The 1,153,433-nt window shown below is 33.3% G+C and overlaps 3 protein-coding genes across 34 annotated transcripts in view; 2 read left to right on the top strand and 1 right to left on the bottom strand.

Moving 5' to 3' along the window:
• LRFN5 (leucine rich repeat and fibronectin type III domain containing 5) overlaps window positions 1-101,760 on the top strand; it is a 263,784-nt gene extending 162,024 nt beyond the window's left edge. For 13 of the 24 annotated variants that reach the window (XM_074290650.1, XM_074290643.1, XM_074290634.1 and 10 more), the window contains 3 exons: window positions 28,010-28,093; window positions 76,669-78,076; window positions 81,386-84,378. In XM_074290650.1, coding sequence (XP_074146751.1) covers window positions 76,689-78,076; window positions 81,386-82,328 — 2,331 coding nt within the window. In that variant the 5' untranslated portion in view covers window positions 28,010-28,093; window positions 76,669-76,688 and the 3' untranslated portion in view covers window positions 82,329-84,378. Of the gene's footprint in view, window positions 1-28,009; window positions 28,094-76,668; window positions 78,077-81,385; window positions 84,380-88,534; window positions 91,295-96,853; window positions 97,993-101,375 lie in introns of those variants that run through there. The other 11 variants (XM_074290652.1, XM_074290639.1, XM_074290647.1 and 8 more) reach the window with 7 other exon arrangements.
• A 135,319-nt stretch (window positions 101,761-237,079) lies between these two features.
• On the bottom strand, window positions 237,080-1,032,815 carry MDGA2 (MAM domain containing glycosylphosphatidylinositol anchor 2). Of its 7 annotated transcripts, XM_074290629.1 has the most exons (22): window positions 1,032,541-1,032,815; window positions 917,069-917,169; window positions 911,794-911,917; window positions 896,774-896,913; window positions 832,269-832,496; window positions 828,139-828,295; window positions 820,134-820,308; window positions 748,886-749,082; window positions 725,445-725,577; window positions 700,217-700,486; window positions 637,124-637,453; window positions 569,968-570,045; window positions 554,732-555,025; window positions 554,276-554,545; window positions 478,318-478,466; window positions 410,690-410,867; window positions 387,090-387,110; window positions 337,534-337,689; window positions 336,312-336,470; window positions 330,794-330,924; window positions 246,221-246,326; window positions 237,080-238,994 (listed from the first exon to the last, which is right to left on the bottom strand). In XM_074290629.1, exons 6-22 carry the CDS (start codon window positions 828,181-828,183, stop codon window positions 238,906-238,908), a joined length of 2,781 nt encoding a protein of 926 aa, XP_074146730.1. In that variant the 5' UTR covers window positions 828,184-828,295; window positions 832,269-832,496; window positions 896,774-896,913; window positions 911,794-911,917; window positions 917,069-917,169; window positions 1,032,541-1,032,815; the 3' UTR covers window positions 237,080-238,905. The 7 variants fall into 7 exon arrangements, with proteins under 7 accessions (XP_074146730.1, XP_074146733.1, XP_074146732.1 ...); XM_074290632.1 differs by lacking the exon at window positions 832,269-832,496; XM_074290631.1 differs by lacking the exon at window positions 911,794-911,917.
• A 59,804-nt stretch (window positions 1,032,816-1,092,619) lies between these two features.
• On the top strand, window positions 1,092,620-1,153,182 carry SNX6 (sorting nexin 6). Of its 3 annotated transcripts, XM_074290625.1 has the most exons (15): window positions 1,092,673-1,092,713; window positions 1,092,886-1,092,933; window positions 1,102,536-1,102,668; window positions 1,113,065-1,113,169; window positions 1,114,059-1,114,169; window positions 1,117,413-1,117,534; window positions 1,119,422-1,119,545; window positions 1,124,181-1,124,276; window positions 1,137,469-1,137,574; window positions 1,139,050-1,139,125; window positions 1,142,192-1,142,231; window positions 1,147,395-1,147,481; window positions 1,149,293-1,149,452; window positions 1,149,540-1,149,625; window positions 1,152,349-1,153,182. In XM_074290625.1, the coding sequence occupies exons 6-15, from the start codon at window positions 1,117,491-1,117,493 to the stop codon at window positions 1,152,400-1,152,402; spliced, it is 873 nt and encodes a 290-aa protein (XP_074146726.1). In that variant the 5' UTR covers window positions 1,092,673-1,092,713; window positions 1,092,886-1,092,933; window positions 1,102,536-1,102,668; window positions 1,113,065-1,113,169; window positions 1,114,059-1,114,169; window positions 1,117,413-1,117,490; the 3' UTR covers window positions 1,152,403-1,153,182. The 3 variants fall into 3 exon arrangements, with proteins under 3 accessions (XP_074146725.1, XP_074146726.1, XP_074146727.1); XM_074290624.1 differs by lacking the exon at window positions 1,102,536-1,102,668 and having other exon boundaries at window positions 1,092,620-1,092,713; XM_074290626.1 differs by lacking the exons at window positions 1,092,673-1,092,713; window positions 1,092,886-1,092,933; window positions 1,102,536-1,102,668 and adding an exon at window positions 1,098,908-1,099,036.
• Window positions 1,153,183-1,153,433: the final 251 nt, after the last annotated feature.

Below are 1,153,433 nucleotides of genomic sequence, written 5' to 3'. Positions count from 1 at the left end.
CACTAAATTTTTTAGTGAGTTATTTTCTTTTTCTAATTCAGAAATCCTACTTTTTTGAGAATTTTTTATCTTTTCCAATTCAGAAATCCTACTTTCCTGTGATTTTTTAATATTTTCTAATTCACAAATTTTGTTTCCCTGCACCTCCTGTGAATTCTTTATTTCTTCCAACTCAAATTTCAGGATGTTGTTATTCTCTATCATAGCTTCTCTTTCCTTTCTCCATTTTTCTTCAAACTCTCTTAACTTTTTAATAGTCTCTTCTAGGAGAGAGTTATGTGATGGGGGGCAGATATCATTCCCCTTTAGAGTGTTATCTGGAGACTATCTGGTGTTAGCTTCCTTGGGGTTGGATACCCATTCTTTCTCTGTGTAGAAGGTGTCAATCGTTCTCTTCAGCTTCTTACTCGTTGTTAAAAATCTGTTGGGGTTTGCCCTAGGGGTAAGAAGTTTATTTATTTATTTACCAGCTTCCTCCCAGACCAGAGGTAGAATGCAACAACCCTGTGCCTGAGGTAAGAGAGAGCTCTGGGAGAGCATTCCCCTCCCCTTTCCCAGGAAATGCCTCAGACGTGATTAGCACAGCTGCACTGTGAAGGACCCCACTGTGTGGCCTAGCAACTGCCCTGAGATTTAAGGCTGAACAGTGAAAGCATCACAAACCCCAGCCAATGCCTCCCGTGGGGCTGTGGAAATCAGCAGCTGGTGTGAAAAGCCCCTGCACTCACACCGAAAGTGTCTGCCCGGAAACCCCAGTCCCTACTTTGAAGGTTTTGCTTCTCTGGGAGTTCCGCTTCTCTGGGAATTCCACTGCTCCTACAATTCCACTGCCTCAGGCTGAGCCCTGCACTATGTGGATTAGAGGGCCTCGGGCTGTGTCCCTGCTGTTCAGGCTCTCAACTACCTGAAGGAGAAGCCACAGGCAGCAGAAGGCATATGCACAGCTGTGACAAGATGTATTAGCTTACTTCTGGATTGGAGTGGTTCTAGGATCTGGCTTTATATATACATATATATTTTTATTAATTTTATAATTATAACTTTTTTTTGACAGTACATATGCATAGGTAATTTTTTTACAACATTATCCCTTGTACTCCCTTCTTTTCCAAATTTTCCCCCTCCTTCCCTCTACCCCTTCCCCTAGATGGCAGACATTTCCATACATATTTAATATCTTAAAGTATATCCTAGGTACAATATATATGTGCAGAACCGAATTTTGTTGTTGTTGCAAAGGAAGAATTGTATTCAGAAGATAAAAATAATCTGGGAAGAAAAACAACAACAACAAAATGCTCACAGTTTACACTCATTTCCCAGTGTTCCTTTTCTGGGTGTAGCTGATTTTGTCCATCATTGATCAATTGGAATTGGATTAGCTCTTCTCTATGTTGAAGATATCCACTTCCATCAGAATATATCCTCATTCAGAATCATTGTTGAAGTGTATAATGATCTCCTAGTTCTGCTCGTTTCACTCAGCATCAGTTGATGCCAGTCTCTCCAAGCCTCTCTGTATTCCTCCTGTTGGTCATTTCTTACAGAACAATAATATTCCATAACTTTCATATACCATAATTTATCCAACCATTCTCCAATTGATGGACATCCATTCATTTTCCAGTTTCTAGCCACTACAAAAAGGGCTGCCACAAACATTTTGGCACATATAGGTCCCTTTCCCTTCTTTAGTATTTCATTGGGATATAAGCCCAGTAGTAGCACTGCAGGATCAAAGGGTATGCACAGTTTGATAACTTTTTGGGCATAATTCCAGATTGCTCTCCAGAATGGTTGCTTCTTTCACAACTCCACCAACAATGCATCAGTGTCCCAGTTTTTACACATTCCCTCCAACATTTATCATTATTTGTTCCTGTCATCTTAGCCAATCTGACAGGTGTGTAGTGGTATCCCAGAGTTGTCTTAATTTGCATTTCTCTGATCAGTAGTGATTTGGAACACTCTTTCATATCAGTGGAAATAGTTTCAATTTCATCATCTGAATATTGTCTGTTCATATCCTTTGACCATTTATCAATTGGAGAATGGCTTGGTTTCTTATAAATTAAAGTCAATTCTCTGTATATTTTGGAGATTAGGTCTGGCTTTATATTTCAAAGTGGTTTGATTTCTCTTCTGAACTGCTGTTTTATAAGCAGAGAAGAGCTAACAACCTGTGTCAGATTCTTCTATCTCAGTGGCTTCTCTGATCCCAGAGTTCTCCCCAGCCCGATCAGCACAGTGTGCTAGCACCTAACCCTCTCTGTGCTGGTATTTATTTTTCCTCCCCTCAGAATGGACCTTTTCTGTTGAAATTCCAGATTCTCTTCAGCTGGTAAGTTGAGCTTTTAATCCTTGTGGTTTTTATCAGTCCAGCGTAATTTTTGAGGCTGATTTAACTAATTGGTAATGAGGGAAGAAGGGAACTTACAAATTCGCTTGTATCTTCTCCGCCATCTTGGCTCCGCCCCTGAAGAAGAACTTTAAATCAATTCCATGACATGAGAGATATTGAAAAAGGACTACCTAATATAATGTGCTCACATCAAAGAAGGTGCTGTGCTCAATGAAGAAAGCAGAACTGCAGTAGTTCAAAAGAAACATGAGATGTGCAAATTTAGAAACATCTTCACTCCAAATGCTCACATGCAGTATTTGTGCCTCATTTGTGGTAAAGCCATCTGAGCTCTTACTTGTGTGATTAGTCAGACCCTGAATCATATACTTTGACTCCAACATCTTTGAGAACAAAGGACAGCAACCAATCAACCAAATCTTTCCCATTGATTCTCCACTCTTTATCTAGTAATAGATTGTTTTGATGATTACTCCTTTGTAGTAGAGTGAAGCTGATATTCTTGACCTTCTGATAAATTTTGTTATTTTTTTCTGCCTATAAAATAATTCTTTGATAGTTTAGTTGGCATGATAGTAAATATATTGATTTACTTTAACAATGTCATTTTGTGATATGGCCTCAGTCTACCTATAAACAATATTTCTCCATTTGTTTAGATCTGTCTTTGTATAAAAATTTCATTGTAATTGTTCTCACAGTTCGTGAGTTTGTCTTGCAAGCAGAATCATACTTTTTATAATTTATAATTTATACTGCTTACAGTTATTTTAAATAGCATTTTTTTTGCTCTTCCTCTTCATTTTTGTTGCTAATAATAGTATTTTAAGTTGACTTTCTAGGGTTTTCAAGTATACTATCATTTCAATCTGATTCTAATTGTCCACAATAGTCATAGACTAATCCCCATTTGGTCTTTGTTTGGAGTCTTATTGACTCAGTTTGAATGTAAATAGCAGTAATCTCTGCTTTGGCCTGAAACCTTGAGTTGTCTTCTTTTACCATATACATTCAATAAATCATTTATTTATTTAGATTGTTTTGGACTTGGTGAAAGAAGAGATTCTTTGTCTCAGTTGCTACTAGCCTTAGTCACTGAATGAGTGTGGCCTCAGTCAAATCTGAATGAGGATCACATAGTTATTGAGTGTCATTAATCCACGTCTTCCTGATTTTAGGCCTAGCACGTTATCCCTTGTGTCACTTACCTTTCCATACCTCTTTTTACTCCTGTTTATTTTATTCAGAGAGTTATCATATATAACTTTTTAAAAATTCTATTCATTTCTTTAACATCTTTCTTATTTTATGGTTAGATTTATCTAGGTCTGACAGGGGTAAATTAAAGTCTTCCAGTAGTATTGTTTTGCTCTTTAGTTTATCCTTTAATTCTATTTTCTTCTTTAAGAATCTGGATGCCATACCATTTGCTGTGTATATGTTTAGTTTTGACACTACTTTGTGGTGTAACATTTAGCAAAATGTGATTTTATTTTTAAAATTAGGTCTATTTTTTGTTTTTATTTTGTGTGATTGCTATCCTTCTATTCTTTGCTTCAATCTGATGAATAATCATCTATTCTAACTCATTTTTAAAAATCTGAGTATGTGTCTTTGTTACAAGTTTATAAACAATATATTTTTGGTTTCTGTTTTTGAATCCATTCTCCTATGACTTTTATGTGTAATCCCACTCACATGCACAGAAATGATGGCTTCATCATAATCTCTTTTGTTTAGCTCCTTCCTCCTTTTTCTCCTACCCTTCTCTCTGGTTCTCTGTTTCTGTCTCTCTATATATATCTCACACATTTTTTCCTTATCTTCCTTCTGCTCCTCATTCTCTGTTGGTTAAGATGGATTTTTTTTAATGCCCAATTAACTGTGTATATTATTCTCTCTTTGAACCAATTCAGATAAAAGAGTAAATCAAGCATTGCTTTCTCCCTACTTCATCGTAAAAATTCTTCCTTTCATGCCCTTTATATGAGATATTTTTTTCTCATACATCCACTGCCTTCCTTCTTTGCTCAATTCTTCTTTTCCAAATTTCTATTTTTTCCTTTAACATAATCCAAACATAATAGATTTAAAACCATACCTTTTGTGTAATTAGAGTACTTCCAGAATGATAAAGTTATTGGAGGTTACAAGTATCATCTTTTAATTTGGATATGTAAGCAGTTTTAACTTAAGTTCATGATTTTTCATTCATGTTTACCTTTTTATGCTATTCTCAAGTGGTATGTTTATTGTGGCATGTTAAAGACCTTAGTTTAAAAAGGCCAACTTCTCATTTGATGAGAATGACATTTAATTTTTTTGCTGAGGCAATTGGGGTTAAATGACTTGCCCAGGATCACATAGTTAGGAAGTGTTAAGTGTTTGAGGCCAAATTTGAACTCAGATCCTCTTGACTTCAGGGATGGTCCTCTATCCACTGCACCATTTAGCTGTCCCAAGTGTTATATTTAAAAATAATTTTTAAAGTTCATCTTTAGTCTTTTTTCTTTTTTTTTTGAAACAGGAATTCCTGGAAGTTTATAATTGTATTAAATGTCCATTGCTCTCCTTTCCTTCCCCCTCCCCTCCCATTAAGATTCTATTCAATTTTGCAGTACAGGCTATTCTAGATAGGAATTATCCTAGCTCCTTTGCCTTCAGAATTACTACATTTCATATATCTAGTGGTAATTGATAAATCTTGTGTCATCCTAGATGTGGCTCCACAGTATTTGAATTGATTGTTTCTGGCTGCTTGTAGCATTTTCTCCTTGACCTAGGAGCTGTGAAATTTTATTATAATAATCTCAGAAACTTTCATTTTGGGATTTCTTTCTTGATCAGATTTTTTTCTATTTTTACTTTGTTTATGTTTTAAGATGTCAGGGAAGTTTTTCTTCATAATTTCTTGATCCAATATATTTTTAAGTCTGTTGTTTTTCCAATTAGATATTTCACATTTTCTTCTACTTTTCCATTTTAAACTTTGTTTTATTGTTTATTTCATGGAGTCTTTTAACTTCTAGCTGTCCATTTAAAATTTATTCAGTGAGTTTAAAAAAATTTTTTTTTTTTTTTTTTTTACTATTTTACTCATTCTGGTTCTTGAGTAGTTATTTTATTCACCATTTTTGCATTTTTGTGCCTCTTGTAAAGCAAGCTATTAATTTTCTTTTCATAATTTTCTTATGATCTTCTCATTTTCCCCAAATTTTCTCTGTTAATCGTATTTGATTTGAAAAATAATTTCATGCTCTTTTAAAATCTCTTTTATTGTTCTGATAGGAATTCATGTTGGATCTATTATCAATCTCCACTTTTCTTGAGATTCTGTATGTAATTGTTCTCACACTGTTGTCTTCTGACTTTGTATCTTGATCTCTTTTACTGAAGTAGTTTCTTTTGAAAAGGTTATTTTTTTCTATATATTTTTCATCTTCTTCCTTGATTTTGGACTTTATATTAGAGGTAGGCTTTTTTTTTTTTTTACTTTTGAGGTGGTTACAGGGATGACTGTCCTGAGTTTCAAAGACTTTTGCCATGCTCTATTCATAGCTTATTCTAGAGGCATGTAAGTTTTTGATGCTTTCAAGATCTTATGACCAGTGGCGAAGTATGGCATTGCTCTACTGCTCCTTACTCAGATAGGATCCTTGCTTTCCCAGCTCCTCTCTTTTCTGGAATTACTGCTCATAGCCAGGTAGGGGCCCCGCTTCCTTAAGCAAGTACTCATCTCCACCATGAAACTACAACCAAGAACTGAGTAATGGGCATTTAATTGCCAAATAATATGTTCTCCCACATCTAGTGGTTGAACATAATTTTCTCAGAAATCTTTTTTTTGGTATTTAATCCCCTTATCATCTCTGCATGATGAGAGCTTTTTAGTATGCTGTCCAGATTTTCCTTCTAAAAAGTAAATACTTTTTAGTTTCATGACTATAATCACCAACTGAAATGATCATTGAGCCCTAGAATATGAAATCTGCTTTTATTTCTTTTTTATTTATTTGTCAGAAAGTAATGGATGTAAATTTTTTGTGTCTGGAGGACCCTATGAAGTATGATTCTAGATAACTCAAAAGCAGGCTGATTTTTTGACAGTTTTTAAGTTAGCTGTGAACTGCTTTTCTGTTTTTCATTTAGTGAGGCCTAGTTGAATGTGCTTAATGTAATTTACATACCCACATAATTATCTCTCAACATTAGCATTGCATATTGGTCACATCTAAAAACCCACAGTTATCAAAATATACACAATTTAACATTCATATATTATTTGTTTTTTGTTAAGCAACAATCAACATTAGTTGTCTCTACAAATCAGAAAATTTGTCTGATTAATATTAATTTGCCATAGATTACAAAACGAGTCCATTTCTGTAATTGAAATGAAAAATGGTGAATTTACCATAAAAGAAAAGATGTTAAATGTCTTACATACTCTACGCTGCCATGCTGAGTGCTGTCAGGGGCACCCAGATTCTTCTCAAGCAATTGCTGGACAGAAGCTGATGAAGCTGAGGTGGCTGGAGACAGGATTTTGAGTATGGTGGAATTTGACCCCCACCCCATCTGCATTCCTACAAGCCTGGTTGGACAGGATTTTTTTTTTTTTTGCAAGGTTTTTGAGTCTACTGCTATTCAGGCTTTTTTCTACAGTACAATGCAACAACATATGACAGAAGTTATGAAATAATGATCAGCAATTCCTTGAGAGTGGTACTCCCTGCTGGACTGGAAGATAACTCCAGACAAGATAAGATAAGATTCAAAGAAGTTAGTAAAAACTGCTATTTTCCTAATTGTTTTTGACTAATTTCCAAATTCCATAATCAATTTTCTCAAAATTTTTAGACTTTTATTAAGGAGTTTTGCTCATGAAACTTTTGAGAATTTGTAAGATATTATTTTAATTTTATTTTCTAATCAATTTTCTGTGCATTTTTTCAACCTTTGGTCAGAGGTTTTAAATTCACAGAAAAAAGATTAGGCCCTTTTTCAGGAAAATTTTCAGCATATAAACTACAACACAGAAGTTTTTTCTGGCTGATTATCTATGACTCTTTCCAAAACCTAGCTTACAAGACATATGACATAGACATTCTGCCCAGAAACAAACATATACACAGACAAAAATGATATGTAAGAGGATTATCTCAACTTTGTATAACACCATAAACTTGGAAAAAAAATCCAAAAACATTTTATCGTTATTATCACTTGCACAAGCATCAAGCTTTCTTTTACACACTCACACACACAAAAAAATTACTGTTAAGAAATCTTTTAATCAGCAGAATATTCAGGACTTGGGCTGTTTCAAAAAACAGAAAATTTGGTATCTGAAAAATATTAAGAAGATCTTGAGTGGTATACAGTGTAGTAATAATTGCATATAACTCCTACTATTTTCAAGTAAAGTATTAAAAAAAACATTTAGTAATAGTGTTCATAGACAAAGGTAGGGAGACAGAGATCTTGAATGAAGTTTTCATTGCTATTTTTATGCTAAGTCTTTTTAGATAAGCAAAAAAGTTTTGGTATTTCTGGGGCATCTTAAGTTTAAGGCTTTTTTCAAGCTTTGCCTCTCAAACCCATTCTTCCAGGAGATTTAAAGCACAATCTACAGTCCAGATAGATGGAATACACATACAAAGTGGCTAACTTTTGTTAGTCAGTTATGGAAATATTCACTGATATTTAGTCATGAAAAAATATTATCAACTGGACCTTGGTACCTATTCAATAGAACTTGCCAATCTTTAAAGCTCCTTGAACAACAGCATCTAAGGGTAAACAACTAAAGGTAAACCTTTGGAGACTGATAAGCAAATACACCCACCCATGCTGTCCAAGTAACAAGAATTTCTTGCTCTTCCCACTGCTTGCAACTGATCCCAGATTATTTGGCAAAATTTCTTTTAGAATTTGGATTAGGATATCTTTGTAAAATTTGAAATAATTTTGTCAATTCATGTATTCCCAATTTCAAATATAGTTTTATTCAATTAATATCCCTAATTAATTCCTGATAATCATTTAGAGTAACCAAATTATCCCCTCCAGTTTCCATTTTAGAAGTGGCATAATTTTTTTATGGTTTTGCATCCAAAATACCTCTTTTCCTGTGCTCCCAAAAGCTTTCACCACCCCAAATTTTTTTTTATTTTTTAACATACATATTTTAAAATTTTATTTTGTGCTTTTCCTGTTTTTGTAAGGTATTAATAATACTGTTCTATTTTTCTCTCTCTATGTATTTAAGAAAAATTACCATGATGGGAAGTGGTATAGCAAAGAATACATATTTTCTCAAAAATTCAAAATAACCTTAAATCTTGGCAATGCTTGTAAAATACATCCTAAAATAAGATCTAGCATTTCAGAAGGAAGTGGACTTGAGTAGGTCTTTAGTGGGAAGAAAACATATTTCATGTTAAGTTTTTCTGATTTTTAAGTAGTCCCTTGAAAGGTAGAAGTAAGGTATTTTGAATTTCCCACAGCTAATGCCCCCTTAAATTAGCATTAGCATTTTTTAAAGGCAGATTGTTTCAATGGAGTTTTAAATTGCCTCTCTTTACTGATTAAAAAAAAAAAAAACAACACAAAAAACTGACGAGTCTTTTAATTTAAATTGGATTATTTAGAGCAGGAGCTAGAAAGACTATTTGTATTTAAAAAGGAATAACTGTTCCTCTTTATTTTAACTCTTTTAAAATGTTTCCTGAATTAGTTCCCTAGGTATAAAAATTTGACTTTTTTTCCGGTCTGTGTCTATGAGACAGATTTGAATAGGAAGCCTGGGGTAGAGGAGAAGGTGCTACTTTTTTCCCTCTTCCAGCATTTAGATTTCACTGTCTCTGCCTTCCTGTCTTCCTCCAAGGTACTGATAAAAGAATTTACTTTAAGGATTTAAGGGAACTTAAATCTCTGTCTCTGGGGGTTGGAGAAATACACCAAAATAGATTATACAAAAACTGGAAGATCTCCCAATCTTTTTCCTTTAAATTAATTAATACTTTCAGATACTATTCTCAGTCCCTGCTATATGATTGATTTTGCCTTATTCCAAATTTAATATGTATACTGTAATGATATCAGCTGGACAATAACCAATATTATAAATTATATATTATTATATATATTCTCATATGATATCTGATATATTTGATATTTGATATCTTTCCCCTGTGTCAGCCTGGTGATAAACTATTTCTAATGCCAAATTATTTCTGGTGATAAAGTACTTGTTGATGATCACCTTTTTTTCCCACTTTATTGTCACTTTTTGTTATTTAATTCCCCACTTACCTGAATTGTACATGTGTGTCAAGTGGGCACCCTTTTACTGAAGTTCTGCCCATGTCCCGTTCCTAGTTCGGCCGCCACTGTTGGAGTTCAGCTCCTATAGTGATGAAGGATATGACAACATAACAGGGCCAAGAGAAGTCCTGATTATGAACTCTTTGAAGTTTATTGATCAGAGACACAAATGTATATACCTCAAATCCTCATAGCTTTGATACAAAGTACACTCTTTTAAAATTTCTATAGTCTAACAAAATTCTACTATGATGTAAATGATTAAACCCCATAAGCCCCAGTTCTTGGTTACTTAGACAGAGATGTAAATAGTTAAGATACACATCAGAGTAAAGTTTATTATACTATTATCTCACATATCTTTCTCCTAAATACTTTTAGTTTCCTTGCGGACATTCTTTCCTGTCCTAAATTCAAAGGTTTAGCTTTTAATCCAAAGAGTAGTGTTTGCATTTTGCTTCAGTCACTAGATTATTAATTTATTATATTGACAAGCAGTCTCTGCTATATCAAAGCCAAGTTATTACAAACTCAAAACCTGGAATGGATCTTATCTCCTGGCCCTCTACACCTCAGCATTGTCCTTTTTTAGGATTTTTAGAATTTAGGACTGTTTTTTCCCAAACCAGTGGCCCCTGATGAATTTTCCAAATTTGTCATTATATTGAGTACAACACTCTAACGGTATTGGTATCATCTATTAGAGTTTTAAATAACTCGACTGCAATTCCAACACCTTCGTTAGCCCTCCTTAGCACTGCTTCCTATTTACTTAATTCTCCACAATTTCTGACTCTAGACAATATCACCACACCATCATGGTTATTGATGTTGTATAGTTCTATATATTCTTGCCACCTTTTCTTCTTTTCTACTTCTATTAACTCCTTATAATTTTTGTCTTTTATCTATATTTTTTCATGAAACATTCCCTTTGATATCTCTGATTTACTTGAAGAGATCTCTTGTCTTTTCCATTCTATTATTTTCTTCTAATTTTTTGCATTGCTCATGTAAGAATCTCTTTATCTGCACTCAGTTAAATGTATCTTTCCTTTTTTCTTTCCCTTTGGCTTTTCTTCTTGCCTTAGCTATTTGTAAAGTCTCATCATCCATTTTGCTTTATTACTCTTTGTTTTCTCTGGAATATTTTTTCTTGCTTTCTCCCTCACAATATTGAAAACTTTTGCCAGTATGTCTTCAGGATTTTAAATCAATTCTTCACTTCTACTTTATATTAATTACTTGGGTCACAGGGATATGGTCTGATAATTTTTCCTTCTTCAATTTAAGGGTGAATTTTTCAATAAGAAGCTCATGATCTGAGTCATAGCTCCAGGTCTTGTTTTAACTGACTGAATAGAGTTTTTCTACTGCTGGCTGCAAAGAATAGAAGCAGTCTGATTTCAATTTTGATCATCTGGCGATTACTATGACCAGTGAATTATCTTGATAAAAAAGCTGGTAAGCTCTGCCCTGTTTCATTTTGTATTCCCAGGTCAAACTTGCCTTATTCTAACTATCTTTTGATTTTCTATTTTAGCATTCCATTCCCCTGTGAGAGGTTTGATTACTTTTTTGATGTTCTTTCTAAAAGTTGTTGTAGATCTTCACATAACTAATCACCAGGGTGATCTTTTGCATCAATTTTTGGAGCATAGACATATGATTTGTATCTTCTCATTGCCGAAGATATCCACTTCCATCAGAATTGATCCTCATATAGTATTGTTGTTGAAGTGTATAAAGATCTCCTGGTTCTGCTCATTTCACTCAGCATTAGTGCATGTAAGTCTCTTGAAGCCTCACTGTATCCATCCTGCTGGTCATTTCTTTCAGAACAATAATATTCCATAACATTCATATACCATAATTTACTCAGCTATTCTCCAATTGATGGACCTCTGTAAAGTTCTTGAATTGTGAGGGTCCGGTAGTCTGCTCAATTATAATCCTTCTCTGGGAGGAGATCTGTAAAATCTTTTTCTCTGTGTGCAGGTTTCTTGGGAGCTCTGAATCTCCTCCAGCTCTTGTCCTTCCCCAAATCAGACTGGTCTCCTTTCAGCCTGCCTGGCGTCACAACTCTATGCCAGAGTAGATTCTCTCAGACCCAATGCAGCCCTTCTTTTATCCTCCCAGAGAATAGGCATGTGAGAACTCAGTGGGGAGTGGGGAAATACTTCCACCAATGAACTTGCTCCTCTTAGAATTCCTAAGGTATAAACTCCCTTTAAAGGCCTGAACCAAAGGTCTGAGCCAGAAAATTGTCAAGTCAACCTGAGTTCTCATCTTGTAACTGTCCAGACAACCTGAGTTCTCACTTTGTAATCCTAATAGGCCTCCATTCAATTTCCAGTTCCTAGCCACTATGAAAAGGGCTGCCACAAACATTTTTCCCTTTTTTTAACATCTCTTTGGGATATAAACCCGGTAGTAACACTTCTGGATCAAGCACAGTTTGATAACTTTTTGAGTATAGTTCCAAATTGCTCTCCAGAATGGTTGGATCTGTTCACAACTCCACCGATAATGATGCATTGGCTTTTAAAAGTGAACTTTTTGACTTTTGCATTTTCTTGGAACTCAAATGTATTGAAAGTCTTTGTAATTGAGTTCTGGCTTTCCTTAACCACAGAGTTTCAGAAAAAAATTCTTGACCAGATTTATTACTCTATACTGTTGTTCTTCTTGTTATGCTACCTCTTATAATATGTTAATATGTTAAAGAACAGTACAGTAATTATAGTGATTATACATATAATACATATAATATTCATTTAATTGGCAATAGTCCATTATGAATATACTGTAACCAAAAGAACAAATGAATTATCTCACTATGTTTTCTTTCCCACATCTTTTTCCCTTTTGGAAAGAAATTGGGACTGAATATTTCCAGACCATGCCTATTATTTCTTATTGGGTTTGACTTTGTTCAGGGCTTTCCCCCTGTTTCACTGAATAGGAGTTGGAGACTTTAATAATCACAACCTGTTACTATAATCGACTTGTTAATTTAGAGATAAAAAGAACCCTCAGTTCATTTTGAATTTTGAATTCTTCCCAGTATGTGTTTTATATTATTAATATTAATATTAATATTAATTTATATTATTAATAACATCTAAGTTCCTAAGTTTCCCCAGGCAAAGGAATAGATCCTGCTCTATTGTAAAATTCATGTGAATTTGATATAACTATTGGCATTTCCAAACAAGGGCAATCATGGATTTTATGTAAAGTCAAAATCAGAATTAATCATAGCTTAAGGAAATGTATGAAAACAATTCTTATAAATATGCCTGATTATGAATAAGTACACAGAGAGGATAGGTTGTTGTTTGGGGGGCCCAAAGGGATTCTGTAGTATATACCTTCTTAATGGAAGTATTTTTTCATGAAAGCTTAGCCACTGGACCCAGCCTTTATAATTAGGATACTATCTCTATTTTTCCAATACTATCATTATTTTTCCTTAAATGAAGGAGAAGCTGGGAATGATGCCTGTCTGTTCATTGCTACTGCTTACTCAGGTTCTTTCCCCTCTGCTAGATTATAGGGAAGGATACTTCACTGTAAAATTCACATAAATTCTTTAAATCCCCAGGAAGGAGAGTGGGATACTTCAGTTACCAAGGCTGCTTCTCAATTTAATTTACAAGGCAAAACTGAAAATTTTGGATTAGACTGCCTGAATGTTTTAGAAAAATCTCTAACAGTCCATCACAATGGTTTAAAACTTATTATTATAATATTATTATTATACAGTCCCAGTCAATTTGATTTGGACTGTTTTACCCAGTGAATTATTAAATGGCAACAAATTGTTCTAATTTGTTTCTGACTTCAACAGGGTTTTCATATAATAAGATTTTGGAGTAGGTGATAACAGTAGGAGATTACAGGAGTAAATGAGCTAGATTATCATCATCTTCTTGAGAATTGATATATTATTAGTGGGAAGCCTGAGTTTGTGAAATGGTTTCTGGTCAGAGACCAGAAACTCTTAGTTCTTATCATTATGGAGATTTTTTTTGGGGGGTGTGTGGTTCCCAAGGATATCATAATCACAATTTCCTTATTCTGTTGCATCCTCAGCAGTCAGAATCACTTCAATTATAACTATATCACAGCAAAAACTCAACTCAGAATAGTTGGTAGAAGAATCTCATAATTGTTAGAGACCAGAAATCAAAAAGTCTGTATTAAGGGAAACAAAGGCTAATTTGTTATATGGACCTTCCATGGGAGGGAGGATTAGAATCTGATTTTTTTTTTCAATTTCAATTTCTCCTTTTTATCATGGTATCTAGGAGAAGTGTTTTGTTGCCTTTGTTTTTCTATCTCCAACACACATCATATTACTACTTATTGAGAATGGGAATCCTTTAAATTATCACATAGGTTTTTGAAAATGTCATGATTCTTTTTTTTTAAAAGCTTTTTATTTTATTTTCAAAACATGTATAGATAGTTTTCAACATTCACCCTTGTAAAACTTTGTGTTCCAAATTTTTTTCTCCCTTTACCTCTATCTTCTCTCCTAGATGACAAGTAATCCAATATGTTAAATATGTGTAATTCTTATATGCATATTTCCACAATTATCATGCTGCATAAGAAAAATCACATCAAAAAGGAAAACAATGAGAAAGAAAATGAAAATGCAAACAACAGAAAATTACTATATTGCAAATATAACAAAAAATACTATATTGTGATCCACACTCAATCCCCACAGTCCTCTCTTTAGGTACAGATGGTTCTCTCCATCACAAGACCATTGGAACTGGCCTGAATCATCATGTTGAAAAGAGATACATCCATCAGAATGGATCATTGAATAATCTTGTTGCTGTGTACAATGTTCTTTTGGTTCTACTCGCTTAACTTAGCATCAGTTCATATAAGTCTCTCTAGATCTTTCTGAAATTGTCCTCCTGATCATTTTTAATAGAATTATAATATTCCATAACATTCATATACCATAACTTATTCAGCCATTCTCCAAGTGATAGGCTTCCATTCAGTTTCCAATTCCTTGCTAGTACAAAGAGGGCTGCTACAAAGATTTTTGAACATGTGGATCTTTTTTCCCTTTTTTATGATCTCTTTGAGATACTAGCCCAGCACAGACACTGATGGATTAAAAGGTGTGAACAGTTTGATAGCAACTTTGGGCATAATTCCATATTGCTCTCCAGAATGGTTGGATCAGCTTACAATTGCACCAACAATGTATTAGTGTCCCAGTTTTTCCACATCCTCTCCAACATTCATTATTATCTTTTCCTGTCATCTAAGCCCATCTGAGAGGTATGTGGTGGTATCTCAGAGTTGTCTTAATTTGCATTTTTCTGATCAATAGTGATTTAGAGAATTTTTCTTCAAAGAGAAACTGCAGTTGCTTACTATTTTGAGTACTATTTTGACTTATTTCAAAAATTGTATAAAATTTGGGTCATAATTATTACACAGAAAAAATTGCCAATATCTTTTATAAAACAGCAAGACAGGAAGTTCTAGAGAGAATTCCTCTCTTACTCAAAAACAGAGGGACTAAATAGATATCACTAAAAGGTAATTCCTAACGTATTTAGTTGTCTTTCATAGATTTTCATAGTACAAAGTTCCACAAAATGTTACATACAATATTTGGGTCCCTTAAATGAGTCCAATGCAGTGATAATGCTTATTAATTTTTGTAAAAGTGATGATGTAACAACAATAAGTTCTTTTACCTTAGTGGGATAATATATTAATTTAATATTATTGATGATATAGTGAGAACAAGTTTCATTCCATTAATTAGGTAGTTTCTCAAATAAGCACAAATGAATCCATGTGCAAACTCTATTTTATTAAGTTGTTTTGATTTAGTTTATTTTCTCTAAGTTATTCAAAGTTGTTTACCAGATGTTATTAGTAGTTTACTTCAAAGTTACTAATAAAGTCATTTATAATAATTTTTTCCCTTGGTGATCTGTTTTATTAAAGATTCTATGTATGTTTTCCAGCTTTTTTTTTTTTTTTAAAGAATTCACATATTTACCAACTCATATTTGGTATTTTTATTTCATTGATGAAAAAACTTTTTCAGAACAGTTCAATTTAAAAAGGAACAGTAATGTTAAATTGACAAACTATCATGTTAAAAGATTAAAACTCATTCTCACCACATTTTCAGTTATACTAACTCAACAAACTACCCTATTAAAATAATTGAACTTATTTTCATGATATTAATTATAATAAGTTAACAAAGCTTTTTTTTTTTTTTTTTTACTATAGCTGAAATATGTTTCACATAGATTTTTATACATACAAAACTAATGAAAAATATTTTTGTTAAAACAATTTGTGAACTTTAGAAGCGGCAACTATTTTAACTTCCTGGAACTATTTTACATTTTTGTTGTCCACAATGTCATGCATAGTTAATACGAAGAGCCTCTTAAGCTTAAGATAACATTTTAGTGCCTCAGTGCTATCTGCTGCCTTGAAAAGTTTATAGCTTAATTTAAAAATAGAGCTCTTCATATTTTTTTCAGCGAATATGTTTTATAATGGACCTTATTGTTATGTAATAAGGAGGAAATAAGAAAGAAATGAGTATTTATTAAGTACCACCTATGTGAAAGGCGTTGTGCAAAGTACTTTGTAAATATCTCATTTGATCCTAATGACAACCTTAAGAGGTAGGTGCTAGCTATTGTAATCAAAATTTTACTTTTGAGGAAACTAAAGCAGACAGAATTCAGAGAGTGTGTGTAGCTGAATTTGAAATTTGTCCTTCTAGACTCCAAGCCCATGAGGATGTGTGCTCTATTTGTTTGTTTATTTTTGCAAATTTGAATACCTTTTTAAAAAATGGAAACGGGCAATTAGTGGAGACAGCACCAGCCCTGTAGTCAGGAGAACCTGAGTTCAAATTTGATCTCAGACATTTAGTACTTCCTAGCTGTGTGATCCAGGGCAAGTCACTTAATCCCAATTGCCTCAGGAAAAAAAAAAAATGGAGACCACTTTGAGTGAGTAAAAAGAATTTGTGAATAAAGTGGAAGAAAAAGCAAGCAAAAAATCCTTTACTGACCACAATATAATAAAAAATCAATAAATCAATAAAGAATTTGAAGATAAGTATAAGATTTAATTGAACTAAAAAATTTAAACTTCAAAATGAGAACTAAAGAACCAAAAAAAAAATATCCATGAAAGTCAAATAAATAAGGCAACATAGAACAACTTTTGGAATTTAGTCCTTGGGCAAAAAAGTATTTCTCTAGATACTTTAAGAGGAAAGAAAATATTCAAAAATTAAGCATAAAACTAAAAAAGTAAATCTGGGAAGCCAACAAATTAAAAAAATATTTTTACACAAAAAGAAAATCAAAGAAACAAAATTGCCCACAAAAATTGAGTTACAAAATTTTGTAGCCTAAAAAATTTAACAAATCATTATATCTTTGGATTTAGAAGAAGAGAAATAGAAGTCAAATTTCCTAAATCAAGAACTTAAAAATGTTAATTCACAAGAGATGCATTTAGGAAATTCTCATAAATTGTTGGGCCCAATATAATAATTACTTGGTTAGTATTGGACTTAAAGTCAGAAAGTTCAAATCTCATTGAAGAGACCTACTGTCTTGCCTTTGACAAATCATTTTTTCTTAATCTTAATTTCCTCATCTATAAAATAGGGATGATAATAATAACCTTTACCTCACATGGTTTCTGTGAGTATCAAATGAGGAAACATAATTAAAGCATTTTTAATGCTAAATGGGGAGGGGTAATTTCAATCTCACCCTTATAACTGAGTTCAATAACTCTGTGTAAACCTGAAACCATTAATTAACAAGGAAAGAATTTCCTATTTGGTAATAAAGGAATGATGCGGGCGGTAGACCCCTTTAGTAATAATTAGAAAGAAAATTTAAGCACAATCTGGCAGAGGTTATGTGAAAACCAACATTATAAAACCAACTGAAAATGTAATGCCAGAGAAAGTGAGCAAGATAGAGATTCAAATATTCTGATAAAAAGGGAGGGGAGGTTTTGCAAGACTGAGCTTTGATTGAAGCAGAGAAACTGAGTCATGACTTGGTCAGGATAATTAAGGAGACTGAGAACTGTGGCATAACAAAAATAGATTAACCTATTAAAAACCATAGCAAAGGAACTGGACCTGCAATTTCATTGGTAAAAGAACACTCTTCCAATTGAGATCAGCATTTTTCCTGTAATTTATTTGCTTATAGAGTTGCCTAGAACACTTGGTAATTAATTGAGTAACTCAGGGTCATAAAGCCATTCTGCTTCAGAGATGTGACTTGCACAAAGGTTTTCTTGGTTTCACATTTGTTCTGTAGTTATTATGATAGATTGTCTTTTGAAAATATCATAAAAAGTAGAAAAGAAATCAGATATAGTGCCTTTTATATGTATGGCTTATTATCAAATAAAAGAATCAATTACAAAACAAAAAAAAATAGCTGTCTATTAAATGAAATTGAAAGACTTGATGAAAACTAGATTTGAATGATAAATGAAATTGAAAGACTTGATGCAATTAGAATAATGATAGTTTCCTTGGGAAATCCATACATCAAATATCTCTAATAAGGGCCTGAAAAGCAACATATATAGATAACATAGAAATATGTAAAGCCCAAAGCTATTGCTCCAACAAATGATCAAAAGATATGAATAGTTCTCAAAAGAATAACAATTAATAATCACATGAAAAAATGCTCCAGATTATTTATAAGAATAATAAATCAAAGCAAATCAGAATGCTTACCCAATATACACAAATTTGTAAAGATGATTATAAAAAAAGTCAATATTGAGGAAGTATATGAAGTAAAAAAATACTATCATGCTAATTACTTTTGGTGAAGTTGTAAATTAGTACAATTATTGTGCTAAGGAAGTGAGAAAAATGCTTATTCCACTTGATGCACAAATCCTACTGCCAAATATAAACCCAAAGGAGGTCAGTGACACAAAGAAGGGCTCTATACACAACAAAATATTTATAATAAAGTTTTTTTTTTAAGTAGTAAAGAATTTTATTTATTTAACAAAATATTTTTATGTTTACCGATGTTTATTGTTTGAGAAAACAAGTTATGGTACATGAAAGTTATAATATTAATATACTATAAGGAACAAAGGATTTGATACATGAAGAAAATTATAAGAAGACTTAGTGAAATTCAGTTAATAATCAACAACCCTTCATAAAGTGCTTACTATGTGCCAGGCACTATGCTAAATGCTAGGAATATAAAAGCAAGCAAAAAGAAACAGTCACTGCCCTGAAGGAATTTATTTTCTTGGGGTGAAGACAAGGTGGATTAAAGGGATCATTGTTTTTTACTGTTGCTATTCTTTTATTCTTGATGAAAGTAATAAGCACAGGAACATTATGAAGTACAGAGAATGTATTTTAGGAGGAAGTGAAGACATTGGCAAGTTTGAATACCCATTTTAAATTGAGGTGGGAGGAGTAATCAAATCAGAGAGGGATCTGAGGTTTGAGCTGCATAGTTGAAGTGATCTTCCAAGATAAAGAGGTAATTGGTGCATTTTGGAAAAATAGAATTCAGTCTAGTGATAAATGAAGGGAATTACTCCAAAGTGAGGTAATCACAAATAGGAAGCAATAAACATAATGACTTCAACCATGCAAAAAATAAGAAGAAATATATCAAAAGAATGCAAACTATTGTTCTCTTTTATTGTCCTGACTCAGTTTCCCTAAATTGTCCTGCCTTGGTTTTCCTGAATTATTCTGCCTCAGTTTTTAATTGTTCTGCTCAATCCTGAAAAACCACCCTTCCCTCTTAATCATCAGAATATTTGATAAGGATACAGACACAGACACACAGACACACACACATGCATATATATGTTTAAAAAAAAATTTTTTTTGACAGTACATATGCATGGTTAATTTTTTACAACATTATCTCTAGCACTCCCTTCTGCGCCGAATTTTCCCCTCTTTCCCTCCACACCCTCCCCTAGATGGCAGGCATTCTCATACATGTTAAATATGTTATAGTATATACTAGATACAATATATGTGTGCAGAACCGATTTTTTTTTTTTTTTTTTTTTTTTTTTTTGCACAGGAAGAATTGGATTTAGAAGGTAAAAATAAATAACCTGGGAAGAAAAACAAAAATGCAAACAGTGTATACTCATTTCCCAGTGTTCATTCTCTGGGTGTAGCTGATTCTATCCATCATTGATCAATTGGATCTGAATTAGATCTTCTCTTTATTGAAGATATCCACTTCCATCAGAATACATCCTCATACAGTATTGTTGTTGAAGACACACAAATATATGTTGCTTTTGAATGACTAGGTCTTTTTTTTAACTTAAGTCAAATACAAAATTTAAATTTAATTTAAATTCTTGAAAAGAATGACTAATTCTTTGTTTCTTTCATGCAGTTTTCATGTTTTACCATAATTCCAAATGAAAAGTGAGTAATTCAATTTCTTGAAAAATATTGAGGTCTCTACTTTGTAATGCTGGAGAAACTGAGGCAAGATACGGATTAGAGAATTTTTAATATTTTATTTGAGAGGGAGAGATTATGCTGAGGACATGCTGCCCCCAGGACTGATGTCTCAAAGCATCCAGCAGCTAATGTGAGTTTCCCATGAAATATATGTGCACATGGCTCTCAGCTACCAGGGCAAACTGAGGCAGGGGTGGAGTCTGAGCACTGAGAATGGGAACAGACTATCAATCCGGTTCTGACAAGGTGAGGGGAGGCACTGGACATTCTGTAAGTAGGGAAGGTCTGGGGTCATGATAGAAGGCCTTTCTCCTTATCTGGATTAAATATTTATAGTTTATAATCTTAGCATAACCAGTCCTAAATTATATTAGTTCTAATGATTAGGAGGGAAGAGTGGTGTTACAACCAGGGTGATTGAGGCAGAACAATTAAGGGAAATTGAGTCAGGATTATTAGGGAAACTGAGAGAGGACAATTAGGGAAACTAAGTCAGGATAAAAAAGAGAATTGTGGTGCAACACTATTACCAGGGTTTCTGCTATATCATTCCCAAGATCAAGTAGCCTAGGAGTTATTTCTATAATATTCCTAAGGACTGCACCACATCATACCTATAAACACATATATGTGTATAAAAATGTATGTTATACATGCACATATGTATACACATATACTTTCCCCCCTATTTTTCCCAAAATAAGAACTCACAATGTAATATTGTCTCTGAAATGTAATGTTCTCTGTTGAGGTTTTCTTGGGGTCTCTGGGACCAGACTTCGTTTCAGTTCAGTAATCACCACAGGAGTAGTCAGGGGTTAAAGTCCAAATCCTTTATTTTCTCCTTCAAAGTCTTATCTCCTTCACTTGAGGCTCGGCTGGTTTTCTGGAGGCCTTCTGGATCTTGGTTTCAGTGGAGAAGCGAAGGAGGAGAGTCTGTCACCACTGTCTTCCCTAGTTCTGATTCTGGCTGAGTTTGTCTGAGCTTATCTGCTCTCTTATCAAAGATGTGAATCTTGTAGAACTATAGTAAGTACTAAGTACATGTATTGAACTAGAGAACTGTTAAGCACCATGCTAAACAACCATTGTCTCTATCAATTCCACTGACTTAGCACCTTGTTTGAAGTTCTGGCCCATAACAGCATAAATTTTGAAAAAGTTTTACTTTGATATTTACCTTTTAGCTTTTAATTCTCCAGCCACCATGAGATCTCATTTGGAACAGATTACCAATATTCTTATTACTATTGTCACCATTGTTTTGCTGTTTCATATAAATGGGGGAAGCCCTAACACTCCTGACTTTTCTTGTGTTCTCTCTTGAGGACCTTTAAAAAAATACTTGGCTAGTAGCTGAAAACTCTGCAGCCTGCTCTTAATATTAAGATACCCTCCTTTCCTTATTGAGCTAAATATATATATATATCTTTCAATGCTTTCAATGTCTTTATCAACTTAGACCTCATCAAAAGATAGTCAATCTTGCTAGAAGAACTGTTACTGAGACTGAGAAGAGCTTTTGTTTTGGAATTTTGTAATCCCTTACAAAAATCAGTTTCTACAAGCCTCTCTCCTATGCCCATGACAGAGCATCAAATGCAAAATAATACATAATAGGGTAAAATGACAATCCTAGGTAGCATCATAGCAATACATGCAATATAAGAGCATAATGCAAATTATTAGCAATTCTAGTTACTAAATTAAATTAATAAGTACTTAAGGTCTGTGTATGTGTGTGTGAGACCTGGGTAGACATGAACTTGTGAGTTACTTGAGAGGAAGTACTGTCTTGTTTTTCTCTTTTTATCCATAGAGCTTAGCACATATTAAGCATTTAACACAGTGATGTGAAAATTACTTGTGACCATTAAAATAATTAAATAAATAAACTCAATAAACTTTACAATTTTTTGCTTCTTATGAAGAATTGTCATGAAATAAGTCCTTCTGCAGCAATAACTTATTTTAGGATATTTCTCATTAAGCTTGAAAGATTTTGACAATTATTATTATTATTATTCATGATGAAAGTACACTTTTATGCCATTTGATATATTTAATAATGTACCTTTGATAAGCAGTACATCTTTACATGTATAGTCATAATTTTAGCCCATAGGTTTTCAATAAAGTTTAAATCAAATAAATTCCCAAATCATTGAAGTATGCTCATGTTCATCTCCTGGATAAATTTCCTAATGATTTGTCATGTGTGGTTAGGTGCAGTATAATTTCTGTAATTCTGGAACGTTTCTACTTCTGAATATATCAATAAATTTTTCAGAGTTCATCATTTTCTCAAAGGAGACAAATTTTTATGCCCACTGAAAACAAAAAAAAAATTCCAAAATATTTTTATGTGTATGTTTTATAGTTTTATAGTAGTTTGGTATAACTTTTGATGAAAAAGTTTATCAGCAAAAAATATTTTTTAATTTATTAATAACCTCAGTTTTTGTATTGTCTAGCTCTAGCTCATGACAAGTGCTTTTTCTTCAAGAAGTCTATACTGTATTATAAAAAAACCAATAGTAATTAAATCCAGCTGCCAGATTTCTTCTGAAAATCTTTGATTATTTTCTGAGGATTAATTGTTTTGACAATGCAGTTATTAAGTTATTGGAATTATTTTTCAACTTAAATTATAGTTTTCTTGAACTTTAATGTGATTGGTTCTGTTTAATGGTGGGCTTGAATAATCTCTTAAACTCTTGACTTCCCCTCACCAAATGCCACAGTAACATGTTTAATAGTCAGTGAAATAAGCTCTTTAAACAGTACAACTTTTGCACATTTACTTGGAATAATATCCATTCTTATAAACACAACAAAAGTAAGACACATAATAATTTAAAGCACAATATCCAACACTCAGCTTACAGAAAACAAATTACAAGGACAAATTCAGGTTTTATCTAGCCAAGTTCAAATGTTCTGATTCAGTGTAGGAGCAGTACAAGAATATACACTTGAATATACTGTCATAAAACGTGTGACACTAATGACATATGGTTGTATCAAAGTTTTTGCTTGCCAAAAGTCATTTATGTATCATTTAAATTGCTTTTTCATTTGTTCTTTTTTTATCTTCCTCTTTACTAGGCTATTTGCTATTTCCATTTATAATTTTAGTCACTAGATATCATTTTGCAGCTTCCTCAGTTATGATTTCATCTCTTCTTAGTCTGTAATATTTTAAAGAATCCAAGATAATTTGTACTTTGGCATACTTGTTGTTTTTTTACTTAAGGGGAATCTTGACCCTTAGGTTTTAACATTCCATTATTGTGTCCCTGAGGCACATCCTTTAAAATATTATTAGTCGTTCCCTTATTCTTGAATGGAAGTAGTAGAAAGCACAGAACTTTTAAAAATATTTCAATACTTTTTTTTTATTTTCTAAATACATACAGCTTTCAACATTTGTTTTTGTAAGACTTTGTTTTCCAATTTTTTCTTCCTCTGTCCTTTACCTCAAGACATCAAGTAATCTGATATACAGTTTTAAGGTACAATTATTTGAAACACATTTCCTTATTTCTCATGTTGGAAAGCACAGGTATTTTATCTATATTCTGAGTGGAAGCTAAAGATGCCTCAAAGTAGTGAGTGTGAAGTTCAAATGAGTTAACATATGTAAAGGACTTTGTAAAACTTAAAGCTATACATAAATTCCAGGTATTCATTATTATTATTAGTCTACAATCATCAAGACTCAAGTCAGGTGATGATGACTTCATTACCTGAGCCATGAAGTTTTTCTCTTCTTCTCAACTATTACCCACACATTTGTTCAACTTATTTCACATGGCTTATTACTCCTCTAAATTACCTCAGGAACACACAAAAATGATCATAACCTTGATCATTGCCCACAAATACTAAATTTCCATGTTTATGAGCTCGGAAAGTCTTTCTTTGATCATAATCTATTCACATGCTAATTCTTCCTTTGCATCCTAAACTCAAACCTTGTTCTTTGTCCACATTACGACCTCCAGTTCTTTAATCTCTTATTTCCTTCCTTGGCTTTCATCCCTGCACCTTCTATATCTTCTTCCCTTCACTATCTTTACCCTTTGGTGAACAAATTCAATTTGAAACTGTCCTCTTTTCTTGACTTCATTACCCCTTATTATTACCCCTCAGGCTTGGAACCCTCTCATCATCCATTCTCTTTGGACTTTCAAAGGAGCTGATAAATGAAGCCAGAGAAAATCATATAACTGTATCAACTAAAATTTATACTATGTAATTTTAAATGGATCTTCAGTGCTTCAAGGCAATTTTTCACACCTTTTTGCAACCTGCACTATCTCATCCAAATCTTTTCATTTCTCCTCAAGCCTCTGAGGTCTTCCATTTCTTATATCTCTCAGCTGAAAACCTTAACTCATATTTTACTGAAAAAAAAAATTAATCCATTGTATCTTCTCACATCTCTAAAATGCCTTCTCCCTGTAGCTCTTTTCTTTCCTAACGCCAACTATTCTAAGTGAACAAGTGATTCCATTCCATCCTGTTTTCTCAAGTAAAATGCCCTATCTTATCATCTTGCACTTTACCACATATCTTCAATCTCTTTTTGTCTCTTGATTGCTTCCTTACTGGTAACAAACATGCCCATTTCCTTCCACTGTCAAAAAACCCTCTTTTGATTTATCCATACCCAATATTTCCCCATATTTCTCCTCCCTTTTGTAGGTAAATTCCTTGAAAGGGCTATCTATAATAGGAACCTCCATTTCCTTTTCTCTTATCCTTACCTTAATTCTAGAGTCTGGCTTCTGATCTCATCATTCAAATGAGAATGCTCTCTCTAGAGTTCTTACTGATCTGAGAAGACCAAATTTAATGATCTTTTCCTAGTTTTTGTCCTTACAAACCTCTCTGAAACCTCAAAACTGTAAAAAACCTGTTCTCTCTGGCTTTTGTGGCACTAGTGTTTCTTTCTTTTCTTGTTTATTATTTCTCATTTTCCTTTGATGTACATTTGTCCAAGTCACACTAATCATTTGTGCCACAAATGATTAGTCTTTTCTGGACCTTCTTCTCTTCTTCTTCTATTCTATTTTAGTTAGTATTCTTATCAATTTTTGTGGATTCAAGTTTCATTTTCATATTCATGATTCTCCCTTCCTCTTTCCCTTTTTCTCTCTCCCTCCATCTGTACCTCCTTCCCCCTTCCACATCTCTTTCTCCATTTCTCTTTCTGTTATTCTTTATTACTCTCTGTCTATCTCAGAGAGACACACAGACATCCCCCCTCACATATATACATACATATTCATGAATAGAATGTTGAAGAAATGCATTAAGATAAATAGGAAAATAGAGACAGAGAAAGAAAAAAGAGGAAGATGGAATAACTGATGGTTTAGTCACAGGTCAAACAAACTCCAGCATAGATAGATAGAATGTGAAGGAATGATTAATTGAAAACAAAGATTAGAGGGTGAGACAATGGAAAGAGAAGGAGAATAAATAAGAAAGAGAAGCTATCATCTATAGATAAGATCAACAAACAACACAAAAAGCAAGAAATAGCTCTGTGGCAAGAATGATAACAGACTGGTTTAGAATGCAGAATTCAACAAAATGTTGTTTACAAAGAAATACACCTGATACACATACATTCACAGAATTAAAGGGCTAGAGTAAATCCATTATACTTGAGGTAGATTCTAAAGTAAGGAAAGCAATGATAATTGGAGAAAAAGCTGTAGTAGAAACAGACATAATAAAAAAAAATAAAGAGATAAACAGGAAATTGCATTATTCATAAAGGCATACTAAATGATTTTGATACATACACACACACAAGAACTAGCATAGTCTTGAAATACTTAAGGAAAAAGTTAATTGAAATGGAAGAACTAGAAAATAAAACTATGATAATTTATATCAGATCCTTGTACTGTATTGACACTTAGAGAAATCTAAGAAAAAGGTAAATAGAACTTTATAAAAGTCTAGAACTTTTGAAAAATTAGAATCCCATAAATCCCTGACAATTACAAATTTAGGAATAGAAAACTGTCCATATTTCTTAGTCATTCCGATGGGGTGAACCCTGAAGCCGTACTTTGAATTTGAGAGAAATGCTTGAGAAACTCTCCTTGAAACTTTCCTCTGGGACAAACCCACACCAGGGAATCAAGATAAAGTGGTTTCATTCTGTTATCTTGATGGAACTAGTTGAGTCCAGGACCACTCCCTACTTAGCTCAAACTTATGTAGTCTAATTTAGCTAGAGATCTAGATTTCTATTGACCCCTACAGAGCTGAAAATTGGCTCAGGACCACTCCCAGTAAGTGGTCTCATCTAGGCTTGGGGGCAATGACAGCATTGAGGGAATCTCATTTAATGAGAACTTCAGTTTCAAGATTTCCTTATAAAAAGGACAATTTTAAACTCATTTCTTTGCAGAAGGTCCAAAGCAGCTTGCTCTGCTTCTAAGGACCCTGCCTGTTGAGAAGGCATTCTTCTCTCAGTGTCAGCCTCCATTTCCCTAAGAGGACTTTGCAGAGGACCTAAAAAGCAGGACCATGCCAGGCCAAAGGACCTCTCCTTGTCAAGGAATCCCTCCTTGGCATAGTTGCCAACCAGGACCCTGCCCATTGAGAAGAGACCCCCTCTTCTCAGTGTTCACACACCCCTGTTTATCTCTCTGACAGGACTTTGTCACTTGGAAGTTAGCCTCCTAGCAAAAGCTGACTTCTCAGTGCCTATAAACTTCTTTTTGCCAGTCTAACTTTTCGAGTTTGTAAATTCTTTTATGAAGGACCTGTGTTGACCAGAAGGAGTTCCCACAACTCTCTGCCCTGTGCCAAACCTCATCAATTCATGGCATCTTTACTACAAAAAGATATTAAAATAAAGAAAAACAGATGTATTAAATGTATATTTTACTGATCACAATATTTAAAAAATTACATCTAATAAATAATCTTTGAAGAAAATATAACATGAACTGAAGACTAGATAACAGAAGCCTGAGGAGTATGTAGGATAAAAAGCAAATCAAAATAACAATAAAAAATGAAAACCAGGACTATCTTTTGCTATTTTTTGCATCCCCAAAAGGTCATGGTACATGGAATATAATTGATAGATTGGTTTTTCTTCATCATTGAAGGACCAAAATGACATCACTATATTGAAGTCAAGGAACAGTGAGTCTGATTGTGTCTGGTCAGATCAATATGAACTCTGAAGGCTCTACCATGTGGCAGGAACAGATACTTTATGTGAGCATTTGGAATGGAGATGTATATAAATTTGTCAATCTCACATTTTGAGCTATTCCAGTTGTGTTTTGTGTAATGACTTCTTTGATGTAGATACACCATGCCAAACAGTCTTCTGCCACTATTGTTCATGTCTTACAATTGCTTCCAAAGTTTTTCAGAGAGATCTTGAGAGAGTCCTTGTAATCTCTTCTTTTGATCTTTATGTGAGTGCTTGTGTGAGTTCTCTATAAAATAGTCTTTTAGGCAAACATGCATTTGGCAATCAAACTTGCACTCTCTGCAGCAGAGTTTAAATGCATGAAGTTTGCTCAGGAAAGGACTTCAGTGTCTGGTACTTTATCTTGCCAGGTGATCTTCAGAATCTTCCTAAGAATTGAAATGAAAGTGATTTAAATTCCTGGTGAGGTGCCAGTACCTGAGCCAGGTTACACATACAACAAGGTCAGCAAAATGGCTCTTTAAACCTTCAGTTGGATAGCCAGACTAATATCTCTTCTCTCCTACACTTTCCTTTGGAGCTTCCCAAACACTGAGCTAGCAGTGGCAATGCATTCATCAACCTCATCATCTATGTGTACATCCCTGGAAAATATACTGCCAAGGTAAGTGAACTTATACAGCATTCAAAACTTCTCTATTTGCTATAATCCATGATTCCATGAATGAATGGTAGGATGCTGGTTCATGTACAATTTCTGTTTTCTTGGTATTAATTGTCAGAACAGAATTAACATAAGCAGCAGAGAATTGATCCTTATTCTGTCATTTGTTATGCTAAGCCCTGGGGATATAAATAAGTAAAAGATACAATCTCAAAACTCAAGGTGTTTAAAATCTAATGGGGGAAGAATACACAATTTGCCTTTAAAAAAACAAACAAACAAACAAAAAACAACCCCTAATACTCTGAAAGATTGGTAATGATACTTAGAACGGAAAGATCATTTTTATTGTTATTTTTCTTGTATATTTTGGAGACAGGATGTCTTATTGCAAGAATGATCTAAGATTGATATTAGGAGGAATTTTCTGATGAGGCTGCATAGTTAGAGATGCATTATGAAAGAGAGAACTGAGAGAACCCAGGAAACATTTCATTAATATTTAAGTTGATGAAATAATTGAAGAAAATTTTGAAGATTTAAAAAAAAAATTCTCAAAGATAATTTTTAAATTTTTTTTGTTTTTTTATTGAAATTTTATTTTAAAAACATATGGAATAATAATTTTTTAATATTGATCTTTGAAGAACCTTGTGTTGCAGTTTTCCTCCCCTTTCCTCCATACCCTCCCCTAGAGAGCATGTGATTCAATATATGTTAAACATGGTAAAAATATATGTTAAATCCAAAATAAGCACATATATGTATATTTATTTATTATATAAAAAAGCAAGGATTGTAGTAATAATTTCAGACAAAGTTAAAGCTAAAATGGATTTCATCAAAATAGAAAAATAGGGAAACTAAATGTCAGCAATATTATTCAATATTGTTTTAAACTATTTAAAATAACTATTTAAAAAAACCTGAGAATAAACCTTCCAAAACAGACACAGGAATATAAATATAAACATAAAACACTTATTATAGAAATAAAGTTATATCTAAATAATTGAAATAGTGTTTATTGCTTATAGGTAAGTAAAGCCAATAGAATAATAAAAACATTCAAGAATTTTATCTTACTAAACTAGTTATGTAATGACATACCAATTAAATTACTAAAAAAATAATCTTGCTAAGTTAAAACAATAAGAAAGTTCATTTAGAAGAACAATAGATCAGGAACTTTAAAGAAACCAAGGAAAACATGAAAAGGAAGCAGATTCAGTAGTATTAGAGTTCAAACCATTATTAAGTGAAAGCATTGTTGAAATATAAAATGAATAATTTTGATTACTTTAAATTAAAATTTTATTGTATAAATAAGACCTATATAGCTAAGCATAGGCGAATTGCAGAAAATTGGGAGGAAAAACTTTCACTGACAATCTCTTAGATTTTTGTGCTTGTGTTGAAATATTGTTGTGGTGTAGGAAATGATGAACTAACTGATTGATTTAGAAAAATATGGAAAGACTTGGTCTTATGAAAGAAAATGTTTTCCACCTTCAGAAAAACAGAGAAGTGCAAATAAGTATAGTATTATCTTAATCTTAATTATCATAGTGTATGACTATACATGTGTACATATATATGTATGTAAATATCTATGTATATATGCACACATATGCATATAAATCTTCACACTTATTTTAGGTAGAGGAAGGAGAAGAAAAATAAAGTACCAAGTTCACAGCAGAGCAAAAGAAAATCTACAAAGAAGCAAAGAAAAACTGGACATCTTTGAAAACTACATATAGATTTTCTTGAATTGGAAATTTAAGGCTTTTTTTTTTTTTGAATCCTCTCATGTTATGTTGTACACATGGCAATTTTTTCTGTTTTTATTCCTTTTGTACTTGTTTGAAATACATTTAAAAGCTAAAATAAATTAACCTGAATAAATGAAAATTTAGGAGAACCTGATAGTCATCTCAAGTATCTGAAGGAGTATTAACAAATAGCAGAGACAAAAATGTACTGAGAGGATGCTAGTAATCACAAATAGAGTAATTGTGGAGTGGCAAAGTATCATAATGGACTATGAGTACTTGTTCTATCTTTTCACTCCAACTTTTCACTCCAAAAACATTAGTACAATCGTAGCTATTTTGTACAGATTCTAATACAGTAATATATCTTCTTACACCAGACTAGGACTAACCCCAATTTAGTACTAGATACCAACCTTGAACCTCAGATCCCAGAACTTCCAAGACCCTTAGGACTAGAGAGCATGATCAATGAAAAACTTTTCTAGAAGTTCAGGAGTTTATACTTTAAGCTGCATGCTATTAGGATCTCTTCTAATAGACATTAGACAAAGTTTGAAAAGTCCTTTTGATTGGAGTGATATTTCACACACACACACACACACACACACACACACACACACACACACACACACACACAGAGTTTTCTACCAATGACTTATAGTTGTAGTTTACTTTATGACATAACCTATTATTTCTGTAATAGTTCTGTAATTATAATGTTCTTTGATTCACCAAAGTTTAAGAAAAAGTTATTTGTTCTCTTTGTATTGATCTTTTTAAAAATACCCATATTAATTATAATTTCATTATATTAGGGACAGTGAAGAACCTATTAAATATGACTACTTTTCTGTTTTTATTTATATGATTTTTATTCCATAGCACATGGTCTATTTTTGTAAAGCTTTCACAATAATCAAGAATATGTACACCCCTTTTCATTCTCATTTCTTAAGGACCAGAATTCTGATTTTTTGAAAAATTTTTGGAGGTTCTTAATTTCTTTCTTGTGTATGTTTTTGTTAGAATGTCTGGAACTGAATGGAGAGGTCCCAAACAATTATTGCTTTTATGTCTGTTTCTGCCTCTAATACAATTTACTTTTTATTTAAGAACTTAGATGCTTCTATATATACATAAAATATGTATATACATATGTGTGTATATACATAAGTAGATGTTTAAATATGTATTTAAAAATAATATTTGACATATAAGAATACAAATCATTTTTCAATTGACAAATGATCAAAGAATTTAAGCAGGCAGTTTTCAGATGAAGAAATTAAAATTATCTATAATCCTACGAAGAAGTGCTCTAAATCACTTTTGATTAGAAAAATGAAAATTAAAATATTCTGAGGTACCTTTCCACACAACCAAATTAACTAATATGGTAGAAAAGGAAAATGATAAATGTTGAAAAGGATGATGGAAAACCGGGACACTAATGAACTCTTAGTAGAGTAGTGAACTGATCCATCCATTCTGGAGAGCAAATTGGAACTATACACAAAGGGTTTTTAAACTATACATACCCTTTGGTCCAGCATTACCACTATCCCACATAGGTTTTAAAAAAGAGAAGAACAATTTGTACAAAAATATTTATAACTTCTCTTTTTTGTAGTGACTAGGAATTGGAAGTTGAGGAAATAGCCATTTATGGGGGAATGGCTGAAAAAGATGCAGTATGTAAGATAATATTATTGTATCATAAGAAATGAGAGGTTGATTTCAGAAAAACCTTGAACAATTTATGTTTACTGATATTTACCATGAATAATGAGAAAGCTAGAGTATTTGATGTTCATGTAGGATTTTTTTTTGCTTGCTCAATAATGTTAAGAGGATTTGATTTGTAATACTTTTTTCATGAAGGCAATTTAATCTTATTGTGTTTTTTCCTAGTCATAAAAGTTCATTATCTTTTCTTCTAAATAGAACTATGATTTGAAAACTTAAAATCAAGTTGAACCAAAACATCTTACTAATTACTTGGTGCAAATGGTGACATCAAGTAACATGGGACTTTTCCTGTTGAATAAGATCAATTAGTAATAGAATCACTTGTTAAAAATGGTTTTATCCTGTTAGAAGCAGGTACTGAAACAAAATATCAGAAAGAGAAGCTCTCTCTACTTTATTGTTTCTTCCTCAGAAATACCCTTTATCTTTGACATTGAACCTTTCAGTTCCTGCTTCCAGCAATCATGCTTATCCTTCTACTTTCAGTAATATAGCCTGTATCACTTCATCCTTCCTGACAAATTTTATCGCTCATTCACACAATTCCTCTCTGATATGAATGATCTCATTAGTTATAAAAAATCCTAATGCTCTTCACATTGGGGAAGAGAGAAATGTGAGGGAGAGGGATAGAAACAACTGCGATTACTGAGTCTACTTCAGATTTATAATAATTTATCTGTGCTTTTTTGGCTGCATAGTGGTTATCTTTTTATTCTTCCCTACTTAACTTACTGTACTCCCCATAGCATGTAATACATAACTTCTCTCCTTTCTTTGTCTCCTTTGTGTCCTGTTACTTTTTGTCTCACATTTTACTCCCTTCTATATTCTATCCATCAAAACTCAAAAATTATATTCTCCTGTACTCTTTCTTGCTCAAATTTCATAAAAAAGTTGACTATTCTCTGTTATAGGCCAGAACTCTGAACTTGAAATAAGGATTCTTTCAAAGTATTAAGTGGAATTGATGAGACAATGGTTATCTAGTTTAGCATGGTGCTTAATAGTTCTCTAAGTTCAATATCATTGATTTAATCTTACAACAAATAATGGTTTCCTAGTATAATGATTGGTTTATACTCAGTGTAGAGCATATAAGCCAAGCTCTCAGATTCATTTCCACCTTCAGTCAGGTTCCTGATGGCAGGCTCTCCTCCTGCATTTCTCCTCTGAGACCAAAGCTGATCTGAAAGGCTCTCCAGAAAGCTGCCCAGCACCAGGAAGGAGATAATAAAGAATTTGGACTTTAATACCTGGCGGTTCTTGTGGTGGTTACTGAACTGAAACGAAGGCTGCTCCAAGACCTCCAGAAAACGGAACCAAGAAAATAATAATACTCTTTGTCAAGGATGACCTTTCTCAATGTGGCTTTTTCCCATCTTATGCAATAAAATGATTTCTTAATCATCACATTGAAGGTGGCAGCAGTGACATCAAGGAAATATTGAGTGTCCAAGTCAGTTGCCCCATGATCTTCAGACTGAATGAGTAGTTGGAAGTTCGTAACTTGGAGTCTGGAGAAAACAAATCTCACAAGCAGATTAAAAATGCAGGGACCAAATATGAGTAAAAAATAATAATTAAAAGTGTAGTTAGTAATGGGGGTTAGTAGTAACCATAACCACCTTGTGGGTTTCTCAGGGAAACCAGGAAAGTAAAGTCGGAACTCAAAAGGAAGGGTCAAGGAGGAGATGAAGTGCTAGAAAGCTCAGAGTGGGGATCAAAGAGCCAGATGGAAAGTACCTGGCAGACTAGGTCCCAGATCTCTCTAAAGATCTATTAATCAATAACTCAAAAATTGTTTAAAGATGCACAGAAGTTTGAGAGATAGACAAAAGAATCCCATCCTCACAATCATTTTATACAAACAGAATAGTTTGGGAATTGGTTATATCTGATAAAAGCCTGATGAGTTTCTTCCAAACAGGGAAAAATAGTAGTTCACATCACTTCTCAGGTAATTTTCATTGGCTATTCCTTATGCTAGAACTCTCTTCCTTCTTATTTCTGTCTTTTGGCTTCCTTGGCTTCCTTTAAGTCTTAGCTTCAAGAAAAGTTTCCTCATCCACCTTGCCTTCCTTCTGAGATTATCTCCAATTAATACTTGTTTATACATAGTTGTTGTATGACATTTTAGGCATTATTCTAAAGCCCAGCTTGGGACAAACTGAGGCAGTAAGAACTCACTGAACATTTAACAAAGGATATTTACTTTGCCTTGACCCAGTAACAATGTGCAATAAGGATACCATGGCACTTATCATTCTTCCTTTGCCTACATATCAAAATATGCCTGATCAATATCATCAGATGATAATGACTTATGTGGTTTACAATACTCACTAAGTCTAAGAGGCCCTGAATAAAAAAAAAAAAACAAAAAAAAAACTTTAGTTTTTATTAGCCTTAAGCCAGAAATTGCATTAGAGAAGCTGGGGTCAATCACATTTCATGGGGGAAGGAAACTTCAAAGTTTTATTAGGGAAGGCCCCAGAGAAGTTTGAGGAAAAAGCAAATATGATTGAGAGTTATGTATAGTGAGAAAGCTGTTTTTGGGTGATGAAAGCTGTATTAGACATTGTTTTCCTATCATATACCACCACTGGTGGCAAAGTTCTAATGGTTTCATAAATGATCTCCTATCTTCCACTATTTAAATAACTAAGCAGTCTTCCTGTCAGGGGTAACACTAAGATAGGAAAAAGAGAGGAAATGGACAAATAAAAACAAAAACATGAAGGAATACAAAAGCCAGAAGTCCTAAGCCTTTCCTTACTCCCTTATAAAGACTGTCTTAAAATCTTACGGTTTAATCCATGTGATGGGAGATGGCCATATCTTAGAAGTTCACAATTGGTCTCCTAATGCAAAGTGGTTATTATGAAACAGAGCAGCACCAATTACACAGTTACAGTACAAATGATGATACCCGAGTGTAGTCACTGACGTCTAAGGTGAGATAATGATGATGAGCAAAAGAAGCTTCAGTTGCATTAGGCCCTCTAAATGGACACTACTAACAAAGTCAATAATTTCTTATCTTGCATAAGAGTCATCTGTAATAAAATGGCTGAGTTCATAAGTCTTTTGCACCAAAGCTACATCAGGATCTAAGTTGCTATTAAAGAGTCACCACCCACTCCTCCTTTTTCATCCACTAACTACCCTCTCTGAGAATTTCATCAGGAGAATGTTGCAAAATCTTTGTGCCTTTGAGGCCTTTGTGAAAATCATTCTTCCATAAAGATTAGTTAAGGATCCTACCCTAAATTTATTCAATAACTCAGAATTACCATTAAGTCAATTAAGGGATTTCTTTTCTTTCAAATAAACATGAACCATAACTACATAGTAACATTTTCAATTCCTCCATGCTATTAGAAATAAAGCAACTTTGAACAGTGCCTTTTAGGGAGAAAACCTGCCTGAATAAAAGAGATCTGCCAATTAACGAGGGGCCAAGTTACTTCTTTTTTTTTTCTACTCTATTTTTATTATAGTTTTTTATTATAGTATTTATTACATATGCTTGTGTAATTTTTTTATAATATTGTCCCTTGCACTCACTTCTGTTCTGAGTTTTCCCTTCCCTCCCTCAGCCCCCTCCCCTAGCAATCTTATACATGTTAAATATGTTATAGTATATCCTAGATACAATATATGTGTGCAGAATCGAACAGTTCTCTTGTTGCACAGGAAGAATTGTATTCAGAAGGTAAAAATAACCTGGGAAGAAAAACAAAAATGCAAACAATTTACACTCATTCCCCAGTGTTCCTTCTCTGGGAGTAGCTACTTCTGTCCATCATTGATCAATTGGAACTGAATTAGATCTTCTCTTTGCCGAAGATATCCATTTCCATCAGAATATATCCTCATGTTGTTGAAGCCAAATTACTTCTTGAAGGCGAGTGAAGACTATTGAAAGAACAAGAATCTTAAGATTGAGGAAGAGCCAGAGAAGATTTGCCATAAGTGATTCAGAACAATCCATTTTTATCAAGTAAGACTTCAGAGATCCAAGGAGCCATTCCCATTTCCTGGGCAGTTTCATTTTGTCATGGACTTAAGGTTAGAAACCTGATGTTGGCAATCAGATGCATAACAATGCAATTGTGCATCCATAGAGGCAATCCTCCCATGCTGGAATGAGAGAGTTCCATTTTGTCACTTGGGGACAAGTTAAAGATCAAGCAGGAATAATTGTCTTTTACCTAATGACCAGGATCATATGGTCCTGGGCCCGGCAAAGTGTCACATCCACTATGGTTGCACAAGGATACAGTGCATTCCCTGAGGAAAGAAGGGTAGGAACCAAGGTTAGTGCTTCCACTTTGCTCAGGGAGTCAACTCCTTCCTACAGTCCCCTCATAACCAGCCTTCTCAAATGAAATGTAATATGGTGCAGAATGACATCTGAAATAAGGCTTCATCATTTCAGTTTGGATGTCTTCTTTTTGAGCAGGAAGTCTATTGCTTCCTCTTGCTGCCTCATGACAACCTTCTCAAATGAAAGGATCATAGATCAGGGGAATGCTATCACTTTGAGCTTTCCATCTCTTTCTGGGTACAGTGTGTCCTCTTAAGAAAAGCTGCTAGAGACCACATCAAATATCTTTCAACTTTCCTAAAAATAAATGTCCATCTGTACCAGCACAAGGCATCTTCTTCTTTCTATTGTCAGTCCAGTCTCTTAGCTGAGATATGAAAAACTTCTACCAAAAAGAGCAACTTTCCCTTTAACTTCAGGCCTCCTATCTCCAAGCTATACCTGTGTTTGAATAGAGGGGAATGGCACCCCTCAACTCAATCATAAACATTCTCATAGTTCTCTGGTCATACCCTTCCTCAGGGAATGCATGTCTACTACCCAATGAAAATCCTGCTAGATATGATCTACAGACCCCTAAGGTCACTGCCCTTTCTTCCTCAATGAGTGTAATAGCTTGAATATGTCTTTTTCTTTCCTCCTTTAACATTGCTACCCCTCCAGTATAGGCCTTCGTCACCTCACACTTTAATCACTGCAGTAGTTTACTGGTAGATCTACCTGCCTGAAGTTTCTCTACTCCAATCCTAGGAATATACAAGATGAAGATCTCTACCTCATTCTTCAAGGCTCTCTTACAGGATAGCCATGTAGCTTGGAGCTCAGTTAACTGGAAGGATTTGTCAACACTTTAATTCCCATGGTTATTTTCTATTATCAAATTTGTGACTGTTGAAATTTGTTTGAGTACTTTCTTGTACTGAACAGAACCATTGGAGAACCAGACAGAATAGCATTTGTCAAGAACTTGGCTTGTATAGACTAGAGGTCTATACAAGACAAGAGGTCAGCAGAGAATACAGGGTTCCAGGTAGGGGAGTAGAAGTCTTCATTCATGGCATAATATTTCTTAAGAGCACCAACACCAGAGGATCCCTGGCAATCATGGTCACAATTTACCAAAAGGTAACCATCTTGCTCTACCCATTTTATGAGAGGGATTATCTTGCATCACTCAGCCCATTATAAAGGAACTCTTATCATTTGTTCAGTAATAACCGTGGCACAGTAAGAAGCTAGCAATTGTTTTTCAGAAGCAGTATAGTGAGTGGCTATTCTGGATAACATGAAGCTCCAGATGGCTAACAAAAGCCAACATTTTTTCTCAATAGTATTTTATTATTCTAAATACATATAAAGATAATTTTCAAAATTCATATTGTAAGTCCTTTCCAATTTTTTCTTTCTCCCTCCTTTCTCCTTCATCCACAAGATAACAAGCAATTTGACATGTTAAATATGTGCAATGCTTCAAAACATATTTCCATATTTGTTATTGTGTGTGAGAGAAATCAGAACAAAAGGGGAAAATATGAGGGAAAAAAAAGCGAGCAAGCATGTTGGAGTCTAGTTCCAATGAATAGGAAGAGTGTGTTTATGAAATTCCATGAGCCACTCAGGATTTTGTGGAGCAGTCTGTTTATTGATCTGAGAGTCAGGGTTTATATACTCTCTAAACTAATATTGCAATAAAATTAAGATTTTTCAGGTTACTTAGTATACATTCCAAGGTTATAGGTGTACATTATTTCCAACATTCTAGCTTGACATTAACATTAAACAGTAACTAGCAGTAATAATTTACTTATCTAACAGTCTTAAATTGGAGCAATTAGTATTATTACTATTATTACAAATTACTTATCTGAAAGTCATAAATTGTATAGTTTGTAAAGCCTTGTTCCAATTACATGCATTGTCCACCATGATACCTTGAATTTATCTGAAGCATGTCTCTCATCACTGTCAGGGAAGACATGAGGATGAGCCAATGCTTTGAACTGCACATCCTTACAGATAACAAGTCTTAAGTAATATCTGGGTCAGACTCTTCTTGTACATGGACTTAGTACTGGCCCTATACACAGGCAAACAAAAAAAGATGAAAACAGTGTGCTTTGATATACATTCAGTTTTCCATAATTCACTTTCTGGATGTGGATGGAATTTTTCATACCAAGTCTATTGGAATTGTTTTTCAACACTATATTGCTGAGCATAGCTAAGTCTATCGCAGTTGATCTTCACATAATCTTCTTGTTACTGTGTTCTGCTCACTTCATTCAAAATCAATTCATGGAGGTCTTTCCAGGCTTTTTTGAAATCAGCCTGTTCATCATTTTTTACAGAACAACAATATTCCGTTACTTTCATAGATCATAACTTCCTCAATTGTTGAGCATTCACTCAATTTATAATTGCTTCCGGCAACAAAAAGATCTGCTACAAACATTTGCACATGTGCAATTTCCCCTCTGTTATGATCTCTTTGGGATGCAGCCCCCAGTAGTGGCACTGCTGAAACAAAGGTTATGTACATTTTGATAGTCTTTTGGGCATAGTTCCAAATTGCTCTCCAGAATGGCTGAATCATTTCACAATTTTATCAACAATACATTAGTGCTCTAGTTTTCTTACATACTGTCCAAAGTTTATCATTATCTTTTTCTATCATTTTAGCCAAACTGAGAGGTGTGAAGTGATACCTCAAAGTCTAATAGAGATTTATTCTGGCTATTCCTTGGTATTCCACCCATCCTGATCTTTATGGATAGAGGCCTCCAGAAACATGAAACTTCCAGGGTCATAAGGGCCCAAGAGAAGAGATGGCCAGATAGTCTGCTTTTTTTCTTCCAGGTTATAATCTATTTTGGGCCTCACTTGAAAGACACTGACTAGTTAGTGATTTGTTAAAGAGGAGTCAGCAGGGTCTCCAGGCTGGGAATGCAGATTTTCTCAAAGTCTTGAATACAATAAAGCCCTGAACTTCCTTCTTAGACTACAGAAAAGTAAATGTCATTATTTTATGACATTTTTCCTCCCTGGAATCTTGTGGCTTTTCTCTTTATTCCCTGAATAAATTGACGGAAAAAATGTTGAACCTGAATTTTCTTGGGGTTAATTTCCACTCCTTGTCTCTTATTTGTGCCAACATCTAATCTAGGATTTCTGTGACTGTGGCTTTATTTGGCTCAGTTAATATTATGTCAGCAGTGTAATAGATTATACCAATGCCTTCAGGAAAGAGGAGCCTCTTTCAGATCTTCTACAATCATGTGGCAATATAAAGTGCAGGTAGCCTTTGGGAAGGATAGGGAAGATATACTGAATATTACAAGATTAAACCAAACTGTTCCCAGCTGGTTTTATCTGCACAGAGAAAAAGCGATGTCAAGGTCTTATTCCACTTACCCTAGTAATGGATCACTTGGTCTTATAGGAACAGTAGAGGAAAGGCTTGATTATTTTGTTCAGCTCCCCATAGTTTACTGTAAGTTGTCAGATACCATCTATTTTCCTCATAGGTAGCACTAGGTTGTTTTGAGGGGATCTGGGATAATAAAGAACTCTGACTTCCTTTATCTCACTAGAGAAGAAATATTCTCCTAAAGAATAATTCTCCTGATTGAATATTAATGATGCTAAGGGTGTCCATTTGACTTACATACTGCAACATGCCTAGATATTGTACAAAGGATACATACATATATATATATATATAATAGGACATAGAAATATATATATATATATATATATATATATATATATATATATATATATATATATATATATATATATATATATATATATATATATACATACAGATTTGGATAGGGCCGAAGTTCAAACCCAGTGTGCTGGCCATCAATCATTTCTTTTATCAACCCCATGTTTCAAGAGATATATCCAAAGTGTGTATAGTGGTAGGTTTTGAGATTTCCCCCGCCAATTTCTAGAATAACTATTTGCATTGACAACAGTGTTTTCCCAAGCCACAATTGTTCCAATATCCAGCTAAAATTTAACCAACTGAGCAACTAAAACCTGTATGGTTACTTAGTGGGGAGATCCACTGATAATATCTGAAGCCATTCTGATGGGTCCTACCCAGGTGGGAATCTATTTGACCTAGAGACAGGCTGGGCATAAGGTGTGATACTTCTTGGTGGGTGGGTGGGGGAAAAACTAAATAAATCTAATATATCAAACTAATTTCCTTTGGGAACTTTACTGTCTCCCTTGTAGATTCTATCTCTAAGCTAATTTTAAGGAAAATTCATCTTTACAAGTGCAAGATAATTCTCCATCTCAGTCAACTATAAATAGTATCTATTTTGTTTTCCTTAGGATATGAGTTCTTTGCAAATAGCAATGTTTTATTCTCTGTTTTTATATCTCCAGAACCTAATATTATTAGCTCATATTTTTGGCACATAATGCTCAATTTTGATAATAACAGCAATAACAATAACTAAAATTTTAGTAACACTATATCTGAGGCCCTTTGCAACTACTTTTTCATTTAATCTTCACAAGTCAAGGAGATGGTTGCCATTATTATTTCTGATTTATAGATGAGGAAACTGAGATAAACAGAGATTAAGTGACTTGCTCACAGTCACATAACTAGTAAGTTCTAAAGTTTTTCAATGTTGTTCCATATAATATTATGATTAAATGCATTTTTCCTAGTACTGTTCAGTTTTGTTCTCCTTCATTCTGTTTTAGTCCATATAACTCTATCCAATTTCCTAGGAAAAAGTCCAGTTTCATCATTTTGTTTGGAACAATAATAGTACATTATCTTTCTTTCCTACTATTTGTTTAGTCATTCCCCTATAGAAAGTTAGTCCCTTGTTTTCCAATTTTTAACAACCACAAAAGAAAAGTTATTTATTTTTTACACATATACACTTTTTTCATTTGTACTTTATTTATTTTGAATATAGGTTCAGTAGTGGTAGAGCTAAGTCAAAGGATAACTTGCTTTAGTAAGTTCTGTGGACAGAACTACAAATTGATTTCCATAATAATAAGAAAAATTTATTGCTTCTTATACTAGCTTTCTGTAAGCACCTCCAATATTTCTCATTTATTTCTTCAATCATTTCTTTTTCAGTCTGATCATTTTTGCCAGTATGAGATGGCTTTTCAAAGTTGCTTTAATTTGTATTTTATTATTTGTGATTCATGATAACTTGGATTCCTTCCTTTAAAAACTATCTGTTGTTGAAGGGGAAGGGAAGGGAATAAGTATTTATTAAGTTCCTTTTTGTGCCACAAAAGTGCGAAGTGCTTTGCAAATATTATCTCATTTAATCTTTTCAATAACCTTATGAGATAAATGCTATTATGATGTCAATTTTATAGCTGAAGAAATTGAGAAAATGAGATGTCATACAGCTAGTGATTTGTCAAGGTCACAAAGATTCAGGTCTTCTATAAATCACATGTAGATTTCTATTCACTGTGCTACATGGCTGCCTCTAAGTCTTATAAATCTGAATCATTCTTTATACATACAGACATCACATATTAATATACATATATGTTCATCTATGTATACATGTGTATGTATAGTTTTATGATCAAAGGATCTTAATTATCTCTCTATATCATATATACATATATGTACATGCATATTATATACATATATGTATGTCTGTGTATGTGTGTGTGTGTGTGTGTATGAAAAACAGAGAGACAGAGAGACAGGGACAGAGAGAGATAAATTTTCTCATGAGAAACTTCAGGAAAGGCTAATTAGGTCCAACATGAATGACTTCCAATTCAAGACAACTTCTACTTCCTTTTGCTCCTATATCTTGAAGGAAGAGGAATAGGAAAATCAGAGGAGAGTGGCACTTAAATCTCCTTCTGTGTATACTTGACTTGTATTTTTCAATCTTCTGCTATATCATATTCTGGCTAATCTCAAGGCTTCAGAGGGACAAAAATAGTGAAACAGGACCTCCTATCTGAACATCTGATTATACATCTTTCATCATATTCTTTATTGTTTCTTGTTTAATCTTTAGATTTTTTATTCTGGAAAAAAGGAGTGAGTGACACCTTCTGATATCTGGTCATATCCATATTCGAGAGATTTTGAGCTCCTATAGGTTATCATTTAAACCCTATTCCCTACCTTCTACTTCCCAATTTCTTATTCCCATCTCCCTCAACCTTCCTACTCCAAAAGCCCAAACCAGCTCTTCCACTATGCCCTCTGGAATTCCTAATCATAGGGAATCAATTTGCCTTCATCCTAAATCTTTGCTCTTTCCTAGCAATCACTGAAACCTGGATCTTCCTTAATGACACAGGTTCTCTGTCTAGTCTTTCCAATACTGGCAACATCTTTTCTATTCCACTCAGCTTACAGTTCAATGTAGAGGAATTGGAATTATCTCTAATATCCAGTAATCTCTCCTCCTTTGAGAAGAAAAAGTCTGGTATCTACTATGTAAAAATCTCCAGATCTTGTATCCATTATGTACAGATCTCCAGGTCCCTCCTTTTCCATCCTCAATGAATTTGCTACTTTGCTCCCAATTTTTTTTTTCCTTCTGAAATTCTCAGACTAGGCTATTAGAATCCCTTATACTAGGGTACTTCAGTACATGTATTGATTCTTTCAAACACCTACTGCAAGTCCTTATCACTTCACTGCTGGTCTATTGCAGTGGTCTACTAGTGAGTTTGCCTGCCTCAAATCTCTCACTTCTCCAAACTATTTTCCGTTCAGTTGACAAAGTGATTTTCCTAAAGTAAAGGTCTGACCATCTGAATTCTTACTTAACCAACTCCAGTAATCCCCTATCATGTACAGGTTAAAGTTTCTTTAGTGTTCAAATTCATTCACAACCTAATTCCACCACATTTTCCAGTCTTCTTATTCATTATTCCTTACTATGAACTATTTGAATCAGTGGTATTGGCCTCGTTGCTATTTCTTGAACAGTAAACATCCTACATCTTCCAACTTCATACATTTTTTCCATGTATAGAATATTCTTTATCTTCACCTTCACCCATGGGTTTCTTGATTTCCTTGAAGTGCTAACCAAAATCCTATCTTCCAAGAGAAGTCACTTCCCTTACAATTTTAGTGTCTGCCTTCTTTTATTTTGTATTTTTCTTTCATATAGCTTGTTTAGACATATTTATTCGCTTTTTTCTCCCCCACTGGATTATGAGCTCCTTGACAACATGGACTGTCTTTTGTCTATTTTGGTATCCCCAGTACTTATAGTCGCTTAGTATAATAGTAACTTAATGCACCTTGGATATAAGATCATTTTAAGAGACAATTGCAGCAGATATTTTCCCCAGTTAAAGATTTGCCTTATAATTTTAACTACATTAGATATGCTTGTGCAAAAACTTCATTTTACATAATTAAAAGTATTTTATCTTGTGTATCTTTTGTGTATTTTCCATGTATATTCTTTTTATTTTATTTTCTCCTTTACTCTAGATATGAACTCTATATGCATAGATCTGAAAGGTTCTTTCTTGCATCTTAAATTTGTTTCTGATGTGACCATCTCTATGTTGTATAACCATTTGGAATTTATACTAGTATCTAATTTGAAGTATTGCTCTAAATCTAGTTTCTTCCATGCTGTTGTCTAGTTTCCCCACAATATTTTGTTAAATAGCATGTTTCCCCACACTGATTTTTAGTTAGACTCATGTAGTTTGTGGGTTAATTTTGACAGATACACTTGCAAATACGTTTTAGCTTTTGTAGTTATTTTTTAATGGTATCTCTCTTTCTAGCTCTTCCTGTTGGGTGGTGGGGTTTTTTTTTTGTTTTTTTTTTTTTTTTTGGTAATATTTAGAGATAGAAATGTTCTTTGTGGATTTATTTTACATTGCTGAATTTCTGAAATATTTCAAATATGTTTTGAACTCTTTAGAGTTTTCTAAACATACAATTATATCATCTCCAAAATTAATCATTATGGTATGCTTATACTTTTGATCTTTGTCTTGCCTTATTGCTACAGCTTATATTTCTAGCACATTGCTTCACTCAGTCTTATTGTAAAAGATTTTCTTAATTAAATATAATGTTTTCTTTTTGATTTAGAAAGATATTTAATACATTTAAGAAAAAGATTCCTAGAGGTCTCATTTCGGTGGTTTATTATATTTATACTCTTCCTTATGCTGATCCAATCCTGCATTCTTAGTATATACAAAACTTAATCATAGTATCTAATATTTCTAATATTTTGTCATAGTCTACTTCTGGAATCTTGTTTAAAATAGTTGCATCAGGCAGAGCCGAGATGGTGGAGAAGATACACGTGAATTTCTAAGCTCTCTCTTACCCTCAATACCAACTATTTAATTCAGCCTCAAATATATCACTGGACTGGTAAAAACCATTAAGATTAGAAACACAAGTTACCAGCTGAAGAGAATCTGGAATTTTGTCAGAAAAGGTCGGTTGTGAGGGATGGAGAAAAAGACCAGGGTCAGACAGTGATAGAACTAGGCTAGCATATTGTGCAGATCGGGCTGGGAAGGCCTCTGGGATTAGAAAAGCTACAGAGACAAAGGAATCTGGCATACACTGATTGCTCTGCTCTGCTTGCAAAACAGCAGATCAGCAGAGTAATCAAGCCACTTAAAAAAAAAAAGGAAAAATCCCCAGGACCAGATGGATTTTCATGTGAATTCTACCAAACATTTAAAGAACAATTAGCCCCAATGCTATATAAACTATTTGAAAAAATAGGGCATGAAGGAGTCCTACCAAACTCCTTTTATGACACAGACATGGTACTGATACCTAAACCAGGTAGATCGAAAACTGAGAAAGAAAACTATATACCAATTTCCTTAATGAATATTGATGCTAAAATCTTAAATAAGATATTAGCAAAAAGACTTCAGAAAATCATCCCCAGGATAATACACTATGATCAAGTAGGATTTATACCAGGAATGCAGGGCTGGTTTAATATTAGGAAAACAATTAGTATAATTGACCATATTAATAATCAAATTAATAAAAACCATATGATCATCTCAATAGGTGCAGAAAAAGCATTTGACAAAATCCAACATCCATTCCTAATAAAAACTCTTGAGAGTATAGGAATAAATGGACTATTCCTTAGAATAAGCAGGAGCATATATTTACGACCGTCAGTAAGCATAATATGCAATAGAAATAAACTGCAACCTTTCCCAGTAATATCAGGAGTGAAACAAGGTTGCCCACTATCACCATTACTATTCAATATAGTACTAGAAACACTTGCCTCAGCAATAAGAGCCGAGAAAGAGATTCAAGGAATTAGAGTAGGAAATGAGGAAATCAAACTATCACTCTTTGCAGATGACATGATGTATACTTAGAGAACCCCAAAGACTCTGCTAAAAAGCTATTAGAAGTAATTCAGAATTTTAGCAAAGTTGCAGGATACAAAATAAATCCACATAAATCCTCAGCATTTTTATACATCACCAACAAAATGCAACAGCAAGAGATACAAAGAGAAATTCTATTCCAAACAAATGTTGAGAGTATAAAATATTTGGGAATCCATCTACCAAAGAATAGTAAGGAATTGTATGAGAAAAATTACAAAACACTTGCCACAAAAATAAAATCAGATTTAAATAATTGGAAAGACATTCAGTGCTCTTGGATAGGCCGAGCGAATATAATAAAGATGACAATACTCCCCAAACTAATCTATTTATTTAGTGCTATACCAATCAGACTCCCAAGAAACCATTTTAATGACCTAGAAAAAATAACAACAAAATTCATATGGAAGAATAAAAGGTAGAGAATTGCAAAGGAACTAATGAAAAAAAAGTCAGATGAAGGTGGTCTAAATGTACCTGATCTACATAGAATCTACATAGCAGCAGTCACCAAAACCATTTGGTATTGGCTAAGAAATAGCCTGGTCGATCAGTGGAACAGATTAGATACAAAGGACAAAAAAGGGTACATCTATATGTACATCTATATATGACAAACCCAAAGATACCAACATTAGGGATAAAAATTCATTATTTGGAAAAAACTGTTGGGAAAAGTGGAAATTAGTATGGCAGAAATTAGATATGGATCCACACTTAACACCATATACCAAGATAAGATCAAAATGGGTCAATGACTTAGGCATAAAGAATGAGATAATAAATAGATTAGAGGAACAGAGAATAGTCTACCTCTCAGATTTGTGGAGGAGGAAGGAATTTATGACCAGAGGAGAACTAGAAATCATTATTGATCACATAATAGAAGATTTTGATTACATCAAACTAAAAAGTTTCTGTACAAACAATACTAATGCAAACAAGTTTAGAAGGGAAGTAACAAATTGGGAAAATATTTTTAAAGTTAAAGGTTCTGATAAAGGTCTCATTTCCAAAATATATAGAGAACTGACTCTAATTTATAAGAAATCAAACCATTCTCCAATTGATAAATGGTCAAAGGATATGAACAGACAATTTTCAGATGATGAAATTGAAATTATATCCACTCATATGAAAGAGTGCTCCAAATCACTACTGATCAGAAAAATGCAAATTAAAACAACTCTGAGATACCACTACACACCTGTCAGATTGGTTAAGATGACAAAAACAAATAATGATGAATGTTGGAGGGGATGTGGGAAAACTGGGACACTAATACATTGTTGGTGGAGTTGTGAAAGAATCCAGCCATTCTGGAGAGCAATTTGGAACTATGCCCAAAGAGTTATCAAGCTGTGAATACCCTTTGATCCAGCAGTGCTTTTATTGGGCTTATACCCCAAAGAAATACTAAAGAGGGGAAAAGGACCGGTATGTGCCCAAATGTTTATGGCAGTTCTTTTTGTAGTGGCTAGAAACTGGAATATGAATGGATGTCTATCAATTGGAGAATGGTTGGGTAAATTATGGTATATGAATGTTATGGAATATTATTGCTCTGTAAGAAATAACCAGCAGGAGGAATACAGAGAGGTTGGAGAGACTTACATCAACTGATGCTGAGTGAAATGAATAGAACCAGAAGATCACTGTACACTTCAATGTTGTATGAATATGTATTCTGATGGAAGTGGATATCTTCAACATAAAGAAGATCCAACTCACTTCCAGTTGATCAATGATGGACAGAAACAACTATACCCAGAGAAGGAACACTGGGAAGTGAATGTAAACTGTTAGAACTACTGTCTATCTACCCAGGTTACTTATACTTTCGGAATCTAATACTTAATGTGCAACAAGAAAACGGTATTTACACACATATATTGTATCTAGGTTATATTGTAACATATGTAAAATGTATGGGATTGCCTGTCATTAAGGGGAGGGAGTATGGGAAGGGAGAGGATAATTTGGAAAAATGAATACAAGGGATAATATTATTTAAAAAATTACTCATGCATATATACTGTGAAAAAAATTATATATATAAAAAAAAAGCCAGAAACTGCCTATAGCTACCCCAAACCAGAAGTGACTCAGCACAGATTGTGGCACGCCTTCTGCTACCAAAAAGGGAGGGCTGTGTGATACAAGTGGGGCCTAAAAGTTTAATACTGGGGAAGGGTTCAGGGGGGACAAGGGGTAAAAAGCATAATCTGGGGATAATATGATGGCAGGAAATAAAGAATTAGTAATTTTAACTGTAAATGTGAATGGAATGAACTCTCCTATTAAGTGGAGGCGGATAGCAGACTGGATCAAAAGTCAGAACCCTACAATATGTTACTTACAGGAAACACTTTAAAAGCAGGGAGATACTTACAGAATAAAGGTAAAAGGCTGGAGCAGAATCTATTATGCTTCAAGTGAAGTAAAAAAAAACAGGGGTAGCCATCCTTATCTCAGATCAAGCAAAAAAGCAAAAATTGATCTAATTAGATGAGATAAGGAAGGAAACTATATCTTGCTAAAGGGTAGCATAGATAATGAAGCCATATCAATACTAACCATAAATGCACCAAGTGGTATAGCATCTAACTTCCTAAAGGAGAAGTTAAGAGAGTTCCAAGAAGAAATAGACAGCAAAACTATAATAGTGGGAGATCTCAACCTTGCACTCTCAGAATTAGATAAATCAAACCACAAAATAAATAAGAAAGAAATTAAAGAGGTAAAGATTCAGAATACTAGAAAAACGAGATATGTTAGATCTTTGGAAAAAATTTAATGGAGACAGAAAGGAGTACATTTTCTTCTCAGCAGTTCATGGAACCTATACAAAAACTGACCACATATTAGGACATAAAGATCTCAAAATTAAATGCAAGAAGGCAGAAATAGTAAATGCTTTCTTCTCATATCATGATGCAATAAAAACTACATTCAACAAGATGTTAGGGGTAAATAGACCAAAAAGTAATTGGAAACTAAATAATCTCATCTTAAAGAATGATTGGGTGAAACAGCAAATTATAGAAACAATTAATAATTTCACCCAAGATAATGACAATGATGAGACATCATACCAAAATTTGTGGGATGCAGCTAAAGTGGTAATAAGGGGAAATTTTATATCTTTAGAGGCTTACTTGAACAAAATAGAGAAAGAGAAGATCAATGAATTGGGCTTGCAACTTAAAAAGCTAGAAAAAGACCAAATTAAAACCCCCCAACCAAATACTAAACTGGAGATTCTAAAATTAAAAGGAGAAATTAATAATATTGAAAGTAAAAAAAAAACTATTGAATTAATAAATAAAACTAAGAGTTGGTTTTATGAAAAAAAAAACATTTGAAAAATAGATAAACCTTTGGTAAATCTGATCATAAAAAGGAAAGAGGAAAATCAAATTGTTAGTCTTACAAATGAAAAGGGGGAACTTTCCACCAAATGAAGAGGAAATTAGAGCAATAATAAGGAGTTACTTTGCCCAACTTTATGCCAATAAATTTGAGAAGTGAAGTGAAATTGATGACTACCTCCAAAAAATAGGCTTCCCAGATTAACAGAGGAGGAAGTAAATTGCTTAAAAAGTCCCATTTCAGAAAAAGAAATAGAACATGCTATTAATCAACTCCCTAAGAAAAAATCCTTAGGACCAGATGGATTTACATGTGATTTCTACCAAACATTTAAAGAACAATTAGCCCCAATGCTATATAAACTATTTGAAAAAATAGGGCATGAAGGAGTCCTACAAAACTCCTTTTATGACACAGACATGGTACTGACACCTAACCAGGTAGGGTGAAAACTGAGAAAGAATACTATAGACCAATCTCCTTAATGAATATTGATGCTAAAATCTTAAATAAGATATTAGCAAAAAGGCTACAGAAAATCATCCCCAGGATAATACACTATGATCAAGTAGAATTTATACCAGGAATGCAGGGCTGATTTAATATTAGGAAAACTATTAGTATAATTGACCATATTAATAATCAAATTAACAAAAACCATATGATCATCTCAATAGATGCAGAAAAAGCATTTGATAAAAATCCAACATCCATTCCTAATAAAAACACTTGAGAGTTTAGGAATAAATGGACTATTCCTTAAAATAATCAGGAGCATATATTTAAAACCGTCTGTAAGCATCATATGTAATGGAGATAAACTGGAACCTTTCCAAGTAAGATCAGGAGTGAAACAAGGTTGCCCACTATCACCATTGCTATCCAATATTGTATTCGAAATGCTAGCCTCAGCAATAAGAGTCAAGAAAGAGATTAAAGGAATTAGAGTAGGTAAGAAGGAAATCAAACTATCACTCTTTGCAGATGATATGATGATATACTTAGAGAACCCCAGAGATTCTAATAAAAAGCTGTTTGAAATAATCCTCAACTTTAGCCAAGTTGCAGGATACAAAATAAATCCACATAAATCCTCAGCATTTTTATACATCACCAACAAAATGCAACAGCAAGAGATACAAAGAGAAATTCTATTCAAAACAACTGTTGAGAGTATAAAATATTTGGGAATCCATCTACCAAAAAAAAGTCAGGAATTATATGAGCAAAATTACAAAACACTTGCCACAAAAATAAAGTCAGATTTAAATAATTGGAAAGACATTCAGTGCTCTTGGATAGGCCGAGCAAATATAATAAAGATGACAATACTCCCCAAACTAATCTATTTATTTAGTGCTATACCAATCAGACTCCCAAGAAACTATTTCAAGGACTTAGAAAAAAAGTAACAACAAAATTCCTATGGAAGAATAAAAGGTCGAGAATTGCAAGGGAACTAATGAAAAAAAAGTCAGATGAAGGTGGTCTAAGTGTACCTGATCTAAAGCTATATTACACAGCAGCAGTCACCAAAACTATTTGGTATTGGCTTAGAAATAGACCAGTCAATCAGTGGAACAGATTAGGTACAAAGGAAAAAATAGGGTACAACTATAGCTATCTAGTGTTTGACAACCCCAAAGATCCTAACTTTTGGGATAAGAATTCATTATTTGACAAAACTGTTGGGAAAACTGGAAATTAGTATGGCAGAAATTAAATATTGACCCACACTTTTTTTTCTTTTTTATTAATTTTTATAATTATAACATTTTCTTTGACAGTACATATGCATAGATAATTTTTTTTTACAACATTATCCCTTGTACTCCGAGTTTTTCCCCTCCTTCTCTCCACCCCCTCCCCTAGATGGCAGGCATTCCTATACATATTAACTATCTTATAGTATATCCTAGGTACAATATATATGTACAGAACCGAATTTTGTTGTTGCTGTTGCAAAGGGAGGATTGTATTCAGAAGGTAAAAATAATCTGGGAAGAGAAACAAAACAAAACAAAACAAAACAAAAAACAATGCTCACAGTTTACACTCATTTCCCAGTTTTCCTTTTCTGGATGTAGCTGATTCTGTCCATCATTGATCAACTGGAATTTTATTAGCTCTTCTCTATGTTGAAGATATCCACTTCCATCAGAATACATCCTCATACAGTATCATTGTTGAAGTGTATAATGATCCCCTAGTTCTGCTCGTTTCACTCAGCATCAGTTCACATAAGTCTCTCCAAGCCTCTTTGTATTCCTCCTGTTGGTCATTTCTTACAGAACAAGAATATTCCATAACATTCATATACCATAATTTACCCAACCATTCTCCAATTGATGGACATCCATTCATTTTCCAGTTTTTAGCCACTATGAAAAAGGCTACCATAAACATTTTGGCACATACAGGTCCCTTTCCCTTTTTTAGTATGTCCTTGGGATATAAGCCTAGTAGTAGCACTGCAGGATCAAAGGGTATGCACAGTTTGATAACTTTTGGGGCATAATTCCAGATTGCTTTCCAGAATGGTTGGATTCTTTCACAACTCCACCAACAATGCATCAGTGTCCCAGTTTTCCCACAGCCCCTCCAACATTCATCGTTATTTGTTCCTGTCATCTTAGCCAATCTGACAGGTGTGTAATGATATCTCAGAGTTGTGTGAATTTGCATTTCTCTGATCAATAGTGAGTTGGAACACTCTTTCATATGAGTGTAAATAGTTTCAATTTCATCATCTGAAAATTGTCTGTTCATATCCTTTGATCATTTATCAATTAGAGAATGGCTTGATTTCATATAAATTAAAGTCAATTCTCTGTATATTTTGGAAATGAGACCTTTATCAGAACCTTTAACTGTAAAAATGTTTTCCCAATTTGTTACTTCCCTTCTAATCTTGTTTGCATTAGTTTTGTTTGTGCAGAAACTTTTTAATTTGCTGTAATCAAAATTTTCTATTTTGTGATCAATAATGGTCTCTAGTTCTCCCTTGGACACAAACTCCTTCCTCCTCCACAAGTCTGAGAGGTAAACCATCCCATGTTCCTCCAATTTATTTATGATTTTGTTCTTTATTCCTAAATCTTGGACCCATTTTGATCTAATCTTAGTATGTGGTGTTAAATGTGGGTCCATGCCTAGTTTCTGCCATACTAATTTCCAGTTTTCCCAGCAGTTTTTGTCAAATAATTAATTCTTATCCCAAAAGTTGGGATCTTTGGGTTTGTCAAACACTAGATAGCTATTTTTATTCACTATCTTGCCCTGTGAACCTAACCTATGCCACTGATCAACTAGTCTATTTCTTAGACTTAGTCTTGGTTGGTTTTGGTGACTGTAGCTTTATAATATAGTTCTAGATCAAGTACAGCTAGACCACCTTCATTTAATTTTTTTTTCATTACTTCCCTGTAAATTCTTGACCTTTTGTTGTTGATATAGACCCACACTTAACACCATATATCAAGATAAGATCAAAATGGGTCCATGATTTAGGCATAAAGAACAAGATCATAAATAAATTAGAGGAACATAGGATAGTTTACCTCTCAGACTTGTGGAGGAGGAAGGAATTTGTGACCAAAGGAGAACTAGAGATCATTATTGATCACAAAATAGAAAATTTTGATTACATCAAATTCAAAAGCTTTTGTACAAGCAAAACTAATACAAACAAGATTAGAAGGAAAGTAACAAATTGGGAAAATATTTTTACAATTAAAGGTTCTGATAAAGGCCTCATTTCCAAAATATATAGAGAAGTGACTCTAATTTATAAGAAATCAAACCATTCTCCAATTGACAAATGGTCAAAGGACATGAACCGACAATTTTCAGATGATGAAATTGAAACTATTTCCACTCATGTGAAAGAGTGTTCCAACTCACTATTGATCAAAGGAATGAAAATCAAGGCAACTCTGAGATACCACTACACATGTCAGATTGGTTAAGATGACAGGAAAAAAAATAGTGATGAATGTTGGAAGGGATGTGGGAAAACTGGGACACTTATGCATTGTTGGTGGAGTTGTGAAAGACTCCAAGCATTCTGGAGAGCAATTTGGAACTATGCCTAAAAAGTTATCAAACTGTGCATACCCTTTGATCCAGCAGTGCTACTACTGGGGTTTATATCCCAAAGAAATACTAAAGAAGGGAAAGGGACCTGTATGTGCCAAAATGTTTGTGGCAGCCCTTTTTATAATGGCTAGAAAATGGAAAACAAATGGAAACCCATCAATTGGAGAATGGTTGGGTAAATTATAGTATATGAATGTTATGGAATATTCTTGCTGTGTAAGAATGACCAGCAGGAGGAATACAGAGATTCTTGGAGAGACTTACATGAACTGATGCTGAGTGAAATGAGCAGAACCAGGAGATCATTATACAATTCAACAATGATACTGTATGAAAATGTATTCTGATTGAAGTGGATATTTTCAACATAGAGAAGATCTAATTCAGTTCTAGTTGATCAGTGATGGACAGAATCAGCTACACCCAGAGAAGCAACACTGGGAATTGAGTGTAAAGTGTGTGTACTATTGTCTTTCTACCCAGGTTACTTTTACCTTCTGAATCCAATTTTTACTGTGCAACAAGAAATTTGGTTTTACACATATATATTGTATCTAGGATATACTGTAACACATTTAGCCTGTATCAGATTGCTTACTATCTAGGGGAGGGGAGGAGGAGAGAGAGGAATAAAAATTTGCAACACAAGATTTTTCAAAGGTGAATGTTGAATGTTGAAAACTTTTTGCATGTATTTGGGCTTGTTTTTTCTTCTTGTCTTTTATAAAGGTCATAAAACTGTCAGATTGGAAAAAGCACTGCATTTGGGTTCACCAGACTTGAGATCCAATTCTAACTCTGTTACTCATTTTCTTTTGTGATCCTAGAAAAATAATTTCCTAAATGATCTGAGTCTTACAGATTCTTCATCTGTAAAATGAGGGAATCAAGCTAATGATTAAAGTCCTGTCTAGCTATCACAAAAAAAAAGGTTGCATCAATGGTTATTAATGGTATTGGTTTATAATTTCCTTTCTCTGCTTTGTCTATTATTGGTTTAGGTATTAAGAAAATATTTGTTCATTGGCATTAAAGAGTTCCTTTCCCCCTTATTATATCACACAGTATTGGTCATATGAAAATTAAATGATTTTGAATGTTTAATAAAATTTGTAAATCCATTTTCTGAATTTTTCTTTTTGAGATTGCATTTATAAATTGTTTAATTTATTTATATTTTTATTATTTATTTATTTATTTCCCTTTTTAAACTAGGTGTTCTATATATTGGTCAGTATTCCTATATTTCCTCTAAGTTATCAGTTTCTGATAATTTCCTTTACTTCTTCTGCAGTTCCATTTTTTTTATATTTTTGTGTGAAAATTCAATTTTTCTCTTTAAAATTGGATAAATTGTTTATGTATTTTATTATTTTTGAATGTCACTTTATCAATTCAGTAATCTATATTTTCTATTCAAATTTCAATTTTGTTATTTAGTTGAGGATATTAACTTTGCTATTTAAGATTTTTTATTGCATCACCAATTCATTAACTTATTCTTTATGTTTTGTTGACAAGTTTATTATTTTTATGTTGTTACAAATGTAACTTGTTCATTTATAATTTTTTTGTTGCATCTTATTTTTTATATTGTTTTGCTATTGTCATATTCTTTGATGAAATTTCCTATTGTTTTCTTAGCTTATTAACTAATTTGTATAATTAATTACCACTTTAAAAAACTTAATGTCTGTAATGTTCAATTAATTTTTAATTATTTCCTTAAGAACCCTTTATTGACTATATAGGGTATATAAGTTTATACAGTTAAGCTCAATAAACCTGATGCTACTACTTTCCCATTGTCTACCCGTGTTAGTAACTTGAATATTATCTACACATTCCCCAGTTTCCCACATCAGTGTATGAATGAACACTGTTTTGTAAGTACTCTTAGGAGGTGAAATGGTCAAGCTTACTGTGCCTGGAGGCAAGGGATCCATAGGCTGGAGAAGAACAGATTTCACCTCTTCAGGGGGCATTTCAGTTGTCCGAGCTGCATACAACTCTATCCTCCCTCATTGTAGTCCCTTTCTCCCATCATATTGCTTCCCTGGCTGATTAATTGTGTAATCCCTTTCTCCCATCAGATGGCTTCCTGGCTGATTGGTCTTGTCTGGGTATTGGACTTGTGGGCACTCTCTGGTTGTGGCATCAGCTGCCATCATGCCCCAAGTGTTTTTTGCCTGGGGCCCTGGAGCTGGGCCCTTCATCCCGTTTCCCTAAATCAGTCTACACTCTGATGCCCAATGGAGTCCTCTGTTGCATTTTGGACATGGGTTATTGGGTCTTGTTGTCCCACCCTCTTTTCTCACTCTGTCTCTATGCCAGCATTGAGCTTTCAGATGCCCTACTTTAACACATTGAAAGCATTGATGATCTCTCTGGAAGTCCCTTGCCAAAAGGGACTCCGTCTTCCCATGTTGTGATCTTGGGAAGTCTGCATCATAGCCTGGCTATAAAAGATATTTGTGCCCACTGTGGCACAGCATCCTTGTGTAGTCCTAGTATAATCCTTCTACAAACCTCATTGGCATTTTCTTTAGCAAGTTGCCTTACCAAAGCGTCTGTTACTGTATTTTCACCATTAGTCCGTTTGACAGCTGTCTGCAAACGTGCCACAAAATCAGCAAAGGGTTCATTTGGTCCTTGTACAATTTTTGTGAAGGTCTTACCCTTTGACTATTTTGTTGGGCTTGTATCCTACAGAGTTAACTATATTCAAAAAGCCACAACAAGTTTTCCTATTCCTACAACTTGCTTGGTAGTTTAAGGCTAATTGAATTACTTTGTATATATAAAATACCTCTGTGGAAATTGAACGATGCCCATTTTTGTATGGAATTCTTTCAGTTGAAGTCCCACTAGCTTCCAGTTATCTACACTTGGTTTTTTTTCCTCTAAGAACCACCTTCAGGGATGGAGGGAGGAGGAGTGGTGGGAGTGGCGGTGATATTATCAGCATCTCCCCCCAGCAATGACCAACTTCTATAACTATATTACAAAAAACAAAATTTAAAGTGGCAGAAGAAGGAAAGGAGATAAGTAGTGATCTCATACTTCAAATTTTTCCCGTGATTCAACAGTTTAACTCTTCAGGCCAAGAAAGTAGAAGATACGTTCCTTTTGATATAGACATCCTCAAAGACCTGAAAAAAGCTTGCACTCTCTATGGGGCTACATCAGCTTATGTTAAGATGTTATTACAGAATTTGGCTTATGAAATCGAAACTCCTAGTGACTGGAAATCCATTGCAAAGGTGTACTTAGAACCTGTACAAACTTGTTGTGGCTTTCTGAATATCGTTAACTCTGTAGGATACAAGCCCAACAAAATAGTCAAAGTGGAGTTAATACTTCAATCACCTGCGACCTACTAACATTTATCATTTTCCTTTTCTGTTATATCACTGGCACTTAATTTCTGTGCATATGGCTCCTCTCATTTCCAACTGGAATCATCTGGTCACTTATCACAGTATCATGATTTGTGTAGTCTTGGGCATACATGAAGGCATGGGCTTTTTATTGACTGTAGTTCAGTAAGCAGCATTAGAGAAGCCAAATCAATCATGGCCTGTGAAGGAAGGAAACTTTAACTGAAAAGTTCTAGGGAGATAAGACTTAAGGAAATTGTATGTGAAGAAAAAACTGTGCCAGGGTAAAGAGAATTGTGAGAGTATACTGCTGAGCTAATATCCAAATCATATCCAATGTGCTCTGAGGGTCTAGCAATTTTACTTTCATAATATCTCACAAATATTCTTCTTCTCTTCTCTGATACAAACTACCTCCCTGATGTAGGGCATCATGATTTCATTCCTGGACTATTACTATTAATAGATCATTGGTTGTTCTTCCTTTCATAACCATCTTCCTATTCTAGTCCATTTTCTATTCAATTGCCAAAGTGATTTTAAGGTCTGATAATGTCATGTCCCTTCTCAATAAACTTCAGTGGCTCCCTTTACCTCCAGTATTAAATGTAAAATTCTAAATCCTTCATAATATACTCTCCCTTTTTTGGCTTTTATACTTCACCCCTTCCCATATTTTTTGACTCAGTTACTTTTGTCATCTTGGCCCTCAAAAAAGATATTACGTCTCCCATCTCTAATTCCAAGGGCTGTTCCTCACAAATGGAATGTTCTTCCTCTTCCCTCATTTCTACTTCCTGGCCTCCTTTGATTCCTTCAAGTCCTACATAAAATCTCACCTTAGTTGGGCTGCTTTTCTAATCCTTATATTTCTGATGCTTTCCTCTATTAATTATTTCCCACTTATTATACTTTGTATAACTTGCTTATAAAAAGTTGTTTCTTTGTTGTCTCCTTTAGTACGTTGCAAACTCCTCCAGGTCAGAAAATGTCTTTTGTCTTTTTTTTTTTTTTTTTTTTTAATTCCTAGCACATTTTACAGTGCTTGGCACATAGTGGATACTTATATTTGTCAACTGACTGATTCTTTGAAGACAAAGAGTGTTTATTTTTTTATATTTCAGTCTTATTTATAAGTTTATTTATATTTCAGTCTTAGAACAACTGGTGACTCATAGTAACTTTTCAATAAATACTTGATTCATTATTATTGACTTTTCCCCCAGAAAACTCACCATTCTGGATAGCTCAAAAATTAAAGAAATTTTTCATTTCTTTTTACTCTAAAGGGGATTTAATATTAGGATGCTGGGTATTCCACTTTTATTCCAACAATGATCTGAAAAGAACAGATTAAGAAATATAAAAGCATTTTTTTCTTTTCTTTGTTGCCAATCTTTAAATTTTTTTATAAGAATAGCATGCAAAATAACATGTAAAAATAATTTTCAGCATTCACCCTTGCAAAACCTTGTGTTCCAAAATTTTCTCCTTCTGTCCATACCTACTTCCTTCCCTAAAACATGTGCAACATATTTCCACATTTATCATGCTGTACAAGAAAAAATCAAATCAAAATGTAAAACAAAGATGAGAAAGAAAAAGAAAAAAAAAACCAAGCAAGCAAACAACAAGAAGAAAGGGGAACATACTATGTTGTGATCCACATTCAGTCTTCATAGTCCTCTCTCTGGATGGAGATGTTTCTCTCTAATATAAGTCTATCAGAATTAGTCTGAATTACCTCACTATTGAAAAGAGCCAAATTCACCACAGTTGATCATCACATAATGTTGTTGTTGTGCATAATGTTCTCTTGCTTCTACTCACTTTACTTAGCAACAGTTCATGTAAGTTTCTCCATGCCTTTCTGAAATCAGCTTGCTCATTAATTTTTATAGAACAACAATACTCCATTACATTCATATACCATAACTTATTCAGCCATTCCCTAATTGATCGTTTTCATTGCAGTACACAAATATTTTTTTGCACATGTGGGTCCTTTCCCTTTTTTTCATGATCTCTTTTGGGATATAGACCAAATAGAGAGATTGATTGCTGATATGCAGAGTTTGATAGCCCTTTGGGCATAGTTCCAAATTGTTCTCCAGAATGGTTGGATCTGTTCACAACTCTACCAACAATATGTTAATGTTCAAATTTTCTCATATCCCCTTGAACATTTAACATTATCTTTTCCTGTCTTCTTAGCCAATCTGAGAAGTGTGAAGTGGTATTATAGAGTTGTCTTAATTGTATTTTTCTAATTAATAGTGATTTAGAGAATTTTTTCATATGACTAGAAATGCTTTCAATTTCTTTGTCTGAAAATTGTCCATATATATCCTTTGACTATTTATCAATTGGAGAATGACTTGTATTCTTATAAATTTGAGTCAATTCTCTATATATTTTAGAAATGAGACCTTTATCAGAAATCTTTGCTATAACCTCCCTCCCTTTTAATCTTGGCTGCATTGGATTTGTTTGTATGAAAACCTCTTAAATTCAATATAATCAAAATTATCAATTGTGGATTTCATAAGATTTTGTAGTTCTTCTTTGGCCATAAATTCTTTCCTTTTCCACCTATTTGAGAGGTAGACTATCTCCTAATTTACTTAAAGGATCACTCTTCATGTCTAAATCATGAACCTTTTTTGACCTTATTTTGGTGTAAGGTGTTAGGTATTGGTCAATACCTAGTTTCTGCCATAGTATTTTCCAATTTTCCCAGCAATTTTTGTCAAATAATGAATTCTTATTCCAGAAGCTGGAGTCTTTGGATTTACCAAACACTAGATTATTATAATCAATGGTGTTGTGTCTTATGAAACTAACCTATTCCAGTTAGGTTCACAGGACAAGATAGTGAATAAAAATAGCAATCTAGTGTTTGACAAACCCAAAGATCCCAACTTTTGGGATAAGAATTCATTATTTGACAAAAACTGCTGGGAAAACTAGAACTTAGTATGGCAGAAATTAGATATGGACCCGCACTTAACACCATATATCAAGATAAGATCAAAATGGGTACATGACTTAGGCATAAAGAAGGAGATCATAAATAAATTAGAGGAACATAGGATAGTTTACCTCTCAGACTTGTGGAGGAGGAAGGAATTTGTGACCAAAGGAGAATTAGAGATAATTATTGATCACAAAATAGAAAATTTTGATTATATCAAATTCAAAAGCTTTTGTACAAGCAAAACTAATGCAAACAAGATTAGAAGGGAAGTAACAAATTGGGGAAACATTTTTACAATTAAAGGTTCTGATAAAAGCTTCATCTCCAAAATATACAGGGAAGTGATTCTAATTTATAAGAAATCAAGCCATTCTCTAATTGATAAATGGTCAAAGGATATGAACAGACAATTTTCAGATGATGAAATTGAAACTATTTCCACTCATATGGAAGAGTATTCCAAATCACTACTGATCAGAGAAATGCAAATTAAGACAACTCTGAGATACCACTACACACTTGTCAGATTGGCTAAGATGACAAAAACAAATAATGATGAATGTTGGAGGGGCTGTGGGAAAACTGGGACACTGATGCATTGTTGGTAGAGTTGTGAAAGAATCCAACCATTCTGGAAAGCAATCTGGAATTATGCCCCAAAAGTTATTAAACTGTGCATACCCTTTGATCCTACTACTAGGCTTATATCTCAAGGAACTACTAAAGAAGGGAAAGGGACCTGTATGTGCCAAAATGTTTGTGGCAGCCCTTTTCGTAGTGGCTAGAAACTGGAAAATGAATGGGTATTCATCAATTGGAGAATGGTTGGGTAAATTATGGTATATGAATGTTATAGAATATTATTGTTCTGTAAGAAATGACCAACAGGAGGGATACAGAGAGGCTTGAAGAGACTTACATCAACTGATGTTGAGTGAAATGAGCAGAACTAGGAGATCATCATACACTTCAACAATGATACTGTATGAGGATGTATTCTGATGAAAGTGGATATCTTCGACATAGAGAAGAGCTAATCCAAATCCAATTGATCAATGATGGATGGAATCAGCTACACCCAGAAAAGGAACACTGGGAAATGAGTGTAAACTATGAGCATTTTTTTTGTTGTTTTTCTTCCCAGATTATTTTTACCTTCCGAATACAATTCTTCCTTTGCAACAACAACAACAACAAAATTCGGTTCTGCACATATATACTGTACCAAGCATATAATATAAGATATTTAATATGTATGGGAATGTCTGCCATCTAGGGGAGGGGGTGGAGGGAAGGAGGGGAAAAATTCAGAACAGAAGGGAGTACAAGGGATAATGTTGTAAAAAAATTACCTATGCATATGTACTATCAAAAAAAAGTCACAATTATAAAATTAATAAATTTAAAAAAAAAACTAAAAAAAATAAAGTTTTAAATTAAAAAAAAATGAAGACAACTCTGAGGTACCTCTACACACCTGTCAGATTGCCTAAGATGACAGGAAAAATAATGATGAATGTTGGAGGGGATGTGGGAAAACTGGGACACTGGTGCATTGTTGGTGGAGTTGTGAAAGAATCCAACCATTCTGGAGAGCAATCTGGAATTATGCCCAAAAAGTTATCAAACTGTGCATACCCTTTGATCCAGCAGTGCTACTACTAGGATTATATCCCAAGGAAATAATAAAGAAGGGAAAGGGACCTATATGTGCCAAAATGTTTGTGGCAGCCCTTTTTGTAGTGGCTAGAACCTGGAAAATGAAGGGATGTCCATCTATTGGAGAATAGTTGGGTAAATTATGGTATATGAATGTTATGGAATATTATTGTTCTGCAAGAAATGACCAGCAGGATGAAGACAGAGAGGCTTGGAGAGAGTTACATCAACTGATGCTGAGTGAAATGAGCAGAACTAGGAGTTCATTATACACTTCAAAAACAATACTGTATGAGGATGTATTCTGGTGGAAGTGGATATCTTCAACACAGAGAAGAGCTAATACAATTCCAATTGATCAATGATGGACAGAATCAGCTACACCCAGAAAAGGAACACTGGGGAAATGAGTATAAACTGTGAGCATTTTTTTTGCTTGTTTTTATCCCCAGATTATTTTTACCTTCCGAATCCAATTTTTCCTTTGGAACAACAATAACAAAAAAATTCGGTTGTACCTAGGATATACTATAAGATATTTAACATGTATGGGAATGCCTGCCTTCTAGAGGAGGGGGTGGAGGGAAGGAGGGGAAAATTCAGAACAAAACGGAATACAAGGGATAATGTTGTAAAAAATTACCTATGCATATGTATTGTCAAAAAATGCTATAATTTTAAAATTAATAAAAAAATAAAACTAAAAAAATAAAGAAAGTAACCTATTCCATTGATCCACTACTCTATTTCTTAGCTAGTACTAAATGATTTAGATGATTACTGTTTTATAATGTAATTATAGGTCTAGGCTATTTTAGTTTGCATTTTTCCCCATTAATTAGTCCCCTTGAAATTCTTGATGCTTTGTTCTTACAGATGATTTTTTTTCTATTATTTTTTTCTAGGTCTATAAAGTGATTTCTTGGCAGTTTGATTGGTGTGGCACCGGATAAGCAAATTAATTTAGATAGAATTTTCATTTTTTATATATGATCTCAGCCTTCCTGAGCATTTGATATTTTTCCAATTGTTTACATCTAACTTTATTTGTGTGAAAAGTCTTTTATAATTGTGCCCATATAGTTCCTGGTTTTGTAGATACACTCCCAAATATTTTCTATGATCTACAATATTTTAAATGGAATTTCTCTTTCTATCTTTTGCTGATGGACTCTGTTGATAACATATAGAAATGCTTATGATTCATGTGGATTTGTTTTATATCCTGCAATTTTGCTAAAGTTGTTGTTTCTAGTAATTTTCCAGTTGATTATCTAAATATACTATCATATCATACCATACAAAAAGTGATAATTCGTTTCCTCATTACATATTCTAATTCCCTCAATTTCTTTTTCTTCCATTATTGCTAAAGCTGACATTTCTAATACAATATTAAGTGGACAAACTTGTTTCACCTCTGATCTTATTGGGAATACTTCTAGTTTATTTCCATTATATAAGATGTTTGCTGATGGTTTTAGATAGATGTTACTGATCATTTTAAGGAAAACTCTATTCTTATTCTTTCTAGTGTTTTTAATAAGAATGGGTGTTGGATTTTGGCAAATGTTTTTTCTGCAACTAATCATGATTTCTGTTAGCTTGGTTATTGATACCGTCAAATATGCTAATGGTTTTCCTGATATTTAACCAGCCATGCATTGATGGCATAAATACTACTTGTTTATAATGTATTAACCTGGTAATAAGTTGTAATCTCTGCTATTATTTAATTTAAGATGTTTTGTGTAGTGTTCTCTTTTGGTTCGGTTTTCTTGAGGTCTCTGGAAGCAGCCTTCATTTCAGTTCAGTAATCACCATAAGTACAGCTAGATGTTAAAGTCCATATTCTTTATTGTCTCTTTGAAATTCTTGTCTCCTTTCCTGGGGCCCAGTTGGCTTTCTTAGAGGCCTATCTCTGGCCTTGGTTCCAAGAGCTTGAGCTCCTGCTGCCAGTCATTTGCCTTTGCCAGCTTCTTTCTAGCTCTCCCAATCCAAAGGTTTATGGTTCAGCCTCCAGCCACCACAAAGGTGGACGATGGAATGAATCTGTCTCAGTGTCCAAGAACTTCTAGTGTGCTTGTCTCCTCTGGCTCTGAGAGCTTCTCCCTTATGTACTCTATACTGAGTACAAATCAATCATTATATCACTAGGAAACCATTATTTGTTGTAGGATTAAATCAAGGCTAAACTGTATTTAACCATTGTTTTCTCAATTCCACTTAGTACCTTGTTTCAAGTTCTGGCCCATAACAATTTTGTATTCATTAGGGAAAATGGTCTATTTAATTTTCTTTCTCTGTTTTGGCCCTTCCTGGTTTAGGTATCAGCACCATATCTGTGACATAAAAGAAATTTGATAGGACTTGTTCTTCTCCTATTTTATTTAATTAATTTTTCAGGGCCCTTTATTGCATCATCATCTGAAAAATATGCATTTATTATTTCTGCCTTCCTGCATTTGATTGTGGGGTTTTTATGCCTTTATACATGGTCAATTTTTGTGTAGGTGTTATGTATCACTAAGAAAAAAGTATATTCCTTTCTATCCCCATTCAATTTTCTCCAAAGGTCTATCATACCTAAGTTTTCTAAAATTCTGTTTACCTTATTAACCTCTTTTTAGTTTATTTTGTGGTTTTTTTTTTTTTTTTTTTTTTTTTTTGATTCTGAGAGGTTTTGGTTCTGAGAGTGCAAAGTTGAGATCTTCCACTCATAATGTTTTGCTGTCTAGTTCTTGCAATTCTCTTAACTTCTATAGGAATTTAGATGCTACACCACTTGGTGCATATATGTTTAATATTGATATTGCTTCATTAGCTGTGGTACCCTTTAGCAAGATATAGTTTTCTTCCTTATCTCTTTTAATTAGATCAATTTTTGCTTTTGCTTGTTCTGAGATCAGGATGGCTACCCCTGCATTTTTTATTTCACCTGAAAAATAATAGATTTTGCTCCAGCCTTTTATCTTTACTCTGTATGTATTGCTCTGCTTTAAATGTGTTGAATTCTGATTTTTAAACCATTCTGCTATCTGTTTCTGTTTTATGGGAGAGTTTGTCCCATTCATATTCATAGGTAAAATTACTATTTTTCACAAGTTATAGTTTTCTCCCTCCTTGTCAGTGTTTTGCTTCTGACCATTCCCTGTTTCAATCTGGCCTTTATCCCCCTTTCTTATCCTTTTTTTCCTTTTATTTCTGCCTTCCCTTCTATTAGCTTCTCCTTCTTCTCCCCCCCTACAATATGAGACAAGTTTCTATTAAACCAGATAAGTATAATATTACCTCTTTGAGCCAAATATGAGGAGATTAAGGTTTAACCAATGCTTATATACCTTCTTTCTTTCCCTCAATGGTAATAGATCTTTTTTTTTTTTTTTGCCTCTTCATGTAATATAATTTGCCCCATTTTATTTCCTTTTTCTTCTTCTTCCAGTACAATCCATTTTCCATATCATTTTCCATTCTTTTTTATAATGTCACTTTAAAATAAACTTATACTTTCACCCTCTAAGTCTACCCCAAAGATATGTCTTAAGTATTACACATTTTATCTTCCCATGTAGAGATGTAAACATCTTAACTTTTAAAAACACAGTTTTTCTTTCCTTTTTACTTTCTTATGCTTCTCTTCAGTTCTGTATTAGAGTTCTCAATTCTGTTCATCTCTGTAATTTTCGTTAAAAATAATTTCAATTCCCCTATTTCATTGAATGTCCATCTTTTCCCCTGAACGATAATGCTTAGTTTTGCTGGGCAATTGATTGTTGTTTGCAATCTCAACTCCTTTACCCTTCAGAATATCATATTCCAGCCCCTTTAATTTTTTTTTTTAAGTAGAAGCTGCTAGATCCTGGATAATCCTGATTGTGGTCCTCAATATTTGAAATTTTTTTTTTTTTCTGGCTGCCTGCAGCATTTTCTCCTTGATCTGATATTTCTGGAATTTAGCCACAACATTCCTTGGTGTTTCCATTTTGGGATCTCTTTCAGGGGATGATTGGTGGGTTCTTTCAATAGCTATTTTATCCTTTGGTTCTAGAATTTCCAGGGACGTTTTCCTTGATGATTTCTCTAAAGAGTTTGACCAGTTTCTTTTTTATTGTGGTTTTTATTGTAGTGTAATAATTTTAAATTATTTTTCTTGGATGTATTTTCCAATAAGATATTCTACAATTTTTTCTTTTTTTCCCCTTCTTTTTGTTTTGATTGACTGATTTTTGATGTCTCATTGAGTCATTCATCCATTTGTCCATTCTAAGCTTTTTTTTTTTTTTTTTTTTTTTTTTTTTTTTTTGCATTTGGCCAGTTGTACTTTTAAAAGATTTGTTTTGTTTGGGTTCCCTCACCCCCTTCCCTATTTCACCAATTCTCTTTTTCCAAGGAGATGTTTTCTTTTTTTTAATTTCACCAAATATATTTTTAAGAAGTTGTTTTCTTAAGTATATATTTTTCCATTTTACCAAATGTATTTTTTTAAGGAGTTGTTTTCTTCAGTCAATTTCTATGTTTCCTTTCCCAGATTCTTCTGCAAAACTCTTTTTCTTTCCCCATTCTAACTCTCTTTTAAGATCTTTTTTTGTATTCTTCCAAAAGAGTCTTTTGAGTTGGGGCCCAGTTCATATCTATCTTTGAAGTGTCATCTGGAGACATTTTTTCCTTTAGTGTCCTCAAGGTTTGGGTTCTGTTCTTCCCTGTCTCCATAATAGCTATCTATGGTCAAAGCTCTTTTTTGCCTTCATGCTCATTTTTAAAGGTTGAGGTCTGCTTTTAAGGTACAAGGAATATTTTCCTGAACTTACTCTACAGCTTGACAGAGGGTTAGTATTGCTGCTGGCTCTGGTGCTGGAGCTGATGCTGCAGGCTTCCCCTGGGCTGGGTGGGCTTGGCCACATTCTGCTTGTTGTATTGGAATTCACAGATCCCTACTTGCCTTTTGTAGTTATAGCTATAGCTACAACGTAGCTAGTCTGCTGATCCATTGGCCTTCTGAACTTGGACAGAAGAGCCATTGCTGCTATATTTTAGCTAAGAGTCTTCCACTCTATTTCCCCATACACTTGATCACGTCCCTACCTGCCCAACTGAGACAGACATTTCCTGAAGTCCTTGTAAGATATCTTCTGGTGGAAAATTGTTACACTCCAAATATTTGGGTCCTGTCATTCTAAAATCCACTCAGAGGTTTGATTTAACATTGATTCTGAGGGAAGGCAGGAAGAACTCAGGCAAAATCCTGTCTACTTTCTGCCATCTTGACTCTGCCCCTCCCCCAAATATTTATAATAGCATTTTTTCATTCACCTCTCTACTTTGTAGGGAAGAACTGGAAACAAAATGAGTGCCTATCAATTGAAGAATAGCAGAATAAATGACATAGGGATATAACAATATTTACCATGGGAACTGACAAAAGGAATTAATTTAGAGAAACCTAGAAAGATGTCTACAAACTGTTGCATAGTAAAGAAAATAAAGAAAATAATTTTTGATAATTACAATATTTTAAGACAAGTAACATTGACTTAAGCATTCTGTTCAATGAAATGAGTGCCAATGACATAGAGAATTATTATAATGATGTAGCATACTGTCTTCTGCCTGACAAGGAGATGAGAGATTTTTGAAATATAAGCTGAAGCTTACATTTTTGGATATATCCAATACATGGAGTTGTTTTTACTTTATTTTATTTGTTTATTTGTTGAAAGGGTTTTTTTTTTCTGAGTAGTAGGATATGTAAGAAGGAAAAAGAAAAAAGAAGTCTGTAGAATTTTTACAAATGACAGCAGTCAATGTTAGGTTAAAAAAAGGAAACATAAATACCATAACTTTGAAACTAATATGTTGAATTCATGGTATAATTTAAAAAATTCAAACTGTATTTAAAATGACAAAGATTTCATATTGCTTTTTCTCTTACTTTTTAATGTGGAATTGCTCATGTTTGTTGCCAAACTAAAGAGAGCAAAAAAAATTTAAAATTATTTAAAAATACTAAAATACTAAATTCATATATAGTACAATAAAGATTTAAATTAATCCACATATTATACTTGGATAAAAACAATATTTGTTGCAATGTTTCTGTGAGACACCTGTGACAGTGCCTAACTTTATAGAAGTTAGGATGGAAGACCAAACTAATAATTACCTAGAGAAGACATTGTCACTTTCAAGAATCATGAGAAGTAGAAATTTAAAAGGTTGATTTTTCATTATAATTTTGTTTTAATGAAACACTTCCTATTGAACTTCTTTTTAAATCATTATGTATAACTTATCATAGACAAAATTTATTTTAAGTACCCATAGGATATTAAAATTTTTGAAGGAATGATTTTAGTGCTTTGAGAGGATTTTTTTGGGGGGAAGATTTATGGATGAGAAAAAAATGAACAACTTCCCAAAATGAAAAGGCATGGAAAATTTTCTGTTTGCATCAGTAAAGCTACTATGGTAGAAATAAAGTCACAGATTCATATAAATACAAAGAACAAAATTCTTTATCCTTCAGATATTGTTATTCCCTTTTTTTTACTGTTTATATTTTTTGAATAGATGTGAACATTTCTATTCATTTCTCTCTCTCTCTTGTTTAATTCTATGTCTCTTCCTCTACATGCCTGCACATGGTCGTTCTCTGAAATGGTGAAATTATTCACAAGTTGTTGAAGTTTTATAGGATGGAATGTTATGGATTGTATCGGAAATTCCAAAAAAATTGGTTCATAACTTCTTCAATATCTCAGTAAACTTTTTCAATGCCACCTCTAAACCAGAAGAAATATCTAACAGTTTTATTATTAAGTAGTTGGAGTCAAATATCTCTAACAATTTAAAAGACATTAGGAAATATGATGGACATATGTGGAAAATATTTTTATTTCGTTCTTAAGTTACCACAATTACATACTGAGCTTTTCAAAATGAACAAACTGAATTCAAACTTGAAATGAAATTGGACACCACCAAAAATTTCCTGTTCTACACAAAAATTTGCATTTGTCATAATAACCTGAAGAAACTCAGTTTTACAAATGAAAAGTTCTGAGGGATGAGGATATTTTGTTTTGACAGCTATGAAGATAGTTTAAGCAAGTCCTGTGGAACATTTATAGTTTGGTCATTCATTGAAGATACTAAGGTATCTTCTGCATTATCAGTCATCTTGACATTTGTGCTACCCCTGGACTTGGATGATTCCACAAGAGAGTGAGGCTGATGATTTTTTTCTAATTAAAATTTTTTTTGAGACTGATGCCTTTTTGCAACTTTTCCTCACTTAAATACTTGCCAAAATGGACAATTAACAACAAAAGTGGTGCAGCTGAAAGTGAAAGTCAACAAAACATTCTCATTCTCAAAATGAGAGAATGTAATTAAAAGGAATATAAAGCATAGTCTAAGTTGAAACCATGAACTGCTTTGAGGTAGCAGTTTGAGGAGTGACTTGTAGATGTCCAGTATCAATGAATATATTTGAGAGAAATATCCCTCAAAAAAAATTCTGCTTACCAAAACAAAGCAAAATCTCTACTAGGAGTTTCTTCTTCTTCGTAAAAAATATTTATTTATTTACAAAGCATATGCATGGGCAATTTTTCCGACATAGACCTTTGCAAAATCTTTTGTTTCAAATATTTCCCTCCCCTCCACCCCCTTCCTTAGCTGGCAGGTAGTCCGATACATGTTAAATATGTTGAAATATATGTTAAATTAATATATGTATACATATTTATACAGTTATGTTATATCTGGGTTAGGTCACTGAAGAGCTCAGAATCAGCCAGAATCAGGATAAGCAAAAGTTTTGCCCCACATTGGGCACCAAAATGCAAAGTCCTGTTGTCTCTAAAATTGCAATCGTTCTCTGGGGGTCAGGTTTGTTGGGGAGCTTCTTTTAGTTCTGTATTGTGTCCTTCAAAGTCTTGAATCTTTTCCTGTCAGAATGTCTCCAGCCAGCTTCACTGGGCTTCTTTAGAATTTCTTTGGGATATAAGCCCAGTAGTAGCACTGCTGGATCAAAGGGTATGCACAGTTTGATAACTTTGGGGGCATCATTCCAGGTTGCTTTCCAGAATGGTTGGATTCTTTCACAACTCCACCAACAATGCATCAGTGTGCCAGTTTTCCCACAGCCCCTCCAACATTCATCGTTATTTGTTCCTGTCATCTTAGCCAATCTGACAGGTGTGTAATGATATCTCAGAATTGTCTTAATTTGCATTTCTCTGATCAGTAGTGATTTGGAACACTCTTCCATATGAGTGGAAATAGTTTCAATTTCATCATCTGAAAATTGTCTGTTCATATCCTTTGACCATTTATCAATTGGAGAATGGTTTGATTTCTTATAAATTAGAGACAGTTCTCTATATGTTTTGGAAATGAGGTCTTTATCAGAACTTTAATTGTAAAAATGTTTTCCCAGTTTATTGCTTCCCTTCTAATCTTGTTTGCATTAGTTTTGCTTGTACAAAGGCTTTTTAATTTGATGTAATCAAAATTTTCTATTTTGTAATCAATAATGATCTCTAGTTCTTCTTTGGTTACAAATTCCTTCCTCCTCCACAAGTCTGAGAGGTAAACTATCCTCTTCATTAGTATTGAGTTCTCCCTTTTCATTTTTAAGACTAACAATTTGCTTTTCCTCTTTCCTTTTTTTAATTATATTTACTAAGGGTTTGTCTATTTTGTTGGTTTTTTCATAGAACCAACTCTTAGTTTTATTAATTAATTCAATAGTTTTTTTACTTTCAATTTTATTAATCTCACCTTTTATTTTTAGAATTTTAAGTTTCGTGTTTGTCTGGGGTTGTTTAATTTGTTCCTTTTCTAGCATTTTTAGTTGTAAGCCCAATTCATTGATCCTCTCTTTCTCTGTTTTATGCAAATAGGCCTGTAGAGATATAAAATTTCCCCTTATTACTGCTTTGGATGTATCCCACACATTTTGGTATGACATCTCATTATTGTCATTTTCTTGGGGGAAGTTATTAATTATGTCTATGATTTGCTGTTTCACACAATCATTCTTCAGTATGAGATTATTTAGTTTTCAATTTTTTTGGTTTATTTTCCCCTGGCTTTTTATTGAATATAATTTTCATTGCATTGTGGTCTGAAAAGGATGCGTTTACTATTTCTGCCTTACTGCATTTGATTTTGAGGTTTTTATGTCCTAGTATATGATCAATTTTTGTATAGGTTCCATGAACTGCTGAGAAGAAAGTGTACTCCTTTCTGTCTCAATTTAGCTTTTGCCAAAGATCTATCATATCAAACTTTTCTAGTATTCTATTTACCTCTTTGACTTCTTTCTTATTTATTTTGTGGTTTGATTTATCTAATTCTGAGAGTGCAAGGTTGAGATTTCACACTATTATAGTTTTGGTGTCTATTTCTTTTTGCAGCTCTCTTAATTTCTCTTTTAAGAATTTAGATGCTGCACCACTTTGCTCATATATGTTTAATATTGATACTGCTTTATTATCTATGCTACCCTTTAGCAAGATATAATGCCCTTCCTTATCTCTTTTAATTAGATCAATTTTTGTTTTTGCTTGATCTGAGATGAGGATGGCTACCCCTGATTTTTTGGCTTTACCCGAAGCATAGTATATTCTGCTCCACCCTTTTACTTTTATTTTGAATGTATCACCCTGTTTCAGGTGTGTTTTCTGTAAACAACATATAGTAGGATTCTGCTTTTAATCCAGTCTGCTAACTGCTTCCTCTTTTGGGGGGAGTTTACCCCATTCCCATTTATGGTTATAATGGCTAATTCTATATTGCTTGCCATCCTGTTGACCCCGCTTATGCTTTTCTCCTTCCCTTCTCTCTTATCCCCCTCCCCAGTATTAAAGTGAGCACCACTTATTTTTCACAGCCCTCCCTTTTTAGTATCCCTCCCCTAGCTTAAAGTTCCTCCCCTATTTGACCCCTTTTTTCACAATTTCTGTATTCCTTTCCCTTTAGCTTACTCCTTCCCTCTCACTTTTCAATGAAGTGGAAGAAGTTTCACCATAAATTGAATATGTCTATTGATACACACTATGTTCATCCCCCTCCTTTCTTTCTTTCAGATATAATAGATTGCCTTTGCCTCTTCATGAGATATAGTACCACCACTTTAACCTTTTTTATTACATAATTTCCTATCCACCTCTATAGAGTTCCTAGGACAAATTATACATGTGCTCTTTACATATATTTATGGCAGAAATATAATTCTCAAGATTTCTTTTTACCTTTTTAGAAATCTCTTGAGTTCTGTATTTGAAGATCAAATGTTTTGTGTAGATCTGTTTTTTTCATCAAGAATAGATGGAATTCATTTATTTAGTTAAATGTCCATCTTCTTCCCTGGAAAAGGATGCTCATTTTTGTTGGGTAAGTTATTCTTGATCAAGTTCCTTAGCCTTTTGGAATATCATATTCCAGGCCCTTCGTTCCTTTAATGTGGACTCTGCTAGATCCTGGGTTATCCTTATTGTGGCTCCTCCATATCTGAATTGCTTTTTTCTAGCAGCTTCCAATATTTTTTCCTTTGTCTGATGGTTCTTGAACTTGGCCACTATATTTATTGGTGTTTTGATTTTAGGGTCCCTTTCAATAAGTGATGGATGAATTTTTTCAATATCTATTTTACCTTCTGTTTCCAAACCGTCTGGGCAATGCTCTTTGATGATTTCCTGGAAAATAGTGTCCAGGCTCTTTTTTTCCTCACATTTTTCAGGGAGTCCAATTATTCTCAAATTGTCTCTCCTGGATCTGTTTTCCAGGTCTGTTGTCTTTCCATTAAGGTACTTGACATTCCTTTCAATTGTTTCGTTTTTCTGGTTTTGCTTGACTACTTCTTGGTTTCTCCTTGAGTCATTCATTTTGACTTGTTCAAGTCTAATTTTCAATGATGTATTTTCTTCACTCACTTTTTTTATATCTTTTGGCAATTGTCCAATTGAGTTTTTATCTTCTATGGAATTTTTTTCCATTTCATCAATATTATTTTTTAGAGAGCTGTTTTCTTTTTCCAATTCACTAATTTTATTCCTCAATTATTTGTTTTCTTTATCCACTCTGTCTTTAAATGAGTGGGATAACTTCTCCACTCTCTCTTGCCAAGCTGCCTTTTCCTTTTCCCATTTCTCTTCTATCTCTCTTGTGAGAGACGTTTTGATTTCCTCTATGAGAGTTTTGTGTATTGAAGAGTAGATCATATCCCCCTTAGGGTATTCCTCTGGAGACAGTCTGCTTTTAGTCTCCTCAGGGTTTCAAGTCTTCTCTCCATCCATACAGAAACTGTCAATGGTTAGAGCCCTTTTAAATTTTTTGTTCATTTTGCCAGAGCGGGAATGGAAGAAAACAAATCGACAAGAGAAACAATTGGTCTGTTTCTGGGCGGGGGATGGGGCTGGATAATGTTACCGGGCTTCCTCTACAGACTGCAGGAGACAGCAGCAATGGCTGCTCCCTGCGTCTGCGCTCTGAGGCTCTAAGAACGGGCTGAGTCACTCTGGGTGGAGGTGGGGGTGGCTGGGTGCAGAGAGACGCTAGCTTTCAGGGGTTTTATTCTTTACCTCCAGTGTTTACACCTTCTCTACTGCTCCTGGCTTGCTGCCAAGATGGAATATCTACACTGGGTTAAAGGTCGTTTCCCAGAAACGGAAGAGATTCACCTCTCCCCCCTCAGGTCTGAGCAGTGTGAGATACCTGCCTTGCTCTTGGTGCTTGCCCACAGTCTGTGCCAGTCTGTTAGTCCCCTCCCCCGAGCAAACACAGACCTTTTCTGGCAAATTTCAAGGATGTCTTCTGTTGGTGATTATTTGTGGGTTTCTTTTCCAGTCAAGCATTAATTCTGAGGCTTGTCATGAAGTAAATTCTGAGAGAAAATATGGAGCTCAAGCAGCTGTGTGCCTCCTTGCCGCCATCTTGGCCTGGAAGTCTTTTATTTGCTTTTCTATTCATTAATTCTTTCAAAATCCTTGTCCTTTTTTTCTTCCAGATGAATTTTGTTGTTATTTTTCTAGGTTATTAAAATAGGTTCTTGGGAGTTTGGTTGGTATAGCACTAAATAAATAGATTATGGAGTATTGTCATCTTCATTATATTTGCTTGACCTATCCAAGGACACTTGATATTTTTTTCCATATGCTTAAATCTGACTTTATTTGTATGGAATATGATTTGTAATTTTTCTCATATAGTTCTTGACTTTTCCTTGACAGATGGATTCCCAAATATTTTATCCTGCATTGTCTCCACCATCTTGGCTCCACCCCCTGAAATCCTAGGAGTTTTTTTTTTTTTTTTTTTTTTTAACAAAAGTCCAAGTTGTAAATAAGATTTAAATGGCATTTAGTAAACTGGATTGGTAAAGAAAGGGAAATAATTATATTGCTTAGGACAAGTTCATTCCTCTTATTGTTTGCAATTGGCCAGATTTGCTTCTGAGTATCAGAGTAGAGATGTTGAATAAAGGAGATCATGCTTCTAGTATCTACTGAAATGTGGAGTCGTGAAAACTTTCTAGCTACTCTGATAGTCCTGCTAATAGGGAATAGCTTGTTGTCCAATTATTTCAGTCTTCTCCAACTCTTCCTGACTACTTCTGGGTTTTTCTTGATACTATTAGAGCAACTGCTTCTATTCTCTTAGCTAGGAACTAAGGCAAACGGGGGTAAGTGACTTGCTCAGGGTCACATAGCTAATATTTTAGGCTAATTTTTTCTCAAGAAATGAGACTTTCTGACTCTACATTGGCATTGCATCCTCTATGTCAACTAGCTGTAGGAAACAGCTATATTTCCTATAAAACTAATCTCCTCTAACCTCACTCACAGTGTAGATAAAGAGAGAGAAAAAGAAAAAGATTATATACTTTTATATGTAATATATGACATATAATATATAACATATTATGTTTTATATTATAAAGTTTGTATTATAATCACATCAAATTGTATGGAACATGATTATATGATATGATATATATTTTATATCACATCATATTATAACATATTTATATTATACATTACATATTTTATAAATATATATACATATATCTAAATCTAAACATAGGTAATTTCATATATTTTTAATTCTACCATTTTTCTTTCTTCCTCTATCATGTTCCATGATGTAATTGGTCAAAATGCTATACAATTTATATTATATCTTGCTTCCTTATTATTATGCTAAATGTTAATTTTAATCAATAAAAAATGCACAATTTTTAGTGTCTTTGACAAGCCATATATAGTAACAGTATTATCAGTTAGTTCTTTGAAAAAAATCAGCTTAATCAGTTTTTTTAATCATAAAAGAAAAATAAGTGGATTTTTTTCTTACATTTGTAACATTTCATTTTGTAATTATAATGGTTCAACAACACTAATTACACTAACCACATTAATTATACTATCTCATTTTAAGCTTAGAATTATCTACAATCCATGTTGTTCAAATTTTGAGTGAGTTTATTTTAGATGAAAAGTTTTGAGTTCAATTACAATTGCTCTAAACCCCAGTTAAGAAAATTCCTAAGACTTAGGCAAAAGTTAATCTAGCTAACTTCTTTCTCATTAGCCTCTAAGCGAAATCCAAGTTGGATAGGGAAACAGATTATAGTTTCATATTTGTGGATAGACTAAACCAGGAAAGAAAATTAGAGAGAAAGCAGACTTTTCTTCACAAGTCCTCTCAATCCTTCAGTTAGTCAGATGGTATCAGTCTTCTGCTCTGTGATGTCAGTGAACACAGGTTTAATTGACTTCAAGTCCAATATTTTTATTCAGCATGCCTCAGTGCTTCTGTAACAAAGTTGTAAACTATAAAATTAAACAAAGACTTTTTCTTTTTACTGTATTTAAATGTCATCATGGATTTTTATTAATCTGAATCAGTTAATTTAATAATTTTAAAGTTACATGAAACTTGGAACAAATTCCTTAATTATCAGAAAATGTACCCTTATCCAACCATATTCAAGAACAATAGACCATAATTGAATTGATTACAATAGGAACATGTGACTTGAAAATCATCTCTACTACTGCACAATATCTTTTCTTTAACTGAATTTACAAGGTGGCAATATGATCTTATGTTCTATAAAAAATAAATTACAATGTCAGCTGGTTATAAAAAAAGTATATATATGCTTGTTATTTCTTTTTTTTTTTGAATTGTCAAATAATTACCATTCTTTTGAAAATTTATTATGCAATAATCACTGTTCAAAGATTGCTTACTCCTTAGAAAACTGTTTTCAATTTGAGGGTGATTTCTTTATTTGAAAAAATGTTACACTATACATAAAATGAAGTTATTAAAATTTTATTTCTGTGTTAAATTATGAGCATTGTCTAGTATTTCAACAGAATTATGATTTTGTCAAAACTCAACTCATAGAAGTAGCAATCCCAAATTTGATTCAATATGCAATTTATAGGATAGAAGTGTTTTAATTTTTTTTTAAATCTACTACCATTTTGAAAATTGGAATCAGAAAATCTAAATTCACTACAATAGTACTTATGATGATTCACTTGTTTACAGGTGAGAAAAAGCTAAGCAAATTCTTGCTAGTAGAATTCACTGTATGACCTGGTATTGTATACTCTTTTGTTAAGCAGTTATGACATTGAGTGGTATGAAGGTAATATTTACTTCTGGTAATAATTATTATAAAGCTCAATGATAGATACAACAAAAATATCTGCAAGATAAGGGAAATGAACTGCCTAATTATTAAGGTCTTTTCCTCCTTTTAAATTTTATTATGGGCAGAATTATAAAGTTTTCTTTCCAAGTAAGACAAATTCTCTTGTTTTCTATTTGATATTACTTTTTAAAATTACACCAATCTTTTGCTTTAATTTAAATGAAATTTATACTTTAGAACTTTTCATAAAATTTTCATTCTAAGAGAAAATTAATATTTTGAGATCTTTCAAGTTTATTTTTAATAAAATAAAATTATTATATTTAACTATGTTAAAATAAAATTTTTGATTTGGGTAGTTTTTCCAAGCTTCAGAATTTTAATAATGTGATTATTAAATTATTAAAAAATAAAGTAATTTTTTGAAGCTCTGTCATTTGTGCTTGATAATTTTGGCAAACAATTGAAAATTTTATTCATTTTCAGAATGTTAACAACAGAAATGTTAATAAAATCACATTTTGGGTAGGGCCCCTTAACTTCTAAAGTTCTTTATTTACAATACTTGTATGAAGCATGTATTATTAATTTTATCCTTATCTTACAAATTAAGAAATTAAATTCAAAGATTTTCCTGGCACACCATACATTTAAGAAATTTGCACATGATCATATAATTAGCATTTCCTAATTAGAACTTGAATATAAGTCTTATTGATTTCAAGTCGAGCATTTTTATTCACTTGCGTCAGGGTGTAGCAAAGTTGTCAAGCTAAAAAAATTAAACAAAGACTTCACATTATGTCATAAATTTTTGCTAATTTAACTTTGTCAGTTTAATAATTTTAAAGTAACATGAACCATGAAACAGATTTCTTAATTAGTTATCAGAAAACTGGTAGAGAAATGTAGTTACTGTCTATATTCACACATCTAGCAAATGATATAGTAAGAGTACTTTCAGGCTCCACATCTATTTGTTTTCATTATTCTATGATGCTATATAAAATATAAAATACTGATTTGGCTTTAAGTTTTTGTGCTGGTTCTATAGATGTTTATGTCTTACTTGATAAACTTTATAGCAAATAATCATTCTAAAGATATATGAAAGAAATTTGTTACTAAATGTTAACACACTATTTTGTGTCCTCTTTTATAGGATTCTAAACTTGATCTACAATGGAAAAACTGCTTTTTTCCCTGTTGTTCATTGGCATAGCAGTGAGAGCACAGATCTGTCCAAAGCGTTGCGTGTGTCAGATTTTGTCTCCTAATCTTGCAACTCTTTGCGCCAAGAAAGGCCTCTTATTTGTTCCACCAAACATTGACAGAAGAACTGTGGAACTCCGACTGGCAGACAATTTTGTTACAAATATTAAAAGGAAAGATTTTGCCAATATGACAAGTTTGGTGGATTTGACTCTATCCCGGAATACAATAAGCTTTATTACACCCCATGCTTTTGCTGATTTGCGCAACTTGCGGGCTTTACATTTGAACAGTAACAGACTGACTAAGATCACAAATGATATGTTCAGTGGGCTTTCCAATCTCCATCACCTAATTCTAAACAACAATCAGCTGACTTTAATTTCTTCTACAGCATTTGATGATGTTTTAGCCCTTGAGGAGCTTGATTTATCCTATAACAATCTTGAAAATATACCTTGGGAAGCTGTTGAAAAAATGGTTAGTTTGCATACACTTAGTTTGGATCACAATATGATTGACCACATACCTAAAGGGACTTTCTCTCACTTGCACAAGATGACTAGATTAGATGTAACATCAAATAAGTTGCAGAAGCTACCACCTGATCCTCTCTTTCAGCGAGCTCAGGTACTAGCAACCTCAGGAATCATCAGCCCATCCACTTTTGCATTAAGTTTTGGTGGAAACCCTTTGCACTGCAATTGTGAATTACTGTGGCTGAGACGCCTTTCAAGGGAAGATGACTTAGAAACTTGTGCTTCTCCTACACTTTTGTCTGGCCGGTATTTTTGGTCAATTCCAGAAGAAGAGTTTTTGTGTGAACCTCCACTTATTACTCGGCATACACATGAAATGAGGGTATTAGAAGGTCAAAGAGCCACGTTGAGGTGTAAGGCTAGGGGAGACCCAGAGCCTGCAATTCACTGGATCTCTCCAGAAGGAAAACTAATTTCAAATGCAACAAGGTCTATTGTCTATGATAATGGAACACTTGATATACTTATAACAACTGTAAAGGATACAGGCTCTTTTACCTGCATTGCATCTAATCCTGCAGGGGAAGCAACCCAAACAGTGGATCTTCATATAATCAAACTCCCTCATTTGTTAAATAGTACAAATCATATTCATGAGCCTGATCCTGGGTCCTCAGATATTTCAACTTCTACTAAGTCAGGTTCTAATACAAGTAGTAGTAATGGTGATACTAAAATGAGTCAAGATAAAAAAGTTGTAGTAGCAGAAGCAACATCCTCTACTGCACTACTTAAATTCAATTTTCAAAGAAATATACCTGGAATACGTATGTTCCAAATTCAGTACAATGGTACTTATGATGATTCACTTGTTTACAGGTAAGAAAAGGCTAAGCAAATTCTTGCCAGTAGAATTCACTGTATGACCTGGTATTGTAACTCTTTTGTTAAGCAGTTATGACATTGAGTAGTATGAAGGTAATATTTACTTCTGCTAATAATTATTATAAAGCTTAATGATAGATACAACCAAAATATTGTCAATTAAATAGATGGTTTAATTGTCTTTAATATAAATTTTACATGTAAAATTTTTCAAGTGCAAGAAATATGATTCTAAGGCATTCTGATTTTAATATACATATCAGAACTTTCTCATTCAAATAATTATGTCTTCATAGAACATTTTTGAAATTCTTTTTTGAATCATTCATAGAACCTAAGTTTTATTAATTTGAATGTACTTAATAAATCAGTCAGTAAGCATTTTTAAGCACGTTCAATATGCTAGATACTAAACTAAGGCTAGAGGATATAAGTAAAAAGTAAAAATTCTCTTTTTACTCCCCTATTCTAATGGTGAAGACAATATATTCATAAAGGATAAGAATTAAACCTGTGATTTCTTTGGAATAGGAGGTCCTAGCTGAGGAAACTTTATCTACTATTATTTCTAAAATTTGTAATTTTATAGAGTTTTCTAAAATTTGGGGTAAAATTTTGGGGTTCCATTAATGGCCTTCTAGTGTAGATAAGTAGTAAAGTAAGAGGAGAATGAAGGGAGAACAATGCCATGAGGACCCAGAGGATAGAGAATATTCAGACTAAAGTGGTAAACAATGGCACATGCTTCACAGAGATTAGCTTAAAAATGGTAACTGGAGAAAATTATTTTGGTTAAATGATAAGGTCAAAAATAAGATTGAAGATTTTTGATAACATTGAGGAATTTAGATGAAAAGGGGAAGAGAAATATGAGATAGCAATTCATGGATTGCATGATCTATGTAGTAATTTTAAATGATGAAGAAGACTAACATTTCAAGGAATCAGGGAAGGAACCAATTGATAAGGATGATAGAAAATTAGAAGGAAGGGTCATAGCAGGGGAAATTAAATGGAAAAAAAATGGGTGGGATCAAATATATATATGTGCTAGCCATTGTTGCTAATTTGGCCTTAGTTAAGGAGAGAGTTTTCCTTTTTATCAGAAACCAGGATTTGTGAGAGGATAATGAAGAATGATGTCAAAAAGCTATGAGATAAGATGGACAAAAGAGAGAGCTTTGGACAAATTGCCAGAAAAAATTCCAGTGAAGCATATGGTAAAGTTCTTATCTGAGAGGACACAACTTGATGATGCCTAAAGAAGAGACAACAAATTTGGAAAGTCCTTATTGTGAGGGTCATAGAGAATTAATTAGAGCAGAGTAAAAAGATTGCCTAATTACAATGAAGGCCTAGTGGAAATTAGATGACATAATAGCGGAAAATCTTAATACACTTGATTTTTGAGAACAATCAAATAATCATTTGGAATCAACTTTAGTGAATAAAACTTGATTGTTCTGCATTTTGTTAATAGTATTGCTAATTTAAAAGTAATGAAAGTGATTTTCCTCATTAGTTAACTCTGAAAACAATCCCAAAAAGGAATTCCTAACAGTTTTTGAGTTACAGGAGCATCTTTGGAAAAAAGTATATTATAACATGATTATGTTTGACAGACAATACTTTTGGAGGTATAACATTTGCTGTATTTTTATCAAGCTAATTTATGATCACAATTCATGCAACATAATCTCCAAATTTAAGAGAAATATATATTTTTTCACATAAATCTCTATATACTTAACTATGTGTAAATAACTTGTAAATCTAAGATAACATGTATTTCTTTGAACTTTTTTTTTCCCCTTTGGAATCATAAGATCTTCATTTGTGAATAAAAATGAAAATGTTTTTCAAAATTTAGTACAATGAAAAGGAACTAAGCTGGGAGTAAGTAGACCTGTGTTCACATTCTAGCTCTGGTATTAATTAATTGTTTTTACCTTGTCTCTACAAAGTATTGGTAGTTGCAAAATGCAGGATTTGGACAAACTATAATGTCCATGTATTGATTGGTACAAGGAAAAATATCCTTGTCCTTCTAAGTTCATTGCAATCCACAAAACAAAAATTTAGTTACCACATTTTTGGAAATTAAACATTGATTACTTGAGCAGCAGTTTATTTTTGTATATTTTTTGTATATAGGTTTTTCTTCCTTCATAATTTTAGCATTAAATCTGAAAAGCAATATATCAATTTTTAAAAATTTCAAAATAACGACTGTTTTGCCACAAAATGATGAAAGTTTTGCAATCCATTAAAAGGCAACATAGTTTTTATAACATAATCTCATTTCTAAGTCTCTGAAGTATCTATAAATATTCATACTTCTGACATGATGTTTTGCTATTCAAAAATGCTTTTTCTGGATCTATTAAATTTCTTCAGTCTTTTCGTTTTCTTTGGAATAATATTTAGTATTTAAATGGTTTTCTTTATATTTTTAAATCCAATTTTGCCTTATGGAGAAGTTTGGTATTAATAGTAATAATTATCATTGGGAACTAAAAGAGGGGGAATATTTTGTGAAAAGGCACTTTAGGAAGAAATAAATGCATTTGGTTTTTCCAGTTGCACTTGTCAAATTTTCAGAGGTTCCATCTGAAGGATGTTGCAGCAACCCAACACAGGGGAAATTATGTTCTGATCTTACCAGAGTTCATTTTGCCAAATTAATATTACTTCATTAATATTCACTGTGACATTTTATCAATAATATTTTATTTGGAGGGTGGGAATGAAATGAACAATTAAAATATTTGATTAACAATTACAGAAATTTTTGAGGTTCATTTAAATGACTAACACTAAATTTATGAAATTTGTGAAATAATTAGAAAGTAAATGCTTGCAAATTTATTTCTACTCAGGTTCAGTAATCTTAACTAGTATTTTATCATTACTCCCAATTGGCTTTAATTTCTTTGGTTCAAGTTCTAAATGAATTATTTTGATAGTCAAATCATGTCACAGTCACAACATTAGAAACCAATTTATCATAAATCATTTTTAGCAATTTTTTACTAAGAATCTATTTTATCATGCAATATAATAGTAGTATTAATAATAAGTAAACGACAGTGCAGCTATCATTAATATATTAGTGTAACATCTAGAAAATGACAACCAATTATAGTGTTTGAAGATGAGGCCAGTTTATTTGACCATCTTTCATTCCTGTTAAAAACTTGTTTTGTCACAAAAGCCATTGAAATAAAATAAAACTAAAGTCACAGTGACTGTGGGTTTGTATTTTTAAAAATCTATATTAACACAAATTCCATTGTCCCTCAGAATGATACCTCCTACGAGCAAAACATTTCTTGTCAATAACCTGGCTGCTGGAACTGTTTATGACTTGTGTGTCTTGGCAATATATGACGATGGCATCACTTCCCTCACTGCCACAAGAGTCGTGGGTTGCATCCAATTTACTACAGAACAGGATTATGTACGTTGCCATTTCATGCAGTCTCAGTTTTTAGGAGGAACCATGATTATTATAATTGGTGGCATCATTGTAGCTTCTGTGCTGGTTTTTATCATCATTTTAATGATCCGCTATAAGGTTTGCAATAACAATGGGCAGCACAAAGTCACCAAGGTCAGTAATGTTTATTCTCAAACTAATGGGGCCCAAATACAAGGCTGCAGTGGAACAATGCCTCAGTCAATTTCCAAACAAGCTGTAGGACACGATGAGAACATTCAGTGCTACAAAGGTACCAGTGGAAATGTGACTCAATCTTCAGATACCTGCTCAAGTCAGGACTCTTCTACCACTACCTCTGCTTTGCCGCATACATGGACTTCAAACACTTCTGCATCCCAAAAGCAGAAACGAAAGATGGGACCAAAGCCAAGTAATGATTCACAGAATGAAGTTATTTCAAGTGTTGAGTCCCAAAATGCTAACAGGAATAACTCAACTGCATTGCAGTTAGTTAGCCGTCATCCTGATTCTGTCAAAGAAGTTCCCACATCTAAAAGAGCACAATCAAAGTCAAGTAAGTTTCTTACTGTGCCTGTTGAAAGATCCAGAGCAAGGCGCAGGTACTCTCTGAATGGAAAATTAGTGGAATACCATTGTTATGTTAAGTCAGAAAACACAGGTCTATTATGGTTTAAAAGGAGCATGTCTCTGAATGGGATGGTACTTCAGTCAGGCATTTCTGACTTGGATAGTGGAAAAGCAACTTTTTCAAGATCTGAGTGGATTTTAGAAAGCACTGTGTGACCTGTTTTTAAAAATTTTAAAATATCATTCTTTGGGAATACTTTCATGGAAATTGGAATTTGAAATTCCAGTCTTGTCTTGCTGAATTATGGCTTATGCATTGAAATTTGTGTAAAAGCCACCTAGGATTCAGTATGTATATGTACATAGATAACTAAGTACATGTACACACAATGTAGATAGCAACTAAAAACAGTATTTAAAAATAAAATAATTATTACAAAGGGAATGAAGCAGCATTAATGCTTTCCCATAACCTAAGACTGGCTTCCTGGTTCTGTGTTAGTAGACAAAAAAGGAAAGCTTTTGCAAGGAAAAAAGCCTTTCATAAAGGAAATTATATTTCCTCCAAACTAACAAAGACCATTTATGTAAAAATTGATATTTTTAAATGACAAGACTGTATATTTATTTCTGGTAACAATGGTGTTGCCTTCCTTTGAGGCAAATGCTGTACAGAACAACTCTGTGCTGGTATATAATGTAAAATAAAATATTTATTAAGTATACACAATTGGTGTTAAAGTAAGTACCCTCTTAAATAACATTATTACTTACAGGTGCCTTAGTGTATCTGTGACATATATTATTAGTAACTTAGATTGTTCAATGGTTAAGAAAGAATTTAACTCATTTTGTACCTATCACCAATAAAAGTCTAGTTCTAGGATGTGGGAATGAATAAATGACCAATTTCTAAATGCATGCATTTGGGCATATATGGGTTCTGTACAGATGTAGTAGGTGTTAAAGGGGGAATCCTAGAAACCTACTTTTTCAAAATAACATTTTAATTATCATTTAAGAATGGAGAGAAAAACAAGTTGTTACATATATAGGAGTTTTAAAGCCATCCCTTATTAACTTTTTTTTCCTCTCTAGAATCAATAATTCAATAATATTGCCACTATTTTGTGAATTTATTTATATTTTAACCAATAATCATGATACTTAATTAGGGTCATTTTTATTTAGCAACTCTTTTATCAACAAACCCTGGGTTAAATTGGATTAGATATTGCCATTATTATTCAAGTAATTTGAAATTACCTTAAAAATTACCATTGACATTACTATAGATTGCACATTGAAAAATCTACTGCATCAAGCATAAATGTATTAATCAGGTAGTAGATTTAGCTTGAAAATATATTGTAGGAGGCTATTTATTCTTGTGTGAACTTTCACAATTAGCTGACATGTAAAGCAAAATCATGACCAAAGCAAATGAAACTGATTTTTTACAATATATAAACTAATCTGTAGCAGTTATTAGACATTTGGTAAAGCTTTTTATTCAAATCACTATTTTTTTTAAGACAGAGATATGTCACCACTATCTCTTGCTTAATTTCTTTTTACAAATAAAGTAAGTTCTAGGGCATTTGATTAAGTTAATAGAACACCTTATTACACATTCTAGTTTGCCATGTATAAACAATTTAAAATATGTTATGTTAATTCTGGTGGCTATTTTCAGAAACAGCTATAGATAAAATTTGTCAAAGGGTGAAATTTTCTCTGGATTCCTTCCACTTTTCTGTTTTGCATCCCTACCACATTCTGATTACTCCCTATTCTTCAATTTACATGAAATCAGGTTTCTATTTTATATTCCATTATTCAAAGACCTTAATCAGTCATCAACTAATAATTCTGAATCTTAGTAGAGACTATTGACTAAGAAAGCCATTAAGACCCGGAGGAATGAATTAGTGAACATGAAATAGTTAACGTTCTGTGCAGTGAAGTTGCAGTGAAGTATTTTTGAGACAAAGGCACTGCTGCCCCTCAATTCAAATCAAATTTTTACCTTATTCACTTATATATCCAGTCTTGATTACTTCAAGATGTATTTTTAAAGTTCTTCATTATTTCTAAAAATATTTTATTTCTTTCATTTCTAATAAAAGTTCATTGAAATCTATCAATTCTTACTGACCTGCCATTTTTTGCTCCAATTATGTACAATTTTAAGGGGAATATATAGCTTATTTTACTTATTTGTCACTACTTTAATTTCATGTTATTATGCAGCTACTTTCAAGCTTAATTTTCCTTGAAAATTTTATTGTATGATGTTGCAAATGTTGATTCCATTCCTTTTAATGCAAATTTTACTAAATTTCATATATATGAATATATTATATATATATATACATATATATATATATATATATATATATATATATATATATATATATATATATATGGAGAGAGAGAGAGAGAGAGAGAGAGAGAGAGAGAGAGAGAGAGAGAGATCAACTATTTTACTTCCTCAACCAGAATAAAAGTGAGAGGTAATGAACCATTCATTCAATTACCCAACCAATAAACATTTATTAGGTGCTCATTGTGTAGCAATAACTGTGTTAAGTATGAGGGATAAAAATACAAGAAATAATTCCTACTTTTAAGGAGTTAAGCCTTTTTCTCTGGGGCTAGAAATAATAGTGGTGTCCTTGGATAATTTCATTGTAAGGTTTCGTTGAAAGAAGAGAGAATCTCTAGAGTGAATTATTATAATGATAGACAGCAATTGGAACTAAGTGGAGAGACTCAGTAAGATTATGAGAGAATTAGATCTTTTTATCCACTAGTTTCTTCTTCTAGTTTTTCATCATTATCTTGTTTAATACCAGTCCCTCCTTTTATTTTTATACTTTTTGCCCAGTTTATTTTTTAAGTGACAACTGGTTATAAATATGGCCTATAAGTGTATTTTTGTTTACTGAATACATTTTAATATTTTAAAAAATAATCATTCAGCTATGTTTCCTTAAAGTTTAAAAGAAATATTTTCTAATCAGTTATATTTGTTTTTGGCCCTCAATTAATCCATTTTCTTCTATGGAACATCTATTGACCCATGATTGTGTAGGAGGGTGGGAATGATTTTCCAACTCTGATTTAAATATATACTGCAATTTCATACTGTATTAGTATTTTATGTGGTAAATAATATCCCAGTGGCCATAAAGACTTAATGTAGTATCCAAGTGCGTTGATTTGTTTTGTTTCCCTTTATTTCTTTGTTACAAGAGAAAGAACTAGGAAGATAGGAATGGTTTGCTGCAAAATGATAGCCATGTAAATGAAAGCATGAATAAAACTTTTTTGAAGAAGAGAAAAAAAAAAGTTTAATGTAGCTTCCAAAGAGATTTGATCTACTTTCAAAAGAATGCTTTACACACTGGAATGCATTGCTTCATTATTATTTGTTGAGTTGTTTCTGTTTGATGTTATGTATTTGATTAAAATTGCATAAAAATTCACATTTATATACATATACACTTACATATTGAATTAAGGAGGGGAGAGGATGGGAAGAAGAGAAGAAATTGACAGCTGAAATGTCTGTATTTGCACCATGTCAGAATGATGCAAAGAAATGGCCAAATATTTTGATAGGAAATAACATCAAAACAATATATGCTTTCAGGTGTGTGTGTGTGTGTGTGTGTGTGTGTGTGTGTGTGTGTGTGTGTGTATACACAAACCCCGATAATTGATTTAGCTGAAAAGTGAACTATACCATCTTGAAACCATGCATATTCTGCAGCCTACTTAGAAGTACCACAGGGGTGGAAGATACTTTACAGAACATCTTTTCAACCCCATCATTTTATGGATGAAACAACTGGGGTACAAAGAGAAAGTGATTTCTGCAAAATCATACAGTGAAGTTTAAATATTTAGACAGAGACAAATTTTTTCAAATTAATTTTTCCAATAGGGAAAGAAGTGTTTTGGGGGCTTTTTGGGAAGGTTTTTCTGCTTCACTTTAAATACTTTAAATACTTCATATAATACTATCTCTAGCTACCAGACTAAAATAGGAATATTAACTTCTAGGCTCTATGATTTCATCAACGTAAACGTTAAATTGTCATGAAACACATGTCATGAAACCTTTCTCCTTGGCAGATGGTTGCTGTGGCTAAAAATATTAATCACACAGTAGTCAACTTTCTTTTGATAAGCCACTCTGACCTTAGCTAGATATTTTTCTCAGATGAAAGGCATAAACCAATGCTGAATATATTCTTAAAGATTTTCGGATTGTACTCTATTGTCCTATCCTCAAGGACACAAGACAAATATCATTATAAGGCTTTAGAATAGAATTTGAATAAAGGAAAATAAAAGTATTTTTATTTATCATTCATTTTGTTAGTAATAAATATCTTCATTAATAAAATGACTTACCGATCATCGTTTATAATGTTTTGTTTTCATATTTTAATTCATTTTCCTGTTTTATTAAATTTGTCATATGATTATATGACAAAAATATACTTTACTCCTGTGCAGTATCTTTTTTAAAAATGAATATGTCATTTATTCAGTTGTCTATATATTAGTTTTGATTAACATAATCAAAGCTAAGCCACTTCTTCCTGAAAGAACACATGCCACTTCTGAATTCCACTAAATACTTAAATTTTTTTCCTTACATTATGCCTAAATCTTTAAAATTTCTACCTGTTTTTTATATTTCTGATATATGGTGCCAAGCAGAATTAGTTTACACAGTAGCATACAATTATTGCTCTTCAAGTGCTTAAAGGCTAGGTTGTCCCTACACTTTCTCTAGAGAAGTCTTTCATCACACTAGTTGACCTATATCATTTACCTTGATGTCCATTGTATTTGTCCATATTAAAAGGATCAAACTTTAATCTAAGTATTTAATTTTATGTCAACTACAGCAACATTTTAATTCTGTATTATATTTATATATTTCATCATGAAGTTTGAATTTAATGTTGAGTTTGAATAAGACATGTTTGGATTGGTTCTCAGAAAACTACTTCTCACCAAATTCTTCTATATGCTATACTTAGTATATATTAAATTACAACAGAGTGCAAGTTCTTTTAAAAAAATCTATCTCTAAATTTCCTTATACAATATTTTCTAAGACTTTTTAATTCCCTCAGTTCTTTCTTGTTCTGTGGCAACTGGAAGAGCAGAATTCTTTACTCAAACAGAAAGCTCACCTGGTTTGAAATATACATTTTTTAAAAGCCAGAAGTCTGGAAAGAATATATACAATTTTGCATGAAATATGGACTAGGCCTAAAATGATATTGCTCAAGTATCCATCCATAAACTAGTGGTGTTTATAAAGTATTCAATGACAATATATATTGTTTCTTTTGATATAATACATTTATCTAGTGAAATGCTCTATGGGTAATATGAATAAGTTTTTTTTTCAAAATAATTTTTCTAATGTATCAAGAATAATGTGTTGCAGATATTTTATTGAAGAATTTTCTGCTTCACTTTATCATATATTAATTTCTCTAGCTAGCAAATGAAAATAGAAATACTAATTACATTGTTGTAATCATGAGTATTTATATATTATAGCTGAAACTTTTGAAATAACTGTCAGATTCCTTCCTATCATGTTGTAACAAAATATAGATATGAAAAATTTTCTCTTCCTCAAATTCTTTCTAGTACACAGGTGCATACAAAATTGCAAAATCATTATAATTGCATAGCATAATTCTCATTTCCTTTATTCTCTGATATTCTACAAAGCTTCTCAGTATATTTGTGTCTTTCCAATATTCTTCATCCTTTAACATAAAGGAAATGAATGCTGGGCATGGTGGAAGAGAGGAGGGAGGAAAATCTTTAAACTTTGCAGAAAAATCTTATGGTTATGTATGAATTTCTTTATATCTAAAATGGGAGAAAAAAAGAAAATGAGTTTTAATATAAATAGATGTGGATATAGTACTGAAATTGGGAAACATTTTTCTTTGTCTCATATGATGGCTTAATGCTGTACATGATTTTTTGGGTAAATACGTTTTACAATAAGTTTGAATACATTTTAAAAATATAAATACATAAAAGCCTGTAATTTGAATTATGATTAGGTAAGCAAAGAACTAACAATTGATTTACATACTACATCATAATGGCCAAGTCTGCAATCCAGTTAATTTAATGTTATAGATATTAAAGTAATTTTAACTTAGAAACCTAGAGAGAAAAAAGTCATCAGGCATTAAAGTGGATAATTGTAAATTAACCAAAGCAGAATGTATACATTGTGAATAATTGATGACATCAGCTATAGATTCGTAAAGATAAAGCTCTTCCAGAATCTTAGGAAAACATCTATTAGTGTGTGCATTTTAATGAATAAATTAATTTTCACGAAATTAAAATTTTATTCCCAGATGCATTGCTGCCTAATGTTGACAAGATTGCCCACAACACACAGGTGAGCTTGCTATTACATACTGAAGGCATTCTGTAATGCTTATATGACAACATATTTAGTTTTAAGTTAATTTTTGGTTTCTGGTATTTGTTTAATACAGTGCATTTGAATTTCATCATAAAACTTACTCATATATTCTTAAAAATTAAAGTTTGAGGGTATTTTGTTCACTGAATTTATAACAAATTATTTCTGTGTTAATGATTAATCTATTTACTGTAGCACAATGTATTTGGAAACAAGAATGATTTTGCGTGTGACTTGAAGAATCAATCTCATTAATTTTATAATGGTTTGTCTAACCTATATTTTAAAAAAAATGTTTCACAACCAATTAAAACATTTTCCCAAAGAACATCATTTACAATCTAATATTTCAAGGAAGAATTGTACTATGTACTCACTGAAAAATAAGCTAGTATTAGACTTCTTTCTAAAGTGGAGCAGCTATAAATTGCAACAAGTACATAATAAATATTTGCAGTATTATTTTCATCAATATATGATTATTATTCCTGAGGATCCTTCTCCCCAAAAGCTTTAAGTCACCATTCTAATGTTGAGTTTTGATGGTTATTGTGAATCTCTCAAAGCAAAGCAGAACTTTGACACTATTTAATTAGTTGAAAAGAACAGTTCTTTGCTAGAATTTGAGCACAGAAGAACATGCAACTTTGTCAAGTACTGGAAAATTTCTGTGCTTTCTTTGTAATAAAATCAGGATGTTGTCTTGCAAGACATATTTGTAAGGTACACATAAATTCAGAGTTCTAAGTTTCATCTGCTCCATTTATTTTTTAAAGATTATTTCATATTACTTACAAGACCTTCATTGTTCTAGACACACTCTATATCCTAGCCAAATTGGTTGAATGTTCATTTTTAAAATCTGTACTTTCCCAAACAGGAAAGCACTTCTACTCTCCTAGAATCTTGACTCCATGTAGGTGTCCCCTTTTTGATAAACTTTTCCTAATGCTCAGAGGTATTTGTATTCTTTCCATCTTTTAGTTATTTTCTATGTATTTCTATGTATATCTGTCATATACTCCTATTAGAATATAAATCTCTGAAGGCACTTTTTTTGTTTTTGTGTCTGACACACAACAGGTGATTAATAAATATAGTAATACATTTTAAAGGCTGAAAAACACTTTAAATTCACTATGCCATTTAAGCCTCACAGTAAATCTATAAGGAAGACACTATAATTATTTTTATTCTCCTTTTTATAGATGAGAAATCGGAAGTTCAGAGAGGTTAAGCTTGTAAATGTAAGACATAATTTGAATTAGTCCTTTTTTTGCTCCAAGTTTAGCATCCAATAGTCTATACCAATTTCAGTTTAATGGAAATCTATGAAGTGTTAAAGCTTCAAGAAAAGTTAGCCTAAACTTTTTTTATACTACACTATGCTGCTTTGATTTCCCTCTTACTATTTTCATTGGCCAATATGCAGCTATGTTTTTTATTGACTCTTCATTTTAAGGAGAAAAAAAACTCATAATTTCATGGAAGATGCAGTGAGAGTGTGTGTATGTATGTGTGTGTTTTGTGTGTATGTGTGTGTAAGAGGAACTATGTAGCTTATGGTATGACATGTAATGGTCTAGATCTGGAATATTTTAAAATACTAAATGTATTTAAGTTTTGGATGCAATAGATCCAATAATTCTCATAAACAGATTTTCAAAAAATTCAAATTTCATAGAAAATTATTCATGTAGTATTTTAGGTATTTTGTTTTGTTTTTACTTTAGTTATAGAATAAATATTAATACTTGCATTTATAAGTGAGAACTGTTACTATAATAATGAGTTCAGTGGGTTCATGTTTTTATCAGTTGGTAATTCTTTCACTAATGAAAGTCATAGTCTACCATGTCTCTTAATTTTATGTGAATCTTATCCATGTCTTTTTTTAATATATTTTATTCCCCTTCAATTACATGTCAAAACAATTATAACATTAAAAAAAAGAGTTCTATATTCTATCCCTATCTCTTTCCTTTCTCCCTTTTCCCAGAGATGGTAAGCAATCTGATATAGGCTACACATATGCAATTATATAAAGCATTTTCATATTTGTCATTTTGTACAAGAAAATTCAAAATTGAAAAAACAAAAGAAATATAGAAAAAAGGTAATTTGGATTTATGCCCAAAGGGCTAAAAATTGTGTATATCCTATGACTTAGCAATACCACTAGTCCATCTATATCACAAAGACATTAAAAAGGTAAAAGAACCTATTTATGCATGTCTTTCTATAAGTTTTCTGTAAAATATTGCCTAAAGTGCTGGAGCTCTTACTTATGTTCATTTATATTTATAAATATTTTATTAATATCATATTATGCATTGGGTTTTCAACATCTTTCCTCTTATGTACAAATTTTGACCTGTCCAAATTCTTTTTTGGTCTTGTTAATTTAAAAAGATTAATGGTAATATTTTCTAAACAAGATTAACATTAAATTAGTCCAAAACAAAGTTGTTCTGATCCCTAAGTGCATATATCAAAATATTAGGGGAAAATAAGCATTTGTGACAAATTCTATGGAGTTGACTCAGTGATCTTGAAGCCTATAATGTGAACTACAGTGGACATTTTGAAATCTTCAAAATTATTAAATATAGATCTTGTGATGAGGCTTTTTATCCGTCCTCTGAGATTCAAACTAAATAAAATTAGAGAAGCTCATCACCAGAAGGCTGCCCACCTTCAGTTTTTTGTTTCTTTGTTCTTTTTTTTTTTTTTTTTTTTTGGTGATAACTCATGAAGATCACCTATCACAAACTGAAAGAAAATGATGATCTGAATTTGTAGTTTTGAAATGAAACCACAGTAATATTTGGTATGAGATAGAGAGAGAGATTTATAGTGAATAATGCTCCCTCATATTTTGCTTTCTCTTATACAAAGCAGTTGCCTTATTAGATCTTAAATGTATGTTACTCTTGTTTTTAATAAATGTTTAAGAAAGTTTTTTATGTCAGAAACGCAAAAATTTGGAATTGTTTAGGAAGAAAGCATGCAAGAAATAATTAAATGAAAATCAACAATTCACACATTAGCTAAATGTATGAATCATTAAATATTATTTGATCTTAGCTATATCCTTGCACATTGCTAAATTCAATAAAACTCTTTATAATTCTGTTAAATAATGTTTGTTGAAGTAGGACCTAGTTTCTTATTGATGTTAGTAAGAATCCTTTTGTGCTTCTTAGTTTAAGCAATTTTTCATTACATAAGTGGTACTTTACAACATAAAAATAATAGCTGGCATAGCACTTTAAATGTACTAATTAATCAAGCCCAACAATCTCCACATTTACATATAGTAGGCAGGTCCAATATTGGGGGCTGCCTCCCCAATATCATGTTTTTTTTTTAGCTTCATAGTAAAAGTAGTCTCCAGATACTGAAAGTATATATGTGTATATATATATATATATATATACACATATGCTGGGTACAAGACAGTCTTTATTCCTTGCCATAGAAAATGCAAGAACATACATAAAGAAAACACATAAAAGATCACTATAGACTATTAACAATCACAGGATTCTTCTTTTTCTAATCTCTTCTTTTATCACCATCTCCAATGAATACATCTTTCCCAAAATATTATAGATTCCCAAAGTACTACAGAATTCTAAAATATTACAAATTCATAGTACACTCAGAGAGAAAATGAATTTTAGGTTTCTAAATATTCAATGTCCTTTCTTTCTGGAGAGTACTACTTTCACCCCACCTAGATGCATAAAGGTTTCCTTCCTTATATCACTACTCTAAAGCTTGGACACTCCTTAAATTAAAACATATTTGGGACTAGTTTCCTTCCCACTAGAGCTATACTTTACAAAGAACTCAAAAGTTAAAAATGGAGTATAAAGACCAGTTCCTTTATTATTTCATACCATGACTTTTAAATCTCACTTATCCTGATATTTTGAAAGTTATGTGTTGAAGCTGTTTCTGCCTCTAAGAGGTTAAACTCATTTTTGGCTTCTGTCATAAAATATTGTTGAAAAAGAAGTTAGAGATTAAAAAAATTCATGTTGAATAAAAAGTGAATTATTTGGGAAATTTAGAAATTTGGACTTGTGAATAAAGAAGAAAATTAAATTTAGAGCAGAGAAATTTAGGAGAAATTGAGGAATATTTATTTGAAGCACAACTACTTCCATATCCAGATTTTATACCCAATTTCTTTGAGAGAAGTTTGAAGGGTAAGAGCAGGACCAAAGGAGAAATAAGGAGGATTAAAAAAAAGGGAGAGGGAAGAAATTGAAGAGAAAGAATCAAAAAGTATATAAGGAAAAGGAGGAGGTAATTGATCAGTCAAGGTAAGTTTAAAAAAAAGGTAAGTAGAAGAAACTAATGGATCAAACTGATGAGAATGTAGTTGAAAGTGAAGGAAGATTGCTAAAACAACTAAGAGGCTGAAACAAAAAAAGAAAGAATATGAACTGTTTCTACTCTGAAGGTATCAACATTAAGGAAAGGAAGGTCAATGTGTTTGTCACTTTTAAAAGGCAAAATAGATTATAAAGTTCTTAAAGAAGTACTTTTCCTAGAAAAACAACAACAACAACATCAACTTTTATGGAGTGCTGGACACATTTTACAGTGATTTGCACTGCTTGATTTTTTTTTTTTTTTCAACTTGAGTCAGATGTCTGGCACTTTAAATTAATTTTTTTTCCTAGAAGAAAAGAAAAAGGCTCTAAGAAGCCCTCTTCTCTTTAAGTTATTAGGGACAAATAAATGTTTCTAAAACAACAGCAAAACAGCACATTAATGAAAGAAAAATGTGAAGTATCAGGAAATAGCCTTTATCTGAAGGATAGACTAGAAGAATGTTATACAGAAGAGGAAGGAAACAAACAAACAAACAAACAAACAAAAGCAGTTTTGAGCTAACGGGAGAAAATGAATCCAGAGAGCTGTATGTTATAAATGAACAAACAAACAAAAAGAATACAGACACTTCTGCTCCAATAAAGTGAGAAAGCAGAACCAGAGAAGCTATCTGATGATGACAAAAGTTTCATAAAAATAGTGGTGGTTGTTTACTTCTAAAGATATAAAAAATGGAAAAGAATGTCTTCTTCCTAAGGCATAGACATGAGGCTTGAACCTTAACATTGTGTAAGATTACCCTACTACTCACTTCTGATGAGTCATAAATGATACTGCCAAAAAAAAAAAAAAAAAGAAACTGTTTCCAAACATTACAAAATCTTCTTTCAAAATATTAAGATCTTTGAGACACAAGTTTTGTTTTTAGTACTGCTAAAGTACTCAAGGCAAGATGTTCCCCCCTCTCTTCTACACTTTTCCCCCACATACATACATATACATGCCCACACAAATACTTATGTATATGTATATGAAAATATACATATATGTATATGGAAGTACTTGTGTTTAAAAATGAGAATTGGATTCTGTACTAAAGCTTAAAATGTGCCTGAAAAGTGCACCTAACAAAGAATGTCTGATGTTTTTTAACTCTACTCAAATGGATTTTAAAATTGAAAAGAAGGAATGAGGGAGAAAATAGTTTTATATATATATATATATATATATATATATATATATATATATATATATATATATATATGTATATATATATATGTATATATATACATATATATATATACGTATATATATATATATATATACATATATATATATACATATATATATATATATATATATATATATATATATATATATATATATATATATATATATATATATATATATATATATATATATATATATATATATCCATGAAGTTAGATCTCCTAGAAAATAACAACAGTAGCTGAGACAACCCAGAAGTTCACGGAAGATTTTTTTCAAAAACCAAAAAAATAAGGTAGTGAATAAAAGCCATGGCCTCAAATTTCTTTACATAAATCTTCAAAATGTATGCAATAAGCAAGAGGAACTAGAAATCCTAAAACAAGAAAGGAAGTTGACTTCATGGCATCATTAGGACTTTGTGTGTAAAACCCAAACTGCAATGGGGTTCTTCATGGATATAACAGAATCAAAAGAGAGTATACCTATAAAGTTTAGTAGTTGGAAAATATGCATACATGCAGAAAGACAGGAACCAGAGGGGAGAATATCCAAAATATTTGGCTGTAGGTCAATGGGAAGAGAAAGAGAAGTGATTCTGTCACTGGTGTATTATACAGACCACCCAGATTGAAGGATTTAAGAAATGAAGAATTTAAGAAAACAAGTCACAATCTGGGTTTTGAGGATATATATATATTTATTTATTTTGCTGAGGCAAGTGGGTTAAATGACTTGCCTAGGGTCACACAGGAAGTAGTATGTGTCTGAGGCCATATTTGAACTCAGGTCCTCCTGACTTCAGAGCTGGTGCTCTATCCACTGCACCACCTAACTGCCCCTTGAAGTATGTTATAATAGCAATGAGAAATTTTAATTATATTATATGCATGTATATATAGATATATACCCACACATACATCTATTGAAGCTCTTTCTGCTAATAACAAAAATATTTACAACCTTCAACCAACAATGGAAAATTTTATAAAATAATTGAGCAACTGGTTATTGAAATAGATAAAAATATAAGTTAGGGTAAAAGTGATTTGAAGTTTTAAAAGTTATATTGAAGCGGGTCAATGAACTTATGGATAGGATTGTTGCTTATAACAAATAGCATTATAATAACTGACAATAGAGAATGAGACCAGTTCAATATTTGTTTTGCTCCACTGTCCTTTTTCAACTTTTGTACTAAATACAACAGAAAAATTGATGAACGGGCTACAAATGAATATATATATATCTATCTATCTATCTATATATATATTTTTGATGACTTGGATAAAGATATAAAGGATATGATGACTGAATTTTTAGATGACAGCTGGAATGAAAAGCTAACACTCAGGATCTAAAAAGTTCTTAATTTACTGAAGTAATTTATGTTAATATTATATAAGTGTATTAATGTCTGTTAATATTTGTTTATTTAATGTGGATAACAGAATAAGGAACCATGAAGTCTAGAATAATTTGTAGAGGAAGGCACCAGTTGAAAAATGGGTTTTTCCTGAAAATTTATAAACATGGTGGTGTTGTCTATGACTATTCCAAGCAAGAAACAAACCTAAGGTGATAAGCAGGAGAAATAAAAGCAAAGAGAAAAATTTATAAGCTGAACCTTCATTCCCATTATCGCTCTTTCTATCATCTCTCTATCATGTTTTTTCCCCCTTTCATTTATATAACATTTTAGTAAACTGAAATGCTATAGGTCAAAGTGGGAGGGAGGGGAGAGTAGAAGAAAGAGAATATAGTGAATAACTCTCCTAAATTTCTCTATTCATAATTCTAGACTAATATATTAATAATGCTGTGTGGAGCTAATAGTACATAAGAGCAAAAAGCTATAATAAAAAAACATTTCAAAAGGAAACATTTTAACATATAGTAAAGCCATTGAAAATCTCATCAAATATTCATTTAAATATAATTTGTTGTAGACTACAAATATAATTGATTGTTAAGTGTAAATGTAAGGAACTTAATTTTTAAATAAACAAAAGTTCATTTTGCAGAATATAGAGAATAGATAACCTATATTTACCATCCAGATACATATGAAAGGAATATTGATAAATGTATTATTGGAAAAAGCTTTGGAAACTTTGTCTAGTGATATTTTAAAAACAAGATAAGCTCAAAGCTCATTATCTCAGGATTTTTGGAAAATTATGCAATATAAAACAAAATTTAAAAATAAGTTAAAATAAGTTCAGCATCTTAAGTTTTTAGTCTTTTTGTAGATATCTTATTTTCCTTTTTCTTTTTTCATTTTTGTGAGTTTCTTTTGGACTTAATTACTTCGTGTCTTTGGTAAATGTGATATCTTGAAAGGATTCCAAGAAAGTTTGAAGATTTCTAAAGGCCTTAGAATATTACCTTAAAATGTCTAGGAAGAACCTATTATTCAGCTACTGCCTTATGCTATAACTTCCTCCACAAATTATTCCAGATTTTATGATTCTTTATTTCTATTATCTAGATAACACATAAATAAATATTAGCCATCATTATTATATTTGACATAACACCAGAATAAACTGGGAAAGGAATGGATAGAAGTCACAAGGGAGGTGGGAAAGGAGTATGTATTCTCCTGAAATATAGCCTCTTACCAGAGGATCAAGGGCTTTCTTTATTTAATTCTTTCCTCTTATAGGGGAAGAAATGAAGTACATATTCCAGAGAAATGTACCAAGTAAGGGAAACTGCTTTCATCTCATCTCTGAACCACAGGTGAAAGAATTTTTCTTTTGAACAAGAAAAGTTATATCACCCTTAAAGAAACACAACAAATCTATGGAAGGGGTGGTCTGAACGTGCCCATGATCATATAGAACATATCAGAGGCAGGACTTAAACTTAGGGTTTTTTACCTCTAATGCCAACTTTCTTTACCAATGCCATGCTATCTGCCAACAGATTATCTATGATACTCTAGTTATTACACTATTATATTATTTCAATGATACATATGCTGACTTACTTTAATTTGTGTCCCTAGGTTTTAAATTATTTTTTGGCATTTCACAAGAGTAGTACTTATATACTGTAATTGTTAATACTAAATTTGTTTTCTGATCATTTATTTACTTGAATTCTAGTCTAATTTTATTTTTGCTATTGTGAGTGTTGTTTACATCACTAAAACATATTACATCACATAGGATATGTTATTGACCTTTGCGGTTTCCTTCAAAGTTGATGCTAATTAAATTAAAATTCCTTTTTTTTTTTAATTTAAAATTTAAATACAAAATAGAAACAGGGGAAAAAACACATTGCCACATGCACAGCAGAACATAAGAAGATTTAAAATATAAAGCAATAAATCTCAATTTCAAGGAAGCCCACATAATAAATATTACATATTTTGTTCGGAACAGTCCATTTTTTTCTTTGCTTCCTCATAGGTTTTCTATTGTTTTCTGCTGTGCTCTTTTTTCATTCTTTCCCTGTGCCCTTTATCTCCCCCAATGTCTCAAAAAGGTTACAATTAATAGTGGCTATATTACACATATATACACACAAACATATGTACAAACAGATACACATATGTATCTCTAACCACACAAATATATACATATATACATTCAGATATATGTATGTAAGACCATACTATGTTTGTCCTCTGCTCCTCTGAAGGTGAATAACATCTTCCTTCATAAGTCCAAGTCTTTTAATATTTTTCTAAATCTACTAACTCATCATTTGTGTATAATAAATATTATACACGATATAATACATATTGCCACAAAAATATTTCAACTTTATACTATCCAGCTATTTTAAATAGTCTAAAACAATATTTATTAATATCACTGACATTATAGTGTAGTTTCTCTATTTTTCTCTTTTGATTAAATATATTTTAGTTTTAACTTTGAGATTATAACTATCTTGGCTTTTTTTTAACATAATAAATTCTCCTCCTGATCTTTATTTTATGTTTGTATATATTTCTTATTTCCTATCCCTGTTTTCTCCCCTGCTTTATTTCTACCTACTATCTTGCTCTCCTATTAATTAACCTAACTCTCTCTCCAAAGATCCCTCTCTTATACTGCCCCCACTACTTTCCCCTTGCCCTCTTGTTTTTATCTGAATTTAGAAGAGTTTTTATAGCCTTCCAAATATATATGTTGTTCCCTCTTTATCCATTTCCATTAATCTACACACACTTTATCCTATTTCTATTAATCTACATCACCTTTTATACTTATTCTCCTCATCCTATTTCTTCACTCTGATTTCTTTACAAATGTAAAATGCTTTTATTCCCTTCTAAATGCACATGCTGTTCTCTATTTTATCCATTTATGATGTGAGTAGGATCCCTCTAAAATTTCTTCTTTTATTCTCTCTTCTCTCCTTTTGGATAAATATGCATTTTTCTTTCCTTAAGCTGTTCCGGGTAAAAGTAGGCTTCAAAAACTACTAGTCCTTCTTCTCTTATTTAATTCCTCTGTGACAGTTCTTCATCTCATACCTTATTTGTTTGAGGTAATTACTTTTCTATCTTTCCCTACATAGTTTTGCTTTTTAAAATCACACATATTTGAGTTTACTACAATCTTTTCAACTATCCAATTACCAATGATAATCCAAGGACACAGTTTACATTTCTATATGTAAACAGAAAAGCCTGTCCTTATTGAGTCCCTTATAATTAATCTTTGATGGTTACCTTATATTTTTCTTGGATCTTGTATGTCACGTTTTCTATTTAATTCATAACTTTTTGCAACTTGGAAAGCCTGACATTTCCTTTAATGTCCATTTTTAAGAAATGATAATTCTTTAAACTTGATCTTACAGTTGCTTTATCATTTGTTATATCATGTAGGATTGAATATAATATACCATAGCTAAAATCCTTATAACTTCATTAGCCCCACTAACTTGTTATTGAAATAGAATAGAATTGTAAGATTTTTCACAAAAATTTTTCACAAAATACAAGTAGTTGTGTTATCCATTTTTTTTTTCTTTTAGGTACATGAACATTTCTTTATTTCTTTATTTACCAAATGTTTATTACAACCTTACTATGTGTAAGGCATTGAGCTGAAGGAGATAAGTGTACAATCTTATAGGAGAGATAAGATATGATAAAATAAGAAATAATATATATATATATATAAACATATATGATATAATATAAATTAGATATGATCAATTTAATAATAGAAAATTCTTTTGGTGTTCTGTTAAGAAAATGATTTCCATTTGGGATGAGGAATGTTTTCATTTGGGAAGCAGGATTTAATTGGACATCATAGGATGGCAAAGATTTTATAGGTAGAAATGGGGGCAAAAGGTAAATAGAGGTCCCAGATGGTATGCACAAAACTACAAAACTACAGAGGTGGACAAGCATTTGGCATGTTAGAGAAACTATATAAATTACAGTTTAGCTACAAAGTAGATCATATGTATAAGAGAATATAGATTATATAAGAGGAAAGACAAATTTGTGGATGCTTTGAATATGTGCTGTTAACAAAAGTTATCTACTTTATATCCCTTCAAAGGGGGATTTTAATTGGGAAATATAAAATGAAAAATAATTTGTTATATACAAATTTTTTAGAGTAACATTAGCCTATAGTATGAACCTTAAATAATATTGAGGCTTGGTTATAGTTTTAATTGATTTTGGAATTAATTTTTAAGTATTTTTGAATAATTATAATAATGCATCTTGTGCTATTTGAAATATTTTTTCTTTTATAAATACAAAAACTAAATTCATTCATTTCTATTCTTAAGATACTTATCAATCCTTCATATGTTATAAAAAAACAAAAACAAAAAGAAACATTATCTAGTGGACCCAGCAGTGATTTCACTTAATTCTTTTCTTAGAATTCACATTATCAGAGAGTTCTTAACTTTTATATGCTATGCTATTTCCCTTACCTTTGTCAAACTACTCCTGAACTTGTATGAAATATTTAAATTAAGTTCTTTAGCTATAATAAATAATAGAAATAGAATAGAATTATAGAAGTAGAAATAGAATAGAATAGAATAGCTTATCTATTAGAAAACAGAATAGAAAAGAAATATCATCCTAAAATGGATATTTTTACAATATTTCAAATGATGTTTAAATCTTTTGATATGAGAGATGAAGGTGTGAAAACTTCAATTGGATTTATAAAAAAAATTTCTTCAAGATCAGAAAAACACTTAGTAGGCATAGTAAAATGCCTACTAATTTCATAATTGTGAACATAATCATGAATTATAAGAAATACAATGTTGGTGAATATTTCTACATTGATAATTTTTTAAAGTTTTCCACTAAGCCATTCTATGGTTTTCAATTTTTTGAGTTTAAAAAAAATTAAAGTTGTGTTGTTTTATTTAGTCTCTGGCAACTATAAGCCCTTAAGAATTTCAATTTTGCTAAATTTCTAAATTTTAATTTTCCTGATAATATCTTTGAGAAAAATCCTAGCAGAATCCATAAGGGCATTTATTTCATATAGGTTATCAATATGTTGGTTCCATTCAAGGTAACTGATTGAAAAAAGTTTAGAACAATCATTTCATATTAAAGTACAATCAATATTATGGTAGTATATTACAAATATTACTCTGAGTGACTAGGCTACAACTTTTAGTACATGAACCCTTTTATTTTTTAAAACATTAAAAATAATTCTGGAAGAAATGTTATTCTCTTGTGTCGGAATTATTAAGAATATTATAGAGACTGACATATTGAGAGTAGATTTAACTTTAGATAGATTCTTTAAAATTAGTTTTCTAGTTTCTTTACATTTTTAAGCCATAACTTATCATGAATTACAGTGACTTGCAAATCATCTAAGAACTGTGATATTTCTAGTATATGCTGGTAGAATTACAAAGCACATAAACTTAACTTCTTGCAATTTGAGGACTTGTAGATTCATGAAACAGTAGCATAGCCATCTTACTAGCTATCTGTCTACCCACCCTTCTCTCTCTCTCTCTCTCTCTCTCTCTCTCTCTCTCTCTCTCTCTCTCTCTCTCTCAATCTTTCTCTCTCTCTGTATGTATGTGCTTATATGTATCTTTGTCCCTCTCTCTTTCCCCTTTTCCCTTCTCCTCTGTGTGTATGCATCTGTGTGTATGTGTTTCTCTCTCTTCCTTTTTCTTTTCCCATCCCCCACTCTCTCTCTTTCTAGAGACTGGACATAATATGAAGAACACCATCTCTCCTCTGTTTCCTGAAAAAAGTCTTTGATATTTTTACCGGATAAAATAGAAAATGACTTCAAATCACAAAGATGAACTATAATTCAACAGATGTCTTGAAGAAATTTTCCATTTGAACCAAAAGAAAGAAGTCTGACATCAACAGATACTGGCGTCATCAGATTATATTCATCCCCATTTAAACTCAAATGTCTTTTCTGTTATGTTTTTTAATAATAAAGAAATACAACAAGTCTACATTAGCAACAATTTCTGTACTAATTCATGTTATACATTGTCAACCATGATTTAACAAATTGTAGAACCTGAATAACAACTTATATCACTTTAACAAATAAATGTTTTACTCTAAAAGAACTTAAATGTTGATTGATTTATCAAAAAGCTCTTGCTATAAATTTAAGTGGTGGAAATGAATATGACAAGAATGAGAAATACCATCTTACATTTATATACAAGTGACACAACTTGAAGCTTAAATTACTGCATAGAAAATGAAACTACTTCATCTGTGATTAAGAAAAAAATAACTTTTCTGTGAAGAAACACTGCTCTTATTACAACAGCTTCAAAGCAATAACATGCAAGAAAGAGACTGAAGGGAAATCTCTTTGCAAGTTGAAACTTCATGAATGATTAAGGTAGGCATGTTAAGATTATTATATATAGGTAAAAAATTAAATTTTCTATTCAAGAGAATCAACATAAGATACACTTTAATGATTTCAACATGTTTCTTCAGTAATGTCAAATTCATCATTTAGGACCTTGATTAGTAGAGAAAAATATAAGTTATATATCAACAACAACAAATTATGTATATAGACACACATGGGGAGAGAGAAATGGAAGAATGAAAGAGAGAATGAGAAAGAGCATGAAAGAGAGAGGATATTCATTAGTACTAATAAATATTGATTAAATTAAATTTAGCTTTAAGAACTCAGAAGTAGCAATAGATATCTTTTTCTTGGTCAGTTCAGGTAGGGTTGGGTAAGACAATAGTAAAAGCAATATAATTTTGACTTGGATTATTAGAGACTTAATTTTTGGTTTTTGTGAGCTTGAATCTTTAGTTTCATAACTAGTAGTAATCTTACCCCTTTTAATATCCTAGTATCAAACCAATCGAAGTGTTGGATAACACTATATTGAGGCAGTATTTGTATAAATTTTCTGGAAATCTAGATGATCCACCCTGAATAACTATAAATAACAACACCTGGGTTTATGTTATATAGAGAGAACAAAAGGTAAACAAAGGTTGCTTATAAGCTCTACTAGTATTATTGCAATCTTAAAAGAAAATAAGAAAGGCCAGGATAATCATGTTTCAAGGTCCTAAAATGAAATTTTGGAAGGACATGGTGTAGAGGAATGTATGAATAAATGAATTGTAACCAATATTATAACATCATTGGAGGAAAAATAAACCAATGAAAACCATGGATTAAATTTAATATAAGTTCTTATAATATAGGGGCTAGACAAAGTGATGGAATATAATGTCACGGGAATAGAGAATTTAATTGATTTAAATCCTGGTCTTCCATCACCTTCTTTGGAATTCATATCATAGATATTAAACCCAGTGTTCTTGGCTCCAAGGGCAGATCTCTCCACAATGCTATGCTGCCATTTATATGGCAGCAAATATGATATGGTTACAAAATATATACATATAATAAGCACATGCATAAATATGTATATATTTTGGAGCAAAGAATATCCTTTACTCCCCTTTGCTACTTCCATGTTCTCCCTCAACCTCCATCATTCAGTATGCTCTTTTTTTGAGGTCCACATCTACTATCCAAAGAAAATCCATGTAACTCTTATCTATAGACATCCGTTAAGGTCACTTCTCTTCTTTTCTCACTGAGTTCAATACCTGGTTCATGATATGTTTTTCCCTCTTCAACTCCTGCCCTCATACTCAGGGACTTCAACATACATAACTGTCCTTCAAGCAATCTTAAGCTACTCAGTTTCTTAATCTTCTTACCTGCTCAACTTATTCATGAGCTGCTTCACACTCCAGTCATACACAAAGATGGTTGTAACCCTTGATCACCCATAAATGTTTAAGAAATCCTAAATCTTATCAGATGATAATTATTGATTTTTCATCTCTCCCTTGATTTTCCCTTATGAAACACTTCCTCTTTTTTAATTATAACTTTTCATTTACAAGATATATGCATGGGTAATTTTTCAGCATTGACAACTGCAAAATATTTTGTTCCAATTTTCCCCCTTTCCCCCCTTCCCCCTCCCCCAGATGACAGGTTGACCAATACATGTTAAATATGTTAAAGTATAAGTTAAATATGTATACATGTCCATACAGTTATTTTGCTGTACAAAAAGAATAAGACTTTGAAATAGTGTACAATTAGTCTTTGAAGGAAATCAAAAATGCAGGTGGACAAAAATAGAGGAATTGAGAATTCTATGTAGTGGTTCATAGTCATCTCTCAGAGTTCTTTCACTGGGCATAACTAGTTCAGTTCATTACTGCTCTTTTGGAACCGATTTGGTTCATCTCATTGTTGAAGAGAGCCTTCTCCATCAGAATTGATCATCATATAGTATTGTTGTTGAAGTATATAATGATCCCCTGGTCCTGCTAATTTCACTCAGCAGCAGTTCATGTAAGTCTCTCCAGGCCTTTTTGAAATCATCCTGTTGGTCATTTCTTACAGAACAATAATATTCCATAATATTTATATACCACAATTTATTTAGCCATTCTCCAATTGATGGGTATCCACTCAGTTTCCACTTTCTGGACGCTACAAAGAGGGCTGCCACCAAACACTTCCTCTTGACCCCTCAGTTCTTTCAGAAGAGAAACATATCTCCTTTGCACTAACCATTTTCATTCTCCCTCCTCCAATCTTGACTATTTGGTAAACCTGTTCAACTCTATACTGTCCAAGACAGCATTTTGCTCTTGAATTCCTGGTTTCCTTGTCATATTAACAGTTTTGCTGGTAAATCCCACACATATATTGCTGAAGATAGGGTGAGAAAATCATGTAATCATTTTGACTTTATCCACTCCAAGCTGCTATTACACAATCTTAACTGGACCCTCGTTGCTGCTGAATAATTCTTTTCCACCTACCTTATCAATTCACTATCCTATCAATAGCAGCTCTTTCAAAAGTTTTCACCCCTTATCAAATCTTACATGACTTCCCTGATCCCACCTTCTCAGCTGAGAACTTTGCTTCATTTTTTTAAAAATCAGGGCCATTCTCCATAAGCTTTTTCCTCCCTCCATTTCATATTAATTAATTGTCTTCAATCCTTATTTTCTCCTTCACATCTGTCTTATATGAAGAGGTGGCCTACTTACCAATTACTCCCTAGTGCAAACAATCTTACTTTATTTCATTCATCTAACAACTTTCCTCTTCTGTCATACCCCTATCATTTTTTTCTTTAATTTTTTTTTCTGTCTACTGGTTCCTTTTGTATGGCCTACAAACATTTTCATGTCTCTTTTTATCCTTACATAAAAAGAAAAGAAAGCTTCTATTCCTGGGTAAATATCATACGATGTCTCTTCTGCCTTTTGTGGCCAAATTCCTTACTCCTTATAATTTGCCTTCATTTTCTCTTTTACTCCCTTCTTACCCATTAGAATCATTATAATCTGCCAAATCTAATGGCCCCCTCCAGTCTTACTTTTTTTTTTTCTCTTAGAAGTCTGTGGCATAGTTGATCAACTTGTTCTCCTTTATACTCTCTTCTTTCTAGGTTTTTGGGATATCATTTTCTACTGGTTCTCCTACTTATCTGCTCCTTCTCAGCCTTCTTTGCTGAAACTTCATATACCCTCAGGGTTCAGTCTGGAGCCTGTTTTTCTGTCTCTCTGTAATAAACACTTCTCAAACTTTTTTTTTTCCACTTATGACTGTTTTTTGCCCAAGAAATTTCTCCAACATGATTCATTCTCTTCTCTGATACTATCACCATCCTGATGCAGACCTTCATCAATTCATAATTAAATTATTACATTGGACATGTAATCTATGGACTATGATCTCCAATATCAATTCAAAATCCTTTAGTGCTCAAAACCCTTGGTCAACTAACACCCTCACTTACCTTTCCAGTATTTAAAAATTTTACTCTTTGTACTCTTTGTTCCAATGACACTTGCCTCCTTAGTGTTCTTCAAACATTTCATCTCTTACTTGACTCTAGGAATTTTTACTGGTTCTCTATATCTGGAATGCTTTCTTTCCTACTCTTTGCCTATTTGCTTTCCTGGACTCCTTAAAGTGTCAAGTAAAATCTTATCTTCTACAGGAAGCATTTTTCAACTTCTCTATTCTAGTGCCTTCCTTATTTCAATTATTTTTTATTTTTCTTTTACATAGCTTGTTTGTAAATATTTGTTTGCATTTTGTCTTCCTTATTAGAATGTGAGCTCCTTGAGGATAGAAACATTTTAGTCTCTTTTTGTATCAGCACTTAGTCTGGCACATAGTTGGCACATGTGTTTTTATGTATACAAATACATATGTAAAATTGTATATACACATGTAACATGCATATCAATAACATATGTATATATTAATATATTGGTTGCAATATTTTATATATTTTATTTTGTGGCAGCAAAAATTATACTTGAAGTTGTAAAAACTCATTTGTTTTAACTTCTCCGTGAAGAAAACAATTGTCATGATCAAGAGAATATAGATTGAATTAATAAAGATTGGAAAAAGGTAAATTTTAATATGAAAAATGCTTTTTCATTGATAGCTATGCCAATACTGTTGTCAGAAGAAGTTTAGGAGATCCTGCAATATCTGTATATCTTCATCAGATAGTAAATCACCTAACAACTTGAAAGTTTCATGAATAATTCTACTGAATAAATATACTGATAAATGGAAAAGCAGAATTGATTTTGAATTATAGAAATTTTCAGATAGAAATATTGCCATAGCACCATGTACCATGTCACATATCATGAAAGTTTAAGAAATTAATTCAAGACGTGGAGATGGAGACATCATTGGAAAGACAGCTGACTTAAACTTTATTTAAATCTTTGGGTTTTAAACAATGTTGGGCTTGGAAAAATGAATTGTTCATTAAAAGTAATTTAATATATATATGTACATATATAATATGTATATATGTCATAAAGGTTTGCTTTCTTATAAAGAATTTAGAAGTATATGTTATAATCAAGTAATAATCATAATAACTCACATTTTAGCAGTTTTAAAGTTATAGAATATTTGACATGTATTATCTCATTTGATCCTCACAGCAAAATTATGAGGTAGGTATTATTATTTTCCCCATTTTTCAGGTGAAGAAATTAAGGCTGAGAGAGCTTAAGTGACTTGCCCAAAGTCACACAGCTAAGAGTATGAGGTAGGATTTTGAATTTAAATCTTCCTAATTTCAAGATGGGTTGTTTTAGGGGAAAACTTTTCCTTTCATTAAAGATTTGCTATTTCCAAAAGAAAGTTCATCCAATTTTCTTCCCTATCTTTAAATCTGGTTCTAATCTTCAATGTTGCCTCACTGGCTGATGCCTTCTCTCCTTATCTTCTATTTAACTTTAGTATATCCATTATATATTAATTCTATATTTGCATATATATGCTCATATATTCTATATCAATTTTATATATTTTTGTATGTGCTTAAATCTCTCTCAAAAGCTATAAGATCCTTGAAAGGAGAGATTTTTTTTGTTGTTTGATTATTTAAACTTTGTGTCCTTCTTTGCTTGACACATAGAATGTGTTTAATAAAAGTTTGTTCTTTGATTTATGATGTTTAACATAAATCATAATTATGTATATATGTGTATATCTATATGTATGTTACATACACATACATACACACATGTATATCTATATCAGTATATCTAGTTATCTGTCTACAAATACAGATGTGTGAGCTCCATGGGCTGTATTGCATGTAATTATCTCAAAACTAGGAATTATTTTGTTGTCTCTCCTCCCTGCTCTGTGCAGACAGTTAGACCAAACTTTTTATAGTAATTATAGATCTTTTAGAAGGGACTAAAAAACTTCTGGGACAATGCAAAATAAACGATATAATTCACAAAAAGGAACAATTGGAAGACATCATCTATATATACTGTCTCTTTGACTTGGATTCTACTACATCTCCTCAGTGATACCTTTGGAAAGGAACTACTTCCCTGTTCAACACTTCATCAGATATTAATGATTAGAGAAATAATTTTGCTCAGTTGAATTTTTTGTCAAACATTTTAAGTTGGTTTGACCATTTACTTTTCATTATTTTATGAAGTTACAGTAATAAAAATCTACCATTTTTCCTGCTTCATCTTAAAAATAAGTTAATATTCTAAATATGTTAGACTTGTTTTTTAAAAGAAAAAACATTTTTCCATGGCTAATGAGCCTGAAATTTGCCAATTACATAAATTTTAACACCTTTGTGTGCTCTGATATGTCAATTTCCTTATGTCAGTTAAAATTCCATACTTCATATTCCATATTCCAAGTTTCAGTGCTTGTCTTTTCTTTTATCTAAATCTCAATGATTCATATAAATAGTTCATAGTATGTTTTAACTGACGACAATATCTTATATGAACTTTTGTCCTTCTAACTTTGTACAAATTTATGATCTCTAGCCAATCAATGATCTATATCTAAACAGGTTTTTGAAATCAACAATTATTTTTTCCTCTCTTTTATAATAAATGATGATATTTGGCACTCAATATGTTTTGTACCTTGTAAAATGCTGAAACTCCAAAAAGGTATGCTTGAATCAGACAACCAAGCACTTAAGGCTAATTACCCACTTGCTATGAGACAATGACTCTATTAACATATGTTTGGGGAAAATGGCTCTTCTCACCATTGGTGCTGGCTCAATGTTTGATGTTAAGGTAATCATAGGCAAGGGTTAGAAGGTGGGGTAAGAGGAGGAGGAGAATGGTAGAGATTGTGGACTCCAGAATCGAGGAGAGATCTTTGGCAAAACTCTTGGCAGTTTGCCTGCTTGTTTCATTCCTCCCCCTATAGATCAAGGACTTTAATTTATCCTGACTCTGGCTGATCCTGAAGCCTCCAGGGAACTAGCTTGGATTTAACAGTACCTTTTTATTCCTTCAGGATAAAAGTATTCATTATATATGGAGGTAAAATTTTCCTGTAATACACATCTTTGGCACTTGTAATAATATTCTGTTATTGATCACATTCTTTCTTATCTATTACTACTGTTACTACTCTAGTGTAGTCCTTTGTTTCCTTGAAAATAGCTTCCTAACAGATTTTCCTATTCCCCCTCTTTCTAATTAAAATATAGCATATACAAATTATATGTATTATACATATATGTATACATACATATACTATATAATTGTCATAATCATAATAAACTGTTTATATATATATGTATATATATATATACATATATATATGTATATATATATATACATATATATATATACATATATATATATATGTATATATATATATATATATATATACACACACAAAAGATGAGAAAGGGATTCATAGTGGAATAGAAAGACTGAAATTGCCATATATCTCAGGAGGAAGAATAAGCAGTAAAAGACCATTAGAATGGGAAAATAAATTAGCAAGGAAGATGTTAATAACAGAAAATAATAAGACTTCCAGTTCATCTACTGCAAATCTAATTGAAATCTAATACAGCCCATCTCTGAATAAATACTGTGAAACAAAAGGAAATGAATCTATATCATAATACCAAATAATAATAATAATAATAATAATAATAATAATACAGCAAATCTGGTTAGAATTTCTGAGCATAAAAACTAAAATGCTGATCAAAAGAAGCCATAGATGGGATGGAGAAGGGGATGAAAGGGGACAGAAAAATCCAAGAGATTAGGAAAAATATCTTAAAAAATAAAGAAAATTTGAATAACATCAAATTATTCCATATCCACCTAAAAACACAAAAAGGAATGGAATAGTATAATTGCAGAAAATGAAGACCTTCAAGATAAAATCTAAGATAACATACCCTTCATTATCATCAATGAAAAAGAAGAATGGAATTAAATAAAGAGATTTCTGAATCATTCCTCTAAAGAATTTTTTATTTTTCAAACTCTTCAGATAAGAAAATATAAGAAAAGTAAACAAATATAGCAAATGGGAAAGGCACAAATAACAAAATGAAGTTACTCCAAGGTTGAAGGGGAAAACTAAAAAAAGAAAAATAGTCATGACATTAAAAAAAAACAAACAAACAAAGAAAGAAAACCAAGAACAACAAAATAACAATAGAGGACATTTTAGAGATTTTTTTCCTAAGAAGCAAACAAGGGAGAAGAAGTAATTGTAGAGGAAAGGTCAGAAGCACCAAAGATTAATCCTCACAATAATCCACAATAATCCCATATACAAATGATTCAATAGGTTTTTTTTGTTTGTTTGTTTGTTTGTTTTTTGTTTTCAAAGAGGAGTAAAATGAAGAATTGGAATGTGTGCTTAAAAGGAGAATAGAGAAAGAAATGCTATATAATTATGTAATCAAATTAATGGTAAAGAAGGGAAAAATCACTAGTAATTTATCAGTAGGTGGAAGAGAGTACAGGAGAATAGGTGAAGTGGGAAAGAGAAATTGAATCATAGTTGTGGGAGAAGTTTCCCCCACAACTATGATTCAATTTATTTACAAAGGGACTTTTGATATCTTCATGGGTCAGTACAAATGTTGCCTGTGATTCAGCTCAATTCAATCAGCTGTTTATTTCATAGAAGGCATGATCTTAAATAGGGCAGCCATTATCTTTTATCCATGAGAATTATATCAAATTTAGGCAGTTTGATTAAGAAATACATTCTTTAAATTCATAATTTTTTTCTGTTTGAAATAAAGTGATTGACATGAATTAGAAGTCATAACAAATCCTTGAGCAAAAGTAGTGTTGCAATAAAGAATGGAATTGGGAAACTGCCTGTTTAATTGTAGGATCTTTTCAATTTTTCCAAATTAATTAATAAATATAGATTAAGGATACAATAGCTAAGCATTTCAAATAAGATAAGTGATTCAATGCTATACATTTCATTAAGGCTCATTTTCTTTATTAAATATAGAACAATAGTCTTAGACTCTTACAGTTGTCAGTCTTTTAAGTCAGATGAAAAGTTTTCTCTTTCTAGGAAAGGGCAAGAAGCATTTCCATTGTCTATGTTTCAGCTATTGTTTTCTTCCTTTACAAAAGAGGACCATGACATCAGGGAGGTAATGCCATGACAAGCAAATGAATTGGATTTAAAATGAGGGAGGGTTGTACAAAATCACTAGCCTCAATTTCTCCTCTAGAGCCATCTGGGTCTAATGAAAGGAATATCTATATCTATATCTATATCTATATCTATATCTATATCTGTATCTGTATCTGTATCTGTATCTGTGTCTATGTCTATGTCTATGTCTATATGTCTATGTCTATGTCTATGTCTATATCTATCTATCTATCTATCTATCTATCTATCTATCTATCTATCTATCTATCTAAAGGCCCAGGATATAGACTTTTTTAAAGCTAAGGTCTTTAGCAAGTCTCAGTTAGAATGAAGCAACAATTCATTCAATAATTAAGGCTCAGTAAGAAAGAAATGAGACAAAGAATGTCTTTTTTACTTAGTCAAAAATCAATCAATAATAAGTAAAAAGGAATCAATTTGGCCAAAACAGCAATAATAACTATTTACATTAACTGTGAGGCAATCTGTGCCAAAATAAAGACCAAGTGAACTTGGCCTAGGACCTTATATTGGCCAATCAATAAGAGCAAAAGTGATTTGGATTTAATATATAGTCCTTAAGAAAAAAATTTGGCTTGTGAGTCACAAAATATCGCGGAAGGATACTGTTGCGTGGTCCTCAGTGGGGCAGTTCCTACTCATAAAGGTTTTTGTTTGTCCTCCATTCTCAAAAAATGTCCATGATATCAAGAAAGTGATGATGCCATATAAGCAAGTGAATTGGATTTGAGTGAGGGAAAGCTATGCAATATCATACTTTCTCCTCCAGAACCATCTGGGTTCACCAGTATGGAACAGGATGACTGTCGATGACCCTGGATGCAATGGGAGACCAAAGCCTTTTTAAACTAAGATCCTTAATATGTCTCAGTTTCACTGAAGCAACACACATTCAGTGATCAAGGTTAGTGGTTTCTGTTTTGGCCTTGATTGCTTCACCAGTGAATGTAAAGTGAATGTCCTTCAAGAATAAATGACAAACAAGAAGAGGAGATATAAATGTTTTTCAGCTTTGGAAAAACTTAACAGATAAGAAAAATTGAAATAGTGTTGAACAAACTGTTATAGAAATTAGAGCTAAAATGTTATGATATCCTTTAATTGGGAATAATAAAGAATATATACATATTTATTAGGAATTTATGAAACAGTTTTAATGACCATGAGAGATATTACAAATATATGTAAAAAACAGAAATAATTAAAAATATTTTTAAACATTATCTATCTATATCCATTTTTTTTGATTAGCAAAAATCCTAACCTTTTTCCTCCCCATGTTCCACTTAATGTAAAATAAAAAATAAAAAAAATATATAAAATAAAAAATGAAACAAAGTCACATTCTACAACCTGAGTTTTCTACTTTCACTTCTTTCTCAGGAGGTGATCATTGACAAATGGCTTTAGCATTTAAAAAATGTTACTTCCTCTCTTCCAGGAACTTATTTTAAGTTTTCAGCTGTGTTTTACTTTGAAGCTTTGTAGGTGTTTTTGAGTTATTCTCTTCTTCTGGGTTTGTGTCTTGAATGTCTCTATTACTATAATCAATTTTTTGGTAGAATTCTTTTTTTGCTTGTTTTGTCTGCCAGCCTACTTCTTGAATTTAGACTTGATATTAAGAATACAGAAAAGGGGCAGCTGGTTGGTGCAGTAGGTAGAGCATCAACCCTGAAGTCAGGAGAATCTGAGTTCAAATCTAGTCTAAGAAACTTAACACTTCTTAGCTATGTGACCCTGAGCAAGTCACTTAACCTTAATTGCCTCAGCAAAAAAACAAAAAAATTATAGAAAAACTCTAGATTGATTCTGTTGCTGCATTCTTGGGGCTATTAAGTATTGTATTATTTCAGGATATTCCAAGGAGGGCTCAATCTGTGGATCTTCAAGCTTTCAGGATTCTTAAAAAAGATTTGATCTAGCTAGCTTACTGCTTAATTCAGTCTCAATTAATTAATATCAGCCTCAGAGAAGTTTCTAGTTGAAATTGAAAGAATTTATGGTTCCTATTTATTCTGAGATTAGTTAATTGGCTATTCTTATACGTTAAGCTTCCAGTTGATAACTGTTTCTGAAATTATTTGAAGTTCTGGTGACCTGATATCAGTATAAAAGTGCCTTAGTATGTATCTAGGATCTTCAGTTTTCTCTGCTTGATTGCTTCCTGGGGTCATACCTGGCCAGACTTCATCTACAACATTTTCATACTTCTCTATTTCCTTTGAACTGGAAAAATAATTCTCAGTGATTTTTTTTCTTGCATTTTCCCATCAGGATTTGACCTGGTCCATTTTCTACTTTTGTTTAGAGGATTTTTTTGGAGAAAGGTTGGATGTAGGAAATGATAAACCAGAAGCTTTCCCAATAAATAAAGGACTAAAACCTATTCTTCCCATTATAATTTAATATAATTCTGGAAATGCTGAGAATAGCAGTAACAAAAGAAAGAAATCAAAGATGTAAAAATAAGGAAGGAATAGATAAAATTAACTCTATTTGCAGATTAAATGTTTTGTTTAAATAATACTAGGAAATTAGCAAAGGTTAGTTGCATGGTACAAAACACACAAAAATAAATAGTAGTTCTGTATAACTATAAAAATAACTAATAAACAATATTCTTTCTATCAAAAGAGAAATCCCATTTTATACCGATCTCTACAAAAACAACAAAATACATAAAGTACCAAGAGATCACTCTACCACAGCATACAAAATAATGGTATAGGTTCAATTAAAATGTTCCCTTTAAAGAAATAAAAAAAAACAACTTAAATAGCTAAAGGAATATTATTATTTTGAAATAGTATTTTATTTTTCTAAATACATGGAAAGATAGATTTTTAACATTTATCCTTGCAAAATCTTGTGCTCCAATTTTTCCCTTTCTCCTGCTCTCCCTTCTCTAGGGCAAGCAATCTGATATAGGTTAAACATGTGCAACTCTTTGAAACATTTCCATTTTCATCATGCTGTGCAAAAAATCAAACCAAAAGGGAAAAATCATGACAAAGAAAAATAAATCTAAGCAAAGAACTGTTACAATAATAAAAACATGAAAATAGTATACTTTGATCCTTTAAGCCTACAGAGTTCTCTCTCTGAATGTGGGTGGCTCTTTCTATCACTAGTTTATCAGGACTCTTTTTGCTATTCTTTTTTAAAACATCACTTTCTATTTAAATTGAGTTTCTCCATCCATCCCACATCTTCTCCACCCTCTGAGAAAGCAAGGTTAGTTATACTAATTATAGATGTGGTCATGAAAAATATATTTTCATATTAGCCAAATCTCATGAAAAATAATAAATTGCTAATATATAAAATTAGAAAATTATTATTTAATCTGTACTTAGAATTCTTCTGTTCTTTCTCCTTGGAGATGGATAGCATTTTTTCATTATGAGTCCTTTGGAATTGTCTTGGATGTTTGTATTCTTAGTTCATGCAAATCTTCCCAGTTGTTCTTTCTGAAACTACTTCCCATAGTCATTTCTTTTAGTAAAATAATTCTTCATCACAATCACATGCCACAACTTGTTTAGCCATTCCACAACTGATGAGCATCTCTTCAATTTCCAAATCTTTGACACCACAAAAAGAGCTGTTTTTTCCTATAAATATAAGGAGAGGGCAGAGCCAAGAAAGTAAAGAAAAGTCAGGAAGGTGACTGAGTTCTCCCCAATTTCCCTTGGAAAACAACTTGAAATTACACCTCTGAACAGATTTTGGAGTCACAGAAACTACAAAGAGGCAGAATGAAACAATTTTCCACCTCAAGTGAGCTTGGAAGGATTTCAGGAAACGTCAGTCTCACTTGCATGAAAGGAGAGCACAGATCATCAGAGAAAGTGAGAGGGCCTTAGCCACAGCACAGATCAGCAATTAATACCTCTCCATACTGGGTCATCAGGACAGCACAGCAGTGGTGGAGCCTCTAGTCCCAGTGAAGAAAGCAAATTGCCAGTCCCAGAATTCAGGCAACTACAGGTGGGAATATGTCAGGATAGCCCAAATCTGTGAGCAAATAACCAATTATTAGAGGCCACAGAACTCAAAGTAAAAGCTCAAAGCTCCTTAAAACTCAAAATCCCCATTACAAAGTTGGGACAAAAATAGACACAATTGTGCTCTAGGAATAGAGCCCAACTTTAAAAGCCATGAAATTGGCAAAACAAAAAAAAAAAAAAAATAATAATAACAAGAAGCAAAAGAGAACCTTGACCATAGAATATTACTATGGTGACAGGGTAGATCAAAACACCAATTCATAAAAGGACAAAATGCAAAACCTCACAGGAGGATATAAATTGGTCTCAAATACAAAGAGTCTTCTTGAAGGAAATCAAAAAGAATTTTATTTTTATTTTTTTAATTTATGTATGCATATGTAGATAAATACACACACATCACACACACACACACACACCCACACCCACACACACACACACACACACACACACACACACACACACACACACGTCTTTCCTATCCCTGCTGACTCTTTCATTAAATTCTGTTCTCTCTATCTATCTAATATATATATGTTCTGCTTCATAACTTGGTTTACTCTTATTTAATCTCCTCCCACCCAGGGATCCCTCCCTTGTGTTCCTTTGCTTCCCCATTCACTTAGCCTTTCCCCTTTATTTCTTTATAGATTTTGGAGTGTATTATACCCTTCATGGTAAATATGTAGCCTTCTGAACCCATTCCTGATGTGAGTAAGTTTTCAGCACCATGAGTCCTTCTACCCCCTAATGTTTCTGTATCTATTCTTTCTCTACACCATTTGTATGATTACTGTTTTTATCTTTACTCTGCCTATCTTTCTTTTGAGCTACCCTACTATTTATGTGAATTTTAAACATATAGTATATATACACACATGTATATATATATATATATATATATGTAAATATATATACATACACACATACAAAAACATAGATAATTTGTTTGTTTTTAAATAATTATCTATGTTAAATTCCTTAAAACTGCTCTTTGATATTGCTCTTATATGTTGAATTTTCTGTAAAGTTCAGGTTTGGTTGATAGAAAGTTCTGCGAGTTCCTTGAGTGTTTTTTTTTCTTATTGAAAATTATAGATATTTTTGTTGGATGTGATATTTTTGGTCACAGGTCTGGTGGTTTTACTTGTCTTTGGATATGGTCCAATACCTGCAGTTTTTTATTGTAATTGATGATAAGTCTTGTGCAATTCTATTTGTAGCTCCAGTATATTTGATAATAGAGGTAGAATGAAAAAATGGGGGGAAATGAAATGTATACAAGAGTCACTTACTTTGGAAAAGAAAGGATAAAAATTGACTGAAGAAAAAAATAAAATTGGCCAAATGCAATAAAAAAAATCCACTAAAGAAAACAATAGCTTTAAAAGTATAATTAGACGAATGGAAAAGGAAGTACAAAAGCTAACCAAAGAAAATCATATATTAAAATGTAGAACTGGACAAATTGAAGCATATGAATAGACAGCTTTGATTTTTGTAGAAAACTGCCTGTTCTCATGTTTTAACTGTTTATCAATTGGGCACTAGCTTATTCATGTATTTATAATAAAGTTGAAAACTGTATATTTATATATTTGAGAAATGAGACCTATTAGAAAAACATGCTGCAATTAAAAATATATATTTCTTTACAGTCGATGGTACATTTTAGGGAAATGTGGTTTCCTTGCTTGTCTATTTTAATTGTCTATTTTTGTTTTTCTTAAGATCATGATTGATATCTACCCCCGCTTTTTTTTTGTTTGTTTTAACTTCTGCTAAAGCACAACAGATTCTACTCCAGTCCTCTACCCCTTTTTATTTTCTGTGTGTCTTTCTGTTTTAAGTATGTGTCTCATAAACAGCCTCAGTGTTAGATTCTGGTTTCTAATCTAATCCATTCAGCTATTTGCTTCCATTTTATCGGTGAACTTTTATCTCAGCATCTTATTCATCATAGTTATGATGACTAATTATATTCCACTCCTACTTTATTCTGTTTATCCTTTTCTCTTTTTATTCTGTCCCTTTTTAAAAAAAAATATGTTTTGCTTCTGGACTCTACCTCCTTTAATCCATTCTCCCTTTTATAATGTAACCTCTGTTTTTCATCCTTTCTATATAGCTATATATTTTATCTTCCTTCTCTAAAGCAATTTTTATGAGAGTGAAGTTCAAACATTACCTGCCACATCATCATTTTCTCCTCCACTATAAGTTCTCTTTGTGTGCCTCTTTTATGTGAGAATTATTTTTCTGTTCTACTTCTCCCTTCTCCCTTCTTCCACTGCAACCCTCTTTCTTATCCTTTTTATGTTTAATCATGTGATATAATTCACTCATACTCATGACCTCTGTTTTTATCGTCTCCTTTCAACTGCCCTAGTAATGATATAGTTTTTAGGAACTACATTCATTTTTTTCTTAAATAGAAAGTTAAGCAGTTTAACTTCATTACATCTTTTTTTTAAATTTTTATGATTATTTTTTCATGTTTACCTTTTTATGCTTCTCTTGAGTCTTGTATCTGAATGTCAGATTTTCTATTCAGTTCTATTCTTTTCATTAGAAGTTCTGGAAAGTTCTCTATTTAATTAAGTATTCATTTCCCCCTAAAAATATTTAGCTTTGCTGAGTAGGTTATTCTTAGATGTAATACTACTTTACCTTTTGGAATACTAAATTTCAAATTCTCTGCTCCTTTAAAGTCAAAGATGTCAAATTTTATGTTATCCTGACAATAATTCCATAATATTTTAATGAGTTTTTTTTGTCACAGTTTGTAATATTTTCTCTTTGACCTGGGAGCTCTGGAATTTGACTATAATATTCCTGGAGTTTTCATTTCGGATTTCTTTCTGGAAGTTATTTGTGGTTTCTTCCAATTTCCTTTTTAGCCTATCGAAGTATGTTATGTAGGCTTTTTAAAAAATCGTGAAGTCATAATAGTTAAATAATTCTTTAATATTTTTCCAATTACTTGTAAAATTTTTCCATTCTTTTAAAAAAATTAGTTCTAAATTTTCTCCCTCTCTGTTATCTTCCATCATCGAGAAGACAAATAAGGTTATACATGTGCAGTCATGCAAAAGTTATTTCCATAATAGTCCTTTTGTGAAAGAAACAAAAGCTACAAAAAATATAGAAGGTAAAAAATAACATCCTTTACTCTGCTACATTCAAACTCTACTCCAGCAATTCTCTGGAAATTGATAGCATTTTTCATAAATTCTTTGGAATTGTCTTGTATCTTTGTATTGATGATAATAGCTAAGTTATTTACAATTGATCATCTATAATATTGCTATAATTGTATACTCTTGTTATCCTGGTTTTTCTCAATTCACCTTATATCTGTTCATGTAAGTCTTCCAAGGTTTTTCCGAAAGCATCCTGTTCATTATTTTTTATACTGCAAAAGTATTCTATCATATATTCCATCATATTTATTTATAGTAACAATTAGTTAAGCCATTTCCAAGTTGATGAACATCTCCTCAATTTTTAATTATCATCTCAAAAGAACTGCTAGAAATATTTTTGCATATTTGGGTCTTTTTCTTTTGTAAGGCACAGACCTAGTATTGCTGGATCCTTCTTTGGACATATTTCAAAATGTTTTCCAAAGTAGTTGGATCATTCCACACCTCCATCAATACTGCATTAATGTCCGATTTTTCCACATTCCCCCCAACACTTGTAATTTTCTCTTTCTATCATATTAGCCAATCTGATGGATGTGAGGTGGTACCTCAAAGTAGTTTTAGCTTGTATTTCTTTAATCAATAATGATTTACATTTACCACATAAAATAGTCCAATATTTATTAAATTATCCTTTGATCTATTTTCCACATCAGTTAATTTTCTGATGAGATAGTTCATGTTTTGTTCTATTTTTTCATTCTTTCGATTTTTGTTTTATTGTTTCTCGATGCCTTGTGGAATCATTAGCTTCTACTTATTCAATTCTAATTTTTAGTAGTATTATATTTTTCCCATTTACATGTCAAGATGATTTTTAGCATCATTTTATAAGATTTTGAGTTACAAATTTTTCTCCTTCAGACTTGTGGAGGAGGAAGGAATTTATGTCCAAAGGAGAACTAGAGATCATTATTGATCAGAAAATAGAAAATTTTGATTACATCAAATTAAAAAGTTTTTGCACAAACAAAACTAATGCAAACAAGATTAGAAGGGAAGTAACAAATTGGGAAAACATTTTTACACTTAAAGGTTCTGATAAAGGCCTCATCTCCAAAATATACAGAGAATTGACTTTAATTTATAAGAATTCAAGCCATTCTCCAATTGATAAATGGTCAAAGGATATGAACCGACAATTTTCAGATGATGAAATTAAAACTATTTCCAGTCATATGAAAGAGTGTTCCAAATCACTATTGATCAGAGAAATGCAAATTAAGACAGCTCTGAGATACCACTACACACCTGTCAGATTGGCTAAGATGACAGGAACAAATAATGATCAATGTTGGAGGGGCTGTGGGAAAACTGGGACACTGATGCATTGTTGGTGGAGTTGTGAAAGAATCCAACCATTCTGGAGAGCAATCTGGAATTATGCCCCAAATTATCAAACTGTGCATACCCTTTGATCCAGCCATACTACTACTGGGCTTATATCCCAAGGAAATACTAAAGAAGGGAAAGGGGCCTGTATGTGCCAAAATGTTTGTGGCAGCCCTTTTTGTAGTGGCTAGAAAATGGAAAGTGAATGGATGCCCATCATTTGGAGAATGGTTGGTCAAATTATGGTATGTGAATGTTATGGAATATTATTGTTCTGTAAGAAATGATCAACAGGATGAATACAGAGAGGCTTGGAGAGACATCAACTGATGCTGAGTAAAATGAGCAGAATTAGGAGATCATTATGCACCTCAACAGTGATACTGTATGAGGATGTATTCTGATGGAAATGGATATCTTCAACATAGAGAAGAGCTAATCCAATTCCAATTGATCAATGATGGACAGAATCAGCTACACCCAGAAAAGGAACACTGGGAAACTAGTATAAACTGTGAGCATTTTTTTTTTTGTTTGTTTTTCTTCCCAGATTATTTTTACCTTCCGTATACAATTCTTCCTTTGCAACAACAACAACAAAATTCGGCTCTGCACATATATATTGTACCTAGGATATACCATACGATATTTAATATGTATGGGAATGCCTGCCATCTAGGGGAGGGGGTGGAGGGAAAGAGGGGAAAAATGCAGAACAGAAGGGAGTACAAGGGATAATGTAAAAAATAAATTACCTATGCATATGTACTGTCAAAAAAATGTTATAATTATAAAATTAATAATAAAAAAAGAACAAAAAACCCCAAAACAAATTTTTCTTCTTATCTCCCCTCTTCTTAAAATAATGGGAAATTTGACATGGTTTATGCATGTGCTATCATTCAAAATGTATTATTATGCATATTACATATATATTATATACATTGTATACAAAATGTATATTAGTTAGAGTTGTGAAAGAAGAAACATTAAAAGCATAAAAAGTAAGTGAAAAAAGTATGCTTTGATCTGCATTTTCTTTCATGACTCTTTTGTCCTTGTTTTGCCTCACTGTATAGAAGAGAAGAGCCAGGTCAATTCATAGTAGATCATCACATAACTTTGCTGGGTCTGGGTATAATGTTTTTCTGGTTCTGTTTATTTCACTTTGCACCAGTTCCTACAATGCTTTAGGTCTTTCTGAAATCTGCATATTCATCATTTATTAATTCACAATAGCATTCCACTGTATTTATACACCACAACTTGTTTAGCCATTCCCCAATTGATGGACATCCCCTTATTTTCCAGTACTTTGCCATCAGGAAAGACGTTACTATAAATATTTTTGCTTATGTTAGTCCATTTATCTTTTTTATTATCCCTTTGGGATAGAGACCTAGTAGTACTGTTGATGGATCAAAAGGTATGCAAAGCTTCATTGCCCCAAGCATACTTCCAAATCACTCTGCAGAATGTTAAATGGATTCATATTTCCACCAACAGTGCATTAGTGTCCCATTTTCCCCAGTCTTCATCAACATTTATCATTTTCCTTTTTTGTCATTATTAGGCAATCTGCTAGATATGACTTGATACATCAGAATTGTTTTAATTTGCACATCTAATAAAAAGTGATTTAGAATACTTCTTTTTATGATTATAAATAGCTTTGATTTTTTTAAATCTGAAAACTGCCTTTTCATATCTTTTGATAATTTTTCAATTGGAGAATGGCTATATTCTTATAAATTTGAATCAGTTCTCCATAGTTAATAAATGAGATTTTTAACAGAGACACTTGTAAAGACTGCTAGATTTTTGCTTCTCTTTTAATATTGGTTGCATTGATTCTGTTTGTATAATCATTTTTTTTTATTTAGTAATGGTCTCTATCTCTTATTTGATCATTGATATTTAACTCACTTAGTTTCTCCTTAAAGAATTTGGATGCTATATCACTTGGTACATATATATTTAGTATTGATATTGCTCAAGATGCAGTTTTCTCTCTTGTCTCTTTTAATTGGATTTCTTTGCTTTTGCTTTGTCTAAGATAAGATTGGCTTTTTAAAAAAAAAATCAGCTGAAGCATAATGTACTCTACGCTAGCGCCTTACCTTTACTCTGTATGTCTGTCTCTGCTTTAAGTGTATTTCTTAAAATGTTTATATCCTGAATATCTTATAAATAAAGTGTTTTCTAGAATTCTGGTATTTTTATCTGCTATGCTATACACACCTATTTTGTGGGAGATTTCATCCTATTCAAAAATCACATTATTTTATATATATATTCTACATCCTATATTTTTCTCCTGTTTGTTCTCTCTCTTTTCACTCTTTCTCTCCTCTTTGGTGTTTTACTTTCATCATTTTCCCTTAATCTTTTTCCTCCTACCACCTTGTTGGATAAGATAGATTTCTATATTCAACTGATTGTGTATATTATTCCCTCTTTGAGCCAATACTGATGAGGTCCCTTCCTCCATCTTTCCTTACAATGTAATAGTTTTTTTTTTCTATCTTTACATTAAAAGTATCATTTTCCCATATGAGAATGTCAACAATTCACCTTTTTTTTTTCCTCCTGTCCCCCTTTTTAGTCTTTGGAAAGCAAATTTGTTGTTTCATTTTGATCTTCTTATGAAAGCTTGAAATCCTTCTATTTCATTGAATGATATTCCTCCTCCTTGAAATAGTATACTTATTTTCTAGGTAGGTTATTCTTGCTTGTAGTTCTAGGTCCTTTGCCTTCCAGAATATCATAACCTCTGATCCTTTTATACTGCAGCTGCTAAATCCTGTGTAATCCTGATTGTGGTTCCCCAATATTTGCATTGTTTCTTTCTGGCCACTTTCAACTTTTCCCCCATTGACCTGATAGTCTGTAATTTGGTTCTTGGAGTTTTTATTTTGGGATCTCTTTTCTTTTTTTTTAATTAATTTTATAATTTTAATTTTTTGACAGTACATATGCATGAATATTTTTTTTACAAAATTATCCCTTGTAATCATTTTTCCAAATTTTCCCCTCCCTCCCTCTACTCCCTCCCCTAGATGACAGGCAATCCCATATACATTAAATGTGTTACAGTATAACCTAGATACAATATATGTGTGTAAATCCAATTTTCTTGTTGCACAGTAAGAATTGGATTGTGAAGGTATAAGTAACCTGGGTAGAAAGATAGTAGAGCAAACAGTTTACATTCAATTCCCAGTGTTCCTTCTCTGGGTATGGTTGTTTCTGTCCATCACTGATCAACTGGAAGTGAATTGGATCTTCTTTATGTTGAAGGTATCCACTTCACTCAGAATATGTCTTGATACAGTATTGTTGAAGTGTACAGTGATCTCCTGGTTCTGCTCATTTCACTCAGCATCAGTTCATGCAAGTCTCTCCAAACCTCTCTGTATTCATCCTGCTGTTCATTTTTTACAGAGCAATAATATTCCATAACATTCATATACCATAATTTATCCAACCATTCTCCAATTGATGGGCATCCATTCATTTTCCAGTTTCTAGCTACTACAAAAAGAGCTGCCACTTTCCCTTCTTTAGTATTTCTTTGGGATATAGGCCAAGTAGTAGCACTGCTGAATCAAAGGGTATGCACAGTTTGATAACTTTTTGGGCTTGGTTCCAAATTGCTCTCCAGAATGGCTTGATTCTTTCGCAACGCCACCAACAATGCATCAGTGTCCCAGTTTTCTCACATCCCCTCCAACATCCATCATTATCTTTTCCTGTCATCTTAGCCAATCTGACAGTTATGTAGTGGTATCTCAAAGTTGTCTTAATTTGCATTTCTCTGATCAATAGTGATTTGGAACACTTTCATATGAGTGGATATAGTTTCAATTTCATCATCTGAAAATTGTCGGTTCATATCCTTTGACCATTTATCAATCAGAGAATGGTTTGATTTCTTATAAATTAGGGTCAATTCTCTACATATTTTGGAAATGAGGCCTTTATCAGAACCTTTAACTATAAAAATATTTTCCCAATTTGTTACTTCCCCTCTAATCTTGTTTGCATTAGTTTTGTTTATACAAAAGCTTTTTAATTTGATGTTATCGAAATCTTCTATTTTATGATCAATAATAATCTCTAGTTCTTCTTTGGTTATAAAGTCCTTCCTCCTCCACGGGTCTGAGAGGTAGACTATCCTCTGTTCCTTTAATCTATTTATGATCTCATTCTTTATGCCTAAATCCCTGGACCCATTTTGATCTTATCTTGGTATATGGTGTTAAGTGTGGGTCCATATCTAATTTCTGCCATACTAATTTCCAGTTTTTCCAACAGTGTTTTATCAAATAATGAATTCTTATGGGATCTCTTTTCTGAAGTGAACAGTGGATTCTTATTAATGCTTATTTTGTCCTCTGGCCCCAGTATATCAGGAGAATTTTTTCTGGAAAATTTCTTGAATATGCTGTTCAATTATCCTTTTGATTATGGTTTTCTCTTCTGGACTATATATTAGTCAGATGTTTTTAAATGAGACTTTTACAAAATTGTTTTCTTCTTTGTTTTTCATTCTTTTGATTTATTTTTTGATTTATTCTTCATGCCTCATAGAGTCATTAACTTTTATTTGTTCAGCTCCAACTTTTAAGGAGTTGTTTTCCTGAGTTAGCTTTTGTAGTTTCATTTCTATTTTGGCCAAAGTTGTTAACTCTTTCTAAAAAATGCTCTTATATCTCTAATTTTTATCTTTCAGATTATTTTTAAGCTCCTTTTTGAACTCTTACATAAGTTCTTTCTGAGTTTGAAATCACTTCCCATTTTTCTTTAGGGTTTTTCCCACAGGTATTTTGCTATTGTTGCCCTCTTCTGAGATTGTGTCATCATAATAATTTTCCATGGTCAAATTATTTTTTTGGTAGTTGTTTGTTTTTGCTCTTTTGTTTTTTGGACTTTTCCTTTCTTTTAAATTTATGCTCTTCCCCCTAAGGTGGAAGGTACACTATCTGAGGCTTCCTGTGCCAGTGCTTCTAGGTCTTGACTGTTTGCCTGGTACTACATTGATATTGCTCTGAGAACCACAGGGGACCCTCACATTTGGTGCTGTGCTAAAGGATGGCTGGTATTGCTAGAGGCAGTGGTCTGCCAGATTATCTAATGCTTTGGGGATTTTAGTGCTGATGTCTGTTATGTGTTAAGGCAAGTGGGATATTTCTGCATTTCTCTGGGGCTACATTGAAGCACATAGTGGTTTGGCTGCTGTAGGATGTCAATTTGTTTGGGGGTATTCTAAAGCATGTGGAGTGTTGTCTATTAGAAGTTGTCTATTTTCCCAGGATTACACTGAAGTATGTGAAGAGTCTGCCCTTCCCCTGAATATGCTGATGATTGCGAAAAGGTATGGTATTGGTATTTGCCTATTCCACTGCACTGGGTTCAGGATGTCCTTTTGGTTTACTGAGGTGGGTCTTGCTGCTGACTTGTGGGATATTTTCTTTCCTGGCCTGCACTCTCCTTTTACCCAAGTAAAACAGACCTTATTTGTTTAGGGGTCCTATTTTATGATTGTTTGGAGGTAAATATGGGAGAATTACAATGACATCTTGGCTCACAGAAGTTAAGCCTTCCCAATTCTAATTTTTGAGGAATTATTTTCCTCAATGAGTTTGTACCACCTTTTTCATTTGGGCTATTTTGCTTTTCAAGGAGCTTTTTTTGGACCTATTTTATCAATAGACTCTTTTTATAGATTTTTAATAGACCTTTTAAAGGTATTATTTTCTTCAAATTATCTGTGTCTGCTTTTACAAAGCCATTAATTATCCTTTCATAATTTTCTTGCAACCCTCTTATTTCTCTTCACAATTTTCCTCAAGCATTCATCTCTTTCTTCTATGCTTCTTGGAATTTTTGTTGTGCTTCTGTTTAAGTAACATTTTTTCTTTGAAACTTGGGTTGTAGCAGGTTTATGTTACTGCCTTCTGAGTTTGTTTCTTTGTCTTCCCTGCCACCATAGTATCTTTTCATGTCAAGTTTTTTTTTTGTTTTTTTTTGTTTTTTTTTGTTTTTGCTCATTTTACCAGCCTGTTTCTTGATTGTAAACTTTATCTTTAAGTCGGGTCCTGCTTGGTTGGAGCTGGGGAAACACTATGCACACACATGCATACATATCTCCAAAAGCCAATTACTAATAGATAAATGCTTAAACAATGTGAATAATTCCCAAGAGAAAACCTGCAAATTCGTACAACAGACAGATAATAAAAGATATTTTCTCATAGGAACCTTATCTCCTTAGCTTTTCAATTTGCTTATTTCCCTTAAACTACATTTTCACTCCCATTGGCAAATCATTTAATATATATATATATATATATATGCCTTATTTTATTTAGCTATTAAATAAGTATAATAATTGCACTTATCTCCCATTGTTATTTATATATTATTTGTAATAATCAAATGAGACAATACCTGTAAAACACTTAGCACAATGCCTATCATATTCCAAATGTTATATAAATGCCCAGCTCCAATGAATAGGAAGAGTATGGTTTTGAATTTCCATGAGCCAGATGGGAATCTGTCAAGCAGTCTCTTTATTGATCTGAGAGCCAGGATACTCTCTAAACTAATATTTCAATGACAATAAAGTTTTCCAGGCTACTTAATATACATTCCAAGGTTAGAGGTATACATCTTTTCCAATTTTACCGCTTTACGTTAGCATTAAATAGTATCTGCCAGTAATAACCCACTTATCTAACAGAGTCATAAATTGGAGCAATTAGTAGTAATAATCTACTTATCTAACAAAGTCATAAATTGCATAGTTCATGATGCCTTGTTCAAATTACATGCATCGTCCAGCAAAATTCCTCAAATTTATCTCAAGCATGTCTCTCATTACTGTCAAGGAAGATATAAGGATGAGCTAATGCATGCCCTTAGAGAGCAGGTCTTAAGTAATACCTGGACCATGACTGTTCCTCTATACATTCAATACTGGCTCTCTACACATTCCTGCCTGAATCATATAATAAACCATTTACTCTATCCATTGAATAAGAATTCTAGGGTCCTTTCTTTTTTTATCATCTTGATAATTATTTTTTAAACATTCCTAGTATTGATTGTCCTTCCTCTTACATATATGGTGTTTAATGAAGTTAGAGAAAACCATACAACTGTCTAGCCTGGAATCATCATAAATTTAAGCAATATAACCTCCATTGGACCTTCAGAACTATGGGCAATCATTTTATATCTGTTGATGTTGATGATACTTAAATCTAATTATCCCTGGTCTTATATCTTTGGTTGCTTATTGGACATATCAAAATGGATGTCCTATAGACATTTAAAACAAAAAACAAAAAACAAAAAAAACCTCATTGTCTTCATCACAAATCATCATCAAACCCGAACTTATTGTTTTCAAAAATAGCTATATTCTTAGTCTCCTAGGCTCACATCACATGTTATCCTCGATTTGTTCACCTTTTATATCCCAATCTGTTATCCCAGATCTGTCAATTTCACATCTGTAACATTTCATATTGCCTCTTTTTTCCCTCTGATACTGCTACCATCATGAGGCAGTCTCAATTGGGAGATGTTGTTTTAGCTTGCTGGTTGGTCAACCTGCTATAAATCCCCCCCCCATTCTAATCCATCCTCCAATCAGTCACCAAAGAGATTTTCCTAAAGGGCAGGTTCAACCATGCTATCTCTTACTCAATAACCTCCAGTAATTTCCTCTTATGGCTTATCTTGAGGATCAAAGTTCTCATTTGGGTGCTCTAAGTCCTACATAACTTGCTCCTCTTCCCATTTTCTAATTTTCTTCTGGCAAATACTTTTCTTAATTCTTCTAAATTTTGATACTTTCTATTTATTTCCTACTTGCTCTGCATATAACTTATTTATACTCAGTTGTTTGCATGCTGTCTTTTCCACTTGATAATGAGTTTCTTGAGGGCAAGTACTTTTATTAACCTTTCTTTTTATTGCTAGCACTTAGTACACTTGATACATTGGCACTTGATGATCATGTAATATTTAGTCTTTTCAATCTTGTCCAACTCTCTGTGGCCTTCTCAAGTTCATTTTACAGAGAAAGAAACTTTGGGAATTAGGGTTAAGTAACTTGTTGGTTAGTAAGAATCTGAGGCTAGATTTGAATTCAGGAAGATGAATCTTTCTGAATTCTGGCATGGTATACCATCCATTGTGCCACCTAGAGCTACATAGGCTGACTGGTTAAAAAACCACATAGACTAAACATGACCCCAAAGAAAAGATATGAGCCAAATGTTTTACGCCTTTCACTTGTAAATGAGGAAAGTCCATAAGGGTGATACATGGCATGTATATTTAGCCTTTTTAAAATTTGTAAATCCCTTTGATTTTTCTCTTTTTTCTTTAAAAATATGATTTCTTATATGGCATAGCTCTTTTTTTTCCATTGAAGTTACCTAAGTTGATCTTAAGAATTGAATGTTGTCTTTGATTATATCAGTTGTATATCTTGCTTTTAAAATTGAAGATTATATAACATGTTCTTATAACACTTATAAATAAGGAATATAATCATTCGCCTAGTGCTACTATCTTTTAATTATTCCAAAATATGCATAATGTATTGAAGAAATGTTTTGCCCATCCTTTATGAAAAAGCAAGTAATGGAAAAAAATGAGAAAAATGTGTAGTTAAGAGGAAATCAATGTGATTCAAGCCCAAGACTTAACTTTAATATAAAAAACTATTCATTTACAGGAGTATGTCATGCCAGTTACCCAGGGTTATTCCAATGCCTTGTGGGAAAACAGAGCCATGGAAATATTCTCTTTGTTCTTTAATACATGTAACTCAATGGCATCAAAAGAGACAGCCCGAGTGGTCACTGAATTCCTTATACAAGCATTTGCAATTATGGGTGTGCCACAAGCAATAAAAACAGACAATGGACCTGCATATACGTCCAAACATTTTACACACTTTTGTGCACAGTATAAGATTTTACATACCACGGGCATACCCTTTAATCCTCAAGGGCAGGCAATAGTAGAGAGAAGAAACAGAGATATTAAGACACTCCTCCAAAAACAAAAGAAAGGGGGAGCCACAGGTAGCCCTAGGGAACTTCTAAATTTAGTTCTCTATACCATTAATTTTCTAATTTTTGACAAAGATGCACTGGCTCCGGCAGACAGGTTTTATAACCCACCAGAAGGGCAGTGTCCCAGTGCGAGCATCTCCACTGTCCTTAGATAATCGCCAGGTGATGTGGAGAGATCCAGAAAGTGGTGAATGGAAGACACCTTACCCAGTGCTTGTGGCTAGGATTTTATTAAAGGCTATTAAGAGAGTAACACAATTATCTAGAATAAGTCCTGAAAAAAACATACACATTCTATACTAACGCACAAATTAATGTATGCTGTGAGACCATCCCAGAATGGCAAATTTTATTGGCCACTGCTCCAAATTTTGCACATGGATCTCCATTAAAGATAGCCCGGCTAGCTCAGTCGGTAGAGCATGAGACTCTTAATCTCAGGGTCGTGGGTTCGTGCCCCACGTTGGGGCACCAATTGTAGCGCGCTGTCGTCTCCAGAAGCTGCCGATCGCTCTCTGGGAAGAGATCTGCTGTGTCAACTCAAATCTCTCAGACAGATTCTTCTTCCTGTAGTGAACTGTTGTCTCCAGGCAGTTGCTGTTAACTCTTGTCCAGAGAAATGACTTCCCTTCCTGCAGAGAGCCCCGTCATGCCTGATGTAGTGCAGAGTCTTTTTCTATCTCTGGGTGTCCTCTCTTTTATCCTCCCAGAGAATGGGCGTGGGATAATGCAAGGGCTTCTGGGAAGAACCACTTCAGCCAATGAGCTTGCTCCTTCTATCAAGTCAACCTGAGTTCTCACCTTGTAATTGTCCAGACAACCTGAATTCTCACCTTGTCACTATCCAGACAACCTGAGTTCTCATCTAGTAATCCTAACAGGAGGGGTTATAGGAAAATTGTTAGAAATTTTGGTGATGTAAGAATAAATCAGTTAAAGCAATTAAAAAAAAAACCTCAAGAAAAGCATAATGATAACCATCATTATCATGCAAACTATTTGAAAAGATAGACCATTTTGATATGTAAAACTAACATTATACTTTGAAGGTGAACCTAAAACAAAATAGCATAAACTCAATATAAAAATACTTAAATTTGACCCAAAATACTGGTAGTTAAACAAGGAAGATTTTTTTTATTGATTTTTTTTATTTTCAAAATATATGCAAGGATATTTTCAACACTGATCCTTAAAAAACCTCGTGTTTCAATTTTCTCCCCTTTCCCTGTATCCCTTCCTCCAGATGGCATGTAATCCAATATATGTTAAACATGATAAAAATATATGTTAAAACCAATATAGGCACACATTTACACAATTATCTTGCTGCACAAGAAAAATCAGATCAAAAAGTTTAAAAATGAAAACTAAAATAAAATTTAAGCAAATCACAACATAAAGAGTGAAAATGCTATGTTGTAATTCATTCTCAGTTCCCACAGTTCTCTCTCTGGGTGTAGATTGCTCTCATCATCACAAAATCATTGGAACAGGCCTGAATCATCTCATTACTGAAAAGAGCCATGGCCATCAGAATTGATCATTGTATAAGCATGTTGTTGCCATGTACAGTGATCTCCTGGTTCTTCTTATTTCATTTAGCATCAATTCATGTAAGTCTCTCCAGGCCTCTCTGAAATCATCCCACTGATTCTTTCTTATAGAACAATAATAGTCTATAAATAACATTGATGTACCATAACTTATTCAGCCATTCTCCCTACTAATGGGCATCCATTCAGTTTCTAGCTTCTTGCCACCACAAAAAAAGCTGCCTCCAACATTTTTGCACACATGGGTCCCTTTTCTTTCTTTAAGATATCAAGGAAGATTTTTTTTGAGAGTTACAATGACATTCTTAAAGGCTTGGAATACATATAACTTGTCAGGTGACAACAGAGGGAGACAATTTTTAGAGGAAAATTAATTTACAGAGTTACAAAAGTAAGTATAAGAAAACTATCTGTTGAGGAGATAGTGAAAAAAATTATTAAAATAGGAAATAATCAGATAAATCATTTTAAAAATAGTGAGGTCATTGAGGAACATGAAAACCAGGCAGAAAATGTGGTGGTGGGGGTTTGTTTGTTTGTTTGTTTTTTGGAAATAAGTAACCATCACAGGCTTTCTACTTAAAAATGTAACTATTGTTTTGTTTTTCTTGTTTTCAATTAACATTGGATTTATTCTCTCTTCCCTCCCCCCTCTCTGTCTTTCTTGTTGATGAGAATTCTTATCTCTCAAAACTGCTTTCACAATGTTGTTATTTAGTAAATCATTCTCTTTGTTCTACTTGATTCACTCTTAGTATGTTCATACAAATAATTTTAGGATCAGCTGAAGCTATTCTTTTCATAATTGCATATGACACAAGCTTTCCATATTTTAACATATGATGAGCAGTCCATTAGTTTTAAAATCTTTATCACTGAACATGAGATCATTATCCACAATAGTAGCAATGTTGTAATAATTATTAATTGTGAAAGCTTTAAGTACTCTGATCCACAACAATTAAGAAGGACTCATGTTGAAAACTGTCTCGGACTGCAAGAGAGAGAAATGGTGAACTCTGAGCACAACAAATATGTAATTTTCACTTTATTTCCTTTACGCTTTTTTTGCAACATGATGTATGAAAATATATCACTTGTATAATCGATACATTGTTTACCTTCTCAGTGTATGTGGGATGGGTTAGTGGAAAGGAGAGAAATTAAATCTTAAATTTTAAAAAATGCAATAAATAAATAATAAATGAAAGAAAAATTTAGTGCCACCAAAAAAAGGAATTTTTAAAATATTTGGTATAGATGATATAGATGGTATTGATTTCTTTGTTATGTACAGTTTGGTGATTTAAGGGACATAGTTACAAATTATTGTTTGGAATCTGATTTGGCATTGTTTGCAGCAAAAGTGCATTAATCTTCCTGTTTTCTTGAAGTTCCTTTTTGCCATTTTACCTTTTTTACCTTTGCCATTTTACTATTATTGTTGTCTTTGAAAATTAATCCACCACAGACTTCCAAGTGCTGTAATAAAAACTGTATTGAGGGAAATTATTTATAATAGCTAGTAGATTTTGTTTTCTATTTCATCTGCTATTCTCTTCTGTATTATGACTTTTGTATTGAGTTCATCTCATTCATACTCCCTGTATGATTGTTAATTGTGTATTTGCTTCCATTTATCCTCATATATTTTTTTCTCTTCATTCTCAATTTCCAGGTGATTTAAAAAGAATGCTATCAGTATTAATAATATTGTTGAAGTGATCAATTTCTTTTTCTGAGCTTAGCATTGCCAAAATATGATGGGTTTTGTATTGCCAAGCACTATCAGTTATGTTTCATTAAATATTCTATTAAACAGAATTGATATCTGTACTATATATGTATATTACTTACTTTCAAGGCATTAGAATATGACAAAATACCCTTAACACTAAAGCTTTATTCAATGCAAGTCATTTAGTCTATGACAACATAAAAAGAATGTCTGGATTCTATAGCTGGAAAAGGCCTTCCTTATGCTCACTAATTTTAACAAGAGTTAAAATATAATTGAAATGGATTAAGGCAGAACCAAGATAACAGAGGAGAAAAGTACTTAGTCAAGTTCTTCCAACAATTCTAAAATTCTAACAATTCTAAAATTATGCCTCAAATTGAATTCTGGAGCACCAGAATTAATAAAAGGTCTAAAGAAACAAATTTTCAGTTCAAGACAATTTAAGAGGTTGACAGGAAAGGCCTGTCTCACTGGGAGATGGATATACCTGGAGTTCAACACAGATGGTACAGGTTATGCCAAAGGCCCAGTAGTAATCCTTAAAGACAGTTGTATTAGCAGCAACAGCAACTTTGGAAGTTCTCAGTCAATAGAAGGTGGTGGAGTTAAACAACTTTACTGAAGAAGATCCCAGGTGACCCTTTGCTGGAGCGAGGTTCAGAAACTCTTCCATTGTTTATACTTGGTTCTGAATGACAGTGCAGAGGCTAAAAGAAGCAGTAGCACTTATGGCATCAAGGAACAAAAGCTCTAGTTGTGGTTGCAGGGCAGAAGGGGAGTATTTGTGATTTTCCATCAGAGATTAGAGACCTCCATCTCAATTCCAAGACAGAAGGAAGCACTAGCAATTATATCTGTAGGAGAATGAGGGACCTGGTCACAATACCTAGGCCAGGAGGAGTATTAATACTAACGGCTACAATTGAACAAGGTATACTTCCTGGGTAAAAATTAAAGCATTGCCTAGATGTAGTCACATCTCTTAGACTATACCATCTTGGAAACACCAAAACCTACAATCCCAGAGATAGCTTTGAAAACAGTAGCATTAAAAAAAAAACAACAAAAAAACAAAACAAAACTCTGAGGCTTGAGACAGTATACCTTGTACCAAGGAAAAGAGTTCAGCTTTAATGTAAAGTTGAAAGTCAAGATAACTGTATAAATATGTATACATATATTGGATCTAACATATATTTCAACATATTTAAAATGTATTGGACTACCTGGCAGCTAAGGGAGGGGATGGGGGTAAGGAGGGGAAAATTTGGAATAAAAGGTTATGCATGAATAACATAACCTTTTGCATACATAACCATAATAAGGTAAAAAAATTGCCCATGCATATGCTTTGTAAATAAAAGCTTTAATAAAAAAGGAGAGATGAATGCAAAAAAAAGTAAAGTTGGAAGTCAAGAAATAGGCAAAAAAATGAGCAAGTAACAGCAAAAATAAAAATCTGATCATAGAAAATTACTATGATAATAGGGAAGAACAAGATAAAACTCAGAGGACAATGATATCAAAAATGATGCCAAATCTCAAAGAAAATCTGAATTGGTCACAGACCCAAAGAGATTTTTTGGAAGATTGTGAAAAGGATTTTAAAACTTAAATAAGAGATAGAAGAAAAATTGAAAAAAGAAAAAAAGAGATAGAAGAAAATTATAAAAACACTCTATAGCTTAGTAAAGGAAATACAAAACCATAGCACCTTAAAAACCAGAATAGGCTGAATGGTAAAAGAAGTTTAAAAAAGAAGATCCACTGCAAAGAATTCCTTAAAAAGTAGAACTGGCTTTCTTCAACAATGAAATGATTCAAACCATTTCCAATTGTTCTGTGATGAAGAGAGCCATCCACACCCAAAGAGAGGACTGTGGGAGCTGAATGTGGACCACAAAATAGCATTCTCATTCTTTCTGTTGTTGTTTGCAGCATTTTGTTTTCTTTCCCAGTTCTTTTTTTTTCCTTCTTGATCCTATTTTTCTTGTGCACTATACATATATATATATATATATATATATATATATATGATTTAACATATATTTTAACATATTTAATATGTATTCAACTACCTGCCATCTAGGGGAGGGAGTGGGGGCAAGGAGGGGATAATTTGGAACAGAAGACTTTGCAAGGGTCAATGTTGAAAAATTACCCATGCATGTTTTGTAAATAAAAAATAAAAAATATATAACCCCTCCAAAGAAAGTAATTTGTAATTAAGCAAACGATTAATTAAAATGCTTTTTAAAAAGCACAATTAGCCAAATAAAAAAAATTGACTCCATGTGGCAACAAGAAATAATGAGATAAAATGAAAAGAATGAAAAAATGGAAGAAAAGGCGAAATATCTCTTGGAAAAACAATTGCTCAGGTAGGTATAAATAAAAAAAATATTATTGGACTAGAGAGGATTCTGGAATGGCAGAGTAGATCAGAAAATTTGAGCTCTTCAGATTTTCCCTGCAAACAAGACAAAATAGTGCCTCAGGGTGAATATAGAGTGATAAAAATAAATTAAAACTGGGGCAGAACAGTGGTCCTTCTGGAACAATAAGAAAAGATCTAAAGAAAGGTACAAAGACCATTGTTTGAAATATAGATACTTTCAGGCCTTCTCTTTTGAAAAAACAAGCAACAAACCTTAAGGCTTAGCTAGATTGAGAGGCAGAGTCAGCCTCCGCAACAGCAATTTTCATTTTCCAGTTGTGGTGAGTCAAGCCTCTGAGCAGAGAAAAATTGATGGAAACTCTGCTAATATGGGATCCAATCCTGAGAAGTATGAGGTGGTACCTCAGATTTGTTTTGATTTGCATTTCTCTAATCAATAGTGATTCAGAACATTTTTTTCATATGACTATAGATGACTTTAATTTTATCATCTGAAAATTGTCTGTTCATATCTTTTGGCCATTTATCAAATGGGGAATTACTTGCATTCTTATAAATTCTGCAAAGTTATTTATGCATTTTAGAAATCAGATCTTAAATCATGTAACAGACTAAGAATTAATAAAACAAAAAATAAAGAATGGAAAAATAAAAAGTAATATGAAACATCTCATAAGAAAATGACTGATCTGGACAACAGATCAAGAAGAAAATACATAAGAACAATCAGGCTACATTAAAGATATGATTAAAAAATAATCTTGATACAATCATACAAAAATATTGAATAAAATTGTCCTGAAATGTTAGAATGAGAGGGGAAGGTATAAATAGAAAAAAACATCTACTGATCACCACATGAGAGATCCTATGAGAAAAATCTACAAGAATATTAAATTCCAACGGAATTTAAGGAGGAAAATATTGTAGGCAATAATAAAAAAAATAAATACAGCAGAGCCACAATTAGAATCACACAAGACTTAGCAATAGCTACAATAAAAGACCATCAGTTTTGGAACATTATATATTGAAGAGAAAAGAATTGGGGTTGCAGCTGAAAATATATCCAGGTAAATGTAATTCTGAGCAACCACAACAACAACAAAAGGATGATATTCAATAAATTCTCAGACTTTCAGGATTTTGTTGCAAAAATACCTGAAAATCCAAGAGAATAAAGGTGAACATCAAAAATTAATTACAAAAAAACTCAATAAGGACAAAAATGTTTATTTTTTGTACATGAAAGTGTAAACTATATGTCTAAGATTTCTACTAATAAATAACTAGTTTGAAAGAAAGATTGAGGTAGAATTGAGTATGATGTGTAGAAAATGGTAAAGAGAATGTCATATGAATGAAGTGTAAGAGAAAGAACTGACAGAGGAATTAGATGAAGGGGGAGAGCTGGGACTTCTGGAAACCAGCTTTCATTGGGAATGGGTTAAAGAAGGAACAATACATCTAGCATTTAACAGTCTTCTAAATTCAGAAAGAAATGATAGATTGGGGGAAGGAGGGAGAATAAGGGGAAGGATTTTTGGAGGGAACCCTATTTACATAAAATCCAGAATAAAGAAATAACAACATAAACATTAAGAAGAGAATCAACAGGGTTGCTAGATGATGCAGTGGATAGAGTGCCAATCCTGAAGTCAGGAGGATCTGAGTTCAACTCTGGCCTCAGACACTTACCACTTCCTAGTTGTGTGACTCTGATCCTGGGAAAATCATTTAACCCCAATTGCCTTAGCGAAAGAGAGAGAGAGAGAGAGAGAGAGAGAGAGAGAGAGAGAGAGAGAGAGAGAGAATCAACACTTTTAAAATTTATAAAGAGATGAGGTGAGAGAATAGGATAAGGGGGGATATAAAAGGGTGTATAGAGTAATGAGAATGGGAAAAAGAAGGGAACAACATATGTCTATTTCTACATCTGTATAAAAATCTTAATTCAGATAGGAACAAGAAGGTAAGGGAGGAAATGGGGTAGGGGATAAAGAAGGGATCCTTTGAAATGGGATAGATTAAATCCTAGGAAGTCAAAGTAGAGGGCAGAGAAGGAAAGCAGAGCAGTCAGGAGTGATAGGAATGAGATAAACATGAACATAAGAACATAATCAGTAGAATTTATTAGATAAAAAGCAGGCTAGTAGTTGTGATCTCAGACAAAATGAAAGATAAAATAAATTTAATCAAAAGAGAAAAATAGGAAAACTATAGTATATGTCAGTCATATTAATAAATACTGTTTTAGACTATTAAAAATAACTAGACAATATAAGGTTGATGTATGATGTGTGATGTATGATGAAGGAAGTGATGAGTTGGTGGATTTAGAACACTATGGAAAATTTTGGACTTTTGAAGAAAGATGTTATCCACTTTCAGAGAAACAAGACAAATAAGCATAGTATGATCTTGTGTAAATGCAAATGAATGTATTTGTGTATATGTGTGTATAATCATAAATACCTTTGTATATATGTATATCTTGTATATATGAACATATGTATATATTTTGTGTGTATATATGGGCATATGCATATATCTATATCTATATCTATACACACACATATATATATATATACCTGTGCAGTGCATATATATCTATATATATAAATATCTATATATATATATATATACACATATTAGACACAAATATATGCACATATATATGTGCTTACATGTGTATATATGTATCCATATGCACATGTGCACATAAGTGTCTGTGTCTCTGTGTGTGTGTATGGCAAAAGAATAAAGCAAAAGGTTCATAGAAGAGAGGAAAAGAAAACCCATAAGGAATCAAAGAGAAAATGGACTATTATGAACACAAGGCATAGTATTTATTTACAGTCTTTTTTGAAATGGAAATTTAAAAAATATTTTTAATTCTTTTTATGTTTAGCTGTGCACATGGTATTTTTTTTTTCTTTTATACATTTGGAAGGAAGAAAAGAAAAAAGAAAGGAAGGAAGGAAAGAAGAGAGGGAGGAAGGGAGTTAGGGAGGAAAAAAAGGAGGAAGAGAGGAAGGGAGGAAGAAAAGAAGAAAGAAGTGATGAAATATTATTGGACTATATAAAAGGCAGAATTATCAAGGAATATTGCCCTGATATCCTAGAGAATAAAAGAGAAATTAAAGAATTTACCAATTATTTCTTGAAAGACATTCCAAATTACAACTCCAGCGAATATTAGGATCAAATACCAGAGCTCTCAGTTAAAGGACAAAATATTATAAACAACCAGAAAGAAAAAAAAATTAGAAATATCATTGCGTCACATTCAGGATCACATAAGATTTAGCAGATTCCACATTAAAGGATCAGAAGCCTTTTGAGGCTATATAGAGCACCTGTCAATTGAATATAATCTTTTAGGAGAAAAATGATATTTAATGAAATAGAGGACCTTCAAGCATTTCTGATGAAAAAAATGAGAACTGAATAGCAAAATTTAATTTTCAATTACTTTCAATTACAATACTCAAGAACAATATTTAAAAAAAACTGAAAGAAATTATAAAGGAAACAATAAAATTAAAATATTTATTGAACTGTTTCCTATATGGGAAGATAAAACTTGTAACTCCAAAGAATTTTATGATTATTAGGCTAGTTAGAAAGAGAATATAAATAGACAGAGAGCACATGTGAAGTGACTATGATAGAATGTTTCCAAAAAAAATAAATTAAAACATCAGAAACATGGATACACTGGGGAATGGGGAAAAGGAAAGGAAGGGAAATGGGGAAAAAAGTATCTAGCATAAAAGAAGAATAAAGGGAAAACCTTTTGCAATGCAGGGGAAGATGAGGGCTGGGATTAGTAGCACTGCTTGGACTTTATCCTAATTGTAATTTGCTCAAAAAGAGATATATAATCAGTTGGGTATTTTGCTCTACAAAAAAAGTAGGAGGGGAAGAGAATTAAAAACAATAAGGAACAATAAATGGAAAAGCAATCAATCTAAGGGAAGTAGTTGTCAAAAGCAAAACAGACTTTTGAAGAGGAATAGGGTAAAAAAGAGAAAGACAATTAGGCAAAAAATAGAAGAATCACAATTGTGAATGTAAATCAGAAAAAAATTCCATAAAATGGAAAGATATAGTAGAATAGATTAAAACCCAGAATCCAATAATATGTTGTTTGCAAGAAATATATTTGAAAAGGAAACACATACAGAATAAAAATTAATGGTTCAAGAAGAATCTATTATGCTTCAGCTGAAGTTTAAAAGAAGTAAATGTACCAATCATGATCTCAGGCAAAGAAAAAGCAAAAAATAGATCTAGTTAAAAAGAGAAAAGGAAGGTACTGAAAGATACCATAGACAATGAAGTAATATAAATTCTAAACATATGTGCACCAAATGAAATCGCACTGAAATTCTTAAAGAAAAAATTAAGTGATTTACAGTAAAACTTTACTAATGAGGAAGCTCAACTTTTGCTTCTCAGAACTAGATTTTGTTTATGTTTAAATGTAAACATAAAACAAATAAGAATTTAAGATAATAGAATATTGAGAAAGTTATATATGATCAATTACTGGATAAAATTGAATGGACGTAGAAAAGAATATAACTTTTTCTAAGTTGTACCTTTACTAAAGTCATATATAAAATTATGCACACTCTTTGATCTCTAATTGGCTCTTTATCCCAAAGAAATCATAAAAAGAGGAAAAAAAACTCATACATGCAAAAATATTTGTAGTGGTTCTTTTTGTAATGGTAAGAAACTGGAAATGGAGTGGATGTCCTCAGTTGGAAAATGGCTGAATAAGTTATGGTATATGAATGTAATGTAATATTATTCTATAAGAAATGATCAGCAGGATGATTTCAGAAAAGCTTGAGAAGACTTACATGAATTGATGCTAAGTGAAATGAGTAGAACCAAGAGTAATAACAAGATTATGTGATGATCAACTGTGATGGACTTGGCTCTTTTCAAGAATAAGGTGATTCAAGACAATTCCAGTTGTGATAGAAAATCCCATTCACATCCAAAGAGAGAACTATGAAGACTGAATGTGAATCAAACTACAGTATTTCATCTTTTTTTCTTGTTATTTGTTTGCTTGTTTTTTTTCTTTTTTTCTTGTTTCCTCTTTCTTTATTTGATTTTTCTCAGTATGATGAATATGAAAATATGTTTAGAAGAATTACACATATTTAACAGATTGCTTATTGTAATTAGAGAGAGGACAGGGAGAGGAGAGGGAGAAAATTTTGAAATACAATGTTTTGCAAAAATGAATGTTGAAAAGTATCTTTTCATGTATTTGGAAAATGAAATACCATTAAAAAATTTAAAGGCATGCAAAATTAAAAAAAAACAATAACAATGAGACCATATGAAAATTTATGGAATACAATCAGCGCAGTACTTAGGAAAAACTGATGTCTCTAAATGGTTATATCAATAAAATAGAGAAAGAGAAGATCAAGTAATTATGCATACAATGAAAATATCTTCTAGAATTTAAAAATTTTAAATCTCTAATTAAATACCAAATTGGAAAGCTTGAAAATCAAAGAAGAGATTAATAAAATTGAGAGTAAAAAAAAACCTGAAGAAAAAATAAATAAAACTAGGTATGAGTTTTATGGGAAAACCCCCCAGAAAACTAATACAATGGGATAAACCATTGGTTAATTTGATTAAAAAAAAAGAAAACCAAAAATGAAAATGGTGAATTCACCACCAACAAAGCAATTATCAGAGCTATTTTGTCCAATTACATGCCAATAAATCTGATAATCTAAGTGAAGTGGATGAATATTTACAAAAATATATGACCTGAATAACAGAAGAAGAAATAAATTAGAATTAAAAAATATAATGTTTGGAAGCATATAATATATAATACCCGCATCTTAGAAAAATAAATTGAACAAAGTATCCATGTGTTCCCGAAGAAAAAGTCCTCAAGACCAAATAAATACTCAATTTATTTGCTGAGATTATAATTATTAACTGAGAGAAGAATATAATGGTGTTTGAAATGTAATATGAACATTTAAAAGCCTTATCTGGAATCATAAGTAGAGATAGCCTACTTGCCCCCAATCAAGTATATAACTACTTTGATTCATAACTGGAGGGCTTGTGTTTTGAGACTTATAAAAAGAAAATTGCTTCATTAACTTTTAATTTAGAAAAATTTGCAAAGAAGATCTGACAGCATTATGGAAAATTAACACTATTTTCACTAATTTATAAACCCTCAAAGTGGTGGTTTAATGTGATTGTTAACCCAGATCTAAAGAGGAAATTTAAATATTACTGACAAATCAGATGTCACTTTAAAGAAAAAAAATTAAAATAAGAATATAATTCAACTTCATTAATTTTATTTTTAATATCTTTTTCCTCATCAAGTATTTTTTAACCACATGAAAAAGTTCAGCATATAAACTTTTTTGCGTTCTAAATTGTCCTCTCCCTGTCAAACCTTCCTTCCTCTTGAGAAGGTAAGCAATTTAACATCATTTATAAATGTGTGTTTCCATGTAATCCATGATTCAAAAGAGAGCAGAAACAAAAAACCCCTCAAAAATTAAAGAACTATACTTTTATCTGCATTCGGAGATAATCTGCATTCCAGATACAAGAAGAGGCGGATAGTATTTTTCATTAAGGATTCTTTGGAATTAATTGTCTTGCTTTATTTTTTTGATTAGAAAAGCTCAATCTTTCATAGCTGATCATTCTTACGATATTGCTATTATTCTGCAAGTGTTTTCCTAATTATACACTTATTTTTTATCAGTTCATATAAGTTTTTTCAGGATCTTCTGAAATTATACTGTTTATGATTTTAATGGCACAATAGTATTTTATCAAAACCACAGAAGAAAACTTATTCAGTCATTCCACAACTGATTCCTCTCAATTTCCTAGTCTTTTCCACCATAGAAAGAGCATCTATAAATATTTTTGTATAGATAAATCCATTTCCCTTGTATTTGATCTCTTTGAGATATAGACTTAGTAGTGGTATTGGTGGGTCAAAAGGTTTGTATATTTTTATAGTTCTTTGGGTATTGTTCCAAATCATTCACCATAACGCTTGGATTAATTCATAATTAAACCAATTTTTATTACATTAGTGTATCACTTTTTTCACAACCCCTCCAGAATTTGTTGTTGTATTTTTCTATAATATCACCAATGTAATAGGTGTAAAGTGATACTTCACAGCTGTTTTAATTTGCAATTCCTTAATCAATAGTGAATTAAAGCGTTTTCAGGTGATTATTGAAAACTTTCATTTCTCCTTTTGAAAATCAATGATGCATAATTTTTTATAATTTATTAGCTAGTGTATGACTCTTGTTTTTATAAATTTGGCTCAATTCCCTCTATATTTGAGGGATGATACTGTTATCACAAAAACTAATTTTTTTCCTGGTTTCTCATTTTTTGTTTGGTTCCATTAGTTTTGACACAAACTTTTAAAATTTCATACAATCAAAATTATCTATATCTATCACTTCCTGTGATCATAGCTGCCTCTTGTTTGGTCATAAAATTTTCCCCTATTCAAAGATCTGGCAGTTATGTTTTTCCATACTCCTCTACTTGGTAAGTAATATTATATATGATATGTTAAAATCATTTATTTATTTTGACTTTTTCTTGGTATAGGCTGTGAGATATCATACTACATCTAGTTTCTCACAAATTGCTCTCCAGTTTTCAAAGAAATATTTTTCCAAATGATGAGTTGGATTTTTAGTGTTATAAAACATTAGATAATTGTGGTAATTTACTTTTATATGTTGTATATCTATTTATTCCTCTGATGTATCACTCTATTTCTTAGCCAAGAACAGATTGTTTTGAATTTTACTATAGTTTGAAATCTGGTAAAGCTAGACCAACTTCATTAACGTTTTCATTGACTTTCTTATTTTTTTAACTTTTATACTTTAAAAGAATTTGCTTATTATTTTTTCCAAATCTGCAAAATAATTATTTAGCAGTTTTATTGGTGTGCTGCATAAGTAATTTAAATTAGATAGAATTTTAATTTTTATTATATTGGCTTGCTTACCAATGAAAAAATTTTATTTCTCTAGTTGTTTAGAACTATTTTTTATTTGTGTGAAGTGTTTTGTAATTGTGTTCATAGAGTTCCTGAGTTTTTATTGGCAAGTAGATATTCACGAATTTTGTCTCATTTGAAGTTTTTTTAAATGGAATTTCTCTTTATATCTCTTACCTGATGAGTTTTGTTGCTAGGTATAGAAATATGGATGATTTGCATGGGTTTATTTCAAATCCAGCAACTTTGTGGAAATTGTTAATTGTTTGAAGATTCAATACAAATGATTTGTTTGTTGTTGTTTTCATCTGTACCAAAGTTGAACATCTTATCATCAAGAACAGTAGTAGATAGGTATAAAGATAAGAAAAAATTACTCAGGAAAAAATAAAGATGGGAAAAGCATCTTAAGGACTAAATTTATACAGAGGAGGAGTTAGAATAAATATAATTTTGAAGTCATTTAGGGGTTATAGTTCAAGAAATCTAAAAAGAAGATTCTAACTAAAGAGGAGAATATTTTCAGATCTTATTATTATTTTAGAAAGATGAATAAGCATCAATAAATATTAAACTGTAAGCTTAATTAAATATATGTACAACTTTTAAGATTTAAAAATTTTAAAATTTACAAGCATGACATCAACCTGGATGAATTTACTAGAAGATAAGCAGGCTTTCACAGGTAATACAAGAGACATTCCATATTATATCTGCATCACTACCCAATAGACAAAGATGTAGCCAATATAATCTAAAATTTTTAATTAGTATAAGAAAAAATTATTTGGTAGAACAGCGTACTATCTCTAAAAAGGTTTTAATATGTGATCACTGATACCAAGGAACATAACAAGAAGAGGAAAAGAGAGAGAAAGAAACAGAGAGATAGAGACAGACAGACAGATAGAAACAGGGAGAACTAGAGAGACAGAGACAGAGAAATAAACATTGATAAATGAGCTTTATATGTTGTTCACCGCTGCATCATAATCAATAGGAAATCTTCATATAATTAATTATTTCTTTGTGATGAATAATGTTAAATTTTGAGTTATTGTATATGTTACTAAGGAAATTAAAATATCCTGGGGCTTAATAATATACTCTTGGAAGAATTGTGAACTCATCTAACCATTCTGAGGAGCAATTTGGAACTATACCCAAAAGGCTATAAAACTGTAAACCTTTGATCTAACAATACTGCTACTAAGTCTATATTCCAAAAAAAAATTTAAAAGGGGAAGGTACCTATTTACACAAAATATGGCAATTTTTTTTAGGTTGGTTAAGAATTGGAAATTGAGGGAATTGGGGAATGGCTGAACAAGTTGTATAGTATAGTAATAGAACATTATTATGCTATAAGAAATGAAAAGCTGGATGAAAAACCTGAAAAGGCTTACTTGAATTGTAGAAAGTGAAGTGAACAGAACTAGGCATGGAGTGATGATCAGCTGTGAAAGTCTTTGCTATTCTCAGCAATACAACAAGCCTACTTGTAATAAAAATGCTATCCACCTATAGAGAAAGAGCTGATATAGTATGAATGCAGGTGGAGGTATATAGTTTTTCATATTCTTTTTTGGCTTTATCTTTGTTTTGGTCTTTTTTTACCACAATATGATTAATATGGAAAATTGTTTTGCATGATTGCACCTATTTAATGTTAGTATATCAAATTTTTATTGTCTGAGAGTGTATGTGTGTAGGGAAGAGGTGAAGAAAAAGAAGAGGGAATTTTAAAAAAAATTATTAAAATTGTTTTTACATGTAATTGGGAAAAAATGAAATCTTACTGAGAAAAAATAAAGTGGGATCTCCTTCCAAGGTGGAGGGACTACTGTTTCAAGTTTAAGGTTTTTCATGCTGTTGTTTTTAGAGTTTTAGAGTTAGTAAATTTTTTAGAGTTTGTAAATTTTTGGTGCTTCTAAGATGGTATGATCCAAGGATATTATGATCATTGCTCTTCTAGTGTGTACACTGGATTTTACCCAGGAAAGGACCTTGTTCCCCTAAAAAATGCTAGTATTTTCCCAGACTCCAGTATGACTAGATCCCTGCTCTCCTCTTCTTCGAGGTCTAGTGTCCTTTCTGCCTTGAGAATAAGATCAGGGCCCCAGCTCCATTGTGAATGAACATAAACACTCTTCTCTGTCCTGGAACTATAATCAGAACTCCTTCTACCCTGGAAAAGTGAGTATGGTGTCTGATTTCTTGCAACTGAAAGTTTTAGTGCTTTTATTCTGCCTTGGAATTGACTCTAGGGCTCTTGCTCTCTTGGGAGTGACTATAAGCACTTTCTTTGCATTAGAACTCTGTTTAGGGCCTCTCTCCCCTGTGATATGTTAGTGCTCCTCTTCACCTTGGAACTGAGACCCTGAGCTACAAGTAGGCAATACAACAGATTCCTGCACTAATGCCAGCAAAGAGTAATCCCTGTAATCTTTTTCTGACATTATCTCTGGTCCTAGAGCTCAAAGCTGTTGTTCTTCTAGTTACCTTCAAGGCTGTTCTCTAGGTCACCTCCTAGATAATGAATGTCTTCCCAAATTGTCTTGGGTTGACATTTTCTTTTTTATTTCATTCTAGACTGTGGTTTGAGATGTTATTTTAACATTATTTCGAGGTCAATGTTGGGAGTGTTCAGCTGATTTTTTTTGCCTGTACCCTGACATCTTGTCTAAGGCTCTGGATTATCATTTTTTAATGCTAACTTTCCCTCCCAGTGTTATTGAATGCCTGTTTTTGAGTTTTGAAACACTTCAGTCTCCAAAGAATCCAAAATTAAAGGACAATGGAGAAGTTCCTGGTAAATGTGAACAAATTATGCCATATTATAAATATGGAATAATAAAGGAGAATTAGTATTATCAAATTAAAGTATGAATAAAAAAGACTTGGAAAAATTATTTGAAGAGAGTGAAAGTTAATCAATATCTTGGGCTGGATATGCCATCACTATCCTTAAAACATCAAGACAAAGAAGAGAAAGTCCTTACGATAGGTGAATGCCCTTATTGTAGGCCATGGATAAAAATAGCGTAGGACAGTCAAACATGGAATTGCTATCCATCCAACCATATGAAATTGCATATGTATTTAAGATTTCACACATTATGAATTATGTCCATGAATTATATACTTGTAATATTCCATCTGCCCATTTGCAATGGAATATAAGTAAGGAAATTTGTGCCTTTTATCTCTAAGAATAGTTGTTTCTATTGACTCCATGTGGGAGTGTTGGCATATGCAACAACCAATTCTCTAGAGAAAAAATGTAGTGATATCCATCTTTTAAGTTTAATCTGAATAATTATCATTTTCTTCATCATGTTTCAAGGTCTAGAAATTGACAAAACAATAAATTGAGCCATGATTTGTTTCATGTGCATATTCAAACCAAAAATTTAAAATTCAGCTCTTACAAGCTGACTAAAGCTATCTTCAACACACTCCTGGCTCCATGTGTTAAAATCAGTTATTTCTGGCAATTCCAATAAAATTAAATACTATGAAACATAAATCAGTTCTACATTAGAGGAACTGACAACAGCTGATATAAATATTAAAGTAATTTAAATTGAACAGCTTTAAATATAAGGAACATTTTTCTCTGCACTGCTGACACTGCAACTATAGAACTTCCCTATATCAAATTTTTGAAATCATACTTAAATTTTAAAATATTTATGCAAATTTTCATTTTCTTAGTTTTGCATTTTTTAGTTATACAGCATATATGTCCAAATTAGAGGAGGTGTCTATTATTCTTTTAGTTTTAAAGTTTCAAACAATGTAATAAGATTCTTTGATGACTGAAACTTTTACAATCACTTTTTCTATATTTTAATAAATAAAATGACTCTTTTTTTGTCTATTTGTAACACCAAAATTTTCCTATGTAAAGAAAGTATCAATCTTACTCAGGAACAATGAGATCAAGTTCACAAATATAGTGCTTGAATCATTTTCTCTCCAAAATTGTTTGAAAGCTGTATTTTTCCACATACATATTTTAGCAGTGTATATTAAAACACCATTTTTTTCTACTTGCATTATATATCATAATCCTCACAAATAACAATGGTAGAATTGCATATATACCAATATAAATCTCCTTTTTACACAAAAACCTTTAATTCACGAACCTTTTCCATATTAAAAAAAAAAGCTTTAAAGAAATTATATATCTTACACCATGATCACTATGAGCAAAACAAAGACTTTTTTCAGTCTTTTTTTTTCTTGGCCTCTCTGCAGCATTTAATATGATTGAGTACTCCTTTCTCCTGGATACTTTTATTACCCTGAGTTTTCCTGACTTCTTTTCTGGTTCTTCTGCCTGACTGTTGCTGACTGTTCCTCTTTTTTTTTTTTTTTTTAATCATCATCTACATGCAACTCCATTTCAATTTAAATCAACAAGCATTTATTAAGAGCTTGCAATGTGGTAGATATTGTGAAAGCACTGGAAATGCAAATGAAAGCAGAAAGAAAGATCTGCTATCAAGGAGATTATTTTTTAGGTGACAACTAGATCACTCAGTCAGTTTCTAAATTAGAAGTTAGGAAGATCTGAGCACAACAAATTAGATACTCACTTTCCTGGGGAATTTATTAACTTCTATCTTAGTTTCCTCATTTGTAAAATAAGCCTACCTCCTAAGGTTGTTATGAAAATAAAATGCGATAGTAGTAAAATGTTTCTCAAACCTTAAAACTATATAAATGATATTTATTATTATTATTATTACTTGTTATTTATTTATGAACATGAAAGAAAGATGAAAAGCTAGGTTCAAATGTTGTGCCATAGTTCCCTTTTATTGTACTAACTCAATTTACTTAATTATCCTGCCTCAGTTTCCTTAAATTGTTCTGCCTCAGTTTCCCTAATTGTCTTGCCTGTTTCCCTAAATTATCCTGCTTCAGTTTCCCAGAATTGTTCTCCCTTAATCCCCCGGTTCACAACTCCCCTCCTGATCATTAAGACTGAGATAATTTAGAGCTAGCTACTCTAAGGTTCTAAATTGTAAATGTGTAAACTCAAGATAATGGGGAATTCAGACTTCCTGGCTCCTAACTCCTCCTAAGACATCAAGAATTTATGGTCCTACTCCCCAACCTGTCAGAACCAGATTGATGGTTCCTACCTGGAGATTCTAACATTCGAGGCTGGATGCTTTAGACATCAGCCCTGGTGGCATCATGCTCCCAGCACAATCTCTCCCTCTCAGAAATTCAAATAAAATATTAAAAACTCTCTAATTTCTATCTTGCTTCAGTTTCTCTGACATTACACAAGAGATGGTGAAAAGGTACTTGTTAGAGTATGAGGCATGATGGAGACAGATGTCTTCAGGGTTGAACATTGGTCTAGTACATTTTTTAAAATGGAAGTACCTAAGAAGAACTAACTATTCAGAGGAGAAGACCACAGGAGCAGAGGGATCCTTCAAGATGAGAAGATTGCTGATACATGCTGGCAAAGATATCTTTTATGGCTAAATCCTGGACCATCTCACCCTTTTAAACTCCCTTTTTCTATTTGTCTGTCTACCTTCCATGTTTTTCTTGAAAGCACTCCAAAATTATACATATATAAAATGCAATTATACAGATTTTGCACCTCAGATTGGTTCTTAACTATTCATTTTCTTTCAGCTGCCATATCTGATCAATTGCCAAGTTTTGTCAAGTATACTTTTTGGTGGTTTTTTTTTTTTTTCTTTTTTACTTCCTTGTAAATTGTTCTTTTGTTCTCCAATGGGCACCTCTTTTACTTTATTCTTTATTCCCCCTTTCATCTCTCTTACCTTCTCCAAGCAGACTAGAGTTAAGAAAGGATATATTTATGTATATATATATATATATATGTATATATATATACATATATATACACACACACATACATACATACATACATACACATACACATACACATACACTATCACTTCTCCAATTTTTCCTATCTCTGCTGACTCTTTGCTTTAATTATGCTCCTTAACTTGCCTTGCTATTTATTACTTAACCTGCCCCTATGCATGGATCCTTCCCTTGTCTTCTTCCCTCAACTTTTGCTTCCCTATCAAACTTTCCTCCTTCCCCCCACCCTTATTTCTTTATAGATTTTGGAGGGTGCTATATCCTTCTTGGCATATACATACATATATATATATATATATAGTGTTGCCTATTTAATTCATTCCCCATGTGAGTAGATTTTCAGAATTACAAGCCCTCCTCCCCCTTCTTGGCTGCGGCTAAGTCCTGTACAATTTTAATTGTAGTTCCAGTATATTTGAATTGCTTTTTGTCTATTCTTTGACTGCACCTTATTTGTATAATTACTATTTTTACCTTAACATTTGTATAACATAATTATTATTTTTTCCCTTAACCAGTCTTTCTTTTGAGCTCCCTTATTGTTAATGTCGATCTTAAACATATGGTATATATTTCCCATGTTAAAAAAAAAAAACACAAATAATTTGTACATGTTAAGTTCCTTGAAACTGATCTTTGATATTGACTCATACATGTTATATTTTCTATTAAGTTCAGTTTTGATTGACAGAAAGTTCTGAAAATTTGCAAGTTCATAAAATGTTCATTTTTTTCCTCATTCAATATTATGGATAATTTTGCTGGATATGATATTTTTTGTCACAAGCCTAATTCTTTTGATAGTAGATTTGATTCCAGGACCTTTGATCTTTTATTATGGCTGCTGCTAATTCCTGTACAATTCTAATTGTAGTTCCAGCATATTTAAGTTGCTTTTTTCTTGTTTCTTGCAAGATTTTAAGCTCAAGATTTTAAAATTTGACAATAATATTCCTATGTGTTTTCCACAAAGGATGTAGTTAAGATAGTGATTAGTGGATTGTTTTTTTTCTATTTCTACTTTTCTCTTTATGTTCTATCATTCTTGGACAATTTTCTTGGATTATTTCTTTACATTGTTGTGGCAAGGTTCTGTTTTTGGTCACAACTTTTCCATTTATTCTTATGTTTTCTTTTCTGATCTGTTCTCCAGATCTCTAGTTTTTCTTATAAGATGTTTTACATTCCGTTCTATTTTTTTCATTCTTTATAATGTTATGTTATTTTATTATCATATGTGCATATCTCATAATGTCACTGATTTTCCTTTGCCCAATTGTAATTTTCAAAGAGTTATTTTCATCTTTGTGACTCTGTGTCTTCTTTCCTAGTTGTTTAATTTTTGTTTTCATAATCTTGGTCTTTTTACTTTTTATTTTTTAGTTTATTTTCAATGTCTCTCATTTGATTTTTAAATTAATTTTTTGAATTTTTCTATAAATTCTTTCTGGGCAAGGACTTATTTCATATTCCTTTTTGGGAGAGAAGCTTATTTTACTTCAGTGTCCTCCTCTAAAGATGAATCCTGGTCTTCCTATTTCCATAGCTCTTTGCAGGCTCATTTAAAAAATTTAAATAAGAGATATTAATGAAGCACCTCTAATTGTGGGTGGAGGAATTGTGCCTTTAGCTTCACTTCTTCCCTCTGTCCTGGAATCTCAAACCAAAAATTCCACCTTCCTGCCCACAGTCAGCAGAATCCTTTCCCCAATGCTTTTGTACTCACTGAGTATGCTGATTCCTTCTTACCCAGGGCCAGGTCTCTGCAGCATAGCCTTGCATTCCAAATTAGCCCAGGTCCACTTAGTCTTCCTATACTCAGATACCTGTCTCCACACACTCTGAAAATGAAAGTTTCTGTGGTTCCTGCTGAGACTCCAGTCAAATTCAGCTAGCTCCAGGTCTCCTCGCATAGTGTTTCTGCACAGTTAGCCCAAAAAGAATTTTTTGCCCCCTGGGGCAATACTTTGAAATATCCAGACAGTATGTCAACTGTACCTAATTTTCTTTCTAGAATTTTGGTAAACTAAAATGCATTCACTTTATGTATAACCTCTCTATAATGCAATTATTTCCCTAGTTTTCAAAAAATGTTTATTGCATCAGGATACATTAAACTGATTTAAGATACCATATGTAGTATCTACTCAAGAATTCTCTTCATTCAGGGAAAAAAGCATTAAATCAACAAGGAATATAGTTGACCATAAAATACAAAATGGAGAAATTCTATTGCATATCATAAAAAAAAATCCCTTTTTCACTGACATATATCAAGAATGGACAAAAAAATGAGTAGGAAAAAAAAAACCTCATTTCACTCATACTGCAACTAAGTTTCTGAATCCAATGTTCTATGTATATGTGTATATGAGAATGAAAAAAATAGATGGCTAAAATAGCTATCTTTCTCTCTCTCTCTCTCTGTCTCTCTCTCTCTGTCTCTCTCTCTCTCTCTCTGTCTCTCTCTGTCTCTCTCTCTCTCTCTCTCTCTCTCTCTCTCTCTCTCTCTCTGTGTGTGTATGTGTGTGTGTGTGTAGATTTGTTGTGCTATCTGGAGCTGTTGGAATACATGGGAGCCATCTGAGAGTGGCTGCAGGAGATCCAACCCAGAATGGATCTCCTCTTGTGAGAGAATGATACAAAGAGCCTGAGAGGCAATTGCTGTTCTCTGACCTTTCTGACTGAGAAGCCATTGCATTGTCTGACCTCTTTCCTCTTCCCTCTGCCTCCAATTTATCTCATTCCTAGTCCACAACACCTGTGTCAGCAAAGGCTACCTTGCAACTTCTTCAGATGTTATGATCCATAGCTGTGGAGGTTCTCAGAGAATTGACCTGTCCCAACTATTTTCACCAAGAAATATTCTCCATTGAAGAAGTAATTAAAAGATATAAACAAACATTTTTCAAAATTAATGCAATTAATGTAATGATTACATAACAATTATTCTTCAAATTACTACAAAGAGAGAAATATAGATTAAATTAACAATCACTTCAGACACAGAAGGCAAAAATAACAAAAGAAATCTTAACACTCAAAGTTAAGTCTTCCAAATGCTACTGGTGGAGCTGTGAATTAATCATAATTTGAAATTATGAGTTAATCGATCAACAAACTGGGGACTATGGACATAAAGACAAAAAATAAAACATTACTTTTAGGAGTTTCATCAGAGAAATAATATGTACATAATGTAACATATACAAAAATATCTATGTGAAATACATACATTTTAAAAATATAAGGAAATGTTACAAGAGATAGGGAAGATTCAGTGCTTCACAGCAGATAATACAAAAGGAAATAGGTTCTTGAGGGAATGACGTCTAGAAAAACTGACCCATATTTTGAAGATTTCTCAAGATAGCTTTGACAGCAAACCTTGTTTCTCTCATAGCTAAAGCATTTTTGTAGTCCAGCTTTGGGTATTTGTAACACCAGTAAATAGGGAAAAGACAAAGAAACTGAAACATGTAAGATATTAGAAGAAAGGCATTCAATAAATGGTCAATGCAGAAACTGTAAATCTAGAAATCAGAAAGAAAAATGGATATAAAAACAATGAGAAACAAAATATGGGATATGGGCAAAAGTCTTTAAGTTTTAATAAGCAGCATAGCACAACTTTCTCCAGCAGCTACTTCAATAAGAAATAAACTATTGGTCTAGAAACTAACAGAAGTTCTGAGGGATGAAAAAAGGGAAGATAGAAAGAAATAAACATTTACATAGCACCTGTTATATTCCAGGTACTGTGCAAATAACAAATGCTAGCTCATTTGATACTAAAAACCCCATAAAATGGGAATTGTTTTTGTTTTCACCATAATTTTTCAGTTGAGAAGACTTTAAAAAGCAAAGATCAAGTGACTTGCAAACTAGTAAGTCCTGAGGACAATTTTGAACTTAGTTCCTCCATACTCTAGACCAGGGGTTCTCAAACTACGGCCTGCGGGCCAGATGCGGCCCACTGAGGACATTTATGAGGCCTGCCGGGTTATGGCAAATGGGCTGAGGGGGCGGAGACAGAGTGTGATTTTTTGTTTTTACTATAGTCTTGCCCTCCAATAATCTGAGGGACAGTGAACTGGCCCCCTATTTAAAAAGTTTGAGGACCACTGCTCTAGACCAAGAACTCTGCTACTTACACCACCTAGCTGCCACACTAGGGAGTAGGTAGATCCAGTGTGAACATGGGTTCTGTAATGCTTGTATTAATCAAGTAAATATATCAGAGCTTTCCTTTTCCACAGAGAAAACAGACAATGGATAAATGCAACACCTATTGAATGAGAAGGACTTCTGATTAATAACTAGTGATCCTTTGTGAGGTAAACTTTAGCTGAATCAGAGATTCCTGCAACTGCTGAAACCAACCTTGACCATCTCAGAGAGAAAAACAAACATCTTGGTTTGTTATTTATCCAAAGAAAAGTAGACATCTTTGTTCCTGACTTATGTAAGGAGCACCAAACATGTTGCTTTCGGGTTTATTGTATTAACAGATACCTTCTCCCTAGACCCCAATTCCCACATGGCCTCCTAATTTATTGTATTTCTCTCTTAATTCTGACTTAACCATAAATCCTAAATATATCAAAAATATATAAATACTTCCTCTTCAACTCCTTTCTAACAGATGTGTCTCTTTATTCTAGCTTTCAAACTCCTTATTCTAAGGTTATAAATGCATTTATAATCCTTGTCAACTGTGATCAGAGTCTGGCTCATTCAAGGTTCTCCTTTTTGGACTCGATGTTTCTTCCATTTTAATAGTTCATAGGTGTTTTTAATATACCACCAGAAAAGCACATAAAAAATGTTCCAGCATAGGGACTTATAGTTGTGGGGTCTTATAGTTGTGAAAAGAAATAAAAGGAAGACAATAGCTAGATCACTATGAACACAAAGCACAGATCTAGCTTGAACTTGGCACTTGAACCTATATAGTCTATGGAGTCCATACTTACATTGAACGTGTAACTCATATTGCTCTGTTGCAATGATCCAGTCTAGCTCCTCTGAAGGGCTCAGAATAAGTCCTTGTCAGGATAAGCAAAAGTCCTTGCCCCACGTTGTGGACACCAATATGTAATGTGCTGTTGTCTCCAGAAACTGTCAATGATTGCTCTCTGGGAGGAGATCTGCTGTCATTAACTGCCAACAATTCTGACCCTGTGTAGAGACTCTTTATCTCCCTCCAGAGAGCTGCCTCAGGTCTGGGGTAGAGTAGAGAGTCTCTCTATCTCTCTAGTGCCGCCCTCTTTTATCCTCTCAGAGAATGGGTATGGGATAATGCAAGGGCTTCTGGGAAAAATTACTTCAACCAATGAACTTGCTCCTCCTAAGTATGCAAGCTCTTCCCCAGGAGTTCACAGAAGTAAAACTCCCAGTAAAGGCTGGAACAAGAGAATTGTTAAGTACCAACTTAGCACTTAGTAAGAACCTAATATCTCATTATCTCATTAGCACTTAGTAAGAACCTAACATCTCCCCCTTTCTTTTGATTTAGAACATAGGGTGGTCATGACCTTGAAACATAAATCCATCAATATGGGAGGCATTACACATAATTACATAGATTACATAAACACATAGTAACATAGTATAACATAGTAACATAGTATATACTAGAAGTATGTAACAAATAACATGATCAAATAATGATAAATTGAGAATTTATAAATGTCCATAAGTCCATTGTCCATTGGTCTCATCTTGTGTTAGGAAATCTAATGATTACTGCTGGTTTTAAAGTTCTTTAACAGTCTTCTTATTAGCCATGCTCTTTCTGTGTCAGATGTTTCTTAGATTTTCTCCTTTGTTTTGAGGTCTTTCTCTTTTTCTGTCTCTCTCCAATGGACAAGGCTAATACAACTCGTTGGCACCCATCTGATTCCTTCTCCATCTGAAGAAATACAAGCAAACCCTCTCCCCCAAGCAGTTAACCTATCTGGTCCCTTCCATTCACTACTTTCTGGGTCTCTCCACATCACCCGGTGATTATCTAAGGACAGTGGAGCTGCTCACACTGGACACTGCCCTTCTGGTGGGTTATAAAACCTGTCTGCTGGAGCTAGTGCATCTTTGTCAAAAATTAGAAAATTAATGGTATAGAGAACTAAATTTAGAAGTTCTCTAGGGCTACCTGTGGCTCCGCCTTTCTTTAGTTTTTGGAGGAGTGTCTTAATGTTTCTGTTTTTTCTCTCTACTATTGCCTGACCTTGTGGATTAAAAGGTATTCCGGTAGTGTGTAAAATCTTATACTGTGCACAAAAGTACGCAAAATGTTTAGAACTATATGCAGGTCCATTATCTGTTTTTATTGCTTGTGGCACACCCCTAATTGCAAATGCTTGGATAAGGAATTCAGTGACCATTCAGGCTGTTTCTTTTACGTTGGCACTGCAAAAGTGAATCCTGAAAAGGTATCTACTACCAAGTGGATGAAGGACAGATGACTGAAAGATTTATAGTGGGTCACATCCATTTGCCAGATTTCATTGGGTTTCAAACCACGAGGATTCTTCCCTGGAGGGAGTGTAGGAGTATGGAAATGAAGACAAGCTGTACAGCTTTTTACTATGCTCCTAGCTTCCTCTCTTGTTATTACAAATTGTAAACATAAAGCTCGAGCAGCCTGATGACATTTAGAATGACATTCTTGTGCTTCCTGGAACAAAGGAGTACTGGGTAACATGGTTAGAAGGCTATCTGCCTTTGAATTTCCATCAAAAATAGGACCTGGAAGTCCACTATGTAAGTGGACATGCAAGATATAAATCTTGCCTGGATGCTTTCTCACTTGCTCTTGAAGTTTCTTAAAGAGATGATAAATATAAGAGGCTGCAAATTTTATTTGGGGGGGCGGAGCCAAGATGGCGGAGAAGAAACACACTACTCAGTGAACGTCCTCACTCCCTCACAACCAATTAGATAAATTAAGTCTCAAAATTAGCTCAGGACTGATAGATACCACAAGGACTGGAAGCACGACTTACCAGCTGAAGAGAATCTGGAGTTTCAACAGGAAAGGTCAGTTCTCAGGGGAGGAATAAGAAAGACCAGCACAGACGGTGGGGTAGGGGCACACTGCGCCCATTGCGCTGGGAAGGGCTCTGGGATCAGAGAAGCCACTGAGGTAAAGGAATCTGGCACAGGCTGTTAGCTCTTCTCTGCTAATTATTTAGCAGTTCAGAAGAGAAAGCCAAAATATTTTAAAACTCAGATTAGATTCCCCCCCCCCCCACCCTGGGGGTGACTCAGCAGAGAATCGGCACCAGGGGGTGTGGCCTCAGCTCCCTCCTGAGAATAGTTAAGAGACTGACAAGTGGGTGGATACGGCCCAAGGCAACACACACTGCCTAGCTTAGCTGGAGGGAGTGGAACTCAGCTCCAGGAAGTCCCAGAGAAGCGGAACCTTTGAACTAGGGACCGCGGTTTCTGGCAGACACTTCCAGTTTGAGCGCAGGGGCTTCTCACGTCACCTGCTGCAGACATCCACTCCCCACCCGGACACATAGGCTGAGCTTCTTGCTGTCTTCACTATTCTACGCCCTCAAAGCACAGCAGTGCTAATCACCTCTGAGGCGCTTCCAGGGAGGGGGTGGGGAACTCTCTCCCAGAGCTCTCTCTTAGCGCGGGCGCAGGGGCCGCTGCATCCATCCGGTCTGGGAGGAAGCTGGTAAAGAAGTAAATAATTTCCTACCCCAGGGACAGACCCCAAAACATTTTTTAAGTATGAGCAAAAAAGCTAGAAAAACTATAGATTCCTTCTATACAGAGAAAGAGCGGGTACCCAACTCCGAGGAAGTTAACAGCAAAGATTCAGAAGATAACAACCTAAAGGGGAACGATTCCTGCCCCCCATCACATAACTCTCTCCTAGAAGAAGCTCTTAAGAAATTGAGGGAGATCGAAGAAAAATGGGGCAAGGAAAGGGAAGTTATGATAGAGAATAACAACGTCCTGAAATTGGAGTTGGAAAAAATAAAAAATTCACAGGAGATGCAGGGAAACAAAATTAGTGAATTAGAAAAGGTTAAAAAAACACAGGAAAGTAGGATTTCTGAATTGGAAAAGATAAAAAAGTCTCAAGAAAATAGAATTTCTGAATTGGAAAAAGAAAATAATTCTCAAAAAAAAAAATTAGGGAAATGGAAAAAAATTCAATAGAGCAAAATAATTCATTTAAAAACGAAATTGGGCATTTACAAAAAGAACTAAAAACTGTGAAAGAAGAAAATAACTCCTTAAAAGTCAGGATGGAACAAATAGAAATGAATGATTCACAGAGAACCCAAGAATCAGTCAAACAAAACAAAAAAAATGAGAAGCTGGAGAACAACGTCAAATACTTACTGGGAAAATCTATAGACCTGGAAAATAGATCTAGGAGAGATAATCTGCGGATTATTGGACTTCCAGAAAACTATGACCAAAAAAAGAGCCTAGATTCTATTTTACAGGAAATTATCAAAGAGAACTGTCCAGAGATAATAGAAACAGAAGGGAAAGTAGATGTGGAAAGAATTCATCGAACTCCTTCTGAAATAGACCCTAAAAAAAGAACACCACGGAATATTGTGGCTAAGCTGCAGAATTACCACACAAAGGAGAAAATCCTGCAAGCAGCTAGAAAAAAACAATTTAAATACCAAGGTGCCACAATAAGGGTCACCCAAGATCTGGCTGCCTCCACATTAAAAGATAGAAGGGCCTGGAACCTGATATTCCGTAAGGCAAAAGATCAAGGACTGCAACCAAGAATGAACTACCCAGCTAAGTTTAGCATCTTTTTCCACGGAAGAAGATGGTCATTCAATGAAACAGAGGAATTCTATATGTTTCTAAGAAAAAAACCAGACTTAAACAAAAAATTTGATCTACATCCACAAGACTGAAGAGAAACAGAAAAAGGTACACAGAACCCTTGAGAACTGTAACTCTGTTGTGGGTATATAAAAAAATACTCAAGGATAATTTGATTTTACTGATATAAAAGAAAAAAAGGGGGGTGTAGTAAAGGGAAGGAGGTCGGTTCAGAAAAAGGGGAAGGAGTGATAAAAAGAGGGAAACTACATCCCAGGAAGAGACATAGAAAATACACCATATCTGAGGGAACTTAGTGAGGGGGAGAATCATTGTGTGAATCTTACTCTCATCAGAAGAGGCTCAAAGAGTAAATAATTAACATATTTGTTTTTCAGAGAATTTTCTCTCACCTCATTAAAAGGGGGGAGAGGAAAAGGGAAAAGGAAAAGGGGAATAAGTGAAGGGACTTGGAGGGAGGGGGGAGGGATCCTAAAAAAAAAAAAAAAAAAAAAGAGGGAGGGTTGCGTGTCACAAGGGGGGTCTGTAAATTAAATATCGGGGAGGGGGATCAGGGGGGTCAAGGGAAAAAAGCATAATCTGGGGATAATACGATGGCAGGAAATACAGAATTAGTAATTTTAACTGTAAATGTAAATGGGATGAACGATCCCATCAAACGGAGACGGATAGTAGATTGGATCAAAAAGCAGAACCCTACAATATTTTGCCTACAGGAAACACACTTAAAGCAGGGAGATACATACAGAGTAAAGGTAAAAGGTTGGAACAGAGCCTATTATGCTTCAGGTAAAGCCAAAAAAGCAGGGGTAGCTATCCTTATCTCAGATCAAGCAAAAGCAGAAGTTGATCTAGTTAAAAAAAGATAAGGAAGGAAACTATATCCTGCTGAAAGGTAGCATAAATAATGAAGCCATATCAATACTAAACATATATGCACCAAGTGGTATAGCATCTAACTTTCTAAAGGAAAAGTTAAGAGAACTGCAAGAAGAAATAGACAGTAAAACTATAATAGTGGGAGATCTCAACCTTGCACTCTCAGATTTAGACAAATCAAACCACAAAACAAACAAGAAAGAAATTAAAAAAGTAAATAGAACATTAGAAAAACTAGGTATGATAGACCTTTGGAGAAAACTGAATGGCAATAGGAAGGAATATACTTTCTTCTCAGCAGTTCATGGATCCTATACAAAAATTGACCATATACTAGGACATAAAGATCTCAAAATTAAATGTAGGAAGGCAGAAATAATAAATGCCTTCTTCTCAGATCACAATGCAATAAAAGCTACATTCAGTAAAAAGTTAGGGGTAAATAGACCAAAAAGTAATTGGAAACTGAATAATCTCATCTTAAAGAATGACTGGGTGAAAGAGCAAATTATAGAAACAATTAACAATTTCACCCAAGATAATGATAATGATGAGACATCATATCAAAATCTTTGGGATGCAGCTAAAGCGGTAATAAGGGGAAATTTTATATCTTTAGAGGCTTATTTGAAGAAAATTGAGAAAGAGAAGATTAACGAATTGGGCTTACAACTTAAAAGGCTAGAAAAAGACCAAATTATAAACCCCCAACCAAAAATTAAACTCGAAATACAAAAATTAAAAGGAGAAATCAATAAAATTGAAAGTAAAAAAACTATTGAATTAATAAATAAAACCAAGAGTTGGTTTTATGAAAAAGCCAATAAAATAGACAAACCTTTGGTAAATTTGATCAAAAAAAAGAAAGAGGAAAATCAAATTGATAGTCTTACAAATGAAAAGGGGGATCTTTCCACCAATGAAGAGGAAATTAGAGAAATAATAAGGAGTTACTTTGCCCAACTTTATGCCAATAAATTTGATAACTTAAGTGAAATGGATGACTTTCTCCAAAAATATAGGCTCCCTAGATTAACAGAGGAGGAGATAAATTGCTTAAATAGTCCCATTTCAGAAAAAGAAATAGAACAAGCTATTAATCAACTCCCCAGGAAAAAATCCCCAGGGCCAGATGGATTCACATGTGAATTCTACCAAACATTTAAAGAACAATTAGCCCCAATGTTATATAAATTATTTGAAAAAATAGGGGATGAAGGAGTCCTACCAAATTCCTTTTATGACACAGACATGGTACTGATACCTAAACCTGGTAGATCGAAAACTGAGAAAGAAAATTATAGACCAATCTCCTTAATGAATATTGATGCTAAAATCTTAAATAAGATATTAGCAAAAAGACTTCAGAAAATCATCTCCAAGATAATACACTATGATCAAGTAGGATTTATTCCAGGAATGCAGGGCTGGTTTAATATTAGGAAAACTATTAATATAATTGACCATATTAATAATCAAATTAATAAGAACCATATGATCATCTCAATAGATGCAGAAAAAGCATTTGACAAAATCCAACATCCATTCCTACTAAAAACTCTTGAGAGTATAGGAATAAATGGATTATTCCTTAGAATAATCAGGAGTATATATTTAAGACCGTCAGTAAGCATAATATGCAATAGAAATAAACTGCAACCTTTCCCAGTAAGATCAGGAGTGAAACAAGGTTGCCCACTATCACCATTACTATTCAATATAGTACTAGAAACGCTAGCCTCGGCAATAAGAGCCGAGAAAGAGATTCAAGGAATTAGAGTAGGAAATGAGGAAATTAAACTATCACTCTTTGCAGATGACATGATGGTATACTTAGAGAACCCCAAAGACTCTGCTAAAAAGCTACTAGAAATAATTCAAAATTTCAGCAAAGTGGCAGGATACAAAATAAATCCACATAAATCCTTGGCATTTTTATATATCACTAACAAAATGCAACAGCAAGAGATACAAAGAGAAATTCCATTCCAAACAAATGTTGAGAGTATAAAATATTTGGGAATCCATCTACCAAAGAAAAGTCAGGAATTATATGAGAAAAATTACAAAACACTTGCCACAAAAATAAAATCAGATTTAAATAATTGGAAAGACATTCAGTGCTCTTGGATAGGCCGAGCGAATATAATAAAGATGACAATACTCCCCAAACTAATCTATTTATTTAGTGCTATACCAATCAGACTCCCAAGAAACTATTTTAATGACCTAGAAAAAATAACAACAAAATTCATATGGAAGAATAAAAGGTCAAGAATTGCAAGGGAACTAATGAAAAAAAACTCAGAGGAAGGTGGTCTAAGTGTACCTGATCTAAAGCTATATTATATAGCAGCAGTCACCAAAACCATTTGGTATTGGCTAAGAAATAGACCGGTAGATCAGTGGAACAGATTAGATACAAAGGACAAAAAAGGGTACATCTATAGCAATCTAATCTTTGACAAACCCAAAGATTCCAACATTAGGGATAAAAATTCATTATTTGGAAAAAACTGTTGGGAAAAATGGAAATTAGTATGGCAGAAATTAGATATGGATCCACACTTAACACCATATACCAAGATAAGATCAAAATGGGTCCATGATTTAGGCATAAAGAGGGAGATAATAAATAGATTAGAGGAACAGAGGATAATCTACCTCTCAGACTTGTGGAGGAGGAAGGAATTTATGACCAGAGGAGAACTAGAGATCATTATTGATCACAAAATAGAAGATTTTGATTACATCAAACTAAAAAGTTTCTGTACAAATAATACTAATGCAAACAAGATTAGAAGGGAAGTAACAAATTGGGAAAATATTTTTAAAAACAAAGGTTCTGACAAAGGTCTCATTTCCAAAATATATAGAGAACTGACCATAATTTATAAGAAACCAAACCATTCTCCAATTGATAAATGGTCAAAGGATATGAACAGACAATTCTCAGAGGAAGAAATTGAAACTATATCCACTCACATGAAAGAGTGTTCCAAATCACTACTGATCAGAGAAATGCAAATTAAGACCACTCTGAGATACCACTACACACCTGTCAGATTGGCTAAGATGACAGGAACAAATAATGACAAATGTTGGAGGGGATGTGGGGAAATTGGGACACTAATACATTGCTGGTGGAGTTGTGAAAGAATCCAGCCATTCTGGAGAGCAATCTGGAATTATGCCCAAAAAGTTATCAAACTGTGCATACCCTTTGACCCAGCAGCGCTACTACTGGGATTATATCCCAAAGAAATACTAAAGAGCAGAAAGAGACATATATGTGCCAAAATGTTTGTGGCAGCTCTTTTTGTTGTAGCTAGAAACTGGAAGATGAATGGATGTCCATCAGTTGGAGAATGGTTGGGTAAAATTGTGGTATATGAAAGTTATGGAATATTATTGCTCAGTAAGAAATGACCAGCAGGAGGAATACAGGGAGGGTTGGAGAGACTTGAATCAACTGATGCTGAGTGAAATGAGCAGAACCAGAAGATCACTGTATACTTCAACAACGATACTGTATGAGGATGTATTCTGATGGAAGTGGAAATCTTCAACATAAAGAAGATCCAACTCACTTCCAGTTGATCAATGATGGACAGAGGTAGCTAGCACCCAGAGAAGAAACACTGGGAGGGGAATGTAAATTGTTAGCACTAATATCTGTCTGCCCAGGTTGCATGTACCTTCGGATTCTAATGTTTATTGTGGCAACAAGAAAATGATATTCACACACATGTATGGTACCTAGACTATATTGTAACACATGTAAAATGTATGGGATTGCCTGTCTTCGGGGGGAGGGAATAAGGGAGGGGGGGTAATTTGGAAAAATGAATACAAGGGATAATATTATAAAATATATATATATATATATATATATAATAAAAAAAAATTAAAAAAAAAAAAAAAAATATGAATTCTGTTGTTATTTTTTCTAGGTTATTTAAATAGTTTCTTGGAAGTCTGATTGGTATACCACTAAATAAATAGATTAGTTTAGGGAGTATTGTCATCTTCATTATATTCGCTCGGCCTATCCAAGAGCACTGAATGTCTTTCGAATTATTTAAATCTGACTTTATTTTTGTGGCAAATGTTTTGTAATTTTGCTCATATAATTCCTGACTCTCCTTTGGTAGATATATTCCCAAATATTTTATACTATCGACCGTTATTTTGAATGGAATTTCTCTTTGTATCTCTTGCTGTTGGATTGTATTGTTAATGTATAAAAATGCTGAGGATTTATGTGGATTTATTTTGTATCCTGCAACTTTGCTAAAATTCTGAATTATTTCTAATAGCTTTTTAGCAGAGTCTTTGGGGTTCTCTAAGTATACCATCACATCATCTGTGAAAAGTGATAATTTGATTTCCTCATTTCCTACTCTAATTCCTTGAATCTCTTTCTCGACTCTTATTGCCGAGGCTAGAGTTTCTATTACTATATTGAAAAGTAATGGTGATAGTGGGCAACCTTGTTTCACTCCTGATCTTATAAGGAAAGGTTCTAGTTTATCGCCATTACATATGATGTTTACTGAAGGTTTTAAATATATGCTCATTATTTTAAGGAATAGTCCATTTATTCCTATACTCTCAAGCGTTTTTAGTAGGAATGGATGTTGGATTTTATCAAATGCTTTTTCTGCATCTATTCAGATGATCATATGGTTTTTATTCATTTGATTATTAATATGTTCAATTATATTAATAGTTTTCCTAATATTAAACCAGCCCTGCATTCCTGGTATAAATCCTACTTGATCATAGTGTATTATCCTGGAGATGATTTTCTGAAGTCTTTTTGCTAATATCTTATTTAAGATTTTAGCGTCAATATTCATTAAGGAAATTGGTCTATAATTTTCTTTCTCAGTTTTTGATCGACCTGGTTTAGGTATCAGTACCATGTCTGTGTCATAAAAGGAGTTCGGTAGGACTCCTTCATCCCCTATTTTTTCAAATAGTTTATATAGCATTGGGGCTAATTGTTCTTTAAATGTTTGGTAGAATTCACATGTGAATCCATCTGGTCCTGGGGATTTTTCCTGGGGAGTTGATTAATAGCTTGTTCTATTTCGTTTTCTGAGATGGGACTATTTAGACTACTTACTTCTTCCTCTGTTAATCTGGGCAAGCTATATTTTTGAAGGTATTCTTCCATTTCATTTAAGTTATCAAATTTATCAGCATAAAGTTGAGCAAAGTAGCTCCTAACTATTGTCCTAATTTCCTCTTCATTAGTGGTGAGTTCACCCTTTTCATTTTCAAGACTAACAATTTGCTTTTTCTCTTTCCTTTTTTTAATCAGGTTTACTAAGGGTTTGTCTATTTTGTTGTTTTTTTCATAAAACCAACTCTTAGTTTTATTAATTAATTCAATAGTTTTTTTACTTTCAATTTTATTAATCTCACCTTTTATTTTTTGAATTTCAACTTTTGTGTTTGTCTGGGGGTTTTTAATTTGTTTCTTTTCTAGCAATTTTAGTTGTAAGCCCAATTCGTTGGCCCTCTCTTTCTCTATTTTTTGCAAGTAGGCCTGTAGAGATATAAAACTTCCCCTTATTACTGCTTTGGTTGTATCCCACACATTTTGGTATGATGTCTCATTATTGTCATTTTCTTGGGTGAAGTTATTAATTATGTCTATGATTTGCTGTTTTGCCCAATCATTCTTTAGTATAAGATTATTTAGTTTCCAATTATTTTTTGGTCTATTTTCCTCTGGCTTTTTATTAAATGTAATTTTGATTGCATTATGGTCTGAAAAGGCTGCATTTACTATTTCTGCCTTACTGCATTTGATTTTGAGGTTTTTATGCCCTAGTATATGATCAATTTTTGTATAGGTTCCATGAACTGCTGAGAAGAAAGTATATTCCTTTCTGTCTCCATTTAGCTTTCGCCAAAGATCTACCATATCTAACTTTTCTAGTATTCTATTTACCTCCTTGACTTCTTTCTTATTTATTTTGTGGTTTGATTTATCTAATTCTGAGAGTGCAAGGTTGAGATCTCTCACTATTATAGTTTTGCTATCTATTTCCTCTTGCAGCTCTCTTAATTTCTCTTTTAAGAATTTAGATGCTGCACCACTTGGTGCATATATGTTTAATATTGATACTGCTTCATTATTGATGCTGCCCTTTAGCAGGATATAATGCCCTTCCTTATCTCTTTTAATTAGATCAATTTTTGTTTTTGCTTGATCTGAGATGAGGATGGCTACTCCTGCTTTTTTTTGTTTTGCCTGAAGCATAATACATTCTGCTGCACCCTTTTACTTTTAGTTTGAATGTCTCACCCTGTTTCAGGTGTGTTTCCTGTAAACAACATATAGTAGGATTCTGACTTTTAATCCAGTCTGCTAACCACTTCCTCTTTATGAGGCAGTTTGCCCCATTCACATTTATGGTTAGAAGGACTAATTCTATATTGCTTGCCATCCTACTAACCCCTGCTTATGCTTTTCCCCTTTCCTTCCCTCTTACCCCCCTACCCAGTATTAAACTGGTGAACACCACTTGCTTTTCACAGCCCTCCCTTTTTAGCATCCCTCCCCCACCTTAAAGATCTTCCCCTTATTTTAACCCCTTTCCTCAAAATTTCTGTATTCCCTTCCCCTTAGCTTACTCCTTCCCTTTCACTTTTCAATGAAGTGGAAGAAGTTTCACCATAAATCAAATATGTCTATTGATACACACTATGTTCATCTCCCTTCTTTCTTTCTCTCAGATATAATAGGTTACCTTTGCCTCTTCATGAGATGTAGTACCACCACTTTACACTTTTTTATGATATAATTTCCTTTCCACCTCTAGTTTCTAAGACAAATTGTACATATGTTATTTACATATTTTTTTGGCAGAAGTATAGTTCTCAAGATTTCTTTTTACCTTTTTAGAAATCTCTTGAGTTCTGTATTTGAAGATCAAACCTTTTATGTAGGTCTGGTTTTTTCATCAAAAATAGATGGAATTCATTTATTTTCTTAAATGTCCATCTTCTTTCCTGGAAAACAATGCTCATTCTTGATGGGTAAGTTATTCTTGGCTGCATACCAAGTTCCTTAGCCTTTTGGAATATCATGTTCCAGGCCCTGCGTTTTTTTAATGTGGATGCTGCTAGATCCTGGGTTATCTTTATTATGGATCCTCCATATCTGAATTGCTTTTTTCTAGCAGCTTCCAATATCTTTTCCTTTGTCTGATGGTTCTTGAACTTGGCCATTATATTTCTTGGTGTTTTGATTTTAGGGTCCCTTTCAGTAGGTGATCGATGAATTTTTTCAATGTCTATTTTACTCTCTGTTTCCAGAATGTCTGGGCAGTTCTCTTTGATAATTTCCTCGAAAATGGTGTCCAAGCTCCTTTTTTCCTCACATTTTTCAGGGAGTCCCGATTATTCTCAAATTGTCTCTCCTGGATCTGTTTTCCAGGTCTGTTGTCTTTCTAGTAAGGTACTTGACATTCTTTTCAATTGTTTCATTTCTCTGGTTTTGTTTGACTACCTCTTGGTTTCTCCTTGAGTCATTCATTTCTACTTGTTCCAGTCTAAATTTCAATGATGTATTTTCTTCACTCACTTTTTTTATATCTCTTTGTAATTGTCCAATTGAGTTTTTATCTTCTATGGAATTTTTTTCCATTTTATCCATTTTATTTTTAGAGAGCTGTTTTCTTTTTCCAGCTCACTAATACTGTTTTCCTTGGATTTGTTTACCTTTTCCAGCTCACTAATCTTGTTTCTCAATGATTTGATTTCTTTATCCACTCTGTCTTTGAATGCATGGGATGACTTCTCCAGGCTCTCTTGCCAAGCTTCCCTTTCCTTTTCCCATTTTGCTTCCAGGTCTCTTGTGAGAGCCTTTTTGATTTCTTCTAGGAGATTCTTTTATATTGAAGAGCAGCTCATATCCCTCTTAGGGGATTCATCTGGAGACAGTCTGTTTTTAGTCTCCTCATTGTTTGAAGTCTGCTCTCTCTCCATACAAAAGCTGTCAGTGGTTAGAGCCCTTTTGAATTTTTGGTTCATTTTCTCACAGTAGGAATCAAAGAAAACAAACTGACAAGAGAAACAATTGGTCTGTTTTGCGGGGGATGGGGCTGGATGGTATTAATGGGCTTCCTCTACAGACTGGGGGTAGGGCAGCAGAGAGCCACTAACAGAACAGCAATGACTGTACTGAGTCTGCGCTCTGAGGCTCTGAGAACGCACTGAGTCAGTCCAGGTGGGGGTTGGGGGTGGCTGGGTTCTGAGAGACTCTGGCTTCCCCGGGTTTTAATCTTCACCTCTGGTGTTTACACCCTCTCCGCTGATCCTAGCTTGCTGCCAAGATGGAGTATCCACACTAGGGAAAAAGTCTTTTCACAGAAATGGCAGAGATCGTACCCCTCCCCCTCTGGTCTCAGCTGTGTGAGCTGCTTGTCTCGCTCTGGCTTGCCTGCCCTCAGTCTGCGCCCAGTCTGATTGACCCTCCCCCGAGCAAACATAGACCTTTTCTGGCGACTTTCAAGGATGTCTTTTCTTGGTGATTATTTGTGGATTTCTTTCTGGGTCAAGCATTAAGTCTGAGGCTTGTCATGAAGTAAGTTTTGAGAGAAAACGAGGAGCTCAAGCAGCTGTCTGCCTCCACGCCGCCATCTTGGCTGGAAGTTGAGTGGATATAGTTTCAATTTCATCATCTGAGAATTGTCTGTTCATATCCTTTGACCATTTATCAATTGGAGAATGGTTTGGTTTCTTATAAATTAGGGTCAGTTCTCTATATATTTTGGAAATGAGCATTTGTCAAAACCTTTACTTTTAAAAACATTTTCCCAATTTGTTACTTCCCTTCTAATCTTGTTTGCATTAGTGTTGTTTGTACAGAAACTTTTTAGTTTGATGTAATCAAAATCTTCTATTTTGTGATCAATAATGATCTCTACTTCTCCTCTGGTCATAAATTCCTTCTTCCTCCACAGGTCTGAGAGGTAGACTATTTTCTGTTTCTCTAATTTTATTATTTATTATTATCTATTTATTATCTCATTCTTTATGCCTAAATCATGGACCCATTTTGATCTTATATTGGTATATGGTGTTAAGTGTGGATCCATATCTAATTTCTGCCATACTAATTTCCATTTTTCCCAACAGTTTTTTCCAAATAATGAATTTTTATCCCTAATGTTGGTATCTTTGGGTTTGTCAAAGATTAGATTGTTATAAATGTACCTTGTTTGTCCTTTGTATCTAATCTGTTCCACTGATCTACCGGTCTATTTCTTAGCCAATACCAAATGGTTTTGGTGACTGCTGCTATATAATATAGCTTTAGATCAGGTACACTTAGACCACCTTCCTCTGAGTTTTTTTTTTCCATTAGTTCCCTTGCAATTCTCGACCTTTTATTCTTCCATATGAATTTTGTTGTTATTTTTTCTAGGTCATTAAAATAGTTTCTTGGGAGTCTGATTGGTATAGCACTAAATAAATAGATTAGTTTGGGAGTATTGTCATCTTTATTATATTCGCTCGGCCTATCCAAGAGCACTGAATATCTTTCCAATTATTTAAATCTGACTTTATTTTTGTGGCAAGTGTTTTGTAATTTTTCTCATATAATTCCTGACTTTTCTTTGGTAGATGGAAATTATCAAAGAGAACTGTCCAGAGATAATAGAAACAGAAGGGAAAGTAGATGTCAAAAGAATTCATTGAACTCCTTCTGAAATAGACCCTAAAAAAAAGAACACCACGGAATATTGTGGCTAATCTGCAGAATTACCACACAAAGGAGAAAATCTTGCAAGCAGCTAGAAAAAAAACAATTTATATACCAAGGTGCCACAATAAGGGTCACACAAGGTCTGGCTGCCTCCACATTAAAAGATAGAAGGGCCTGGAACCTGATATTCCATAAGGCAAAAGATCAAGGATTGCAACCAAGAATAAACTACCCAGCTAAGTTTAGTATCTTTTTCCATGGAAGAAGATGGTCATTCAATGAAATAGAGGAATTCTATAGGTTTCTAAGAAAAAAACCGGACTTAAACAAAAAATTTCATCTACATCCACAAGACTGAAGAGAAACAGAAAAAGGTACACAGAACCCTTGAGAACTGTAACTCTGTTGTGGGTATATAAAAAGTACACATGGATAATTTGATTCTACTGATATGAAAGAAAAAAAAGGGGGGTGTAGTAAAGGGAAGGGGGTAGTTTCAGAAAAAGGGGAAGGAGTGATAAAAAGAGGGAAACTACATCCCAGGAAGAGGCATAGAAAATACACCATATCTGAGGGAATTTAGTGAGGGGGAGAATCATTGTGTGAATCTTACTCTCATCAGAAGAGGCTCAAAGAGTAAATAATTGACATATTTGTTTTTCAGAGAATTTTCTGGCACCTCATTATAAGGGGGAGAGGAAAAGGGAAAAGGAAAAGGAGAATAAGGGAAGGGACTTGGAGGGAGGGGGGAGGGATACTAAAAAAAGGGAGGGCTGTGCGTCACAAGGGGGATCTATAAATTAAATATTGGGGAAGGGGTTCAGGGGGGTCAAGGGAAAAAGCATAATCTGGGGATAATATGATGGCAGGAAATGCAGAATTAGTCATTTTAACTGTAAATGTGAATGGGATGAACGCTCCCATCAAACGGAGACAGATAGCAGATTGGATCAAAAATCAGAACCCTACAATACGTTGTCTGCAGGAAACACACTTAAAGCAGGGAGATACATACAGAGTAAAGGTAAAAGGTTGGAACAGAGCCTATTATGCTTCAGGTAAAGCCAAAAAAGCAGGGGTAGCTATCCTTATCTCAGATCAAGCAAAAGCAGAAGTTGATCTAGTTAAAAAAAGATAAGGAAGGAAACTATATCCTGCTGAAAGGTAGCATAAATAATGAAGCCATATCAATAATAAACATATATGCACCAAGTGGTATAGCATCTAACTTTCTAAAGGAAAAGTTAAGAGAATTGCAAGAAGAAATAGACAGTAAAACTATAATAGTGGGAGATCTCAACCTTGCACTCTCAGATTTAGACAAATCAAACCACAAAACAAATAAGAAAGAAATTTTAAAAGTAAATAGAACATTAGAAAAACTAGGTATGATAGACCTTTGGAGAAAACTGAATGGCAATAGAAAGGAATATACTTTCTTCTCAGCAGTTCATGGATCCTATACAAAAATTGACCATATATTAGGACATAAAGATCTCAAAATTAAATGTAGGAAGGCAGAAATAATAAATACCTTCTTCTCAGATCACAATGCAATAAAAGCTACATTCAGTAAGAAGTTAGGGGTAAATAGACCAAAAAGTAATTGGAAAATGAACAATCTCATCTTAAAGAATGACTGGGTGAAACAGCAAATTATAGAAACAATTAATAATTTCACCCAAGATAATGACAATGATGAGACATCATACCAAAATCTATGGGATGCAGCTAAAGCAGTAATAAGGGGAAATTTTATATCTTTAGAGGCTTATTTGAAGAAAATTGAGAAAGAGAAGATTAACGAATTGGGCTTGCAATTTAAAAAGCTAGAAAAAGACCAAATTAAAAACCCCCAACTAAAAATTAAACTTGAAATACAAAAATTAAAAGGAGAAATCAATAATATTGAAAGTAAAAAAAACTATTGAATTAATAAATAAAACCAAGAGTTGGTTTTATGAAAAAGCCAATAAAATAGATAAACCTTTGGTAAATCTGATCAGAAAAAAGAAAGAGGAAAATCAAATTGATAGTCTTACAAATGAAAAGGGGGATCTTTCCACCAATGAAGAGGAAATTAGAGAAATAATGAGTTACTTTGTCCAACTTTATGCCAATAAATTTGATAACTTAAGTGAAATGGATGACTTCCTCCAAAAATATAGGCTCCCTAGATTAACAGAGGAGGAGATAAATTGCTTAAATAGTCCCATTTCAGAAAAAGAAATAGAACAAGCTATTAATCAACTCCCCAGGAAATAATCCCCAGGACCAGATGGATTCACAAACATTTAAAGAACAATTAGCCCCAATGCTATATAAACTATTTGAAAAAATAGGGGATGAAGGAGTCCTACCAAACTCCTTTTATGACACAGACATGGTACTGATACCTAAACCAGGTCGATCAAAAACAGAGAAAGAAAATTATAAACCAATTTCCTTAATGAATATTGATGCTAAAATCTTAAATAAGATATTAGCAATAAGACTTCAGAAAATCATCCCCAGGATAATACACTATGACCAAGTGGGATTTATACCAGGAATGCAGGGCTGGTTTAATATTAGGAAAACTATTAGTATAATTGACCATATTAATAATCAAATTAATAAAAACCATATGATCATCTCAGTAGATGCAGAAAAAGCATTTCACAAAATCCAACATCCATTCCTACTAAAAACTCTTGAAAGTATAGGAATAAATGGACTATTCCTTAGAATAATCAGGAGCATATATTTAAGACCGTCAGTAAGCATAATATGCAATAGAAATAAACTGCAACCTTTCCCAGTAAGATCAGGAGTGAAACAAGGTTGTCCACTATCACCATTACTATTCAACTAGAAACGCTAGCCTCGGCAATAAGAGCCGAGAAAGAGATTCAAGGAATTAGAGTAGGAAATGAGGAAATCAAAGTATCACTCTTTGCAGATGACATGATGGTATACTTAGAGAACCCCAAAGACCCTTCCTCTTTCTTGTACCCTTCCCTTATTCCCCCTTTCCTTTTCCCTTTTCCTCTCCCCCCTTATAATGATGTGAAAGAGAATTCTCTGAAAAACAATATGTCAATTATTTACTCTTTGAACCTACTCTTATGAGAGTAAGATTCACACAATGTTTTTCCCCCTTTCTAAATTCCCTCAGATGTGGTAGATTTTCTATGCCTCTTCTTGGGATGTAATTTCCCTCTTTTTATCTCTCCTTTCTGTTTTTCTGATACTAGCCCCTTCCCTTTACTACTTCCCTTTTTTATGTTATATCAGTAAAATCAAATTATCCATGTGGACTTTCTTTATATCCACAAGAGAGATACAGTTCTCAAGAATTCTTTTTACCTTTTTTCTGCTTCTCTCAAGTCTTGTGGGTATAGATCAAAATTTTTGTTTAAGTCTGGGTTTTTTCTTAGAAACAAATGGAATTCCTCTGTTTCATTAAATGACCATCTTCTTCCATGGAAGAAAATGCTAAACGTAGCTGGGTAGTTTATTCTTGGTTGCAATCCTTGTTCTTTTGTGTTTTGGAATATCAGGTTCCAGGCCCTTCGATCCTTTAATGTAGAGGCAGCCAGATCTTGTGTGACCCTTATTGTGGCACCTTGATATTTGAATTGTTTTTTCCTACCTGCTTGCAATATTTTTCCTTAGTTTGGTAGTTCTGCAGCTTAGCCACAGTGTTCCATGGAGTTCTTTTTTTAGGTTCTTTTTCAGAAGGTGATTGATGAATTCTTTCAATGCCTATTTTCCCTTCTGTTTCTATTATCTCTAGACAGGTCTCTTTGATGATTTCCTGGAAAATAGATTCTAGGCTCTTTTTTTCATCATAGTTTTTGGGAAGTCCAATGATCCTCAGATTATCTCTACTAGATATATTTTCCAGGTCTATAGATTTTCCCAGTAAATATTTGACGTTATTCTCCAACTTTTCAATTTTTTTTTGTTTTGTTTGACTGATTCTTGATTTCTCAATTCATTTCTATTTGTTCAGTCCTGATTTTTAATGAGTTATTTTCTTCATTCACAGTTTTTAGTTCTTTTTGTATATGTCCAATTGAGTTTTTAAATGAATTATTTTGCTTTGTTGAATTTTTTTCCATTTCACTATTTTTTTTTTTTAGTGAGTTATTTTCTTTTTCCAAATCACAAATCCTACTTTCTTGGGAATTTTTTTTTCTTTTCCAATTTAGAAATCTTACTTGGCTGTGATTTTTTAACCTTTTTCTAATTCACAAATTTTGTTTCCTCCTGTGAATTCTTTATTTTTTCCAACTCAAATTTCAGGACGTTGTTATTCTCTATCATAACTTCTCTTTCTTTTCCCCATTTTTCTTCAAAATCTCTTAACTTTTTAATAGTCTTTTCTAGGAGAGAGTTATGTGATGGGAGGCAGGTGTCATTCCCCTTTAGGGTGTTATCTGGAGTCTCTCTGCTATTAGCCTCCTTGGGCTTGGATACCGGCTCTTTCTCTGTATAGAAGGTGTCAATTGTTTTCTTCAGCTTCTTACTCACTGTTAACACTCTGTGTGGGGTCTTCCCTTGGGGTAAGAAATTTATCTGCTTCCTCCCAGACTGGATGGATGCAGCAGTCCTGTATCTGGGCTAAGAGAGAGCTCTGGGAGAGAGTTCCCCTTTCCCCTCCCCAGAAATGCCTCAGAGGTGGTTAGCACGGCTGCACTGCAAGGAGTGCCCAGTGAGGAACCCCACTGTATGGCCTAGCGACTGCCCTGAGGTTTAAGGCTGAACAGTGAAAGTATCACAAACCCTAACCAAAGCCTCCCGTGGGGCCGTGGATATTAGTAGCTGTTGTGAAAAGCCCTTGCTCTCAAACCGGAAGTGTCTGCCTGGACACTACAGTCCCTGCTGTGGAGGTTCTGCTTCTCTGGGAGTTCCACTGCTGCTAGAATTCCACTGTCTCAGGCTGAGCCCCACACTCTGTGGATTAGAGACTGCCCTGGGCTGTGTCCTCAGCTGTTCAGGTTCTTAATTGCCCTAAGGAAAAGCCCTGGACAGCAGAAGGTGGCTGCACAGCTGTGCCGAGATTGGTGTTAGGTCACTTCTGGATTGGGGTGGTTCTAGGATCTGGCTTTATATTTTAAGGTAACTTGATTTCTCTTCTGATCTGCTGTTTTATAAGCAGAGTAGAGCTATCAGCCCGTGCCAGATTCCTCTATCTCAGTGGCTTCTCTGATCCCAGAGTTCTCCCCAGCCCATTTGGCACAGTGTGCTAGCTCTTAGTCCAACCCTGTCCATGCTGATCTTTTTATTTCCTCCCCTCGGAAGTGACCTTTTCTGTTGAAATTCCAGATTCTCTTTGGCTGGTAAATTGTGCTTCTAATCCTTGTGGTTTTTATCAGTCCAGCGTTATTTTTGAGGCTGATTTAACTAGTTGGTATTGAGGGAAGAAGCCATCTTGGCTCTGCCCCTCTCAATTCTGATTTTCAATTAAGCATTTTTTTCAATCACTTTTTAATATCTTTTTCTAATTGTCCAACTGAATTTTTAAGTGAGTTGTTTTGTTCTATGGCATTTTTTTCCCATTTCACCAATTTTATTTTTTAGAGAGCTGTTTTCTTTCTCCAGCTTACTAATTCTGTTTTTCTTAGAGTTATTTACCTTTTCCAATTCACTAATTTTGTTTTTCAATTATTTGATTTCTTTATCCACTCTATCTTTAAATGAGAGGGATGACTTATCCAGACTCTCTTGCCAAGCTTCCCTTTCCTTTTCCCATTTTTCTTTTAGCTCTCTTGTGAGAACCTTTTTAATCTCTTCTATGAAAGTCCTCTTTGGGAATTCATTTGGGGAGCATTTGTTTTTAGTCTCTTCAGCATTTAAAATCTGCTCTCTATCCATATAGAAGCTATCAATAGTTAGAGTGCAATTTAACTTCTTGCTCATTTTGTCAAAGAAGAGTCAAAGAAAACAAACTAACAAGAAAAAGAAATGGTCTGGTTTTTTTTTGAGGGGGGCTGGATGGTATTACAGAGCTTCCTCTACAGACTGTAGGGGGCAGCAACGAGGCACTAGCAGGACAGCAATGGCTGCACTGCATCTGTGCTCTAAGACTGTCAGAGCGTGTTGAGTCATTCCGGGTGTGTGTGACCAGGCCCTGAGAGATACTAGCTTTTGGGGCTCATAGTCTTTATCCCCTATGTTCTTAGCTTCTCTGCTTGCCTACTGGCTTGCTGCCAGGGCAAAGTTGCCAATGCTGTGTTAAAGCTCTCTCTACAGAAACACCTGAGATCACACCCCACCCCCCTCAGATCTGTTTAGCTGTGATCTGCCTTCCATCAGTTTGTTCCTGATCTAAAACTGTCTCCACCCGCAAGCAAAAACAGACCTTTTTTCTGGTGACTTTTGAGGATATCTTCTCTTGGTAATTATTTGTGGGGGGTTTTTTTCAGTCAAGCACTAATTCTGAGGCTTATCATGAGATAAATTATTCTGAGAGAAAACGTCGAGCTTAAGCAGATGTGTGCATCCTTTCCACCATCTTGGCAAGAAGCCTATCAATGCATTTTTCTAATGTTCCTGTATTTGTGTAGAGACACTCCCCTCTCACCAGGGACGTGGCTGTCCAATCTGTGATTACACCTGCTTCACAAATAAATTATCTGTCTTCCAAGGGATGAGCATTTTCCCATAAGAAAGCCTCTCTCCCCAAACTTATTTCTTTGGTATCCTGCCAACTTGACACCAAATGCAGAGACAAAAATCAGTCTTCTGTATTGATTATGCCAAATATAGGGTAGTACACTATCCTAGAGATTATTTAGTTACTGAAGAAATAATGGTAGTCAACACTAATATGATTTACATGTATATATTTATTAGGGTTTATTAATTTAATGGGAAGTATGCATTACACAAAACTTTTTTTAAAGATTTCATAAGGGATCTTTAAAAGAGAGAAGAAAAATGGGGAAAGAAAATGAAATCTTTGCAAGAAAGAATGGGAAAAACATATAACTCCCTAAAAATAGATTTTATGAAATGGAAAAAGCTTATAACTCTTTATAAAATAGATATGAAAAAATACCAATTCATTGAATTTGTTAAATGGAAAAAAATGCAATGAACAAAACAATTCAACTGGCCAAATTCAAAAGGAGCTAAAAAAGGTAACTGAAGAAAATAATATATTAAAATTAGAATTTAAGAAATGGAAGTGAATGACTCAATAAGACTTCAAGAACCAGTTAAACAAAAATAAAACAAAAAAAATAGAAGAAAATATGAAATACCCCCTAGTAAAAACAACTGACCTGGAAAATAGATATAGGAGAGACAATCTCAGGATTATTGGACTTCCTGAAAACCATGATGAAAAAATGAATCTAGATATTATCTTATAGGAAACATAAAAGAAAACTGCTCTGATGTCTCAGAATCAGAAGGTAAAATAGCCATTAAAAGAATTCACTGATCATTTTGGCTTCTGGTAAAACTCCAAAATATCGTAGCTAAATTTCAGAATTATTGCACCAAGGAAAAGATAATGCAAGCAGCCAGAAAGAAACAATTTAAATACTGAGGAGCCACAATTACTATTAGCTAGGACCTAAAAGTTTCCACTTTAAAGGATCGAAGAGCCTGGAACCTGATATTCCAAAAAGGCAAAGGAACTTGGAATGCAGCCAAGAATAAACTATCCAGGTAAAATGAGCATTATCTTTCAGGGAAGAAGAACATTCAACGAAATAGGTGAATTTTATCAATTTCTAATGAAAAGAGCAGAACTGAACAAAAAATTTTATTTCCAAACACAGAACTCAAGAAAAGCATAAAAAGGTAAAAAATAAAGAATTGTTGAGAACTACATTTCTGTTATGGGTATACTTAGAGAGTGAAGGCATAATTTGGTTTTATTATGATAATATGAAAAACAAACTAGAGGTAGAAAGGGGATCATATGGGGGGGGGAAAGACCTATTACAATTGAGGAAAAAAGGAAGGGGATGAGTATCGTATAAATGTTACTCTCATCATATTTGGCTCAAAGAGAAAATAACAGACATAGTTGGTTTCAGAGAGAAACTTATCTCACCTTACAAAGAAGTGGGAGGGAAAAAGGGAAAATAAAGGGAAAGAGTAATAGAAGGGAAAACAGAATTAAAAGAAAGGTATAAAAAAGGATGAGGTGTTCTAAAGTGGGAGGGTTACTTGAGGGAGGTGGTCATCAAAAACAAAATACTAGAAAGTAGGGAAGGGGGAAAGGAAAGGGAAGAGCATAACATTGGGTAAATAAAATTGCAGGAAATATAAGATTAGTTATTTTAACTATGAATGTTAATGGGCTGAACTCTCCCATAAAATGGAAGTGGGTAGCAGAATAGATTAAAAGTTAGAATCCTATAATATGTTGTTTACAAGAAACACATTTAAAGCAAAATGATATATACAGCATGAAAGTAAAGGGGTGGAACAGAATCTATTACGCTTCAGATTAGTTAAAAAAAAAAAGCAAGGGTAGCAATTCTGATCTCAGATCAAGTAAAAGAAAGATAGATCTAATTAAAATAGATAAGGAAGGCAATTATATTTCATCAAAGGTTACTATGAATAATGAAGCAATATCAATACTAAACATATATGCACCAAGTAGTATAGCATCCAGAATCCTAGAGAAGTTCAGAAAAATGCAAGAAGAAATGGACATCAAAACTATACTATTGGGGATCTCAACTGTGCTTTCTTAGGACTAGATAAATTGAACCATAAAATAAATAAGAAAGAAGTTAAGGAGGTCAACAGAATGTTAGAAAAGTTAGATGTGATAGATCTTTAGAGAAAATTGAATGGAGAGAGAAAGGAGTTTATTTCTTTCTCAGCAGTTCATGGAACCTATAGAAAAATTGACCATATATTAGGGCATAACAATCTTGAAATGAAATGCAGAAAGGCAGAAATAGTAAATGCATTTTTTCAGATCATGATGTAATAAATATTACATGCACAAAAAGACCAGGGAATAATAGATAAAAAATTAATTGGAAATTAAATAACATAATCCTATAGAATGAATGGGTAAAACAACAAATCATAAACACAATCAACAACTTCATCCAGGCAAATGACAATAACGAGACAATATACCAAAATTTTTGGGATGTAGCCAAAGCAATTATTAGGGGATATTTTATTCTCAATGCTTATTTGAATGAAATAGAAGAAGAGAAGAGCAATGAATTGGTCTTACAATTTAAAAAAAGCGAGAAAAAGAACAAATTTAAAACTCTCAATTAAATACCAAATTTGGAATTCTGGAAATAAAAGGGGAGATTAATAAAATTGAAAAAAAAGAGAAAACTATTGAATTAATACATAAAACTAAAGGTTTGTTTTATGAAAAAAAATAGATAAACCTTTAGTTAATTTGATCAGAAAAAGGAAAGAAGAAAATCAAATTGTTAGTCTGAAAAATGAAGAGGGAGAACTTTCCACCAGTGAAGGGGATATTAGAGCCATAATTAGGAATTATTTTGCGCAACTTTATGTCAGCAAATTTAATAATATAAGTGAAATGGAGGAATAGATACAAAAATATAGTCTGCCCAGATTAACAGAAGAGTATACTCTCATTTTAGAAAAAGAAATAGAACAAGCTATTAATCAACTACCTAAGAAAAAATCCCCAGGACCAAATGGATTTACTTGTGAATTCTACCAAACATTTAAAGAACAATCAATTCCAATAATATGCAAAGTGTTTGAAAAACAAGGGAAAAAAAGGAGTTCTACTAAATTCCTTTTATGATACTGATATGGAGCTGATATCTAAATCAAGTAAAACTAAAATAGAGAAAGAAATTTATAGATAAATTTCCCCATTGAATATTGATGCAAAGATCTTCAGTAAAATATTAGCAAAGAGATTTCAGAAAGTCATTGCCAGGACCATTGCCAGCTAGGATTTTTACCATATATGCAGGGCTAATTCAATATTAGGAAAATTATTAACTTAATTGATTATATCAAGTACCTAACTAAGAAAAATCATACATTTATTTCAATAGATGCAGAAAAAGTGTTTGATAAAATCGAACATCCATTCCTATTAAAAACACTACAGAATATAGGAATAAATGGACTTTTCCTTAAAATGATCAGTAGCATCTATTTAAAACCATCTGCAAACATCATATGTAATGGGAACAAACTAGAACCATTCCCAGTAAGATCAGGGGTGAAACAAGGTTACCCACTATCACCATTACTATTCAACATTGTATTAGAAATGATATTTTTGGCAATAAGAGAAGAAAAAGAGATTAAAGGAATTAGAGTCGGTAATAAGGAAACCAAATTATCAATTCTTTGCAGAGGATATGATGGTATGCTTAGAGAGAACCTGAAAAAATCAACTAAAAAACTACTAGAAATAATTCACAACTTTAGCAAAGTTGCAGGATACTAAATAAATCCACAAAAATCATTAGCATTGTAATATATTACTAATAGAATTCAGCAGCAAGAGATACAAAGAGAAATTTCATTTAAAATAAATGCCAATAAGATAAAATATTTAGGAGTCTATCTCCCAAAGGTGAAGTCAGGAACTATATGAAAACAACTACAAAACACTTTCCACACAAATAGCTTAAATTATACAATTAATCAATTGGAAAAATATTAAGTGCTTATAGATAGGCTGAGTGTATATAATAAAAATTACAATCCTAGCTAAGTTAACCTACTTATTTAGTTCCATATCAATCAAACTTCCAAGAAATTATTTTACAGATCTAGAAGAAATAATAGCAAAGTTCATCTGGAGGAACAAAAGGTCAAGAATTATACGGGAATTAATAAAAAAAAATCATATGAAGGTGGCCTACTTGTGCCAGAAGTAAAACTATATTATAAAGCAAAAGGCATCAAAATCATTTGGCACTGATTAATAAATAGAGTAAATAGATAAATAGATCAGTAGAATAGAATAGAATCAGTTCACATGACAAAATAGTCAATAACTATAGTAATCGAGTGTTTGAGAAAGCCAAAGACTTCAGCTTTTGAGATAAGAACTCACTATTTGACAATTGCCAGGAAAATTTGAAATTAGTATGGCAGAAATTGGGCATTGACCCACCATATACTAAGATAAGGTCGAAATGGGTACATGATTTAGACAAAAAGATTGATATTATCACCTATTTAGAAGAAAAGTAGCCTATGTTAGTTTACCTCTCAGATTTGTAGAGAAGGAATGAATTTGTTACCAAAGAAGAACTTGAGATCATTATTGATCACAAACTAGATCATTTTGATTAAATATTAAGTTAAAAAGTTTTTCTGCAAGCAAAACAAATGCAGACAAGATTAGAAGAGAAGTAATCATCTGGGAAAAGTTTTTTTTTTTTTTTTTTTTTTTTTTTTTTTTTTTTTACTTTCCAGGGTTCTGATAAAGGTCTAAGCCTGAAATACATGTATAAGCCTGGGGTACTGCTAATCCTTAGCAGCAAGGTTCAGATACTTTCCTTCTGAGGGTGGTGTGTTTTTTTCTCTTATCAAATTGACACAAATATTAGGACAAGAGATCTGTAAGGTGACTTCCCAATGGTTAACCAATTAGAAATTCTCAGAGATCTTGCTCCTGATAATGCTTACCATTGAGGCTTCTTTTGTCAGTCTGTATTCCTCTGAGGAGGGGGCTATTGGATTGCTGTTCTTAAGACTTTTGTCCTTAATATAGACTATTAAATCTGATTATGATTAGCCAAGAGCTCTAGACCACATAAGACTTCTTGAATAGACATGATGAGGGTGAACTGTATCCCCTTTAATCTATAAAAGAATCACTCTGAAACTGTGTCTCCTTTAATCTGTAGAATAAGGGAGATTTGGAATCTCAGGCCCTCCTGGGAAAGCATATCTTCCCAGACAAGTTAAGCGGCATCATTCAATTGAAGATCTTTGTCAAAGCATCCTCCATTGATTTTTTGGGTTGGCCTGGATCTTCAGGAAATTCCAGACTTTGAAAAAAAAAAAAAGAAGGTGATTTCATTCAGTTGGAGATCTTGGTCTGATTGATAATCAGCTCAAACTGCCCCCAGCACCCTGGGCAAAGATTTGCTCATAGAATAAGTTGCTGTTTACACACTCTTCGCAAATATCTTCATTAAGAATTTGCCCACTAAGGGAATTCTCTTTTAGAGAACAATAAAACTTCTTTTTGCCACAAACAGATTTCGGGCTTGTGAATTCTTTCACATTGGACTTGTGCTGAGACCAGAGGGAATTCTCACATCAATTCTCACACATCAATTCTCTACCACTAGAACCACATCATTTTGGTTTCCTGACCAGGAATCTCTGAAAATCTGGACAAGGTAAAGCCTTTTCTTGTTATTTTATTCTATAGCTGGACACTCAAACACCGGGGAAAATTTGAATCATTGGAGTCCCAAACTCAAGCAGAATTCTCTCAGGGATGCCTATATGGGAATACCTGCATTCTCTGACAAAATTCCCCTTAATCAGGGAGCATTTTGTCATCTCTCCATCTCTAGAGACGTCTAGAGAAGGATGAAGCATTATAGAATCAGGGAAACAGGTTTTTGGCAAAATGGGAAAAAACACCTCTGTTTGTAAGGATCCTTCCTTAGGCAGAAACAAATTCAGCTTAAAAGAGCTCAAAACTAAATAGCTCAAAGTAAAACAGCATTGTAGTATGCTACTTAAATTTGCTGGAAGGAAATCAAACTCCTTCCTTCCAGTCCCCCTAGGGACATGGGAGCTCCCTTCTGCATCTCTATGCAGCTCCTATCAGGAGACTTCTGAATCCCTTACAGAATAGGACCTTTTCTTTTTTTATTCTATCTCTCTCACCTGAACTAAATCTTGGGACTCCCTGCCTTTTTTTCCCTTCCTCAGGATACTGATTTTAACCTCTGCCCCTGGGAAAAACAGCAGATTTTCAGAGAGAGACAGAGCAGAGATACTTTAAAGTCAAATCTCTCCCAGACTGCAGAAAAACTTAACTATTACTCTGCGGACCCCACCCAGCTTTTTGAAGGATCCAAATCCAATTCCCTTCTTGATCTGTCCTGGGGAGATGTTAATGTTAAACAATGTGCCCTAGATATACAGAGGAAACTGCAGAAGCCAGATTTGGTCCCTCAAATTTCTCCCTTAAAAACAACTGTTGGAGTTTTTAATGATAGAGATCAGGCGGCAGCCGAGGAGAGAGGCCACAGAATTAAAGCGAGATTTGGAGAAAAGTCCCTATTCTTGGCTGCTATTTTGGGGAACCAAAATTTATGGGTCCATACTTTAAGCTCCCCAGTCTTTGTCCTGAGTTTGAGCAGGAGGAACACTGGAGGAGGGACTGCCTACAGGGGATAAGCTGTCTCCCCAAGGCCCTGCCCTCCAGCAAGCATTTGGGGCTTGGTCAAGCTCCCCCTCACTCTAGCTCCAACATGACATTGACAGCAGAACCCTCACTATCCTCAGATGTGGCTGGTAGGACCATTTGATTTCTTTTTTGCTATGAGAGGGGCTTCTCCTTCACTTTTGCTCAGGCACTCTTATGGGGGAATTTAAGACCTGTCTTGAGACCTCTTCTCTGCCTTACCAGTTTGGTGACCTATCATTTAAATGCTTGTTTGTTATTATTCCCTCCCATTGTGCTCCTTTATTGGGGCATAATTTAATGGTGAAATTAGGGATTCAATTTTCTCTTCTCAAACCTCCAGAGAAAATTTTTAAGCAAGAACCTTTCCTTAGAGAATTGAATTGAGATTTGGAGAAGCTTAACTGCAGTCTTATCTTGATCTGCCGTCCTGACAGGCAGGGCCACACACTGGGTGATCCTAGACCAATTGTCTATTCTCTAGCTTCAAGGGGCTACAGGGTCTCCTTACCCAAAGCCTACATTGCCTTCCAGTCTATCAAATATTTGGGCCACAATGTCACCCTCACATCTTGATTTCTGAGGAGAGAAAACAGACCATGTTAGGCTTTCCAGACCCTGCCTCAAAGGAACAACTATGCACTTTCCTAGGCACAGAAGGGTCAAGCTTTCTTGAAAATAGGGAAAAAAGGCAGGATATTCTGTGGTGATTCCCAATGGCACCCTAGAAGCTAAGCCATTGACTTGTGGGACTTCTGCTTGGGCAAGTCATTGCCCTAACCAGAGCTTTGGAACTGAGGAAGGGAATGAGAGTGAACAGCTATACTGACTCCAAAGATGCTTTTCAATTTTTTCATACTCACAGGGCTATATGAAGAGAGAGGAGTCTATTGACAACAAAGAATTCTCCCACTAAACATGCCGAAGAAATTCTATAGCTATTGCAATCTTTCCATGAACCCAGGGAGGTTTTAGTCATATTTTATAAAAGTCACCAGAAGGGAGATTCTCTTCAGGCTAAGGAAAATAGGTTTGCAGATTCAGCTGCTAAAGCTGTTGCTATTTACTCCTGACCATGGCACCTTTAATCCCCCAGCTCCCTGATTCTTATATCCCTTCCTATAGTTCACAGGTAAAAACCCTTGCAGAAGAAAGGTTTCTCCCTCTGGTTTCAAATGCCTTCAGACCACCTCTTAATCCCAGAAGCAAATCAGTAGAAACTGATCTTTGGTCTTCATCAGGCTACACACCTAGGAAGAAATGCTCTCCAATCCCTGGTGAAATGCATTTTCACTGGTCACAAGCTGGGAGATGTGCTGTCAGGAGCTGTTGGAATACACAGGAGCCACCTGACAGTGGTTGTTGGAGATCCAATCCACACCTGCAGAATGGATCTTCTCTTGTGAGAGGATGATACAAGGAGACTGAGAGGCCGTTGCATTGTCCAACCTCTTCTCTTCCCTCTGCTCCAATTTAGTTCATTCCCAGTCCACAATACCTGTGTCAGCAAAGGCTGACTTTTAACTCCTTCAGATGTTATGATTCATAGCTGTGGAGGCTCTCAGAGAATTTACCTGTCCCTTAATAGGGAGAAACAATCAAACAGGGTTGCCAGGGTTGCCAGGCCTGCCCAATTTGTGCCCAAGTGAATCCTAAGGGAGTTGTTAAACCATCCCCTCTCCTGAAGCCAATTCAGAGAAGAAGCACATACCCAAGGGAAGACTGCAATTAGACTTCACACATATGCCCCCTTATAGAAGTTTCAAATTGCTTCTGGTCTTTGTTGACACTTTTACTAACTGGATAGAAGGACTGAGAAAACTCTAAAGCAGTGGTTCTCAAATTTTTTAAATAGGGGGCCAGTTCACTGTACCTCAGGCTATTGGAGGGTGGGACTATAGTAAAAACAAAAACTCACACTCTGTCACAACCCCTCAGCCTATTTGCCATAACTAGAGGGCCGTATAAAAGTCCTCAGTAGGTCGCATCTGACCCGAGGGCGTAGTTTGAGAACCCCTGCAGTCTAAAGGCATCAAGAGATATAAATAGTCTAACTTTTACTTCTTAGATATTTTAGAGTTCTGTGAGCACTCTGGAGAAAGAAGGGTGAAACTGTCTGAGTTCTTCTTTCTCTCACTTTCACTCTTCTACCTAACTTTTTCTCACTCTAAAGATGAGAACTTTTTTTCTCCTAGCATTTTCTCTCCTACTTTTCTTAATTAGCATTCTAGGCCCCTGCCAGCAATTAACTTCTTATCATTCTATGACCCCTTCCAGTAGTTAAATCCTTCTTAGCCTTTCAACTAGGAAGCTCTGTGGGCAGTAGAGGTATTCAGCATTGTTGGGTAGGCTATCAGGATCCTTAATGCAGTTCATACATGGGACCTGATGCATTTTTTTTGCAAAAGGCCCCATTCCCAGACATCATCATCTTCACCCTGGATGGCACCCCACTTTTAATCTGCTCCTGAGATCTGTTTTCTCCCGGCCTCAAACTGCAAATTTTCAACTGCTCCTTCAGCCTGGAGATTATGGGACAACTGACTGGGACACACAACACCCATTAGATGCCGTTGCTGCTGTTTTCAGATTTCATACCTCCCCTACTGGGTTTACTCCCCCCCCACCCCCAGTGAATTTAGAGATATCTCTATGACCCCTATCAGCTTGAAGCAATTACAGAAGAATGAGACCTTTTGTCCCATTACCCCAAATTAATTTGGGGAGGGTGACTGCTTGATGGGGGTGAACTCTGAAATTGTGACTCTTTAATCTGTAAAAGAATCACTCTAAAATTGTAAAAGTTTAATCTATAAAAAAAGGGAGATTCAAAATCTCATGCCCTCCTGAAAAAGCATATTTTTCCAGACAAATTAAGTGGTGTCATTCAATTGGAAATCTTGGTCAAAGCACCTTCCACTGATCTTTTGGGGTGACCCAGATCTTCAGGAAATTCCAGACTTTGAACAAAAGAAAAGGCCTTTAAAGTGATTTCATTCAATTGGAGATCTTGGTCTGATAATCAGCTCAAACTGCCCCCAGTCCCCCCAGCCAAGATTTGCTCATAAAATGGATTGCTGTTCACAATACCTTTGTGCCATGCACAAATTTGCAAATTTCTTCTTTAAGAAATTACCTGCTAATGGAACTCCCTCTTAGCAAACAATAAAACTTCCTTTTGCCACAAACAGATTTTGGGTTTGTGAATTTTTTCACATTGGACCTGCTCCGAGACCAGAGGGGATTCTCACATCAATTCTCACACATAAATTCTTTACCACTAGAGAAATCAGACAGAGCTTGAGCAGAGGCAGAAGGGAAGTTTTGTAGATAGGAAATGTCCCTCTTAGAAAAAATTAGCAGGTGTCAGCATCGGAGGGGATTGTTCTAGGACTATATGGGCATTAAAACTGAGAAGATTCTCTACAATGGTAGGCCCATTGTACCATGCCAATTTTTCTGAGCAGAGTCTGCCTCTTCCCTTAGGTCCATTTTGGCTGGACTAGATGAGGAAAGAGACCCTAAAGAGTGGGGTGCGCTATTTTCCAGGTCACAAAACTTGGCAAAAAAAGAGAAACATAATGGTATCTTGATTATTGGAGGATTTCCAGCCAGATTGAGCTCCTGGACTAGGCTGAGATGTGAAAGTCCTGAGATATTCTGGCCATATTTTATACCTTCCTTAGCTGAGAACAAATCATAAAGGCTTTTCAAAAAATCTTTAACTCAGTTGTGAATTTCCACATTGATAAAATTTCTAGTTTCATACTAGAAACATCTCATCCTATGTAATCACAAATAGTTACATTTGATGGGTGTGTCTCTTATAGCATTCTCTAGATGACATTATCAGGTTCAGTAAAAAAAAAAAGTCCTCTGAGAAGGTTATTACTACCTAGCTGTGCATTCTTACCCATAGCTTTGCTATATTCATGAGGAGGGGAGGGATAAAAGAGAGGTAAGCAGAGGAAGGCATGGCCCTTTTCTCTTATCATTTAAGTTTTATGGTATCTATACTGGGCATAGTAGATGAGAGTGTAAACCCAGTCCATTGGTATGAAATTCTTTCCTCATTGGTAGCTATCAATGCCCTTTGCCTTTTTAAGAAGTAGGGAAAAATTGGTGAAAGCAAGAGCAGTTCAATTTTCTTCAAGCCTCTTTAAACTTTAAATCTTCTAATCATTTTGAGTGCTTCTGCCTTCCAGCTTCAAGAGAGAAGATGGAATATGTCAACCCACTTCAGATTCCTGACTGCAAAGACATGATAAGAGCCAGCACTCTCCACCATGTCCCTACTACCAGTGTGCTACACTAGAACTTTAGTAAACTTCCCTTTGGGTGAGATTTAGGACTCTCTGTCTCTTTGTGTCTGTCTCTCTGCCTCTGTCTCTCTGTCTCTCTGTCTCTCTGTCTCTCTTTCTCTCTCTTTCTCTCTCTCTCTCTCTCTCTCTCTCTCTCTCTTTCTCTCTCTCTCTCTCTCTCTCTCTCTCTCTCTTTCTCTCTCTCTCTCTCTCTCTCTCTCTCTCTCTCTCTCTCTCTCTCTCTCTCTCTCTGTTTCTCTCTCTCTCTCTCTCTCTCTGTTTCTCTCTTTCATTTGAGTAAACACACACACACACACACATACAAGTAGTAAGATATATATTCCTTGCTTCTAAAGACAGAACTCCTTCATTCTTTATGGTTTGGTATGTCTTCCTATATATTCCTTTTCTGATTTCTATTTTGCTATTAATTATGATAAATGTGTTTACTTGGCTAAGTGTCATGTGTATTCATTGGTGGGAAAAATGTCTTGGATATAAAGCTTGATATTCTGCTTTATTCCAGTAATCAACAGTGATTGAACTTTAGATTGAACTTAATAACCATATTCCTTAGATGAATAATATTTAAGGGAATATATATATATATACTTCTAGAACAGTACCACATTCTCTCTGAGAACAAAGTGATTTTAGGCCCTTTCACCTATTGCTTCTTCTAACAGGAATCAAAATCTCCTTTGGAGAGGGGTTGGGGGGAGAAATGTCTAGATAAGGCCACACAACAACCTTTTGTTATATGTGAATAATTGCCCTAGGAATCTCCAGAAAGATCACAACCAAAAAGATAGTAGAAGAGAGTTAAAAACTCATTCCTGATATTTTTAAAGACACACATTGACTATGAAAGAAGCAATCTCCACTCATGTTGTGTGAGTTATATAAAAGCTCCATGTTAGCCAAATTGGTCATATGAGCTAAAAGACTAGCCTGGGTAATCTATTTCCCCCTGTTTGAAATTTACTATCCTTGACAGATAGACAGAAGTGATTTTCTTACACAATCCTTTTCCAAATTCAGATCAGTTCTCTAATGCTTCTGAGGAGACATAAATAATGAATTTTTCACACATATCCATATAATCAAGTATCAAATATCATATGCAACATGAAAATCAATTATCTCCAAATAAAAAGTCTTGCAAATTCACTGAATAAAGAACATTTCACAAAGTTTCTTCCTCAAAGTCAACAAAATAGGAAACAAATTAACAAATTAAGTCTGTTTTTTTAGCTTTCTAGTTGTATAGGGTTTTTCTCAACCCACAAGCAGAAGGAACAAAGACAAAAAAACCTGGTTCCTATCCTGAATAGAAAATTGATCTTTATTAGTATTTCTGAGAGATTTGGCACATAGGGTCAATTTGGTATTTCCTCTTTCTCAATAAGAAATTAACAAGATAATTATCTCAAGAGGAGAATTCTGGAAAGATGGCAGAGCATATTTGTAAGTTTCAGACTCTCCAAATTTCCTCCACAAATTTGTATTTGAGAATGAACACACACTGATGAAAAATCAAGAAGAATTAGGGCAGAGCAAAGTTTCTCCAGGTACAACCCAAGAAGATTTGAAGATGCTAAATTGGGGATTAACCAGTGTGAAGTGCAAACATCTCTGGGCTACCTCTGCAGAAACTTAAAGTGGGGAGCCCTTTGGCTATCTGGTTTGGTTTGAGGCTCATCAGGAAACAGAGAAACTTTCACTTCCTGTTCAGCATGTGCAGTTTGTTCTGAATCCAGGAAAACTGAGTGAACCTCAGCTCATTAGGAACACCAGACTCAACTGCTGCAAGGATGAGCCCCTGGTTGAGAAGAAACTAGCATACCCATGAATGCAGAAGCAGGAGGGTAGGGACTTTGGGCACTTGCTTGAGAGTAGAGCTCTTGGTTTGGGATTCTAGGTCAGAGAGAGAGTTCAAGTACAACTAGAGGCACCATCCCCCCCACCCTATGATTAGAGGTGCTTACACTAATATTTATTATTATTTTTTAAAAGAACCAGCAAAGAAGAACAAATACCACCATAGAAACTGACTATGGGAACAGGGAAGATCAGGGTTCATCTTCAGAGGAGGACATGGAAATAAAAAAGAGCTTCTTTTACCCAAGAGAGTAACATGAAATAGCTCCTTGTCTAGAGAAAATTTACAGAAGAACTCAAAAAAGAATTTAAAAATCAAATGAGAGACATTGAGGAAAGCTAAAAAATAAAATAAAATAAAAATCAATCAAAAAAACCAAGAAGATATGGAAAAAATTTAACCAACTAGAAAAGGAGGTACAGAATCTCAAAGATGAAGATAATACTTTGAAAATTACAATTGGGCAAGCAGATACCAGTGAAGTTATGAGAGACCAAGAAATAACTAAACAGAATTTAAGAATGAAAAAAATAGAATAGAATGTGAAACATAAGAAAAATGACAGTTCTGGAAAATATCTTAAGAAGAGAAAAGATAAGAATAATTGGATTGCCTGAAAGTTGTGACCAAAAAGAGGGGAAGGGAAGAAGATAAGGGAAGGGAAAGTGAGTGAACCTTATTCTCATCAGAATTGGCTCAAGAAGGAAATAACATACACCCTAAAATGGTTATAGAAATCTATCTTATCCTGCAGGAAACCGGGAGGAGAAAGAGATGCAGAAAGCAGGGAGAGTGATAAAAGAAAGGGCATATTGAGGGAAGGAGCAAAATACTTTTGAGGAAGGACAGGGTGGAAGGAGAAAAGGAATGGAATAAATGGGGGGGGGGAAATATAGTTAGCAATAATAATTGCAAAAATAATTTTGAAGCAAGTTTCTCTGATAAGGCCTTATTTCTCAAATGGAGAGGAAACTGAATCAAATTTATATGTATAAAATGACCCATTCTTATGCATATCCTTTGACCTATTAATACAAATATTAGGCATAACTTTTTAAAGATTTTAAAGAGATTTTTTTTAAAAAAGGAAATGGACCTATATGTACAAAATTAATTATAGCAGCTCTCTTCTCAAGGCAAGAAATTGGGAACTGAGGGAATGCCCACTAATTGGGGAATGGCTAGATAAATTATGGTATGTGATTATGATGGAATATTATTGTTATATGGGAAATGATGAGCAGGATGCACCCAAAAACTTGGAAAGTCCTCCATGAACTCAAGAAAAGTGAAATATATAAAATAATAGCAATGTACTGGCATGATTAGCTATGAATGATTAAAATTGATATAAAAACTTACATATTTCAATAATTTCCATTTATAAATGAGAAAACTAAGGTAAATATAGTTTTTAACCTCTTCAATATCATGTCATTTTTCCTTATGTGAATCAACAAAATGGATAGTAATAGTCAAATTTGGCAAGTTTTGAAACAGCATGTCCTGGGAAATAGCCAAATGAAAAATATCATAATTGCCTGTTGTTCAAATCATCACACCAGTGTGGTAGAAACTAATGAATAAATTCTGCTCATCTTAATAATAACAAGCAATAGGAAATAGATATTTTCAGCATGTTATTTCATTTTTTAAAAGTGGAAAGATTGGATAACATGTATCTGTTACCAGCTGTACTTTTTCCATACCCCATAGCTTTCTGTTTCATTGGACCAGTTACCCTGCTCAGCACCTTTCAATGATACTCTAGTTTGTCTCTTACATAAGGCAAAAATGTCATTATGACCCTCAATAATCTAGCTCTAATATACCTAACCATTCTTATTTCTTATTATACTCCTAAAACATTCTATATTTGAACCAAATGGGACTAGTTCACTGATTTTGTCCTACTCTTTACTACCACAGTTCATACATATAAGATTTTTACAGATATAGAGTAAACTTCATTCTTATGTGCATTTGCTAAAATTTTTCTTTTCCTTCTGTGCTCATCTCTTATTTTCCCCATTTGAGTCAATCTGGATTAAGTGACTTGCCCAGGGTCACATAGATAGTAAATGTCTGAAGCTAGATTTTCCTGACTCAAAAGCCACTGAACAATTTAGGTGACCAATCAGTGTTCATTTCAAGAGACTGCCTCCTATAGCTAAGATTAGAAAGAAAACAGGAAAATGGCAAACACATTTTATATCAAGTTTCTCTATAAGAGAAGCTTTATAAAACCTATAGAACCTTTATAAAAGGCCTCATTTCTCAGATATAGAGATGACTGAGTCAAATGTATATGAATGCTGTGAGAAAACTGGGACACTTATGCATTGTTGGTAGAATTGTGAAAGAATCCAACCATTCTGCAGAGCAATCTGGAATTATACCCAAAAAGTTATCAAACTGTGCATACCCTTTGATCCAGCAGTGTTAGTTTGGGCTTATATCCCAAGGAAATACTAAAGAAAGGAAAGGACCTGTATTTGCCAAAATGTTTGTGGCAGTCCTTTTTGTAGTGGCTAGAAACTGGAAAATGAATGGATGCCCATCAATTGAAGGATGGTTGGGTAAACTATGGTATATGAATGTTATGGAATATTATTGTTCAGTAAGAAATGACCAGCAGGATGAATACAGAGAGTCTTGGAGAGACTTACATCAACTTATGCTGAGTGAAATGAGCAGAACTAGGAGATCATTATACACTTCAACAACAATATTATATGAGGATGTATTCTGATGGAAGTGGATATCTTCAACATAGAGAAGAGCTAATCCAATTCCAATTGATCAATGATGGACAGAATCAGTTACACCCAGAAAAGGAACACTGGGAAATGAGTGTAAATTGTTAGCATTTTTTGTTTTTCTTCCCAGATTATTTTTACCTTCCGAATCCCATTCTTCTTTTGCAACAACAACAACAACAACAACAAAATTTGGTTCTGCACATATATATTGTACCTAGGTTATACTATAAGATATTTAATATGTATGGGAATGCCTGCCCTCTAGGGGAGGGGCGTGGAGGGAAGGAGGGGAACAATTCGGAACAGAAGGGAGTACAAGGGATAATGTTGTAAAAAATTACCTATGCATATGTACTGTCAAAAAATGTTATAATTATAAAATTAATAAGAAAAGTTAAAAAAATATATATATAAATGCAAGACATTCCCCAATTTGTAAATTGGAATATGAATATGAACAGGAAGTTTTCCAAGGAAGAACACAAATTATCTCTAGTTATATGAAGAAATATTCTAAAGCACTATTGATTAGAGAAATACAAAGTAAACAATTCTTAAGTACCATCTCATACATAACAGATATCAGAAAAGAAAAATATCAGATGTTAGAGGGGATATGGAGAAATTGGAACACTAATGCATTCTTGGTAGAATGTTGAAATGATCCAAACTTTCTGGAGAGAAATTTGGAATTATGCCCTTAAAGCTATACAACTATAAATACTCTTTGACCTGGCAATACTACTACTTTGAGATATTGTCTATACACCCAAAATATAGGAAGAAAGACTTATATCTTAAAAAAACCTTATAATGTCTCTCTTTGTGTGTGGCAAAGAACTGGAAATTAAACAGATGTCAATCAATTGGGGAATGTCTGAACAAGCTGTGGTATATGATTTGCTATAAAAAATGCTGAGCAGGATACTTTCAGAAAAATCTGTGAAAACCTATCAATAAACTGATGGAAAGTGAAATGAGTAAAACTAAGAAAACACTACATGTGCTGGAACTCTATCTTCAGCAAGAGAAATCAGCAGGAGTCAGGATCATTAAATGTCTTTATTATAGATCTTTACAGTCGCCTCCAATGCCAGGTCATGAGTGCAAGTAAATGTGAGTTCCACCATCCAAGTTTCTCTTACTCCTCCCACACAAGTCACTTCCCCCTCTTTGTCCCACCAATCAAGTCAGCACAGAACAGCTGGGGAGGGTCAACCTTCAAACAAGTTAATAGGGAACGGTCCGATTGGCAATTAGTCTCATGTGCTTCATTATCCAAGTGCATTGCTCAGTTCTAGCCCTTTACATCTCCCGCTTTCTTTTGTTTTAGACCACAGGAGGTCGCACCATCCCTGACTTTTCAGGGAGATGAGAACCCCCAAAAGGAGGTGATCACCCCCCCCAACTTCTCAGGAGGGGAGATGAAAGCACTAAAAAGGAGATAATCACACCCTCCCTGACATCTCAGGAAGGGAGATGAAAAGCACCAAAGAGAAGTGGGGATTTGCTAGTGGGTTTCTGGATTGAAGGGCCTTATTAGAGACAAGTATGTACAAACCCATCAACATGGGAGTTATTACACAAGCACATAGCAATAACACAGAGGCTATTAGTGGTGACTCTCCCCACAGTCAGTGCAGACTCGATGTAGTGTAACAAACAGGAATTGTACATGCAAGTAATGATATAACAAACAATATAAAGAAACATGGTATTGTAAGAGATTTCCAGAAGTCCTAGAAGGAGGGTATGTAAACACCAGACACACATCCCCCTTCTTCAGCAACCAAGAAATAGTCCAAAACCAATCTATTGTCCATTGCTTCACTGTTAGGGAATCCAATGATCCCCACAAGTTTTTGAAGTGCCACATCAGTCTTTTTATATGTTAGGGAATCCAATGACCCCCACAAGGTTTTGAAGTCCAGCAACAGTCTTATGATGCCTCAGAGAATCCAATGATTCCTGAGGATTTTCAAGTCCTACAATAGTCTTATGATGCCTCAGAGAATCCAATGATTCCTGAGGATTTTCAAGTCCTACAATAGTCTTATGATGCCTCAGAGAATCCAATGATTCCTGAGGACTTCAGTCCTACAATAGTCTTATGATGTCTCAGAGAATCCAATGATTCCTGAGGATTTTCAAGTCCAACAGTTTTTGATGTCCATGGGTCAAACGCCATAACTGCCAGGTTCTTTCAGTGGTGGGCACAGTCAGCAACGGAACCAACCGATGTTTCTTGGGTCTTCTCCTTTGTTTCAAGGGTCTGCTCTGTCTCTCTCCGATGGACAAGGCGAATACGGCTCGTTGGCACCCATCTGATTCCTTCTCCATCTGTAGAGATACAAGCAAACCCTCTCCCCCAAGCAGTTAACCTATCTGGTCCCTTCCATTCACCACTTTCTGGGTCTCTCCACATCACCTGGCGATTATCTAAAGACAGTGGAGCTGTTCACACTGGACACTGCCCTTCCGGTGGGTTATAAAACCTGTCTGCTGGAGCCAGCGCATCTTTGTCAAAAATTTAAAAATTAATGGTACAGAGAACTAAATTTAGAAGTTCTCTAGGGTTACCCGTGGCTCCCCCTTTCTTTTGTTTTTGGAGGAGTATCTTAATATCTCTGTTTCTTCTCTCTACTATTACCTGCCCTTGAGGATTAAAGGGTATGCCCGTGGTATGTAAAATCTTATACTGTGCACAAAAGTGTGTAAAATGTTTAGACGTATATGCAGGTCCATTGTCTGTTTTTATTGCTTGTGGCACACCCATAATTGCAAATGCTTGTATAAGGAATTCAGTTACCACTCGGGCTGTCTCTTTTGCTGCTGGCATTGCAAATGTGAATCCTGAAAAGGTGTCTACCACGCCATGGATAAAAGATAGATGACCAAAAGATTTATAATGGGTCACATCCATTTGCCAAATTTCATTAGGTCTCAAACCACGAGGGTTCTTCCCTGGAGGGAGTGTAGGAGCATGGAAAGGAAGGCAAGCTGTACAGGCTTTTACTATGCTCTTAGCTTCTTCTCTTGTTATTCCAAACTGCAAACGTAAAGCTCCTGCAGCCTGATGATATTTAGAATGAGATTCTTGTGCTTCTTGAAATAAAGGAGTACTGGCCAGCATGGTTAGAAGGCTATCTGCCTTTGAATTACCATCAAAAATAGGACCTGGAAGTCCACTATGGGAGTGGACATGCAAAATATAAATCTTACCTGGGTACTTTCTCACTTGCTCTTGAAGCTCTTTAAAGAGCTGATATATATTGGAGGCTACAAATTTTATTTGGGCTGTGGCAATTCTTTGTACCACACCTACTGAATAGGCTGAATCAGATATTATATTTATGTCTCCCGGATAATAAGCGAGAGCTAGAATGATTGCATACAATTCATTCTGCTGAGTGGACTGAAAAGGAGTTCTGATCACTCTCTTTATAGTTAAGTCACGAGAATACACAGCACAAATATTATGTTTGGATGCATCTGTAAAGATAGTTGGTCCTTTAAGAGGAACTTTAGAAACCTTTTCTTCAAGAATCCATTGCCAATTATGTAGCAGTCTGGTTATCTTTAATGGAGACCCGTGTGCAAAATTTGGAGCCATGGTTAATAAAATTTGTCACTCTGGGATGGTTTCGCAGCACACATTAACTTGTGCATTAGTATAAAAGGTGTATATCTTGTCAGGTCTTGTCCCAGATAATTGTACTGCTCGTTTAATGGCCTTTAATAAAATTCTAGCCACAAGCACTGGGTAAGGAATAAGGCTTTGTTCTGGTTGTGCTGGGAGGTTTACCCACTCTATCACACTGTCTCCTTGATGAAGGACTGCTGTGGGTGCCTCTTGTGTAGCAAAAACTGATATTTCCAAGGGTTTTTGAGTGACTCTTTCAACCACATTGGATAAAGCCAGTTCAACTTGTCTCAAAGCCTCTTGAGCTTCTTTTGTAAGCTGGCGTGGTGAATTTAAAACCCTTAAAATGTCATATAATGGTTGCAATTGACAGGTAGTCAAGCCTAGCACGGGATGCATCCATTGATTATCTCCTATCAATTTCTGGAAGTCATTTAAGGTGTTTAGCTTCTCTGTTCTTAAGGAGAGTTTTTGTACTGTAAGCACCTTAGGATATACTTCATATCCTAAATATTGGAAAGGAGCATGTCTTTGAATATTTTCTGAAGCTATTTGTAATTTATAATTCCTTAGTGTTTCTATGGTTTTTTTTGTAGACATGCTTCTAACATTTGTTCCTCAGGTGCACATCCCAATATATCATCCATGTAATGTAATAACATTACTTTTGGAAATGCTTTTCTTACTGGACTAAGAGCAGCAGCAACATACATTTGACACATAGTAGGGCTGTTTTTCATTCCCTGTGGCAAAACTGTCCATTCATATCTTTTATAAGGCTCAGCTAAGTTAACGCTGGGCACTGAAAAGGCAAATCTTTTCATATCCTCCTTATCTAGAGGAATAGAATAGAAACAATCCTTAATGTCTATAACCCACAGAGGCCATTCTCTAGGCAACTGAGTAGGAGATGGAAGTCCAGCTTGAAGAGTTCCCATAGTTTCCATCTGTTCATTTACCTTTCTTAAATCAGTCAACATTCTCCATTTTCCAGATTTCTTTTTTACAACAAATACTAGGGAATTCCAAGGACTTAGAGAAGGTTGTAAGTGTCCTTGGTCAAGTTGTTCCTGTACTATAACTAGTAAGGCCTGAATTTTATCACTACCTAAGGGCCACTGTTCTATCCACACTGGTCTATCAGTTTTCCAGTGGATAGGAACAGGTGAAAGTGTTGGCAGGCCTTCAACAGCAGCCCTGCCTAAAAAACCGAAGTATTCATTTTTAACCCTAATTGTTGTAAAATGTCTCTTCCCCATAGATTGATGGGGATTTTTTCAACTATAAAAGGAGTAAAAACTCCTGTTTCACCTTCAAATACCCATCTTAAAGGGGTAGCACTAACTTCAGCTGCTATTGATCCTCCTACCCCAGACATGTAGGTGTCTGCCTTTTTCTTTGGCCAGTGACTGGGCCAGTTGGCACCTCTAATGACTGTGCGATCTGCACCTGTGTCCACCAGTCCTTCTAATGCTATGCCATTTATATAGATGGTGAGCATAGTTTGCTCAGCTGTCACAGCTGCTATCCAGTATATTCCTGGGTTTTTCTGCTTGGAGTCAGAACATGGGTGACTGTCACCAGGTTGCTTATTAGGGGTCTGTATCAATAAAGCCGATGCTACTACTTCTCCTGGTTGATAAGTCACACATTGTCTCCCTGTGTTAGTGACTGGGATATTATCTACACATTCCCCAGTTTCCCACATCAGTGTATGAATGAACACTGTCTTGTAAGTACTCTCAGGAGGTGAAATGGTCAAGCCTACTGTGCCTGGAGGCAAGGAATCCATAGGTTGGAGAGGAACAGATTTCACCTCTCCAGAGGGTATCTCAATTGTCCCAGCTGCATACAACTCTATCCTCCCTAATTGTAGTCCCTTTCTCCCATCATGTTGCTTCCTGGCTGATTGATTGTGTACCCTTTCTCCCCTCAGATGGCTTCCTGGCTGATTGGTCATGTCTGGGTATTGGACTTGGAGGCACTCTCTGGGTGTGGCATCGGCTGCCATCATGCCCCAAGTGTTTTTTGCCTGGGGCCCTGGAGCTGGGCCCCTCATCCCGTTTCCCTGAATCAGTCTACACTCTGAGGCCCAATGGAGTCCTCTGTTGCATTTTGGACATGGGGTTTTGAGTCTTGTTCTCCCAGCCTGTCTTCTCACTCTGTCTCATGCCAACATTGAGCTTTCAGATGCTGTACTTTATTACATTGAAAGCATTGACGAGTCTCTCTGGAAACCCCTTGCCAAAAGGGATCCTGTCTCCCCATGTTGGGATCTTGGGAAGTCTGCATCATAGCCTGGCTATAAAAGTTATTTGTGCCCACTGTGGCACAGCGTCTTATGATCTCCTCTAAAGGAGCATCCCTACATAGTCCTAGTATAATCCTTCTATAAACCTCATTGGCATTGTCTCTAGCAAGTTGCCTTACCAAAGTGTCTGTTACTTCATTTTCAGCATTAGTCTGTGTAACAGCTATCTGCAAACGTGCCACAAAATCAGCAAAAGGTTCATTTGGTCCCTGTACAATTTTTGTGTAGGTCTCACCCTTGTAGTTTTTACTGGGGAGAGAAGCCCATGCTTTGATAGCAGCAGCAGCAATTTGCTCAAATGCTGTTATGGAGTAATTAATCTATACCGAAGCGTCTGCATAAGAACCTACACCTGTTAGTAGGTCACAGGTGATTGAAGTATTAACTGCACTTTGACTATTTTGTTGGGCTTGAATCCTACAGAGCTCACAAAATTCAGAAAACCACAACAAATTTTGTCCAGATTCTAATCACACTTTTGCAATGACTTTCCAGTCACTAGGGGTTAAGGTTTCATAAGCCAAATTGTGTATTAACATCTTAACATAATTTGATGTAGCCCCAAAGACAGTGCAAGATTTTTTCAGGTTTTTAAGGACATCCATATTAAAAGGAGCATATCTTCTACTCTCTTGACCTGCAGAATTATACTGTTGAATCACGGGAAAAATTTGAAGTTTTAAATCATTATCTACTTTTTTTCCATTTTCAATTGCTTCAATAAGCCCTCTTTCTAATCTAGTTACAGGAGTGGGCAGTTGTTGGGGGGGGGGGCGCTGATGATGTCACCGCCCCTCCCACTACTCCTCCTCCCTTTTTCCCTGAAGGTGGAGTTGATGTGGGCTGATCAATAATCTGCTCTCTAGGTGGGGTTGAAATTTCTTCTGGACAATCAGAGTCTACACACTCAGATTCCTCATTCAAATCCCCTTGCCCTCTGGCAATGTCCTGAGTTTGCCTATCTTCTATCTTTTGTTCCTCATGCTTCCTTCTCTGTGCCTTTTTAGAACTCTTCCTTTTTCTAAACTCTTCTCAATAGCTTAAGTCTAATAGAATCAAGTTGTATAGATAAAATACCTTTGGGAAAATTGGACAAAGCCCATTTTTTGAGTAAAATTCTTTCATTTCAAGTCCCACTAGCTTCCATTTATCTATATGTAGTTTTTCTTCATTTAAGAACCAAGGGGACATGCGACTCAATGAGTGTAAGAGATTATTCATTTGTGGGATGGTAACAAGTAAACTTTTCTCATCAATTATCTTAATTATATCCTCTATAGCATTGCTAGATGAGGCAGGGGCTGGGGTTGGAGCAGGGTCAGCTGAGGCCCAGGATTTACCTAACATCTGCCCCATCTCAGTTACTAGAGATTGCTGATTTAGTCCTTAACAAGGTAAATTCCTTATTTCTATTAGAATACTCACCTAATCTCCTGGTCACCTGAGGACTTTGGTGGAAGTAGGGTGCCAGCCACACGTTGGACGTCAAATGCTGGTTCTTATTGTCATACTTCTGTTTACTGATCTGCTGCTTTGTACCTTCTTAGGCATAACACTCTGTCATCTTATGGATCAAGTGAACTACAGCTGGTGCTAAAAGTTTAGCTTGGTGAGATGTGTGGTTCCCGCAAAACAAGAGAAAGGGAATTGTAAGGGGCCTTTAAATGGGTGCCACAGCGCATCGGGAGATTGAGTGGTCGGGAAGTAATTTCTGTGGATATTTGCTGGGGCCCCATGCTGAAGCCCTATACCCTAAACAAACATCCTGCTTACTCAACAAAGCATGGGAACATCCTACCTCAACGGTCATAAAGACCCAGATACTAACAATAAACCATTCTTTCTTAAATATCCTGCCATAGGATAATACAAGATCCGCCACAGATGTTTCCTAACTAGCAAAAATTCCCCTAGTCACGTAGTCACAGAATTGTTTTTTCAAACCTATACTCTGGAAACATATAAAAACCTTGTATTTCCCTCTAATAAACGAGCGTTTCTGCATAACACAGAATCGTCTCCGCTTCTTTCTTTTCTTCACCCATTCCCAGGTTGTAGCCTTACCTAGCATTTTGCTTACAGGTTGGCACGGGGCTTCAGACCCCCCTAGTTCTAGACCCGCAGGTCGGGTCAATTGGCGCCCTCGAACAGGGACCTGAAGATTCGTGGCAGCCCGGCAGATCAGCGAGGAGAAGGAACGTACCCGTCTGGCCAGACCCCCTGCTTCAGCAACCAGAAGACTACGAACGGTGAGTATGCTATCTGTCGCAATCATGGGTTCCCCAACTCTCTAAAGAACAAGCTTTCATAAAAGATCTTAAAAGAAAGCTTTAGAGAAAGAGGCTTAAAAGTTAAGAGAGTTCTGTGTCTGTCTGTGTATGTTTGTCTGCTTTGAATTTTTTGTTCTGTGTTAAAAGTTAGCAAGCTCATAAGAGATAAGAATTCAGCCTCTGTGTTACAGGCTTAGAAAAATAACAGGCTGAATTGTGGAAATTGGAATTCATTCAGAATAGTAATTCTTTCAGAGTGGTCTTAAATCATGGAATATCTAGGCATTCCCTGTGAAGGCAGAGAAATGCATTAAAATGGGCTTGGAAGTTTAGAGAAACTCTGTTTGGATTCCGGGAGGGAAGAATGTTCAAGGTGAAACAAACTTCTCTCTGGCAGCGGGAGTCCTAGGAAAAGCCTCTAGTTTGCTTTGGTGATTTAAGAGCTTTGTTAAGTTTTAAAAACAATGATTAAGAAATTTGGGAATTGATTATTTTAATGTTACTTAATATAAAAATTGTTTGTGATTTTAAACTTTTTAACCTGTTGTGCTAATTTGTAAGTAAAAGAAAAAACTTGACTATTTTAAACTAGAAAGTTTTTTTCCCTTAAAGCAGTCTTTAGAGCCTGCTAGAGTAAAGACCCTTATCTGATCAAAACTCTAGCAGCACAAAAAAAAAAAAAAAAAAAAAAAAAAAAAAAAAAAAATTTGATTATGGGAATTAAAATTTGGCTAATGTCCTTTTGCATATTACATTGTTTATTCTGAGTATAAGATCTTGGAATTTGTTTGAATATTGATGCATTTACTGCTAAAAAAGAGAGATTTGCTAATTGCAGTTAGGCCAACCCTCAGAAAGGAAAAATTTGTTTGGGTTTGATTCGGGTTATAGGCTATACAGTGTGAATTTTACAGGTTTTGAAGGAAGAAGGATGAGCAAGGTATGTTGCAAGAAGGAAAGAAAAAAGTTTTTAATGGAAGGATGAAAGGGAAAAAGTGTTTTTGAATAGGGGAAGGGTGAGCACATGGAATACTTTCCTCCCCTCCCCCCCAGGTGTTTCCTGCCTTATTTTCGTCAAGTTGCTGCTGTAGCAACAAAAGAGTGCTTTAAAGTGCCTGGATCAAGTTTAGGTTAATTGATTGAATATTTGTTTCTTGATACAAAATGTGCAATATGGTCATAAATGTGATCCATATTAAAAGTTTAATGGCTACTTTAAGAACTTCTTGAATTCTTGTATGTAGTATTTGGACATTTTGTATAAGTTTAAAACATTTAAAGTTTAAAGATTATATTGGGTCATTATGAGATTATTTAAAGAGCCTCTAAAGTAATAGGTTTTTTCTGGGTTTCTTTTTTTTTTGAAAGTGTTTCTGTTAAGGACAATATGCAATTTGGGATATTTTACTATGTATTGAGTATTTTAAAAGCAAAATGCTCATTTATGAAACATCTATTTGAATATGATAATTGTTTAAGTTGTGAAATTATTGAGACAAATTCCTTACTGTTATCAATATAAGGTTATGACAAATGTTTAGAATTTATTAGAAATCTGATGAATGGAATTTATTATTGGGGAATAAAAATTTTCTTGAACTTAAAGTTAATTAGTTAATGCTTTTTGGGGGAGTTGTAAAGCTCCACCTTTTTATATGCCATCATTGTATCCTAAATGCTTGGGCAAATAAGCATTTAGTCTGGTCATCTGTCTGCTACTGTTAGAAAACACAAATGTTTTGTTTTAAAGTTTTTTAATCATTTTTTTTTTTCAACATAGGAAGCTGCTGGCCCAATCTGTTTTGGCCTGTTTTTGGCAGCAGTCCTCTGGACCAGTCTTTCTATCATAGACATTACTGTTCTAACCTTTATTTGTTAGATTTAGTGTCTTTGTTCTAGATTTTTGGGGTCAAATTTCAGATATTGACTTGCTTCTGGGACCTAGATCAGCTTTGATTGTCAGCACAGCAAGACCCATCCCATGGAATGAGAGCCTCCAACCAAAAAAAAAAAAAAAAAAAAAAAAAAAAAAAGCAAACTGATAAAGGGTCAAGCCACTCTTACAAGATGTTAATTGAGTGAACATTTGTTTCTAAAATACATAATGGCTTTTGTGTTTAAAGAATATGATCAGAAATGTGATATATAGTCTGAAAGGGTTATTTATAAAAAAAAAATGTTTAATTGATGTTTTTAAGAATTTTTCAGATTCCTTTATGTGAAAATAGAAGTTTTAATTAATTGTATTGATTCCAATTATTTACAGGGACTCCAAGTATAATAGTTTTTGCCTTTGTCCTTTTGAAAATTTTTTGTTATGGCAATATGTAATTTGGGATTTTTCTGTGTATTGGGTATTTTAAAAACAAAATAATTGGTACAATGTTCAACTTATAAAACATCTACTTGGGTATATAAGAATTGTGTGAACATTCTGGGATAAATTTCTTATTGTTAAAAGTCTTATAAAATGTAGATGATCTTTTTGTGACAGGAAGAAAAAGAGTGGCCTTGTCCAAGTCACTATCAGTTTGTTAAATTATTTAGGAGCACAGGGATTGAGAATTTCTTAAAACAAATTTCAATTTGTGAAACATGAGGGTAAAATGTAAAATACAGTAAACAAATGTGGCTTTAGGAGTGTATATCACAATTAAAGCGAGGTCAGCCAAGCACTTTTGGTACAAGAAAAGTCAGAAATTAACCTTTGGGAATAGTTTAATAGTGAATGTCCTGCACCAGGTTCAATCAATTCTGAATCAAAGAGGCCAGGAGGTGGCTAATTGATTCAAGGATTTTAAAATATGAAGCAATACTATTGGAAAGAGATGATTTGGCACTCTCACCAGATCATAACTTTAATCCAGCCATGTTCTTATCCGCTTCCCCTGGGGAACATGTGTACCTTGAACATGATTGTCCAAATGTGATTGATTACCAAACTAAGGTTAGGGAAGATTTGTAGGAAGTCCCTTTGTTGAAAGGCACTGAATAGTTCATAGATGGTTCTTCACAAATAGTTAATGGGAAAAGGAAAAATGGTTATGCTATTGTTAATGGGAAAATTTGACTCTGGTTCAAGCTGGATTCTTGCCAAAAGAGTGGTCAGCTCAAAATTTGTCAATTATATGCAGTAAATCAAGCCCTAAAATTGCTTGAAGGACTGATTCAAAATATGCTTGGGGAATTGTTCATATATTTGGGAAATATGGGAAGAAAGGGGAATGGTAAACAGTAAAGGAAAGGGATTGGCACACAGGGCATTGGTCACTGAAATTTTGACTAATCTTATGTTACCTAAGAATGCTGCAGTGATTCATGTGCAGGGGCACCAAAGAGGAAATTCATTTGAGATAAGGAGAAACTGCTTTGCAGATGAGGAAGCAAAGCAGCCTGGAGAAGAGGAATCTGTAAGTACAGAGGAGATGGTGGAGCAGGTAGATTTAGGCCAAGGCACCTGTTTCACAGCTAAGATCCTCCAATCTGTGGCCCAAGCTATAGCATCCTCCCTCATCATGTAAAGTGGAAAGGGTGGATAAATTAAACAGCAACTGACTGAATTGGCATTAGAGACACAATTGCCCTGGACCAAGTGCCTTCCCCTTGCCTTATTAAGAATTAAAACAAAACCCCTGAAGAGATGTGGAATTGTCACCTTATGAATTGTTGTATGGTCACCCTTATCCAAAAGGGATTCAAAATTCTTCCTTGTATCCAATATTTGAAACCAAGGATTTGTTTTTAAGGAAATATGTTATATCTTTACTGTAACATCTGAAAACTTTATAACTAAACAGGCTTATTGCTCAGACTCCTCCCTTAGGATTTCAACAGTGCATGAGTTCTAGCTTGGAGATGGGGTCCTGGTTCAGACATGGAAGGAGGACAAGCTGACCCTGAGATGGAAAGGACTGATCCAGATCCAGATACAGCAGTGCTACATAGGAAAGAGAGTGGACTCAGCACATCAGAATTAAAGGACTGGTGGACTCCGAGAGTGTGGACTTCCCAACTGAATGCAGAGAACAAACTGAGACCAACATTGAAAAGCAACTGATGAACTGTGCATGTAAAATCTTAAATGGCAGTATTGAAACCTCACTATTAGATAAAATGTCTATTACTGACACCTCCCCCTCCTACAAAACATCCTCCATCAATCATAAGAGTTCCTAAAACTTGTACCAATAATGTAATTTTTCCTCCTCTGATGAATTGTGTTAGAAAGAAAAGAACCTGGTATGATACCCTATTTGGTGGTGCTGGAACTGGTTTGGGTATAGTTAATTCAATAGACCTTGAGACCTTGGCCAGCAGACTGCGCAGTGCTGGACAAGATGTTTCTCAAGCTTTGACAGTAAATGCTCAAATAGTTGCCCACGATGATCCTACTCCACCAAAATACATTATAATATCAAAGCCAATTTCTACAGATTTTTGATGATAGTATTATTACTAGTTTGGGTTTTACTGGAAATATTAGTAAATTATTTAAGTGGACCAAATGCTATTTACAAAATATGTATACCTTGATACAAAAAGAAAATGCTCAAAGATTGTTGCAATGTGGGATTATATGTTTAATTTACTAGAGGCATGGAAGAAACAATTACCTGAAAATGCTATGTGTATTTCTTTTTGGTGTATCTTAAGGCCAAATGATTAAGAAATTTAAAATTTCATATTAGGATTATAAGCCCACTCAAATCTAACAGGCCTCAGCTTCCAAATTATGGGAACTTGACCGTTCCATGAACTCTGTATATTTTTGACACTAGATGATAGGAACTAGCCATTCCTAGAGATGTTTGTGCTCCAGAGAAGAGTGGCTCCCTCCCTGGGCATAGACAATTAAAGAACTGTCAAGATACAGACGATACGGAACGAGTCAACTAGTGAAGCCCTTCCGTACCCCGCACCTACACAGATGTATGTGCCAAACCCTTAAATAATTTTTGGTAAAAATCCTTCTTTGTCTATAGACATGATAAGAAAATTAACTAGAATGAAACGAGACAGTTCTTTTGATACAGCTATATCATTGGTTAATTTGGCTCTTAATGTGATAGAGGAAATACTAATATATAAAATACAACAGGAGGTAGCTTTTTTAGCTGCGAGTCTACCACAATTTATGATAAAAAACAATGCTGCTTGGCGGCATCAAGAAAGTTTGGATCAGATAATGTTATATAGAATCTCATAGTAATCTGATGTAATGCAAATTGTTGTACATCAATAGGCATTGGCCTTTACCTTTGATAAGAGAGAAGGCAAAATGATATTCATAAGAATTAGTCCCTCAAATTCTAACCTCTAATTGGCTGATAAGCCTTTATAAAAGGCCAGGCTTTCTCATACTCTTGCTAGGGGAGAGAAATATGGAGATGGAGATGCAAAACTCATAATGCACTAGCTCCTCCCTAATGGCAGAAAGGTACTGACCTCAGCAACACACGAGCACCGGAAGATCATCAGGACTGTATGCTTGATACCTGTCTCAAATCGGCCTGCAATACATATGGTCATTAGGAATTCTGCCTACCATAGAATAGGCAGGACCACCTATGACTCAATGGCCTAACAAAGACAGACAAACTCAACAAAAATTGGTGTTCCCCATAGCTGTTGGTCGCAGTGGACCATCTGATCCTAGGGATAGAAGCCTCTGCTAATTCTCCACTCTGTTCAGTGCTCTCCTCCCTATGCATAGAATTGAGAAAAACCATAACAACAGGATTATAAAAATTAAAATTTCAAATTGGCTAGACGTGATTCTTCTGAATCAAAATGCCTTCCCTCCTATATATATATATATATATATATATATATATATATATATATATATATATATATTTTTTTTTTTTTTTTTAATTGAAGAAGGGAGACATGCTGGGGCCCCATGCTGAAGCCCTATACCCTAAACAAACATCCTGCTTACTCAACAAAGCATGGGAACATCCTACCTCAACGGTCATAAAGACCCAGATACTAACAATAAACCATTCTTTCTTAAATATCCTGCCATAGGATAATACAAGATCCGCCACAGATGTTTCCTAACTAGCAAAAATTCCCCTAGTCACGTAGTCACAGAATTGTTTTTTCAAACCTATACTCTGGAAACATATAAAAACCTTGTATTTCCCTCTAATAAACGAGCGTTTCTGCATAACACAGAATCGTCTCCGCTTCTTTCTTTTCTTCACCCATTCCCAGGTTGTAGCCTTACCTAGCATTTTGCTTACAGGTTGGCACGGGGCTTCAGACCCCCCTAGTTCTAGACCCGCAAATCGGGTCAGATATTAGGACTGCCCTTGGGTGGGATCCTGTCCATTTTGAGATAGCTTCGTAATGGGTGTCTCTCTCGCTGATTGGCTGTGTGTATGACCTCACAGGCCCTATGTAAGCCCACTGCAGGCAGCAGTCGCTCTCTTTTTAATCTGGCGTTCTTCACCCTGGCTTCCTAACCTGGGTGGCCAAGCCAAGATGGATAGCCAAAAGAGGTAAGGATTTTGGTAGTGAACACGTGGGTCTTCTGACCAGGTATTCACTTGGGAACCAACAAGTCAGGGCATCAGTTAGGGCATTATGTGAGTAGGTATAATAAAGGCTTTTAAGATTACATGTGGCTGTTCTTGAGTGCGCTACCGGTTATTAAGCTATAGATTCAAGAGATTGTGGCCAGAGACCTTTGAAGGCCTCAGAGAAGGCGAGCCGGGTAGAGTTCACACTACTAAGCACAGTGGTCAAAGGTACTCTGGTGGGTCTAGGACAGACTAGAGCCAGGAGAGCACGCTACATACATGGTAACAGCCATATGGTAAGATAATGGTAAAATTAAATTTTGAATTAACTATTCTCCACAATACAATGATCACAGATAATTTCAAAAGACTTATGATGGAAAATTCCAGAGAAAAAACTGATGGAGGCTGAATGCAGACTGAGACATATTTTTAAACTTTATTATTCTTGAATTTCTTTTTGGCCTGTATTTTCTTTTGCAATATGACTAATATTAAAATGTTTTGCATGACTACACCTGTATAAGCTATATCAAATTGCTTGTCTTTTCAAATAGAGGGAGAAGAGAGAGAAGATGGAAGTCAAAATTGAAGGAAAAAAAAAGGAAGTTATTTCATTTACATGTAATTGAGGGGGGGAAAGGAAACTGCCTCCATGAAGTCTTCTCATATGATATCTCCTTAAAAAAAAAATTTTTTTTGGGAGCATTTTGGATTTCTACTTTCCTCTATCTAATTTTTTTCAGTATATAGCGCATGTGCTATATGCCTCTCTCATCTCCAGGTAGATAGAAAACTATTTGAAAGAAAATATCTTAATTTTCAACTTTGTATCTGCAGTGCATGGCACATAATAAGAATAATAAATAATTATTGAGCCAAAATTCCACCAAACCCTTTGACTCAACTGTTTTTGCTTCTTGTTACCAATAAAGGGCTCTTTTGTTTGGCATAGCAAAATTTATTTTTTTTATACTTTTATTTATTTTTATAAACAAATAGGAGAGCACAATAATAGAGTATTCTGGTTTTTTCTTGATAAAAGCAATGCAATGACAGTAGTCCTCTATGTTAACAATGAGCAACCCTCAATGTATTAAGAATTCTAGATGACACAATCTCTTTACCATTGAAAATTAAGTTATATGTCATAGGCGTGTGTTTACACTCATAATATTGTGCTCCATATCTCTTATTTGGCCATCTCTGTATCCAATATCCAGGAAGACTTGGTCATTCCAGTTTTTGTTCTGACACAAGAAGGTCTAGGTTCACAGAAGAGAATTATCACTATGGAAGCTGGTGGGGAGGACACACACACATTTAATTCTAAGCTCCCCTACTACCCTCACTACTGATTACAAAATTCAGCCTCTGAAATAGTGCTTGACTGGTAAAATCCACAAATATTGGTAGAACAATAAGTTACCAGCAGAAGATAATTTGGAAGATCACCAGAAAAGGTCTATCTTAATCGAGTGGGAGGAGGCCAACACAGGCAGGGAGGCAGAACACAGAAGCCAGCACAGGCTGAGTGGACTGAGAATCCACTCCACAGGCAAAGAATTTGCAGGGAGGACTCTACCACAGTATTGGCTGTTCTTTGGTGGCAAAGCAGTAGATCAGCAGAGAAGTTACTCAAAAGCAAAAGGTAGAGTGTACCCCAAAACGCCAGAGTTTCACACGACCTGGCCACATTCACCCAATACCAGGAGTGACTCAGCACATTCACAATACAGCTACTCTTGGCAGGGCAGTCGCTCTTCCCAGCCTGTTCCCATCCCTTTTGCATCCTGCTCACATTCCATTCACAGGGCAGCCACTGTCCCTCCCTGTTCTGTAGAGGAAGCTTAGAACCTCCTTGCTGTGAAGGCAGACCCCAAGAGTTTAAAAAAAAAAAAATGAGTAAAAAAGCAAAGCAAGCTCTAACTATAGATAGCTTCTATGCTGAAAGAGAACAGATTTCCAACCCTGAGGAGTCTAACAGCAGACAATCTCCAAACAAAATCACAAAGTGGGATACAATCTGGTCCCACCACACAAGGCTCTCCTAGAAGAAATTTTAAAAAATCTTAAAAGAGAGTTAGAAGAAAAATGGGGAAAGGAAAGGGAAAGTCTGCAAGAGAGTATGGAAAAGAGTATGCAAGAGAGTATGGAAAACTCATTTAAAAAAAAAAAAGATTAGAAAAAGAAAACAACTCCCTGAAATGTGAAATGGAAGAGGTAAAAACCTTCCAGGGGGAAAAAAAATTGTGTATTGGAAAAAATAAAGAACTCCCAGGAAAGCAGGATTTGTGAATTGGAAAAAGAAAATAACTCATTAAAAAATTTGTGAAATGGAAAAAAAATTCCATAGAACAAAACAATTCATTTAAAAAACTCAATTGTACATATACAAAAAGAAGTAAAAAAAGTAAATGAAGAAAATAAGTCATTAAAAATCAGAACTGAACAAATGGAAATCAATGATTCATTGAGACATTAAGAATCAGTCAAGCAAAATCAGAAAAATGAAAAAGTAGAAAAAAAAAGTTAAATATCTACTTGGAAAAACAACAGACCTGGAAAATAGATCTAGGAGAGATAATCTATGGATTATTGGGCTCCCTGAAAAATCATGCTGAAAAAATATTATAGACACTATTTTTCAGGAAATCACCAGAGAACTGCCCAGATGCTATAGAATAAGAAGGTAATATAACCATTAAAAGAATTTATCAAATACCTTCTGAAAGAGACCTCAAAATAAAAACTCCAAGGAATATTGTGGCTAAATTTCAGAACTATAAGACTAAGGGGGAAAAAATAATACAAGCATCCAGGAAAAAAAACAATTCAAATATTGAGAAGCCACAATAAGGATCAGTCAGGATCTAGTAGGTGTCACATTAAAGGATCAAAAGGTCCTGGAATCTGATATTCCAAAAGGCAAAGGACCTTGGAATGCACACAAGGATAAACTACTCAGCTAAACTGAGTATTCTCTTCCAGGGAAGAAGATGGGCATTCAATGAAACAGGTGCATTCCCTTTATTTCTAATGAAAAAACAAATATAGGACTCAAGAGAAGCATAAAAAGATAAAAACTCTTGAGAACTATTTTTTGTTATAATATAAAAAAAGGAATTAGAAGTGGAAAGGGGATTGTATCAGAAAAAGGGAAAAGTGGAGGTGAAAAGAGGAAAATTGCCTCAAGAAGAGGCAAAGGAAACCTATTGTATCTGAGGGAATTAGGAAAGGAGGAGGAACATTGTGTGGTTCTTACTTTCATTGGCTATGGCTCAAAGAGAAAATATTAGATATATATGGTTTACAGAGAAACTTCTCTCACCTCATTGAAAAGTGGGAGAGGAAAAGGGAAAAGAAAAGGGGTAGGCTAAATAGAAGGAAATACAGAAATAGTAAGAGAAAAGTATAAGAAAGGGGTAGAGTCTCTAAGGGGGAGGGAGGGATTCTAAAGAGGGAGAGATGTGTGATGCAAGTGGTGCTCATAAGTTTAATAATGTGGAGTGAGGTAAGGGGGAAAAGAAAGAGAAAAGGATAATCTGAGGATAATAAGATGGCAGGAAATACTGAATTAGTAGTTTTAAATGTAAATGTTAATAGGATAAACTCTCCCATAAAGAGGAGGTGGATAGCAGACTGCATCAAAAACCAGAAACCTATATATATTGTTTACTGTTTAAAGCAGGATAATACATATAAAGTTAAAAGGCTGGAGCAGATCAAGCAAAAACAAAAATTGATCTAATTAAAAGAAATAAGGAAGGAAACTATATCTGGCTAAAGGGTAGCATAGATAATGAAGCAGTATCAATACTAAATATATATTCAATACTAAATATATATTCACCAAGTGGTATAGGATCTAAATTCCTAAAGGAGAAGTGAAGAGAGCTGCAAGAAGAAATAGACATCAAAACTATAATAGTGAGAGATCTCAACCTTGCACTCTCAGAATTAGATAAATCAAACCACAAAACAAATAAAAAAGAAATTAAAGAGGTAAATAGAATATTAGAAAAATTAGGTATGATAGATTTTTGAGAAAACTGAATGGAGACAGAAAGGAGTACACTTTCTTCTCAGAAGTTCATGGAACCTATAAAAAATTGATCATATATTAGGACATAAAGGCCTCAAAATTATGCATTTATTTCAGATCATGATGCAATACAAACTACATTCAACAAAAAGCCAGGGGAAAATAGACCAAAAAGTAATTGGAAACTAAATCCATCCTAAAGAATGAATGGGTAAAATAGCAAATCATAGACACAATTAATAATTTCACCCAAGAGAATGACAATAATGACATAACATACCAATGCAACCAAAGTGGTAATTAGGGGAAAATTTATACTTCTAGAGGCTTACTTGCATAAAATAGAGAAAGACAACATCAATGAATTAAGCTTGCAATTTAAAAAGCTAGAAAAAAAGCAAATTAAAAACTCCCAATCAAATACTAAACTTGAAATTCTAAAAATAAAAGGAGAAATTAATAAAATTGAAAGTAAAAAAAAAAGATTGAATTAATAAATAAAATGAGTTGGTTTTATGAAAAAACCAACAAAATAGGTAAAACTTGGTAAATTAGAGTAGAAAAATGGAAAGAGGAAAATCAATTTGTTAGTCTTAAAAATGAAAAGGGAGAACTCTCCACTATTGAAGAGGAAATGAGAGCAATAATTAGGAGTTACTTTGTCCAAATTTATACCAATAAATTTTATAAACTAAGTGAAATGGATGGATATCTTCAAAAATATAGGCTGCAGAGAGTAACAGAGGAGGAAATGAATCACTTAAATAGTGCCATTTTAGAAAAAGAAGTAGAACAAGCTATTAATCAACTCCCTAAGAAAAAAAAAACCCAGGACCAGACAGATTTACATGTAAATTCTACCAAACATTAAAGAACAATGAACCCCAATGCTATATAAACTATTTGAAAAAAATAGGACTCCTACCAAATTCCTTTTATGACACAGACATGGTACTGATACCTAAACCAGATAGGATGAAAACAGAGAAAAAAAATTATAGACCAATCTCCCTAATGAATATTGATGCAAAAATCTTAAATAAAATATTAGCAAAAAGACAGATCTAACCAATTGGAAAAATATTAAGTGCCTTTGGATAGGTTCAAGCGAATATAATAAATATGACAATACTACCTAAACTAATCTATTTATTAAGTGTTGTATCTATCAGACTTCCAAAAAACTACTTTAATGACCTAGAAAAAACAACAACAAAATTCATCTGGAAGAACAAAAGGTTAAGAGTTTCAAGGGAACTAATGGGAAAATAAATAAATAAATAAATGAAGGTGGCCTAGCTATACCAGATCCAAAACTATATTATAAAGCACTGGTCATCAAAAGCATTTGGTACTGGCTAAGAAATAGGCTAAATGATTAGTAGGATAAGTTAGGTCAAATAGTCAAAGTCAAGACAAAATAGTCAATGACTATAGTAATCTAGTGTTTGACAACCCAAAGATCCCAGCTTTTGGGATAAGAAGTCATTGTTTCACAAAAACTGCTAGGAAAATTGGAAATTAGTATGGCAGAAACTAGGCATTGATCCACACTTAACACTGTACACCAAGATAAGATCAAAATGGGTTCATGATCTAGGCATAAAGAATGAGATTATAAATAAATTAGAAGAACATAGGATAGTTTCCTCTCAGACTTGTGGAGGAGGAAGGAATTTGTGATCAAAGAAGAACTGGAGATTATTATTTATCGCAAAATAGAAAATTTTGATTATATCAAGTTAAAAAGTATTTTGTACAAACAAAACTAATGCAGACAAGATTAGAAGGGAAGTAATAAACTGGGAAAATATTTTTACCGTCAAAGGTTGCGATAAAGGCTTCGTTTTCAGAATATATAGAAATTTATAAGAAATTTTATAAGCAATTTATTTTATTTTATAAGAAATCAAGCCATTCTTCAATTACCAAATGGTCAGAGGATATGAATAGACAATTTTCAAGTGAAGAAATTAAAACTATTTCTAACCATATGAAAAGATGCTCCAAGTCATTATTGATCAGAGAAATGCAAATTAAGACAACTCTGACATACCCCTACATACATCTCAGATTGGCTAGGATGACAGGAAAATATAATGTTGGAGGGGATATGGAAAAGTGGGATATTGATACATTGTTGGTGAAATTGTGAATGCATCCTACCATTCTGTAGAGCAATTTGGAACTATGCTAAAAAAGTTATCAAACTATGCATACCCTTTGATCCAGCAGTGTTACTACTGGGCTTAGATCCCAAAGTGATTTTAAAGAAGGGAAAGTATGTGCAAAAATGTTTGTGGCAGCCCTTTTTGTAGTGGCTAGAATTTGGAAATTGAATGGATGCCCATCAATTGGAGAATGGCTGAATAAATTATGGTATATGAATATTATTGATGAAATGAGTATCAGGATGACTTCAGAAAGGCCTGGAGAGACTTACATGAACTGATGCTGAGTGAAATGAGCAGAACTGGAGATCATTATACACTTCATATACACAACAATACTATATGATGATCAATTCTGATGGATATGGCTCTCTTCAACAATGAAATGAACCAAATCAGTTCCAATTATTCAGTAATGAAGAGAATCAACTAGACCAAGAACTATGGGAAATGACTGTGGACTACAACATAGCATTTCCACTCCTGTTATTGTCTGCTTTCATTTTTGTTTTCCTTCTCAAGTAATTTTTACCTTATTTCTAAATCCAATTTTTCTTGAACAGCAAGATATATATGTATACACATATTGCATTTAACATATACTTTAACATATTTAACATGTATTGTTCAATCTGCCATGTAGGGGAGTAGGTGGGGCAAGGAGGGGAAAAGTTGGAACAGAAGGTTTTACTAGAGTCAATGTTGAAAAATAACCCATGCATATGTCTTGTAAATAAAAATATAATAAAATTAAAAAAATAAATTTGACTCAGTTTTGTGTATGTTTGAGAAATAAAGCCTTTATTAGAAACACTAAAAAAAATAGAATTATCACTATGTAATTATACCTATACTCTCTCAAGCATAATTGTAGGTAATACTGTTGAATGAGAGTATTCCATCCCTACTCACCATATTAACTTGTGTGTTTACACAAACCACTCTATTATAATGACGACACTTTTAGATCTAAAATATATCCATTCACTTATCAATAGAGTAAAAGAAATAATATCATAAGAAAATCCAGAATTAATAAATAAATTGTGATTCACATATAATGTTGGGTCACATTCTCTCACTAATCAATTTAGTACCTGGGAAAGAATGGACATGTTTATAAAAGCATGAAGATTGGTAGTGGGAAAGGCCATGGGCAGGATGGAAGTAATTCACATCTCTATATTCCAAACTTTGATGTCATTTTTCAAGTTGTACAAAATTTTCAGACATACACACAATGCACAAAGGCCTTTCTCAAACTTCTTGTTTGCTGATCCTCACTGGTCTGGCCAATTCTTTTCTGTTATCAAAACAATAAAGCATTTTACACGACCTTTCAATTTGTAGTCATCGTTAACAAAGGATTGAGAAAATGTTACCTCTTAATTTGTCTAATAATATGAAACTCATTATTTGCCAGAATCTGGGCCATACTCATATTCAAGACCATTCAAGTATTCAGTCATAATATCATTGTAACAGAATTCAGAGATTTTAATCAAGTCCATGGCACAATATGTTGAATTGACTATCAAAGAAATAAAGAAAATAAGGTAAAATAACTCTTCACTCTTCAGGATGGTACACCATTCAATTGGGACAAAGAATTATAAAACTTGTGTATCCTTTAATGCTTTTCCCTCTGAAACTTGAGGAGGCAACAAAGAACAATAGGCACTTGTGAGAAGCTTTTCCTTTCAAGCTATAGCTAGCATTGAAGAAAAAATAGTTGGATATGAAGCTATCTTCTAATAATTCATTCATTCAGCAACTGTGAACTCTTTGTTAACTAATTGATATATCTTTTGATTATTTCCCAACAAAACTACTTTTCAACTTTCTGTGAGTTTTCATCTTCTGCTAAGTTCTTTGATTCTCTTCATCACAATAGCTTCTTATTCTAAGTATCATGTATTTCAGCTGGTTCCATCAGAGCTTCTTGCTCCTCAGTGATAACTTTCATTTCTGAGTTAATGATTCAGCAAAGTTCCCTTATAAAATCAACAGTTCTTATCTATGTCTCCAAATAATTATATGGTTAAAATATTTTTATCCTCATAAGTCTTATTACCACTCAATGCAAGAAGTGGGCTGGCCACAAAGCCCTGTGGGGTTTGTACTTTTCCTTAATTTTGGATGAAAGGAAACTAATAAGATAATAAGTGGAGAAAGGAAATGAGGTTCATTCTTTATGAAAGAGGCAAATGCAAATGAGTATCCTCTACCTCAGTAGTGAGAGACCACAGGGTTCTGGTTAGTCCTTCCATTGAATTAATCTCTAGGGTGCTTGACTGGCATTGAGAAATTATTGAAGAATGTGATACTCAATTATATTAATACTTTGATAGTGAGTATGAGTCTAGTTAAATGATCTGAGCACAAGATGAATGGAAGAATTTTGCTGATTTCTTTCATTAAATATCATTGTTTATAGGGCACATCAGTTATTCAGTCAATATTTATTAAGTGTCTATGATGTGCCAAGCAATCTACTTAATGTAGGGAATAAAAAATGAGATAAAATATAGTCCCTGCCCTCAAGGAACACACAGTCTAATGGAGTGTACAAATGAACTGTATACAAGATAAAGAGGAAATAATTAAAGAGGGAAGGATCTGGAATTAAGAGAAGTTGAGAAAGACTTCTTGTAGAAAAAGAGATTTTAGTTAGGTCTTAAAGAAAACCAGTAAGCAAAAATGAGAAGAGAAAGCATTTCAGGTATGGGAGATGAAATGGGTGGGATGGTGAGGATAGCCAAGGCCAGTGGTCCTCAAACTTTTTAAATAGGGGGGCCAGTTCACTGTCCCTCAGACTGTTAGAGGGCCGGACTATAGTGAAAACAAAAACTATGAACAAATTCCTATGTATGTTGCATATATCTTATTTTGAAGTGAAGAAACAAAACGGGAACAAATGCAATATTTAAAATGAAGTAAAGTTAAGTCAACAAACTTACCAGTATTTCAATGGGAACTATGGGCCTGCTTTTGGCTAATGAGATGGTCAATGTCTGGTTCCATATTTGTCACTGCTAGTCGTAACAAGTGATGCAAGTGTACAGCTGTTAGTCTTGATCTGGTTGGAGATTTCAAATGTTTCATTCTAGAAAAAGTCTGTTCACAGACATAAGTGCTGCCAAAGATGGTTGCCATTTTGAGTGCATGGTTTCTGAGATAAGGATATATCTCAGAGGGGAGAGATGCATAGAAGTTATGAAGGCTGCTTGACTTGAATTGGCTTGCACAATTCTGCAGTTCAGCCAGTTTCATTTGGTAAATTGTATCCACATTTTCAATGTCAATAGAAAATGGGTTATGGAAAAGCTGTATGTCCTGTTCATGGAGATGAAGCTCTTTAAATCTAAATTGGAACTCCTTTTGCAATTTTTCCAATGAATCCATACATGTTTTGTTTGGGAATGCAATCAGCAGTTTTTCTGCTAACAGATTTTGAGTTGTAGGGAGATGGAAGAAGTTTTCCTCTTTCACTTGTTTGATGAGGAGGCCTAATTTTATTTCAAATGCTTTGACATGTGATTGCATATCACAGATGAGCTTCCCCTTTCCTTGAAGTTGCATATTGATATTGTTGAGTAGCTCTGTTACATCTGTCAGAAAGGCAAGGTGCCATTTCCATTCTGCATCATTGAGCTCTGGTACTTCTTTGTTTTTTGAAAGCAGAAAAGTTGTAAACTGTGGAAGTAAGTCATAGAAACGTTTCAAAACTCTCCCTTGACTCAGCCAACGGACTTCTGTATGATATAGAACATCTTCATACTCAACATTTAGTTCAGACAGAAATTCCTGAAATTGTCTGTGATCTATTGCATTAGCTCTAATGAAGTTAACACAAAATACCACAATTTTCATAACAGAGTCCCACTTCAGTGATTTACTACACAGCACTTGTTGGTGGATGAGGCAGTGTATGGCTATTGGATGAAAAGTGTTATGTTTGTTCAACTCTTGGTTAATGTGAGCAATTACTCCTTTCCTAGACCCCACCATGCTAGGGGCACCATCAGTTGTCACGTTGGCTAGTTTAGCCCAGTTCAGCTTCAAAACATTCATAGTTTGGCAGAACTTTTCATAGATATCCTCTCCTGTAGTTGTTCCTTTGATGCTTTGCAGTGCAGCAAGCTCTTCTCTGACTTCAAAATAATCATTCATCCCACGAATAAAAATTAGAAGTCGTGCAGAATCACGAACATTCGTCGACTGCCAAGGAAAAATATGAAATTTTTTTTGTGGAGTTTTGCAAATGCTGATTGCAGATTGTCTTCCATTTCTTCAATCTTCCATATAATTGTAGGTCCTGAAAGACTCACTGTACTAAATAAATCTGGACATATCTCTTTGGCAACAGAAAGAAGGCATTCTTTAGCAAATTCTTCCTCCAGGAATGGTCTGCCCATGTGTGCTATTAGCTGGGCAACTTGAAAACTTGCTTTCAGTGATGAAATATTTAGCTGCTTCTGCTTCACAAAAATATTTTGCTGAGTTGTCAATGTATTTTTCAGTTTTAATATTTTATTTTTTCTCACTTCTCCAACCAAACAATCATATTTATCTTTATGTTGAGTTTCATAGTGTCAATGCAAATTATATTCTTTGAACACAGAAACTATATTCTGGCATATCAGACATATAGCTCTTTCCTTGTACTGCATGAAAAAGTAATCATAAGTCCACTGTTCTTTGAATATTCTACACTCCAAGTCAATTTTTCTTTTTCTTGACATCATTATTTCTGAGGGATTCCAAATTGCTATTAGTATATACAATGCTACAAAAGCAATATACCAGCAATAACTTTGTCCATACAGAGACATACAGACAGCAATGCCCAGCTTCCTGCAAGCTGCCTCTGTGCTGTGATGCCTCAGTTTCCTGCACTCTCTCTCCTGCTTCAGATCTTCACTGCACACAAGTCACCGCTCCCGTGGCCCTCTCAAATGCCCTGGCTTCCCCTGAATCCTGGGATCAATTCTCATGATCCAGCGCTGCATGATTGTATGTGCTACACTCGTAATTTATCATAATTGCAGGCAAGACTGTGCATATATGTATATAACTGTGTGATATATTGTATGTGCAGAATGAGCTTCAGAGACAAATAGTTCATTGGGGCTTCTGGGGGAGGTCATCATGTGATTTGAAGCTGCACAAGTGTATGGGGACCTTAAGAATCTGGAGAGGGATAAAGCAGTACACCAGCTCTGCACCCCCTCATACTCAGAATAAGTGGGGGGCACTAAGGTCAGACCCCCAGTGATTATAAGGTGATGACATATGTTAGCAATATTCCATCTCTTTATGAAACTATAGAACATACACACAATGATAAAACTGATGACCACAACAGCCAGACATGAGGCCACTATGGATACAGGGCCACAGCCTGGTACCAGGAGCCTCATTCTGGACAACAATAGCAGTCAGTACCACAACATGCCCTAGAGAGGAAGCCGTTACATTACAGCATAATGACAATGATACAGTCAAGCTGGGACTTGTAGTATTAACTGTTACTATACCCCCGCACCAGACACAGCCCATATATTCCCCCTGCAGTGGCCATGACATGCGCAGCATGCACTGTACATCTCTCACGCCTGTCTGTTGTGTTGGCTTCTGTTACTTTACAAGGCCGCGGGCCGTCAGTTCTCCATCTTCTGCATCTCTCTCCCTTCCCCACACCATACACCCCGGCCTGGGAACTCACCTCACCTTGGCATCGCCTTTCACTCTCTCTCTGCCGCTTCAGCCTAGTGCTGGAAGTGTGCATTGCTAATGCAAGTTTAGGTTGAACGTCACTTCCAATCTGATTTTGCCATAACCCGGCAGGCCTCATAAATGTCCTCACCAGGTTGCATCTGGCCCGCGGGCGGTAGTTTGAGGACCCCTGGCCAAGACAGTATGGTCAAAACCAAAGATAAAGTGATTTATTTATGAAACAGCAAAGCCAGTGACACTGGATTAAAGAATACATGTAGGGGAATAAAGTATAAAAAGACTGTAAAGATCTCTTGTGCAGAGACATCATACTATACAATCAAGTTGACTATAAAAATTGCAGAGATTGTAGTGTATTTAGTGTCAATTTTGACATTGCTGTATTGGTGCCATGGTGTACTGGGTACAGCAATATATCATTCCTTATGAAAATCTGAGTACTCATTCATCTGGCTCCATTACTAAAAAAGCACTCTCCCATTTGGGAGCAAGAAGTTTGCTCATGACAATTCATAATTGCATCATGATGAATCTGATTATCTAGATCAATCTATGTCAGTAAACATTTATTAAGTGTTTACTTAAAAAGTAGGCAAAAGATAGTCCCTCACTTGCAATCTAATAGGAGAGACAACATGCAAACAAATATTTACAAAGCAAACTATATATGGGATAAATAGGAAATAATCAGAAGAGGAAAGGCACATGAATTAAGAAGGGATGAGGAAATATTCCTGTTGAAGGTGGGACTTTAGTTAAGACTTAAAGGGAAAAAAAAGGGAGGTCAGTAGCTATAGGAGAAGAAGAAGAGGGGTCCGGTCATATAGGACCGTCAGAGAAAATGCCTGGAGCTGATAGATGGGGTGTCTTTAAATACATTGAACAATTAGTTATAAGATTACTGGAAAAGAGGGAGAGGGATAGGGTTTTGAATGTCAGATGAAGTATTTGCTCCTAAAGGCATGTCTGTTACAAATCAATGTTGCTTTGGGAAAGGAAAGGGTTACCCTTTTGAGTGTTTGTTTTTAACAGATAAGGGTATTAAGAAAAACAAAAAACAAAAAACAAACAAACAAAACTTTCCAGTGTCTATTGATAGTACCACATGGTTTTTATTATTTGTCATTAACATAATTTTATAATTTATGATCTTCCTGATGTTCCTGATGTTGAACGAGCTCTGACATTCTGCTTTAAATCGAACTTTTTATGGTGTGGAGTTTTAAAAAATGTGGTAGTTTATTTGATAATATTTAATTTAATTTTGTTTTGCATCAATGCTTTCCCTATCTTCTTCTTCTACTGTTTCTTTGGTTTGTTTTAAGTCCAAATATAATTCCAACTTATATTGGAAGCTTTTGCAAATCTATTATCTTCTCATTCTTTCCCCCTTAGCCTGCATATACCTTGTTTGTACATATTTCTTTATTTATAATTTCCCTCATTCAATTATGCCTATTTTGCCTCTTTTGGTATCCTTGGTACATAACAGAGAGCTTGGTTTATAAAATTTTCTTCCTTATCTATGCCTTAAGGTATCATGACCATATTTGTATAATAAAAAAGAGAATATAAGGGTCCCTTCTTTTCCTGTTTTTTTTTTAATTTTCATTTTCAAACAATTTATGTCATATTAAAATTGATGTTTCTTTGAATATTAGACAAAATAAAAATTGTAAATTAATTTGATCTTGGTAGATTTTTTGCTCCTTTTTGGGAATTCTGATATAGTTTGCTCAATTTCAATGACAAGTACTTTCATATGTAATGGGGCCAAACTAGAACTATTCCCAATTAGATAGATCACAGGTGAAACGAGGTTGCCCACTGTCACCATTACTATCAATATTGTATTAGAAATCTTAGTTTTGGCAGTAAGAGAAGAAAAAAAATTAAAAGAATTGGAATAGGTAATGAGGAAACCAAATTATCACTCTTTGCAGATGATATGATGGTATATTTAGAGAATCAATTAAAAAACTATTAGAAATAATCCACAATTTTAGCAAAGTTGCAGGATACAAAATAAATCCACATAAATCATCAGCATTTTTATATATTACCAACAAAGTCCAGCAGCAAGAGATACAAAGAGAAATTCCATTTAAAATAATTATTGATAATATAAAATATTTGGGAGTTTATCTGCCAAGGCAAAATCAGGAACTATATGAACACAACTATAAAACTCTTTCTACATAAATAAAGTCAGATGTAAGCAATTGGAAAAATATCAAATGTCTTGTGTAGGCTGAACAAATATAAGAAAAAATGATAATGGTACCTAAATTAATCTACTTATTTAGTAGATTACTTCCAAGAAATTATTTTACAAATCTAGAAGAAATAATAACAAAGTTTATTTGGAGGAGCAAAAGATCAAGAATTTCAAGGGAATTAATAAAAACAATATAATTGAAGGTGGCCTAGCTATACCAGATCTAAAACTACTATAAAGCAGCAGGCATCAAAAACATTTGGTACTGGCTAAGAAATAGAGTAGTTGATAAGTGGAATAGGTTAGGTATAACTATAGTAATCTAGTGTTTGAAAAACTCCAAGACTGTAGCTTTTGGGATAAGAACTCATTATTTGATAGAAACTGCTTGGAAAATTGGAAACTAGTATGGCAGAAACTAACTATTGACCCACACTTACCACCATATACCAAAATAAAGTTGAAATAGGTTCATAGTCTAGACATAAAGCACTATTTATTACAAACAAATTAGAAGAACACAGGATAGTTTATCTCTCAGATCTATGGAGGAAGAAGGACTTTGTGAAAGAAGAACTTGAATTCATTATTGAACACACCAAATAGATAATTTTGATTATATTACGTTAAAAAGTTTTTGTACAAACAAACAAAACTAATGCAGACAAGATTAAAAGGGAAGCAATAAACTGGGAAAACATTTTTATATTCAAGAGTTCTGATGGTCTCATTTCTAAAATATATAGAGAATTGACTCAAATTTATAAGAATTCAAGCTATTCTCCAATTGACAAATGGTCAAAGTATATGAACAGAGGAAGAAATTAAAAACATTTCTAGTCATATGAAAAGGTGTTCTAAATCACTATTGATTAGAGAAATGCAAATTAAGACAACTCTGATATACCACTACACACCTCTCAGATTTGCTAAAATGAGAGGAAAAGATAATGATGAATGTTGGAAGGAATGTGAAAAAATTGGGACACTAATAATACCTTGTTTGTAGAACTGTGAAAGGATCTAGCCATTCTGGAGACTAACTTGGAACCATGCCAAATAGTTATCAAACTGTGCAATGCCCTTTGATCCAGCAGTGCTTCTACTGGGTTTATATTCCAAAGAGATCTTAAAGGAAGGAAAGGTACCCACATGTTTAAAACTGTTTGTGGCCATCCGTTGGAGAATGGCTGAATAAGTTATGGTTCTGTATTTATTTATTATTATTATTAAGTTATTGTTCTATAAGAAATGATCAGCAGGATGATTTAAGAGAGACCTGGAGACACATACATGAACCGATACCAAGTGAAATTAGTAGAACCAGTAGATTATATGGACATGGCTCTTTTCAACAATGAGATGATTTAGACCTGTTCCAATGATCTTGTGATGAAAAAAATTGGAACAAAAGGTTTGCAAATGTTAATGTCAAAGAATTATACTTGCATATGTTTTGAAAAATAAAAACGTTTTGATAAAAAATCATAAAAAATAATAAGTGGTTAATGCACTATGTGCTGGATTTTATTTATACAAACACAGGCAAAAATAAAGTCAGTCCCTGTCCTAAAGTCCCTGTTTTTTAATGAGTTTTATTGTGATGGTAGTTGGGGATGGAGAGGAGGAGGTATTCACACAAAAGTATGGTAAAGAAATTCAGAGTCTAAAGTGGTACTGGGAAAGCTTAAGTTGGCTTTCTCAAAATGAAGGTTTTGGGAAAGAACTCACCAATTAGAGAATGAGACTACATGGGCCTGAGTGAGAAAGTCCTAAAAACAAAGACATTTTCCCAAGGGTATTAGGGTGATGAGACATGATAAAGTGATTAGTTAAAAGAGACACACACAATACACATGCACACACATATTTAAATGAGTGCTCTGGGAGATCCTTAAGAACTTCCTACCAATGGATGGGTGGGATATGATAAGATAATTATCTACTAGGGACCCATCTCCCTCTGTCATGTGTTTTGGAACTTGATTTGTGTGAATAGCTAAGGCTTGAGCTATATATCTTTTGATGCAACTTCCTAGTAGTTTCTAAGCCCTATGAACTTGGTTTAGAATTTCAGATTTTGTAAAGGCATAAAAATCATATTTTCTTATCCATGTGGAATAGAAACTCTTCACACTTGATGTGGTTTTGAGGGTCAGTGAAACTTGCCCTGCTGACTTCTTTCATATGGAGGTTACAGGATTTGGATCTACCTGAGCTAAGTATTAATTATTCTTGTTGAGTATCTTTTTTATGTTAACACTAAAATAGCCAGGTATATCAATTGACCCAAACATTCTATTATAATAATAGTTTTGAAATTAAAATGTATCTTATATCTATTTTCTTTGCCTTTTAGATTGAAAAAAAGTGTTTTACATCAATTGATACATCTTAGTCCTAATATTAAAGCTAAGAAAATCTCTTTTTAATGACTATTGAGAATCTTGATTTATTCTTATACTGAATTTAAACTACTAGCTTGAATTAGACTGTCCCATAACACATGATCCAGAATATACTCAAAATTACCAAAAGTGCATTTTATTTATTTGTAATAAATAAATAATAAACATAAATAAATATTATTGATTTAATACCATGTGCCAGATACCTTTCCAGATATCCAGTCTATATATTCAAAATCAATAAAATATGCAAAATTAGTCAAAAATTTAATGAGCATGAATTTATTAATTACCAGTTATGTTGATAGTAAAAATACAAATAATGAAACAATTCCTATAGATAAGGAATTTACATTCTAATGGGAAAAATACATGTTATCATATATATAAAATGAATATAGATATTAAACATAAATAAATAGAAAGTTGCTAAATATAACTCAATCAATAAATATTTATTAAATGTCTACTATATTTCTGGATACCCAGTGGTACAGTGATAGACTACCAGACTCGGACTCAGAAAGATTTATCTTCTTGAGATCAAATCTAGCTTCAGGCATTTACCTGATCCTAGGCAAACCTTGTTTCCCTCAGTTTCCTCATCTGTAAAATGAACTGGAGAAAGAAATGGCAAACCACTACAGTATCTTTGTCAAGAAAAACCCAAATGGGGTCATGAAGAATTGGACATGACAAAAAAAAAAACCCTCAACAATAAGAACTATATCCATGGCACTGCTTGGTTCTTGATATAGGTACAAAGAATAAAACAATAATTACTTTCAAGGAACATACATTAAAATTAAAAAAGACAAATGCATATTAAAATTTATAGAGCATTATTATAATGTTGATAAATCTAAGGTTTGCTAATAATAGCTAATAAATGCCTGAAGCTGGATTAGAGGGAAGGTGTCATAATAAAAAATAAAAAAATAGGGGTATCAATTAAATATTCATGTAGAAGATGTTGTTTGAACTGAATCTTAAAGGAAGAGAGGGAATCTTCCAAGGTGGATGTTAGCAGGGAATGAATTCCAAGAATGTAGAATAACCAGGACAGAAGCTATTAAAAATAAAAGCAGTTTGGCCAGTTTGCAGAGTGTGGTAGGGAGTAAGATAGATTGAGTCAGATTTTGAAGGGATTTAAAAGCTATACATAGGAACTTATATTTTATCCTAGAGAAAATAGGGACACCCTATAGTTAATTGAGTAAGAGCATGATTTTATCAGAAGTCCTGAGATGATATGTCTTGAAAAGTTCATCTTTCATGAATGCTGTTTGTGTGTCTATATGTAGAAAAAGAAGCACTAATTAGAAGAAGAAGCAACTAGAAGTCTTGTTGCTAAGTTACTGGAATGAATAGAGACAATAATTGCCTAGTTCAGTCTGATTGATCTGATCCTACAAGGAGATGTTATGGGCCAGAACTTGAGACAAAGTAATGTACTTTTAAGGAGTTTGCTTGCTCATTGGTTCACACATTAGACTTTACGCCTTTAGAGAGCATATAAAAGGAGAAGCCCAGTGGAAGAAGATTCACAACTAGGATTGACTTCCAGGGGATTCACAAGGCAGAAACCCACAAGCCTCCTCTGGGAGGAGGATTCAAGATTCATTCCCATTTCCACTGTTGTGCTAGCTGGAGAGATTCAGACAAGAGTTCTCGGGAACCAAGGAGAGAGGAAGGCCTCCAGAAAATTAGCCCCACATGAAGGAGATAAAATTTGGAAAGAGACAGTAAAGGACTTTAATTCCTGGCTGCATTTGGGGATTAATGAACTGAACTGAAACTAAGGCTGCCTTCAGAAGCTCCCCAAGAAACCTGCTCTCAGAGAATGATTACAATTTAGAGAATAGAACATTACAAAATCTGAGATTTTGACTCAAGTCAAGATGTCATGATGAGCCAACCTGTAATAGGTTCTAGTCATCATGTGTGAGCAGTGGTTATTTCGGCTAAGCATAGATCAAAGGAGGTTTTATATTCTACATTTTTCAAAGAGAAGAAGAAAAAAAAAAAAAGGTTCCAAAATGCAAAGTTACTCCTTTTAGTGTCTAATGAATGGGCAACTCTTCCTGTCTCAAGGGACAATCTTCTCTCACATATATGTGATACTGTCTTTCTTGTCTTGCCACTATCCCTCTCCATGAGAAGCATGGGCTTACTGAATCATTCAAACGAGTCAAAAATTTCTGAACTAAGCTAGTATAATGTAGCATACCTAACTATACTCTTTGCAAAAGCATTTGTTCAAAAAGTAGACCTTAATAATGCTACAATTTGGGTTGATTCCCCATTCCCTTTTCTCACACCTCTCATTCCTAGCAATATGAGGAACACAGAATGGAAAAGGGTTTATCAGGTTTAAAATTATTAGAAGATTTCTCAGAGTGATGCTTGGGTAGGAAGAAACTAGAATAGAGTTTAACTTTAACAAATTGATGGGTGCTGGTAGTTTCATCTTGATTGACCTGTAGAAATCCAGGCCAGTGAAATATAATAATTTAGAGAAGGAGAAATGGGGTGTGTGTGAAAAAATTGAGGATAGAAAGTGGAGATATTATAATAAATATTTTTATAAGATGTGCCTCTTGAGTTAAGCCTTGAAGGTACCAAAGGATTGTGTGAGGAGGTAGCTCCTTCTAGGCATAAGAGATAGACTTATAAAGATATAGAAACAGAAAGTAGAGTATTGTGTTTAGGCTGGAATGTAGAGTCTTATGAAAGAGAAGTCAATCAAGCCCAGAAGGCCTTAGAATAGGACCAAAATTTAACCAAACAGACTAGCCTGTATTTTATTCTTAAACTTCTTTGGAGAGAAGACCTCTGTTTGAGAACTGTCAATTTGGTGGAAATCCGAAGATAAAGAGATAAAGAGCAGTAGACTTTCTTAAAAGAAAACAACCTATTAGGAGGCAATTAAAGTAGTCCCTGTAAGCCATCTGAAAGAGGCTGATGGCTATGTGAGTAGAGACAGAGGTAGATATCAAAAAGATTTTGGGGAAGACAGAATCAGCAGGACTTGGAGATTGTGACTTTGGATGATTGAGTAATAGAGGTACTATAGGAAAAAGGAAACTAAGATTGGAGGGAGAGTTTATGGAGGAAGAGAATGAGTTTTGTTTTGAGCATAGTTTGGGATGTCTGCAGCATAATATGAATTTGGAGATATTGGACTGGAGTTCACATGATAAATTAGAACTAGATATATTAATCTGAGAGTCATCTCCATAGATATAGTAGTGGAATCCAATGGCATTCTTGAGATCCCCACATGAGTATACAGAGAAAGAGGAAGAAAGTCCAGATTAGAATTCTGATATACAGCCATTGTGGATGGAATATAGATAATGATCCGGCAAAAGATATTAAGAAGTGGCCAGGTAGGTAGAAGAACTAGACACAATAATAATACTAATCCAAACCAGAGTATACTCTCTCCTTTCTCATATAAAATCCCTGAAGAGAATGGATTTACACTTAAAGTGTATAGGTAATAGAGTGCACGTATAGAGGACATGTTTTGTTATGAGATATCTCCCAATCTTGACTCCACAAGTCCTTTTATTTTCCTTCATGGAATCCTTATGAGACTCCTCTTGGGTAAAGGTTTTTACTGAGCTGCAAAATTTCACAGCTTTTTGGAGTTAAGAGGCAGTATTTTTCTCTGTCAAGCAGAATATTGATCCTTGAAGCTGCTTCTGTTCTTGACAACTGTCTTCCCACCTCCATCTGCAAGTGGTTCTTCTGTCATTAGCCACTAACACTTCTTGGGATCCAGCTATTGCTTCTAGTTGCTGGTGAAACCACAGGCAGTTCTAATGGATCGCCCAGTCAACTGGATGCTTCTCTCTCAGAATTCCCCTATAGTCAGAAAAAAAAATAAATACAAAAGAAAAAAAGGCAATATATGTCCTTGGATGTGTATATGGTAATTGAGTGGAAGATAATGGTGTTTTCTCACTCAACACTTTCTTACACAGTTTTCAAAGAAGTTTTATCTGATGCAATGCTAGGAAATAAAAGAAGCAAAAGGTCTAAAAGACGAAGTCACTTTTTTGATATAAACATTCAATTCTAACTTGACAAATCATGAATCATCAGTCTTTCTGTTTCATCAATAACCAGAAAGTAAGTACAATTTTTTTGGTTAATAATAGTTAAAAGTAGGTTCACCAACCCTTCACATTGTTTGTATTGGAAGAGTTATAGAATTTTTCTAAATACTTTCAAGTTCTGACCACAACCTCCCCTCCCTCCACCATTCCACATTCAATGAAATCAACATAACCTTGAAAAGTACAACTAAAAAGAGTCACTTCACCTATCCTTCTTCAGAGGCTTAGAAATTTTTTGAATAATTTTTTAGCTGCTATATCAGTTTAAGTTAAATATGATCATCTAGTGTATATGTATATATATGTATATCTATTGTATATATATATATATATATGCATATATATATATATATATATATGATTTCAGAACTTCAAATGGGAAAATAGTGAGAAGTAATATGATGGGAGGAGGAATTATAAGTAACATATTATAATCAAAATAGTTTTTCCTATTCTTAAAAGAAACAAAAAACAAAAATTATCTAGCATATGAAATCACTGGGACTGTTGAATTAAGGTGACAAAATTAAGATTTACAAATGTAAATAACTGAGAAAGAGAAAGAGAAGTAGCAGGAGTAACAAAGAGACAATGGGAAACAGAAAAAGAAAGGGTAAAGAAGCATATATTTACTCAGTAAAGAAACAAATATTTATTCACATATATATATGCCTATATCTATATATAACATATATGAGAGAGAGGGGCAAATAGAGATAGAGAGAAATATTCTCTTTAGATGATTTTTTTTGAGATCATCACTTGGAGGCTCAAGACATACTAAATTATTTTATGAAAAAATGTAAATCTCCTCTGATTCTTGAAAGCAAAAAAAGGTTAAGTGAATCTAGTTGGGAATAAAAACAAAAACAACCAAAGCACAATTTAAGCCAATGGTATTCCTGTGAGGTGAGAAGGTTTGATAGATAGATAGAGTTGTTTTTCTCCAGGGAGTGGCCATGGGTGTTCTCTTTCTTCCAAATTGTTCTCTTCTGAAGTAGCTTAAAGAGCCCTATCTGCCCCCATTTCTTGTTATTACCATCACTATGAAGTGAAGTGGAGGACATTTAGTAAGAGAAAAGTGTCTCTCAAGAGCAGCCTAAAAAAAAAGTTGGAAGAGTTGGGAAGCAGTGATTCTGCCTACAGAAGAGTGAAGGGCAGAGTGAAAGAATGCTTTTTCTCTTTAGTGAAACAATTCTATACTACCATAATTGTTAGATGCACATTATAGATACTTTAGTACACAGATATTAATTTGGATTTTCTAATCTGATCCTTAGAAAAGATCTAAATCAATATTTTAAATAGTAAAAAGCAATAATATCTTATTACAGTGAAAGCAAAACATTCCATATATGTATATATGGAAATGTGTATCCCAATTTGATGAATTCATGGAACTGGGTACTTGTAGGAAGATCAGACTCCTAATTAGCAAAGATATTTTGGGTGATGAGAGAAGACAGACTTTGGCCCCTGGAGTCACAAGGGGAAGAGCTGGCATCTCAATATGACTCAATATAGACTCTAGAACCTCAAAGGCTACCAAGAGTGGATTACTAGAGTGAGATCATTCTCTACTCAGTTGAACTCAGATTTTATCTTAGTCCCAAGGGACATCAATCAATATAGTTTCCTCAATTACCTTTTTTCTGTTTTATTTGTAAATATTTGCTCCCTATCTATGATAACTGTCTTCTATGTAATAAACATTTGCTGGAGGGGAGCTAAACTGGTTAAAAATAAGCCAACTTTTGCCCACAAGGTCTGAAGTTGACTACTTTCATGGTCCCCTTGAGCAATCATCCAAAGTGGTTTTCAATGAAATCAAAAGTCTGGGTCAAAATTTATAAATCTAAAGATTAATCTCTTTAAATCGCTGTGTCTACATTGAGTTCTACTTTTATGAAGTCCAACTCTGTGAATTGTCTGTATAGCACTGGATTTGAGTAATTCAAGCATAAGTAACTACAGAAATTATTGACAAACTTACTTTTGAGGTCACAAAACAAATTACCTTCATGTAAATTTTTACAGACATTTTACTTAATATCATCAATAGCTTTTTGCATACAACTTTTATACATGATTCATTTAATGTGCTAGAAAAAAAACTTTTATGTTTTTTTTTGACAGAAAAATTCTCTAGAATGTTAATATGGAATTTTCTTCACTGAATATAAGATCTTTGTTAAAAATCAATAAGTAAAAGTATTCAAGTTTAAAAAAAAACCAAAGTATTACTTATACTAGTTTCATTGTGACTGTGTCATAATTGAAAATACCATGAAGGATATGAATCTGACACTGACATATGAAATTATTTGTAGGGAAACTTTTAACTCTAATGATTTAATTTCAAAGCATTTATTTATCTAAACATTTTTCCCTGCTGAAACATTATAGTAGGTTTTAAGAGTAATATCATTAATTTCTTTTTTAAAAATCCTGAATTCAAATATAAAAACCCAAATATTTTCACAACATATTAGAATACAAGATTCAATATGAAACTGTGAATCTCCATTATATAACACATGCTTCTTTTTTAAAAAAGAATCATCTTCATATTACTTTTAAAATTTGCCTGTTTGTCTCTGAACTTGCTTCTGTTCTTTTCTGCACAATTCAAAAACTATTACAATGGCCTTTGGTGGGTATAGGGGTGGGTGTAGTGGTGGTGGAGGGAAACATTACTAATATTTCCTTTATCCTTTACATTCTGCATTTAAAAAGTGAAAGAGGGAAAAATGTTCTTGCAACAAGTAAACAAATTCAAGCAAAGCTAATCTACCTTGTGACCATGTCCAAAATTTTATATTTCTGCATCTTATACCTATTACTTCTCTGTTTTTGGGTAATATATTTCAACATAAATTCTCTGGAGATATGGTTGATCATTAAATTAATAAATTTACATTTTAAAAATCATGTTTCTTTACAATATTGCTGTTCTTGTATGAATTGTACTCATGGTTCTACTCACTTTAATGTCTTCATTCATATTATCAAGTATTGCTTGAAATTATCTGTTTCAGTTTTTTATAGTATAATATTATTTCATAATTAATTAAATCACACAATTTGTTTAGCCTTCTTTAATTGCCTAAGAACAACTCTAAAGTTTTTAGCTCCCTCAACTTTGAATTCTTTGCACTGAATTTTTATTTCCTCTTTTCATTCCACTTCAAGATTAGATTTTTTTTTTTGCTTTTGATTATTCTCTTCTCTTACATTCACCTCTTATCTTTCCTCTTAACATCTTTCTTTATTTCTTATCTACTCATATGTCGTTTGAGTTTGAAGTATTTCTACATCAAACTCTTTGCATATATGTTCACTCCTTTGTCCATCTCAGATATGAGAGAGGTACATCCGATGTCCACTTTCCCTATCCCCATCTCTTCCTCTTTGTTTATATGCTTTTTTTACTCACTCCAATGATAAAAAAGAGCAAACTCTGTATTCTTCTTCCTCCTTTCTATATTAGGTCATTCATTTAACTTTCCTTTTTTATTTCCTGTCTTCAATACATAACCAATCTGCCCCTAGATGTTTGTTTTTCAAAACTATTCTCTTCAATATCCTTTACTATGCTAATTTCTGAAGACACACTTGTTTCTTCTCTTTCAATTAGAATTATAGTTACATTATAATTCTTTCTAAATGCTCAAATTTTCTCTCATTTTTCTATAAATACACTGTGGTTCATCTGATGTCTTCTTTCTCTGTTTCTTCCTCTATGCTTGTGTACTTTTATTTTCATATACCCCAATTATGGGGTATCTCACATCCCAAATTATGAGAAAGTATATAGCTCTCCCAGTTGCTTTAATAACATTAATTTTATAGTATTTTCTGGATTTTTATGTTTATGTCTCAGTTTCTACTCACTTCTGTCTTTTTCATGAGAACTTGAAAATACTCTATTTCATTAAGATCCATTCCTCATACCCACATAGGATTATACTCATCTTTATATTATAACATATTCTTGGGTTTAATGTTTTTGAACTTTGCAATTTTGTATTCTAAGATGTTATTTCATTTACAATGGGAATTGTCAAGAATCATGTGGTCCTGACTATAATTCTTTAGTTCTTGAATGTCTTCTTTTTGTTTATTTTCAGTATTTATCTATCCATTCATGTATCCACTTATCTATTTATTTATTCATTCTTTTATTTTTGATATGACAACTCTGCTAGAGAATTCTTGGGATTTTTCTTTCTAGGTTGTTTTCTGGAAGTGATCAATGCTTTCTTTCTATCTTTTCTTTGCTCTCTAGCTCTAATATATTCAGACAGTTTTCATTTATGATTTCTTGAAATCATAAGTTTTTGAAAGCTTTTGAAAAATCATAGTTTTCAGAGAATCCATTCTAAATTATCTCTCCTTGACTCAGTTATTTTAAATATAAGAAATATCGCATTATATATATATATATATATATATATATATATATATATATATATATATATATATATATATTCTGATTTGATTCTATTGTTATTTTCTCACTGGGATAATTGAATTTTTGGTTTTTACCAATTTTTTTTTACCGAATTTTGTTTTTTACTGAATTAATTTCTTGGTAAGGCTTATTATGTTTTCTCCCTAAAGTTACTTATTTTCTTTCCAATTCTTCTGTTTCTTTATTTCTTATTTCATTTCTTCTAGGAATACTCGTAGTCCTTCAGGAAAAATCCATTTTTTTTTCTTTTGCATCTTTGCTTGTAATTCTTATGGTATTATTTTCTTATTTTAGGGGATACCTAAATTTTTCAATAATTTTTCATATGTATTTGCATTTTTTTATTTACTCATACTTTTAGTTTTAGTTCTTGAATTAGAACTCTGTTCCAGACCTATGATTTTACTTTTGGATTAAGTGGTAAATTCCAATTGATATTTATCTGGGCATTCTGATTTCTTGGGGTAAACTTTACTTCCAGGGGTTAACCTTGAGTGGATTTAGGAAGAACTAGAGTGTTAGGTATTCAGAGAATTTTTTGGCATCTCAGGACAGAGTGTTTGTAATTTTAGATGGGCTCACATTGTCCCATTCTGAGTGCATTCATTCTATGGTACTAGAAATTGGAGCAGTGGATGGCACAGTGGATAGAGTGCCAGGCTTGTAGTCAACAAGACTTGAATTTAAATTCATTGTCAGACACTTACTAGCTGTGTTACCCTGAATAAGTCACTTAACCCTGTTTGCCTCAGTTTCCTAATCTGCAAAATGATCTGGAGAAGGAAAACGAAACCCATTCCAATAACTTTGCCAAGTAAACCCTGATGAGGTAGATATGACTAAAACAACTAGACAACAATAATAAAGTTGATTGCTGCCCTGTGTTCCAGTGGATTTGTAACATTCTCATTCCATATCTTTCTGACAATTCAAATGTTTTTTCAGAGGAGTACAAGAACTTATTCTAAATGGTACTCAGACATGCTATCAAGATGAGACCCTGGATAGGAGGCAAACTGTCCAAATCCCCCTACCTACTTATTTAAAATCTTCTGGTGTTCAGTCATTCATAACAAACTTCTCTCCTACCTTTCTGGTATTCTTAGATTTTATTCACCTCCATAGTTCATGTGATCCAGAGACATCTCTATGTTCTTCACACAAGAATTTTTCCTAGTTGTCTTCCATTGCTAGAATTTTTTCACTCATCGTAGATACTTCTGAATTCTCTTCAAATTATAATTAAAATTCAATCTTCTAGAGAAGACTTTTCTAATTTTTCTTAAAGCTAGTGGCTTTCCTTTATTATTTCCAATATATCCTACATTTATCTTATTTGTACATAATAACTTACATTGGTATCCTCCTTTAGACTGTAAGTCCTTTGACAGCAGAGACTGTCTTTTGCCTTGCTTTGTTTTTTCAAAACTTAGCACAGTGCCTGTGATAGGTATCTGATCAGTGCTCACTGATTGATTAAAATTTGGGCTCTTGTCATTGGCCATCTTCTCTAAGAGTAGTAGTTGCAAGGAAACAATTTCCTTTGCCATCTCAAACTTTCAAAGTCACTCCCAAAGCATAGACATTTCTATCATGTAAAGGTATTTCCCTTAAAGTCAAGGAAAGGACAAACACAAAAGAAGTAATCCAAACCTCAACACAGGACTGCTAAGATAGGATAGTTACTTCAATTATTTTTTGCTGATGGTTGAATGGAGGCTGGGGATGGTGGATTGAGCAGGTAATGGAGTGGAAGGGAGTTACTCACCCCCTCACACCTTTCAGGTAGATGCTAAAGAGAGTGCCACAAAATTTCTGTGGTCACACAACTGCTAAGTGACAGAGGTGTGTTTTTTACCTCGTCTTCCTTATTCCATTCTATCCACTACTCTATGTGTAAGTTAAGTGAAGAAAGGATGGAGGTTAGTATCAGTATAGTTACATGTTCACACAACTAAAAATGTAACTGATAATATGCATAATAATATTCATGTCAGAGTCCTGTTTATTTTTATTGTAAACTATAGTCATTTATTAGTTTAAATTGAAATAGTAGGCATTTCATAAATATTTGTAGATTTGCATTTGACCTAAGAACTAAGCTATTGACTGAACACAGAACTATAAATAATGCATTTGTTTATATTTGTCTACTGCCAACTTGATTTCCGACTTCATCTGTGGATTTACCTTTCAAAAAGAGTACGTGGATTTTTAAAAAAGACAATGATATATTCAACATTAGTATACAGTAGAGACCATACATACTTTTAAGGAGTCAGCTAGGTGGTGCAGTAGAGTTCACCTGGAGTCAGAAAGATTGAAAGTTCAAATACAGCTCAGACACTTGCTGCTTGTGTGATACTAGTCACAGAAATAATTTCAGTTAAGTTTTTTCTTCAGTTTCTTAACTGTAAAATGGGATAAACAATGCCACCTACCTCATAGAGTTTTCATGGGATAATATTTGTAAAATGTCTATCACATAGTAAGCATCATATAAATGATTATTTTCTTCTTCCCTTTTAAGGACCCATTTAGCTAAAATACAAGAAGCTTATCAAAAGCAAGATAGTTACTTGATGGTGATATTTTTTCATTATAGAAATCCATGACAAAAGAAAAGCACAGATTCATTCTCCAGTGATATTTCCTTTTCTGCATAGATGGTGACAATGTCAGAAAAGTGACCAAAACATTCTCAGAATCCTATGGATGTTAGGCCATCTGAAAACATGAAACTCCCTTCTGGAATGCCAATATGATATCTTTGTTTAATGACCAACAAACTACTAGAAGAAATTAATTATATCAATTTTGACATTCTCGGTATAAACAAAACCAGAAGAGAGAACATTTTATGTAAGTAATGGGAAGACTGGCTTATAAATTCTTATTGAAGATAATTTGGTAGAGGTAGCTTTGTTGCATGTCAAACCATAATAAGAAGCGTCATTTCATGGGAAATTTGATCTTATATTGTAATGAACACAATAAATATCTGTGGGAAGTCTAACATGAAAATAATTACATCAAAGCCAGCATGCACACAATGCTTTAGGGTTTGCAAAATGTTTTACATATATTTTCTCATTCAATCTTCACAATAACACTGTGAGGGAGATACTATTAATATGCCCATTTTACAGTTAAGGAAATGGAGCTATTTTAATTTATTGCCTGAGAAAATACATGGTCACAGCTGCACTTTAAAAGATCACTATGCCAACTAAAATAGTGGTGTGGAGAAAGATTTGAAATAGAAAGGCTAACAGAAAGTTATATAAAGAATCTAGGCATATTATGATGAGACCTAGACTAAGGTGGCTCCAGTATCAGAGAAGAGAAATTTAACACCACACATATACTGGGAATTGTTTGAACAATTCAAAATCATGGTAATGTAAATATGTAAATATAAATGTAACATAAAATAATTTATTAAAAGATCTGCAAACTGCTTTATATTTCTTTTTAACTTAGCATATGGGAAATAGTTTAAATTAAGGTATTTTATTAAATAGATACAGTGAGACATTCATGTTTAGCATCCTGTTTATTGTGTTGCAATGAATCATTTGACTCCTACCAGATTTATATTGTAGAGTGCTTAACTTTTCACTCTCCTTTTTTTGGGGAAATCTCAATATGTACCAAAACCTTAGGTGTAAATAAATAAAAATTTTTGTATGAGAGCTTAATGTGCTAAAGACTCAAACCTCCTTTAACTTGAGTCAAGGCTCCTATTTTAGTTGTCCATGCTGATATAACCATTAAATCTCTCATATATTTATTTTTTATAATTTTAAATATAACAGCTATTCTAGGGAGGTGGTGTGATATAGTGGAAACAGACTAAGAGTAGAAACATTTGCAATCTAATTCTGACTCTCCTACTTTCTAGGTTAGAAACACGCACAAAAAAACAAAGAAACCTCCCCAAAAAATTTCTAGACCCTAGGCAAAATTTTAACATGTGTTTCATTATTTTCATAATATAGAGAATATTTGTTTATCTACTTCACATAGTTCCTCTATGATTATAATAATAAAAATTCTTAAAATCTAAATGAATGAATGTCACTAACATATCCATTCAACCTTTCACTTGTTAGCAGTTATTAATTATAGAAACGTCTGCAGAACACTAACATTGTATTTAACATGATTTCATTTATTGAAAAAAATGGAAAATAACATACATCTAACTCAGACTATTTAACAGAGGGAAAAATACCGGATGAGAAAGCAAATCAAATCTAGAAGTATACATGGATATAGCATAATTAGAAATTAAATATAGATTTACTTCAGCATAACATTAATTAATTAATTATAGCTGAAAATTTGGAACATGGGGCTACAGGGACAAAGACATGTCTTTTCCTGTTAAAGAAGCCACAGAATCAGTAAGATATAAACTAGATCCAAATTGAAGTGAACAAATTGAGAATTATTTCCTATGTTTTCCTATCATTTTATGTCAGTTCAAAATTAAAATCACATTTTTCATTGATTTGATGAAAACTTAATATAAGTAAATTTTATTCCTTTACTTATGGAATATTTTTCCCAATATATTACCTTCTGTTTCTACATATTGGTCTTTTGACCTCATTTCTTAAAAGCTTTTCATTCCAACTTTCTAATTTCTGATAACACTATATTCTGGATAAGAATGATGAAATTACATCACAGTTTAGTAAAATTAAGATGCATACAATATATGGTGGGAAAATCCACCACTTAATTTGTAGTACATTCATGGATTTTAATTCTTTCATTACTCATCCTTTTACTATTTTTCCATATAATTATTTGTGATTTAGAATCTTTTTTTCCCTCCCCACTTCCATATAATTAACATTTCCATCTTTCTTATAAGTCCTACAGAAATTTATCCCAATATTACATCTGATGTTGGCAGATGAATCTTCAGTTGCCTGGGGTCCACCCCTCCAGATGAGGGGATAGAGAAGAATCCTCATATTACATCCTAGTTTTTTTTCCTTGGAAGTTGAAATTTGAAGTATTATGGGCAATACTTTCAAAAACTAACCTCCTGAAAACCCATAAATTGATGACAGTTAGAAAGGGAACACTGGAGGGGAAAAAAGGCAAGATTTAAATAACTTCTATATTTTTTGTTGTTTTTCATAATAAATTAATTAATTACTAATTGACTTCAGTCATCCAGCAGCACCAAAGTAAACTCTTTACTTTATAGTACAAAATGAAATAATTTGAAAGGTGTATTTGCTGGCCAATTAGGCAAATGGATTTGGGGATAAGCTTGAAGTGCTATGACATACCTCACACTATCAAAAGGCACAGTTTAAAAAAATACATATGATAATGAATATAAACCTAAAATATCCACTAAAATAAAAGAGAACAATCAGATTTTCTCTATTTCTTCTAAATATCTTATTATAAAGGATCAATAATAAAACTTAAACTCTTTAAAATCTATATAAATTTCTCAAATCCATAAATATGGTATTAAATTAATTCTCCTTTTCAAATGTTAAACTTTTTTTTTATTAAAACATGACTTAATAATATGTCTTCTAAAATCCAAATATATGGTTGGTGAAAATTTAGTACCATTAGATTTTGGATTTTGTTAAATTGTAAAATGGGCATAAGATGACCTATTACACCAATGATATATAATGCAATGTTAGCTTATTTGCAACCCAAACCTAAGTGGTTTTAATCATCAGAACTCATTGCCATTTAAAGGCAATTTAATGATCAATGAGAAGTAACTTAAGAGTTTTAGCATATTATGCTATTGCGGCACATCCCAAACAAATTGTCTTAAAATATTTTTTTTGTGATATACAATACAACATTTATGATATACCATATAGCTGCAATAGTATGAGAGCCACAGTTTATTTTTTTAAATAGTTGTGAGAATAGATAGCAAATGACATAATGAAAGAGGGGATACAGGGCTAAATAGATATATATTTTTTTAAAAAATAAGAAAAGAAAAACTGGAGCTAAATGTCTAGATTGGAGGGCCAGAGATAAAGAGAAAGGAAAAGAGAAGTGAGTGACACTAGTACATAGCATAGTCAATGAAAATGTTATATGTATATCTATATTTGCATATACATACAATATTTATCTTATTTGCTTCCTTTTGATGAGCAATAACCAAATTAGATATAATTTCATTTCTGTCACTTTAAAAAATTAATTATATATCAACTTATATCCAACTTAAATACCACAACTAAATATAGAAATTACAGCTATAAGTGTATACCCAGGAAACCTAATGATATGGCCTCAAAAGTCCTTATTGAGACTTTTCACACAAAATAAAAATGCTTCAGACAAAATTCAACCTTTTTATATATTATTTCTCATCACCAAGGATCATAATCTTCTTGGTCAGTTCAACTACACCATGTACATTAAAATCTTTGTTATCTAGAAAAATAAGAATAGGCTAAATTATTAAGAAGGTATACTTAGCTCATTTACCTATCATTTTCCAATAAAATGTTTCTTGTTTCCTATTTCTATGCTTTTAAAGTATTTAAACTATAATTTTGATTTGAAAGGAGATTCTTATTTGTTTCTAGTCTAGCTAAGATATTCAGGGCCCTGTACACTGACAAATTCTATATTATCTTTGTTTTACTGACATTTTGTTTGGTACATGTGTATTTTTTAAAGTACCACCTAAAATTTTATAATTTTATTGTATTATGAGGCTTTTTTTATGGTCCAAGAGAAGATTCTTATTACTACAAGTTTTTAGTAAATAAAATCATTTTTGTTGACCGAAATTAAAGGGGTATGCCTGTCTTAAAAAGGAGTTTATTCAATAGAATAGTCTTATGATATCTGTCTTACCAGCTAAATTAACTAAGGAAAAAAGAAGTCATTGGATGGAGAGCAATATCAAAATGATATCTCATTGATATAAAAGATTAATTAGATGCATGGACCTATCATTAATGATGTGGATTAATTATTAATAGGGAAAGAAAATAATTTTCATTTTAATTTATAGGAGTCAAATTGTTTTTTATAACATTTCAATTTTTTAACAGTTCAGTTTAGATATTTATTAAAGCTTTATGATGATTCTCTCCTTAGTCAAATATGAGTATGAAGTAAGATATCATTTTGCCAGATACAGTACGACTGAAAAAGCATTTTATCAATTTTCCATGTAAAAAGAACTGACATTTTCAAAAGCATTAAATTTTTTTTTAAAATTCTTGTCTTTAAACATCAAGTTATATGAAGTGCAAAGATATATCCAATGACAATATATTGAATAAAAATAATTAGCTTGGTGAAGAAGTGAATATACATACAAACACACATACATCTTAACATACCTTACCTGGAAAGAGGCTTTATTGAACATAGCTGTAAAATGATCATTTCAGAAGAATTACTTAATTTGCACAAACATTTCTACAGAATTGAAAGAAATATTAAGCCTTGTCATTGTTCCACTACATCTTGTTGTGCTTTTTATATTTATATTTTCAAATGTTAAATATTAATATGTATATCCCAATTATTTGCATAATCAGTTTTTAACCCTGGGGTATTATCAATATATATTAATGATAACAATAATAATGATGACAATACTCTTCTTTAGACAAAAGTCTTTTTAAATGAAATTAAAAGCTGAAATAACTTAAGGAAACAGGTCATCAAGTTTCATAACCACTAAGTATAAGGGAAATTTACAATACATAGGAAAACTGGCTGGTTAAAGGTAATGGTTTGTCCTCAGGTAGCTCAAAATCATTTTTACAGATTTTTTTTTGTAAAAGCATTTGTGTGTTGTTTTAAATGTTGATAAAATAATAAAATACTATTTCACAATCTTCACAGAGTCTGACTAAAGGGCAGAGGCATATTACCCTCAGGAATTAAAATAAAGACAGATTTTTTTTCAGTTTCAATGTTGCTGTAGAGTTTCTATATACTGTGATCACAAACACTTTCCTTTTCCCTCAATCAACAAACTAGGACTTTTAAAGTTAGGGCCATCTTCATTTCAAGTGGACATTAATGAAATCACTTTTGTATGTTATCACCTAATTCTCTAAATAACAATTTTTTGCTCTGATTGATCCACTTAATAAACGGGGGTGGGGAGTGTTGTTCCCATGTCCAGTATCAGTGGAAGCTATTTTCTAATGGATAATAAGCTGAAAGGCCATGGCTGTCTAGTTGGTTAAACAAATAGCTCATCTGAAAGGGCTTACGAAGCAACTTAGATTCTTCCTTCTCCAGAATTGGCTTTATTTTCTTGCCTCTAATTACATTTAGCCTCTGTAGTTTGTTTATAAAAGTTTTACACAAACCACTCTTAGCAGTGCAAGCTTCTGTGTTGAAAAATTTTCAGGCTTGTTTCATTGAAGGCACTTGGTTTCCATGGCAATTTTTATAAAAGATAGTGGTTTGGTTTCTTCAATAGAACAGATGACTTAGTTGGGATGTTCAAGTGGCCGCAAGCAAATTCTGATAAGCCTATGTAACACGTAAGCCCAGGTTTCACATCCTGGATAATAATACATGCAAAAAGAGACACCATACAGTTATCTAGCTTAGCCATGGGGGTGGGGAAAAAGAGGATGGGGAGAGGACATGAATGTCTTTAAAAGCTCTGAGTTAGGATTATTTTCAAGAAAAAGTAACAGCCAAAGGCAAAAGGGCCTACATTTATGTAATTCTCTACTGAAAACCTTGAAGGGAAAATAAATGCCAGCTCTTCACATACCCTGTTTACTGTGAGGTTTTTGTTGGCAGGCCATTAGGTTTCCAAGGTAACAAGCAAACTATTCTTTTGAAACAAAACCAGTCATGACTTTGTGCTTTGACAAGGATTTCTTTCTATAGCTCTTTTTTTTCCCAGAGTTTAATCAGTTGAAACTGTATTCTTATTAGCCAGGAGAGCCCCTGAAGGTAGGTCTCTTCTTTATTCATGTCAAGATCACCTTTCATATGTAGTTTGGAATAAGTTATGCTCCCATGATGTTTTGTTTTGTTTTGTTTTTTATCCCCAGTGCTATTTGTTTTGTTTTGGAGTCTGTAGTCAGTGGAGGAATCTTTGGTAGTTTGTTTTTAAATGTCCATTTACAAAGACTCTTTCTTCATGTCAGTGCTTGGTGAATCTTTTATAGCCTCTGCCAGGATAAGGTCACCTTCGAGGATTTAAGATAGAGATGATGACAACAGCTGGGAAAAGCCATATATGTACTAAAATGCCACCAGCACCATCAACTGAATCTAAAGATAAAGAAAATAAATATCAGAACAGAAGAAGTAGAATTAGCTTTTCAGAGATATATATGATAAAACTTTAGTGTACTAAGAAAAATTAAAGTTGGAACAAGAAGATCATTTAAACAACAACAAAAATTATGTGTGTGTGTGTGACCTTTAATCTGGAAGGAGTTTGCTATGCATGACAGAAGATGAAGGAAATGAATTTCATCGTATTTATTTCCATCTCAAATAAAGCCTTCATCTCTACTTCAGCTCAGTACATAAACATTTCATTCTAAGCAAAATTTCACAAAGTATAATATATATTTGAATAATGTAGGTAGATGTATATTTCTGGAAAACCAAGCAATGTATGTTCTAGATGATAATTTGAGAATTTCAAATTTGAAATTTTGAATTTTATAATTTGAAAAATTTGTAAATTTGAAAATTTGAAAATTATAAACTAAAATTTATATGATCTTATGTAAAATTTTGCTTAGGATTATATACTGAGTTGAAGTAGAGAAGGAAGTTTTACTTGAAACAAAATTAGCTCAGGGAAATATCCAGAAATCCCTAAAAAGTTTAGTATCTTTTTCAAGCCTCATCTTTTTTTTCAATAAGTTTAATTTCATCTAGCAGGAAGACTGCTTTTGCTGTACCCCATGATGATTTGTTACAGAGAGGAAAATCTGTGTTCTTCCTTTTTTCTGCATTTAACTACTTTAACAATGAGTCACTTTTTATTGTCTATGATAAATTATCAGACTTCAGATCCCATAATCTTTGGGACAAGGGAAATTATAGCAATTAATCAACCAAGTGATTAATATTCATAAAGTGTCTACTACATACCAGGCAAGATAAGATGCCTCAGTGACACATTCAAAGAATAAAACAATCTTTATTCACAAAGCTTTTACATTCTAAATGGAGAGAGAAATGCATGTAGAAGTATATAAAGCATAAATATAATATTAAGAAATAGAAAAACATAAAAAGAAACTAAATACAGGGTAGTATAGAAGGGAGATCAGTAGCATTTGGGAGAATCAGGAAAGATTCATGCAAAATATGGTATTTGAATTGAATCTTAAAGACTTCATAAGGTCAGAGATAAGGAGAGAGTTAAGGGAATATGAGATATAAGTATCCTTTATAAGGAACAAAAATAAAGATCAGTTTATCTGGAACAGAAAATATAGGAAAGGCAATAGTGTTCATTGAGACTGAAAAGTTAGACTTGGAGTTAGCTTAATGATGGCATTTTGAAATTATATGAGTTATATTTTATTTTAGAAGAAATAGGGAGATACTGGAGTTCATTGAGCAGGGGAGTGATAAACTCAGATCTGTATTTAAGGAAAATTATTTTGAGAACAGTATATCAAATGGATTGGGGGAAAGAGAGATGAAGTAGGAAGACAAATTGGAAGGCTATTGTAATAATCTAAGTAAGAGATGACAAGGGCTTGAACTACTATGTGAATTCAGAGATGAGTTGGTATAAAAGATGTGAAGGTAAAAAGAACAAGTTTTGGCAAATGATTAGATTATAGCATGAGGGAGAATGACGACACCAGGCTCCTCTTCTCCCACTCCTGCTCTCACACCAGAGAAATCCTGTGTGTTTATTCTTCAAATATCCTAATCATTCAGTTCCTCAGTCTATTCATTCACCTCTCATTAGCTATATTCCCTATCCTTCCTTAGCCATATTTAAAGATGTTGCCATCCTTGAGCTTGCTGTCACCAACACATGTACCACCTCCATGTTCAAGAATTATTAAATCCCTTTACCTGACCAAAATCTATTGGCCTTTTACCTCTCCCTCTGCCTTCCCTAGAGTGTTCTAGAGTGTTCCCTAGAGTGTTAAATATAACACTCTTCTTCCAAGAGTGTTATATTTAACACTCTTGATCTGCACCATCTGAAGAGTCTGTGATTCCTCAATTGTCTCTCTTGTCTTCTTCCTTGCTATGGCCACTTTCTTTCCCTCATATTAACTCCCATGTGCAATAATTCAATTCTAAACTCCTCTCTCTTGAATTCCTATTCCACTTTTCATATTATAGATTATACTTTGTCATGGATCACTGCTATAATCAACTGGATGTCTAGTAAATATCAAAAAACCAGTATGTTCAAAATATAACTAATTATTCACCCTTCACCAAAAAATCATTAACAAAAAATACCTACTTCTTTACATTCTCTGTTACTATAGAAGGCATCTCTATTCTCCTATCTTCAGGTTCTCCACCTAGGAGTCATTTTATATTCCTCATTTTTTCTCCTCTTGGTTGTTGCCAAAGCTAATTAATTTCAGTTTTTCAGTATCTTTCAAATATGCCCCCTTCTCTATTCTGACACTGCCATCACTCTAGTGCAGGGTTTCATCACTTTGTGCCTTGATTAATGCGATAGTCTGCTAGTGGGTCTGTCTGGCTTATGCTTCTTCCCACTCCAATCTGTCCTTCATTCAGTGACCAAAGTGATTTCCCTAAAATGTAAATTCAATCATAATTCTACCCAATAAACTCCAATAGTTTCCTATTGCCTGTTGGAGCAAATGCAAAATGCTCTATCTAGCATTTAAAACATTTCATATCATAGCCCCCTCCAGCTTTACTCCATGCTATTGACCTATTGGTGGTTCCAGGAAAAAGGCATTCCAAAGTTCCCCTTGCCTGGAATGCTCTCCCTCCTCTTTTCTGACCACTGAACTTTTTTGGCTTACTTTAAGTCCCAACCAAAATTCTGCTTTCTTCAGGAAGTCTTGACCAATCCCATTCACTTCCTATTTATCCTATATCTAGCTTGTGTTGTATATATTTGCTTTCATATTATCTACTCCATCAGATTGTAAGTTCCTTGAACGCAGGGACTGTCTTTTGCTGCTTTTTTGTTAATTTCGGTATTTAGCAGTGAACCTGACTAGGTGCTTCAAAAATGTTTATCAATTGATTGAAGTTACTGTGGAGAAGATTATGAACTAGGTGCTGAACTCCTTGGGGAAAGAGGAAGAATAATTATATTTCCATAATTTTCATTGGATGTCAAATTTTAATTGAGAGGACTTTAAAAGAGGAGCAGCTTCTGTGTAAAGCAGCTAAAGAAAAAGTTTGGAATTCTGAGTGAAAAGCCTCCTGCTCTTTAGGATCAATATGAAAAGGAGAGTATAAAACAAAATATAAATAGGCTTTTAAGGATTTCCAGGGATTCATTCTTGTAGTGAAGCCCAATATCCAGAACGAATAAGGAAAGAATGTAAAAGAGTTCCAAGATGAAAGAAAGTTGGGTTATTATGAAATAAGGATTCCAGAAGGTACAGTGAAAGGAGTCCTTAAGGTTAGATTGGGACATGAATTATATATTCTTGAAAGTGATTATGATAAGAGAACATGAGAAAGTATGGGAGGGACAATTCTTCCCTAAACGTCTATTGATCAGTTATTAATAGAAATAGAGAGAATAGAAAAAGCATAGAGATAATAGTGGGTAGACTCTTATGAGAGTAAGAGGTAGGAGTAATGAAGAGGCATCTGGACTGAGCCTGGACCCAATTTTTCAACTGGATGGCTGGAAGAAAGGTTCAGGGTCTTGGGAGGAGGAGGCAGGGAGGGTTGTTATTTCTCAGCTTATAAACAGCTATATTGGGATTAAAATGACAACAAATCCACTACAGAAGTTTTTTCATAAAACAACTTGCCATTTTCCATTTCAATCTAAATATTTATTAAGCAACTAAGATATACTGGGCACTGTCTTAAGCTCTGGAATTACGTTATTATTTTCAATAAACAACTTTCATAATTTCCATATTTCTAGGGAAAAGTAACATAAGCCCACTGTTATTAGTTAAGTTATTGTATATTTTATAATATTATTTTATATATTATATAAGTTGTTAGATTAATTGACAAGAAATAAAAATGAAAAAGTCTAGATTAATGTGATAAAGAGGAATGTGTTTTCTTCTATTATTCAAGCAAGGGGTTAATATGCTTGTTCTCTTTCTGTTTGGATAAAAAAGAATACCCCTAAATTAGGATAGAGGCTTTGAGTTGATTAATGAGGTATTATATCAAAAATGTGAAAATAGATGTAAGACTTGAGAATTGTTTGAGAATGTTGGTGAATGATATGGAAACACATTAAGATCTTTATCTCTGCTTCTCCCTCTCCCACTTTAATCAAATATTAAGGAGTATTTCTTTATTTTAAAATCCTTTTTAGACTTATATGAATGAAAAAGTCTTATTACTTTTAATTAAGCTTGTAAGAAATTAATATTATTATTCTTATCAAATGTCAAGCCAGTTTCTAACCCACTCTAGGTCCTGTCATTCTCTTCAGCTAAGAAAGGACTCTATCCTGAAGTTATTAGGATGGTAATCATATTAAGAGGAGAAAGAATATTTTAAGGAGAATCATTAGAGGACGTGGTCCAGAAGGAATTAAGAGGCTAGGAAATGTTTTGATTCTCTACCTGTGCCTGTCTTTTAAGTTGAGTTGTTCTGACATTGTTATCTAAACCTGAAATATATGCTTAATAATCTTGACCATGGAACTTTATCTTTGAGGATATTTCTAATTATTACTCTAAATTTCAAAGCTATGGGGGGAACTATCCATTTTAGACTTAGAATTAGGGTGAAATAGTTACAATGTTTGAATGTTCACTGCACATTTCACTGAACTGGAACCAGTTTCCATGTTCTGTATGGTGTTACCTTCTCTAAAGGTGAATTTGAATCCATATAGTCATTTCAGAATTTATTATTTGATTTGATAATGTAAACTAACTAATTAATACTGCAAACAGACTAATATTGAAAACTTAACTAACTTTAGATTAGCCAACAAATTTCTAGATGTTTGTGCCTCAAACACAAAGTAAAAAAATTTCCCCCTTCAGTAATGAGAATGAGGATTTAAGTATGAAGGTTTCAAAGTAGAATGAAGAGAAGAATGCTGATGCCCTTACTGGTAAAAGAGAATTTTGGGGAAAAGTTGGTTTTTTTCCAGAAGGATAATGAGGTCTTTTTAGAAATGTTGAATTTGTGATGCTTATGGCACATTGAGTTGAAATGGTCATTAGTGGAATTCCCAAGTAATATTCAAAGTTAAGAAAGAGACTCAGGTTAAATATATAGCTCTTGGAGTCATCTAAATAGAGATGATAATCAAATTTTTGGTACCTTATGAGATCATCAAGTGACAGTACCTCATAAAAAGATTGAAGACAAAATCCTGGGGTAAAACAAAATTTAAGGGGTATGACAAAAATGAAGACCTAGCAAAGGAGATTAAGGGGCACTTTCAGGGTGGAAAAGATTGATGTATCTATTCATAGTTATCAAATTTCAAATGAAAAAAGAATAGCTTTATCCAGGAAGAAGTTTAAATTTAATGTACTGTTTGAAATATTTCTCTCAGTCCTATTGAAAACTTGTTTGCAGTTTTTAGTTAAAATGGTTCATGATATAGATTCTCATCTCAGCCTTTAGCAAACAAAATGTCAAAGAACCACATCAGTTTTATTAATTTTGTCCACCATGAGAATATTAATTCCAAACATCTAAAGTGATAGGACAGTTGACTCATTCTAACTTGATTTTTTGTAATTGTATAATCATATTAAAATGTTTCTATTTAGAAAGTTATCTTGAATGGTAGCAATTCATTTATGGGGTTATGCTAAGACACTAAAATATTGATTTTCACCAAGTTATCCCAATGTCAAACATATAATCCAAGGATGTCAATGATAAAAGATCTTATATGCACAAAATCACCAAAGCCAAAACAATACTTTTTATAGTAGCAAAGAACTAGAAACAAAATAGTTGCCCATAGATAGGGAAATGTTTAAACAAATTGTGGTATACAATTATAATGGGAAAGTACTGTACTGTAGGATGTAATAAATATGAAGAATACAGAAAAGTTTGGGTAGAATTAATAAAGTAGGCATAAGAAAATAACAAATAAGAAAAACAATATATGTGATTACAATGAGGGAAATGGAAGAATAACAACAATAAAAAATTGAAAATGAATGTTGTGAAATCATACTGATCAAATTTGATCCTCAAGAAGGTCATTTCAGTGGTGGAGAAATCTAAATGTAGAATACTTCATATGATGACAAATATTTTTGATTTATTGGCTAGTTTTACCGATTCTTCTCTCCTTTTATTCTTTGATATAATGTATGGCTTTCTTTGAGAAGTATAGAGGAATTTATTGGGAAATGAAAAAAAGAAATTAATATATAGGTACATGTATATACTATGTGTATAATATACCTATATCTATCAGTTCAAAAAATATATATATATATTTTAAAATCCTATGAACCTAAGTTTTAAATACATAGTTATTTCAAATAACTAAACACCCACAGTTTATCAATAATATCTCATATATGGAAATTACACATCATTGAATAGAGGCAAGTGATTTCATTCATAAATTAGTTGAATAGGGTAATTATGGTTATTGTTATTATATACATGGTTATTATGTATTCAATTCCAGTTTCTTATCTAGTAGATAGTTGAAAAATATTTTAAAATATTTCTTTAATAGAGCTATATTTCTAAGCCAAAATACTAGTTCTTTGGTTTTTTCTTGATAATAGCATCTGGCACTAGAATAAGAAGCATTTCTTCATCTTTCTAAATTGGTTTTGGTTTTAAAAAATATTCCTTTAGCTCATGACCAAAAATGCTATCCACCTCTAGAAAAAGAACTTAGGAATCTGAATACAGATCAAAGCATACTATTTTTACTTTATCTATCTATCTATCTATCTATCTATCTATCTATCTATCTATCTATCTAACCTATTTTTGGTTCAAGTTTTCTTCCACATATTGACTAAATGGCAATATTCTTTACATGTATTGCAATGTATAACTAATATTAGACTGTTTAAGTGATGTCAGTGATGGCAGTGATGGTAGGCAGGAAGAGAATTTGGGACTCAAAAGGATTGTAATAATTGTTTTTACATATAAATGGGGAGAAATAAAATATTATTTAAAAAAGAGAAAATTCATTTAAGTCATTGACCCCAAGAGTTTTATTAAAATATAAAACAACTAGACAGATTTTAAAGCAGTATAAAACTTCGGATTTAATATTATGATATAAATATATTATGTTGAAATATATGTACATGTGTATTATTTAATGTCTTCATATAAATTCCTTGTGTATAAATGTCACTTACTTTTTGTAGTTAGATCTTGTTTTGTACATTCTCCTTCTGAAATTGATACATCATCAATGGCAATATCACCTTCTATACCAGGGCCTCGAATACCTTCAAAGATGAGCTACAAAAGCAAACAAAATTAATTTAATCATACAACTATAATTTGTTTAATCAATTTATTATAAGAAACTGAGAATGGACATTCTTAACTGTAAAATCTTTGAAAGTCTCCTTTTATTGGTGCTTAATACATTATTGATTAGTTATCCTGGGCCTAAATTTATATCAATCCTTATTGTACTTAAGAGAAATATTATTTCTTAAATGCAAGTGGTAGTGGGCTGAAACTCCAAAAAGGTATGCCTGAATCAGACAACGAAGCACTTAAGGCTAATTACCTATTCAATGTGAGATAATGACTCTAGCATATTTTTGGATAAATGTCTCTTCTCACTGTTGGTGCTTGGTGAATGTTTGGTGTTAAGAAAATCATAGGCAAGGTTTGGAAGGCAAAAAGAGAGAGGCCAGAGTTACTTGGAGGTAGGATGAAGAGGAGGGAGGTTGGTGACTCTGGACTCCAGAACTGAGGATTCTGCTTGCCTGCCTCCTTAACTTCTCCAAGGACTTTGGAGACTTTAATTCATCCTGATTCTGGCTGATCCTGAGGCCTCCAGGGAGTTACCCTGTACTTTACATTTGATGCCCAGCGTGTGGACCAAGGACCCTAATTTCACTGAAGAAGTTCCTGTGACCAGAAAATAGGACTATTTTAATAGACAAACAGGGCATTTACTTTGTTAAGAGCTAAACTATAACTTTCCTTTTCTAGCTGAAATGGGGCAGATATTAGGAAAAGATTCTCCCCCACCACCACTCCCACCATAAGGGAGCTCTATAGAAAGCATACTCAGACTAATAAAGAAGCAAGGTTTGCTTGTAACTTGGGAGCAGATTGGTGGACTTTTGGATACAGTAGAATGCATGTCCCCTTGGTTCTTCAAGGAAGAAAAAAATAGAGGCAGATAATTGGAAACTTGTAGGAGATCAACTATGTGAATATTACAATGATAAAGGTCCTGATTCATTTTCTGAGGAAACATTCTATATATACAACATAATACAATTGCCCTTAAAGAATCCTGCAAACTCTAGAAAAAAGAAAAGTTTTAAGATCAGCCACATAAGGAAATGTGAGGAGAAAGAGGAAGAGAAGGGAGATGATAATGGAAATATCTCTGGAGGGCATGAAATGTTAAGTGAACTTGAAGGATGTGGTGATTCTCACTCTCATAATCCAGCTTCAATTCCACCTACACCTGAGCAGGCTCTTGACTCTCTGGCATCATCCCTGGGTGGAGGGAGGAGGAGGAGGAGTGGGAGGAGCAGTGATATCACAAGCATCTCGCCCCAGCAATTATCCTCTCCTATGACTAGATTACATGAGGCACTACTTAAAGGAAAGAGGAAGGACAGAATACAGCTGATTTGAGAATAGACATATATCCTGTGATTGAAGAGCTTAACTCTTCAGGTCAAGAAAGGAGAAGATACACTCGTTTTTCCTTTTTTTTTTTTTTTAATTTTTTTTAGTTTTTTTTTTTTTAATTTTTATTTTCTTTTATAATTATAACATTTTTTGACAGTACATATGCATAGGTAATTTTTTACAACATTATCCCTTGCACTTACTTCTATTCAGATTTTTTCCCTTCTTCCCCCAACCTCCTCCCCTAGATGGCAAGCAGTCTTATATATGTTAAATATATGACAGTATATTCTAGATACAATATATGTGTGTAGAACCGAATTTTTTGTTGCACAGGAAGAATTGGATTCAGAAGGTAAAAATAACAGTTTACATTCATTTCCCAGTGTTCCTTTTCTGGATGTAGCTGGTTCTGTCCATCATTAATCAACTGGAATTGGATTAGCTCTTCTCTATGTTGAAGAAATCCACTTCCATCAGCATACATCCTCATACAGTATCATTGTTGAAGTGTATAATGATCTTCTGGTTCTGCTCGTTTCACTCAGCATCAGTTGATGTAAGTCTCTCCAAGCCTTACATCAGTTAATGTAAGTCTCTCCAAGTATTTCTCCTGTTGGTCATTTCTTATAGAACAATAATATTCCATAACATTCATATACCATAGTTTACCCAACCATTCTCCAATTGATGGACATCCATTCATCTTCCAGCTTCTAGCCATTACAAAAAGGGCTGCCACAAACATTTTGGCACATACAGTTCCCTTTCCCTTCTTTAGTAGTTCCTTGGGGTATAAGCCCAGTAGTAGTATGGCTGGGTCAAAGGGTAGGCACATTTTGATAACTTTTTGGGCATAATTCCAGATTGCTCTCCAGAATGGTTGGATTCTTTCACAACTCCACCAACAATGCATCAGTGTCCCCGTTTTCCCACAGCCCCTCCAACATTTATCGTTATTTGTTCCTGTCATCTTAGCCAATCTGACAGGTGTGTAATGATACCTCAGAGTTGTCTTAATTTGCATTTCTCTGATCAATAGTGATTTGGAACACTCTTTCATATGAATGGAAATAGTTTTAATTTCATCATCTGAAAATTGTCTGTTCATATCCTTTGACCATTTATCAATTGGAGAATGGCTTGATTTCTTATAAATTAAAGTCAATTCTCTGTATATTTTGGAGATGAGGCCTTTATCAGAACCTTTAACTGTAAATATTTTTTCCCAATTTGTTACTTCCCTTCTAATCTTGTTTGCATTAGTTTTGTTTGTGCAGAAACTTTTTAATTTGGTGTAATCAAAATGTTCTATTTTGTGATCAATAATGGTCTCTAGTTCTCCCTTGGACACAAACTCCTTCCTCCTCCACAAATCTGAGAGGTAAACCATCCCATGTTCCTCCAATTTATTTATGATTTCGTTCTTTATGCCTAAATCTTGGACCCATTTTGATCTAATCTTAGTATGTGGTGTTAAATGTGGGTCCATGCCTAGTTTCTGCCATATTAATTTCCAGTTTTCCCAGCAGTTTTTGTCAAATAATGAATTCTTATCCCAAAATTTGGAATCTTTGGGTTTGTCAAAGATTATATTGCTATTTTTATTCACTGTCTTGCCCTGTGAACCTAACCTATACCACTGATCAACTAGTCTATTTCTTAGCCAATACCAAATGGTTTTGGTGACTGTTGCTTTATAATATAGCTTTAAATCAGGTACACTTAGACCACCTTCCTCTGACTTTTTTTTCATTAGTTCCCTTGCAATTCTCGACCTTTTAATCTTCCATATGAATTTTGTTGTTATTTTTACTAGGTCATTAAAATAGTTTCTTGGGAGTCTGATTGGTATAACACTAAATAAATAGATTAGTTTGGGGAGTATTGTCATCTTTTTTATATTCGCTCAGCCTATCCAAGAACACTGAATGTCTTTCCAATTATTTAAATCTGACTTTATTTTTCTGGCAAGTGTTTTGTAATTTTGCTCATATAATTCCTGAATCTCCTTTGGTAGATATATTCCCAAATATTTTATACTATCGACTGTTATTTTAAATGGAATTTCTCTTTGTATCTCTTGCTGTTGGATTGTGTTGGTAATGTATAAAAATGCTGAGGATTTATGTGGATTTATTTTGTATCCTGCGACTTTGCTAAAATTCTGAATTATTTCTAATAGCTTTTTAGCAGAGTCTTTGGGGTTCTCTAAGTATACCATCATGTCATCTGCAAAAAGTGATAATTTGATTTCTTCATTTCCTACTCTAATTCTTTGAATCTCTTTCTCGGCTCTTATTGCCGAGGCTAGAGTTTCTAGTACTATATTGAATAGTAATGGTGATAGTGGGCAACCTTGTTTCACTCCTAATCTTACAGGGAAAGGTTCTAGTTTATCACCATTACATATGATGTTTACTGAAGGTTTTAAATATATGCTCCTTATTATTTTAAGGAATAGTCCATTAATTCCTATACTCTCAAGCGTTTTTAGTAGGAATGGATGTTGGATTTTATCAAATGCTTTTTCTGCATCTATTGAGATGATCATATGGTTTTTATTAATTTGATTATTAATATGGTCAATTATACTAATAGTTTTCCTAATATTAAACCAGCCCTGCATTCCTGGTATAAATCCCACTTGGTCATAGTGTATTATCCTGGGGATGATTTTCTGAAGTCTATTTGCTAATATCTTATTTAAGATTTTAGCATCAATATTCATTAAGGAAATTGGTCTATAGTTTTCTTTCTCAGTTTTCAATCTACCTGGTTTAGGTATCAGTACCATGTCTGTGTCATAGAAGGAATTTGGTAGGACTCCTTCAATCCCTGTTTTTTCAAATAGTTTACATAGCATTGGAGTTAGTTGTTCTTTAAATGTTTGGTAGAATTCACCTGTAAATCCATCTGGTCCTGGGGACTTTTTCTTAGGAAGTTGGTTAATAGCTTGGTCTATTTCTTTTTCTGAGATGGGACTATTTAGACTACTTACTTCTTCCTCTGTTAATCTGGGCAAGCTATATTTTTGAAGGTATTCTTCCATTTCATTTAAGTTATCGAATTTATTGGCATAAAGTTGAGCAAAGTAGCTCTTAACTATTGTTCTAATTTCCTCTTCATTAGTGGTGAGTTCACCCTTTTCATTTTCAAGACTATCAATTTGCTTTTTCTCTTTCCTTTTTTTAATCAGGTTTACTAAGGGTTTGTCTATTTTGTTGGTTTTTTCATAAAACCAACTCTTAGTTTTATTAATTAATTCAATAGTTTTTTTACTTTCAATTTTATTAATCTCACCTTTAATTTTTTGAATTTCAAGTTTTGTGTTTGTCTGGGGGTTTTTAATTTGTTCCTTTTCTAGCAATTTTAGTTGTAAGCCCAATTCGTTGGCCCTCTCTTTCTCTATTTTATGCAAGTAGGCCTGTAGAGATATAAAACTTCCCCTTATTACTGCTTTGGCTGTATCCCACACATTTTGGTATGATGTCTCATTATTGTCATTTTCTTGGGTGAAGTTATTAATTATGTCTATGATTTGCTGTTTTACCCAATCATTCTTTAGTATAAGATTATTTAGTTTCCAATTATTTTTTGGTCTATTTTCCCCTGGCTTTTTATTAAATGTTATTTTGATTGCATTATGGTCTGAAAAGGATGCATTTACTATTTCTGCCTTACTGCATTTGATTTTGAGGTTTTTATGCCCTAGTATATGATCAATTTTTGTATAGGTTCCATGAACTGCTGAGAAGAAAGTATATTCCTTTCTGTCTCCATTTAGCTTTCACCAAAGATCTATCATATCAAACTTTTCTAGTATTCTATTTACCTCTTTGACTTCTTTCTTATTTATTTTGTGGTTTGATTTATCTAATTCTGAGAGTGCAAGGTTGAGATCTCCCGCTATTATAGTTTTGCTATCTATTTCCTCTTGCAGCTCTCTTAATTTCTCTTTTAAGAATTTAGATGCTGCACCACTTGGTGCATATATGTTTAATATTGATACTGCTTCATTATTGATGCTGCCCTTTAGCAGGATATAATGCCCTTCCTTATCTCTTTTAATTAGATCAATTTTTGTTTTTGCTTGATCTGAGATGAGGATGGCTACTCCTGCTGTTTTGGTTTTGCCTGAAGCATAATAGATTCTGCTCCACCCTTTTACTTTTAGTTTGAATGTCTCACCCTGTTTCACTCATTTTAATCTAGAAATCATCAAAGATTTGAAAAAGGGTTCCACTCTTTATGGGACTACATGATCTTATGTTAAGATGTTATTACAGAATTTGACTTCTGAAATTTTAACCCCTAGTGATTAGAAATATATAGCAAGGACATGTTTAGAACCTGAACAAAACTTGTGGCTTTTGGAGTTTAGTGACCTATGTAGATTACAAGCCCCACAAAATAGGCAAACTGGAGTTAATACTCCAATTACCTGTGACCAACTAACAGAGGTAAGGTTTTATTCAGACACTTAAGCACAAATTAATTAATTACCCCATATGGGCAAATTGCTTCTGCTTCTATAAAAGCAAGGAGTTTTAATCCAGGTAAACAGGACAGAGGATAGGCCTTCACAAAAATAGCACAAGTGCCAAATGAACCCTTTGCTGATTTTGTGGGACATCTAAACACAGCTGTCATATGAACAATTGGCGAAAATGCAGCAACAGAAATTATGATAAGGCAACTTGCTAAAGAAAATGCTGATGTGGTTTGTAAAAGAATTATACTAGGACTACACAAGGATGCTACACAAGCATCGTTGTGTATGCTCCTTTAGAGGAGATCATAAGGCACTGTGCCACAGTGGGCACAAATACCTTTTATACCCAGGCTATGATGCAGACTTCCCAAGATCTAAACATGGGAAGGCAGGGTTCCTGTTGGCAAGAGACTTCAAGAGAGACTTATTAATGCTTTCAATGTGGTTAAGTAAAGCATCTGAAAGCTTTGGTTGGCATAGAGCCAGAGTAAGAAAACAGGGTGGGAGAACAAGACCCAAAACCTCATATCCAAAATGCAACAGAGGCTTCCATTGGGCATCAAAATGTAGACTGATTCAGGGAAATGGGATGAGAGGCCAGCCCAGATTAACAGAGGAAGAAGTAAATTAGTGAAACAGTCCAATTTTAGAAAACAATATAGAACATGCTATTAATCAACTCCCTAGGAAAAAAATCCCCAGGACCAGATGGATTTATATGTGAATTCTATCAAACATTTAAAGAACAATTAACTCCAATGTTATATAAACTATTTGAAAAAATAGGGATTGAAGGAGTTCTACCAAATTCCTTTTATGACACAGACATGGTACTGATTCCTAAACCAGGTAGGTTGAAAACAAAGAAAGAAAATTATAGACCAATCTCCCTAATGAATATTGAGGCAAAAATCTTAAAGAAAATATTAGCAAAAAGATTACAGAAAATCATCCCCAGAATAATACACCATGACAAAGTAGGATTTATACCAGGAATGAGGGCTGGTTCAATATTAGGAAAATTATTAGCATAATTGATTATATCAATAACCAAATTAACAAAAATCATATGATCATCTCAATAGATGCAGAAAAAGCATTTGATAAAATCCAACATCCATTCCTAATTAAAAACACTTGAGAGTATAGAAATAAATTGATTTTTCCTTAAAATAATCAGGAACATTTATTTAAAACTGTCAGTATGCATCATATGTAATGGGGATAAATTGGAATTATTTCCAGTAAGATCAGGAGTGAAACAAGGTTGCCCACTATCACCATGACTATTCAATATTGTATTAGAAACCCTAGCTTCAGCAGTAAGAGTTGAGGAAGAGATTAAAGGAATTAGAGTAAGTAATGAGGAAACCAAATTAACACTCTTGCTGATGATATGATGGTATACTTAGAAAACCCAAGAGATTCTAATAAAAAGTTATTAGAAATAATCCACATCTTTATCCAAGTTGCAGGATACAAAATAAATCTACATAAATCCTCAGCATTTTTATACATCACCAACAAAATCCAACAACAAGAGATACAAAGAGAAATTCCATTCAAAATAACTGTCGATAGCATAAAATATTTGGGAATCTATCTACCAAAGAAAAGTCAGGAATTATATGAGCAAAATTACAAAACACTTTCCAGAAAAATAAAGTAAGATTTAAATAACTGGAAAAATATTAAGTGCTCTTGGATAAGCCAAGATGACAATACTACCTAAACTAATCTATTTATTTAGTGCTGTACCAATCAGACTCCCAAGAAACTATTTTACTGACCTAGAAAAAATAACAAAATTCATATGGAAGAACAAAAGGTCAAGAATTTAAAGGGAACTAATGAAAAAAAATCAAATGAAGGCTGCCTAGCTGTACCTGATCTAAATCTATATTATAAAGCAGTGGTCACCAAAGCCATTTGGTACTGGCTAGGAAATAGACTAGTTTATCAGTGGAATAGGTTAGATTCACAGGACAAAATAGTCAATAACTATAGCTATCTGGTGTTGACAAACCCAAAGATCCCAACTTTTGGGATAAGATTTCACTATTTGACAAAAAAGTGCTGGGAAAACTGGAAATTAGTATGGCAGAAACTAGGCATGGACCTACACTTAACACTGTACACCAAAGTAAGACCAAAATGGGTCCATGATTTAGGCATAAAGAACAAAATTATAAATAAATTAGAGGAACATAGGATAGTTTATCTCTCAGACTTACGGAGGAGGAAGGAATTTGTGATCAAGAACTAGAGATCATTATTGATTGCAAAATAGAAATTTTTGATTACATCAAATTAAAAAGCTTTTGTACAAACAAAACTAATTGCAAACAAGATTAGAGCAATAAACTGGGAAAACAGTTTTACATTCAAAGTTCTGATAAAGTTCTCATTTCCAAAAGATATAGAGAATTGACTCTAATTTATAAGAAATCAAGTCATTCTCCAATTGATAAATGGTCAAAGGATATGAACAGACAATTTTCAGATGATGAAATTGAAACTATTTTCTACTCTTATGAAAGGGTGTTCCAAATGACCACTAATCAGAGAAATTCAAATTAAGACAACCCTGTGATACCACTACACACTTGTCAGATTGGCTAAGATGACAGGAAAAGATAATGATGAATGTTGGAGGGGATGTGGGAAAATTGGGATACTGATCCATTGTTGGTGGAGTTGTAAATGGATCCAGGTATTCTGGAGAGAAATTTGGAATTATGCTCAAAAAGTTATCAAGCTGTGCATACCTTTTGATCCAGCAGTGCTACTACTGGGCTTATATCCCAGAGATATTACCGAAGGGAAAAGAACATGTATGTGCCAAAATGATTGTGACAGAACTTTTTGTAGTGGCTAGAAAGAGGAAAATGAATGGATTCCCATCAATTGGAGAATGGTTGGGTAAATGGTATATGAACATATATAAATGTTATGGAATATTATCATTCTGTAGGAAATGACCAACAGGATGAATACAGAGAAGCTTGGAGAGATTTACATGAACTGATGCTGAGTGAAATGAGCAGAACCAGGAGATCATTATACACAACAATACTGTATGAGGATGTATTCTGATGGAAGTGGATATCTTCAACAAAGAGAAGATCTAATTCAGTTCCAATTGGTCAATGATGAACACAATCAGCTACACCCAGAGAAGAAACACTAGGAAATGAATGTGGACTACTTGCATTTTTGTTTTTCTTCCCAGGTTTTTTTTTTTACCTCCTGAATCCATTTTTTCTTGTGCAACAAGAGAACTGTATGGATCTGTACACATATATTGTATCTAAGATATACTTAAAGATGTTTAACATGTATAAGACTGCCTGCCATCTAGGGCAGGGGTTGGAAGGAGGGAAGTACAAGGGACAGTATTGTAAAAATTTCCCACACATATGTTGTCAATAAAAAACTATAATTAAAAAAAAAAGAAAGAGAAAACAGAGAAGTTGGACATCTTAAATGACTTTCAGAAACTGATAGGAGATATCCAATGGATGTGTCCAGTGTTAGGCTTGACTACCTATCAATTGAAACCATTATATGACATATTAAGGGGTGATAGTGCTTTAAACTCACCACACCAGCTTACAAAAAAGCGCAAAGAAGCTTTGAGAAAAGTTGAACTTGGCTTTATCCAATGGGGTTGAAAGAGTCACTCAAAAACCCTTTGAAATATCAGTTTTTGCTACAAAAAAAGCACCCACAGCAGTCCGTCATCAAGGAGATAGTGTGATAGAGTGGGTAAACCTCCCAGCACAACCAGAACAAAGCCTTACTCCTTATCCAGTGTTTGTGGCTAGAATTTTATTAAAGGCCATTAAGCAAGCAGTATACTTACCTGGGATAAGACCTGACAAGATATATACCTTTTATACTAATGCACAAATTAATATATGCTGTGAAACCATCCCAGAGTGGCAAATTTTATTGGCCACAGCTCCAAATTTTACACATGAGTCTCCATTAAAGATAACCGGACTATTACATAATTACCAATGGATTCTTGAAGAAAAGGTTTCTAAAGTTACTCTTAAAGGATCAACTATATTTACAGATGCTTCCAAACGTTACATTTGTGCTGTATATTCTCCTGACTTACCTATAAAGAGAGTAGTCAGACGTCCTTTTCACTCCACTCAGCAGAATGAATTGTATGCAATCATTCTAGCAGTATCTTATTATCCAGGAGATATAAATACCATATCTGATTTGGCCTATTCAGTAGGTGTGGTACAAAACATTGCCACAACCCAAATAAAATTTGTAGCTTCCAATATATATCAGCTCTTTAAGGAACTTCAAGAGCAAGTAAGAAAGCATACAGATAAGATTTATATCTTGCATGTCCACTCTCATAGTGGACTTCCAGGTCATATTTTTGATGGTAATTCAAAGGCAGATAGCCTTCTAACCATGTTGGCCAATACTCCTTTATTTTAGGCAGCCCAAGAATCTCATTCTAACTATCATCAGGCTGTTTGAGCTTTACTTTTGCAGTTTGGGATAACAAAAGAGAAAGCTAGGAGCATGTAAAAGCCTGTACAGCTTGCCTTCCTTTCCATGCTCCTACATTCCCTCCAGGGAAGAACCCTTGTGGTTTGAGACCCAGTGAAATTTGGCAAATGGATATGACCCATTATAAATCTTTTGGTCATCTATCTTTTATCCATGTTGTAGTAGACACCTTTTCTGGATTCATTTTTGCAATACCAGCAGCAAAAGAGACAACCCGAGTGGTCACTGAATTTCTTACATAAGCATTTGCAATTATGGGTGTGCCACAAGCAAAAAAAATCAGATAATGGTCCTGCATATACTTCTAAACATTTTGCACACTTTTGTGCACAGTATAAGATTTTACACATCACTGGTATACTCTTTAGTCCTCAAGGACAGGCAATAGTTGACAGGAGAAACACAGAAATCAAGACACTCCTTCAAAAACAAAAGGAAGGGGGAGCCACAGGTAGCCATAGAGAACTTCTAAATTTAGTTCTTTATACAATTAATTTCTTGATTTTTGACAAAGATTCACTGGCTCCTGCAGACAGATTTTATAACCCACTGGAAGAGCAGTGTCTAGTGCGAACAGCTCCATTATCTTTAGATAATCTCCAGGTGATGTGGAGAGATCCAGAAAGTAGTGAATGGAAGGGACCAAATAGGTTAACTGCTTGAGAGCAGGGGTTTCTTTGTATCTCTACAGATGGAGAAGGATTCAGATGGGTGACAACAAGCCGTATTCGCCTTGTCCATCAGAGAGTGATGGAGCACACCCTTGAAATGAAGGAGATGCACGTTGATTGTTCTCACCAATAAAGAGCATGGCAGTTATGGCAACTGACTTATGGACCTCAAAAATTGTTAATGAGACATGTAGGACTTGAAAACCCTCCACGATCATTGGCTTCCCTGAGACATGATAAGACTGTTGCAAGACTTCAAAAACTTGCAGGGATCATTGGATTTCCTGACATATAAAGTAATGGACAATAGATTGATTTTGAACTATCTCTTCATTGAGGAAGGAGGTGTATGTGTGATTATTATTTACATACCCTCCTTCTAGGACTTCTGCAAATCTTTTACAATACCATGTTGATTCATATTGTTTGTTATATCACTACTTACATGTACAATTCATGTTTGCTACACCACATTCAGCCTGCCCTCGCTGTGGGGAGAGTCATCACTACTAGCCTGTACTTTATTGCTATGTAATTGTGTAATACTTCCAATGCTGATGGATTTGTGCATACCTGTGTATTTTCTAGTAAGACCCTTCAATCCAGAAACTTCCTAACAGTATCTGGCTTGACTCCCCACTTCCTTTTGGTGTTTTTCATCTCTTCCTGAGAAGTCAGGGAGGGAGTGATCATCTCTTTTTTAGTGCTTTCACCTCCCCTTCTGAGAAGGCAAGGGTGTCAAGATCACCTCCTTTTTGGTGTTTTTACCCCCTTTCCTGAGAAGTCAGAGAGGATGTGATCACCTCCTTTTAAAAGTTCTCACCTCCCTGAGAATTCAGGGAGGGCATGACCACATGTATTCTAAAACAAAAGAAGGCAGAAGATGTAGAGGGCTGAAACTCCAAAAAGGTATGCTTGAATCAGACAACTGAGCACTTAAGGCTAATTACCTATTTGATGTGAGATAATGACTCTATTAGCATGTATTTTGGATAAATGGCTGTTCTCACTGCTGGTGCTTGCTGAATGTTTGGTGTTAAGATAATCACAGGCAAGGATTGGAGGGCAGAGGAAGAGAGTCCTGAGTCACTTGGTAGCAGGACGAGGAGGGGAGAAGTTGGTGACTCCAACTCCAGAATTGAGGATTTTGCTTGCCTGCCTCATTAACTTCTCCCCCTAAAGACCAAGGGCTTTTAATTCATCCTGACTGGCTGACCCTGAGGCCTCCAGGGAGTTAGCCTGTACTTTACAGCAAATAGCTCTTCAGTTATTAATGAAGTCATGTTTCTAGCCCTATCTTTTGATTTAAAAAAATGTTGATTGCTACATAAAGAAAACAAGTGGAAGATAGCTTTTTCTTTTTTACCCTGACAACTGAAGCCTTAGAAATTCTAAAAGAACTTTCCATTTAGAAAAAAGCTTACATATTTCCTTCTCTGGAATTTTAAGAAGTATAATATTTCTAAGATAATTCTCTAGTCTGGAGCATCACTTACATAAAGATTGATAGAATAGCATTTTTATACAGATCTGAAGAAAAGTGGAAGAGTGGGTATGTTAAGAACTTTGGCAGAAATAGGAAAATATCTGGTTGATATTCTACTTTCATGTTCATTAATTCCTTTTTCTGACACTACTCCCCTACTCTTATGTTAGGTTCTTACTAAGTGCTAAGTCGGTACTTAACAATTCTCTAGCTCAGGGTTCACACCTTTAATTCACACCTTTAAAAGGAGTTTATACCTTTGGACTTCTGGGGGGGAGGAGTTTGCACCTTTAAAGGAGTTTACACCTTTGGAATACCCACAAGCCCATTCTCTGGGAGGATAAAAGGAGCCAGTATTCAGAAAGAAGAGGATTCAAGATTCTACCTTCATGCTGACTGGAGGCTTTGGATTCAGAAGGAGCTAGAGACTGAAGCTGGCTGGAGAGATTCTGACAGGAAAAGATTCAAGACTTTGAAAGACACAATACAGAACTAAAGCCAAGGCTGCCTCCCCAGAAGCTCCCTAAGAGATCTCCTCCCAGAGAACGATTGCAAATCTAGAGACAACAGAACATTACACTTTTGTATATTTTTCTCTCTTCTTTTTTTGCCTTTAATACTGGTCTTTGCCTTTACTGTAATCTGCAATTCCTCCAGTCTCTCAATTCTTTTCCAAATCATCATCACTTCACTGGGTACATATTTCTGCTTTGCAGCAAGTTAATATTACCTAATCTTAATTTGGTCCTCATTCTAATAAGGCAATTAATTCCTTTACACATTCCTAATAAATTCACTCTCCCACTTGCTGCAGTAGCTAATCCAAAACTTTTTATCTTTCTTCAAGGGGCTCTGTACTCTCTCCTCCAACTCTTTCTGCTAAGAACCTCACCTTCTTTGGGAAAAAAATTGAGATCATTTGACAAAAGCTCTTTTCTCTCCTTTCCCATTTCATAAAATTCTTTGTCTTTCTCAATTATCTCTGTCTTTACTCTTTTCTCTCATGAAAAGGCAGCTCTTCTCTTTGCTAAGGAACTTGTTGACGTTTATAAGCATCTGTGATACATTTAAATGATTTTAAAAAGCATATTTTTATATTACTTTACTGTCTTTGTTAGCAGATTTTCTCTTGTTCTCTTTCTAATCTGTCCTATCCTATCTCCTAGCTTCTTCCCTGAGGCATACAAATACATTCATATATCCCTATCTCTCCAAAATTCTTACTTTGCTAGTCTTTTCCTATGTCTTTTTTCCTTAACTCATTGAGGAAGCCAACCTTTTCCTATGTCTTTTTTCCTTAACTCATTGAGGAAGCCAACTACAAAGAACACCTCTACTTTCTTTTCTATCACTAAATTCTGAATTCTCTGAAATCCATCTTTGAAACTTCTCAGTTCAACTAAAATTATTCCCTACAAAGACACAAATAAATTTTCATATGGTTTGCCTTTATGTCATCTAAACTGTTCCCTATTTTCCTCCCCCTCACTCTTCTGAATATTCCATATAACAAATAGGACTTTTAAAAGAAGAAAAGAAAAAAAATGGCAAAACCAATCAATATATAGTGAAAAGTCTAAAAATTTATGCAGAGTTCCATGTTGGTAGAATTCCAACCACTGCAAAGAAATGAATTGTATTAAATTTTTAAAAATGGCTAGTACCAATATACAAATTCTTCTCAAAATCAAGAAAGAAAACATTCTTAACATACTCATACAAATATAGTGCTAACCCCCAAATCAAGGAATGATAAAGCAAAGAATGATATACCAATATAATTAATTCTTTTAAGTCATGCTCCCCCACCCCCACCCAATTTTGGCTTATTCACTTTCAATTGTTTTGTTGTTTTTGGTTATTGTTTTTGCACTGTTGTAGATATCTATATTTTCTTGGTTCTGCTTAATGCATTCTGCATCATGTATTCAGAGTCTTGTATTTTATACATATGATCAGTCTTCTCTTTATTTATCATATTCATCATTTCTTATAGCATAGTGACATTTTATTAAATTCATGTACTATAATTTCTTTCATCTTTCCACAATCAGTGGATATTTTTCTTCTTACTTTTTTGTAACCCCGAAGGGTGTTGTTATAAATATTATACTGTATATATATATATATATATATATATATATATATATATATATATATATATATATATATATATATATATATATATATTACCTTCTTAGTTTATTAGCCATTTAGTAGATCAAAAGTTGCCAGAAAACTACCTGGACTACCAAAATGTGAGTCAAGCTCAGTGGAGCTGTCAATAATACCCTGGCAAGACGGTAATTGATCTTGGGAATAATTGAATTGAAAACAATGGCTTCTGGAACTCTCAGCCTACAAATGATAGAAGAACCTACAAAGTTCCTTTTGCAGGTACTGCATGCAGCACTCTGTTGCATTGCCCATACATAGATTCAGGAAGTCCTTAATTGCAGTTTTATGACAAAGAGAAATACTAGCACACTAGAACTAATAGGGATCCTAGTCATAGTTTTCCCGCAGTGTGGGAAAGAATGCTTATGGTTACCCAGAAAACAGAGCACAGGCTAAGAGATGAGTGTAGAAGGCCTAGGCTCTGAAAAGATATATTTAAGATATTTATATTTAAGCACCTACTCAGTATGATTGTTAAGATAATGATTCTCCAATTAAGCACATATTTTGTGTGATATAATGATGTAATCATTCTAGTTAAGCACATACTTAGTATGATATGGTAATGTAATGCCTCTCCTAACAGTTGGCACATGCTCAGTATGCTGTAGTGATGTAATCTTACTGAGGTATTTAAGGGCTGAGAAAATTGGGAGTCAGGGACACAGAAGAATCACAGTCACAGATACAAAGAAGACTTGAAACTCCAGATTCCAGACTCTGGACTCCATCTTTGACCAGCCTCATGGTGACTCTTCTGCCTTCATCACTTTTTAACCTAAAGACCAAGGCCTCTCCAGAGATCCTTCAGAAAGCTAGCCCAGACATTACAGATGAGGAAACACATCTTTCCCTAGAACATACTACTTTGGAAAAACTGAAGACTTAACAACCTTTAGAATTAGCTATGAAAATAACTGATTTAAAAACCCCAAGTTTGAAACAGAGCTCCCTCCAACCCAGAGCAAAACTCAACTTTAATATAAAATTAAAATTCAGGGAGTAGGCCAGAAGAATGAGCAAACAAACAAAAAAGAACCTGACCACAGAAAGCTGCTATGGTAATAAGGAAAATCAAAACAAACTCAAAAGAAGACAACAAAGTCAAAATTGTTGCTTCCACACATTCAAAGAAGCATGTGAATTGGTCTCAGACAAATAATAATAATAATAATAATAAATTCCCTTAAGAGCCTTCAATTTTAAAAATAAATAAATAAAAGAAGTAGAGGAAAAACTTGAAAAAGCAATGAGAAAGAAAATCATGAAAAGGCGTCAACAACTCGGTAAAGCAGGCAAAAGAAAATATCTTAAAAAAACAACAACAGAATAAGTGAAATAGTAAAAGAGGCACAAAAATCCACTGACGAATATAACAACTTTTATGGGGTCTGAATGCATATCAAAGTGCACTTTAATTTACTTGGTTTATTTTCTTTCTTTTTTCCTTTTTCTTGGGAGTGTATATGTGTGTTTTCTTTCACAATATGGATAATATGCAAATATGTTTTTTGGACTGCATATTTATATATATATATATATATATATATATATATATATATATATATATATATATATATATATATATATATATATATATATATATATATATATATACATATATATATACCTTATATCAAATTGCTTGCTTCTCTTGTGGAGAAGAGGAAGAGATGAAAGGAATCTGGGATTTAATATTTAAAACAATACAGATGACTAAAATTGCTTTTAGATGTAATTGAAAAAAATTTTAAAAATTACTTTAAAATAATCTGTATAGGTGTCAGTTGTACTTTGCAAAGTTTCTGTTATTTGGAATGTTTGTAAATTGCATGATCTTATGATGTCTGTTTTTCTTGTAGGAATGATTCAAAAACTTTTATTGAATACCATCCATCTTTTATTTTATTTTTACTGATGCTAAGGCTCATTCCAAGATGTCATTTTGAATTGCATATTTTCCCCTTGCTTGTACTACTCTCCACCGAGAAGACAAACAATATGATGTCAGTTATTCCTATGAAATCATGTCTATATTAGCCATGTTGCAAACAAAATTAGGAAGAACTTTTTACTTGTTCATCAAGTTCATCAGTTCTTTTTTGGAGATAAACAGCATTTCCTCCCACAATGAGTCTTTTCAAATTGCTTTGGATAGCTAATTGATTAGAGTTGCCAAATGTTTTATAGTTGATCATCATTGGGACATGCTATTACTATATATAATGTTCTCCTAATTCTGTTCACTTCACTCAACATCAGTTCGTGAAAGTCTTTCCAGGTTTTTTTGCAAATATTCTGGTGTCCATTTATTATAGAACAATAGTATTCCATCACAATAATATACCACTTTGTTCAGCCATTCCCCAACTGATGGACATGCCCTTAATTTTTTGTTCTTTATTAATTCAAAAGAACTATTAATCTTGTTTGGTTTTTCTTTGGGGTAAAAGCCTAGTAGTAATATTCCTGGAGCAAAGTCTTGTAGCCCTATGGTTGTTGTCCTAGATTGTTCTCCAGAATGGTTGGACTAGTTTTGGACTAATTTTACTTACTTCATTAATGTACTTATTTTTCCTCCTCCACCCAATATCTGCCATTTCTGATAGGTGTCATGTGGTAACTCAGAATTCTTTAATTTGCCTTTCTCTAATCAATAGTGACTTGGATTTTTTCATATTCTTATTATAGAGAGCTTTGATTTCTTCTTCTGAAATTTGTTTTTTCATATACTTTGAACATTTAATTGAGAAATGGCTCTTATTTTTACAAAATTAATTCAGTTATATATATATATATATATATTTAAAAAGTTAGCATATTATTAGCAAATATTGCTTTAAAATATTTTGATATTGTATCTTTCATCATAATGCATTTTCCCTGATTAGCTTTTTCATTAGGTCTAATTTAGCTATTCTTTTCTCTGAAATCATGATTGCTCTCCCTATTACTTTAGCTGGAAGCACCTTTATTTCAACTCTAGCCTTTTATTTCTACTCTATGTGTGACTTTTTGTTGTAAGTATATTTCTTTTCTTATAGCTTTTTATTGACAGAACATATGCATGAGTAATTTTTGCAACATTGTCCCTTGCACTCACTTCTGTTCCAACTTTTCCCTTCCCTTCCTCCACCCCCTCCCCTAGATGGCAGGCAGTCTCATACATTTTAAACATGTTAATTTATATCTTAGATATAATATATGTGTGCATCCCATACAGTTCTCTTGTTGCACAAGAAAAATTGGATTCAGAAGGTAAAAAAAAACCTGGGAAGAAAAACAAAAATGCAAGTAGTCCACATTCATTTCCCAGTGTTCTTTCTCTGGGAATAGCTGATTGTGTTCATTATTGACCAATTGGAACTGAATTAGATCTTCTCTTTGTTGAAGATAGCCACTTCCATCAGAATACATTCTTTATACAGTATTGTTGTTGAACTGTATAATGATCTTCTGGTTCTGCTCATTTCACTCAGCATCAGTTCATGCAAGTCTTTCCAAGCTTCTTTGTATTCTTCCTGTTGGTCATTTCTTACAGAACATAATATTCCAAAACATTCATGTACCACAATTTACCCAACCATTCAACTCTGGTCTCTTCATCAGAAATGACTGGAAGTTTTCTGTTTCTTAAATATTTATTTTTTTTCTTTTTTAGTTTGGTTGGGTAGTTATTTTTTACTCTAATCCTAATCCCTTGAAATTTTGCCCTTTGAAATCCCAAATTCCAAATTCTCTACTCTCTCAATGTGAAAGCTGCTAAATATTATGTGATCTTGATTATGCTTCCACTATTCTTAGTTGTTTCTTTCTTGGTGCTTGAGCTGGAATATTTGGAATTTGTCTATAATATTCCTGGGAGTTTTCATTTTGGGATCTCTTTCTAGAAGCGTGTTCCTTTAATTTCTATTTTACCATCCAGATCTTTATAATTTCTTGAAATAATGTATCTAAGTTTATTTTTTAGCATGGCTTCAGGTAGTAGAATAATTCTTATATTTTCTCTCCTCAATTCAATTTCTAAATTAGGATTTTTTTCCTTTGAGATTTCACATTTTCTTCTATTTTTTTCTTCTTTTGACTTTTAAAATATTTCTTGAAGGCTCATAGTTTCCTTTTTCCCAATTCTGATTTTTAAGGAATTATTGTCTTCAGTGAATTTTTGTACTGTCTTTTCCATTTGGCCATTTCTGTCTTTCATGGAACTCTTTTCTTCAGTGAACTTTTGTGCCTCTTTTTTTTAAAACCATTTGACCCATTCTATTTATAAGTTGATTTTTTCAGTGTTTTTTAAGATGTCTTTTACTAAGTTGTTAATTCTCTTTTTGTAATTTTCTTGAATTTCTCTCATTTATTTTCTCAGCTTTCCTCTACCACTCATTTCTTTCTTTAAGGTTTTCAGGAATTCATTCTACTCTTCAGTCTAATTAGTATTTTTTCTTTGAGGTTTTGCTTGTATCTGTTTTCAAATTTTTGTCTTTTTGTTTGTATTTTAATTTTCCCTATTACCACAGTAGTTTTTCATTGACAAGTTCTTTTGTTGCTATTGCTGGTATTGTTGCTCACTTTCCTGAGTTTATGTCTTTACTTTCAACTTTCTTCTTTTATTCACCTGGGGCTGGGGAAGCATGTTTTTTTGTGCTGCTGTTTTCAGAACAAATTCTGATAGTCTACAAGTTTTCAGTGTTTTTAAGGAATTTGTTTTTCTTGAGGGAAGTGTTTTTCTGCTTTTCTGGTCTGTATTCCAGTATTTACTTAGGACTCACCCCTGTTCACCTGCAGCCAAAAATACTAGCTATCCTTTTGGCTCTGGAACAATGTGTGATCAGATTCTTTGCACTCTTGTGACTGATCACAAGTTCTTTTCTCTGTTCAAAAACTGTGGCCCAGAACTGCTGATGGTCAATAGAGTTGCTAATCAGCACCAACTATCCTAGTGCTGGCAAAGGGCTCTTGTAATATCTTTCTCTTTCTGACTCATTTGCCATTTTTGCACTGAAAGCTTATAAAGCTGCTACTATTTCTTCTCTTGCTGTTGTGGCTACCTCAAAGCTCTACAATTGATGCTTGTGATTCTCTGAGTCTATGACCACCCTGTTGCTACACTACTCTTCTGTGGATCTCTTAAATAGATTTTAGTTAGAAAAATTTCTCCCTATGACCTTTTGTTGGATTCGCCACACCAAAATTTGATTTGAGGCATTATTTTTTTAAAGAAATGGTTATTTTCTCAACCAAATTACAATTAATTTTTTTCCATCTTTTCTATTTTCCTCATTCAAGGACCCTTGTCCTTGTGGACCCTCTGTGTTTAAAATGATTTAACCTAATCATCTGAGAACAATCTCCTCATTCTTGGGCAGGAACTCATCTTGCTCAGAGAACTTACTTGTGATTGAAGTGTAAAGAGAATCTAATCTAAAATGTGGGCCCCCAAAACATTAGATTCATGACTTTGTTCAATCAGAGTGGTCTGGATGAAGATGGGTTCCTTTGTCCAGAGGGCTGAGACAGCTGAATCTTATGATCATGTAAGGTTCTGACCTTCAATTAATTCCAATATTAACTAAACTGTTTGCAAAAATATGAAAAAGGGATCCCACTAACATTTTTATATGATATAATCATGCTCCAAAGAGCATGATACCTAAGCCAGAGAGAGACAAAGTTTAAAAAGTACATTAATATCCCTAGTACAAATAAACATAAAAACATTACCTAACACATTAGCAAAAAGGCTTTCACAACATATTTAAAAGGTTATGCATTATGATCATATTGGTTTTATTTCAGAAATTCAAGGTTGGTTTAGCATTAGAAAATTATAAGTATAACATACCATTATTATTAAAAATGATAACTAATACTATAGAATTAATGGGTTAAAGAACAAATTATAGAAATAACAAATAATTTCATTAAAAAGAATAACAACAATGAAACAACAACCCAATATTTATGGAATGTAACCAAAGCAATATTTAAGGGAAATTTTATATCTCTAAAAGCTTACATCAATAAAATAGAAAAAAAAGAACAGACTAATGAATTGGGCATGCAGCTATAAAAAAAAAAAAAAAGACTAGAAAAAGTACAAAGTGAAAATCCCCAATTAAACATAAAGTTAAAAATTCTAAATTGGAGAAGCATTAGTTGCTTATGGATAGACTGAGCCAATATAATAAAAATGACAGTTATACTTCAATTAATTTACTTATTCAATGCCATTACCAAACTTCTATTTAAAAAAAGAACTAGAAAAAATAATGATAAAATTCATCTGGAATAACAAAAGATCAAGAATATCAAAGGAATTAATGAAAAAAAAATTGAAGAAAGGGGGCATAGTTGTATCAAATCTCAAACTGTATTGCAAAGCACTAATAAAACAATTTGAACCTGATTAAGAAATAGTGGTAAAATATATAGAGAATTGCCTCTCTATATATATATAGATTTATAAAAAATGAAGCCATTCTCCAATTGAGAATATCAAATATATCAAAGGATATGAAGACAATTCTCAGATGAAGAAATTGAAAATATTTCTAGCCATATGAAAAGATGTTCTAAGTCATTATTAATCAGAGAAATGCAAATTAAGACAACTCTGAGATACCACTACACACCTGTCAGATGGGCTAGAATGACAGAGAAAAATAATGCACAATGTTGAAGGGGATGTGGGAAAACAGGGACACTGATACATTGTTGGTGGAATTGTGAATACATCCAGCCATGCTGGAGAGCAGTTTGGAACTATGCCCAAAAAGTTATCAAACTATGCAAACTATGCATGACCCAGCAGTGTTACTACCCGGCTTATATCCCAAAGAAATCTTAAGGAAGGGAAAAGAACCTGTATGTGTAAGAATGTTTATGGCAGCCCTCTTTGTAGTGGCCAAAAACTGGAAACTTAAGTGGATGTTCATCAATTGGAGAATGGCTGAATAAATTGTGGCATATGAGTATTATGGAATATTATTGTTCTGTAAGAAATGACCAACAGGATGATTTCAGAAAGGCCTGGAGAGACTTACATGAACTGATGCTGAGTGAAATGAACAGGACCAAGAAAGAGATCATTATATACTTTAACAACAGTACTTATATAATGATCATTTCTGATGGATGTAGTCATCTTTAACAATGAGATGAACCAACATCAATTCCAATAGAGCAGTAATGAACTGAACCAGCTACACCCAGCGAAAGAACTCTGGGAGATGACTATGAACCACGACATAGAATTCTCAATCCCTCTCTTTTTGTTTGCCTGCATTTTTGATTTTCTTCACAGGCTAATTGTACACTATTTCAAAGTCTGATTCTTTTTGTACAGCAAAACAACTGCTGGGACATATATACATATATTGTATTTAATTTATACTTTAACATATTTAACATGTATTGGTCAACCTGCCCTCTGGGGAGAGGGGAAGGAGGGGAAAAATTGGAACAAAAGATTGGGCAATTGTTAATGCTGCAAAATTACCCATGCATATATCTGGTAAATAAAAACTATAATTTAAAAAAAAAAAAAGAAATAGAGTGGCAAATCACTCAGATGGATTTGTTTGTTTATTTATACATAATACAAAATAGTAAACGACTACAATAATCTAATGTTCCATGAAAGCAAACCCAAACATTTGGAAAGGTTTTTGTGAAAACTCGCATTTTCACAAAAATTGATTGGAAAGCTAAAAAGAAGTTTGATCAAAACTTAATATAGACCAACATCTTATTTTGTGGACCAAGGAAAGGTCAAAATGGGTGATATTTTAAGCACATTAGGAGAATAATTTACTCACACAATTTATTAATAAGGGAAGAATTTATGACCAAGCACAAGTATTACAAGAAGTAAAATGAATAATTTTGATTAGAAAACAGTTTGCACCAACAAAACTAAGATTAGAAGGAAAGTAAAAACCTGGGGAAAGATTTTGTAGGAAGTTAATCTGATAAAGGCCTCATTTCCAATTGCATAGAAATGGCCAAAAGGTAAGAACTAGAAGTTTGTAGATAAAGAAATCTATAGTCATATGCAAAAAGGTTTTAAATCACTATAGAGTAGAGGGTTTGCAGATAATCACCTCCTATCTATCAGATTACAGAAAAAGAAAATGACAAATGGGAGGTTGTGGAATAATTGAACACTAATGCACACCTTAAACATTTTTTCCTTCAATTTTATAGATGATTTTGCTGCATGTGATATTTTTGGCTGAAGACCTAGTTCTGATTTTCAGTAGATTTCAAGACCTGCATTCTTTTATTGTGACTGCTAAATCTTGTTAATTCTAATTGTTAATTCAGTGTATTTTTTTTTCTTTTTTCTTGCAAAATTTTCTCTTTTATCTGGGGGTTTCAAAATTTGGCAATAATATTCCTATGTATTTTCTACAAAGGATCCCACTATGGTGGTGATTGTGGACTTTTCTATTTCTATTTTCCACTCATGTTCTATCACTCTAGGATAAATTTTTTTGGATTATTTCTTCATTATTGTGTCAAAGTTCTGGTTTTGTTTTGTTTTGTTTTTTGGTCATACCTTTCAGGCAGTCCAATTATTTTTATGTTTTCACCTCTTGATCTGTTCTCCAGATTTGTTATTTTTCTTATATTTCACATTCTGTTATATTGTTTCATTCTTTAGAATCTGTTTTGTTATATAATGGTCTCTCATAGTTTCAGTGACTTTCCAATTCTAATTTCCAAAGAGTTATTTTCATCATCTTTGAGACTCTGTACCTCCTTTTCTAGATGGTTAACTTATTTTTCATAATTTTGTTTTTCTTGGATGGTTTTTATTAATTTATTTATTTATTTGTTTGTTTGTTTTTTCTTATTTTTCCTTCATGTCTCTCATTTTACTTTTAAATTCTTTTTTGAGTTCTTCCATAAATTCTTTCTGGGCAGAGAGCCATTTCACATTACTCTTTGGGGTAGAAGTTCTTTTTGCTTCAGTGTTCTCTTTTGAAGATGAATCCTAGTCTTCCCTGCTCTTATAGTAAGTTGGGTTCTTTCTTTTTTGCCAACTCGTTTTATTTTAATAAGATGTGTTAGCACCTCTACTCCTGGGCTGGGAGATGGTGCCTCCAGCTTCACTTGAGCTCTTTCCTCTGACCTGAAACACCTTCCAACAAATTCTGACAGCCAGAAGAGTCCCTGGTTCACTGCCTCTGTACTCAGGGGTATTCTGATTTCTTTTCACTCAATATCACATGCCTGCAGCACCTGCATTCCTAATCAGCTAAGTTCACTCAGTCTTCTTGGACTCAGACCCAACCTTCACATGCTGTCCAGAAGGGGAAAATTTCTATGGTTTCTACTAAGGCTCTAGTCAAACTCAATTCATTGCAGGGCTCCTCACCTTATATTTCTGCCCACTAAAATACTTGATCAAGAGATCAAGTTATGAAGTAATTTGACAATTATGCTGAACAATTTGAAAATGTGCCCAAAGGCATATAAGAACAGTACATATTCTTTGACCCAATAATAGGGTGATATTCCAAAGATATCCGAAAAAAAGGAAATTGACCTATTTATATGTTTAAAAAAAATCAGTTCTTTTTTTGTGTGCTGCTAAAAAGTTGGAAATTGATGGGATACTTGTCAATTAAAGAATTACTGAAAAAGTTTTCATGTATTATTGTAATGCAATGTTATTGTGCTATAAGAAATGATGAGCATGATACTTTCAGAAAACCTGGACTTACATGAACTTATTATATTAAGTGAAATGACAGAATCAGAACTTTGTACATAGTAACAATATTATACAATGATCAAATGAATGACTTAGCTATTCTCAGCAATACAATGATCCAAGACAATTCCAATGGATACATTTTGAAAAAATGCTATTCACCTTCAAAAAAATAATTGGGAATTTAAGTGCAAATCAAAGCAAGTTTTTAAAGAAACAGTTTTCCTGGAGGTGGAGCCAAGATGGCGGAGAAGAGTGTCCTTACTCACTCACAACCAATTAGATAAATCAGCCTCAGAAATAGCGCTGGACTGATAGATACCACAAGGACTGGAAGCACTACTTACCAGCTGAAGAGAATCTGGAGTTTCAACAGAAAAGGTCAGTTCCCAGGGGAGGAAGAAGAGAGGCCAGCACAGACGGCTGGGTGCTAGCATACTGCGCTGATCGCGCTGGGAAGGGCTCTGGGATCAGAGAAGCCACTGAGATAAAGGAATCTGGCACAGGCTGTTAGCTCTTGTCTGCTTATAATACAGCAGTTCAGAAGAGAAATCTAAACTACTTTAAAAATTCAAAGATAGATTAGATCTTCCCGGATCCCGGGGGTGACTCAGCAGATCTAGGCACTGGGGGGTGTGGCCCCTAGCTCCCACCTGAGACTAGTTAAGAGATTGAGAAGTGGGCGGATACGGCCCAAGGCAACACACACTGCCTAGCTCAGCTGACGGCTGTGGAAATCAGCTCCAGAAGTCTGAGAGAAGCAGAATCTTTGAACTAGGGACCACAGTTTCTGGCAGACACTTCCAGTTTGAGCGCAGGGGCTTTTCATGTCACCTGCTGCTGACATCCACTCCCCACCGGGACTCATAGGCTAGGCTTTGTGTCGCCTTTACTGTTCAGTCTCAAACCTCAGGGAAGCCGCTAGAACACAGTGCCCTCAAGGCACAGCACTGCTGATCACCTCTGAGGCACTTCCAGGGAGGGGGTGGGGAACTCTCTCCCAGAGCTCTCTCTTAGCTCAGGTGCAGGAGCCGCTGCATCCATCCGGTCTGGGAGGAATCTGGTAAAGAAATACATAAATAATTTCCTACCCCAGGGACAAACCCCAAAAGATTTTTTAAGTATGAGCAAAAAGCCAAGAAAAACCATAGATTCCTTCTACACAGAGAAAGAGCGGGTATCCAACCCCGAGGAAGTTAACAGCAGAGAGACAGCAGATAACAATCTAAAGGGGAACGATTCCTGCCCCCCATCACATAACTCTCTCCTAGATGAGACTATTAAAAAGTTAAGAAAGCTTGAAGAAAATTGAGGAAAGGAAAGGGAAGCTATGATAGAGAATAACAACGTCCTGAAATTGGAGTTGGAAAAAATAAAGAATTCACAGGAGATGCAGGGAAACAAAATTTGTGAATTAGAAAAGGTTAAAAAATCACAGGAAAGTAGGATTTCTGAATTGGAGAAGTTAAAAAAGTCTCAAGAAAATAGAATTTCTGAATTGGAAAAAGAAAATAATTCTCAAAAAAAATTAGGTAAATGGAAAAAAATTCAATAGAGCAAAATAATTCATTTAAAAACGAAATTGGGCATTTACAAAAAGAACTAAAAACTGTGAAAGAAGAAAATAACTCCTTAAAAGTCAGGATGGAACAAATAGAAATGAATGATTCACATAGAACCCAAGAATCAGTCAAACAAAACAAAACAAAAAAAAAAAAAATGAGAAGCTGGAGAATAACGTCAAATACTTACTGGGAAAATCTATAGACCTGGAAAATAGATCTAGGAGAGATAATCTGCAGATCATTGGACTTCCCAAAAACTATGACCAAAAAAAGAGCCTAGATTCTATTTTACAGGAAATTATCAAAGAGAACTGTCCAGAGATAATAGAAACAGAAGGGAAAGTAGATGTGGAAAGAATTCATTGAACTCCTTCTGAAATAGACCCTAAAAAAAGAACATCACGGAATATTGTGGCTAAGCTGCAGAATTACCACACAAAGGAGAAAATCTTGCAAGCAGCTAGAAAAAAACAATTTAAATACCAAGGTGCCACAATAAGGGTCACTCAAGATCTGGCTGCCGCCACATTAAAAGATAGAAGGGCCTGGAACCTGATATTCCGTAAGGCAAAAGATCAAGGACTGCAACCAAGAATGAACTACCCAGCTAAGTTTAGCATCTTTTTCCATGGAAGAAGATGGTCATTCAATGAAATAGAGGAATTCTATAGGTTTCTAAGAAAAAAACCAGACTTAAACAAAAAATTTGACCTACATCCACAAGACTGAAGAGAAACAGAAAAAGGTACACAGAACCCTTGAGAACTGTAACTCTGTTGTGGGTATATAAAAAGTACTCATGGATAATTTGATTTTACTGATATAAAAGAAAAAAGGGGGTGTAGTAAAGGGAAGGAGGTCGTTTCAGAAAAAGGGGAAGGAATGATAAAAAGAGGGAAACTACATCCCAGGAAGAGGCATAGAAAATACACCATATCTGAGGGAATTTAGTGAGGGGGAGAATCATTGTGTGAATCTTACTCTCATCAGAAGAGGCTCAAAGAGTAAATAATTGACATATTTGTTTTTTAGAGAATTTTCTGTCACCTCATTAAAAGGGGGTAGAGGAAAAGGGAAAAGGAAAAGGAGAATAAGTGAAGGGACTTGGAGGGAGGGGGGAGGGATACTAAAAAAAGGGAGAGCTGTACGTCACAAGGGGGGTCTGTAAATTAAATATCGGGGAGGGGGATCAGGGGGGTCAAGGGAAAAAGCATAATCTGGGGATAATATGATGGCAGGAAATACAGAATTAGTAATTTTAACTGTAAATATGAATGGGATGAACGCTCCCATCAAACAGAGACGGATAGCAGATTGGATCAAAAATCAGAACCCTACAATATGTTGTCTGCAGGAAACACACTTAAAGCAGGGAGATACATACAAAGTAAAGGTAAAAGGTTGGAACAGAGCCTATTGTGCTTCAGGTAAAGCCAAAAAAGCAGGGGTAGCTATCCTTATCTCAGATCAAGCAAAAGCAGAAGTTGATCTAGTTAAAAAAGATAAGGAAGGAAACTATATCCTGCTGAAAGGTAGCATAAATAATGAAGCCATATCAATACTAAACATATATGCACCAAGTGGTATAGCATCTAACTTTCTAAAGGAAAAGTTAAGAGAATTGCAAGAAGAAATAGACAGTAAAACTATAATAGTGGGAGATCTCAACCTTGCACTCTCAGATTTAGATAAATCAAACCACAAAACAAATAAGAAAGAAATTTAAAAAGTAAACAGAACATTAGAAAAACTAGGTATGATAGACTTTTGGAGAAAACTAAATGGCAATAGAAAGGAATATACTTTCTTCTCAGCAGTTCATGGATCCTATACAAAAATAGACCATATATTAGGACATAAAGATCTCAAAATTAAATGTAGGAAGGCAGAAATAATAAATGCCTTCTTCTCAGATCACAATGCAATAAAAGCTACATTCAGTAAAAAGTTAGGGGTAAATAGACCAAAAAGTAATTGGAAAATGAACAATCTCATCTTAAAGAATGACTGGGTGAAAGAGCAAATTATAGAAACAATTAATAATTTCACCCAAGATAATGACAATGATGAGACATCATACCAAAATCTGTGGGATGCAGCTAAAGCAGTAATAAGGGGAAATTTTATATCTTTCGAGGCTTATTTGAAGAAAATAGAGAAAGAGAAAATTAATGAATTGGGCCTGCAACTTAAAAAGCTAGAAAAAGACCAAATTAAAAACCCCCAACCAAAAATTAAACTTGAAATACAAAAATTAAAAGGAGAAATCAATAATATTGAAAGTAAAAAAACTATTGAATTAATAAATAAAACCAAGAGTTGGTTTTATGAAAAAGCCAATAAAATAGATAAACCTTTGGTAAATCTGATCAGAAAAAAAGAAAGAGGAAAATCAAATTGTTAGTCTTACAAATGAAAAGGGGGATCTTTCCACCAATGAAGAGGAAATTAGAGAAATAATAAGGAGTTACTTTGCCCAACTTTATGCCAATAAATTTGATAAATGAAATGGATGACTTCCTCCAAAAATATAGGCTCCCTAGATTAACAGAGGAGGAGATAAATTGCTTAAATAGTCCCATTTCAGAAAAAGAAATAGAACAAGCTATTAATCAACTCCCCAGGAAAAAATCCCCAGGACCAGATGGATTCACATGTGAATTCTACCAAACATTTAAAGAACAATTAGCCCCAATGTTATATAAATTATTTGAAAAAATAGGGGATGAAGGAATCCTACCAAACTCCTTTTATGACACAGACATGGTACTGATACCTAAACCAGGTAGATCGAAAACTGAGAAAGAAAATTATAGACCAATTTCCTTAATGAATATTGATGCTAAAATCTTAAATAAGATATTAGCAAAAAGACTTCAGAAAATCATCTCCAGGATAATACACTATGATCAAGTAGGATTTATTCCAGGAATGCATGACTGGTTTAATATTAGGAAAACTATTAATATAATTGACCACATTAATAATCAAATTAATAAGAACCATATGATCATCTCAATAGATGCAGAAAAAGCATTTGACAAAATCCAACATCCATTCCTACTAAAAACTCTTGAGAGTATAGGAATAAATGGACTATTCCTTAGAATAATCAGGAGCATACATTTAAGACCGTCAGTAAGCATAATATGCAATAGAAATAAACTGCAACCTTTCCCAGTAAGATCAGGAGTGAAACAAGGTTGCCCACTATCACCATTACTATTCAATATAGTACTAGAAACGCTCCCCTAGGCAATAAGAGCTGAGAAAGAGATTCAAGGAATTAGAGTAGGAAATGAGGAAAAAAAAACTATCACTCTTTGCAGATGACATGATGGTATACTTAGAGAACCCCAAAGACTCTGCTAAAAAGCTATTAGAAATAATTCAAAATTTCAGCAACGTGGCAGGGTACAAAATAAATCCACATAAATCCTCAGCATTTTTATATATAACTAACAAAATGCAACAGCAAGAGATACAAAGAGAAATTCCATTCCAAACAAATGTTGAGAGTATAAAGTATTTGGGAATCCATCTACCAAAGAAAAGTCAGGAATTACATGAGAAAAATTACAAAACACTTGCCACAAAAATAAAATCAGATTTAAATAATTGGAAAGACATTCAGTGCTCTTGGATAGGCCGAGCGAATATAATAAAGATGACAATACTCTCCAAACTAATCTATTTATTTAGTGCTATACCAATCAGACTCCCAAGAAAGTATTTCAATGACCTAGAAAAAATAACAACAAAATTCATATGGAAGAATAAAAGGTCGAGAATTGCAAGGGAACTAATGAAAAAAAAAAAAAAAGTCAGAGGAAGGTGGTCTAAGTGTACCTGATCTAAAGCTATATTATATAGCAGCAGTCACCAAAACCATTTGGTATTGGCTAAGAAATAGACCGGTAGATCAGTGGAACAGATTAGATACAAAGGACAAAAAAGGGTACATCTATAGCAATCTAATCTTTGACAAACCCAAAGATACCAACATTAGAGATAAAAATTCATTATTTGGAAAAAAACTATTGGGAAAAATGGAAATTAATATGGCAGAAATTAGATATCGGTCCACACTTAACACCATATACCAAGATAAGATCAAAATGGGTCCATGATTTAGGCATAAAGAATGAGATCATAAATAGATTAGAGGAACAGAGAATAGTCTACCTATCAGACCTGTGGAGGAGGAAGGAATTTATGACCAGAGGAGAATTAGAGATCAGTATTGATCACAAAATAGAAGATTTTGATTACATCAAACTAAAAAGTTTCTGTACAAACAATACTAATGCAAACAAGATTAGAAGGGAAGTAACAAATTGGGAAAATATTTTTAAAAGTAAAGGTTGTGACAAAGGTGTAATTTCCAAAATATATAGAGAACTGACCCTGATTTATAGGAAACCAAACCATTCTCCAATTGATAAATGGTCAAGGGATATGAACAGACAATTCTCAGATGATGAAATTGAAACTATTTCCACTCATATGAAAGAGTGTTCCAAATAACTACTGATCAGAGAAATGCAAATTAAGACGACTCTGAGATACCACTACACACCTGTCAGATTGGCTAAGATGACAGGAACAAATAATGATCAATGTTGGAGGGGTTGTGGGAAAACTGGGACACTAATACATTGCTGGTGGAGTTGTGAAAGAATCCAGCCATTCTGGAGAGCAATTTGGAACTATGCCCAAAAAGTTATCAAACTGTGCATACCCTTTGACCCAGCAGTACTACTACTGGGCTTATATCCCAAAGAAATACTAAAGAGCGGAAAGAGACCTATATGTGCCAAAATGTTTGTGGCAGCTCTTTTTGTAGTGGCTAGAAACTGGAAGATGAATGGATGTCCATCAGTTGGAGAATGGTTGGGTAAAATATGGTATATGAAGGTTATGGAATATTATTGCTCTATAAGAAATGACCAGCAGGAGGAATACAGAGAGGCTTGGAGAGACTTACATCAACTAATGCTGAGTGAAATGAGCAGAACCAGGAGATCACTGTACACTTCAACAACAATACTGTATGAGGATATATTCTGATGGTAGTGGAAATCTTCAACATAAAAAAGAACCAACTCACTTCCAGTTGATCAATGATGGACAGAGGTAGCTACACCCAGAGAAGAAACACTGGGAAGTGAATGTAAATTGTTAGCACTAATATCTGTCTGCCCAGGTTACATGTACCTTCGGAATCTAATGCTTATTGTGCAACAAGAAAATGGTATTTACACACATGTATTGTATCTAGGTTATATTGTAACACATGTAAAATGTATGGGATTACCTGCCATCGGGGGGAGGGAGTGGAGGGAGGGAGGGGATAATTTGGAAAAATGAATAAAAAAAAAAAAAGAAAAATGCTATCCATCTTCAAAAAAACAACTAATAAAGTCTGAATGAAGATTAAAAAAAAAATAAATAGATTAGAGGAACAGAGGATAGTCTACCTCTCAGACTTGTGGAGGAGGAAGGAATTTATGACCAGAGGAGAATTAGAGATCAGTATTGATCACAAAATAGAAGATTTTGATTACATCAAACTAAAAAGTTTCTGTACAAACAATACTAATGCAAACAAGATTAGAAGGGAAGTAACAAATTGGGGAAATATTTTTAAAAGCAAAGGTTCTGACAAAGGTCTCATTTCCAAAATATATAGAGAACTGACCCTAATTTATAAGAAACCGAACCATTCTCCAATTGATAAATGGTCAAAGGATATGAACAGACAATTCTCAGATGAAGAAATTGAAACTATATCCACTCACATGGAAGAGTGTTCCAAATCACTACTGATCAGAGAAATGCAAATTAAGACAACTCTGAGATACCACTACACACCTGTCAGATTGGCTAAGATGACAGGCACAAATAATGATGAATGTTGGAGGGGATGTGGGAAAACTGGGACACTAATACATTGCTGGTGGAGTTGTGAAAGAATCCAGCCATTCTGGAGAGCAATTTGGAACTATGCCCAAAAAGTTATCAAACTGTGCATACCCTTTGACCCAGCAGTACTACTACTGGGCTTATATCCCAAAGAAATACTAAAGAGCGGAAAGAGACCTATATGTGCCAAAATGTTTGTGGCAGCTCTTTTTGTAGTGGCTAGAAACTGGAAGATGAATGGATGTCCATCAGTTGGAGAATGGTTGGGTAAAATATGGTATATGAAGGTTATGGAATATTATTGCTCTATAAGAAATGACCAGCAGGAGGAATACAGAGAGGCTTGGAGAGACTTACATCAACTAATGCTGAGTGAAATGAGCAGAACCAGGAGATCACTGTACACTTCAACAACAATACTGTATGAGGATATATTCTGATGGTAGTGGAAATCTTCAACATAAAAAAGAACCAACTCACTTCCAGTTGATCAATGATGGACAGAGGTAGCTACACCCAGAGAAGAAACACTGGGAAGTGAATGTAAATTGTTAGCACTAATATCTGTCTGCCCAGGTTACATGTACCTTCGGAATCTAATGCTTATTGTGCAACAAGAAAATGGTATTTACACACATGTATTGTATCTAGGTTATATTGTAACACATGTAAAATGTATGGGACTGCCTGTCATAGGGGGGAGGGAGTAGAGGGAGGGGGGGGATAATTTGGAAAAATGAATACAAGGGATAATATTATAAAAAAATATAATAAAAAAATAAAATAAAAAATAAAAAAAAGAAACTTAACACTTAGGCATACTGAATATTTAAGAAGATAGTTGATATGGAGTAAATATAATTGTTATCACATAACATGATAAAAATAAATTTATTGCATTTTAAAAGAAAAAAAAAAAGAAACAGTTTTCCTTCGGCTTTTTTATCTGTACTTTCTTTTGCAATATGGCTAACATGGAAACATTTTTCATAACTGCAGATGGCTAATATGTATCAAATTGCTTGCATTACCATGAAGCAGGAAGGATAAGACGAGGTAGGTAATTTGGAAGACAAAATTTAAATAAAGATTGTTAAAAATCTTATGTGTACTTGGAAAAAAATAAAATACAATTTTTTTAAAAAGAAAAATTTGGAAATGGCCAAACATTTGAGAGCACATGTGAACAATGGAATGTATTCCATTGCAATGTATGCTAATTAAGAAATAATGAAAAAAGTATATTCAGGAAATCTGAACTAATGTATCTTAAATAATCCAAACTGAAGTGTATAAAACAGATGGAAGTGTGTAAATACTTTTTTTGTTTTTCTGTCAATCAGATATGACTCTTTGTGTCACTGTCCAATACAATCCTACAGAAACTTCTATCTCCACTATCTCCACCATCTGTCAAAACTCATGTTCATTGCTTCCAAGACAATATCTATTCATTTCATCTCCTACCACCTTCTTTTCCTTTTGCCTTCAATGTTTCTCAACATCAGCATTTATTTCAATTATTCCTATCTTTTCATTTCATAGACAAAATATTTCAGATTCAGATTTAGTATTTGACCTTCCAGTGAGTACTATGAATTTATTTAATTATTGACTAGCTTGATATTTTTACTATCTAAAGGACTCTCAAAGGTCTTCTTTAAGTGTTATTTCTCAAAAGTGTTATTTCTGTGGTGATTCAGCTTTTCCTAAATTTCAAATCTTACAACCATATATTTCTGCTAGAAAAACTAAAGCTTCGGCTATATGGACCCTTCTAAGCAATGTAATATCTATACTTTTTGTTAATTTGTCTAAATTTCAACAGCTTTTTCTTCTTCAAGAAACAAACATTTTTAATTTCTTGACTGCAGTTGCCATCTGCAGTGATCTTTGAACCCAAGTATATGAAATTTGATTACTTCTTCCATTTGTTCCCATTCATTTGCCAGAAAGCCAATATGACCATTTGCCATGTTCTTCTTCTTTTTTTTAATGTTAAGCTTCAGGCCAACTTTTATACTCTCTTCTTTTACCTTCTTCAAAAAGCTTCTTAAATTTTTGTTATTCTGCCATTAAAAATTATCATAGACATATTTGAAATTTTTGATATTTCTCATGGCAATCTTAATTTTGGCTTGTGATTAATCTAGGCTGGCATTTTACATTCACATACATTATGTGCATTTTGCATTATGCTCTGCACATATATTATTTAAAGTGAAAATATATAGCCTTCTTATACTTCTTTTATGATCATAATCCAATCAATTGTTCCCTGTTTGCTTCTAATTGTTGCTTCTTGGCCTGCATATATGTTCCTCTGGAGATAAGTAAAATGATGACACGTCACATTTTATTGTGATCTCTACAGTAAAATGCTTTAGTGTAGTCAATGGTGAAGAAGTAGACATTTTCTAGAACTCTCTTACTTTCTCCATAATCTAGTGAATATTGGCAATTTTTTCTTGAGTTTCTTTGCCTCTTTGAAAACAAATCTGTCTTCTGGTAATTTTCAGTCCAACTTTTGCTGAAACCTAGCTTACAAAATTTTAAGCATAACCTTCCTAGCTTTTGTGAAATGAATTTAATTGTTTGGTAATTCAAGCATTCTTAGAAATTTTCAGGTTGGAGCATTAACTAATCTTTTTCCATTCAAGAGCTACTATTGAATTTTCCAAGTTTTCTCGAATACTGAGTGCAAGTCTTGATTTATTTTTAGGTTTTTGGAAGCAATTGGGTTTAAGTGTCTTGATCAAAGTCACATGGTTGTGTCTGAGGCTGAATTTGAAACTTAGATCCTCCTGACTCCAGGATCAAAGCTTTGTCCCTAGTGCTACTTAGCTTCTCTAATGGTAGCACTTTAAGAGCATCATACTTTAGAATTTTAAATAGCTCAATTTGAATTCTATCACCTCCACTAGCCTTATTAGTAACAAGGCTTCCTAAGGCCATTTGATTTTATTCTCCAGGATGTCTGGTTGTAAGTTAGTAACCATGAATTTTGTCAGCGATGTTAAAAACTTTCTAGCATATTTCTTCTCTATGTTGTTTTCTTAATTTTAATAAAATGTTTAATTTTAAAAACATTTTTATTTAAAAATTTGAGTTCCAAATTATATCCCTTCCTTCTTCCTTCCCTCTCAGTCTGCTTAACAACACATAGCTTATCTTGGTTCATAGATTTTATATTCCAATTTTTTATGCAACAAATTTCCTTTCATTACCAGACTAGTCATATAATGACTACAGTTTTTGTAAGAAAAAGCAATTTTCAAACATTTAAGAACTCTGATCAGCTCAATAATAGCTATGACTTCAGAGTTCCTATGATTTAAGGGTCTCCTGACAAAGACGTAATGAACTTGAAAAGTAGAATGAGATACATATTTTTGGACATGCACAAGTTGAAGCTTTGTTTCACTTTGCTATACTTATTTGTCCATAAGGAAGTTCTTTTTAAATTTAGTGATGGGGATTTATGAGGAGAAAGAGTCATGTAACAATGATGGCAAAAAAAAAAAAAATAGAAGAAAAAAAAAGGCATTGAAACCATTTTTCAAAAATGCTCAGAAAATAATAAAATGAAGATCAGAAAAAGAGCTGAACAGTTTATAACATATAAGCTGAACAACTTTTATTCTAACGTGAATTTGTTATCCTTTTTTGCATTTGGAATCATGTTAGTGTTTAAGTGTTTATCAAGTTTAGAATAACAAAAAATTATATTAATGAAACACAGAGCTCAAGTAATTTGCATAAGCCTTTACTCATTAATAAAGAATGACTACTCAGTGTATCTGGGCCTGCATAAACATTGGGGTTGGCAAATATTTGGGATGACATAGTTTCTAGTTCTTTTTGATTTCAGCTTCAAGAGAGGAAGCATGAAGTTCCAAGTTATCTGTCTCTGGGGGGGGGGGGGGAAAGAAATACTCAAGAAAAAAAATCTAATGTGTAGAGGAACCAGTTCATCAATCGTGTCCATATTCCCAGATTAAAGCAAGACTTGACTTTAAGAGATTTCTCTTTGGATGTGATTGAGGCCCTTTTTCTCTTCATTGAGCTGAGTTACTTAGGTTCTTCTTAGATGACTTATTCTGTGAATCTGTCTGTTCTAACTTGTACAATTTCTCAGATTTTGTTTTGCTATTGGCTTATATTATATATAATATCTACAATAATCAAGATAGTGGCTAGGATTAATGCATTTATCTGCTGTGTACTATTTTCTGTGATCTTTTCACATCTAGCATTTGATGGAAATGAAAACAAAATTTTGGATATAAAGTCATGTAGAACATATTAAGTGCTTCTTTCCTTCTCTTCCTATTTCTTAAAGGGATAATGGCTAGGAATACAGCCTGAATCTGAAAATTATACATTTTACACTAACAGTAATTAGCAGGACAGATAGCAATAATCTAGCCAAGCAGTCCCTCTCAGGATAGCAGAATGGGTAGACTTGGAATTCCAATTTCTTTCTTTTTTCCTGGAAGGAATTAAATTCTTTCTTGGAATAAAGGAGAGTAGAAGAAACTCTAGAGGTAGACAGCTGTTTCAAGTCTCTTTTCATTTTTATCCATTCTTGATTCAGACACCAAAGTGATATTCTTAAAGAATCAATCCATTTATATCATTTCCTTTCCTACTCAGCATGCTCCAGTGACTCCCTTTTGTTTCTAGAATCAAATATAAAATATTGTTTGGCGTTCAAAATTCTTCAAAATTTACTCCTTTTACCTTTTCAGTCTTCTTATACCTTAATCTCTGATTCTTGATCCAGTGTCATTGGCATCCTACCTGTTTCATAAGTAAGACATTTCATCTCTGTTCCAAAATTTTTCTCTATGTTTCCCCTGTCTGCTATGCTCTCTGTTCTCTGCTTCAACTATTGACTTCCTTGGTTTTTGTCAAATCCCAACTTACTCCTATAAGAAATCTTCTCTCAGTCCCTCTTAACTTTACTGCCTTATCTCTATTGATTATTTTCTATCTATCTATCTATCTATCTATCTATCTATCTATCTATGTGTGAGTACATATTTGTTTACATTTTGTTTCTTTGCATATTTTTATCTACCTAGTGCCCAGCATGGAGTGGTATGGTGTGGAGACAATGTGAAGTACATCCTTTCTTTTGTATCCTCAATGCTTGAATTTTATTCTATAAAAAGGGAACCGGATTCACAAATAACAATAGTAATGATAAATAGGAACTTCCAGATTACACGATTTAAGTATAGACATTTTCTCTATTCTCTTCTAATTCTCCCGCATTATCCTTCCTTACCCTACCCCAAAGTGGAATTATGCACCAGAGATACAACCATTATAGTTCCTGCAATAGGTAAAGATATCAAGAAGTCTAATAAGTTTTGTGAATTAATAAGAGAGAATGCCAGTGCTTAATCTGATCATTCAATATTTACTCCACCCATCAGAAGAGAATTAGCATGCAGTGGGGCTAAAGAAAAGGCCCAATCATGGGGTATCTAGGTGGTGCAATGGGTATAAAACCAGCCCTGAAGTCAGGAGGACCATCTGGTCTCAGACACTTAACACTTTCTAGCTACTTAATCCCAACTGCCATGGCCAAAAAATAAACAAATAAATAAATAATTAAATATATATATATATATATATATATATATATATATATGTAATGTTAATTATAATAAATTAATATAATTTATTTATAATAATATAATAATTATATAAAAATAAATATTTCAACACAACAGAAGCAAACCAATATTAGTTGGATTAGGAAATCCTGGAACTCATAAAACAAAACAAAACAAAAAAATCAAAAAAAGTTTAAGGGGAACAAATGGCAGAATTTAGGTTTTGCACAGCTGAAATAATTAACAGAATACAAACACTTGAATGGTGACAATTGGTTATATAACTAAACTGAAGTAAGAGTAAATTCAAATAAGATGCAAAACACAAGACTATTAAAATAATTGTGTGTGTGTGTGTGTGGGTATATACATATATATATATATATATATATATATATATATATATATATATATATAAACTTAAAGATCATAAGCCACTTAGAGAATGACAAGTGAAAAAAACTAAAACATAATATAGGAGAAATGAGGAAACTTAAGAACTTCTGTATACAGTAAACAAAGTGATAATCAAAAAGGTACACAAAAATAATTCCAGATTCTAACAGATAATAGCTAAACAAAATGAAAACTATGTTTCAAACTTTAAGCTATATGGTGTTTTAGTTTAAAAAATTCCAGTGGTTCAAATGAGTTGGAGAATGACTGAATAAGTTATGGTATATGAATATGGAATCTTATTGTTCAATAAGAAACAATCAGCAGCATGATTTCAGAAAGGCATGTAGAGATTTATGTGAACTGATATTAAGTGAAAAGAGTAGAACCAGAGAATATTGTACACAGCAACAACAATTCAATTATCAATTCTGATGGACATGGCTCTTTTCAACTGTGAGGTGATTCAGGCCAGTTCCAATGGTCTTGGGATGGAGAGAACTATCTGCACCCAGAGAAAGGACTGTGGGAACTGAATGTGGATCACAGCATAGTATTTTCACTTTTTGTTGGAGTTGTTTGCTCTCTTTTTTTTTCTTTCTCACTTTTTTTTCCTTTTTGATTTGATTTCTTTCTTGTGCAGTATAATTGTGGAGATATGTATAGAAGAATTGCACATATTTAACACATATTGGATTACTTTCTGCCTAGGGGAGTAGGGAAGAGAGGGAGAAAAAATTGAACATAAGGTTTTGCAAGGGTAATGTTAAAAACTATCTCTGAATATGTTTTAAAAAACTTTAAAAATAAAAATTCCACTAACAAATATCAAAGTCCAAATGAGCAGAAGAAAAACATTAAGAGAAAAAGAAAATTTTAATAATATAAGACTATTCTGATCTCACAAAAGACTACAGAATAGAATATAATAGCATACTTTGACAAAGAAGTTCAAGAGCCAACCCAAAGTAACACCCCAAAAATGTAAAAATCAGTTTAAAAAACTAATATAGAGATCTTTAATAAAGTATTGGTATTTGCAGCACTCTTAAAACAAAAGAAAACTAAAAAAAATCAAACAAATCCAACCAAACAAAAAATACATAATACCTGAATCAATAAAAGCACAAGAGTCAATGACATATATAACTACCAAAGAAAGCATATGTAAGGTAATCAATTACTCAAACATCAGAAACTATTTAAAAACTAAAACTTGGATGAGGAAGGACTTCCAGGACACAAAACTGTGAAGTGAGCAGTAAATTGTGTAACACATTCACCTCCAAACAACAACAAAATAGCACCCCAAAACAAATTTTATAGTAATAAAACTAGAAAAAGATTGAATGAAACAATATTTGAGCCCAAGAAACTCAGCATGTTGGAAGAAAAAGTCTCTCTCACTTGAGTAAAAGGGAAGAACAGGAAACATCCCAGCAAGGCAGCAGCAAGTCCCATCTCAGCAAACCAGTGGGAGATCCTGAGCCCCAGTACAGTGAAGCAGAAAAACACCAACACTAGGAACCCACACTTGTCTCAGCATATTCAGGAGAATTGTACCCTTCAATTCTGAGAGTGTTCTAATGTGCTAGGGCAAGCCTAATACAAAGCAAATAGACAACCCCTCCATAGCTAAATCTCCATATGCTTCAGGGTATCCCCAGAGAAATACAGAAACAATCCCGTGGTCTCAACACATTCCTAAAACCACATCAGACACCAGTTCAGCAACAGGTAATCTGCTAAGGCTTCCAAGGGACTCCAGCTACTCACCACCATAACCTCTCAATGCAGCAATAGATATGAGGATTCCCAGTGAGTTTCAGATAAACTTCAGTGTAGCATCAGGTAAACAGTCAAGGAATACAGCCTCTGGCAAAAGAAGCCTAAAACAGTGCCCTTTCAAACCAGGATTAGGGGTCAAATTTAACAGAAAGGAAAAAGGGGAAAAGGATGAGCAAAAACAAGAAAAAGGAAGAGGAGAAGAAGATGAAGAAGAAGAAGAAAAGAAAGAAGAGGAAGAAGAAGAATCTGACCAGAGAAAGTTATTATGGTGATAGGAAAATTGAAGACACAAATTCAGTAGTGGCTTAAAACACCTATGGACAAAACCTAAAAGAAAAATGAGAAGTGGTCTCAAGCCACAAAAGAACTCATGAAAGAGCTGAAAAAAGAACTTTAAAAGTAAAAGACAAAGAAGAAAAATTTGCAAGAGAATTGTGGAAAAAAAAAAGTCCGCAGCTTTGAAAAAGAAAACCATTTTTAAAAGTAGAATTGGCCAAAAGGAAAAGGGAAAACAAAAATTCACTGAAGAAAAAGACTCCTTAATAAAAAATTCCAAAAAAAAAAAAAAAAGAAAACAGTTCATTTAATGTTAGAAATGAGAAAATGGATGCTACTAATTCTATGGGACATCAAAAGTCAATCAAATTCAAAAGAATGAAAAAATGGAAGAAAATTTAAAATACCTGATTGGAAAAACAACTGCCCTGAAAAATAGATCTAGGAAAGATAATGTCAGAATTATTGTACTCCCCAATAGTATCTTTCAAGAAATTATTTTTAAAAACTGCCCTGGTATCCTGAAAATAGAGGGCAAAAGAGACATTGAAAGAATCCATAAATCTCATGAAGAAAGAGATCCCAAAATTAAAATTCAAGGGAACATTATAGTCAAATTTCAGAACTATGAAATTAAGAAAAAAGTATCAAAACTGACCAGAAAAAACATTCAAATATTGGGGAGCCATAATCAAGGTTACAAAGAGTTGATGGCTGTAGCATTAAAAGATGACATAGAACAATATTCTGCTAAGTAAAGGAATAAGTGCTATGCCAAGAATCACCTGCTTGGCTAAATTGAGCATAAATACATCAAGGGGAAAATGCTCATTCAATGAAACAGAAAGATTTCAAGCTTTCATGAGGAGAAGACCTGAATTTTACCAAAAATTTAATCTCTAATATTAAGATCCAAAAGAAGCACAAACAGGGTAAAGAAAGAATAAAGAACTAAACTGTTTACACTTGTACATGGGAAAATGATACTTGTAATTCTTAAAAATTGTATCAGTTTAAAAATAGTACAGCTGGAAGGAATATAAAATACACACATATGTATATGTATATATAGTAAAAGTATAAGGTGATTTTGAAGAAATGGCATAAAAAAATAATTACAGGATGAGAAAGAGAAATACCTGAATTGCCAGAAGAAGGGAGAAGTAGAATGGGATAAATAATTTCATATGAAGAGTCAGGAAAGACCTATTTTAAAGAAAGGAGAAGATGGAAGAGTAGGCTATAGGCTATGAGATTGCTTTAATCCTATTTTCATCAGTATTGACTCAAACAGGAAATAATATGCACAATTAAATATAGAATCATATTTTACCCAACAGGACAGTAGAAGGGATGAAAGTTAAGTAAGAAAGGGGGTTGGAGGGATTGAAGAAAAGAAGGCAGATTGAGGAGGTGTGAGGCAGAAACAAAACACCAGTTAGGAAACAGTGAAATGAGGAAAAATAGGAGAGTGGAAATGCACAGATAGTAACCGTTACTGCAAAGAGAATGGGATAAGCTTTCCCATAAAGTGGATAAAAAACCAGAATCCTTTAATATTTACAAAAAAAAAAAGATACTTGAAGCAGAGAGACATACAAAATTAAATGTAAGAGGCTAGAGCAGAATCTATTTTTTATTAATTTTTATAATTATAACATTTTTGACAGTACATATGCATGGGTAATTTTTTTTTTTACAACATTATCCGTTGTACTCCCTTCTGTTCCGAATTTTTCCCCTCCTTCCCTCCACCCCCTCCCCTAGATGGCAGGCATTCGCATACATATTAAATATCTTATAGTATATCCTAGGTACAATATATATGTGCAGAACCGAATTTTGTTGTTGTTGTTCCAAAGGAAGAATTGTATTCGGAAGGTATAAATAATCTGGGAAGAAAAACAAAAAACAAAAAACAAACAAACAAAAAATGCTCACAGGTAATACTCATTTCCCAGTATTCCTTTTCTGGATGTAGCTGATTCTGTCCATCATTGATCAATTGGAATTGGATTAGCTCTTCTCTATGTTGAAGATATCCACTTCCATCAGAATACATTCTCATACAGTATCATGGTTGAAGTGTATAATCTCCTAGTTCTGCTCATTTCACTCAGAATCAGTTGATGTAAGTCTCTCCAAGCCTCTCTGTATTCATCCTGTTAGTCATTTCTTACAGAACAATAATATTCCATAACATTCATATACCATAATTTATCCAACCATTCTCCAATTGATGGGCATCCATTCATAGCCACTACAAAAAGGGCTGCCACAAACATTTTGGCACATACAGGTCCCTTTCCTTTCTTTAGTATTTCCTTGGGATATAAGCCCAGTAGTAGCACTGCTGGGTCAGAGGGTATGCACATTTTGATAACTTTTTGGGCATAATTCCAGATTTCTCTCCAGAAGGGTTGGATTCTTTCACAACTCCACCAACAATGCATCAGTGGCCCAGTTTTCCCACAACCCCTCCAACATTGATCATTATTTGTTCCTGTCATCTTAGCCAATCTGACAGGTATGTAATGCTATCTTAGAGTTATCTTAATTTGCATTTCTCTGATCAATAGTGATTTGGAACACTCTTTCATATGAGTGGAAAGAGTTTTAATTTCATCATCTGAAAATTGTCTGTTCATATCCTTTGACCATTTATCAATTGGAGAATAGCTTGATTTCTTATAAATTAAAGTCACTTCTCTGTATATTTTGGAGATGAGTCCTTTATCAGAACCTTTAACTGTAAAAATATTTTCTCAATTTGTTACTTCCCTTATAATCTGGTTTGCATTAATTTTGTTTGTGCAGAAACTTTTCAATTTGATGTAATCAAAATTTTCTATTTTGTGATCAATAATGGTCTCTAGTTCTCCTTTGGACACAAATTCCTTCCTCCTCCACAAGTCTGAGAGATAAACTATCCTATGTTCCTCTAATTTATTTATGATTTTGTTCTTTATGCCTAAATCTTGGACCCATTTTGATCTTATCTTAGTATGTTGTGTTAAATGTAGGTCCATGACTAGTTTCTGCCATACTAATTTCCAGTTTTCCCAGCAGTTTTTGTTTAATAATGTATGCTCATCCCAAAAGGTGGGATCTTTGGGTTCATGAAACACTAGATGAGCAGAATCTATTTTGCTTCAGTTGAAGTAAAAACAAAAAAGAAAGAAAGAATAGATTTAAAGGAATAAGGAAGAAAACTACATCTTACTTTATTAAAAAACATATATCATATACAATGAAGCTAAACATAGCTGCTCCGAGTAGAATAGCATCCAGATTCTAAAAGGAGTTAAGTAAGTTACAGGAACAAGTAATGGCAAAACTATAGTAGTGGGGAATGTCAACAGTTCCTTCTCAGAACTCCAGAAATTCAACCAAAAAATAAACAAGAAAGAAATTATGGAGGTAAGTAGAATATTAGAAAACTTAGATATGGCAAATCTTTGAATAAAATTGAAAGAGAAAAGAAAGGAATATATCTTTTTTTCTGAACTGCACATAACACCTATACAAAAACTGACAAGATAATGGGGTGTAAAAACTCAAAATCAAATATAGAAAGGCAGAAATAGTAAATGTATACTTTTTTAGATCATAATGTAATAAAAATTACATTTTAAAAAAAGGACAGTAGAAAAAGTTAGTTAAAAACTAATTAGCAACTAAATAATATAAACCCAAAAATAAGTCATTCAACTGATAGAAAAATATGGAAACAATCAGTGATTTCATTAAATAGAATGAGAACAATGAGACAACATGCCAAAATTTATGGGCTGCAAACAAAACAGCCTCTAAGAGGAAAACTTATTTCTTTAAATTCTTACATCAAGAAAGTGGGAAACAAAAACATTCCAATGAACTGTGCATGTAATAAAAAATTTAGAAAAAAAATAAATTAAAAGTCTCCAATTGAGTACCAAATTGGAAATCCTGAAAAATCAAAGGTAAAATTAATAAGATTGAAAGCAAAAAAAGCAAAAAAAATTTTTTTTTACCCAAATAATAAAAAACAACACCAAATCCCCCAAACTACTTAGCTAACAAATAAATCTCGGAGTTGGTATTATGAAAAAAGCAAACAAGATAGATAGCAAACAAGATATTTGATTTAAAAAAAGAGGAAAAAAAAACTACATATCTACTAGTATCAAGCATGAAAATAGTAAAATCACCACAAATGAAAAAACAATTAAAGGACTTGTTAGAAAACATTTTGCCCAATTTTATTTCAGCAAATCCAAAAATCTGAGTAAAGTTGACAAATATTTATCAAAATGTAAATTATTTAGATTAATAGGTCAGGAAACAGAATGCCTAAATAACGCGCATTTTAGAAAAAAGAAATTAGTGACTTGTTGAGTCACTAATAAACACTCTTAAAAAAAAAATCCCCAGTACCAAATGAGTTCATGAATGAATTGTACCAAACATTTAAAGAAGAATTAATTCCAATGCTATGTAACCGATGTGGGAAAATAGGCAAAGAAATAGTCCTACCAAATTTCTGTTATGGCACAAATATGGTGCTGATACCTAAACCAGGAAGAGCTAAAACAGAGAAAGAAAATTATAGACCAGTATCCCTAATAAGGATTGATGTAAAATTTTTGAACAAAATATCAGCAAGGGGATTACAACACTATATTACAAAGTTGATATAAAATGACCAGAAAGGATTTATACTAAAGACATATAATTGATTTAATATTAGGAGAACTATCAATATCATTCACCATACAAATAACAAAGTCAGCAGTGAGATTTATTTTCATACATGCTGAAAAAGTTTTTGTCAGAAGATCAGACCTATTCCAATTTAAAACACTAGAGATTACAGGAACAAGGAAGTTTACTTTAAAATAATAACCAGTGTCTATCTAAAATCATTAGCAAGAATTATCTATAAGGGCTGATACTTCCGGCCAAGATGGCGGCATGGAGGCAGACAGCTGCTTGAGCTCCTCATTTTCTCTCAGAACTTACTTCATGACAAGCCTCTGACTTAATGCTTGACCCAGAAAGAAATCCACAAATAATCACCAAGAGAAGACATCCTTGAAAGTCGCCAGAAAAGGTCTGTGTTTGCTCGGGGGAGGGTCAATCAGACTGGGCGCAGACTGAGGGCAGACAGCCAGAGCGAGACAGGCAGCTCACACAGCTCAGACCGGAGGGGGAGGGGTGTGATCTCTGCCGTTTCTGTGAAAGGGCTTTTGCCCCAGTGTGGATGCTCCGTCTTGGCAGCAAGCCAGGAGCAGCAGAGAGGGTGTAAACACTGGAGGTGAAGATTGAAACCCCAGAAAGCCAGCATCTCTCAGAGCCCGGCCACCCCCAACCCCCACCTGGACTGACTCGGTGCGTTCTCAGAGCCTCAGAGCGCAGACTCAGTACAGTCATTGCTGTACTGTTAGTGGCTCTCTGCTGCCCTACCCCCAGTCTGTAGAGGAAGCCCCATCCCCCGCAAAACAGACCAATTGTTTCTCTTGTCAGTTTGTTTTCTTTGATTCCTACTCTGACAAAATGAACAAAAAATTCAAAAGGGCTCTAACCATTGACAGCTTCTGTGTGGAGAGGGAGCAGACTTCAAATGCTGAGGAGACTAGGAACAGACTGTCCCCAGATGTATCCCCTGGGAGGGATATAAGCTGCTCCTCAATACAAAAGAACCTCATAGAGGAAATCAAAAAGGCTCTCACAAGAGAGCTGGAAGAGAAATGGGAAAAGGAAAGGGAAGCTTGGCAAGAGAGCCTGGAGAAGTCATCCCATGCATTCAAAGACAGAGTGGATAAAGAAATCAAATCATTGAGAAACAAGATTAGTGAGCTGGAAAAGGTAAACAACTCCAAGGAAAACAGGATTAGTGAGCTGGAAAAGGTAAACAACTCCAAGGAAAACAGGATTAGTGAGCTAGAAAAAGAAATCAGCTCTCTAAAAAATAAAATGGATAAAATGGAAAAAAATTCCATAGAAGATAAAAACTCAATTGGACAATTACAAAGAGATATAAAAAAAGTGAGTGAAGAAAATACATCATTGAAATTTAGACTGGAACAAGTAGAAATGAATGACTCAAGGAGAAACCAAGAGGGAGTCAAGCAAAACCAGAGAAATGAAACAATTGAAAAGACTGTCAAGTACCTTACTAGAAAGACAACAGACCTGGAAAACAGATCCAGGAGAGACAATTTGAGAATAATCAGACTCCCTGAAAAATGGGAGGAAAAAAAGAGCTTGGACACCATTTTCGAGGAAATTATCAAAGAGAACTGCCCAGACGTTTTGGAAACAGAGGGTAAAATAGACATTGAAAAAATTCATCGATCACCTATTGAAAGGGACCCTAAAATCAAAACGCCAAGAAATATAGTGGCCAAGTTCAAGAACCATCAGACAAAGGAAAAGATATTGGAAGCTGCTAGAAAAAAAACAATTTAGATATGGAGGATCCACAATAAGGATAACCCAGGATCTAGCAGCGTCCACATTAAAAGAACGCAGGGCCTGGAACATGATATTCCGAAAGGCTAAGGAACTTGGTATGCAGCCAAGAATAACTTACCCAGCAAGAATGAGCATCGTTTTCCAGGGAAGAAGATGGACATTTAACGAAATAAATGAATTCCATCTATTTTTGATGAAAAAACCAGACCTACATAAAAGGTTTGATCTTCAAATACAGAACTCAAGAGATTTCTAAAAAGGTAAAAAGAAATCTTGAGAACTATACTTCTGTCAAAAAAATATGTAAAGAACATATGTACAATTTGTCTTAGAAACTAGAGGTGGAAAGGAGATTATATCATAAAAAAGTGTAAAGTGGTGGTACTACATCTCATGAAGAGGCAAAGGTAACCTATTATATCTGAGAGAAAGAAAGGAAGGAGATGAACATAGCGTGTATCAATAGACATATTCGATTTATGGTGAAACTTCTTCCACTTCATTGAAAAGTGAAAGGGAAGGAGTAAGCTAAGGGGAAGGGAATACAGTAATTTCGAGGAAAAGGGGTAAAATAAGGGGAGGATCTTTAAGGTGGGGGAGGGATCCTAAAAAGGGAGGGCTGTGAAAAGCAAGTGGTGTTCACCAGTTTAATACTGGATAGGAGGGTAAAAGGGAAGGAAAGGGGAAAAGCATAAACAGGGGTTAATAGGATGGCAAGCAATATAGAATTAGTCCTTCTAACCATAAATGTGAATGGGGCAAACTGCCTCATAAAGAGGAAGCAGTTAGCAGACTGGATTAAAAGTCAGAATCCTACTATATGTTGTTTACAGGAAACACACCTGAAACAGGGTGAGACATTCAAACTAAAAGTAAAAGGGTGGAGCAGAATCTATTATGCTTCAGGCAAAACCAAAACAGCAGGAGTAGCCATCCTCATCTCAGATCAATCAAAAACAAAAATTGATCTAATTAAAAGAGATAAGGAAGGGCATTATATCCTGCTAAAGGGCAGCATCAATAGTGAAGCAGTATCAATATTAAACATGTATGCACCAAGTGGTGCAGCATCTAAATTCTTAAAAGAGAAATTAAGAGAGCTGCAAGAGGAAATAGATAGCAAAACTATAATAGCGGGAGATCTCAACCTTGCATTCTCAGAATTCGATAAATCAAACCACAAAATAAATAAGAAAGAAGTCAAAGAGGTAAATAGAATACTAGAAAAGTTTGATATGATAGATCTTTGGCGAAAGCTAAATGGAGACAGAAAGGAATATACTTTCTTCTCAGCAGTTCATGGAACCTATACAAAAATTGATCATATACTAGGGCATAAAAACCTCAAAATCAAATGCAGTAAGGCAGAAATAGTAAATGCATCCTTTTCAGACCATAATGCAATCAAAATAACATTTAATAAAAAGCCAGGGGAAAATAGACCAAAAAATAATTGGAAACTAAATAATCTTATACTAAAGAATGATTGGGTAAAACAGCAAATCATAGACATAATTAATAACTTCACCCAAGAAAATGACAATAATGAGACATCATACCAAAATGTGTGGGATACAGCCAAAGCAGTAATAATGGGAAGTTTTATATCTCTACAGGCCTACTTGCATAAAATAGAGAGAGGGCCAACGAATTGGGCTTACAACTAAAATTGCTAGAAAAGGAACAAATTAAAAACCCCCAGACAAACACAAAACTTGAAATTCAAAAAATTAAAGGTGAGATTAATAAAATTGAAAGTAAAAAAACTATTGAATTAATTAATAAAACTAAGAGTTGGTTTTATGAAAAAACCAACAAAATAGACAAACCCTTAGTAAACCTGATTAAAAAAAGGAAAGAGAAAAAGCAAATTGATAGACTTGAAAATGAAAAGGATGAACTCACCACTAATGAAGAGGAAATTAGAACAATAGTTAGGAGATAATTTGCTCAACTTTATGCCGATAAATTCGATAACTTAAATGAAATGGAAGAATACCTTCAAAAATATAGCTTGCCCAGATTAACAGAGGAAGAAGTAAGTAGTCTAAATAGTCCCATCTCAGAAAAAGAAATAGACCAAGCTATTAACCAACTTCCTAAGAAAAAGTCCCCAGGACCAGATGGATTTACAGGTGAATTCTACCAAACATTTAAAGAACAACTAACTCCAATGCTATGTAAACTATTTGAAAAAACAGGGATTGAAGGAGTCCTACCAAATTCCTTCAATGACACAGACATGGTACTGATACCTAAACCAGGTAGATTGAAAACTGAGAAAGAAAACTATAGACCAATTTCCTTAATGAATATTGATGCTAAAATCTTAAATAAGATATTAGCAAATAGACTTCAGAAAATCATCCCCAGGATAATACACTATGACCAAGTGGAATTTCTACCAGGAATGCAGGGCTGGTTTAATATTAGGAAAACTATTAGTATAATTGACCATATTAATAATCAAATTAATAAAAACCATATGATCATCTCAATAGATGCAGAAAAGGCATTTGATAAAATCCAACATCCATTCCTACTAAAAACTCTTGAGAGTATAGGAATAAATGGACTATTCCTTAAAATAATAAGGAGCATATATTTAAGACCGTCAGTAAGCATAATATGCAATAGAAATAAACTGCAACCTTTCCCAGTAAGATCAGGAGTGAAACAAGGTTGCCCACTATCACCATTACTATTCAATATAGTACTAGAAACTCTAGCCTTGGCAATAAGAGCCGAGAAAGAGATCCAAGGAATTAGAGTGGGAAATGAAGAAATCAAATTGTCACTTTTTGCAGATGACATGATGGTATACTTAGAGAACCCCAAAGACTCTGCTAAAAAGCTATTAGAAATAATTCAGAATTTTAGCAAAGTCGCAGGATACAAAATAAATCCACATAAATCCTCAGGATTTTTATACATTACCAACACAATTCAACAGCAAGAGATACAAAGAGAAATTCCATTCAAAATAACAGTCGATAGTATAAAATATTTGGGAATATATCTACCAAAGGAGAGTCAGGAATTATATGAGCAAAATTACAAAACACTTGCCACAAAAATAAAGTAAGATTTAAATAATTGGAAAGACATTCAGTGTTCTTGGATAGGCCGAGCGAATATAATAAAGATGACAATACTCCCCAAACTAATCTATTTATTTAGTGCTATACCAATCAGACTCCCAAGAAACTATTTTAATGACCTAGAAAAAATAACAACAAAATTCATGTGGAAGAATAAAAGGTCGAGAATTGCAAGGGAACTAATGAAAAAAAAGTCAGAGGAAGGGGGTCTAAGTGTACCTGATTTAAAGCTATATTATAAAGCAACAGTCACCAAAACCATTTGGTATTGGCTAAGAAATAGACTAGTTGATCAGTGGCATAGGTTAGGTTCACAGGGCAAGATAGTGAATAAAAATAGCAATCTAATCTTTGACAAACCCAAAGATCCCAAATTTTGGGATAAGAATTCATTATTTGACAAAAACTGCTGGGAAAACTGGAAATTAGTATGGCAGAAACTAGGCATGGACCCACATTTAACACCACATACTAAGATACGATCAAAATGGGTCCAAGATTTAGGCATAAAGAATGAAATCATAAATAAATTGGAGGAACATGGGATGGTTTACCTCTCAGACTTGTGGAGGAGGAAGGAGTTTGTGTCCAAGGGAGAACTAGAGACCATTATTGATCACAAAATAGAACATTTTGATTACACCAAATTAAAAAGTTTCTGCACAAACAAAACTAATGCAAACAAGATTAGAAGGGAAGTAACAAATTGGGAAAGAATTTTTACAGTTAAAGGTTCTGATAAAGGCCTCATCTCCAAAATATACAGAGAAGTGACTTTAATTTATAAGAAATCAAGCCATTCTCCAATTGATAAATGGTCAAAGGATATGAACAGACAATTTTCAGATGATGAAATTAAAACTATTTCCACTCATATGAAAGAGTGTTCCAAATCACTATTGATCAGAGAAATGCAAATTAAGACAACTCTGAGGTATCATTACACACCTGTCAGATTGGCTAAGATGATAGGAACAAATAACGATGAATGTTGGAGGGGCTGTGGGAAAACTGGGACACTGATGCATTGTTGGTGGAGTTGTGAAAGAATCCAGCCATTCTGGAGAGCAATCTGGAATTATGCCCAAAAAGTTATCAAAATGTGCATACCCTTTGACCCAGCCATACTACTACTGGGCTTATACCCCAAGGAATTACTAAAGAAGGGAAAGGGACCTGTATGTGCCAAAATGTTTGTGGCAGCCCTTTTCATAGTGGCTAGAAGCTGGAAGATGAATGGATGTCCATCAATTGGAGAATGGTTGGGTAAACTATGGTATATGAATGTTATGGAATATTATTGTTCTATAAGAAATGACCAACAGGAGAAATACAGAGAGGCTTGGAGAGACTTACATCAACTGATGCTGAGTGAAACGAGCAGAACCAGAAGATCATTATACACTTCAACAATGATACTGTACGAGGATGTATGCTGATGGAAGTGGATTTCTTCAACATAGAGAAGAGCTAATCCAATTCCAATTGATTAATGATGGACAGAACCAGCTACATCCAGAAAAGGAACACTGGGAAATGAATGTAAACTGTTATTTTTACCTTCTGAATCCAATTCTTCCTGTGCAACAAAAAATTCGGTATTACACACATATATTGTATCTAGAATATACTGTAATATATTTAACATATATAAGACTGCTTGCCATCTGGGGGAGGGGGTTGGGGGAGGAAGGGAAAAAATCTGAATAGAAGTAAGTGCAAGGGATAATGTTGTAAAAAATTACCCATGCATATGTACTGTCAAAAAAATGTTATAATTATAAAATAAAATAAAAATTAAAAAAAAAAATTAAAAAATAAATAAATAAATAAACAAATAAATTAAAAAAAAAAAAGTATTATCTATAAGGAAGATAAATTAGAAGTTATCCCAATCAGATAAAGGGTGAAACAAAGATGCCCTTTATTATCACTATTATTCAATATAATATTCAACATATTACATATAACAAGAGAAGGAAAAGATATTTTAAAAATTAGAATAAGCAGTGAGGAAAGGAAACTATTGCTTTTAGCAGGTGATATGATAGTATAATTGGTGAATCTTAGAAAATCATCTAAAAACTACTTGAAATAATTAACAACTTTAGCAAAGTTGCAGGATATAAAATAAACCCATATAAATCATCAGCATTTCTTTATATGACCAAAGAAGTCCAGCAATAGATGAAAAGAGAAATTTCATTTCAAATAACCATAAACAAAATAAAATACTTGGGAGTCTACTTGCCAAAACACATTCAAGAATTATTAGACAATTACAAAACACATAAAACTATTACTCAAAGAAATAGATCTAAACAAATAGAAAAATACCAATTGCTTATAGATAGGTAGAGCCAAAACAATAAAAATGACAATACTGCTTAAATTAATTTACTTATTCAGTGCCATACCAATCTAATTACCAAAAAATTATTTGATAAAAGTAGAAAAATAACTAAAAATTCATCTGAAATAGCAAAAAATTGAGAATATCATGGATTTTGTTTAATGAAAAAATACAAAAGAAGGTAGCCTAGAATTATCAGATTTCAAGTGATATCATGATCACCAAAATTGTCTATTACTGGCTAAGAGAGTGGTGGAGCTGTGGACTAGATTAAGTACACAAGACATAGAGGTCAATAACTATTGACTAGTTTTATGAAACTAATGTTTGATAAAAACCAATGACCCCAGTTTTTGGAATAAGAATTCGCTGTCTGACAAAAACTGCTGGGAAAAGTGAAAAACAAAAGGGCAAAAATTAGGTATAAAGCATATATACCACCATACTATGAAGAAGGGAAGAATTAATAATCAAACAAGAAACAGAGAACATTATGAAGTATAAGATAGGAGATTTTGATGAAGTTAAATTCTAAAAGCTTCTGGATCTTTCATTCCATTGACAAAAGTGAGTTAAAATTGCTCAGAAAGATATCACAATGGTCCCTTTTCTGGAACTGGAGGAAATATTTCCAATTGTATCTTGAATCTGGGTCATAATTCTTGGTTGCAGTCCCAGGGCAAGAATAAGCACAAATATATCACAGCTTTGCCTGTAGGGTAGTGGGGATCCTGGTCACAGTTCCAAGGGTGAAAACAGTACTTATGATCACCCACAGACAAGTGCACAGTGAGAGGAAACATATCTCTCTCTAGGTAATATTACATTGAAAAAAACAAAAAGTTACAACTTGACAGGAATTGCCTCTAAAAACAGGAGTACAAAAAGCTCTGTAGCTTGGGAAAATGCCTTTCCATTCCAAAAGGAGAATTTTGCTTTAACATAGAGTTAGAAGTCAAGAAATAGCCTGAAAAATGAACAAATTGTAGTTAATGATCCTGCCTATTGAACATTATTAGGGTTGCAGAGAACATCAAAATACAAACTGAGAAAAAAACAATAAAGTAAAATCTTCTCTATTCAAAGCTTCAAAAAATATGAATTGGCACCAAAACATGGAAGAATTAGGGGAAAAATTTAGAAGACAAATGAGAGTCATGTAAGAAAAAGAGTCTTGCTACTGAAGAAAAAATAAATTAATACCAGAATAGGCTAAATGGTAAAAAGAAGCACAAAAATCCAATGAAGATAATTGGCCAACTGGGAAAATACATATAAAAATTCACAGAACAAAAGAACTCCTTGAAATACAAAATTGGCCAAATGAAAAAAGAGGTAAAAAAATCTACTGAAGAAAAAAACTCCTTAAAAAGTAGAATTGACCAAATGGTAAATGAAATAGATCACTGAAGAAAATAATTCCTTAAAAAATAGAATTATGCAACTGGAAAGTTATGACCACATGAGAAATCAAGAAATAATAAAATGGTATAAAAATAGAAGGAAATGTGAAATATTTCATTGGAAAAAAAACTGGAAATGTGAGATAATTTAAGAATTATTAGGCTAGAGGATGGAGCCAAGATGGCAGAGAAGAGACATCTTTTTTTGAGCTCTCCACATGACCCTCACATTAACAGCAAATTCAGTCTCTGAACTGATTTTGCAGTGATGGAACCCATGAATATTGGGAATATAACAAATTACCAGCAGAAGATCTCCAGAATAAATGTTTCTTTTTTTAAAAGTATTTTATTATAGTTTTTTATTTACAAGACATAGGCAATTATTCAGCATTGACTTGCAAAACCTTCTGTTCCAAATTTTCCCTTCCTTTCCCCCACCTCCTCCCCTAGATGGCAGGTATATTATATATTAAAGTATATGTTAAATGCAATATATGTATACATAGCCATACACTTATCTTGCTGCACAAGAAAAAATGAATTCATAAAAACGGTAAAAAAAAACCTGAGAAGGAAAACAAAAATGCAAGCAAACAATAACAGAAGAAGTGAGAATGTTATGTTGTGGTCCACATTCATTTCCTATAATTCTTTCGCTGGCTATAGCTGGTTTTTTATTACTGAAAAAATGGAACTGATTTGGTTCATGTCATCGTTGAAGAGAGCCATGTACATCAGAATTGATCATCATATGGTATTGGTGTTGAAGTGTATAATGATCTCCTGATTCTGCTCATTTTACTCAGCATCAGTTCCTGTAAGTCTCTCCAGACCTTCCTGAAATCATCCTGCTGGTCATTTCTCTATATAACAATTTATTCAGCCATTCTCCAATTGATGGGCATCCATTCAATTTCTAGTTTCTAGCCACTACAAAAATGGCTGCCACAAGCATTTTTACAGAGATGGGTCCCTTTCCCTTTTTTAAGATCTCTTTGGGATATAAGCCCAGTACTAACACTGCTGGATCAAAGATTATGCAAATGTTGATAATCTTTTGAGCACAGTTCCAAATTGCTCTCCAGAATTCAGATGCATTCACAACTCCACCAACAATGTATCAGTGTCCCAATTTTCCCATATCCCCTCCAACACTCATCATTATCTTTTGCTGTCATCCTAGTCAATGTGAGAGGTTGGTAGTAGTATCTCAGAGTTATCTTAATTTGCATTTCTCTGATCAATGATGCTTTGGAACACCTTTTCATATGAGTAGAAAGTTTCAATTTCATCATCTGAAAATTGTCTGTTCATATCGTTTGACCACTTATCATTTGGAGAATGGCTTGATTTCTTACAAATTAGAGTCAATTTTCTATATATTTTGGAAAGAATAGGCCTGTTTCAATTGGACATGGAGGGAGGTGAATCAAGGGCAGGCAAGCTAAGCCCATATGCCTAGTGCAAGCAGCAAAAGTCCCAGTGAGATGTAGACTCCAGACACTATTGGGAAGAATCTACTGGGTAGAATCTATAGCAATGTTGGCTACTCTGTCTTGGTTGCAAGTCAGTAAATTGGCAGAATAGTTATTAGAAATCCAACACAAATACAAAAGGCAAATAGTGAACCCCTAAATGCCAGAATTTCATGGGACTTGGCCATGCCCACCCAGCACCGGAAATTAGCACTGACCCAGCATAGCCACTGTTGCTTGTAGAGGAACAATCTCTCCCTTACCCTAAAAGCAGACCTCAACTATTTCTTTATACTTTTTTTTTAATTAAAGCTATTTACAAAACATATGCATTGATAATTTTTCAACATTGACCCTTGCAAAGCCTTCTGTTCCAAATTATACACTCCTTCCCCCATCCCCTCCCCTAAATGGCAAGTAGTCAGACCTCAACTATTTAAAAAATGAGGAAAAAAGCAAAATGAACCTGGATCATAGATAGTTTTTATGGTGAAAGAGAAGAACAGATTTCAAACTCTGAGGTAACTAAAAGCATATTTTTCCAGATGAAGCCCTATAGGGTAATATAAATTGGTCCCCATCACACAAGGCTTTCTTGGAAGAAATTAAAAAGGATCTTAAAAGAGAGCTAGAAGAAAAATGTGGAAAAGAAATAAGAACTTTGCAAGATGGTTTTGAAAAAGAAACACAGAAATTATCTGAAGAAAATCCTTACAAAATATATTTGTCACAATGGAAAAAGAAAACAAATCCCTAAAAAACAGAAATGTGAAATGGAAAAAATCCATAGAGTCATTTAAAAATTCAATTGGCCAAATACAAAAAGAACTAAAAAAGTAACTGAAGAAAATAATTCACTAAAATCAGACCTAAACAAATGGAAATTCATAACTCAGTGAAACATCAAGAATCAGTCAAGCAAAAAAAAAAAAAAAAAAAAAAAAAAAAAAATAGAAGAAAATGTAAAATACCTGTTTGGAAAAAATAACTGACCTGGAAAATAGATCTAGGAGAGACCCTTGAAAGATTATTGGACTTCCAGAAAATCATGATTAAAAAAAAGGAGTCTAGACATTATCTTTCAGGAAATCATCAAAGAAAACTGCCCTGATATCCTAGAATCACTAAGTAAAATAATCATTGAAAGAATTCACCAATTACCTCCTGAAAGAGACCTCAAAATGAAAACTCCAAAAAATATCATGACTAAATTTAAGAACTATCTGACTAAGGAAAAATACTGCAAACTCCCAGAAAGAAACAATTCAAATATGGAGGAGCCACAATCACGATTACCCAGGACCCACAAGTTTCCATCTTCAAGGATAGAAGAACCTCGAATCTGATATTACAAAAGGCAAAGGGATTTGAAATTCAGCAAAGAATAAAATATTTAGCTATCAATGTATTGAGCATTTTCTTTCAGGGAAGAAGATGGTCATTCAATAATATAGGTGATACATTTATTTCTGATGAAAAAACCAGAACTGAACTGTAGTGTTTTTGCTGGTTTTCTGGAGGTCTCTGGAGCAGGCTTTGTTTCAGTTGAGTAATAACTACAAGATATCCAGCTGTTAAAAGTCCAAATTCTTTTTTTTTTTTTTTTGCAATTTTTTTAAATTCATTTTTCCAAATTATCCCCTCCCTCCCTCCACTCCCTCCCCCCGATGGCAGGTAATCCCATACATTTTACATGTGTTACAATATAACCTAGATACAATATATGTGTGTAAATACCATTTTCTTGTTGCACATTAATCACTAGCTTCCGAAGGTATAAGTAACCTGGGTAGATAGAAAGTAGTGCTAACAATTTACATTCGCCTCCCAGTGTTCCTTCTCTGGGTATAGTTATTTCTGTCCATCATTGATCAACTGGAAGTGAGTTGGATCTTCTTTATGTTGAAGATTTCCACTTCCATCAGAATACATCCTCATACAGTATTGTTGTTGAAGTATATAGTGATCTTCTGGTTCTGCTCATTTCACTCAGCAACAGTTGATTTAAGTCTCTCCAAGCCTCTCTGTATTCCTCCTGCTGGTCATTTCTTACAGAGCAATAATATTCCATAACCTTCATATACCACAATTTACCCAACCATTCTCCAATTGATGGACATCCATTCAACTTCCAGTTTCTAGCTACAACAAAAAGAGCTGCCACAAACATTTTGGCACATACAGGTCCCTTTCTGCTCTTTAGTAGTACTTTGGGATATAATCCCAATAGCAGCAATGCTGGGGTCAAAGGGTATGCTCAGTTTGATAACTTTTTGGGCATAGTTCCAAATTGCTCTCCAGAATGGCTGGATTCTTTCACAACTCCACCAACAATGTATCAGTGTCCCAGTTTTCCCACATCCCTTCCAACATTCATCATTATTTGTTCCTGTCATCTTAGCCAATCTGACAGGTGTGTAGTGGTATCTCAGAGTTGTCTTAATTTGCATTTCTCTGATCAGTAGTGATTTGGAACACTCTTTCATATGAGTGGAAATAGTTTCAATTTCATCATCTGAGAATTGTCTGTTCATATCCCTTGACCATTTAGCAATTGGGTAATGGTTTGGTTTCCTATAAATTAGGGTCAGTTCTCTATATATTTTGGAAATGAGACCTTTGTCAGAACCTTTCCTTTTAAAAATATTTTCCCAATTTGTTACTTCCCTTCTAATCTTGTTTGCATTAGTATTGTTTGTACAGAAACTTTTTAGTTTGAAAAAGTCCAAATTCTTTATTATCTCTTTCAGTCTATTTCCTTGCCTGAGGCCCAGCTAGCTTTCTTAAGAGCCTTTCAGACTGGCCTTGGTCTCAATGGGGGGAGCAAGAGGATGAGCCAGCCACCAGATGGAATGTTTCTCTGAGTCTGAAGGCTTATGCTTCAGCCTCCAGCCATCAAAAAAGTGGAAGATACAATGAATCTGTCTCTGCATCCTACCCTAGCTGAGTTTGTACCAGTTTATATGCTCTATTCTAATTATCATAAGTGTGAATCTTATAGAATTATATTAAGTACTAAGTACATGTACTGAACTATTATTAATCACATGTTAAACTAGATAACCATCATCTAATCAATTCCACTGAATTAACACCATATAAGAATCTTTGTTTCAGAGTTCTGGCCCATAACACTGAACAAAAAAGTTGATGTCCAAATAGAACTCAAGAGAAGTTAACAGGAAAGAACTCTTGAGAACTATATCTCTGTTTGGGTATATATGGAGAGTGCAGTTATAATTTGATTTTACTGTAATAATATGAAAAAGAAAGTAGAGGTGGAAAAGAGATTGTACAGGAAAAGGGGGGAAATGGAAGTAAAATGAGGGAAATTACATGTCATGAAGAGGCAAAGAAGACCTATTATAATTGAGGGAAAGAAGAGAAGGATGAAAATTGTGTGAATCTTACTCTCAGATTTGACTCAGAGAATATTAAACATATTTAGTTTCATAGAGAAACTTGTCTCACCTTATAGGGAAGTGGGAGGGGAAAGAGAAAAAGGGAATGGGAAGGCTAATAGAAGGGAAAACAGAATAATAGGGGAAAGATACAAAAAAGGGGGAGGGCTATATAAAAGGGGAGGGCTGCTTAAGGGAAGTGGCCATCAGAAGTAAAATACTGGATAGGAGCAAAAAAGGGAAAAGGAAAGAGAAAAGTATAATCTGGGGATAATAAGATAACAGGAAATACAGAATAATAGTTTTAGCTGTAAATGTGAATAGGATGAACTCCCCAAAAAGTGGAAGCAGATAGCAGACTGGATTAAAAGCCAATTAAAAATAATATGTTGTTTATAAGAAACACATTTAAAGCAGAGTGATACATATATAGTGAATATAAAAAGCCAAAGCAGAATCTCTTATGCTTCAGGTGAAGTAAAAAAAGCAGGGGTAGTGATCCTGATCTGAGGTCTAGCAAAAGCTTGATCTAATTAAAAGAGATAAGGAAGGAAACTATATCTTGTTAAAGGGTATCATAGAAAATGAAATAATACAAACAATACTAATGCAGACAAGATTAGAGGGGAAACAATAAGCTGGGAAAATATTTTTACAGTCAAAGGTTCTGATAAAGGCCTCATTTTCAAAATATATAAAGAATTGACTCTATAAGAAATCAAGCCATTCTCCAATTGATAAATGGTCAAAGGATATGTACAGATAATTTTCACATGAAGAAAATGAAACTATTTCTAGCCATATGAACAGATGCTCCAAGTCATTATTAATCAGAGAAATGCAAATTAAGAGAACTCTGAGATTCAACTACACACTTCTTAGATTGGTTAAGATCACAGGAAAAGATAATGCTGAGTTTTGGAGGAGATGTGGGAAAACTGGGATACTGATGCATTGTTGGTGGAGTTGTGAATACATCCAGCCATTCTGGAGAGCGATTTGTAACTATGCTCAAAAAGTTATCAAACTATGCATACCCTTTGATTCAGCAGTGTTACTACTGGACTTATATCCAAAAAAGATCTAAAGAAGGGAAAGGGACCCATATGTGCAAAAATGTTTTGTGGCAGCCCTCTTTATAGTGGCTAGAAACTGGAAACTAAGTGGATACCCATCTATTGGAGAATGGCTGAATAAATTGTGTTATATGAATGTTATGAAATATTATTGTTCTGTAAGAAATGACCAGCAGGATGATTTCAGTAAGATCTGGAGAGACTTACATGAACTGATGCTGAGTGAAATGAGCAGGACCAGGAGATCATTATATACTTTAACAACAGTACTTATATAATGATCAACTCCGATGGACGTGGTCATCTTCAACAATGAGATGAACCAAATCAATTCCAATAGAGCAGTAATGAACTGAACTAGCTACACCCAGCGAAAGAACTCTGGGAAATGAGTGTAAACCATTACATAGCATTTCCAATGCCTCTGTTTTTGTCCACTCACATTTTTTATTTCCTTCACAAATTAATTGTACATTATTTTAAAGTTTGATTCTTCTTGTGCAGCCAAATTATTGTATAGATATGTATAAATATATTGTATTTAACATATACTTTAACATATTTAACATGTATTGGTCTACTTGCCATCTGAGGGAGGGAGTGGGAGAAGGAGGGGAAAAATTTGGAACAAAAGATTTTGCAACTGTCAATGCTGAAAAATTATTCATGCATATTTCTTGTAAATAGAAAGCTATAATAAAAAAGAGAAAATGAAGTAATATTAATACTAAACATATATACATCAAATAGTATAGCATCTAAATTCCTAAGAATTAAGAGAGCTTAAAACTAAGAGAGCTAAAAGAAGAAATATACCGCAAAACTATAATAGTGGGAGTCTCATTCTTGCCCTCTAAGAACTAGATTATTTGAACCACAAAATGAGTAAGAAAGAATTTAAGGAGGTAAATAGAATATTAGAAAGCTTAGGTATGAACGAGCTTTGGAGAAAATTGATTGTAGACAAAAAGGAGTTCACTTTTTCTCGGTGGTTCATGGAACCTATACAAAAATTGACAATAGTAAATGCCTTTTTTTTTCAGATAATGAAGCAATAAAAATTACATTCAATAAAAGGCCAGGGGAAAGTAGACCAACAACTAATTGTAAATTCAATAACTTGATATTAAAAAATGAATGGGTAAAACAGTAAATCATAGACACAATCAATATTTTCATTAAAGAGAATGACAATAATGAGAAAACATACCACAATTTGTGGGATGCAGTCAAAGTGAAAATAAGGGGAAATTTTATAATTCTAGATGCTTACTTGCATAAAATAGAGAAAGAGAAAACCAATGAATTGAGCTTGCAACTAAAAAGGCTAGAAAAAGAACAAATTAAAAAAAAAAAAAAAACACAACTAAATACCAAACTTGAAATTCTAAAAATAAAAATGGAGAATAATAAAATTGAAAGTAAAAATACTATTGAATTAATAAATAAAACTAAAAGTTGGTTTTATGAAAAAAAATCAACAGAATAGATAAACCTTTAGTTAATTTCATTAGAAAAGGGAAAGAGGAAAATCAAATTATTAGTCTTAAAAATGAAAAGGGAATACTTTCCATCAATGAAGAGGAAACTAGAGCAATAATTAGGAGTTATTTTGCCCAAATTTATGTCAATAAATTTGATAACTTAAGTGAATTGGAGGAATACCTACTAAAATATAGATTGCCCAGAGTAACAGAAGAGTAATAAATTATTTAAATAATTCCATTTTAGAAAAAGAAATAGAACAAACTATTAATCAACTCCCTAAGAAGAAATCTCCAGGGCCAGATGGATTTACATGTGAATTCTACCAAATATTTAAAGAACAATTAACTGAAATACAATATAAAATATTTGAAAAAATAAGAGAAAGAAGGACTCCTACTAGATTCCTTTTATGATACAGACATAGTGTTGATATTTAGACCAGGTAGGATGCGAACAGAGAAATAAAATTGTAGACCAATTTCCCTAATGAATATTGATGGAAAAATCTTAAATAAAATATTAGCAAAGAGATTACAGAAAGTCACCATCAGGATAATACACCATGACAAAATAAGATTTATACTAGGAATTCAAGTTGTTCAACATTAGAAAGACTATTAGCATAATTGACTATATCAATAATCAAATTTACAAAAACCACATGATTTTATCAATAGATAAAGAAAAAGAATTTGAAAAAACCCAACACCTATTTCTACTAAAAACATTAGAGAGTATAGGAATAAATGAACTTTTCCTTAAAATGATCAATTTGCATCTATTAAAAATCATCAGCAAGCATCATATGTAATGAGGACAAATTAGAACTATTCCCAATAAGGTCAAGGGTGAAACATATTATAGGGTTCTGACTTTTGATCCAGTTCTGCTATCCATCTTCAATTAATGGAAGAGTTCATCCTATTAACATTTACATTTAAAACTAGTAATTTGGTATTTCCTGCCATCTTATTATCTTCAGATTATCCTTTTCTCTTTCTTTTCCCCCTTATCTCCCTCCCCAGTATTAAACTTATGAGCCCACTTGTGTCATACAGCCCTCCCTCTTTAGTATCCCTCCCTCCTTCCTTGAAATCCCATTCCCTTTCTTGTTACCTTTCCTTATTACTCTTTTCCTTTTCCCTTTTCTTCTCCCCCTTTTTAATGAGGTGAGAGAGTGTTAGAATCCTTACTAGGTGCTAAGTCGGTATTTAACAATTCTTTTGCTCAGAGTTCACACCTTTAGTTCAAACCTTTAAAGGAGTTTATGTTGGAGACAGGAGATAATAAAACATTGAGCAACTGTGATAATTGCATCCCACACAAAGGGAAACATTCTAGGGAGAAACGACCCTGGAGGCTCCACAAAAGGGAACATTCCAGAGCTTAATGACCCTGGAGGCCCTAGGGAGGATGTTTAACCACAGGAGTGTCATGAACCCTGCCAGATGGAGATATCTCCTTCTCCTTATCACCCTCGAGCCATAAATTTTGCAAGCAACAAATATAAAAGCTTTCTCTTTCTACCTAATAAACAGATCTTGACAAGAATTTGCTTGGTCTTGCTCTTCCTTTCTCTCCCGTTTCTCTTTCAGGCTGGGTTCCCCTCGACCCCCGAATAACTAAGTCCCCGATGGACGGGACAAGTGGCTCCCAACGTGAGGCTCGAGGTACAGACCCTTGCCAGACGGACCCCTCCCAGAGAAGTCGTCGCAACCCCCATTAGAAGAAGGACCGCTTTCACTGCTCATGAGAGTTCCAGTCCTTGGTAAGTTTTGAATCGTCCATCTCATAGAAATGGACCATAAGTTATTTAAAGAGCAGGTTTTTATAAAAGACCTTAAAGCATCCCTCAGAGAAAGAGGAGTTAGAGTAAAGAAAAAAGATTTGGTATAAGTTATCTAAAGAGCAGGTTTTTATAAAGGACCTTAAAGCATCCCTCAGAGAAAGAGGGGAAGAGGGGTTAGAGTAAAGAAAAAAGATTTAGTTAGGTTCTTTTTTTTTTTTTTTTTTTTTTTTTTTTTTTTTTTTTTTTTAGCTTTCCACTGAACTTTCTTCCCTGCAAAATTCGCTTACAAAGACCATCCTCCTCCCGGCTTCAAGCCCAGTGGCCGCTCCCCGCTGCCTTACAAGGAGGGCCCTGAGGCGGTTCCCGCAACAGTTTTTTCTTACTGGGGCTTGATCCGTGACATCATAGAAGTGGCCCCCAGAGAGCCGGATAAACAGCAGCTCTTATCAGTTGTGGAGTTTTGCCTCTGCCCCTTATCCCGAGCGGGCTCTTTAACCTCTATTCCTTTGACTGATAAAAATCCTTCCAAACCTCCGTCTATTATAATTGAAATGCCGGATCCCCCAAAAGAGCCCCACATCCACCATCTCCCATGTTTATCCCAGGACTGTTTGGGTACATCAGATTTAAATCTGTATGTAAAAGGTGAAAATAGAGTTTTGTGTTTGTCAGTGTGTGTATGTCTGCTTTGCATTGCTTCTGTTCTGTGTTAAAAGTTAGCAAGCTTGTAAGAGATAAGAATTCAGCCTCTGTGTTACAGGCTTAGAAAACTATCAGGCTGAATTGTGGAAATTGGAATTCATTCAGAATAGTAATTCTTTCAGAGTGGTTCAAAATGTATTGGTCTTAAAAATTGTTTGTGATTTTAAACTTTTTTAACCTGTTGTACCAATTTGTAAGTAAAACAAAACAAAACAATAAAAAAAAAAAGTGATTAAAGAAAAGGGACAAGAGAGATTAACTTACAAAAGTAATTAATAGTTTAAATGAAACATCTAGTCAGAAGAGTTATTGGTTTGGAAGTGTTTAAAGTATGTTGGAGAAGGTTTAAGTAAGTAGGCATTGGGAGGAGAGAATAGGACAGGAGAATGAAGGTGATTTAAGAAGGATTGATTAGTGGGAGCAAATGATTTCAAGAAGAAATCAGTGGGGAAAAGAAGGAACTGGTTGGAAAGAGTAGTCAGAGAGTGACAACTATGAGACAGGATGTGTTTTTGTGGGGGCAGAGCAGCAGAGCAGCAGTGAAAAGCTGCAGCCGCTTTTGGCTGAAGAAAGCAAATGGTGATTTAAAGAGACAGACTGCTCTTACAAAATGTTAGTTGATTGAATATTTGTTTCTTTAGATACATAATGGTTATGAATATTAAAGAATATGATCAGAAATGTGGTATAGAGTTTGAAAGGGTTATTTCAAAAAGTTTAATTGTTGTTTTCAAGAACTTTTCAGATTTTTTTTTTTCGTGGAGGAAGTTTTAATTAACTGTATTGACGCCAATTATCTGAAAGGGACCCCAAGAATAATAGTTTTTGCCTTCTTCCTTTTGAAAATGTTTTTGTTGTGAACAATATATAGTTGGGATTTTTTGTGTATGGGTATTTAAAAGCAAAATGATTAGTATAATATTCAAGTTATTCAGGATTCAACATCTACATGGGTACATAAGAATTGTGTGAACATTCTGGGATAATTTTCTTATTGTTAAAAGTCTTACAATATGTAAATGATCTTGTCCAAGTCACTATCAGTTTGTTAAATTATTTAGGAGCACAGGGACTGAGAATTTCTTAAGACAAATTGCAATTTGTGAAATGTGAGATAAAATATTTAAGTCATTGTATAAATGAAAGGAAAAAGAAATTAGATCCTGTAAATTACTTGAGGGAAACAATGGAAACAGTAAAGGTAAGGGATTGGCACACAGGGCATTGGTTACTGAAATTTTGACTAATCTTATGTTACCTAAGAACGTTGCAGTAATTCAGGTGCAGGAGCACCAAAGAGGAGATTCATTTGAGATAAGGAGAAACTGCTTTGCAGATGAGGAGGCAAAGCGGCCTGGAAAAGAGTAATCTGTAAGTACGGAGGAGATGATGGTGCTAATTCTGGCATTTCTGCCTCTAATGCCTCCACTTTCCCTTTTCCCAGAAGAGAAGCAGGAAATCTAAAGCCTTGGCGTTCAGGAGAATAAAGAGGGCACTGGCTCCTCCCTAATGGCAGAGAGGTACTGACCACAGCAGGTATGAGACATGTACTCCAACATTTACATCAGGGCAGTCATTGGGATGTCCGAGACCTGTGTGATGTGGTGCTGACTAAGTCTGTGGCACTGGCTTATACACAATAGAAGGCAACTGGTCAGCGGGTGTCCTGTTTGTCAGAGGATGAATAAGGTGGCCCAATGATAAGACTAAAAGGAGAAAGGCCCCTGGTATCAGGCCTTTCCAAAGCATACAGGTGGACTTTACTGAGCTGCTGTCAGTGGGGTGTCTCAAATACTTGTTGGTCGTAGTGGACCATCTGACCTTATGCGTGGAGGCCATTCCCCTTGCCTGGGCAACAGCCTCAGTAATTGTAAAAGTACTTCTTGAGCATATCATTCCAGGGTATGGGATGGTGGAGCAGGCAAATTTAGGCCAAGGCACCTGTTTCAAAGCTAAGATCCTCCAATCTATGGCCCAAGCTCTAGAAATATGATGGGACTTACACACCCCATAGCATCCTCCCTCATCATGTAAAGTGGAAAGGATGGATAAGCAAATTAAACAGCAACTGACTGAATTGGCATTAGAGCCACAATTGCCCTAGACCAACTGCCTTCCCCTTGCCTTATTAAGAATTAAAACAAAACCCTTGAAGAGATGTGGAATTGTCACTTTATGAATTATTGTATGGTCACCCTTATCCAAAAGGGATTCAAAATTCTTCCTTGTATCCAATATTTGAAACCAAGGATTTGTTTTTAAGGAAATATGTTATGTCTTTACTGTAACATCTGAAAACTTTACAACTAAACAGGCTTATTGCTCAGACTCTTCCCTTAGGATTTCAACAGTGCATGAATTCTAGCTTGGAGATGGGGTCCTGGTTGAGACATGGAAGGAGGACAAGCTGACCCTGAGCTGGAAAGGACTGTTCCAGATCCTCTTGACATCAGATACAGCAGTGCTACATAGGAAAGAAAGTGGACTCAGCATACTAGAATTAAAGGACTGGTGGACTCCAAGGGTGTGGACTTCCCAACTGAATGCGGAGAATAAGCTGAGACAAACATTGAAAAGCAACTGATGTTGCATGTAAAATCTTGATAGCGGTATTGAAGCCTCACTATTAGATAAAATATCTATTACTGACACCTCCCCCTCCTACAAAACATCCTCCATCAATCATAAGAGTTCCTAAAACTTGTACCAATTATGTAACTTTTCCTCCTCTGATGAATTGTGTTAGAAAGAAAAGAACCTGGTATGATACCCTATTTGGTGGTGCTGGAACTGGTTTGGGTATAGTTAATTCAATAGACCTTGAGACCTTGGCCAGCAGACTGCGCAGTGCTGGGCAAGATGTTTCTCAAGCTTTGACTGTAAATGCTCAATAGTTGCCCACGACGATCCTACCCCACCAAAATACGTTAAAATGTCAAGGCCAATTCTTACAAGTTTTTTAATGATACTATTATTACTAGTTTGGGTTTTACTGGAAATATTAGTAAATTATTTAATTGGACCAAATGCTCTTTACAAAATATGTATACCTTGATACAAAAAGAAAATGCTCAGAGATTGTTGCAATGTGGGATTATATGTTTAATATAACAGAAGCATGGAAAAACAATGACCTGAAAATGCTATGTGTACATCTCTTTGGTGTACTGGAATTATTGTGTATTGTCAAGTTAAGATATGGGCTGTTTTGTGTCAATTTCATGTGTTACCTTTTGTCTTGCATAATTACTCTGCTTTACTCATATATATGGAAACTACATAGATTTGAATAATGTAACCCACATAGCCTAAGACAGGGGCCCTGCCATTTTTGGCTGTTTAAGGTACCAAGTGTGGAGGCAGGCCACATAGCCTAAGACAGGCCTTCCACCTATAGCTATTTTTTCACATCTTAGAGAAAAGGGGGAAATGTTGGAGACAGGAGATAATAAAACATTGAGCAACTGTGATAATTGCATCCCACACAAAGGGAAACGTTCCAGGGAGAAACGACCCTGGAGGCCCCACAAAAGGGAATATCCCAGATCTTAATGACCCTGGAGGCCCCAGGGAGGATGTTTAACCACAGGAGTGTCATGAACCCTGCCAGATGGAGATATCTCCTTCTCCTTATCACCCTCGAGCCATAAATTTTGCAAGCAACAAATATAAAAGCTTTCTCTCTCTGCCTAATAAACAGACCTTGACAAGAATTTGCTTGGTCTTGCTCTTCCTTTCTCTCCCGTTTCTCTTTCAGGCTGGGTTCCCCTTGACCCCCGAATAACTAAGTCCCAATGGACGGGACACGTTTATACCTTTAGACTTGTGAAAGGAGTTTACATCTTTAAAGGAGTTTACACCTTTAAAAGGAGCTTGCTCATTGGTCTGTAAGGAGTTTCCACAAGCCCATGGATTACCCACAAGCCCATTCTCTGGGAGGATTTAAGGAGCCAGGATTCAGGAAGAAAAGGATTTGAACTTCTACTGTGGTGCTGACTGAGGACACTTGGACAAGAGCAGATTCACAAGTCTAAAGGAAAAGCCTGCTCATGGAGATTCACAACTAGGATTGACTTCAGGAAACCCACAATCCCACACTTGGAGGCAGAGTCTGATTCATTCCCACGTCTACCTTTACTGTGGCTGGAGACTCCAGAAACCTCCCAAGAAACTTGTTCCCAGAGAAAAGGATTTACAGAAAAGAAACCTCCTCCCAGAGAAGGATTATAATTGAGAGACAAGAGAACATTACATTTTGGCGCCCAATGTGGGGCCAGGACTTTTGCTTATCCTGACTCTAGCTGATTCTGAGCTCTTCAGGGAGCTAGCCCAGACTTTATATTTTAGTGCCTGAACAGGTACAGACAAGATCCTGATTCTAGTGGGAAAGCCTCTGATCCAGATCTCAATGGAAAAGTCTCTCTGACCCAGAAATAAGTGTGAGTAACTAGGAAACTTGGTTAAAGAGCTAAAGTAGAATTTCAGCAAAATGGAGCAAATTTTTAGAAAACAGCCTTCTGTTTCTGTTCAAGGAAAATGCTTAGAGAGCATTATCAAACTTATGAAAAACCAAGAATTGATTGTAATTTTGTAGGAGGTCACTGAACTTTTAAAAATTGTGCAGGTCCTTGTTTTTCTCTGGAAAAAGAATAGGATCTAGAGGAATGGAAATTAGTAGAAGAGCATGTATGTGAACACTACAATTCCAATCCAAACTCAATTTCCAAAGATACACTTCATACATACAATTTAATTCAAGTGGCTTTAAGAAATTATATAAGTGTTAGACTAAAGAAAATTAAGAAGGAGCAAAAGGGGAAGGTGTCAACTAAATTAGGTGAAAAGGATGAATTAAGTAACAATGGAGTTAAGTACAATTCTCAACAACAGGAGCATTTCCCATCTCCTCCCTAAATTAACCCTTCAGGAGTAGAGAAAGAAGGAGGATGGGAAGAGGCAGTGACACAAACAGAATCCCCTGTTAAGCATCCTGTGACAAGATTAGAAAAAGCATTGATTAAGGCTAAGAGTGAGTGACAGGATGTAAATAATTTTATACATGCATATCCTGTGATTGAAGAGATTGACTCTTTAGGTTAAAAACAAAAACAAAAACAGAAGATATACTCCTTTAGATTTGAATAAAATTAAGGATTTGCAAAAAGGTTGCACTATTTATGGGGCTACATCCTCTGATGTTAAAATGTTACTAGATTATTTGTCTTATGAAGTCCTAACCCTGAATGATTGGAAATCCATAGCAAGGGCATGTTTAGAACCTGGACAAAACTTGTTGTGGCTTTTGGAGTTTCATGAATTATGTAGGATTCAAGTCATGCAATAGGGAAACAGGAGTTAACACACAATTCACACAATTTTGACCAACTAGCAGGTGAAGGTCAGTATGGAGAGAATTTAGAACAGATTCATTATCCCATAATAGTATATGAGCAAATTTCTAAGCCTGCAATAAAAGTTTGGGGTTCCCTCCCAGGACAGAAAGATCAAAGGGAAGCTTTCACAAAAATAGAACAAGGTTCCAATGAAACTTTTGTGGATTTTGTGGGACGTTTGCAAACTGCTGTCACAAGAACTATTGGAGAGAATGCAGCTACATAAATAATGACCAGACATCTGGCTATGGAGAATGCCAATGAGGCTTGCAAAAGAATTATATGGGGACTAGACAAAGATGCTTCTTTAGAGGAGATCATAAGATGTTGTGCTACAGTGGGAACAAATACTTTTTAAACCCAGACAATGATGAACATGGAAAGACAGGGTCCCTTCTGGCAAGGGACTTCTAGAGAAACTCATCAATGTTTTCAAAATGGAAAAGTTGGACATCTAAGAGCTCAATATAGATATGGAGATAGAGTGAGAAGACAGGGTGAGAGAAGACCTAAAATACCATGTCCAAAATGTCACAAGGGCTTCCACTGGATCTCTGAATGTAGATTGATCCAGGGAAATGAGAGGCGGAGCCCAGCTCCAAGATATCAATCAAAAGATAGGTGGGGCTTGATGGCAACTGAGGTTACACCCAAAGAGCCTTTAGAAGGTCAGGATTCTGATTTAATCTACCACAGAAAAGCAATCACATGGCAGAAGGGGATTACCTGATAAGTCAGCCAATAAGCAAGCAGATAGCAGAAATGGATTACACTTGGGGAGAATTAAACCAACAGGGCAGAGTCCAGTGCAAACAGCTCCAATGTAATTGCCAGATGATGAGAAGAGATTTAGAAAGTGGTAAACAGAAGGATATTAAATTGTAATTTTCTGATCGTCTCTCAGTTGTAATCCTTCTCTGGGAGGAGGTTTCTTTTCTGTATAATCTTTTCCTCTATGAGCAGGTTTCTTGGGAGGTTTCTAGAGCCTCTAGCTAGCCTCTTCCTCTTCCTGAATCCTGGCTCTGAATCTCCTCCAGCTCTTGTCCTTCCCCAATCCAATTAAATAGGTTAACTGCCTGGGAGAGAGGGTTTGCTTGTATTTAATAGACAGAGAATGAAACAGACAGAGAAGGAAAGAGATGGAGAAGGAAACAGATGGGTGGCAACAAGCACCTGGAGAGAGACAGAAAGAGAAAAACTTCAAAACAAAGGAGAAGATCTAAGAAACATCTGACACTGAAAGAGCATGACTGATAAGGAGACTGTTAAAGATTCCCTAACACAAGATGAGACTATTGTAGGACTTTAAAACTTGCAGGAATTTTTAGATTTCTGGCATATGAACTAATATACAATGGACTTATGGACATGTATAAATTCTCAATTTATGATCATGTTATTTGTTACCTCACTTCCAGCATGTGTTATGTTACTATTTATTTATGTAATTATGTATAATATCTCCCATATTGATGGATTTATGTATACCTGTTTCAAGGTCATGACCACGTTATGTACTAAATCAAGAGAGGGGGAGATGTTAGAATCCTTACTAGGTGCTAAGTCGGTACTTAACAATTCTTTAGCTCAGAGTTCACACCTTTAGTTCAAACCTTTAGACTTGTGAAAGGAGTTTACATCTTTAAAGGAATTTACACCTTTAAAAGGAGTTTGCTCATTGGTCTATAAGGAGTTTTCACAAGCCCATGGCTTACCCACAAGCCCATTCTCTGGGAGGATTTAAGGAGCCAGGATTCAGGAAGAAGAGGATTTGAGATTCTACTGTGGTGCTGACTGGGGACACTTCGACAAGAAGCAGCCAAATCTTGAGTGACCCTTATTGTGGCACCTTGGTATTTGAATTGTTTTTTTTCCTGGCTGCTTGTAATATTTTTTCCTTAGTTTTATAGTTCTGAAATTTGGCCACAATATTCAGTGGAGATTTTTTTGTTTTGTTTTGTTTTTTTAAGGGTCTTTTTCAGAAGGTGTTCGATGAATTCTTTCAATGCCTATTTTACCTTCTGGTTCTATTACCTCTGGGCAGTTCTTTTTGATAATTTCCTGTAAAATAGTATGTAGGCTCTTTTTTTCATCATAATTTTCGGGAAGTTCAATAATTCTCAGATTGTCTCTCCTAGATCTATTTTCCAGGTCTGGCCTTTTGGCACATAGATAGTTGACATTTTTCTCCAGATTTTCATTTTTTTGGTTTTGCTTGACTGATTCTTGGTGTCTCAAAGAATCATTCATTTCTATTTGTTCAGTTCTGATTTTTAATGAGTTATTTTCTTCATTATCTTTTTTTACTTCTTTTTGTATGTGTCCAATTGAGTTTTTAAATGAGTTGTTTTGCTCTATGGATTTTTTTTTCCATTTCACTAAATTTGTTTTTTAGTGAGTTATTTTCTTTTTCCAATTCACAAATCTTACTTTCTTGGGAATTCTTTATCTTTTCCAATTCACAGATCCTACTTTCCTGTGATTTCTTTACCTTTCCCAATTCCCTAATTCTGTTTCCCTACACTTCCTATGAATTCTTTACCTTTTCCAATTCACATTTCAGGAGGTTGTTACTCTCTTGCATAGCTTCTCTTTCCTTTCCCCATTTTTCTTCTGACTCTCTTTTCAGATTTTTAATAGTCTCTTCTAGGAGAGCATTATTTGGGGTATTGTCTGGAGGCTGTCTGCTCTTAATCTCCTTGGGGTTGGAAACCTGTTCTTTTTCTGCATAGACGCTGTCAATCGTTTTCTTCATTTTTTACTCTTTTTTTTTAAGCCTTCAGGGTCTGCCTTCAGTGCACCAGCTTCCTCTGCAAAGCAAGGATGGGTTTATGAACAGTATCTGTCCTCTCAATGGGCTGCTAGGAATGGCCGAGCTGCAGGAGGGCTCTGGGCAGAGCTCCACGCTGAAGTGAGTATGCCTGGGTATCATGGCCAGGCTGTGTATGTGCCCTGCAAGGATCCCCGCTGTGAGGATTAGTGACCGACTTGGGGCTAGAGGTTAAGGAGCAAAGGTATCACTGCCCCCCCTCCCCCACAAATGCCTACTTTGAGTATTAGCAGTTGTCCTATCCCTCACTGCACCGGAAGTGTCTCTGCCTGGGGAATGCAGTCAAGCTGGGGAAATTCCACTACCCCAGGCCAAGCCCCTCACTGTGCAGATGAGAGACTGCCCTGGGCTGTGCCCCTGTTGGGTATGACTGCCCCCCAACAAGAGTCCCTATTTGCAGAATGCCATGAAGAGCTGTGTTATGGTCTGTGCTGAGTCACTTCCAGTCCTGGGTGGGCGCAGCCATATCATCTCAGTCTTTGGCATCCCTCAGAGTACCCACTACCCTAGGCTCCAATTTCTCTGCTGGTCTACTACTCCACCACCAAATCAAAGCAGTCAGGCTATGGCAGAGAGCTCTATGTAAACGCTCCAACCCCAGAGGCCTCCCCGCTCCTGTTTCTATCCCTGTTCTGAGCTGGTCTACTCCCACCACCTGAGGTCAAACCTTTTCTGGTGATATTCCAGATTCTCTTCAGCTGGTAAATTGTACTTCCAAACTTCAAAGGTTTTACCAGTCAAGTGCTGTTTTTGAGGCTGAATTAAATAATTGGTAGTAAGGGAATTAGAGAATTTAAAAAGTTCTGTCTTGCTTCTTTGCCATCTTGGCTCTGCCCCCTAATAAAATTATTTTTAAGGAGTTTTTTTCAGATAATTTCTGTATTTTCTTTTCCAAACTTTCTTGTAATATTCTCATTTCCTTTACCCATTTTTCTTTTAACTCTATTTTAAGATCCTCCTTGAATTCTTCCAAGACAGCAGGGACCAAGTCATATCACCCTTTGGGGCTTCATCTGGAGATAATTTTCCTTTAGGATTCTTAGGGTTTGAAGTATGTTCTTCTCTTTCTCCATATATATATATATACATACATATATATATATATATATATACATACATATATATATATATATATATATATTCCCCCCCCCCAGGGTTCTTTTAGCTTTTTTGTTCATTTTCTTAAATGGTTGAGATCTGCTATTAGGGAAAAAGGGGGAGATTGATCTAAGCTTCTTCTACAGCTAACAGCAGTTTTAGGCCACTGTGGGCCAGCGCTGAAGTTTCTTCCTGCACAGGGTGGATGTGACCCAGTCCCACATTATTCCTAGAGTTTAGTCTTTAGAGCTTCATTATTTGGCCTTTGTATTTTTGTTGAAAATTTCACAGCTAATCTGCTGGTCCACTGGCTTTCAACAAGGACAGAGTAGCCAACTGCTGTAGATTCCCTGGCATACTGGGCCCCTGGTCCATGCCTGCACTCAGCCACTCCCCCACCATTCCCCTTCTCCCCCCCCCCCCACCTCCCGCATGATTGAAAGAAACCTTTTCTGAAGTTCTTTTAAAATATCTTCTGCTAGAAATTTGTTTTGTCACTCCAAAACAAGTTCAGAGACTTGATCTGGTGTTGATCTGAAGGATGCCAGAGTAAGCTAAGAAAAAAATCATGTCTATTCTCCACCATCTTGGCTCGGCCCCAAGAACCTAACTACAGAAAATTATTACTCTGACAAGGAAAATTAAGACAAAAAACTCAGAATATGACAACAATGGCAAAACACCTATGGGAAAAAACCCAGAAAAAAGGAAGTGGTTTTAAGCCCCAAAAGAATTCATGGAATATGAGCTTAAAAATCACATAAGGGAGGTTAAAAAAATAGGAAAAATAAATCTTATGCAAGAGAATTATGAAAAAAAAGTCAACAGCATGAAAAAATTGCTTGAAAAAGTAGGATTAAATTAATGGAAAAGAAAATAAAAAGCTAACTTAAGAAAACAATTCTTTAAAAGCTAGAATTGATCACCTGCAGGCTAATGACTCTATAAGATATCAAGAATCAGTCAAATTCAAAAGTGTGAAAAAAATTAAAGAAAATATAAAATACCTCATTGGAAAAACAACTGACCTGGAAAATAGATCCAGTGAAAGTGTCAGGATCACTGGACTACCTGAAAATTCTACTTTAAAAAAAGGACTTAAACAGCATTTTTCAAGAAATATCTAGAAAAACTGTTTGCATCCTGGAACCAGAGAGTAAAATAGGCATTGAAAAAATCCACTAATCACCTCAGGAAAGAGATCCAAAATAAAAAATAAAAATAAAAATAAATAAAATAAATAAAAACAAAAACAAAAACAAAAACAAAACCAAAAACAAACAAACAAAAAAAAAAAACAAGAAACACTATAGTCAAACTTCAGAATTATCATTCCAAAGAAAAAATATTTAAAGTAGTCCAAAAGAAGAAATTTAAATATTGGGGAGCTCAAACCATTTGGTGATTGCAATATTAATATGTTATTCCTAGAAAGCAAAGGAATTTTACACCAAGAATCACATATCTGGCTAAATTGAGCATAATACAATAAGGGGGAAAATGGTCATTTAATGACAAAGGATTTCAAGCTTGCATAAGAAGACTAGAATATTTTTTTAATTGATTTCCAAAATCAAGACCCAAGAATCGTGAACAGTGAAAAAAATAGAAGGGATTCAATAGAACTAAACTGTTTACATCCTTATATGAGAAGATGACACTTGTAATTCTTAAAAGTTGTATCAGTTTATGTGCATATCCTTTGATCTAGCAATGTTTGTATTGGACCTATATCCCAAAGAGATCTTAAAGGAGAAGGATCCACATGTGCAAAAATGTTTATGGCAGTCCTTTTCATAGTAGCAAGAAAATGGAAATTGAGTTGATGCCCATCAGTTGGAGAATGGCTGAATAAGTTATGGCATATGAATGCTATGGAATATTATTTTCTATAAGAAATGATCAAGAGGATGATTTCAGGGGATCCTGGGGAGACTTACATGAACTGATGCTAAGTGAAAGGAGCAGAACCAGGAGATCATTGTATTTTGAATGTGACTCTTTCCAACAATGAGATGATTGATGCCATTTCCAATGATTTTGTGATGAAGAGAACCATCTACACTCAGAGAGAGGACTGTCAAAACTGAATGAGGATCACAACATAACATTCTCACTCTTTTTGCTCTCTCAAAACTAGATAAATTGAGCTACAAAGCAAATAAAGAAAAAAAGTTAAGGAGGTAAATAGCATATTAGAAAAGGTGTATGAATGAGCTTTGGAGAAAATTGGATATAGAAAGTTCATTTTTTTCTTGTAGGTTCATGGAACCTCCAACCTCCAATCAAACCTATACAAAAAACCTATACAAAATATATATTAGGCATAAAGACCTCAAAATAAAAGGCATAAAGGCAGAAATAGTAAATATCTTTTTCAGATAATGAAGATATAAAAATTATGTTAAATAAAAGGCCAAGGGAAAATAGACCAAAAACTAATTGGAAACTAAATAACTTATGTAGAGGGCCGCAAATAGTGGGGGAACTTTGGGTAAAGTATAAGATCCTTCAGCCCAGAGGGAATCTGCTGACAATATCTGGTTTGCCTTCCCACTTCTCTTTGGTGGTCTCATCCTTCCTGAAAAGTCAAGGAGGGCATGACCACATGTCTTCTACCTAATGCAAGGGATACTTACAGTAAGAGGCATTTACATAGCAGGGTGTTATTGTTGTTGATATAATGGTTCTGTAGTTGGCATATGCTTATTGTGCTGTGATGATGTAATCATACTGAAATATTTAAGGGCTGAGAGGATTGGAAACAGAGGCATTTCATTTTTGACCATTTTACCATCCTTGTAAGTCTTCTGCCTTCTTCACTCCAACTCAGACCAAGGCTAGTCCCGAGATCCTCCAGAGAGCTAGTCTAGATGGTATATTTTGGTACCCCAGTGTGGGGGCTCTAGAAAGCATAGTACATTTTGTCATGCCTACTTGGGGGCTCTAGAAGGACACTACATTTTGGTGCCCAAATAGGGACATCCAGAAGGACACTATATTTTGACGCCCAACATGGGATACCAAATGTGGGGCCCTAGACATGAGGTTCTGGACATGAGGCCCTACACTCAGCAGCATGACTGATGTTAATCATAAGCTCATGGAGAAGTGCCTGTGACCTGGAAATAGGGCAAGTACAAAAATAGACACCTTCGTTTTTCAGCCGAAATTGGGCAAATATTAACAAAAAAGCCTATGGAAGCTCTTGGAGAATTGATCTGCCCCTTCACTTAGGCATAGTCCTTAACAATTCCCCATTTTTTATTTTATGGAAACTCAATTATTTTCCCCACATACACACACAGCATGGCCAGTAAGTTCACATGTCTGAGTCCACATGCCAGGGAGTGCAAACAGCACTATAGCAGGTGTTGAAGCTTGTGAAATGTCATAGAGGCGAACTTTCAAATGGAGAAGAGAAAAGACTTTTCCTTAAGTCTCTCTTCAGTGTCCTGGTTAAGCCCTTTTATGTGTTTGCCTATTTAATTACCCTGATTAAAAAAGTCTTACTGGGTCTCTTCTCCCTTTCCTTCCCTGTAGGTTACCAAAGAAACTCTGGGAGGATCCTACTGATAAATAGCTCTTGAACACTACTGCTTCTTTGTTTGTTGTGTTTCTTATGTCCCACATTTGGGCACTATATGTTGTGATACAGGAGCCACCTGCCAGTGGCTGCTAAAAGTCTAATCCAGACCTGTAGAATGGATTTCTTCATGTGAGAGGATGATGAGGATACAAGGAGACTGAGAGGAAGTTGCATTCTCTGACCTCTCTCCTCTTCTCTCCAATTTATTTCATTCCCAATCCACAAGGAACATCTGTGTTAGTAAAGGCTGCTTTGAAACTTCTTCAAGTGTTACGATTCACAGCTGTGGAGGGTTTCGAAGAATTGACCTGCCCCATCACTTAGGCATAGTCCTTAACAGTACACTTAAAGAACCCTAGAGAATTAACTAAAAAACCTACTAGAAACAATACACAATTTGAGCAAAGTTGAAGGATACAAAATAAAGCCACATAAATCATCAGCATTTTTATATATTACCAACAAAGTCTAACAGCAAGAGATACAAAAAAAAATTCCATTTAAAATAAATGTTGATAATATAAAATGTTTGGGAATTTACCTGCCAAGGCAAAGTCTTATAGTTGTGTTCTTATATGAACAGAACTATAAAACACTTTCTACACCAATAGAGTAAGATCTAAACAATTGGAAAAAAAAATCAAGTGCTCTTGGATAGACAGAGTGAATACAATTAAAATTACAATACTGCCTAAATTGATCTACTGATTTAGTGATATAACAATCAAACTCCCAAGAAATTATTTTATGTATATATAACAAATAATAACAAAGTTCGTCTGGAAGAACAGTCAAGAATTTCAGGGGAATTGATGCAAAAAAATATAAATGAAGGTGGCCTAGCTGTACTAGATCTAAAACTATATTATAAAGCATTTGTACTGGCTAGGAAATAGAGTAGTCAATTAATCAGTGAAGTGTAGATTAGGTTCACAGGACAAAATAGTCCACTAGTAATCTAGTGTTTCAAAAACTCCAGCTTTTGTGATAAGAACTCACAATTTACAAAAACAGCTGGGAAAAGTGGAAACTAGTATGTCAGAAACTAGATACTAATTCACACCTAACATGGTATGCGATGATAAGGACAAAATGGGTTTGTGATGTAGACAAAAAGAGTGATATTATAAACAAATTAGAAGAATATAAGATACTTTAGCTCTCAGATCTGTGGAGGAGGAAGGAATTTGTTACCAAAGCAGAACTAGAGATCATTTTTGATTACAAAATAGATAATTTTGATTACATTAAGTTAAAAAGTGTTTGTATAAACAAAACTAATACAGATAAGATTAGAAGGGAAGCAATAAACTGGAAAAAACATTTTTAAAGACCTCATTTCTAAAATATGTAGAGAACTGATTCATATATTTAAGAATGCAAGCCATTTTATCAGAGGAAGAAATTGAAACCATTTCTATTTGTATGAAAAGGTGCCTTAAATCATTACTGATCAGCCTAAGGCAAATTAAAACAACTCTGAGATATCACTATACACTTTTCAGATTGGCTAAGATGACAGGAAAAAATAATGAGGAATGTTGGAGGGGATGTGGGAAAACTGGGAAAATAATACATTGAATATGTCATTGTGAAGTGATCCAACCATTTTCAAGAGCAATTTGGAATTAAACCCAAAGAGTTATCAAACTGGGCATACCCTTTGATCCAGCAGCATTTCTACTAAGATTATATCCCAAAGAGATCTTAAAGGAGAGAAAGAGATTTACATGTACAAAAATGTTTGTGTCAGCCCTTTTTGTAATGGTAAGAAACTGGAAACTGAGTGGATGCCCATCAGTTGGAGAATGGCTGAATAAGTTATGGAATATTATTGTTCTCTAAGAAACAATCAACAGGATTTTGCTGAAGCAAAGCCTGGAGAGACTTACATGAACTGATGCTAAGAGAAATGAGCAAAATCGGGAGATCATTGTACATGACAACAAGATTATATGATGATCAATTCTGATGGAAGTGGCTCTCTTCAACCATAAGATGATTCGGACCAGTTCCAATGATCTTGTAATGAAGAGAGAAAAAGGACTATGGGTTCATAGCATAGTGTGGTTCATAACATAGCATTTTCACTCTTTTTGTTGTTTGCTTGCGTTTTATTTTCTTTCTGATTTATTTTTCCAGTTTGATTTGATTTTTTTGTGCAGCAAGGTAATTGTGTAAATATGTATGCATATATTGGATTTAACATATATTTCTGCAACCTTTAACATATCTTTGACTGCTTTCCATCTAGGGGAGTGGGTTCAGGAAGGGGGGGCAAATTGGAAAACAAAGTTTTGCCAGGGTGAATAAAGAATTGAGACTTCTTTATATAATGTAAGTTCACTCTAATTAATATGAGGACTAAGAACTAAGATATAGACCCGTGAGAATGTAATTGCTCTGTGAACTTTGTGACCTGGCTCAAGCTAACAGATCTGGATAACAATTCTGGGAACTAGCCCCTCCTGGAACGGCTTATGCTCAAAGAGACATGGCTACTATCTTCCTGCATAACATTGTCAAAATATGATCTAAAATAGTCTTTCCTTGCTCCAACTCATAAACCTTTCATGTAAACATTTGATGAATTGACTTGTCTTGCATCCTAAGTCACATAACTGCTATATGTGCAGAATTTTATTGTTAAATCAGTTAGCCGAATGTCTTCTTTGTTTAAAGTCTTATGTAAATTAGCAAGCCCTAAGTTTTCTCAGACCTCACCCATGGAGATGAAGATCTGCCGGGGAAATTTCCCTATTTGAGCCTCAAAGGCTGCTGAAATGGGGTTCCCCAGCCAAGACTGTAAGAGAGTTGATGCTCCCTCGAATTAGTGATGTTTTCTTTATCTTTTTTCTACTGTCCTTATTATTAATCCTTTCTTTAATATTTTGTTATTTCTTTTATTGGATGTTACTGTAAGCAATCTATTCCTTGCATTGTATGATTAAATTTTACTTTTACTTTTGACTATGGTGTGAGAGCGTCATTTATAGAAGCGAATCCAAACTATATATTAAAATCACAAAACACAGGGTTAATGTGGAAGTCTTATCCATGCATATGTTATGTGTTGAATATGATGGCATGATTACCTAAAAATAAAGTCAAGAAGATGACTTGAGGAGAAGAATGCATTGGGAAAAGTGGAAAGAGGGATTTAGAATAGGATAAATTAACTGACATGAAAGAAGTCTAAAATATATTTTTACAGTGGAAGGCAATATAGGAAAATGGGAGTGGGGAGCACATGAACCTTACACTCATCTGAATTGATTTTTGGATGTAGATATCTATCTTATCACACAGGAAAGTAAAAGAGGAAGGAGATAAGAGAAGGGAATACTTATGAAGAGAGGGAAGATTGGGCAAAGTTTAAGAGTCATAAGTAAAGACATGAAAGAGACATACACACACACACACACACACACACACACATAGAGACAGAGACAGAGGTAAAGAGACACAGAGAAATACAGAGGCAGAGAGACTCAGAGGAACACAGAGAAAGACAGAGACAGAAAGAAACAAAAAGAGAGGAGGTGAGAAGGAGAAAAAGAAAGAGAGGGAGAGACAGAGGGAAAGAGATAGAGCAGGTAAAATGTGGGGAATATATTATTGGTGATCATTAATGTGAAAAACGTAAGTTTCTCTTCCCAATTCTCAAATACAATGAAAACTGAGGTCATATTTTAGAAATAAGACCCATTCCTTAATTTATAAATAGTCAAGAATATGAACAGTTTTCAGAAAAAGTAATTAGAGCTATCTCTAGTCACATAAAAGAGCTCTAAATCACTATTGATCAGAAAACTGCAAATTAAAGTAACTCAAATAATATGACAAAAAAGGAAATGATAAATGTTGAAGAGCATATGGAAAATTAAAATATTAATATACTGTTGGTAAAAATTGTATATTGAATCAAACTATTCTGAAGAGTGATTTTTAGCCTCCTCAGGGCTATAAAACTATGTGCATTTTTTTTATCAAACAATACCACAGTATTCCAAAAAGACGCTTTAATAAAGAAAAAGGACCTTTGTGCACAAAAATATTTACAGCAGCTCTTTTAGTAGTGGCAAAGAACTGGTAATTGAGGGGATGCCCATTAATTGGGAAATGGCTGGACAAATTTTTTCATATCATTGGGATGAAATGCTATTGTGCTATAAGAAATGATAAGCAAGATGCTATCAGTAAATGAATGTAAAGAGGCAGAAGTACTAACCAAAAATTTTGTAGGCCACAATGCAACAACAACAAAAAAAGATTACTTTCTGGGACTACAAGAAGAAGATAACAACCTAAAGAAGACAATAATTAAGACTAAATTTTATTCCAAAAATATAAATTAATAGAATAAAAATAAAAGTGTTAGTAAACCAAAAAAGGTTTAAAAATAAGAAAACAAAAATAAGTAAAGAAACTCCAATAAGAAAAAAGCAAGGAAACATTGAAAATCAGAGGAAAAATAAACTGAAAACCTAACAGATTATTGAAATGCTAAACAAATACATCAGTTCTTTTAAAAGGCCAACAGAATAGATAACCTTTATCCAATTTGATTAAAAAGAAAGAAAAAAAAAATCAAATGATCAAAAAAGCAGATGAAAAAGATGAAATCACAACATAGCCAGAAGATATAAAAATAATGAACAAAAGTTACTATATGCTGAGAAAATGCCCAAATGGAGTTTCTTGTTCTAAGAATGGTAAGGACATCAGTATCACTGGATTGAAGAATATATGTTAAAGAATAGGTGTCAGGAGATTGGAAAGATGTGACATGTATGTGTGAGTGTGTGTATTGCCTAGCTTATGAAGGGATTTAAATGCCAAAATAGAGAATTTTGTATTTTGTCCTAGGGGCAATAGGGAGCCCCTTATTAGTTGAGTTAAAGATGACATACTTGGACTTGTGGTTTAGGAAAAAGTGGAAAAAAACAAGAGTTCAAAGTGTCCCCAAACCCCTTCCTTTTTTTTCCCCTTCTTTTCTACTTTGTTGGGTAAGATAGAAAAATAAACCTGTATGTATTTCCATCCTTGAAACAATTGTATGAAAGTTTTGTTCAAATCTTGCCCTACTTCCCCCATTTTCTTCTCTAAAAGCAACATGTAAGGTAATTTCTCTTCTTTTCTTTTTCCTCTTCTTTCCCCCTTCTCCCAGTGCATCCATCCATTTTTCTTAATTCTTCCATTTTTTTAGGTCAAGCATGTTTGCTATTTACGGAGACTTCTATCTGCCCTAATAATGATAAAATTTTTTAGTTCATATGTCATCTCAAATAATTTTTTTTACTCCTCTTGAGTCTTGGCTTTGAATGCCAACTTTTCTATTCAAGTCCTGGCTTTTCATTAGGAATGCTTGGAAGTTCTCTGTTCCATTAAATGTCTATTCTTCTTAAGAATTATACTCAGTTTTGCATGTAAGTTATTTTTGGTTGTTATCCTAGTTCATTTGCCCTCTGAAAAATCCAGGTTCTTTTAATATGGAAGCTGTTAAATCCATGATATCTGAATGGTTTCTACCTGGCTGGTTTCAGAGTTCTGGACTTTGGCTATAATATTTCTTGGAATTTCATTTTAGTATCTCAAATAGTTATCCATGTATTCCTTCAATTTTTACTTTAGCTTCTTGTTGCTAAATGTTAGGGTAGATTTTGTTTATAATTTCTTGAAAAGTAATGAAAAAAATTTATCATCGTTTCAGATAATTAAATAATTTTAAATGATCACTCCTTGATCTCTTTTCTAGGTAATTTGTTTTTTAATGAGATATTTCACATTTTCTTTTTTTCCCATTATTTTGACTTTGTTTTATTTTTTTCTTTATTAGTTATGGAATCCTTATCTTCCACTTGTCAAATTTTCCATTTTATGGATTTTTTTTCTTCTGTGAATTTTTGTTGTTTTTGTTTTATTAACATGGGTAATTTTTCAAAATGAGCCTTGCAAAACTTTTGGCTCCAAATTTTTCCCTCCTAACTTCTACTTTCTCTCCTAGATGGCAGGTAGTCCAATACATGTTAAATATGTTAAAATATATGTTAAATCCAATGTATGTATAGATATTTATAAAGTTATCTTGCTGCTTCTGTGAATTTTTGTACCATTCTATTTTTTAAGGTGATATTTTCTTCAGTATTTGTGTACCTTTTAAAAACCAAATGACTAATTCTTTTTTTTTTTTTTTTTTTTGGTAATTTTCTTTTATCACACTCATTAATTTTCCTATTCTTTCTTCTTCCTTTCTGATTTATTTTCTTTGATATTCCATGAATTATTGTTAGGCTTGTATTCTATTAGCATTTTTCTTTGAAGCTTTTCTTGTGTATGTTTTCTTCTAAATTTGTATTTTTATCTTCCCTTTTGCCATAATAACTTTTAATTTTTTTTTGTTTGTTCATTTTTTTCAAGCCATTTCTTGCCTTTTAATTTTATGCTAAAGGTTGGACTTTGTTCCTGGGGCAAGGTTGGAGACAATGTCCCAAACTTCAGACTTTTTCATATTGTTGTTTTCAGAGTTATTTCTGGGAGTCTGTAAGCTTTTAGTATTTTCAAAGTAGTGTGATCTGGAGAGAAATGTGGTTATTACCTTCTTGTTCTGCATTCTATTCTTTACCATGTCTTTCCCCTACAACCACAACTAAAAGTACTTCTGGAACTTTGATATGGTTTCCTTGTTCCCTGAAGCTGCAAGTTCTAGTGCTCCTCTCCAACTTGGAATGGCAAGTGGGAACTGTTTATGGGAAATGAGACAGTATCCTGCACCTAGTACCAGTAAAGGGTCCTATGTCACCTTTTTTTGACCAGTTTTGCGACTCCTTTATCCTCTCTAGAATGAGAGGTCCCAAAGCTGCTGCTCCCTCTGGAGCCCTCGATTGTTGCTGTTGTTATTATATATGCTCTGGGATAACATCTACCCATTTTGATTACCTAAATTGTCTTAAGTTTAAAAAAAAATCTCATTCTTACCTTTTGTTTCCTTTGCCACTCTATAATTCAATTTGATGCATTATTTTAAACTTGTCTGAAGGAGAATGTTGGGAGAGTTCAGGTGAGTTGCTGCCTCTATGCTACCCTCTTGGACTCTGCCTCCCAAAGTAAGTGAAATATGTGTGTATATACATACATACAAATAACACATACACATGTGTTTTACATACATGTGTTCCTTCATATATAATCTACACACATATATGTAGATAATATTATGTATCTTTAGCTCCCCCTATAATTTTCTAAATTATTTGGTGTTGTAAACTTAGGTTTTAGAACTGGTCAGGAAGAAAACAAAAATATAACTATGGGATCATATTTTCAAAACCAAAATCTATTAAATAAGGTATTTTTTAATAAACTAATCATCAACAAATAGAAAGATGCTTAAATCACAATTATATAATTTGAACATAGAAAAAAGAAATTATCTTCTATTATGAAATTTTAATAGTAAACTAGCACAAATGACAAGTGTACAGAAATATGCCATTTATGACAAATAAAGGTAATGCTATTAACTGAATATTTTCAAAATAATGTGATAAAATGTAATTGAAGTGATTTATTCTGATCTGAATTTTCTTCTTAAGTTCATCATGCTATCACTTAGTTATTTCATAGTTATTTTTGTCTTATTACCCTGAATAAGACATTTTATCTGTGCTTTTTAAAATGTCTGAGCTGTTATTTGAGACTGACCTTAGATAACTACCATACTGGAAAATAGCTGATATTATTTTGTAAACAAAGCATTGCTTGAAAAACAAAACTTCCAGCATTAAAATGTGTTATTTGCAAAAGAGAATGATTTGTATTTGTTAAGGGCATATAACAGTTATGTAACCAAAATTAAAACAAGTGACTTCCAAAATTATTATTCATTTTCCAATATTACAGGAGTTATACTGCCATTTAGCAGGGTGTATAGGATGAAATTGGAAATATATGAATATATCACAACTCAATTCACACATCATGTTTTATAAATTGATATTATGTTCTAATTCTATTCAAATTTTGATTATAATAGACAAACATTATAGACATAATGCATAAGTAATTAAGGTTAGTGTCAATAAAAATAAAGGTGGAGACTCATGCCTTCATATGGAACATTTTAATATAATTTGAAACTTTTCAAAGTAGCAAATACAGATATTTTTTATACTGATACCCAAGAACAAGCAGGTATTTTTTCAATGTGTGATGGAAGCATTTTAACTATCCTTATGCTTCTATCCATTGTTGGGAATGACTATTCTTTTCTTACCTGAAATGAAGTTATTGGATATATATTAACATGGGCCTCATTCCAGTGCTGTCCTTTATTTCCACTTGAAGACCATAATGGATTTTCTATTGTAGTTTGGCCTTTTAAACGTAGATAAACATTTAAAACACCTAAAAATAACAATAAGATTTTATTTTCCACAGTTTATATAAGACGTAGTAAGGAATTATAATTATATGGTTTATATTTATTTTATTTCTGTTTGCATATCTTTAAAGAATGAAGATATAAAGATGTTTTTTTAAATTGTGGAATATCTTGTATGAAGTGATGCAGAGAAAAGCAATCACACACACACATATATATTACATATACATATTAATATGTATAAATATATGTAATATATATATATATATTCCAGTTATACAAATCATGATTATAGCATAGAGTAAGAAAAATAAAATGTAGATTGTCACTCTTACCTTTTGTTACCTGTTGTTAAAGTTAAAACACACATTATTACATAATTTAAGAAAATATAATTTACAAAAGTGCATATGGGTCAAAACGTTATTTTATGTTTTTTAAATCTTTTTCAGAAAGTATACAAATTAGGGTTGGTTTTTTTTGAGTTTTTTTGGTTTAACACCTATGTTAAAATGAATCAATAAAAACAAAAACAATTTACACAAGAAAACTTCAAAGTCCATAGTAATCATTCTTTGAATTCAAAACACTTAGTATACCATTCATTAACATTAATTATTTCAGATAATTTATCCAGATATACATTTATCAAAATTGCACCTATATATTTCATGTTTCAATTTGGTGGTTAAAACAAACAAACAAACAAACCAAAAAGCAAAACTGAGCATTAAATTAAGGAGAAATGCATGTTTTAACAAATTCTGACCTGTATTCTTTATTCTTTAATCTTATAACAAACTGTTTGACCATCATCATCCCATAATAACATAGGATAATGGAAATAACATTATATTTGGACTAAGCCTGAATTCTAGTTTCAAATTTACAAGGTATTCGTTGTTTGACCTGAGTGGAACAAAAGTTCTTTCTGCCTCACTTTTCTTATCTATATAATGGTAAGATAAGATTAGATGATCTCCAAGATCACTTCTGGGAGATAGGTGGCATAGAAGATAGTATTGAGCCTGAGTTAGGAACTCATTTTCCTAATGTCAAATCTGGTCAAATCTAACTGTCTAACTCCTGGCAAGTCACTTGATTCTGTTTTCCTCAGTCCTCATCCATAAAATGAGCTAGAGCAGGAAATTACAAACCCCTCCAAAGTCTTCACTAAGAAAATTCCAGATGGGAGTCCCTCATGATTGAAAAATGACTGAATAACAAAAAATCACTTCTAATTCTAAATCCTAAGCAAAATTTATTTTGCATAGTTAGGCATAATCACCATTGCTCAAGTATTTCTTTGCTCTTAATTGATATTTTCAAAATTTCATTACTTTTTATTAATCTTTTCCCCCTAGAGTACTGGCAGAAGAGAAAAGGGTCCTGTAAACTAATCATCATTAGTTTATAAATAAGAACCAGCCAATCTCACCTCACTTTCCATTTAGTCACTCTAGGGACTTTTCTACATTCTTGATCAAACATCTTCTTACCCTGAAGAAATCTTTATCTTAAGATACTCCTTCTTATCCTATTCTTATCCTATCTTATCATCTAATTGGTGATCCTCCCATTTGTACTACCATTTCTTGAGAAACCTCAGCCATGATAACTTCATTCCCAACTCAACTTTTTTTATTCAACTTCTAGTTCATAGTTGCCTTATTTCATCAGGTACTTTATTTCCCCTATCATTTGACCTTTGTGTGTTCTATTTCCCCATTAGAATGTTAGGTTCTTCAGAGTAGGGTTTGTCTTCTTTGTGTTTGTATCCCCAATTTTTAGTGCATGACACATAGTAGGTCCTTAATAAATATTCTAATTCTCTATTTTAAGTCAAATCAACAAGCATTTATTAAGCACCTACTATGTGCAGCTAGGGATACAAAGAAAAGCGCTCTAATTGGGGAAATATCATTCAAACAATTATGTACAAGCAATATAGGTAATGGTATTTGCTTGAGTGCCAAAGTAGTGAGATTTACATATACACACACATAAACACATGTATACATATGTTTGTGTATATGTGTGTATAGACAGAATAGAGACAAGATATTATATAAGGGGGAAAAGGGAAAGATAGAAGATGGAATGTAAGTTGAGAAATGAAAAAAGCCAAAAATCAGAGATAAGAAAGAAGGAATTATATACTTAAGGATTAGGAAACAAAAATGCACAGTAGGAAATGGAGTGTTATAAATTATGTAAAGGAACAATATGGAGTCCAGTGTCACTTAACTGTGGAATAAATGGGGGTTCATAAAGTGCAAGATGACTGAAGGGTTTTATCTCTCTCATGTTTTTTTCCTTTTGCTCTGATTTTTCTCTCCTAATATGATGTATAAAGCAATGTATATTAAAAATAAATTAACTTATTACAATTAAAAATAATAATAAAAAAAGAAAAGGTAGGAAAGAACCAGGTTATGAATGCTTTTAAAGTCAAATGGGCAATGGGGATTATCTTCCTCAATTTAATAGGGAGCTACGGGAGTTTAATGAATGATATAGTGTGACTTGGAAGATCACTTTAATAACTTAATATAGGATATGCTAGATTGAGAAAAGACTTGAAATCAGTCTGGAGGCTATTGCAATTTTGAAATGAAGTAAGGGCTCACATTGTTTATCTAGTTACCTATGTATTTTTATGGTATTCCTTATTTGGTATTATTATAATTTTATTTGATTTTTATGAGTTTATTTCTATTATAGATAGAAAGTATATCAAGAATGTTAATTTATAACTTATATGTAATGTTCTAAATCTTCTGTGACTACTGCTATTACTTGCTCACATTTTTATATCACTTTTAAATTTGTCTTTTTTTCAATATACATTATTATTTCATAATGCCCAGCATAGTAATATATTGGATGATAAAAATAAAAATAATGCAGAGATGTCAAATAAAATGCTTTAAATATGTAGGGTTTTTTTGAGGAGAGGGTAAAGAAGTATACAAACTTTTTTAGCCTTTATAAACTTTGATGTATTGCATTTAGAGAATTTCCTGTGGGGGGGGGGGGGGAAAGAACTTTTAAAGGGTGGACTATTGCTCTGAAATTTTCAATCTTAGGGAGTTATCCTGACTACAGTATATGTCAGAGATAGTCTCTTAAAATATACAAAAATTTAAATTTGTGACAAGTGGCTATCTGATATGAAAATTGAGTGAAGACTTCAGAATAAATCTATTGCATATAATTATTTCATATGATTAAAATTTGATTAATTTTTTCTGACATTTTTATTTTATCCCCCCCCATTATAATTTGATCTTATTACATCTTTTTCAACAGAAGCACATGAGTTGCTGTGACTGTTTTTCCCTTCTCGTTATATCTTTAGAAATAGGTGTTTAAAAATGTTTTTCAACTAGATGACAAAATGTGTGGGATAAATTCAAATTGCTTAAGGAAGTCAGTTTTATTAGGCTTTTTGATTATTTTCTGAAATATGGAGGGAAGCATATTGCAACCATGAGGCCGTAATTTAATGTTATTTACAGTGATTACAGGTACTAGTTTTATGTATGCTTAAAACATCTCTTTTGGGTATTTTTTCTGTGTCTCCCCTGTAACCCACTCATATGTATATGATATATATTTTTTCTCTTTGACCACCTTACTAAAGTTCTTGAATTTGGGATTCTGCAAGGTCTAGCTCTGAGAGTGCTATTATCTTCTTCCTTTATAAGATAATTTAAATTAACCAGCATATCTACTTATTTATCCTGATGGTCCAGAACTGGCTGTACCAGGGAAGCAATTTTCTGACTAACCTGTAAAGCACTTTTCTTGAATTCATCTTTACTTCTAGGTCAGCTGTAAGTATCAGATGACCCCAGTGGACCCAGAAAATAACCCCCATTTCATCTTGTCTCCTCTAACATATTGCACCCTCTTTCCTTGTCTACTGGCTCCTTCTTTACTGCCCTCAAATATGTCCATGTCTTCCCCAGATGAAAACATCATTGATAATTATCATTTTCTATCTCTTACTCTTTGTGGATAAACTCTTTAAAAAAGTGAGTGTCAGAAATGAGGTAATAATAGAGAACAGAGAAGATATTGTGGATCAAGAAAAATAAAGATGTTGGAAAGAAAGACTTCTTTCACAGGGAAGAGGTTGAGTTTTCATTTGGTAGTACAGTATATGAGTTGACAAGACTAAATATTCAAAGACACATTTTTGAGGGGGTGAAATCTAAGGTCCTATGGCATTCCATATCTATAAAGTGGAAAATACATCAATCATTAGCAATCCAGCACACACAATCCTATCAATATCTAATACAAATATTTGCAAATCTCAAATTCTCATTTTAGTAATTTTTGAATCTCTAGTCAGTATACTTAGCAAAAACACAAAAGTAACAAATTTAGTAGTTGTCTTTAAGTAAGTAATAATACTATTATTTTAGAATCACGTAGTTCTTTAGCACTTTACAATTCTCAAAGTCTCTGTTTACGCATTAGCTCCTTTAGTTTTCAAAAATAAATGAAAAATCAAATAGATAATACAAGTATTATTATACCCATTTTTTTGTTTGGTTTAAGTTGAAGAAACAGAAGTTCAGGAAGGAGATTTACACACACACACACACATACGTGTGTGTGTGTGTATAACTTGTGTAAAATGACATTGCTTTTACATCAATTTCTTTCTCTATTAAAACACTGCCACTTCTCACAATATTGCCTTCAGTCACATTTATAAAACTAATGGACAATATAATTTTTATATTATTATTGAGTAAATATAAAAAGAAGGCCTCTGCAATGTATGGTACAGACCACAAACCAGGCAATTATGGGAAAACATGGACAACAAATAAACAATGGATGAACGTGTCACAATGATGAAAGCAAAAATCAATTAAAAATTAAAACATATATTATCTATGACCAAGTCGGAAATGATAAATTCCTTTATTGATGGCTCTATGAAATTGAAGACCAAATATTTATCATTCCAAATTTCAAATAGAATGAGTTTTGCAAACAAGAAAATGAAGGCTCTAAAATAATATTTAAAATAATATTTCCAAATATGACAACTCTTCTGTTATCATTAAAATATATTACATAATTTATCAGCCAAATGTCTAGTATGAGAAACAAGCTAAAATCTTCTCCAAAATTCATCCCTTTGGAGATTTTACTGAATTATTCTCTTTGGGGAAATCAGGTTTGGTTGCTACATTTGACTTTTAAGTTGATTATAGACTTAAGGAAGGAGAAAAGAAATATTGAACTTCTGAATAATTATTAGAAAAATTGTTGATCAAAGAAATAATCCATGACTATCTTGTCCAGAATTAATTTTGATGGTTGTTATGACTTCATTCCCCTCATTTTTGTCGTGAGATAAACATAGTAGCTCACATTATCTTACCTATATGTTGTCCATACATGTGATAAAAGAAACTGAAACAATATGCAGTATTTGTAGCTCCGTAAGGATTTTTAGGGGCTATGCTGAAAACGGGACTTAGTAATCTGGCTTTTTCTCCTTCTAATCTGGGCCGAGAGGTCTCAATATACATATAATAACCTAAAAAAATGAAAAATAAGCTTAGGTTATTTGAATACTGACATTTCAAGTTGGTGGACTTGGTGGCATAGTAGATAGAGTGCCACACCTGGAATCAGGAAGACTCATTTTCCTGCGTTCAAATCTAGTCTCAGATACTTAATGGCTATGTGATCTTGAGCAAGTTATTTAACCTTTTTGTCTCAGTTTTTTCATGTGTAAAATGATTCAGAGAAGGAAATAACAAATCACTTTATTATCTTTGAAAAAAAAAATCAACAAAGAAAAACCCAAATGGAGTCATGAATAATCTGATACAATGGAAAAATAACTGAACAAAAATATCAACATGGGGATTGAAGTTAAAAGTAGAGCTTAAAATTATTAAATATTTGTTTTTCATATCAAATCAATATTGGTGGATTGTCTTTTGTTAAGCTCTAAAAGTTGGTAATTGTGTGTACAAATGTCAGTATTGCCATAATAGCAGTAATTTAATATATGAAAGCTATAAATAAATAGGCTGACTAACTCAACAATGAGAAATGACTGCATTGCCCATGCAACTATAAAAAACTCTTTGGGTAGTACTCATCAGGGTCCAAAAATAAATTAATGTAAATTTAGAATTTACAAGTAAAATAATGAAAATGTTAGTCAATTGGTTGAATAATTCAGGTTTAATAAATTAGAATTGTTTTACAAAATTCAGGTATTGAGGCAAGAATGGGGTTGAGTCTTTATGGTTTAGATAAAGTCCTCTATTTTCTATCTTCCTTTATGAATGAACTTATGGAATAAGAATATGTTGTCTGGCATGTCATAATCACTAATTAATTAATAATGTTACCAGGAAATTGGCTACTAGGTGATAAAATTATTGACAATAATGCTCGGAGAGGTTGCAAATATGTATCAGTGAAAATAATCTCTAAAGATGAAACCAAAAAATCTTGAAAGATAATAGAACTATAAAATGATTGCTGAGTCTTGCACCAACCTGGCATTAATATTGTATTTTAAGTGCCTATAGGTTTCTACATACCTTCTACTCTGAAGACTTTCATTCACAAGGATTTCATACCTTCTTTGGATCCAGTGCGATCTGCATTAGGCCCAGTATTGGGGGTATACTTTGTATTTCTAGTTGCAGTACTTTGCTTTGTCCAGTCAAAATTATCTGTATCATCTTGAGTGAACAAACAGATGTTACCATCTTCAAATCCACAGTGAAACTCACCTGTAAGAAAATTAAATAAACTACATTAAAAATTGCAATTCTAAAGCGCTATTCAATAATAATAGATAATAACATGGGTTAAAGTAGTTAGGATTACAATCACCAATTTAATTTTAAAATCTCAATTTTTAAGATAGATATTAATGTTTTAATTTTTTTTGTCTTTCTTGGAATTGTAATTCATAGACAGAAATAGTGATTACTTCATCTAATACACAAAGGGCATGCTTAGAGTTGCCTTTTCTGGTGCTAGTTACTATTTGGGCTCCTTGAGACATGCTTCTGTTCATGTGGTTTACCAGATATGACAGAATCTTGCATCTTATGGAAAACCTCATATGGTCTTTTGCTTATCCTTAAAACCCCTAAACATCTCCAGTAACTGCTTCACTTAAAAAGAAAAGATATCTTCTGTCTCAGTCATCTTGGCTGCCACATTTCCATATGAAAAGTGTTCTATAGTATTTTTTTTTGTTGTTGTTGTTGAGTTTTTGACATGCCCCAAATTTCTTTCCCTTACTTTTCTATCTCACTCACTTGGAACATAAACTCAGCTAAATGAACTTTCAACTGGAAAAACTAAACAATAAAAACAACTCTATAAAGCTACTAGTTTTTTTTTTTTTTTTTAATTTCTATCAAACCTGGATATAGCTTTGATATTAAAACTGGAGAAATATTCTGATTTAGAAAACATAGGTTCAAATTGCACCTTTGTCACTTACTATGGATAAGTAGCTTCATTTCTCCCAGCCTGTGTTTTCTTATTTTTAAGTAGGAATTATACTATTTATACAAAGAAAATATTTTTAAAACTAGTAACTGTAACCTATCAACAGAGTTTCTGTGACTTTAGGCAAAACATTTGAAAGCTTGAACCTGTTTTTTTCATTGGTAATATGGACATCATAATGCCCATTCTATCAACTTCAAAAAAGCTTTATAAAACTGAGTCAGGTAAGTTATTGATAATTTAATTATATTAAGGATTTTCCTAATTTATTTATAAGTACATATACACTGATTCTTCCTAATTTCTTGCTTTGTTGACATTACTATCATAATTATTACCTGTGTGACCCTGGGCAAATCACCTCACCTTGTTTGTTTCAGTTTCTCACAGTAAAAAACGAACTGGAGAAGAATATGGCAAACCACTCCCATTTCTTTGCTAAGAAAGCTCTAAATGGAATCACAAAGAATTGCACATGAATGAAACAGCAACAAAATCAAATTGTTCACCAGTAGGTTTGTACCAATTTACAGATCCACCAATAAAGCATCAGATGTATCTATTTTCTCAGTCTCCTTCAGCATTTGTAATTTTAGCTTCCTCAGAATTTTTTCTAATTTGTTTAATCAACAGTAATTGAGAACATTTTTTTCATATTACCCAAAATAGACTTGATTTCTTCCTCTGAAATCTGACTGTTTATATCTCTTGCATATTTATCAATTAGGAAATAGCTCTTATTTTTATAAATTTGATAATTTTATATATATTTATATATGTGTATATATATATGTATATATTTATAGAAATGAGATATAAATCAGAGAAATTTGCTATAAATTTCCCCCCAGTTTTTCCTTTTCTTCCTAATTTTGACTTAATTATTTCTCTTACTCTATAATGTGATTATTACTTATTTGGTATTTAGTTTATTTGGTGTGATAATGAATAAGTAATTAAGGTAGTATTGTTATTTTGATTTTATTGGCTCAGTTTTCCTATGAACAATTGCTCTATCTTCAGTTATTAAGATCTGTCTTTTTGTGTGTGCAGAGTATTTCTAATTGGGTTTATATAGATATAGTCTTGGAAGGTACTTCCAAGTATTTCCTAAATACTCCTTTCTGTCAGTTGCTATTTTAAATGAACTTTCTCCATCTCTTTCTGCTGTATTTTATTGAATTTGTGTAGGTTTATTTTATATTCTCCAGCTCTGCTAAATTTTTTCTTTTTTTCCCGGTTGATTCTTTAGATTTCTTTAAGTATATCATCATTTTATCTGGAAAAAAAATCATAGTTTTATATCCTTTGTATTATGGAATGCTTACTAATTCAATTTATTTTTATTGCTAGCATTTCCATTACAATGTTGAATAATAATGTTGATAATGGACATGCTTCTTTCACCCCAATGGGAAAGCCTCTAGCTTATCCTGATCATATATAATGTTTGTTCTTGGTTTTATAGACACCACTTAACATTTTAATTTTAATTTTAATGCTCAATTATTTTTAGTGTTTTTCAATAGTAATGGATATTATATTTTATCAAAAGCTTTAAAGCTTTTTCTGCATGTATTGACATAATCAAATGATTTTTGGTTTTGTTATTGACATGGTCAATTATGCTTAGAGTTTTCCTAATATTGAATTAGTCCTTCATTTTTTATATAAATCCTACCTGGTCATAGTGTATGATGTTTGTGATACATTTCTGGAATCTTCTTCCTAGAATATTATTTAAATTTTTTTGCATAAGTATTCATTAGGGAAATTAGTTTATCATTTTCTCTGTGTACTTTTACTATCTTAGGTTTAAGTAATAAAAATCAGTGTTATAGGAGGAATTTGGCACAATTCTGTTACCTATTTTTTTCAAACAATCTATATAGTATTTGAATTAATTATTCTTTAAACGTCTGGTAGAATTCACTTGTAAATTCATCTATTCTATCCTCCCCTCACCTCCCTTTTAGGTTACTCACTCACTATTGGCTTGTTCAATTTCTTTTTTTTTTAATAGGGTTATTTAAATTGCTGTTTCTTCTTTTGCTAATCTGGAAAATACATTTTTAAAATATTGATCAATTTTAATTGAATTGTCAGTTTTATTGACATATAATTGGGCAAAACAACTCCTAATGCTTTAATTTCATTTTCTTTGTGCATTTACACTATTGATATTCACAATTTTTTCTCCTTTCTTTTATAAGATCAAATTCACCAATGAAACCACTTCTTTTATTTACAAAAATATCATTTCTCATAAAATATTTATTTTGTTATTTTTCCCACAAAACCCAGCTCCTACTTTTAGTTATTAGTTCATAATTTTATTACTCTCCTTTTCTCTTGGAGGTTTTCATTTTAGAGTGTAAATGAGGATTTTCAATTTCTAAGTTTCAGTTTTTTTAGATGCATAAAAAAACACCCATCTCTTTTACTTATGTAAGCTTTTAGTGATATGCATTTTCTATTAAGTATTGCTTCTGTTGTATCCAACAAATTTTAGTATGTTTTTTCATTACTGTCTTCATTTCAAATGAAATAACTTTGCATGGTTCTATGATTCATTTTTTAGGTTTAGTTCAATTTTAACCCTGACTTCAGTGGATCTTTATCCAATGTAATATTTATTGCATTATGGTTCAAAAGAGGTACATTTAATTTTTCTTTGTTTCTTCATATTTTGATGAAATTTTTATTTTTATGGCTAATTTCTGTAAAGATGTTTTGTACAACTGAGAAATTGATATGCTTTTTTCTATTTCTATTTAATTTTTTTACAGAGGTCAATCATATCTAACTTTTGTTAATTTAATTAGCTTTGTTAATCTTAATTTTTTTTGATATTTATTTTATTATTAGATTTTTTCTAGTTCTTAGAGAAGAAACTGAGTTTCCCAACTAGTAAAGTTATACTATTCTCTCTTGAAATTCATTTAACTTTTCCCTTAAAAATTGAGATAGTATCTCATTTGTCATACATATAATTAGAATTAATATTATTTCATTGTCCCTGGTACCTTTTAGCTAATAGTGTGCCTGGATTATCTTTTTAATTACATCTATTTTTTCTTTTGCTTTGCCTAAAATCATGATTGTCAGCCCTCTTATTTTTATTTCAACTGCAGCTAATAGTTTCTTTATTCTAATTCTGTGTGTAAAATTATATTTTTAAGTATATCTCTTAAAAACAACATATTGTTGGAATCTGTTTTTTTAATACATTCTCATATTCTCTTCCGTTTTAAAAAAATGAGTATCTCTTTCTCATTCACATGTTAATTGTGTAATTTTCTTCATCTTTTTATATCTTATCTTCCTTTTCTGCTTGTTTCTTCCTTAAAATTCTGTTTTGTTTCTGACCATTGTCTCCCTTTAATTTACCTTTCCTTATCATTATTCTATCTTTCTCTTATCCTTTTCCCCTTCTACTGCCATATTGTATAATAGCCAATTCTAAGTGCACATGTGTGTTATTCTCCTCTTGAACCAGTTCAGATGAGAGTAAATTTTAAGTTTTTCTCACTCCTATCTCCCATTATTTCCCTCCATTATAAACATTCTTCCTTGTACGTCTCTTATGTGAGATAATTTTCACCATTCATTCATCCCTTCCTTCTCCACATCTCCACAAATGAATCTCTTTTTCTCACACTTCTATTTTTTCTTCTTAGATCATCCTAACATATATAGACAGCTGGGTGGTGCAATGGATAGAATACTAGGTCTGGAGTCAGGAAAACTAAGTGTGGGTTCCCAAGCAAATCATTTAACCCTTTTCCCTATGTTTCTCTACTATAAAATGAGCTAGAAGAAGAAATGGGAAATCATGCTCGTAACTTTGCCAAGAAAACCCCAAATGAGGTCACAAAGAATTCTACATGACTGTAAAGACTGAATAACAACCATTACAATCACTAAAACAACACAATAATATGTTCGCATCCATGTCCTCTCAATAGAGATTCTTCCTTCTAACTGTCCCAATAACAGTAAAAAAATTTTGAGGGTTACATGTAAGAAATGTTAAAAATTTATCCTTATTTTTATAATGCTCTCTTGAGCCTTATGTTTGAATGCCAACGTTACTATTCAGCCTTGGCATCAGAAATGTTGCTATTTCATTAAATGTCCATTCTCTGCCCACCTCTCTGTAGGATTATACAATATTAAGTTTTGCTAGGTATATTATCCCTGGCTATAATCCTAGCCTCCTTTGAACTTTAGATTATTACATTTTAAACCCTCTAATCTTTTAACATGGAAGTTGCTAAATCTTGTATGATACAACTTGTAGCTTTACAGAATTGTAAGTTATTTCTTTCTGGCTCCTTTTAGCATTTTATCTTTCATCTAAAAATTCTAGGTTTTAACTATAATATTTCTAGAAGTGTTCATTTCTATTTTCTTTCAGGAAGTGACATTTTTCAATTTCTACTTTACCTAATGGTTCTAAGACATCAGGGAAATTTCCCTTTATAATATTTTGATATATGATTTCTAGGGTCTTTTAAAAATAATCATATAGTCCAATAATTCTTAAATGATCTCTTATCAATCTACTTCCATGGTCAATTAAGATATTTCACATTTTCTTTTTTCCATATTTTTGATTTTGTTTCTTCATGTCTCATGGAATCATTAGCTTCTACTTGCCCATTTCAGTTTTTCAAGAAGTTATATTCTTCATTGATATTTTATCATTTGGCCCATTCTGATTTTTAAAGTTTCTACTAGGCTTTCTCTTTCTAAATTCCAGACATGATGCTGCTTCCATTGCATCCTGTGACATGATCTTGGCCAGTCCCATTTCCAATGTCCAGACTTTTCTCTCTTTCTAAACTTCAGTGGACAGAAAAATTACTCACCATGACTTTTTCTTGGCTTTTCTGATCAGAATTTGATTTCACCTTTTTATATTTGTTTTGCAGGAGAAGTTCTGGGGAAACTCTGGTGTTGTGACCCTTTACCTCCATTTTTCTTGATTTAATTATTCAACAATGAGTAATTGAATTCAATACAATTCAATAAGCATTTATTGAAAGCTTTCATTGTGCTCAGCTCTGTGCTAGGCACTGGAGATACAAAGACAAAAGCAAAAGATTCCTGCCCTCAAGATCTTCATTTATTTATTTATTTTTTTTTTAAGATCTTTATTTTTTTGAGAGAGGAATCAGATCAATAGGTTAATTTATACTATACACACACTTATGCTTTAAAAAAATCAAAGGGGAGAAACCACTGATTTTAAATAGGAAGATCAAATAAATTTTCCTATTGGAGGTTGTTCCTGAAAGATATTTTTAAAGAATCTACAGATTCTAGTCACTGGGAACAATTTATTCAAGGAATTCAGGGGAGAAAGGAATGTTATATTTAGGAAATGACTAGTAGGCTAGTTGCTTTGATTGGAAGGAAGAATGTATGAAAAGAAAAAAAAAATGAAATCAGCCTCTAAAGACCCTTTAAATACCAATCATAGATGTTTGTATTTTATTCCAGAGGTGATTGGGAACCACGAAAGCATTTTCAGTAGAGAAGTTGTACTCTCAAACATATAATATGGAAATATCAATGCTTGTAGCTTTGAATATATTGGTGGGGAGAGACTGAAGGCAAGACTAATTAAGAGGTTATGACAATAGTTCAAGTGAGAGACAATTAGCGCTTGTCCCAGAATAGGAGCTGTACCAATGAAAATAGAGAGGAAAGACATAGGATCAAAAGAATTTGGCAACAATAAGAAATGAGAAATAAAGAAGAATTAAGAATAGTATGCTAAGATTGCAATCCAATATGGCTGGAAGAAGTGTTACTCCCAAGAGATATAGAGAATCTAGCAAAATTGAAGAATTTGGATATTTTGATGGGAATATGGTGATTTCAGTTTTGGATATGATGAATGTTTGTGGCCTGTGAGACACCTAAGGAGAGGTGAACAGTAAACAATAAAGAATGCCTCTCAAGAAAGAGGCAAGAACTGAATTTAAACATTATTTACATAGATGTCAAAGTTGAGCCCCTAAGAGCTGACAAGAAAGCATATTTGACTTCATAAGTCAAATTGTTTTTGTTTTTTCCTTGCTTGGTCCTTTTATATTCATTACAAATTAATCATTCTCTCTAAACTATAATGATCAGGACAAGCTAGTTAGTGCAGTGGACAGAGCACCAGTCCTGAAGTCAGGGGGATCTAAGTTCAAATTCAGAAGCTTCCAAGCTGTGTGACCCTGTGCAAGTCATTTAACCCCAATTGCCTCAGAAAAAAAAAGTTTATCTATTTCTGTTCTATCTATCTATCTATCTAATAAAGGAAAAGGGGATAGAGTACTGGACTTGCCATCAGCAAGACTAACTGTTTCTGTGTTTAAATCTGGCTTCTGGCACTTTCTAATTGTGTGGGAGTTATTTAACCCTAGGCAAGTCATTTAATCCTGTTTGGCTCAGTGTTCCTCACTTGTAAAATGAGTTAGAAAACAAAATGGCAAACCACTCTAGTTTCTTAGCCAAGAAAATCCCAGAAATAAGGTCACAAAGAGTCAGATAGAAATGAATGAGATAAATTCAAAACAGAAGTCAAAGGATACACAAAAATAATTCTCCTTTCAAGGTGAAAATCAAAGGGAGTATATTTATGAAATAAATGAATGAGTACTTAGTATATTAACACGTGGTGCATAGATATTATTTAATAGTGCTGTGCTAAATTGTTAAGAGTGTAGTGACCAACAGTGTTCCAGAAGAAGAATAAAATAAAGAGAAAATCCAAGGGGGGAATCAAGATGGCAGAGTAAAGTCAGGAAGCTGCTCAAGATCTCCCAATTTCCCTCAAAAACCACATGAAAAAAAAAGCTTGCTTTTGAGAAGAGTTTGATGGAATGTGAAACCACTCTGCAGCTCAAGTAAACTGAAAAACTTCAAGAAAGGTCAGTCTCACTGAGACGAAAAGGGTGTTCAGCACAGATCAGATAGACTCTTGGAAAGCCAGTGAGAGGGTCTTAATCACAGCAAATAAGCAACTAAGACAATAAGTCCTAGCTCAGTGGGGCAGTGTCCAGTCCCAGCTGAGAAGGCAAACTCTGGCAAATCAGGTTGTTTACTGAACAGAGCAAGTAAAGCTACCCCCTATAAACATAACGGGCCCCTGTGCTCAAAGCAAACACTCAGAGCTGCATAGGAAGCTTGGGGCAGCACTGCCTTTAGGTCAGAGCAGAGCTCTACTATAAAAGTTAAAAGAAAAAAAAAAAGAGGAAATACCAAAAGAAAAGAAAAGAAAATGAGCAAGAAACAGAAAAGAACCTTGATCATAGAAAGCTACTATGGTTATAGGGCAAACCAAAACACAAAATCAGAATAGGATAGAATGTCCACAGAACAAATTTCAAAAAGTAGTATAAATTGATTTCAGGCCCAAAGAGGCATCTTTGAAATGCTCATGAAAGACTTTGAAAGGCAAATAAGAGAGTAGAAGAGAGAATGAGAAAAGGAATGAGAGGTATGCATGAGAGAATCAACAGCATGGAAAAGGAAGGAAAAAATGAAGAAAACAACTACTTAAACAGTGGAATTAACTAAATAGAAAAAGAGATACAAAAGCTAACTGAAGAAAATCCCACAGTAAAAAACTGGAACAGGGCAAATGAAAGTTATTGACTTGTGAGGCACCAAGAATCCAGTCAAAGTAAAGAGAATGAAAAAATGGAAGACAATGTAAAATACCTCATTGGAAAAACAGCCATCCTGGAAATTAGATCCAGAAGAGACAATTTAAAAATTATTGGCCTTACTAAAGGAAGTGACCAAAAAAAAGCCTGGATAACACTTTACAAGAAGTCATTAAAGAAAAATGTCCCAATATTCTAGAAACAGAAGGGGAAATACTCATTGAAAGAATCCATCAATCACCTTTAGAAAGAGATCCCATAAGGAAAACTCCCAAGGAGCATTGCTGCAAAACTCAAAAACTATAATCTCAAGGAAAAAATACTGTAAACTGCCAGACAAAAACAATTCAAATATCAAAGAGCAACAGTCAGAATTACCCAGGATCTGGCAGTTTCTACAATAAAAAGTCAGAGGGCCTGCAATATCATATTCTGGAAGTTAAACAAGAATTAACTATTCAGGGAAATTCAGCTTCAATGAAGTAAGAGACTTTCAAACATTTCTATGGAAAAAAGGAGAACTACACATTTAGTTTAATTAAAATTTAATTTTATTTAAATATTTAAGATTAATAATATATTTAATTAAATTTAACTAAAAATTTAATCTACAAAAGTGTCTCAAGAGAACCAGAGAAAAATAAACAATGGGAAAATATATTTTAAGGTTAAACTGTTTACATCCCTAGACAAGAAAACAATATCTGTAACTTTTGAGAACTGCATCTGACACTGAGGCAGACAAAGTGGGGGCCTCACATGGACTGAGGTTGTGATTGTGAGTGGACTCTGATGTGATGACATCAAAGAAAAAGACATTAATGGATGAGAAAATGTACTGGAAAAAGAAAAAAAGTAAAGTATAATGGGACAATTAATTTACACCAAGAGGCACAAAACATCTATTTCAAAAGAGAGGTTATTATGATTGTTTGAAGCTTAATAAAATCAGTTTGGATTCTAAGAAAGAATAGCTTAATGATTCAGTTGAGTATAGACATTTATTTAATATTATAAAGAAGTAGGAGGAGAAAGAAGAAAAGAAAAGGGAAGAACAGGATAGAAGTGAGGGCAAACCGCTAAAAAAAAAGTAAAAGAAAGGGGAAGGTTTGATAGAAGAGAAGGTAGTAGGTGGGGTGGGTTAAAAAATGTGACTAAGGACAGGGTGGAAAGAGAGAAAAAAAGTATATATAGGGGAGAAAATAGGTTGGAGGGAAATATAGAATTGATAATCATAACTGTCAATGTGAAGGAAATGAACTCTCCCATAAAACAGAAGCAAATAGCAGAGTGATTTAAAGAATCCTACAATATGTTGTTTACAAGAAACATATTTTATATATCGAATAAAGGTAAAAAGCTGGAACAGAATTTATTATTCTTCAGCTGAATTTTAAAAATGGGTAGCAATTTTGATCTTATTAAGTAAAGTAAAAATAGATCTTATTAAAAGATATAAAGCAGGAAAGTACATCTTGATAAAAGGTACTGTAAATAATGAAGAAGTAACAAGACTAAATTTGTATGTACCAAGTGGTAGATCAGGCAAATTCCTAGAGAAGATTTCAAGCCAGGAAGAAAGAAATCAAAATTATTCCTCTGGAGATCCTCAACTTTCCCATCTCAGAATCAGACAAATCTAACCACAAAATAAACAAAAAAGAAACTAAGGAAGTCAATAAAATTCTAGAAAACCTAGATATGACAGATCTCTGGAGAAAACTTAATAAGGATAGAAAGGAATACACCTTTTTCTTGGCAGTACATGGCACCTATACAACAATTGACCATGCATTAAGACATAAAAAACTCAAAATCAAATGCAAAAAGGCAGAAATGATAAATGCTTTCTTTTCAGACTACAATGCAATAAAATTATATTTAATAAAGAACCAGGGAAAGACAGACTACAATCAATGGGAAATTAAATAATCTGACTGAGTGGGTCAAACAACAAATCATAGAAATAATCCATAATTGTATTCATTACAAGAAAATGTCAATAATGAGACAGCATACCAAAATTTAAGGGACACAGCCAAAGCAGTTCTTAGGAGAAATTTTATATCTCCAAATAGCCACATAAATAAAATAGAAAAAGAAGAAATCAACAAATCAGGCAGGCAACTAAAAAAGCTAGGAAAGAACAAATTTAAAACTTCCAGTTAAATACAAAATTAGAAATTTTGAAACTCAAAGGAGAGATTAAAAAAGAGACTAAAAATCTATTGAACTAATAAGCAAAACTAAGAGTTGGTTTTATGAAAAAACTAACAAAATAGATAAACCTCTGTTAAATTGATCAGAAAAAAGAAAAAAAAAAACAAAATTACCAGTATCAAAAATGAAAAGGGGTGAACTTACCACCAATGAAAAAAAAATTAAAGCAATAATTAAGATCTATTTTGCACAACTCGATGGCAGTAAATCTGACAATCTAACCAAAATGCAGTAATATTTGCAAAAATATAAATTGCCCAGGTTAACATAAGAGGAAATAAAATACTTAAATAGTCCCATTTTAGAAAAATAAATTAAGCAAGTCATTAACTCCCTAAGAAAATTTCTCCAGGGGCAGATGAATTCATATATGAATTCTACCAAACATTTATAGAACAATTAATTCCAGTCCTATGTAAAGTATCTGCAAAAATAAGTAAAGAAGGAGTACTGCCATATTCTTTTTATGACACAAATATGACACTGATACCTAAACCAGGAAGGGCCAAAAAAAGAAAATTATGGACCAGTCTCCCTAATGAATATTTATGCAAAAAAATAAAATATTACTAATAAGATTATAGCAACTTATCAGCAGGGATTTATACCAGTAATACAGGGCTAGTTTAATATCAGCAAAATGATTACCATAATCAACCACATCAATAACAAAACCATCAGAAATCATAAGATAATCTCAATAGATGCAGCAAAAGCTTTTTGACAAAATAAAGCATCCATTCCTATTAAAACATGAAAGAACATAGGCATAAAGGAAGCTTTCCTAAACATAATAAACAGTATCTATATAAATATCGATATAAAAATATCTATATAAAACCTATAGCAAGCATTATTTGTAATGGAGAGGAACTGGATGCATTCCCAATAAGATCGGAGATGAAACAAGGATGCCCATTATCACCACTGTTATTCAACATTGTACTAGAAATGTTGACTTTAGTAATAAGAAAATAAAAAGAAAAAATAAAATTTCAGGTGACAAAATTAAACCATCTATAGTTATGTAAAACATGCTCTAAATCACTATTAATTAGAGAAATGCAAATTAAAACAAGACCTTACACCTCTCAGATCAGGTAAAATGACAGGAAAAGATAATGATAAATGTTGGAGGGGATGTGTGAAAAATGGGTCACTAATGCATTGTTGGTAGAGTCGTGAAAGAATCCAACCATTCTGAAGAACAATCTGGAACTATGCCCAAATGGCTATAAAACCATGCATACTTTTTGACCCATCATGCCATTACTGTATCTGCATCCCAAGAAAATCATAAAGGAGGGAAAAGGACTGACACGTGCAAAAGTGCTTGTAGTAGCTCTTTTTGTGGTAACAAAGAATTGGAAAAGGAATGAATGCCCATCAATTGGAGGATGGCTGAACAAGCTGTAGTACTTGAAGGTAATAGGATATAATTTTTCTAAAAAGAATGAGGAACAAGTTGATTACAGAAAGACCTGGAAAAATTTACATGATTTGATACTGAGTGAAATAATCAGACCCAGAAATACATTATACACAATAAAAAAAAAAAGAATGTATGATAATCAACTATAAAAGACTTGGTCCTTCTCAGTGGTTCAGTGATACAAAGCAATCCCTTTGGACTTTGGACAAAATGTGCTATCTGCATCCAGGGAAAAAAAATCAAAAACAACAACAAAAAACAAGACAAACAAAAAAATCTATGGATAATGAATGTAAATAAACACATGCTATGTTCACTTCTTTTTTCTGTTGTTTTTTTTTTTTTAATCTCTCCCATGGTTTTTCCCTCTTGCTCTAATTTTTATTTCACAATATGATTCATAAAGCAAAGCTTATTAAAAATAATAAACTTGCTAAAATAAAAGAAAGAAACACATGTGTCACCTCCTGATGCAGAATTGAAGGAGTCAGAATGCAGGTGATCCAAGTATTTTTTTGGTCATGGCCAATGGGGAAATTTGTTTTAATTGATCATATATTTGCATAATACTTTCCTTGTATTCTCAATGGATGAATAGGTATAGGGGATGAGAAGGTAGATTTTGATTGATTAAAATTCTTTCTCTCTTTTTCGCTATCTCTTTCTTTCTCTTTCTCTTTTTCTAAATTTCTTTCTTTGTAGATTTGGTTATTTCCTGCCCTGAGAGAGAGACAGTGAGTATAAATAGCAATTTTTAAATGTTCTGGTCAAAAATTCTGAGGGTCTTCCCCTCTCAGATTAATTTCCCCCCCATTTTTCCCCATTTTCTTTTAGTAGGCAAAAGTAGTAGTAAAAGTTTTAAAAACTTCATTTTTTACCTAGCCTTAATCACTGAATAACTGTTATCTCAGACAAACCAGTTAAAAACCTTAGCATAAAAGGCTGAGTTCTCTACTGCACACTGCTCAGCTTGATTAAGATGACAGGAAAAAATAATGATAAATGTTGGAGGGAATGTGAGAAAATCGGAATGCTACTGCATTCTGTTGGTGAAGTTATGAAGTGATCCAACCATTCTGGAGAGCAATTTGGAACTATGCCCAAAGGACTATCAAACTATGCATACCCTGTGATCCAAAAGTGTCTCTACAGGGTTTATAACCCAGGAGATCATAAAACAGGGAAAAAGACCCACATGTGCAAATATATAGCAGCCCTTTTTGTAGGGGCAAGAAACTGGAAACCAAGTGGATGCTGGAGGATGGCAGAATAAGTTATGATACATGGATGTAATGGAATATTATTATTCTATAAGAAACAACTAGCAGGATGATTTCAGAAAAGCCTGGAGAGTCTTATAGAACTAATATTAAGTGAAGTGAACAGAACCAAGAGAATATTGTCCATATCAACAAGAAGATTATGTAATGATCAACTACGGTGGGCTTGGCTCTTTTCAAAAAGGAAGTGATTCAAGGCAATTCCAATAGACTTGTGACAGAGAGAGCCATCTGCATCCAGAGAGAGCACTAAGGAGACTGAATGTGAATCAAAATGTATTTTCACTTTGATAGTTGTTTGTTTTTTGTTTTTTTCTTTCTCATGTTCAACCTGTATTGGATTGCTTATTGTCTAGGGGAGATGGAGGGATGGAGAAAATTTTGGAACATAAGATTTAACAAAAGTGAATGTTGAAAACTATATTTGCATGTATTTTGAAAGAATAAAAAAAACTATTAAAAAGAGATTACACCAACTATTTTGCTGTTTATGGGGGAATTTCTTTTTAGCAATGACTTCCTTAGAATAAGAGCCCAATGATAAAATCTCTTGAGTAAAGATTATAGACATATTAGTCATTTGTTTGCAAAATTCCAAATTACTTTTACAGTACATTTACACTAGGCTTATTATTTCCAAATTATATTTTGCTTTTTTTCGCTTTATGAACACAAAATCCTTATATTAAAGAACTTCAATTTGCATATTAATTCTCTTTAAAAAAAAAAACAAACCTGTTAATCTTTCAATTCCTTTCAACTCTAAAATTCCTTTATCTTGGTTTGTTTTTTTTTTGTTTTTTTTTTGTATTTCATGCTTTTCCACTGTCTGAATTAGTTCTGGTGGACTGGCAGAACTCACAAATATTGGAAATGTAAAAAAAATTACCAGGAGAAGATCATTTTGAAGATCTCCAGAAAAGATCTGTTTCAATTGGGCATGGAAGGAGGTGGGCCAAGTGCAGGCTGAGCACAGATGGCAGTGCACAGTCCTGGGGTGGTGTGAGTTCTCCAGGCAGAAGAATCTATGGGAAGAAACTGTAGAGCAGTGTTGGCTACTCTGCCCTGGTCACAGGCAGAGTATCAGAGATCAGCAGAGAAGTTATAAAACATCCAATACAAACACAAAAAGTAAATGCCAGAATTTCATGGGACCTGACTACATGCACCCAGCCCTGGAAGTCAGTTAGCACTGACTCAGTGCAGCTGCTACCTCTGCTTGTAGAGGAAGGTTGGACAATTTCATTTGTCTTAAAAGCAGATCTCAGGTTTTTAAAACAATGAGCAAAAAAGCAAAACGAATTCTGATCATAGTTTTTGTAAGGGCCCTTTAAATGGGCGGACACAGTGCATCGGGATTGAGGCCCAGAAGTAATTTCTGTGGATATTAGGACTGCCCTTGGGCGGGATCCTGGCCATATTGAGATAGCTTCTGACTCTCTCGCTGATTGGCTGTGTGTGTGACCTCACAGGCCCTATATAAGCCCACTGCAGGCAGCAACCGCCCTCTTTAACCTCCTGCTGTTCACCCTGGCTCCTAGCCTGGGTGGCCAAGCCAAGATGGGTAGCCGAAAGAGGTAAGGATTTTGGTAGTGAACACATGGGTCTTCTGACCAGGTGTTCACTCGGGAACCAACAAGTCAGGGCATCAGTTAGGGCATTATGTGAGTAGGTATAATAAAGGCTTTTAAGATTACACGTGGTTGTTCTTGAGTGCGCTACCGGTTATTAAGCTATAGATTCAAGAGATTGTGGCCAGAGACCTTAGAAGGCCTCAGAGGAGGCGAGCCGGGTAGAGCTCACACTGCAAAGGACAGTGGTCAAAGGTACTCTGGTGGGTCTAGGACAGACTAGTAATTGTAACTGCCAGGAGAGCACGTTACAAATGGCGCCCAACGTGGTGGACACATAAGGAATTATCAGGTTTTGAAAATATTTAATATTCAGAATTAAGATTCTGAAAGATCCGGTAGAAACGCCACTTAAGAGGGAAGACAGAGAAGCAATATGGACCCAGGTAAATCTGGGATCAGACTCAAGGACACAGCTGAACATAATGCTTATATCAAGAGGTTAAAGAGCCAGATGGAAGATCTTTTAACAAAGATCACCACTGAAGAACAGCAGGAAGCTTGTAATCAAGCTCCCAGAAGGCTATCCCCACACCCAGTAAATATAGCTCGGAGAGGGAGCAACCTAGAGCTAATGCGATTGTATGACAGTAGAGAGTATAAAATGCCACAGCAAGAGTTGCTGGAATTGCAGGTTAAACTACAGATGGAGATAGAGAAAGAAGAAAAAGCTAGGTTACTACAGATAGAACAGGAAGAGTTCAAACCAGTGGCTGAAACTAAGGAAGGAAATAAACGAACCACATGGACTAAAGTTGTAGAAATTCTTCTTAGCGTTTTGTTGGTTTACCTCGTGCATTGTTGTTTTAAGGAATTTATTGATTACTCTTCCATTGAGAAGTTTAGTTCTTTTTATGTGCAAAGCTCAGGTTTGATTTTAAATCAGCCTTTGGGGAATTTTCCAATTCTTCTTCCCTCTGCCTCACCTTCTTGGGCCAAGGGAGAAGGGGGAGGAGGAAAAGGAAGGGCGATAATACCATCAGCACTGCCCATTAATCCATTCAAAACTCCTGTGTCTTCATTTCAAAGGACAGGAGTAGGCTTTATGCCCCAAGGCAAAAAGGAATTGTGGGGTATTGAGTATAATCAGAAAAGTTTTAAAAATACAGTTCAGTTAATTTCTAAGAAACCTTACAGGGATAAGGCCTTGCAGTTAGAGAGAGTGGAGTTTTATACTTGTAAAACTGCTAGGATCGTCTTTGGAGAGTTGAAACTCCTCTTTTCTTACCTCGTGGATTTTCCACTTCCACAGGTGAGCTTGATTTCCCAACCCCCTACGGGTACTTATAAAACAGTGTTTATGTCTAGAATGGGTTGGAAAATTGTTGTTTTAATCACTAGAATAAATAGACAGTGTGTGATCTTTGACCCAGGAGGAAAATATCAGATTTATTGATTCACACTCCTGGAGTACAATTCGGTATCAGAAACTCAAACTTTGATTTTTAGGCAAAAGAATTCAGGGATATAGCCGAGTGTTCTAGTAAAGTCATTACTGCACAGACTATCCCCAAGATCTTCTCTTCTAAACAAGAGAAGGGAATTTTGGGATATGTGATTGCTTACAATTTTTAAATTTTGATTTTACATTTTAAAACATTTTTGATTTTACATCTTCAAAGTATTTTGATTTTACATTTTAAAGTTATTTTGGTTTTATATTTTTAATCTATTTCGGTTTTACACTTTTAAATTATTTTGGTTTTACATTTTTAAATTCTTTGCATTTTACCTTAGCAATGCACTTCGGGCATACACAGAAAGTGCAGCTAAGTGACAGACTGACTTTTGTCTGACTTGTTAATCTTTTTGACAACAACTTTGTTTCCACTGTGATGTGGAAAGGCCTGGATGGCATTTGGAAAGGCCCAAGTTGGGCCCCAGGGACATTCCTTCCTAGGTGCAGATCCAGCAGCAGAGTTCATCCCCACCAGAGACATTTGTAACCTGGGGATCCAAGAGAAGGACCAGACAACAGAGGGACCAGCCAGATGTCCTCAGCCCTTCAGACGCTGATGGCAGCGATGCCCCTCCTGACCGTGACACCAGAGACAGCAGACACGGTTCCAGTGTTGCAGCTGAGATGGACTGTTTTGGGTGATACGCAATATAAAGACTGTAAATGGACAATGGGCCTGCTTGCTTCTCCCGTGGCCACTTGCCATATGGTGGCCTGGGAAGAGGCTTTGCCCTATGCTTTCTATTGAAGGACTATGCTTTTAAATTAGTGGGTGAAAAACCAACACACCCACCTGCCATTGTTATTGAGACAATGTTACTGGACATGACTTTGCTTATGTGCACCTGTGAAACTAGAATTGTTCTAGAATTGTGAAAAGTGCAATAGAGAATTGTGATAAGCTAGAATTGTTCTAGGATTGTGAAAAGTGCAATAGAGAATTGTGATAAAGCTAGAATTGTTCTAGAATTGTGAAAAAGTGCAATTGAGAATTGTGATAAACTAGAATTGTTCTAGGATTGTGACAAGTGCAATTGAGAATTGTGATAAGCTAGAATTGTTCTAGAATTGTGACAAGTGCAATTGAGAATTGTGATAAGCTAGAATTGTTCTAGGAGTGTGAAAAGTGCAACAGAAAATTGTAAGAAACTAGAATTGGTCTAGAACTGTGATAAATGTAACTAGAATTGTGACAACCTACCTCACTGATATTTGTTAACTAGAATTGTGATGTTTTACCTTGTTGACTTCCCACCTCAGTGTTGACATCCTACCTCATTGGCATCCAATCTCTTTGGCCTATTATCTCGAGTATGACTTTGATGAATGGGTTGAACATTTGGGCCACTGTTGAGCCTGGTTCTCATTGTCATACTTCTGTTTACTGATCTGCTGCTTTGTACCTCCTTGGGCATAACACTCTGTCATCTCATGGACCAAGTGAACTATAGCTGGTGCTAAAAGTTTAGCTTGGTGAGATGTGCGGTTCCCGCAAAACAAGAGAAAGGGAATTGTAAGGGCCCTTTAAATGGGCGGACACAGTGCATCGGGATTGAGGCCCAGAAGTAATTTCTGTGGATATTAGGACTGCCCTTGGGCGGGATCCTGGCCATATTGAGATAGCTTCTGACTCTCTCGCTGATTGGCTGTGTGTGTGACCTCACAGGCCCTATATAAGCCCACTGCAGGCAGCAACCGCCCTCTTTAACCTCCTGCTGTTCACCCTGGCTCCTAGCCTGGGTGGCCAAGCCAAGATGGGTAGCCGAAAGAGGTAAGGATTTTGGTAGTGAACACATGGGTCTTCTGACCAGGTGTTCACTCGGGAACCAACAAGTCAGGGCATCAGTTAGGGCATTATGTGAGTAGGTATAATAAAGGCTTTTAAGATTACACGTGGTTGTTCTTGAGTGCGCTACCGGTTATTAAGCTATAGATTCAAGAGATTGTGGCCAGAGACCTTAGAAGGCCTCAGAGGAGGCGAGCCGGGTAGAGCTCACACTGCAAAGGACAGTGGTCAAAGGTACTCTGGTGGGTCTAGGACAGACTAGTAATTGTAACTGCCAGGAGAGCACGTTACAAGTTTTTATGGTGAAAGAGAAGAATAGATTTCAAATTCTAAGGTCACTAAAAGCAAATTGTCTCCAGATGAAAGCCCAAAGGGAGATATAAATTGGTTCCCATTTTACAAAGCTCTGTTGGAAAAATTTTTTAAAAGGATCTTAAAACTATACCAATCAGACTCCCCAGAAACTATTTTAATTACCTAGAAAAAATAACAACAAAATTCATGTGGAAGAACAAAAGGTTGAGAATTTCAAGGGAAGTAATGAAAAAAAAAATCAAATGAAGGTGGTCTAGCTGTACCTAATCTAGAACTATATTATAAAACAGCAGTCACCAAAACCATCTGGTATTGGCTAAGAAATAGACTAGTTGATCAGTGGCATAGGTTAGGTTCACAGGGCAAGATAGTGAATAAAAATAGCAATCTAGTGTTTGACAAACCCAAAGATCCCAACTTCTGGGATAAGAATTCATTATTTGACAAAAACTGCTGGGAAAATTGGAAATTCGTATAGCAGAAACTAGGCATGGACCCACATTTAACACCACATACTAAGATAAGATCAAAATGGGTCCAAGATTTAGGCATAAAGAATGAGATCATAAATAAATTAAAGAAACATAGGATAGTTTGCCTCTCAGACTTGTGGAGAAGGAAGGAATTTGTGTCCAAAGGAGAATACAGATCATTATTGATCACAAAATAGAAAATTTTGATTACATCAAATCAAAAAGCGTTTGTACAAACAAAACTAATGCAAACAAGATTAGAAGGGAAGTTACAAATTGGGAAAACATTTTTACAGTTAAAGGTTCTGATAAAGGCCTCATCTCCAAAATATACAGAGAATTGACTTTAATTTATAAGAAATCAAGCCATTCTCCAATTGATAAATGGTAAAAGGATATGAACAGACAATTTTCAGATGATGAAATTGAAACTATTCCCACTCATATAACAGAGTATTCCATATAATTATTGATCAGAGAAATGCAAATTAAAACAACTCTGAGATGCCACTACACACATGTCAGATTGGCTAAGATGACAAAAACAAATAATGATGAATGTTGGAGGGGATGTGGAAAAACTGGGACACTGATGCATTGTTGGTGGAGTTGTGAAAGAATCCAACCATTCTGGAGAGCAATGTGGAATTATGCCATAAAAGTTATCAAACTGTGCATACCCTTTGATCCAGCAGTGATACTACTGGGCTTATATCCCAAGGAAATGTGCCAAAATATTTGTGGCATCCCTTTTTGTAGTGGCTAGAAACTGGAAAATGAATGGCTGCCTATCAATTGGAGAATGGTTGGGTAAACTATGGTATATGAATGTTATGGAATATTATTGTTCTGTAAGAAATGACCAGCAGGAGGAATATAGAGAGGCTTGGAGAGACTTACATCAACTGATGCTGAGTGAAACGAGCAGAACTAGGAGATCATTATACACTTCAACAACAATATTATATGAGGATGCATTCTGATGGAAATGGATATCTTCAACATAGAGAAGAGCTAATCCAATTCCACTTGATCAGTGATGGACAGAATCAGCTATACCCAGAAAAGGAACACTGGGAAATGAGTGTAAACTGTTAGCATTTTTTGTTTTTCTTCCCAGGTTATTTTTACCTTCCAAATCCAATTCTTCCTTTGCAACAACAACAACAACAAAATTCGGTTCTGCACATATATATTGTACCTAGGATATACTATAACATATTTAGTATGTATGGGAATGCCTGCCATCTAGGGGAGGGGGTGGAGGGAAGTAGGGGAAAATTCAGAATAGAAGGGAGTACAAGGGATAATGTTGTAAAAAATGTTATAATTATAAAATTAATAATAAAAAAAAAGATCTTAAAAGAGAGCTAGAAGAAAAATGGGAAAAGAAAACTTTGCAAGAAGATTTGGAAAAGGAAACACAGAAATTATCTGAAAAAAACTCCTTAAAATAGATTTAGTGAAATAAAAAAGCATATAACAGTTACAAAATTGATTTGACTTTTAGAAAATGGAAATGGAAAAAGAAAACAACTCCCTGAAAAACAGAATTTGAGAAATAGTAGGGAAAAGATATAAAAAAGGGGGAGACGCTCTAAAGGGGGAGAGCTCCTCTAGGTAAGTGGAGCTCAAAAGCAAAATACTGAGGAAGAGAGAAAGGGAGACAGGAAAGAGAAAAGCATAATTTGGGGTAAGTAAGATGGTGGGAAATACAAAATTAATCATTTTAACTATGAATGTGAATGGGGTGAATGGAAATGGATAGCAGACTGGATTAAATGCCAGAACCCTACAATATGTTGTTTACAAGAAAATACTCACTTTAGTGGTATTATTTATTCTTGGCTGCATTCTAATTTGCTTTGCCTTTTGGAATATCAGATTCTAGGCCTTTCAATGCTTTAAGGTGGAAACTGGCAGGTCCTGGATAATCCTTATTTTTATTCCTCGATGTTTTAATTGTTTGTTTCTGTCAGCTGGCAATATTTTTCCTTGGTCATGACATTTAGCCACAATATTTCTGGGAGTTTCATTTTGGGGTCTCTTTCGGGAGGGGATTGATGAATTCTGTCAATGGCTATTTTACCTTCTTCTTTTAAACATCAGGACTGTCCTCTTTGATGATTTCCTGTAAGATAATATCTAAGTTCTTTTTTTCATCATAATTTTCAGGAAGTTCAACAATCCTTACAATGGCTTTCCTAGATCTATTTTCCAGGTCAGTTGTTTTTCCAAGTAAGTATTTTACATTTTCTTCTATTTTTTCATGTTTTTGTTTTTGCTTTGACTGATTCCTGATGTCTTATTGAGTCATTCATTTCTATTTGTTTAGTTCTGATTTTTAGTGAATTCTTTTCATTTACCTTGTTTTTAAAAGTCTTTTCCAATTGAATATTTAAGTGAATTTTTTCTTTCAGAGAAGAAGATGGACATTCACTTTAATTTATTTCTAATGAAAAGACCAGATTGAACAAAAAATCTGACCTCCAAATATAGAATTCAAGAGAAGCATAAAAAGATAAAAAGAAAAGAACTCTTGAGAATTATATCTCCAAGAAAATCTATTATAATTGAGGGAAAGAAGGGAAGGCAATGAACACTGTATGAATCTTACTCTCATCAGATTTGTCTCAAAGAGAGAATATTAGACATATTTGGTTTCAGAGATAAGTTCCTCTCATCTTATAGAGAAGTTGCAGGGGAAAAGGAAAAGGGGAGGTTAATAGAAGGGAAAAGAGAAATAGTAGGGGAAAGATCTAAAAAAGGGGCAGAAGCTCTAAAGGGGGAGAGCTCCTTGAAGCAAGTGGAGCTCAAAAGCAAAATACTGGGGAAGAGAGAAAGGGGGGCAGAAAAGAGAAAAGCATGATTGGGGTAAATAAGATAGTAGGAAATACAGAATTAATCATTTTAACTGTGAATGTGAATGGGGTGAACTCTCCCCATATCCATCGAAATGGATAGCCGACTGGATTAAATGCCAGAACCCTACAATATGTTGTTTACAAAAAAAAAAAAGCATTTAAAGCAGAATGATATAAACAGAGTAAAGGTAAAAGGCTGGAGCAGAATCTATTATACTTGAAGTGAAGTAAAAAAAAAAAAAAAAGCAGGGGTAGTCATCATGATCTCAGTTCAAGCAAAAGCAAAAACAAATCTAATTAAAAGACATAAGAAAGGAAACTATATCTTGCTAAAGGACACCATAGACAATGAAGAAATATCAGTACTAAACACATATGCACCAAGTGGTATAGCATCTAAATTCCTTAAGGAGAAGTTAAGAGAGTTGCAAGCTGGAATAAATAACCAAAATATAATAGTGAAGGATCTCAACTTTGTTCTCTAAGAACTATATAAATCACATCAAAAATAAATAAGAAAGAAGTTAAGAAAGTAAATAGAATATTAGGAAAGTTGGGTATGATAGATCTTTGGAGAAAATTGAATGGAGACAGAAAGGAGTACACTTTCCTCTCAGCAGTTCATGGAACCTATACAAAAGTTGACTATACATTAGGACATAAAGACATCAAAATCAAATGCATAAGGCAGAAATAGTAAATGCATTTTTTCAGATCATGATGCAATAAAAATTACATGCAATAAAAGGCCAGAGGCAAATAGACCAAAAATCAATTGAAAACTAAATAATCTAATCCTAAAGAATTTCATCCAAGAGAATGACAATAATGAGACAACATACTACAATTTGCGGGATACATTTAAGACTGTAATAAGGGGAGATTTTGTATATCTAGATGCTTACTTGCATAAAACAGAGAAACAGAACATTAATGAATTGGACTTATAATCAATAAAAGTTAGGGAAAGAAACAAATTAAAAACCACCAAACAAATACAAAACTTGAAATTTTAAAAATAAAAGGAGAAAATAAAAAATTGAAAGTAAAAAAAAAAACTATTGAATTAATAAATAAAACTAAGAATTAGTTTCATGAAAAAACAATGACATAAATAAATATTTAGTTAATTTGATTAGAAAAAGGAAAATCAAAATGTTAGAACCAAAAATGAAAAGGGAGAACTTTTCACCAATGAAAAGGAAATTAGAGCAATAATTAGGAGTTATTTTGCCCAATTTTATGTCAATAAATTTGATAATCTAAGTGAAATGGAGGAATATCTACAAAAATATAGACTGCCCAGATTAAAAGAAGAGGAAATAAATTACTCAAATAGTCCCATTTTAGAAAAAGAAATAGAACAAGCTATTAATCAATTCCCCAAGAAAAATCTTCCCTTCCAAGAAACTATTTTAATAACCTAGAAAAAATAACAACAGAATTCATATGGAACAACAAAAGGTCGAGAATCTCAAGGGAAGCAATGAAAAAAAATTAAGTGAAGGTGGTCTAGCTGTACCTGATCTAGAACTATATTATAAAGCAACAGTCACCAAAACCATTTGGTATTGGCTAAGAAATAGACTAGTTGATCAGTGGCATAGGTTAGGTTCACAGGGCAAGATAGTGAATAAAAATAGCAATCTAGTGTTTGACAAACCCAAAGATCCCAAATTTTGGGATAAGAATTCATTATTTGAAGAAAACTGCTGGGAAAACTGGAAATTAGTATGGCAGAAACTAGGCATGGACCCACATTTAACACCACATACTAAGATTAGATCAAAATGGGTCCAATATTTAGGCATAAAGAACGAAATCATAAATAAATTGGAGGAACATGGGATGGTTTACCTCTCAGACTTGTGGAGGAGGAAGGAGTTTGTGTCCAAGGGAGAACTAGAGACCATTATTGATCACAAAATAGAAAATTTTGATTACACCAAATTAAAAAGTTTCTGCACAAACAAAACTAATGCAAATAAGATTAGAAGGGAAGTAACAAATTGGGAAAACATTTTTACAGTTAAAGGTTCTGATAAAGGCCTCATCTCCAAAATATACAGAGAATTGACTTTAATTTATAAGAAATCAAGCCATTCTCCAATTGATAAATGGTCAAAGGATATGAACAGACAATTTTCAGATTATGAAATTAAAACTATTTCCGCCCATATGAAAGAGTGTTCCAAATCACTATTGATCAGAGAAATACAAATTAAGACAACTCTGAGATATCATTATACACCTGTCAGATTGGCTAAGATGACAGGAACAAATAACGATGAATGTTGGAGGGGCTGTGGGAAAACTGGGACACTGATGCATTGTTGGTGGAGTTGTGAAAGAATCCAGCCATTCTGGAGAGCAATCTGGAATTATGCCCAAAAAGTTATCAAAATGTGCATACCCTTTGACCCAGCCATACTACTACTGGGCTTATATCCCAAGGAAATACTAAAGAAGGGAAAGGGACCTGTATGTGCCAAAATGTTTGTGGCAGCCCTTTTCATAGTGGCTAGAAGCTGGAAGATGAATGGATGTCCATCAATTGGAGAATGGTTGGGTAAACTATGGTATATGAATGCTATGGAATATTATTGTTCTGTAAGAAATGACCAACAGGAGAAATACAGAGAGGCTTGGAGAGACTTACATCAACTGATGCTAAGTGAAACGAGCAGAACCAGAAGATCATTATACACTTCAACAATGATACTGTACGAGGATGTATGCTGATGGAAGTGGATATCTTCAACATAGAGAAGAGCTAATCCAATTCCAATTGATTAATGATGGACAAAATCAGTTACATCCAGAAAAGGAACACTGGGAAATAAGTGTAAACTGTTAGTTTTACCTTCTGAATCCAATTCTTCCTGTGCAACAAGAAATTCTGTTCTACACATATATATTGTATCTAGAATATACTGTAATATATTTAACATGTATAAGACTGCCTGCCATCTGGGGGAGGGGGTTGAGGGAGGAAGGGAAAAAATCTGAATAGAAGTAAATGCAAGGGATAATGTTGTAAAAAATTACCCATGCATATGTACTGTCCAAAAAAAAGTTATAATTATAAAATAAAATAAAAATTAAATAAAAAATTTTTTCTAATAAAAAAAAGAAAAAATCTTCCCTCCAAAAATGGATTTACATGTGAATTCTACAAAACATTTAAAGAACAATTAATTCCAATATTATATAAACTATTTGGAAAAACAGGGAAAGAAGGACTACTGCCAAATTCCTTGTATGATACAGACATGATACTGATAGCTAAGCCAGATAGTATGAAAACAGAGAAAGAAAATTACAGACCAATTTCCCAAATGAATACAGATGCAAAAATCTTAAATAAAATATTAGCAAAAAAGATTACAGAAAGTAATCCCCAGGATAATACACCATGACCAAGTTGGATTTATACCAGGAATGCTGGGCAGGTTCAATATTAGAAACACCATTAGCATAATTGATTACATAAATAAACAAACTAACAAAAACCATATGATTATCTGAAAGAATGCAGAAAAAGCCTTTGATAAAAATCCAATACTCATTCCTGTTAAAAAAAAAAAAACCAACTCTAAAATATATTAATAAATGGACTTTTTCTTAAAATAATCAGTAGAATCTATTTAAAACCATCAGCAAGCATCTTATGTAATGGGGACAAACTAGAATCATTCCCAGTAAGATCAGGGTTGAAACAAGGTTACCCATTATAACCATTACTATTCAATATTGTATGAGAAATGTTAGCTTGGACAATAAGAAAAGAAAAAGAGATTAAAGGAATTAGAGTAGGTAATGAAGAAGCCAAATTATCATTCTTTGCAGATGATATGATGGTAACTGTAGAGAACCCTAGAGAATTAACTAAAAAAACTATTATAAACAATCCACATCTTTAGCAAAGTTGCAGTATTCAAAATCAATCCACATAAATCATCACCAACAAAGTTCAACAACAAGAGATACAAAGATAAATTCTATTTAAAATAACTGTCAATAATATTAAATATTTGGGAATCTGTCTCCCAAGGGAAAGTCAGAAATTATATGACCACAACCATAAAACACTTTCCACACAAATAAAGTAAGAGCTAAACAATTATAAAAATATCAAATCCTCTTAGATTGAGTGGATATAAGAAAAGTGACAATACTTCCAAAATTAATCCATTTATTTAGTGCTATACCAATCAATCTCCCAAGAAATTATTTTACAGACCTAGAAAGAATAACGAAATTCATCTGGAAAAACAAGAGGTCAAGAATTACAAATGAATGAATGAAAAAAGTTCAAATGAAGGTGGCCCTGCTGTACCAGATCTAAAAGTATATTTAAAGCAGTAGTCATCAAAATCATTTGGTATTGACTAAGAAATAGAATAGTCAATCAGTGGAAAAAGTTAGATTCAATAGTCAATGCCTATAGTAATCTAGTTTTTTAAAAAACCCAAAGACCCCTGTTTTGGGGATAAAAATTCACTATTTGACAAAAACTGCTGGGAAAATTGGAAACAAATATGGCACAAACTAGGCATTGACCCACAGCTAACACCACATACCAAGATAAGGTTGAAATGGGTTCATGATCTAGACATAAAGAAAGAAATTATAAACAAATTAGAAGAACATAGGATAGTTTACCTCTCAAATCTGTGGAGGAGGAAGAAATTTGTGACTAAAGGAAAACTGGGAATCATTATTGATAAAAAAAAAATAGATAATTTTTATTATATTAAGTTAGAAAAATTTGTGGAAACAAAACTAATGCAGGCAAGATTAGAAGGGAAGCAATAAAGTGGGAAAACATTTTTACATCCAAGGGTTCTGATAAAGGTCTCATTTCTAAAATATATAGAGAATGGACTCAAATTTGTAAGAATTTAAGCCATTTTCCAATCATAAATAGTCAAAGGATATGAACAAACAATTTCACATGAAGAAACTGAAATCATCTCCAGTCAAATAAAAAGGTGCTCTAAATCATTATTGATCAAAGAAATGCAAATTAAAACAACTCTGAGGTACCATTACATACCTCTCAGATTGGCTAGCATGACAGGAAAATGTAATGATGAATATTGGAGTAGATGGGGGAAAACTGGGACACAGATGCATTGTTGGTAGAATTGTGAATGGATCCAACCATTCTGGAGAACAATTTGGAACTATGCCCAAAGAGTTATCAAGTTGTGCATACTCTTTGATCCAGCCATGTTTCTTACATCCCAAGCTTTATAAGGAGCCTCATGTCCTCCTTAAAGGAGGGAAAGGGACCCACATGTGCAAAAATGTTTGTGGTAGTTCTTTCTGTAGTGGCAAGAAACTGGAAATTGAACTGTTGCCTATAAGTTGGAGAATGGTTGAATAAGTTATGGTATATGAATTCTGGGAAATATTATTGTTCTATAAGAAATGATCAGCAGGATGATTTCAGAGAGGCCTGTAGTGACTTGCATGAACTGATGCTAAGTGAAATGAGTGCAAATAGGAGATCATTGTACACAGCACCAGCAATATTATATGATCATCAATTCTGATGTAAGTAGCTCTCTTCAACAATGAGATGATTCACACCAGTTCCAATGATCTTCTGATCAAAAGAGCCATCTATACCCAGAGAGAGGACTGTGGCAACTGAGTGAGGTTCACAACACTCAACAAATATTCTCACTTTTTGTTGTTATTGGCTTTCATTTTATTTTCTTCATTTTCTCTTCATTTGATTTATTTTTGTTCATACAGCAGGATAATTATATAAATATGTATGCATATGTTGGATTTAACATATATTTCTACCAGATTTAACATGTATTATGTTACTTGCCATCTAAGGAAGGAGGGTGAGAAAAGGGGAGGGAAATTGGCAAAAGCTAATGTTGGAGAATTATCTATGCATGCATATGTTTTGAAAAATAAAAATCTTTAATAAAAAATAAAGAAATTCTTTTGCTCTTTTTGTTAAGTAGTTAAATAGAATCCCCTCTCTTTTCTGATCCTTCCATTGTTTTTGTTCTTTAATTTAAATGTATATAATTTTCTATACATTTATCCAAAAAGGATATTAAAATCTTATCGGATTTTCTATTTTGACATTTGTTTTTTTGCTTCATGGTGAATCCATGTTCAATCTTTATTTTTTCATGTTAATCATGAAATTGAAACTTCTGAAGAAATTTGTTTGGGGTTTTCTCTTTTAAACAGTATATGACATTGCCTTGTATATCTTGCTTTTTCTTTGGTCCCCTTTTCCCTGTTGTACCTAATCTTTAAAAATACCAATTCCTGTAGGTTATAAAGAGAATATTGCTTCATATTACAATTTTTCCCATGTCCCTGATTGTGCACAAGTTTTAAGTACTATATTCCTGCATATAATACCCATTGTAAAACCTCTCTTCTCTTATAGGAAAATAGTTTGAGTGGGTATTACTGATAACTTCTCAGTATTGAAATAACATTCCCCCTTTTTGAAGCCCCTACCTCCTTTGTCCCTTCACTCTTCTTCACACTTCTTCACTCTTCACACAACTTCTGTTAGCTTTCTGTTTCTTGAGAGAATGCAAATTATTTTTTTTCATTGTTAGACTTTGACTTGATTAGAATACAACTCATAGTTCCTCACTATATTCTTCTACCTTGTTGGTAATTTGGTCTGGTGTCTATCTTTCTCTTGTGATTTGGCTCATGTCTATCTTTCTCTTGTGATTTGGCTCATGTCTAAAGGATATATTATTTTGAATATCTGAGCATCTTCTATTTTTTGAATTATTCCCTTCAGCAATTTCTTTTGAATGTATAAATAATCCTTTTATTCAAATGGATTTTCCTTCAATCTAAGTGACTCAGATTTCCCCACAAATTTGTTAAGTCAATTAAAAAATATAAACACAATATGCTTTATAGTTTTAAGTATACTTTTCATCCCACTATTATCTGTGAATCTTCTCAATAAGTGCAATGTTTTCTGTCTTCAGATGTGATGAATAATTTTCTTGGATTGTTTCTATCATCATGATATTCAAGTTTTTTACGACATGTTTTTTTGAGAGCTGTATAATCCTTAAACTATCTGTGTAACTTTATCTTCAAGATCAGTTAAATGACTAATGTATGACTAATGTGTTCTTTTATTATTGTTACCTTTTACTTTCTTTTACCAAATTTTTTTCCATTCACTTTCATACTTTTGTGTATTAACATTGTTGCTTATCTTAGAGCTCTACTTCTTTGGAAATATTATTCATTATACATTAAATTTTTAAAATTTCAACTCAGCTTTTTTCAAAGGTACTCTCCACCACTGACTCAACTTTTGGATTATTATACCTACACACTAACTGACTCGTACCCTGGGTATGACTCTGTCTTGAAGTCTACTTAATGACTTGCCTCTTCCTGTTCACTTTTCAATGCTAACTTCAGTCTATCTTCTCCAATTTTTGTTCTTATACTAGGAAGTTTCAACATACATAGTAAAGCTCCCTTAAACACCTTAATTTTCTAATTACTCAAGTTGCTCATTTTATAGAACTTATTATTCCATCCAACCCTCAGCTACACACAGACATAGTCATATCCATGATTTTTTCCATTATCCACAGGTGTTCTAACTTTATGTTTATATAAAATTCCTTTATCTTATTATGTTTCTTTAAGCATTCCATCTTTTTCTCTGCCTTACAAACTTTATTACTATTCTTCATATTACATATGATTTCTACTCCTTATTTTATTCCCAAGTTATTCCTATATTCCCCTTTCTACTCCAACTTGGCCTCTGTTCACTTTCAACTTTATACTATCTTCTTTCTAATTTCTTTCCCCCATATTCAATCTGTCCAAGTCCAAACTTTGAATTATTTCTTTACTCCTATTCATGTGCCACTGAAAGTAGCTGGGAAAAATCACAATATCATCTTTACTTGCTCCAATTACAAATTTATATTATATAACATCATCATCATCATCATCATCATCATCAACATCATCATCCTTCTCTCTCTCTCTCTCTCTCTCTCTCTCTCTTCTCTCTCTCTCTCTCTCTCTCTCTCTCTCTCTCTCTCTCTCTCTCTCTCTCTCTCTCTCTCTCTCTCTCTCTCCCCCCCCTTTCCCTCTTTCCTCTCTTAAGAAATAATCTTGCCTCATTTTCTAGTAATTTTTTTTATTTAAAAAAATTTGAGGGCATTTGTTGAGAGCTTCTTCTTTTCTCTTTCTTCTCATTATATGATTAAGATGTCCTCTTCCACTATTTACTCTTTAATCTCTGCCTCATATAAAGAGGGGACTATTCTCCTTATCAAGGCAAACCTTTCTACATATACAAAATGATTCCATACTATGCTACCTTCTTTAGCAGATTTAATTCTCTTTTCTCCATTCTTTCACAAATCTTTAATTTATCACTGCCTAAGTCTCCCCATTCTCAAAAACATCCTGTTTCCTCCCATTCTAAAAAAAAAAAAAAAAAGCCTCACTTGCAATATGGCTGGCTTTCAATCACATCTCTATCCCTTGTCTTAGCTAAACTCCTTGAGAAAACAATATATTTGGTTTCCCTACTTTTTTTTTCTCTCACTCTCTTTCCAAGCTTCTGCTATGTAGCTTTTGACTTTATCATTCAAGTGAAACAGCTTTCTTCAGTTAGTTTTCATCTCTTATTTGCCATATCTAGCATTTCTTAATCTTTATCCTTCTTGACTTCTCTGTAATCTTTGACACTATCAATCACTTTTTCTTTTTTCTCTCCAACTTCTTGTGGCCTTATTGCTCTTCTGGTTCTCTTTTACTTTTCTAACTACTCATTTTTAGTATGCTTTGCTACATCTTCATCCAGGTCATTTCATTTTTAAAACATCTCTTATCTATGTTCCCTTTTCTCTCTGACACAGTCAATACCTTACTCATGATATTCCTCTCTAAATGATTGAAATAATTTGAGACATGACTTCACAATAAATGACTTCACATCAGTTCATTCTTTGTTCATATATAAAGATGGATCCATACCATTCTCCCCTCCAGAAAATATCACTGTTAATATTAGTATCAAATATAAATTCTATTTGGTTTTTGAACTTCTTCATAATTTGGCCCCTTATTTCAAAACACTAAATCTACAATCAATTGATACTGGCCTCCTTGATAATCCTTTTCATACCACATTCCTTCTCCAAACTATTAATTTCCACTGACTATTTCTAATACCTGGAAAGTCTTCTCATTTTTTAGGCTTCCCTGGCTTCCTTTAAAATCACACCTTCTGCAAGCAATCTAGCCTTTAATATTAATAATTTCCTCTGAAATTGCATCCAATTTGTCTGTATATTCATTGTTTTGGCATGTTGTATCCCTCAGTAAAATGTTTACCATAACTCATATTTTGCCTTTCTTTGTATTCCTAGTGTTTAGCATTGTGCCTGTTATGTAATAAACACTTCATATTTTTATTTAACCTGACTCTGCCTTTTGTGATTTTTGTGTTGTTACTTTTAGCTTCAATTTATTCCTAAATTACTCTTTTAAGAAGTTTATATCTCTTGCCCACAGATATAAAAATATTTTTATTTTTTTATTAATAGTATGTATAGAAGTATGAATTCATAAGATAGTGGTGCGCATGCAATAAGTACACACTAGAAGTTTTCTAAATGAGTTTAGAATTAAAATAAAATTGGTTCTTTATTCCAATTGCTATTTGCAATTATTCTAGAAATTCTGAAAAATAAGAAAAAAATTAAAGATATAAACAAAGGCAAAGAAAAGTCAAAATTTTCTTTTTTTGCTGATAACGTGATGATTTAAACAGAAAACCTTAAAGAATCAATAAACAAGCTAATTGAAGCAATCAATGCTATCAGCTAATTAGCTGGATACAAAATTAATTAAGAAAATTAAACCTTATTTCTATATTTTTATGAAAAATATTATTAATAATTGATAGAAGGAAAATAAGTTTTAGCCAAAAGCACTAAAAATCTCCTAAAATATCTGGGAGTTAATCTATTAAAAGTAATAGTAAAAATCTGTTTAGACACAATTATAAAATATTTTTAAAGTACTAAAGATCTTAAATAATTGGAGGAATACAAAGATCCCAACTTTTGGGATAAGAATTCACTATTTGACAAAAACTGCTGAGAAAGCTGGAAATCACTATGGCAGAAATTAAGCATAGACCCACCTTAACACCATACACCAAGATAAGATATAAATGGGTTCATGATTTAGGCATAAATAATGAGATTATAACTAAATTAGAGGAACATAGGATAGTTTACCTCTCAGACTTGTGGAGGGAAGGAATTTGTAACCAAAGAAGAAGTAGAGATCATTATTGATCACAAAATAGAAAATTTTGATTATATTAAATTAAAAAGCTTTTGTACAAACACAACTAATGCAAACAAGATTAGAAGGGAAGCAATAAACTGGAAAAATATTTTTACAGTTAAAGGTTCTGATAAAGGCCTCATTTCCAAAATATATAGAGAATTGACTCTAATTTGTAATAGTTCAAGCTATTTCCCAATTGATAAATGGTCAAAAGATATGAACAGACAAATTTCAGATGATGAAATTGAAACTATTTCTACTCATATGAAAGGGTGTTCCAAATCACTATTGATCAGAGAAATGCAAATTAAGACATCTCTGAGATATCATTACATACCTGTCAGATTGGCTAAGATGATAAGAAAAGATAATGATGAATGTTAGAGGGGATGTGGGAAAGCTGGGACACTGCTGCATTGTTGGTGGAGTTGTGAATGGATCTAACCACCCTGGAGAGCAATTTGGAACTATGCTCAAAAAGTTATCAAATTGTGCATACCCTTAGATCCAGCAGTGTTACTACTAGGCTTATATCCCAAAGAGATATTAAAGAAGGGAAAAGGACCTATATGTGCCAAAATGTTTGTGGCAACCCTTTTTCTATTGGCTAGAAAAATTAAATGGATGCCCAATCAATTGGAGAATGGTTGGGTAAATGGTAGCATATGAATGCTATGGAATATTATTGTTCTGTAAGAAATGACTAACAAGATGAATACAGAGAGGCTTGGAGAGACTTACATCAACTGATGCTAAGTGAAATGAGCAGAACCAGGAGATCATTATATACTTCATCAACAATACTGTATGAGGATGTATTCTGATAGATTCTCTTTGACAAAGAGAAGATCCAATTAAGTTCCAATTGATCAATGATGGACAGAATCAGTTATACCCAGAAAAGAAACACTGGGAAATGAATGTGGATTATTTGCATTTTTGTTTTTCTTCCCAAGTTATTTTTATCTTCTGAATCCAATTTTTCTTGTGCAACAAGAGAACTGTACAGGTCTGCACACATATATTGTATCTAAGATATATTTTCACATATTAAACATGTATGAGACTGCCTGCCATCTAGGGGAGGGGGTGGAGGGAGGCAAGGGAAAAGTTGGAACAGAAGTGAGTGCAAGATACAATTTTGAAAAATCATCCATGTATATGTTCTGTCAATAAAAAGCTATAATTTAATTAAAAATAGTTGGATGGATATTCAGTGCTCTTGGATGGATTATGACAAAATAATAAAAATTAAGTAACTTAATAAAATAATTACTATAATAAATTATGTATTTATTCCTATATCAATACATTTGTCAAGGGCATACTTTATGTTGATAAAATCATGCATGATTCACTTTAGGGACCAAAGGGTCTAAAATCTCAAGGGAGATAATGCAAATTAAAAAAAAATTGGAATGAAGGGGAATTAGTACTTTTAGATCTCAAATTATATTTTAAATAAATAATACAAAAACGTTGATATTGGCTAACAACTATAATTTGGTAGCCTGAGAACATAAATTACTTAGCTAATGCTTCCTTATTTGACACACACTATTGGGGAAACTGGAAAGTAGTTTGGCAGAAATTTAACTTGTAGTTGCTGTGGTGGTTGTTCTTTGTGCTCAAGGAAGATTAAAATGACATTACTATGTTGGGGTCAAGGTACAGCATATCTAAATATATCAGACACACATGAGTTTGGAAGCTTCTACTACAAGTTAGACACAAATAGACTGAATAAGCATTTGTAGTGAAATGTCTCCAAGTTTGTGCATTTCATGTTTATGTCGAGCTCCTGCATATCTGCATTGCTTGTAGACCAATGCTTATAGATCACAGTGCATTTTTAATGTGGTAATACCATACTTGGTGGTCCAGTGTCTTCCATGTCTCACAAACTATTCCAAAGTTCTTCAGAAAGACCGTGAGAGTGTCTTCTGATCTCCATTTGAGCACTTGCTTAGTGTTTTCTCTGTAAATAGTCCTTTAGATATGTTTGGCATTCTAAAAACATGGCCAATCTATCAGAATTGTGCTCTCTGCAGTAGAGTTTGAATGTTTGGTAGTTCAGCTCAAGAAAAGATCTTATTGTCCAGTACATGATCTTTCCAGGTAATATTCAGAATCTTCATAAAAACAATTCAAATGGAAGTAAATCAGATTTCTGCCATGGCACTGGTAGAGTATTCAGGTTTCATAGGCATACAGCAATGATATCAACACAACAGTTCTGTATACCTTCATTTTGGTAGGAAATCTAATGCCTCTTTTCTTCCCTACTTTCTTTTAGAACCTCCCAACCACTGAGGTAGTTCTGGCAATGTGTGTGTGTGTGTGTGTGTGTGTGTGGGTGTGGGTGTGGGTGTGAATATCATTTATGTATACATTCATGAAAATGATAACTGCCTGGTAAACGAATTTATCCAAAGCACTTAAATTTCTTCATTTGCAATAATTGATGGTTGACATATAAATAGTACTGGCTCGTGGAAAACCTCTGTTTTCTTGGTATCAATTGTCAGGCCAAATTAGCATAAACAGTTGAGAATAGAATTTATGTTTTCTTGCAACTCAATCTCAGAAGCTTCATTGAGTGGACAAGAAGTCATGAACCAATTCTCCCTCTACTTTAGTCTTGCATTAAACCTTTTCAAGTTGAATAATTTACTATCACTGTGGTAGCAGACTTTGATATCAGTAATTAGGTAACTTAAAAGAAAGATTATGGTAGATTTGAATATGATATGACTCTAAAAAGCAAAACTGTTTAGAAAAAGGTGAAAATAGTAATTATGTTTAAAAAGTAATTATGTTTAAAAAGTAAGGTGCAGATGAAGAACCAATAAAGAGGCAGGGAGAAGGTTTGTAGTTCTGAAAACATGCTCATATTGGAAATAGATTAAATAAATAATTAAATAAATGAAAGGAGAAAAAAAAAATATATATATATATATATATACACATGTATACCATGAAGGGTAACACCCTCCAAAATCGGTAAAGAAATAAGGGAATAGAGAAAAGGATAAGGTGGAACATAGGAAGGTATGTAGAAGGTATGTAGAACATAGCAGGTATGTAGATGAATGGGAAATGGGTAAAGAGGGAATTAAGGGTGAGGGGAGAAGATAAGGGATCCATTGTTCTCCTAATTTGTATATGATATCATCCTTTATACCCAAAGCATGTATCCATTGTGAATTTATTTTGATGTGAGGTGTGAGATGTAGATTTATGCCAAGTTTCTGACATCATTTCTACTTTTTCCAGCAATTTTTCTGAAATAGTGAGTTTGATTACTATAGTCCTTGATTATTTTGGCATGTGTATCTAACCTAGTCCACTGATTCAAAATGAAAAAAAATATATAATGTTAAGAAAGATTTTTATTAAATATATTTAAAATTAAATATATGTATTTTATATGCAAACATCTGTCATTTCTTTACATTATACTTAGATGACTTGGGAGAAGTGATTATTTGTCCCTGTTATTAATAACAAATTATTGAATTAGGATTAAGGTTTTCTCCCTTTTTTTCTTCATCATACAGAAATCAACCAATGAGGAAAATATTTCTCCAAGAATTACCTAGGTTAAGATCTAATCAAAGATTGTAAAAGAAATTCTTAGTCTAGATAAATGGGTGGATGCCTGATCATTGTTTTTATTCAAATAGCTTTGGGGCAATGTGCATTCTCCCTTTTGATACACAGATAATATAAAAATTGATGCCTTTGAATAAGACTTGAGTGTTCAGTTTCACATACCTCATTACATTCATATTCTATCTCTCCTTGTAATATATATTTTGTTTTAATTTCTCATTTTCATTCTCAATATATATTAATTTTATTTTTAGATTGTACTATTTGTATTGCAATAATTCTTTCCTCCCTCATTTAATAGTATAGCTATATATGAGTATGTGTATATACATACAAACAAACACAGACATATATATACAAGACACATGTCCACTTTTAATTGTAGCTTTTTAGGAGAAGGGGAAAAGAAAGGGAGAAAGGGTAAAGCAAAAAAAAAAAAAAAAAAACTATAAGGAAACAAAGAAATTATATTAAGTACAAAACACTAAAAATCACATGAGTATAAGGTGTGTTTTTTTAAAGACACTGATAAAGCACATTATTCATCCATTCTAACAAACTTCCCATAAAACATATACACTGAACAGTCATTTTAATCTGAAAAATTATTTTTAGTGATAAAATTGTTCTCCCCAATGTTAGTTTGAAAACAGAATTGTTGGCCATAGCAATATGAGAAGACAAAAAATAGTCATAAATATTGTTAAGGATGAGAAAAAAACTGAAGCTTCTGAAATAAGAATTTACTATTTGACAAAAATTATTGGGAAAACTGGAAAATAAAACTGGAATAAAAATAAGACAGAAACTCGGCATAGATCTACAGCTCACAACACAAAACCATAAATATATGCCCATGATTTGGGCATAGATGAACACCATAAACAAATTAGTATAGCAAAGGATAATTTACCTATAAGATATTTGGAGAGGGGAGGAATTTATTACCAAAGAACAACTAGTGAACATTATGAAAGGCAAAATAGACAACTTTGATAACATTAAATTGACAAGATTTTGCATAAACAAAATCAACAGAAATAAGACTACAAGGGAAATACAAAGCTGGGAAAAATTCTTTACAGTTAGTATTTGTGATAAAGGTCTCATTTCATAGTACATAAAAAACTGTATCAAATTTATGAGAATACAAGTCATTCCCCAATTAATAAATGGTCAAGGGATATGAATAGACAATTTTCAGATGATGAAATTAAAGCCATCTATAGTTATATGAAAAAAATGCTCTAAATCACTATTCATTAGAGAAATACAAATCAAAACAACTCTGAGGTACCACTACATACCTCTCAGATTGGCTAAGATGACTGAAAAATATAATGATAAATATTGAAGGGTATGTGGGAAATGTTGGACATTAATACATTGTTAGTGGAGTTGTGAAATGATCCAACCATTCTGGAGAGCAATTTGAAACTATGTCCAAATGTCTATAAACTTATCTATGCATACTCTCTGACCCAGACATGCCATTACTGGGTTTGTATCCCAAGGAAATCATAAAGGAAACCATAAAGGATCCAAATGTGCAAAAATATTTGTAGCAGCTCTTTTTGTATTAGCAAAGAATTGGATGCTCATCAGTTGGGGAATGGCTTGAACAAGCTGTGCTACATGAGGGTAATGGAATATTATTGTTTTATAAAAATGATGAACAAGCTGATTATAAAAGAGCCTGGAAAGATTTACATGAACTGATGTTGAGTGAAACAAACAGAACCAGGAATACATTGCACATAATAACAGCGGGAATGTACGATGAAAGACTTGGTTGTTAGAGTGGTTCAGTGATCCAAAGCAAACCCAATAGACTTTTCACAGAGTGAGCCATCTGCATCCAGAAACAAAACAAAACAAAACAAAACAAAACAAAACAAAAAAACAAACAAAAAAAAAAAAAAAAAAAAAAAACCTATGGATACTGAACGTAAATCAACATATGCTATGTTCATTTCTTTTTTCCATGTATAATGTATAATTGCAACAACTATATTGCTGTCTTTTTTTCTGTGAGAAATATAGTTTGTGAAATATGAAGCATTCTAAAAAAAGATGGGGAAATATTATTTTTAGCTGAAGTTATAGTTTGCTTAGATAATTCCAGAAAGTTATCAAAAAAATAATTGAGTTGATTCCTAACTTCATTAAAAATAGGATATATATTTCTATATAACACAACAACATTGAAAGGATTTATAGAAAAATAAATCTTATTCTCACAGATTCTCTAAAAGTTAATTTACAAGGATAATTTCAACATTTAAATAAAATTATAAAAAAATCTTCATACATAAAGATAAATATTTAGAGAGATTTTCTTTGCTCATATCTGGGCTAGGCCCATATAATAAAAATGAATATACTACTTAAATATTTTTTAATTTAAACATACTTCTATAAATCTACCTAGGAGGTACTTTATAGAGGCAGAAAAATAATTACAAAATTTGAAAAAAATTAGGGCTGCCATCTCAAGGGAAACAATGAAAAAAAAAAAAAAAGTAAATAGCACTTCCAGGAGTCAAATTACATTAGCAAGCAATAATCATTATAACTAACATGAAAGGAATGAAGGGAATTCCAGCAATGATATATCTCACAAATGATATTCCAAACTTTGACTGAAAACTTTTACCTTTTGAGGAAGCCCATTCTCCTATTTTTTTTAATTTTAAATTTAATACCAAATTACAAAAAGAAAGGATTACACATGAAATTGCTAATTTCTATCATTCAGAACTTGTTTTAAAAAGATGTAATAAATTCAGTATATAACTTTGAAAAAATGTCTTGGCTCAGATTATTCTAAATTTTTAGATAGTTCTAATTATAGAGCTTTTCTTATGCCAAGCTTTAATAAGCCTCTTTGTAGCTTCTGCTTATTCTCTTCTCCGTATCCAAAAAGAACAATTCTAATCATGTTCACACATGATAGCCATATACAGCTGAACACTATTATACCTATTCTGACATTTCTTTTCTTCAGACTAAATATACCCAATTCCTTCATGTCACTGAGCTTCATGTCACTCAAGGCCTTCCCCATCCTAGTTGCACTCCTCAGAACAATCTCTTGTTTAACAAAATCTTTAATCATTAGCTACAATACTCTGAAAAAATATATATAGTACAGTGGAATTACTACTTCATTATTCAGAAGCTACAATCTAAGAATATCTTCAATTTGCCTCTTATACATCTTGTTTATACATAGCTGTGGGGACTATTGTCTCTCCTATTAAACTGCAAGACCCTTGAAAGCACAGACTATTGCTTTGGGTTTTTTTTTTTTTTAGTGTCTGGCAAGTATCTGGCAAAAGCTTAATAAATGCTTATTCACTTGATTAAAATATTTCTGCATTGAATATCTCTCAATGAAGTCAAAAGTCATATGTCATTTTTGACTGCTTACTCAAACTGAGCTTGCAGTATACTAAAACATCCATTTTTTCATAATCATTAGCTGATTAATTGTGCCTCCTCCCTCTTAGACTAATAAATATCATTTATGTAACCAAGTATAAGTCTATATATATGTATATGTGTGTGTGTGTGTGTGTACACACACACACACACTTATGGAATTTCATCTTATTATATTCAACACAATGGTCCAGCTTGTCAAATGTTAGAATTCTGATTCCACACTCCAATGCAAATTCCAACTTCATATTATTAGTAAGTCTTGCTACAATGACAATAAGTTAGAATTTTCCCCCTGAAATACAATCTTACCAGTCTATTGCGATTGACCAGAAATATTTTAACATAGTGTCCAGAAATCTAAGAGTATCTTGAGTAAAATATAACTTATAAGTCCTTGGTTTTCAGTTCTTGACCAAGTCACAATCATTTATGAAATGTTTTAGATTATTTCTGGTTATGTCATTGCATGTGTGTTTCATATTTTTTTAAAATGGTAAATAATCACAATTTAATTTTAACAATTCAGAAAATTTAATTCCTTATAAACCATTTTATGTAAAGAAAATAAAAAATATATAAAGGAAGACATTTCATATTAAAGCAAATAATTCAAAGCAATCCTATTTATCATTTTAAATGGTCAAGCAGTAAAAATCTAGGATCAGATTCTTTAAAAAGAGATTTTAACTTTAGTTTTCAAATTCATTAATTTTAAGTATAAAACTTAAAAATGAATTCAAAAAGAAGTTCTAAAATGTTGTTACGTGTTAAAATATTTACATTTTTAACTCCAAATATTTTTTGCTTATCCCCATAAAATTATTTTTGGATTTCATTTGCAAGAAATTCTGAGACAAAATCAACAAACCTCCATTTTTCCTTGAAGAGTTTCTGATTTCTTTATATTTTATTCCAAATATCCCTTAATTTGTTTTTGAGATTTACTTGTTATTTTCTTTTCTATTACTGATTATGAAATGAAATTTGAAACAATAACTGTTATACCTTAATTCATCCAAAATTTTCATTTTTTATAAGATGAACATGAAATTTAGCATCACTCATATTTGTGTCAGTGATAGAATGCAAACTATTTCTTTACAGTATTGAAAATGTCTCTGCTATTGCTTACTTGCTATATAACTAAAGTGATTTTTCTCAACCTTTGATAATGTCCTATAGGTCTTTTAAGAAAATCATAATTAATAATATCATGCAACTTTTTAATTATTCTAATCATGCATTTACCCTTTGGGTTGTTTACAATTTTTATTTTTCCTGTAAATGATCAACAATTATAAATAAGTTATCTACAAGTAGTAAAACAAATTAGTGGATATGTAAGCAACTCTATATCATAATTTGAATAATATGTCTTTCAGAGATGGAATTTATAGTAAATGAATAACAGATTTATAGTCAGAGGACTTAAGTTCAAATCCAAGCTCTATCTTTTATTACTTGTCCACCCTGTAGAAAGTCTCTTAGTAATTTGAGATTTGGTTTTCTTATCTGTAATAAGATCCCTTTAAAAGCTAATTCCATGGGCCATCTGGAACTATGCTCAAAAAGTTATCAAACTGTGCATACCCTTTGACCCAGCAGTGTTAAAGAAGGGAAAGGGACCTGTATGTGCAAGAATGTTTGTGGCAGCCCTCTTTGTAGTGGCCAGAAACTAGAAACTGAGTGGATGCCCATCAACTGGAGAATGGCTGAATAAATTGTGGTATATGAATATTATGGAATATTATTGTTCCATAAGAAATGACCAGCAGGATGATTTCAGAAAGGCCTGGAGAGACTTACATGAACTGATGCTGAGTGAAATGAGCAGGCCCAGGAGATCATTATATACTTCAACAACAATACTATATGATGATCAATTCTGATGGATGTGGCCCTCTTCAACAATGAGATGAACCAAATCTATTCCAATAGACCAGTAATGAATTGAACCAGCTACACCCAGGGAAAGAACTCTGGGAGATGACTATGAACCACTACATAGAATTCCCAACCCCTATATTTTTGTCCACCTGCATTTTTGATTTCCTTCACAGGCTAATTGTGCACTCTTTCAAAGTCCGATTCTTTTTGTACAATAAAATAACTTGTACATGTATTATATTATATTAATTATATTATATTATATTACATTATATTATATTACATTACATTATATTATATTATATTATATTATATTATATTATATTATATTATATTATATTATATTATATTATATTATATTATATTATATTATATTATATTATATTATATTATATTATATTATATTATATTATATTATATTATATTGTATTATATTTAACTTATACTTTTTAACATGTATTAATAATATTTAACATGTATTAGTCAACCGGCCATCTTGGGGAAGGGGTGGGGGGAAGAAGGGGAAAAGTTGAAACAAAAGGTTTTACAATTGTCAATGCAGAAAAATTACCCATGCATATATCTTGTAAATAAAAAGTTATGATTTTTTAAAAAATGAAGTTGGTGGAACTGTCAATGGATCCAACCACTCTGGAGAGTACTTTGGAACTATGTTCAAAAAGTTATCAAACTGTGCATACCCTTTGATCCAGCAGTGTTTCTATTGGGATCATATCCCAAAGATATCTTAAAAGAGGGAAAGGGACCCACATGTACAAAAATGTTTGTGACATCCCTTTTCATAATGGCAAGAAATTGGAAATTGAATGGATGCCCATCAGTTGGAGAATGGCTGAATAAATTATGGCATATAAATACTACAGAATACCATTGTTCTGTAAGAAAGGACTAGCAGGATGATTTCAGAGAAGCTTGGAGACACCTACATGAACTCATGCAAAGCAAAATGAGCAGAACCAGGAGATCATTATACACAGCAACAACAATTCTGATATATGTGGCTGTCTTCAACATTGAGATGATTCGGACCAGTTCCACTTGGGCAGTGTAGAACAATCCACACCCAGAGAGAGAACCATGGGAACAGAGGGTGTATCTGTATTATTTGCTTGCATTTTGTTTCTTTTTTTCTCAGTTTTTCTTATTCTTCTTTCTTGATCTGATTTTTCTTGCACAACTGAATGACTGTGTGAATATGTATACACATATTGAATCTGGCATGTATTTCAGCATATTTGATATATATTGGATTGCCTGCCAAGTGGGGAAGATTGGGGGGAAGAAGGGAAAATTTTCAGCAGGGGATTATGCAGAGGTCAATATTAGAAAAATTACCTATGCATATGCTTTGTGAAAAAAAAATATTTAATAAAAAAAGACAGTTATGAAAGAGTTACGATGAAAAAATGCTATACATTCCCAAAGAAAGAACTGATGGTGTCTGAATACAGATTAAAGTATATTTTTTAACTTAAAAAAGGTAATTCCATGATGTATAATACATTTCACTGCCCCCCTTATATTGGTAGAATGAATGTTCATTTTACTAATGAGTTACTAAAGAGTTACCAAAGTTTGAGTCAGTGATTTGTGAGTGTACCTGTATGGAGCTCCCATATCATGAGACTGTGAGCTCCTTGAAAGTACGGAAGCAGCATTCTTTTTTTCCTTTTTTTTTTATCCAGAGTATTTATTACAGGACTTGATACATAGTATGTGCTTAATAAATGATCCAACTATTTCTATCTATTCATCTATCTATCTGCCTTTGTTGTCTTCCAAAGTTAGAAAAAGGTAATAAAATATCATTCCCAAAAATTCAAGTAGATGATCACTTATTTCTATGTGGATTTTGCATAGGCTATCCTTCATAGTACTCACAAAACATTTTCAGTAAGCATATATTTCACAATTTTATATCTTTATGTAGATATTCAGAGGATTGTGGAAAAAAGTTCAATGTAGATCAATTTTGCATCAGCCAAAGAATTTTGTCTTGGTTTTAAAATGTAATGAAAGACATGATCTGAGAACTTTTAAAGCTGTGCTGTTATGCTGAGTCAAAAGAAAAAATTAATCAACAATCAGTAGACAAAGTCTACTAAAAACTAATACAAGAAATTGTTTGTGAAAGCTTACTTATTACCTTTTTAGTATTTAATAAATGATAACCTCAATCATTCTAATTAAGATTTTATATATTGGCTAAAGTCATGGTTACTAGTGGGGTTTTTTTTGTAATATTTTTAAAAATTCTGTTTCAGTCACCTCTTAAGATGCTGGAATATGAAAACCTAGGTGCCTATTTAACTTATGTGGCTTCCAATAGGCGTTTATCTATGTCTGTAGTCAGAATTAACTGTTCTTCATAGTTTCTTTTAAACATATCATTCACTGGAAAAGTAGAATAGAATTAGTGGTTTCAATATCATTGCTAATGGGAATTCAACACTATGGAAGCAGCAAGGAGATATATTTTACTTCTTATTTGTTGTTCTCTTTCCAATTTCATCTATAAATGCCATTGTTATAAAAGTTTTTTTCCTCTACAAGGAAACAGATAGTGAGAAAGCTAGAAATTATGTTTAGCACTTTTCTGTAAATTAGATTTTGAATTATACCTGTGCACACAAAATATATGTGTGGATCTTCAGCTGGTTCTAATCTTTATAGGGTATTGGGGAGTAAATGCAGGAGGAAAACAGGTAAAGAATTAATATCTTTTCATTTCTAAGAATGATAATTTCCCAAGCATAAAAATAAGTCTATAGTTCAAGAAGTACATTTTAATTTCTAAAGATAATAATCAAGTTATTGATTATCAGATTTTTCTTTTAACCTGATTGAGGACTAAGCTGGAAGAGATGCATTTAAACCATACCATAATAGATTATGATAAACATTTTGTTAGGAAAAAGTGATCAATTATGTTAGTATTATTCTACATGATTCAAACGAAGGAAAATGAGATGTGATTTATTGTGTCTAATGAGAATACAAGGAAATTTTCAAGGGAGCACAAGAGGATTTTCTTTCTCCAACTTTCCTTCCAGTTTTTCTTTCTATGGATGACAAAGATGATGGATGACAAAGATGGATGACAAAGAGAGAATACTCACTATAACATACATATCAAGGATGAGAAATGGCTAAAGAATTATATTTCCGGGGGTGGATCAATTTCAATACTAAATATGTATGCACCAAGTGGTATACCATCTAACTTCCTAAAGGAGAAGTTAAAAAAGTTGCAAGAAAAAATAGACAACAGAACTATAATAGTGGGAGATCTCAACCTTGCACTCTCAGAATTAGATAAATCAAACCACAAAACAAATAAGAAAGAAATTAAAGAGGTAAATCGAATATTAGGAAAATTAGGTATGATAGATCTTTGGAGAAAACTGAATGGTGACAGAAAGAAGTATACTTTCTTCTCAGCAGTTCATGGAACCTATACAAAAATTGATCATATATTAGGACAAAAAGATCTCAAAATTAAATGCAAGAAGACAGAAATAGTAAAGACTTTCTTTTCAGATCATGACACAATAAAAACTACATGCAACAAAAAGTTAGGGGTAAATAGATCAAAAAGTAATTGGAAACTAAATAATCTCATCTTAAAGAATGATTTAGTGAAACAGCAAATTATAGACACAATTAATAATTCCACTCAAGATAATGACAATGATGAGACATCATACCAAAATTTGTGGGATGCAGCTAAAGTGGTAATAAGGGGAAATTTTATATCTTTGGAAGCTTACTTAAAGAAAATAGAGAAAGAGAAGATCAATGAATTGGGCTTGCAACTTAAAAAGCTAGAAAAAGACCAAATTAAAAACCCCCAATCAAATACTAAACTTGAAATTCTAAAATTAAAAAGGAGAAATTAATAATATTGAAAGTAAAAATACTATTGAACTAATAAATAAAACTAAGAGTTGGTTTTATAAAAAAAACAATAAAATAAATAAACCTTTGGTAAATCTGATTAGAAAAAGGAGAGAAGAAAATAAAATTGTTAGTCTTAAAAATGAAAATGGGAACTGTCCCCCAATGAGGAGGAAATTAGAGAAATAATGAGTTACTTTGCCCAACTTTATGCCAATAAATTTGATAACCTAAGTGAAATGGAGGACTACCTCCAAAAATATAGACTTTCCAGATTAACAGAGGAGGAAGTAAATTTCAGAAAAAGAAACAGAGCAAGCTATTAACCAACTCCCTAAGAAAAAATCTCCAGGACCAGACGGATTCCTGGGTGAATTCTACCAAACATTCAAAGAACAATTAGATCCAATGTTATATAAACTATTTGAAAAAATAGAGAATGAAGGAGTCCTACCAAATTCCTTTTATGACACAGACATGGTACTGATACCCACACCAGGTAGGTTCAAAACGGAGAAAGAAAACTATAGACCAATCTCCCTAATGAATATTGATGCTAAAATCTTAAATAAGATATTAGCAAAAAGACTACAGAAAATCATTCTCAGAATAATACATCATGATCAAGTAGGATTTGTACCAGGAATGCAGGGCTGGTTCAATATTAGGAAAACTATCAGTGTAATTGGCCATATTAATAATCAAATTAACAAAAATCATATGATCATCTCAATAGACACAGAAAAAGCATTTGATAAAATCCAACATCCATTTCTATTAAAAACACTTGAGAGTATAGGAATAAATGGACTTTCCTTAAAATAATCAGTAGCATCTATTTAAAACCATCAATAAACATCATATGTAATGGGGAAAGATTACAACCATTCCCATTAAGATCAGGGGTGATGTAACACATGTAAAATGTATGGTATTGCCTGTCGTCGGGGGGAGGGAATAGAGGGAGGGGGGGCAATTAAAAAAAAAAAAAAAAAAAAAAAAAAATCAGGGGTGAAACAAGGTTGCTCACTATCACCATGACTATTCAATATTGTATTAGAAATGCTAGCTTTGGCAATAAAAGTGGAGAAGGAGATTAAAGGAATTAGAATAGGTAATGAGGAAACCAAATTATCACTCTTTACTGATGATATGATGGTATAAGTAGAGAACCCCAAAGATTCAACTAAATAGTTATTAGAACTAATCCACACCTTTAGCAAAGTTGCAGGATACAAAATAAATCCACATAGATCATCGGCATTCTTATATGTCACTAACAAAATCCAATAGTTAGAGCTACAGAGAGAAATTCCATTTAAAGTAACTACCTATAGCATAAAATGTTTAGGAATCTATCTGCCAAGGGAAAATCAGAAACTATATGAGCAAAACTACAAAACACTTTCCACACAAATTAAGTCTGATTTAACCAACTGGAAAAATATCAAATGCTCTTAGGGAAAGCAAAAATAATAAAGATGACAATACTACCTAAACTAATCTATTTATTTAGCGCTATACCAATCAGACTCCCCAAAAAACTATTTTAATGACCTAGAAAAAATAACAACAAAGTTCATATGGAAAAACAAAAGGTCAAGAATTTCAAGGGAATTAATGAAAAAAAAAATCAAATGAAGGTGGCCTACTGTACTAGATCTAAAATTATATTATAAAGCAGCAGTTACCAAAACCATTTGGTATTGGCTAAGAAATAGACTAGTTGATCAGTGGAATAGGTTAGGTCCAAAGGACCAAAATAATCAATAACTCTAATAACCTAGTATTTGACAAACCCAGGGACCCCAGCCTTTTGGATAAGAACTCAATGTTTGACAAAAATTGCTGGGAAAATTGGAAATTAATATGGAAGAAACTAGGTATTGACCACACTGAACACCGTACACCAAGGTCAGGTCAAAATGGGTTCATGACCTAGGAATAAAGAATGAGATTATAAATAAATTAGAGGAACATAGGATAGTTTACCTCTCAGACCTGTGGAAGAGGAATGAATTTATATCAAAAGAAGAACCAGAGATCATTATTGATCACAAAGTAGAAAACTTTGATTTACATCAATTTGATATAAAAAGTTTCTGTACAAACTCCACTCTTAAAAAGTCTTTAGTCAATGCAGAGAAGATTAGAAGGGAAACAATAAACTGGGAAAATATTTTTACAGTCAAAGGTTCAGATAAAGGCCTCATTTCCAAAATAAATAGAGAATTGACTCTAACACATAAGAAATCAAGTCAATCTCCAATTGATAAATGTTCAAAGGATATGAACAGACAATTTTCGGATAAAGAAATTAAAACTATTTCTAGTCATATGAAAAGATGCTCCAAATCATTATTAATCAGAGAAATGCAAATTAAGACAGCTCTGAGATACCACTACACACCTGTCAGATTGGCTAGAATGACAGGGAAAGGTAATGCAGAATGTTGGAGGGGATGTGGGAACACAAGGACTGATACTTTGTTGTTGGAACTGTGAATACATTCAGCCATTCTGGAGAGCAATTTGGAACTGTGCTCAAAAAGTTATCAAACTGTGCATACCCTTTGACCCAGCAGTGCTACTACTGGGCTTATATTCCAAAGAAATACTAAAGAAGGGAAAGGGGCCTGCATGTGCAAGAATGTTTGTGGCAGCCCTCTTTGTAGTGGCCAGAAACTAGAAACTGAGTGGATGCCCATCAACTGGAGAATGGCTGAATAAATTGTGGTATATGAATATTGTGGAATATTATTGTTCTGTAAGAAATGACCAGCAGGATGATTTCAGAAAGGCCTGGAGAGACTTACATGAACTGATGCTGAGTGAAATGAACAGGACCAGGAAATCATACTGATTCTGATCTGATCATACTGATCTGATGGATGTGGCCATTTTCAACAATGAGATGAACCATATCAGTTCCAATAAAGCAATAATGAACTGAACCAGCTACACCCAGCAAAAGAACTCTAGGAGATGATTATGAACCACTACATATACTTTCCAATCCCTCTAATTTTATCTGCCTGCATTTTGGATTTCCTTCACAGGCTAAATGTACACTTTTTCAAAGTCCGATTCTTTTTGTACAGCAAAACAACTGTTTGGTCATGTATACTTATATTGTATTTAATTTAAACTCTAACATATTTAACATGTATTGGTCGACCTCCCATCAGGGCGGGGGGGAGGAGAAGGAGGGGAAAAATTGGAACAAAGGGTTTGACAATTGTCAATGTTGTAAAATTACCCATGCATATATCTGGTAAATAAAAACTATTTTAAAAAATTATATTTCAAAGATCCTACTCACTTCGAAGGTACCAGGATTCAGGTCTTAAATAGTGAAAGTAAAGAGACATAGGAAAGAACAATACTCTCTGACCCTGACCTAACACTGGATTTTCAAAAGCCAACAGTTAAATCTTATTCTGATCTTAATTCCATGGCACTATTCTCCGAAAATCTCTAGATCAGGACCAGGCCAAGCACTTATTTCAGAACTAGTCCAGATGTGGTTTCTGCTCTTGAGATGCACTACCAGTCATCTAACATAGAGAACAAATCAGCAAACCAGGAGTTAAAGCTTAAAAGTCCACCACCATAGGCCAGATAATTACATATAATGCTTATGATGTGAAGGGCAGAAATCCACAAAGAAAATGGAGAAGCCTCTCTCAAGGAAATAATCACTTTTACAGATAATCATGGCTGTTGAAGAACCTCAGTATGATTTCGGTTCTTTGCTTTCTGCACATTGCCCTGACAATAGGAAACAACTCTCAAGGGCCAAGGAAAAGGAAAGAGAGAGCCTTGAAGTTATAATATTATATTACACCATTTCTTTTTTGTTTTACCAATGTTTCCTCTTTTCAAAAGTGTAACAACACTGCAAATAAAAATCATTAGAAAACTACTAAGAACATAAATTTGAAATATTCCTTATATAAATAAGGATTAATTTTTATTTCTCTCTCTAACAGATTAAAATATCAATTTAAGAAGGCAAAAAGACTGGCAAAGAGATAGAGTAAGAAAGAATTAGACAAATGTTTATCTTTTCCCTTTAGGTGAGTTTTCCTATATTCATTTTTTAAAAATAATTACAGTAATGTATCTTTCCTTCATGTATTTTTACTTTGAAAGCTAAGTATATTTTATTTAAAATAAATATGTGAAATACTTTTTAAGAGGGAAAAAGAGCTATTTTTAAAACAAAAGAATCCTATTTTTGCATGTTTACATTATTTCTCAAAAATTTACTGAAATGAAATAACTTTAAAAAAGAATAATGAAAATACTTACGCAAATGAGGATTTACAGGAGCTAAAGAAAAGAAAGGGAAAAAAAGAATATTAGCACAAATGTAAAAAAATGTAAATTAGTAAAATGTAAACAAAATGTGAAACAATAACCAATTTTTCCTAATCTATTAGTGTCTCTGGCCAAAGTACTTAATTATCTTTCCAACTACAATCATAATGAATTATGTGGCATAATTTATTAGATTTCATTAGATTTAGCAATTATATTTTTAAGTGATCCCAAAGAATTATTATTATATAGCATGAGCTTTTCTTTTTTGCAAGTAGAGTACTGAAGTAGAGTACTGAAATGTCCTCTTAATATTCTAATCCATGCCAAAGAGATACTTTAAAAGTAAAAACAATGATATCTTACTAGCCACTTACTAAAATCTGGATATTTTGATCTTGAAAGTAATTCTCAAAGATATTGCTATGATCTTTCTATATGATATCTGCTTAATTTGAAAATACATTGGGATATAATGGAAATACAGTGTTCTTAAGTATGTGAATTCAAAAATATTTCATAGCTTTAATGTTGAAATTGTATTTTATTTTTATTTGGAAGTTGCTATCATTTAAAAGCAATCAATGTTGCTTTATGCTTATATCTTGCATAAATGTTTGCATAAACATTGCTTATGTTTTGCATAAAAGAAGTGATTTCCTCATAGAAAACTAGTAGAATTTATACTGTCTTTGAAGGCACAAATGTTATTTCAGTACAATGATGGATTAAAATGCATTTTAAAAGGATAAATTGGCTAATCTAAGAGATAGAATTACACACATATGTGCATATGCATATATAATATCTATTTTGTATATACAATATTTTATATATTTCTCTCCCCTATCTGCAGCACAAATGCCTATAATCTATAATTTACATATCTTGTATTTGAAATATATTGAAGAAAGATGCATGCATATGTTACAATCTCTACTTAACATAGTATTTACTTTAAAGCTCATGAATTTATTACCATATATTATACTGGTTTCAGAATTTAAAAACCGAGAAAGAATCAGAAAGACAGAATAAAGAGTATGCCTTATTTCTATAGAAAATGTGTATTTATTGTTTGTGGGTAAAGTTGTACTTGTCACTTTTTTTGACAATTTTTGTGGAATAAGCAAATCTTTACTATGAAGTCTAAAAGTTACTAGGACATAATTATATTACTTTTTTTCTAGTTACTATTATTGACAAATCAAATAAGACTATTATTAGTGCATTTTCTTTACATATGAGTTATATTTATTTGTGATTATTTTGAATGGATAATGTCAATCAAATATTTATTAAGCATCTACTATGTGCCAGGCACTGTGATAAGCACTAGGGACACACACACAAAAGAAGCAAAATACATACATATTCTGCCCTCAAAAAGTTTACAATTTAATGGGAAAGATAACATTTACACATCTTATATGATTAGATGGAGATAGTTATTAAAACACATGTAAAATAACAGTTCAATATATTGGGTAGTTTTTCCTATTGCTTTTAAGTGAAAATATTTTATATAAAGGCATATACTGTTATGGGCCAGAACTCATACTTAAAACAAGGATTCTTACAAGGTGCTAACTCAGTGGAATTGATAAGACAATGATTGTCTAGTTTAACATGGTGATTAATAGTTCTCTAAGTTCAGTATGATTGGCTTAATCTTACAACAAATAATGATTTCCTAGAGATATAATGACTGGTTTATACTCAGTGTAGAGCATATAACCTGGGACTCAGAGCTAAAGACAGACTCAGAAGGGCCAGACACAGATTCAGAAGGGAGACAGAGTCAGATTCATTCACTTCATCTCACAGCACCATGGTGGCTGGCCTCCTCCACTTCCCCCACTGAGACCCAGGCCAGTCTGAAAGGCTCTCAAGAAAGGTGGCCCAGGCCCCAGGCAAGGAAACTAGATCATGTAGGAGATAATAAAGGATTTGGACTTTAACACATGGCTATAATTGTGGTGATTCCTGAACTGAAATGAAGGCTGCTCTAAGACCTCCAAAAAATTCATCAAGAACATTACAATATACTGTCTTTATGATTCTGTTTGCTTAGTTTCTAATTTCCAAAATCAAAGTTACAGAATAATTATGTAGATATATGAAATTTACTGAAGTAAAGGCTATTTGAGTGGATGAAAGCAAGTAAAAATGTGTCTTTTCTTCAAATACACATTGCAAAACAAAAACCCTTAAATTATGAATTTTGTATGTTCTTTCTTTGAAAAAAAAAAGATTGGTAGAGTGGAGCCAAGATGGCAGAGAGTAGACAAGTCTCTATCTGAGCTCTTCCTAGTGTCCCTCAGATGAATATCAGATCAAGTCTCTGAACTGGTTTTGGAGTGACAGAACCCACAGATATTTGGAGTAAAACAAGTTTACAGAAGAACATATTTTGGAAGAATTTCAGAAAAAGGTTATCTTTCCAAAGGAAACTACTGAGCCCCAATGCAGCTCAGGGAGGCTGGGGGCAGAGAGCTAAGGTATTGCAGTATTACCTTATTACAGTATACCGGGGAATCTACTGCAAGACTCTTAAGCTACTCTGTCCTGGTTACAAGCCAGTGATTCAGCAGATTAGCTGTGGGACACTCAAAAAAATACAAAAGGCAAATTGTGAGCCTCTGAACCCCAGAAAAATGCAGGACTGGACACACTTATCCAGTACTGAAAGTCAGTCAGCAGCATCAGCCCCAAGGTAAACTAAAGTGGCTGTTGCCCCTTTACCCTAAGAGTAGACCGCAACCTTTAGGAAAAATTGAGCAAAAAAAGCAAAAAGAAAAAAAAAATCTGACCATAGACAATTTTTTTTTTAATGGAGAAAGAGAAGAACAGACCTCAAACCCTGAGGAGATCTTAAAGGCAAATCATCTCCAAATGAAACCCAAAAGGGTGCGATGAAATGGTCCCCATTTCACAAGGCTATCTTGTAAGAATTCAAAAAGGATCTTAAAAGAGAGTTAAAAGAAAAATGGGGAAAGGAAATGATAATTTAACAAGTGAGTTTGGAATAGGAAAAACAAACTACCTTAAGGAAACTCCTTAAAAATAGATTTGATGCAAAGGAAAAAGCATATAATTCTTTACAAAATAGATATGAAAAAGAAACCAATTCATTGAGAAGTAGAATCTGTGAAATGAAAAAAAAAATGCAATGATCAAAACACCTCATTTAAAAGTTCAATTGGCCAAATGCAAAAGGAGATAAAAAAGCTAATTGAAAAAAAAATCTACTAAAAATTAGAATTGCTCAAATGAAAATGAATGACTCAATGAGACCAAGAATCAGTCAAACAAAACCAAAAAAAAAAAAAAGAAAATATAGAAGAAAATATAAAATAACTCATTGGAAAAACAACTGACCTGGGAAACATATCTAGGAGACACAATCTAAAGATTCTTGACATCAATGTTCAGGAAATCATCAAGGAAAACTGCCTAAATGTCCTAGAATCAAAGGGTAAAATAGCCATTGAAAGAATTCACTTATTTCCTCCTGAAAGATTTCCCAAATGAAAATTTTTAAAGAATCATAGCTAAATTTCAGAATTATCAAATAAAGGAGAAAATATTGCAAGCAACCAGAAGGAAACAGTTCAAATATTTAAGAGTCACAATCAGGATTACCAAAGACCTAGCAGCTTCCACTTTAAAGGATTGAAGGGCAAGAATCTGATATTGAGAAAGGCAAAGAAACTTGGATTACAGCCAAAAATCAACTATCCCCAAAAATTGAGCAACATCTTTCAGGGAAAAAGATGAAACAGGTAAATTTTATCTATCTCTCATGAAAAGAGCAGAGCTGAATATAAAATTTGATTTTCAAATACTAAACTCAAGAGAAGCATAAAATGGTGAAAAGCAAAGAAAAAATAACTTTCTTTTAAAAGTTGAAAAGCTTATATCCCTATATGGGAAGATGTATGTTTAACTCTTGAGATCTCTATCTATATTATGGGTATACATAGAGGGTACAGATGTAATTTGATTTTATTGTGATGATATAAAAAAGGAACTAGAGAAGTAAAGTGATTCTACTGGAAGAAGAGGAAAATGGGGTAAATTACATCTCATGAAGGGGGAAAAGAATTATTACAATTGAGGGAAAGAAGGGAGAGGGATAAGCATTGTGTGAATCATACTCTCATCTGATTTGGCTCAAAGAAAGAATATCAGATACATTTAGATTCACAGAGAAAATTGTCTCACCCTATAGGAAGGGGAAATGGGAAAGGAAAGGGGAATGCTAACAGAAAGGAGAACAGAAGTAGAAACAGGAAAAGCATAAGAAAGGGGGGATAGCTGGCAAAAGGAAGGGGGGATCAGAAGCAAAATACTTAGGAGGAGGGAAAGGGGGAAAGGGAAGAGAAAAGTATAACTGGGGGAAAACAAGATGGCAGCAAGTACAGTATTATTAATTTTATCTGTGAATGTTAATGGAATGAACTCTCCTATAAAATGGAAATGGATAGTAGACTGGATTAAAAGCCAGAATTCTACAATTTGTTGTTCATAAGAAACACATTTAAAGCAATGATACATTCAGAGTAAAGGTAAATGGCTAGAGCTGAATCTATTATCTTCAGCTGAAGTTAAAAAAAAAAAAAAACAGGGCTAGCAAATCTGTTGTCAGATCAAGCAAAAGCAAAACTAGATCTAATTAATATATGTAAAAAAGTAAATTGTATCCTATTTATAAGCACTATAGATATTGAAGTAATATCAATAATAAATATATATGCACCAAGTGTTATAGCACTGAAATTCCTAGTGGAGAAGTTAAGAGTACTTCAAGAAGATTTAGACAGCAAAACTATACTAGTGGAAGATCTCAATCTTGCACTCTCAGAACTAGATAAATCCAACCACAAAATAAATGATAAGAAAGAAGTTAAGGAGTTAAGTAGAATCCCAGAAAAGTTAGGTATGATAGGCCTTTGGAGAAAATTGAATGGTGACAGAAAACAATATACTTTGTTTTTCTCAGCAGTATATGGAAGCTATGCAAAAATTAAGGCATAAAAACCTCAAAATCAAATTCAAAAAGGCAAAAATAGTAAATGCATTTTTTCAGATCATGATGCAATAAAAAATACATGCAACAAAAGGCTAGGGGAAAACAGAACAAAAAATAATTGAAAATTAAATAATCTGATCCTAAAGAATGAGTGGGAGAAACAATTCATAGACACAATCAATAATTTCATGCAAGAAAATGACAATAATGAGATAATATATCAAAATTTGTGGGATGTAGCCAAAGCAATTATTAGGGGGGATTTATTTGCATAAAATAAAGAGAACCAATGAATTGGGCATGAAAATAAAAAAGCTAGAAAAAGAACAAATTTAAAAATCCCAATTAAATATCAAATTTTAAATTAAAAGGAGAGATTAATAAATTGAAAATAAGAAAATTATTGAATTAAGAACTAAAAAATTTTGTTAGTTTTATGAAAACACCCAACACAATAGAGAAACCTTTAATAGATTTTATTAGAAAAAAGAAAGAAGAAAATCAAATTGTAAATATCAAAAATGAAAAGGGAGAACTTTCCATCAATGAAGAAGAAATTAGAGCAAAAATTAGGAGTTATTTTGCCTAATTATATCAATAAATATGGTAATCTAAGAAAAATGGAAGAATACCTACAACAATAAAGATTATCCAGATCAACATGCGAAGAAATAAATTACTATAATATAATTTTAGATCTGACACAGGTAGGTCACCTTCATTGGCATTTTGTTTCATTAATTCCCTTGAAATTCTTGACCTTTTGTTCTTCCAGATGAACGTTGTTATAATATTTTCTAAATCTCTGAAATAATTTCTTGGGAGTAGATTAATTTAGGTAGTATTGTCATTTTTATTATATTAGCTCAGCCTACTCATGAGCACTTGATATTCTTCCAAATGATTAGATCTGACTTTATTTTTGTGTGAAAAGTGTTTTGTAGTTGTGTTCATATAGTTCCTGACTTTCCCTTGGCAGATAGATTCACAAATATTTTATTCTATGGACAGATATTTCAAATGGAATTTCTCTTTGTATTTCTTGCTGTTGGATTTTTTGGTGATATATAAAAGTGCTGATGATTTATGTGGATTTATTTTGTATCCTGCAACTTTGCTAAAGTTGTAAATTGTTTCCTAGTAGTTTTTTAGTTGATTCTCTAGGGTTCTATAAGTATAACCAATATAACATCTGCAAAGAGTAATAATTTGGTTTCCTCATTATCTAATCTAATTCCTTTAATCTCTTTTTCTTCTCTTATTGTCAAAGTTAATACAATATTGAACAGTAATGTTGATAGTGGGTAACCTTGTTTCATCCCTGATTGGGAATGGCTCTAATTTGTCACCATTACATATGATACTTGCTGATGGTTTTAAATAAATGCTATTGATCATTTTAAGGAAAAGTTCATGTATTCCTATACTCTCTAGTGTTTTCCATAGGAATAGATGTGGGATTTTATCAAATGCTTTTTCTGCATCTATTGAGATAATCATATAGTTTTTTGTTAGTTTGGTTATTGATATAGTCAATTATGCTAATTGAATCAGCCCTGCAACCCTAGTATGAATCCTACTTGTCATAGAGAATTATCCTGTGGATGACGTTCTGCAATGTCTTTGCTAATATTTTATTTAAAATTTTTGCATCTATATTCATTAGGGAAATTGGTCTATAATTTTCTTTCTCTGTTTTCAGTCTACCTGGTTTAGGTATAAGCAACTCTATCTGTGTCATAATAGGAATTTGGTAGGATTCCTTCTTTCCCTATTTTTTCAAATAGTTTTTATAGTATTGAAATTAATTGTTCTTTAAATGTTTGGTAGAATTCACATGTAAATTCATCTGGCCCTGGAGAATTTTTCTTTGGGAGTTGGTTAATAGCTTGTTCTTTTTCTTTTTCTAAGATGGGACTGTTTAGTGGTCCTCAAACGTTTTAAATAGGAGGCAAGATCACTGTCCCTCAGACTGTTGCAGGGCCATCTATAGTAAAAACAAAAACTCAAACTTTGTTTCCGCCTCTCAGCCCATTTGCCATAACCCAGTGGGCTGCATAAACATCCTCAGCGGGACCCATCTGGTCCACGGGTAGTAGTTTGAGAACTCCTGGTTTAGACGTTTTACTTCTTCCTCTGTTAATCTGGGCAAGCTATATTTTTGAGGTATTCTTCCATTTCATTTAAGTTATTGAATTTATTGGCATAAAGTTGGGCAAAGTAACTCCTAATTATTGCTCCAATTTCCTATTCATTAGTGGCAAGTTCTCCCTTTTCATTTTTAAGACAATTTGATTTCCCTCTTTCTTTTTAAAAATCAGATTTACTTACTAAGGGTTTGTCTATTTTGTTGGTTTTTTCATAGAACCAACTCTTAGTTTTATTAATTCAATAGTTTTTTTTTTTACTTTCAATTTTATTAATCTCTCCTTTTATTTTTAAAATTTCAAGTTTAGTGTTTGCCTGTTTTTAATTTGTTCCTTTTCTAGCATTTTTAGTTGCAAGCCCAATCCATTTACCTTCACTTTCTCTATTTTATGCAAGTAGGCCTCTAGACATGTAAAATTTCCCCTTATTACTGCTTTGGCTGCATCCCATACATTTTGGTATAACGTCTCATTATTGTCATTTTCTTGGGTGAAGTTATTAATTATGTCTATGCTTTGCTGTTTCACCCAATCATTCTTTAGGATGAGGTTATTTAGTTTCCAATTATTTTTGGTCTATTTTCACTTGGCTTTTTATTGAATGTAATTTTCATTGCACTGTGGCCTATTTCTGCCTTAATGCATTTGAGTTTGAGGTTTTTATGTCCTAATATATGTTCAATTTTTGTATAGGTTCCCAGAAGATCATTATACACTTCAACAATGATACTGTACGAGGATGTATGCTGATGGAAGTGGATTTCTTCAACACAGAGAAGAGCTAATCCAATTCCAATTGATTAATGATGGACAGAACCAGCTACATCCAGAAAAGGAACACTGGGAAATGAATGTAAATTGTTATTTTTACCTTCTGAATCCAATTCTTCCTGTGCAACAAAAAAATTCGGTTCTACACACATATAATGTATCTAGAATATACTGTAATATATTTAACATATATAAGACTGCTTGCCATCTGGGGGAGGGGGTTGGGGGAGGAAGGGAAAAAATCTGAATAGAAGTAAGTGCAAGGGATAATGTTGTAAAAAATTACCCATGCATATGTACTGTCAAAAAATGTTATAATTATAAAATAAAATAAAAATAAAAAAAATTTAAAAAAAAATTTTGTATAGGTTCCATGAACTGCTGAGAAGAAAGTGTACTCCTTTCTGTCTCCATTTAGTTTTCTCAAAAGACCTATCATATCTAATTTTTCTAATATCCTATATACCTCTTTGAGTTCTTTCTTATTAATTTTGTGGTTTGATTTATCTAATTCTGAGAGTGCAAGGTTGAGATCTCCTATTATTATAGTTTTGCTGTCTATTTTTTCTTACAGCTCTCTTAGTTTCTCTTTTAAGAATTTAGATGCTACACCAGTTGGTGCATATACATTTAATATTGATATTGTTTCATTATCTATGCTACCTTTTAGCAAGGTATAGTGCCCTTCCTTCTCTCTTTTAGTTAGATCAATTTTTGCTTTTTGCTTGAACTGAGATAAGGATGGCTACCCCTGGTTTTTTGGCTTCACCTGTAGCATAGTAGATTCTGCCAAACTTTTTAACCTTTATTCTGTATCACCCTGCTTCAGGTATGTTTCCTATAAACAACATATTGCAGGATTCTGGCTTTTAGTCCATTTTGCTAACTGCTTCTTCTTTATGGGGGAGTTTACACCATTCACATTTATGGTTAAAATGATTAATTCTGTATTACTTGCCATCTTGTTAACCCCTGCTTATGATTTTCTCCTTTCCTTCTCCCTTACCCCCTTCTCCAGTATTAAACTTGCGAGCACCACTTGCTTCTCACAGCTCTCCCTTTTTAGTATCCCCACCCCCACCTTAAAGTTCCTCCCCCTATTTTAGCCTCTTCTCCTCACAATTTCTGTATTCCCGTTTGCTTAGCTTACTCCTTCCCTTTTCACTTTTCCCCTTCCACTTTCCAATGAAGTGGAAGGAGTTTCACCATAAATCAAATATGTCTATATTTTTCTCTTTAAGCCAATTCTGATGAGAATATGATACACACTATGCTCATTGCCCTCCATTCTTTCTCTCAGATATAATAGGTTACCTTTACCTTTTTGTGAGATGTAGTATCCCCACTTTACCTTTTTTTCTGGAACAATTTCCTTTCTACCTCTAGTTTCTAGAACAAGTTATACATGTGTTCTTCATATATCTTTATAGCAGAAATATAGTTCCCAAGATTTCTTTTTACCGTTTTAGGAATCTCTATTTGGAGATCTAACTTTTTGTTTAGATCTGTTTTTTTTTTCATCAAAAATAGATGAAATTCACTTATTTTGTTGAATGTCCATCTTTTTCCCTGGAAGAAAATACTGATTTTGGCTGGGTAAGTTATTTTTGGCTGCATACTAAGCTCTTTAATTTTTTGGAATATCAGATTCTATGCCCTTCAATCCTTTAATGTGGATGCTGCTAGATCCTGGGTAATCCTTATTGTGGCTCCTCTATATTTGAATTTATTTTTTCCTAGCATCTTGTAATATTTTTTTTCTTTGGTTTGATGGTTCTGGAATTTGGCAACTATATTTCTTGGAGTTTTGATTTTAGGGTCCTATTTGGTAGGTGATTGATGAATTATTTCAATGTCTATTTTACCTTCTGTTTCTATAACTTCTTGGCAGTTCTCTTTGATAATTTCCTGTAAAATAGAGTCCAGGCTCTTTTTTTTTTTTCATCATATATTTCAGGGAGTCCAATAATTCTCAGATTGTCTCTCCTAGATCTATTTTCCAGGTCTGTTGTTTTCCTAAGAACGAATTTGACATTTTTTCCATTGTTTAATTTTTTTGATTTTGCTTGACTGATTCTTGGTGTCTTCTCAAGTCATTCAATTCCATTTGTTCAATTCTGATTTCTGATTTTCAATGAATTATTTTCTTCACTCACTTTTTCATATCTTTTTCTAATTGTCCAATTGAGTTTTTAAGTGAGTTGTTTTGTTCTATGGAATTTTTTTTTCCATTTAGCCAATTTTATTTTTTAAAGAGCTATTTTCTTTTTCCAACTCACTAATTCTGTTTTTCAAGGATTTGATTTCTTTATCCACTCTATTTTCAAATGAGGGGGATGACTTATTCTCTTGCCAAGCTTTCCTTTCCTTTTCCCAGTTTTATTCTAGCTCTCTTGTGAGAGCCTTTTAAATTTCTTTTATGAGACTTTTGTGTGTTGAGGACCAGGTCATATCCCCCCTTTGGGGATTCATATGGAGATAGTCTGTTTTTAGTCTCCTCAGGGTTTAAAGTCTGCTCTCTATCCATTTAGAAGCTATTAGTGGTTAGAATCCTTTTTAATTTTTTGCTCATTTTGTCAGAGAAGAATCAAAGAAAACAAACTAACAAGAAAAACAAATGCAATTTGCTTTTTTTTTTTTTTGAGGGGGGGGGCTGGATGGTGTTACCAGGCTTCCTCTACAGACTGCAGGGGAAAACAGTGAGGCATAGCAGGGCAGCAATGGCTGCATTGCATCTGTACTCTGAGACTTTGAGGCTCTAAGAGCCTGCTGAGACACTGCGGGTGGGGGTGGCTAGGTCCCAAGAGACCCTATCTTTTTGGGGTTATCATCTTTACCTCCTGTGTTTACAGCTTCTTTGCTGATCCTGGCTTGCTGCCAAGACAGACTATCCACCTATCCACACTATGGTAAAGTTCTTTCCACAGAAACAGCAGAGATCACACCCCTCCCCCTTCCAATCTGCTCAGTGTGAGCTGCATGCCAAGCTCTGCTGCCCACCTTCAGTCTGCCCCAGATCTGGCCATCCCTGCCCCCAAGCAAAAATAGACCCTTTCTGGTGAATTTCAAGGATGTCTTCTGTTGGTAAGTATTGGTGTTTGGTTTTTTTTTTGTTGTTGTTGTTGTTTGTTTGTTTGTTTCCAATCAAGTACTAATTCTGAGGCTTGTCATGAAATAAATTCTGAGAGCAAAGACAGAGATTAAGTAGGTTTGTGTGTCCTCTCCACCATCTTGGCCGGAAGTCCTAATTCATTTTCTCTTAAAGATGATTTTTTTTCTTATTTTATCATCATCTTAAAATTAAATTTGGCCTAACAGTTTCAGAGAACCTAAATTCTTACATTGTGAAACCAAAAGATGACTAGAAATTGTATAGTGTGAGTTAGTTCTTTGTAAATTATCACAAGAATTTTTTTTAAAAACTAGAATCATACCAAAATGATTAGATAACCATGACACAAGCCTCTAGTAATGTGGAAACTTTAAGAGAGGTGAGAAATTGAATATGTATTTAAAAGAAAGCAAGATAAATTAATAAAAGACATATAATATAATTTACTGGGGAGAAAATTGAAATTATCAGAGATTAGTTAAATATTTCCCTCTGTTATGTTCATAGGAAATTCATAGAATTAAAAAAAATCCTACAGTTAGAAGGAATTTCAAAAGCTATATACTTCCATACTTGAAAAAAGCTCCTTTATTCACTTCTAGTTAAGATGATGAAGTGAATTTTTTTTTTTTTTAGGCTGGGGTTAAGTGACTTGCCCAGGGTCACACAGCTAGGAACTGTTAAGTGTCTGAGACCAGATTTGAACTCGGGTCCTCCTGAATTCAGGGCTGGTGCTCTATCCACTGCGCCACCTAGCTGCCCCAATGACATGAAATATTTTAGAAAAATACAATATTTCCACACAAAGCTAAATAAACATCTGAAAAGGTTCTCAGAAAAACAGATGACAAAAAATGCCAAAAGGGATTAGGTATTCATAACTGTACCAAAAGTTCGTTTTCATTTCCATCTTTAATAGAAGATGACATTAGGGAAGTCAGTATCAAGTCAGATAAAGAAAAAAGTAGCCAAAGGAAGATGAAGGCATTGCAGAAGTCTGCAGGTATTCCTTCAATTAGCTATCAACTCATTCTAAAAAGTAAGAGAGGGAGGATATGGGGGTCAGTAAGGAAAAAGGAGGAACAAGGTCCTCAAGCTAGCACAAATTCAAGCAATGAGAGATATGAAGCTATATCCCATCCCCATTTTTTTTTAAAGAAAAAGAAGCAGTGCATACGTGCAATCCCTACTGGTGATTTCATAAGATTATTATCCTCAGTCATACATTCCTTATGGCACTTGGAGACACTGTAGGAGACAAAGTCAATTCAGTGCCTGAGTTCCAGCATGGTGGTAAATTTACATGAGAGGATCATAGTGAGACTATGATGACTACCAGAAAGTAACTGAGGACTTTTAGGATAATAATAGAGAATATAACCTACTTTTGATCATGGATGATGTAAAAAGAATTAGACAGAAATCATCTTGAGCCAGAACCTGTAATGGAGCACAAGGAGACTTAAACAGGAACCAGGTATTAAGATATTGGAGGTCTAGTTCTAATCACCAGATCCAGATCACACTACAGCAAAATCCTGATTATAAAAGAAAAAGGACTTGACAAGACTTTCCCTAATGATAATTTCAGAGGGACTGGTATAATTACAAACTCTCAATGTTATAAAGAAAGTTAAAAATATTGAATAAACCAAGTAACAAAACATGATGAAAATATACAATGTGTTCAAGAGAGGTAATGGTAACTTGACAACAAATGTAAGCAGAGCTTCAGGGGAAAAATTAATTAGCCACAAGAACTATAAGGATGGCTGGAAAAAATGGAAGAAAGCATTAAAAATGAAATAAATTTAATGAGTTCAGGAAAATAATTGGAATTATTAGTTAACATGATAAAGTAGAAAATGTTAAATAAATAGTGGTCTCCCTGAAATTTATTGTAGGAAAGAGAAGTGGTTACAGTTTTATAATTTAAAAAATGGAACATTTTATAAAATAGAGAATTTTTAAATGTTCTTGATGAAAATGCTAGAGCTTAATAGAAATTTTAGAATGTAAACATGGGAATTAAGAGAAATCCAGAAATGAAAATACATTTGGGAAATTGGAAAAGATTAAACAATAGTGAAGCAATTTCATTGTAATGGGGATTGAATAAGCAAATGTCCCATTAGAATTCCACTGTCTCACTGGAATTAGTTTCTCACTGGAATTAGTTTTCAAGGACATAAACAAGAAAAACATAGGATTACAATCAAATTTTCTTTTGATGAAAGTTTTAAGGTAAAAAAAGGGGGAAGGAAAATATATTAGAGGAGAAATGAAGAAGTAAGGAAAGGAACTTAACTATTTTGTCTAAATGGAGTGCAAAAGAATAGGAGCAGGCATTATATACTTTCTCTTATCTGAATCACAAAAAGTAGGACTGAATGCAAATGTGTTTTGCACATGTGCATACACACATGGAGTTTGATATAAAATGCATTAAATTCAAGAGGCAAGAGTTTCATGCAAAACAAACTAACTTCAAATGTGGCTCACAAAGAGAAGTTTAAAAACATGAAGTATAAGAATCATAATCAGGTTTTAGGCTTGATAAAAAGAAGAGTGGGAAAGTGGCAGACAGATCATTTCAATACTATATTATCTGGGTTGATCAAATTCTTTTCTTCAGTCTTCATCTTTAAAAAAAATGAAAAAAGATAACAATGAAGTAAAGTACACAATAATCATAGCAATGAACATGGAAGGAATAAACTCACTTATAATAGGAGGATAGCAGAATAAATTAGAAAGTAACATCTCATTGCATTTTGTTTGTAAGAATTAAATTTTAAACAAAACTCATAGGGAGGTAAAGTTAGAGGCTTGAATGAAATTTATCGTTGTTCAGACAAAATTTTAAAAAGCAGAAGTAACAGGTTTGAATGTGCAGTAAAAATAGACATAATTAAAAAAGATGAGAAAAACAGTATGTGTAAAGATGTCTTAATAATGAAATTATATATGCAGTTGATAAGGCGTCAAAAGATACAAATAGGAAAAAACCTATCTATATTCAAATGAAAAAACAATCATTACTGTTTAGAGAAATGTAAATTTAAAAAAAACCTCTGAGTTACCATTTCATACTTATCAATAAACTTGTCAGAAAAGGAAAATGATAATTATTGGAAAGGATTTAGGAAAATAGGACACCAAGGCATTTTAGAGGAGTTGTGAAGTGATCCAACCATTCCAAAGAGCAATTTGGAATTATACCATACCAAAGAGTCATGAAACTGCATAACTTTTCATCTAGGAATACTTCTATTTGGTCTATATCTCAAAGTGATTAAAAAGGAAAGAGAATATATATATATATATATATATAAATATATATAAAAGTTTTTATAACATGTAAAAATTGGAAATTAAAGGGATGTCCATCATTTGGGAAATGTCTGAACAAATTGTAAATGATTGTAATGGAATATTATTGTGCTTTAAGAAATGATTAACAAAATGATTTCACAAAACCTGGAAATTCTTACATGAACTGATACAATATGAGTCGACGGAATCAGAAGAATATTGTGCACAATAACAGCATTATTGTATGATAAAGAATTGTGAATGACTTAGCTATTCTCAGTAATACAATTATCTAAGGCAATGCCAAAGGACTCATAAGGAAAAAAAGTTTTCCATCTTAGACAAAAAATTGATCTTGTTTAAATACAGATGGAAACATATTATTTTTTATTTTATTTGAGTCTTCTTCCACAAAATGACTAATGTGAAAATATTTTGCATGATTGAGCATGCATAAACCATATAAGATTACTGTGTCAGGGACAAGGAGGCAGGAGAGGAAAGGAGGGACAGAATTTGATACTCAAAACTTAAAAGCTGTTTTATATAGTTTATACATATGCTATTAGATAAAGCTATTTCCATATTAGTCACAGCTGTGGAAGGAAAAACAGATCAAAAGAGGAAAACACAAGGGGGAAAAAACTAAACGGAAAAAAAAAATTGCATGAGTTGGCATTTAGTCAGTAGGTCCTTTATTTGTATACAGATAGTATTTTCCTTGCTCTTTTTACTTGTCTTGAATCATTGTTACTAAGAAGAGCTGATTCATTCTTCTTGATCATCACACAATGTTTTCCTGGTTCTGCTCATCTCACTTTCCAACAGTCTTTCCAGGTTTTTCTGAAATCTGCCTATTCATCATTTCTTTTTGCACAATAGTATCATTATATTCATATACCACATCTTGTTTAGCTATTTTCCTAATTGATGGCCATCCCCTCAATTTCCAATTTTTGCCATAATGAAAAGGGCTACTATAAATATTTTTGCACATATAGAATGTTTCCTTTTGTCGTGAGCTCTTTAAGATACAGAGCTAACAGTGGTATTTCTGGATCAGAGTATACACAATTTAGTTGTCCTTTGTAACATAATTCCAAATTGCTCTGTAAAATGGTTAGATCAGTTCACAACTCCACCAACAATGGATAAGTATACCAATTTTCCATATCCTCTCCAAAATTTGTCATTTTCCTTTTTTGTCATATTGCCCAATTTCATAGATATGAAGTAGTACCTCAGTATCTATAAATAGCTTTTATTACTTCATCTGAAAACTGTCTTTTCATATCATTTGGCCTTTTATCTGTTGGGAAATATTTAAGAAATAAGATCTTTATCCTTACTCTTGCTATAATGATTTATCTCCCAGTTTTCTGCTTTCCTTCTAATCTTGATTGCATTGGCTTTGTTTGTACTAAAGCTTTTTAATTTAATATGATAAAAGTTATCTATTTTGCTATTTTGGTAATGCTCTCTATTTTTTGTTTCTTTATGACTTCTTCTCCTCCCCATAGGCCAGACATGTAGATCCTTGTTCTACTAATTTTATTACGGTGTCACTCATTGTATCTACATCATGTACCTAATTTAACCTTATCTTGGTACACAGTGTGAAATGTTATCCCAATAATTTCAATCAAATGGTAAGTTCTTATTCCAGAAGCTGGAGTCTTTGTGTCTATCAGACACTAGATTACTATGATCTTTGACAAACGTGTCTTCTGTATCAAATCTATTCCACTGATTGACTATTTCTTAGCCAGTATTATACAGTTTTGAAGATTACTGCTGTATATAGTTTTGAGATCTGGTATTGCCAGGCTACTCCCTTGATATTTTTTTCATTAATTCCCTTGATATTTTTGACTTTTTGTTCTTCCTGAAGAATTTTGTTATTTTTTTATATTTCTACCAGATAATTTTTGGTATGACTGGTATGATTTTATTAGTATGGCAACTAAATTAATTTCTGTAGTGTTATTATTACTACTTATTATTGACTCAGCCTATCTATAGAAAAATATATTTTTCCAAACACTTAGATCTACATTTATTTGTGCAAAAAGTATTTTGTAATTATGTTCATATATTTCCTGAGTTTTTCTTGTCAGGTAGACTGCTAAATTGTTTACAGCTATTTTAAATCTAATGCCTCTTTCTATCTCTTGTTGCAGGACTTTGTTGGTCACATAAAGGAATTGTTAGGATTACAAGGTGATAACTCAGATCGTCTAAACAATTCTCTAGCTCAGAGTTCACAACTTAGGAGTTTACACCTTTAGACTTCTGAAAAAGACTTTACACATTTAAAGGAGTTTTCACCTTTAAAAGGAGCAAGTTCATTGGTTGAAATATTTCCCACTAGCCCCTGAGTTCTCACATGCCCATTATCTGGGAGGATAAAAGAAGACAACATTGTGGCTGGACAAGCAGTCTGGATTGGGGAAGGACAAGAGCTGGAGGAGATTCAGAGCAAGGATTCAGGAAGAAGAAGAGGCTGGCTGGAGGCTCCAGAAGCCTCCCAAGAAACCTGCACACAGAGAAAAGGATTCACACAGAAAAGAAACCTCCTCCCAGAGAAGGATTACAATTGAGAGTCTATCATAACATTACAAGAAATGCTGATGATTTAAGTGGGTTCATCTTATGTCTTACAAATTTATTATTTATTTTCATTATCCAAGCAATTTTTAGTTGATGTTTTAGGGCAAAGCTTCTTTAAAAAGTTTTAATCTCATATGGGGTCATGTAATTGAATGTAAGGTCATGAAATTATGATTATTATAATTAATTTTTTATTTGTATATCTATTGTATATATATATACATATACATATATGTATATATATATACCTATATACCTATGTGTGTGTGTATATATATGTATGTATACATATATATATATATATACATATATATATATATATATATATATATATATATATATATATATATATATATATATATATATATATATATATATATACCTCTCTCTCTCTCTCTGTATATATATATATATATATATATATATCCAGGATCATATAAAAATTTCTCAGGTGTAAAAGGGTTGCAAGTGGAAGAAGTTTAAGAATCGCTTTTAGAGTTCTCTAGGTATAAAATTATATCATCTGCAAAGAGTGATTGTTTTGTTTCCTCAATCTAATTCATTTAATTTCTTTTTCCTCTCTTATTGCTAAAGTTAACATTTCTAGTAGTATATTGAATAATACTTGGATAATTGGTATCCTTGCTTCATCCCTAATGTTTTTGGGATGGCTTCTTGCTTGTTCCCATTGCAAATAAACTTTACTGATAGATAGATACTGCATATCATTTTAAGGAATACTCCCTTTTCCTGGGGTCTCCAGTATTTTTTAAATGAATGGATATTGTATTTTGTCAAAGATTTCCCAGGATCTATTGAAGTAATCATATGATTTTGCTATTTTGTTATTGATAGGGTCAATTATATTGATAGTTTTCCTAATATTCACCCAAGCTTGCACACCTGGTCATACTGTACTATCTTGGTGATACATTGTTGTAGTTGTGTTGCTATTATTTTGTTCTAAAATTTTTATATCAATTTTCGTTAAGAGAATGTGTTATATATTTTTTTCAGTTTCAGCTCTTCTTGGTTTAAGTATCAATAATGTGTGTCCTAAAAGGAGTTTGGTAGAACTCCTTTTTTGCTTGTTTTTCCAAATAGTTTACCTAGTATTAAAATTAATTGTTATTTAAATGTTGTATAGAATTTACTCACAAATGCATCTGGCCTTGGGGATTTTTACTTAAGGAAGTCATTTACAATTTGTTCAATTTTCTTTTTTAAGACAGAGTTATTTAGGGTTTGTGTTTTCTGATTTGCTAAAATCTAGGTAATTTTTATTTTGAAAAATATTCTTCAGTTTTACTCAGTACGTCAGATTTAAGGGCATATAATTGAGTCAAATATTTCTTAATGATGGCGTTAATTTCTTCATCAGTAGAATTTTTTTTCATTTTTTCTTTCTTTTTTTTTTCATTCTTTTGATTTTGTTTAATTGATTCTCATCTGTCATTGAGTCATTAGCTTCCATTTATCCAATTCTAATTTTTAAAGAATTATTTTCTACAATTAGCATTTATTCAACTCCAAAGTCATATTCATCAAGGTACTATTATGGATTATTCATAACTATAACTGTTGATACATAGTTCTAGATTTGTATGTTACACTGAGTTCATGAATTTTTCTTCTTCATGTGCCTTCTTGGTAGGTTTTTCTAAGTATGTCTTCACTCTCCTTCACTGATAGAGGGTAGAAACATACAATCTAGGTTTATTTGGGCTGTGATATATTTATTATTTTTACATTTATTTTTATATAAGAATATGTGATATTATTTCTTTTGACTTATTCAGAAAATAGGTATAAATGAAATCCTGAAAATATCATTATTTTGAGTCTGGTTTGATGCAAATGAAAACACATTGGTGGGGCTTCAAAAATGGAAATAAATAATTAGAAGGTGTTATAGCCAGAACTCTTGTACTTAAAACAAGGATTCTTACAAGCTAAGTGGAATTAATAAGACAATAGTTATCTAGTTTAGGATGGTGATCTAGTTCAGTATGATTGATTTAATCTTACAACAAATAATGGTTCCCTAGTGATATAATGATTGGCTTATACGCAGTATGATGAATGGATTTAACTGTAATAGAGCATATAAGCTGAGACAAATTCAGCCAGGGTGGGATGCAGAAACAGATTCATTCCATCCTCCACTTTTGTGCTATCTGGAGACTGAAGCACAAGCCCTGGGATTCAGAGACAGGTTCACAGATCTCACACCACAATGGCTGGCCTCCTGCATTTCCTCCACTGAGACCAAGGCCTATCTGAAGGACCTCCAGAAAGCTAGCTGGAGCCCCAGACAAGGAAAAAACTTTGAAGGAGACAATAAAGAATTTGGACTTTAATGCCTGGCTATTCTTGTGGTGATTACATGGCTGAAATGAAGACTACTCCTAGACTTCCAGAAAACCAACAAGAACATTACAAGAAGGAATATATTACTTTTTACCACAGAGATATTCCTGTGGCCCTGAGGTAATTTGAGAGTACTATTCTTCTGAGAACCTAATTAACCCTGCCAGGATCAGCCAGCTGAAATGATCAGGTCAAACTAGAAGAGCAGATATTCTCATGTTCTATGTCAGAGATATGAGGTGCTATGGTGTGGATGATCATCTAATCTTATCCTAGTGGTATGTTGGTAAATTTTTAAGAATTGGCTCTTCAAAAAAGAAAAAAAAAAAAAAAAGGTAAGTGGGGGCAACTAGGTGAAGCACCTAGATAAAGCACCAGCCCTAAAGTCAGGAGGACCTGAGTTCAAATGCGGCTTGAGACACTTAAACACTTCCTGTGCAAGACACAACCCCAATTGCCTCAGGAAAAAAAAAGTGTATGATTATGATTAATCTTCCTTAGTCACATTTTCATTTCTTCATTATTTTCTTAAGTCTAGAAAACCAATCAACAAAATGATAAAGCAAATCTTTTTTTTTTTTTTTTGGTAGCATTTATTGATTTCCAAGGTTCAAAAGTTCACACTGAAAATGTAATCATGAATTCTCTTGAACCTGTTCAAATTGGGCCTGGCATTCATGCATCTCTTATATGAAAAATTTTAACAAAAAAATGCTCATCAATTGAAGATTGATGAACAAATTATGATTTATGAGTATATTATTATACTGTAAAAAATTATAAAAGGGACAAGAATGAACTAATATAAATTGAAATGAGAAAAAAACAAGAGAACAATTTATACAATCTATTGATTGCAACAACATAAAACAACTGATATAGTTAATAATTCTGAATAAAAGAATGACACAATTTCTAAATACTGATGATAAAATATGATTCCCACCTCTAGGCAGAAAGGTACAAAATGAGGCATACCTTTTCAAAAATCCCCCATGTGTGGAAGGGAGAGCTTTTTTTTTTTGAGGGAAGTGAGTTGAAGGGATGGATAGTAATAAGAAAATGATATTGAAGAAAACAGTTCACTGATCAGAGAAATGCAAATTAAGACAACTCTGAGGTACCATTACACACCTGTCAGATTAGCTAAGATGACAGGAACAAATAATGATGAATGTTGGAGGGGATGTGGGAAAACTGGGACACTGATACATTGTTGTGGAGTTGTGAAAGAATCCAGCCATTCTGGAGAGCAATTTGGAACTATGACCAAAAAGTTATCAAACTGTGCATATCCTTTGACCCAGCATTGCTGCTATTGGGATTATATCCCAAAGAAATACTAAAGAGCAGAAAGGGACCTGTATGTGCCAAAATGTTTGTGGCAGCCCTTTTTGTTGTAGCTAGAAACTGGAAGTTGAATGGATGTCCATCAATTGGAGAATGGTTGGGTAAATTATGGTATATGAAGGTTATGGAATATTATTGCTCTGTAAGAAATGACCAGCAGGAGGAATACAGAGAGGCTTGGAGAGACTTACATCAACTGATGCTGAGTGAAATGAACAGAACCAGAAGATCGCTGTACACTTCAATGCTGTATGAAGATGTATTCTGATGGAAGTGGATATCTTCAACATAAAGAAGATCCAACTCACCTTCAGTTGATCAATGATGGACAGAAATAACTACACCCAGAGAAGGAACACTGGGAAGTGAATGTAAATTGTTAGCACTACTGTCTATCTACCCAGGTTACTTATACCTTCGGAATCTAATACTTAATGTGCAACAAGAAAATGGTATTTACACACATATATTGTATCTAGGTTATATTGTAACACATGTAAAATGTATGGGATTACCTGTCATAGGGGGGACGGAATGGAGGGAGGGGGGGATAATTTGGAAAAATGAATACAAGGGATAATATTATTTTAAAAAAGTTAATTGTATAAATATGTTTACACATATTGAATATTGTATAGCATATATTGGATTGCTTACCATCTAGGAGAGAGGGTGAGGGGAGGAGGGGAAAATTTGGAACACAAGGCTATGCAACTGTCAATGTTAAAAAAATAATGCATGCATATTTTTTGAAAATAAAAAGTTTCAATAAAAATAAATAAATAAATAAATAAATAAATAAATAAATAAATAAATAAATAAATGAAAGAAAAGAAAAGAAAAGAAAACAGTTCCATGAAACTTTTAAAAAGCCAAACGGTATCAAAATCAATTTTTTTTAAATTAAGGAAAGAAAGCAAAATATAATTCAGGAAAGGGCACAAGTAATCAGTGTATGTTAAAATAATCATGCTAAATTTGGAATAAACCTCTTCCCCCACCAAGGTGGGGGGGCAGAGAAACACAATCTATATATGGCAGATAGTAAAGGTTTAATATACAATTTGTCATTTTTTCTTTTTTATTAAGGAAAAAAGTCATTTTTGTCAAATCTATAATAATGTGTTTAGTTCTGGACACCATATTTGGGAAGGGCATTGATTAACTGGAGGGTATATACAGAGGAAGGCAATCAAGATGAAGAACAACCTCAAATTAAGATTGAATTTGGATGAGGATGAAGAATGTTGCAATATCTATTTGGGAGGAAAAATAGTCTTTTTTTAAACAACAATATGATTCTAATAATTCAGAGGAATACAATGCTCAAGTAAATGGAGACTATAACTCAAAGATGTATTGTCTTTTAAATTAAAAAAAAAAATTATTTAATTAAAAGTGGAACCAAGATGGCTTAGTAAAGGCAGGGATTCTGAGACTTAAAAAATTCTAAAGTGTTAGAATCCACTGGGAAAAAAAGACTGTGTGAAACAATTTTCCAGCCCAAGACAATTTAGAAGGTCAATAGCAATAGTCTGTTCCATGACAGTGAGAGTAGAGAATAATTCAGCACAAGCTGCACCAGTGCAGACCAAATCCTGGTAAACTAGGTCACAGCACACCAGAAGAATTTCTTAGGGCCTCTGGCTCAATGGCAGCACTGGCAATTTCCAGGCCTCCTAGCCCCCAAGATGCCAAAAAAGATTTAAAAATTAGTAGGGAAGGTTTGTAGCACTGGGGGAGGGTGGAGCACAGTTTAGCACAGGTCCAGTATAATCCCAGTTCCAGCAAACCAGGAATAAGCATTGGGAGTCAGTGAATCAGCAGCCACTGCTTTCAAAGGTCTTAGCACCCACATGATAAGGGGGTTGAAAAATGCATCAGAAAGAAATTATAACACTGAGGCAGGGTTCTATTAATTTGATCATTCTCAGATTTAAAAAGCAGTTCTGGCTCACAGTTCCAGGGTGAGAAGTACTTAGCAAACTGGAGCTTGCAGCCATAGTAGGGACCCACTTCACAGTTACAGGGCAGAAAAAAGTGTTGTGGCTACTCAAAGACCACAGCACAGGCCAAGAGAGTAGTAAACCCACCTCTCCTTTAATCATATTACCTTGAAAAAATGGGGGAAAAGCTCTACTTTAACAAAATGAAAGTCAAATAATAGACTTAAAAATGAGCAAACCACAAGAAAAGATTCAGACCACAGAAAGTTACTATGATGATAAGGAAGATCAAAACACACACTCACAAGAAGATAACAAAGACAAAGCTCCAATATCCAAAGTCTCTAAGAAAAATAAAGATTGATTTCAGGCATGGAAGAGCTCAAACGAAATTGTGACAATCAAATAAGAGAGGTAGAGGAAAAATTGGGAAGAGAATTGAGAATGATGTAAAAAGGTATGCAAAAACAAAACAAAACAAAAACAAAACAAAAAAAACCAATGAGGAGAAAAATGACTTAGAAAGCAAAATTGCCCATGTGGAAAAGTAAGTACAAAAGTTCACTGAAGAAAATCATTCCTTAGCAAATGAAAATTAATGACTTTATGAGAAATCAAGAAACAATAAAACAAAATCACTTGGTTTTGGGAACAGTGTTCACAAACTATCAGAGTATATTCCAGGTTATATATTGATGGAATTCATTGAACTCAACAGAAATCTAGGCTCTAGAATGACACAGAACTATTAGAGCTAATGGTCTAGGTGGCAGTGACTACTGCTGAAAAGATTGCCTGAATTACACTCTAAATAAAATTCCTTTTTTTGTATGCATTAATTGTTCAAGTTATTTTTGTACTTATTCACATAACCTATTTTAATAGACTAAAACAATATGCAATGCACACAAAAATTGATTTAAACAACTACTTACCACTATATTTGATGATACGAATGGTTGAATCTCCCTCACCAAACTTGGTAAGAGGAGTCAGACGAACTTCATAGGACTCTGGTTTTATCAACTCAGTCAGATTATAGGTAAGGAGTTCTCCTTTTTGTATGTTCCCACTTATTTTAATCTCCTGCTCCCACCAACGTTGCTGTCCAGCCTGAAATCAAAAGAAATGATATAATGACACAAGTTCCTTCCATCATAGTGTTTTCTTAAAGTAGAAGAAAAAGGAAATAACTAAGCAATTTTTTTACCACAATAGGAAGTTTGTTATATGTATAAGTCACATAAAAGCTAATTTACTTTTAAAAATAAATTGCAAGACATCTTGCAGATATTTTGATGGTTAATTAAATGATGGTAGAAAATTTTAAAACCTTCAAAATTGATTCTTTCTTTTTATAAGAGGAAATAATCAATATTTTCTTTTTTTAATATCATCTGATACTATATTTACTGTTTTATTTTCCCCATTTAGATGTAAAAACATTTTTAACATTAGTTTTTAAAACTTTGAGTTCCAAATTCTCTTCCTTCCTTCCTCCCTTCCCCAGAAGAAAGCAAGCAATTTGATAAAGGTTATACATGTGTAGACATACAATTAATATTTTCTTACAAAATACTCAAAGCAATGAAGATGTACAATGAATTACAATGAATATGTACAATGGATATACAAGACATTGTCTTATATTCTTTTAACTTTTCAATCTGAATAGCCTATAGTGATTGGGAGCTAGATATATCAATCATACTTAGAAAGATAGAAGTGCTAAGTAGTATAAAAAATCAAAAACTTATGCTTCATATAATTCATATACTTTGTTCCTTATTTTTATCATGAAAACAAAATAGATAAAAATAATTTTTCTAGCTTTCAGAATCTTTCAAGATTTTAAAAAATCTTTTGTGATTTTTTTTTCCCCATTGATGGTCATTTAAACCAGTTTTTACAACAAAAAATTTAGCTGTTGTTTAGAATTGGGAAGATACAAGAAGAGAGAGTAATATGTTGCAAATTTTTCCTGGTTCATCCTTTTGGGAAAGCTTTTGAGACTTGAGAGAATCTTTAATCCTCTGTTCCTATCTTTACATCTTTACCAATTATATTGAAAACATTTGGCTGGGGGGGACTAACGGAGAAAGTACAATAATAAAAAGAATGAAATAAGTTGAAAATGAAATGAAATCAGTAAAACAAACATATGTTAAATTCTCTACCCACAAATTATTTGCATTATTTAAACAATCTAAACTATATTAATCAGGAGTTCTTATCAGGTAATCTCCCTCAGAGATTATAGCAACTATGCTTCTGTCAACTCAGAGACCAAGAATCATGTACCTGATTCATATGCAAGGTATTGTGGAGGCAAGAATAGAAGAATGTCACATAACTCCCTATAGTTTTGGTATCTCTAAAACTGAACAACCTCTTTTTAGAAACTATCTTCAATTTCATTCAAAATAAGAAGTCATGTACTTTGAAATGCTCTCAATCTTTAAACCACTTCTACTTTATCCTTATTAGCAAACAAATGCTTTTGTTATGGACAAAACAATGAAAAAAACTTCAAAGTGAGGTTAAAATGAAAGACAGATTCATAATCCTACACTTTCTTCTATTTCATATAAATATAACAAATTTAGTTAAGTGAAATCATAATCTTATACACACCCTAAGGAAAAAAAAAACCTAAATAAACAGATGCTCTATAAGTAAATCAAATTATAGACTAAACAGATGTTCACAATAGATTTAGGGAGAAAACTGTCAGGGAAATTCTTGTTTACACAGTCAAATAGGGGAGCTAACAACTAAATCACTTTAGGGAACTCAAATTCTCCTTTTATCAAAAAAGGTCAAAAGCTTTCTCCTAAGAGTCAGATTTTGGTTAGAGGGGGTTAATATTAACTAAAGACAGATTTTCAGCTAGCCAGAAGTTGCAGAAGAAATGGCTCTGAGCTCCAAATAATGAAATGTAATCAAAGGAAATAAGAAGCTGGTTTTTATATTACAGAGATCTACAATGCCTCCCTTTTACCATAAGACATAATTTTTATGTCATCACTAGTATTTGGGCACACACAACTTTAAGTATATATAAACACTAGGAAATGTTAAAGCAATAATTTTTTTTAATTTTTTTTCAGCTTACAAAACCTTTCTTTTTTTTTATAATATTATCCCTTGTATTCATTATTCCAAATTATCCCCCCTCCCTGTACTCCCTCCCCCCGATGACAGGCAATCCCATACATTTTACATGTGTTACAATATAATCTAGATACAATACATGTGTGTAAATACCATTTTCTTGTTGCACAATAAGCATTAGATTCTGAAGGTACAAGTAACCTGGGCAGACAGACAGTAGTGCTAACAATTTACATTCACTTCCCAGTGATCCTTCTCTGGGTGTAGCTACCTATGTCCATCATTGATCAACTGGAAGTGAGTTGGATCTTCTTTATGTTGAAGATTTCCACTTCCATCAGAATATATCCTCATACAGTATTGTTGTTGAAGTGTATAGTGATCTTCTGGTTCTGCTCATTTCACCCAGCATCAGTTGATGTAAGTCTCTCCAAGCCTCTCTGTATTCCTCCTGCTGGTCATTTCTTACAGAGCAATAATATTCCATAACCTTCATATACCATAATTCACCCAACCATTCTCAACTGAAGGACATCCATTCATCTTCCAGTTTCTGGCTACAACAAAAAGAGCTGCCACAAACATTTTGGCACATACAGGTCCCTTTCTGCTCTTTAGTATTACTTTGGGATATAATCCCAATAGCAGCAATGCTGGGTCAAAGGGTATGCACAGTTTGATAACTTTTTGGGCATAGTTCCAAATTGCTCTCCAGAATGGCTGGATTCTTTCACAACTCCATTGTATTAGTGTCCCAGTTTTCCCACATCCCCTCCAACATTCATCATTATTTGTTCCTGTCATCTTAGCCAATCTGACAGGTGTGTAGTGGTATCTCAGTTGTCTTAATTTGCATTTCTCTGATCAGTAGTGATTTGGAATACCCTTTCATATGAGTGGATATAGTTTCAATTTAATCATCTGAGAATTGTCTGTTCAAATCCTTTGATCATTTATCAATTGGAGAATGGTTTGGTTTCTTATAAATTAGGGTCAGTTCTCTATATATTTTGGAAATGAGACCTTTGTCAGAACCTTTACTTTTAAAAATAGTTTCCCAATTTGTTACTTCCCTTCTAATCTTGTTTGCATTAGTATTGTTTGTACAGAAACTTTTTAGTTTGATGTAATCAAAATCTTCTATTTTGGGATCAATAATGATCTCTAGTTCTCCTCTGGTCATAAATTCCTTCCTCCTCCACAGGTCTGAGAGGTAGACTATTTTCTGTTTCTCTAATCTATTTATGATCTCATGCTTTATGCCTAAATCATGGACCCATTTTGATCTTATCTTGGTATATGGTGTTAAGTGTAGATCCATATGTAATATCTGCCATACTAATTTCCAGTTTTCCCAACAGTTTTTTCCAAATAATGAATTTTTATCCCTAATGTTGGTATCTTTGGGTTTGGCAAAGATTAGATTGCTATAGACGTACCCTTTTTTGTCCTTTGTATCTAATCTGTTCCACTGATCTACGGGTATATTTCTTAGCCAATACCAAATGGTTTTGGTGACTGCTGCTATATAATATAGCTTTAGATCAGGTACACTTAGACCACCTTCCTCTGACTTTTTTTTCATTAGTTCCCTTGCAATTCTCGACCTTTTATTCTTCCATATGAATTTTGTTGTTATTTTTTCTAGGTCATTAAAATAGTTTCTTGGGAGTCTGATTGGTATAGCACTAAATAAATAGATTAGTTTGGGGAGTATTGTCATCTTTATTATATTCGCTCGGCCTATCCAAGAGCACTGAATGTCTTTACAATTATTTAAATCTGACTTTATTTTTGTGGCAAGTGTTTTGTAATTTTTCTCATATAATTCCTGACTTTTCTTTGGTAGATGGATTCCCAAATACTTTATACTCTCAACATTTGTTTGGAATGGAATTTCTCTTTGTATCTCTTGCTGTTGCATTTTGTTGGTGATATATAAAAATGCTGAGGATTTATGTGGATTTATTTTGTACCCTGCCACTTTGCTGAAATTCTGAATTATTTCTAATAGCTTTTTAGCAGAGTCTTTGGGGTTCTTTAAGTATACCATCATGTCATCTGCAAAGAGTGATAGTTTGATTTCCTCATTTCCTACTCTACTTCCTTGAATCTCTTTCTCAGCTCTTATTGCCGAGGCTAGCGTTTCTAGTATTATATTGAATAGTAATGATGATAGTGAGCAACCTTGTTTCACTCCTGATCTTACTGGGAAAGGTTGCAGTTTATTTCTATTGCATATTATGCTTACTGACGGTCTTAAATATATGCTCCTGATTATTCTAAAGAACTCCATTGATTCCTATACTTTCAACAGTTTTTACTAGGAATGGATGTTGGATTTTGTCAAATGCTTTTTCTGCATCTATGATGCAGATGATCATATGGTTTTTATTAATTTGATTATTAATATGGTCAATTATATTAATAGTTTTCCTAATATTAAACCAGCCCTGCATTCCTGTTATAAATCCTACTTGATCATAGTGTATTATCCTGGAGATGATTTTCTGAAGTCTTTTTGCTAATATCTTATTTAAGATTTAGAGTCAAAATTCATTAAGGAAATTGGTCTATAATTTTCTTTCTTAGTTTTCGATCAACCTGGTTTAGGTATCAGTACCATGTCTCTGTCATAAAAGGAGTTTGATATGACTCCTTCATCCCCTATTTTTTCAAATAGTTTATATAGCATTGGGGCTAATTGTTCTTTAAATGTTTGGTAGAATTCACATGTGAATCCATCTGGTCCTGGGGATTTTTTCCTGGGGAGTTGATTAATAGCTTGTTCTATTTCTTTTTCTGAAATGGGACTATTTAAGCAATTTATCTCCTCCTCTGTTAATCTAGGGAGCCTATATTTTTGGAGGAAGTCATCCATTTCATTTATCAAATTTATTGGCATAAAGTTGGGCAAAGTAACTCCTTATTATTTCTCTAATTTCCTCTTCATTGGTGGAAAGATCCCCCTTTTCATTTGTAAGACTAACAATTTGATTTTCCTCTTTCTTTTTTCTGATCAGATTTACCAAAGGTTTATCTATTTTATTGGCTTTTTCATAAAACCAACTCTTGGTTTTATTTATTAATTCAATGGTTTTTTTACTTTCAATATTATTGATTTCTCCTTTTAATTTTTGTATTTCAAGTTTAATTTTTGGTTGGGGGTTTTTAATTTGGTCTTTTTCTAGCTTTTTAAGTTGCAAGCCCAATTCGTTAATCTTCTCTTTCTCTATTTTCTTCAAATAAGCCTCTAAAGCTATAAAATTTCCCCTTATTACTGCTTTAGCTGCATCCCAAAGATTTTGGTATGATGTCTCATCATTGTCATTATCTTGGGTGAAATTATTAATTGTTTCTATAATTTGCTCTTTCACCCAGTCATTCTTTAAGATGAGATTGTTTATTTTCCAATTACTTTTTGGTCTATTTACCCCTAACTTCTTACTGAATGTAGCTTTTATTGCATTGTGATCTGAGAAGAAGGCATTTATTATTTCTGCTTTCCTACATTTAATTTTGAGATCTTTATGTCCTAATATATGGTCAATTTTTGTATAGGATCCATGAACTGCTTAGAAGAAAGTCTATTCCTTTCTATTGCCATTCAGTTTTCTCCAAAGGTCCATCATACCTAGTTTTTCTAATGTTCTATTTACTTTTAAAATTTCTTTCTTATTTGTTTTGTGGTTTGATTTGTCTAAATCTGAGAGTGCAAGGTTGAGATCTCCCACTATTATAGTTTTACTATTTCTTCTTACAATTCTCTTAACTTTTCCTTTAGAAAGTTAGATGCTATTCCACTTGATGCATATATGTTTAGTATTGATATGGCTTCATTATTTATGCTACCTTTCAGCAGGATATAGTTTCCTTCCTTATCTTTTTTAACTAGATCACATTCTGCTTTTGCTTGATCTGAGATAAGGATAGCTACCCCTGCTTTTTTGGCTTTACCTGAAGCAAAATAGGTTCTGCTCCAACCTTTTACCTTTACTCTGTATGTATCTCTCTGCTTTAAGTGTGTTTCCTGTAAACAACATATTGTAGGGTTCTGATTTTTGATCCAGTCTGCTATCCGTCTCCATTTGATGGGAGTGTTCATCCAATTCATATTTACAGTTAAAATTACTAATTCTGTATTTCCTGCCATCATATTATCCCCAGATTATGCTTTTTCCCTTGACCCCCCTGAACCCCTTCCCTGATATTTAATTTATAGACCCCCCCTTGTGATGCGCAGCCCTCCCTTTTTTTAGTATCCCTCCCCCCTCCCTCCAAGTCCCTTCCCTTATTCTCCTTTTCCTTTTCCCTTTTCCTCTCCCCCCTTTTAATGAGGTGAGAGAAAATTCTCTGAAAAACCAATATGTCAATTATTTACTCTTTGAGCCTCTTCTGATGAGAGTAAGATTCACACAATGATTCTCCCCCTCACTAAATTCCCTCAGATATGGTGTATTTTCTATGCCTCTTTCTGGGATGTAGTTTCCCTCTTTTTATCACTCCTTCCCCTTTTTCTGAAACTACCCCCTTCCCTTTACTACACCCCCCTTTTTTTCTTTTATATCAGTAGAATCAAATTATCCATGCATACTTTTTATATACCACAACAGAGTTACGTTCTCAAGGGTTCTGTGTACCTTTTTCTGTTTCTCTTCAGTCTTGTGGATGTAGATCAAATTTTTTGTTTAAGTCTGGTTTTTTTTCTTAGAAACATATAGAATTCCTCTGTTTCATTGAATGACCATCTTCTTCCATGGAAAAAGATGCTAAACTTAGCTGGGTAGTTCATTCTTGGTTGCAGTCCTTGATCTTTTGCCTTACAGAATATCAGGTTCCAGGCCCTTCTATCTTTTAATGTGGAGGCAGCCAGATCTTGTGTGACCCTTATTGTGGCACCTTGGTATTTAAATTGTTTTTTCTAGCTGCTTGCAAGATTTTCTCCTTTGTGTGGTAATTCTGCAGCTTAGCCACAATATTCCATGGTGTTCTTTTTTTAGGGTCTATTTCGAAGGAGTTCGATGAATTCTTTCCACATCTACTTTCCCTTCTGTTTCTATTATCTCTGGACAGTTCTCTTTGATAATTTCCTGTAAAATAGAATCTAGGCTCTTTTTTTGGTCGTAGTTTTCGGGAAGTCCAATGATCCACAGATTATCTCTCCTAGATCTATTTTCCAGGTCTATAGATTTTCCCAGTAAGTATTTGACGTTATTCTCCAGCTTTTTGTTTTTGTTTTGTTTTTTTTGTTTTGTTTGACTGATTCTTGGGTTCTCAGTGAATCATTCATTTCTGTTTGTTCCATCCTGAATTTTAAGGAGTTATTTTCTTCTTTCACAGTTTTTAATTCTTTTTGTAAATGCCCAATTTCGTTTTTAAATGAATTATTTGCTCTATTGAATTTTTTCCATTTCCCTAATTTTTTTTGAGAATTATTTTCTTTTTCCAATTCAGAAATTCTATTTTCTTGAGACTTTTTTATCTTTCCCAATTCAGAAATCCTACTTTCCTGTGATTTTTTAACCTTTTCTAATTCACAAATTTTATTTCCCTGCATCTCCTGTGAATTCTTTATTTTTTCCAACTCCAATTTCAGAACGTTGTTATTCTCTATCATAGCTTCCCTTTCCTTTCTCCATTTTTCTTCAAACTCTCTTAACTTTTTAATAGTCTCTTCGAGGAGAGAGTTATGTGATGGGGCCAGGTATCGTTCCCCTTTAGGTTGTTATCTGCTGACTCTCTGCTGTTAACTTCCTCGGGGTTGGATACCCACTCTTTCTCTGGGTAGAAGGAATCTATGGTTTTTCTTGGCTTTTTGCTCATACTTAAAAAATCTTTTGGGGTTTGTCGCTGGGCTAGGAAATTATTTATGTATTTCTTTACCAGCTTCCTCCCAGACCGGATGGATGCAGCGGCTCCTGCCCCTGAGCTAAGAGAGAGCTCTGGGAGAGAGTTCCCCACCCCCTCCCTGGAAGTGCCTCACAGGTGATCAGCACTGCTGTGCTTTGAGGGCAGCACTATGTGTCCTAGTGGCTTCCCTGAGGTTTGAGCCTATGCGTCCCAGTTTGGTGTGGATGTCAGCAGCTGATGTGAAAAGCCCCTGTGCTCAAACTGGAAGTGTCTGCCCTGAAACCGCAGTCCCTAGTTCAAAGGTTCCGCTTCTCTGGGACTTCCTGGGGCTTAGTTCCACAGCCTCCAGCCAAGCAAGGCACTGTGTGTTTCCTTAGGCCGTATCCACCCACTTCTCAATCCCTTAACTACTCCCAGGTGAAAGCCTGGACAGCCTAAGTCGGCCACACCCACAGTGCTGAGATCTGCTGAGTCACCTCTGGGATCGGGGAAGATCTAATCTGGTTTTAAAATTTTAAGGTGGCTTGATTTCTCTTCTGAACTGCTGTTTTATAAGCAGAGAAGAGCTAACAGCCTGTGCCAGATTCTTCTATCTCAGTGGCTTCTCTGATTCCAGAGCCCTCCTCAGCGTGATCGGAGCAGTAAACCATCTGTGCTGGCCTCTTTTTTTTTTTTCCCCTCCCCTGGGGACTGACCTTTCCTGTTGAAACTCCAGATTCTCTTCAGCTGGTAAGTAGTGCTTCCAGTCCTTGTGGTTTCTATCACTTCAGCGCTATTTTTGAGGCTGAATTTATCTAATTGGTTGTGAGGGAATAAGGACGCTCACAGAGTCGGGTGTATCTTCTCCGCCATCTTGGCTGTGCCCCAAAGCAATAGTAATAATACAATAATCACACTCAATACTAATTTCCATAAAGTCTATTTTATCTAATTTGATTCTTGTTCAAAATGCCATTTAATCAAGTTTGTTTCTTCTAGGATTTTAATTGTCCCATGGACAAAAATCCCTGGAAATATTTTTCCTTATAAATTTTAGAATAGGCCTTATTCCCAGGGCAGTTGTGGAGAGACATTCTTCCTATTACATTCATTTCCCTGCCTGGTTCCAAATTACTTCCCAGATTCCTTAGATATTCCTTGGATAGATAGCAGATTTTTACTTTCTAGTGAATGCAATTTACTAAATTTTCTTAAATTTGATTTTTCAATTAATTCTATTAACAAAAATATAAGTATATCAACATAGAAACCCATAATTCACACTGAAAATTCAGAAATTTTAGTTTTTGCATAATAAATTTTCTATTATCTAATATACGTAATGCAACTTAAGGAAGAATCTTTAAAAGTATCCATGAGGGCATAATTTGCAAAATAAGTCTTTCTGTCACATAAAACTTCAAAATAAGACAAAAATAAACACAGTTTAGTTTTTCCCATTATTAATACAGTTTTCTATGTAAAAATACTTAATGCAATTTTGAGAAGTTATGACTAAAATATAATCAAAGTTTGTAAATCCCCCCTGCAAAAAGAAAGTAGAAAAGGATTTTTAAAAATTCATCTATGTATATATTATATCTAACCTGAAAGATGTTGAGTACTTTTTTCTATCTTTCCAGTCTTCTTAAGTACTTTCAGGATCAAAAAGAAAAAATATTTTTAAAAACATCGAGAAAACATTTGTACTTATTTTTTATCATTGCTTTTAATAGATATATTGAAAAGTCAATCATATAAGCATATATTTGCTTATATATTCACAAATATGTGTATATCTGTGCATGTATATAGATATGTATGCACACAATGCATATGTGTATATATATTCCCAGTTCTCAGTGAAAAGAATTTAATCTTATCTAATCTAAAAGCAATAGCTTTTATCACACTGAAATTTATTATTGAATTAAAATGCAAAACTTTTACATAAAATTTGAAGCTTAATACTTTTATATCTTTATTACAACATATTTTTGTCCTAACCCCTTTTTTGAGGAAACATACATACACAGATAGAGACAGGGATAGAGAGATACAGAGAGGGAGATAAAGAAAGAAAGAAATGGACAGATTAGATTAGAAAGTTAAAATGAATATTGACTACAAAGTCAGACTAGTAAAATTCAAAACATCAGTCTTTCATGCTTTCATCCTATTACAATAACTGTCCTTAATACAAATTAACCCATTCTAAGGGTCATTTAATTAGTTTGTTTCATCTTGGCTTTTAATTGTCCCATATAGCTGTCCAATTATTGGAAATATTTCTGCTTTAAAATTACATAATTGAACTTGTTTTCTTGTGAGGTATTCTTCCTCAAAGACATTTGACTAGTTCAACAACAAGATTTATAGTATGTAAAATTATTTTTATAATTCATCTGCCCTGATTATAGAAATTTGCTATGACAGGAAGGAGTAGGTGACAATATCAAGCCTGTTCCTTCAAGAGCACAGACCAGACTGACTAAAGTATAGGAAAATGAACACGACTCCCTGTACAGGACTGAAACTCTGAAAAGGTGTACTTGAACCAGACAGCAGCCAGATAGGCTAATTACCTATTTGATGTGAGATAATGGTTCTATATACATATATTTAGAGAAGATGGTGATGTGATGGTTCTCCTCACCATTGGAACTTGCTGAATGTGTGGTGGTGAAGTAATCATAGGCAAGGATTGGAAGGTTGAGGGAGAGAGTCAGAGTTGCTCTGCAGAAGAATGAAGAGGAGAGAGACTTGAGGCTCTGGATTCCAAAGTTCAGGATTCATCTTTGGGAAGCCTCATGTCAGCTTGATTGATCCTGACTCTGACTGATCCTGAGGCTCTTCAGAGAGCTACCCCTGACATTTTAGAATACATGAGAACTGTTGGAATACATGGGAGCCACCTGACAATGGCTGCTGGAGATCCAACCCAGAATGGATCTTCTCTTGTGAGAGATGATACAAGGAGACTGAGAGGCAGTTGCTGCTCTCTGACCTCTCTGACTGAGAGACCATTGCATTGTCTGACCTCTCTCCTCTTCCCTTTGCCTCCAATTTATTTCATTCCCAGTCTGCAACATCTGTGTCAGCAAAGGCTGCCTTGAAACTCCTTCAGTTACTATGATTCACAGCTGGGGAGCTCTCAGAGAATAGACCTGTCCCTTAACAACTCATTTCTGTTAGATTCCAAGTAAAGCTTAAAATTCACTTTTTTGGAATAGCCAATCATACACCAAAAGTCCACATTATTCAAAAGGTATCATAGCCAGGAGCAAGATTAACCAGGTGGGAAAATTTCTTGTTCAGAAAAAAAAAAAATCATACAATGAGGAAACTGAATCAAGAGGATTCTACCATTACATTTGCAATGTCTTTCTCTCAAACTTCCCAGACACATCATCCACCTGTAGTAATTTTCAGATTGTACTTTCTTTGAGTAGCACATGCCATTTCCCTCGAATGGTGGATTATTTATGCAATGATAATTCTGATGATCATACCTGAAATCAGAACTCAGAATAATATCAAAACACAATTCCAAGAGATTTTTACCTCAAATAAGGGTGAGGGCTAGGTATACTTTTATTATTTTTTTGCTTATGTTGATGGAATTAAAATGAACAAAAACATATGTAGGACTCTATGTTATTCATTCTTTCTAATTTATATTCATCCTAGAGTAGAAAACAATCATTAGAAATTAAGAAAAATGCCAGTCAAATAACATCAACTTGGGTTAATATATTTCTGAATTATCTCATGGAAAATTATTTCAAAATTAAGCATTTTATACTAATCATATTCAAAGATCAGCACACAGTAATTTTGAAGCAATTACACTTCAAATGCTTATCTGTACAGTTTTTTAACACCTTACTAACAAACTCAAGAACAATCTGTGCTTTAGCTTTAGCTTTAGCTATAGAAGGTCAAATATCATAATTATCGCAATAGAAGAATACATTTCACTTTACATTATAATTTATTTTAGGAGAAACTTAACCAAATCAAATCTGGATTTAAAATTATAAATGGTTTCATTAAAAATCTTAATTTTTTTCATGTGTCCTTGGCTGCCAATATCTTAAATTGTAGGGCTCACTATTTTCAATTAGCTCACTTACAAATGTTTACGATCAGCGGTTCACTTTTTTATTTCTTTCCTCTGTGGCCCTATGGCTTTCCTAAAGTCATAATATCCCTCACATAGACATTGAAATACACCCTTCTAAAAGTCTTAAATTTTAGCATGCTGTACGCAAATAATTCTATGTTCCAAATTTATTACTGTAGATTCCATTGGATAAATGTAACTTTATAGGAACTTGTCAAAAGAAGCATTTGTCCAAGTAGTGCCAATAAATTTAAATGAATAAAAATTTTATTCTATTTTTCTTATCTCAATGAGATCAAACTCCATCTTAAACTGCAATTTCCAAAAGTCCAAATTCTTTACTTTAAAAACCACTGTAAACATCGTCAGTGAAAATAGACCATAACTTTCTATCCACTCTCTTTAGAGTTGTTTTTTTTTTTTTTTTTTTTTTTTTTTTTTTTTTTTTTTTTTGCTTAAATCTGTTTCTTTTTTCAGTGAATGGACTTTTTTTTTACAGTTCTACAAACTTCAAAATTGTATATTTCTTTTTATACTCTAATTCTACCCTTTACTTATTCTCATTTCTTTTTCTTTCCATTTTAAACTTATTTCCCAGTTATATCAATTTTAACAGTCTAATGACTCTTGTACAAATCTTCTTATCTTGTGCTAATTAACTATAAAACTTTAAAATTTTGAGTTACCCATAGTGTATTTCAGTTTCTTTTAGTTGTTTGTGCTTCTGGATTTAATTCCAATTAAATCCTATTAAAACAGTTTACAGAAGGAAAGACAGTTATAAGATACAGCATCCTCTTAAGATCAAATTTTCACTTGATAAAATCTTAAAGACTGCAGCCTGCAAACCATTTCCTCCTTTACGTTAAGAAGCACATTCTTAGCATGTGCTAGGTATTGAAATCACCTTTTTTGTTTTTAGTTAAAAAAGGAATCTATTACTTTCTAAGAGAAATAGTGATTTAAAAGGAGGAAAAAAGGTCTTTACAGCTTATTTGCATGTTCCAGGGAACTGCAACTTCACCTTAAAATCTTGTGATAGTCCAAATATTAAAAACATAATTTAGAAATTTATAGTAAAGATATTGCGTTTAATTTGTAAATTTAGTCTCTGATTAGCTATAAGGCTATACATTCTCTTTATTTCTTTTCTGTTTTCAACTCTGCAATCTCAAAATGGCAAGGATTAGGAAGACCACAAAAAGTTTATTTTTCAAACTTTCTTGTTTAATCTAAAACTTTATCTTCCAACAAAAGTCTGATTGAAGGGTCAATGAGAGTAAGTCTCTGTTTATTGAGAAGAGTATCAGTACTTCAGTATATTACAGAGAAGAAAGAAAGCTGATGTTAGTATAAATATTAACTAAATAATTTGAATCATTTCAATTTCCTTTTCATTTTAGAATAAAAGGGTTATACATTTCATTTCACTATGGAAAATTGAAGCAATGCCAGTATATCTAAGAAGGGTATTCAGTGTCCTTTCTGCTAATATTGTAGACATACATCATTACAATAAGAAACCATACTATGATTCTTGAGTCCTTGGCTCCTTTTTCACCTCCCATGGGTGTTTGAAAGTGTGAAACTTGCAGTTAGTAGTTCCTTTGGCCCTTTCTAGAGGTAAAAGGTAGGCAAAGTTATCATTACTTAATTATTGAAATTCTTACTCATTTTTCCTTTTTTCTTCCTGTTATAGACATTTTAGCTTCATATCCAAGAGCTAATACTAAAAACTAATCTCAGAAATCAGAATCAATTTTATCTGTCAGCACTACCAGTACTATTTTTTGATCATCAAAGGGATTCTCAATTCCTTATGATAGTCTTAAGGCTATTTTTAGTCTTCCCCATTATTTACATTGTTCATTTGTGACTTGGTTAAGATACATAAAGTTGGTTCAATTTATAAATCTTGCACTGCTTTTCTTTAAGGGAGAGTTTTGTGATGGGAGGAGATGACAGGACCTAACTTCTCATTTGCATAAGAAAGTAGGATTTTCTGATTAATAAGCCCTTGGATGAATCTACAGAATTGACAGAATTAACAAAACCAATTTTGGGGCAACCCTGGGTTGTTGGGTCTTCTGTTTTTTTTAATTTAGGGCAGAATTTTCAGGACATACCCAAATGTGCAAATAAGCCATTTGATAAAAAAGTATTGATTTTTCTTCAGCCAATATGAATTCATATGGGGTATTAAAACAAAAGTATCCATTTCATGGTCAACTACTCCTTGGAGTTAATCTTGTCCAAACATTTTCACAAAGATTTTAGCTAATTTGAATTCCTCAAAAGGAATCTTTTCCAAATTAGCCAGAAAATAACCCAAAGAGACATTTTTTTAGAGAAAATGAACTGATTAAATATCATGCTTTAGAATAAAATTTTTACTAAGTATAATGAAGCCAGAATTTGAAAAGTTCAAAGAAGACTAATTTTGGAACCAAAATTTTATATAAAATCAAAAACTAATTTGCTGAAACCAATTCATTGAAACTGATGCACAGAACAAATTTAACTGAAGTAAATTTACTAAAATAATTCACTAAAGCCCTTAAAAGAAATTTTAGATCAGCCTAGAGTTTTGTTGTTGGTAGTAGCACAATGATAAATGAGACAGTAAATGACAGATAAATAAGACAGTAAAAAAAAGGGTGAGATTCTAAATGATTTCTAACTTCACTCAATATGAACTGTAAGCAACATCTTGCTTACACACTTAACTAAGGGAGCTAATAATTAAATCGCATTGGGACATTCAAACAATCTTCCTTTTTATTGTAGGATTCAGGTTTTGGTCAGCAGAAGTTTAAAAAAAGGAATGGCTTTGTGCTCCAAATAATAAAATTAACAAAATTAAATAAAAATGTCTATACAAGATCCAAAGTAGATGAGACTTCTTAGTGCATGCTGTATTTCTCCATATGTTAAGCTAGTCCAAAGATAATAAATAATAGATTAAATAAAGATTATAAATAGTGTCATATTTAATTCAAATTAACCCTTGCAGACTCATAATGAATTCAATATTTTAAGCCTAGGATCAACAGTAAAAAGAATAAGTCAGAAGATGAATGATGTCATTTTCCTCCTTCCTCTTCCTTTCCCTCCTTCTTTCTCTCCCTCTCTCCTCTCTCTCTCTCTCTCTCTCTCTCTCTCTCTCTCTCTCTCTCTCTCTCTCTCTCTCTCTCTGTCTTTCTGTCTCCCTCTATCTCTGTCTGTCTCTCTGTGTGTGTCTCTATGTCTCTGTCTCTTTTAAATTAAAGATTTTTATTTTCAAAACATATGCGAAGAAATTTTCAACATTCACCCTTGAAAAATCTTGTTTCAAATTGTTTTCTCCCTCCCTTATCCCCACCTCCCTCCCCAGATGATGAAGAATTCAATATATGTCAAACATGTACAACTCTTCTATACATATTTCCACAACTATCTTGTTGCACAAAATAATCAGATCAAAAAGGGAAAAAATGAGAAAGAAAATAAAATCAAGCAAACAAAAACAAAAAAATTAATATGTTACATTCTGATCCACACTCAGTACCCACAATCCTCTCTTTGGGTGCAGATGGCACTCCATCACAAGACCATTGTAATTGCTCTGAATCACCTCACTGTTGAAAAGAACCACTTCCATCAGAATTGATCATCATATAATCTTACTGGTGCTATGTACAGTGTTCTCCTGGTTCTACTCACTTCACTCAGTATTAGTTCATATAAGTCTCTCCAGGTTTCTCTGAAATCCTCCTGCTGATAATTTCTTATAGAACAATAATACTCCATAACATCCATATATCATAACTTATTCAGCCATTCTCCAACTGATGGATATCCAATTAGTTTCCAGTTCCTTAATACTATAAATGGGCTGCTACAAACATTTTTGCATATGTAGATTATTTACTCTTTTTTATTATCTCTTTGGGATACAGGCCCAATAAAGGACACTGCTGGATCAAAGGGTATCCACAATTTGATAGCTTTTTGGGACCCATTTAATTCTCATTACATATGAAAAATACCGTGCTTCATTACATCTTAATAACATCATTACTGATCTGGTACCAATTAGAAATATAGTCATTTTTTCCATAAAAATTTATAGAATGATTTGGCATAAAATCCAATCCCAAAAATCTAGAGACTACTTTTCTGGAATTCTGGTATCCAATTTGAAGGTGAGAAAGATTCTTTTAAAGTATATTTTGGAGCCTCATAAAATATCTGGATTTTCTTTTAACTAGTCAGAAAAGAACTGTCTTTGAGATGGGTTTTTAGCTTCAGTCAATTTGAGAAGATTGAAAGTTTTTAATTTTCATAAAGTTAAAAAGTTAGTTTTTAAGATTCATAAAGCTCAGTTCTGAACTGTTCTTTCATTTCTGAAGTGGTTATTCTGACAAAAGGGAGGTGAGGTAGAAACATAAGTAGGAAAAATCTCCCTTTTCTTCCAATATCAAAAAAATATTTGTTTTTTGAAAAAGGAAAATTAGCCCCAAGTAAAATACACAGTTTGAATGCTTAAATTTCTTTGATTAGGTTGGAATGCTCTGTGGACATAATAAATTTTTTTTGAGGTGATGAAAAGTCTTCTTTTTCTCCTTCACGATATGGTTCCTTGAAGAAAAAAATAATAATAATTGCACAGAAGAATTCAGGTAAGGAGGGCTCTCTCTGTGATTGTCTCTATCTGTCTCTCTTTCTAAATCTTTCTTTGTCTTTCTCCCTTCTAGAATTTATGCTTTGAAAGTAAACTCAATCTATATCAGATTGCTTGCTTGTTATGTGGAGAGAGCAGGAAAGGGAAGAAAGGAGAAAAAATTTAGAATTCATAATCTTTCAAAAAAGGAATGTTGAAAATTATCTTTACATACATTGGGAAATGAAATACTATTAAAGAAAAATGAAATGATGTAATAATACTACACATTTTTTTCAAAGGGAAAAAATGAAAAAAATAAATAAACTGGGAAGGAAAATATTGACTTCACAAGCATTTTTTTTTCTCTTTTAATTTTTCAAATCAGTATATTTATTTTCTATCCCTTCTTGATTCAATTAAACAACAATAAAAAAGAAAATTCTCATAAACATATACATAATCAAGTGAAATAAACCTCCTTATACTTCATGTCCAAATTTATGTCACACTGTATGTTGAGTCCGCCATTTCTCTATAAGGAAATATGAAGTGGACTTCAGGACAAGTTAAACTTATACTTGGATATTGTGATTTGGAGTTCTTAGAATATAACTTCAAAATGAAAAGCAAGCAGCCTTGAGGGAGCAGATTTTGAGCCTGGGTAACTCCAGTAGGGGGAAAAAAGAGTTTAGAACATGATGTTTTCTTAAAGAGCATTTGGTTAAATATAATGTTATCCTAACAGATCATCTGGAAAAAATGGAAGCTTTTTTAAAAAGTCCTTGAGAGTGAGATACCTTATGGAATCCTTCTTTCAATGAGAGAAAAATATTTATCTGCTATAGGAATAAATGTGGAAGTAAGGAAGTTTTTTGGTATTTTTTGCCAAGAAATATGTGCCATTATATTAGAAAATTAGTTTAAATTTTCTCTTTGAACTGGCCCTTGACAAAAGGAGATTATATATAATGTACACATTTAAATATATCCATGTTTGAAAATTTTCCTGTTATATTGAAGCTAGAGTATCTGAGACACCAGAATGGAGCAACATTAGTCACTTGAAAAATGTAGTGTTTGTAAAGATTGTGACTATGTATAATGTAATTAAATTGTATTTTATGATATTTAAATGTTTTATTTGATGAATTGTCTGTAACTACACAGATTATTGCTGCTTTTAGAGATGAAAATAATTCTGTTCAATTGTGGGAACTCTATTTTAGGAGAAACCAAAATTTTAAATAATCCTATTGTAACCCCACCATTGAATGTTTGATAAATATTTTTACTGTAGTTAATTTTATCTAAATTGTTGATTTTTATTTAATCATAACAGAGTTTGCTCTTCAGGAATATTTAGTATAAAATGTCTATTATATAATCACAAGACTACCAATCATATTGACTATTTGGAGTTTGAAATTTATGAACTGAACTAAAAAGTTAAAGTTTGAAAATATATTAAACTCAGATTTGTATACAAGAGGCTATAAATTGTGAACTTAGTCTTCTATTTCAACATAAGAACAGACCTGTGAGAAATAAATTATCTTTGCTACAGAAATTAGGAACTCAAAAGTTTCTTTATTAATGAAATAAAGAAAAAAACTAGAAAAATATTGAATATATTTTGACTTTTTAGTTTAAATGTAGTTATAAAACATAAAAGGGAAAAACTTTAAAGTATAAATCCATCAAAAAGTAGTTTTAAGATCTTTTATTTTTTAGAATGTAATATATATATATGTATGCATGCATATTCACTTTTTACATATTTCTATATGTCATATTAGGAGAAAAACCAACTAAAACAGAAAACCATGAGAAAGGAAAAAAAAAAAAAAACAGAAAAATAAGATGAAAATACTATGTTTCAATCTGCATTCAGTTTCTACATTTCTATCTCTAAATGTACCCTCTCACTCTTCTGGGTATTAGTTGCTCCCAAGAGCTTTGATTCCTCTTCTCCTGAGGCAGAATAAGTATACTCTAAGTATGCAAACCTTGCAAAGTATACAGGGTTCTCTGTGATCACTGAAACAAAATTTCTCTCTTTCTTTCTACTTGTTTCAATTCCTTTTGCTGCCTCTTCACCCATTCTGTAGATGTCTCTTCCTGTAGAATGCAGGATTTATTTAACTTTCATTATTAAGCTGCATTCCTCTTAACTTTTTTTTTATTCTCTCCAATTTCTCCAAAGTGCATGGGTACTTTTACATTTTGAAATTTAATCTCACAAAACCAAAATCAAACATTGATTCATTTGTAGGTGGGGTTTTGTGAGTAATGTTTTAAGAGTGTGTATCATGATTCTAATGGATTACATGTGAATATTTAGGAGATAAATTTCCCTTAATGGTATCCAGAAGAGATGCCTCTTTTTATTAAACATTTTCATTTATAGTTAGATTTAGATTTGCAGAGTAAGTCACATTGGCACATATGTTGTGATTCATTGCTTTTCCAAAAACATTACTTCCTTCTGTCTTATGGATTCTGGCAGGAGCAGAATAGTCTTGTGTCATTTGAATTTCCTTCCCTTTATATTTAATGACCTTTCCTTTTTCTTGCAGAATTTGTTATTTGTTAATGGAATTGTTAAATGTAACTACTGGAATTTAAATGTAATAGTCTTGGAGTTTCCAGCACAGAGTTTTTTGTTTCTTTTCTTAGAGATCCTCTGTAGATTCTTTTATTTGGCACTTTATTATTCTTTTCAGAAGTTTTAAGCAATTTCCTTGTATGATTTTTTGCATTATATTTTTTGACATCATGTGCTCTTGGGAGACCTATAATTCTTCATTGGTTTTGATGTGTCCTCCATTCAAGATCAATATGTTTACCTAGTATGAAGACCATGCTTTCTTATAAGGTGGTTATTCTTTTGCTTTTCTTATTCCAGATTATTATTTATTTCTGAGTTTTTACATTTTTAATCAGTTATATTCTTTTTGTTTCTTGTTTGAAACTTGGCATGGTGAATTCAAATTTTTCTATTTTCCAAATTATTTTTCCTTGTTCATGTCATAAATTTTTCTTTTTTATTTGCTGTGGTTAATTTTATTTTGTCTTCAAATACTTATTCATAGATGCCCAAATTCTCTTATTTGATTTAGAGTCCATTTCCCTTCTGCTATAAGTATCTTCTCTATTAGTTTATCGGTTTGTACTCAAGTTTTTGAGCTCTCTGTCAATTTGAGATCATTATACACTCCTTTCTTTTAGAATATAGCTTTTCTGAGCCTTGGAGATTAAAATTATTGCAATCTCCTCCCATAGTGAGTAATTCATGCTTAATCACTTTTGGTCTCTGTCTCAAGTTACCAATTTACATACAGGATTTTTCCCACTTAGATGTCAGTTCCTCACCTTCCCCACACACACCTTTTTTAGAGTACCATACAACCAGTTCCATGTTTTGCCCCTTTTCCCTCTGTTCAACCTATCAGTTCAGCTAGGTGGCATAGTACATAGAGCACTAGCCCTGGAGTGAGGAGAATCTAGTTCAAATACAACCTCAAACAATTGATCCTAGCTGCATGACCCTGAGCAAGTCACTTAACATTAAATGCCTCACAGACCAAAAAAAAAAAAAAAAAAAGTAAAATGAGATTCATAGTTTCGTGTTCTCTGATAACTGCAACCCTGCCATCACAGCCTGCACACATTTCTGAAATTTGGATCTCTGAAGCACTGAAAAGAGGAGGTCAAGTTGGGTTATGGAGTAAATTTTTGTTATAAACTGCCTAGATAGGCTCTTGCATTCTTGCTGACAGGAACATGAGAAGTACTGAGGGAGAATATGATGAACAAATTTTATCAGGAGTTTGCCTTCTCTCTCATTAGTAAGCTAACTTTTTAACTTAGTTAGGTTCTTAATATTGTCAGTCTTGGAAACAGTTTAAATTCCTTTATTTCTGTATCCCAGTTTCTATTTTAAAGAAGTTGGAAAGATACTGAGGACTGGAGAAATGTATATTTCTCCATCTTTTTGATTATACTTTTGTATGCTTAAAAAAAGTAAGATAAAGAGGCAGCTAGGATAAAGCACCAGCCCTGGAGTCAAGAAGACCTAAGTTAAAATCTGGCCTCAGACAGTCGATACTTAATAACTGTATGACTCTGTGCAACTCACATAACATTGAATGCTTCACCACAAAAAAAAAGTAATATGAATATAAAATGGAGGTTCATAGTTTCATGTAGAAGATTACATTTGTGTTTTGCTTTCTGTGTGAAATGATCTTTTTTGAGTGTCTGAGTTAAGAATTTACTTTTTTTTTTAAATGTCACAATTCATTAAGTCTCTAAAACTCTTTCTCATTTTCTCCAATTATCACTCTTCTTCAAATCTTATTTTTCTTCCTTTGTTATTTTGACCCTAAATAAAGTAGTTGAACTATATATTGGTACATCTCAAACACTTATGGAACCACATTATTCTATGATAAGGACATGATCCTGGAGAAATGGACTGAACACTTTCATAGTGCTCTCAACAGACCATCATCAATTAATGCTGAAACCAATAACATTGGATTAGCATCCCCTTATTCATTCTTGTTAAGTACTGCTGGATGAAGCAACACAAGAACAATGCCAATTGAGTCCATTAAAATTTGTATTATGTAATATCAATAAATAAAACCTTTATAATATTACTCCTCTTTACTTTAATTTCTGAGAAAGAGGTGACCCTTCTCAATTCCAATGGTAAACTTTGTGCCCTGAATATCTCTGATGCTTTTTCCTTTAATTCTTCCATTTTTATTTTTATCTTTATCAGTCTCTTCTTAACCATTATATTCTTCCTTCCTGTTTACTAGTCAACTATTTTAATATTTTGTTATTTTACTAATTGATTGTTTTATTATATTACTATTTTACCTACCTTGCAGTCTTTTGGTGACAGGATGGTGATGAAGCAACAGGTGTGAATACACTAGGAGCTGTAGTCACAACCCTGCACTTAGGTAGCCCAGGACTTAGTGTTATCTTCTCATTGGACTGAAGCAGCAGTGGAATTTGGCAGCTCTCTGAGTGTCTGAGCAAGAACTACACTGTTCATGTCCTGGTATGAGAAAAAGGCTGGAGAAGATGCCCTAAAATTGTCTGTATTACCTAATGCTGGCCTGCTTATTATAGCAGCCAAGGATCTCACCCTGAGGTTGAAACACACACACATAAAAAAATAAAAAAACTTTTGTGAAGATGATTCCACTCACCATTGGTACATGGAATGTGCACATGCTTATGGACAACACGAAATCCAGTAGACCTGAAAGACGAACAGCTCTCATTGAGAGAAAGCTTGGCAGGTATAGCATCCAAATAGCATAGCAGCCAGGACTAAAACAGATTTGGCAAATGAAGGCCAGCTTACCAAAGCTGGATCACATTTTTCTATAGTGGCCAACATGATGCAGAGCATTGTGAAGTTGGTAGGTTTTGCAATCAAATCTAATCTAGTTTTTATGCCTCCCAAAAAACTTATGGCAAAGCAATTGTCATTTGCAGGAAAGTCTCATGCCACCATCATCAATATATAGTCCCCCACCATGATGAATCATGATAAAGTAAAAACAAATTATAAAGACTTAGAAAACCTTCTCATCAACATACTGAAAGTGGACAAATTTTGAGAGATGCAGGTTTCTTGTGACAATGAGAATGCAGATGAGATTCAATTTCCTGCTGATAGCAACAATGCAAAGTGCTTTTTATGTTGCCCTGAAGGCTATTCATGGGCCAAAGACCTTTGGCATCTCAAATATTCAACACTGATGGAACCATACTGATTTATGATAAGGACATGGTCCTGAAGAGATGGACTGAACACTTCCATAGTGTGCTCAACAGATCATAATCAACCAATGCTAAAACCAAACAACCATATAACTCAGATTGAAGTCAATGCCCCTTTAACTGAATATGCAACTGAAGAAGTGATCTTGAATATTATTAGACTTCTCTTATAAGGCAAATTATCAGCAGAGAATTACAAGGCAGAGGGTCCATGGCACATACAAAAGTTGTTAGAAATCTTCCAGGTTTTATGGCAAGATGGGGTTATACTTTTGCAGAGTAACAACCATAGATAAGTTTTATTCTTCGTCATTGTCAGAATCTTCCTTAATAGGCTGATCCTTCAACTGGAAGATGGAAGATGAGACTCAGTATGACTTCAGAAAGGACTGAGGAACAGTCTATGTGGTTTGTTGCCAGACAACTCTAGAAGTGCCAGGAGCAAAATAGGTCAGTTGTGAGGTCTTGTGGATGATCATGATAAAACTTGGTTTCCCAGGGATATTCATCAACACTGTACTCCACTTTCATCATGGCATGTTTGAAGGAATTCTGATAATATTCATTTATCAGGACAATTATTCTCATGTTTTCTCCACCAATGGAATGAAGCAGAGCTATGCTATTGTTCCCATGCTTTTTAGCATGATGTTTTCAGGGTGCTGTCAGATACCTTGAATGAAGATGAGAACGGCATTAAGGCCAACTACCATACTGATGATAAATTATTTAACTTGAAAAGACTGAAAGACAAGACTAAAGTGGAGGAAGAGTTAGAGCATGATTTTTTGTTTGCAGATGATTGTACACTCAACACAGCTTCTAAGGATGAGATGTAACCATGTATGGATTACTTCTCTGCCATTTGTGTTAATTTTGTCCTGGCAATTAACCCCAAGAAAAAAAGAGATTTTTCATTGACCAGCACTGTACCACCTATATGCAGAACTCTCAGTTATGCAAAAGGAGAAATTCTGAATGCTGCGGATAAGTTCACTTTCCAGGGAGGTATATAGATGAGGAGGCTTCCAGTGTATAACTTTTGGAAGGCTCCAAAAGAAAACATAAGAAGTGAAGTATTAAATTGCCTACCAAAATGAAGATGTAAAGAGCCATTTTCCTGACCTCATTGTTGTATGTCTGTGAAACCTGGACATTCTCCCATCAATATAATGGCAGAAAATTTAACCACTTCCATTTGAATTATCTTAAGAAGAGTCTGAAGATCATCTGGCAAGATAAGGTACAGGACACTGAGATCCTTTCTTGAGTTGAATTGCAAAGCATTCAAACTGCAGAAAGCACAACTCTAACTGATTGTCCATGTTGTTCAAAAACCAAATGTATATTTGTAAGACTATTTGGAGAACTTATACAAAGCAAATGTCCCCATGGAGGTGAGAACAAGTGAAACAAAGACACTTTCAAGGTCTCTCTGAAAAACTTTGGTATCTACTCTGATACATGCAGACCATGGTCAGAGGACTGTCCAGCATGGCATCCCTGTGTCAAGAAGTACTGAGCAAAGCAGAATTGAATAAAACAAAAGAGATGATAGTATGGACTATTTCTCCACAACATGTGTTGGAACCTTCTGAGTTTGTTTGATCTTATTAGTCACAATTAATACAGTGTGAATTAATTCAAACACATTATAATTGTTTTTTGTTATCATTTATTATGAAAGACAACAACAACAAATTATATTCTTCCTTGCTGTTAACAACTGTGTCCAGGTCTTCCTCATATAAAAAAAATCTTAATTTGATATGAAAACTCCTCAAACAACCACCTTATAGTTTCTTCTCTTTAATAGCTAGTTTTCTCTAGTCATCTACACTCTTTTCCTTTGTTTCTTAACTTTTTGAGTTCTTTTCATTCTGGTTTTTTATCCTTCTATTTACTCTTGTCAAGTTTACCAATTATTTTTTTCTTACCATTTATCACACTATTAAATCCTCTGTAGCTTTTGATACTCTAAATGATTTCTTAATATTCTTTTGCTTTGACTGTTGTTATACTAACTCAATGTTATAACCTTCAAAAATTGTATTTTTATAGATAATTATCAGATCTCTATATTAAACAGCCTTAATTTGTTTCCTGAAATACAATCCTATTTTACCAACTCTCAATCAGACATCTCTATTTGGACATATCAATCAGTATGTCAAATTTCACTCATCTTTTGCACTCCTAAGTAAAAAATAAAGAGAGAAAGAGAAAGAGAGAGAGAAAGAGAGAGAGAGAGAGAGAGAGAGAGAGAGAGAGAGAGAGAATTTTAATATTCCTTTAAAGTTCTTTTTGTTGGATGTACCATTGTACTTCCAATTGGCTAGATTTGCAATCTTGGAGTTAGCTCTTCATCTTACATATCAAATCAAATTTCCAGGCTTTATTAATTGTATCTTCACCACTTTTTATGCATACATGTCTTTCATACCATTTGTAAGGTCATTGCTGAAGTTCAGACACTTCTCAACTGGATTATTGCAGTAGACATTTTTCTCATCTTTCATCATCTCCATGTAGCCAAATTGATGTTTGTAAAGTGCAGGTCTGATACTGTCCTTTCAATGATCAAAGGACTTCTAGAGTGGCTACTCACTCTAGAATAAAATTAAGGTTTTTCAGCTTGACATTGAAAGTTCTCCATGATTTGGATTCTCTTTACTAATGAGAAAGTATGCTGCATTTGGAGACAGAGGACTAAGACTCCAGTCTCGGTTCATGCTGTAGATTTGTAGATCAAAGTTGTAGAATTCACAAATACCTTCAGTTTAATCTTGTCTAACACCTGCTTTTTATAGGAAACAGGTTTATGGTAATTAAGTAATTTGACCAGAGTCACATAGCATACTATAGTGATAAGAAGAAAATACCTTCAAGGTTATTTAATATTTTTTATTTTTAAAGATGAGGAACCAGATTATGACTTTCATGGGGTCATATATCTAATAAATAGAAGAGGGGAAATCTGAACCCAGATTACAATTCTTTACTTTCTTAGCTACATTGCCATTTTCATGTCTTTCTTGCCACTGTGATACAAAATTATAGTTTACTTCAAGACCAAATGGCATCTTCACTTTCCAGAATTCTGCATGTTATATTCTCTTTCCCCCCCTTATATTGTAAATGTTGCCTTCTCATTGTAGAATTTGTTTGACAGCAGGAATTTTATAATTTCTCCAGTGCTTAGCATAGTGTTTTACACATCATAGACAATGTTAAGGAATTTTATTGTTGAATAGAATGTGACAAAAGCAATAATAAAAATTGTTTTTACTATCATTAAGTATATTAAAATTATCATATCTGAGAGCTTTTTAGAAAGTTATTGGCCTTTTAACATTCTGATCAATTCTTTGATTTGTTGTTGTTTTTTAAACTGTCTCTTTATCTTACTTATACTGGATATACAATGATTACTCATCAGCCTAATCTCACTCTGGTAAATACAGAAGTATAGATTTGCTCTGTTCTGGCTTGAAAAATTCAATATTCCTTAGAGAATCCAATACTGCTCCTATTACTGTTTCCAGGGACCATATTAATGTGGAACTTAGGACAGACACCTACTCTGCTTAGTTAATTGCAATTTACAACTCCATAATCTTAGATCCCAACCTGATTCCTAAAATAAGACAATGCTTATTTTAAAGCCATTCCTATGACATTGTTATAGTCCTTGCAGGGTTGGGAGAAGAGGAGATAGTCTCATGGCCCCAAATACTGAGAAAGAAGGTTGTCTAATCAGATACACTGCCAGGATCCCTGTTACCAGGACCTTCTGATCTTAACATGGAAATCTTCTCTGTGGGACCAGAAACAGGTTCCAACTCAGATAGATCAATTAGAGCAATAGGTCCTATAGAATACTGCCCAGGAAGGTAAAAAAAAAAAAGAAAAAAGAAAAAGAAAAAAGATTAGCATTCCCAGGATATTGTTGACCATGCTGATGACATTGGATTAGCAATTTATTCTGGTCGATAGTAAAATGGGATAGAGCATTCAGCAACAGAAAGGGAAATATTGTTTTTGAGGAATCTTGCAATGAAATGACTGCTAATGGAACTGTGGCTACATTATGTAAGTGACTTCATTTTATGGTCACTCAAGAAGTTATGACTAGAGGGGAGTTGAATTGGAAAAGAGACTGTGGTCACTCAGAGACTCTAGTATCTAATGAAATAGAAGTTATAAGACTAGAATTGAATTGGAACAGAGATTGCAGAACACCCTCTGATTATTAAAAACAAAACAAAACAAAAAAACAAAACAACAAAAAAAAAACAGGCTTATCTTCTCACCACTCTCTGGTGGAGGACAATGACTACTTGCCTTGAAAGATCAGACTGTGGATAAACTCTCACCAAATTTGGGAACAATTAGATTTTGTCTTCTAGAGGTGATACCCAATTTTCATGGCTTCAGATTTTAGTTATGATTTTTCCTACCACACATACAAACCAGTTTAGGCTAACAATTGATAAAATTTGAGAAGCCCTGGCTTGAATAAATACTATTATTAGTGCAAATAGACATTGTAGGATGGTGGGTGGGGAGATAGAGAAAGAAATTACAAAGTCTTGCTACATAGGCAAAGGAAGATGATAACATTTCTCAGAGAAAGCTTAGGTTGTAGCTAATGAACCACAGGTTCATCAGAAAGTAATTGATGGCCAGAGCATGGGTGTGCTAATAAAACTATATCAAGATAGTAAGCACTAAGGTACAGTGCCTAAAGCAGTGGACCTAGAGTCAGAAAAACCTGAGTTCAAACTCAACCTCAAATAATTAACGACTATGTGAAATCCAACAAGTCATTTAACCTCAGTTTCTTTAAATATAAAATGAGGATAATAATAGTAACTACCTTTCAAAGTTATGAGAATCAAATGAGATATATGAAAATTGTTTAACAGTACATATGGCACACACACACACACACACACACACACACACACACACACACACACACAATTCCATTCCCCTTTCCTTTTTCCAAGTCTGAGGTAACCAAAAGCCCTGTTCCATTTGGATCTTTCAGGGAGACAAGATACTGTGGGTTTAGTGATGATATGGGCCCTTCTAATAACTTAGAGGTATGATACTGTGAGTGGGATCATTTTATGTAGTTAAAATTATACAACATTATTAGTTCTCAATAAAGTTTTTTTTTTCATCTCTAGTGAAAAAGATGAAGAAGCAAAGCTAGTGTATTTTCATTCCAGATGCCATTGCAAAAGTCTTTTATGCTCTCTGTGAGGAAAAACAGGTGGTATCTGGCAGTTTACAATGTACCACACAATACTGAACAAAATAATCACATCTATCTCTACTGCTATATCTGATCTTATCAGTGGTGTTAAACCAGGCGCAGGCCTATAGTATATAGAATGCAGCTATTCACAAGGCCCTCTCCCCTCCCCAACACATACACATTACTGCAGTTAAGGGTAGTTAATAACAATCCATTCCCTTAGGAAAGAGTCTAATATGCTACAAAGTTGCTTCTACTATTGTAAAATAGTAGTTCAATTTAACATATTTACTCAGCCAAAGGTATTTGTAGGAAAAGATTTTTGAAAGTTGTTACATCTGCAAAGGAAGGAGCCTGTAACAGAGATGGTCAATTATACATTTGACAAACATCAAGAAAACACATTTTTCAGAAAATAAAACCTTGTACAAATAAATCAGTAAATAAAGAAGCATAGTAATATTCTAAGAAGCAGAAAAAATTAACTATTAAATCACTTTTCAAAGGGAAAAAACACAATATGATATATTAATAAAATAAAATCAGCATAAAACTAGTCACCATTTTTCAAGCTTTTCATTTTAAATGATCTTTATTCACAGGGTTAAAAATTGGGAGATTTAATAGCAAGAGGTAGAATTTTGTCAATGCACTTAAATAAAAAATATTATATAATTTAATTAATTAAATTTTTAAAAAGGATTTTTATTATTATTATTATTATTATTATTATTATTGGAGGGAAGGAGGGGAAAAGTTGAAACAAGTTTTTGCAAGGGTCCTTTTTAATAATAATAATTATATATATTTATATAATGTCATATATATATATATATATATATATATATATATATATATATATATATATATATATATGTATATATAACTTCAACAACAATACTATATGATGGTCAATTCTGATGGATGTGACCCTCTTCAACAATGAGATGAACTAAATCAGTTCCAATAGAGCAATAATGAATTGAACCAGCTACAACCAGCAAAAGAACTTTGGGAGATGACTATGAACCACTACATAGAATTCCTAGTCCCTCTATTTTTATCCGCCTACATTTTTGACTTCCTTCACAGGCTAATTGTACACTATTTCAAAGTCCTATTCTTTTTGTACAGCAAAATAACTGTATGAACATATATACATATATTGTATTTAACTTATACTTTAACATATTTAATATGTGGTCAACTTGCCATCTGGGGAAAGGGATGGGGGAAGGAGGGGAAAAATTGGAACAAAAAGTTTTGCAATTGTCAGTGTTGAAAAATTACCCATGCATATATTTTGTAAATAAAAAGCTATAATAAAAAAGTTATTAAAAATAGGTAATTTATAATACCATTTGGGTTGCTTTCCTACATAATTATCAGCAAAGCATATCTTCTTATTTAGGCCCATCTTTTGGGTCTTTTGGATAGATCTCAAATTTAATTCTTCAAAGAATGTAGATTTCCACAACAACCAATTAACATGGTTGGAAAAATGCTGTTATAAAAGTAGATTGACTTTTATTTTAAGGAGGAACTTGAGGATATTAAAATAATTGTGTTGTTTCCCCAAAGATAATTCAGGTTACTTCTCTATTCTATTCTGAGGCAAGATCATTGTCCATTTTCATTGTCAAATATATTTGTACTGACATATGAACTCAATGTTTTATTCATCCAAATTTGTCATGGGGGGAGGTATTTTTCACTTATTTTGTTGACTATAATGCTTAAATAAAAATAAAAGTGAGGAAGACTTTGGTCACATAAGTAATATGATGAAGGACCAGATATTTTCCCTAATCCATATGACTTTTATGAACCTTTCCAAAATTATGCATCAAACATAAAATATGTTCAGCTGTCCCCATCATCTAGGACTCAACTTAAACTGTGATTCACAAATGAATATAGAGTCTCATAACTGAGTAGTTTTGATGTGGTTTGAATGCTGTCAATTCCTGGTGGTCAATAGGTTGGTGGCAATAAGGGAGCTGTTAAGTATCCCCTTTAAATCGGCCACAGGTTTAGGAGTGAAAGAAAGAATTCACTCATTCCCTAACTATTAGTTGCAAAATGAGTTTATTGCTGGATAGAAATCAGTTTGCCAAGGGACTGACTTCTATAGTGGCAAAGACCTCATAAGAAAATGGAGGCTTGGTGCTGGCAATGCTTTCTCAGTGGGTATAAGAGTCCTGACAGCTGAGCAAGCTACCCAAGGCTATCTGTAAAGACCCTAGTTGAGGGAAGCTGTTATATTGGGTAATTTGGTAAGGGATGGGACAGCCTGAGCTATCAGACCAGGATTTCTCAATTGAATGAGAATTTAAAATTTCTATGGGAGTTGATTTGCCCCTGAATAGTATTATTTCTCTTATCCTGGAGGATGAGTTCTGTCTCCACCCCTTGGAGCCTGAGAGATCCTGATCTCTGAGATCAGAAAATGGGACACAATCTCTAAGAGTAATAATCTTAAAGGGAACACAGCTTTAGTAAAGGAAACAGTTCCCTCCTGCTTCAATTTATATATTTATGATTTGTTATCAGTAAATATTTGATGTGCATACCTAGGTCACATAAAAATTTCTCAAATAAAAAGTAGCTGCAAGCAAAAAAGCAGCCCTGGTTTAGAAAACCCAGAAAGAAAATAAGGTTAAAACTATAATTACCAAAGAGTTTAAGAAAAAGAAAACTCAAAACTGTGAACATAAGCAGATAAACCGAAGGAAAAAAAGTAGTGTTTTTCACAGAAAAACTTGTTTGCTTTTTCAACAGCAGGAAATTTGGCCCCTAGATAGAATAAATGAATTCAGATATTTACGGATAACTAATGTAAAATGTCTTGATGAGATTTGAAGAAAATATACTCCCAAAACAAAATGTTTCTGAGTGGTTCAAAAAAGAAATGAGGGGGTGAAGACAGGTTGGCAGAGAGAAGACAAGGCTTACTGTGACTTCCTCTGACCTCTCAAACCAACAATAGATTAAGCCTCTAAACTGATTCTGGAGTCATAGAACCCACACATATTTGAGACACAACACATTTCCAGAAGAAGATACCTTGGAAGAACTTCAGAACAAGTCAAACTGGGAGATTGACAATCTGCCAACCCCAGACCACAACACAGAAAGCCTGAGGCAAGGAGCTAGAATGGGGAGTCAGAATATTGCAGTTTCCATATATCTCAGAATCTTCTATGATCCTCTTAGGCTACTCTGCCCTGGTAGCAAGTGGATGATCTTGCAGATTTGCTATAAAAGGTAAATTGTAAACCACTGAGCCCCACAAGAATGTCTGACCTAACTCTGATTTACCAAGACCAGAAATCAATCCACAGAACTGCCCAAAGGCAAACTAAAGCAGCTGTTGCTCCTTTGCATTAAGAGCAGACTTGAGGGGGGCTGAGCCAAGCTGGCAGAGAAGGTACACGCAAACTTCTAAGCTCTCCCTTACCCTCAATACCAATTATATAATTCAGCCTCAAAAATAACGTTGGACTGGTAAAAATCATGCAGATTAGAAACACAACAACTTACGACCTGAAGAGAATCTGGAACTTCATCAGAAAAGGTCTGTAATAAAGGGAGGGGGAAACAGACCAGCACAGATGGTGATAGACTAAAGGCTAGCTTACTGTACCGATTGGGCTTCAGAGGTCTCTGGGGTTAGAAAAGCTACCGAGACAGAGAATTCTGGCATAGGCTGATAGCTCTACTCTGCTTACAAAAGAGCAGACCAGCAGAGAAGTCAAGCCACTTAAAAAAAAAATCACCAGAAATTGCCTATAGCTACCCCAAACTGGAAGTGAGCCAGCAAGCCAGCAGAAATCACAGCTCACCTTCTGCTGTCCAGTGCTTGTCCTTGGGGCAATTAAGAACCTGTAAGGCAGTGGGGGAGACACAGCCTCGGGCAGCCTATAATCCCATAGTGGGGGGCTCGGCCTAAGGCAGTGGAACTTCCACAGCAGCAAAACTCTCACAACAGTGACTGTGGTTCTCAGGGCAGAGATACTTCCAGTCTGTGCGCCGTGGTTATTTGCCAGTCACCTGCTAATATCCATGGCCTTCAGGGGGCTTTGGCCTGGAGTTGTGACTCTTTCATTGTTCAGCCTCTAGCCTTAGGGCAGTCACTAGACTACAAAGCAGGAGGTCCTTCACTGGGCACACCTCCAGCCTGGCTCTGAACCACTTCCAGAGGAGGAGGGAACTCTTTCCCAGAGCACTCTCATACCTTTTCCATATCATTCACAAGACAGCTGGCTTTCATATTTCTATTCTGTAGAGGAAGCTTGGAACCCTTAATCAGAAAGCAAACCCCACAAGTTATAAAAAATGAGTAAGAAATTGAAGAGAACAATTGACAGCTTCTGTACAGAAAAGCCTGAGGAACCTAACAGCAGACAGTCTTGAAGGGGAATACCCTGAAGGGGAATGTTACCTGGACCCCATCACATAACTCTCTCATAGAAGAGACTATTAAAGACCTGAAAAGAGAGTTAGACGATAAAGGGGTAAAGGAAAGAGAAGCTATGCTAGAGAGTAACAATGTCCTGAAATTTGAATTGGAAAAGATAAAGAATTCACAGGAAATACAGGGAAACAAAATTTGTGAATTGGAAAAGGTTAAAAAAATCACAGGAAAGTAGGATTTCTGAATTGGAAAAGACAAAGAATTCTCAAGAAAGTAGGATTTGTGAATTGGAAAAAGAAAATAACTCACTAAAAAAAAATTAGTGAGATGGAAAAAAATTCCACAGAGCAAAATAATTCATTTAAATACTCAATTGGACATATACAAAAAGAACTAAAAAATGTGAATGAAGAAAATAGCTCATTGAAAATCAGGACTGAACAAATAGAAATTAATGACCCATTGAGACACCAAGAATCAGTCAAACAAAATCAAAAAAAAAAAAAAAAAAAATGAAAAGCTGGAGAATAACATCAAATATTTACTAGGAAAATCTATACATCTGGAAAATAGATCTAGGAGAGATAATCTGAGGATCATTGGACTTCCTAAAAATTATGATGAAAAAAAAGCCTAGATTCTATTTTACAGGAAATCATCAAAGAGAACTGTCCAAAGATAATAGAAACAGAAGGGAATATAGGCATTGAAAGAATTCATTGAACACCTTCTGAAAAAGACACTTAAAAAAAAAATTGTGGCTAAGCTGCAGAACTATCAAACTAAGGAAAAAATATTGCAAGCAGCAAGGAAAAAACAATTCAAATATCGAGGTGCCACAATAAGGGTCACTCAAGACCTAGCTGCATCCACATTAAAGGATCCAGGGCCTGGAATGTGATATTCCGAAAGGCAAAAGAACTTGAAATGCAGCCAAGAATAAACTAGCCAGCTAAGTTTAGCATTTTCTTCCATGGAAGAAAATGGACATTTAATGAATTCCACTTGTTTCTAAGAAAAAAAAACAGGGGGCAGCTAGGTGGCACAGTACATAGAGCACCAGTCTTGAATTCAGGAGGATCCGAGTTCAAATCTGGTCTCAGACACTTAACACTTCCTAGCTGTGTGACCCTGGGCAAATCACTAAACCCCAGCCTCAGGGGAAAAAAAAAAGAAAGAAAGAAAGAAAAAAAAAGAAAAAAAACAGACTTAAACAAAAAATTTGATCTCCAACCACAAGACTCAAGAGAAGCAGAAAAAGGTAAAAGGAACTCTTGAGAACTGTATTTCTGTTGTGGATATACATAAAGTCCACATGTATAATTTGATTTTACTGATATAAGATTTAAAAAAGGGGGAAGTAGAAAGGGAAAGGTGATAGTATCAGAAAATGGGTAAAAGGGAGATAAAAAGAGGGAAAATACATCCCAGGAAGAGGCAAAGAAAATTTACCACATTTGAGGAAATTTAGAGAAGGGGAAGAACACTGTGTGAATCTTACTCTCATCAGAGTAGACTCAAAGAGTTAATAATTGACATATTTGTTTTTCAGAGAATTCTCTCACTTCATTAAAAGGGGGAGAGGAAAAGGACAAAGGAAAAGAGAAATAAGGGAAGGGTACAAGAAAGGGGAAGGGATTGAAAAGTAGGGGGGACAGATACTAAAAAGGGAGGGCTGCATGACACAAGTAGGCCCATAAGCTTAATACTGGGGAAGGAGTTCAGGGGGAACAAGGAAAAAAAAAAAGCATAATTTGGGGATAATATGATGGCAGGAAATACAGAATTAGAAATTTTAACTGTAAATGTGAATGGGATGAACTCTCCTATTAAATGAAAGTGGATAGCAGACTGGATCAAAACCCTACAATATATTGCTTAAAGGAAACACAATTAAAACAGGCAGATACTTACAGAGTAAAGGTAAAAAGCTGGAGCAGAATCTATTATGCTTCAAGAGAAGTCAAAAAATCAGGGGTGGCCATCTTTATCTCAGATCAAGCAAAAGCAGAAATTGATCTAATTAAAAGAGATAAGGAAGGAAACTATATCCTGCTAAAAGGTAGCATAGACAATGAAGCCATATCAATATTAAACATATATGCACCAAGTGGAATAGCATCTAACTTCCTAAAGGAGAAGTTAAGAGAGTTGCAAGAAGAAATAGACAGCAAAACTATAATAGTGGGAGATCTCAACCTTGCACTTTCAGAGCTAGATAAATCAAACCACAAAATAAATAAGAAGGTAAAGAAGGTAAACAGAATATTGGAAAAATTAGGTATGATAGATCTTTGGAGAAAACTGAATGGTGATAGAAAGGAGTATGCTTTCTTCTCAGCAGTTCATGGAACCTATCCAAAAATTGATCATATATTAGGACATAAAAATCTCAAAATTAAATGCAGGAAGGCAGAAATAGTAAATGCTTTCTTCTCAGAACACAATGCAATAAAAACTACATTCAACAAGAAATTAGGGGTAAATAGACCAAAAAGCAATTGGAAACAAAATAATCTCATCTTAAAGAATGATTAGGTGAAGCAGCAAATTATAGAAACTATTAAAAATTTCAGCCAAGATAATGACAAGGATGAGACATCATACCAAAATTTGTGGGATGCATCTAAAGCGGTAATAAGGGGAAATTTTATATCTTTAGAGGCTTACTTGAATAAAATAGAGAAAGAGAAGATCAATGAATTGGGCTTAAAATTTAAAAAGCTAGAAAAAGACCAAATTAAAACACCCCAACCAAACACTAAACTTGAAATTTTAATATTAAAAGGAGAAATCAATAATATTGAAAGTAAAAAAAAATAATTCATAACTTTAGCAAAGTTGCTGAATACAAAATAAATCCACATAAATCCTCAGCATTTTTATACATCACCAACACAATCCAAGAGCAAGAGATACAAAGAGAAATTCTATTCAAAACAACTGTCGAGAATATAAAATATGGGGGAATCCATCTACCAAAGAAAAGTCAGGAATTATGTGAGCAAAATTAGAAAACACATGCTACAAAAATAAAGTCAGATTTAAATAATTGGAAAAATATTAAGTCCTCTGGGATAGGCCGAGCAAATATAGTAAAGATGACAATACTCCCTAAATTAATCTGTTTATTTAGTGCTATACCAATCAGACTCCCAAGAAACTATTTTAATGACCTAGAAAAAATAACAGCAAAATTCATATGGAAGAGCAAAAGGTCGAGAATTTCAGGAGAATTAATGAAAAAAAAAATCAAATGAAGGTGGCCCAGCTGTACCTGATCTAAAACTATATTATAAAGCAGTGGTCACCAAAACCATTTGGTATTGGCTAAGAAATAGACTAGTTGATCAGTGGAACAGGTTAGGTTAACGGGACAAGATAGTGTTCAACTATAGCAATCTAGTGTTTGTCAAACCCAAAGATACCAACTTTTGGGATAAGAATTCATTATTTGAAAAAAACTGTTGGTAAAACTGGAAATTAGTATGGCAGAATTTAGATATGGACCCACACTTAACACCATATACCAAGATAAGATCAAGATGGGTCCATGATTTAGGCATAAAGAATGTGATAATAAAAAGATTAGAGGAACATAGGATAGTTTACCTCTCAGATTTGTGGAGGAGGAAGGAATTTATGACCAAAGGAGAAGTAGAGATCATTATTGATCACAAAATAGAGGCTTTTGATTACATCAAATTAAAAAAGCTTCTGTACAAACAAAACTAATGCAAACTAGATTAGAAGGGAAGTAATAAATTGGGAAAATATTTTTACAGTTAAAGGTTCTGATAAAGGCCTCATTTCCAAAATATATAGAGAACTGACTCTAATGTATAAGAAATCAAACCATTCTCCAATTGACAAATGGTCAAAGCATATAAACAGACAATTTTCAGATGATGAATTTGAAACTGTTTCCACCCATATGTTCCAAATCACTATTGATCAGAGAAATGCAAATTAAGGCAACTCTGAGATACCACTACACTCCTGTCAGATTGGCTAAAATAACAGGAAAAAATGATGAATGTTCAAGGGGATGTGGGAAAATTGGGACACTGATGCATTGATGCACCAACAGGTGGAGTTGTGAAAGAATCCAACCATTCTGGAGAGCATTCTGGTAGTATGCTCAAAAAGTTATCAAACTGTGAATTCCCTTTGATCCAGCAGTGGTACTACTGGGCTTATATCCCAAAGAAATACTAAAGAAAGGAAAGGGACCTGTATGTGCCAAAATGTTTGTGGCAGTTCTTTTTGTAGTGGCTAGAAACTGGAAAATGAATGGATGCCCATCAATTGGAGAATGGTTGGGTAAATCATAGTATATGAATGTTATGTAATATTATTGCTCTGTAAGAAATGACCAGCAGGATGAATATAGAGAGGCTTGTAGAGACTTACATGAACTTATGCTGAGTGAAATGAGCAGAACCTTCAACAGCAATACTGTATGAAAATGTATTCTAATTGAAGTGGATATCTTCAGCATAAAGAAGATCTCATTCACTTCAAGTTGATCAATGATGGAAAGAAACAGCTACACCCAGAGAAGGAACACTGGGAATTGAATGTAAACAGGTCACACAATTGTTTTTCTACCCAGGTTACGTATACCTTCAGAATCCAATTCTCACCATGCAACAGGAAGTTTGGTTTTGTATACATGTATTGTATCTAGGTTATACTGTAGCACATTTGATATATATGGGATTACCTGTCATCTGGGGGAGGGGGTGGAGGGATGGAGGGGAAAATTTGGAAAAATGAATATGAGACAATGTTGTAAAAAAATTACTCATGCATATGTACTGTCAAGAAAAATTGTAATTATAAAATTAATAAAAAAAAAAGTTGAAGAGCAAAAAAAAAGCAGACTTGAAGCTTTAAAGAAAATGAACAAAGAAACAAAAAACTCCTATCATAGACAGCTTTTATGGAGAGAGAGAAGAACAAACCTCAAATCCTGAGTTTGCTAAAGGCAAATCAACTACAGGTAAAGCCCCAAAGGGAGATATGAACTGGTCTCCATTTCACAAAGCTTTCTTGGAAGATTGCATAAAGAATTTTGCAAGAGATTGACCCATACTTAACACTGTACACCAAGACCAGGTCAAAATGGGTTCATGACCTAGGCATAAAGAATGACATTATAAATAAATTAGAGGAACATAGGATAGTTTACCTCTCAGACCTGTGGAAAAGTAATGAATTTATGTCCAAAGAAAACTAGAGATCATTATTGATCACAAAGTTTAAAACTTTGATTATATCAAATTGAAAAGCTTTTATACAAACAAAACTAATGGAGATAAAATTAGAAGGGAAAAAATAAAACTAGGAAAACATTTTACAGTCAAAGGTTCTGATAAACACCTCATTTCCAAAATATATAGAGAATTGACTCTAAATTATAAGAAATCAAGCCAATCTCCAACTGATAAATGGTCAAAGGATATGAATAGACAATTTTTGGATAAAGAAATTAAAACTATTTCTAGTCATATGAAAAGATGCTCCAAATCATTATTAATCAGAGAAATGCAAATTAAGACGACTCTGAGATACCACTACACACCTGTCAGATTGGCTAGAATGACAGGCAAAGGTAATGCAGAATGTTGGAGGTGATGTGGGAAAACAGGGACACTGATACATTGTTGGTGGAATTGTGAATACATCCAGCCATTCTGGAGAGCAATTTGGAACTATGCTCAAAAAGTTATCAAACTGTGCATACCCTTTGACCCAGCAGTGTTACTACTGGGCTTATATCCCAAAGATATCTTTTGTTTTATTTTAAAAATTAATTTTATAATTATAACATTTTTGACAGTATATATGCATACTTAATTTTTTACAACATTATCTTTTGTACTGCCTTCCTTTCTGAATTTTCCCCTTCTTCCCTCCACCCCCTTCCCTGGATGGCAGGCATTCCCATACATATTAAGTATGTTATAGTATATCCTAGATACAATATGTATGTGCAGAACCGAATTGTGTTGTTATTGTTGCAAAGGAAGAATTGGATTCGGAAGTTAAAAATTGTAAAAGGCTAGAACTGAGCAATGCACTTGGATAATGAAGCACTTGCCATCACTTGATGTAAGTCTCTCCAAGCCTCTCTATATTCATCCTGCTGGTCATTTCTTACAGAACAATAATATTCCATAACATTCATATGCCACAATTTACCCAACCATTCTCCAATTGATGGGCATCCATTCATTTTCCAGTTTCTACACACTATAAAAAGGATTTCCACAAACATTTTGGCACATACAGGTCCCTTTCCCTTCTTTAGTATTTCCTTGAGATATAAGCCCAGTAGTAGTACTGCTGGATCAAAGGGTATGCATAGTTTGATAACTTTTTGAGCATACTTCCAGAATGCTCTCCAGAATGGTTGGATTCTTTCACAACTCCACCAACAATGCATCAGTGTCCCAGTTTTCCCACAGCCCGTCCAACATTCATCGTTATTTGTTCCTGTCATCTTAGCCAATCTGACAGGTGTGTAATGATATCTCAGAGTTGTCTTAATTTGCATTTCTCTGATCAATAGTGATTTGGAACACTTTTTCATATGAGTGGAAATAGTTTTAATTTCATCATCTGAAAACTGTCTGTCCATATCCTTGGACCATTTATCAATTGGAGAATGGCTTGATTTCTTATAAATTAGAGTCAGTTCTCTGTATCTTTTGGAGATGAGGCCTTTATCAGAATCTTTAACTATAAAAATGTTTTCCCAATTTTTTATTTCCCTTCTAATCTTGTTTGCATTAGTTTTGTTTGTACAAAAGCTTTTTAATTTGGTGTAATCAAAATGTTCTATTTTGTGATCAATAATGATCTCCATTTCTCCTTTGGTCACAAATCCCTTCCTCCTCCACAAGTCTGAGAGGTAAACTATCCTATGTTCCTCTAATTTATTTATGATCTCATTCTTTATGCCTAAATCATGGACCCATTTTGATCTTATCTTAGTATGTGGTGTTAAGTGTGGATCTATGCCTAGTTTCTGCCATACTAATTTCCAGTTTTCCCAGCAGTTTTTTTCAAATAATGAATTCTTATCCCAAAAGTTGGGATCTTTGGGTTTGTCAAACACTAGATTGCTATTTTTATTCACTATCTTGTCCTGTGAACCTAACCTATTCCACTGATCAAATAGACTATTTATTAGCCAATACCAAATGGTTTTGGTGACTGGTACTTTATAATATAGTTTTAGATCAAGTAAAGCTTTGTCACCTTCATTTGATTTTTTTTCATTAATTCTCTTGAAATTCTCTGCCTTTTGTTCTTCCATATGAATTTTGCTGTTACTTTTTCTAGGTCATTAAAATAGTTTCTTGGGAGTCTGATTGGTATAGCACTAAATAAATAGATTAGTTTAGGGAATATTGTCATCTTTATTATATTCGCTTGGCCTATCCAAGAGCACTTAATATTTTTCCAATTATTTAAATCTGACTTTATTTTTGTAGCATGTGTATTGTAATTTTGCTCACATAATTCCTGACTCTCCTTTGGTAGATATATTCCCAAATATTTTATACTCTTTACATTTGATCTGAATGGAATTTCTCTTTGTATCTCTTGCTGTTGGATTGTGTTGGTGACGTATAAAAATGCTGAGGATTTATGTGGTTTATTTTGTATCCTGCAACTTTGCTAAAGTTATGAATTTTTTCTAATAGCTTTTTAGCAGAATCTTAGGGGTTCTCTAAGTATATCATCATATCATCTGCAAAGAATTTGATTTCCTCATTACTTGCTCTTATTCCTTTAATCCCTTTCTCGCCTCTTATTGCTAGCATTTCTAGTACAATATTGAATAGTAATGGTGATAGTGGGCAACCTTGTTTCACTCCTGATCTTACTGGGAAATGTTCCAGTTTATCACCATTACATATGATGTTTACTAATGGTTTTAAATATATGCTCCTGATTATTTTAAGGAATAGTCCATTTGTTCCTATACTCTCAAGTGTTTTTAGTAGGAATGGATGTTGTATTTTATCAAATGCTTTTTCTGCATTGATCATACGGTTTTTGTTAATTTGGTTATTAATATGGTCAATTATATTAATAGTTTTCCTAATATTGAACCACCCCTGCATTCCTGGTATAAATCCCACTTGGTCATAGTGTATTATCCTGGGGATGTTTTTTTGTAGTCTTTTTGCTATATTTTATTTAAGATTTTTGCCTCAATATTCATTAGGGAGATTGGTCTATAATTTCCTTTCTCTGTTTTCAGCCTACCTGGTTTAGGTATCAGTACCATATCTGTGTCATAAAAGGAATTTTGTAGGACTCCTTCAATCCCTATTTTTTCAAATATTTTATATAGCATTTGGAGTTAATTGTTCTTTAAATGTTTGGTAGAATTCACATGAAAATCCTTCTAGTCCTGGGGATTTTTTCTTAGAGAGTTGATTAATAGCTTGTTCTATTTCTTTTTCTGAAATGGGACTATTTAGACTATTTACTTCTTCCTCTGTTAATCTGGGCAAGCTATTTGGAGATATTCTCCATTTCCTTTAAGTTATCGAATTTATTGGCATAAAGTTGGGCAAAGTAACTACTAATTATTGTTCTAATTTCTTCTTAATTAGTTGGAAGTTCTTCCTTTTCATTTTTAAGACTAACAATTTGCTTTTCCTCTTTTCTTTTTTTAATCAGACATATTAAGGGTGTGTCTATGTTGTTGGTTTTTTTGTAGAACCAACTCTTAGTTTTAGTAATTAATTCAGTTGTTTTACTTTCAATTTTATTAATCTCTTCTTTTATTTTTAGAATTTCAAGTTTCATGTTTGTCTGGGGGTTTTTAATTTGTTCATTTTATAGCATTTTTAGTTGTATGTGCAATTCATTGACCTTTTCTTTCTGTATTTTATGCAAGTAGGCCTCTAGAGATATAAAATTTTTCCTTATTACCATTTTGGCTGTATCCCACACATTTTGGTATGATGTCTTATTATTATCATTTTCTTGGGGGAAGTTATTAATTATATCTATGATTTGCTGTTTCACCCAATCATTCTTTAGTATGAGATTATTTAGTTTCCAATTATTTTTTGGTCTATTTTCCGCTAGCTTTTTATTGAATGTAATTTTCATTGCATTGTGGTCTGAAAAGGATGCATTTACTATTTCTGCCTCACTGCATTTGATTTTGAGGTTTTTATGTCCTAATATATGGTCAGTTTTTGTATAGGTTCCATGAACTGCTGAGAAGAAAGTGTACTCCTTTCTGTCTCCATTTAGCTTTCTCCAAAGATCTATCATATCAAACTTTTCTAGTATTGTATTTACCTCTTAGACTTCTTTTTTATTTATTTTGTGGTTTGATTTATCTAATTCTGAGAGTGCAAGGTTGAGATCACCCACTATTATAGTTTTGCTGTCTATTTCTTCTTGCAGCTCTCTTAATTTCTCTTTTAAGAATTTAGATGCTGCACCACTTAGTGTGTATATATTTAATATTGATACTGCTTCATTATCTATGCTACCCTTTAGCAAGATATAATCCCTTCCTTATCTCTTTTAATTAGATCAATTTTTGCTTTTGCTTGATCTGAGATGAGGATGGCTACCCCTGCTTTTTTGGCTTCACTTGAAGCATAGTAGATTCTGCTCCAACCTTTAACTTTTTCAGGTGTGTTTCCTGTAAACAACATATTGTAGGATTCTGCCTTTTAATCCAGTCTGCTAACTGCTTCCTCTTTATGGGGGAGTTTACCCTATTCACATTTATGGTTAAAATGACTATATCTATATTGCTTGCCATCCTCTTGCCAACTCTTGCTTATGCTTTTCTCCTTTCCTTCCCCCTTACCCCCCTCCCTAGTATTAAACTTGGGAGCACCACTTGCTTTTCATAGCCTTCCCTTTTAGTATCCCTCTCCCACCTTAAAGTTCCTCCCCCTATTTTACCCCTTTTCCTCACAATTTCTATATTCCCTTCCTTTTAGGTTACTCCTTCCCTTTTTACTTTTTCCCTCCCACTTTTCAATGAAGTGGAAGGAGTTTCACCATAAATCAAATATGTGTATTGATACACACTATATTCATTCCCCTCCTTTCTTTCTCTCAGATATAATAGGTTACCTTTACCTCTTCATGAGATGTAGTACCACCACTTTACCCTTTTTTATGATATAATGTCCTTTCCACCTCTGGTTTCTAGAACAAATTATACATGTGTTCTTTATATATATTTATGGCAGAAATATAGTCCTCAAGATTTTACGTTTTTAGAAATCTCTTGAGTTCTGTATTTGGAGCTCAAACTTTTTGTGTAGATCCGGTTTTTTCATCAAAAAATAAATGGAATTCATTTACTTCTTTAAATGTCCATTTTCTTCCCTGTTAAAAGATGCTCATTTTTGCTGGGTAAGTTATATACCAAGTTCTTTATCCTTTTGGAATATCATATTCTAGGCCTTTCACTCCTTTAATGTGGATGCTGATAGATCCTGGATTATCCTTATTGTGGCTCCTCCATATCTGAATTGATTTTTTTCTAGAAGCTTCCAATATTTTTTCCTTTGTCTGATGGTTCTTGAACTTGGACACTATATTTCTTGGTGTTTTTATTTTAGGGTCCCTGTCAGTAGGTGATCGGTGAATTTTTTTCAATGTCTGTTTTACCTTCTATTTCTAAAACATCTGGGCAGTTCTCTTTGATAGTTTCCTGGTAAATAGTTTCCAGGCTCTTTTTTTCCTCATATTTTTCAGGGAGTCCAATTATTCTCAAATTGTCTCTCCTGGATCTATTTTCCAGGTCTATTATCTTCCCAATAAGGTACTTGACATTCTTTTCCATTGTTTTGTTTTTTTGGTTTTGCTTGACTACTTCTTGGTTTCTCCTTGAATCATTTCAATTCTACTTGTTCGATTCTGATTTTCAAAGATGTATTTTCTTCACTCACTTTTTTATATCTTTTTGTAATTGTCCAATTGAGTTTTTAAGTGAGTTTTTTTTCTTCTATGGAATTTTTTTCCATTTCATCAATTTTATTTTTAGAGAATTATTTTCTTTTTCCAACTCACTAATCCTGTTTTTCTTGGATTCGTTTACCTTTTCCAACTCACTAATCCTGTTTTCCTTGGAGTTGTTTACCTTTTCCAAATCACTAATTTTGTATTTCAATGATTTCATTTCTTTATCCACTCTGCCTTTAAATGCGTTGGAAGATGCCAGGCTTCCCTTTCCTTTTCCAATTTCTCTTCTAGCTCTCTTGTGAGAGTCTTTTTGATTTCCTCTATGAGAGTTTTGTGTATTGAGGAGCAGATCATATCCCCCTTTGGGGATTCATCTGGAGACAGTTGGTTTTTAGTCTCCTCAGGGTTTGAAATCTGCTCTCTATCCATATAGAAGTTGTCAATGATTAGAGCCCTTTTAAATTTTTTATTCATTTTGTCAGAGCAAAATCAAAGAAAACAAATTAATAAGGAAAACAATTGGTCTGCTTTGGGGGGGGGGGATGGGGCTAGATGGTGTTACTGGGCTTCCTCTACAGATTGCGGGAGACAGCAGCGAGGCACTAACAGGACAGAGATGGCTGTGCTGCATTTGTGCTCTGAGGCTCTAAGAATGCTCTGAGTCACTCTGGGTGGGGGGTGGGGGTAGCCAGGTCCCAAGAGACCCTAGCTTTCCAAGGTTTTATTTTCTACCTCCAATATTAACAGCTTCTCTGTTGATCTTGGCTTGCTGCCAAGATGGAATATCCACACTGGGGTAAACAGTGTTTACTCCACAGAAACAGCAGAGATCACACCCCTCCTCCCTCCAGTCTGAGCAGTGTGAGCTGCCTGCCTGGGTCTTGCTGCTTGTCCTCAGCCTGCACCCAGTCTATTCATCCCTCCCCCAAGCAAAAACAGACCTTTTCTGGCAAATTTCAAGGATGATTTCTGTTGGTAATTATTTGTGGATTTTTTTGCAGTCAAGCATTAATTCCAAGGCTTGTCATGAAATAAATTCTGAGAGAAAACGTGGAGCTCAAGCAGCTGTGTGTCTCCTCTCCACCATCTTGGCCGGAAGTCCCCAAAAGAGATCTTAAGGAAGGGAAAAGGACTTGTATGTGCAAGAATGTTTGTGGTAGCCCTCTTTGTAGTGGCTAGAAACTGGAAACTGAGTGGATGCCCATCAATTGGAGAATGGCTGAATAAATTGTTGTGCATGAATATTATGGAATATTATTGTTCTGTAAGAAATGACCAACAGGATGATTTCAGAAAGGCTTGGAGAGACTTACATGAACTGATGCTGAGTAAAATGAGTAGGACCAGGAGATTGTTGTATACTTCAACAACAATACTATATGATGATCAATTCTGATGGATGTGGCCATTTTCAACAATGAGATGAACCAATTCAGTTCCAATAGTGCAGTAATGTACTGAACCAGCTACATCCAGCAAAAGAATTCTGGGAGATGACTATGAACCACTGCATAGAATTCCCAATCCCTCTAATTTTGTCCACCTGCATTTTTTATTTCCTTCACAGGCTAATTGTACACTATTTCAAAGTCAGATTCTTTTTGTACAGCAAAACAACTGTTTGGGCATATATTGTACATATGTTGTATACATATATTGTATTTAATTTATACTTTAACATATTGAACATGTATTGGTCAACCTGCCATCTGGGGGAGGGGAGGAGGAGAAAAATTAGAACAAAAGGTTTGGCAATTGTCAATGTTGTAAAATTATCCATGCATATATCTGGTAAATAAAAACTATTAATAAAAAAATAATAAAGTCTGTATTTCTCATATATATGTGAGAAATTAAGTCAAATTATAGAAATAAGAAACATCCCTGAATTAATAAATCATCAAAATATATGAACAGGCAGCTTTAAGAAGAAATCATATATCTATAAATATGCTTTAAATCGGTATTCACTAACAATGCAGATTAAAACAACTCCAGTGTACCACTATATACCTAACAGAAATGATAATTACTGGATGGGATGTGGGAAATTGGGTATGCTAATAAAGTGTATTGTATTACTTTAAAAAAAAAAGAATCTTGCAAGAGAATTAGGAGAAAAATGGGAAAAGGAAATGAGATCTTTGCAAAAAGGGATAGGAAAGGCATATAACACCCTATAAAATAGATTTGCTAATATGGAAAAGAATTATAAATTTTTTAAAAATAGAAATGAAAAAATACCAATTCATTGAAAAACGAATTTGTGAAATGGAAAAGAATATGCAAAGAACAAAACAATTCAATTGGCCAAATACAAAAGGAACTAAAAAAAGGCAACTGAAGAAAATAATACACTAAAATTAGAATTGAACAAATGGAAGTGAATGACTCAATAAGACTTCATGAATCAGTGAAACAAAACCAAAAAAAGAAAAAAATAGAAAAAAATATGAAATACCTCCTAGGAAAAACTGACCTGGAAAATAGATCTAGGAGAGGCAAACTAAGGGTTATTGGGCTTCCTAAAAGCCATGATGAAAAAAATAACTTAGACATTATCTTACAGGATATCATAATCATTATAATCATAACAGAAAGTAAAATAACCTTTGAAAAAATTCATCAATCACCTCCTGAAAGAGACCCCAAAATTAAAACTCCAAAAAATATTGTGGCTAAATTTCAGAACTATCACACCAAGGAAAAAATATTACAAACAACCAGAAAGAAATAATTTAAATACTGAGGAATCACAATCAGGATTACCCAGAGGGCAGCTAGTTCAAATCCATCTTCAGACATTTAATACTTTCTAGTTGTGTGACTGTGGGCATGTCACTTAACCCCAAGTGCTTCAGGGAAAAAAAAAAAAAAAAAAAGATTATCCAAGACCAAGTAGCTTCTATCTTAAAGGATCAAAGGGCTTGGAATTGATATTCCAAAATGCAAAGGAACTTGTATTACAGCCAACAATAAGCTATCCAGCTAAAATGAGCAGTATCCTTCAGGGAAGAAGTTGGACATTCAATGATACAGGTAAATTTTATCTAATTCTGATAAAAAGACCAGAATTGAATAAAAAAATTAATCTCCAAACACAGAACTCAAGAGAATCATAAAAAGGTAAAAAGGAAAGAACTATTGAGAACTATATTTCTCTTTTTTATTATAGCTTTTTATTTACAAGATATATGCATGGACAATTTTTCAGCATTGACAGTTGCAAAACCTTCTGTTCCAACTTTTCCCCTCTTCCCCTCTCCCCCAGATGGAAGGTAGACCAATACATGTTAAATATGTAAAAGTACTATATTTCTCTTATGGGTATACTGAGAGAGTGTGGGTATAATTTGATTTTATGATAATAATATGAAAAAGAAACTATAGGTGGGAATGGGGTTGTGGTTGAAAAAAGGGAAAAGGAGGTAAAATAAGGGAAATTACATCTCACAAAGAGGCAAAGAAGACCTATTATAATTGAGGGAAAAAAGGAAAAGGAATGAGCATTGTGTGAATCTTACTCTAATCAGATCTGTCTCAAAGAGAGAATATCAGACATATTGGGTTTCACAGAAACTTGTCTCACCTTATAGGAAAGTGAGAGAGGGAAAGGGGAAAATAAAAGGCAAGATTAATAGGAGGGAAAACAGAAGTAGTAATTGAAAGGTATAAGAAAGGGAAAAGGGCTCTAAAGGGGGAGAGCTGTTTGAGGAAAGTGATCAGAAGCAAAATACTGGGGAGGAGGCAAGAGGAAAAGAAAGAGAAAAGCATAATTTACAGTAAGTAAGATGGCAGGAAATACAGAATTAATTATTTTAACTGTGAATGTGAATGTGGCAAATTCTCCCATAAAACAGAAATGGATAGCAGACTGGATTAAAAGCCAGAATACTACAATATGTTATTTACAAGAAGTACATTTAAAGCAGAGTGATACATACATAAAGTCCTGGAGCAGAATCTATTAGACTTCAGGTGAAGTTAAAAACAAACAAACAAACAAAACAAAAGAAAAGAAACCAAAAAAAAAAAAAAAAAAAAAAAAAAAAAACAAAACAAAAACAAAACAAAACAAAAAAAAAAAAAAAACAGGGGAAGCAATCCTGAACAGAGATCAAGTAAAAGCAAAGGTAAATCTAATTAAAAGAGATAATGAAGGAAACTATATCTTACTAAAGAGTAGCATAGATAATATAGCAATATCAATACTAAACATATAAGCACCAAGTGGTATAGCATCCAAATTTCTGGAAAAGTTGATAGATTCAAAAAGAAATAGACAACAAAACAATACTAGTGGGAAATCACAACCTTGCTCTCTCAGAACTAGATAGATCAACCCAAAAATAAATAAGAAAGAAGTTAAGGAGGTAAACATAATGTTAGAAAAGTAAGGTATGGTAGATCTTGAGTGGAGACAGAAAGTTTACTTTTTTCTCTGCAGTTCATGGAACCTATACAAAAATTGGCCATATGTTAGGGCATAAAAAACCTCAAAATCAAATGCAGAAAGGCAGAAATAGTAAATGCATCATGATGCAATAAAAATCACATCCAATAAAAGGCCAGGAGAAAACAGATCAAAAAGAATTTGGAAACCAAATAATCTCATCCTAAAGAATGAATGTGTGAAATAGCAAATCATAGATGCAATCAATAATTTCATCCAAGAGAATGACAATAATGAAACAGCATACCAAACTTTGTAGGATGTAGCCAAAGCTATTAGTAGGGGAAATTTTATATCTCTAGATGCTTACTTGCATGAAACAGAGAAAGAGAACATCAATGAATTGGACTTGCAACTAAAAAAAGCTAGAAAAAGAACAAATTAAAAACTCTCAATTAAATACCAAGTTTGGCATTCTGAAAATAAAAGGAGAAATTAATAAAATTGAAAATAAGAAAGGTATTGAATTACTAAATAAAATCAAGAATTGGTTTTATGGGGAAAAAAAACAACAAAATAGATAAAAATTTTAGTTAATTTGATTAGAAAAAGGAAAAAAAGAAAATCAAATCGAAATGAAAAGGGAGAACTTCCTATCAATGAACAGAAAATTAGAGTAATAATTAGGAGTTGTTGTGCCAAACTATATGCCAATAAATTTGATAATCTAAGTGAAATAGAGGAATATCTACCAAAAAAAATATGGATTACCCAGGTTAACAAAAGAGAAATAAATTATTTAAATAATCCCCATTTTAGAAAAAGAAATAGAAAAAAGCTATTAATCAACTCTCTAAGAAAAAAATCTCCAGGGTCAGATGGATTTACATTTAAAGAACAATTATTTCCAATACTATATAAAGTATTTGAAAAAAATAGGGAAAGAAGGCATCCTACCAAATTCCTTTTATTTAGCTGATAGCTAAACCAGGTAGAGTGAAAATGGAAAAAGAAAATTATAGACCAATTTCCCTAATGAATATTGATGCAAAAATCTTAAATGAAATATTAGTAAAGAGATTTTAGAAAGTTATACCCAGGATAACACACTGTGACCAAGTAGGATTTATACCAAGAATGCAGGACTGGCTCAATATTAGGAAAACTATTAACATAATCAACTATATCAATTACCAAACTAACAAACTATTGATTATCTCAATAGATGCAGAAAAAGCATTTAATAAAATTCAACTCCCATTCCTATTAAAAACATTAGAGAATATAGGAACAAATGGACTTTTCCTTAAAATGATTAGTAGCATCTATTTAAAATGATCAGCAAGCATTATATGTAATGGGAACAAACTAGAGCCATTCCCATGAAGATTAGGAGTGAACAAGGTTGCCCACTATCACCATTACTATTCAATATTGTATTAGAAATTTTAGCTTTGGCAATAAGAGAAGAAAAAGAAACTAAAAGAATTACAGTAGGTAATGAGGAAACCAAATTATCACTCTTTGCAGATGATATGATGGTACACTTAGAGAACCCTAGAGAATCAACTAAAAAAGTACTAGAAACAATTCACAACTTTAGCAAAGTTGCAGGATACAAAATAAAGCCACAGAAGTCATCAACATTTTTATACATTACCAAGAAATTCCAGCAGCAAGGGACACCAAAAAAATTCATTCAAAACAACTTTGGATAGTATAAAATATTTGGGAATTTATCTGCCAAGGGAAAGTCAGGAACCATATGAACACAACTACAAAACATTTTCCACACAAATGAAGTCAGATCTAATCAGTTGGGAAAATATCAAATGCTCATTGGTAGGCCAAGCAAATGTAATAAAAACGGTAACTACCTGAATTAATCTACTTATTTAGTGCTATACCAATCAACTTCCCAAGAAATTATTTTATAGACCTAGAAAAAATAATAACAAAGTTCATCTTGAAAAACAAAAAGTCAAAAATTTCATGGGAATTAATGAAAAAAAAAAAAAAGCCATGGAAGGTGGCCTAGCTGTGCCAGACCTAAAACTGTGTTATAATGCAGCAATCATCAAAACCATTTGGTACTGGTTAAGAAAGAGTAGTTGAAGAGTGGAATAAGTTAGAATCACAGAACAAAATAGTCAATAACTATAGCAATCTGTGTTTGACAAACCCAAGCACCCCAGTTTTGAGGATAAGAATTTACTATTTGACAAAAATTGTTGGGAAAATTGGAAACTAGTATGGAAGAAACTAGGCATTGACCCGGACCTAACACTCTTTATCAAGATAAGGTTGAAATGGCTTCATAATTTAGATTTAAGGAGTGATATTATAAATAAATCAGAAGAACATAGGATAGTTTAACTCTTAGATCTGTGGAGAAGGAAGGAATTTATGTCCATGTTAAAAAAAATTATCCATGAATATGTTTTGAAAACAAAATGATTTAAAATAAATAAAAAATAATGAAGTTGCAAAAAAACAGAAATGAAAATTATAAGAGCAGAATTTATGCAAAAATATTGAGCAGACAAACCTCACAAAGACACTTGCAAAAAAAGGCAAAAAAGAAGGAAGAATGTACTTGACTAAGTGAAAGGGAAAAAGTAGGGAGAAGAATTATATGACTAGATAAAACAGGTAGTTATTTTTAACAATTAATATTTTATTTAAATAGTTCAGGTTGATACTGTCAATACCCTTCCCCCTTTTGAACTTTTCAACAATATTTTAATTTTACAATTACATACAAAATAGCTTTCAGCATTCATTTTTGTAAGATCCTAAGTTCTGGTTTTTTTCTCCCTCTCCTTTTCATCTACCTTTGAGAGAATAGCAAATTATAGCAAACAATCTGATATAGATTATACATGGACACTGATTGTAAATATATTTTATTAATCATATTGAAAATGAAATATCAAAACAAAATGGAAAAATCACAAAAAAGAAAATTAGTATGCTTTCTTCTGTATTCAGTCTCCATAGTTCTTTCTCTGAATGTGAATGGCATTTTTTATCCCAAGTCTATTGGAATCATTTTGTATCATTGTATTTTTGCAAAGAGCTAAGTCTGTCATAGTTGATCAATACACAATCTTGCTGTTATACACTGCTTTCCTGGTGCTGCTCACACTTTGCTTAGTCTCAATTCATTTAAGTTTTTCCAGGCTTTTCTGAAATCAGTTTACTTATCATTTATTATAGAAAAATAGTATTCCATTACAATCATATGCCATAATTTATTCATCCATTCCCAAATTGATGTGTATCCACTCAATTTCCAATTCTTTGCCACCACAAAAAGAGCTGCTACAAACATTTTTGCACATATGAGTTTTTCCCCCTTTTTTATGATCTTTTTGAGATACAGACCCAGCAGTGGCATTGCTGGATCAAAGAGTTCTCCCCAAAATAAAGAGTTATCACATTTTGACAGCCTTTTGGACATAGATCCAAATTGTTCTCCAGAATGACTGGATCAATTCGCTTCTCCACCAACAGTGCATTAGTATCCCAGTTTTGCTACATCCTTTCCAACATTTATCATAATTTCTTTCCTATCATAATAACCAATCTTATGGGTATGAGATGACAGAAGGAAGAAAGGGTTAAGAGAGGCATTTTTCAGAAGGAAAACACTTCTGAGAAGTGAAGCTGGTGCAGTATTTGGGATAAAGAAAACATTAATTTTTTAATTGCATGTCCAATCTATTATTCTGCTTTTTCTATATTTTATTGATTCAATCTGGCCTCAGAAATTCAGTAGCTGTGTGACCCTGAGCAAGTCATTTAATCCTATTTTCCTCAGTTTCCCTATCAATAAAATGAGCTGAAGAAGGAAATAGCAACAATTCCAATATCTTTACCAATAAAATTCCATTTGGGGCCTCAAAAATTCAGATGTGGCTGAAACAACTGAACAACAAAAGGGAAAAAAAGAAGAGAAAGCTAAGCAACAGAATAGAAAACAGAAATAGAAAACAAAATAGAAAAAGAAAACAGCATAAAAGGAAATGTAAGTTTGTAATCTTAACTGGGTGAATGGGATAAAGTCACCCATAAAATATGTCTCCCTTCCTTCCCCTCCCTCTGTCCTTCCCTTTTTCCTCTCTCCCTCCTTCCCTTCCCCTCTCTCTTGCTCTACTCTCCATCTGTATTTTATAAATTTATGTACATAGATATGTGTGTATATATGTATATGTTTATATGTGTGTATATGTGTGTGTGTGTGTGTATATATATATATATATATATATATATATATATATATATATATATATATATCTAATATATGTCCATTTGAAACAGAAAAAAAACATACACAGAGTAAAAAAATAAAATTAAGAGACTGGAGCAGCATCTGTTATGCTTCAGCTAAAGTAAAAAAGGCAGGGATGATAAAAGCAAAAATAGACCTAATTAAAAGTAATAAGAAAGAAAACTGCATTTTGTTTAAAAAAAAAAGTACTATGATAAATAAAGTAATAACAATATTAAACATATTTCCACCAATTTCCATCAATTCAAATTCTTGGAGGAATTAGATGCAGGAGGAATAGATAGTATAATTATACTAGGGGAGACCTCAGTTTCCCCATACAACTAGAAAAATCTAACCACACAAAAAGTAAAGATGAATAGAATTTTATAAAAGATAAATTCGATAAGCCTTTGAAGAAAATTTAATGGGAGTAGGAAGGATTATAATTTTTCTCATTGTGCATTGACAATGCATTAGGACATTAAAACCTCATAGAAAAATACCCTTTAAAGTGCACAAAATTTACATTAATCAAGGGGCTATGGAAACATAGATTAAATTATTTGGAAATAAGTTAATACTAAAGAATTATTGGGTAAAAGAGCAAATCACAGAAAGAATTGATAATTCCATTAAAAACATAACAATAATGAGACATTCCAAAATTTGTGAGATGCAGTCAAAACAGTAATTAAGGGAAAATGTATATCTCTAAATGTTTGAATCAATAAACTGGAGAAAAAGTAGAACAATAAATTGAACATGCAATTAAAAAAATGAAAAATATCAAATTAAAACTGCCAATTAAACATTAAAATGAAAAGTTCGCATATCAAAAAAGAGATTAAGAAAAATGAAAGAAAAATTGAACTAATAAATAAGATTAAGAGCTCCTTTCATGGGAACAATTAATAAAATAGGCAAAATATTTATTAATTTGATTTTTAAAAGGAAAAATAATTACTAGTATTAAAAATTAAAAAGTGACTTCATCACCAATGAAGAAAAATTAAAACAATTATTAGAAGCTATTTTGTCCAATTATATATTAATAAATCTCACAATTCAAATTAAATGAATAAATATTTCTAAAACAAATAGCCAAATTTAAGAGAGAAAAAAAGAGAATACTTAAATAACTCTATCTTAGAAAAAGAAAAAGAAATTTAACAAACCACAGATGAGCTCCCTAAGATAAATCACCAAGACTGGACATTTAAAAGTAAATTCTATCGAACATATAAAGAATAATTAATTCCAATGCCATAAGAATGTTTTAGAAAAAAAGACAAAGAAGTCCTACCAAATTATTTTAATGACACAAATATGATTCTGAAATGTAAGGTAGGAAGAACAAAGACAAAGAAAGCTATAGTCCAATTTCCCTAATGAATAATAAGCAAAAATTTTGAATGAAATACTAGCAAGGAGTTTAGGGTAATGTATCACAAATATATCACCAGGTAGGACTTAAAACTGAATAATAGTATAATTAGATATAATATAATAAGGATAATATACCATATCAATTATAAAAGAAAAAGGAAAAAGAAAAATCATATGATTCACTTCAATAGATACAGAAAAAGTTATTAAAAACACTAAAGAGTATTACAATAAATGAAGCTTTATTATAATACTAAGTAGAATCTTTCTTAAACTATCAGCAAACATAACATCATAGAATCCTTCCCAATAATTTCATGAGTGGAAGAAAAATGTTTATTTTGATCAGTATTATTCAATATTATAGTAGAAAAATAGGTGGAGACAAAAAATTGAAGGAAATAACATACACAATGAGAAAATAAAATGTTCATTTTTTTACAGATGATATGAATTGAAATACAAATTGAAAGAATAAGAAATCTTTAGCAAAGTTGCAAACTTAATAAAAAACAACAACAAAACAACCTCATATAAGTGTTTTTAGATATTATCAATAAAGACCAGGAGGAAGAGACAAAAAAAGAAAGTTCATTTAAAATAACTGCAGAAAACATAACATATTTGAAAGTCTACTCACTAACCCACTAAGACAATTACAAAATGCTTTTTATACAGATGAAGATACACCTAAAGAATTGGAAAAAAAAGGTTAATTGTTCACAGATTGAGCCAATAAAATAAGCATTATGTCTACATAAATTAAACTATCAAAAATTATTTTCTAGAGCTAGAAAAAATGACAAAACTTATTTAAAACAGAAAAAATTCAAGAACATCAAGGGAAGTAGTGAGGAAAAAATGTGAAGGAAGGCTGCCTTTCAAAGTGGTAATACTTTGATACTTATTAAAAAAGAATGATAAATCAGTAGAATAGATCAGAAACATAGTAGGAAGTAGAAAATGATCATTGCAATTCAGCATTTTTGAACCCCCAAATCCAAGCATTTTGAAATTTTATTTTCCCAATTAGAGGTAAAAAAAATTTTAACATTTTTTTTCTTTTAAAATTTTGAGTTCTAAATTCTCTCCTTGCCTCCTCTACCTGCCCATTGAGAAGACAAGTAATTTGATATTGGTTGTATATGTGTACTAACAAAAACACAATTCCATATAATTTATCCTACGAAAGAAAACAGAAAAAAAGAAAGGAGAAGAAAGGAAAGAAGAAGTATCTTTGATAGGCATTCAGCCCCATTAGTTCTTTCTCTTGAGATGCATAACAATAGCTTTCATAAGTTTTATCATATGTCCTTCATACTTGTTCATTATATAGCTGAGAAGAGCTAAGCTCTTCACAGTAGATTATCATAAAGTATTGATGTTACTATGTATGATGTTCTTTTAGTTTTGATTATTTTACTTTGCATCAATTAATGTAAATCTTTCAGGTTTTTTTTCTAAAAATACTTTGTCATTTCTTACAACAAAATAGTATTATAACACAATCATATAAAACACACAACTTGCTCAGCCATTCCCTACAATTGATGCATGTCCCTTATTTTTTAATTCTTTGCCACCACAAAAAAGCTATTATGAATACATATATATATATATGTATTTTTTTCTTTTTTTGTTTTGTACCTTGTTGGGATATATACCTACTAGTAGTATTGCTTGCTTAAAGAGTATGCATGGTATTATAAGCCTTTGAGCAGAGTTCCAAATTACTTTCCAGAGTGGTTGAAACAGTACACAACTTCACCAACATTGCACTACCATTTTAATTTTCTCACATAACCTCCAATATTTGTCATATACTAGAGCATAGCATAAAATGAATAATTTCAATTACTTTATTTTTATAAAAGGGCTTGTACAAATAAAACATAAGTAGCCAAGATTAGGTTATTGGGTGGAGGGGATTTTTTGTAGACAGATTTTCAGATTAATGTAACAAATCTAAACTATATAAAGAACTTTACGAACTCTATAAGCATATTTCATTCTCCAATTAAAAAATGGTCAAAGGATATGAAAAGGCAGTTTTCCAATGAAGAAATCAAAATAATTTATGGTCTTTTTTTAAATTTTTATTTTATTTTATAATTATAACTTTTTTTTGACATTACATATGCATGGGTAATTTTTTACAACATTATCCCTTGCACTTACTTCTATTCAGATTTTTTCCCTTCCTCCCCCAACCCCCTCCACCAGATGGCAAGCAGTCTTATATATGTTAAATATATTACAGTATATTCTAGATACAATATATGTGTGTAGAACCGAATTTCTTGTTGCACAGGAAGAATTGGATTCAGAAGGTAAAAATAACAGTTTACACTCATTTCCCAGTATTCCTTCTCTGGATGTAGCTGATTCTGTCCATCATTAATCAATTGGAATTGGATTAGCTCTTCTCTATGTTGAAGATATCCACTTCCATCAGCATACATCCTCGTACAGTATCATTGTTGAAGTGTATAATGATCTTCTGGTTCTGCTCGTTTCACTCAGCATCAGTTGATGTAAGTCTCACCAAGCCTCTCTGTATTTCTCCTGTTGGTCATTTCTTATAGAACAATAATATTCCATAACATTCATATACCATAGTTTACCCAACCATTCTCCAATTGATGGACATCCATTCATCTTCCAGCTTCTAGCCACTATGAAAAGGGCTGCCACAAACATTTTGGCACATACAGGTCCCTTTCCCTTCTTTAGTAGTTCCTTGGGGTATAAGCCCAGTAGTAGTATGGCTGGGTCAAAGGGTAGGCACATTTTGATAACTTTTTGGGCATAATTCCAGATTGCTCTCCAGAATGGTTGGATTCTTTCACAACTCCACCAACAATGCATCAGTGTCCCAGTTTTCCCACAGCCCCTCCAACATTCATCGTTATTTGTTCCTGTCATCTTAGCCAATCTGATAGGTGTGTAATGATACCTCAGAGTTCTCTTAATTTTGCATTTCTCTGATCAATAGTGATTTGGAACACTCTTTCATATGAGTGGAAATAGTTTTAATTTCATCATCTGAAAATTGTCTGTTCATATCCTTTGACCATTTGTCAATTGGAGAATGGCTTGATGTCTTATAAATTAAAATCAATTCTCTGTATATTTTGGAGATGAGGCCTTTATCAGAACCTTTAACTATAAAAATGTTTTCCCAATTTGTTACTTCCCTTCTAATCTTGTTTGCATTAGTTTTGTTTGTGCAGAAACTTTTTAATTTGGTGTAATCAAAATGTTCTATTTTGTAATCAATAATGGTCTCTAGTTCTCCCTTGGACACAAACTCCTTCCTCCTCCACAAGTCTGAGAGGTAAACCATCCCATGTTCCTCCAATTTATTTATGATTTCGTTCTTTATGCCTAAATCTTGGACCCATTTTGATCTAATCTTAGTATGTGGTGTTAAATGTGGGTCCATGCCTAGTTTCTGCCATACTAATTTCCAGTTTTCCCAGCAGTTTTCTTCAAATAATGAATTCTTATCCCAAATTCTGGGATCTTTGGGTTTGTCAAAGATTAGATTGCTAATTTTATTCACTATCTTGTCCTGTGAACCTAACCTATGCCACTGATCAACTAGTCTATTTCTTAGCCAATACCAAATGGTTTTGGTGACTGTTGCTTTATAATATAGCTTTAAATCAGGTACATTTAGACCACCTTCCTCTCACTTTTTTTTCATTAGTTCCCTTGCAATTCTCGACCTTTTATTCTTCCATATGAATTTTGTTGTTATTTTTTTCTAGGTCATTAAAATAGTTTCTTGGGTGTCTGATTGGTATAGCACTAAACAAATAGATTAGTTTGGGGAGTATTGTCATCTTTATTATATTCGCTCGGCCTATCCAAGAGCACTGAATGTCTTTCCAATTATTTAAATCTGACTTTATTTTTGTGGCAAGTGTTTTGTAATTTTGCTCATATAATTCCTGACTCTCCTTTGGTAGATATATTCCCAAATATTTTAATACTATTGATTGTTATTTTGAATGGAATTTCTCTTTGTATCTCTTGCTGTTGGATTGTGTTGGTAATGTATAAAAATGCTGAGGATTTATGTGGATTTATTTTGTATCCTGCGACTTTGCTAAAATTCTGAATTATTTCTAATAGCTTTTTAGCAGAGTCTTTGGGGTTCTCTAAGTATACCATCATGTCATCTGCAAAGAGTGATAATTTGATTTCTTCATTTCCTACTCTAATTCTTTGAATCTCTTTCTCGGCTCTTATTGCTGAGGCTAGAGTTTCTAGTACTATATTGAATAGTAATGGTGATAGTGGGCAACCTTGTTTCACTCCTGATCTTACAGGGAAAGGTTCTAGTTTATCACCATTACATATGATGTTTACTGAAGGTTTTAAATATATGCTCATTATTTTAAGGAATAGTCCATTTATACCTATACTCTCAAGCGTTTTTAGTAGGACTGGATGTTGGATTCTATCAAATGCTTTTTCTGCATCTATTGAGATGATCATATGGTTTTTATTAATTTGATTATTAATATGGTCAATTATACTAATAGTTTTCCTAATATTAAACCAGCCCTGCATTCCTGGTATAAATCCCACTTGGTCAAAGTGTATTATCCTGGGGATGATTTTCTGAAGTCTATTTGCTAATATCTTATTTAAGATTTTAGCATCAATATTCATTAAGGAAATTGGTCTATAGTTTTCTTTCTCAGTTTTCGATTGACCTGGTTTAGGTATCAGTACCATGTCTGTGTCATAGAAGGAATTTGGTAGGACTCCTTCAATCCCTATTTTTTCAAATAGTTTACATAGCATTGGAGTTAGTTGTTCTTTAAATGTTTGGTAGAATTCACCTGTAAATCCATCTGGTCCTGGGGACTTTTTCTTAGGAAGTTGGTTAATAGCTTGGTCTATTTCTTTTTCTGAGATGGGACTATTTAGACTACTTACTTCTTCCTCTGTTAATCTGGGCAAGCTATATTTTTGAAGGTATTCTTCCATTTCATTTAAGTTATCGAATTTATCGGCATAAAGTTGAGCAAAGTAGCTCCTAACTATTGTTCTAATTTCCTCTTCATTAGTGGTGAGTTCACCCTTTTCATTTTCAAGACTATCAATTTGCTTTTTCTCTTTCTTTTTTTTAATCAGGTTTACTAAGGGTTTTTCTATTTTGTTGCTTTTTCATAGAACCAACTCTTAGTTTTATTAATTAATTCAATAGTTTTTTTTTTACTTTCAATTTTATTAATCTCACCTTTTATTTTTTGAATTTCAACTTTTGTGTTTGTCTGGGGGTTTTTAATTTGTTCCTTTTCTAGCAATTTTAGTTGTAAGCCCAATTCATTGGCCCTCTCTTTCTCTATTTTATGCAAGTAGGCCTGTAGAGATATAGAACTTCCCCTTATTACTGCTTTGGCTGTATCCCACACATTTTGCTATGATGTCTCATTATTGTCATTTTCTTGGGTGAAGTTATTAATTATGTCTATGATTTGCTGTTTTACCCAATCATTCTTTAGTATAAGATTATTTAGTTTCCAATTATTTTTGGTCTATTTTCCCCTGGCTTTTTATTAAATGTTATTTTGACTGCATTATGGTCTGAAAAGGATGCATTTACTATTTCCGCCTTACTGCATTTGATTTTGAGGTTTTTATGTCCTAATATATGATCAATTTTTGTATAGGTTCCATGAACTGCTGAGAAGAAAGTATATTCCTTTCTGTCTCCATTTAGCTTTCGCCAAAGATCTATCATATCAAACTTTTCTAGTATTCTATTTACCTCTTTGACTTCTTTCTTATTTATTTTGTGGTTTGATTTATCTAATTCTGAGAGTGCAAGGTTGAGATCTCCCGCTATTATAGTTTTGCTATCTATTTCCTCTTGCAGCTCTCTTAATTTCTCTTTTAAGAATTTAGATGCTGCACCACTTGGTGCATATATGTTTAATATTGATACTGCTTCATTATTGATGCTGCCCTTTAGCAGGATATAATGCCCTTCCTTATCTCTTTTAATTAGATCAATTTTTGTTTTTGCTTGATCTGAGATGAGGATGGCTACTCCTGCTTTTTTGGTTTTGCCTGAAGCATAATAGATTCTGCTCAACCCTTTTACTTTTAGTTTGAATGTCTCATCCTGTTTCAGGTGTGTTTCCTGTAAACAACATATAGTAAGATTTTGACTTTTAATCCAGTCTGCTAACCGCTTCCTCTTTATGAGGCAGTTTGCCCCATTCACATTTATGGTTAGAAGGACTAATTCTATTTTGCTTGCCATCCTATTAACCCCTGCTTATGCTTTTCCCCTTTCCTTCCCTTTTACCCTCCTACCCAGTATTAAACTGGTGAACACCACTTGCTTTTCACAGCCCTCCCTTTTTAGGATCCCTCCCCCACCTTAAAGATCCTCCCCTTATTTTACCCCTTTTCCTCGAAATTTCTGTATTCCCTTCCCCTTAGCTTACTCCTTCCCTTTCATTTTTCAATGAAGTGGAAGAAGTTTCACCATAAATCGAATATGTCTATTGATACACGCTATGTTCATTTCCCTCCTTTCTTTCTCTCAGATATAATAGGTTACCTTTGCCTCTTCATGAGATGTAGTACCACCACTTTACACTTTTTTATGATATAATTTCCTTTCCACCTCTAGTTTCTAAGACAAATTGTACATATGTTATTTACATATTTTTTTTGGCAGAAGTATAGTTCTCAAGATTTCTTTTTACCTTTTTAGAAATCTCTTGAGTTCTATATTTGAAGATCAAACCTTTTATGTAGGTCTGGTTTTTTCATCAAAAATAGATGGAATTCATTTATTTTGTTAAATGTCCATCTTCTTCCCTGGAAAACGATGCTCATTCTTGCTGGGTAAGTTATTCTTGGCTGCATACCAAGTTCCTTAGACTTTCGGAATATCATGTTCCAGGCCCTTCATTCTTTTAATGTGGATGCTGCTAGATCCTGGGTTATCCTTTTGTGGATCCTCCATATCTGAATTGCTTTTTTCTAGCAGCTTCCAATATCTTTTCCTTTGTCTGATGGTTCTTGAACTTGGCCACTATATTTCTTGGCGTTTTGATTTTAGGGTCCCTTTCAGTAGGTAAGCGATGAATTTTTTTCAATGTCTATTTTACCCTCTGTTTCCAGAATGTCTGGGCAGTTCTCTTTGATAATTTCCTCGAAAATAGTGTCCAAGCTCTTTTTTTCCTCCCATTTTTCAGGGAGTCCGATTATTCTCAAATTGTCTCTCCTGGATCTGTTTTCCAGGTCTGTTGTCTTTCTGGTAAGGTACTTGACATTCTTTTCAATTGTTTCATTTCTCTGGTTTTGCTTGACTACCTCTTGGTTTCTCCTTGAGTCATTCATTTCTACTTTTTCCAGTCTAATTTTCAATGATGTATTTTCTTCACTCACTTTTTTTATATCTCTTTGTAATTGTCCAATTGAGTTTTTATCTTTTATAGAATTTTTTTCCATTTTATCCATTTTATTTTTTAGAGAGCTATTTTCTTTTTCCAGCTCAGTAATCCTATTTTCCTTGGAGTTGTTTACCTTTTCCAGCTCACTAATCTTGTTTCTCAATGATTTGATTTCTTTATCCACTCTGTCTTTGAATGCATGGGATGACTTCTCCAGGCTCTCTTGCCAAGCTTCCCTTTCCTTTTCCCATTTCTCTTCCAGCTCTCTTGTGAGAGCCTTTTTGATTTCCTCTATGAGGTTCTTTTGTATTGAGGAGCAGCTTATATCCCTCCCAGGGGATATATCTGGGGACAGTCTGTTCCTAGTCTCCTCAGCATTTGAAGTCTGCTCCCTCTCCACACAGAAGCTGTCAATGGTTAGAGCCCTTTTGAATTTTTTGTTCATTTTGTCAGAGTAGGAATCAAAGAAAACAAACTGACAAGAGAAACAATTGGTCTGTTTTGCGGGGGATGGGGCTTCCTCTACAGACTGGGGGTAGGGCAGCAGAGAGCCACTAACAGAATAGCAATGACTGTACTGAGTCTGCGCTCTGAGGCTCTGAGAACGCACCGAGTCAGTCCAGGTGGGGGTTGGGGGTGGCCGGGCTCTGAGAGACGCTGGCTTTCTGGGGTTTTAATCTGCACCTCCCGTGTTTACACCCTCTCTGCTGCTCCTGGCTTGCTGCCAAGACGGAGCATCCACACTGGGGCAAAAGCCCTTTCACAGAAACAGCAGAGATCGTACCCCTCCCCCTCTGGTCTGAGCTGTGTGAGCTGCCTATCTTGCTCTGGCTACCTGCCCTCAGTCTGCGCCCAGTCTGATTGACCCTCCCCTGAGCAAACACAGACCTTTTCTGGAGACTTTCAAGGATGTCTTCTCTTGGTGATTATTTGTGGATTTCTTTCTGGGTCAAGCATTAAGTCAGAGGCTTGTCATGAAGTAAGTTCTGAGAGAAAACGAGGAGCTCAAGCAGCTGTCTGCCTCCATGCCGCCATCTTGGCCGGAAGTCAATTTATGGTCTTATAAAAATGCTGTAAATCACTATCAATTAGAGAAATGCAAAGTAAAACAAGGTTTAAATACCATTTTATACTTCTCACATTCGCTAAAAATGATTGAAGGGGAAAGCATCTACTGTTGGAGGTGATGCAAAAAAATTGAACTTTAATTGATGATAGAACTCTGAATTGATCCAAACAATTTGGAGAGTATGGATTGATACCTTAACAGTTATTAAACTGTCTATATTCTTTGACTCAGCAATAACACTACTACATACTTTTCTCAAGATGATTAAGGAAAAAGGAAAAGAACCTATATATTATAAAATATTTATAGCAGTTTTCTTTGGGGTGGCAAAGAACTGGAAATTGAAGAGATATCCATCAACTGGTAAATGGTTGAACAAGCAGTGGTAGATCATTTTGATGGAATACTACAGTGCTATGAGAAACAATGAACTCCGTGACCTTAGGAAAACATGAATTGACTTGGACAAAATAATGAAAACTGAAATGAGCAAAAAATATATACAGTAGTAGCAATATTGTTTTAGTAACAACTTGGAGTGGCTAAGTTATTTGAACTATTCTAAATATCCAAATTAACCACAAGCACATATTTTGTATAATGGGAGTCCTGGGGGCAGTAAGGAAGAAAAAAGGGGAAAAAATTACATGATAACTTTATTACATATTTTAAAAGTTGTGTGTAATAGATTTTCAGTTTCATGTGCAGTCATTTTCTTCTATTCTACTATATTATGGAATTGCTTGTTTTGTTTTTTGATAAGAATAAAATAAATAAATTTTAAATTTTAAAAGCAACAGGTTTTTGAAGAGCTACAAGAGGCAATTAAACAGGTTGTACTCTTGGACCTTTTATGACCAAGATTATGGAAGCCTATCATAAGGATTATATGTATCCATAAGTGCCTGAAATTATAAAAATGAACCCTAAAAGATGTCATGTTTAACTATACATCTTTTGAAAAGTAGCTCCTAACTTGTTGATAAAACAAAGATTTTTCAGAATTCTGTCTTTAGTCCTACAAACACCACCTTCTAAATAGTTCTAAATCTCCTAAGAATGTGTCTTTACTGACAGGGTTACTTAAAAGTTGTATCATTTTTATCCAGCAATGAACCCTCAGGAATATGGCACAATTGAACAATGGAAAGGACAGGTAAAAGTTCATCTCAAAGACCCTCACTTTCAACAAGTGGTGGGAGGGATGATTAGATTGATTTCTTAATACAGTATTTATCTTAAACTCCCTGTGTCCATTTAGAAGCTTCCCCTAGTTCATCCTCTCAATATACATTTATAAAAGATGGAAGATGAGGGACTAGAAGTAATTGTAACTGATGTTGACTGTAAATGACACTACACTCAACTGCTTCTCTAAAACTGAGCTCCAAGTTGAGAAGTTTTTTTTTTTTGTTTTTTTTTTTTTAATTTTTTTTATTAACTCAACCTTCTTAATTGTAATCAGAAGAGAGGGGAAAATGGATACTAACATCATTGTCCATTGTTCTTGGCAATAAAAAGAAATTCTGCTTTATTGTACCCATGGAAAAGGCCTTGGCAAGGTAATATGAGGGTCCTATTGAGTTTCCTAATCTACCTACTTGTATTTCTCATTGGAATTAGATGTGAAGGTTTCATATAGCCATCCAGGAGATGATTAATGGCTCCCCCAAAATATCCTATTAGGAGGTACAGGAAACCCATTGTAGATTTCAGAGAAAAAAATGGATTACCATTTAGTAGACTGGACACAAAACTAAGAAATGATGGGGAGGAAGGAGGAGTGCCTAACTTGTTCTTTATACATTTAAGTGACCTTGAGACTCTCTTGCTGATTCTTCCAGATCCAGTTTGATGGCCAGAGTTGATATCTTCAGAAATGATAGCCATTGTTTTCACTTGTCAGTCACCATGATGCTCACTTATTTTGATCACAATGCTTCCTGCTATTGTTGTCAAATCTACTATCATAAACTAAATCATGAATTTACAATAGTCTATGAAAATACAATGAGGCTATCCTAAAGATTGTTATCTTATCTGATTGGTCACTAAGCCTTAGGATACTCACTCCCTCCAAAGACAACTTTTTAGTATTAAAACAAAAATGTAAGGGTAAAGGGACATGGCTCAAGAAACTTTTACTCCATACATATTAGGTACCTACCTACTCTTTTTCATACAATCCCATATACATATTTATACACGATGCACATTTTCAATCTTTATCCACAGGTATCAAGATCCTTAAAAATGTTAAAATTTTATAGGCACTTTTCTCAATTGATTGTCTTCTCATCTTAGGCAAACTTGGGGGAAGACTCCACAAGCATTTGGATGCTAAAGTATATCATTAATAACTATACCATCATTTGGAAATGAGAGTAGTGTATTGGTACCATGCATAATGAACATTTGTGATGGAAAAGCATCACTTTTGCCTTTTCCCAATTGAACGTGTTTCCTAATATCTATATTCTGACCTATTTCTGTATACCCCAAGATAGCTTTTGAATTTATAGAGTTACAATAAATAAAAATTTGCCAGAGGTAATATTTCCACAATTGATTTTCTTAAGGCCTTAGATTTTAGTTCTAGAAGTCCAAACTTTGTACACCAAGGGAATAATTAGGAATTTATTTTATACTATAGAATTAATTTTTAAAAATGAAATGGCCCAAGCCATCAAAGAAAAGACTGAGAGTGTTAATATGAGTGGTGTTATATTGACCAGCTAGCCACCAGACACTATTTGTTAGGGGGTAAATACCACTAAAAAGATACAATTGGTGGCTAGAATCAGAAAATAGGGCATCTAATTTTCTTTTGAAATGTGCAACAAGTATTATCTACTTTCTTATCGAAAGTGCTATAAGTCAGACACTTAATGTTTGACTCAGTCATCACTGACATTCCCAATGGGAAAACATACTGAAATCCATAGTTGGAACTTCCCTAAATAGAATAGATGAATAAAAGAAGTGAATTGCAAAATTTGGCTCATTGTTAGTCTCTAGATGACAAAGTGATTCTATGTTTGACAATGAATTGATCTTTGTAATTATTAAGAAGGTTCTATTGTTGGGGGCAGTAGCCCCCTTTGATATTCCTTGTTTAATCTCCAACTTCCTTTGGGCTAGTTTAGGTTTTCAGCCCCCATTCTAATGATCTGAAATTCCTTTCTGGGGAGAGACTGAAGGAGATAACAATAGAGAATTTTTGTCTTATTTACAATAATAAGAAAATTCCTGTCTTATTTTACAACAACAGAGAATTCTTGTATTATTGACAAATATCTCCGGAACCTCTTGATAACATCTCTGTGCAAACATTGTTTTGTTGACTCTAGTCATCATGTATGTATATAAGGAAGGCTGAAAAATGAAATCTTGCATTTGGTGTATACCAGCCAATGCCCATCAACTGACGTCCCCTTTTGCAGGCAGAACTGGTTTTCCTGAATGCCTGTCTATCCCTTTACTATCAATAAAGACTTTGTTTCCTTACAGCATTAAGTAGCAAATTCATTTGCTGCCGACCCCACCCTCAGTTACTTTGGGGAAGGAAGGAGAGAGAGAAAAGGAACTGACCCATCTCGGTGTAGAACCTCAGTTTACTCCTCATCACTATGTCCAACAACTGGTTCAGCCAGGTATAGTTAGGGCTAGGTATACAAATTTAACAAACTTTCCTAATCATAATTCCCTAGTAGTTGATAAAAATGAAATTGGGGAGGATATTAGGATACACCTAATAATTTAATGGGTTATTCCTAAAGTTCTCATCCTGCTCAGTCCTTGTGAATCTGTTCAAGAACAAGAAGTGACAAGGGAGCCCCAAAACTCTAAAACTCCTTAAAGAACAAATTCTCCTTGAATCCTGGTCTCTGTAAAAGATCCTGAGAGATGGCACCACCCCCATTCATAACACTCACTACAGATTAAGCTTCCCATTGAATTAAAGAGACTCCTTCAATTCTATTCAATTCCAGCTCAAACTCCACTCACTAGCCCCATCCAGAGCAGGCCTCAGCTTGTAGCCAAAGGCTTCTATTATAAAAGAACCAATTTTAAATTCACTCCTAGGAGAAGATCTATTATGCCAAGAAATCTCTCTCTCTTGCATAGCAGCAAACTCTGCCCACTGGAATGATATTCTCTTTCAGCATTACCCTCTCTTTATCCTTACCTATTTCCCTAATGAGACTTTATACCTCTTTCTTGAGATCTCTCTACTAGAAACTTTACTTCTCTGCCAGGACTCTTCCACTACTTTACTCCCCTGTTGGACTTTGCCACTTAGGAATTCAGCCTTTCTATTCATGCATAGCAAAGGCTAGCTTTTCAGGTTCATACATTCCTTTATGAAGGACTTCTGCATGGTCAGAAGGAGATTCCCCAAACTCCCTACCTTGTGCTGAATCCCAAGGGGAATTAGGGGAGCCAAACCTCTTCATTTGGTTTCCTGAACCCCAAACCTGCCACTAACCTCATCATTTAACTCCATGACCACCAGGGACCCTAATCTCATCATTTTGGTTCCCTGAATATAATCTCATCAAAAGGACAGAGAATCCAGAGACCTGATACTTTTGTGTATAGCACACATGAACAATCATTTCTTTTGTGCACATGGAACTATAAGAATAGGGAATCAAATGTTTGTATGATAGTGACAAGGAATCCTAGAAGCTGAGGGAAAATCAACTAATTTGATTTTAAAAATGGCTAAACTAGTTACATTTCAATTTTAAAGCAAAGGTGCATTGGATGTCCGTCTTTAAATAAGAATCCTGAATTTGCAGCCAAAAGATGGTGATTCAGATACTTCTGCTAGACTTTTTTAATTTAATCAAGTGACTTCTACCTAAATCTCAGCTAATATGGGGTATTGGATGAAGTGATCTAGATCTTGCAGTTCTAAAGAAAAAAGGTATTTGAAAAATTATTCAAGTATTATCATTTGGGAAAAAGAAGTAGGCAATCTCCATTGATCCAGAGCAAGAGATAGATGTTAAGTTATGTCTCAGGATAACTGCAACCTTTTTACAATTATATCTAGGGGAAAAATAAAATGGGATCCCTTGAAAAGTGCTGTGTGTCCTGTTATTAGAATGTTGAATCAGAAAGAAAGTGGATATATATCCAGGTTACTGTGAAAGAGATTTTTCACTAACTTTTAAGACCAGCTACAACTTGAAGATTTTATGATTTTTGATCATCGAGCAGGAAACATAGAGTTAAACTTAAGATAGATTTCTTAAGTAAAAAGAAACTTAAATTTTGGAAAATGGATGATTTTCTTAGTGGAAAAAATACAAGTAGATAAATATACTAATACAAGATCTTTATAATTATGTATATATATATATATATATATATATGTATATACATATATACATATATACACATATATAAAACTGATTCATATACAGAAATATTTGTAAAACATATTTATATATATATAAATCAGTGATTGGATTCTAAAACCATTCTTTATAATTTGAAGTCTTTGGAATTACAATTTCTAAGATTTCTAATTTTATAAGAAATAAAAATATTTTGTGTAGGTGTGACACATTTGAAAGTTTCATTTACAACAAATATTATGTCATTCTATTATTTTATGTAGAGGTAAGTCTTTCATAAAACCCAGAAGGATAAATTTTTAATCTATCCATTGTAAAATACATACTTATTTCTATAGATTTCTAAGCATTTCATGACACATTTCTGATATATATGAAAATGAATAGAAAAGTAATTATAACAAAATCTTTAAGGGAAATAAAGAAAATAGCCATTATATATAAATATTAACTAATTTTCTTACCTGCCTTATACCCAAACGATAAGCAACAATGCGGTCCACTGCATCAGGATTCATTTGAGTCCATTGTAGACTATAGGAATATACTCGATGTCTGTTTTGCCACACAGGATTATAGGTGTCATAATAGAATTCAGGAGCATAAGCTTTGCCTGAAAGAGAGAAAAATGCATTAGATTCAAAGGGTTAAAAAAAAAAAGAGAGAGAGAGAGAGAGAGCAATTTAAAGGGGCTAGGTGGCACAATGGATAAGAGTATTAGGCCAAGAATCAGGAAGACCTGATGTCAAATCTGGACTCAGACTCTTACTAGTTGCATGACTGGAGGCAACTCACTCAGCAAAATATATCAGTGAAATAAGCATATAGAGGAAATGGGGGAAACCTAGAGAAAAAAATCATAAATTTCCTATTAAAAACAAAACTAGACCTTCTGAATCACAAAAACAAAAACCAAACAAAAAAACAAAAACAAACAAACAAAAAAAACCTAGCTGTTTGATTCTCTGGTAAGTCATTTAATCCAGATAGCTTCCCCCCAAAAACCTCACAAACCCACAAACATTAGTAATGGAGAAACAACTAGAGTTCATTCCAATAAGACCAAAGACAAAGCAAATAAGAACTGTTAATTTATTCATTCAATGCCATAACAATGAACTTGCCAATCAGATACTTTTTAGAGCCAGAAGAAATAAAAATAATTACAAAGCAATTGAGGAAGAAAAGGTCATGTATCTCAAAGTAAAAAAGAAGAAGACAAAAAAAAAAGAAGAAGAAGAAGAAGAAACCCAGGAGAACAAAGCCTTAGACTATAATGTAATAATCATCATAGCTACCCAGTAACTTTTTTTAATGTTGGTTAATGAAACAATTTAGGTAAATGACACAGAAGGAAGCATTTTGTCCTATTTGACAAAATACTTCTAGAAAAAATGAATAATAATTTGGCAAACATTGGTTTAGATAAACATTTCACAACATACACCACAAAAGACAATAATGGATATGTAAATAATATATAAAAGGTCATAACAGTTTAGGAGATACTTTATTTGACTTCATTGGTCAGGTTAAAGCAAGACCACAGGAAGAAGATATATTTTGGAAGAGGAAAAGAGAATTCTCAAATAAACAAGACATTATTGAGATCATAATATGTAAAATGGCATTTTGTCACATATAGTCATAAAACTTTTTAACAAATTCAACATAGTTAATATTAAAAGGTAAATAATTGTTTAAAAATCTTTAAAAACAATATAGAACAGCAGTAATTCTCCAAAAAAAGAATTGAATAGGCAATTCTCAAAAGAATAAACCCAAGCTGACCACAGCTATATAAAAATGCTCCAAATAATTAATACTGAAAACAAAAATGCTATTTAAAAGATCTCTGAGGTTCTATTTCATACCTATAAGACTATCATAGATGATGAAAAAGTAACAAAAGAAATTGTTGAAGATATTTTTAGAGAACAGGTACATTAATGGGATATTGGTAGAGTTTGGTTCAACAAAATTTTGGGAAGTAATTTGAAATTATAAATCTAGAGTGACTAAACTGTCTATATGCTCTAATTCAAAGATATTTCTACTAATCTTAAATCTCAAAGATATTAAAGTGAGAGGGAAATGTATATATTTAAAATTTTTTTACAGTTGGACTTTTTTTTAAGCAAAATGTGAATTAAAATCATGTAATTTGAAGATTGAAAGAGACCCCAGTGATCATCTAGTTCAATCTGTACATAAAAATATTATCTGATAACTCATTATCCAGTTTCTGGTGGAAAACTCCAATGATAACAAACATTGGTTGGTAAAGTAGCCCATTCCACTTTTGGACAGGTTTAATTCTAAGAACACTCATTCTGTTATCTTGCCTACATTTGATTCAATTAAACTTGTACCCATTTATCCTAGTTATAACCTCTGGGACTAAGCAGCAGAAATCTAAGCCATCTTTCATTTGATAGCCATTTAAATAGTTGAAGATAGCTATCATGCCTACCATGAGTCTTCTCTTCTCCAGGCTAAACATGTGGAGTCCTTTTAACTAATACTAATGTGTCATGATTCAAGATTTGTCAGTCATGATTCAAGATTTCCCATCTTCGTTACCTTATTCTGGTCACTCTATCTTGATAATGTCTTTGCTAAACGCTGGTCCCAGAACTGAACACAATACTATAATTGGGGTTTTTAATGATCACATCAACTTTTTTGACTGCAGCTTCAAACTGTTTTCTCATATTGGATTTGATATACTAAAAGTTCCAAACTTTCCCCCCCAAACAACTGTTTTAGCCATGCTTCTCTCATCTTTCATATAATTGTGAAGATTATTTTTTGCGTCCAAATGAAGGACTTCACATTAATCTCTAGTGAATCACCTTATTTGATTCAACTCACTGTCAAGACCTTTTGTGACTTAGAAATCCAATGTATCTGTTATCCTTTGTATTATCTGCAAATTTAATGAATATGTAATTTGTCTTTATCCAAGTATTGTTGAAGGTGTTTAACAGAACAGGGAGAAGCACAGATCTTCAGACTATTCCAGTGAAGACTTATGGCCATTTTAAACAACGAATTATTCTAGAAAATAATACTATAGGATACTTAATAAAAATGCTAATACCTGTAAATTGTATCCATGATATTGCTCTAGTCTACTAATTCTATGATTCTGTTTTTAAGTGATATTAAATTTGGTTCTATCTGTTTTTGAAGTCATACTCAATCTTAAAAATCACTGTTTTTTAGATATGAAAGAGAGCTACAGAGACACCCCCCCATTTTACTTTAAACTAAACATTCTCCAACATATTTTCTCCTTTAGTTTCTGAAAATCTTTTTCACATCCTTTTAAATATTAAGTCTTTTTTGTTCCTTTGGCAAAACATCTGTCAACTAGCATGCTTATGTATTTTTGTTATGTGAACTCAATCTCTGGCCAATAATGTGATTTCTTTATTGTAAGTCATCATCTAGCAAGCTATATCCCATTCTCATACATTACCTTCTAGGCCAGCTATTTACTTAGGTTAATCTTTGTTTTATCTATTCTTTATCTTTCATGAACAACTTCAGAAACATACAATTTATGCCTCACTAGTCTTTACTTTTTATGCTCTAAAATTCATAATTGTTGGCAAAACTATCTAGGTTCCTTCTTGTAGTATCGTTTGTGCTCTTGTAAATATCCAGAAGGATTTAGTTGTCATTCATTTTGAAAGGTCTGGGGAGATTCTATTTGACTATACTGTTTTAAGAATATCAGATTTTTTTATTAGTGCTATCAGGATAACAAATGTCTTTTAGTGCTCTTGAGCAAGGACTCATCAAAATATAACTATATTTTTCTTATTCCTCTCTCATTTCAAAGTTTCTGTGATTCTATTAATGTAATTTTTGAAGTTCTAAATTTTCATCTGTTTTAAAGTTCTGATATTATAGCTATACTTTTCCTTTCCTCTTTCATCTGGTACATGAGTCCATTTTCTTTTACTGTTTTAAAAGCATATATATATGCATTACACTAAAGGCACTGGCCCTATCAATATTCAAAGAAAAGTGTTTTTAAAAAGTGATTTAAGTACTGTTTATCGTTAAATTTTTTATAGAATTTAATTCTAATTTTTCTTAAAACAAATTCTACGAAATGGAAATATATATATTTATATATCCCAATTGAATATAATTTTTTTCTTTTGAGTTCCAAGTTCTCTTTCTCACTTCTGAACCTTTCCTTTCATTGAGAAAATGAGAAATTTGAATGCAATTATACATGTAAAGTCAAGCAAAATATATTATCATATTTAATAGTTTTTCAAAAAATACAAACAAGAAAAAGTAAAACAGTATGCTTCAATCTACACTCAGATTTCATCATTTCTTTTCCAGAATATTTAATTATAGGTTCTTTGGAATTGTCTTGCATTAGTGTTATCAGAGTAACTAAGTCTTAAATAATTTATCATCCTTAAAATATTTCTATTAGCAGAGATACTGATATAGTTTATTTCTTTCTCCAGCTCATTTTGAGGTGGCTTCAACCTGAGGAAAACAGGGTTAAATAATTGCCCAGGGTCACATAGATTAGTGAGGCAAGATTTGAACTTCCTGATTCCAAACCCGTTGCTCTATCTACTATATCACCTAGTTACCTAGAGTCAGATTAAATAACATTTATTACCAGGCAAATGACATCAGTTCTGTTGAATGCATTTCCAAATTATCCCATATATAAGAATCATTATTCTTATCATCTTTTGCATTTTCTACTAATAATCCATTTTGGAGTTATCAAATATGAACTGATTACATTTAACTAAACAAATATAATAATAGCAACATTTATATAGCACTTACCATATACTAGTCACTGTGTTAAGCACTTCACAATAATTATGTCATTTGATCCTCACAACAACTCTGAGAGATGGATCTTATTACTATTTTTATATATCTTGTTGTTATAATTTTTTTCCCTTTATAGGTCAGGAAATTCAAGTATATAGAGATAACTTACTTATGATCACACAGTTGCTAAATTTCTAAGACCAGAGTATAACTTAGGTTTTCCTGCATTTTCTAGCAGTTTTTCTAATATCTTTATTTGGGAACTGGATCTAAGATGAAGAAGATCTAACAGAGTCAAAAGGCAGGAGTCAGAGAATATTCTTTGAGATTGTAAGGTCTCTGATCTAAATAATCTTTTTTCTTCTCATGGTCAAGGAAAGGTTACCAAGAAACAGCTAAATGAAAATTATATACCTATTTATTATCCTTTACTCTAGGAATGCCTTCAAATTAGTTGCCTTTCTTCATTACACTAAAGGAACTGGTCTGTAAAGGTCCAGTCATCTCTAAGTTATCCTTCCAGACCACCGTCTAAACTCAAACTCACAGTCAGACTGCTCCTTGCCCAACTGCCCTCCTCTTTTATCCTAGCAGAGAATGGGCTAGTGAGAACTCAATGGGGTTTGTGAGAACTCCTACAGCCAATGAACTTGCTCCTCTTAAAGGTGCAAACTCCTTTAAACATCTAAACTCTCCCCCAGATGTCCAAAGGTGAAAACTCCTTTCAAAGGCCTGAACCAAAGGTGTGAATTCTGAGCTAGAGAATTGTTTAGACAACCTGAGTTCTCACCTTGTAATCCTAACATCTCCCCCTTTCTTTTGATTTAGAACATAGGGTTGTCATGGCTTTGAAACATAAATCCATCAATATGGGAGGTATTACACATAATTACATAAATTACATAAACACATAGTAACATAGTAACATAACACATGCTGGAAGTATGTAACAATTAACAAGATCAAATAATCATAAATTGAGAATTTATACATATCCATAAGTCCATTGTCCATTAGTTCATGTGCCAAAAAAAATCCAATAATTCCTGCAACTTTTGAAGTCCTCCAATAGTCTCATCTTGTGTTAGGAAATCCAATGATTCCTGCTGGTTTTAAAGTTCTTTTACAGTCTTCTTATTAGCCATGCTCTTTCAGTGTCAGATGTTTCTTAGATTTTCTCCTTTGTTTTGAGGTCTTTCTCTTTTTCTGTCTCTCTCTGATGGACAAGGTGAATACAACTTGTTGGCACCCATCTGATTCCTTCTTCATCTGAAGAAATACAAGCAAACCCTCTTCCCCAAGGAGTTAACTTATCTGTTCCCTTCCATTCACCACTTTCTGGGTTTCTCCACGTGACCTGGTGATTATCTAAGGACAGTGGAGCTGCTCACACTGGACACTGCCCTTCTGGTGGGTTATAAAACTTGTCTGCCGGAGCCAGTGCATCTTTGTCAAAAATTAGAAAATTAATGGTAAAGAGAACTAAATTTAGAAGTTCTCTAGGATTACCTCTGGCTCTCCCTTTCTTTTGTTTTTGGAGGAGTGTCTTAATGTCTCTGTTTCTTCTCTCTACTATTGCCTGACCTTGCAGATTAAAAGGTATGCCAATGGTGTGTAAAATCTAATACTGCGCACAAAAGTATGCAAAATGTTTGGAAGTATATGCAGGTCCATTATCTGTTTTTATTTCTTGTGGCACACCCATAATTGCAAATGCTTGGATAAGGAATTCAGTGACCACTCGGGCTGTTTCTTTTGCTATTGACACTGCAAAAGTGAATCCTGAAAAGGTATCTACCACCACATCGATAAAAAACAGACTACCAAAAGATTTATAATGGGTCACATCCATTTGCCAGATTTCATTAGGTCTCAAATCACGAAGGTTCTTCCTTGGAGAGAGTGTAGGAGCATGGAAAGGAAGGCAAGCTATACAGGCTTTTACGATGCTCCTAGCTTCTTCTCTTGTTATTCCAAATTATATATATTATATATATGTAAAGCTCAGGCAGCCTGATGATATTTAGAATGAGATTCTTATGTTTCCTGAAATAAAGGAGTACTGGCTAACATAATTAAAAGGCTATCTGCCTTTGAATTTCCATCAACAATAGGACCCGGAAGTCCACTATGTGAGTGGACATGCAAGATAAAAATCTTGCCTGGATCCTTTCTCACTTGCTCTTGAAGTTTCTTAAAGAGCTGATAAATATTAGAGGCTGCAAATTTTATTTAGGCTGTGGCAATTCTTTGTAGCACACCTACTGAATAGGCTGAACCAGTAATTATATTTACATCTCCTGGATAACAAGTAAGAGCTAGCATGATAGCAAATAATTCATTCTGCTGAATAGACTGAAAAGGAGTTCTGTCTACTCTCTTTATGGTTAAATCATGAGAATATACAGCACAAATATTTTCTTTGGAGACGTCTGTAAAGATTATGAGTCCTTTAAGAGGAACCTTAGAAACCTTTTCTTCAAAAATCCATTACCAATTATGTAGTAGCCAGATTATCTTTAATGGAGATCCATGTGCAAAATTTGGAGTGGTGGCCAATAAAATTTGCTATTCTGGGATGGTCTCACAGCATACATTAATTTGTGCATTAGTATAGAATGTGTATATTTTTTCAGGACTTATCCCACATAATTGTATTACTCTCTTAATAACCTTTAATAAAATGCTAGCCACAAGCACTGAGTAAAGAGTAAACCTTTGTTCTGGTTGTGCTGGGAGGTTCACCCACTAGATCACACTGTCTCCTTGATGAAGGACTGCTGTGGGTGCCTCTTTTGTAGCAAAAACTAATATTTCCAAGGGTTTTTGAGTGATTCTTTCAACCACATTGGATAAAGCCAGTTCAACTTCTCTCAAAGCCTCTTGTGCTTCTTTTGTAAGCTGGCGTGGTGAATTTAAAGCACTGTTCCCCTTAAAATGTCATATAGAGGTTGGAGTTGATTGGTAGTTAAGCCTAACAGTGGACACATCCATTGGATATCTCCTATTAATTTTTGGAAATCATTTAAGGTGTCCAACTTCTCTGTTCTTAAAGAAAGCTTTTGTACTGTGAGTGTCTTAGGATATACTTCATATCCTAAATTTTGAAAAGGAGCATGTCTTTGAATTTTTTCTGTAGCTATATGCAGTTTGTAGTACTTTAATATTTCCATGGTCTTTTGTAGACATGCTTCTAACATTTGTTCCTTAGGTGCACATCCCAAAATATCATCTATACAATGTAACAATATTACTTTTGGAAAGGCTTTTCTTACTGGAGCAAGAGCAGCAGCAACATACATTTGGCACATAGTAGGGCTGTTTTTCATTCCCTGTGGCAAAACTGTCCATTCTTATCTTTTATAAGGCTCAGGCAAATTAGCAGTAGGCACTGAAAAAGCATATCTTTTCATATCCTCCTTATCTAGAGGGATAGAATAGAAACAATCCTTAATGTCTATAACCCAAAGAGGCCATTCTCTTGGCAACTGAGTAGGAGATGGAAGTCCAGGCTGAAGTTCCCATAGTTTCCATCTGTTCATTTACTCTTCTTAGCTAAGTTAACATCCTCCATTTCCCAGATTTCTTTTTCACCACAAATACTGGGGAATTCCAAGGACTTAGAGAAGGCCGCAAGTGTCCTTGGTCAAGTTGTTCTTGCACTATGTCTAATAAGGCCTGAATTTTATCACTTCTTAAGGGCCACACTGGTGAATCAGTCTTCCACTGAATAGAAATCGGTGAGAGTGCAAGTAGGCCTTCAAAAGCAGCCCTGCCTAAAAAGCCGAAGTACTTATTTGTAATCCTGCTGTAAAATGTCTCTTTCCCACAGATTGATGGGGATTTTTTCAACCACAAAAGGCATAAAAACTGCTGTTTCATTTTCAAATGTCCATCTCAAAGGCATAGCACTAACTTCTGCTGCTATTGATCCTCCTACACCAGACATGTAGGTGTTTGCCTTAGTCTTTGGCCAGTGACCGGGCCAATTGGCACCTCTAATAACTGTACAATCTGCACCCGTGTCTACCAATCCTTCTAATGGTATTCCATTTATATAAATAGTAAGCATAGATAGGTCAGCTGTCACAGCTGCTGTCCAATATATTCCTGGATTTTGTTCATTGGAGTCAGAATCTGGACGACTGTTACCAGATTGCTTATTAGGGGTATGTAACAATAAGCCTGATGCTACTACTTCTCCTGGTTGATAAATCACATGTTGTCTACCTATGTTAGTGACTGGGATATTAGCTACACATTCTCCAGTTTCCCACATCAGTGTATGGATGGACATTGTTTTGTAAGCACTCTCAGAAGGCGAAATGGTCAAGCCTGGAGGCAAAGGATCCATAGGCTGAACAGGAACAGATTTCATTTCTCCAGGGAATATCTCAGTAGTCTCTACTGCACACAACTCTATTTTTCCTAATTTCAATCCCTTTCTTCTATCTGATTGCCTTTTGGGTGATTGATCATGTCTTAAATTTCTCTGGATGTAACCTCGGTTACCATCATGCCCCACTTGGGGGGCTGAAGCTGGGCCTCGCCTCTCATTTCCCTGTGTCAATCTACATTTGGAGACCCAGTGGAAGCCCTTGTGATATTTTGGACATGGAGTTTTAGGTCTTCTCTCACCCTGTCTTCTCACTGTATCTCCATATCTACACTGAGCTCTTAGATGCCCAATTTTTCCATATTGAAAACATCGCCGAGTTTCTCTAGAAGTCCCTTGCCAGGAGGGACTCTGTCTTCCCAAGTTCATAATAGTCTGGGTGTAAAAAGCATTTGTTTCTACTGTAGCACAGCAACTTATGATCTCCTCTAAAGAAGCATCTTTGTCTAGTCCCCATATAATTTTCTTGCAAATCTCATTGGCATTTTCCTTAGCCAGATGTCTGGTCATTATTTCTGTAGCTGCATTTTCTCCAATAGTGTTTTTGACAGCAGTTTGCAAACGTCCCACAAAATCCACAAAAGGTTCATTGGGACCTTGCTCTATTTTAATGAAAGCCTCCCCCTGATCTTTCTGTTTGGGGAGGGAACCCCAAGCTTTTATTGCAGCCTTAGAAATTTGCTCATATGCTTTCATGATATAATTAATCTGTTCTGAATTCTCTCCATACTGACCTACACCAGCTAATTGCTCAAAAGTGAATTGTGTGTTAACTCCTGTTTCCAAACAGGAGTTGGATCTTACATAACTCATGAAACTCCGCAAGCCACAACAGATTTTTGTCCAGATTCTAAACATGTCCTTGCTATGGATTTCCAATCATTCAGGGTTAGGACTTTATAAGACAAACCATCTAGTAACATTTTAACATAAGCTGATGTAGCCCCATAAAGGGTACAACCTTTTTTCAAATCTTTAATTTTATTCAAATCTAAAGGTGTATATCTTCTCCTTTTTTGACCTACAGAGTCAATCTCTTCAATCACAGGATATGCATGTATAAAATCACTTATATCCTGTCCTTCTCTCTTAGCTTTTACCAGTGCTTTTTCTAATCTTGTCATAGGGTGTTTCACAGATGATTCTGTTTGTGTTTCTGCCTCTTCCCCTCCTCCTTCTTCCTCCACCCCTGAAGGTGGAGTTGATGTGGGCCTGTCAATAATCTGCTCTCTAGGCAGGGTTGAAGCTTCTTCAAGAGAATCAGTCATCACACCCTAATTCCTCATTTAAATCTCCTTGCCCTTGGGCAAGATCTTGATCTTTCCTTTTTTCCTCACACTTCTTCCTCTGTTCATTTTTCAAACTTTTACTTCTCCTACAACTTGCTTGATAGTTTAAGGCTAATTGAACTACGTTGTATATATAAAATACCTCTGTGGAAATTGAACAAGGCCCATTTTTTATGTGAAATTCTTTCAATTGAAGTCCCACTAGCTTCCAGTTATCTACATTTAGTTTTTCTTCCTCTAAAAACCAAGGAGATGTGCGTTTTAATGTACCCAAGAGTTTATCAATCTGTACCCCGGTTACAAGTAAACTCTGCTCCTCAATCATCTTAATTATACTCTCTATAGCACCACTATTATCTATTATCTATTATCACCTTGTAATCCTAACACTGGTCTATCAATATTCAAAGAAAAGTATCTTAAAAAGTGATTTATGTACTGTTTACCCTTAAATTTTTTATAGAATTTAATCTAAATTTAATTCTAATTTTTTTTCTTAAAACAAATTCTACAGAATAGTACCACAAAACTCACTAAAATATTTTGACATGTGTTGCTTAGCTGAAAAAGTTTACTCTCTAAACTCTTAACTTCCAACATTTATTAAGATCTTTAGCAGTTTTCCTTTCCATGATTATTTGACTTTATTTCTATAATTCCAGTTGTGGGTAAGGCTGAAATGACAGGGGGAAAAAAAAAATATTTATATATATATATATATATATATATATATATATATATATATATATATATATATATATATATAGCTGTTTTTCCCCTCTTTTCTTATAACCTAATCACCCACTGAAATGCAGAAACTAGGAGTTAGACTTGTTTATTGGGACAACTACTTCAAATATGAATCTTTATTAATCTTTCCCCAAATACTAAATTCTTTGAATACAGCTTTTTAGCACTCTGTATGGTTGACTGCATTTTTCCTTTAAAAATATTTCAAAATAACAATCCACAAATAACACATGAAATAAGAAAATAAAAAGTTCCTATGTTTAAAAAAAAAATACAGACAAAACAATAAAACAAACAAATACTTGCTAGGTTTAATTTATTACTTTGTTAAAAAAAAAAAAAAAAAAAAAAAAAAAAAAACTCACTTAAAACCAAAACAAAGTACCAGTTAAATTTTCATGAAGATTTATTTCAAAATTAGCATAATTCAATAGCATGCTATTTAAACATTCCTTTAACTATTGGGAACAACAACCTGTCCTATGCAACCAAAAAGCTATGTAAGGGGGAGCTCCTTGATGAATGCCTGGGGGGAGGGGGAGATAATCCATTCTTTTCTCCATGGTAAATTTTTTCAATCCCTGAAGCAAACCTAAATTTTCTTCCCTAATCTCTGAGATTAACATAAACTTTTATTTCCCAAGAAACTTTAATCATAATCTAAACTTCTAGAATCCCTGGGATAGACCCAAATTTAACCTAAACTTAAATTTCTCCAATTCTTGGGATTATCCAGACCTAAACTTTCCCTGTCTCTGGGGCAAACTCTATCTAAATCTAAATTACTCCACTTCCTGGAGCAAACTGAATCTAAATCTAAAATTGAGCTGTTCCTATCTAAACTAATCAAATTTACAATCTAAACCTTACATTAGTTCAGAAGAAAATGAGATCAAGAGCAGGAGTTGGACTTTCAAAGATAATCTTCCATTGAAAAAGTCCCTCAGTGAAAGATTAACCAGACAACTCTAGGCACTTTTTCTAGAAGGCTCTAAGAGTTCTTACTTGACCTAGCTGACTTCTCCAAAAACTGGCATGTGAAAAAGGAAATAACTAAAGAAATAATCATTCAATATTTGAAGCATACTGATTTATTAAACAATTGTAAGACAATTGTTTTGGGATTGGGACCTTTTCCTCAGCTTAGGGCTAGACACCAAATACATGGGGATAAAGACTTTTGTATATTAAAAAAAAACTAACCAAACAAGATCAGTTAATTAAAATGAAGCAATAGGTAATGCAATCTCTAGTTGGATGAAGGATTAGGATGTTTCTTAGTTGGGAGGAAGAAGAATAAGTATAATTTCTTAAAATCAGAAAAGGAAGTGTCTCATTCCTCAAAGTGTTTGTTCCCAAAGAAACATGGAAAGAATAATTAATTGACCAGTGTGGAACCAGTTTTCATATAAAACATATGGGTTTGGTTGAAATGTCCAATTGTATGTCCAAATGTCTTCGTTCCATCAGTCTTTTGATTTGATTGGGTTTCTGGTCAGCAAAGCCTAGATCCTTAGTTAAGAATTTCTAAAAAGTATGTAGGAGTAGTCCAGCTTCTCAATCACACAAGGCTAGATTCAAACCATGCAGCAAAGTTTTCTCTCATTTGCTAAATTAAATAAAATTTTCTCAGCATTCAGAAGTTGAACTATATCCATGAGTGGAAAGAAAGGTGACTAAGCTATCTCCAAAACTGAGTCACAAGATGGAATTAGGGGTTTACTCAATTTACATAATTAAACACTTGCTGTCTTAATTTCCTCAATTCTTTCCTCACACATAATTTTGAAATAATAGGTGATATCACTGGCAAATTACAGGAACATAGAACACATTATTTATGAAATTTTGGTTAATGGAAAAATTTGAGACCAAACAAGAAATGTAAAACATTATAGAATGTAAAATGGATCATTCTAATTATATCAGATTTCAAAGGTTTTGCACAAATACAATACAATTATAATTAGAAGAAAAGCAGGAAATGAAAAATTTTAACAGCAGGGCTTTCTGATATAGATTTCATTTCTTAAATATAGAGAGAACTAAGTCAAATTTATAAAAATATAATCATTCCCCAATTGACATAAACAATATTATTACTAACTCTGTATACCAAAGAGATCAAAGAAAAAGGAAAATGGTCTTTGTGTATTAAAATAGTTGCAGGAGTTCCTTTTTGTGTTGATAAAGAATTGGGAATTGAGGAAATGCCCATCAACTGGAGAGTGACAAGCAGAATGCAATACTTATTTAAACTGATATAAAATGAAATGAATAAAAATAGGAGAACATTGTACATAGTAATGACAACATTGAACTTATAATCAACTGTGAATGACAGTTATTCTCAGCAATACAAGGATCCACAACAGTTTTAAAGGACTTATGATGAAAAATGCTATGTATCTCAAGAAAAAGAATTGATGGAGTTTGAATGAAGGTTGAAGCATACTTTTTAAACTTTATTATTCTTGGATTGTTGTTTTTGTTGCTATTACTGTTTTATTTAGCAACATAACTAAGACCAAAACAGCAATTCAGATGTCCACAGAAAAAATCTCAAAGAGCGATGTGAATTGATGTCAAGCCCAAAGAGGTTTCTTGAAAGTGTTCACATTTTTTTCCTTTGAAGCAAGATAATTGTATAAATATGTATACATATATTGAATTTCACACATATTTCTACCATGCTTAACATATATTGGAATACTTGCCATCCAAGGGAAGGGAGGAGATTTGGAACACAAGGTTTTTCAAGGGCTAATACTGAAGAATTGTCCACACATACCATATTCTGAAAGGCAAAGGACCTAGGGTTACAACCAAGAATTAACTACTGAGTGAGAATTAACAATATTTTTCAGGGGAAAAGATGGATCTTCAATGAAGTAAGAGACTTTCAATCATTTCTATTAAAAATCAGAACTAAACAGAAAGTTTAATTTAAAAACACAAGACTCAAGAAAAGCATAGAAAAATAAACAAGGGGAATGGTATATTAAGGATTAAACTGTTTACATCCCTGAATGGGAAAATGATATCTGTAACTCCAGAGAACTGAATCTCTCATTGGGCAGACAGAGGGGAGCATCACATGGATAGAGGGTATGCTAGTGAATGGACTCTAATGTAATGATATCAAAGAAAAGGATATTCAGGGTTGGGAAAAGGAGGAAAAAAAGAGGAAAAGGAAGTTATATGGGACAATTAAATCACATGAAGAAATGCAAAAAATGAATGGAAAGAAAGATGGAGGATGAGCATTGTCTGAAGCTTGATCTCATCAGTTTTGGCTCTAAGAGGGAACACAGTAATAATTCCTTTGGGTATAAATGTATCTAATCCTATAATGAAGTAGGAAGAGAAAGAAGAAAGTAAAGGGAGGGCCAGAATATAAGGGAGAGGAGAAACACTAGGTGAAAAAGTAAGAGAAGGGGGCAAGGAATGATAGTAGATAAGAGAGTAAAAAACAAAAGAAAACTATTAAGAACAGGGGTAAAAAAGAGAGAACAAAAGTATATACAGTGGATAAAGTAGGATGTAAGGAAATATAGAACTGGTAATCATAACTAAATGTGCATGAGATAAATTCTCCCATAAAATGTGAATGAATTGCTATTCAGAGTGGAATAAAAAACAGAATCCTATAATATGTTGTTTACTAAAAACACATTTGACAAAGAGAGATACTTACAGAATAAAGATAAAAAACTAGAACAAAATTTATTATGCTTCAGCTGAAGTTAAAAAAAGCAGGGGTAGCCATTCTTATCTCAGGTAAAACAAAAATAAAAATAGAACTTATTAAAAATATAAGAAAGGAGAATACATCATGATACAGGGTACCATAAACAATGAAGTAGTAATTATATTAAATTTGTATGTACCAAGTGATAGAGCAGCCAAATTCCTAGAGAAGATTTTAAACCAGTAACAGGAAGAAATAGACAGCAAAACTATACTAATGGAAGAGCTCAACCTTTCCCTCTCCGAATCAGACAAATTTACCCAAAAATAAACAAAAAAGAGTATAGGAAGGTTAATAGAATCCTAGAAAACCTAGATATCATACACCACTGGAAAAAATGAATAGGGACAGAAAGGAATACACATGAAAAAATATCAAGTGCTTTTGGATAGCAACTATAATAAAGATAACAATATTACCTAAACTAATCTATTTAGTTAGTGTTATACCAAAACTCCCAAGAAATTATTTTACTGACCTAGAAAATAATAACATCAAAATTCATCTAGAAGAAAAAAAGGTTAAGAATTTCAAGGGAGTTAATGGAAAAAAAGCAAATGAAGGTGGTACTAGATATATTATAAAGCAACTATCATCAAAACCATTTGCTATTGGCTAAGAAATAGAATAGTTAATCAGTGGAATAGGTTAATGACTATTATATATATATATATATATATATATATATATATATATATATATATATATATATATATATAATAATGACTATTATGTATATATAGCCAATGACTATAGTAATCTAATATTTCACATACTCAAAGATCCCAGGTTTTGGGACCAGAACTCACTATTTGACAAAAACTGATGGGAAAATAGGAAACTAGTAAGACAGCAGTCATGCATGGACCCACACCTAACACCATATGACAAAAAGGAGTTCATGATCTAGACATAAAGAATATTATTAAAAAATTAAAAGAATATAGGATAGTTCACCTCTCAGATCTTTGGAGGAGGAAGGAATTTGTGAGTAAAGAAGAACTAGAAATCATTACTGATCACAAAATAGATAATTTTGATTATCCTAGGTTAAAAAGGTTTTGTACAAACAAAATTAAGGCAGACAAGATTAGAAGGAAGTAATAAACTGGGGAAACATTTTACATTCAAAGGTTTTGATAAACGCCTCATTTCCAAAATGTATAGGGAATTTACTTAAATTTATAAGAATTCCAGCCATTCTCCAATTGATAAATGGTCAAAGAATATGAACAGACAATTTTCAGATGAAGAGATTGAAATTATTTCTAGTCATATGAAAAGGTTCTCCAAATCATTATTGATCAGAGAAATGCAAATTAAGACAACTCTCAGATACCTGCACACCTGTCAGATTGGCTAAGATGACAGGAAAAGATAATGATGAATGTTGGAGGAGATGTGGGAAAACTGGGATATTAATACATTGCTGGTGGAAATGTGAACAGATCCAACCATTCTGGAGAGCAATTTGGAACTATGCTCAAAAAGTTATCAAACTGTGCATACCCTTTGATCTAGCAGTGTTTATACTGGGTTTATATCCCAAAGGTATCTTAAAAGAAAGGGACCCACATGCACAAAAATATTTGTGGCAGCCCTTTTTGTAGTGGCTAGGAACTGGAAACCTAATGGATGCCCATCAATTGGAAAATGGCTGCATAAATTATGGTATATGAATGTTATTGAATATTATTGTTCTGTAAGAAATAACTAACAGGGTGATTTCAGAGACGCATGGAGAGACTTACATGAACTGATACTAAATGAAATGAGCAGAACCAGGAGATCATTATATATGGCAACAAGAAGACCATATGATGATCAATTCTGATGGATATATATCTCTTCAAATGAGATGATTCAAACTAATTACAATTTTTTCAGTGATGAAGAAAGGCATCTACACTCAAGAGAGAGGCCTGTGGGAACTGAGTGTGGACCACAACATAGCATTTTCATGTTTTCTATTGATGTTTTCTTGCATTTTGTTTTCCTCCTCAGGTTTACTTTTGTTTCTAGATTTGATTTTTCTTGTGCAGCAAGATAACTGTATAAATATGTATACATATATTGGATTTAACATATTTTAATATATTTAACATGTATTGGACTACCTCCCATCTAGGGCAAGGGGTGGGGGGGAAGGAGGGAAAAATTTGGAACAGAAAGTTTTGCAAGGGTTAGTGTTGAAAAATTACCCATGCATATGTTTTGTAAATAAAAAGCTTTAATAAAAAAAAATCACATACAGAAAGAAAGGAATACATATTTTCTCAGCAGTACCTAGCACTTACACAAAACTGACCTTGTATTAGGGCATTAAACCCTCATAATCAAAAGCAGAAGGGCTTTCTTTTTCAGATTATAATGAAATAAAAATTATATTCAATAAAGGGGTAAGGAAAGATATACTAAAAACCAACTGAAAAATAAATAATCTAATTCTAAAAAAATGCATGGATCAAACAACAAATTACAGAAACAATACATAATTTCATACAAGACAATGACAATAATACAATATACAAAAACCTATGGGATGCAGCCAAAACAGTTTTTAGGGGAAATTTTATATCTCTAAACAACTACATGAATAAAACAGAGAAAGAAGTATCAATAAATTAGGAATGCAGTAACTAAAAAGGCCCTAAAAAGAACAAATAATGCCCCGCCCAATGAAATACTACATTTGAAATTATGAAACTCAAAGGAGAGATTAATAAAATTGAATCTAAGAAAACTATTGAACTAATAAATAAAATTTGGCAGAGCCAAGAAGGAGGATAGAAAGCAGGTCTGACATCCCTTAGATCAACACTAGATCAAGCCTCTGAACTAGTTTCAGGGTGGCAGAACCCACAAATATTTGAGACATATCAAATTTCTAGCCGAAGATATTTTGGAAGAGCTTCAGAAAAGTTCTGTTTCAATCAGGCATGGGGACGTGGCTGAGTGTAGGACCATTGCAGGGACCCAAGTAATGTGATATTTGAGGGCTGGTAAATATACTGAAAGGTTCTCAGCCAAAATACAGCAGCATTGGCTACTATGGCAAAGGATCAGCAGATTACCTTTGACATAGCCAAGGCAAAAACCAGAATAATGTGGGACCAGGCCACATCCACCCAGCACAGGAAGGAAATCACCAGTACTGGCCCAGGACAGCATAAAGCCATTGTTTCCTGTAGAGGAAGCTTAGGACAATTTCCCTTTTGCCCTAAGAGCAGACCTCAAATGAGCAAAAAAAGCAAAAAGAACTCTGAACATAGTTTTTATGGAGACATGAAACATACCTCAACATAAAACAAATCTGCAGGTAAAGCCCCAAAGGGTGATATGAGCTACTCCCCATCTCACAAGGCTCTATTGGAAGAATTCAAAAAGGATTGTAAAAGAAAGTTACAAGAAAAATGGGAAAAGGAAATGAGAACTTTGCAGAAGAGTTTGGAAAAGGAAACAGAAATTATCTGAAGAAAACTCCTTAAAAATAGATTTAGTGAAATGGGAAAAGCATATAACTCTTTACAAAACACAATACTTCTGTTATAGATTTACTTAAAGGATTCATGTATAATTTGATTTTATGTTGATGGCATAAAAAAGAAACTAGGAGTGGAAAGGGGATTACACTGAAAAAAGAAAAATGGAAGTAAAATAGGGTAAATTACAGAGAGGCACACATACCTATTACAACTGAAGGAAAGAAGGGAGGGGTGAGAATTGTGTCAATCTTATTGTCATCAGATTTGTCTTAGAGAATATAAAACATATTTAGCTTTAAAGAGAAACTTGTCTCACCCTACAGAATGTCATCTCCTATAGGGAAGTAGGAAGGGGAAAAAGGTAAAGGAATGGAAGAGGCTAATAGGAGGGAGAACAGAAATAGAAAGGGAAAGTAAAAGGGGAAGATTTTTTAAAATAATTTTATTATATATTTTTATAATATTATCCCTTGTATTCATTTTTCCAAATTATCCCCCCTTCCTCTACTCCCTCCCCCCGATGACAGGCAATCCCATACATTTTACATGTGTTACAATATAACCTAGATACAATACATGTGTGTAAATACCATTTTCTTGTTGCACAATAAGCATTAGATTCTGAAGGTACAAGTAACCTGGGCAGACAGACAGTAGTGCTAACAATTTACATTCACTTCCCAGTGATCCTTCTCTGGGTGTAGCTACCTCTGTCCATCATTGATCAACTGGAAGTGAGTTGGCTCTTCTTTATGTTGAAGATTTCCACTACCATCAGAATATATCCTCATACAGTATTGTTGTTGAAGTGTATAATGATATCCTGGTTCTGCTCATTTCACTCAGCATCAGTTGATGTAAGTCTCTCCAGGCCTCTCTGTACTCCTCCTGCTGATCATTTCTTACAGAGCAATAATATTCCATAACCTTCATATACCATAATTTACCCAACCATTCTCCAACTGATGGACATCCATTCAAGGGGGAAGATTTTTTTGAGGCAAGTCATTGTCAGAAGCAAATTACAGGGAAGAAGGAAAAGGGGAAAGGAAATACAAAAGTATAACTAAAGGAAAACAAGATGGCAGGAAATACAGAGTTAATCATTTTAACTGTGATTGTAATTGGGATGAACTCTCCCATAAAAGAGAAGTGGATAGCAGACTGGATTAAAAGCCAGAATCCTACAATATGTTGTTTGTAAGAAACACATTTAAAACAGTGACACATATGGAGTAAAGGTAAAAGGTTGGCGCAGAATCTACTATGGTTCAACTGAAGTTAAAAAAAAAAAAAAAAAAGAAAAGAAAAGAAAAAAAAAGCAGGAGTACTGATTCTGACTTCAAATCAAGCAAAAATAGATCTAATTAAAAGAGATAAGGATGGAAACTACGTCTTGCTAAAGAATACCATATATAATCAAGTAACATCAATACTAAACATATATATATATATATATATATATATATATATATATATATATATATATATATATATGTATATACCAAGTGATATAGATCCCAAATTCATACAGGAAAAGTTGAGAAACTTCAAGAAGATTTAAATCACAAACCTATACTAACAGGGGATCTCAACCTTGCTCTTTCAAAACTAGATAGATGAAACCACAAAATAAATAAGAAAGAAGTTAAAGAGATAAATAGAATACTAGAAAAACTAGATATGATAGCTCTTTGGAGAAAATTGAATGGAGACAGAAAGGAATACACTTTCTTCTCAGCAATTCATGGGAACTATACAAACATTGATCATATACTAGGACATAAAGACCTCAAAATCAAATGCAGAAAGGCAGAAATAGTAAATGCATTTTTTTCAGATCACAATGCAATAAAAATTATATTCAATAGAAGGCCAGGAGAAAATAGACCAAAATGTAATTGGAAACTAAATAATTTCATTCTAAAGAATGAATGGGTGAAACAGTAAATCATAGACATAATTAATAACTTCACCCAAGAAAATGACAATAATGAGATATCATACCAAAATGTGTGGGATGCAGTCAAAGTGGTAATAAAGGGAAATTTTATAGTTCTAGCTTATTTGCATAGAATAGAGAAAGAGAAGTTCAATAAATTGGATTTGCAACCAAAAAAACTAGAAAAAGAACAAATTAACCCCCCCAATTAAATGCCAAATTTGATATTCAAAAAATAAAAGGAAAGATCAATAAAATTGAAATTAAAATAACGTATTGAATTAATAAATAAAACGAAGTGTTGGTTTTATGAAAAAAAGCAACAAAATAGATAAACCTTAGTTAATTTGATTAGAAAAAGGAAAGAGGAAAATCAAATTGTTAGTCTTAAAAATGAAAAGGGAGAACTATACACCAATGAAGAGGAAATTAGAGCCATAATTAGGAATTACTTTGCCCAACTTTATGCCAATAAATTTGACAACCTAAGTGAAATGGAGGAATATCTACAAAAATATAGATTGCCCAGAAAGAAATTAATTACTTTTATAATACCATTTTGGAAAAAGAAATAGAACAAGCTATTAATCAACTCCCTAAGATAAAATCCTCAGGACCAAATGGATTTACATGTGAATTCTACCAAACATTTAAAGAACAATTAACTTCAATATTATATAAATTGTAGAGGGCTGAAACCCCCAAAAGATATGCTTGAATCAGACAACTGATCACTTAAGGCTAATTACCTATTCCATGTGAGACAATGACTCTATTAGCATATGTTTGGATACATGACTCTTCTCACCTTTGGTGCTTGCTGAATGTTTGGTGTTAAGATAATGATGGGCAAGGATTGGTGGGAAGAGGAAGAGGGGCCAGAGAGGCACTTGGCAGCAGGACAAGGAGGAGAGGCGGTGACTCCAAACTCCCAAACCCAGGATTCTGCTTATCTGCCTCTTTCACTTCTCCCCCTAAAAACCAAGGACTTTACAGCTGGCTGACCCCAAAGCCCTCCAGGGAGATAGTCCATACCCAATAATAAACTATTTGAAAAAATAGGGAATGAAGGACTCCTACCAAATTTCTTTTATTACATAGACATGGTACTGATACCTAAACCAGGTAGGATGAAAACAGAAAGAAAGTTATAGACCAATCTCCCTTATGGATATTGATTTTGATATTTTATTTTAAATAAAATATTAACAAAGAGATTACAAAAAATCATCCCCAGGTGTAGCGAGCTGTCGTCTCTAGAAGCTGCCGGATCACTCTCTGGGAAGAGATCTGCTGTGTCTTCTACTCAAATCTCTCCGACAGATTCTTCTTCCTCTAACGAACCATTGTCTCCAGGCAGTTGCTGTTAACTCTTGTCCAGAGAAGTGACTTCCCTTCCTGCAGAGAGCCCCGTCAAGCCTGATGCAATGCAGAGTCTTCTTCTATCTCTGGGTGTCCTCTCTTTTATTCTCCCAGAGAATGGGCGTGGGATAATGCAAGGGCTTCTGGGAAGAACCACTTCAGCCAATGAGCTTGCTCCTTCTATCAAATCAACCTGAGTTCTCACCTTGTAATTGTCCAACCTGAATTCGCACCTTGTCACTATCCAGACAACCTGAGTTCTCACCTAGTAATCCTAACATTTCCCCCTTTCTTTTGATTTAGAACATAGGACAGTCATGATCTTGAAACATAAATCCATCAATATGGGAAGTATTACACATAATTACATAAATTACATAAGCACATAGTAACATAGTAACATAATACATGCTAGAAGTATATGACAAATAACATAATCAAATAATGATAAATTGAAAATTTATAAATGTCCATAAGTCCATTGTCCATTAGTCTCATCTTGTGTGAGGAAGTCCAATGATTCCTGCTGGTTTTTAAAGTTCTTTAACAGTCTTCTTATTATCCATGCTATTTCAGTGTCAGATGTTTCTTAGATCTTCTCCTTTATTTTGAGGTCTTTCTCTTTTTCTGTCTCTCTCTGATGGACAAGGCGAATATGCCTCGTTGGCACCCATCTGATTCCTTCTCCTGCTGAAGAAATACAAGCAAACCCTCTCCCCCAGGCAGTTAACCTATCTGGTCCCTTCCATTCACCACTTTCTGGATCTCTCCACATCACCTGGCGATTACCTAAGGACAGTGGAGATGCTCGCACTGGACACTGCCCTTCTGGTGGGTTATAAAACCTGTCTGCTGGAGCCAGTGCATCTTTGTCAAAAATTAGAAAATTAATGGTATAGAGAACTAAATTTAGAAGTTCCCTAGGGCTACCTGTGGCTCCCCCTTTCTTTTGTTTTTGGAGGAGTGTCTTAATATCTCTGTTTCTTCTCTCTACTATTGCCTGCCCTTGAGGATTAAAGGGTATGCCCGTGGTATGTAAAATCTTATACTGTGCACAAAAGTGTGTAAAATGTTTGGACATATATGCAGGTCCATTGTCTGTTTTTATTGCTTGTGGCACACCCATAATTGCAAAAGCTTGTATAAGGAATTCAGTGACAACTCGGGCTGTCTCTTTTGCTGCTGGCATTGCAAATGTGAATCCTGAAAAGGTGTCTACCACGACATTAATAAAAGATAGACGACCAAAAGATTTATAATGGGTCACATCCATTTGCCAGATTTCATTGGGTCTCAAACCACGAGGATTCTTCCCTGGAGGGAGTGTAGGAGCATGGAAAGGAAGACAAGCTGTACAGCTTTTTACTATGCTCCTAGCTTCCTCTCTTGTGATTCCAAATTGTAAATGTAAAGCTCGAGCAGCCTGATGATATTTAGAATGAGATTCTTGTGCTTCCTGAAATAAAAGACTACTGGCTAACATGGTCAGAAGGCTATCTGCCTTTGAATTTCCACCAAAAATGGGACCTGGAAGTCCACTATGTGAATGGACATGCAAGATATAAATCTTGCCTGGATGTTTTCTCACTTGCTCTTGAAGTTCCTTAAAGAGCTGATAAATATTGGAGGCTGCAAATTTTATTTGGGCTGTGGCAATTCTTTGTACTACACCTACTGAATAGGCTGAATCAGTAATTATATTTACGTCTCCTGGGTAATAAGTAAGAGCTAGCATGATAGCAAATAATTCATTCTGTTGAGTGGACTGAAAAGGAGTCCTGACTACTCTCTTTATGGTTAAATCATGAGAGTATACAGCACAAATATTTTCTTTGGAGGCGTCTGTAAAGATTGTTGGTCCTTTAAGGGGAACCTTAGAAACCTTTTCTTCAAAAATCCATCGCCAATTATGTAGTAGCCGGGTAATCTTTAATGGAGATCCATGTGCAAAATTTGGAGTGGTGGCCAATAAAATTTGCCATTCTGGGATGGTCTCACAGCATACATTAATTTGTGCGTTAGTACAGAATGTGTATATTTTTTCAGGACTTATTCCAGATAATTGTGTTACTCTCTTAATAGCCTTTAATAAAATCCTAGCCACAAGCACTGGGTAAGGTGTAAGGCTTTGTTCTGGTTGTGCTGGGAGGTTCACCCACTCAATCACTCTGTCTCCTTGATGAAGGACTGCTGTGGGTGCCTCTTTTGTAGCAAAAACTGATATTTCCAAGGGTTTTTGAGTGATTCTTTCAACCACATTGGATAAAGCCAGTTCAACTTCTCTCAAAGCCTCTTGTGCTTCTTTTGTAAGCTGGCGTGGTGAATTTAAAGCACTGTCTCCTCTTAAAATGTCATATAGAGGTTGTAGTTGATTGGTAGTTAAGCCTAACACTGGACGCATCCATTGGATATCTCCTATTAATTTTTGAAAGTCATTTAAGGTGTTCAACTTCTCTGTTCTTAAAGAAAGCTTTTGTACTGTGAGTGTCTTAGGATATACTTCATATCCTAAATATTGAAAAGGAGCATGTCTTTGAATTTTTTCTGTAGCTATATGCAGTTTGTAGTACTTTAATATTTCCATGGTCTTTTGTAGACATGCTTCTAACATTTGTTCCTTAGGTGCACATCCCAAAATATCATCCATACAATGTAACAATATTACTTTTGGAAAGGCTTTTCTTACTGGAGCAAGAGCAGCTGCAACATACGTTTGGCACATAGTAGGGCTGTTTTTCGTTCCCTGTGGCAAAACTGTCCATTCTTATCTTTTATAAGGCTCGGCCAAATTAACACTAGACACTGAAAAATCAAATCTTTTCATATCCTCCTTATCTAGAAGAATAGAATAGAAACAATCCTTAATGTCTATAACCCATAGAGGCCATTCTCTTGGCAACTGAGTAGGAGATGGAAGTCCAGGCTGAAGAGTTCCCATAGTTTCCATCTGTTCATTTACTTTTCTTAGATCAGTTATCATCCTCCATTTTCCAGATTTCTTTTTCACCACAAATACTGGGGAATTCCAAGGACTTAGAGAAGGCCGCAAGTGTCCTTGGTCAAGTTGTTCTTGCACCATGTCTAATAAGGCCTGAATTTTATCACTTCTTAAGGGCCACTGTTCTACCCACACTGGTGAATCAGTCTTCCACTGAATAGGAACTTGTAAAAGTGCAGGTAGGCCTTCAACAGCAGTCCTACCTAAAAAGCCGAAGTGCTTATTTGTAATCCTATCTGCTGTAAAATGTCTCTTCCCCACAGATTGATGGGGATTTTTTCAACCACAAAAGGAGTAAAAGCTCCTGTTTCTCCTTCAAATACCCATCTCAAAGGCCTAGCACTAACTTCTGCTGCTATTGATCCTCCCACCCCAGACATATAGGTGTCTGCTTTAATCTTTGGCCAGTGACCGGGCCAATTGGCACCTCTAATAACTGTACGATCTGCACCCGTGTCTACCAATCCTTCAAATGGTATTCCGTTTATATAAATAGTAAGCATAGATAGGTCAGCTGTCACAGCTGCTGTCCAATATATTCCTGGATTTTGTTCATTGGAGTCAAAATCTAGGCGACTATCACGAGGTTGCTTATTAGGGGTACGTAACAATAAGCCTGATGCTACTACTTCTCCTGGTTGATAAATCACACGTTGTCTGCCTGTGTTAGTGACTGGGATATTAGATACACGGTCTCCAGTCTCCCACATCAGTGTATGGATGGACACTGTTTTGTAGGCACTCTCAGAAGGTGAAATGGTCAAGCCTACTGTGCCTGGAGGCAAAGGATCCATAGGCTCAACAGGAACAGATTTCACTTCTCCAGGGAGTATCTCGGTAGTCTCTACTGCACACAACTCTATTTTTCCTAATTTCAATCCCTTTCTTCCATCTGATTGCCTTTTGGCTGATTGATCATGTCTTAAAATTCTCTGGATGTAACCTCGGCTGCCATCATGCCCCACTTGGGGGGGTGAAGCTGGGCCCCACCTGTCATTTCCCTGGGTCAATCTACATTCGGAGGCCCAGTGGAGGCCCTTGTGACATTTTGGACATGGAGTTTTAGGTCTTCTCTCACCCTGTCTTCTCACTGTATCTCCATATCTACACTGAGCTCTTAGATGCCCAATTTTTCCATATTGAAAACATCGCCGAGTTTCTCTAGAAGTCCCTTGCCAGGAGGGACCCTGCCTTTCCACATTCATCATTGTCTGGGTGTAAAAAGCATTTGTTCCCACTGTAGCACAGCATCTTATGATCTCCTCTAAAGGAGCATCTTTGTCTAATCTCCATATAATTCTTTTGCAAATCTCATTGGCATTTTCCTTAGCCAGATGTCTGGTCATTATTTCTGTAGCTGAATTTTCTCCAATAGTTCTTTTGACAGCAGTTTGCAAACGTCCCACAAAATCTGCAAAAGGTTCATTGGGACCTTGCTGTATTTTAGTGAAAGCCTCTCCACGATCTTTCTGTCCAGGAAGGACACCCCAAGCTTTTATTGCAGCCTTAGCAATTTGTTCATATATTGTCATGGTATAATTAATCTGTTCTGAATTCTTTCCATACTGACCTTCACCAACTAAGTGCTCAAAAGTGAATTGTGTGTTAACTCCTATTTCCAAATTGCATCTGACTTGAATTTTACATAATTCATGAAATTCCGCAAGCCATAATAAATTTTCTCCAGGTTCCAGACATGTCCTTGCTATAGATTTCCAATCATTCGGGGTTAGGACTTCATAAGACAAACCATCTAGTAACATTTTGACATAAGCTGATGTAGCCCCATAAAGGGTACAACCTTTTTTCAAATCCTTAATTTTATTCAAATCTAAAGGTGCATATCTTCTCCTTTTTTTACCTACAGAGTCAATCTCTTCAATCACAGGATATGCATGTATAAAATCACTTATATCCTGTCCTTCTCTCTTAGCTTTAACCAATGCTTTTTCTAATCTTGTCATAGGCTTAGGCTGCTTCACAGGCAATCTGTTTGTGTTTCTGCCTCTTCCCCTCTTTCTTCCTCCATCTCTGAAGGTGGGGTTGATGTGGGCCTGTCAATAATCTGTTCTCTAGGCAGGGTTGAAGCTTCTTCAAGAGAATCATACCATAATTCCTCATTTAAATCCTCTTGCTCTAGGGAAAGATCTTGATCTTTCCTTTTTTTCTCACACTTCCTCCTCTGTTCATTTTTAGAACTTTTCCTTCTCCTACAACTTGCTTGATAGTTTAAGGCTAATTGAACTATGTTGTAGATATAAAATACTTCTGCAGAAATTGAACGAGGCCCATTTTTTGCTTGAAATTCTTTCATTTCATATCCCACTAGCTTCCATTTATATACATCTATCTTTTCTTCCTCTAAGAACCAAGGGGATGTGCATCTTAATGCAGCCAAGAGTTTAGCAATCTGTACCCAGGTTACAAGTAAACTCTGCTCCTCAATTATCTTGATTATACTCTCTATAGTACCACTCCTGAATGGGGGTGGAGCTGAGGTTGCTTCTGGGGCTGGGGTTGAGTCGGCTGAGGTCCAGGGATTGAATATAGCTAACATCTGCCCCATTTCAGCTATAAGAGATTCCTGGTTTAGCCCTTAACAAGTTAAGTTCCTTATTTATCTATTAGCACGCTCACTTAATCTTTAACAAAGTTTCCTCGTTACTCACGGTTCTGGGTCAGAGAGACTGAGATCTAGATCGGAAGCTTTTCCACTGGAATCAGGACCGTGTCTGTCCCTGTTCGGGCGCCAAATTGCAAAGGTCTGGTCTAGCTCCTCTTGTCAGGATAAGCAAAAGTCCTGGCCCCACGTGTGGACGCCAAATGTAGCGAGCTGTCGTCTCTAGAAGCTGCCGGATCACTCTCTGGGAAGAGATCTGCTGTGTCTTCTACTCAAATCTCTCCAACAGATTCTTCTTCCTCTAACGAACCGTTGTCTCCAGGCAGTTGCTGTTAACTCTTGCCCAGAGAAGTGACTTCCCTTCCTGCAGAGAGCCCCGTCAAGCCTGATGCAATGCAGAGTCTTCTTCTATCTCTGGGTGTCCTCTCTTTTATTCTCCCAGAGAATGGGCGTGGGATAATGCAAGGGCTTCTGGGAAGAACCACTTCAGCCAATGAGCTTGCTCCTTCTATCAAGTCAACCTGAGTTCTCACCTTGTAATTGTCCAACCTGAATTCTCACCTTGTCACTATCCAGACAACCTGAGTTCTCACCTAGTAATCCTAACACCCAGGGTAATACAACATGACCAAGTAGGATTTATACCACAAATGCAGGGCTGGGTCAATATTAGGAAAAGTATTAGCATAATTGACTATATCAATAACCAAATTAACAAAAAACATATGATTATCTCAATAGATGTAGAAAAAGCATTTGATAAAATCCAACACCCAATCCTATTAAAAACACTAGAGATTATAGGAATAAATGGACTTATCCTTAAAACAATCAGTAGAATCTATTTATAATCTTCAGTAAGCATCATATGTAATGTGGATAAACAGGAACCATTCCCAATCAGATCAGGGGTGAAACAAGGTTCCCCACTAGCACAATTGCTATTCAATATTGTACCAGAAATGCTAGCTTTGGCAATAAGAAAAGAAAAAGAAATTAAAGGAATTAGAGTAGGTAATGAAGAAACCAAATTATCATTCTTTGCACATAATATGATAGTATAGTTAGATAACTCTAGAGAACCAACTAAAAAACTATTAAAAGTAATCCACAACTTTAGCTAAGTTGCAGCATGCAAAATAAATCCACATAAATCATCAGCATTTTTCTACATCACTAACAAATTCCAACAGCAAGAGATACAAAGAGAAATTCCATTTAAAATAACAGTCATTAGAACAAAATATTTGGAAATCTCTCCCAAGAGATAGTAAGAAATTATATGAACATAACTACAAAAATTTCCCACACAAATAAAGTCAGATCTAAGCAAATGGAAAAATATCAAATGCTCTTGGATAGGTTGAGCGAATATAATAAAGATGATAATACTACCTAAACTAATCTGGAAGACCAAAAGATCAGGAATTTCAATGGAATTAATGACAAGCAGAGCAAATGAAGGTGGTCTAGTTGTACCAGACCTAAAACTATGTTATAAAACAACATCCTTCAAAACCATTTGGTACTGGCTAAGAAATAGAACAGTTGATCAATGGAATAAGTTAGGAAAAATAGTCAATGATTACAGCAATTCCAGTATTTGACAAATCCAAAGACCCCAGCTTGGGTATAAGAATTCACTATTTGACAAAAACTGCTGAGAAAATTGGAAGCTAGTATGGCAGAAACTAGGCATTGACCCACACCTAATACCATATAATAAAATAAGGCTGAATAGGTTCATAATCTAGACATAAAGAATAATATGATAAACAAATTAGAAGACTCTTGGGGGCAGAGTTAAGATTCTGAAGATGATACACATTTCTTTCCGACCTTCTCCTACAACCATCATGCTAATTAGCAAATCCTACCTCTGAATTAGCTCTGGCCTAGTAGAACCTATAAAAAATTATCAGCAGATGATACTTTGAAGATCACCAGAAAAGGTCTGTTTCAGTTGGAAATGGGAGGGAGGGGGTGGAGCCAAGATGGCAGAGAAGGCACACATGACTTTCTAAGCTCCTCTCATGCCCTCACTAGCAATTATTAAATTCAGCCTCAAAAATGGGGCTTGACTGGTAAAACTCATGAAGATTGGAAGTGCAACAACTCATCAGCTGAAGATAATCTGGAAGTTTGCCAGAGAAAGTTTGTCCTTAGGGGCCAGAGCAGATCAGCACAAGTAGGGAGATAGGAGAGGCTAGAATGGAGCAGACCAGGAGAGAAGATGACCTCTATGCTTAGAAAATTTACAGAGACAACTTTGGCATAGGCTGATTGCTCCACCTTGGTTTCAAAGCAGTAGACCAGCAAGAGAAACTAAAGCCAGAATTAGAGGGTACTCTAAAAAATGCCAGAACCTAACAGGGTCTGGCTATACCCACCCAAAACTGGAAGTGAGTGACTAAACATAGACTGTAACACAGCTCTGCAGCCACATTCTGCAGTATGGGGCTTTTGCTCGGGCAGTTACAAATCTGAATGGCAGATGGGTACAGCCCAGGGCAGCCTCTAAGCTACAGTGAGGGGCTTAGCCTGGGACAATAGAACTTCCACAGGAAGACTGTACTTCCCTGGGCAGAGACACTTCTGGTAGGTGGGGCTATTTGCAGGTCAGCTGCTAATACCCACAGCCCCATGGTGAGCTTTGGCCTGGGATAGTGATACTTTCACTGCTCAGCCTCTAGAGTCAGGGCAATTGCTAATTTGCCTAGCGGGGTTGTTCACTAGACATTTCCACAGCTTGGGCAGTGCTAACTAGGACTGAATCACCTCCAATGGGGAACTCCCGTTTCTCTCCACTCTTTGCATCCCTTTACAAGATGGACTACTGTCCATATACCTATTGTTGCTTTGCAGAGGATGCTGGTAACCTCCTTGCCCTGAATGCAGATCCTACAGGCTTTAAAAAATGAGTAAAAAAATCAAAAGGACTATCACTAGCTTCTATACAGAAAGAGAGCAGGTTTTCAACCCCAAGGAGACTAATAGCAAACAGTCTGTAGACAATACCCCAAAGGGGAATGTTACCTGGCCCTCATCACATAGCGCTCTCCTAGAAGAGACTACTAAAAGAAAGATAGAAGAAAAATGGGAAAAGGAAAGAGAAGCTATGCAAGAGAGTAACAACTTCCTGAAATGTGAATTGGAAAAGTTAAATAATTTCCTGGAAGTGTAGGGAAACAGAATTTGTGAATTGGAAATGTATGAATCTGTCTCTCATCACTGTTGGCTCAAAGAGAAAATAATTGACACATTTGCTTTACAGAGAATCTTCTCTCACCTCATTAAAATGGGGGAGAGGAAAAGGAAAACGGAAAAGAATAATAAGGGAAGGGTACAAGAAAGGGGAAGAAATTCAAAGGAGGGAGGGAGGGATCGTAAAGAGGGAGAGCAGTGTGACACAAGTGGGGCCCATATATTTAATACTGGGAAAGAGGATAATGGGGAGGAGGGGCAAGAAAAAGAAAAGCATAATCTGGGGATAAAAGATGGCAGGAAATATAGAATTAGTAATTTTAACAATAAATGTGAATGGTATGAACTCTCCCATAAAGTGGAGGCAGATAGCAGACTGGATCAAAAGTCAGAATTCTCCAATATGCTGTTTACAGGAAACACATTTAAAGCAGGGAGATGAATACAGAGTAAAGGTAAAAGGCTAGAGCAGAATATATTTCAGGTGAAGTAAAAAAAGCAGGAGTAGCCATCTTTGTCTAAGATCAAGCAAAAGCAAAAATTGATCTAATTAAAAGAGATAAGGAAGGAAACTATACCTTCCTAAAGGGTAGCATATACAATGAAACAATATCAATACTAAACATATATGCACCAAGTGGTATAGGATCCAACTTCCTAAAGGAGAAGTTAAGAAAGTTGCAAGAAAAAATAGAGCAAAACTATAATAGTCACAGACCTCAACCTTGCATTCTCAGAATTAGATAAATCAAAGAACAAAACAAATAAGAAAGAAATTAAAGAGGTAAATAGAATATTAGAAAAATTAGGTATGATAGATCTTTGGAGAAAATTGAATGGTAACAGAAAGGAGTATACTTTCTTCTCAACAGTTCATGGAAACTATACACAAATTGACCATATATTAGGGCATAAAGATCTCAAAATTAAATGCAGGAAAGCAGAAATAGTAAATGCTTTTTTTTTCAGATCACGATGAAATAAAAACTACATTCAACAAAAACTTAGGGGTAAATAAACCAAAAAGTATTTGGAAACTAAATAATGTCATCTTAACAAATGATTGGGTGAAACAGCAAATTATAGACACAATTAATAATTTCACTCAAGATAATGGCAATGATGAGACATCATAACAAAATTTTGGGGATGCAGCCAAAGTGGTAATAAGAGGAAATTTTATATCTTTAGAGGCTTACTTGAATAAAATAGAGAAAAAGAAGATCAATGAATTGGGTTTGCAACTTAAAAAGCTAGGAAAAGACCAAATTAACCCCACCTCAATCAAATACTGAATTTGATATTCTAAAGTTAAAAGGAGAAATTAATAATATTGAAAATAAAAACTATTGAATTAATAAATAAAACTAAGACTTGTTTTTATGAAAAAAACAATAAAATAGATAAATATTTGTTAAACCTGATTAGAAAAAGGAAAGAGGAAAATCAAGTTGTTAGTCTTAAAAATGAAAAGGTAGAACTTTTCACCAAATGAAGAGGAAATTAGAGGAATAATAAGGAGTTACTATGCCCAACTTTATGCCAATAAATTTGATACTACCTCCAAAAATATAGGCTTCCCAGATTAACAGAGGAGGAAGTAAATTACTTAAATAGTCTCATTTCAGAAAAAGAAATAGAACATGCTATTAATCAACTCCCTAAGAAAAAATCCCCAGGACCAGATCGATTTACATGTGAATTCTACCAAACATTTAAAGAACAATTAGCCCCAATGCTACATAAAATATTTGAAAAAATAGGGAATTAAGGAGTTCTACCAAATTCCTTTTATGACACAGATATGGTACTGATACCTAAACCAGGTAGGCTGAAAACAGAGAAAGGAAATTATAGACCAATCTCCCTAATGAATATTGATGCTAAAATCTTAAATAAAATATTAGCAAAAAGACTACAGAAAATCATCCCCAGGATAATACACTATGACCAAGTGGGATTTATACCAGGAATGCAGGGCTGGTTCAATATTAGGAAAACTATTAGCATAATTGACTATATCAATAACCAAATTAACAAAAAAAAATGATCATCTCAATAGATGCAGAAAAAGCATTTGATAAAAGCCAACATCCATTTCTATTAAAAACACTCGAGAGTATAGGAATAAATGGACTTTTCCTTAAAACAATCAGTACCACCTATTTAAAACCATCAATAAGCATCATATGTAATGGGGAAAGATTGCAATCACTCCCATTAAGATCAGGGGTCAAACAAGGTTTTCCGTTATTACTATTACTATTCAATATTGTATTAGAAATGTTAGCCTCTGCAATAAGAGTCAAGAAAGAGATTAAAGGAATTAGAAATAGGTAATGAGGAAACCAAATTATCACTCTTTGCAGATGATATGATGGTATATGTAGAGAACCCCAGAGATTCTACTAAAAAGCTATTAGAAATAATACACATCTTTAGCAAAGTTGCAAGATACAAAATAAACCCACCTAAATCATTAGCATTTTTATACATCACGAACAAAATCCAACAGCAAGAGACAAATAAAGGGCTCGAACTGAGAAAATGCACTTGGGTAATGGAGCACGTGAGACTAATTGCCAATTGAACAATTCTCTAATAACATGTTTGAAGGATGACCCTCCCCAACTATTCTGTGCTGGCTTGATTGGTGGCACTAAGAAGGGAAAGTGACTTCTGTGGGTGGAGGAGGAAGAGGAAATTGAGGCATTCTCCTGGTAGTGGAGCGAGAGGAAGGTGGTGTGGAGATTACTAGATCTAATCCCCTGATTTTTGGTGATCCTGACTCTGGCTGATTTCTGGGAAGACAGAATTCCAGCAGAGACACAAACAGAATTTTCATTTAAAATAATTGTTGATTGGAAAACTCAGGAACTATATGAGCAAAACTACAAAACACTTTCCAGACAAATAAAGTTAGATCTAAACAATTGGAAAAATATTAAGGACTCTTGGAAAGGTTGAGCAAATATAAAAAAGATGACAATACTACCTAAACTAATCTATTAATTTAGAATTATACCAATAAGACTCCCAAGAAGCAATTTTAATGACCTAGGAAAAATAACAACAAAATTCATGTGGAAGAACAAAAGGTGAAGAATTTCATGGGAATTAATGAAAAATGCAAATGAAGGTGGCCTACCTGTAACAGATCTAAAACTATATTAAAAAGCATCAGTCATCAAATCCATTTGGTACTGGCTAAGAAATAGAGTAGTTGATCAGTGGAATAGGTTAGGTTTACAGGACAAAATAGTCAATAACTATAGCAATCTAGTGTTTGACAAACCCAGAGTTCCAAGCCTTTGGGATAAGAATTTATTATTTGACAAAAATTTCTGGGAAAATTGGAAATTTGTATGGCAGAAACTAGGCATGGATCTACACTTAACACTGTTAAGTTCAACACAAGATAAGTTCAAAATGGGTTCATGATTTAGGTATAAAGAATGAGATTATAAATAAAATAGAAGCACATATGATAGTTTACCTCTCAGACTTGTGGAGGAGGAAGCAATTTGTGATCAAAGAAGACCTAAAGATCATTATTGATCACAAAATAGAAAATTTTGATTATATCAAGTTAAAAAGCTTTTATAACAAACAAAAGTAATGCAGACAAGATTAGAAGGGAAGCAATAAACTGGGAAAACATTTTTACAGTTAAAGGTTCTGATAAAGGCCCTCATTTCCAAAATACACATGGAACTGACTCTAATTTATAAGAAATCAAGCCATTCTCCAATTGATAAATGGTCAAAGGATATGAACAAACAATTTTCAGATGATGAAATTGAAACTATTTCTACTCATATGAAAAGGTATTCCAAATCACTATTGATCAGAGAAATGCAAATTAAGACAATTCTGAGATACCACCTGTCAGATTGGTTAAGATGACAGGAAAAGACAATGATGAATGTTGGAGGGGAGGTGGGAAAACTGGGGCAACGATGCACTGTTGGTGGAGTTGTGAACAGATCCAGTCATTTTGGAGAGCAATTTGGAACTATACTCAAAAAGTTACCAAACTGTGCATACCCTTTGATCCAGCAGTGTTACTACTGGGCTTATATCCCAAAGAGATATTAAAGAAGGGAAAGGGACCTGAATGTTCAAAAATGTTTGTGGCAGCCCTTTCCCTAGTGGCTAGAAACTGGAAATTGAATAGATGCCCATCAATTGGAGAATGGCTGAGTAAATTATGGTATATGAATGTTATGGAATATTATTGTTGTGTAAGAAATGACCAGCAGGATGAATACAGAGAGGCTTGGAGAGAGTTACATGAACTAATCACAGAACCAGAAGATCATTATGCACTTTGACAACAATATTATATGAGGATCAATTCTGATGGTAGTGGCTATTTTGGGCAAGAGAGGATCTAATTCAGTTCCAATTGATCAATGATGAACAGAACCAGTTACACCCAGCAAAAGAACACTGGGAAATGAGTGTGGACTGCTTGCATTTTTGTTTTTCTTCTCAGGTTATTTTTACCTTTCTAAATCTGATTTTTCTTGTGCAACAAGAGAACTGTATAAACATGTATACATATATTGTATTTAAGATACACTTTAACATGTTTAACAGGCATGAAACTGCCTTCCATCTAAGGGAGGGGGTGGAGGGAAGGAAGGGAAAAGTCGGAACAGAAATGGTTGCAAGGGTCAACATTGAAAAATTACCCATGCATATGTTCTGTCAATAAAAAGCTATAATAATTTAAATCAATAAATAATAAACCATTTGGTATGGCTAAGAAATGGAGTGATGGATCAATGGAATAGATTAGATACACATGACACAACAATAATTTAGTATTCCAAAACTAGATTTTGGAATAAGAAGTTACTATTTGACAAAAATTGCTGGGGAAACTGAAAAATATGTCAGAAACTCCACATAGACCTCTGTCTCACACCCCATATCAAAGTAAGGTCAAAATGGATCCATGATTTGGACATAAAGATGATACCATAAATAAATTAGGAAAGCAAGGAATAATTTATGTCAAAGACTTAGAGAATATTATCAAAGGCAAAATGGACAACTTGATTGCATTAAATTAAAAGTTTTTTCACAAACAAAAGAATAGAAATAATATTAAAAGAAAACTATAAAATTGGGGGAAAATCTTTACAGTCATTGTTTCTTATAAAGCTATCATTTCTAAAATATGTAGAGAATTATGCCAAATTCATATGAATACAAGTCATTCCCCAATTGAGAAATTGTCAAAAGATATGAACAAACAATTTTCAGTTGAAGAAATTAAAATCATCTATAGTCATACCAAAAAATGCCTTAAATCATTATTGATTATGGAAATGGAAATTAAAAGAACTCGGAAGTACCACCTCTCAGATTGTCTAAGATGACAGGAAAAGATAATGATAAATGTTGGAGGGGATATGGGAAAATTGGCATACTAATGCATTGTTGGTGGAGTTCTGAAATGACCCAACCATTCTAGAGAGCAATTTGGAACTATGCCCAAAGGGATATAAAATTGTCCATGCCCACTGACATTACTGGGTCTGTCTCCCAAGAAAATTATAAAGGATCCACATGTACAAAAATGTTTGCAACAGCTCTTTTTAGTAGCAAAGATTTGGAAAATGAATAGAGGCCATCAGTTGGGGAATGGCTGAACAAGTTGTGGCATATGAAGACAATGCAATATTATGGGTTCTATAAAAATGATTAACAAGCTAATTTTAGAAAGACCTAGAAAGAGGTACATGAACTGATGCTGAGTGAGACAAGCAGAACCAGAAATACTTTGTACACAATAACAGCAAAAAAAATCTGTGATAATCAGTTATGAAAGACTTGATTCTTCTCAGCGGTTCAGTGATCCACAGCAATCCCAATAATCTTTTGGACAGTAAATCTGCATCCAAGAAAAAAAAAAACTATGGAAACTAAATGTATATTAACACATACTACGTTCACTTTGGTTTTTGTTTTTTAAAAATTTCTCCCATGTTTTTTCTCTTTTGCTCGATTTTTCTCTCCCAACATGATTTATAAAGCCCTGAGCATTAAAAATAAAAAAGAAATAAAAATATATGAAAGAGAAAGAAAGCACTGAAATCTTAAAGGTCTATAATCTTAGCCAATTCTAAGAAATGTGTACAGCACAATCCTAACATCAAGTCTGAAATCAAGAAGTAAATTGGAAGAATGAATAAAAAACTCAACCCCCACAAAACAAATAAACAAAAACTTATGCCATTATGAACACTCAAGATATAAACCTAGAAAACACTGACTGTTAAATACATTCAGCCAAAACCTAAGGGGAAAAAATAAAGCTTGAGTATAATTGCAATTGAAAATCCTGAAAAAGTTGACTGAGCACTATAGAATAAGAGAGAGAGAGAGAGAGAGAGAGAGAGAGAGAGAGAGAGAGAGAGAGAGAGAGAGAAGAGAGAGAGAGAGAGAGAGAGAGAGAGAGAGAGAGAGAGAGAGAGAGAGAAACCAAAGAAATTGGTAAATAGATTCACAAATTGTGATGAGAAGCACAAACCTTGCTCAAGTGACAACTCCTTCAAAATTAAAATGCACCAAATACAAGTCAATGAATCCCTAAGAAAACAAATATTAAAATTGTAAGGGTCTATAGAAGAACCTCACATAGTACAAGGAGGAAGTAAAAAAGCCTTAGTGCCTGAGGCACCTGGATGTAATCTGTAGCTAACAGGAACTACCTTGTGAGTGGGAATTCTAGTTGCATTGAGAATGCATTATCAATAGGAGATATCTCCTCTTATTGACTGTGCTTGTGACCTCATAGACCCAATATAAAGCAGTGGGGACCAGGAAGTAGAGGGAATGTAGAGGAATGCTGAGAGACAGCAGGATGTGAGGGCGTGGAATAAAGAATTGAGCTCACAAGCAGCTGTGTCTGGGTGCACTGTTGAACAAGAACCACTGCTTAAGGAGGCAGTGGCCAGAGACATCTCCCCCTCTGAGGGGAAGGTTACATAAAATAAAGTTGAGACTGAAAAAAGAAGAAAATGTTAGATATCAAATAGCAAAAATAAATGAACTGGAAAAAGGCTGAGGACAAAAATGGCTGAAGAAACACTGAACAAAATGTTCTCTCCTCCCCAAAATGAGCCTAGACATTATATTTAAAGAAATATTAAAACAAAACTTCCCAAATAACTTATAACCATAAAGTGAGTATAGAAAGAGTTTACTCATCAAGTCCCCCCCCAAAAAAAAAACCCCACTGCAAAACAAAAACTCTCAGGAATATAGACTGAATTTAGAGCTTCTAGGTCAAAGAAAAAAGTACTGCAAGAATTCTTGAAATTTAAAAGGTCATAGAAGGCTTACTATTTTATTAATAACTCATCAGCAACCAGTCATCCAAGATTCCCTTCTAAACAACTTTAAAAATTTGTCCTCATTTGAATTCTGAATCAGCAGGTGCACCAAAAGGTCAAGATAAGACATCGTTATAACCCAAGACAATTTAAAAGATTAGGAGACGTTTGTGACACAAGTTAGTGTCTAGACTGAAGAGTATAGAACAGAACCACCAGTAGTGGGCCTTTTAGAGGCAGTTATACCAAGGGATGAACAGTTTTTGAGCTCTTAACCCAGAAATAGTAAGGGGTCAAACAACTGATCAGAAAAAGATTATAGGGGACCCTTAGCTGATTCTGGTTTTAAGGCCCTATGGAATTGCTCATATGCAATCATAAGTCACAATTTCAGGGCAGAAATAGCATTTCTGATTAATTAAAAAGGAGGAGGTTCCTGAGGGCACAGAGTAGAGCACCTGAATTTGTGGCTACAAGAGAGCATAGCTCCTGTTTGCAGTCCCAGAACCAAGAAAAGTGCTGGTACAGTCGCAGAGGACAAGGGTACATGTTTACAGTTGGAGAGCAAAGAAGAGTGCTTCTGGTCACTCATAAGCAAGATCTTTGGTTCCAGTTCCAGGGTCCTGAGGATTGTTAGCACTTTAGGCTGCAGGGGAGCAAGAGCCCTTACTGAGCAAAGGACAGAGTTCAGACCAGGAAAGAAATAATCACATCTTTCTCCAAATCATAACCTATTGAAAGCATCAAAAAACATGCAGACTTCCAGAATTATCTCTGAAAACAGTAGTAAAAACAAATTGAAAGCTTGGAATAATGACTTTCCACTCCAGGTAACTAGAGACCAAATTTAACATAAAGTCAAGAAAGGAGTCAGAATTATGAGAAAAAAAAACCTAATAAAAAAAGTCTAACCATAAAAATTATTCTGATGGTAGGGAAGAGGAAGATACAAACTCAGAAGACAACAATGCAAAAACAGTTAAAAGCAAAATATCAAAAAAAATGTTAATGGAATGAAAGTGTGTAAGAATTCCTGGAAGAGTTAAAAAGAAAGGCTGTAGAGAAAAAATTGAGAAAAGAAATTAGAGTGACACAAGAAAATTATGAAAAAAGAATGGTTTGATAAAAAGAGGCACAAGCCACAGTGAATAGAGTGCTGAGCCTGTCATCAAAAAACCTGAGGTCAAATCTGATCTCAGATACTTTTTAGCTAAGTGCTACATTGGCTAGAGTTCTGGACCTGGAGTCAGGAGGACCTCAGTTCAAATGTCTTCTCAGGTACTTTTTAGCTATGTGACATTGGACAAACTTCTTAATCCTGTTTGCCTCCATTTTTTCATTGGTAAGATAAGTTAGAAAGGGAAGTGGAAACTACTCTAGTACCTTTGCCAAGAATACTCCAAAGAGTGTCACAAAGAGTCAGATATGAGTGGAACAATTTAAGTACAACAAAAGAAGCACAGAAATTACACAGTTATGTCAAACTTATATCCACATTAGTCAGGTTGTGAAAGAAGAAACAGAACAACAGGGGAAAACTAGAAAAAAAAAAAAAAGTGGGGGGGGAAAGAGTAGGCTTCGATCTAATAGCTCTTTTTTTGTGGGATCAATGAATCTGAAATTGAGGAGATGTTTATCAGTTGGGGAATAGTTCAACAAGTTGAAGTTGTGGTGTGTGGTTGTGATGAAACTCTAGAAACTCTAAAAATGAGTGAGAAAAATGAAAAAAAAAATGGAAGAAATACTGGAGAAGAATCAGGGGAATATTGTACACAGTAACAGCAGTAATGATCAACTATCAAATACTTAGCAACACTAATATAATATTAAAACACAATTCTGAAAGGATTTTGACAAGAAATTATATTTCCAGAAATAGAATTGATGAAATCAAAGTGCAAATTAAGTATAATTTTTCACTTTGTTTATTTAGCTTTTTTCTCAGTAACATAATATGTAAATTTTACATGATTTCACATGTATAATTGATATTATCTGACTTGCCTTCTCAATTGATGGGGAGGGGTTGAAGTGAGAGAGAAAGAATTTGGAATTTGAATTTGTTAAAAATATGTTTAAAAAAACAAGAAATTAAAAACAAAACAAAAGCATCCATTTCTTTAAAAAGGTAGATTTAACTACTTTAATCAAGTTCATTATCTATGACAATTCCAAAAGACCCATGATGAACAATGTTATCTACTTTCAGATGGAGAAATGACCTTTAAGTGTTAAATTAAGGATACTGTTTTGATTTTATTTTTCTTGGGGATTTTTGTGTATTTTCTTTTGCAATGTGGCTGATATGAAAATATTTTTTGCATGACTTTATTGTAAAATCTGTTACATAGTGCTTGCCTTCTAAAAATGTGAAGGAGTGGTAGGAAGGCAGAAGAGAATTTGAAACTCATATTTAAAATAATGCTTATTAAAATTTTGACATGCGGGGGGCGGAGCCAAGATGGCGGAGAAGAAACACACGACTCTGTGAACGTCCTCACTCCCTCACAACCAATTAGATAAATTAAGTCTCAAAATAAGCCCAGGACTGATAGATACCACAAGGACTAGAAGCACGACTTACCAGCTGAAGAGAATCTGGAGTTTCAACAAAAAAGGTCAGTCCCTAGGGGAGGAAGAAGAGAGGCCAGCACAGACGGCTGGGTGCTAGCATACTGCACCCATTGTGCTGGGAAGGGCTCTGGGATCAGAGAAGCCACTGAGGTAAAGGAATCTGGCACAGGCTGTTAGCTCTTCTCTGCTAATTATTTAGCAGTTCAGAAGAGAAAGCCAAAATATTTTAAAACTCAGATTAGATTTTCCCCGGACCCTGGAGGTGACTCAGCAGATCTCGGCACCAGGGGGTGTGGCCTCAGCTACCACCTGAGAATAGTTAAGAGATTGACAAGTGGGTGGATACGGCCCAAGGCAGCACACACTGCCTAGCTTAGCTGGAGGGAGTGGAACTCAGCTCCAGGAAGTCCCAGAGAAGCGGAACCTTTGAACTAGGGACCACGGTTTCTGGCAGACACTTCCAGTTTGAGCACAGGGGCTTTTCAAGTCACCTGCTGTAGACATCCACACCCCACCCGGACACATAGGCTGGGCTTTGTGCTGTCTTTACTATTCAACGTCCTCGAGCACAGCAGTGCTAATCACCTCTGAGGCACTTCCAGGGAGGGGGTGGGGAACTCTCTCCCAGAGCTCTCTCTAAGCTCAGGCACAGGAGCCGCTGCATCCATCCGGTCTTGGAGGAAGCTGGTCAAGAAGTAAATAAATAATTTCCTACCCCAGGGACAGACCCCAAAAGATTTTTTAAATATGAGCAAAAAAGCCAGAAATACTATAGATTCCTTCTATACAGAGAAAGAGCGGGTATCCAACCCCGAGGAAGTTAACAGCAGAGAGACAGCAGATAACAACCTAAAGGGGAACGATTCCTGCCCCCCATCACATAACTCTCTCCTAGAAGAAACTCTTAAAAAATTAAGGGAGTTTGAAGAAAAATGGGGAAAGGAAAGGGAAGCTATGATAGAGAATAACAACGTCCTGAAATTGGAGTTGGAAAAAATAAAGAATTCACAGGAGATGCAGGGAAACAAAATTAGTGAATTAGAAAAGGTTAAAAAAACACAGGAAAGTAGGATTTCTGAATTGGAAAAGATAAAAAAGTCTCAAGAAAATAGAATTTCTGAATTGGAAAAAGAAAATAATTCTCAAAAAAAAAATTAGGGAAATGGAAAAAAATTCAATAGAGCAAAATAATTCATTTAAAAACTAAATTGGGCATTTACAAAAAGAAATAAAAACTGTGAAAGAAGAAAATAACTCCTTAAAAGTCAGGATGGAACAAATAGAAATGAATGATTCACAGAGAACCCAAGAATCAGTCAAACAAAACAAAAAAAATGAGAAGCTGGAGAACAACGTCAAATACTTACTGGGAAAATCTATAGACCTGGAAAATAGATCTAGGAGAGATAATCTGCAGATTATTGGACTTCCAGAAAACTATGACCAAAAAAAAGAGCCTAGATTCTATTTTACAGGAAATTATCAAAGAGAACTGTCCAGAGATAATAGAAACAGAAGGGAAAGTAGATGTGGAAAGAATTCATCGAACTCCTTCTGAAATAGACCCTAAAAAAAGAACACCACGGAATATAGTGGCTAAGCTGCAGAATTACCACACAAAGTAGAAAATCCTGCAAGCAGCTAGAAAAAAACAATTTAAATACCAAGGTGCCACAATAAGGGTCACACAAGATCTGGCTGCCTCCACATTAAAAGATAGAAGGGCCTGGAACCTGATATTCCGTAAGGCAAAAGATCAAGGACTGCAACCAAGAATGAACTACCCAGCTAAGTTTAGCATCTTTTTCCATGGAAGAAGATGGTCATTCAATGAAACAGAGGAATTCTATATGTTTCTAAGAAAAAAACCAGACTTAAACAAAAAATTTGATCTACATCCACAAGACTGAAGAGAAACAGAAAAAGGTACACAGAACCCTTGAGAACTGTAACTCTGTTGTGGGTATATAAAAAATACTCAAGGATAATTTGATTGTACTGATATAAAAGAAAAAAAGGGGGGTGTAGTAAAGGGAAGGAGGTCGGTTCAGAAAAAGGGAAAGGAGTGATAAAAAGAGGGAAACTACATCCCAGGAAGAGGCATAGAAAATACACCATATCTGAGGGAACTTAGTGAGGGGGAGAATCATTGTGTGAATCTTACTCTCATCAGAAGAGGCTCAAAGAGTAAATAATTAACATATTTGTTTTTCAGAGAATTTTCTCTCACCTCATTAAAAGGGGGGAGAGGAAAAGGGAAAAGGAAAAGGAGAATAAGTGAAGGGACTTGGAGGGAGGGGTGAGGGATCCTAAAAAAAAAAAAAAAAAAAAAAAAAGAGGGAGGGTTGTGCGTCACAAGGGGGGTCTGTAAATTAAATATCGGGGAAGGGGATCAGGGGGGTCAAGGGAAAAAAGCATAATCTGGGGATAATACGATGGCAGGAAATACAGAATTAGTAATTTTAACTGTAAATGTAAATGGGATGAACGATCCCATCAAACGGAGACGGATAGCAGATTGGATCAAAAAGCAGAACCCTACAATATGTTGTCTACAGGAAACACACTTAAAGCAGGGAGATACATACAGAGTAAAGGTAAAAGGTTGGAACAGAGCCTATTATGCTTCAGGTAAAGCCAAAAAAGCAGGGGTAGCCATCCTTATCTCAGATCAAGCAAAAGCAGAAGTAGATCTCGTTAAAAAAGATAAGGAAGGAAACTATATCCTGCTGAAAGGTAGCATAAATAATGAAGCCATATCAATACTAAACATATATGCACCAAGTGGTATAGCATCTAACTTTCTAAAGGAAAAGTTAAGAGAACTGCAAGAAGAAATAGACAGTAAAACTATAATAGTGGGAGATCTCAACCTTGCACTCTCAGATTTAGACAAATCAAACCACAAAACAAACAAGAAAGAAATTAAAAAAGTAAATAGAACATTAGAAAAACTAGGTATGATAGACCTTTGGAGAAAACTGAATGACAATAGAAAGGAATATACTTTCTTCTCAGCAGTTCATGGATCCTATACAAAAATAGACCATATATTAGGACATAAAGATCTCAAAATTAAATGTAGGAAGGCAGAAATAATAAATGCCTTCTTCTCAGATCACAATGCAATAAAAGCTACATTCAGTAAAAAGTTAGGGGTAAATAGACCAAAAAGTAATTGGAAACTGAATAATCTCATCTTAAAGAATGACTGGGTGAAAGAGCAAATTATAGAAACAATTAACAATTTCACCCAAGATAATGACAATGATGAGACATCATATCAAAATCTTTGGGATGCAGCTAAAGCAGTAATAAGGGGAAATTTTATATCTTTAGAGGCTTATTTGAAGAAAATAGAGAAAGAGAAGATTAACGAATTGGGCTTACAACTTAAAAGGCTAGAAAAAGACCAAATTATAAACCCCCAACCAAGAATTAAACTTGAAATACAAAAATTAAAAGGAGAAATCAATAATATTGAAAGTAAAAAAACTATTGAATTAATAAATAAAACCAAGAGTTGGTTTTATGAAAAAGCCAATAAAATAGATAAACCTTTGGTAAATTTGATCAAAAAAAAGAAAGAGGAAAATCAAATTGATAGTCTTACAAATGAAAAGGGGGATCTTTCCACCAATGAAGAGGAAATTAGAGAAATAATAAGGAGTTACTTTGCCCAACTTTATGCCAATAAATTTGATAACTCCAGTGAAATGGATGACTTCCTCCAAAAATATAGGCTCCCTAGATTAACAGAGGAGGAGATAAATTGCTTAAATAGTCCCATTTCAGAAAAAGAAATAGAACAAGCTATTAATCAACTCCCCAGGAAAAAATCCCCAGGGCCAGATGGATTTACATGTGAATTCTACCAAACATTTAAAGAACAATTAGCCCCAATGTTATATAAATTATTTGAAAAAATAGGGGATGAAGGAGTCCTACCAAACTCCTTTTATGACACAGACATGGTACTGATACCTAAACCAGGTAGATCGAAAACTGAGAAAGAAAATTATAGACCAATCTCCTTAATGAATACTGATGCTAAAATCTTAAATAAGATATTAGCAAAAAGACTTCAGAAAATCATCTCCAGGATAATACACTATGATCAAGTAGGATTTATTCCAGGAATGCAGGGCTGGTTTAATATTAGGAAAACTATTAATATAATTGACCATATTAATAATCAAATTAATAAGAACCATATGATCATCTCAATAGATGCAGAAAAAGCATTTGACAAAATCCAACATCCATTCCTACTAAAAACTCTTGAGAGTATAGGAATAAATGGATTATTCCTTAGAATAATCAGGAGCATATATTTAAGACCGTCAGTAAGCATAATATGCAATAGAAATAAACTACAACCTTTCCCAGTAAGATCAGGAGTGAAACAAGGTTGCCCACTATCACCATTACTATTCAATATAGTACTAGAAACGCTAGCCTCGGCAATAAGAGCTGAGAAAGAGATTCAAGGAATTAGAGTAGGAAATGAGGAAATCAAACTATCACTTTTTGAAGATGACATGATGGTATACTTAGAGAACCCCAAAGACTCTGCTAAAAAGCTACTAGAAATAATTCAAAATTTCAGCAAAGTGGCAGGATACAAAATAAATCCACATAAATCCTCAGCATTTTTATATATCACTAACAAAATGCAACAGCAAGAGATACAAAGAGAAATTCCATTCCAAACAAATGTTGAGAGTATAAAGTATTTGGGAATCCATCTACCAAAGAAAAGTCAGGAATTATATGAGAAAAATTACAAAACACTTGCCACAAAAATAAAATCAGATTTAAATAATTGGAAAGACATTCAGTGCTCTTGGATAGGCCGAGCGAATATAATAAAGATGACAATACTCCCCAAACTAATCTATTTATTTAGTGCTATACCAATCAGACTCCCAAGAAACTATTTTAATGACCTAGAAAAAATAACAACAAAATTCATATGGAAGAATAAAAGGTCGAGAATTGCAAGGGAACTAATGAAAAAAAAACTCAGAGGAAGGTGGTCTAAGTGTACCTGATCTAAAGCTATAGCAGCAGTCACCAAAACCATTTGGTATTGGCTAAGAAATAGACCGGTAGATCAGTGGAACAGATTGGATACAAAGGACAAAAAAGGGTACATCTATAGCAATCTAATCTTTGACAAACCCAAAGATACCAACATTAGGGATAAAAATTCATTATTCGGAAAAAACTGTTGGGAAAACTGGAAATTAGTATGGCAGAAATTAGATATGGATCCACACTTAACACCATATACCAAGATAAGATCAAAATGGGTCCATGATTTAGGCATAAAGAGGGAGATAATAAATAGATTAGAGGAACAGAGGATAGTCTACCTCTCAGACTTGTGGAGGAGGAAGGAATTTATGACCAGAGGAGAACTAGAGATCATTATTGATCACAAAATAGAAGATTTTGATTACATCAAACTAAAAAGTTTCTGTACAAATAATACTAATGCAAACAAGATTAGAAGGAAGTAACAAATTGGGAAAATATTTTTAAAAACAAAGGTTCTGACAAAGGTCTCATTTCCAAAATATATAGAGAACTGACCCTAATTTACAAGAAACCGAACCATTCTCCAATTGATAAATGGTCAAAGGATATGAACAGACAATTCTCAGAGGAAGAAATTGAAACATGAAAGAGTGTTCCAAATCACTATTGATCAGAGAAATGCAAATTAAGACCACTCTGAGATACCACTACACACCTGTCAGATTGGCTAAGATGACAGGAACAAATAATGATGAATGTTGGAGGGGATGTGGGGAAACTGGGACACTAATACATTGCTGGTGGAGTTGCGAAAGAATCCAGCCATTCTGGAGAGCAATCTGGAATTATGCCCAAAAAGTTATCAAACTGTGCATACCCTTTGACCCAGCAGCGCTACTACTGGGATTATATCCCAAAGAAATACTAAAGAGCGGAAAGAGACATATATGTGCCAAAATGTTTGTGGCAGCTCTTTTTGTTGTAGCTAGAAACTGGAAGATGAATGGATGTCCATCAGTTGGAGAATGGTTGGGTAAATTGTGGTATATGAAGGTTATGGAATATTATTGCTCTGTAAGAAATGACCAGCAGGAGGAATACAGAGAGGCCTGGAGAGACTTAAATCAACTGATGCTGAGTGAAATGAGCAGAACCAGAAGATCACTGTACACTTCAACAACAATACTGTATGAGGATGTATTCTGATGGAAGTGGAAATCTTCAACATAAAGAAGATCCAACTCACTTCCAGTTGATCAATGATGGACAGAGGTAGCTACACCCAGAGAAGAAACACTGGGAAGTGAATGTAAATTGTTAGCACTAATATCTGTCTGCCCAGGTTGCATGTACCTTCGGATTCTAATGTTTATTGTGCAACAAGAAAATGATATTCACACACATGTATTGTACCTAGACTATATTGTAACACATGTAAAATGTATGGGATTGCCTGTCATCGGGGGGAGGGAATAGAGGGAGGGGGGGATAATTTGGAAAAATGAATACAAGGGATAATATTATAAAAAATATATATATATAATAAAAAATTTAAAAAAAAATTTTTGACATGCCATTGAGAAATATTTAACAAAATCAAAATATACAAAAAAGAAAAAAATAGTGAGATCTTAAATTCTCTAAATTTTTTATATACTTGTGAAATGGCAGCTGAATATCACATGAGTGACATTCTTCTCCCTATTATACTCACTGGAGTTATTTCATATTTTCTTTAGTTTTATTTTTTCTTGTCTCATAGGGTCATTAAGCTTTCACTTTCCCAATTCTAAAGGAACTATTTTATTCAGAAGAACATTTATGCTTTCTTTTTCCATTTGACCAATTCTGCTTTTTGAGAAATTCTTTTTTCAATGAATTTTTATGTTTCTTTTACTATCAGGTCAATTTTGTTTTTAAAGATGTTATATTCTTCAATATTTTTTGTGCTTCTCTTGTATTGTTTTTCAATCATTTCACTCATGTGACACCATTTAAGGTTTGCTGTTTCCCTCTCCAACTCATTTTACAGATGAAAAAATGAAAGGTCCTGACTCTGAGCCCAAAACTAGCCACTCCAATATTAGGTTTAGAATAGAGTAAGAGGAGAAATACTAGAGATACTTATAGCATCTGCACAAAGTGGAAAAGAAATACAGGATAACTGCTAGTGAGAAAGGTAAAACCAAATGAGGGCATTTTTTTAAATGAAGGAGAATAAATATTGTAGGAAGCAGGAAAATATCCAGTAAACAGTTATATTTTAGTCATGTCTGACTTTTATGACTTCATTTGGGGTTTTCCTTGCAAAGATAATGAAATGGTTTCCATTTCCTTTCTCAGCTAATTTTACAGATGAAGAAACAGAGGCAAACAGAATTAAGATTGTTGCCCAGAGTCACACAGTAAGTGTCTGAGGTCAAATTTGATTACAAGCTCAACACTCTATCCTCTGTGCCATCTAGCTGCCTTGTGCCTCTTTCATCACATCATTAATTCTTTTTGCATAATTTTCTTACATTGCTCTCAATTCTTTTCCAAATTGTTACTGTACTATTATTTCTCTCTTTAACTTTTCCAGGAATTCTTATTGGCAACCAACAGAAAAATTGGACTGTTAAAATCTTGGGAGTTCAAGTGAGCAACTTCCCAGCAGAGAATCAGGACCCAATGGGGTTTCTATGAGAAGAAAAAGTAATTCAAGAGTTATGGTAGCAGGATTCATAAGTGGTCTTTGCCCATATATGTATCCAGAAGTATTCTGATAAAAGTTCAGTAATCAGCACTTCAAAAACACACACACACACATACACATACACTTACAAGTATGTATTTTTAGGCTTACTCTTCATAAGTAACATTTTTCCCATCACTTATTAAATTTAGACAACAAATTTAAGTCAAGCTCTACTTTATAACTTTTGACAATTTTTCAAGTGAAAATGTTACCCCAAAATTTTTATAAAACCTTTCTCTAAACAGGACCAGTAGATCATTGTATACTTCAACAACAATACTATATGATGATCAATTCTGATGGATGTGGCCATTTTCAACAATGAGGTGAACCAAATCAGTTCCAATAGAGCAGTAATGAATTGAACCAGCTACACCCAGGGAAAGAACTCTGGGAGATGACTATGAACTACTACATAGAATTCCCAATCACTCTATTTTTGTCCGCCTACATTTTAGATTTCCTTCACAGGATAATTATACACTATTTCAATGTTTGATTCTTTTTGTACAGCAAAACAACTGTTTGGACATGTATACATATATTGTATTTTATTTATACTTTTATATGTTTAGTGTGTATTGGTCAACCTGCCATCTGGAGTGGGGGGAGGGAGGGGAAAAACTGGAACAAAAGGTTTGGCAATTGTCAATGTTATAAAATTACCCATGCATATATCTGGTAAATAAAAACTATTAAAAAAAAAAAAAAAGCTTTCTCTAGCTAGTATGAACTGACTACATCACCTCACTGCATGGATCCTACATGTAATGCTTCATTTTACAGAAAGTTTTAACTCACTCTTCTGAGAGACACTGCATATATTTTTTGGGAAAAAAAAAACTCAGGTTTTGAAGTGTGAGATATTTTACAGCTTTACAACTACTTGCTATAGCAAGAATTTGCTGTAGTAGTTGAGTAAATATTTTGCTTGTTTAATGACTTATTATTAATGAAAAGTACACTACTGTGGACTTACAAGCTATGAAGTGTAAATGTATATGACTACATTCCACAGAACCTGTGTCTGTGAGAAAGACAAGTTACTACTTGATAACACAAACTGTTAGTATTAGTAAATATTGAAGAAATACCTCAGTTATTATTCCATAAAAATAAAGCAAGGTAAAACATGTGAACAGAATATTTGACTAACTCCAAAGAAGGGAAATATAAGAAAGTTTAAAAAGTTCATTCATCAATAAAGAACAAGCTATTAAATTAATTAATAATAACTATAAAATAAAATGGAATAAGATGTGATAGAACAAAGAGAAATCATCAAATGATAAATATAAGTTGAGGGCTAAAGAACAAAAGAAATTTAAAAACAATAAAAAGAAAGAAAAAAAGCTGCTTGAAGAATCCATGGAAAAAGTTCTATCATCCAGAAGCAAATGTTTATCCTGTCTTTAATAGAAGGGATAACAATGGTAAATTGTGAAAATAGGGAGAAGAGATGTAAGAATCAGAGACAAACTGATGATTCATTTCCAAAGGAGAGGACACTGTGCAGTAATCAATTATAAATAATTTAGCTATTCTCAGCAACATTCCAAAAAAATTCTCAAGGAATTATGATGAAAAATGACACTTATGTCCAGAAAAAGATCTAAGAGCGTCTGGATACAGACTGAAGTATATTATTAACATTTTTCTTTATTTTTTTTGAGGTTTTCTGGGGTGTCTGTTTTCTATCACAACATAATGAATGTTGAACTATTACCAATTTTTATGATTGTCCAGAAAGAACAAAGAGCAAACAAATAAGGGTATTATAGTTGAACTGGAGAAATTAGAAATAAAGAGGACAAAGAAAAGTGGTGCTGAAGAAAAATGTTTCTTAAACTAGATGGTATGAGAGAGGTAGAAAGATATATAATTACAAGGTTATCTAGTCAAAAGAAAGGGAGAAAAAACAAAAGACAAATAAGAAAAGAAAGTAAATTCACAAATTAAAATCAATTAACTTTCCACAATAAAGGTAATATTGAACTTTCAAGAGATCTTGTGAAAGCCAAGCTAATAGTAGGAATAAAATGTTGATTTGCTCTTTTGAGAAAAAGAAATAAAAATCAATACAGAGTAATTAAATGGAGAAAAACACAAGCCAAATCATAATTTTGTAACATCACATTTAATGAATCAAACAATTTAATAAAATCAGATTGACTGAATAAAAAAATAACCCCCCAAATTAGTTTTATACCAGAAATAAATCTAAAAATAAAGACAAACACAAAAAGAAAATAAGGAATTAATTCAAAATTTATTTTGTATCCGTTGATTTTTCTAAAAAAGTGAGTCTTCATGCTATCAGAGAAAGTAAATTTATTTAAAAATCACTATACCCAGAGAGCTAATCAGGAAAACCACATTATTCTTTTTTTTTTTTTTAATATTATCCCTTGTATTCATTTTTCCAAATTATCTCCCCCCTCCCTCCACTCCCTCCCCCCATGACAGGCAATCCCATACATTTTACAAAAACCACATTATTCTTAAAATATCCATGGAAAATAAGACATTATTAATTCTAAGCAGATATGCATTAAATGCCATTGCATGTAACTTAAAAAGAGGCAAAGTTTACTGAATTATTAAAAGATATATACAGTCTAATAATTATAGATTTTAATATTTTCTAACAACTGAATAAATCTAATAAAAAGATGTTTATCTTTCTGTTACATAATCAAAAAAGGAAAACATAGAATTGAACCATTTGAAGATGTTAGATATGAAGGAATTGTGACATATTTGAATTATGAACACTCAGAAAAAAACATATGTTTATGATAAATGTGTTAATTTCATCAAAAAAGATCATCTGTTAGGATACATAGAAATTATAAACCAATACAAAAAAGCAGACATACTAAACACGTTTTTATTTTTGCCACATTCTTGCCCCAGAGTCCATCCTCAGTTTTGGAATTCTGTCCTAGGGCTAAATTGTCCTGTTTAGTGTATGAGTGCATGAAGTTCATTTCAACATAGTTTATCTCGTTGGCCTCAGATTACACTTCACATACCATTCACAATAAGAATTCACTATAATATTTTATAGGTATATGAATTTTCTATTTCCCTTGATACTATACATCCCTCATGCCCCATTATGTTTCCTCTACCTCTGTTCCTACTGATACCAATTTCTATGCTCACTTTTGCTCTAGGAACAAAAAATAAGTGGATGTATAACTGGATCTAAACAAAAATAGCATTGTACTAAGCATTAGGAATTCAAATGCAAACCAAGCTAAATAATCTAGGATCTTATATTTTAAGTAAGGGGCTGTGTATTTTGTCTGCACATGCACATGCATTGTGTGTGTGTGTGTGTGTGTGTGTGTGTGTGTGTGATATTTCTGAATCAATGTTTTCATCGTATTATAATGTATAAAGGAAGTATTTCTGCCTTTTCACATTTTTCTACAATTCTCTGCCCTAACATATGTATATTGTTTTGCTGTCATTTAGTAAATGCCATCTTTTAATTATAGTTTCTTCAGTATTTTTTCCTTTGTTTATTTTACTGTGAGATTTATATCCAAAGGTGAGATAAGGATATTGAAGTTTCCTGCCACCACTGTGTTGCTATATGTTTTCTTGTAATTCAGTTTGCTTTAGGAATTTGGAGCATATAAATTTATTAATGATATTGGTTTGTTTTCTATGATTCCTTTTAAGATAATGTAATTTCCTTATTTGTCTACTTTTTCTTGTTTTATTTTCTGAATTCTCATTTTTGTTTTGTCATATAGTATTATTACAATTCTTCTTATTTGAATCCAGTTGGCACACAGTAATTTTCTCCCCCCCCCACAATACATACTCAGTTGTGTTTAACTTTGTTTTTAAATGTTTCTTTTAAACAACTAATTATAGTGTTTCTTTTTCTTATATAATGTTTCTATTTCATATTTTCTTGGATTATTTAAACCATTCATTTTAAAATGATGAGTTAAAATGATTTTTCTGCATTTTTGTTCTAATATTTGTCTTGTTAATTTTCCCATATTTGCCATAATTGTGCTTTTCTTTTTCAGCTGGCTTCAGTTTATTCTTTTTAAAGATGAGGCTATATCTGCCTTCACCCCCAAAGTCCTTTTCCATTTATTGCTTCTTTCTCTTTGGGGTTTCACTCATTCTTTACCTTTTCTTTCCTGATTTTATTTCATTATTTGCCCTTCTTGCTCTTAGTAATGTAGGCTCCCTCTTACTTTTTCCCCCCTTTCAGTTAGTCCTATTTTTTAGTTTTAAATTTTCAGTTTTGAGCACTTTCCCAGAGAATAGTTCTTTCCCTCTCCTCATTATCAATCATTTATTTCTACTTATTCCAAACCCTTATTCTTTGATTAATAATTCACATAACTGCCTCTCTCTTCATATTATATTTTCTCTCTCTCTCTCTCTCTCTCTCTCTCTCTCTCTCTCTCTCTCTCTCTCTCTCTGTCTCTCTCTCTCTCTCTCTCTCTCTCTCTCTCTCTCTCTCTCTCTGTCTCTCTCTCTCTCTCTCTCTCTCTCTCTCTCCTTTCTTTCTATATTCCTCATGGAATATAAGCTTCTTAAGTATCTATTTGGGATATCTCCACTAGGTAATTTCTATCATTGCCTTGTAGAGTTTGACCTGTGATTTCCCTTTCCATTGTGTCTCAATCCCAGAACAATTCCTTTGAATGATAGCATAAATTGTCACATGGTAGGATGCATCTCCCACACTATGTAGCCCCTCAGTGATCTATGCCATCCCCTTAGTTACTTTCCCTCATTTGCTTCAATCTTTTTCCTAGACACATAATTTTTCACTTGTTCAGGATTTGGAGGAGTTTGAGGAAGAGCTTGGTCAAATCCCTGCCTTTATTCCACTGCTTATCCACAAAAAGTTTTAAAAATCATATGGCATCATAGAATTAGAAAAAAAAAAAAAAAACTAAGATAATTGGAAGGTTGTATAAAACAGCCCAGTGACATAACAAGACAGTGTGCCCTGTTGAAACTTACGGGCCCAGAAAATAAGACAGCATCAGAACCATACATCCCAAGTCAGTAAATCCAAAGTCCTATAGTCATTCATGGCAGGAATCTAGACCTACAAACATTAGCATATATGGATCTCATACCCAAGGAACAGAACCTAATTAGTATCCAGGAACACAGGCTACCTATGCTCAAAATAGAGAAGGTAGGTCTTTGCCACAAAACTCAGGATCTAGAAGGACCTACAGTCCTTCAGGATTAAGGGAGCAGAGTTTAGCTCAAACAAATACTCTGCACTGAAAAATTTAGGCTAGAGATTATAAAATAGAAGAAAACACTAAAAAAGAATATCTTGAACTAAGAGAAATTCACATTATAAACCAAGAGAGTAATTCCGCATTACTTTGTAATAAAATTAAATTTCTAAATATAGATGGACAAAGATTAAAATATGTATGATTTTAATCAAATGATACTCTCTCTGGATTTAAGTTTACTTATCTGTAAAATTAGAAAGTTGAACTAGATAATATCTAAGTTCTTCTAGCTCTAAATAGACTTATGAGACTATATAATTCAGTTACCTCAGGTGAAGAATCTGAATTCCAGCAATATGAAATAACTTGACTAAAGTTGAATAAAAAGTTGAATTCAAACCCAGATTCTATAAATCAAAATCTAGTATTATATTATGCCAGAAAATGGAGTGTGAATGATAGTACTTTGTTTTTTCTTATTGTCTTTTCTCATTAGTATGTTTCTCAATGGTATTTTATATGGAAAGCAACAGAACTACTTAGGACATTAAATATAAAACAAGTTTTTAAAAATGTATTATTGAATCATTCTTTTGTATGTATGGGATTTTTCTCATTTGTACTTATATGTCATTACTTTTCTTCCAATAGACAGGAAATATGTTTCATTTTTAATTTTCTAAAATCATAATTAGTCATTATGCTCATCAGATCTCTTAGAGTTTGTCTTCTTCACACTATAGTCTTTATAGAAATAAATTGATCTGGCTCTGCTCACTTCCTTATGCATTGATTTATAAAAGTATTTTTGAATTGCTCTGAATTCTTATCTTGCATCACTTTTTATAATACAATAATATCCCATTACATTCACAAATCCTAGTTTATCCAACAATTCCCATATTAATGGATTTTTCACCTTTTTACATGAGTCTTCTTAACTCTCTCCTTTAAAATTAATCTTCTTTCTTGATAACAAAGAAAAACAATTAGGTAAAAATATCTACTAAAATGACTATATTTAACAGCTGGTGCTAAATAACATTACTACCATGCAGGGATCTGAGAGGTTAAAAGTTGCTTAAACACAGGTTGGGAACTCAGAAAAATAATTTTGAACATTCATTATGTTTCTAACAATGGTTATATGGTTTTCATTTATATCAGAGAGATAATGAAATAACTTTTGTTTTACCGCCTTTTCAAGGCATAAAGACTTTTCCACATAATCAGGGGAAGAAGGAACAAAGTTTTACAGATACAAACTTAAGAGAAATACCAAGCCTAGGTTGTACGATTTAGTTTACAATGGGTTAATTGAAAAAACGAGATTCTTCTGATAAAAGATAATCACAGAGTTGGAATGGTTTGGCTCCTACCACCAAAAAAAGGAAGTCAAATTATTTTGAAAAGGTTGGCCTCACTTTGGCTTGTTAACTCACAAATATTTGTGGATTTTAACTAAATAATAATATCTTATGGACTATGCCCAAAGAGCCACCAAGCTGTGCATGTCCTTTGATCCAGTAGTTTCTCTACTGGACTTATATTCCAAAGAGGTTATAAAAAAAGGGGAAAGGACCCACATTTACAAAAAATTTTATGGCAACTTTTTTTTAGTGGCAAATAACTGGAAACTGAGTGGATCAGTTGGGAAATTGCTGAATAAATTATGGTATATGAATGTAATGGAATATTATTGTTTTGTGAGAAGCAATCAGCATGATGATTTCAGAAAAGCCTGGAAAGACTTACATGAACTGATGCTAAGTGAGTAGAACCAAAAGAATATTGTACACACCAGCAAGATTATGTGATGATCAACTGTGATGGACTTAACTCTTTTCTTTTCTTTTCTTTTCTTTTCTTACTATTTTTTTATTATAGCTTTTTATTTACAAGATATTTACAAGATAGGTAATTTTTCAGCATTGACAATTGCAAAACCTTTTGTTCCAATTTTTCCCCTCTTTTTTTCTCCACCCCCTCCCCCAGCTGGCAGGTAGACCAATACATGTTAAATATGTTAAAATATATGTTAAATACAATATATGTATACATGCCCATACAGTTATTTTGCTGCACAAGAAGAATCAGATTTTGAAATATTGTACAATTACCCTGAGAAGGAAATAAAAAATGCGGGAGGACAAAGATAGAGGGATTTGGAATTCTATATAGTGGTTCACACTCATTTCTCAGAGTTCTTTTGCTGAGTATAGCTGGTTCAATTCATTACTGCTCTATAAGAACTGATTTGATTCATCTCATTGTTGAAGAGGGCCATGTCCATCAGAATTGATCATCATATAGTATTATTGTTGAAGTATATAATGATCTCCTGGTCCTGCTCATTTCACTCAGCAACAATTCATGTAAGTTTCTCCAGGCCTTTCTTAAATCTTCCTGCTGGCCATTTCTTACAGAACAATAATATTCTATAACATTCACATACCACAATTTATTCAGCCATTCTCCAATTGAGGGGCATCCACTCAGTTTCCTGTTTCTCGCCACTACAAAGAGAGCTGCCACAAACATTTTTGCACATACATATCCCTTTCCCTTCTGGACTTAATTCTTTTCAAATATGAGATGATTCAGACCAATCCCAATAGATTTGTGATAGAGAGAGCCATTTGCATCCAGAGAAGGGATTAAGGGGACAGCATAGAGGGGTGGAGCCAAGATGGCGGAGAAGAAAAACACGACTCTGTGAACGTCCTCACTCCCTCACAACCAATTAGATAAATCAGCCTCACAAATAACCCTGGACTGATAGATACCACAAGGACTGGAAGCACGACTTACCAGCTGAAGAGAATCTGGAGTTTCAACAGAAAAGGTCAGTTCCCAGGGGAGGAAGAAGAGAGGCCAGCACAGACGGCTGGGTGCTAGCATACTGCGCCGATCGAGCTGGGAAGGGCTCTGGGATCAGAGAAGCCACTGAGATAAAGGAATCTGGCACAGGCCATTAGCTCTTCTCTGCTTATAATATAGCAGTTCAGAAGAGAAAGCTAAAATACTTTAAAAAAACTCAGATAGATTAGATTTTCCAGGACCCTGGAGGTGACTCAGCAGATCTCGGCACCAGGGGGTGTGGCCTCAGCTACCACCTGAGAATAGTTAAGAGATTGACAAGTAGGTGGATACGGCCCAAGGCAACACACATTGCCTAGCTTAGCTGGAGGGAGTGGAACTCAGATCCGGAAGTACCAGAGAAGCGGAACCTTTGAACTAGGGACCACGGTTTCTAGCAGACACATCCAGTTTGAGCACAGGGGCTTCTCACGTCACCTGCTGCAGACATCCACGCCCCACCGGGACTCATAGGCTAGGCTTTGTGCCGTATTTACTGTTCAATCTCAACCTCAGGGAAGCCACTAAAACACAGCGCCCTTGGGGCACAGCAGTGCTAATCACCTCTGAGGCACTTCCAGGGAGGGGGTGGGGAACTCTCTCCCAGAGCTCTATCTTAGCTCAGGCACAAGAGCCGCTGCATCCATCCGGTCTGGGAGGAAGCTAGTCAAGAAGTAAATAAATAATTTCCTACCCCAGGGACAGACCCCAAAAGATTTTTTAAATATGAAAAAAAAAAAGCCAGAAAAACTATAGATTCCTTCTACACAGAGAAAGAGCGGGTATCCAACCCCGAGGAAGTTAACAGCAGAGAGACAGCAGATAACAACCTAAAGGGGAACGATTCCTGCCCCCCATCACATAACTCTCTCCTAGATGAGACCATTAAAAAGTTAAGAAAGCTTGAAGAAAAATGGGGAAAGGAAAGGGAAGCTATGATAGAGAATAACAACGTCCTGAAATTGGAGTTGGAAAAAATAAAGAATTCACAAGAGATGCAGGGAAACAAAATTTGTGAATTAGAAAAGGTTAAAAATCACAGGAAAGTAGGATTTCTGAATTGGAGAAGATAAAAAAGTCTCAAGAAAATAGAATTTCTGAATTGGAAAAAGAAAATAATTCTCAAAAAAAAAATTAGGGAAATGGAAAAAAATTCAATAGAGCAAAATAATTCATTTAAAAACTAAATTGGGCATTTACAAAAAGAAATAAAAACTGTGAAAGAAGAAAATAACTCCTTAAAAGTCAGGATGGAACAAATAGAAATGAATGATTCACAGAGAACCCAAGAATCAAACAAAACAAAAAAAAATGAGAAGCTAGAGAACAACGTCAAATACTTACTGGGAAAATCTATAGACCTGGAAAATAGATCTAGGAAAGATAATCTGTGGATCATTGGACTTCTCGAAAACTATGACCAAAAAAAGAGCCTAGATTCTATTTTACAGGAAATTATCAAAGAGAACTGTCCAGAGATAATAGAAACAGAAGGGAAAGTAGATTTGGAAAGAATTCATCGAACTCCTTCTGAAATAGACCCTAAAAAAAGAACACCACGGAATATAGTGGCTAAGCTGCAGAATTACCACACAAAGGAGAAAATCCTGCAAGCAGCTAGAAAAAAACAATTTAAATACCAAGGTGCCACAATAAGGGTCACACAAGATCTGGCTGCCTCCACATTAAAAGATAGAAGGGCCTGGAACCTGATATTCCGTAAGGCAAAAGATCAAGGACTGCAACCAAGAATGAACTACCCAGCTAAGTTTAGCATCTTTTTCCATGGAAGAAGATGGTCATTCAATGAAATAGAGGAATTCTATATGTTTCTAAGAAAAAAACCAGACTTAAAGAAAAAATTTGATCTACATCCACAACACTGAAGAGAAACAGAAAAAGGTACACAGAACCCTTGAGAACTGTAACTCTGTTGTGGGTAAATAAAAAGTACTCAAGGATAATTTGATTTTACTGATATAAAAGAAAAAAAGGGGGGTGTAGTAAAGGGAAGGAGGTCGTTTCAGAAAAAGGGGAAGGAATGATAAAAAGAGGGAAACTACATCCCAGGAAGAGGCATAGAAAATACACCATATCTGAGGCAACTTAGTGAGGGGGAGAATCATTGTGTGAATCTTACTCTCATCAGGAGAGGCTCAAAGAGTAAATAATTAACATATTTGTTTTTCAGAGAATTTTCTCTCACCTCATTAAAAGGGGGGAGAGGAAAAAGGAAAAGGAAAAGGAGAATAAGGGAAGGGACTTGGAGGGAGGGGGGAGGGATACTAAAAAAAAAGGGGAGGGTTGCGCGTCACAAGGGGGGGGTCTGTAAATTAAATATCGGGGAGGGGGATCAGGGGGGTCAAGGGAAAAAGCATAATGTGGGGATAATATGATGGCAGGAAATACAGAATTAGTAATTTTAACTGTAAATGTGAATGGGATGAACGATCCCATCAAACGGAGACGGATAGCAGATTGGATCAAAAAGCAGAACCCTACAATATGTTGTCTACAGGAAACACACTTAAAGCAGGGAGATACATACAGAGTAAAGGTAAAAGGTTGGAACAGAGCCTATTATGCTTCAGGTAAAGCCAAAAAAGCAGGGGTAGCTATCCTTATCTCAGATCAAGCAAAAGCAGAAGTAGATCTAGTTAAAAAAGATAAGGAAGGAAACTATATCCTGCTGAAAGGTAGCATAAATAATGAAACCATATCAATACTAAACACATATGCACCAAGTGGTATAGCATCTAACTTTCTAAAGGAAAAGTTAAGAGAACTGCAAGAAGAAATAGACAGTAAAACTATAATAGTGGGAGATCTCAACCTTGCACTCTCAGATTTAGACAAATCAAACCACAAAACAAACAAGAAAGAAATTAAAAAAGTAAATAGAACATTAGAAAAACTAGGTATGATAGACCTTTGGAGAAAACTGAATGGCAATAAAAAGGAATATACTTTCTTCTCAGCAGTTCATGGATCCTACACAAAAATAGACCATATATTAGGATATAAAGATCTCAAAATTAAATGTAGGAAGGCAGAAATAATAAATGCCTTCTTCTCAGATCACAATGCAATAAAAGCTACATTCAGTAAAAAGTTAGGGGTAAATATTCCAAAAAGTAATTGGAAACTGAATAATCTCATCTTAAAGAATGACTGGGTGAAAGAGCAAATTATAGAAACAATTAACAATTTCACCCAAGATAATGACAATGATGAGACATCATACCAAAATCTTTGGGATGCAGCTAAAGCAGTAATAAGGGGAAATTTTATATCTTTAGAGGCTTATTTGAAGAAAATAGAGAAAGAGAAGATTAACGAATTGGGCTTACAACTTAAAAGGCTAGAAAAAGACCAAATTATAAACCCCCAACCAAAAATTAAACTTGAAATACAAAAATTAAAAGGAGAAATCAATAATATTGAAAGTAAAAAAACTATTGAATTAATAAATAAAACCAAGAGTTGGTTTTATGAAAAAGCCAATAAAATAGATAAACCTTTGGTAAATTTGATCAGAAAAAAGAAAGAGGAAAATCAAATTGTTAGTCTTACAAATGAAAAGGGGGATCTTTCCACCAATGAAGAGGAAATTAGAGAAATAATAAGGAGTTACTTTGCCCAACTTTATGCCAATAAATTTTATAACTCCAGTGAAATGGATGACTTCCTCCAAAAATATAGGCTCCCTAAATTAACAGAGGAGGAGATAAATTGCTTAAATAGTCCCATTTCAGAAAAAGAAATAGAACAAGCTATTAATCAACTCCCCAGGAAAAAATCCCCAGGGCCAAATGGATTTACATGTGAATTCTACCAAACATTTAAAGAACAATTAGCCCCAATGTTATATAAATTATTTGAAAAAATAGGGGATGAAGGAGTCCTACCAAACTCCTTTTATGACACAGACATGGTACTGATACCTAAACCAGGTAGATCGAAAACTGAGAAAGAAAATTATAGACCAATCTCCTTAATGAATATTGATGCTAAAATCTTAAATAAGATATTAGCAAAAAGACTTCAGAAAATCATCTCCAGGATAATGCACTATGATCAAGTAGGATTTATTCCAGGAATGCAGGGCTGGTTTAATATTAGGAAAACTGTTAATATAATTGACCATATTAATAATCAAATTAATAAGAACCATATGATCATCTCAATAGATGCAGAAAAAGCATTTGACAAAATCCAACATCCATTCCTACTAAAAACTCTTGAGAGTATAGGAATAAATGGACTATTCCTTAGAATAATCAGGAGCATATATTTAAGACCGTCAGTAAGCATAATATGCAATAGAAATAAACTACAACCTTTCCCAGTAAGATCAGGAGTGAAACAAGGTTGCCCACTATCACCATTACTATTCAATATATTACTAGAAACGCTAGCCTTGGCAATAAGAGCTGAGAAAGAGATTCAAGGAATTAGAGTAGGAAATGAGAAAATCAAACTATCACTTTTTGCAGATGACATGATGGTATACTTAGAGAACCCCAAAGACTCTGCTAAAAAGCTACTAGAAATAATTCAAAATTTCAGCAAAGTGGCAGGATACAAAATAAATCCACATAAATCCTCAGCATTTTTATATATCACTAACAAAATGCAACAGCAAGAGATACAAAGAGAAATTCCATTCCAAACAAATGTTGAGAGTATAAAGTATTTGGGAATCCATCTACCAAAGAAAAGTCAGGAATTATATGAGAAAAATTACAAAACACTTGCCACAAAAATAAAATCAGATTTAAATAATTGGAAAGACATTCAGTACTCTTGGATAGGCCGAGCGAATATAATAAAGATGACAATACTCCCCAAACTAATCTATTTATTTAGTGCTATACCAATCAGACTCCCAAGAAACTATTTTAATGACCTAGAAAAAATAACAACAAAATTCATATGGAAGAATAAAAGGTCGAGAATTGCAAGGGAACTAATGAAAAAAAACTCAGAGGAAGGTGGTCTAAGTGTACCTGATCTAAAGCTATAGCAGCAGTCACCAAAACCATTTGGTATTGGCTAAGAAATAGACCGGTAGATCAGTGGAACAGATTAGATACAAAGGACAAAAAAGGGTACATCTATAGCAATCTAATCTTTGACAAACCCAAAGATACCAACATTAGGGATAAAAATTCATTATTTGGAAAAAACTGTTGGGAAAACTGGAAATTAATATGGCAGAAATTAGATATGGATCCACACTTAACACCATATACCAAGATAAGATCAAAATGGGTCCATGATTTAGGCATAAAGAGGGAGATAATAAATAGATTAGAGGAACAGAGGATAGTCTACCTCTCAGACTTGTGGAGGAGGAAGGAATTTATGACCAGAGGAGAACTAGAGATCATTATTGATCACAAAATAGAAGATTTTGATTACATCAAACTAAAAAGTTTCTGTACAAATAATACTAATGCAAACAAGATTAGAAGGGAAGTAACAAATTTGGAAAATATTTTTAAAAACAAAGGTTCTGACAAAGGTCTCATTTCCAAAATATATAGAGAACTGACCCTAATTTATAAGAAACCGAACCATTCTCCAATTGATAAATGGTCAAAGGATATGAACAGACAATTCTCAGATGAAGAAATTGAAACTATATTCACTCACATGAAAGAGTGTTCCAAATCACTACTGATCAGAGAAATGCAAATTAAGACAACTCTGAGATACCACTACACACTTGTCAGATTGGCTAAGATGACAGGAACAAATAATGATGAATGTTGGAGGGGATGTGGGGAAACTGGGACACTAATGCATTGTTGGTGGAGTTGCGAAAGAATCCAGCCATTCTGGAGAGCAATTTGCAACTATGCCCAAAAAGTTATCAAACTGTGCATACCCTTTGACCCAGCAGTGCTACTACTGGGCTTATATCCCAAAGAAATACTGAGAAGGGGAAAGAGACATATATGTGCCAAAATGTTTGTGGCAGCTCTTTTTGTTGTAGCTAGAAACTGGAAGATGAATGGATGTCCATCAGTTGGAGAATGGTTGGGTAAATTGTGGTATATGAAGGTTATGGAATATTATTTCTCTGTAAGAAATGAGCAGCAGGAGGAATACAGAAAGGCCTGGAGAGACTTACATCAACTGATGCTGAGTGAAATGAGCAGAACCAGAAGATCACTATACACTTCAACAACAATACTGTATGAGGATGTATTCTGATGGAAGTGGAAATCTTCAACATAAAGAAAAGCCAACTCACTTCCAGTTGATCAATGATGGACAGAGGTAGCTACACCCAGAGAAGAAACACTGGGAAGTGAATGTAAATTGTTAGCACTAATATCTGTCTGCCCAGGTTACAAGTACCTTCAGAATCTAATGCTTATTGTGCAACAAGAAAATGATATTCACACACATGTATTGTATCTAGGTTATATTGTAACACATGTAAAATGTATGGGATTGCCTGTCATCGGGAGAGGGAATAGAGGGAGGGGGGGGATAATTTGGAAAAATGAATATAAGGGATAATATTATAAATATATATATATATATATATAAAATTTTTAAAAAGGGGACAGCATAATACTTTCACTTTTGTTGTTGTTGGCTTGCTTGTCTTTTCCTTTTCTGTGTGATTTTTTATTTTTATTTTTAAAAAAGATTTTTATTTTGAAAACATATGTACAGCTAATTTTTCAACATTGACCCTTGCATAGCCTTGTATTTCAGATTTTCCCATTCTTTTCCCAATCCCCTTCACTAGATAGCTAGCAACCCATATTAAATATATAAAATGCACATTTTATATATTTGATATATATAATATATTAATTAAATAATATATATTAAATATATATGTACATATATTAAATATATATTAAAATATGTATATATATATATTAAGTCCAATATGTGTAAACATATTTATACAATTCTCTTGTTGCACAAGAAAAATCAAATCAAACAAGAAAAATAAATAAGAAAGAAAATAAAATGCAAGCAAAGAACAACTAAAAGATGAAAATGCTATGTTGTGAATCATACTCAGTTCCTACAGTCCTCTCTTTGGGTGTACATGGCTCTCTTCATCACATGATCATTGGAGCTGGCAAGAGTGGGAAAGAGTCACATTCAGAATTGATTGTTGTATAATATTGATGTTGCCATGTATAATGATCTGTTTCTGTTCATTTCACTTTGCATCAGTTTATGTAAGTCTCTCCAGGCCTCTCTAAAATTATCCTCCTGATCATTTCTTATACAAAATTAATGTTTCATAACATTCATGTGCCATAACTTATTCAGCCATTCTCCAACTGATGGGCATGCACTCTGTTTCCAATTTCTTGTCACTATGAAAAGGGCTGCCACAAATATTTTTGCATATGTGGGTCCCTTTCCTTCCTTTAAGATCTCTTTGGGATATAAGCACATTAGAAACACTACAGAATCAAAAGGCATCCATTGTTGTGGGTTTTTTTTTTGCAGGGGGGACTTTGTTTCTTTGGGCATAGTTCCAAATTGCTCTCTAGAATGGTTGGATCCATTCATAGTTCCACCAACAATATATTAGTGTCCCAGTTTTCACATTCACTATTATCTTTTCCTATCATCTTAGCTAATCTCAGAGGTATGGAGTAGTGTCTCAGAGTTATCTTAATGTACATTTTTCTGATCAATAGTGATTTAGAGCACCTTTTCATATGATTAGAAATGGGTTTAATTTCTTCATCTGAAAATTGTTCATTCTTTTGATCATTTATCAATTGGAAAATGGCTTGAATTCTTATAAATTTGAGTCAGTTCTCTATATATTTTAGAAATGAAGCCTTTATCACAACCCTTAAATATTTTCCTAATTTTTTTACTTCCCTTTTGATCTTGTCTACATTGGTTTTGTTTATACTTTTTTTTTTTTTTCTGAGGCAATTGGTGTTAAGGAACTTGACTAGGATCACATAGCTAGGAAGTGTTATGTCTGAGGTCACATGTGAACTCAGGTCCTTCTGACTTCAGGGTTGGTGCTCTATCCAGTGTACCACCTAGCTGCTCCTGTACAAAAACTTTTTAACTTAATATAATCAAAATGATCTATTTTGTATTCAATTATGAGTTCCAGTTCTTCCTTGCACACAAACTCCTTCTCCACAGATCTGAGAAGTAAACTATCCTTCTAACTGCTTATAATATCACTCTTTATGTCTAAATCATGAACAAATTTCGATCTTATCTTGGTATAGGGGGTTAGGTGAGGATCAATGTCTAGTTTCTGCCATAGTAATTTCCAATTTTCACAGTAATTTTTGTCAGAGTGAATCATTATTCCAAAAGCGGGGGTCTTTGGGTTTGTCAAACACTAGATTGCTATAATTATTCACTATTTTATCCTGTGAACCTAAAATATTTCACAGATCGACTAAATCTATTTCTTTACTGTTATAGGCCAGAACTCTGAACTTCAAACAAGGAATCTTACAAGGTACTGAGTGGAATTGATGAGACAATGGTTTTATCTAGTTTAGCATGGTGCTATTAAAGTTAAATTCCTTGAGGTCACATTCTTTAACTAAGTATTCTGTCCTTCCATTATATTTCACTTGGTGACCAGTTTTCCTGGATTTAATCATTTGTTATGCCTATGATTTTCAAAAATACTTCAATCCTTCTAAGCTCCAGTCTTGTATCTATAACTATTTATCTTTAACTATAACTTTTTCAGATGTCTAGAACTAGATGTTCAGTATACTTCTTAAACTCAACATTTTTTTGAGCAACCTATAGGATTGTGTTTCCATATAAGAACAAAGACTCAGAGAAAGGCCAAGTCAATCTGATCTGGTTAGTTGTACAAACCAAGATATTGAGCCATTGAGCTGATAAGCTGATACAAATCAACCAAAAACAAAAAGTGGATGAATGGTAATAGAAAACACTGAGTGGGCATGCTTAATGAGTTAATTAGTATTAATTTATCCTCTCCAAAGGAGGTTTCTTTTTGCTGTTTTGAACATAGGTTCAATGAGGAAGGGAGTTCTAATCTATTATCTCCAGCCAATGATTTAGGATAAGAAATAAAAGGCTCATGATTTTGTAAGTGTGGATCCATCCAGGCCTATCTTTGGTGGATTGCCCACTTCTTGCAAGAACTGTAAATAAACAAATGTACTTCATACACTCTTGAGTTCTTTTTATCTTTGTAGCAACTTTCTAACAATATCCAAAATAGAATTTTTTTTTTACTACTTACCCCATTCTCCCCCCCCCAAAAAAATCTACCTCCTTCTGAATTTCACTATTACTATTGAGAGCACCTCAATCTTCCTAGTCCCTCAGGGTTTCCACATGGGTGTCATCCTTGACTCTTCACAATCTCTCATTGTTAATATCTAATCTATTGTCAAGGTTTGTTTATTTCAGCTTTGAACTTCCTTCAAATGGGGCTGTTCTTCACATACTGTATCAACCCTGATGCAAGCCTTTACCACTTTATACTTGGATTATCATAAAAGCAGCCTGACAAGTCTGCCTGCCTCAACCATCCTTCATCCTACTACCAAAATGATTTTTCTAAAATACTATTCCCTTTATTCAGTAAACATTAATAGGTCCTTATTGCCTATAGAATGTAATACAGAATCTTCTGTTTGACATTCATAACCTATGCCCGTTCCCATCTTTCCAGTTTTCTTATACCTTATTCCCTACCACACACTCTTCAGTCCCAGGAAACATTCTAATTGACTTACTCTTCCTACTTTACTGTTATAGATCTGTGTAGAGCTTTTTAAATATTGTTTTTAGTATTCCCTTGTTTCCTAAGTTACAGCTGACACTGTGGATTTGTTCTTTCTCCCTGCTAACTGAGCCCCTTTATGATCTCTTCAAGATTCATCCCTTGACTCCCTGCAGCACATGGTAAAATCCCAGATTGCTATTGAATATTTGAAATCTGCTGTTATTATTTCCCCTGGCTTAGAATATCCCAGTTATTACCTCCCCTTCCACCTCTTTGTAGTGGAAAAAGAAGGGAAGTAATAGAGGTACTTTCACAAAAATAGACAATTTTTACCCAGTTGAGTACTACCTCTTGACTATGCTGCCAGAGGATCCCCTAGGGATTTAGCAGTTGTAGCTATTTCTGACCTAGTAAAAGAAACTTTTGAAGTTGTACTGGAAAATGTCCTCACTATACATATTCTGCATACTGAAGAAACCACCTTACTATCCTCAGCTTTTTTCCAGTGGCTGATTCTCAGGTCACATAGCCCAGTATGTGACACTGATGCTGCAATAGCCTTAATCCTTCTTACATGAGCCTTCTAAATGATCCAGGGATGTTATGTACCCCCTTCTAGATTCTGTTGTTTCCTGATACCCATGGTATTTGTTCCTTGTGTCCTTCTTTGGTTTCTGTCTTTTTACTGTCAACTTGGCTTTATCATCTCATTATGATAAATTCCCTGCATTTACCAAGATTGTGAATCGTCTGCTAGCTCTTTTATTTCCTAGTCTTGTAAATTACTACCATCACACATATACTGGGACTGTGCAAAAGGTGGTTCAGCCAGGGAATCTCATGATTGTGGTTTGTATCTACAAAATCTTTCCATTCCAGAGCTCCATTACCTTAGAAACTTGGACCTTCTGCTGTCCAGCAACCATTCATTTTTAAATTACAGACACATGTGCTGGAGATACTTAAAACTCCTTGAATATTCTGGTACCCAAGCTACAATCTTAGACTGGAACCTTTCACCCTGTATTAGCAATCCTATCAAAAACTCTGAAGAAAATTGACCTTCCCTGTGCAACCACACTCTTATTTTATTCTCATGACAACTTCAGGAAACCCTCCGTTACTCGTTGCACAATTGGCAACAGAAACTTTTCCATCAGTGGATGCACACACACATACACACACACACACACACACACACACACACACACACACACACACACACACATACACACACATAACTGCTATAAATATTTTTTTACAACTAAGTCTCTCCCTTTTTTTATTTTTAACTTTTTGGGATACAGATATAGTAGTGGTCTTGCAGGATCAAAGGGAATACAATTTCATAGAACATGAGCATAGTTCCAAACTGTTCTCCAGAATGGTTGGATAAGCCAATAATGCATAAAGTCTCAATTTTTCCACATTCCCTCCAACATTTGTTATTTTCCTTTGTAATTATATATATATAGAGAGAGATATAGACATATACATATTATATACATATATATGTACATATATACATATATGTATATATATATATATATATATATATATATATATATATATATATATTATACATAATTCTTGAGTTTGCCTTGGCTCTCAAGTATCTTATGTTGTCTACAATTATCTTAAATGAAATTTTGCTTCTTATCAGTACAGCTGCTGGAATTTGTTGGCAATGTATAGAAATATTAATGATTTATGAGGCTTTGTTTTTTATCCTGAAAATTTGTTAAAGTTTTTATTATTTCAACTAGTTCTTTTTTATTTAGCTCTCTAGGATTCTCCATCTACCATCATATCATCTGCAGAGAGAAAAGATAATTTTGTTTCCTCACTGCCTATTTTAATTTCTTCCATTTCATTTCTTCTCTAATTACTACAGCGAACATTTCTAGTACAATATTGAATGATATGGTGATAATGGGCATTTTTGCTTTACTCTCGATCTTATTGGGAAAATGTTTAATAATTCTAATAATTACAATTATGATGGTTTTATATAGACACTGCTTATCATTTTAAGGAGAGCTCCATTTATTGTATGTTCCCTAGTGTTTTTAGTAAGAATGTTTACTATATTTTGTCAAAAGCCTTTTCTGCATCTATTGAGATAATTATCTGTTTTCTGTTAGTTGTTTTTGATATGGTCAGTTATGCTAAAACTTTTTTTTTAATATTGAACCAGTATCCATTACTGGTTTAAATTACACCTGGTTCTTGTGATTTTTATGCTACATTGCTATAATATCCTTACTAGTGGGTTATTTAAATTTTTGTATCCATATTCATTAGAGAAATTTCTGTAAATTTTCTTTGTTTTGTTTTGTTTTTTTATAATTCCTAGTTTAGGGGTCAGCATCATATTTGGGTCCATATTTGGGAATTTGGTAGAATTTCTTAACCTATTTTTGCAAATAGTTTGTATAGTATTTATAGTATTATTTTTTCAATGTTTGCTAGAATTCACTTGTAAATCCATCTTGTCCTGAAGATATTTTCCTAAGGAGTTCATTGATGATTTTTTCAATTTATTTTTCTAAAATGTGGCAATTTAAATATTCCATTTCTTCTTCTGATAATCTGATTGATTTATATTTTGGTAAATAGTCATGTATTTCACTATCTGTCGATCTATAACACATTTATTCATATATATTTGGGCAAAATAATTCCTAATAATTGTTTTAATGTCCTTTCCATTGTTGGTAAATTCACCCTTTTCATGTTTTATACAGTCAATTTTTTTTCTTTTTTAAAATCAATTTATTCAATGGTTTATTTATTTCATTGGTTCATTATAATAAAGTACAGCATATTCATTCAATAGACAATTGTTTCTAAAATATTATACATTTATCTATTGCACAATATTTGTGATTAATGTGAGCAGTGTCTAATGTTTGTTGTTAAACAGCATAGAGGTTCTTAATATCAGGAATAGACGTAGACCTTAAGAATGAGGACAGATGTTAGAGACAGATGTTATGGAAGAATAGGACACTAATGCATAGTTGATGGATTTGTGAACTTATCCAACCATTGTGGAGAACGAATTGGAACCTAGCCAAAGGGCTATTAGTTGCACATTTCTCAAGGGAATAATACTAAAGATTGATGTAAGAAAATACCTGTGATTAAATTGCCTATCTTTACTGCTACACATGTAAACTTCTGCATGTCTGAGTATGTTTTTATAATTATTTGACTATGTTTTGTATAATGTTCGTGCAATTGCAATGTCTGTTGTTTTGTGTATATGCTTTTATTAATAATTATGTTTTTATTATATGTAGGCCTATTGATAGTATTGTTGCTTAGCTAGCTTTATTTTATTTATAAGCCATGATTACTGCTTTTGATTGATTGCTATATTTTATGAATATATATGTACTTTTAAAAATACATAGGTATGTTGTCACTGTAGTAATGTCTCCCAGTAATGCTCTGTCTACTGCATGTACTATTAATGTGATTTTTTTTCCAGTTTCAATGATTATTTTAAATCACTACTGCTTTTACCATATATTTACTGATTTGGACTTGGCTTCAGTTAGTTGATCTTTGAAAGAGACTGAAAAGTTTTGGTCTATGGGAGCTCATTTCTTCTCAAAAGGTCAGTGTTTTGCCCTGTGTGAGAGGTGGGATTGTTGACAAGAATGAAAAAAAGGAATATCTCTTCAATTCTCTTTAAGCTTTGAGTTAATTCAGAGTCTGTAGTAGCTTTAAGGCACTCCTGCCTTCTGGCTTAGAGAAGAAAAATGGAAAAGGCAAGCCCACTTCAGGATGCTGAAGTAATAGATCCTGGGAAGACATAAGAGGAGCTAGCATATCCTTCATATCTCTATTCTTAGCTTGTTCTACTAGAGAATATGAGGAAGTTCATTTTGCTCCCAATGAGAGAGACCTGGATCTCACCCAAAATGAAGTTTCCCAAAGAGTACATTTAAATTTATTTTTTTTACATATTTAATTTTTTTGTCATGTGTTTTCTCAGGACCTATCAAGGTGCTTATCAAGCTTAATAAATTATTCAACTATTTAAAAAGCATGATAATGAACTATGATTCTGACTAAAATAATAATAAATCACCAAACAGTTACAAAGTTCTTCCTAGGGGTCAGACACTGTGATAAGTGCTTGGAGCAGACAAAAACAGACACCAAACTGCAGGAGCTTAATTTGGTATGGGAGATGAATGGATGGATAGAGATATATCAATATATACATGCACACAGATAAATGTATATATACATGCATATATAAAATTTATGGAAGGCTACCTTAGAGGAACAAGTCCAGCAGCTAAGAGGGCTAGAAAAGCCTCCTGTAGAAAGTGACATAAAAGTTGTCTTGAAATGAGATTTTTAAAGAAATGGAAGTTAGGGACAGATTATGTACATATGGAGAACAATAAGTACAAAAACAAGAAAATTGGAAATGGTGTCTTGTGTTTGAAGAAAAGCAAGTAGGCCAGCGTGGGTGAATTTTAGAGTGCTTGTAGGGGAGTAGAGCATAAGATATAAATATAAAAGTAGTAAGTTGCCAAGTTGTGAAGTTTTAAGATTCAAACAGAAGAGTTTGTATTTGATTCTAAATAAGAAGCTAGAGAAGTTTATTGAAATGAGGCATGACATGGTCACACTATACTTTTAGATATGCTATGTGGGAAATGGATTGGAGTGGAAAGAGTCTTGAGGTGATGACTTTTCAGTCTTATCAGAGAAGACATGAATTGTGGCAATAAAATGGTATACAGCAAGAAGATACATAGGACAGATGAGTAGGTAGAAAATATTAGATTTAGTAAATGATTAGATATATGGAGCAAGAGAAAAATGAGTAGAGGATGTTGTAAAGCTGAGGTTGTAAAATTGAATGATAGAGCATGGTATGTTCTTGATACTAATAGATAAATTGGGAAGAGAGGAGTATTTTGGGGAAAAGAATGAGTCTGCTTTGGATATTTTGAGTTTGATGTGTCTATAAGATATCTAGTTCAAAACGTCTACTAAGAGCTAATAATGTAGAATTGTTCACCAGAGCAAGACTAGGGCTGGAGATACATCATTTTGGGAATCATCTGAATAGAAAGAATAAGCCAACTAGTTGAGTTGATTTATTAATTGAGTTCAATAAATGAGATAATACAAAGAGAAGAAAGAACTTTGGGGAACTATACCAGTTAATGTATATGACATGCAGGTATAGCCCCCTTTAAGATTCCTTTTCTGATCTCCAACTTCCTCTGGGACTGACCTTTGATTTACAAAATCTAGTCAAAACTACCCTTTTGTATTCTAAGGGGAGAGATCCGTATCTGAGCTAACTTGGGCTTGTTCCCAGCCCCCACCGGATCTGAGCTGGCTTGGGTTTTCCCAACCCCTATTATCTGCTCAGGTTTCCCCAAAACAGTTTCTTCCTTACCTGAAAAGCACGTCAAGAATTTGGCACTGCCTTAGGCTCCTTCAAGCAAATAAAAGAGCCAAGCTGGAATCATCTCTTGGCCGAGAATTGAAACATGCCAGCAACATGCTTTTGCATCACAGACTCTCTGTCCCACCACTTTTGATGTATTTCTTTCTCTATCTAATACCTTTTACTAACCATACTTTAACCTTACTTTCAAAGCCTACAATAAACCTCTTTTTATCAATCTAGATTTTAGGGCCTGTAAATTCATTTACAAGGGACTCTTGCCATCACTAGAACTCATTTAACTTTGTATCCTTGCACCAAATCCAAAGGGGTTGCAGGGGAGCTCCATTTGACTCCCTGTACCCCAAACCTGCCACTAGACCTCAATTAATCCTAATTTTATTGAGGTATAGACCTCAACATTTGGTTATACCTCATCAATATGATTGAGAAGTCTTCAGATAGGGAGGAGAAACAAAAGAGAGAGGTGTTATATAAAACCCAAAGAAGAAAAAGTATACATGAAGAGATTATTAGCAACATTAAATTCTGCAAAGAAGTAAGGAAGCATGGTAACTAAGAGATCAGCTTTGAAGAAGCAGATTCAGTCAAATGATGTGATTTGAAGCATACTACATAGAATTTGGAAAAGAGAGGAAGTGAAAATATTAAGTATAATAGCTTTATCAAGTAGTTTAGTTGATATAAAGGAAAGGAATAACAAGCAGGAATAGTAGGAACAAGAGATTTTTTTCTGTTAACTTTTGTGCACAGACCTATTTCTTTTTTATATTCAATTCAATTTTATGTTCAGTTCTGAATCCTTTCCTCCTTCCCACTCCTCTACCCATTAAGAAGGTAAGAGAAACAAAATCCATTATAAATACTTACATTTGTAAAACATAAATGTATATAATGCAAAACAAATTCCAGCATTATCCATGTCCAAAAAAGCAGGGGGAAGGAAAAAAAGGCAAAGAAAAGGGGAAGGGGAAGGGGAGGGGAAGAGAAAATTGCAAATTTTGTCAATTTAGCAATCTGATGGTGTGAAAAGGTACCAAATGATTGTTTTGATTTGATTTTTTAAAATGAATGATTTTGAGATTTTTTTTCATATAGCTATTAATAGGTTGGATATTATTTTATTATTTTTCATTTGGGAAATTATTTTTGTAAATTTGATTCAGTTTCTCACATCTTCATCAAAGAAAATTGCCACAAAGATTTTTTTAAAATTTCTTGCTTCCCTTGTTAATTTTAGTTTCATGAAATTTTTGTGCAAAACTTTTAATTTTATGTAATCAAAATTGTCCATTGAAAAACCTGTGACCCTGTCATTTTTTAAATTGTGAATTCTTTCCTGATTCATACAATAGATAGGTAATTTCTTCCATGCTTCTTTAGTTTTCCCATGATGTCTTTATGGTCTAAACCATGTTTCTTTTCAGTTTGCAATATGGTGTGATTTATACTTTGCTTCTTACTAGAGTTCTTCCTGACATGGGAAATCTCTCTCTTCTAGAAGTCAGTGGCCTTGAACCCAGATTCCTTAATCCTATCTCGCCCTACAAACTAACCCCTCCCCCCCTCACATCTGTTAAGTACCACTAATTAATCTTTCTATAGAGTTCTGCAGACACTAACCAAATTTTCTATAGAGCTGAACTAAAATTAAGTACCACTACTTAACTTTCAAAAGAACTGAATTAATGTTAAGTACCACCACTTAAGCCTTCTATAGATTTGAACTACCAGCAATTAAACTTTCTATAACTTTACTGAAGCCAATTCAAGCCCAAACTTCTCTATTGTTTCAAAAGCCCCCAAGACCTAAACTCTGATCATAAAACTAAGTACTCTGGGTATGCCAACTAGTAGAGCTCCTAATCTCATTTTGGAGCTTCTGTCCACTTCTGTCCACTTCTCTTAGTGATCCGAAATAAACTTTTCCTTTCTTTACCAGAGAATTGAATGAGTAAATTTTTTTACCAGACCTGCGCCTTGTCTCATACATCATAAGCCTGGATTCCCAACATTCCCCACAGAAAGTTTAATTGCTGGTAGTTCAAATCTATAGAAGGCTTAAGTGGTGGTACTTAACATTAATTCAAATGATAGGTTACTGTGTTCATTGCTTCTGTGTATTGTGTACATAATTGACTTCATTGATCAACTTCCTTATCTCTTACTCAGTACCAAGTTACTTTGATGATGATAGTTTTGTAGCATTTTTTGAATTCTTTTACTGCCAGATTCACTTTCTTCTCATTTTTTTTGATTCCTTTGATATTCTTGATCTTCTGTTTCCTATATGCATTTTGCATTTTTTTTTCCTTTAGCTCTATAAAAAGTAGCCCTATGGTAGTTTCATTCTTTTTGTACCAAGTAAATTAATTTAGGTGAAATTGTCATTTTCATTATATTGGCTCAGTCTATCCCTGAACAATTAATATTCCTCCAATTGTTCAGATATATGTTTCTGTGTAAAGTGTTTTGTTTATAATATTCATGAATGAGATGAGGTGAGATCTTTCAAGACAGTTGTGAAAATCGAGTAAGGCTTCATCTACTTCAGAGTTTGAGTAGGCCTGAAGGACTCTAACTAAACATGGAGTCAAGAGCATAATTGCATTCTCCTCCCATGATATCATCTCCCTATTTCAGCCAAATATGGGCAACTATGTACTTATTGGTCAAGTTCAATTTCATGGGCAGATCTCACTTTTAGAATGTAAGACTCTCAGCCAAAGAGGATGAGGGTCAGTGGTGGGAGGGGGTGTTTTGCGTTAGGGATTAAAGAGGCTGTCCTGCCCACAGGAGGCGCTTCCTCTCTTCCATTGTCTACTCAAAGGGTGGGACGCCCTTCTCTGGAGAATGTACAATAAACTTTGCTTTTCTCTAGAGCTCTCTCCAGCTTTTTTATTAAATGGTGACCCCTCACCATTTCCATACCACACATTCATATTCATATAAATCCTATGTGTGTGTCTTGGCAAGTTGATTTGAATGTAATTTTTCTTTTTATTTCTTATTCTAATTGATAACATCAAGAAATGTTATGGATTTATATGGATTGATTTTATATCTTTCAACTTTGCTAAAGTTGTGAATTTTTTTGATTAGTCTTTTAACTGATTCTTTAGAATTCTCTAAGTAAACTGCAAAATATGATAGTACCCCCCCTTTACCTGTTCTTATTGCTTGAATTTCTTTTTCTTATCATATTTTATAGTTACAAGAGTAATGGTGATAATGGATATCTCTCCTTATTCCATGATCTTTTTGGAAAAGTTGCTAATTTATTCTTATTGCAGATAATGTTGATTAATGGTTTTAAGTAGATGCTAACCATTTCTTTGCTGTCCAAAAGTCTGGGCTGCTATCTCATACCTATTGCTGTAAATGAAATTTTTTCAATACTATTTTTCAATTTTCCCAGTAATTTTTGCGAAATAATGAGTCTTTATTCTAGTACTTAGGCTTGCCTTTTCTTTCTTTGCTTCTTTATCTCTTTCTTTTTCCCTTTCTTCCTTTTTAATACCAGAGCATGAGAGATCCATTTGCTTTAGTATGTTATGTATCCAACTATAATTTAAGAATGGATAAAAATAAGCCATGGAATGTAAATATTCTATAGGAAATTAGGTGATTCATGATTTAAAAAAGATATGGAAGAAGCAGAAGAACAAGTCTTACTATATCAAAATCAAAATGATGAAGAATATGATAGAAAACATGATAGAGAACATGATAGAAAAATGTATCTTTGTTTCAATACATTTGTTTTTTCTTTTCTTTTTTGGAGTAAAAGGTAAAATGAAATAAAATAAAATAACAATAATCATAGCTATTATTTATATATCTACTATGTGCCACACACTGCACTAAACTCTTTTCAATTATTGTCTCATTTTATCTTCATATCAATTCTAGGAAGTAGATGATATTATTATTCCATTTTACAGATGAAGCAAGTGAGGCAAACAGAGGTTAGGCAACTTTCTCAGGTTCACACAACTAGAAAGTATCTGAAGTCAAATTTTAACTCAGGTCTTCATAATTCTGAGCCCAACATTTTACAACAACTGTGTCATTTATTTAAAAAAAATACACATGGAATACTTTATGAACTTTCAGATGAGGTCATTATATTGTTAGTTTTATTTAATTGCTTTACTTTGTTACAAAAGGCCATAGAGAAAGATGTTTGCAATATAAAAACAAAAAATATCAGTAAAACTTTTTTAAAAGGGGGGGCAGCTAGGTGGCACAGTGAATACAGCACCAGTCCTGAATTCAGGAGGACCTGAGTTCAAATGTGATCTCAGACACTTAACACTTCCAAGCTGTGTGACCCTGGGCAAGTCACTTAACCTCAGCCTCAAAAAAACAAACTTTTAAAAAATAAAATGCTAGGATCTAAAATGTCATTATTTTGTTTCAAGTTTGTGAGGACATCAAATGGGAGAATTTTTAAAAGCTACTTACTATTCTAAGACCATATATAAAAGATTTATCCTCAAATAATTTAACATTTTCTCAAATGAATTTGTATTTTAACTTAAAGTGCTATTAATATTTGTTGCTTTAATTAATAAAAGACTCAAAATAGCAGCTCTACTTATAAGCCTTATTGAAATTGAAATATTTTATCTTAACTTCTAGACCAGATTTATCTTACAAATTAATAATTAGAAACTGTTCCAGAAGAAAGAAGTCTATTTTGCCCCATAGATTTCCATTATATATACTTTCATTAACATAGAATGAAGTGTCCTATGTATTGTTATTGTTTTAATTCACTGAAAATGTCTTTGAATTCCTACCTGTAACAAGATAGCTGCATCTTCCAGCTCCAGCTTCATTTATAATGTTACAATTGTAAATCCCATAGTTTTCATTGGATAGATCCTTCAATGTGTACTCTGTATACTCTTGTGAATCAAATTGACCCATCCGTAATAACTTATTGCCTAGGCGCCACTCATAGGTCAACACCCGGATAGGATAGGCTCTTAATACTCTGCAACTCATTGTGACACTTCTATCCTGTCCTTGTCTTATTTCCAGGAATGGTGGTTCCACAGCTGGAGGATCTATAGAAAAAAAGATATTTAAAAAGAGACAAGACATTGTTTATAATAAAAAAGTTACAAGTGAAATAATTGTATTGAAATTCAAATTGCTAAACCAGTGGCAAAAATAATTTTCTTTTATTTAAGGGATTACTTGTTTTCTTCCATTTCCCCCAAAAGACAATCATAGAAAAGGAATTCACTTACATTGTACAATGAGCTGTACCAATGCTTCCCTTGGTGTTACATTAAATCCATTGTACTGGCTAGTCTGACATCTGTACATTCCTGACATCTCCCTAGATACATTCACAATTCTCAGTGTTCCATCATAACTCTCCATTTGCATTGACCCATCTGGCATAGCAACTTCTTTGTCCGCTCTAGTCCAAAGGATAATGGGTTTAGGTTTTCCAGTTACTTGGCACTGTAGTTCTATGGTATCCCCTTCTCTGGTTACCAAAGGTGATTTTTCCTGAGGAACAGTCAAATTGGGTGGAACTTGACAGAGGAAAAAGAAAAGGGATTATAAGGTTACTATTAATTGTTAAAGTACACTAAAATATAGAAAAATCAACTGCACATTGAAATATAACAATCCCATGCATCAAAATTTTAGACAAAATAAAAAATTGATAAAATCCCTCAATCAGAAGAAAGAGAATTCCTTAATATAATCCAGAAATATTTGATGTAGGACTACCTAATGGGAAAAAAACAATTATCAATCAACAAATCAGTCATTAGGTTGGAAATGACATGACCAACAAAAGAAAGTATCTTCTTAGAATAGTATAGTACTCTGTATTTTTATCAGATGATCACATGACAAATTGGGCAAAGTCAAGTAGAAAGGGGACAAACATATATAAAATGTTGGGGGGAAATAGGGAAAATTTTTATTTCTTTCTGTCTTAAATATCTTTCATCTAAAGATAAAAAAAAAAAATGTAAAAGTAGTTGAAAAGTGAAAGCCCATGGGAAAATTCAGCCAGAGTGCTCAAGCATTAACTAGCATTCCATTCTTCTATTCTACAGTGGGAATGCTATGTAAAGAATAATGAGGCAGATATATGATGGTACTGTCAATTTCTATTTGAGTTTTTATTTTGTAACTTGTGAGTGAACTATGGTATCATAGTCAAAACTTTAGTTGTATATAAAACCTAATTTTAAAGAATGCTAATATATTTTTCTATAATTTTTTTGTTCTGTAAATATATTTTTGTACTCAAGTGTCATTTTATTAAATTTGGGTTTCAGAATTTTCTGGATCGAACATTAATTATAGTGTACAATAGCACAGGAAACAAACAGTATCATATATATGTATGATACAATAAAATATGAATTACAGATGCTATTTATTTTAATGTTTTTCAATTAAATATCCCTTTATAATAAAATATAATTAATATAAATTGACAAAATGGAACTAGAATTACTGGCAGATAATATTCTAGAATACTTCTAATCACTGATGAATTCCTCTAGAACTTTAATGGGAAGATTTGTCCTGAATAAGCCACATAATTTAGCAAATTCTAGCCTCATTGTCCTTTGAGCAAGACCAGTTACATTTTCCCCTCAGGGTGATGTAAAAACTGTGTGTTTCTATATGAAACTTCATATTATACTGTTTGCTTTTAAATAGAATCCTAAGACCCTCTTTAGGAGAGAGATCACCATGTCCTGCCTCTCTTGTCCCTAAACTCCCATCACTTAATTAAAAATAGAAAAAAATAAAGGGAATTTTTGGAAATAATGATCAAACAATATTAATACATACCCAAAAATGTATTTTCTCTGCATACATCATATCAGTAACATATTGCAAGATAAAATATTGCATTGCTCAGAGTTTTTAAGTCTTTCAAAATAATTTTTCTTTATAATTGTTTTATATATATAAAACATATAGATATAGATATAGATATAGATTTGCTGAGGCAATTGTGATTAAGTGACTTGCCCAGGGTCACACAACTAGGAAGTGTTAAGTGTCTGAGACTATTTGAACTCAGGTCCTCCTGACTTAAGGGCTGGTGTGCTATCCACTGCACCACCTAGCTGCCCCTATTTTTGCTATTCTTAAATGAATTGTTCTCGTTCTGCTCACTTTACACTGCCAGTTAATACTTTTCCATACTTCTTTGAGCTTATTCGTACTTCCCTTCTAGTTCTAGTCTTCTCTTTTGTCATTGATAGTATATTAATACTCCGATATCTTAATATACCATTAGTTATCCAACCATTTTCTAATTTTCTAAGAAGTAATCTAAAGTACATTTTAGATTTATTCCCTATCTCTCTTTTTTATCTCTACTTCAGAATCAGGGAATCAATTCTGCTTGTGACTAAGTAATTCTTCATAATAGTTTTCTCATAACTTCATTTCTTTCTATATATATATATTTGCTTTTTTCTTCCTTTAGTTTGATATGGTCCTTATAACAAATACTTTGGGTATGCAAGTGTGATGTGTATTCAACATTTCTTTATCTACTTCAGCTGAGTCATCTATGAGTTCATCTGAAGTCCATTCCTAATATCTCTTCATATATGTTTGTATATTTTTTTCATGAAATCAAATGATTAAAACTTGTTTCATTCCTTCTTTCTATTTTCTTTAGCAGGATATTCCTCTTATGCACTTATGGACCCTCAAATTAGGCATACATCTTCTGAAGATGATTTAGATAATGTTTCAAGATTTGAAAAAAAGTCTTCCCAATGTATTTATTCCTTATTTTGCTTTTATGCAAAGTAACAGCAAATACTGAGAGTCAGCCTTGTTTTACCTCAGCAGCCTACAAAAGGATCTTGAATTCCCTCATATGGGGCTGACAACCTTTCACTTTTGTAGATACAATTCTGAAACCTCCAAGATAACACATTAGGGCTGGAGAATGAAGGCTGAATAATTGAGAATTCCACCATAATTTGCCCCGGGATGCTCAAAATATGAGAAGTTCCAAATTCCAATAAAATTCCTAACTAATTAGAACAGATTAAATTTAATGAATTTTTATAAATTACATAAGTCTTCAATCTATGTTTTGAAAATGTTACAGAGGGAATAGTAATTTTCTTCCAGGTTCTTGACCATGGTCTCTTTTTCCTCTCTTTGAACAATCAGAACAGGAAAATTCTTTTAAAACACCATAAAATGGTATTTGCCTATTAAATTGCATCCAATAAAAAGTCAGTAAGTTATTCTTCCAGCCCAAGACAATTTAGTAGTTCATAAAGACAGATTGGATGGAGTGGAAGTTGATATGAAGTCCATGTGGATGAACATCATTGGTGGAGACAAAAACAGCAGTAGGTTTGGGAACTCTCAAGCCAGAGATGGTAAGGTCACCTGGCAGCCTGTAAGAAAGAGATTACAAGAGATCTCTGTGATAGTACTGGACACATGATCAGATGCTACTTGACCATTCCATCATCTATACATACTTCTAAGTCATAGTTCAATTGAGGAGAGACTCACTTTCTATCAAGAAGAAGTGAAAGCCCAGAGGGGCAGTATCACTTTTGGCCAAAATAGATGAGGGGCCTTGAGAAACAATATCATTTCTGATCCCAAGGGATCATGGGAACTGAGGAGGAATAGAGATTGAAATCTCAAGGGATCAAGGATCCTTCCTGGGTAAGGACCAGAGTGCAGACTAAAATAGCAATGATTACAATTGTGCCTAGCACAACAACTTAGAAACACTAGAAGCTTCGCTGGAAGTTCTTCAGAATTAGTGCTAAAAAGAGTAATGTAAAAAAGCTTAAAGCTCAAAACATGTCTTCTACTTATGCCAAAAACAGACCCCAACTTTAATATAAAGTTCAAAATCAAGAAACAAAATGAGAAAATGAACAAACAATGGAAAACAAAAAAAACCAACCATATAAATCATTAGGATTTCTCTTGCATGTGTACCTTTTTATGCTTCTCTTAAGTTTTTTATTTGAAAGTTGAATTTTCTATTCATCTGTCTTTTTCATCAGGATGCTTGAAAATTTCTTTATTTCATTAAATATCAATTTCCCCCCTGATAGATTCTATTCAATTTTGATGAATAAGTTATTCTTGATTTCAGTCCTTGCTTTCTGGAATATCATATTCCAAGGTTTCTGATCTTTATTAGGGAAGTTGCTAAATCTCATGTGATCCTGATTTTGACTCCATGATATTTTAATTATTTCTTTTTGATTGCTTTCAATATTTTCTCCTTGATCTAGAATTTCTGTAATAAGCTATAATATTTCTGGGAGTTTTCATTTTGGTATTTCTTTTAGGAAGTGTTGGTGGATTTTTTCTTTCTTTGTTTTTTAACCCTCTGGTTTTAGGATCTCAGGTCAGATTTTCTCATTAATTTGTTGAAATACAATCTCTACACTCTTTTTTTATCATGGCTTTGCAGTAGTTTAATAATTCCTAAATTATCTCTCTTCATTCTATTTTCCAAGTTATTTGACTTTCCAATGAGATATTTCCCTTTTTTATTTTTTTCATTCTTTTGATTCCCCCCCTCCATTATTTCTTTATGTCTTTTTGTCTCACGAAGCACTTACCTTTCAATTGCCCAATTCTAATTTTTAAAAGACTATTTTCTTCAGGGAGTTCATGTACCTCTCTCTTTTTTTTCACTTGGCCAATTCTACATCTAAAAATTTCTTCTTTTCCAGTGAAATTTTACATTTCTTTTAACCAGGACTCTTACTTCTCTGTGACCATAAGTTTTATTGCTCCTTTTGGTCCTGATATTGCAACCCAAAACTGTGTAAGGGAAATGCAACAGGGTCCTAAGCCTTTTAAAGGTTGCAAAGTATTTCCTGCAATCTCCTTCTGTTCCCTCATATTCATTCCTCATCTGGAATGAGCTCCAAAAGCTACTTTTGTTGTCAATACAACTACCTCCAAGGCCCACTGCTGGCAATACAATGCTCCATGGTTTGAAGTGAGCAGAACAACTGAAAGACTTAGTAACTCTGATGAGGACAATAATTCAAGACAATTCCAAAGGACCTATGATGAAAAATTATTTCCTTAGAATGAAAATTGATAAACTCTGAATAAAGATTAAAGCATACTTTTCTTTTATTTCTTTTATTTTAGTTTATTTTCTGTCTATATTTTCTTTTACAACATGACCAATATTGAATTATAATTAATTACTACTAAATTATAATTATAACTAATTGAAATTAGATTTGAGGAATATGTAAGTAATTTAATTACTGATTGGTTATTAAATATATTTCATAAACTTTTCCTTTAGATTCTTTAGTTCACAGCATTGAGGGAGGCATTCAAACTTTTGTTAATGTTGAAACTTCCCAAGTTACTAAGAAATGACTCTAGGATTTGGAACTATGAACGTTCTAAATAGGCTTTAATAGATTTTCACAGGAGAGCAAATGTTAAAATTGTAAAAGAATGAAAGGATATAGATAAATTGAATCAATCAATTATAACATTATACTTTAAATAACTATCTTGATGTTCTATACAATCAAACTTTTATCAAGTGAGAACAAGTCTTAAGTGACTTATCAAGAGTGATAAACTATTTGTGAAAATATTTTAATCAATTTAGAAAGAACAAAATGCTTATTGGATTTCTGTCTGTATATGTTTCTATACGTATATGTATATATTTCTATATGTATATATTTCTATATTTCTATATGTATATGTATATACGTATATGTATATATGTATATATTTCTATATGTATATATATATCTATATGTATATATTTCTATACAAATATCTATATACCTATTTATATATTTATTTATTTATGCAGCTACATACATCTATAGATAGATAGATATACAGGCAGGCAGGCAGACAGAGAGACATTGGCTGAAGAATCAGTCAGCAGTATTAAGACAGACTCATTCAAAAGCAGTCATTCCTGATATGGGGTAGCAAGTTCATTCAAACTTCTGAAAGGGAATTGTTGTGGACAAAGAAGTGCAAGGACTAGAAACCCTCAAGTTCTCAGATTAACCTCAAGAGCTTTGAGGAAAGAATCAGCTATCCTAACAAATGACATGAATGGTAATTAAGAAATAGGAAGGAGTGTTACTTATAGATTAGATTTCCTAGGTAAATTTCTTAAAATATAACTCACTTAGAGGTTTAAGGTAGAAAAAATTTAAATGAAAATATATCTAGTTGTATGAGTAATTTTTTACTCTTTTGACTATTCCAAAGGCAGAGATTATAGGGTATAGAAGCATCCTTACATTCATATTGACTACTTATCTTCTGTATAATAAACACATATTTGTTTCTTCATTATATTTAGTCCTCTGGAATGGAGGAAATATTTTTAATGATCAGATACAATTGTAAAGTGCACATGTTTCCAATGGGAACTAAATATATTTTACAACTGAGATTCTATTTTCTTTTTTTAAAAAAAGATATAGCTGTATGAATTGTGAAAATGTTGAGTATTATAATGTGAAATTCTTGAATTACAATTACAAAGCAAAAGACTTATAATTAGAGATTCAGATTAACTCAATTGTCTATCTCCACTAGAAAAAATAAAAGAATTAAATGATAGTCTTTTTATGAAAAGGTGTAATTTCTCTACTGACAAATAATTGGTTGGAAGAATCCAGAATTTTGATATTGCACGAAACTACATTCTTTATTTAGAATTAAGATTCAAGAAATATACCCCCAAAATAACTGATCCAACTCGTATTTTAAAAAATAAAAGTTAGACAGTAACTTCCTGAAATAATACATTTAGTGTAAAAAGATCTGTGTTTCCATTATATAAATGTAATTTATTAGCATTTTGTTACTTGAACAACTATTTCATCAGTAGTCACTATAGCTAATATCTTTAGACCAGACGACCTCTGAACATTATCAGAGTATTGGGAAAACTTCCAAAGATCTTTATTGTAGCTAGATTCTACCCATTGTCTAAAACATTTGTCATAAAACATAAAACTCATTCTCTGTGGAAAATGATTGTCTAGTATTTACATGTGAATAAACCTAGTATAAAGATATTTAATTTTGATAAACAACATAAGAAAAATGAGTTTTTTAAATTTATACAAAAATCATTTTATGATTTGAAATCCAAAACATTTTAATTCAGAAATATCCTATATTTTTAACAGACGCATGGATATTTGTTTTTTTTCTTTCAGTCTTTAAAACTTGCATTTGCATATTTTTAAAATGTACAATTAATCCAATAATTAGAACATTTGGCAGTCAATATGCATTTTAATTAATGTGCTTATTATGTGCCAAATTTAGGATTAAGGATATAAAGAAAGGCAAAAATACAGTTTCTGTAGTTAAAGAACTTATATATTCATGCAGAAAATAACAGAATAATAATGTACATACTAGATAGATGGACAGATAGATGATAAATGACAGATACATAGATGGATGGATAGATAGATGTGGGAAAAATTTTTATAGTGAAGAAAGTGGAAGTGGAAAATTGTAAAGGTTTCTTTTGGAAGATGAAATTTGAATGAATCTTAAAGGAAGTCAGGGAAGAAAGGAGACAAGAAATGAAGGCATCAGAGGAACCACAAGAAAACCTGTGTCACTGATTCAGAGGATATTTGGAATCTAGTAAAGAAAACTGGAAAGTTAAGAAAATCCTGAAACATAAAGGCCTATAAAAGTCAGAAGATTTTATATTTGATCTTTAATGGTCATACCAACCCTTTAGAAAAATTACTTTGGAAACTAAGTGCAGAATGGGCTTCAAGTAAGGAAAAACTAGAGATAGGAAGACCAACAGAAGGTTTATGTAGATGTCAGGTGATAAGGACCAGGACCAAGGTGACTGTAATATTGGAGAAAACATGAACTTTAAATGAAGAAATATAACAAAGATAGAAAAGACAAGACTTTTCAAAAGATTGGATGTGTAGAATGAGTCACAGTGAAGAGTCAAGGATAATTTTTAGGTTTTGAACTGAGTGCCTGGAAGAATAGTGATGTCTTTGATTGTAATTGGGAGTTCATAAGAGGGGAGGCTTTGGTAGAGATAAAGATAATGAATTAGTTTTGGAACATTTTGAGTTGGAGATTTTGACAGGACTTCCAGTTCTAGAAGTCCAATAGAGAGGTGATAAGATGAGATTGGATATAAGGGTGAGATAAATAGATCTGCAAATCATCTGCATAGATACAATAACTGAAACCATGATATCTAACATTACCACTAAGCAAAAGAGTGGGCATAATCTGGGGGAGAAACCATCAGAGTAGTAGGAAGAGAACCAAGATAGATTAGGATCACAAAACCTAAAAAGAAAAGTGACAATCTGATTAATTTCATTTTATATCTTTCCAGATATTTTCATTTTATTCTCTTAACTCGATTTACTGTTGACTCATCAACTGTCTTTTTTCAATAACTTGCAAAATCAGTAGGCTGATGGAGAAGCTGCACAGAGACCTTCGTTCTACACCAGTAGTTATTTATTCTTTTGAACTTGAAAGGGGTGACACAGCCACCTACACTTTACCTAACCTCTTTATATCTTACAAAGGTAAATAGTTGAAGAAGTAAAATATGAAAGTATTGATTGTAGAATATATACTACACATTGGAGGGGAAGTTTTATTTATGATCTGCCTGCCTAATCCAGTTTAGTTATTTCCTTTGAAGACAGTGGGGTTTTTCTTTGCCTTTCTTCAATGTAGACTTATCAAATTTATTCATCTTGTCTATATCTTGTTCAGGATTAAATTTTGTATGACGTAACAGAATGCTGTAATAAGAGGAAATAATTTGTGCTGACACATAGGGTTACAAAACAAAAAAGGCAACAGAAATGGTAATAAACTGCAGGAGTATTTGTACAGGAGACCTCTGGTTGTCTATGAAAATAATTGCTTTAGGATAAGGAAAAGCAATTGTATAAATTAGCTGTCAACTGGGGAACAGTGTTTAAAAAGCAAAAGTCTGAGTTGTTTGATCAAAAGTTTTAAAACTAGTATATGAGCTGCCTGCATAATTAATTTTGCCTCCATATAAGCATTATTTCTACTGCATATGACAAATAAACTTTTCTTGAAATTGAGATAATTTCGGGATTACCTGTCATGGGGGGAGGAGTGGAGGGAGGGAAGGGATAATTTGGAAAAATGAATACAAGGGATAATATTATAAAATAAATAAATAAACAAACAAACAAATAAACAAACAAACAAATAAATAAATAAATGGATGAATAAATAAAATAATTAATTAATAATAAAAGAAATTGAGATAATTTTTGTTCCCTGATTTTTACAATCTAACACTAGTTAGATATTTTTGCACATTAATTTATAGTGGTTTGCACAGAAAGTGGGTGTTGATTGTATCAATGTCTCTTCATGTCAATAGTGGGGTTTTTTTGTTTTTTGTTTTTTTTGTTTTTTTTCTGAGGCTGGGGTTAAGTGATTTGCCCAGGGTCACACAGCTAGGAAGTGTTAAGTGTCTGAGACCAGATTTGAACTCGGGTCCTCCTGAATTCAAAGCTGGTGCTCCTACCTACCCCCATATCAATAGTATTGAATTCAAAGCTGGTGCTCTATTATTTTCACTGCACCACCTACCTGCCCCCATATCAATAGTGTTGAATAAAAATGGAACTTAGAAAAAACAAGTCATTTTAGATGTTGTACTGTATTATAGTTTTATTTTTTTAAACACTTCAAAATTACATATTAATTTGGTTCCCACAATACTGAAAAGTTTTGGTGGCAGTGAATTATATACCTCTCCTTTTCATGATAATTAAAATTAGTTTTATGTTCTGAAGGTTCAGGTTTAAAATTATCTTGAAATTTGACTTGATTTTAAATTCATCTAGAGTATAATTTGAAAACTTCAGTTAACAATGACTGAGAATATTTAGAATGTAATTTAAATATGAATAAATTGTTCACAGTACAAAAGTTATTAATCTGATGATTATTTTAATACTATGAAACACTGAAACCCCACAATGACATTTCTTTAATCATACCATGATAGGTTTTGTCAGGGAGGAAATCCTGGATCACATAGATTTATTCACACAAAGATAATTCTTTGCTAAATATATTTTGCTAAATTAGTATTTGCTAAATTAGTATTTTATATTGGTAAATTATATTTTGTGAAATTAGTGCTTCCATTTTAAACTTTCATGGGTCTATAAATGTTTATTATTTACTGTTTCTATCCTTTTAGAGTTTTACATAATTATATATTATAGTAAGAGTAGAGAAACTACCACATTTTTGGAGAAGCCCAAATTCAGAATAATTTAATGTAATCTATTAGGTATTTAAGGGAAATAAACGGCTATTTAATAAATGTCATGGCTTACCAAAATTATAATACTAAAGGTTTCCACAAAGACACCTTGGCTAAATTATTTATTTTGCTTCCTCAGTACAAAGTATTCTTACTTTCTTTGTTTCTCTCCACTTTCCTTCAAGACTTACATGATTGAATCTTATTGAGACATAATCTGTCTTTTTAGGAAAATTAAAAAAAACAACAACCTTTAGTTACATAAGCAATGAATCATATTCATTGCTGTGGTAGGAAAAATATCCTAAACTCTTTTTACTTCTCCCCAAATTAGGATAGTTTTTCCTTAACAGGTATTGATACCTTCTTTAAAACTTGATGGGTCACATGATGTAAAAATTTAGACTGTTTGGCTCTTGATATCATTTCCTCAGCACTTGGGTACAATGCAGCCATGAGTAGCTTTAGGAGTATTCTCTTGTTTGACTGTTGGATATTAGGGGTAATTCTTGCAAGATAGCTTTTCCCACCTTATTTAAGCAAATATATTTTTGTCAATTGCTAGATAACCTGAAAGTGCCTCATTTTCTTCCTATTTTGAATCTAAACTACCAAAATTCTTTTCAGTTTAGTTTGAGTCAGGTTCAGTTCAGAGAACTATTGTAGGATTGGATTAGAATCAAATGAGTTCCTCTAATAAATGTAAAACTAAGTTTATTGAATTTGTCTTTAAGATATATATCTTAAGAACACAAAATAAACTTGCATAGGTCCCTCTATAATAAATAGTCACAGAAGTTGGGGAATCAACATTTCTTGAAGCATTGAGGTATTATCAAAAGTACACTAGAAGTGTGAAGGCCAACTTGGTTCATTTTACGCTATACTTCCCTACTTCCAATTTTGAAATAATGCTACTCATAATCTAATGGGGGAGACAACATGCAAAAAACTCTAAGAGTTATTTTAAAAAAAAGACAAATTGGAAATAATCCACTGAAAGTAGGCATCAGAATTAAAAGAATGAGTAAAGCCTCTCAAGGATGAAATTTTATCTTGGAATTGAAAGAAGCCAGGAAATCTGGAGCCAGAGAAAAGGTAGGAAAGTCCCATTGAAGAAAAGAGGCAGCCTTTCTTATAAGGCAAAGAATTTGTATTCCCTCCCAATTAGGGCTCCCAGACAGGTTAAAATAAAGAAAGTGGCCATGCACTTCAGGGCACTTCTATTTGACCTATGATGATCAATGACTATTTTGGTAGTTATCATTTTTTATACCTATGATATCCCTGAGGCTGCTCTTGATGATAGTCACTTTTTTTTTTTTTTTTAACATATTTGGCCTACACCTGAGAACTTAGTCCTTCCCGACACTAAAATTCAGTCACTCCTTCAGCTCCATTGTTCTTTTTGTTTTCCTTTAGCTATATTTCTCTTTTGGATTTTTTCTTCCTCCTTTAATGCTTTTTTTTTAAACCAATTTTTTAAAAAGTCCTTACCTTCATCTGATTCTTGAAAGAAAAAAGAGGAGAATCTAGAACTAAACAAAGGAAAGGTCTCAGATTAAAGGAAAGGGCTACAACAAGATTAATTTGAGATTCAGCCAGGAAAGGAAAAAGAATGGAGGTTTGGAAGGAATATTAGTAAAGAATAACAACAGAAGAAATTTTATGTGCCAAGGATGCCCAATATAATAGCAAAGAAAAGGAAAATAATTGTTTAAAAAACACACTCAAAATAAAAACCTCAAAGGAAAAAATAGATTTCTCAAAATTAGAATCCTTAGAAAAATTGATGCAAGAACTAAAAAGCTAAAAATATGGAAGGCAGAGCCAAGATGGATGAATAAAGGCAAGGAGTCACCTGAACTCCTCTCCTCCAAACCCTTCCAAATGCCTTTAAATAATAATTCTAAACAAATTTTGAGATGGAAGAATCCACAAAAAGGCAGAATGAAACAATTTTCCAGCATGAGACAACTTAGAAGGTTAACAGGAAAGGTGTGTTGCATTAAGATGAGAGTGGAACACAATCTATCACAGGCTATTCCAATGCAGACTGTGCCAGCACCATGGAGACCAAGCCACAGAAAATCAGGAGCAAACTTGAGGTGACTGAATCAGTGGCAGCCGTGGTTGTTTCCACACAACTCAGCCCATACCAAACAGAAAAATTTGTTATGCCAAGGTAAGAGTGAAGCACAGTTCAGCACAGTAAAGCACAGTGCCACTACAGGTCTGGCCCCAGACAACCAGAAGCGGGCATTAAGAATCACTGTAGCAGCAGTGCCAGCTTCTGGAGCTCTCAGTTCACAAGCAATAAGGGGATCACCTATCTAATCAGAATGAGATTACAGGGGATCTCTTTGCTAGCACTGAGGCAGGACTCTGTTGCTTTGCCCAAACTGGATCAGGGTCCCAGTACCGAGTGACAATCCAAGGGCAAAGAGAAATTCTAGCATATCAGTGTTTGTGGCCACAATGGAGCAGGGACCTTCCTTACAATTTCAGTATATAAAAGAGTTGCTATGAGACCAGATTACAGACTAGGACAGTAGTAAATACCTCTCCGTAGATCATACCACATTGGAAGAACTGAAAAATGATAGGTCCCTAGAAGTATCTCTCAAAACAGCCACTCAGAACTCCTGAAGCTTGAGACAGTGCACTCTCAATTCTGGAACCAAAGTTAAGTTAATGAATTGGGAAACTTGCTTAAAAATTATTTTATAATAACTGAAAAAAATTTGTAGTAAATTTTTTGATAAAGATCTCATTTATCAAATATAGATAACTAAATCAGATTTATAAAAATAAGAGCCATTCCCTAATTGATAAATGATCAAGCGATATGAACAGTTTTCAAAATCAAAGCCATCTAGAACTATATGAAAAATGCTCTAACTCACCAATGATTGCATCCACACATATTAAAACAATTCTGAGGTACCATCACATACCTATTAGACTGGCTAATAGAACAGAAAAGGAGAAAGATAAATGATGGAGATAATGTAGGAAAAATGGACAATAATGCATTTATGGTGGAGTTATGAACTGATTCAACCATTCTAAAGAGCAATTTGAAACTTTGCTTACCTTCTCAAGATGGGGACTGGGGGAAGGGAGAGAATTTAAAACTCAATATTTTAAATGTTAAAATTGTTTTTATATGTAACTGGAGAAATATACTAAATAAATTTAAAAATTAAATTCCCTAAAGCAGATTAAAAATATTGTAAATGAAATGAGAACTATGGAGAATAGACTTGGAAAAGAGATTTAACAGTTTAACAAAACAAAACAAAAACAAATATATAAAATTTTACCTTAATAATAGACTCAAGAACAATTAAGAATAGGCCAAATAAAAGTTAATTACTAATGTGTGAGACAAATAAATAATGCAATGTCAAAAGATTAAAAAATAGAACAAGTAGGAATGGCAATGTTATATGAAAAAATAACAACTAACTTGGAAAACAGATTTGGAAAAATAATGTAAAGGTTTTTTTAAATTTTATTTAACATATGACCAAAAAATTGGATATTGTATTTCAAGAAATATTTCAAGAAATTTTCAAGAAATAAAATATTGTCCAGACATATGAGAACAATTGAGGGAATTTGTTTTGCTTGACCATGCATATTTGTTATAATATATTTGTTTACTTTCCTTTTCTCATTGGAATTAGAATGGACTCTAATTCTTTAAAAATAGAAAATGAGAGGATGAAAATTAAGACAACTCTGAGTGTCACTACACATACCTCTCAGATTAGCTAAAATGACAGGAAAAGAAAATGATAAATGTTAGAGGGGATGTGGGAAAAAATGGACATCAGTGCATTGTTGCTGGAATTGTGAAATGATTCAACCATTCTGGAGAGCAATATGAAACTGTCCAGAGGGCTATCAAATTATGCATATCCTTTGATCCAACAGTGTTTTTTATTGAGCCTGTAGCCAGAGAGATCATAAAAAAGGGAAAAGGACACACATGTGCAAAAATGTTTCTAGTGGCCGCTTTTGTAGTGGCAAGAAACTGAAACTAATTGGATGCCCATCAATTGTAGAATGGCTAAATAAGTTATAGTATAAGAATGTTATGGAATATTATTGTTCTATAAGAAACAATAAGCAAGATGATTTCAGAAAGACCTGGAGAGACTTATATGAACTGTTGCTAAATGAAGTGAGTAAAATCAAGAGAATGTTGTACACAGCAAAAAATAAGTAAATAAATAAATAAATAAATAAATAAATAAATAAATAAATAAATAAATAAATAAAAATTAATGCCTTGATCAATTCTAATGAGTGTGGCTCTTTTCAAGCCAGTTCCAATAGATTTGTGTTGTATGAAGAACCATCTGCTTCCAGAAAGAGGACTGTGGGGACTGAAGGTGTATCACAACATAATATTTTCACCTTTTCATTGTTATTTGCTTATTTTTTCTTTCTCATTTTTTTTTCCTTTTTGATTTGATTTTTCTTGTGCAACATGATAATTGTGGAAATATGTATAGAAGAACTGCATGTGTTTAACACATTTTGGATTACTTGTTGTCTAGGAGATGAGGTAGGGAGAAAGGAGGGAGAGAATTTGGAACACAAGGTTTTGCACAGGTGAATATGGAAAATTATCTTTGTATATATATTTAGAAATAAAAAGCTATTATTTTAAGAAATTCAGGCAATGTTATAGATTAGCAATATTTCAATCATTTGATGATGTTATTATATTATAAATTTTTATAAATATCTATTTTTACAAGAGACCCTTTATATGACATGACTTATCTATAAATATTATCATGTGCAAAAAAATTAATCAATTTTAAAAGCAGTAGAAAAAATAGAATTTTATTTAAAATAAGTGCAGAAATATAAAATACTTGAAAGACCCAATATATCCACATGAGAATTCTATAATATAAATTATATTAATATAATGATGTATCTATTGCTCATAGAGAAGAGAATGAGCATTTTCATTGTCTACCATGTGCCAGATGCTTAAGTGCTTTATAAATGTTATCTCATTTGTTCTTCCTAACAAGTCTGGGAGGTAAGTGCTTTATTATCTCCATTTTACAGTGAATGAAAAATGACAAAGCATAAAGAAATTAAGTGATTTGCCCGGTCACACACCTACTAATTTTCTGAGGCCAAATTTGAACTCAGATCTTCCTGTCTTCAGGCCCAGAACTCTATCCGATGCACCAACAGCTACCTCGTGGGTAAAGCATGTCAATAAAAGAAAAATAACAATATTTACTGAATTTATTTGCTTATTCAGTGTCAATAGGCTTACTTTATAGAGTTAGAAAAAATAATAATAAATTTATCTGGAGGCACAAAAAGTTCAAAATTTCAAGGAAATAACTACCAAAAAAGAACGAAGAGAATACAAGATATCATATTACCAGATAAGAAATATTAGTGTTGTATAAGAGATTATTTCAGAAAAGGACCCACATATGCAAAAAAATGTTTGTAGCAGCTCTTTTTGTGGTAGCAAAGAATTGGAAAAGAGTAATACCCATCAATTGGGGAATGGCTAAACAAGTTGTGGTATATGAAGATAATGGAATATTTTTATTTTATTAAAAAAAATGATGACTAAGCTGATTTTAGAACGGCCTGGAAAGATATACATAAAACTGATAAACAAGCAGAACCAGAAATATATTGTACACAATAACAACTAATCAACTATGAAAGACTTGGTTCTTTGCAGTGGTTCAGACATCCAAAGCAATCCCAATAGACCAGACAGAAAATGCTATCTGCATCCAAAAAAAAAAAGAACTATGGAGGCTTAATGTAGATCAACACATGCTATGGTCACTTCTTTTTTTCTGTTTCTTTTTATCTTTCCATGGTATTTCTCTTTTGCTCTTACTTTTCTCTCCCAACATGATTCATAAAGTAATGTGTGTTAAAGTAATGTGTATTAAAAATAAATTTACCAGAAAAAAATTATTTCAGAAAACCTTTGAAAGATTTACATAAACTAAAGCTGAATGAAGAAAGCAGAACCAAGAGAAGATTGTACAGAGTAACAAGATTATGTGATGATCTATGGACTTGCCTCTTTTCAACAATGTGGTGATTTAAGGTAATTCCAATAGACTTGAAATAAAAAATGCCATCCACATCCAGAGAAAGAACTATGGAGAGTGACTATGAATTGAAGTATAGCATTTTCACCATTTTTGTTTCTTCGATTTTTTTTTAAATTTCTTGTGTTTTTTCTTCTTTTGGTATACTTTTTCTTGTACAACATGACAAATAAGGAAATATATACATATATATATGTATATATATATATGATATATATATATATACATATATATTATATATATATATATGCGTATATATATATATATATACATATATATTATATATATAATATATGCATATATATATATATATATATAATGTGTGTGTATGTAATTGCACATATTTAACTTGAATTAGATTGCTTATTGTCTTGGAATGATAAAGGTAAGGGAGGAGGGAGAAATTTTTGGAACAAATGAATGTTGAACTCCATCTCTACATGTATTTGTAAAAATAAAATTCTATTAAATTTTTTTTTGACTAAGGCAATGCCCAACTATGATTCCAGGAAATAAATGATATAACATATTAACCATTTTCTAACAGTGAAGGCATGCTTTCTCAATATAACTGAATGTGTATTTTTTTTGGACATCATCAGTATTGGAATCTATTTTGTTTGATTATGCATAGTTGTTATAAGGGTTTTGTTTTTGTTTTTCTCAACTGGGAGGAAGGATAGGAATAAGGAAAATATATTTATATCAATTAAAATTAATTTTAAGAAGTGCATCTTTTAGGGATGAGAAAAATTATTATTAACTTCCAATGATTTGAGAAGATCCAGAATTCGCCTTCTACTGTCCTCATTTCAAAAATTCAGTCTCAACACTATTCTACTCTATATAATCCCATCCAGCCTTACCAGGCAAATCTAATCTAAAATGAATTCTACTCAGTCAAGCATGGGTGGAGATAAATCCTTTGTATAGATTGCATCAGAGGGTGATTTGGTTATAGAATATAGGGTGTTTTTTCAATTATTTGTTAGCTATGATTGATAAAAATCAATTATGATTTACTCCCAGGCTTTGTCTCTAGAAATTATTTTGGTTTGCCACAGGAGCATTGTAAATAATTCAAACGAACAAATTTTTATCAATTATTCATGATGTACAAAGTACTATTATATCTTTTTCAATGATTCTTCAAAAACCAATTAATTCAAAAATTAAACAGTAATTCTGTGATTTTTTATCTACAAATACCTTAAAATCTATGACCTAAGTACTTTCTCTACCTTATTCTCTGCCCTCATCCTTACAGATTTCAATGTTCATATTGAGTGCCTCTTTTAAAACTTATCAACTTCTTGTAGCTAAAATTCATTTGACTCTAAGGATTTTTAGCTCATTTATATCAAGTAGTAATTCTTTATCTCATTATACTTGGGTTTCTGGTTATCATCATGTTTGTTTTTCCTTATTTTCCCCAATTTTAAGATCATTTTTCATAGAGGATATATAGAGGAGAAACAACAACAGTCAGATAATTTTATTTTCTTTAAATAATGTCAATATTATATTTATTGCATCAAGTAAAAACACCCATCATTCCATATTGTTCCTTTTAAAATATTTTGAAATATCTTTTATATAGTTTTTAGCATTTTTCAAAAGCTTCAGTTCATGCTAAGGTTTCACTCTCCTAAACTATCTCTAACAATTCTATGTTTTTTATTTTTTGTATTTACCCTTTATTATGTGATCACTTGTAGTTATATATCCTTTTTTTTTTTTTTTAATTTGAGGACACCTGAGAGCTTTTCCTGTAGCTTTTTTTATATTTTATTCCTTATCATGAACATTTGAGACTACATTGACAAAGTTAATTTTTGAGAATAACATCCTTACTGAAATGTTTTCCTCTTGAAAGTTTCTTACTGTAAGATTATTCCTATTGTTCCTCTACCTTTATGAGTATATTCATCTAAAGTCTATGACATATAGGTAATACTATTTTTTTTTCATTTTTTGTGAAGTCCAGGCTAGCTCCTCTGAAGGGGAATACAGTCCTTGCCCCACGTTGGGCGCCAAATTGTAACATACTGTTGTCTCTCAGTTGTAATCCTTCTCTGGGAGGAGGTTTCTTTTCTGTATAATCTTTTCCTCTGAGAGCAGATTTCTTGGGAGGCTTCTGGAGCCTCCAGCCAGAGTGAAGGTAGAATCTCAAATCCTCTTAATCCTGAATCCTGGCTCTGAATCTCCTCGAGCTTCCCTGAAGTTTTCCCTGGAAGTCTTATTCTTCTCCCAATCTAGACTCTCTCCTTCCAGACTGCCATCCAAACTCTATATCCCAGTCTAGACTGACTTCAGACTCAATGTTGACTTCTTTTATCCTTGCAGAGAATGGGCTTGTGAGAACTCAGGGGCTTGTGGGAAATACTTCAACCAATGAACTTGCTCCTTTTAAAGGTGTAAACTCCTTTAAATATGTAAACTTCATTTCAGAAGTCTAAAGGTGTAAACTCCTTATAAAGGTTTGAACTAAAGCTAGAGAATTCTGAGCTAGAGAATTGTTTAGACAACTTGAGTTATCACCTTGTAATCCTAACAATTTTTGTCATTATTAATTTCATAGAAAAAAACTACTTATATCAATTCAATTAAAATCAATTAAATAGACACTTATTAAATAACGGGTATATGTAAAACACTTATGTATGAGCCCTGAATATATAAAGATAGATGTTAGGATTACTAAGTGAGAACTCAGGTTTTCTGGACAATTACAAGGTGAGAACTCAGGTTGACTTGATAGAGGGGGCAAGCTCATTGGCTGGGGTGGTTCCTCCCAGAAGCCCTTGCATTATCCCACGCCCATTCTCTGGGAGAATAAAAGAGAGGACTCCCAGAGATAAAAAGAAAGACTCTGAATTGCATCAGGCTTGACGGGGCTCTCTGCAGGAAGGGAAGTCACTTCTTTGGACAAGAGTTAACAGCAACTGCCTGGAGACAACGGTTCGTTACAGGAAGAAGAATCTGTCTGAGAGATTTGAGTAGACACAGCAGATCTCTTCCCAGAAGCTGCTGGATCGCTCTCTGGGAAGAGATCTGCTGTGTCTACTCAAATCTCTCAGACAGATTCTTCTTCCTGTAATGAACCGTTGTCTCCAGGCAGTTGCTGTTAACTCTTGTCCTTAGAAGTGACTTCCCTTCCTGCAGAGAGCCCCGTCAGGCCTGATGTAATGCAGAGAGTCTTCTTCTTTCTCTGAGAGTCCTCTCTTTTATTCTCCCAGAGAATGGGCGTGGGATAATGCAAGGGCTTCTGGGAAGAACCACCCCAGCCAATGAGCTTGCCCCCTCTATCAAGTCAACCTGAGTTCTCACCTTGTAATTGTCCAGAAAACCTGAATTCTCACCTTGTCACTGTCCAGACAACCCGAGTTCTCACTTAGTAATCCTAACAGATAGATATTATACAGACGTTACTCTCAAGGAGTTAATAATAAGTGGAGTCACAGTGGTAATTACATAAATATCTAAGAGTAAGATAAATGTATAATGCCTCCTCTAGAGTCACATTAAGCATTCAAGTCACTAGGACTACTAGATTATTTTTACACAAAGTCCAAGTGGTTTAACTTGATATTTTCTTTTGTTCTTATTTTAAAATTTGATTTATTTTTATTTTTTGTAAAAACAAACAAACAAACAAACAAGCATTTCTATAATGGTGTAATGACAATAATTAAAAAGATAATTGCACATGACAATAAAGTCCATCAAATGGTCAAAAGTCCTATGATCTTTAGAACTAATTAAAGGCTTTTCCCACATAGATTGAGGAGGTTATAGAAAATTTCCTAAATATCTAGTTTGCTCTATTTATTTTATTGACAAATTCAATTAAAATGCCTGTGCCTTCCGTGATAACATTAATTAAAATGGCTAGAAATCTTTACTCTTCTGTTCATTTCTCATTCAAACAGATAGATTGCCATCAAATCAACTGGAATCCTTTTGGCAAAATCCATGGACCAAAATCCTGCTTAGCTCTGTAGTAAACTAGGGAGATTAAAGCATTATCCTTTTCTAAGGCCTTCAATGCCTTGTATTAAAGAGCCCTAGGAAAAGTCTATGTGACACACACAGTTCCCTAACAATTAAGAATTTAAAATTAAACATTCCATACTTTTATAACACTTTTCTCAGGCCAAAACAATAAAGAAAAAGGTGGGAATGGGGTTGGGAATTATTCCTCCATTTTCTGAAGGAAGACCTAATCCCTTTAGAGCTCTTAGAATATATTGGGCTTTTCCTGAAGATTGTTCTTTTGTTCAGACGTTTCATGTCTAGCTATTTGTGACCCTTTTTGATACTTTCTTATTAGAGATGCTGAAGTGGTTTACTGTTTCATTCTCCAGCAGAGAAAAATGGATTAAGTGACTTGCCCAGAATTACATAACTGCTGTTTGAGGTCAAATTTTCACTCAGATTTTCTTGATTCTAGGCTCTGCACTTTGACCACTGCACAACCTAGCTACTTTTCTTTTGGATGAGTTTCTGGAAATGTCTGGAAGTTGCCACCACCACCTTTAGGTGAGATGACAAACAATCTAGTACAAAGACTTTTCCATGATTCTCTTTTCATACAGGCAAAACTAACTGTAGGTGTTGCAAACAAATAAATAAAAATACCCTCTCTAGGAAATTCCCACACAAGATGCACCAAATTCTTCAATCAATTCTATGCATAAAATGATCCTTCTGGATATAGATTCATTTAACAAAAAATCATTAAAGGAAGCTTGCCAATATATTAAAACAAATGAAATGAAGTTCCAAATTCACTATCTTCCAAAGAACAAGCAGGTTAACTTTAAAAGAACAAGAAAGCTAGAAAATCCTCCAAAAATGTGTAAAACTTCCAAAGAGAGCATTTTTCTATGAATGTTAGAAAAACTCTCTAGCTTTTATCATAATAAGGCAAATAGTTTGATTCTGCTTGAAAGCAAGAAACAAAATGGAAACTTTGATCTAGGAAAAGTGCTAGGCACTTTTGTGAGTACAAAATTCCTATTAATTTTAATATATGACTAAGTCTTTGGGTGATCCTGGACAAAAAGATATAATAATATAACATATTAGAAAGGCAAGATTACAAAGATAAGAAAAAAAAAGGTCATTTCAAAGGTTATTGATCTGACTTTCAAATGGAAACATTCCAGAAAATCAATTGTGCAATTATAGTCTAAAACAAAAATAATATTTTTTCAGTGAATTCCTCCAAAAAATGACTTCTAAACATTAGAATCCTAGATAAGGAATATCTGCAGAGGATCTTCTTAAATGAAAAGGTTCTCAACTTTATACTTTATTGAAGCTCCTATGCTAAGTGCTTTGCAATTACTACCTCATTTGATCCTCACAATATCCTTAGTATGTTATTATTCTCATTTTATAGTTGAGGAAACAGACAAAAGTTTAGATAAAATTTTTTCATTGCCAATAAATTGCCTAACATTGAATTTAAACTTGTCTTCTTCACTCCAGGCCCAGAACTCTATCCACTGGACTATCTTTAGATTGGGACTTTAGACAGTTTAGGTTTCTAGTATTATTAAAGGAAAACACAGAAGATTCAATGCCTTCCATTGATAATCAGTGAATGACCTCATGACATTTAACAAAGAAATTTAAGGAGATCTTGGTTTGGAGTTCCTGGTCACAGTGGAGAGCTGAAGGGAAGTTTGAGGATCTATCCTCTTATCCCATGATTAGAAGTGCTTACACAAATACCTTTTATTTTAAAAACAATGAAACAGCAAAGAAAAGCCCCACCAAGGAAAAATATGGGAACAAGGAAGAACAGAGTTCATCTTCAGAAGAGGAAACTTTAGGGGAAAAAAAAAAAAAAAAAAGGTTTTAGCCTCAAAAGTAATGTGAAAAGGTTCCCTGCCCAAAGAGAATTAATAAAACTTGAACAAAAAATTTAAAAATCAAACAAGATATATGAGTAAAAACTAAATAGAAACTATCCAGGAAAAACAAGATTATTAGCCAACTAGAAAAGGAGGTACAGAGTCTCAAAGATGAAAATAATGCTTTGACAATTAGTATTGGGCAAGAAAAAGTCAGGGAAGCTATGAGAGACCAAGAAATAACAAAAATTATTATTTTTATCATTTTATTTTATTTTTATAATGATAAATTATTTTATAATGCAGAAAATAATCCAAGAAAACTGAACTGGAGTGATAAAACATGAGGGGAAAGTAGAAATAGAAGATCACCACCTCAAAGAGATCCTGTATTAAAAACATAGGACAAATTTTAGAGATTTTTTTCTAGATTAAAGAGAAATTTTTCAAAGCACAAGAAAAAAATTCAAATATACTGGAGCTACAATTAGACGTGTACAAGACTTATGAGTAGCTGCAATAAAAGGACCTGTGAGTTCTGGAATCTACCATCAATAGAAATAGGCCTGCAGCCAAAATATCATATCCAATAAAATTATCTAAAATTTTGAATGTGAAAAAATGGACATTCAATGAACCTGCAAATTTTCAGGACTTTCTATTAACCAATCTCAAACTTAACAAAAAATTTAACATAGAAGAACCAAAATGAAATAGCAATTTTAGGAACTTAAGATGGACAAACTGTTTAAACATGGACAAATTATTTATGTTATATATGTATATATATATGTGTGTGTGTGTATACATATGTATACACATATGTATATACATATGTGTATATACATATGTATATGTATGTGTATATATGTGTAGTATATGTTTAAGATTCATATTAGCAATAGGGTAGCTCAAAAGAAAGATTGGCAGAGTTAAGTTTAAAGTAGCAATCATGTTATATAAATAAAGTGCAGTAGAATAGATATAGAGGCATTATAGGGGGAGGAGGGCTCATAGTTCTGAAAACCTACTCACATTGGGAATGGATTCAATAAAAACATTACATATATACCACCCTCCAAAATCTATAAAGAAATAAGGGGAGAGGGATGGACTTGTGAGGAAACAAAAGGTGAGGGAAGAAGACAAGGGAGGAATCCTTGGATGGGGTAGGTAAAGTAATAGCAAGGCAAATTATGGAGCAGAATTTAATTAAAAAGGCAGCAAGAATAGGAAAGATGTGTGTATATGGAGTGTGTGTATTGCATGTGTAGGCATACATATCTATATATGTATATATAAATATATCTTTTCTTAACTGTAGCTTTCTTGGGAGTGGTGGGAAGGATAAAAGGGGAAAAATGAGTAATGTAAATAAGGTGCACAGAAGAAAGCCAAAACAATTTATGAGGCAATAAAGAGAGGAGTTCTGCCAAAATGGCAGAGCAAAGTCAGGAAGCTACTTGAGCTCTTCTACATTCCCTGGAAAACTGCATGAAATCAAGCCTCTGAACAGAGTCAGAGGGAATAAAACTACTCTCCAGCTCTAGATTTTTTTTTTCCTTAGGCAACTGGGATTAAGTGACTTGCCTAGGTCACAGCAATTAGGAAGTGTTAAGTGTCTGAGACCAGATTTGAATCAGATCCTTCTGACTTCAGGGCGGTTCTTAGCTCAAGATAGATTGAAAAAAACTTTAAGAAAAGTCAGTCTCACTGGGGTGCAAAGGTGTACAGACTAGGTCAGAAAGATTCGGGGAAAACTGGTGAGAGGGTCTTAATCACAGCAAATCAGCAACAAAGACCCTCATTTCTGCCTCAGGAGAGGAACAAATCAGTGGAGCAGCTTCCAGTCCCAGCTCAGCTGGCAAATTCTGAAAAACCAGTCTGTTCCCTGAACAGAGCAGGCAAAGCTACCCTTTACAAAGTCAAGGGGCCCCTGGGCTCAAAGTCAAGGTTCAATGCTGCACAGGAAGGTTGGGACAGCACCTGAAATTTACCCTGGAAGCAGAGCTCCATGTAAAAAGGTAAAAAAAAAAAAAAAAAAGAGGAAATACCCAAAAAAGGAAAGAAAATGAGCAAGACACAGAAAAGAATATTAACCATAGAAAGCTTCTATAGGGATAGGGCAGACCAAAACACAAACTCAGACCAGGACAGAATGTCTACAGAAGAAATCTCACCGAGAGAGATAAATTGATTTCAAGCCAAAAGAGTGATCATAAAATATTTTAAAGGCCAAATAAGAGAGATGGAAGAAAAAATGAGAAAAGAAATGAGAGATATGCATAAGAGAGTCAATAGTTTGTACAGAAAAGTGAAAAAAAAAAAAGAAGCTAATAGCTTTGTGACACAGCAAGAATCAGTCAAACAAACTAAAAAGAATGAAAAAAAAAAAAAAATGAAAATACCACATTGACAAAACAGCCACCCTGGAAAATAGATCCAGAAAAGACAATTTAAAAATAATTGGTCTAAGGGGGTGGAGCCAAGATGGCAGAGAGCGGACGTGACTCTCTGTGACTTCCTCTAACCTTCTCTCAAACAGCAGATTAAATTTCTAAACTGTTTTGAAGTCAAAGAATCCACAAATATTTGGAATACAACACATTTCTAGAAGAAGATATCTTGGAAGAACTTTAGAAAAGGTCCTTTTCAATTAGGCAGGAGGACAGTCTGCCAAATACAGACCATAGCATAAGGAGACTGGACAAGAAGCTAGAGCAGGGAGTCAGAGCGTTGTAGCTTCCACACACCACGGAATCTTCTGTGAGCCTCTTAGGCCACTTTGTCCTGGTTGCAAGCAGGTGGTTTGGCAGATTTGCCTTTTGTAAAAGACAAATTATAAACCAATGAGGCCCAAAAAAATGCTGGACATAGCCTCTACTACCTAGAACTGAAAATCATTCAGTAGAACTGACTCAGGGCAAATTAAAACAGCTGTCACTCCTTTGCATTGAACAGACCTGAAGCCTTAAAAAATGAATAAAAAAAACAAAAAAAGAACTCTCACCATAGACAGCTTTTATGGAGAGAGAGAACAAACCTCAAATCCTGAGGTTCCTAAAAACAAAGCAACTCAAGATGAAGCCCCAAAGAAAGACATGAGCTGGTCCCTATTTCACAATACTTTCTTTGGATATTGCATAAAGGATCTTAAAAGAGAGTTAGAAGAGAAATGGGGAAATGAAATGAGAACATTGTGAGAAAGAATGGAAAAAAATAGAAAAAAGAATGCAATGAACAAAAATGTTTAATTAGCTAAAAGGAGCTAAAAAAGGTAGCTGAAGAAAATAATACAAAAAAAAATAGAATTGAACAAAGAAAAGTGAATGACTCAATAAGACTTCAAAAATCAGTTAAAAAAATGAAAAAATAGAAGAAAATATGAAATATCTCCTAGGAAAAACAACTGACCTGGAAAATAGATCTAAGACAGACCATCTAGGATTATTGGGCTAGCTGAAAGCCATGATGAAAAAAAAGAATCTAGGCATTATCTTACAGGGAATCATAAAAGAAAACTGCCCTGATAGTTTAGAAAGAAAACTGCTCTATATTTTGTACTCAGAAGGCAAAATAGCCATTGAAAGAATCCACCAATTACTTCCTGAAAAAGACCCAAGATTAAATCCCCAAGGAATATCATGGAGAAATTTCAAAACAATCATATCAAGGAAAAGATAACTGCAAGGAACCAGAAAGAAACAATTTAAATACCAAGTTGCCACAATCAGTATTACACAGGACCTAGTAACTTCTACCTTAAAGGATGGAAGGGCCTGGAATCTGATATTCTGAAAGGCAAAGGAACTTGGATTATAGCCAAGAATAAGCTATCTAGCTAAAATGGGCATTATCTCTCAAGGAAGAAGATGGACATTCAGTGATATAGGTGAATTTCTCCTATTTCTAATGAAAAGACCAGAAATGAACAAAAATTTTGATCTCCAAACACAGAACTCAAGAGAAGCATAAAAAGATAAAAAAGAAAAAACTGTTGAGAACTATTTCTGTTATGGTAGAGAATGTGGGCATAATTTGATTTTATTATGGTAATATGAAAAAGAAGCAAGAAGTAGGAAGGGAATCATACTGGAAGAAGAAGAAAAGGAGGTAAAATAAGGGAAATTACATCTCACGAAGAGGCAAAGAAAAATTTGAGGGAAAGAAGGGAAAGGGATGAGCATTATGTGAATCTGACTTGCATCAGATTTATCTCTAAGAGAGAACACCAGACACATTTGTATCACAAAAAATCTTGTCTCAATTTATAGGGAAGTAGGAGGGAAAGGGAGAAAGGAAGGGAAAGTTTAATAGAAGAGAAAAGAGAAGAATTAGGGGGGGAAATGTAAGAAAGGGGAGGGAATCTAAAGGGGGATAACTGTTTGAGGGATGCAGTCATCATAAACAAAATACTGGGGAAGAGGGAAGGGAGATAGGAAGGAAAAAAGGTAAATAAGATGGCAGGAAATACAGAATTAGTTATTTTAACTGTGAATGTGAACAGGATGAACTCCCCCATAAAATGGAAGTGGGTAGCAGACTGAATTAAAAGCTATAATCCTATAATACGGTATTTACAAGAAACACATTTAAAACATAGTGACACATACAGACTGAAGATAAAGGGCTGGAGCAGAATATATTATGCTTCAGGTGAAGAAAAAAAAAATCCTAATCTCAAATCAAGAAAAAGCAAAGAGATCTAATTAAAAGAGATACAGAAGGAAATTATATCCTACTAAAGGGTACCTTAGATAATGAAGCAATATCAATACTAAACATATATGCATCAAGTGGTATACCATGGAAATTCTAAGAAGAGAAGTTGAAATGCAAGAAGTAGAGAGCAAAACTATACTAGTGAGGGATCTCAACCTTGTTCTCTCAGAACTAGATAAATCGAATCACAAAATAAACAAAAAAGCTAAGGTAGTAAACAAAATGTTATAAAAGTTGGTATGATAGATATTTGAAGAAAATTAAATGGAAACAGAAAGTTTACTTTTTTCTTAGTGTTATGGAACTTATACAAAAATTATCCATGTATTAGGTCATTTAGAACCTCAAAATCAAATGCAGAAAGGCAGAAATAATAAATGCATTTGTTTTAGATCATGATGCAATAAAAATGACATACAATATAAGGCCAGGAGAAAATAGACCAAAAAGTAATTGGAAACTAAATAATCTCATCCAAAAAAATAGATGGATGAAACTGCAAATTATAGACATGATTAATAATTTTATCCAAGAGAATGCCAATAATGAGACAATATAGCAAAATTTGTAGGGTATAGCCAAAATGGTAATAAGAGAAAAATTTATATCTCTATAAGCTTACAAAATAGAGAAAGAATATCAAGGAATTGGGCTTGCAACTAAAAAACTAGAAAAGGAACAAATTAAAAACTCCCAGTCATATACTAAACTTGAAATCCTAAAAATAAAAGGAAAGATTAATAAAACTGAAAGTAAAATAAAACCCATTTAATTAATAAATAAAACTAAAAATTAGTTTAATGAAAAAACCAACAAACTAGATAGACCTTTAGTTAATTTGATTAGAAAAAGGAAAGAAGAAAATCAAATTGTTAGTCTCAAAAATGAAAAAGGAGAACTTTCCATCAATGAAGAGGAAATTAGAGCAATAGTTAGAAGTTAGTTTGCCCAAATTTATGACAATAAAATTGATAACATAAGTGAAATGGAGGAATACTTACAAAAATATAGATTTCCCAGATTAACAAAGGAGGAAATAAATTACATAGCCCCATTTTAGAAAAAGAAATAGAACAAGCTATTAATCAGCTCCCTAAGAAAAAACACCCAGGATCAAATAGATTTATATGTGAATTCTACCAAACATTAAAAGACCATTAATTCCAATAATATATGAACTATTTGAAAAAATAAGGAATGAAGGATTCCTACTAAATTCCTTGACCTAAACCAAGTAAGATGAAAACAGATAAACAAAATTACAGACCAATATCCCTAATGAATATTGATGCAAAAATCTTAATTAAAATATTAGCAAAAAGATTACAGAAAATCATCCCACAGATAATATACTATGACCAAGTAGGATTTATACCAGGAATGCAGGGCTGGTTCAATATTAGGAAAACTATTAGCATAATTGATTATATCAATAACAAAATTAACAAAAAACATAATTATCTCAATAGATGCAGAAAAAACATTTGATATAATCCAACATCCACTCCTATTAAAAACATAAAGAACATAGGAATAAATGGATTTTTCCTAAAAGTCATTTTCCCAAAGGAAATTTAAGAAATGTTTCCTAAAGTCAATAGCATCTATTTAAAACATCAGCAGGCATCATATGTAATGGTGATAAACTGGAATCATTCCCATTCAGATCAAGAGTGAAACAAGGTTGCCCACTATCACCATTACTATTCAATATTATATTAGAAATACTAGCTTTGGCAATAAGAGAAATGAGATTAAAAAAATTAGAGTAAATAATAAGGAAACCAAATTATCATTCTTTGCAGATGATATGATAATATACTTAGAGAATTCTAGAGAATCAACTAAAAAATCATTAGAAATAATCCACAATTTTAGCAAAGTTGCAGGAATACAAAATAAATCCACATAAATCCTCAGCAATTTTATACATCACTAATAAAGAGATAAAAAGAGAAATTCCATTTAAAATAACTACCGCTAGTATAAAATATTTGGGAATCAATCTGCTAAGGAAAAGTCATGAGCTATATGAGCAAAACTACAAAACACTTTTCACACAAATTCAGATCTAAATAATTGGATAAATATGAAGTGCTCTTGGATAGGTTAGCAAATAAAATATTACCTAAAATAATCTATTTAGATAGTGCTGTACCATTCAAACTCCCAAGAAACTATTTTACTGACCTAAAAAAAATAACAAAATTCATCTGGAAAAACAAAAGGTTAAGAATTTCAAGGGAATTAATGAAAAAAAAAAACAGATCAAAAACAATATTATAAAGCAACAGTGAACAAAACCATTTGGTACTGGCTAAGAAACAGAGTAGTTGATCAATGGAATAGGTTAAATTCACAGAAGCAAATAGTCAATAACTATAGCTATCCACTGTTTGACAAGCCCCAAAATCCTAGTTTTGGGAATAAGAATTCACTATTTGACAAAAACTGCTAGGAAAAATTGCAAACTAATATGGCAGAAAATAGGCATTGACCTACACCTTACACCATATACCAAGATAAGCTCAAAATGGGCTCATGATCTAGAAATTAAGTATGATATTATAAATAAAAAGAACATAGGATAGTTTACCTTTCAGACTTGTGGAGGAAGAAGGAATTTGTGACCAAAGAACTAAAGATCATTATTGATCACAAAATAGATAATTTTGGTAATATTAAATTAAAATATCTTTGTACAAACAAAACTAATTCAAGATTAGAATGGAAACAATAACATTTTTACATCCAAAGGTTCTGATAAAAGCCTTATTTCTAAAATATATAGAGAATTAACTTAAATTTGTAAGAATTCAAGCCATTCTCCAATTGATAAGTTGTCAGAGAATATGAATAAACAATTTTCAGATGAAGAAATTGAAACTATTTCTAGTCATATGAAAAGGTGCTCCAAATCACTATTGATCAGAGAAATGCAAATTTTATTTTATTTTTTTCTGAGGCTGGGGTTAAGTGACTTGCCCAGGATCACACAGCTAGGAAGTGTTAGGTGTCTGAGACCAGATTTGAACTCGGGTCCTCCTGAATTCAGGGTTGGTGCTCTATCCACTGCACCACCTAGCTGCTCCGAGAAATGCAAATTAAGACAACTCTGAGATACCACTATATACCTGTCCAATTGTCTAAGATGATAAGAAAAGATAATGAAAAATATTGGAAGGCTGTGGGAAAACTGGGACACTGATACAATTTTGGGAAACTATGAATAGATCCAACCATTCTGGAGAGCAATTGGAACTATGTTCAAAAAGTTATCAAACTATGCATACACTTTGACCCAGAAGTGTTCTTACTGTGCTTATAAGCCAAAGAGATCTTAAAGGAAAGGGACAGACATGTGCAAAAATATTTGTGGCAGCCCTTTTTGTAGTGGCTAGAAACTGGACACTGAATGGATGCCCATCATTTGGAGAATGTATATGAATGTTATGGAATATTATTGTTGTATAAGAAATGACCAACAGCATGTTTTCAGAAAGGCCTAGAGAGACTTACATGAACTGATGCTAAGTGAAATGAACAGAACCAGGAGATTATTACACACAACAACAAGACTATACTATGATCAATTCTGATGGACATGGCTTCAATTGTTCAAATAATGAAGAAAGCCACATACACCCAGAGAGAGAACCATGGGAACTGAGTGTGGACCACAGCATAGCATTTTCATGCTTCCTGTTTGATGTTTGCTTGCATTTTGTTTTCCTTCTCAGGTTTTATTTTTCTTTCTAGATCCTGTTTTTCTTGTACAGCAAGATAACTGTATAAATATGTATACATATATTGGATTTAACATATATTTTAACATATTTAACATATAGTAGACTACCTGCCACCTAGGAAAGCAGGTGGGGGTAAGGTGGGAAAAATTTGGGACAGATTTTGCAAGAGTCAATGTTGAAACATTACCCATGAATATGTTTTGTAAATAAAAAGCTTCAACAAAATAAAAAGAAAAAAAATGGTCTACCTGAAGGCTATGATCAAAAAAAGAGTCTGGAAAACATTCTACAAGAGGTCATTAAGGAAAATTGCCCCAATATGATAGAAACGGAAGGGAAAATACTCATTGAATGATTCCATCAATCACCTTCAGAAAGAGATCCAAGAAGAAAACTGCCAAGGAACATTGTTGTGAATATCTAGAACTACAATCACAAGGAAAAATATCCTACAGAAGGTGCCAGACAAAAACAATTCAAATATCAAGGAGCAATAGTCAGGATTATCGAAAATCTTGGATAATTTGGCAGCTTCTACTGCCAGTAAAGGATCAGAGGACCTGGACACCATATTCTGGAAGGAAAAGCAACTGGGATTACAACCAAGAAGTAACTACCCAGCCAGAATCAGCAGCATCTTTCTGGGGAGGAGAAGGACCTTTAATGAAGTAAGAGACTTTATCATTTCTATTGAAAAAATAGAATTAAACAAAAAATTTAATCTACAAATATAGTTTTCAAGAGAATCATAGAAAGTCAAACAGGAGAAAACAGGGAAAAAAGTATATTTAAAAGTTAAACTGTTTACATCCCTAGATGGGAAAACAATATCTGTAACTCTTGAGAACTGTGTCTGTCACTGGGGAAGACAGACATCAAATAGACAAGGGGTGTGGTTATTATTGGACTCTGATGTAATAACATCAAAAAAAAAAAAACACATTTAGAGTTAGAAAAGGTATGTGCTGGAAAAAGAGGAAAGGGGATGTATATAAAGGAAAAATTAGAGTACATGAAGAAGTGCCAAAAACCTATTATGAGCCAGGGTAAGAAAGAAGGAAAATGAGCATTGTCTGAAGTTTGATCACATCAATTTTGTCTCTAAGAGGGAATAATTTTTCAGTTGGGTATAGAAGTTTATCTAACCCTATCAAGAAATAGGAGGAGAAAGAGGAAAAGTACAGGGAAGAACAGGATAGAAGGAAGTGCAGAAATATTAGGGGAAAAGGTAAAAGAAGGGAGGAAGGGTTGATAGAAGATAAGGGAGTGGGTAAAAAAAAAACACTAAGAGAAAGGGTGGGTAAAAAACACACAACTAAGGACGGGAGAAAATATGATGGCTGAAATACAGAGCTGGTAATCATAACTGTTAATTTGAATGGGATGAACTCTCTCATAAAACAGAAATGAATAGTGGAGTAGATAAAAAAAAACAGAATCCTACAACATGTTATTTACAAGAAACACATTTGACACAGAGAGACACATGCAGAATAAAGATAAAAGGCTGAAACAGAATTTATTATGCTTCAGCTGAAGTAAAAAAAAAAAAAAAAAAGCTGGGGTATCAATTCTGATCTCAGATAATGCAAAAGTAAAGATGCCCAGATTAATAGAAGTAACATACTTAAATAATCCCATTTTAGAAAAAGAAATTGAACAAATCATTAATGAACTCCTAAGAAAAATATCACAGTTTGTAGAGGAAGCCCAGTAACACTATCCAGCCCCATCGCCTCCAAAAAAAAGCAGACCATTTGTTTTTCTTATTAGTTTGTTTTCTTTGATTTTGCTTTGACAAAATGAGCACAAAATTTAAAAGGACTCTAACCATTGATAGCTTCTATATGGATAGAGAGCAGACTTTAACCCTTGAGGAGACTAATAGAAGATTGTCTCCAGATGAATCCCCAAAGGGAGATATGATCTGCTCCTCAATACACAAAAATATCATAGAAGAAATCAAAAAGGCTCTCATAAGAGATCTAGAAGCAAAATGGAAAAAGGAAAGGGAAACGTGGCAAGAGAGTCTGGATATGTCATCCCACTCATTTAAAGACAGAGTGGATAAAGAAATCAAATACTTAAAAAACAAAATTAGTGGGTTAGAAAAAGAAAATAGCTCTCTAAAAAATAAAATTGGTGAAATGGAAAAAAAATTTCACAAACAAAACAATTCACTTAAAAACTCAATTGGACAATTAGAATAAAGATATTTAAAAAGCAAGTGAAGAAAGTAAGTCATTGAAAATCAGAATTGAACAACTAGAATTGAATGACTTAAGGAGACACCAAGAATCAGTCAAGCAAAACTAAAAAAATGAAACAATAGGAAAAAAAATATCAAATACCTTCTTGGGAAGACAACAGACCTGGAAAATAGATACAGGAGAGACAAACTGAGAATAATTGGATTCCCGAAAAATATGAAAAAAAGAGCCTGGACACTATTTTCCAGGAAATTATCAAAAAGAACTGCCCAGATGATGTTTTAGAAAAAGAGGGTAAAATAGACATTGAAAGAATTCATCAATCACCTACTGAAAGGGACCCTAAAATCAAAATGCTAAAAAATATAGTGGCCAAATTCCAGAACCATCAGACGAAGGAAAAATTAAGGCTGCTAGAAAAAATCAATTTAAATATGGAGGAGCCACAATAAGGACTACCAAGGATCTAGCAGCATCCACATTAAAGGATCAAAGGGCCTGGAATATGATATTCCAAAAGGCTAAGGAACTTAGTATGCAGCCAAGAATAATTTAGCCACCAAAAATGAGCATCTTTTCTAGGGAAGAAGATGTACATTCAATGAAATAAATGAATTCCATCTATTACTGATGAAAAAACCAGATCTAAACAAAAAGTTTGATCTCCAAATAAGGAACTCAAGAGATTTCTAAAAAGGTAAAAAGAAATCTTGAGAACTATATTTCTGCCATAAAGATAAAGAATAAATGTATAAAATTTGTTTTAAAAACTAGAGGTAGAAAGGAAATTATACCAGAAAAAAAGGGTAAAGTGGTGATACTACATCTCACGAAGAGGCAAAGGTAGCCTATTATATCTGAGAGAAAGAATGGAGGAGGATTAACATAGTGTGCATCATATTCTCATTAGAATTGGCTTAAAGAGAAAAATATAGACATATTTGATTTATGGTGAAACTCCTTCCACTTCATTGAGAAGTAGGAAGGGAAAAGTAAAAAGGGAAGGAGTAAGCTAAGCAGAAGAGAATACAGAAATTGTGAGGAAAGGGGGTAAAATAGGGGGAGGAACTCTAAAATGGGGGAGAGATACTAAAAAGGGAGGGCTGTGAGAAGCAAGTGGTGCTCTCACAAGTATAATACTGGGGAGGGAAGGAAAGGAGAAAAGCATAAGCAAGTCATGTAAGACAGAATTTATAATTTTAACCATAAATGTGAATGGGGTAAACTCCCCCATAAAGAGGAAGTGGTTAGCAGACTGGATTAAAAGCCTACAATATGTTGTTTACAGGAAACATACGTGAAACAGAGTGATACATACAGAATAAAGGTAAAAGGTTGGAGTAAAATCTACTATGCTTCAGGTGAAATCAAAAAAGTAGGGGTAGTTATCCTCATCTCAGATCAAGCAAAAGCAAAAATTGATCCAATTAAAAGAAATAAGGAAGGGCACTATATTTTGCTAAAGTGTAGCATAGATAATGAGGCAGTATCAATATTAAACATATACGCACCAAGTGTAATCTAAATTCTTTTTTTTTTTTCCCCTGAGGCTGGGGTTAAGTGACTTGCCCTGGGTCACACAGCTAGGAAGTGTTAAGTGTCTGAGACAGATTTGAGCTCAGGTCCTCCTGAATTCAAGGCTGATGCTCTATCTACTGCACTACCTAGCTGCCCCAAGCATCTAAATTCTTAAAAGACAAATTAAGAAAGCTGCAAGAAGAAATAGACAGCAAAACTATAATAGTGGGAGATCTCAACCTTGCACTCTCAGAATTATATAAATCAAACCACAAAATAAATAAGAAAGAAGTCAAAGAGGTAAATAGAAAACTAGAAAAGTTTGATATGATAGAGCTTTGGAGAAAACTAAATGGAGACAGAAAGGAGTACATTTTCTTCTCAGCAGTTCATGGAACCTATACAAAAATTGACCATATATTAGGACATAAAAACCTCAAACTCAAATACAGTAAGGCAAAAATAGTAAATGTATCCTTTTCAGACCATGACACAATGAAAATAAAAAGCCAGGAGAAAATAGACCAAAAAAAATTGGAAACTAAATAATCTCATACTAAAGAATGATTGGGTGAAACAGCAAATGATAGACATAATTAATAACTTCACTCAAGAAAATGACAATAATGAGACATCATACCAAAATTTGTGGGATACAGCCAAAGCAGTAATAAAGGGAAATTTTATATGTCTAGAGGCCTAGTTGTAAAAAATAGAGAAAGAGAAGGTCAATAAATTGGGCTTACAACTAAAAATGCTAGAAAAGAAACAAATTAAAAATCCCCAGACAAACACGAAACTTGAAATTCTAAAAATAAAAGGAGAGATTAGTAAAATTGAAAGTAAAAAAAAAAAAAAAAAAAAAAACTATTGAATTAATTACTAAAACTAAGGGTTGGTTCTATGAAAAAACAACAAAATACACAAACCCTTAGAAAATCTGATTTAAAAAAGGGAAGAAGAAAATCAAATTGTTAGTCTTAAAAATGAAAAGGGAGAACTCGCCACTAATGAAGAGGAAATTAGAGCAATAATTAGGAGTTACTTTGCCCAACTTTATGACAATAAATTTGATAACTTAGATGAAATGGAAGAAGACCTTCAAAAATATAGCCTTCCCAGATTAACAGAGTAAATAGTCTAAAATCAGTAGTCCTCAAACTTTTTAAATAGGGAGCCAGTTCACTGTCCTTCAGACTGTTGGAGGGCTGGACTAAAAGCAAAAACTTACACTCTGTCTCTGCCCCTCAGTCCATTTGCCATAACCCGGTGGGCCACATAAACATCCTCAGTGGGCTGCTTCTGGCCTGTGGGTCATACTTTGAGAACCCCTGTTTTAAATAGTCCCATTTTAGAAAAAGAAATAGAACAAGCTATTAACCAACTCCCTAAGAAAAAATCCCCAGGACCAGATGGATTTACATGTGAATTCTATCAAACATTTAAAGAACAATTAACTCCAAAGCTATATAAACTATTTGAAAAAATAGGGATTGAAAGAGTCCTACCAAATTCCTTTTATGACACAGACATGGTACTGATACCTAAACCAGGTAGGTTGAAAACAGAGAAAAAAAATATAGACCAATCTCCCTAATGAATATTGATGCTAAAATCTTAAATAAATTATTAGCAAAAAGATTACAGAAAATCATCCCAAGGATAATACACTGTAACCAACTGGGATTTATACCAGGAATGCAGGGCTGGTTCAATATTAGGAAAACTATTAGCATAATCGATTATATCAATAACCAAATTACCAAAAAACATATCATCTCAACAGATGCAGAAAAAGCATTTAACAAAATCCAACATCCAATCCCATTAGAGAGTATAGGAATAAATGGACTGTTGCTTAAAATAATCAGGAACATATATTTAAAACCATCACTAAGCATCATATGTAATGGAGATAAACTGGAACCTTTCCCAGTAAGATCAGGAGTGAAACAAGTTTGCAGACTATCATCATTACTATTCAATATTGTATTAGAAACACTAGTCTTGGCAATAAGAGTCGAGAAAGAGATTAAAGGAATAAGAGTAGGTAATGAGGAAATCAAACTATCACTCGTTGCAGATGATATGATGGTATACTTAGAAAAACCCAGAGATTCTACTAAAAAGCTATTAGAAATAATTCATAACTTTAGCAAAGTTGCAGGATACAAAATAAATCCACATAAATCCTCAGCATTTTTATACATCACCAACAAAATCCAACAGCAAGAGATACAAAGAGAAATTCCATCCAAAACAACTGTCGAGAGTGTAAAATATTTTGGAATATATCTACCAAAGAAAAGTCAGGAATTATATGAACAAAATTACAAAACACTTCCCACAAAAATAAAGTCAGATTTAAATAATTGGAAAGATATTAAGTGCTCTTGGATAGGCCGAGTGAATATAATAAAGATGACAATACTCCCCAAACTAATCTATTTGTTTAGTGCTATACCAATCAGACTCCTAAGAAATTATTTTAATGACCTAGAAAAAATAACAACAAAATTCATATGAAAGGACAAAAGGTTGAGAATTTCAAAGGAATTAATGGGAAAAAATCAGATGAAGGTGGTCTATAGCTATATTATAAAGCAGTAGTCACCTAAACCATTTGGTATTGGCTAAGAAATAGACTAGTTGATCAGTGGAACAGGTTAGGTTCACAGGACAAAATAGTGTACAACTATAGCAATCTAGTGTTTGTCAAACCCAAAGAAAGATACCAACTTTTGGGATAAGAATTCATTATTTGACAAAAACTTCTGGGAAGATTGGAAATTAGTATGGTAGAAATTAGGCATGGACCCACACTTAACACCACATACCAAGGTAAGATCAAAATTGGTCCATGATTTGGGCATAAAGAACAAAATTATAAATAAATTAGAGGAACATAGGATAGTTTACCTCTCAGACTTGTGGAGGAGGAAGGGATTTGTGACCAAAGGAGAACTAGAGATCATTATTGATCACAAAATAGAAAATTTTGATTACATCAAATTAAAAAGCTTTTGTACAAACAAAACTAATGCAAACAAAATTAGAAGGGAAGTAACAAATTGGGAAAACATTTTTACAGTTAAAGGTTCTGATAAAGGTCTCATTTCCAAAATATATAGAGAACTGACCCTAATTTATAAGAAATCAAACCATTCTCTAATTGATAAATGGTCAAAGGATATTAACAGACAATTTTCAGATGATGAAATTGAAACTATTTCCACTCATATGAAAGTGTTCCAAATCACTATTGATCTGAGCAATGCAAATTAAGACAATTCTGAGATAACACCACATACCTGTCAGATTGGCTAAGATGACAGGAAAAATTAATGATGAATGTTGGATGGGATGTGGGAAAACTGGGACACTGATGCATTGTTGGTGGAGTTGTGAATGGATCCAACCATTCTGGAAAGCAATTTGAAATTATGCTCAAAAAGTTATCAAATTGTGTGCACCTTTTGATCCAGCAGTTGTACTACTGGGCTTATATCCCAAAGAAATACTAAAGAAGGGACCTATATGTGCCAAAATGTTTGTGTCAGCTCTTTTTGTAGTGTCTAGAAAGTGGAAAATGAATGGATGCCCATCAATTGGAGAATGGTTGGATAAATTGTGGTATATGAATGTTATGGAATATTATTGTTCTGTAAAAATACAGAGAGGTTTGGAGAGACTTACATCAACTGATGCTGAGTGAAATGAACAGAACTAGGAGATTTTATGCACTTCAACAACAATACTGTATGAAGATGTATTCTGATGGAAGTGGATATCTTCAACAAAGAGAAGATCTAATTCAGTTCCAATTAATCAATGATGGACAGAATCAGCTATATCCAGAGAAGAAACACTGGGAAATGAGTGTAAACTGTTTGCATTTTTGTTTTTCTTCCCAGGTTATTTTTACCTTCTGAAACCAATTTTTCCTGTGCAACAAAAAATTCAGTTCTGCACACATATATTGTGTCTAGGATATATTATAACATATTTACCTGCCTGCCATCTAGGGGAGGGGTGGAGGGAAGGAGGGAAAAATTCGGAACAGAAGTGAGTACAAGAGATAATATTGTAAAAAATTACCCATGCATATGTACTGTCAAAAAAGTTATAATTATAAAATTAATTTTAAAAAAAGAAATGAGCAATTTTGTCTCAATAAGGCATATTTCAGCAATGTGCTGGTAAATTTTTAACAACCAGCACTCTGGAATAAGGAATGTGTGCATGACTCACATTTTTATTATTAAAATTTTCTCCATCACTTTAAATCTAATCAATCAATAATCAATAAAAATAAGCACTGATTAGCATTTGCTAACATTTCTGAATTTCCAAGATGTCATTGATCACACTGAACATCTAATAATGGGTTCTCAAGAGTCCAAGCAGGCTCTCGTACTCTATTGCAAGTTTCCTACTTCTTGACAAGAGGTAATAGACAAAAGTTACAAAAAGAAGCATGGCAATATGTATATTCATTTTGCTTGACTGTTTTCTTTTTTCTTTTTCTTTGGTTAATGTGGGGATGGGGAATAAGATAAACTAGAAAGGAGCTAGAAAATGGAATGTGAAAAAAAAGAAAAAGAAAGCCAATGATACATTTTTAAAATTCACATAATCAACACAAGGAAATTCATAAGGAAAAAACAGATCAGTTTTGAAAATAATGCATAGAATTCATTGTATACTAATTTTAAAAATAAGTTGTATGAAATTAAATTTATGGTTTGATAAGAAAAAAAGAGAAAATATTAGCAAAGTGATTACAACAGTTTATCAGCAGGATAATTTACTATGACCAAGTGGGATTTATACCAGAAATGCAGGGCTGGTTCAATATCAGAAAAACTATTACCATAATTGACCATATCAATTACAAACCAATAGAAATCTATTGATAAGTTCAATAGATGCAGAATTTTTTTTGACAAAGTATAGCACCCATTCCTATTTAAAAAGCTAGACCACTTGGGGATAAAGGGAGCTTTCCTTAAAATAATGAGCAGTATCTGTCTAAAACCAACAGGAAGCATTATTTGTAATGGAGAGAAGCTCCCAATAAGATCAGGGGCAAAACAAGGATGTCCATTAGCACTACTATTATTCAATATTTTACTCGAAATGCTGGCTTTAGCAATAAGGAGAAAAAAAGAAATTAAAGGAATTAGAATAGGCAATTAGGAAATAAAGTTATCACTTTATTTATCAAATAAAGTTATCTTTAAAGATGATATGTTTATAAACTTAGAGAATTCAAGAAAATCATCTGAAAACCTATTAGAAACAATTCATAGTTCTAGCAAAGTTGCAGAATATAAAATAAATCCATAAAAGCCATTCACCTTTCTATATATTACTGACAAATCAGCAACAAGACATAGAAACATTCCATTTAAAATTTCTGTAGACAAAATTAATCACTTAAGGGTCTACCTGCCAAGACAAATCCAAGAACTATATGAGCACAATTACAAAACACTTGTCACAAAATAAAATCAGATCTAAACAATTAGAAAAATCTCAATAGGTTGACAGTATCAAATATTTGATTTTATCCAATAAAAATGATAGCAGATGTTTATAAAATTTCCTTGTGATTACATGCAGTCTTCTTGTCTGTTTAGTAATCCTTCAATAAGTATTGTCAATAAATATTTATTAGTAGATACTTAACACATATTAATAATATATGTATACTATGAATATGCAATGATATATGGATATATGTATAAAACTGTATTAGGAAAGTATCATATTTCTAGGCATAGACTCATGAATTAGACTTTTGAAAAAGGCGTGTGACTTCTTAATAAACAGTTCTATTTTTCCAGTGTTTTACATTTTTCTTTTGAACAAAAGAACTTTTAGTTCCCATATGTTAGATATTTTTCTTTGAATTTAATTTATATTTTTTCATTTCTATGTTCTGGTAGTGTGAACCATTCCATGAAACATAAGTAATAACTGCCAAATAATGTTTTTCTTCTAAGTTAAAATGTCACTATCATTTTAAAACAATTATTTATATAATGCATACATAAATGCCTGAACTCATATTTTCCCAAACTTATTTTAATTTTATTTTATTACATTTTTTTACTATATTAATTTCTGAATACATTTTCTTCTGCATATGCCAGTAGCTACCAAAGTGATTGTTTTTGCCCACTGAGATATGATGATTCCAACCTCAAGAGGCTGTACAACCTGATTCCAAGGGTCAGGATCAATCAATTAGGAAATGAGATGTGTCCCTTTCTACCCTCTCCATAACTGCCAATCATGAAATTTGTCTCCAACACAATTATATTTAGTCTTATTTCTTAGTACTGCCTGACTCTGATGCCTCTTTCTGTTGTGTAAATTCCCAAATGCTCTCCTGAATCAATAAGTATATATGGCTTGTGATCTTCATTGTTGAAAGTGACAACCACATTGATGAGGTCACATATCCATAAGAATTTTCTTCTTCCCTCTCTCCATTTGTAGTTTTCCAGAATGTCAATTTCTTTTTCAATTCATTTTTTGAAGAGAGATTCCTTATTATTACTCTAAATACCTTTTTCTAGAACTTATCTTCTTCCACAATTATTTTTTTTCATTGATTTTTTTATTACTCCTGTAAACCACTCCAGAGATTATTTCAGTTTCTTCATCATTTCTGGTTAGAGGCAAACAGTACATAGTTTTCATTTACTCATGCTATATACATTTTTTAAATTCATATAATCAACACAAGGAAATTCATTAGGAAAAAACAGATCAGTTTTGAAAATAATGCATAGAATTCATTGTATACTGATTTTAAAAATAAGTTGTATAAAATAAAATTTATGGTTTGATAAGAAAAAAAGAGAAAATATTAGCAAAGTGATTCCAACAGTTTATCAGCAGGATAATTTACTATGACCAAGTGGGATTTATACCAGAAATGCAGGGCTGGTTCAATATCAGAAAAACTATTACCATAATTGACCATATCAATTACAAACCAATAGAAATCTATTGATAAGTTCAATAGATGCAGAATTTTTTTTGACAAAGTATAGAACCCATTCCTATTTAAAAAGCTAGACCACTTGGGGATAAAGGAAGCTTTCCTTAAAATAATGAGCAGTATCTGTCTAAAACCAACAGGAAGCATTATTTGTAATGGAGAGAAGCTCCCTTTTTATTTGAAGTTTCTTTGGGTTTACATCTTCTTTTATCAGCCTTCTCATAGTATTTGGTGAAGTTTTCCTCATAATAGATTAAATTAGGCAAAGTTTCAGTCATCCATCTTATCAGAAGTTCTCTCAATAATATTTATATAATTCATTCTTTTAATAATATATCGACTGATTTGTCTTGGAACAAAGAAATTTTATATAAAATATAGATTTAGTTGATTTTTATGAATAATTTACAACTGTATTATTATCCTTCTCTGATTTTTTCTGTCATCACAGAAGTGATGCTATCAAAATTTGCCATTGAAGAGGAAGCTGAAGAGGGTCATAGAAGACTGAGGGTTATTTTTCTTATTTTGGTTTCATTTTATTTGACTATATAGTCATTGCTTTGTTACAAGAGAGGATTTCTATTAGGGAAAGGAACTTGGAACTTACTTACAAAGATTCAAGAAAAAGAAAGAATGAAAAGAGAATCATTGAAATAAAAAAAATATTGAGAATAGGATGAAGTTCATAAAGGGATACCAAAAAGCATAGCATTTCTGTTACTACTGTGTTAAATTTAATACTTTTCTCAAAATGATTATAATGAAAATATATTTTATACACAATCTGTGGTTTGTCTTATAATGTTAGTATTTATTTTTAAATTGATAACAAAGAAAATTAAAAATAAATCTATTTCAGTTTTTTAAAACAAGTGTTTGTTAAATTGCTATAATGTTTTACAGATATTTTATCTTCATAACATTTTATCTTCATAACATTTCTAGGAAGTAGGTATGTTTTTTATAAACTTCATTTTATAGTTGAGAAAACTGAAGGAAAAAGAGATTATGTGATTAATCCTGGGTCAAATAGCTAGGAAACATTTGAAATTTTATTTGAAATCAAATCTTCTTGAGTTCGGGCCCATTGCTCTATTGTCCCAAAAGAACTAAAATAGACCAGAAAATCATTGCCCAAAAAAGTTCAAGATGCTCTGCTTAGTACAGAGTATCTATTCCTAGATTTCCAAAGGAAAGGAAGTCAAGGAGAAGGTGGCTTTAATTTGCCTCATTGTATTTTATCAGTTTTTAATGGTAAATTTTTGAGGATACTTGGCATTTTCCAGTTATCAAGAAAGTAGCTGGATATATAGTTACATTACTGGAAATGTTGGGTGTACCTTAATCACATTATTGCCTCTATGAAAATCAATGAAAAGGGATAAATTGAATAAGTTAGAAGAAAATGGCATGAAATGCCAGCATTTCTGAGCTTCTATTAAGTATGTGGATGACATAAATATCTCAACAAGATCTGAGCACTATAGTAGAGAAGAGAGAAGTGCTACTGAACTTGGCAAGATTAATTAGCAAATAGTTCAATTGCTTCTTAAGTTGATTCCTAGTTAAAGATAACATCATGTTCATCAACATAGGAAAAAAACTACTGAGTACTTGTCCTTGCTTCCTTCATTCCTTGCTTCCTTTCTTGATTCCTTCCTTTCTTTCTTCCTTCATTCCTTGCTTCCTTTGTTCCTTTGTTCCTTTCCTCCTTCTTTCTTCCAAACTTTTTTCTTTTTTTTCTCCCTTTTTCCCTCTTTTCCTTTCTTCCTCCCTCACTTCCCACCCTCCTCTGTGTTTCTGTATCTATCTCTGCCTCATTTTCAAAGGCTTAACTGCACTATTGTTTCTCACAAATGCTTTGACCTGATTTCAGTTTCTGAGCAGGACTAATTCACCCTCCTTAGTCAGCCTGATAACCTTCCACTCCAAAGGCCTCACCATATTGCTGTTGGACTTAGAGCAGAAATCTAATTGGTCTTCGCCTACTATCCCCTTTCACTTTCTACTTCCCCTTTTTTATGTTATATCAGTAAAATCAAATTATGCATGTGGACTTTCTATATAACCACAACAGAAATACAGTTCTCAAGAGTTCCTTTTACCTTTTTCTGCTTCTCTTGATTCTAGTGGTTGGAGATCAAATTTTTTGTTTAGATCTGATTTTTTCTTAGAAACAAATGGAATTCCTCTGTTTCATTAAATGTCCATGTTCTTCCATGAAGAAAATGCTAAACTTAGCTGGGTAGTTTGTTCTTGTCTGCATTTCAAGTTCTTTTGCCTTTCGGAATATCAGATTCCAGTTCCTTCGCTCCTTTAATGTGGAGGCAGCCAGATCTTCAGTGACCCTTATTGTGGCACCTCGATATTTGAATTGTTTTTTCCTGGTTGCTTGCAATATTTTTTCTTAGTCTGATAGTTCTACAGTTTAGCCACAATATTCCATGGAGTTTTTTTGTTTTGTTTTGTTTTGTTTGTTGTTTTTTTTTTAGGGTCTTTTTCAGAAGGTGTTTGATGAATTCTTTCAATGCCTATTTTCCCTTCTGTTTCTATTATCTCTGGACAGTTCTCTTTGATGATTTCCTGTAAAATAAAAATCTAAGCTCTTTTTTCATCATAATTTTCAGGATGTCCAAGGATCCTCACATGATCTCTCCTAGATCTATTTCCCAGGTCTATAGATTTTCCCAGTAAATATTTGATGTTATTCTCCAGCTTTTCATTTTTTTGATTGATTCTTGGTCTCAATGAATCATTCATTTCTGTTTGTTCAGTCCTGATTTTTAATGAGTTATTTTCTTCATTCACATTTTTTAGTTCTTTTTGTATATGTCCAATTGAGTTTCTAAATGAATTATTTTGCTCTGTGGAATTTTTTTCCATCTCACTAATTTTTTTTTAGTGAGTTATTTTCTTTTTCCAATTCACAAATCCTACTTTCTTGAGAATTCTTTATCTTTTCCAATTCAGAAATCCTACTTTCCTGTGATTTTTTTAACCTTAACAAATTTTGTTTCCCTGCACTTCCTGTGGATTCTTTAGCTTTTCCAATTCAAATTTCAGGACACTGTTACTCTCTAGCATAGCTTCTCTTTCCTTTGCCCATTTATCTTCTAACTTTCTTTTCAGGTCTTTAATAGTCTCTTCTAGGAGAGAGTTTTGTGATGGGGTCCAGGTAACATTCCCCTTCAGGGTATTATCTTGAGACTGTCTGCCGTTAGTCTCTTCAGGGTTAGAGATCCGCTCTTTTTCTATATAGAAGCTGTCAATTGTTCTCTTCAATTTCTTACTCATTTTTAAAAACCTGTGGGGTCTGCTTTCTCGGTAGGGGGTTACCAACTTCCTCTACAAAACAGAGATATATGGAAGGCAGCTTTTTTGTGAACCAGGTGGAAAAGGTCCAAGGGTGCTCTGGGAGAGAGTTTCCCCCCCCCCACTGGAAGTGATTCAGAGTGGGGCTGTGGGTGTGCCCAGTGAAGAACCCCCACTGTGTAGCCTAGCTACTGCCCTAAGGCTAGAGGATGAACAGTGAAAGCGTCACAACCCCAGGCCAAAGCCACCCTTTGGGCCTTGGATATTAGTAGGTGACCAGCAAATAGCCCCGGCGCACAGACCAGAAGTGTCTCTGCCCTGGGAAGCACAGTCATTGTTGTGGGAGTTTTGCTGCTGTTGAAATTCCACTGCTGTGGAAGTTCCACTGCCTCAGGCAGAGCCCCCCCACTGTGAGATTAGAGGCTGCCCTAGGCTGTGTCCCCCCCCCCACTGCCTTGCAGGTTTTTAATTGCCCTAAGGAAAAGCCCCAGACAGCAGAAGGCATGCTGTGATTTGTGCTGTCTCACTTCTGGTTTGGGGTAACCATAGGCAGTTTCTGGAGGGTTTTTTTTTTTTTAAGTGGCTTGACTTCTCTGCTGGTCTGCTCTTTTGCAAGCAAAGCAGAGCTAACAGCCTATGCCAGAATCCTCTGTCTCGGTAGCTTTTCTAACCCCAGAGGCCTCTCCAGCCCAATCGTCACAGTAAGCTAGCCTTTAATCTATCACCATCTGTGCTGGTCCTTTTCCCCCTCCCTTAATTATAGACTTTTTCTGATAAAGTTCTAGATTCTCTTCAGCTGTAAGTTTTTGTGTTTCTAATCTTTGTGATTTTTAGCAGTCCAGGGTTATTTTTGAGGCTGAATTAAATAGTTGGTATTGAGGGTAAGAGAGAGCTTAGAAGTTCACATGTATCTTCTCCACCATCTTGGCTCCTCCCCTCCATGATACTGTCTATCCATCTCAGATTTTTTTCCTTTTTCCTTCAATCTTTCCCAATATTAAGGCTGTGTGTGTGTGTGTGTGTGTGTGTGTGTGTGTGTGTGTGTTTCTCCAGTGAGTCCCATCTTCTCATTATGTGGCTAAAGTATTTAAGCTTTAGCTTCATATTTGACTTTCCAGTGAATAGCCTGAGTTAATGTCTTCCATTTTTGACTAATTTGATTTCCTTGGGTTTTTTTTTTTAATTGAAGCTTTTTATTTTCAAAACATATGCAAGGATAATTTTTCAACATTGACCTTTGCAAAAGCTTGTGTTCCAATTTTTCTGCTTCTTCCCCCACCCCTCCACTAGATGGCAAATAATCCAATATATGTTAAGCATAATAAAATATTTGTAAATTGAATACAGGCATGCATATTTATACAATTATCTTACTGAACAAGAAAAAATTGATCTAAAAAGAAAGAAAAATGAGAAAGAAAATAAAATTCAAGCAAACAACAACAGAAGAAGTAAAAATGTTATGTTGTGATCCACACTCAGTTCCCAAATCCTCTAAGTACAGATGGCGCTTATCATCACAAGATCATTGGAACTGATCTGAATCATCTTATTGCTGAGAAGTGCCATGTCCATCAGAACTGATCATTGTATAATCTTTCTGTTGCCATTTGCAATGATCTGATTCTGCTCGTTTCACTCAGCATCAGTTCATGTAAGTCCCTTCAGGCCTTTCTGAAATCATCCTGCATTTCTTATATAACAGTGTATTCCATATTCCATATGTGGAATATGTGGATTATTCCAAATATTCCATAACATTTATATACCAACATTTTATATGCCATTATATACCATAAAATTTATATACCAAAACTTGTTTAGCCATTCTCCAACTGATTGGCATCAACTCAGTTTCCAGTTTCTTGCCACTACAAAAAGGCCTGCCACAAAAATATCTCCTTGCTTTTCAAGGGACTCTCAAAAGTCTTCTCCAGCAGCACCACTGTAAAGTGTCAATTCTGTGGCACTCAGTTGTCCTTATATTCCAATTCTCATACTATTAGAAAAAAACAGAGCTTTGGTTAGAAAGGTGGTTTCTCTGCTTTTTAGTATGTTGTCCAGATTTTCCATGTCTTATCTTCCAAGAAAATTCATGGCTGCAATTGACCTTAGAGTCCCAGAATATAAAAACTGACACTGCTTCCATTTTTCTTGAGGACTGATGTTTGTTTCTTAAATATGCTTGTTTTGTTTTTTAAAAAAGTAATTGGAATAGTCAGGAATTATATGAGAAAAATTACAAAACACTTGCCACAAAAATAAAGTCAGATTTAAATAATTGGAAAGACATTCAGTGCTCTTGGATAGGCCGAGCGAATATAATAAAGATGACAATACTCCCCAAACTAATCTATTTATTTAGTGCTATACCAATCAGACTCCCAAGAAACTATTTTAATGACCTAGAAAAAATAACAACAAAATTCATATGGAAGAATAAAAGGTCGAGAATTGCAAGGGAACTAATGAAAAAAAAGTCAGAGGAAGGTGGTCTAAGTGTACCTGATCTAAAGCTATATTATATAGCAGCAGTCACCAAAACCATTTGATATTGGCTAAGAAATAGCCTGGTCGATCAGTGGAACAGATTAGATACAAAGGACAAAAAAGGGTACATCTATAGCAATCTAGTCTTTGACAAACCCAAAGATACCAACATTAGGGATAAAAATTCATTATTTGGAAAAAAAACTGTTGGGAAAACTGGAAATTAGTATGGCAGAAATTAGATATGGATACACACTTAACACCATATACCAAGATAAGATCAAAATGGGTCCATGATTCAGGCATAAAGAATGAGATCATAAATAGATTAGAGGAACAGAGGATGGTCTACCTCTCAGACCTGTGGAAGAGGAAGGAATTTATGACTAGAGGAGAACTAGAGATCATTATTGATCACAAAATAGAAGATTTTGATTACATCAAACTAAAAAGTTTCTGTACAAACAATACTCATGCAAACAAGATTAGAAGGGAAGTAACAAATTGGGAAAATATTTTTAAAGTTAAAGGTTCTGACAAAGGTCTCATTTCCAAAATATATAGAGAACTGACCCTAATTTATAAGAAATCAAACCATTCTCCAATTGATAAATGGTCAAAGGATATGAACAGACAATTCTCAGATGATGAAATTGAAACTATATCCACTCATATGAAAAAGTGTTCCAAATCACTACTGATCAGAGAAATGCAAATTAAGACAACTCTGAGATACTAAGATGACAGGAACAAATAATGATGAATGTTGGAGGGGATGTGGGAAAACTGGGACACTGATACATTGCTGGTGGAGTTGTGAAAGAATCCAGCCATTCTGGAGAGCAATTTGGAACTATGCCCAAAAAGTTATCAAACTGTGCATACCCTTTGACCCAGCATTGCTGTTATTGGGCTTATATCCCAAAGAAATACAGAAAGGGACCTGTATGTGCCAAAATGTTTGTGGCAGCTCTTTTTGTAGTAGCTAGAAACTGGAAGATGAATGGATGTCCATCAATTGGAGAATGGTTGGGTAAATTATGGTATATGAAGGTTATGGAATATTATTGCTCTGTAAGAAATGACCAGCAGAAGGAATACAGAGAGGCTTGGAGAGACTTACATCAACTGATGCTAAGTGAAATGAATAGAACCAGAAGATCTCTGTACACTTCAATGTTGTATGAAGATGTATTCTGATGGAAGTGGATATCTTCAACGTAAAGAAGATCCAACTCACTTCCAGTTGATCAATGATGGCCAGAAATAACTACACCCAGAGAAGTAACACTGGGAAGTGAATATAAATTGTTAGCACTACTGTCTATCTACCCAGGTTACTTATACCTTTGGAATCTAATACTTAATGTGCAACAAGAAAATGGTATTTACACACATATATTGTATCTGGATTATATTGTAATATATGTAAAATGTATGGGATTGCCTGTCATGGGGGGAGGGTGTGGAGGGAGGCGGGAGATAATTTGGAAAAATGAATACAAGGGATAATATTATAAAAAAATTACTCATGCATATATACTGTGGAAAAAATTCTAAATAAAATAAAAAAACCTGAAGAAAAAAAAAGTAATTGAAGGGATGTGTTTTAGTACCTCCTTTCTTGGTTTTTAGTGCCCAAAATTTAACTCATTATATGTAAAAGATTCATTCATTTGTGCTAATTTGTTTTTTCTTTTTAAAAAATGTTCAAAATAAGCAACTCTGTCTTGAACTGTGATTAGTTCTACAGGTATGTCCTCTTTGCCAAGGCTGTTGAAAAATTGTGATTTGTGTTGTGTTTTGTATTTTGATTTTAATGCAAATTCTAACAGAATAGAAAGAATGCATAATTGCATATTCATGGTTTTCTGAGAAAGTGTTCTCAGGAAGTATTTTTCAATTATTATAAATAAATCTTATTTTAAAAAATCATTTTATGTAATCAAAATACATTTTAATCTAATCTATGATCCCCTACAGCTCTGAATTTATGTGTTACTGAGTTAGACTCCTATAGAAATAAATCAGTTTGGGAAGCATATTATTTTAGAAAACCACAAGTGGACATATTCTATTGTATTTCTATTTATTTTATTTAAATTTTCTCAATCAAATTTTAATCTGTTTTGGGCTGCACTCAGGAGTTATGGGGAGATGTGAAGGCAATATGATCTGCTGACCATGCATTTGACTCCTCCAGTTAAAAACAATAACCCCATATTATGGAGACTTTGTGTAGAGAGGAGAAATGAAAGGCTTTTTTACACTTCCAAAAGAAGTCTGCTCCCTAAAAATAGAAAAAGAAAGAAAAATACTTATTTTTAAGGAAAATCATTTAATTTCTCTGGATCTCAGTTTATTTAGCTGTAAAAGGGATCACAATATTCATACTTCAAAGTACTGTAATAATATGTTGTAAATTTTAATATGCCATATAAATATGATCAACATTTTTGTCTTCCAGTCAATCTGTGTACAAGCAAGCTAGAATTCAGAGGCTTTAAGTTATCTATCCAAGTAGCAGAGCCAGTATTTGAAAGGCAATCAATTATATTCTTTATCTTCACTTCACAAAGTTTTGCAGCTGGCTAGAGTTCAAGGAAAAGACATGGAGGGGTGGGAAGAATTATATCCTATTATAGAGGAGGATGACCCTTTTAACCCAGGGCTGAGAAGATGCAGACATGAACCACTTCCCTTTAAAGTTCTAATCCAGCTTATGGACTCAGTTCATAAATATGGGCCCATAGCACCTTTTGTTATGTTACAACTTGAAACAATGTCATGGGCAGTTTTGTGCCCCAATGATTGGAAAGCACTTGCATGGGCAGTGTTGACACCAGGCCAGGCAGTGTTGGAAGACAGAATTTTTAGAACAGACTTGGTTGACTGTCACTCCAGTTGCTCCAGGAGCAAACATGAAGTTATATTTTGAGCAATTTAATGGAACTGGGGCTTGTGCAGACACTGGAAATCAAATACATTTTACTGAAAAGATATATCTCCGATTATCCCAATGTGCCAGTACAATAGAGAGTAGTATTCCTGTAGAAAAGGGTGAAAAGGAAAGCTTTACCCAAATAAGACAAAAAACTGAGAAGCCCTTCACTGATTTTGTTGCTCAATTACAGGATATTGTAGCTAAGGTCATGGGAAATATAGAAGGTGAAGATAGGCTATTAAGAACTTTATTATAGGAAAACTGTTAATACAGATTGTCGCAGAGCAATGATTATTACTGCCTATCCCCTCATACTGTTTGTGAAAGTGGCCATTCAACAGTATCAAAGAGGAAAAAAAAAAACTAAAAATCTTTTTTATAAATCCTCCACTACCCTGGTATTCATTAGCTATCCCAGTAATACAAATATATGAGGAAGTGCCTATGACTGTAATTGTGATTAACACTGACAATATTGAAACCTATCTTAACAAGGGACAATGTATAATTCAAGGAATAGTCATTTCATTTGAACTTACAGTGTGAATTAGCCCCATAAATGGATCCAAACTCAGAGACCATTGTACAAAGATATTTTACAAAGGCTATCACACTCACTCAGCTGATACTGACTCTTACTTTGAATAACCAACAGTTTGAAGGATTAATAGACACTAGAGCTGACAGGACTATGGTGGCTGCTTCTGAATGGCCCCCTTGGGGGCTCATGACTTCAGCTAACAATAGGGTGGCAGGGGTAGGAGGCACTGAACCGGTAAATTGGCAAAAAAGATGGAAAGACAAGAACCATTTTTCCTTTAATAATATATGGCTTACATATTAACTTTTGGGATAGGGATATATTACATCAATTAGTACAAGAACAATTAGAATTAGGACATATTAAGGAAACAAATAGCCCATGGAACTGTGAAATGGAGAAAGTTAATAGATTTGAGACAAGTAAACTCAGTCTTGAAGGATATGAATTCTTTACAGGCAGGTTTGTCATCCCCAAACATGATCCCCAGGGAATGGCCCTTATGAATAATAGATATTGAGGATTGTTTTTACTCTGTCCCTCTCACCCTGAGGACAGGAATAAATTTGCTTTCTCAGTACCAACATATAATTTTCAAGGACCTGTGAGGGAATTTCAGTGGAAGATATTGCCACAAGTTATTAAAAACAGTCCTACCATATGCCAATGGTATGTTGATAAAGCTATTAGCAAGATAAGGAAACACTACCCCAATGCAGTCATCCTCCATTACATGGATGATATTTTGGCTGGTCATTCGTGTCCTGAGGATTTGGAGGAGATGTTACAAATGACAGAAAGAGAATTAAAATACTTAGGTTTGATTATATATATCATCAGAAAAAATTCAAAGACACTCCCTTTTAGTTATTTGGGTTTCACTGTCCAGACTGAGGGTATATATAAAAAACCACTTGACTTTTGGACTGATCCAGGTACACACATTAAATCAGGTGGAAAAATTAATTGAGGACATTCAAAAGCTTGGACTCTGAACTTGTACAGAGGAAACACTCTGATGTTTTCTTTGTATAAAATGATAGAGGGTGATCCTCAATTAGATTCTAGCAGGACATGGACTCCCTGAAGCCCTTGATAGCATAAAGCAGATAATACAAATAACAGCAAAAGCAAGCACTCAGAGAGTACTTCCATAAAAAAGGTTACATGGCTCTGTTATTTTAGCTCCTGTACAACCCATAGGAGTTATACGCCAAAAACAATGACATTTATGAACGGTTATATATCTCAAAGACAAAAAAAAGTCACTAGAACCATACTTAGATATGACAGCTGAAATAGCAAGGAAAACATTGCTCAGAATTATACAATTAACAGGAGAAAAATAGGTTAGATTGTTTAATAGCTAGCTACTCAGGAAATTTGGACAATTTTGTTAGGATTAGGAGAAATAAAAGCAGGAAAAATCCTGATCCAATTGCCATTCTATGAATAGTGACAATAGATATTTCCCATAAAAAAAAAAATACATCCACTTAAAGACCCTAATGTGTTCACTGATGCCACCAAGCAAAATAAAGTGGCCATATATTCCCCACAATTGGGCATCTCTCATATATTTACTATACCTTACATCTCAACACAGCAAAATGAGTTGTATGCCATTATACAAGCATTGAAAATAGACCAACCATATCATTTCAGATAGTGCAATATGCAGAAAATAGAGACAGCATATATAAAATCTCAAACAGGACCTATCTTCTCATTGTTTCAGGAGGTACAAGAGGTGATTTTAGTGAGTCCACCCTTTTATTTAATGCATATCTGATCTCATACAGATGGAACTATGTTTGAAGGGAATAAAATAGTGGATGGTCTGCTTAGACAATGTAGTCTTCTCTACCCTCTAGAACAAGCAATAAAAGTTCATGAACATTGGCATCTATCTGTCTGCCAGATCTCTTCAGAGATTGCATGGGGTGTCCCGGCAAGAAACAGGAAGTATAGTAAAAAGATTTGTAGCTTGTGTACTATATTCTCAAAGACCTGTAGGGCTGGAGAGTAACCCCAGAGGTGATAGGCAAAATGATATATGATAAATAAATGATACACTTATGTGGAAAACATGTATTCATGTTACAGCTGACACTTATTCAGGCTTTGTATCTCCATCCTCTCAATGAGGGGAAGCTGCTTCACATGCAATAAATCACTTATTTCACTATTTTGCCTCTATGGCACACCCTATTAAGACTTATAATGGACCCTAATATACCTCAAAAATATTAAAACAGTTCTTATAGAAATTCTCTATACATCACATTTTAGGGATTCCTTACATTCCTACAGGACAGGCCATTGTAGAAAGGATTAATCAGGCCCCAAAGAGATTTATCAAAAAACAAAAACAGAGAAATGGAGGTAGGGTCACTCAAAAAGATATAAAGTAGTATACTCAAAAAACTACTTAAATTTTTATTTAAATGATTTAAGTCCAGCTATGAAATTCTCTCTGATGAGCATAGACAGAGAATTACTCAAAGATAATATCCCATCTTCATTAAGAAGCTCCCCAAAGAATGAGACCATGGTAATGGAAAAGGGTCCTGAAGGATGGGAGGGACCCTATAGGTTTCTAATGTTTGGGCCAGGATATGCTTGTATTTCCACAGGGGAAAACCTTCAGCAGAGGATTCCCACCAGACATCTCAAAGTGTGTGTATATATATATATATATATATATATATATATATATATATTTATGGGTTTGTGTTACACAATCAGGACTGACAACAGAAGCCAAAAGATGGGCTATCATGATGAATCCACCATGGCTTAGGATTGTCTCATGGGGAGTGGGGTATCATATGACAATGCTGGGCATGCAGGGGATACCCTTTCATAACACACCCTCATCCGCAGGAGAATTGCAGCAGGGTGTATACATAATGGATAATCAGGTTGTCCCCTTAGAAAGCACAAGTCTCCATGGGACACATTCTTGTCACTCAGCAATTTGAGCTGGCAGTTTGGCATATGGAAAAACATCTTGGGCTCTGGTTTTTGGATAAATGACATGACAACTGAATGCCACTTTTTTTTTTGTTTTTTTGTTTGAGAGGGAAATATGCATTATGTGGGGAGACTTTGTAACTGTCACCAAAGAAACATTAGATTTTTACAATGTTACTTGTTGGAATTTTAATATTGAAATTGAAAATCAGACTGTATTTGTGATCACTAGAACGCATGTATCAATGCTTTTTGTCAAAAATGAAAAACAGACCTTAATACTATTGGAAAAAAAGAGAAGTATCATTGGAAATAGGAGCAGTAGAGTTATTGAGATTCCAGGTTCAATTAAAATGTGAATTTAGATAAAATTGCTAAAAAAAAAAAAAATCCAGCATTGGTTTGATAACACCTCTTTCATGGTGGTTAAAATTAGAATTATGGATTACCTTGTATGGTGTTATGTTGTTACTGCTTTGGTGTTGCCTTGTAATATTAGGATGCTTTTATAGACCTTTCTCCACCATCCTTTCAGAAATTGTAGCTCAAAAAAGGACTTTTTATCTAAAAGATAAAAAGGGGGAATTGCGAGGGTATGGATCCTGCCAAGAGGGAGTATCAAGGCCACCTCAATCTTTGATGCACAATAAGTTTTCAGCCATGTTACAGAAACACCCTTGTTGAGCAAAGAGTATTGATTTGTGATCATGGGAACGGGTGTAAGCTGAGGGTCACATCTAGTTGCTCATGAGCAAGGATGCCTTGACAGAGCCTCTCACCTGTGAGTGAGTTGCTAAACTCCTGGATACCATGGCAGATACCATGCATATGCAAAGCCCATGAGCTGCTTCTCTGAATGGTGATTGGGGATTGCCTACTGTTCATGCTCTAATCACACTTGCAAAAATGTATATCAACAAGGCTGTACAGCATAATAAACTGAAACTCTTTTCACACTCTATGAGTATCCTGCCTCATTCATTTCACTTCTGAGATCAAAGGGCTAATTTGCTCTAAGCTCTTAAAAGATGGCTGCAACAAGTTATGAAGTTTTTTTGTTTTGTTTTGTTTTCCTTAACTAACATATATACCCTATAGTATTAATTAAAGATTTAGATCTGGAAGGAAACTTGAAATACATTTCATTCATCATTGTCACTTAGAGGAGAATAGTGAAACCCAGAGAGATTGAGTGACTTGGCTAATGTGACACAAGTAGCAAGAACAAAACTTAGTTTTCCAAATTACTCTTTGTACGATATATGTATGTATATGCATGTATACAAATATATGTATATATACACAAATATGCATACACATATATACTCTATCTATATGTATATACCTAAGATATATAGGTATACACATACATAACAGATCTGAAAATTTGTATAGGATCCACAGACAGGTTCCTAATTCAAAATACAACACAATTTCCATTGTACTACACTGCACTGAAATGTGTTATATGCACATATAAATATATATATATGTATAATGCACATGCATGTATGTGAATCAATATGATTTTAAAATAAATGAATTCAACAAATTTAAAAAGCTGAATGGTTATGAAAGGCTGGAAAAAAGAGATTTTTTAAAAAAGAATTTGCAAAATAATTTTTCTTTTTAGTTTAATTCTTATTTATAGTAGACTATTTGATGAATGATGGGTTAGAGAAAAATCAGTTTACTACTATAGAACAAAAAGGTATTTGCTTCCCTATAAAATCTATTATTACATTTTTAGGCTATCTATATAAATAATCACTCTAAATAATTCTTTGTAAATTCCCTAATTGTAATTGAGTATGAATATGAATATATTCTACTACTGAATATGTTTAATCTTACTGAATATGTTTAATCTTAGTTTTGTTCCAATAAACATTTTAATATGAAATGGAAGTTAACTGCTTTCATGCTTTGTCAAAAGCAGACAACAAATAGATGAAGATGAATGCTCTGAAAATAAAATGAAGTCCTGCTAGTAGATAAATGACAACTTAATTTTAAAAAAGGAAGTGCACTTATATTACACAAAGAGTTAATGAGTAGATAATACAGTGATTTATGGCTACATTTTATGATTCTTTCTGCTAAATCTACATACATTGTTGAACACCCCCTTTCCTTCACATAACTGGGTGGAGTCAGCATCTATTCTTTGTAGATTAGGAATGGCTAAAATATTTGTAAAGAGTAGTAGCATTCCTATGTTAGGTCCTATTTCTTACAAGTGACAGCAAATAAGTTTGTGCTTGTTGCTATAGATATATAGATGTGGGTAGAATTAGGGATGCTGAACGAATATTAAAAGTTCTGAGTTAACTCAGAACTCTTCTGTGTTCTTGTGTATTTAGTTGTAATTATTCTATAACCAGTATAGTATCCCTTTGTTTAGAGATTGAAGAATTGAAGATATTTATAGAAAGTGACTAATCTTTCTTTTTTCTGAGAATGTGGTCCCATTATAAAGAATAAAAATACTTTCATAATACTAGATTAACACTACTTTAATGGGATAGTTTTACACCACATTTTATTTCAGCGTCTAAACGTTTCATTCAAAATATAATTATATATATATATATATTATATGTAAACATATGTAATATATATTAAGTATACATATATACATATTATACATATGTATATTTACATTTATTTACAAATTTTATTTAGTTTATTTACAAATATAATTTAGTAAATCTAGGGAAAATAAATTACATTTTGCTAATTCACATTAAATGCACACTATATACACTTAGAAATTTTTAAATTTCATTTCATTTCTACATATTCTATTTTGTGCACAGCCTTTTCCTCAAGTATAGTACTTCTAGTACTTTTGTGTCTTTGCAAATTTTGTCATTATTAGAACTGAAAAAAATGTCTTTAATAGATCTAAGTCAATTAGGTTTACAGTATTTATCCCTGAGTTCTTGGACAATGTATTTGAACAATGAAACAAAAATGTTTCAAATTGTTAAGTAAAAACTTAAGTTCCTACTTTACCCTGACCAAGAATTTAAGTAACATCTTTCTTTAGTATCTTGGAATGATGGGAACATATTAGAAGGCACTTTGGAAATAGTTTGATACAAACTTCTCATTTCTCAAAGTTTTCCTATTTCAGATGTGAGTTGCCAAAAGTAATAGAGGTAAGAGCTCATATTGCAACCAATTCCTCTGATTCAAAAGTCATTATTTCTTCCATTATACCATAGTACTTCCTGATACTAATGAAAATAGTTCAGGGCTGAAGTCAAAACAGTTGTTTTCTGTTATTTTCCAACACTATAAAAAAGATTTGGGAGAAAGAGGTTCTGTGTAAGATTGAAAACAATCTACAAGATTAAAAAAGGATAATGAAATGAAATATACCACTAGGGAGAAATTTCATAGATAAACAATCAGCATCAATTTTATTTTATTTTTTTTTATTTTTTATTTTCCTGAGGCTGGGATTAAGTGACTTGCCCAGGGTCACACAGCTAGGAAGTGTTAAGTGTCTGAGATCAGATTTGAACTCAGGTCCTCCTGAATTCAAGACTGGTGCTCTATCCACTGTGCCACCTAGCTGCCCCAATCAGCATCAATTTTAAAAGAAATTCTATATAAGCTAAAGTGACAAAAGAAGATATGCACAATTATTATCTTTTCTCCTTAAAAACTTTAAAAAATATTTTATTTTTCCCCAGTTGCATGTAAAAACAACTTTAATATTTTTGGTCCATTTATCAATTGGGGAATGGCTGATATTTTACATATTTGACTGAGTTCTCTAAATATTTGAGAAAAGAGGTTTTTAGAAATTCCTTGCTAATTTTTTCAGTTATGATTACAAATTTTGATATTTGCAGTCACCCTCTTGCCCAGAGCAAAAGCCCAGAACAAGGAGTGCCTGGAGTTTGGCATAACACCAATCCTTTTTAATCACTCTCTGGATAATCTCACCCTGTGACAAAATGTATTGTTTTGATTAGCACCAGGTATTCTCTAAGTTATGATTTTCATATTACTAAAAAACTGTTTGGATTTTTGGACCTTCCTTTATTCTCAGGGAGCCAGAGCAGTTAACATGCTAAAGCAGAAAGCAATTAATCACATCTTCTGACACCCAGCAATCCCCATGCTTGTAACTGCTAAGAGAACAAAACCAAATACAGCACTTCTCTTCCTGCCATACTATCTTTGGTTCTGCATCCCACTGAATAATCACAAGACTTAATGACCTTTAAAACTTGAGACAATCACATGGCTCAGTGATTTCCCCAGAACCCAAGAATGCCTGCATTGTTCCCAAAATACCTGCACCCATAGTCCTGCCATGAAAACCTAAGAATGATTGTATTGTGATCCAGCCATTTGTAACTCTCATGCTTAAAAAAACTATACCGGCTAAAAACCACAAATCACAAGCCTTCCTTCTCAAGAGGAATTCAGTTTGCAAACCTCTTTTCCTCACTTTGAATATGAAATTAAACTTCTATTTGATTCCTGACCCTTTTGACTCCAGCCACCCACAGGTTAGAGCCTAGTTCTGATTCGTTTGACACAAACTGTGTTTTTCCCTCTATTTTATATTCCCTTACTCATCCTACTCTCTACTTTCACTCTGCTCATTCTCAAAAGTGTTTTGCTTGTGATGGGGAGGGGCAAAGCCCCAAGATAGCAGAGAGGACACACGCTTCTTTCTGATCTTCTCCCACGACTCTCAGCTAATTACCAATTTCAGCTTCTGAATTAGTTCTGGACTGGCAGAATCCACAAATATTGGAAGTGCAAAAATTTACCAGAAGAAGATAATTTCAAAGATTGCCAGAAAAGGTTTGTTTCAGTTGGGCACTGAGGGAAGTGGCCAGGTGCAAGCAGGCATAGGATGGACTCCAGCACACACTGTACAGACCTGGGGTGGGGTGCGGACTCCATAGGACAGTTCAGACTCCGCAGGGTAGAGAATGTGGGGGATGATTCTACAGCAGTGCTGGTTACTCCGCCTTGATTGCAAGCCAGTAGATAACAGAAAAGTTGTATAACATCCAACACAAACACAGAAGGTAAAGAGTGAATCCTGCAGCCCTGGAGTCTCACAAGACCTGGCCACGCCCACCCAGCACCAGGAGTGAGTAAGCATTGTAGAGGAAGCTTGGAAATTCTCCCTTGCTATAAAAGCATATCCCAACATTTTTTTTTTTTTTTTTTTTAATGAGTGAAAAAGCAAAGTGAACTCTAACCATAGATGCTTTTTATGGTGAAAGAGAAGAACAGATTTCAAACCCTGAGGAAACTAAAAGTAGATTGTCTTCTACTTTTGTCTAAAAGTAGATGAAGCCCCAGAGGGTGACTTATCACATAAGGCTCTCCTAAAAGAAATTATAAAAGATCTAAAAAGAACTTAGAACTTCACAAGAGGGTTTGGAAAAGGCAACACAAAATACGCTTAGTGAAATGAAAAAAGCATATAACTCATTAAAAGATAGGTTTGACATAATAGAAACAACTCCCAGAAGAACAAAATTTGTGAAATGGAAAAAGAAAATAACTTCTTAAAAAACAGAATTTGTGAAATGGAAAAAAATTTCATAGAAGAAAATAACTCATTTAAAAACTCAACTGGACAAACAGAAAAAGAAGTAAACAAAAAGTAAATGAAGAAAATAATTTACTAAAAATCAGAACTGAACAAATGGAAATGAATGACTCAATGAAACCTCAAGAAAGTCAAGAAAAACCAAAAGAACTGAAAAAAAATTAGAATAAAAATGTAAAGTACCAATTTGGGAAAACAACTGACCTGGAAAATAGATCTAGGAGAGATAATCTAAGGATTATTGGGCTCCCTGTAAATCATGATGAAAAAAGGGCCTAGACACTATTTTTCAGGAAATCATCAAAGAGAACTGTCTGGATGTCACAGAATCAGAAGGCAAAATAGTCATTGAAAGAATTCACCAAACACCTTCTGAAAGAGACCCCAAAATTAAAACAAGGAATATAGTGGCTAAATTTCAGAATTATTAGACCAAGGAAAAAATATTACAAGCAGCCAGAAGAAAAACAATTCAAAACCTGAGGAACCATAGTAAGTATCATCCAGGATCTAACAGCTTCCATGTTAAAGGATGGAAAGACCTGAAATTTGATATTCTGAATGGAAAAGGAACTTGGAATGCAGCAAAGAATAAACTACCATGCTAAACTGAGCATTTTTCCCCCAGGGAAGAAGATGGGCATTCAATGAAACAGGTGAATTACATTTATTTCTGATGAAAAAAACCAGAGCTAAACAAAAAATTTGACCTCCAAATATAGGACTCAAGAGAAGCATAAAAAAGTAAAAATAACTCTTCAGAACTGTATTTCTATTATGGATATACATAGAGAGTGCATGATGATTTGATTTTACTCCTATAAAAAAAAAAAAAGAAAGAAACTAGATGTGGAAAGGGGATTGTACCAGAAAATGGGGAAAGTGGAAGCAAAATGAGGGAAATTACATCTCATAAAGAGGCAAAGAAACCTTATTATATTTGAGTGAAAAAAGGGAGGAGAATAAACATTGTGTGATTTTTACCCTCATCAGATTTGGCTCAAAGAGAAAATATTAGACATATTTATTTTACAGAGAAACTTTTTTCACCTTATTTAAAAGTGGGAGGGGAAGGCAAAAAGAGAAGGGGTGGGCTAAATAGAAGGGAAAACAAAAATAGTAGGGGAAAAGTATAAGAAACAGGGTCTTTAAAGGGGGAGGGTTGCTTGAGACAAGTGATGCTCATAAGTAATGTACTGAGGAGGAGGGGAAGGGAAAAAGGAAAGATAAAAGTATAATCTCATAGTAATAAGATGGCAGGAAATACACAGTTTTAACCATAAATGTGAAGGAGCTGAACTCACCCATAAACCGTAAGTGAAGAACAGACTGGATAAAAAGCCACAATCCTACAATATGCTGTTTACAAGAAACATATTTAAAGCAGAGTGATGCACTCAAAGTTAAGGTAAAAGGCTGGAGCAGAATCTATTATACTTCAGGTAAAGTAAAAAAAGCAGGAGTACCATCCTGATCTCAGATCAAGCAAAAGCAAAAACTGATCTAATTAAAAGAGATAAGGAAGAAAACTATATTTTGCTAAAGGGCACCACAGATAATGAAGCAATATCAATACTAAATATATATACATTAAGTGGTATAGCATCTAACTTCCTAAAGGAGAAGTTAAGAGAGCTGTAAGAAGAAATAGACAACAAAACTATAATAGTGGGAGATCTCAACCTTGCTCTCTCAGAAGTACATAAATCAAACCACAAAATAAATAAGAAAGAAGTTAGAGGTAAATCGAATACTAGAAAAGTTAAGTATGATAGATCTTTGGAGAAAATTGAATGGAGACAGAAAGGAGTATACTTTCTTCTCAGCAGTTCATGGAACCTAAACAAAAACTGACCATATATTAGGATACAAAGATCTCAAAATTAAATACAGAAAGGCAGAAATAGTAAATGCTTTCTTATCAGATTGTGATTCAATAAAAACTACATTCAACAAAAAATTAGGGGTAAATAGACCAAAAAGTAATTGGAAACTAAATAATCTCATCTTAAAGAATGATTGGATGAAACAGAAAGTAACAGACATAAATAATAATGCCATCCAAGATAATGACAATAATGAGACAAGATACCAAAATTTGTGGGATACAGCCAAAGTGGCAATAAGGGAAATTTTTACATTTCTAAATGCTTAGTTACATAAAATAGAGAAAGAGAAAGTAAATGAATTGGGCTTGCAACTAAAAAAGCTAGAAAAACAGCAAATTAAAAATCCCCAAATACTAAACTTGAAATTCTAAAAATAAAAGGAGAGATTAATAAAAGTAAAAGCAAAAAACTATTGAATTAATAAATAAAACTAAGGATTTGTTTTATGAAAAAACAACAAAATAGATAAAATAAACCTTTAGTGTTTATTAGAAAAAGGAAAGAGGAAAATCAAATTGTTAGTCTTAAAAATGAAAAGGGAGAACTTTCACCAATGAAGAGGAAATTAGAGCAATAATTAGGAGTTACTTCACTCAACTTTATGCCAATAAATTTAACAACCTAAGTGAAATGGAGTAATACCTACAAAAAATATAGATTGCCCAGATTAGCAAAGGAGGAAATAAATTATTTAAATAGTCCCATTTTAGAAAAAGAAATAAAATAAGCTATTAATCAACTCCTTAAGAAAAAATTCCTAGGAATTCTACCAAACATTTAAAGAACAATTAACTCCAGTACTATATAAATTATTTGAAAAAAATATGGAAAGAAGAATCCTACCAAATTCTTTTTATGACACTGGTACTGATACCATGATACCAATACATGGTACTGATACCTAAACCAAGTAGGAAGAAAACAGAGAAAGAAAATTATAGACCACTCTCCCTAGTGAATATTGATTCAAAAATCTTAAATAAAATATTAGCAAAGAGATTACAGAAAGCCATCCTCAGAAAAATACACCATGACCAAGTAGAATTTATATCAGAAATGCAGGGCTGGTTCAATATTAGGAAAACTATTAGCATAATTCACTGCATCAACAACCAAACTAACAAAAACCATATGATTATCTCAATAGATGCAGAAAAAGCATTTGATAAAATCCAACATCGATTGTTATTAAAACAGTAGAGAGTATAGGAATAAATGGACTTTTCCCTAAAATAATCAGTAGCACCTATTTAAAACCATTGATAATGGGGATAAACTGGAATCATTCGCAGTCAGAAACAAGGTTGCTCACTATCACTCACTATCAATATTGTATTAGAAATGCTAGCTTTGGCAATAAGAGAAGAAAAAGATATTAAAGGAATTAAGAGTAGATAATGAGGAAACCAAATTATCAGTCTTTGCTGATTATATGATGCTATACTTAGAGAGCCCAGAGAATCAACTAAAAAGCTAATAGAAATAATCCACAACTTTATCAAAGTTGCAGGATACAAAATAAATCCACATAAATCACAGCATTTTTACACATCACTAACAAAATCCAACAGCAAGAGATACAAAGAGAAATTTCATTTAAAATATCTGTTGACAGTATAAAATATTTGGAATCTATCTACCAAGGGAAAGTCAGTAACTATAAGAGCAAAACTACAAAACACTTTCCACACAAATAAAACCAGATCTAAACAACTGGAAAAATAGCAAGTGTTCTTGGATAGTCCAAGCAAATACAATAAAGTTGACAATATTATCTAAACTAATCTAAATTATTCATTGCCATACAGATCAACTAAAGAAACTATTTTATTGACCTTGAAAAAATAACAACAAAATTTATCTGGAAAAAGAAAAGGTCAAGAATTTCAAGGGAACTAATAAAAAAAAAAAAAAAAACCAGATGAAGGTGGCCTAGCTGTACCAGACCTAAAACTATATTATAAAGCAGCAGTCACCAAAACCATTTGGTACTGGCTAAGAAAAAGACTAGTTGATCAGTGGAATAGGTTAGGTTCGCAGGACAAAATAGTCAATAACTACAGTAACCTAGTATTTGACAAACTCAAAGACCCCAGCCTTTGGGATAAGAATTCACTCTTTGACAAAAACTGCTGGGAAATTTGGTAACTAGTATGACAGAAATTAGGCATTGACTCACACTTAACACCATATACCAAGATAAGGTCAAAATAGGTTCATGATCAAGTCACAAAGAATGATATTATAAATAAATTAGAAAAACATAGGATAGTTTACCTCTCAGGCCTATGGAAGAGGAAAGAATTTGTGACCAAAGAAAATCTAGAGATCCTTACTGATCACAAAATAGATAGTTTTGATTATATTAAGTTAAAAAGGTTTTATACAAACAAAACTAATGCAGAAAAATTTAGAAGGAAGCAGTAAACTGGGAAAACATTTTTACATTCAAAGGTTCTGCTAAAGGCCTCATTTCTAAAATATATTGAGAATTGACTCATATTTATAAGAAATCGAGCCATTCTCCAACTCAGAAATGGTAAAAGGATACGAACAGATAATTTTCAGACAAAGAAATTGAAACTACTTCTAGTCATATGAAAAGGTACTCCAAATCACTATTGATCAGAGAAATGCAAATTAAAACAATTCTGAGTTACCAATACACACCTCTCCAATTGCCTAAGATGACAGGAAAAAATAATGACAAATGTTGGAGGGGATGTGGGAAAACTGGCGCGCTGATAAGTTTTTGATAGAATCATGAATAGATCCAAGCATTCTGGAGAGCAATTTGGAACTATGCTCAAAAAGTTTGAGCAAAAAGTCCTTTGACCCAGCAGTGTTTCTACTGGGCTATATATCCCAAAGAGATCTCAAAAATGTTTGTGGCAGCCCTTTTTGTAGTGGCTAGAAACTGGAAACTGAATGGATGCCCATCAATTTGAGAGTGGCTGAATAAATTATGGTATATGAATGTTATGGAATACTACTGTTCTGTAAGAAATGACCAACAGGATGATTTCAGAGAGGCCTGGAGAGACTTACATGAATTGATACTAAGTGAAATGAGCCAAACCAGGAGATCATTATACATGGCAACAAGAGTATACAATGATCAATTCTGATGGACATGGCTCTCTTCAACAATGATTTGATAAAAACCAGTTCCAATTGTTCTGTAATGAAGAAAGCCATCTCCACCCAGAGAGAATACTATAGGAAGTAAGTGTGGAACACAACATAGCATTTTCACTCTTTCTGTTATTGTTTGTTTGCATTTTTTTTTCCTTCTCAGGTTTTTTTTTCTTTTTAGATCTGATTTTTCTTGTGCAGCAAGACAACTGTATAAATATGGATACATATATAGGATTTAACACATATTGTAACATTTAACATGTATTAGACTACATGCCATCTAGGAGAGGGGGTGGGGGAAGGAGTGGGAAATTTGAAACACAAGGTTTTGCAAGAGTTGATGTTGAAAAATTACCCATGCATGTGTTTCATAAATAAAAAGCTATAATTTTTAAAAAAGTGTTTTGCTTCTGACTACCACCTATCACAATCCACCCTTCCTGATATTAGTTCCCTTCTTTTATCCTTTCTCCTCCCATACTTCTTAGCATCAGTTAAATTTCTATACCAATTGTGTGTGTGTGTTTTTCCCACTTTGAGCCAGAGTAAGGTTCATAGTCTTACTTCACCATCTCTATCATCCCCTTCACCACAAAAGCTCTTTTATCTTGCATTTATAGAAGCCAATCCAATTCTACCACTATTTCCTCCTTTTTCCCAGTGCATTCCTTTTTCTCATCACTTATTTTTTTAAAGGATATCCTCCCATTATATTTAACTCACATACATGCACTGTCTTTATGTATCATTCTTCTAACTCCATTAATAATGAAAATTTTAGGACTTATAAAGTATCACCCGTTGGAATGTTAACAGTTTGATGTTATTGAATCAATTATGATTTCTCTTTCCTGTTTATCTTTTTTATATGTTGAGTTTTATATTTGAAAGTCAATTTTTTTCTGGTCATTTTTTCAGGAATGATTGAAAGTCCTCTATTCCATTAAATATTTTCTCCTGAAGGATTATATAAAATGTTTCTTGATATCTTATTCTTGGTTGTAATTCTAGTTACTTTGTCCTCTGCAATATCATATTCTAAGCCTTCCAATTCTTTAAAGTAAAGGCTGCTAAATCTTATATTATCCTCACTGTGGCTCCATGGTGTTATAATTATTTTCACCTGGTTCCTTGCAATATTTTCTGTTTGCCTGGGAGCTCTGGAATTTGGCTATAATATTCCTGGGAGTTGTCATTTTGTGATCTCTTTCTGGAAGTTATCAGTGGATTTTTTTAATATATAATTTCTCCTCTAATTGTAAGTCATTAGGGCAATTTTCCTTGACAATTTCTTGAAAGATTCTGTCTGTTCTTTTTTTTTTTTTTTTTTTTTAATCATGGCTTTCAAATAGCCCAATAAGTCTTAATTTATTTCTCCTACATATATTTTCTATGTCAGTTGTCTTTCAAAAAAACATTGTTTTCTTTTCATTATTTTTATTTTGTTTTATTTTTTCTTAATGTTTTATAGAGCTTCCATTTATCCATATTTTTAAAGAATTATTTTCTTAAGTGAATTTTTGTGTCTCATTTTTAAAAATTTGGCCAGATATGCTTTTTTTAAAAAGTTGTTTCTTTATTTGATTTTTTTGTATCTTTTTGCCCATTTAGCTTATTCTGTTTTTAAAACCTTTTTTTTCTGCAGTATTTTTGATGCCTATTCTAGCAGGATATTGATTCTTTTTTTATCATTTTCTTCATCACTTTCCCCAATTCTTTTTTAATCTGTTTTCTTTGATTTTTAAAATCTTTTTGAGTGCTTCAAGAATTCTTTTTAAGTCTGAGAACAATTCACATTTTTCTTTGAAGCTTTGTATATCATTTTGCTATTGATGGAGGGTATTCTGCTGAGATTATTTTGATCTTTCTTGTCACCATGGTAACTTTTTATGGTAAGATCTTTTTGTTTTTGTTTTTTGCTCATTTTTTCTACTTATTTCTTGACGTTTAACTTTATAGTAAATATAACTTTATAGTTCTAGGAGGAGACACTGTCTCAGGTTTCAGAATGTTTTGTGCAGGAATTTTCTTCCCCCCCCCCCCCTGAGGCTGGGGTTAAGTGACTTGCCCAGGGTCACACAGCTAGGATGTGTTAAGTGTCTGAGATCAGATTTGAACTCGGGTCCTCCTGAATTCAAGGCTGGTGCTTTATCCACTGCGCCACCTAGCTGCCCCATTGTGCAGGAATTTTCAAAGCTAGGTATGGGGTTCTGTAAGTGGTATGATCTAAAACCTATCTTTACTATGTACTTGGTCTGTGTATTCTTTGAGTGATCACAAGCACTTTTTTCCATATCTGTAACAAGGATCTCTGTTCCTCTAAAGCTACAACCTGTGGTTTGCTAATTCTCCTACTTACCCTGGAACTGTAACCTGGGACTGCAACTTGAGACTACATTGGGAATACAACAATGCAACAAAGCAACTATAGTAATGCAATGCTAGCAAAGTCCTATATCCAGTCCCAGCAAAGGGGCCACATTAATCTTCCTCTGACTAATTGTCTGATCACTTGTTTGATACATTATCAGTGTGCTGACAGTTTTAAAAACCATTGCTACTAATTCAGTTGGGTCCAATGGTCAGCTGTTGGCTTTTGGAGATACTGCCTACTATCTTACCTGAGTATTGTCTGCACTGAACTGTGTTTCATTCCTATTCCAGTAAGACAGCTCTTTCCTCTAATTTTCTAAGTTATTTTGGTTGAAAAATTATTTCATCCTGAATTTTTGTGAATTCTGCCACTCCTGAATTCACTTTGAGGCATTATTTAAAGCTGTTTGGGGGAGAATCTGGGGGAGCCCAGTTGAGTTCCTGCTTTTTCTCTGCCATCTTGGCTTTAGCCATACAGAAATTTAAAGCTCCAAAATTTGTAAAAATACCAAAATAACAGTTTAAGAAAACTGTTCAAAACAGAGACAACAGAGGACTGAATTTCTGACTTTATAGGTTGCTTCTAAAAACTTTCCCTCTCAGACTTTAAAGTTTAAATAACAAATTTTCAACCAATGTACTGAAATATCTCAAATATAAAATGACATCAGTTCAAATAACGTGTAATTACTCTGCAATTATAAAAACAGAAGACTATTTTCCAAGGAATACTCAAGATGAAAAGTAAAGTAACATAACTTTCTAAGTTTACTTTAAAAAAAAAAAAAAAGATGCCGTTTCAGCAAGAAACATTTAAAGTTTTCTTGGACAAAAAAAAAAAAAAAAAGAAGATTATTAGTAAAGGAAAATGAAAAAAAGAAGAAAGTTAACTGAATTACATTTGCAAATCTTTAAAATAATGAAAAGAAAAAAATAACTATAAATTTCATGAAAAATTAAAGGCAATAAATGTCATTTCACATTTCTAGATCATTTTCATTTTTTAGAATTATAAACTGAAAAAAATGAACTGAAAATTAAATGAAAGAACAATGATATAACACCAAAGTAAAAAGATCCCTAGGATGAAGATTTCATGAAAACTTTTAAAATTAAAAATTGGGAGGGAGAAAAAGTTGAATTAATTTATTCATTAAATCTTGTCATCTTCTATAAATGGATGAATATATTTTCTAAGAACAATTCTAGAGAGGAAAATCATGGAACTAAACAGAAGGGAATTAAAAAACTAAGAAAAGCAGGAGATACAACCCCAGTAAGTCAATATGTGAATGATTAAGGGATATATGTGTCTTTACAAGATTGAAAGTTTTGAGAGAATAGTGTAAAATGAGAACTATTACTATGTGGGGGAGTTGTAGTAAAAGGAATCATTTGTCCCCAAAGGGAAAGAATAATGGGGGGGGTTATTTATTTTGTACCAGGAATCCATTTTCTACCCAATAAAAACTAAGAACCCTTGTTTCAGAATACAATATATAAGATTACAAAAGAAATCTATCATATTAAAATAATTATCAAAATTTTAAAAAAAGTTTCAGGGCGCAGCTAGGTGGTGCAGTAAATAGAGCACCAGCCCTGAAGTCAGGAGGACCTTAATTCAAATCTAACCTCAGACACTTAATACTTTTTAGCTGTGTGACCCTGGGAAAGTCCCTAAACATCCTCTCCTCAAATTGCCTCAGCAAAATAATAAGTAAATAAGTTCTAAGATTCCAATCTGAGATCCCAAGTATTCCAAAAAATATTTCCAAAGAAGAATGGAGACACACACACACACACACACACACACACACACACACACACGTTCACACACTCATTTTTAAATGTATAGAATAAAATATATAAAATGCTACATTTCATTTAAAAGATTAATAAGAATAAGGAGGCATTTTTTCACCCAAGATCCAAGATCTATAGAAATTTGTTCTTTACTCAACACAGAAAAGAGAAGCATCCATTAATATAAAATAAATAAAATATACATAACATATATTTATTTTAACACATATGAAAAATAAAATAATAAAACTAAAGCAAGCTTCAAGACATAATCATCTTGATACTCTACTGAGCATTTTAAATTTAAATGTTAGAGCATGAAAGCAGTTTTTAGGACTGCTCAACTGATATTTTACTTTGGTTTTGAACTATCCAAATCATTTCCTCCTAATTTTTTTTCTGATCTATTGAGCTTATCCTCCTGCTGCTGAAAAAAATATTTAATAAATAAACATTCAGCTTCCAGGCAAAGCTAGAAACCTACTGGAATTCATGAGGCTCCCTCCAAGGAAAGAAATGTCTATCTTAAGTTTTATTATTTGGTTACCAATGCTCAAGAAAAAAAAATAAAGTAGAAAAAAACAGAAGATGAAGGCTCATCCTTAGCTTAAGCAATAGAATTTCTTCTCTATCTGCTATATGCTCATACATACCAGGAAGTTGGGGTGAGGAAGGAAAGAAGAATGTTATTCTTTCCTCCTTTTCCCACTTTTCTTTGGAAGTGCAAGTAGGGAGAGCACATATTACCCTCATTAGAAGTAGGAAGAACTAAAAGTTATCTCTCATTTTTTAAATAGACACCACATTTCATAAGCAACACTATCATCTTCTCACCACTCTAATGATATAGCTAGAAGACCAAGGGAACAACCAAGATTCACTCCATCATACTGAATCATTTTTTTAGTCAGCCAGTCATCAATTATCAATCAAGTGCCTACCAACTATGTATCAGGGACTATGCTGAACACTCAGAATGCAAAAAGAGACAAAAGATAGTTCTTGTTTTTAAGGAGATTATGTGACAGTCCACATGTAGATAAATACACACACACACACACACACACACACACACACACACCCGGGATAAAAAGGAAATTGAGAAAGGAAAGAGAAGGTTTGGAGACTTCCATCAAATGGAAATCAATAGGCAGAACTGAAGTGGGATAGCATTCTTAGCACTCAATAGTCAGAGAAAATGCTTAGAGCTAAGAGATGATGTGACAAATTCACTGAACAGCCAGGATAGCTGTGTCACTAGGTTGAAGAGTATATGGTTGTTGAAGCCAAGATAGTTAAATATAAGAACTATGTCAGCCTAACTCTGCCAAAATTCTCCTTCAAATAATTTTAAAAATAAGGAGTCGAATCAAATTCTAGAGGAGCACAACTAACAAAGAGTTGGGATGAAATATAATCTCTAGCCTAAGACAACTTTGGAGGTTGGAAGAAGAGATCTGTGACGCTGGTCAGAACTAGTCAAAAGCAAAGTATCATCACCAACTATGAACTTTGATCTATGTGTAACATCAGCAGAACTTCAGGAATTCTTACCAAAGACAATTAAAGCAATTAGACAATTTGTCAGAAAGAAATAACAAAGAACTCCTGTAATAGCATTGATACAGCACTGAATATTATTCAACAAACCCATTGCCCATGTCCAGTTCCATGTAGCAGTTCCAGGGTGGAAAGAAGTGCTTACAATCTGAAAGGAACAAGATACTAGTCCAATTTTTAGGGCAGACAGGAGTATTAGTTTTTGTAGGTGCAAGAGAGTGGGGCCCTTCTTGGGTAAGGACCAGAATACAGAACAGGATAGCAAAGGCCATATCTTTCCCTATATCATACCATTTTGGAAGCATCTAAAAATTACAAATACCAAGAGTTAGCTGTTAAAGCAGCAGTCTGGTGGAGAAATAAAGTTTGATGTAAATTTTAGAGTAGAAATAGGCTAGAAAAATAAGCAAACGATAACAAAGAACCTGTCCATAAAAATCTACTATAGTGACAGGGGAAATGAAGTTACAAACTATCTAAACTAACTATCACTATAGGAAAACAGCTATAATTAAACCCTCAGAAAAAAAAAAAAACACATCAGATTGAACACAACAGCAACAAAAATTCTTAAAAGAACTAAAAAAGATTTTTTAAATCAAATAAGAATGATAGAGTAAAAAGTGGTAAAAGAAATTATAAGGGCACAACCAAGATGGAGGATTAGGAGTAGCAACGATCTGAATTCTCTTAAAATTTAATTCTGAACAGCTTTAAAATAATGCCTCAAATTAAATCTCAGAGTGGCAGAGCCAACACAAGGTCAAGGCAAGACATTTTTCTGATTTAAGAAAATTTAAAAGGTCTTCAGGAGAGATCTGGGACTCCAGGGAGGAGGCCTGTTTAGAGTACACACATACATAGTAGCAACAACAATGGTTGTTGCAGCCGCAGATACTACTTTGGAAGTTGTCAGACAAGAGGCAGAAGAGGCAGAAAATTGGTTTAAAAAGATTTTAGGGTACCCATTGATGCCACTGAATACAGCTGGTGCTAATTGGCGACTCTATTACTCATGCATAGTTCTGAATTTCCAGATTCCAGGACATGGAGATCATTCACAAAAGAGCAGGCACCTTCTTCAGTTCCAGAATCAAGAGGCACATTTGTACTTGCAATGACAGGGGAAAAGGGGACCACCTTAGGTAAAGAATAGAGAACATAGGAGAAGAGGTGTGAGCACATTTCCTGTTTAGTTCACACTATCGTGGAAGCACCAAAACTTGCAGACTCTCAGAACTAACTCTAAAAACATCAACACAAAAAAAGATTAAAGTTTGGGAGAATGCCTCCTGACCTCCAAGTGATATCCCAACTGTAACATAAAGTTCAAAATCAAGAAATAGGCTGGAAAAATGAGCAAAACAATAAGAGGAAAAAGTTGACTGTAAAAGGTTATTGTGGCAACAGGGAAGATGAAGGTATAAATTCCAGAGAAGATAACATGAAAACATTTTATAAACAAAACCTCACACGAAATTCTAATTTGATACAATCCCAACAAGAGTTTGTAAAAAGGTTGAAAAAGAGACAAGAGTGTTAAAGAAAAATTAAGAAAATAACTGAGTGATACAAGGAAATTATAAAAAGAATTGATAGGGGCAGCCAGACAGTACAGTGGATAGAGCACCAGCTCTGAAGTCAGGAGAACCTGAGTTCTCGTTTCAGACACAACACTTTCTAGCTGTCTGACCTTGGCCAAGTTACTTCAGCAAAAGAAAGAAAAAAAGAATTGATAGCTTGGTAAAAGAGTAACAAAAAGTTGGAAGAGAGATAATTTAAGTATTATTGGACTACCAGAAAGCCATGATAAAAAAGAACTAAATTTATATTTCTAGAAATTATAAAGGAAAAAAATGTTCTTTTATCTCATATCTAGTGAGTAAAATAGAAATTGAAGGAACTTACTGATCATATAAAAGAGATCCCAAAATGAAAACTCTTAGGAATATTATAGTTAAGTTTCAAAGCTTCCAGATCAAGAAAATATTGAGAGCAGCCAGATAGAAATCATTCAGATATCATGAGTCACAGTTAGAATCACACAAGATTTAATTTCTTCTATGTTAATGGAATTGTAATCCTTGGAATATGATATTCCAGAAAGGAAAGGAGCAAGGGTTTACAACCCAGAATCACCTACCCAGCAAAACTGAGTGTATTCCTTTAGGAGGGGAAAATGGCTTTCAATGAACTATTTTCAAGCACTCCTAATGAAAAGAACAGAACTGAATAGAAAATATTACATTAAAAACACAAGATTCATAAGATAGACATGAAAGAGTAATCATAATGAGCTCAATAAACTATTTACATTTCTATATGAAAAGATAATTTATGTAACCTCTATATGGACTAAACTAGAGGGAACCTAGAGTTTCAGTGAACTCTGGAAAAAAGTACTTTTTTGTTTTAGTGTATCATATGTAGAAAGTGACACTTTTTTTTCCTGATTTCATTTGGATGACTTTAAAACACTGATGATATCAATGGATGCGTTTCCATGAGGGATAATTTTCCTATCTGAATAAAGGGCAATGCTAAATTGACTCCAAATCCTAAATTTCTGTAAGGAAAGCTCGTGTGACTTCAAAAGTTCATTGTGGACCAGGTTTCTTTCAGTTGAAAGTCAAAATTAGTTTTGCTCTTTATTTGATTTGTGGCCTTGAAAAAGGTCTTACAAAGTTAAGATTAAGCAAGCAGAGATATTTGATAAATTATACAATATTTCTTATTTTGTTGGCTTGTTTGGGGAACTTTTTGACACATTCATTTTTTGTGAATTTGAAAAACACTATATCTGGAAATAATTGTGATTTTCATCTATTATGATTACATATGATAATGTAGCATTGGCTCTATTGAAATTCTATTATATGGCCATAGGGAAACAAAGAATATTACTTATGCTTCCTCAGAGCTCACAGAGAATTGTTCTGAATTTGGGACAAAGATTCTAAAAAAATTACTAAAATCAAATTATTAAAAATGCATCTTATGGGATCTGGAAAGCAAATCTGGCATAGCACAAAATGAAAGGTTCTACAATTCAGGAAAAACTTCAAGACTGCTTTGAGCAAGATAGTGTGTCTGACATTAAGGACTGGCCTAAATTTTGAGTTTTATCACCAGAAATGTTGCTACTTTATTCACAGAATAAGAAAATTGAAGTGTAGAAAAATACTAAATGGGCCTCAGTCATTTACAGCCCCTTTTCTTTCTACAGTAGTAATGGCAAAGTGTTGAAAAAGAAAGGTACTAAGATCGACTTTTAACCAATCATCAATAAGTAGCATCCTACTAGAGAAAGGACCAATCATGTTAGTTTTGACATTAATGAAACTAGAAGAAAGAAGATGCAGGTGGCCCAAGAGGCCACTCCACTCACCACATATTAGTAGATCTACAGGTAGTCATTTTAGGAAACTGGACATATGCAGACAAACTCCCAACATATTTCCCCCATTTGAAATTTTTCTTCCCCTGAAAATAGGAAGGGATGCATTTTTTAAATAACGGAGACAGAAGCTAAAGAGGATCTCTGGTGAAGATCATAGTATAGAAGCAGACTAGAAGTATCATGTATAAAGCCTGGTGGCACCCTGCCTACAAGAGAATTAATGTGTGAGGGTATTTTGGGGGTGGTAGAGGGACATTACCACATGAGACAATACATGAAAGGAGCAGGAGGAAATGGGGAGAAAAGTGAATGTGTGTTATTCCCTGGTCAAACTGAGAACTAGTAATAGAAAGAAAGTAATTCCTTGGCTTCAGTAGTAGAAAACTTGAATGGGAATAGGGATGAGTAGGTGAGGAGGGATAGAGGAAGGACTGAATGTGGAAGGGGATGAAGATAGCCTTGCTTTGATAGTGAGAGGTATTTTTCATTGATGAATGATTCCTTTTGAGGACGAGAAGTGGTCTGTGAAGGGACATGAAGACATTAGATGTGGCCTGGAGTATTTGGTGCTTTGAAAAGTCTACTACTTCTACTTTGAGAGGGAAAATTGGAACTCTTCGGAGCAACTTCTTCTTAAAGAAGAAGAAGGTGGGCATGCATGCAGAGAGAAGATTCTGAGGAAAATGTGAAAAAATGGTAACCAGTAGTGAGGGGTATAATCAGGGACTCTTTCATGGGACCATGGAGAACACTATTTCAATTGGCATTGTTCCAGAAATGAGACACAACAAAACAAGAGTATCTAAGAGACCACAGCTAGAAGAAAATGGCGTAAAGGAGAATCTAGAATAGACTGAAAGTTTTGTTTGCATGAGAAGTATAGAGAAAAGATAGAATTCAGACAATAAAAAGAAGAGTCATGAATTAAAGAATGAAGACTTAGAGTACAGAAAGAGATGATTGATAATGAAGTGAGATCTTTTGTGGAAAAGAATGCAAAGAATGAAATAAAATCTAAAGAACAGGATTAGTTGAAGGTAAGAAGAGAAGATGGAATTTAACTAAAAAGGGGGGAAGATGGGGGAAATTAAATACCTGGATAAAATCAGGAGTAAAAGGGATTCAAAAAACAAAATTTCAAAGACAGGAGGAACAAATGAAAAGAGGAAACAAAGATTTAAAGAAAGAGATCCCATGAAATAGGGCCACCTTGAAAAAGAATAAGGTAAAGCAACTCAGGGAACATTTACAACAGAAGAAAGAAATCATAACTTGGAAAAATGTTAGACATAGATGAAATTAACTCTCATAAATTTAAATGTGGATAGATTAAACAATCCAATAAATTGAAAAAGTGACATTCTGTATAAGAAAACAAAATATCACAATCTGTTATTTACTACAAAAACATTTCAAAAGTAAATACAAACAAAAAAGAAAACTAGGAGAATGATAATAATTTACTATGCATCAAGTTAGTCCAAAAGAAATAGGAATTATTACCATGTTATCTGACAAAGCAAAAGCAGACATACAGGAAATAAAAATAGATAAACAAAAAAGCTAAATTATGCCAAAGGGAACTATAGAGAATAATTTAATATCATTAATAAATCTGCATGCTTCAAATACCCCACCACTCAAATACATAAAGGAAGCATACTATGAAACTATGAGAAGATTTAGGGAGTAGCACAAGAGATACAGGAAATGTCCTTTCCTTTCTTAGTTTTAGATAAATCTTATAAAAAAATTAAAGAAATGGGAAGTTATGGATACAAATAAATTGTTGTAGAAACTAGAGTTAAAGATTTGTGGTGTCTCTAAAATGGGAGATGAAAATAAAAATTTGCATGTCTTTCTAATATTGTAGCTTTACAAAAATTGACCATCTTATAAAACACAGAGAAATTGCAAACACATTTTAAAAAGCATGAATAGCTAATATACCCTTTATAGATCATAAAACAATAAAAGTAGTAATTGGTTTAGGGAGCACAAAGAAAGATACAGAATATGGAGACTTAACAATTTCAAATTATAGAAATAATTAATATCTACATAAAAATATTATAATTATTAAACAGTATAACAAAATTTCTGGAATGAAGCTAAAACAATCCTTAGAAAGAAAAATAATATCCCTACAATCATATGTTACAAAATAGAAAAAGAGAGGATTAATCAATTGAAAATATAATATTTTTAAAAATTACAAAACCAACAAAAAATGAACTTAAAATAAGCATAAATAACAGTTAGAGGGGAAATAAAGTGTAAAACCAAAAAAAATCCTTTAGGAATAAAAAAATTATAGTAAACACTATTTCTTTGAAAATAATAATAAAATTTATAAACTTTTAACTAATATGACTAAAAGAAGAGAAGAAATCACATTAACATATCAACAAGATGAAATCACAACAAAAGCCGGAAAAATAAAATGAACAATCAGAATATATTATGCACAATTATATTCTAGCAAAAGTAAGAAGATGAAAGAAATACAGGAATATGATCTAAAATATGAAATATTTGAACTATCAGAAGAGCAAATAGTTATCTTAAGTAACCTAATCTCTGAAAAGGAAATCTAATAGCTGTAAAGGAATTGCCAAAAGCAAAATTTTAAAGAAGCTACTTTATCCTAATAAAATTTCCTATAAAAAATTCTATCAAGTTTTTCAGTCTTCATACTTCACAAATTGGTCTCAAAAATTGAAAAGTAATGCACACTATCAGAAACATTTATTAAAACAAGTATCATTCTAATGCCTAAACCTAGGAAAGAGAAAACTCTTGGCCAATAGATTGATATTATTAATGAATTTTGATTTTAACATTTTAAAGTCCTATTGAATAAATCATGATGACATAGCCAAGAAATGCAATGACCAAGTGGGATTTATACCAAGAAGCAAGAAGAATTCAAAATTAGGAAAACAATTAGCATATTCAATATGTTACATCATATATTAAAAATCAAAGCATACAAAACCATAGGATCATCTTAATTGATGTAGGAAAAAAATTACCTTGAGAAAGTACCCTTTTGTGCTAAAAACTCTACAAAATATAGGCACTGAGGGAATTTTCTCAATATAATTTTCAAAACTATTTAAAATAAAAGGTATCCTCATATGTAGTGAGGACATATTAGAATCTTCTAAAATAAATACAAGAGTTAAACAAGGATGTTCAATCTTCCCACTATTTGTGAGATATATATACATATATATATGTATATATATATATATATATAATAAATATATATATAATTTTGAAATTAGCAACAGTAAGTAATAGGACAAAAGAAAGAAACTAAGTGCAAAATAAAAATGAGATCCCCATTTGCTAATTATGTAATTATATATCAAGACAATCCTAGAGAGTCAGCAAAGATATTAATTCAGACAATTAATAGCTTCAGCATTATTTCAATCAATAAAATATATTCCTTAAAACATCATCAATTTTCCTACAAAATAAGAAAACATAAGAAGCTACAATATAAAGTAAATTCCCATTCCAAATAATTTTAAAATGCACACATTTTCTAGGGTTGACCTAATAAAGCACACAAAATATTTTTATAGTCTATTATGAAGTATTTAAAGAAAAAAGTAAAAATGACCTATGTGCACAGAAATATTTATGGCATCTCTTTTTGTGTTTGGAAAGTATTGGAAGCTGAGGAGAAACCATAAGTGGGAGAATAGCTGAAGAAATTATGATATATTAATGTGATGGAATATTCTTGGTCTGTAAAAAAGCATGAGAGGGATGATTTTATAAAACATCTGGGAAGACTTAAACTGATGCAAAGAGAAATAAGCAAAACCAATAGAATAATTTACAAAATAACAGTAGTATTGTAAGGATAATACTCGGACAGCCTTAGGAAATCTGATCAGCACCATAACCTATCACAATTCCAAAAGTTTCATGACTAAAAATATCAACATTCAGTAATACAATGGATGGTTTTACAATGCACACTGAAGCGTTTTTTCCCTTACTTCCTTCCCTAAATATAGCCAATGCAAAAATGTATTTTGTATGACAAGCTTTTATATTTCTTATTTCTTGATGAGTAGGAAATGGAGTGGAGCATGGAATGATTTTGAACTGAAAAAATACAATTGAATTTGAATAAATAACAAGTTAAATAGCTGGAAGAATGTGTTCATGACTAAGGCAGAAAAATATAATAAAATGACAATCATATAGAAATTAATTTATATTTTAATGTTATTCCAATAAAATTACTAAGAGGATACTTTATAGAGGTTGATAAAATAAATTTAAAAATCTGATAAAACAACAGCTCTAGAAAATCAAGGGAAATGATCAAAAGAACTAGGGGAAAAGGAGCATATTACTTTCATATCTCAAGCTATATTATAAAGCAGCAGTAATCAAATCAATAATCTATTATTAATTTTAAAATAGAGAGCTCACCAGTGAAACAGACTAGATATCAGAAACTATAGAATTCAATAACTTAATTAAGTAAAAATAAATAAATTCCTTGGAAATTATCCTTATTTAATAAAAAAGAATTACTTAGAAAACTTGAAAAATTTGACAGATATCAGACTTAGAATAGCACAATAGTTTATATTTCATGATACCTTGTAAATGAATACAAGCCCTTTAATATTAAAAATAATACTAGCAAAATTAAAAGAACTTATTCTCATAGTCTCACAGTCATGAATATGAAATGCATTCTTAATCAAAAAATAAATTATAAAGATAAAATAGATAACTTAGATGACGTAAAATTGAAAAGCTGCTACACCTAAAAGAATCAATGAATCCAAGATTAAAATGTCCAATTGCAGAAAAGTCTTTGGAAAAAATTATCTGACAAAAATTTGGTACCCAGATATTTCAATAATATGTGTGGAGATAAAATTACATAGCATAATATGTAGAAATAAAATATTATTTATATATCATTATATTTGTATAAATATATTATACATATTTATATGTAAGTACATAAATGTAATTTATTATATATTGTAGCCATTTCTTAATAGTCAAAATATATAAACAAATAATTCTCAAAAGAATTACAAAATATTCATAATCATATAAAGTAATGCTCCAAATCACCAAAAATATGATGAATGTATACCAAAAAAAACCCTGAGATTTTGTCTCCTCTTGAAAACTTGCAAAGATCAATAAAGGGCAATAGTCAATGATAGATCTGAGGTACCAACCTCACACATATTAGATTAGTTAATATGACAAAAAAGGAAAATTATAATTTTTGGAGATATTTGAGAAAACTGGGACACTAATGCATTGTTAGAGGAGTTGTGAACTATTGCAACCACTCTGGAAATCAATTTGGACCTATACCCAAATGGCTATAAAACCAAAAATATAATTTAATCCAGCAATAGCACTTCTAGGTCTATATTCTCAAGATAATTTTTTCAAAAAGGGAAAAGAATCTATTTGTGTAGTTCTTTTTGTGAGGCTAAGAATTGGAAATCAAGGAGAAACTCATCAACTAGAGGAATGGCCCAACAAGTTGTAGTGTGTGATTCTAATGGAATATTATTGTAGTATAAGAAATAACAAGCAGGGTGATTTCAGAAACACATGAAGACAAAAGAACAGTAGAATTTTGTATACAATAACAACAAAATTGTACAATGAAGAATTGTAAATGGCTTAGATATTCTCAATACTACAAACATCCAAGACAATCCCCCACAATGATGAAAAAAGCTCTCTGCCTCCAGAGAAATAACTGATGTCTGAATATAAACTAAAGCATGTTTAATATTCTTTGTGCATGAGACTTTCTCTCTGTCTCAATCTGTATCTGTATCTATCTCTTTGTTTTTGTCTTTGTCTCTGTCTCTCAAGTTTTTTTTTTTTTTTAAACAAAATTACTGATATGGAAATGTTTTATTTGTTTGCACAATTTGCATATGTATATAAAATTACTTTCCATCTCAGAGAGAGGGAAGGAGAGGGAGGAAGGTATAGAATTCCAAATTCAAAACAAAATAAATGCAAAGGTTGTTGGGGGGTTCATGTAACCGGGGAAAAAATAAAATATATTTTTAAATAACCAATGTTGGAATGGTTGTGGAAAGTTGGAATGGTTGTGGAAACTAATGCATTATTGGTGGAAATGTGAAACTGAAAAGAAAATTGTAATTATGAAAATAAAATGATTAAAATTTCCATATCCTTTGAACTAGACACTCCATCCCTGGGCTCATTTATAACTTCAGGAAACCCTCAATAAGAAGAAAGTGTCCATATACAGCAAAATATTTATAGCAGTCTTTTGTGTTAGTAAAAAAAAAAACCCACAAGATATATGAGCATCAACTAGGGAATGGCTAAACAAATTGTGTTACATGAATGTAAGTGGATATTAATATACTATAAGAAATAAATACAACAAAGCATGGAAATATTTATGAGAAAAGTAAGTAAAATCAAGAAAATTATATACACAGAAACCACAACAATGTAAATGGACAGAGCTACATGTGAAAAAGTTAAAAGTGGATGTAACAAAATTATAAATAAAATTTTAAAGATTAATAAAGAGTATAATGACAAGAAATGAGAAGACATGCTAAACCCATTCGTTTGTGCAGGTAGAAGATACATAGGTGTTATATATTACAAACATTTCCAGACATTTTCATTGTATTGATAAATTTTTCTGAATTTTTTCTCTCTCAAAAATATATTTTTTGGTATGGGATGGCTCTCTGGGAATGGGAAAAAGGAGATACTTAGGATAAGGGTATTATATATAATAATAATAAGTATATTATATATAAGGATATTATCTATAAAAACTTTATTTAAAAAGACTTTAAACATAAGAATATAAAAGATGGTAAGAGAAATTTTCCTTTCTAGTTAAAAAATGGGTGTTGGCTAACAGGAATGAGACATAGTTGTATATGGCAATGTCACATTATTATTCCTTTAGAATTACATAATACCTTTTGAGTCTCTGTAATTTTTTAACTGAAATGAACCATCTAATCCTTCAAACTAATTTTTCATTTGAAGAAACTGAAACCATGGGTGGTTAAGTTCATTCTTCAATGTCATACAGATAGCAATGATTTCCAGACCAATTCTAGAGACATAAAATTCAGACTTACACATCCCTTCTCTGTTTATTAGCATTAATGAATAAGAATATAATACCTTTAGCTTTTCTAATGCTCTCTTTCTCTTAGGTAATCTCAGTTTTCATTTGGACCTATCCTTTTTAAGGTACAGTCAAATTTTACATGTACCCAAAAAACTTATATATGCTCTAATAACATGTGAATCATTCATGTAGCATTATATGGTTAACTCTGAAGCAACAGTTTGTTTGTTTTTTTCAGATCTCTAAAACAGTCAATCCTGGGAGTCATGTATTTTTATAATTAACTTGGCAAAAATTTGACTTCAATATTTCAAAACAATTTAGTTGAGAAAATGTTACTTTATTTTGAAAGGAAATCTGTGCTCAACAGACACATGTATGTATATATAATCTAGATCTTCATTTTTATTTTTTCACTAATTAAAAAGTGGAACAACTTTTAGAAATACAGTTCTAGATGATAACAAATTTGATTAGCTTAAAGAAGGAATAATAATATATTCTTAGACAGGACAAGAGCTTAGTGTACCCTGTAAATAGGAGCTACAAGAGTGAGAAAGTATATAGTACAGTGAAAGAATCACTGACTTTGGAGTTGGAAGATACATCTGATAAATACTATCTGAGAACTTTGTCAAAACTCTTATCCTCTTTTGAATTGTTTCTTCAATTGTGTAATGAAAATTATGTGCTAGATGTCCTCAGATTCAATGAAATTTTATATCTATGGACTCACGGAGCAAGATATTAGGTTCATTATCAATGTCAATATTGACAAGATAATATACATTCAAGTTGATTTTTGTCTGCAGAGTATAAATAAAGCAAAGAATATACTTCTTGAAGTATCTTAGTGAATTATTCTCCTGGTATTTAAAAATATTCCAATGAAAATGTCACTAGAAATATATAGAAAAGAAAAATAAATTTGTTTATTTAGCAGAAAGTTTAAGAAGCAAGACTTCTTAAACTTTTTTCCACTTGCATCCCCTTTTCATCAGAGAATTTTTTTTACATGATCCTAGGTATGTGGGTATATAAAAGAGATATACAAATCTCACTTTTGTGATCCCCACAAGACTACCTATGAAATCATGAATCACAGTTTAAGAAGCTGAGCTCAGGAGCATAATTGATCTTGAAAGATCATATTGTACATCCTCCTATCCCATCCTAGGGTGGTCCTTCACATTTTCATGATCACATCTACATTAGCACAAATAAATGACAATATTCAGAATGGATTGTTTTGAATTGAATTTTAATTGAAAATATAATTAATTCTGACTCATTTTAAAGGAAATTCCAAATATCTTTTAAAAATCATAAATTTAGATTTTGCACAATTTCAATTATTTTGTGATTGTTGAAGACAAATTAAAGCTATTTTTTTTACTCCAAAAGCATCGAATCTGAGGATAAAATATCTCAGTTCTATCTAATTTTACTTCACATATTAATCTATTTAAACATCTAAAATAATTTTACTATAGTCTATTTTAGATAGTAACTTTATATTGAATCAAACTAAAAGCTAATATGACATCTCTATGAATTTTACTTCAAAAACCATTTTATTCTAAAATATAGTTTTTTATAATGAAGTATATATTACTCAGACACAAAATCTTCTTTAAAAAAATCTTTCTTGAATGTAAATCACTTTGCTGGGGAAGAATAAAGATCAAAAAGTTTCATCTATTTGCACATGTATAATCTATAATAAATTGCTTACCATCTCAGAGAAGAGCTAAAGGGGAGAAAAGGAAAAAATTTAGAACTCAAAAAAATAATATTTAAAAATATTTTACATGCAATTAGGGGAAATATTATTTTTTGAAAAAGTTATATCTACTAAGCAAAGAATAACTGTTATCATATAATTCTAAAAATATGGACATCCTTTTTCATATAATATCTTACCTGTGCTGCTGGATATGTTAACATCAATACTTATATCTGATATGCCTCCTCCTTTTAGGGATGCTACACATGTGTATGTTCCAAAGTCAGTAAATTTCAAATCAATGATGTCCAAGTTTGTTGTTCCAGGAGAAACATCAGGATCAGTCTGTGTTATAACCATCCGCTCAGAACTTCTTAAAGGGCGTCCATTTTTAAACCAACTAAATGTTAACTCCTCAGAAGGTATAGCTTCTACTTGGCAAGATATTTTCACCTCACGTCCAATCTGGATGGTGTCATCTTTGTGATAAGGATCCGGTGTAATCCAAAACCGTCCTTTTTTTAATGCTAAAACATAAAAATTTAAAAAAAAACATTTTAACTGGGACATTCAGCTATTATGTTTTACTTTTCATTTTATAAAATGAAAATCATCAAAATGTGTCTGTATTCTTTTAAATTCCATATTTTATATTAAATGGTTTTCTGCTATTAAAACATTTATGAAATTAGCAATAGAACTAAAATACCAGTTAAAGATTTTTATTTGCAAACTTTGCTTACTATTGTTCTGATGCTGGGCAACTATTTATAGGCTAGGAAAGCATAAAAAAAATTGTATTTGTTCTTTGAAAATTTATCTACAATCTGTTAACTGCAATGTTTGTTAAGTCCACAATTACAGAATGGCTAATAAGTGATTGGGCAAAAATTAACAAACCACTGTCTTATTGGACTGGACAAAATAAACATTTAATCAAAATTCATCTTGTTGATCATTTAAAATTATATTTACATTTGAAATGATTAGAAACTGCTTTGTAAATGGATAAAACCTTTGCCTGATGGAAAGAGGTTACTATAATATTGCTGCAAAGAAGTAGTATACATATCTTAAATTTAAAATAATTCTTTTAGGGTTAGCTATTAAAATACTTATTAAATACAATTTTAAAACTGTCAGCTTTTTAAAATATAAATATCCTTTGTAGCTAGATGGCAACTGAGGATATCTTGACTGAATGGAGTTGCAGACAATATAGGAATCTCTTGCAATGATATTCTGTTAAGTATTTCTTGGAAAATATGAAGATAAAATCTGCATAATCCTAGATTCCTTTGACTCTTTTAAATCAATTATATACTGTCTAAGAACTAGTTATTAAAGTCAATTCATATTATTTATTGTACATTTTACCTATTTTTATTCTTGCTTACCATTTAGTAAGGGAAAGATAGAAAGAACATGATAAAAAAATGTTATCAAATGTCAGCAATCAGATTCTAATAATTACAGTAAGCTTGCTAATTATTGATGACTCAGATATATTATTTTGACACATGTATTTGTCTTTTTTCTGTTTAAACATCATTTGTATTACAATAAATATCTTTTTATTATAAAGGAGATGTATATCCATAGCATAAGCATTTTCACCTCAAATTTTCATTAATTTTAGGTAACAAAGCTGGAATAGGCATTTGAAATAACTATTAAATAAGCATTACAGATGGATTGCTGAATAGGAGTAATATAATTTAAATATGCTGGTAGACATGGCCAAAAGATAAAAATTATTTAGAAACTTCATATACAAATATCGAAGTTTAATCAGAAACACTAAAATAAGAATGATTTTAATTTTAACATTTTAATTTTACTATTACCTTTTAGTGTAACCAGTAGCCAGCTATATAAATATTAATTCCCCTATGTGTTAATATTTGACAAAAAGATATTTCTAGGATAATGATAGGCACATAATATAATTATCTCAGTTCATGTATTTATATTTATAAATAAAGCAAAATATAACATTCCATTACATATATCCCTTGTACTAGAAATATCAGTGATAGGATATTGTCTATACATTATATACTTTATAGTCCATTGCACAAATATAAAGACAACTTCATAATTTGAAATGGAAATTAGCTTTTATAGTACAATGCAAATCATAAAAATATGAGTTATTCTTTAGGTATAGATTAATAGCTAGATATTCCAGTGGATAGAGCATGGGGCTTAGAATCATCTTCATGAGTTCAAATCTATTTTCAAATACTAACTACCTGTGTGACCCTGAGCAAGTCACTTAACCCTATTTGTCACAATTCCTCATATGTAAAATGAGTTATAGAAGAAGTTCTCCAATATTTTTGCCAAGTAAATGACAAAGGGAGTGATGAAAAGTCAGATAAAATTGAATTACTGAAGAACAGCAGCAGATTTATAAAATGCTTTGAGAGGCAATTATAATCTATCTTGTTAGCTCAGTGGCACTTTCAATAAAATACTCTCTTTTCATTTACTTAGTTTTTATTTTTTATAATTTAAGATTACATAAATCCCATAAGAACTTTTTTAAAAATCAGTTTTAGATAAGCTCTTAATATTATAATGTTATAATCAAGGAATTTTCTAATTTCTAACTTTCTAACGATTGTATTCTTTAAATTTTCTTTTTATATTGATTCAAAAAGTTAAATGATGATTATGACATAATATCCAAGGATCGTATATAATCTGAAAAATATAATACCTGGAGCAGTGTAGGCAGTTTGGTGTCATGGTTTAAAAGAAAAAAAGCTGGATATGAAATCCAACTAACTAGGTTCAAATCAAATTTGCTTTAATTTTGAAGACTCATTTAAAAATTAGAGAGCCGTGCAAAACAATACATGAGAAAATTATATAATGTTTGTCATAGACTCCAAAAGTTTTATAAACATTATTTGTAAATATAGGATGTTTAATTTATAATAGTAAAAGAAAAGAAAAGGTTACCACTTATAATTGCATTACTTGGTATAAGACAGTCCAATACGATGTGTATGTATGTGTATGTGTATGTATATATAGTTTTAACTTAAAGATGAAAAAGTAATTACTGTAACACCTTTTCAGGGATTGATAAAAGGTAAGAGCCAGAGTGAACAAAGCACATAACTTCTCCTCAATCCCTCTGTCCTAAATGGGGAAGAGGATCCTCCCTTTAGTGGGAGCAAGAAACTAAAGTTGGGACAGAAACTGGAGAGATGAAATCAGAGGACATACAAGGAAGAATAAACAGGAGGGTACAAAGGATTAAAGCTTTTAAAGATATAAAAAACTACTTTGAATACATCACAAAAATACATCTTTTTAAACTTATTCATACTTTAAGATTAATTGATACAGTCTCAGACTATTTTAATCCTTTCTTGACTAATGCTTAATTGAATATTTTTTTAAAAATCAAGATAAATAAAATATGTGTTTATATTTCTATATTTGTTTGTGAAGATTTTATGCTGGAAGAAAACAGAACAGCTAAGAAATAGGTAAACACTTTTCTATTCTCATTTAATTGTTACCAAAAATCTATAATATCTAACATTTCTTTAGTTATATTGAGATCATTAGGTAATTTCTTGTTTTATTTGCTTAGAATGATCTCCATCTGAATGGAAAAAGTCAGCTTTTATGATTTTATTGTTGATTTTTTACATTTAACACATTTAACTTTTTATTTTAAAAATATAGACCCTGTGCCATTCAGGGCATACATATCTAGTATTGGTATTCACTGTCTAGCCTTTCACCAAAATGTAGTTTCATTCATATCTTTTAAAGCAATTTTGCTTTTGTTGTTGCCTTGTCTGAGATCATGCCTTTCTCTTTTCAGCTGAAGTATAAAAATTTCTTTGACCTCTTGTTTAACTGTTTGAATCTTTTCATGTCATAAATGTTTCTTCTAAACAATATACTGAGAGATTTTGCTTTCTAATACAATCTGCTATCACTTTCTGTTTTATGGATAAGTTCATCCCATTCCTATTCAGTTGAGGTCATTAATTATTTTATTTCTTTCCACCCTATTCTTTTTTTCTCTTTGCTTCCTATCCATATCTTTTAAAGGAGAAAAGAGTGGTGAGAGAAGAGTATGTTCAGCACCTGCACTCTAGATTCAATACAATCTGCTTCTGTTCTCCAACTCCTTTCTCTTTCCCTTGCCCAAAGATTAATCATGAGTTCTTATCCATTATTCCTTTCTTTTACAATTCTCTACACAATATATCTTTGTGATTACATTTTTTTTAGTCAACTAATGTCCCCTTTAATTTTCCAACCCTCTTGTTCCCCACTCCCTTCTGAGGAAGAAACTCCTATTTCCTTCTTGATAGAACTATATTTCTACAGCCAACCATGTATATTTTTTCTTCCTTTGACCACAATAGATGAATGTGTGGTGTCATCCTTCACCATATACCTTTCTTGTAATTTGCATAGCTTTGTACTTGGTTTTTCCTACTATGAGATAAGTTCTATCGCCCCTCTTCTTTTTTTCCTACCTGTAAGATGTTCCTTTCAACTTCCTTTTCCTTTCTTCATTTAAAAGCAATAAGACATAACAAAATCTCTTCCAGAATTTCTTATTAGACTTTCTCTCTATACACTGATAATAATACCATTCTGATAGAGCACATGCTTTATCTTCCAAAATTAGGGTGTAAATAGATGATTATTATTTATTTTTGGAGGCAATTATTGGGTTAAGTTGGAAGTTAAGAGTCTAAGCCTAGGTTTGAACTCAAGTCTTACTCTGGAGTTGATGCTCTATCCAATGCATCACCTAGCTGTCCCTGGTTTACCATCATTTAATTCTTTATGATTGAACAATCATATTTTCTTTTCAATGTTTCTTTTATACCTATATTTATATTATCAAATTTTTGTTCAGTTTGGATCTTTTTATCATGTCTTATAATAAGCAAAATAAGAAATATAAAAAACCTGATTTATTTCTATAAGACAGATAGTCATGTTCCAATTCTCAAGGTAAGAAATTTAAATTATCTATCATCATTTTTAAAAATTCTACAAATTAGTACTAGGGAAATGCAAAATTAAAATAAACCACACAAATGACCAACTAGTGAAAATGATAAATCTTTGAAGGACTGTGGGAAATTGGAAGGACACAGTCATTCTGGAAAACAATTTGGAATTGTAAATATAAATTTATCAAGCCGTACCTCTAATAGGCCTACAGTAAAAAGTGATGAAATATATAGAAAAAGATGATATACATTCAAATATATATATATATACATACACACACACATATATATATGTATATATATATATATATACATATATATATATATGTATGACAATTCTTTTTGATGTTAAAATACTGGAATCTAACAAGCTGTCCATCAATTGAATAATTACTGAATAAACTATGGTATGTGAAATTATGCCATAAAAATAAGAAAATAATGTTGATGATTTTAAAGAGAAATGGAAAGACTTAAATGAACTAATACAGATTTTGAAAAGGATAACCAGAAGATTATTTTATATTATAACAACAATATTATAAAATAAATCATTTTAAGGATTTTTATAAAGTGAAGAATTAGATAGCCAAAACCAAAATAAATTATAACAATACTGTAAAAAACAAACAACTTTGAAAGCTATGAGTACTATGATCAATATAATAACAATTTATGATACTATAGGAATCATATTTTCCCCTGAGGCAGAGATGATAAATTTAAGATACATATATATATATATATATGTATATCTATATATATATATATATATATATATACAAATATATGTAAAGCTATAAATTTATTTTTGTAATTATGTATATTTTTACAAGAAACTTGTTGCTGTAGTGTGCTACAAATGTGAAATATTTCAAATAAAGTCACTATTATATGTCTTAGTTAATTATGAATAATTTCTCATGAAGTGGAAGAAATCTGTAAATGTAATGAAAAAATCAATAATACTTTTTAAAAAGAAACGGTTGAATAGCTTCCATTACATTAAAAATCCATTCCTCCTCTTTAAAATTATATTCATTTTTACTGGATAAACTATTCCTTTCTTGTTTAGGCTATGTTTTTGGTCTTTTTTATATTCCAAGAACTAAATATTCAAATTGGGAAACAATATTAAAATAACTGTACAAAAAAGATATATTTACAACAAATTAGAAATAATCTCAGAAAAAAGGTACTAGCATTAAGGGGGATTGGAAAAGTCTTCTTTCAGAAGTTGAAATTTTCACTGACTTGAAGGGAAGTCAAGAGAGTTAGATAAAGAGGGAGAGAATTTCAGGTATGGGACACAAACATTAAAACATATATAATGACTTCCAGGATTGTAGGCAAGATAGAGGAGTAAACTCAGGAAGCTGCTTAAGCCCTCTCAGTTTCCCTTTAAAAACACATGAAACCAACCCTCTAAACAAAGTCTAATGGAATGAAACAACTCTTCAGATCAAGATAGATTGGAAAAACTTCAAGAAGGTCATTCTCACTAGAGTGAAAAGGGTATTCAGCATTGCTCAGATTGACTTTGGAAAAGCTGGTGAGAGGGCCTTAATCACAGCAGATCAACAACTAAAACCCGCAGTCCTGGCTCAGTAGAAGAGCAACTCACTGAGGTTTAATCCCAGCTCAGAAGGCAAACTCTGGGAAATCATGTTGTTTCCTGAAAAGAACAGGCAAAGCTACTCCTTGTATACATAAGCAGCCATATGCTCAAAGATCTCAGAGCTCAAAACTAAAAATAAAAAAATTTTAAAAATTTAAAAAAAGTAAACAAAAAAGAAAAGGAAAGAAAATGAGCAACAAACAGACAAAAATATTAATCATAGAAAGCTACTATTATGACAGGACAGACCAAAACTCAAACTCAGACAAGGATAGAATGTCCATGGAAGAAATCTCACAGGGTGATACAAATTAATCTCAAGCCCAACAGGCTTATTAGAAGTGCTCATAAAAGACATTAAAAGGCAAATAAGGGAGGTAGAAGAAAGAATAAGGAAGGGAATGAGAAATACATGAGAAAGTGAACAGCTTAGAAAAGGAAAGAAAAAATTGTCTGAAGAAAACAACTCTTTAAACAATAGACCAAATAACCAAATGGAAACAGAGATACAAAAGATAATTGAAGAAAATCACACATTGAGAACTAAAACAGAGCAAATGGAAGCTAATGACCAAGAATCAGTCAATCTAAAAAGAATGAAAAATGGAAGGAAATGAGAAACTCCTCGTTGAAAAAACAGCTGATCTGGAAAATAAATCCAGAAGAGACAATTTAAAAATTATTGGCCTATCTGGGCCATAACCAAAGGGCATAACCAAAAAACAAATAAAACAAATAAAAAAATTAGCCTGGAGGGCATTTTTCAAAGGATAATTAAGGAAAATTGCCCCAGTATTCTAGAAACAGAGGAGGAAATATTCTTAGAAAGAATCCATTGATCACCTTCAGAAAGAGATCCCACAAGGCACACCCTAAGGAACATTGTTGTGAAATTCCAAAATTACAATCTCAACGGGAAAAAAATTGCCAGACAAAAACAATTCAAATAAAATGGAGCAATACAAATAATTACTCAAGATCTGGCAGCTTCCACAATAAAGGATCAGAGGTCCTGGAATACCATAATCTGGAAGGCAAAGAATCTAGGGTTACAAGCAAGAATAAAATATCCAGAGAGACTCAGCATCATCTTTCAGGGGTGGAGATAGAACTTAAATGAAAATATTTTCCATCATTCTATTGAAAAAAACAGAACTAAACAGAAAATTTAATCTACAAAGACAGGACTCAAGAGAAACACAGAAAGGTAAACAGGAGGAAAATATATGTTATTTAAAGGTTAAACTGTTTACATCCCTAGATGGGAAAATGATATCTATAACTCTTGAGAACTGTATCTGCCACTGGGGTAGGTAGAGAAGGGCATCAGATAGACAAGGGCTGTGGTTGTGAATGGACTCTGCTGTGATGACATCAAAGAAAACACATTAAGGGGTAGAAAAAAAAGGTGCATACTGGAAAGAGAGGAAAGGGGAAGCATGATAGAAAAATTAGTCTACATGAAGAAATACCAAAGAATTATTACAAACTAGGGAAAGAAGGGAGGAAGATGAACATTGTCTGAAGATTGATCTCATCAGTTTGGACTCTAAGAGGGAATAATCTAATCAATCAATTGGGTATATAAATTTATCTAATCCTATAAAGAAGTAGGAGGAGAAAGAGGAAAAGTAAAGGATTTTTCAGGATAGAAAGGAGGGCAGAAACCATAAGGTAAAAGGGAAAAGAAGATGGGGAAAGATTGATAGAAGATAAGGGAGCAGGTAAAGTGGGTTAAAAAACACTATTAAAAGAAGGGGGAGGGTGATAGAAAATAAGGTAGTCTGTATTTGAGTGAAAAAAAAAAAACATACACAACTTAGAGGAGAAAATAAGTTGAAAGGACATACAGTGCTATTAATGGCTGTGAATGGGAATGGGAGGAATTCTCCCATAAAACTGAAGTGAATAGTAGACTGGACTAAAAATCAGAATCCTACCATATGTTGTTTACAAGAAACACATTTGACACAAAGAAACAACATACAAAGTAAAGAGAAAAGACTAGAACAGTATTTATTATGCTTCAGCTGAAGTAAAAAAGCAAGGGTAGTAGTTCTAATCTCAGATAAAACAAAACTAAAAATAGAACTTATTAAAAGAGATAAAGAAAGAAAGTACATATTGATAAAGTATCATAAATAATGAAGTAGTAACAACATGAAATGTGTGTGCACTAAATGATAGAACAAGCAATACTAAATGTCTATTACTAAGGGTATAGCAAGCAAAATCCTAGAGAAGAGTTTAAGTCAGTTACAGGAAGAAATATCCTAATGGGACACCTAAACATTCTCAGAATCAGACAAATCTCATCACAAAATGAACAAGAAAGAATCTAGGGAGGTTAATAGGATTCTAGAAAACCTAGATATGATAGACATTTTTTCTGGAGAAAAGAAAATAGGGACAAAAAGGAATACACATTTTTTCTCAGCATGTATATGTCAATATAAATTAAAACTGACCATGTATTAGGGCATAAAATCCTCACAATCAAATGCAGAAAGGTGAAAATAATAAATGCTTCATTTTCAGATCACAAAGTAACAAAAATTTTATTCAATAAAGGTTCAGGGATAAACAAAAAATGGAAACTAAAAACTCTAATTCTAAGGAATGAGTGGATCAAACAAGAAATCACAGAAACAAAGTACAATTTCATTCAAGAGAATGATGATAGTGAGACAAAATAACAAAACCTATGGGATGCAGCCAAAGCAGTTCTTAGGGAAAATTTTATATCTCTTAATAGCTACATAAATAAAATAGAGAAAGAGGAGATCAATGAATTGGGCATGCAGCTAAAAAACTGAGAAAAAGAACAAATTAAGCCCCCCCAATGTGAAATACTACATCAGAAATTTTGAATCTTAAAGGATAGATTAATAAAACAATCTAAGCAAACTACTGAACTAATAAATAAAACAGTTGGTTTTATGAAAAAAATAGCTAAGTTTTCAGTTAATCTGTCTGTCCTGGTTGCAAGCAGGTATTTTGGCAAATTTGCTACAAAAGGCAAGTTATAAACCACTGAGCCCTGTAAGAACAAGAGACTAGCCTGATTAGACAGCAGCTGTCATTCCTTTTCATTAAGAGCAGACTTCAAGCTTTAAAAAATGAACAAAAAGCAAAAAAGAACTCTCAAACACAGGCAGCTTTTATGGAGAGGCAGAATAAACCTCAAATCTTGAGGTTCCTAAGGGAAAATCAACACCAAGTGAAGCCCCAAAGAGATATGTGAGCTGGTTCCCATTTCACAAGGGTTTTTTGCAAGATTCCATAAAAGATCTTAAAAGAAATTTAGGGGTGGGGAGGGTGGAGAAGATATACGCGAATTTCTAAGCTCCCTCTTACTCTATATACCAACTATTTAACTCAGCCACAAAAATAGCGCTGGACAGGTAAAAACCACAAAGATTAGAAGCACAACTTACCAGCCAAAGAGAATATGGAATTTCATCAGAAAAGGTCGGTTCTGAGGGGTGGAGAAAAAGACTGGCACAGACAGGGTTAGACTAAAGGCTAGCATATTGGGCCAAATGGGCTGGTGAGGCCTCTGGGGTTAGAAAAGCTACTTATACAGAGGAATCTGGCATAGGCTGATAGCTCTACTCTGCTTGTAAAACAGCAGATCAGCAGTGAAATCAAAGCCACTTTAAAAAAAAATGCCAGAAGCTATAACTACCCCAAACCAGAAGTGACTCAACACAGATCAGGGCATAGCTGTGCACCCACCTTCTGCTGTCCGGGGCTTTTCCTTGGGGCAATTAAGAACCTGTACAGCGGGGGACACAGCCCGGGCAGTCTCTATGTCTCTATGCAGTCACTGTGTGGATACACAGTGGGGGGCTCGACCTGAGGCAGTGGAACTTCCACAGCAGCGAAACTCCCGCAGCAGCAAAACTCTGGCCACAGCAACTGTACTTCCCCGGGCAGAGACACTTCTGGTCTGAACACCAGGGATTTTCAGTGGTCAGCTGCTAACATCCACAGCCCCATGGGGGGCTTTGGCCTGGGGTTGTGACACTTTCACTGTTCAGCCTCTAGCCTCAAGGCAGTTGCTAGGCCACACAGCGGGGGTTCTTCACTGGGCACTGCCTGCAGGACAGCCGTGTTAACCATCTCTGAGTCACTTCTGGTGGTGGGGGGGGACTCTCTCCCAGAGCTCCCTCTTACCTTTGCAGCCCATTCACAACACAGCTGCTGTCCATATGCCTATCCCAGTTCTGCAAGGAAGCTGGTAAATTTCCTACCCTAAAGGCAGGCCCCATAGGTTTTTAATAATGAGTAAAAAATTGAAGAGAATGATTGACAGCTTCTTTTTTTTTTTAATTTTTTTTATTCATTTTTCCAAATTATCCCCTCCCTCCCTCCACTCCCTCCCCCCGATGGCAGGTAATCCCATACATTTTACATGTGTTACAATATAACCTAGATACAATATATGTGTGTAAATACCATTTTCTTGTTGCACATTAATTATTAACTTCCGAAGGTATAAGTAACCTGGGTACATAGACAGTAGTGCTAACAATTTACATTCGCTTCCCAGTGTTCCTTCTCTGGGTATAGTTATTTCTGTCCATCATTGATCAACTGGAAGTGAGTTGGATCTTCTTAATGTTGAAGATTTCCACTTCCATCAGAATACATCCTCATACAGTATTGTTGTTGAAGTGTATAGTGATCTTCTGGTTCTGCTCATTTCACTCAGCAACAGTTGATTTAAGTCTCTCCAAGCCTCTCTGTATTCCTCCTGCTGGATTTACAGCTTCTATACAGAGAAAGAGCAAGTATCCAACCCTAAGGAGGCTAACAGCAGACAGTCTCCAGATAATACCCTAAAGGGGAATGATACTTGGCCCCCATCACATACCTCTTTCCTAGAAGACAATATTAAAAAGCTAAGAGAGTTAGAAGAAAAATGGGGAAAGAAAAGAGAAGCTATGATAGAGAGTAACAATGTCCTGAAATTTGAATTGGAAAAGCTAAAGAATCCACAGGAAGTGCAGGGAAACAAAATTTGTGAATTGGAAAAGGTTAAAAAATCAGAGGAAAATAGGATTTCTGAATTGGAAAAGATAAAAAATTCCCAAGAAAGTAGGATTTCTGAATTGAAAAAATGAAATAACTCACTTAAAAAAAATTAGTGAGATGGAAAAAAATTCCACAGAGCACAATAATTCATTTAAAAACTCAAGTGGACATATACAAAAAGAACTAAAAAATGTGAATGAAGAAAATAACTCATTAAAAATCAGGACTGAACAAACAGAAATGAATGATTCATTGAGACCAAGAATCAGTCAAAAAAATGAAAAGCTGGAGAATAACATCAAATATTTACTGGGAAAATCTATAGACCTGGAAAATAGATCTAGGAGAGATAATCTGAGGATCACTGGACTTCCTGAAAATTATTATGAAAAAAGAGCCTAGATTCTATTTTACAGGAAATCATCAAAGAGAACTGTCCAGAGATAATAGAAACAGAAGGGAAAATAGGCATTGAAAGTATTCATTGAACACCTTCTGAAAAAGACCCTAAAACAAACAAACAAAAAAAAAACTCCACGGAATATTGGGGCCAAGCTACAGAATGAACAGAATAAGGAAAACATATTGCAAGCAGCCAGGAAAAAACAATTCAAATATCAAGGTGCCACAATAAGGGTCACTCAAGATTTGGCTATCTCCACATTAAAGGATCGAAGTGCCTGGAATCTGATATTCCGAAAGGCAAAAGAACATGGAATGCAGCCAAGAATAAACTACCCAGCTAAGTTTAGCATTTTCTTCCATGGAAAAAGATGGACATTTAATGAAACAGAGGAATTCCATTTGTTTCTAAGAAAAAAAACCAGATCTAAACAAAACGTTTGATCTTTAACCACAAGACTCAAGAAAAACAGAAAAATGTAAAAGGAGCTCTTGAGAACTGTATTTCTGTTGTGAATGTACATGAAATCCACATGTATAACTTGATTTTACTGATATAACATAAAAATGGAAGTAGAAAGGGAAAGGTGATAGTATCAGAAAATGGGAAAAAGGGAGATAAAAAGAGGGAAACTACATCCCAGGAAGAGGCAAAGAAAATTTACCATATCTGAAGGAATTTAGAGAGGGGGAAGAACATTGTGTGAATCTTACTCTCATCAGAGTTGGCTCAAAGAGTAAATAATTGACATATTTGTTTTTCAGAGAATTCTCTCTCACCTTATTAAAATGGGGGAGAGAAAAGGGGAAAAGAAAAAGAGTAATAAGGGAAGGATACAAGAAGGGGGAAGGGACTTAAAATGAGGAGGGAGGAACACTAAAAAGGGAGGGCTGCATGACCAAGTGGGGTCCATAAGTTTAATACTGGGGAAGGGGTTCAGGGGGGACAAGAGAAAAAAGCATAATGTGGGGATAATATGATGGCAGGAAATACAGAATTAGTAATTTTAATTGTAAATGTGAATGGGATGAACTCTCCTATTAAGCAGAGGCAGATAGCAGACTGGATCAAGAGTCAGAACCCTACAATATGTTGCTTATAGGAAACACATTTAAAGCAGAGAGATACTTACAGAGTAAAGGTATAAAAAAATGGCAAGGGTGGCCATCCTTATCTCAGATCAAGCAAAAGCAGAAACTGATCTAATTAAAAGAGATAAGGAAGGAAACTAAATCCTGCTAAAGGGTAGCATAGACAATGAAGCCATATCAACACTAAACATATATGCACCAAATGGAATAGCATCTAACTTCCTAAAGGAGAAGCTAATAGAGTTGCAAGAAGAAATAGACAGCAAAAGTATAATAGTGGGAGATCTCAACCTTGCAATCTCATAATTAGATAAATCAAACCACAAAGCAAAAAAGAAAGAAATTAAAGAGGCAAATAGAACAAAATAGAATTAGGTATGATAGATCTTTGGAGAAAACTGAATGGTGATAGAAAGTAGCATACTTTCTTCTAAGCAGTTCATGGAACCTATAAAAAAAATTGACCATATATTAGGACATAAAGATCTCAAAATTAAATGCAGGAAGGCAGAAATAGTAAATGTTTTCTTCTCAGATTACAATGCAACAAAAAACTACATTCAACAAGGAGTTAGGGGTAAATAGACCAAAAAGTAATTGGAAATTAAATAATCTCATCTTAAAGAATGATTGGGTGAAACAGTAAATTATAGAAACAAGATAATGACAATAATGAGACATCATACCAAAATTTGTGGGATGCAGGTAAAGTGGTAATAAGGGGAAATTTTATTTCTTTAGAGGATTACTTAAATAAAATAAAGAAAGAAAAGGGCAATGAATTGGGCCTGCAAGTTAAAAAGCTAGAAAAAGGCCAAATTAAAAACCCCCAACCAAATACTAAACTTAAAATTCTAAAACTAAAAGGAGAAATCAATAATATTGAAAGTAAAAAAAAAAAAACTATTGAATTAATAAATAAAACTAAGAGTTGGTTTTATGAAAAAGCCAATAAAATAGATAAACCTTTGGTAAATCTGATCAGAAAAAGGAAAGAGGAAAATCAAATTGTTAGTCTTAAAAATGAAAAGGGGATCTTTCCACCAATGAAGAGGAAATTAGAGAAATAATGAGTTACTTTGCCCAACTTTATGCCAATAAACTTGATAACTTAAGTGAAATGGATGACTACGTCCAAAAATGTAGGCTTCTCAGATTAACAGAGGAGGAAGTAATTTGCTTAAATAGTCGCATTTCAGAAAAAGAAATAGAACAAGCTATTAATCAACTCCCTAAGAAAAAATCCCCAGGACCAGATGGATTTATAGGTGAATTCTACCAAACATTTAAAGAACAATTAGCCCCAATGTTATATAAACTATTTGAAAAAATAGGGAATGGAGAAGTCCTATCAAATCTCTTTTATGACACAGACATGGTACTGATACCTAAAGCAGGTAGGTTGAAAATTGAGAAAGAAAACTATAGATCAATCTCCTTAATGAATACTGATGCTAAAATCTTAAATAAGATATTATCAAAAAGACTTCAGAAAATCATCTCCAGAATAATACACTATGATCAAGTAGGATTTATACCAAGAATGCAAGGCTCATTTAATATTAGGAAAGCCATTAGGATAATTGACAATATTAATAATCAAATTAACAAAAATCATATGATCATCTCAATAGATGCAGAAAAAGCATTTGATAAAATACAACATCCATTTCTATTAAAAACACTTGAGAGTTCCAAATCACTATTGATCAGAGAAATGCAAATTAAGACAACTCTGAGATATCATTACACATCTGTCAGATTGGCTAAGATGACAGGAACAAATAACAATGAATGTTGGAGGGGCTGTGGGAAAACTGGGACACTGATGCATTGTTGGTGGAGTTGTGAAAGAATCCAACCATTCTGGAGAGCAATCTGGAATTATGCCCCAAAAGTTATCAAAATGTGCATACCCTTTGACCCAGCAGTGCTACTACTGGGCTTATACCCCAAGGAAATACTAAAGAAGGAAAAGGGACTTGTATGTGCCAAAATGTTTGTGGCAGCCCTTTTCATAGTGGCTAGAAACTGGAAAATGAATGGATGTCCATCAATTGGAGAACGGTTGGGTAAATTATGGTATATGAATTTTATGGAATATTATTGTTCGGTAAGAAATGACCAACTGGAGGAATACAGAGATGCTTGGAGAGACTTATATCAACTGATGCTGAGTGAAACGAGTAGAACTAGGGGATCATTATACACTTCAACAATGATACTGTATGAGGATGTATTCTGATGGAAGTGGATATCTTCAACATAGAGAAGAGCTAATCCAATTCCAATTGACCAATGATGGACAGAATCAGCTACACCCAAAGAAGAAACACTGGGAAATGAGTGTAAACTGAGAGCATTGGGTTTTTTTTGTTGTTTCTCTTCCCAGATTATTTTTACTTTGCGAATATAATCCTTCCTTTGCAACAACAACAAAATTCGGTTCTGAACATATATATTGTACCTAAGATATACTATAAGATATTTAATATGTATGGGAATGCCTGCTATCTAGGGGAGAGGGTGGAGGGAAGGAGGGGAAAAACTTGGAACAGAAGGGAGTACAAGGGATAATGTTGTTAAAAAAATAAAAAAAAAAAACTACCTATACATATGTATTGTCAAAGAAAATGTTCTAATTATAAAAATTAATAAAAAAATTAAAAAAAGAAATAAAGGAACAAATATATATATACATATATAGGATATTTTGGTGGGCATGGAAGTTAAGGAAAAGCTTTATGTGGACCACAGGGATAGGATGACTTGCAATTGTGGTTAGCTTGAAGAAATGTAGGCCTTCAAACTATCTCCTCGCCATCTCAGCCTTTTTAGCTCCCCTTACTGTGTGTTTTTTTTCTCATTAGAGAGTAAATATTTTGAATACAGGGACTATCTAGTTGTCTTTTATTTTTATCTCCAGCACTTGATACCTAACATATAGTAAATGCTTTTTAATTCATTAAAAAATGTAATTAATTAATTAAAACACTTGAGAGTATAGGAATAAATGGACTATTCCTTAAAATAGTCAAGAGCATATATTTAAAACTGTCAGTAAGCATCATATGTAATGGGGATAAACTGGAACCTTTCCCAGTAAGATCAGAAATAAAACAAGGTTGCCCAATATCACCATTACTATTCAATATTGTGTTAGAAATGCTAGCCTTGGCAATATGAGTCGAGAAAGAGATTAAAGGAATAAGAGTAGGTAATGAGGAAATCAAACTATCATTCTTTGCAGATGATATGATGGTATACTTAAAGAACCGCAGAGATTCTATTAAAAAGTTATTAGAAATAATTCACAACTTTAGCAAAGTTGCTGGATACAAAATAAATCCACATAAATCCTCAGCATTTTTATACATCACCAACAAAATGCAACAGGAAGAGATACAAAGAGAAATTCTATTCAAAACAACTGTCGAGAATATAAAATATTGGGGAATCCATCTACCAAAGAAAAGTCAGGAATTATGTGAGCAAAATTACAAAACACTTGCCACAAAAATAAAGTCAGATTTAAATAATTGGAAAAATATTAAGTGCTCTTGGATAGGCCAAGCGAATATAATAAAGATGACAATACTGACTAAACTAATCTATTTATTTAATGCTATACCAATGAGACTCCCAAGAAACTATTTTAATGACCTAGAAAAAAATAACAACAAAATTTATATGGAAAAACAAAAGATTGAGAATTTTAAGGGAATTAGTGAAAAAAAAAAATCAGATGAAGGTGACCTAGCTGTACCTGATCTAAAACTATATTATAAAGCAGCAGTCACCAAAACCATTTGGTATTGGCTAAGAAATAGACTAGTTGATCAGTGAAATAGGTTAGGTTCACAGGATAAAATAGTGTACAACTGTAAGAATCTACAGTTTACAAACCCCAAGATCCCTCCATTATTTGAAAAAAAATGTTGGGAAAACTGGAAATTAGTATGGTAGAAACTAGGCATGGACCCACATTTAACACCACATACTAAGATAAGATCAAAATGGGTCCAAGATTTAGGCATAAAGAATGAGATCATAAATAGATTAGAGGAACATAGGATAGTTTACCTCTCAGACTTGTGGAGGAGGAAGAAATTTATGACCAAAGGAGAAGTAGAGATCATTTTTGATCACAAAATAGAAGATTTTGATTACATGAAATTAAAAAGCTTTTGTACAAACAAAACTAATGCAAACTAGATTAGAAGGGAAGTAACAAATTGGGACAATATCTTTACAGTTAAAAGATCTGATAAAGCCCTCATTTCCAAAATATATAGAGAACTGAATCTAATATATAAGAAATCAAACCATCCTCCAATTTATAAATGGTCAAAGGATATGAACAGACAATTTTCAGATGATGAAATTGAAACTATTTCCACTCATATAAAAGAGTTTTCCAAATCACTATTGATCAGAGAAATGCAAATTAAGACAACTCTGAGATACCACTACACACCTGTAAGATTGGCTAAGATGACAGGAACAAATAACAATGAATGTTGGAGGGGCTGTGGGAAAATTGGACACTGATGCATTGTTGGTGGAGTTGTGAAAGAATCCAACCACTCTGGAGAGCAATTTGGAACTATGCCCAAAAAGTTATCAAACTGTGCCTACCCTTTGATCCAGCAGTGCTACTACTGGGCTTATATCCCAAAGAAATACTAAAAAAGGGAAAGGGACTTGTATGTGCCAAAATGTTTTTGGCAGCCCTTTTCATAGTGGCTAGAAACTGGAAAATGAATGGATGCCCATCAATTGGAGAATGGTTGGGTAAATTACGGTATACGAATGTTATGGAATATTATTGTTCTGTAAGAAATACCTAGCAGGATGAATACACAAAGGCTTGGAGAGATTTACATGAACTGATGCTGAGTGAAATGAGCAGAACCAGGAGATCATTATATACTTCAACAACGATAGTGTATGAAGTTGTATTCTGATTGAAGTGGATATCTTCAACATAGAGAAGATCTAATTCAGTTTCATTTGATCAATGATGGACAGAAACAGTTACACCCAGAGAAGGAACACTGGGAATTGAATGTAAACTGTTTGAACTATTGTCTTTCCACCCAGGTTACTTTTACCTTTGGAATCCAATTCTTAGCGTGCAACAAGAAATTTGGTTTTACACACATATATTGCATCTAGTATATACTGTAACACATTTAATATGTATGGGATTGCCTGTCATCTAGGGGAGGGAGAGGAAAATTTGTAAAAGAAGGGAATACAAGGGACAATGTTGTAAAAAAAAAATTACCCATGCATGTGCAAAAAAAAAAATTATATAAAAAAGAAAGTTAGAAGAAAAATGGGAAAAGGAAATTATATTTTCGCAAGAAGGGATACATATAATTCACTACAAAATAGATTTGATGAAATGGAAAAAAGCATATGATGACTCACCAAATAGATATGAAAAAGATACCAATTCACTGAAAAATAAAATTTGTGAAATGAAAAAAAAAATGCAAGAACAAAACAATTCAATTGGCCAAATATAAAAGGAGCTAAAAAAAAAAAAAAGTAACTGAAGAAAATAATACAATAAAAATTAGAATTGAACAAATGGAAGTGAATGACTCAACAAGACTTCAGGAACCAATAAAACAAACTCCCTCCCCTAAATGAAAAAATAAAAGATAATATAAAATAGCTCCTAGGATAAACAACTGACCTGGAAAAATAGATCTAGGAGAGATGATCTAAGGATTATTGGACTTCCTGAAAGCCATGATGAAAATAAAAACCTAGACATTATCTTACAGGAAATCATAAAGGGAAACTGCCCTGATATTTTAGAATCAGAAGGCAAAACAGCCATTGAAACCATTTGCCAATCACCTCCTGAAAGAGACCCCAAAATTAAAATCACGAGGAATATCATGGCAAAATTTCAGAACTATTGCACCAAGGAAACAACATTGCAAACAGCCAGAAAGAAACAATTTAAATGCTGAGGAGCTACAACCATGATTACCCAAGACCTAGCACCTTCCACCTTAAAGGATGAAAGGGCCTAGAATCTGATAGTCTAAAAGGCAAAGGAACTTGGATTTCAACTAAGGATAAGCTATCCAGCTAAAATGAGCATTATATTTTAGGGAAGATGTATATTCAAAGATATAGGTGAATTTCACCTATTTCTAATGAAAAGAGCAGAAATAAACAAAAAATTTGATCTCCAACACTGAACTCAAGAGAAGGATAAAAAGGTAAAAAGAAAAGAACTCTTGAGAATGTATTTCTGTTATGAGTATATTTAGAGAATATAGATATAATTTGATATTATATGAAAATGAAATATGATAATATGAAAAAGAAACTAGAGGTGGAAAGGGGATCATACTGGAAAAAGAGGAAAAAGGAGGCAAAATAAGAGAAATTACATGTCACAAAGAGGCAAAGAAGACCTATTATAATTGAGGGGGAAAAGGGAGGGGGAGTGAGCATTGTGTAAATCTTACTCTCATCAGATTTGGCTGAAAGAGAGAATATCAGACACACTTGATTTCACAGAGAATCTTATCTCACCTTATAGGGAAGTGGAAGGAGAAAGTGAAAAAGAAAGGGAAAGACTAATAGAAGGGGGAAAAAAACAAAAGTTTTAGGGGAAAGGTGTAAAAAAAGGAAGAGGGGCTCTAAAGGGGGAGCACTGTTTGAGAGAGGTGGTAATCAAAAGCAAAATACTGGGGAGGAGGGAAGCAAGAAAGAAAAGAGAAAAGCATAATTTACAGTAAATAAGATGGCAGGAAATACAGAATTAGTCATTTTAACTGTGAATGGAAATGGGATGAACTCTCTCATAAAACAGAAGTGGATAGTAAACTGGATTAAAAGCCAGAATCTTACAATATGTTGTTTATAAGAAACACATTTAAAGCAAAGTGATACATACAGAGCTAAGGTAAAGGACTGGTGCAGAATCTACTATGCTTTAAGTGAAGTAAAAAAAGAAGAGGTAGCAATCCTGATCTCAGATTAAGTAAAAGCAAAGACATATCTCATTGAAAGAGGCAAGGAAAGAAACTATATTTTACTAACGGGAAACATAGATAATGAAGCAATATCAGTACTAAACATATATGCACCAAATGGTATAACATCCAAATTCCTAGAGGAGAAGTTAAGAGAGCTGCAAGAAGATATAGACAGCAAAACTACTAGTGGGGGATCTCAACCTTGCTGTCTCATTACTAAATAAATCGAACCACAAAATAAATAAGAAAGAAGTTAATGAGGTAAATGGAATGTTAGAAAAGTTAGATATGATAGATCTCTAGAAAGAATTGAATGGAGACAGAAAGGAATTTACTTTTTCTCAGCAGTTTATGGAACTTATACAAAAATTGACCGTGTATTAGGGAAGAAAACCTCAAAATCAAATGCAGAAAAACAGAAATAGTAAATGCATTTTTTTTCAGATCATGATGCAATAAAAATCACATGCAATAAAAGACCAGGAGAAAATGGACAAAAAATTAATTGGAAATTAAATAATCTAATCCTTAAAAATGAATGGATGAAACAACATATCATGGACACAATCAACAATTTTATCTAAGAGACTGACAATAAAGAGACAAAGCAGTAAAAAGAGGAAATTTTATATCTCTAGACGCTTACTTGAATAAAATAGAGAAAGAGAAAATCAGTTAATTGGCCTTACAACTAAAAAGTCTAGAAAAAGAACAAATTAAAAACTCTCAATTAAATACCAACCTGAAATTCTGAGAATAAAAGGGGAGATTAGTAAGAAAATTCTTGAGTTAATAAATAAAAATAAGAGTTGGTTTTATTAAAAAAAAAAAACCAAAATAGATAAATTTGTTTAGAAAAAGAAAATAAAATTGTTAGTCTCAAAAATAAAAAGGGAGAACTTTCCACCAATGAAGAAGAAATTAGAACAGTAATATTAGGAGTTATTTTGCTCAACTATAAGCCAATAAATTTGATAATCTAAATGAAATGGAGGAATATTTACAAAAATGTAGATTGTCCAGTTAACAGAAGAGGAAATAAATTATTTAAATAGTCAAATTAAAAAAAATTCAACAAGCTTTTAATCAAGTCCCTAAGAAAAAATGTCCAGGGCCAATTGGATTTACATGTGAATTCTATCAAACATTTAAAGAAAAATTAATTCCAAAACTATATAAACTATTTGAAAAAAAGAGGGAAAGAAGGAGTCCTACCAAATTTAACAAACGCAGAGACCTCAGATTTTGGGATAAGAATTCACTATTTGGCAAAAACATCTGGGAAAATTGTAAAATAGAGTGGAAGAAACTAGGCATTGACCCACACCTAAGACCAAAATACCAAGGTAAGGTAAAAATGATTTCATGAATTAGACATAAAGAGTGATATAAACACATTAGAAGAAGATAGAAGACACCAGCCTTGAATTCAAGAGAAGCTGAGTTCAAATCTGGTCTCAAAACATTTAACATTTTATAGCTGTGTGACACTGGGCAAGTCACTTAACCCCAATTGCCTCAGCAAGAAAAGGTAGAAGAAGAAGAAGAAGAAAAGAAGCAATAGCAGAAGAAATAGAAGAAGGAAAGAATTTGTTTTTTTTTTTAATTTGTTAAATCATTAATTTTTTATTATAGCTTTTTATATACAAAATATATGCATGGGTAATTTTTCAACATTGACCTTTGCAAAAACTTCTGTTCCAACTTTTCCCCTCCTTCCCTCAATCCCCTCTCCTAGATGGCAGGTAGTCCCATACATGTTAAATATGTTAAAGTATATATTAAATACAAAATATGTATACATATTTATAGTTATCTTGTTGCACAAGAAAGATCTGACTTAGAAAGAAGGTAAAAATGACCTGAGAAGAAAAAACAAAAATGCAAGCAAACAATAATAGAAAGAGTGGAAATGTTATGTTGTGATCCATAATCATTTCCCATTGTTTTATCTCTGTGTGTATCTAGTTCTGTTTATTTTTTTTAAATTTTTATTATAACTTTTTATTGGCAGAACATATGCATGAGTAATTTATACAACATTGTCCCTTGCACTCACTTCTGTTCCAACTTTTCCCTTCACTCCCTCCACCCCATTCCCTAGATGGCAGGCAGTCTTATACATGTTAAACATGTTAAAGTATATCCTAAATAAAATACATGCGTGCAGATGCGTACAGTTCTCTTGTTGAACAAGAAAAAATGGATTCAGAAGGTAAAAATAACCTGAGAAGTAAAACAAAAATGCAAATAATGCACATTCATTTCCCAGTGTTCCTTCTTTTGATGTAGTTGATTCTATCCATCATTGATCAATTGGAACTGAATTAGATCTTTTCTTTGTGAAAGATATCCACTTCCATCAGCATACATCCTCATACAGTATTGTTAAAGTGTATAATGATCTCTTGGTTCTGCTCATTTCACTCAGCATCAGTTCATGTAAGTCTCTCCAAGCCTTTCTGTATTCATCCTGCTGGTCATTTCTTACAGAACAATAATATTCCATAACATTCATATACCACAATTTATCCAACCATTCTCCAATTGATGACTATCTAGTCATTTCCCAGTTTCTAGCCACTACAAAAAGGGCTGCCACAAATATTTTGTTACATACAAGTCCCTTTTCCTTCTTTAATATATCTTTGGGATATAAGCCCAGTAATAATAGTGCTGGATCAAAGGCAATGGACAGTTTGGCAACTTTTAAAGTATAATTCCAAATTGCTCTCCAGAATGGCTGGATTCTTTCACAACTCCACCAACCATGCATCAGTATCCCATTTTTCCTGCATCCCCTCCAACATTTGTCATTATCTTTTCCTGTCATCTTAGCCAATCTGGCAAGTGTGTAATAGTATCTAAGAGTTGTCTTAATTTGCATTTCTCTGATCAATAATGATTTGGAACACTCTTTTATATGAGTGGAAATAGTTTCAATTTCATCATCTGAAAATTGTCTGTTCATATCCTTTGACCATTTATCAATTAGAGAATGGCTTGATTTCTTATATATTAGAGTCAATTCTCTACATATTTTGGAAAATGAGGCCTTTTTCAGAGCCTTTAATTACAAAAATGTTTTCCCAGTTTGTTGCTTTCCTTCTAATTTTGTTTGCATTAGTTTTGTTTGTACAAAAGATTTTTAATTTAATATAATCAAAATTTTCTATTTTGTGATCAATAATGATCTCTAGTTCTTCTTTGGTCACAAATTACTTCCTCCTCCACAAGTCTGAAAGGTAAACTATTCTATGTTCCTCTAATTTATTTATAATATTGTTCTTTATGCCTAAATCATGAATACATTTTGATCTTGGTCTACAGTGTTAAGTGTGGGTCCATGCCTAGTTTCTGCCATACTAATTTCCAGTTTTCTCAGTACCTTTTGTCAAATAGTGAATTCTTATCCCAATAGTTGGGATCTTTGGGTTTGTCAAACACTAGGTTGCTATAGTTATTGACTATTTGTCCTGTAAACCTAACCTATTTCACTGATCTATTTCTCAGCCAATACCAAATGGTTTTGGTGATTGCTGCTTTATAATATAGTTTTAGATCAGGTACAGCAAGGCTGCCTTCATTTGATTCTTTTTTCCCTTTCTTTCTTTAGTTCCCTTGAAATTCTTGACTTTTGTTCTTCCATATGAATTTTGTTGTTATTTTTTGTAGATCATTAAAATAGTTTCTTGGGAATCTGATTGGTATAGCACTAAATAAATAGATTAGGTAATTTATTATATTCTCTTGGCCTAAAAGGAAAGAATTTGTATCCACAGAAGAACTGTAACTCATAATTGAACACCAAACACCTTTTTTTTAACAAACAAAATGAATGCAGACAAGATCTGAAGGGAAACAATAAATTGGGAAGACATTTTTACATTTAAGGGTTCTGATAAGAACTCAAGCCATTCTCCAATTGATAAATGATCAAAGGATATGCACAGAAAATTTTCAGATGAAGAAATGAAAGCCATTTCTAATCACATGAAAAGGTGCTCCAAATCACTACTGATGAGAGAAATGCAAAGTAAGACAACTCTGAGATACCACTACATACCTCTTAGATTGACTAAGATGAAGAGAAAAGATAAAGATGAATGTTGGAGAGGATATGGGAAAACAGGAACACTAATACATTGTTGGTGGAACTATGAGTGGATCCAGCCATTCTGGAGAGCAATTTGCATAACCTTTGATCCTGCAGTGTTGATATTAAGCCTATATCCCAAAGTGATCTTAAAGGAAGGAAAGGGACCCACAGAGAAACAGGACAATGGGATCTATGCTCTGGGGAATCTACTGAGAGGAATCTACAGTGTTAGCTACTCTGTCCTAGTTGCTAGTCAGTAGATTAGCACATTAGCTGTGAAATAGCCAACATAAATGTAAAAGGCAAATAATGAGCCCCTCAACCCCAGAATAATGCAGAACTGGCCATGCCTACCCAAAATCGAAAGTTAGTCAGTACCAATCCAGCCCAGCCACTGTCACCTGTAGAGGAAGCTTGGACAATCAGTTCAACCTTTAAAAACTGAGCAAAAGAGCAAAACCAAAACTGACCATAGATAATTTTTATGATGAAAGAAAAGAACAGACCTCACACTCTGAGGTCACTAAAATTTGATCATCTCCAGATGAAGCTCAAAAGGTGATATGAGTTGTTTTTCATCCCACAAGGCTTGGCCAAATTCAAAAAGGATCATAAAAGAGAGTTATAAGAAAAATGGGGAAAGGAAATGAAAATTTTCGCAAAGGAAACAAATTATCTGAATACAAGTCCATCCAAAAAGATTCAGTGAAATGGAAAAAGCATATAGCTCCTTATAAAATACATTTGACAAAATGGAAAAAGAAAACAATTCCTTGAAAAACGTAATTTATGAAATGGGGAAAAATTCATTGAATAAAAGTACTCATTTAAAAATTTAATTGGCCAAATACAAAAGGAGCTTAAACAAAGGTAACTGAAGAATATAATTCACAAAAAATTGGAACTGAATAAATAGAAATGAATGACTCAATGAGACATCAAGAATAAGTCAAATAAAACAAAAAAAAAAAATTTTAAATTTAAAAATGTAAAATATTTCATTGGAAAAACAACTGATCTGGGAAATAGAACTAGGAGAAACAATCTAAGGATTATTGGACTTCCTGAAAACCATGATTGAAAAAAAGAGCCTAGACATCATCTTTCAGAAAATCATCAAGAAAACTGCCCTGATGTCCTACAACCAGAAGGTTCAATAGCCATTGAAAGAATTCACCAATCATCTCCTAAAAGAGACCCCCAAAATGAAAACTCGAAGGAATATCTCACCTAAATTTCAGAATTATCAAATCAAGTAAAAAATATTGCAAGCATCCAGAAAGCAACAATTCATATATTAAGGAACCATAAGAATGATTATTCAGGAACTGGCAGCTTTCCACCTTAAAGAATCAAAAGGCATGGAATCTGATATTCTAAAAGGCAAAGGAACTTGGATGGTAGTCAAGAATCAACTATCCAGCAAAACTGAGCATTATCATTCAGGGGAAAAGATGGAATTTCATTTATTTCTGCTGAAAACACTGAAGGTGATCAAAAATTTGATCTCCAAATATAGAACTCAAAGAGAGGTAAAAAGGAAAGAACTCTTGAAAGCTATATCTTTATTACAAGTATAATAAGAGAATGCAGGTATAATCTGATTTTATTGTGATAATATTTTTAAAAATCCACTAGAGATGGAAAACTGGTTCTACTGGAAAAGAGGAAAATAGAAGTAAAATGAGAGAAATTTCATCTATTGAAGAGGCAAAGAATTATTTTAATTAAGGGGGGGAAAGGGAAGGGGATTAGCATTGTGTGAATCTTCTCTCATCAGATTTGGCTCAAAGAGAGAATATCAGACATATTTGGCTTCACAGAGAGACTTATGTCACCCTATAGAGAAATGGAAGGGGAAAGGGGAAAGGAAAGGGAGAGACTAATAAAAGAGAAAACAGAAGTAGTAGGGAAATGATATAAGAACGGGGGAGAAGATATAAAGGGGCAGGGCTGTTTGAGAAAGATGGTAGTCAGAAGCAAAATACTGGGGAAGAAGAGGGAAAGGGGGAAAGGAAAAAGAAAAAGCACAAATTGGATTAAATAAGATGGTGGGAAATACAGAATTAGCCATTTTAACTGTGAATGTGAATGGGATGAACTCTCTGATAAAATGGAAACAGCAGAATGGACTAAAAGCCAAAATTCTACAATACATTCTTTGCAAGAAACATGTTTAAAATGAAATAAAACATACAGAGTAAAGATAAAAGGCTAAAGCAAAATCTGCAATGATTCAGGAGAAGTTAAAAAAAAAAAAAAAAGAAGCAGAGGTAGCAAATCAAGCAAAAGCAAATATAGATCTAATTAAAAGAGATAAGGGAAAAATCTATGTCTTGCAAAAGGACACCACAGATAATGAAGTAATATCAATACTAAACATATATGCACCAAGTTGTTTAACATCCAAATTCCTAGAGGAGAAGTTAAGAGAACTAAAAGAAAAATTAGACAGCAAAACTATATTAGTGGAGGATCTCAACCTTGCTCTTTCAGAAGTAGATAAATCAAACCCACATAATAAAAAAAGAAAGAAGTTGAGGAAGTAAATAGAATTTTAGAAGAGTTAGGTATGATAGACCTTTGGAGAAAATTGAATGGAGACAGAAGGGGGTATAGTTTTTTTCTCAGCAGTTTATGGAAACTGACCATAAATTAGGGCATAAAAGCCTCAAAATCAAATGCAGAAAGGCAGAAATAATTAATGCATCTTTTTCAGATCATGATGCAATAAGAATCACATATAATAAAGAACCAGGGGGAAATAGATCAAAATAAAATGAAAACTAAATAATCTGATCTGTAAGAATGAGTGGATGAAATAACAAATCATAGGCACAGTCAATAATTTTATCCAAGAGAATGACAATAATGAGACAACATACCAAAATTTAAGGGATTAACCAAAGCAATTTTTAAGAGAAATTTTATGTGTCTAGATATGTACTTGCATCAAATGGAGAAAGAGGTTAATGAATTGGGCATGTAATAAGGATCATGTCTAGGTGAAGGGGTAGATCAGTTCTCTGAGAGCCTCCACAACTATGAATCATAACACTTGAAGGAGTTGCAAAGCAGCCTTTACTAACCCAGATGTTCCTTGTGGATTGGGAATGAAATAAATTGGAGGCAAGAGGGAAGAGAAGGGATGTCAGAGAACAGCAATTGCCTCTCAGTCTTCTTGTATCATCATCATCATCATCCTCTCACATGAAAAGATCCATTTTACAGGTCTGAGTTAGATCTCCAGCAGCCACTGGAGCTAGGGAAAAAACAAAACAAAACAAAACAAAACAAAATCCCCCCAAGTAAATACTAAATTTGAAATTCTTAAAATAAAAGGGGAGATTAATAACTTTGAAAGAAAAAAATAATGAACTATTAAAACTAAGATATGGTTTTATGAAAAAGACCAACAAAATAGAAAAACCTTTAGTGAATTTGATCAGAAAAATATCGAATTATTTGTATCAAAAGGGAAAAGGATGAACTTTCCACTAATGAAGAGAAATTGGAAGAAAAATTAGGAATTATTTTGCCAAATGTATGCCAATAAACATGATAATCTAAGCAACTTACAAAGATAACTTATAAAAATATGGATTGTCCAGATTAACAGAAGAGGAAACAAATTACTTAAATAGTCCAATTTTAGAAAAAGAAATATAACAAAATATTAATCAACTCCCTAAGAAACAATTTCCAGCACTAGATAGAGTTACATATGATTTCTACCAAGCATTTAAAGAACAATTAATTCCAATATTATACAAACTCTTTAGAAAAATAGGAAAGAAGGAATCTTACCAAATTCTTTTACCTAAACAAGATAGGGTCAAAAGAAAGAAAAGAAAATTATAGACCAATATCCCTAATGAATATTGATGCAAAAATCTTAAATAAAGAAAGTTATCTCCAGGGTAATATACACAATGACCAAGTAGAATTTATACCAGGAGTTCATAACTGGTTCCATATTAGGAAAACTATTAGCATAATTGACTCTATCAATAATCAAACTAAGAAAAAACATATCATTACTTCAGTAGATGCAGAAAAAGCCTTTGGCAAAATCTAGCACACATTCGTATAATAGAACATTAGAGCGTACAGGAATAAGTGGAGTTTTCCTTAAAATGATCAGTAGCATTTACTTAAAGCCATCAGCAAGCATGAGATCAATAAGATCAGCATGAAACAAAGTTGTCCACTATCATCATTACTATTTAATATTGTACAACAAATGTTAGCTTTGGCAATAAAAGAAGAAAAAGAGTTTAAAAGAATTAGAATAGGTAAGGAGTAAACCAAATTACCACTTTTTTCAGATGATATGATGGTATACTTAGAGACCTAGAAACCTAGAGAAGCAACTAAAAAACTACCAGAAACAATTCACAACTTCAGCAAACTTGCAGGATACAAAATAAATCCACATGATTCATTAACGTTGCTTTTTATATTACCAACAAAATCCAGAAGCAAGATACAAAGAAAAATTCCATTTAAAATAACTGTAGATAATATAAAATATTTGGGAATCTACCTGCCAAGGAAAAGTCAGAAACTATATAAACATAATTACAAAATACTTTCCATACAAATAAAGTCAGATCTAATCTTTTGGAAAAATATAAAGTGCTCTGGATAGGCTGAAAATAATAAAAATTACAATAGTACCTACATTGTTCTATTTATTCAGTGTCATACCAATCAAAGTCCCAAGAAATTACTTCACAGAGATTAAAAAAAAAAAAAAACAATAAAAATATTGGTCAGGAAGAGAAAAAGGTCAAGAATTTCAAGGGAATTAATGAAACAACATACAAATGAAGGTGGCCTAACTGTCCCAAACCTAAAACTATAATATATAATATAGTTAATATAATATATATACAACTATATTATAAAACAGCAGGCATCAAAACCATTGAGTAATGGCTAAGAAAAAGAGTAGCTAATCAGTGCAATAAATTAGGTTTAAATGACAAAATAGTCAATGACTATTCTAATTTAATGTTCAACAAACCCCACGAATCCATTTTTTGGTATAAGAATTCACTATTTGACAAAAACTGCTGGGAAAGGTGGAAATTAATATGTAGAAACTAGGCTTTGACCCACACCTAACACTATATACCAAGATAAGGTCTAAAGCAAAATAAGGTCTAAGCAAATTAGAAGAACAAAGGAGAGTTTATCTTTCAGATCTGTAGAAAAGAAAGGAATTTGTGGCCAAAGAAGAACTGGAGCACATTACTGGAGTACAAAATGGATAATTTTGATTATATTCAGTTACAAACAAAACCAATGCAAATAAGATTAAAAAGGAACCAATAAACTCAGGGGAAAATTTATATTCAAATATTCTGATAAAGGCCTCATTTCTAAAATTTATAGAGAATTTACTCAAATTTATTAGAATTTAAGCCATTCTCTAATAAGTAGTCAAAGGATATGAACAGGAAATTTTAGATAAAGAAATTAAAACCATTTCTAGTCATATGAAAAGGTGCTCTAAATCACTATTGATCAGAGAAATGCAAATGAAATAGATAGCACTACACACCTCTCAGATTGACCAAGTTGACAGGAAAAGATAATGATGAACGTGGAGGGAATGTGAGAAAACTGGGACATTGGATGGTGGAGTTCTGAACTGAAGAGTGGTTGGAGAATAATTTGGAACTATGTCCAAAGGGTTATCAAACTGTCTACTCCCTTTGATCCAGTAGTGTTTCTATTGGGCTTGTATCATAAAAAGATAATAAAGGAGAGAAAGAGACCCACATGTGCAAAAAGGTTTGTGGCAGCTTTTTTTTGTAGTGGCAAGAAACTGGAAACTGAATAGATGCCCATGATGAAAAAAAATAATACAAATGATGGTGGCTTAGCAGTATCAAACCTAAAACTTATTATTATAAAGCAGCAGTTATCAAAACCATTTGATACGGGCTAAGAAAAAGAGTGTTGGATAACTAGAATAGATTAGATACACACAACACAATAATCAAGGCCTAAAGCAATCTAGTATTTGATAAACTCCCAAACTCCAGCTTGTGGAATAATAATTTACTATTTGATAAAAATTGCTGGGAAAACTTGAAAATAATGGCATAGACTTGGCATAGACTTACATCTCACACCCCATATCAAAATTGAGGTCAAAATGGATACATAATTAGGGCATAAAGGATGGTACCATACACAAATTAAGAGAAAAAGAGATAATTTACTTATCAGACCTTTGGAGAAGGGAGGAATTAATGCCAAAGAAGAATTGAAGAAAATTATGAATGGTAAAGATTACATTAAATTTAAAAGTTTTTCATAAACAAAACCAACAGAAACAAGATTAAAAAGGAATTACAAAGCTGGATATCTTTACAGTCAGTATTTCTGATAAAGGTCTCTTTTCTAAAATATAAATATAAGAATACAAATCATTCCCCAATTGATAAATGGTCAAAGGATATAAATAGACAGATTTCAGATGATGAAATTAAAACTATCTATAATTATATGAAAAAAATGATCTAGACTTCCGGCCAAAATGGCGGTGTGGAGGCAGACAGCTGCTTGAGCTCCCCATTTTCTCTCAGAATTTACTTCATGACAAGCCTCAGAGTTAATGCTTGACCGGAAAAGAAACCCACACATAATCACCAACAGACTACATCCTTGAAATTCGCCAGAGAAGGTCTGTGTTTACTCAGGGGAGGGTTGAACAGATTGGGCACAGACTGAGGGCAGGCAAGCCAGAGCAAGACAGGCAGCTGACACAGCTCAGACAAGAGGGGTACAATCTCTGCCTTTTCTGCAAAAATACTTTTACCCCAGTGTGGATGTTCCGTCTTGGCAGCAAGCCAGGAGCAGCAGAGAGGGTGTAAACACCGGAGGTGAAGATTAAAACCCTGGAAAGCTAGCATCTCTCGGAACCGGCCACTCCCAACTCCCACCTGGAGTGACTCAGCGTGTTCTCAGAGCCTCAGAGCGCAGACGAAGCGCAGCCATCGCTGTTCTGTTAGTGGCTCTCTGCTGCCCTACCCCCAGTCTGTAGAGGAAGCCCATTAACACCATCCAGCCCCATCCCCTCCCCGATTGTTTCTCTTGTCAATTTGTTTTCTTCCATTCCACTCTTGACAAAATGAACAAAAAATTCAAAAGGGCTCTAACCATTGACAGCTTCTGTATGGAGAGAGAGCAGACTTCAAATAGTGAGGAGAGTAAAAACAGACTGTCCCCAGAGGAATCTCCTAAGGGGGATATGATCTGCTCCTCAATACAAAAGAATCTCATAGAGGAAATCAAAAAGGCTCTTACAAGAGAGCTAGAAGAGAAATGGGAAAAGGAAAGGGAAGCTTGGAAAGAGAGCCTGGAGAAGTCATCCAGAGTGGATAAAGAGATCAAATCATTGAGAAATAAAATTAGTGAATTAGAAAAGGCAAACAACTCCAAGGAAAACAGGATTAGTGAGCTGGATAAAGAAATCAGCTCTCTAAAAAATAAAATGGATAAAATGGAAAAAAGTTCCATAGAAGATAAAAACACAATTGGACAATTACAAAAAGATATTTAAAAAGTGAGTGAAGAAAATACATCATTGAAAATTAGACTCGAACAAGTAGAAATGAATGACTCAAGGAGAAACCAAGAGGTAGTCAAGCAAAACCAGAGAAATGAAACAATTAAAAAAAAATGTCAAGTACCTTATTAGAAAGACAACAGACCTGTAAAACAGATCCAGGAGAGACAATTTGAGAATAATCGGACTCCCTGAAAAATGTGAGGAAAAAAAGAGCTTGGACACTATTTTCGAGGAAATTATCAAAGAGAACTGCTCAGACATTTTGGAAACAAAGGGTAAAATAGACATTGAAAAAATTCATGAAGAGGCAAAGAAAATGACAATAATGAGACATCATACCAAAATGTGTGGGATACAGCCAAAGCAGTAATAAGGGGAAGTTTTATATCTCTACAGGCCTACTTGCATAAAATAGAGAAAAAGAGGGCCAACGAATTGGGCTTACAACTAAAATTGCTAGAAAAGGAACAAATTAAAAACCCCCAGACAAACACAAAAGTTGAAATTCAAAAAATAAAAGGTGAGATTAATAAAATTGAAAGTAAAAAAACTATTGAATTAATTAATAAAACTAAGAGTTGGTTCTATGAAAAAAACAACAAAATAGACAAACCCTTAGCAAACCTGATTAAAAAAAGGAAAGAGAAAAAGCAAATTGATAGTCTTGAAAAATGAAAAGGGAGAACTCACCACTAATGAAGAGGAAATTAGAAGAATAGTTAGGAGCTACTTTGCTCAACTTTAAGCCAATAAATTTGATAACTTAAATGAAATGGAAGAATGCCTTCAAAAATATAGCTTGCCCAGATTAACAGAGGAAGAAGTAAGTAGTCTAAATAGTCCCATCTCAGAAAAAGAAATAGAACAAGCTATTAACCAACTTCCTAAGAAAAAATCCCCAGGACCAGATGGATTTACATGTGAATTCTACCAAACATTTAAAGAACAACTAACTCCAATGCTATGTAAACTATTTGAAAAAATAGGGATTGAAGGAGTCCTACCAAATTCCTTTTATGACACAGACATGGTACTGATACCTAAACCAGGTAGATCAAAAACTGAGAAAGAAAACTATAGACCAATTTCCCTAATGAACATCGATGCTAAAATCTTAAATAAGATATTAGCAAAAAGACTTCAGAAAATCATCCCCAGGATAATACACTATGACCAAGTGGGATTTCTACCAGGAATGCAGGGCTGGTTTAATATTAGGAAAACTATTAGTATAATTGACCATATTAATAATCAAATTAATAAAAACCATATGATCATCTCAATAGATGCAGAAAAAGCATTTAACAAAATCCAACATCCAATCCTATTAGAGAGTATAGGAATAAATGGACTATTCCTTAAAATAATAACGAGCATATATTTAAAACCTTCAGTAAACATCATATGTAATGGCGATAAACTAGAACCTTTCCCTGTAAGATCAGGAGTGAAACAAGGTTGCCCACTATCACCTTTACTATTCAATATAGTACTAGAAACTCTAGCCTCGGCAATACGAGCCGAGAAAGAGATTCAAGGAATTAGAGTAGGAAATGAGGAAATCAAATTATCACTCTTTGCAGATGACATGATGGTATACTTAGAGAACCCCAAAGACTCTGCAAAAAAGCTATTAGAAATAATTCAGAATTTTAGCAAAGTTGCAGGAGACAAAATAAATCCACATACATCCTCAGCATTTTTATACATTACCAACACAATCCAACAGCAAGAGATACAAAATGAAATTCCATTCAAAATAACGGTCGATAGTATGAAATATTTGGGAATATATCTACCAAAGGAGAGTCAGGAATTATATGAGCAAAATTACAAAACACTTGCCACAAAAATAAAGTCAGATTTAAATAGTTGGAAAGACATTCAGTGCTCTTGGATAGGCTGAGCGAATATAATTAAGACAATACTCCCTAAACTAATTATTTATTTAGTGCTATACCAATCAGACTCCCAAGAAACTATTTTGATGACCTAGAAAAAATAACAACAGAATTAATATGGAACAACAAAAGGTCTAGAATTTCAAGGGAAGTAATGAAAAAAAATTAAATGAAGGTGGTCTAGCTATACCTGATCTAGAACTGTATTATAAAGCAACAGTCACCAAAACCATTTGGTATTGGCTAAGAAATAGACTAGTTGATCAATGGAATAGGTTAGGTTCACAGGGCAAGATAGTGAATAAAAATAGCAATCTAGTGTTTGACAAACCCAAAGATCCCAAAATTTTGGATAAGAATTCATTATTTGACAAAAACTGCTGGGAAAACTGGAAATTAGTATGGCAGAAACTAGGCATGGACCCACATTTAACACTACATACTAAGATAAGATCAAAATGGGTCCAAGATTTAGGCATAAAGAACGAGATCATAAATAAATTGGAGGAACATGGGATAGTCTACCTCTCAGACTTGTGGAGGAGGAAGGAGTTTGTGTCCAAGGGAGAACTAGAGATCATTATTGATCACAAAATAGAAAATTTTGATTATACCAAATTAAAAAGTTTCTACACAAACAAAACTAATGCAAACAAGATTAGAAGGGAAGTAACAAATTGGGAAAACATTTTTACAGTTAAAGGTTCTGATAAAGGCCTCATCTCCAAAATATACAGAGAATTAACTTTAATTTATAAGAAATCAAGCCATTCTCCAATTGATAAATGGTCAAAGGACATGAACAGACAATATTCAGATGATGAAATTGAAACTATTTCCACTCATATGAAAGTGTTCCAAATTACTATTGATCTGAGCAATGCAAATTAAGATAATTCTGAGATAACACCACATACCTGTCAGATTGGCTAAGATGACAGGAAAAATTAATGATGAATGTTGTGGATGTGGGAAAACTTGCACACTGATGCATTGTTGGTGGAGTTGTGAATGGATCCAACCATTCTGGAGAGCAATCTGAAATTATGCCCAAAAAGTTATCAAAATGTGCATACCCTTTGACCCAGCCATACTACTACTGGGCTTATACCCCAAGGAACTACTAAAGAAGGGAAAGGGACCTGTATGTGCCAAAATGTTTGTGGCAGCCCTTTTCATAGTGGCTAGAAACTGGAAAATGAATGGATGTCCATCAATTGGAGAATGGTTGGGTAAATTATGGTATATGAATGTTATGGAATATTATTGTTCTGTAAAAAATGACCAACAGGAGGAATACAGAGAGGATTGGAGAGACTTACATCAACTGATGCTGAGTGAAACGAGTAGAACTAGGGGATCATTATACATTTCAACAATGATACTGTATGAGGATGTATTCTGATGGAAGTGGATATCTTTAACATAGAGAAGAGCTAATCCAATTCCAATTGATCAATGATGGACAGAATCAGCTCCATCCAGAAAAGGAACACTGGGAAATGAGTGTAAACTGTGAGCATTGGGGTTTTTTTTGTGTGTGTGTTTTGTTTTGTGAAATGAGTGTAAACTGTGAGCATTGGGGTTTTTTTGTGTTTTGTTTTGTTTCTTTTCCCAGATTATTTTTACCTTGCGAATACAATCCTTCCTTTGCAACAACAACAATAAAATTCGGTTCTGCACATATATATTGTACCTAGGATATACTATAAGATATTTAATATGTATGGGAATGCCTGCCATCTAGGGGAGGTGGTGGAGGGAAGGAGAGGAAAAACTTGGAACAGAAGGGAGTACAAGGGATAATGGTGTAAAAAAAAATAAATTACCTATGCATATGTACTGTCAAAGAAAATTTTATAATTATAAAAATTAATAAAAAACAAAAGAAAAAAAAAGAAAAAATGATCTAAATCAATAGTGATTTATACAAATTAAGTGCAAATTAAAAAAACTCTGAGGTACCATCTCACACCTCTCAGATGATAGCTGGCTAAGATGACTGGAAAAGATAATGATAACAGTTGTTTTCACAACAACAACAACAATAACAACAACAAACAACTAAGGAGACTGAATGTAAATCAACACATGCTATGTTCACTTTTTATGTTCACTTCTTTTTTTCCCATTTTTTTTCATCTGTCCCATAGTTTTTCCCTTTTTCTCTGATTTTTTCTCTCTCAAGAGAAGTCTTAGTGTTGCCTTCTGGTCTGACTTCTTCTAAGATTTGAATTTGAGCAACTCATTTGTGGGATTGGTCCTGAGTGGGATTCCAGGCAACTTTCAGATTCAAGCACTATTCTATCTATATCTATATCTGGAAATCTCTAGAGGTTTAAAATGAAAGAGATGCAAGTTTCTCTTCACTATGGATTTCTTTGGTTATTCTGCCGAACATTTCATATTGGGCTGGGGACTTCATTCCTCAAAGAAATGAAACAAGAGATTGTTTAAGAGTTAAAATGGCAATATAAATGAAGTGAGAACTTTGGATCAAAAGAAATTTACATTTTAATACAAGAGTTATACAATCTTAATCAATTAACAAATTCCTTGAAAATTAGAACAGACCAAACAAATTAATGAATCAGCAAGACAATAAATATTAAAATGAAGTTCAAAGGAAAAAATAGAAAAGTATCTTGAAGACTTCTGTGTGGAAATGAATGGACTAGACATTTTCTACAATCCCTACAATCACTGAAGCATCTTCAAAACAAAAATTTTGCATCAAAGATAAAGCCAATTTAAATCTTGGACCCCTAGAATACAAAAGATTAAGAAAAATCAAATCTAAGAATTCATTGATCCTGAGTTCACTCTATTTTTAAAATTTCAATAGTATTTTATCTTTTCCATATACATGTAATGATAGTTTTCAACGTTCAATTTTAAAAGATCTTGTATTTCAAATTTTTCTCTTTCCCTCATTTCCCTTTCCCCTCCCCAAGACAAAAAGCAATCTGATATAAGTGAAATATGTACAATTCTTTTAGACATATTTTCATATTTGTCAAGTTGTGCAAGAAAAATTATTTGAAAAGACAGAAAAAACATGAAAAAGAAAAAAAAAAACAAATAAACAAAAGTGTGAAAATACCATACCTCAATTTACATTCAGTTTCCATAGTTCTCTCTCTGGATGCAGATGGCATTTTTCTATTATAAGATTATTGAATCGTAGCACTATTGAGAAGAACCAAGTCCATTACACTTAATCATAATATAATCTAGTTGCTACAATGTACAATGTTATCTTGGTTCTGCTCACTACAGCATCAGTTCATATATGTCTTTCCAGGTTTTTTTGAAAGCCTGCTCATCATTTCTTATAGAACAATATATTCCATTACATTCATGTGCTATGATTTATTCAGCTATTCCCAACAGATGAACATCTACTCAATTTTAGTTCCTTGTCATTAAAAAGGGCTACTATAAATATTTTTACACTTGTGGGTTCTTTTCCCTCTTTTATGATCTCTCTGGGATACAGACCCAGTTGTGGCAATGCTTGATCAAAAGGTATACACAGTTTGATAGCATAGTTCCAAATTACTCTCCAGACTTATTAAATCAGTTCACAACTCCACTAGAAAAGCAGTATTGTCTTAGTTTTACCATATTCTATCCAACATTTAGCATTATTTTTTCCTGTCATCTTAGTCATAAAAGTGTGAAGTGGTACCTCAGAGTTATTTCTTTAATGAACAGTGATTTAAAGCATTTTTCATATGACTAGAAATGGTTTAATCATCTGAGAATTATTTTATATATCCTTTGACCAGTTGAAGGACTTCTATTCTTACAAATCTGAGACAATTCTCTATATACTTGAAAAATGCGGCCTTTGTCAGAAACACTGGCTGTAAAAAGTTTTTCACAACTTTCTGCGTCCCTTCTCATCTTGACTACACTGTTTTTTTTTTTATCAGCACCCCATTTCTAGCTCCCTCATTCTGAAATGAGAAAATATTGGCAAATCCAAGGATCCAACATGGGCTTACAACAAAATCCACTCCTATACCATAGGGGCCCCTCTCTTATTCTAGTGCCATGGATAATTCAGCTTCAGACTGCAAAATTTTGAACAGGCCTTGACAATTTTGCCACAGCCCTTTGGGAACAAAAGCTTCCTAGAACCTATGAATCAAAAGTACCAGTCCTGAAAAGTTCTGAACTATTGATACCAGCTGTCTCTGAACTACTAGTTTCAGGCCAGAAAACTAAGGAATGGAGGACTGAGGTAGCAAATCATGTGTATATGTGGGCAGAAGGGAGGAGGGAAATTTGACAAAAAGAAGGAAAAATATTAATATTAAAATGAAATGGATATGTAGTCAAATGTATATATATGTATATACATACATATATATGCATGACTACATTTGTAAAAGAACAGACATATATGTATAATCAATTTTAATAGTTTAACAGAACAATAAGTAGAAACTTAGAATTTAATCAAATATTAGAAAAACAATAAGTCACGGAGAGGGAAAAACAGTACAGGACCATGTATATTTATAAATAAGTTTACCAAGCATTCAAAGTACAAATAATTTTGCTGTTATATAAACTGAAGGCAAATGGGTGACACAACTCTGAATATGAAATCAGGAAGACTTGAATTTAAAATATTCAGCCATTTTCTACCTTTTTGAAAACCTGGTCAAGCTAGTTAATGATATTCAATGTCATTTTGTAATGTCTGAACTAGCTCTCTGGAGAACCCTGGGATCAGCCAGAGTCCTTGGTCATAGTGAAGGAGTGAAGGAGGAGGTGGAAAAGTGAAAGAGGCAGGAGAGCTACCATGTTACTGGTCAAAGATGGAGCCTGAAGTCTTCTCCATGCCTGTGGCTGAGAGCTGTGGCTGAGAGAGCCTTCTGTGTCTTACCTAGACTCCCTTAAATACCTCAGTACAATTACATCACTACAACACACTGAGCACGAGCAATCATTACATCACCATAGAGAACCATTATCTCACATTAGTAAGTGCTTAACTATAAGCACCATGCACCATGCACCATGCTCACCTAAATTCAAGTAAACCTTTTCAGAGTGAACTCTACATTTCCAACTTTGTTTTGTTTTAAAACACAAGTGGTCACTCTCCCCCTGATTTATCAGGAAAGAAGATGAAAACACCAAAAAGGAGGTAATCATGCCCTCCCTGACTTCTCAGGAAGGGAGATGAAAACACTAAAGGGAAATGGGGAGTCAAAGCAGATATTTTTAGCAGGTTTCCTCTGGGCTGAAATTGAAATAGGTGCACATAAATCCATCAGCATGGAAGTTATTACACAAGCACATAGTAATATAACTCAGGCTAGTAGTGATGTAACAAACAACATGAATCAACATAGTGATATAACAAATAATATGCATATATATATATATATATATATATATATATATATATATATATATATATATATCCATAAGTCCCAGAAGGAGGGTATATAAATAACAATCACACATACATCTCCTTCAGCAGCCAAGAGATAGTCCAAAATCAATCTATTGTCCATTACTTTATGTGTCAGGGAATCCAATGATTTCTGCAGATTTTGAAGTCCTACAACACTCTAATCATGTCTCAGGGAATCCAATGATTGCTGTGAGTTTTGAAATCCTACAACAATCTTATCAACAATTTTTGATGTTCATGAGTCAACTGCCATAATGTCATGCTCTTTCAGTATGGGCACAGTCAGTGACAGAACCATGAAATGTTTCTTAATTCTTTTCCTTGTCAAAGGTCTTCTCCATCTCTCTCTTATGCACAAGGTGAATACAGCTCATTGGTACCCATCTGTTTTCTTCTCCATCTGTAAAGATACAAGCAAACCCTCTCCCCCAAGCGCTTAGCCTATCTGGTCCTTCCATTCACTACTTTCTGGATCTTTCCACTTCATCTGAAAATTATCTAAAGATATTGTAGCTATTCACATTGGAAACTACTCTTCTGGTGGGTTATAAAACCTGTCTGCCAAAGAAAGTGCATCTTTATCAAAAATCAAGAAGTTAATTGTATAAAGAGCTAAATTTACAAGTTCTCTAGGGTTACCTGTGTCTCCCCCTTTATTTTGTTTTTGGAGTTGTGTCTTGATGTCTCTGTTCCTCCTCTCTACTATTGCCTGTCCATGAGGATTAAAAGATATGCCAGAAGTGTGTAAAATTTGATACTGTGTACAAAAGTGTGAAAAATGTTTAGCCAAATATGCAGGTCCATTATCTGTTTTTATTGCTAGTGATACAGCCATTATTGCAAAAGCTTATATAAGGAATTCAGTGACTATTAGGCTAACTTTTTGCTGCTGGTATTGCAAAAATAAATCCTGAAAAGGTGTCTGCTACAACATGGATAAAAGATAGATGACCAAAAGATTTATAATGGGTCACATCCAGTTGCCAAATTTTGATTGGGTCTCAAACCATAAGGATTCTTCCCTGAAGGGAGCATAGGAGCATGGAAAGGAAGGGAAGCTGTACAGGCTTTTACTATGCTCCTGGCTTCCTCTTTTGTTATCCCAAATTGTAAATGTAAAGCTCGAGCAACCTGATGATATTTAGTATGAGATTCTTGGGCTGCCTGAAATAAAGGAGTATTCACTAACATGGTTAGAAGGCTATCTGCCTTTGAATTTACATAAAAAACAGGATCTGGAAGTCCACTATGAGAATGAACAGGCAAGATATAAATCTTACCTGGATGCTTTCTCACTTGCTCTTGAAATTCCTTAAAGAGCAGATTTATATTAGAAGTTACAAATTTTATTTGGGCTGTGGCAATTCTTTGTGCCACACCTTCTGAATAGGCCTAATCAGATAATTATATTTAGATTTCCTGGATAATAAGTAAGAGCTAGCATGATTGCTGACAATTCATTATGTTGAGTGGACTGAAAAGGAGTCCTAACTACTCTTTTTATAGTTAAGTCATGAGAGTATGCAGCACAAATGTTATGTTTGGATGCCTGTAAAAACAGTTGATCCTTTAAGAGGAATTTTAGAAACCTTTTCTTCAAAAATCCATTGCCAATTATGTAATAGCTGGGTTATCTTTAATGGAGACCCGTGTGTAAAATTTGGAGCTGTGGCCAATAAAATTTGCCACTCTGGGATGTTTTCACAGCATACATTAATTTGCACATTGATATAAAATGTATATATCTTGTCAGGTCTTATCCCAGATAATTGTACTACTCACTTAATGGCCTTTAATAAAATTCTAGCCACAAACATTGGGTAAAGAGTAAGGCTTTGTTCTGGTTGTGCTGGGAGGTTCACCCACTCAATCATACTGTCTCCTTGATGGAGGATTGCTGTGGGTGCCTCTTTTGTAGCAGAAACTGATATTTCCAAGGGTTTTTGAGTGACTCTTTCAACTACATTGGATAAAGCCAGTTCAACTTCTCTCAAAGCCTCTTGGCCTTCTTTTGTAAACTTGTGTAGTGAGTTTAAAGTACTAAAATGTCATATGATGGTTGTAATTGATGGGTAGTTAAGCCAAACATTGGACAGATCCATTGGATATCTCCTATCAATTTTTGAAAGTCATTTAAGATGTTCAACTTCTCTGTTTTTGTACTGTAAGCACCTTAGGATATGCTTCATAATCTAAATATTGAAAAGGAGCATGTCTTTGAATTTTTTCTGGAGTTACATGCAATTTGTAGTTTCTTAGTGTTTCTATGGTCTTTTATAGATATGCTTGTAATATTTGCTCCTCAAGTGCATAGCCCAAGATATTATCCATGTAACAACATAACTTTTGGAAATGCTTTTCTTACTGGAGTAAGAGCAGCAGCCACATACATTTGAGAAATAGTAAGATTATTTTTCATTCCCTGTGGCAAAATTATCTATTCATATCTTTTATAGGGCTCAGCTAAATTAACACTGGGCACTGAAAAGGCAAATCTTTTCATATCCTCCTTATCTAGAGGGGCAGAACAGAAACAATCCTTAATGTCTATAACCCAAAGAGGCCATTCTAAAAAGCCTAAAAAGCCAAAGTACTCAATTGTAATCCTAACTGTTGTAAGATGTCTCTTCACCATAGATTGATGGGGACTTTTTCAATTGTAAAAGGAGTAAAAACTCCTGTTTCACCTTCAAATATCCATCTCAAAGGGATAGCACTAATTTCAGCTGCTATTGATCCTCCTATGCCAGACATATAGGTATCTGCCTTAATCTTTGGCCAATGACAGCTAATTGGCACCTCTAATGACTGCACAATCTGCACTGCTGTCTACCAACCCTTTTAATGGTATGCCATTTACACAGATAGTGAGCATAGGATGGTCAGCTTTAATAGCTGCAGTCCAGAATGTTCCTGGATTCAGTTGTTGGGAGTCAAAATTTGGGTAAATATCACCAGATTGCCTATTAGGAGTATATATCAGTAAACCTGATGCTATTACTTCTCCTGGATGATAAGTCACATGTATTAATGACTAGGATATTAGCTACACATTCCCCAGTTTCCCAAATAACATATGGATAGACACTATTTTGTAAGCATTCTAAAGAGGTAAAATAGTCAAGTCTACTGCGCCTGGAGGCAAAGGATCTATAGGCTTCACAAGAACAGATGTTACCTCTCCAGGGGATATCTCAGTAGTCCCAGTTGCATACAACTTTATTCTCCACAATTGTAATCTATTTCCTATATCAGGTTGCTTATGAGCTGATTGATCTTGTTGGAGTAGTGAACTTCTAAAGAATCTTTGGGTGTTACATCAGTTGCCATCATGTCCCAAGTGTTTTTTGCCTGGGCCCTGGAGCTAGGCTCCACTTTCTGTTTCCCTGAGTCATTCTACATTCTGATGCCCAAATGGAAGCCTTTGTTTCATTTTGGACATGGGGTTTTGCATTTTGTTCTCCCATGATCTCATCTAAAAAAGTATCCTTGTGTACTCCTAGTATAATTCTTCTACAAACCTCATTAGCATTTTCTTTAGCAAGTTTTCTTATGATAATTTCTGTTGCTACATTTTCATGACAGTTTGTATGACAGCTGTCTGCATATTTCCCACAAAATCAGCGAAGAGTTCATTTGGACCTTGTCCTGTTTTCTTAAAGGCTTCTCCTCTATCTTTTCTTCCTGGGAGTGTGCCCCATGCTTTGATAGCAGCAGAAGCAATTTGCTCATATGCTGCTATAGGGTAATTAATCTGCACTAAAGTGTCTGCATAAGGACCTAAACCTGCTAGTTGTTCAAAAGTGACTGGTATATTAACTCCAGGTTGCCCATTTCTACAGAGTTAACTATACTCAGAAAGGCACAAGTTTTGTCCAGGTTCTAAACATGTCCTTGCTATAGATTTCCAATCATTAGGGGTTAAAATTTCAAAAGCCAAATTTTCTAACATCATCTTAACATAATATGATATAGACCCATGTACATGAGTGCAAGCCTTTTTCAGATCTTTGGTGATTTCAGATTAAAAGAAGTGTATCTTCTTTTTTCTTGACTTGAAGAGTTAAACTCTTCAATCACAGGATACACTTCTATTCTCAAATCAGATGTATCCTATCCTTCCTCATTAGCTTTAATTAGTGTGTTTTATAATTGTGTCATAGGGGGTGGACAAAGTGGTGCTGATGGTGTCACTGCCCTTCCCACTCTTCCTCCTCCCATGAAGGTTAAATTGAAAAAGGATGATCTAGATGTAGGGAATTCCCTAAGGGCTCTTTCCTGCTCTGGTGTAACTGAGCTGTGAAAGTGAAACACACTCTTTAAGCTTATGTGCATGGTACTTAAGATCCAACTCTCCATGCCTTTCAGCTGCTTTGTCAGTACCATCCCCCCCCCTTTCTCCTCACACTTCCTTTTCTAGCTGTTCTCTTTAAAATTTTTCCTTTTTTTTTTTTAGAACTTGTGGGATTCTTTAAAACCAATTGTAATATATTGTGCATAAGGAATGTTTCTTCAGGAATTGAATCAGGACCCATAGCTTCAAAATATTCAATTAGTTGCTCTCCCACTAGTTCCCATATATCTGGCTCTAATTTTTCTTCCTTAGATAGCCAAGCAAACATGCACTCTAATATACTTAAGAGTTTCTTCACTGAGCTTATGATTGTGTCAGTCGAACTGCTTTGTTCCCTGCTTTACAAGGCCCTGCATTTCTAGGGACCCACATTTGGCCCCCCAAAATGTAATGTCCAAACTAGCTCTCTGGAGGACCTTGGGATCAGCCTGAGTCATTGGTCTTACTGGAGGAGTGAAGGAGGAGGTGGAGAAGTGAAGGAAGAAGGAGAGCTGATCAAAGATGGAGTCAGTGTCTGAAGTCTGGAGCCTGAAGCCTTCTCTGTGTCTGTGGACTGAGAGCTGTGGCTGAGAGAGCCTTCTGTGTCTTACACTCCCTTAAATACTTCAATACAATTACATCACTACAATACACTGAGCATGCATAATCATTACATCACCATGGAGAACTATTATCTCACATTGAGTAGGTGCTCAACTATAAGCACCACTTTTCAGAGTTCAGACCCTCTACATAGTTTCCCATTTATTTTTGCAAGTCTATTTTTCTTTGCAAGTATGTTTTTCTAAGATCATCAAATTTACCATTCTTATGTCAAAGTTGAATTCCATCCAAAACAATAGTATACCACAATTTCTTCAGATATTCACCAGTTGACAGGCATCCTCTAAATTTTCAATTCTTTGCCACCACAAAGAGAGCTGCTATAAATATTTTAGAACATGTGGTTTCTTGATATTTTCCCTTGGAAATAGACCTACTAGTGATATTGCCAGGTCAACAATTATAAGCAGTTTAATAACTCTTAGAGAATAATTCCAATTGCTCTCCAAAATGGTTTGATGAGTTCAACTAGCAGTGATTTAGTGTATGAATTTTTCCACATCCCCTCTAATGGTTGTCATTTTCCCCTTCCAGATTTTAACAATCCGGTGGATAAAAAAAAATGATACATCAAGTGTGTTTTAATTTGCATTTTTCTAATTAATAATAAATTGCAACAATTTTTCATATGGCTATATGTTGTTTTGATCTCTTCATTGGAAAACTGCCAATTTGTATCCTTTGATCACTATTTAATGATTCAGATAGATTTGTATGCTGATAAATTTAACAAAGTTCTTAATTTTTTTCTTTCTTTTTTAAATTTTTTATTGTAACTTTTTTATTGATAGTGCATATTCATGGGTAATTTTTTACAACATTATCCCTTGCATGCACTTCTGTTCTGATTTTTCCCTTCCCTCCCTCCATCTCCTCCCCTAGATGGCAAGCAGTCTTATACATGATAAATATGTTATAGTATAACCTAGATACAATGTATGTGTGCAGAACTGAACAGTTCTCTTGTTACACAGGAAGAATTGGATTCAGAAGGTAAAAATAACCTGGAAAGAAAAACAAAAATGCAAACAGTTTACACTCATTTCCCAGTGTTCTTTCCCTGGGTGTACGTGATTCTGTCCATCATTGATCAATTGGAAGTGAATTAGAGTTTCTCTTTGTGGTCCACTTCCATCAGAATACATCCTCAGAAACTATTGTTGTTGAAGTATGATCTCCTGCTTCTGCTCATTTCACTCAGCATCAGTTCATGTCTTTCCAAGCCTCTCTGTATTCATCCTGCTGGTTATTTCTTATAGAACAATAATATTCCATAACATTCATAACAATTTACCCAACCATTCTCCAGTTGATGGGCATCCATTCATTTTCCAGTTCTAGCCACTACAAAAAGAGCAGCCACAAACATTTTGGCACATGCAGGTCTCTTTCCCTTAACTACTGAATGAAAGGGTATACACAGTTTGATAACTTTTTGGGCGTAATTCCAAATTGTTCTCCAGAATGGTTGGATTTGTTTACAACTCCACCAACAATTTATCAGTGTTCCAGTGTTCCCGCATCACCTCCAACATTCACCATTATTTTTTCCTGTCATCTTAGCCAATCTGACAGGTGTGTAGTGGTATCTCAGAGTTGTCTTAATTTGCATTTCTCTGATCAATAGTGATTTGGAACAGTTTCATATGAGTGGAAATAAGATTATTGAGGAGCAGAGTTAGTAATAACCTGGGTACAATTGCTATACTCTTGGGCACATTAAAACGCACATCCTCTTGGTTCTTAGAGGAAGAAAAAATTAGTATAAATAGCTGGAAACTAGTGGGACTGTAACTAAAAGAATTCCACACAAAATCAGGTCCTAGTTCAATTTCCACAGAGGTATTTTATATATACAACATAATTCAATTGGCCTTGCAAGTTGTAGAAAAAGAAAAAGTTTTAAAAACAGCCAGATGAGGAAGTGTGAGAAAAAAAAGAAGCTAAGCAATCTCAAGACTTTGCCTGAAGGCAACGGGTTTAAATGAGGATCCAGGGGGTGGTAATTCTGGCTCTCTTGAGGCAGCTTCAACCCCACCTAGGGAACAGATTATTGACAGGCCCTCCTTCAGAAATGGAGGGAGGAGGAGGAGTGGGAGGGGCGGTGATATCATCAGTACCTCCCCACCAGCAATCACCAACTCCTATAACTAGATTGCAAAAGGCATTAATCAAAGCAACTGAAGAAGGGAGGGATATAGGGGGCCTGAGAGTTCAAAGTTTTCCCGTGATTCAACAGTTTAACTCTTCAGGTCAAGAAAGTAGAAGATATGCTCCTTTTGATATAGACATCCTCAAAGACCTGAAAAAAGCTTGTACTTGCTATATCAGCTTATGTTAAGATGTTATTAAAAAATTTGGCTTATGAAGAATTAACCTCTAGTGATTGGAAATCCATTGCAAGGGTGTGCTTAGAATCTGAACAAAACTTGTTATGGCTTTGTGAATATAGTGAGCTCTGTAGGATACAAGCCCAACAAAAAGTCAAAGTAGAGTTAATACTTCAATCACCTGTGACCTACTAACACATGTAGGTTCTTATGCAGAAGCTTCAGTACAGATTAATTACTCCATAGCAGCATTTGAGCAAATTGCTGCTGCTGCTATCAAAGCATGGGCTTCTCTCCCCAGTAAAAATGACAAGGGTGAGACCTTCACAAAAATTGTACAAGGATCAAATGAAACCTTTGCTTATTTTGTGGGATGTTTGCAGACAGCTGTCATATGGACTAATGGTGAAAATACAGTAAAAGACACTTTGGTAAGGCAACTTGCTAAAGAAAATACCGATGAGGTTTGTAGAAGGATTATACTAGGACTACACAAGGGTGCTCCTTTAGAGGAGATCATAAGATGCTGTGCCACAGTGGGCACAAGTATCTTTTATAGCCAGGCTATGATGCAGACTTCCCAACATCCCAACATGGGAAGACATTCCCTTTTGGCAAGGGACTTCCAGAGAGACTCATCAATGCTTTCAATGCTGTAAAGTAGGCCATCTGAAAGCTCAATGTTGGCATAGAGACAGAGTGAGAAAAGAGAGTGGGAGAACAAGACCCAATACCCCATGTCCAAAATGCAACAGAGGATTCCATTGGGCATCAGAGTGTAAACTGATTCAGGGAAATGGGATGAGGGGCCCAGCTCCAGGGCCCCAGGCAAAAAAAACTTGGGGCATGATGTTAGCTGATGCCACACCCAGAGAGTGCCTAGAAGTTCAGTACCAGACACAACCAATCAGCCAGGAAGCAATCTGATAGGAGAAAGGGATTACACAACCAATCAGCCAGGAAGCAACCTGATGGGAAAAAGAGATTACAATTACGGAGGATAGAGTTGTATGCAGCTGGGACAACTGAGATATCCCCTGGACAGGTGAAATCTGTTCCTCTCCAGCCTATAGATCCCTTGCCTCCAGGAACAGTAGGCTTGACCATTTCACCTCCTGAGAGTACTTACAAAAATAGTGTTCATTCATACACTGGTGTGGGAAACTGGAGAATGTGTAGATAACATCCCAGTCACTAACATAGGTAGACAATGTGTGACTTATCAACCAGGGGAAGTAGTAGCATCGGGTTTATTGATACAGACCCCTAATAAGCAACCTGGTGATAGTCACCCACGTTCTGACTCCAAGCAGCAAAACCCAGGAATACACTGGACAGCAGCTGTGACAGCTGACCGACCTATGCTCACCATCCATATAAATGGCATACCATTAGAAGAACTGGTGGACACAGGTGCAGATCGCACAGTCATTAGAGGTGCCAACTGGCCCAGTCACTGGCCAAAGACTAAGGCAGACACCTACATGTCTGGGGTAGGAGGATCAAAAGAAGCTGAAGTTAGTGCTACCCCTTTGAGATGGATATTTGAAGGTGAAACAGGAGTTTTTACTCCTTTTATAGTTGAAAAAATCCCCATCAATCTGTGGGGAAGAGACATTTTACAACAATTAGAGTTAAAAATGAGTATTTAAGTTTTTTAGGCAGGGCTGCTGTTGAAGGCCTGCCAACACTTTCACTTGCTCCTATCCAATGGAAAACTGATACACCAGTGTGGATAGAACAGTGGCCCTTAGCTAGTGATTAAATTCAGACCTTATTAGACATAGTACAGGAGCAACTTGACCAAGGACACTTACAACCTTCTCTAAGTCCTTGGAATTCCCCAGTATTTGTTGTAAAAAAGGAATCTGGAAAGTGGAGGGGATGTTAACTGATTTAAGAAAGGTAAATGAACAGATGGAAACTATGGGAACTCTTCAACTTGGACTTCCATCTCCTAGTCAATTGCCTAGAGAATGGACTCTTTGAGTTATAGACATTAAGAATTGTTTCTATTCTATCCCTCTAGATAAGGAGGATATGAAAAGATTTGCCCTCTCAGTGCCCAGCGTTAACTTAGCTGAGCCTTATAAAAGATATGAATGGACAGTTTTGCCACAGGGAAGAAAAATAGCCCTACTAAGTGTCAAATGTATGTTGCTGCTGCTCTTACTCCAGTAAGAAAAGCACTTCCAAAAGTAACGTTATTACATTACATGGATGATATATTGGGATGTGTACCTGAGGAACAAATGTTAGAAGCACATCTACAAAAAACCATAGAAACACTAAGGAATTATAAATTGCACATACCTCCAGAAAAATTTCAAAGATATGCTCTTTTTCAAAATTTAGGATATGAAGAATATCCTAAGATGTTTACAATACAAAAGCTCTCCTTAAGAACAGAGAATCTAATCACTTTAAATGACTTTCAGAGTTAATAGAAGATATCCAATGGATATGTCCTGTGCTAGGCTTGACTACCTATCAATTGCAACCATTATATAACATTCTAAGGGGAGACAGTGCTTTAAATTCACCACACCAGCTTACAAATAAGCTCAAGAGGCTTTGAGAGAAGTTGCACTGGCTTTATCCAATGTAGTTGAAAGAGTCACTCAAAAACCCTTGGAAATATCAGTTTTTGCTACACAAGAGGCACCCACAGCAGTCCTTCATCAAGGAGACAGTGTGATAGAGTGGGTGAACCTCCCAGCACAACCAGAACAAAGCCTTACTCCTTACCCAGTGCTTGTGGCTAAAATTTTATTAAAGACCATTAAGAGAACAGTACAATTATCTGAAATAAGACCTGACAAGATATACACCTTTTATACTAATGCACAAGTTAATGTGTGTTGTGAAACTATCCCAGAGTGGCAAATTTTATTAGCCATGGCTCCAAATTTTACACACGGGTCTCCATTAAAGATAACCAAACTGTTACATAATTGGCAATGGATTCTTGAAGAAAAGTTTTCTAAAATTCCTCTTAAAGGACCAACTATCTTTACAGATGCATCCAAACATAATATTTGTGCTATATACTCTCGTGACTTAATGATAAAGAGAGTAATCAGAACTCCTTTTCAGTCCACTCAGCAGAATGAATTGTATGCAATCATTCTAGCTCTTGCTTATTATCTGGGAGATATAAATATAATTATCTGATTAGGCCTATTCAGTAGGTGTGGCACAAAGAATTGCCACAGCCCAAATAAAATTTGTAGCCTCCAATATATATCAGCTCTTTAAGGAACTTCAAGACCAAATGAGAAAGCATCCAGGTAAGATTTATATCTTGCATGTCCACTCTCATAGTGGACTTCCAGATCCTGTTTTTTATGCAAATTCAAAGGCAGATAGCCTTCTAACCATGTTAGTCAATACTCCTTTATTTCAGGCAGCCCAAGAATCTCATTCTAAATATCATCAGGCTGCCCGAGCTTTACATTTACAATTTGGAATAACAAGAGAAGAAGCCAGGAGCATAGTAAAAGCCTGTACAGCTTCCCTTCCTTTCCATGTTCCTACATTCCCTCCAGGGAAGAGCCCTCGTGGTTTGAGACCTAATGAAATTTGGCAAATGGATGTGACCCATTATAAATCTTTTGGCCATTTATCTTTTATCCATGTTGTGGCAGACACCTTTTCAGGATTCACTTTTGCAATACTAGCAGCAAAAGAGACAGCCACTAAATTCCTTATACATAATTTGCAATTATGGGTGTGCCACAAGCAATAAAAACAGATAATGGACCTGCATATACTTCTAAACATTTTGCACACTTTTGTGCATAGTATAAGATTTTACATACCACTGACATACCTTTTAATCCTCAAGGGCAGGCAATAGTAGAGAGAAGAAACAGATATTAAGACACTCCTCCAAAAACAAAAGAAAAGGGGAGCCGCGGGTAACCCTAGAGAACTTCTAAATTTAGTTTTCTATAACATTAATTTTTAAATTTTTGACAAAGATGCACTGGCTCTGGGAGACAGGTTTTATAACCCACCAGAAGGACAGTGTCCAGTGGGAGCAGCTTTACTGTCTTTAGATAATCACCAGGTCATGTGGAAAGACCCAGAAAGTGGTGAATAGAAGGGACCAAATAGCTTAACTGCTTGGGGGAGAGGGTTTGCTTGTATCTCTGCAGATGGAGAAGGAATCAGATGGGTGCCAACGAGCTGTATTCACCTTGTCCATCAGAGAGAGATAGAGCAGACCCTTGAAACGAAGGAGAAGACCCAAGAAACATCGGATGATTCTGTTGCTGACTGTGCCCATCACTGAAAAAGCCTGGCAGTTATGGCATTTCACTCATGGACATCAAAAATTGGATTCTCTGAGACGTGATAAGACTGTTGTAGGACTTGAAAGCCCTCAGGAATCATTGGATTCTCTGAGACATCGTAAGACTGTTGCAGGACTTCAAAACTTGTGGGGATCATTGGATTCCCTGACACATGAAGCAATGGACAATAGATTGGTTTTGGACTACCTTTTGGTTGCTGAAGAAGGCATATATGTGATTAATGTCTACATACCCTCCTTCTAGGACTTCTGGAAATATTTTACAAGACCATGTTGATTTATATTGTTTGTTATATCACTACTTGCATGTACAATTCATGTTTGTTACACCTCATCGAGACTGCACTGACTGTGGGGAGAGTCATTACAAATAGCCTCTGCGTTATTGCAATGTGCTTGTGTAATACCTCCTATGCTGATGAATTTGTGCATAACTGTCTCTAATAAGATCCTTCTGCTCAGAAACCCGCTAGCAATCCCCACTTCCCTTTGGTGCTTTTCATCTCCCTGAGATGATTATCTCTTTTTTAGTGTTTTCACCTCCATTCCTGAGAAGTCAGGGAGGGTGTGATCATCTCCTTTTTGGGGTTCTCATCTCCCTGAGAAGTCAGGGATGGCGTGACCACCTGTGTTCTAAAACAAAAGAAAGCAGGAGATGTAGAGGGCTAGAACTGAGCAGATGCAAGGTAATCTAGCACATGAGGCTAAACACCAATTGGACAATTCTCTATTGTCACATGTTTGGAGGATGAACCTACTTAACTATTCTGTGCAGGCTTGATTGGTGGGTATGGACAAAGAAGGGGAAGTGACATGAGTGGGTGGAGTAGGAGGAGGAGATTTATTCATTCTCTTGGCTGTGGAGAGAGAGGGAGGAGGTGTGGAGATTGCTAGATCTAATCCCCTGACCAAGACAGCAAAAGACTAAGAATAAAGACTTTTAATTATCCTGATTCAGGCTGATTCTAAGATATCCAGGGTCACAACAAACAATTTGATTTTCCTCTTTTCTTTTTTTAATCAGATTTACTAAGGGTTTATCTAAATTTTGTTGGTTTTTTCGTAGAACCAACTCTTAGTTTTATTAATTAATTCAATAGTTTTTTTTTTTTTTTTTACTTTCAATTTTATTAATCTCTCTTTTTATTTTTAGAATTTCAAGATTAGTATTTGACTGGGAGGTTTTAATTTGTTCCTTTTCTAGCATTTTTAGTTGCAAGCCCAATTCATTGACCTCTTTCTCTATTTTATGCAAGTAGGCCTCTACAGATATAAAATTTCCCTTTCTTACCACTTTGGCTGTATCCCACACATTTTGGTATGACATCTCATTATTGTCATTTTCTTGGGTGAAGTTATTAATTATGTCTATGATTTGCTGTTTCACCCAATCATTCTTTAGCATAACATTATTTAGTTTCCAACTATTTTTTGGTCTATTTTCCCCTGGCTTTTTATTGAATGTAATTTTCACTGCATCGTGGTCTGAAAAGGATGCATTTACTATTTCTGCCTTACCGCATTTGAATTTGAGGTTTTTATGTCCTAACATAAGGTCAATTTTTGTATGGGTTCCATGAACTGCTGAGAAGAAAGTGTACTCCTTTCTGTCTCCATTTAGTTTTCTCCAATGATCTATCATATCTAACTTTTCTAGTATTGTATTTACATCTTTGACTTCTTTCTTATTTATATTGTGGTTTGATTTATCTAATTCTTCGAGTACAAGGTTGAGATCTCCCACTATTTGCTGTCTATTTCTTCTTGCAATTCCCTTAATCTCTCTTTTATGAATTTAGATGCTACACCACTTGGTGCATAAATATTTAATATTGATATTGCTTCATTATCTATGCTACCCTTTAGCAAGATATACTACCCTTCCTTATCTCTTTTAATTAGCTCAGTTTTTGTTTTTGCTTGATTTGAGATCAGAATGGCAACCCCTGCTTTTTTTTTTTCACCTGAAGCATAGTAGATTCTGCTCCAACCTTTTACCTTTACTCTGTATGTATTGCCCTGCTTCAAGTGTGTTTCCTGTAAACAATATATTATAGAATACTGACTTTTAATCCAGTCTGCTAGCTGCTTCCTCTTTATGGGGAAGTTTACCCCATTCACATTTATGGTTCAAATTACCAATTCTGTATTACTTGCCATCTTGTTAACCCCTGCTTATGCTTTTCTCCTTTTCTTCCCCCTTATTCCCCTCCCCAGTATTAAACTCGTGAGCACCACTTGCCTCTCACAGCTCTCCCCTTTTAGTATCCCTCCCCCCTCTTTAGAGTTCCTCCCCCTATCTTACTCCTTTTCCTCACAATTTCTGTATTCCCTTTTGCTTAGCTTCCTTTTGCACTTTTCCCCTCCCACTATTCAATGAGGTGGAAGAAGTTTCACCATAAATCGAATATATCTAATATTTTTCTCTTTAAGCCAATTCTGATGAGAATATGATACATACTATGTTCATCCCCCTCCATTCTTTCTCTCACATATAATAGTTTTCCTTTGCCTCTTCGCGAGGTATACTACCCCCACTTTATCCTTTTTTTAGTACAATTTCCTTTCCACCCCCAGTTTCTAGGACAAAATATATATGTATTCTTTATATATCTTTATAGCAGAAATATAGTTCCCAAGATTTCTCTTTACCTTTTTAGGTTTCTCTTGAGTTCTATATTTGGAGATCAAACTTTTTGTTTAGTTCAGGTTTCTTTTCATCAGAAATAGATGAAAAGCACTTATTTCGTTGAATGTCATTTCTTCCCTGGAAAAAAAATGCTCATTTTTGCTGGGTAAGTTATTTTTGGCTGCATACCAAGTTCATTAGCCTTTTGGAATATCATATTCCAGGCCTTTCAATCCTTTCATGTTGACGCTGCTAGAGCCTAGATTATTGTGGCTCCTCTATATTTGAATTGATTTTTTCTAGCAGCTTGTAATATTTTTTCCTTGGTTTGATAGTTCTCGAATTTAGCCACTATATGTCTTGGACTTTTGATTTTAGGATCCCTTTCAGAAGGTAATCGATGAATTCTTTCATTGTCTATTTTACCCTCTGTTTCTATAACATCTGGGCAGTTCTTTTTGATAATTTCCTGGAAAATAGTGTCCAGGCTCTTTTTTTCTTCATATTTTTCAGGGAGTCCAATAATTCTCAGACTGTCTCTCTTAGATCTATTTCCAGGTCTGTTGTTTTCCCAAGAAAGTATTTGACATTTTTTTCCAATTATTTCTTTTTTTTGGGGGGGTGGGGGGTGTTGCTTGACTGGTTCTTGGTGTTTCCTTGAGTCATTCAATTCCATTTGTTCAATTCTGATTTTCAATGAATTGTTTTCTTCACTCACTTTTTAAATATTTTTTTTCTAATTGTCTGAGTTTTTAAGTGAATTGTTTTGTTCTATGGAATTTTTTTTCCCATTTTGCCAATTTTATTTTTTAGAGAGCTATTTTCTTTTTCCAATTCAATAATTCTGTTTTTCAAGGATTTGATTTCTTTATCCACTCTATCTTTAAATGAGTGGGATGACTTATCTAAACTCTCTTGCCAAGCTTCTCTTTCCTTTTCCCATTTTGCTTCTAGCTCTCTTGTGAGAGCCTTTTTAATTTCTTCTATGAGAGTCTTGTGTGTTGAGGATCAGATCATATCCCCTTTTGGGTATTCATCTGGAGACAGTCTGTTTTTAGTCTCCTCAGGGTTTAAAGTCTGCTCTCTATCCATATAGAAGCTATCAATAGTTAGAGTCCATTTTAATTTTTTGCTCATTTTGTCAAAGAAGAATCAAAGAAAACAAACTAGCAAAAAAACAAATGCAGTCTGCTTTTTCTTTTTGGAGGAAGGGAGGAGGCTGGATGCTATTACCAAGCTTCCTCTACAGACTGTGGGGGGCAGCAGTGAGACACCAGCAGGACAACAATGGCTGACCTGTGCCTGTGCTCTGAAAATCTGAGAGCATGCTGAGACACTCCGGGTGGGTGTGGCCACGTCTGGAGAGAACCTAGCTTTTCGAGGTTATAGTCTTTACCTCCTGTGTTTACAGCTCCTCTGCTTGTCTACTGGCTTGCTGCCAGGACAAAGTATCCACACTGGTAAAGTTCTCCCTGCACAGATGGCTGAGATCACACCTTACCCCCCTCAGTCAGCTCCATATTCTCACTGTCTGCTGTGCTGCCACTGCTTGCCTGCCTTCAGTCTGAGCCCAATATAACCGTTCCCACCCATGAGCAAAAACAGACCTATTCTGGTGAATTTCAAGGATATCTTCTGTTGGTAATTACTTGTGGGTTGTTTTTTTTTTTTTTTTTTAGTCAAGTACTAATTCCGAGGCCTTGACATGAAATAATTTCTGAGAGCAAAGATGGAGATTAAGTAGATGTGTGTGTCCTCTCCACCATCTTGCTCGGAAGGACAACGTCCTTTATGAGGCATGACATCTTTATTTAAAAAATTAGAAAAAATCAGTTTTCTTCTTTCTTTCTAATCTTGATTACATTAGGTTTATTTATTTTTTAAAAATTTAATTAAATGTAATGGAAATAACTCATTTTATACCATACTATGCTCGATATCTCTTGTTTATTCAAAAATTCTTCATGGATCCATAAATCTGATAAAGGTTTTCTTTAATATTTCACTACATATCTAGGTAATGTATCCATTTTGATATTATCTTAGTGAGTGATGCATGATATAGCTCTAGACCTTGTCAAACAAACCCAGGAACTATGCAAACAAAATTATTAAATAAATTTCATACAAATAAAAATCAGATTTATATAATTAGATTTACATATTTATTCTTCATGAATAGACCATGCAAATATAACAAAAACCACACTTTTACTTAAACTACTTTGTATATTCAATATTATCCCAATTAAATGACTAAAAAATTACTGAGTTGAAAAAAATAATAATTCTTTTAAAAGAACAAAGTTCAAAATATCAAAGGAACTAATATAAAATATAAAGGAAGAAAGTTTAGCCTTAACAAATCTTAAATGTAGTATAAGACAGTAATTTTTATTACTTTTTATTATACATTTTATTTTTAAACATATGCATAGATAACCTTTTAACATTGATCCTTGCAAAATCTTGTACTCTAAATTTTTCCTTCCCTTCCCCTCCACCCCCTCCTCTAGATGGCAAGCAATCCAATAAATGTTACCTATGTTAAAAATATGTTAAATCCAATATATGTATATATATATATTTATATACATATTTATACCATTAACATGCTGCATAAGAAAAATCAGATGAAAAAGGTTAAAAATGAGAAAGAAAACAAAATGCAAGCAAACAACAACAAAAAAAAGGGGGAAATTTTTATGTTGCGATCCCCACTTAATTCCAACAGTTTTTTCTCTGGAGGTAGATGGCTCTCATCATCACAAAATCATTAGAACTTTCCTGAATCATCAGAATTGATCATCATGTAATCTTGTTGTTTCCATGAACAACAATCTCCTGATTCTGCTCACTTCACTTAGCATCAGTTCATGTAAGTCTCTCCAAGCTTCTCTGAAATCATCCTACTGATCATTTCTTATAGAAAAATAATATTCCGTAATATTCATAAGTCATAACTTATTCATCCATTCTCCAATTGATGGTCATCTATTCAGTTTCCAATTTCTTGCCACTACAAAAAAGGCTATCACAAACATTTTTGCACATGTTGGTGCCTTTCTCTCCTTTATGATCTCTTGGGATAAAAGCCCAGTAGAAGCACTAATATTTTGATAACCCTTTGAGCATAGTTCTAAATTGCTCTCCAGAATGGTTGAATAAGTTCACAACTCCACCAAGAATGTATTAGTGTCCCAGTTTTCTTACATCCCCTCCAACATTTGTCATTATCTTTTCCTGTCATCTTAGGCAATCTGAGAGATGTGTAGTGGTACCTCAGAGTTGTCTTAATTTACATTTCTCTTATCAATAGTGATTTAGAGCATCTTTTCATATGACTAGAAATGGTTTCAATTTCATCTGAAAATTGTCTGTTTATATCCTTTGATTATTTATCAGTTGGATAATGGCTTGAATTCTTATAAAGTTGAGTCAATTCTCTATATGTTTTATAAATGAGGTCTTTATCAGAACCCTTGACTGTAAAATTTTTCCCAGTTTATTATTTCCTTCTATTCTTGTCTATATTAGTTTTGTTTGTATAAAAACATTTTAACTTAATATCAAAATTATCAAATTTGTGTAAAATAATGTGTTCCAGTTCTTCTTTGGTCACAAATTCCTTCTTTTGCCACAGAGAGGGAAACTATACTATGTTCTTTTAGCTTGCTTGTATTATCACTCTTTATGTCTAAATCATGAATTCATTTCCAGCTTATCTTGGTATATGATGTTAGATGTACGTCAATGCCTAGTTTCTGCCATATTAATTTCCAATTGTCCTAGCAGTTTTTGTCAAATAGTGAGTTCTTATCCCAAAAGCTGGAATCTTTGGATTTCTCAAACATTAGATTCCTATAGTTATTGGTTATTTTGTCCTCTGAACCTAACCAAAACCTAATGGTTTTGATGATCACTGCTTTATAATATTGTCTGGCACAGCTAGGCCACCTTCATTTGCATTTTTTCATTAATTCCCTTAAAATTATTGACCTGTGGCACCAGCTTGGGAGTCCAGCACCATTCTCAAGGCACTTTAGGCCAGTATAGCTCTAGCCCTGGCCCCATACCCATTTATGAAGGCCTCATCTCACAAAATGTCTCTTTACTTGCATGGAGGAAGGACACTGTTGCTTCAAAACACTAGATTTTATAGATACAGTGGGGTGAGGATACTCCTCACAAATCCTGGGAAGAAAAAAATGCTTGTGGTTAGATTCTCAGAAGGATCTCTGGAAACAGCTTGGGACAATGCATCTTCAACCTTGGAAAGAGAGCTTTATTTAAAAAGGAGTTAAAAGCCAAGTAATAGACCCAGAAAATGAGAAGACAACAACAACAAAAAAGATAGAAAGTTACTACTGTGAAAAGAAAAATCAAAACACATTCAGAAGATGATTACAAAGTTAAAGCTATTGCATCCAAAGCCTCCACGAAAAATACAAATTGCTCTTAGGCCATGGAAGAGCTCAAAAGGAATTTTGAAAATCAGATAAGAGAGATGGAGGAAAAGTTGTTAAGAGATTGAAAGTGGTACAAAAAGAAATACAGAAAGCTCAAAAAATGCCTTAAAAAGCAAAATTAGCCAAATGGACAAATTAGTGCAAAATCTCAATGGGAAAGATAATTCTGTAAAAACTAGAATTAAGCATACAGAAGCTAGTATAAAATAAAATTTTAAAAAATAGAAAACAATGTGAAATATCTTACTGGAAAAGAACTAACCTGGAAAATATATTCAGGAAAAATAATTATTGGTATACCTGAAAATCATAATAAAGAGAGAGAGAGAGAGAGAGAGTTATGATAACACAAGGTATAGCAGCTTCTACCTTAAAAGACTAAAGATCCTCAAATATGATATTCTGAAGAGTAATTGAGATAGGATTACAACAAAGAATCACCTACCCAGTAAAACTGAATACAATCCTTCAGGGGAGAAGGTATTCATTCAATGAAATAGAGGATGTTAAAGTATTCATGATGGAATGGCCAGAGTTTAATAGACAATCTAATTATCAAATAAAGGTATCAAGCATAAGGAGATAATCAGTAAAGTGATATTATAAGGGACTTAATAAAGTTTATCTGTTTGCATTTCAACATGGGAGGACTCATTAGAACTTTATTATTATGGCAGTTAGAAGAAGTATATATAGATAGAACAGATCTGAGTTAAATATGAAGGAATAATATCTAAAAAACTTAAGTGGTAAGAGAAGAATATACTTAGAGAAAAGAAAAGGGAAAGGTAGAATGGCATAAATTATCTGTCATAAAAGAGGTAAGAAAAAACATTTATAGTGAAGGAGGAAAGGGAGAGGAAAGGGGCTCAGAGTAAATGTAAATATAAATTGTTTCAGTTTTCCCTGATATATAATATAGATAGATAGATAGATAGATAGATAGATAGATAGATAGATAGATAGATAGATCTCAATCTGGGAGGGGAAGACCCCCTGTAAATGCATATATAGACTAGGTAAAGAGTCATTATCTTTCTCATTTCTTACCTAGCCTTAAGCATTAATTGGGCATAGCATTCAGGGCTATCTCTAGTCATCCTGATCACGCCACTCAACCTAGATAATTCTAGAGGAGAAAGTAAGAGCACAGTTCTCCATCACTTAATTCTAATTTATTTACATGTCAAAGCAACACCTTCTTGATGTGGTCCTCTTAGAGTATGAAGGACAAATAAAAAGAAGTTTCTCTCCTTTCAAAATCATTCTTCTATTGCTGTTTTATCCTGAATTTTCTCTTACTACTCTGGAAATTCTTTCTTCTAGAAAATCTTATCACTTCTACCTAATCATGATGCAGAATTCCTCTACAAGATACAATGCACACTTTATCCCACCAGCAAGATCCTTGTGGACTTTCTATTTTCAGAAGAAGTTTACAACAACCTGCTTTCACTCCTGGACAATTTCTTGATATTTAGACTTTAAAATCATGTCAAATGTGGAACTATGCCCAAAGGGCTATCAAACCATGCATACCCTTTGATCCAGCAATATCTATACTGGGTCAGTATTCCAAAGACAGCAGAAATATTTGTAGTAGGTCTTTTTTTTGTAGTGGCAAGGAACTGGAAACTGAGTGGATGCACATCAGTTGGGGAATGGCTGAATAAGTTATAGTATATTAAGGAAAGGAATATTATTGTTCTATAAGAAATGATCAGGAGGATTTTAGAAAGGGAGAGACTTAAATGAATTGATGCTAAGTGAAATGAGTAGAACCGAGAGAACATTATAGACAGCAACAAAAAGATTATTATGTAATGATCAATTGTGGTAGACTTGGCTCTTTTCAACAATGAGGTAATTCAGATCAAATCTTGTGATGGAAAGAGGCTATTTGCATCCAGAAAGAGGACTGTAGGGACTGAATGTGGATCACAATATGGCATTTTCACCTTTTTGTTGCTGTTTACTTGATTTATGTTTTCTTTCTCCTTTTCTTTCTTTTTTATTGGATTTTTCTTGTGCAACATAATTGTGGAAATATATGGAAGAACTGCATATGTTTTTTGTTTTGTTTTGTTTTGGTTTTTTGCTGAGGCAATTGGGATTAAGTGACTTGCCCAGGATCACACAACTAGGAATTGCTAAATGTCTAAAACCAGATTTGAACTCTGGTCCTCCTGACTTCAGAGATAGTGCTAAGAATTGCATATGTTTAACATGTATTGGATTACTTGCTGTCTAAGAGAGGGGAGGAAAGGGAGAAAAATTTTGCTACAAGATATTTTATAGAAGTGAATGTTGAAAACTATCTATGCATGTATTTTGGAAATAAAAAGCAAAAAATTAAAATTAAGATATATTTTTAAATGTGCTCATTCATTATAGTTTTTCCTATAAAAATGTAAGTTCTTATGTAAGTCCATAGGCTTTTTTTTTGCTTTGATTTGTATCCCCAGCAATTTTTTCTGCCTTTAATTATTTATTAATTGGAGAATGGCTCAGGTGGTTATAAATTTGAATTAAGGCATATAACCTTGGAAATTATATAACTGGAAATTATATAACTTGTAAATTATATAATTATATAACTGCAAAACTTGCTGCAGCAATATTTTCCCAATTCTATGGATAAGGAAAGAATTTATAGCTAAATAAGAAATTAAAGAGGATCATTGGAAGTAAAATGGATAATTTTGACTATATGAAATTAAGGTTTTTATACAAACAAAAGCAAAGCAATCAAAATTAGAAGAAAAGTGAGGGAAATTTTTATAAGTAAGTTTTTTTATAGTAAGTATAGTAAGTAAAAAGACACTTTTATGAAACACACAAAAACTGAGTCAAATGTATAAATTTTTATGATAAAAATGTATTAAAAAGCTTAACATTAAAATTTTAACAGGTAGTTTTCAGAAGGAGAAATCAAAGCTTCATGAAACATGCTATAAATCACTTACTATTGATTAAAGAAATGAAAATTAAAACAACTCTGAAGCTTAAGGTGGTACTTATCTTACACCTATCAGATTAGCTAATATGATAGAAAAGGAAAATGACATATGCTTGAGAAAATGTAGAAAACCAGGGACACCAATACTTTGTTGGTGAAGTTGTGAACTGTTCCAGTTTTTCAGGAGAAAAAAATGGAACTATTCCAAAAGGTATATAAAACTACATACCCTTTGATGCAGCAATACCACCACTGAGTCTACCCTTCAAAAATATCATTAAAAAAAAGAAAATAATCCACATGTACAAAAATAGAGTAGGGGTAGGCTCACCTCCTATTGAAATACATACTAAAGTTATCATCTTTTTAAGATTTACAACTATGGGATCATCCACTAAGAATTTAATTGATGGCAAAAATGAAAAACATTAAAAATATACTTATTTTAAAGTTTTCTAATTGATTTTACATTTTAGATCATTTATTTAACTAGGTACTAAGAGGAAAGGACTCATGTGAACATATTTATGAAAGCTCTTTTTATTCTGACAAATAACTGGAAATTGAGAGAATATCCATCACTTGGGGAATGACTGAACAAGTGGTGATATATGAGTGTGATGTAATATTATAGTGTTAAAAGGCATTACAAGCAGACTACTTTCAGTAAAACCTGGGAATTCGTATATGAATTGATGCAGAGTGAAGTGAACAGATCCAGAAAATTGGTGTACATAGTAACAGCTTTATTGTAAGGATGATCACTTGTAAAATATTTAACTACTCTGATGAAGATAATTATCCAAGACAGATTCTAAAGGACCTGTGATGAAAAATTATATCAACTTTCAGAGAAAGAACTTATGAATTGATTACAGATTGAAGCATTTTTTACTTATTTAATTATTATTGATGTGCGTGTGTTTTCTTTTGTAAATTGGCTAATATGAAAATGTATTTTGCATGTTTTCTATGTACAATTGACATATGTGGAGGGAGGGAGAGAATATTTGGAGCTAATTTTTAATAAATATTAATTTTTTAAAATTAATCAAGACATATCAAATGAAAGAAAAATTATTTTTAAAAGATTAACATTACTACTTTAATCATGTGTCATTTTTGGATTTTGTGAACTATAGTTTACCTTAGTAGCACTCTTAATAATGTTTCATCATTCTGGATAGTTTTTTTTTTTGAGGGGAAGGGGATTGGTAAGAGTATGTGTGTGTGTGTGTGTGTGTGTGTGTGTGTGTGTGTGTGTGTGTGTGTGTGCACGCACGTGTGTGTGTTTATATAGGAACATGAAAATGTGGTTTCATCCTGAGAACTATTAGTTCTCATGCACACATACAGGTTTAAAAGTCCAGTTTTACTTTTTCTATGACCTCATTAAAGTGTGATTTCCCCTTAAACAATGCAATACCTGCATATCCTGTGTAACATTTGCATAAATTTTCTTTTATAAATTCATCACAAGTGGTCTACCCATTGTCCTGGAAGTCTTCCTCTGACATGAAAATATCAGTAGAGTACAGTGATTATTTTTTCAGCTATTCCTCACTTTTGCTATATGTCAGGTCAACCTTCCTTTTTTATCCATAAATTTTTGATGACATCCTTTGTTTTTCTTCTTTGTAATTCCATACTTATGATCCATTCATACCTATTCTCTATATCTTCATTTATCTTTAAGTGGTATTATTTTAATTCTTCAGAGACTACCATGTTCTGTAAATCATGTCCAAATAACATAATCTGAAAATTATCAAGACTTTGGTTCAGAGAGATACTTGTGTTCATTAAAATTTCTAAATGTCTTTCCCTTCTTCTGTGTCCCTATGTGGTTTCATATAGCATCCACATGGATATACAGATTTCTTTTCATGTCTCCATGCTGATATTTACATTTCTTCTCTCTCTATCCTCTCCCTCAGAAGGATCTCTATGAAACTTCTGGTGATCTCTCCCTTAAGAAGACTTCTTTCTCTGTTCAACTATACCTTTTATGTCCCTGTCTCCTTTTAAAAATAAGATTAAGAGCTAGCCTAATTTTGTCAATTCAATTTTGTCATAAATTCTGCCATAAAATCTTTGTCATTAGTAGGAGGATGAATATAACAGTGAAACAACTGAAGAATCAGGACAAGGATAATTCATACCATATCCAAGAAACACTTCTTGTTCAGGAAACAACTGAAATAAAAGAAGTGTACTTATTCTTTCTGGTAAATTCATCTCTATTCCTAAAACAGTATGCTTTTTAAAAAGTTCAAAGTTCTGGGAAGTTCTTAATAAAATATTTTTAAATGATTTTACATAAGCATATTTTATTTAAAGAAAAATATATATTTCACAACACCATTACCACCATTTATTTCTGGACAAATGGAATTCTTTGGGAAATAAAATTTTAATTCTTTAGCCAACCTTACCTCTCACTATGATGTTAATGGATTTTTTGGCTGGGTTTCCCACATTGTTGTTGGCAATACAGCTATAAGTACCAGCATCATCTGATATGATGGCAGGAATTGTTAAAGTTCCTCCATTTAGCACAGTCTTTTCAGGAAGAGTTCCAATGGATCTCACCCATGTAAGGGTAGGGGTAGGTTCACCTCCTGTTGTAACACATACTAAAGTTATCGCCTCTCCAGGATTTACAACTATGGGATCATCGACCAAGAGTTTAATTGATGGAGAAGCTGAAAGACATAAAAAAAATAGAACATGTACTTACTTTTAAAGGTTTCTAATAGGTTCCACAGTTATGATTCATTTGTTTAAATTTACTATTTACTATATTGTTCTGTTTTTCAAAATTTACTCTCCCACAACTTTCACTTAAATTAAAATAAAACTTAGGAAGTTTAAAATCATTTATATGCATATATACATATGCACATATTTATATGAATGTATTATATTAAATTATATTTTAAAAATCAAAAGAACTAAATAATAACTTTTCTGAACTGATCTCTCATAACTACATGACAATACATTTTTCCTTATTATTTATATACTAATGACATTTTTCTGTTTATACCTATAAGTAACTGGTTATAGTAGATAGAGTACTTGTGCCTAAGGTTAGAAAAACTCAAGTTCAGATATGGCTTTAGACACTTAATAGCTGTGTGATCTTGAGCAAATTGTTTAATCCTGTTTGTTTTTTTCATCAGTTATAAAATGTGGTTGATAACAGTGCCCATGTTGAAGACTTAATGTAAGGATAAAATAGTATAATATTTGTAAACTGCTTAACATGGTATTTAATAAATAGTATGTTTTATAAAAATGCCTATTCTTTTTTCCCAGCTTTGCTTCTTTATATTTAATATATTTATCTTTAGTTATATTATATCTCTCATATCTACCATACATTTCTTTGCTCTTTTCTTTATAACAGCAAGGTTGGTATTAAAAGAAATGGACCTTGACTTTCAGATCATGTAGACAATAAAATGGTGGAATAACCTTTTTATTAATATCCACAAATCTCGATTTTTAAGTGAAATTTTATTCTATATATGTTCTATAAGATAAGAAATAAAAAAGCCAAACAAAGTAATAGTCATGTTAATTAACAATGATAGAGAATTCTAAACTGTAACATTCTCAGCACTCTTCCTCTAATAGCCTCCATGTTCTAGAATGGTATACAAATTAACCTGCCATCTTGTGCTTCACTCATGAATTTCCCTCCTACACATTCTACTTCAGTATTCTCTTGAAACAAGCCATAAAACAATACAACTTACAATAGATATTCATTCTGGCTAGTTATGTACAGAGAAGATAGATAGATAAGATGATACAATGGTCACTAAATGCTTGCTATGTTCCATATACTACACACACTACCATGAATACAAAGACAAGCAAAATAAATAATCCCAACCATCAAGGAGTGGTTCTAAATTGTAAAGAAAATAATCATTCAGTAGACAAAAATAAGTACACCCGGAGAAGGAACACTGGGAAGCGAATGTAAATTGTTAGCACTACTGTCTATCTACCCAGGTTACTTATACCTTCGGAATCTAATACTTAATGTGCAACAAGAAAATGGTATTTACACACATATATTGTATCTGGGTTATATTGTAACATATGTAAAATGTATGGAATTGCCTGTCATCAGGGAGAGAGAGTGGAGGGAGGGGGGGATAATTTGGAAAAATGAATACAAGAGATAATATTATTTTAAAAAATTACTCATGCATATATACTGTGGAGAAAAAAAATCTAAATTAAAAAAAAAAAGAAAAGAATCATTCAGAATGTGCCAGGTACTGTGCTAAGTGTATCTCATTTGATCTTCCCAACAATCTGTGAATTAAATATTATTATTATTCCACTTTTACAGTTAAGGAAAATGAGGCAGAAAGAGAGATTAAATAACTTATCCATAGTAATATGGCCATTAAGTATCTAAGGTCATATTTGACCTGTGCTCCTTTACTGTTTGGAGCAGTCATTAAATTATTGTCCCAAAACATAAGAACTTGCCAAAACATCTACTTCACTCCCCACCTCCATTTTATACCTGAAAAAAGCCTCTGACTCTGTACAATTAGAAAATTAAAGAATGAATGTATCTGGCAGAGGGGGTCAGCAAGAAAATATATAAGGATATATTAAACTTGAAGCAAAAAAGATTGGAATTTAGCTGGAGCTAGATTTTTCACACAACTTCCAAAGAAGCTTCGTTAAGTAATGGCAGAGGGCAGTGAAAAATATATCCCCCTGTGTTGAAGTAATATAAGACTATTTTGGGGTTTAATCTTAGGTCAAAACCAATCATTAACAAAGTGGCCAGAAAATAAATAACAGGTGAATATAAAGAAATATCTATTTAATATAGAATATAAAATATATTTAAATCACTTAAAAACTCAGAATAAAAATCAATTAATAGCAGCTATATCAATAGTAATGATACTAAAAATAAGAAAGAAAACTGACCAGCAAGACATTTACAAGATTGTGAACATCTTTATATGAATATTGCAAAATTAATTCAGTGAATGCGTGTTTAAACATAGAACTTCGTGGATTTTCAACTGCAGCAAAAAATTCAAGAAAAAGATTAGAATCTTGAAATATTCAGTAAAGAAAGAACAAATGGAAGCATTGATGGTCAGTTCATTAGAATAGAAAATCTTGAATCCACAATGGCAGGTCTCTTTTTAAAGAAGCAAAAATAAAAATTAATTTGGAACAAGATATATGAAAGTGAAAAATCATCTAGAGAAAAAGAAGAAAAAAGGAACATCTTTTAAAGAACCCATGATGTGTATAAAGGTAAGACATACTGATTTTGAAGATAAAATAAACAGCCATATTCTTAAGAATCCTAGGCTTTCGGAAGTATTTGCAAAATCAAAAGTGCAAAAAATAACTTACAAAAATTACTCAGAACTTCTGATTATAGAAATAAAATACCAATTGAAATTGAATACAAAAATAACCTCCACAAAACAAAACAAAAACAATTTTCTAAATTCAATCTTATTGTCTCTTAGTTTTCTAACTCCAAGACTCCAATGGCTAACTTTAACAATTTCAATTTTAATCAATAAAGTCTGAAAATAAGGTAAAGTCTTTCAAATATACCAGAAAGAAAATTCAAATGTTTTTAAAGGTCTTTTTTGCAGGTGATATATAGTGACATTTTTTCCAATTTCCTGATGATATTCAGAATAGATATTTTTATGGAAGTTGAAAAAAATATCTGGAAAAGTCAATAAGATGACAGAGTAAAGAATCACTCAGTTGAGATCTCCCAAATTCCCTTCCAAAACAGATCCAAAACAAGGTGTCAAATCAAATTCTGAGACAAAAAAACAACAACAAAAATTCAGATGAAACAAATTTCTAATTCAAGAAAACTTAGGAGATCAACAAGAAATGTCTATGTAAACAGAGTGGTGATTGGTTTGTAATGTAGTGGCACCATCAGCAGACCTTGAAGGTTGTTGCATTGGTGGCATCAGTGGCTTTGGGAGCTCTTAGTCTATTGATAAAGGAGGTGGAGGTTAGAAGGAGATGGTGAGGGGGCCCTTGCAGACACTGGACTCTAAACTTGTATTTCCCATACACAATTATGGGTCAAAGTTCCAGAATCAAAAGCAATGATCAGCACTCAAGGTCAGAGGAACAGAGATTATTGTTGTGGTTCCAGAAGAGAGAAGAGTGCTTTTGGTCACTCATGGGGAGGAGGGACAATGGTCTCAATTCCAAGACAAAACAGAACACAAGCAATTGTACTTGCAGAAAGGCCAAAAACCTGGTCACAATCATAGGGTTAAGAGGAGTAGCCACTCCTGTAGTGAGCACAAAGAAGCAATGTTTCTTCCAGGGGAAAAACCAGAGCATAGGTTAAGAAAGCAGAGGTCAAAGCTAGCTGTAAACATTCATTTGGAAGATCTCAAAACTACAGAATTCTAGAAGTAGCTCTGAAAACAACTGTGCAAAGGCCTTAAGTTTGGAACATCACCCCTCCACACTGGGAGAAGAATGCAACTTTAAAACAAAGTAAAAATTTAAGAAATAGGCTGGAAAAATAAGCCAACACCAAAAAAGAACCTGACCTTTACAAGTTGCTAACAAAGATTCAAGCTAAAAAACTAGATGACAACTATGTAAAAGCAGCTACAAGTAAATCCTCAAAGAAATTTGTGAATTGTCTGTTGAGAATTCATTGAAGAAATTCTATTCATAAAATTTTTTTTTTAAAAAGAGAAGAACAGAAAAATGGGAAAAATGAATGACACAAGAAAATTAAGAAAATAAACTCAGCAACTAGATTTAAAAAAAAAAAACACAAAAAAATACTTTTAAAAAATACTTTAAAAAAGCACAGGCCAAATGGGAAAAAACATACAAAAATCTAATGAAGAGAATAATATTTAAAAAAAAAGAATTGTTTAAATGGAAAAATAGGTACAAAAAATTAGAATTGAACAAGTGGAAGCTCATGATGCCATGAGACACCAAGAAACAATATAACAAAACCAAAAGATGAAAAAATAGAAAATAATGTGAAATATCTCACTGGAAAATAATTAGTCCTGGAAAGTACATTTTTTAAATGGTCTGTCCATAATATTTCAAGAAATTATCATGGGAAATTGTCCCTATGTCCTAAAACCAGATAAGCAAAATAGAAATTGAAAGACTATATCAATCACTTCTTGAAAGAGATTCCAAAATGAAAACTTCCTGGAATATTGTAGTCAAATCCCAGAGCTCCCAGATCAAACATAAAAGTAAGGGTTGAAAAAGAAGGATAATCTGAAAGAAAACAAAAAAGAGAGGAAAATGAGGAAAATTATAACACCTAAAAGAGCTTTTATAATGAGGTAGGGATGATGGGCAACACTTGAATCATACCATCATAGAACTGACTCAAACTGACATAAACACTCAGTTGGATGTAAAAATGCCTTGCAATACAGTGAAGTAAGAGGGGAAAAGCATAAAAAAGAAAAAATAGGCTGACATAAAGGAAGGTAGATTAAGGGAGGCAGTGGTCACAAACAAAACAGATTTTTGAGAAAATGCAGGATAAAGGGAGAAAACAGAGGGGAAAAGAAACCAAGCCTCTAAACAGAGTCTGGAATGACAGAGTGTTCAGTCTTACTAGGGTAAAAGAGGTGCTCTGTGTCAGGGAAAGCCAGTAGGAGTATCTAAATCACAGCAGATCAGCAACTGAGATCATAGAACCTGGCTCAGTAAAACAGTAGGACAAATGGCAAATTGCTGGCCCAGGAAACAACACAACAATAGGTGGGGTTATGTTGGGCTATCCCAAGAGCTGTGAGCAAGACACCAAAACACAAGGAACCTCTGCACTTAATAGGCTCAGGGTTACACAAGAAGCTTGAGACAGAGACTCTGGTATCTCAGGAGCAGAGCTTGCTTTGGAAATTATGAAATGGGGGGAGGAGGAGAAGAAAATATAAAATGAACAAGAAACAGAAAAGAAAATTGGCTATACAAAGCTATTATAGTGACAGGGAAGACCAAAACACCAACTAAGCACCCCATGCCAAAATAATGTCAAAATGGATACATAATTTGAATATGATACCATAAGCAAATTAGAAGAGTAAAGGAAAATTTACCTATCAGATCTTTGGAAAAGGGAAGAATTTATGATCTAGGAACTAGAGAACATTATGAAATGCAAAATGAACAACTTTGATTACATTAAATTAAAAAAGGTTTGAACAAACAAAACCAACAAAAACAAGATTAAAAGGGAAATACAAAACTTTAAAGATATTTTTATAATCAGTGTTTCTAATAAATATTTCATTTCTAAAATATATAAAGAATTGTATGAAATTTATAAGTATACAAGTCATTTCTCAATTGATAAATTATGAACAGATAATTTTCAGATGAAGAAATTAAAACCATCTATTGTCATATAAAAATGCTCTATATCTCTATTGATTAGAGAAATGCAAATTAAAACAACTCTAAGGTACCACCTCACACCTCTCAACTAGCTAAGATGATAGAAAAAGATAATGCTAAATGTTGCAGGAGATATGAGAAAACTTGGATACTAATACATTGTTGGTGGGGATGTGAAATGATCCAACTATTCTAGAGAGCAATTTGGAACTTTGTTCAAAGAGATATAAAACTGTATATACCTTTTGATCCAGCAGTGTCTCTACTGAGTCTGTTTCCCAAAGAGATCATAAAAAAGAGAAAAGGATCCACATATGCAAAAATGTTTGTAACAGCCCTTTTTGAAGTAGCAAGGAACTGGAAACTGAGTGGATGCCCATCAATTGGAAAATAGCTGAAAAAGTTATGGTATATGAATGTTATAGAATATCATTGTTCTATAAGAAATTATCACCAGAATGCAGAATGTTGGAGGGGATGTGGGAAAACAGTGACACTGATACATTGTTGGTGCAAGAATGTTTGAGGCAGCCCTCTTTGTGGTGGCCAAAAACTGGAAACTACGTGGATGCCCATCAATTGGAGATTGGCTGAATAAATTTTGGTATATGAATATTATGGAATATTATTGTTCTGGAAGAAATGACCAGCAGGATGATTTCAGAAAGACCTAGAGAGACTTGTATGAACTGATGCTGAGTGAAATGAGCAGGACCAGAAAATCATTGTATACTTCAACAACAATACTATATGATGATCAATTCTGATGGATGTGGCCATTTTCAACAATGAAATGAACCAAATCAGTTCCAATAGAACAGTAATGAACTGAACAGGCTACACCCAGCAAAAGAATTCTGGGAGATGACTATGAACTACTACATAGAATTCCCAATCCCTCTAATTTTGTCCACCTGCATTTTGGATTTCCTTCAGAGGCTAATTGTACACTATTTCAAAGTCCAATTCTTTTTGTACAGCAAAACAACTGTTTGGACATGTATACATATATTGTATTTAATTTATACTCTTAACATATTTAACATGTATTGGTCAACCTGCCATCTGTGTGGGGGAGGAGGGGGAAAATTGGGACAAAAGGTTTGGCAATTGTCAATGTTGTAAAATTACCCATGCATATATCTGGTAAATAAAAACTATTAAAATATTTTTTAAAAATAATAAATTATCACCAGGATGATTTCAGAAAGGCCTGGAGAGATTTCCATGAACTGATGCTAAGTAAAGTGACTAAAATCAAGAGAACATTGTCATGATCAACTCTGATGGACTCTTTTCAGCAATGCGGTGATTCATACCAGTTCCAATAGATTTGTGTTAATTTAAGTGAGTCATTTGCATCTAGAAAGAGGACTATGGGAACTGAATGTGGATACATAGTATTTTCACCTTTGTTGAGGTAGCTGTTTGCTTGCTTGATTTTTTTTCCTTTTTGATCTGATTTTTCTTTTTCGTATGATAAATGTGGAAATACATTTAGAAGAATTGTACATATATTGGATTCCTTGCTATCTAGAAGAGAGAAGAGATGGGGAAGAAGATAGAAAAATACAGAACACAAGGTTTTGCAAGGTTGAATATTGAAAACTATTTTCGCATGTATTTTGAAAAATAAAAAGCTATTATTTTTAAAACTCCATGAACTCCAACTAAAGACAAATAGAAATTCTAAAAATTAAATACAAGAATTAACATTTGAAAAAAAGTCATTAAATTGAGCTTTAAAAAACAATAATGTGCTTATTTAATTTGATCAAAATAAAGGGAGCTATGTATTCATCCTTGTGACTGGCTCATGTTAGTGGGTCTTTTGAGCTAAAGAGCTCTGAGCTTCAGTAAGCTAAGTTAATTTGTTGTCTGTACTAAGTCCTGCCAACAAAATGAGTTTTAGGAACACGGTAGCACCAGACTGTTTAAGGAAGGTGAAATCAAACCAAATAAGAAAGCTTTTATGCAGATGAAAAATAAGACTGTTTTACTTTATTTCCAGTTTTCATGATACAAGGAAATGAAATAAAGAAAGAGAGAAAGACAGCGAACAGACACAAAGACACAAACACCAACACAGACACAGACACACTGACATGGACACAGAGATAAAGAAATCAAATCATGGAAAATGATTTCCATGTGAAAAACTGATTTTCCAGTAAAGGAAAAAAATTCAAAACAGATGATAATATTTTTTAAACTGGAAACTAGTATGTCCAATTATATGCACACAAAGCTAATCAATGTAATAGATGAATATAAATAAAAAATAGATTAAAACACAGAATGAGAGAAAAATAGAATATTCAAATAACCTAATTTCAGAAAAAGAAGTTGAATAAATCATAAATGAATTCCCTCCAAAAAAAAAGAAGAGGAGAAAGAGAACAAGCATAGGTTGAATTAAAGTGAATTATATTTAATATTCAAAGAAAAATTAACTATTTTCTTACATAGCGTCTGTCCCACCCCCAAACTTCAATAAGGCCAAATAACCAAATCTAGAATAGGTACAGTAAAGGAAGTAAACTATAGACCAATGTTGTTAATGTATATTAATAAAATATTACCAGATTATGATGAATTTGTCTTCATACCAGAAATTCAGATTTGGTAAAAAATTAGAATAAAGATATAATAGATTGTAAAAGTAAATTCAGAATTTCAAATTTGATATTTAAGTGCAGGTTTGTAATTTTATATATTTCTTACATTATTGCAAATATATTACCTATTTAAAATTATTATCTTTTTTACAAAACAGGGAATAGAGGGAGAAATTTTAGAACTCATTTTTAAAAACTTAATGTTAAAAATCATTTTACATGTATTTGGAATAAGTAACATACTATTTTAAAAAGAAACAATTGAGAGGTGGAGCCAAGATGGTAGAATGAAAATAGGGATTCCCCAGAATTCTCTCCCAGACTCTTCTAAACACCTTTAAATAATGACTCTAAACAAATCTGTAGCATCAGAACCCACAAAAAGTAGTGGAACAGTTTTCCAGGAAAAGGCAACTTGGAAATTTGGCAGAAAGGATCTGTGGCATCAGAGTGGATTTGGAGTGCAATCCCAATGTAAGCCAAGCCAGTACAATCTGGGGTCCAAGAAATCAGAAAGTGATAATAATTTCCAGATCTTTCAGTGTACAGAAGCAAAGAATAACTCAGCACAAAAGGTTTGGAACACTAGGATGTGAGGGAAGCCCCAACCCAGGATATGACATTGGGAGACCTGGTATAAACAACAGTGACAGCAGTGCTGTGGTAGGAGCAACTACCAGGACAGCAATAGCAGTGGCTGATTCTGGAGAGTTTAGCTCACAGAAAAGAGGGACCAGACAGTTGGTCAGAAGAAGACTGCAAGATCTTCTTTAGCACTACTATAACAGAACACTATTGTTTTGCCCATATTCAGATCTGGATAGAAGTTTTATTCTACACTGCAGGCACCCAGAAGGATCTGAGAATACAGCTGCACAAAACCATTTAAGCTTAGGACAGACATTGCATCCCCCCCAACCCTGGAAAAACAGCCATACTTTAACAAAGAGTAAAAAGCCATGTAATGGACAGGGAAAATAAGCAAATGAGAAAAATTATGACTATATAAAGTTACGGTGGTGATAAGGAAGATGGTAACAAAGACAAAGCTCCCAATCAAAACCTCCAAGAAAATTATGACTTGATTTCAGACTACAGAAAAGTTCAAAAGGGATTTTGAAAAGCAACTAAGAAATAACTATTGCAATCTAGTGTTTGAAAAACCCAAATATCCCAGATTTTGGTATAAGAACTCACTATTTGACAAAAACTGCTGGGAAACTAGTATGGCACCTAACATTATATACCAAGATAAGGTCAAAATTGGTTCATGATTTAGACATAGAGAGTGATATTATAAGCAAATTAGAAGAACATAGGATAGTCTCTCAGCTTTGTGGCAAAGGAAGGGATTTGTGGCCAAAAAAAGAATTAGAGATCATTATTGAACACCAAATAGATAATTTTGATTATATTAAGTTAAAAAGTTTTTTTGTACAAACAAAACCAATGCAAACAAGATTAGAAGGGAAGCAATAAATTGAGAAAACATTTTTACATTTAAGGGTTCTTATAAAGGCTTGTTTCTAAAATATATAGAGAATTTACTCAAATTTACAAGAATTCAATCCATTGTCAATTGATAAATGGTCAAAGGATGTGAACAATTTCAGATGAAGAAATTAAAATCATTTCTAGTCATATGAAAAGGTGCTCTAAATCACTATTGATCAGAGAAATGCAAATTAAGACAACTTTGAGATATCACTCCAGACCTCTCAAATTGGCTAAGATGACAGGAAAAGACAATGACAAATGTTGTAGAGGATGTGGAAAATTGGGACACCAATGCATTATTGGTGGAATTGTGAATGGATCTAGGCATTCTGGAGAGCAATTTGGAATTATGCTCAAAAAGTTATCAAATTGCCCTTTGATCCAGCAGTATTTCTACTGGGCCTATGTCCCAAAGAGATCTTAAATAAAATATGTAAAGATTTTTAGATGTGTAAAAATGTTTCCTGCAGCCCTTTTTATAGTGGCAAGAACTGGAAATTAGGGCAATTAGAAGACGTATAAATACACAGAACAACTAACATGTTAAGCTGAATAGTTATCTCGCTGTGAATTTTTATGGGTTCTGTCACTACGGAATCTAAATAACAGCTTGATTTAGCATTGTTCCTGATGGAAACTGGAGATTGCTCATGACAAACTAGCAGAGTGAAAAAACCTACAGCACCTCTGGTGCCAGTATGAAAAGCCAGTGAAGAGATGCCTGTAACACTGCAAAAGAAGCTTGGGGCCATCTTCAATGTGCCCTAGGAATAGAGCTGATTTTTTTTTAAATAAGCAAAAACCAAAAAGAACCTTGACCTTAGAAAACTATTAGGCAAAAAGGAAGTTAAAAACACAATTGCAGAAGACAACAGCACAGACAAAATATGTATATGAAAACTCAAAGGAAGATATAAAGTGGTCTCAGTCTCAAAGGGTTCTTTTGGAAGAACCCAAAAAGGATTTGATTTTTTTTAAAAAGCCAACAACTTGGAAAAGAAAGCACAAGAACTAACTGAAGAAAACAACTTAAAGAATGCTAATGGCAAAATAGAAACACACACACACACACACACACACACACACACACACTGCCCCATTGTAGTTGTATGCTGAAGAAAAAAATACTCCTTAAAAAAATAGCAAAATGTGGGGAAAAAATAAAAAAAACAAAAGAACTGGCCAAATGGAGAAGGATGTTTTTTTTTTTTTGTTTTGGTTTGGTTTGTTTTTTTTTTTTTTTAAGCTAACTGAAAGAAATTCATAAAATATTGCAATTGAACAAAGAGAAGTAAGTAATTCAATGAGGCATTAAGAATCATCAAACAAAATTTAAAGAATAAAAGAATAGAAAATAGAAAATATCTTACTGGAAAAAATCTGGAAAATAAATCCAGAAGAGATAATTTAAGGATTATTGTATTCCCAAAAAATCATGATCAAAATAAGAGCCTGAATGATATCATTCAAGAAATCATTAAGGAAAACTGCCCAGATATCCTATAATAAGAGGGTAAAATAGTTACTGAAGGAATTCACCAGGTAGAGCCAACATGGTGGGGAAAAAAAGGCTGGAACTCACTCAACCTCTCCCCCAATTTGCTCCAAATCCCTTTACATAATGGATCTAAAAATTTTCAGAGCATCAGAAGACCCTAAAAGACAGAGTAGAACATTTTCCAGCTGAAGGCAATTTAGAAGGGGACCAGAAAAGGTCTGATTCACCAGGGTTGGAGCACAGCACACAATCCATGCAAAGACACAAAGACAGCACAGCCCTGGTCCCAACACTGGTTCCAGTTTCAGCAAAGTGGGACTTTATTGCTTTAGCACACTAGATTTACAACTACAGTGGGGCAGTGACACTCAAAACAATTCCAGAAAAGAAAAGAGGACTTGTGGTCAGGTCTTTGGAAGGATCTCTGAAAACAACTGTACAAAATCCCTGAAGTTTGGGGATGGCGGAAGAAACAGAGCCCTACTTTAACAAAGACTCAAAAGCCAAGTAATAGGCTAGGAAAATAAGCAGACAACCAAAAAATGTTTATGACCATTGAAAGTTTCTATGGTGACAAGGAAGATCAAAACTCACACTTAGAAGGTGATAACAAAGTCAAAGGTCCTACATCCAAAACCTCCAAGAAAAATAAGAATAGGGTTGAGGTCATGAGAAAGCAAAAAATGAATTTTGAAAATCAAGTAAGAAAGATGGAATAAAAATTAGAAAAAGAATTGAGAGTGGTGCAAAAAAGAAATACAAAATACTAAGGAGAAGAAAAAAATGTCTTAAAAAACAAAATTGGCCAATTGGGAAAGGAGGTACAAAAACTCACTGAAGAAAATATTTCTTTAAAAATGAGAATTGAAAAATTAGAAGCGGTTGATCTTATGAGAAACCAAGACACAATAAAGCAAAATTAAAAATATTTTTTAAAATGTGAAATATTATACAAACAGGCCTAGAAAGTAGATTGAGGAGAAATCATTTAAAAATTATTGGTTTACCTGAAAACCATGATAAAAAATTTCTCTGGATATCTTTTATCAAAGTAAAACTGTTCTAATATTCTAGAACCAGAGGGTAAAATAGAAATGGAAAGAAACCATGAATCACTTCCTGAAAGAGATCCCAAAATGAAAAGTCCCAAAATATTACAACCAAATTCCGGAATTCCAAGTCAAGGAGAAAATATTGCAAACATCCAGTTCAAGTATAATGAAGCCACAGTCAGGATAACACAAGATTTAGTATCTTCCACATTAAAGGATCAGAGGACTTAGAATATGATATTCCAGAGAGTAATGGAGTTAGGATTACAACCAAGAATCACCCACCAGTAAAACTGAGTATAATCCTTCAGAAGAAAAGGTGGTTGTTATCAATGAAATAGAAAGTTTTCAAATACTTGTGATGGAAAGGCCAGAGCTGAATAGAAAATGTGATTTTTAACTATGAGTTTCAGAAACAGCATAAGAAGATAATCAGGAAAGTTAGTTATATCTTAAGGGACTTAATAAAGTTTATTTGTTTACATTCCTACATGGGAGGATGATACTTGTAACTCATTAGAAAATTTTCATTATTATAACTGTTAGGATTCTTACAAAGTACTTATGCACTTAGTTAAAACATTTAAAGAAGTTAAAACCTTTAAAGGAGTTTACACCTTTAAAGGAGTTCCTCATTGGTCCACACATTAGATTCACACCTGTAAGAGAGCATATTTTTAAGGAGCTCCCACAAGCCCAGGGAGTACCCACAAGCCCATTCTCTGGGAGGATATAAGGAGCCAGGATTCAGAGCCAGGATTGAGCCAAAGAGAGGACTTACCGAGAGAACTTCAGGGGACTTCGGAGGAGAGAACTTTGGGAGATTCACAACTAGGATTGATTTCTGGGAAACCCACAATCCCACACTCTTGAAGGCAGAGTTTAATTCATTCCCATGTCTACCTTCGTGCTGGCTGGAGACATTGGGGAGGACAAGAGGCTGGAGGCTGAAGGACAAACCTTTGGATTCGGAGAAGTGCTCTCGGGGAATCAAGGAGAGAGGAAGGCCTCCAGAAAACTAGCCGAGCCCCAAGTGAAGGAGATAAGATTTGGAAAAAGATAGTATAGGACTTTAACTCCTGTCTGGATTTGGGATTATTGAACTGAAAGGAAGGCTGCCTCCAGAAGCTCTCCAAGAAACCTACCCCCAAGAGAATGACTACAATTTAGAGACAAAAGAATAGAGCTCAGGTATGAGTTGAATATGAAGGGATAATATCTGTTTTAAAAAACAATGAAAAAGGAGGAAGAAAGCAATGTACTGGGAAAAAAGGAAAAGAATTGGGATGTTGAAAATTATCTGCCATAAAACAGAGGCAAGAAAAAGGTTTTAAAGTGGAGAGTTGGGGAGGGATTGCATGAGTGAACCTTGCTCTCATCAGAATTGGCTCAAAGAAGAAATAACATACACTCAAAATACATATAGAAAGCTATCTGACCCCTGTTGGAAAATAGAAAGGGAATGTGATATGAGAAAGGGGAAAGGTGATAAAAGAGACTATCCAATTGGGTGAAGGAGAGTTCAACAGCAATACACTTTTGTGGAGGGATGGGATGAAAGGAGAGAGAGAGAATAAATGGGGAAAATATAATTAATAATAGTAAAAATAATTTTGAAGCAAATTTCTGATTAGACTTTATTTTTCAAACATGGAAGGAACTGAGTCAAATTTATTAAAAAAATAAATGAGTCATTCCCCAATTGATAAATGATCAAAAAATATGATCTTTGCTATGTGAAACATGCATATTCTTTGACCTAACAACAACACAACTAAGCAATTTTTTAAAGGAGCTATATGTACAAAATTATTCTTAGCAGCTCTCTTCTCAGGACCAAAAAAATTAAAATAAAATGAGAACTGAGGTAATGCCTATGAATTGTGGAATGGCTTGATAAAGTGTGTTTTTTTTGTCATGGAATTTTATTTGTTATGGAATATTATTATTTTATGGGAAATGAGGAGCAGAATGCTCTCAGGAAAATAAAATCAGTAAAAATGCTATTCTCAGCAATATAATGATCCACAAGTATGCTAAAGGGTTTATGATGAAAAATCCTATCCATACCCAGAGAAACAACTGATTGTATCTGAAAACAGATTGAAGCATTCTTTCTTTCTCTATCACTTTCTCTTTTTAAACTCTATCTTAAGGATTTTTATTTTCATTAGGATGGGAGATCTATGTTTTCTTTCAGAATATAACTTTTATGGAAATGTTTTGAATAACTTTACATGCAATTGTTTATGTGGGTGGGGCTGAGGAAAAGAATTTTGAACTCAAAAATTTTAAAAGCAAATGAAAAAAATTGTTTTAAATGTAACTGGGGGAAATATTAAATAAAGCAAAAGAATCTACTAATCACCTCCTAAAAAGAGACTCCAAAATGAAAACTCCCAGGAATATTGTAGCTAGATTCCAGGATGGTCATGTCAAGGATAAAAATGCTGCATGAAGCCAGAAAGAATATCCTAAACCCACAGTCAGGATTAGCAAGGACCTAACAGCTTCCACATTAAAAGATCAGAGGACCATGAGCATGATATTCTGGAGGCCAAAGGAATTTGGTTTACAAACAGAAATAAGCTTTCCCAGCAAAATTGAGCATTACTTTCCTGGGGAAAAGATGTAAATTCATTGAAATAGGGAATTTTCAATCATTTCTGATAAAAAGATCAGAATTGAACATAAAAATCTGATCTTCAAATACAAGATTCAAGAAAAATATAAAAAATATAAGCAAGAAAGAGGGAAAAGTTATTTAAAGTTAAAACTATTTACATCCCTCTTGAGAATGTATCTTTGTTGCGATACTTAGAAGGGATGTATAGAGGCAAACAGTGTGGGGGGAAAGTGATTTTGAAGTGATAATTTAAAAAAATCAAGGGAAAGAAAAAGCATTTGGAAGAAAAGAAAAGGAGAATAAAAATGTTGTAAATTACATAACATAAAGTTGCAGAAAAGATTTATTATAGTAGAAGAAAAGAAAGTGGGGACATGAAGATTCTCTGAACTCACCAAATTTGGCTTAAAGAGAAAATAACAAACACACTAAACTGAGTATAAAAATTGATCTTACTCCATAGGAAAATAGTAGGGAAAAGGGGAAAAAGGAAAGGGGAAAAAAAAGAGAAAAGGAAAGGAAAGGCTGATAAGAGTAGAAATAGAAAAAGAAAGGGGGGAGTGATAATAGAAGGGAAAACAGATTGAAAGAATTGGGAATAAGTGCAAAACACTGGTAAGGAGTAACAGGGTGAAAGGAGAGAGAAAAGTATAAATGGGGGAAATATAAAGGAAGGAAATACACATTTAGTAATCATACTTGTAAATGTGAATGGGATAAACTCTCCCTTAAAATGGAAGCAGATAGCAGGATGGATCAAAAGCCAAAATTTTACAATATGGTGTTTACAAAAAAAAACATTTGAAGCAGAGATATGAATATAGAATAAAGATAAAAAGCTGCATCAGAATATATTATACTTCAGCTGAAGTAACAACAAAAAAAGCAAGGATACAAAATTTTTTCTCAGACAAATCAAAAGCCAAAATAAATCTAATTAAAAGAGATAAGGAAGGAAACTACATTTTGCTAAAGGTTACTATAGATAATAAATTAAAATCTATAATAAACATATGACATAGCATACAAATTCTTAGGGTTCAGTGAATTACAGAAAGAAATATAAGCAAAACCATACTGATGGGGAATCTCAACTTCCTTCCCAAAGAACTAGATAAATCTAACCATAAAAAAAGAAAGGAAGAAATTAAGGAGGTGAAAAGAATTTTAGAATAGATAGGTATGATAGATTTCTGGAGAAAATGGACTTGAAGTAGAAGGAAATATACATTTTTCTCAGCAGTCTATGGCACACTAATGCAAAAATGAACCATGTATTTAGGGTATAAAAATCTCACAATCAAATGCATAAAGGACAGAAATATGAAATGCATATTTTATAATGTTGCAATACAAATTACATGTACTATAGGGCCATGGAAAAATAGACCAAAATTATTTTTGGTTGTTTTGATATGTCCAACAACACATAATTTCATCCAAGAGACCTGATACTTTCAATATTGTGTACAAATGTTAGCTTTAATAATAATAGAGGAAAAAGAAATTGAAGGAATTAAAGTAGGCAATGAAGAAACAAACCTATCACATTTTAGCTACCCAAAACAATAAACAACTTTAGCAAAGATGCAGAATATAAAATAAGCCCACAAAATTATGAACATTTCTATATGTTACCTACAAAACTCAGAAACAAGAGATAGAAAGAGAAATTCCATTTAAAATAATTATAAACAATATATTTGGGAGATTTTCTGCCAAGACAAATCTGGAAACTATATAAACACAATTACACAATACTTTTAAAATAAATCAAATCAGATCTAAACAACTAGGGGAAAAGCATCAATTGTTCATTAATAGGCCAAGCTAATATTAGAAAAATGACAATTCCACTTAAATTTATCTATTTATTCAATGTCATACTAATCAAACTGTCAAAGTATTTTATAGAACCAGAAATAAAAACAAAATTCATCTGGAAGAACAAAAGTTCAAAAATATCAAAGTAATTAATGGAAATGGGGGAAATACAAAGGAAAGTGACCTAGCCATACCAGAACTAAAATCATATTATAAAGTGGTAGTCATCAAAATTGTTTGGTACTGGCTAATAGTGGAATAGTCAGTGGAATAGGTTAGGTAAACAAGGAATCTAAACTCAAAGACTCCAGATTCTAGAATTCAGTATTTGACAAGAATTGTGAGAAAAACTGGAAAAATATCTAGGCATAGACCAACATCTCACATCCTATACCAAAACAAGGTCAAAATGGGTTCATGATTTAGCCATAAAGGTTGAAACAATAGCACATTAGAAAAAACAAGGGATAGTTTTTCTATCAGATCTTTGGTGATAGGAAGAATTTATGACCAAACAGAACATTATGAAATGCAAAATGGATAATTATAAGTAAATCAAATTAAAAAGTTTTGTACAAAAAAAACCAATATAGCTAACATTAGGAGAGAAACAGAACTTTGGAAATCTTTTTTTCATCCAATAATTCTGATAAAGCCTCATTTTTAAAGTATACAGAGAACTAAGTCAAATGTACAATAATGCATGCCATCCTTTAAATGATAAATAATCAAAGGACAATTTTCAGATGAAGGAATTAAAGCTATTTATTTTCTTCTAAAAATATTCTACATCACTATTGTTTAGAAAAATGCAAATTAAAAGAACTCTGAGGTATAACCTCACACCTATCAGACTGGTTAAGTTGATGGGAAAAAAAAAATAAACATTAGAAAGAATATGGGGAAACCAGGACTAATGCATTGGTGATGGAATTGAAAACCAATCCAGCCATTTTGGAGAGCAATTTGTAATTATGCCCAAATGGTGTAAAGTTGTGCACACCCTTTAATTCAGCAGTATCACTACTGGGTCTGTAGTTTTAAAGAGATCATAATAGAGGGTGAAAGACCTACATATACATAAACGTATGTGGCAGCTTTTTTTCTGGTAGCAAGGAATTGGAAATTGAGTGGATCCCCATCAATTAGGAAATGGTTGAAAAAGTTATTGTATGTAAATATAATGGAATATTATTGTTCTGTAAGAAATGATGGACAAGCTGATTTCAGAAAAGTGAGAAGACGTACATGAACTGATGCAGAGTGAAATGAGCAGAAGAACCAGGAGAATAGTGTATACAGTAATAGAATTGTATGATGATCAACTATAACAGACTATTGTCTTCTGAGATATACAGGGATCCAAGACAATTCCAATTGACTTGAGATGGAAAATGCCATTCCCATCCAAAGGAAGAACTATGGAAATTGTATATGTAGATTGAAGCATACCATTTTCACTTAGTTTTTTTTTTCACTATTTTTTTTCCTTGTGGATATTTTCCCTTTTGTTCTGATTTTTCTTTCATAACATGATTAATAAGGAAATATGTTTAAAATAATTGTATCTATATAGTCTATATCAGGTTGCTTCCTATCTTGTAAAAGAAGGAGGGAGAAAATTTTTGAATTTGAAATCCTACAAAATGTTGAAAACTATCTTTACATGTAAGTGGAAATATTTTATTTTTAAATATGCATTTTAAATAAAATATTCTTGAAGAAAAAAGATGGATTAAAAACCAAAATCCAAGCATATGTTCTTTTCCAAGAAACACCTGAAATACAAAAACACACAAAAAAAGAGTAAAATAAAAGAATAGAGTAAGATTTATTATGCCTCAGCTGGGAGAAGAGGGCTAACAAGTATTTTCTCCTATAAAACAAAAACCAAACAAAAGACTTAATTAAAAGAGATAAGCAAGGAAACTATCTTTTGTTAATAGATACCATAGACAAAGAAGTAATATCAATCTAAAACACATATGAATCAAATAACATAGCTTCCAAATTCTTAAAGGAAAAGTGAAATAATTTACAGAAAGAAATAGTGAAAAATACTAGTGGGATTAACCTTTGAGAACTAGATAAATAGAACTATAAAATAAACAAGAATTTAAGGAGATGAATAGAATTTTAGAAAAGTAATATATGGTAAACCTCTAGAGAAAATGAATGGGAATTGAAAGGAGTGGATTTTTTTTTCTCAGTAATAATTTGCACCTTCACAAAAACTGATGAACTTAGGACATAAAAACCTCACAACCAAAGGCAGAAAAGCAGAAAAATAAAATGAATTCTTTTCAGATCATAATGCAATAAAAATTACTTTCAATAAAGAACAATGGATAGATAAAAAATTAATTACAAGTCATGTAATCTAATCCTAATGAATGAATGGGACAAAAAACAAATCATAGAAATAATCAATAATTTAATTAAAAAGAATGATGATAATTATACATCATATCAAAATTTGTGGGATGCAGCCAAAACAGTACTTAGGGAAATTTTTATGACTTTTAAATGCTTACATCAATAAATACAGAAAGAGAAGGTCAATTAATTAGCATGCAACTTTAAAAAAATTACTAGGGAAAAAAAAAACAAATTGCAAAGCCTTAATTAAACTCCAAATGAAAAATACTGAACATCAAAAGAGAAATTAATGAAATTGAAAATAAGAAAACAATTGAATTAAAAAATAAATCTAAAACTTAATTGTGGAGAAAAAATAAAATAAATAAACCATTGTTGAGTTTATTTTTTTAAAAATAAGAAAGAAAAAACTAGATTACCAGTATCAAAAATTAAAAGAGTGAATTTTCCATTAATGAAAAGGAAACTAAAGCAATTATTAAATCCTCTTCTGTCAAGTTATATGTTTCTGAAATCTGATAATCTAAGTGAAATACCTTAATATTTATAAAAATATGATTTGCCCAGATAAACAGAAGAAATAATAAGTTATTTAACCCCATATTAGAAAAAAAATTGAATAAGCCATCAATTAACTTCCTAAGAAAAATTCCCCCAGGATCAGATGAATTTACAAGTAAATTCTGTTTAACACTTAAAAATTATTAATTCAAATTCTTTATAAAGTATTTGGGAAAAGAAGTCCTACCAAACTCCTTTTGAGACCCAAATATAGTGCCATTATTGATCAAAAAATTTCATATAAAAAAAAGAATATTACAACATTAAATCAAAAAGGTTATACACCTGAGAGATTTATACCAGAAATGTAGGACAGATTTAATATTAGAAAAATTGTCAACATAATAGACTATAAAAATATGGTAGACCTCTGCTGATTATTGAATGGAAAAGCATACATATTTCCTGCTATGAATAGGCATTTCATAAACCCTCACAAAAAAACCCTCACAAATAAATGCAGCATATTATAATGCAATAAAATTATCTTAAATGAAGATTCACTTGGGAGAAAAGTATTAAAAAATCAGTGGAAGATTAAATAACAATAAGAATTGTTAGGACAAAGAACATAGACTCATTAAACTGTTAGATAACTGTATTAATGATAATGACAAAGAAACAACATTCTAAAAATTTTAGGCTCCAAAGGATAAATTTTATCTTTAAGCACCTTTATTAATTTTTAAAAATAATGATAAATGATTTGGGAATACAAACAAAATATTAGAAAACCAACAATTTTTTAATCATTCTTTGTTTTTCTTTTGTGAGGCAATTGGGATTAAGTGATTTGTGCTGGATCACACATTGCGTGTTAAGTATCTGAGGCCAGATTTGAAGTCAGGTCCTCCTGACTCTAGTGCTAGTGCTCTAATCATTGCAGCACACAGCTGCCCCAAAACAAATTTTTGTAAGTTAAACATCAAGATAAAAATCCTAAAATTTAAAGAACAAATTAATAAAATTGAAAGCAAAAAATTAAAAAGTAACAAAACTAGGAGCTGATTAAAAATAAATTAGATAGCCATTACTGTAATTTATCAAAAAATAAAAGGAGATACAAATATTAGGGTGAAAATTGGAAAAGGAGAATTCATAACAAATCACAAAAAAGTGGAGAATACTATTTATTGGAAAGTATTTTAGTTTCTTATGTACCAACAAATTTTAGACCTTAAATAAAAATCAATGCATAGTAATAAAAATATAAAATACTCAAAATAACAAGAAAGTGAGAATATAAGCAATCCAATTTCAGAGGGAAAAACCTGAATAAAACATAAATAAATTTCCAAAAATAAAATTTTTAAGGCTACATGAATCTACAAGTTACTTCTATCAAATATTCAAATAACAATTAATGTCAGCATTAATTAAAAATGAGAGATTCTGAAAAGTATCTTCTTTGATAGATTATATCAAAACTGGAAAAAGGTAAGTTAATATCCTTAATGAACAAAGATAACAATTTCAAATAAAATATTATCACTATTATCCTTATACTCCATAACCAGGTAGTATTCATGGCTGGACTTCAAGGTTAATATTAGTAAAATTTTATTGTAAATTAACCATATTAGTAAGAAAATCTACAAAAGTAATATTTTATATCAATAGATACAGAAAAAAGCTTTTGAAAAATCAACACATTTCTTTTTTCTTTATTATAGCTTTTTATATACAGAACATTTGCAAGGGTAATTTTCAACATTGACCCTTGCAAAAACTTCTGTTTCAATTTTTCTCCTCTATCCCCTCCCCTAGGTAGCAGATAGTCCCATACATGTTAAATATGTTAAAATATAGATTAAATACAATATGTATATACATATTTATACAGTTATCTTCTTGCATAAAGAAGATTGGATTTAGAAAGAAGGTAAAAATAACCTGAGAAGAAAAAACAAAAATGCAAGCAAACAATATCAGAAAAAGTAGAAATGTTATGTTGTGGTCCATACTTATTTCCCAGTGTTCTATCTCTGGGTGTAGCTGGTTCTGTTCAGTACAGATCAATTGGAACTTATTTGGATCCTCTCATTGTTGAAAAGAGCCATGGCCATCAGAATTGACCATCATGTAGTATTGTTGTTGAATTGTATAATGATCTCCTGGTCCTGCTCATTTCACTTAGCATCAATTCATGTATGTTTCTCTGTAGTCATCCTGCTGGTCATTTCTTATAGAACAATAATATTCCATAACATTCATATACCACAATTTATTTAGCCATTCTGCAATTGGTAGGCATCTCTTCAATTTCCAGTTTCTAGTTTTTTGCACATACAGGTCCCTTTCCCTTCTTTGGGATATAATTCCAGTAGTAACACTACTGAATCAAAGGGTATGCACAGTTTGATAACTTTTTGAATATAGTTCCAAATTGCTCTCCAGAATGGTTTGATCCATTCATAACTCCACCAACAATGCATCAGTGTCCCAGTTTTCCCATATCCCCTCCAACATTATCATTATCTTTCTTGTCATCTTAGCCAATCTGACAGGCATATAGTGGTATCTCAGAGTTGTCTTAATTTGCATTTCTCTGATCAACAATTATTTGGAACACCTTTTCATATGACCAGACACAGTTTCAATCAATACATTTCTGATGAAAAAATATATTACACAAGAATAAATGGACTTTTCTTTTATAACAAATAGCAGTTAGGTGAACTAATGTGAAATAAAGTATCATTATTTATATCAGAGATAAACTAATATTATTCCAAATAAATTGCCATTACTTCCATTCAACATAATAATGGAAATACTGCTTATGGAAATAAAACATGAAATAGAAATCAAGGAATAACCTTACTTTTAAAAAGAAACAAAATTATCACTGTCCAAATAATATTATGGTATGCTTAAGTAATTTTAAATAGAATTAAATAATAATAGTAATAATTATAGGATTCAAAATAATCAATCCATACAAATCATTAGATTTTATATATAAAATCTAGGATAAAGAGACAGAATTTTTTTTAATTACTATATATTACATAAAATGCTTGGGATTTTTCTCATAGGACTCTGAGCTCCTTAAAATCAAGAAATCTCCTTTACCTTTCTTCATATTCTTAGTGTTTAACCTGTGATAGACTATAACATATATATTATAAAAATGAACAATTTTGAAAACAAATGAGAAAGACAAAACCAGGACAATCATGTACACAATAACTTTGAAAGTTGTAAGAACTATGATATTATGATAACCAGAAAGTTAATAAAATTGATAGAACACAGATAGTAAGTGTCTGAGGCTAGATTTGAATGCAGGAAGATAGGGCTTCCTGACTCCAGACCCAGTACCCTATTCACTGAACTACTATCTGCCTTGATATAAATCCTTGCTATTATTGTTGTTATTATCATTATTAAATCATTATTATTATTAACCTTTCACCCAGGGGAGGATGAATAAATGTTATATCATAGAACTTCAGTGATAGGTTTAGGAGTACAGTAAAACAAATGTACTTTTTTATACAGTCATTGAGGGAAATTTCTTTTCTCTTTACTTTTTATAGTGGGAATGGATTTAGAATGGAGAAATGTTTTGTGTTGATTTAAAAATAGAGAATTATTGCTATAGATATGGAATATACAGATGAGATCACTATATTATTAACTTTGCTTCTTTTGTCTTTCATATGAAGTTTCTTTAGAAATAGAAATTGTATAAATGTCTGTTAATGTAATATAAAAAACAAAACATAAAAACCCTTAAATACAAACAAAAGTCTTCTATTATAGTGAATCAATTCCCCTTGTAGAATTATATAGCTTTAAAATACCTTTTATTTTCAGTTTCCATCCCCTTTTACTTTACCTTTTAGCATATTAGATTTCTGTATTTTCATACCTTTATTGTAATTGCTGCTAAGTCTCATGTTATCTGACTAATATGGAAACATGTTTAAAATGATTACACATGTATAGCTTATATCAAATTGCTTGTTGTCTTAAGAAAGGGGGAGGAAAAGGAAAGAAGGAAAAAATTAGAATGTAATTATTAAAATAAAATACTATTGAAAAAAAATTTAAGTAAATTGCTCTGGTTTCCTAAGAGGCTGCATTATTCCAAACATAAATTAATCAACCTCAATATCTACGATGCAAAATATACATATATCTTATTATGATCTTGACTATAATTCCCTGGTTATTGATGTTTTTCTTCCTGAATACTTATAATATTCTTTCTTCATAATGAAAACTCTATATTTTGGATAAGATACTCCTAGACTTTTTTTTTAATTTTAGGGTTTTGATTAGGATATATGATGGATTGTTTCTATAGTCACAATATAGTCATAGTTCTGTCAAAGTTCTGGATTGTTTTTAATTGGAGTAAAGTATGTAAATTTTTGTTTAGTTATATTTTTCAGAGTCAATTTGTTCTTAATATCTCATCATTCAATTTTCTAGATTAGTTATTTTTATAGTAAATATTCATAATGTTCAGGCACTTTTTAAAGATGTGTCCAATACTTTGTATCCTCCCATGTTTTAAGATACAGGATTGTCTTAAAATTCTGGAATGAAAGCTTTGATATCTTTGCTCCAGTTTAAAATATCGGCACTACATGAAATTGATTCTTTATTGTTTTGCTGTCAGCACAATATCTAGTACACTTAATACAGGCTTGTGATTGACTGCTTGACTGTTAGTCTTCTTCACTCTTCAGCTGGACAAATATTCTTCTATACTTGAATATATACTCACTTTTCAATATATACTCACTCTTAAAATATCCTTCATAAAACCTTATCCCTTAATTAACTTCTGGTTAAGCCAGGAAACTGAATAAAACTCATCAGACTAACTATCTCTGAGTTATGCAGATGATACTAGTCAGATATTCATTTACTAGGATGCCGTGAAGAAAAATGAGGAGAGAGGTCACAGCAAGCAACTTGATTTTTTCTCTTTGTGTCTTTCTTTGTCTATGTCTCTGTCCTCTGACTACCTGTCTTTCTGTCTCTATCTGTTTTTCTCTTTCTCTCTCTTTTTCTTTCTTTCTTCTTCCCTTCTTTCCTCCTTCCCCTCAATCTCTTATCATAGTATCTAGCAAAAAGTAAATAAAAATATTAATGATTTAAAATTTTAATATTTAACAAGCTGAGCTTAATGTTTTATACACAGAAATTGTTCCATACCTGTTTTATTGGAGAGTTTAAATGACACCATCTTATCAGGAATATTACATACACTCCTCACTGAAGCAATACAGCTGTAATTAGCATAGTCCTGAGGTCGAAGATTCTTTAGCTTTAAGATTTTTGTTTCACCCTAGAAATGCAGAAGAGGTGATAATAAAGAATCTATAATTAATTAGAAAGAACAAGGCAATGATACTGTACTAATTCAGATTAGTACATTAAAATGCAAATACTAAATAATAACTCAGTTTCATTTTTATATTTTTTAATTTAAGCAAATGTTTCTATTTCTTGGCAGAGAATATATTTTACAATATCATAAGTGCTATAAAAATTTTCAGGATAAATCAAATGGATAGAATAAAAACTCTTAATGATTGTTATTAATATTGGTTTTCTGGGGGTTAAAATATATGTGAAGAATTTATGCAAATTTCCATGCAAAGAACAATATCTTATTCTTAAAAATGGAGACTTGAATTTATTTCATTAACTTTACTTTCAGAACAATATATCTGCTGCTTGTGATTTCTGTGTCTTTTTATTATTCTTTTTAGCAACATCTATATGGGTACTGTTATCTTTTCAAAAAATGTTTAAGGGGGAGTGTAAGCCAAGATGGCAGAGAGTAGACAGGTCTTTATCTGAGCTTTTCCTGGCATCTCTCAGATCCACACCAGATCAAGTCTCTAATTGAGTTCTGGAGTGATAGAACCCACAAATATTTAAAGCTTAACAAACTTCTAGCAGAAGATATTTTGAAAGAACTACAGAAAAGATCTGTTTCAATTGGGCATGGGGAAGGCAGCCAAATGCAGATGCAGTGCAGGGACTCAGGGTGGCATCAGCACACCCACAAGTCTACCTGGAGGCTCTTCGCTCTTAGCCAAAATATATCAGCATTGGCTATACTCCTGGTTTAGAAGCCAGTAGATTAGCTGTGAGATATCCAACAGAAATACAAAAGGCAAATAGTAAGCCTCTGAATCCCAGAATAATATGGGACATGGCCACACCCACCAAGTACAGGAAGGAAATCTGTAGCATCAACCCAAAGCAGGGAAAAGCCTCTGTCACACATACAGAAAATTTGGGACAATCTCCCTCTTGTCCCGAGAGCAGACAACAACCTTTAAAAAAAAAATGAGCAAAAAAGCAATAAGAACTCTGATCATAGACAGCTTTCATGAAGAAAGAGAACAGACCTCAAACTCTGAGGACACTAAGGCAAATCATCTCCTGATGAAGCCCCAAAGGGTGATATTAGTTGGTTCCCATCTCACAAGGCTCTTTTGGAAGAATTCAAAAAGGATCTTAAAAGAGAGTTAGAAGAAAAATGGGGAAAAGAAATAAGAATCTTGTAGGAGAGTTTAGTGAAGGAAACACATTAACTGAAGAAAACTCCTTAAAAATAGATTTATTGAAATAGAAAAAGCATATAACTCCTTAAAAAGTAGATTCGACAAAAAAAAAAAAAAAACTTATACATCATCTTTCAGGAAATCATCAAGGAAAACTGCACTGATATCCTAGAATCAGAGGGTAAAATAACCATTAAAAGAATTCACCAATCACTTCCTGAAAGAGTACCCAAAATGAAAACTTCAAGGAAAATCATAAGTTTCAGAATTATAGATCAAAAAGAAAATGTTGCAAGCAACAAGAAAGAAACAATTCAAATATCGAGGAACCATAATCAGGATCACCCAGGACCTAGAGGCTTCCAAATGTAATGGATGGAAGGGCCTGGAATCTGATTTTCCAAAAGCCAAAAGAACTTGGATTGCAACCATAAATTAACTATCCAGAAAAATTAAACATTATCTTTCAGGTAAAATGATGGACATTAAATGAAACAGTTGAATTTATTTATTTTTGATAAAAAGACCAGAGCTGAACAGAAAATTTGATCTTCTAATACAGAACTCAAGAGAAGCACAAGAAAAGTATACTTAGAGGATGCAGGTGTAATTTGATTTTATTATAATGATTATAAAAAAGAAAGAAGAGAAAAATGGAGGTAAAATTGAATAAATTACATCTCATGAAGAGGCAAAAAGATCAATTACAATTGAGGGAAAGAAGGAAGTGGGATGAGCATTGTGTCAATCTTACTCTCATCAGATCTGGTTCAAAGAGAAAATATCAGACATATTTATCTTGAAAGAGAAATAGTAAATACATCTTTTTTAGATTATGGTGCAATAAAAGTTACATGTAATAAAGGGCCAGGAGAAAATTAAAAAAAAAAAAACAACATTAATTGTAAACTAAATAGTATAATCCTAAAGAATGAGTGAGTGAAACCATAATTGATAGAAATAATTGATAATGTCATCCAAGGAAATGGCAATAATGAGACAACATACAAAATTTTATGGAATGCAGCCAAAGTAGTTCTTTGGGGAAGTTTAGAGAATAAGGAAATCAATGAATTGGGCATGCAAATAAAAAAGCTAGAAAAAGAACAAATTAAAAACCTTTAATTAAATACCAAATTTGAAAGTCTGAAAATAAAAGGAAAGATTAATAAAATTGAAAGAAAAAAACTATTGAATTAATAAACAAAAATAAGACTTGGCTTTATGAAAAAAACAAAAAAAAATAGATAAACCTTTAGTAAATTTGATAAGAAAAAGGAAAGAAGAAAATCAAATTGTTAATATCAAAAATGAAAAGGGAGTACTTTCCATTAATAAAATGGAAATTAGAACAATAGTTAGGAGTTATTTTACCAAATATGTGTCAATAAGTCTGATAATCTAATTGAAATGGAGGAATATTTATAAAAATATAGATTGCCCAGATTAACAGAAGAGGAAATAAATTACTTAAATAGTTACATTTTAGAAAAGAAGATAAAACAAGCTATTGAGCAGCTTCCTAAGAAAAAATTTCCATGACCAGATGAATTTACATGTGAATTCTACTAAACATTTAACAAACAATCTCAATAGTATGCAAACTATTTGGGAAAATAGGGAAAGAAGAACTCCTACCAAATTCCTTTAATGATACAAATATGGTGTTGATATCTAAATCAGTAAGGAGCAAAACATAGAAAGAAAATTGTAGATTAATTTCTCTAATGAATATTGAAGCAAAAATCTTAAATAATATATTTGCAAAGAGATTACAGCAAGCTATCCCCAGGATAATATAGTATGATCAAGTTGGATGTATACCAGGAAGGCAGGGCTGGTTCACTATTAGGCATAACTATTAGGAAAACTTAGCATCATTAACTATATCAATAACCAAACTAACAAAAATCAGATGATTATCTCAATAAATACAAAAAAAGCATTTGACAAAATCCAACACCATTTCTATTAAAAACACTAGATAATATGGGAATAAATGGAGTTTTACTTAAAATGATCAGTAATTATTTTACTGTAGTAAATGTAGTATCTAAAACCATCAGCAAGCATCATATGTAGTGGGGATAAACTTAGAACCATTCCCAGTAAGACAAGGGGTTAAACAAGATTGCTCACTATCACCATTACTATCCAATATCTTATTAGATTTGTTAGCTTTGGCAATAAAAGAAGAAAAAGAGATTAAAGGACTTAGAGTAGGTAATGAGGGAACTAAATTATTGCTCTTTGCAGATGATATGATGGTACACTTGGAAAATCCTAGAGAATCAACTAAAAAAACTACTAGAAACAATTCACAACTTCAGCAAAGTTGCAGGACACAAAATAAATCCATATAAATCATCAGCATCTTTATACATTACCAACAAAATCCAGCAGCAAATGTTATGGGTCAGAACTCTGAAACAAGAATTCTTACAAGGTGTTAAGTCAGTTGACTTGGTAAATACAATGGTTATCTAATTTAGCATGGGACTTAATAGCTTTCTAGTTCAGTACTTGTACTTAGTATTTAATATAGTTCTACAAGATTCACACCTATGATGATGTAATTATAATTGAGTATATGACAGCCAGCAGGGACTCAGAGACAGATTCATTCCATGGTCCACCTTTGAGGTGGCTGGAGGCTGAAGCACAAGCCCTAGGACTCAGCCAGATTCATTCACTTCATCTCACATCACTGTGGTGGCTGTACTCCTGCACTTCCCCCACTAAGACCAAGGCCCATCTGAAAGGCTCTCCAGAAAGCTCCCCAGCCCCAGGAGACAATAAAGAATTTGGAATTTATCCCTGGCTATTCTTGTGGTGATTATTCTACTGAAAGAAAGGCTGCTCCAAGATTTCCAGAAAACCAACAAGAATACTACAAGCAAGAGATACAAGGAGAAATTCCATTTAAAATAATTGTAGATAGTATACAATATTTGGGAGTCTATATGCTAAGGTAAAGTCAAGAATGATATGAACACAATTACAAAGCACTTTCTACACAAAGTGCAATCTAATAAATTGGAAAAATAACAATTAATCAGGGGTAAGCCAAGCTTGTATTATAAAAATGAGAATACTATCTAAATTAATCTACTTACTCAGTATCATACTAATCAAACTACAAGAAATTATTTTACAGAGCTAGAAAAATAATAAACAAAGTTCATCTGGAAGAACCAAAGGTCAAGAATTTCAAGAGAATTAATGAAAGAAAATGCAATTGAAGTCAATTTAACAGTACCAGACCTAAAACTAAATCAGACCAAAACCAAAACCATTTGGTGCTGGCTAAGAAACAGTGTAGTTTATCATTGAAATAGGTTAGTGTCACAAAACACAATAGTCAATGACTATAGTAAGCTAGTGTTTGATAAATCCAAAGTCCCCAGCTTTTGGAATAAAGACTCATTATTTGACAAAAATTGCTGGAAAAATTGGAAATTAGTATGGCAAGTACTAGGCATTGATCCACAACTAACATCATATATAAAGATAAAGTCAAAATACATTCAAGAGTGATATTACAATCAAATTAGAAGAACAAAGGATAGTTTACCTCTCAGATCTATGGAGAAGGAAGGGATTTGTAGCCAAAGAACTAGAGTTCATTATTAAACAGAAAATGGATAGTTTTGATTATATTAAGTTAAAAAGTTTTTGTTCAAACAAAACCAAATGCAGACCAGATTAGTAAGGAAGCAATGAATTGGGAAAAAAATTTACATTTGAGGATTCTGATAAGGCCTCACTTCTAAAATATATAAGAAAATTGACTTAAATATAGAATTCAAGGCATTCTCTGATTCAGATATGTTCAAAGGATATAAATACACAATTTTCCCATGAAATAATTGAAACTATTTCTAGTCTTATGATCAGAGGAATGCAAATCAAGATAACTGAGGTACCACTACACACCTCTCAGATTGAACAAGATGACAGGAAAAGATAATTTAAATTTAAAAAGAAAATTGAAGTAGTATCAAGAATGAAACAGTGGCTGCTCCATAAATGAAGGGAAAATTAAAATAATTTTTAAAAGTAATTTTGTCTATTAGGTGCCTTTAATCTGACAAGCTAAATCAAATAAATGAATATTTACAGAAAAAGAATTAACAGAAGAAGAAATTGAATACTTAAATAATCCTTAGATAAAGAAAGTGAATAAGCCATCAGTGACCTTCCTGAGGAAAAATCCCAAGGACCAGATGGATTCACAGGTGAATTCTACCAAACATTTATAGAACAATTAATTACAATACTTTACAAAATATTTGGGGAAATAGTTCAAGAAAGAGTATTACCAAATATGTTTTATAAAACAAATAGGTTTCTGATACCTAAACCAAGAAGACTGAAAATAGAGAAAGAAAACTACAAATCAATTTCCCTAGTGAATATTAATGCAAAAATTGTAAATAAAATATTATCAAGGAAATTATGACGGAATATAATAAAAATCATAGAGTATGACCAAATGAAATTTATATATTTATAACAGGTATATGTTGTTGGTTCAATATTAGGATAACTCTAAGCATCAATAGACCACATCAATAACAAACAAAATCATGATTATTTGAATATATGCAAAAAAAAAACTTTTGGCAAAATAAAACACCAATGTCTATTAAAACATTAAAAAGCATAGAATTAAATGGAGCTTTCCTTAAAATGATTAAGCAGTATCTATCTAAAACAATCAGCAAGCCCTATATGTAACAATGATAACCTACAAATATTTTAATAATATCAGGGGGTAAAGCAAGGTTTTCCATGATAAACATTATTATTTCATATTGAACTACAAATGCTAACTAGAAAAGTAAAAGAAGAAAAAGAAATTGAAGAAAACAGAATAGGCAATAAGAAAACAAAATTATGACTCTTTGGAAACAATATAGTGGTATACTTGGAAAATCTTAGAGAGTTAATTTTTAAAATTACCAACTTTAACAAAATTATAAAAAAATCATAAATTACCTGAAGTTCACAAAAGGAGATAGAAATTCCATTTAAAAGAATTTTGTATAATACAAAATATTTGGCAGTCTACCTACCCCAACAAACCCCAAAACAATATGAACACAGTCACAAAATACTTTTGATGTGAATAAAAACAACTCTAAACAATTGCAGAAATATTAATTGTTAATGGGTAGGCTAAACCAATAAAATAAAAATGATTATTGTATCTAAATTAATTTACTTATTTAGTACTACTAATTCAACTACCATAAATTATTTTAAAGAACTAGAAAAAAATAACAAAATTCATCTAGAATTTTTAAAAAAGATTGAGAATACTAAGAGAATGAATTTTTTTAAATGTAAAGGAAAGCAATCAACAATTCCAGATGTTAAACTACATTTTTGTGATTGTCACAATCATAATAATAAAAATGGGTAAATAGGTGATACAATAATCAGAGTTCTGGGCCTGCAGTCAAGAAGAACTCACTTCAAATCTAGCTTTAGATATTTTCTAAGAGTGTCAGGTGCCTAAATAGGCAAGTCAATTAATTCTGTTGGCATTGTGTTTTTTTTTTTTTTTCATCTGTAAAGTGAATTGAAGAAGGACATAATACATCACTTTAGTATCTTTGCCAGTAAAAAACTCCACATGGGATCATGAAGAATTGAATACAGTTATAATGACTGAACAACAACAATCATGAAAAAATTTATGGAAGCATAGAAAAATTTATCTGTCAGGGAGAAGGGAAGAATTTATAACTAAACAAACAAGAGATCATAGGAAGAAAAATGATAATTTTATTGCAAAAAAAAAGTTTTTTCATAAATAAAACCAATATAGTCGGGATTAAGAAGGAAGTAGGAAACATGAAAAAAAATTTAAAACAAATTTCTCTAATAAGACCTCATTTCTCAAACATATAGGGAATTGAGCCAAATATATAGCTACTGAAGAAAATAAGAGCAATTCCCCAGTTAATAAATGGTCAAAATATTTGAAAGTAGTTTTTAGAAAAAGAAAGCAAATCAATAGTCACATAAAAATGCTTTTAAAAATTACAGATTAGATAAATGCAAAATAAAAACCTACCAAGATGTTACACTACACCTAACATATATCAAGACAAATGTTGGAGGCAATATGGAAAAACTAGGCCACAAATTCACTGTTGTCAGAGTGATGAACTAATTTAACAATTCTGGAGAACAATTTTGAACTACACCCAAAGGGCTATGAAACTTTGCATACCTTTTGACCCAAGAATACAATTTACTAAATTTGCATCCCAAACAGATTTTTCTCCATTCTTTTTTAAAATTTTATTTTATTTAAAAAAAAATTTTTAATAGAAAAATAAAACAAAACAGAACAAAACATTGTCACGTGCCCAGCAAAATATCAGGGAGGATTCAAAATATATAACACTAAATAACCAGTTCAACACTTTTCCTATCCCTGCTAACTCTATTGCTTTGCCTTAACTTGCCTTGCTATTACTTAACCTCTCCCTGTTTATGGATTCCCCTTCATCTGTTTTCTTCCTCCACTCTTTGCTTCTCCTCTTATTCCTTTATAGATTTTGAAATTTGCTCTACCCTTCTTGGTATATATGTAGTGTTGCCTGTTAAACTCATTCCTGCTGTGAGTAGGTTTTCAGAACTTATGAACTCTCCTACTGTCTCTAATGCCTATATGCCTTTCTCAGAATCGCATTTGTATAATATAATTACATTGAGACATCAAGAATCAGTCAAGCAAAACCAAAAAAATGAAAAATTAGAGAAAAATGTCAAATATCTACTTGGAAAAATGACAGATCTGGAAAATAGATCTAGGAGAGATAATCTGAGAATCATTGGACTTCCCGAAAATTATGATGAAAAAAAGAGCCTAGATACTATTTTACAAGAAATCATCAAAGAGAACTGTCCAGATGTAATAGAATCAGAAGGTAAAATAGGCACTGAAAGAATTTATCAAACACCTTCTGAAAAAGATCCTAAAATAAAAACTATAAGAAATATTGTGGCCAAATTTCAGAACTATCAGACTAAGGAAAATTTTTACAAGCAGCTAGGAAAAAACAATTCAAATACTGAGGTGCCACAATAAGAATCACTCAAGATCTGGCTGCCTCCACATTAAAGTATAAGAGGGCCTGGAATCTGATATTTCAAAAGGCAAATGAACTGGGAATGCAGCCAAGAATAAACTACCCAGCTAAGCTGAGTATTTTCTTCCATAGAAGAAGATGGACATTTAATGAAACAGATGAATTCCATTTGTTTCTAAGGAAAAAAACAGATCTAAACAAAAAAATTTGATATCCAACAATAGGACACAAGAAAAGCAGGAAAAGGTAAAAGGAACTCTTGAGAACTATATTTCTGTTGCGGACATACATAATGACTACATGTATAATTTGATTTTACTGATATAACATAAAAAGGGAAGTAGAAATGGAAAAAGTATAGTGTCAGAAAAAGGGGAAAGGGGAGATAAAAAGAGGGAAACTACATTCCACAAAGAGGCAAAGGAAATCTATCATATCTAAAGGAATTTAGAGAGGGGGAGGAACATTGTGTGAATCTTACTTTCATCAGAGTTGGCTCAAAGAGAAAATAATTCACATATTTGTTTTACATAGAATTTTCTCTCACCTCATTAAAAATGGGGAAAGGAAAAAGTAAAAGGAAAAGAGTAATAAGGGAAGGGTACAAGAAAGGGGAAGACATTTAAAAGGGGGAGGGAGAGATCCTAAAGAGGGTGAGCAATGGGACACAAGTAGGGCCTAAAAGCTTAATACTGGGAAAGAGAGTTGGAGGGGCAAGAAAAAAAAACCATAATCTGGGGATAATAAGATGGCAGGAAATACAGAATTAGTAATTTTAACTGTAAATGTAATAGGATGAACTCTCCTATTAAGCGGAGGCAGATAGCAGACTGGATCAAAAGTCAGAACCCTACAATATGTTGTCCACAGGAAATTATTATTTAAATTTTATTATTTAAATGGTTATTTAAAGCGAGGAGATACATACAGAGTAAAGGTAAAAGGCTGGAGCAAAATATATTATGCTTCAGGTAAAGTCAAAAAAGTATGGGTAGACATCCTTATCTCAGATCAAGCAAAAGCAAAAATTGATCTAATCAAAAGAGATAAGAAAATAAACTGTATCTTGCTAAAGGGAAGCATAGACAATGAAGAAATATCAACACTAAACATATATGCACCATCTAACTTCCTAAAGGAGAAGTTAAGAGTGTTACAAAAAGAAATAGGCAACAAAACTATAATAGTGGCAGATCTCCACCTTGCACTCTCAGTATTAGATAAATCAAACCACAAAACAAATAAGAAAGAAATTAAAGAGGTAATTAGAATATTAGAAAAATTAAGTATGATAGATCTTTGGAGAAAACTGAATGGTGACAGAAAGCAGTATACTTTCTTCTCAGCAGTTCATGGAACCTATACAAAAACTGACCATATATTAGGACATAAAGATCTCAAAATTAAATGCAGGAAGACAGAAATAGTAAAGACTTTCTTTTCAGATCATGATGCAATAAAAACTACATGCAACAAAATGTTAGGGGTAAATAGACCAAAAAGTAATTGTTGGAAACTAAATAATCTCATCTTAAAGAATGATTGGGTGAAACAGCAAATTATAGACACAATTAATAATTTCACTCAAGATAATGACAACAATGAAACATCATAACCAAAATTTGTGGGATGCAGCTAAAGTGATAATAAGGGGAAATTTTATATCTTTAGAGGCTTACTTGAATAAAATAGAGAAAAAAGAAGATCAATGAATTGGGCTTGCAACTTAAAAAGCTACAAAAAGACCAAATTAAAAACCCCCAATCAAATACTAAATTTGAAGTTCTAAAATTAAAAAGAGAATTAATAATATTGAAAGTAGAAAAAAAACTATTGAATAAATAAAACTAAGAGTTGATTTTATGAAAAAAACAATAAAATAGATAAACCTTTGGTAAATATGATTTAAAAAAGGAGAGAGGAAAATCAAATCATTAGGCTTAAAAATGAAAAGGGAGGAACTTTCCAACAATGAAGAGGAAATTAGAGAAATAATAAGGAGTTACTTTGCCCAACTTTATGCCAATAAAATTGATAACCTAAGTGAAATGGATGACTACCTCCAAAAATATAGGCTTCCCAGATAAGCAGAGGAGGAAGTAAATTCCTTAAATACTCCCATTGCAGAAAAAGAAATAGAACAAGCTATTAATCAAGTCCCTAAGAGAAAATCTCCAGGACCAGATGGATTTACATGTGAATTCTACCAAACATTCAAAGAACAATTAGCCCCAATGCTATATAAACTATTTGAAAAAATAGGGAATGAAGGAGTCCTACCAAATTCCTTTTATGACATAGACATGGTACTGATACCCAAACCAAGTACGTTGAAAACAGAAAAAGAAAATTATAGACCAATATCCCTAATGAATATTGATTCTAAAATCTTAAATAAGATATTAGCAAAAAGATTACAGAAAATCATCCCCAGGATAATACACCATGATCAAGTAGGATTTATACCAGGAATGCAGGGCTTGTTCAATATTAGGAAAACTAACAGTATAATTGGCCATATTAATAACCAAATTAACAAAAACCATATGATCATCTTAAGAGATACAGAAAAAGTATTTGATGAAATCCAACACCCATTCCTATTAAAAACACTTGAGAGTACAGGAATAAATGGACTTTTCCTTAAAATAATTAGGAACATCTATTTAAAACCATCAATAAGCACCATATGTAATGGGGATAAATTGCAACCATTCCCAATAAGATCAGGAGTGAAACAAGGTTGCTATTTAATATTGTATTAGAAATGTGAGCTTTGGCAATATGAGTTGAGAAAGAGATTAAAGGAAGTAGAGTAGGTAATGAGGAAACCAAATTATAACTCCTTTGCTGATGATATGATGGTATATTTAGAGAACCCCAGAGATTCTACTAAAAAGCTATTAGAAATAATCTACACCTTTAGCAAAGTTGCAGGATACAAAATAAACCCACAATAGTCATCAGCATTCTTATATATCACTAACAAAATCCAACAGTTAGTTACAAAGAGAAATTCCATTTAAAGTAACTATTGATAGTATAAAATAATTAGGAATTTATCTGCTAAGGGAAAATCAGAAACTATATAAGTAAAACTACAAAAGACTTTCCACACAAATTAAGTCTGATCTAACCAATTGGAAAAACATTAAATGCTCTTGGATAGGGAGAGCAAAAATAATAAAGATGACAATACTACCTAAACTAATCTATTTATTTAGCACTATACCAATCAGTGTCCTAAAAAACTATTTTAATGACCTAGAAAAAATAACAACAAAGTTCATATGGAAAAACAAAAGGTAAAGAATTTCAAGGGAATTAATGAAAAAAAAATCAAATGAAGGTGGCCTAGCTGTACCAGATCTAAAATTATATTATAAAGCAACGGTTACCGAAACCATTTTGTATTGGCTAAGAAATAGACTGGTTAATCAGTAGAATAGGTTAGGTTCAAAGTACAAAACAGTCAATAACTTTAATAATCTAGCATTTGGCAAACCCAAAGACCCCATCTTTTGGGATAAGAATTCACTGTTTGACAAAAATTGCTGGGAAAATTGGAAATTAGTATGGCAGAAACTAGGTATTGACACTTAACACTGTACACCAAGATAAGGTCAAAATGGGTTCATGACCTAGGCATAAAGAATGAGATTATAAATAAATTAGAGGAACATAGGATAGTTTATTTCTCAGACCTGTGGAAGAGGAATGAATTTATGACCAAAGAAGAACTAGAGATCATTATTGATCACAAAATAGAAAAATTTGATTATATCAAATTGAAAAGTTACAAATAGAAAACTAATTCATGGACTGAAGAGGAGTTCTGATTACTCTGTTTATAGTTAAGTCACAAGAGTTTACAACACAGATGTTATATTTGGATGCATCTGTAAAGATAGTTGGTCCTTTAAGAGGAACTTTAGAAATCTTTTCTTCAAGAATCTGTTGCCAATTATAGTAAGTATAGTTGGGTTATCTTTAATGGAGACCCGTGTATAAAATGTGGAGCTGTGGTATAGTATATCTAATAAAGGCTGAATTTTATCACTAGCTAAGGGCCACTGTTTTATCCACACTGATGTATAAGTTTTCCATTGAATAGGAACAAGTGAGAATGCTGGCAGGACTTCAACAGCAGCCCTGCCTAAAAAACCATAGTACTCATTTGTAATCCTAACTGTAGTAAAATGTCTCTTCCCCAGAGAATGATGAGGATATTTTCAACTATAAAAGGAGTGAAAACTCTTGTTTCGCCTTCAAAAGTCCAGTTCAAAGGGGTAGCACTAACTTCAGATGCTATTGATCATCCTGTACCAGACATATAGGTGTCTGCTTTATTCTTTGGCCAGTGACTGGACCAGTTGACACCTCTAATGACTGTACAATCTATACCTGTGTTCTAATGGTATGCCATTTATATAGATAGTGAGCATATAATGCTCAGCTGTAACTGCTGCAGTCAAGAATTTCCTGGGTTCTGTTGCTTGGAGTCAGAATCTGGGCAACTATCCCCAGATTGCCTATTAGGTGTCTATCAGTAAACCTGGTTTCTCCTGGTTGAAAAGTCACACATAGTCCATCTGTATTAGTAACTTGAATATTATCTACATATTCCCCAGTTTCCCATATCAGTGTATGAATGAACACTGTTTTTTAAGTACTCTCAAGAGGTGAAATGTTCAAGTCTACTGTGCTTGGAGGCAAGGGATCCATGGGCTGGAGAGGAACCGATTTCACCTCTCCAGGAGACTACTATCTCAGTAGTTCCAGCTGCATACAACTGTATTCTCCCCAATTATAATCCCTTTCTCCCATCAGATTGCTTCTTGGCTGTTTGGTCATGTTTCAGTAGTGAACTTCTAAAGACTCTCTGGGTGTAGCATAGGCTGCCATCATGCCCCAAGTATTTTTTGTTTTGGGCCCTGGGGCTGGGTCCCTCATCCCCATTTCTCTGAATCAGTCTACATTCTGATGCCCAATGGAAGCCTCTGTTGCTTTTTTGACATGAGGTATTGGGTCTTGTTCTCCCACCCTGTTTTCTCACTTTGTCTCTATGCCAACATTGAACTTTCAGATGCCCTTCTTTACCACATTGAAAGCATTGATGAGCCTCTCTGGAAGTCCCTTGCCAAAAGGGATCTTAATGAATCTGTATCATATCCAGGGTATAAAATGTATTTGTGCCCACTGTGACACAGTGTCTTATGATCTCTTCTAAAGGAGCATTCTTGTGTAGTCCTAGTATAATTCTTTTACAATCTTTTTAGCATTTTCTTTAGCAAGTTGCCTTATCATAATTTCTGTTGCTACATTTTCACCAATAGTTGGTATGATGTCTGTCTGTAGACATCCCACAAAATCAGCAAAGGGTTCATTTGGACCTTGTGCTATTTTTGTGAAGACCTCTCCTCTGTCCTGTTGACCTGAGATAAAGCCCCATGCTTTGATAGCAGCAGAAGCAATTTGCTCATATGCTCCTATGGGGTAATTAATCTGTGCTGAAGTGTCTGCATAAGGACCTACACCTGTTAGTTGATCATAGGTGATTTGTATATTAACTCCAGTTTGCTTGTTTCATTGGGCTTATATCCTACCTAGTTCACTATATTCACAAAGCCACAACAAGTTTTGTCCAGGTTCTAAGCATGTTCTTGCTATAGATTTCCAGTCATTAGGGGTTAAAATCTCATAAGCCAAATTCTGTAATAGCACCTTAACATAAGATGATGTAGCCCCATAAAGAGTGCAAGCATTTTTCAGATATTTGATAATTTCTAGATTAAAAAATGTATCTTCTCTTTTCTTGATCTGAAGAGTTAAGCTGTTCAATCACCGGATACATTTCTATTCTCAAATCAGCTGTATTCTTCCCTTCCTCTTTGGTTTTAAGTAGTGCCTTTTGCAATTAAGTCATATTAGGGGATGAGGTGCTGATGATATTACTGCTGCTCCTCCCATTCCTTCTCCTCCCTCCATCAAGGAAAGTAAAGTTGGTGGGGGAGGGTAAAGAGCCTGCTTGTATGTAGGCAGAGTTGAAGCTGGACTGTGAGAGTGAGAATCAGTATGCCTTTCAAGTTCACTTAACTCCTCACACCCTCTGGCAATATTTCCATTATCTCTTCCTCTTTTGCCTCAGATTTCCTCATCTGGCTATTCTTAAAACTTTTCTTTTTCCTAGAACTTGCAGGATTCTTTAAGGCTAATTGTATTATGTTGTATATATAGAATGTTTCCTAAGAAATTGAATCAGGACCTTTATCATTGTAATATTCACATATTTGATCTCCTACGAGTTTCCAATTATCTGCCTCTATTTTTTCTTCCTTGAAGAACCAAGGGGATTTGTATTCTAATGTATCCAAGCGTCCACTAATCTGCTCCCAAGTTATAAGCAAACCTTGCCTCTTTTTTTTTTTTTTTTTTTTTTTTTTTTTTGAGGCTGGGGTTAAGTGACTTGCCCAGGGTCACACAGCTAGGAAGTGTTAAGTGTCTGAGACCAGATTTGAAGTTGGGTCCTCCTGAATTCAAGGCTGGTGCTCTAACCACTGAGCCACCTAGCTGCCCCGACCTTGCCTCTTTCTATAGAGCTCCCATGGGGTGGGAGTGGGGTGGGGGTGGGGGAGAATCTTTTCCTAATATCTGCCCCATTTCAGCTAGAAAACTAGAGTTACTAGTTTAGCTCTTAACAAAGTAAGTCCCCTATTTGTCTATTAAAATACTCACCCTATTTCCTGGTCACAGGGACTTCTTCAGTGAAATTAGGGTCCTTGGTCCACACATTGGGTGCCAAATGTAGAGTACAACCTTGCTCCCTGGAGGGCCTCAGGGTCAGCCAGAGTCAGGATAAAAGACCTTGTTCTTTAAAAGGAGAAGTGAAGGAGGCAGACAAGCAAAATCTTGGATTCTGGAGTCCAGTGTCACCAGCCTCTCTTCTCCTCATCCTGCAGCCAAGTGACTCTCTGGCCCCTCTCCCTCTGCCCTCCAATCCTTGCCTATTATTATCTTAACACCAAACATTCAGCAAGCACCAATGGTGAGAAGAGCCATTTATGCAAACATATGCTAATAGAGTCATTGTCTCACATGGAAGAGGTAATTATCCTTAAATGCTCTGATTCAAGCATACCTTTTTGGAGTTTCAGTTCTCTACAACCCCCTTCCCTAGATGACAAGTAATCCAATATATGTTAAATGTGTTCTTCTATACATGCTTCCACAATTATCATGTTGCCATGCTGCCGGAAAAATCAAATCAAAAAAAGAAAATAATGAGAAAGAAAACAAAATTCAAGCTGTTTGCTTGAACAAAGAGAGTGAAAATACTATATTGTGATCCACACTCAATCCCCACAGTCCTCTCTTTGTATGTATATGGCTCTCTTCATCACAATACTATTGCAACTAGCCTTCCTATCATTGTTGAAAAGAGTCATGTCCATCACAATTCATCATCATATAATCCTATTATTGCCATGTATAATGATCTGGTTCTTCTCATTTCACTTACCATCAGTTCATGTAAGTCTTTCCAGGCCTCTGTAACATCATCTTGAACAATAATATCCCATAACATTCATATATTATAACTGATTCAGCCATTCTCCCACTGATGGGGACCCACTCAGTTTTCAATCCCTTGCCATTACAAAAAGGGCTGCTACAAACATTTTTGTATATGTGGGTTTCTTTCCCTTCCTAATGATCTCTTTAAAAAAATACAGGCCCAGTAGAGACACTGATGGATCAAAAGGTATGCCAAATTGCTCTCCAGAATGGTTGAATAAGTTCCCAATTCCACCAACAATGTATTGGTGTCCCAGTTTTCCCATATACTCTGCAACATTCATCATTATCTTTTCCTGTCATCTTAGTTAATCTGAGAGTTGTACCTCAGAGTTGTCTTAATTTGCCTTCCTCGGACCAATAAATGTTTTAGAGCACTTTTTCCTTTGACTAGAAATGGTTTCAATTTTTTCATGTGAAAAGTGTCTGTTCATATCCTTTGACCATTTATGAATTAGAGAATGGCTTGAATTCTTATAAATTTGAGTCAATTCTCTTATATGTTTTAGAAATGAGGCCTTTATCAGAATCCTTGAATGTAAAATTTTTTTCCCTGTTTATTACTTCCCTTCTAATCTTGTCTGCATTGGTTTTATTTGAACAAAACCTTTTTGACTTAATATAATCAATATTATCCATTTTTTATTCCGTAATGTACTCTTGCTGTTCTTTGATCACAAATTCTTTTCTACAGATCTTTGAGGTAAATTATCCTTTGTCCTAATTTGCCTATGTCACTCTGTGTATAAGTCATGAACCCATTTTGACCTTTTCTTCTGACCTGTTCTTTCTTTGGCCCTTTTTTGGATATACCAGGAGGACCCCTGTTCTACCCTAAGTTTTCTTGATTTTTCACCAGTCTATGTTCATCCTGAAGTAGATATTTGTTCTGTTTGTGGGGAAATTTGGGGAGTCTGAAATTTAAAGATCTACTTTATTAGAATCTTTCCCCAACGAGATTTTAAAATGCAAAATGATCTTTATGAACAGCTCTTTTGTAGTAACAAAAAAATGGAAATTTTAATTTTAAAAAATAGGAAAAAAGTATAGGAAATTAAGGGACAGTCCATCAATTAAAGAATGACTGAAAAATATGTCACACAAATGATGAGAAAAATGATTTCACAAAACCTGTAAGACTTATATGAACTGATGCAAAACAGGGTGAGCAGCACCAGAAAAACATCTTACATAATAACAGTAATATTATAAGGATCATCAGCTGTGAAAGATAATTCTAAGGAACTTATGTAGGACAATGCTATCTATGCCCAGAGAGACAACTAATGAACTCTGAATGCATATTGAAGCATATTTTTTCACTTTCCATATTTTTCTTATTTTATTTTTTGTTTTCCTTTGCAATATGCCTAATATAAAAATATTTTCCTAACTTCACATATAATCAAAAAAAAGTAAATTAATGAAACATGAAGGTTATATGAATAACATAAATGTTTCTAACCAAAGAAAAGATAGAATCATAGTTGAAAAATTGGATAGTTTTGATTACATGAAATTAATTTTTGGTACAAACATAACTAATGCAACAAAAATTAGACATTAAGCAAGAGTCTAGGATGGAGGAAAATGAAAGTTATGACATTTCTCAGATAAAGGCCTCATTTCTCAATTACATAAGAAACTGAGTTAAATTTCTTTTTTTAAGAGAGTGATTTGACAAGTGCTCAAAGGATATGAACAGGCATTTTTCAGAAGAAGAAATCAGAGCTATCAGTAGTCACATGAGGAGCAGCAAGGTGGTGTAATGAATAGCGGACTAATTCTGGAGTATAAGAACCTGAGCTCAAATCCACCCTCAGGCATTTGACACTTACTAACCCCAATTGCTTCCACAAAAAAAAAAAAAAAAAAAATTTACATGAAAAATCTTTAGAGAAATGCAAAATAAATCAACCCTGAAATATCACCTTGCACTTATCAGATTGGCTAAGGAAAATGAAATATGCTGGAGATAATAAAGAAAAATGTGAAATAAAAGCACTGTTGGCAGAGCTCTGAACTGATCCATCCTTTCTGGAGAGCAATTTGGAGCTATGTTCAAAGAATTATAAAATCTGTGCATACCTTTTGACCCAGTAATGCCACTATTTGGTCTATATTAAAAGGGAAAAGACTTATACATACAAAAATGTTTTTGTGGTAGCAAAATATTCTAAATTGAAGGTCTGTCTATCAATTTAGGAATGACTGAAGATGATATAATACTACTGTTGTATAACAAATGATGAAAAAAATAGTGTCAGCATACCCAGAAAGAATTACATGGACTTATACAAAGTGAAGTAACAGAAGTAGAACTAATAACAAAATACCTGATAACAATAATACTAATAAATACTAATAACAATAATAATCAACTTCAGAAAATGTTGCTACTCTAATAAAAAATTAATTACTCAAGACAATTCCCAAAGGACCCCCCAGAGAGAAAAAATGATGAATTAAACTAAAATGATGCTACTATGGAAATATGTTTTACAGGTATAACATGTATAACAGATATCACATTAATTTATTTGTCAAAGACAGAGAATTTTGGAAGACGGGTAGAAATTTGGGGCTCAAATTTTTAAATAATGAATGTAAAAATGTTTACACATAATTGGGAAATATTAAAATAAATATCAGAAATTAAATAAAATAAAAAATATTTTTTTAAAAACTCAGAATATTCAATAAATATTATGAGAGAAATAAAGGACTGAATACCAAAAATTATGAAAATTTTTTACCTAAATTGATGTAGAATGAATAAGTAGAGCTAAGACAACAATATTTATTATTGGTTAATTAATCATGACCAACTCTCCATATTCTATTTGGAATTTTCTTTTCAAAGATATTAAAGTGTTTGTCATTTTCTGACTCATTTTATTGATGAGAAAACTGAGGCAAATACGGTTAAGTGACTTGTCCAGGGCTAGAGAGCTAGTGAATGTCTGATGTCAATATGTAGAATGATTATAACAGTGTACATGGAAAGAACAAGCAAAGCAATTTAAAAGTGAATATTGAAAAAATACAAACAACATGTCTAAACTACTAGATAGCTCAATTAATTAACTGTGCTTTACCTTGCTTTTCTGTTGTTGCTATTCAATTGTGTCTAATTCTTCGTGATCCCATTTGGGTTTTCTTAGTAAATATAACATGGTTTTTAAGAAGAGACATGAAAAGACAACCCTTTGAAGAGGTGGGACCTCTACAAGTATTGTACACTTGTATAAATTTTGAGGATTTTGTCATATGTTGACTCTACCCCCTTTTTTGTCTTTAAAAATATTATTTATTATATGAGATATCTTTTCTGGAACAGAAGGAGGAAAATAATATGAGGAGAAATGATTTTGATAAAAAGGCATCTCAATAAAAACTTATTTTAAAACATTTTAATTAAAAATAAAAACTGAAACACTATATCAAGAAGTAATATTTCAATGTTTCAATAACTGAAAACTATGACCAAAAAGAACAACAATAAAACTTAAATACTATATTTCAAAAAATCATCAAAAAACTGCTTAGATTAAAATCAGAAAGAAATAAAGGAGAACGTAAACTCAGAACAAAATTAGTCATAAGCAAAACAAACTCCAAACTTAAAAGATGGAAATTGAAGATGGGCTTTAAAGAAAGTGTAAAAAATTATGAATGAGTTCTGAGCAAAGGAAAGGGGAGAGGGACAGAGGAGCAGAAGAAGTCTCCATCAGATATAGAATAGTAAGGCCAGGAATACTTATAGATTCTTCCCTATTTATAGATTCTTCATAAGTAGAAAGTTATAGCCAAAGAGAGTAGGGAAAAAAATAAGAGAACAAGATTGGGGAGGGTGGAAATAAAGAATTAACAATCATAACATTGACTATAAATAATATGAATGAATACACCAAGACAACATGAAATAGATAGCATAATAGATTCAAAAGCAAACTCCAAGAGCATTTATTTACTAAAAACATATTTACATCTAATTAAAATAAGTCAATCAGTAAATAAACATTTACTGATGACCTACTATGTGCCATATATTCTTTCTGCTAAGTGCTAAAAAAAATACAAAGGTCAAAAGAACAATTCCTGCCTATGAGAAGTTTACGATTTAATGGGAGTGACAACATGAAAACAATTATGCAAAAGCAAGCTATATGCAAACTAAATGGAAATTAATCAACAGAGAGAGGATACTAAGATTATTAATCCTTGGGAAAGGCCAAATAGAAGGTAAGATTTTAGGTAAGGCTTAAAGGAAACTTGAAGACTAACAGAGATAGAATTCTAGGCATGTAGAACATCCAGTAAAAGTGCCTCAACTCAAACCCAGTTATAGAGTGTCTTATTTCAAGTATATTCTAAATTGCTTCCACAGAAGCAACTGCCACTAGATCAGAATACAGAGAGGAGTGAGGGTCAGATAATAGTAAACTAAAAGATAGGTGGCAGATTATAGGTTGTGAATCTAAACAGAGAATTCTGTATTTGATTCTAGAAGTGAAATAGATAATAAAAACGTAGCTACTGGATAAGAAGGTAAGAGATAATGAAGAATAGAGTTTGACAAGTCTGAGGATCAGGAAGATGGTGGTCCTCTAAAAAGTTTAGAAATTCAGTATAGGGGAAGATTATTGGGTAAAAGATAACAAATTCAATTTTGGATATATTGGATGTAAGTGTCAGCAGAGAGGTTAATACTGAATAAGCAGATGTGAAAATTCTTTTTTTGCACTGCTTTTTTCAGAGCTAGTTCTGTGGGTTTGGAAGTTTACAGTACTTCCAAGGTGAAATGATTTGGAAAATGATGTAGTTACCACTGGATCAATATCTGCCAATTATGTATTAGAAATGAGTATTTTTCAAGTCTGAATTATAAGAGATGAGTTATGATGTCATCTGTAAAGCTCAGCATTCTGAGAAGGGTGAGGAAAGGCCAGGTACATTAATGAGCGTTTTTGACAATACTTTTTAAAGATACTCCGAATTTCACAATTTTTTCTTTTTCCTTGCTAAAAAACAATGAAAAATAACTAGTTTTCCTTTGAGCTGTGATTTTTTCTTTCTCTGTTTAGCTCACCTCAAAACCAGTCCTCATAGGTATGATGATGTTAGTATAAATACAGAAACATCGTATTTTATTATTTCAGTTATTATCTTTAACCTTTAAAATGTTTATCAAGAATACAAAAGAAATGTAACTTTCAAAACTTGGACAAATGCTATTTTTCAATAAGAGAATGACATAGCAAATTAAGATTCATGGAAAAGGCTAATGAAGAAATGGAATATTTAAAAACTTGCAAGCTGCTTTTACAAATTTTACTTTAGCAGGTGACACTTAAAATTTCCATTGGGAAAATAAAACCTAAATATTTATATGCTTTAGCTGCAATATTTACCTAAAATCTGGCTTCTTCTGTCCCTGATAAAGTTGTGGGTTTAAAGGCAGAATTCTCTCCTCTCTAAGTGCAAGTTTAATAAAGAAACAAAATAAGGCATTCATGAGTCACTAAACATTTAACAAAGGAGATTTATTTTACTTTAACATAGTAAGTATATATTTAGTGCTTAATTTGTCAGGACATGGCTACCTTTTTCCCCATCTGAAAACTGATTCAGCCAATCAATCATCACAACATAACAACTCACATATTTTCAGGAACACACTCAGTTTGAGAGAGTGACTTGAGATCTTTATTGGCCTTAAGCCAGGAATTTGTGTCAGAGAGCCTGGATCAATCAGAAGGAAGTTTCATGAAAGAATCTACTAATGAAAGAATCTACTGAAAAAAAAAGTTGTTTGGGGGTTGTATTTAGAGAGAAAAGTATGTCTCAGGATAAGGAGAGATGTGTCAAGAAAATAATGCCCTACCACATATATCAAATCTCTATTTCAAAATTTCACTCATATATTTATTGATTATTACATGGTTACAGTGCTCCAAACATTTAGCTTTCTTTTAATAGCTTGTAATTTTTTTGATACTTTAATTCATTTTCTGTACCAAAATAGTGTTAAATATTTCAATAAATTTCAAATTCAAAAATTCTTCAAACTCTGGAGTATATCTATGATATACATGTGAGAATTCCTACTGTCAGTAACACTATTTGCAACCCATCTCCGCTTATTATTACATATATATCTATATAATTCTTATCCATGCTCTTCTAATGATTGCATATAGAGGATCAACCCTATGTCTGGCTCTTTTTCTAAATCTTTACATCTAAAAGCCCAAATGTAGCACTTGTAGCCATCTGAGATCCTTCTATCCATACACCTACCCTACCTGACAATTTTTTCCTAAACATGGTATCTTTGATGTCATCTTCTACATAAATAGCCTGTCTCCATGTGGCCCCACCCCATCCTATACAAGAACCTAGCCTAGTCTCTCTCTCATACCCAATTTCAATTTATGTTGTTGTTCAGTCACTTATATTCACATCCTCCTCTTCATTACTTCTAGGGTTTTCTTGATGCAGTGATTTGCCATTTCATTTTTTTAGATCATTTCACAGATGAGGCAAACAAGATTAAGTGATTTCTTCAAGGTTACACAGGTAGTAAATGTCAGATGTCAGATTTGAACTCAAGAAGATGCCTTCTCATTCCATTCCCTGCATTATATCCCCTTTACTACCTACCCAACTCATAGTCTTTCTATAATAGCTGTCTTTAATCATATATATTATTTCTTTAAGTCAATTGGTTGTATCATACCAAGGACAATAACTAGATTTCTTTATGTAATATAGATTTATTTTAAATAAAACAGCATAATTTTCTTTATTCCACATTTCACTTTATGAAATATATCAAATGCTTATTTATATAATGTTATCAGCTAATAGCCCTGTCATAAAATTATCATTTTTTTCTAACTTTCTTATAGCATTGAGCCTTTTGAACAATAAATTTCACTAAATATATATATTACCAGTGGCTAGTTCCATAAAATATAAGTCAGGGACTTAATAAATGAATAAATAATTATTGTAACATCTCTTTATTGCTATAAAATAAGAAAAGCCAAAATTTGTCCTTTTCATGTGAATGCCTTTCCAAAATAATCAAGTAATATTAATATGCATATCATGTTTCAAATTCAGTGATTTAATTATGTGACAAATAAAATTTTCAAAAAATACACAATACCAAACATATCTATATTATTTTGCACCTTAAAATAAATATCATGTAAAAGGCATAATTATAATTAGTTATTTTTTAATTCAAAAGAACATATGTCAGATTCAATTTTGATAGAAGAAGGAGGAAAATGAGTTTCAAAAGAAATGAGACAATGAAATTATAACAAATAGCTGTGGAAAATATTTTAAAGGGAATAAATTACAACATCTGTGGTCCTACCTGAGTAAAGAAGGGCTCATAAATTTCAACTCCTTTATCAGATCCTTGCAGTAAGACTTCCTGGCCACGTCTCCAGCTATACCGAACAGGTGGATTGGAATTGGCAACACATCGAAGGAACACTGTCCTCTCATAGTAAAATTGTTCTTTAGCTTCACCAATGCTTTGATGAACAGTTACTACTGGATCATCCAAATCTAGGAATAAAAATTACCAAGGTAATCATGACTTGTAAACTATTATATTGTAATTATCTATTATATTGTTAACAAAATTAACAGACTGAAGAACTCTATTCTAAATATGATGATGAATTATTTAAAAACAATATTTCAACATATTTGGAATACCTGAATAATATTTCCTAACCAGTGTAAGAAAGAACAAAGAAGATGCCTTTTCCTATCTTGTAATAAATAAATTGAGGGCCAGACTTTTGGCTTTCCATCTCCAGCTCATTTTACAGATGGGGAAACTGAGTCAAATAGGGTTAAATGATTTATCCAGGATCACAGAGCTAGTGTGTCTGTAAACAAATTTGAACTCAGCTTTCCTGATTATGGGCCCAACTATGCTATCTAGTTGCCCTTCTCACATAATCTACATACACAATATAGAAACTCACATATTACTAACATTATTCATCTTCCAATTGTAACAGTGACAAGAAAATATGATCATTTTAGATTAGAAGAGCTGGAAGGGACCCAAGATTTCATTTTTCTAGCTATGAAAGTAAGTGACAAAATAGATGAGTGCTGACCCTAGAGTCAGAAATATCAGAGTTCAAATTCTACTTTAGACAATAGCTGTGTGATTTCTGACAAGTCACTTAACCTCTATTTGCCTCGGTTTCTTCTAATGAAGATATGTGAAATGGGAATAATATTGGACCTACATGAGAAAAAAAGTAGAAGCACCTAATAAATACTTGTGCACTTTACTTTTCCATGTATCTCATTTTACAAAAGAGGAAAATAAGTTTAAATGACTTCCACAAAAGCCACAAGATGTCAATATAAGAAACAGGACATAAGTTGAGAAATTTTGAATTTCACATTGAAATATAAGTTTATTGAGTTTAGGCCTAATGTTTGCTATGACCACACATCAAATTCCTCAAAAATAAACAGATATATATTCAGGAAAATGAGAAGTACATTTAAGCACATTAAGAAGTATAAAGCTAAGAAAAATTAATTTTTCACAATGATAAATAAAAATAAATCACATTTTATTTGAGAGAATATTTTTCCTTAGAAAGATGTTTTTTATGGGTTGAAATCATGTTAGATCTCCAAATACTTGTGAAGCAATGGAATCCTTGAGAAATCAAAATAGAACAATAAAAAAATAAAAGCATTAAAATGATTATTACTTTGTAATAAAATGTTTCTAATATGCTCATAATTTATTCTAATAGTCTGGGAATATTGACATGTTAAATATTTTTAAAAGAACATTTAAAATCTCCAAATTAAACATATATTCAAAGAATTAATATGTATTTTTCACAAAATTTAAAAACAATCAATTTAAATCTGCTATACGGTGCTGTTGGGAGCTAAGGGTTCTTTGGCTTATGCTATGAATAGGAAGGCAGAATAGGGAGAAAGTGACTATATTCCATATGTATGTATGATTACATATAGAGATATCAGTGATATGATTGTTTCAAATAAGAATAAATAAAAATAATAAATTAATAATGTAGCACTAATACTCTAACACATTTTCAATTTCAGTTTTAAAAAATTAATCCAATGTATACATATATTTTATTTAATGTATACTTTAACATATTTAATATATATTGATCTACCTGCCATCTGGGGAAGAAGATGGGGGGGAAGGAGGGGAAAAATTGGAACAAAAGGTTTTGCAAGGATCAATGCTGAAAAATTACCCATGCATATATCTTGTAAATAAAAAGCTATAAGAAACAAAAATAATTTTAAAATTAACCAATTGTGGTCTATATCATATTATGTAAGTCTTGCCTACATTAAAAAAAAAATACAATTTATTTTGTCTACTACCTTTAATTTCCCCCTCATTTCTTTTCCTTTCCCTTTCAAAAAGTATTTGTAAAAGATAAAAAGAAGAAACTATTTCAGCAAAATCAGATTAAAAATAAGAAATTGAAGCTATGTGCAATATTCCACAATCTTTGATTCTTCTGCAAAGAAATAGAGGGAACTGTTTCTCATATCTTGCAACTTTTACTTTTAATTATTTGAAGTTGTTTTTTCCATCTATATTTCTGTAGTCATCCTGTAAATTGTTTTCATGAATGTCATCACTTCTTTTTGACTAATTTCATAAGTGTTTCCATGATTCTTTGAATTCAATGTTCACTATTTCTTCTAGCATACTAACATGTATGTATCCTAATTCAAATTGGCATTCCCTATTGTTTAGACACATACTTTCAGCTCCTTTGCCACTACAAAAGTTGCTGACATCTATACCACCAATAGGTTTGTTTGTTTTTTTTTCAAATTAGGAAATGACATTAAAAAATTTAAATACTTTTACTTCCTTTGAAGCACAACCCCCAACTACTCCACATAACTATATGTAGTTGGCATAAGTGACTTTGCATGCTTGTGTTTTAGAGTTTAATTGTGGGAGTCTTTCCTTAGTCCTTCCACAGAAGTGACAGCCTGAAGATCATCCCACTCACCAAATATAGTACAAAAACATTAATGCTGCCAAGTCACTAAAAGAGAGAGATGGAAGAAGACATTAGCAATACTAACAGATGAAAAAAACCTCTTTGCCTTTGAGAAAGGGGACCAGAAGAGAAGCCTCCTCTTTCCTAAACTGAGAAAATTAAGATATCAAAACTTGTAGTAATTTGTTTATCAGTAAAGGGGAGCATGAGGAAAAAATGGGAAAGAAACTAAAGACTAGTGACTGAGAATACAAGAGAATAGCTAATAAACCAAAAGGTCTGACAAAGAAAACTAGCCTAGATCCCAAGCAGACAAACCAAAATATAATCTCACAAACACAGAAAGGAGCAAAATTCAGATGGATATAAGAACATGATGAAAAAACATCAATCTATGAAGAAAAAAACACCCAAAATTTCCCAGCATAAACAAAGTAAAATTCAGCATAAAACTCCTGAAGGGTTAATAAATAATAATAATAATATTTAAGAATGTAGTCAGATAAAAATAAAAACTCTCAGTTCAGAATGAAATTGAATGAGTATAGATAGAATTTATAAGAGCTAATGAGAACTTAAATGAGTATTTTCCTGAAAGGAAGAGAAACAAACTTTAAATATAAAGCTTTGGAACTAGAGGGGCAAAAGGCAACATTAAAAGAACATATAAATACATGAAATTTATGAAATCATATCAGAACTTTCAATATTATAACTTTCGGTGAGTAGACCCACCATGGTTCGAGCCAACCTCTTCCCCAAACTACTCCAAATTACTTTAAATAAATAATGACTCTAAACAAATTTTATAATCAGAACATCCAGAAAGACAGAATAGAACATTTTCCAATCGAAGGCAACTTAAAAGCTCAGCAGAAAGGTCTGTGACACCAGGGAGTCCAGCATGCATTCCAATGAAGGCTTCAACACCATAATCCCACTCCCAAACACAGTCCTGTCCTGAATTCAACCCTAACTCAATTCTCAGCGTCAAGTAAGCAGGACCTCTGAATCAGTGGCAGTACTAGTAGCTTCCAGACTTCTCAGTCCAAAGATACCAAAGAGAACTTGAAAGTTCAGCCCTAAAGGTCTATGGAACCATGCAATCCAAGTGCAGGCCACACCAGTACAACTGCAGCCTAGTTCATGCTGACCATGTATCAGCAAGGTAGGACCACTGAATCAGCAGGATTTTATAGGCCTCAGGACATCACGGAAGACTTGGAAGGTCAGTGGAAAGGGCCACAGAATAGCAGTCAGGTGTGCAGTCCCAGCAGGCTGCTCCAACAAAACCCTGTTCTGGTCCTGGCCCTAGTGTTAGCAAAGCAAGACTCTGTTTCTTTAGCACACTAGATCTTACAGCTACAGTGGGGCAGGAACACTCCTAATAGTTTCAGGACAGAAAAGAGTGATTGTGGTAGATTCCTTAAACTCTGAAAACAACTGTACGAAATCCTTCACTCTGGAAACAGAGCCCTACTTTAACAAAAAGTTAAAAGCCAAGTAACAAGCCAGGAAAATGAGCAGACAGCAACAAAAGAGAATCTGATCATAGAAAATTATTATAGGGACAATGAAGATCAAAATACCCATTCAGAAGGTGATAAGTCAGAATTCCTACATTGTTGGTGGAGCTCTGAACTAATCCAACCTTTCTGGAGAGCAATTTGGAACTATGCCCAAAGGGCTTCAAACTATGAATTTTTGATCCAGCAGTGTTTCTACTGGGCTTGTATCCCAAAGAGATCATAAAGGAGGGAAAGGAACCCACATGTGCAAAAATTTTTGTGGCAGCCTTTTTTGTAGTGGCAAGAAACTGGAAACTAAGTGGATGCCCATCACTTGGAAAATAGCTGAATAAATTATGGTATATGAATGTCATAAAATATTATGGTACTATAAGAAATGATCAGCATGATGATGTGAGAGATGCTTTGAAGAGACTTAGATGAACTGATGCTAAGTGAAGTGAGCAGAACCAAGAGATTATTGTACATGGCAACCGAAGATTATATGATGATCAATTCTGATGGACATGGTTCTTCTCAACAATGGAGATGATTATTGATCAGAGAAATGCAAATTAAGACAACTCTGAGATATCATTACACACCTGTCAGATTGGCTAAGATGACAGGAACAAATAACGATGAATGTTGGAGGGGCTGTGGGAAAACTGGGACACTGATGCATTGTTGGTGGAGTTGTGAAAGAATCCAACCATTCTGGAGAGCAATCTGGAATTATGCCCAAAAAGTTATCAAAATGTGCATACCCTTTGATCCAGCCATACTACTACTGGGCTTATATCCCAAGGAAATACTAAAGAAGGGAAAGGGACCTGTATGTGCCAAAATGTTTGTGGCAGCCCTTTTCATAGTGGCTAGAAGCTGGAAGATGAATTGATGTCCATCAATTGGAGAATGGTTGGGTAAATTATGGTATATGAATGTTATGGAATATTATTGTTCTGTAAAAAATGACCAACAGGAGAAATACAGAGAGGCTTGGAGAGACTTACATCAACTGATGCTAAGTGAAACGAGCAGAACCAGAAGATCATTATACACTTCAACAATGATACTATATGAGGATGTATGCTGATGGAAGTGGATATCTTCAACCTAGAGAAGAGCTAATCCAATTCCAATTGATTAATGATGGACAGAATCAGCTACATCCAGAAAAGGAACACTGGGAAATGAGTGTAAACTGTTATTTTTACCTTCTGAATCCAATTCTTCCTGTGCAACAAGAAATTCAGTTCTACACACATATATTGTATCTAGAATATACTGTAATATATTTAGCATGTATAAGACTGCCTGCCATCTGGGGGAGGGGGTTGGGGGAAGAAAGGAAAAAATCTGAATAGAAGTAAGTGCAAGGGATAATGTTGTAAAAAATTACCCATGCATATGTACTGTCAAAAAAAAAGTTATAATTATAAAATTAAATAAAAATTAAAAAAAAAACAATGGAGATGATTCAGCCTAGTTCTAATGATCTCATGATGAAGAGAACCATTTGCGCTCAGAAAGAGGACTCTGAGTGTGGATAGCAATATAGTATTTTCACTCTTTTTGTTGCTTGCTTGCACTTTGTTTTCTTTATTAATTTTTCCCTTTTTGATCTGATTTTTCTTGTGCAGCATGATAATCGTAGAAATATGTATAGAAAAATTACATATTTAACATATATTGAATTACTTGCCATCTACAGGAGATGAGAGGGAAAGAGAGGGAAAAATTTGGAACACAAGGTTTTGCTAAAGTGAATGATGAAAATTATCCATGTATATGTTTTGAAAATCAAAAGCTTTAATAAAAAAAAGAAAAAGGAGAAAAATCATGGGAAAATCTGTCATGTAGGCATGTACATTGTAGCTGCCTATATGTAATAATACAACATTTTTCTCAGGTTAAAAAGGTATAATATTTGTATATTTCATATCTGTTCATGTTATTAAAGATTATTTATATATCTCAAAAACAAAAATCAAAATTCCTATATCCAAAGCCTCCAAGAAAAATAAGAATTGGATTCAGGCCATGAAAGAGCTCAAAAGGGATTTTGAAAATCAAGTAACAGAGACAGAGAAAAAATAAGGAAAAGAATTGAGAATGTTGCAAAAGGAAATACAAAAAGCTAAAGAAAAAACTGCCTTAAAAAGCAAAATTTGAGGAAAATAATTTCTTAAAAATCAGAATTAACCAAATGGAAGCTAATGACTTTATGAAAAATCAAGATACTATAATAAAGCAAAACTTTTAAAAAAATAATGTGGAATATCTCATTGGAAAAGCAACTCATCTGGAAAATAGATACAGGAAGGGTAATTGTATGATTATTGGTTTACCTGAAAGTCATGATCAGAAATGAGCAGGTACATTATCTTTCAAGAAATTATCAAGGAAAATTGCTCTGATATTCTAGAACTAAAAGGTAAAATATAAATTTAAAGAATCCATTGATCACCTCCTGAAAGAGATCTCAAAATGAAAACTTCTTTGAAAATTATAACCAAATTCCTGAATTTCCAGATTGAGGAGAAAATATCGCAAGCACCCAGAAAAAAAAAAAAAAAAAAAAAACACAATTTAAGTATAATGGAGCCACGATCGGAATAACACAAAATTTAGCAGCATTTACTTTAAAGGACCTGAGGGCTTAGAATATGATAATTAAGAAAGTAATGGATCTAGGATTACAATGAAGAAAAAAAAATTTTTTTTTGAAATAAAAAACTTATTTCAAACAATGTGTGAAAACTGCTAGCATAACTTAATTCCTTAAATTAAGGAATTTAATTTGGTTTATCTGTTTACATTCCTACATGGGAGGATAATGCTTGTAACTTATTAGAACTATCTCATTATTATGACAATTCAAAGGAATATATATAAACAGAAGACACAGGTGTGAGTTGAAAATAAAGGGATAATATCTTTTAAAATGATGAAATTAAGAGGAAGAGAGGAATGTACTGGGAGAAAGGGAAAAGTGGGATGGCATTTAATTATTTTAGTTATTTTAATTATTAAAAAAAGGGGGTAAAGCTTTAATAGTGAAGGGAAAAGAGGAAGAGTGGGGAATGTGTGAATCTTACTCTCATTAGAATTGGTTCAAAGAGGACGAAACACACATTCAATGTGGATAAAGAAACCTATTTTACCCTGGATAATAGAATGGGAATAGGATATGGGAAAAAAGGAAGGTGATAAAAGAGAGAACATATTGGGGGAGGGAGTGGTCAAGAGCAAAACATTTTTGAGGATGGGCCAAGAGAAAGGAGAAAAAATAGAATGGGGGGGGGAACACTTTGGTATGTATATGGGTAATAGCTATGGTAATTGTAAAAAAAAAATCATTTTGAAGTAAGTCTGATAAGGCCTTATTTCTCAAACATAGAGGGAACTGAATTAAATTTATAAAAAAAAAACCAAACTACACTTCAGTTGATAAATGAACAAAAGGCATAATCTATATCTAAAGGGCATATTATTGACCTAACAATACTATTAGCATGATTTTTAAAAGTTGGGGGAGGAAAAGGATCTATACATACAAAAATGTTTGCAATAGCTCTTTTTTCAGGGCAAAGAATTAGAAACTGAGAGGATGTTAATCAATTAAGTAATGGCTGAAGAAATTGTGATGTATGATTATCATGGAACAATGTTGTTCTATGGAAAATAATGAGCAGAATGCTCTTTGAAAAAAATAAATCTGGAAAGTCCTCCAAGAACTCAAGCAGAGTGAAGTGTACTGTATAAAAGGATTAGCAATAATCTGGGATGACCGACTATAAATGACTTTGCAATTTTCAACAGTACAATGATCAAAGTACTCTGAAGGACTTATGAAAAATCTTAACCATACTCAGAGAAGAAACTAGTGGTGTCTGAATACAGATTAAATCATACTCTCTCTCTCTTTTGAATTTTATTTTTCATAAGTTTTTATTTTTGTTAGTTTGGGAGATCTATGTCTTCTTTCACAACATGACTTTCATGGAAATGTTTTTGAATAACTTCATATGTTTCTTAATGGTGGCTGAAGGTAGAGATAAGGGAGAGAATCTAAAACTAAAAAGTTTAAAAACAAATGTAAAAAAATGCTTTAAGTATAATTGGGGAAAAATAATAAATTAGAAAAAATATCATCACATTACAAACAACAAGTTTGAAAACTGCATAACATAACAACCAAGAGCATTCTTTGAAATAGCTGATGTCAACCAGCATTACAGGGTTGTTATATAAAATAATTTTGTTATCTTAGAAGGAGTTCTTATGAGTTAAAAGTACCATCCTTTATATTTTATGTCCTGCTACTTCATTAAATTGTTTCCATTGACTTTTTATTTTAGTCTGTGGGATTTTCCAATTATATCATCATCTTGTCTGCAAAAAGGAATAGTTGTATTGCTTCATTGCCTATTCTGATTCCTTCCATTTCTTTTGCTTCTCCAATTAATATTACTAATATTTCTCAAATAATATTGTATAATATTGGCAATGAGCATCATTTTTCACTCTTAGTCTTATTGTGAAAGCTTCTAATTTGTCCCCATTACAAATAATGCTTGTTGATAGTTTTACATATTTGAATGAAGGAGAGAAAAAGTGAAACACCTCATAGGAAAAGCAGATGACCTGAAAAATAAACCCAGAAGAGACAATTTAAAAATTATTAGCCGATTTGAAGGTCATGACCAAAAAAAAAAAAAAAAAGAACCTGGAGAGCATTCTACAAGAGATCATTAAGGAAAACTATCCCAATATTCTAGAAACAGAGGGGAAAATACTCATTGAAAGAATCCATTGAGCCCACAAGAAAAACCTGAAGGAACATTGTTGTGAAAATCCAAAACTATAATCTCAAGAAAAAAATACTGCAATCTGCCAGACAAAAACAATTCAAATATCAAGGAGTAACATTCAGAATTGCCAGGATCTGGCAGCTTTTATAATAAAGGATGAGAGGGCCTAGAATACCATATTCTGCAAGGCAAAAGACCTGGGGTTATAACCAAGAATTAACTACCCAGCCCAATTTAGTATCATTTTTCAGGGGAAGAGATATAGCTTCAACAAAGTAAAAGATTTTCAATCATTTCTGTTGAATAAAACCAGAACTAAATAGAAAATTTAATTTACAAACACAAGACTGGAAAGAACCATAAAAAGATAAATGGGAAAAATTCATATTTAAAGGTTAAACTGTTTACATCCCTGGATGGGAAAACAATATCTCTAATTCTTGAAAACTATATCTGACACTGGGGCAGACAAATCAGGGCCTCATATTGACTAAGGGTGTGGTTGTAAATAAACTCTGATATGATGACAACAAAGAAAAAGACATTAAGGGGTGGGAAAAGGTCTGTAGTAGAAAAAGAGAAACTGTAAGGTGTAATGGAACAATGAGTGTACATAAAGAAGTGCCAAAGACCTATTACAATCAAGGGGAAAAAAGAAGAAGGATGAGTATTGTTTGAAGTGTGATCTCATCAGTTTTGGATCTAAGAGGGAATAACTTAATCATTTAGTTGATTTATAGAAATTTATTTAACCCTATAAAAGAGTAGAAGGAGAAATAGGAAAATAAAAGGGAGGGACAGGATAGAAGCCAGGATAGGAACACAAGGAAAAAAGATAAAAGAAGGAGGAAAGGATTGATAAAAGATAAGGTAATGGGTGGAATGGGTTTAAAAAACACTATTAAGAAAATGGGGTGGCAGCAAAAGAACTCTGAGAGATGACTATGAACCACTACATAGAATTCCCAATCCCTCTATTTTTGTCCGCCTGCATTTTTGATTGTCTTCACAGGCTAATTGTACACTATTTCAAAATCCGACTCTTTTTGTACAGCAAAACAACTGTTTGGACATGTATTTAATTTATACTTTAACATATTTCACATGTATTGGTCAACCTGCCACCTGGGGGGCAGGGAAAGAGGGGAAAAATTAGAACAAAAGGTTTGGCAATTGTCAATGTTGTAAAATTACCTATGCATATATCTGGTAAATAAAAACTATTAAAAAAATAAAGAAAGAAAATGGAGTGGAATGATAGGAGATAAGGTAGTGGGTGAGGTGGGTAAAAAAAAACTACTAAGGACAGGGAAGAAGAGAGAGAACAAAAGTATAGACAGGGGAGAAAATAGGATGTAAGGAAATGCAGTCATAATCATAATAGTGAATGTGAATGGGATGAACTCTCACATTAAATTAAAGAGAATAGCAGAGTGATTAAAAAATAGAATCCTATAATACATTTACAAGAAGCACATTTGACACAGAAAAACATACAAAGTAATGGTTAAAAAGGCTGGAACAGAACTTATTATGCTTTAGTTAAAGTACAAAAAAAAAAAAGCAGGGTTAGTAATTCTTATCTCAGATAAAACAAAACTAAAAATAGATATAATTAAAAGAGAGAAGGATTCACATTGGTAAATGGTACCATCCATCATGAAGTAGTAACAATACTAAATGAACATGCAAAATCCTAGAAGATTTTAAGCCAATTACAAGAAGAAAGAGAAAGCAAAACTATTTACTGGAGGTAAACAAAACTTTTTGGTCTATTTCCCCTGAATGTAATTTTTTGAATGTAATTTTTATTGCATTGTGATCTGAAAAAAAAATGCATTTACTATTTATGACTTTTTGCTTTTGATTTTGAGGTCTTTATGACCTAATATATGATCAATTTTCGTATAGGTTTCATGAATTGTCAAGGTGAAAGTATACTTCTTTCTGTCTCCATCCAATTTTCTCCAAAAATCTATCATATCTAACTTTTCTAGTATTCTATTTACCTCTTTAACTTTTTTTCTCATTTATTTTGTGGTTTGATTTATCTACTTCTGAGAGAACAAGGTTGAAATCTCCCACTATTATAGTTTTGCTGTCTATTTCTTGCAGCGCTCTTAACTTCTTTTCCATGCTATACCACCTGGTGCATATATATTTAGTATTGATATTGCTTCACTGCTTGTGGTACCCTTTAGCAAGATATAGTTTCCTTCCTTATCTCTTTTAATTAGGTTGACTTTTGCTTTTGCTTGATCTGAGATCAGGATGGTTACTCCTGTTTTTTATTTTACTTTACTCTGTTCCAGCCTTTAACTCTGTATGTATCACTCTGCTTTAAATGTGTTTCTTGCAATGCAGAGACAAGATGACGAAGAGGACACATGTTTCTTTCTGATCTTATCCCACAATCATCAGACTAATTAGCAAACCCAGCCTCTGAATTAGTTATGGACTGGCAGAATCTATGAATATTGGGAGAAGAACAAATTACCAGCAGAAGATAATTCTAAAGATTGGCAGAAAAGGTCTGTTTCAATCGGGCACAGAAAAAGGTTGGCCAAGAACAAGGAGGATGAGCATAGATGCCAGTGCAGGCTGTGCAGACCCAGATTAGTGGGAGTTCCACATGGTGGAAAATATATAGGAAGCAATCAACAGCATTGTTGCCTATTCTTCCCTGCATGCAATCCAGTAGATCAGCAGAGAAATTTTAAAGCATCCAATACAAACACAAAAGATAAAGAGTGAATCCCAAAATGCCAGAATCTCACAGGACCTGGCCACACCCACCCAGCACTGGAAGCCGGTAAACACTGATTCAGCACAGCCAGCACTGACTCAGCACAGCTACTGCTGCTTATAGAGGAAGCTTAGACAATCCCCCAGACCTAAAAACAGATCTCAACTTCTTTTTTTAAAATGAGTAAACGAGAGAGACAGAGACAGAGAGAGAGAGAGAGAGAGAGAGAGAGAGAGAGAGAGAGAGAGAGAGAGAGTGAACTCTGACTATAGATAGTTTTTATGGTCAAAAAGAAGAGTAGATTCAAAACCCTGAGGAGATTAAAAGCAGATCATCTCCAGATAAGTCCCAAAGGGTGAGATGTCCCCATCACACAAGTCTGTATAAAAAGAAATTTAAAAGGATCTTAAAAGAGAGTTAGAATAAACATGGGGAAAGGAAATGAAAACTTTGCAAGAAGATTTGGAAAAGGTAACAAAAATATATACTTGTGAAATGTAACAAGCATATAATTCATTAAAGATAGATTTGACAAAATGAAAAAGAAAACAACTCCCCAAAAAACAGAATTTGTGAAATAGAAAAAGAAAATAACTCCTTAAAAAAGAGAATTTGTTGTTGAGAGTATAAAATATTTGGGAATTCATCTACCAAAGAATAGTCAGGAATTATATGAGAAAAATTACAAAACACTTGCCACAAAAATAAAGTCATATTTAAATAATTGGAAAGACATTCAGTGCTCTTGGATAGGCCGAGCGAATATAATAAAGATGAAAATACTCCCCAAACTAATCTATTTATTTAGTGCTATACCAATCAGACTCCCAAGAAACCATTTTAATGACCTAGAAAAAATAACAACAAAATTCATATGGAAGAATAAAAGGTCGAGAATTGCAAGGGAACTAATGAAAAAAAGTCAGATGAAGGTGGTCTAGGTGTACCTGATCTAAAGCTATATTATATAGCAGCAGTCACCAAATCCATTTGGTATTGGCTAAGAAATAGACCAGTCGATCAGTGGAACAGATTAGATACAAAGGACAAAAAAGGGTATATCTATAGCAATCTAGTCTTTGACAAACCCAAAGATACCAACATTAGGGATAAAAATTCATTATTTGGAAAAAACTCTTGGGAAAACTGGAAATTAGTATGGCAGAAATTAGATATGGATCCACACTTAACACCATATACCAAGATAAGATCAAAATGGGTCCATGATTTAGGCATAAAGAATGAGATCATAAATAGATTAGAGTAACAGAGAATAGTCTACCTCTCAGACCTGTGGAGGAGGAAGGAATTTATGACCAGAGGAGAACTAGAGATCATTATTGATCACAAAATAGAAGATTTTGATTACATCAAACTAAAAAGTTTCTATACAAACAATACTATGCAAACAAGATTAGAAGGGAAGTAACAACTGGGAAAATATTTTTAAAGTTAAAGGTTCTGATAAAGGTCTCATTTCCAAAATATGTAGAGAACTGGCCCTAATTTATAAGAAATCAAACCATTCTCCAATTGATAAATGGTCAAAGGATATGAACAGACAATTCTCAGATGATGAAATTGAAATTATATCCACTCATATGAAAGAGTGTTCCAAATCACTACTGATCAGAGAAATGCAAATTAAGACAACTCTGAGGTACCACTACACACCTGTCAGATTGGCTAAGATGACAGGAACAAATAATGATGAATGTTGGAGGGGATGTGGGAAAACTGGGACACTAATACATTGTTGGTGGAGTTGTGAAAGAATCCAACCTTCTGGAGAGCAATTTGGAACTGTGCCCAAAAAGTTATCAAACTGTGTATACCCTTTGATCCAGCATTGCTGCTATTGGGCTTATATCCCAAAGAAATACTGAGAAGGGGAAAGGGACCTGTATGTGCCAAAATGTTTGTGGCAGCTCTTTTTGTAGTGGCTAGAAACTGGAAGATGAATGGATGTCCATCAATTGGAGAATGGTTGGGTAAATTATGGTATATGAATGTTATGGAATATTATTGCTCTGTAAGAAATGATCAGCAGGAGGAATACAGAGAGGCTTGGAGAGACTTACATCAACTGATGCTGAGTGAAATTAATAGAACCAGAAGATCGCTGTACACTTCAACATTGTATGTAGATGTATTCTGATGGAAGTGGAAATCTTCAACATAAAGAAGATCCAACTCACTTCCAGTTGATCAATGATGAACAGAAACAACTACACCCAGAGAAAGAACACTGGGAAGTGAATGTAAATTGTTAGCACTTACTATCTATCTACCCAGGCTACTTATACCTTTGGAATCTAATACTTAATGTGCAACAAGAAAATTGGATTTACATACATATATTGTATCTAGGTTATATTGTAACACATGTAAAATGTATGGGATTGCCTGTCATCAAGGGGAGGGAGTAACGGGAGGAAAAAATGAATACAAGGGATAATGTTATAAAAAAATTATTCATGCATACATAGTCAAAAAATTTACCAATGAAATTTTTTAAAAAAAGAGAATTTGTGAAATGCAAAAAGAAAATAACACCTAAAAAACAGAATTTGTGAAATAGAAAAAAATATCCATCAAACAAAACAAGTCATTAAAAAATTCAAATGGACAAATATAAAAAGAAGTAACAAAAAAGTAAATGAAGAAAATAATTCATTAAAAATCAGAACTGAACAAATGGAAATGAGTGACTCAATGTGACAATAAGAATCAGTTAAGCAAAACCAAAAAAAAAAAAAAAAAATAGAAAAAATGTTAATTATCCAATTGGGAAAACAATTGACCTGGAAAACAGACCTAGGAGAGACAATCTAAGCATTATTGGACTTCCTGAAAACCATGATTAAAAAAAAAAGAGCCTGGGCAATATTTTTCAGAACATCTTCAAAGAGAAGTGCCTGGATGTCATAGATTCAGAAGGTAAAATAGTCACTGAAAGAATTCATCAAACACCTCCTGAAAGACACCCTAAAATTAAAACTCCAAAGAATTGGGGGCAGAGCCAAGATGGTAGAGACAACACACATTTCTCTCTGACCCTCTCTACAACACTCACAATAATTACCAAATCCTCTCTCTGAATTAGCTCTGAACAGGCTGAACCCACAAATATTGGGAATGCAACAAATTATCAGCAGAAGATAATTTCATAGATCACCAGAAAAGGTCTGTTTCAATTGGAAATGGGAGGGAGGCAGCCTAACACAAACAGCTGACCACAAATGCCAGCACAGACAGGACAGAGTCCCTGGACATTGCTGACCTCTATGGCAGAGAATCTAGGGGGAGGAATCCATAGGAATCTACAGCAGTGTTGGCCACTCTGCCCTGGTTGCAAGCCAGTAGATCAGCAGAGAAGTTATAAAACATCCAACACAAACACTAAAGATTAATAATGAACACCAGACTCTCATGGGACCTGGCCAAGTCCATCCAACACCAGGAGTGAATCAGCACTAACTTCATGCACAGCTACAGCCAGTTAAAGAATTTAACTTAAAAAAAAAAGTAAATAAGTAAGAAGTATTCTAACAATTGACAGCCTTTGTGATAAAAAAGAACAGATTTCAAACCCTGAGAAGACTAAAAGGCAGATTGCCACCAAATGAAGCCCCAAAAGGTGACATAACCTGGTCCCCATCACACAAGGCTCTCCTAGAAAAAAATTTAAAAGGATCTTAACAGAGAGTTAGAAGAAAAATGGGGAAAGGAAATGAAAAATTTGCAAGAGGATCTGGAAAAGGCAACACAGAAACTATCTGAAGAAAATTAAATGCACAATATACTTAGTGAAATGGAAAAAGCATATAACTCATTAAAAGATAAATTTGATAAAATGGAAAAAGAAAACAACTCCCAGAAAACAGAATTTGTGAAATAGAAAAAGGAAATAACTCCATAGGAAACAGAATTTGTGAAATAGAAAAAAAATCCATAAAACAAAACAATAAGTTTAAAATTTAATTGGACAAATACAAAAAAAAAGTAAAAAAAGTAAAGGAAGAAAATAATTCATTAAAATTCAGAATTGAACAAATGAAAATGAATGAGACAAGAAGAATCAGTCAAGCAAAACCAAAAAAAAAAAAAAGAAAAAAAGAAAAGATATAAAAGAAAAAATAGAGAAAAAATGTAAAATAACTAATTGGGAAAATAACCAATCTGGAAAATAGTTTTAGGAGAGACAATCTAAGGATTATTGGAATCCCTGAAATAAATACATGATGGAAAAAAAGAGCTTAGACACTATCTTTCAGGAAATCATCAAAGAGAACTGCCCAGATATCATAGAAACAGAAGGTAAAATTACCATTAAAAGAATTCACCTGATTGATTCTTGAAAGGGACCCTGAAATTAAAGCCCCAAGGCATATCGTGGCTAAATTTGAGAACTATCAGACCAAAGAAAAAAAATATTATAAGCAGTCAGAAAGAAACAATTCAAATACCAAGGAGCCACAATAAGGATTGCTCAGCACCTAGCAGCTTCCACTTTAAAGGATCAAAGGGCCTGGAATCTGATATTCCAAAAGGCAAAGGAACTTGGAATGCAGTCAAGAATAAATTACCCTGCTAAACTGACTATATTCTTTCAGGGAAGAAGATGGACATTCAATGAAACTACTGAATTCCATTTATTTTTGATGAAAAAAAAACAGAGCTAAACAAAAAATTTGAGCTCTATATATAGAACTCAAGAAAAGCATAAAAAGGAAAAAAGAAAAAAAAACTCTGTATTTCTGTTCTAGGTATATATTGAGAGTACATGTATAATCTGATTTTACTGTTGTAATATAAAAAAGAAACTAAAAATGGAAAGGGGATTATAACAGAAAATAAAAGAGGAAAGTGGATGTAAAAGGGAAACTACATCTCAGGAAGAGGCAAAGAAAACATAATTGAGGGAAAGAAGGGAGGGTAATGAATATTGTGTGAATCTGACTCGCATCAGATTTAACTCAAAGAAATAATATTAAATATATTTGGTTTCACCAAGAAACATCTTTCTTCTTATAGAAAAGTGGGAGGGGAAAAGGAAAAAGGGAAGAGTTAGGCTAAATAGAAGGGAAAAGAGAAATAATAGGAAAAAGGTATTAGAAAGGTTCTCTAAAGTGGAAAGACTGCTTAAGGCAAGTAGTACTCATCAGTAAAATGTTGGGGATGAGTGAAAGGGGAAAAGGAAAAAGAAAAGTATAATTTGGGGTTAATAAGATGGCAGGAAAGACAGGATTAGTAGTTTTGACTATAAATGTGAATGGGGTGAACTCTCCCATACAACATAAGCAGACTGGATTAAAAGTCAGAATCCTACAATATATTGTTTACAAGAAACACATAAAAAGCAGAGTACTTACAGAGTAAAGGTAAAAGATTGGAGCAAAATCTATTATGCTTCAGATGAAATAAAAAAGCAGGTGTAGCCATTCTGATCTCAGATCAAGCAAAAGCAAAAAATTGATCTAATTTAAAGAAAGAAGGAAGGAAACTATATCTTACTAAAGGGTACCATAGATAATGATACAATATTAATATTAAACATATATGCACCAAATTTCCTAAAGGAGAAGTTAAGAGAGTGGCAAGAAGAAATAGACAGTAAAACTATAAGAGTGGGAGACTTCAACCTTACACTTTCAGAACTAGATAAATCAAATCACAAAATAAATAAGAAAGAAGTTGAAGAGGTAAATAGAACACTAGAATAGTTAGTTATGATAGATCTTTGGAGAAAATTGAATGGAGACAGAAAGGAGTACACTTTCACCTTGACAATTCATGGAACCTATAAAAAATTGACCATATATTAGGACATAAAGACCTCAAAATCAAATACAGAAAGGCAGAAATAGTAAATGCATTCTTTTTTCAGATCACAATGCACTAAAAACTATATTCAATAAAAATCCAGAGGAAAATAGAACAAAAAGTAATTAGAAACTAAATAATCTCATCCTAAAGAAGTAAATGGGTGAAACAGCAAATCATGGACACAATAAATAATTTCATCCAAGAGAATGACAATAATGAGGGAACATACCAAAATTTGTGGGATGCAGCTAAAATGATAATAAGGGGAAACTTTTTATCTCTAGAGGCTTACTTGCATAAAATAGAGAAAGAGATCAATGAATTGGTCTTGCAACTAAAAGAAGCTAGAAAAAGAGCAAATTAAAAACCCCCAAAGAAATACTAAACTTGAAATTTAAAAAGAAAAGGACAGATTAATAAAATTGAAAGTTAAAAAAAACCTATTGAATTAATAAATAAAACTAAGAATTGGTTTTATGAAAAAACCAACAAAACAGATAAATCTTTGGTAAATTTGATTAGAAAAAGGAAATAGGAAAATCAAATAGTCTTAAAAATGAAAAGGGAGAATTTTCCACCAGTGAACAGGAACTTAGAGTTATACTTAGCAGCTATTTTGCCCAATTTTATGCCAATAAATTTGGCAACTTCAGTGAAATGGAGGAATACGTACAAAAATATAGTTGCCCAGATTAACAGAGGAGGAAACAAAATAGTCCTACTTTAGAAAAAGGAATAGAAGAAGCTATTAATCAACTCCCTAAGAAAAAATCCCCAGGACCAAGTGGATTTACATGTAAATTCTACCAAACATTTAAAGAACAATTACTCCAATACAATAAAAACTATTTGAAAAAAATAGGGAATGCAAGACTCCTACCAAATTCCTTTTATGAAATAAACATGGTACTAGTATGTAAACCAGATAGGACGAAAACAGAAAAAGAAAATTATAGACCAATCTCCCAATTGAATACTGATGCAAAAATCTTAAATAAAATATTAGCAAAGAGATTATAGATAACCATCCCCAGGATAATACACCATGGCCAAATAAGATTTATACCAGGAATGCTGGGCTGGTTCAATATTAGGAAAAATATTAGCATAACTGGCTGTACCAAACTAACAAAAACATATGATTATCTCAATAGATGCAGAAAAAGCGTTTGATAAAATCCAACCAGATTCCTATTAAAAAACACTAGAGAGTATAAGAATAAATGGAGTCAGTAGCATCTATTTAAAATCATCAGCCAACATCATATGTAATGGTAATAAACTGGAATCATTCCCAGTCAGATCAAAGATAAAACAAATTGCCCACTATCACCACTACTATTCAATATTGTATTAGAAATGCTAGCTTTGGCAATAAGAGCAGAAAAGATATTAAAGGAATTAGAACAGGTAATGAGGAAAACAAATTATCACTCTTTACAGGTGATATGATGATGTACTTAGAGAACCCTAAATCAACTAAAAAACTATTAGAAATAATCCACACCTTTAGCAAAGTTGCAAGATATAAAATAAACCCACATAAGTCATTAGCATTCTAACAAATATATCACTAACAAAATCCAACAGTTAGAGATACAAAGAGAAACTCCATTTAAAGTAACTACCAATAGTATAAAATATTTGGAAATCTATCTGCCAAGGGAAAGTCAGGAACCATATGAGCAAAACTACAAAACACTTTCCACACAAATAAAGTCAGATCTAAATAATTGGAAAAATATCAAGTGCTCTTGCATAGGTTGAACCAATATAACTACCTAATGTGTTTACTTAGTGCTATACCAATAAAATTCCCAAGAAACTATTTTAGTGACCTAGAAAAAATACCAACAAAATTCATCTGAAAGAATGAAAGGTCAAGAATTTCAAGGGAATTAGTGGGGAAAAAAATCAAATGAAGGTGGTCTAGCTGTACCAGAACTAAAATTATATTATAAAGCAGCGATTACCAAAACCATTTGGTATTGGCTAAGAAATAGACTAGTTGATCAGTGGAATAGGTTAGGTTCAAAGGACAAAATAATCAATAACTTTAATAATCTAGTGTTTGACAAACACAAAGACCCCAGCTTTTGGGATAAGAACTCAATGTTTGACAAAAATTGCTGGGAAAATTGGAAATTAATATGGCAGAAACTAGTCATTGACCCACACTTAACACCATACACCAAAATCAGTTCAAAATGGGTTCATGACCTAGGCATAAAGAATGAGATTACAAATAAATTAGAGAAGCATAGGATAGTTTACCCTCAGACCTGTGGAAGAGGAATGAATTTATGTCCAAAGAAGAACTAGAGATCATTACTGATCACAAAATAAAAAACTTTGATTATATAAAATTGAAAAGTTTTTGTACAAACAAAACCAATGAAGAAAAATTTAGAAGGAAAGCAATAAACTGGGAAAACATGTTTCATATTCAAATGTTCTAATAAAGGCCTCATTCCTAAAATATATAGAGAATTGACTCAAATTTGTAAGAAATCAAATTATTCTTCAATTGATAAATGGTCAAAGGATATGAACAGACAATTTTCAGATTAAGAAATTGAAACTATTTGTGGTCATATGAAAAGGTGGTGTAAGTCACTATTGATCAGAGAAATGCAAATTAAGTCAACTCTAAGATACCACCACATACCTGTTAGATTGGCTAAGATGACAGGAACAAATAATGATGAATATTGGAGGGGATGTGGGAAAACTGGGAAACTGATGCATTGTTGGTGGAGTTGTGAAAGAATCTAACCATTCTGGAGAGCAATCTGGAATTATGCCCAAAAAGTTATCAAACTGTGCATACCAGCAGTGTTACTACTAGGCTTATTCCAAGGAAATACTAAAGAAAGGAAAAATACTAAAGAAGGGAAAGGGACCTGTATGTGCCAAAATGTTTGTGGCAGCTCTTTTTGTAATGGCTAGAAGCTGGAAAATGAATGGATGCCCATAAATTGGAGAATGGTTGGGTAAATTATGATATATGAATGTTATGGAATATTATTGTTCTGTAAGAAATGACCAACAGGAGGAATACAGAGAGGCTTGGAGAGACATCAACTGATGCTGAATGAAATAAGCAGTACTAGGAGATCCATTATACACTTCAACAACAATACTATATGAGGATATATTCTGATGAAAGTGGATATCTTCAACATAGCGAAGAGCTAATCCAATTCCAATTGATCAATGATGGGCAGAATCAGCTACACCCAGAGAAGGAATACTGGGAAACGAGTGTAAAATGTTAGCACTTTTTTTGTTTTTCTTTCCAAGTTATTTTTACCTTCCGAATCCAATTCTTCCTTTTCAACAACAACAACAACAAAATTCGGTTCTCAACATATATATTGTACCTAGGATATACTATAAGATATTTAATATATATGGGAATCCCTGCCATCTAGGGGAAGGGATGGAGGGAAGGAGGGGAAATATTCGGAACAGAAGGAGTACAAGGGATAATGTTGTAAAAAATTACCTATACATATGTACTATCAAAAAATGTTGTGATTATAAAATTAATTAAACAAAAAAAAAGAAAACTTTGATTATATCAAATTGAAAAGTTTTTGTACAAACAAAACCAATGAAGACAAATTTAGGAGGAAAGCAATAAACTGGGAAAACATGTTTACCTTCAAATGTTCTAATAAAGGCCTCATTCCTAAAATATATAGAGAATTGACTCAAATTTATAAGAAATCAAATTATTCTTCAATTGATAAATGATCAAAAGATATGAACAGACAATTTTAAGATGAAGAAATTGAAACTAACTGTGGTCATATGAAAAGGTGGTGTAAGTCACTATTGATCAGAGAAATGCAAATTAAGTCAACTCTGAGATACCACTACACACCTGTCAGATTGGCTATGACAGGAAAAAATAATGATAAATATTGGAGGAGATGTGGGAAAACTGGGATACTGATACATTGTTAGTGGAACTGTGAACAGATCCAACCAATCTAGTGAGCAATTTGGAATTATGCTCAAAAAGTTATCAAACTGTGCATATCCTTTGACCCAGCAGTGTTTTTACTGGGCTTATATCCCATGATATCATAAAGAAGGGAAAGGGACACACATGTGCGGAACTGTTTGTGGCAACCCTTTTTGTAGTGACAAGAAACTGGAAAGTGAATGGATGCCTATCAATGGGAGGCTGAATAAAAGATGCTGTATGAATATTATGGAATATTATTATTATTTTCTAAGAAATGACCAGCAGGATGATTTCAGAGAGGCCTGGAGAGACTTACATGAACTGATGCTAAGTGAAATAAACAGAACCAGGAGATCATTATATCCTGCAACAACAAGTCTATACGATGATCAATTCTGATGGACGTGGCTCTCTTCAACAATGAGATGATTCAAATCAATTCCAATTGTTCAGTGATGAAGAGAGCCATCTACTGAGTGGACCATAGGAACTGAACCCAACATAGCATTCTCACTCTTTCTGTTCTTGTTTGCTAACATTTTGTTTTCTTTCCCAGTTTCTTTTCTTTTCCTTCTTGATCTGATTTTTCTTGGGCAGCAAAATAACTGTATAAATATATTAGATTTAACATATATTTTAACATATTTAATATGTATTGGACTTCATTCCATCTAGGGGAGGGGATGGTGGGAAGGAGGGGATAATTTGGAACAGAAAGCTCTGCAAGTATCAGTGTTGAAAAATTATCCATCCATATGTTTTGTAAATAAAAAGCTCTAATAAAAATTTTTAAATAAAAAGTAAATGTGTTTCTTATTTTTAAAAAAATCCATATTGTAGGATTCTGACTTTTAATCCAGTCTGCTATCCACTTATGTTTTATAGGAGAGTTCACCCCACTCACAATTATGGTTAAAATTACTAATTCTGGTAAAAACTACTAATTACAGTTAAAACTACTAAATAGATTTCCTGACATCTTATTAACCCCAAATTACACTTTTCTCTTTCATTTTCACCTTTTTCTCCTCCCCAATATTTTACTTATGAGCACCACTTACCTCAAGCAGCCTTCCCCCTTTAGAGACCCTCCCCTTTTCTTATACATTTCCCCAGCTATTTCTGTTTTCCCTCCTATTTAGACTACCCCTTACTTTTTCTCCTTTCCCCTCCCACTTTTCTATAAGGTAAGACAAGTTTCTCTGTGAAACCAAATATGTCTGATATTCTCTCTTAGAGCCAAATCTGATGAAAAATTAACACAATGCTTATCTCCCTCCCTTCTTTCCCTCAGTTATAATAGGTTTTCTTTGCCTCTTCCTGAGATGTAGTTCCCCTCGTTTTACCTCAATTTCCCCCCTTTTCCAGTACAATCCTCTTCACATCTCTAATTTCTTTTTTATAACAGTAAAATCAAATTATACATGCACTCTCTATATATGTCCATCACAGAAATACAACTCTCAATAGTTCTTTTCTTTTTACCTTTTTATACTTCTCTTGAGTTCTATATTTGGAGGTCAATTTTTTTGTTTAGCTCTAGCCTTTTCATCAAAAATAAATGAAATTCACCTGTTTCGTTGAATGTCCATCTTCTTCCCTGGAAGAATATGCTCAGTTTAGCAAGGTAGTTTATTTTTGGCTGCATTCCAAGTTCCTTTGCATTTTGGAATATCAGAATCCAGGGCCTTTGATGCTTTAAGATGGAAGCTGCTAGGTCCTGGACAATCATTATTATGTCTCCTAGGTATTTGAGTTGTTTTTTGTTTTGTTTTGTTTTGTTTTGTTTTGTTTTTCCTGGCTTGTAATGATTTTTTCCTGGGTACAATAGTTCTGAAATTTAATTTCAACTTGATATTGCTTGGAGTTTAATTTGGAGGTCTCTTTCAGGAGGTGTTTGGTGATTTTTTTAACCTGATTTTATGACATCCAGGCAGGTTCTTTGATGATTTCCTGAAAAATAGTGTCTAGACTCTTTTTTTCATCACAGTTTTCAGGGAGTCCAATAATCCTTAGATTATCTCTTCTAGGTCTATTTTCCAGATCAGTTGTTTTCCCAAGAGCTGTGGAGCTATGGAAGTACCTTTGGAAGAGCACCCCAATAGAAGTATCTCTGCCCTGGGACGCATGGCCATGCTGCAGAAGTTCTATTGCCCTGTGCAGATTTGTGGCTGCTCCGGGCAAAAGCCCCAAACTGCAGAATGGGGCTGCACAGCTCTGCTGTGGTCTGTGCTGAGTCACTTCTGGTGCTGAGTGGGTATAGTCAGATCCTGTTAGATTCTGGGGTTTTTTAAAGTACACTCTATCTTTGGCATTTGTGTAACTTCTCTGCTGATCTTGTGCTTTGCAACAAAAGCAGAGTAGCCAATCTGTGGTAGAGTCCTCCCTGCAAATTCCTCACCCACGGAGACCGCCCAGCCCTATCCGCTCAGCATGCTAGCCTCTGCAGTCTATCTCCCTGTCTATGCTGGCCTACTCTCACCGATCAGGTTTTCTGGTGATCTTTCAGATTATCTTTGGCTGGTAATTTGTTGTACTCCCAGTGTTCATGGATTTTAACACTCAAACACTATTTCGGAGGCTGAATTTGGTAATTAATAGTGAGGGTAGAAGAGACACTTAGAATGAAGCGTGTGTCTTCTCTAACATCTTGGTTCTACTCCAACAGATAATTTTCAAATGAAGAAATAAAAATTATTTCTAATCATATGAAAAGGTGTTAAGTCATTATTAATGAGAGAAATGCAAATTAAGACAACTAAGATACCACTGCACACCTCTCAGATTAGCTAAAATGACAGGAAAAGATAAGGATGAATGTTGCAAAGTATGTAGGAAAACTGGGACACTAATACATTGTTGGTGAAGTTGTGAATGGATCCAGCCATTCTGGAGAGCAATTTAGAACTATATTCAAAAAGTTATCAAATTGTGCATACACAGTCTTTTTTTTTTTTTTTGACCCAACAATGCTTTTATTGGGCCTATATACCAAAGAGATCTTAAAGGAACATTTGCAAAAATGTTTGTGGCAGCCCTTTTCATAGTGGCAAGAAACTGGAAACTGAGTAGATACCCATCAGCTAGAGAATGACTGAATAAATTATGGTATATGAATGTTATGGAATATTATTGTTCTATAAGAAATTATCACCAGCATGATTTCAGAAAGGCCTGGAGAGACTTTCATGAACTGATGCTAAGTGAAATAAGCAGAGCCAGGAGATCATTGTATCCAATATCAATATTATATGACAATCAATTCTGATGAACACGACTCTTTCCAACAATGAGATGATTGATGCCAATTTCGATGATCTTGTGATAAAGAGAGTCATCTACACCCAAAGAGAGGAACTGAATCTGGATCACATCAAAACATTCTCACTCTTTTTGTTGTTGTTTATTTGCATTTTGTTTTCTTACTCATTTACTTTCTTTTTTGAATCTGTATACAAATTATTTTGAAGTATCACCTCACACCTCTCAGGTTGGCTAAGATGACAAGGAAAGGATAATGATAAATGTTGCAGAAGTAGGAAAACTGATACAGTAATGCATTGTTGGTGGAATTGTGAACTGATACAATCATTCTGGAGAACAATCTGGAACTATGCCCAAGGGGCTATAAAACTATGCATACCATTTGACCCAGCGGTACCAATACTGCATTTGTAACCCAAGAAAATGTTAAAGAGGGAAAAGGAACCACACGTGCAAAAATGTTTGTAGCAGCTCTTTTTGTTGTGGAAAAGAATTAGAAAAGGAATGGATATCTATCAGTTGGGAAAAGGCTGAACAAGCTGTGGTACATGAAGGTAATGGAATGTTATTATTCTATAAAAAAAATGATGAACAAGGTGATTATAGAAAGGTCTGGAAATATTTATATGAACTGATGCTGAACAAAACAAGTAGAACCAGGAATATACTGTACACAATAACAGCAAGAATGTGAAATGATCACTCTTTGCAGATGATATGATGGTATACTTAGAGAACCCCAAAGACTCTGCTAAATAGCTATTAGAAATAATTCAGAATTTTAGCAAAGTCGCAGGATACAAAATAAATCCACATAAATCCTCAGCATTTTTATACATTACCAACACAATCCAACAGCAAGAGATACAAAGAGGAATTCCATTCAAAATAAGTATCGATAGTATAAAATATTTGGGAATATATCTACCAAAGGAAAGTCAGGAATTATATGAGCAAAATAACAAAATACTTGCCACAAAAATAAAGTCAAATTTAAATAATTGGAAAGACATTAAATGCTCTTGGATAGGCTGAGCAAATATAATCAAGATGACAATACTCCCTAAACTAATCTATTTATTTAGTGCCATACCAATCAGACTCCCAAGAAACTATTTTAATGACCTAGAAAAAATAACAACAAAATTCATATGGAAGAACAAAAGGTCGAGAATTTCAAGGGAATTAATGAAAAAAAATCAATGAAGGTGGCCTAGCTGTACCTGATCTAGAACTGTATTATAAAGCAGCAGTCACCAAAACCATTTGGTATTGGCTAAGAAATAGACTAGTTGATCAGTGGAATAGGTTAGGTTCACAGGACAAGATAGTGAATAAAAATAGCAATCTAGTGTTTGACAAACCCAAAGATCCCAACTTTTGCAATAAGAATTCATTATTTGGCAAAAACTGTTAGGAAAACTGGAAATTAGTATGGCAGAAACTAGGCATGGACACATACTTAACACCACATACTAAGATAAGATCAAAATGGGTCCATGATTTAGGCATAAAGAACGAGATCATAAATAAATTAGAGGAACATAGGATAGTTTACCTCTCAGACTTGTGGAGGAGGAAGGAATTTGTGTCCAAAGGAGAACTAGAGATCATTATTGATCACAAAATAGAAAATTTTGATTATACCAAATTAAAAAGTTTCTACACAAACAAAACTAATGCAAACAAGATTAGAAGGGAAGTAACAAATTGGGAAAACATTTTTACTGTTAGAGATTCTGATAAAGGCCTCATCTCCAAAATATACAGAGAATTGAATCTAATTTATAAGAAATCAAGCCATTCTCCAACTGATAAATGGTCAAAGGATATGAAGACAATTTTCAGATAATGAAATTGAAACTATTTCCACTCATATGAAAGTGTTCCAAATCACTATTGATCAGAGAAATGCAAATTAAGACAACTCTGAGATACCACTACCCACCTGTCAGATTGGCTAAGATGACAGGAACAAATAATGATGAATGCTGGAGGGAATGTGGGAAAACTGGGACACTGATGCATTGTTGGTGGAGTTGTGAATGAATCCAACCATTCTGGAGAGCAATCTGGAATTATGCCCAAAAAGTTATCAAACTGTGCATACCCTTTGATCCAGCAGTGCTGCTATTGGGCTTATATCCCAAAAAAATACTAAAGAGGGGAAAGGGACCTGTATGTGCCAAAATGTTTGTGGTAGCTCTTTTTGTAGTGGCTAGAAACTGGAAGATGAATGGATGTCCATCAATTGGAGAATGTTGGGTAAATTATGGTATATGAATGTTATGGAGGCTTGGAGAGTCTTACATCAACTGATGCTGAGTGAAATGAATAGAATCAGAAGATCGCTGTACACTTCAATGTTGTATGAAGATGTATTCTGATGGAAGTGGATATCTTCAACATAAAGAAAAGTTCATTCAATTCCAATTGATCAATGATGGACAGAATCAGCTACACCCAGAGAAGGAACACTGGGAAATGAGTGTAAACTGTGAGCATTTTTTTTGTTTTCTTCCCAGATTGTTTTTACCTTCTGAATCCCATTCTTCTTTTGCAACAACAACAACAACAAAATTCGGTTCTGCACATATATATTGTACCTAGGATATATTATAAGATATTTAATATGTATGGGAATGCCTGCCATCTAGGGGAGGGGGTGGAGGGAAGGAGGGGAAAAATTTGGAACAGAAGGGAATACAAGGGATAATGTTGTAAAAAAAAATTACCTATGCATATGTACTGTAAAAAAAAGTTATAATTATAAAATTAATTTAAAATTTTTGAAAAAGAATGTGAAATGATCAACTATGAAAATTTTGGTTCTTCTTAGTTGGTCAGTGATCTGAAGCAATCCCAATAGACTGTGGATAGAAAATGCCTTCTGCATCCAGAAAAAGATCTAAGGAAACTGAATGTCTCAAATCAACGTGTGCTCTGTTCACTTCTTTTATCTTTTTTTTTTTCATCTCTACCATAGGTTTTCACTTTTGCTCTGATTTTTCTGTACCAACATGATTCATAAAGCAATGTGTATTAAACATAAACTTAATACAAAAAAGATATAATCAATTAAGTCAATGGTTTTCTTTATGTTAAACCATTCCTACATTCCTGGTTTAGACTCCACTTGATCATGTGGAATATTTGCTTGGAAGACTGAAAAACAGGTGACTAACACTATATTTACCAAAATAAGGTCGAAATGGGTTCAGGATTTAAACATAAAGGGTGATACTTTAAGTATATTAAGAGAACAAGGAATCATCTACATCTCAAATCAGTGGAGAAAGAAGGAATTTATGTCCAAAGAAGAACAAGAGAACATTATGAATGAAAAAATGGATGATTTTGATTATATTAAATTTTAAAATTTTTGTACAAACAAAACATGGGGGGGTGAAATTTTACATGCAATAATTCTGATAAAGGCCTTATTTCCAAAATATATAAGGAACTGACTTATATTTACAAGAAGAAAAGCCATTCTCCCAATTGATAAATGGTCAAAAGATGTAAACAGACAATTTTCACATGAAGAAATTAAAGTAATTTCTAGTCATATGAAAAAGTATTCTAAATCAATATTGATCAGAGAAATGAAAATTAAGACAACTCTAAGTTAATTAAGACACCTCTCAGATTGACTAAGATAATAGGAAAAGATAATGATGAATGTTGGAGGGGATGTGGGAAAACTGGGTCACTAGCACATTGTTGGTGAAGTTCTGATCTGATCCAACCATTCTGGACAGCAATTTGGAACTATTCCCAAAAGACCATCAAACTCTGTAGACCTTTTAATCCATCAGTGTCTCTACTGGTTTGTATCCAAAAGAGATCATAAAGGAGGGAAAGAAACCCACATGTGTAAAAAATGTTTGTGGCAGCCCTTTTTGTATTGCAAGAAAGTGGAAATTTAGTGGATGCCCATAAGTTATAGTACATGAATATTATGAAATACTGTTGTTCTATAAGAAATGATCACCAATATGATTGCAGAAAAGCCTGGACAGACTTAGGTAAACTAATTTTAAATGAATGAATGGAACCAAGAGAACACTGTGCACAGCAACAAGATTATAGGATGATCAACTGTGATAGACTTGGTTTTATTTAACAATGAGGTGATTCAGACCACTTCCAATTGGAAAGAGCCATCTGTATCCAGAAAGATGACTATGGGGTTTAAATGTGGATAACAACATAGTATTTTCACCGTTTTGTTGCTGTATGCTTGCTTTTTTTTATCTATCAATTTTTTTTCCTTTTTGATCTGATTTTACTTGTGCAATATAATAAATGTGGAAATATGTATAGAAGGCTTACACGTTTGATCTATATGGGAAGGGAGAAAAATTTGGAACACAAGGTTTTGCAAGGGTTAATGTTGAAAACTATTTTTGCATGTATTTTGAAATTAAAATGTTAATATTAAAAATATATTTCATGGTCCTTGATTACAATGTCTATTGTACTTATCCACAAATCTGATTTTTAGCCAGAAACAGAATATTTTGATAATTACTGCTTTATAATATGGTTTGAGATCAGGTATAGCTAGGCTAATTTCCTTCACCTTATTTTTCATTGATTCTTTAAATAGTCTTCATTTCTTATTCTTCAGAGGAATTTTATTATGATTTTTTTCCTAGCTCTAAAAATTTTTTTGGTAGTTTAGTATGGCAAATCTTATGTAACAAATTTTGTATCAAACTTTAATAGTAGATTAATTTATGTAGAATTGTCTTTTTATTACATTGATACTGATCATGAGCAATTAATAATTTTCAATTTCTTAGAACTGACTTTATTTATATAAAACGTGTTTTATAATTGTGTTTGTATCATTCCTAGGTTTATCTTGGCAGATAGACTCACAAGTTTTTTACAGTGTCTACATTTTTTCTAAATGAAAATTTTCCTTTTCTTTCTTTCTGGCAGACATTATGGATAATGTATTGCAATGCTGCAGATTTATATGGATTTGTTTTGTATCCTGCAACTTTGCTAAAATTATTAATTATTTTAATTAGTTTTTAAGTCAATTCCATAGGATTCACTGAGTATACCATCATATCATCTGGAAAGAGTTACAATTTTGTTTCCTCATTGCCTAGTCTAATTCATTCAATTTACTTTTCTTCTCTTATTATTCAAATATCATTTCAATGATATAAAGGACATATGGACATACCTAGTTCACTGGTGATTTTATTGGGAAAACTTCTAGCATAAATTATACCCATCACTATTAATGCTTTCTAATGGTTTTAGGTAAATGTTACATACCATTATAAGGAAAACTCAGTTTATTCTTACACTTTCTTCTGTTTTCATTAGGAATAAGTTTCATGTTTCATCAAAGGATTTTTCTGTAACTATTGAGACAATCATATGATTTGTTACTTATATGGTGAATGATGTTAATGGTTTTCCTAATATTGAGCCAACTCTGCATTCCTGGCAGAAATTGCACCTGGCCAAAGGACATGATAATTGTTATATATTGTTGTAATTTCCTTATTAATATTTTGTTTAAAAATTTTGCAGCTATATTCATTAAGGAAATTGGTCTAGAATTTTCTTCCTCTGTTTCTAATTTTCCTGGTTTAAGTATCAGCACCATATTTGTGTCATAAAAGGAATTTTGTAAGACTCCATTTTTGTCTAGTTTTTCAAATGATGTACTAATATTGGCCTTAATTGTTTTTATATGCTTGGTAGAATTAATTTGTTAATTTGGTTTTTTTCTGGGATTTTTTTCTTAGGGAGTTCATTTTTTCAATTTTTTTGTTCCAAGATGAGGTTATTTAAATATTCTATTTCCTCTTCCATTCATTTTATTAATTTGTATTTTTGTAAAATTTCATCCATTTCATTTAGATTATAATACTCATTGGTTTATGATTAGGAAAAAAACCTCCTAATAATTGCTTTAATTTTTCCTTCATTGGTGGTGAGTTCACCCTTTTAATTTGTTATTCTTAATTTGATTCTCTTCTTTAGCTTTTAAAAATCAAATTAGCCTAAGTTTTATCTACTTTATTAGCTCTTACTTTTATTTATTGGTTTAATAGCAGTTTTATTAAACTCTTCATTGACTTCCAAAATTTAATTAGGTACTAATTGGGGATTTTTTAATTATATATTTATATAATATATATGTGTGCATTAAGTATGAAGTATTTAATCAAGGGCTTTTAACTAATATTTTTCTAGCTTTTTTGGTTGGATATCCACTTCATTGATCTCCTCTTTCTCGATTTTTAATGATTACATGACAAAATATTTATAAATACTTATAAAAATAAATATTTTAAGAACTGCTTTGGCTGCATATTATCAATTTTTATGTATTGTATTATTAATACTTTAATGAAAGTATTGTTTCTGTGATTTATATTTGATCCACTCTTCTCCTTAGGTATAATTGTTTAATTTCCAATTTTTATCCTACCATTCCATGGCCTTTTATTGCATCAACTTTTATTGCATCGTGATCTGAAAAAGATCCATTTAAAATTTCACCTTTCCTGCATTTCATTGTCAGAGTTTATTAGCCCTAATATATGGTCTATTTATGTACAGATGCCATGGATGGCTGAGAAAAAAGATATATTTCTTTTGATCCCCATCCAATTTTCTTCAGAAGGTGCATCCTATTGAATCTTCTAAAATTCTATTCTTCTCTTTAACTTATTTCTTGTTCATTTTGTGGTTAGATTTATATAGTTTTGAGAAAAGGAGGTAGAGGTCCATTTGTGTTGCTGTCTATTTCTTCTTGTATCTCACTTAGCTTCCCATCTAAGAATCTGCAACTTGGTGCATGTATATTTAGTATTTAAAGTGCTTCATTGTCTATGGTACCTTTTAGCAAGATATACTTTTCTTCCTTATCTCTTTTAATTAGGTCTATCATTTGCTTTTGATTTGTCTCAGATTAGGATTACTACCTTATTTTTTTTTTACTTTAGCTGAAGTAAAAGGCTGCTACAACCTTTTACCTTTATTTTGTAGGATTCTCTATGCTGTAAACATTTCTTTTAAACAACATATTGTATGCTGTATGAAGAGGTATTCTGATGGAAGTGGATATCTTCAACATAAAGAAGATCCAACTCACTTCCAGTTGATCAATGATGGACAGAAATAACTACACCCAGAGAAGGAACACTGGGAAGTAAATGTAAATTGTTAGCACTACTGTCTATCTACCCAGGTTATTTATACCTTCGGAAGCTAATACTTAATGTGCAACAAGAAAATGGTATTTACACATATATATTGTATCTAGGTTATATTGTAACACATGTAAAATGTATGGGATTATCTGTCATCAGGGGGAGGGAGTGAAGGCAGGGAGGGGATAATTTGGAAAAATGAATACAAGGGATAATATTATAAAAAATAAAAAAATAAATAAATAAATAATAAATAAAAAAAAATAAAAAATAAAAATAAAAAACCCAACATATTGTAGTATTCTGGTTTTTAATTTACTTTCCTTTCCACTTCCATTTTATGGGAGAGTTCATCCTATTTATATTGACAGTTGTGATTATTATTTGTATATTTTCTCCCTGTTTATGCTTTTTTCCCTCTTTTGACCCTGTTCCTCCCCACTATTTTGCTTCTGACCACTGCCTTCCTCAACCTGTCCTTCCTTCTATTACATCCTCTGCCTTTTTTCTCTTTATTTCTTCCATTTTTTGGCAGATTAACATAAGTTTCTATACCCAAAATAGAGGTGTATGTTATTCCCTCTTTAAGTCAAATCCAATGACATTAAGTTTCCAACAATGCTCATTCCTCTCCCTTCTTTTCCTTTACTGTAATAGGTCTTTTATGTGACATAATTTGCCCCATTTTTATTCCCCTTTCCTCTTCTCCCACAACAATTTTTCCATCCATTAATTTCTTTCTTATATCATCACATCAAAATCTATTTACACCCATGCCTTATACCCCTCCTAACTACTCTAATAAAAAATACAATTCTCAAAAGTTACAAGTATCATCTTTCTGTGTATAAACAGCTATGCCTTGAAATAACAGGGTTTTTTCCTATTTACTTTTTTTATGTTTTACTATAGTTCTATTTAAAGACTGAATTTTCTGTTCAGTTCTGTTCTTTTCATCAGAAATTCGGTTTCCTTTTCACTGAATACCCAATTTTCCCCCTGAATAATCATCCTCAATAATCATGCACAATTTTGCTGGTTAGTTGATTAGTGGTTATAAACCAAGCTCTTTTGCCTTCTGGAATATGATATTTCAGGTGCTCTGATCCTTTTGATGTAAAAGCTGATAAATTCTGTGTAATCCTGACTGTGGCTCCTTGATATTTGAAGTGTTTTTTCCTAGCTACTTAACAGTTTTTTTTCTTTCCTTACCTGATAATTCTGAACTTTGGTTATAATATTCTTTTCAGTTTCCACTTTGGAATAAGTTTCAGGATGTTTGATGAATTATTTCAATGACTATTTTGATTTCTGATTTCAGGCTATCAGAATAGTTTTCTGGATGATTTCTTGAAATATGCTGTCCAGACTGGTTTTTTTTAAAACCATGATTTTCAAGTAGTCCAAGAATTCTTCAATTCTCTCTCCTTGATCTATTTGTCAGATCATTTTTTTGCCAAGAGTTATTTTACATTTTCTTCTATTTTTTTTCATTCTTTTAATTTTTCTTTGATTAATTCTTGATTTCTCATAGAGTCATTTGCATCCATTGCCCAATTCTAATTTTTAAGGAATGATTTTTTTTTCAGTTAGCTTTTTTACTTCCATTTCAAATTAACTAGTTTTACTTTTTAAGGATCAATTTTCTTCAGTAGATTTTTTCCCATTTGCCTAACTGTATTTTTGAAGGAATTGTTTTCTTTAGTCAATTTTTATGCTTACAAAGCTGTTGACTCTCTCTTGAATATATCTCATTTCTTCTTTTTAAATTTTTCTTTTACATCTCTAATGCGCTTTTAAAAATTCTTTTTGAGCTTTTCCAAGAAGACTCTTTGGACTTATGACCAATTCATATCGTTTTGAAGTTTCACATGAAGTCATTCTGTCTTCTTCTATATTGATGTTTTGATCTTCTCTGTCACTGTAATGACTTCCTATGATCAGTATTCATTTTTATTGCTTGCTCAGTTTTTGGCCTTTTTCATAGCTTTTAAAGTTGAATTCTGCTTTTGTAGTACAGGAGACACTGTTCTAATATTCTTTTGCTGGGGGCCAGCCCTGATCACTGTTATTTTTTCCTGCAGGGGCTTCAGATATTTGATGACTTATTCACTATACTTGAATAACCAGACTAGTCACATATCTTGCTGGAGCAGACAATTTTCCTTCTTGGGAGGGGCTGGAGACTTCACCACTGTCTTGTTGTTTTACTGGCATACTACAAGTGAGGATTACAGGCCCTTTGATGGTGATCTGTGCTGTGGCTAAATGTCTCCTGCTGGGTTGCCCTGACACCATTATCATTGAACTTTTTACCCAAGCAAGACTAATCTTTCCTGAAGTACCTCTAAGTTATCTCAAACTGGAAAATTATTTCACTCTAGACTCTATTAGGAGCTTGATTTATCATTGTTTTCAAGGGAAACTGGGAAGAGCTTTAAGTGGTCAATTTTTTATCTTTTCTCCACCATCTTACTCTTCTTTACTTTTTAAAATGAAATTAAGCAGTGGCTTATATATTTTGTTGTTTGCTTATTTTTTTTTTCATAAAATCAGCTTCTATTTGTATTTACTAGTTCAATGGCATGGAATTTTATTAATCTCTCCTTTGATTCTCAGGATTTCCAATTTGTTTTTTAATAGAGGATTTTAAATTTATTCTTTTATCCACTTTAAGTAGTATTCTCAATTCATTTATCTGTGCTTTCTCTATTTTATAGATGAAAACATTTAGATATATAAATTTTCTTCTAAGTAGTGTCTTGAGTGCATCTCATAAATTTTGTCTCACTGTTTTATTCTTTTTGATGAAATTGCTGATTGTTTCTAAAATTTTATGTCCTAATTAATATGGTTAATTTTTTAAAGTACCATGTATTAGTGAAAAAAAAATGTTACTTTTTGTTCACATTGAATTTTCTCTAGATATCTATTATATCTAGCTAATCTAAATTCTATTCATCTTGATTTCTTTCTTATTTATTTTTAGTTAAATTTAACTCTGTTTTGAGATGGTAAGTTTGAAATCTCCCAGTACTATACTTTTGCTATCTATTTCCATCTGTTATTCATTTAAGTCTTCCTTTAAAAAGGTAGATGTTATAAAATTTGATATAGATTTAGTATTGGCATTACTTAATTATATTTTGAACTTTTTATCATAAAGCTGCTCTATTTTTTTATTTCTTTTAATTATATATATTTTAGATTAAATTTTGTCTGAGATCATGATTGTTACTCCTGCTCTTTTTCATCAGCAGAAGCATGACAAATCGTACTCCAGTCCTCTATTTCTACTCTATATGTATCTTATTTTTAATGTGTTTTTTGTAAGCAACATATTGTCAGTTTCTGTTTTTTAATCCATTTGGATATCCTTTTCTGTTTTATGGGTGACTCTATCCCATTCATATTCAAAATTATAATTATTAGTTGTGCATTTCCTTCCATCCTATTATTGGGCACTGTTTATATCCTTCTCTCCCTTTCTTTTTATCCTATCTCAATTGACTTCTCTTTTTAAATACTATTCTATTTTTTCCCAGGAAAAAGGAAAAGAAAAATTTTAGCATCCTTTTTAAAAATTTTATATTTTTATTTAAAGCTTTTTATTTTCAAAATATATGCATAGATAGGTATCAACATTCACATTTGTAAAAACTTGTGATGCAATCTTTTTTCTCTCTGCCTTTCCCTCACCTTCTTCCTTAGATGGCTGGCAATCCAATGTGTGTTAAGCATGTGCAATTCTTCTAAACATATTATCATGTTGCAAAAGAAAAATCAGATCAAAAAGGGGAAAATGAGAAAATAAAATAAAAAGCAAGCAAACAACAACAAAAAAGTGAAAACACTATGATGTGATTCCACACTCAATCTCCACAGTCCTCTCTCTGGGTGCAGATGGCTCTGTCTATCACAAGTCAATTGGAAATGGCCTGAATTACCCTTGCTCTTGAAAAGAACAAGTCCATGAAAAATTATCATCACATATTTTTGTTCTTGCTGTGTACAATGTTCTCTTGGTTTTACTCATTCTCTTAGCATCAATTCATCAAAGTCTCTCCAGGCCTTTCTGAAATGATCCTGATGATCATTTCTTCTAGAACAAAACTTATTGAGCCATTCCCCAATTTGACATTCACTCAGTTTCCAGTTCCTTGCCACTACAAAAAGGACTGTTACAAACATTTTTGCACATGTGGTTCCTTTTACCTTTATTATGATATCTTTGAGATATAAGCCCAATAAAGACACTGCTGGATCAAATGGTATGCACAGTTTGATAGCCCTTTGGGCATAGTTCCAAATTGCTCACAGAATGGTTGGATCATTTCACAACTCCACCAATAATGTATTAGTGTCCCAGTTTTCCTACATCCTCTCCAATATTCATCATTATTTTTTCCTGTCATCTTAGCCAATCTGAGAGGTGTGTAATATTACCTCAGAGTTGTCTTAATTTTCATTTCTCTGATCAATATTGATTTATAGCATTTTATATGACTAAAATGGTCTTAATTTCTTCATTCTAAAATTGTCTATTCCTATCTTTTGACCATTTATCAATTGGTAACATTCATTTTTTACAAGATTTTGAGATAAAAAATTTTTTCCTCCCTCCTCCTCCTTTCTTCCAAAGATAGTAGGCAGTTTTATATAGTTTATACATGAGCTATCATATAAAACATCTTTCCATATTAGCCACAGTTGTTAAAGAAGAAACAGATCGAAAAGGAAAAAATCTATAAGAAAGAATAAAGTAAAAAAAATAGATCAATCTGCAATCAGCATCCATCAGTTCATTACCAGTCCTTTGTGAGTCCTGGATCCTTTTGTTGCTTAGAAGAGATGAGAGAGAAGATAAGAGAGAAGAAAAGTGTTTCCAGGTTTAGATCTTTGGAGAAGGAAGGAATTTATGACTAAACAAGAAATAGAAAACATTATGAAATACAAAATGGATTATTTTGATTACATTAAATTAAAAAGGGTTTGCAAAAAAAAAAGCAGAAATCTAGAAAACAATTTTTATATCTAATATTTCTGATAAAGGCCTCATTTTTTATTAAAGCCTTTTATTTTCAAAACATATGCATGGATAATTTTCCTTTCTATGTTTATTGTTTTATTTATACAATATAACATAACATAAAATTATATAGCATAACATAACTAATATCACTTAAGAGAAAAGTTTAGATTAATTATATCAATAAATCATACTTATTATATGAAAATATCTCTCCATAGCTTAAGAACCTAACTGTACTCTTTTTTAAAATTAATTTTTAATTATACCATTTTTTTTGACAGTACATATGCATTGGTAATTTTTTCTACAACATTATCCCTTGTACTCCCTTCCGTTCTGAATTTTTCCCCTTCTTCCTTCCACCCCCTCCCCGAGATGGCAGGCATTCTCATATATATTAAATATCTTATAGAATATCCTAAGTACAATATATATGTGCAGAACCAAATTTTGTTGCAACTTGTTGTTGTTACAAAGGAAGAATTGGATTCGGAAGGTAAAAATAATCTGGGGAGAAAAACAAAAAAATGTTAACAGTTTACACTCATTTCCCAGTGTTCCTTTTCTGGGTGATTCTGTCCATCATTGATCAATTGGAATTGGATTAGCTCTTCTCTATGTTGAAGATATCCACTTCCATCAGAATACATCCTCATATAGTATCATTGTTGAAGTGTATAATGATCCCCTAATTCTGCTCATTTCACTCAGCATCAGATGATGTAAGACTCTCCAAGCCTCTCTGTATTCATCCTGTTGTTCATTTCTTACAGAACAATAATATTCCATAACATTCATATACCACAATTTACCCAATCATTCTCCAATTGATGGGCATCCATTCATCTTCCAGTTTCTAGCCCTACAAAAAGGGCTGCCACAAACATTTTGGGACATACAGATCCCTTTCCCTTCTTTAGTATTTCTTTGGGATATAAGCCCAGTACTAGCACTGCTGGATCAAAGGGTATGCACAGTTTGATAACTTTTTGGGCATAATTCCAGATTGCTCTCCAGAATGGTTGGATTCATTCACAACTCCACCAACAATGCATCAGTGTCCCAGTTTTCCCACATCCCCTCCAACATTCATCATTATTTGTTCCTGTCATCTTAGCCAATCTGACAGGTGGGTAGTGGGGACCAGCTCATATCACTCTTGGGGGCTTAATCTGTAGCTGATTTGCCTATAGGAACCTCAGGGTTTGAGATCTGTTTTTCCCTCTCTCTATAAAAGCTGTCTGTGGTCACAGTTCTTTTTGCTTTTTTACTCATTTTCTTAAGGGTTGAGGTCTGCTCTTAAGCAAATGGGTGACAGCCGTTTTAATTTGCCCTTCTGCTGATTGACTTCCAGTACTGGATAATTGAGACTAAGTCCTGAATTCTTCTAGGGCTCAGTAGCTTACAATTTACCTTTTGTATTAGCTTTTAGGTGCCCCACAGCAAATCTGCTAAATCACCAGCTTGCAATCAGGACAGGAACAGGTGCCATAGTAGGTTCCTTGATACATAGATGCAGCAACACTCTGGTTCTTCACCCCAGCGCCTTGCCCTGGGCTCCCTGTATTGCAATCTGGGTTCAGCAGCTTCTCCCTTTGCCCTATTAAAACAGACCTGTTCTGGAGTTCTTCAAAAGTATTTTCTTCTGGAAATTTGTTGTACTCCAAATATTTGTGGGTTCTGTCACCCCAAAACCAGTTCAGAAGCTTAATTTGCTGTTCATCTGAGGGGAAGCTTGAAGAAGGTCAGATACAGCTATTTCTACTCTCCTCCATTTTGGCTCCAACTACTACAATTCTTATCTTTCTTGCATCTAGTGCTTTTGATTATGTTCCCAATCATCTTCATGTTTCCTTATTCCTAATTAAAACTTTTAAAATCTTTTTAGATAATCTTGATTTTATTTGTCTTAAAATGTGAAATTAGAATATGGACCAGAATCTAGACCTGAATTTTATATTTCAAAATAAATTCCATTCATGCTAAATATTTTCTCCCCAAAATTCAACCTTTGTCCTAAAAATACCTAGCACAAACACTAGAAAAGTCACAGATAATATTTCTTTTCACCAAGGTGGTCTTGCTCTATTTACCTGGAAAATAACCCTGAGAAATTTTGTGCTGAAAATGCAAAAAAGATACTCTTAATTCTTGATTAGTGAAGCAAAGATGTTAGAAAGTGAACTTAAGAAGTAAAAATAGTTACATGATTTTTATACACACACACACACACACACACACACACACACACACACACACACACATATAAATCATGTAACTATTTTACTTCTTCCTCTGATGTGTTTGCCCCATTTACTTATGATTGTGTTTTATGAAGTAAGTATTTAGAAACAAGTGAATAAAATTGTTCCAATTTGAGGCAGAAAACTTCATGTCTAAAAGAACCAGGAAAAGTGGGTTTTATTTTGAATTTCAATAGAACACTATACCATTAGGCTGAAAATATCTGATGTGTTATGGGTAAAAATAATTCTAGATTTAGGTGCTTCTTAAAGATAGAAGAGTAAATAAATTATCACATAGCTCTCTTATTTTTCCAAAAGGTAAAAATTTATCCCTGGAGACTTAGGGTAGGGTAGCCAAATCCCAGAACTATGTACATATATCCCTTCAACTGACCACCCAGAATCCCTGCAACTCAATTCAACTTCCTAATTTTCCAGCTCAAATTTTTCTTTTGTTTCTTACTTCTCCCACAAAATAAGAAGTAAATTCAATATAATAAAGTGGAATTCAAATACAACCTTAAATATTTACTAGTTGTGCAGTTCTGGGCAAGATACTTAACTTCTCTGTACCTCTCCTGCTTTATTTGAAAAATGAGGTGATTAGACTGTAAGATCTCTAACATCTTTTTCAACTTCATATCTATGATCTTTTGGTCATGTAAAACATACAATATCAAAAACAGTTAAAGGAACTATAGATTATTAACTCATAAGGAAAGATACATAAGGTAAATATTAGAGATCTTTTCTGTGTTACATCATAGGATAAAGCTAAGACAATCAATAGAGAAGCCATATTGTGTTCAACATTAGGAAGAATTTTAACAACAAAAACAAATAAATAATAAAAATAACAACCAGGCTATGGAATAAATGATCTTGTGAAAACTAAAGAAGTGTGTATTGCAAGCAGTTGAGTTCAGGACTTGAAGTCAGTAAAATTTATTTTCCTCAGTCCAATTCTGGCCTTAACCTGAGCAAGTCAATATAACTGTCTTGTCTCAATTTCCTCACCTGCAAAATGAGCTGGAGAAAGAACTGGTGAACTACTCCAGTGTCTTTGCCAAAAAAAGACTTCAAGTAGGGACACAACTGTAAAATGACAACCCATTATTGAAATATTCAAAAAGTTGAGGAATATACAACTATTAGGGATTTTGTAATGAGATAACATGCATAGACTTGTTATATATAAGGTTCCTTTTGATCATAATATTTGTGTGTCTTTCTTGTATTTCTAGGTGTCATTGCTGACTATGTAAAACCATCTACTAGCTCAAATAGATCTCTATTATGAAACAACATGCAAAGCTTATTATTTTATAAATGATCAAAATGGCTTTGGCCATTTGATAGGGCCTTTGCATAGTATGACAAATTTCTGATAGGTAAATAAAATCTTTAGTATGTCATAGACTTCTCCAGAATAGTTTACACTGTTAACATATCATATTTGGTATTCTATATTATATTATAATCAAAGTTGATTAAACCAAATTTGTACTTATAACACAACTTCACAAATAAGTATATTTTTCTTACCCCTCTCAAAATTAGAAAATTAGTAAAAAAAAAAAAATTAGAGAAATCTAAGAAAATTTATAAAATAGTCAGAATCTCATCATTTTTATATATGTGGTAGGAGCTATATGCTATCCCTTACCCTTATATTAGTAGGACTAGTTTTTCATTAAATGGGAACAAAGGAATTTCCAGGTTTTGATGGGCTTAAGTGGACTAAGGTTCGAACTTTACCTTGTTTGATGAAGGTTCTTGGCAGGCTCTGTAAATTTACATGACTTCATGGTCACATAAAGGCATTAAAAGGACTACTTAAGACTTCAGTGATGAAACCATAGGTTCCTCCAAAATAAGTTGCATATTTTTTCTATACTATGACTAAGTAAACCTCATTAAAATAAACCTTTGTTGTCTACTTTCATCAAGCCTGAAACAATGGAGTTTGGGCCTGAATCACACCCTCATCTAATAATCTGAAATTTTTAAAAAGCAATATCATAGTTTTTTATTAGGAAAACAATATTCTTAGTTATCATTTTTAGAGAAATTGCTGTATAATCAGTTAATGTGACTGAAATTTTCAATATTATATTAAAACATTTAATATATGATATATATTTAATATATAATGTGACTGAAGTTTTCAATATTATATTAAAACATTTAATATAATATTATAGGTCATAGATTTAAAATCTGAAGAGAACTTCATGCTCTTCTAGTCTAACTCATTCTTCAGGTTGGAGAATTAGTGCTTTTGACAAATTTGGGGTAAAATAATCTATTAGGATAAAAACCTTTAACTCTAGCCTCCTTTTTTGAGTTTTCACATCAAGAAAACAAAGTATATACAATATCAGCTTGTAAAGTCAAATAGTTGTTATTAATGCTATTCAATAGTTTTTCAGTAGTTGTCTAAATCTTCCTGACCCCATTTGAGATTTCTTGGCGAAGATACTGAAGTGGTTTGCCATTTTCTTCTCCAGCTCATTTTACAAATACAGAAACTGAGGTAAACAGGGTTAAGTGACTTACCCAGAATCACATAACTAGTAAAGTCAAATTATCATTTAGCTTAACGATTTGAACTCTATCTTTGCAACCACCTGTTAATCATGTGTCAGGAATATAGTGAAAACTTGCAACTCTTTTCTCCAAATTACATCTTTTAAAAATTTTATTCTTTACTAATTTATTAGCTTTTTTCTTTTTGAATTCCAAATTCTCTCCCTCTCTCCCACTCTTCAACCACCCATTGAGAAAGTAAATAATATATCAATTATGAATGTAAATCAAATAAAACATATTTACATAAGAATGAAATTGCAAAAAAAAAGGCTAGAAAATCATACTTTAATTTGCACTTTCCCATTAATTTTTCAAAGGAATAAAAATAGTGAAAATCTGGGCGGGGGGGAAGTTATTTAGTTTCACAAAAAAATTGTCTTATCCAAAGAATATTGAAGCATAGGATTTTCAGAAAATAGAATTATTTTCAAAATATTTAACATGTTAATAGTATTTGAATATTTTATGTTCCATCATCTTTACATGCAATGGTCAGTACTGCTTGGTGTCTCACCATGAGTTTCTACACAAATCTCCATCTCCTGTCCCCCTTAGTGCCTCTGCAACCAACTCTTACAAGTTACACCAATCTGTGGCCCATCTTTGATCATAATGTGAGGTTACCATAAGTACTGGCTTTGCTAGTGACTATTATAATGATTTCTGACTCACTTTTTTGTGGGGAAAAGAATCACTTATACTTTCATTTCTCAATGGATTTCTTGATCACTTTGCAGTTTGGTGAGAACTTTCAGATTTGTGCTGGAATAGATTTTTGGGAGTTGGGCAATCTACTTTCCATTAAGGTTTGGGCATTTCCATTAATACTTTCCATTAAGTTGGACAATCTACTTTCCATTTACCTTGACTGGAAGTTCCCAACCTGAATGTCTTCATCTGTAAAATGGAAGAGTTAGACTAGAGAATCATGAAGTTCCTTTCAAATTTTAAATCTATGACCTATAATATTATATTAAATGTTTTAATATAATATTGAAACTTCAGTCACATTAACTGATTATGCAGCAATTTCTCTAAAAATGGTAACTGGATGGAAGGTCTACAATCCTGTCTGGCATATGAGATAATGAAGCCTTTTATGAGGTTAAGAATATTGTTCTTTATTCCCAGATTCAGTTTCAGAAAGCTCCAATGTGGTTATCTTGTATCTCAGAATACTTGATCATCATAGAGGACAAGTTTTTTTTCTGGATGGCATACTTTTTAAATCAGGTGATTCTGGGAAATGACTATCAAGTAAATAATGTTACTCAATATCGATTATACATGATCTGATCTATGAAGTATGGTAATGTGGAATTGTTGTTCAAATAACACCCAATGAAAATAATATCAGCAGTCTTGTGTATGTACCCAAAGATTTGGTACCTATCCCTCTGACCATACCTATGTCTTGCAAGATTACTAGGGAAACACTATCAAATGACTATGTTTTTGTCCATAATGTGGCATAATTAGAATGTATAACATTTGGGAGTCTCTGTCTTAAACATCTGCTTCAGGGGCTCATGAAGATAATATCTGTTATGACTATATAGAGCTTGATCTCAGATCAGATTTCCACCAAGGTCCTTTGCCCTAGAACTCCATTCTCTGACTTCTGCTATGCTAGAAGCAATCACTTCTGTTCACCAGGATGCTGACTCAGAGCTACTTTAAGACTTTCAGTCATGAAACAAAAGCACCTCTCTTCAAGAGGATTTCTAGAAAGTTGTGATGTCTACCAAGAATCTGTAAAGTTTTTGACTATTTGGTTTTTAAATTAATGGTTTTTAAATAAATAAAATTTATGCTGCCTTTTAAAGTAATAAAAATAGTAATTGGGGATATAGTTTTCATTCTATAAAACTATGATATTGCTATTTTAAAATTGCAGATCATTATTTTAATTATTCTGGATACTCCATGCTTAATTTTTTTTATGCTTTCAAAACTTGTGAAAGTATTTTCCACGTTTTTTTTCATACTTTCTCCTTAAAGAATCTGCCCCATCATGGATACTATCCTCTGGCTACTGTTTATATTTGCTTGCAACTAGTGAAGCCCTTAGTTCAAGAGTTATTTTATTTCCTATTACACCTCCTCTGGTGTTATGCATGTCCTTGTTGATACTGCTTAAATCATTTCTGACTTATTTCAATCTACTTACCTACAACATATATGTCTCCATTGCTTTTAGTCAGTCAACGTACATGTATAATGGGTTTGCTACGTGCTAGAGACACCGTGCTAAGTTTGGGGGAAGGAAAAAATAGTCCCTATCTTCCGAGAGTTCATGTTCTACTAGAAGAAACAAATATGAAAATAATTTTATGCATGCATGTTATATACATAGTAAATGGAAAATAATCTCAAAGTATTAGCTAAAGAAACTAAAAACTACCATTTTAAAAAGGTGTAACTTAAACTTAGTCTGAATAAATCCAAGGAAGTTTAAAAAGAAGTGAGAAGAAAATACATTCCATTTAGTGCAAAATTCTTTGAGATTATGTTGTACCATTAATCACAATCATATGGGCCCACAGGGAGAATATCAATTTTTAAAAAGGTTTGGTTTTGAAACAGTGATTAGCTGATAATCCTTAAAACTTGGCATAGGGGTGAATAGAAAGTTTTATAAAATGAAAAAAAAACTCTATATAAATTAACAAAATTTCTAAAACAATAAAAAATTCAATGTCTTTACAAAATTAACAAAATACTAATGTAAGTCACCTCAATTTAGATCTGATACAAAAAAAATTTTTTTTCTTCTTTTAAATTACACACACACACAAATGTAAACTTTTAAAATATTTTCAGTTACAAATCCTTGCTTTCCCTTATCTATTGTCATGAAAAATTTATTTCCAAATTAGTCATGTAGCCCTCGAAAGGCAAGAAAATAAAGTAAAAAAAATACTCCAATTTGCAATCAGATTTGTCTTATTCTCTCTCTGGAAGTTGATAGCATTTTTCATCATCTTCTAGAACTGAGGTAGATCATTATATTTCTTAGAGTGGCTAAGTCTTTTACAGTTGTTTAATATTACAGTATAGTTATTAATGTATATAGTGGTTTTTTTGTTCTATATACTTTACTGTGCATCAGTTAATATCAAGTTTTCCTGTTTGTTTTTTTCTGAAACAACCCATCTCATCATTTCTTACAAAACAATAGTATTCTAGCAAAAACATACACCATGATAACTTTTTCAGTTATTACCCAACTGATGTATGTTCCCTCAATTTCCAATTCTTTGTCACCACTAAAAATATTTTTGCATATATGAGTTATATTCTTCTTTTTCTAATCTCTTTGGAATAGATATGATAGTAGTATTTCTGGGTCAAAGAGTTTGCACAGTTTGATAAGAACTTTGAACATAGTTCTAAATTATTCTTCAGAATTCTTGGACCAGTTCATACTCCACAAACAGTGAATTGGGGGACTATTTTCCCACATTCCCTACACAATTTGTCATTTTCCTTTTCTGTCATAATGGCCAATCTGAGAGATTGGAAGTAGTAACTGAGAATTTGAATTTTTATTTCTCTAATTTTGAGTACTTTTATATGACTACTTATATTTTCTATTTCTTATTCTGAAAATTTCTTCTTTTTAACTTTTGAATATTTATCAGTTGGAGAATTGCTTTTCTTTTCATAAATTTGGTTTCATTCTCTTATAATTGTTATAAATTCTTCCCTCTTAGGCCAGTTTTTTGACTCTCTTCTAATTTTAATTGGATTAACTTTGCTTCTGCAAAAACGTGTTTTAATTTCAAATAATAAAAATTATGCATTTCATCTCAAGTAATATAGCCTACTATATATGATCATAATTTTTCTCTTATCTATTTACTTATCTGGAAATTATTTCCATTATCCCCTAATTTACTTATGATATCATCCTTTATATTTAAAATATAAATTGAATTTTTTTTGCTATACAGTTTGATATGCCAGACAGCTTTCAAGTTTTTCTAGCAGTTCTTTGTTGACTTCTGAGCTCTTGTCCACAAAGCTTGGATTTTTTAATTTTCTAAAGTTTAAGATTTACTTTTATGTATTGTATATCTAATCTACTCAACTGATCAATGACTCAATTTCCTATCTAATAATAAATTCTTTTTATGTTGACTAATGTATAGTATAATTTGAAACCTGATACAGCAAGGCCACTTATTTTTGCTTTTTTTCTCATTAACTTACTTGTTCTTTTAGATGAATTTTGTTACTATTTTTCAGCTCTATAAATTTTTATTGGTATTTTGATTGCATAATACCAAATAATTAATAAACTTTGTTAGAATTTTTAATTATTAGGCCTGAACTAAATATGAGCAATTGATATTTTTCCAAATATTTACATCAGTATTTCTAAGAAACTGTGGTGATTTCTGGTTGTGTCATTGTCTTCAGATATTGTTAAATAGAATTTCTCTTTGTGCTGCACTTGGTTGGCCTAAAAAATACTGCAACTTTGATACAATTTCTAATTGCTTTAATTTTTAGTTAATTCTATCACTTATATTTTTCTCTGCAAACATAGATGACTCTGTTTCCCCAAACCCTTTATTTTCCCATTTCTTTTTCTTTTATTTTTGCTTTCTTTATAGCTCAAATTTCTAGTAGAATATCAAATAATAATGGTGACAATGATTATATTTGCTTTGCTCCTAACCTTATTGAAAGGACTTCTAGTTTACCCCAATTTGAGATCAATGTGCGTTTTTGTTTTTAGATAAATACAATTTATGATTTTAAGAAAAGTACCATCTGTTTCTATGCTTTCTAATGTTTTTAATAGAAGTAGGTTTGTCATAACTTTTTCTGCACCCACTGATATACTCATTTTTGTTTTAGTAGTAGAGATGGGCAATTATACTTATTTGTTCTTTGACCTATTCATTCCTTCAGATAAGATAATATAATTTCCTATTAATTCTTAATCTAGGCAACAAAAGCATTTGTAGAATGTCATTTTTATGCCTTTTGGTCCACAAAATGCACATTTAATTCTTCTACATTTGCTTGTGAAGTATTTATGCCCTAGCAAATAGTCAGTCCTTGTGAAAGTTCCATATATGACTAAGAAAAAACTATATTCCATATTATGCTCATTCAATTTTCTACAGAAGTTTATCATATCTAACTTTCCTAAGATTTTACTGTCTCTTAAAGGTCTGTCTTATCTGTTTTAAGGTTAGCTATATCCAGATCTCTGAGAGGCAATTTGAGATTCCTCCAGGTGGCCAAATGATGAAGTCCTTTGGGGTTATATATGTCATCTTCCCATTTGGGAATATAAATAGTCTGTTCTTATTAATTCCTTATTAATGTTTTATCTTTGAATGTCTTTCTTGGTTTTCTATTTGAATCTTGAAGTTTCCTGTTCAGTGTTGTTATTTTCATTAGGAATACATAAAAGCACTCTATTTTGTGAAATGTTCTTTCCCCTACATCCGTCCTCCTTTGTAACATTTTATTATTTTATTGGGTAGATTTTTCTTAATTTATTTTTAGGATTTTTGTCTTTCAGAATATTATATTCCAAGTCCTCTACTCTACCATCATGGTAGCTGTCAACTCCTCTGACACACCAGTATAGAGAGCTGGAACTTTGGAGAAATATACTTGAAAGAAGTACACTTGAGACAAGGTGTTAGTTAACTCAGTGGAATTGATAAGATAATAGTTTTCTAGTTCATATATATCTAGTATGATATAATGATACAATCACTCTAGATTAGCTTATATTCAGTATACTGTAATGATGTAATTGCAGTAAGGTATTTAAACTGGGGACAAAGTCAGACTCAGACTGAGACTGGTTGAGATTGGCAGACTGGATGACTACTGGAGGAGACTGGGTCAGACTGAGATTGGGTCCGACTATAACAGATACAGACTTTGAAGGTTTGTAATAAGTCACATCCATTTGCCAAATTTCTCTGGATCTCAAACCACAAGGATTTTTCCCTGGAGGGACTGTAGGAACATGGAAAGGAAGGCAAGCTGTATAGGTTTTTACTATGCTCCTAGCTTCCTCTTTTGTTATCCCAAATTGCAAATGTAAAGCTTGAGTACCCTGATGATATTTAAAATGAGATTCATGGGCTGTCTGAAATAAAGGAATATTGGCTAACATGGTTAGAAGGCTATCTGCCTTTGAATTTCCATTAAAAATAGGACCAGGAAGTTCACTATGAGAGTGGAAATGCAAGATATAAATCTTGCCTGGATGCTTTCTCACTTGCTCTTGAAGTTCCTTAAAGAGCTGATTTATATTAGAGTCTACAAATTTTATTTGGGTTGTGGCAATTCTTTGTACCACACCAATCAAATAGGCTGAATCAGATATTATATTTACATCTCCTGGATAATAACTAAAAGCTAGCATGATTGCATATAATTCATTCTGCTGAGTGGACTAAAAAGGAGTTCTGACTGCTCTCTATAGTTAAGTCATGAGAGTATACAGCACAAATGGTATGTTTGGATGCATTGTAGTGATAGTGGTTCCTTTAAGAGGAACCTTAGAAACCTTTTCTTCAAAAATCCATTGCCCATTATATAATAGCTGAATTATCTTTAACCAGTATTTGGCTTCCACAGTATTTGAACTGTTTCTTTCTGGATTTTTGCAGCCTTTTCTTTTTGACCTGGCACTTTTGAAATTTGGCTATATATTCCTGGGAAACTTTATTTGAGCATCAACTTCAGGAGTTAACTTTGCTCTTTTAGAAGAAAGGAATATACCTTATTTTCACTAGTATATGGTATCCTTACAAAAATTCCTCATAATAGAGCACAAAAACTATATAATCGATTGCAGAAAAGCAGAAGTATTGAGGTACCCATTTCAGATCATAATGCAATAAAATCATATTTTAAAATGGACCATAGAAACAAAGATTAAAAATGAATTGGAAGCTAATCTATTTTAAAATTTTATTTATTTTACTATTTGTTTATTTTTTGCTGAGGCACTTGAGGTTAAGTGACTTGCCTAGATTCCACAGCTAGGAAGTGTTAAGTGTCTGAGACCACATTTGAACTCAGGTCCTCCTGACTTCAGGGCTGCTGCTGCCACCTAGCAGACCTGAGACTAATCTAATTTAAAGAGTAAATAGCTTAATAAACAAGGCATAGAAATAATAAATAAACAAGCCATAGAATTAATGAATATTTTATTAAAGAGATTGGTAATATCAAAACTGATGGGATGCAGCAAAAGCAGTAATCAGAAAAAAAGCATATCTCAAAATCATAAAACCAATATATTAGAAATAGAGCAGACCAATGAATTGACCATTCAATTTTTAAAAATCTAGAGAAAGAACAAATTAAAAATCTATAAATACACACGAAATTGGAAATTCTAAAACCTTAAGGTAAGATTAATAAAATTGAATGTAAAAAAGTGAAGTAATTAACAAATACAAGAAGAAATTGGTTTCATTAAAAAAACAAAAAAAAAAGATAAAATATTCACTAATATGAGAGGGAGACACAGAGAGAGAGAGAGAAATGACAAAAACAGAGAAAGAGAGACACAGACACAAACAGACACACAGAGAGAAAACCAAATTACCTGTACCAAAAATGAAAAGGATCTTCTGAAAATATCACTATTGAAGATGAAATCAATGCAATTTTTTAAGTTATTTGCCCAGTTACAATAATTTAACTGAAATGGAAGAATATTTTTTTAAAATATATATACTGCTAAGATTAACAAAATAAAAAATAGATTACATAGATTATTTCACTAAAAGAAATAGAAAAAGTGACAAATGAGCTTCTAACTTTTTAATTTAATATACAAGTGAATTCTACCATTTTTTTAAAAATCAGCTAACACCAATATTAAATAAATTATTTGGAATACTTGGCAAAGAAGGAGTCTTATCAAACTTTTCTTATAACAAAAATATGGTTCTAATACCTAAAACCATGAAGGGCAAAAAAATAGTAAACTAACTTCATTAATGACTATGGATGCAAAGCAAAATATAATAAAACAAAAATTAGCCAACAGAATGCAACAATATATCACAAAATAATACATGGTGACCCAAAGAGTCATCTCAGGAATGCAGGGTATTTTGACATAAACTTAAATGATTATATTAATAACAAAAGTAACAAAAATCATGTGCTCATATGAAGAAAAAGCTTTTGACAAAATATAACATTCTCCCTACTATAAAAACTTAAAAACATAAGTATTAATGGATTTTTCCTTAAATTGATAAGAAGCATTCCTCTAAAACATCAGCAAGCATTATTTGTAAAGGAGATAAATTACAAGCCTTACTCAGTAAGATCAGGGGTGAAAAATAATGCTTATTATTACTAATATTATTCAATATTGATTGGGAAATGTCAGTAATAGCAATAAGAGAAACAAAAGAAATTGAAAGAATCAGAATGGGTAATGAGGCAATACAGCTATTTCTTTTTATGAACAATAGCTAAAAAGTTAGTGGAAACAATTTGCTAAAATGGCAGCATAGACTTCCGGACATGATAGAGGAGGGGACACATTCATCTATCTAAGCTCTTTCTTGCCCTCAGAATACTTTTTTTCAAGATACAGCCTCGGAATTAGTGTTTGACTGAAAAAAAAAACAAAAAAACAAAAACACAAATACATTACCAACATAAGACATCCTCTAAATTCACAAGAAATGTCTGTTTTGCTTGTTTGAGGGGATGGAATAGGGTTAGGCCAGGCACAGACCTCAGGCAGGCAGTGAGAGCATGTAAGGCAGCTCACACTTGTTAGGATTACAAAGTGAGAACTCAGGTTGTCTGGGCAATTCTTTAGCTCAGAATTCACACCTTTAGTTCTGGCCTTTAGGGGGAGTTTGCACCTTTGAACTTCTGAAAAGGAGTTTACACAACCTTTGGGAGGAGCAAGTTCATTGGTTGAAGTAATTTTCTCACAAACCCCATTGAGTTCTTACTACAATCTCTGCTAGGATAAAAAAAAAGGAGGGCAGGAGGGCAAGGAGTTAGTCGAGTCTGGGACAGAGTTGGGACAGCAGGCTACAAGGAGAGAGGCTGACTGGGAGATTGAGTTGAGACTGCAGTCCCCAAGGATAACTTAGAGATGACTGGACCTTTACAATTCAAGAACTTCACAATTTGGTGCCCACAACGTGGGGCAAAGACTTTTGCTTATCCTGACAAGGACTGATTCTGAGCTCTTCAGAGGAGCTAGCCCAGACCTTGACATTTTGGCGCCCGAACAGGGACAGACAAGAGCCTGATTCCAGTGGAAAAGCCTCCGATCTCAGTGGAAAAGTCTCTCTGACCCAGAAGCATGAGTAACAAGGAAACTTTGTTAAAGAGCTAAAATAGAATTTCAGTGAAATGGGGCAAATGCCTTCTGTTCAAGGAAAATGTTTAGAGAGCATTATCAAGGTTATGAAAAGCCAAGAATTGATTATAATTTTGGAGGAGATTACTGAACTTTTAAAAACTGTACAGGTCATATGTCCTTGTTTTTCTCTGGAAAAAGAATTGGATCCAGATGAATGGAAATTAGTAGGAGAGCAATTAGGTAAACACTACAATTCCAAACCAAACTTAATTTCCAAAGATACACTTCATATCTACAATTTAATGCAAGTGGCTTTAAAAATTGTTAGACTAAAGGAGCCAAAGGGGGAGGATCCAACTAAACTAGGTGAAAAGCATGAATCAGATAACAATGGAGTTACAAGTACAATTCTGAGCAACAAGAGCATTTCCCATCTCCTCCCTCAATTAACCATTCAGGGATGGAGCAAGAAGGAGGAGGGGAAGAGGCAGAAATACAACAGAATCGCCTGTTAAGCAGCCTGTGACAAGATTAGAAAAAGCATTGGTTAATGTTAGGATTACTAAGTGAGAACTCAGGTTGTCTGGATGGTGACAAGGTGAGAATTCAGGTTTTCTGGACAATTACAAGGTGAGAACTCAGGTTGACTTGATAGAGGGGGCAAGCTCATTGGCTGGGGTGGTTCTTCCCAGAAGCCCTTGCATTATCCCACGCCCATTCTCTGGGAGGATAAAAAGAGACAGCATTGGGCGCAAAGGGCAGATCGGCCTGGAGAAGGATAAGAGCTGGAGGAGATTCAGAGCCAGGATTCAAGAGAAAGACTCTGAATTGCATCAGGCTTGATGGGGCTCTCTGCAGGAAGGGAAGTCACTTCTTTGGACAAGAGTTAACAGCAACTGCCTGGAGACAACGGTTCGTTACAGGAAGAAGAATCTGTTGGAGAGATTTGAGTAGACACAGCAGATCTCTTCCCAGAGAGCGATCCAGCAGCTTCTAGAGACTACAGCTTGCAACAATTGGCGCCCGACGTGGGGCAAGGACATTTGCTTATCCTGACAAGAGGAGCTAGACCAGACCTTCGCAATTTGGCGCCCGAACAGGGACAGACACAGTCCTGATTCCAGTGGAAAAGCTTCCGATCTAGATCTCAGTCTCTCTGACCCAGAACCGTGAGTAAGGAGGAAACTTTGTTAAAGATTAAGTGAGCGTGCTAATAGATAAATAAGGAACTTAACTTGTTAAGGGCTAAACCAGCAATCTCTTATAGTGAAATGGGGCAAACACCTTCTGTTCAAGGAAAATGTTTAGAGAGCATCATCAAGGTTATGAAAAGCCAAGGATTGATTATAATTTTAGAGGAGATTACTGAACTTTTAAGAACTGTGAAGGTCATATGTCCTTCTTTTTCTCTGGAAGAAGAATTGGATCCAGATGAGTGGAAATTAGTAGGAGAGCAATTAGGTGAACAGTACAATTACCTTTGTGACATTTTACCCTTTGGTTCCAGACCAAACTCAGTTTCCAAAGATACAATTCATACCTACAATTTAATCCAAATGGCTTTAAAAAATGTTATTCTAAAGGAAGAGATGAAGGAGCAAAATGGGGAGGTGTCAACTAAACTAGGTGAAAAGGATGAATCAGATAACAATGACGTTAAGTACAATTCTGAGCAACAGCAACAGGAGCACCTCCCATCTCCTCCCTCAATTAACCCTTCAGGGGTGGAGCAAGAAGGAGGAGAGGAAGAGGCAGAAACACAAACAGAATTGCCTGTGAAGCAGCCTAAGCCTATGACAAGATTAGAAAAAGCATTGGTTAAAGCTAAGAGAGAAGGACAGGATATAAGTGATTTTATACATGCATATCCTGTGATTGAAAATATTGACTCTGTAGGTCAAAAAAGGAGAAGATATGCACCTTTAGATTTGAATAAAATTAAAGATTTGAAAAAAGGTTGTACCCTTTATGGGGCTACATCAGCTTATGTTAAAATGTTACTAGATGGTTTGTCTTATGAAGTCCTAACCCCAAATGATTGGAAATCCATAGCAAGGATATGCCTGGAACCTGGAGAAAATTTATTATGGCTTGCGGAATTTCATGAATTATGTAAAATTCAAGTCAGATGCAATTTGGAAATAGGAGTTAACACACAATTCACTTTTGAGCACTTAGCTGGTGAAGGTCAATATGGAGAGAATTCGGAACAGATTAATTATACCATGACAATATATGAACAAATTGCTAAGGCTGCAATAAAAGCTTGGGGTGTCCTTCCTGGACAGAAAGATCGTGGAGAGGCTTTCACTAAAATACAGCAAGGTCCCAATGAACCTTTTGCAGATTTTGTGGGACGTTTGCAAACTGCTGTCAAAAGAACTATTGGAGAAAATTCAGCTACAGAAATAATGACCAGACATCTGGCTAAGGAAAATGCCAATGAGATTTGCAAAAGAATTATATGGGGATTAGACAAAGATGCTCCTTTAGAGGAGATCATAAGACGCTGTGCTACAGTGGGAACAAATGCTTTTTACACCCGGACAATGATGAATGTGGAAAGACAGGGTCCCTCATGGCAAGGGCCTTCTAGAGAAACTTGGCGATGTTTTCAATGTGGAAAATTTGGGCATCTAAGAGCTCAGTGTAGGTATGGAGATACAGTGAGAAGACAGGGTGAGAGAAGACCTAAAACCCCATGTCCAAAATGCAACAGAGGACTCCATTGGGCATCAGAGTGTAAACTAATTCAGGGAAATAGGATGAGGGGCCCAGATCCAGGGCCCCAGGCAAAAAAGACTTGGGGCATGATGGCAGCTGATGTTACACCTAAAGAGCCTTTAGAAGGCCAGGACTCTGATTTAATCAATCAGCAGAGAAGCAATCACATGGCAGAAAGGGATTACCTGATAAGTCAGTCAAAAGGCAATCAGATTGCAAAAATGGATTACACTTGGGGAGAATACAGGCCTTTTAAACCAACAGGGCTGTGCCCAGTGCAAACAACTCCAATGTAACTGTCAGATGATGAGAAGAGATTTAGAAAGTGGTAAATAGAAGGTAATTAGATAGGTTAACTGCCTGGGAGAGAGGGTTTGCTTGTATTTCTTCAGCAGGAGAAGGAATCAGATGGGTGCCAACGAGTCATATTCGCCTTGTCCATCAGAGAGAGACAGAAAAAGAGAAAGGCCTCAAAATAAAGGAGAAGATCTAAGAAACATCTGACACTGAAAGAGCATGGATAATAAGAAGACTGTTAAAGAACTTTAAAAACCAGCAGGAATCATTGGACTTCCTCACACAAGATGAGACTAATGGACAATGGACTTATGGACATTTATAAATTTTCAATTTATGATTATGTTATATACTTCTAGCATGTGTTACGTTACTATGTTACTATGTGCTTATGTAATTTATGTAATTATCTGTAATACTTCCCATATTGATGGATTTATGTTTCAAGGTCATGACTGTCCTATGTTCTAAATCAAAAGAAAGGGGGAGATGTTAGGATTACTAAGTGAGAACTCAGGTTGTCTGGATGGTGACAAGGTGAGAATTCAGGTTTTCTGGACAATTACAAGGTGAGAACTCAGGTTGACTTGATAGAGGGGGCAAGCTCATTGGCTGGGGTGGTTCTTCCCAGAAGCCCTTGCATTATCCCACGCCCATTCTCTGGGAGGATAAAAAGAGACAGCATTGGGCGCAAAGGGCAGATCGGCCTGGAGAAGGATAAGAGCTGGAGGAGATTCAGAGCCAGGATTCAAGAGAAAGACTCTGAATTGCATCAGGCTTGATGGGGCTCTCTGCAGGAAGGGAAGTCACTTCTTTGGACAAGAGTTAACAGCAACTGCCTGGAGACAACGGTTCGTTACAGGAAGAAGAATCTGTTGGAGAGATTTGAGTAGACACAGCAGATCTCTTCCCAGAGAGCGATCCAGCAGCTTCTAGAGACTACAGCTTGCAACAGGTTAAAGCTAAGAGAGAAGGACAGGATATAAGTGATTTTTATACATGCATATCCTGTGATTGAAGATGTTGACTCTGTAGGTCAAAAAAGGAGGAGATATGCACCTTTAGATTTGAATAAAATTAAAGATATGAAAAAAGGTTGTACCCTTTATGGGGCTACATCAGCTTATGTTAAAATGTTACTAGATGGTTTGTCTTATGAATGATTGGAAATCCATAGCAAGGACATGTCTAGAACCTGGACAAAATTTGTTATGGCTTGCAGAGTTTCATGAATTATGTAAAATCCAAGTCAGGTGCAATTTGGAAATAGGAGTTAACACACAATTCACTTTTGAGCACTTAGCTGGTGAAGGTCAGTATGGAGAGAATTCAGAACAGATTAATTATACCATGACAATATATGAGCAAAATGCTAAGGCTGCAATAAAAGCTTGGGGTGTCCTCCCTGGACAGAAAGATCAGGAGGCTTTCACTAAAATAGAGCAAAGTCCCAAAGAACCTTTTGCAGATTTTGTAGGACGTTTGCAAAATGCTGTCAAAAGAACTATTGGAGAAAATGCAGCTACAGAAATAATGACCAGACATCTGGCTAAGGAAAATGCCAATGAGATTTGCAAAAATATTATATGGGAATTAGACAAAGATGCTCCAAGACACTGTGCTACAGTGGGAACAAATGCTTTTTACACCCGGACTATGATGAACGTGGAAAGACAGGGTCCCTCCTGGCAAGGGACTTCTAGAGAAACTCGGCAATGTTTTCAATGTGGAAAAATTGGACATCTAAGAGCTCAGTGTAGATATGGAGATACAGTGAGACAACAGGGTGAGAGAAGACCTAAAACTCCATGTCCAAAATGTCACAAGGGCCTCTGAATGTAGATTGACCCAAGGAAATGAGAAGCGGGGCACAGCTTCAGCCCCCAAAGTGGGGCATGATGGCAGCTGAGGTTACATTCAGAGAATTTTAAGACATGATCAATCAGCCAAAAGGCAATCAGATGGAAGAAAGGGATTGAAATTAGGAAAAATAGAGTTGTGTGCAGTAGAGACTACTGAGATATTCCCTGAAGAAGTGAAATCTGTTCATGTTCAGCCTATGAATCCTTTGCCTCCAAGCACAGTAGGCTTGACCATTTCGCCTTCTGAGAGTGCTTACAAAACAGTGTTCATCCATACACTGATGTGGGAAACTGGAGAATGTGTAGCTAATATCCCAGTCACTAACACAGGTAGACAACATGTGATTTATCAACCAGGAGAAGTAGTAGCATCAGGCTTATTGTTTCGTACCCCTAATAAGCAACCTGGTGATAGTCGCCCAGATTCTGACTTCAATGAACAAAATCCAGGAATATATTGGACAGCAGCTGTGACAGCTGACCTATCTATGCTTACTATTTATATAAATGGAATACCATTTGAAGGATTGGTAGACACGGGTGCAGATCATACAGTTATTAGAGGTGCCAATTGGCCTAGTCACTGACCAAAGATTAAGGTCATACATGTCTGGGGTAGGAGGATCAATAGCAGCAGAAGTTAGTGCTATGCCTTTGAGAAGGATATTTGAAGGTGAAACAGGAGTTTTTACTCCTTTTGTGGTAGAAAAAATCCCCATCAATCTGTGGGGAAGAGACATTTTACAGCAGATAGGATTACAAATAAGCACTTCGGCTTTTTAGGCAGGGCTGCTGTTGAAGGCCTACCTGCACTTTCACCAGTTCCTATTCAGTGGAAGACTGATTCACCAGTGTGGCCCTTAAGAAGTGATAAAATTCAGGCCTTCTTAGACATAGTGCAAGAACAACTTGACCAAGGACACTTGCGGCCTTCTCTAAGTCCTTGGAATTCCCCAGTATTTGTGGTGAAAAAGAAATCTGGAAAATGGAGGATGTTAACTGATCTAAGAAGAGTAAATGAACAGATGGAAACTATGGGAACTCTTCAGCTTGGACTTCCATCTCCTACTCAGTTGCCAAGAGAATGGCCTCTTTGGGTTATAGACATTAAGGATTGTTTCTATTCTATCCCTCTAGATAAGAGGATATAAAAAGATTTGGTTTTTTAGTGCCTAATGTTAATTTGGCTGAGCCTTATAAAAGATATGAATGGACAGTTTTGCCACAGGGAATGAAAAACAGCCCTACTATGTCCCAAATGTATGTTGCTGCTGCTCTTGCTCCAGTAAGAAAAGCCTTTCCAAAAGTAATATTGTTACATTATATGGATGATATTTTGGGATGTGCACCTGAGGAACAAATGTTAGAAGCATGTCTACAAAAGACCATGGAAACACTAAAGTACTACAAACTGCATATAGCTACAGAAAAAATTCAAAGACATGCTCCTTTTCAAAATTTAGGATATGAAGTATTTCCTAAGATACAATATAAAAGCTTTCTTTAAGAACAGAGAAGTTGGACATCTTAAATGATTTCCAAAAATTAACAGGAGATATCCAATGGATGCGTCCAGTGTTAGGCTTAACTACCAATCAACTCCAACCTCTATATGACATTTTAAGGGGAGACAGTGTTTTAAATTCACCACGCCAGCTTACAAAAGAAGCACAAGAAGCTTTGAGAGAAGTTGAACTGGCTTTATCCAATGTGGTTGAAAGAATCACTCAAAAACCCTTGGAAATATTAGTTTTTGCTACAAAAGAGGCACCCACAGCAGTCCTTCATCAAGGAGACAGTGTGATCTAGTGGGTGAACCTCCCAGCACAACCAGAACAAAGCCTTACTCCTTACCTAATGCTTGTGGCTAGAATTTTATTAAAGGCCATTAAGACAGTAGTACAATTATGTGGGATAAGTCCTGAAAAAATATACACATTATCTCTTGTATGTCCACTCACACAGTGGACTTCCAGGTCCTAGTTTTGATGGAAATTCAAAGGCAGATAGCCTTTTAACTATGTTAGCCAGTACTCCTTTATTTCAGGAAGCACAAGAATCTCATTCTAAATATCATCAGGCTGCTTGAGCTTTACATTTACAATTTGGAATTAACAAGAGAGGAAGCTCGGAGCATAGTAAAAAGCTGTATAGCTTGCCTTCCTTTCCACGCTCCTACACTCCCTCCAAGGAAGAATCCTCATGGTTTGAGACCCAATGAAATATGGCAAATGGATGTGACCCATTATAAATCTTTTGGTCATCTGTCTTTTATCCATGTAGTGGTAGATACCTTTTCATGATTCACTTTTGCAGTGCCAACAGCAAAAGAGACAGCCCAAGTGGTCACTGAATTCCTTATCCAAGCATTTGCAATTATGGGTGTGCCACAAGAAATAAAAACAGATAATGGACCTGCATTTTCTTCTAAATATTTTGCACACTTTTGTGCGCAATATAAGATTTTACACACCACTGGCATACCTTTTAATCCACAAGGTCAGGCAATAGTAGAGAGAAGAAACAGAGACATTAAGACACTCCTCCAAAAACAAAAGAAATGGGGAGCCACAGGTAACCCTAGAGAATTTCTAAATTTAGTTCTCTATACCATTAATTTTCTAATTTTTGACAAAGATGCACTGACTCCAGCAGATAGGTTTTATAACCCACCAGAAGGGTTAGTATCCAGTGCGAGCAGCTTCACTGTTCTTAGATATAGCCAGGTGATGTGGAGAGACCCAGAAAGTGGTGAATGGAAGGGACCAGATAGGTTAACTTCCTGGGGGAGAGGGTTTACTTGTATTTCTTCAGATGGAGAAGGAGTCAGATGGGTGCCAACATGTTGTATTCGCCTTGTCCATAAGAGAGAGACAGAAAAAGAGAAAGACCTCAAAACAAAGGAGAAAATCTAAGAAACATCTGACACTGAAAGAGCATGGCTAATAAGAAGACTGTTAAAGAACTTTAAAACCAGCAGGAATCATTGGATTTCCTAACACAAGATGAGACTAATGGACAATGGACTTATGGACATGTATAAATTCTCAATTTATAATTATTTGATCATGTTATTTGTTATATACTTCTAGCATGTGTTATGTTACTATATATTTATATAATTTATGTTATTATGGGTAATATCTCCCATATTGATGGATTTATGTTTCAAGGTCATGACCTATGTTCTAAATCAAAAGAAAGGGGGAGATGTTAGGATTACAAGGTGAGAACTCAGGTTGTCTGGGCAATTCTCTAGCTCAGAATTCACACCTTTAGTTCCGGCCTTTGGGGGAGTTTGCACCTTTGAACTTCTGAAAAGGAGTTTATACAACCTTTGGGAAGAGCAAGTTCATTGGTTGAAGTAATTTTCTCACAAGCCCCATTGAGTTCTCACTACAATCTCTGCTAGGATAAAAGAGGAGGGCAGGAGGGCAAGGAGTTAGTCAAGCCTGGGACAGAGTTGAGATGGCAGGCTGCAAGGAGAGAGTCTGACTGGGAGATTGAGTTGAGACTGCAGTCCCTAAGGATAACTTAGAGACGACTAGACCTTTACAATTCAAGAACTTTACAACACACTGAGCAGCCTGGAGGGGGGCAGGGTATAGCCTCAGCCATTGGAAATTTTGTGGGGAGAATTTAACTCAGTGTGAGCTTCTTTGCCTTGGGAGCAAGCCAGTAGATCAGCATAGAAGCTATAAACACAGAGGGTAAAGACTTAAATCCCAAAACACTGTGGTCTCTCAGGACCTGATCATGCCCACCCAACACCTAAAGTGACTCAGCAAGCTCTCAGAGTCTCAGAGAGTAGCCACTGTGCAGGCAGTACAGCCATTGCTGCTTCATTGCTACTTCCTATAGTCTGTAGAGGAAGCTTGGTAATACCATACTGCCCAAAAAGCAGACCGCATTTGCTTTTTTTGTTTGTTTGTTTGTTTTCTTTGATTCTTTTTTGTTAAAATGAGCAAAAAATTAAAGTGAACTCTAACTATAAATAGCTTCTATACAGATAAAGAGCAGACTTCAAACCCTGAGGAGACTAAAAATATGAATCCCCAAAGGGGGATATGATCTGATCCTCAACAAACAAGACTCTCATAGAAGAAATTTAAAAGCTCTTATAAGAGAGTTAGAAGAAAAATGAGGAAAGGAAAGGGAAACCTGGCAAGAAGGTCTGGATAAATCATCCCACTCACCTAAAGATAGAGTGGAAAAACAGAATTAGCGAATTGGAAAAGGTAAACAATTCCAAGAATAACAAAATTAGTGAAATGGAAAAAGAAAATGGTCCTCTAAAAAATAAAATGGAAAAATGGAAAAAAATTCCATAGAACAAAACAACTTACTTAAAAACTCAATTGGACAATTGCAAAAATAAAAAAGTAAATGAAGAAAATAATTCATTAAAAATCAGAATTGAACAAATGGAAATGAGTGACTCGAGGAGACACCAAGAATCAATCAAGCAAAACCAAAAAAATGAAACAATGGAAAAAAATGTTAAATACCTACTTGGAAAAACATTTTTCAATAGCATTATATCATTCCTTTAGGTTTTTCAGCTTTTCCTTCTTTAAATTTAATTAACTCTTCAATACTACTTCTGTTTCATTAATGAAGCTATTTCCCTGTATTGGTCATTAATGCAGTGCTATTTAACTTGGCATTACCACTATAACAGACTTTTTAAAGGAGTGGGGGTGTAGAAACTATGTAAAACTTGCAGATTCTTTTCCCAATTACATTTTAATATACTAGTACATAATGAAACTATTTCTAGCAGGTAGGATACTAGTGTTTCTGATTTGTTTTGATATATACTCTTTGTGTTGCACCAAGGAGCAACCTATGTTCTGCTCATCTCCAGTTTCAAATCTCCAACTATATATTATACTGGATGTTTTCTTGAGGTATCTTGGACTCAAGTCCAAAACTTAACTCCTGAGGAACAGAGTCAAGATAATGGAGTAAGAGACAGTATTTTTACATAGTTCCTTCACAACTTTTTCCACAATAACCTAGAAAGTACACTACAAAGAATTCTTATCAAAAAAGACAATAAAAATCTTCATGAGTCATTTTTCCAGCCCAGGTCAACTTCGAAAAACAAACATAGAAGTCCTCAAACACTACATCAGGAGCTGACCAGGAGTGAAGTACAGTGTCAGCAATATGGTAATAGGAGCAACAAGGAGCATTTCCATACTCAGAAACAAAAAAGCAGACAGAGACACCAGAGGTCCCCTGTGCTACCACAGGCATCAGAACTGATGCCATATTACAGCTTTGTTTCCCATTATCAATTTCTAAGTAACAACCCTAGAGCACAGAGAAGAAATCATAAGAGACTAAGTGCCCCATTGGTTTACTAAGCAAAGAACGTTTCCAAAAACTTAGAATACAAAGATAAAATAAGTGAAAAAACTATTATGCTTCATCTAAAGTAAAGAAGATTGGTAATCACAGTGTTAGACAAAGCTATTACTGTGTTCAATGTCATTGTTCTTGTCACTGCACTTTGCATTAGTTCCTGTCAGTATTCACAGGTTTTTCTGAAACCATTCTCTTAATTATTTATTATAGTGCAATAGTATTCCATCACAATCATATACTACAATGTGTTCAGCCATTCCTCAATTGATAAGTGTCCCATCAAATTCCAATCCTTTGTCACTACAAAAAAAGCTACTAAAAATATTTTCTACATATCGGTTCTTTTTTCTTTTATTAAAGTCTTAGGGATATTACTAGAACCAGGAGGGAATTTCAGAGTGAATTTAAAACCAGAATCCTACAATATATTGCTTACAAAAAAACATATTTAAAACAGATACTTACCAAGTAAAGATAAAAGGCTGTGGCAGAATATATTATGCTTCAATTGAAGTAAATACAAACAAACAACCAAAAAAAAAATGTAGCAATCCTGATTTCAGACAAATATAAAGTAAAAATAGATCTAATTAAAAGAGAAAAGGGAGGAAACTACATCTTGATAAAAGACCAAAAATTGAACACATCATCAGTGAACTCCCAAAGAAAAAAATTCACCAGGGCCAGATGGATTCACAAATAAATTCTACCAAATATTTAAAGGTCAATTAATTTCAATCCTATATAAACTATTTTAAAAATAGGTGTGAGAGTCCAACCAAATTCTTTTTATAATTCAAATATAGTGGTAATGTCTAAATCAGGAAGGGCTAGAACATAAAAAGAAAATTACACATCAATATCCCTAATGAATATTGATTCAAATAAATGGCCAATTAATTTAAAGACCAATTTAATAGTGATACTATTTAATAATCACACACAAACATATGTGTGTGTGTGTGTGTGTGTGTGTGTGTGTACAGATATATAGATAAATAGATAGATAGATATCCCTTATCAAATTGCTTGCCTTCTTAGGGAGGGGGGAACAGGGAAAGAGAAAAAATGGAAATCAAAATCTTATAAAAGTAAATATATAAATATATAAAAACCAAATAAATGAAAATCTTTAAATATAGTAACTCTTTTGTGGTGGCAAAGAATTGGAAATTGAGGGGATGGCTGTCTATTGGTGAATGATTAAACAAGCTGTGTTGTAAGAATGTAATAGAATACTATTGTGCTATAAGAAATAATGAACAAAATAAATGAAAAAGAAATGATGAACAGCAGATTTCAGAAAAACCTTAAAAGACTTACATGAACTGATACTGAGTGAAATGAGTAGAATTAGGAGAACATTGTACGCAGCAAAAGGAATACTGTATAATCAGCTGTGATAGATTTAACTCTTTTAAGCAATACAGTGATCTCTGACAATGCCAAAAGAGTCATAGTAGAAAATACTATGCACATCCAAAGAAAGAACTTGGGATATCTGAATGCAGATCAAAGTATACTATTTTCACTTTTTTTCTTTTTTCCTTTTATAAGATTTTTCCCTTTTCTTCTGAATCTTCTTTCACAACACAAATAATGCAAAAATATTATTAATATTATTGTACACATATAATCTATATTATATTGTTAACTTCTTGGGCCTGGGAAGCAAGAAAAGGAGAGAAAAATGTGGAACTCAAAATCTTATAAAAGATAATGCTGAAAACTTTCTGTACTTGTAATTGGGGGAAAATTTTTAAAACTACTAAGGAAAAAAGAAAAAATATGTACCTAAGATTTTCATTGGTTATCTCTGCAATGTTGCTATTAGTTAACTGTAAATTTTTCTTTTGGTTCTAGTCCTTTCTCTTTGCCTTTGTATTATAAGTTTTTTCTGCATTTATATAAGTTTTTCTGGGTTTTTCTGAAACCTTCCCTTCATTATTAATTATAGCATAATGTTTCAGTAAATTTATATAAGTCCCAGAATAATTTTTTAACTAGGTATAAGAGGCCTCATTTCTTACTTATCCGTAATCAATGACTGGGCATTGCCTTAGTCAAAGTGGGACCTGGGAAAGACATCAACTTTAAAAAGGCCAAAGTCTCCCACTGATTCCAGGGCCATTTCCAGTCATCTTGACCTATATCTTGCCACTGGATTCAGATGCCTGTGGAAGAGAAAGTGAGGCTAGTGACTTTGCCCTGTCTTCTCTTACTTAAATACAATTCACTTGCATGTCATGACATCACTTCCCTGATGTCATAATCCTCTTCAAGTATGAAGAAGAAATAATCATTTGTTTCCACAAAAACTTTTTGTAGGTAAGAATTTTTTTCCACTTTCTTTTATCTCTTTGTGGTACTGGCCTGGCACCAGTATTACTAAGTCAAAAAGTGAGCACAGTTTAATAATGTTTTGAACACAGTTTCAAATCACTTTCCAGAATGTTTCATTTACAATTCCACTGATAATTCATTAAAGTACTTGTTCTCCCACATCCCCTCCAGCATATATCATTTTCCTATTATATAATATATATATATATATATATATATACACACACACACACATACATATATATACACATATATATACACACATATATATATATACACACACATATATATATATATATATATATATATATATATATATATATATATATATATATATATATATATATATATATATATATATATATTACATTACCAGTCTGATATGGGTGAGTTGGTATTTCTGAGTTGTTTTCATTTGAATTTCTCTAATTATTACAGGTTTACATTCTCCAATTGATAAATGGTCAAAGGATATGAACAGACAATTCTCAGATGATTAAATTGAAATTATATCCACTCATATGAAATTATATCCACTCATGTTCCAAATCACTACTGATTAGAGAAATGCAAATTAAGACAACTCTGAGATACTACTACACACCTGTCAGATTGGCTAAGATTACAGGAACAAATAATGATGAATGCTGGAGGGGATGTGGGAAAACTGGAACACTAATACATTGTTGGTGGAGTTGTGAAAGAATCCAGCCATTCTGGAGAGCAATTTGGAACTATGCCCAAAAAGTTATCAAACTGTGCATAGCCTTTGATCCAGTATTGCTGCTTTGGGCTTACATCCCAAAGAAATATTGAGGAGGGGAAAGGGACCTGTATGTGCCAAAATGTTTGTGGCAGCTCTTTTCGTAGTGGCTAGAAACTGGAAGATGAATGGATGTCCATCAATTGGAGAATGGTTGGGTAAATTATGGTATATGAATGTTATGGAATATTATTGCTCTGTAAGAAATGATCAGCAGGAGGAATACAGAGAGGCTTGGAGTGAACTGATGCTGAGTGAAATGAATAGAACCAGAAGATCGCTATATACTTCATTGTTGTATGAAGATGTATTCTGATGGAAGTGGATATCTTCAGCATAAAGAAGATCCAACTCACTTCCAGTTGATCAATGATGGACAGAAACAGCTACACCCAGAGAAGGAACACTGGGAAGTGAATGTAAATTGTTAGCACTACTGTCTATCTACCCAGGTTACTTATACCTTCGGAATCTAATACTTAATGTACAACAAGAAAATGGTATTTACACACATATATTGTATCTAGGTTATATTGTAACACATGTAAAATGTATGGGATTGCCTGTCATCAAGGGGAGGGAGTAGAGGGAGGGAGGGGATAATTTGGAAAAATGAATACAAGGGACAATGTTAAAAAAAATTACTCATGCATATATACTGTCAAAAAAATTATAAATAAATATCTTGATTTGGTTCCAAAAAAAATTATTATTATTATTACAGGTTTAGAGCATTTTTCATGTCTATTGATAGCTTTGACTTCCCAGAAAACCATATTGAAAATATTTGACTATAAATTGGAAATTGATCTCATTCTTATAAATTTTATGCAGTTCCATGTATATTTTCAAAGTGAGACCTTTATCAGAGAAACTTGCTACAAAGATTTCCTTTCATTTTCTACTTTTCTTTTAATTGTAGCTGCGTTAGTATTATTTTTGAAAATCTTTTAAATTTTATTACATTTTACTTTCTGTTAACCTGTATCTCTAACTGTGACATGAACTCTTTCCTATCTATTTTTCCCATATCATCAGACAAATACATATATTATGTAAATATAAAATATTTACCACTAGTATCACTCAAAATATATGGACTCTAACCAAAAAATGGCTGAGGAACAAAATGGGTGAGCCAAAAAAGCAACAGGACTATAAGGTATAATTCATCAATTCAATGATCATTTGACAAGCTACATGAAAGCACTGAAACATTTATACTGCTTTTCCTGATTAATCCAAAGCCTTTGATACAATTTACAAGCCATGGCTTAATTGTGTACTTTAAGCATATGTAACATATAAAATAGACCCAAGAATAATTAATATACTAAAATATTTAATGATTGCATGGATAGCTTTTATTTAAGATTTATCACTAAAGAAAAAATGTTTAGGCCATTGCTACAAAATATAGTATCTTCCTTGAAGATATTTTAATCATACTACAATTTTGTGTACTATTAAAATAGGTATTGTCACTTTAGAATATGATTTACTCAGAAATGGAGAAGCATCACAATTATGACCTGGATCTACATGGTTACTGTCAACAGTCTTTTTGGAATCTAAAAATATTTCAGGAAGTAGTGTGGTAATATGATGCTATCCCGAGTGAGCAACACTATCAGTCACTCTTAAAATCTCCCCACTTCCCCATAAAAACAACCATTTCTGTGAATCAGCTTACTCAGTTCCAACCATTCCTTCAGTCCGTATGACAGAGATTTTCTTTTCTAAAGAAGCTCAGAGAAAAAATTGTAAAAGTTCTATTTGAGAATTATCCTAGGTATTTCTAGCACCCAGAACCTAATCCCAAATTACTGATTTATTAATTATCTGAAGTAATCCTGTGATTCTTACTCCACCCCCTGAAAGTTATAAAAATTATTATTAACAATTTTATTAATTAAAAAATTAATTTTAAAAATTGTAAATTAAAAGTCTGAGTCCACAGTTAGTATGTTTTTTAGTCAAAATACCACAATTTCAAAATCTTTCACTGTCTCTGTTTTTTTCTTTATCTCCACAATTACTTCTTCCCAAATTTATTCAGATTGCCATTTTTTTATGTTAAACATTTTATCACAATTGCTGTCTTGATACATGGTAAATGTGTAAACAAAAAAGATAACAACAGCTCTAAGAAAAATATTTCTCCTATACCCAAGGAAAATATATCAATTTTTTACCTTTTTCAAGTGAAGAGTAAGAAAATTAAATGAGGAGAAGAGAAATGAAGACTCACCCTTTGGCTTCTACATTCTAAAAAAGGTTTCAATAACGCAATCCCAGAACAGGAGTCAGTGATGATGATTTCTTGATAGTACCTCTCTCCATAGTTTCTACTCTTTTAGTGCTATATGCTCTCCCATCTTCTATTCCCATAATATTTCTCCTCTCCTTCAACTCCATGTATTTTAATGGTTTCTCCTCATACAATCCCTTAGGATGAGAGGTAGTTTTTCAAAGTCAGGCTGGTCAAGACAAAATTCCCAAAGCATTGAGAAGGATAATTCTGATGTTTAAAGGGAGTGAAGGAAAGGATACACTTAACCAATGGGTATTCATATCCAGATTTGACTACAACTGAATCCTCTGAAGTTGAAGCTAAATGGGAAGAATACATTTTGAACAATTATCACTTGTGAAATACCTTCTTTAATATATATGTGTGTGTATGAACATATACCTACATATATATACATACATACATATATATATACATATGTATATGTATATGTATATATATATATATATATATATATATATATATATATATATATATATATATATATATATATATATATATAAAATCATACTGCCAAAATGACTTTGAGATAAAAAAGTTAGGAACCTGTCATCTAGAATGGGACTAAATAGAAACACATATAATGATATTGAAATTCATAACCCCAAAGTAATTATAGAAAAAATACTTTGCTTTCTAAATGAGAAATGTTCTTAGATCACATGATAAATTAATCAAACATTTATAGAAATATATTCAGAACAGACACATTTCAAGTAAGACTCATGTCTCATTTGATTTGTTTATGCCAATAGATTTTCCAGATATAATTTTTCCCTTTATGAAATAGCTAAGAAACAAAAGTGGAGTCAAAATTCTTTCACAACAGCCCAATGAAATCAATCAACAAAAAGATAAGAAAAAAAAGAGAGTAGGCAGCCTTTCCTTGTTATCTCCAATTGATGTAGCCTCTGGAATATAATTATACATAATAAAGGAATGACATAGTAACAAAATGTTAGTAGCAAGTGATTATAAAGTATAAAGTATAAACTTCATACTACTCTCTGCTAAAATTAGGAATCAACTAATTACCTTGGATAAGGAAGAGTTAAACAAAAATCTGGATAATACAATATTTTAACAGAAATAATTTATAATGGCAATTCAGAATTATATAATTTTCACCAGATACTACATAGAACTTTAAATAACCTATATTTAGTGAAAGATAAAAATTCTTCCATGAAATGCAATGAAAACATTGCAATATATCACTGTAGACTACAAAAAAATTACTATTTACTGAAAGATACAAGTTGAATTTCATAGATGACCAAATGTCAAATCCCCATGCTACAAATGCAAATATGAAAATATCCTTGAAAATCCACACCTAAAAACCTCCCATGGGAACAAGAACATCATTAGTAATAGAAGTGGTATTCATAATCACCTGAACAGAAAACTTATCCATATAAATTTAAGAAGAGTTTTTAATAAGTATTACTATGCCAAATACACACAAATATTATGGAATGAAAAACATTCTAAATATAACAATATTGCAAAATAAATTAAAATCAGGCAAGAAATGGATAGGATATATATTATCATCTCCATCATCTTGTCTTCTATAAATATTTTCTTGAAGACATTTTCATTGTCTATTGAAAATGAGCTTGAAGTTGCAATATTTGCTAAATAATTTCAAAAAAATGTAGCAAGTTTACTCACCTAATTAAAATATGCAGAATTTTAAATATGAAAGATAATAGGACAGTGCTTTCTCCTACAACTATTCTATGTAAATCCACAGAGTAAGATGGAAAGAATGAGATAATATTACTGTTATTATTAATAATAAAATAATGCCAATTTATGTTTATAGCTTAGGTATAGCATTTCACTATCAATTGAGAAAATTAACTCACTGAATATATAAAAATATGTGAAAAATAACATTTACAACTTAGCAAGAGTAATACATCAGAAGTTCCCTACATTTCAAAAACTAGGAATAGATTTGGTGATTTTATTAGTTGAGGAAACTCCTTTGTTCTGATAGTATGTCGGAGGCAGAACCTGAACCCAGACTTCAAGATTTCATATTACACTTATAAAAACTATACACATCTGAGAGGATTTGGAATAATTATGCTTTTGTAATAGTAAGTTGTTAACAAGCATTTGTTCCCTATTTTTTCACTGATTAAAATCATTCTTAATGTGTATAGTAAGAAATGCAAAAACATAATCCCCTGTCCTCAAGTAGATCACATTCTAATAGGGGAGACAACTTGAAAACATCTATGTACAAACAAAATGTATACAGTAAATGGGAGATAATTTCGAAGGGTGTGTGGGGGGGAATAAGAGGGAAATGAAAGAAAGATAGTATCATTTCTTTGCTCTCTCCAATTGATGTAGCCCCTGGAATATAGTAATACAGGGTGAAGTGATGATAGTGACAAAATATTAGTAGCAAATGATTCTTTAATTAAAGTATACTTTATTCTCTGATTGTCAAAATTAGGAATCAGCTAATTACCTTGGATGAAAATTGACCATCTGATTGGATTAAGTATTAAACCTTGGAAATAGCCAAAGCTTGAAAAATTAGAAACAGTCAAAGAGAGAATCAGTACACAAGGAAGATCTTTACTTTTTTGGATTGGGAAGGGGAGGCAGGGAGAAAGTATTCTCCTCCTCCTCCCAACCATACGCCATGTAATCTGGCAGCAGAGCTACTTGCTCAGGAAATATAATTTCACTCCATAGTTATAAAGTCAGTTCAAGAGATTTTGAGTCACAATTGAAAAATCAGACTACAGACACATTCAAAGAGGGAGTCACCCAAGGCTAAAAAAAAATGTTTGATAGAATGGGACCTCTAGAAGCAAAAAGAGCTGATTATGAACTGAAGAAATAATCTATCTCTGGCAGTTGGGCTACAGAGAGGAATTAAATCTGAGCTACATCCAGCTGAGCTACAGAAATGCTACATCTTAGGATTCTATAGTAAAGTTTCTTAAACTTTTTCCAAACACCACTTCTTTGGATCTGAGAAATTTTTACATTACTCCTTTAGAACTGAAAAACTTTTACATGACCCTAGGTATATAGAAATATAAAATAGGTATGCAAATCAAAGATTAACTGACAGTAAATCATAATTTCATGAGCTCTACATTTAGATATGTGATATTGATCTACAGGAGAGGAAAAAATTTTAGTACCTAAGAAGTGAGCTTTCTTGGCCTTGTGTATCTTACATATATGTATCACTCTTGTTGATGTTTTAAATTTGTGCTCACTCTTTCAATGAACCTTTTGTGAATTTATTTAAGACTAACTCACATTTAAGCTTCTAAATTACATTTAAAAATCTGACTACAGATTTTTTAGAATGTCAGAGTAACAGCCCACAAGTGCAAATGAAAACTGGAAAAATATGTCATAGAAGTCACTTCATCTGCAAAAGAATAGAATACTAAAATCTTAAAAATCAAAAAACTATAAGTAGTAATAAAAACATTTGGTGGAATTGAATAGAAAATAATTTGAATTTAAGGTGATATAAAAAAACAAGGACATGGATAATAGAAAAGTAATGGGGTCTTAACAGAAATGAAAAAAAGAAGAGAGAATGATTCCTAGTAACCACTGTGATTTTTTGAATATATTATTTGTTGTTGTAGTTATAATGACCGACTTTAATAAGGAGTCACTTAAGTTAAGTGGTTCTAATGTCATAAAATTTATAGACATGGTAGATAAATTCTACTGTCTTTTTACTCCTGACTAATTCTGACCTCATGAAAAGTAGCAACAATCACAGCTTCTGATTGAATGGGACTGTTAGCCAACTGCAATAAGTTGTGACACACATCTATCCCAAAGATACTAGAATAAATGAAATCATTCAAAGTTAATTCATTAGCTCATTAACTCACTTAATCATTTACAGATGTATTATTTAAACCTTTTTTATGGGAGTGGAATAGAGGAGATTTGGACTCATGGTTTTATCACTATAAAAAATTCTTGGTGTGGAGATGCCTACACTCAATGGTGATCACCAATAGCCTATTGTCAACTCAAGAGTCTTAGAAACTCGTCATTAAACACTGGATAGCTAAATTCTCTAGGTTTACACAACAATAATTTAGAGGCAATCTGTAAACAAGTTCTCTTAATCTGCTATTTCAAATTGCCTGTCTACTCCAACATGCTGTCTTAAGGAAGGTTCCTTAATTGAATTCTCACTATGCTCTATCTTAAACATTATATTGCTACACAGAATTTGTACCATTTAGTGACATTAGCAAGAAAATCTTAATGGTTATTTAAATCATTTGTTTCTAAAATCCCAGTAAAGAAATAGTAAGAAGAAGCTTTCTTAGCTCTTTACTTACAATACACATCCACTCTAATTGACTTTATTGCTGGGGATCCCAAGCCATTTTCTGCTTTACAGTAGTATCGGCCTCCTTGGTGTCTCTGAATATTTGTAATCCTCAAAGTCTCATTGAAGACACTTGAATCTTGAAATCTGTCAGAGGCACTTCCTGCTGTTTTGGTCCACCTGATCTGAGCAAGTATCCAAAAAAAAATTGTTACCTTAGATTAATTGTAAGCTCACAAAACAAAATAATATGCAATGACATCTCTGAACAATAGACTTTCTAAGCTGATACTCCATCTCATTCCTCTGAAAGGATGTTGAGAAACTTTGCTTCATGAGTTTTATAAGTGAAGTACAGTTTGTAATTTTTCTCTGATCATCCAGCTTTTAAAAGCAAATGACATTGCTATGGTGCTCTAAAACTGACAGTTTTTATTTAATACATTATTTCATTTGAGCTTCACAAAAACTGAGAGGAAGTAGGTACATTATTATCTCCATTTTGTGTAACAAAAGTTCACAGATGTTATGCAAGATCACTTCTAGTGATTTACATATAAAAAGGTAACTGAAATTTCATTACAATGAAATCAGCAATATTTCCATTTATATTGAGTTCTCTGGGAGGGGAGGACAACTACAAAGGTTATAATTTTTTTTAAAAGGATTATGAGATCATGAACATTTCACAACTACAACTAGAAAAATACTTCTTAACCAAACAAGAAACATTATAGATTATAAAAGATAAAACAGAATGTTTTGATTGTGTAAAACTAAAAATATTTTGTGCATACTTTGAACCAGCATTACCAACATTAATTAGGTCTATCTCCCAGAGACCCAAAACAGGGAAGAAGAAATTATTTGTATAAAAATATTTATAGCAGCCCTTTTTTGTGGTGACTAAGTATTGTAAATTGAGGGAATGTCCTTCAATTAGGGAATAACATAAGAGGTTGTGTAAACAAGTTGTGTTTTATATGTGTGTGTATTATATATATACATATATATATGTATGTATATATATATATGTATATATATATGAATATCATTGTGCTTTAAGTAATAACAAACAGTGGATTTTTTCTTTCTAATTTTTCCCTTTTGATCTTATTTTTCTTATGCATTATGATGAATATGAAAATGCATTTATAAGAATTACACATGTTTAACCTAAATTGGATTTTTTGTTCTCTAGGAGAGGGGGCAGGGTGGGAGAGAAGGAGAAAATTTTAGAACAAAAAGTTTTCTAAAGGTGAATGTTGAAAACTATCCTTGAATATATTTAGAAAAATAAAAATATATATTTTCAGGAAAGAAAATGACAAGTCTGAAGATTTTTAGAAAAACCTGTAAAGACTTACATAAACTGAAAAAAAATTAAAATGAGCAAAAGCAGGAGAACACTGTACACAGTAAGAGAAATATTGTTAAGGTGAACAACTGTTATAAGACTTAGCTATTCTCACCAATAAAATGGACCAAGATAATCACAAAGGACACATGATGAAAAATGCCTCCAGAGAAAGAACCTGTATTTTCTGAACAGATTGAAATATTGTATTTTTCATTTTCTTTATACTTCTTTTTTTGTTCTAGTTTTCTTGCACAAAATGACATATGGAAATGTTTCACATAATTTCACATGTATAACCTATATGACTTTTTTACTGTCTTATGGAAAGAGAAGAGGAAAGAAAGAGGCATAGAATTTGTTACTCAAAACTTTTAAAAATATGAATGTTAAAAAATCTACATGCACTTTAGAGAAAAGAAGATTTTTTAAATAACTAAGAAGTAGTTTTCATTAATAAAATCAATAATTAATTTCAAAAGTAAATATAGTTTGACAAAAATTTAGAGCATCACTGGTAAAAGTATGCTATCCAAGTTACATAGGAAATCAAATAAGAGGTAAAAAAAAGAACTAGTTTTAAAATAATATCTACCTATAAGTGATCATATGAAAACATATCTCATATTATGATTAAAAGAAAAGTAAATTAAAATAACTCAGAAGTTTCAATTCTCACCTTTCAAATTGTCAAAGGCAAAAAAAATTAAGCAATTTTGGAAGAAAGACTAAAGCTCAATGATGGCAGAGATATGAATGTTTTGGATATCAATTTAAAATTATACAAATGGCCTTCCCACTCTTCAGTTTATGCTCCAAGGAAGGTGAAGACAGAAACAAAAGTGTTACATACCAATATAACCATAATAGCATTCTTAATAGTGTCAAAAGAACTGGGAATAAAGTCATTCATACAATTGCCAAATAGATAAAAAAAAAAAACCCGAGGTAAATAAATAAGGAAGGAAGGCTATAAGAAATTCAGAGAAATGTGCAAAACTTTAAATAAACAGATAAAGAGAAATAAGCAGAATGAAAATAAGAGCATCTATTAGATTTTTAATTTTTAGTAAATTGTTGCTTGAACAAAATGGAGGGTTCAACTCTGAGATGGGAGATTATTTTCCACAGAAGAACAGACCTGAATAGAAAATTTAACTTTTCAAATATAAGAATCTAGAAGCATTAAAAGGTAAACATGAAAGTGAAATCAAAAGAAATTCAGTAAGGTTAAACAATTTACATTTCCATATGAGAAGATGATGCATCTAACTTATAAGAATGTTATAATTTTAAAGGTAGTTAGAAAGATTATACATAGAAAGAAGGCATGGGAATTAATTATGATGGGATGATAAAAAAAATGGATGACTAAGAGAGATGGCAAAAGACAATGGGGAAGGAGAAGAATGGATAACAACTACCTTACAATAAAGAAGCATGTAAGGACTTTTATAGTGAAGGGGGAAATGTAAAAAAATGAATATTAAGCAATATACACACACAAACACACATATATACATATATGTACACACACTCAATTTGGAGAAGTAAGAAGGGAAGGAGATAACAGAAAAGATGCAATGATAAAAGGGAAGGCAGATAAAGGAAGATAGAAGGCAGTGCTTAAAAGTAAAACAGACTTTAGAGAAGGAACAGGACAGACAGAGACAGAGAAACAGAAAATATCAAGGTAAATGGACAGCTAGAAATTATAAATGGGAATCAGAATGATATCAGAAAAGCAAAAGTAAGAGCAAAAGTAGAATTAAGTAAAAGGAATAAGCAGGGAAACTAAATATTGCTAAAAGACACCATGAACATTGAATAAATATCAATAGTAAACATATATGCATCAAATCATTGAGCATGCAAATTAGAAGAAACAATCCATGATTTAATTAAAGAGAATGGAGACAATGATATAGCATACCAAAATTTGTGGAATGTAGCCAAAGCAATACTTATCTATATCTCTAACATGAACTAGATAAATGTTTCTCCTTCTATTTCTTTGCTAAATTCTCTTGGAATTTAGACAACTTGTAATGGTATTACAATTACAACAAACTTTGTCCCTTGACTAGGAAATAGATTCAAGCCTGCAAATTCTTTTGAGACATTTCATGACACTAGTCTGTGACCCTAACCTCTTGAGGTCCTTCCCAACCTCAACATAGTCATATGAAAAAATGCTCCAAAACATTATTGATTAGAGAAATACAAATTAAGACAACTTAATTGTCTGAGATACCACATCATGTTGTGCCATAGTTTCCTAATTGTCCTGCCTCAGTTTCCCTAAATTGTTCTGCCTCAATTTCCCTGAACTGTTCTGCCTCAATTCTTATTATTGTTCTGCCTAAATCTCTCTGTTTGCAACACCTCCCCCTCCTGCTCATTAGGACTGAGATAATTAGGGCTGTGGCCACTCTGGCATTCCAAAAGATAAAACTTCAGATGTCCTATCTCAGATATCTAATTGGCATTGTCTACCTCTATCTCTTCAGACTTCCTGGCTCTAGTTTGACTATCTCCTTTACTCCCAATTTGTAAGAATTTATGGCCCTACCCCACACTTTTTAGAACTGTATTGATGGTCAATTCCCACTCTTAGTGCTCGGACTCTGCCCCTGCCTTGGTTTACCCTGGTAGCTGAGAGCCACATGTACATTTATTTCATGGGAAACTCACATTTGCTGCTGGATGCTTTGAGACATCAGCCCTGGGGACAATATGCCCCCAGCACAATCTCTCCCTCACAAATAAAATATTAAAACTCTCTCATCTCTATCTTGCCTCAGTTTCTCCAGGATTACAATCACACCTCTCAGATTGGCTAAAATGACAGGAAAAGATAATGATAAATGTCGGAGGGGATGTGGAAAAACTAGGACATTAATTCATTATTGGCAAGTTGTGAAATGATACAACTATTCTGGTGAGCAAATTGGAATTATGCCCAAAGGGCTATAAAACTGCATCCCTTTTGATCCAGCAACAGCTCTACTGGGTGTATATCCCAAAGATATCATAAAAGATGGGAAAAGACCCACATATGCAAAAATGGTTGTAATAGTTCTTTTTGTGGTGCCAAGTAATTAGAAATTGATTAGATGTTTATCAATTGGGAAATGGCTGAATGAGTTTTCCATCCCAAGTCTCTTGGAATTATCTTGGATCTTAAATTGGCTCTTTTCAACAATGACATAATTCAAGACAATTCCAATAGAAATGAGATGGAAAATACCATCTGCATCCAGAGAAAGAACTATGAAGCATACAATTCTCACTTTTTTTTTCTATTGATTTTTCTTTCTCATGGTTTTTCCCTTTCATTTTTATTTTTCTTTCACAACATGATATTGTAGAAATATGTTTAACATTGTTGTACATGTTTTCTTAAATCAGATTTCTTGGTGTGTTGGGGAGGGGAGAGAGAAGGGAGAAAAGGAGAAAAAAATGGAACTTAAAATCTTACAAAAGTGAATCTAGAGAATTTTCTTTACGTGTAATTTACATGTAATAAATACTATTAAGTGCAGGAGAAAGAATGTATCTCCTACTGAGAGCTGGGAGAGTTCTTCTTTTCTAACCTTTTAAATAATCTGATCATTTAATATTAATGTTGAGTACCAATATAAAATGTATTTAGGAACATGGTATATAGTATTGGTGTAAGCCTCATTTCTGCCAGATTGTTTTCCAGTTTTTCTAGAAGCTTTTCTCAAATAACGAATATTTTCCCCAGGTAATTTTTATTTTATATTTTATCAAATACTGGAATATTAATAAATTCCTTATTTTTAATTATTTATCTAGTCTATTTCATTTATTTTTTCTGTTATTTATCTAATAGTAGATATTTTTGATGACTGCTCCTTTAGATTGAAGTCTAGCCTCCTTAACCTTTATTTTCATTATTGCTCTTGATAGTCTTTTTTTAATACCTACCCATGAACATAGTTTCAGATTATAAAATAAATCCTTAAAAATCACCTACATTTATATATATATAAATATATCTTATATATATATGTATAGATATAGATATAGATATATAGATATCTATCATAAGATCCAAGATGCAAAAATAGAAAGAGAAATCACATTACAAATAACTATAAAATATTTAAGATAGTTGAGCCAAAAAATATACCAAAGCATATAAATATATTTTCTTAGAGAAATAAAGTACAACTTAGGTAAATGTACAAATTATACACACACACACACACACACACACACATACACACACACACACACACACATATATATATATATATATATATATATATATATATATATATATATATATTCATCCCTTGACTTTACACAAATAAAATTAGTGTAGTCCTGGGCTTCACTGTTTTTTCCCCAGACCATTAAAATATTCTTTTAATTGGTCTACCAACATCCAGTCTCTATCATCTCCAATCCATTTCCATATAACTTACAAACCAATATTTTTTAAGCATAGACTTTAATAATTATTTATTTGTGAAAAAAATTTATGTTGGGTAAATGTATTGTGTATTATGTTACACATACTATAACATATCTGCCATTTGTAAACATAGATTAAAAAGTACACACATCTCTTTGGTGCTTTGTTATGCCACAGTTTCTTTTGATTATTCTACCTCAGTTTCCCTGAATTGTTCTGCCTCAATCCCTGCAACACCACCCCCAGGCCTAACCCCCCCACACACACACACACATACAAACCCTTGACCATTAGGACTGATATAATTTAGGGCTATCTACTCTAAGGTTATAAATTGTAAATGTTTAATCCTAGATAAGATTATCCCAGATAATCCCTTCTATTTTAGACATCATGACTCCAGACCTTCCCAATTTATCAGAATGACCAGTGCTCACTTTGCCTCCCCTCCCTTCTGTTTTTGTTCTTCCTTATCACTAAAACTCTATAAAGAATCTCTGGAATCTCATATTAGATACTAGATGCTTGGTGACAAGAGTCCGATCCAGTCAATTAATTAAGCTCTCTAATAAACAAAACATTATAACTCTCTAATCTTTATATTGCCTCAGTTTCTCCAGTATTACATCCTTGATTGTTTTCTCTGGGTATCCTAACATAATAATAATGTAATTCAGAATGATGACAACAGTTGTTGAGTTGTTTCAGTAGTGATCAATTCTTCATTACTCCTTTTGGAATTTTCTATCCAAGGATATAGGAGTGGTTTATCATTTCTTTTTCCAGCTCGTTTTATAATAGAGGAACTGAGACAATCAAGATTAACTGTCTTGCTCTGGATCACACAGGTATGTCAGAAACAGGATTTAATTTTAAAAGATGAGTCTTCCAGATTCCAAGCCCAGTGCTCCATTCATTTAAATAGAACTTTACAATTTGCAAACAGCTTTTCCCTATAAAACAATAGATAACATTTAAATAGGTCTTTATAATTTATAAAGAGCTTTCCCCACAAAAGTTGGCAGGTAAAGAGTGTACTATTGCAATGTTAAAGGGAAAGTAACAGATTAAAGCTTAAGTAAATGAAGTTATTGGCCCATGGCTACACTAGTTAATAAGTGTCAGTGCTTGACTACAGCTTCACCATCAAATTTCGAAGTAACACAATATTGATTTTGTATCATTACGGCTTTAAAGACTTTTATTTTGCATAAGCTTCAACAAGAAAAAATACAAAATGCCACAAATTTTGGAAAAACATCCTATTAGAGATTATATAAGTAAATACTTTCTTATGTAAATGATTATTGCATTTTGACTGGATTACTATTACTGACACAGTTGGAAAAGCAAAAACACAGCATCAAGCTATTTCCATTAATGGAATATGTAATTCTATAACAAGCTCTGAGTCTGCAGGGTTTCTGTTCTTTGGTACTTTAAAGTGCTTAAGTGTCTAATTAAGATGCTGTTCCAAAGAGCAACCTAATTTCTTTTTTTTTTCATTTAGTTTAACTGTACCATTTATTTTCAATTGAGTGATATTTAAATTTTGACTACTATTTTGAAGGTATATTCTAAAAAGGCAACACAATTTGTCCTATCTACATTATAAAGTCCTAATAATTTCTATTGCATATGTAGCACATAAAAAATTTTGCATTAGTCCAAAAGAATAAATTATAGAGACATTTACTTGAAGGAGGCATTGTGGACTGGCAAATCAATTATAGTCATTCATATAACTATATGCTAGATATGTGAAAACTAGATGGTATAGTACTGGGCCTGACACCAAGAAAATTCATCTTTCTGAGTTCAAACCTGACTTCAGACACATTAACTGTGTGTGATTCAGGACAAGTCACTTAATCATGTTTGTTTTAGTTCCTCATTTGTAAAATGTGTTTGACTAGAAAATGTTAAGTGGAGAAGAAAATGCTTTGCCTCTACCAATTCCCAGACTTTCTAGTAGGGCTAAGAAGGAAGCATATCTAGTGACTTGATAAATCATTGTGTGGTTCCTCTTTGTGACCCTGTTCCAGGTCATATTCACATCACTGTCTTGTCTGTTCTGATAATTTTGGAGCTTGGTAGGAATCATGTGGGCTATCTCCCCTTCTTCCCATCCACAGATGGGATGTCCCTGCTATTTCTTAAGAACTCCAGATAGTTACTGCTAGTTTAGGGAAACTAAAAAGACATTTTTACCTTCTCTGAAGGACTTAGTTTTCTCAGGTTCAAACTATAGTCCATTATCCTGGCTCTTTAGTTGGTTTGTAATAGTTGGAAGCATAAGTACTGATAATGATGCCATGGTGTTTTCCTCTAAGCAGCAATCACATAGTCATGAGCCTGTCTTTCATTCCTGTTGCAAGGCATATGAATTTGTTTATTAGATTAATTTTTATTGCAAAATCTGCACCAGCTTCATGGCCTTTCTTTTCATTATGTCCAATCCAGAAAAACATGTATTCAGCTCCTATTTCAGTAAACTTTTGTTATTTGCCAGCCTTGTTTCACTCAGGTTTGCTATGTGGATTTAATACTTGTTAAATTTTCTCACAAGAGCTGAGAATTCAGGAAGATCTGCAAGAAAGTATAGGAGAGGAGAGATATTAGATTGATTACCAAACTGAGGATCTACAGAACCCTTCTGCTGACCTGAATTATATGCCTCTAAAACCTGGAAAGTACACCAGCACGATGCAAGTAAATTGAATTGCTGAACTGTTTCCATTTAAATTGTCTTAAGAAGATTCTGAAGATCACCTGGCAGAATAAGGTACCAGACACTGAGGTCCTTTCTTGAACTCAACTGCCAAGCATTCCAACTCTACTGTAGAGAGCACAATTCCACTGGAATGACCACATTATTTGAATGTCAAATGTATGCTTGCTAAAAGACTTTTATGGAGACCTCAGATTGGGCCAGCCTCACAAGATGATCAGGAAAAGCAATATAAGGACACTTTCAAGGTCTTTCTTAAGAACTTTGGAATTGATTGTATGATATAGGAGACAATGGCACAGAATCACCCAGGATAACATGCCCTTATCAGAGAAGATGCTGTGCTCTATGAGCAAAGGAGAATTGAATTAGCTCAGAAGAAATGTGAGAGGCACACTTAGAGAAGGCACCTCAAACATTTATAAGGACTATTTTATGTATACTTGTGGCAGAGCATTCTAACCTCATATTAGTCTGATTAGCCATAGTCAGACACTCTGTAACTCAATCTAAATATAATGATGTCATTGTGGTCCTCTAACAATAAGTTAATATGTGAAGAAGGCAATTTTTAAAATCAAGTTTAAAAAAAGAAACCCTTCATTCCCAACCTGTACCAGATGTAAAACTATATTTGATGACAACAGTCAGTTTAGACATAAAGAGTGATTCGATAAGCTAATTAGGAGAACAAGGGATAGTCTACCTCACAGATCTGTGGAAAAGGAATAAAGAAAAACTAGAGAACATTATGAAATGCAAAATGGATAATTTTGATTATACTAAATTAAAAAGATTATGTACAAACAAAACCAATGCAGACAAGATTAAAAGAGAAGCAGAAAACTGGGGGTGGAGAGAATTTTATATATAAGGTTTCTGAAAAGATCTAATTTCTAAAATATTTAGAAAATTGACTCAAATTTATAAGAATACAAGCCATTCTCCAATTGATAAATGATCAAAGAATATGAACCAACGATTTTCAGATGAAGAAATTAAAACTATTTCTAGTCATGTGAAAAAAAATGCTCTAAGTAATTATTGATCACAGAAATGCAAATTAATACATCTCTGAGGTATCACCACACACCTTTCAGATTGGCTAAGATGACAGGAAAAGATAATGATGAATATTGGAGGGGTTATGAGAAAACTGGGACACTAATACATTGTTGGTGGAGTTGTGAACTGATTCAACCATTCTGGAGAGAATTAAAATTTAGCCATAGGGCTATCAAACTTTGCATACTCTTTGGTCCAGGAATGTCTACTAAGTCTGTATCCCAAAGAGATCATAAAAAAAGGAAAAGGACTCACATGTGCAAAAATGTGGCAGATCGTTTTGTAGTGCAAGGAACTGGAAACTGAGTGGATGCCCATCAGTTGGACAATGGCTGAATAAGTTATGGTTATATGAATGTTATGGAATATTATTGTTCTATAAGAAACATGATGATTTCAGAAAGGCTTGGAAAGACTTACATGAACTGATGCTAAGTGAAATGAGTAGAAGCAAGAGAACATTGTACACAGCATCTAGAAATTTATGCAATGATGAATTCTCTTTTCAACAATGAGGTGATTCAAGCTTTGTGATGGACTTGTAATGGAGAGAACCATCTGCATCCAGAGAGAGGATTGGGGGAAATCGAGTACGGATCACAACATATTTTCACTTTTTTGTTGTTTTCTTGAATTTTGTTTTCTTTCTAATTTTTTTTCCTTTTTGATCTAATTTTTCTTGTGTCGCATGATAATGTTATGTATAGAATGTATAGAACAGAAATATGTAAAGAAGAATTGTACATGTTTAACATATATTTGGATTGTCTGTTATCTAGGAGAGGAGGTGGGGAAAAGGAAAGGAGAAAAAATTTGGAAAACAAGGTTTTTGCAAGATGAAAATTGAAAATAAAAGCTAAAAAAGAAAAAAATATTCTCTAAATGTTTAGTAGAATTCATTTATGAATCTTTATGTTCCTGAGAATTTTTTTAGAAATCTCATTAATTATTCAATTTCTTTTTCTAAGATAAGGTAATTTAAGTATACTATCTTCTCTTCTGTTAATCTGGTCAGTTATAATTTTGCAAATATTCATCCACTTCATTTGGATTTTAAGATGCATTGGCATATAATTGGAGAAAATAGCCTGTAATAATTGCTTTAATTTTATCTTCATTAGTGATGAATTGATCCTTTCTCTTTTTATTTTCCTTTATCTTCTCCCCCTAGTTTTTCCATTTCCCTTTATCCCATTCCTATTAATCTACAAACTCTTCTATACCCTGCTCTATCTTATTTCTTTATAGGCTTTGGAAGGCGATATACTTTTCTGGATGCATATGTATTGTTCTCTCTTTAACTCATTTCCTATGTAAGCAGGATTCCAGAACTACTTCCCATTCTCCCCCATCTAATTCCCTTGTGTCAGTTCTGCTCTTGCATCTCATTTGTATAATGTTATTACACTTTATCTTTTCCTACATGGTTTTGCATTTTGCAATCACATCATACTAAAAACTTTTCCCAATCTTTCTTTTGAATTAGCCAATTATTAATGACAATCTTAGATATGCTTTATATTTCCATATATAAAACATGAAAAATCTGTTCTTAGCAAGTCCCTTGAAATTAGAATTTGATGTATACTTCTTATTTCTCTTGGATATTACATATCAAATTTAAGTCTTTTGCAACAAAATACAGAAAGTATGGGAATCCATTGAATATCCTTTTTTTTTTTCATTCAAAATTATGTGTTTAACTTTGCTGGATATGATATTTTTGTCCATAAAACTATCTTGCTCTTCAATATATGGGATTCCAAGATCTGCTGTTTTTAATGTAATCATTGCTAAGTCTTCTGTGATTCTAATTGTGGCTCTATCATATTTCCTCTTGTTTCCCCTTGTTGATTTATTTTGTATCCTGTAATTTACCTAAAGTTGTGAATTGTTTCTAGTAGGTTTTTAGTTGATTCACTAGGGTTCTCTAAGTATACCGTCATATCATCTGCAAAGAGTGATAATTTGGTTTCCTCGTTATCTCTCTCTAATTTCTCTTCTTGCTTGTGATATTTTCTCCTTAAGCTGAAAGTTTTAAAATTGATCCTATGATGTTCTTCTAGGTTTTTCTCATAAGATCTCTTTCTGGTGGTAATCAGTGAATTTTTTTCTATTTCTACTTTTCCTTCTTCTCCCAAATGGTTCAATACAATTTTCTTTAATTGTTTATTTTATTATTGTCTAAAGATTATTTTTTTGATGATAGCTTGTCTTCTCAATCTGTTTTTCAGATGTTATTTTTCTATGTGATGTCTCACATTTTTTTCCAATCTTTATATTTTGTGTTATTATTTTGTGGGCTCCTATAACTTTTCAAGCTTCCCCTTGCCCTATTCTGGCTTTTCAAGGAGTTCTTTTCTTCAAGATTCTAGATCTTCTTTTCTAGTTGGTTGACTTTCTTTTCAAATTTTACTTCTTTTTCTTGGACTATTCTTTTTTATTTTTTTTTTTTTTATGTTTTCCTTAATCTCTCTCATTTGATTTTTAAAGCCTTTTTCTGAGTGGTTTTTTTTTTTTTGGGGGGGGGCAAGTGACAACTTACCTCTTTGGGGTAGAAGAGGCTTTTTTTTTTTTTTACTTCAGCATCATTCTATGAAGATGAACCCTATTCTTCATTATTCACAGTAAATATCTGCAGCTGGGTGCTTTCTCCTTTGCCTGCTCATTTTAATTTTATTTTAGCAGATTGTTGATGTAATCAAGCTCTAGTTCAACAGAATAGAGGATGGTGTCTCTGGCCTCAAGTACTCCTTCAGTTCTTCCCACTGGCCTGGAATGAGAAATCAAGAACTCTGCTCTCATGAAAGTGCTCACAATCCCTGCCCCACTTTTTTGCACTTAACTGGCAAATGCTGGGTTCTTCCCTGACAGGAATATTTTTCAGCAGCATAGCTGGACCTGGCATTCCTTATCAGCCCAACATCCCACACTGTCTGGGAGATAAAAGCTCATATTGCTGTGGCCTGAGCTATCTTCCCAAGAGTTTGTAGTTTGCTGTTTCAATGGAACTAGCCTGCATGTATTTATACTTCACTGAGGCCAAACCTCAATCCAGATATTTTTCTTCAGCACTTCACAGAGAATCACTGTTTTGCTCCAGATATTTTTGTCATTCTAAGTTTTCCCTACAGTTCAATTTTGTCTTGTTTGTGGGGGAAATCTGGAGAGCCTGAAATTCTCTGACCCACTCAACTATCCTCCCAGAGTCCGGCTGGAAATAAAAATATACATTTTCTCTTTAAATACTGCTTTGGCTGAATCCCACAAAATCTGGTATGTTTTTTTTCTTCTGTTTTGTTGCTGTATATTTGTAAGCATATGATTTCCCTCTTGAGATTTAGCTGCATTCCAGAAATTTTGGTGTGTTATTTCATACTTATTTTATCACATTATTACTAATTGTTCTTGACAGTTATTTTTAAATTACTCCACTTGGTGCTTGGGTGTGCTGTATCTTTTGATGTCCTCCCTAAATAAAAGGTCATTTTTATTGTTTTATGGTTTGTAAAGAATGTATTTTCACATTTGTTTGCAATACATCATAGCCAGCTTTTGTAAAAGCTAGACGAAGTACTAAAAAAATGATATATGTACATATAGATATAAATATGTAAAAACACATACATAAGCAGATACATGTGGGAGCACATGCATACACACACACACACACACACACACACACACACACACACACACACCCATACAATGGCATATTGGTACTCTTCATTAATTGATTCCAGAAGGTACAACAAGTATCAAAAATGAGTACCAAATAAATTTTTCTCTTGAGGAGTATATCTCTAGTCTGCACTAACCCTCTCACCCAATTATCCAAAAAAGCAAATAGAGGCTTCTAGCTTCAGAGAAACAAGCCAGCCCAGCCAGACTCCTCCCTTCTTAACTCAACTCATTTTCTGAGAGGATCTGTGACCTTTCAACTCTCCCTTTATTCCACACTGTCCAAGCTTCTCTGGGTCAGGCACTGTGGATGAAGAATATGGTATTGCTCTGCTTAGGACACTGGCTTCAAGGAGTCCTGGATATTCTGCCCTAATACAGGTCCTCTACCATAGCTGCTTCCACCTAATCACCCTGCTGCTCATTCAACTGCTAGTGCTCCTTCTGCTTCTCCTCCTGCTGAACACACCAGCTGCTCTATATCCCTCCCAATACTACTGTTTGAGGACTAAGGAGAGTATACCTGCAGACACATCATCCTACTGCCCCTCAACAGCTTGCCAACATGTATAACGTCAATATCATGGGGTCCAAACTGATAGTTCTACTATCTTTGCTGTGAAGGAGCTGCTGACGGCTGAGGGCAATAGCAAGAACAGAAGCAGAAACTGGGGAGTGTGCCTGGCCAATTTCAAAATAACCAACTTCAATGAGTGCCTAACAAAGTTAAAGTGCTAAAGCATATTTTTCTGATTAAAATGTATTGAATACTGATCAGTCCCAACTTATTCTGGTCCAACTCTTGTTTATATATATTAATATGCTATCTCTTCATTCGTCTGTAAACTCTTTGAAAGCAGAACCTATTTGGTGTGTAGTTGTTATTGTTTTTGTTTTGTTTGGATGGAGCGTTCATTGTATTCCTATTACTTAACATAGCACTTGACATACAGTAGATGTTTGAATTGTGATTTGAGAAGGGGACACAGATGGAGGGTATGTATAACCAGAACTTTGGTTAGACCATCTATGGAGGACTAATGAGAAGATGTAGACAAAAATTGTAAAAGCATGTAATGGCTGTCAGGAAGCACTGGTAGAAGACACATCCCAAAGGTCAGAAATCTATCCAAATTTAATTTTTATGGAAAGGAATATCTAATCAAATCTGCTGAAAAACCAAAGATGTAATTTTGACAATGTAAAACATTTGTAACTTAGAATATAGTAAACACCTTAAAAATGCTAGTTAATTGACCGAACATTTGTAGTAGCCTATCCAAAACTCAGAATAAGATTTTTTAAAAATATAAATGGGGGCAGTTAGATGGTGCAGTGAATTATTTCCTCAGCCAAAAAAAATTAAAATAAAAAAATAAAATATAAATGCTCTTTGTACTCTAGAAATTGCCTATCAAAATTGAAAAGATCCTTTGGCATCTAGATAATAATAAAAAATAATTACACTTAACTAGAACTTTACTGTTTACAAAGTACTTTTGTCACAACTTTAAGAGAGTGGTGTGACGAGTACAACCCTCATTTTATGGATTAGGACATGGAGACTTGACCATTATCATAAAGCTGGCAAGTATCAGGGATAAGTTTTGCATTCTTTTCTTCTGTCTCTAAACCCAGGTTAGTATCTATCACAATATGAAGTTATTATTGAGGCCCATTTATCTCACCTGTATTCATCCTGTCAATATACTCCTGGAAAATTAGACCCAGGGAGTATAAATGATTGACCAAGGTTACACCATTAATATGTACCAGCAATAGGATTGAAAATCATGTATTCAGACTTCAAAGTCAATATTTATTAAAACATTATTTCCATTGGTTCTCTTGCTTATGACATTAGTCATTTCACAGGTAGCTTTGTGTTTAAAATAGGGAGAAAATACCTGCTATTTGCTGTTCTTCATAGGGATCTTAAGAGAACATGCTTGTGGAAGATTTAGAAAAGGCAGAATTAAATGGACCTACTAAATACTAAGTAGTGGATTGTAGAAATGTCACATATATTAAAAAGTATATATCTATATACATAGGCTGATGAATTAGAAATGAAACAAACAACTTCGTTAGTGGCCTTTGAAGAGACAATAGTATCATTACTACTATTTTCAGACAAATCATGTGCTCTAATGATAGAGCATTTGGTCACAGGATAGAGCCTTTATAATTATGAGACATAGTGGCTCTGTGCAAGAGGAGAATAAAATACACAGTAGATCACATCAATACATAAATATATTTAATCTCTCTTGGATTAGAAGGGAGTAGTAGCAGCAATAATTTACAACATAACACAAAATGGCTCCTTTAGCAAACTACCCAAATACCACAAAAATTTAGTGGATCATCAGTAATGCAGTGACATCCTTCCTATCCTTCAAGTTTCAAACATTACCATCACTATAAAATTTTGCCTTACATCCTTTTGTCTCCAATTAGAAGTAATTTATCTTTTATCCAATCTCTTGTAGCAATTTGTATCATCCTTAAGCTCTTATTTTATTCTATATATTATGCCTTATAATAACTATGTGGTGTCACATCTTTGTATATGAGCCATGCCTCTCCCTGCCTTATGAAGCTAGACATAGTAACTATTCTGTAATTTCATTGTTATCTGGAATTCAATGATAAAAAAAAAAAACCCTCCCTCTACCAATGCAGGTTGGCACCTGATCTGCTGTCTTTATAGTTTAATTTAATATATATTGTTTTATGAATTATGTTGAGAGACAAAAATCAGAGCAAAATGGAAAAACTATGGGAGAGAGAAAAAATGGAAGAAAGAAGTGAATATAGCATGTATTGATTTATTTATATTCAGTCTCTTTAGTTCTTTTTATGAATGTAGGTGGCATTTTCTCCAAAGTCTATTAGAATTCCTTTGATTCACTAAAACACTGAAAAGAACCAAGCCTTTCATAGTTGATCATTACACGTTCTTGCTGTTATTATGCACAATGTATTCCTGGTTCTGTTTGTTTTGCTCAGCATCAGTTCATGTAAATAATTCCAAGCTTTTCTATAATCAGCTCAATTATCATTTTTTATATTCCATTATCTTCAGCCATTACCCACTGATGGACATCTACACCTTTTTCCAATTCTTTGTTACAACAAAAAGAGTTGCTACAAACATTTTTGCATATGTAGATCCTTTCCCCTCCTTTTTGATTTTCTTGGAATACAGATTCAGTAATGGCACTGCTGGGTCAAAAGGGTATGCACAGTTTTGTAGCCTTTTGGGCATAGTTCTAGATTGTTCTCCAGAATGGTTAGATCAGTTCACAACTCCACCAACAATGCATTAGTATCCCAGTTTTCCCACGTCCCCTCCAACATTTATCATTATCCTTTCCTGTCATCTTAGGCAATGTGAAAGGTGTGAGGTGGGACCTTAGAGTTGTTTTAATTTTCATTTCTCTCATCAACAGTGATTTAGAGCATTTTTTCATATAACTATAAATGGCTTTAGTTTTATCACCTGATAATTATCATTTCATATTCTTTGACCATTTATCAAATCTTATAAATATGACATAGTTCTTTATATATTTTAGAAATTAGACCTTTATAAGAAATACTGGCTGTTAAGATTTTTTCCCAACTTTGTACTTCCCTTTTAATCTTGTTTCTGTTGATTTTATTTGTGCAGAAACTTTTTAATTCAATGTAATCAATGTTGACCATTTGGCTTTCATAATGTTCTCTAGTTCTTCTTTGGTCATAAATTCCTTCCTTCTCCAAATATCTGATAGCGAAATTATCTCTTGTTCTCCCAATTTATTTATGTTATTGTCTTTTATGCCCAAATCATGTATCCATTTTGACCTTATTTTGGTATGGGATGTGAGATGGAAATCTATGCCAAGTTTCTGAAAACTTTTTCCAGTTTCCCCAGCAATTTTTGTCAAATAGTGAGTTCTTATTCCTGAAACTAGAGCTTGGAGGATTATCTAATACTAGATTGCTATAGGTCTTGCTTATTGTTCATGGATCTAATCTATTCCATTGATCTACCACTCTATTTCTTAGCTAGTTACCAAATGGTTTTGTTTACTGCTGCTTTATTGTAGGCAATCTTTATAGTTTTAAAAAGTTGTTGTCTAAATCACTTAATGATTAAGTGACCTGTTGAGGAACACACAACTAATATGTCACAAGTAGCACCTGAACTAAGTTCTTTTTTGTTTGAAGATCAACATTCTATCTGCAGAGCACTTTGCATCTCATTAGAACTATATCTTGATTATTTCCTGACCTCCAGTTTAGGAGAGTGATTTGAACTTAAGATGTGCATATTAAGTGGCTATTGAAAGCTTACTTAGTATCAACAGACTTGGGGTTCTTTTTCTGAGTTGCTTATTGAAGATTAATAGCTAAGAAGTCATAATGTCACAGAGTCTCAAATGAAAAGCACTGAAAACCCCTGCCCTTGTTGCTTGTCCAGAGTAGTTGTGAGAATCATAAGAGATCATGGACATTCAAGTCCTTTAGAAATTCTAACATCACATGTGAATGTTATTGTTGCATGGGGATATAAAAAGGGATATAATGATGCTTAGGACTGTCTGCATGGGTATTATGTGCCAAAAAGTGAAGAGGAACAAAAGAGGAAGTCTATAGTAACCCTACTTTTACTCAAACAAACAACAAACATGAATGTGAATACTGCTATGTCTATTGTTTTGCTTTAACTTGATGGTGAGATAAATAATCCATGGATCTGTGGATTTTAGAGTTGTTAAATATTATTGTTTTATTTAATATGCCTATTTTTCAGCAAGTTAAATTGGAATGGTTGAGCAATTTATTTTATTTGTTTGTTTGTTTATTTGTTTTGGTGAAGCAGTTGGAATAAGTGACTTGTTCAAGGTTACACAGCTAGCAAATGTTAAGTGTCTGAGATGAAATTTGAATTTAGGTCCTCCTGATTTCAGGGCCAATGCTTTATCCAGTGTGCCATCTATCTGATTCTTTTATTATTTCTGATTCTTTTATTAATTTTTTAATTTTTACATTCAAAACTTCCATAGAAGCTTCAATTAGAGTTCTTTTCTTATATTATTTTTTCAGGAAGTTGCTTGAGCAAAAGCAAATTTATATCCAAGGAATATAAATCAAATGAAGCAATTATAACCAACAGTTTTAGTTTAGTTTTTTTTTTTTTTATTTATGCAGGAATCTTTGTTTTCTCCTCTTTTGACTGCTTTTCAGCTTCAGTTCTATCCTCCTAATCCTCTCTTCACCCTGATGTTTCTGTCTCCAGGCATTATTTTTCATATATGCTTATAAATATGCTTGTCTTCCCAATTTGAAAAAAATCAAATAAACCACTAGATCTTATCATGCCTCACAGTTATTAACCTATCTTGTTTCCTTAGCTAAAGTCCTAAGCTAGACAAATAAATACAGTGCTCCCATTTTTATTATTCCTTAAACTCTCTACAATTTTGTTTCCAACTTTATCATTCTACTGAAACAATTCTTTTAAAAGTTATCATTGTGGACATGGCTCTTTTCAACAGCAAGGTGATTCAGGCCAATTCCAATGGTGTTATGACGAAGAGAGCTATCTGTACCCAGAGAGAGGACTGTGGGAACTGAATGTGGACTGCAACATAATGCCTAGTTATAGTATATAATATATCTAGTTATATAAATATACATATATCTTGTCTCAATCACATTAGTCTTTTTTGACTTTTTTCCCCTATCTATAGTTGTTATTTTTTGTTCTCAGAATTTCTTTAAACTCCTAAAAATTATTGAGCTCTGCAAAGAAGTTTTGTTTATGTGAGTTAAATTTTCAATATTTAGAAGTTTAAATTGATCATTTAAATATTTTAAATAAAACTAAATCATTACATGTTCACATAACTACATTTTGATGGAAAATTCTATATTTAAAACAGTGTGTGGAGTGGCATATTATAAGTGGAATATAAACTTGTATGGCATGGATTACTTCATTTTTGTATCATTATATCTAGCATAGTTTCCGTATGATTAAGAAATATTTGTTTACAGCTACACCCAGCGAAAGAACATTGGGAAATAAGTATAGGTTGCAACATAGCATTTACACTCTTTCTGTTATTGTTTGCTGGCATTTTTATTTTTCTTCCAAGGCTATTTTTACCTTCTTCCTAAATCTTATTTTTCTTGTGCAACAAGATAACTGTATAAATATGTATGCATATATTGTATTTAACATATACTTTTAATATATTAAACACGCATCTGACTATCTACCATCTAGGGAAGGGAGTAGAGGGAAGGAGGGGAAAAGTTGGTACAAAATTTTTGCAAGGGTCAATGTTGAAAAATTACCCATGCATGTGTTTTGTCAATATTTGTTTAATTGAATTGCACCATAATTTCCAAGGTAAGAAAAATAATGTTCAGAGAGGTAAAGTGATTTTCCCAGGATTAGAGTTTTTGTTTTAGGCAATATCTAATTTGCTGCTTCAAGATTAGCACTCATCAATTATTTGATACAACTTTCATGTATACAAACTATAAATATATAGCATTTTTTGTATGTGACCTGCTTATGTTTGTTAACTATATACTGCTGTATGATTACTAAAACCTTTAATTGTGTTTCTCATATTTTAATTGATCTAAACTTACTAATATTGGGCCATGTATTAATATAACTTTAGGATTAAGTACATTTATTTTTTCGTAAAGATATACAGTTATTCCTTCCACATTGAAAATTTCCCCTTCATGGATTCAGCATAAGAAATAAAATGGGAATTTGGGGGGAGCTTTGTGGAAGCCAAAGACAATACATGAAGGTTAGCATATGACGTAGAGCCTATGACCAAATAACCCAAATCTCAGACTGCTTTTCTGGTATGAAAGAAAGACCAAAAAATTTTATAGGATTTTCCAGATCTCAGGGATACTGCAGCCCCAACCCCCATAATGTGGAAGAGGCAACCATATACTGTTGATTTATTTTATGCCTTTTCTATTGTTGACTATCTCTTCTCCATCTTTTGTTTATATATATATTTAAAATGTATATTATAAATCACCTATTATCTTCATATTCCAGCTACCGGGATGTTATATATTTGGGAAATTAAATTCTAAAAACAGAACCCCTTGTTCTCAGAGAGCTTTTTGCATTTCATAAATACAGAAAGGTATTTGGAGAAAAAAAGACATAATTTGAAAAACAATAAAAGATTCCCAATCAAATGTGTAACTTTGAGATAAATCTTGCCATTGTGGTCTAATAAATAAAGATATTATTTCATTTGGCAATAATTAGTTATTAACAAGTTGATGGAATATGAGAAATAAGAGACATAACTAGAACTCAGAAATTTTAAATAACAGAGCAAATTATTCTGATTATTTGGCAGCTTTGAGGTTTTGTGAAATTTATAGACATAACTTTGATCAAAGATTATTGTAGTCCAGAAAAAAAGTTTAATTAAAAACACATGAGAACATGACTTTAATGTTCCCTAGGAATTCAAATAATAATCATACAATTTAGATCAATTTATAATTCCTTAATATAAAGTATTTTATAAATAGGCAATTTTCATTCTTCATTCAGATATATCAATATAGACATAAAGATTGACAAAAACAGTAATATATAGCAAAAACATATAGCAATAAAATATACATTGAAATAATGTTGATGTAATTAATTTATCCTCGAATTAAACAAGATAAATAAGATGCAGACTTTTATATTTCAGACCCAGATCATTTAGAATTTTTTATTATTCTCAAGTAATAAACTAACATTTTTTTCACTTTTATACTCCAATGAAGAAAAGATTTCCTATATAATCTGGGACTACAAATAAGATCGTGGTCGGTGTAGAATCCTAAAGTAACAAATTGAGAGTAACTTCAACATTTTAGAAATATCTATATGTAATTAATATGTTAATTAAAATCAATTTTCTATTCATTAAGGTTTCATCCAAGTTAGTTCTAATTACTCTATATGGAATATCTGAAAATAAAATAATATAGTTTAAATATTTCAGTAGTTTATATTGACTTTTCCCTAATTTATTTGGAGTTAGTGAGATGGAATAGCAGAGTGATAAGAATAATAGATCAGAGGCCAGTGGATTTGAATTATATAGTCCCAGTTCATTTTTCAGCACTCACTGTTTGTTTTCCCTTTGTCAATAGTATTTTAGTTTTCCAAATGCATGTAAAGATAGTTTCTAATGATTCTTGCTGGTTTTCAAGTCCTGCAACAGTCTCACTATCAGCCATGCTCTTTCAGTGTCAGATGTTTTCAGTGTCAGATCTTCTCCTTTGTTTTGAGGTTATTACTCTTTTTCTGTCTCTCTCTGATGGATGAGGCGAATATGCCTCATTGGCACCCATCTGATTACTTCTCCAAATGTAGAAATATAAGCAAGCCCTCTCTTCAGGCAGTTAACCTATCTAGCCCCTTCCCACTTTTGGGATTTCTTCTCATTAACTGGCAATTATATTGGAGCTGCTCATTATGTTGGAGCTGTTCTCACTGGACACTGCCCTTCTGTTGGGTTAAAAAAAAAAAAAAAAAAAAAAACATGTAGTCTTCTCAATTGTAATCTCTGCTATCTGGTTGCTTTTTGGCTGATTGATCACATCAGAGTCCTGACCTTCTAAAGACTCTCTGGGTAGAGAAGAAACACTGGGAAATGAATGTAAATTGTTAGCACTACTGTCTATCTACCCAGGTTACATGTACCTTCGGAATCTAATGCTTATTGTGCAACAAGAAAATGGTATTTACACACATGTATTGTATCTAGGTTATATTGTAACACAAGTAAAATGTATGGGATTGCCTGTCATCGGGGGGAGGGAGTAGAGGGAGGGGGGGATAATTTGGAAATAGGAATACAAGGGATAATATTATAAAAAATATATATAATAAAAAATTATTAAAAAAAAAAAAAGAAAAAAAAAAGACTCTCTGGGTATAAACTCAGCTGCCATCATGCCCCACCAGTCTTTTGTATGTCTTGAAGCTGTACCCTGCCTCTCATTTCTCTGGATCAATCTACATTCTGAGGCCCAGCGGAAGCCTTTGTGGCATTTTGGACACAGGGTTTTGGATCGTCTCTCACCCTGTCCTCTCACTCTATACCTACACTGGGCTCTCAAATGTCCTGTTTCTCCACACTGAAAACATCGATGATTTTCTCTAGAAGTCCCTTGCCAAGAGGAACCCTGTCTTCCCACGTTCATCATAGTCTGGGTATAATAAGCATTAGTGCCCACTGTGGCACAGCCTCTTATGATCTCCTCTAAAGGAGGAGATCTTTGTGTAGTCCCCATATAATTCTTATGCAAACCTCATTAGCATTTTCCTTAGCCAGTTGTCTTATCATAATTCTTGTAGATGCATTTTCTCCAATGGTTCTTGTGACAGCTGTTTGAAGACATCTCACAAAATCCTCAAAGGGTTCATTGGGACCTTGCTGTATTTTTGTGAAGGCTTTACCTCCATCTTTCTCTGGGAGAGAATCCCAAGCTTTTATAGCAGCAGTAGCAATCTGTTCACAAGCTGTTGTGGGGTAATTAATCTGTTCTGAATTCTCTCCATACTGACCTTTACCTGCTAGTTGGTCAAAAAAGTGACTTGTATATTAACTCCTGTTTGCCTATTGTATTGGGCTTGAATTAGGATTCAAGCATACATAATTCATGATACTCTGAAAGCCACAACAAGTTTTGTCCAGGTTCTAAACATGTCCTTGCTATGGATTTCCAATCACTTGGGGTTAGGATTTCATAAGCCAAATTATCTAGTAACTTCTTAACATAAGATGATGTAGCCCCATAAAGAGTGTAACCCTTTTCAAATCCTTAATTTTTTCCAGATCAAAAGGAGTGTATCTTCTCCTTTGTTTACCTGAAAGGTCAAGCTCTTCAATCACAAGATATACATTTGTTTTTAAATTAGATATATCCTGTCCTTATCTCTTAGCCTAGACCTTTTATAATCTTGTCAGAGGTAGCTTCATAGGTGGTTGTAATTGTGTTACTGCCTCTCCCCCTCCTCCTTCTCCCTCCACCCATGAAGGGTTTATTGAGGGAAGTAAGTCAGGGTATGGGAATGCCCCAATTTCTCCTGCTGTGAAGTAGCACACTCAAAATTGTACTTAACTCCATTCTTATCTGATTCTTCATCCTTTTCAACTAGTTTAGTTGGATCCTCCCCCTCCTGCTCTTTCTTCTTTTTCCTTATTCTATAACTTATATAATTTCCTAAAGCCAGTTATATTAAATTATATGTATTAAGTGTGTCTTTGGAAATTGAGTCAGGTCCATTTTCATTGTAGAATTTACATAGTTGCTCTCCTACTAGTTTCCATTCCTCTAGATCCAATTCTTTTTCTATAGAGAACCAAAGAGATATGTACTGTACAGTTTCTAAAATTTCAGTGATCTGCTCCCAAATTATAATCAAACCTTGACTTTTCATAAGTTTGACAATGCTCTCTACACATTTTCCTTGAATGGGAAAAGAAAGCTGTTTTCTAAACATCTGTCTCATTTTAGCTGAAATACTAGTTTAGCCCTATAACAAAGTTTTCTTGTTGTTTTTGTACTCACCCTAATTTCTGGTTTGAGGAGACTTTTCCACTGAAATCAGGATTGTGTCTGTCCAATGTTCTGGCACCAAAATGTAATATTCTTCTCTAAAAATGTAATTTTCTCTGTGAACAGGTTTCTTGGGGAGCTTCTGGGGGCAGCTTTAGTTTCAGTTCAGTATAATAATCACCTCAAATGCATCCAGGAGTTAAAGTCCAAATCCTTTATTGTCTCTTCCAAAATCTTAACTCCTTCACTTGGGGCTCAGCTAGTTTTCTGGAGGCCTTCAGGATCTTGGTTTCAGTGTTCTCCACAGGAAAGCCTGCCACCACTTCTCTGTCTTCTTTCATTCTGCCTGACTGCTATCTCTGGCTTATGAATGTCCTCAACTGAATCCTGGCTTGTGAATCTCCCAGAGTGCATCCTGGGTGAAATTCCTAGCTTATATATGCTTTCTTGAAGGTGTGAATCTTGTAGAACTCTAGTAAGTACATTACTGAACTAGAGAACTGTTAAGTACCATGCTAAATTAGATAATTATTGTCTTTATCAATTCCAGTGACTTTGTAAGAATTCTAACAAGTCTCTGACTCTTCATAATCTTATAGCACAACAGAATCTTATTTCTCTTAAGGTATGTCCAGGTTAAAATTCATTGTTTTTATAATGCCATAACACTTCAGTAGAGATCCGATTGCCCCCGAACTGAATGCAGTCATAAAGTACATGAGTCCAGAAAAGCTAGGCATCTTAGTGGAGAGAGAGTGCCATCAGTAATTTTTTGTCTCTCCTTAGAAAACCAGCATATAATTAAGAAATAGGAATAATTGGAAGAAGAAAACAAAATATGGAGGGATCCATAAATGGGGAGATGTTAAGTAATAGCAAGCTTGTTAAGGAACAAAATTAAAGCAAAGAGTTAGGGGGAATAGGAAAGATGTGAAGATGTGTGTGTGTGTGTCTTTACTCAATTATAGCCTGCTCGGGGAAGGGGAGAAGGTGGAAAGGATGAAAAAGGAAAAACAGAATAAAGTTTAAAAAGTTCATAGCAGAAAACAAAAGAACAAGCAACAAAAAAAGTAAAGAAAAGATGGAAACTTATGAATATAATTTCTTCTGCTATTATAAATCCTTTCTTGAACTGGTAATTTATCATTATATATTTTTAATTCTTCCTGATGTTCTGATGGGAACATGACAATGTTCTGCTTTGTCTTGTTTTGTTTTCCTTTTCTGTTTTTCTATTTTTATTCTTTTTTAATAAAATAAATTTATAAACAAGGAAAAGAATAATTTTGTTTCCTATTTGTCTATGTTTAAGCTTTTTTTTTTTTCTTTCACTTGTTTTATTACTCTTCCTAACACTTCTAGAATTATGTTAAACAGTAGTGGATGGATCATTGCTTTCTGTTGTATTGTTGTATGACCATTATACTGTTGTATGAATCAACTATGCGTTTAAAAAGTATTTACTGTATGTGAAATATTACACTAAGCTCTAGGAATAAGCAACAACAAAAATATATATACAGTTTTGCTTTTTTCCCTTGCAATTAATTTTGCTTCTGATTGATTTCATTGACAATATATAAAAATGCTGATTACTTATTTTATTTTATATCCTAAATTTTTTTCCTTAAGTTTTTAATTATTTCAACTACTATTTTAGTTGATTATCGTTCTCTTTATATATATGTGTGTGTGTGTGTGTGTGTGTGTGTGTGTGTGTGTGTGTGTGTCATCATATCTTTTGCAAGGAGTTATAGTTTTGTATCTTCATTTTCTATTCTTTTAGAAATTTTTTTTAAAATTTAACTTTTTTGTTTTTTAATTTTATTTCTTTTTATTGTAGTAAGTTTATTTATTTTTAATACACATTGCCTTATGAATCATATTGGGACAGAAAAATCAGAGCAAAATGAAACAACTATGGAAGAGATTAAAAAAAAAAAAACAGAAAAAAGAAGTGAACATAACATGTGTTGATTTAGATTCAGTCTCCTTAAATCAATTTTTTTTTTTTGGATGTAGATGGCAAATTCTGTCCAAAGTCCCCAAATCCCAAATTGGTACTGCTTTAGATCACTGAACTGGTGAAAAGAACCAACGTACAATGTATTTCTGGTTCTACTTGTTTCACTCAATATCAGTTCATGGAAATCTTTCCCGCTGTTTCTATAATCAGCTTGTTCATCATTGTTTAAAGAACAATAATATTCCATTACCTTCATGTACCACAGCTTGTTTAGCCATTCCCCAATTGAAGGGCATCTACTCCTTTTCCAGTTCTTTGCTACCATAAAAAGAACTGCTACAAATATTTTTGAAAATATGAGTCATTTTCCCTCCTTGAGGATTTTCTTGGCAGACAGACCCAGTAATGGTACTGCTGAGTCAAAGGATGTGCACAGATTTATAGCCCTTAGGGCATAATTCCAGATTGTTCACCAGAATGGTTAAATCAGTTCCCAACTATACTAATAATGCATTCGTGTCCAAGTTTTCCCACATCCCCTCTAACATTTATCACTATCTTTTCCTGTCATCTTAGGCCATCTGAGATGTGTGTAGTGATACCTTAGAGTTGTCTTAATGTATATAAACCTCCCATGTTGGAATATACAGAGATAAGCCTTATTAAGTCTCTTATGATAAAACTTTTCTGATTACTTTGTTATGCTTTTCCTGAGTCCTGTATTTGAAAATCAAATTTTCCACTCAGTTCTGTTATTTTCATCAAAAATGTTTGAAAATCTTCTATTTCATTTAATTACTATCTTTTTCTTTAAAGAATTGTACTCAGTTTTGCTGGGTAGGTGATTCTTGGTTGTAATCCTAGCTCCATTGCGCTCCAAAATATCGTATTCTAAGCCTTCTGGTCCTTTAATGCAGAAGCTGCTAAACCTTGTGTTATCCTGACTATGATTCTCCTATACTTCAATTGTTACTTTCTGGATGTTTGAAATATTTTTCTCCTTGATTTGGGAGTTCCAAAATTAGGCTAAAATATTCCAGAGAGGGGCATCTAGGTGTCACAATGGATAGAGCACCAGCCCTGAAGTCAGGAGGACCTGAATTCAAATCTGGTCACAGACACTTAACACTTCCTAGCTATGTGACCCTGGCAAATCACTTAACCCCAATTGCCTCAGCAATATACATATACATATACATATATATATATATATATATATATATATATGTATATATATGTATATATATGTATATGTATATATATGTATATATATGTATATATATATATTCATACATATATATATATATGTGTGTGTGTGTGTGTGTGTATACATATATATATATATATATATATATATATATATATATATATATATATATATATATATATATATATATATATATATATATATATATATATATATATATATATATATATATATATATATATATAATTTCTTGCAAGATGATATACAGGCTCTTTTTCTGATTGTGACTCTCAGGGAGACCAATAATTTTTAAATTATCTGTCTTGGATCTATTTTCCAAGTCAGTTGTTTTTCAAATGAGTTAATTCCCATTTATTCTATTTTTCTTTTCTTCTTTTTGGTTTTGCTTTATTGTATCTTGATTTCTCATAAATTCATTGGCTTCCATTTGCTCAATTGTATTTTTAAGGAATCATTTTCTTCATTGAGCTTTTGTATTTCCTTTCCCAATTGGTCAATTTTGCTATTTTTGACGTATTCTTCTTCTTATTGGCTTTTTGAATTTCCTTTTGCACCACTTTCAATTGTTTTCCTAATTTCTCCTCTCTCCCTTTTACTTGATTTTCAGAATCCATTTGAACTCTTCTATGGCCTGAGCCCAAGCCTTATTTTTCTTGGAGGCTTGAGATGTAAGAACTTTGACTTTGTTGTCATCTTCTGAATGTATGTTTTGATCTTCCTTATCACCATATTAACCATTTTCAGTGGTTAGAAACTTAATTTTGTTATTTGCTTATTTTCCTAACCTATTATTCACCTTTTAACTCTTTGGTAAAGAAGGGCTCTGTCTCCAGGGTGGAGGGTGCTCTGTCCCATGTTTCAAGTATTTTGTTCAGCTGTTTTCAGAGATCCTTCTAGGGATCTGATCACAAGCATTCTTTTCTGCCCTGGAGGTGTTAGGAGTATCCCTAACCCACTGTAGCTGTATGATCTACTGTACTAAATCAACAGTTTTATTTTGCTGATGCTTGGGCTTGGAGTTGGTGCCCTGGCCATGCTGGCATGGCCTGTGCTGGGACTTCATACCTAACTTCTAGCCCATTGCAGAGCCTCTCTGTTGACCTTCTGAGTCCTCCCTAGTATTTTTCTGCTGAAAGATCCAGAAGCCTCCAGTATTACTGCTGATTCAGGGGTACTGCCTGGGGTTCTGGGGTCCATCCTGTCTGGAAATGTATTAGTGCAACCTGCACTGGGATTATGTTCTAGGCTTCCATCCTGGTTTCAGAAATATATTCAGAGATATAGAAGATGTAGACAAAAAATGCAAAGGCGATAAAGACATGTAATGGCTGTCAGGAAGCACTCAAAGAAGACACATCCCCAAGGAGGGAAATCTATCAGAATCTAAATTTTTATGGAAAGGAATATCTGATTAAATCTGCAGAAGATTTAATCACAAAGATGTGATTTTTGACAAATGTTAAACACTAACCCAGCATATAGTAGACACTTTAAAAAATACTGGGTAATTGATTGAAAATCTGTAGTAACCTATCCAAAAATCAGAATGAGATTTAAAAAAATATATAAGTGCTATTTTTACCCTAGAAATTGTCTATCAGAGTTGAAAGGATCCTTTGACATCTAGATAACAATGAAAATAATAATTACATTTAACTAGAACTTTACAATTTGCAAAGTACTTTTGTCACAACTTTGAGAGTGTTGTGGCAAGTACAACCCTCATTTTATGGATTAGAAATGGAGACTCTGGGGGATTAAATGACTTGCTCATTGTCACATAGCTGGCAAGTATCAAGGATAAGTTTTGCATCCTTTACTTTTGTCTCTAATCCCAAGTTAGTATCTATTACAACATGATGTTATTATTGAGGCTCATAAATTTCATCTAAACTCATCCTGTCAATATACAGCTGGATGTACGATGTATCCCAGGAAGGATAAATGATTGACCAAGGTTAAGCCATTAATATGTAGCAGCAATAGGATTGAAAACCAGATACTCCAACTTCAAACTCATTATTTTTTAAAAACTATTATTTTCATTGGTTCTCTTGCTTGTGATATTAGTCACTTCACAGGTAGCTTTGTGTTTTAAAATAGGAAGAAAACACCTGCTACTTGCTATACTTCATAGGAATTTTAAAAGAACATGCTTGTGGAACATTTAGACAAGGCAGAATTAAATTGAACTACTAAATATTAGGTAGTGGTTGTAGAAATGCCATACATGTTAAAAAGTATACATCTGTATATATAGTATACATGGACTGAATGAATAAGAAATGAAACAAACAACTTCTTTAGTGGCCTTTGAAGAGACAATAGTATCATCATTACTATTGTCAGACACTACCAGACACTCACTCCAATGAAAGACCATTTGGTCATAGGACAGAACTTTTATAATTATAATGAGACATAGAGGCTCTGTGCAAGAGGAGAATGAAATGCACAGTGGACCACAACATAAATCCATAAATATATTTAATCTCTCTTGAATTAGAAGGGAGTAGTAGCAGCAGCAATTTACAACATAACAAAAAATGGTTCACAAGAGATGGCAAATTATACATTTGCATTTATAGCATTTATAGCTGGTCATCCCTTTGTATATAGTACATTTCATTTTGCTTGAGTTCATAGAAGACTTTCTAGGTTTGTTTGGTTTTTTTCCTGAGTGAACCCTATTTATCATTTCCCAGAGAGCAATAATATTTCTTTTTTTATAATATTTTTATTTACAAAACATATGCATGGGTAATTTTTTTCAACATTGACCCTTGCAAAACATTCTGTTCCACATATTCCTCTCTTTCCCCCCCCCCAGATGGTACATATTCCAATACATGTTAAATATGTTAAATTATATGTTACATCCAATATATATATATATATATATATATATATATATATATATATATATATATATATATATATATATATATATATATATATATATTTATACAGTTATCTTGCTGCACAATAAAAATCAGATCTAGAAAGAAAAAAAAAAACCTGAGAAGGAAAGCAAAAATGCAAGCAAATAATAAATAGAAAGAGTGAAAATGCTATATTGTGGTTCACACTCAGTTCCCATAGTCTTCTCTCTGGGTGTAGATGGCTCTCTTCATTACTGGACAATTGGAACTGGTTTGAATCAACTTATTTTTGAAGAGAGCCACGTCCATCAGAATTGATCATCCTATGGTCTTGTTGTTGCCAGGTATAATGATCTCCTGGTTCTGCTCATTTCACTTAGAATCAGTTCATGTAGGTCTCTCCAGGCCTCTCTGAAATCATCCTGTTGGGCATTTCTTACAGAACAATATTTTATAACATCCATCTACCACAATTTTTGCAGCCATTCTCCAATTGATGAGCATCCATTCAGTTTCCAGTTTCTAGCCACTACAAAAAGGGCTGCCACAAACATTTTTGCACATATAGGTCCCTTTCCCTCCTTTAAGATCTCTTTGGGCTATAAGCCCAGTATTAACATTCCTGGGTGCACAGATTGACAACTTTTTGAGCATAGTTCCAAATTGCTATCCAGAATTGTTGGATTCGTTCACAGTTCCACCAACAATGTATCAGTGTCCCAGTTTTCCCACATCCTCTCCAACATTCATTATTATCTTTTCCTGTCTCATCTTAGCCAGTCTGAAAGGAATGTAGTGGTTTCTCAGAGTTGTCTTAATTTGCATTTCTCTGATTAATAATGACTAGGAGCATCTTTTCATATGGCTAGAAATTGAAACTATTTCTTCATCTGAAAAGTGTCTGATCATATCCTTTGACCATGTATCAATTGGAGAATGGATTGATTTCTTAGGAATTAGAGTCAGTTCTCTATATATTTTGGAAATAAGGCTTTTATCAGAACCTTTGATTGTAAAAATGTTTTCTCAGTTTGTTTCCTTTTACTCTTGTCTGCATTAGTTTTCTTTGTACAAAAAAAGCTTTTCAATTTGATATGATCAAAATTTTCTATTGTGTGATCAATAATGATCTCTAATTCTCCTTTGGTCACAAATTCCTTCCTCCTCCACAGGTCTGAGAGGTAAAATATCCTATGTTCTCATAATTTATTTATAATCTCATTCTTTATGCCTAAATCATAAACCCATTTTGACCTTATCTTGGTGTATGGAGTTAAGTGTGAGTCAATGCCTAGTTTCTGCCATACTAATTTCCGGTTTTCCTAGCAGTTTTTGTCAAACAGTGAATTCTTATCACAAAAGTTTTGAGTTTGTCAAACACTAGATTATTAAAGATATGACTATTTTTGTCCTATGAATCTAACTTATTCCACTGATCAATTAATCTATTTCTTAGCCAATACAAATGGTTTTGTTGACCGCTGCTTTATAATATAGTTTTATATCTGGTACAGCCAGGTCACCTTCATCTGATTTTTTTTTTTCATGAGTTCCCTTGAAAGACTTGACCTTTTGTTTTTCCATATGAACTTTGTTATTTTTTCTAGGTCATTAAAATAGTTTTTTGGGAGTCTGATTGGTATAGAACTAAATAAATAGATTAGGTAGTATTGTCATCTTTATTATATTTGCTCGCCCTATGCAAGAGCACTTAATATTTTTCCAATTGTTTAGATCTGACTATTTATGTGGAAAGTGTTTTGTGGTTTGTGGTTTTGTTCAAAAGTTCCTGACTTTTCCCTTGGCAAATAGATTCCCAATTATTTTATACTCTCGGCAGTTACTTTAAATGGAATTTCTCTTTATAACTCTTAACTGTTGGATTTTGTTAGTGATATATAAAAATGCTGATGACTTATGTGGGTTTCTTTTGTATCCTGCAACTTTGCTAAAGGTGTGGATTATTTCTAATAGCTTTTTAGTAGAACCTCTGGGGTTCTCTAAGTACACCATCATATTATCTGCAAAGAGTGGTAATTTGGTTTCCTCATTAATTTAATCTCTTTCTCAACTCTTATTGCTGATACAATATTGAATAGTAATGATGATAGTGGGCAACCTTGTTTCACTCTTGATCTTATTGGGAATGGTTCCAGTTTATTTTCATTATACATGATGCTTACTGATGGTTTTAAATAGATGCTACTGATTATTTTAAGGAAAAGTGCATTTAATCCTATTCTTTCTAGGGTTTTTAATAGGAATGGATGTTGGATTTTATCAAATGCTTTTTCTGCATCTATTGAGATGATCATATGATTTTTGTTAATTTGGTTATTGAGATAGTCAATTATGCTAATACTTTACCTAACATTGAACCAACTTTGCCTTCCTGGTATAAATCCTGGCCATGGTGTATTATCCTGGAGATGATTTTCTGTAGCCTCTTTGCTAATATTTTATTTAAGATTTTTGTATCAGTATTCATCAGGGAGATTGGTCTATAATTTTATTTCTCTGTTTTCATCCTATATGGTTTAGGTATCAGTGCCATGTCTGTATCATGAAAGGAATTTAGTAGGAGTCCTTCATTCCCTATTTTGTCAAATAGTCACTCTACGTAATATCGGAGTTAATTGTTCCTTAAATTTTTGGTAGAATTTACATGTAAATCCATTTGCTCCTGGGGATTTTTTTTTAGGGAGTTAATAGTTTGTTCTATATATTTTGGGGGGGGGGGTTTCTGAAATAAGCCTATTTAAGCAATTTACTTCCTCCTCTGTTAATCTGGGCAATTTATATTTTTGTAGGTATTACTGCATTTCACTTATGTTATCAAATTTATTGGCATAAAGTTGGTCAAAGTAACTACTAATTATTGTTCTAATTTATTGAATGTAATTTTTATTGGATCATGATATCAAAAGAATGCATTTACTATTTCTGCCTTTCTGCATTTTATTTTGAGGTCTTTATGGTCAATTTTTGTATAGGTTCAGTGAACTGTCAAGAAGAAAGTGTACTCCTTTCTGTCTCCATTCAATGAGCAATGATATTTCATCATAAATATACACCATAATTTGTTGAGCCATTCCCCAGTTAATGAACATCCTTTCAATTTCCTGTTTTGTTTGTTTGTTGTTATTGTTTTGTTTTGTTTTGGTTTGGTTTGGTTTGGTTTGGTTTTTAGCTCTGATAGAGAGTTGCTAGGAATATTTTTTGTAAATATAGGTTTTTTTCCTTTTGTTAAAAAAAACTCTTTTGGTATTCATGCTAAGTAGTGGTGGTGTTAGTGAAAAGGACATATGTGAATTTATAACTCTTTGGGCACAGATCATATTTTTAATCATTTATCAATTGGGGCATGGGTCTTATTTTTTATAAATTTGATTCAGTTGCCTCTATGTTTGAAAAATGAGTTCTTATCTGAGAAACTTGTTTTGAAATTTTTTACAATTATAGGTAACTGTATTCCCCCTCCCTATTTATTCTCTCTCTTCTGTCACTTTCTTCAAAAGTGTTTTTGTACTGATCACTCCCTTCCCAATATGACCTCTCTTTTATCACCCTTCTCATATCCTCTTTCTTTCCTATTTTCCTTCAGGGTAAGATTGCTTTCATATTATCCTACTGAGTATGCATGTTATTTCTTCTTTGAGCCAATTCTGATGAAAGGCAGGTTCACTCTCTCCCTTTTTCCTCCCCCTCTTTCCATCCACTCTTAAAGCTTTTTTCTTCTATTTTATAGCAGATAATTTGCACCATTTCACTTTTCCCTTTCTCTTTCTCCCAGTACATTCTTCTCACACCCAATTTCATCATTTTTTAAAGTTATCATCCCTTCACATTCAACTTACAGTTGTGCCTTCTGTCTATATATACTACTTCTAAATTCCACAATGATGAAAAAGTTCTAATAAAGTACAAGTATACTTCTTCATGTAGGAATGTAAACAGATAAGCCTTATTAAATCCCTTATGATACCACTTTCCTGATTATCTCCTTATGCTTTTCCTGAGTCCTGTATTTGAAAATCAAAATTTCTATTCAGCTCTGTTCTTTTTATAAAAATGTGATTTTATTTACCCAGTTTTTCTGGGTAGGTGATTATTGGTTATAATCCTAGCTCCACTGCTTTCCAAAATATCGTATTCTAAACCTTCTGGTCCTTTACCATAGAAGCTGCTAAATATTGTGTTATCCTGACTGTGGTTCCACTGCACTTCAATTGTTTCTTTCTGGATGCTTAAAATATTTTTTTCTTGATCTGGGAATTCCAAAATTTGGCTATAATATTCCTGAGAGTTTTCGTTTTGGGATTTCTTTCAGGAGGCAATGGGTGAATTCTTTCAATTTCAGTTTTACCCTCTAGATCTAGAATATAGGACAGTTTTTCTTGATAATTTCTTGAAAGATGATGTCCAGGCTCTTTTATTTTTTTGATCATAATTCTCAGAGAGACTGATAATTTAAAATTATCTCTCCTGGATCTATTTTCTAAGTCAGCTGTTTTTCAAATGTGACTTTTTCATTTCTTCTATTTTTTCTTGAGTATCTTGATTTCTCATAAAGTCATTAGCTTCGATTTGCTCAATTGTATTTTTAAGGTATTGTTTTCCTCGTTGAGCTTTTGTATCTCCTTTCCCAAATGGTCAATTTTGCTTTTTAAAGCATTCTTCTTATTGACTTTTTGCATTTCCTTTTGCACCACTCTCAATTGTTTTCTTAATTTCTTCTCTCTCTCTCTCTCTCTCTCTCTCTCTCTCTCTCTCTCTCTCTCACACACACACACACACACTCTCTCTCTCTCTCTCTCTCTCTCTCTCTCTCTCTCTCTCTCTCTCTCTGTATATATATATATATATATATATATATATATATATTTTTTTTTTTTTTTTTTTTTTCAAAATCCATTTGAAATCTTCCATGGCCTGAGCCCCAAGTCTTATTTTTTTGGAAGGCTTGGGATGTAGGAACTTTGACTTTGTTGTCATCTTCTGAGTGTATATTTTGATCTTCCTTGTCACCATAAGAATTTTCAATGGTTAGAAACTTATTTTGTTGTCTGATCAATTTCCTAGTCTATTACTAACCTTTTAACTCTTTGGTAAAGTAGGACTCTTTTTTCAGGGTGGACAGTGCTCTGTCCCAAGCTTCAGGTATTTTGTTCAGCTGTTTTCAGAGATCCTTCTAGGCATCTGACCATTCTTTTTTGTTCTGTAGCTGTTAGGAGTGTCTTTACCCCACTATAGCTATATGATCTACTGTGCTAAATCAATAGAGATCTGCTTTGCTGATGCTTGGCCCTGGAGTTGGTGCCCTGGCCATGCTGGCATAGCCTGTGCTGGGACTTCACACTTGACTCCTAGCCCATTACCACAGACCCTCTCTGCTGACCTTCTGAGTCCTCCCTATTGTTTTTCTGCTGAGAGATCCAGAAGCCTTCAGTACTGCTGCTGATTCAGGGGTACTGCCTGGGGTCCTGGGGTCCATCCTGTCTGGGACTGCATTGGTGCAATCTGCACTGGGATTATGTTCTTGGCTTCCATCCTAATTTCAGAGATATTTTCTGCTGACCTTGCAGGTCTTCTCTGGTGTCTCTGAGCTGAGAGGCCTAAATCAGTACTGCCACTGATTCAGAGGTCTGACAGGGGCCAGATTTAAGTCTGGTTTTAGGACTGGGTACCAGGCTGTGCTGATGTGGTCTGCACACGGACTCCTGGACTTCCACCCTGGTATCACAGACCTTTTCTGCTGATCGTTCAAGTTACCTTGAGTTGGAAAATGATGCTCTAAAATTTATATAGAGTCTTTAAAGGAATTTGGAGCAGTTTAGGGAAGAGTTGGGTGAGTTCCTGCCTTTAGTCTTGTCTTTAGTCCGCCATCTTGGCTCCACCTCCCACATCACTGTTTATTTTTGTCTTTTCAAATTTGTATTCTTGTTTTAATGCTATGAGTAACATTTCTAGTACACTATTGAATAATAGTGGGGTATTGGACATCTTGTTGGGAAGACTTCTAATTTATCCTCATTCCTTGGTCTTTATTTTATATAGATGCTATTTAACATTTTAAGGAAAAAAAAAACAATCCTACATTTCTTGCTGTGCTCGCCAATGAATTTTATTTTAAAAGAGAAATAAATGTATTTTGTTAAAGTTCTTAGGGAGCTAGATGGTGCAGTGCATATATAATATATACTAATCTACAGGAGAAACCATATGATTTTTTTCTTGTATTGTTATTTATGTGGTCCATTATGTTAATAGTTTTCTAATGTAAAACCAATGCTATACATTCCAGTTTGGTCATAGTGTATGATATTTGGCCTTACTAACATTTTATTTTAAATTTTGCTTCAGTATTCATTAGGGTAATTAGTCTTTAATTTTCTTCCTCTGTTTTTGTTCTTCCTATTTTAGATACAAAACTACATCATATCTTAGTAGAACTTCAGTAGGACTTGTTCCTTACTTATTTTATTGGCATTAATAGTTATTTACATATTTGTAAATCCATCTGGTCCTGTAGATTCCTTCTTACACGGCTCTTATGGCCTGCTCAATTTCTTTATCTAAGATAGGTTTAATCAAGTATTATATTTTTCTTATGTTAATTTGGACAATTTATGCTATTGTAAATATTCATCCATTTCCCATGGATTATCAGTTTTCTTCAACTTCAATTAGGCAAAATAGCTTCTAAATATTGCTTTAATGTCATCTGCATTAGTAATGCATTTACCTTTTTCGTTTTTGATACTGCTTAATCAAATAGGTCAGTGTTTTTTCTACGTTATTTTTCCCATAACACTAGATTTTTAAACTAGTTCAGTTTTTTAATTTGATAGATGTCTCTTTCTTCCCTTTTGATCTGATTTTTCTTGCACAGCATGACAAATCTGGAAATATGTTTAGAAGAAATGCATGTTTAACCTATAATGAATTGCTTGCTGTCTATGTGAAGAGAAAAAGAGGGAGAAAAATTTGGAGCATAAGATTTTAGATAACAAAGTTCAACATGAAATTACATTTATATATGATTGTTATCTTATGTTAAATATTTTCAAAAGTGTAACTTACTTCATTAAAATGTTCTTTATATTCAGGCAGATTTAGAAAGCAAAATATAAATATATTTTGGATAATAATAATAATGTCAATTTTCTTATAGACTATCCCACAGAACACATGAATATGGTATAATTCATATAATTTTATATTAATATATCATAATTCAAAAACTTGAGTTTTCATCATTTATAGATAGAATAAAACTGCTTATATTTTATATTATATTTGTATAGTACAAATTTTAATTTGGAGCTTTTGGGACAAACATTACCATTTTCACTATTATAAATACAAAGAATAAATCTTTAAAAATATTATGAATAGTACATTAAATTATTCTGGGGATTCATAATAATTTTTTTTTGTAATTGTCAAAGGGGGTTTATGAAAGTAAAAAGTTGAAACCCATAATTAGATTATGTTGAACTAGGATAAAACTAAAATGGTGACTTTCCTATATTTGGTCAACAATTCTACCCAAGTTTTCCCTACCTTCCAGGAGTTTTATCAGTTCAGTTTCCTGGATATTCTATTATCCCAGTGATTATTCCTGTTTGGGGATAAGATTATATTGATATCATAGAACACCATAGAATTGCAGAAGCTTCTAGAAGGAATTTATAATCATACAAAAAAGTCTGACTTGCTCCTCTACACAGGAAAGACCACATGATTAAAGAATATCTATTAGACAGATTTCAATGTGCACAAAATCAATGACCTCTAGAGCCTGTTCATCCATAAAACCCACCTGAACAGAAAGCACTGATGAACTCCAAATTGAGGTCAGAGTTGAAAAGGAGAATTATTTGGATGACCTTTGGATTTTTCTTTGGAAAGCTCCTTTGAGACTCCTACCTCTTCATGAAAGTAAAGATGCATATTTAAAAATAGCAACATTCTTTTGTTATATGTCAGTAGGAAATAAAAACAACTAACACTAAATAATTTTAAATTAACATTAAACAGAGGGGAATGGAGAAACATAAGATGATTGTTAGTTGGTTTAAGCAATGAAGTACTCTAAAGATCAGAAGCAAAAGATATCAAGAGATACGATCTATTGAGATACAATAAAAGGAGAAAGGGGACTGGTATGCAATAAGACTGAAGGTTGCCAGGTAGACAACAAGAATGCTTCATTGATACCCTTAAAACATTAGGTGTTTTAAGAAGTCCTCTACCACATTGAGTGTGCCCTTATTCACTTGGGAAGGACATAGAAAAGAAATCATATAAGATGAGAAGCTATGACCAAGTCACCATCTTGCCATCTTCATTTTTAGAAATGATGAGATTGTGATAGACTTATTTGATTATTGACTATACATATAAATAAGAAGATAATTTTTTTTCTTTAGTTAAACTGACAAGCATTTTTGCCTTGCTCTTTCAAAGTATTTGTCGAAAGCAAAAAGTTGTATTTGGATGATCAAAGTAATGATAAAAGTATAGCTCAGATCACCTTGATAATATGTATTAGTCACATTTTCTTAATAGGCCAATGAATATAGCTAATACGTTTTGACCACCATAAACATGGTTATAAATATTAGTATTCTTCTTATAACTAAATATAAAGTGAAAAACATTTGCCTTAGAAACTTTATGGTATTTAGCCTAAAACATGCCCTTTTAAAAAATCCAAATTTAAACACAGAAAAAAAAAATATTTTTATACATACAAAACATAAAAAAGAGAATTCCTTATGAAACTGAATTTGCATTGTATCTTGCTTGGTTTTTTTTACCAAAAAAAAGTATATAATAAATTGCATTCATTCCTTTAAAACTATTTTACTTGTTTTGATGGGGGATGAGGTCTCTTTAAGATTCCTTTCTGATTCCCTAACTCCCATGGCTGACCTTTGATTCACAAATCCTGGTCAAAAAGCACCCTTTTAAATTCTAATGATATCCAGGCCCAGCCCCTACCGGATCTGAGCTGGCTTGGGTTTTCCCAGCCCCCCACTATCTGCTCAGGTTTCCCCAACCCCCACAAATAGTTTCTTCCTTATCTAAAAACCCTGCAGGAGCCTGGGACTCCCCCCACCTTCAAGATCACCAAGAGCTCCCATTGTAAAAGGGGCTACTTTGAAGTCCACACTTTGCAGAAATCCTAAGCATGGCATCCTTATGTCAGTCATGTCAAGGGTTTCTGCCCACTGGAACTATTCTAGTGCCCTTTTATCTCTACCCTCAACCTGACTAACTAAATTTTACTTCCAAATCCCTACAATAAACCTTTTTATCAATCTAGGTTTTCCAGCATGTAAATTCCTTTACAGGGTACTCTGCGTCATCACGGGACTATCCTTGTGCTGACTCAACAGGAGTTCCCCCTTTCCTAACTCTCATCAGTTTCAATTTCCTTCTAAACTCCACCTGTTATTTTCTGTCCATGCATTTAAAAGCTACTATTAACATGATCACTTTTTTGCATCCCTCTTATTAACCTCTCCTGCCCCAGTAGTAATTAAATCAAAAGAAGGAGGGAAAAAAGAAAAATCTTTCAAGAAATAGAAGCAGTCAAGCAAGAAGAATGCATAGTGTGAACATGTTCAAAGAGTTCATATCTCTTTACCTTGTGTCCGTTATTTATCAGTCATAATATGAATAATCATAGGTCCTCTGGGTATATGATTGGTTATTATTTTGAACAGAGCTCTTAAGTCTTTTAAAATTGTTTTCCTTCATAAGATTTTTGTCCTTACATCAGTTTGCATACATATGATGCAGAATTCTCTAGAATTATCTCATTATTTCTCAGAGCACAATTCCATTACATTCATATTCCACAATATGTCTAGCTAAAATCTGATAATCTGAGGCAACCTATACTAATTCTTTGGATTCTAGTTCTTTTCTCTCTTACCCCTTATTCTTCTCTTTTGCATTATGAAGTTTGTTATGCTTGTGACTATTTTCACTTCCAGTATTTGTTTTCTTTTATTCCTCTTCCCTATCACTGCTTACTTTCCCATGGAGTTTGATTTGCCAACTTGTTTTTCTATATAGGTGTACTGTACCCTCCTTTGTCTATTTCACATAAAGGTAAATTCAGATACTTCTCTTTCTCATGTTTGTTTACTCTTTTTTCTAAATTCATTCATGATGAATAGCAAGTTCCTCCTTGTACTAGTCTGTTCCTGTTAACTTTTCTTTTCTTTCTCCTCTTTAAATACAAACAGAACCAGTTTACTATTCTCATTTAATGAGCATTCTCAGCACCCTTTGAAGTTACTATTGTTATTTTTGATGAGGCAAAAGGGTCAATCAGCTAGTAACTGTCAAGTATATGAGGCTGAATTTGAACTCAGGTTCAGAGGACTCCATGGCAGTTGCTCTGTCCACTGTGATACCTAGGTGCACATCCTTTGAAATTAACAAGATTCTGAAGGGATATTTGTTTCTACAACAAAGTTAGCATTTCTATTATTTTTTATTTTAAGAAATTTACCTTTCTGGGTTTCCCTGAAGTCTTGTGTTTGCATTTCAGAATTTTATTTCATTCTGGTCTTTTCATAAAAAATAGCTTGAAAGTTCTTTTTCCTTAAAGGTACATTTCCCCACCCCAAGTTCAGAGTCCTACATCAAAAATCTTCTTTAAAATCTTCTTTTGAATTTAAGGATAGAACTTTGGATACCTTTGGCCCCCTGTCCCAGGACTGTTCCAATTTGAGTGCTTTTCTATCATACTGGCCACTGGCCACCTCTGACTGTTGTTTGCTAAGGCTCCCAAGTTCCTTATTTTGGATCCTCCTGATCATCTTAAAGCCTTCTCAGAGAATCATTTGTTTTTACAATTTTTGTAAAAAAAAAAAGCCTTTCTGGCTATAATTGTCCTGTCTCTAGTTTTATGGCTACCCTGTGCTACCTTTACTCTGGGGACTCAATTTTCTAAGGCTTGTAGAGTTCTAAGTGACTTTCTCTGAAGTTCTAATGTAAAAGGGGTAATATACTGTACTTGTTATTGCATTTTTAAAAAACATTATGTAGTCTACTGCAAATTCTAGGTATGCAAGACTTGCACTATGCCTGTTGAGGCAGTTGTCTTCATAAGAAGCACTTAAAAGTAAAAATAATCATTGACCAAAAAAATTTTACTCTTTCCCCGTATTTTTTAAGGAAACTCACCTTAATATCTAAGAAACCTTTAATTTTTCCAAGATTAATGAATGATTCCTTTTCTTCTTAGAAATCTACTTTTTAAAAAAAAATTGGTGGATAGGAACCAGTTTGCTAAGAGATTGACTTCTTTAGAAGCGAAGTCCTATTAGGAAAAAGGAGTCTGGCACTAAGAAAAGAATGCCTTCTCAGTGGACAGGGTCCTAGCAAGATGCTTGGGCCTTTGCAAAGAAGTGCCCCAAGTTGCCCCTTTTTATAATTTGAAACTTTGGCTAGGAACTGGAGGCAGTATGAGTTGAAATCAGATGGAAATCTTTGAATTGAATAGAAGTTTCAATTGAATGAGATTAGTGCCTAGATTCCTAGTAGAATGGGACAGCTTACTGGCAGTGATCCAGCCAATTTTCAGCTCAATAAAAGTCAATAGAAATCTAGATCTCAAGCTCAGGCTAAGTAGGAGTGGTCCTTGACTCAACTAGTCCCACTAAGATAACAGAATGAAAGCACTTTATCTTGATTCCCTGAGGCAGGCCTCTCCCAGGAGTTTCTCTCCTTCAAGGAATTCTCAAGCATTTAGCCCAAAGTTAGGAAAGTTTCAGGGTTCCCCATATCACTGCCACTTTGAATAGTCTTCTAGAAAGAACTCTTAAAAGTTGTGTCCATATTCACATAGTTTAAATTTTTTGAAGCCTTTGGATGAGTCAATATATGTGTCTATGGGTTGTGAACACACATATGCAAACAGGGAATATCTATTTAGATTGTATATTCTCGGGCTCAAAGATCAGTGCAGATGGTAACTAGATTTATAGAATTAAAATACACTTGGTCCTTGGAAGAAAAACTAGGACAAATCTCTACAGCAGACTATATAAAAGCAGAGACATCACCTTGCTAAAAAAAAAAAAAAAAAAAAAAAAAAAAAAAAAAAGTCCATATACCCAGAATTATGGTTTTTCCAGTAGCAATGTATGACTGTGAGAGTTGGACTTTAATAAGGAAAGGTGAATGAAATTAAATTGATACTTTCAAATTGTGGTGCTAGAAAAGGCTTTTGAGAGTACCTTGAACAGTAAGAAGATCAAATTAACTTGATTTTAAAGAAATTAATAACATAAGAGTCAAATACTGAAGGTTAAATATTTGCGCCAATAATGAATGAGATGAGGCTCTTTGGAAAAGAGCCTAATGTTGAGAAAGATGGAAAGCAAAAGGAAAAGGGAAAAGCAGAGAATGAGAGAGAGAGTATTACGGAAACAATGGACTTGAGTGGATTTTGAGTGTTGATTATTGAAGTCATAAGGAATCTAACAGGACTGAATGACCGAACATCATCAAAAACGTTTCACTTTTTACAAGAAATTCTATTATATTATGTTCAATTTCTTTTTCTAAGTTATGATAATTATGCATTTTATTTCCTTGTGTTAATCTTAACATTTAAATAATTGTAAATATTCAGATTGCCAGTTTTGTTGGCATACAGTTGTGCAAAATAGCCACTCATTATTGCTTTAATTTTCTCTATTGGTGGTTGGTTTACCTTTTTCATTTTCATGCTGATATTTGACTTTCTTCTTTAAAAAAATAAAATTAAACAATAATGTAGTTTGCATATAAGGAGATCATAGTTTTATTTTTTAAGTTTTTTCCTTCAATTTTAAATAGTTTCTTCTTTTTTAGAATTTGTAACTTGTGTATTAATGGGGAATTTTAAAATTGTTTTTCATTTTATTTTCATGTCCAATTCATTAATCTGCTTTCTCTCTTTTACTGATGTAAATATTTAGAGACACAATTTACTCTTAAGTACTGCTTTTCCTACATCACACAAATTTTGACATATAACCTGTTGACATTTTCATTAACAGAATTATTGTTTCTATAATTTGTTCTAGATTCCCCAAGATTGAATTAGTTTTTAATTAACCTTTTATTCTATATTTCCATGCTTTATTCTATGCTAATTGAATGTACTTTTAATTATATTATACACAGAAAGGAATGTATTTAATTTTCTGCTTTTCTTCATTTGATTGTGAGGCTTTTATACCCTAATACATGGTCAATTTTTGTGAAGGTGCCATGCACAGTTGTGAAAAAAAGTATATTCTGTTGTATTCCCGTTTTCTCCAGAGGTTTATGATATCTAATTTTTCTAAAATACTATTCATCTCCTTAATTTCTTTTTTTACTTTATGATTAGATTTATATAATTCTGAGAGGGAAAAGTTGAGATTCCCCATTTGTATAGTTTGTCTATTTTGTCCTAGAATTCATTTAGTTTTTCCCTAATAATTTAGATACTGTGCTATTTGGTCTAGTATTCATATTATTTCAATGGTCTATGGTATAAATGTAGTTTCCCTACTTGTCTCTTTTAATTAGATGTATTTTTTAATTTCACTATGTCTGAGAACATGATTGCTAATCCTTCCTTTTCTTTAAAACATCAACTGAAGCATAATATATTTTGTTCTATCCTGTATTTTAACTACATGTGTGTCTTTTTGTTTCAATGTCTTGTAAGTAACATATTGTTGGATTTTGGTTTCTTATCCATTTGATCATCCACTTCTCTTTTATTAGATGAATTAATCCTATTCACATTCCCAGTTATGAGTGACAATTTTTTGTTTTCCTTCATAATATTTTCTTCTGTTTATCTTCCTTCTTTTATCCTAACCTTCTAGAGAAGTCTGTTTTGCTGCTGATCATTGCTTCTTTGATTTGCAGTTCCTTTAATTTATCCTCTCTTTCTCATATTGTTTAACTCCTAAGCCAAATTTTTATACTCAACTGAGTGTATATGTGTACATGTATGCACATATGCATGTACATGTATATGCATACATAACACACACATAGCTTATACATACATACATACATACATATGTACATGTTCTTTCCTCTATGAATTTGTTTAGATGAGATTAAAGTTCATGTTTTTTACCCTCCCCCATTTTTCCATAAATATGTAATTTTCTCATTCTTCCTTTTCTTTCCCCCTTCACCTATTGCATTCGTCTTTCTCACTCCTTCATTTTTTGAGATCATCCCAACATAATAATTATCATGATCATGCTCTTTCTCCATGTGGACATAACAGCTGTAGCAATGATAAATTTCTTAGGAGTGGTATCCTATCATTTTCCCATATAAGGAGTTTAATCTTTTCAGTACCTCATCATTTCTCTTTATGTTTACTTTTTTATGTTTCTCTTAAGTTTTGTATTTGAATGTCATTTAAAAAATTCAACTCTCATCTTTTCATCAGGAATCCTCAAATTGCTGTTCCCGAAGGACTATTCTCACTTTTTGTGGGTCAGTTATTCAAGGTTGGAATCTAAGCTCTTTTTCCATTCAAAACATGGCATCCCTTACTTTATGCTCTTTTAAGGAAGAAGCTGCTGAATATTGATTTACCGTGACTGTATGTAGCTCCACTACATTTGAGTTATTTTTGTTTTGTTTTGTTTTTCTGTTTACTTGTAATATTTTCTTTTTGGCCTGACATATGTAGAATTAAGTTGTAATATTACTGGAAGTTTTCATCTTGGGATCTCTTTTAGGATATGATCAGTGGATTCTCTCAATTTCTATATTACCTCTACTTCTAAGACTACAGGTCAATATTCCTTTATGATTTCTTGCAATATGATTAGATTCATTTTTGGCTATGGCTTTCGATAATTCTTAAATTAATTAAAGGTAATTCAATACTTCTTAAATTACTTTTCCTCAATCTATTTTCCATATTAGTTGTTTTTATCATAAAATGCAACACATTTTTTTTTCCTTCTTGGACTTTATTTATTGATTCTTGAGTTCTCATCAAGCATTGCCTTCTACTTCTCCATTTTTAATTTTTAAGGAATTATTTTTTCATTGAGAATTTGTTTCTCTTTTTCAACTTGTTCAATTCTGTTTTTTAAAGAGTTATGTTATTTACTAAATTTTTATGCCTCTTTTATCATTAGAACAATTTTATTTTGAAGATTTCCTTTTTGTTCACCAAATTTGCTTCTCTTTTTACCAAGCTGCTCAATTCTTTTTTCTTTTACCAAGCTTCTCAATTCTTTTTTTCATAATTTCCTTGCATCACTTTGATTTCTTTCTCAATTTTTCATCTTCCACTATTATTTCTTTTTCTTTATTGAGCTCTTCCAACTGGCACACAGGTAACCAAGGCCATAAGGTCAACAAACAATAAAACAGATCTGAAAGATGAACACATCTGGTTGTGAGAGAACACAGCAGATATTTCATCCAGATAACATCTCTGAATGAACAGAGCTGGGAAATGAAGGCCAACTTACTGATGAAGTCTGAGCTGCATACAGTTTTCTGGAGTAACTGCAGTAATGGGGAGTGCTTTGAAGCTGGTAGGTTTCACAATCAAATCTAATTGAGTCAACAAGCTTGTATGCCTCCCAAAAGGAGTAAACAACATGCATGCCAATGAGATTATCATTTACAGAAAAGTGCTATGTCAACATCCTCAGTGCACAAACTGTGATGAGGTCAAGGAAGAAGTTTATGAACATCTGGAGACTTTATCTTCAGCGTGCCAAAAGAGGACAATTACAATTGTAATTCTAGATGATTTAATGCCAGAGCAGGCACAAGCACAGACTATTACGAGTCCTTGGGAAGGAAGGATTCCTTGGGAAGAAGAAACAGCAACAAAAATGGCCACTTACTACTAAAGGTATGCATCTCATAACCTCATCACTGTCTTTACACTATCTTCTATTTACCTAAATGTAGTAAAAACTTCATGGATGCACTTTCACACCAAAAATTGACTATGAATATATTATGTCATTGTAAGGAGAAGAAATAGTAAATGAGAGTGACTAAGGTCATGTGTGGTAGAGAGTGGACTGATCATAGATTTATCTTGTCCAAGCTAAATATTCTCATCCAACAAAAACAGCAGCCCCAAGGCAAAACAACTACCAAAAGACTTAATGTCAATAGATTAGAATACTTCTCCCTGAATGATCTCTATGTTAAAGTTGAGCTCTACTCCCTTGGGAATAGGAGGCACTGTACCAAGCTTTAGATACTTTCTACTATTGTTTTCAGAGATAATTCTATTGATTTTGTACATAGTATATTTCATTTTGCATAAGCTCACAGACGACTTTGCAGGTTTTTCTGGGAGCATCCTGATCATCATTTTTTATAGAACAATAGTCTTCCAACATACTTACATGCCACAGTTTATTCAGCTGTTACCCAATGGATGGGCATTCCTTCAATGTCCAATTCTTTCCTCCTGAGAAAAGAGCTGCTATAAATATTTTAGATATAGGTCCTTTTCCTTTTTTAAAAAATATCTTTTGGAATAAACCTAATAGTATTATTGTTAGGTTAAAGTGCATTGCATGATTTTGTAGCCCTTTGGGCATAGGTCATATCTTTTGATCATTTATCAATTGGGGAATGGCTTTTTGTAATGTTCTCTTGTCTAAATTGTAATCGTTCTCTTGGAGCAGATCTCTTGGGGAGCTTCTGGAGGCACCCTTCATTTCAGTTCAGATCAATCACCCTGAAAGCAGCCAGGAGTTAAAGTCCAGATCCTTTATTGTGTCCTTCAAAGTCCTGAATCTTTTCCTGGGCCTGGTTGGCTTTAATAGAGGCCTATCTCTTTCTTGATTCTAAGAACTCTTGCTGCTAGTCCTTTGTCTCTGCCAGCTTCAGCTTCTTGTCTTCCCAATGTCTCCAGCCAGCACAAAGATAAAAGTTGGAATGAATCAGACTCTGCCTTCAAGAGTGTGGGATTGTGGCTTTCTGTGGGCTTGTGAATCTCCCGGAAGTCAAACCTATTTGTGAATCTCCTGGAAATCCATCAGTAGGCTTTTCCTTTCCTCCTTATATATGCTCTCTAAATGTGTGAAGTCTAATGTGTGAACCAATGAGTAAACTCCTTTAAAGGTATGAACTCCTTTAAAGGTGTGAACTAAGTACATTAATTTTTCTCAAGTTCTGGTCCATAACATCTCCTTGTAGGATAAGATCAATCATACTGAACCATGCTAAATTAGATAATTATTGTCTCTATTTATTCCTGTGACTTAGCATCTTGTAAGAATCCTAACATCTCCCCCTTTCTTTTGATTTAGAACATAGGGTGGTCATGACCTCGAAGGAAGTGAGAACCCCAGCAAGGAAGGTGATCACTCCTTCTCTGATTGCTCAAAAAGAAGTGAAAACATCATAAAAAGGAGGTGGTCACACCCTCCTTGACTTCTGAGGGAGATGAAAACATCAAAGGAAGTGGGAAATCAAATCAGATTAGTGGGTTTCTGAAAGGGCTCACTTGCAACAGGTATACATAAATCCATCAATATGGGAGATATTACACATAAATTACATAAGCACATAGTAACAAAACACATGAGGAATTATACATATCCATAAGTCCTAGAAATAGTCCAAAAGGAATTCATCGTCCATTAGTTCATGTGCCAAGAATCCAATAATTCCTGCAAGTTATGAAGTCCTGCAATAGTCTCATCAACAATTTTTCATCTCAAATAATCCAATGATTCCTGCTGGTTTTCAAGTCCTGCATCAGTCTTTATCATCAGCCATGCTCTTTCAGTGACAGATGTTTCTTAGATCTTCTCCTTTGTTTTGAGATTTTTCTTCTTTTCTGTCTCTCTCTGAATGACAAGGCAAATACAACTAGTTGGCACCCATCTGATTCCTTCTCCATCTGTTAATTCCTTTCTATTTACCACTCATCATCTGGCAATTACATTGGAGCTGTTTGCACTGGACACTGCTCTGTTGGTTTAAAAGGCCTGTATTCCCCCCAAAGAGTGGGAGGCAAGTATAGATAGGCCTTGTCTTATCAGCACTTGAGATATCACAGTGTTCATCTGTCTCCTTGATCTCTTTTCTGCCTCAGGCCTTTATCTTTTTCCTATTGCTCTCTATAATTTCCCTCTATTCACTTTTCTATATTAAAGTAGTGACAGAAAACAATTTGTGGCAGCCATCTGCCACATAAATAGCTCCTTCTCTTAGAGATTATCTGTGAACATAATTTTTACTTTTTTTTCTGAATTTAAAAAGCAAAATAATGAGAATTTCCATATTAAAGAAGAATGTAAGAGATTTGTGTAAGAAATCATAAATCTCTGTTCCATACTTCATATTTTTAAAAATGAATGCAATATATTCCATATTTTACCTTCTTGTGTTTCATACTAACTTTTCTCCTGTTTTCTGTTGTGCATTTAAATGATTCCAGATTCTCTCTGTCTCTGTCTCTCTCCTCCCTCTCCTTTTTCATTAAAAAAAAAAAAAAAAAAAAAAAAAAAAAAAAAAAAAAAAAAAAAAAAAAAAAAACTGGTATCATCATAGTTAACTCAACTTACTTCCAATTTCTCAAACTTAATTATTACTTTAGGAAGGGAAAGGGACCTGTATGTGCCAAAATGTTTGTGGCAGCCCTTTTCATAGTGGCTAGATACTGGAAAATGAATGGATGTCCATCAATTGGAGAATGGTTGGGTAAATTATGGTATATGAATGTTATGGAATATTATTGTTCTGTAAGAAATGACCAACAGGAGGAATACAGAGAGGCTTGGAGAGACTTACATCAACTGATGCTAAGTGAAACGAGCAGAACCAGGAGATCATTATACACTTCAACAACGATACTGTATGAGGATGTATTCTGATGGAAGTGGATATCTTCAACATAGAGAAGAGCTAATCCAATTCCAATTGATCAATGATGGACAGAATCAGCTACATCCAGAAAAGGAACACTAGGAAATGAGTATAAACTGTGAGCACTGTTTTGTTTTGTTTTGTTTTGTTTTTCTTCCCAGATTATTTTTAGCTTCCGAATACAATCCTTCCTTTGCAACAACAACTACAACAACAAAATTCAGTTCTGCACATATATATTGTACCTAGGATATACTATAAGATATTTAATATGTATGGGAATGCCTGCCATCTAGGGGAGGGGGTGGAGGGAAGGAGGGGAAAATTTTGGAACAAAGTACAAGGGATAATGTTGTAAAAAAAAAAAAAAAAATTACCTATGAATATGTACTGTCAAAGAAAATGTTATAATTATAAAAATTAATAAAAAAATTTTAAATTATTACTTTAGGAATGACAACAGGATTTCAATAGCTGGGTTTTTTTTTTAGTTCATAAGATATTATGACTTTACTCAAGTAGAAAAGTCCCAAGGAATCTCATATTTAAGGACAACTTTTTAAAAATCTTTGTTATTTTCATATTCTCCAAGGGTTAAGTTATTATTATCCATTTTAAAACAAAATATATTCAATTAAATATTGATCAGTTTTCAAACATACTATGATCAACTAATTCATGATCTAACTATATCTAGATTAAAAGTAGTTACTGTCCTTTTTTTTGTAATTTGATTTTTTAACTGGTTTTTTTTATTTTCAAAACATGTGCAACTGCAAGGATAATTTTTTCAACATTGACCCTTGAAAAACCTTGTGTTCTAATTCCCCCTTCTCTTTATCCCAGCCCTTCCCCCAGATGGCATGTAATCTATGTACAACATGGTAAAAATTTATGTTAAATACTTATACAATTATCTTGCTGCACAAGAAAAATCAAGTCAAAAAGTGAAAGAAAATAAAATTCAACTAAACCACAAGAAAAAGAGTGAAATGTTATGATGTGATCAACCTCAGTTCCTATAGTCCTCTGTCTGGGTGTATATGGCTCTCCTCATCACAAGATCATTGGAAGAGACCTGAATCAATTCATTGTTGAAAAGAGTCACAACCATCAGAATGATCATCATATAATCTTGTTGCCTTGTACAATGATCTCCTAGTTCTGTTCATTTTCCTTATCAGTTCATGTAAGCCTTTCCAGGTCTCTCTGAAATTATCCAGCTGGTCATTTCTTATAGAATAATAATATTCCGTAGTATTCATATAACATAAGTTATTCAGCCATTTTCCAATTGAAGAGCATCTATTCAGTTTCCAGTTTCTTGCCAACAAAAGGACTGGCACAAATATTTTTGCATATGTGGGTCCCTTTCTCTCTTTAAGATCTCTTTGGGATATAAGCCCAGTAGAAACACTGCTGGATCAAAAGGTATGCACATTTTGATAGTCTTTGGACATAGTTCCAAATTGCTCTCCAGAGTGTAGATAATTTTTTATTATCTTTTTTAACATCTTAGCCAATCTGAGAAGTGTGTAGTGGTATCTCAAAGTTATTTTCATTTGCATTTCTCTGATCAATAGTGATTTACAACAGCTTTTCATGAGACTAGAAATGGTTTCAATTTCTTCATCTGAAAATTGTTTATATCCTTTGACCATTTATCAATTGGATAATGGCTTGAATTCTTAAAAATTTGAGTCACTTCTATATTTTAGAAATGAGATGTTTATCAGACCCCATGAATGTAAAAATGTTTCCCTGTTTTTTTGCTTCTCTTCTAAGCTTGTCTGCCTTAGGTTTGTTTGTACAAAAAACTTTTTAACTTAATATAATCAAAATTACTTATTTTGTGATCAATAATGATCTCTAGTTCTTCTTTGGTCACAAATTCCTTTCTTCTCCACACATTTGAGAGGTAAACTATCCTATGTTGTTCTAATTTGCTCATAATATCACTCTTTATGTCTAAATTATGAACCCATTTTGACCTTATCTTGGTATAGAGTTTTTAGGTGTGGGTCAATACCTAGTTTCTGCCATACTAATTTCCAATTCTCTCATCAGTTTTTGTCAAATAGTGAGGTCTTATCCCAAAAGCTGGGGTCTTTGGGTTTGTCAAACACTAGATTACTGGAGTCATTGACTATTTTGTCCTATGAACCCAACCTATTCCACTTATCAGCTAGTCTATTTATTAGCCAGGAGCAAATAGTTTTAATGACTACTGCTTTATGATATAATTTTAGGTCTGAGTACCTTCATTTGCATTAGGTTTCATTAATTTCCTTGAAATTCTTGATCTTTTATTCTTCTAGATGATCATTATTTTTTTTTAGGCTTGTAAAATAATTTCTTGGGAGTTTGATTATTATAGCACTAAATAAGTAGATTAATTTAGATAGCATTGTCATTTTTACTATAATATTAGCTCAGCTTATCTCTGAGCACTTGATATTTTTCCAGTTAATTAGATCTCACTTGATTTGTGTGGAAACTATTTTTTTTTACTTTTGTTCATATAATTCCTGACTTTTTTTTTGGCAGATAGACTCCCAAATATTTTATATTATCAATATAATCAATATCAATATTTTAAATGGAATTTCTCTTTGCATTTCTTGTTCTTGGACTTTGTTGGTAATATATAAAAATGCTGATGATTTATGTGGATTTATTTTGTATCCTGCAACTTTGCTTTGTGAATTATTCCCAGTAGTTTTTTTTTTTTTAGTTTATTCTTTAGGATTCTGTAAATATACCATCATATCTTCTGCAAAGAGTTATCTTATCTTTTCAAAGTTATCAAACTTGGTTTCCTCATTGCCTACTCTAATTCCCTTAACCTCTTTTTATTCACTTATTTTCAAAGTTAACATTTCTAATACAATATTGAATTGTAATGGTGATAGTGGGGAACCTTTTTTCACTTCTGATTTTATTGAGAATAATTCTAATTTGTCCTTATTTAATATGATGCTTGCTGATAGCTTTAAATAAATACTACTGATTATTTTAAGGAAAATCCATTTATTCCTATACTCTCTAGTGTTTTTAATAGGAATGGGTGTTGGTTTTTGTTCAATGTTTTTTCTGCCTCTATTGAAATAATCATATGATTTTTGTTAGTTTGGTTATTGATATGGTCAATTATGTTAATAATTTTTCTAATATTGAACCAGCCCTGCATTGCTGGTATAAATCCTACCTAGTCATCATGTATTGTCCTGGAAATGGCTTTCTGTAATCTCTTTGCTAAAATAAACTCCCAAATATTTTATATTTTTATAGTTATTTTAAATGGAATTTCTTTTGGAATCTCTTGCTGCTGAAGTTTGTTGGTAATGTATAAAAATGCTGACAATTTATGTGGATTTATTTTGTATCCTTCAACTTTGCTAAAGTTGTAAATTGTTTCTAGTACTTTTTTAGTTGATTCTCCAGAGTTCTCTAACCATACCATCTACAAAGTATCTACAAAGAGTGATAATTTGGTTTCCTCATTACCTACTCTAATTCCTTAATCTCTTTTTCTTCTCTTATTGCCAAAGCTATCATCTCTACTACAATAGTGAATAGTAATGGTGATAGTGGGCAACCTTGTTTCATCTTACCTGGTTTAGGTATCAGCACCATATCTGTGTCATAAAAAGAATTTGGTAAGAATCCTTCTTCATTTTTTCAAACATTTTACATAGTATTGGAATTAATTGTTCCTTAAATGTTTGGTAGAATTCACATGTAAATACATCTGGACCAGGAGATTTTTTTTGTAGGGAACTAATTAATGGCTTGTCCTATTTTCTTTTCTAAAATGGGACTATTTAAGGAATTTATTTCCTCTTCTGTTAATCTGAACATTCTATATTTTTATAAGTATTTCTCCATTTCAGTTAGATTATTTAATTTTTTGACAAATTTAAGAGTTATTTTTTTCCTCTTCATTGGTGGAACGTTTCCCCTTTTCCACCAAACAATTTTTTCTAATCAAATTAACCAAAGGTTTATCTATTTGGGGGTTTTTTTTCCATAAAATCAAAGTTAATTCATTTAAGTTTTCTTTTTTCAATTTTATTCATCTCCCCTTTTATTTTCAGAATTTCACATTTGGTATTTAATTAGGGATTATTCATTTGTTCTTTTTCCATTTTTTTAAGTTGCAAGCCCAATTCATCGATCTTCTCTTTCTCTATTTTATGCAAGTAAGCATCTAGAGATATAAAATTTCTCCTAATAACCACTTTGGCTGCATCTCACAAATTTTGGCATGTTGTTTCATTGTTGTAATGCTCTTGAATGAAATTATTGTATCTATGATTTGTTGTTTCACACACTCCATTCTTTAGGATTAGGTTGTTTAGTTTCCAATTAATTTTTGGTTTATTTTCCTTTGGCCTTCTATTGCATGTAATTTTTATTGCATCATGATCTTAAAAAATACATTTACTATTTCTGTCTTTCTGCATTTGATTTTGAGGTATTCATGCCCTAATTACATGGTCAGTTTTTGCATAGGTTCCATATACTGCTGGGAAATAGGTATATTCCTTTCTGTCTCCAATTTTCTCCAAAGGTGTTTCATCCCTGAATTTTCCAGGATTCCATTTACCTCCTTAATTTCTTATTTATTTTGTGGTTCAATTTATCTAGTTCTGAGAGAGCAAGGTTGAGTACCGCATTAGTATAGTTTTACTGTCTAATTCTTCTTGCAGCTCTCTTAATTTCTCCTCTAAGAATTTGGATATTATACCACTTGGTCCACATATGTTTATATTGATATTGCTTTATTATTTATTGCCCCTTTAAGTAAGCTGTAGTTTTCTTCCTAATCCTTTTAATTAGATCTATTTTTGCTTTTGCTTAATCTGAGATAAGGATTACAATTCCTGCTTTTCTTACCCTCAACTGAAGCATAATAGATTGTGTTCCAGCCTTTTACCTTTACTCTAAACGTGTCATTCTGCTTTAAATGAGTTTCTTAAAAACAACAAATTGTAGGATTCTAGTTTTTAATCTAGTCTGTTATTTGCTTCCATTTTATGGGAGAGTTCATCCCATTTACCTTCCTACTATCTTGTTTACTTCCCAGTTATATTTTTCTCTTCCTTTTCCCCTTTTCCCTCCTCCCCAGGACTTTGTCAATGACCATCCCCTCCAACAAATAGCCCTCCCCTTTCTTATACCTTTCCCCTCCTACTTCTCTATAGGGTGAAACAAGAAACAAGCTTCTCTGTGAAGCTAAATGTGTGTGATATTTGATGGGCCAAATCTGATGAGAGTAAAATTCGCACAATGCTCATCTCATCCCCTTGCTTTCTTTCCCTCACTTGTAATAGGTATTTTTTGCTTCCTCATGAGATGTAATTAACCCCATTTAACTCCACTTTCCTCTTCTTCACCATTTTTCTAATTTCTTTTTAAATCATCACAATAAAATTAAATTAGATCTGCACCCTCTAAGTAAACCCATAACAGAAATATAGTTCTCATGAGTTAAACACATCATCTTCCCATATAGGGATATAAGCTTATATTTCTTTCCTTTTTATCTTTTTTTGTTTCTATTGAGTTCTGTATTTGAAGATCAGATTTTCTATTCAGTTCTGGTCTTTTCATTTGAAATAAAAGAAACTCATCTGTTTTGTTGAATGTTCATCTTTTTCCCTGAAAGATGAAGCTCAATTTTGCTGAATAATTTGTTCTTGGCTGCAATCCAATTGCCTTTTAGAATACTAAATTCCATGCCCTTTGATCTTTTAAAGTGGAAGCTGCTAGGTCCTGAGTAATCCTGATTGTTAGTCCTCGATATTTAAATTGTTTCCTTTTGGCTGCTTACAATATTTTCTCCTTGATTTCATAATTCTGAAATTTAGCTATAATGTTTCTTGGGGTTTTCATTTTGGAGTCTCTTTTAGGAGGTGATTAGTGAATTCTCTTAATGGCTATTCTGCCCTTTGGTTCTAGGACATCCAGGCAATTTTCCTTGATGATTTCTGGAAAGATAATGTCTTGGCTTTTTTTTTCATCATGGTTTTCAGAAAGTCCAATAATTCTTAGATTATCTCTCCTAGAGCTATTTTCCATGTTAGTTGTTTTTCCAATGAGGTTTTTAACCTTAATTTTTTTTCTTTCTTTTTTGGTTTTATTTGACTGATTCTTGAAGTCTCATTGATTCACTCACTTCCATGTGTTCAATTCAGATTTTTAGTGAATCATTTTCTTCAGTTAGCTTTTTTTATCTCCTTTTGCATTTGGCTAAATGAACTTTTATATGAAGTATTTTTGTTCATTGAAATTTTTCCATTTCACAGATTTTGTTTTTCAATGAATTGGTTTCTTTTTTTCATATCTATTTTGTAGGAAGTTGTATGCTTTTCGCATTTCATCAAGTCTGTTATCTCAGATAATTTCTGGTTTTCCTTTTCCATATCCTCTTGTAAAGATATCAAATCTAATGAAAATAGCTTAAAAGCCTCTCAGTAGATTTCCTAATGTAGGATGCCATAATGCCTTGGCTTTCTGTCCCAGGCTCTTTGTTTGGCAGCCTTTCTCCCTGCCAGATTGAAACCGCACTTTTCTGAAGTTCTTCCAAAGTATCTTCTTTTGGAAATTTGTCATACTCCAAATATTTGTGGGTTTTGTCACTCCAAAATCAATTTAGAGGTTTAATCTGCTGCTAATTTGAGGGAAGCTCAGAAGAGATGATAGAGACATGTCTGCTCTCCACCATCTTGGCTTCACCCCTTCTGAGACAAAAATGCTTGAGAATAATCATTACTACACCATGTTCTAGTTCAGAAATCCTCTCCAAATCCTTTTTGTCTCAGTTCTTTCCATTCTGGAACCCACTCTTGGCCCTTTTTCATTATCTGGACACTGAAATGCTTGTAATCTCAAAACATTCCTAAACCAAATCCATTCCTTAGTCTCTACAAATATCTCTATCATCCTAAGCCAACTTGGACTGGAAAAATGATTCTTGGTGCAAAATTTTTTCTTGGATTTTTCAATCAGAATTCAGTCTTTTTGTTTTGGAGCTCTTTGTGGAAGAAGTGGTAGGAGACATAGACTGTATTTCCTACTCCGTCATCTTGACTTTGCCCATTTCTTTCTACATTATTGTTAATTAAAGTTATTGTGTTTAAAGTTGTGTATGCTATATTATCTTATTTTGATTCAATTCCATTTCTAAACAACTATACCAATCTAAGTCATGCATAGCCCAGAACAGTGGGTTGCTGGGCTGTTTTGTTTTGTTTTTTTTTTTCATACAAGACTGGGCCAATAGAAAGGAAAGAAAAGAGCAAGAACAAGGAAGGAAGGAAGGAAGGAAGGAAGGAAGGAAGGAAGGAAGGAAGGAAGGAAGGAAGGAAGGAAGGAAGGAAGGAAGGAAGGAAAGAAGGAAGGAAGGACATATGTATTAAGCATTAGATACAAGGCATTATTGTAAGTAAATTATAAATATTACCTCATTTAATTGTCACAACAACCTAGGAAGACAGGTGCTATATTTGAGGCAATCAAAGCCTATATTGAGAGACTTGCCCACATCCACACAGGTAATAAGTATGTGAGGCAAGTATTTGATTCATGTCTGCCTGACTCCATATCCACAGCTATTAGCCACCACTTTACTCAGATGTCTCATCTACTAAGATATATGAAAATGCCAAAAAAGGCAATTTACAATTTCTCTTTGGGAGAAAGAGAATGGATGTAACAGTAAGTAGAAACTGAAAATCAAGTCGGAGTAGTCCTGGGAAGTCAAATATCAACATTTAACAGGCTGAAACAAACAATAAAAAGAGAAAGAAAAGAACTCTAGTTAAGAAATTCATATCAGGAGAGCATGATAGTGCCAGGATGGTTGACAATTTATTTGTGATAAACTGTGATAAATCAGACTGATTTATCAAAAGTTTAGTCATTTTGTAGCAACCAGAAGCAATATTCTGCCCTAGTCATGCAATGTAGGCAATGATTCAGAAGAGGAAAAAAATGAAAAAAAAAAAAAAGTTTAAAAATTGTCCAATGTCATTCAGTAAAGTGACAGAACAAGTATCCTTCCTTCTCTGTCTTTTTCTCTGTCCCTGTCTCTGTCTCTGTGTCTCTGTCTCTGTCTCTCTCTCTGTCTCTCTCTCTCTCTCTCTCTCTCTCTCTCTCTCTCTCTCTCTGTCTCTCTCTCTCTCTCTCTTTCTTCTTTCTCTGTATCTTTGCCTCTGTCTCTTTCTCTCTTCTCTCTACTTTTATAATTTTCTAACTTTGACAATATAGGCATGCAAATTTCCTCAATTGGTCATAATAGCATATGTTGCTAAATAATTTTCACTGTAAAAGAAAATATCACAAGGTCTAATTTAAGCTTGAAAAAATTAATTTTAGACCAAAAAAACAATATTACTTTGAACAATACAGGTTATCAAAATGGGCCCAGATTGAACCATATGAAAAAATCTACATCTTTTCTTTTTTAATGCATTATGTATCCCAGAACTCAATAATTAATAGAGATAGAATAGTTACCAAATTAGGCCCTTCTGTTCCATTATTATTTTATTCTCAATTCTTTGCTATAAGCGAAGTATCTAGGGGTGAGGGGAGTCAAGATAGTGGAGAGAAGCCAGGAAGTTGCTAGAGCTTTCCTCAGTTTCCCTTGGAAGCAACACTAAATCAAACCTCTAAAAGGATTCTGGAGTGAAAGAAGCCACAAAAATTCAGAATGAAACAATTTTCCAACTTAAGATATCTTGGAAGGACCTTCAGGAAAGGTCGATCTTACTTGGACAAAAGAGGAATGCAGCCTAGCACAGGGATGGTGCAAGTAATCTTGAAGAAGTCAAAGCCCAGACTAGCAGCAAAGGACTCTCACTTCTGCCTTAATGGACCATTAGCTTAGGAGGCCAGTTGTGAGACTACCAACTCAAGAGAAAAAGACAAATTAGAAACCTGAAAACACTGGCACAATAGGCATGATTAGGCTAGGCCAATCCAACACAGTAATAAAGGCAGTAGCATGTCTGGCCCTAGCAGAGCAAGCCAGTCATGAGATCTTTATCACCCTGCAAAAGAAGGTTGGAGTAGTTTCCCCTGTGTCTTAGGGACAGCATTCAACTTTTTTAAATGAGCAAAAAAGCAAAAAGAGCTCTGACAATAGAAAGCAATGATGAGGATCAGAAGACAAACCCAGAAGAGGACACCAATGGCAAAATGCTCACATGAAGACTCAAAGACAAATATTGGTCTCAATCTGAAAAGGTTGTCTTGCAAAAACTCAAAAAGTACTTTAAAAATCAACTTAGAAAGATATAAGAAAAACAAGGGGAAAAAATGAAAAATATGCAGGAGAATTACTGGTGGGGGCAGAAGAGTCAACAGCTTGGAAAAATGTCAACAGCTTTAAAAAAAAGCATGAAAATTGATGTAAAAAAAAATAAAATTTTAAATTATAGAATTAGCAAAAAATAAACTGAGTAAACTTGTTTAAAAGTGAAATTGTACAAGTGGAAAATAAGGTAAAAATCTGAAGAAAATAATTCATTGAAAATTAGAATTGGATGAATAAAAAGCAAATGACTCAATGAGACTTCAAAAATCAGTCAAACAAAAAAATTTTAAATGAAAAAAATAGAAGAAAACATAAAACATATAATTGGAAAAATAATCAATCTGGAAAATATATCCAGAAGAGAAAATTTTTAAAGTATTGGGTTACCTAAAAGTCATGTTCAAAAAAAGACCCTGGACAATATCTTTCAAGAAATCATCAAGGAAAATTGTCCTGACATTCTAGAAGTAGGGAGTAAAAGAGTCATTGAAAAATCCACCAAACTCTTCTTGAGACATCAAAATGGAAACTCCAAAAAATATTGTAGCTAAATTCCAAAATTATTAGGTCAAGGAGAAAATACTGCAAGAAGCCAGAAAGAACCAATTCAAATATCAAGGAGCCACACTCAAGATTACCAAGGACCTCCCAGCTTCCACATTGTTTGGAGGGCCTGAAATAAGATATTATGTGAAATATGATATCAACTATTCAGCAAAACTGAGCATTATATATTAGGGGAAAAGATGAATATTCAGTGAAATATGGCATTTTTAATAATTTCTAATGAAAAGATCAGAACTGAACAAAAAATTTTATCTTCTAATATAAGACTCAAGAAAAGCACAAAAAAGTAAAGAGAATTACATACACACACAATTATATATGTGGGGGGGGGTGTATGTGAGATGGACAGATAGATAATTTAAAGCTATAACTACTTATATCCATACATGGAAAGAAGATGCTTATAACTCTTGAACTGCATTGTTGTTAGGGCAGACAGAAGACAGAGGGTATGAGTATAAGTTGACTTTCATTTGATGATATAAAAAAGAAATTAAGTGGTACAAAAAATGATTGTACTGGGTGAAGAGAAAGGGGGAGGAAATGGGAAAAATTATATCACATGAAGAGGCACAAAAAACTACTGTAATAGTACAATAGAGAATGAAAAAGGGAGATGAGCATTGTTTGAACTTTAACCTCATATTTTGTTCAAAGGAAAATAATATACACACTGTATCCTTTGTATACTAAACAAATATACACCAAGTGATATAGACAGCAAACTCTATTAGGGAGGAATTCATATTCCACCTTTCAAAATTAAATAAATTTAACCACAAAATTAAAAACAAGTTAGGGAGTGGAATAGAATTTTGAAAAGGTTAGATATGATAGGTCTCTGGAGAAAATTCAATGGGAATATATATATATATATATATATATATATATATATATATATATATATATATATATATATATATATAAAACATTTTCACGGAAGTATATAGTATTTACATAAAAATTGACCAAGTATTAGAGCATAAAAACCTCACACTTAAATATGGATCTTTTTCAGATCATGACACAATGAAAATTATAGCTATTTGCCACAGAAAATGGACTTAAAATTAACTGAATCAATCTAATTATGAGTCAAAACAAAAAAAATTAAAAATCAATAATTTCATCAAAGAGAATGATAAAAATGGGACAGAAGACCAAAATTTATGGGATGGAGTCAAAATGATTTTAGGGAAATTTTAATACCTTTAAATTCTTATATGAATAAAATAGAAAAAGAGAAGATTAAGGAAGTGGACATACAACTAAAAAAACTAGAACAACAAGAAAAATCAAAAATTAAATGCTAAATTAGAAATTTTGGAAATCGAAGGAGAGATTAATAGAATTGAAAGCAAGAAAAAACTAACTAATAAGTGAAACTAAAAAGTGTTTTTATGAAAAATAAAAATTAAAACATAAATCTTTAATTTGATTTTTTAAAAGAGAGAAAAAAATTACCAGTACAAAAGGGTTAATGCACCTCTAATTAATATAAAATTAAAACAATAATTAGAAGCTGTTTTGACCAATAAAATTAACAATCAAGTTGAAAAGGATAAATGTCTTTTTGTTTTTTTAATTAAATTGTTTTCAAAACATACACATACTTTTCAACATTTACCCTTGCAAAATCTTGTTTCATATTTTTTCTTCCTCTCTTCTCCCCAACTCCTTCCCCTAAATGATGAACAATCCAATACATGTTAAAGATATGTGATTCTTCTATACACATCTCCACAATTATCATGCTGCACAAGAAAAATCAGATCAAAAAGAAAAACTGAGAAAGAAAACAACAACAACAAAGTGAAAATACTAGGTTATGATCCACTCAGTCCCTACAGTACTTAATCTGGGTCAATTGAAACTGGCCTGAATCATCTCACTGTTGAAAAGAGCTACGTCGTCAAATAAAATTATACTAAAAATAAAAAAATAAATAAAAGAAAAGAGCTACATCCATCAGAATTGGTCGTCTTATAATATTGCTGTTACTATATATAATACTCTCCTATTTCTCTTCACTTCAATCAGCATCAGTTCATGTAAGTCTCCCCAGGTCTCTCTGAAGTCATCCTGCTGATTGTTTCTTATAGAACAATATTACTTCATAACATTCATATATCATAACTTATACAACCACTCTCCAACTCAGGGGCATCCATTCAGTTTTAAGTTCTTTGCCATTATAAAAAGGACTGCTACAAATATTTTTTGTACATGTGGGTCCTTTCCCCTTTTTTATGATCTCTTTGGCATGCAGGCCCAGTAAAGACATTGTTGAATCAAAGGCTATCCAGTTTAATAGCCCTTTGTGTATAATTCCTTATTATTCTCCAGAATGATTAGATCACTTCACAACTCCACAATGTATTAGAGTTCCAGTTTTCCCACATCTTCTCCAACATTTATCATTATCTTTTCCTGTCATCTTGCCTGTCATTTCCTGTTAACCTGAGAGGTGTATAATTGTACCTCAGAATTGTCTTAATTTGCATTTCTCTGGTCAACAGTGATTTAGAGCATTTTTAATATGACTAGAAATAGGCAAATTTCTTCATGTGAAAATTGTCCATTCATATCCTTTGACTATTTATCAATATATTCTTATATATTTGAGCTGTTTCTCTCTATATTTTAGAAATGAGGCCTTCCAGAATACTTAGATGTGATTTTTTTCTATTTAATGCTTCCTTTCTAATCTTTTCTGCATTGGTTTGGTTTATACAAAAGCTTATAAATTTAATATAATCAAAATTATCCATTTGGTATTCAATAATGTATTCTAGTTTTTCTTTGGCCACAAATTCTTCCTTCTCCACAGATCTGAGAGGGAGACTATCCTTTGTGCTTCTCATTTGCTTATAGTGTCACTCTTTATGTTTAAATCATGAAGCCATTTTAACTTTATTTTGGTATGATAAGTGTAGGTCAATGGCTAGTTTCTGTCATACTATTTTCCAATTTTCTCACAATTTTTGTCAAAAGAGTGAGTTCTTATTGCAGAAACTAAGGTATTAAACTCTACATTATTATATTCATTGAATATTGTTATCTTGTGAACCTAACCTATTCCATTGATCAACTACTCTATTTCTATGGCAGTACCAAATGTTTTTGATGACCACTGCTTTATAATATTGTTTTAGTCTGCTATAGCTAGGCGACCTTCATTAGCATTGGGTTTCATTAATTCCCTTGAAATTCTTGTCCATTTCTTCCAGATGAACTTTGTTAATATTTCTATTTCTGTAAAATAATTTCTTGGGAGTTTGATTAGTATGATACTGAATAAGTAGATTAATTTAGGTAGAATTGTCATTTTTTATTATATTAGCTTGGCCTACCCATGAACACTTGACATTTTTCCAATTCTGACTTTATTTGTGTGTAAAGTGTTTTATAATACTGTTCATATAGTTTCTTCCAAGACTTCCAAATATTTTATATTATCTACAGTAATTTTAAATGAAATTTCTCTTTGTATCTCTTGCTGCTGGACTTTGTTGGTAATATACAAAAAATGCCTATGATTTCTGTGGATTTATTTTATATGCACAATTTTACTAAAGTTGTAAATTATTTCTTATATCTGTTTAGTTGATTCTCTAGAATTGCAGAGTGATAATTTGATTTCCTCATTATCTACTAATTCCTTAAATTTCTTTTTCTTCTCATTGCAAAATTTAATATTTATTATATAATATTGAATAGTAATGGTGATAGTGAGCAACCCTTGTTTCACCCCTGATCTTTTTGGGAATATTTCTAATTTATCCCGTTGCTTGCTGGTGATTTTAAATAGGTGCTACTGATCATTTTAAGGAAAATTCTATTTATTCCTATATTCTATAGTGTTTTTAATAGGAATGGATGTTGGATTTCATCAAATACTTTTTCTGCATCTATTGAGATGATCATGTGGTTTTTGTTTTGGTTATTGATATAATCATTTAGTTAATTTTCCTAATATTGAACCAGCTCTGCATTCCTGGTATAAATCCTACTTGATCATGGTGTATTACTCTGGAGACTGTTTTCTGTAATCTTTTTTGCTAATATTTTATTTAAGATTTTTGCATCAATGTTCATTAGAGAGATTGGTCTATAATTTTCTTTCTTTGTTTTCATCTTACCTGGTTTAGGTATCAGGACCATATCTGTGTCATAAAAAGAATTTGGTAGGATTCCTTCAATCCCTATTTTTTCAAATAGTTCATATAGTATTGGAATTAACTGTTCTTTAAATGCTTGGTAGAATTCACATGTAGATCCATTTAGTCCTGGGGATTTTTTCTTAGGGAGTTAATAGCTTGTTCAATTATTTTTTCTAAAATGGGACTGTTTAAATAATTTATTTCCTCCTCTGTTAATTTGGGCAATCTATATTTTATAATGGATAATCATCCTTTTCATTTAGATTATTTATTAGCATACAGTGGAGTAAAACTGCTCCTAATTATTGCTCTAATTTCCTCTTCATTGATGGAAAGTTTACTCTATTCATTTTTGATACTATTTGATTTTCTCTTCTTTTTCTAATCAAATTAACTAAAAGGTTTATCCATTTTGTTGTTTTTTTTATAAAACCAACTTTTAGTTTTGTACATTAGTTCAATAGTTTTTTTTAACTTTCAATTGTATTAATATTCCATTTTATTTTCAAATTTTCAAATATTTAATTGAGGATTTTTAATTTGTTCTTTTTCTATCTTTTTTAGTTGCTTGCTCAGGTCAATGATATTATCTTTCTCTATTTTATGCAAGAAAGCATGTAGAGATATATAACTTCTCCTAAGAGCTACTTTGGTTGCATCCCATAAACTTTGGTATGTTCTCTCATACAGGTAATCTTTATTGCATCACGATCTGCAAAAGATGCATTTACTCTTTTTGCCTCTCTGCATTTGATTTTAAGGTTTTTAAGGTCCTAATATATGGACAGTTTTTGTGGAGGTCCATGTACTGCCAGAGAAAAACATATATTCCTTCTGTCTCCTTTCAATTTTATCCAAAGGCCTATCATATCTAACTTTTCTAAAATTCTATTTACCCCCTTAACTTCTTTTTTATTTTGTGGTTTGATTTATCTAGTTCTGATAGAGCAAAGTTGAGACCCCCAAGTTGTATAGTTTTGCTGTCTATTTTTGCTTGCAGCTCTCTTAACTTCTCCTCTAAGAATTTGGATGATATATCACTTGATGCATATATGTTTAGTATTGATATTATTTCATTATCTATGGTACCCTTTAGCAAAGTGTAGTTTCTTTGAATTAGATCTATTTTTTTTTTGCTTTTGCTTGATCTGAGATCAGGATTGCTATCCCTGCTTTTTTTTTTTTTTTAGCTTCAGTTGAAGCATAGTTTCTGCTCTAGCTTTTTACCTTTACTCTGTATGTATCACTCTGCTTTAAATGTGTTTCTTGTAAACAACATATTGTACTATTCTGGCTTTTAATTCAGTCTGCTATCTACTTCTATTTTATGGGAAAGTTCGTCCCATTCACATTCACAGATAAAATTACTATTTCCATCTTCTTTTCCTCAAGTTATATTCCACTTTTCTTCCTCACAAATGTTTTCTTTTAACCACCACCTCCCTAACCTGCCATCCCCTTTTACAACCATTTCCCCCCTTTCCTTTTCCATTTCTGCTCCTACTTCTCTACAGGATAAGACAAGTTTCTATATTAAACTAAATGTATCTGACATTTCTCTTTGAGCCAAATTCAATGAGACTAACATTCACACAATGCTCATTCCCCCCCCCCTCCTTTCTTTCCCTCAACTGTAATAGATCTTCTTTTGCCTTTTCATGTAATGTAATTTACCCCATTTTAACTTCAGTTTCCTCTTCTTCTGATACAATCTTTATTTCCCCGTGTAGCTTCCTTTTTATATCACTACAGTAAAATCAAATTATATTTATATCCTCTATGAACCCCTAACAAATATACAGTTCTCAAAAGTTAGACATGTTATCTTCCCATAGAAGTATGTAAACATTTTAACCTTTAAAAATCTTAGTTTTTTTCTTCTCTTTTTATGCTTCTTTTGGGTTATGAAGATCAAATTTTCTATTCAACTCTGGTCTTTTCATCAAAAATAAATGAAAATTCCCTACTTTGTTGAATTTTTCCCCTAAAAGATAATTTTTAATTTTGCTGGATAGTTGACTCTTGGCTGAATCCAAGTTGCTTTGCCTTCTGGAATTTTATATTCCAGGCCTTTTGATCCTTGAAAGTGGAAGCTGTTAGGTCCTAGGTAATCATAATTGTGGCTCCTCAATATTTGAATTGTTTCTTTCTGGCGGTTTGCAGTATTTTCTCCTTGATCTGATAATTCTGGAATTTAGCTACAATATTCCTTGGAGTTTTCATTTTGGAGCTCTTTCAAGAAATCACTGGTGGGGTCTTTCAATGGCTATTTTATCCTCTGACTCTAGGACATCAGGGCAGTTTTCATTGACGATTTCTTAAAATATATTGTCTAGGTTCTTTTTTTCATCATGGTTTCAGGAAGCCCTATAATTCTTAAATTTTCTCTCCTGGATCTATTTCCCAAGTCAATTGTTTTTCCTATGAAATATTTTTTTGTTTTATATATAAAAAAGAAAAATAAAAGAAAATGTAAAATATATTTCATAGGAAAATATAGGAAATAGAGTTTTCCTTAAAATGATAAGCAATATCTATCTAAAACCATCAGCAAACATTATGTTTAATGAGGATAAACTAAAAACCTTCTCAATAATATCAGGGATGAAGCAAGAATGCCCACCATCCTTACTATTATTCAACATATCAGTAAAAATATTATCTTTAGCAAGAAGAAAAGAAAAATAAATTGAAGGGATTATAAAAGATTAAGAAGAAATAAAATTATCATTCTTTGCATATGATAATAATAATATACTTAAAGAATCTGAGAGAATCAACAGAAAAACTACCAGAAAAACTACTTGAAATAATAACTTTAACATATATAATATATATATAGTAACTTATATCCTTTTAACAAAGGATATAAAAAAACCCAACATAAATCATTACCATAAAATGCTAGTAAACCCCAGCAGCAAGAGATAGAAAGAGAAATAATTGTAGGCAATGTAAAATATTTGGGAATAACTACCAAGACGAACCCAAGAATATAAAAACACAATTACAAAAAACTTTTCACAAAATTAAAATCAGATCTAAATAAGTAGAAAAATATCAATTGCTCATGGGTAGGCTGACCTAATATAGTAAAAATGACAGTTCTAGCTAACTTAATTTTTCAGTGTCATATTAATCAAACTTGTCAAAAATTATTTTATAGAACTAGAAAAAAAGAAAATTTATCTGGAAGAACAAAAGGTCAAGTAATGAAAAAATGCAAAGGAACATGGCCTAGCGATAACAGATATAAAACTATATTATAAAAAAGCAATCATCAAAACTATTTGGGGGGAGCAGAGCCAAGATGGCAGAGAGGACACATGTGACTATCTAAGCTGTCCTTTACCCTCAGGTTACTTTTTATGAAACAGCCTCAGAATTAGTACTTGACTGTCAAAAAACCCATGAATATTGGGAGTACAATACATAACCAAGAGAAGATAATCTTGAAATTTGCCAGAAAAGGTCTTGTTTTGCTCGTGGGTGGGGATGGCTATGCCAGGCACAGTATCAGGCAAGTAAGCAGTGAGAGCATGGAAAACAGCTCATGCTGGGACTGGGGAGGTGGTCTCAGGTGGTAGAAAATTTGTGGGGAGAACTTTACCACAGTATCAGCTAATCTGATCTGGCAGCAAGCTAGTAGATCAGTAGAGAAGCTATAAACACAGGGGATAAAGACTATAACCCCAAAATACTAGAGTCTCTCTGAACCTGGCTACATCCATCCAGCACTCGGAGGGACTCAGCAAGATCTCAGCGATCACAGTGCAGATGCTGATCCCAGCACAGCCATTGCTATCCCACTACTGCTTCGCTGCTACTTCCTGTTGCCTGTGGAGGAAGCTTGGTAATACCACACTGCCCCAAAAGCAGACTGCAGGGTTTTTTTGCATTTTGTTTTGTTTTGTTTTGTTTTGTTTTCAAAATGAGTAAAAAGGCAAAATGGGCTCTAACTAAAGATAACTGTACTGAAAGAGAGCAAATTTCAAACCCTGAGGAGATAAAAAGCAGATTGTCCCCAGATGAAGCCCCAAATGGTGAAATAACCTGGTCCCCATCACACAATGCTCTCATAGACGAAATTTAAAAAGGCTCTTTAAAAAGAGCTAGGAGAAAAATGAGGAAAGAAAAGGAAAGCTTTGCAAGAGGGTTTGGATAAGTCATGTTACTCATTAAAAGAAAGAATGGATAAAGAAATCAACTCCCTGAAAAACAGAATTAATGAATTGGAAAAATAAAATTGGAAAAATAAAATTGCCAAAATGGAAAAAAAATTCATAGAACAAAACAATTCATTTAAAAATTCAATTGGACAAATTATAAAAATAAATTTTAAAAAGTAAAAGAAGAAAATAATTCATTAAAAATCAGAATTAAACAAACGAAAATGAATGACTCAAGGAGACACCAAGAATCAGTCAAGCAAAAACAAAAATTTAAAAATCAAAAAAAAGTGAAATATTTACTTGGGGAAAACAACAGACCTGGAAAACAGATCTAGAAGAGATAACCTAAGGATTATTGGCCTGAAAATCATGATGTAAGAAAGAGCCTAGAAACTATTTTCAGGAAATCATCAAAGAGAACAACCTAGATATTATAGAAACAGAAGGTAAAATAGACACTGAAAGAATTCATCAATCACCTACTGAAAGAGATCCCCCAAATCAAAGCTTTAAGGAATATTATGGCTAAATTCCAGAACTATCAGATAAAGAAAAAAATACTACAAGTAGCCAGAAAAAAAAAAAAAAAAAACCAATTCAAACACAGAGGAGCCACAATAAGGATTACTCAGGATCTAGCAGCATCCACATCAAATCAAAGGGAATCTGATATTCTGAAAGGGTAAAGAACTTGGTGTGCAGCCAAGAATAACTTACCCAGCCAAAATGAACATTTTCTTCCAGGAAAGAAGATGGACATTCAATGAAATAGGTAAATTCCATCTATTTCTGACAAGAAAACCAGAACTAAACAAAAAGTTTGACTTCCAAATAAAGGACTCAAGAGATGAAAAGGTAAAAAAGAACTTGGGAACTATATTTCTGTTATGAGTATACATAAAGAGTACATGTATAATTTGGTTTTACTGTTATAATATAAAAAAGAATCCAGACGTGGAAAGGAAATTGTACCAGAAAAAGGGAAAAGTAGAGGTAACACATTTCATGAACAACCAAAAGAAATCTATTATATCTGAGGGAAAGAAGGAAGAGGAATGAACATAGTATAAATCTTACTCTCATCAGAATTGGCCCAAAGATAAAATATTAGACATATTCGATTTACAGAGAAACTTCTCCCATACCTCACTGAAAAGTGGGAGGAGAAAAGCAAAAAAGGAAGGAGTAGGCCAAATAGAAGGGAATACAGAAATTGTAAGGGAAAGGTTTAAAATAAGGTGAGGGATTCTAAGGGGAGGTAGGGATTCTAAAGAGGGAGGGCTGTATGAGGCAAGTGGTACTTACATATTTAATACTAGGGGAGGGGAGAAAGGGGGAAAGGAAAGAGAAAAGCATAATTTGGGGTTAACAAAATGGCAGGAAATATAGAATTAGTAATTTTAACCATAAATGGGAATGGAGTAAATACCCCCATTAAGCAGAGAAAGATATAGCAGACTGTATTAAAAGCCAGACTCTTACAATATGTTGTTTATAGGAAACACACTTGAAGCAGGGTGATACATACACAGTAAAGGTAAAAGGCTGGAGCAGAAGCTACTATGCTTCAGGTGAAATCAAAAAAAGCCATCTTGATCTCAGATCTAATTAAAAGAGATAAGGAATGGCACTATAACATGCTAAAGGGTAGCATAGATAAGGAAGCAATAGCAATATTAAACATATATGTGCCAAGCAGTGTAGCATCTAAATTCCTAAAGGAGAAGTTAAGAGAGCTGCCAGAAGAAATAGACAGAAAATTATAAGAGTGGGAGATCTCAATCTTGCACTCTCAGAACTAGTTAAATCAAACCACAAAATAAATAAGACAGGAGTTAAAGAGGTAAATAAAACACTAGAAAAGTTAGGTATCATAGCACTTTGGAGAAAACTAAATGGAGACAGAAAGGAGTAGACTTTCTTCTCGGCAGTTCATGGAAGCTATACAAAAATTGACCATATGTTAGGACATAAAAACCTCGAATTCAAATGCAGAAAGGCAGAAATTGTAAATGCATCCTTTGCAGAACATGATGATATAAAAATTACATTCAATAAAAGACCAGGGGAAAATAGACCAAAAAGTAATGGGAAACTGAATAATCTCATCCTAAAGAATGATTCAGTAAAACAGCAAATCATAGACATAATAATTACACCCAAGAGAATAACCATAATGAGACGACATACCAAAATGGGTGGGATACAGCCAAAACAGTAATAAGGGGAAATTTCATATCCCTGGAGGCCTACTTGCACAAAATAGAGAAAAAAAAAAAAATCAAGGAATTAGGCTTGCGACTAAAAAAGCTAGAAAAAGAGAAAATTAAAAATCCCAATCAAACACTAAACTTGAAATTCTAAAAATAAAAGGAGAGATTAATAAAAGTTAGTTCTATGGAAAAAAAAACACAACAAAATAGATAAACTCTTGCTAAATTTGATTAGAAAAAGGAGGAAAATCAAATTGTTATTCTTAAAAATGAAAAGGGAGAACTTTCCACTAATGAAGAAAAAATAGAAACAATAATTAGGAGTTACTTTTCTTAACTTTATTCCAATAAATTTGATCATCTAAGTGAAATGGAGGAATACCTACAAAAATATAGATTGCCCAGATTAACTGAGTAAATTGCTTTAATAGCACCATTTCAGAAAAAGAAATAGAACAAGCTATTAATCAACTCCCTAACAAAAAATCCCCAGAACCAGATGGATTTACATGTGAATTCTACCAAACATTTAAAGAACAATTAGCCCCAATGTTATATAAACTATTTGAAAAATAGGGGATGAAGGAGTCCTACCAAACTCCTTTTATGACACAGACATGGTACTAATAGTTAACCAGGTAGGAGGAAAACAGAGAAAGAAAATTATAGACCAATCCCTCTACTGAACACTGATCCAAAAATCTTAAATAAAATAATAGCAAAGAGGTGACAGAAAATCATCCCCAGGATAATACACCATGACCAAGTAGGATTTATACCAGGAATGCAGGGCTGGTTCAATATCAGGATAACTATTAGCATAACTGACTATTTCAATAATCAAACTAACAAAAATCATATGATTATCTCAATAGATGCAGAAAAAGCATTTGATAAAATTCCTATCAAAAAACAATAGGGAGTATAGGAATAAATGGACTTTTCCTTAAAATAGTCAGGAGCATCTATTTAAAACCGTCAGTAATGGGGAAAACTGGAACCTTTCCCAGTAAGATTAGGAGTGAAACAAGGTTGCCCACTATCACCATTACTTTCAATATTGTATTAGAAATGTTAGCTTTGGCAATAAGAGATGAAAAAGAGATTAAAGGAGAGTAGGTAATGAGGAAACCAAATTATCACTTTTTGCAGATGCTATGATGGTATACTTAGAGAACCCCAGAGATTCTACTAAAAAACTATTAGAAATAATCCACAATTTTAACAAAGTTGCAGGATATAAGATAAATCCACATAAATCCTCAGTGTTTTTATACATCACTAACAAAATCCAACAGCAAGAGATACAAAGAGAAATTCCATTTAAAATGACTGTTGATAGTATAAAATATTTAGGAATCTATCTGCCAAAGGAAAGTCTGGAACTATATGAGCAAAACTACAAAACACTTTCCACACAAATAAAGTCAGATCTAAAGAATTGGAAAAATATAAGTGCTGTTGGTTAGGCCAAGCAAATATAATAAAAGATGGCAATACTACCTAAACTAATTATTTATTTAGTGCTATACCAATTAGACTCACAAGAAACTATTTCAGTGATCTAGAAAAAAATAATAAAATTCATATGGAAGAACAAAAGATCAAGAATTACAAGGGAACTAATGAAAAAAAAAAAAAATCAAATGAAGGTGGCCTAGCTGTGCCTGATCTAAAACTATATTATAAAGCAACTATTTGGTATTGGCTAAAAAATAGACTAGTCAATCAGTGGAATAGGTTAGGTTCACAGGAAAAAATATTCAATGACTATAGCCAATGACTATAAAACACTACATTGTGTATGACAAACCCAAAGGCCCCAGCTTTGGGGATAAGAATTCACTATTTGACAAAAACTGGTGGGAAAATTGGAAATTAGTATGTAAGGAACTAGGCATGGACCCACACTTACACCAAGATAAGATCAAAATGGCTTCATGATTTAGGCATAAAGAATGAGATTATAAATCAATTAGAAGAACATAGGATAGTTTACCTCTCAGACTTGTGGAGGGGGAAGGAATTTGTAACCAAAGAAGAACTAGAGATCATTATTGATCACAAAATAGAAAATTTTGATTATATCAAGTTAAAAAGCTTTTCTACAAATCAAACTAATGCAGACAAGATTAGAAGGGAAGCAATAAACTGTGAAAACATTTTTACAGTTAGAGGTTCTGACAAAGGTCTCATTTCCAAAATATATAGAGAATCGATTCTTAATTTATAAGAAATCAAGCCATTCTCCAATTGATAAATGGTCAAAGGATATGAACAGACATTTTTCAGATGATGAAATTGAAACTATTTCTACTCATATGAAAAGATGTTCCATATTATTGATCAGAGAAATGCAAATTAAGACAACTCTGAAATACCACTACCCATCTGTCAGATTGGCTTAGATGACAGGAAAAGATAGTGACAAATGTTGGAGGGGATGTGGGAAAACTATTGTTGGAGTTGTGAAAAGATCGAACCATTCTGGAGAGGAATTTGGAACTATACTCAAAAATTTATCAAACTGTGATAAAACTCTTTGATCCAGAAGTGTTACTACTGGGCTTATATCCCAAAGAGGTATTAAAGAAGGGAAAGGGACCTGTATGTGCAACAATGTTTGTGGCAGCCCTTTTCATGGTGACTAGAAACTGGAAATTGAATGGATGCCCATCAATTGGAGAATGTCTGAGTAAATTGTGGTATATTAATGTTTTGGAATATTATTGTTTTGTAAGAAATTACCAGCAGAATGAATACAGAGAGGCTTGGAGAGACTTATATGAACTGATGCTAAGTGAAATGAGCAAAACTAGGAGATCATTATATACGTCAACAAAAATACTATATGAGGATCAATTCTGATGGAATTGGCTATCTTTGGCAATGAGAGGATCCAATTCAATTCCAATTGCTCAGTGATGAACAGAACCAGCTACACCCAGCAAAAGAACACTGGGAAATGAGTGTGGACCACAACATAGCATTTGCACTTTTTCTGTTGTTGTTTGCTTGCATTTTTTTTGTCTTCCCAGGTTATTTTTACCTTTCTAAATCTGATTTTTCTTGTGCAATAAGATAACTGTATAAATATATACACATACATTGTATTTAAGATATACTTTAACATGTTTAACATGTATGAGACTACCTGCAATCTAGGGAAGGGGGTGGAGGGAAGGAAGGGAAAAGTTGGATCAGAAGTATTTGCAAGGGTCAATGTTGAAAAAATACCCATGCATATGTTCTGTCAATAAAAAGCTATAATTAAAAAAAAATCTATTTGTTATTTGCTAAAAAATAGAGTGGTAGATCAGTGCAATAGGTTAAGTAGACAAGACATAGAGGCAATGATTATGATAATCTATTCTTTGATAAACCCAAAGACACATGCTTCTAGGAAAAGAACACACAAAAACTGCTGGAGAAAGTGGAAATTAGGAAGTAGATATTGACCAACATTTCACACTGTATAGCAAAATAAAATCATTTTATACATAAAAGGTGACACTACAAACAATTTAGAAAAAGAAGAAAGAGTTTATCTGTCAGAACTGTGGAGAAGGGAAGAATTTATAACCAAATAAGAGATAGACTACATTATAAAATGCAAAATGGATCCTTTTGATTACATTAAATTAAAAAGATTTTGTAGAAGGCCAGAACTCTTGAGAAGTATACTTGAAACAAGGATACTTACAACAAGATGTTAGCTCAGTAGATGAGATGATGGTTCTTTAGTATCTATATACTTAGTACTTAGCATGGTGATGTAATGGTTCTGTAGTTCATACATACATACTGTAATGATGTAATCATATCAAGGTATTTAAGGGTTGAGAAGGACTATGTAATGTTCTAATCGTCTCTCAATTGTAATCCTTCTCTGGGGGGAGGTTTCTTTTCTGTATAATCTTTTCCTCTGTGATCAGGTTTCTTGGGAGGCTTCTGGAGCCTTCCCCTCCAAAAGTGTGGGATTGCTGGACTTGCAAATCCACAGGATGTCTTCTCTTTGACTCAATCAATCCCAACTCAATGTCCCAGTCTAGACTGCTCTTCAGACTCAATGTTGCCTTCTTTTATCCTCACAGAGAATGAGCTTGTGAGAACTCCTACAGCCAATGAACTTGCTCCTTTTAAAGATGTAAACTCTTAAATGTGTAAACTCCTTTTCAGAAGTCTAAAGGTGTAAACTCCTTTTAAAGGTTTGAACTAAAAGTGTGAATTCTGAGCTAGAGAATTGTTTAGACAACCTGAGTTAGCACCTTGTAATCCTAACAGGACTAGAAATAAGACATTCCATTTTTGACCATCCTCCTCTTGGCTCTCTTTCCTCCTGCACTCCTCCACTAAGATCAAGACTGGGTCAGATTGTGACATACACAGGTTATGAAGGAGACTAATAAAGACTTGAGACTCTATTCTCGTCCATCTTCTTGGTGACTATCCTGCTGAGATCAAGGCCCATCCGGATGTCCTCCAGAAAGCTAGCCTGAACATTACAAAATTTTGTACAAAGACTAAGCAGCCAAGATTAGAAGGGAAGCAGAAAACTAGAAAACAAATTTTATAGCCAGTGTTTCTGAAAAAGGCCTCATTTATAAAATATGTATAGAACTGAATCTGATTTATAAAAATACAAGTCATTACCTGTAGAGGGCCAGAACTCTGAAGAGGTGTACTTGAATTTAGGTACTTATAGTTAAGCACCTACTCAATGTGAAATAATGGTTCTCTATGGTAATGTAATGGTTGGGAGTGCCCAGTGTGCTATAGTGATGTAATTGTATTGAGGTATTTAAGGGAGTTTCAGACACAGAAGGCTCTCTCAGCCTCAGCTCTCAGCCATAATCACAGAGAAGACTTTAGGCTCAAGACTCCAGATTCCAGACTCCATCTTTGACCATCCACGTGGTAGCTCACTTTCCTCCTTCACTTCTCCACCTAAAGACCAAGGACTTTGGCTGATCCTGAGGTCCTCCAGAGAGCTATCCCAGACATTACAATTACCCAATTGACAAATTATCAAAGGATATGAACAGGCAGTTTTCAGATGAAGAAATTAGTTACCTATAATTATATGAAAAAAAAACTTTAAATCACTAATAATTAGAAAAATGCAAATTAAAGCAACTTTGAGGAACCAACTCACATCTATCAGGTTAATATAGTGAGGAACCAACTCACATCTATCAGGTTAATTAATATAACAGAAAAGGGAAATGATGAATGTTGGAGATGTGGAAAAATTAAAACACTAATGCCTTGTTAATAGAGTTGTAAACTGATCCAATGATTCTGGAGAGCAAGTTGGAACTATGCCCAAAGGGCAACCAAAATATGCATACCCTTTGATCCAGCTATAGCACTACTAGATCTGTATACCAAAGAGATCATACAAAAAAGGGAATACAAAAATATTTACAGCAGTTCTCTTTGTGGTGGCAAAGAATTGGAAATTGAGGGGATGCTCAACAACTGGGGAATGCTTAAACAAATTATGGTGTATAAATGTAACAGAATACTATTTTTTTTAAAAAATGATAAGCAAGCAGATTTTAGAGAAATCTGAACTTTACCAGAACTGAAATTGAGTGAAATATCAGGAGCAGAATCAGGAGAATATTGTACACAGTATCATCAACATTTTGAGTTGATCAATTTTGATAAACCTACCTCTTCTAAGCAATACAATATCTAAGACAATTCTAAAAGACTCATGATGGAAAATGGCATCCATATCCAGAGAAACAACTATGGAATCTGAATACAAATCAAAGCACATTGTTTTCACTTTTTTGTTGTTGTTTTTCTGATTCTTTTTTCATAACATAACATAAAAATATTTAATGTGATTGTACATGTATAACCTGTGTCAAATTGCTACCTTGTCGCAGGAGTTGAAAGGGGGAAGGGAAATCAAAATCTTCTAAAAATAAATGATGAAAACTAAAAGAAAAGAAAAATAATAATAATTTTAAAAATAAATAAATCTAACCTCTGATTTAACTTACTAGCTATGTGACCTATTTGTCTCAGTTGCCACACTTGTCAAATGAACATTATAATAGGATTGTTGTGAGGATCAAATGAGATAATAGCAACAAACATGGTGCCTGCCTCATAATAGGTACCATAAAAATACTGGCTATTATTCTTAATATTAATTAATATTGATGTTAATTAACAATGTTATTAATAAAATAATATTTAAATTAATTTTATTAATTGATTTAATTTATTTTTACCATGTTATTTTCAATTATATTATTTTAATTTAATTAATGAAAGATTTTCTTATTGTTCAGTTGTGTGTGCCTCTTAGTAAGCAAAGACCATAGGTTGTCAATCCTGTTCATTCAGTTTTCTTGGCAGTTATATTAAAATAGTTTGCAATTTCCTTGTCCAGTAGATTAGGGAAAACAGAGGTTAAGTGACTTTCCTATGGTCACACAGCTAGTAAATGTCTAAGACAAAAATGAAACTCAATCACTTGACTCCAGATTTAGCACTCTGTCAACTGAAACATCTAACTGATTGTACAAAGTCATTGTGTAAAGGATTTAATCAGCTAGATGGCATAGTAGATAGACTGTTGGTCCTGAAGTCAAGAACACCCAAGTTAAAATACAATCACAAACACCTACTAGTTGTGGGATCTGGTAAGTCAACTAAACTCTGATTACCTCACTTTTCTCAACTGTGAAATAAGGAGAACCTTAACATCTACCTAGCAGGGTTGTTGTGAAATAAAATGAGATGATTAGTAAAATGCTTGCCATTTTAATGCCAATAGTACTTGGTACATAGTAGATATTAATAAATGCTTATTCCCTCTCCAGACTGATTTATTAATCAAGAGAGTAAAGGATGGCCAGTAGCTAACCTCATATTTCATTTGTATCCTACAAGGTGAAATGAGATGAAGGAAGACAGGTTTCCAGACGCAGAAAATTTGTGATCTGTTTGGGTCAATGAGGATAGTTTTCATTTAACAAAGAAATAGATTTTGGTAGAGGAACTTTAGTAGAAAGAATATACACCAAAATTCATGCCTTAAAATGCATCCTAAGCAATATTTTTGTGATTATGAATTTCTATAAGTTTCTTAAATAAAATGTAAGTTCCTTGAGATAAGGTACTATTCTATTCCACTGTTTCATTTTTATCTCTATCTCCAGTACTATCAGGTACAAACACACACACACACACACACACACACACACACACACACACATACACACATAGATAAAAGTTGACTGAATCTATTAAAATGAGTGTCCAAAAAAGTCTAAGGAAATTCCTTAATGAATTTCCTCTATGACTATTCAGGACTCACCTGTGGTCGTGGATGGCCTGTCACCAGGCATGTCAGTTCCAAAGTTTCTCCCTCTCGGATAGTGTAGACTCTCTCTGAATAGCGTTCCTCCTCAATATTACATGCCAACCCTGAGTGCACAATCCGCACAGTGGGAGGAGCTGTTAAGGCAGCAGGAAAAAAGACAAAAGAAAAACAAAGGTAAGTCAAATACCCTCAAAAAGCATTGAATGCATCATAGGTAAGAACAAATCTCATCAGATTTTAAAAATTAACTAAGGCTTCTATTGGACAGAAAATAGTATATTTCTGTATTTCTTTCATGTATTCAAATTTGTACTATAGAGGGCTGAAACTCTGAATCAGACAAGAGAGCACTTAAGGCTACCTATTCTATGTGAGATAATGGCTCTATTAGCATATATTTGGATGATGGTTCTCCTCACTATTGGTGCTTGCTGAATATTTGGTGGTGAGATGGGCAAGAATTGGAGGGCTGAGAGAAGGAAGTCAGAGTCACTTGGTGGCAGGATGAGGAGAAGAGAGGCCGGAGACTTCAGACTCCAGAATCCAGGAAATATCTTTGGCAAGCCAGTGGCAGCTTGCCTGCCTCCTTCACTTCTACCCCTAAAGACCAAGGACTTTGATTTATCCTGACTCTGGCTGACCCTAAGGCTCTCCAGGGTGCTAGCCCATACTTTACATTGTACATATATACATAAATACAGAATGCACATGCATATGTATATACACACATATATATAAGTAAAGTTGATGATGATGGAAAACCAAAATGATTCCAATCCTGGGATATCCAGTTCTAGGGTCTTTGAGTTTATATCTGGTAACAGATACCTATTAGCTGTGTTATTTTGAGCAAATCATTTCACTCTGTCTCAGTTTCCTCCTCTGTGAAATGAGCTAGAGAAGGAAAGCCAAAACACTCCAATATCTTTTCCAAGAAAGACCCAAATGGAGTAACAAAAAGTTGTAATTCAACAATAGCAAATACATCGTTATAAAATGATTCATTATCAATTTAGCCCTCAGTTTATTAGTTTATCTAATTCCATATGCTCACAAGTAGATTTATACCAAGAATTTTTTTATCTGTACCATTTTGTCAGTTCAAACAATATTGTTTATTTCTGAAATATTTAGAACCATTAATTTAAGAAAAATTCATCACAATATCTTCTGGGAGAAAGCACATAGGATTTGTAGCCTAATATCTTGGGCTTGAAAACTGGCTATGCTATTCACTGTGTAATTGACAAAACTTCTCTGGGCTTTAGTTTTCTTCAATGGAAAATGAGGTGGTTGGACTAAATATTTTTTTAAGTCAAATTCCATTTCTACATCAATAATCCTTGTCTTACTTTTTTTTTTTTTTAAAGAAAAGTACACATCTTCCTGTTTGCTAACAAACTCATTTTGACAATTATTTGTTCTGAGGAAGTGATTACATCCATTTTATAGAAGAGATAACAGTTAGCAAGTATCTAAGATAGGATTTTTAATCTAGGGCTTCCCAACTCCATGTCTAGCATTTTATTGATCAAATTCAAAACATAGGATGTAAAGTATATATTTACAAGTTATTATTTCTTTTTTAAACAATCTTTTCTTTTTTATTTTGATTTCCTTCCCACTACTCCCTCATCCACTAAAGTAGCAAATAATATAATGTAAAATATGTATAGATATATTGTATTTAACATATACTTTAACATGTTTAACATATATGGGACTGCCTGCCATCTATGGGAGAGAGTGGAGGGAAGGAAGGGAAAAGTTGGAATAGAAGTTTTTGCAAGGGCCAGTGTTGAAAAATTATCCCCTGCATATGTTTTGTCAATAAAAATCTATAATTTTTAAAAAAAAGTGTCTTGCCCAGGAACACACAGCTAGTAAGTGTCTGAGGCTAGATTTTAAACTCTAAAAAAATGAAACTTCTTGACTTCAGACCTGGCACTCTATCCACTGTGCCATCTAGCCACTCCAGAAATCTCACTACTAGGCCTTATAATCCCAAAGAACTCAAAGGAAAAGGAAAGGAATCTATATGTACAAAAATATTTACAACAACTCTTTTTGTGGATGCAAAATACTGGAAACTGAGAGGATGCACATTAACTGGACATTGCCTGAAGAAATTATGATATGTGGTTATAATGAAAAATTATTTGCTGTGAGAAAGGATAAAAGAGATGGTTTCAGAGATGAGGAAAACTTATATAAACTAATACTGAATAAAGTGAGTAGAACTTTAAAAAAAAATTGTACAATAATAATCACATTGTAAAAAAATGAAGTTTTGGAAGACTTAGAAAATCTGATAAGCATAGTGATAAACCATGATCCCAGAAGCTGAATCCACCTCCTCAAAAAGAGATGACTAACAAAATATGAAGACTAAGACATACATTTTTGGTCATGGAAGTTAATGTAAGAATTTGTTTGTTTTGACTATACATGTTTTTTACAAAGTGTGCCCTACATACTTCTTCCCCATAGAGAAAAGTGTGAGAAAGATAAATTCTTATTAATTGAAAAAATTAATTTAAAAATGCAATTTGTAGTAATATATTTGAAGCAGAAAAGATAGTTAAACTCTACCTTGTTTAAAGTTGCTCCAATTCAACATGCCACAGCTTATACCAAAAGTTATACCTATGCCAGAATGCAGTCTTCAAACTATTGAAATGTAAGAACTATGGGAAAAAAGGGTTATGATTTTTAAAGGCCTTCAAGTTGGATATGCTGTGATGAGGATTTGTTCAAGGGAGAGAAGAGGTCTGGCTTGTTCATTGAAATGATGAGAACATCACAATGATGAGATGTTATGAATCTGTTGGTAGATTTTCTTTTTTGAGAGCTGAACTAATTCTCAGTGCATTTTATAGAGGAAATTTTTTAAAAATAATAATAATCTCTCTCCATAGGTTACACATCGATTATTTTGAGCCTTTCATAAAATTCTAGTAGGCTAACAGGGTTGATTTTTTTAAATTAAACTACTTAAAAAACTGAATAGGAAAGCAAGCAAGTTAAATATTGTGATATCATTATCTTCTTAATCAATCAATCAATAATCATTTATTAAGCACCTATTATAAACCAGATATTGTGCCAAGTGTTAGGGATGCCAAAAAAAAAAAAAAAAAAAAAACTAAAACGATTGTCCCTGCCTCCAAGGAACCAGTTAGACTGTAGTCTAACTGGAGAGACAACACGCAAACAAATATTTAAAAAGCTATGCCTGTATATATATATATAGAGAGAGAGAGAGAGCCTACTATTTTTGCCTCTTTGCTTTATCTTTACTGACTTATGTAGTATATATACAAAAAAGTTTTCCAAATCTTTCTTTTACAAAGTGATGTATGTAAATAAATTTTTCCTTTTCACAAAAATCCTGGCAACTTGCATATTTCACAATTTTTTGACTGTGCTCAACTTTATATTTCTGGTTTTTTTTAATGATCTTTCAACATTTCTTCTTGCAAAACCTTGTATTGCAAATTTTTCTCTCTTTCTTTCCCTTACCTTCTCTCCTAGACAGCAAGTTATCCAATATAAATTAAAGATGTGCAAATCCATACATATTTCCACATTTATCATGCTTCACAAGAAAAATCAGATAAAAAATAGAAAGAAAAAAAAACAAGCAAACAACAAAAAAAATGAAATATTGTTTTGATCCACATTCAGTCAGTCCTTTTCTGGATGCAGATGGCTCTCTCCATCACAAGTCTATTAGGACTGACCTGAATCAACTCATTGTTGAAAAGAGCCACCTCCATCAGAGCTGAGAATCACATAATATTGCTGTTGCTGTGTACAATGCTCTCTTGGTTCTACTCACTTCACTTACCATCAGTTCATGTAAAGACTCCAGGTCTTTCTGAAATCAGCCTGCCAATTCTTTCTTATAGAATAATATTCCATAACATTATATACCATAACTTATTCAGCCATTTCCCAATTGATAGGTATCTACTCAGTTTCCAATTCTTTGCCACTATAAAAATGGCTGCTACATTTTTATACACTGGGGTCCTTTTCCCTTTTTATGATCTCTTTGGGATACAAAGTCAATAGAGTTGATTAAAGGATATGCACAATTTGATAGTCCTTTGAGCACAGTTCTAAATTGCTCTCAGAATGATTAAATAAGTTCACAACTCTACCAGTTTTTCCTTGTCCCCTCCAACATTTATCATTATTTTTTCCTGTCATCTTAGCCAATCTGAGAGGTGTGCAGTGATACCTTAGAGTAGTCTTAATTTGCATTTCTCTAATTAATATTGATTTAGAATATTTTATATGACTAGAAATGGTTTTAATTTCTTCATGTGAAAATGATCTCTTCATATCCTTTGACCATTTATCAATTGAAGAATGGCTTGTATTCTTATAAATTTACTTCTGATTTTTAAGCAGCTGTCCTCCACTATAAAATCTTACAATGTCTAAGGGTCAGTATAAAGGGTAAAAGTCTGAATAATAGATTAGCTCAGATATAAAGTGAAGGAAAAGGGAACAATACATACCTATTAATGTATATCATTTTAATATTTACCAATATTATTTCATTTGAATTTCACAATATTGTTAGGTAGGTGCTATTATCATCCTTATTTTACAGCTAAGGCAAATAGAACTTAAGTAAGCTAGTAGGTATCTGAAATCACATTGAACTCAGGTCTTCCTAACTTCAGTCCCAGATATCTCTCCATGATATCATCTAGCTCTTTTAGGAACTCACAATGAAATAGAAAATAACCAGCTAGTTTCATTTTACAGATGTGGGAATGTACAAGTCAGTAAATGACATATATGGTATGACATCTAAGGGAGTGTCTGTGTGATAACAGGAAAAGGATAAGGAAGAAATCATGTCTATGAGCATCAGGAAATGGAAGAGGAATATGAAGTCGTTTAATGCCATAATATAAATAATGAATTATCAACAATTACACATTTGCTCCAAATTCTGATTTTGGAACTTTGGTTAAAATTCTAATGTACAAACAATATAAGTAGCTGTGAATTGACTATCAATTCTTTATAATGAAGTGAATGAAAAACTAGTTCAGTTTCACTTGTGACTTTTCCCCCCTCATTTGAATTCATGATACTTGCACATGAGCAGTAACATGGAAGTATTCCTTTTAGGTCTGTATAACATGGAAAGGCAATGTATGTTTAGCAAATTTAACATTAGATAACAATTTTTTGCTGAAGTGAAATTGAAAAATTGAAAGAACAAGAGGAAATTCTCTGTTTCAAAATCATGCTAAGAGCAAATTATTAAAATTGGGGAGACCCAAGCTTTCCTTCCCTTTTCCTCCTATTCCTCCTCACCCTGCCTCCTCCCCCTCCTAATTTCCTTGTCCAATCTCTCAAGGACAGGCTGATTAAAGATAAAATCAGCATCCTTCTTGCAGAGGGCTGAAACTCTGAAAAAAGTTTGCTTGAATCAGACAACAGAGCACTTAAGGTTAATTATCTATTCGATGTGAGACAATGACTCTATTAGCATTTGTTTAGATAAATGGCTCTTCTCACTGTTTGGTGCTTACTGAATGTTTGGTGTTAAGATAATCATAGACAAGGATTTGAGGGCAGGGTGAGAGAGGGGCCAGAGAGTCACTTTGCAGCAGGATGAGGAGGAGAGAGGCTGGTGGCTCTGTACTTGAGAAACCAGAATTCTGCTTGGCTGTCTCTTTCGCTTCTCCCCCTAGAGATCAAGAACTTTGATTTATCCTAACTCTGACTGACGCTGAAGCCCTCCAGAGAGCTAGCCCATACTTCACAATTGGCACCCAACATGCTCCAAGGACCCTAATATTACACTGAAGTCCCGGTGACCAGGAAATGGGGTGAATATTTTAATAGCCAAACAGGGAAATTACTTCATTAAGAGCTAAACTAATAACTGTTTGTTTTTTTTGTTGTTGTTTTTTTTTGCTGAAATGGGGCAGATATTAGGAAAAGATTCTCCCCCATCTCCACACTCAATCCCAACCCCACCCTGATGGAGCTCTACAGAAAGCATACTCAGACTAATAAAGAGACAAGATTTGCTTGTAACCTGGGAGCAAATTGATGGATTCATGAATACATTAGAATGCACATCCCCTTGGTTCTTCAAGGAAGAAGAAATAGCAGCTGATAATTGGAAACTAGTAGGAGATCAACTATTGGAAACTAGTAGGAGCTCAACTATGTGAATATTACGGTGATAAAGGTCCTGATTCAATTTCTTAGGAAATATTCTATATGTACAACTTAATACAACTGGTCTTCAAGAATCCTACAAGTCCTAGAAAAAAGAAAAATTTTAAGACTAGCCAAATGAGGAAGTGTGAGGAGAAAGAGGAAGGGAGAAGATAATGGAAATATTTCCAGAGGGCATGGGGAGTTAAGTGAATTTGAAGGGCCTAGTGATTCTCATTCTCACAGTCCAGCTTCAACTTCACCAACACCCAAGCAGTTTCTTGACCCTCCCTCATCAACTTCACCTTCCTGGGTGGAGGAAGGAGGAGAAATTAGGAATGAGAGGAACAATAATATCTCCAACACCTCCCCACCCAGCAATCACCTCCTCCTATGACTCCATTGCAAAAGGCACTACTTAAAGCCAAAGAGGAAGGGCAGAATACAGCTGATTTGAGAATAGAAATGCATCCTGTGACTGAACAGCTTAATTCTTCAGGTCAAGAAAAGAGAAGATAAACTCTTTTTAATCTAGAAATCATCAAAGACCTGAAAAAGGCTTGCACACTTTATGAAGCTACATCATCTTATGTTAAGATATTATTAAAGAATTTGGCTTATGAAATTTTAACCCCTAGTGACTGGAAATCTATAGCAAAGACATGCTTAGAACATGGACAAAACTTGTTGTGGCTCTCTGAATATAGTGAAATCTGTAAGATACAAGTCCAATGAAATAGGCAAACTGGACTTAATACTCCAATCACCTGTGACCAGCTAACAGGTGTAGGTTCTTATGTAGACACTTCAGCACAGATTACCCCATAGCAGCATATGAGCAAATTGCTTCTGCTTGCTATCAAAGCATGGGCTTTTATCCCAGGTAAACAGGACAGAGGAGAGGCCCTCACAAAAATAGCATAAGGACCAAATGAACCCTTTCTTGATTTTGTGGGATGTCTGTAACCACCTGTCATATGAACTATTGGTGAATATGAAGCAACAGAAATTATTATTAGGCAACTTACTAAAGAAAAAGTTAATGAGGTTTGTAAATGAATTATATCCACAAGGATGTTCCTTCAGAGGAGATCATAAGATGCTGTGTCACAGTGGGCATAAATACCTTTTATAGCCAGGCTATGATGCAGACTTCCCAAGATCCAAACATGGGAAGACAGGATGTCTTTTGGCAAGGGACTTCCAGAGAGACTCATCAATGCTTTCAATATGGTAAAATAGGGCATCTGAAAGCTCATTGTTGGCATAGAGACAGAGTGAGAAAACAGGGTAGGAGAACAAGACCCAAAACCCTATGTCCAAAATGCAACAAAGGCTTCCATTGGGCATCAGAATGTAAACTGATTCAGAGAAAAACAGGATAAGGGGCCCAGCCCCAGGGCCCAAAACAAAAAACACTTGGGACATGATGGCAGCTGATACTACACCCAGAGAGTCTTTAGAAGTTCAGTTCTCAGACATGACCATTCAGCCAAGAAGCAATCTGATGGGAGAAAGGGATTACATAATCAATCAGGAAGGAAGGAACCTGATGGGAGAAAGGGATTACAATTGGGGAGAATGGAGTTGTATGCAGCTAGGATACTGAGATACCCCCTAGAGGTGAAATCTGTTCCTCTGCAGCCTCCAGGCACAGTAAGCTTGACCATTTCACCTCCTAAAAGTACTTACAAAAACAGTATTCATCCATACACTGATGTGGGAAACTGGGGAACGTGTCTATAATATCCCAGGCACTAACACAGGTAGACAATGTGTGACTTATCAACCAGGAGAAGTAGTAGTATCAGGTTTACTCATACAGAATCCTAATAGGCAATCTGGTGATAGTTGCCCAGATCCTGACTCCAAGTAACAGAATCCAGGGATATTCTGGACTGCAGCAATTACAGCTGATCATCTTATGCTCACTATCTATATAAATGGCATACCATTAGAAGGATTGGTAGACACAGGTGCACATTGTACAGTCATTAGAGCTGCCAACTAGTTTAGTCACTGGCCAAAGATTAAGGCAGCCACCTACATGTCTGGTATAGGAGGATAAATAGCAGCTGTAGTTAGTGCTACCACTTTGAGATGAACATTTTAAGGAAAAATAGGAGTTTTTACTCTTTTTATAGTTGAAAAAATTCCCATCAATCTGTGGGGAAGAGATATCTTACAACATTTAGGATTACAAATGAGTACTTCAGTTTTTTGGGCAGGGCTGCTGTTGAAGGTCTGCCAACACTCTCACCTGTTCCTCTTCATTGGAAAACTAATACACTAGTGTGGATAGAACAGTGGGCCTTAGCTAGCAATAAAATTCAGGCCTTATTAAATATACTATAGGACCAAGGACACTTAAAAACTTCTCTAAGTCCTTGGAATTCCCCTGTATTTGTTGTAAGAAAGAAATCTGGAAAATGGAGGATGTTGATTGATTTAAGAAAAGTAAATGAACAGATAACTATGAGAATGCTTCAGCCTGGACTTCCATCTCCTACTCAGTTGCCTAGAGAATGGCTTCTTTGGGTTACATACATTAAGGATTGTTTCTATTCTATCCTTCTAGATAAGGAGGATATGAAAAGGTTTGCCTTTTCAGTGTTCAGCATTACCTTAGGTGAGTCTTATAAAAGATATGAATGGACAATTTTGATACAGGGAATGAAAAATAGCCCTATTATGTGTCAAATTTATGTTGCTGTTGCTCTTACTCCAGTAGAAAAGCATTTCCAAAAGTAATGTTATTACATTACATGGATGATATATTGGGATGTACACCTGAGAATAAATGTTAGAAGCATGTCTACAAAAGACCATAGAAACACTAAGGAACTACAAATTGCATATAGCTCCAGAAAAAATTCAAAGACATGCTCCTTTTTCAATATTTAGGATATAAACTCTAGCCTAAGGTGCTTACAATACAAAAACTCTCCTTAAGAACAGAGAAGCTAAATACCTTAAATGAAAATTTCAGAAATTCATAGGAGATTTCCAATGAATGTGTCCAGTGTTAGGCTTGACTACCTATCAATTACAACCATTATATGACATTTTAAAGGGAGACAGGACTTTAAATTCACCACACTAGCGTACAAAAGACGCTCAAGAGGCTTTGAGAGAAGTTGAACTGGCTTTATCCAATGTGGTTGAAAGGGTCACTCAAAAACTCTTGGAAATATCAGTTTTTGTTACAAAAGAGGCACCCACAGCAGTCCTTCATCAAGGAAACAGTGTGAGAGAGTGGGTGAACCTCCCAGCACAACCAGAACAAAGCCTTACTCATTACCCAGTACTTGTAGCTAGGATTTTATTAAAGGTCATTAAGTGAACTATCTTATCTGGGATAAGACCTGACAAGATATACATCTTTTATACCAATTCACAAATTAATATATGCTGTGAAACCATTCCAGAGTGGAAAATTTTATTGGCCACGGCTCCAAATTTTACACATGGGTCTCCATTAAAGATAACCAGACTTTTACATAATTGGCCATGGATTCTTGAAGAAAATGTTTCTTTTTTTTTTTTTTTTTCATATTTCTTATTTATTCATAAATTGTTCACCATACATCTAATAGGTAATATGTTCCATGTTCTTCAAATTTTCTTAGGATATATCCATGTATATTTACATCTTAACTTGGTAAATAGTTTAAGATATTTTTCTATGTACAATTTATTTCAGAATGCTTTCCAGACATCTAAATGTTGCCTTTTTTAAAACCAAATAATTGATTTTTATACCCAAAACTTAAATTTTTACATTTGGTAAACACAAATTTGCTATTATCACTTGCTACTACGTATCATATATTTACTGTTGCATATATCTACTTTTTTTTAATGCTAGCAAATGTTTAATAACCAAGTTCTCCAAAAAGTATTTTAAAATTTAATTTGTATTACCAACATTTTCTCCAGCATTTTTAAATTCTCCAGAATTTTTAAATTCTAGAAAATCAGCAGAATAATAAATCAATGCTGAGTTGCAAATAAGGAAACTGAGACTAGGGTCACCCAAGAGTCTGAGGCCAAATTTGCACTCAGGTGGAAGTCTTTTTTTTTTTTTTTTTTAATTCATTTTTCCAAATTATCCCCTCCCTCCCTCCACTCCACTCCCTCCCCGCGATGGCAGGTAATCCCATACATTTTACATGTGTTACAATATAACCTAGATACAATATATGTGTGTAAATACCATTTTCTTGTTGCACATTAATTATTACCTTCCGAAGGTATAAGTAACCTGGATAGATAGACAGTAGTGCTAACAATTTACATTCGCTTCCCAGTGTTCCTTCTCTGGGTGTAGTTATTTCTATCCATCATTGATCAACTGGAAGTGAGTTGGATCTTCTTTATGTTGAAGATTTCCACTTCCATCAGAATGCATCCTCATACAGTATTGTTGTTGAAGTGTATAGTGATCTTCTGGTTCTGCTCATTTCACTCAGCAACAGTTTATTTAAGTCTCTCCAAGCCTCTCTGTATTCCTCCTGCTGGTCATTTCTTACAGAGCAATAATATTCCATAACCTTCATATACCACAATTTACCCAACCATTCTCCAATTGATGGACATCCATTCAACTTCCAGTTTCTAGCTACAACAAAAAAGAGCTGCCACAAACATTTTGGCACATACAGGTCCCTTTCCACTCTTTAGTATTTCTTTGGGATATAATCCCAATAACAGCAATGCTGGATCAAAGGGTATGCACAGTTTGATAACTTTTGGGGCATAGTTCCAAATTGCTCTCCAAAATGGCTGGATTCTTTCACAACTCCATCAACAATGTATCAGTGTCCCAGTTTTCCCACATCCCCTCCAACATTCATCATTATTTGTTCCTGTCATCTTAGCCAATCTGACAGGTGTGTAGTGGTATCTCAGAGTTGTCTTAATTTGCATTTCTCTGATCAGTAGTGATTTGGAACACTTTCATATGAGTGGAAACAGTTTCAATTTCATCATCTGAGAATTGTCTGTTCATATCCCTTGACCATTTATCAATTGGAGAATGGTTTGGTTTCCTATAAATCAGGGTCAGTTCTCTATATATTTTGGAAATGAGACCTTTGTCGGAACCTTTACTTTTAAAAATATTTTCCCAATTTGTTACTTCCCTTCTAATCTTGTTTGCATTAGTATTGTTTATACAGAAACTTTTTAGTTTGATGTAGTCAAAATCTTCTATTTTGTGATCAATAATGATCTCTAATTCTCCTCTGGTCATAAATTCCTTCCTCCTCCACAGGTCTGAGAGGTAGACTATTCTCTGTTCCTCTAATCTATTTATGATCTCATTCTTTATGCCTAAATCATGGACCCATTTTGCTCTTATCTTGGTGTATGGTGTTAAGTGTGGGTCCATATCTAATTTCTGCCATACTAATTTCCAGTTTTCCCAACAGTTTCTTCCGAATAATGAATTTTTGTCCCTAATGTTGGTATCTTTGGGTTTGTCAAAGATTAGATTGCTATAGATGTACCCTTTTTTGTCCTTTGTATCTAATCTGTTCCACTGATCTACCGTTCTATTTCTTAGCCGGTACCAAATGGTTTTGGTGACTGCTGCTATATAATATAGCTTTAGATCAGGTACACTTAGACCACCTTCCTCTGACTTTTTTTTCATTAGTTCCCTTGCAATTCTCGACCTTTTATTCTTCCATATGAATTTTGTTGTTATTTTTTCTAGGTCATTAAAATAGTTTCTTGGGAGTCTGATTGGTATAGCACTAAATAAATAGATTAGTTTGGGGAGTATTGTCATCTTTATTATATTCGCTCAGCCTATCCAAGAGCACTGAATGTCTTTCCAATTATTTAAATCTGACTTTATTTTCGTGGCAAGTGTTTTGTAATTTTTCTCATATAATTCCTGACTATTCTTTGGTAGATGGATTCCCAAATACTTTATACTCTCAACATTTGTTTGGAATGGAATTTCTCTTTGTATCTCTTGCTGTTGCATTTTGTTGGTGATATATAAGAATGCTGAGGATTTATGTGGATTTATTTTGTATCCTGCCACTTTGCTAAAATTCTGAATTATTTCTAATAGCTTTTTAGCAGAGTCTTTGGGGTTCTCTAAGTATACCATCATGTCATCTGCAAAGAGTGATAGTTTGATTTCCTCATTTCCTACTCTAATTCCTTGAATCTCTTTCTCAGCTCTTATTGCCGAGGCTAGCGTTTCTAGTACTATATTGAATAGTAATGGTGATAGTGGGCAACCTTGTTTCACTCCTGATCTTACTGGGAAAGGTTGCAGTTTATTTCTATTGCATATTATGCTTACTGACGGTCTTAAATATATGCTCCTGATTATTCTAAGGAATAGTCCATTTATTCCTATACTCTCAAGAGTTTTTAGTAGGAATGGATGTTGGATTTTGTCAAATGCTTTTTCTGCATCTATTGAGATGATCATGTGGTTTTTATTAATTTGATTATTAATATGGTCAATTATACTAATAGTTTTCCTAATATTAAACCAGCCCTGCATTCCTGGTATGAATCCTACTTGATCATAGTGTATTATCCTGGGGATGATTTTCTGAAGTCTTTTTGCTAATATCTTATTTAAGATTTTAGCATGAATATTCATTAAGGAGATTGGTCTATAGTTTTCTTTCTCCTTTTTCGATTTGCCTGGTTTAGGTATCAGTACCATGTCTGTGTCATAAAAGGAGTTTGGTAGGACTTCCTTCATCCCCTATTTTTTCAAATAGTTTATATAACATTGGGGCTAATTGTTCTTTAAATGTTTGGTAGAATTCACATGTAAATCCATCTGGTCCAGGGGATTTTTTCCTGGGGAGTTGATTAATAGCTTGTTCTATTTCTTTTTCTGAAATGGGACTATTTAAGCAATTTATCTCCTCCTCTGTTAATCTAGGAAGCCTATATTTTTGGAGGAAGTCATCCATTTCACTTAAGTTATCAAATTTATTGGCATAAAGTTGGGCAAAGTAACTCCTTATTATTTCTCTAATTTCCTCTTCATTCTAATTTCTTCTTCCCCCTTTTCATTTGTAAGACTAACAATTTGATTTTCCTCTGAAGAAAATGTTTCTAAAGTTCCTCTTAAAGGACCAACTATCTTACAGATGCATCCAAACATAACATGTCCTGTACAGTCTCATGACAACTATAAAGAGGGTAGTCAGAACTCCTTTGCAGTCCACTCAGTAGAATGAATTATATGCAATCATTCTAGCTCTTACTTATTATCCTGGAGATATAAATATAATATCTGATTCAGCCTATTAAGTAGGCATGGAACAAAAAGTTGCCACAGCCCTGATAAAATTTGTAGCTTCCAATATATATCAGCTCTTTAAGGAATTTCAAGAGCAAATGAGAAAGCATCCAGGTAAGATTTATATTTTGCATGTACAGTCTCATAGTGGACTTCCAGGTCCTTTTTTTGATGGTAATTCAAAGGCAGATAGCCTTCTAACTATGTTGGCCTTTATTTCCTTTATTTCAGGCAGCCCAAGAATCTCATTCTAAATAGTTTTAGGCTACTCAAGCTTTATGTTTGCAATTTGGGATAACAAGCGAGGAAGCTAAGAGCATAATAAAAGCCTATACAGTTTGCCTTCCTTTCCACATTCCTATGCTCCCTCCAGGCAAGAACCCTTGTGGTTTGAGACCCAATGAAATTTGGCAAATGGATGTGACCCAATATAAATCTTTTGGTTGTCTGTCTTTTATCCATGTAGACACCTTTTTAGGATTTACTTTTGCAATACCAACAGTAAAAGAGAAAGCCCAAGTGGTCACTGAATTCCTTATACAAATATTTGCAATCATGGGTGTGCTACTAGCAATAAAAATAGATAATGGACCTGCATGTGTTTCTAAACATTTTGCATACTTTTGTGCACAGTATAAGATTTTACACACTACTGGCATATCCTTTAATCCTCAAGGACAGGCAATAGTAGAGAGAAGAAACAGAGATATCAAGACATTCCTCCAAAAACAAAAGAAAGGGGGAGCTACAGGAAACCCTAGATAACTTCTAAATTTAGCTCTTTATACAATTAACTTCTTGATTTTTGACAAAGATGCACTGACTCCAGCAGACAGATTTTATAACCCACCAGAAGGGCAGTGTCTAGTGTGAGCAGCTCCACTATCTTTAGATAATCACCAGGTGATGTGGAGAGATCCAGAAAATGTTGAATGGAAGAGACCAGATAGGTTAACTTCTTGTATTTCTACAGATGGAGAAGGAATCAGATGGGTGCCAATGAGCCTTATCCATTGGAGAGAGACGGAGCAGACCCTTGAACAAAGGAGAAGACCCAAGAAACATCAGGTGGTTCCATTGCTGATTGTGCCCACCACTGAAAGAGCCTGGCAGTTATGGCAATTGACACATGGAAATCAAAAATTGTTAATGATTCTGATGTAGGACTTCAAAACCCTCAGGAATCATCGGATTCTCTGAGACATGACAAGAATGTTGCAAGAATTCAAAATCTGCAGGAATCATTGGATTCCCTAACACATGAAGACAATAGATTGGTTTTTGGACTTGGTTGTGGAAGGAGGCGGCTGTGTGATTGTTATCTACATACCCTCCTTCTAGGACTTCTGGAAATCTTTTACAATACCATGTTGATTCATATTATTTGTTATATTACTACTTGCATGTACAATTCATGTTTGTTACATCACATTGAGCCTGCACTGGCTGTAGGGAGAGTCATCACTGCTAGCCTATGCTTTATTGCTATGTGCTTGTGTAATACCTCCCATGCTGATGAATTTGTATATACCTGTTTCTAGTAAGACGCTTCAGCCCAGAAACCCACTAACAAAATCTGGCTTGACTTCCCACTTCCTTGTAGTGTTTTTCATCTCTCTTCCTGAGAAATCAGGGATGGCATGACCACTTGTATTCTAAAACAAAAGAAAGCAAGAGATGTAGAGGACTGAAACTCAAAAAGGTGTGCTTGAACCTGACTACTGAGCTCTTACAGCTAATTACCTATTTGATATGAGACAATGATTCTATTAGCATATGTTTGGATAAATGGCTTTTCTCACTGTTTGATGCTTACTGAATGTTTGGTGTTAAGATAAGCTTAAACAAGGATTTGAGGGCTGGATGAGAGAGAGGCCAGAGAGTCACTTTGCAGCAGGATGTGAAGGAGGGAGGCTGGTGACTCTGGACTCAAGAATCCTGAATTCTGCTTGACTGCCTCTTTCACTTCTCCCCCTAAAGACCACGGACTTTGATTCATCCTGACTCTGGCTGACCCTGAAGCCCTCCAGAGAGCTAGCCTGTACTTCACACCTCATAACCTAAGGTGAAATTCCCTTCTGCTCAGGTTTGGGTATAGGACAAATTTTTTTGAATAGATTGCCCAAGTCTGGGACTAACTGTGAAGTAAAAATAACATAACTAAAGTTCATTAGAGTAGGCCCAATCCTCATTGTAACATGGTTTCTCATTAATTGTTAACCAATCAAAATTGATCCTTCTTCCAAAGCCATATAAACCATGAATCCTGATCCATGATTGTAATTCACATTCAAAAAGTGCTGGCCTTATTAATAAAATGACTCGGCAAATATGTCTATAGAACTTTTAAATGCCACAGATATGGCAACCAAATGAAAGGATAAGAGCCTTGCAGCCTAGATTCATAACAAAAATTCCCCTATATATTTTGGTACTACATAAAGTTCTTCTTAAGGAGAGTTCTCTGTTATGACCCTGCCTATGATCTAACTCTCCCTTTTACCAGTCATTAAATTAAATTATATTTACCAGTCATTAAATTATATTTGGTTAAATGTATATGTTCTGTGCATATTTATCTGGTTTTGATGCTACAGCTTTCTCCAATTTTCATTTTCACCTGCAGAGGAATAATCAGTAAAAATTTAGTAAGACATATTGGCCAAAATCCCCTCTAGCCAGGATTGAGGTGTCTACAAAGTGTGGAAAACCTCTGAAGAAGGCTTTGAGAGAACCATTGTTTTTATTTTCAAGTGATCAAATAGGAGTGTGGGAAGTCCACAGTTAATATGTGAGTCATACCCTGTACCAGTCCATTACTTTAAGAAGGCATGTCCTGGAAATTTCTTACCAGTAGAGTTAAAGGAAACTAAATCAATCTGAAAGATGGCCTACCCTTGTAATACCTAAACAAATAAAGGAACAGACAAACAAATAGGTAGATGGGTAGATAAATAATAAATGAATGAATGAATGAACAAACAAATAAACAGATAAACAAATGAACAGATAAATAAATAGATAGATAAATGAATAAATATATAAACAAATAAAAGCTTTGAATCTTGGGGAGCAAATCTGGAGTGAATGTGGTTATAACTCTGTGAAAGAGGGCTTAGAGGGAAGCCCTCTTAAGATTTTTCAGGCAGAGATATGTCAAGGGAATTGAGTTAAATGTAGGATTTCATGTGGTTTAAAAAAAAAATCTGATCTGAGTAGAGCAGAAAGCAGATAATTTTTAAAAAGCAAGTGAAGCAGTTTGCATTTTCATTTTGATTTCTGTATGTGTTTTTCTGTGTTTTTTTTCTTTGTCTAGGATATGAGCTTACATTTGCTGATGGTGTAATGCAAAAAACAATGAGACTTTTTTCAGGCTACAATGTTTAAAAAGGGGTAATATTGAAAGAGTTCTTTCTGGCATTTGACTGAGTTTACAGTTTTGGAGATACAATTAGAGAAGGGTCCTCTCATTCAGTAAATGCCAAGTTTCTCCCCTTCCCCATTTTGGATGAAGTTTTAGTAGGGATTTTAAACAGATAAAATCTAGAACAAGCAGTCTATAGATAGAAAGGACTGATGAAAGAAAACTATCTGGGTTTTTTGGCTAATTAAGTTTCTATTTGACAAAATGACTGACTTCTTTGGTCACACCAAAGTCAGATAAATTTAGGTGTAATTAGATTTCAGAACTAAAATTTGTAGCTTGTTTAAATTAAATCTAAGAATGTCTTTTCCTCCTCCATGTCCAATGTATCTGACATCAGGTCAACATGTTTAAAACTGGGAAAAAAAAAATTGTCTTTTAAAACACTTTGCTCAGGACTTTTCTATCATGGCCTTAAATGCAACTACTTTAGGATTTCAGTAGTTTATGTTTTAAAAACTGTTTTTAGAAGTAATGCTGGCAAAAAGTATGAGAGAAATAAAATTGGATTTGTAAATCCAGTAAAAAAACAGGATTTGTTAACACTTAATAAAGTGTTAAATATCTCTATATGCTAAGAATAACAGGACAGAAAGGAGGGTGAGCATGATTTTTACTTTGGAAAAATGTAATGCCAGAGAAACTGAAACAAGATAGAAATTAGAGATTATTCAATACAGAATTTATTAAATGGAGAGATTTACTGGGACCAAATGGATCCATGGTTTGGTCCCAGGGCTGAATGAGACTATCATCTCAAAGAATCCAGCCCTAAATGTCCAATAACAAGATTCTTTTATAGAATAACAAGAACATTGACATAATGGGGGAGGTACCTGGATGAGGATGACATAATGGAAGCAGGCATAATGGAGGGAGGTACTGGAGAGGCTCTTGATATTCTAATGATGTCTAAAATGGATAAAGACCTTTATCCCATCAAACATTAAGAGGGAATGACTATAGCCTAAGGTCTAAGATATGACCTTTAGCCTAACATTAAGAGGGAATGGTTATAATCTGAGGCAGAGTAACTGAATAGGACAATTAGGGAAACTGAGTCAGGACATTAAAAGAGAACTGTGATACAACAAAACTACTGTTTTTCTTGTTTTTAGGTAACATAGCAGATCTCTATTGCTAAGTAGACAATCTAGTCTTTTATAAGTTGTTAAGAAATTTGGAAATAAAAATGAAAGACATTGATTTCTTATTCCAAGTGGCAGTTTCACATATTCTAATATAGGAGGTTAGAAGAAATCTGATGAGCCACCCATGCTTAAGTGTGATAACTAAAATATTTCATATGATATCACTTTTAAAATCATTGGAAGTGGATTACTTGGAAAAAGTGATCCCATAATATGAAATGGTTAGAATAAACAGCCCTCAAAGGAAATATAATACTAAATCATTGAAATTATTGATGTGATAGTTTATTCTAGTCTCTTTTGCAAAATTCATTATTCACTGTATTAAGACCAATTTTATAAGAGATTTGGGGATTTTTAACAAAGAAGAGGGAATAAGCAACTTATATCAGAGAAGAACTGCTCTAAGGCTACACCTATACCACAAGACCGCACAAAATGTTTGCAGAGTAACAGAGGGCTGTAGGAGATGAAATCTATGAAATGCACAAGTCTACCACTTTTTACTTTTTACTTTCTACCTTTGTATCTGTAAAGTCTACTTACATTTACATCTATATGTAAGTTCTTGTTACAAAGAGGATTGACCCCTTTAATTTTTGTCAAATGTTATTAGAGAGGATTGTGTTCTTTATTATTGTCCATCTTTCCCTTTTCCCTTCACATTGTTTCCCACATCAATTAGTGATTCTTTGAGATTATATCTCTCAATAGAATCAAATGGGGCAATAAATATAGTAATTCTTTCTCATATTAATAACAAGTTATTAAATTTGGGAAGACCCAAGCTTTTTTCTCCCCAGTCCTATTTCCTTGTCCAGTCTCTCAAGGACAAGGAAGATAGGATTAACATTTTCCTCATTCTGATTACAGCTACTCTACCCAATGAAATCAAACTTCTAATCTAATTGAAACCACGCCTTCTGCTAAAGCTTGGGTGGGGGACACATATTTTAAAAGATTACTCAAGACTGGGAATAACTTAGAGTTAAATGGTGTAATCAAAGTTCATTAGAATAAATTAAACACTTCTTTGATTTTCTCATTAATTGTTAACCAGTTAGAATTCATTGCCAATCACAGGGAACACCACTGTTCCAATGCCATATAAACCAGGAACCTACCATTGTCTTTGACATTAAGGAATGAGACAAATCTTTTATTAAGATGCTAGCATTATTAATAGAAATAACTAATTACTGAGAAATTATATTTCTCAAAATTTTTAATTCCACATTGGTAACAGTTTTCAAAAAGTCTAAGCAAATTCTGTAGCAAAATATGTGATTACAAAAGAAAATATATTGAAAATATTAAATATATATATATGTGTATATGAGCATATATACATATATGTGAGAAAACAGAAGATTAATAATTTGGAATAAAGGTACTTATATGTGTTCTTATAAAAATAATTCCATGTGCCTTAGCTTAAGAACCGCTGCCTTGAAACAGAGTTAAGTTGATAGAGTACAGGGAACATTCCAGCTAAACCCTCCCACTATTTCTTTCCAAACAATTTTAAACTAATAGGAATCGTTAAATCAAATTCTGGACCACTCACAATACAAAATGTACAAAGGAACCATTTCAGTAACCTCACAATCTAAATAGATGAATATTTTTTAAAATAAATTTTTATATTAACTGAAGAGGAATTATACTTGAATAAACTTATCTTAGGAAAAGAAATTGAACAAACTATTAACAAGCTCTCTAAAAAAGATTGCCTAGGACTAGATAGATTTTTGATGAGTTCTATGAAATGTTAGGAACAATTCCATTATTATATAAGTTATCTGGGGAAAATGGGCAAAGAAGGAGTATTGCCGACTTCCTTTTATGTTACACATATGAAGTTGATACCTATGCCAGGAAGAGCAAAAATAGGAAGAAAACTAGAAATCAATTTCTCTAATGAATATTTATCCAAAAAATTTTAATAGAATGCTAGCAAGGACTTTACAGCAATTTATCACAAAAGTGATAGACTAGGAACAAGTAAAATTTATAGAAATGCAAGGGTTGATTCAATATTAGGGAAATTGCCACTATAAATAATTATGTAAATAACAAAAACGTCTTCATTATTAACACAATAGATGCAGAAAAATCTTTTGACAAAATACACCACTTGTTCTCATCAAAAGACTACCAACCATAAGAATAAATGGAGCTTTCCTTAAAATGATAAGTAGTATTGATCTAAAACCATTAACAAATATTACCTGTAATGGGGATAAGCTAGAAGCTTTCCCAATAAGATCAGGAATGAGGCAAGGATGTCCATTATCACCACTATTATTCAATATTGTTCTAGAAATGCTAGCTATAGCAATAAGAGAAGAAAAAGAAATTGAGGGAATTAAAATAGGCAATATGAAAACAAAGCTACCATTTTGTAGATGATATGGTCATATATTTTAAAAACCCTCTTAACTTTTAAAAAATAGCAAAATTGCAAGATATAAAAGAAGCAACATATTTCAAAATATTACCAACAAATTCCAGCAAAAAAGAAAGAGAAATGCAACTTGAAATAACTGCAGACATTATAAAATGCTTGAGAGACTACTTGCCAAGAAAAATCCAGAAAATATATGAACACAATTACAAAGCACTTTTCAAACAAATAAATTCTGATTGAAGCAAGTAAAATATTAATTTTTCATGAGTAGTCTAAGCCAATATAAAAAAAAGAACAATCACATATAATCTAACTTTATTCAGTGCTATATCAAACTATCAAATTTTTTTTTCTACTGATAAAGCCGAAAAAAAATAACAAAATTTATCTGAAAGAACAAAAGACCAATAATATTAGTGGAATCGATGAAAAATGTCAAAAAAAAGAAGAAGGAGGAGGAGGAGGAGGAGAAGAAAAGAAAAATGAAAGAAAGAAAAAGCAGTACTACAGTACCAGATTTAAAACTATTACAAAGCAAAAATTATCAAGGCAACCTGGTATTTTCTAGTAATAGTAAATCACTGGAATAGAATAAACCCACAAAACACGTAGTAAATGATCATAGTAATCAAGTAAACCAGTAGTAATCAAGTCAATCTGAAGATCCAAGTTTTTGGATAGAAATCATTCTAACAAAAATTGCTTTACCCAGATTAATTCTCCCCCTCTAATCACTATTAATTAACTTCTCAAATCTGATTTTGGAGTAGCAGAGACACAAACAGGTCCTAGTGAGGAATTTTACCAGTCTGTAATACCAAGGTAGGAGTCAACCAAGAATACATCAGCACCAGCCAGAGCCCTAGGAGACAGTTGTTCTACATGTGTAACAATATTCAGAGATAGTCAGGAAGTTGGACGAACAGTCAGAAAGAGATTACCAAGGACTGCTGGCCCTGGGTGCAACAAGTACAAACTGGCTGCAACTTTTTGTTACAATTCTAAAGTAAAAAAGGAGCAAACGTAATTGCAGCTCCAAGTAAGCAAGGTAAAGAATACAGCATAGAGTTGGAAAGAAGTATATGGTATGGTATATGGTATACTTCTTTCCATACCTCTCCTGGGATCACATCATCTAGAAAGCAACAAAAATTTTCTGACCTTGAGAATTAGTTATGAAAATAGCGGAGCAAAAAACCCTAAAACATCAGTCCTCCCTAATTACACATGAGAAGATTCAAATTTGAACATAACATTGAAAGTAAAGAAATTGGCTGAGGAACTTGACTAAAAAGTTATTATAGTGGCAGAAAAGAGCAATACACAAATCAAAAAGAAAAGCAACAATGTGAAAACATTACAAAGAAAACCTCAAAGAAAAATGACTAATTATCATTGAGTCTAATTAACTCATGTCCGTCAAGACTTCCTGGGAAAGTAAAAGAAAAAGATAAGAGTGATTCAGGAAAATTCAAGGAAATTTAAAAGGATGTAAGAAAATTATAAAAAAGAGAACTAATCGCTTGGTGAGAACTGCTTAAAAAGCAGAATTTAATCAAAATTTTAAGTTACAAAAGATCACCAAATAAAACAATTCCCTAAAAATTAGAATTGGATATGTGGAAGCTAATAACATCAAGAAACAAGAAAAAAAGTGAAAAAAAAATTTAAAAATTTAAAATATTTCACCAAAAATGACCAAGAAAATAAATTTAAGAAAGATAAAGAAATAATTATTGAACTACCTAAAAATCATTAACAAAAAAGAGCCTACTATTATATTTCAAAAATGACAAAGAAGTATCTTCAGTTATTAATATCAATATGTCTTTGATTCAGAGGATAAAAAAAGAAATGGAAAGAATCTACAAATTGTCTCATGAAAGAGATTTCAAAATAAAAATCCTCAGGAATATTATACACAAATTTCAGAGCTCCAAAAATAAGGAGAAAAATATCATAAGTTTCCAGAAAGATACAATTATGAAGTCACAATATCATGAATGATTTCCAAGTTAAAAGGGTGCAAGACTTAGAACATGACATTCTGGAAAATAGAAGAACTACAATTACAACCAAGAATCACCTACTCAGAAAAACTGTGTATAATCCATGAGAGAAATTGACTATTTAATAAAGGAGGATGAAAAGACAAGAGCTGAATAGAAATGTTTCTATTTATACAAGACTCAAAAGAAACACAAAAAGATAAACATGAAAGAGTAATCATAAAGTTATACTGTTTACATTCCTATATTGGAAGAAAATGATACATGTAATACCTAAGCCTATATAAACAGAGAATATGATTGTGAGTTGATTGTACTGAAATGAGATTTTTTAAAAATGAAGAGGTGACAAAGAGAATAGGAGATGGGGCAAATAAAAGATAAGAGAAATTTTCTCAAATAAAAGAGGCATTCATAGAAGAGAATATAGTGGAGGGAAGGGGAAAGTCATGGGCAAAACTTGAACTGAGCTCACTTTCATCAGAATAAGGAAGACAATGGTCAGATCTTAAAATTTTTTAAAAGTTAATTATGTCAATAAAGTGGATATCACTTTTCAATTTGATAAATCTTTTAACAAAATGTCATGTCCCTGTGAAGAAAAAAAATTGATATTATCTCCATTTTTATAATTGATTCTATTGTTTCACTGCCAACATTTTGTGTCTGAGTTAAGTTGAGAAGTTCAACTTTTGATTTAATTAAGTTTAGAAGTTCAGTTTTTCTGCTAATCACTATCCTATTATTGTGTCAAGGAAACCTTTTATCCCTGAAGGCTACCAGTGTATGTCAGGGAATCTGGCCTATTATCTCTGCAGTACTGTTTGTTCTTTAAGTGTCATTTGTAATCAGTGTGACACTAACTAGACCTGCAGGTGAACATTACCTGCTGTCCATGGTGAGATTATCTAGGATCTCTTTTTCATCATGGTTTTCAGGGAGTCCAATAATCCTTATATTATCTCTTCTAGATCTATTTTCTAGGTCTATTGTTTTCCCAAGTAGGTATTTAACATTTTTTTCCATTGTTTTCATTTTTTGGTTTTGCTTGATTGATTCTTGATGTCTCATCTAGTCATTCATTTCCATTTGTTCAATTTAGTGAATTATTTTCTTCATTTACTTTTTTTTACATTTTTGTATTTATCCAATTGAGTTTTTAAGTGAGTTGTTTTGTTCTATGGAATTTTTTTCCATTTAATAATTTTTTAAAGAAGTTATTTCTTTTTTCAATTCACAAATTCTGTTTTCCTGGGAGTTTTTTCTACCTTTTCCATTTCACATATTCATATGTAGAAAACCATGATGAAAAAAAGATCCTAGACACTATTTTTCAGGAAATCTTCAAAGAGAATGGCACTGATGTCATAGAATCAGAAGGCAAAATAGCCCTTTAATTCATTGAACACCTCCTGAAAGAGACCCCAAAATTAAAAGGAATATCATGGCTAAATTTCAGAATTATCATACCAAAGAAAAAATAATACAAGCAGCCAGAAAGAAACAATTCAAATACTGAGGAGTCACAATAAGGATTACTCAGGATCTAGCAGCTTCCACATTAAAGGATCAAAGGGCCTGGAATCTGATATTCTGAGAGGCAAAGGAACTTGGAATGCAGCCAAGAATAAATTACCCTGCTAAACTGAGCATTTTCTTCCAGGAAGAAGATAGGCATTCAATGAAACAGGTGAATTCAATTTATTTTTGATGAAAAAACCAGAGCTAAACAAAAATTTTGGACCTCAAATATAGGACTCAAGAAAAGCATGAAAAGGTAAAAAGAACTTTTGAGAATTGTTTTTTGTTATGGGTACACATAGAGAGTACATGTATAATTTGATTTTGCTGTTATAATATAAAAAGGAACTATAGCTGGAAAGGGGATTCTACCAAAAAATGTGAAAAATGAAGGTTAAAAAAAAAGGAAATTACATCACACGAAGAGGCAAAAGAAAACTATTGTATTTGAGAGAAAGAAGGGATGAAGAGATGAATCAATACTAAACATATATGAACCAAGTGGTATTACAAGGAAATTCCTACAGGAGAAGTTAAGGGAGCTGCAAGAAGAAATAAAGAGCAAAACTATAATAGTGATACATCTCAACATTGAACTGTCAGAACTAGATAAATCAACCCACAAAATAAGTAAGAAAGAAGTTAAAGAGGTAAATAGAATACTAGAAAAGTTAGGCATGATAGATCTCTGGAGAAAATTGAATGGAGACAGAAAGGAGTACACTCTCTTCTCGACAGTTCATGGGACCTATATAAAAATTTACCATATATTAGGACAAAAGGACCTTGAAATCAAATGCAGAAAGGCAGAAATAGTAAATGAATTCCTTTCAGATCATGGTGAGCTAAAAACTACATTCAATAAAAGGCCAGTGGAAAATAGACAAAAAAGTAATTGAAAACTAAACAATCTCATCCTAAAGAATGAATGGATGTAACAGCAAATCATAGACACAATTAATAATTCCATGCAAGAGAATGACAATAATGAGAAAACCTACCAAAATTTGTGGGATGCAGCCAAAATGGTAATAAGGGGAAAGTTTATATCTCTAGAGGCTTACTTGCACAAAATAGAGAAAGAGAAGTTCAATGAATTGGGCTTGCAACTAAAAAAGCTAGAAAAAGAGCAAATTAACCCCCCAATTGAATATTAAACTTGAAATTCTAAAAATAAAAATGAATAAAATTTAAAACAAAAAACTATTGAATTAATAAATGAAATTAAGAGTTGGTTTTATGAAAAAAAGCCCAACAAAATAGATAAACCTTTAGTAAATTTGATGAGTAATAGGAAAGAGAAAGATCAAATTGTTAGTGAATAAAATGAAATTTCGTATTTCATATTTTCCACTTTATGGAGAACTTTCCACTAATGAAGAAAAAATAAGAGCAATAATTAAGAGTTACTTTGCCCAACCTTATTCCAATAAATTTGATAATCTAAGTGAAATTGAGGAATACCTACAAAAATATAAATTGCCCAGATTAATAGAAGAGGAAGTAAATTGCTTTAATAGCCCATTTTGAAAAAGAAATAGAAAAAGCTATTAACCAATTCCCTAAGAAAAAATCCCCAGAACCAGATGGATTTACATGCAAATTCTACCAAACATTTAAAGAACAATTAACTCCAATACTATATGAACTATTTGAAAAAATAGAGAAAAGACTCCCACCAAATACCTTCTAGGATGCAGACATGGTACTGATAGTTAACCAGGTAGGAGGAAAACAGAGAAAGAAAATTATAGACTCTGAACATTGATCCAAAAATCTTAAGTACAATAATAGCAAAGAGATGAGAGAAAATCATCCCCAGGATACTACACCATGAACAAATAGGATTTATACCAGAAATGCAGGACTGGTCCAATATTAGGAAAACTATTAGCATAATTGACTATATGAATAACCAAATTAACAAAAAGCCATATGATCATCTCAGTAGATGAAGAAAAAGCATTTGATAAAATCCAACATTCATTCCTATTAACAACACTAGAGAGAATAGGAATAAATGCACTTTTCCTTAAAATAGTCAGTAGCAACTATTTAAAACCATCAGTAATATGATACCTAATGAGGATAAACTGGAACCATTCCCAATAAAATCATGAGTGAAACAAGGTTGCCCACTATCACCATTACTATTTAATATTGTATTAGAAATGTTAGCTTTGGAAATAAGAGATGAAAAAGAGATTAAAGGAATTAGGATAGGTAATGAGGGAAGCAAATTATCACTCTTTGCAGATGATATGATACTATATTTAAAGAACCCCAGAGAATCTACTAAAAAGCTATTAGAAATAATCCACAATTTTAGCAAAGTTGCAGGATACAAAATTAATCCATATAAATCCTCAGTGTTTTTATACATCACTAAAGAAAAATGCAACAGCAAGAGACAGAAATTCCATTTAAAATAACTATTGATAGTGTAAAATATTTGAGAATCTATCTGCCAAGGTAAAGTCAGGAACTACATAAGCAAAACTACAAAATACTTTCCACACAAAGTCAGATCTAAATAATTGGAAAAATATCAAGTACTTTTGGATAGATCAAGCGAATATAATAAAGATGACAATATTACCTAAAATAATCTATTTATTTGGTGCTGTACCAATTAAACTTCCAAGAAACTATTTTACTGACCTAAAAAAAAATAACATCAAAATTCATCTGGAAGAACAAAAGGTCAAGAATTTCAAGGGAACTAATTTTAAAAAAAGAAGAAATGAAGGTGGCTTAGATGTATCAGATCTAAAACTATATTGTAAAGCAGCAGTCATCAAAACCATTTGATACGGGCTAAGAAGTAGACTAACTGAGCAGTGAAACAGGTTAGGTTTACTGGACAAAATAGTCAATAACTATAGTAATCTAGTGTTTGACAAACCCAAAGACCCCAGCTTTTGGGATAAGAATTCACTATTTGACAAAACAGGAAAATTGGAAACTAGTATGGCAGAAACTAGGCATTGACCCACTCTTAACACCATATACCAAGATAAGGTCAAAATAGGTTCATGATCTAGACATAAAGAATGAGATTAGAAATTAATTAGAAGAACATAAGATAAGTTTACCTCTCAGACCTCTGGGGGAGGAAGGAATTTGTGACTAAATAATTAGAGATCATTATTGATCACAAAATAGATAGTTTGGGTTATATTAAGTTTAAAAGTTTTTGTACAAACAAAAATAATGCAAACAAGATTATACTGAAAGGAATAAACTGGGAAAATATTTTTTACATTCACAGGTTGTCCATAAAAGCTTCATTTACAAAATTAGAGAACTGACTCAAATTTATAAGAAATCAAGCCACTCTCCAGTTGATAAATGGTCAAAGGATATGAACAGACAATTTTCAGATGAAAAAAATGAAACTATTTCCAGTCGTATGACTCCAGGAAATCACTATAGGTGAGAGAAATGCAAATTAAGACAACTCTGAGATACCACCACACACTTTTCAGATTGGCTAAAATGACAGGAAAAGATAATAACAGATGTTTGAGGGGATGTGGGAATACTGGAACACTGATACATTGTTGGTGGAATTGTGAATGAATCCAACCACTCTTAAGAGCAATTTGAAACTATGCTCAAAAAGTTATCAAACTGTTCATTCCTTTTGTTCCAGACGTGTTTCTACTGGGCTTGTATCCCAAAGAGATATTAAAGGAGGAAAAGGGACCCACATGTGCAAAAATGTTTGTGGCGGCCCTTTTTGAAGTGGCTAGAAACTGGAAACTGAATAGATGCCCATCGGTTGGAGAATGGTATATGAATGTTATGGAATATTATTGTTCTATAAGAAATGGCCAAAAGTATGATTTCCGAGAAGCCTGGAGAGACTTACATGAATTGATGCTAAGTGAAATGAGCAGAACCAGATGATTGTTATACATGGCAATAACAAAATTATACAATGATCAACTCTGATGGATATGGCTCTCTTCAACAATGAGATGATTCAAACTAGTTCCAATTGTTCAGTAATGAAGAGAGTTAGCTACACCCAGAAAGAGAACTATGGGAAATGAGTATGGACCACAACATAGCATTTCCACTCTTTCTGTTGTTTGCTTGCATTATTGTTTTCCTTCTCAGGTTTTTTCTTTATTTCTAGATCTGATTTTTTTTGTGCAGCAAATTAAATGTATGAATGTATATAAATATATTGGAATTAACATTTACTTTAACATATTTAGGCTTTATTGGACACCTGCCATCTGGGAAAGGGATGGAGGAAGGAGGGGAGAAGTTGGGAGAGAATATTTTTCTTTTTTTTTTATTAATTTTATAATTATAAATTTTTTTGACAGCACCTATGCATGAGTAATTTTTTTATAACATTATCCCTTGTATTCATTTTTCCAAATTTTCCCCTCCTTCCTTTTCCTCCCTCCCCTAGATGACAGGCAATCCCATACATTTTACATGTGTTACAGTATAACCTAGATACAATATATGTGTGTAAATCCAATTTTCTTGTTGCATGTTAAGAATTGGGTTCTGAAGGTATAAGTAACCTGGGTAGAAAGACAGTACTGCTAACAGCTTATATTCAATTCCCAGTGTTCCTTCTCTGGGTGTAGTTGTTTCTGTCCATCACTGATCAGCTGGAAGTGAGTTGGATCTTTTTTATGTTAAAGATATCCACTTCCATCAGAATATATCTTCATACAGTATTGTTGTTGAAGTATATAGTGATCTTCTGGATCTGTTCATTTCACTCAGCATCAGTTCATATAAGTCTCTCCAAACCTCTCTGTATTCCTCCTGCTGGTCATTTCTTACAGAGCAATAATATTCCATAACTTTCATATACCATAATTTACCCAACCATTCTCCAATTGATGGACGTCCATTCATTTTCCAGTTTCTAGCCACTACAAAAAGAGCTGCCACAAACATTTTGGCACATACAGGTCCCTTTCCATTCTTTAGTATTTCTTTGGGATATAATCCCAATAACAGCAATGCTGGATAAAAGGGTATGCACAATTTGATAACTTTTTGGACATAGTTCCAAATTGCTCTCCATTTGATAACTTTTTGGACATAGTTCCAAATTGCTCTCCAGAATGGCTGGATTCTTTCACAACTTCACTAACAATGCATTAGTGTCCCAGTTTTCCCACATCCCCTCCAACATTCATCATTATTTGTTCCTGTCATCTTAGGTAATCTGACAGGTATGTAGTGGTATCTCAGAGTTGTCTTAATTTGCATTTCTCTGATCAGTAGTGATTTGGAACTCTCTTTCATATGAGTGAATAGTTTCAATTTCATCATCTGAGAATTGTCTGTTCATATCCTTTGACCATTTATCAATTGGATAATGGTTTGATTTCTTATAGATTAGAATCAATATATTTTGGAAACGAGGCCTTTATCAGAACCTTTAACTGTAAAAATATTTTCCCAATTTGTTACTTCCCTTCTAATCTTGTTTGCATTAGTTTTGTTTGTACAGAAACTCTTTAGTTTGATGTAATCAAAATCTTCTATTTTGTGATCAATAATGATCTCTAGTTCTCTTTTGGTCATAAATTCCTTCCTCCTCCACAGGTCTGAGAGGTAGACTATCCTCTGTTCCTCTAATCTATTCATGGTCTCGTTCTTTACTCCTGAATCATGGACCCATTTTGATCTTATCTTAGTATATGGTGTTATGTGTGGATCCATATCTAATTTCTGCCATACTAATTTCCAGTTTTCCCAACAGTTTTTTTCAAATAATGAATTTTTATCCCTAATGTTGGTATCTTTGGGTTTGTCAAACACTAGATTACTATGGTTGTACCCTTTTTTGTCCTTTGTACCTAATCTGTTCCACTGATCAACTGGTCTATTTCTTAGCCAATACCAAATGGTTTTGGTTACTGCCAAAACACCTAGACCACCTTCATCTGAATTTTTTTTCATTAATTCCCTTGAAATTCTCAACCTTTTATTCTTCCATATAAATTTTTTTGTTATTTTTTCTAGGTTATTAAAATAGTTTCTTGGGAGTCTGATTGGTATAGCATTAAATAAATAGATTAGTTTGGGGAGTATTGTCATCTTTAGTATATTCTCTTGGCCTATCCACGAGCACTGAATGTCTTTCCAATTATTTAAATCTGACTATTTTTGTGGCAAGCGTTTTGTAATTTTGCTCATATAGTTCCTGACTTTTATTTGGTAGATGGATTCCCAAATATTTTATACTCTCGACATCTGTTTTGAATGGAATTTCTCTTTGTATCTCTTGCTGTTGCATTTTGTTGGTGATGTATAAAAATGCTGAGTATTTGTGTGGATTTATTTTGTATCCAGCAACTTTGCTAAAGTTGTGAATTATTTCTAATAACTTTTCATTAGAATCTCTGGGATTTTCTAAGTATACATCATATCATCTGCAAAGAGTGACAGTTTGATTTCCTCATTACCTACTCTTATTCCTTTAATCTCTTTCTCAACTCTTATTGCGGAGGCTAGCATTTCTAATACAATATTGAATAGTAATGTTGATAGTGGGCAACCTTGTTTCACTCCTGATCTTACTGGGAAGGAACAAAATATTTTTCAAGGGTCAATGCTGAAAATTACCCATGTATATTTTCTTTTAATAAAAAACTATAATAATAAAAAATTTAAATTAAAAAAATAATTATCCACATGCAGAGAAAGAACTGTGAAGCCTCAATGCTCATCAAATCATACTATATTTATAGGGTTTTTTTGTTTGTTTGTTTTTGCTTTCTAATAATTTTTCCCTTTTGTTCCACACAATTAATGTGGAAATATGTTTCATATGATTATATATGTTAATATATAACAAACTACTTGCTGTCTTGGGAATGGGAATGGCAAGGGAATGATGAAGAAAAAACTTGGAACTCAAAAATCTCATAAGAGTGAATGTTGAAAATTATTCTTACCATTAATTAGAAAAATAAAATACTATTAAGTGGGGGGAAGAAAAGTAATTGCTTTTCAAAAGCAAAAATAGATCTAATTAAAAGAGATAAGGAAGAAAACAATATTTTGCTAACAGGTATCACAGATAATGAAGCGATATCAATACTAAATATATATGCACCAAATGCTTATAGCATCCAAATTCCTAGAGGAGATGTTAAGAGAGATTCAAGAAGAAATAGACAGTAAAACTATATTAGTGGGGGATCTCCCTCTCACTCTCTCAGAACTGGATAAATCAAACCACAAAATAAACAATAAAGAAGCTAAGAAGGTAAATGGAATTTTAAAAAACGTAAGATGTTTGGAGAAAAATTGAATGGACACAAAAAGGAGTATACTTTTTCTCAGTGGTACATGGAACTTATACAAAATTTGATGCTGTATTAGAGCAAAAAAACTTCAAAGTCAATTGTAAAAAGGCAAAAATAGAAAATGAATTTTTTTCAAATTATGATGCAATAAAAATCACATGCAGTAAAAGGAAATAAACCAAAAATTAATGAGAAACTAAATAATCTAATTCTAAAGAATGAATGGGGGAAACAACAAATCAATAATTTCATCCAAAAGAATGACATTAATGAGACAACATTCCCAAATTTGTGGGATGTAGCTAAAGAAGTTATTAGGGGAGATTTTATATCACTAGATGCTTACTTGCATAAACTACAGAAAGAGAAGATCAATAAATTGAGTTATAAGAAAAAAAAAGCTAGAAAATGAATAAGTGAAAACCCCCCAATTAAATACCAATTTTGAATTTCTGAAAAAAGTGAGATTAATACAATTGAAAGTAAGACAACTATTAAATTAATAAGTAAAACTAAGAGTTGGCTTTGTGGAAAAAAACAACAACAACAACAAAATAGACAAACTGTTAGTAAATCTGATTTTAAAAAGGAAAGAGGAAAATCAAATAGTCTCAAAAAAGAAAGGGAGAATTTACCACCAATGGAGAGGAAATTAGAGCAATAATTAGGAGTTATTGTGCCCAAGTTTATGTCAGTTATTAAATAATCTAAGTTAAATGGAGGGATACTTACAAAAGTATACATTATCCAGATTAACAGAAAAGGAAATGAATTACTTAAACAGTCCCAATTTAAAAAAAAAAAAAAAAATAGGACAGACTTTTGCTCAGCTCCCAACAAAAAAAAATCTCCAAGGCCAGATGGATTTACATGTAAATTCTACCAAACATTTAAGGAACAATTAAGTCCAATATTATGCAGAATATATGAAAATATTAAGAAAGAAGGAGTCCTACCAAATTCTTTTTTTGATACAGATATGGTCCTGATACCTAAATGATGAAAACAGAAAAAGAAAATTGAAGACCAATTTCTTTAATGAATATTAATGCAAAGATCTTGAATTAAATATGAGCAAAGATATTACAGAAAGCCATCCCAGGATAATACACCATGACCAAATAGGATTTATACAAGGGCTGATTCAATATTAGGAAAACAATTAACATAATTGATTGAATCAATAGCCAAACTAACAAAAGTCATATGATTATCTCAATAGATGCAGAAAAAACATTGGACAAAAACCACCATCCATTCCTATTAAAAACACTATAGAGTATAAGAATAAATGGATTTTTCCTCAAAATGATCAGTAGCATCTATCAGCAAGCATCATTTGTAATGGGGACAAACTAGAACCATTCCCAATAAGATCATGGGTGAAATTAGAAATGTTAGCTTTGGAAATAAGAGAAGAAAAAGAGATTAAGGGAATTAGAGAAAACCAAATTATCACTCTTTGCAGATGATATAATGGTATATTTAGAGAAACTTAGAGAATAAACTTTAAAAACCCCTAGAAATAATTCACAACTTTAACAAAATTACAGGATACAAAATAAATCCACATAAATTATCGGCATTTTATATATTATCAACAAAGTCCAGGAACAAGAAATACAAAGAGAAATTCCATTTAAAATAACTGTTGATAATATAAAATATTTGGGAGTCTATCTGCCAAAGGAAAGTCAGGAATTATATGAACAAAAAGTACAAAACACTTTCCACATAAATCATGTCAGATCTAATCAATTGGAAAAATATTAAGCATTCATAGATAATCCGAGTTAATATAACAAAAAATGATAATGATGTCTAAATTTACTTATTTAGTGCTATACTAATCAAACTCCCAAGAAATTATTTTACAGAGCTAAAAAAAAAAAAAAAAAAAAAAAAAAAAAACAATAACAATGTTCATCTGGAAGAATAAAAGATCAAGGGAATTAATGAAACTTAATGCAAATGAAGGTGGACAGACCTAAAACTATATTATAAAGAAGCAGTCATCAAAAACATTTGATCCTGGCTAAGAAATAGACTAGTTGATCAGTGGAATAGGTTAGATTCACAAGACAAAATAGTCAATGACAATAGTAATCTAGTGTTTGACAAACCCAAAGACCCCAACTTTTAGGATAAGACTTCACTATTTGACAAAATTGCTGGGAGAATTGGAAACAAGTATGGCAGAAACTAGGCATTGACCCACACCTAAAAATCCTATACCAAGATAAGGTCAAAATGGGTTTATGATTTAGACATAAAGAGTGATATTATAAGCAATTTAGAACAACATAGGATAGTTTACCTCTCAAATCTATGGAGAAGAAAGGAATTTGTGACCAAAGAAGAACTAGAGATCATTACTGATCACAAAATAGTTAATTTTGATTATATTAAGTTAAAAAGATTTTGTACAAATAAAACTAAGGCAGACAAGATTAGAAGGAAAGGAATAAACTGGGAAAACATTTTTACATTCAAGGGTTCTGGAAAATGTCTCATTTCTAAAATATATAGAGAATTGACTCAAATTTATAAAAATTCAAGCCATTCTTCAATTGATAAATGGTCAAAGGATAATTGACAGACAACTTTCAGATGAAGAAATTGAAATCATTTCTAGTCTTATGAAAAGGTGTTATAAATCACTATTGATCAGAGAAATTCAAATTGAAACAATTTTGGGATACTACTACACACCTCTCGGGTTGGCTAAGATGTTAAAAAAAGATAATTAAAAATTATCTACATTCGAGAGCAATTTAGAACTATGTCCAAAGGCTATCAAAATGTGCATACCTTTTGATCCAGCAGTGTTTATACTGGGCTTATATCCCAAAGAGATCTTAAAGGAGGGAAAGGGACCCACATGTGCAAATATGTTTGTGGCAACCCTTTTTGTAGTGAAAAGAAACTGGAAACTGAATATTTGTCCTTCAATTGGAGAATGGCTGAATAACTTATGTTATATGAATGTGAATGGGACTGATGGTCTCGTACCCAAGCTGTCTGAAACAAATGTTATGGAATATTATTATTCTATAAGAAATGATCAGCTAGATGATTTCAGAGAGACCTAGAAAGGCTTACATGAACTGATAAGGAAAATGAGCAGAACCAGGAGATCATTGTACAAGGCAACAAGATTATATGATGATCGTTCTGATGGTTGTGACTCTTTTCAACAATGAGATGATTCAGGTCTCTTCCAATGATCTTATGATGAGGAGAGCCATCTACACCCAGACACACAGAAGACTGTGGAAACTGAGGTTGATGACATCATAGCATTTCACTCATCTTCTTGTGAGTTAGTTGAATTTTATTTTCTTTCTCATTTTATTTTTTTGCTTTTTAACTTGATTTTTCTTGTGCAGCAAGATAATTGTATAATTATGTATGCCTATTTTGGATTTAACATATATTTTACCATGTTTTACATATATTAGATTACATGACATCTAGGGGAAGGGCTGGAAAAAGGGGGGAGGGGGCGAATTAGAATGCAAAGTTTTCCAAGGGTCAATGTTGAAAAAATTATTCTTGCAGTTGCACATGTTTTGAAAATTAAAAACTTCAATTGAAAAATCAAATTACAAAAAAAGGACAGTAACTGCTTTTAATCTGGATGTGGTTAGATTATGTTAGCTGATCATACTATGTTTGAAAACTGATCAATATTTAATTGAATATGTTTTGTTTTAAAATGGATAATAGTGTGGCGGAGCCAAGATGGAGGAGAAGATACACGCAAATTTGTAAGCTCCCTTCTTCCCTCAATACCAACTAGTTAAATCAGCCTCAAAAATAATGCTGGACTGATAAAAACAACAAGGATTAGAAGCACAACTTACCTGCTGAAGAGAATCTGGAATTTCAACAGAAAAGGTCAGTTCCGAGGGGAGGAAAAAAAGATAAGCACAGACAGGGTTAGGTGCTAGCACACTGTGCCAAATGAGCTGGGGAGAACTCTGGGATCAGAGAAGCCACTGAGATAGAGGAATCTGGCACAGGCTGATAGCTCTACTCTGCTTATAAAACAGCAGATCAGAAGAGAAATCAAGCCATTTTAAAATATAAAGCCATCCTAGATCCACCCCAATCTGGAAGTGGCCTAGCACCAATCTCGGCATGGCTGTGCAGCCACCTTCTGCTGCCCAGGGCTTCTCCTTGGGGTAGTGGAGAGTCTAAACAGTGGGGGACACAGCCCTGGGAAGCCTCAAATCCACATAGTGCGGGGCTCAGCCTGAAGAAGTGGAATTCTAGCAGCAGCGGAACTCTTAGAGATGCAGAACTCCCAGAGAAGTGGAACCTATGAAGCAGGGACCGTTGTTTCTGGGCAGACACTTCCAGCTTTGCGCATCAACTGCTAATAACCACAGCCCCACGGGAGACTTTGGCTGGGGTTTGTGAAGCTTTCACTGTTCAGCCTTAAACCTCAAGGCAGTTGCTAGGTCACACAGCAGGGTTCCTCACTGGGCACTCCTTGCAGCGCAGCAGTGCTAACCACCTCTGAGGCATTTCCAGGGTGGGGGGACAGGAACTCTCTTGCAGAGCTCTCTCTTAGCCCAGGCACAGGGTTGTTGCATTCTACCCCCAGTCTGGGAGGAAGCTGATAAATTTCTTACCCCAAGGGCAGACCCCCCCCCACAGAGTGTTAACAATGAGTAAGAAGCTGAAGAGAATGATTGACACCTTCTATATAGAGAAAGAGCGGGTAACCAACCCCAAGGAGGCTAACAGCAGAGAGTCTCCAGATAACACCCTAAAGAGGAATGATACCTGCCCCCCATCACATAACTCTCTCCTAGAAGAGACTATTAAAAAGTTAAGAGAGTTTGAAGAAAAATGGGGAAAGGAAAGAGAAGCTATGATAGAGAATAACAACATCCTGAAATTTGAGTTGGAAAAAATAAAGAATTTACAGGAGGTACAGGGAAACAAAATTTGAGAATTAGAAAAGGATAAAAAAATCACAGGAAAGTAGGATTTCTGAATTAGAAAAGATAAAAAATTCTCAAGAAAGTAGGATTTGTGATTTGGAAAAAGGAAATAACTCACTAAAAAAAATTAGTAAAATGGAAAAAAAATTCAACAGAGCAAAATAATTCATTTAAAAATTCAATTGGACATATACAAAAAGAACTAAAAAATGTGAATGAAGAAAATAACTCATTAAAAATCAGGACTGAACAAATAGAAATGAATGATTCATTGAGAAACCAAGAATCAGTCAAACAAAACAAAAAGAAAATGAAAAAACTGAAGAATAATGTCAAATATTTACTGGGAAAATCTATAGACCTGGAAAATAGATCTAGGAGAGATAATCTAAGGATCATTGGACTACCCGAAAATTATGACAAAAAAAGAGCCTAGATTCTATTTTACAGGAAATCATCAAAGAGAACTGTCCAGAGATAATACAAACAGAAGGGAAAATAGGTGTTGAAAGAATTCATCAAACACCTTCTGAAAAAGACTCTAAAAAAAGAACTCCACAGAACATTGTGGCTAAGCTGCAGAACTACCAAACTAAGGAAAAAATATTGCAAGCAGCTAGGAAAAAAACAATTCAAATATCAAGGTGCCACAATAAGGGTTACTCAGGATCTGGCTGCCTCCACATTAAAGGATTGAAAGGCCTGGAACCTGATATTCCGAAAGGCAAAAGAGCAAGGATTGCAACCAAGAATAAACTACCCAGCTAAGTTTAACATTTTCTTCCATGGAAGAAGATGGTCATTTAATGAAACAGAGGAATTCCATTTGTTTCTAAGAAAAAAACCAGACTTAAACAAAAAATTTGATCTAAAATCCACAAGACTGAAGAAAAACAGAAAAAGGTAAAAAGAACTCTTGAGAGCTGTATCTCTGTTGTGGATATACAGAAAGTCCACATGGATAATTTGATTTTACAACAACAAAAAAAGGGGAAGTAGTAAAAGGAAGGGGATAGTATCAGATAAAGGGAAAGGAGAGATAAAAAGAGAGAAACTACGTCCAAGGAAGAGGCATAGAAAATCTACCACATCTGAGGGAATTTAGGGAGAGGGAGAAACATTGTGTAAATCTTACTCTCATCAGAGTAGGCTCAAAGAGTAAATAACTGACATATTTGTTCTTCAGAGAATTCTCTCTCACCTCAAAATAAGGGGGGAGAGGAAAAGGGAAAATGAAAAGGGGAATAAGGGAAGGGTACAAGAAAGGGGAAGAGATTTAAAAGGAGGGGGGAGGGATACTAAAAAGGGAGGGCTGCAAGTCACAAGTGGGGTCCATAAGTTAAATACTGGGGAAGGGGTTCAGGGGGGAAAAGGGGGAAAAAAGCATAATCAGGGGATAATATGATGGCAGGAAATACAGAATTAGTAATTTTAACTGTAAATGTGAATGGGATGAACTCTCCCATTAAATGGAGGTGGATAGCAGACTGGATCAAAAGTCAGAATCCTACAATATGTTGTTTACAGGAAACACACTTAAAGCAGGGAGATACATACAGAGTAAAGGTAAAAGATTGGAGCAGAATCCATTATGCCTCAGGAAGCCAAAAAAGCAGGGGTAGCCATCCTTATCTCAGATCAAGCAAAAGCAGAAATTGATCTAATTAAAAGAGATAAGGAAGGAAACTATATCCTGCTAAAAGGTAGCATAGACAATGAAGCCATATCAATACTAAATATATATGCACCAAATGGTATAGCATCTAACTTTTTAAAGGAAAAGTTAAGAGAATTGCAAGAAGAAATAGACAGCAAAACTATAATAGTGGGAGATCTCAACCTTGTACTCTCAGAATTAGATAAATCAAACCACAAAATAAATAAAGAAATGAAACAGGTAAATAGAACATTGGAAAAACTAGGTTTGATAGCTCTCTAGAGAAACTGAATGGTGATAGAAAGGAGTATACTTTCTTCTCAGCAGTTCATGGAACCTATGCAAAAATTGACCATATATTGGGACATAAAGATCTCAAAATTAAATGTAGGAAGGCAGAAATAGTAAATGCCTTCTTCTCAGATCACAATGCAATAAAAACTACATTCAAAAAGAAGTTAGGGGTAAATAGACCAAAAAGTAATTGGAAACTAAATAATCCCATCTTAAAGAATGACTGGGTGAAACAGCAAATTATAGAAATAATTAATAATTTCACCCAAATAATGACAACGATGAGACATCATACCAAAATTTGTGGGATGCAGCTAAAGCAGTAATAAGGGGAAATTTTATATCTTTAGAGGCTTACTTGAATAAAATGGAGAAAGAGAAGATTAATGAATTGGGCCTGCAACTTTAAAAGCTAGAAAAAGACCAAATTAAAAACCCCCAACCAAAAACTAAACTTGAAATTCTAAAATTAAAAGGAGAAATCAATAATATTGAAAGTAAAAAAACTATTGAATTAATAAATACAACCAAGAGTTGGTTTTATGAAAAAACCAATAAAATAGGTAAACCTTTGGTAAATCTGATCAGAAAAAGGAAAGAGGAAAATCAAATTGTTAGTCTTAAAAATGAAAAGGGGGATCTTTCCACTAATGAAGAGGAAATTAGAGAAATAATAAGGAGTTACTTTGCCCAACTTTATGCCAATAAATTTGATAACTTAAGTGAAATGGATGACTTCCTCCAAAAATATAGGCTTCCTAGATTAACAGAGGAGGAGGTTAAACTGCTTAAATGGTCCCATTTCAGAAAAAGAAATAGAACAAGCTATTAATCAACTCCCCAGGAAAAAATCCCCAGGACCAGATGGATTTACATGTGAATTCTACCAAACATTTAAAGAACAATTAGCCCCAATGTTATATAAACTATTTGAAAAAATAGGGGATGAAGGAGTCCTACCAAACTCCTTTTATGACACAGACATGGTACTGATACCTAAACCAGGCAAATCGAAAAAGGAGAAAGAAAACTATAGACCAATCTCCTTAATGAATATTCATGCTAAAATCTTAAATAAGATATTAGCAAAAAGACTTCAGAAAATCATCCCCAGGATAATACACTATGATCAAGTAGGATTTATACCAGAAATGCAGGGCTGGTTTAATATTAGGAAAACTATTAGTATAATTGACCATATATAATCAATTTAATAAAAACCATATGACCATCTCAATAGATGTAGAATAAGCATTTGTTAAAATACAACATCCATTCCTACTGTATGGAAATAAATGGACTATTCCTTAGAATAATCAGGAGCATATAGTTAAGACCATCAGTAAACATAATATGTAATGGAGATAAACTGGAATCCTTCCCAGTAAGATCAGGCGTGAAACAAGTTTGCCCACTATCACCATTACTATTCAATATTATTGTATTAGAAATGCTAGCCTCAGCAATAAGAGTCAAGAAAGAGATTAAAGAAATAAGAGTAGATAATGAGGAAATCAAACTGTCACTCTTTGTAGATGATATGATGTATACTTAGAAAATCCCAGCGATTCTAATGAAAAGTTATTAGAAATAATTCACAACTTTAGCAAAGTTGCTGGATACAAAATAAATCCACATAAATCCTCAGGATTTTTATACATCACCAACAAAATGCAACATCAAGAGATACAAAGAGAAATTCCATTCCAAACAAATGTTGAGAGTATAAAATATTTGGGAATCCATCTACCAAAAAAAGTCAGGAACTATATGAGCAAAATTACAAAATGCTTGCCACAAAAATAAAGTCAGATTTAAATAATTGGAAAGACATTCAGTGCTTGTGGATAGGCCAAGCGAATATAATAAAGATGAAAATACTCCCCAAACTAATCTATTTATTTAGTGCTATACCAATCAGACTCCCAAGAAACTATTTTAATGACCTAGAAAAAATAACAAAATTCATATGGAAGAATAAAAGGTCGAGAATTTCAAGGGAATTCATGAAAAAAAGTCAGATGAATGTGGTGTAGCTATATTATAAAGCAGCAGTCACCAAAACCATTTGGTATTGGCTAAGAAATAGACTAGTCGATCAGGGGAACAGATTAGATACACAGGACTAAATAGGGTACAAGTATAACAATCTAGTGTTTGACAAACCCAAAGATACCAACATTTGTGATAAGAATTCATTATTTCAAAAGAACTGTTGGGAAAACTGAAAATCAGTATGGCAGAAATTAGATATGGATCCACACTTAACACTTAACACTAAGATAAGATCAAAATGGGTCCACGATTCCAGCATAAAGAATGAGACCATAAATAGATTAGAGGAACAGAGGATAGTCTACCTCTCAGACCTGTGGAGGAGGAAGGAATTTATGACCAAAAGAGAACTAGAGATCATTATTGATCACAAAATAGAAGATTTTGATTACATCAAACTAAAGAGTTTCTGTACAAACAAAACTAATGCAAACAAGATTAGAAGGGAAGTAACAAATTGGGAAAATATTTTTACAGTTAAAGGTTCTGATAAAGGCCTCATTTCCAAAATATATAGAGAACTGACCCTAATTTATAAGAAATCAAACCCATTCTCCAATTGATAAATGGTCAAAGGATATGAACAGACAATTCTCAGATGATGAAATTGAAACTATATCCATTCATATGAAAGAGTGTTTCAAATCTCTACTGATCAGAGAAATGTAAATTAAGACAATTCTGGGATACCACTACACACCTGTCAGATTGGCTAAAATGACAGGAACAAATAATGATGAATGTTGGAAGGGATGTGGGAAAAACTGGGACACTAATGCAGTGTTGGTGGAGTTGTGAAAGAATCCAGCCATTCTGGAGAGCAATTTGGAACTAGGCACAAAAAGTTAGCAAATTGTGCATCCCTTTTGATCCAGCAGTGCTACTATGGGCTTATATCCCAAGGAAATACTGAGGAGGGGAAAGGGACCTGTATGTGCCAAAATGTTTGTGGCAGCTCTTTTTGTAGTGGCTAGAAACTGGAAAATGAATGGACGTCCATCAATTGGAGAATGGTTGGGTAAATTATGGTATATGAATGTTATGGAATATTATTGCTCTGTAAGAGAGGTTTGGAGAGACTTACATGAACTGATGCTGAGTGAAATGAGCAGATACAGAAGATCACTATACACTTCAACAACAATACTGTATGAAGATATATTCTGATGGAAGTGGATATCTTCAACATAAAGAAGATCCAACTCCTTCCAGTTGATCAATGATGGAGCTATACCCAGAGAAGGAACACTGGGAATTGAATATAAACTGTTAGCAGTACTGTCTTTCTACCCAGGTTACTTATACCTTTGGAATCCAATTCTTAACGTGCAACAAGAAAATGGTATTTACACACATATATTGTATCTAGGTTATATTGTAACACATGTAAAATGTATGGGATTGCCTGTCATCAAGGGGAGGGAGTAGAGGGAGGGAGGGGATAATTTGGAAAAATGAATACAATGGATAATGTTATAAAAAAAATTACTCATGCATAGGTACTGTCAAAAAAATTTTATAATTATAAAATTAATAAAATATATATGTATATATATCTAAAATAAAAAATAAATGGATAATAGTAATAGCTTAACCATTGGAGAATATAAAAATAATAAAGATTTTTTTAAAGTTGCTCTTAAATATAAGATTCCTTATGACTTTCTACTTGAGTTAAATCATAAAATCTTATAAACTAAAAAAACCCCAGCTATTGAAATCATGTTGTCATTTCTAAAGTAATAATTAAGTTTGAGAAATTGGAAGCAAGTTGAGTTAACTATAATGATACCAACTTTTTTTTTTTAATGAAAAAGGAGAGGGAGGAGAGAGACAACAAGACAGACAGAGAAAATCTGGGATTATTTAAATGCACAACAGAAAACAGGAGAAAAGTTAGTATGAAACACAAGAAGATAAAATATGGTATATATTGCATGCATTTTTAAAAATACCAAGTATGGAACAGAGATTTATGATTTCTTACACAAATCTCTTACATTCTTCTTTAATATGGAAATTCTCATTTTTTTGCTTTTTAAATTCAGAAAAAAAAAAAAAAGTAAAAATTATGTTCACAGATAGTCCCTAAGAGAAGGAGCTATTTATGTGGCAGATGGCTGCCACAAAATGTTTTCTGTCACTACTTTAATACAGAAAAGTGAATAGAGGGAAATTATAGAGAACAGTAGGAAAAAGATAAAGAATCAAGGAGACAGATGAACACTGTGATATCTCAAGTGCTGGTGAGACAAGGCCTATACTTGCCCCCCACTCTTTCCTCCAGCTCTCCATTCTACAGTTCTCAGTACACAGCTTCTTCCTTAATTGTTTTCATTGTTCCATAGAAGTAGAGAGGGTGACCTAAAACTAGAATGAGAAAAATGAACAAATGAAAACTTTCTTAACAATTTAATTAAATTGTTTTGGTCAAGAGTATGTTGTAGATGTTTAACAACTGGGTTCCTGAAAGGAAAGAATTGTGGTGCCTAGAATTTAACAAAATGCAATCAGAGATAATTATCCAAGTGAAACATCTTTTATTAGCAGAAATATGCATCATAATGATAGAGAGGTTTTATTAAGTTGCCTCAGATTTGAGTCAGAATACCAAGAGTGAGAACAGGGGTGGGAGGAGAGAAGGAAGAGAAAGAAAGGAGATTATCTCTGAGTTTGGGTCCTTTCTAAATAATTTGACAGCAGTCATTTGGAATTCCTCTAGCAATCCCAATTAGTGGACATTTTATAAGAAGATCTGATAAGAATTCAGTTCCTTCCTCATGGGGGAAGGTGGATCTGTGGGGTAGGAACAACTCCTTAAGCTTCACTACAATTAAGAAAAATGGCTTGCAAGTATGGCTGATCAACCTCTTTCTGGCATTTTAAGAAACAGGATATTAGCTGGTTTATGAAACTCCGTTTTCCCTGGTAATCTTTGGATAGAAAAAACATGTTATCTCAATTAAGTTTTCACTCGTTCTCTAGTTCTCCCTATACTAGTCCAGATCATCCCAAATTTTAATGAAAGGAGTATCAAGGACAAGGAAACATGTCCCTGGAGGAGTATCTGATTCCGGAATGCTTTAGTTTGCAGAGAATTATTAAAAACAAGATCCCTGTCCAGATGGATATTTTGTGGATAAGAGAGATTATCTTATTCAATTATTCTCTTCAAATATTGCCTGACCTTCAGATATTAAAGGTCTGAGGAAACAGATGGCATCATATAGAAATGCTAACACTAAATAATAAAATCTAACATTAATTTTCCTCAGTATATACACCATAACCAGTTGTATAAATACTTTCTCCATCATTTTATTTAGATCATCAATGAATTAAGAAATCAGGCACTGATTTACAAAACTTACCAGTTTCAAAGATGTACATGCAAATGCTTCCAGCTCCCTCAACATTGTTCCAGCAAGCTCCAGACTACCCCTGGACTTGTGACTACCAAAAACTCAATCATTTGAATCTGTAAGTGAGGTTGGTTGATCAAGAGCAGATTTTCCAAATATAGGTAGAAGGAACTACCAGTGAAGGAGTTGTTTTAAGATTGTTTTATAGTCCTCTTATATCATAGGCCATAGATATGTTATTTCTCTTTTCTCTTAGTCCAAAATTTTAATCCTGTATAAGACCAATAGCCCTGTGAGCTTAGGGTAGTGGAAGGCGGACTACTCTAAGAGTGTTTACACAGTGGACTCCTTGGTGAACAGTAGGGATATTGTAACCCTTAGGAAAACAAGCATATATGCACGTTTTGGAAGAATATAAATAAGTCGAACAAAAGGTCTCTTAAGATTTAGACATAGCTAAGACATACCTCTGCCTTAAACCCAAACAATGATTGGAGACAGGAGGTACAATAAAAAGAACTGAAAATAATGCAAATTATCAAGGTCAGAGGATTGGAAGAGGCCCTTACAGATAGTTTTGCATTTTCTTTTCTTTCTCAGCAATATATTTGAGTGTTGATTGCTTTTGACATTGAAGATAAAAATCTATAATTTTCAAAGAAAATCATATACAAAACTCTGTCCTTACAGATAGACACCAATCAATATCTATTATACTTGAGAATATGATTCTATTTTAATTCAAGTCTTACTTATTTATACATAGATGATAACTATGGAGGAAGCCAAGATAGCACCGAAGAGGCAGCACTCAAAACAAACTCTCCCAACATTCCACTCAACAAATTTAAAATAACAGATCAAATTGAATTCTAGAGAAGCACAACCAACAAAATGTTAAAATGAAAGAGACATTTCCAATCTAAAACAAAGTAGGGAGGTAGAGCCAAGATGACATTGAAAAGACAGGGACTCACTTGAGCTTTTCTCCAAATATCTTTAAATAATGAATCTAAACAAATATTAGAGTGACAATTCACAAAAAAGATGGAGTGAAACAATTTTCCAGCTAAAGACAACTTGGGGAGGCAGCAGGACAGGTATGTAGCACCAGGGAAGGAGTTCAGCACAGAACCTGAACCAGCCACCTCAGGATAAGCAAAGTAGGATTGGATTTTGGAACCTCTAAATCAGTAGCAGCAGCAATAGCAGCAGTTATGACTGTGGCTTCAAGAACTCTCAGCACAAAGATCCAGGTTGCAGTACAAGTCACTAGAAGGAGCTTTGAAAACAGCTGCAAAAAAATCCTGAAGCTTAGAACATTGCACCCTAAGCCATGGATATAAAGCTCTACTTTAACAAAGAGTTAAAAGTCAAGTGATAGGTGGGGGAAATGAGAAAACAATAGAAAAAGATTCTGACTCCAGAAAGTTACTATGGTGACGAGGAAGATCAAAATATATACTCCAAGAAAAATAAGAATTGGTCTCAGGTTACGGAAGAGCTCAAAAGGGATTTTGAAAATCAAGTAAGACATGTAGGGGAAAAACTGGGAAAGAGAAATGAGAGCAAAACAGAAGGAAATACAAAACATTAATGAGGAGAAGAATGTTTTGCAAAGCAAAATTGGCCAAATGGTAAAGTACAAAAGCTCATTGAGGAAAATAATTCCTTAAAAAATGAGAATTGAGCAAATAGAAATTAATGACTTTATGAGAAATTAAGAAAAAACCAAAAGAATGAAAAAAGTTATAAAACAATGTAAAATATCTCATTAAAAAAAAACTGGCCTGAAAAAATTGATTCAGGGGAAATGCTTCTTAAATTATTGTTCTACCTGAAAGCCATGATCAGAAAAAGAGCCTGGACTTTATCATTCAAGAAATTATTAAGGAAAACTGTCTTGATATTCTAGAAACAGAGGGTAAAATAGAAATTGAAAGAAGGGGCCAATCATCTCCAGGAAAATTATAACTCCCAAAAATTACATCCAAATTTCTGAACTCCCAGGTCAACTAGAAAATGTTTCAAGCACCGAAAAAGAAATAGTTCAAGTATAGTGGAGCCACAGTGAGGATAACTTCTATATTAAACAAAGTTTAATATACACAGTCAACTTCTATAATAAAGGATCAGAGGGCTTGGAATATAATATTCCAGAGAACAATGGAGCTAGGATTACAACCAAGAATAACCTAGTCAGCAAAACTAGAGTATAATCCTTTAGGGGGAAAAATGGATATTCAATGGAATAGAGCATTCATGATAAAAAAACAGAATGGAATAGAAAATTTGGCTTTAAAATTCCAAGACTCAGGAGAAGCTTAACAGGTAAGGGAAATCATAAGGTACTTAAGATAAATTAATCTATATGAATTTCTACATAGGAAGATGATATTTGTAAGTCATAAAAATTTTGTCATTTTTAAGGCAATTGGAAGGATTATATTCAGACAAATGATATAGATGAAAGTTAAATAGGAAGGGATAATAGCTTGATAAATAAAATCAAGAGATGAGAGAAGAATCTACTGGAAAAAAGGGAAATGCAGAGGTGGAATGGCATAAATTATCTGCCACAAAAGAGGCAAGAAAAGTCTTTTGCAGGGGAGAGGCATAGAGAGAGGACAAAGGGAGTGAGTGAACATTGCAATTATCAAAACTGGCTCAAAGATATATACACTCAATATACATGTAGAGATCTAGCTTACCCTGATGAAATGAAGGAGGAAAAGGGAATACAAGAATGGAGAGAATGAGAGAAGAAAGAGTATATTAGGCGGTAGACGTTGTCAGAAGTAAAACATTTTTGAAGAAGGACAAAGTGGAAAGAGAGAGAACAGAATGGGGGAAGGGAAGAAATATAGTCAACACTAGTAATTATGAAAAAAATTTTAAAGTAAGTTTCTTTGCTGAAGGCCTCATTTCTCAAATGTATAAGGAAATGAGTCAAATGTATTTTTAAAAAAATAAAAGCCATTCCTCAATTGATAAATGATCAAAAGATATGATCTATGCCCAAAGGGCTACAAAATCATGATATTCTTTATCCTAACAATAATGCTATTAGGTTTATTCCAAAAGATTTTTTTTTGAGGCTGGGGTTAAGTGACTTGCCCAGGGTCACACAGCTAGGAAGTGTTAAGTGTCTGAAACCAGATTTGAACTCGGGTCCTCCTGAATTCAAGGCTGGTGCTCTATCCACTGCACCACCTAGCTGCCCCCAAAAGATATTTTTTTTTAAAAGAAAAGGACCTATATCTAAAATATTTATAGCAGCTCTTTTCTCAGGAACAAAGAATTGGATATTGAAGGGATGCCCATCAATTGGATAATGGCTGAATAAACTGTGGCATATAAGTATGAAGGAAAACCATTGTTTTATAAGAAATGATGAGCAGGATGCTCCCAGAAAAACCTGCGAAGTCATCTGTGAGCTTATGCAAAATGAAATATACTAGGTACAAAGTGATAGAAATGGGTGTGGAATGATCAACTATGAATGACTTACCTATTCTCAGCATTTCAGTGATCCAAAACTACTCTGAAAAACATGATGAAAAATGCTACCCAAACCCAAAGAAAGAACTGATTATGTTTGAATATAGACTTCAGTCTATACTTTTTTTTAAACTTTATTTTTCTTGAGTGTTTTTTTTTTTTTTTTGTGAGGGGGTAGATCTATGTTTTCTTTCACAACATAACTTTTATGAATATGTTTTTTCATAACTTCATAGGTGCCTTCTCAATGGAGGTTGGGCGTGAAGAGAGGTGAAAGGAGAGAATCTGGAGCCCAAAGTTTCAAAAATAAATAAAAAATTGTTTTACATGTAACTGGTAAAAATGAAGTGTTAAATAAAACAAACTGGGAGTTTAGAAATAGAAGTGTGACCCCAGAGAGCCAGCCAGTCCAATGTGTTCATTGTGATGGTACAAACACTGGGCCTTGGAGATAACTATGTCGGAAGGAATTTCAGGAATCTTCACCCCAGAGGTAGTAAGGGGAATGGACAACTAGTCAGAGAATATGAAGGATCCTGAGCTAGAATGGGTGCAGGACCTGGTGGTTTTTGGTAACTCCATTATTCCATAGCAGAGAGGAGTGAGTGCAGCTGCAGGGAACTAGAGTATCTGGTTGCAGTTGTAGTATAAAGAGGAATTTCTTCCATTTACCACTGGAGTATAAGAAGGCCTGTTTTGTGGGTAAACAAAAGAGAGTAGACCAGAAGAGCAGTGATGACAGCTTTCTCCCAATCATACCATATTGGAAGCATCAAAAACTTACAGACTCTGAATTATCTGTGAAAACAATAGTAGAAAGTATCTAAAGCTTGGTACAGTGCCTCCTATTCCCAAGGGAATAGAGCTCAACTTTAACATAGAGATCATTCAGGGAAAAGTATTCTAATCTATTGACATTAAGTCTTTTGGTAGTTGTTTTGCCTTGGGGCTGCTGCTTTTGTTGGATATTTAGCTTGGACAAGATAAAACTATGATTAGTCCACTCTGTACCACACATGACCTTAGTCACTCTCATTTACTATTTCTTCTCCTTTCAATTATATAATATATTCATAGTCAATATTTGGTGTGAGAGTGTGAAGTTTTTACTACATTTAGGTAAATAGAAGATAGTGTGAAGACATTGATCAATAAGAAGGTCATGAGATGCATGTCTTCAGTAGTAAGTGACCATTGCTGTTGCTGTTTCTTCTTCCCAAGGATCCTTGCACAGACTCTAATAAGTCTGTGCCTGTGCCTGCTCTGGCATCAAATCATCTAGAATTACAATTATAATTGTCCTCTTTTGGCACACTGAAGACAAAAATCTCCAGGTGTTCATAAACTTCTTCCTTGACCTCATCACAGTCTGTGCACTGAAAATGTTGACATAGCACTTTTCTGTAAATGATAATCTCATTGGCATGCATGTTGTTTACTCCTTTTGGGAGGCATAAAAGTTTGTTGACAAAGTTAGATTTGATTGTGAAACCTACCAGCTTCAAAGCACTCCCCATTACTGCAGTTACACCAGAAAACTGTGTATGCAGCTCAGACTTCATCAGTAAGCTGGCCTTCATTTTGTTCCTTCAGGGATGTTATCTGGATGAAATATCTGCTATGTTCTCTCACAATCAGATATGTTCATCTTTCAGGTCTATTTTATTGCTTGTTGACCTTATGGCCTTGGTTACCTGTGTGCCAGTTGGAAGAGCTCAATAAAGAAATATTAGTGGAAGATGAAAAATTGAGAAAGAAATCAAAGTGATGCAAGGAAATTATGAAAAAAAAAAAGAATTGAGAAGTTTGGTAAAAGAAAAAAGAATTGAGCAGCTTGGTAAAAAGAGAAGCAAATTTGGTGAACAAAAAGGAAATCTGCAAAATAAAATTGTTCTAATGATAAAAGAGGCATAAAAATCTACTAAAGAACATAATTCTTTAAAAAACAGAATTAACAAGTTGAAAAAGAAAAAGCAGACCATATATTAGGACATAAAGATCTCAAAATTAAATGTAGGAAGGCAGAAATAATAAATGCCTTCTTCTCAGATCATGATGCAATAAAAACTACATTCAACAAGAAGTTAGGGGTAAATAGACCAAAAAGTAATTGGAAACTGAATAATCTCATCTTAAAGAATGACTGGGTGAAACAGCAAATTATAGAAACAATTAATAATTTCACCCAAGATAATGACAATGATGAGACATCATACCAAAATCTGTGGGATGCAGCTAAAACAGTAATAAGGGGAAATTTTATATCTTTAGAGGCTTATTTGAAGAAAATAGAGAAAGAGAAGATTAACAAATTGGGCTTGCAACTTAAAAAGCTAGAAAAAGACCAAATTAAAACCCCCCAACCAAAAACTAAACTTGAAATTCTAAAATTAAAAGGAGAAATCAATAATATTGAAAGTAAAAAAAACTATTGAATTAATGAATAAAATCAAGAGTTGGTTTTATGAAAAAGCCAATAAAATAGATAAACCTTTGGTAAATCTGATCAGAAAAAAGAAAGAGGAAAATCAAATTGTTAGTCTTAAAAATGAAAAGGGGGATCTTTCCACCAATGAAGAGGAAATTAGAGAAATAATAAGGAGTTATTTTGCCCAACTTTATGCCAATAAATTTGATAACTTAAGTGAAATGGATGACTTCCTCCAAAAATATAGGCTTCCTAGATTAACAGAGGAGGAGATAAATTGCTTAAATAGTCCCATTTCAGAAAAAGAAACAGAACAAGCTATTAATCAACTCCCCAGGAAAAAATCCCCAGGACCAGATGGATTTACATGTGAATTCTACCAAACATTTAAAGAACAATTAGCCCCAATGCTATATAAACTATTTGAAAAAATAGGGGATGAAGGAGTCCTACCAAACTCCTTTTATGACACAGACATGGTACTGATACCTAAACCAAGTCGATTGAAAACTGAGAAAGAAAATTATAGACCAATTTCCTTAATGAATATTCATGCTAAAATCTTAAATAAAATATTAGCAAAAAGACTTCAGAAAATCATCCCCAGCATAATACACTATGATCAAGTAGGATTTATACCAGAAATGCAGGGCTGGTTTAATATTAGGAAAACTATTAGTATAATTGACCATATTAATAATCAAATTAATAAAAACCACATGATCATCTCAATAGATGCAGAAAAAGCATTTGACAAAATCCAACATCCATTCCTACTAAAAACTCTTGAGAGTATAGGAATAAATGGACTATTCCTTAGAATAATCAGGAGCATATATTTAAGACCGTCAGTAAGCATAATATGCAATAGAAATAAACTGCAACCTTTCCCAGTAAGATCAGGAGTGAAACAAGGTTGCCCACTATCACCATTACTATTCAATATAGTACTAGAAACGCTAGCCTCGGCAATAAGAGCCGAGAAAGAGATTCAAGGAATTAGAGTAGGAAATGAGGAAATCAAACTATCACTCTTTGCAGATGACAAGATGTTATACTTAGAGAACCCCAAAGACTCTGCTAAAAAGCTATTAGAAATAATTCAGAATTTTAGCAAAGTGGCAGGATACAAAATAAATCCACATAAATCCTCAGCATTTTTATATATCACCAACAAAATGCAACAGCAAGAGATACAAAGAGAAATTCCATTCCAAACAAATGTTGAGAGTATAAAGTATTTGGGAATCCATCTACCAAAGAATAGTCAGGAATGAGCAAAATTACAAAATACTTGCCAAAAAAATAAAGTCAGATTTAAATAATTGGAAAGACATTCAGTGCTTGTGGATAGGCCAAGCGAATATAATAAAGATGACAATATTCCCCAAACTAATCTATTTATTTAGTGCTATACCAATCAGACTCCCAAGAAACTATTTTAATGACCTAGAAAAAATGACAACAAAATTCATATGGAAGAATAAAAGGTCGAGAATTGCAAGGGAACTAATGAAAAAAAAGTCAGAGAAAGGTGGTCTAAGTGTACCTGATCTAAAGCTATATTATATAGCAGCAGTCACCAAATCCATTTGGTATTGGCTAAGAAATAGACCGGCAGATCAGTGGAACAGATTAGATACAAAGGACAAAAAAGGGTACATCTATAGCAATCTAATCTTTGACAAACCCAAAGATACCAACATTAGGGATAAAAATTCATTATTTGGAAAAACTGGTGGGAAAACTGGAAATTAGTATGGCAGAAATTAGATATGGATACACACTTAACACCATATACCAAGATAAGATCAAAATGGGTCCATGATTTAGGCATAAAGAATGAGATCATAAATAGATTAGAGGAACAGAGGATAGTCTACCTCTCAGACCTGTGGAGGAGGAAGGAATTTTTAACCAGAGGAGAACTAGAGATCATTATTGATTACAAAATAGAAGATTTTGATTACATCAAACTAAAAAGTTTCTGTACAAACAATACTAATGCAAACAAGATTAGAAGGGAAGTAACAAATTGGGAAAATATTTTTAAAAGTAAACGTTCTGACAAAGGTCTCATTTCCAAAATATACAGAGAACTGACCCTAATTTATAAGAAATCAAGCCATTCTCCACTTGATAAATGGTCAAAGGATATGAACAGACAATTCTCAGATGATGAAATTGAAACTGTTTCCACTCATATGAAAGAGTGTTCCAAATCACTACTTATCAGAGAAATGCAAATTAAGACAACTCTGAGATACCACTACACACCTGTCAGATTGGCTAAGATGACAGGAACAAATAATGATGAATGTTGGAGGGGATGTGGGAAAACTGGGACACTGATACATTGTTGGTGGAGTTGTGAAAGAATCCAGCCATTCTGGAGAGCAATTTGGAACTATGCCCAAAAAGTTATCAAACTGTGCATACCCTTTGACCCAACATTGCTGCTATTGGGCTTATATCCCAAAGAAATACTAAAGAGCAGAAAGGGACCTGTATGTGCCAAAATGTTTGTGGCAGCTCTTTTTGTTGTAGCTAGAAACTGGAAGTTGAATGGATGCCCATCAGTTGGAGAATGGTTGGGTAAATTATGGTATATGAAGGTTATGGAATATTATTGCTCTGTAAGAAATGACCAGCAGGAGGAATACAAAGAGGCTTGGAGAGACTTACATCAACTGATGCTGAGTGAAATGAATAGAATCAGAAGATCGCTGTACACTTCAATGCTGTATGAAGAGGTATGCTGATGGAAGTGGATATCTTCAACATAAAGAAGATCCAACTCACTTCCAGTTGATCAATGATGGACAGAAATAACTACACCCAGAGAAGGAATACTGGGAAGTGAATGTAAATTGTTAGCACTACTGTCTATCTACCCAGGTTATTTATATACCTTCGGAATCTAATACTTAATGTGCAACAAGAAAATGGTATTTACACACATATATTGTATCTAGGTTATATTGTAACACATGTAAAATGTATGGGATTGCCTTTCATCGGGGGGAGGGAGTGGAAGGAGGGGGGGATAATTTGGAAAAATGAATACAAGGGATAATATTATTAAAAAAAGTAAAAATAAGAAAAAAGAAAAAGAAAAAGCAATGCTTGATGAGATCTCAAGAATCAATAAATAAAGTAGCAAGAAGGAAAAAATGTGAAGCATCTTATGATAAAAAAAAACAACTAAGATGGAAAATACATTGAGGAGAAGTAATTTAAGAATTATTGAATTACCTTTAATTAAGAATTATTGAAAGCCATAGCCAAAAAATAATCTAATCATATAGCAAGAAGTCATAAAGGAAAATTGACCTGTAGTCTTAGAAGTAGAGGTAATATAGAAATTGAGAGAATCCACTGATCATATCCTAAGAGATCCCAAAATGAAAACTTCCAGGAATATTACAATTTAATTCTATAGTTGTCAGGTCAAAAAGAAAATATTAAAAGTAAACATGAAAAAAAATAACTCAAATATAGTGGAGCTACATATAGTCATGGTAAATCAATATTCAGCAGCTTCTTCCTTAAAAGAGCATAAGGCAAAGGATACCATGTTTTGAATGGAAAAAGAGCTTAGATTCCAACCTTGAATAACTGACCCACAAAAAGTGAGAATAGTCCTTCGGGAACAGCAATTTGAGGATTCCTGATGAAAAGATGAGAGTTGAATTTTTTAAATAACATTCAAATACAAAACTTAAGAGAAACATAAAAAAAAAAAAAAAAACACAAAGAGAAATGATGAGGTACTGAAAAGATTAAACTCCTTATATGGGAAAATGATAGGATAAAACTCCTAAGAAATTTATCATTGCTACAGCTGTTATGTCTACATGGAGAAAGAACATGATCATGATAATCATTATGTTGGGATGATCTCAAAAAATGAAGGAGTGAGAAAGACGAATGCAGTAGGTGAAGGGGGAAAGAAAAGGAAGAATGGAGAAAATTACATTACACATAAGAGTCATGCAGGAAAGTATATATTGATATTTATGAAAAAATGGGGGAGGGTGAAAAACATGAACTTTAATTTCATCTGCATTTCTTAGAGGAAAGAACACATACATATGTATGTATGTATAATCTATGTGCGTGTTATGTATGCATATACATGTACATACATATGTGCATACATATACACATATACACTCAATTGAGTATAAAAATTTGGCTTAGGAGGAAAACAGTATGAGAAAGAGGGGACAAATTAAAGGAACTACAGATCAAAGAAGCAATGATCAGAAGCAAAACAGACTTCTCTAGAAGGTTAGGATAAAAGAAGGAAAATAAACAGAAGAAAATATTATGAAGGAAAACATAAAATTGGCATTCATAACTGGGAATGTGAATAGGATTAACTCATCTAATAAAAGAGAAGTGGATGATCAAATGGATGAGAAACCAAAATCCAACAATATGCTACTTACAAAACATTGAAACAAAAAGACACACATGTAGTTAAAATACAGGATAGAACAAAATATATTATGCTTCAGTTGATGTTTTAAAGAAAAGGAAGGATTAGAAATCATGTTCTCAGACATAGTGAAATAAAAAATACACCTAATTAAAAGAGACAAGCAGGGAAACTACATTTATACCATAGACCATTGAAATAATATGAATACTAGACCAAATAGCACAGTATCTAAATTATTAGGGAAAAACTAAATGAATTCTAGGACAAAATAGACAGTCAAACTATACAAATGGGGAATCTCAACTTTTCCCTCTCAGAATTATATAAATCTAATCATAAAGTAAAAAAGAAATTAAAGAGATGAATAGTATTTTAGAAAAATTAGATATCATAAACCTCTGGAGAAAACTAAACAGGAATACAACAGAATATACTTTTTTTCACAACTGTGCATGGCACCTTCACAAAAATTGACCATGTATTATTACGGTATAAAAGCCTCACAATCAAATGAAGAAAAGCAGAAAATTAAATACATTCCTTTCTGTGTACAATATAATTAAAAGTACATTCAATTAGTATAGAATAAAGCATGGAAATATAGAGTAAAAGGTTAATTAAAAACTAATCCAATTTTGAAGAATCTAAAACAAATTATAGAAACAATAATTCTGTTAATGAAAATGACAACAGGTTATATGTCAAAATTTATGTGATGTAGTTAAAGCAGTACTTAAGAGTAAATTGTGTCTCTAAACATTTACATCAGTAAAAGAGAGAAAGCAGATTAATGAATTGGACATGAAAATAAAATGAAAAACAATTTTAAAATTCCCCATTAATGTAAGTTATAAATCCTAAAAGAGAAGAAATTACTTAAAATTGAAGGAAAAAAACTTAAAAAATAAAACTATGATCTCCTTATATGCAAACTACATTATTGTTTAATTTTATTTTTTTAAAGAAGAAAGTCAAATATCAGTATGAAAATGAAAAAGGTAAACCAACCACCAATAGAGAAAATTAAAGCAATAATGAGTGGCTATTTTGCACAACTGTATGCCAACAAAACTGGCAATCTGAATATTTACAATTATTTAAATGTGAAGATTAACACGAGGAAATAAAATGCATAATTATCATAGCTTAGAAAAAGAAATTGAACATAATATAATAGAATTTCTTGTAAAAAGTGAAACGTTTTTGATGTTGTTCGGTCATTCAGTCCTGTTAGATTCTATATGACTCCAATAATCACAGTATGTCATTTCCTTCCATACTCAACATTCAAAATCCACCCAAGTTCATTGTTTCTGTAATACTCTCTCTCTCATTCTCTGCTTTTCCCTTTTCCTTTTGCCTTCCATCTTTCTCAACATTAGGCTCTTTTCCAAAGAGCCTCATCTCATTCATTATTGGCGCAAATATTTAACCTTCAGTATTTGACCTTTATGTGATTAATTTCTTTAAAATCAAGTTGATTTGATCTCCTTACTGTTCAAGATACTCTCAAAAGCCTTTTCTAGCACCACAATTTGAAAGTATCAATTTAACTTCATTCAGCTTTCCTTATTAAAGTCCAACTCTCACAGTCATACATTGCTACTGGAAAAACCATAATTCTGGGTATATGGACTTTTTTTTTTTTTTTTTTTAGCAAGGTGATATAGTCTGTTTATATAGTCAAGTTTATATTGTCTGCTGTAGAAATTTATATAGTCAAGTTTATATAGTCTGCTGTAGAGATTTGTCCTAATTTTTCTTCCAAGGAGCAAGTGTATTTGAATTCTATAACTCTAGTTACCATCTTTGAGTCCAAGAATATACAATCTGAATAGATATTCCCTGTTTACATATATGTGTTCATAGCCCATAGACACATGTATTGACTCTTCCAAAGGCTTCAAAAATTTTAAACTATGTGAATATGGACACAACTTTTAAGAGTTCTTTCTAGAAGACTGTTCAAAGTGGCAGTGATATGGGGAACCCTGAAACTTTCCTGACTTTGGGCTAAATGCTTGAGAATTCCTTGAAGGAGAGAGATTCCTGGGAGAGGCCTGCCTCAGGGAATCAAGATAAAGTGCTTTCATTCTGTTATCTTAATGGGACTAGTTGAGTCCAGGACCACTCCTACTTAGCCTGAGCTTGAGATCTAGATTTCTATTGACCTTTATTGAGCTGAAAATTGGCTGGACCACGGCCAGTAAGCTGTCCCATTCTAATGGGAATCTAGGCACTAATCTCATTCAATTGAAACTTCTATTCAATTCAAAGATTTCCATCTGATTTCAACTCATACTGCCTCCAATTCCTAGCCAAAGTTTCAAATTATAAAAAGGGGCAACTTGGGGCACTTCTTTGCAAAGGCCCAAGCATCTTGCTAGGACCCTGTCCACTGAGAAGGCATTCTCTTCTCAGTGCCAGACTCCTTTTCCCTAATAGGACTTTGCCACTATAGAAGTCAATCTCTTAGCAAACAATCCTATCCAACAATACACTTTCATTTTTCCAATTAATAATTCGGGATTTCATGCATTCTTTGATGAAGAACCTTTGAGCCGATCATAAGGTGATTTTAACACCTCTCTGTGCTGAACCTCTTCAGTAGGATATTACTGTAATTGAAGTTTGAAAAGAACTGGCAATAGAATGAACAAAATATTCATTATAATTACTACCTACAATCAATGTGTGTGTGTATCTCACATCTAGTTGAAATCAGCAAACATTTATTAAGCAGTTTCTATACTAGGCACTAGGTAAGCAAAGATAAATTTTAAACATGCTCTCTTATTAAGAGCATTGAAGAAAAGGGCACTTGAGTAAGGTTCTAAATAGAAATTAGCAAATAGTATATAAGAGAGGAGGGAAGAATATATTCAAACATGGAAGAGAGACTATTCAAATGTGTGAACATTAATGTATATGTACATAAAATTAGGCTGTATATCTCTATCTCACTCTATCATCTATTTACTATAGACAATAAGTCATTAAACTTCTCTAAATCCCAGTGTCCTTATCAATAAAATGAAAAATAAATAAAATAAATAAAAATATTTGTAGTGTCTTCCTTGAAGTAATATTATGAGAAAAAAAAACATTTTAAAACTAGGAATCATTACAGAAATATGAGTTGTTTTCCTCCATCTGTTTACTGAATTGTCTATATACATGACATTTTGTTATGCTAATATATTTTTTTTTAAATTTGGAACACTGGGAAGGCATTGGTATTTACATATAAATTAGTACCTTACCAAAAGACCAATTTTTTTTAAAACATATTTTTTTTATATTTTACGTTACAACTAGGTAACACTGTATAATCACATCTATATTATATAGACCATATCATTTAAGTATGATTTTTCTATTTGTATCACTAAAATAGCATCAGTACAAGGTATCATCTCAGATATGAAAATAGAGCAATTATATAGAATTCAAGAGAATTAATTCTAGGCAAAATCATGAAGTTAAGCCATCTGTTTTTTATATTTATCATCTCCCCTTCAGTAATTTCTTTTTTTTTTTTTTAATTTTTATTTTATTTTATAATTATAACATTTTTTGACAGTACATATGCATGGGTAATTTTTTACAACATTATCCCTTGCACTTACTTCTATTCAGATTTTTTCCCTTCCTCCCCCAACCCCCTCCCCCAGATGGCAAGCAGTCTTATATATGTTAAATATATTACAGTATAATTTAGATACAATATATGTGTGTAGAACTGAATTTTTTTTTTGTTGTTGCACAGGAAGAATTGGATTCAGAAGGTAAAAATAACAGTTTACATTCATTTCCCAGTGTTCCCTTTCTGGATGTAGCTGGTTCTGTCCATCATTAATCAATTGGAATTGGTATTCTGATGGAAGTGGATATCTTCAACATAAAGAAGATCCAACTCACTTCCAGTTGATCAATGATGGACAGAAACAACTACACCCAGAGAAAGAACACTGGGAAGTGAATGTAAATTGTTAGCACTGCTGTCTATCTACCCAGGTTACTTATACCTTCGGAATCTAATACTTAATGTACAAGAAAATGGTATTTACACACATATATTGTATCTAGGTTATATTGTAACATATGTAAAATGTATGGGATTGCCTGTCATCAAGGGGAGGGAGTAGAGGAAGGGAGGGGATAATAATTTGGAAAAATGAATACAAGGGATAATGTTATTAAAAAAATTATTCATGCATATATATTGTCAAAAAAATTTATAAATAAAATAAAAAAAAAAAAAAAGATTTTTATCATCATTAACATCATGTTTAAAGTGCCTGACTGGAGAACTTCCCCTATTATTCTCTCGATTTTACATTCCTTATGCATTTATTTTTATTCATATGTATAGACTGATTGTCTTAAAATGCTTCCACATGTATTATCTCATTCTTATAACAAAGTATTTAGAACAGGTATTATTGCATTAAAATATAGGGTCATTTGTTCCTACCTCAAGACTCACTCCTCTTTCAATTGGTTGTTCTCCCAAAATCCTTTTAAGACACATTGAAAGTGGCATACATATATACATACAGAGATATATATTTAAACATATCTGTTTACATATGTACACATGTATATATATAATACACACATATACAATATGTATTATATATGTATGTATACATATATATATATATAATACACATATGTAATATACCTCTGTGCATTTGCTGAAAAGTAAGATATTAAAAAATTCATGAAGAGATAGTATGCTAGAGAGACTTTTCTTTCCATATAAGTATTTCTGCCCTTCAAGTAACTATGGTTTTATATCTTTACCATTCCCAAGCCTTGGTTTTCAGACTTTACAAGCCATTCTGTTTTATTTAAAAGCACCAATGATAAGGTCTAGATTTGGGGAACCAAAATGAGATTAGGGCTTCTGGTTGTCAGGGAATTAAATGATAAGGTCTAGTAGCAGGTTTGGGTTCAGGAAACCAAATGGAGAAGTTTGGCTCCCCTGCACCCCCTTGGGATTTGTCAAAAGAGTAGGGAGTTTTGGGGAACTCACTTCTGGTGGTGCAGATTCTCTCTAAAGGAATTTACAGACCCAAAACCTTAGATTGATAAAAGAGGTTTATTATAGGGTTTGGGAAGTAAGGTTAGAAATCCTGACACATAAAGAAAGTCTGCTTAGGGTAATAGGTGAGGGTAAAGAAAGGGTAGCACTGGAAAAGAATATTCCAATGGACAGAGACCCTTGGCATAGCAAGCATGACATAGACCACACATTTGGAAGCTCTACAAAGAGAGGACTTTAGTTTGGCTCTTTTATAATAGGAGCCTTAGCTACAAGCTGAAGGGAACTTGTGGGTGGAGTTCTACAATCTGGAATTCAGCTTGAGCTAATTTGAATAGAATTTAATGAGTTTTAGGACTGAACCCACCCCACCTAGATAACAATAATGAAACTGTTCCTCTGGCATATCTCTTCACTGAGGTCCGAGTTGAAGAAGATCTCCTTCAAGGGTACCCTCTTTACCATGTCTAAAAATTAAAAATAAAATAGAAATCCCACCAATTTTTTTTTAAAAAGTATATTTCTAAGAAGAAAAGGAATCATTCATTAATCTTGGAAAAATTAAAGGTTTCTTATAGATATTAAGGTGAGTTTCCTTTAAAAATAAGGGGAAAGAGTAAATTTTTTTTTGGTCAATGATTATTTTTACTTTTAAGTGCTTCTTACGAAGACAATTGCCTCAGCAGACATAGTGCAGGTCTTGCATACCTAGAATTTGCAGTAGACTACATAATGTTTTTTAAAACTGCAATAACAAGTACAGTAGATTACCTCTTTCATATTAGAACTTCACAAAGTCACTTAGAACTCCACAGGCCCTAGAAAATTGAATTCCCAGAGTAACAGGGTAGCCATAAAACTAGAGACAGGACAATTATAGCTGGAAAGGCTTTTGTTTACAAAGATTGTAAAAACAAATGATTGTCTGAGAAGGCTTTAAGATGATCAGGAGGACCCAAAGTAAGGACCTTGGGAGCCTTAGCAAACAACAGTGAGAGGTGGCCAGTGGCCAGTATGATAGAAAAGCACTCAAATTGGAACCGTCCTGGGACAGGGGGCCAAAGGTATCCAAAGTTCCATCCTTAAATTCAAAAGAAGATCTTAAAGCTGCAGAACTTGGGGTGGGGAAAAAGAACTTTCAAGCTATTTTTTGATGAAAAGACCAGAATGAAATAAAATTCTGAAATACAAACACAAGACTTCAGGGAAAAACAGAAAGGTAAATTTCTTTAAAAAAATAAATAAATAATAGAAATGCTAACTTTGTTGTAGAAACAAACATCCCTTCCGAATCTTGTTAATTTCAAAGGATGTGCACCTAGGTATCACAGTGGAAAGAGCAACTGCCATGGAGTCCTCTGAACCTGAGTTCAAATTCAGCCTCATATACTTGACAGTTACTAGCTGTACTTTTGCCTCATCAAAAAATTAAATGAGAATAGTAAACTGGTTCTGTTTATATTTAAAGAGGAGAAAGAAAAGAAAAGTTAACAGGAACAGACTAGTACAAGGAGGAACTTGCTATTCATCATGAATGAATTTAGAAAAAAGAGTAAACAAACATGAGAAAGAGAAGTATCTGAATCTACCTTTATGTGAAATAGACAAAGGAGGGTACAGTACACATATATAGAAAAACAAGTTGGTACTGAAGCAAATCAAACTCCATGAGAAAGTAAGCAGTGATAGGGAAGAGGAATAAAAGACAACAAATACTGGAAGTGAAAATAGTCACAAGCATAACAAACTTCATAATGCAAAAGAGAAGAATAAGGGGTAAGAGAGAAAAGAACAAGAATCCAAAGAATTAGTATAGGTTGCCTCAGATTATCAGATTTTAGCTAGACATATTGTGGAATATGAATGTAATGGAATTGTGCTCTGAGAAATAATGAGATAATTCTAGAGAATTCTGGATCATATGTATACAAAATGATGTAAGTAAGGACAAAAATCTTATAAAGGAAAACAGTTTTAAAAGTCTTAAGAACTTTATTCAAAATAATAACCAATCATATCCCCAGAGTGATGAGTTAGGAAAGGGGGAACCCCTTTTAGTTTGGCGCAAGAATAGTCTACTGATGGCACAGAGTCCCCTGTAAAGGAATTTACAGGCCTGAAAACCTAGACTGATAAAAAAAGGTTTATTGGGGGCAGCTAGGTGGCACAGTGGATAGAGCACCAGCCTTGAACTCAGAAGGACCCGAGTTCAAATCTGTTCTCAGATACTTAACACTTCCTAGCTGTGTGACCCTGGGCAAATCACTTAACCCCAGCCTCAGAAAGAAAAAAAAAAAAAAAAAGAATAATAAAGGTTTATTGTAGGGGTTTGGAAGTAAGGGTAAAGGTAGAAAGATGCCAGGACCAGAGTTGATTGCTGGGTGGACAGGAACCCTTATATGACCCAAAGGATATCATGTTTTAGGGCTCCTGCAAAGAGTGGACTCCAGAGTTGCCCCTTTTTATAATGGGGGGCTCTTGGTGATCTTGACTGTGGGTGAATCCCAGACTCCTGGCTGGTTTTGACCAGGGTTAGCAATGAATAGAATTCAATGGGTTTTTAGATAAGGAAGAAGCTGTTTGTGGGGGTTGGGGAAACCTGAGAAGATAGTGGGGGGTAGGAAAACTCAATTTAGCTCAGATCCGTTTGGGGCTGGGAAAGCCCAGATACAATTGGAATTCAAAAGGGTGCTTTTTGATCAGGATTTGTGAATCAAAGAGCCTAGCTTCTTCAGCCATGGGGGGATTGGAAATCAGAAAGGAATCTTAAAGGGATCTCAACTCACATCAAGAAGACCTATGATTACTTATATTATGACTGATAGATAACGGACTTAAGGTGAAGAGATATGAATTCTTTGAACATATTCACACTATTCATTCTTCTTGCTTGGCTGCTTCTATTTCTTGAAAGATTTTTCTTTTTCCCCCCTTCTTTTGATTGGTTTTTAATTGCTACTGGGGCAGAAGAGGTTAACAAGAGGGATGCCAAAAAGTGAGCATGTTAATAGTAGCTTTTAAGTGCATGGACAGAAAATAATAGGTGGAGTTTAGAAGGAAATTGAAACAAGTAAAATAATGTTAAAGGAATGAATGCAATTTATTATATACTTTGTTGTAAAAAAAAAAAAAAACAAGCAAGATAAAATGCAAATTCAGTTTCATATGGAATTCTCTTTTTATGTTTTGTATATGTAAAAATGTTTTTTTCTGTGTTTAAATTTGGATTTTTTAAAAGGCTATATTTTAGGATAAATACCATAAAGTTTCTAAGACAAATGTTTATCATTTTATATTGTTATAAGAAGAATACTAATATTTATAAACATGTTTATGGTGGTCAAAACATGATAGCAACATTCATTGGCCTATTAAGAAAATGTGACTAATGCACAATATCAAGGTGACCTGAGCTATACTTTTATCATTACTTTGATCATCCAAATGCAACTTTTTGCTTTTGACAAATACTTTGAAAGAGCAAGGCAAAAATGCATGTCAGTTTAAATAAAGAAAAAAATTATCTTATTATTTATATGTATAGTCAATAATCAAATAAGTCTATCACAATCTCATCATTACTAAAAATGAAGATGATAATATGGTGACTTGATCATAGCTTCTCATCTTATATGATTTCTTTTCTATGTCCTTCCCAAGTGAATAAGGGCACACTCAATGTGGTAGAGGACTTCTTAAAACACCTAATGTTTTAAGGGTATCAATGAAGCATTCTTGTTGTCTACCTGGCAACCTTCAGTCTTATTACATACCAGTCCCCCTTCTCCTTTTATTGTATCTCAATAGATCATATCTCTTGATATCTTTTGCTTCTGATCTTTAGAGTACTTCATTGCTTAAACCAACTAACAATCATCTTATGTTTCTCCATTCCCCTCTGTTTAATGCTAATTTTAAATTATTTAGTGTTAGTTGTTTTTATTTCCTACTGACATATAACAAAAGAATGTTGCTATTTTTAAATATGCATCTTTACTTTCATGAAGAGGTAGGAGTCTCAAAGGAGCTTTCCAAAGAAAAATCCAAAGGTCATCCAAATAATTCTCCTTTTCAACTCTGACCTCAATTTGGAGTTCATCAGTGCTTTCTGTTCAGGTGGGTTTTATGGATGAACAGGCTCTAGAGGTCATTGATTTTGTGCACATTGAAATCTGTCTAATAGATATTCTTTAATCATGTGGTCTTTCCTGTGTAGAGGAGCAAGTCAGACTTTTTTGTATGATTATAAATTCCTTCTAGAAGCTCCTGCAATTCTATGGTACTTTATGATACAGCATAATCTTATCCCCAACAGGAGTAATCACTGGGATAATACAATATCCAGGAAATTGAACTGATAAAACTCCTGGAAGGTAGGGAAAACTTGGGTAGAATTGTTGACCAAATATAGGAAAGTCACCATTTTAAAGTTTTATCCTAGTTCAACATAATCTAATTATGGGTTCCAACTTTTTACTTTCATAAACCCCCTTTGACAATTACAAAAAAATTGTTATGAATCCCCAGAATAAATTAAGGTACTATTCATAATATTTTTAAAGATTTATAACTTGTGTTTATAGTAGTGAAAATGGTAATGTTTGTCCCCAAAAGCTCCAAATTAAAATTTGTACTATACAAATATAAAATATAAGCAGTTTTATTCTATCTATAAATGATGAAAACTCAAGTTTTTTAATTATAACAGATTAATATAAAATTATATGAATTATACCATATTCATGTGTTCTGTGGGATAGTCTATAAGAAAATTGACATTATTATTATTATCCAAAATATATTTATCTTTTGCTTTCTAAATCCTCCTGAATATCAAGAACATTTTAATGAAGTAAGTTACCCTTTCGAAAATATTTAATATAAGATAATAATCATACCTAAATGTGATTTCATGTTGAACTTTGTTATCTAAAATCTTATGTTCCAAATTTTTCTCCCTTCTTTTCTCTTCACATAGACAGCAAGCAATTCATTATAGGTTAAATGTGTATTTCTTCTAAACATATTTCCAGATTTGTCATGCTGTGCAAGAAAAATCAGATCAAAAGGGAAAAAAGAAAACACAAAAAGGAAAAAATAAAACAAGCAAGTAAACAACAACTAAAAAAAATGAAAATATTATATTTTAATCCCTATTCAGTCTTCATAGTTCTCTCTCTGGATATAGATGGCTCTCTCCATCACAAGTGTATTGGAATTGCTTTGAATCACCCCATTGTTGAAAAGAGTCAAATCCATCACAATTGATGATCACATAATCTAATGGTTGCTGTATCATATTCTTTTAAAAGCTCAATTCATTAAAAACTTCCAATTAAAAGACAAGCTCTTCTAACAGCATTTTGGACACAGTGGTTTCCCACATATCACAATATTTTAAAAATGTGTTTGGTTACAATTATTTATGTTTTAGATGAATTATTTCATTTTGGTTTAATAATGTGTTAAAAGTTTTATAATGAGGAGGAAAATGGAAAAGGTAATTCTTGAACCTCACTGTCATCTGAACTACAAAGAGGAAAGAATAAGAAAAAAAGAGAAGAGGGGGGCGAGAGAAACAGGGGGGAAGGGGGAGGACAAAGAAGAGGGGGAGAGAGAGATGAAGATAGGGAAAGGGAGAAAAAGAGAGGGAGGGAGAGTGAGAAGGAAAGGAAGGAGAGGGAGAGGAGGAGGGGAGGAAGAGGGGAAAGAAGAAAAGAGGGAGAAGGAGAAGGAGAGAGCACCAGAGGGAGAGGGAAAAGAAGAGGGGAAAAAAGAGGGGGAAGAAGAGAAAGAGGAAGAGAGGGAGGGAGAGGGAGAGGAGAGAGGATTATAGAAATTACTTCCCATCAGGGAAGCAAGACAGGAAGGGATAAAGAGAAAGGGAACTGGGAGAGATAGGGAAGGTAAATTACAGGAAGCAGTGGTCAGAAGTTACACAGACATTTAAGAATAGAAAAAAGTAAAATAAGATTAAAAAGAAAAAAGAAAAAGTATAAAAAAATAAGATTGAGGGAAATAAACAGAAATCATAATTGAGAATATGAATGGGAGGAACTCATCCACAAAATAGAAATGAATAGCAGATTAAATGAGAAACCAAAATTCAGCAATATGTGTTTTCAAGAAACATACTTTTAACAGAAGAACAGGTCCAGAGTTAAAATCAGGGGCAGAAGAAGAACACTTTACCTGAATCAAAAATTTCAACAGTAGCTATCATGATCTCAGCAAAAGCCAAAAGAGACCTGCTAAAAAGGTACAATTGCTGACTAATATCAAAAGATGAATTAATATGCAAACCCATATGTGCCAAATAGCATAGCATGGAAATTTTTGGAAGTAAAAGTTTATTTATTTATTGGAAGAAATAGTAAAAATCTTATAGAGGGAATCACAATTTACTCTTTCAGACAGAAAAATTAAACCATAAAATTAGAAAAGTTAGATACAATAGACTACCAGATAAAATAGAAAAAGAAGATGGAGTATATCTTTTTTGCACATCTATTTGGCATCTTTACAAAAATTAACGATGTATTTGACCATACAAACCTCACAAACAAACAAGAAGAAGCTGAAATACTAAATGTACCCTTTTTGGAACAGGAATCAAAAAAAAAAAAAAAAAAAAAAAGACCTTGAAACCATAAATTAAAATTTATTTTGAAGCTAAATAATTCAATCCTAAAGAATGAATAGGTTGAAGAAGAAATTATAGAAACAGTCATTTTGTTACGATAATAAGAATGAGGCAGCATATTAAAAATTTTGGGATGCAGCCAAAGCATTATTTAAAAGAAATCTTGTATCTCTAAACACATCAATAAAAGAGAAAAAGCAGACTAATAAATTGGTCAGACAACCAAAAAAAAAAAAAAAAAACCCTAGTAAAATCAAATTTTAAAATCCCAATTAACAGCTAATTAAGAATGCTGAAAATCAGAAGAGTGATTTATCAAATTAAAAGACTGAACCAGTTTAAAAACCTAGGAGCTAGTTTTATGGGGAAAATAATTAAGGAGAAAAAACACTAACCTATTTCATTAAATAGTATCAAAAATGAAGAAGGTAAATGCAGATGAAATTAAAGCAATATTTAGAAGCTATTTTGCCTAACTGAAGTTGAAGAAAACTTGATAATCCAGGGGAAATGGGTGAATATTTACAATAGTATAAATCGTCCAAATTAATATAAGAAAAATATAATACTTGATTAAAGCTATCTTAGATAAAGAAATGAGGCAGGCCATAAGAGCCTGGTAAGAAGAAATCTCCAGGATCAGATGGATTTATGAGTAAATTCTACCAAATATGTAAATAACTATTAATGCCAATAAAATAAGTAAGGAAGAAGTCCTACTGAAGTTCTACTAAGATACTATGTAGTTTTGGTATCTAAAATAGGAAGAACAAAAACAGAGGAAGAAAATTAAACAGTAATTGCCCTTAATGAATACTGAAGCAAAATTTTAAAATAAAATGTTAGCAAGGCAACATATATATATATATATATATATATATATAAAACAGCAATATATATAAAACAGTCATACCCTATGACCAAACTGGAATGTATAGCATTGGTTTTACATTAGAAAACTATCTACATAATGGACCACATAAATAACAAGAAAAAATCATATGATCTCTCCAGTATATATATATATGTGTGTGTGTGTATATATATATATATGTATTTGGCTGAGGCAAATAGGGTTTAGTGACTTGCCCACATTTTGGAAGTGTTAAGTATATGAGGCCAGCCAGATTTGAATTCAGGTCCTCCTGACTTCAGGACTAGTGCTCTATCCACTGCACCACCTAGCTGCCCGAGAACTTTAACAAAATAAATTTATTTCTGTTTTAAAATAAAATTCATTGGCAAGCACAGCAATAATGTAGGATTGTCTTTTTTTCTTAAAATGTTAAATAGCATCTATATAAAATAAAGACCAAGACATGAGGATAAATTCTAATACCCCACTATTATTCAATATTGTACTAGAAATGTTATTCATAGTATTAAGACAAGAATACAAATTTGAAAAGACAAAAATAAACAGTGATGTGGGAAGTGGAGCCAAGATGGCGGACTAAAGACAGAAACTCACCCAACTTTTCCCCAAACTGCTCCAAATTCCTTTAAAGACTCTAAATAAATTTTAGAGCATCATTTTCCAACTCAAGGTAACTTGAACGATCAGCAGAAAAGGTCTGTGATACCAAGGTGGAAGTCCAGGAGTCCGTGTGCAGACCACATCAGCATAGCCTGGGACCCAGTCCTAAAACCAGACTTAAATCTGGCCCCTATAAGACCTCTGAATCAGTGGCAGTACTGATTTAGGCCTCTCAGCTCAGAGACACCAGAGAAGACCTGCAAGGTCAGCAGAAAATATCTCTGAAACTAGGATGGAAGCCAAGAACATAATCCCAGTGCAGATTGCACCAATGCAGTCCCAGACAGGATGGACCCCAGGACCCCAGGCAGTACCCCTGAATCAGCAGCAGTACTGGAGGCTTCTGGATCTCTCAGCAGGAAAACAATAGGGAGGACTCAGAAGGTCAGCAGAGAGGGTCTGTGGTAATGGACTAGGAGTCAAGTGTGAAGTCCCAGCACAGGCTATGCCAGCATGGCCAGGGCACCAACTCCAGGGCCAAGCATCAGCAAAGCAGATCTCTATTGATTTAGCACTGTAGATCATATAGCTATAGTGGGGTAAAGACACTCCTAACAGCTCCAAAACAAAAAAGAATGGTCAGATTCCTAGAAGGATCTCTAAAAACAGCTGAACAAAATACCTGAAGCTTGGGACAGAGCATTGTCCACCCTGGGGAAAAGAGTCCTACTTTACCAAAGAGTTAAAAGGTTAGTAATAGACTAAGAAAATGAGCAGACAACAAAATAAGTTTCTAACCAGTGAAAATTATTATGGTGACAAGGAAGATCAAAATATACACTCAGAAGATGTCAACAAAGTCAAAGTTCCTACATCCCAAGCCTCCAAGAAAAATAAGACTTGGGCTCAGAGCATGGAAGATTTCAAATGGATTTTGAAAACCGAGAGAGAGGGGGGGGGAGGGGCGGGAGGGAGAGAGAGAGGGGGGAAGAGAGAGAGAGAGAGAGAGAGAGAGAGAGAGAGAGAGAGAGAGAGAGAGAGAGACAAAGAGAGGAGAGAGAGAGAGAGGAGAAATTAGGAAAACAATTGAAAGTGGTGCAAAAGGAAATACAAAAAGCAAATAAGAAGAATGCCTTAAAAAGCAAAATTGACCATTTGGGAAAGGAGATACAAAAGCTCAATGAGGAAAACAATACCTTAAAAATACAATTGAGCAAATCGAAGCTAATGACTTTATGAGAAATCAAGTTACAATAAAGCAAAACCAAAAAGAAGAAAAGAAAAATTAGAAAAAAATCGGAAATATCACATTTGAGAAACAGCTGATTTGGAAAATAGATCCAGGAGAGATAATTTTAAAATTATTGGTCTCCCTGAGAGTTATGATCAAAAAAATAAAAGAGCCTGGACATCATCTTTCAAGAAATTATCAAGAAAAACTGTCCTATATTCTAGATCTAGAGGGTAAAAGAGAAATTTAAAAGAATTCACCCATTTCCTCCTGAAAGAAATCCCAAAACGAAAACTCCCAGGAATATTATGACCAAATTTTGGAATTCCCAGATCACGAAAAAAATATTTCAAGCATCCAAAAAGAAACAGTTTGAAGTATAGTGGAACCACAGTCAGAATAACACAGTATTTATAAGGTTCTATGTTAAAGGACCAGAAAGTTTAGAGTACAATATTTTGGAAAGCAATGGAGTTAAGAGTACAACCAAGAATCACCTACCCAGCAAAACTGAGTATAATCCTTTAGAGGAAAAGGTGGTAATAAAATGAAATAGAGGATTTTCAAACATTTTTATAAAAAGAATAGAGCTGAATGGAAATTTTGATTTTCAAATAGAGGACTCGGGAAAAGCATAAGGAGATAATCAGAAAAGTGTTATCATAAGGGACTTAAAAAGGCTTATCTGTGTACATCCCTACATGGAAGACGTATACTTGTAATTTATTAGAACTTTCTCATTATTATGGTAGCTAGAAATAGTATATATAGACAGAAGGCAAAAATGTAAGTTGAATATGAATACTTTTAAAAATTATTAAATTGGCGGTGAGAAGAATTGGGAGAAAAGAGAAAGGGAGAAGTGAAATGGTGCAAATTATCTGTTATAAAAGAGAAGAAAAAGCTTTTATAGTGGATGGAAAGAGGGGGAGGAAAAAGGGAGCGAGTGAACCTTACTTTCATCAGAATTGGCTCAAAGAAGAAATATCATGCATACTCAATAGGACGTAGAAATCAATCTTACCCTGAAGGAAAATAGGAAAGGAAAGGGGATATGAGAAGGGTGATAAAAGAGAGGTCATATTGGAGAAGGGAGTGGTCAGTAGCAAAACACTTTTGAAGAAAGACTGGGTGAAAGAAGAGAGAGAATAAATGGGGGGAGTGGGGAATACAGTTACCTACAATAATTGTAAAAAGAATTTCAAAACAAGTTTCTCAGATAAGAACTCATTTCTCAAACATAGAAACAACTGAGTCAAATTTATAAAAAATAAGAGCCCCAATTGATAAATGACCAAAAATATGATCTGTGCCCAAAAAGCTATAAATTCATATATATCCTTTGAACTAACACTACCACTACTTAGCCTGAATACAATAGAGTTTTTTTAACAAAAGGAAAAGACCAATAGGTACAAAAAATCCTAAGAAAAAATCCCCAGGACTAGATGGATTTACAAGTGAATTTTACCAAAAATTTAAAGAACAATTAACTCCAATACTATATAGACAATTTGAAAAAATAGGGAATGAATGACTCCTATTAAATTCCTTTTTTGATACAGACATGGTACTGATACTTAAACCAGGTAGAATGAAAACAGAGAAATAAAATTATAGACCAATCTCCCTAATGAATACTAATGCAAAAATCTTAAATAAAATATTAGCAAAGAGATTACAGAAAATCATCCCCAGGATAATACACCATGACGAGGTATGCAGAGCTGGTTCAATATTAGGAACTGACTATCTCAATAACCAAATTAATAAAAATCATATGATTATCTCAATAGATGGAGAAAAAGCATTTGATAAAATCCGACATCCATTCCTACTAAAAACACTGGAGAATATAAGAGTAAATGCACTTTTCTTTAAAATAATTAGTACCATCTATTTAAAACCATCATATGTAATGGGGACAAACTGGAACCATTCCCAATATGATCATGAGTAAAACAAGGTTGCCCACTATCACCATTACTATTCAATATTGTATTAGAAATGCTAGCCTTGGCAATAAGAGTTGAGAAAGAGATTAAAAGAATTAGAGTAGGTAATGAGAAAACCAAATTATCACTCTTTACAGATGACATGATGGTGTACTTAGAGAACCGCAGAGATTCTACTAAAAAGATATTAGAAATAACCCACACCTTTAGCAAAGTTGTAGGATACAAAATAAACCCACATAAGTCATCAACATTCTTATATATTGCTAACAAAATCAACAGTTAAGAGTTTCAATGAGAAATTCTATTTAAAGTAACTGCCAACAATATACAATATTTGGGAATCTAGCCACTAAAGGAAAGTCAGGAACTATATGAGCAAAACTACAAAACACTTTCCACACAAATAGTCAGATCTAAACACTTGGAAAAATAATAAGTGCTCTTGGATAGGGCAAGCAAATATAATAAAGATGACAATACTGCCTAATCTATTTATTTAGTTCTATACCAATCAGACTCCCAAAAATTCTATTTTAATGACCTAGAAAAAATAACAACAAAATTATCTGAAAGAACAAAAGGTCAAGACTTTCAAGGGAACTAATGAAAAAAAAATCAAATGAAGGTAGCCTAGCTGTACCAGATCTAAAACTATATTATAAAGCAGCAGTTACCAAAACCATTTGGTATTGGCTAAGAAATAGACTAGTTGATCAGTGGAATAGGTTAGGTTCAAAAGACAAAACAGTCAATTACTTTAATAATCTACTGTTTTACAAACCCAAAGACCCCAGCTTTTGGGATAAGAACTCAATGTTTGACAAAAATTGCTGGGAAAATTGGAAATTAGTATGGCAGAAACTTAACACCATACAACAAGATAAGGTCAAAATGGGTTCATGATCTAGGCATAAAGAATGAGATTATAAATAAATTAGAGGAACATAGGATAGTTTACCTCTCAGACCTGTAGAAGAGGAAGGAATTTATGACCAAAGAAGAACTAGAGATCATTATTGATCACAAAATAGAAAATTTTGATTGTATCAAATTGAAATTTTTGTACAAACAAAACTAATGCAGATAAGAATTAGAAGGGAAGCAATAAACTGGGAAAACATTTTTATAATCAAAGGTTTTGATAAAGGACTCATTTCCAAAATATATAGAGAATTGACTCTAATTTATAAGAAATCAAGCCATCCTCCAATTGATAAATGGTCAAAGGATACGAACAGACAATTCTCAGACGAAGAAATTGAAACTATTTCTAGCCATATGAAAAGATGCTCTAAGTCATTATTAATCAGAGAAATGCAAGTTCAGACAACTCTGAGATTCCACTACATACCTGTCAGATTGGCTAGAATGACAGAGAAAGATAATGCAGAATGTTGGAGGGGATGTGAGAAAACAGGGACACTGATACATTGTTGGTGGAATTGTGAATACATCCAGCCATTCTGGAGAGCAATTTGGAATTATGCTCAAAAAGTCATCAAACTGTGCATATCCTTTGCTCCAGCAATGTTACTACTGGGCTTATATCTCAAAGAGATCTTAAAGAAGGGAAAGGGACTTGTATGTGCAAGAATGTTTGTGACAGCCCTCTTTGTAGTGCCAGAAACTAGAAATTGAGTGGATGCCCATCAGTTGGAGAATGGCTGAAGAAATTGTGCTATATGAATATTATGAAATATTATTGTTCTGTAAGAAATGACCAACAGGATGAGTTCAGAAAGGCCTGGAGAGACTTACTTGAACTGATGTTGAGTGAAATGAGCAGGACCAGGAGATCATTATATACTTCAACCACAATACTATATGATGATCAATTCTGATGGACATATCCATCTTCAATAATGAGATGAACCAAATCAGTTCCAATGGAGCAGTAATGAACTGAACCAGTTACGCCCAGCAAAAGAACTCTGGGAAATGACTATGAACCACTACATAGAATTCCCAAAACCCCTATTTTTGTCTGCCTGCATTTTTGATTTCCTTCACAGGCTCATTGTACACTATTTCAAAGTCCAATTCTTTCTGTACAGCCAAAATAACTGTTTGGACATGTATACATATATTGTATTTAATTTAGTCTTTAACATATGTAACATGTATTGGTCAACCTGCCATCTGGGGTAGGGGGATGGGGAGAAGAGTGGGAAAAATTGGAACAAAAGGCTTGGCAATTGTCAGTTTTGTAAAATTATCCATGCATAAGGGCAGCCAGGTAGTGCAGTGGATAAAGCACCAGCCCTGTGAAGTCAGGAGGACCAGAGTTCAAATCTGGCCTCAGACCCTTAACACTTCTTGGCTGTGTGACCCTGGGCAAGTCACTTAACCCTAATTGCCTTAGCAAAAAAATAAACAAAAAAAATTACCCATGCATATATCTTGTAAATAAAAAGGTATAATTAAAAAAAAAAAGAGCCACATCCATCAGAATTGATCATCATATAATCTTGCTGTTGCTATGTACAATGGTCTCCTGATTCTGCTCATTTCACTTAGCATTAGTTCATGTAAATCTCTCCAGGCCTCTCTGAAATCATCCTGCTGATCATTTCTTATAGAACAACATTCCATAACATTTATGTACCATAACTTATTCAACCATTGTTCAATGGGCATCTACTCTGTTTCCAGTTTCTAGCCACTACAAAAAGGGCTATCACAAACATTTTTGCATATTTAGGTCCCTTTTCCTCCTTGTCGTATGAACCCTTTAGAAGCACTGCTGGATCAAAGAGTATGTATGCATAGTTCCAAATTTCTCTCCAGAATGGTTGTATTACTTCACAACTCCACAAACATGTATCAGAGTCCCAGTTTTCCCACATTCCCTCCAGCACTCATCATTTTTTATTCTTGTAATCTTAGCCAATCTGAGAGGTGTGCAGAGATATCTCAGAGTTGTCTTAATTTGCATTTCTCTGATCAATAGTGATTTAGAGCACCTTTTCATATGATTAGAAATGGTTTCAATTTCTTCATCTGAAAATTTGTTCATATCCTTTGAGCATTAATCAATTAGAAAATGGTTTGGATTATTATAAATTTGAGTCAATTCTCTATTTTAGAAATGAGGCCTTTAATCAGAACCCTGAAAAGTAAAAATGTTTTCCCAGTTAATTGCTTTTCTTCTAATCTTGTCTGCATTTATTATTTACACAAAAGCTTTTTAACTTAATATAATCAAAATTATCTATTTTTTGGCCAATAATGAGCTCTAGTTCTTCTTTGGACACAAATTCCTAGCTTCTCCACAAATCTGAGAGGTAAACTCTCCTTTGTTCTTCTAATTTGTTTATAATATCTCTCTTTATGTCTAAATTGTGAACCCATTTTGACCTTATCTTGGTATAGGATATTAGGTGTTAGTCATTGCCTAGTTTTTCCATACTAGTAGGGAAAATCTTTTGCAGAAGGTAACAGTTTTAGGTAAGATTTGAATGAAGCATTTGAATTATGTTCATTACAACTATGGGTGTAGATGAGTGGTATGTTTTATATTTAATATTCAGCAGTTGTAGTTCATTATTACATTGATCAGCATTATAACATCTCTCAAAACTGTTTTCCTCTATAACTTGATTTACTTCTATAAATTGTTAATTGTTCTTATTCTATGTAACTTTATTCTGTTATCATTTGATAGATATCTTTCTAGTTTCCTCTAAATAATCTATTTTGTAATTTTTATGACATAATATTATTCTTTTAATTCAACATACCATAATTAGCTTACCCATTCCCCAATAAAGATCCCCTTAGTTTCTCTGTTTCCAAAAAAAAAAAAAAAAGAATTGCTATAAATTATTTTGTATGTAGAGAACCTTTTTAGCTTTCTTTTATTTCTTTGAATTATAAGCATAGTAATTGGTTTAAAGAAGCTCACACTCTAATGGGAAATATATCAAGTCCATATAAAAATATTCAACATAAATATGTGAATAGCTACAAACCTTTGCAAAGAAATTAAATTGTATTGTACTTTCAAACTGTATTGTGGCAGTAGAATTTTCTTAAATTAGGTATGCTGCTACAAATTAGAGTTCCCATCTATGGAAGATGAAGTAGAGTTCATACCATATCTTTCTACATGGAATTAGTAAATTAGTGAAAAAAAGTTTTCCGAACCCAGGAGACAAAGATGGGACTCATCAGACCTATATCACCTTCTTTCCTTTCTTCTCAGCTGTAATTTTTTGTTGTAGTTTTTTAGTGATAAAGTTTTCTGCTTAGGTAGGATAAAATTGAGGAATCTAGGATAGTCAAAGAAACAAGTTGAGGAACCAGGAGGTTATTACTCTTTAATGTCTTGATGTCATTTTACTAAATAAGTACTGGTTATGAAATTCAATCTTCAAGGTTGGTAAATCATATTATTTACAGAAACTTAGAGCTGTCAAGAAACTCAGAAGACAATTTATCCAGATTATACTTGAAGAAGTATCCCCTCTACCACTTTTACATCAAAATGTTTTCCAGTATTTACTAGAAGTCCTCAAGTGCAGGAGAACCCACCACTTTTCAAAGCTTTCAATATCACTATAGATTGCTTTAATAGTTAGGAGGTTTTATTCTTACATGGATCCTAAATTATATCTCGACAATAACCTCTCTGGGAATAATTAGAACAATTTAATAATTCCTCTTCAACATAATTCAACATAATATTAAAAGATTATTATCATGAACCCTCTACCCTATCCAAATCTTTCTTTCTCCAAATTAAAAGGGAAAAAACAATTACTTCAACTAATCCTTGCATGACATATTCTTGCCACATTGTTTACCTTCTGCTGGGCATATCACATTTGTTGATGTTTTTTCAGAAAATATGATGTACAGAATTAAACGTTGTACTCCAATTGTTTCAGATCAGAATAAAAAATTATTATTCCCTTGTTTGTACACTGTGCCTCTCTTAATGAACCCTGAAATTACATTAGTCTTGTGTGTATGTATGATTGTATTGGATAATGTGGTCACATCACTAATGTACATTAAGTTTGCCATCCACTAATCCTGGGGACTTTTCCAGCAACATTATTGTCTAATTTCATTTTCCTTATTATATGAGTGTTGATATTTTGAATCTACTTACATTTACAATTATTATATTAAATCTTTTAGCTTTGACCCAATATCCTATTGAGGTATTTTAAGAAATTAGACTTTTCTTGCTAGCTTTACACATACCATAAATGTGTAGCATATTAACCATGTGTTTGGCCAAGTCACTAACATGCTAAAGCAAATATAGCCCTGAACAGATTCCTTAGGCAATTCACTAGCAATGACCCTCTCCACATGAGTGAGGACCTATTTATAACAACTTTGTCTGGTCATATATCTGTATTATAAAAATTCCATTTAAGTGTACTATTACATAGTCCTTATGCCTTCATTCACTTCACAAGAATAATATGAGAGATTTTGTCAAATTCTCCAAATCTAATGTTCCAATATAGTAACTGTCAAAAAAAACTGATCTGTTCTTTTCATCAGTCATTAAAGTGATTATTTTTAATTAACTAGTTCTAAAGCAGAATTTTTTTAAAATATGTGAATCAAGAATCTAATAACAAGTAGTCATATAACTGTAGGGTTTTTTCCTACAAATGTTAAAATTTTAACAGATAACGATAACCTTTTTTTTAAACAAAGACTTGATTTTCATTTTCATGACACATGTTTTTGCCAATATGGCTTATATGACTGCTGAATTTTGCCTTTTCACAAGAAAACTGGTTGAAACTTAAACTATGACATTTTATGCAACATTCCAACACTATAGTTCTCAATTTCTTTACTTGGAGCCAAATTTTTGCCTTTGAATGTTCTCAAGAAGAAATATTTGTCATTCAAATTAATCCAAATTTGAGAGTTTCGGTTATATTTTGTTTATTTTAGTTTAGTTCTTGTATATAATTTTCTCTTAATTAAACTTACTTTGTTCTTTTCATTCAAGTGCATTCAGTTCTGAATTATCATGTTCATTGTTTCTTATACAATATACAATATACACAATAGTATTATGTTTACCACAGTTTGCTGTAATCATTCTCTTAATGAAGAGAGGAACTCCAATATAAGTTCAGTATGGTTCATCTATCAACCCCCAAATTGATGTCACCAACTATTATTTGAGATGTTATAATTTATTTTACATTTATTAAGTTATTTTTCTTTGAACTCTCAATATAAGAGGTTAATGAAAATTATCATTGAGCCAAATATGCCTAGCTTATTGATATTAGGAGCCTAATTCCAAAATTCTTTAAAGAATGGTTTGACTAATTCTTAGATCTATCTAGAGTACTTATTTTCCCATAGACTCTATATCATTTTTCTTACTCAGCTTTGTGAATTTAATGCCTATGAAGTTGTATCTCATAACTTTTAATTTGAATTTCTCTAATTATTAGTGATTTGGAACATTTTTCATAGAATTGCTAATAATTTGGATTTCTCCATTCAGAATTGCTTTTAATATTCTTTGACCATTTAGGAATTGGAAGAATGGTTCTTATAAGAAAAATTATCTGCAAATGTGATTCCCCTTTAACTGATTCCTTTCTAATTACAGTGACTAGTCTCAGTGATTTTACAAATATAAAAATTTGCAGATTTCTTTAATCACAACTGCACATTTTATTTTATGTGATTTTTTATGCCTTGTTTTTATTAATAAACTTCCTTTATCCATAGATCCAAAAAATAATGTCTTCATTGTGCTTATATCTAAGTCATTTGGAGTTACATTATGTGAAGTGTAATAGTATTATCTTATAAATCCAATTTCAAAGCATTATTTCAGCCAGATTGAATTTGAATAATCCAACAGCTTTTGTCATATAAGTGAGGGTGCAGTGTGGTTTCAAGGAAGACTAGAACCTCTAGTGTGAAGGCTATAAACCCTTTATCTCTAGTATGAGGGCTATAAAACCCTATTTTGTGCTGTCTTCTTACTTCACCTGATTTACTCAATTCACCTGTAGGTCTAAGAAACTGTATCATGTACAGTGACCATAGCTTAGAAAACCATTTCAGCAGACAGGTTAAATGAAGTTGACACTAACTGAGGGGTTTCAAACCCGTCAGTGATTTAAGGGGGTGTCTATCTCCCAGCAAGTGAAGACATCTCAAGTGCAATGGGTAGATGAGAACAATTTGTTCCAACAGCCATAAAGACAGATGAAGCAGGTGCTGTGGAGCGCTTACAGCTTGGTTAGACATCAAAGATGCCACTGTATTCCAACCCAATACTGGTCATCTTAACTTTGTCTCGCCATTGGACTTAGAAAACTCTGGAAGAGAAAGTGAAACCAACAACTTTGTGTAATTCTGCCTTACTCAAATTCAATTTCTGCATAAACCAAAAGTTATTACCCATGCCATATTACCATGTTTACCCACCTCAATGTCCTGTAGTAACAAGTAAGTGACAAAGTAGTAGGTGCAGATACACTGGAAGCTGTAGTTACAACCCTGCACATAGGTGGCCCAATTCACAGAATTCTCTTTTGACTGGACTGAAGCAGCAGTGAGATTCAGCAAATCCCAGGTGTCTGACCTCTTTTTTTGAAGAACCACACTGATCTCCTCTTGGCATGAAGAAGGGGCTAGAAAATGTGCCCTAAACATTCTCTGCTTACCATGGAAGATAAAGATCCCACTATATCTTCAAAAAACAAAAAATGTACAAAAAATTCTACAAAGATGATTCCACTCACCATCAGTACATAGAATGTGAACACGACTTAGGGACAATACAAAATTCAGTAGAATTGAAAAACGAAGAGCTGTTGTGAAAGAAGTCAGCAGGTATAACATCTAAATAACAAATTTTAGTGAAAGAAGGTTGATAATTGAAGGCTGTTTACAGAGTTGGAACTAGATATATGTTGGGGGGTTTTTTTAATTTTTTTGTGTGTTTTTTTTTAGAGTGACCACGTGAAAGTGAGTGTTGTGAAGCTGGTATAGGCTTTACAGTCAAAACTATTCTAACCAACAAGCTTTGTATGTTTCCCCAAAGGAGCAAACAACAGTCTTATGACAATGCAAATTGTCTTTTGCAAGAAAGTGCTATGCTTACATCATCAGTACTTATGTTTCTATCACAACAAACCATGATGAGATTCAAAGAAAAATATTATGAAGCTTGGAGAACCTCATCACCCATATCCCCAAAGAGAACAAGTTTAAAATTCTGGATGATTTTAATGCAAGAGTAGGCACAGATTATTAGACATGGCAGGAAGTCCTAAGGAAGAATGGAATAGGAAATAGAAACCATAACAGTCATTCACTATTGAAGACTTGTACATCATTGTCTTCACCCTGTTTTCAATTTACCTAAATGCAATAAAACTTCATGTATGCAACCTCACAGAAAAGATTAGCATTTAATACATTGTGTTATTGTAAGAAAAAGAGATAGACAAGATATGAGAATGACAAAGATGTTATGTGGTATAGAGTGCTGAACTAGATCATATTTTCTCCAAGCTAAATATTCTCATTCAACAAAAGTGGAAGACTGAAAACTTAGTTATCAACTGATTAGAATATTTCACTGAGTCAGAACAGTTCATTGCTAACTAGGAGGGTAAGCTGAGACAACTCATGGGTGGCAACAGTGAAGCAGATAAGACATGGACAGTACTGCATTTACTTATCTGTACCAGAACCTAAATAGCATAAAAAGCTAACATGGAAAACAAATATTAAATGCATCCATTTTGAACCATAATGCAATGGAAAATTACATTCAGTAAAGAGCCTTTGCAATATAGACTGAAAATTAAATTGGAAATTAAATGTAATAATTCCAAAGAATGGGGAGGCAACAGAACAGATCACAGAACCAATCAACAATTTCATTAAAGATAATGGCAACAATATAACAAAATTTGTGGGATGTGACCAAAGCAGTCCTTAATGAGAAATATATCTGTTATTCTACTCTCTGTTAGTGTAATTTTTGTTAATCAATAAAATAGAGAAAGATTAGATGAAATAAATCAATCACCTAAAGAAATTTTAAAAAGAACAAAATTTAAATCCCCATTAATCAAACTAGAAATCCTGAAAATCTAAAGAAGATTGATTAAATTAAAATTTAAAAAATAAGAAACTAGTTTGTTTTATGAAAGTGTGAAAAATAAACTATTGATTACTTTATTTTGAAAAAAAAAAAAAAAGAACCAAAATGGAAGAGTAAAGGTAGAGGCTCCAGGACTCTCCCAAATTCCTTTAAATAATGATTCTAAGTACATTTTAGAGCATCAGAATACACAAAAAAAAGTTGGAGTGGAACAATTTTCCCGTTAAAAACAACTTAGAAGGTTGGGAAAGGTTTCTGGTGAGGGGAATCAGGGGACAAAGGGGAGGGGAGGGAGAATCCAGTCTACAGTCCCTGTGCCAAGTCAATGCAGCACCAGCTAGGTCTTGGCACCAGTAAAATAGGAGCCCCAACCTTGGGGCCTCTGAATTAGCAGCAGCATTGGTGATTTCCAGACTCAGACAGGAGACAACAAAGATATCTTGGAAGGATGAGAAGGTCTTGAGAAATCATCTGCAGCATCAATGGCAACAGCAGAGATAACAGCAGTCACTTACTGAAGTCTCAGCTCATAGAGGATAAGATGGTCACACACCTGGTCAGAAGGAGTTCTCTTTACTAATACTGAAGAAAGATTCTGTTGCTTTAACAAACTAGAATTTACAACCACAATAGAGCGGGGGCCCTCCTCAGGGTTCCAGTTCCCTGAAACTTGGGATAAAGATGATAACAAAGTCAAAGTTTCTACATTCAAAACCTCCTAGAAAAATTAAAATTGGTCTCAAGCCTTGGAAGAGCTCAAAAGGCATTTTGAAAATCAAGTGAGAGGAAAGAGAAAAATCTGAAAAGAGAAATGAGATACAGAAGAAAATGCAAAAAGAATACCTTAAAAAGCAAAACTGGTCAAATGGGAATGGAGATGCAAAAGTTCATTGAGGAAAATAATTCCTTAAAAGTTAGAATTGAGCAAATGTAAGCTAATGATTTAATGAGAAATCAAGAAACAATCAAATATAACCAAAATCCTGAAAACTGACAAATATCTCATTGGAAAGACAAATAAGCCAAAAGAGATAGTTTAAAACCAATTTTTCTACCTAGAAACTATGACCAAAAACAAAAAAAGCCCAGACACCATCTTTCAAGAAATCATCAAGGAAAACTGTCCAAATTCTAGAATGAGAAGGTAAAATAAAAAATGTTTCACTTCCTGAAACAGATTCCCTCAATGAAAATGATAGGAATATTATAGCCAAATTCTGGAACTCCCAGGAGAAAATATTCCAAGAATCCAGAAAGAAGCAATTCTGGTATAATGGAGTTAGGATAACACAAAACTTAGCAGTTTCTATATTAAAGGATCAGAGGACTTAAAATATGATATTCCAGAAAATAATGGAACTAGGATTCCAATCAAGAATCACCTAAACCTGACTATGATCCTTCAAGCATTCCCGATGAAATGACCAGAGCTGAATAGAAAATATGATTTTCAAATACTGGACTCAGAAGAAATATAAGTAGGTAATCAGGAAATGGAAATCTTAAGAGATTTTAAAAGTTTTATCCATTTACATTCCTACATGGAAGGATACTACTTATAACTCACAAGAACATTTTCATTATTACGGCAGTTAGAAGAAATATATAAAGACAGAGATGTGAGTTGAATATAAAGTGATAACATATTTTAAAAAATTAAAATTAAAGGGTGAAAGAGAAATGTACTGGGAGAATGGAAAGGGAAGAGGTAAAATGGCACAAAATTATTTGCTGTAAAAGAGAGAAGAAAAAACTTTTTCAATAATGGAAAAGAGAGGGAAGGAGGGAGAGTGAATGAACCTTACTCTCATCAGAATTGACTCAAAGAAGAAATAACATATACATTCATTATGGGTATAGAAATTTATCTTATCCTGCAGGAAAATATAAGAGGAAAAGGATATGAGAATATAAGAGGGTAGAATGATAAAAGGAAGGTATATTGGGGTAGAGAATGGTCAGTAGCAAAACGCTTTTGATGAGGCTCAGTGTCTTTCACCTGAGAGAGAGAGAGAAAATAAAATTAATGGAGGGTAGGGTAGGAACAGTTAGCAAAAGTGAAAAGAATTTTGAAGCAAGCTTCTCTGTTGAAGGCCTCATTTCTCAAATAAACATTTATTGTTTATTGAAATGCATCAAATTATTTTTTTAATATTTTTATTTTTAAAAAATAAGAGCTATTCTCCAACTGATAAATGATTAAAAGACACAATCTATGTCCAAGGGGCTATAAATTCATGCATGTCCTTTGGCTGCTGTAGTGGTTAATAGTAGTACAATACCACTATTAGGCATGTAGGACAAAAGAAATTTTTTTTAAATGGAAAAGAACTCATTTATAAAAGATATTTATACCAGTTCTTTTGTCTGGGCAAAGAATTAGAAATTCAGGAGATGCCCATTAATTGGGGAATAAATTGTGGCATGATTATGATGGAATATCATTTTTCTATGGGGAATGATAAGCAGAATGATCTCACAAAAACTTTAAAAGTCCTCCATGAACTCACCCAAAGTAAAATCAATGTTGTGGAATGATCAGGTGTGAATAATTTTGCTATTTCATCAATACAAATGAACTATGACTATTCTGAAGGACTTATAATGAAAAATGCAGTCCATACCCAGAGAAGGAACTGATTGTTTCTTAATAGAGATTGAAGAATATTTTTAATTTTATCTTTTTGAGGGTTTTTTAAGGGTGAAAGAAGGGGAAGATCAATATTTTCTTTCACAACTTGACTTTTATAAAATATTTACATAAATTCATATGTGCTTTCTCAATGAAGGTGGAAATGGGGAAGAAGGGAGACAATCTGAAACTCAAAGATTTAAAAAAACAAAGGTTAGGGGGCAGCTAGGTGGTGCAATGGATAGAGCACCAGCCTTGAATTCAGGAGGACCCAAGTTCAAATCTGATCTCAGACACTTAACAACACTTCCTAACTGTGTGACCCTGGGCAAGTCACTTAACCCCAGCCTCAAGGGAAAAAACAACAGCAACAACAACAACAACAACAAACAAAGGTTAAAATTGTTTTACATATAACTGAAGAAAGTAAAAATCTTGAATTTTGAGAAGTAAAAGTAATGAACTTAATGGGAAAAAAGAAAGAAGAAAATAGCTGGTGTTAAAAATGAAAAGTGAATTCACCACCAATCAACAAAAAATTAAAGCAATTATTAGGAGTTATTTTCTTCAATGACAATCTCGATGATATGAACATTTACAAAAATATAAATTTCCCACATTAATAGAGGAAATCATTTAAATAGCTCTACCTTAGAAAAAGCAATTGAATAAACTATCAATGATCTACATAAGAAAAAATCCCCAAGATCAGATGAATTTATAAGTGAAATCTACCAAACATTTAAAGAATAATTAATACAAATACTTTATAAACTATTTGAAAAAATAGCTAAAGAAAAGTCTTCATAAATTCCTTCAATTAATCAAGTGTGGTTTGATACCTAACAAAAAGAAAGAACACTACAGATTAATTTCCTTAAGGAATATAGATGGAAATTTTAAATAAAATGCCAGCAAGATTACAATACTATGTCATAAAGATTATATATGAGTATATGAAAGTTACATAAGAATTGCAGGACTGCTTCATTATTAGAAATGGGGCAGCTAGATAGCACAGTGGGTAGAGCACTCAAGAGGACCTGAATTCAAAATTGGCCTCAGATACTTAATACTTCCTACCTATATAACCCAATTGCCTCAACAACAACAACAACAACAACAACAACAACAACAAAAAAGAGAGAGAGAGAGAGAGAGAATAAAGGAAAATTTTAAGTAAAATTGACTTTGTTAATAACAATTACACAAAAAAGTCATATGATTATCTCAATTGATGAAAAAAAATCTTGCAAAATATAACACCCAATCTTATTTAAAACTACTAGAAAAGCATAGGAATAAATGGAGTTTTCCTTAAAATGATAAGTAGAATCTACCTAAAATTAAAATCAAGGATCATCTGTTCTGGAAATCAACTTGTAGTCTTCTCAATAAGATTGATGTGAAACAAGGTTCAATTAACCCCACCATTCTTCAGTATTGTACTAGAAATACTATATCAGTAAGACAAAAAAAAAATAAATTTGAGGAATAATTATAGGAAATGAAGAAGCAAAACAAAACTATTATTTCTTGCCAATAATATGCTGTCATACTTGGAATACCCTAGATAATCAATTTAAAAGACTAGCTGAAAAAAATTAACAACTTGAGCAAAGTTGCAGGATATATAAAGTAATTCCACATATATCATCAACATATATTTGCTAACTACACCCAGCAGAGAGAAAATAAGAAATTCCACTTAAAATAATTGCACATAATACAAAATATTTAGGAATCCATCTGCCAAGACACACACAGGAACAATATGAATGCAATTTGAAAGCAATTATCATACTCAAAAAAAAAAAAAGATACTTAAACTGAAGAAATATTAATAACTCATTGGCAGGCTGAGCCAATATTTTAAACATTGACAATTCTACCTAAATAATTTACTTATACAGTGTCTTATCAATCCAACTACCAAAGAATTATTTTCTAGAGCCAGTATTTAAAAATCATAAGGGAAGCTTTTTTTTAACCTTTGCAACATCTCTCAAGCATAATTCTCTTCTCTTTTCTGACTCTGCTGTTGGGTTTGCCTTCATCAGATCTCTTTCTACTCATATCTATTCTCCATTAAGTCACTAAAGTGATTTTCCTGAAACACAAATATGATCGTGTCATACCATCCTCCACCACTCAATAAACTCTAATAGTTTTCTATTGCCTGTAGGAGTAAAAACAAAATGATCTGATTGGCATTCACAGCCTTCAGAACCTAGCTTCCACATCTTTCCAGACCAGTAAGGTATAAACCTCTCCAATACATGCTTTTCAATCTAGTAATGCTGATCTTCTGGATGATGGCTATCCATAAACCAAAATTTGTTCAGCCTTTCTCAATTTTTGGACAACCCTTAAGTTTCCATTTCTTTACCATCATCTTAAAAAAGCTGCTATAAATATTTCTTGTACATAGAGGTCCTTTACATCTTTCTTTGGTCTATCTGGAGTATTGCCCTCATAGCAGTATTGCTGAGTCAAAGGCTATATGCAATTTAATGATCTCTGAGCCATAGAAGAACATAATTTTTTAAGAAAAAAAAAAGAGACTAAATTAAGAAGGAAAAATCTACTAATCATCACCTGAAAGATATCTTACAAGGAAAACATATGAGAACATTATTCCTAAATTTCAAAAACCCCAGATGAAAGAGAAAAATTTATGTATAATAAAGTAACATAAATAACAAAAAATTCAAATGTGCTAGTGCTACAATTAGTCATGCAAAACTTGTCAGCAGCTATACATATATATATATCCAGAACATATATATATCCAGAACATATATATATCCAGAACATATATATATTCCATATATATATATATATATATATATATATATATATATATATATATATATATATATGTTCTGGAATATTGTCAGAATTCTTACAAGGTGCTAAATCACTGGAATGAATAGAGACAATAATTATCTAATTTAGCATGATTTAGTATGATTGATTTGATCCTACAAGGAGATGTTATAGGACAGAACTTAAGACAAGGCAATGGAGTTCATACCTTTAAAGGAGTTTACACCTTTAAAGGAGTTCGCTCATTGGTTCACACATTAGACTTCATATCTTTAGAGAGCAATTAAAAGGACAAGCCCACTCTCTGAGGGAAGATTCAGTCAGGATTCAGTCAAGGAGAGAACTTTGGGAGAGGGCCAAGGAGAAGCTCCAGAAGATTGAGAGTGAAGATTCATTCTCACTTCAACCTTCGTGCTGGATGGAGACACTCGGACAAGAGCTCTCGGGAACCAAAGAGAGAGACAGACCTCTAAGAAAGCTAACCAGGCCCAGGAAAAGATTCAGGATTTGAAGGGCACAATAAAGGATCTAGACTTTAACTCTTTGCTGCATTTTGGGATTATTGAACTGAACTGAAACTAAGGCTGCTCCCAAAAGCTCCCCAAGAAATCTGCTCCCAGAGAACAATCACAATTTAAAGAAGAGAACATTACAGAATATAATATATAAACAATCAAAAACTACAATTATGGCTGAAAATATTACATCAATATTACAAAATGGCTCTTCAATGAACTCTCAGATTTTTAGGATTTTACCTTAAACAAATCTGAACTCAATAGAAAAGTTAATATGTAAGGACAAATTGTTTATATTTTATATGTGGAAATATAAACTATATCTCTAAGACTGTAATTAGTAATTGGATATTCCAAAAGAAAAATTAAGAGAATTAGGTATGATTTTTAAAAAGCAAAACTATTTAGAAAAAAGTAATTATGCTATATGAATAAGGTACAAGAGTAAGAATGAACATAGAAGAATTATATGGGGGAGGAGAGCTGATAGTTCTGAAATCCTACTCATATAGGGAATAAGTTAAAGAAGGAACATATAACCAGAGGGAACATATAACTCTCCAAAATTTATAAAGAAATGAAGGTAAGGAAATAGGATAAAACAGGTATAGAAGGGTATGTAGATTAACAGGAATGGGATAAATTGTGTAGATTAATAGGAAAGGGATACAGAAGTAGAAAGAGGATGGAGTAAAGGATACAGAAGGGATTCTTGGAACAGGAAGGGAAGGTTAAGTAATAGAAAGACAAAGTAAAGAGCAGAAATAAAGTAGTTACCAGGGTTAGAAAACAAGAGATAATGCAGAAGTGTGCATGCATACAGGTATATGTATATATGTTTGCATGTATATATATATATATATATATATATATTTCTATGTACATATGAATAGCTATATATGTGTGTGTGTGTATATTATATATATATATATGTAAATATAAGGAGAGAAGAAGAAAGAGAAAAAAAGAATAAAATAGAACATTCACAGCAGAAGCAAAAGAAAATCTACATGGAAACAAAGTTTTGAATATATGTTTTATTATTATATATACTTTCTTGAAATGGAAATTTATTGTTATATATTTTGAATCCCTTCTATGCACGTGACTGCTTTTTCTTCTTTTTCTGTTTTAAATTTTTAAAAAATATACAAAGGGGCCCAGATCAAAAACTGATAAAGAAAATTTTTTAAAAATTAAGTTGCTCTATCCAGTCCAGAAATAACAAAAATATAGTCAAAATACTTCAGAGGGATATGAAAGGTCATACAAGAGAAACCAGGATGAATTATGCTAAACAAAGAAAATAGTGGAGGCCAGTAGAAGACCTGAATTAAAGAAGCTCAATTTTTGCAGAAATCGAATTTTTGGTTGCACAGGAAGAATTGGATTCAGAAGGTAAAAATGTATCCTGGATTCTTGACTCCAAAGTCACCAATTTCTCTCCTCATTCTGCAGCAAAGTCATTCTCTTGCCCCCTCTCATCCCACTCTCAAATCCTTGTCTATGATTTTCTTATCACCAAACATTCAGTAAGCACCAAACGTTGAGAAGAGCTATTTATCCAAAACATATGCTAATAGAGTCATTGTCTCACAGGGAATAGGTAATTAGCCTTAAGTGCTCAGTTGTCTGATTCAAACACACCTTTTTCAGAGTTTCAGTCCTTTACACAAGAGGAAAGCATTAAAATAGGAAAAAAAAAAAAAAAAAAAGTCCCCTGATCACCATTTGAAAAGGATCCTAGGAGGAAAGCCTATAGAAATATTCACAAGAAACCAAAATTCAAGAAAATTTCCTTTACTGACTTCTTATGGAAATTCGACAAGCAAAAAGATAAGAGACCATCATAGCCAAATTTCAAAACCTCAGTTTGAGGAGAATTCACACAGCACAATCCTACATCAAAGCACATAAATATATGCATGTATATATGTGTATGAATATAGATATCTATGTATATGTATGTGTGTATATATGAAATTATATTTGTATGTATAAGTATAAATGTATAGTCTGTGTACACTTATGTGTATGTACATATATAGTGTATGCTGTGTGTGTATATATGTGTGTATATATATACATATATATATACACATACAAACATGCACATGTGTGTGTACTTACACTTAATTGTAGCCTTGTTGGGAGAGAGAATAAAGTAAAAAGTATATAGCAGAGAACAAAAGAAAATATACAAGGAAGCAAAGAAAAAATGGACAGCTCTGAACAGTGTGTGCTACTTTATTATATAGGCTTTCCTGAAATGGAAATTTATTGCTTTATATTTTAAATCTCTTATATTCTACTATGTACATGAAAATGATTTTTTTTTCTTTTCCTATTTTGTATTTAAGTTTAAAATAAATTTTAAAATATCATCAGAAAAAAAAATTTAAAAAATGAAGACTTTGGGGGGAAGAACCAAGATGCTGGAGAAGACACATACTTCTTTCTGATCTTCTCCCATGACGCTCAGCTAATTTCCAAATTCAGCTTCTGAATTTTCAGATTCAGCTTTCATTTCCGGGCTGGCAGAATCCACGAATATTGGGAGCACAACTAATTACCAGAAGAAGATAATTTCAAAGATCTCTAGAAAAGATCTGTTCCAATCAGGCACAGGGGGAGAGATGTCATGCACAAACAGGCTGAGCACAGATGCCAACACACATTATGCAGACTCAGGGAAGGGAGCAGACTCTACAGGGTAGTGCAGACTCCACGAGGGGGAGAATATAGCGGGAGGATTTTACAACAGTGTTGGCTACTCTGCATTGGTTGCAAGGCAGTAGATCAGCAGAGAAGTTATAAAGCATCTAACACAAACACAAAAGGTAAATCATGAACCCTGAAGATGGAGTCTCACAGGACCTGACCAGATCCACCTAGCCCCTGGAATGAGTCAGCACAAGCTCAACAAAGCTGCTGCTGCTTGTAGACGAAGCTTAGAAAATCCTCCCTTGCCCCAAAAGCAGATCCCAACTTAAAAATAAATAAATAAATAAGTAAAAAGGCAAAGAGAACTCTGACCATAAATAGTTGTTATGGTGAAAAAGAAGAACAGATTTCAAATCCTGAGGAGACTAAAAGTCCAGAATAGCTCTCTGGAGGGCCTCAGAATCAGTCAGAGTCCAGATCAATCAAAGTCATTAGTCTTTAGGGGAAGAAGTGAAGGAGGTAGCCAAAGTGCCATGTATCTTGCCAAAGATGAATCCTGGACTCTGGAGTCTGGAATCTCAAGACTCTCTTCTCATCCTGCATTTTATTGACCCTGACCTCTCTCCCTCAACCCTCTAATCCTTGCCTATGATTACTGCACCACCATACATTCAGCAAGCACCAATGGTGCTTTGCAAGAAGTTTGGGAAAGGCCTATTATTCATTAAGAGATAAATTTGGCAAAATGGAAAAAGAAAACAACTTCCTGAATAACAGAATTTGTGATATGAAAAAAGAAAATAACATCTTTGAAAATTAGAATTTTAAAACTCAATTGGACAAATACAAAAAGAAGTAAAAAAAGTAAATGAAGAAAATAATTCGCTAAAAATCAGAATTGAACAAATGGAAATGAATGACTCGATGAGACATCAACAACCAGTCAAGGAAAACCAAAAAAATGAAAAATAAAAAATACCTACTTGGGAAAACAACTGATCTGGAAAACAGATCTGGGAGAGATAATCTAAGGATTATTGGACTCATTGAAAACCATGATGAAAAAAAGAGCCTAGACACTATTTTTCATAAAATCATCAAAGAGAACTGCCCTAATATCATAGAATCAGAAGGTTAAATAGCCATTGGAAGAATTCACCAAACACTTCCTTTAAAGAAACCCCAAAATTAAAACTCCAAGGAATATCATGACTAAATTTCAGAACTACTGGACCAAAGAAAAAATATTACAAGCAGCTAAGAAAAAAAATTCAAATACCAAGGAGTCACAATAAGGATCACCCAGGATCTAGCAGCTTCCACTTTAAAGGATCGAAGGCCTTGGAATCTGATGTTCTGAAAAGCAAAGAAACTTGGAATGCAGTAAAGAATAAACTACCCCGATATTTGTTCCAGGGAAGAAGATAGGCTGTCAATCAAACAGATGAATTCCATTTATTTCTGATGAGAAGACCAGAGCTAAAAAAAAAAAAATTTTTTTAAATTCAATTTCTAAATATAGGACTCAAGAGAAGCATAAAAAGGTAAAAGGAACTCTTGAATACTGCATATCTGTTATGGGTATATGAAGAGACTGCATGTATAATTTGAGTTTACTTTTATAATATTAAAAAGGAACTAGAAGTGTAAAGTCCAGACTAGCTCCCTGGAAGCCCTCGGGATTAGCCTAAGTCCTTGGCCTTAGTGGAGGAGTGAAGGAGACAGGATGGAGTCTGGAATCTGGCATCTTTTCTTGTGTGTATGAGTGAGAGCTATGGCAGAGAGAGCATTCCCACTTGTCCCAGCCCTTAAATACATCACTACACCATAGTGAGCAGGCACCCTGTAAAACATTACATCATTACATCACATTAAATACCAAACTAAGTTTGTGTTTAGCTAGAGAATCATTATTTCATCACTCATACTGAGTCTTAAGTGTACCTTTTCAGATTTCCTGCCCTCTACACCTCCTACTTTCTTTTGTTTTAGAACACAGATAGTCACACCCTCCCTGACTTCTCAGGAAGGGAGATGAAAACACCAAAGGAAAATGGGAAGTCAAACCAGATATTGTTAGGCAGTTTCCTCTGGGCTGAAACTGAAACTGGTATATATAAATCCATCAGCATGGGAGGTATTACACAAGCACAAAGGCTAGTAGTGATGTAACAAACACCAATCAGCATTGTGATATAACAAACAATATGAATACATATGTCAATAAGTCCTAGAAGGAGATATATATATATATATATATATATATATATGTTATATAAATAACAATCACACATATAACTCCTCCAGCACCCAAGAGATATTCCAAAACCATTCTATTGTACATTACTTCATGTGTCAAGGAATCCAATGATTCCTGCAAGTTTTGAAATCTTGCAACAGTCTCATCACATGTCAAGGTATCCAATGATTCCTAATGATTTTAAAGTCCTGCAATAGTCTTATCAACAATTTTTTGATGTTCATGAGTTAATTGCCATAATTGCCATGCTCTTTCAGCATAACTGTGTGAGCACAATCAGCAATAGAATCACCCAATGTTTCTTGGGTCTTCTTTATTTCAAGGGTCTATTTGATCTCTCTCCAATGGACAAGGTGAATATGGCTCATTGCCACCCATCTGATTCCTTCTCCATCTGTAGAAATACAAGCAAACCCACTCCCTCAAGCAGTTAACCTATCTGGTCCCTTCCATTCACCACTTTCTGGATCTCTTCACATCACCTAGCAATTATCTAAAGACAATGGAACTGCTTGCACTGGACACTGCCCTTCCAGTGAGTTATGAAACCTGTCTATTGGAGCCAGTGCATCTTTATCAAAAAAAATTTTTTAAATTAATGGTAGAAAAAGCTAAATTTAGAAGTTCTCTAGAGTTACCTGTGGCTCACCCTCTCTTTTATTTTTAGAGGAGTGTCTTGATGTCTCTGTTTTTCCTCTCTACTACTGCCTGTCCTTGTGGATTAAAAGATATGCCAGTGTTGTGTAAAATCTGATACTGTGCACAAAAGTGTGCAAAATGTTTAGACAAATATGCAGGTCCATTATCTGTTTTTATTGATTGTGGCACAGACATTATTGCAAAAGCTTATATAAGGAATTCAGTGACTACTTGGGCTGTCTCTTTTGCTGTTGGTATTGCAAAAGTAAGTCCTGAAAAAATGTCTACTAAACGTGGATAAAAGGCAGATGACCAAAAGATTTATAATAGATCATATCCATTTGCCAAATTCCATTGGATTTCAAACCACAAGGGTTCTTCCCTAGAGAAAGTGTAGAAGCATGGAAGGAAGGCAAGCTATAAAGGCTTTTACTATGCTGCTAGGTTCCTTTTTCTTATCCCAAATTATAAGCATAAAGCTTGAGCAGCCTGGTGATATTTAGAATGAGATTCTTGGGTTGCCTGAAATAAAAGAGTATTGACCAACATAGTTAGAAGGCTAAATGCCTTTGAATTTCCATAAAAAAATAGGACCTAGAAGTCCACTATAAGAGTGGACATGCAATATATAAATCTTACTTGGATGCCTTCTTACTTGCTCTTGAAATTCCTTAAAGAGCTGATTTATATTAGAGGCTACAAATTTTATTTAGTGTGAGGCAATTCTTTGAATCACACCTACTGAATAAGCTGAATCAGATATTATATTTATATCTCCTGGATAGTAAGAAAGAGCTAGCATGATTACATACAATTAGTTCTGCTGAGTAGACTGAAAAAGAGTTCTGACTACTCTCTTTATAGTTGTCATGAGAGTATACAGGACAAATGTTATGTTTGGATGCATCTGTAAAGATAGTTTGTCCTTGAAGAGGAACCTTAGAAACCTTTTCTTCAAGAATCTATCACCAATTATGTAATAGTCAGGTTATCTTGAATTACCTGTGTGTAAAATTTGGAGCCATGGCCAGTAAAACTTGTCACTCTGGGATGGTTGCACAGCATACATTAATTTGTGTATTGGAATAAAAGCTGTGTATCTTTTCAGGTCTTATCCCAGATAATTGTACTGCTCGCTTAATGGCCTTTAATAAAACTCTAGCCACAAGCCCTGGGTAAGGCTTTGTTCTGGTTGTGCTGGGAAGCTCACCCACTCTATCACACTGTGTCCTTAATAAAGGACTGCTTCTTTTGTAGAAAAAGCTGTTATTTCCAAGGGTTTTTGAGTAACTCTTTCAAACACATTGGATAAAGCCAGTTCAACTTCTCTCAAAGCCTCTTGAGCTTCTTTTGTAAGCTTGGCATGGTGATTTTAAAGCACTGTCTCCCTTAAAATATCATATAAAGGTTGTAATTGATAGGTAGTTAAGCCTAACACTGGATACATCCATTGCATATCTATCAACTTCTGAAAGTCATTTAAAGTGTTTAGCTTCTCTGTTCCTAAGGAAAGTTTTTGTACTGTAAGCACCTTAAGGGTATACTTCATATCCTAAATATTGAAAAGGAGTATGTCTTTGAATTTTTTCTGGAGCTATATGCAATTTATAGTTCCTTAGTGTTTCTATGGTCTTTTGTAGCATGCTTCTAACATTTGCTCCTCAGGTGTACACCTCAATATATCATCCATGTGATGTAACAATATAACTTTTGGAAATGCTTTTCTTACTGGAATAAGAGCAACAGCAACATACATTTGGCACATAGTAGGCCTATTTTTCATTTCCTGTGACAAAACTGTCCATTCATATCTTTTATAAGACTCAGCTAAGTTAATTCTGGGCACTGAAAACCTTTTCATATCCTCCTTATCTGTAGTGCTAGAATAGAAACAATCCTTACTGTCTATAAACCAAAGAGGCTCTAAGCAATTGAGTTGCCTAGATGGGAGTCCAGGCTGAAGAGTTCCCATATTTTCCATCTGTTCATTTACTTTTCTTAAATCAGTCAATATCTTCCATTTTTCTTTTTTACAACAAATACAGGGGAATTTCAAGGACTTAAAGAAGATTGTAAGTGTCCTTGGTCAAGTAGCTCCTATGCTATATCTAATAAGGCCTGAATCTTAATCTTTGGCCAATGACTGGGCCAATTGGCACCTCTAATGACTGTATGATCTGCACCTGTGTCTACCAACCCTTTCAATGGTATGCCTTTTACATAGATAGCAAGCATAAGTCATTCAACTGTATCAGCTACAGAATTCCTGGATTCTGTTATTAGAATCATGGGCAAACATCACCAAATTGCCTATTAGGAGTCTGTATCAGTAAACCTGATGATACTAATTCTCTACCTGTATTATTGACTGAGATATTATTTACATATTCCCCAGTTTCCCAAATCAGTGTATGTATGGACATTCTTTTGTAAGCACTCTCAGGAAGTGAAATGGTCAAGTCTACTGTGCCTGGAAGCAAGGATAGGCTGTACAGGGACAGATTTCACCTCTCCAGGAGATATCTCACTAGTCCCAGCTGCATACAACTCTATTCTCCCCAATTGTAATCCTTTTCTCCCATCAGGTTCCTTCCTTGCAGGTTGATTATGTAACCCCTTTCTCCCATCAGATTGCTTCTTGGCTGATTGGTCATGTCTGAGTACTGAACTTGTAGAGACTCTCTGGGTGTAGCATTGGCTGTCATCATGCCCCAAGTGTTTTTTGCCTGGGGCCCTGGAGCTGAGCCAAACTTTCCATTTCCTTGAGTCAGTCTATATTCTGATGCCCAAAGGAAGCCTTTGTTGCATTTTGGACATGAATGTTTTTTCATTCTATCTTTATGCCAACATTGAGTTTTCAAATGCCCCTACTTTACCACATTTTAAGCATTAACGAGTCTCTCTGGAAGTCTCTTGCCAAATCCTGTCTTCCTATGTTCAGACCATGGGAAGACTACATCATAACATGGGTATAAAAGGTAGTTGTACCTACTGTGGCACAGCATCTTATGATCTCATCTAAAGGAGCATCCTTGCATAGTCCTAAGACTTCTACAAACCTCATTAGCATTTTTCTAGGCAAGTTGTGTCTTATTATAATTTCTGTTGTTAACATTTTCACCAATAGTTTGCATGACTACTGTCTGCAGAGATCCCAAAAAATCAGCAAAGGGTTCCTTTGGACCTTGTGCTATTTTCTTGAAGGCTTCCCCTCTATCTTGTCTTCCTATGAGGGTGTCCCATGCTTTGATAGCAGCAGAAGCAATTTGTTCATGTGCTTTCAAAGGGTAATTAATCTACACTAAAGTGTCTACATAATGCCCTATTAGTTGGTCAGAGGTGAGAGCTGACTGATATATTAATTTCTGGTTGCCTATTTTGTTGGGCTTGTATTCTACAGAGTTCACTATATTCAAAAAGCCACAACAAGTTTTTTTTTTCCAGGTTCTAAACATGTCCTTGCTATAGATCTCCAATCATTAGGGGTTAAAATTTCAAAAGCCAAATTCTCTAATAACATCTTAACATAAGATGATGTAGACTCACAAAGAGTCCAAGTCTTTTTCAGATCTTTGATAATTTCTAGATTAAATGGAGTGTATTTTATTTTTGCTTGACCTAAACAACTCTTCAATCACAGGGTACACATCTATTCTAAAATTAGATGTATCTTATCCTTCCTCTTTAGCTTTAATTAGTGTGTTTTGTAATTGTGGGTGGACATAGGGGGTGGACAAAGCTGATGCATGGTGGTGCTGATGGTGTCACTGCCCTTCCCCCTTCTCCTCCTCCCTCCAACCAAGAGGGTGAAATTGAGGGAGGATGATCAAGAGATGAGGAATGCCCTAAGGGCACCTGTTTGGGTGAAACTGAGCTGTGAAAGTGAGAAGCACCACACCCCTTAAGTTCATCAGCACTGTTCTTGTCTTTATATATATATATATATATATATTTATATATATATATATATTTTATTTTATTTTTTTTTGGAGGCTGGGGTTAAGTGACTTGCCCAGGGTCACACAGCTAGGAAGTGTTAAGTGTCTGAGACCAGATTTGAACTCAGGTCCTCCTGAATTCAAGGCTGGTGCTCTATCCACTGCGCCACCTAGCTGCCCCCAGCACTGTTCTTGTACAATTCTCCATGCTTTTTAATTGCTTCGTCAGTACCATTCCCCTCCTCCTCTTTCTCCTTTTTTTTTAAGAACTGGTGAGATTCTTTATATGTATATGTATATATATATATATATGTGTGTGTGTGTGTGTGTGTGTGTGTGTGTGTGTGTGTGTGTGTGTGTGTTGTGCATAGCTTTTTATTTACAAGATATATGCATGGGTAATTTTTGAGCATTGACCCTTGCAAATGTTTTGTTCCAATTTTTCCCCTCCTTCCCTTAACTCCTCCCCAAATGCAGGTAGACTAATACATGTTAAATATGTTAAAGTGTATGTTAAATACAATATATGTATACATATCCATACAGTTATTTTGCTGCACAAGAAGAATCAGACTTTGAAATAATGTACAATTAAACTTTGAAGGCAATGAATAATGAAAGCAAACAAAAACAGATGATTAGAAATGCTATGCAGTGGTTCACACTCATTTGCCAGAGTTCTTTTGCTGTGCGTATCTGGTTCTATTCATTATTGAACAAATATAACTGATTTGGATCATCTCATTGTTTAAGAGAGCCACATCCATCAGGATTGATCACCATATAGCATTGTTGTTGAAGTATATAATGATCTCCTGGTCCTGCACATTTCCTTTTTTTTAAATTTTATTAATTTTTAAAAATAAATTTTATAATAATAACTTTTTTTTGACAGTACATGTGTATAGATAATTTTTTACATTAGGCCTTGCACTCACTTCTGTTCCGAATTTTCCTCTCCTTCCCTCCACCCCCTTCCCTAGATGGCAGGCAGTCCCATACATGTTAAATATGTTATAGTATATCCTAGATAAAATATATGTGTGCAGAACCGAATTTCTTGTTACACAGGAAGAATTGGATTCAGAAGGTAAAAAAAAACCTGGAAAGAAAAACAAAAATGCAAACAGTTTACACTCATTTCCCAGTGTTCCTTATCTGGATATAGCTGATTTTGTCCATCATTGATCAATTGGAACTGAATTCTCTTTATTGAAGATATACACTTCCATCAGGATACATCCTCATACAGTATTGTTGTTGAAGTGTATAATGATCTCCTAGTTCTGCTCATTTCACTCAGCATCAGTTCATGTAAATTTCTCCAAGCCTCTCTGTATTCATCCTGCTGGTCATTTCTTACAGAACAATAATATTCCATAACATTCATGTACCACATTGTACCCATTCTTCAATTGTTGAGCATAGATTCATTTTCCAGTTTCTAGCCACTACAAAAAGGGCTGCCACAAACATTTTGGCACATACAGGTCCCTTTCCCTTCTTTAGTATTTCCTTGGGATATAAGCCCAGTAGTAGCATTACTGGGTCAAAGGGTATGCACAGTTTGATAACTTTTGGGGCATAATTCCAGATTGATCTCCAGAATGGTTGGATTCTTTCACAACTCCACCAGCAATGCATCTGTGTCCCAGTTTTCCCACAGCCCCTCCAACATTCATCATTAATTTTTCCTGTCAACTTAGCCAATCTGACAGGTGTGTGGTGGTATCTCAGAGTTGTCTTAATTTGCATTTCTCTGATCAATAGTGATATGGAAACTTTCATGTGAGTGGAAATAGTTTCAATTTCATCATCTTAAAATTATCTGTTCATATCTTTTGATCATTTATCAATTGGAGAATGGCTTGATTTCTTATAAATTAGAGTCAGTTCTCTATATATTTTGCAAATGAGGCCTTTATCAGAACTTTTAACTGTAAAAAGGTTTTCCCAGTTTGTTACTTCCCTTCTAATCTTGTTTGCATTAGTTTTGTTTCTACAAAAGCTTTTTAATTTGATGTAATCAAAATTCTCTATTTTGGGATAAATAATAATCTCTAGTTCTTCTTTGGTCACAAATTCTTTCCTCCTCCACAAGTCTGAGAGGTAAACTATCCTTTGTTCCTCTAATTTATTTATGATTTCATTCTTTATGCCTAAACCATGGACCCATTTTGATCTTATGTTGGTATGTGGTGTTAAGTTTGGGTCCATGCCTAATTTCTGCCATAATTTCCAGTTTTCCCAGCAGTTTTTGTGAAATTCTTATCCCAAAAGTTGGGATTTTGGAGTTTCTCAAGCACTAGATTGCAATAGTCATTCACTATTTTGTCCTGTAAACCTAACCTATTCCATTGATCAAGTAATGTATTTTTTAGCCAATACCAAATGGTTTTGGGGTCTGCTGCTTTATAATATAGTTTTAGATCAGGTACAGCAAGGCCACCTTCATTTGTTTTTTTTTGTTTGTTTGTTTGTTTTTTTCATTAATTCCCTTGAAATTCTCGACCTTTTGTTCTTCCATATGAATTTTGTTGTTATATTTTCTATGTCATTAAAATAGTTTCTTGGGAGTCTGATTGGTATGGCACTAAATAAATAGTTTAGGGGAGTATTGTCATCTTTATTATATTCGCTCAGCCTATCCAAGAGCACTTAATATTTTTCCAATTATTTAAATCTGACTTAGGGAGTTGATTAATAGCTTGTTCTATTTCTTTTTCTAAGATAGGAATGTTTAATTAATGTATTTCTTTCTCTGTTAATCTGGGCAAGCTATATCTTTGAAGGTATTCTTCCATTTTATTTAAGTTATTGAATTTATTGGCATAAAGTTGGGCAAAGTAACTCCTAATTATTGCTCTAATTTCCTCTTCATTAGTGATGAGTTCTCCCTTTTCATTTTTAAGACTAACAATTTGATTTTCCTCTTTCCTTTTTTTAATCAGATTTACTAAGGGTTTGTCTATTTTGTTGCTTTTTCCATAGAATCAACTCTTAGTTTTATTAGTTAATTCAATAGTTTTCTTTTACTTTCAATTTTGTTAATCTCTCCTTTTATTTTTAGTATTTCAAGTTTCATTTTGCCTGGGGGGTTTTAATTTGTTCTTTTTCTATCATTTTTAGTTGCAAACCCAATTAATTGACCTTTTCTTTCTCTATTTTATGGAAGTAGGCCTCTAGAGATATAAAATTTCCCCTTACTACTGCTTTGGCTACATCCCACACATTTTGGTATGATGTCTCACTATTATCATTTTCTTGGGTGAAGTTATCAATTATAGCTATGATTTGCTGTTTCACCCAATCATTCTTTAGTATGAGATTATTTAGTTTCCAATATTTTGGAAAAAATTTTGGTCTATTTTCCCCTGGCTTTTTATTGAATGTAATTTTCATTGCATCATGATCTGAAAAGGATGCATTTACTATTTCTGCCTTACTGCATTTGAGTTTGAGGTTTTTATGTCCTAATATATGGTCAATTTTTGCATAGGTTCCATGAACTGCTGAGAAGAAAGTGTACTCCTTTCTGTCTCCATTTAGTTTTCTCCAAAGATCTATCATATCTAACTTTGCTAGTATTCTATTTACCTCTTTGATTTCTTTCTTATTTATTTTGTGGTTTGATTTATCTAATTCTGAGAGGACAAGATTGAGATCTCCCACTATTATAGTTTTGCTGTCTATTTCTTATCTCCCTCCCCAATATTAAACTTGCTTCTCACAGCTCTCCCTTTTTAGTAACCCTCCCCAACTTTAGAGTTCCTCCTCCTATTTTATCCATTTTCTTCACAATTTCTGTATTCCCTTCTGCTTAGCTTACTCCTTCCCTTTTCACTTTTCCCCTCCCACTTTTCAGTGAAGTGGAAGGAGTTTCATCATAAATTGAATATGTCTATATTTTTTCTTTTTAAGCCAATTCTAATGAGAATATGATACACACACTGTTCATCTCCCTCCATTCTTTCTCTCAGATATAACAGGTTACCTTTGCCTCTTCATGAGATGTAGTACCCCTACTTTATCCTTTTTCTGGTACAATTTCCTTTCCACCTCTAGTTTCTAGAACAAATTATACATATGTTCTTTATATATCTTTATGGCAGAAATATACTTCTCAATATTTGTTTTTACCTTTTGAGGAATCTCTTGAGTTCTATATTTAGAGATCAAACTTTTTGTTTAGATCCAGTTTTTTCGTCAAGAATAGATGTAATTCACTTTTTTGTTGAATGTACATCTTCTTCCCTGGAAAAAGATGCTCATTTTTGCTGGGTAAGTTATTCTTGGCTGCATACCAAGATCCTTAGCCTTTCAGAATATCAAATTCCAGGCCATTTGATTTTTTAATGTGGACGCTGCTAGATCCTGGATAATCCTTATTGTGGCTCCTCCATATTTGAATTGATTTTTTCCAGCAGCTTGCAGTATTTTTTCTTTAGCCTGATGATTCTGGAATTTGGCCACTATATTTCTTGGTATTTTGATCAGTAGGTGACTGATGAATTCTTTCAATGTCTATTTTACCCTTTGTTTCTAAAACATCTGGGCAGTTTTCTTTGATAATTTCCTGGAAAATAGTATCCAGGCTCTTTTTTTCATCAAATTTTTCAGGGAGTCCAATTCTTCTCAGATTGTCTCTCCTGGATTTATTTTCCAGGTCTGTTGTCTTCCCAGGAAGGCATTTGACATTTTTTTCCATTTTTTTTTTTTTTTTTTGGTTTTATTTGACTGATTCTTGGTGTCTCCTCAAGTCATTCAATTCTATTTGTTTGATTCTGATTTTCAATGAAATATTTTCTTCACTCACTTTTTTTATATCTTTTTCTAATTGTCCAAATGAGTTTTTAAGTGAGTTGTTTTATTCTATGGAATTTTTTTTTCCATTTCTCCAATTTTATATTTTAGAGAGCTATTTTCTTTTTCCAACTCACTAATTTTGTTTTTCAAGGATTTGATTACTTTATCCACTCTATCTTTACATGAGTGGGATGACTTATCCAGACTTTCTTGCCAAGCTTCCCTTTCCTTTTCACATTTTGCTTCTAGCTCTCTTGTGAGAGCCTTTTTGATTTCTTCTATGACAGTTTTGTGTATTGAAGAGCAGATCATATCTCCCTTTGGGGATTCATCTGGAGGCATTCTGTTTTTAGTTCCTCAGGGTTTAAAGTCTGCTCTCTATCCATATAGAAGCTATCAGGGGTTAGAGTCTATTTAAATTTTTTGCTCATTTTGTCAAAGAATCAAAGAAAACAAACTAAGAAGAAAAACAAATGCAGTCTGCTTTTTGGGGGGGAGGGGGGACGGGGGGAGGCTGGATGGTATTACCAGGCTTCCTCTACAGACTGAGGGGGACAGCAGCCAGAGACTAGCAGAACAGCAATAGCTGCACTGCATCTGCCCTCTGAGACTCTGAGTCTCTAAGAACGAGCTGAGACACTTAGGGTGAGGGTGGCCAGATCCCGAGAAACACTAGGTTTTTTTGGGTTATAGTCTTTAACTCTTGTGTTTGCAGCTTCTCTGCTGATCCTGGCTTGCTGCCAAGACAAAATATCCACACTGTGGTAAAGGTCATTCTGCAGAAACAGCAGAGATTGCTCCCCTCCCTGCTCTGGTCTGTGCAGTGTGAGCTGCCTGCCAAGCTCTCTCTGCTTGCCCTCAGCCTGCGCCTGATCTGTTCATCCCCGCCCTGGAGCAAAAACAGACCTTGTCTGGCGAATTTCAAGGATGTCTTCTGTTGGTAATTATTTGTGGGGGTTTTCCGGGTCAAGCATTAATTCCGAGGCTTGTCATGAAATAAATTCTGAGAGAAAACGTGGAACTTTAGATGTGTGTGTCCTCTCCGTCATCTTGGCCAGAAGTCCCCGTCCTGCTTATTTCACTCAGCATCACTACATACAAGTCTCCCCAGGCCTTTTTAAAATCATCCTACTGATGCCCGCCATCCAGGGGAGGGGGTGGGAGGAAGGAGGGGAAAAACTCGGAACAGAAGGAAGTATAAGGGATAATGTTGTAAAAAAAAAAAAAAAAAAAAAAATTACCTATGCATATGTATTGCCAAAGAAAATGTTATAATTATAAAAATTAATTTTAAAAATCATCCTACTGGTTATTTCTTACAGAAAAATAATATTCCATAACATTCATACACAACAATTTATTCAGTGATTCTTCAATTAATGGGCATCCACTCAGTTTTCAGCTTCTAGCCACTACAAAGAGGGCAGCCACAAACATTTTTGCACATACAGGTCCTTTTCCCTTCTTTAAGATCTCTTTAGGATATAATCCAGTAGTAACACTGCTGGATCAAAGGGTATGCACAGTTTGATATCTTTTTGAGCATACTTCCAAATCACTCTCCAGAATGGCTGGATGTATTCACAATTCCACCAACAATGTATCAGTGCCCCAGTTTTCCCATATGCCCTCCAACATTCAGCATTATCTTTTCCTATCATCATAGCCAATCTGACAGGTGTGTAGTGGTATCTCAGCATTGTCTTAATTTCCATTTATCTTATTGGAGCATCTTTTCAATGGCAAGAAATAGTTTCAATTTCTTCATCTGAAATTTTCTGGTCATATCTTTTGATGATGTATCAATTGAAGAATGGCTTGATTTCTTATGAATTAGAGCGAATTCTCTATATATTTTAGAAATAAGACTTTTATCAGAATCTTTAATTGTAAAAATGTTTTCTCAATTTATTGTTTCCTTTCTCATCTTATCTGCATTAATTTTGTTTGTACAAAAGCTTTTCAAGTTGATATAATTAAAATTTTCTATTATGTGATCAATAATGATCTCTAGTTAATCTTTGGTCACAAATTCCTTCTTCCTCCACAGGTCTGAGAGGTAAACTATTCTATGTTCTTATAACTTATTTATAATCTCATTCTTTATGCCTAAATCATGAACCCATTTTGACCTTATCTTGGTGTATGGAGTTAAGTGTGAATCAATGCCTAGTTTCTGCCATGCTAATTTCCAGTTTTCCAGCAGTTTTTGTTAAACAGTGAATTCTTATCCCAAAAGCTGGGGTCTCTGAGTTTGTCAAACACTAGATTATTAAAGTTATTGACTATTTTGTCCTGTGAACCTAATTTATTCCACTGATCAACTAGTCTATTTCTTAGCCAATATCAAATGGTTTTGGTGACTGCTGCTTTATAATGTAGTTTTAGATCTGGTACAGCTAGGCCACCTTCATTTGATTTTTTTTTTCATGAGTTCCCTTGAAAGTCTTGACCTTTTATTATTCCAGATGAATTTTGTTGTTATTTTTTCTAGGTCATTAAAATAGTTTTAGTCTGTTTGGTATAGCACTAAATAAATAGATTAATTTAGGCAGTATTGTCATCTTTATTATATTTGTTCACCCTATCCAAGAGCACTTAATATTTTTCCAATTGGTTAGATCTGACTTTATTTGTGTGGAAAGTATTTTGTAGTTTTGCTCATATAGTTTCTGATGTTCCTTTGGTGGATAGATTTCCATATATTTTATACTATTGGCAGTTACTTTAAATGGAATTTCTCTTTGTAATTTGTAATTTCTCTTTCTTCTCTTGTAACCTCTGTTGAATTTTGTTAGTGATATATAAGAATGCTGATGACTTATATGGGTTTCTTTTGTATCTTGCAAGTTTGCTAAAGGTGTGGATTATTTCTAATAGTTTTTTAGTAGAATCTCTGGGGTACACCATCACATCATCAGCAAATAGTGATAGTTTGGTTTCCTCATTATCTACTCTAATTCCTTTAATCTCTTTCTCAACTCTTATTGCCGAGGCTAGCATTTCTAATACAATATTGAATAGTAATGGTGATAGTGGGCAACCTTGTTTCACTCATGATCATACTGGGAATGGTTCCAGTTTATCCCCATTACATATGATGGTTTTAAATAGATGGTACTGATTATTTTAAGGAAAAATGCATTTATTCCTATATTCTTTAGTGTTTTTAATAGGAATGGGTGTTGGATTTTATCAAATGCTTTTTCTGCATCTACTGAGATGATTGTATGGTTTTTGTTAATTTGGTTATTGGTCAATTATGCTAATAATTTTCCTAATACTGAACCAGTCCTGCATTCCTGGTATAAATCCTACTTGATCATGGTGTATTATCCTGAAGATGATTTTCTGTAATCTTTTTGCTAATATTTTATTTAAGATTTTAGCATCAATATTCATTATGGAAATTGGTCTATAATTTTATTTCTCTGTTTTCATTCTACCTGGTTTAGATATCAGTACCATGTCTGTGTCATAAAAGGAAGTTGATAGAAGTCCTTCATTCCCTATTTTTTTCAAATAGTTTATATAACATTAGAATTAATTGTTCTTTAAATGTTTGGTAGAATTCACATGTAAATCCATCTGGGATTAGGGATTTTTTCTTAGGGAATTGATTAATAGCTTGTTCTATTTCTTTTTCTAAAAATGGGACTATTTAATCAATTTACTTCTTCTATTAATCTGGGAAGGTAGTCATCCATTTCACTTAGGTTATCAAATTTATTGGCATAAAGTTAAGCAAAGTAACTCCTAATTATTGCTCTAATTGCCTCTTCATTGATGGAAAGGTCTCCCTTTTCATTTTTAAGACTAACAATTTGAATTTCCTCTTTTCTTTTTCTGATCAGATTTACCAAAGTTTTATCTATTTTATTGGTTTTTTTTATAAAACCAATTCTTAGTGTTATTTATTAATTCAATAGATTTTTTTAACTTTCAATTATTATTTCTTCCTTTAATTTTAGAATTTCAAATTTAGAATTTTATTGATGGTTTTTAATTTGATCTTTTTCTAGCTTTTTAAGAATTGCAAGTCCAATTCATTGATCTTCTCTTTCTATATTTTATTAAAGTAAGCCTCTAAAGATATAAAATTTCCCCTTATTACCTCTTTGGTTGTATCCCACATATTTTGGTATGTTGTCTCACTGTTGTCATTCTCTTGGGTGAAATTATTAATTATGTCTATGGCTTGCTCTTTCACCCAATCATTCTTTAAGATGAGAATATTTAGTTTCCAATTACTTTTTGGTCTATTTCCCCCTACCTTCTTGTTGAATGTAGGTTTTATTGCATTGTGATCTGAGAAGAAAGCATTCACTATTTCTGCCTTTAATTTTGAAGTCTTTATGTCCCAATATATGGTCAATTTTTTGTATAGGTTCCATGAACTGCTGAGAACAAAGTGTTCTCCTTTCTGTCTCTATTTAGTTTTCTCCAAAGATCTATCATACTTAACTTTTCTAATATTCTATGTACCTATTTAACTTCTTTCTTATTTGTTTTGTGGTTTAATTTATCTAATTCTGAGAGTGCAAGTTTGAGATCTCCAACTATTATAGTCTTGCTGTCTATTTCTTCTTGCAACTCTCTTAACTTCTCCTTTAGGAAGTTAGAAGCTATACCACTTGATGCATATATGTTTAGTATTGATATTGCTTCATTGTCCTTCATTGTCTTCTAATTTGATCAATTTTTGCTTTTGCTTGATCTGAGATAAGGATGGTTACCCCTGGTTTTTTTAATTCACCTGAAGCATAATAGATTCTGCTCCAGCCTTTTACTTTTACTCTGTATGTATCTCCCTGCTTTAAATATGTTTCCTATAAATAACATATTGTAGGATTCTGGCTTTTGATCCAGTCTGCTATCCTCCTCTGCTTTATGGGAGAGTTCATACCATCCACATTTATGGCTAAAATTACTATTTCTATATTTTCTGTCATTTTATTATCCCCAGATTATGCTTTTCTTTTTCTTACCCTTCTTACCCCTCTTCCCAGTATTAAATTCATGGGCACCACTTGCTTCACGCAGCTCTCCCTCTTTAGAATCCTTCCCACTCCTTTGAGTCCCTTCCCCTTTCCCTTATTACTCTTTTTCTTTTCCCTTTTCCTCTCCACTTTTTAATATGTGAGAGAAGTTTCTCTGCAAACCAAATATATCAATTATTTTCTCTTTCGCACAGTGTTCCTCCCCCTCCCTAAATTCCTTCAGATATGATAGGCTTCTTTTGCCTCTTCGTGGGATGTAGTTTCCCCTCTTTTTAGCTCCCCTTTTCTCTTTTTTTCTGACATTATCTCTTTTCCACTTCTATTTCCCTTTTTTCATCTTATATGAATCAAATTATACATGCACTCTTTATGCATATCCATAACAGAAATACAGTTCTCAAGAGTTTTTTTACCTTTTTCTACTTCTCTTGAGTCCTATAGTGGAGGTCAGACTTTTTGTTTAGTTCTGGTTTTTTCATTAGAAACAAATGGAATTCACCTGTTTCATTAAATGTCCATCTTCTTCCCTAGAAGAGAATGTTCAGCTTAGCGGGGTAATTTATTCTTAGCTGCATTCCAAGTTCTTTTGCCTTTCAGAATATCAGATTCCAGGCCCTTGGATCATTTAATGTGGAAGCAGCTAGATCCTGAGTGGTCCTTATTGTGGCTGCTCAGTATTTGAATTGTTTTTTTCTGGCTGCTTGTAATATTTTTTCTTTAGTTTGATGGTTCTGAAATATAGCCACAATGTTCCTTGGAGTTTAGGGTCTCTTTCAGAAGGTGTTTGATGAATTCTTTCAATGCCTATTTTACCTTCTGATTCCCCTACATCTAGGTAGTTCTTGTTGATGATTTTATGTAAAATAGTGTCTAGGCTCTTTTGTTCATCATAATTTTCAGGAAGTCCAATAATACTCAGATTATCTCTCCTAGATCTATTTTCCAGGTCTGTTGTTTTTCCAAGTAGATGTTTGACATTTTTGTCTATTTTTTTTTCTTTTTTTTTTTGGTTTTGTTTGACTGATTCTTAATGTCTCTCTTCCCCCCTCCCCCTCCAGGCTTGGGTTAAGTGACTTGCCCGGGGTCACACAGCTATTAAGTGTTAAGTGTCTGAGACCAGATTTGAACTTGGGTCCTCCTGGATTCAAGGCTGGTGCTCTATCCACTGTGCCACCTAACTGCCCTCTGATTCTTGATGTCTCAATGAATCATTCATTTCTATTTGTTCAGTTCTGATTTTTAATGAATTATTTTCTTCATTAGTTTTTTTTTACTTCCTTTTGTATATGTCCAATTGAGTTTTTAAATGAGTTGTTTTGCTCTATGGAATTTTTTCCATTTCATTAATTTTTTTTTACTGAATTATTTTCTTTTTCCAATTCACAAATCCTACTTTCCTGGGAGTTTTTTTAACTTTTGCACATCACAAATTCTGTTTTTCTGGGAGTTCTTTAACTTTTCCAATTCACATTTTAGGAAGTTGTTTTCTTTTTCCATTTTATCAAATTTTTCTTTTAGTGAATTATATTTGTCTTTTCCATACTGTCTTGCAGAGGTTCTCTTTCCTTTGCCCATTATTCTTCTAGCCCTCTTTTAAGACCTTTTATAATTTCTTCCAGGCGAGCCTTGTGTGATGGAAACCAGGTTACATCTCCTTTTGGGGTTTTGTCTGGAGACTATCTGCAGGGTTGAAAACCTGCTCTCTTTCTGTATAGAAGCTATCAATGGTTAGTGTATGCTTGGCTTTTTACTCATTTTTTTAAAAGTCCTTAAGGGTCTGCCTTCAAGGCAAGGAGGTTACTAGCTTCCTCTGCAGAACAGGGATAGATATATGGGCAATAGCTGTCCTGCAAACGGGCTGCAAACTGAGCTATGGAAGTGCCCTGGGAAGAGCTTGGCAGCAGAAGTGTCTCTGCCCTGGTTAGCACAGCCACACTGAGGAAGTTCTACTGCCCCAAGCAGAGCGTCCCCTCTTCCTGCAGATTTGTGGCTGCCCCAGGCAGAGCCCCACTATTTTGCAGAAGTGTGACAACCCCAGGCAAAAGCCTTGTGCTGCAGAATGTGGCTACAAATTGAAATTATTTGTTTTTTAAATGTTTGATAGAATTCACATGTAAATTAATTTGGTTCTGGGGATTTTTTCTTAGGGAGTTGATTAACAGCTTGTTCTATTTCTTTTACTAAAAAATAGAGCTATTAAAACAATTTACGTCTCCTCTGTTAATCTGGGCAATCTATATTTTTGTAGGTATTTCTCTATTTCACTTAGATTAACAAATTTATTGGAATAAAGTTGGGCAAAGTAACTCCTAATTATTGCTCTAATATCCTCTTCATTAGTGGAAAATTCTCCCTTTTCATTATTAAGACTAACAATTTGATTTTCTTCTTTCCTTTTTCTAATCAAATTTACTAAAAGATTTATTTGTTTTGGTTTTTTTTCATAAAACCAACTTTTAGTTTTATTTATTAATTCTATAGTTTTTTAAACTTTCATTTTTATTAATGTCTCCTTTTTACTTTTAGACTGTAAGCAACAGATAAATTATTTCTATGCGTAATTTGGACATTTGTCTGGGATATGATAGTAAAAGCAATTTTAAAAGAGCTCTAATTAAAGCCCACTAAAAGAATATGTTAATTGTAATCTATTGCATTAATAGTGTTAACAGAAGAGTTTGGAAATTTTAGGAAAACAAAAAAGCAGTTTGCTACTATTTTTAAAACTTTAGTTATCTAGAGTCAGACTTCCAGGGGTTCTGTCAATAAATACTGTCACCTTGATCCTTTTCCTGGATCACAAAAGAAAAATGATTTGCATGTATTGGAAGATAATCAAATGTCAATTCAGTTTGTCTAGAACATTTAATCAGTATTTAAGGAATCTCATTAAGTTAAATCAATTTTAAAATATGTTCTATTTCAATTTTAGGAATTGTTTTGTTTTCTCCTTGAAACAAAAGGGAAACTTATTTAAGGGAATAGAAACTACAGCTAAGACTATCTGGCTATTAGGAAAATTCTAAAATTGTTAACAATTAGAAAAAAAATTAAAAGAACCTATAAGCCTGTATAATCATTGATTCTTTGCACCAGGATAAGTTTAAACATATAAAACATGTTAAATAAAATCTCCTATGTGTTTAAGTCCTGGTAAACTTTTAAAATAATGTATCTAGTCCTAAGCTGTGATTAGTAGAATTTATTAGAAATAAAATGTCTTGTGACTGTAACTGACTTTTTTTGAGTTCTGAATTTGATTGCCACCTTTCAACAGAAATGCCATAAGTCTCTATGCAGACTTTTATCTGTGCAAACATTGGGAGACAACATTAGCCTTTGCTTAAGGTGAGATCCTTCTGACTCAGTTTCCCAGTTCTGTTTCTTTGTTTCCCACCTGATTATTACTGAGTCTGGCTATGAGATAGAATTATTACTGCATGATCAGCTTTCAAGGCCTTAAAATCCTTGGCCTGATCCGGATGTGATAAGATTTTCTGTTTCCTCTTTCATTGAGCAAAAGGAAGGTGGGAGGTGCCTTGAAAGCTGACTTCTGGTCAGAAACAGAGAAAGACAAGATCAATGAATAGGGCTTGCAACTAAAAAAGGTAGAAAAAAAGCAAAGTAAAAACCCCCCAAATCAAATATTAAAATTGAAATTCTAAAAATAAAAGGAAAGATTAATAAAATTGAAAGTAAAAAACTATTGAATTAATTAATAAAACTAAAGTTGATTTTATGAAAATAAATAAATAAATAAATAAACCTTTAGCTAATTTGATATAAAAAAGAAAAAAAATCAAACTATTAGTCTCAAAAATGAAAAGGGAAGTGTTTCCACAAATGAAGAGGAAATTAAATCAATAATTAGGAGTTATTTTGTCCAACTTTATGCCAATAAATTTGATAAGCTATGTGAAATGGAGAAATACTTACAAAAATAGATTGCCCAGATTAACAGAAAGGGAAATTAATTACTTAAGTAGTCCCATTTTAGAAAAATAAAAAGAGCAAGCTATTAATCAATTCCCTAAGAAAAAATCCCCAGGATCAGATGGATTTACATGTGAATTCTACCAAACATTTAATGAACAATTAACTCCAATACTCCAACTATTTGAAAAATTAGGGAAAGGACTCCCACCAAATTTCTTTTTCTTTCTTTTCTTTATAGGCCAATCTCCCTAATGAATATTAATGCAAAAATCTTAAATAAAATATTAGCAAAGAGATGACAGAAAATTATCCCCAGGATAATACACCATGACCAAATAAGATTTATACCAGGAATGCAAGTCTAGTTCAATATTAGGAAAACTATTAGCATAATTGACTATATCAATAAGAGAAAGAAAGAAAGAAAGAAAGAAAGAAAGAAAGAAAGAAAGAAAGAAAGAAAGAAAGAAAGAAAGAAAGAAAGAAAGAAAGAAAGAAAGAGAGAGAGAGAGAGAAAGAAAGAAAGAAAGAAAGAAAGAGAGAGAGAGAGAGAGAGAGAAAGAAAGAGAGAGAGAGAGAAAGAAAGAAAGAAAGAAAGAAAGAAAGAAAGAAAGAAAGAAAGAAAGAAAGAAAGAAAGAAAGAAAGAAAGAAAGGAAAGAAAGAAAGAAAGAAAGAAAGAAAGAAAGAAAGAAAGAAAGAAAAGAAAGAAAAGAAAGAAAGAAAGAAAGAAAGAAAGAAAGAAAGAAAGAAAGAAAGAAAGAAAGAAAGAAGAAAGAAAGAAAGAAAAAGAAAGGAAGGAAGAAGAAGGAAGGAAGGAAGGAAGGAAGGAAGGAAGGAAGGGAAGGAAGGAAGGAAGGAAGGAAGGAAGGAAGAAAGGAAGGAAGGAAGGAAGGAAGGAAGGAAGGAAGGAAGGAAGGAAGGAAAGGAAGGAAGGAAGAAGGAAGGAAGGAAAGAAAGAAAGAAAGAGGAAGGAAGGAAGGAAGGAAGGAAGGAAGGAAGGAAGGAAGGAAGGAAGGAAGGAAGGAAGGAAGGAAGAAAAAGAAAAATGATTTTCCATTCCTATTTTAATGTTTCTGAGGGAATACTTCTAACTGAAATCATCCTCAACTTATAATCCTCTCTACCCTATACTTAGCATCTTTTTAAAAAAAACATTATGGTGCTTGCCCCGCCAAGTCATCTGAGAGCTCCTTTCACTGTCAATAATGCCACTGCTTCAGGCACTGCCCCCCCACCCCCTTCAAACAAGACAAAAGTGGGGATTTGGGGGAAAACATTCTTTGATATTTACCCTATTGTCCCTACTAACCACTATACGAACTCCACTTTTGATTTATTATTTTTTTTTTTTGCTTATATTTGGCCCTTACTTTTTTAAACCTACTTGTGAGATTTGTTTTCTCCAGGCTCCAAGTTATGAACTTCAACTACTCATTCAACCTGAACATCATGAGCTAATTGATTCAGACACTCAACATCCCCTAGATGTCACTGCTGCCATCTTCAAGTTGCATGTCTCCCTTCCCTACTCTGGACCCCACTAGGCAGGAAACAGCTCTATATCCCTTATCAGCATGAAGCAGCTCAAGAAGATGAGATCTCCATCCTTTGTTCCAAATGAATTGGAGTGCCACTGCTTGAGAGGAGAAATGATGTAATATAACTTATAGGGGAGATAAAATGATTTTTGAGGTCCCTTGACTTTAGGGAGCTTTTGCTCTAGAAATAAGTCAGTGATTCTAAATCTTTTAGCTTTGGAGTTTGCCTCAAGGAACTCCTACACCCCAATCAGAATAACCAATCTGTCAATCAACATTACTGACTACTGGTCAGTGATAACTAAATTCCAGAGACCACTTCTTGGTCCTACCTCTGGGCCATAAAATTAGCATATCTACAACATGAAGAAACTAGATAAATGTGTCTCTTTGCTTCTGTTTCTTTGCTAAATTCTCTTGGAATTTAGACCACTTGTAATGGCATTACAAAAACAATAAACATGACTAGGAAATGGGTTCAAGCTTGAAAATTCTTTTTGAGACACCATTTGACACCAGTCTGTGACCCCCAAACTCTTGGGGTCTCTTTTCCAACCTCAACAATCTGAGTAATGGGTTTCAGAAATTTGGAAAGAAGAGAAAGGAAAGAATAAAAAATATCAAAGGTAGATAAGATTTGGGGACAAATAGGGAATATACCCTGCATGTACACAAAAAGCAGGCAACAATAAGCCCATATGCTCCAAGTACCTTTTGTTTCTGCATAGTTGCTCTGGGTATCTTGTGCCAGTTTTAGATAGGTTTAAGCATTTTAAGAGAATGCAATAAAGTTTGACTTTGTTTTAAACATAAAGATTGAGTAAAAGTAAAATAATATCTGCACTATTGATCACAGAAATGCAAATTAAGACAACTCTGAGATACCACTGTACACCTGTCAGATTGACTAAGATGACAGGAAAAAGTAATGATGAATGTTGGAGGGGCTGTGGGAAAACTGGGACACTGATACATTGTTGGTAGAGTTGTGGACGAATTCAACTATTCTAGAAAGCAATCTGGAATTATGTCCCAAAAGTTATCAAACTGTGCATACCCTTTGATCCAGCAGTGCTACTATTGGGCTTATATTACAAAGAAATACTAAAGAAGGGAAAGGGACCTGTATGTGCCAAAATGTTTCTGGAAGCCCTTTCTATAGTGGTTAGAAACTGGAAAATGAATCGATGCCCATCAATTGGAGAATGGTTGGGCAAATTGTGGTATATGAATGTTATGGAATATTATTGTTCTGTAAGAAATGACCAGCAGGATGAATACAGAGAAGGTTGGAGAGACTTACATGAACTGATGCTGAGTGAAATGAGCAGAACCAGGAGATCATTATACACAACAGCAATATTGTATGAGGATGTGTTCTGATGGAAGTGGATATCTTCAACATAGAGAAGAGCTAATCCAGTTCCAATTGATCAATGATGGACAGAATCAGCTACACCCAGAAAAGGAACACTGGGAAATGAATGTAAACTGTTTAAATTATTGTGCTTCTTCCCGGGTTATTTTTACCTTTTGAATCCAATTCTTCCTGTGCAACAAGAAATTTGGTTCTGCACACATATATTGTATCTAGGATATACTATATAAATTTAACATGTATGGGACTGCCTGCCACCTAGGGGAGGGGGTGCAGGGAAGGAGGGGAAAATTCAGAGCAGAAGTGAGTACAAGGGATAATGTTGTAAAAAATTACTCATGCATATGTACTGTCAAAAAAATTATAATTATAAAATTAATAAAAAAATAAAATTTTAAAAATAATATTTGAAAAATAGATTCAGGTGTAATTGAATTTATTCTGGTCTCATCTTAAGAGAAATTTATTGTTATTATGCTATAGCAGGAAACTTATGAATTTTAAGCCAAGTTGTTCCATTTACATTTTTTGTAATGTATATGGAGATAAAGCCTAACTTTAATTTGATAATTTATTGTATTAGGAAGATTGTTAGAAATATGAATTCTTTTATTCTTTGGGGTTATGGATTTAACTTTAAAAGACTGATTTTTTTGCTTTTTTCTTGCTTTTTTTTTTTCTTTCTCATTTTTTTCTTATTTTGACCTAATTTTTCTTATGCTGCATGATAAATGTGCAAATATTTTTAGAAGACTTTTACATGTTTAACCTATATTGAATTACTTGCTATCCAGGAAATGGGATGGGAGAGGGAAGAAGGGAGAAAAATTTGGAGCACAAGATTTTGCAAGAGTGAATATTGTTTGTATGTATTTTGAAAAATAAAAAGCTACTATATCCCAACTCAGAACCTTTTGTTACTATTGAAGTTAATATGAAAACTTGTAAATGAATTTATTTTTTAATTATAGAGTCATCTTCTTAAAAAAAGTGTTCTAACATTAATTCTTTAGCAAAATCCTATGCTGATAGAAGAGGAATGGATAATTTCAAGTATAAAAATTGGATTCTAATTTTCTATTTGTGAGTTTAATCTAAAATTGTAACTTCACTATCTTCCTCTAAATATGAACCCAGAACTCTATCCCCATACTAGCATTCTATGGGTTCTTTCCCCTTTGCTTACTAATTTTTATTTTTATTTTGTTTCATTTTATTCTTAGTAGCTTATTGTTATAATTGTCTCTAATCCCAGATTGAACTGAAACCAGAAATTCTACTTTCCTGAAAGTGGAGGATTCTGGAAAGATGGCAGAGTAAGTCAGAAAACTTTTAGCTTTCCAACTTTCCTCTGTAGAAAAAGACAGAACATTTCCTTGAAGGGAATATGGAACATTTGTTCTCTAATACAAGATATGAAGACCTTAGGAAAAATCTGATCTCCAAGAGCAGAGGCTCAGTCCTACTGAAGTGAGGAACAAGCCCTGGGGCCTGCTGGGTTTAGAAGGCAGCCTCAATCTTAGAAACTTTCATTTCAAGGATAATGTAGGAGTCTGATAGCAAAGTAGGAGAAGACTGAAGGACCTTCCATTGTTGAGAGGTATCAAGCATAATTGGGCTGACTAAATATATCCCAGGTTGGTATGTGACTGCCAAGGAGAAAGCACTACCACACACCTGCTAAGTACAATAGCAGAAGAGGGAGGACTCTGTTGTCTAGGGGTACCAATAAGAGAACAGAGTTTCTGGTTATAGTTTTCAGCCATCAGAGTGACTGCAGGGAGTGAAATTATAGGAGGGACAGGATACCTATGGACTCGGTGGCTTAAAAGCTGAAAGGAGAGCCCAAGATTGAGCCTCAGAAAATAATAGAACATTGTTTCCCATATCTCCAGACTAGAATTTGATCATGCTAATAGCTCATAAAAATAAAACAATTTTTTTTAAAAATGGACAAGCAAAGGAGAAACAATCCAACCACAACTACTAAGAGAATAGAGAAAATCATGGTTCATATCAGCAAAAGAAAATGGGGCTAGAAAAGCCACTCCTTTTTTCAATGAGAAACATCAAGACTAAAAAGATTTCTTGGAACTTAAAAAGGATTGAAAAAATCAAATAAGAGATATTGAGGAAAAATTAGAAAAAAAATAAGATCAATTCAAGAAAATGAAGAAAATTATTATAAAAGAGAACCAACTTAAAAAGATAACCAAAAACTTGAAGAATAAAATAATTTAAGATTAGGCAAAGGGATGTCTTAACACAACAAATTAATAAAACAAAATCAAAAGAATGGGAAAAGAGAATAAAATATGAAACATTTCATCAGAAATATATATAGCCCAGAGGTAAACTGAGAGGTAAACTATCCTATGTTCTTCTAATTTGTTTATAGTATCATTTATAGTATACTATGGTATAGTAATATTCATTTATAATATCATTTCCTGAAAGCAATATGTTGAGTTTATAATTTTTAATATATAATTAATAATAATTTTATTTCCATTTTAAGGGTGAATTCATTAAGGTTAAGAAAAAAATATTGGACTCAATGAGAAAAAAAAATTAATATCATGGAGCTACAGTAAGGATTACATAAGACCTAATAGCTACTAAGTTGAAGGACTATATGTGTAATATTATATTTCATATATGTGCCTTCATCAGAGAAGGTACTATGCTTTATGAGAAAAGCATAATTAAACTAGTTCAGAAGAAACATGAAATGTGCAAAATTAGAGTAACCACTCCAAATGTTCATAGGGACTATTTGTGTTTGACCTACAACACAGCAGTCTGAACTCATATTGGTCTGACACACTGTAACTTGACTCTAACATATGATGTCATTTTAGTCCTCTTTGAGAATGAAGGACAACAACCAACCAATCAATGAACCCAACAAAATTATGTATAATCCTGAATGTAGAAAAAAATGAATATTTAACAGACTGAAAGACTTTTAGGCGTTTATGACAAAAACAGCAGATCTTAAGGAAAATATAACATATACATTCAAGAGAAACATAAATATTAAGGACCAGTTATAAGGGACTCAATAAAGTAAAATCATTTATTTCTTAAATATAAAATATTATTCAGTTCATTTATGACTGTCAATTTTATTTGAGTAGTTTGAAAGAAAAGCTTGGGTTAAGCTGTTTTTTGGGGTAATACTTTTAAAAAATAAAATTATGTAAGGAGTGATTAAAAAGGAACAATTATCTCATAGAAATGAGGCAAAAAAGGAAAAATTGATACAGAACTTAGAAAGGGCAAGGTCAGGTAATGCTAAAATCTTATTCTAATTGGGAATGGACTAAAGAGAGAACAATATGTATGTGCGCGTGTGTGTGTGCGCGCACACACATACAAGACTATGAAAGTCTTCTAAATTTAGAAAGAAATAAGAAAAGGAGATAGATGAGAGAAGGAGATAAAGAAGGGATTCTTGAAGGAATTAATAAATTAAGAAATAAGAGAGAAAGATACTGGATAGAAATAGAGGAGTAAGGATAGATAGGGAATTAGGTGAGATAGGATGAAAGAAAAGATAGTTTAGAATATGAATTGAATGAATTCACCCTTAAAATGGAAATAAAATTATTATTAATTATATATTAAAAATTATAAACTCAACATATTGCTTTCAGGAAATGATATTATAAATGAATATTACTATACTATAGTATACTATAAATGATACTATAAACAAATTAGAAGAACATAGGATAGTTTACCTCTCAGATCTGTGGAAGAGGAAGGAATTTGTGACCAAAGAAGAACTGGAAATCATTATTGATCAAAAAATAGATAATTTTGATTATATTAAGTTAAAAAGGTTTTGTACAAACAAAACTAACGTGGGCAAGATTAGAAGGAAAGCAATAAAATGGGAAAACATTTTTACATTCAAGGGTTCTGCTAACAGCCTCATTTCTAAAATATATAGAGAAATGACTCAAATTTATAAGAATTCAAGCCATTCTCCAATTGATAAATAGTCAAAGGATATGAATAATTTTCAGGTGAAGTCATTAAAACCATTTCTAATCATATGAAAAGATGAATCATTGTAAGGGGCTGAAACTCTTGAGTCAGAGCACTGAGGTGGGACAATCAAGCATTTGAGGCTAATTACTGATTGGACAATACTCCCTAAGAATATGCTTGGAAAATGGCCCTTCCCACTATTGTGCTAGCCCAATTGTTTGGTGTATACAGAGAATTATGGGAGGGACTATGAGGTGCAGGGAGACTAGCCAGGGTCACTTCAAGAGAGAGACAAGGCGGTGAGGTCGCAGAGATCCTACGTGTCCACTCTCTTCACTTCTACCACTAAAGACCTAGAATAAAGACTTTTGCTTATGCTGATTCCAGCTGATTCTAAGGTATCCAGGGTGCTAACGTGGTTGCCACAAATCATTATTGATCAGAGAATGAAAATTAAGATACCTCTCAGATTGACTAAGATGACAGGAAAAGATAATGATGAATGTTGGAGGGGATATGAGAAAACTGAGACACTGATACATTGTTGGTGTAATTGTGAATGGATCCAACCATTTGGTTACATTTGGTTACATTTGTAACCAATTGTAAATTGAAAGCAATTTGTAACTATGCCCAAAGAGTTATATGTACATACTCTTTGATCCAGCAGTGTTTTACTGGGCTTATATCCCAAAGACATCTTAAAGGAGGAAAAGGAACCCACATATGCAAAAATGTCTTTAGTAGCTCTTTTTATAGTGGAAAGAAACTGGAAATTGAATGGATGCCCATCAGTTGGAGAATGGCTGAATAAGTTATGGTATAGTTTGGAATAGTTATAGAATAGTATTGTTCTGGAATTGTTTGGAATATTATTGCTCTGTAAGAAATGACCAACAGGATGATTTCAGAGAGGCCTGGAGAGACTTACATGAACTGATACTAAGTGAAATGAGCAAAACCAGGCAATAAGATTACTTGGGTCTCTTCAACAATGAGATGATTCAGACCAGTTTCAGTGATCTTGTGATGAAAAGATCCATCTACACCCAGGGAGAGGACTGTGGGAATTGAGTGTGGATCACAACATAGCATTTTCACTCTTTTTGTTGTTGTTTGCTTGCATTTTATTTTTTCTCATTTTTTTTATTTGACTTGATTTTTCTTGTACAGCAAGATAATTGTATAAATATATATATGCATATATTGGATTTAACATATATTTCTACCACATTTAACACATATTGGGCTATTTGCCATCTAAGAGAGGAGGTGGAAGAAGGGGGGAGTAAATGGAACGCAAGATTTTGCAAGGGTTAATGTTGAAGAATCATCCATGCATATGTTTTTAAAAATAAAAACTTTAATAAAAACTGAAAAAAGGAACCTAAGGAGGGTAGTAGGAAAAAAAAAGAGTCAGAAATGACTGAAACAACTAAACAATAAAACTTCATCAGAATAATATTTTTCAAGGACTAGTCTTAATTTCTTTAGTTTGCTGTAATAGTGAGTCAAATTAACTAACACATATCATCAGCTGAATCAATTACAGTTTTCTATTTCTGCAGGATATTTTTTATTATCCTATATTGCAATATTCAATGTTTGGGTGAAGTTGTGAACTGAATCGACCTCTCTATAGAGCAATTTGGAATTATTCTTAGAGGGCTACAAAAACATGCATACCCTCTGAACAAGCAATACTACTATTGAGTCTGTATCCCAAAAGAGACAAACAAAAAAGGTCAAAAGATCTATATGTACCAAATATATAGAAGTGTGTGTGTGTGTGTGTGTGTGTGTGTGTGTGTGTGTGTGTGTATGTGTGTTTATAGCACCTATTTTCTGGGACAAAGAATTGGAAATTGAGGGGACACCCATCAATCAGGGAATGGCTAAATAAACTGTGGCATATGGTTATGGTGAAATGCTATTGTGCTATGGAATGCTATAATAATGAGCAGGATGCTATTAGAAAAACCTGGAAAGACTTCCATAAGCTGAAGCAAAGTAAAATAACTTTGTACAAAGTAACAGCAATATTGTAGGATAATCACCTCTTAATGATCCCCCTCTATTCTCAACATTACAATGATCCAAGACAACTCTAAGGGACATATGATGGAAAATGCTCTCTATACCTAGAGAAAGAACTGATAGTGTCTAAATATAGATTTAAGCATACTTTTTTTAACTTTCATCATTTTTCTTGAGGGTTTTCTTTTTTTTGATCTATGTTCTTTCACACTATGACTATTATGGAAATATTGGGATAACTACACATGTATAAACAGTGTTTGGAAAAGAATCTGGAACTCAAGGTTTTAGAAATAGATGTTAAAATTTGTTTTTACATATAACTGGGTGGAGGAAATAAAATACTAAAAGGAAAAAAATTCAGTGTTCACAATTTTACCTTTCCTTTTGAAAGAGAATAACTTTAAAGAACAATGATTTACTTGTTCTTCACACATTTGAAAACAAAAATTGCCATCTCTTGTTAGACGAGGAATAAATTTTAGGTTTCCCAGAACACTTCCATTTGAAGGAAATCTCTTGGATAATGTTTTTTTTTTGTTGTTATTGTATGTGAATAAAATGAAAAGAGAAAGAAAACAAGGTCTGATTTTTTTTAGACTGAAAAATGTGTATATGCTGAAGGATCTTTATTTGGGGGGATGTATTTATATAGCTTTATTTTTAAACATATTTGAAATCTGGATTTGTTTTAGATTCCTTATGTCTATTCTTAAAATAGAAAATGTTCTGCACTGACAATTTAGTGGACTACAATATTTATTTTTTAAAAAGAATTACTGTCAATTGCACTCCTTTCCTTCATCCTACATCCACCAGCTTATTAATAATAATTTGCCGGGATAATAATAGAGGTCATATGTTACCTGCAATCTGATATTTGGCTTATATTCCATATGGATCTAGCTTGGTTGTTGCTGAATTTAGTGTATAATTAAGCCAACTCTCTATATCTTTTTAAAAAAAAATTGTTGAGTATGATATTTGGGGCATCTACATTCTCAGAGCTGCCTGTGACTAAAACTCTCAAGATCTGCAAATTTGTCACCTCGTGATTTGCTTAAAACAAACAAATAAATAAATAATTTTTAAAAATTTAAAAATTATGATTTTTCATACACTTTGAAAGCAATTATTATACCTTTTTTCTGTATAATTAACAATTTTATTAATTATGCTGGAATATAATAAATAAAAAAGGATCAGTGGCACTTTTGAGTTTTTTATATCATTAAAGCTTTCTGTTTTCAAAACATATACAATAGATAATTTTTCAACATTGATCCTTGCATAGCCTTGTGTTCCGAATTTTCCCCTCCTTCCCTCCACCCCTTCCCCTAGATGGCAAGTAATCCAATATATGTTATACATGTTAAAATATAGGTTAAATCCAATATATGTAAATATATGTGTACAATTATCTTGCTGCACAAGAAAGATCAGATCAAAAAGAAAGAAAATAAATAAGAAAATAAAATGCAAACAAACAACAACACAAAGAGTGAGAATGTTATGTTATAAACATACTCAGTTCCCGCAGTCCTCTCTCTAGATGTAGATAGCTCTCTTCATCACAAGATCATTGAAACGTCCTCAATCATCTCATTGTTAGAAAGAGTCACATCCATTAGAATTGATCATCGTATAATCTTGTTTTTACCGTGTATAATGTTTTCTTGGTTCTATACTCACTTCACTTAGTATCTGTTCATATAAGTCTCTCCAGGCCTCTTTAAAATCATCCTGCTAATCATTTCTTATAGAACAATTAATATTCCATAAAACATTCATTTACCATTACTTATTCAGCAATTCTCTAATGGATGGGCAACCACTCAGGTTCCGGTTTCTCGTCACTACGAAAAGGGCTGTCACAGTTAAAGCAATTATTATATCATGTTAAGACTCATCATTCTGAAGACTCTAGGATAATATTTTTTAAAGCTTTAACAGAGAACAGGAATGTTTTGTTTTGCTATAATGTCTTACATTACTAAGTAGCTGATGTTTTCTTTAATAATATTACCTACAATCTCTCTCGCAAGTCTTCAAAAATTTAGCTATTAATTCAGTCTGAAGGGGCATTGATTTAAACTTTTACTTTCTTATTTTGCTATTGGGAACTCAATAAAGGTAAGTAGCAGTGAACTGTTATTTTTTTAAGAGTCGTATTTTAAAGATAAGTAGAAATGCAAATTAAAGAATCTTTTCTATAAACTGCTATGTGAGCCAAATATTGAAAATCTAAAGGAAATTATCTTTGACACAAAGTCAAAATATCTAATTGCTATATGTTTTTTAAAGTTTCATTTTAAGTTATGAACTATCTCCCTCCTTGCTTAGCCTAAATTAAAGAAGGCCATCATTTGCTCTAGATTTATAAATATATGTAAATTTGTAAATTATAAATATGTAAATATATGCATTGTGATAAATAATATCAGTTCTTTTTCTTGGAGATGGATATCATCTTCTTTCATAGGTTCTTGTTTGTTTTGGTAAGGTAATTGGGGTTGACTTTTTCAGAGTCACACAGCTAGTAAGTGCTAAGGATCTGAAGCAGGATTTGAACTCAGGTTCTCCTGGCTTTAGAGCCAGTACTTTATCCACTGCACCTTCTAGATACCCCTTGAAGGTTCCTTAGTTTAACATAAATTGATTAACAATTCTTTGTTTTTGCTGCATATAATATTTCTTGTTTTTGTCACTTTACTTTTCATTATTTCACAAAAATCTTTCCATGTTTTTCTAAAATCAATTGGTTCATAATTTCTTGCAGCACAATAGTATTCCATCACAATTTGTTTAACCATTCTTCAACTGATAGGTCTACTTTTTTGCCACCACAAATTATAAATATTCAGAACATGTAGGCTCTTTCCTTTTTTTAATCATCTTAGGAAACTGTAATATTCTTCTCTAAAATATAATGTTCTCTGGGAGCAGATAATTAACTACCTTATAATACAGATCTGGTACTGCCAAGCCACATTCCTTACTTGTTCATCAAAATTAATTTTATTTTTTCCAGTTCAGTAAGATAATTTTTGATAGTTTGGTTGGGATAGTATTGAATAAATAGATTAGTTTATGTAGAATTGTTATTTTTATTATATCAGCATCCATGAACAAATATTTCTCCAATTATTTAAATCTGATTTTATTTGTATCAAAACTGTTTTATAACTTTGTTCATTTAGTTCCTGGGTTTGTCTTGGTAAATATGATATATAATTTTTTAATAATCTGAATATTCTATATGATTACATATGTGTAACCTATATCAAATTGCTTATCATCTCAGTGGCTAAAGGAGGGAAAGAGAGAAGAAATATTTTTGGAACTCATAATTGTTTTTAAAATGGTTAAAAATGTTTTACATGTAATTTGGGGGAACAATAAGATATTATTTTAAAAGGAAGAATTTTTCTATAAAATATTTTAAATTATTTTATTAAACTTTTTTATTTTTTAAATATATGCATAGATAAGTTTCAACATTCACCCCTGCAAAGCCTTGTGTTATAAAGTTTTCCCCTCTCGTCCCTTTATCCCCTCCCCTAGACAGCAAGTAATCCAACATATGTTAAACATGCAATTTTTCTATACATTTTCATAATTATCATGCTACACAAGAAAAATCAGATTAAAAATGAAAAAAAGAGAAAGAAAACAAAATGCAAACAACCAACTAAAAAAAGTGAAAATACTATGTTGTGATCCATACTGGGTCCCCACACTCATCTTTCTGGGTGTAGATGGCTCAATTCATCACAAGACCATTGGGACTGGCCTAAATCATCTCATTTTTTGAAAAGAGCCACATTCATCAGAACTAATCATTGTATAGTCTTGCTGTTTCTGTGTATAGTGTTCTGCTAATTCCTTCCATTCACTTCTCTACAGAAGAATAATATTCCATAACATTCATATACCATAACTTCTTCAGCCATTCTCCAGCTAATGGGAGTTTCCAGTTTCTTGCCACTACAAAAAGTGTCACTACAAACATAAAAATGATTTTTTTCGACTTACTTGAAATACTTATATTTTAATGCCTATTTAGGAATTCATTTGACAAACTTAAATTCTATTGACCTAATGAACTGGCTGAGGTAATCTGTGGTTTGTTGATTAGGACCCTTGTCATCTAGCTTTAAAAATAACAGCCTCTTATATCTGCACAAATGGAGGACTTTAGGGCCCATACCCTCAACTATACTCTTCACCTCAGACTTATCAGAAAATCATATTCTTTCTGGGAATCTACTATGAGCCATTACATGACCTAACACAGATGAACTAAGAACAAACAGCACAGCAGGTGTCATATCAGCAGATATAGAGGTTCTTTCACATCTTATGGGTGTGTGGGGATGTTTTAAAAGCCTGAGTTGATCTTTCTCATAAATTAAAATCTTAATGTTTTCAATATTTCTAAAAACTAATCCTTCAGAGAAAAAACCTGGCCAGTTTGCCAATGTTATGGGCAAATTATCATGACTTTCTTGCACAATTTATTAACAATTTCCTAAGTATAAATGTCTATATTCAAAGAAGGAAAAGCTGAATACACATTTGTAGTTATACTAGAGTATAGAATGTAATAGAAAGAAGTTATAAAATGAAGACTTGGAATTAATTGTTTTAATATTTGAAAGAATTTATTTGGAAATTCTTTTCTTTGGGAATTCATTAATGGTTTGCTCTATTTCTTTTGAGTCTGAATGAGTTGAATAGTCTATTTCCTCTTATTAACCTCAGCACTTTATACTTTTGAAAATATTTCTTAATTTTCTCTGTTATAAATCTGGTTTGCACTAAATTTGGCATAATATTTCTAAAAATTTTCTTTATTTTCTCTTCAATTGTTCTGAAGTCTTTTTTTTCAGTTCTCATATGGATAATTTAGTTTGCCCTCTTTTTAAAATCATAGTAATTAGGAAGAGTTAAGATAGTTGTGAGAGTTAGTGAGTTTTGCCTTACTTCCTTCATAATCTCTTCTAAAACTATCTAAAAAGCACACCAAATCAACTTATGATAAGGAAAACCAGCTTCAGAGCCAAAATGATGGGTAGATGTGAAGTGATAAAATACTTGTCGGAAAAAGCAAATGACTAGGAAAAGTGATCCAATGATTACATGGAGTCCGTGGAAGCCTGTTGCTACACAAAACATGGACTCATAGATGCCATCTGAGATAGTGAATGGTGCTTTGTAGTATTCTATGGCCTGAAGAAAAAAAAAAACTAGTTCTTTTTGCACTTCACAGTAGCTTAGGAAGAAAGAAAGGTCAAAGTACTTTGGACTGGAGCTGGCCAAGAGTATAGTGTAGTGGCTGCAGGCACCAGACAAAAGTGGCACTGGATTCTTGTAGTGGCAGCAGTAATGTGGAGCAGCCAACACATAAGAACTTTAAGGGGATTGAACATTTGGGAAGAAAGACAGCCCAAGAAACACCTGTACTAGGAACTAGGTACAAGAATGGATGCTATCTAGAATCTCAATAACTGTTCCAGTAGTTCCAGGTGCCCAAGAAACACCTGTACTAGGAACTAGGTATAAGAATGGATGCTATCTAGAATCTCAATAACTGTTCCAGTAGTTCCAGGTCATACAGTTCCAGGGCAGAAGTGAATGCTCATGAGTATAATCACTAGGCACTAGGGGACCTACATGTGTAAGGAGCAAGGAACAAGTTTCAGAAACTTAGTTATGTAGTACTGAACCCAAGAACAGAATGGTGATTCAGTTTTAACTTTTGGCCCAGGATATAAGTGTGCAAGACAATAAATCAAGTCAGAAGAAAATACTGCAAAACCAAAGGAGAACAAACAATTTGGTTGCTTTCAACCTATGGAAATTTACAGCAAACAATGGTTGAGGCCAACAACTCTTTATTGAAACTCAAGCACACAAAAGCCAGAAGATTAAACTGGGTCAGGAAACTTCAGATTATGGGCAGCAAACAGTCCTCAAATGACATCACTATGGAAGCACCAAAAACTGACAGCCCAGACTGAATGATGAAAGCAACAGAAGAACATAAAAGATAGAAGATTTGTTTAACAGAACTCAGACTAGCTCAACACTAACATAGACTCCAGTCAAGAAATAGGCTAAGAAAAACTGATCATAAAAAGTTACTATAGTGATTCAAGACACAGAAAGACAATAATCTGAAAATATCTAAAGCAAAGACAGGATTTAAACTGCACACATTTCATAAACAAAATTCCTAGGAGAGTTAGAAAAAGACAAAAGAAAAAATTTATTTTCAAATTTCAAATTGTACACATTTCATAAACAAAATTCCTAGAAGAGTTAGAAAAAGACAAAAAAAATATTTTAAAAATAAAGGAAAATTGGGGAAGGAAATGGGAGTTCTGTAAGAAAATATTGAAAAAAATGAAATTTAGCTAAAAAAGTAAAACTAATTTTTAAAATTATTATTTATTTGAAAATTAGAACTGGTCAAAAAAAAATAAAACAAAGTTAAACACTGAAAATAAATTGAAGAAAACATAAAATATCTCATAGGAAAAACAACTGACCTGGAAATACACATCAAAGAGAAATGATTTAATAATCATGACTCTACCTAAAAGTCATGAACAACAACAACAACAAAAGTGTATTTTAAGAAATTATAATGGAAAACTGTCCATTTAGCTTAGAATGAGAGGACAAAATAGAAAATGAAAGAATCCAGTGGTTACCTCTTGAAAGAAATCCCAAAATGAAAAGACACGGGAAATATTATAGTCAAAATCCAGAAAATACTGCAAGCAACCAGAAAGAAATAATTCAAAAATTACATAGCCAAAGTCAGGATCACACAAAATTTAGCAGCTATTGATGCTAAATTTTTTTAATTTTTTTGTGCTTCATAATAGAGAAAGGGCTTGAAATATGATATTCTGGAAAGCTAGGTTTACAAACAATAACTTACTCAGCAAAACTAAATATAATTTTATGAGGGAAAAAAATTAGGTATTTAATAAATTAGAAATGGTTCAAGCATTCATAATGGTGAATAGAAATTTAACTTAAAGCACAAGACTTAAGAGAAAGATAAAAATGTAAACATAAGAGAGAAATTAAAAGGTTCTAAACAAGGTTTAATTGTTTACATCCCTATATTTGGAGATGATGTATGTCATCTCTAAAAATGTTATTATCTACTGTTAGAAAAAGTTTACTTAGACAAAGGGCATAAGTCTAATTTTATTATGTAGGGAAGATCTCAAAAGAATAATGGAAAGGTGAGAAAGAATGATTAAATGAGAGAGAGGAAAAGAGGAAAAGAGAATAGGGAAAATTGTCTCACATAAATGGGGCATAAAAGGTAAAAGTTATAAAATAAAGAAAAGAATGAGGAGGAGATGAAACAGAGGCAACATTTGAACCTCCCTGTCAAATGAACTGAATTTAAAAAGCATCAAGTATATATGTGTGCCTGTATATACATATAAAGAAACAATATAATGTTTGCAATCATTATTGGGGATGTAAATGGGATAAACACCCCAACATAGATAAGAATTATAGAATCCAAAAGAATCCAACAGTAAATGGTTGGGAAAAAAACACACTTAAAACAGAAAGATGCATATGGAGTTAAAGGCTAGAGTACAATCTATTATGTTTCAGCTGAAATTTTTTAAGGCAAAAATATCAATCACAACTTTGCACAAAGCAAAAGCAAAAATAGACTTAATTAAAAGAAATTATCAGGGAAACTATACCATACTTTTATGCATGAAGTAGCAAATCATTCAAATTTGGGAAGAAAAAGCTGAATGTTTAGAAACAGAAAGTAAAACTAATAGTAGGGGAACTAAATTTAGCCTTGTCAGAGCTGGATAAATCTATAAAAGAAAAAAGAAAAAAGTTAGGGAGATGAATAAAATTTTAGAAAAGTAAGATTTGAGGAACCTTTGGAGATATTGAATAGGAATGGAAATTTCTCTTGATGAACAAATAGAAAGATATGAAATTCCCAGATTAACAGAATATTAACACTCAAATAACTTTGAAAAAGAAATAATATATAATGCATTCCCTGCAAGATGAATTTAAAAGCAAATTCCATAAAAAATTTAAATTGCAATTAATTATGATATATAGTCTTTGACAATATAAGTAGAGTCTTACAAAATTCCATCTATGACACAAATATAATCATGATACTTAAATTGGGAGATTCAAAATGGAAAATGAAAACTAGAGGACAATTTGTCAAAGGAAAATTAATGAAATTTTTTAAAAATTTAAAAATAAAATAATTGCAAGAACACTATGATCACATCTATCACAAGATCACATACTAAGATCCATTAATGCATTCCACATTAGAAACAATAAACATAACTGACCACATTAACAACAAAAGTAGGGGAGGAGGAAATCCAATGATTATATAATTAAATGAGAAAAAAATTTTTGAAAAATATAATATCAGGTCCTCCTGAGTTCAAATCCAGCTTCAGACACTTGACACTTACTACCCATATGATGCTGGGAAAGTAACTTTACCCTGATTGCCTCAAAAAAAAAAAAGAAAAGAAAAGAAAAAGAAAAAGAAAGAAAAAATAAAAGCAGAGTAGAACTATCAACAATGTATGAGTGAATCACTGAAAAATAAAAGATGCAAAATCTCAGCTGAAATATTGTTGAACAATAAAAAACAATAGGCCTCATATTATGCATATAAAATATGGTGAGGTGAGAAGAGTTATTTCTGTTTTTAAGGATTCCTTCCTCACATTCCTGAAATCTATCCATGTTTTAAAATTACTTATTTTAGCTTAATGGAGCAAATCATACACACCTTCAAACCTTTCCTGGAAAGGGAGAGGAGAAATAGTTAAACATTTAAATTTCAAAAGATCCTCATTACTTGGAAAATAAACAATTGAGATCTATTTTATTAACTCAACAAGCACTTATATAACAGTTACTAATTGTTTACATCTCTGTTATACAAACTTTAATTCATAACATGTCAAAAAAGCAAGAATATATAAAGAATAGAGTTTATTCAAAAAGTGCTAAAGAAGATTTTTAAAATTATAAGCAGAAGCATTATTGAAATACATAAACATGTTTCTATTGTTTGTTATATTTGTAATAATCTCTGAACCAGGTTTGGCTGGCTAAAAAGCCCTGAGATTTGTCATTCTTTTCAGTTTGAGAAAAGAGAAAATTAATGAGGGGATCAGCCTTGATATAGAAGAATTCCAGTTTTTCAGGTATTCACTTCTGTAGAATTTTTGGAAGATTAAAGAGCATAAGGAGAAAAGGAAGAGAAGTGACAGTTATTGTGTGGCAGGAATTTGGTCTGCCACATCTGCAGTTTTCTACTTCAAATCCATATGAGATGATTTTGAAATGGACAAGCCAGGAAGCATTTTATCTCAGGTGTTCATTCTAAGGGTAGAAAAATTGAGAGACAAACCAGTTCCTACTTTTTCTTTACCTTATTTCTAATTAATTTGGGTCTGCAGAAATAGTTAAAGTTATAGAACTATTAAAACATATTTATATAAGTCTATGAAATTAGAGGCAATGATAGTTAAAGAAATAAATGAAAGATGAGGCAAAAAGAAGTTTCTTTCCTTTAATTAATACACTGAAATGAAGGCTCAAGCAAAAAATGATTAATTAATGAAAGTATATATTTCTATTCATTTTTTAACTTGCATTTATTGTAGTCAGTCAAAATTTGCCTTTTCATCCTCTCATCCCAATCCATCCACCCAATTAAGGAACTTAAGAAAAATAAGACTTATTACAAATAATCAATCAAATCACCTATCCACAGTGGTTATGTCCAAAAATAACGTTTGTCTCATCATACAATCTGAGAACTTCACTTCTCTATCAGGAGGTGAGTAACATATTCCATTGTCCTTTAGAATATCAGTTATGATGGTGATAAAAGTTCAGTACAATAATATTCCATCATATTTATGTTAACAATATTTATTCAGCCATTTCCTAATTTGGGGGCATATCCCTCATATTCTCATTTTTGCCACCTCAAAAAGAGACATAAATTGTTTTACTCATCTTTAGAATTAGTTTTGCTAATTAGTACTAATCTATCTCTTAATTTATGAGGGAGGGCTTCTGTTCTATTTAATCTATTAATATATTTAATCTATTTTTAAGTTTTGTAGTTTATGTTTTGCCTCCTTTTACTGACAAATATCTTGTCAAATAGGAGATGCTCTTTCTCATGAGATTGTAATAAACCTCTTTTTGCTTTTTCTTACTCTGAGAATCTCTGATTGTTTTGTGGTTGCTTCTATCTCACACAATTTGAGGGCACATTCAGGGATATTTTCTGTTCATAAAGGTCTCTCTTATTCCAAATCCTTAGTCAGGTGCCCTCCAGAAAGTTCTCTGGTGGTCCTTGGACTTGGCTCAGGAATTCCTGCTCCAATCAGGTAAACTCCCAAAAAGTGACATTCAGAGAAAGCAAAAACAGAAGTAGGCTAACAAATATAGAAAATTAAATTCATCCCAAGAGATAAGCCAGCTGAGAAAAGTTTGAAATCAGTCGGTAAACTGTGCACCACAGTCCAGATGAGCAAGAATTAGACTTTCCTCTTCCAAGCAACTGGTTGGTGAGCCATCTGGATGACTGGGATTGGGATTGAGAAAATGTAAGCAGTTAAAGTCTGTAAAAGACTCCTATTTCCCTTTAATATTAGGAAAATCCTAAGTGGTTAGAGTGTGTAAGTTTTCTTCTATTCTCCTTTGGTAAAATCAGGTGAATTCTCCATTAAAAGTGTATAAGATACTGTGAACTTTGGGAAAGAAAAGTAGGTGGCTCTAAACCTTATCTGGTATCTTTAGGAAAAATTGGGATAAAATACCAAAATATATAGGGAAATATTGTTGTTCTGTTTGGGCTGATTACCAGCTCACTAAGAGAAACTGAGTCCATCCCCCAAGGACAGGGTGTAAATTCAAAGGAGCCTTTGATACCTGCCAGCCAACTCCTAAGGTTTCTGCTCCAGAACTCCCCTCTTCAATTCCACTCCAAGGTGGGACTGAGAATGGGAGCTTGATTGATTTAGAAAAGCTATTTGTGTTTGTGTTTGAGCCTGTGTTTGTCTTTCCTCAGCCAAATTAGAAAGGAAAAGATCTGGCTATTTGGAATATAAAAAGTGCTTGTTTTGTACATAATTGGACTTATTAAAATATGTTTTAGCTAGAGAGAAGAAGAACTAATTCTAAAATAGAAAAAGTTTTCAACTGCCACACCAAAAAGAAAAAACTGATATTTTTGTGAACCTAGAACTGATCAGTTTAGGTCTGCAGAAATAGTTAAAGTGATAGAACTATTAAAACATTTTAGCAGATTCTGGGGGTTTTTAGACTAAGTTTTAAGTTGCTTGGCACTAGCTATCAGCAAAGTTGAGTTGGTCTAATTGTATTTTTAAGTAGGCCTAATTTTCATGATTAAAAGCTTTCTAACAGCCAAAACTTGAGGCTTACCAAAAAAAAAAAAAAAAAAAAAAAAAACAGGAGAAAAAAATAAACTGCTTTCTCTGGGATTTTCCAAGCTTCTCAGGTTTGTGAAACCTATACTGGCTAGGCTGGTGTCCCTGACTAGCTTAAATTCTTCTAGCGTTTACATTAGTGCCCCAATATTTTTGATATATCTCACACTTTCGCATTTCTGATTTTGCCAGTGGGATAGCCACTGGGTCACAGACCTGTAGCTTCCCCTAAGGTCTTAAAGCCCTGTAGACAGACTTTAAATGGCAATTTTCTGCCACCTTAAATTTGGGGGCTGTGTATTTAAATTGGAATTCTGATTCTGAAATTGTACAAGATAATTACTATTAACTAGTGCATGCTAAAATTGTGAACTTGTTCATTCTGGTATAAGAGTCTAGAAATATGTGTGTTTTAATATTGAAGTATTGTTACTAGAAATTTAAATCTATATTTGATTTGAATTTAAGTTAAAAATTTTGGTTCTCTAGTAACTAACCTAAAAAGGTCATATGTTTGTATCTGCTAATTAGATGAAATATATTTAAGCTACTATGTTGCTTGCTAAATTGTATAAGAAAGTATTGAGAAGGTGTCACTCTGGAAGGAGGGAATCTTGCTCCAAAATATTTAGGTTAAGTTTTAATGAAATGATACCAGTAGGGAAAAACTGAGATATAGGGTATAAGTAGAAGCTTTTCTCTGAACTCTGCTGCTTTAAAGGGGTAGTGGATAACATTGGAACAAATTGTATCTAAGTATGGTTTGGTAGAGACTATTGATTCTAATAATGGAACATACTTGTACTGTCTTATAAGAAATAATGGAGAGGGATTGCAAATTGAGTGGCAATTCTATATACCTGGGCATCTGCCTTCATCTGGGAAAGTAGAAAGAATGAATCAGATTCTTAAGAAATGGATTACTAAATTGATTGATAACCAACAGTCAAAAATAAACTATTTGAGAAAATCAATTTCATTACTTTAATGTTATATCTAATAAGAAAGATACTATTCTACTCTCCTAAACAACCTTCACTAGTCCCTATAATACTCTCAAATTATTACTGTTACATAGACAAACTCCTCAAAAAGCTACATATATACATGTGTGTATATATATACTAATTGTATTTTTTCCTCTGTAATTCCTTGAAAATTGGCTTCCATATTCTCCTATTCTACTAAAACTGATATATGCAAGATCACTAAAAATCTATCCCTAAATCCATTAGCTTTTTAACCTCACTGGATCTGTTTCCTAAATCATAAAATTTAGGAAACAAAATTTAGGAAACCCAAAAAACTCAGATGGGGTCGTGAAGTCAGACATAACTGAATCGACCAAACCACAAAGTACTTTTCCAAAGAGTGACTAAGTACATTCATAGGCTTGAAGATATCCAGTGTGTTCTACTCTCCTAAAACCATAGCTCATGAGCCTTTTCTGGTGGAAAGTAACAAAGTAAGCCAATTTTTATAATTTTCTCATGACAAAAGAATTTATAAAAGTGTCATAATAAAAACAGAAGGTATAAAATTTCTTCTCCCAATAAAGCTGATGGTATTCTCCAACATATACACATAAGATTACTCAGAAGAGTGGGTACAGGGGCAGTTAGGTGGCACAGTAGATAGAGCACCAGCCCTGAAGTCAGGAGGGCCTGAATTCAAATGTGATCTCAGACACAACACTTCCTAGCTGTGTGACCTAGGCAAGTCACTTAACTCTAATTGCCTCAGCAAAAAAAAAAAAAAGGAGTGGGTACAACCTTAAAGTACAATGATTATGAGGCATGTGTAGGGCACATATGAGGAAAAGGCAACACTTGCTTTTGACATTCTATGTCTCTTTTTTATCATGGAGTTCTCATAGAGCCTGATTTTCAATGGTTAGTATCAATTCTCTTTTGAATTCATGCTTGTAATTCTTATTTGCTGTCATTGTTACTTGTGTGTATGTGTGTGTGCATGCACGTGTAGAATGTGTGTGACTTCTATTTGTCTATTATCCCTCAAGATGTAATTCTAACTCTCTCAAATTCCATTCTCTTCTTTGAAAGAGAAGAAAGGAATTCCCTCCTCCCCAAAGTCAGACTCCACAAAATTAATCTTTACCTTTGTTGTTTGATCATGTATTACTTTTTATGACCCCAATTATAATTTTTTGGCAAAGATACTGGAGTGGTTTGCCATTTCCTTCTCCAGCTCATTTTACAGAAGATGCAAAGAGGAAGAAGTCTCTTGCCCAGGATCCCACAGCTGATAAGAATGAGGCCACATTTGAACTCAGGAGGATGAATCTTCCTGACTACAGGGCTAGCACTATATCCATTGCAACATCTAACTATTTCATTCCTTACCTAAAAGTGCCCTCACTTTCTGAATGCTTCAACTGACTCTAGGGCTGAGATTTTAATCTATTTAAAGGCCTCCAGGGGTGAGGCCAATTTTAAGCAAGCAATCTCAGTCTCCCTATCCACAATGTAGAAATATTGTCATGATTCTTATTTGGAAAGAAATTTCTGGAATTATATTAACTAGTGAGCAGTGGGTAATATCAATTGTTTAAAGACTATCTAGCCCCCTTCAAACATATTTAGCTATAATTTCTTCTGAGCTCCAATCTTATCTCTAATTGTATGTTCCATGGACATCTCAAATTCTATATATCCAAAACAAAATTCAGTCACTTTCCTCCTAGAACAATTTCCTTCCTCCTAACATCTCTATTTTGGTTGAGGGTTCCACCATTCTTCAGTCACATAAGTTTGCAACCTAGAAACCATCTTTGATTCTATTTGCTGTGTTGCCAATTCTATCTCTTCATCAATCTCTTTTTTTTTTCATTTCATACTACAACACCCCATTCCATGCTTTCATAACCTCTCTATAGATCTCCCTACATCTAGTATTCCCCTTAATTTTCCAATTAATGTGCCAAGTTATTATTCCTAAAGTCTGAATATATACATATAGCTCTCATTCTAAAATATAGTCTCTCCTTCATTCATGTTTATTTCTTGTAGCTCAGGTAAGTGAAGTATGGTGAGGCAAAGCCAAGACAAGAGGAATTCTCATCTAGTCAAAGAAATTTGAGAGGGAAGAAGATCTTCTCCTGGGGCAAATATGGGCATACCCAATGTAATGAGATCAGAGAATCCTGCTTTGACTGGAATGCAGAGTGCATAAAGCAAAGTCATGTAAAATAAGAGTGAAAAAATTATTTCAAACCAAATTGGTGGGGAAGGGGTGAATAGCAGGTTTTGCATTTTATTTGGTAAAGAAAACTTGCAAATGTTGAGGAGAAAAGTATCTTGTACATTAGAAGACTGATATTGGAGGAAGGTGAAAACTGACCTAGAAAAAAAGTTATTATAATGGTTAATGAAGGTTTCAGTTAAGGTGGTAATAGTAAGAATAGTAAGTAGGGTGGGGACATAAAGTAGAGGAAACAGAATTGGCAGGTTTGGCAAATAACTAGGTGACTGGAAAAAAAAATGATTAACATTGTCATAGCACTTGAAGTTTGCAAAACATTTTACAAATATTGATTTATTTAAATTATATTTAAACTAAAACATTTTTAAAAAATGAAATGTTATTACATAAAGTAATATGAAAATATTTGTGTCATTATCAAAGTTTTAACTGCATATCATATTTGGAATCAGAGAATCTGGATTCATTCAAATTTTGATTATGTTATTTGTGTCTTAACTTGGACAAGTTGTTTAACCTCTCTATGTCTCAGTTTTCCCCATTTATAAAATGATGAGCTGGACTAAATAAATGATAAGCAAAGTCACTTTCATTTCTAAATTTATGGTAATAATGAGTCAATTGTAATAAGTCGATGTGAAAAGAACTCACTATAAATTCAATGAATAGGAACTCCCTCCTCCAAGAAGAGGACAATTTAAGTGATTTTGCTATGGTCACATAACTAGTTTTAGAGGTAGAATTTGAAATCAGGTCTTCCTGACTTCAAGTCCATGATAGTAAACATTATATCATGCTGCTTCTCATGACAGAATATCGTGGACACAAAATTATGATAGCTTTTAATTTATAAAAAGTAATAATGTTAAACAATTACTTGGCTTATACATATAATCTAGCTTAAGTTCTTTTAATGGGATCTGATAATAGATATTTGTTAGACTTTTAATCTTTCAATTGAATTACATGGAACCACCTTTATAGCATGTTACTATCTTTTAAAAATGAGTAATAAGAAAGAAAAAATGACATACATACATAATTAGAATAAAAGATGTAAATAAGTGACTAGAAATACTGCTATTAACAAAACTGCTGAATTGCACAACACTGATGTTCCTAAAATACTAATCCAATGCCATGGTTCCACTTTCTTTATCCTTTCAGGAGAAATTAACTGAAGAGGGAAAAAATGTGCCAGGGAATGTATCCTTGACTTTCTTCATTAATTCTTTGGCACAATCTCATATACATTATTTGGAAACAAAACTTTTTGTGTTGTTGAGAATAAAAGAACTGGATTTAGGATGATAAGATTGAGGATATAGAAAAGGTTAGTGCAGTTAAGTTACTCAACACACTGAAAAAAAAAAAAAAAAAAACTTCTGGGGCAGCTAGGTGACACAGTGGATAGAGCACTAACTCTGAAGACAGGAGGACCTGAGTTCAAATGTGGCCTCAGACACTTAACACTTCCTGGTTGTGTGGCCCTGGGTAAGTCACTTAACCCCAATTGCCTCAGCAAAAATAATAATAATAATAATAATAAAATAATTATTCCTAGAAAGATCCTTCATTGTGACCCTGCAGTAGATACCTCAATGCCATGAGAACATTTTCAACTTCCCAAATCTAAAGTGCACCTAATCTATTGGTTGTTACCACAGAAATCCCTTTCTAGCCAGCTATTGCAACCAATCTGAGTGTATGACTAGTGCTTATGCACATGAGGACCCATAAGACTCAAATCTACTTTTACTATGAAATTTCCCTGTCCAGTTTTCTTTTCAGAAGTTCAAAAAAAAAAACAAAACTGGAGAGATGAGATGGAATTAGTGGTGAATAAAAAGTGATTCAGTTCATACTGAATGATGATTCAATTCATACTGACAGATGGGGAAAGGACAAAAGAGAAGATGGAGGGAAATAGAGGAAGCCTGTTCTTAGTCACCACCACCCACTATAGGGCAAACTGAATAGTAACTTTACATTGGAAAAAGTATGAATGGTGGCAAAACATTGAAGTTCCTGAAAATCCTGATTCTATTAGGAACTTTATTTTGCTAACTATCCAGCAATACTACTAAGAGCAGTAACAAAGTTTGAAAGTTAAAGAAACCTTTATACACCCTTACTCTAGCCACGAGTCCCAGGATCTGTGATCTCTGACTTTCAAGAATGGACTTGGCATCTTCAGCTATGACATATGAAGCCTACTTCATAAGTAAATGAAAGATGTTGCTAATCTTGCTCACAACTGGGAGCTCCCAAAAGCCCTAGTGCTGATTCATTGATTTCAAGCTGCAACTGCAGCTCCTCAGGATATCGCCTCCAGAAGTCTGTTTTAGGGGCAAACACAGCATTGAACCTGTCTCCTGATCTCCCCTTGCTTCTTCTCCTTCAATCATCCCTTGTGAATACAAAAGTTACATTCTTTTGGGGACTTTGTCCTACGGAGGATATCCAAATTCAAGAGAGAGAGAAAGAGATAGAGAGAGACAGAGAGAAAGAGACAGAGACAGAGAGGAGATTAAAAATTAGAAGCAAAAGGTGCACATTGCTGTCTGCCAAAGAACCTGAATTGACAGAGCACTTTTAAGTATCTCCTCCCAAAATAAGTTATTTCTTTCTCAAATACACACAGCTCTGTCCTTCCCAGAGTAAAAGGAATAAAGCTGCAGGTGAAAAGGAAGGATTAATGACCTGGACCCAGGCTGAGAAGCTTGGATTTTGCTTCATTCATTCATTCGTTCTTTCCATTCATTCATTTATTCCGTTCATTCACATAAACATGTCCCTTAATTGTGCCTTCCACTGGGAATCTTGACTTTTCCTTCCCTCTGCTCCCTAAGAGAGTATTCATATTAATGGCATTCGCAAAGAAAATCAACTGTCATTCCATTCCCTTAGATCGAAAAAGAATTAAGTAAGATAAAAGGGGAAAGGTTGGGGAGTGGAAAAAGAGGTGAACAGATAAGTGTATTATATTTTTATTTTCTCTCTGTTTAGAAAACACTGGGCCCGAAATAAAGCACCAGATCTCTATTAAAGCAAATTCTAAGTCGAATTGAATCCAAACCTATTCATAGGCACAATTGCAACCGAACCTGATCCACACATAACTCACAGCCTGAAAGGCCTGACGAGAAAATTTAAACCCAATCTGCATCGCGTCCCTCTGCCTGTAAATGTCTCCCAATAACCAGATAAATTGTAAATCAAATGTCACTACAGGAGAGTCTTGAAAGGCCGCACTATACATGCATTTGCGTTCTTTCCCGTCTCAAAAGCATACTTCAACCTAAAAATTACAAGGTCACGATCGCTTAACTGCGGAAAAGAACGAACAAGGCTAGGTTGTAATTCTACTCACCATACACTCCTTGGCCAAAGATCCCCTCCAGGAGAACTGTCAGCAACCACAGAAGACCGTAAATTAAATCCATCTTCACGTGAACATGAACATATCCCACCCAGAAAAACACGACGGAACCTCCACAGGCCCAGAGCTCTCAAATTCCGTTGAGGAGAAGCCTCCAGCTGCCTGAAGCTGCTCAGATAAAAAGGGAAAGGCAGACGTCCTTCTCTGGCTGTAGCTGGCGGAACGCTAGAATCTCTCGCGTGCGCGCGCGCGCGCGCATACACACACACACACACACACACACCACACACACACACAAAGGCGAGCGCGCGCACACACGCGCGGACACGCACACACACTAACTACACATCACCCCAACCTCCCCCTCGTCTTTCACCCGATCCCACAAACATACCAAGATAAACACACAAAAACACACTAGGAGGCTGGGAAAACGCAGGCAACTGAAGGATGGGAAGGAGGGGGCGGAGGGGAAGAGGGAGAAGGGCAGTGATAGGAAAGGAAGGTTGGCGATTGAAATGTTCTGCCAGGAAAGCTGAATTGAGTTGAGTCTTTGCAGAGCTGGCTGCTGTTGCCACGGCAGGTGGAAGAAATACGCAGAGAGGTTGGGGAAAATCCAAGACTCGTGCCTTCAGGCCGATATCAAAAAGTGAACTCTGAACAGGAACAGAAAATGGGCTTCCTCTCCTGGTCTTGCTTTTAAAAAGTAACCCTCAATGATATCCTTAGAACCAAGAATCTGACCAAGAAGCTGCGGCCTGCTTGATTGCAATCTCGTGGCCCCATCTCTGCCGTCTTCCCGCACCCATTCCATCAGTTGCCATTGCAACGCCAATCGTGTTGCACTATCCATACTGACATAGTGCTGCGGGTGGAGGAGGTCTAGGAATGGAGTGGTAGGAGTGAAGATGGAGGAATGGAGATAGTAAAGGAGGAGGCAAGGAAATGGAATGGGAAAGAGATGTGTATTCCCTTCGGTCACTTGTTGTTGCGTTTCCCACCGCTCTCCAGCGCTAGTAAAACAATTTCCGGAATCAAAAATCGTTATCTAGTCAATCGTCACATTCAAAAGGGGTTGGAGAAAAAATGTTCAAGTTAAAATATGTGCACACACAGTTAAGTTATTCTTTTCTCTTTAGAGTCTCCTCCTCCAGACTGAGGGGGAGAGGGAGGAGTTGGGGAGAGGAAGCGGTGAGAAGGGGGAGTAAAGTACTGAATAAAAAAATACAGGGTTTATATGGAGCTCCCTGCCTTGGCTGTATTAGCCAAATGTAGTCATCCAAAGGTGAAGCTGGGAAACATTGCCGAGTGATTGGGAGTGATGTATCTATTGCATCTGCATGCAATGGTGACACAGTAACGTCCAGCTGCTGAAGAGTTGGCTGGGATTGGGCAATGAAGCAGAAGAGTTAGGAGCTGGAAACGTGGAATCCCAATGTGAGTCTGGATATATGCACAGGAAAGAAGAGCTAGCAATAGAGGAAGACTGGAGTTGCTATGGAGGAAAGATGTATACGGTCACGTTGCTCACTACGTGCAGAGAGCTGGAGATATCAGCCGCAGCAGTTACGTCAAAGCCTAGTGCAAGCCTACACTGCTTTCTCCTTTTCTTTTTTCTTTTCACTCATTTCCTAGCTTCTCTCTTCTCCTAGCACAGTCTTTATGGCTTATTGCCTCTAGCTCATAATCCAAACCTTTATCTTTCCCACTGTCTGTGCCTCTCCAGAGATCATTGTGGGTAGGTTTTTGCGACTCTGGCTGATTCAGTCCTCAGTATTTCTCTACTAAGATCTGCAACTACAGATTATCATACTTATTTCTGATATCTTATCATTTTATTCTGGAATCCAGAATTTGGTTATTAAAACAAACAAGGGAATATGAATAAGGGAAATAAGCTAGAATCTCAACCCAAGTCCTAAAAGATGGGCCCTAGATTGCTGGAAAACAGAACAGGAAACCCCTGGAGTAGCCATGCTTCTTCCAAAGCTCTCTCTTTTAAAAGAGAAATCCATTAGAGCAGCAAAAACCCTGAGACAAATACAAGTAATGTCATTCGTGTATATGCTGTATTCCAGTATTCTAAAGATGTTATAGTGAAAATAAATTTTAGTATTTTAATATAAGTAAGAACAAATCTGTCACCTTAATATAGCTGATTCCATTTTGTTTTAATCCTCCATTTTGTTATTGAGTTGTTTTGATTAAATTATTTTTCTTTAAATTGTTTTTCAATAAGATAAGCATCTGTGTGATGCATATAGCAATTAATACATTTATATTCTTAAACAACTGATAAGAATATAAAGAAGACACTCTGATAAGACAGACCAGCCATGAAAAAATATATAAACAACATTGGTAGTTTATGTACCAAATTACCATTCAAATTATATAGTAAATTACTCAGGAATACCTATAAAAGAAAGAAAGGGGGTGGGGGAGAGGGAGATAGGAATGGTTCCTTTATTTCCAATACCTCAGAATCAAGCTACTGGTGTTGATTTGATTGGCAGAAATTTAACAAATGATCAATTTGGAAAAAAGACTTTCTCCTTGCTTTTGGCTCTTTTCTAGATTCCCATGGAACTTTAGGCCTCTGTCAAGTAGTGTAATAAATCTTTGCTCCTTAACTTGAAGACTGAGTGTGAAAATTCTTTCACCAAGGGAAAACTAATTTTGTTAGGATGTCTTTCTCTTTAATACATCCATTATTTAGCATTGAATTTTTCCCCCTTCAGGGGGAGCAGAATTAGCTGAAATGAGATTATTATAATTAATATTTGGAATATATACCCAAAGTCCCTCTACTTTGTCTTGAAGCAAAATAAAATTACTTCACCTAAGATGAGAAAGAATCAAGAACATAATAGTTGAATGAAAATTATTTTTCCACAAGTGACACTTCTGTAAATTTCTTAATTTTGCATTTTCCATCATAGTTCAAAAGGGATCATAGAATGAGTCATAGCTCTAGAGCTGGAAAGGCCCTTAGAAATCATTCAGTCTAATATATTTATTTTACAGATAAGGAAAGTTAAGTTCAAAAAGCTTAAATGACTTACCTATAAGGCAGCATTTGAACTAGGCAATTGGACTAACTAGGTATTTGGATGCTACTAATAAGATATAATGTCAATTACAGAATCTCTTTAATATCTGGGTCACTGTCCCAACATTCTGTTGTGTTTTTACTACATTTATAGACATTGTCAACTGAATAGTTCTTAGTATTTTTTACTAAGAACTTCTAAATGATTTCATCTAATTTTATGATATAAACCCTTTCAATTCTATAGGATGAAATAAGAAGCTCAATAAAATAGTGGGGAATTGCTTCAAAAAACAGAGAAACCTTGATTTATTTTTAAAAAACAGACCAGATAATAAAAGATATTTCAGGTCAAGATTACATATATAATATTTATGAAGTAAAATTAATCATGTTGGTTGATTATAAAAAAAATTTAAAAATTGTTTTCTCCAGGTTGTATGTTTTTCCTATAGTATAACTGATTTTTGCACATAATATATAAAAAAGTTTTGCATGGGTATGAAATTATATTTTCCTCACTTAAATCACAGTTCTAATATCTTAGATTTCTTAAAATTCCATGTTTTCCCAAAGAAACAGTAAATTTCCCCAATGCCATTCTTTCCTTAATACATATATTAGATTTCACTTCTGTATTTGTATTGTTTATAATCTTGTTTGTGCACTTAGAAGGCTCAGTAAATAGAGCACTGAATTCAAATCCATCTTAAGACTAATTGTGTAACCCTGGGCAAGTAACTTAAAACCCTGTTTGCTTTGGTTTCCTCATCCATTACAAGAACTGCAGAAGGAACTGGCAAACCATTTTGGAAAAAAAAAAAAAAAGCATCACAAGAGTTGTACATGAATAAAATAACTGAATAATAATTAATCTGGTTCACACAGAAGTCTCACAGCAACATATATTCCTGTTGTAACCCAACTTTCAAGATTCTTCTCAATGATAGAGGAAGTGATGATTCAATACAGCATGTCTGCATGAGGGGTTAAGTTGCTACTTTTCCTTCAATAGAGGATGCATGCAGTTCCAAACTATTAGGGTACAGACTCATAAAGAGATTAAAAAGGCATTAGAAGATGGATATGTGGGGGAAAGCCAGCTCTTCAACATTTCTCTGATTTTTATCTAGCCTCTGAAAAGACAATCATAGAAGGCTGCTCTCATTTACATGGTAGGAGACACAGGGGCTTTCATGTTAGACTATTTGGACATACTCCAAAGGCCCCTCAATGGTACCCCTATGTTAGGCAAATGGAGCATGCCCAGAGAAGACTGGGTTGTGTTTACATATGGCAAGATTTATTGTTGATAATGAATATACATTCATATTTCAAATTATCTTCAAGATTTTTATTTTGGAAGATTTTCTGGTAAGAGCTTAGGTTGTCATTTTTTTTACATAATTCTTTTTTAAAAAACTTCCTTTACTAAGAAAGGACTGACTTATAGGAGTAAAATTTTAACTTTCATGATTATCATCAATCTACATTTTCCCTTCAGAATGTTTTAATCAATTTGTCACTTTCTATTAGTGTGATTAAAATTAAATAATCTGTGATACAAATATATTTAAAAGGACATCCATAAAATATGATACTCTGTAATACAGTGAAAATTTAAAAATCATTAAGGGTGTCATTTTCAATGCCTCCATATTGTGGAATACTCTCTCTCTTCCCTTAAGAAAGCTCATATGTGACACATAATTATTTGACATTTGGACCAAGTGTCATGTCAATCTAGATTCTAAATAGAAGCTAAATGTAATTTCTATATCATTTTTAGATAGAAATGTGTAAAAGTCATAATACTTCCTTTCCAACAGTACATTTTATGTGCATCTTAGATTGTACTCCTCATTGTAGAGACTCCTAGTGTGGAGGGCTTCAAGTTTCAGACTTGATTGAAGTAGAGAATATATAGGGCATAATCCTATTTATATGATACTTACTAGCTGTGCTATATAGGTCATCACTTAAATTTTCTGTGCTTCAGTTTCCCCATCATCATCATCCTTATCATCACCATCATAGATAGTCCTTATCTCTCAAGCTTATCATGTAGATCAAATGACACAATATATGTAAAATGCTTTATAAATATAAATAAATATAATATGAGCTATTATAATTCTTGTACCTTTAAATTATTAGTTTCAGGAAAGTAATGACTTGGCTTTCCATGTGATGTATATATCTGCCAGCACCTAAATAAAGCTTTTAACACAGGCATTTAACAGATTTTACATGAGGAATCTTACGATATCTGCCTGTTGGATATTTTCTAGGCATCTCAAATTCAGTACAATGTATGTTCATAACAGAACTTATCAACTTTCCATAACCAAACCACCACTTTTATGAACTTCCCTATTTACAATGAACCAGATTCTGTATTTTCATTCACCCTGAAATCTAATCAGTTGCAAAATATTAATTTCCAACTCCACAACATCTCTCAAATTTATTTCCTCCTTTCTACTCATATAACCACTAAAGTAATTCAAGCCCTCATCACTTTTCACCTGGATTATTATAACTGCATCTTAATTGATCTGCCTGACACTCCAATGTATTTTCCATTTAGCAGCCAAAGTGATTTTCTACGCAATAAATTATAATGGCTCCTTATTACCTTAAGGATCAAAAAACAAAAGCAAAAATACTGTGCCTGGTATCAAAAAACTCTTCAATATCTATGCCCATCCAACTATTCAGTCAGTCAGCCAGCCAATAAAAATTTGTTAAGAGCTCACTATATCAGCACTGTGCCAAGTGCTGGGGATACAAAGAAAGTTAAATTATAAATTATAAATTTTGTGGTTAAACATCAAGGTTAGTTGTTATTAATTTTCATTTTCAAAATTCTTAGTTTCATATATGGGTCTTTTCCCTCTTTTTGATATATTTGGAATACAGGTATAAGTGATATTATTTAGGATATAGGATATGAAGAATTTAGTGACTTTGGTTTGTAAATTGTTTTCCAGGATATTTAGACCAATTCACACCTCTGCTAAAAGTACACTAATGTATGTCTTCTTATACACCCCTCCCAATATGTATCATTTTTTTTAAAAAGTGTTTTTCAATCTTATGGGCATAAGATGGAAATTTAGAGTTATTGTAAATTGAATCTCTCTACTCATGATTTGGAGCATTTTTTCATTTGGTTATCTATAGCTTGGATACATTCCTTAGAAAGTGTGTGTGTGTGTGTGTGTGTGTGTGTTCATGAAGTGAGATATTTGTGAGGAGAAATTCTCCAAATATTTTTTTCCAATTAATTGGCTTTCACTTGCAATTTTTTATATAAAAAACTTTTAAATTTTATACAATTCAAATTATTTATTTTATATCCTATGAAACTGTAATGTTTGGGCTAGCTTTCTGAAGGTCCTTAGTCTTAGTGCAGAAGTGATGAAGGCAGGACAGCCACCACAAGGCTGGTCAAAAATGGAATGTCTCATTTCCAGTGCTTCTCAGCTCTTATATATCTTAGTACAATTACATCATTACAGCATACTGAATATGTGTGAACTAGAGAACCATTACATCACCATACTAAGTACTAAGTATACTAAAGAACCATCATCTCATCAATTCCACTGAGTTAATACCTTGTTTCAAGTATATTTCTCCAGAGTTCCAGCCTTCTACAAAACTTTCTGTCTCTTGTTAATTCATGGACTCTTCTTTGTCCATACATCCAAAATATAATTTCTTCCTTGCTTCTTAAAATTTTATGAATCTAACATAAACATTTTATGATAAATTATGATTTTGGTACATTGTATACATAGATCAATTAGGCTCTGAAGTTAATTTTACAACCAATAATTGGATAGTCTTTTTGGGTCCCAGAACTATTGCATCTCTCCTCCCAGGATTTTATGATACCACTGAGAGGATGGTAGTGGTTTCATAACTTTTTTTGTTCAGTCATTTCAGTTGTGTCCTACTATTTGTCACTATATTGGGGTTTTCATTAATAAAAATAATGGAATATTTTGCAATTTCCTTCACTAGCTCATTTTACAAATAAGGAAACTGAGGCAAATGGGGTGAAGTGACTTGTCCAGGGTCACACAACTAATAAGTGGCTGAGGTAAGATTTGGTCTTAAGAAAATGAGACTTCCTGACTTCAGGTCCAGTATTCTATCTACTTCATTATCTGGCTAAAAAACTATAATGTGTAAGCCTCTATTATAACACTTCTCTAATTGATAATAAATTGAAATAAATTAATAAATCAGATTAAATTAACTTTTAGGTACAGATATTTACTAAAGTAGAACTGTAAGTACAGTAAGATGAATACACCACCCTTACAAAAGTCTAAGGCATACTCTCTCAACACTTAAAATAGAGTTTGAAAGAATACTATTATAAGTTTAAAAAACTAATAATCCACTAATGTCCACTAATGAAATAATCAGATGAACAAATAATAGAAAAGATTAATGCTTAACCCATAAAACACAGTAGGCCCTCCCACACTGGGCACCATTTTCTGCCAAGAAGTACACCTCTACCCCTGCACAGAATTCTGCCCCATATATTATATACCATGGAACTGATGGTATAGGAAAGTGGGGAGTTTTAACTGCCTAGAGATGACAGCTTCAAGATATGTTGTACTTTGATAATGCTCAGCCAGAGAACTGATGATGCCTTTACAAGACCTGAAGAAAAGAGGATTGGCATCAAGTTTTATTCCACCCCACTAAAGATAATGGGAGAAGAAACTGAGGTTGTTTTAAAAAAAAAAAAAAAAAAAAGAAAAGAAAAGAAAAGAAGTAATTCCCCAGTGTAGAAGGAGGCTGAGAAAGGTTTGAGGTTAGCCCCTGGAGAAAGTGCCATCAAAGGAGGAGTCAGAAAGTAAACAATGGGGAAATATGAGGGAAAGAGACCAAAATTACCCAAAAAATCAGCAGGAAGATACTCATTTAAAAACTTGGGCATTAACAGATAAACAAAAGAACTATATTAATAATAAGCAAGGAATATGGGTTGATAATATAAATGAATCAAAATATATTTGATTAAATATTTTAAAACAAAGAAAAATTAATCGATAAATTGAGTGAAATGAGAATAACAAAAGTAGAATTTATGAAGAGCAGTTGAATTTTGAAATTTGAAAAGAAGTTGAATTAACAATGACAAATTTCATAAAGAAACATGAAAAAAAATCAACTAATGAGAATACAAATACAGAGAAATGGTGGATAATAAGGAAGAAGAAAAGAAAAAAACTTAAAAGAATACATGATCTATAGCAGCAAAGAAATGCTTCTTTGAGGAGTTCTATCATCTATCATCTATGCCTCTACGTGTCTATATTTATGATTCCCTGTGTTGTGTGTGAGCCTAAGGAATATCTTGTGATCAAGGCTATGAGATAAGTTGCTTTAGGTCTTAGTGAATTCACCAAAAGATTGGGTTATGATGGCTCCATGTCACAAAATCTGACTTGTTTTTTTCCCCCAATGTGCCTATATCAGGCATTATAGGGCTCACACAGCTATTGCTCAAAAGATCCCGACAGAGAGGATGAGAACGGTGATAGAAGTTGCATCTGAAATATGTGGTAAACTTAGGGATATCTTAGAATGAAATTATTATATTCTCTGAAAAAAAAAAGAATACATGATCTTTCAGAGAAATGCAAATTAAGATAACTCTGAGATACCACTACACACCTCTTAGATTGGCTAAGATGACAGGGAAAGATAATTATGAATGTTGGAGGGGATGTGGAAAAACTGGGACACTTGGTATGAACAGATCCAACCATTTTGGAGAGCAATTTGGAACTGTGCTCAAAAAGTTATCAAGCTGTGCATACCCTTTAATCCAGCAGTGTTTCTATTGGGCTTATATCCCAAAGAGATCTTACAGGTGGGAAAGGGACCCATATACACAAAAATGTTTGTGGGCAGCCCTTTTTGTAGTGGCAAGAAACTGGAACCTGGATGGATGCCCATCAATTAGAGAATAGCTGAATGAATTAAGGCATATGAATGTAATGGAATATTATTGCTTCTGTAAGAGATGACCAGCGGGATAATTTCAGAGAATCCTGGAAAGACTTACGTGAACTAATGCCAACTGAAATGAGCAGAACCAGGAGATCATTCCACACGGCAACAACAAGATTATAAGATGATCAGTTCTGAGGACAAGGTTCTCTTCAACAGATGATTCAAACTAGTTTCAATTGTTCAGTGATGAAGAGAGTCATCTACACCCAGAGAGAGGACTGTGGAACTGAGTGTGGTTCACTCTTTTTGTTGTTGTTTGCTTGCATTTTATTTTGCTTCTCCTTTTTTTAATTGGTTTTATTTGAGCTTTCTTATGCAACATGATAATTATATAAATATATATGCATATATTGGATTTAATATCTATTTCTATCATGTTTAACATATATTGGACTATTTGCCATCTAGGGGAGAGTATGGGGAGAGAGTAGGAAAATTGGAACACAAAATTTTGCAAGGGCTAATGTTGAAGAATTGTCTACGCATATGTTTTGAAAAATAAAAAGCTTTCATTAAAAAAAAAGAATATATGATCTTTATACAAACAAAACCTTCCAAAAGAACACAATAAGTTTTTTTTAAAAGTAAACAGCACAATTCAAGAAATACTATAAGAAAATTGCCCATAATTTCTGAACAAAAGGACAAAACCTATCACAAGAATTCATAAATAATTTTTTTAAGTTTCTGGAAAATCCAAAACACATAGTAAATTATTAAATTTAACTATTCCAATGACAGAAAATAAAACTTCAATATAAAAGTACCAGAAACTATAGGAGAGAATGAAATAATACACCAAAAAAGCAAAGGAGCTCAAGATTTATCTCAAGATGGCATGTGTGAAAATCTGAGTTAATCATTAATGAAAAAAAATGTACATTCTGTGAAAAGAATAACTTTGAGATATTTCTATAAATAAAATTATATGTAAGCTGGTTATTTGCCTTGCAAATACTCCCAACAACAGAAATACAAAGAAAAAGTGAACAAATATAATTATGAAGGAATGCACAAATAATGAAACAAATTATCCCAGAAAAAAAAGAAAAAGAAAAGCACATTTGAGGTTAAAAACAACCACTGCAATAATAGCAACAGGATCATCATCATCGTCATCATTAATTATTGTTAATATCATCAGAATCATCACAGAGGCATAATTCAGAGAATTATTATAAAGTACACAAGGATTCAGGTCATGTGTAAACCACAAGATGGTGAACTAGCAAATTTCTCTGATTCCCACCACTTCTCAAAATAGAAATTATATACTAAGTATAAAGTAATTTCAGCTATCTCTATGGGCCAGGACACTCAGAATACAAAAAAGATTTTAAAAAAATAACAAAATTGAGAACTGATGGTCATTGACCTTGAGTGCACTGAATGCCTCTCTCCCACTTTCACAATATGTCAATGAGACCACACTATCAGATCCTCGAACAGACATAAGCTTACCTTAAAACTCATACATGAATCCCATTCCCCCTCTTCCTTTTTCTAATTCCATAAAGAATCTAGCTCCATGATGTAGAAGTTTGTTCAGCCTTTGTTACATTTGAAAGTTAAAGTAAGGTTAGAGACAATGATCTAAGCATGATCAATTTATTAGATTGCCTAACAATTAACAATAAATTGGATCAGTTCAATAGTCTCTCAATAGCCAAAAATCTCAAGGTAAGATTCAGGAGCCTTAATATCGTTTAGGGAGTACAGAGTTGGGTAGTAGGGGAAGACAAAATGATTGGTTACAAAGTAAACAATATCTTGGGAATGTGGACTACATGATTAGTTACATAAAAAAGAGCAGATTTACTTACAGGTTTAGCAACCATTCTTCTCTGTGTTACAGGAATGCTTGATTGATTTATGGGAACCATCTGCATCCTGAAGCCATTGATAGTGGACCAAGTATAGCAGATTCTCTAGCTCCTAGAAGAGGGATAGAACCCTTCTTAATTGTACAAGGACAGGCAAGGTGCCAATAATATAGCTCTTTGAGCTAGCTTCAGGACATAAAGATGATACTAGATATCTTGGTATTTTCTTAGGAGATGAAGATGGCTGATAAGTTGATAACAGTTTTTCCTATTAATTATAACCCAAGCCAATTCAGAGAAATTGGTCACTCCTGGAACCAAAAAAAGTTCCTTGTTTGAATTCACTTGCAAGGTTAGATAGAGATCCAGAGTCCATGATGTCCACCTGCTTCTCTCAAGGAAAGCAGATTTCCTTAAAGCAGGAATAGAATTTCTACACTTAACTCATTACAGCCAGCTGAATTTGGGGACTAAATTCAAAGACAAAAAAAAAAGTTACGTAGTTATAAGACAAAAATCAATTAATTGTAAAGAAGATCAATTTTTTTTAAGTATACATATCGATTTAGTTTTTTCACTTTGACACCAAATTACTCACAAGAACAAAAACCTGCTGGGGACAGTAACCTGGAAGCACCACTACTGTAAAGCTCTAAATTATCATCATGAGGGAAAACAGACTCTCAGCTAGAAGTGGGACAAGTCACCAAGACTTGGCACTAGATGTTGAAGGGTACATAGAAATCCATTGAGCCCAAGAAATGTAGCTCAGCATTCAGCTAGTTCCAATTCTGACTACTCAAAAGTAAAATGGGACAAAAACCTAGACCATTGAACTACTAATTGTCCAATGTAGAAAAATGAGATACTTAGCTATCTAGCTCCAAAAATCCAGGTTTCCCATGATTTAAGGAGAGGAAAAATCAGGAAAGGGGAAAATACAAATGACTGGGGGAAAAGATCAGGAAATGAGTTGACAATAGCAAATATTTCAAGAAAAGTAAATCTCAAAAACCTTGAACATGACAGATAATTCAACAGAAAAAAATAAAAAATAATTATAGTGGAAGGAAATATAGTTTCCGGATCTAGTAAATGAATGTAAACATCTAAGAATAAATTTGGAAGAAATTAGAATTTGGGTTTTTTTTTAATTATAGCTTTTTATTTTCAAAATATATGGATGGATAATTTTTGACATTCACCCCTAAAAAACCCTGTGTTCTAATTTTTTCCCTCCCTTCCCTCCCCCTCCCCCAGTCAGCAAGCAATCCAATTTTTGTTAAACAAGTCCAGTAGAAGTGCTGTTGGATCAAAAAGTATGCACAGTGTGATAGCCCTTTGGGCATAGTTCCAAATTGCTTTCCAGAATGGCTGAATCAGTTCACAACCCCACAAATAATGTAAGGTATTAGTGTTCCAGTTTCCCCACATCCCCTCTAATATTCGTCATCTTTTCCTGTCATTTTAGCTAATCTGAGAGGTGTGTAGTGGTACCTCAGAGTTGTCTTAATTTGTATTTCTCTGATCAATAATGATTTAGAGCACCTTTTCATATGACTAGAAATGATTTTAATTTCTTCATCTGAAAATGGCCTATTCATATCCTTTGACCATTTTTCAATTGGAGAATGGCTTGAATTTTTATACACTAGAATCATTTCTCTATATATTTTAGAAATGAGGCCTTTATCAGAATCCTTGAATATAAAAATTTTTCTCAGTTTATTGCTTTCCTTCTAATTTTGTCTGCATTGGTTTTGTTGTACAAAAATTTTTTAACTTAATATAATCAAAATTAACCATTTTGTATTCAATAATGTATTCAAGTTCTTCTTTGGCCACAAATTCCTTCCTTCTCCACAGATCTGAGAGGTAAAGTATCCTTTGTTCTTCTAATTTGCTTATAATATCACTCTTTATGTCTAAGTCATGAACTCATTTTGATCTTAAGGTGTTTAAGGTGCTAGGTATGGATCAATGACTAGTTTCTGCCATACTACTTTCCAATTTTCTCAGCAGTTTTTGTCAAATAGTGAGTTCTTATCCCCAAAGTTAGGATCTTTGGGTTTGTAAAACACTAGATTACTGTAGTCATTGACTATTTTGTCCTGTAAACCTAACCTATTCCACTGATTGACTACTCTATGAAATTAGAATTTGAAAAGAACATGAAATCACATTTTACTCTTAAGTGGTTTAAAAGAGAAATTTGAATTAAGAGAACAAAATTTATGTCATGCAGAGCAAAAATAATGACAAGAATAGAAAATTTTGAATCTGCAATGACATGCCTCAGTAAAGAAGCCCAAGAGAGAACAACAGATTGGTAATGTGAATATACAGAATTCAAGAATGACCTAGGAAAAGAGAAGCAAAAATGCAAAACAATTAAAAGAAAATATGCTTACAAAGAAAAACATACTGAAATCAAAGGTAAAAATGTAAGAGTCATAAGACATCAAGAAGAGAACTTGTCAGACTATCCAAATATAGAAAGTAAAATTCCAATTCAAATAATTCACAGATTGCCTCCAAATTAATATGTAAGCAAACAAATCATGGCTGAAAACTCCCAAACACATAATGGTTAAATTTAGTAATTCAACTTAGGGGAAAAAAAAAAAAAAATTCTGTAAATGTCCTGTCGTCTCTCAGTTGTTAATCGTTCTCTTGGAGGAGATTTCTCTTCTGTATAATCTTTTCCTCTGTGAGCAGGTTTCTTGGGAGGCTTCTGAAGCCTCCAGCAAGAGCGAAGGTAGAATCTTGAATCCTCTTCTTCCTGAATCCTGGCTCTGAATCTCCTTGAGCTTCCCTGAAGTTCTCGTGGGAAGTCTTGTTCTTCTCCAATCTAGACTGTCCAATCTAGACTGCTGTCCCAACTCAATGTCCCAGTCTAGACTGACTTCAGACTCAATGTTGCCTTCTTTTATCCTCACAGAGAATGGGCTTGTGAGAACTCAGGGGCTTGTGGGAAATACTTCAACCAATGAACTTGCTCGGTTTAAAGATGTAAACTCCTTTAAATATGTAAACTCCTTTTCAGAAGTCTAAAGGAGTAAAATCCTTTTAAAGGTTTGAAGTAAAGGTGTGAATTCTGAGCTAGAGAATTGTTTAGACAATCTGAGTTATCACCTTGTAATCCTAACAAGTTCTGCAAACCATTAGGAAAAAGACCATGAAATATACAGGAAAGAAAATTTGAATAAGAAAAGACCATTCTGCAACCACAAAAAAAGGAGAAAATAGAATAATGTATTCCAAAGAGTGACTACCCTTAATTAAAATCTAAATTTATGGAAATCGAATGGATGCCCATCAATTGGAGAATGGCTGAATAAATTGTGGTATATGAATGTTATGGAATATTATTGTTCTGTAAGAAATGACCAGCAGGAAGATTTCAGAAAGGCCTGGAGAGACTTACATGAACTTATGCTGAGTGAAATGAGCAGGATCAGGAGATCATTATATACTTCAACAACAATACTATATGATGATCAATTCTGATGAACTCTCTTCAATATGAATTTCTTAAACAATGAGATGAGCCAAATCAGTTCCATTTGTTCAATAATGAACAGAACCAGCTACACCCAGAGAAAGAACACTGGGAAATGAGTGTGAACCACTACATAGCATTTCCAATCCCTCTTTTTATCCACTTGCATTTTTTATTTCCTTCTCAGGTTAATTTTACCTTATTTCAAAGTCCAATTCTTCTTGTGCAGCAAAATAGTTGTATGGATATGTATACATATACTGTATTTAACATATACTTTAACATATTTAACATGCATTGGTCTGCCTGCCATCTGGGGGAGTGGATGGGGGGAAGGAGGGGAAAAGTTGCAAAAAGTTGGTTTTGCAAAGGTCAATGCTGAAAAATTACCCATGCATATATCTTGTAAATAAAAAGCTATAATAAAAAAATTTAAGTTTAACCCATACAGGACAAGAGAGAAATATTAAAGTAAAGTTTGAAGCATTTTATTGAGAAAAAAAAAAAGGAGTGAAGAGTTTATTTGTTTCTTAAATATCCTAAACAACAAAACTGCAACAGAAGTGAATAAGGCAGCAGGTAAAGAAGTAATAGCAACAAATTGACAGTAGGGAGACCAGAAAGAGAATTCTGTCTAAATATACACAGAGACAAGAGTGAAGGCAGAAATCTAGTAGAAATAACAGTGAAGAGGTAGAGGGCATCTAGATAGAATCTGATAACATATTTCCCCTAGGTGAATACTTTTTAAAAGAGATTCTTAAGTATAACATGGATGGGAACATAAAGGAGGAAAGGTGAACAAAGGGATAGAGAGAAAGGGGTGAAATATCATATTCAAATCAAGAGATAGCAAGGCAGGGAAAATGATCTCTGCAGCCTTAGAAAGTGAAGAAGAGTGTATAAGGGGTAAATAGTTGTGGAGAAGTATAAGATTTTAAAAGTTGGAAAGGAAGGAGACCTTACTTTGGACTTGAGGGAGAATATCATTGATGAGTGATCCTATGGATGAAGAGAAATAGAATAAAACTTTTACACTACATGAAGCCTGGGGGATTTAGTGCTCAAAAAACTTATTTGTACTAGGCAGGGGGAGCTAGAGGCAACTCTGAGAGCTCTGAGTAGAGAGTAGAGTAGAGAGCTCTGAGGGCAACCGGCACCTGAAGAAGTGAAAGAGCATGAATACAAAGAGATTTCTAAACAAATATATTAAAAAGTTCACAAGAGAAATTTACAGATCAGTGGTAGGCCACAAAATTAGGAACACAGTGGGGAAAGGATTCTATCATGAATCAGCAACCTCTCTGACATTTATATTAATTGACATTGTTCTGGAAATGAGATATAATGGAAAGAAAAGATGGATAATGAAAAGAGTGACAGAAATCCTTTTTGAAAGATGCACAAAAAAATTAAATTTAATAACTATGGAACAGGACCAGTTGAAGGGAGGGAGAAGGGGGATATCAAATAAGATGAAGGAATCATATGTGAGGGGAATAGATTAAATGGGTACAGTATTGCCCCCCCAAAAAAAGACTAAACCTTTAAGAAATTAAAAAGATTAACTTTAAAAGTTTACTTTTAAAAGTTTAATTTAAAAGAGTAACTGAAGAAATATAAAGCTGTTTCTACAGCAGAAGAGGGAACTTGAAGCTAAAAAAAAAAAAAAAAGCTTCTGTACTAACAATATTAAGTATAAAAAAAGGAAGTGATCAAATGGAGGAAAAAATCTCTGTCAAATTTCTCTTACAAGATATGTAAACATATAATAAATATTCATAGGACTGATAACTATTTCCCAATAAATACTTGGTTAAACTGTGTATTACCTTTGACCAGCAGTGCCATTACTGGATCTGTATCCTAAGGAAATCATAAAAGAGTGGAAGGGATCCACATGTGCAAAAATGTTTCTAGCAGTTCTTTTTGAGGTAGCAAAGAATAGAAAATGAATAGATGCTCATCAAGTGGGAAATGACTGAACAAGTTATGGCATATGAAGATAATCGAATATCATTGTTCTCTAAAAATGAGGTGGCTCAGTGGATAGAGCACCAGTCTTGAATTCAGGAGGACCCAAGGTTCAAATTTGATCTCAGACACTTAACACTTCCTAGCTGTGTGACCCTGGGCAAGTCACTTAACCTCAGCCTCAGAAAAAGAAAAAAATAATAATAAAATAAAAATGATGAATAAGCTGATTTCAGAAAGGCCTGGAAAGATTTACATGTACTGATGCTGAGTGAAACAAGCAGAACCAGAAATACATTGTACACAACAATAACAAGAATGTGCAATGATCTGTTATGAAAGATTTGATTCTTCTTAGTGGTTCAGTGATCCAAATCAAGCCCAATAGACTTTAAATGGAAAATGCCATCTGCATCCAGAAAAAGAGCTTTGGAGACTGAATGTAAATCAACACATGCTATGTTGACTTCTTTTTTCTCTTTTTTATCTCTCCCATGGTTTTTCCCTTTTGCTCTGATTTTTCTGTGCCAATATGATTCATAAAGCAACATGTATTAAAAATAAATAATAAATAAATGATTTTAAAATATGAATAGTTTTCACAAGAACTGCAAAGTTCACAATCACATAAAAAAGTTCCAAATCACTAGTAATCAGAGAAATATATGTTAAAACAATCCTGAAGTTTTACCTTATATCCTGAAAATTGGCAAAATTGACCAAAATTTACAATAAATATTGGAGAGATTGTGGAAAGATAGGCATTTCAATAAAATCTTCCACAGTAAAAAGCACTATTAGATTTGCTGTGATTCTAAGACTGCTGACAAGATTCATACAAACCTAAGTTAAGATATACTCACTTAGGGGCAGCTAGGTGGCGCAGTGGATTCAAGAGGACCTGAGTTCAAATTTGGTCTCAGACACTTAACACTTCCTAGCTGTGTGACACTGGGCAAGTCACTTAACCGCAGCCTCAAGGAAAAAAAAAAAAAAAGATATACTCACTTTGTATGTAATGACCAAAGTCATTTCAATTGAGTGAAATTTTAAGGAAATTTTGCTGTTCTCGAGGGTTTTAGCAAAAGGCCCTTTGTCAAGAAATATTCCAACTTATTGAAGACAATCTCTAATTACAATCAACTATAATGTTATCTTTATAAAAGTTTTCAATATTCCACTTAAGAATAGAAATGTAACATGTAATGGAAAACTATTCTGTCCCATTGATATAGTTCCTGATACAAATGAATGTAGTTCATATATTGCCTTCTTCTAGAAGTAAGTGTTTTTTCTTGATGAAAATTTAAAAAGAAAAAAAAAGATTCCACAGAAAGGGAGTGAATCTAGTGTATTCTTGGATTTTTTTACTTCACATACCTCTCCTATTTTTACCACTATTTCCTAGCAATTTGAGCCACTACTAGATGTTATTTTTATTTATAATTATTTAATTATAACTAATAAAATAAGTTTATAATATTTATTCTCCCTAATTACATGCTAAAACAATTTTTAAGATTTGGTTGTTTTTTTTTTTAATTGTGAGTTTTAAATTTTATCTCTCCCTTTCTTATTTTCCTCTCCCCTCCCTGAAACTGAAATCAGTGTGATATTGCTTATTCATATAGTCATTTAAAATGATTCCATTAATTGTTTTGTACAAGAAGACTAAGAAACAAAGAAAGAGAAAATAATATATTTCAGTCTGTATTCAGACAACATCAATTATTTCTCTGGAGATGGTTAGCTTTTTTCATCATGAGTGCTTTGAAATTGTCCTGGATCATTGTATTGCTGAAAATAACTAAATCACTCATGGTTCTTCATTAAACAATATTGCTATTACCATGTACAACATATGCTTGGTTATGCTCACTTTGCTTTGCATCAGGCTCTTCTGCAATCATCCTGCTTCTCATTTCATAAAGCACAACAATATTCCACTACAATAATATACTACACTTTGGGCATTCCCTCAATTTCCAATTCTTTGCCACTATTAAAAAAAAAAAAAAAAAAAGCTGCCATAAATATCTTTTTCCCCTTTTTTAATATCTTTAGGATACAGAACTAGAAGTGCTGTTGCTGGTATATCAAGTTTTATAGCTCTCTGGGCATAGTTCCAAATTGCTTTTTTGAATAGTTGATTAGTTCACAGTTCCACAACAATGTACCAGTTTTCCCACACCTCCTCCAACATTTGTCTTTTTTTTTTTGTCATATTATCCAGTCTGAGTTATTTTATTTTTCTTTCTTTAATCAATAGTGATTTAAAGAATTTTTCATGTGACTCTAGATAGTTTTAATTTCTTTATCTGAAAACTGCCTCTTCATATCATTTGACTATTTACCAATTGGGAATGGCTTGGATTCTTATAAATTTGTTTCAATTCTCTCTATATATTTGAGAAATGAGGTCTTTTTTTTTCAGACAAAGATTACTTCCCAATTTTGTTTTCCTTCTAATTTTGGTTGCATTAGTTTTGATTGTGTAAAACTTTTTTTAATTGTATGTAATCAAAATTATCTATTTCATATTTTGTAATGCTCTCTATATCTTGTTTGGTCCTAATTTTTTCTTTTATCTACAAATTTGCCAGGTAAACTACAGCATGGACTCATAATTTGCTTATGAAGTCACCTTTATGTCTAAATCATGTATCCATTTTGACCTTAATTTTATATGCAGTGTGAGATATTAGTCTATACTTAATTTTTGCCATTATGGCATTATGTTTTCCAATTTTTCCATCAGTTTTTGTCAAATAATGAATCTTTGTCCCAAAAGCTTGAATCTTTGGGTTGACCATGTACTAAATTGGTGTCATTTATTCTAATGTATTATGGAGTATATTAATACTCCATTGATCCACTCTTCTATTTCTTTGTCAGCAACAAATTGTTTTTGATAATCATAGCTTTATAATAAAGTCTGAAATCTGATATGGCTAGATTACTTTCCTTTACATTTTCTAAAATTGATTTTCTTGATATGCTTGATATTTTGTTCTTCCAGATGAATTTTTGAAATTATTTTCCTAGCTCATTAAAATAATTTTTGGGTAGTGTGGTTATTGTGACACCAAATAAGTAGATTAATTTAAGCAAAATTATTACTTTTATTATATTGGCTCAGTCTAACCATGAGCAATTAATATTTTTCCAATTGTTTAGATCTGACTTTGTTGTGTGAAAATTGCTGTGTTATTCATATTCATTACTTATATATTCATATAATTCCTGGGTTTGTCTTGGCAGATAGACTCCCAAGTACTTTATGCAATCTACAGTTATTTTAAATGTATTTTCTCTTTCTATTATTTCATAGAAAGTGAGAAAATCTGATCTCAGGAGTATGAAATAATTATATTCCTTTTGAATTCTTTTTGAGTATTATCACAAGGAAATTGTGTTGAATCATGAAGACTATATCAAAAGTCTCTTTCTCAAGGAAGATTTCAAGTTACTGAAATAATTATTTGATTCTCCTGGAAATGGTGATTTTTTAAAAATTACAATCATTCTTCCTAAAGGCCACAATGTGATACAAAATGGATGTCTCCATTGCCTAACTGATAGAGATCCTGGACATTAAGGAGTGAGAATTGTGTATCTTGTTTTCTTCTAGTCTTTGTTCTACATGAATATAATGACTTGTTATGAAAGGAAATTCCACAGAAAGGAAGCTAATCTGATTAGTCCCAAGGTTTCATGACTTTCTCCTATTTCCAATACTATATCAAGCTAACTTTGTGTTTATTTGCTCAAAAGCAATTTTTTCAATACAAGTCAAGTTTTCCAGGATGAGCATTAAAAGAACAAGCTGGTATACTTTGATTACAATAACAATCAAACTGGTACTCATATATTTACATATTTGATACAAATAAAGAAAGAAAGTTGTGGTTAATAATAATACTTCCTATTGGATGCTTACATTCATTATAAATTATTTACCTTTATATTCTTTATTGTTGTTGTTCAATAATTTCAATCACATCCAATTCTTGTCACCCCATTTGAAGTTTTCTTGGCAAAGATACTAGAATAATTTGCCATTTCCTTCTCCACATCATTTTACAAATTAGGAAATTAAGGCAAACAGGGTTAGGAAATTTGTCCAAGACCATATAGTTAAGTTAAGTTAAGTGCTTGAGGCTATGTTTGAACTCAGGAAGATGAGTCTTTCTGACTCTAGACTGATAACACACTCTGTCCATTGTTAGCTGCTTGCCTTTCTATCTTATTGAGATATAAATTCATCAGAAATTGAATTGAAGAAGGTACTTCATGATTATCACATTTTTTACTTCCATGAGCAATATGTTTTTCCTTTGTATTAATATTCCCTGTTCCACTGATTAAGGATAATAATTCCTGTACTGTTCTCTAGTTCGGTTTTCCTGGAAGTCTCTGGAATCTTGGGAGCAGCCTTTGTTTCAGTTCAGTAATCACCACAATGATAGCCAGATGTTAAAGTCCAAATCCTTTATTATCTCTTTCAAAGTCTTATTAGAGGTCTAGCTCTCTCCTTGGTTCCCAGAGCTTGAGCTCCCGCCTGCTTTCTTTGCTCTCTGAATCTTTCCAAATGAATCCTGGCTGAGGCTCCTAGCTTATTTGCGCTACACTAAGTATAAACCAATCATTATATCACTAGGAAACAATTAATTTTTGTAAGATTAAATCAATAATACTGAGCCATGCTAAACTAGATAACCATTGTCTCTATCAATTCCACTGACTTAGCACCTTGTAGGAAAACTTTGTTTCAAGTTCAGAGTTCTGGCCCGTAACAAATTCCAAATGAAGTAAAACAATTTTTCCCCATGATGTTTACTTGATTTCAGCATGAACTATCCATGTCAGTGAGTTATTACTTAGAAAAAGCACTGATAATTTTGCTGTGATTCTAAAAATATCTGTTTAAAAATCATGTGTCCAAGACAAAATATCCTTGCTTTCTATGTAATGAGAAGTCCATTGAAATGATTTTTTTATCACAAAGTTGTCCTAAATCATGAGGAGTATATCAAAAGGCTCTTTGTCAAAAAATATTTGAAGTCCCTAAAATCATTCTGTGATTCCCATAGACTACACAGTGATCTTTTGACAGAATTTCCACTATTCCTCCTAAAGATCATAATGTGTCATTAAGTGGAAGTCTCCAGCTCCTGATTAATGTTGGTCCTAAAGAAAATGAATGGGAATTCTTTATTTTGCATTCCTGTAGCATTAAGTCTTTTCTGTATATCAATGTAGAAGGTCAGATGAAAATGATTCCACAAAAAGAGATTACATATGGACTATTCCACAGCATTTGTTTGACTTTTTGTATCTTCAAATTTCCAACAGTATATTAAGTTATGATTGTTATGTTATAAATAATTTTAATTTAGGCAATTTTCTCACTATAAGTAAAGATTTTCTGAATGTGGCTTGAAATATAAAGCAAGTTTAATCTGATAACAAGAACCAGCAATCTAGATGACTTCAAAGAGTTGTGGGTTCAGCACAATTTTTCTTATTGAATATTTTTCTCATGTAGTTGGTAGCATCTATAGACCTGAATATAACAAAATTGATAAATTTGAAAAGATTCTCCACAAAGAGAAGAATTACATATCTTATTTCCATGGAGCAACTACTATTCCATCAAATTGAGGTTCTTTACCCTACAGATGAAAATAATATAACTCCAAATGAAATATAAGTACTTTGTTTCATACTAGTTATTTGTCAATGTCCATAATTTCTTCCCTACTTAAGTCACATTTTGTTTTGCTGTGATTCTAGCAATCACAATTATATATTCCAAATAAAATATTTCCATTTTTTTTTTTGTGAAAAAAACAACAGTCATTTCCATTGGGTTGAATTATTTTTTTTAAAAAATCTCAACCATGAAGATGGTTCTTTTTGTCAAGGAATATTTATTCCAAGCCATTGAACCCTTTCATTCATTTCATGGCTAAATAATAATCTTTTTTAATTTTATTATTTTGAACTTAAATATAAAAAAGACAAAAAATATTTCCATGTACACAGCATAACAACAAAAAAGAGAATTCAATATAAAATCATGAATTGCTATTTCACACTGTTTAATTTTTGGGGGGGGAAATATTACTTTGTTTTCAAAGGTATTCTGCATTTTTGTGTTTCCTTCTCAGTTCTCTTTTGTACTTTGCTGTGCATTTTCTTTCCTACTCTTATCCACCCTGCTACCATTAAAGATGGCTATCATTAAAGAATCAGCTACACCTAGAGAAGGAACACTGGGAAATGAGTGTGAACTGTTTGCATTTTTGTTTTTCTTCCCAGGTTATTTAACCTTCTGAATCCAATTCCTCTTGTAAAACAAGAGAACTGTATGGTTCTGTACACATATATTGTATCTAGTATATACTGTAACATATTTAACATGTATAAAACTGCCTGCCATCTAAGGGGAGGGGATGGAGGGAGGGAAGGAAAAAGTCAGAACAGAAGTGAATGCAAGGGATAATGTAAAAAATTACCCATGCATATGTTCTATCAATAAAAAAAATTATAATAATAATAAAAATTTTAAAAAGACAGCTACCACTAAACACAAATATGTATATTTATGTAAAAATCCATACCATACATGCTTCTATTTATCAGTTCCTTCTCTGAGTGTAGAAAGCTTCTTCCTTTGCTTATAAATGAAATGAATCATTTTAGACCTTGCAATGCTCTTTGTTTCTTGTTTATTCATAAGTTTGATAGGTAATAAATTTCTTATATCTCCCTTTATATCTAAATCATGTATCCACTTTGAATTTATTTCAATAAATGGTGTAATATATTGGTCTTTGTCCAATTTTTGCCAATCTGCTTTTTAGTTTTCCCAACATTTTTTTTAAATAATGAACTCTCATCCCAAAAAATTAGATTTCTACATTTATCAAACACAAGGTTACTATAATAATTTTCTACTATGTATTGTATTTCTACTCTAAATTACTTGTCTACCTTTCTATTTCTCAATCTACCAGATAGTTTTGATATATGTGGTACAGCTAAACTTCTTTCCTTTATATTGTTTTTGTTAATTCCTTTGATACTCTTGACATTCTGTTCTGGAAAATAAATATTATTTTTTCTAGCTCAATAAAAAAACATTTGTGATTTAATTGAGATGGCATAGAATAAATGGATTATTTTGGGGTAAAATTTTCTTTTTATTTATATTGGCTTTGTCTTCTCATAAGCAATTAATATTTCTCCTACTGTTTAAATATTATTTTATCATGTCAAAGGTTTTTTGTAATTATGTTCATGTAATTTCTGGGTTTGTTTAAAAAGGTCCCAGGTACTTTTTATGGTATACAATTATTTTAAATGGGATATCTCTTAATATTTCTTTTTGCAAGTTTTTCTTGATAACATATAGAATGTTGATGATTTATGTGGGTTTATTTTATATACTTTTATTTTGTTAAAATTATTCTTACAACTAACTTTTTTGTTGAAACTTTAGGATTTTCCAAGTATATCATAATATTGCCTAAAAAAAAAAAAAGAAGTCTTCTGACTACTCTTTCTTTTTCTTCTCTAGTTGCTATTTCATTTCTAGCATGATATTGAATATTAGTAACAATGGGCATCCTCTTGATATTATTGGAAAGACTTCTAGACTTACAAATAATGCTTGTTGATGGCTTTAAGTAGATCCTTTTCATCATTTTAAGGAAAAATCCATAGATACTTACTTATGCTTTTAAGTGTTTTTAATAGGAACAATTATTGTATTTTATCAAAAGCTTTTCTTACATCTATTGATATAATTATATAATTTTGTTACTTTCTCTATAAAATTAATCAATTATGTTAATACTTTTCCTTATTGTAATGTTCTGGTTACCTTTCTGGAGGGCCTTCAGACCAGCTTTGGTCTCAGCAGAATAATCACCACAAGAATAGTTAGGGATAAAGTCCAAAGTCTTTATTGTCTCCTTCACCTGGGGCTGGGCTAGCTTTCTGGAGGTCCTCTGAAATGGGTCTTGGTTTCAGTAGAGAAATTCAGGAAGCAGGAGAGCCACCAGGATAGTGGTCAAGTCTTCTCTCTCAAAGTGCAGGAGGCAAGAGAGTCACCATGAGGTTGATGAAAGATGTAATAATGTCTGTGGCTGACTTTGTCCTCAGTTTAAATATTCTATTACAATTACATCAACTGTAGAACTATCACATCACCATGCTAAGTACTAAGTACATGTAAACTAGAAAACCATCATCTCATCAATGCCACTGAGTTAACACCTTGTTGTAAGAATGCTTGTTTCAAGTATATTTCTCCAGAGCTCTGGCCAGTTACATCTTAAACCATCCCTGCTTTCTTGGTATAAATCTCACTTGGTAACAATATATTATTCCTGTAATATATTGTTGTAGTCTCCTAGCTGGTGTTTTATTTAGGATTTATGCGTCCATATTCATTAATGAAATTGTTCTTAATTTTCTTTTTTTGTTGTTATTTTTACTTTTCCTGGTTTAGATATCAGCACCACAGTAGTTATAAGGTCGAAAAAACTGTGGCCCAGTTCAAGATAAAAATAATTAACAGGAAATTTTTGTCTGAGGAGGGGTTAAAGGAGATAATTTGAGATACAAATGATTAAGAGAAATTCATGTCTTACAAATATCTCTGGAACCTCTTGGATAATATCTCTGTGCAAATGTTGTTTTTATGACCCTGGTTATATATAAAATGAAGGTCTAAAATTGTTTTCCTCACACTTGTGCCCGACAACTGGTGTCCCCTTGCCAGGCAGTTTGGTCTTTCTGGAGGCCAAAGGCCTGTCTATCCTTTTACTATAGATAAAGACTTTGTTTTGATACAGCATTGAGTAGTGAATTCATTTGCTACTGAACCTGCCCTTGGTTACTTTGGGGAAAGAGAGAGAGGTAAATCAGATCTATCTCGGCTTAGAGCCCCAATTTACTCCTCATCAGTTTCACTAAAGAAGTTTGATAGTATTCCTTCTTTGCCTATTGTTCCAAATTATTTATTTAATACTGGAATTAGTTGCTCTTTAAATGACTGGTAGAATTCACTTGTAAATTCTTCTGCTCCAGATGTTTTTCCCCTTAGGAAGCTCATTCATAGCTTGTTCAATTTCTCTTTTGAAATAGGATTGTTTATATATTTTATTTCTTCTCTTAATCTAGGCAGCTTGTATTTTTGTTATTATTCTTTCTTAAATTGTTAATTCACTTAAATTGTTACATTTTTTAAAAATTAAAAAAATAAATTTTTTAAGTGTATTAGCATGTATTTGGGTAAAATAACTCCTTATAATTGCTTTGATTTCATCATAATTAGTGATATATCTACCTTTTTTCTTTTTAATATTAATGATTTGGTTTTCTTTTCTATTTTTAAAACTCAGTAACCAAGATTATTACTGGTTAATATGATTTTTTATAAAACAAATTGCTAGATTTATTTGTTAATTCAATGGTTTCTTACACTCAATTTTCATTATCTTAGTGTCAATTTTTAAGATTTCCAATTTGGTATTTTGGTGTTTAATTGGGTCTTTTAATTTGTTCTTTTTCTAATTTTTTAAATTATATACCCACTTTATTGGTCTGCTCCTTCTTATTTTATTGATTTAAATTAAAGATATAAATTTTTCTCTGATTACCTTTGGCTGAATCCCATAAGTTTCAGTATGTTATCTCATTATTGTTATTCACTTTAATTAAATTATTATTTTTATTATTTGTTTGGATTTTTTTATCCATTCATTCCTTACTATTAGGTAATTTAGGCTCCAAGTAATTATTAATCATTGTTTCCATGTTCTCTTTTTGAATATAATTTTTATTGCATAAATTTAATTGCATCAGTTCATTGATTTGAAAAGGATGCATTTAATATTTCTCCTTTGCTACATTTAATTATAAAACTTTATGCCCTATGTTGCCCTATTTTTTATGCCCTATGCCCTATTATTTGCTCATTTTGATCAATTTTTGGAAAGGTATCAAATATCACTGATTTCTTCCATTTCCATTCAATCTAATATCTCTCACTTGTCTAACATTCTTTTGAACTCCTTGACTTCTAATTTATTTTTTATTCAGATTTATCTCTTCTGGGAGGGGAAGGTTAAAGTGCCCCACAATTATTATAATATTATCTATTCCTTGGGTTCATGATTTAGACATAAAGAGTGATCAAATTAGAAGGTCACAGAATAGTTACTCCACAGATCTGTGAGGAAGGTTTTGTAGTAATAAAACCAATGCAGACAAGATTAGAAAGGAAGCAGTGAACTGGGAAGTTGTTGTTGTTGTTTTTAAACATTCAGAGGGTCTGATAAAGACTTCATTCCTAAAATATATAGAGAACTGATTCAAATTTATAAAAATACAAGCCATTTTCCAATTGATAAATGGTCAAAGGATATGAACAGACAATTTTAGAGAAATCAAAATTAAGACAACTCTGAGGTGTCACTACACAGCTCTTAGATTGGCTAAGATAATGATGAATGTTGGAGAGAATGTGGAATAACTGAGATGTTAATACATTGTTGGTAGAATTGTGAACTGATCCAACCATTCTGGAGGGCAATATGGAATTATGCCCAAAGAGTTATCAAACTGTGCATTTGATCCAGTAATGTCTCTACTGGGCCTATATCCCAAAGAAATCATAAAAAAGAGAAAAGGAACCCGCATGTGCCAAAATATTTTTAGCAGCCCTTTTCAAAAAGTGGGAAGGAAATGGAAACTGAGTTGATGCCCAGCAGTTGTAATGAGGGAAAGGAAAGGGGGAACCCCATTTCTCGGCACATAGATAATCCCATGAGGCGCAGTGTCCCCTGTAAAATGAATTTACAGGCCCGAAAACCTAAATTGATAAATAAAAGGTTTATTGTAGGAATTTGGAAGTAAAGCTCAGTTAGAAAGATGCCAGGGCCAAAGGTGGCTGCTAGGTGGGCAAGGACCCTTACATGGCTGGAAGGATACCTTGTGTTGGCTGGGAAGGCTCCTGCAATGAGGGTGTTCCAGCTCATCTCTTTTATACCCAAAAGATGATGGGTGGTACCCCTAAGTTTTCAGTGGGCTTTTCAGTTAATTCAGGTGAGGGCTGGGGAAAGCTGAGCTGATGATGGTGGGGGCTGGGCTTGGATATTCAAAGGGTGCCTTTGACCAGGATTTGTGAATCAAGGTCAGTCATGGGTTGGGCAATTAGAAAGAAATCTTAAAGGGATCCCAACCCTCATCATTGGAGAATGGCTGAATAAATTATGATACATGAATGTTATGGAATATTACTGTTCTATAAGAACAATACTTTAGAGAGACCTGGAGTAACTTAAATGAACTGATGCTAAGTGAAATGAGCAGAAAAAAAAATCATTATACACAGCAACAAGATTATAAGAGGATCAATTCTTTTGGACATGGCTCTTTTCAACAATGAGGTGATTCAGGACAGTTCCAATGGTCTTATGATGGAGAGAGCCATCTGCACCCAGAGAGAAGACTGTGTGAATTGACTGTGGATTCCAACATAACATTTTCACTTTTTTGTTGTTGTTTGCTTGCATTTTGTTTTCTTTCTCATTTTTTCATTTTTTATCTGATTTGTCTTGTACAGTATGATAATTGTAGAAATACATATAGAAGAATATATATTGGATTATTTGCTGTCAAGGGGAGGAGTGGGAGGGAAGAAGAAAAAATTTGGAACACAAGGTTTTGCAAGGATGAATGCTTATGTTTCACATGTTTTGAAAATAAACAGCTTTTTAAAATATTAACTATTTCTACCTTTAATTCATTTAATTTTTCTTCTGAATATATCTTCTAGCATTTGATTCACATAAGTGTAGTATTGCTATTACTTCATTATCTATGGCAATTTTTGTCACAAAATAGTTTCCATGTTTTTCTCTTTTAATTAAATCTATTTTAGTTTTAACTTTGAGATAAGCATTGCTATTCTTGCTTTTTTTTAACCTCAGCTGAAGCACAATAAATTTTACCCCAGCCTTTTATTTTATTTTCCCCTGGTTTCTTTGAAGTCCCTATTCTTTTATTCTGCCAAATGAACTTTATTATTATTTGTTCTAACTCAACAAGATAATTTTTAGTAATTTACTTAGGTGGCATTACATAAAGAGATCAGTTAGGTAAAATTGTCATTTTTTAATATTGGCTTTATCTACCCATGAACAACAAATATTACTTTAATTATTTAGTTCTAACTTTGTGTAAAAAGTGTTTTATGTTTACATTCATTTAGTTCCTGTGTCTTTTTTGACATGTATATGCTCAGGTATTTTATACTATCTAGTTATTTTAAATGGTCTAAAACAATATTGAATAATATGTCAGCCATACAGTATAGTTTACCTATTTTACCTATTTTTGCTCTTTTGATTAAATCTACTTTAGCTTTAACTTTGGCTGAAATTATAATTACTATTCCTGCTTTTTGTATATAATAAATTTTATTATTGACCTTTATTTTATGCTGGTGTGGATTTCATTTTACTAGCACTTCCTTAAAGCAACATTTTACGGAATTCAAATTTTTAATCTGCTTTCAGTTTCCATTATATGGGTAAATTCATGTATTCATATTCCAAGTTATAATTACTCACATGTTTTCTTCCTTATTTTCCCTCACTATCTTCCTAACTCTAATCCTATCCTTCCTCACTCCTCTACTTTACTTCTACTACCTTGTCCTTCTTATTCTATCCAACCCTCCAAGAATCCCTTCCTTATCTTTCCCCCACCCTATCCCCTTACCTTCTTATTTTTTTTATTAATCTAGACGATTGATATCTATACAATTCATATGTAAATATATATATAGATTATTTTTCTAATGAGATACTTCACATCCTCTTCTTTTTTTAATTCTTTTGATTTTGTTACTATTTCTTAGTGTCTTATACTGTCAGTATCTTTTGCTTGTCCAATTCTAGTTGTTTGTTTGTTTTTTGGTTTTTTTTATTCCATCCATAAATTTTTGGTGCTCTTTTTTAATTAGTTGATTTTCAGGGCAGCTAGGTGGCGTGGTGGATAGAGCACCAGCCTTGAAGTCAGGAGGACCTGACTTCAAATGTGACCTCAGACACTTAATACTTCCTAGCTGTGTGACCCTGGACAAGTCACTTAGCCCAGGCCTCAGAAAAAAAAATAATAAATAAAATAAAAAATAAAATAAAATAATTAATTGATTTTCTTTTCATAATTTTCTTGAATATTTCAGGATATTTATTTGATTTTATTTGTCTGCCCTTGTTGAAGAATATAACAAGCTGATTTTGCATTTTTTTAATTTTTCTAAAATAATAGTTATTGTTGTACAATCAGTTTTCTAATCACTACCAAACATTTGAAGTAGATTGAGATAAATATTTGAATGAATTTCATTATAATCACCAAATGGAAAAATCTTATACATTTAAGTAAAATAATGGAAGAGATTTTCAAAAGTTAGACACAATTCTTCCTATAGTGTATTTTTTTTCTCATTTTAAATGCTTGGCCTTTTCTTTCCCTCTACAAATATCAGTGTTATTACAGAATTGGTGATTTGAGGGAAATGGTTAATGATAGATAAATGGCAAGTTAGACAGAAAATTCAATTTAGGCTTAAATGTAGGGAATGTTCCTGAGGATCTAGAGTGACTGTCACTGAACTTAAAATGATTTATCTAAAATAGATTGACTACACCTGAAAAGGAGAGAACCACTTTCTAACTATAAATGAACCAATTGTTGCAATGTGATTACACAGATGGAAATATAAGCAAAGGGAAAACAAACAAAATTCTCAAAGTTTTTTTCAGCCTGTGGAAAATGTTGGGTGATTTCACTACCAAAAAATACATTTCTCCAATCAGGCTGCTATAATCCAAACTATCTAGTGTAATTAAAGGTGCTGAACTATCTACTGAAAGCCTGGTTAATTTATCCTTCATTGAAGAGTCTCTGAACTGTCTCCTGATCCCTGAGCCAGTCTATATAGCCACACAACAGCTCTACTGCTCCTCAACCAAACTCTTCTCCATGATCAGTTTCATACAAATTTCATACAGCCTCAAGATTTCATTTTCTCTCAACTCAAATCAATGATAGCAGCAATAACTAGATTACTCCCCCTTGGAGCTTGCTTAGTGTTCTGTAAAAGCTTAGGGTTTTCAATAGAAGCCTCTTAAAAATCTTTCTCATTCAATAGTTTTTCTTCTCTTATAGCTTTTATATGGCTTACTCAATTACATTTTTGAGTAAGTTTTTCTTAGAATTGAAGCAAAAACAGCGTCACAGTTGAAGCAAAATTCAGTTTACTGGAAATAAAATAGCATATTGCATTATGTAGTCTCAAAAATATCAGGAGGGGAAATTGGGGAAAGAATTCTTGGAACTTTCCCCAACCTAGGTTTTCTGCTCTAAGATCTTCATAAAGACAGTGACTTAGAGAAAATGACACACTTTGATATATCTTTAGTATACCAGTTTTATCTTCCCTCTACTTCTCAAAGTTAAGCTAAAAAGCTACATGCTTTTTTTCCCCCTAGAATTTCTCCTCAACTCAGCTAAGTCAATGTTTATAGATAGGCTTCAAAGAGTATAATAAAACCTCCTAAACAATAAGAATGATATGTCTGATGTTATTCTATCTCACCCAATGTCTTTCAAGGACTTTTTCACATATGCTTTTAGGTTGATTGATTGATAGATGTTCTCATCTCCTTATGGTACCCAACCTAACCAAGTTGGCTCTGGAAAGAAAAAAATTAAATGAGTTTCTTTGCCATCCACCACTTGGCGTGATATTTTGAAAGTCTCATTTTCTTTTTTTATAATTTAAATTGTTTCCATTATCTATAGGCACTTCTTTATCAGAGGGACAATTAGTTTTATATTTTACACATTATTCTAAGACTTTCCAAATTTAATATGAGAGGTTAAAGATGTTATGGTAATCAAAATCAATTTTATGAATGTTTCTGTGTCTTCTCTAACAACCCCAACACTTAAACCAGGGATCACTTAAATTTCCTTTGGAAGAATGAGTCAGTGAAGCATTGGCGTCATTGAGGGGATGAACCTGTTGTGATTCGGGAGCTACCTGCCAGTGGCTGCTGGTGTTTTAACTCAGATCTATAGAATGAATCTTATCATGTGAGAGGATGATAATGATACAAGGAGACTGAGAGGCAGTAGCTGTTCTCTGACTTCTCCACTGAGAGACAATTGCATTCTCTGACTCCTCTCCTCTTCCCTCTTGTCTCCAATTTATTTCATTCCAATCCACGAGAAACATCTGCATTAGGAAAGGTTGCTTTGCAACTCCTTCAAGTGTTATGATTCACAGCTGTGGAAGCTCTCAGAGAATTGACCTGTCCCTTCACTTAGGCATGATCCTTAACAATTCCCCATTTTTTGTTTTATGGAAATGCTATTATTTTCCCCCTTACAGTATGGTCGTTAAGTTTGTTTGTGCATTAGCTGTTATCTAAGTCCACATGCTAAAGTATCTTTAGTCCACATGCTAGGGAGTGCAAACAGCACTACAGCAAGTGTTGATCTTGTGAGATGTCATGGAGGCAGACTTTCAAATGGAGAAAAGGACAGACAACAGCCCAGAGGGACCAGCCAGATGTCAGCAGCCCTTCAGATGCTGATGGCAGCGATGCCCCTCCTGACCGTGACACCAGAGACACCAGACACAGTTCCAGTGTTGCAGCTGAAATGGACTGTTTCCAGTGATATGCAATATAAAGACTGTAAATGGACAATGGGCCTGCTTGCTCCTCCCGTGGCTACTTGCCATATGGTGGGTGGCCTGGGGAGAGGCTTTGTCCTGTGCTTTCTATTGAAGGACTATGCTTTTAAATTAGTGGGTGAAAAACCAACACACCCACCTGCCATTGTTATTGAGACAATGTTATTGAACATGACTTTGCTTATGTGCACCTGTGAAACTAGAATTGCTCTAGGATTGTGAAAAGTGCAATTGAGAATTGTGATAAGCTAGAATTGTTCTAGGATTGTGAAAAGTGCAATTGAGAATTGTGATAAGCTAGAATTGTTCTAGGATTGTGAAAAGTGCAATTGAGAATTGTGATAAGCTAGAATTGTTCTAGGATTGTGACAAGTGCAACAGAAAATTGTAAGAAACTAGAATTGGTCTAGAATTGTGATAAATGTAACTAGAATTGTGACAACCTACCTCACTGATATTTGTTAACTAGAATTGTGATGTTTTACCTTGTTGACTTTCCACCTCAGTGTTGACATCCTACCTCATTGGCATCCAACCTCTTTGGCTTATTATCTCGAGTATGACTTTGATGAATGGGTTGAACACTTGGGCCACTGTTGAGCCTGGTTCTCATTGTCATACTTCTGTTTACTGATCTGCTGCTTTGTACCTCCTTGGGCATAACACTCTGTCATCTCATGGATCAAGTGAACTATAGCTGGTGCTAAAAGTTTAGCTTGGTGAGATGTGCGGTTCCCGCAAAACAAGAGAAAGGGAATTGTAAGGGGCCTTTAAATGGGTGCCACAGCAAATCGGGAGTTTGAGTGGTCCGGAAGTAATTTCTGTGGATATTAGGACTGCCCTTGGGTGGGATCCTGGCCATATTGAGATAGCTTCGTAATGGGTGACTCTCTCGCTGATTGGCTGTGTGTGTGACCTCACAGGCCCTATATAAGCCCACTGCAGGCAGCAATCGCCCTCTTTAACCTGGGGTTCTTCACCCTGGCTTCCCAACCTGGGTGGCCAAGCCAAGATGGATAGCCAAAAGAGGTAAGGGTTTTGGTAGTGAACACGTGGGTCTTCTGACCAGGTGTTCACTCGGGAACCAACAAGTCAGGGCATCAGTTAGGGCATTATGTGAGTAGATATAATAAAGGCTTTTAAGATTAAGTCAGAACAATCATTTAAGTCTTTCATCAGTCTCCTGGCTTGACCCTTTGATGTGCTGGCCCATTTAATAACCCCAATTTAAAAAGAATTACTGGGTCTCTTCTCCCTTTCCTTCCCCACAGAAGTGCTGCTACTTCTTTCTTTTTTGTGGTTCTTGTGACCCATGTTCGGAGCCATATGTTGTGATATAGGAGCTATCTGCCAGTGGCTGCTGGAGATCTAACTCAATCCTGTAGAATGGATCTCTTCAAGTGAGAGGATGATGACGATAGGAGATTGAGAGGCAGTTACTTTCTCTGATCTCTCGACTTCCCTCTGCCTCCAATTTATTTCACTCCCAATTCACAAGGAACAGCTGCACTAGTAAAGGCTGCTTTGGAACTCCTTAAAATATTATGATTCACAGCTGTGGAAACTCTCAGAGAATTAACCTGCCCCTTCACTTAGCCATGATCCTTAACATGAATCCAAGTTCAAGAAAATGAATTAATTTCATCAGAAAAGAGTGAAAAGTGAAGAAATAATAAATAAGTGCTCCACAGAGACACCTAGTGAATGAAATGGGAATTTCATGCTGAGATGATCTTTTTCTATATTTTTCTTTCTTTTCTTTTAAATATGGATGTACTAAATTTGTATTTTGTTCTAGTCTCCCTGCCCTCTACTTCTTTCTAGTTTTTATATTAAACTAGTTTACAAATTTCATTTGTAAACAGCAATAGATTGTAAAAGGGAACCCAGAAGATAAGTACTTCTGTTGTGTTATTTTCCAATCATGTTTAACTTTTTATCATCCCATTTAGGGATTCCTTGTCAAAGACATTAAAGTGGTTTGCCACTTTCTTCTCCAGCTCATTGTACAGAGAAGGAAACTAAGTCAAATAGGTTAAACAACTTGCCTAAAGACATACAGGTAGAAAATGTCTATGGCTAGATTTGAATTCAGGAAAATGGGTCTTTTTCCCAGTACTGTATCCATTACACTACCTATCTACCCTGAAGTTATGTACAGATCATTTAAAAGCTCAAAGAAGCTTAATTTGCAAACTGCATCATATATTAATAAAAAATCATATTCTCTTATGGAATATTATTGTTCTGTAAGAAATGACCAGCAGGATGAATACAGAGAGGCTTGGAGAGACTTACATCAACTGATGCTGAGTGAAATGAGCAGAACCAGGAGATCACTGTACACTTCAACAATGATACTGTATGAGGATGTATTTTGATGGAAGTGGATATCTTCAACATAGAGAAGAGCTAATCCAATTCCAATTGATCAATGATGGACAGAATCAGCTACATCCAGAGAAGGAACACTGGGAAATGAGTGTAAACTGTTAGCATTTTGTGTTTTTCTCCCCAGGTTATTTTTACTTTCTGAATCCAATTCTTCCTTTGCAACAACAACAACAAAATTCGGTACTGCACATATATATTGCACCTAGGATATACTATAACATATTTAATACGTATGGGAATGCCTGCCATCTAGGGGAGGGGGTGGAGGAAGGGAGGGAGGGGAAAATTCAGAACAGAAGGGAGTACAAGGGATAATGTAAAAAAAATTACCTATGCATATGTACTGTCAAAAAATGTTATAATTATAAAATTAATTTTTAAAAAAAATTTTTAATCATATTCTGAAGTTAATATGCTAAATCAAGAGAAACCACCTTCTCAAGTACAAAACACACATATTAAGACCAATAGAATAAATCTGATATTTATAATGATAATGATGCTGATAAATTTGATATGATATAAATATTGTTAACTTAAAAAATATTTTTGAAGTTTTGCTTTGAAAACTTTAAGGATTTGTGAATAAGGTAGCATGGATGAAAATTATTCTATCTCTCACCAAAATTATATAAAATAAGACTCTAAACTCATGCTTCGCCCCCACTCCCAGCATTCATCTATCTATAAGTGCTGTCAAATGCTTGAAACACTGATCCATGAATATATCTATCACTTTCTATGAATTTTCCCTCCCCATTCTCTTCCCAATGTTGCCTGTTCCCTATTCTATCCCTATTGCAATACCTTTCAGCATTTGTCTATATAATTTTTGCATTGTTTGCCCATATGATCTCTGTGCCTTATTAAGATATAATTAAACTGTTATCCCCCTATGCCATCATAGTTATTCCCAGTAAGTATTCACATAATCAAACATATATACCCCCAATTAATAATTTCATAAAATAATTAGCAACTTAATGGAGTTATTATTCCAGTCCTTATTTATTTTGCTTCTTTAAATCAAGAGTTATTACATGACATTATCAATATACATGACAAGACTATGCAAAATGCTACAGATTCAAAGAAAAGCAAATGATAGTTCTTGTGCTCAGGGAGTTGACAATTTAATGGGAGAAAAACATGGACACAAACTATGTACAAATAAGAGGTAGTGTGCAATGTATTATAGAGAGCATAAAGTACCAGACTGGAGTCAGGGAGACTTGTAAAGGACTGAAACTCTGAATAGGTACATTTGAATCAGACAACCAAGCACTTAAGGCTAATTACCTATTGGACAATAACTCCATTAGCATGTTTGGAAATTCTCTTCTCACAGTTAATGCTAGCTCAATGCTTGGGGTTAAGAGAATTGTAAAGAGGTGGAATGAGGCAAGCCAGAGGTGGACTAAGAGACGGGAGGTTGTGGAGAGCTTGTAGCAGTCTTGTCCATCCCCTTCACTTCTCCCCCTAAAGACCAAGGACTTTTGCTTATCCTGACTCCGGCTGATTCTGAGGCCTCCAGGGAGCTAATCAGGATTTCACATTTTAGTGCCCAATGTGTGAACCAAGGACCCCAATTTCACTGAAGAAGTCCCAGGTGACCAGGATATAGGGTGAGTACTTTTAATAGACAAACATGGAATTTACTTTGTTAAGAGCTAAACTAGTAAATCACTAGTAAATCACTAGTAAATCTAGTAAATCACTAGTAAATCTAGTAAATAGAAAAAAGAAAAGTTTTAAGAACAGCCAGATGAGGGAGTGTGAGGAAAAGAAGGAAGACAAAGGTCTGATTAATGGCAATATTGCCAGAGGGCAAGAGGACTTAAATGAATTTGAAAGGTATGGTGATTCTCACTCTCACAGCTCAGCTTCAACTATGCCTACACCCCAGCAGGTCATTGACACTCACCCATCAACCTCACCTTCCAGGATGGAGGGAGGAGGAGGAGTGGGAAGGGGCAGTGATATCACCAGCACCTCTCCCCCAGCAATCACCCCCTCCTAAGACTAGATTGCAAAAGACAGTACTTAAAGACACAGAAGAAGGGCAGAATACTGCGAAGGTCCGGACTAGCTCCTCTGAAGGGCTCAGAATAAGTCCTTGTCAGGATAAGCAAAAGTCCTTGCCCCACGTTGGGGGCACCAAATTGTAAAGTTCTGATTGACTCTGTTGTAATCCTTCTCTGGGAGGAGGTTCCTTTTCTCTGTGAATCTTGTCCTCTTTGCCTACAAATCCACAGCCTGTCTTCTCCTTGATCCAATCCAGAACTCCTCCTCCAGGCTGCAGTCCCAACTCTGGCCCAGACTCCACTCTCTCCTTGCTCAATGGTGTCTTCTTTTATCCTCCCAGAAAATGGATGTGTGAGAACGCAAGGGCTTGTGGGAAAATTACTTCTACCAATGAACTTGCTCCTTTTAAACATGCAAGCTCTTCCCCAGAAGTTGAAAGGGATAAAACTCCCCTTAAAGGCCAGAACTAGAAAATTGTTGAGTACCAACTTAGCACTTTGTAAGAACCTAATATTTCATTATCTCATTAGCACTTAGTAAGAACCTAACAGTATACAGCTGATTTGAGAATAGAAATGTATCCTGTGATTCAACAGTTTAATGCTTCAGGTCCAGAAAGTAGAAAATATACTCCTTTTGATCTAGAAATCCTCAAAGACCTGAAAAAGGCTTGCACTCTTTATGGGGCTACATCATCTTATATTAAGATGTTATTACAGAATTTGGCTTATGAAGTCTTAACGCCTAGTAACTGGAAATCTATAGCAGGGACATGCTTAGAACTTAGACAAAACTTATTGTGGCTTTCTGAATATAGTTAGCTCTGTAGGATACAAGTCCAATGAAATAGGCAAATTGGAGTTCATCCTCCAATCACCTATGACCAACTAACAGGTGTAGGTTCTTATGCAAACATTTCAGTACAGATTAATTACCCCATAGCAGCATATGAGAAAAGTGCTTCTGCACCTATCAAAGCAGAGGCAAAGGTAACCTATTATATCTGAGAGAAAGAATGGAGGGGGATGAACATAGTGTGTATCATATTCTCATCAGAATTGGCTTAAAGAGAAAAATATAGACATATTCGATTTAGGGTGAAACTCCTTCCACTTCATTGAAAAGTGAAAAGGGAAGGAGTAAGCTATGCAGAAGGGGATACAGAAATTGTGAGGAAAGGGGGTAAAATAGGGGAGGAACTCTAAGGGGGGGAGGGATACTAAAAAGGGAGGGCTGTGAGACACAAGTGGTGCTCATAAGTTTAATACTGGGAAGGGGGAAGTAAAGGAGAAAAGCATAAGCAGGGGTTAACATGATGGCAAGCAATACAGAATTAGTCATTTTAACCATAAATGTGAATGGGGTAAAATCCCCCATAAAGAAAGAGGAAGCAGTTAGCAGACTGGATTAAAAGCCAGAATCCTACAATATGTTGTTTGCAGAAAACACACCTGAAACAGGGTGATACATACAGAATAAAAGTAAAAGGTTGGAGCAGAATCTACTATGCTTCAGATGAAGCCAAAAAAGCAGGGATAGCCATCCTCATCTCAGATCAAGCAAAAGCAAAAATTGATCTAATTAAAAGAGATAAGGAAGGGCACTATATCCTGCTAAAGGGTAGCATAGATAATGAAGCTGTATTAATATTAAATATATATACACCAAGTAGTGTAGCATCTAAATTCTTAAAAGAGAAATTAAGAGAGCTGCAAGAAGAAATAGATAGCAAAACTATAATAGTGGGAAATCTCAACCTTGCACTCTCAGAATTAGATAAATCAAACCACAAAATAAATAAGAAAGAAGTCAAAGAGGTAAGTAGAATACTAGAAAAGCTTGATATGATAGATCTTTGGAGAAAGCTAACTGGAGACAGAGAGGAGTACACTTTCTTCTCAGCAGTTCATGGAACCTATACAAAAATTGACCATATATTAAGACATAAAAACCTCAAAATCAAATGCAATAAGGCAGAAATAGAAAATGCATCCTTTTCAGGTCACAATGCAATGAAAATTGCATTCAATAAAAAGCTAGGGGAAAATACACCAAAAAATAATTGGAAACTAAATAATCTCATATTAAGAACGATTGGGTGAAACAGCAAATCATAGATATAATTAATAACTTCATCCAAGAAAATGATAATAATGAGACATCATACCAAAATGTATGGGATACAGCCAAAGCAGTAATAAGGGGAAATTTTATATCTCTAGAGGCCTACTTCTATAAAATAGAGAAAGAGAAAGTCAATGAATTGGGCTTACAACTAAAAATGCTAAAAAAAAAAAAAAAAAAAAAAAAAAAAAAAGGAACAAATTAAAAACCCCCAGACAAACACAAAACTTGAAATTCTAAAAATAAAAGGAGAGATTAATAAAATTGAAAGTAAAAAAAAAAACAACTATTGAATTAATTAATAAAACTAAAAGTTGGTTCTATGAAAAAAACCAACAAAATAGACAAACCCTTAGTAAATCTGATTAAAAAAAGGAAAGAGGAAAATCAAACTGTTAGTCTTAAAAATGAAAAGGGAGAACTCACCACTAATGAAGAGGAAATTAGAGCAATAATTAGGAGTTACTTTGCCCACCTTGATGCCAATAAATTCGATAACTTAAAGGAAAATGGAAGAATACCTTCAAAAATATAGCTTGCCACGATTAAGAGAGGAAGAAGTAAATAGTCTAAACAGTCCCATTTTAGAAAAAGAAATAGAACAAGCAATTAACCAACTCTCTAAGAAAAAAATCCCCAGGACCAGATAGATTTACAAGTGAATTCTACCAAACATTTAAAGAACAATTAACTCCAATGCTATATAAACTATTTGAAGAAAATAGGGACTAAAGGAGTCCTACCAAATTCCTTTTATGGCACAGACACGGTACTGATACCTAAACCAGGTAGGTTGAAAACAGAAAAAGAAAATTATAGACCAATCTCCCTAATGAATATTGATGCTAAAATCTTAAATAAAATATTAGCAAAAAGATTACAGAAAATCATCCCCACTATGACCAAGTTGGATTTATACCAGCAGGGCTAGTTCCATATTAGGAAAACTATTAGCATAATTGACTATATCAATAACCAAATTAACAAAAACCATATGATCATCTCAGTAGATGCAAAAAAAGCATTTGATAACATCCAACATCAATTTCTAATAAAAACACTAGAAAGGATAGGAATAAATGGACTTTTCCTTAAAATAGCCAGGAGCATATATTTAAAACCATCAGTAAGCATCATATGTAATGGGGGAAAACTGGAACCTTTCCCAGTAAGATTAGGAGTGAAACAAGGTTGACCACTATCACCATTACTATTCAATATTGAATTAGAAAAGCTAGCTTCAGCAATAAGAGTTGAGAAAGAGATTGAAGGAATTAGAATAGGTAATGAGGAAATTAAACTATTACTCTTTGCAGATGATATGATGGTATACTTAGAGAACCCCAGAGATTCTACTAAAAAGCTAGTAGAAATAATTCATAACGTTAGCAAAGTTGCAGGATAAATAAATCCACATAAATCCTCAGCATTTTTATATATCACCATCAAAATCTAACAGCAAGAGATACAAAGAAAAATTCTATTCAAAATAACTGTCGATAGCATCAAATGTTTGGGAATCCATCTACCAAAGGAAAGTCAGTAATTATATGAGCAAAATTACAAAACACTTTCCACACAAATAAAATCAGATTTAAATAATTGGAAAAATATTGAGTGCTCTTGGATAGGCCGAGCAAACGTAATAAAGATGACAATACTCCCTAAACTAATCTATTTATTTAGTGCCATACCAATCAGACTCCTAAAAAACTATTTTAATGACCTAGAAAAAATAACAACAAAATTCATATGGAAGGAAAAAAGGTGGAGAATTTCAAGGGAATTAATGAAAAAAAAAAAAAAATGAAGCTGGCCTCGCTGTACCTGATCTAAAACTATATTATAAAATACCAGTCACTAAAATCATTTGGTATTGGCTAAGAAATAGAAATGGTTGGGGGCAGCTAGGTGGCGCAGTGGATAGAGCACCAACCTTGAATTCAGGAGGACCTGAGTTCAAATCTAGGTCTCAGACACTTAATACTTCCTACCTGTGTGACCCTGGGCAAGTCACTTAACCCCAGCCTCAGGGGGGGAAAAAAATAGAAATAGATTAGTTGATCAGTGGAATAGGTTAGGTTCACAGGACAAAATAGTCAATAACTATAGCAAGCTAGTATTTGACAAATCCAAAGATCCCAACTTTTGTATAAGAATTCATTATTTGACAAAAACTGCTGGGAAAACTGGAAATTAGTATGGCAGAAATTAGACATGGACCCACACTTAATACCACATACCAAGATAAAATCAAAATGGGTCCATGATTTAGGCATAAAGAATGAGATCATAAATAGATTAGAGGAACATAGGATAGTTTACCTCTCAGACTTGTGGAGGAGGAAGAAGAACTAGAGATCATTACTGATCATGAAATAGAAATTTTTGATTACATCAAATTAAAAAGCCTTTGTATAAACAAAACTAATGCAAACAAAATTTGAAGTGAAGCAACAAACTGGGAAAACATTTTTACAGTCAAAGGTTTTGATAAAGGCCTCATTTCCAAAATATATAAAGAACTGACTCTAATTTATAAGAAATCAAGCCATTCTCCAATTGATAAATGGTCAAAGAATATGAACAGACAATTTTCAGATGAAGTAATTGAAACTGTTTCTAGCCATATGAAAAGATGCTCCAAGTCATTATTATTCAGAGAAATGCAAATTAAGGAAACTCTGAGATACACTACACACCTCTCAGATTGGCTAAGATGATAGGAAAAAATACTGATGAATGTTGGAGGGGACGTGGGAAAATTGGGACATTGATGATTGTTGGTGGAATTGTGAATGAATTCAACCATTCTAGAAAGCAATCTGGAATTATGCCCCAAAAGTTATCAAACTGTGCATACCCTTTGATCCAGCAGTGCTACTATTGGGCTTATATTACAAAGAAATACTAAAGAAGGGAAAGGGACCTGTATGTGCCAAAATGTTTCTGGCAGCCCTTTCTGTAGTGGCTAGAAACTGGAAAATGAATTGATGCCCATCAATTGGAGAATGGTTGGGCAAATTGTGGTATATGAATGTTATGGAATATTATTGTTCTATAAGAAATGACCAGCAGGATGAATACAGAGAGGCTTGGAGAGACTTACATGAACTGATGCTGAGTGAAATGAGCAGAACCAGGAGATCATTATACATTTCAACAACAATACTGTATGAGGATGTATTCTGATGGAAGTGGATATCTTTGACAAAGAGAAGATCTAATTCAGTTCCAATTGATCAATGATGGACAGAATCAGCCACACCCAGAGAAGGAACACTGGGAAAAAGTGTAAACTGTTTGCATTTTTGCTTTTCTTACCAGCTTATTTTTACCTTCTAAATCCAATTCTCCCTGTGCAACAAGAGAATGTTCGTTTCTGCACATATATATTGTATCTAGGATATAATATAACATAATTAACATGTATAAGACTGCTTGCCATCTAGGGAAGGCGGTGGAAGGAGGGAAGGGAAAAGAAAAGAAGTGAGTGCAAGCAATAATGTAAAAAATTACCCAGGCATATGTTCTGTCAATAAAAAGTTATAATTTTAAAAAATTAATTTTTTAAAAATGAGCAGGCAAAGAAGAAAGAACCCAAACATAGAAACTGTACTAGAAGAATAGGGAAGACCAGGTTCATCTTCAGAAAAGGACAGTAAAGTAAATAAAGCATGTATTGCTCCAAAGAATAACTTTAAATGGTCACCTGCCTAGGAAGAATTTATTAGAACTAAAAAAAGACTTCAAAATTTTTAAAAAAATAGAATGAAGGAAAAAAATCAAGAAAAACAAGAAGATTATGGGGGAAAAGTTAACCAACCAGAAAAGGAGAAAAGGAGTCTTAAAGAAGAAAAAAGTCTTTGAATATTAGAATTGGGCAAAAGAAAGACAATGAAGCTATAAGAGACCAAGAAATAGCAAAACAAAATATAAAGAATAAAAAAATAGAAGAGAATATGAAACATCTTATAAGCAAAATAACCAATCAAGAAGAAAACAGATCAAGAAGAAAAAAATATAAGAATAATTGGACTACCAGAAAGATATGATCAAAAAATTATGCTTGACATAATAATACAAAAAAAATTAAAGAAAATTGTCCTGGAGTGATAGGACAGGAAGGAAAAGTTGAAATAGAAAAAAATCCATCAAACCTCAAAGAGATCCTTTGTTGAAAACACATAGGAATATTATTGCCAAATTCTAAAAGCCCCAGATCAAAGACAACTTTCTACAAGAAACAACAAAAAAATTCTAATATATTGGAGCTACAATTAGAATTATATAGGATTTATAAGCAACTACAATAAAAGGTTGCAGATCCTGGAATAATATATATTGGCAATCAAGAGAACTAGCCCTAGAGGCCAAAAATATAAAAATATATCTTGCAAAACTAATTTCATATATATATATATACATATATATATATATATATATATATAATTAAAATTTTAGCACTTCCTTCCAAAATCTATAAAGAAATAATAGGGGCAGGGAATAGGATAAGATGGGATATAGAGAAATCTTTAGATTTATGGCAGTGGTCATTCTGGAGAGCAATTTGGAACTATGCCCAAAAAGTTATCAAACTGTGCATACCCTTTGACCCAGCAGTACTACTACTGGGCTTATATCCCAAAGAAATACTAAAGAGTGGAAAGAGACCTATATGTGCCAAAATGTTTATGGCAGCTCTTTTTGTTGTAGCTAGAAACTGGAAGATCAATGGATGTCCATCAGTTGGAGAATGGTTGGGTAAATTATGGTATATGAAGGTTATGGAATATTATTGCTCTGTAAGAAATGACCAGCAGGAGGAATACAGAGAGGCTTGGAGAGACTTACATCAACTGATGCTGAGTGAAATGAGCAGAACCGGAAGGTCACTGTACACTTCAACAACAATACTGTATGAGGATATATTCTGATGGAAGTGGAAATCTTCAACATAAAGAAGAGCCAACTCACTTCCAATTGATCAATGATGGACAGAGGTAGCTACACCCAGAGAAGAAACACTGGGAAGTGAATGTAAATTGTTAGCACTAATATCTGTCTGTCCAGGTTACATGTACCTTCGGAATCTAATGCTTATTGTGCAACAAGAAAATGGTATTTACACACATGTATTGTATCTAGGTTATATTGTAACACATGTAAAATGTATGAGATTGCCTGTCATCGGGGGGAGGGAGTAGAGGGAGGGGGGGATAATTTGGAAAAATGAATACAAGGGATAATATTATAAATAAATATATAAAAATAAATAAATAATTATAAATGAAAAAAAAAGATTTATGGCAGTGGGATAAGGTATGTAAATTAATGGGAAAGAAGGAGGGGAAGGGTAGCATAGGATAAAGTGGATCACAGAAAGATTTTTAATTAGTGGAAGTAGGATAAGGTCTGTAGATCAATGAAAATAGGATAAAGAGAGAGGGAAAAAATGGAAGGGAAGAGAAGAAAAGAGAGGGATCCATGACTGGAGGATAAGTAATACCAAAACAAGTTAAGGAGTAGAATTAAAGAAGAGTTTGCAGGGTTAGGAAATAAGAGATATACATAAAACTATAAGGATCAGGAGTATAATTTATTAGAAAAAAAGTAGGACTTATAATAATAGATCTTCAAGAAAGTAAAATTTAAAGATTAAATCAAGAGAGAAATATTGTTTTAGACACGTCTACATGTGTGTAAATGCATATGTATATATGTGTGTGTACATATAGGTGTATATGTATGTGTGTGTCTGCACAGGGGTTGTGTGTGTGTGTGTGTGTGTGTGTGTGTGTGTGTGTGTGCGCGCGTGCAAATATACCCAAGCTTAATTGTAACCTGTGTCATGGAGGTTGAAGGGGATGAGAGGGGGAAAAAAGAATAAAGTAAAAAGTGCACAGCACAGAACAAAAGAATAACCTATGAGGAAGCAAAGAAAAGATGGATAGACATGAATATGTAATTTCTTCTATTATTATTATATATGCTTTCTTGAAATGGAAATGTATTATTACACATTTTGAATCCTAATGTTCTTCTGGACACATGACAATGTTTTGTTTTGTTTAAACTGTCTTTTTCTTTTTTTTTTTTTTTCTATTTTGTTTTTTCTTATTTTGCATTTAGTTTTAAATTTTAAATTGTCAAAAAAAAAAAATTATCCAAAACCATTGTCCCAATTTTCAAAGATCTCACAGTAGAGCAATCACTCTAGAGAGTAGAACTTGCAATATAATCTTCCAAAAGGCAAAAGTTAAAGATACAACCAAAATTAATTCTATCTAGCAAAACTAAGTATAATCTAATATGGGCAGAGGGGCAGGGAAATGATCCTTGTACAAAGGACTTGTGGATATTTTCAATCAAGATCCAGGGCTTAGAATATACTTTTGCATGCAAACACAGATGTCAAGAAAAACAGGTAAAAATATTTGAGCAATTGGAAATACATTATTGTAAAGTGTTTCCAGTATAATGGGAGAAAGGAAAAAAATATGTTGGATAATCCTTACATGATATTTTCAAGAGTTATAGAAGAAGTACAAAACACAGAGCACTTTTTATATTTTGCTGGATTTCTTAAAAAAAAAAAAAAAAAGGAAAGGGACAGAAAAAAAAAGAATAGAAGAAGGAAGAAAGGAGTGGAAAATTAGAGTGCATAAGAGTATAATAAATTTGGAGGCAATGTAGAAGCTATACATGAAATTTACTGAAAGATGTATGAATAAAGTACATGTTTTGTTTAGAGGAACTTTAGAGGAAAACTAAATAGCAATGGGGAGATGTGGATTAAAATACAGGTTTGATTTATAGAAGGATTAAATATTACAAAAAAATTCTAATTTCAGTGAATCGTGGGGGTAGGAAAATAAGAGAAAATAAAATATAAAAATCTGTGATCAGGTATTAAATAAAATAAGAGAAGAGGAAAAATTAAATTGCAATTGATTGCGTCTTATATAGATTACTAGGGATGAATATATTCCTATCTTACTCTTCTTTGTAAAGATAGGAATAGGATTACTACTACTACTATGACAAATACTACCACTGCTATAAATCACCATTAATTATAATAATAATAATAATAAATAAATCTAATACTTATATAGTATTAACTATGTGCCAGTCAATTTACAAATATTTTTTATTTGATCTTCACAACAGCCCTGGGAGATAGTACTCATATACCTATATTAAAGAGAAAGAAAGGAAGGCAAACCTGAATCAAGTGACTTTGCTAGTGAAAGCCTGAGATCAGATTTGAACTGAAGTCTTCCTGGCTCCAGGCCTAGTACACCATTACCTACCCAGTTAGCTACCCTGGTTAGTCAATACACATTTATTATACACCTATTTGGTGCTAGACACTGGTGATAACTACTGAAGACACAAGGAAAGACAAAAGACAATCCCTGTCCTCAAGAAGCTAATAGGGAAGACAACACTCAAACATGATTGTTGTTTGTCCTTTGTTCTCGAAGAGCACTGTGACATCAGGGAGGTATGCTATGACATGCAAGTGAACTGGATTTGAATGAGGGAGGACTGTGCAAGGTCTCCTGCCTCACTTTCTCCTCCAGAGCCACCTGGGTCCAGGGGCAGATATAAATCAAGACGACTAGAGATGGATGAAATGAGGGACCTTGGCCTTTTTAAGCTAAGATCTTTGACTAAGGTTGCACCCATTCAGTGATTAAAGCTAGATAGCAATTGAAACAAAGAATCTCCTTTTTCACCTAGTCCAAAAAAATCTAAATAAATAAATTGAATGAATCTGGGAGGGGAAGACCTTCAGGGTTTCTGTTCAAAGCAGAAATGATTGCTATTTACACTCAATCTGAAGTCAATCAGGACCCAAACAGTACATAGGACAAATATATAAATACATAAAGGAAAAATCAGAAAAATATGCAAACCAATAGGAGACAATTAGGAAATAATCAATAGAAGAAAGGCACTAAAATCAAGAGGGATTGAGAAAGGCTTTCTGGAGAAGGTAAGATATTAACTGAGACTTGAAGAGAAGCTATGAGAAGGAAATGTGGGACAGCATTCCAGGCATGTAGGACAAACATTGAAAATGATCAAAGTTGGGAAATGGAATGTACTTTCTCTTCCCCTGCCCCCAGAGTTATAACAACATTTGTCATTTTCTTCTTTTGTTATTGCCAATCTGTTAGACATGAGGCAGAATGTTAGAGTTACTTAATTCAAATTTTTAGTGATTTAGAGCATTTTCCAATAGGACTGTTGATAGTTTGCATTTCTTACTTCAAAAACTGCTTATTTTTTTACTTATTTATTGGGAGCCATCACTTAGTTTATAAATTTGAATCAATTCTTTACCTATCTTAAAAATGAAACCTTTATCTGAACAACTTGCTATAAATATTTTCTTCCTGGATTACCAGGTTCTTTTCTAAACTACATTATATGTATTTTTGTTTAAAAAATAATTTATCAGGTATTCATTTATTTTGTGTGACTCTTTCTATCACTCATTTAAAATCATGAATTTTACTCTCCATACATCTAAGAGATAATTTGGTTCCTCTTAATTTTTATATGATATAATCCAGAGGTCCTCAAATTTTTTAAATAGGGGCCAGTTCACTGTCCCTCAGCCTGTTGAAGGGCCAGACTATAGTAAAAACAAAACCTCACACCGTCTCCACCCCTCAGCCCATTTGCCATAACCCGGTGGGCCACATAAACGTCCTCAGCGGTCTGCATCTGGCCCGTGGGCCTAGTTTGAGAACCCCTGAGTAATCTTTTGTCTCTCAGCCATATTTCTATTTGGAGTTCTTGGGGTATGGCTAAGGGTGTTGGTCTCAACCACCTTTCTGCCACGCTACCAACTTTTCCCAACCCTATTATAGAGAAAATCCTAGAGATGAGTTAGTTAGCAGTGCAACTTTGAAAGGGATGAACACATGCTTAACTTGGAAATTCTAGGAAGAACCAGTCAAACAGAATGTGCAGCTTAAGGAAAATTATCCATATGAGAAACTCACTCCTACTGTAAGTTGGTCACTATGAGATGGCAGAGAAAGTATTGGCAGATAAATCAACAGGGGCATTTTGAAGACTGATGATAACTTATGTTCTTTAGATTGATTCAATATTCCCACTATTTACAATAGATTTTTACAAATCCATTCTGGAAAAATAATTTCCATTTAATAAAAAGCACCAACATAATTAATGCTAATAGACACCAGCCCCCAATGGACTCCTTTTGCTATAAAATCTCAAGAACATTGCTAATTATTTTATTTTTCCAATTTTGCATTACTTTATTTTCATTTTTTGATATAACTATTATATATTATGCCGGAAATTAACTTATTCAAATTCAATTATAATAGATTACAATAGAGATTACAATTCAAATTACAATAGATTACAATGGAATCATTTCATGAACTCAACATATTATTTTCCCCTTCCATCCTGTCTTTATGACTTCATTCCTTGATATTTCTTCCTTCATTTCAGATAAATAAATGGCCCTCCCTTTTGCTAAGACTAGCCCCTCTATAAGAACTCTTCAATTAATTTTCTAGTTTCTCAAGATTTTTCATAGGAATATTGCATTTACCATCATTCTCACTTGCTGCTTAATTTTCAGTCTCTTTGTATTGAATTTTTTCTTATAGTCTGTAAACATATTAACATCTCCCTTCAAAAAAAAATCTTCATTTTATTCTTTCTTGCCTGAACTGATAGGGGAATAGGAAATTATAAATTGCTTTCCTATTAGTGGTAAATGTCTTAAAAGATGACAACTATACTAACTTTCTGCTTTTCTAAACTTACTGCATTATGGCTTCCAAACTCATAATTCAATTAAAAATGCTTTCAGTTAAGAATCTTTAAGTTACCAAATTCTTTTTCTTTTTCCCCTCTCTTTGCAGTATTTGATGTCCCTTCAAAGATAATCACTTCTCTCTGGGTTTTTGTGATCCTGTGGTCTATTCTCTTGTCTCTCTGATCATTCCTTCTTGGGCTCTTTTGCTGAATTTTTATCCTTGCTATTTGTCTTAATCATAAATATCCTCAAGACTCTCTCCTGAACCTTCTTAATTTTAGTTCTGGATTCATATGATCATGATTTCATGATTTTATAATCTTTTATAAGCATAAATGTCATTTCCATTCATTTCTATGATTACTAAATCTGTATGACAATCCCTAGTTTCTATTTCAAGCTCATTTCTCTATTTCCAAGTGTATATTAGATATCTTGAAATCAATGTCCCATAGCTGCCACTAACTCAAAATGTCCATAGCAGAATTCATTATGTCTCCCAACCCCCTTAGTTTTCCAAATATTATTCTTAATGCCACCACTACCCTCTCAATCTCCCAAATTCTCAACCTGAGTGTTCTCCTGCACTCCTTAAGCTCACTCACGCATATATCCAATGAGCTACCAAACTGTCATTTCTACCTTCAAAACTCATATGCAAATCCCTGTTATTTGTTACCTATACTATTTTAAAAGCCTTCTAACTGTTACCTCATTTTTTCCACCCCATGTAGGGACAACTTTGACAACCTCTTCAGATTGTCTAACGACACCATTCTGATATCAGAATGTCCTTTCAAATAGAATTTCATGAGAACTTAGCAAGAGGCCATTTGGAAGTTGAAATTTTATTTTTCTGGGGCGCCAGCTATTGTGTAGCTTCAGTAGTCTCCCTGGGCTTATAGAAAGCAATAGAATTGCTTAAATAAAAACACTTGTCAACAAATCTGTTGTTATTTTCTCCTACATGTTACCACTTTTGTATTTATTTTAACTCTTACTTCCATTTCTTAAGTATACATACAACACAGAATTACACTTATTGGGGACAAATTGTCACACCACCGTAGCTGAAAATCATGGATTTTGAGATCACTGTTTATACTGAACAAAAGTTTGAACAATTCTCAGGTAAGTTTGTACCTGTAATATATTTAGATCTGTCTCCATGTAAATACTATGGATGTCTACTTAACAAAATTTTTTGAAAAGTTAGGGAAATGTTTCACTGATGAGATGTGATTATTTATAGACTTTGGCCTTCCTTCACTAATATTATAGACATAAGTTTTCATTTAAGATATCACCTTACAGTAGCCTCCAATGCCATTCTTGCTAGTTCTATTGCTTCCCAACTTTGAAAGTTCTGGACAAAATGGTGAAGCAAAAGAAAGAAGATGCACAGAAAAGGCAGTGAAGTCCCATTTATCATATTTTATTTCAAATTCCATAACCCTCTTCATTAAAACTCTTTACAGAGTTGAAATGCTAAGGAACTATCTCCAGCAAAAATTACATGGCTTGTTTCATGTACCCAAATAATTGATATTTCTTTGGGTATGAATAGACTTTATTTCCTTAAACAATGGAATATTTATTTGAATGTCTGGTCTGGCATATTAGGAAAACATGGCATCAAGAATTGGCCAAAAAAAATTATAGATTAACAGTGCATTTGGAGTTCTATAAGAAGACTGAATGAAAGTTGTCAAGGTACCCCTGGCCCTTGGAGGTTGTCTCTCCTTCATATTATTTTATATCAGAATGCCCTAATAGTCCAAAATGAGAATTTAGCACAAGGTCAATTACAAATTTGAAACTGATTTTTCTGGGATTCCAGCTATCATGATAAGAGCCTTAAATGTTCCCTGGGCATATTATATGCAATAAGAATTGCTTAGATAAAAGTCCTTATTGAAAATTTTTTCAACATGTCACCATTCCGATATGTTCACTCACTTCTGCATGTCACCACTTTCTTAATTATTCTGACTCTTACTTGTCTTCCTAAAGTATACACCTAATGCAGAATTATACTTACAGGGGAAATTTTTCACAGTGGTGTATGTGACAATCCCAAGAATCATGAATTCTGAGATCATTGCTCATACCCAATAAGAATTTGAATTGGAAATTGTAGAAACATGGCATTGGGAAAGGGCAAAAAAAAAAAAAAAATTTCCTAGTTCAGAATCCCTTTACAACTCCTTAAGAAGACTGAGTGAAAATTTCCATGGTAGAGGAAAAATTCCATATAGAAAAAAATTTTGATTTGGTATCCCCACCATTTTGGATTGCCTCCACTCAGTATCATTGGATAGAATGCCCTATCAAACAGACCATCATGTGAACTTAGCACAAGGTCAAATAAAAGTTTAAAGTTGACTTTTTTGTGGTCTTGAAATCCTTTTTGATAAACTAATTGTTATCTGTCATCAATTTCTTAATTATTCTGATTGTTACCTTTTTAACGCAGAATTACACTTAACAGGATAACAGCAACATATGTGACAGCCCCAAAAATCATGGATTGTGAGAACACTTCATATCCAACAAGAATTTGGATAAAGCTCAACAAGAATATTTCTTCTGATATATTTCAGATCTATTTCCATGAGTATATTAATTATATCTACTCTAAATGATTCTTTAAAGTGTCAAGAAAATGTTCCACTTCTGCTCAGATGATATCCAATTATGCTGAGATTTTGACTGGCCTTCTACAATTTCTCCAATACAATTTTTGCTAGTTCTACCCTTGTCTTACTGGACCAATAGAGGAAACAAGACAGAGGAAGTTCTATAAAGAGCCAGAACTCTGGAGAAGTATACTTGAAATAAGGTTCAGAGGAATCGATGAGACAATGGTTATCTAGTTTACATATATACTTAGTACTTAGCATGGTGATGTAATGGTTCTCTAAGTTCACACATAATCAGTATGCTGTAATCATTCAATAAGATATATAAGAGCTAATAAGGACTGGAAGAGAGATATTCCATTTCCCACCATCCTGGTGGCTCTCCTGCCTCCTGAATTCCTCCACTAAGATCAAGGCCCATGTGAAGGTCCCCCCAGAAAGCCAACCTGGCTCTAGGCAAAGGAGACAGACTGTGTAGGAAATAATAAAGACTTTGGACTTTATTCCTGACTATTCTTGTGGTGATCATTCTGCTGAAACCAAGGCCCATTCAGAGGACCTCCAGAGAGCTAGCCTGGACTTTACAAGGTTCCAGAACAGGCAATGAGCTTTTTTGTCTAAAGCTCTAAGTGTTTATCATCTTTCAGAGTGCATAGTTCTCTTCATTAAAATGTTGAGGAAATCTTTCCAACCAAAACTACATGGTTTGCTGAAGGAATGTGTCCATTTAGATAAATAATTGAGATTTCTTTTTTTAAAATAGTATTTTATTTTTCCAAATACATGCAAAGTTTTCAACATTTATCTTTGCAAAACCTTGTTTCAAATTTATCTCTCTTCCTCCACCCCCTATCTAAGACAGCAAGCAATCAAATATAGGTTAAACATTGCAATTCTTGTAAACATATTTCCATATTTCTCCTGCTGTGCAAAAATATCAGATCAAAAGAAGAAAAAACATGATAAAGAAAAAAACAAGTAAATAACATCAACAAAAAGGTGAAAATACTATGTTTTGATCCACATTCAGTTTTCATAGTTTTCTCCTTGGATGCAGATGGCACTTTCCATCCCAAGTCTATTAGAATTGCCTTGAATTATCTCATTGTTGAAAAGAGTGAAGTCCATCACAGTTGATCATCACATGGTCTTTTCTTACCATGTACAATGTTCTCTTGGTTCTGCTCACTTCACTCAGCATCAGTTCATGTAAGTCTTTCCAGGCTTTTCTGAAATCAGCCTCCTCATTCCTTATAAAACAATATTTTCTATTATATTTGCATACCATAATTTATTCAGTCATTCCCCAACTGATAGTTCCTTGTCACTACAAAAAGCATTGCTACAAACATTTTTTGCACATGTGGGTTCTTTTCCCTCTCTTATGATATCTTTGGGATATAAACCTAGTAGAAACATTTTTGGATCAAAATGTGTGCAGTTTTTTTGTTTTGTTTTGTTTTGTTTTGTTTTGTTTTGTTTTGTTTGAGGCTGGGGTTAAGTGACAGGGTTAAGTGACTTGCCCAGGGTCACACAGGAAGTATCTGAGACCAAATTTGAACTCAGGTCCTCCTGAATTCAAGGCTGGTGCTCTATCCACGGCGCCACCTAGCTGCCCCATGTGTGCACAGTTATAGCCCTTTGGGCATAGTTTCCAAATGCTGAGATTTCTTGATGTGCATCTTCACTTTGTTCAAGCATATCAGGAGTGAAACAAGGTTGCCCACTATCACCATTACTATTCAATATAGTACTAGAAACTCTAGCCTCGGCAATAAGAGCCGAGAAAGAGATTCAAGGAATTAGAGTGGGAAATGAAGAAATCAAATTGTCACTTTTCGCAGATGACATGATGGTATACTTAGAGAACCCCAAAGACTCTGCTAAAAAGCTATTAGAAAAAATTCAGAATTTTAGCAAAGTCGCAGGATACAAAATAAATCCACATAAATCCTCAGGATTTTTATACATTACCAACACAATTCAACAGTAAGAGATACAAAGAGAAATTCCATTCAAAATAACAGTCGATAGTATAAAATATTTGGGAATATATCTACCAAAGGAGAGTCAGGAATTATATGAGCAAAATTACAAAACACTTGCCACAAAAATAAAGTCAGAATTAAATAATTGGAAAGACATTCAGTGTTCTTGGATAGGCCGAGCGAATATAATAAAGATGACAATACTCCCCAAACTAATCTATTTATTTAGTGCTATACCAATCAGACTCCCAAGAAACTATTTTAATGACCTAGAAAAAATAACAACAAAATTCATATGGAAGAATAAAAGGTCGAGAATTTCAAGGGAACTAATGAAAAAAAAGTCAGAGGAAGGTGGTCTAAGTGTACCTGATTTAAAGCTATATTATAAAGCAACAGTCACCAAAACCATTTGGTATTGGCTAAGAAATAGACTAGTTGATCAGTGGCATAGGTTAGGTTCACAGGGCAAGATAGTGAATAAAAATAGCAATCTAATCTTTGACAAACCCAAAGATCCCAAATTTTGGGATAAGAATTCATTATTTGACAAAAACTGCTGGGAAAACTGGAAATTAGTATGGCAGAAACTAGGCGTGGACCCACATTTAACACCACATACTAAGATTAGATCAAAATGGGTCCAAGATTTAGGCATAAAGAACGAAATCATAAATAAATTGGAGGAACATGGGATGGTTTACCTCACTTTGTTCAAGCATAAAAGCAAATGAAAATTCATTTCATTATATGTCCTAATAAATCAAGGAAATATGGCATTAGGAACTTGCAAAGAATCCCAAGATAAAAAGTCCCTTTACAGTTCCACAAGAAGACTGGTGAAAGTTTCTGTGGGAAAGGAACTACTTCATACAGGAAAATGTTGATTGGATATCTATTTTTCTTTTTAGATTTCTTCCTCTCATTAGGTCAATTAGAAGTTTAAAGTTAACTTTTCTGTGGTTTCAGCTATTATGTCTATAGCTTCAATAGGGCTTACAATGACAATTTCTTAGATAAAAGCATGGGTCAACAAATTTGTTTTTACTCTCTTCTATATATTACCTCTTTCTTAATTATTCTAATTCTTATTTACTTTTCCTAACGTATACATTTAATCCAATATTACACTTGCAGCTGACAAATTTTTATAGCAGCATATGTGACAGTCTCAAGAATCATGGATTATGAGATCACTGCTCATAGCCAGCAAGTGTTTGTATTATGCTCACATAGCGTATTCTCTCTGGTGTATTTGAGATGTCTTTGTGGACTCTAAGGATTTCTATGTAAAATAATTTTTTGAAGAATCAAAAAAAATGTTTCACTTTTGCTCAGCTGAAATCTGATTGTTTTGAGAACTTTGACTGATCTTATCTGACCTCTATGATTCATGCAAATTCTCAGTCTCTCATTTAGGAGACACAAAAGCAAGCTCTTTACATTGAGCTTAAAAGGACCCAACAGTGGCCTCCAATGCCCTTCTTGCTGGTTCTCTCCTTTCAAGAACTCTGGAGCAACTAGTGAAACAAAATAGAGATTTACAGAAAAGTTGGCAAGGTCCATGTCCAAAGACCCAATGATTTGTCATCTCTTATGTCAAATTACATGGCTCTCCTCATGGAGGCTATTTTCATCCTTGAAATGCTAAGGAAAATTTTCCAATCAGAACTACATTGTTTACTCTAAAACTGTACCTAAATAATTTTTTTAGGCACATCTATACTTTGTTGGGCATAAAAAAGCAAATGAGTCATTGTTTGGTTTAGGAAATCAAAGAAACATGACATCAAGGATTTACAAAAATCCCCTGATATAGGGTGCCTTTGGAGCTCTACAAGAAATCTGAGTAAAAGTTGACATAGGAAAGGAACAACATCATATGAAAAAATGACCATTTCGTACCCACTGCTCTTTTGGATTTACTCTCTTCAGTTCTATCTGATATCAAAATAGCTCATGAATAGAACTTTATGAATACTTAGACTAAAGTCAACTGGAAATTTTAAGTCGACTTTTCTGGTTCTGGGGTTTTTTGTGTCTATAGCTTCCACATCCTCTCTGCGCTTATAGCTTGCAATGAGAATTACTTAATCAAACTTTGAAATAAAGGAGGAAATGCACATAAAATATAGTGAATTTCACATCTAAAGACCCAATCCTTTATCATTTTTCATTTCAGGTTGCATTTCTCTCCTTGTTGAAGCTACTTTCACCCTTGAAACGCTCGGAGATTTTCTCTAACCAAAACAATATTTTTTGGTTGTTGTTGGAGGCTGGTTTCTAAATGATTGCTTTTTAGTATTCATTTCAAGTTCCATGATTAAATACGGTTTCCAACATTTACCCTTGCAAAACCTTGTGTTCCAGTTTTTTTTCTCCCTCCTCTAGACAAGTAATCCAATATATGTTAAACATGTGCAATTATACATATTCTATATATATTTCCACATTTATCATGCTACACAAGAAAAATCTGATCAAAAAGGAAAAAATGGGAAAGAATAAAAGCAAGCAAATAACAACAAAAAAAAGATGAAAAATTATGTTATTATGCACATTCAGTCTTCTCTCTGGGTACAGATGGCTCTCTCTATCACACATTTATTGGAATTGGCCTGAATTACCTCATTGTTTAAAAGAGTCAAATACATCATAGTTAATTATCACATAATCTTCTTGTTGCTATGTAAAATGTTCTCTTGGTTCTACTCTCTTCACTTAGCATCACTTCATATAAGTGTTTCCAGGCTTTTTTGAAATCATCCTGCTTATCATTTCTTATAGAACAATAATATTCCATAACATTAATATGTGAAATGAGCAGAACCAGGAGATCATTATACACTTCAAAACGATACTGTATGAGGATATATTCTAATGGAAATGGATATCTTCAATAAAGAGAAGATCAAATTCTGTTCCAATTGCTCAATGATGGACAGAATCAGCTACACCCAGAAAAGGAACACTGGGAAATGAGTGTAAACTTTGCATTTTTGGTTTTTCCCCAGGTTATTTTTACCTTCTGAATCCAATTCTTCCTGTGTAACAACAGAACTGTTTGGTTCTGCACATATATATTGTATATAGGATATACTGTAACATATTTAACATGTATAAGACTGCCTGCCATCTAGGGGACAGGTGGAGGGAGGGAAGGGAAAAGTTGGAACAGAAGTGAATGCAAGGGATAATGTTGTAAAAAATTACCCAGACATATGTTCTGTCAATAAAAAGTTTTAAATAAATAAATAAATAAATGATTGGTCTTCAAACTCCTTAATGGTTAATGTCCAAAATCTACTATAATGTTAAGTTACTTTTTTCTTTTTCTCTTTTCTTATAACCTAATCTTCTGTAGAAAGCCTGAAGCAGGAATTAGTGGATAATAATTCCAAACCCACAATTTAAACCCACTTCTGACACTAATTAATAATTGGAAATTTGAAGAGTTGAGGCACAGTTTCCAAGAATAAAGGGAATTTAGGCACAATTCAAGGGTAAAAAGTATTTATTAAGCAAGTACAGTACATTTATAGACAGAGAACAGTAGAATCTAGTCTGCTACTCTAAAGATAAGGAATTTTAAAAATGATTTATATGGTTTTATAAATAAGAAAAGCAGGAGAATAAGAGTACCTATAACCAACATATTTGTGCAAGCTCTGTCCAGTTAGGGCTGGTATGATCCAGTTTGAGCTAGTTGAACAGGTAGTTGCTGGCAATAGCAGAGGTGTTTTGGGTTCATCCATTGGACAACTCAAAGGATCACTAATATGCTAAATTCAAGCAGTCACTCATTTCTTATTGGCTGATTTTGATTCCTAAGTTATTTCAGCCTCTCTTAGATGATAAGGGAGCTCAAACATATCAAATAAACTCATTATTCACTCTACTTCTGCACTAGTGATGTATCTTCACATGCTAGGATAGACATCTCCTGAGGTGGCTTTATTGGGAATAAAACTGTGGTACAGCCCTCTTAATATTAATACTTTTAACACATCAATTATTTCCTATTTAGTGCTTTTGTAGTATATTCATTTGCATGTTGTTTCCCCTATTAGATTGTAAACTCCTTGGAAGGGATTCTCTTTTTTTCTTTTTGTATCCCCAATGCCAGTAGTCAGTCCCTCACACATAAAGGTACTTAATAAATTTTGATCTATTGATTACAGTTAATTGGCCTGAGTATTGACTCTGGAATCAAAGTACTTGGATTTATATCACAGCTCTACCTCTTCAGTGTTATTTTGAACCTATCACTTAACCTCCCTTAGTCTGTTAATTCAATTGTAAAATTAAGAGATTAAACTAAAGGGTCCTTATTATCCCTTCCAATTTGAGTCTTCCACCTGAACTGAATTCAGATAAGTTTTTTTTGTTTCATTTCAAAATGATCATATTCAAATAGAATATTATGCTTGACTTCTGATGAAGCCTAGTTCCTGAAGTATTATTTAAGAACAAAGATAAATTCCTTGTTTCAAAGGCCTACATCATACAACATAAATTTTCCTTTCTTTTTTTCTTGAGGCAAACAGTTTAAATGACTCATCCAGGGACATATAGCTAGAAAGTGTCTAAGGCAGTATTGGAGGTGAAATTGCCACTTAGCTACCCCCAGTTTTTAATGATTATAATAGATTTTTTGTTTTTCTTTTTCCAAGGCTGGCTGAAAGTATAGAGGCTCTATTCCTAGGCCTAGTCCTGCTACTGATGTACATGTAAAATTTTACTTGTTTCTTTAAATTTGACTCTCTTCAGTCAAATCCTGCTGTCCTGGAGGTTTAGCATATTAATGTTGAATATAGTGAAAATACCTGATCACAATAGCCCACTTGTACTGCCAAACTCAAAATATCTACTAGCCTCAACTTTGATCCTGCATCTCCTCTTCTTGCTGCTCACTAACTGGGTTACAAGTATGAACTATCCAAGATGATGGTTAAAGAACCTTGAAACCTGGTTGTCTTTCTTAAATCGTTTGATAAAACAAGTTTGAAGAGTTTCTCTAAATATAATAATAGATACTGAAGGGAGCTTCTAAATCTGATTCTTAAGCACTAATTGTTGACATATTGGGGGGAGGGGCAGGGAGTTTAAGGAGTCTACATACAATTCTATAATGAGACTTCCAAATTCTGCTTTTCAGAGAAATTGGCATTATAGAGATTTGGCACCCAAACATGGGACAGACAAGATCCTGATCCAATGGAAAAGTCTCTCTAACCCAGAAATTAGGGTAACAAGGAAACTTTGTTAGAGCTAAAGTAGAATTTCAGTGAAATGGGGCAAATTTTTAGAAAACAGCCTTCTGTTTCTGTTCAAGGAAAATGTTTAGAGAGCATTGTCAAGGTTATGAAAAGCCACGGATTGATTATAATTTTGGAGGAGATCACTGAACTTTTAGAAACTGTGCAAGTCATATGCCCTTATTTTTCTATGGAAAAAGAATTGGATCTAGACAAGTGGGAATTAGCAGGAGAGCAACTAGGTGAATACTACAATTCCAAACCAAACTTAATTTCCAAAGATACACTTCATACATACAATTTAATCCAAAGGCTTTAAAAAGTGTTAGACTAAAGAAAAGGAAGAAAGAATGGGAGGGGGAAAGGCTCCAACTAAACAGGTGAAAAGGATGAAGAATCAGATAAGAATAAGCAGGAGAAATTAGATCATTTCCAGTCCCTGAGTTACCTCCCTCAATTAACCCTTCATGGGTGGAGGGAGAAAGAGGAGGGGAAGAGGCAGAAACACAGACAGAATCACCTGTTAAGCAGCCTATGACAAGATTAGAAAAAGCATTGGTTAAGGCAAAAAAATGAAGGAGAGGATGCAAGTGGTTTTATAGATGCATACCCTGTGATTGAAGAACTTGACTCTTCAGGTCAAAAAAGGAGAAGATACACTCCTTTTGATTCTGTACAATCACTGAATCCTCAATTAGAAATAATCTCTAATTTCTTGGAAGAGGCTGAGTTTTCTATCTAACCTTACATTAACTATCTCTGGTTAAGTCTTGGCCTCTTTGTGGAGGTAAAATCACATTTACTAAGAACAGGGAATTGGGGAAAGAGCTAATCTTTCCTTGGAACTTCATTCGGCATGAATTCTCTTCCCATGCCTGTAAATAGTCTTTTCTGCATTATGTGCCCTTTCAGATCAGTCTGTTTTAATTTCTTATTTCCAATTTTGAGATAGATTCTTCCCTTTTATATGAAATACTCTTAGACCCAGTCTATTACATAATGGCTCTGACTGATTAAAAGAGGTATATGTGCCCTATTTACATTCAGTTTTTATGGTTTGATTAAAAAAAAAAATTAAGCATCCTCATCTAATTAAGGCATTAGAGTAGTTTTTGTCCTCACACAGTATGCTAGTATCTAGATAAACTGCATCTACAGTATATCCCAGATCTACAAATCTGGAAACTCCAAAAAAATATTTTTTTTTTAATGAATTAAAAGTTAATCTGAAATAACTTTCTTTTCACTAAGCATGTCCTTAAAGATGAATTCCTTCTACAATTTCCACAGGAAGCCAAACCCATCTCAATGGCTTACAGTTTGTTTGCAGACTTTGTTTTCTTCCCATTGGGAAAAACTAGATCATTTGTAAAAAATGGTCAGAACCTCGTAAAATTTAAATTGGAAATGGATAGGAAAATTCCCTTCTATTCCTATACGTACGGACGCGTGCTTTGTTTGGGAAGAACTTTAGACAAACTGAGAACACCCGCCTGCTGCAGAGGAAGAGATGAATAGAGAAGAAGCTCTCCGGGTATGGGGTACTATCTGTCCGTTCTGTTTCCCCCTCTGGGAAGTAAGCTGCACCACAACTCAGAGAGACAGCATTTAGAACCCTTAAGACCGGATGTGTTTTGTGCCCCGCCTGTCTCCTGCCGACTTCCACCGAACTCCGTTTCCTGTGCGCCTGCGCTAGCCCTTGGCTTGGAGCAGCCATGATGGTGGGTGTTTTCTGCTCCTTGGAGCGTCCGGGCACGCGGCCTGGGCCGTGGGGACAGCGGGGACTGCAAGCGAGGAAGGGTGGGGGGCTGCGCCCGCTTCGCACTAACTTCTCTCCTTTATATTTCCCCTTTCCCACCTTCTTCCTGGGTGCCTCCGGCGCCAACCCTGCAGGAAGGCCTGGACGACGGCCCTGACTTCCTCTCTGAGGAGGACCGAGGAGTAAGTTTTGATTCATTTACTTTTGGCGCCCCCTCCTCCTTTCTTTGGGCTCGGGAGGGCATCTCCTTTGTCTGGTCCTGCACTAATGCCCCACAACAAGCTTTGCACTTTGCTTCTGCCAGCAGCTGTGCTTCGCCCCGCCCTTCTGCAATCCCCCTTCCTTAGGGGACGCCCCTATTCCTGTGGCCCTGGGAGTTTTAACCCCTTCTGCTTTTCATTCCGTCCTTACATTGAGATCCCCGGAACATATAGGAAGACATGGAAAGAAGGGCATGCTTTTTTGTTAGGCTATATTGACGCAAAAAAATGGTACAAAAATTAGATTTCTAAACTTGGTCAAACTACAGAAATGCATAATCTCTACTCAAATGTTAGAAGAATTTTAAAATTTTTTTTTATTGTGGGGAACTCCCCACCAATATACATAAAACATTTATGTCTTATCAGATAAGTCTTGAGAAGATTTTTTTGGTTTGGGGTTTTGTTTTGTTTTGTTTTGTTTTTGAGGATGGTTGTTCAATCATGTCCAGCATTTAGTAACCCCATTTTAGGGTTTTCTTGGCAAAGATACTGGAATAGTTGGCTACTTTCTTCAGTTCATTTTTGCAAATGAGGAACTGAAGCCAAGAGGGTTAAGTGATCCTTTCTGAGGATCCCATAGCTAGTGAAGCCAGATTTGAACTCAGGAAGATGAGTTTTCCTGACTCCAGGCCTTGCTCTCTATCCCCTGCACCACTTGGTTAATCTACTTCCTCTGTGGTGTTTTAAAAAATGTTTTATAACCTCCTTATTGTTTTTTGTTTGCATTGCCAAGGGCAAGTTATTTGACTAGAGATATCATGTTAAAATATGGGAAAATGAACTCAAACTCTTCAAATACTCCTCAGTGAAGCTCTTTTTTATCTTGTCAATTTCCTGTCCCAGTTTATGGTGACTTGACTGACCCTCTACCACTTATAGCACTTTGTTCTAAGTATTGTATATCACCATCCATGATGATGGGCACATAGGTTATTTCATAAGATGAAGTAAACTGTTTTATTGGGCATCTAAACTGATTTTTTTTTCTCTTAAGTCCAAGTGCTACCTTTGAAGCCCTGTTAACTATATTTGTAAACCAAATATATACCTTTGCTCTTTTATTCTGTTAAGTTGAATAATGAAGTTAAATGCATAAAATAAAATTCATAAGATTATAAATAAAACTAAAAGATGCAATTTTTTCCTCCCCCTGAAATCATTAACTACCCGAAATCTATCCATAATCCTTTGCGGAAGCAATAGAGCTAGGCTATTATATTATTATTTTATAAGATTAGAAAATAATGTGTTTGAATAGAAATATTTTCTTAATGATAAAACTTTAAATTAAGAATAGACAAATACAGGGGCAGCTAGGTGGCACAGTGAATAGAGCACTAGCCCTCAAGTCAGGAGGACCCAAGTTCAAATCTGATCTCAGACACTTATCGCTTCCTAGCTGTGTGACCCTGGGCAAGTCACTTAACCCCAGCCTTAAAAAAAGAGAGAGAGAGAGAATAGACAAATATGAATTTGGAGAGTAATTATATTTTTGTCGATTAATATTTAAAATTTTTAATGAACAAAAATCTCTTTCCTACCTTCTTGTTCTAGACTGAAATTGCTAAGGGGATCCTTATAATAAATACATACAGATAAGAAAACAAATTCTTGCATTGACCATTTCTCAAAAATATCTTATTCTGCATTGTGTGTCAAGATAAGCTTACTTTACTGTCAGTCCTCTGAAAACATGGTCATTGCATCAGTTCGAAGTCCTTTGTTTTAATTGTTGTGTTACTGTATAAATTGTTCTGTTCACTTCATCTTGCATTGGTTTTCACAGTTCTGCTTATTTTCCTCTGAAATTATCTCTTTTGTCTTTTCTTGTTGCACAATATTTGGTACATTAACATACCAAAATGTGTTCAGCTATTCCCAAACAAGAGTACTCCTTAGTTTTTAGGTTTTTTACCACTACAAAAAGAATTTATGTACATCTTCTGCTATATATGAGTTCTTTCCCTCTATTAGGGAGTATCATTTTGTCAAAGAGTACAATTTAGTAGTCGACTTTTTGGACATAGTTGTAAATAATTTTCCAGTGACTGGACCAATTCATTAATGCGCCCCTCTAACATAACATTTTCCTTTTTTTATTTAGCAACTTTTCTTACCTGATGGGTATGATGTGTTGCCTATAAAATGCTTTAATTTGCATTTCTCTTATTTTTGATTTAGAGAATTTTTAATAAGGCTTTTGATAGCTTGACATAATTTCTTAGAAAGTTTCCTTTTTTTGTATCTTTTGACCATTTGTTGGATAATGGTTTTATTAAAATTTGAATCATGAAACCTTTAACAAGGAATCTTGATGCAAAATTTCTTCCTGGTTAATTGCTTTTTATTTTTTTTTTTCTTTTTTTCTTTTTGAGTTTTACCTGCATTGGCTTTTTGTGGGGAATCACTTCAATTTTTTTTGCACTCAAAATTGCCCTGTAATATTCTCTCTTACTTGATTATGAATGTTCCTCTTCCCTAAATTTAAAGTCTGTTCCTTTTTCACACCTTTAATTTGTTTATGATTCTTTTTTAAGTCATAGGTATCAAAGGGTATTAAGTAATTTAAAAATGTTTAGCAGAGTAAAAGTTTTTGAAATCAGTATGCAGCCAACTTCTGTGCTGTAAGATAGGCACATTTGGAGATTACCTTGCTGTAATGGGTTAGATGTTTGTTTAGAATTAGTTTCTGCCAAAGGCAGTCCATTTTTCCTGTTGAGTTTTGCAGAATGGCAAGTTCATTCCCCAGTAACTGGGGTCTTATTTTTTTTATCCAGTGGTAATTACCCTTTCAGCTAGGCACTTTACATTCCATAATGATAATTGATTAATTTTAATTCAATTATTTCAAGTTTAAATTAGAAGATAATAAATTAGAAGAAATAATAAACAAATCTTTACTTAGCACCTATAACTAAGTTGTTGTTTTTTTCCCCCCAAATATTGGCTCAAATCCCACCTTCTATGAAGGTCTTCCCTCTAAGATTACTATCCATTTACAATATATTTTTACATTCTGCATATCTTTTATGTACATTGTTATTTACATATTATCTCCCATTTTATTTAATTCCATTAAAAATAGGGATATTGGTTTTTGCCTTTCTTTGTATCAGGAATGCTTAGTATAGTATTGGCACATAACAAGCTCTAAATAAATGTTTGTTGCTTGACTAATGAAGCAGCATGTCTACTTCTTCCTTCCTAAGGCCTGTAGAGTTGGATGAGTGTAGAAATGAGACTAATTTAGTCAAATATAATTCTTTTTTAAAATGTGTTTCAAAGTTTGGTTTAATACACTTGTGGGTATGGCTTTAATTTTTTTTTGTTGTAACTTATAAGCAAAACCAAATATACAGAATAAAAGTAAAACATTAATGCAAAGCCTTTAACATTTAACAGGTACTAAAATTTTTGGGATCCCATGTGTTTATGTATATTTGGATTTGAATACTGACCCTTCCACTAGCTCCCTATGTGACCTTGGCAAGTTTCTTAACCTTTCATGTAAATCTCTCGAGGTTCATTCCACCTCCAAATCTCTGACTCTATGCAATATAATATAGATTGTTATACAAACAGAGCTTCTGGGTGTGTATGTATACTCCCCCAAATCATCTAACTCATACTTGAACAATAATTTTTTCTTCAAAATCTAAAATAAGTAGTTATACAACTGTTTTAAGGTTCCTTATTATCCTGATCCCTAATGCATAGTCTTAAACTTTTAAACAACTTTTAACTACTAGGAAGTTTTCTTTACTATCAAGCTTACTTCTTTGGCATTCAGTAACTCCCTAGTGTTCTAATTTTTTGTCGTTATCGTCGTCCCCTTCGTTGTCTTCGTGTCCCCCCTCCCCCCGGGGACAAACAACTATTCTTAATTCTTGCCATATGTTGTGCCTTTCTTAAGTCTTAAGTGAGTTCAAGGGCTTTTCATGTGGCATGGTACTAAGTTTCTTTAGCACAGTATATGAAAATTATTTCTCAATTGTGGCAATTGGAACTGAACACAATAACTTGTTTGTGGTCTGACCAAGGCAAAGTATAGTAGGACTCTGATTTCTTTAATCCTAGATACTCTATAATGCCTTTCTTAAAACAGACTAAGAATGCATTTAATTTTTTGGTTGCCATATTACACTTTAGACTCTCTGACTTTGCAGTTCAACAGAACCTCCATAGCCATGCTTCCCTCAAATTGTATTTGTCTTCTTGGACCTAGTCTATTATAATAGCCTGCTAGTCTTTCCCCACTCCACTCAGTCCATATTTCACACAACTGTCAAAATGATATTTCTTAACTGGACATTTTTCACTAGCTGTCTATTCCCATGCTGGGAATTTTCTCCCTCCTCATGTCTGCATCCTAGCTTTCATCAAGCCCTAGATAAAATCCTACCCATAAGAAGAATTTCCAGAGCCCTCTTAAATCTAATCTGATTCTTCCTTCTGAGATTATTACTGATTTATCCTGCTCTGACATAATTGTTTGCATATTGTCTCCCCAATTAGATTGCATTCTTGAGAGCAGAAACTATATACCTTCTTTACGAAGCACAGTGCCTGAAATGTAATAAGTACTTAAAATGTTTATTGATTGATTGTCTTAAAACTCAAGTATAAAACTGAATTTTTACTACACTTGTCTCTTCCATTAGAATGAAAGCTTAAGGGCAAAAACTTTTTGTATCCCCTATACTTGTAACAATCTTTGAAATGTAGTTGTAGTAAGCCTTGCATTTCATAAATGTTTGTTGATTGATTTTCTGCTTGTGAAATAATTTTCTTAATCTATAGAATCTTTTGGGGTAGGGTATGGTATTACTCTCCTGTAATTACTCCTGGTAAGGCTGAGGTTGGCAAATCTCTTTAGCTGTAGAGTAGAGCTTCAATTGGCTAAATTGAGTATGTGTCTGCACTAAATCTAGCATCAGTATAATTGGTCCTTCAAATTAGTGGGGCCTTTGTGTTCCTCAAGACGAACAAGGTTGAAATCAACAGGTTTCCAGCTAACGGTTGATTAAATTTGCCATGCTGATTACTAGAAAGATCAGACTCTTGAGGAACTATTGTACCTCCAATCTGGGTGAGATGTGAGATAGGGAGAGCCTCCCTCTTTTTTTTCCATTCCCTTAAGATGTCTTTTGAAACCTAATTATTCTTTGTTTTAGTTATTCGCTGTTGTCACTATTTATTATCTTTGTCCAAGTTATTGATAAAACTAAAACAATGCAGATCCAAAAACAGATTCCCAACAATCTTAATTAGAGACCTTTCAAAGTTGCAATTAAAGTTTTAATGTATAATGTTTGGGTTTCACTATTAAACTACTTCTAAATTCAACTAACTTTTATAGTTTAACCCATATCCATCCTATGCATGCAGATAATCTAAGAGACATTGCTAAAAAATGTTTGGCTAAAATCCAAGGAAACTTTTCTTTTTCCATAACTGAATTTTATGAAACATTCAAAGAGCAATTAATTCCAATACAATAATTTTTTTTAATTAAAGCTTTTTAAATTTTCAAAACATATGCGTGGTAATTTTTCAACCTTAATCCTTGCAAAATTTTGTGTTCCAATTTTTCTCCTCCTTCCCCTCGCCCCCTCCCTTAGATGGCAAGTAATTCAATATTATGTTAAACTTGGTAAAAAATAAATGTTAAATCCAATCTATCTATAGATAGATAGATAGGATTTAACATTTATTTTATTAATTAATTAATTAATATATTTATACAGTTATCTTGCTGCACAATAAAAATCAGATCAAGAAGGAAGGGAGAAAAAATGAGAAAGAAAACAAAATGCAACCAAACAACAACAGAAAGAGTGAGAATGCTATGTTGTGGTATACACTCAGTTCCCACGGTCCTTTCTCTAGGTGTAGATGGCTCTCTTCATCCCTGAACAAGTGGCACTGGTATAAATCATCACATTATTGAAGAGAGCCACATCCATCCGAATTGACCGTCTTATAGTCTTATTGTTGCTGATTTTACCTAGCATCTGTTCATGTAAGTCTCTCTAGCCCTCTCTGAAATTAACTTTGTGGTCATTTCTTACAAAACAATAATGTACCATAACATTCATGTACCATAATTTATTCATCCATTCTCCAGATGATGGGCATCTTCTCAGTTTCCAATTTCTTGCCACTACAAAAAAGACTGCCACAAATATTTTTGTACATGTGGGTTCCTTTTCCTCCTTTTAGATATCTTTGGGATATAATCCCAGTGGAAACACTGCTAGATCAAAGGGAATGCACAGTTTGATGATTTTTTTAGTAGGTTCCAAACTGCTCTCCAGAATGGCTGCATCTGTTCACAGGTCCACCAGCAATGTATCAGTGTCCCAGTTTTCCTACATCCCCTCCAACATTCATCATTATTGGTTCCTGTTATTTTAGCCAAGTATATAGTGGTATCTCAGAGTTGTCTTAATTTGCATTTCTCTGATCAGTAGTGATTTGGAGCACCTTTTCATATGACGAGAAATAATTTCAATTTCTTCATCTGAAAATTGTTCATATCCTTTGACCATTTATCAATTGGAGAATGGCTTGATTTTTTATAAATTTGAGTCAAATTATATATTTCAGAAATGAGGCCTTTATCAGAACCTTTGAATATAAAAATGTTTTCCCAGTTTATTGCTTCCCTTCTAATCTTGTCTGCATGTTTTGTTTGTACAAAAACTTTTTAACTTAATATAATCAAAATTATATTTTAAAAATATTTTATGATCAATAATGATTTCTAGTTCTTCTTTGGTCACAAATTCCTTCTTCCACAGGTCTTTGAGGTAAAGTATCCTATGTTCTTCTAATTTATTTAAAATATCATACTTTATGTCTAGATCATGAATCCATTTTGACCTTATCTTGGTATATGATAGGTGTGGGTCAGTGCCTAGTTTCTGCCATACTAGTTTCCAATTTTCCCAGCAGTTTTTGTCAAATAGTGAATTCTTATCTTATAAACTGGGGTCTTTGGATTTGTCAAACACTAGATTATTATAGTTATTGACTGTTTTGTTCTGTGAACCTACTGGTAATGCTGAGGCTGGCAAATTTCTTTAGCTTTAGATAGAGCTTCAATTGGCTAAACTGAGTATGTGTTTGCACTAGCCTATTCTACTGATGAACTAGTCTTTCTTAGCCAGTACCAAATGGTTTTGATGACCACTGTTTTATAATATAGTTTTAGATCTTGTACAGCTAGGCCACCTTCATTTGATTTTTTTTTTTTCATTAACTCTTGAAATTGTTGGCCTTTTGTTGTTATTTTTTTCTAGGTCAACAAAGTAGTTTCTTGGGAGTTTCATTAGTACAGCACTAAATAAATAGTTTAGGGAGTATTGTCATATTTATTATATTTGCTCAACCTATCCAAGAGCACTTGATATTTTTCCAGTTGCTTAAGTCTGACTTTATTTGTGTGGGAAGTGATTTGTATTTTTGCTTATATAGTTCCTGACTTTCCTTTGGCAGATAGATTCCCAAATATTTTATCCTATCGACAGTTATATTAAATGGAATCTCTTTTTGTATCTCTTGCTGATGGGTTTTGTTAGTGATGTATAAAAATGCTGATGATTTTTGTGGGTTTATTTTGTATCCTGCAACTTTGCTGAAGTTGGTGATTACTTCTAATAGTTTTTTAATTGATTGTCCAGGGTTCTCTAAGTATGTCATCATATCATTTGCAAAGAGTATTAATTTTGTTTCCTCATTACCTACTGTAATTCTTTTAGTTTCTTTTTCTTCTCTTATTGCCAAAGTTAGCATTTCTAATACAGTATTGAATAGTAATGGTGATATGAGCAACCTCCTGATCTTATTGGGAATAATTACAGTTTATCTCCATTACATATGATGCTTGCTGATGGTTTTAGATAGATGCTACTGACTTTTTTAAGGAAAAGTCCATTTATTCCTATTCTCTCTAGTGTTTTTAATAGGAATAGGTGTTGGATTTTATGAAATGCTTTTTCTGCATCAATTGAGATAATCATGGTTTTTGTTAATTTGGTTATTGTGATATAGTCAATTATCCGAATAGTTTTCCTAATATTGAACTAGCCCTGCCTTCCTGGTATAAATCCTACTTGGTAATGGTGTATTATCCTGGGGATGATTTTTTTGTAATCTCTTTGCTAATATTTTATTTAATATTTTTGCATCAATATTTATTAGGGAGATTGGTCTATAATTTTCTTTCTCTATTTTCATCCTACCTGGATTAACTATCAGTACTATGTCTATGTCATAAAAGGAATTAAGTAGGAGTCCTTCATTCCCTATTTTTTCAAATAGTTTATATAGCATTGGGGCTAATTGTTCTTTGAATGTTTGGTAGAATTCACTTGTAAATCCATCTGGTCCTGGGGATTTTTTCTTAGGGAGTTGATTAATAGCTCGTTCTATTTCTTTTTCTAAAATGGTACTATTTAATTTATTTCCTCATCTGTTAATCTGGGCAATCTATATTTTTGTAAATATTCCTCCATTTCACTTAAGTTGTCAAATTTATTGGCATAAAGTTGGGCAAAGTAATTCCTAATTATTGCTCAAATTTCCTCTTCATTTGGTAGAAAGTTCTTCTTTTTCATTTTTGAGACTTTCAGGTAGTTCAGTTTTCCTTACATTTTCTCTTCTTGATCGTCTTAATTAAATCTTACTAGATTTTTCTGTTTCTTTTAGTTTTCCTAATTCTCTTTCTTTTGATTTTCAAAGTCCTTTTTTGAATTTTTTGAATTCTTTCTGATCAGTTAGCTCTTTAAGGTTACTCTTGTATTTAGCATTACTCTTTGGGGTAGAAAAGGCCTTTTTTCACTTTACTGTCCTCTTCTGAAGAGGTCTGATCTTCTCTATTCCCATTACTATTCCCATAGTAATTTATATGGTTGGATTTTTTCTTTGCCTTTTCATTATTATTATTATTATTAATTATTAATGAGAACTATTGTAAATACTTCTAATCCTGAGATGGTGGGGGATGGTTCCTCTACCTTCACTTCAACCCTCTCCTCTGACCTGGAACCCCAAACCAAAAGCTCCTTCTGCAAGTACCCACAGCCAGTGTTCGTGCCCCACTATTTTTGCACTCACCAGATGTGCTGGTATCTCAGCAATATACTAACTGGGCCTTAAATCAGTCAGGATACCTTCAAGTCTTCCTGCTTTCAGATCCCCATTTGCCGTTTCTGTGGAACTAGCATTTACACTTCACATTGATTAAACCCTATCGTGGGATCTTTCTGCTGCTATTCTTCTAGGATTGTCTCTAGAGGACTCTTGTTTCACCCCAATTGGACTTTGTTTTTCACCAGTCTTTGTTCACTCTGAGGGATAAATTTGTTCTGTTGATGGGAAAAATCTGGAGAGCTTGAAATTTTCTGACCCATCTGCCATATTCTAGAATCCTCCTCCCTGCATGCATCTTTTTAGCTGCAACTGCACATATCTATATGAAGGACAGAACTTAGTATCAGCTTTGGTTTTCTCCCCAGGAATCTTAGATCACTCTATCTTTGTTCCTGCTTACTTCCTATTGAATGCAGATGGGAAAAATAATGAAATTGTGGTAACTAGATCTAATATAAATTTGTTACCTGTTCTCAACTGGATTCTAACCACAGCAAGGTAATCTTTTTACGTCTCCCTAATTGTTGCACTATTTTACTTAATTACTACAGTAGCTTTTTCAAAACTTTTCATCACTCTTCAAATAAATCAATTAAAAGTGCCCATTTTGTCTCCTGAAATCATCTTTTGGCTTAAGAACTCTTCTACATCCATAGCTGTATATTCTCCTTCCTATCCTGTTACTCTTGGAACTTACTGTGCAAGGTGGCATATAAGGTATTAATCTAACCCTAATTTCGCACAGATTGCTTAACCATTACCTGGCATCTTTTGTTGAATAATAAATCCTTACCCCTTTGTCAAAAACAGTTTTTTCTGGAAACATAATTTATTTCATTGATCAACATTTCTATTTTTTAACCATTACCAAATTGTTATGTTAATTACTGTTTTATAGTATCATTTCTTCCAGGTTAATTTTTTTTAAATAGTGACATTTAGTATTTTACTATGGCACTGGATTTGTTTATTTATTTTGGTAGTATTGTCATTTTTATTATATTAGTATGGCCTTGATGAGCAATTTTTTTGGTCATTTCTTTGTATCCAAAGGGATTTGTAATTTAATCTCTGAATATTTTGTTAGATATCTTATACTCTGGTTATTTTTGAAGGACTTACACTTTCTACCTCTTTCTGCTGGATTATTCTTTTTTTATTATTAATTTTTAAAATTAATTTTATAATTATAACTTTTTTTTGACAGTACATATGCATGGGTAATTTTTTACAACATTATCCCTTGCACTCACTTCTGTTCCGAATTTTCCCCTCCTTCCCTCCACCCTTCCCCTAGATGGCAGGCAGTTCCATACATGTTAAATATGTTATAGTATATCCTAGATACAATATATGTGTGCAGAACTGAATTTCTTGTTACACAGGAAGAATTGTATTCAGAAGGTAAAAATAACCTGGGAAGAAAAACAAAAATGCAAACAGTTTACACTCATTTCCCAGTGTTCCTTCTCTGGGTGTATCTGCTGGATTATTCTTAATAATATTTCAAGAACTAACAATTCTTATAGGTTTATTTTATATCCTGTTATATAACTTGTTAGCTATTGTTTCCTTTTTTTTTTTTTTTCAATTGAATCTCTTAGGATTCTCTAAATATATATATAATCTGAAAAAAGTGATGGTTTTGTTAATTCTTTTACATATTCCCTCAATTTTTTTCTTTATGATATCAAGTAATAGAGGTGACAGCGAATATTCTTACTATCCCTCTACCTTTATTTTAAAGGCATCTAGAATTTCATATTCTCCATTAATGATAGCTCTAAATTTTAGATAGAAAAATAAATGCCAGTTTTTGTTTTTCTTCCCAGGTTATTTTTACCTTCTTTCTAAATCCAATTTTTTGGAGGGTAACAAGACAACTATATAAATATTTTTACATATTTGTATTTAACATAGTTAACATATATTGGACTACCTGCCATTTGGGGAAGAGGGTTGGGGGAAAGAAGGGGAAAGTGGGAACAAAAGGTTTTGCAAGAGTCAGTGTTGATAAATAGTCAAAGGATATGAACAGACAATTTTCAGATGATGAAATTAAAACTATTTCCACTCAAATGAGTGTTCCAAATCACTATTGATCAGAGAAATGCAAATTAAGACAACTTGGAGATACCACTACACACCGGCAGATTGGCTAAGATGACAGGAACAAATAACGATGAATGTTGGAGGGGCTGTGGGAAAACTGGGACACTGATGCATTATTGGTAGAGTTGTGAAAGAATCCAACCATTCTGGAGAGCAATCTGGAATTATGCCCAAAAATTTGTCAAAATGTGCATACCCTTTGACCCAGCAGTGCTACTACTGGGCTTATATCCCAAGGAAATACTAAAGAAGGGAAAGGGACCTGTATGTACCAAAATGTTTGTGGCAGCCCTTTCTGTAATGGCTAGAAACTGGAAAATGAATGGATGTCCATCAATTGGAGAATGGTTGGGTAAATTATGGTATATGAATGTTGTGGAATATTATTGTTCTGTAAGAAATGACCAACAGGAGGAATACAGAGAGGCTTGGAGAGACTTACATGAACTGATGCTGAGTGAAACGAGCAAAACTAGGAGATCATTATACACTTCAACAATGATACTGTATGAGGATGTATTCTGATGGAAGTGGATATCTTCAACATAGAGAAGAGCTAATCCAATTCTAATTGATCAATGATGGACAGAATCAGCTATACCCAGAAAAGGAACACTGAGAAATGAGTGTAAACTGTGAGCATTTTTTTTTTGTTTGTTTTTCTTTCCAGATTATTTTTACCTTCCGAATACAATTCTTCGTTTGCAACAACAACAACAAAATTCGGTTCTGCACATATATATTGTATCTAGGATATACTATAAGATATTTAATATGTATGGGAATGCCTGCCATCTAGGGGAGTGGGTGGAGGGAAGGAGGGGAAATATTCAGAACAGAAGGGAGTACAAGGGATAATGTTGTAAAAAAAAAAAAGAAAGAAAAGAAAAGAAAAAGAAATATTATAATTATAAAATTAACAAAAAAAATAAATAAAGCTACCAAAATTGTGGTTTCCTCAAGTCCCTGCCCTCAAGACAATTTTAGGTAACAATAATATTGAAAAAAACCTGAAGATAATCACCAGGACAGCTAGGTAGCAGTAGTTAGAGTACCAGCCCTGAAGTCAGGAGGACCTGAATTCAAATGTAACCTCAGACACTTAACACTTCCTAACAGTGTGACCCTAGGCAAGTCACTTAACCCCAATTGCCTCAGGGAAAAAAAAAACCACAAAAAAACCAAGATGATAATCACATCTAAAAATTTCGATTTCAATTGAGAAAATAGTTCTCATTCCTTCTTGTATTATTGACCTAAAGGAATCAATAGGACTGCTCTGAGATCAATATTAAAATTTCTCCTGAATAGTAGAGGAGAATATCTTCTGCATGATAAAGAGGATACTTCTCTTTAATTGGAATAGTGGGCATTTTCCTTGAAGTCTAGTCTTTTTCATGGGGATAAAGAAAATAAGACTTCACTTAGAATGCTCAGTATTCCAGTCCCAATAAGGGATATGTTCTAAGTTGCTTAATTCATTTCCTTAACAAAAAGTGTTTTTGCCCTCAAATTATCCTACCTTCAAGTCTAGAAGTCTTGAGAAAGTTTTTTCTTTTTTTACTTTGATTTTTTTTTTATTCCAAAAATACTGTTTTGATAGTTTCAGTTTTGCAAACAAAGAATTTTAATGTGCTTCTGTACCATAGTAAGGAAAAGTTCATTGTGATTTGTGAATTTCTATGTTTTTGAATTTGGAGTGTTTTCTTTGTTTGATATAAAAGGGTACTTTTTCCCCATCTCTCTCTCTTTTTTTTTTAAGTTTTATTTTTATTTTCAGTTCCAAATTCATTCCCTTTTTCCACGTATGCTTATACTCGTGAGTTTATCAGTTTGACATTTGCAGGTTGATGATATTTTTGATGATGAGTCCTTTAACATTGTCATCAATCATTGTATTGAACAGTTACTAAATTTTTTACAGTTAATTGTCTTTACAGTGTTGGCTATGACCATGTACATCAGTTTTGTTATTGTTCTGCCCACATCACTTTGCATCAGTTCTTACACGTATTTCCAAGTTTTTCTGAAACTATTCCATTTATTATTTCTAACAACATATATATTCTGTCACATTATTATCTCAAAACTTGTTTAACTATTGCCCAATTGAGTGGCATTCTGTTTACAATTCTTTGCCAATCCAAAAAGAGCCGCTATAAATATTTTATTTTTATATGTCTTTTTTACTTTTCTTTGACCTCTTTGAGCTATAAGCCTAGTAGCAGTATTGATGGGACAAAGGGTATGCAATTTCATATTTCTTCGGGTATAATTACAGATTTTTATTCAGGATGGTAAATATTTCAAATTAGTTCAAAATTGAACTAGTTCACAATTCCATCAGCATTACATTAATTTTCCCATATTCCCTCTAGCATTTGTCATTTTTCTTTTCTGTTATTTTAACCAATGTGTTAGTACTTGGAGTTGTTTAATAGGCATTTCTCTATTAGTGCTTTGGACAATTTTTCATGTGTGTTGATAGTTTTGGTGTCTTCTTCTGATAACTGCTTGTTTATATTCTTTGATACTTTTATCAGGGAAACTTGCTGTAAATTCTCCCTCCTTCCCCTTCCTACTTCTCATTTTGGTTGCCTTGGCTTTGTTTGTACAAAAACTTTCTGATTTTATGTAATCAAAATTATCCATTTTATCTCCTATGAATGCCTTTATTTCTTGTTTGGTCATTAACTCTTTCCCCTGTCCATAAATCTGACAGGTTTAATTTCTTCTATGTTTCTCTAATTTGGTTATGACATACTTATATGTCTAAATCACTTTCTTATTTTGATCTTACCTTGATATATGAGTTGTTGGACTGTACCTACACTCTTATTTAAGAGTTTTCCCAGTAGTTATAGTGAATTTTTTACACAAGAACTTGAGACTTTGGGTTGATCAAAGATGAGGTTACTGTGCTAAATTTTTTCTGTATATTATGTACTAATCTATTCCATTGATCAACTACTCTATTTCCAGCCCATTCCAAACTGTTTAAATTATTTCTACTTTGTAGTATAGTTGGGTATTTCTAAGCCCTCTTCCTTTTTTTTTTCCCCTCATTTATTCCCTTAATATTTTTTGATATTATGATTGATAGGACATTGAATATGTAAAATAGTTTAGGTAACATTGTAATTTTTATTATATTGGCTCAGCTTGTCCACAAGCAATTAATATTTCTCCAGTTGTTTGGATCTGTCTTTCTGTGAAGAGTGTTTTGTTATTATAGTCATATAAATCCTGTGTGTCTTGGCAGATAGATTCCCAAGTACTTCATACTGTCTACAGTTACTTTAAATGAAATTTCTTTCTCTCTTCCTGTTGAGTTTTATAAATTATATTTATAAATTTATAAATTTATTTATGTTGCAATTTTGTTGAAATGTTTCATCAGTTTTTCAATTGTTTCTCTGGAGTTCTCTAAATATATGATCATATCATTTGCAAATAAGTAATATTTTCCTAATGTGGATTGTTTAATTAGTATTAAAAATAAAATACTAACTCAAAAGATTACAATATACATTATGATTATACATTATGATCAAATGGAATTTATATCAGGAATATAGTGATGATTTGACATAAGAAAAAAAAATTTGTTATATCAGTAATAAAAATTTTATTTAAAAATCATATTAGACAACACTCATTTCTGTTCAAAAAATTACTTGAAAGTACAAATATACATGGATTTTTCTTTAAATTGGTTTTTTTTTTAAAAAAAGCATTTATCTAAAATCATTAATAAGCAATAATAGGAATAAGCTACAAGCCTTTCCAGTACGATTAGGTGCGAAATAATATTGCCCACTATTACCAATATTATTCATTATTCTATGGAAATGCTAGCAATAGTAATGAGAGAAGAAAAAGAAATTTAAGGAATCAGATTAGGGAATGAGGTAATAAAACCATCTTTTTTTGCAGATGTGATAGCTAGGAAAATCCAAAAAAAATCAACTAAAAAGTTAGTTGAAACAATAATTTTAGCCAAGTAGCAGTTATAAAGTAAACCCATGCAAATCATCAGCATTCCTTCATATCAACAAACAAAGCCTTACAAAAAGAGATAGTAAAAGATACCCCATTTAAACTAACACTTGACAGTATAAAATACTCAGGAGTACAGCTGCCAAAACAAACACAGGAACTAGATAAACACAATTATAAAAACCCTTTTAGACAAGTAAAATCAAACTTAAATAATTGGAGAAATAGTAATTGTTCATGGGTAGGCAGAGGCAATAAAATAAAAATGACAATTTTACCTAAACTAATGTATGTATTGAATACCATTCTAATTAACAAAATTTTATTTTGCTAAATTAGAAAATATAGTAACAAAAGTCATTCGGAAGGAAAAAAAGTCAAGAATATCAAAGGAAATAATGAAAAAGAAATGTAAAAGAAGGAAGTTTAGCAGTACCAAATCTTAAACTATACTATATAAGGCAATAATTTATCAAAACTAGATGGTACTGGCTAAGATATATCAATGAAAAAAGAGTATACAATACAATTTATAGCAATAAACGAATATAGTAAACTTGTATTTGTCAAGTATCAAGGTTTGAGATTTGGGGATAACGATTAGATAGTTAGTTTAAAAAAATTGTTGGGAAAACTGGAAAGCAATATGGCAGAAATTGGGCATAGACCAATATCTTATGATATTTATTAAGATAAGGGTCAAAATGGATTTATGACTTAGATAAATATTACAAGAAAATTTGAAGAACATATTTATCAGACTTATAGATAGGAGAACACTTTATGAATAGGCAGGGTAATAGAAAGCTGAGTGAAGTGTAAAATGCAGAATTTTGGTTACAGTTATCCCTTTCACATTGCAGGGATCCACATCCTCAGAGATCTGGGGGAAAAATTTTTTTAATTTTGGCTCTCTTTCATAACAGAAAAGTCGACATTTTTTCTCTTAGAGGGTGTTCTCTTAGAGGAGAACATTATAAACAGTAACAACATTGTGTCATGATCAACTTTGATAGACTTAGCTCTTCTCAGCAATAATGATTTACAACAGTTCCAAAAATCTTATAATAGAAAATGCTATCCACATTCAGAAAAAGAATTGTGAGATCTGAATGCATATTGAAACATACTATTTTCCTAAAGAAGGGAAAGGGACCTGTATGTGCCAAAATGTTTGTGGAAGCCTTTTTTGTAGTGGCTAGAAACTGGAAAATGAATGGATGTCATCAATTGGAGAATGGTTGGGTAAATTATGATATATGAATGTTATGGAATATTATTGTTCTGTAAGAAATGACCATCAGGATGAATACAGAGAGGCTTGGAGAGACTTACATGAACTGATGCTGAGTGAAACGAGCAAAACTAGGAGATCATTATACACTTCAACAATGATACTGTATGAGGATGTATTCTGATGGAAGTGGATATCTTCAACATAGAGAAGAGCTAACTCTGATCCAGTTGATCAATGATGGACAGAATCAGCTACACTCAGAGAAGGAACACTGGGAAATGAGTGTATACTATTTGCATTTATGTTTTTCTTCCCAGGTTATTTTTACCTTCTGAATGCAATTCTTCCTTTGCAAAAAAAAAAAAAAAAAATTCACTTCTACACATATATATTGTATCTAGGATATACTGTAACATATTTAATATGTATGGGAATGCCTGCCATCCAGGGGAGGGGGTGGAGGGAAGGAGGGGAAAATTCGGAACAGAAGGGAGTACAAGGAATAATGTAAAATTACCCATGCATATGTACTGTCCAAAAAAAAAATGTTATAATTATAAAATTAATTTTTAAAAAAAAGCATAGCATCAAAAAAAAAAAACCATACTATTTTCATTTTTTTCTTGTAGTTTTTCCCTTTTGTTCTGATTCTTCTTTCACAATATGACTACTGAAGAAATATGTTTAATAGGATCATACCTATATGAGCTAAAAAAAAAAAAAAAATTCTCCATGGCTAGAATAGAATTGTCCAAAGGGCATGTAAATCCCTCCCAGAGACTGAACCAGGAGAACTTGGGACAAGAGGCAGAATCTTCTGGGAAACTACTGCTCTTTAAAAAAAAAACAAAAAAAACTTTAAGGACCTTTACTGTTAATAGGGTCTTCATAAGTTTTTTCTGTCCTTTGGATGTCACTGAATTTCTACTTTGTATTTTATTCTTCTCCCCAAAATGATGATTTTAGAAAAAACATAAATAGACTTGCAAGAAGTATTGAAGAGTGAAATGAACAGAATCAAGAGAATGTTGTCTATTGTAATACCAATTTTTAAAAAAAAACAAACTTTGAGCAACTGAGTCATTTTGACTTATAAATAACCAAGCTAATTATAAAAGCCCTATGAAGGAAGATACTAACTACCTCCAGAAAAAGAACTGATAAATAGAATAGAAGGATTTTACATTTATCTGTGTCTAATGGTAGCTATTGGAATGGATGGAGTAATAAAAAATATTTTTTAAAGAAAAACAAAATATATCTATTTTGCTATGTTTTGGAAATGCTTGTTTTATTTCATTAAATAATTTTTTTTTAAGAAGAAGAATAGTTTTGTTTCTTTTTTTCTAGAGCAGTAAAGTTTCATTACTTTCATATACCATAACTTATTCATCCATTTGCCAATTGATGGGCATGTACTCATTTTCTAATTCTTTGCCACCACAAAAAGAGCTGCTTCATTTTTGCACATGTGTCCCTCCTTTCTGATAATTCTTGTCATCTTATTTTCAAAAAACATTTAACTACAATTGAAGATGACAATTCTTTAAATATGTGATAGAATTCACTTGTTAATATATTCTGTTTCTTCCTTAGCTCTTTATGGCTTAATTTTTTCCCCTAAGATCAGGTTATTAAATTATTTTTCAATAAGTACTTAGATACTAATCTATTAAGTACACTTTAAAGTATTTCCCTGTATCTAATGCTTTTAAGCATAATGTAGTTTCTTTCCTTATTATATATTTTTAATGTTGCTTGCTATGATATCATGACTACCACTCTTTTAAAAAATTCCCTTCAGCCATAATTTTTATCAGACTCCTAATTTTAACTGGGCAACATGGTGTTGGTTTATCCTCTCTCATTTCTTTCTACTCTGTTTCACAGGTAAGTTCATATGTGGTTAATAATTGTGATTTTCCTTTTACCACATCCTCTAATACTTTCTTTCCTCTATCTTCTTAACTCTATTACATTTCTATACCAGATTGCTTGTGCTTCTCTATTTAACCTTCTTTATTCAGTTCCAATAAGAAGATTGTGAGGTACCCAATTCCTCCAACTCGGTTTGCATGATCTCAGGAAACCCAGTTATAACATTTTATTGTTTTTATTCCCTTTTCTTTTCTCTTAAAAGCAATAATATGGGACTAAGAAGCCTGCAGACCATTTGTTTATTATCTGATCCTTGATGTCAGTGAAATTTTTAAGGAACTTATTCTATTCATATGTCTTTACCTTATTATTTAGCACTTTCTCATTTCTTCGATATATTTAATTTTCTAGATTTTGTTTGTTTCTTAGACTGTTATTTCAAAGACTTTGCCCATCTCTGGTCTTTTTTACAAGAATGCTTTAAAATGTGTTTATAATGTTATTTTTAAATGTTTATGGATCACTGTTGTGTCTAGGTGTTTAGGAGCAGCAGCTTTATCTGGGATGATACTCTGGTTCCCAGTGCAGTTAATTTTTAAATTTTCAACCACATGTTGAGGTCTGTATTTGTAGTAAAGAAAGGTTTGTTTATGAAAGACAAAAAAGGTTTTAGTTTTTAATTACAAACATAGATTAATGTTAGTGATAAATTTTTGCAAGCAACAATGATGTTACATAGTTTTTCTTTGCATAATTTGCATTATTAATAAGTCTAGACTTGTAGACTCGATAAGTATTATATATCTGTAATTTCTGGTAGCAATGATCTTAAATCTCATTAATCTCCATTTCTGCCAACAAATCCCATGACTTGGACATTTGTTTGAAATTTCTTTGTTGCTACATTATTGTATTTGAGTTCTTTTGATTATCAGGACCTCTTGTTCACTAATTTTTTTGTCTCACTAGTTCTTTTTCCAGTATCATTCTTTCATTGTATTAATTGTCTTTGCCTGCTTGTTTCAACAACTGTCTGCTAGGGATTGTTTTGGGTACTTAATTCTTGGAATTCTATTTACTGAGGCTTGGAAGATTGTGATTGAATGTCTTCTTTCACTGAAATGTTGAGTAATTTTTTCCTTTCGTGATTTTTCCCTTTTGCTCTGGTTTTTCTTACCCGATTTTGCACATTTCTTTCTGTATTGAGTTGATAAGGAGTAGCTGCAATTAGATGTAATCTCTGACTTAGCCATCCTAGTTAAGGCAGCCTTTTTAAAACCCTTTATTATATTCCTTTTTCTGCAGACTTTTAAATTCAATAATTTTGGATAACTTTTAATAAAATAGATTATTTGCTAAAAGTAAAATCTCCCCTTTATTCAGGGCTCTAGAGAATTGTTTGCTTTGATGTGAATTGCTCCATCTTCCTGAAAAGTTCAGTTGGGCACAATAAAAGATAGTTTAGAATGTCTGTTTACTTAAGGTATGTCCCAAATATTCATTCTTTCTTTTCCCTCTCCTCCTCCAGCCTCCTGTATCTTTCTTTCAAAAGTTTTTTCTCTTAAAAGTTGTCTTGTTGAGTGGGGGTGGGAGAGGAAAATATGAAATGCTATTTAAAAGCACAAATTCAGTATTTTTATTAAGGTTTTATTGATTTTCTTTGTCTAGCTTAGAGCAGTAAATGTAGATCTTCAAAGTGATGCTGCCCTGCAAGTGGATATTTCTGATGCTCTTAGTGAAAGGGATAAAGTGAAATTCACTGTTCACACAAAGGTAATTTTGTTTCTCACCCCTCCTTCCGCCCCATCCCTTTTTGGATTAATTCAGAGCATTTTCTTGTTAATACTACTAGGCAATTAATATATTTGTCTGAAATATGGTTTTGCAACAAGGGCAGTAAATTAACCAGAAAAGGAATATGTTTTAGTTTGTAATTAATTTTTTATTATCTTAACAGAATAAATATTAAGGAATTTTTTTTAAAAACTATTGATTTAAGAATTTTTTTTTATATAGAGACTCCAGTTATTAAAATTTTAATATTCTAAATCAGTAGTGTCAAATTCTTAATACAATTAAGGATGTCTGTGGGTCCCATGTTGACTTAGAAAGCCACATATTAACATTGTCTGTTTTGTAGTATTTGTATTTATTTTATTAAATATTTCGCAATTACATTTTAATCTTATTGGCTGCATTCATGAGTGTTATAAGCCACATGTTTGGTGTTTTATAAGAGACATGTTTGACACTTCTCTAGACTATTGCTTTGGATTATTAGATAATATTTTTGTTTCAAGGATTTGTTAAAATGTAAGATATCTTGATTAGTTTAAATTTTTTTCATTTTAAAGCTAAACTGCTTCCTAGGCACCTCTATTAATTTTGAACTAATTTTCCCTTTGAATAATTGAGCTCAGTATTTGATGACTTTTAAATCATGTAATAATCTAACAAAATAGACCATGTCAATTTATTTTTGAAAATACTTTTGTAATATTTGTATCTTTTTTCTCTTTTGTATTTTTCCTAATAAAATAGAAGTCTTAAATACAGTTTTTTTTTTTTGAAGAATAGTCTTCATTTGAAAATAAGCTGTGAACATGTCTGTAAAAATCTTGAACTTTTTTTTTTTCACTCAAAAAGATCTCTATCTTTGCAGAGTTCATTACCAAATTTTAAACAAAATGAATTTTCTGTTGTCCGACAACATGAGGAGTTTATATGGCTTCATGATTCCTTTGTTGAAAATGAAGATTATGCAGGTTACATTGTAAGTACTTTGGTTGTCCCCCTTATCCCCAAGTCCTGATTTGTATAATTAATCAAAGGTCCTTATTATGAGCAAAAAAAAAATTTGTGCTTTCAATGTAATCTTCCAGTTTCTAACAGTGTGCCTTTCATGCTTGAAGTTGTCCTTTTGTATGGGCAGCAAAGAGATACCGTCTTCCCTGTGCTTTTTGATCATTTATCTACGGTCTCCCCGTTACCCATTACACCATCTAGCTGCCCCAGGGACCCATTTCTTCTACCAATATAATTCTGCACCTGCTATGCAACTTGTAATTTTAACTGTTGCCTGAGTAACATAAGCAGTATGTGTCAGAGATGGCGCTGGAACACAGGTCTTTCTGACTCTTAAGACTGTCTTTATTTACTTTGTTACACTTCTTTATTTAATTACTTCATTATTAATAATTTATTTAATTACTTAATCATTGACAAAATACTATTCATTTCAATAAACCATTTTAAAAGTTGTAATTCTTAAACAGTTTGTACTATAACTGGTTCTCTAAATTTAGTTTCTCATAACTTTGAAAGAACTGAGTTCAATTATAAAGTAACATGATACCAATTTTTAAAATCATCTTAATTTCTAACTTTCATTTGTTAGATAATATTATTTTAGACACTGAATATCTCAATATCTCAATGCTCATCATTCACATAGTAGAACAAAGCACTTTACAAATAATATCTCATGTTATTCTCACAACAATCCTGTGGGGTAGATGCTATTAAAAACCCCATTTTCTAGATAAGTGAAGTATACAGGTTAAATAACTTGCCCAAAGTCACACAACTTAGTATCTGAAGCTTTATTTGAACTTTTATCTTCCTCTCTCCAACCTCAACATTATCTGCTGTATCACTTAGCTTATGTGGTGTTGAAAGGAAATGTCTGTTATGGTGGTTGTCTTTATTCCAATTTGATTTGATTTTTTATTTTGTAGAATTATAGTCTCTTCAAGATGTCATGTAGCCCAAACTCTGCTCCACTCCAAAAAGTCTTTCTATTGTATTCCTGATGAGTAACCATCTACTCTCTGAAGTTTTCTGTGATGAGGAGTTTATAATGTATTTCAGAAAGCAGATCAGTATATATTGCCAATTGCTAAAAAGTTTTCTCAATTCCCACCTTTAAATCCTAATTCTGTTGTTAGTTATTATACACATCACAATAACTTAAAATATTTCAAGACAGCTGATCTATTTTTTCTAGCTAAATTTGCCTGGCTCCTTTAAGTGCCAGTCTGTAATTGTCTTCTTAAAATGTGGGAGTCAGCATATAATACTCCAAGACCAAAGTATGGACAAGTTATATTAAAAGTATTATCTTTACTTGTCATGAACACTGTGCTTTTAGTAATATAGTTTAGCTTTTTTGGCGATCATGTCATTTAATTTTTTCATATTAATCTTACAATGACTAAAACATTTTATTTCTTCTTTCAACTTTTCCTGTCTGTCTTATAATATATTTGCATATGGAATGTTACAAGTAAATTGACTTAATTGTTTTGTTTTTGCTGTTATAACCAATTTAAGGTAATCACTTTTAAGTTTCCATAATATTTAATTGGAATTGAATTTTCTTTATGACATAATTAATGAGGTAATCAGGAGCAGTTCCTTTGGGTTACTATGGGATTCTTAATTTATTTCCACCTTTCTTCACATTCCTTTTCTGAGCCATTCTCTTATATAAGTAATATGTTTTTTTAAATCAGTCATCAAGCATTTATTGAATGCCTTTAAGTGGCGGGTTTATGCTTGGTCCTCAGATAAGAAAATCAAAATTAAATAGTCCCTGCCTTGAAAAGCCATTTTTGAAGTATTATCCCTACTTCACCTTCCAAGATTAATCATAATACCTACATTTGTAGAAATTAGAATTGGAGGGATAATCTCTTGGAACCCTTAATTTTACAAATGGAAAAAAAAAAAAAAAACCCTGAGAAAATGATTCACTTAAGATTATAAGGATAGTAAGCAAAGATTTTTAACTTATATTCTAGGATTTCATTGCTCTTACTACTTCATCTTAGAGGCCATTTCTCCCCTCTTTTTATTAGATCATTTAATCCTTATCTATTTCAAGACATTTCTTCCCTTTTAAACGCAACCTTGTATTCCTACTCTCCAAGTCTTTGTCTAATATCTAGTCTCATTCCTACTCACCTTCAAATAAATCTTCTTTTTCCCTAAGAAATGCAATTTTGTCTTCCCATTTAGAATCACCCACTCCTATCCAATTTTTTAGAGTTCATTCTCAACATATATCCTTTCCTTTTTGCTCAGTTCTTTCTTGGCTTTACTCTTAAGTCATCATGGTCATCCAGGAACTATAGAATTTTAGCAGCAAAAAAAAAAAAAAAGCCACAATTCTCTAATCAGTTAAAACAAACAAAATAAGCTAGAGTTAGTGTATATGCATATATGTATTTGTGTGTTATGCCTATATAATATGTATATATATTGGCTTCTCCCTAATATCTGTATAAATATTAGTATGTAAAATAATTAGCTTAATGCCTGGCAGCAGGGTTTTTGGTTTTTTTTTTTTTTTTTTTCTGTTTTTTCTTTTATATGGAAAGTTTCCTCCCTCCCCCTTGTAGATATTGAGAGGTTAATTAAATATACTCTGTCATATAGCTAGTATGAAAGATCTAGTTTTTCCTTGATTCTAAGACTAAAATTTTAATATTTACTCAAAAGACAATTTAATAATTGTAAAATATGAATGTGGACAAAACACACAAATATCTAATCATGTAGCTTTCTGAAAAACTGGCAGAAAATTTACCATGAAAACTTCCTCATTTTTAGTCAATTACTCTCAAATTCTTTTTTTTTTTTTTTTTTTTGTTCTCACATAACTAATCAGTGTTTCTTAGATCCTACTATTTTCTTGATGACTGAAGACTACTAACAGAATAAAATAGTTAATTTAATTAAAGCATTGATTTTATTTTTTATTGTACAAAAAAGCTTAAAAATCAAATTTGATGCATGTGGCCTGGGTCAGTCAGATTTTTAGAATGTTCTTGGGAAATTTTGAGGACCCAGTTTAATTCAATGCAACTAACATTCCTTTAGATTTTGCAGTGCATCCAAACTGCTAGACTGATTCCAGAATTGAATCTAAGCCTATATCAGAATAAACCTAGCTATATGAAATGAAACAACTTAAAACTGAGTAGCTATCCATTCCTGAATGACACCATTCCAGATCCCACCAGCACCACCAAGACCGGATTTTGATGCTTCAAGAGAAAAACTACAGAAACTTGGTGAAGGAGAAGGGTCAATGACTAAGGAGGAATTCACAAAGATGAAACAAGAACTGGAAGCGTATGTACACATTTTTCCCAGTCATTTTTAGTAAATATGCTTTTGGTATGATGTCTTTTTGAATGTTCTGTGTTCTGTCATCCTTCTGATCATTTCAATACAATAATCATTTCTGGAAGATTCAAGTTTGCACATTTACCACTACTACATACAAATGTTAATAACTATCATGATCAGAGCCAGCAGGAAAATTTTAGAGAATTATTTCTTCCACAGTGAAAATTATTTAAATGATTATTTTAAATCCATTCTGTAAAAATACTTTTTTAATAAGCTTTAAAAAATAATTATTAAACATGGCTGAACACAAAACAAGCTTATTAACTCATAAAACTTGAACTGATATCAATCTGATTCTTTTTCCAGTATGAAACTTCTATTTTTTCATAATTATGGAATACATAATACTCAGTACAAGTATCCTAATATCCAAAATATGTCCTATTTTGTCTTCTTTTTTTTTTTTTTTTTCAAAGTTATAAAGTGCTTCTGAATATAAAGCAAATAAGCATTAGTATAAGCAAAATAGCCATGGCATAGTGACATTTCCCCTCTCTCCCCATTTTTGTGAAGTAATTCTAAACATATATTTATTACCAAAAAAATGTTAAATGTGACATTTTATGTTTATGCTTTATCTAAAACATAGAGGCTTTCCTTTTTTTTTTTTTTTTTTTTTTTTTCAGAAAAATACATTTTAATGGAATTTACTTTTTTTTAATATTGAGGTTTTTCTCTGTGCTGGCTTTCTGCATTTTGAGTGTCACAGAGAATACGTATTTTCCTTTAATCATTTCCATCCTTTTTTCTCTCTCTTTTTTTGGTCATTTCTACCTGTCCTATGCCCTCTTTTCACTTGATTTATATTTCCAACTATATATTCACATTGTTAGTAGGCACTTCTTTGGCATTTCAAAATACCAAGAAAAATCTGGTTTCAGAAAACTAGATTCTTTTTGTATTTAAGCTTAGTTTTTTTAGAAATGTATCCGTTCTGTGTATAAGAAGTAGTCTATTAGCAGATGGCAATATATACTTACATATTATAAGTTTAAAAAACTGGAAATTAACAGAGCACACTTATATTAAAGAATCTGGGATTTTCCAGTGGCCCTGATCATGATTCTTTTGTGGTCTGGTTAGGGGTTGGATAACACAGAAACCTTGGGTTTCTTCTACTGCCACCTCCATCCTCTGCATCCTCCTTTTTTGTCTTCACTGAATGACTACCCTCACAGAGATCAAACTTCTCCCAACATTGGTCCTGCTGGTTTCCTGGTATGTAAAACTTATATGATCCTTCTTGCACGTAGTTGAAGCAAGAGTATCAATTAGGTCTTTAAAAAACACACCTTTTTTTCCTTGAAATCCACTTTTTTTTTTTTTTTTTTTTCCCCCCTGTGTGGCTATTATTGACAGTTTTGGTTTTAAAAAATGCTTAAAACAAAAAATGTTCATCAAATACTAAAAAATTCTCCAAAATGGTTTTGGGAATTGATGAAAACAAATAGTCTCTGTTGCAAAAATCTGCTTCCCTCTAAGTTTTAGAGATTTATATGCCAGTGTTGAAAGACAGTTGTACAGAAGCTGAATTTTCATTAATGGTATATTGTTTGTGGTACCAAAACTTGACACCCTTGTAATAATGATGTGATTGGAAAATTCTTAAATATCACCTTTGTAATAAGAGTCTAAGGAACCATTAAGGATCAAAATTTATTTGTTATTGCTTCAGAGGCAGGATTTTGCGTTTTTAATAAAAAAAAAATCAACTAACGTTTTTGTTTGAGTATAATACTTTTGTCTCTTCTGTTAGCAAATTTGCTTAATTATTTGAGTTTATTGCACTTGATTGATTTAACCTTTAATTCTATTCATTATTTCCAGTGAGTATTTGGCAATATTCAAGAAGACAGTTGCAATGCATGAAGTCTTCTTGTGTCGGGTTGCAGCGCATCCTATTTTGAGAAAAGATTTAAATTTTCATGTCTTCTTGGAATATAATCAGGATGTGAGTATTGATTGATTTGATTGAAGAAATAACTAAGGCATATTTCCAAGATATTTTGGGAAAGGGTAGGGATTTTAGAAAATTCTTGTTTGAAATTCAGTTTGAAATAAGGAATAAGGCACTATTTCAGAAATTTGGAAGCTAAGTCAAAAGAATGAGATATCATACTTCCATTTTATGTGATACTGGGTTTTATTTTCTTGAGGTATGAATCTAAGAATTCAGATTTTCAAATAGATTTTTTGAAGTTATCTAAGAAGTCTTGGAGTTAAAGTTAAATTAACTAAATAAAAGTCAAAGCTTATGTCAGTCAATAAATATGTATTTACCTCCTGCTATGAGTCAGGCATTGCAGTGGGGAAACAAAATGAAGTAAAAAACAAGTCTCCACCTTCAAGGAGTTCATAGCCTAGAGAGGGAAACAACATGCAAACAACTACATACAAATAAAGATAGGACAGAATAAATTAGACAGAGGGAAGGCAATAGCATTAAGGGGAATGAGGAAAGGAAATTTAGAAAGTATACTCTTAGTTGGAACCACAAGGAAGCCAGGGCAGATAGATGAATGGGGATAAGGAGAGAGAATTCCAGGCATGAATGACAGCCAGTGAAAAATCATGAAGTAAAGAAGAAATTAAGTGTTTTATTCAAGGGCCAATGCTTCTGGATTATTGAATGTTATGGAAGGTATAAGAAAACTGTAAAAGTAGGAAGGATCTAGGTTGTAGAGGACCTTAAAATCAAAACAGAATTTTTATCTTTGATCTTGAGAGAGCTAAGGATAGGGAGAAACTATACTATTAAAGAAGAGGGGACTGATGTGGTGATGTTAAATAATAATTTTGGTAGGAAGAAAAATAGAATTAGTGTTATTTTGTTATTTTGCCTGTATATTACTACTTGTATCCAGTACAAGTTGTATCCTACACACATACACACACGGGAATTTCTCTGATGAAACTACCTCTATAAATCCATCTCAACATCCTTTCTGCAACTTAAGCATCTTGGATAGTTTCCTATAGCACTAACAGTTTAAATGACTTGCCTTGGATCACATAACCAATATATGTCAGAGGTAGAACTTGAACCCAGAACTTCCTTTTTCTAAGGCCATACAGAAAATATAACTAAGTAATCTTAACAACTAAACTATTATTATTTGAAAAGTAAAATAATAATAACTTGCATACTTTCAGATCAAGGATGGCTGTCTCACTGAGCATTAATTCTAACCCATCAAATCTGTGTGGTTATAGACAAGTCATTTAACCTCTCAATTATCCTAGTAATTCTTTAAAACTGTAAGTTACATGTGACTTGTCAGTCTATCATTGAAAGATTTTTTTTAAGTCTTTTGATATGTTAATTAAAATTACAAATCCAGGACTCTTTTCCCTTATTCCCCTCTAAGTCCTCCTGTGGGAGTGGGGGGGGAACATTCATTATTGAATATTGTCAAGAATGTTAATTAACAGAAAAGTCATTGATGTATGTCAAATTGACTAAGAATTTATATTAAGAAAATCATTGCATAAAATGACTTTGTGGACAGAATGCTAGATTTGGAATCCAGATGACTTAAATTCAAATCTTGTCTCAAACATCTATCTATATCCCTGAGCAAGTCACTTACTCTCTGTCTGCCTCAAATTTCAAGTGACAGAAAGTTGTAGATATGATACACACAGAAAAAATATGATACAGTATATTGAATGAAGGGAACAAAAGAAAAATACAAAATACTCTGGGAGTATTTGAAGTGGAAGAAGTATTTTCATTTAGATGGATCAGCAAAGACAGTATATAGAGTTAACACTTGAGCTAAGTCTTTGAGGGAGATAAGGATTCTGAGAGATGGAGACAAGAGTAGAGTATATTACACATTTAGGCTATGGTCTATACAATGACATGGAGAAGGAGTTAAAAAGTAGAATTAAAGGAATACTAGTAACCCTTTATCTATCTAGTTTTATGTTTAATCAAGATGAATATGCTGAGGTATTATGAAGGTGTTTCTATCAGCAAAAGTCTCTTTTGCTGATTTTAAATCAGCAAAAAAAAATTTTTAATTTTTAAAAATTTTAAATTTAAGGGGCGGAAATTTTTTAAAAAGGAAAAAGAATAAAGAGTTCATTAAAATTTATTTTTGTTTTTCTTTATTCCTTTGAGTTTCCCTCTAAATGAATTTTTAAATTCTTGGAGCATACTTACATAAGAATTTTAGATCTGGAAGCCAAAATAGTTTAAGAGAAATGTAGTGACTTGACCATAGTTACATAAATGACAGAACAGCAACACTTTTAGAGGTCTAGCTTAAAATATAATTTCATATAGTGCTCATAAAATCATTTTCCACTTGTTCTTTAGCTAATGGTCCAGATTTTACTCTCTTCCTTTTTGAAAATCAGAACATAGGGGCAGCTAAGTGGCACAGTGGATAGAGCACCAGCCCTGAAGTCAGGAGGACCTGAGTTCAAATCTGGTTTCAGACACTTAATACTTCCTAGCTGTGTGACCCTGGGCAAGTTAGTTAACCCCAATTGTCTCAACAATAACAGCAAAAAAAAATCAGATGTATTTTGTTCTTTTTTCAGTTCTCAACTCAATGGCCTTTCAAATATTATTATTAATAGCTCAGCAGCTAAACTCACTAATCCTTCCAGTATGCTTGGAATCATCAATTCCAGCACATGGAAAAATTCTGAATGCTGTAGGTAGGAGCTGTAGGTATTATCTTGTCAGAATACTTTTTGGGGATATACATGTAGATGATGAGGTTTGCCTAAAAGATTATTATAAAAGAAGTAATACAAGAACACTCTCAAGGTCTCTGAAAGACTTTGGAATTTATAGGGAAACATGGGAGACACGGGCAGAGTATAGCTGCATCAAAGATGCTCTGCTCTGTGAACAAAATATATTTGTATAGCTCAAAAGAAATGTGAGATTCACAGATTTAAAGACATCTCCATATACAGACTATTTGTGTCTAACCTGTAGTTGAGCCTTCTGAGCTCATACTGGTATAATCAGCCACAGTTGGATCCAACATTGAACCCAACACAATGATGTTTTGGTTTTCTTATTATTTGAAAAGTAAAGTAATAATAATAATAATCATAATAATAATAATAATAACTTACATACTTTCAGATCAAGGATGGCTGAGTACAAAGGACAATCACCAGCCAACCCCTAACCTTTAACATGGAAGAACCAAATGAATGATAAACATACAAGTGAAGACTAAAATATTCTCTCTCCTCTTTCCCACTCTTATTTCTTCCTCCAGGCACAAGGAAGTATTCAATACAAATGTGAAGATAGGCCTACTCAGACCCTTAACTGGAGTATTGCCTTAACTTGTGGGTGCCACATATTAGGAAAAACTTTGATAAACTGGAAAATGTCCAGAGGAAAGTGTAGGACCTTATAATCAATCTGCTGTAAAAGAAGTGAAGAGAAGATTTAGGAGGAATATGGTAGCGGTCTTTGAAATATTTGAAAGGTTACTCATTTTTAAGGACTAGATTTTTTTTCTTCTTGACCTCAGAGATTCAGAATTAGAAATAATGCCTGAAAATGACAAAGAGGTAAACATAGACTAGATAGATTTAAAAAACAGTAACAACTGGCTGACAATTAGAGCTAACCAAAAATGGAATGGGGTGCCTTAGGCATCAGTGGGTTTCCCTCCTTACTAAAAGTCTTTTAAAAGAGTCTAGATGGGGGGGGGGGCAGCTAGATGGCAAGTGGGTAAAGCATCAACCCTGAAGTCAGGAAGACCTGAGTTCACATCTGGTCTCAGCCACATAACAATTACTATGACCCTGGGCAAGTCACTTAACCCCAATTACCTCAGCAAAAATTTATATTGTCAGTAGTATTTATGCTCATGTATGTTAGTCCAAATAATCTAGTACTCCTATATGGTGGTGATTGGGAAAAGCATAAGTAGATGGAAATCATTTTGTAACAGTTGAAGAGTTGGAGAAAAGATAAAATTCAGATACTCATGAGTAGGTGTTTGAAACTTAACTTTTTATCAACTAACTCCTAAATTCTACCCTCAGCATGGATTAATTCAACTGGAAGCAAAGAATGGATAGATGACTTGTGAGTTATAGAGCCTGAACTTTTCAGGTGTAGAAGAGTATTGAGAAAAGACAGAAGAATTTAGAGTAGAAATTTTAGTTTATTTTCAAACTAGAATAATCTTTTAAATTTCCTATAGCACACTTACTTTAAGTTGCATTTTCCCAGTGATGTTTACATATTAGTAAAAATGAGAGAAATGGAACAAATCTCCTAAATAGTGCATAGTATATCAATTCTCCAAACATCAGGAAATTTAGAGAACAGATGGTTGATAGCAAATGAGGGTGAGCCATAGGGGAGTTTATTGATGTGCCCTCTTGAATGAAAGTGGTTTTTTCATTTTATTATGGTTCTAGAGAGTTGGAGAACAGGTAGCCAAGTACAGGAAAGGAAAAGTATTCTAAAGAGAGAGGAGGGGACAGACAGAAATGTCTAAGAAACAGTAGTTTCCATTTTGATGCTTCAAGCATCAGAGGCACCACTTCCTATTTTGTACTGAAAATGTCTTTTAAAAATTTCTTTATCTTTCAGTTGAGTGTACGTGGAAAAAATAAGAAAGAGAAACTTGAAGATTTCTTTAAAAATATGGTTAAGTCGGCAGATGGTGTCATTGTTTCAGGGGTAAAGGTAAGATTTCGTTTCCAATAATAATAGTTTGAGAATTTGTTCTTTTCAATTCAGTCAACATTATATGCAAGGCATTGTGCTAGGTGCAGAGTACTAAAGTCAAAAATGAGACATGAAATCTGGGCTCATAAGGTTCATATTCTGTGGGAGTCCTCTTCACAGATACTATACTCCTAAAAGCTGATGAAATCACTAAGGAATAAAGTATAAGAAAAGAAGACTTAATGCAAAATTGATAGCACTTGGGGTCAGGTAAATTATGATTGAGCAAAAAAGATTGAGACAGACCAATGCCAGTGAAGGTAAGTAAAGAAAATATCTAAGAAGAAAGGGTAGTAGACTGTTTCAGAAGCTGCAGAGGGGTCAAATGAGATGAGGAATAATATTAGATTTAAGAAGTTATTAGAATCTTAGAAAGGAAGTTGAGCAATGCGGTTGGAAGATAGGTTGTTGCTAGGATGAAATAAGAAAATGGTTTCATTGAGTAGGTTACTCCTGCTAAAAAGTTTGAAAGTTAGTGAAAAAGGAAAAGATATTATAGTAGTTTAAAGAGGTGTCATTTAAGGATTTTTAGAGTTAAAGGAAACACAGATCCCTGAAGCATACTAATACATTTCTCTTCAAAATTATTTTGTAAATATATAAATTATGTATGTTTCCTTTAACAAAATGTAAAGTCTTTGTATTTTGTGTCCATATCCCCAGCACCTAGAACAGTGCCTAATATAAAATAGATAATTAATGTTTGATTATTTGATTATTGATGACAACCAAGAATCCAGGGGAGAAATAGATGTTGAAAATCAAAGAAAAATAGAGAATAATTAAGCAACATGTACCTGGAAGACAAACAGATTTAAGGCTAAATTGTGAAAGTCACTCAGTGTCGTATGTCAAAAATGTTAAACACTATGTGCTCAGACATTGTGATAAGTATTGGGAAGCTGACAATCTAATGAGGGAAGACCACATATTAAAAGAGAAACTTAAGAAGAAGTGGGAAGTGGGGGGGGGAAGTTATCTAGCCTGTAGGCATAATGAAGTCCAGGAGGGTAGGAAATAAAGAGATAGTTTACCTGAGTACTTTTCTTAAATAGGATTAGAAAATATTCTTTAAAAAATCTAAGGAAAAAAAAGAAAGAAAATAGACTAAATTTAAATAATTTCAGATATATAATTTCAAAATAAGTTTCTTTCAGACAGGACAAGGATAGACTCTCACTTTCCAGTGATCTTTCAGTATTTTGCAAAGATAATAATTTTTTAAAATTTCTCCCTCAGTGTTCTAGTAGAAGAAAAAAAAACAATTCTTACCCACTCACTAATTGTCTTTTTCAGGATCACATAAAATTCATTATTTGTTGGAATCCAACAATACTGCTTTTTCTTCTTCTTCACTTGTTATATGTTATCCTTCTCTAAAGATAAATCTGTTTTTTCTTAATGATAGATACAAACCAAAGTAAATGGAGCCAGAATTTAAATACCTTCAGTAAATCTTGAAAAATAAGTGATAAGCTGTTCTTTGAGAGAAAAGTATAGACACATAGATTTACATGTATGTATGCACTTTAAGGATTGAAGTGGGAATTATGTCTCATGGCATTGCACATAATAAATCCTCAAAAAATATTTATTTATTTGAATACATATATAAAGTACACAAATATTGATTTTATTAAACTCAACAGGATGTTTATATTCATATAGCTGTAGTTAGCAGTAGTTCAGGGAACTCTGAAAATTGTAAATAGAGAGCCTCAGAATTAAGAAGACCTAGGTCTTGCTTCTCAACACATACTGGCAATGTATGATCCTGGGTTACCAAGTCACAGAATCAAGAAAGAGCTATCAATCTGTCAATCCTTTCCATGTCCTGGCCGGGTGAGGTTTCCCGTGTTGGGGGGAAAAAAAACCCACCACCAACAACTGAATAAGCCATACATGAACTCCCCCCACCCCCACATGAGGCTGGGGTTAAATGACTTGCCCCAGGGTCATACAGCTAGGAAGTGTTAAGTGTCTTGAGATCAGATTTGAACTCCTGAATTCAAGGCTGGTGCTCTATCCACTGCTCTACCTAGCTGCCCCCTATACATGAACTTTCTAAGAAAAAATTACATATACCATATGCTAAAAGAGATAATTCATTTCCTAATTAAATCTCTTTTTCTTCTGTTTCTTTTCTTATTGCTATTGTTAGGATTTCCAACATTATATTGAATAATATTGGTGATAGTGGACATCCTTCTTTTACACCTAATACTACAGGGGAAGCTTCTAACTTATGCCTGTTACATATGATGCCTGCTGGTGGTTTTAGATAATTTTTTTTTTCCATTTTAAGGAAAAATCAATTTATACCTATATATTCAAGTGTTTGGTTTTGGTTTTGTTTTTTTTTTTTAATAGAAATGAGTGGTGTCCTTTATCCAAAGCTTTTTCTGCATCTGTTGATATAATCGATGTTTTTACTCTTATTATTGATATAATAGATTATGTTAGTAGTTTTCCTTTTGTAAAACCATCCCTGTGTTCCTGGTATAAATCTCATTTGAGCATAATGTATAATTTTTGTAATGTCTTTTGGCTAGTTTTTTTATTTAGGATATTTGCATTCATATTCGTTAATGAGTTCCTTTTCTTTTTACTCTTCCTGGTTCAAGTATCAATGTAATTTACCTTTTATTCCAAAGAATTTATTTTGAAATTAGTTGATCTTTAAAAGTTCAGTAGAATCATTTGTAAATCCAGCTGGTCCTGGAGCTTTTTTCTTAGAAAGTTTATGTATAGGTGGCGCAGTGGATAGAGCACCAGCCTTGAATTCAGGAGAACTTGAGTTCAAATGTGGTCTCAGACACTTAACACTTCCTAGCTGTCCCTGGGGCAAGTCATTTAACCCCAGCCTCAGGTGGGGGTGGGGAGAGTTCATGTATGACTTATTCAGTTGTTGGTGGTGGGTTTTTTTTTTTTTTTTTTTTTTTTTTTTGTTTTTGTTTTTGTTTTTTTTGTTTTACAATAGGCCTATTTAGATATTCTATTTCCTCTTTTGTTAATCTAAGCAATTTATATTTTTGTAAATATTCTTCCATTTCACCTTAATTGTATTGTCGTAGACTTCGGCAAAATAACTCCAGTTGCTTTAATTTCATCTTTGTTAGTGATATATTTACCCTTTCCGTTCTTAATACTAGAAATTGAGTTTTCTTCTCTTTTTTATTACATTAACAAATGGTTTGTCTGTTATATTGTGGGGTATGTTATTGTTGTTTTTTTTTCCATAAAACCTAATTCCTATTTTTATTTATTAATTCAATGATTTCTTATACTCTACCTTTATTTTTTTTAAGATTTCTAATTTAGCGTGGATTTTTAGTTTTTCTCCTAGGTTTTTTAAAATAACATACCCAATTCATTAGTTTACTTGCTCTCTTTTTTTATTTTATTCCTCTAATCATTGCTTTTGCTATATTCAGTAGGTTTTAATATGTTCTCTAATTATTGTCATTCTCTTCAATGAAGTTACTGGTTGTTTCTATAATTTTTTCTTTAACCCATTAGGTTTTTAAAATTAGGTTGTTTGAGCTCAAATTAATTTTTGATCTGAAATTCTTTTTACTTTAAAAAAAAAATTTAACAGTAGCTTTTTATTTTCAGAATACATGCCGATGTCTTTCAACATTCAACCCTGCAAAACCTTGTGTTCCGAATTTTTTTCCCTCCCTTCCCCCCACCGGCTATCCCAGACAGCAAGTAATCCAATAAATTAAGCATGTACAATTCTTCCAGTTCTTCTTATTTCCACTTTTATTATGCTGCACAAGAAAAATCAGGTCAAAAAGGAGAGGGAAAAAAAGCCAACAACAAGAAAAAATGGTGAAAATACTATGTTGTGACCCACATTGAGTTCCTGTAGTCCTGTTTCTGGATTCAGATGGCTCTTTTCATCACAAGTTTATTAGAATTGGCCTGAATCACCTCATTGTTGATCCATGACAATTGATCATCACATAATTTTGTTGTTGCTTTGTATGATATTCTTTTGGTTCTATTCACTTAAACTCACCATCAGTTTGTGCAAGTCTTTCCAGGCCTTTCTGAAATCATCCTACTGGTTGTTTCTTATAGAACACTAATATTCCATTACATTCATATACCATTACTTATTTAGATGTTCCCCAACTGATGGGCATCCACTCTAACTTTAAAATTCTTATACATTAATATATGACTTTTTTTTTAAAGTTATCATGCATTTCTGAGAAAAAGATGTTACTTGCTACTTTCATTCAATAGTCTCCAGATATCAATCATATCTTATCTTATCTAAAATTCTGTTCACTTTCTTGACTTATTTCTTTCTTTTGGAGGGAGAAGGGGATTAGATTTATCTATTTCTGAAAAGAGAAGATTAAAAGCCTTCATAATTATAGTACTATTCTCTATATCAATCTATAATTCATTTAACTTTTCTTTTTAAAATTTGGTTGCTAATTGACATTGATTTTTTTTTTAATATTTTGTGATTTAGAGGTTTTTTTATTTGTGGAATGAACTAGCTATTTCAGCTCTTCTCAATAACTAATATTTTTTGGATGTGGGAAATTCTAATAATTGGGTTGGTTTGGTGTTAGCCAGATCTGTTGGGGATAATTTTGTGGTTGTTTTTGTTGATATTCAAACATTTAAATCATGTGTGACTTGATGTTGTTTGGGATTTTTTTTTTTTTGTCTTTTTTCCCAAAAACAAAACAGAGTGATCTGCTGATCCTTCTATAGCTCATTTTGCAAATGAGAAAACTAAGGCAAACAGGTGAAATGACTTGCCCAAGAGCACATAGCTATTCTGTGATCATATCATTTTGACTCCAAACCCAGAGTCGACATTCTGCCACTTGGCTCCCTCTGCTGGGAGTATTTACCTGCAGAAATAGGGGTTGATATATATAATGGATCATATTTTTTTTTTTAATAGATTTTTTTTCCTTTCTCCCAAATTCCTTTTTTTTCATGTATACATATTCAAGTGAATTTGTAATCTCTAGATTTAGGAATTAATTCCCTATATATTATACTTCAACTAACCTGCTTATCCTAGCCAGTCTTGTCTCTATCTTCCTCAAAGTTCATTATAGGAAATCCACTCAGTGTACCTTCCTCATTTGGTATATGCATTTCAACTAGTAGAAGACTGATTATATCTGCCTGTTTGTTAATCCCCTTGCTAATCTCAGTCTATCTTTTTTTCCTGTTACATAGTTCTTAGAAGGTTATCTCTTATTTCTTACAGTTCCTTATTGGTTACATGTTATAGTTTGCTCATATTGACTATTTATACTTCTTTATTTCTTTATTGTCCTCTGTGTGATCTTTATCTTAGATCTTTGGAAGTATGGGCAGCTAGATGATGTAATGGATTAGAGCACCAGTCCTGAAGTCAAAAGGACTTAAGTTATCAAATCTGGCCTCAGGCACTTAATACTTCCCATTTGTGACCCTAAGCAAGTCACCCCAATTTCCCTAGCCAAAAAAAAAAAAAAAAAAAAAGGAAGTATTGATGTTCAAGTTTCACTGCCATATCTATAAAATGTTAAGGGCAACTAGTTAGCACAATGGATAGAGCACTAGACCTGGAGTCAAGAAGACCTGCAGGTCTGACCTTACACCTAGCTGTGTGACCCTAGAAAAATATTTATAAAATGTTTAGTATAATTCCCGTAACATATTAAGTTAGCTATTAATAGTAATATTTTTAAAATGAAGCTTGAGATCATCAAAAGACATTTTTAGCTTTCTGAAAGCAATCTAGCTCTTACCTCTTCAGTAACTCTGGTCCTAGCATATTGTTCCAAATATATATATATTACTGAATAAGTTTTATAAGATGTACATTTAAAATGCAAGTTGAAATCTTGGAATTTAAGCTTTACTGTATGGATAAGTAGACTAAATTCCTTTAAATTGTTACAGATCCATTCCAGGACTTTCTGATTGATATGGTCATTACAGTATCAACCACAAACAGTAGGATCTCAAAGACATCACCATTCATAGGGAATTCTTTCAGACCCCAACTCTGGATAAATGATCTCTTATCTCAATGAGAAATAATTTTGGCAAGCTTACAGTCTTCCTGTTTAATGCTTCACCTGATGTTTATTATGAGATAGTCATTGAACAAGGTTATTTATGTTATTGAAGCATACTTTAGCCATGTAATATGAAGACAGAAATCATTCGAAAAGATTCTGATGTTGAAAAAGATTAAAAAGGAATGAAAAATCTGCATGGCAGAGGATGAAGCAAATAGATATTATTATAGAAACAATGAACATGAACTTGGACAGACTTTGACAAATAGTGGAGGATAGAAGGGCCTGAGGTGCTATAGTCCATGGAGTCTGAATATCGATATTTATGCTATTGCATTTTCCAAGAAATCCTGAATGATCTTGATCTATTATATCTCCCCATATCCAGTTTGTTGCTGACGCATGTCAATTTCACCTTAGCAATATCTTTTTTATATTCCCCCTTCTCTTTGATATTGCCACTATTCTCTTACAAGCCATCATCACCTCACACTTTGATTATTATAATAGCTTGCTGGTGGGTCTGCCTGCTTCAAGCCCCTATCGCTTCTCTCATCCATTTTTCATTCAACCAGTCAAGTGATTTTCCAGAAGCATAGGTCAGAACACGTCAAGCCACCTTTCTCTTCCCTCCTCATCCCTCATACACACAAACTCACACTCAATAAATTGCAGTGGCTTCATATTGTCTCTAAGAACATATAGAAAATTCTCCATTTGGCATTCAAAGCCCTTCATAATCTATCTTTTCTGTCTCCTTTGATCTTATATTTTTGATCCGCTATTAGTCTCTTGGTTATTCCAAAACAAAATGTTTCATCTCTCAACTCCAGGCATTCTCTCTGTCCATCAAGCCTAAAATGCTTTTCTTTCTTCACTTTGACTGGTGACTTCCCTGGGTTCCTTTAATCCCTTAAGTAAAATCTTACGTTCTACAGGAAATCTTTCCTAATTTGAATATCAGTGCCTTCCCTCTGTTTATTTCCTGTTTATCCTGCATATAACTTGCTTTGTATACACTTGTTTGTATGTTTTCCCCTTTATTAGATTGTAAGCTCCTTGAGATTAGCAACTATCTGTCTTTTGCCTCTTTTTGTGTCTCCATTGCTCAGCACAGTGCCTGATACATAAAAGGCACTTAAGAATATTGATATATTATTTGGAGATACCTAGTTGCAAAGGATTCTGTAAGATTGGAGCTGAGGTGGGAGCATTTTTGCCAAGCTCTTGTACCATTCCCCTCTACACAACTTTAAGAAAGTGTGTCAAATCAAATTCTAAGGAACATAACAAAAAAAAGTCATAGGAACTTATTTTTCCAGTCCAGGACAATTTAGAAGGGTAGGAAGAAAAGTTTGCAGTGCTCAGGTGTGGATTGGCTAGAAGTACAGCACACTGGAAATAACACCCAACTATGGGCCTTCAAAGTAAAAGCAAGTCTATTTGACTATGCTCAAAAAGATTGTAGAAGAGTGTGTGAACCCTGGGTCCATAATCTGGTCTCATTTGACAACTCACTTCTAAGGCAGAGAGGCATTTATGGTAATCAAGGAGCAAAGGTCCTGTTTCTCGATTGTCACAGTTTCAGGGAAGTAAGGAATTATTGTGTGAAGGAGCAAAAGCCTTATTTGGTAAGGACTAGAAAAGTACTGAAAACTTAGAGTCTTCTCTTCTTCCTTCTCCCCCCTCCCCCACCCTCAACTATGGAAACAGTTAAGACATAAAAACCTTGAAGCTCAGGACCCTACACCACCAGCCTCTCAAGCGTTAAGCTGAGCCAAATTCCAAAATAAAGTAAAAAGTCAAAAAAAAAAAATCAACAAAGATGAGGCAAGATGGTAGCCGAGAGACAGAAACCTGGTGGACTCTTCCAGAATTCCCCTCCAAACAAATTTAAAATAAGACCTCAAATCAAATCATCAAAAATTCAAGGTGAGATATTATTCCATGCTAAGACAGGTGAAGAGGTCTATGACACAGGGGCTGGTTCATAGTGCAAAAAGTGGTAATTCCAGTAATTGGTCTTGGAAGCCACTTTGATAGCATTTATGTTAGGAGCTGCAACAGCTACTTTGGGAGCTCTCATTCTAGAGACAGTAAGAGATTTGGACAATTGTTAACAGATTTCAGGGGACTCTTGGCTGGTACTGCTTGGCACCTCTACTGTCAATACATATTTCTGGGTCACACTTCCAAGATGGAGAGAAACACTTGTGGATAGTCACAAGGAAACAGATCCTGATAGCAGTTCCAAGGAAGAAAACAGTACTAGCATTTGCAGCCACAGGAGAACTGGGGACCTGCATTTATTGTAAGATTAAGTTGTAAGAACACTAATGATTGTGGCAGCACAAGAACAGTAGACCTTTTTCTGGGTGCCAGAGCACATACCAGGAGAGATGATCAAACTTCTCCACAAATCATACCATCTTGGAAGCACCAAAAACTTGTAGACCCTCCCTCCCCCTCAAAAAAAAAAAAAATGGCTCTGAAAAATAGCACAAAAAAGTCTCTTGGGACACTACCTTCCCACTCTCAGGTGAGCAGAGTCCTATGCATAAAGTTCATAATCAAGAAATAGCCTGGGAAAGTGAGCAAACAACAAAAAAGAACAACCATAAAAAGCTACTGCAGCATCAGGGTCTTTTAAGATACATACACAGAAGAAAACAGCAATCTGATATGCTAGCTACAAAAGAAAGAAGAAAGTACCAATTGGACATGAGCTCAGAAAGAAATGCTGCAAGTTCAAAAAGATAAGAGTGGAGAGTAGAAAAAAATGATACAAGAAAAGAGGATTAGCTTAGTAAAGGGGACACCAAAAAATACTGAAAAAAATAGCATCTTAAAAAACAAATTGGCCAAATGATAAAAGAGCCATAAAAATTCACTGAAGAACTTTAAAAGGCAGAATCGGTTAAGTGGAACAAGAGGAACAAAAACTCACTGAGGAAAAATAAAACCTTAAAAAATTTAAATGGACAAGTGAAAGCCATGAAAGTCCATGAGGCATCAAGAAACTATGAAAGCAAAGTCAAAAGAATGAAAAATTAGAATATATCAGAAAAAAACTTGCCTGGAAAATAAATCAAGGAAAGGGAATTTAAGAATTAGTGGACTACCAGAAAAGGCATGATTTAAAAAAGACCTTAGTCTTAATATTTTAAAATATCCAAAAAAACTCACCAAGCTGTGCATACATAGTAAAAGCAGAGGGTAAAATAGATATGGAAATAATTCTCCCATCTCCTCCTAAAAGAGATCCTAAAATGGAAACTCTCACAAATATTAAAGCCAAATTTCAGAGCTCCCAGGTCAAAGCAAACATATAAAATGAGATCATACAAGTTTTAACAATACCTTACACATTGCAGGAGAGAAGAGACTTAGGAAATGACACACTTGATGGCAAAGGAGCTAAAATTACAATAAAGAATCACTCAGCAAAACAGTACATTTCTTCAAGGGAAAAAATGGATATTTAATGAATAAGAAAGATGTCTTACAAACACAAGACTCAAAAGAGGTATAAAAAGGTAAACATGAAAGCAAGAATTATATGTATATACTCAATTGGATATAAATAAGGAAAATAGGAGGAGAAAGGGCAAAGAAAAGGGGAGATTTGGTAAAATGGGGGGTTTATGGAGAAGAATGGTCAGAAGTAAAACATTTTGAAAGAGGAATAGGATAAAACAAGAATGATAAAGAGAAGAAAAATAGTATTAGGGAGCCAGGTGGAGAATAAACAGTAATGGCTCTCAAATAAAATGGATTAGAAAACAGATTCCAACTTGTACAGGACAAAGTGGTGGCAAATAATTGGAAACTATGGGGATGTCCATCAATTTGGAGAGTGACTCAACAAGTTGTTGCATATGATTGTGTTGTTATACTATAAAAAGTAAGGAAAGGTAGAGTTTTCAGAAAAACTTGGAAAGATTTCAAAGAACTGTTGCAAAGTTAAATGAGTAGAACTAGGAAATGATTGTAACAACAATCATCTGTGAAAGACTTAGTTACTCTGATGAATATAATAAATGATCCATGATGATTGCAAAGGACTCAGGATGAAAAATCCTATTCCCCTTCAGAGAAAACTTAGGAATTCTTGAATACAGAATGAACCAGATTTTTTTTCAATTTCTTTTTCTTGCCTTTTTCCACCAACAGAACTTAATATGAAAATACATTTTTCACAATTTCACATTTGTAATTTCTATATTGCTTGTCTTCCCAGTCAGTGGAGGAGAGGAATAGAAAGAGGGAGAGAATTTGGAACTTGATAAAAACTTAAAAGAACAATGGGTTCATCTGTTCTTAATTTCTTTCATTTAATGGATTCTTCTATTCTTAATATCTTTCATTTAAAGGTGCTAAAGATAAAATACATTGTTGAATTAGTTTCCAAAAACCTATATATTTACTGATGATACTTCAGAGAGCTACTCTTGATTCCTCTATTGATGTTTCACATTTTTTATGTCTGTGGGAGAGTTAGAATTAAAAATAAGTAATAAAGTATTAAAGACATTTTTTCAATGGTTTTAGTAACTTTCCTTCAGATCTATCATCAGTCTTTGTGTTTTCATTGTACTATTTTCTCATCTTCCTACATAGACTTGAAATTAGTCTAGTTCAGCCACTTTTTCTTTGCTCTCTTCAGTAGCATGTCTTCCTCTAGAAAGCATACTTGAGACTTCATTGTCCAAGTATGATTCCACTGTCATTGATGAAAAAAGCATTTAGTTAAAATTATTTTTGTACAACTTTTTCATTTTTATTCTTTCAGAACCTTCCATTTCCACCCTTGAATGCCCTAGGTATAACTGAGCTTAGTGGGATGTCTTGTAAAACTTTCTTTGTTGATTTTACTCTCTACTACTATGGGGTTTTTTTATTAATTTTTATAATTATAATATTTCCTTTGACAGTACATATTCATAGGTAATTTTTTTTTACAACATTATCCATTGTACTCCCTTCTGTTCCAAATTTTTCCCCTCCTTCCCTCCACCCCCTCCCCTAGATGGCAGGCATTCCCATACATATTAAATATTTTATAGTATATCCTAGGTACAATATATATGTGCAGAATCAAATTTTGTTGTTATTGTTGTTGTTGCAAAGGAAGAATTGTATTCGAAAGCTAAAAACAATCTGGGAAGAAAAGCAAAACAAAACAAAACGGTGCTCACAGTTTATACTCATTTCCCAGTGTTCCTTTTCTGGATGTAGCTGATTCTGTCCATCATTGATCAATTGGAATTGGATTAGCTCTTCTCTATGTTGAAGATATCCACTTCCATCAGAATACATCCTCATACAGTATCATTGTTGAAGTGTATAATGATCTTCTGGTTCTGCTCGTTTCACTTAGCATCAGTTGATGTAAGTCTCTCCAAGCCTCTCTGTATTCCTCCTGTTGGTCATTTCTTACAGAACAATAATCTTCCATAACATTCATATACCATAATTTACCCAACCATTCTCCAATTGATGGACATCCATTCATCTTCCAGCTTCTAGCCACTATGAAAAGGGCTGCCACAAACATTTTGGCACATACAGGTCCCTTTCCCCGCTTTAGTATTTCCTTGGGATATAAGACCAGTAGTAGCACTGCTGGATCAAAGAGTATGCACAGTTTGATAACTTTTTGGGCATAGGTACAAATTGCTCTCCAGAATGGTTGGATTCTTTCACAACAATGCATCAGTGTCCCAGTTTTCCCACATCCCCTCCAACATTCATCATTATTTGTTCCTGTCATCTTAGCCAATCTGACAGGTGTGTAATGATATCTCAGAGTTGTCTTAATTTGCATTTCTCTGATCAATAGTAATTTGGAACACTCTTTCATATGAGTAGAAATAGTTTCAATTTCGTCATCTGAAAATTGTCTGTTCATATCCTTTGACCATTTATCAATTGGAGAATGGCTTGATTTTTTATAAATTGAAGTCAATGCTCTGTATATTTTGGAGATGAGGCTTTTATCAGAACCTTTAACTGTAAAAATGTTTTCCCAATTTGTTACTCCCCTTCTAATCTTGTTTGCATTAGTTTTGTTTGTGCAGAAACTTTTTAATTTGGTGTTATCAAAATGTTCTATTTTGTGATCAATAATGATCTCTAGTTCTCCCTTGGACACAAACTCCTTCCTCCTCCACAAGTCTGAGAGGTAGACTATCCCATGTTCCTCCAATTTATTTATGATTTCATTCTTTATGCCTAAATCTTGGACCCATTTTGATCTTATCTTAGTATGTGGTGTTAAATGTGGATCCATACTACTATGTTTTTTAAGATGTTGGAGCTCATAATCTGTCCATCATTTTTCATATTTTACAAACAAGTTTATATAATCATTTTAGTTATATATATTTAATTTTTGAATGGCATAATTCTAGAAATATGTTCTTATAAGGCCATGTCTTAAGAACTACGGGCAAATGTAAACCTTATAAAGGTTTCTGCACAAATAATTAAAAGCATATGACTGCTTTTCATGCTTTTAAATGAATGTATAAAGTGTACAGAAATAGTCATTCATACCACTATCTTTCATAGAAGATGCATTTCTTATTAAAATATTGATTTACAAATTGATTTTTCCCCTGTGAATACTAAACTTGTAACTGGTGCAGATTTAAAAACAAAAAGAAAAACATTTCAACAAAACATTTGGTTATTTTTTTTCAATTATTTATTCATATCCCTGGACTTTGTGACCCCATAGACTATAGTATCTCCAGGCCCTTCTCTCCACCATTTTCTCTAGAAACTTATTCAAGTGCATGTTCGTGGTTCACATAACACTATCCATGTCATCCTCAGTTGTTCCCTTTTCCTTTTGCCTTCAGTCTCTCCCAGCATCAAGATCTTATACAGTGATTTCTGCTTTCTCATTATATGGCCAGAGTGTTTCAGCCTCAGTATTTGAATAGTCTTAATTTCTTTTAAGTATTGACTATTTTTGAACTCCTTGTTTAAGAGACTCACCACAATTCAAAAATATCAGTTCTTTAGTGCTCAACTTTCCTTATAGTCCAACTTCAGACTATGTGAAAATCTTGTTTTTTTGTTTTGATCTACAGGATGTAGATGATTTCTTTGAACATGAGCGAACATTCCTTTTAGAATATCATAACCGAGTTAAGGATGCGTCTGCTAAATCAGATAGGATGACAAAGTCACATAAAAGTAAGTATTAACTTTCTGAAGAGAAACCTAGAATCAACACAAAGTTAATGTACCAAAAGTTGTTTATCACATACGTTGGCAATTTCCTTAGGATAGGACTATTCTTATTTTTAATTTAATGAATGCACATGCAAGGATCAGGTAGAACAGTAGACTCTGGATATAGCTAATAAATGTTTTAATGGAAAGGAGGGAATTAGAGAAGTTTCCTGCTTGGTAACTAATAAACTTCTGTTCTTCATAACATTCCTTTAAGGTACTTGAAAGTTATATTTTAACTCTTCTCTAGGAAACTTCTGTCTCTAATATGTAGTTCTTTTCAAATACAGAGACAAAACTAGAACCTTTCATGCTATCTCTACAAACAAAAAGAAACATTCTTACAATTCATTCTCCAGTTGATAAATGGTCAAAGGATACGATCAGACAATTTTCAGATGAAATTAAAACCATTTCTAGTCATGAAAAAATGTTCTAAATCAGTATTGATCAGAGAAATGCAAATTAAGATAACTGATGTATCATTACACACCGCTCAGATTGGCTAAGATGGCAGGAAAAAATAATGATGAATGTTGGAGGGAATGTGGGAAAACTGGGACACTAATATATTTTTGATGGAGTTGTGAACTAGTCCAGCCATTCTGTAAAGCAATATGGAACTATGCTCGAAGGGCTAGCAAAATCCCAGTAGCACAAAGGAAATAGAAGATGCTCGAATCTAAATTAGTATCCCAAATATTCAGACATTTGTGTCCGACCTGTGGTAGAGCTTCAGAGGTCATATTGAACTTCACCCACAATCTAATACACTATGCCTGAACCCCAATGTTGTGATATCATTGGTCCTCTTCAAGTACAAAGAACAAACAATATAAAATCAGAAAACTGAGTAAACTTCATATGATTTCTGATCTATACCTGGATAGTTATTAATCAAGTATTTAAAGAGGTGAATTCTATTAGATCCAGATATCCAAGAAAATCCTAGACTTTCTCATAAGGAAAATATAATTTTTATGGTCTATGGAGTCATGAAGAATCAGAATGATTGAACAATAACCACACACACAAACACTTAAACAGTCAAAATTAATTAACCAGCAAAATGAAAATATCTGTTGAGTTTTCAGTTCTTAGCTGGCAAACTACAAAATTTTTATAAACTTATTTCTTTATGAAAATTCAGAATTCATAGTTATGAAAATGGTTAATTTTGGTTTGGTCAAAATGACCTATCTGTAAGAAATTTTGAAATGTTTCCAAATCCAGAGCTTGTAGTAGAGAATGCATATTTAGAAAGGATTTTCTTTGGAATAAGCACTTTTATCTAAAAAGTTGTACTGATGGCATAGTCTTGGAAGACAATGTTATATTAGTCTTCAACATCTTTCTTCTCTAACAATTTTCATTAATTAACAAATAATGAATTCTGTTAGAATGATATGTTAAATTTTGTTCAAAATTTTCTTTAGGTGCTGCAGATGATTACAATAGAATTGGATCTTCACTTTATGCATTAGGAACGCAAGATTCTACAGATGTATGCAAGTAAGCACTTTGGTTAACAGCATTTAAGATAAAAAAACATAGAAAAATTGCTGAATACACTTAGTCTATATACCTGCAACTTATGAAATTCATTTTTTCTGGTTCAATTAAAATTTATATCAAGAAATTTGCTGAATGTGCTCTATTAGCATTCTATCCTAATTTTTCTTCTGTTCACTTATCCCAAATATGAAACATTTGTTATTTTCTGTCCACTCCTTTTTCACTTGGTAAAAATTGGCTGAAGTTTTTTCTTGACTTCTTGTTAAGTCTTACAAGTCATTTTTGTACCTTTGAGAAATGGTAATAACAGTTTCAAATTCATAATAAGAAAGATTATTGCACTTCAGATGTTGTTTTTTGAAACATGATTTATTCCATATTTTATAATTTGTTAAATATGAATTTGGCAACAATGAGTTTACTAATAATACAGAATGAACCTAATGATATAGTAAACTATTCAGAAAGTTTGATTGTATAACTATCCTGTAAATTGTAGGGCAAGAGGTTTGTTCATTTTGATTTAAGTTATATCTAGAGTACATTTTTATTCCTACTCTTAATTGAAGAGCATTTCAATTTTTCATTCCTAGGTTTAATTTTTTTTTTTAATTATTGAAAAATATGATTGAAATAGTCCATATTTTTCACCAAAACCTTTTCTTTGAACTATGCCATAAGAGTTTTTAGGAGAAATTCAAGATGCAGAATTATACACAGAGTACCAATGATTTCACTTTTATTTATATTCATATGAAAGAAAAACAATTGATATATGAAAAAATATGGGGTAATAGTTGCTAACAAAATCTGGTTTGTGTCCTATTAAAAATTGGGAAATTACTTGTTTTGTTAACCTTGTGGAATTATTGACAAGATATTGGACAGGAAATAGTGTTTGCCAGTTTGCTGGAGTTATCACTTATAAGAGCTAAAAAATCAAAGATTTTATATTGATTGCTTTATTCAACAAATATTTATTGAGCATATCTTGTACAGAGAGCATTAATTCAGACATTAGGGAAGATAGAAAATTTATAATTCCTTTATTTCTGGAAGCTTAGTATAAATGGAAAAGACTAACATAAATGTCTCAATGAGAAATGTAGAGTATAAAGCAGTACTGCATGAGAGTTAAGAAAGAGGGTTATTCCTCTATTGGATTACTTACTGAAGGAGTTCAGGAGAAGGGAAGGAGAAAAAAAGGTGATTCTGGTGGTGGATAGAAGGAATTAAATTCAAGCTTTCATAGAACAGGTGACTTTTCACTTGGGCTTTAAAGAATTCAGCAATCAAAGAGGAATCAGGAGAGGCCATTCCAGGCATACAAAGGAGAGCTTGTTTTTAAAAATGATTCTATACATAATGACGTTCTGATTTTATCTTTCAATCCTTGGAAAATACTTTCCAGTGAAATATAATGTGATGAGGAGAAAGATTCACAAAGATTCACATGCTCTTCCATATTGGAAAAGTAAAGGGAGAGGAAAATGTTTGTTGTCCATCAGTGTATTAAGGGTTCATCTGGAGTTAGAACAACCTGAATTCAACTGTGGCCTCAGATGCAAACTATATACTAATTGTGTGTCCAGGGCAAATCATTTAACCTTTGTTTGCCTCAATCCATTGGTGAAGGAAATGGCAGGCCTCTCCAGTATTTTTGCTAAGAAAACCTGGTCTACAGGATCACAAAGAATAGGACATGAATGAATAACAACAATTAATATATGCTGCTGGAATAAGGATTTTGGGTCTTGATTTGAATTGAAGGTCAGAGTAGAATTGCATTTGGGAAAATTCATCAACTATTATTTTTACCAAAAGTTCATCTCAGTGATTTTATATGGTTGCAAATTATGAAAGTTCTCTCAGAAGAATTAAAATGACAAATAACTCCAAAGACAGTAGTAAGAGTTACCATGGCCACAGGTAGCATGACATATATTACTAACAAGATTAGTTTATGAGAAGTGAAGTGTAGAATGTTTTGAATGTCATTAAAGTTGCATGGACCAAAAACCTTAAGTGGAAAGGTTAATAACATATCAAGATAGACCACCCAAGTGGCTTATTGTTACTCTTCACATAGTGTGAGAGAGAGAGCAAAAGAAGTTTCCAGAACATTGAATAGCTGATATATGGAGAATTTATGGGAAACTGTAGACTACAATTGCATGAAATTTAAAAATATATATGTGAAAGGGATTATTTTACTTTTTCCACATTAGTATTTCTCTGATTTAGTATATGGTAGCATTACCACCTAGAAATGTTGAAAGATTCTTTGATAAGAAGTGAATGAATTCTGGAGTGATGTTTTATTCCCCTATTACTATATGGGAACATATCAGTCTTAGGTAGTGCTTAAAGCATCATTTTTAATCATCAGATATCTTAAGCATTTATATACTTTCTTTGTTTTGCCTTTAATTGGATGAAAAAAAAAATTGAGGTATCTGTTTCACCTCTACCTCTTAGTATTTTATTTGCACATTAGGGCAGTTGAATAATTTTGATAAAATGTGGCACATTACAAAAGGAGATATAGATGTGTGTTTGGTTTGATTTGGTGGTGTCTTCTTGACACACAAGGCTTTCGGTGAACATTTTGAAATATAGCTATTTTTCTGAAATATTTAACAAATTCCAATTTGTACCTGGATCAAAGTAGGAACTAGATCCTTGTATATACTAATAATCAACAAATCTCTTACTCTAATGATTAATATCATTTAAATTTTTTAAAAATGCTAATTTCTTCCCAAACATTATTTCAAACCTCAAAACAGTCTTGTGAAATATAGGTACTTAGAGATATTTTCATCTCTATATAGTTAAGAAAACTAAGACCCACAAAGAATATGTCACAATATGCCCATTGTCACATCTCTAGTAAGTGTTAGAAGCAGGATTTTAGACCTAGACCTTTCTGATCCCAGCCCAAGCTCTCAGTAAAATACTCAGAATTAATTTGGATTTTTGAGCAATTCTGTGAAAACTTGAAATGGAAAATTAACGCTATCTAAAGAAGCAACTAACTGATAAAAAAATTTTTCTTTCCAGATTTTTTCTTAAAGTTTCAGAATTGTTTGATAAGACAAGGGTAAGTCCCATTAATTAAGATTTGAGAATCTTAACTCTGCATGCACTAAGACTTTTGAGTTTCCCATTGTGTTTTAACAAGAAAAGTTGGTTATACTTTAAGAGCATCGATTTTACCAAAAGGTATTTAGTATTCAGTAGTTAATTTTGAATAAAATACATTTTATTCTTTGCCAACTATTTGTGCTTGAAATTTAAAAATGTATTTTTGTTTTTCTTATTATTTAAATATTTTTTAAGCTTTGCCTCAGTTGTCTCATTGTAATATGAAAGTATCCTTAAGTTCTTAAAGATTATTAAGTGGAAGTCTTACTTTTAAAGATAGCTCTTGGCAAGTCTTACTGAACTGGAAGGGATTCAAGTTTGGGCCTCTTGATATCTGAAAAACAATCAGAGAAACTTATTACAGGTTGGCTAGGGTAACATGCTTACCGCCTCTTTTATATCTGAAATAAATTTATTTATATTAAATTTACATATTTAAAGCTTCAAGGATGTTTATCTTTTTAAGAATGGTTAAACAAGACTTTTTTTATTACTGTTTGCCTTTTGTGATTATATTATATTGGAAACACCTTTTAGTTCTTTTTATCATATGATAATCCCCTTCTCCTGAAATGTTTTGTTTTTTTAATTCTTTTCCAAGCACATTGCATAGTTTGTGGTACATAGCAAGCACTTAATAAATTTTTGTTGACTCAACCAAAGAAAATCTCTTAAGGCAGTTTACTAAATCACAGAAGAGTTGTGATTCAAGTCATTTTTTGTACTGGGAAAAAAAAAAAAAAAAAGTAAAGTCTTTGAAGTTTAGTAATAAAGATTTTTACTAGACTTATTGGTTATTGGATTTTTTAATATGGTAGACTTGTTAGGCTTTTCAAATCAAATGAAATCTTTTTTTTTTTTTTTTTTAATCTTTACCAAGACTTTTGTTGTAGCATCTTGTATACTTATCAACAAAAGATGATACATTTATTATGTGGTTACTAAATTGTTTGGAAGGCCATAATCACAATATTTATCTTAATGAACTAGAGATGATATCCTTTATGTTTCATATTCCATGATTATATGATAATAAGTGCTGGTTTGCAAGAAATACTGTTTATTTCACTTGTGGATGACTAAACTGGGAACAGTGATTAATCCTGTGTTTGTATGTCAAATTTTGATTTGACAATACTGGGTGATTTCAGTTTATTTCAGAGACAAATGAATGGAATTGTCTATTTACAGAAGAAAGAAAATTCTTTGAGAAGAAAATACCTTTGTTCCTTTTATTATGCTACCTTTGTTCCATTTAAAGGTGTTAGTTCACATTGGTTAATATGGACTCATATGAAGGCTTTAAAAAAAATTTTTTTTAGAAATATTTCAAAATCTTAGTTTTTCTTAAAAATCATTATGAATTTATTATCCATTAATGGAGCTCAACTGGTTTCAATATATTTATAATTTTAGTCTCTAGGACCTCTTAGGATAACATCCTTACCACGCCTTTGTGTGTAAAGCAAATTTATTTGTTCTAAATTTACGTATTTCAAGCTTCAAGGATGCTCCTCTTTTCAGGAACTATTTGTCTTTTGTGATTATATTATTTTGTGCTATATCACATTTTAGTTCTTTTCAAATGATCATATGATACTCCCTTCTCTTGAAATGTTTTATTTGTCCGTTAATTCTTTTCCAAGATGTAATATATAATATATAACATAAATATGACATATTCACAAATATAACAATTACTCATAAGCACTTGAGGCAATCACAGCATCAAAAATAAAAAATGGTGATTTTTTTTTTAAGTTGTGTGTGATACAGAAACAATAAACATAAGGCAACAAGATCATATCTATTTTTAAGCTTTATTTGAGAAGTGAAATTAAAAAACCACAATGTTGATTTAAGGATTAGTAAGTAAAACATAATGAAGAAAAGTTTAAAATAACATTATTCAAATATACACACACGGGTAATGGTGAGTAAAAAAAACCCAAACATCTATTTCTACTGAGGTGAGGATAGATGGTTTAAAGGGAGACAGAAATATTTTAAGGTAGTCAAAAGAAAAAATTCCTGGCAGTGAAGTTTTAAGTTCTAGAAAAGGTACTAAGCATCCCTTTCAACAGTCTTTTAAAAAAGAAAAAGGGGGTGGGGGGGAACAAGCACTGTCTTAGAGGAAGAATTTCAATTTGTTTTCTGACAATGATATGTTAATCATTATCTCTACCCCCACTCCCAAAATGTAATCATACCAAAACTACTTTATTAGTATTTGGTACAACATTTCCAATGAAATGGAATTCTCTTACTTTATAAGGAACTTATTCAATTTTTAACAGTTTCAATAATAACATTTTTCATATTGATCTGAAATTCAGTTCCATATCTTAAATTTATTGATCTAATTTGGAAAAACACAAAATGTATCTAATCCCTTTTCATAATAACTTCTTTAACTAGTTAAAGAAAACTATAGTTTTCCCCTCAGTTCCTATCTTTTATATGCCAAACACATTATACCTTACTTCACCCAGTTCAGTGTCTTTTATTACATTAAGCATGACATAATAAACTTTCGTCCATTTTAATGTTTTGTACTGACATTCATATAACTGAAAGAAGGTACTTCACAACAATTAAGAATGGTGTGTTCCATGAGATACTTAAAAAGATTTTCCTTCTCTGGATAAAGAGTCAGAGCAGAATGTTTTGAAGTGTATTTATGACATATATAATATTCCAGTTCTGTGCATTTTGGTTAACTAGAAATTCTGGATCATGAGTACCTAGATAAAAGAGATCTTACTACTTCTAGATGCATGTTAGATTCTTACTAATTTAATTTTGGAGCAATTTGGAAAGAGGATAATATGAAGTTTATCTTTGAATGAAATAGTTTTCTTCATTAGACAAAACAATTTACTAGTATTAAAATGAGGGAGGTGATAGGGGAATCATAGAAGTTACCAATTTAATTCCCCCCTTCCTTTTTTAACAGATGAATAATCCTTTTTCAAGCATTTTAATCTAAACTATCAATGTACTCAGTACACTAATTACAAATCGTAATTATATAAGCAGATAACCCAGGAACCTTTAATAATAAAATACTATTTGTTCACTATACTTACATTACATAAAATCTTTAATCTGAATTTTTTGCTAATTTCAATTGTTTTACCTACTTAAAAACTAGTGGGGCTTTATTAAATAAACAATCTTTAACAAATTTATTGATTCATAAGTAAATAAAATTTAATAGTGAAAGTCTAATATTTAATGTTAGAATAGAATTTTAATTAAAATTGTAATAGAAGGGTAGAACTTGGAAATTATAAGTAATAGAAAGTTCTGGTGTCCATTGTATTCTCTTGAGCATCATCTACCTTAGATGAGTTTTTGTTAAGTGATAAATGGTTCATTTCATAATTTCTAAATGTCTGTAGTAAAATAATGATTCCTAAAATAGTTTATTGCAAGAACTATGTGTACTAAGCTTGCATTTTCACTAAGGCTAAATATGATTATAATTTGTGCATATGTGTTTTTCTTAAATTCTAAAACTACTCAGTTTTGGCTTTGGAATAACTTAAACGTAGAAATTCTCTGTAGGATACGTATGTTTTTTGTATGCACATAATAAAAGGTATGCTTTAATTTATCCAGCTATTAAATGCCAAAATATATTTTTCTATGTAATGTATAAACTTCTGATATGACTTTTAATTTGTATCTTATAGAAGACCTTAATTCTAACTTGAGAAACTTAGAAACAGTGCATTTTTGGGGCATTCTGTGCCATTAATTGAAAATATAATATGTTTTGAACTTCAGAAGCTCAAAAGGCAGAATATTCTTTGTAGTATCATTGCAATGTTAGTTGAAAGTATAATTTCCTAGAAAAAAAGACTGAAACAAATCTGAGAGGCAGTGCAGTTACAGAGTGGGCCTCAAAACCACATTTCTCAAGACCTGTTTTTGACACATGGGCAAATGATCCCTGTGTCCTAGGCAACCTAAAAAGGATAGAAGTTGCAAAGAAAGTACTGACCTCCACTGGCAGTGAAGTTATACTGTAGCAATAATGTCACTATATACATGCATACATATACACACACACACATATACATATGGATAATGAAATGTTATGCATTGATTTAAAAAGCCAGTTTCACAAAAATAAGTTATAAAATTCTTGACTAACCAGTGATAAAATTCAAGATATTAGTAGACCCATAAGTTTAACAATATGGTATTGCAACCAACAACAAAAGAAAAAAAAAAAAAACCAAACTAACATAACATGAGACTGAATTAAGAAAAGTATAGTATCTATGACTAGAACAATGGTCCTATTACACTCTGCCCTGGTCACATCATTTTTAGGACCAATGTTATTGATAAACTAGAGAAAGGAGGCAGCAAGGATTCTAAAGGATCATGACAATGTGATGAGAACTAGCTAAAGCGACTAGAAAAGTTAGGGAGACATCATTGCTTTTGCTATACATCTGAAGGGCTGTTTGTGGAAGCAGCAGATTAATTAAACTTGGCCCAAGAGTGAGCAGTGGATAAAAATGGCAGAGAGACAAATTTAGGTTAACAGTTTTCTTGATCAACAGAAGAACTTCTTTTAAGATAATGGATTCTTTCTAAATTCAAATCTTCAGGGAAGGATTAAAGAATCACCTGTCAAGTAAGGTGTAAGTGTGGGTTTGGCTAGATAGCTTCTGAAGTCTTCTTCCAACTCTGAGGTTATATGATTCTATGAATGCTTTCTGCCCTAAATTAAATGATTTTAATTTCTTCTACTAGCAAAGAGTAGGTATGAAAAGGAAAGAGTATCTTGAAAAATAATTTAAAAAAAAAATGTTGTCTACAGGTATTTAAATTTCTAGAAGTAGCTTAGAAGTTCTTAACCTTGTTGTGTCATGGATACCTCTGGTAGTCTGATAAAGCCTATGCATTTCTTCTTGGGATGTTTTTAAACACATAAAGTAAAATACATAGGATTACAAGAAAATCAATTATATTGAGAAATAATTATTTCTCATCCTGTTTAAAAAACAAAGTTTATGCACCCCACATTAAAAATCCCTAAAGGAGATGAAGCTAAAATATGGGTATTTGCTCATAACAATTCTTTTACTCTTTCTTTCAGAAGATAGAAGCACGAGTATCTGCTGATGAAGATCTTAAACTTTCTGACCTTCTAAAATATTATTTAAGGGAATCTCAAGCTGCTAAGGTGAATTTATTATTCAGTGTTCCTTGAAATATTTTATGATAGAGGGCAGTTAGTTGGGGTAGTAGCTAGAGCACTAGTCCTGAAGTCAGGAGGACCCAAGTTCAAATTTGGCCTCAGACATTTAACACTTCCTGAATCTGTGACCCTGGATAAGTCATTTAACCCCAATTGTTCTCGGCAAATAAAAAAGGAAAGAAAGAAATATTTTATGAGAGAGTATAAACATTAGTAGTCATGCCTCATATCCTATTCACTGCCTTTCTAAAACTTTTGTAACTATAGCCAAGAATGATTCCAGTGAATTCTATAAATTTCCAATTTGCTATAATTCCATTAAGGAAAAGAAAGTCTTTGAAAAAGATTCCTAGTATTTAAGCATCAAGACATTTATTCAAACTTTTAGTAATAAGAATGAAAGTGATTTGTGGGAATGCTTTAAAAATTGCTTACATAAATCAGAGTCACAGTCTGGTTTTAATGTTAATTTATGAAGCAAGTAAGAAAGAGTACCAGTACATGTTTTTCATTTCATACCAAATTATCACAAAAAGACTATACAAAAGTATACGTCCAATTTGAAATATTTGATATTTCACTTTACAAAAAGAATATCTGTAAGTGGTTTTTATTGTCTTGTAAGCTACTTATATAGAAAAATGCAATAGGAAAATATAGGAGAACTGAAAAAAGTCATTCAAACCAGATTCAAATCTGAATTTTCAGCAACCATAGGTGGGGGAAAAAAAGTCATCTTAGCTATGTTTATTTTGTGAAATGCACTGTAATTTTAAAGTAGTTTAAAGTGTTTACTTTATTTGTGACTAAAGAACTGAATTTTAAGCTTAAGAATGTTGAATTTCTTCATATCATGTAAATATGACTGAATTTAATTCGGAAAATATTAAGCATCTGCTTTATTTAAATCACTATACTAAGTGAAATGCTGTTCTCTTTCTTATTTTGAGAGACAAAATTTATAGAATATTGGCCTCAGAAAAAAAAGAGATTTCAAATCCTTCCTCAGATACTGACTAGCTATGTGATTTTAAGACATGCTGGCAAGTCATGTGTAGGTGTAAAAGTAGCACCTTACCTCACAAGTTTCCAGAAAGGAACAAAAAGTAAAAATTAAGTGTACTAGTGAGACTGTATTTTCAAGCTTCATATTATACACATGTAGTTTCTTTCAACTTACAAAGTACATTTTTATATTGCTTCATTTTCACATTATCTGTGAAATGTGACAAGCATTAATTTTTCCTATTTTATGCATGAAGCTGAGTGAAGCTTATTCATGCTGTATGATTACCCAGAGTTATAGATATCAAAGAAGGGCAGAATTTAAACATAATTTCTGACTTTTAGTGCAGTTAAGAAAGATACTATTCTCCTTTATAACACATGTATATATCTAAAAGATCTTCACTTGGGACTTTAATTTTCTAAACTATTAAATTTACTTTTTGATGAAATTGATATTTGAAATTATCCATTTTTTCTACCATTAGGATAGGCATGTTCCATTTTTCATAATTTTAATGACTTTCTTAGTATTGATAGCACAATATTTACTTACACATACACACAACATAGCATATACATTGTTTGTTCCCAGACTTTTTTATGAGAAAGCTCTAACTCTTTGACTAAAGTGTGCTTCTTTCCTTTGTGTTTATATGGTTTAAAAAAAAATTAAGTTTTTATTTCCTTTAGACTTCATTACTTTAAACTATTAAACTTTGTGATTGAAAGTAATAAGTTAAATATTTTAGTATATGGCAAATATTACTTTGGAGCATATTATTTTATAGGATCTCCTATACAGAAGATCTAGATCACTAGTGGATTATGAAAATGCTAATAAGGCATTGGATAAAGCAAGAGCCAAAAATAAAGATGTTCTACAGGCTGAAACTTCTCAGCAAGTATGTTGTCAGAAATTTGAAAAGATATCAGAATCTGCAAAGCAAGGTACTATCTTTGTAATCTTTGTTTATAAGGAATGTCCCAAATTAATAGGTAAATTAAATCTTAAATCTTAATTTCCTTCTTTTGTAGAACTTATTGACTTTAAGACAAGAAGAGTTGCTGCATTCAGAAAAAATTTAGTGGAACTGGCAGAACTGGAACTAAAACACGCAAAGGTATTAAGACATTTTAATATCAGTCAAACTATTTGTAAATATCAGCTAAACTATGAAAGAGGACAAAGATAGAAAGAACCTTGAGTTAGGATTTCATTGATATAGAGAGCTCCTAGTCATGAAATTGTCTACCAATTCAAAATAGCAGCCCCTCTGTGATGAACTGTCTCTTCTTGCCCACTACTCCAATTTATTTATTTTGAGAATTTTTTTTAAATCTGAGTCCCAAATTTTTCTTTAGCCCTTTTTAACCCACTGAAAAGGCAAGGAGTATGATACTCGATTACACATATGAAAACATGCACAATGTATTTCCATATTAACCATGATTGCAAAAACAAGCAAGAAAATCATACTTCAAGTTCAACAGTTATGATAAAATTCATCAGTTCTCTCTGAAGGTGGATGGCTTTTTTTTTTTTTTTTTTTTTTTTTTTTTTTTTTGCTGAGGCAGTTGGGGTTTAGTGATTTTCCTAGAGTCACACAGCTAGGAAGTGTTGGGGCCTGAGGTTATATTTGGACTTGGGTACCTCCTGACTTCAGAGCTAGTACTCTATCCACAATGCCACCTAGCTGCCCCAATTTTAAAAAATTTTAAAGGATGTTTAAACAAGGTTTTGCAAAGACGAATGTTTAAGATTACCTATGGATATGTTTTGAAAACAAACAACTTTAAAAAGAAAAAAATAGTAATATTAAAAAAGGATCTAAAGTAATAAATTTTAAGAAAAGACTGGCTAGACCATTCATAGCCCACTCAATATTATGTTCACCTTTTGTTGTCTTTTCCATTTTGCTGGGCCTTGACTTGTTTTAATTTGCTTCTGTTTTTAGTGATTTGGATTGTGTTAGTAGTTAATTTTTTTTCTTTTGAAAACTTTGCATATTGTTTGACCATTACCTATTGGGGAATAACTTTTGACCTTATTTATGATGTTAATTTATTGTTAATCTTGGATTTCAAATTTTTTATGCTATATTTTAAGTGAAAATATTTTTTCATTCAGTAGCTTCTCATTCTGGCTACATTATCTTGTTCATACAAAACTTTTAATTTTATATATTAGAATTGTCTTATCTTTGTTATCACCTTTCTTCCCATTTTGACTAAGTATTTCTTACCTTTTCCCCCTACACTTACTGATCTCCAGACACAGTTATAAAATGTATACCATCCTCCAATTAGCTTTTGGATTTTTTTTTTAATAGTATATCCTTTTACATTTTTTATGATATAACTTTTTGCCTTTTCTTCACGTTCATTTGGAGTTTATTGCTATTAATGCTGGTCAACCTATTTCTCATCAAACTGCTTTCCATTTTTCCACCAGCTCTTGTGAAAAAAGGAACTCAATTTCTACCCACCTCTCTTCAAACCTCTCCCCTCCACCAGCACTATATTTAACTCTGTTGGGTATTGTTTCTCTAGTTTCTTACTTTTCTTATGATGGATCCTTTATAAATATTTGTTGATTGATTACCAAGAAGTAGCAGGTAGTTTATAATATACTTTAAGATCTAACAGTAATATATCCATATCATATGACTCCTGACACAAAGGCACACAATAAATACTTCTTGGTTAATCGATTCAATCCTGTTTTTAAAATTATTTCCTTTAAGATTCCATACTTTTTTGTTTAAAATTATTTTCCTCTAAAGACTGCTTTCTGGGACAGCTAGGTGGTGCAGTGGATAGAGCACCAGCCCTGAAGGCAGTTTGATCAGACACTTAACACTTCCTAGCTGTGTGACTGTAAGCAAGTCACTTAACCCCAATTGCCTCAAAAAAAAAAAAAAAAAAATTGAAAATGGCCTTTTAAAATATGGGATGAGAGGAATGAAAATACCTAAAGGATTATGGAAGTTGGGATATTGAGGGATTATGAGACTAGGTTATTTGAAGGTTATCCTCATGTCCTCATTCCCACTTGGCTGCTGTTCTTCTCTGTACTTAATCAGATCTCATTTTTCTGCAAAATTGCAACTATGAAATAATCTTTTCAGTATCCCTTACTTCTAAATCCTCTTCCTTCTTCTGATTGGAAGGAGTGGAGAATTGACAGGAGAAATCTCCTTCTGGATCCTCTATTTAAGGAAGCTACAAAATGATCATTTGCCATCTAGTTGCACACTGAGCTTCTTCATGCCCTGGAGCAGGGAACTACACTTTTCATTTTCTTTTCATGTGTTATTTTTCCCTATAAGAGTATGAGCTTCTTGACTGTCTTCCCTTTATTTGTATCTCCAGCCCTTATCACAGTGCCTGTCTATCAAATAGTCAGTGTTCAGTGAATGTTTTTAAATGACATGTATATTGAAATCCTTTAGTAGAAGAACAAGGATTAGGATTTATAGAACAACACACCACTATTCCAGAGATGGATTAAAGTCCTGAATTCCTTGAGGAAATTCAGAAACTAATTCTTTGTCTACTTACCATACTAGTGTAAAGGGTAAAAAGTAAAAAGTAGTAAAAGGGTATTTGAGGGTTAGAAACTGAGTTTTAATCTCATATCTTGTTATAGTGTAACCATGGGGCAAGTTACTTGACCTCTCTGTGCCTTAATTCCCTTACCTGTAAAACACTAAGATTGAAGAGGTGGTTTTTTTGTCATAAAATTTTATGATACCTAGTTTCAAGGTTTTAAGTATTTTTAATATTGTTTATAATTTTCAAATACAGTGTGTGAATTCATTAAACTTTTTGTTTTATTTTCTAGGGTAATTTACAGTTGCTGCAAAGCTGTCTGGCAGTGCTAAATGGAGATACATAAATTACACTCCATGTTCCTGTTAACAAGGGCTGCCTTCCTTTGTATTTTGTTGTTGCTGTTGATGGCCTCCAAACCAACAGGGCATTGGAGGGAAACAATCAACTGACAAAATGCACTTAATCTTCTGATTTTAAACAATGGATTAATACTATTCTCAAATGATTCCTAAGTAATATAATGCAACTTTGCTCAGAAATACATATATTCACATGTACATTTATTTAATCACGGTATACTTTTCTTGTTCAGAAACCAAAAGTTGTTTTTTTTGTGAAAGTAGGCAATATAATTATGTTTATGTTATAAATATACTTACCTGTAGCTGCCAATCTTATTTTTTAAGTTAATCCATTTGATTAAATGGGATCGTATTTCCATTGGTTATTTTTGAGTACTGTTACTATAAAACATTGTTTACTCATATATACTTGCAAAGCATCTTGATTTGGTTTATTTTTGGACATTTCTTAGAAGTTTTTAAACAATTGTTATATAATCTCACTATAATTTTTGAAGAAACGCAAATGCATTAGTATGTTTGCCTTAACTTGTAAACTAATCCTTATTGTAAAATAAACAGTGATAACAGTGATATTTTTAAACTATGTAGTCATTGTATCACTATAAAATTTGCAATTGGTCTAGTAAACCTACTTATTTGTTAGGCTTTAAAATACAGGTTCAGTTTTAAATATCTTTAAAGTGATATATTGCACCAAGCACACCAGTTCCTTTGCAAAAATAAATAAATAAGGTATACACCTCTGCTCTTGTAATACATAGATGGAATTTGGATAAATTGATTTAAATATGTACTTATAAAATATGTAAGCACAAAATTGACATTGGGAATTACAGAGCCTAGATTTGGATTTAGTCATTGAGCTAGCTATATAGTTTATGTTATCCACCTGCCTGGTGCTTGATTCCCCAACTTCTAGTTTGATTTAATAAGAAAATATTTGGTAGATTTTGGTTGAAAATCAGTATATAGAAACCATATTAGTTTGTCACAAATTAAAATTGGTTTT

This window comes from Sminthopsis crassicaudata, chromosome 2 (genome assembly GCF_048593235.1).
Source record: "Sminthopsis crassicaudata isolate SCR6 chromosome 2, ASM4859323v1, whole genome shotgun sequence".
Taxonomy (NCBI): Eukaryota; Metazoa; Chordata; class Mammalia; order Dasyuromorphia; family Dasyuridae; genus Sminthopsis; species Sminthopsis crassicaudata.
This window is presented reverse-complemented; position numbering and strand designations above follow the sequence as displayed.

What these genes read in the sequence shown, in the direction of transcription:
- MDGA2 (XM_074290627.1), bottom strand. Translation starts at nt 1,032,613, where the DNA reads ATGGATTTAATTTACGGTCTTCTGTGGTTGCTGACAGTTCTCCTGGAG. An exon ending in ATGAGCCCTTCTTTACTCAG is followed by an intron (nt 725,578 to 748,885) that starts GTAGGACCACAG and finishes CTGCATTTCTAG; the next exon opens with GGTGAAACAAAAATCTTAAA. An exon ending in TAAACTCTCCAATAAAACAG is followed by an intron (nt 700,487 to 725,444) that starts GTATGGAACAAT and finishes TATGTCTTTCAG; the next exon opens with CTTCTCCATCAATTAAACTC.
- SNX6 (XM_074290624.1), top strand. An exon ending in AATTCACTGTTCACACAAAG is followed by an intron (nt 1,113,170 to 1,114,058) that starts GTAATTTTGTTT and finishes CTATCTTTGCAG; the next exon opens with AGTTCATTACCAAATTTTAA. An exon ending in ATGAAACAAGAACTGGAAGC is followed by an intron (nt 1,117,535 to 1,119,421) that starts GTATGTACACAT and finishes CATTATTTCCAG; the next exon opens with TGAGTATTTGGCAATATTCA.